Source organism: Oncorhynchus nerka, linkage group LG24 (genome assembly GCF_034236695.1).
Source record: "Oncorhynchus nerka isolate Pitt River linkage group LG24, Oner_Uvic_2.0, whole genome shotgun sequence".
NCBI classification, from domain to species: domain Eukaryota; kingdom Metazoa; phylum Chordata; class Actinopteri; order Salmoniformes; family Salmonidae; genus Oncorhynchus; species Oncorhynchus nerka.
In genome coordinates, this window is record NC_088419.1 from 63763500 (window position 1) to 64815723 (window position 1052224).

At 41.3% G+C, this 1052224-nt stretch overlaps 12 protein-coding genes, 1 long non-coding RNA gene and 1 pseudogene across 21 annotated transcripts; 7 read left to right on the forward strand and 7 right to left on the reverse strand.

Moving 5' to 3' along the window:
- The first annotated feature begins 23864 nt into the window (after window positions 1-23864).
- On the forward strand, window positions 23865-34489 carry depdc1a (DEP domain containing 1a). Its single transcript, XM_029632698.2, has 12 exons — window positions 23865-24038; window positions 25624-25889; window positions 29188-29332; window positions 29424-29542; window positions 29629-29759; window positions 29856-29903; window positions 30047-30184; window positions 30752-31756; window positions 32219-32391; window positions 32485-32661; window positions 33036-33224; window positions 33413-34489. Exons 1-12 carry the CDS (start codon window positions 23988-23990, stop codon window positions 33554-33556), a joined length of 2586 nt encoding a protein of 861 aa, XP_029488558.1. The 5' UTR covers window positions 23865-23987; the 3' UTR covers window positions 33557-34489.
- Window positions 34490-34578: 89 nt separating this feature from the next.
- LOC115108415 (retinal Mueller cells isomerohydrolase-like) lies at window positions 34579-41707 on the forward strand. Its single transcript, XM_029632702.2, has 14 exons — window positions 34579-35272; window positions 35661-35743; window positions 35872-36022; window positions 36392-36499; window positions 36597-36738; window positions 36819-36966; window positions 37056-37137; window positions 37315-37447; window positions 37573-37712; window positions 37807-37936; window positions 38061-38175; window positions 38309-38403; window positions 38521-38632; window positions 38861-41707. Exons 1-14 carry the CDS (start codon window positions 35262-35264, stop codon window positions 39007-39009), a joined length of 1599 nt encoding a protein of 532 aa, XP_029488562.1. The 5' UTR covers window positions 34579-35261; the 3' UTR covers window positions 39010-41707.
- Window positions 41204-47813, reverse strand: si:ch211-198n5.11 (methylcrotonoyl-coenzyme A carboxylase 2). Its single transcript, XM_029632703.2, has 13 exons — window positions 47680-47813; window positions 46882-47199; window positions 46585-46781; window positions 46212-46390; window positions 46053-46133; window positions 45788-45966; window positions 45482-45674; window positions 45288-45379; window positions 44260-44416; window positions 43754-43876; window positions 42994-43118; window positions 42016-42097; window positions 41204-41637 (listed from the first exon to the last, which is right to left on the reverse strand). The coding sequence occupies exons 1-13, from the start codon at window positions 47697-47699 to the stop codon at window positions 41551-41553; spliced, it is 1833 nt and encodes a 610-aa protein (XP_029488563.1). The 5' UTR covers window positions 47700-47813; the 3' UTR covers window positions 41204-41550.
- Window positions 47814-48416: 603 nt separating this feature from the next.
- On the forward strand, window positions 48417-96627 carry LOC115108417 (formin-binding protein 1-like). Of its 2 annotated transcripts, XM_065009051.1 has the most exons (15): window positions 48417-48592; window positions 75452-75567; window positions 78565-78615; window positions 82329-82476; window positions 82638-82700; window positions 83424-83528; window positions 83647-83775; window positions 83918-84064; window positions 84581-84790; window positions 86613-86722; window positions 86854-86986; window positions 89723-89817; window positions 92309-92472; window positions 92681-92839; window positions 93607-96627. In XM_065009051.1, the coding sequence occupies exons 1-15, from the start codon at window positions 48569-48571 to the stop codon at window positions 93612-93614; spliced, it is 1662 nt and encodes a 553-aa protein (XP_064865123.1). In that variant the 5' UTR covers window positions 48417-48568; the 3' UTR covers window positions 93615-96627. The 2 variants fall into 2 exon arrangements, with proteins under 2 accessions (XP_064865123.1, XP_029488565.2); XM_029632705.2 differs by having other exon boundaries at window positions 92681-96627.
- Window positions 96628-97188: 561 nt separating this feature from the next.
- LOC115108418 (breast cancer anti-estrogen resistance protein 3 homolog) lies at window positions 97189-210199 on the reverse strand. Of its 3 annotated transcripts, XM_065009050.1 has the most exons (13): window positions 210095-210199; window positions 200397-200511; window positions 165521-165866; window positions 159074-159116; window positions 112323-112451; window positions 102331-102776; window positions 101657-101757; window positions 100521-101320; window positions 99771-99886; window positions 99494-99665; window positions 99240-99351; window positions 98949-99155; window positions 97189-98765 (listed from the first exon to the last, which is right to left on the reverse strand). In XM_065009050.1, the coding sequence occupies exons 1-13, from the start codon at window positions 210182-210184 to the stop codon at window positions 98590-98592; spliced, it is 2853 nt and encodes a 950-aa protein (XP_064865122.1). In that variant the 5' UTR covers window positions 210185-210199; the 3' UTR covers window positions 97189-98589. The 3 variants fall into 3 exon arrangements, with proteins under 3 accessions (XP_064865122.1, XP_029488567.1, XP_029488568.1); XM_029632707.2 differs by lacking the exons at window positions 200397-200511; window positions 210095-210199 and adding an exon at window positions 176167-176426; XM_029632708.2 differs by lacking the exons at window positions 159074-159116; window positions 165521-165866; window positions 200397-200511; window positions 210095-210199 and adding an exon at window positions 133129-133442.
- A 39822-nt stretch (window positions 210200-250021) lies between these two features.
- On the reverse strand, window positions 250022-256444 carry slc5a9 (solute carrier family 5 member 9). The gene is made up of 13 exons (XM_029632709.2): window positions 256265-256444; window positions 255933-256004; window positions 255573-255677; window positions 255240-255404; window positions 255047-255152; window positions 254876-254956; window positions 254498-254703; window positions 254203-254338; window positions 252384-252491; window positions 252058-252208; window positions 251254-251422; window positions 250920-251135; window positions 250022-250762 (listed from the first exon to the last, which is right to left on the reverse strand). Exons 1-13 carry the CDS (start codon window positions 256391-256393, stop codon window positions 250427-250429), a joined length of 1980 nt encoding a protein of 659 aa, XP_029488569.1. The 5' UTR covers window positions 256394-256444; the 3' UTR covers window positions 250022-250426.
- Window positions 251361-256389, forward strand: LOC115108421 (uncharacterized). Its single transcript, XR_003860343.2, has 2 exons — window positions 251361-251448; window positions 255324-256389. It is a non-coding gene; the product is annotated as an uncharacterized LOC115108421 (long non-coding RNA).
- Window positions 256445-259310: 2866 nt separating the features above from the next.
- On the forward strand, window positions 259311-266340 carry LOC115108420 (glutamate--cysteine ligase regulatory subunit-like). 2 transcript variants are annotated; one of them, XM_029632712.2, is made up of 7 exons: window positions 259311-259610; window positions 260376-260444; window positions 264160-264244; window positions 264427-264483; window positions 264714-264934; window positions 265024-265138; window positions 265277-266340. In XM_029632712.2, exons 1-7 carry the CDS (start codon window positions 259485-259487, stop codon window positions 265444-265446), a joined length of 843 nt encoding a protein of 280 aa, XP_029488572.1. In that variant the 5' UTR covers window positions 259311-259484; the 3' UTR covers window positions 265447-266340. The 2 variants fall into 2 exon arrangements, with proteins under 2 accessions (XP_029488572.1, XP_029488573.1); XM_029632713.2 differs by having other exon boundaries at window positions 259312-259610; window positions 264732-264934.
- A 4766-nt stretch (window positions 266341-271106) lies between these two features.
- On the forward strand, window positions 271107-286143 carry LOC115108736 (uncharacterized; annotated as a pseudogene).
- Window positions 286144-287343: 1200 nt separating this feature from the next.
- Window positions 287344-303247, reverse strand: LOC115108422 (spermatogenesis-associated protein 6). The gene is made up of 13 exons (XM_029632714.2): window positions 303042-303247; window positions 302514-302651; window positions 302347-302395; window positions 302222-302263; window positions 300949-301073; window positions 300666-300752; window positions 293261-293545; window positions 292228-292339; window positions 292052-292092; window positions 291266-291432; window positions 289541-289634; window positions 288629-288711; window positions 287344-288374 (listed from the first exon to the last, which is right to left on the reverse strand). Exons 1-13 carry the CDS (start codon window positions 303132-303134, stop codon window positions 288218-288220), a joined length of 1473 nt encoding a protein of 490 aa, XP_029488574.1. The 5' UTR covers window positions 303135-303247; the 3' UTR covers window positions 287344-288217.
- A 10143-nt stretch (window positions 303248-313390) lies between these two features.
- On the reverse strand, window positions 313391-738442 carry LOC115108423 (cytosolic carboxypeptidase 6-like). The gene is made up of 13 exons (XM_029632715.2): window positions 738364-738442; window positions 731651-731773; window positions 706961-707085; window positions 574827-574921; window positions 519246-519462; window positions 458462-458501; window positions 356379-356468; window positions 354596-354710; window positions 351692-351803; window positions 339037-339186; window positions 324067-324229; window positions 313831-313933; window positions 313391-313737 (listed from the first exon to the last, which is right to left on the reverse strand). Exons 1-13 carry the CDS (start codon window positions 738404-738406, stop codon window positions 313626-313628), a joined length of 1488 nt encoding a protein of 495 aa, XP_029488575.1. The 5' UTR covers window positions 738407-738442; the 3' UTR covers window positions 313391-313625.
- LOC115108424 (BEN domain-containing protein 5-like) lies at window positions 404799-438996 on the reverse strand. Of its 2 annotated transcripts, none has more exons than XM_029632717.2 (6): window positions 438482-438996; window positions 423440-423570; window positions 420494-420890; window positions 413278-413426; window positions 412262-412475; window positions 404799-412145 (listed from the first exon to the last, which is right to left on the reverse strand). In XM_029632717.2, exons 1-6 carry the CDS (start codon window positions 438657-438659, stop codon window positions 411949-411951), a joined length of 1266 nt encoding a protein of 421 aa, XP_029488577.1. In that variant the 5' UTR covers window positions 438660-438996; the 3' UTR covers window positions 404799-411948. The 2 variants fall into 2 exon arrangements, with proteins under 2 accessions (XP_029488577.1, XP_029488576.1); XM_029632716.2 differs by having other exon boundaries at window positions 420434-420890.
- A 5876-nt stretch (window positions 738443-744318) lies between the features above and the next one.
- LOC115108425 (ELAV-like protein 4) lies at window positions 744319-812688 on the forward strand. Of its 4 annotated transcripts, none has more exons than XM_065009053.1 (8): window positions 744319-744783; window positions 775554-775640; window positions 779114-779354; window positions 787865-787968; window positions 793838-793991; window positions 803334-803559; window positions 805851-805889; window positions 808792-812688. In XM_065009053.1, exons 1-8 carry the CDS (start codon window positions 744736-744738, stop codon window positions 809117-809119), a joined length of 1227 nt encoding a protein of 408 aa, XP_064865125.1. In that variant the 5' UTR covers window positions 744319-744735; the 3' UTR covers window positions 809120-812688. The 4 variants fall into 4 exon arrangements, with proteins under 4 accessions (XP_064865125.1, XP_029488582.2, XP_064865124.1 ...); XM_065009052.1 differs by lacking the exon at window positions 744319-744783 and adding an exon at window positions 745023-745491; XM_065009054.1 differs by lacking the exon at window positions 744319-744783 and adding an exon at window positions 762405-762713.
- Window positions 812689-1038646: 225958 nt separating this feature from the next.
- On the reverse strand, window positions 1038647-1041654 carry LOC115107412 (doublesex- and mab-3-related transcription factor A2-like). The gene is made up of 2 exons (XM_029630810.2): window positions 1040753-1041654; window positions 1038647-1040423 (listed from the first exon to the last, which is right to left on the reverse strand). Exons 1-2 carry the CDS (start codon window positions 1041195-1041197, stop codon window positions 1039579-1039581), a joined length of 1290 nt encoding a protein of 429 aa, XP_029486670.1. The 5' UTR covers window positions 1041198-1041654; the 3' UTR covers window positions 1038647-1039578.
- Window positions 1041655-1052224: the final 10570 nt, after the last annotated feature.

Sequence of the window (1052224 nt, forward strand, 5' to 3'; positions counted from 1 at the left end):
GTAAACAACCATATTACTGTAAATAAGGGACAGAATGATTTTTCCTCAAAGTTAGAATACATCCCCACATACAATATGACTAAATAACACGTTATTCTGTGTTGATCAATACGTTGTTGCTATGGCGACCAGAAGAGGCGGCTGAGCTGATCAATATGTTGTTGCTATGGTGACCAGAAGAGGCGGCCAGCGCACTGGCAACTTGTGCAGAGCCCTTCTAAAGTGTGAAGGGAAGTAATTTGCTGGCCTGACTACACACAGTGGTAATTGGGTCTCGCCAATAGTCTAATGAGGTACCGTAGCCAGAAAAATGGGGGCACTTCTATGTCAGGCAATAGGCTATTTGACATCTTTACTCTTAAGGTGAGAACATGGTGAATCTCTATTACAAGGAAAATATGTCTAAAGATACATGTTAAGTTCGCTTAAAGAAGTTTTTAAATGTAATTTTAGGCAAGTCAGTTAAGAACAAATTCTTATTTTCAATGAGAGCCTAGTGGGTTAACTGCCTGTTCAGGGGCAGAACAACAGATTTGTATCTTGTCAGCTCGGGGATTTGAACTTGCAACCTTTCAGTTACTAGTCCAATGCTCTAACCACTAGGCTACCCTGCCGCCACAGATCTAAGGTTGATCAAACCATTTAATTGCCATAACATTTCATGAACTTTCTACAGTTTGCTTAATATAAAACAGTTTGTTCAAACCCCAAAAAATTATATTGTCTCCGAACCAAACATTTGTGGTGGAAGTCTGGAAGGGGCTTCCACAAATGTTTTTTGTCTAAGAAATGTGCCTACAGTAAATGTGTCACAAGACATTGGACTATAAAGCTTAATAAAGACATATACTTATCAACAACATCAAGTAAAGGACCTTGCCCTGTTTGTCTACTGTGCATGATTACTTGTGGATGATATTATATATTTTCCCTGAGGCCAAGACACTGTGCCTTTCTGTAATTCACTGCTCTACCAGCAGGTGGTGCTTGTGTAAGGGACAGGAACAGGGAGCAGCCAGGCTGAGGAGGGACAGTTTTTTAATGACAAGATGAAGCTCCATCAAGGCAGGGCAGACTATATTTAGACTGAGTGCAATTCCTCTTCCAGAAAGCTTCTGTTCATCTTGAAGGGAGAGTATGAGGAACCTTGACTTACTGAATCATTTATCAGTGTTGCTGAACTGTCATCCATCATCCATCATCACTCCCAACTCTACAATACTATCACCTTGAGATGAAAGCAATGACAAACAGAATATAAATCTGAAGTTAGTTTGTCTGTGTTGTCACAAGATATGACATTTTTCATTAACACATCATGAGAACTCTCTCTGCAATTCTTAAACCTTAGTCAAAAGACAAGAGAGATGTGAAAACCAGAACTGATGCTGAGTGCTGTGGGCAGACCAAAGGTGACACTCTGAGATGGTGCTGGAATAGCCTGCTACAGGTTAAAACCCACACACAGTGCTCTGTTCTGAACAAAATATTTTCATAATCCGAGAGAAGATGGTGCAACAAACAGCAGGGGTGGCTAATGCTCACATAAGGCGTTATGTCTTTGGTCATATTGAGCGTATACTGGATATAAAACTTCCTTTGCCCATCACTCTGTGATGAAACATAATGGGAAAATCACAGTCAAGCTATTCCATGGGATGAATGAATTTAGGCCATAGTGACCTAGATAACAGAGGACCTACTTTCATCTGATTGGCTTTATTTAAGGCAGTCCACTCCCAGTTCCCGGGCCCAATCCAAACCAGCCCTGTCTCACAGCCATATCCTCCTTCCCTTGCAGATCCCAGCTGGAAGGTGACATCTCACAGACAGTAGCAGTACCAGGCCGTAGTGCTCAGCCTCAGCACATATCAGATTCCTCCACTCTGTCTATACAGTGCATTCGGAAGTATTCAGAAGCATTTACTTTTTTCACATTTTGTTACGTCGCAGCCTTATTCTTACGTTGCAGCCTTATTCTAAAATTGATACCCGATAATGACTAATTGAAAACAGGTTTTCAGAATGTTTGAAAATGTATTAAAAATGTAAAACAGAAATAACTTATTTACGTAAGTATTCAAGACCCTTTGCTATGAGACTCGAAATTAAGCTCAGGTGCATCCTGTTTCCATTGATCATACTTCCTACAACTTGATTGGAGTCCACCTGTGGTAAAACATGATTTGGAAAGGCACACTCCTGCTATATAAGTTCCCACAGTTGACAGTAAATGTCAGAACAAAAACCAAGCCATGAGATTGAAGGAATTGTCCGTAGAGCTCGGAGACAGGATTGTGTCGAGGCACAGATCTGGGGAAGGGTAGCAAAATATGTGTGCAGCATTGAAGGTCCCCAAGAACACAGTGGCCTCCATTATTCTTATTGGAAGAAGTTTGGAACCACCAAGACTCTTCATATGGTTGGCCGCCCGGCCAATTGAGCAATCGGGGGAGAAGGGCCTTGTCCAGGGAGGTGACCAAGAACCTGATGGTCACTCTGACAGAGCTCCAGAGTTTCTCTGCGGATATGGGAGAACCTTCCAGAAGGACAACCATCTCTGAAACACTCCACCAATCAGGCCTTTATGGTAGAGTGGCCAGACGAAAGCCACTCCTCAGTAAAAGGCACATGATAGCCCGCTTGGAGTTTGCAAAAAGGCACCTAAAGGACTCCTAAAGACCATGAAAAACAAGATTATCTGGTCTGATGAAACCAAGATTGACCTCTTCGACCTGAATGCCAAGCGTCATGTCTGGAGGAAACCTGGCACCATCCCTATGGTGAAGCATGGTGGTGGCAGCATCATGCTGTGGGGATGTTTTTCAGCGTCAGGGACTGGGAGACTAGTCAAGATCGAGAGAAAGATGAACGGAGCAAAGTACAGAGAGACCCTTGATGAAAACCTGCTCGAGAGAGCTCAGGACCTCAGACTAGGGTAAAGGTTCACCTTCCAACAGGACAACGACCCTAAACACACAGCCAAGACAAAGCAGGAGTGGCTTCCGGACAAGTCTCTGAATGTCCTTGAGTGGCCCAGACAGAACCCGATCAAACATCTCTGGAGACCTGAAAATAGCTGTGCAGCGACGCTCCCCATCCAACCTGACAGAGCTTGAGAGGATCTGCACAGAAGAATGGGAGAAACTTCCCAAATACAGGTGCAAAAAAATGTCTAAAAACCTGTTGTTGCTTTGTCGTGATGGGGTATTGTGTGTAGAATGATGAGGGGGGAAAAGTAAAGGGGTCTGTCCACTTTCCGAATGCACTGTATGTTCCCTATTCAAAGTCATGATTGCCATCACTATATTAATCTGTAGAGGTATTGTGGGGAATAACCACTGGGTTGAAGAGAATGAAAAAGCTTCAGAGTCATATATTTAGTCATGTCCTAATGCTTGTCATCTATCTCATGATAAAGACAGGTCCTACTGAGTAACGGCTGGCAGGAGTGATGAATACCACACTGCATCGGCAGACGCTCAGCGTGTCTGTCCCAAATGTCTCCTTTTACAGCCGGTTCCACCATGACTTCTAAAATAACACAACAAATCTGAAATGTTTTAGTCCAAAGGTTATACAGTATACAGTGACAACGAGCCTCGTGGGCATTTACTAGAAGGTAGAATATGATTGCTTCATTGTCTTACTTATGTAAACGGAGATGGTGATATGCCAAGATCTTGAATGAATAATGATGACACACACACACACACCCACTCAATGACAAACAGTGATTTTAATGAGGGTTTGAAAATGACTAATTGAAAAAGATATAAAGGAAAAGAACAATAATGTTTTTTATCACCAAATAAAGTACTTTGTGTCTTTAGAATACTAAGGCATAAACTTTTTAGACAATAACAGATGGTAAGACGATAATTCAATAAAACTAACAGTTTTACTGACACATAAACTCAGAAAACGAGAAAACTATCATGCAAGGTCAACATCTAGCTACGGTATTGCATCTCAGTCCTTCATGTCTTATTATAACCAAGGTCAGAGCCAATGAAACCAGAGTCTTAAGCAGAAAGCTGACACATTGTCCTCCTCATACTTTGCATTGTTACAGAATTCTTGATCATTTTTTTTACTATGTGTGTGTCTCTCTTTCTCCAGATAGCAGATAACCAGATGATTGCTTCTTCTTCTCGGCTAGTTGCCGGATCTACTGGCTCTCTCCAATGACTTTGAAGAACAAAAACAATCCAAGGATGTGACCTTCTGCAGGAGAACCATCATACCCTCCAAGGCATGGATATCATCCCTCAGAATAACTGGAGGTTTAATTCACATACTGCCAAGTTAGCACACATTCTTTTGGTTCAGGAATGACATAAAAATGATCAAAGCTTGGATAAAATGAAAGTGGAAACTAAGGATACCTGCATGAAACATCAATTTATACTCAATATACTGGACAAAAAATGTATTGCTTGAAAAGCGACAGTGATTTTAAGAGCATGTCTGTTATCTATGCACTGGCTCGGTTCTTTCAGATGAAAGTATTCTGCTTGTGGGCTGAGGTTGAGAGAAGTTGAGAAAATCTATGCTTGATAGCTTGAAAGAAGAATCAACCAAAACAAAAAAAATATCATGTTTCCGTAGCAATGCGTTCACCTGCGAAACCTGCCACATTTTGTTGCATTAGAACAGTAGGAGTGTATAACTGAACTCACAAATCATTAGCTTCCAAAAGAGTCAGTGTTGGTTGCCGTGCAACCTAGGTCTATAATCATAATAAAGGCAAGGAGACGAACAATATAACTTGACTGGGGGAAGGTCACGAATCCACCGAGAGCGTAAGTATAAGGCTATCCTCAAAAATATATATTTATTTGTTGTGAGGATAAAGGCATGAACATCAGATATTATTGCATCCAGAGCAGTGAGAGAGCGATAACGGATGGCTCTTCATTTATTACAGTGGTCAAAAAGAAAGGCTTGGTGCTGAGAGGGTCAATTTGACATTGAGCCAATCTCACTAGAACAAATGTTTTATGTACTCCCCACCACCTCAGCAACAAACCCCAATTCCACCCAGCAGAGGAGGAAAGGTCCGCAGGACAAAAAACCAAATCTCTCTGAGCCAGAGGGCGCAACTCCATTCCATAGTCCGTCTGGTGGATAGAACCCAAGGCTATTGGAACAGAGGAGAAACCAGAGAATGACGTTTCTAAGGAAACAGTGAAAAGAGCCTTTTCCACAACAAGATTATGTTGTTGTCTTTATGTTTGTTCCCATAACATGGCTGAGGTACAAGCAGTGTACAGCAATAATGCCCGAATATAAAATATTCAAGTTCTCTGTCTAAGTCATTATTGACAAGGAAGTAATATGATAGCATTTAGCATGACTTAAATAACCTCATTAATGGATTTCAGATTTGAGTAATTGGGCCATATAGATCTCAACAGGCCACCCTAATACTGTACACTCCTTAGGGCACTAATGGAAAACATGAATATTTATACATTTCATAAGGCTAATATCAAAACATGTTTAATACATGAAATGAAAAATGGACATCCATTATTTGCAGAGGTATCAGGGAAGGATATTGACCTGCACTGCTTGAAGATGAGATTCTATTACATACTACCACCGGTGCTTTTTTCAGCACATAGAATAATTGGCCCTATTTTATTTCATGATTTGTTTTTGCATTAGGAAAAGGTTCATTTGATTTGATTGGCCATGTAGGTTATTTATTATATGTTATTTGAAAGGTCTACGTTTATATGTCGGTGTTCGCCAATGTCATGTAAATTTCCATGGATATTTACTGCGCCTGTCACACCCTGATCTGTTTCACCTGTCTTGTGATTGTCTCCACCCCCTGGTGTATATATCCCTGTGTTTCCTGTCTCTCTGTGCCAGTTCGTCTTAAATATTTTTCAAGTCAACCAGCGTTTTTCCCGTTCTCCTGTTTCGATTCTCTTTTGCTAGTCCTCCCGGTTTTTGACCCTTGCTTGTTTTCTGGACTCCGTACCCGCCTGCCTGACCATCCTGCCTGCCCTGACCTCGAGCCTGCCTGCCACTCTGTACCTACTGGACACTGACCTGGTTTTGACCTTTTGCCTGTCCACGACCATTCTCTTGCCTACCCCTTTTGGATTGTTTAATAAATATCAAGACTCAAACCATCTGCCTCCCGTGTCTGCATCTGGGTCTCGCCTTGTGCGCTTATAGTACAAACTGGCCATGACAGACCCAACAGACTTGGACCAGCTCCGCCACGCTGTCTCCTTGCAGGGAGCCACCATTGGGAGGCATGAAGAGTTACTACAGGACCTTTTGGAATGGCTTCATTCCCTGATGGAATGCCATGACCAAGGGTTTAAGGCTATGATGGAGGAAATCAGGGAGTTAGCTCATAGGCAACCTACCACCTCTGAGAACACCCAACCACCCAGTAACTTTTTCCCTATTAGTGGTGAGTTTGTACAGCCGACCCCGGCTCCCCGAGAACCCTGCTTACTACCTCCGGAGCGATATTCTGGGGATCATGGTACCTGCCAGGGTTTTCTTTCTCAGTGCTCTCTTATTTTTGAGCTACAGCCATCTTCGTTTCTTTTGGACTGATCGAAGATAGCATCTTTTATTACGCTAATGTCAGGAAGGGCGCTATTCTGGGCTACGCCAGTCTGGGAGCAACAATCCGACATTTGTCGTCATCTTAAGGATTTCATGACAGAGGTGAGGAAGGTGTTCGAATCTCCGGTATCCGGGAGAGAGGCGGCCCGAAAACTTCTTGAATTACGTCAAGACTCCTGTAGTGTGGCAGACTACGCTAATCCCTTTCGCACATTTTCCGCCGAGAGTGCCTGGAATCCGGAGTCTCTTTTCTATACCTTTCTTCATGGATTATCTGAGGTGGTAAAAGATTACCGGTGAACCTCAATTCCCTCATCCCACTCACCATTAGAATTGATGGACTTCTAAGGGAACGCAGGAGTGAGAGGAGGTCTGGCCTAGGTCACACTCGTTCATCCGCAGTGGCTCGCTCACCTTCGAAGGAAGTCCCTGAAGGCTGTTTTTCTGAGAGGATCGGAAGCCACCCGAGCTCATCGGCGACGGGTGAGTCCGGAACCTATGCAACTGGGCAGAGCTAGGTTATCGCCTAGGGAATGTTCACATAGGTTAAGTTCCAACAGTTGTCTGTACTGTGGGGCTGTGGGACATTATATAGCCACCTGCACAGTTAAGATACCTATTTATGTAGTAGGTACAAGTACACTGGTGAACCAGGCTGGGAATCCTCTACATCCCATCAACCGCACTCCTTTTTTTGTGATACCGCTGTGGGGAGACCAGTCTAAATCTCTCCGGGTGTTTATTGACTCTGGGGTGCATGAGAGTTTTATGGGCGCTACCCTAGTTTCTGAATTAGGTATCCCAACTCAACTCCTCTCTGTTCCCATGGACACTAGAGCACTGGACGGCCGCTCCATTGGTAGAGTTACCTACAGTACTGTTCCTGTTTAGAGATTTTCTTGGCTCAAAAAACACAACCCCATTATTGACTGGACCACAAGTTCAACCCTGGGTTGGAGTCCGTTCTGCCATTCCCATTGCCTCAAAGCAGCGCAGCATTCCTCGAGACGGCCTCCTCAGGGCTTAAGTCAAGTCTTGGATTTCTCTGCCGTCTCCACAGAGTACCACAACTTTCTGGAGGTCTTCAGCAAGGCACAGGCTACTTCTCTTCCCCCGCACCGTCCTTATGATAGTGCCATTGATCTCCTCCCAAGGCATCACACCACTTCGTGGTAGGCTATATTCTCTATCCTGGCTGGAGACCAAGGCCATGGAGGAGTACATAGAGGACTCTCTAGCTACCGTCTGTCTGCATCCCCTACAGGCGCAGGATTTTTCTTTGTGGAGAGGAAGGACAAGACCCTGTGTCCGTGCATTGACTACCGGGGTCTAAATTACATTACGGTTAAGAATTGTTACCCCCTACCACTCTTCTCCTCAGTTTTCAAACTTCTCCAGGGTGCCACCATTTTTTCCAAGCTGGACCTTCAGAATGCATACCACCTGGTTTAGATATGCGAAGGAGATGAGTGGAAGACAGTATTCAACACAGCCAGTGGACATTATGAGTACCAGGTCATGCCGTTTGGACTCCCCAATGCCCACTCTGTCTTCCAGGCTCAGGTAAACGATGTGCTCCGGGATTGTTAAACTGTTTTGTGTTTGTCTACCTTGACAACACCCTGTTTTTTTTCCCGGTCTGCCCGAGAACATGTTCTTCATGTCAGACAGGTCCTTCAGCGCTTCCTGGAGAACCAATTGTTCATGAAAGCCGAGAAGTGAGATCCACCGCTCTACAAACTCCTTTCTGGGATATGTCATCGCTGAGGAAATTGTCCAGATGGATCCTGGAAAGGTGAAAGCAGTGGTGGATTGGCCTCAACCTTCATCAAGGGTGCAGTTGGAACATTTCCTGGGTTTTGCTAACTTCTACCACCGTTTAATTCGGGGTTACAGCACCCTGGCGGCCCCCCTCTCTGCACTCACCTCTCCCACGGTACCGTTCACGTGGCCTCCAGCTGTCGACAAAGCCTTTGTGGACCTGAAGCATCAGTTCACAACAGCTCCCATCCTCATCCATCCGGATCCGTCCCGTAAATTTGTGGTAGAGGTTGATGCTTCTGATGTTGGAGTGGGGGACATCCTGTCCCAGCAATCTGCCCAGGACCAAAAGCTTAATTCCTGTCCCATCGTCTCAATCCTGCAGAGAGGAACTACGATGTAGGTAACCGAGAACTCCTGGCGGTGAGATGGCGTTGGAAGAGTGGAGGCACTGGCTGGAAGGAGCAGAACAGCCATTCCTGGTCTGGACTAACCATGAAAATATTGAATATCTCCATACAGCAAAGCGGCTTAACTCCAGGCAGGCCCGGTGGGCTCTCCTGTTTACAAGATTGAACTTCACCATTTCCTACCGCCCAGGGTCCAAGAATGTGAAGCCTGACACCCTCTCCCGTCTATACAGTTCCTTTGCCAAACCCTCAGTCTCCAAAACCATTCTCCCTACCTCATGCCTTGCAGCCTCAGTGGGTTGGTGTATTGAGACCCTTGTTTGCAAGGCACAACGTTCCCAGCCTGGACCTGAAGGGGGCCTGGCTAACCAGCTGTTTGTCCCTAACTCAGTCTGGTCCTGAAATGGGCTCATTCCTCCAGGCTGACCTGTCATTCCGGTTCCCGTCGTACCCTAGCATTCCTCTGACAACGTTTCTGGTGGCACACAGGACTCTCCCCTTTTGAGTGTTGCATGGAGTATCAACCTCCACTCTACCCAGAACAAGAACCGTAAGTCAACATACCCTCGGCCCAGATGTTTGTCAACATACTGTCAACATACCTGGAGAAGAGCTCGGGTAGCACTTCTCAAGACCAACTCCAGGTATCGTCAACAAACGGACCGCCGCTGGACTCCAGCTCCTCGTTACCGCATTGGGCAGAGGGTATGGCTGTCCACACGGGACCTGCCCCTTCGGGTAGAGTCCTGCAAACTGTCCCCTCATTTCATTGGTCCGTTTCCCATCTCTAGAGTCCATAGTTCCACTGCTGTCCATCTCTTGTTACCCCGGACCCTCCGCATTCACCCTACATTTCATGTCTAGGATTAAGCCCTTGTCTCACAGTCCATTGACTTCTGTCCCCAGGGCCCCCCTCCCCGTGTCATTGATGGCCATCCGGCATACAGGTTGTAACATCTCCTGGGTGTTCAACCATGGGGCAGAGGTTTCCAGTACCTGGTTGACTGGGAGGGTTACTGCCCGGGGGAGAGGTGCTGGGTTCCCACTAGAGACATCCTGGATCCAGCCCTCATCGCAGACTTCCACCGCCGTGATTTGTTTCACCTGTCTTGTGATTGTCTCCACCCCCTCCAGGTGTCGCTTATTATCCCTGTGTTTCCTGTCTCTCTGTGCCAATTCGTCTTGTGTATTTTTCAAGTCAACCATAGTTTTTCCCGTACTCCTGTTTTTGACCCTTGCCTATTTTCTGGACTCTGTACCCGCCTGTATGACCATTCTGCCTGCCCTGACCTCGAGCCTGCCTGCCACTCTGTACCTCCTGGACTCTGACCTGGTTTTGACCTTTTGCCTGTCCACGACCATTCTCTTGCCTACCCCTTTTGGATTGTTCAATAAATATCAAGACTCAAACCATCTGGGTCTCGCCTTGTGTCCTTATAGCGCCTGTAAATATATCTGCATTTTGCACCTGATTTCATCTGACTCGTGATTCTTCGCACTCCCTGATAAGACCACCTAGGGTCCACTATCTTACACATTGGTACGTGCTTTAGTCGCTGACAGATTTTCCAAATAAGGGTCAGTTTCTCAGGTTTAAAAAGATGCCATATCATGTTCAGTGACCAACTAGGCTACTACCAATGTAATTAGCAAAACAACCTGTATTACCAGATTTTGTTTCATTGGTATAATTCTATCCACTGCCTTTTGATTTGTGCTCTGGCCTGTAAAGTGATATCTTAGCCTCAGTAACCCTATAGGACCCAGCTAAGCTGGCAAGGACATGGAGGACCCCTCTCCCTAGAAGAAAATAGCTTAGGTCAGCTAGCGTCAAACAGAAGGTTCTTCTGGAGAAATACATTTCTTACAAGGGAAAAAAAGTTATAGCACACTTTTTAGAGGATCATTGGTATTCGGCTGAGTGCTTGGGTTGGGTATTCCATGGCAACTATTTTCTTCTGGTAGCAATCGGCTAAAGAGAGCTGAGTGTAAAATGGATGCTCAGTGTGAGTTTGAGGCATGAAGTCCATTCAATAGAGGAGGTATGTATACTCAAGTCTCAACTGTACTAGTATAAAAGTACTAGTGATAGTCAAGAAAGTGGCCAAACGCAAACCATACACAAAATGGATGACATTAGATGACTAAGTAGTTTCCAATCAATCCTTTGATAACCTTAGCCTACTTGAACACAGCCTGATAATATATGCCGTTTAGCAGAAGCTTTTATCCAAAGCGACTTAGTCATGTGTGCATACATTTTACATATGGGTGCTGCTGACGAATTCTATTATTTTGTTCCCCTCATATTCTCCCTCATTACTCAGTCTCTTTGATGTTAGGCATCAGCAGCTTTACACAGCACTGTGAATGGTGTTTTTAGAGAGTCAGCATGGATGGACTTGGCATAGTGGGGATGAGGGAAAGTCTGTATAGGCATGCACTCCAGTATTAGCCTAGGAGACACAGCTCATGGCACATAAGCAAAGCTATCTAAAGAGCTTATGGTGATATGTTCACATGCAACAATGTAACCTGCAATGTAACCAATGCTAACCGCCCTTTCACGATGGGTGACAGCACTCATATGCAACATACGTGTTGCTGGAGCTTTGAATTAAACTAGTGTAATTCGTAGTAGTGCAGCCTGGTCTCAGAGCACTTTGTATTATTTTGTATGTAAATGAAACAGTCCATTTAGTTGTTACATTTTGTATGGTATGAATTAATTTGTGGATGTCCATCCCGCATTTCCTATGATATGTTACAAATTAAACTGAACAAAATATAAATGCAACATGCAACAATTTCTGAGATTTTGTTGAGTTACAGTTCATATAAGGAAATTAGTCAATTGAAATAAATAAATTAGGCCCTAATCTATGGATTTCACATGACCGGACAGGGGTGCAGCCATCGGTGGGCCTGGGAAGGCATAGACCCACCCACTTGGGAGCCAAGCCCAGCTAATCAGAATGAGTTTTTCCCCACAAAAGGGCTTTATTACAGACAGAAATACTCCTCCAGGCCCTCTCCTATTCTCGCTATACACCAAGTCACTTGGCTCTGTCATAACCTCACATGGTCTCTCCTATCATTGCTATGCAGACGACACACAATTAATCTTCTCCTTTCCCCCTTCTGATGACCAGGTGGCGAATCGCATCTCTGCATGTCTGGCAGACATATCCGTGTGGATGACGGATCACCACCTCAAGCTGAACCTCGGCAAGACGGAGCTGCTCTTCCTCCCGGGGAAGGACTGCCCGTTCCATGATCTCGCCATCACGGTTGACAACTCCATTGTGTCCTCCTCCCAGAGCGCTAAGAACCTTGGCGTGATCCTGGACAACACCCTGTCGTTCTCAACTAACATCAAGGCGGTGGCCCGTTCCTGTAGGTTCATGCTCTACAACATCCGCAGAGTACGACCCTGCCTCACACAGGAAGCGGCGCAGGTCCTAATCCAGGCACTTGTCATCTCCCGTCTGGATTACTGCAACTCGCTGTTGGCTGGGCTCCCTGCCTGTGCCATTAAACCCCTACAACTCATCCAGAACGCCGCAGCCCGTCTGGTGTTCAACCTTCCCAAGTTCTCTCACGTCACCCCGCTCCTCCGCTCCCTCCACTGGCTTCCAGTTGAAGCTCGCATCCGCTACAAGACCATGGTGCTTGCCTACGGAGCTGTGAGGGGAACGGCACCTCAGTACCTCCAGGCTCTGATCAGGCCCTACACCCAAACAAGGGCACTGCGTTCATCCACCTCTGGCCTGCTCGCCTCCCTACCACTGAGGAAGTACAGTTCCCGCTCAGCCCAGTCAAAACTGTTCGCTGCTCTGGCCCCCCAATGGTGGAACAAACTCCCTCACGACGCCAGGACAGCGGAGTCAATCACCACCTTCCGGAGACACCTGAAACCCCACCTCTTTAAGGAATACCTAGGATAGGATAAAGTAATCCCTCTCACCCCCCCTCCCCCTGAAAAGATTTAGATGCACTACTGTTCCACTGGAGGTCATAAGGTGAATGCACCAATTTGTAAGTCGCTCTGGATAAGAGCGTCTGCTAAATGACTTAAATGTAAATGAAACATTCAATTCTCTGGCAACAGCTCTGGTGAACATTCCTGCAGTCAGCATGCCAATTGCACGCTCCCTCAAAACTTGATACATCGGTGGCATTATGTTGGGTTACAAAACTGCATATTTTAGACTGGCCTTTTATTGTCCCCAACACAAGGTGCACCTGTGTAATGATCATGCTGTTTAATCAGCTTCTTGATATGCCACACTTGTCAGGTGGATGGATTATATTGACAAAGGATAAAATGCTCACTAACAGGGATATAAACAAATTTGTGAACAAAATTTGAGAGAAATATGCATATGGAAAATTTCTGGGATCTTTTGTTTCAGCTCATGAAACATGGTACCAGCACTTTATATGCTGCGTTTATATTTTTGTTCAGTGTACAATTCATATTACATGTTACGAATTTGCAAACGACGCCCGCCCATCCACCCCAACCATCCACCCTACTTTCATTTTTGCTTTAAGTAACCATCAGTATTATATAACCATACCAAACATCATATCATACTATTTTCTTCGTCCCATATTTTCGTTTACTTTGTTACGTCTAGTATATGAAACCAGGCTGAGTAGTGGTATCCTTGTATACAGTAGTAGCTTATATGTTACAGTAAATATTGAAGAAAAAAAACTGAGCCAAGATACTCACTTTAGTAAATACAAGGGTTTACCTGCATATACGTTTTTGCCTAATTCGGTAGGCGTAGTTTCTCCTCCACAATGCAGATACAGTAGGTTATAGCACTCACTGGACCCGTACAGTTTACATGATGTAACGAGCCTCCTGCGCAGCATAAAGAACATGCACATGCATCACACTTGTGTTAATAAAAATTACCTACCGTATTGAGCAGGTCGTACATTTTGATTAAACCTTCACAAGGTCACAACAAATGCAGTCGTTTTCCCCCGGTCAAATCCTCTAGTTTACGAATTAGTCACGTTCTTAATTGAACTTGCACAAATTCTTCCTTTCGGGGTGGTGACGGTCGGAGTAAATGTAGGTATGTGGTATAGCTACTTCCTCGAATGGTGTTTTGATTTCTCAATCATGTATCTACTTAGATATTTCGCTTGCATATAATAGCAGCCTTTTATAACACTTGCTGCGATGGGCACAGCATGCGCTGCGCTACAGACTTACAATGTCAATCAAACAGGTTCATTGGCAATTGGAGCGCCCACCCCTACGCAACGCGGATTGGCTCATATGTTTGATTGACAGGAATTTTAACATAACTGCGCCGATGTTCATAAACTGGAAGCCAGATTGTGAACTCACAGGGTGCAGGCTGTTGATACAGATGGTTACATTCCCTATTTATGATGACATCTATCCTCAATGATGCAGACCTTTTCTGAGCAATAAAAAAAAAAATCACCTCAAGGAGTTGGGAAAAAATATATATTATATTGTATTATATCTATCGAGGCCTTTAGCCTGTGTACCTACAACAGTAGTCTAACTGTTTGTGTAATTACACATTTAAAGATGTTGTGCATATGATTTACACAAAACAATATAATCAATGGTGTGAGTTTATTACAGTCTGAAATGTGCACATAATCTGTAATTACACTGTACTTACATGGGTATTATTACAGTGTTAAAATGGTATTGTCAAGAACACACTGAATAAAGATAGGCTATTCCAGACCCAACCCAGGTATCCCCATGTGACAGACCAACAGTACAGCACCCTGAAACATAAGTCTAATCCAACATAAATGTTCACATAGTGACATACTATAAAATAACACAACCTCATTTCATAATCCACAAGCATGGGATCAGTAGGCCTGGAAGAATCTCATCGAAGAACAAAGACTAGACCTATGTCACATGAAGGAACTGATAACACTTTTATTCAGAGAATTCCATCAAGAATGTTGCCTTCAAAAATCTATAAAGACATTTCTTCTGAATAGAATTGCATGTCCCTTGTGAAAAATGGCATCATAATCACTCCCCTCCAAATCGTCCCTCTCCTATGTAATAATCGAAAGGCCCATATCTATACTGTGAATATGAAGTGGAGGATGATTGGTAGGAGGTTATCTGACTTCGGAGGTTTACTGTTTTATTTTACAGTTGCTTAGCAACAGACTGATATGTGGTAAGTGGAGAAGCAATGTGATAAAAACTGTTAACAGCTGATGGTCTTTAGTCCTTGACTCCAAGCCGGTTTGAAATGTTTCTATGAACTCAGAATTTTGAATATTTCAAGAACCTCTGAATATGAATTGTTACTTATATACCAAATAATTTATGGTTACTAACTTACTTTTCAATGTTGCACCTTTAGAAGAGAGATGCATGCATGGTGTACTCATTAGATACATGCTATTCAATCAAAGTCAAAACATTAACTACTGTATCATATACTTGTGTATTACACGCCCCTCCTCACTCACCGCAGCCAAAGACATAGTAAAGCTTTCATTTAAAACACAATTTGAGGGCCACACTTGTAGTTTATATGAGACCATAATCATCCACTGCTGGCCAAGAGCTATTGCACAGTGATCCTCGTTTAAATGATTTGTAACACATCCTCATGCTATGTCTCCTCTGCCTTTACATCACCTTCACTTAGGTCCATGTATGACATATAGCTCTCTTACTGCAATAGACGTTACTCTGCAGATCTAGATCTCTGCTAAAGAGGGTCTGGTGGTGGCATGTTGGGGATGTTTGCAGTGAGTAATATATGCTAAACATATTAGCTGCAGAGCATGGCAAGAGTACAAACAGATCTGGGTCAAGCATGGAGTATGAAACTAAAGCATCAATGCATCCTACAGGCTATACATTACTCATACACAATAATGGGCTTAGTACGTCTGCATCTTGGACAATGTGACTAGTGTATAGCAGAAGCTTTTAGATACAACGTGTTGTCTCAACAGGGTTGGGGAGTAACGAGTTACATGTAATCCATTACATGTAAGGGATTACAAAAAACGGTATCTGTAAGCCGTTATATTACGGGAAAAAATATTGTAATCATATTACAGATACTTTTGAAACACTAGATGATTACTTCGCGGATTACTTTTAAATTCAGAAAGGATGTTTGCGGAAAAAAATATTTGACACTTCTCTATTTTCTCAATGACATTCAAATCAGCATTGAAAAAAGGCACAAGTTTCAGTTTGTTCCATCTGAGTTAAGTCTGACCCCAAGTCAGAGACCACTATCATGACACACCAAATGTGTTTGATAGATCGTGGGAAAGAGCAGGAATAGGCTTTTGTAGGCTACAGACCAGGCTATGTCTTCCAATGGTGCGACTGCTGTCGGTATCCAAAGATTATCCAACTTGAATAAAAGCTTGGAGGTAAGGATGACAGCAGTAGTGTAGTCTACAGCAATACGTATAGCACTTATTATTGATATTTACATAGCGCATTGATGTGAATCATATTTTACCTGAAACGCACAAGGCACTCTACACCGACAATTAATCCACAGATAAAAGGCTTTTTCTTCTTTGGACTTTATATGGCGGTTGGCAACCAACTTTAAGAGGCATTACCACTACCAACTGCATTGGAGTGTGGACCTCAGTTCATCTTTCAATCAACCACATGGGTATATGCTCTTAAAAACCAATGAGGAGATGGGAGAGGCGGGACTTGCAGCGCATCAAGCGTCACAAATAGAACCATGTTCTATTTTAGTGCCTGGCAACGCAGATGCTTGTTGACGCACGCGAGCAGTCTAGGTGCAATAATTGAATAACATGTATGTGTACATTTATTTTGCAACGCTCGCGCACGTGATGCTGTGTGGTCAGCATCTTACGGATTGTGGTTGCTGTGGATGGCTGTTCACAAATCTATATTTGAATTTGAACCCCATAATGATTGAATTCAAGATGTTTAAGCTGCCTATAAATCATTGACTTTTGAACCAGTGGAAAGCTAGTGAAAAATGTGCTCTTGTAACAGCTGCATAGTGCGGATCCCAGCCTACGGAATAAAAGTGGGACTTTTATTGCTCAATCGAATTGATGCTGATAAATAAAATCCATAGACCTAATGGACACATGCTCAAACTCACACACTTTTGATAGACTTAAAGGGGCCATCTGTAGTTGCTACATCCTTTTTGGACTTACAAATGATATATATTAATGTAAAGATATTTTAATCGTACTACTATACGTAGTAGAAAATGATGGGTTAGAAGAAGCCTACAAAACCAACCCATAAAGTAAAATGGAACATCCATGTATGGCCAGCTATGTAAACTTTAACATTGATTTATCCTGCAATAGATGTTGTTCAATTGGTAACATACATTTTTGTCTTCCTCTAATGCCTCTTATTGGGAAAGTAATATAAAAGTAACTGAATGTAATCAGATTATGTTACTGAGTTTGGGTAAATCCCAGTTACATTACTGATTACAATTTTGGACAGGTAAATAGTAACTGTAACTGATTACATTTAGAAAGTAACCTCTCCAACCCTGTGTCTCAAGTTGTGCAAGTCTTCAAAGATTTGAGATTTGAGTTGCATGTGTAAAAGACACAGAAACTAGTTTAGTGTTTTTGTTTTCCTATTACTGTTGGACAATGCAACACCTGTCTATTCATTTTCGATCATTTCTTACAATCAGTCCTGACATTAGCAAATCTAAAGCACTACCCTAAACCTTTTCATCATGTGTATCTAACCTCCCTCCTTTAACTTTTCATATTTTGTGTCACAGCATTGCCTAATTGGATAACACAATGCAGGAGGTGTTAAGAGGCTACTGACAAACTGAAATGGTACACCCACACAGACAGTGTGATGAAGAAGGCAGAAAAGAGCCTCTTCAACCTCAGGAGGCTGAAGAAATTTGGCTTGGCACCTAAAACCCTCACAAACGTTTACAGACACCCAATTGAGAGCATCCTGTCGGGCTATATCACCGCCTGATATGGCAACTGCACTGCCCGTAACTGCAGGGTTCTCCAGAGGGTTGTGCGGTCTGCCCAACGCCTCACCGGAGGCAAACAACCTGCCCTCCAGGACACCTACAACACCCGATGTCACAGGAAGGCAACAAAAAAAGTTAATCAATGACAACAACCACCCGAGCCACGGCCTTTTCACCCCGCTATCATCCAGAAGGCGAGGTCAGTACAGGTGCATCAAAGCTGGGACTGAGAGACTAAAAAACAGCTTCTATCTGTTATGCAGATGAGTGAGGACCCAACAGCGATTCAACAGAAACAGTCTTTTAATGTCCAAACAGGGAAAACATAAATCCTCAATCGTTACAGGAGATGTCCAAACAGGGAAAACATAAATCCTCTATCTTTGCAGGAGAGTCCTCCTTCTAGTAGTAGAGGAGAATTGCAGGTCTAGCGGCAACAGACTGCAGGTCCCTCAGGGTAGGCGCGGGCCGTAGAGGACAAAGACACCTGCTCACACGTAGCATCTAATAAAGAGGCAGATTACGACAGGACGGGACAAGGGCAAAGCAAACAAGAATCCGACAAGGACAGAAGCAGAAACAGAGAGAGAAATAGAGACTTAATCAGAGGGCAAAAGAGGAGACAGGTGTGAGAGAGTAAACGAGGTCGTTAGGAGAATGGGGAACAGCTGGGAGCAGGAACGGAACGAAAGAGAGAGAGAAAGATAGTAACCTAATACGACCAGCAGGGGGAAACGAAGAGAAGAGAAAGCACAGGGACAAGATATAACATGACACTATCTCAAGGCCATCAGACTGAAAAATAGCCATCAGTAGCACATTAGAGGCTGTTGCCCTATATACAGACTATATATAGACTTTAAATCACTGGTCACTTTAATAATGGAACACAAGTCACTTTAATAATGTTTACATATTTTGTTTACATATTTTGCATTACTCATCTCATATGTATATACTGTATTCTATTCTACTGTATCTTCCGGCGCCGACAGAGATGGCCGCCTCGCTTCGCGTTCCTAGGAAACTATGCAGTTTTTTGTTTATTTACGTGTTATTTCTTACATTGGTACCCCAGGTCATCTTAGGTTTCATTACATACAGTCGAGAAGAACTACTGAACATAAGAGCAGCGTCAACTCACCATCAGTACAACCAAGAATATGACTTTCGCGAAGCGGACCCTGTGTTCTGCCTTTCACCCAGGACAACGGAATGGATCCCAGCTGGCGACCCCAAAAAACGACTTTGAAAAGGGGGAAAACGAAGCGGTCTTCTGGTCAGACTCCGGAGACGGACACATCGTGCACCACTCCCTAGCATTCTCCTCGCCAATGTCCAGTCTCTTGACAACAAGGTTGATGAAATCCGAGCAAGGGTGGCATTCCAGAGGGACATCAGAGACTGTAACGTTCTTTGCTTCACGGAAACATGGCTCACTGGAGAGACGCTATCGGAGACGGTGCAGCCAGCTGGTTTCTCCACACATCGCGCCGACAGAAACAAACATCTTTCTGGTAAGAAGAGGGGCGGGGGCGTATGCTTTATGGATAACGTGACGTGGTGTGGCCAAAACAACATACAGGAACTCAAGTCCTTCTGTTCACCTGATTTAGAATTCCTCACAATCAAATGTAGACCGCATTATCTACCAAGGGAATTCTCTTCGATTATAATCACAGCCGTATATATTCCCCCCCAAGCAGACACATCGATGGCTCTGAACTAACTTTATTTGACTCTTTGCAAACTGGAATCCATATATCCAGAGGCTGCATTCATTGTAGCTGGGGATTTTAACAAGGCTAATCTGAAAACAAGACTCCCTAAATTTTATCAGCATATCAATTGCGCAACCAGGGCTGGAAAAACCTTGGATCATTGCTATTCCAACTTCAGTGACGCATATAAGGCCCTGCCCCGCCCTTCTTTCGGAAAGGCTGACCACGACTCCATTTTGTTGATCCCTGCCTACAGACAGAAACTAAAACAAGAAGCTCCCGCGCTGAGGTCTGTTCAACGCTGGTCCGACCAATCTGATTCCACACTCCAAGACTGCTTCCATCGCGTGGACTGGGATATGTTCCGTATTGCGTCAGACGACAACATTGACGAATACGCTGATTCGGTGTGCGAGTTCATTAGAACGTGCGTTGAAGATGTCGTTCCCATAGCAACGATTAAAACATTCCCAAACCAGAAACCGTGGATTGATGGCAGCAGTCGCATGAAACTGAAAGCGCGAACCACTGCTTTTAATCAGGGCAAGGTGACTGGAAACATGACCGAATACACACACTGTAACTATTCCCTCCGCAAGGCAATCAAACAAGCTAAGTGTCAGTATAGAGACAAAGTAGAATCTCAATTCAACGGCTCAGACACAAGAGGTATGTGGCAGGGTCTACAGTCAATCACGGATTACAAAAAGAAAACCAGCACCGTCACGGACCAGGATGTCTTGCTCCCAGGCAGACTAAATAACTTACTAAAACATGCGGCCTCTCCTTCACTGCAGCCTACGTGAGGAAAACATTTAAACGTGTCAACCCTCGCAAGGCTGCAGGCCCAGACGGCATCCCCAGCCGCGCCCTCAGAGCATGCGCAGACCAGCTGGCTGGTGTGTTTACGGACATATTCAATCAATCCCTATCCCAGTCTGTTGTTCCCACATGCTTCAAGAGGGCCACCATTGTTCCTGTTCCCAAGAAAGCTAAGGTAACTGAGCTAAACGACTACCGCCCCGTAGCACTCACTTCCGTCATCATGAAGTGCTTTGAGAGACTAGTCAAGGACCATATCACCTCCACCCTACCTGACACCCTAGACCCACTCCAATTTGCTTACCGCCCAAATAGGTCCACAGACGATGCAATCTCAACCACACTGCACACTGCCCTAACCCATCTGGACAAGAGGAATACCTATGTGAGAATGCTGTTCATCGACTACAGCTCGGCATTTAACACCATAGTGCCCTCCAAGCTCGTCATCAAGCTCGAGACCCTGGGTCTCGACCCCGCCCTGTGCAACTGGGTACTGGACTTCCTGACGGGCTGCCCCCAGGTGGTGAGGGTAGGCAACAATATCTCCACCCCGCTGATCCTCAACACTGGGGCCCCACAAGGGTGCGTTCTGAGCCCTCTCCTGTACTCCCTGTTCACCCACGACTGCGTGGCCACGCACGCCTCCAACTCAATCATCAAGTTGCGGACGACACAACAGTGGTAGGCTTGATTACCAACAACGACGAGACGGCCTACAGGGAGGAGGTGAGGGCCCTCGGAGTGTGGTGTCAGGAAAATAACCTCACACTCAACGTCAACAAAACTAAGGAGATGATTGTGGACTTCAGGAAACAGCAGAGGGAACACCCCCCTATCCACATCGATGGAACATTAGTGGAGAGGGTAGTAAGTTTTAAGTTCCTTGGCGTACACATCACAGACAAACTGAATTGGTCCACCCACACAGACAGCATTGTGAAGAAGGCACAGCAGCGTCTCTTCAACCTCAGGAGGCTGAAGAAATTTGGCTTGTCACCAAAAGCACTCACAAACTTCACAGATGCACAATCGAGAGCATCCTGTCGGGCTGTATCACCACCTGGTACGGCAACTGCTCCGCCCACAACCGTAAGGCTCCCCAGAGGGTAGTGAGGTCTGCACAACGCATCACCGGGGGCAAACTACCTGCCCTCCAGGACACCTACACCACCCGATGTCACAGGAAGGCCATAAAGATCATCAAGGACAACAACCACCCGAGCCACTGCCTGTTCACCCCGCTATCATCCAAAAGGCGAGGTCAGTACAGGTGCATCAATGCTGGGACAGAGAGACTGAAAAACAGCTTCTATCTCAAGGCCATCAGACTGTTAAACAGCCACCACTAACATTGAGTGGCTGCTGCCAACACACTGACTCAACTCCAGCCACTTTAATAATGGGAATTGATGGGAAATGATGTAAAATATATCACTAGCCACTTTAAACAATGCTACCTAATATAATGTTTACATACCCTACATTATTCATCTCATATGTATACGTATATACTGTACTCTATATCATCTACTGCATCCTTATGTAATACATGTATCACTAGCCACTTTAACTATGCCACTTTGTTTACATACTCATCTCATATGTATATACTGCACTCAATACCATCTACAGTATCTTGCCTATGCCGCTCTGTACCATCACTCATTCATATATCTTTATGTACATATTCTTTATCCCCTTACACTTGTGTCTATAAGGTAGTAGTTTTGGAATTGTTAGCTAGATTACTTGTTGGTTATTACTGCATTGTCGGAACTAGAAGCACAAGCATTTCGCTACACTCGCACTAACATCTGCTAACCATGTGTATGTGACAAATAAAATTTGATTTGATTTGATATCTAAGTCTATACCGCTCTGACATTGATCGTCCAAATACTCATATATTCTTAATTCCATTCCATTACTTTAGATTTGTGTGTGTTGTGTGTGTTGTTAGACATTACTTGTTAGATATTACTGCATTGTCGGAGCTAGAAACACAAGCATTTCACTACACCCGCAATAACATCTGCTAAACACGTGTATGTGACCAATAAAATTGTATTTGATTTGAAAACCATGTCCATTTAATATCACTGTTTCCTCTGTGCTAGATGTATTTAAAAAAAAACAGTATATGCATTGGTTTATTCGTCATTAGAACATTGTGGAAGCAAAGTTCAGAAACTTCTCAGAGAAACAAAAGGAGAGGCCCTTATTAGATGATTTACAGACAGTGTTGCTTTCCAGCTGTGTCCCACTGTAATTCAACTCACCCAGGCCTTTTATTATACAAAGTAGAGCCACTTGCTCTGTTTTCACACCCATCTGTCAAACTCACCCTCCTCACCTGTTAGCCATCATCATATTGTTTTTTGAAGGTTTTACAAAGATCCATGCTATAAGAAACCCTTATCAAAATACCCAAATTACACATTGTTATCCTGATATTACACAGGGGGAAGGAGATTATGTGGTTTTATACACGTGATTACAGTTGTTATTCCCACACGACAGTTCTCTGCTGTGTTACTACCTTTCCCATGTCCTGAGGAAAGGTAAATCAATAATTAAGTATAGCTGAATATGATTAGACTCCAGGTTTAAGTTATGGAATAATATTAATGTTGGTGAATAAGGGAGGACTTGTCTATGGGAAACAGCATCTACTACTCTGTGGAGTAGGTTCATCCTGTGGATGGATTAATGGGATGAATGAGTGTGTGGAACAATGGGCCCGGGGCAGGCAGTAACCCTGGACAGTGGAGGCCCTTGGTGATGAGATGATAGTATTAGAGCTTCCTGTCCTGCAGAGCTCAGCAGGAGGGACTGTGTGTACTGAAGCTGCATCCTCCTCCTCTGAAGATCTGAGCAGAAACCACACTAGTTTGCTTCCTTCAGTCAGCTTCCCCAAAAAAACTAATTTTCTTCCCTCTTTCAATCCTGGAGTTTTCATTTTCATTTCGATATCTAGAACCATTTGCACAATTTAGTCACCAGCGTTTAATGAACATCTTTGTTGTAGATAGTTTAGAAAAGTCCATCACAAAGTTTGATGCCAATCACATCAAAGAACAGTACATGCCTGTTCATGAATGGCTACTTTACGTCTCATGAATGGCTATAATCCCTGTTTTATATATGTTCATGTTTACAGTATCGGATCACTGTATTTATAGTTAAATGTTGTTAAGTAAACTAAACAAACTGTATTAATTAACGTATTTTAGTTTTGTAGGCTACTGTACTGCTCTGTTTGTTGTGGGGTCATACTGCATGCACCAGGTGGCAGTCTACATTAAATGTTTCACTCAAAAGTTATGCTTCTCAGAATTCACTGCTACATGATATCATTTTGACAATCTCTGATAAAAATTACATAGATTGTTGCCTGTGTTTGCGTAATCATTCATGAAGAATCGCCTATTTGTTTTGATCTCACAGTACTCTTTTGTGTCGTTTGTCCACCAGCATTATGAATAGTCACATGACAAAGATGTTGTCCAATCAGCTGCCTCCAGAAGTAAACTCGTAATTTTAAACAGTGTGGAATGCCACTGGTCGCTGCATCGACAATGTGGCACCGATAACCAACAAACTTCAATAATTTGGGTTGTTTGCACGTTGATTCTAGCGTCAATATGATGAGTTCTCATATTGTCACTCCTGGGCCTTATAGGGCGACAAAACTGGTAAGCTTTTCTTGTACACTTGTTCTTGTTGTGAAGTTAGCTAGCTAACGTTAAACCGTTAACTAGTGTTACGATGCTGGCTATGCTGCAACTTGGGCAAACGAGCGAACTAGTTATGGTGTAAATTTGGGCAACCTAGTTACCTATGCTGTAATTTGGGCAAATAGGCTGGCTAGTTAGCTAACGTTAGTATGTTGCAACTTTGGTGGGTTGGTTGGTTGTCTGGCTGTCTGACTGGCTGGCTAGCTAGCTAACGTTAGCTATATTGCAAGCTGGCTAGAACTGTGCAGATCACTCACAATGTAACGCTGTCTGCTATCGGTGTTGTTTTTTCCAGAGTCGGGCAGCCCTAACATATTTTAGGCCAGTAATATGTTACCGAGGATTAGTTAGTTAGTGACAAATCCCTGATCGTTTTCCTATGCTGATTTGACGTCAGGATGATATCACATCAACAATTAGTAGTTGAAACACTCCCCGCCCCTGTTTCGGTAGAAATGAGAGATGGTGCTGGAGAATTGTAACTACTCTCAAATGAATAGACAAAACTATGGTAGCCCTTGATCACGACTCTCAGTTCCATTACACATAACGTTACGAGTCAATGGATGAATGTGTCCTGTATGGGGGAAATTTGAACGCCGGGGCTCTTAACGATCAGAAAATTAACGAGGTATGGTTTTGGAAGCTAGGACCGTAACTTCAATTTCAGCGATAAATCATGAAAATAGATGTTCCCACATGGCCATATCTAAATGTTACAGCACTTGTGGAAGACGAGGCCACCACCTGTGTGAATGCGTAATTCTGGAAGTGTAGCAGGAGGGTAGTTTTGTTGGAGGGAGTCACCCATAGCTGTATGGAAGTGTGCAAAACTGCTACAGTAAGTGTATCTGTTTTATTTGAATGATTATTTATTTATGCTGAAAGAGACTGGCCCATATGTTTCGAAATCCAAAATCTCAAGCGATGATTGACGTTTCTAAACGTTCACAGCCTAGAGTTTGAGAGCAATGGATGCAAAGACTATTATACCAAACTGATCGTTGAACATTTTTTTTAAGGCTATATAGTGTTACATTTATAGTTCTATGAAGTGTTATTTTGTTTACAAACACTGGCGTAAAACTAGTCCGGCTGTGAGTTTATATACAGTGTATATACATTCTGAAAACACTTGTGTGCAAAATCGTGTAAATGTTCCTTAGTAAGAGTAAGAATGTTGAATTCAATACAATTTTAACATACTCTACAGGTTGTTTGTGGGGTTTGTACTTCAGCGCCTCGAAATTTGAGACAAAATATACTTATGAAATACTTTTTTAGAGAGGTGGTATGTATATGGTTCGGTTTGGCACCAAGATAAAGTCAGTTTAACATAGGATATTCGGTTTTTGCTCATCAGTAGCTATTGAACCAAGCATGCCATGACAATAAAAAATGGTATATTCTGAATCAGGGGAGGGTGGAGGAAAAATCCACTTTTGTTTGTTAATATTGAAATCTGAATACAAAATTGGACAAACCTCACAGACAACCGGTAGAGTAAGTACAATTTAATTTGTAAGTACAATTTAATTTGCAGTGGAATGAAGTCACAAAGCTATTCAAGGCAGGGATGCCTCTGCGGAAACATCGACAACACTTCAGAGTATATGGGAACTGTTTTACTGCCATAGCAGCTGTCGACTGGCTACACGAACTGCTCAGGTACAATAGTAACTTTGGACCAGATGTCACCAGACAACAGACTATCCAACTGCTGAAGAAGTTCCTCAAAAATCGTGTGATCGAGGATGTGAAGGGCAGATGGGGTTCAGAAGATTTGGAAGACAACAGCCATCTCTACAGGTAGCCTAAATCCTAGATGGTGGATAAATATTTCAATCAGGCTGTTTGTTTACCATTGTAAAAAATGTAGACCAAAGCCAGCATATAAATGGGCATTACCTCGTGTGAACATACTTTCCTGCATGAGCTCACGGTTCCTCCATAATCTTTCATATTCTCACACAGCTGGATTTGGTCTATTTATAGACACCCTGCAAGGTGTGGCTTTAGGTGACCACGCCCCCGAGTTGGTTACTCCCATATAATTAGCCTAACTTTGGCATCATCCTAAGAACCTACACTTAAAAAAAAAAAAAAAAAATCAATTCATGTTTTCAATCTTGTTGATATTAACATACTTGGCTGTCACAACAAAAGATTTGCATGATACTTATTCTTCAACTCTAATTTGTTACCCGACCTGTTAACACTTACAGAAAAGATGTCAAATTATATTTGTCATTGTTTGTTAACAGCTAGTTTTTTCGCCCGTTGGTTAGCTGTCTGGCTAGTGAGAGAAGTTAGTCTCGCTCTAATTCGCTAGTCGTGTAACTACTTCCACTTTTTGCCTACCTGTAGTTATTTGAAAGAGTTGCTTCTTGTTGGCTTGCCTATACAGTGGGGCAAAAAAGTATTTAGTCAGCCACCAATTGTGCAAGTTCTCCCACTTAAAAAGATGAGAGGCCTGTAATTTTCATCATAGGTACACTTCAACTATGACAGACAAAATGAGGAGAAAATCACATTGTAGGATTTTTAAGGAATTTATTTGCAAATTATGGTGGAAAAATAAGTATTTGGTCAATAACAAAAGTTTATCTCAATACTTTGTTATATACCCTTTGTTGGTAATAACAGAGGTCAAATGTTTTCTGTAAGTCTAAACAAGGTTTTCACACTGTTGCTGGTATTTTGGCCCATTCCTCCATGCAGCTCTCCTCTAGAGCAGTGATGTTTTGGGGCTGTTGCTGGGCAACACGGACTTTCAACTCCCTCCAAAGATTTTCTATGGGGTTGAGACTGGCTAGGCCACTCCAGGACCTTGAAATGCTTCTTACGAAGCCACTCCTTCGTTGCCCGGGCGGTGTGTTTAGGATCATTGTCATGCTGAAAGACCCAGCCACGTTTCATCTTCAATACCCTTGCTAATGGAAGGATGTTTTTACTCAAAATCTCACGATACATGGCCCCATTCATTCTTTCATTTACACGGATGAGTCGTCCTGGTCCCTTTGCAGAAAAACAGCCCCAAAGCATGATGTTTCCACCCCCATGCCTCACAGCGGCAGGGTAGCCTAGTGGTTAGAGCATTGGACTAGTAACCGAAAGGTTGCAAGTTCAAATCCCCGAGCTGACAAGGTACAAAATCTGTCATTCTGCCCCTGAACCCACTAGGCTGTCATTGTAAATAAGAATTTGTTTTTAACTGACTTTCCTAGTTAAATAAAGGTTTAAAAAAATAAAATAAAAATAGGTGTGGTGTTCTTTGGATGCAACTCAGCATTCTTTGTCCTCCAAACACGACGAGTTGAGTTTTTACCAAAAAGTTATATTTTGGTTTCGTCTGACCATATGACATTCTCCCAATCTTCTTCTGGATCATCCAAATGCTCTCTAGCTTCAGACGGGCCTGGACATGTACTGGCTTAAGTAGGGGGACACGTCTGGCACTGCAGGATTTGAGTCCCTGGCGGCGTAGTGTGTTACTGATGGTAGGCTTTGTTACTTTGGTCCCAGCTCTCTGCAGGTCATTCACTAGGTCCCCCCGTGTGGTTCTGGGATTTTTGATCACGTTTCTTGTAATCATTTTGACCCCATGGGGTGAGATCTTGCGTGGAGCCCCAGATCGAGGGAGATTATCAGTGGTCTTGTATGTCTTTCATTTCCTAATAATTGCTCCCACAGTTGATATCTTCAAACCAAGCTGCTTACTTATCGCAGATTCAGTCTTCCCAGCCTGGTGCAGGTCTACAATTTTGTTTCTGGTGTCCTTTGACAGCTCTTTGGTCTTGGCCATAGTGGAGTTTGGAGTGTGACTGAGGTTGTGGACAGGTGTCTTTTATACTGATAACAAGTAATAAAAAAAAGGTGCCATTAATACAGATAACGATTGGAGGACAGAGGAGCCTCTTAAAGAAGTTACAGGTCTGTGAGAGCCAGAAATCTTGCTTGTTTGTAGGTGACCAAATACTTATTTTCCACCATAATTTGCAAATAAATTCATTAAAAATCCTACAATGTGATTTTCTGGATCTCATTTTGTCTGTCATAGTTGAAGTGTACCTATGATGAAAATTACAGGCCTCTCATATTTTTAAGTGGGAGAACTTGCACAATTGGTGGCTGACTAAATACTTTTTGCCCCACTATGTCCTTTCAACTTGCCGGAGTCCAGCTGGGCATACAACCTTAACAAATGGCCCTAACAAAAGTAGCCTATGGTGATGTTTACACCTACTTGGTGGAATCTCCAGGCCTGCACAAATATTAAAATACAGAAGAATATTATAGCTGTTATTTGGACAGATACAGCTCACTAGTCCATACTACACGCTAACTAGCAAGCTTTATGCAAAGCGACTTACCGGTGATTAAGTGCTTGAACACACAAATGTATCGAGTAACCTGAGCCCACAGCTTTCCATCATCACTAGCCTGAAACAATAAGGTTTGTCTAACCTGGTCCTTGGGCAGTTGATTAACTGAATTAGATGGTCTTTTCTCCATTCAAACAAAACAGGACACAACAGCTTTTCAGCATCTTAAAAGCAGGGCTAGTTAGCTAATTGAAGAAAGTCTGTTGGAATTTGCTCTTTGGCTGATAATTGTGACATACATTCCATGCAACAGTCTCTGTTCATCCTAACATTTTTACATCTAGAATGAAAGTGTTTTTAGGTATGATGTAGTTTGTTGATTAAGACTACATGGAAGTATGTTAGATGACCAACCAAGAATTTCCACAATTTTTATAGAATGATACAATAAAAGAGTAGACATTGTCGGCTTATGCTTAAAGTAGGCAATTTAACATGGGAGTGCCCTACGGCTGTACCTTACTCGGGGGTGTGGTCACGTTAAGCCATGTCGTATGTGTATTATCCCTGCCCACCAGAAATTGAGCCAGGGAGATGACTCCTTTCTCTACAATCTCTGGGGCACCCCCTCCGCGGGGTGGGGGCAATAAGCAGACCAGTGCGATCCCACCCCGAAAGAATGAGGGAGTGGGATGTCTCGCTTTCTCTACCATCTCTGGCCTAAGTAATCTTTTTGGGTGTTTCATTGAAATAATTATAGTATTTCACCTTTGCTGTCCTAGGTTTGCTTCAACATCTCCTTTGAAACCAATTCCCCATCGCCCACCTGTGTCAGGGCCTGCATCAGTAAAGAAGAGTTTCTCAATGAAAGAAAAGGAAGGCTTCTTCAAATGTAGGACTTCCAAGAAACCTGGCAAGGAGACTACAGTAAGTATTGTTGATATTTTAGAAAATGTTCCCCTATTGTGCCCCCGGTATGATTTGCCCGCATAATTGACTGAGAAATTGTTTCTCACAGGAAAATGTGGATCCATCAAAACAAGAAATGGAGACTGAGCCTGTGATTGAAGTGGTCCAGGCCAGAGCACTAACAGAGGAAGATATTCAGGATGTTTGGAGAGGCATCACTCTCACACAGTAAGATTCACTCTTCATTTATTTTAAATCATTCTTACTCATTTTAATGAGTAGATCCTTATTCCATTGCCTCTTTATTCCTTCAGCCTTCAGAAAACATTGGGATTGACTGCGCTTGAGGATGTTTTGGATCCAAGACACATCAAATCTCAAAACATTGTGTACAACATGAACAATGTGAACAAGCATGGGGTTGTTACACTTGAGGACAAGACTGGTATAGCCTATTCTTTCTCTGATTTATATCTGCACTCTGTACACAATGTACGCAAAATGTAAGATGCATGGTCATTTATTAGCCTTTTCTCCACAGATGACCTCCCACACTGGGTCTTGTCTGCAATGAAATGTCTTGCAAACTGTAAGTAAGATTTTACTCAACTGTTTTAGTGGCATATTGTATTGAGAAATAGATTTCACCTCACACAAAACAAGACTAGGCTCTCAATAGGAGAGCTATGTTTTTAGCCCAACATCTAAAAAATGTCACTGAACCCTTTCTAGGGCCGAAGTATGATTCCAACCAGCCATCCTATCCTGGGTTTGAGAGGGATGTGTTTAAAACCGTCTCTGACTACTTCTACAGCCTCCCTCAGCCACTTCTTACATTTGAGTACTATGAGTTGTTTGTCAACATCTTGGGTATGTATGCATTTTGCAAGCTTTAAAATTGAATGTATAAATGACCATGAGGTGAAACTTAATTTTTGGGGTTTCCCTGTTCCTCTCTAACCTAAAGTGTTACTAAAACCTGGATTGAATTAACCTATAATGTAATTTTCCCATCTTTTGCAACTTAGCTATCAACATTTGCAGTCATTTATAAGTTAAAGTAGAGGACAAATCTCAGGTGTGGTTATTGAATTCAGGCAAATGTTTTAAAGTTTACTGGATTAGTATTCATCCTTCTATATGAAATTTCATTTTTTTTTAATACGAGCTCTATTTGATAAGATTTAGTTTGTCTTGTCTCCACTCTGCAACTGAAAAAGATTGACCAGATCCCATACACGCAGCATGAAACTGCAACTGGTTTGTGTTATTTCCCTCCTAACAGAGGATGTGACTCGACTGCTCTGTGACATTTGTTATAACTAACTCATGTATGTCCAATTAGCTATTCCCTTTCCCCACAATGTGCCAACTCCCTTGTTTATGTCCTGCCGGCTTCACAAGTGTTGTTTTTGTTTTTGTCTGGTCTCTTGCTAGTTTTATGTGGCTACATTGTGGCTCCTAAAACTCAAAGAGGAAAGCGAAAAAACCAAGAGGATCCCAGCTACCCCCAGCCTGCAAAAAACCCTCACATGAACGGTGTTAACCTGTTCAAATCAACGGAATGTCTGTTGTTGAGCTTAATTCGGAAAGAGGCTTTTGAAGAGGGCGACTCACCAATGAGAGAGGTGTTCAGCTCAAAGGCCCAGTCCACGTTTGCAGCTCTGAAGACGGGCTGTGCCGGGAGGGTCCCCCAGATGGGTCTGACAGGCCGAAGGGCCAGTTCTGGGGATGTCCTGGGAGGCAACTCTCCGAGTCTTGTACGGTCAGAGAGCAGTGGCGCCTCCTCAGTTAGGCTCAGAAGACCCAGCAGTTGTTCCCTGGAGAGAATCCTGGATGAATCAGCTAAGTCTGACTCATACGCCCAACACAAGTTGTTCCAGTCTACAGAGAGTCTAGTGTCCTGCAAAAGTAACAGTGGCAGCAAGTACAGCACCCAACCTCAGAATAAAACTGACTCTCTGTCTGTTTTAGACAGCTACCCTTACTCTGAACCCCAAGTCTTTGTCACCATGGCAACTCCCAGTTGCAACAGCAGTTCAGGTGTGATGTCTGTAGAGGGTAGCACTCACAGCTCCAAAAGCGAGGGTGCCAGAAGCAGCATCTCGCTACCAATGGACAACCTCTCAGTCAGTCAGAAGCCCAAGCGTCCTAGGAGCATTGGTACCTGTTTGGATATAGCTGAGCACAGAGGGATGTCTGCCAGCTGTTTCAGTATTAACGCCCCTGTAGCAGAGATCACCGTGAAGCCAGACTCCTCCTCCACTGTTGGCCTGAGGGGTCCCAGTCTGCTTAACCTGAGGGCCAGCAGCATGGACCTCCGAGACCTCAGAGCTGGGCCTTCTGTTAGCAGGCGCTGTCAGAGCTCTCTGGACCTGTCCAGGCCAACCCTTGCTCTGCCCTCTGTGTTCACTTATGCACGCCGTCTGAGTTCCGAGCAAAGTAAGCCTACATCTGCATGCTTGTGTTTGTGCTTTTGCATGTCTTAACACCTGGCCTAACATTGCTCATTGGGCTTGCACTAATATGGGGTGAGACTCTAATTGTCCTTTAAGAGAAGGTTATCACTGCAAGCATTTCAATTGTAATCATCTGGGTACTTTCCAGAACTTTAAACTGCCCTGTTTAAAGTATTATGCCTATACAATTACATTTAATGATGACGTGTACAAGTTTTTAAATGTAACATAGTTAATGCAGTTCTTGCTGTAGAGAAGCAAGGGCTTTTTTGCCATTGATATATAACATTGATTTAATCTTCCAAGTGAAATCACACACGCTTCAATGCATTTCATTAGCCTCAAGTCCTAGTGGTGTGTATGCATCGTTTTGATCTGATGCATATCAAGGGTTGAATACATGCCATTCCAGTGTACAGTCGTGTGATTGTGTATATGTGTGAAGGTCTCCTCCAGCCTCAGTTGGAGCGGGTGGCCATTGAGGCTCTGCAGCTCTGCACCCTATTGCTGCCCCCTGCCAGCCGGAGGAAGCTCCAGCTGCTGATGAGAATGATCTCCCGGATGAGTCAGAATGTGGACATGCCTCGGCTCCATGACGCCATAGGAACACGCACATTGGTGAGGGCTGAGAGAAACACAGGTTTTACAATTCTGCGTGATGATTTGAACATATCCTCATAACTCCATTATTCAATCCCATTGTGTTTCCAGATGGTCCATACGTTCTCCCGCTGCGTGCTGGGCTGTGAGGAAGAGGTGGACCTGGATGAGCTTCTGGCCACCAGACTGGTCTCCTTCCTCATGGATCACCACCAGGAGATACTCCAGGTGCCAGTCTATCTGCAGAACGCTGTCCGAGACCACCTGGTATACCTGAGAAAAGTACAGGTATAATACTGTCACTCTTATAAGGTATCTATTATATACTGTAGTTGGTTACGTGAGTTGTCATGAAATATAAAGGTAGACTCAATGAAATTACGTTGCCATGAGCAACACTAGCTATTGCGATGAGCAAGATGCAAGACTTCCTGGTCACACAGTATCTGTGCATGTGCAAGGTGTCCCCTTCACGCTGTTTTCAATGTAGTAGCTACAGGACCAAAACAGCGGTGAAATTTAGCCTCGCGCTTCAATGCTCTTAGTTGTGGAAATTGACCCACTATTCTATTTACTTTGTGTATCTACGTCATATCGCGGAGTCTACCTTTAATAAAGAAAGTAGACCGTGACGTGTTGAAAGTGTGACTCTCCTCCTCTAGATAACCTACCCAGGTAGTGGTGGTGTGGAGGCCCCCATGCCCATCTACTCCTTCTGCAGACAGATCAGTACCGAGGAGTTTGAGGAGCAGAAGCTGAGTGTGTCCCAGGCTGCCATCGCTGACCTGCTGGAGAGCCTGGTCAAAGACAAGAACATGTCTGTGAAGGATAAGAAGAAGAAGCTCAAGCGGGTAACAAATTAGACGGCATGTTGTGTGAACACTTTCTTAGTATTATCTTATCTCACTACACAGTACGAAAATGGATGCACTCACTTGTAAATCACTCAAGACTCTGCTAAATGACTAAAATGTACAAATGTAATCTCACTGCACATTTGTGTACAATTTACCCCCAAGCTAATACATTTTTGTATCAGTTTCAGAGGCAGTATACAGACATTTACGCTCGCCGATTTCCAACGACTGCGAGCGAGGCGCAGCTTTTTGAAGATAAACCAAAGATCAAACCTCCAATGCTGATAAGTATGAAAAAACCAAAAGCTTTTGGAATTAGAAATTGAAGGTACAATTGGGATGCAACTGTTTGTGTGGAATATTTTTGTTGCTTGAAACTAGACCTGGCAGCTAAATGTAGGAAGGTGGGAGGAAACTATTATGGGGGACCACCACAATTTAGACCAACTATAACATTTCTCTTTAGGGTTGAATTATGCATGTTTTATGTTAAGTCATGTTTTTGTGTATAATTTCTAAATACTGCAGTATGTATCTTTAGTGCACCAAATAATTTATTCGGGATTGATGATGCCCTCGTATGGGAGTATAAGCTCTAAGCAAATTACAATTTGGGAGTCGATTCTTTATTTTGAAGTTGATCCAGATTTATAGACTCCGATTGACATCAATGTACGGAATTTAAACCTTCAAGCATTTGTGTTTTCCAGGGATTAATTTTATTGTTAAGATTTTATTTTATTATTAGTCTACCTAGTTTTTTTTTTCATAGGGTTGTATGAAATGCTTATAATTGAACTTTGTTCATGTTTTTCTGTTTTGTCACTTCTCTGTATTTTTATTCCATTAACATTCTCTAAGTTGAGCTCAAATACTTTATTGTATATTTTTGGTGTGGGATGTTTTTCTCTTTCTTTCCTGGCTAGTTCAGCCATTTGGGATAATGACGTTTTGCACTATTTTCTGTCATTTTTTTAAACGAACAGTAGTTTAGACCAGTCAATACAATGGTTCATATATATACTTGACAAATATGTATTTTTACTGCCATTTATGAAGTATTAAACCTGAAAGGGAGACTTTTGGACTTATTTAGATGCATTTTCTCAATACCTCTTTATAGCTGGATACCTAACCTCAAAGGAAGAGCCATCAATGACATATCAGTTTACCCTTTGACTTGTATTGTTATTTCCCTGCAAAACATCTGTTTACTATGCAACGTTCTTGAAAATAAAGTGTTCAACTGTAAAACAAAATCCTCTTTACGAACTGTACAAATGTACTTGCCTTTATTAGTGTTCTAGGATGGTGTTTATTTAATCATATTTGTTTACCTCCGTGTCCTTGTACTGTCTATCTGGCACCAGAAGGGGGGGAGAGTTAACTCTGACCACAGAATTCCATGTATCTTGCACTACACATGGTGAATGTGGCAGACCTCTGCTGTTAAAATTCTAAGCTCATTGCAACTGAAGATGATGACTTGCATATCCCTCTGATTCTGACCTTCATCCCTCTAGATCGGGATAAAGAAAAGGAAGACCCCCAGTTAATCATACATGTGCACAACAAACACCCTCTGTGTGGGTGCCTACACAGATTATTGTAAAACATTTGAGTTAAATTAATCTGAAATCCATCCAATTAGTTCTAAATACTGTGGGAACATCTTTCTCTGACGTGTAAAACATTTGATACAAGCTAGAAAGATATTGCATAATGAAGTACATTACTTTCCTGTTTTTTCTCTTGATTTAGGTATGTTTGTGGGTTCAGGTTAGCAAATGTGGTTCTGGTCTTAATTACGCTGAGAAATTCCTGAAGGAGGAGTATTGGGGCGGTGGGTTAAAAGTACATGGAAAAGTGAATGGTCTGGGTACAAAGGGATTCTTGTTTCAGAGACCTCTGATTGGTTTGGGGGGAGGTTCTCAAACTCCCGGCGCTCTGCCTGGGAATCTAACAGTGTCTATAAAGGCTGCTGATCACTCCACAGTTCAGACTGATTTCCTACACACTGTCAATAGGAAAATGGTTAGTCGGTGAGTAACTCCTTTTATACATTTTCCTTAGCTTCAACTTTTCCCCCATACAAGAATATAAATTGGTGAGTAAACTACCTCTTTTTTGCATACTTTTCATAACTGACAGGAGTCAGTTGAGTAACTGTTCGTTCTTGTGCAAAGCTTTTAGATCAAAGCATTTTTCTCAAATGACTTTTTTGCTGCATGCTAGTGTAAAGCAGTTGAACATGTGTGTTCTGGTCTCGGATTGTATTTTTTTGTTTTGAACTAAAACTTAATTTAGGCAATAATGTAATAGTGTATGTAATAGTGTTTTTAGGTCTGAAAAGATTAGTTGGATCAGCTGCCTAGGATTTCATGTGAATAGATGTACCTATTTGATGGAGTAATTTTGTTTGGTTTTCAGAATTGAGCATCCGGCTGGTGGCTACAAGAAAATCTTTGAGACATGTGAAGAGTTGAATGAGCCTATTCCTGCTGTGGTTGTAGGTATGTGAGGAACAGGTCTGAGACTCCACTACCCTTTGGTTTACAAGCGAGAAGGTTTGGGGTTTTATGACGGTTAAGAGCGGAATGAGCACAACAGGGTAACATGGATCATTTCATGCTGTGTTCAGGTGTGATCCCAGAATGGCTGAGCGGCAGTCTGTTGCGTCTTGGACCCGGCCTGTTTGAGGTGGGGGCTGAGCCTTTCTACCACCTCTTTGATGGCCAGGCCCTCATGCACAAGTTTGACCTAAAGAACGGCCATGTGACCTACTATCGGAAGTAAGCCCCTCTTGTGTGTTGATGTTGACTTCAGTGATGTGTAACACTTTACAACCGTGAGGTAGTAAAATATATATTTTATGAGGGCATGCAATACTTTTACGCTACACACTGGTGGTAGTTGTGTAGTTTTGTGAAATGTTCCCCTCGGCCCATAAATTTGACTGGAATGTTTTGAGAAACCTCAGTGAGGACTGTTTCTCATTAAAACAGTGAATACTGAAACACAGTGACCTACTGCTGCTCTCAAAAGCTTTGGAAAGAGCTGAAACAGAAGTGGACCTATCGATTCCCAATCTGTATGTTCCAAGCTACATGTTTAAATGCTATTGGTTGTAATTATTGTTTTTAACTACTGTTTCTCTAAAGATTTGTCAAAACAGATGCCTATGTGCGAGCCATGACAGAGAAAAGAGTGGTCATCACAGAGTTTGGAACAGCAGCCTACCCAGATCCTTGCAAAAATATATTCTCAAGGTGATTTGCTATCATTTTATGATAATCAAGTTAAACACTCGTGTCATGACTTAGTTATTAGACGCAACATTCAAATGGTCCATTCTTGTCTTTGTAGGTTTTTCACCTACTTCAAAGGGATTGAGGTGACAGATAATTGCTTAGTGAACGTGTACCCTGTTGGTGAGGATTTCTATGCCTGCACAGAAACCAACTACATCACCAAAGTCGACCCAGACACACTGGAGACTCTGAAAAGGGTATGTGCTGCTCCCTCTGGCCGACATCAGATTGAGTGAACATAACTCTTGTCACAAAGTCTCTCAAACTCTTTCTCCAGGTGGACCTGTGTGACTACCTCTCGGTCAATGGAGTGACCGCTCATCCACACATTGAAAGTGATGGAACGGTGTACAACATTGGGAACTGTTTTGGGAAGAATATGTCACTGGCCTACAACATTGTCAAAATTCCTCCCACACCAAAAGGTTTGTTCTGTATACAGCATTGATACTAGATTCTGGAAGTGAGAGAGCCATTTGATTTAGGGATCTCTGGTTGTGATTCTTGTTTGCAGATAAGTCAGACCCCATTGCAAAGTCCAAGGTTCTTGTGCAGCTCCCCAGCAGTGAGAGATTCAAGCCCTCCTATGTTCACAGGTTGGTGACATTGCTGATTGTCAGGATACAGTGTTCAAGGAATAGGAATAGAACAGACAAATAATTTACTTGATTGTTAACTTTTGGATAACTAGGCCCCTGGAGTTCACATTCTTGCTTGTAACATTATTGCACATTTTAAACATATTAAAATACTTTTCCTGCATCCTCCATCAGCTTTGGAATGACAGAAAACTACTTTGTCTTCGTTGAGACTCCAGTGAAGATAAACCTTCTAAAATTCTTGACCGCTTGGAGCATCTGGGGCACAAATTACATGGATTGCTTTGAGTCAAACGAAACCATGGGTGTAAGTAAAGGAACACCTAGACCACTATTATCAAACTGTATTCAAGGGCTGTTAGCATTTCAATGTTTATTGATACTAAAATAATCTGTCTTTAACACTAGCTAACAGTATCCCTTTTCATCTAGACATGGTTCCATCTGGCTACAAAGGACCCAGCTGAATACATAGAGCATAAATTCAGGACTTCTGCCTTCAATCTCTTCCATCACATCAACAGCTATGAGGACGATGGCTTCATTGTTGTTGACCTGTGTACTTGGAAAGGGTGAATACTGAACAGTTATTGTAGTGACTTGAGAAGAACATATCTGTATGTACAAGACACTTATCCAGTGCATCTTTCTCTTGTTCAATTTTAGCCATGAGTTTGTCTACAACTACCTATATCTGGCCAACCTGAGGGAGAACTGGGAGGAAGTGAAGAAAGCTGCTATGAGGGCACCTCAGCCAGAGGTCCGGCGATACGTTCTGCCCATGGACGTCCACAAGGTAAGTGTTGTGGCCTTAATCTTAGTCATTTCTGGAGTAAAGAGTTATCACTGCTTTGATGTTATCCTCTCAGGATAGAGGACTAAATCAGTTAAGTTTTTCCTGTTTGTACTTGAACTTGCAGGAGGAACAGGGGAAGAATCTGATATCCCTTCCGTACACCACAGCCACTGCAGTGATGCGCAGCGATGGAACCATCTGGCTGGAGCCTGAGGTTCTGTTTTCTGGACCACGACAAGGTAACACACACGCAGCTTGTTTCATTAAACCTTGAGGGCTCCCCTATTCTTATACCATCTAATGCCACTAAATATCTGTTCATCTGCCATCAGTCAAAAGATTTTCCTCATTCGAATTCCTTTATCATTGCAGCTTTCGAGTTCCCTCAGATCAACTACAGTAAGTTCTCTGGGAAGAACTACAGCTATGCCTATGGACTGGGCCTGAACCACTTCATCCCTGACAGGGTGAGTATAGCATGCAGACAGGAACGCTGGTGATGCATTAGCCAAGTCTGATTTATGATTAGACTAATCTGCTAATAGTCATTCTGGGAGTACGTTTTTGATTGTGTCATGCTCTAGATCTGCAAACTGAACGTGAAGACTAAGGATACGTGGGTGTGGCAGGAGCCAGACTCTTACCCCTCAGAGCCCATCTTTGTGCAGACCCCAGATTCTGTGGAGGAAGATGACGGTAAACAGAGGGATTTTAGGCGATTCTATAATATGATAGACAGGAGGCACAATTATGTGGTCTTTAACATTTAACTGATCAGGTAGCATAACTTACCTAAGCAGGATCCACCTTAGTGTGATGTAAAAGGCTGACATACCAATACTATACAACTTGAGGTGTGATACGAGTTGAGGTGGGAGGACTCTCTTTTTGTAGATGTGACACTGCTCTTTTCCCTCTTCCTAGGGGTGTTGTTGAGCATCGTGGTGAACCCTGGAGCAGACCAGAGACCAGGGTATCTCCTCATCCTCAATGCCAGAGACCTGACAGAGATCGCACGGGCTGAGGTGGAGGTCATCATCCCTGTCACCTTCCATGGAATGTACAAGCCTTAGGACTACGTTCTCAAACACATCTACAATACCACTCCACAGGAGAAAGGGACAATAATAATACTAAAACCTTTGTTGGGAATGTTAAAAAAATATATAGATATATATCACTGATGTAACCTGTTCGTGGCTTAGTTTCGAAATCAATGTTGTGATATACACTGTACAAAAGTATGTGGACAGCCCTTCAAATTTGTGGATTCGGCTATTTCAGTCACATCCGTTGCTGAAAGGTATATAAAATCGCACACACGGCCATGCAATCTCCAAAGACAAACATTGGCAGAATGGCCTTACTGTAGAGCTGAGTGACTTTCAATGGGGCATCCTACCATCATAGGATGCCACCTTTCCAACAAGTCAGTCAAACATCTGCCCTGTTATGAGCTGCCCCGGTGAACTGCTGTTATTGTGAAGTGGAAATGTCTAGGAGCAACAACGGCTCAGCCGTGAAGTGGTAGGTTACACAAGTTCACAGAATGGGACCGCGTAAAAATCACCTGTTGCAACATTCACTACTGAGTTCCAAACATCCTCTGGAAGCAACGTCAGCACAAGAACTGCATTCTCTGGAGTGATGAATCACTCCTCCCCATCTGGCAGTCCGATGGACGAATCTGGGTTTGGAGGATGCCAGGAGAACTCTGTACCTGCCCCAATGCATAGTTTGGTGGAGGAGGAATAATGGTCGGTGGCTATTTTTCATGGTTTGGGCTAGTTCCCCTTAGTTACAGTGAAGGGAAATCTTAACGTTACAGCATAAAATTACATTCTAGATGATTCCGTGCTTCCAACTTTGTGACAACAGTTTGGGGAAGGGCCTTTCCCGTTTCAGTATAACACCCCTGTGCACAAAGCGAGGTCCATGCAGAAATGGTTTGTCAAGATCGGTGTGGAAGAACTTGCCTGGCCTGCACAGAGCCCTGACCTCAACCCCATTGAAGACCTTTGGGATGAATTGGAACGTTGACTGCAAACCAGGCCTAATTGCCCAATATCAGTGCCAGACCATACTAATGCTCTTGTGGCTTAATTGAAGCAAGTCCCCAACATCTAGTGTGAATACCTTCCCAGAAGACTGGAGGCTGATATAGCAGCATGGTGGTGACCAACTCCATATGTTCCACAAGCAGGTCTCCACATACTTTTGGTCAAGTGTTGTATCTGTCATAAACTCAGACCTAAAGGCCTAGTGCTCATTAGCTTTAATGGAACCATGTACGATGGCTTCAAAGTATTCACACCCCTTGACTTTTCACACATTTTGTTATAGATTAAATTGAATTGTTATATCGAAATGTTAACCCCGAATGTGTCACAAGTTGCATGTACTCATCCTGTGTGCAATAGTGCAACATTTGTAAGGTTTCTCAGTCGAGCACTTGAATTTCAAACACAATCAAAACACCAGGAAGGTTTTCCAAGGGCACCTATTGGTAGATGGGTAAAACAAAAGCAGACATTGAATATCCTTTTTGAGCATGGTAAAGTTATTAATTACACTTTGGATGGTGTATCAATACAACCAGTCATACAAAGATACAAGTGTCCTTCCTAACTCAGTTGCCGTAGAGGAAGGAAACTGCTCAGGATTTCAGCATAAGGCCAATGGCAACTTTAAAACCGAGTTTAAAGGCTGTGATAGAACTCATGGACAAACATTAACCTAAATGAGTGAAAAGGAAGCCTGGGCAGAATCAAATTAATCCAAAACATGGATCCTGTTTGCAACAAAGTAAAACTGCAAAAGATGTGGCAAAGAAATTAACTTAATCCTGAATACAGTGTTGTGTTTGGGTCAAATCCAACATTAGTAACACTCCATATTTTCAAGCATGGTGCTGGTTGCATCTTATGTTTTTTTTTTTTTAGAGAGAAACCTGGTTGTCTGCTTTCCAAGAGACATGGAGACAAATTCACCTTTCAGCAGGACAATAACCTAAAACAAGGCCAAATAAACACGAGTTGCTAACCAAGATGACATTGAATGTTCCTGAGTGACCTAATTACAGTTTTGCCTTAAATCTTTGGCAAGACTAGATAATGGCTGTCTAGCAATGATTAACAGAATTTGAATATTTAAAATGTGCAAATATTGTATAATCTAGGAGAGCAAAACTCTTGATGTATACAGAAAGACTCAGCTGTAATCGTTGCCCAAATTTGTTCAAACATGTATTGACTCGGGAGTGCATACTTATGTTAATGGGATTTCTGTATTTTATTTTTAAATACATTTGACATAAACATGTTTTCCCTTGAGTATTGTGTGTAGATGGGTATTTAATACATTTTGAATTCAGGCTGTAACAAAATGTGTAAATAAGTCAAGGGGTATGAAGGCACTATGTAAGAATTAACACACAACAATTGTTTTTCCTTCTATGTTTCAAGTTGTATTTACACATTCTTTTATTCAATGCCATTACAAATCTCCAATGTGTTTTCTGTGATCAGCACTTCATTGTTAAGGTAATTAGGGCCTTAAGGCATTTTGTCAGATTCAAGACCTTTTTCTAAAAGACAATTGTAAAAAAAATTTTTTTACATTCGGAGTAATGGAGTCCTTATTTTCTCTTTGGAGAGTTGGTATTCCTGTTGTTTGATGATTTTCAGACAATCACTCAAAACCTAATGAGAAAGAAAATGTAATGGTCATGTGTAAACTGATAACGATTCACAGATAAAAGGACTTGCAACACTTTCTGTATTTAATTTTTTTTACCTACCAAGTAGCATTCAATAACCCTACTTTCAAAAGGCGAAGAGATTCTCAAGAATAACAACTTGTGATGGCCACGGCCAACTAAACTATGCCATTACGTAAGTGTTTTGTTTTTTCCACATGTGCATGGTAAACCGCAAAATCTGCTTCCAGTCAGTGAGGACAAGCCAGGACTGTGTGACCTTAAGTGGCAGTTGTGATTCTACAGAGATTTAAAATCAATCCTGGTCCTGTGTGCCTTAGCAGCTTTTATACAAAGCAACTAAATGCCATATGTTATTTACCTTCCTCGTGTCCTGGGGAAGAATCACTCCATCGTCCCAAAGTCTGCCAGACGAGAAGAATGCAGAGCTCTCCTTCTCCAACCTAGAAGGATAAACACTCCTGTTAACATCCACAACCAATCATATTCCTGTATGAAAGACTGTACTATGCAGTGCAGGCTCCTCAGTGAATTTCAGAAATGTTTTAAAGTGATCGCTTTTAGATAAAACTATACTAAATAAATTCATGTCACCAATAGTTAATTGATACACTGTTTTGAAATTAAGTTCTGCAGTAGCCTCTAATGCGTTAGTTTTAGTAGCTATGTTAAATCTAACATATGGTCTGTGTGTAGCGGTTATGATATGATGGTTTGGCAGCCTGGTCACAGACAGCTGATGTGTTGTGCACTTAAGTCCACAAGCGAAGGGAAAAGGTGAGAGGAGAGTGCATAGATGCGATAAGGAATACTACAACAATCAAAGTGATCATGCTGAATCTATGTGGCTGCAATGAAATAGAACTGTGTTTGCGTGCGAGCAGGGGTGCATTCATTCGGACGATTATTTTTTCCACAATCTTAAATGAAGGCAAACGGAATGAAACGGGGATAAACATACCTGCATCTGTCTATTAGAAACTCCTGTTTGCAACTGTTGGACTAATGCTTACACCCTAGATCAGCTAGATGCAAGCAATAGTGTGCAAGACGGTACTGAATGTGTCAATGTCTGTCAAATTTCTCTCAACCTGTGCACCTACATTGTAAACTTTCATTCATAGGCTAGGTAGTAGCAACCTCATGATGGGTATAGGGAAAATTCAAGTATCATGTATTAGCCTAAACCTATCGACGTTACATTGAACTGGGTGAATGGAATATGAATAACTGTCATCCAATATGCTGTAATAGATAAGGCCATGCTCATAAAAAAAAAAAGTGAGTCTTCCCTCATCTTAAACGGCACCGACTGCCACTGGTCCTATGGGTTACTTACCTCTTATTGATCTTCTCAACATCCTCCTCCTCTTGTGCCAGAGCTGCAGAGTGACCAGGGGCCACCAGGGACACTCTGGCATTGGGCCAAAGGAATAGGAAGTTTGGGTCAAATGACCTGCCACACTAGATAAAGAAAAACACAGAAAAGAGACCCGTTTAGTTAGTATTTTCAAAATACACTCAGTGGCCAGTTTATTAGGTATATCTAGTACTGGGTCGGACACCCCTTTGCCTCCAGAATAGCCTGAATAGTTTTGGAATTGAAACGTTGCTCAAGTGGTATGAAGGGACCTAACGTGTGTCAGGAAAACATTCCTCACACCATTACACCACCGCCACCAGTCTGTGCCGTTGACATCAGGCAGGATGGTGCCATAGACTCATGCCACTCACGCCAAATCCTGACTCTGCCATCAGTATGACATAACAGGAACCAGGATTCATCGTGAAAATCCCAGGAGGCCAGATGTTTTTGAGATACATGAACCGACTCGCCTGGCACCAGCGATCATACCCCACTCAAAGTCGCATAGGTCACTCGTTTTGTCCATTCTAATGTTCAATCGAACTTTAACTGAATGACTCGATGTCCGCCTGCCAGCTTTATAGAACAAGCCACGTGACTCAGTCTATAGGAGCAAAACATTTTTGCGAATGGGGTGGTGAACCGAAAACTGTCCACTGAGTGTATAAGGGAATTGATGTGTAAGCACTGGGCAAATTCATACAGCGACTACTGCTGGCACTATTGCACAAACCATAGCATAACTTTCAGCGCCATGGCATCCCCCAATGACGATGGTGATTTTTGGAACAGAGGCACATGCCACAGCTGACATCATGGAACCCTGAGCCTTCAGTCTGTTGGCGTTGGTCTCTGCCTAGAGTAGAGAGAGGATACATACACACACATAGTTAACAGATTGGTCCAGGAGTAACACCAGCAGAAACTTGTTAACACACCGACATGAAATTCCACAACCATGTTCAAGAACAGAGCATAACATCCTGATGACATGGCTGTATTGATTTTGAGACCTGATTTTAATCATAGTCCTATTTAACATGGCTGCCTGAGTTCCACAGGAGTGTCCATCTACAAAATAATATTGAGAGGCCTCTCCGTGCTCCTCCTCGCCAGGCTTTGTTTTACATTCGGAGTAACGGAGTCCTTATTTTCTCTTTGGAGAGTTGGTATTCCTGTTGTTTGAAAAATGTGGTTTTATTCTGTGGTGAGTGCTCAGGGTTGGCTGCAGTGCCATACCTGGGTTTGGGAGAGGGTAGGCTCTGGCATTGGGACGGTGTTCTGTAGGAATATCAGGGGGATGTCTCGCTGGTCACACAGCTGGACAAAGTGGCTGCCTTTTAATGATGCGTTGTGCGTCAGCGCCCCATTGCTCGCCACAATGCCAACCTGATGCCTGAAGAAAAAATATATACTGTAAGTTAGGCATTAAACTTGAATAAAATGTATTACCTTCATACAGCAGTTGTGCAAATTGTATTTTAGTACTTTTAGTGGAGTTTAAGAACACAAAGTGAAATAAACTTTTCATCAAGATTTATATGGATTTTCATTAGTAATTTCTTGATGAATTGTTTGAGCACCATACCCTGATTAAAATCAAAATACCCTCTGGGATCTAGAATGCAGGTTGACGTTTATTGCCATGGCTATATTGTAAATGTTTTGGTTAGGCATTAGGTTTAGCAGTGTGGTTAGGGTTAGGTTTAAAATCAGATTTTATGACTGTGTCAGCTTGTGACCACTCTGCAGCGCTGCCTCCAGAACAAGATTAATGACGAACAACGCTAACCTGCATCTAAAACATTCCGCTGCCATGGCAACGAGTTGCTCTCAGAGAAGTTCTTTGTAAAAGCAGTTGAAAGCTGGCTGAAGTGACTTGTTTTCCTTTGTGTTCTCCATTCTCATTCAAAAACATTGCCCATCTTAATCTGACTCTTGTTGGGGTAGGGACAGATTTGACTGGTTGGAACACAGAAGCACACTAATCTAATTTGCAAATTAACAGGGTTAACCGTTAATCTCCTGATGCTCTTTTGTTAAACAGTCCGCTTCAAAAATGTGTCAGTTAATTAATGTTATCGGAGGATAGAGGTTTTAAGAGGTTCCAATATACAGCAACTTTCTGAAGCAAATAAAATACATTAAAATGTTTGCATAATGAAGGGAGATATAAAAGTCTGACCTCGAAGATACAATCTACTAAACCATTGAAGGAGGACGGGTAAATACTTCAAGACTAAAGACTGTCAATCAACAACTCTTACCTGCTAATTCTGGCAAAACCAGTCACAAGGGTTGTTCCATATCGAGCCTTGAATTCCTGGAACTTACTGCCATCAGTCAGCCGACTCAGGATCTGACCAGAAAAAAATAACAGAAAAAAAAGTTACAAAATAATTGTAATACTAAAACATCCCCATGAGAAGTGACTGTTGGTTTAAGTGTGTGTTGAGCTGACCAGCTTGACCTCCAGGCTGTGTTCATAGTCCCGTGGGGCCAGACCCATCAACTCCTCCACACTATGTAGAGGCTCCTCCACCCCTGCCTCGTCCTCCTCGGGCAGCTCAAAGTTGAGGGTAGAGATTATGTTACGTGTGGTTTCATAGGCCTCCTTCTCCACAGAGGCAAAGTGGTCCACACAGCCGCTCACTCTGAAACAGCACGGGGAGGTGAAGTTTGAGCCTATTAGTGCAGATATAGTATTATAGTGAATCGCACAGAGAACTTGAGAGTTTGTCGGCTTTCCACTCACTCACTCACTCACTCTGCATGGAGTGTGGCCCCACCCAGATTCTCTGGGGAGACTTCTTCCCCTGTGGCAGCTTTCACCAAGGGCGGTCCGCCCAGGAATATCGTCCCGATCCGGTGCACCATCACAGTCTCTTCTGCCATAGTGGGGATGTATGCACCGCCAGCTGTACATGAACCACAAACCACAGATACCTAGAGGGAGTAAGATACAACATTCATGGGTAGAAAATATTGTGTTTGGATTGTCTTCAATGGGATGTTTAGCATTTCTGTCTCACCTGAGGGATCTTCATGGCAGACATGATGGCTTCATTGTAGAAAGTACGTCCTCCTTGGTTTTTATCAGGGAAAATCTCAGACTGTGGATGGAATAAACTTAGCAATCACGTATTGAGTCATTCATCAGTGGTATTAATCTCAATGAGTTGAGTTCATACCTGAAGAGGAAGGAATGCACCTCCACTATCCACCAAGTAGACACAAGGAAGTCTGTTCTGGATAGCTACATCCTGGGCTCTGAGCTGCTTCTTGACGGTTATGGGATAAGCTGTACCACCACTCACAGTAGCATCATTGGCAATAAACACACACCACAACCCGTTGATTTTACCTATACCTGCAACAGTGACGAAGTGCACAAGGAAGCAATAAGGCGGAGTATAACTCATTCTTACTTATACATATTGTTTTACAATGCACTGGAACAAGACATTTCCCTTGCTGCCAAATTTCAGGTTGGATATTTCAAGTTTCTGAGTGATAAGCATGCATTAAGAACATCCGTCACTGACAGAGCAGAGAACCCTCTACCAGTGAGACAGCCTGCTGAGGGGATGTCTCCATAGGGTAGGCCCATTCCAGCGAAGGGAGACAGCTCAAAGTAGTATCCGTCATCAAACAGCATGCGAAGACGGTCCGTAACCAACATCTTCTTGTTTCTCTGGGTGTGCCGCTTTACTGCATTCTCCCCACCCCCCTTCTTCACCTTCTCCATGTATTCAATATACCTGGAAGTGCCACCATGGTCAGAAGGCTAATACTATACAGCAGAAATGGAAAACTAGTTTATACACTGAGATTGCTGAGGTGTGTGGAGTTTCGACCTACCTTTCTTGGCATGCCTGGCTGTTTCGTAGGTTAGCCTCAAATACGTCATTGTGAATTGGCTGAAGGGCTTCATCTAAAACTGGAAAGGCACTTGGCAATCGTCTTCTGTGCACACTGGTGCTCATCAAGTAGGCTGCCACTGGCAGCTGCTTAGCTTGGCCTGAGAGAATGTGTGCCAAAGGTTGCCATAGGTTACCTGCTGATGTCCTTAAGTGTAAACAGCGTTCTGGACGCCTGTGTGTGCACGGGTCAACGTTCCATAGAGGTGACTGAGAGGAGACATAACCAGGACATAGTCTGCCTTTGGTCCTCAAACCCCTGAAAAGCAATGAATGAATGACAATGTAGAGAATGTTTCAATGGGGAAATCTAACTAATTGACAACACGCCCCGTTATTTCTAATTTGTTGACAATGTAGCTAATTTTTAAACATCGTAGAAGACCAGTGGAGGCTGCTGGGGGGAGTACGGCTCATAACAGCAGGAACGGAGCAAATGGAATGGCATCAAACACATGGGAACCATGTATTTGATACCATTCCACCAATTCTTCTCCAGCCATTCCTCCCCAATTAAATGTACCACCAACGTCCTGTGTAGCAAACTATTTTGCACCATTCAGTGTTACAAAGTAACACACAGCTACAATATGTACGTCAGCTTGCTAAGTATGCCAAAGGTCATCACAGTATTTGGGCTGTTGTGAACTAGCTAGTAGCAGTCGTTACCTAGCTTTGTAACAATCTCAGCAATATGACATAGCTAGCTACTTTGGACTACATGCACCATAGTACTTACCTTGAAAGGCAACTGTACATGACTGTTTAGCTGCGTAAAATATTAGACGTATCTCAAGTTTATTTCCATTACAAATGGACTTCGCTTCTAGGTGTTACACGAATTAACGTCTGGGCGGAAACAAAAGTGATCCTTCAACGCGCCCATCTTGTTAGACCATACCCTATACATACCACTAGATGGCGGTATTTAAGAATCAATAAAAAAATATCAAGCATGTTAGTCAACCACAGAACTCAGGTTACGGCGTCATTCATTAAAAATGTGACATTAAAGCCCCTTGATATTCCCCACTAATGTTTGTTTCCTACATCATTTTTCATTCAACAGTAAGAGTTAAATAAACGATGAATTACTTAATGTGGCTAACTTTTTAGGCAAATGATTCCAACCAAATAATCCATAAGGGATTGTTGTGACAACTGATCAAATGGTCGATAGGAGCTAATATGATAGGAGCTAATACAAAATTAATCGATTGACACATTTTCTTCATAAAGTCTTGCCCTCCCCACCAAATTTGGGAAATAAAAAAAAATAGTGTGAAGGGGATTATCTCATCACCATAGTTCTAGAATAACTAATTTGATTTAACTCAATTATTGTATGTGTTTACTTAAGTTATATAATTATTTGCTTGATTTCTAAATAATGCTAAATAATATGCATGCCTTGAAAATCTTATTGGAGAACCTGAACCTCCCGTTTATCTGTATCCTCTGCTAGATCCCAACTTCCTCCGGCAAGGCTAAATCAGACAGCTCCTCCAGAGTGAGCAAGGAGTAGCTACACCACAGACGACGGCAAACGATTGGAAACGCAACCTTGGCGAGTTTTGAGCGGGGAATACGCTGACAATCTGGGGGTTTATTAACAAGGGGAGTCCGCAATGACTTGGGGAACGGAGCTTTGGGTAAGTTTGCTAGCTATTGGTATAAACGATTTTGCTCTCTTTGTTCTTGTGTGGACTACACACCTAGCTGCCACACAACTTGGCACGAATTCAATGAAGGTGCTCGGGTACCTTACTAGAATTGTGTAAAGCTAGCCAGCTAAGCAGGCTAATCCTGACATGCACCTTTACCATAGAGACGGTAAACAATAGGCAATACGTGTACAAATATCAGCCAAGCAAGGCAGATCATTTGCTCACTTGTTATCATAACATGTCTCTGACTGTGGCTTGATTTCGGACCCTTAATTTATTATTTTTAGCAGATGAATAGGACGCCTATCACACCCTGTTTCTTAGTTCAAAGACAGACTCTCCCTAAAAAAGGTGGAGACACCGGTGGCTAGTAAGCAAACCCCTGTACTGTTCTCTCGATGCTCGTATGGATCTACTACCCCAGCAATGAAACAATACACGTGCACATTTAGAATAACTTGGTTCTCAAATCTCGAGGTTATTTATTTGCTCTGCTTCCTCGCTGTGTCTTTGTGAGTGACTCGTCAAGCTTAACCATTGCTCCCAATTTTCTAGGAGATTGCGCAATTCATATAATCAGCTAAACAATAGTAGACTATTATTTTTACCAATATAACAATGAACTGCCTATTGAACAGACCTTTTGGGGAGCTAATTCAAGGTGCCGTCTTTGTCATGTTCTGTCTGGTCTGGCTTGTCTATGACTGCCAGCCCTTTGCCCTGGCTACATCATCCGGCTTGTCCAAGGTGTTTATTGTCTTATTTACTTTGTGCATGTAGCCATCTACCATGTTACTTGTTATTGAGAACATAATCTTCACTTATCAGGGACATTGAACTCATATGAAATGTAGCTATTCCAGTGACAAGGGTGTTGCCCATAAAACGCTTTGGTCATCACCCGTAGCTTACCAGTGCAGCTTCTCCCCCTTATAATTCTAAAATGTACAGTTGCAAAACCTGCAGTGTTGCTGCCAAAATCATAGTCAAGGAAGTAATTGGCCTATTTCATAGCAATTACATTGATAGCTAGCTAACATTGATAGACAGAACTGCACTGTCATGCAGTTTGAGGGAACAGAACAATATGTTGAAGCCTTAGTCAACATGTGACAATGTGGCACATATGGGTTCACTTCAGTATGATAAACTTAGAACCAAAATTGCTGAGAAAATGTCTATTTGCTACAGTTTTTCATGAAAAAAATGAACATTCTGTATAGCATGTCTGTGCCCTGTGAGGCTCATACTGTTTGCTTGCAAGATCTGTCTGTATGATAAAGGTTTCAGCAAGTAGGCTATACTCCTAACCTACTGCACCATGATGTAAAATGCCTAATTTTTTCCAACATTGTGCAATTCAATTGTATTGATTTGCATGCTAAACACATTCTCCTTGCTGTGTAGACACAATAACCACCCTTGCTTTCTAGGACTCATGTTGCACAGCGGATTACTGCTATTGACTATTTACCCCAGATTTGCAGGATTATGTGGCTAATTGTCTGGGTGCATGTGTTAGGCCCTTATCCCTTATATTTTAAATGTGTGCCATGCGGGAACCAACTTGATTCAAAATGCCCATTCCATATTGTTTTACTCCTAAATCTCAATCAGGAATCTCCCTCAAAACATAATTGGGTTATTTCCCCAGAGTGTCTGGTTCGCTAAAAGAAATCTACATTTGCAGATTGAATTTGCATCGTTAGCACAGTAACACCGATGTTATCTGCCTTGTCTCTTTTTATGAATTAAATTCATTTAGGCCTGGTCCTTCTACCTAACGTCACGTTGAGGTTTTGTAATTCTGTATTTCTACTTTAGAACAACAGAGATTGCCCAACACATGCTAATAGCTGTCTGGTTTCACAATCGAATATTCAGAAATGTAAACGAACTACAATGCAATCAAAACACAACTAAGCCTATCACTGTTTGTAGTCACGGTATGACGGGTGTTTGTTAGTAGTGTCATCACATTGACAGTATGATTTTGGGCTCAGGGTCCATTACTGTAGGCCCTTTCACGTTTCTCATTTCTCTGTCCACCTGGCATTCATCCATTGCGTTGAGACCTAATGCCTGAGACTAACACATACTTTTACATGGTGTTGACATGTCTAACTGACTGACTGGAGATCAGTGTGAGGTTAAGTGTTACCAAGCTGAGCACACAGGCTATCAACAGTTATTCTAGCATTCTTTTTCATAACAGATTTCTTCTAGGCTAGTTTATGTTTTGTTGCTTGCAACTGCTTTGAATGATGATGATCGTGGTTAATGTGAGGTTGGTCATTTGTGTGAGAAGAGTGATCGAGAGGGAGAGAGATCAATTGAGGTCACAGACGTTAAATCACACCTGAGACCTGCTATTGCAGTCAGTCCCCGGCACACATCCTTAAGTCGTTTCCCCTCAGTGAGGTTGCTGAGAGTGGAATCACAGGATTGTGTAGAGGAGTGTGTGGATGTTGTCTTTTAATAAAGGGAAGCTGTGCTACAGGCATGGCTTAGGGAGGTGTTAAACAGGGAGAGTGTGAACGTAGGAGGAGGTAGACAGGGTTTTGGAGACAGATGGGGAACAGTGCGTAACGCTTGTTCCCATGCATTCCGAGAGGCGGACTGTGAACATTGAGGGGAAATGCTGCCCTGCCTAGGTAAATTACACAGGACAAAACAAGAGGCAGTAAAATAATCAACGAGAGAGGGAGGTGGATTCATCACAGATCAACAGGGATTTGATCGGTGGAGGCCCACTGCATAGCCAGGGTGCCTGCGGCTTTGGGTTGCATGCATTAGTACATTTTTCTTTGCTTTATCTGCATAGAATTTAGTCCATTAGTCACGTTTGTTGTGCAGTTTTATGGTAAAAAAGTATAGCTCATTTATTAGCTGAGACATGTCAGGCCATCAGACCTAATATTGGAGGAAAGAGTTGGTTGTGGTTTACAGTGTGGCTTCATCTATTTTATCGAGACTTGTGTTGCGAGTTGGCAAGCTGACATATCATACTTTTTTAAAGATGCAGTCAGGGATTTCTCTGATATCAAGCAGTGCAACATGAGGTTGATATATCAAACACTTAAAGAAGTGGGGTCCTCATACATATATTTTCAGACGGCGCTCAGCTATTTAGCCTGGTGAGTCGTCCTCATTCCCCTAGTTTTTGCTTTCTGCTATTTCATGCCCCTCTAATTTTTTCGCTCGACAAAGCCTGCCCTGGACACACTTGGCTCTCTTTGGAGTCTTTTTTCTTTTTACAAGGTAAATGACCCATGATCTGTCAGAATGATTTAAACGCCCGTGCCTCTTATCTGATTCTTAGGCAGTTCTGAAAGGGGGTTTTACTATTGGGGGGGGGGGGGGGGGGGGTTGCTCCTGCTCTCTAGACACAGTGTGTGTCTTCTATGTGGACGGTGCATTGTAACGCCTCACTGACTGTCAGAGCTTTAGAAGGAAGCAGCAGAGCTCAGTTTGACTGTTCAATTAATGCTAATCCTGCTGACTGGATCATCATCCTGGCCCTGGGATTCTGGCATGTTTTTGACAACCTGAACCCCTCCTCTGTTATTGCAGAAGGCCTAATGCAGATTTTTGCAGCATCAATTCAAGCCATTCCCCCTGTATAGAGCGATACATCAGATATTACTATATTATCTGTGATGGGTTAATTCCATGTCCTGTGAATAATGTAGCCCATCTATAATAGATGTCTGAGGAAGGTGATTCACATTCTTTGTTGCTCCCAGTCCCTCCTATGATTTGTGGGTTGGCTGGTGGACCTCCTTTGTCCAGGCTTTTTTCTTAGTGTTAATCTGGACAGCATGGGGTTAAGTCAGGTGAGTCCAGCAGGCCAAGATGAGAGCTGCTAAACACTCTGCCTGCTAGTCTTCACAAAGGGGCCCTTGCTTCCTTCCACTCACAACCATGGTGAAAGAAGACTGGGTAATGATGACTAATGAGTAGGCTATAATTGGTCTGTATTTGGGATTCTATTCTATCAAGTTGTAGAGATCTGGTCACATCAATGGAGGGCTGACTGAGACAATGGTTCACCATGACCCAGCATATTTCTTTTGTCTCTGACCTATTTCCAGTCAGGTGCAAAGAGAACGGTTTCAAATGAGGACATTTCAAATCCACCACTGATTTAAAACAGTAGGACATTGACCAAACTGTAAATCTCAGCTGAAATGCAGAGTTCTCCTTTTCGTTTGCGGTGTGAAAATCGTGTGGGTCTACAAGGCATTTACAATCTCCTGTTTTGGTTTTTGGGATCATGCATTGAGGGAGGAGAGGTTGATTGCTCATTACTCTCAAGAAAGCCTGGCTCAATTCTGATAAAAAAATATTTAAAACTAATTTGTGAAATGGTGTTTTGTTCTCAGCCAAGCTTTGTTTCATGACACTGTAACACCTTCCCTCTACAGTACAACCCCAGGGTAATGAGAGCAATCTAGTTGAGATTTACACACAATTAATGTTTAATGTCCTCTGCTGCCACTGTCTCTGTCCTCTGACAAGTCACATTGAAAACACAGCTGCTGGGCTCTTCCTGTTAGGCTGGTGCTCTCTGAAAACATGTCCCCACTCTGATCTCTGCAACTCTTCCCATCCCTGACTGAATTTAATGAACCATGTAACCTCAGTTTCTGTGCTCTTTCTTAGAATCCGATTTAGTTTTCGCTAATCCGGAACGTGTAACCTAGCCATAGGTTGTAACTAAGCATATTGCAGAACTTAATTGTCTTTCCTGCTTAACTGCCATGGTCACTAGCTATAGTGCTGTGTGTTGTAGCCTAAAGTCATTACGTTAGGCCCCCAAATGCAGTGCATGAATACACTACACTACGTTTCAGGACTTTTCCAACCCAGTTCGGTGGTGATGCTTCAGGTTCTGCATTCTGTCGCAGTCAGTTAGTCAAGACATTAGGCAAAGCATTAGGAATTTTACATGAAAAGTGTGGGAATTTTAGCAAACATTACTCTCAATATAGTCATTATCATTTCTCTCACACGATGTCTGGTTTGATGCCAAATGTAAGTTTGGAACATTGGCTACAACAGTCATTTTCCACCCTCTGTGACAAAAGTATCATTGGGAACACAGCTAATGTCTCACAAGGTGAATGAATACCCTTTTGACCTTATAATTTAGGCTATAAACTCATGACTTGGTAGACTTTTTGAATGTCAGGAACAGAAACTGGTGTTGTGTCCTGGGTTCATACAGGTAGGTCAGCCGACGCTCTCACAACTTTACACCCACAGGGTCCTCATACTGGGTTATCTTATTGCTCTGGAGCGCTAAAGGCTTTTGACACTGCTGGGATTGATGTCCGTCTGATGCCTTTTGCCCAATGTATACAAAACAGCCCACCAGCAACCTCAGCCAGGTGAGGTGATATTGTTGTGATTCAAATCTGTTCTCTGGACATCCACACTACAAACATGCATATCACCTGAACTGTAGTGTTGCACCGTTTTCAGTAATCCTCTTTCCTCATTGAGGGTAATAAACAGGGCATAACATGTCGTAATAAATAAGTCATGGCTATGCATTTGAACCATTGAATGGAGACTGAGTACTGGCACTGCAAGTTATTTTGTGCCACACAAGCAGTGGTTGTCTTTGACCTGCTGTCCATTCATTTAATTTCTGCTTTTGTTCGAAGAACATTTGGCAGCCATTGTTCTGCAAGCATGGAAAATGAATTGCGCTTTAGCGTGGGCTCTCTGAGTGTTGGCTGGAGTTGTATGAGAGGGTAACAGAGTTCACTGACTCCCCATTCATTTTTTGCTGGGCCTCTTGCAGCTTGACTAATTATTTGGGTCTGTTTACATGAAGGGGAAACAAGACATGAGAAAGTGGACCGCATTGTGTCACCTTTTTGTTTAGATGACAAAGCAATGTATTGCTTATCGACCAGATAAATACAGACTGAACCACTTTAGCTAGGGGGGAATTGAGTAGTATGTGTGGCAGGATTCCAGGAATTTAGTCTTTTGCAGACATTTACACTTCCTATTGATTCACAGGCTGCTGTTTTCCTTCCCAAGGCAATGAGCCGAGTAGGAAGAACATGTTATAGCCTATAAGGAAAAATAATGATTATGGTTTCTTTTAGTGATTTGCTTACTAACATGTTGATTGGTTAGTTGTTGCTGTGGAACCATCGGACAGGCAGACAAGGGGACGTGTCTCTCCCAGAATGTATTTCGCTGAGCTTGCTGACAATTTACTACACGATATGCTTGCTTGGTAACCCTTTTCTCGGAAAGAATAATTACTTTCTGAACATATTCAAGTCAGGTAATTGACTTTCTCATGTACGAAAAACAGGACATTTGGCGGTGACCCAGAGCAGCCTAGACCGGAGTATCAGGATCAGCCCATATGCTGTAGGCTGTGTTTTACAAGACATCCATTTACCAGTGCAGGAAATGTAGGCTACCGTTCTGAAGTTAATTATTAAACAAAGTAGTCGATTAGCCAAGCATGACAGGGATTCACTAACCTACACTGTAGTGGACGAAGTGAAGCAGGCTCAACACCTCTCAGGCTGCAGACTTGTGTAGTCAACATGCATAGGGAGATGCCTATTTCCTTCTGTTATTTTATGGTGAAATATTTAATCTGAGCCACATTTTCACAGGCACCACTGGTGTCTACTCAGTTCACACAGCAGAGAGATGGTGAAAAGCTCTGCTAACTGCTCAAAGTCACCTTGAAATGAGTTGGGGCTGGTATGAGCCCCAGTGTTGAATGGCCAGGAAGAGGTGGGTGGGGGATGCAGGCCTCGTGAACCCCCGTCCTCCTCTGCTGATCCCCAGCCACACACACTAAAACTGTAGTGCTGAACAAATGCCACTGTTAAATGGCAGTAACAGAGTAGACAGCAGAAGGAGGCCAGATGTTGATAAATCATGATACTATTATTCATCAAAGGGATCACTCTCCCACTTGATTCCTTTCATCAGAGTTGTGTTAATAAAAGCATGTAACCTACTGTAATTCTATCCCTGGTCTAATGACGTCACGCTGTGATTCGCAGAGAGAGAAAGCAGAAAATGACACTGAACTAGATGGTGAATAAAATGAGGTCAGTGTGTCAGACCCGAATGTCACATGCTACAATTCTGTGTAGAATCAGTCCTGTTCTGCATTAAATCAGAATAACATTTCACAGCCCTGTCATAGAAACAAGATGGGGATGGGAAGTTGTTCAAAGCGTTCGGTTCTCTTCAGTTGACCTCTGTGCTGATGGGCTGAGACGTGGGGAACAAAGGTGTTGACTGGGACAGAGACGAGGACCTTATTGGGGCCCACGCTTTAACCCCACAGCTGGAGTCTACCAAGGAATGCCTTTTAACTGTCACTTCATATACCAGGCACTGTGTGGCGCTGTGTGGTGACTGGGGCAGACAGAAACCGTGGCGTTCTGATTTCTCTCTCGCATATGTGCTAGCTCACACACACACACAAGATGGCGTAGCAGTCAGATGGCGTAGCAGTCAGACGTCGTGTCGTGTCCCTTGTATATATCGTTTTTTTTACATATTTTTTTTCGCATATCTTTTAAAACATTTTGCTAAACCTCAACTTCTAAACACTCTCCTGCAACCCGCCTCACCCAATGTAGCGCGGATCAGCTTTTTTTTCTAAAGTATTTATATTTACTTCGGATCCGGAACCCCTCAACTGAAGCTAGCCAGCTAACTACCCGCTATCAGTCAGCATACCATTGCTAGCGGTCTTCAGCTAACCTTTAGCTCGGAAAGCTCTCGCCAGTTCGAACAACGCGACTCTAACCAGAGCATAACGGACCTATTTTTATTTTTTTTTATCCCCGGATTCCCACCGCAAACGGAACATTTTCAGCTGGATCTTCACAACTAGCTAACTAGCTAACCGCAACCCCGGATGATTACTCCTGGCTAGCGTTTCCACCCACTTAGCTTGAAGCTAGTCCGGCCAGAGCTCCTGTGCTACCACCGAAGCATACTCCTGGGCTACAATATCCGGACCCACGACCGGTCTATCGATGTCACCGCATGAAGAGGCATAAACAGACTCACCCCATCGCGACGTCCCCCAAAGGCTAACTTTCTAGCCCTTGCTATCTCCTTGCTTGCTAATTCGGCCTGCTAACTACTAGCTTGTTTAGCCCCGGTTCGCTAACTGCTACCTTGTTTAGCTCCGGCCTACTAACTGTTAGCTTGTTAGCACAGGCCTGCTAACCGTCTGAATCGCCGCGTCCCAACCACTCACTGGACCCATATTTACTTTCAGTCTCTTTTCGATTTTTAAATTGTTTATACCTTCCGGTAACCTTTCTCACCCAATGTGATACGGAATCGCTATTATAAATTTTTTTTAGAACACACTCAAGAACCTCCAGAAGCTAACTAGCTACAAGCTATTTAGTCATTGATAGCCACTGCTAGCGGCTTTTACCTTCTGCACAGCCAGCCAGTTTTTTTAACCTGGATAATACTCGCCAGTCTAGCTTCCCTGCCCCGTCCACCGCTGCCCCCTGGACACTGATCACTTGGCTACATAACTGATGCATGCTGGACTGTCCATTAATCACGGTACTCCATTCTGCTTGTTTATGTTTTATCTGTAGGCCCCAGCCGCACTCAGGCTCTGTGTGTAGTTAATCCGACCCTCCCTGCCTAGTCAACGCCATTTTACCTGCTGTTGTTGTGCTAGCTGATTAGCTGTTGTCTCACCTACTGTTTTAGCTAGCTCTCCCAATTCAACACCTGTGATTACTGTATGCCTCGCTGTATGTCTCTCTTAAATGTCAATATGCCTTGTATACTGTTGTTCAGGTTAGTTATCATTGTTTTAGTTTACAATGGAGCCCCTAGTTCCACTCTTCATACCCCTGATACCTCCTTTGTCCCACCTCCCACACATGCGGTGACCTCACCCATTACAACCAGCATGTCCAGTGATACAACCTCTCTCATCATCACCCAGTGCCTGGGCTTACCTCCGCTGTACCCGCACCCCACCATACCCCTGCCTGCGCATTATGCCCTGAATATATTCTACCATGCCCAGAAATCTGCTCCTTTTATTCTCTGTCTCCAACGCTCTAGGGGACCAGTTTTGATAGCCTTTAGCCGCACCCTCATTCTACTCCTCCTCTGTTCCGCGGGTGATGTGGAGGTAAACCCAGGCCCTGCATGTCCCCAGGCACCCTCATTTGTTGACTTCTGTGATCGAAAAAGCCTTGGTTTCATGCATGTCAACATCAGAAGCCTCCTCCCTAAGTTTGTTTTACTCACTGCTTTAGCACACTCTGCTAACCCTGATGTCCTTGCCGTCTCTGAATCCTGGCTCAGGAAGGCCACCAAAAATTCGGAGATTTCCACACCCAACTATAACATTTTCCGTCAAGATAGAACTGCCAAAGGGGGAGGAGTTGCAGTCTACTGCAGAGATAGCCTGCAAAGTAATGTCATACTTTCCAGGTCCATACCCAAACAGTTCGAACTACTAATTTTGAAAATTACTCTCTCCAGAAATAAGTCTCTCACTGTTGCCGCCTGCTTACCGACCCCCCTCAGCTCCCAGCTGTGCCCTGGACACCATTTGTGAATTGATCGCCCCCCATCTAGCTTCAGAGTTTGTTCTGTTAGGTGACCTAAACTGGGATATGCTTAACACCCCGGCAGTCCTACAATCTAAGCTAGATGCCCTCAATCTCACACAAATCATCAAGGAACCCACCAGGTACAACCCTAAATCTGTAAACAAGGGCACCCTCATAGATGTCATCCTGACCAACTGGCCCTCCAAATACACCTCCGCTGTCTTCAACCAGGATCTCAGCGATCACTGCCTCATTGCCTGTATCCGCTACGGAGCCGCAGTCAAACGACCACCCTTCATCACTGTCAAACGCTCCCTAAAACACTTCTGTGAGCAGACCTTTCTAATCGACCTGGCCCGGGTATCCTGGAAGGACATTGACCTCATCCCGTCAGTTGAGGATGCCTGGTCATTCTTTAAAAGTAACTTCCTCACCATTTTAGATAAGCATGCTCCGTTCAAAAAATGCAGAACTAAGAACAGATATAGCCCTTGGTTCACTCCAGACCTGACTGCCCTTGACCAGCACAAAAACATCCTGTGGCGGACTGCAATAGCATCGAATAGTCCCCGCGATATGCAACTGTTCAGGGAAGTCAGGAACCAATACACGCAGTCAGTCAGGAAAGCTAAGGCCAGCTTCTTCAGGCAGAAATTTGCATCCTGTAGCTCCAACTCCAAAAAGTTCTGGGACACTGTAAAGTCCATGGAGAACAAGAGCACCTCCTCCCAGCTGCCCACTGCACTGAGGCTAGGTAACACGGTCACCACCGATAAATCCATGATTATCAAAAACTTCAACAAGCATTTCTCAACGGCTGGCCATGCCTTCCACCTGGCTACTCCAACCCCCCGCAGCTACTCGCCCAAGCCTCTCCAGGTTCTCCTTTACCCAAATCCAGATAGCAGATGTCCTGAAAGAGCTGCAAAACCTGGACCCGTACAAATCAGCTGGGCTTGACAATCTGGACCCTCTATTTCTGAAACTATCCGCCGCCATTGTTGCAACCCCTATTACCAGCCTGTTCAACCTCTTTCATATCGTCTGAGATCCCCAATGATTGGAAAGCTGCCGCAGTCATCCCCCTCTTCAAAGGGGGAGACACCCTGGACCCAAACTGTTACAGACCTATATCCATCCTGCTCTGCCTATCTTAAGGTCTTCGAAAGCCAAGTCAACAAACAGGTCACTGACCATCTCGAATCCCACCGTACCTACTCCGCTGTGCAATCTGGTTTCCGAGCCGGTCACGGGTGCACCTCAGCCACGCTCAAGGTACTAAACGATATCCTAACCGCCATTTGATAAAAGACAGTACTGTGCAGCCGTCTTCATCGACCTTGCCAAGGCTTTCGACTCTGTCAATCACCATATTCTTATCGGCAGACTCAGTAGCCTCGGTTTTTCGGATGACTGCCTTGCCTGGTTCACCAACTACTTTGCAGACAGAGTTCAGTGTGTCAAATCGGAGGGCATGCTGTCCGGTCCTCTGGCAGTCTCTATGGGGGTGCCACAGGGTTCATTCCTCGGGCCGACTCTTTTCTCTGTATATATCAATGATGTTGCTCTTGCTGCGGGCGATTCCCTGATCCACCTCTACGCAGACGACACCATTCTATATACTTCCGGCCCGTCCTTGGACACTGTGCTATCTAACCTCCAAACGAGCTTCAATGCCATACAACACTCCTTCCGTGGCCTCCAACTGCTCTTAAACGCTAGTAAAACCAAATGCATGCTTTTCAACCGTTCGCTGCCTGCACCCGCACGCCTGACCAGCATCACCACCCTGGATGGTTCCGACCTTGAATATGTGGACATCTATAAGTATCTAGGTGTCTGGCTAGACTGTAAACTCTCCTTCCAGACTCATATCAAACATCTCCAATCGAAAATCAAATCTAGAGTCTGCTTTCTATTCCGCAACAAAGCCTCCTTCACTCACGCCGCCAAACTTACCCTAGTAAAACTGACTATCCTACCGATCCTCGACTTCGGCGATGTCATCTACAAAATTGCTTCCAACACTCTACTCAGCAAACTGGATGCAGTTTATCACAGTGCCATCCGTTTTGTCACTAAAGCACCTTATACCACCCACCACTGCGACCTGTATGCTCTAGCCGGCTGGCCCTCGCGACATATTCGTCGCCAGACCCACTGGCTCCAGGTCATCTACAAGTCCATGCTAGGTAAAGCTCCGCCTTATCTCAGTTCACTGGTCACGATGGCAACACCCATCCGTAGCACGCGCTCCAGCAGGTGTATCTTACTGATCATCCCTAAAGCCAACACCTCATTTGGCCGCCTTTCGTTCCAGTACTCTGCTGCCTGTGACTGGAACGAATTGCAAAAATCGCTGAAGTTGGAGACTTATCTCCCTCACCAACTTCAAACATCTGCTATCTGAGCAGCTAACCGATCGCTGCAGCTGTACATAGTCTATTGGTAAATAGCCCACCCATTTTTACCTACCTCATCCCCATACTGTTATTATTTATTTACTTTTCTGCTCTTTTGCACACTAATATCTCTACCTGTACATGACCATCTGATCATTTATCACTCCAGTGTAAATCTGCAAAATTGTAATTATTCGCCTACCTCATGCCTTTTGCACACAATGTATATAGACTCCCCTTTTTTTCTACTGTGTTATTGACTTGTTAATTGTTTACTCCATGTGTAACTCTGTGTTGTCTGTTCACACTGCTATGCTTTATCTTGGCCAGGTCGCAGTTGCAAATGAGAACTTGTTCTCAACTAGCCTACCTGGTTAAATAAAGGTGAAAAAACACACAAAAAACACACTCACACTATCCACCTCTCTTCAGACGGAGGCAGGGACACATCTAGAAGATTGTTAGGGAAACATCTTCTCTGGTTCATTTTGCTGGAAGGGTCTCATGGATTACAGGGCTACTCTACTATAAAAGGTTCAAATCATTTTTCAGTTCAGAGCCTTCACCTTTTTAAAGGGACATTTGAAATACATTTTTAAAAAATGCCAACTTCATCTTCAGCACTACCCCAACATCAACATATGTGAAAATGGTGCATTTCTATGTTTTGTAGTAAAAATGTTGGGGTGATGCTGTAGTTGATGAATATGAAGTTGCATTTTTTTTTTTTAATTTTCCTTTAACTAATCCTCAAGTCCCATATGAAGGACTGCAGAATATTGAAAGGACCTTGTCATATTGCACAGGGAAAGGTTTCCATTTCCGGTCCATTCAGCTGACTCAAGCTGCTGTACTGGACTGCACCGGAGGACTTCTTATGTTCACATTAGTTGGCTTTTTATTAAACACCATCTATTATGTTTGGCAGGAGGCTCTGGATCGAGCTAGGAAGGGATATAAGGGCCCACCAGATTTGCTTACCCCCCCTCTCGGGCCCGGCTGCCCCCTCAGCCTCTAAACAAGCTGGGCCAGGAACTTCTCTGGACTCCTCGTCCAGCAGATGATTTACTGGGACGGCAGAACATACAAACATTCCCATCCTGACTTTGAAAACATTTCATCATTCTTTCCTCTCCTGCTGCTCACTCCGCAGGGAGCCTGAGTGAGAATGGATGTGCTGTCATAATACACTCTCAGAGGGAGAAGAGTTTCCTTTTGGTCCAGATAAGAATAGCTGTGGTGGCCCGTAGTTCATGTTTGTGGCTTGGGCAGGTTTTCTGGTTGAGGTCAGCCTGTCAGTGCTGCTGCTGCCCCAGGACAGGAGTTGGAAACAGCCTGGCTGGACTGAGGTTGAGGCTCCTGCCACATGGGGGTTCTAACTGGCCAGGAAACTAAAGGAGCCTATACAGTTGTGAACGTGTGATGTGGCCCTGCTGTGCTACATTATGGCAGTGCCCGTGTCATGTGGACAGTGTCCTCTATCTTCCCCTATTCTCTCTTTGTTTCTCCAACCCTCTCTCTTCCTGTCTTCCCCTATTCTCTCTTTGTTTCTCCAACCCTCTCTCTTCCTGTCTTCCCCTATTCTCTCTTTGTTTCTCCAACCCTCTCTCTTCCTGTCTTCTCCTATTCTCTCTTTGTTTCTCCAACCCTCTCTCTTCCTGTCTTCTCCTATTCTCTCTTTGTTTCTCCAACCCTCTCTCTTCCTGTCTTCTCCTATTCTCTCTTTGTTTCTCCAACCCTCTCTCTTCCTGTCTTCCCCTATTCTCTCTTCCCGTCTTCCCCTATTCTCTTCCTCTCCTTTGTCTTTCTCTCTTCCCCATTTCTCTCTCACTTCTCTGACCACAGCCCTGTCTCTCTCTCTCTCTCAACAGCCCCCTTTCTCTCTTCTCTTTATAGAGCCCTGTCCTCCTTTTTCTCATCCCTCTTTTCTCTCTTCTCCATACACCACTGTCCTCTCTCTCTCTCTCTCTCTCACTTCTCTGTCCACAGCCCTGTCCTCCTCTCTCTCTCTCTCTCTCTCTCTCTATAGCCCTATTTTATCTCTTCTCTCTATAGAGCTCTGTCCCCTCTCTTAAGTGAAAAAGGATGTCAGGAAGTAAACTGGTTCCTGCCCCAGACCCAGCCGGCCTGCTGCTACAGATTAATTCATAGCGGATGTTTGGAGCCTCTATTTTACGGGTGGGGATCCTTAAAGGCAGCCAATGGCTTTAGTAGTAGTATGAACTCACTGGGACCCTCTGCACTGTGTGCCATTAGTCATGTCAGCCATTTCTTTGTGTATCACCCAGCAGGCTGCGAGAGGAGGAGGATGTATTCACTCTGTCTTGCTCACAGTTCAAGGAGCACTTGGAAGGGGCAGGAAATAAGGTGGCTGTTAGAGAGTGGAGCTGTTCCTTGATTGTGCTTTGATACTGATAGGAAGACCAATATCTCAAAATGGAATAAACATATTTATCGTACAGAAGACCTCAAACTCAGTGGAGTTTCAAATGTTTACTCAGCGACGATCCAGCTGAATACATACATTCAGTACAGTGTCCACTTACACCCTGAGAACCCCCCTTCCACAAAGATGTACTTTTCCATCACACAGGATTTGTCTGTGCTCCTCCGTGCATATCACAGGACTTTTTATCAGCCAGGAGAGGCCTTGAGATGTTGGGAGTGCACATTCCTGCAGTCAACTAAATAATGACGCTTCTCATACACACAGAGCTTGAACCTAACACTATTCATACTAAGAGGATATAATGATGTATAGATATTAAACATTCATTTACGATCTGTCACCTCCGAGTCAATGTGTGTATTATTAAGTGAATGAGTCACCATGGCCCAACAGCAGCCACTTCAACATCCCCACATTGTTGTCACATCAAAGTCCTCAACACTGGACCTGGGATTTGACTTCTTCCTTGAGGCATGGCAGGCCTTTCTATTTTCATCCTGTGTGTCTGGGCATTAGGAGTGATTAGATAGAACAGTGCTAACAAGCCAGGGTGTTGACAGGCTTGGAGGTGTTCGGTATTCCCTACAGTCATGCTGGCTGGACTCTGCTGACTGAGATAGATGAATGCTGACAGGTTAGCAGCCAGCTGTGGAGGTGCCCTTTCTACTTTGTGTGTGTGTGTTGCGCAAAAAGTGGTCTTAGGCTACATCTCGGGCAGGGGACTTTGTCTCCCATAAGTTTGCTCTCTGACCACACCTTGCCCTCTTGGCCAAACAAACATTGTGCCACCTCGGCATTCTAACTGAGTGGCTATTTCAGCCTGTTTTTCTAACCACATATACCTGTATAGAAGTAGTTAGACCCGGGTTCAAAGGTCTATACACACACAATGACAAAGATGCACGAAAGCTTTGATAGCCTATATGCAGCATAATGGGTTGACAGTCACACACTGCGCTGACCATATCAACAGGGAGTCGGGGACCTAATGTGTGTCATCGAAACAGTTTGGCTGTATGACAAGGAACGTCTTAAACGGTCACATCCTCTCAAGTAGTAGGGGAATTCTCTGATCGCGTAGGCAGTCAAATCCTTTCAGCCCCATTATATTCCTCTGTCTCTGCCAGGTTCTGTGCCCGTGTGTGGTTCTCTGCAGGGTGGCCTCCCGATCCACTCCTCACAGCTCCTTCTGCCAGCCTTCATGTGATGCCTGCTAACTCAAAGGAAGCTGGTACAAGATGGCACATGTACCGCCAGGACAACATTATCATCAAGCCTGTATCATATACTGATGCACAGGAAATGAATAGACTAATCATTTGAATTGATTGTTTTTAAAGAAACAAACTGTGACCAGCTGTCTCGAGGCTTAACAGTGTGAACGTTTTACTCGCAGATGCACCTTATTATTTAGCTGTGGGACCTGTAATTTTTATTTGGGAACACCAGTGTGCCTAGAAAAATTACGGATTCTAGATTTATTACCTCAAACATTTTTAATTGTCCTCCTAAATTTCTTTGTGTGCCTACATTTTTGTCAACTTAGGCACACACATGCTCCTTGTAAAAAAAAATTAAAATAAAGTCAGTGTGGAGTCCTGTGTCTCTTACAAGATCAAGTATTCAAATAGTTTATCCGTATCTATTTGCATTAGTTTACAGGAAGAGCCGGTAGCGTAAACATCCTCCGTTTGTGTTTAAAATGCTAATATTGCTCTGATATTCTGATCTCCTTTGCTTCTTTGTAACTCCACAGGCCGCTATTGTTTGTGACAAAGGCCACCCTCACCCAGCCTTGCCTGCTTCCTCTTTCTGACTGGGTGCCACAGAAAAAGCCACTCGACTTGTGTGACAGGGTCGGGGTGTATTTTGCAGAAGGATCAGAGCAGACGATGAGGCAGATTGGGTTGCTATGAAACTTGACCAGGTTTTTTTTCCCGGGACTAAATATAGAGACATGTGGCAAAGCTATGAAAGTGGTTTTTCCTGCCTTTTGTAGCAGGCCAACTCTAGAGTAATGAAATATATGTGATATGAAAAACAACTCCATTCAGTCAGGCTCTGTTCAATTACAGCTATATGATCTCTGTGCGTCTGTAAGCAGCAGCCTGTCTCATGGTAACAGCCTAAACTATACCACAATAGATGGCCTCAGGAAGATTGGCTGTGTTTTGAAGTGGTCTGGTACTAATGGTGACAGGTAGTTGGGTTGACTGTTATTAACACCGTGTTAATGATTTTTAACGTTTAAAAAAAGTCAAAATGAGCTCGTTAAGGAGCTAAGATTTAAAGTAGGATTTTGAACAGAAACTGATCTCGCTCCTCTCGTCAGCATGAATCCGATGTGTGCAGTCAACCTTTCTACCCGTTCTTGATTATGGCGACGCTATTTATCAAACTGCCTCTACTCTTAAACCCCTGGATGCCGTTTCTCATTGCGCCCTTCGTTTTATCACAGGAGACCGTTGTATTACTCATCACTGTATTCTGAACCAATGGGTTGTCTGGGCCTCTCTTAAAGTCACGTACATCATTATGCTCTTTTTGTTTACAAAGCCCTGCTTCACACTTATCCAACTTCACTGTTTAACATTTTAAAATGACAAGTTATCAAACCTGTTCACAGGGTTGGTTAACTCTGGTGTTTGGAATAAACTCCAAAAGACGTTTCGATTGGCTGCTTTGGTGTCCCTCGGGCAATTCAGACAGCTGACAGAGGATTTTATCATGAAGAATGTGTTTGTTTTAATTGACTGTTTTGTATTTTAATATCTATATTGTGTATATTTGTTTATCTATACTATCCTATTGATGTTTTTGTATTGTGCATGGCAAATTTTCAAGTCTTTAGTCTCAATATTACTTCCCTGTTGAAATAAGGTAAATAATAAAATAATGAAGAGGTCTCTCTGAGCCTTGATTCAGGTTTCTCCCAAAGTAGATGTGTTTGTCTGTGTGTCCTGTCCTGTGAAAGTTAGCTTCCAGACGTCAACATGCTGATGAGGGAGGAGGGGGGAACAGCATTCCCAAGCTCGCTATTAGAACAGGAAATGGGATGCCCAGGGCACACAACATGGGGGTCACAAGGTCACTCAACGGAAACATTGTACTTTTACTGTCTAGAGGTGGAAAAGGCCAGTACTGTTAAGCAGGCAGACACACACACAAACTCGTCTGCCTGCTGGTGAGCACGTATGTGTATTGAATGTAGATGTACACACTCCTTCCGGTCCTATGGGTTTGTGTGTAGTGTGCTGTTGTAGTGGATTCTTCAGGGAGCCTGGCTGCAGTGCTGGGTCCACCCTGTCAGATGTCATTCCCTGGCCCAGGAGCAGTGATGAGCTCACCAGCTCAGGCCCAGATGGTGTCAGGCAGACCAGGGTCAGCCCTGTACTTAGACTGCTGTTCTCCAGCCAACAGCCAAACAAGGCAAGAGAGAATCACATAAACAGGAAAATTAGATGTCTGCTTAAAATCGGAACATTTGCTCTCTTTCTGAAAAATAGTAATTGTAGCCTAGATTTTTCCTTATTTGTCTGACTTAAGGCAGGCAATGTACAACTGTGAGTTCTTACTCTTATCATTCAATTTCATTGGCTATTTTTACAAGGCAGACTTTTCACAACACGTATTCAACGTTTTTGAAGCACTCCCTATGATTGTGGCTTGCAATAAACAAGTCACTGAGATAAAGGTTTTACACAGACATTGTCTGTATGAAAGTAAAGATGTATTGTCTTTATTTACAGAATCCACAAATGGAGCTAGAGAGTAAAACCCCTCCCCTTTCCCACAGAAATATATGCTAGCTGATGACTTTGGGAGCTGTTTCATATCGTTCTTCCTCTCTCCATATATAGAATAATATCCGGCTGAGTCTCTCCAGGGCTCTGTGTCATGTTAAAGGAATTAGTATTAGTGCCTAAGAAGTAACTATTTTGGTGTGTAGCCAGGTCACTTCAATTATTGGCCAAATAAAATTAATGGCACATCTGTCTTGCACATTGGCGCTTGACCAGAGTGCTACTGGATGAATACCAGTCTCACATGCTGCAGGGCCGGTGCTCTGATGAGACAACAGGGGCCTAGTTTATGTCCCCCCGGCCCCCTCTTCATGAGGGTAAGTTGGTAATTCACCACAGTATGTCTTTTGTTTCTGGGCTGGGCTATGAAAATATATGAACTAGCCATGGCACTACTAGTATGACAAGAAGCTGTTGTTCTTGCCCCACTTGGAGCCCTTGGTGGTAGTAGGAGACAGACTCATAAGGGCTGTGCCTTGGTTCAAATTTCACTGACCCCCAATGACTCACTAAAGACATTGGCCACTTCCTTTCCATCAATGTTGTTTTTCTGCATGCTAAACATTTAGCCTCTGTGGCATGGAGTGCAGCACAATGTTCCTGACTTGTCAGATTGTGTATATTCCACTTAAGTCGTTGCAGAAACACAGGGTCATGCACAAAGTAGCCATTGTGTTTCTATCAGACTTAACTCATAATTTTGTCCCAAATGACCCATGAATTAACTCACATTTATCCAGGTCTATTCATTGCTTATCAAAATCCAGGCAAATATGAAATAATATACAATTCTCATGCTTCTGAATTGTATACATACAGTAGGCATAATCTGGAAAGCAGATGATGATGATGATGATGGGCCTTATGTGTTCTCCAGGCGCTGATGACGTGGGTGTCGATTTTTAGGCAGCCCTCCGCACCTCTCTGATTCCAATGTGGAAGATACCGTTCAGTTGAAGGCATTCAGTTTTACAACTGACTAGGTATCCCCCTTTCCCTTTTTCTTGTCTCATGATTCGCTACATCTCAAACTACTTGAACTGCTTAATAGACCCAGTTCTCAGGCAGTTGAATGCAAACTCTGATGCTCCTGAAGAATCCTGAGAGGCAGTAAATCAGAGTCCACCAGACCTGGACAGGCCAGACTTCTCTAATGTCTGCCACATCAAGTCCACTACGCTACAGCCCCAGGGGAAGCCACGAGAGATCACCATGGCACAGACACACACTCAGAGCGGACAGGCAGCGGTGTAGGCCGACGCCTCCTCAGAGACTGGAGTAGAGGGGGGTAAAGTACCGTCTCTCACTCTACATGTGATCATGTGACTGCCTGACTGCCATCCGGCTGGAACTCGTGATCCTTTCTGTCATAAAGGAGACAGTGAGTCTTGCCTCCCAGGCTGAGTACATGGGGCTGCTGCCTGCAGCACCAGTGGGAAACGCCTGGTCAGGCCAGCCAGGACCATAGAGTCATTGTGTAGTGTTAGTCCCTGGGCCCTACAGCCTCTTCCTGTCCCAAGTCCTCCTACGCATGATCACATTCTCATTCATCTCCAGGGTCTAGTTTGATCAACAGCCCACTGACTCTCCATCCAAAGAACAGAGTCCTCTCCTGCTCTCTAGCACCTTCCGGATGGTTCATGTATCACAAAGGCAGACTCATTCAAGCTACAAGGCCAACAGGGAACTGCTTCTAAAATGCTTTAGAAAATAAATTGCCATGGTGGAAGCCAGGGAGCCAACGGTGCAGGACATTAAGACAATGCAGTATGACATAGACATGACGTCTCTATTATAAGGTGACGGGACAGTCCCTGATTTCCAGGGACCGTTGCCGACCAGCCCTCAGAAAGAAAAAAGCAACAGAAGATAAATTTAAGGCTGATATTTTAGTCATCAAAAGTTATATCGAATTTGATTTGCATGTAAGAAATCCATGTGTGCATTATAAGTATTTGAAAGGACAATATCGGGGGTAGTTCAATTTAGTTCCATGCCCCCCACACTACCAAAAAACACCCGGATTTTCATTTTCCCTAATCTGTTCACCTTACTCTATCACATGTTGAAAGTGTGAGTTTTAATTAACACTCTCCCTCATCCCCTGCTGTGCACAGCCCATGTGATCCAGTCAATTCCCGTCTCTGCATGGGAATGGGATTACCAGCTACATGGTGCTGCAGCCTCTGCCTGCCTGTCTTCACTCTACACGGTCAGCCTCCAGGACTACTGTAACTTTTCCTGTCTGTCCACAGAACAACCAGGGATTGGCTAACCAGAGTCATAAATGTTGCAGGCTGCCCGACAACTTAATACAAGGCCTGTTTTTTCACCCCCCTGCCACTCCCTTTCTCTCTTCTCTATTTTTTCAGCACATCAAAAGGTCTGGCTGGTAGAGATTGGATTAGGACAGGGGTTTGGGTCTGTCTGAGTGGGGCTGGGGATCAAAGGGGAACACTAGTCCCTGGGCCCCTGGGGGCTTCATTAGAACAGCAGGTCTGAGTGATTTTAGAGGTGGCAGGGAGGATGTGGTTAACTAGCTTCGTAGCTAGCCAGCTCTTATAGTACAGTGTATCATGTATTATTTTTTTTGCCCTACCCCTCTCTCACAGGGACATTTTTAACAGTTTTTCTGCTGGAAAAGGAGGGGAGGCCTCAGTGGCAGAACCAGAGTATTTTAATGCCAATGCAGGTTAAAGCTCTTTTTTTCCTAAATAACACAAGCTGGTTTGAGAATCTTAGCCAGTGTCCCATTGTGAATGTATGGACACATTTTATCATGGTTCTACTAGAAGAAATGAGCTGTTACATTATTCTGCAAAGCTGCCTTGATTTGTCTTGTATTCTCCATGCATTATTCATGAAATAAAGATTGGGGGGCTGCATAGTTTCACCTCCTCCCTCTTTTCAACCCAGATCTCCTCTTATCTGGGTGTTGTTAAAGCCAATGTTTACACACACACTCACACTCACTCACACTATACACACACACACACATACACTCATGTGCACGCACAGTCACACCACACTACACCACACCTCACTCTCACACAGTGCAGGCAGGGCCTGGAGGCCCTCCAGAGTGATGCCAGTGTTTTAGACACTGTGACATTTCCCACCCTGCCCCACACTGAAGCCCACTCTCCCAGGAACGTCTGCCTTCTTTTGACACTGACCCCGAATGCCAGGGTGTAATGAGAGTATTGTCCCTGCAGCCATGTGTATGCAAATAAAACCCCTCCATTATATTTATGTTATGCACATAGCATTTCTAGTGCTAGGAGTGTCACACCATGTAGGCTAGGGGCTAATAGCTACTCTCATAATACAGCTCCTAGAGAGACCTTGGGAGTCCCTGATGTTATTGTTCCAGCAATGACATCACATCCTGACATTATTCTTCGTAAGGATGTTTTCCTCTGGCCCAGGGGGATGCCTTTCCAGATATCGTTGTGTTCCTCTGTGGTTGTGGCTTCTGGTTTGGGGTGCCCACGTATATGATCCCTTTTGTTTTATTCAGAGAAAGTTGGATTATTGTTTCTTATGGTCAGTAAAGTCATTGCTGGAGTGTTCTTATGGGGCTACTGAATTTCATCAAATCATAATGTTTGCTGAGTATCTTTAAATATGAGAGGAAATTAAATGTAAGACTGGCTATGCACAAGAGAACTGAAACTAGACTGCCCCTGTGCTAACTGGGCTCAGTGTCTCCCACTCTGGGGACACAAGGGATCTTCTCTAGAGGGAAAAATACTTTTGTATGTAAATGGGAAGATCGTTTCCAAGCTACACAAATTATATTGAAACCCAACCTTCAGACCTACACAAAAACAACGGACTCTGTTTGAGGTATACAGTGAGTGAAAGGGAGACCAGGTAGGCTAAAAGGCTCAGCAGTGGTCTCAAGCTGCCCTGTGTGTGTCTGACATCATCCACAGACAGTGGAAAGAGTAACCTTGGAGAATGAAATGGAGAAACACTCAAAAGAGAAACCTGATCTGCTGAACTGGCCTCTTGGGAATCTCTACCCAAATCTCTAGCCATAAAGAAGTTTTCCCCCTCTTCCAAAATACAGAGGCTATTCCCCTGTCAGTCAGTCCAGCTGCTGAGAGTGAGAGACTTGGCTTGAAGGCACTTCCAGGCACATCCAACGGTCTGTTGGGCTGTACTCTGGCCTACATATTACTGTTCCTCCTCAGGCTTTTCCATAGAGGTATCCCAGTTATGACAGACTGCTGTGTGAAGGTCTGGTTACTGAAAGGTGAGCTCTGAATCCCTTCTAACTGGCCGGTATTGCACTGCACTGTGACTCTTTGTGCTGCATTGTACTGTGCTACTGTGTGCTGTTCCGTCTGTCATGGCTGTGGCGAGCCAGAGAGGAGGAGCAGGCCGAGGCTGGGATGAGGAGCTCATGGAGTTACTTATTCATGAGTATTGAGCGATGGAGGAAAGCTGACGTAAGGCAGATAGGACAGAAAGACACCGATACAGACTTGAACATCTGCTCCTGCCCACAAGGAAACCTGCTGGGGCATGGGGGGTGTTGTTCACATCCTCGGCAGTGGAATGAAAGAAACTGATGCCGACCCTTGATGCTCCAGATCATATCATCCGTATCCCAGAGATTGGATGTCTAGGCCTACTTTGGGTTGTAGACTGTAGGAGGCGGTAAACATAACACAGATCTTTTGTTGTACCCTCATCGGCACGCAGAGCTTTGCATGGTTACAGAGCCACTCACCTCTTATTAGAGCCTTACTAGAGCCTCAGAATATCTATTTTCTGCAGAATTCCTCTCCTATCAAGCACCATTTGTCAGCTATGCAGTTGGTTGTTGAGTTAATCAGTAATAGTATTCTGCACTTCGATGGCAACAGTAACCTGTATCATCACAACACTCAAAAGTGAGGAACAACAATATATAGCAGTTCATGGCCAAGAGAACGCTATCACTTTGAGATTAAACAGCGAGCGCATAATGAAATCGCAGGCTGTCCTCTGAGGATAGGAGGCTCCACTCCCAGGCCCACTGATGAGCTGAAACTGCCTTGTGTTAGTGAAAACACCCATTAGGCCTCCTCATGCAGCTCCGCAAGGAGAACCATGTGAGAATGCGCTAGTGTTAGTAAAAACATCAGTTGTCGTCATGGCTAGTCTCAGAAGAGAACCAGCACCAAGGAATGAGGTTAAATTCACAGGGAGTCGTACATGGAGTTTGCAATGTGAAACAGGCCCTGCTGTAACAACACATCTTTTCATTTTATGGACCCAATTCTTCCTTTTTCACCACAAGCCCCCCTCCTCCCTGGGTCTGATTCAGTGCTATTGCAAGGTTCTTACCCGTCGTCATCATAGTAGTCACTGTGGGTTGCTGCGCTCAGTCCATTGAGGTGTTGTGGTTTTCCTCCCATTTCCTCCTCATCCTTCCTTCACACTGTAAATACCTTGCCTCTCGTGTTGCTGTCTTGGCACAAACCATGTGGTGGTTGTCTGCCTGATTTTGTATTTTTTTTATTTTTTAGACCGGTGGGTGTCATGTGTTTCTGCTGCGTGTCTGTATGACAGATGTCGGACACACACCAACTAACTCTGTCTCCTATAGTTTTATGAATTCTTCAGTATTTATTTCCATTTGGAGGGATGGGATCATAATAATCCAAAAGAACGATCTAAACCACCTGTTTGGGTTAGGATGGTATCAGAGGGTGAGGACCAGTTGGTTTTCCTGCTGACGGTGATGGAAGAAGGGACCCGGCTTTATTCCTGCCGTTTACATGTCAACAATCATTAACTCCGCTGAAGGAGTGCTCCGTTGGTTTACTGTGTGGGAAGACCCAAAGACCGTAAAGCAGAAGTGAGAAGCATTGGTTCTTATCTTTATTGGAGGCATAAGGGCGCTCTCCCTCTCTCTTCTCTTTCTCTCTGTTCTCCACCCCCGCTAGACTTTCACGAGTGTGGGGACCCTGACATGTGCTGAACATTGAAGCTGGAGGGGCCTGAAATGGTCATGGAAATGCAGAAGCTGCTGAGTCATTCCGCAAGGAAGCCATTTTATTGGAGGAGAAATTATTTCCATGCCGACGGCTGAGTCCACTAAGCTGTGAGACCGATAGAGCTTTAATCAGACGAGCAGCTAGGGCTCAGGCAGACCTGGTCACAGTCAGTCTGTTCTTACTTCTCTCTCTCTCTCTCTCTGTGTGTCTTGGTGTAAAACAGTTGTGTATATATGTTCTCTCTTGCGTATCTCATTTGGCACGCTTTGCCCAATCGCAGGGATGTACTTCTGGAAGGTTGTCGATTCAGTATCCGTTGTTGATCTTAGTATTAGCCCATGATCTGTGTGCACATTTTCTGAGAATGGGTTTCATGTATGGTATAACAGGCCTGTGGAATTGACTAGCTCGCTCTCTTTCTCTCTCTCCCCTCCCTCCCTCCCTGTATGCGTATGGACTGAGTCTGTGTGAAGCGCCAGTGAGGAGGCGTCCATGGGGACGGCCTGGGTATTGTTCTCTCGCAGAGGAAGTGTGTTGGCTGGAGTCCACCAGTCAGCCCCTCTGGGTCTGTCTACGTCCTAAGCCAAGCCTAAACACTGCCTCGCTCCCAGGCAGGGCACAAGCCATGGGAGAGAAGAGACTTCACTTCCCCCCTCGCTCTACTTTTCACCTTTTCTCTCCCTTTCTCCCTCTCCTCCAGTACAGCTCAGACAGGGGGGGAGAGGAGCAGACAGGGGGAGAGGAGCAGACAGGGGGGGGAGAGGAGCAGACAGGGGGAGAGGAGCAGACAGGGGGAGAGGAGCAGACAGGGGGGAGAGGAGCAGACAGGGGGAGGGAGCAGACAGGGGGGAGAGAGGAGCAGACAGAGGGGAGGGGGAGAGGAGCAGACAGGGGGGAGAGGAGCAGACAGGGGGGGAGGAGCAGACAGGGGGGAGAGAGGAGCAGACAGGGGGGGAGAGAGGAGCAGACGGGGGGGAGGGAGGAGCAGACAGGGGGGGGGGGGGAGAGGATCAGACGGGGGGGGGCGGAGAGGAGCAGACGGGGGGGAGAGAGGAGCACAGGGGGAGAGAGAGGAGCAGACAGGGGGAGAGAGAGGAGCAGACAGGGGGGGAGAGAGGAGCAGACAGGGGGGGAGAGAGGAGCAGACAGGGGGGGAGAGAGGAGCAGACAGGGTGGAACTGGAATCCATCCCCCTCTCTCTTTCCCTCTGTATCCCAGAACACAGCATGAGAGAGTGACTCACCTCATCAGGCTCAGGGCTGGACTGTGTATAGTTCTGTGCTGGTGGTGATCCTGACAGTTTCTATCCATTTTGAGCCTGCAGACAGTCTCTGAAGTAGGAAGGTAAGCGTGACCGCTGAGGTGAAATCGTCTGACTGACTTTGGTATAGCCCAGCTCCACTGTTCCCTCCTACACTTAGCTGGACTGTACAATCTGTTTCTCTTCACCTTAGTTGGACTTAATCTGACGCTTGGCCTTTTGGCCTGAACGTCAGGGCTGAAGTATGGAAAATGTATGCTAGTCTCTCTGGCTGGTGGTGCCAGACTGTCGTAGAGCCAAGCTGGCTTCAGAGGGAGAGTCCAGTGGCACAGAATGATCTAATCATCACTATCCCGTCTCTGTCGGTCAGCAGCAGCTCAGACATCAAAGCGGAGAGGAGAAGACCAGTGGTGTGAATGAAATTGAGTCCGTATCAGTCAGAATAGGGAACAGGAATGTCAATGGTCATAAATGAGATCACACCATTTTTAATCCATCCTCTAAGCCTCCTCTATAGACTCAGACTGGCTACTGATATCATGTAGGTTAGATGTTGACTTGTTCCAAGTAAGCCTTCAATTAATGGGGATCGCCTCCGCTGTGTGGCTGTGCAGAATGTGCACAGTGCCTACTGCATAGGCTAACAGTGAAGAGAGTAACATGAGGACAGGCAGCTGAAAGTATGTGCTGTCAGCTGTATAGACTCTTGTGTGTTTTAAACATTTCCCTTTCTGTTAAAATGGATCTCTTGGAAAGATACAACATTGACCTTCTCTGGATATTTAAATCAGGCTATCATCCATCCAAAATATACAGTAAGGCCTGTTCTGCCTTTACTCTATAGACAAGTAGGGCAGGAATTTCCAGGGACCTGACGATACGATGTTATCACATTACTTTGGTACCGATTTATATGTCGCGATTCAATGTTCCAGAGCTTCCAAGCTACGAAGGAAAAATACTGGTGTTTTGTTGCATGTACAGCCAATTGGCACACAAATAATATTTTGACATTGTCAAAAGGATACAATATATCGTCCAAAATAATATCCCGATATGTGATATCACTCCCCCCCCCCCCATATCTAGAGACAAGGTGTAGCTGGTTCTGCGCCGTGTCTGCGTAGCTTTCCTTTCAGTCGATGAAATAAAGCCCGACACTCAGCGATAAAGTAGTGACTCAACATATGTTTGTTATCCCATGTAATATGACTGGTTCTCATTCATGGATCATTTAATTCAGTCTGTCATGTGCATGTCACTAAGAGCTCACACGGTCGGTCTGTCTCCCTCCAACCCTAACCTCCCTCTTCTCTCCATCTCTTTCTCAGGACCAGTTTGAAAACCTTGACAAGCATACTCAATGGGGGATTGACTTCCTAGAGAGGTATTCAAAGTTTGTCAAGGAAAGGCTGGAGATCGAACAGACATATGCAAAACAGTTGAGGTAAAAACCCTATTCAAACTCCCTGGCCCACTGGTTTTAATCTTTCAATTCCATGGAACTGTTTTGAGGTGTGTTGCGTACACTGAATAATGAATTGACGAGTACGCCTATTCTGTGTTATACATGCATATTAGACATTAGTAGTTCTGTATATTAACCTTCATGTTATATCAAAGATAATGAAACATCATTATGAAATGATGTGATTGGATCTGTTTTAATGAATATCTGAGAACATCAGTACGACCACTCTGTCTGAACAATAGGCGCAACTCACCCAATCAGACATGCTTGTGCTGCCATGAATTGATTTTGGTAGGCCACAAATCAATATAATAGGATTAGCCACAGAACAAATGGATTTCTAGGAGGTGGCTCCTGGACAGTCTCTAGACAGTAGAGGAGTAGGTCTACAGATCTATATGCAATTGGATTACTCAACTCTGTATCCTGCCTGACATCCATGTGTAATCTTTTGGAGCAAATCTACAAATGAGCAAACCAAGGACTTCTAAAACGACGACGATTCTACCAGTTCTTGGATCAGAGTGAGACCACTGGTTTAACAAAATGTATGCTGGGAATAGGCAGATGTAGGCTCTGGTTAGTAAACCATAGGTGACCACTCACTGAACCTGCCCCCCCACACACACATGGCTCATGATGTCACCATGGCATGCTGTGGTTAAACTTCATGCCTCTGTTTCCTGCTTAATCGTCCCCTCTACTCTGAGCTACTGCCACGACTGAGAGAGTATGACTCTGTCTCCTTCCCTCTCACGTGGTCACTTTTATTAGGCTGGTTTGTTTTCCAGAAGAAAAGCCATTTGGAAAAAAATGTGTCAATGCTGACACGTTTAGTTTCATGTATGTTGTACTTGTGAGTAACTGGTACCACATCCCATATCAGATGCCATAAACGCTAACATTCTATCCCACATTAAAAGGCATCCTGCCGTGACTATCTCTGTTAGTAAGGTTTAGAAACTACAACATCTCAGCAGTGTGCTGTCCCAATGTGCTGTCAATGCACAAGGGAATTGAATATTATTCCTAGTATTTCCCAGCATCCGTGCTACACCATCTGGCTGTGTGTTGGTGTGTTCCTCCTCATTCCCCTGAAGCTATGTCATCACTGCTGCCTGGCATGTGGGACGTTAATGTAGAGGGGCTCCTGCTGTGGCCTCTGCAACCCCCTGGAGGCTTTACCCCCCCCCCCCCCCCCCACACACACACATCGCTTTGAGGTGTTGCCTAGATACAACACTGCCGCTGACCAAGTCTCCTTAGCATGTCATGAGCCACCTACTGTAGCCGCTCAGTAAGACAAGCACCAGGACCCCCAGACCATCAGAAACTAGACCCCTGCTGCGCTGGAGTATGACATTTTATTGAAGAAGGAAATCCCCTAGGGTACTGTTTTAAGAGTTTTGGTTTGGTTCAGATTATTTTGACTTGAAATCATATTGTTTTGGAAGATGTGCGAAATATGTTTTTCGTGTGTGTGAATGATGACCAACCTATTAAACTGGGGATGTTTAGTCACAGCTCCTAACGAGAGGTTTGCACACGAAGTACGTGTAACCCAGTGAATAATTTAACCAGCTATGAATTATGGGCTGAAAACGAGGAGCTCCTGATTTCTCCGTTATGCATTCTTTAAACATGTGCATAGCATGCTGATAGGGCTACACACGGTGAGTGGAACGAGTCTTTTCTACTCGTTATCGCCCTACCATTTCTGTTGGGGAATTTCTCCCTGACTCCCTGGACAGTCACTCTGTTCAGGTACAGTGCCTAGTGAAAGTCTACACAGCCCTTGCACAGTCTTCACATTTTGCTGCCTTAAAATTAAATACAAAAGGCGAATTATTTATTTATATTTTTTGATAAATGTTGTTCATCTTATTAAAAACGATTCACAGCTGTAATGGCTGCCAAAGGTGCTCCACCAAGTATTAACTCTGGGGTGTGAAGACTGATGCACAATGAAGACATTTGTTTTTTATTTGTTATTAATTTGCAACATTTTCTATAACTTTTCTCCCACTTTGAAAATGGGAAGTAGATTGTGTAGATCGGTAGGAAAAAGAATCTAATTTCTGGGGAACAATTAAGTTCCTCTCTGTGATTGTTTTCAATTAAAACGATCAAAAACAAACAGAGCAATTTTTCAAGCAAGACTGTCTGGGAGTGTTCTGAGTGGGGAGGGGAAAACAGAAAATGAGCTCTTATTGGCAGAGAGGTTCGGAACACTTTCTTATTGATTTGTTAATTTACTGAATGGTGATGTCACCATGGAAGACCAAAACTCCATCCACCAAAACAGACTGACATTTCAGGTGGTCTTCTCAAACTGCTCTTACACTAAAAGGGCACTATCATAATTTTCACAATTTCACATTATTATTCCAACCTCAGTGTGGAAATGTATGTAAACATAGAGAAATCGTGTTTTTGACTGCACTGGGCCTTTTTAAGGTAGCAAAATGTGCAAGGGGTGTGTAGACTTTTACTAGCGACTGTATTGTTCTGTGTAATTCATGGAAAGGCACCAGACCAGGCTGATGTTTCTCAGTCTGTGTGTGGGGAGCTACTCCCCTGGTCCCCTGCTCCCCAGGACAGGGGAAACAGAGTGCTGGTTCAGTGGAGACTGGGAGGGGGACAGACGCGTCTGAAAACCTCTCTGGATTCCTCCTCCATTCATCCCTGAAGAGCGATTGGAGCCAGAGCGTTGCATGTACTGCATGCCTGAAGAGCACCACAGCATAACACTACTACAGGAGCATCTCTCCAGAGGGACTACTTTATCAAAGAGAACCATTTCTTTGTGTTGCTCCTCCTGCGTTTGCAGGAATATCACAATGTGCCAGTTTAGCTGTGTGTGTCTGACCTACTTTATCTAGTTTCTCTGTCTCAGTGGAGAATCTGACTGACGGAAATTAACTGGGCTATCTAATCTCAGTCTCCGAACGGCTGTCTCCTCTCACCTCACAGGAACCTGGTGAAGAAGTACTGTCCCAAACGCTCCAAAGACGATGAACCTAGGTGAGTAGAGTAGACCCAGTTTCATTAAATAGTTAACCTGTGAGTGGATTCAGCTTTACACCACACACAGGGCCTTCCCACTAGCCATGTCGCCAACAAACACGGGCTGCCATGACAACCCAGCACTTTTAAACATTTAATTGCTTCCATAGAATCGAGTAAGAGAGTTCGGGAGAGTCCTACAGCTGTGTAGGATATCTGGCTCTGAGGTACGGTCATAGTGCTTGGCCACTCCACGGTCCACTGACCCCTATCATATCATATCACAGCAAAATCACACTTTACTTGAACAGAGCAATGCACATTCACGAGGCATCAAAGCCAAAGGAATTTAATGATGTAAAAAAAAAAATGCAGAAGATGGCATGTAAATGGTGTGGAAATCTACCAAAAAACAATCAGGCATCAACAAATTCAATCCCTTCTAGACAATTTCCTGGACAAAAGGTTACACTGTAAATAGTGAAAGGTGTAAACTTGACAGTAGAAAATCTAAACGTTATGTTTGACCTCTCGGCTTCCTTATCAAATTTAAAGCTGACAACCTAAGAAAATTAACAACCATGACCATGATTTGATGAAGAATGCAGAAAGAAATTGAGAAACCTATCCAACCAAAAACATAGAGACCCAGAACCTAAGCTGACGCCTTCACTATGGTGAATCACTAAAACAATGCAGAAATACACTATGGAAAAAGAAGGAACAGCACGGAAATCAGCTCAATGTAATACGAATCCATAGAATCTTACCACTTCTGGGAAAACCCTGTGTTGTTTGTTTCGAGTTATCTATTCAAAACAGATGTATGGATAAACCACTTCTCCAATATGTTTAGCTCTTTAACCAAGAACAAACAGCAAAAACATATTCAGGCTCAAATATAAATCTTAGAATCAACTATTAATGACTACCAGAACCCACTGGATTCTTGAATGAACTACAGGACAAAATACAAACCCTCCAACCCAAATAGGCCTGTGGAGTTGATAGTATCCTAAATGAAATGATAAAATTATACAGACCACAAATTCCAATTTGGCCATACTTAGAGTTTAACATAATACTCAGCTCTGGCATCTTCCACAATATTTGGAACCAAGGACTGATCACCCCAATCCACAAAAGGGTTGACACATTTGACCCCAAGATCTACCGGGGGGATATGCGTCAACAGCAACCTTTGGGAAATGCTCTGCATTATCATTAACAGCGGACTTGTACATTCCCTCAGCGAAAACAATGTACTGAGCAAATATCAAATTGGCTATTTACAAAATTACTGTACGACAGACCACGTATTCACCCTGCACACCGTAATTGACAAACAAGCAAATCAAAACAAAGTCTTCTCATGCTTTGTTGATTTCAAAAAAGCTTTCAACTCAATTTGGCATGAGGGTCTGCTATACAAATTGATGGAAAGTGGTGTTTGGGGAAAAACATACGACCATTATAAAACCCATGTACACAAACAACAAGTGTGAGGTCAAAATTGGCAAAAAAACACATGTTTCTTTCCACAGCGCCGGGGGATGAGACAGGGATGCAGCTTAAGCCCAAACCCTCTTCAACATATACAGTGGGGCAAAAAAGTATTTAGTCAGCCACCAATTGTGCAAGTTCTCCCACTTAAAAAGATGAGAGGCCTGTAATTTTCATCATAGGTACACTTCAACTGACAGACAAAATGAGAGAGAAAAAATCCAGAAAATCACATTGTAGGATTTTTAATGAATTTATTTTCAAATTATGGTGGAAAATAAGTAGAGAACTTGCACAATTGGTGGCTGACTAAATACGTTTTTGCCCCACTGTATATCAACGAATTGGCGAGGGCACTAGAACATTCTGCAGCACCTGGCCACACCCTACAAGAATCTGAAGTCAAATGTCTACTGTTTGCTGATGATCTTGTGCTTCTGTCCTCAACCAAGGAGGGCCTACAGAAGCACTTACATTTTCTGCACAGATTCTGTCAGACCTGGGCCCTGACAGTGAATCTCAGTAAGACAAAAATAATGGTGTTCCAAAAAAAGGTCCAGTTGCCAGGACCACGATTACAAATGATATCTAGACACCGTTGCCCTAGTGCACACAAACTATACATACCTTCGGCCTAAACATCAGCGCCACAGGTAACTTCCACAAAGCTGTGAACAAAGGCAAGAAGGGCCTCCTATGCCATCAAAAGCAACATAAAATTAGACATACCAATTATGATCTGGATCTAAAAATACAATTGAGACTGCATGCAGAATTCTGCAAAAATATCCTCTGTGTACAACATAAAACACCAAATAATGCATGCAGAGCAGAATTAGGCCGATATCCGCTAATTATCAAAATCCAGAAATGAGCTTTTGAATTCTACAACCTCCTAAAAGGACTTGATTCCATAACAAAGCCATCACCTACAGAGAAATTAACCTGGAGAAGAGCCCCCTAAGCAAGCTGGTCCTGGTGCTCTGTTCACGAACGCAAATAGACCACACAGAGCCCCAGGACAATAACATAATTAGACCCAACCAAATCATGAGAAAACAAAAAAATGATTACTTGACACATTGGAAAGAATTGACAAAAAACTGAGAACTAGCATGCTGTTTGGCCCTAAACAGAGAGTACACAGTGGCAGAATACCTGACCACTGTCACTGACCCAAACGTAAGGAAAACATTGACTATGTACAGACTCTTGAGCATAGCCTTGCTATTGAGAGAGGCCGCTGTAGGCAGACCTGACTCAAGAGAAGATGGGCAACTTGCTCAATGCCCACAAAATGAGGTCGAAACTGAGCTACACTTCCTAACCTCCTGCCAAATGTATGACCATATTAGAGACACATATTTCCCTCGGATTACACAGATCCACAAATAATTTGAAAAAAAAAAAACTACCATATCTATTGGGTGAAATACCACCTGTGTGCCATCACAGCAGCAAGATGTGTGACCTGTTACCACTAGAAAAGGGCAACCAGTGAAGAACACATACATCTTATGTTTATTTATTTTCCCTTTTGTACTTGACATGTGTTTCCCATGCCAATAAAGCCCTTGAATTGAGAGACAGAGAGCTGCATTTAGGCTCAGCCTAACAGCACTGATATTTACAGTGGACATATTTAGGACAGGCCATGGTTGGGACAACACCCTCTGAATTCTCTGAAACCATTCCCCTAATGAATTACATTATCCCTGCATCATTTGTCCCTGTGTCCTAACTCCTAACACTGGTGCTATAACAGGACAGGGAGAGGAGCGTTGGAGGGAGGGAGTGGGGCTCCTGGGGCCCTCTAAGGGATACATAACATATGTCACAGTGCCTTCTGTGGTCCTTCCTCTGTGGATGTGTGTGGGGGATGGAGGCTTGGGAGAATTCTAATAAAGTGAGATGGTAACGTCCTTAAGGCGGAGGTGGGCTTGTTGTCAATCTCGACACCGAGGCCAGTGTTATTGGATTTCCAGCTCCCACTAGGCGTCCTCCTCTGTCTGTGTGGTACACTCCGAGCCTAAATCCAGACTCGACCCATATTGTAGATGTGGCCTTAACCACTGCTATCTAAGGGGTTTACAGCATGGATCTCTCTCTCTCATTCTATCCTAATAAAGTTATCTTGCTAATACCCTGGTTTTCTGTACCCTAGGGCCGAGGCCAGTATACATGCTTAGATGAAGTGTTGAGTACCCTGACCTGTCCTTTGTGTTCAGGTTCTCGTCGTGCGTGTCATTCTACTCCATCCTGAACGAGCTGAATGACTACGCGGGGCAGAGGGAGGTGGTGGCCGAGGAGATGGGACACAAGGTGTACGGAGAGCTGATGAGGTATTCACAGGACCTCAAGTCAGAGAGGAAACAGGTGAGTGGCTTTGCTAGTAGTCGTACACTACTCCCTGGTAGAACATGCCTTCATTATGTACAGTTTGGTTATTTTGTTTACACTGTAGTGAGTGCATTATAAATGTGTTTATTGAGATCCTCCTTTGTTGAGTTGTTTGTTTGTCTTTTTTGACTCCACAGCACCTCCAGGAGGGCAGGAAGGCCCAGCAGTATCTGGACCAGTGTTGGAAACAGATGGACAATGTGAGAGAAGGGAGGGATAGAGGGAGGAAGGGCCACGGTGGCACAAGGCACAAAGGGGACAGGGAAAGGAGGGTGTGACACCTCCAGCAGGGACCTGCTCCCCTCTGCCGACTGCCAGACGCCTAGTCCTGCTGGGCTGCATGCAAGAGAGGGCCTAGAGGATTTCCACTTACCTACAGAGCGCGCACACACTCGCACACATTTCAAATAGTACACACACACACACACACACACAGGAAGAGACATGCATAAAAAAGCAAGTGGACACACACACACACTGACGAGAGGAGCATTCCTGCATTTCAGGCCTTTTCCGTCTCCGAGGCTCGATCATCTTTGCAGCTTTTAGGGCTTGTATAATTGCAGCCAGCTACAGCTGAGTCTCAGATTGAGAATGGCAGTGTTGTAATGCCTTAGGTATTCCCCTTTGTCACGTAATGCAACACAGATGTTCTGGCAGGAAGAAAGGATATATTTATTTTTAGTTTTTTAGTTATCACTGCTGCCTGTTTAACCACTGCTATCTAAGGGGCTCACAGCATGGATCTCTCTCTCTCATTCTCTCTCAAAGTTATCTTGCTAATACCCTGGCATGATAAGTGTTTTGCTCTCCCATCTATGGCCTGTAGAAATGGGACAGGGTTGCCGGATTGACTCTCGGGTTTTGAGATGAGGTCAACAGGTCTTGACTAGTAATCTCAATCTCCCATTTGACTTTCTTAGAGCAAGAAAAAGTTTGAGCGGGAGTGCAAGGAGGCAGAGAAGTCACAGATCAGCTACGACCGGTTAGACAACGACATCAACGCCACCAAGTCAGAGGTAGAAAAGGTAAGTCCTGACCTGGCTTGAGACATGACATGTACACTACCTACACTCATATACCTCAGAGGTTGGGATTTGCTGTCTATATTGAGTGGTCCTGAATTCTCCCTCTTGTCCACTGCAGGCAAAGTCCCAGTTGTACCTGCGAACACACTCGGCAGACGAGAGTAAGAACGAGTACGCTGCTCAGCTGCAGAACTTTAACGGGGAACAGTGGAAACATTTCAACGTGGCCATTCCACAGATATTCAAGGTAAGCCACAGTCAGCCATTCTTCTCCCGGCTTCAACTTCTCTCTTGTCCCCTATTGGCCTGACAGATGGAAATCTGAGCTTTGATTGCCTAACAGGAAACCAGAAGGTCAGAGATCATTGTGTGTTTTCCGACCTCTCCAGAACCTGCAGGACATGGACGAGAGGCGGACAGTGAAGCTGGGAGAGACGTACCGGAGCTTTGCCGACGTGGAGCGCAGAGTCGTCCCCATTATCTCCAAGTGTCTGGAGGGTATGGTGACTGCGGCCAAGGCTGTGGACCAACGCAAGGTGGGTCTGGAGGATGGTACACCTGCATTATATAGCATTGTGCCCTATAGTTTGAGGTAGGGTGTACACCAGACTATCCTTTACCACAGTGCACGGAGCGGAGGCAGCACGTGGCATGGGTGGAGCAGGACCAGGACCAGTAGTTAGTCATCCACCCAGCAGCCAGGCCAGCGGTGAGGCAATTGCTCCCTGGGCTCTATTAAAGCCGGCCTCAGCCTCCACCAGTGTTTGTGTGGCATGACTGGTACTGGCAGTCTCCTCTCTCCTCCCCACCCACAGGCCTACAGGCGGTTGCTGCTGCTGGAGGCAGCTGAGCAGAGCTGCTCCCCACTCTGTGTGACATGTTTTCATTTGATTCTTATTTATGCACTCAACGTGTGGTTTCTACCAGGGGCTGGGCTGTGGAGTACACTGCTGTCATGATATCCCACAAAACATCATTTTAAAGAAATGTCAGTTGGTAATGTTTAATGTTCACTAGCATTCTTTCTCTCTTGCTTTCTTTCTTTCTTACAGGACTCAGCGATTGTAGTGGAGTCGTTTAAGTCAGGCTTTGAGCCTCCGGGGGACTACCCGTTTGAGGACTACAGTCAGAACCTCTCCCGGACGGGCTCCGACAACACCATCAGCACCCCCAAGAATGAGGGGGGGGTCAAGCCAGACCCCAAACACTCCATCAGCAAAACAGCCAAGAACAAACTGTGGCTCTTTGGGAAAAAGCCGAAGGTGAGAGATCTGTCATCACTTAATACTAACACATTCTCTCATTGTATCAGTGTTAAATAACTTGTATTTATCTTTCTATGTTTTTCTGTCATAACAGAGTGCACTGGTAGGTTTATACAACCGTCGTCTAACACCCTTTCTGTTGACTTACGGTAACTGGGTTTTGCAACAGTCACCTAGATCTAACATTTTCTACTCCATAACATCCGTCACTACACTTTGACCTACCAAAGGCGAAATTGTCTGTCTGTTAATCTATAACTTTTGGGGGGTTTGTGTTAGAGTAGCTTGCCATTTTCAGATGACTTGTCTAGTCCGTTGGCGGTGTTGGTGCTCATATTGCCTCTGATTTGCCTGCTCTTGTTTTGTCATGTCCATTCTTGTCTCCCACCTGAGGTTCTCTCAAATGTCGTCTTGCTTCACTGGAGTTTCTCCTGCTGAGATTTGTTTTGTGGGATAATATGTTGAACCACATGTTTATCACTTTTATATAGACACAACACCATGAGTTTCTGTTCAATCATTACAATATGCTCCAAGTTTTGAAAGTTGGGAGGTTGATCAACCCTTTTTTGTTCTCCCCCCCCCCCCCCCCGACCTGGCCCCTCGTCAGCCACTCTATTTCCTAAATTTGCCAGTGACCCCATAGCTTTCTGTCTGTCTGAAATGAGAACGGTCACACCCAGGATAGCGTCTTTCAGGGGTCTTAAACGAAGGGTAAGACTAAGAGCATGTCAGTGTGTTTGGGTTTGCAGTGATTTACCTTTCTCTCTCTCTCTCTCTTTCTTCTCACCTCTTCTCTGATGTTTAATCAGGTTGTTTTTCACTAGTTAGGAACAGGGGGATGTTGAAATCACAGGATTCAGATTCATGATTGAGTCTGTGTCTAGTGTGAAATGTAGGAAGCGATATTGAAACTGTAGGTGGTATATGGATGGGGTGGCGGTGGTGACATGTCGATGTGACATGAAGGTTAACTGTATTGTACATCGTCATGAGCCACCCAATATACTGTATGATGGCTACACAGTCTGAATGACACAAGGTAGTATTACCGGACCATTGATTGTGTGTCACCCCTGTGTGTCTCATTGGTTTCTGGCTGAAGGACCTGGTTTAATTTCCTTAATGGATGGCTGAGGTGATTCATGGTGTGTCTGCAGTAAAGAGACAGACTTCCTGGAAACAACCCTCTCTCTGTGCTCTAAATTGCATCGCATCTAGAAGGGGCTTTTAAAATGTCAACTCGTCTTTAGTATACCTTGAGAACAGTGTATTCTCCTTGGAGGATAGCCTTTCTGATACATGATACAACACATTATGTGCAGAATCATTCAATCACTGAATATAAATAACACAGATCATGTAACATTGTGGCAAGTATAACTTCACCCAGATTGAGACACTAAACATGCTCATCAGATTGTACCTACCTCTGTCCTTAACGTTTTTGGGTAACTTTGCCAAACAGAAAATAGCCACACCCTTGTGATAGTTTGATGCTGTGCTGTTAGTTACCATGGTAACCTACATGAGCCACATACGCATTGACAACCTTTTTTTGGGGGTCTTTTTTTCTATTGGCCTTTTTTAACACAGTGGTCAGTGGTGTGATGTCTCCACTGCCAGAGCTAGTTTGTCCCATCTAGTGGAGTTCTATAGCACATGTCTAGTGTTACAGACAGTTCTTGAGTGAGGTTTTCAAACCTATTCTTTCCCTGGTGTCTCCTACTGTCATTCTCTTGGTTCTTGCTGTGAAAAGGTTTCTAGAGCCCATGACTGGCTGTCATTTGGACTAGACGGTATACTGATGTGATTTCAGGCTCCATCACTGGAGGACTTCAGCCATCTGCCTCCTGAACAGAGACGCAAGAGGCTCCAGGCTCGGATAGACGAGCTCAGCAAAGAACTACAGAAAGAAGTGGACCAAAGGTAGGACATTGGAACACTTTAACGCTGCATTCTATCTTATATATTGCCCATGTTTCTGCTCCATTAGTATTTCAGTGCCATTTGTTCAATTGTTTGTGTACGATGTTTTCCCATTGTGACTGTGTATCCAGAGATGCACTGAACAAGATGAAGGATGTGTATGAGAAGAACCCTCAGATGGGCGACCCCCAGAGTCTCCAGCCCAAGATATCAGAGACCATGTGCAACATGGAGAAACTGCGCTCTGAGATCCACAAGAATGAGGTAGGTCTTCCCAGCCAAGAGCACCGGAGCCCCAACCAGAGAGCAGAGGGTTGGGGAATGGAGGGGAGCCTTCACAGCACATCTGGAGACATGGTGACTGGGCTGAGGTTTACAGTGCTGAGTTAGCCCCCTCTGGGGGATGACTATATACACTGCTTCTCTTTGTCAACAGCACACTGAGTAGAACAGGATATGACTGCCAGAGTACAGTATGTGAGCGGAGCGTGCCCAATTTGACCGGAGCGCGGAACTAGATTCCCGAAGGCTGGAGCGTCGGCCTTCTCGCCCGCTCCAGTACCGCTCACAGGGCATGCCCGTCCCAGCATGCATTTGTAGTCTACTTGTGCGCTGCTATCCCCTTGCTTTAGCTATTGTCATCAAGTATGCTAAATCTTTTCATAAAGAAACTGATAAAACACACAAAATCAAGGTGACTTACAAAGATGAGGATAGAGCAAGAGAGGGAGTGTGGCGATGAACTAAAGAATCATTGTGGAATCTGAAAGGACGCATATCCCAAAAGCATGATGGTGTACTTACTACGTGCACATGTTAAAAGAAAGGAACGAGGTGGGTAGATAACTGTGTCGCTGTAGCAAAGTATTTATACACTAAGAATAAGATCACTTAAAAGTTCATGTTTGTTCTCTTGTCTATACAATAGGCCATAATTGAATTTGGCCCAATAGGCCTGGCATATTCCTTTCTGTTTTTGATTGGGTGATTTTGCCTAAAACCCTTTAGACCTACCTATAGAAAAAAGCAACTCTGCATCTCTGCTCAGCCTGGTAAGAGTGGACAAAAGGGTGTTTAGCATCCCCAGTGGCTCTGCAAGCACGGTGAGGATATTCTCCACTGCTGGCCTGCTCTCCAGGCACCATCGTATGTGCCTGAAGCCACACACTGGTCAAACTCGTGTTTCTAAAAATAAAATCAAAGGCACTGTCAGTTATACCTAAGGCATTTTTAGTTTAATTTGTGTTTCATTCTTCTTAAGTCACAGCCTAAATGCGCAATTTATAGATGTATTCCTTTGTAGGCTATAGCCTTGAAATATTCTAGCCTAAATAATTCATTTCCTTCTTAGGCTACCTGTCTGCTCCGGACCCTTTCAGTGTTTTTATGCTGTTTTAATATGACATGTAGCCTATTTGAAATGATGGGCGCTACATGTTTATTCAAATACTTTTCATTCAAATCTTATGGTTTGGTTTCAATACTTCAAAACCAAATGGTAGGTCCATGTCGTCACAAAGATAGATGGGTGTTGTTTCAATTGTGATTTTAATGAATGGAGCACATTTGGAGCGGAAGTTTTTTTTTTCTGTGAGAGGAGCGGTTGGAAAGGATGTGGAGCAGCACAAGCACCACTCCATGAATGATGAGCACCAGCGCCGCTCCATGAATGATGAGCACCAGCACCGCTCCATGAATGATGAGCACCAGCACCGCTCCATGAATGATGAGCACAAGCACCGCTCCATGAATGATGAGCACCAGCACCGCTCCATGAATGATGAGCACCAGCACCGCTCCATGAATGATGAGCACCAGCACCGCACCATGAATGATGAGCACCAGCACCGCTCCATGAATGATGAGCACCAGCACCGCTCCATGAATGATGAGCACAAGCACCGCTCCATGAATAATGAGCACCAGCACCGCTCCATGAATGATGAGCACCAGCACCGCTCCATGAATGATGAGCACCAGCACCGCTCCATGAATGATGAGCACAAGCACCGCTCCATGAATGATGAGCACAAGCACCGCTCCATGAATGATGAGCACAAGCACCGCTCCATGAATGATGAGCACAAGCACCGCTCCATGAATGATGAGCACAAGCACCGCTCCATGAATGATGAGCACAAGCACCGCTCCATGAATGATGAGCACAAGCACCGCTCCATGAATGATGAGCACAAGCACCGCTCCATGAATGATGAGCACAAGCACCGCTCCATGAATGATGAGCACAAGCACCGCTCCATGAATGATGAGCACAAGCACCGCTCCATGAATGATGAGCACCAGCACCGCTCCATGAATGGTGAGCACCAGCACCGCTCCATGAATGATGAGCACCAGCACCGCACCATGAATGATGAGCACCAGCACCGCTCCATGAATGATGAGCACCAGCACCGCTCCATGAATGATGAGCACCAGCACCGCTCCATGAATGATGAGCACAAGCACCGCTCCATGAATGATGAGCACAAGCACCGCTCCATGAATGATGAGCACCAGCACCGCTCCATGAATGATGAGCACAAGCACCGCTCCATGAATGATGAGCACAAGCACCGCTCCATGAATGATGAGCACAAGCACCGCTCCATGAATGATGAGCACAAGCACCGCTCCATGAATGATGAGCACAAGCACCGCTCCATGAATGATGAGCACCAGCACCGCTCCATGAATGATGAGCACAAGCACCGCTCCATGAATGGTGAGCACCAGCACCGCTCCATGAATGATGAGCACCGCTCCATGAATGATGAGCACAAGCAGGTTTCCTCACCGCTCAACTCTGTTCACATGCTCTGATGGCTGCTTGGATCTTCAGGGGGTTCCATCTACTACACTATATTGAAAGACTGGCTGAATGATGGCATATCAAGGACAGGAATGAGTGTATCCACCGTGGGGTTGTGAACAGCAGTATGACTGTTATATGACTGATTCTCCCGCTGTTAATTTCCTCTCTCACTCTCTCATACTCAGAGCTGGCTGTCGGAGGTGGAGGGGAAAGTGAGCACCAGAGGAGACCGAAGACCCAGTGCTGATGTCAACCATCACGCCCCCCACGGCAGAGAGAGGTCAGAGGGCACACAAACACACGAGGACTGGTATAGATCCTATCATGCATAGTAGAGGGAGTCATTGTAGTGAAACGGGTGCCCATGGGCCATAGCGTTAAAAAAATCCACATTCACCAGATGTCTTTGTATAGATATAGACATAACTAGAATGTGTGCCATTCTGTCTTAGAATGGTTATCATGGGTGGTGTTGTAATCATTTTCTGTAAAGGAACATGACTCAGTCACAGACTGACTGGAGCAGAATCCTACAGCTTGCAACTCACCGAGAGTTCGGTGAAAAGCTTGAGCTGGCACACACCCAAAAAGGTTAGTAGAGGTACCTGTTAAATCCGCTTATATCAGTGTAGAAGAAGGGGAAGAGACATGTTAAAGAAGGATTTTTCAACCTTGAGACAATCAAGACATTGTGTATGTGTGCCATTAAAAGGGTAAATGGGCAAGATTCATTTAAGTGCCTTTGAACAGGGTGTGGCAGTAGGTGTAAGGCACACTGGGGTCATGTCTGGACTATCATTAAATGTGAAGACTTATCTATGTCAAATCAGTTCTCTAGCTTTAATTATTATGTGATTAAACTAATCATGTAAACATTAACTAGGAAGTCGGGGCACCACTGAAAATGTTTATTACAACGTTATAATTTTCCGAATAGAACTCTTCAGATATTTTAATATCTGATCAACTAGTCTTTTATTAATGAATCAGTTTTCATCAATTCTCATTACTGAATGTCGCAAACCCTTGGATATCTGCACAAACCCTAGCCAAAATCATGATATAGCGATATACAAATTGGCTTAATTATTTATTTACTAACTAAATAATCACACATAATTACATGACAAACAAACAGTAGATATTGGTTACTAACAATGATAGAAAAGTCCTTATTGGGCTAAGCCGATATGACGGCTTGGTAGACAAAGGAAAGGGATGGGGACTGAGAGAGAGGGAAAGACCAAATGGATTCACTACACAGTCTAATTATATTCATTGAAATGCTAGGCCTTTGCACGTGAACGGCCGCTCATTCGAGAATAATTACAATGTATATATTTACGCCCGTATGTCGTTGTTGTTTTCTCTTTTGAAATCCTCAATCGTCCTCCATCAGTCTCTGGTTAACAATGTCACAATGTATTTTGTGGTAGTAGTTGGTTGGAATGGATACTTCAGAGTACCATTTGGAAATGTTCTCATAGGATAGATGCTTCGGAGGTTGTCGGTATTTCTAGCTGCAGACTAGTAATTTGTGTCGTCTAGAATTTGCTCTTATTCTGTAGTGATCGATAGTCTCAAGAGTTTAATCATTTCCAGCCTTGTAGCCAAAACTACAGCTGTATGGTCTCTGTGGCCTATAGAATTGTGGCCATTCCAACGTGGGGACTCTGTCCCGGCGTTCTCTTACTTAATGTACAGTGCCTTGCGAAAGTATTCGGCCCCCTTGAACTTTGCGACCTTTTGCCACATTTCAGGCTTCAAACATAAAGATATAAAACTGTATTTTTTTGTGAAGAATCAACAACAAGTGGGACACAATTATGAAGTGGAACGACATTTATTGGATATTTCAAACTTTTTAAAGTTTGTATGTTTCGTAGGAATGGGTTTTATACACTTCAGAGAAAGGGCGATCCATGACGCCGACATAATGTCTATGCTCACGTGGGCCTGCTTACTGACCTGGTTAACTTTTTATATGAAAACCCATATTTTCTAATTTAGAAGGTTAACATCACATTACATCTTTTCACAAATAGTTTTATGTTTAATCACATACGTTTCACAATATTTAGATATATAAACCTGACAGCTGGGAAATGTACACTTTTAAGAGATACAGTTATTTGTTTCCTGTCCTTCATGAGATCACCAAATGAAACACACTCAGCATGACTATCCCTTTAGTGTCCACAGACAATTCCCACATTCTCAAAAATATCAATATTGTTTAGTTCTCCCATTTTGGGGATTAGGAGATTTCAACGAAGAGAAGCTCTTTCTACCAGGTATTTATTTAGGTCTTAAAGTCATAAAACTTGTGGTGGGGAGAGTGAGAGAGAAGGTTGGAGCCACGGTATACACCCTCAAAAGGCCACGTCGTGACACCTGTTATAGCGTGTCAAGAAATGCAACGCTACTGGGTTTTTCACACTCAACCGTTTCCTGTCTGTATCAAGAATGGTCCACCACCCAAAGGACATCCGGCCCTGTTGAACCCTTTAACCCCTTTGTAATCCATGCCTGATGAATTTAGGCTGTTCAAAGGGGGGTGCAACTCAATATTAGGAAAGTGTTTCTAATGTTTGGTACTCAGTTTATAATCTTCCTGTAATTTATTGGGTAAACCACCAACGTTTTGGCATCATAGTGCCTTCTTCAGGGTTATCATGAGTTCACCCATCTAAACCTGAGTGGCTGAGATGGAACTGACTCTCTTTCTCATCCTTCCCTTCACCCTCTCTTCTCCTCCTCTCTTCATCCAGCCCTGAGGGCAGTTATACCGACGTCCCCAACCAGGAGCACCGCAGCCCCCCTCACCAGCCAGACCCCCGACAGGCCCACCAGCCAGACGAGTTTGATGATGAGTTTGACGATGACGACCCGCTCCCAGTCATTGGCCACTGCAAAGCACTCTACTCCTTTAACGGTACAGCACAGCAGAGCCAGTGATGCTCTCTGCATTTCACTGGCTCACTGTGTGTAGTGACAGTAATAGTGGTGGGCGTTCTGACTAGTGGAGCAGTATTTAGTATTTGCGTGAATATGAAATGTAATATGTGCTATTCCTGTACAGTGTGATTCTTTCCCTGTGTGCAAACAGTATGCCTCTGTTGTGTTGTGCTGTTGACCCCCAGGTCAGAACGAGGGTACGTTGTTGATGAAGGAGAACGAGGTGCTGTACATCATCGAGGAGGACAAGGGTGACGGCTGGACGCGAGCCAGGAAGCAGAGCGGAGAGGAGGGCTATGTGCCCACGTCCTACGTGGAGATCGCCATGGAGAAGAACAGCAAAGGTGCAGTCACCTACATCTGATCTGACCACCTGCATGGACTCCTATATCATATCCCCTCTTCCTCCTCTGGGGATTGCTGGTCAGAACAGCAGCCCCTCTTCTTTGTTCACTGTGTGAGCTCACGACAAACAAACACAACAGACATCCTGGTAGTGTAGTGATCTCCCTGTACAGGAGCTCTGTATCAATGAATTAAGCCATGTGTGTCTGTATGAGGACGTATCCATAGCCACGCTCTGTGGCAAGGGGACTCCTCCCCCACTTAAAGCAGATTATTGTATTTAATATTTCAGAAGTGATTTGTATTATGTTTGTTTTTAGTTCATGTGTCTTTTGTTTTTAGAAGGAGATGTTGTAATGCTCTACTGGTTTTTAGTTGTCAGTGGTGACAGATTTGGAAAATAGAAAAAGAAACGTACCTGTTTTACTTTTGTATGGTCATATGTGTTATCAGCCATCTGTTGTGAGTCTCATATGTGAAGTGATCTGCTCCACCTATTTAAGACAGGAATGGAGTTGGCCTGTTTTGTGCCTATATGACTCATGCCTCCCACTACGGTACTACTCTTTAAGATAATCGTACACACGTGTCTCTCTTCGTGTGTGTCACAACAATGGCAACCTCTGGTGGTCAGGACTATATTACACTCAGAGGAGTAGTTGTACTGTCTCTGTCCTAGTGGTGTGGGTTGTGGCAGGTGTCGCTGCTCTGTAGCCGAGTCGGTACAGTAACTCCTCTCCTCTCTCTCTCTCCTATTGGACTGCAGATTCCTGAGGGGAGCAGTGTGGCGAGGTCTTTGGTGGAGGGTACATGCTGAGTCTGTTCTGGGTGGGCAGAACAGGGGAGGGGAAAGGCTTGGCAGGTTGCATGTTTGCATGCACACGTCCATGGCCATTAACATGATTCCATAGCAGCAGAGACTCTTGGGATAGTAGCTATGCCTCTGTAGGTTGGGGAGCATTCTTCCTAGACTGTGTCTGCCTAGACACAGCACAGAGTAACCATCCAACTGCAGCATAACAGCAGAATCCGGGACCGGGGAGGGGTCTTAGAGCTAGCAGCTTACAACATCATTTATAATGAGAGAACTACACTACTACTCACCTCTGTATTTCTGCTCCTCAGATAACGTCCAGCACTAACAGCCTGTCTTGTTGTTGCATTGTCATTCTATTGTTGGGAATGCCTGCCTGACTGTGCCACTCTCCTGTGGTCGCCTTACCTTAACGCGCTTCAGCATGTCTGTAACATGAACTGTCCTTCATACAGGACTGGCCATGATGAATGCAGCGTCTCGGATGTAACTCTGTGGTCGCTCCCACCGCCCATTCATTCACTTCTAACCTTCCTGTATGTCTTCTTCATTCTTCCACGTTTAGTTTTTTGTGTGCCTTGTTTTAGTTTTAACTGTGTTGATGGAATTGTTCTCGTCGTGCTAGTGTGTGTGTGTGTTGAATGTCATCTCTGTCATGGTGTTGTTCAGTAACTCGTGGCACCGCATTCAGTCACTCAGGTCAGTGTAGGACTACTCTAGTCACAGACAGCCGGCTTGCCCATCACACTACCCCCTCCTCGCTCCTCCCTGCACCAGCACCAGACAAGAGGAAGGCTGGTGGGGTAGTGCAGTGACATCAGCACACCAGCAGAGGGCCTTCCTCCCTCACCAGTCAGTCACCACACAGGAACTCGGGCTCAGGCCAGGAAACCTGGAGGCTGAGCTAAAACAAACTACAAAGGCCATCCAACAACAACACTCCATGCATTATTTTCCTTAATAATATCTGAGAGTGAGGATGGACCCACTGAGTGCTCTTCCATTACTCTCTGCTGCACACAAGGACTCCAACCGACTCGGTCTACGCTGGCTTGCTGTGGTGCTGCTCTTGGGCCTGACCGCCACGTCTCTTCTCCTCTGTCTCCGTGGATCATCATGGGGCCTCGGTGTGCTGCCATCTCCACACGAATGAGTGTTGCATTACCTTAACGTTCCTCTTTCAAGCGCATATTATATTTCTGATTGTGATGATACATATATTAACATATGTATACATATACCTGTATGTATATATGTAGTTAATTGTATTACTGAATTGTATTAACATCTCTTTTATTTCATACTGAATGTGTTTTTATGGTGACTTTTTATAGGGTTTTAATCAGTCGTACTGTTAGCTCATAGTAACCATGCATTGTTTGTCAGAACATCCTTATGAATAGGGATATGATGCACTTTTGCCCTATAGCATTTTTAATGAAATATCAATGATTGAATGAATGAATGAATGAAATGGACTCTGTATGCTACCTTTTGTACAAATGTAAAGTGAGACAGCTGTGACCACTGTTATTATAGGAGGTGTAGAGTTCAGAACTACCACAAAATATAGGAATTTACTGCTTTTGATACTCCTAGTCCTAACCATTTTTAATTGAATTAATTTGGAAGTGAATCTAACTTGCATGATTCCCTTTAATTCGTATGAACATAATTGACATGGTGAGAGATCACCATGATCACCCATGTTGCTTAAAACAAAGAAAAGATGTAGCTTTTATCAGACTGACACAGGGTTTTACCCTGCCAGGATATAATATTCCCCTTTTTGCAGTTAATTTGGTGGTCCCACTTTGAAATGCTAATACGATCAGTGATTTAGTTCCTAATAATTACTTAAGCTGTGAAAGTTATACCATATGTTCATCTTACTTGAACTGCATCTCTCTCAACTTCCTAGAGACAACCCTAGGTCTTAGACATCCAATGGAGGAACAGATCTTCTTCCTTGATGTATGTGCACTAACTAACACAGATAATGCTGTTTAAAATGGAACAGCGCAGGTTATATACACCCTGCGATTCTGTTTAGTTTCATCATGTCATTCCGTTGCCTGGATGAGCTCATTTGAATGTTCACTCTTTTGTTGAACTGGTGTATGTTATCAGAAATCAGAACTGGGGGGGGGGGGGGGGGGAGTCCTTCCCTTTGTTTCAGTGACATTCCTTTGAGTGGCTTACCGAGGAGCATGAAGGTACATGCTTGACTCAACATATCTGGAGTTCACAGCAAATATTTAAGCGCTGTATATTGGCTACCTGCCTCTATTGTAGGCCTATTCATGTATTGACCCTTGACCCTACTCTCCAATATCAACCGATATAGTAATACTGGTTAAATCCCTGATGGACATGTAATTGTTGATCAAAATCAGAAGAGGAAGTCAAGGTTTAAGTTGTTAATGTGTAAGTAGTTGTTTTTTAATATGAAGTGCGTTAACCCATTCATGTCTGCAGTGTGTGTCTGGCTATCCTCCATCAGTAATAACAAGGATTTTGACACGCTTGTCTCTAATTGCCTAAAACGGTGCTGGACCGAATTGTTGGCACCACAGTGCAAGTGGCCTTCAGTGATGACACTTTTTGATGATGGATATGTAGGTTTCTCACTAGCATCCTTAACCAAATGTTATGCCATGAAGGGATTTTCATTTTGGACTGAAACTGAGCTAAATCATATCCATTATGCTGTAGTTCATTATGCAAAACTTAACAATAAGTTTTAAGACTCAGTAATATTCACGCTTATGGTGGCAAATTCATCTAATGACAGAAAAGTAGATATGAGAATGTCGCTGTTGTCTTATTTTAACATATATTGTAATAACCAATTGCAGTACTTCTATTTCTTCATGTTGTGCACATCTCTTTACTTTTAATGTTGTGAGACACTTTGTGTGGGAAAAAAATCTGTTCTCTCAAATTGTTCTAATAAACAAACACATGAACAAACATTGGCATCTTTTTGAAGACTTCATTAACATCTCTGTATACCTGTCGCAAAACCCTCTGGTTGATGCTTCTTTATAAAACCCTCTTAGGCTTCACTCCCCCCGATCCGAGACATCTACTGCAGCCCTCATCCTCCACATACAACACCCATTCTTGTCAGTAAAAGGTCCCAAAATCACACACATCCCTGGGTCACTCGTCTTTTCAGTTCGCTGTGACTGAAAACTTCTGTCTACCTTCTTGCCCTTTGTGCTTTTGTCTGCCCAATAATGTTTGTACCATGTTTTTGTGCCTTTGTCTGCCCAATAATGTTTGTACCATGTTTTTGTGCTGCTGGCATGTTGTGTTGTCATGTGTCTTAGGTCTGGCCTGTTTTGTCTTAGGTCTCTCTTTATGTAGTGTTGTGTTGTCTCATCGTGATGTGTGTTTTGGTCTATATTTTTAATCCCCGTCCCCTCATGAGGCCTTTTGGTAAGCCGTCATTTTAAATAAGAATTTGTTCTTAACTGACTTTCCTATTTAAAATCACAATACGTATGTTGAAACTTATGTGTTTTGAAGTTGTTACTCAGACACCTGCATGTCATTTCTCTATTTCTTGCCACAACAGCTATTTACAGGTCAATAATATTTAAGAGGGAAATATATTACACTGTCTAGCATTCACATGCTCACATTAAATATGTACACCTTTTACCATTCAGGATTATCCAGATGAACTCGTGTACCGCGACATCTGAGGAACATTAAACATGAAGCAGACAGTTGAAGAACTAGTTAATGTACACGCAGTATATATTCCATAGTATTTTAGACCATATACGGTAACTGCCTCTTGTATAGCGACCAAACGTCGTCCTTTACTTCGGTTTCATCATTTCATGTCCTCTGTCATTTGTTGAACCCTTATAACAAGGGTGTTACATCTCAGTCCCTACTTTAGTGATACATTCATACACCCATTTCTTTCAGAAAGTCTTCTCGGGTCCTCCTCTTGGTCTCAGTGCGGTCAGTGTGTTCTCCTCTCTGCCACATCCACTAGGATGACTACCGCTGCACATACACTGAGCGTAGAAAACATTTGGAACACCTGCCTAACATTGAGCTGCACCCCCTTTCGCCCTCAGAACAGCCTCAATTCATCAGGACTTTACAAGGTGTCGAGAGTGTTCCACAAGGATGCTGGCCCATGTCGACGCCAATGTTTTCCACAGTTGTGTGAAGTTGGCTGGATGTCCTTTGGGTGGTGGACCATGCTTTATACACACGGGAAACTGAAAAAGCGTGAAAAACCCAGCAGAGCTTCAGTTCTTGACACACACAAACCGGTGCACATGGCACCTAATACCTTTACCCTGTTCAAAGGCACTTAAATCTTTTGTCTTGCCCATTAACCCTCTGAATAGCACACCTACACAATCCATGTCTTGAGGCTTAAAAATCCTTGAACCTGTCTCCTCCCCTTCATCTACACTGGTTGAAGTGACATCAATAAGGGATCATAGCTTTCACCTGGATTCACATGGTTCTGTCATGGAAAGAGCAGGTGTCCTTAATGTTTTGTACACTCAATGTATATGGTGCAGATCTGTTTTTACTATCATGCCAACTCCCTTTCACTCATTGTCATTCCATTGGCTTGACAATGACAGCAATGGAGTAGGCAGGAGCACAAACAGATCTTGGACCAGGCTACCCCCCTCCTGCGTTACTGAGGGAAATATTTCCCCTTCATAAGAACACACTCAATATCCTGCCACTGCCAGGGAAGAGTTCCAACTGGATCTCAGACACTCCCTCCATTGGGCAGGTTGGGAAATCACAGTAGTCTCGCTATGCAACCATCTTCCTCATCCCCAGTCAATACGGGGCACAGTTTGTCCTCTCTCTCTTAACCAGCCTGAAGGTCCTTTTACAACCCACCAGTGTTCACTAATACAGTCTGTTTACTACAGGCTCGGTTTAGAGTTCTGTGTGTTTGACCGCTGGCTCCAGCTTTCTGGACAAAGCAGTTAGGATGAGTGTGAACTTGTCGTATCTCTCCGTCTGGTTAACGGCCGCCCCTCTGCTGCCCCACAGCAGACGCAGCTGAAAGTCTGTTTTAAAGATCTCCAGCAGGTCCTCGTCAGCCTGGAAGTCTGCACACAGAAAGAGGAATACATTATCGTTAGCCTTGTAGCTTAGTCATGCATCTGTTATAGTGTCTTAAGCAATCTCGGGCACTATGAAAAAAGCTGTGACATTTTGGACAAGAGCATTTGTTTAACAAATAATGTTAACAGCTGTGAGCACTATCTAGCAGAAGGTGTGGAGTGTATTACCTTTCAGGACGTGTTCAGTGTTGGCGGTGTATGAGTCAGCATTGTGTGCCACGCTGCGGGCCTCCTCTAGGTGACGCAGCATGATCTCACAGCCCTGGTCGTTGCTCTCCCACAGTTCCATGCCCTCGAACGCCACCGCCGGGCGCTCCATCAAGATGAGCAGGGGCATTAGTAGGGGCACCGTGGTGCCAGTCAGGGGCATGTCCACTACACACACAGGGACACGGTCAGAGACTACAACTGCACTTAAGCTCAGTAAGAGCACCAAGGAGGCTCTATTGAAGTGCTTACCTGTTCCTTCATACAGGCCCTTGTAAAAGGGCTTGAGAGACTTCTCGTATATGATGGCAGTCTGAGTGTATTTCCTCCTCAGCATGGTCCAGGTGTGGTCTAATCGTGTGATCTGTGGTCAAGGGCATACATACGGTATGTTAGGAAACAAACAGCACAATCACAATATCCCTAGGGACATCTGCCTTTAAATACTCATCTCAGAACACGTGGTGGGGTTGGGGGACCATGTCTGGCTGTATTGAGTGGGGTACCTGAGGCATGTCCAGTGCTTTCATGATGGAGGAGAAGGCGTACAGGTCCCCCATGGAGTCCTTCAGTTCTAGAGCCACCATGATAATGCGGTTCAGTGTGGCGGTTCGCTCCTCCAGACTTCCTGTGCAGCCCAGGATGTCCACGGCAACCCCGATGGCCATGGTGTGGTGCCTGAGTTACACAACGGAGAGTTCAGTCATGAGTGCCTTGTGTCTACGTGTGGGTTCCTATCACCTGAGGCGTGTCAGGTGGGTTTGGGTGTGTATGTGTGTTTACCTTTCCATCAGGTCTCGACGCAGCTGCCTGCCGTGGGGTAAGGTCACCAGCTCCAGACCAGAGGACACACCCATTTGACCTTTCACCTCCTCAGAGACACCAAGTACCCTAGCAACCTGTCAGGTACATAACAATTTTTTAGTTAAGCTATAGGAGGATGGAAGTGTTTTAGAATGGTCACGTTTGGGGAAATCCTATCATTGATTATGAGTTCCTTCTGACTGAATTAAACAAGAGACATCTTTATTGAATTCCACAGCCACCTTGCATAACGTTGTGCCATAGCTGTTTTTAACAACACATAAAGATGTTTCCCTCAAGACTAGACACCCAGTCATGGGTTTGGCTACAGAGCATTTTTGGTGCATCTAACTAAATAACATTTACTGCTTTCATTTGGCCCTTTGTGTAGTGTACCACTCCCAGACAGACATAAGGCACCTGACTGTCTGTGAAATGCAAAATACCAACGAGAGGAAATGAATGAAATGCCAGTCGTCTCTGATGCCCTCTGTGTGCCTGACTGTCCAGCCCCTAAATTAGATGCTGCTGAAGAATAAGACATGTATCACGCAAACACAAACTGTCCTGAAAATCTCCCATTCATATTCATTAATGATGTACACTGACATTTCTTTTATGATCTCAAGTTGGGATTCAGCCCTGAGTGCTCAGACATATAGTAGGCCTAGTGCGGTAGAGAATGTCCTGTGGGTAATCTGGGTATGGTGTAGTGGGACAGTGCAGTACCTGGCAGTCTGCCATGAGGATGTGCTTGGCAATGATGTGGTGGTCTTTCTGAACGAGCAGTTCTTTGGCTCTCTTCAGCACACTCATCTCCAGGGGTTTGTTCTCCGCAGGCAGTAGCCTGGATTCAAACTCCCCCGGCCGGAACGTAGACGCGGTCTCCAACACTGGCCGCCGGAAGCTCCTCTCTTTCTCCTCCCCTGTCTTCTCTATCTCATCCAGCTCTCCTTTCCTCTCTTGTTCCACCTCCTCCTCTTCGCTGCCATTCTCCAGGGCTTTGATGGCATGGTGGTAGGAGCTGCGGTCCAGTTTGGAGCCATGGCTGCTCTTCTGATTCTCCTCTGTCCTCAGCCTCTCTACGTAGCTGTTGATATTGTTGTTGTTGTTAGGCTGGGGGCCCAAGCCTGGAGCCTGGAGCCTGTCCCAATCCGCTGGGCTGCAGGGGCTCAGCTCAAAGTAGTTCACCTCCGGGCTGCGGGGCTGGGGAGACTGGAGAGCCTGGGTCAGATGCTGCTTCTTGGGCTTCAGTGGGGGAACAGGGGGACCTGGGGCTGGGCTGGCCAGAGGGGCCAGGGGTTGCAGGTGTGGGGAGTGGGGTATCCTCATGGCGGGCACCTTGCTGGGCTTGGGGGGCGGCTTGGGGCAGAGCTGGCTTTCTGAGCCCCGGATGGCTTCTCCGGCCTGGGTCTCAAAGGCCATCCTCCTTGGCACAGTGGGACTGAGGGCCGGCTCACTGCCCGTCCTGAACACTGGAGACTGGGACCGAGGCTGATGCTCCATCAGCTGGGGCTGGGGCCTGGAGCCTGGGGAGTGAGAGGGGACCATCATTACCTGAACCTGCACACTGCAGCCTAGTACATACAGCTAGAGCCATGTCTGTGTTGTGTGGCTGTGGAGCTGCTGTGATGGCTGCTGTCTTTTAGTCCAAAGACTCAGACATCAAGCACATCTATCCATTTCCATTTCAACTTTTTTCTGCTCTGTAATCCTTTCAGAAATACATTTATCGCCATCCTTAGCTAATGTCACAATTGTCATTTCTGAGCTGAGGGTACAAAGCAAGGTTTTGAAGGCTTGTCGGGGCTGTAAATCCTCTGACAACAGGATATGAGAGAGAGAGAGCGAGAGAAGGTACCTACCTAGAGGAAGAAAGCTCTCTGACTGGTGGGTTTTGAGAGGCAACCTTCTCTCCTGAACGTGGTTCAGACACGCCGGCTGGCTTCCACACTTGTCTTTGTTCCTGATGGACAGAAAGAAAGAAACAGAGAGAGAAAGAGGTCAATTGGACTGAGCCCTTTAGCTACCAACAGAGGCACGTCCACTGGGCACACCACACCACTAAACCCTACTGAAACCTGATACATTGACGCAGTGTTTATGTAAAATGGTACTGTGTAATTTGAGGGGGTATTTTTTATCCTGGTTTGCCTTGGCATTGTGCTCAGAGGTTGGTATTCTCCATCCAGGCTAAACATCACTCCTTACTTACTTTGCCTCAGTAATGGTTTATTGTAGATGTATACTTATCTCTGTGACTCCCACATTAGTGTGACAAATTTGGAGTGAACATGTGTTGTTTGCATGGCAGGCTATACATGAACATTATACAGATCAAATTCCATTTGGAGTGACCCCTGTATGACGGAATGTACAGTGTCTATATAAGCTCCTGGGTGCAGAGGAGAATAAAATGAACTTTAATGTCGTAATAAATCAGCTGCAGGAAAGCATCTCCATTGTACCATTGTAACACACTGGCAATTCACCATGTCAAGAGCAGCCAACCCTGAACCTCCTTAGATAGCCTACTAACCTAAGCAGGTTCCCCCGTCCAAGGCTTTGGTCCTGGGTGTGTCCGTTCATGATGTTGAGGCTCAGGCGTTTGGAGGTCTGGCTCTTCCTCTCGGGCAGGGTCAGACCGGTCTCCACACGGACACAGGCCACCCCATACTTCTCCTCTAGGCAGCGCAGGGGCAAGGCCCTGTTGATGGGCTGGAAGATGATGGCTCCCACCACCTCCGTCACTGGCTTCCTGTTTCCTACGTAGTAGCGCACCAGGGCAGGCACGCTGTCGAAGCCCTCCTTCTCAAACAGGTACTGCACCCGAGAGTAGGCCTCGTTCATGGCCACCACCATCTTATTGATCTTGAAGTGCTGCGGGCTGTTCTTCCACTGGCAGGTCAGGACGTAGTTCCCAGGGCTGGACAGAGAGTCCCGGATCAGGAAGTCCCCGTCTCTCTGGATCAGGTTCTCTGCCACCTGGACACCAGAGGACACGTGTTGAGCACATATAGACAGAGACACATACACACAGGCATACTGTATAGCTCATACAAATGACTGTATTTTCAATATCACACAGTTGGAACTGTGTTTTCCTTTTGTCACACTTGTCTCACAGTTGGATTTGTGGCGACAGGTGTTCTAGTCCCTCTCACTGAATGGCCTCATTAACCTGCTTGGCTCACTGAATGTTTTCTCTAGGACTACTGTTACTCTACTGTAACATCCTGATACCTCCCAGCATGCTCTCTGAGCCCAGGCCACACCAAGCCAAACAGGAACTCATAGTCAGAAGGGTCAAGTGTCCAAGCCCCCAGTGTTGTGTAGAAACTCTCATACATTGGTCCACACTCTTGAGCTTTATAATCATATAATATCATATATCATCATTATAGTCATATAATATCATTATAATCATCCAACGGGCTTTGGAGAGGCGAAGGTCGAGTCATGCGTCCTCCCAAACATTACCCGCCTAATTCATCTTCTTAACACCCGCCCGCTTAACCCAGAAGCCAGCTGCACCAACGTGTCAGAGGAAACACCGTTCAACTGATGACCGAAGTCAGCCTGCAGGTGCCCTGCCCACCACCAGGAGTCGCTAGAACGCGATGAGCCAGGGAAAGCCCACCCAGCCAAACCCTCCTCTAACCCGGGCGATGCTGGGCCAATTGTGAGCCACCCTATGGGACTCCTGGTCACGGCCGGTTGAACCCGGTCCGTAGTGACGGCGATGCAGTGACTCAGACTGCCACGTCACACAGGAGGCCACCTGTTTGGTTTTTGAAAATGTCTGAATAATATTTAGTTAAATAATACAATTTCAAAACAAATGTGTCCACACTCCACTCCACCACTTATGTCATTCCTCCAAACATTTAATTACCTTACTATTTAATTAGCTTAGTATTGAACTAAGTATTTATGTTTATATAATCATGAGTTGGAAGGTTAAGGGTTTCTAATTAGACTTTTTAAAAGCCCTCTTCACAATAGGGCCGCAGTGACACCAGGAAGGAGCTTATTAAACCTGATTAGGATCACTTGGCAGCATGAATGCTGTTTTTCAGTATCCTTACATAAAGTCTCTGTCCTACTGAGGAGGTGCAGGCTGAGCTGTAAAACTGAGCACAGAGGTGTGTGTGTTTGTGTGTTGTGTGTGTGTGTGTGTGTACCAGTCTTATGCCACCCTGTCACGACTGCAAGGACAAGCTCAAAAGAGTTAAATTTCTTATTCAGGGTCCCATCTGTTATTTTACACACAAAGGCAATGCTTTGGGTTTATAAAGCCAGTCTGACGCATTGAAAGTAATTTGATTTATACCTCATTAAACTGCTAATTTATATTAAGATACATGTTAAATCCATTAGCCATGCAATGTTGTTTATATATTTCTGTTGTGAATGAATTTTGTTGTGAAATTTACTATCCTCGATGCACTGGCATGGAGAGAAACTTCCTCAATCACCTGAAGCTGCTGCTGTGTATTGTCTAATGGTAGAATGGGAGTGGACTGAGCTGGTCTTACTAGTTCTTGTTGAGAGACGCACAGTCTTGTGGGTAAACATGACAGTGTGTAACGTACCGTGTGCAGCTAGCCCGTGATGAGAATTATAGAGGCGTGGTCAGTGCCAGATCAGTGAACCAGCAGAAGGCAATAAGATAAGATGTCATTAATAAATGGTGTCATGTCATCTGATTAAGACCTGTGTGTGTGCTGAGAGACAGACTGAGCATCCTCACTGAAGCTGAGGTTCATGGAAAGAGCTCTGCGGTCTGAGCTCTCAGTACTACAGTATGTACACACACAGATGCAGTGTGTGTGTGTCAGGGCCACTGTTCTCAGTGACAAGCTCTTAGTGAGATAATGATGAAAGCACAAGGTTGAAATGAAGTCCATTTCAATGAACCATGCAGTGGGTGTCAAGCCTCATTCAGCCACAGCACGTCAAACTGACAGCCTCACACCATGGATTCAATACAGCCAAGTGCTGTAGAACGGACCTGACAAGATAAATACTTATCTCTGTTGTTGACTTGTCCTTATTTGTCTGATTCTGATCTGGCTCAACCAGTTTCAGACAAGCTGCCAGAGAATGAATCTGCTCTGTGTACATAGGCACTCATTTGAGCTGAGCCCTGGGTGTGAGGATGTCATCAGTGTTCTTCCTCATCCCCCTGATCTGATCCTGCTGTGCTGGGATCTGTCACAGTATGTCACAGTCTGTCATAGCCTCCTCCTAAGTCCCCACCCTCAGCCATGTAGCTTTCACTCTGCAGTCCACATAAAAGAAAGCTCCCTTCTGGAAACCTCTAGACACTCCGGGAGTTTTCACATATTTATGACAAGAACTGCCAGACAAAGTGTCTAAGCTCCCTGACTCTCCATTCACACAGTAGTCCACAGAGTGACCAAACAAAGCATTGTTTGGGATGTCATTATAGAGACGTTTGATTGAGCTTGGAAAATGTTATGTCTGCCCAGCTGTCCTGCCCTGTTGGGGCAGAGTATGCGGAAGGTTTTGCATGGTTGTCATGTTTTCAGAGCACCAGTGCATTTCACTGTCAGTCTACACCTGTTGTTTACGAAGCATGTGACAAATGTTATTTTATTTTATTTGCTGTGATTCCTCCACAGGGAGGGTGGGTGACCAACAGACGGTGCTGTGATTCCTCTACAGAGTGGGTGGGTGACCAACAGGCAGTGCTGTGATTCCTCCACAGAGTGGGTGGGTGACCAACAGGCAGTGCTGTGATTCCTCTACAGAGTGGGTGGGTGACCAACAGGCAGTGCTGTGATTCCTCCACAGGGTGGGTGGGTGACCAACAGACAGTGCTGTGATTCCTCTACAGAGTGGGTGGGTGACCAACAGGCAGTGCTGTGATTCTTCCACAGAGTGGGTGGGTGACCAACAGGCAGTGCTGTGATTCCTCCACAGAGTGGGTGACCAACAGGCCGTGCTGTGATTCCTCCACAGAGTGGGTGGGTGACCAACAGGCAGTGCTGTGATTCCTCCACAGAGTGTGTGGGTGACCAACAGGCAGTGCTGTGATTCCTCTACAGAGTGGGTGGGTGACCAACAGGCAGTGCTATGATTCCTCTACAGAGTGGGTGACCAACAGGCCGTGCTGTGATTCCTCAACAGAGTGCGTGGGTGACCAACAGACAGTGCTGTGATTCCTCTACAGAGTGGGTGGGTGACTAACAGGCAGTGCTGTGATTCCTCCACAGAGTGGGTGACCAACAGGCCGTGCTGTGATTCCTCCACAGAGTGGGTGGGTGACCAACAGGCAGTGCTGTGATTCCTCTACAGAGTGGGTGGGTGACCAACAGGCAGTGCTGTGATTCCTCCACAGAGTGGGTGGGTGACCAACAGGCAGTGCTGTGATTCCTCCACAGAGTGGGTGGGTGACCAACAGGCAGTGCTGTGATTCTTCCACAGAGTGGGTGGGTGACCAACAGGCAGTGCTGTGATTCTTCCACAGAGTGGGTGGGTGACCAACAGGCAGTGCTGTGATTCCTCTACAGAGTGGGTGGGTGACCAACAGGCAGTGCTGTGATTCCTCCACAGGGTGGGTGGGTGACCAACAGACAGTGCTGTGATTCCTCTACAGAGTGGGTGGGTGACCAACAGGCAGTGCTGTGATTCCTCCACAGAGTGGGTGGGTGACCAACAGGCCGTGCTGTGATTCCTCTACAGAGTGGGTGGGTGACCAACAGGTAGTGCTGTGATTCCTCCACAGAGTGGGTGGGTGACCAACAGGCAGTGCTGTGATTCCTCCACAGAGTGTGTGGGTGACCAACAGGCAGTGCTGTGATTCCTCTACAGAGTGGGTGACCAACAGGCAGTGCTGTGATTCCTCCACAGAATGGGTGGGTTACCAACAGGCAGTGCTGTGATTCCTCTACAGAGTGGGTGGGTGACCAACAGGCAGTGCTATGATTCCTCTACAGAGTGGGTGACCAACAGGCCGTGCTGTGATTCCTCCACAGAGTGCGTGGGTGACCAACAGGCAGTGCTGTGATTCCTCCACAGAATGGGTGGGTGACCAACAGGCAGTGCTGTGATTCCTCTACAGAGTGGGTGGTTGACTAACAGGCAGTGCTGTGATTCCTCCACAGAGTGGGTGGGTGACCAACAGGCAGTGCTGTGATTCCTCTACAGAGTGGGTGGGTGACCAACAGGCAGTGCTATGATTCCTCTACAGAGTGGGTGACCAACAGGCCGTGCTGTGATTCCTCCACAGAGTGCGTGGGTGACCAACAGGCAGTGCTGTGATTCCTCCACAGAATGGGTGGGTGACCAACAGGCAGTGCTGTGATTCCTCTACAGAGTGGGTGGTTGACTAACAGGCAGTGCTGTGATTCCTCCACAGAGTGGGTGGGTGACCAACAGGCAGTGCTGTGATTCCTCTACAGAGTGGGTGGGTGACCAACAGGCAGTGCTGTGATTCCTCTACAGAGTGGGTGGGTGACCAACAGGCAGTGCTATGATTCCTCTACAGAGTGGGTGACCAACAGGCCGTGCTGTGATTCCTCCACAGAGTGCGTGGGTGACCAACAGGCAGTGCTGTGATTCCTCCACAGAATGGGTGGGTGACCAACAGGCAGTGCTGTGATTCCTCTACAGAGTGGGTGGGTGACTAACAGGCAGTGCTGTGATTCCTCTACAGAGTGGGTGGGTGACCAACAGGCAGTGCTGTGATTCCTCTACAGAGTGGGTGGGTGACCAACAGGCAGTGCTGTGATTCCTCTACAGAGTGGGTGGGTGACCAACAGGCAGTGCTGTGATTCCTCCACAGGGTGGGTGGGTGACCAACAGGCAGTGCTGTGATTCCTCCACAGGGTGGGTGGGTGACCAACAGGCAGTGCTGTGATTCCTCTACAGAGTGGGTGGGTGACCAACAGACAGTGCTATGATTCCTCTACAGAGTGGGTGACCAACAGGCCGTGCTGTGATTCCTCCACAGAGTGCGTGGGTGACCAACAGGCAGTGCTGTGATTCCTCCACAGAATGGGTGGGTGACCAACAGGCAGTGCTGTGATTCCTCTACAGAGTGGGTGGGTGACTAACAGGCAGTGCTGTGATTCCTCCACAGAGTGGGTGGGTGACCAACAGGCAGTGCTGTGATTCCTCCACAGGGTGGGTGGGTGACCAACAGACAGTGCTGTGATTCCTCTACAGAGTGGGTGGGTGACCAACAGGCAGTGCTGTGATTCCTCCACAGAGTGGGTGGGTGACCAACAGGCAGTGCTGTGATTCTTCCACAGAGTGCGTGGGTGACCAACAGGCAGTGCTGTGATTCCTCTACAGAGTGGGTGGGTGACCAACAGGCAGTGCTGTGATTCCTCCACAGAGTGGGTGGGTGACCAACAGGCCGTGCTGTGATTCCTCTACAGAGTGGGTGGGTGACCAACAGGTAGTGCTGTGATTCCTCCACAGAGTGGGTGGGTGACCAACAGGCAGTGCTGTGATTCCTCCACAGAGTGTGTGGGTGACCAACAGGCAGTGCTGTGATTCCTCTACAGAGTGGGTGACCAACAGGCAGTGCTGTGATTCCTCCACAGAATGGGTGGGTGACCAACAGGCAGTGCTGTGATTCCTCTACAGAGTGGGTGGGTGACCAACAGGCAGTGCTATGATTCCTCTACAGAGTGGGTGACCAACAGGCCGTGCTGTGATTCCTCCACAGAGTGCGTGGGTGACCAACAGGCAGTGCTGTGATTCCTCCACAGAATGGGTGGGTGACCAACAGGCAGTGCTGTGATTCCTCTACAGAGTGGGTGGTTGACTAACAGGCAGTGCTGTGATTCCTCCACAGAGTGGGTGGGTGACCAACAGGCAGTGCTGTGATTCCTCTACAGAGTGGGTGGGTGACCAACAGGCAGTGCTATGATTCCTCTACAGAGTGGGTGACCAACAGGCCGTGCTGTGATTCCTCCACAGAGTGCGTGGGTGACCAACAGGCAGTGCTGTGATTCCTCCACAGAATGGGTGGGTGACCAACAGGCAGTGCTGTGATTCCTCTACAGAGTGGGTGGTTGACTAACAGGCAGTGCTGTGATTCCTCCACAGAGTGGGTGGGTGACCAACAGGCAGTGCTGTGATTCCTCTACAGAGTGGGTGGGTGACCAACAGGCAGTGCTGTGATTCCTCTACAGAGTGGGTGGGTGACCAACAGGCAGTGCTATGATTCCTCTACAGAGTGGGTGACCAACAGGCCGTGCTGTGATTCCTCCACAGAGTGCGTGGGTGACCAACAGGCAGTGCTGTGATTCCTCCACAGAATGGGTGGGTGACCAACAGGCAGTGCTGTGATTCCTCTACAGAGTGGGTGGGTGACCAACAGGCAGTGCTGTGATTCCTCCACAGGGTGGGTGGGTGACCAACAGGCAGTGCTGTGATTCCTCTACAGAGTGGGTGGGTGACCAACAGACAGTGCTATGATTCCTCTACAGAGTGGGTGGGTGACCAACAGGCCGTGCTGTGATTCCTCCACAGAGTGGGTGGGTGACCAACAGGCAGTGCTGTGATTCCTCTACAGAGTGGGTGGGTGACCAACAGACAGTGCTATGATTCCTCTACAGAGTGGGTGGGTGACCAACAGGCCGTGCTGTGATTCCTCCACAGAGTGGGTGGGTGACCAACAGGCAGTGCTGTGATTCCTCTACAGAGTGGGTGGGTGACCAACAGACAGTGCTATGATTCCTCTACAGAGTGGGTGGGTGACCAACAGGCAGCAGGAATGACAGGGCCCTGAATGAAATAAGTGTGCAACTGGATACCCAGTCGTAGCTGTTGGCAACACGGGAACCCCTCCCCTCTTTGCATGCTTTCATTGGGCTAGTCATGTTTCACGGTAAGCCTCTCCCTTCTCTCAGCTCCATCTCTTTATTGAACTCTTTCACAAAGAGCCAGCGTGTGCCGCCGGCCGCAAAAACAATACCTTATCAAAAATCCTTTGACCCAAGCTAAAATAAGGCTCATGATAAATCATTAAACAGCAGCTGAGTTGTTCCTCCAGAGAGTGTGTGTGTGTGTGTGTGTGTGCATGTTTGTGTGGCTATTTACCACCACAAACCTATGCTGGCACTAAAACCGCACTCAACGAGCTGAATAGGGTCATAAGCAAACAAGAAAATGCTCATCCAGAGGCGGCACTCCTAGCAGTGATTTTAATGCAGGGAAACTGAAATCAGTTTTACCAAATTTCTACCAGCATGTCACCTGTGCAAAAAAGTTCTAGATCACCGTTACTCCACACACAGAGACGCATACAAAGCTCTCCCTCACCATCTATTCTGCAAATCTGACCATAAGTATATCCTCCTGATTCGTGCTTACAAGAAAAAACTCAAATTAGAAGTACCAGTGACATGCTCAAAGGGAAGTGGTCCGATGAAGTGGATGCTAAACTACAGGACTGTTTCACTTTCACAGACTGGAATATGTTCCGGGATTGCTGGCATTGAAGATTTTACCACATTAGTCACCGGCTTCATTAATAAGTGCAATGACTACGACGACGCCCCCACAATGTGACCATATGTACATATGCCGATTACAGGCAACATTCGCACTGAGCTAAAGGCTAGAGCTGCCACTTTCAAGAAGCGGCACACTTATAAGAAATCCCTCTGCGACCTCCGACAAGCCATCAAACAGGCAAAGCATCAATATAGGAGTATGATCGAATCATACTACGCAAGTCATCACGGATTACAGAGGGAAACCCAGCCGCGAGCTGCCAAGTTGACACGAGCCTACCAGACGAGCTAAATGCCTTCTATGCTCGCTTCGAGGCACTCAACACTGAACCATGCATGTTCTGTACGACTGTGTGATCACACTCGCCAAAGCCGACGTGAGTAAGACCTTTAAACAGGTTAACATTAACAAGGCCGCAGGGCCATACGGATAACCAGGATGTGTACTCAGAGCATGCGCTGACCAGCTGGCAAGTGTCTTAGCTGATATTTTCAACCTCTCCCTGACCCTTTCTGTAATACCTACAGTACATGTTTCAAGCAGACCACCGTAGTCCCTGTGCCCAAGAACACCAAGGTAACCTTTCTAAATTACTATCGTCCCATAGCACTCACATCTGTAGTCATGGAATGCTTTGAAAGGCTGGTCATAGCTCACATCAACACCATCATCCCAGACACCCTGGGCCCAATCCAGTTCGCATACCGCCCCAACAGATCAACAGATGACGCAATCTCTATTCTCTACTCCACACTGCTCTCTCCCACCTTGACAAGAGGAACATCTATGTGAGAATACTGTTCATTGACTAAAGCTCATCACTAAGCTACGGACCCTGGGACTGAACCCCTCCTTCTGGAAGTGAATCCTGGATTTCTTGACGGGCCGCCCCCAGGTGGTGAGGGTGGGCAATACCACATCCGCCATGCTGTCCCTCAACACGGAGGCCATTCAGAGGTGTGTGCCTAGTCCCCTCATTTACTACCTGTTCAACAACCATCATTAAGTTGCTGATGACGGTGGTGAGACAGCCTATAGGGAGAAGGTCAGAGACCTGGCAGTGTGGTGCCCGGACAACAACCTCTCCGTCAACGTCAGCAAGACAAAAAAGCTGATCGTCAACAAGACAAAGAAGCTGAGATAAAGGGCCGAGAATGCCCCCATTCACATCAACTGGACTGTAGTGGAGTGGGTCGAGAGCTTCAAGTTCCTCTGTGTCCACATCACTAAGGATCTATCATGGTCCAAACACACCAACACAGTCGCGAAGAGGGTACGACAACACCTCTTCCCCCTCAGAAGGCTGAAAAGGCTTGGCATGGGCCCTCAGATCCTCAAAACGTTCTACAGCTACACCATTGAGAGCATCTTCACTGGCTGCATCACTGCTTGGTATGGCAACTGCTCGGCATCCGACCGCAAAGCGCTAAAGAGAGCAGTGCATACGGCCCAGTAGATCACTGGGGCTGAGCTCCCTGCCATCCAGGACCTCTATACCAGGCAGTGTCAAAGGAAAGCTTTAGAAATGGTCAAAGACTCCAGCCACCCAAGTCATAGATTGTTCTCTCTGCTACTGCATGGCACGCAGTACCGATGCACTAAGTCTGGAACCAAGAGGACCCTGAACAGCTTCTACCCTCAAGCCATAAGACTGCTAAGTGGTTAGTTAAATAGTTAACCAAATATCTACCCAGACTATCTGCATTGACCCTTTTTGCACTAACTTTTTTGACTCATCACATATGCTGCTGTTTATTATCTATTCTGTTGCCTAGTCACTTTATTATATTGAGGTAGATGTCCTGCCTCGTACCCCTGCACATTGATTGACCCTGTGTACATTATATATTCAAGTTACTTATTGTGTATTTATTATTACTTTTCTGTTATTTCTCTATTTTCTTTCTCTCTGCATTGTTGGGAAGGGCTCGCAGGTAAGCATTTCACTGTCAATTTACATCTGTTTGTTACGAAACATGTGACAGAAAATTTGATTTGATTTATTTTTGTATGTGTCTGTGTGTGTGTTACCTGTCTGGGAATGGCTCCATGGTACCAGGCGTGGCTGCATGGCTCCTCACTGGCCATTTTCAGCTCTTCCTCCAACTCTTTGCGTAGTTTCTCCGGCGGGCCCTCCATTATGTACTTGTCCCTGGAGAACTGCACATAGACAGGAACAACAGCTTCTTTCAGTACTGGGATCCTCACAGACATGGATGCGCACTGCACTGACTGTCTGCTCCTGTCTGTGTGGTAAACCTTTTAAATGTAACTCTCCCTCTACTGTATCTACCTCTCACACTTTCTCTTTCTCTTTCTCTCTCCCTCTCCTTCACTCTGTGTAAGCAATGTGTCATACATGGCTCTCCGCCCCTCTTTGTGTTCTGGGCTGTAATTTCCCAGAGCCACACCATGCCGAAGGCTGCAATTGGCGAGGGCTCTACCTGCCTCTGCTTTGACTGCTGTGTCATATCCTGGTCTCGTTGCCACACCCCTCTGCCCCGCCCCAGCGTGAGGCCTCAGGGCGGAACACAACACAACACACCTACCTCTACCTCCCTCACCTGACTGCTGTGACACACTCACTCATATAGAGTGCAGTGTGTATACAACCAATAAACTTTTATTTTATTTTATTTGACAGAGTCCAGTATGCCGGGCTGTTGTGACACACTATGATTTACAAAACCTATCCTCCTTCACAATCAATAGACTTCACCTACACACTCTTTTTTTTACCTTTATTTAACTAGGCAAGTCAGTTATTTTCAATGACGGCCTAGGAACAGTGGTTTAACTGCCTTGTTCAGGGGCAGAACAACAGATTTTTACCTTGTCAGCTCGGGGATTCAATCTGGCAACCTTTCGGTTACTAGTCCAACGCTCCAACCACTAGGCTAGCTGCATGTCCTGCATTGAGTTTTGTAAACACATTACAAAAGGGATTGGTCTGTTGTTGTGCAACCTCTGTCTGCCCGCAATATACCAGTATCTATGTCGATAAATGATCAGAGTAATACTGAAATTTCCCTCCTGTGGCGCCACTCGTGGGATTAAAACGAGCTTCAGTTTTCTACTTCATTAACTAGAGGTCCAGTAGACCCAGCCAGAACAACACACTCCATAATGTTTTATAATTGTGTAGCTCTTTAAACAAACCCCCTGGAGATGACAGGCAGGATTAGACTCTGGAGGAAATTACTGTAGCCATTGTGCTATTTTAGATGTTGGCAACAAACCTGCAACTTTCCAAAACACAATCTGAGGATTACTAGGGGCTGCCAAGACCTGGTTCATAAAGAGATGAGGAGGTTGTGGGAGGAGGGAGTTGATTGGCTATTCAGCATTGACCCTAAGGGTGAGCGATGACCAGTAGGATTATTGTGTTACATCAACTCAATACCTTTCTCCAGTGACCAATATTATACTTGGTTTTCTAATAAATTGTTGTTTGTGTACAACCTCTGCATTAACCTTACTTGCCTAGTGCCATCTTTGTCCCTGCACACTACAACAATGATCTTTCTGGGAATATTGACAATACAGATGAACATTGATCAACAACAATGATGTAATATGACAATGGCCTTCGGGACAGAAACTCTTCACAGCTGTATTTTTCCCTTTAAGGGACTGGGACAGGACAGGAACATATAGTATCATATACCCATTTGTCCCCTTCTAAAATAGCATGAGGCCTTCTTGACATTGGCTAACTGTTAGGAATGTTCAGAATGCACAGTGTTTTGCCTATCTGACCACTTCCAGAAGCAGTGACGCAGTATTGTGCCGAGCTTAACAGGCTATTTGTTTCCACTGTTTAACCCACGGCTAAATATGTTAGACTGCGTTCACCTTCGACCCCAGAGAGAACATCCGGAAGGACTGTAAATTTGAGTTTTCTGTTATGGCCGACATAATTATATGCCAAATAAAAAAAGTAAGGCTCCAGGAAATGGTGTTTTATTTTTGCGGGTGAAGGGGGTAAGCATTGGAAACTCAAGCTTGAGGTAGTATGGAGCTATTTATTTTAGCAGTGTCGTTCCATGTCAAATCAGCAAGCCATGACACCCACCATCTCAGATTGCTATGAAATCATTTCTGTAGTTTGAAACGGATAAGAAAAGCATTCCTGCAACATTATTCTGTTGAAGTATAATTTGATCTCTGAGAAATTTTGCTAATTCATTGCACCCAAATTTGCCATTTATAGGATTCATATAATATTCAATACATATAGTACCTAACATCTGATTTGGACCAAACCTGTTTCTAACAATGAGTAAGAGATGAAGAATCCAAAGAAATGGTCAAAAGCCACCCACAGACCCCACACGCTAATTCCACCCTAACAAGAGTAAACAGTATCAGTTCCCTATGTAAGACAAGTAGTATGGAGCTGCGGCTCAGAGTATTATTTCTTCATCCTATGTAACGTATTCTCAGTGAATTTGATTATGTTTTATTTTCCCTATTCAGAGGTTTATTCCCAGAAAGATCATTGTTGTAGTGTGCAGGGACAAAGATGGCACTAGGCAAGTAAGGTTAATGCAGAGGTTGTACACAAACAACAATTTATTAGAAAACCAAGTATAATATTGGTCACTGGAGAAAGGTATTGAGTTGATGTAACACAATAATGTCTCATCCTACATCCACCAGGTTCTGATAAGATTATTTGGTTGAAATATAATTTTAACAGGAATGCTAATCTTATCTGTTTCTAACAACATCAACAATTCTAGAACAATCTGAGATGGTGGGTGTTGAAATCCTCTTTCTTGTGCTTTTTGAGGTGGAACGACCTAGCAGAGAGCTAATTAAGTGGACTGAATCACTGTCAGCTATGGGCTGCTGCTACTGTTTTATATCTGTGTATATATATATATATTTAGTCTGTCTGTTCCGTTGGAGAGACAGTGGACCTGCTGCTCATCAGATTAAAATAGGTTTTATATGTTTCAAAGACGATTGAAAAGATAGTCTAGGGTTAAACTTCCTCTAGTGAGGCTATGGGTGTCTGTGCCTGAGACTCTCCACCAGAGAAGACGAGAGAGCCTCATATTGAAGCATAAGCCTATCCATATGCATAGCCTGCATGCTAAACTTAGATTGGGAAATGTATGCAAGGAAAAGTCTTGTAAATGTCATGACAGTAGTAGTGAGTATTCTTCTTACACTGCATCCTTCGCTGGCAGGCCGTCTCTCTCACTCTGCTTTACTGTGGAAGTGCACACATGCTTGCACAGACACACACAAACATACCCTGGGCGAGGGGGGCTGTCAACAGCCTGTCAGCCATGTGTGATTCCTGCACGGCCCAACGCTCCCCAAGAAACGGCCCACTAGCCCTGGGGAAGCTGAGGATCGAGAGAGCTGGCATCTCACAAACACATTCAAGCTGAGCCAGAGTCAGATATTCTATATCCTCGAAAGCTATAAGCCTAGAAGTCAAAACTAATGATAGAATTATCCATAGTGGGTGAAACAAGCTTAGCCTCATCACAGCAGTTTTACACGATCTCCAGGGGGATGTTACATAACAAGAGTCTAAATGTAATTAGCACAATAAAAAAATCCCCATCAAAATATGTATGTTTAAGCTGGAGATATATATTTTTAAATGGACTGTGTCTCCATCCACTGCATCCGCTTTCCGCCTCTGCGTTGGAAGGAGGCAGAGCTACAGCGATGTTTGTCAGAAACCCCTAAAATCTGTCTTCTCTTTAAAAACTTCTGTAGTGTACGAACCTTTTGGTCAACAAACTAATATGATCCCTCTATGGAAAGATGAGACTCTCACGAACATGATGACGTTCTCCGTTTTGCAAGCATCACGGGACTCGTATGAAGTCGGTACTGCCGATCTGACAACTTCTGTCTCTAGTGTCCGAACAGTTTGGGCTACACACTACAATAATATGAACGCATCATCAAAAGATGGTACGGGGAAAACTTTTATTTTTTTAATGTAAGTAGTTTATCGCCCAAATAAAAGGGGATAAATATGGGTAAAAAAAATATATTTAGAGTACCAGTCAAAAGTTTGGACACACCTACTCATTCAAGGGTTTTCTTTATTTTTACTATTTTCTACATTGTAGAATAATATAGAAGACACTAAAACTATGAAATAACACATATGGAATCATGTAGTAACCAAAAAACAAATGAATGAAAATATTTTTTATATTTGATATTCTTCAAAGTAGCCACCCTTTGCCTTGTTGACAGCTTTGCACACTCTTGGCAATGGCGATTGCGTCATCGGTGGATCTGTTGGGGCGCTGTACACCTGGACAAGAGGAAAACCTATGTGAGAATGCTGTTCATTGTTCATCGACTACAGCTCTGCTTTCAACACCATAGTGACCTCCTAGCTCGTCACTAAATTCAGGGTCCTGGGTCTGAACTCTGTGCAACTGGGTCCTAGACTTCCTGACGGGCCGTCCCCAGTTGGAGAGGGTAGGCAGCAACACCTCTGCCACTCTGATCCTCAACATGGGGGACCCCCAGTGCTCAGCCCCTCCTGTACTCCCTGTTCACCCATGACTGCATGGATACGCAAGACTATAACTCAGTCATCAAGTTTGCTGCCGACACGACAGTGGTAGGCCTGACAATGATGAGACAGCCTACAAGGAGGAGGTTAGAGCTGTGGCGGAGTGGTGCAAGGAAATAACCTCTCTTTCAGCATAAAAAAACAACTAAGGAGCTGATCGTGGACTGCAGGAGACAGAAGAGGGAGCACCACCAAATCCACAACGACGGGGCCTCGCAAACGTCTATGGATGCACCATTGAGAGCAGGCATTCTGTCGGGCTGCATTACAGTTTGGTACGGCAACTGTGCCACCCTCAATAGCATGGGCAGGGTTTGGGAGTAACAGATTACATGTAATGGATTACAAAAAAACTGTAATCTGTTACGTTACCAACAAAAAGATTGTAATCAAATTACAGATACTTTAGAAAAACTAGATGATTACTTCTAAGGATTACTTTTAAATTCATAAAGGATGGTTGCGGAAAAAATAGTTGACACCTTTCTGTTTTCTCAATGACATTCAGATCAGCATTCAAAAAAGGCGCAAATTTAAGTTTGCTTCGCCTGAGTGAGTCTGATTAGAAGTCACTGACCACTATGATGACACACAATATGCTTTTGATGGATTGCGGGAAAAGAGCATAAATGGGCTTTTGTAGGCTACAGACCAGGCTATGTCTTCCAATGGTGTGACTAATGTCGGTATCCAAAGATTATCCAACTGGAATAAACACCTAGAGGTAAGGACGAAAGCGGTAGTCTAGCCTACGGGGTGATATTATTATTGATATCTACATAGCACATTGATGTGAATCACACTACTGCTCTCTCATTTAGGTATTTGCGGCTTACATATTGTAGTTGTTGTGGATGGCTGTTCACGAATGTATATGTATATTTTAAACCAACAATGGTGGAATTGAAGAAGTTTAAGCTGCCTATCAATCTTTTTTTTTTATGTCCATAGGCCTAGCAGACACATGCTCAAACTCACACACTTTTGATAGACTTAAACAGTTGAAAGTTATAGATATATCAAAGTGTCACCAACGTAAACAATAGGCCTATAGCAAATGCAGCATATGGCATACATTTTTCACATGCAAATAACACTTTTCAGTAGTGCTCAAAGCACGCCATTCCATATGAGCAACATTGTTTTTCAATTCGAAGCAATTAACCCAATCAGTCTTCCATGACAACAAAATAAACAACAGAGTAGTAAGTACTTCATTTGTGTGTTATGCTCAGGTAAAACAATTTGGCGAATCTACATTCCCATATTTCCTATTCTTGAAGTTCAAGGGGTATTCAATTCATTCGAATGACTGGAAATCTGACAGACTTAAAAAAAAAAATGTAAACATACAGCAATGGGTTAGAAGAAACCTACATAACCAACCTATAAAGTAAATTGCAACATCCATTTATGGCCACCCAAGTAAACTCTAACATTGATTTATCCTGCAATAGATTTAGTTACATTTGTAATATGAATTTTTGTCTTCTAATACCCTTTAAAAGGGGAAAGTAATCTAAAAGTAACTGAAAGTAATCAGATTACAGTACTGAGTTTGGGGATCCAAAAGTTAAATTACTGATTACAATTTTGGACAAGTGACCATTAACTATAATGATTACATTTAGAAAATAACATAGCCCACCCTGCGCATGGCCCTCCAGAGGATGGTGCGGTCAGTCCAATGCATCACCGGGGGCACGCTGCCTGCCCTCCAGGACATTCACAACACTCATTGTCAAAGGAAGGCCAAGAAGATAATTAAGGACCTCAGCCACCCAAGCAACAGTCTGTTCACTCTGCTACCATCTTGCAGGCAGAGACAGTACAGGTGCATCAGATCCAGGACCGAGAACACTGAGAAAAAGCTTCTAACACCATCAGACTTTTGAACAGCCATCCCTAGCCAGCTACCTGCCCGGCCCTGCACCTTGAGACTAATGCCCGCGTATATAGAGTCATTGAACGCTGGTTACCTCGTATTCTGTTATATATATACTGTTGTTTACTCACTGTGTATGTATATACTGTATTCTCAACATAGGTCATCCTAATATACCTACTGCTCTACATACTATTTTCTTTTCCAGATGATTTACTGTCTATACACACCGCATATGTATGTACTTTGGATTGTTATTTCTTGATGTCTTGTTTTGATGTTTTTGATTAGTCACGTATTTCTCTTGTATGTGCGCGACATTATACTGCAGTGTTGGAAATGTAACACGCACTTCGCTATAACACCTGCTAATCTGTGTACGCGACCAATAAACTTTGATTTGATATTGATGCCATCCAGTGAGAATAGGATAGGATAACAATACAGGCCAGTATGGTATTTTACTGCCCTGAACAACCAACCAGAATCATATCTATGGCTCGAGCATTAGCCTCTGTCACAGGCTATGAGGCATCAGCATGTGTTTGTCACATGACCCAGTACCATATATGTTATTCCCATGGATACTGTGGCCAGGGTGAACCCATTGTTCACCCATGTGTCAGAACTGTCCCGTGTAGTTGTGATAAAGACGCTGGCAGGCTTTGGCCTGCACCCCCTGATGATACAACAGGTCAGTCGTTGAACTAAGTGATGAAGAGTATAATAAGACATTGACCGCCTAAAAAAAACAGTCAGTCTACTGCTTCAAATATCTTTCTTCTGGACAGGCCTGAATAGTGCGCAATGCAATATTACATAGAATACCACAGCACCACATGGCCCTGCAATACCACAGCACCACATGGCCCTGCAATACCACAGCACAACATGGCCCTGCAATACCACAGCACCACATGGCCCTGCAATACCACAGCACCACATGGCCCTGCAATACCACAGCACCACATGGCCCTGCAATACCACAGCACAACATGGCCCTGCAATACCACAGCACCACATGGCCCTGCAATACCACAGCACCACATGGCCCTGCAATACCACAGCACCACATGGCCCTGCAAATACCACAGCACCACATGGCCCTGCAATACCACAGCACCACATGGCCCTGCGATACCACAGCACCACATGGCCCTGCAATACCACAGCACAACATGGCCCTGAAATACCACAGCACAACATGGCCCTGCAATACCACAGCACCACATGGCCCTGCAATACCACAGCACCACATGGCCCTGCAATACCACAGCACAACATGGCCCTGCAATACCACAGCACAACATGGTCCTGAAATACCACAGCACAACATGGCCCTGAAATACCACAGCACAACATGGCCCTGAAATACCACAGCACAACATGGCCCTGCAATACCACAGCACCACATGGCCCTGCAATACCACAGCACAACATGGCCCTGCAATACCACAGCACCACATGGCCCTGCAATACCACAGCACCACATGGCCCTGCAATACCACAGCACAACATGGCCCTGCAATACCACAGCACAACATGGTCCTGAAATACCACAGCACAACATGGCCCTGAAATACCACAGCACAACATGGCCCTGAAATACCACAGCACAACATGGCCCTGCAATACCACAGCACCACATGGCCCTGCAATACCACAGCACCACATGGCCCTGAAATACCACAGCACCACATGGCCCTGCAATACCACAGCACCACATGGCCCTGAAATACCACAGCACCACATGGCCCTGCAGACCACAGCACCACATGGCCCTGCAATACCACAGCACCACATGGCCCTGAAATACCACAGCACCACATGGCCCTGAAATACCACAGCACCACATGGCCCTGCAATACCACAGCACCACATGGCCCTGCAATACCACAGAAAAGGAAGCAAACATAGCCTATGGCAACTATGTCAATGATGTAATGTAAATCCTAAAAAATCTCACTGGAATAAAAAATGAAGTAGCTATAATTCATAAAGCGGTGAAAGTTTTGCCCAGTATGGAAAAGTTCTCATCCTTCCATCTCCACCCATTGGGTATTTATACATGTCATGTATATATAGAGACTTACAATCCCAGGCCCAAGCAGGGGAGCACAGCCTGAAATAACCACTGAGGGCACTGGCATTGTACTGAAGGATGGCCCGAGGCAGGGCAGGCAGGCAGGCAGGCATACTCTCTCCATGTTGTCAACAGTCTGTAGACCCAGCCAACACCCTTAAGCCACAGAATTACAGTGACCAGACACTCCATACCCAGACAGCAGCCTGGGAAAAGTATCTTTCCAGGAGCTGTTTGTCTTTTCTTCTGTCTTTCCTTTTTTCAATTCATTACATAATACTACCAAAGACCTTCAACCTCCATTCACACTCACAGAGCTCCTTCTCTCCCTCCCCTCAACACTTAGCCCAGTTGAATTAAGGATGTTTTATAGCGGTATGGGGAACTGGACGCCAACTGAACACAGGAGGATGGTGGCATCTTAATTGGGGAGGACGGGCTCATGGTAATGGCTTGAGTGGAATCAGTGGAATGGTATCGAATACATCAACCACATGGTTTCCATGTGTTTGATGCCATACCATTTGCTCCGTTCCAGCTATTATTATAAGCTGTCCTCCCCTCAGCAGCCTCCACTGCAAATGAAGTAGATTTTCTTGGCATCTCGTGGCTTTTCAACAGCACCGAGGAACCACTTTACGATGTTGAAGAATTACAGCAGGCCCTGGTTCACATAGCTGTCCAATGAGGAAATCAACTCTTAACCTGAGTTTAAAAATAGCTCTGGTATAATTACTCCTGAGGAGCCTGGTGATACGATGGACATAGTTAATCCCTCCATCAGGGTAACTACATTATTCCATTTTTGTTAGTCACATGTCTGTGGAACTTGTTCAGTTTATGTCTCAGTTGTTAAATCTTACGTTCATACAAATATTTACACATGTTAAATTTGCTGAAAAGAAACGCAGTTGGCAGTGAGAGGACATTTCTTTTTTTGCTGAGTTTATATTAGCCCACACAGGTACAAGGATGCACTTTCATGCTAGGTTTAGGAGCTCATATTGAAGCTTATAGAGACCCCAACTGATGTATAGAACCATCTTAAAATGATCTACTTTGGTTTAGATACAAGTATCATGAAACCTCTAACACAAATTAATTTGACTTAGTGATTAGTGATTTTCTTTTAACCTAACTTGCTTACCACTTTCTCCATGTGGTTTATTCCTTCACAGACTACACAACATTGTGATCTCTTCCTAAATATCCGGTCAAATTATACATTTTGTGTATGGTTTCCTAGAAACAAGGGTGGCTCAACTTACCCCTTTGGCTCAACTCACTCCCTCTCCCCTATGCCTGAATGTTCACACATTTGCATGACTGATCATGGGGTGGCTTTTTAAAGACCTTCTCTTTACTGTCCATGTCATCATCGTGGAAAGCACCCATCCATGTTAGACGGACTCTCAATCGTGATTGCATCGAGTGCATATCTCTGGCTGGGATTCATCACATTACCCTGCTGCCATTCCCTAAGACAGTTAAGTGGTGTTACTGTCATCTTCATCCGGATTGCTAGCTTAAAGACACAACCTCCAGAAGGATACAGAGACAAACACAGTGGGACAGATGCAGAAGTGCCATCCTTCCAGATGAAAATGGGACACAGTCATTTGTTTGTTTTGAGGGCATGGCTGTGAGTTACTGGACATGGTTCAGGTTCATTGTGTGATTTAATGACTTGAGGAAATGGGGACGTGTTTAGTGGGTTCTCCTCAGAGGGCTGGCCCCTCCAGCCCTTTGCTCCAGATGATGTGAACTGCAGCGGTTCGTCAGAAGTAAATCTCTCTGGGTTAAAACCAGGGGTTGTAACCAACATGATTTTCCAATCAACCATACTTTTTTTTGTTCCGTTCCACTGTTCCGACCAGCAAAATCAAGTTCTGAACTGGTTCAAATCCCCCAAAAAGTACCGGTTTAAATTGTTCCTTTTTAAACCCCTGAAATCATTTATTTTCTTTTACATTTAGCTCGACATTGAATTACTTCACCAATCATGCGGTACGGATATAGCAGCTTGCTATGGAGCTGGCAGGCTATAGCTCAATGAGTTGTGTACATGTGTGATGGAAAGACAAGTGTAGGGTGCAAGACGAGTGAGAGAGGGTGCAAGATGAGTGAGAGAGGGTGCAAGACGAGTGAGAGAGGGTGCAAGACGAGTGAGAGAGGGTGCAAGATGAGTGAGAGAGGGTGGAAGAAGAGGCTTTGCTTAAAGCGCTGGGCATCTTGTGATGACATGCATTATCTGAATTAGGCCCACGGAATTATACCTACGGAGGAGTGGCTTCTATGGAGGAACTTTGAAATCCTTTGAACTTTAACGTTGGCTTAGCTCTGGACCAGAGAGGCTAGCTAGCTAACAAGCTTGTGTGTGCAGAGCGGCAGCAGAATTAAAAACACATCTTACCTATTTGTAGTTAATAAATCCAATATGAAATGTGATAACTGTAGTATCCCTAACTAGAATTTAAAAGTGAATACATTCTAATAAAAATGTCTTCTGAATCATGCTTGTATTATCAGTAGGACTGAGAATGACGCTGCAGTGGACAGCAGTTGTTTTACAGGCAACTGACCAATTCTGCTATTTTGTGTGTTTTGTTGCACTGTTAACTTCTTTTTGTATGTACATAATGTTTCCACCATCGTTTCCTGTGACAGAAAAGAGTTCTGGACATCAGAACAGCGATCACCAACCTCGTCTGGGATGAAGATTTCTACTTCAACGAGTCGGAGGCGCAGGACATACTGCTCACCCCAGACCAGAGAGGCCGACGTGTGGGCACCTTAACAAAACTACGTCGGCGAGTACATAAGCCACCTCTACCCTCAGTTCTATTAGCGAATGTACAATCACTGGAAAACAAACTGGACGAGCTCCGTTCGAGACTATTCTATCAACAGGACCTGAAAAACTGTCAAATCCTATGTTTCTCAGAGTCGTGGCTGAAAAAGGACATGGATAATATACAACTAGCTGGTTCTTCTATGCATCGGTAGGACAAAACGGCATGAAGGATAAGATGTAGACCAGGTATTCCCAAACTGAGATACGCGCAATGCCATCGGGGGTACACCAAATAAAAATGTGATTCACAATTTTAAAAATACCAGTATTTTCAAACAGTGCATTTATATTTTCCAACGGGGCTATATATTTGGGTGAGGTTTTTTTCTCGTCTGCGTAGCCTCGTTTCACTGCCAAAAATCAAATTAAACCAGTGTTCAGCGAAAAAACTACATAATGTCAAATACAGGTAGCCTGGTCAAATAATTTACATCCAATCACATTACCTGTTACTCTCCCGCAGGAGAGAGTCACATTACCTGTTACTCTCCCGCACTAATGGTCCGTAAGTAGCCAAACGTAGCTGCTGCTCATGTTGGTCTCTGTACTGATGGCTCAAAAGCCATGACAGTGAGACCTAGGGAAGTGGTAACGCTCGTGCAAGCAGTTGCTCCCGACGCCTCTTGGGTACACTGCAACATCCATCGACAAGCTCTTGCTGCCAAGGGAATGCCTGACAGCTTGAAAGACGTTTTGGACACTACAGTGAAAATGGTTAACTTTGTTAAAGCAAGGCCCCTGAACTCTTGTGTTATTTTTGCACTATGCAATGATATGAACGCTTTTACAACATAAAGAAGTCTGTTGGTTATCAAGGGGCAAAGTATTAACATGTTTGTTGAATTGAGAGACGAGCTTAAAGTTTTCTTTATTGACCATCATTTTCACTTGTCTGACTGCTTGCATGATGATGAGTTTCTCACACGACTGGCCTGTCTGGGTGATGTTTTTTTGGCTTATCTGGGCGATGTTTTTTCTCTCCTGAATGATCTGAATCTAGGATTACAGGGACTCTCCGCAACTATATTCATTGTGCGGGACACAATTGAGGCTATTGAGGCTACGATTAAAAAGTTGAGGCTCTTTGTCTGCATTAACAAGGACAACACACAGGTCTTTCCATCATTGTATGATTTTTTTGTGTGCAAATGAACTCAAGCTTATGTCAAATGTGATATAGTGAAGCACCTAAGTGAGTTGGGTGTGCAAATAACCAGGTACTTTCCCAAAATGAATGACACAAACAACTGGATTCATTATCCATTTCATGTCCTGCCTCCAGTCCACTTAACGATATCTGAACAAGAGATCCTCACCGAAATTGCAACAAGCGGTTCTGTGAAAATGGAATTTATTCAGAAGCCACTGCCAGATTTCTGGATCCTGCCTTGGCAAATTGCGCAGTTAAGACACTGATGCCCTTTGCAACCACGTACCTATGTGAGAGTGGTTTCTCGGCCCTCACTAGCATGAAAAGTAAATACAGGCACAGAATGTGTGTGTATAATGATTTAAGACAGACTCTCTCCAATACAACCCAACAAACATTGCAGAGTTATGTGCATCCTTTCAAGCACACCCTTCTCATTAACCTATAGCGAGTTATTCACAATTTTCGATTAACAAATAAGGTTTTATATGTAAGAGGGTTAAATAAAGAGAAAAATTAATATACAAAATGATGGCAAAAACAACATTTGAGAGTGCGCTGACCATGGTGCTAGAGGGGGTACGCAGCTGGAGGTTGAATGTTTGAAGGGGTACGGGGCTACAAAAACTTTGGGAACCACTGATGTAGACCAAACTATTTACCAAGAGAGTTTACACCTATATTTTTTGTAGCTCTATGTAGTCTATTTACAACCATAAACCAATGCTGGCACTAAGACCTCACTAAATGAGCTGTATAGACCATAACTAAAAAAGAGCACACTCATCCAGAGCCGGCTCTCCTAGTAGCCTGTGAATTTAATGCAAGGAAACTGAAATCCATTTTATCTCATTTCTACCAGCATGACACCTGTGCAACTAGAAACTAGATCATCTTTACTCCACACACAGAAATGCATACAAAGCTCTCCCTTGTCCTCTATTTGGTGAATCTGACCATAACTCTATCCTCCTGATTCCTGCTGACAAGCAAAAACTCAAACAGGAAATACCAGTGACGTGTCCAATACGGAAGTGATCCGGTGAAGCGGATGCTAAGCTACAGGACTGTTCCGCTAGCACAGACTGGAATATGTTCCGGGATTCATCTGATAGCATTAAGGAATTTACTACATCAGTCACCAGCTTCATTAATAAGTGCATCGATGACGTCGTCCCCACAGTGACCATACATATATATCCCAATCAGAAGCCATGAATTACAAGAATCAACCACACTGAGCCAGCCACAGCTGCCTAGTGATGTCAGACTACTCTCACTTCAAGGCAAGCAGCACTGAATCATGCATGAGAGCACCAGCTGTTCCGGATGACTGTGTGATCACGCTCGCCATAGCTGGTGTGAGTAAGACCTTTAAACAGGTTAACATTCACAAGGCTGCACGGACAGACGGATTACCAGGATGCGTACTCAGAGCATGTGCTGACCAGCTGGCAAGTGTCCTATATGTTACCTAGATGTTTCAAGCAGACCACCATAGTCCCTGTGCCCATAGTAACCTGTCTAAAGGACTCATCTGTAGTCATGAAAGGCTTTGAAAGGTTGGTCATGGCTCACATCAACACCATTATCCCAGACACCCTGGACCCACTCCAATTTGCATACCACCCCAACAGTTCCACACATAGCACAATCTCTATTGCACACTGTCCTTTCCCACATCGACAAGAGGAACACCTATGTGAGAATGCTGTTCATTGACTACAACTCAGCTTTCAACATCATAGTGCCCTCCAAGCTCATTACTAAGATAAAGACCCTGGGACTGAACACCTCCCTCTGCAACTGGATCCTGGACTTCCTGATGGGCTGCCGCCAGGTGGTGAGGGTGGGCAACAACACAGCAGTGTGGTTCCAGAACAACAACCTCTCCCTCAACATCAGCAAGACAAAGAAGCTGATCGAGAACAACAGGAATCAAAGGGCAGAGCACAGATCCCCATTCACACTTATCCCACCAGACATGCCACCAGGGGTATTTTCACAGTCCCCAAATCCAGAGCAAATTCAAGAAAGCGTACAGTATTATATATAGCCCTAATTGCATGGAACTTCCTTCCATCTCATATTGCTCAAATAAACAGCAAACCTGGTTTCAAAAAACAGATGAAGCAACACCTCGAGGCACAACGCCTCTCCCCTATTTGACCTAGATAGTTTGTGTGTATGCATTGATATGTAGGCTACGTGTGCATTTACAAAAATGTTTTTTGCAGTTCTGTCTTTGAGCTGTTCTTGTCTGTTGATGTTCTGTATTATGTCATTCTGTATTATGTTTCATGTTCTGTGTGGACCCCAGGAAGAGTAGCGGCTGCTTTTGCAACAGATAATGGGGATCCTAATAAAATACCAAATACATTACCAGAGCTGTAGTGGAGCGGGTCAAGAGCTTCAAGTTTCTCTGTGTCCACATCACTAAGGATCTATCACGGTCCACACACACAGTCATGAAGAGGGCATGACAACGCCTCTTCCCCCTCAGGAGACTGAAAAGATTTGGCATGGGCCCCCAGATCCTCAAAATGTTATACAGCTGCACCATTAAGAGCATATTGACTGGCTGCATAACCTCTTGGTATGGCAGCTGCTTGGCATCTGACTGCAAGGCGCTACAGAGGGTAGTGCATACGGCCCAGTACATCACTGGGGCCAAGCTCCCTACAATCCAGGACCTCTATACCAGGCGATTTCAGACAAAGACCCTAAAAAGACTCCAGCCACCCAAGTCATAGAGTGTTCTCTCTGTTACTGCACAGCAAGCGGTACCGATAAACAAAGTCTGAAACCAACAGGGCCCTGATCATCTTCTACCCCCAAGCCATAACACTGCTAAATAGTCAGTTAAATAGTTAACCAAATAGCTGTCCGGACTATCTGCATTCACCCTTATTGACTCATCACATACGCTGCTGCTACTGTTTATTATCTGTCACTTTATTCCTAGTTATATGTACATATCTACCTAAATTACCTCGTACCCCTGCACAGGGACTTGAATCAGGTATCCTGTGTATGTAGCCAAGTTATCTTTACTCACTGTGTATTTATTATTACTTTTATTATTACTTGCTCTACTTTTCTATTATTTCTCTATTTCCTTTCTCTCTGCATTGAGAAGGGAAGGGCCTTTTAGTAAGCATGGCATTGTTAGTCTACACCTGTTGTGTATGAAGCATGTGACAAATACAATTTGATTTGAGTAGGTTACAGCTATGCTTCGGAGGGGAGGGGGCTGGTAGCCTACACATACACACCTGGAAAAGATTTTCAGCTGGCAGGCAGATGCTGGAAAAAGTTTCTGATTCACATAGGGAGGGCTTTGCATAGGCGCTTTGTTGCGTTTTTTGTGGGACTAGAAAAAAATGCCCGGAACATTAAAGAACGTTATTAACCGGTTCCCATGCTTTTAAATAACTGTTCTGTTCTGGAACTTTACAGATCACTTTTGTTCCCGGTTCTCGTTCTATTCCTTGAAAATGTTTGTTATTTTCCGTTTTTGGGTTCTGTTCCCTGAACCACTTCCAACCCCTGGTTTTAACCGGGTTCTGGCTTACTATGGACCTCTGAGCTTTGTCTTTGAGATTATGATTATGAACCGCCATGGCCTTGCCCCATATTAATCTCTGTGAGTATGAATGATTTCTCAGAATAAAATAGAATATCTACTGAAGAAAAATATAAACGCAACATGCAACAATTTCAACTATTTTATTAAGTTACAGTTCCTATAAGGAAATCAGTCAATTGAAATAAATAAATTAGGCCCTAATCTATGTATTTCACATGACTGGGCGCCAGCCATGGGTGGGCCTGGGAGGGCATAGGCCCACCCACTTGTGAGCCAGGCCAGCCAATCAGAATGAGTATTTCTTTCCCACAAAAGGGCTTTATTGCAGACAGAAATACTCCTCAGTTTCATCAGTTGTCAAAGAGGCTGGTCTCAGACCAGGCTCAGTGGACCCTACAGTCAGGCTCCTATTAAGCTTTTGATCACGCGGCCATGTTCCGGGTTGCCGCTGAAAATAACATTGACTTATACACTGACACGATGAGAGGAGGACACCATCAGTCCCAGAGGTTAAGGAAGATAGGGGGTAGTTAATGGTCTTTCTTGGCCTTTCTATCACTCATCTGTGATTTGATGCGTGGGCTCACCCTTCCTGTGTAGGGGTAAACTGATAGGTCCATCAGGGCATCCTATCTCTGTCTGAGGCCCCTCAGGAAACCTACTGCAGTCCACTGACCATCCATTATCCCCTCTCCTGTTTATGACTACTGGGCTCCATGGCTCCATAGCCCTGTTCATCCACATCAACATATTGGTAATATGATGCCCAGTAGCAGGACAAATCCACACAGGAAAGCATGGGAAGTGATGGATATGGAAGAGGCCCTGAGCTGCTTTGAACTCATCCTTAATGCCCACATTTCTCCGAAGCTGCATGGTTCTGATCGGTGGTCTAACTTGTCATTGTCTAAAAGATTAAAGCCTTTAACCCAACTCTTCACAGAGTTTTTTTGGCCATTTGAAAGACCTTATTGTTTAGATAGAGTAGAATAATATGTGCTTTTGAGTCCACCTTAGCTGCGTTAAATCAGCACCTTCCTGGGGCTTTTCTCTTAACTCCGCTCCACTTCCCCAAAGTGCACCACTCAGGGCTCCACTCAGGCCCCAGCCCAGCGCTGGCATCCTGGGGAAGGACCCAAGGCAGCTGGGCCAGATCACTGGAAACCCGGGGTGGTCATCTTTAAAGTTTCCTCAAGCGCAGAGCAGTTGAACTACAGAAAGAACAAGCTTAACCCCATGGTACGGAGGAGCTGGAGGCTCCCTGGCTGAAACAGAGGGAGCTGAGGAGTACACAACGAAAAAATACCTAAGGGATAGAAAGAAAGAGAACAAGAGAAAGAAAGAAAGATACACAGGAAAATAGAGAAATAACAGGATTGAGATGATAAGGATTTGTTGGTCAGACAGCAGCAGGCTTAATTGAAGCGAGAGAGTAAGTTGTCAGAGATTTGACACACACCTGTCTGTAATGACATTAGGTACTAATAGTGATGGACAGGCTTCAGCCATGCTGTTTGAGCACCTCAGACTGCTTCTGTCAGGGGGTTGATGTGATGACACTCTGCACCTCACTCCCATGCTGTTCTACACAGCTTCAAACCTCTGTGTGTGTGTGTGTGTGTGTGTGTGTGTGTGTGTGTGTGTGTGTGTGTGTGGTTCTTCTATCCTTTATCCTTGTGTGGGCCTACAATCCCCAAAAGTCCCCACAAAGATAGTGAAAAATGGAAATTCTCTCTCGTGGGGACATTTCCCACATCCCCATGAGGATAAAGGCCATTTTAAGTTTTGGGGTTTGGTTTAAGGTTTGGGTTACAGTTAGGGTCATGGTTAGAGTTAGAGTAAGGGGCTAGTGATTGGTTTAGGGTTAGGTTTAGGGTTAGGGTTACGTGTTAAGTGTAGGGTTAGGGAAAATAGGATTTTGAACGGAAATAAATTGTAGGTCCCCACGAGGATAGAAGAACATAATGTGTGTGTTATAATGGGACAGTGCATATTGCATCAGTATAGGGTGTTAATAGACATGAGTGATGTATGTAAGTGAGCAAGCCTGTTAATCTACACTGGCCTTCTAGAGTGTGTGTGGGGTTTGCACCCTCAGCATACAGATCCTTGGCTCTACATGGTTGTCCTCCACTCCCAGCTGTGCTGCTGAGCTGCCTGGGTCCTTTAATAGTGCTAAGTCTAAAGCTGCAGTTGGGTGTTGTTTTCATGGAGAGGAAATTAGTGAGATGTCTTTCAGTAGTTACAGTAGCTTGGCCTATATCCTCTCACATAGCACAGGCCCCTGTGTAATTCTCCCTCTGTCTCTCTCTCTCTCCCTCTTCAATGACCCCATGCACCAGAGCCCAGAGCCCCAACACTGCCCACTGTGTTCCCCCCGTGACCCCCTCCTCCGACCCCCACACACAGACCAGCCTGTCCGAACAACCCCTAGAGCTATTTTAAGCCTGGGCCAAACAAAACAGAGCCCATGTCTTAGCTAGCAGACTTCCCGGACTCTCTGGGGTCCGTTGGGTTCAACTGGCCAGATGCGAGGAACCACAAATTGTGGGCTATTTTGGGGGGAAATATCTCCCCTTAAGATGATGATGGGGCGGCAGGGTAGCCTAGTGGTTAGAGCATTGGACTAGTAACCGGAAGGTTGCAAGTTCAAACCCCCGAGCTGACAAGGTACAAATCTGTCGTTCTGCCCCTGAACAGGCAGTTAACCCACTGTTCCTAGGCCATTATTGAAAATAAGAATTTGTTCTTAACTGACTTGCCTAGTTAAATAAAGGTACAATTAAATTAAATAAAAAAATAGTCAGATGGATCATAGACTTGTACAAAACATGCCATTCTCCACTATGGGTGATGATGAGAGAGGTTCACAGAAGAAAAGAGAGAGAGAGATCAATAGCCCTACCTCCTGCTGATAGATGAGTGTGAGAGACCGTAGACGATGATGATGATGATGGGCCTGATCTCCCTGTGGCTAACACTGATGAGCTTTGGGACAGTAGACCTCCAGGGAAACGTCACTTCAATCTACAAGCTTTTCACTCATATGCAGTTTAGCTGTTGCAGCTATTATTACAACCCACTTGTATTAAATATTGTACAAAGGAAAGCTCTATTACAGAGTACTGTACGGTACAAGGGGTTCAGCCAGCCAAGAATAATTATCAGAACTGATAATGGCTATTAATAATGTCCGAATTTTGGTCCATCTCATGACCCCCTAGCCCTTCTGGAGTTACAGGCCCACGTCACTTCCATAAACACGGTTGGGACAGATATAGGGCCTCACTATTTCAAGCCTCACCATCAATTCACTTAATGTCACTGCAACAATTCCCTCTGATGACATAAAAGGCAGAACACTGCAGTGAGACAGAGTAAAAACAAGTCCTACTTTGGACAAAGGAAAGTGAAAAGAGCGTTTAAATAACCCAGCCTAACCTCAAAGACGTAACATAGTAAATTTTAATCTGTTATGTTACACTTGGTATGGTTACATAAGACAGAAGGTTGCTTAAGGGGGAGGTTGGACAGGACCCAAATGTGTGGTCGAATCACATCACGGACAACTTTAGCATTTTAGCTAATTAGCAACTTTGCAACTACTTAGCATGTTAGCTAACCCTTAACCCCTAACCTTAACCCTAATCTTAACCCCTAACCTTAACCTAGCTAACGCTAGCTACAACAAATTGTAATTCATAACATATTGTACAAATTGCAATTCGTAATATATGATATGAATTGCAATTCGTAATATATGATATGAATTGCAATTCGTAATATATCAAATTGTAATTCATAACTTACCATACGAAATGGATGATGGACATCCACAAATTAATATATACCATACGCAACCTATCATACTACATGGAGGGAGACATATTTATATTTACTATGTTACCTCTATTCCTGAGTCCAGGTTGAAAAACACAAGCTAATGGAATGTGAATTCATGCTAACTCAAATACACTGATATTTACAGATGAGATCTCACACATTTATTTGAGTGCAAGGGCACAGTCACACACACACACACACACACACACACACACACACACACACTTAGCATCACTCTCCAGCTCCAGAAAGTCGTCACATGGAGTGAGGTGTCTGGCAGACGTCTTCACTTACTATAATGAAAACAGTCATATATCTAAACAGTATGTCTTGGTTGGGACAATAAAAACCAACTAGCACCCACTGACTAGGCTATTTAAAGCTTTGACTCAGACATATGGGCCAGGCAGCACAGAGCATAGAAAAACACAAAAAGAAAGTAAAAGTCCTCTCTATCCCACATCAGAGAAACAATCCACATGGACCAGTTAATACACAATAGATTGTGAAAAAAAAAACATGTTAAGCACTCCCACAGTCCACAGAGGACACATTCATCACATCCAAATACCCAGGCTAAAGTAAGGGATCAAGGATAAAGCCTCCTTTTAAAGGAGCAACTGATGATTCATTTAAATTACCATCGGATAAGCCTGTTAGGCCAAAACAAAGCTTTTAAGAGTAAGATTACAGGGGACGAATCAGAGACTTTTCCTTTCACTAAAGTACAGAAGTAATTACAGGAAGTACAGCGCATGCCATTCAGATTACCTGGGTTTAAAACATGCAATACACTGATTATGTTGTAATGTGAATGCTACTGTGTGAACAGGTGACACAATGCCTGTCTGTCTGTCTGTCTGTCACTCACCTTGGCCCCGATGACGGAGCTCTTCTGGTAAAAGCAGCACAGGGCTGCAGTTAAGGTCCTCAGAACATTGCATCTCTCCGACATCTCTCACCCCTCTCACAGTAAAAGCCACTCCAAAAACTACAGAGAATCTCAGTTAGTATTCACTTCTGTCGCACCAGGGGTGTGAACATGGTAGCAGCTCACTCTGTGGCTCTCTCTCTCTAGTCTCTCTCTTTTTCAGTCGAAGCAGTTCTGTTCTCTGTGCGCTACACAGTGAACACACCACACCATGCTGCTTCACTCAGTCCCGGAGCTCCATGTATGGAGCTTTGGAATCCCTATGTGATTTTGCTCTCCCGCAAATGAAATCTTAGCCAGCTGGGAGGGAACTACCTCTACCTCTACTGCCTCTGGCTCTACTAAGACTAACCCCCAGCAACCCCCTCTCACCACTGGCTGAGTTTAGAGAAGAGAGAGAGAGGGGGGGTAGAAAGCGAGAGAGAGAGAGAGAGAGAGAGAGAGTGAGAGAGAGAGAGAGAGAGAGAGATGGGAAGGTCGAAAGCGAAAGAGAGGGAGAGATAAAGTGAGAAGCTGCTGTGTGTTTTTCTGAAGCCCCCTACTCCTACCAACAGTGCTGCTCTGATTAACACCATCAGAGAGAGGAGGTAAAAAGATTAAGAGAGAGAGAGTGAAAGAGAGAAGCTGCTGTGTGTTTTTCTGAAGCCCCCTACCCCTACCAACAGTGCTGCTCTGATTAACACACCATCAGAGAGAGGAGGTAAAAAGATTAAGAGAGAGAGAGAGTGAAAGAGAGAAGCTGATGTGTGTTTTTCTGAAGCCCCCTACCAACAGTGCTGCTCTGATTAACACACCATCAGAGAGAGGAGGTAAAAAGATTGAGAAAGAGAAGCTGCTGTGTGTTTTTCTGAAGCCCCCTACCAACAGTGCTGCTCTGATTAACACACCATCAGAGAGAGAGAGTGAAAGAGAGAAGCTGCTGTGTGTTTTTCTGAAGCCCCCTACCAACAGTGCTGCTCTGATTAACACACCATCAGAGAGAGAGAGTGAAAGAGAGAAGCTGCTGTGTGTTTTTCTGAAGCCCCTACCAACAGTGCTGCTCTGATTAACACACCATCAGAGAGAGAGAGTGAAAGAGAGAAGCTGCTGTGTGTTTTTCTGAAGCCCCCTACCAACAGTGCTGCTCTGATTAACACACCATCAGAGAGAGAGAGTGAAAGAGAGAAGCTGCTGTGTGTTTTTCTGAAGCCCCCTACCAACAGTGCTGCTCTGATTAACACACCATCAGAGAGAGAGAGTGAAAGAGAGAAGCTGCTGTGTGTTTTCTGAAGCCCCCTACCAACAGTGCTGCTCTGATTAACACACCATCAGAGAGAGAGTGAAAGAGAGAAGCTGCTGTGTGTTTTTCTGAAGCCCCCTACCAACAGTGCTGCTCTGATTAACACACCATCAGAGAGAGAGTGAAAGAGAGAAGCTGCTGTGTGTTTTTCTGAAGCCCCCTACCAACAGTGCTGCTCTGATTAACACACCATCAGAGAGAGAGTGAAAGAGAGAAGCTGCTGTGTGTTTTCTGAAGCCCCCTACCAACAGTGCTGCTCTGATTAACACACCATCAGAGAGAGAGTGAAAGAGAGAAGCTGCTGTGTGTTTTTCTGAAGCCCCTACCAACAGTGCTGCTCTGATTAACACACCATCAGAGAGAGAGTGAAAGAGAGAAGCTGCTGTGTGTTTTTCTGAAGCCCCTACCAACAGTGCTGCTCTGATTAACACACCATCAGAGAGAGAGAGTGAAAGAGAGAAGCTGCTGTGTGTTTTTCTGAAGCCCCCTACCAACAGTGCTGCTCTGATTAACACACCATCAGAGAGAGAGAGTGAAAGAGAGAAGCTGCTGTGTGTTTTTCTGAAGCCCCCTACCAACAGTGCTGCTCTGATTAACACACCATCAGAGAGAGAGAGTGAAAGAGAGAAGCTGCTGTGTGTTTTTCTGAAGCCCCTACCAACAGTGCTGCTCTGATTAACACACCATCAGAGAGAGAGTGAAAGAGAGAAGCTGCTGTGTTTTTCTGAAGCCCCCTACCAACAGTGCTGCTCTGATTAACACACCATCAGAGAGAGAGAGTGAAAGAGAGAAGCTGCTGTGTGTTTTCTGAAACCCCTACCAACAGTGCTGCTCTGATTAACACACCATCAGAGAGAGAGAGTGAAAGAGAGAAGCTGCTGTGTGTTTTTCTGAAGCCCCCTACCAACAGTGCTGCTCTGATTAACACACCATCAGAGAGAGAGAGTGAAAGAGAGAAGCTGCTGTGTGTTTTTCTGAAGCCCCCTACCAACAGTGCTGCTCTGATTAACACACCATCAGAGAGAGAGAGTGAAAGAGAGAAGCTGCTGTGTGTTTTTCTGAAGCCCCCTACCAACAGTGCTGCTCTGATTAACACACCATCAGAGAGAGAGAGTGAAAGAGAGAAGCTGCTGTGTGTTTTTCTGAAGCCCCCTACCAACAGTGCTGCTCTGATTAACACACCATCAGAGAGAGAGAGTGAAAGAGAGAAGCTGCTGTGTGTTTTTCTGAAGCCCCTACCAACAGTGCTGCTCTGATTAACACACCATCAGAGAGAGAGTGAAAGAGAGAAGCTGCTGTGTGATTTTTCTGAAGCCCCCTACCAACAGTGCTGCTCTGATTAACACACCATCAGAGAGAGAGAGTGAAAGAGAGAAGCTGCTGTGTGTTTTTCTGAAGCCCCCTACCAACAGTGCTGCTCTGATTAACACACCATCAGAGAGAGAGTGAAAGAGAGAAGCTGCTGTGTGTTTTTCTGAAGCCCCCTACCAACAGTGCTGCTCTGATTAACACACCATCAGAGAGAGAGAGTGAAAGAGAGAAGCTGCTGTGTGTTTTTCTGAAGCCCCCTACCAACAGTGCTGCTCTGATTAACACACCATCAGAGAGAGAGAGTGAAAGAGAGAAGCTGCTGTGTGTTTTCTGAAGCCCCCTACCAACAGTGCTGCTCTGATTAACACACCATCAGAGAGAGAGTGAAAGAGAGAAGCTGCTGTGTGTTTTTCTGAAGCCCCCTACCAACAGTGCTGCTCTGATTAACACACCATCAGAGAGAGAGAGTGAAAGAGAGAAGCTGCTGTGTGTTTTTCTGAAGCCCCCTACCAACAGTGCTGCTCTGATTAACACACCATCAGAGAGAGAGAGTGAAAGAGAGAAGCTGCTGTGTGTTTTTCTGAAGCCCCCTACCAACAGTGCTGCTCTGATTAACACACCATCAGAGAGAGAGTGAAAGAGAGAAGCTGCTGTGTGTTTTTCTGAAGCCCCCTACCAACAGTGCTGCTCTGATTAACACACCATCAGAGAGAGAGTGAAAGAGAGAAGCTGCTGTGTGTTTTTCTGAAGCCCCCTACCAACAGTGCTGCTCTGATTAACACACCATCAGAGAGAGAGAGTGAAAGAGAGAAGCTGCTGTGTGTTTTTCTGAAGCCCCCTACCAACAGTGCTGCTCTGATTAACACACCATCAGAGAGAGAGAGTGAAAGAGAGAAGCTGCTGTGTGTTTTTCTGAAGCCCCTACCAACAGTGCTGCTCTGATTAACACACCATCAGAGAGAGAGTGAAAGAGAGAAGCTGCTGTGTGTTTTCTGAAGCCCCCTACCAACAGTGCTGCTCTGATTAACACACCATCAGAGAGAGAGAGTGAAAGAGAGAAGCTGCTGTGTGTTTTTCTGAAGCCCCCTACCAACAGTGCTGCTCTGATTAACACACCATCATCAGAGAGAGTGAAAGAGAGAAGCTGCTGTGTGTTTTCTGAAGCCCCCTACCAACAGTGCTGCTCTGATTAACACACCATCAGAGAGAGAGTGAAAGAGAGAAGCTGCTGTGTGTTTTTCTGAAGCCCCCTACCAACAGTGCTGCTCTGATTAACACACCATCAGAGAGAGAGAGTGAAAGAGAGAAGCTGCTGTGTGTTTTTCTGAAGCCCCCTACCAACAGTGCTGCTCTGATTAACACACCATCAGAGAGAGAGTGAAAGAGAGAAGCTGCTGTGTGTTTTTCTGAAGCCCCCCTACCAACAGTGCTGCTCTGATTAACACACCATCAGAGAGAGAGAGTGAAAGAGAGAAGCTGCTGTGTGTTTTTCTGAAGCCCCCTACCAACAGTGCTGCTCTGATTAACACACCATCAGAGAGAGAGAGTGAAAGAGAGAAGCTGCTGTGTTTTTCTGAAGCCCCCTACCAACAGTGCTGCTCTGATTAACACACCATCAGAGAGAGAGTGAAAGAGAGAAGCTGCTGTGTGTTTTTCTGAAGCCCCTACCAACAGTGCTGCTCTGATTAACACACCATCAGAGAGAGAGAGTGAAAGAGAGAAGCTGCTGTGTGTTTTTCTGAAGCCCCCTACCAACAGTGCTGCTCTGATTAACACACCATCAGAGAGAGAGAGTGAAAGAGAGAAGCTGCTGTGTGTTTTCTGAAGCCCCTACCAACAGTGCTGCTCTGATTAACACACCATCAGAGAGAGAGTGAAAGAGAGAAGCTGCTGTGTGTTTTTCTGAAGCCCCCTACCAACAGTGCTGCTCTGATTAACACACCATCAGAGAGAGAGTGAAAGAGAGAAGCTGCTGTGTGTTTTCTGAAGCCCCCTACCAACAGTGCTGCTCTGATTAACACACCATCAGAGAGAGAGTGAAAGAGAGAAGCTGCTGTGTGTTTTTCTGAAGCCTGTGTGTTTTTCCTACCAACAGTGCTGCTCTGATTAACACACCATCAGAGAGAGAGTGAAAGAGAGAAGCTGCTGTGTGTTTTTCTGAAGCCCCCTACCAACAGTGCTGCTCTGATTAACACACCATCAGAGAGAGAGTGAAAGAGAGAAGCTGCTGTGTGTTTTTCTGAAGCCCCCTACCAACAGTGCTGCTCTGATTAACACACCATCAGAGAGAGAGTGAAAGAGAGAAGCTGCTGTGTGTTTTTCTGAAGCCCCCTACCAACAGTGCTGCTCTGATTAACACACCATCAGAGAGAGAGTGAAAGAGAGAAGCTGCTGTGTGTTTTTCTGAAGCCCCTACCAACAGTGCTGCTCTGATTAACACACCATCAGAGAGAGAGTGAAAGAGAGAAGCTGCTGTGTGTTTTTCTGAAGCCCCCTACCAACAGTGCTGCTCTGATTAACACACCATCAGAGAGAGAGAGTGAAAGAGAGAAGCTGCTGTGTGTTTTTCTGAAGCCCCCTACCAACAGTGCTGCTCTGATTAACACACCATCAGAGAGAGAGAGTGAAAGAGAGAAGCTGCTGTGTGTTTTTCTGAAGCCCCCTACCAACAGTGCTGCTCTGATTAACACACCATCAGAGAGAGTGAAAGAGAGAAGCTGCTGTGTGTTTTTCTGAAGCCCCCTACCAACAGTGCTGCTCTGATTAACACACCATCAGAGAGAGAGTGAAAGAGAGAAGCTGCTGTGTGTTTTTCTGAAGCCCCTACCAACAGTGCTGCTCTGATTAACACACCATCAGAGAGAGAGAGTGAAAGAGAGAAGCTGCTGTGTTTTCTGAAGCCCCCTACCAACAGTGCTGCTCTGATTAACACACCATCAGAGAGAGAGAGTGAAAGAGAGAAGCTGCTGTGTGTTTTTCTGAAGCCCCCTACCAACAGTGCTGCTCTGATTAACACACCATCAGAGAGAGAGAGTGAAAGAGAGAAGCTGCTGTGTGTTTTTCTGAAGCCCCCTACCAACAGTGCTGCTCTGATTAACACACCATCAGAGAGAGAGTGAAAGAGAGAAGCTGCTGTGTGTTTTCTGAAGCCCCCTACCAACAGTGCTGCTCTGATTAACACACCATCAGAGAGAGAGAGTGAAAGAGAGAAGCTGCTGTGTGTTTTTCTGAAGCCCCTACCAACAGTGCTGCTCTGATTAACACACCATCAGAGAGAGAGAGTGAAAGAGAGAAGCTGCTGTGTGTTTTTCTGAAGCCCCCTACCAACAGTGCTGCTCTGATTAACACACCATCAGAGAGAGCTGAAAGAAGCCCCCTACCAACAGACCATCAAGCTGCTGTGTGTTTTTCTGAAGCCCCCTACCAACAGTGCTGCTCTGATTAACACACCATCAGAGAGAGAGTGAAAGAGAGAAGCTGCTGTGTGTTTTTCTGAAGCCCCCTACCAACAGTGCTGCTCTGATTAACACACCATCAGAGAGAGAGTGAAAGAGAGAAGCTGCTGTGTGTTTTTCTGAAGCCCCTACCAACAGTGCTGCTCTGATTAACACACCATCAGAGAGAGAGTGAAAGAGAGAAGCTGCTGTGTGTTTTTCTGAAGCCCCCTACCAACAGTGCTGCTCTGATTAACACACCATCAGAGAGAGAGTGAAAGAGAGAAGCTGCTGTGTGTTTTCTGAAGCCCCCTACCAACAGTGCTGCTCTGATTAACACACCATCAGAGAGAGAGAGTGAAAGAGAGAAGCTGCTGTGTGTTTTCTGAAGCCCCCTACCAACAGTGCTGCTCTGATTAACACACCATCAGAGAGAGAGAGTGAAAGAGAGAAGCTGCTGTGTGTTTTTCTGAAGCCCCTACCAACAGTGCTGCTCTGATTAACACACCATCAGAGAGAGAGAGTGAAAGAGAGAAGCTGCTGTGTGTTTTCTGAAGCCCCCTACCAACAGTGCTGCTCTGATTAACACACCATCAGAGAGAGAGTGAAAGAGAGAAGCTGCTGTGTGTTTTTCTGAAGCCCCCTACCAACAGTGCTGCTCTGATTAACACACCATCAGAGAGAGAGTGAAAGAGAGAAGCTGCTGTGTGTTTTCTGAAGCCCCCTACCAACAGTGCTGCTCTGATTAACACACCATCAGAGAGAGAGAGTGAAAGAGAGAAGCTGCTGTGTGTTTTTCTGAAGCCCCCTACCAACAGTGCTGCTCTGATTAACACACCATCAGAGAGAGAGAAGTGAAAGAGAGAAGCTGCTGTGTGTTTTTCTGAAGCCCCTACCAACAGTGCTGCTCTGATTAACACACCATCAGAGAGAGAGTGAAAGAGAGAAGCTGCTGTGTGTTTTTCTGAAGCCCCCTACCAACAGTGCTGCTCTGATTAACACACCATCAGAGAGAGAGAGTGAAAGAGAGAAGCTGCTGTGTGTTTTTCTGAAGCCCCCTACCAACAGTGCTGCTCTGATTAACACACCATCAGAGAGAGAGAGTGAAAGAGAGAAGCTGCTGTGTGTTTTTCTGAAGCCCCTACCAACAGTGCTGCTCTGATTAACACACCATCAGAGAGAGAGAGTGAAAGAGAGAAGCTGCTGTGTGTTTTTCTGAAGCCCCTACCAACAGTGCTGCTCTGATTAACACACCATCAGAGAGAGAGAGTGAAAGAGAGAAGCTGCTGTGTGTTTTTCTGAAGCCCCCTACCAACAGTGCTGCTCTGATTAACACACCATCAGAGAGAGAGAGTGAAAGAGAGAAGCTGCTGTGTGTTTTTCTGAAGCTGCTGTGTGTTTTCCCCTACCAACAGTGCTGCTCTGATTAACACACCATCAGAGAGAGTGAAAGAGAGAAGCTGCTGTGTGTTTTTCTGAAGCCCCCTACCAACAGTGCTGCTCTGATTAACACACCATCAGAGAGAGAGTGAAAGAGAGAAGCTGCTGTGTGTTTTTCTGAAGCCCCCTACCAACAGTGCTGCTCTGATTAACACACCATCAGAGAGAGAGTGAAAGAGAGAAGCTGCTGTGTGTTTTTCTGAAGCCCCTACCAACAGTGCTGCTCTGATTAACACACCATCAGAGAGAGAGAGTGAAAGAGAGAAGCTGCTGTGTGTTTTTCTGAAGCCCCCTACCAACAGTGCTGCTCTGATTAACACACCATCAGAGAGAGAGAGTGAAAGAGAGAAGCTGCTGTGTGTTTTTCTGAAGCCCCCTACCAACAGTGCTGCTCTGATTAACACACCATCAGAGAGAGAGTGAAAGAGAGAAGCTGCTGTGTGTTTTTCTGAAGCCCCCTACCAACAGTGCTGCTCTGATTAACACACCATCAGAGAGAGAGAGTGAAAGAGAGAAGCTGCTGTGTGTTTTTCTGAAGCCCCCTACCAACAGTGCTGCTCTGATTAACACACCATCAGAGAGAGAGTGAAAGAGAGAAGCTGCTGTGTGTTTTTCTGAAGCCCCTACCAACAGTGCTGCTCTGATTAACACACCATCAGAGAGAGAGAGTGAAAGAGAGAAGCTGCTGTGTGTTTTTCTGAAGCCCCCTACCAACAGTGCTGCTCTGATTAACACACCATCAGAGAGAGAGTGAAAGAGAGAAGCTGCTGTGTGTTTTCTGAAGCCCCCTACCAACAGTGCTGCTCTGATTAACACACCATCAGAGAGAGAGAGTGAAAGAGAGAAGCTGCTGTGTGTTTTTCTGAAGCCCCTACCAACAGTGCTGCTCTGATTAACACACCATCAGAGAGAGAGAGTGAAAGAGAGAAGCTGCTGTGTGTTTTTCTGAAGCCCCCTACCAACAGTGCTGCTCTGATTAACACACCATCAGAGAGAGAGAGTGAAAGAGAGAAGCTGCTGTGTGTTTTTCTGAAGCCCCCTACCAACAGTGCTGCTCTGATTAACACACCATCAGAGAGAGAGAGTGAAAGAGAGAAGCTGCTGTGTGTTTTTCTGAAGCCCCCTACCAACAGTGCTGCTCTGATTAACACACCATCAGAGAGAGAGAGTGAAAGAGAGAAGCTGCTGTGTGTTTTTCTGAAGCCCCCTACCAACAGTGCTGCTCTGATTAACACACCATCAGAGAGAGAGAGTGAAAGATTAACACACCATCAGAGAAGCTGCTGTGTGTTTTTCTGAAGCCCCCTACCAACAGTGCTGCTCTGATTAACACACCATCAGAGAGAGAGTGAAAGAGAGAAGCTGCTGTGTGTTTTTCTGAAGCCCCCTACCAACAGTGCTGCTCTGATTAACACACCATCAGAGAGAGAGAGTGAAAGAGAGAAGCTGCTGTGTGTTTTTCTGAAGCCCCCTACCAACAGTGCTGCTCTGATTAACACACCATCAGAGAGAGAGAGTGAAAGAGAGAAGCTGCTGTGTGTTTTCTGAAGCCCCTACCAACAGTGCTGCTCTGATTAACACACCATCAGAGAGAGAGTGAAAGAGAGAAGCTGCTGTGTGTTTTTCTGAAGCCCCCTACCAACAGTGCTGCTCTGATTAACACACCATCAGAGAGAGTGAAAGAGAGAAGCTGCTGTGTGTTTTTCTGAAGCCCCCTACCAACAGTGCTGCTCTGATTAACACACCATCAGAGAGAGAGAGTGAAAGAGAGAAGCTGCTGTGTGTTTTTCTGAAGCCCCCTACCAACAGTGCTGCTCTGATTAACACACCATCAGAGAGAGAGAGTGAAAGAGAGAAGCTGCTGTGTGTTTTTCTGAAGCCCCTACCAACAGTGCTGCTCTGATTAACACACCATCAGAGAGAGAGAGTGAAAGAGAGAAGCTGCTGTGTGTTTTTCTGAAGCCCCCTACCAACAGTGCTGCTCTGATTAACACACCATCAGAGAGAGAGAGTGAAAGAGAGAAGCTGCTGTGTGTTTTTCTGAAGCCCCCTACCAACAGTGCTGCTCTGATTAACACACCATCAGAGAGAGAGAGTGAAAGAGAGAAGCTGCTGTGTGTTTTTCTGAAGCCCCCTACCAACAGTGCTGCTCTGATTAACACACCATCAGAGAGAGAGTGAAAGAGAGAAGCTGCTGTGTGTTTTTCTGAAGCCCCCTACCAACAGTGCTGCTCTGATTAACACACCATCAGAGAGAGAGTGAAAGAGAGAAGCTGCTGTGTGTTTTTCTGAAGCCCCCTACCAACAGTGCTGCTCTGATTAACACACCATCAGAGAGAGAGAGTGAAAGAGAGAAGCTGCTGTGTGTTTTTCTGAAGCCCCCTACCAACAGTGCTGCTCTGATTAACACACCATCAGAGAGAGAGAGTGAAAGAGAGAAGCTGCTGTGTGTTTTCTGAAGCCCCTACCAACAGTGCTGCTCTGATTAACACACCATCAGAGAGAGAGAGTGAAAGAGAGAAGCTGCTGTGTGTTTTTCTGAAGCCCCCTACCAACAGTGCTGCTCTGATTAACACACCATCAGAGAGAGAGAGTGAAAGAGAGAAGCTGCTGTGTGTTTTTCTGAAGCCCCTACCAACAGTGCTGCTCTGATTAACACACCATCAGAGAGAGAGAGTGAAAGAGAGAAGCTGCTGTGTGTTTTTCTGAAGCCCCCTACCAACAGTGCTGCTCTGATTAACACACCATCAGAGAGAGAGAGTGAAAGAGAGAAGCTGCTGTGTGTTTTTCTGAAGCCCCCTACCAACAGTGCTGCTCTGATTAACACACCATCAGAGAGAGAGTGAAAGAGAGAAGCTGCTGTGTGTTTTTCTGAAGCCCCCTACCAACAGTGCTGCTCTGATTAACACACCATCAGAGAGAGAGAGTGAAAGAGAGAAGCTGCTGTGTGTTTTCTGAAGCCCCTACCAACAGTGCTGCTCTGATTAACACACCATCAGAGAGAGAGTGAAAGAGAGAAGCTGCTGTGTGTTTTTCTGAAGCCCCTACCAACAGTGCTGCTCTGATTAACACACCATCAGAGAGAGTGAAAGAGAGAAGCTGCTGTGTGTTTTCTGAAGCCCCTACCAACAGTGCTGCTCTGATTAACACACCATCAGAGAGAGAGAGTGAAAGAGAGAAGCTGCTGTGTGTTTTTCTGAAGCCCCCTACCAACAGTGCTGCTCTGATTAACACACCATCAGAGAGAGAGTGAAAGAGAGAAGCTGCTGTGTGTTTTTCTGAAGCCCCTACCAACAGTGCTGCTCTGATTAACACACCATCAGAGAGAGAGAGTGAAAGAGAGAAGCTGCTGTGTGTTTTTCTGAAGCCCCCTACCAACAGTGCTGCTCTGATTAACACACCATCAGAGAGAGAGAGTGAAAGAGAGAAGCTGCTGTGTGTTTTTCTGAAGCCCCCTACCAACAGTGCTGCTCTGATTAACACACCATCAGAGTGAGAGAGAGAGTGAAAGAGAGAAGCTGCTGTGTGTTTTTCTGAAGCCCCTACCAACAGTGCTGCTCTGATTAACACACCATCAGAGAGAGAGAGTGAAAGAGAGAAGCTGCTGTGTGTTTTTCTGAAGCCCCCTACCAACAGTGCTGCTCTGATTAACACACCATCAGAGAGAGAGAGTGAAAGAGAGAAGCTGCTGTGTGTTTTTCTGAAGCCCCCTACCAACAGTGCTGCTCTGATTAACACACCATCAGAGAGAGAGAGTGAAAGAGAGAAGCTGCTGTGTGTTTTTCTGAAGCCCCTACCAACAGTGCTGCTCTGATTAACACACCATCAGAGAGAGAGAGTGAAAGAGAGAAGCTGCTGTGTGTTTTTCTGAAGCCCCCTACCAACAGTGCTGCTCTGATTAACACACCATCAGAGAGAGAGTGAAAGAGAGAAGCTGCTGTGTGTTTTTCTGAAGCCCCCTACCAACAGTGCTGCTCTGATTAACACACCATCAGAGAGAGAGAGTGAAAGTGAAAGAGAGAAGATTAACACACCTGCTGTGTGTTTTTCTGAAGCCCCCTACCAACAGTGCTGCTCTGATTAACACACCATCAGAGAGAGAGAGTGAAAGAGAGAAGCTGCTGTGTGTTTTTCTGAAGCCCCTACCAACAGTGCTGCTCTGATTAACACACCATCAGAGAGAGAGAGTGAAAGAGAGAAGCTGCTGTGTGTTTTTCTGAAGCCCCTACCAACAGTGCTGCTCTGATTAACACACCATCAGAGAGAGAGTGAAAGAGAGAAGCTGCTGTGTGTTTTTCTGAAGCCCCTACCAACAGTGCTGCTCTGATTAACACACCATCAGAGAGAGTGAGTGAAAGAGAGAAGCTGCTGTGTGTTTTTCTGAAGCCCCCTACCAACAGTGCTGCTCTGATTAACACACCATCAGAGAGAGAGAGTGAAAGAGAGAAGCTGCTGTGTGTTTTTCTGAAGCCCCTACCAACAGTGCTGCTCTGATTAACACACCATCAGAGAGAGAGAGTGAAAGAGAGAAGCTGCTGTGTGTTTTTCTGAAGCCCCCTACCAACAGTGCTGCTCTGATTAACACACCATCAGAGAGAGAGTGAAAGAGAGAAGCTGCTGTGTGTTTTTCTGAAGCCCCTACCAACAGTGCTGCTCTGATTAACACACCATCAGAGAGAGAGAGTGAAAGAGAGAAGCTGCTGTGTGTTTTTCTGAAGCCCCCTACACCAACAGTGCTGCTCTGATTAACACACCATCAGAGAGAGAGAGTGAAAGAGAGAAGCTGCTGTGTGTTTTTCTGAAGCCCCCTACCAACAGTGCTGCTCTGATTAACACACCATCAGAGAGAGAGAGTGAAAGAGAGAAGCTGCTGTGTTTTTCTGAAGCCCCTACCAACAGTGCTGCTCTGATTAACACACCATCAGAGAGAGAGAGTGAAAGAGAGAAGCTGCTGTGTGTTTTTCTGAAGCCCCTACCAACAGTGCTGCTCTGATTAACACACCATCAGAGAGAGAGAGTGAAAGAGAGAAGCTGCTGTGTGTTTTTCTGAAGCCCCCTACCAACAGTGCTGCTCTGATTAACACACCATCAGAGAGAGAGAGTGAAAGAGAGAAGCTGCTGTGTGTTTTTCTGAAGCCCCCTACCAACAGTGCTGCTCTGATTAACACACCATCAGAGAGAGAGTGAAAGAGAGAAGCTGCTGTGTGTTTTTCTGAAGCCCCCTACCAACAGTGCTGCTCTGATTAACACACCATCAGAGAGAGAGAGTGAAAGAGAGAAGCTGCTGTGTGTTTTTCTGAAGCCCCTACCAACAGTGCTGCTCTGATTAACACACCATCAGAGAGAGAGAGTGAAAGAGAGAAGCTGCTGTGTGTTTTTCTGAAGCCCCCTACCAACAGTGCTGCTCTGATTAACACACCATCTGAGAGAGAGAGTGAAAGAGAGACGCTGCTGTGTGTTTTTCTGAAGCCCCCTACCAACAGTGCTGCTCTGATTAACACACCATCAGAGAGAGAGAGTGAAAGAGAGAAGCTGCTGTGTGTTTTCTGAAGCCCCCTACCAACAGTGCTGCTCTGATTAACACACCATCAGAGAGAGAGAGTGAAAGAGAGAAGCTGCTGTGTGTTTTTCTGAAGCCCCCTACCAACAGTGCTGCTCTGATTAACACACCATCAGAGAGAGTGAAAGAGAGAAGCTGCTGTGTGTTTTTCTGAAGCCCCCTACCAACAGTGCTGCTCTGATTAACACACCATCAGAGAGAGAGAGTGAAAGAGAGAAGCTGCTGTGTGTTTTTCTGAAGCCCCCTACCAACAGTGCTGCTCTGATTAACACACCATCAGAGAGAGAGAGTGAAAGAGAGAAGCTGCTGTGTGTTTTCTGAAGCCCCTACCAACAGTGCTGCTCTGATTAACACACCATCAGAGAGAGAGTGAAAGAGAGAAGCTGCTGTGTGTTTTTCTGAAGCCCCTACCAACAGTGCTGCTCTGATTAACACACCATCAGAGAGAGAGAGTGAAAGAGAGAAGCTGCTGTGTGTTTTTCTGAAGCCCCCTACCAACAGTGCTGCTCTGATTAACACACCATCAGAGAGAGAGTGAAAGAGAGAAGCTGATGTGTGTTTTCTGAAGCTGTGTGTTTTTCTGAAGCCCCCCTACCAACAGTGCTGCTCTGATTAACACACCATCAGAGAGAGAGTGAAAGAGAGAAGCTGCTGTGTGTTTTTCTGAAGCCCCTGCCCCTAAGTGCTGCTCTGATTAACACTACCAACAGTGCTGCTCTGATTAACACACCATCAGAGAGAGAGTGAAAGAGAGAAGCTGCTGTGTGTTTTTCTGAAGCCCCCTACCAACAGTGCTGCTCTGATTAACACACCATCAGAGAGAGAGAGTGAAAGAGAGAAGCTGCTGTGTGTTTTCTGAAGCTGCCCCTACCAACAGTGCTGCTCTGATTAACACACCATCAGAGAGAGAGAGTGAAAGAGAGAAGCTGCTGTGTGTTTTTCTGAAGCCCCCTACCAACAGTGCTGCTCTGATTAACACACCATCAGAGAGAGAGAGTGAAAGAGAGAAGCTGCTGTGTGTTTTTCTGAAGCCCCCTACCAACAGTGCTGCTCTGATTAACACACCATCAGAGAGAGAGAGTGAAAGAGAGAAGCTGCTGTGTGTTTTTCTGAAGCCCCTACCAACAGTGCTGCTCTGATTAACACACCATCAGAGAGAGAGTGAAAGAGAGAAGCTGCTGTGTGTTTTTCTGAAGCCTGTGTGTTTGAAGCCCCCTACCAACAGTGCTGCTCTGATTAACACACCATCAGAGAGAGAGAGTGAAAGAGAGAAGCTGCTGTGTGTTTTTCTGAAGCCCCCTACCAACAGTGCTGCTCTGATTAACACACCATCAGAGAGAGAGAGTGAAAGAGAGAAGCTGCTGTGTGTTTTTCTGAAGCCCCCTACCAACAGTGCTGCTCTGATTAACACACCATCAGAGAGAGAGAGTGAAAGAGAGAAGCTGCTGTGTGTTTTTCTGAAGCCCCCTACCAACAGTGCTGCTCTGATTAACACACCATCAGAGAGAGAGAGTGAAAGAGAGAAGCTGCTGTGTGTTTTTCTGAAGCCCCCTACCAACAGTGCTGCTCTGATTAACACACCATCAGAGAGAGAGAGTGAAAGAGAGAAGCTGCTGTGTGTTTTTCTGAAGCCCCTACCAACAGTGCTGCTCTGATTAACACACCATCAGAGAGAGAGAGTGAAAGAGAGAAGCTGCTGTGTGTTTTTCTGAAGCCCCTACCAACAGTGCTGCTCTGATTAACACACCATCAGAGAGAGAGAGTGAAAGAGAGAAGCTGCTGTGTGTTTTCTGAAGCCCCTACCAACAGTGCTGCTCTGATTAACACACCATCAGAGAGAGAGAGTGAAAGAGAGAAGCTGCTGTGTGTTTTTCTGAAGCCCCTACCAACAGTGCTGCTCTGATTAACACACCATCAGAGAGAGTGAAAGAGAGAAGCTGCTGTGTGTTTTTCTGAAGCCCCTACCAACAGTGCTGCTCTGATTAACACACCATCAGAGAGAGTGAAAGAGAGAAGCTGCTGTGTGTTTTTCTGAAGCCCCTACCAACAGTGCTGCTCTGATTAACACACCATCAGAGAGAGAGAGTGAAAGAGAGAAGCTGCTGTGTGTTTTTCTGAAGCCCCCTACCAACAGTGCTGCTCTGATTAACACACCATCAGAGAGAGAGTGAAAGAGAGAAGCTGCTGTGTGTTTTTCTGAAGCCCCTACCAACAGTGCTGCTCTGATTAACACACCATCAGAGAGAGAGTGAAAGAGAGAAGCTGCTGTGTGTTTTTCTGAAGCCCCCTACCAACAGTGCTGCTCTGATTAACACACCATCAGAGAGAGAGAGTGAAAGAGAGAAGCTGCTGTGTGTTTTCTGAAGCCCCTACCAACAGTGCTGCTCTGATTAACACACCATCAGAGAGAGAGAGTGAAAGAGAGAAGCTGCTGTGTGTTTTTCTGAAGCCCCCTACCAACAGTGCTGCTCTGATTAACACACCATCAGAGAGAGAGAGAGTGAAAGAGAGAAGCTGCTGTGTGTTTTTCTGAAGCCCCCTACCAACAGTGCTGCTCTGATTAACACACCATCAGAGAGAGAGTGAAAGAGAGAAGCTGCTGTGTGTTTTTCTGAAGCCCCCTACCAACAGTGCTGCTCTGATTAACACACCATCTGAGAGAGAGAGTGAAAGAGAGACGCTGCTGTGTGTTTTTCTGAAGCCCCCTACCAACAGTGCTGCTCTGATTAACACACCATCAGAGAGAGAGAGTGAAAGAGAGAAGCTGCTGTGTGTTTTTCTGAAGCCCCCTACCAACAGTGCTGCTCTGATTAACACACCATCAGAGAGAGTGAAAGAGAGAAGCTGCTGTGTGTTTTTCTGAAGCCCCCTACCAACAGTGCTGCTCTGATTAACACACCATCAGAGAGAGAGAGTGATTAACACACCATCAGAGAGAAGCTGCTGCTGTGTTTTTCTGAAGCCCCCTACCAACAGTGCTGCTCTGATTAACACACCATCAGAGAAAGAGAGTGAAAGAGAGAAGCTGCTGTGTGTTTTTCTGAAGCCCCCTACCAACAGTGCTGCTCTGATTAACACACCATCAGAGAGAGAGAGTGAAAGAGAGAAGCTGATGTGTGTTTTTCTGAAGCCCCCTACCAACAGTGCTGCTCTGATTAACACACCATCAGAGAGAGAGAGTGAAAGAGAGAAGCTGCTGTGTGTTTTTTCTGAAGCCCCTACCAACAGTGCTGCTCTGATTAACACCATCAGAGAGAGAGAGTGAAAGAGAGAAGCTGCTGTGTGTTTTTCTGAAGCCCCTACCAACAGTGCTGCTCTGATTAACACACCATCAGAGAGAGAGAGTGAAAGAGAGAAGCTGCTGTGTGTTTTTCTGAAGCCCCCTACCAACAGTGCTGCTCTGATTAACACACCATCAGAGAGAGAGAGTGAAAGAGAGAAGCTGCTGTGTGTTTTTCTGAAGCCCCCTACCAACAGTGCTGCTCTGATTAACACACCATCAGAGAGAGTGAAAGAGAGAAGCTGCTGTGTGTTTATCTGAAGCCCCCTACCAACAGTGCTGCTCTGATTAACACACCATCAGAGAGAGAGAGTGAAAGAGAGAAGCTGCTGTGTGTTTTTCTGAAGCCCCCTACCAACAGTGCTGCTCTGATTAACACACCATCACCACACACATTCTATGAGCCTCTTCTGCTCTTTTAACATACTGGTGTTTTAAACTGTGGAGGTATTTTGGTTTGTTTTAAATTAAAAGATGCATCTGTTCTGTTCATCTCAGAAAAATAGGAAACCCTCTACAAAGGAAGACAGATGTGTGTAATGCAACAAAATCCAGGTCAAATAGGTGAAAATATCTGCAGTTGAGAATAAAAGTGATATAAAACTAAGCTTTAAATCAGTCAGGTCGGACATAACCTGTGTTGTTGAAGAGACGAATAATGAAATAATCTGGTTTCTGAAAGCTCTATTCAATCAGATCTGTTTTATCCTCCACATAGAAGTTGTTTCGCGGTGTCTGAGGTGGAACTGCTTTAGAGCTGTCAAATCCTGGTATTACACCTAAAGCGGACATTGCCATTGGCTGCACAGAGTCACATTAAGAGAAATCCCATGCAGCATTCTTTACAAGTTTGAACCCTAGAATGTGAGATGTAATCTACACCTTGATTAGGCTGATCGAAATCCTCATTATTTCGCTCAGTGATTTAAAATTTGAGTGTCAATTATTTCTATAAGGCCTAAACTTTCCTGTTCTGAACTTCTAACGCAAATGGGACTGTTGTGGCTTCGTGACAATGATCAAGAGCATCTGCTCACTGTTTTGACAGCTCCGAAGTAGTTACACCTCTCACACCGCCAAAACATAAACTATGTGGGTGTGGGCTATCGCTGGTTAACGCTTGATCTGATTCAATCTAAGCATTAGTCTGTATTTGTCTCTCGGAACAACCATTGAGAAGAATGTAGAGCATTCAGATGTGGACCGAGTGGGGGAACAGGAGAGATGAGTGGCCGGATAACTATTCACTGGGGTCAGCGCTGTATCTCTCTGTGTCTCTTAATGCTAAGGCCACTTAACTTCAGTCAGCACTCCTGGCTGTGGAGAGATGGTTGGAGTTCAAAGCAATGCCACTTCGCAGGCACTTTTATCCACGTTTCTTACAGTGCAGTGCATGCATCATTTTACATCATTTTCACACATTGTACATCACATGATGTATGTGTGATCCCTGAAGGGATTGAACCCATGACCTTGGTGTTGCTACCACTCTTACCAACTGAGCCACACACGACCACTTTTTGTCCGTCTCCCCAGTAATGCCAACAGAGTGGAATACCAAGCACTCCAACAACTACAGGAATTTCCATCCCCATTTCATTAGCATCATGTTGGGCTCTCAGCTGTTCCGGGAATGTTTGGTTGGATGGATGATGATGGGCTGTTTAGCTCTTTCTCTTGGTCCTCCAATACCATGACATCAGCAGACATCCTATTGTGTGTGTAAAATCCTCCTTAATTCACTTGTCAGTTGAAATACTGTAACTTCAAGGAAACTTACGACCTGTTACAGGAAGGTGGAAAAAAGCCATGTTAGAAATCTGCTTTACTTCAGCAAATACAGCCTCACAGGACTGGCTTGCTTCAGCCCTATGAATCAGAGATACGATTAAACTATAGGAGAGGGAGAGAGAGAACTGGCTGACTAACGATGCAAAGTTGTGAGAATGAATGTCTGCAATGCACAGCTCAGCTATTTGCAGGTGCTTTCTTAAAAAGGGGAGCAATCTGCACTTATAAACTGGCCAATCTTAAACTATGCAAAGTGAATAATCTGTTAAGTGGGCCTCTCTGGCTGCATTCTGATATTTTTTTCTCACTAATTGGTCTTTTGATCTGATGTGATCGGTCAAAAGACCGATTAGTGTAAAAAAAAGACAGATTAGTGTAAAAAAAAAAAAAGCAGTTCAGAATTGGGCTGCCTGTCTAAACGCAGCCTCTGCTTTCACCATTAACAAACCTATTGCAACACCTTTAGAACAAAAACTCAAACACCAACTCAGTTGGGGTAACGGCAGTGGGATAGGGAAAGGGCCAGGAGGGCCACTACCTGGGGGGGTGTAATTACCCAAGAGCCATTAAGAAATGCTGGGTTCCATTCTGCTGCACCCAAATCGCTCATAAAATGTAGAAAAATACATTAGGTAAGGCAGGCTGGCTTCCTCTCTACACAGTGTGACACTGATGATGACAACACTGATGATGAAACGTGAGACACACAACACTAATGCTGGCACAGAGCCACAGAGCATAATTGACCAGTGCCACGTGTGCTGCATTGATATATCACATATAACATCATGTTTTTTCTCTTGGTCATTTCTAGATAAAAGATCTAGGAACAGTGTGTGATGTCTGTCCTTTTAGACTTGGAAAACTACAATGGATAATAAAAATACAATATGGAAAGCATATTGGCACGTCTTTTAATTCAACTCCTGAAAAGAATAGGATAACAACAGATTAGCAAGAGATTTACTAGTATTATCAGTGGATGTTCATGTCTGTTCAGCTGTTCGGCTGCATAAATGATACTGTAGTTCTTAAGTCAAACCACTAGAGAGTGCCATTTCTCTTCCGTGTGGTAGAGTAGATTGTGGACTATGACCCTGCTGAAGGGCATACCGCAGTTCTAACTCGTCTAGGAAACAGGTACAATGGATACTGTAGATAGGAACAACAGGGAGAGATGAAGGACAACTGAGGTAGAGAAGATAACTGTCCTGAGGGGGTCACTGGTACCTGTACTGCATATTCTAGCCACACCATGTACATTATGTATGAGTGGGGCTTGGAGAGTTGGGTGAGATGAGCAACTCGTAATCTGCAGCAATTTTCTGAACGACCTCATCCTACAGATGAAAGGTCCAGAGAAGCTATCCGCTGTCCTGTTCCTATTTAGAAGTATTGTCATAAATCCAAACGTATAATGTCTCTGTAGTTCTGGCAATTTTTGTATCTCTCTAACCCAGCTCTCACCCTGCCTGCCACAAATAGAGTGTATTTATTTCTGTGTGTGTATTTCTGTGTGTGTATTTCTGCAGGCTATGCTGTGCTGTGCTGTGCAGGCCACATGGAGGGCCAAAGGGTCTTCATCTGGTGTTAAGCGAGGGCTGCAGATCTCTCATGTGGCATAGAGAGCCATTGTTCCCTTTAAAACTCTTTCATGAGCGGTTAGCTACCACTGGGCAAAAAACAGTTGCATCAACGTTGTTTCCACATCATTTCAACCCCTAAATTCAATCTGATGACGTTGAATCAACGTGGAAAATTGATGGGATTTAAAAAAAAGTCCTCAACCAAGGGGATTTCTTATTTTTTTCACCAAACTTTTAACCAGACAATCCACTAGGCCTGATGTTCTCCATCCTGTCTTTGTTGTCCTCCTGTTCCTCCTCTCTCTTCTTCTTTCTCTACTCTTTCTCTCTTGTGCTGTCTCTTTCCATTCTTCTCTCTCTATCTCACTCTCTATCAGTCTCTCTTCTACACTCTAGTGTTTCACTGAGGAGTCTACTGGAGTAGCAGGTGTCTCTCATCCTGGTCTCTATCCTCATCTGCCACCATGTTGTCTTTGTGACTGTATCACTCTGACAGTTAGTCTCACTCTAATCAATGTGAGGCTCATTACATAACCATGATTTAAAACCCTTTTCTCATAAACACCACATTCTCCCAGAGGGAGAAGTTGGGCTCCACCCAGAAAAAGAGGGTATTTTAGGCGTTGAGTCCTTCTTGAACAATTTCCCCTCTCCCGCCTTCTAGATTGGCTTTGAAGATTGTAGCCATGTCAAATCAGAGGCCAAACAACAAGACTTTCACACGCAACAGTTTCCACCCACACTGTGGCTACATCCAGTCATTCTCAGACCAGCCCTGGTTTATCTGTTGTCTCTCCAGTACACCCATCTAAACCACTATCCCAGTGGTTGGTTGCAGTAGGATTGTGGCCATTGGGCATTTGTAACGGATGTGAAATGGCTAGCTAGTTAGCGGTGTTCGCGCTAAATAGCGTTTCAATCGGTGACGTCACTTGCTCTGAGACCTTGAAGTAGTAGTTCCCCTTGCTCTGCAAGCGCCGCGGCTTTTGTGGAGCGATGGGTAACGACGTGGGTGACTGTTGTTGATGTGTGCAGAGGGTCCCTGGTTCGCGCCCGGGTATGGGCGAGGGGACGGTCTAAAGTTATACTGTTACACATTACTCTGACCAGCTTCCTGTTCACACACAGGCCCCCTACCCACAGGAAAGGACTTTAGCACTTCAGCCTATGATGTTTCCTGTTCATGTGTGGCAAACATTCATTGTTTCTTCAATAGCATATTAATTTAAGGCCTGGCTGTGGAAAAACAAACCCACCTGGATGGGCTGTGTTGACGGGCTGTGTGAAGCTTACAGTAACAGTGGATACAGTATCATGGGTGTTATGTAAGGCCTGGGTCAGACAGTACAGTTCAGCAGTGAAGGCCCCACACACAGCAGATTAATCTCCCATCAAAACAATTGGAGAGGTGCTCCAATCTGCTGTAGCCCTGCCATCCTCCGGGCTTTCCTATATGGAAATCTTCCTGCACTGTGACTACCCAGTATAGCACACAGTGGGATGAGGCGGTGTGAGGCGGGCTGTGCTGCGTCAGGCCTCTCTAGTGTTGGTTAAACACCACTCTACACTATCTACCATCCTGAATCTGGTGAAACTCACCTCGGAGTTTGTGTGTGCATGCAGACGTGTGCTTGTGTGTGTGCGTATAGCTAGGTTCATTGTGGAGAGGATAAAGGGCACAGATGACTCTTGCCTAAGAATGAGGCCCTGCATGATCTCAGTTGCACTCTCATCTGTCTAATCCTTCTGAGGTGAGCTGAGGTGAGGACAGGGCTCTGATGTCACAGCGTTTGTGATGTTTCCTCATATAACACTGTCTGACCTGGTATCAACAACAACTCATCAAGCTGAGTCAGACAAGGCAGGTGGCTCTCTCCAACATTACAATTAGTAATGAGGGAAGATGTAGTTCATGCAGTTGCCTGTTCCAACATGTTGAGGTGACTGAATAAAGCCTTCCACATGCTTTGGTTCGGCTGGTCCCTAGCCGAGTTCAGCTAGGCGAACCGAACAAGTGTGTCCGCATTCTCCCTTAAAAGTCCTTTACTTAAAAAACGAGAAAAACACAGCAATAGTACTGTTTGTCCATCTTGAAATGCCATAGCCGGGGCGGCAGGGTAGCCAAGAGGTTAGAGCATTGGACTAGTAACCGGAAGGTTGAAAGTTCAAACCCCCGAGCTGACAAGTTACAAATCTGTCGTTCTGCCCCTGAACAGGCAGTTAACCCACTGTTCCTAGGCCATCATTGAAAATAAGAATTTGTTCTTAACTGGCTTGCCTAGTTAAATAAAGGTAAAAAAATAAATATATATACTTACTCAATATCGAAAATAAATCTGTCATTATTTTTGACGAGGAGATCTTAGTCTCACAATTTTACATCTAACTAAGATGTTAGGTGCAATATTTCTGTTGTGCATGAAAACGTTTTGTTTCTCATTGAATGACAACAAACACTTTACTGAAGAATCCCTATTGTTGACCAATCACTGATAAATGGGTGTAGATTTGCAGCGAGAGAAAACGTTTGTGTGCACGAACAGCCGAAAAACCGTTGCCGAAGACCAAAACTAACAAAAACGTCACAAAATGTTGTCATAATATATGCACAAACTGTTCCGAACTGTTTCGGCTGGGAAGCAGGCATGAATAAATGATTGGAGATGGAAGTGAGAGAATTCATATTTGAAAGCAGGAGAGGGTACGTGACAATCAAGTGACAGTCTGAACTGTGTGTTTCTTTTTTCTTCTCATTCTAAGGCATATTGAGCCAGTGCCCTGAGGGGTGGTTAGGACTACCTACTATCCTAGTGAGATAGTGAAGTACAGTGCCTTGGCATTTTTCCTATTTTGTTGAATTCCAACCTGTAATTTAAATGGATTTGGGGGGGGGGGGGGGGATTTCGTGTAATGGACATACACAAAATAGTCCAAATTGGTGAAGTGAAATGTAAAAAATAACTTGTTTAAATTCTATATTTTTTTAAACAGAGAAGTGGTGCGTGTATATGTATTCACCACTTTCCTATGAAGCCCCTAAATAAGATCTGGTGCAACCAATTACCTTCAGAAGTCACATAATTAGTTAAATAAAGTCCACCTGTGTGCAATCTAAGTGTCACATGATCTGTCACATGATCTCAGTATATATACACCTGTTCTGAAAGGCCCCAGAATCTGCAACACCACTAAGCAAGGGGCACCACCAAGCAAGTGGCACCATGAAGACCAAGGAGCTCTCCAAACAGGTCAGGGACAAAGTTGTGGAGAAGTACAGATCAGGCTTGGGTTATAAAAAAATATCTGAAACTTTGAACATCCCACGGAGCACCATTAAATCCATTATTTAAAAAATGAAAAGAATATGACACCACAACAAACCTGGCAAGAGAGGTCCGCCTACCAAAATTCACAGACCAGGCTAGGAGGGCATTAATCAGAGAAGCAACAAAGAGACCAAAGATAACCCTGAAGGAGCTGCAAAGGTCTACAGCGGAGATTGGAGTATCTGCCAAAAGGCATGTGGGAGACTACCCAAACAAATGGAAGGAGGTACTGTGGTCAGATGAGACAAAAATGTTGCTTTTTGGCCATCAATGAAAACGCTATGACTGGTGCAAACCCAAAACCTCTAATCACCCAGAGAACACCATTTTCATCAGCAGGGACTGGGAAACTAGTCAGAATTGAAGGAATGATGGATGGCGCTAAATACAGGGAAATTCTTGAGGGTAACCTGTTTCAGTCTTCCAGAGATTTGAGACTGGGACGGAGGTTCACCTTCCAGCAGGACAATGACCCTAAGCAAACTGCTAAAACAATACACGAGCAGTTTAAATGAAAATGGTTAAATGTATTGGAATGGCCTAGTCAAAGCCCAGACCTCAATCCAATTGAGAATCTGTGGTATGACTTAAAGATTGCTGTACACCAGCGGAACCCACCCAACTTGAAGGAGCGGAGGCAGTTTTGCCCTGAAGAATGGGCAAAAATCCCAATGGATAGATGTGCCAAGCTTATAAAGACATACCCCAAGAGACTTGCAACTGTATTTGCTGCAAAAGGTGGCTCTACAAAGTATTTGGGGGGTGAATTATTTCTTGTTTGTTTCACAATTAAAACATATTTTGCATCTTAAAAGTGGCAGGCATGTTGTGTAAATCAAATGATACAAACCCCCCAAAAATCTATTTTAATTCCAGGTTATACGGCAACAAAATAGGAAAAATGCCAATGGGGGTGAATACTTTCGCAAGCCACTGTAGCAGAGTGGTGGTTAGGGCTACCTACTGCCCTAGTGAGATAGTGAAGTAGCAGAGTGGTGGTTAGGGCTACCTACTGCCCTAGTGAGATAGTGAAGTAGCAGAGTGGTGGTTAGGACTACCTACTGCCCTTGTGAGATAGTGAAGTAGCAGAGTGGTGGTTAAGACTACCTACTGCCCTAGTGAGATAGTGAAGTAGCAGAGTGGTGGTTAGGGCTACCTACTGCCCTAGTGAGATAGTGAAGTAGCAGAGTGGTGGTTAGGGCTACCTACTGCCCTAGTGAGATAGTGAATTAGCAGAGTGGTGATTAGGACTACCTACTGCCCTAGTGAGATAGTGAAGTAGCTGTGTGTTGATGACAGGCTGCCATGGCTTCTGAGGGGAGAGCTGTTTTGGTTTGCTCTCCTGAACTGCATGTGAGGAACCACTGGGTTTGCTTTTCACACTGGCCTGAGAGCATCCTATTCCGTGAGGCAAGCAGGCCAGGGAAAGAGCGACAGGCTGAGAAAGTGGGTGAAGGAAAAAGTGAAGGAGTGGGTGAATGAGCATGTGTGAGAGAGATGGCAGGTGTGTGAGAGTGATGGTAGTGTGGTATCAGAACACACAGGCCTCAGTCATCACTCAAGCCCAATCACAGTGTACAGGGACACAGGTGAAGGTAGGTAATGGGAAATATGATTTGTTTGATGCATTGCTGTACTTCTGAGACTAAGTGCCTCGTAGCCTGGAGAGAAATTGGATTAGTGTATTAGATAGAGGACATTTCCTCCCCTCACTCATCCTTTTCCTTATGAGGCTTTTTGATAGCCTCCAGCCTTAGAGAGAGTAGAATGATTTGTGTACACATCAACCTTACGTAAAGAGGAAGTATAGGTAGAGACATCAGTTAATCAGCTATTAAACGTGTACCATACATCAACTATTTAGAGCACTAGATCGCTAAAAAGTCTACTTGGAGGAAATTGAACATTGTTCCACATCATTTACATCTAAGAGCGACTCCTTTCTACCTCAAGTGGTATCTGCAACTTTTTAACCAAAGAGACGTTAGTCCCCTGAAGACGTTACTCAGCCCTTTAAATGCAGATGGGTTACAGTGTGGCTCCTTCTGACACGAAACAGACAAATCTAGTGAGTCACAGTCTCCTGTTTGCCTGCTGTTGTCCAGTGGCGTTGGGATAATAGTTCAGGGCTCATGAGGACTACGTCTGGATATTCACCCCGTTTCAAACAAACCCACCCCTCTCTCTGCCATTAAGTGGGTATACAAGACTATATCTACACAGGAAACCAAGCTTGTAGAGGACACTGTCGCACAGCTAAACTTTATGAACCGAAATGAGATGAAACACTGTAGTCAAAGGAATAGTCATCAGACCTTCTAAAGGTCAAACACAGGAACACCCACACATACAGTAAACACATCATGTACTCTCATGTCTTCTCCATGTGTATATATTTACTGTCTATTAATATATATTTCGTCCTATATCCTTTAAAATACCGGAAAAAATTAACTGAGACTCCATATCCTCTATGTCAGATCAACATCATGTGTCAATGTTCCGAAAGAGAGGTCCCTGGAAGCTACTAGCATTCCTGCCCTATTTCACTGACCTCACAGTTACAAAACAAGCCTAATCTATATCAGATATCCCAGAGGAATTAGTGTTATATCAAATTCCAAAAGCTGAACTACATAAGCTTACAGTATGTACTACAGTTTTACTGACACTGAAAGGAAATAGAAACGTAAACCTGTAAGACTGGACTGGTCTTGCCTGTCCTGACTAAAATACAATTCAGATTAGCGATAATTGAACCAACCCTCAATCTTTCTGACCTCTTCTCAATCAGAAGTAACTAAACACTAGTGATGCCTGTTGGGCCCTGTGTCTCAAGCAGCAGTGGAATAGGTAAGTGGGTTGAGTGGGTTCCTACCTTGACGTACTCCAGGGTGGGGTCCATGCTGCTGCTGGGGTCCCTGGGGAACAGAGACAGAGTTCTGTTGAGTGAACACATTCCTAATGGCAGCTTCTGGTCCCCTCCACTCCCTCCCTGTGCTGTGATGCGTCTGCTTCTGCTATCCTGCCTGCTGACTGTGGGTCTACCTCCTCTCTGACAGGAGTGGCATGCTCAGACACTGCCTTCCCTCCTCTCCACCCCTCCACTGCACCCCCACTCTTTAGTCTACTCACCCAGCCCCCACACAAGTCACAGCTACACGTGTCCCCTTTTTCTGACCCCACTGGCAAATTCACAGAGGGGTAAGAGACACCCCCACATCTGCCCTGTCTCTTACATCAGAGGAAAAAAAGGGGGTTTAAAATGCCGTATCATTAGCAGGGCTAGTCCTCCCAAAATTCTCAGTATCACTTCAGATGTCAGAAATGCATTTTGAGAGGACATAACATCATTAAACTAAGATTAGTTATTTTCAAATCCCTGAGGAAGTGTGGATGCATTCCCAGATCTCTGCGAAAAATTCTGTTTATTTTGAGTTCTGCCTCTGTCTCTCATCTCAAATGAGTTTTTTCAGGGGGGGGGGGGGGGGGGGTTAGAGAAGTTGACCAAGCCCTTGATGCAGGGGTCTTACAGTCAGACAAGAGGGGGAGTAATTCCTTGAGCCTTTCACCACTTTTCCCATAGGGGTTGTAAAGGGAAAAAACACAAACATCTCTTTTAAGAGCCTTCGTGGAGTAGGAAACAAAAACAGTGGAATTTCAAGTTGCCCCTTAATCCATTCAAAATGTTGAATAAGCGAGTTAGTATCTAAACCAAAGGATTTAGTGTAAAATTACAATCTAAAAATAACTCACCGAACTGCTGTGATGGCCCTTGGTCTTTTCTTTCCTCCCTACTTTCAGAGAAAGGCGGGAACGCAGCAGGAAATACGGTTGAGAGTATAACAATCTGAAAAATCCTTCCCAAGAAGTTCAGCACCGGCCACTAGCTCTTAAACAGATCTTTCTCCATTTAGCTGCTGTACGACCGCGTCTCATCTACTCACTACGAGGAGAGGTGAACTTTATCTCCTCTGCCCATTCTTTCATGTCAGCCTATACAGTAACCTGGCTTCTCTTTCAGCAGGGTGAGTGACTGGTATGTCATGCCACCTCAGAGGAACACAACACAGGCAGGCTGCTGCGCTGGCTGGTTCACCTCTGAAGCCGCTCCATCCGCAACAGAATAAAGAGCTGGCCTTGTTATTCAACAACTACATCTACAGTGTTATGTAACGTCACAATCAGTTCACAGTATGGTGGTGTTCCTATAGAATTGGACAGGACATTACAGGTTCCACCTGCTCCCATCAGACAGCCGAGACTAATAAAGAGAATAGATATCCCACTCATACTGTTCATATTGGATAGAGAACAGATATCCCACCCATACTGTTCATATTGGGTAGAGAACAGATATCCCACCCATACTGGTCATATTGGGTAGAGAACAGATATCCCACCCATACTGTTCATATTGGGTAGAGAACAGATATCCCACCCATACTGTTCATATTGGATAGAGAACAGATATCCCACCCATACTGTTCATATTGGGTAGAGAACAGATATCCCACCCATACTGTTCATATTGGGTAGAGAACAGATATCCCACCCATACTGTTCATATTGGGTAGAGAACAGAGGTGTTGGGAGACACATCATAGAGTTGGAGAGAGGACGAGTGAGAGGACAAGTGAGAGGACGAGTGAGGCCACAGGCCAGCCAAAGAGCCTCTCCTTTAGACCGGTTTAGTGTCAGCCAGACCACAGCTGCATTGTGTCCTGGTGAGGAAATGTACCCTGCTCAACCACTGACTTTCCCCAAACCTTAAGTTCAAATGGAGCTCAGTCAAGCCAAGGACAAGGACAGAGCAGGTCACACACAGACGACCTGGCTATAATTGGATTTCCGCACACAGCCTCCCCTTCTCTGACTCACTGACTGAGAGAGAGGGGCACTTGACATGCAACACTCCCTCAGTCAAAGGTTGTTCTGGATGCCTAAAGGCGTTCGCCTGCTTCCCAGCCGAAAGAGTTCGGAACAGTTCGTTCATATATTACGACAACATTTTGTGGCGTTTTTGTTCGTTTTGGACTACAGCAAGGTTTTTTTCCGGCTGTTCAGGCACATAAAACATTTTCTCAAGGCAATCGGATGTTGGTAGCCAGTCAGCACCCCCTCATCAGCGATTGGTCAACAGTAGGAATTTTTCAATTCCTCCTGTGATTCAACGAGAAACAACTTGTCCTCATGCACATTTTTTCACTTGAGACATACTGCACCAAACATCCTCGTCAGGACGACTTGGCAAAAACTTTAAAATGAATGACCGATTTCTTGAGTTATCTTAGATTAATTCTGACTATTTTGAGGACTGATTATAGTGTCTCAAGAGAGACAATCAGTACTATTGCCACTTTTTTTCTAGTTTTTCAAGCGATAGTCTTTTACGGGAGTATGCGAGCACATTAGTACGGTTCGCCTAGCCGGGTTCGGCAAGGCCCAGCCCAACCGAAGCCTGCGGAGGCACATCCACACTACTGACTCAAGGGGCAGTTTGACTCTATTGGAAAATCCCTCAACTTCTATATGTACTGTATAGTACAGTGGATCAGTGCTCTGCTGTGCACAAAATAACTTATTTAAATGCATACATATACTAATCTCTCCCAAACAGCATTGAGTATCCATCTGGTCATCAAATAATGAATCCAGGGAAAAATGAAGAGAGGAGAGGGGGTGGTAATGAGTTGCTCTGGTTGAGTTCTCTTTCTCTCTTTTTATTTTACTGGGTAGCTACAGGTGTGTGTCCCATCAGACCGAACATGTACTCTCAGCCTGCTGCTGGCTGGCCTTATAAAAGCAGAACCAGCTGTGGCTATACTGCCTTCTGCCTACTCCTTACTCCAACCCAGAGGAGAGGGAGAGAACGAGAGAATGAGGGAGGAGGGAGCAGATGAGAGAGAAAAAACAGGACACCCCTGGTCCAACACAAACAGGAGCTGCTAAAAGGAGCGCTGTTTATTTACCCACCAGATCAGCACTCACGGAGGAGAGGGAGAAACTTCTGCTCTGGCTGGACATTATGAACAGAACTAACACTAGGACAGGATTTATAGTGTTTACACTGTGATTGGCTCACACAATTAGAAGCCTTCGAGTCCCACAGACAATCATTGACAATAATAGTGTACAGTAAAAATGATTGTTCCGTGGCTGTGCTTCTGATATGGGAATGGAATATTACTTTTAAGATATGGGAATAGAATGTTTACTGTACCTAACCAACAGCTTTACAGTAACACAGCATGACATAATTTGGAGATGCGACCAATTATCAAACAGCAATGTTATGATGACATCCTTTTCATAGGATTGGGTTAGTTCACAGTGTCCTTGTGGCCGGACATCACGGCATCATTACTTATCTCTGCTGTGATACAGAGGACAGCCTGGGCATGGCGTAAACAAAGACTTTCTGTGAAAGACGTGGTGTGTGTGATGCCTATTCGTCTACCTACCTGGTCCTAACAACGTATGTACTGCAGCTGTAGCACCATGATTCCCAATGGGATGTTTTGGTTTTTGATCAGAGTGGTTGAGAACTGACGTTGACAGACAGACATCCAGAAAACACTTCACCACTCTCTAGCCTTGGAGGAAACCATCCAGGCATCAGATCTGACCAGCAGCAGACCATTTCTCAGCAGAACAAACAGAGAGAATCAGTCACTCTAGATTCTGAGCTCACGGCCAGCTCCGTCTTTTATCAGCCCTTTCATCTCCTATACAAGGCTGTAAATCTTCTCGCCATCTCAACCTGAGTCAACCGGAGTCCAACTCATAAAGTATTTGCAGGCACACCACAGCCAGAGCTGTCTGCCTCCCCCTGGGGCAGAGTGAGTGGGCCCTGGGTTATAGTGGCTATCTGGCTTAGGCACATACAAACACACACAACCACACACAACCACACAGGCACACATACCACACAGATTGACTGAGGTTAGGGGTCACCTGAAGAATCACTCACTTTCTGGATCAATCCAGATAGCGTCATCGATACAGAGTAAACACTGATTAATTTGTGTGTGGTTAAAGGATGGAGCACTGTCTGGGTCAAGGGTCAACAGACAGTCGGGGAGACTAAAAAGTCAGCACAAAGAAACATAGGTTGGTTTAAAACATGTACAATATCCACAAAACAAGAATAAGCAAAGTAGTTCAATGAGTAGAAATGAAACAGTGTTCATTGATCAATGTAATCTGCATGAAAAGAGATGGACAGAGTGGCATATCCTCCCATCCTGAAGTTAATGACAGAGCCACACGTAACTGCCAAAATAAAGGTAACACCAACATTAAGTGTCTTAATAGAGCAATGGGCCGCCACGAACCAGAACAGCTTCAATCCACCCTGGCATAGATTCTACAAGTGTCTGGAACTCTATTGGAGGAATGCGACACCATTCTTCCATGAGAAATTCCATCATTGGTGTTTTGTTGATGGTGGTGGAAAAACGCTGTCTCAGGCACTGCTCCAGAAACTCCCATAAGTGTTCAATTGAGTTGCGATCTGGTCACGGAGATGGCCATGGCATATGGTTTACATCGTTTTCAGTCTCATAAACCATTCAGTGACCCCTTGTGCCCTGTGGATGAGGCATTGTCTTCCTATGGGGTCACAGTCATCGTAACCTAAATAATGGCCTGCCCAGCATTTTTATACATGACCCTAAGCATGATGTGATGTTAATTAGTTAATTAACCCAGAAATCACACCTGTGTGGAAGCACCTGCTTTCAATATAGTTTATATCGCTCATTTACTCAAGTGTTTCCTTTATTTTGGTAGTTACACGTATATTTTCATAAGAGATGAGGACAAAGCCCTTTGACTAATCCTGAAATCTCCCTCATCAGTCAGCCATACCCAGCTCCCTGGCAAAGCCAGGTAACCAACCAATCAACCAGCGGCCTTCAGATAGACACAATGGGCCTGCAGTCCTGTCCTGTAGCAGGCAGCACAGTGCTGGCAGCCACACAGAATGGGTCCCTCAGAACTATAGCTGTCATAGTGTTCTGTTAGCCCTGATCCCTCACCATCTCCACACATCTATCTGCACATCAGCGTCTAGAGTTACAGCAGCAGCCAGAATCTGGGCTCTGGTCTCCGTGTGCTTAATGCACCTCAGGGCTCTCTTCAGAACCTCTCTAACCCTCCTCTCCATCCCTCTCTCACTATCTCTCTCCTTCCCTCCCTCATTGCTTCCCTTTCTTTGCTGAGCCAGACAACCCTCTTCCTCTGTTGCTCCTCCACACCTCCACTGTGTATCCCATACTGCCAGAATGAAGGTTGTGGCTTATTTATTCTCCTTATTTTTGTCTACTTTTCACCTTCACTAACCTCACCAGCTTTGTGGAGATTAAATACTAGACCTATATTAGATAACCTTCAAATGTCAAGGGATAGACACAGCCTTTTCAGTTATTAGTAACACCCCCCTCGCACCCCAACCCCCTTCCTCCACCAAAGTCCAGACATATTCTGTCTGCCTGCCCAAAGTGTGTCTAAAGAGGGGGACTGTGTTTCATTCTGTCCAGCACTGCACCGTTGCTCTGGTCTATAGTGACACATAAAACTCTGTCACACAGGATATAACTCACAGTCTGGGTTGTCTGGGCGCATATATCTCAACCATCTAGACATGCTTTGTTGTTGTGGCGGTTGGTTTATATCACTCTAAACAGAGGGCTTACCTTCACTGCATCTCTCTGAGGTCTGTGTGTGTGTATACGTGTGAATGTGCTGTTGTGTCTTTATCCACAGTTTCCTGGCCTAATCACATGGATTGATGCTGAGGAACTTCTCGTCACTTCTTTGTGTTCTCTAAGATCAAGCAAGCCCTATCAGCAGTCTGACAGTGTTGTGTTTCAGTAGTGAGTGAGGTGTTAAGCCCCGCAAAGTGCTGTGGGGAAGAAGAGGCCCTGACAAAGCAGCCCCAGCCCCCAGATAACATCTATAGGGGGCCACAGTGAAGCTGCTCTGCAGTAACTCAACAGGGCCTGAGGGATACAGCCCCCTGCCCTGACAGACAGAGAGGTGGTAGCAGAGAGGCTAGTGCTAACATGTGCTGCTCACTGATTACATTTCAGCTGACCTGCTTACCATGGCTTGAGCTGGGACACTATTTCAGAGTGAAGTAGTCTCAGTTAGTCAGGGGGGTGGTAGCAGCTGAAAGTCTGCAAAGTACTTAAGGGGCTTTAAAGAGCGCACCCTAATTGTCTTATTGGACAAAACATAAATATTTGTTTTAGATTCGGATTCTGTGAAATGAACAAAGGAAATTATAGAGCTGGGGCATAAAAGATGTGTGTGGCTGTACCTGTATGAGGTGTGGCCTTCCATCCCTGTATGGTAAGGCTGGTGTTCCTCGATAATGTTGTGGATGAGTAGCGAGGTGGGCAGACGGGCTCGGGCCGGGTGGGGCAGAGTGCCCATGTGACTGTACATGTCCCAGGAGCGGGCAGGGCCCTGAACCGGGGCCCCTTTCTTCCTCCTAGGCAGAGTGCCGTGGATGGAGACACTGTGGTATCCGGCTGGGGGCAGCTCCGGTACTGCAGGCCTGGAGCTCAGCAGGTCCATGGAGGAGGCCAGAGAACACTGCCTGCTGCCCATGTGCATATTTCTTGGCAGACTGGCAAACTTCCCCTCTGCCATCATCCTCAGCTCTAAGAGGGAAGAAAGAGAGAGAGACATCAGATCAGACCACATGGCAGGAGGAGGAGTGGGAGGACTAGGGGTTATATAAGGCTGACAATATCACAGACATGGTGCCCGGTAAAGTAAACATGTGCTGCTGATGCACATCCTCACAAATGACAAATGTGTGGAAACATATACGTGTGTACGTACAGTTCCTCTTATGCTGCCCACCCAGTATACTATAGCACAGTGACAACTGCATTGGCACCGGATGTGTTTTGATAATGATGGAATATATACGTAAGTACAGTGAAATGAAGCCAGTGGCATAGAGACCATGCTTCATGTATCCCAGTCATAGTTCCACTGATGCTCCCTCCCTCTCCATAGCAGCAGCAAGGAGCAGGATGACATAACTGCAGGCTATCAGTGAACCACCAGCCAGTCTGACTCTGACCACAAGACAGCAGATAGAGACGTCTTGTTCCATGCCCTCTCCAAAAAACATGTTTACCTCAGCGTTCCACACCCAGTTTTTGGACCACTACGCCACTAATTGGGCAATGAAATCAAGACTCCTTTCTAAGCCGAATGGATTTTCTGCTCAGCTTTCTGCTTTCATCCTTTGCCCCCAGCCAGCCTTTTAGCATGCTAATGAGCAGAGAAACAAAACTCATGCCTTAGCAGAGAGAGAGGCTGACATCACTTGCTGTTGCTGCTGTTTCTTCACCTGCTCCTCACAGAGCAGCCACACAGCTTATGGATTATTCATAACCTGTTTTATTTCCTTAACTTGGCTTGGCATGTGAAGGGAAGTGAACTTGGTAAAACATTTATGGCAATCTTCTCAGCGGTGCAGCCATAATTTATGATATTGGATTATCATAAGGGGTCAACTGAGGATAAAGCCTGCTGCCTTAATTAAAATGAAATCATGTGGTGATGAAAGACAAAGGAACACTTTGTCCTGGCACTTTGATAGAGTTTCTTACTCAGCAGTCTTTGTTTTACTCATGCATGGATGTAAACCTCTGCGTGGTAAGACGTGGTGGTGGGTTGAGGGAGCAGCAGTCCTATAGAAACGGCCTCTTGGGGAGGACGGGGATAAGGAGAGGTAGAGAATCCACTGACCCAGACAACAGCTGAGTGTGAGCACGCACTGACCCTGTTAACCAGTTCTATTAAAGCTATTCAACAACAAACACACCGCCACCGAAACACACACACACACTCACACACACACACACACACACATACACAGGGCAGTGCTGATGTTGCTTTCAAAGCCTTTGTCCTCTTGGTGCTGTGTGAAATTTTATCTGAGCCAGGGCTGGTGTCAGTGTTTAGGTCTGGTATTAACTCTGTGAAATGTCTCTAACTGAGAGGGGGCGATTTAAGGCCCTGCTTCACGTCCCTAAAATGGTTGATCCACCCCACAGTAATTGCAGTGCAACCAGATATCATCTTCTTCAAGGAGATGCTTTGCTGTTGGATCAGTGCCAGGAGGGCAGCAGCAGGGAGGACTGTACTATAGCAGTATGGGTCTAGAGAGTCTGGTGGGAATTTCCCAACATCATGGGTGCTTCTGACTGATGGGAGAGTACCATAATCTGCCTTGTGATGACAGCACACTTCAAAATACACGGACACTCACTCTGATTCTGCAAATTCAATGAAGAGTAGTCAAATCTAGTCCTGTAATTAAAGTATGATAAGATCTCCCTTCTCTCTGTGCTATGTCTCCTTACTCAGCATTGCAGTATTGAGGAGATGAAAGAACGCCATTAGGTAAAGGAGTAATGAACACCAGAGGTGTAGACTAAAGGCATCAGCATGCTTCAGTTTGGCTGGCGGCTAGCGGAAGTCGGCTAGGCAAACCGAACGAGGGTGCTCGCATGCTCCCTTAAAAGACCTTCGCTTGAAAAACGAGAAAAAAGGGGCAACAGTACTGTTTGTCCATTTTGAGACGCTGTAGCCAAAATACACTTTCTCAAAGTAGTCCGAGTTAATCTAAGATAACTCAAGAAATCTGTCATTAATTTCGACGTTTTTGCAGAGGAGATTTTACATCTAAGATGTTTGGTGCAGTATTTCTCAATGAAAAAATGTGCATGAAAATGAGTCATATCTTGCTGAATGACAACAAAGACATACCTACTGTTGACCAATCACTGACAAAGGGGCGTAGATTTTGGCTTGCCTCCAGAAAAAATGTTGTGTGCCCAAACAGCCCAAAAAAACTCACCGAAGTCCAAAACTAACAAAATGTCACAAAATGTCATCATAATATATGCACAAACTCTTCTGAACTGTTTCGGCTGGGAAGCATGTGGACGTATTTACATCTGGACATCCCTCATGAAAAGTAGCTTTCAATTACCTACAACTCATCACTACTACACAAGATCTACACAAAACCTCCTGGTTTTACTACCCAATTACTTTTGAGATGTGTCGTAAGCCAGTGGTGATTTATGTAGTAATTTAAGTAGTAATAAGTGATAAATTGGGACGTTTCACTACTGGTGAACACTACATATTTCCTGTGCAAATCACTACGTAATTCTCCCTTAACTGTGTAACTACTGAGCTTTTGGTTATCTACTACTTAAAACATACACATACCTACACAATTCCTACATGCTCATGTAACCGATGTGAAATGGCTAGCTAGTTAGCGGGGTGCACGCTAATAGCGTTTCAATTGGTGACGTCACTCGCTCTAAGACCTTGAAGTAGTTATTCCCCTTGCTCTGTAAGGGCCGCGGCTTTTGTGGAGCGATGGGTAACGATGCTTCGAGGGTGGCTATGTGTGCAGAGGTTCCCTGGTTCAAGCCGGGGAGGAGAGGGACGGAAGGTAAAACTGTTATATTGATGCTGTTGACCCGGATCACTGGTTGCTGCGGAAAAAGGAGGAGGTCAAAAGGGGAGTGAGTGTAACGATGTGAAATCCTTTCCAACTACTCCGCTAAATATCACTCTTCTCTCACAGGAAAAAAAACAGCTGCTACAAATTCCCTCCATTCAATAACATCACAATTTAACCAACACCAATATATTTTTGTGACTACCTGGACCTATAATTTGGGTTTTGAAGTATAGAAACCAAATCATATGATTTGAATGAAAAGTATTTTAATAAACAACTGGAAAATGTGACTGTAAGAAGCGCACATCACTTCAAATAGGCTACATGTCATATTAAACAGCATTTAAACACTCTAAACAGGTCAAGAGCCAGACAGGTAGCCTAAGAAAGCACGAAAATGAATTATTTAGGCTATATTATTTAAATTATTTAAAGGTTATAGCCTTCAAATAAATACATTTTGAAGAATTTGCGAGTGCGACACACTAGGCTGGCTGGGACATTAAGCCTTCAGCATTTAAACAACATTTTGTTGTATTAAATCACTATAGTCAATAAATTGCGCAAAAGGCTGTGACTTACTTCAATATAGGAAAAATGAATTATTAGGCTCAGTCTAAAGTGCATTTTAATTCATTTTTAGAAACATGAGTTTGACCAGAGTCTGTGGTTTCAGGCTCATGCGATGGTGTCTGGAGAGCAGACCAGCAGCGAAGAATACATTCTCTGTGATTGGGGATGCTAAACACCCTTTGGGTCACTCTTGCCAGGCTGGGCAGGATGTGTAGTGTTTTTTTCTGTAGGTAGGCCTAAAAGATTTTAGCGAAAATAACCCTATCAAAACAAAAAGCTCCTTGAAAGAGGTCATATGTCACGCCTATTGGGCCAAAATCAGTGATGGCCTATTGTATAGATAATAGAATGAAAATTAACAAAACTTTTAAGATATTTTTTGTTTATTAATACTATGCTACAGTGACAGACTTAGCTAGCTACTCACCTCATTCCTTTCTGTTAGCATGTACACATAACAAGTACACCATCAGGCTTTCGAGATATGTGTTTTCTCAGATTCCACAATGATTCTTTAGTTGTGGACACTTCATCACCACACTCTCTCTCTTGCTCTATCCTCCTCATCTTTGTAAGTCGCCTTGATTTTTCACCTATGTGTTTCATCAGTTTCTTTATGAAAATATTTAGCATACTTGATGACAGTAGCTAAAGCAAGGGGATAGCAGCACGCAAGTAGACTACAAATTCATGCTGGGCTGGGAATGCCCTGAGCTCACGAAGTGAGCGCTACTGGAGCAGGCGAGAAGGCCAACGCTCCAGCCTTTGGTGAAATTCACTCCACGCTCCAGTCAAATTGGGCACATTCTCTGGTCACCACTAGACTAGCGCACATGTTATTTCCTCAAGTTTGTAACTGTAGTTATATCATCAAACAATAAATAATATGCTTATACAAATGTATTTTTTTTATTAAATGAATGACATATTAAATGATATATTTACGCTTTTGTTAATCCCTTTAAGGCCTTATCTTCATTCAGCTTTAATTTAACTATCTTCAGATTTAAACATTTTTGCAGACACATGTCTCCACCATGTAATCTTTTAGAAAATAAAGACAAGCACAAGAGAGAACCAATTATAAGGCATTATCAATCATCTGCTAACAGAGGTCGCATTAGATAACACAGAAAGAAAAACATTTGACTAACCATGTTAATCTTACCAACAACGGCCTCCAGTCTTCTTATGTTGAGGACCTCCTTGGCAACAGGTCAAAAAGACATACAGTGCCTTCAGAAATTATTCACACCCCTTGACTTTTTCCACATTTTGTTGTTTTACAAAGTGGGATTAAAATGAATTTAATTGTCATTTTTGGTCAACAATCTATACAAAATACGCTGTAATGCCAAAGTGTAAAAAAAAGCAAACATTTATATAAAATAAAAACACTAATATATTGTGAGGACAGACACTGGAGATGAGAAGCAAGAACAGGGAGTGAACATTTCATGGAAAAGGACATATAACAAAAACAAGAACAACGTCTGGACAGGGGGAACAAAATGACATTATGACAATAATGCTGACACGGGGAACACAACTGAGGAACATACAGATACAGAGGGGGCAATCAACAACGTGAAGGCGTCCAGGAGACAGGTGTGTGCAATGAAGGGCAGCCTGGTGCCCTCGAGAGCCAGAGAGGGAATGCTGGAGCAGATGTGGCATATATTTTCATTAGATAAGTACTCACCCCGTTAGACAATACATGTTAGAATCACCTTTGGCAGCGATTACAGCTGTGAGTCTTTCTGGGCACGTTTCAAAGACCTTTGCACACCTGGATTTGCACACCAATATTTACCCATGATTCTTTTTAACATTCCTCAAGCTCTGTGAAGTTGGTGGTTGATCATTACTAGAAAGTCAATTCCATTTTTGCCATCATACATTGTCAAGACGATTTAGGTCAAAACTGTAACCAGGCCTCTCAGGAACATTCAATGTCATCTTGGTAAGCAATTCAATTGTAGATTTGGCCTTGTGTTTAAGGTTATTGTCCTGCTGAAATATGAATTTGTCTCCAAGTTTCTGTTGGAAAGAACACTGAACCAGGTTTACCTCTAGGATTTGCCTGTGCTTGGTTTATTCCATTTATTTTGATCAACAAAAAAAACTCCCTCGTCCTTGCCAATGACAATCAAACCCATAACATGATGCAGCCACCACCATGCTTGAAAATATGAAGAGTGGTACTCAGTGTTGTGTTGTGTTGGATTTGCCCCAAACGTAACGCTTTGTATTCAGGTCAAAAAGTGAATTTATTTGTCACATTTTTTCTAGTATTACTTAAGTGCCTTGTATTCTGTAAAGACTTCCTTCTTTTCACTCTGTCATTTAGGTTAGTACTGTGGAGAAACTACAATGTTGTTGATCCATCCTCAGTTTCTCATATCACAACCATTAAATTCCGTAACTGTTTTAAAATCACCATTGCCTAATGGTGAAATCCCTGAGGAGTTTCTTTCCTCTCTGGCAACTGAGTTGGGAAGGATGCCTGTATCTTTGATACACCATCCAACGCCAAATTAATAACTTCACCATGCTCAAAGGGATATACCGCGTCTACTTTTCTATTTTTACACACCGAGTTTGCTTTTCTATTTTTGCACATCTACCAACTGGTGCCCTTCTTTGCGAGGCATTGATAAACCTCCCTGGTCTTTGTGGTTGATTCTGTGCTTGAAATTCATTCCTTGATTGAGGGACCTTACATATAATTGTATGTGTGCGGTACAGAGATGGGGTATTTATTCAAAAATAATGTTCACTGCTATTACTAAACACAGAATGAGTCAATGCAACTTATTATGTGATTTGTTAAGCACATTTTTACTCCTGAACTTATTTAGGATTGTCACAACAAAAGGGTTGTGGGTTTCCAACAAGTCAGTTTGTCAAATATCTGCCATTCTAGAGCTTCCGCGTTCAACTGTAAGTGCTTTTCTTGTGAAGTGGAAACGTCTAGGAGCAACCACGGCTCAGCCGCAAGGCGGTAGACCATAGAAGTTCACAGAACGGGACCAAAGAAAATTGCGTGTAAAAATCGTCTGTCCTCAGTTGCAACACTCACTACCGGGTTCCAAACGGTCTGTGGAAGCAACGTCAGCACAAGAACTGTTTGTTGGGAGCTTCATGAAATGGGTTTCCATTGCCAAGCAGCCACACACAAGCCTAAGATCACCATGCGCAATGCAATGGTGTAAAGCTCACCGCTATTGGACTCTGGAGCAGTAGAATACATTCACTGGAGTGATGAAACACGCGTCACCATTTGGCAGTCCAGCGGACAATTCTGGGTTTGGCGGATGCGAGGAGAACGCTACCTGCCCGAACTTATAGTGCCAACTGTAAAGTTGGGTGGAGGAGGAATAATGGTCTGGGGTTGTTTTTCATGGTTCGGGCTCGGCCCCTTAGTTTCAGTGAAGGAAAATCTAAATGGTACAGCATACAATGACATTCTAGACGTTAATAGGTTTGTGTAGTAAATAAGTATCACCTTTTCATGATGGATGATATGCTCTTTGAAACTTGTTCCTGGTTGACATAGTAATCTAGCTAGCTATGTATATTGGGAGATGGTTACCAGCAGGTTTCAATCTCAGGAGAAAAAGGACATTCCAATGAGATAGGATCAGAAAGACTTTTGATCCACCTACTGTACTGTACTTAATGTTCCAGATGCATGGTGGGACTGAAAATCAGAGTAGAGAACAGGCTTTCACAGAGTGATATGGCACTGGATATTAGGTATCCAGAATCAAAAACTCCCTCGCCCCATAAGAACAGTTTCCAGAAATTGCTTAACTCCTCTAATATCATGTTGATCACAGGTAATGAATGACATGATGCAGAACTCGTGCCGCATTCTAAACTACTGGGAACTCGGAAATCCCAGACTTCAGTGCATTGAAGACAACTGGGTAGCTTGGACTGGGAAAATCATTTTTAACGGTCATCCAACTCAGAATTCGAATACGGAAACTCTTTTAAGAACTTCAGCTTTCCGACCTGAAGTTTTTTTAATGTTCCCAGTTGTCTTGAAAGCACCTCGGATCAGACCACCACAGATGTTTATTCACCTGCTCTGTTAGACTCGTCAGGTGGGTTGAGTCACTGAACATGTCCCAGTTACTCAGCATCATCATACCACAGGACAAACGCCAGCGAGTGGGAAGAACATATCCCTTCACAGCTCTAAAACACATTACAGTCTATGCAAGTGCGACTATTCACACAAATCAACCAAACACCCTACCTTAATTAACAGCACCCACCTGGGTGATGATGCACAGTGGGTGGGTCAGCAGCCATTTTGTGCCAGACCACTGACCAGTCACAACCACACATCCCTTCCTGCAGTAGCCAGGTGACGATTCCTATAGAAGCCAGTTAAACTGGTGGTGCGGAGGCGGGGGGTTAATTGGCTGGTGAGTAAAGTGCCTGAGGGCTGGTCAGTGTGTGGAGGCCTGCTGTTGACCTCAGAGAGAGCAAAATGAAGCAGCCCAGCAGTGAGTCAGTGGGGCCAGAACCAGGCACATATCTTTCCACTTAAGGAATGTTGCTTGACAATTACTCCCCTGTGGTGACAGTCTGTCGCACGTGCCGGAAGAGAAAGGGTTAACCCTCTCTGGGCTCCTTAAGAACATGAATATTCAAGACATTAATCTGATAACATAAATTATTCAGGCAAAATACTAGAAGAGGTGACAAAGTTATGGCCATCATTTGAACTGAGGTGTGGGTCTAGAAAATACCTCTTCTTTCATCTATCTCCTTTGTGTCTCTCATGATGTCTCTCCTCCTTACCTCACACTGTTTTACTTTCTTTCTCTCTTTTGTCTCTCTACCTCTCACAAGCACAATGGTCTTTCTCTGGCTCTCTGCCCACTGCATATATCATCCTCTGCATCTTTCACTGAAGACACACAATACCACACACACACACAGACACACTCGCAAATTCTTTAAAGTCCTTTGTATCTGGCTCGTGACACAGGGCACATGCCATTGCTGATGTCAGCAAACACAAATATTGTCTTTCTTTTACTGTACCTATAGTAGGAGCATTGTGTCCTGCCCTAGTCCCACAGCACATACAAATCTGTTAAGTGAAAGTGAACAAAACTGGCCTTGATTCAAAAAGATACGCAAGAGTCAACATGCAAAGGAAATAAAATTATAACCTTCCAAACTAAAGCTACTAGAGATGTACAGGGGAAGAAGAGAATACTCCAGTGCATTTCTAAACAGTGTTATCAGTGTTATGTTTTCTCCAGCCTTCCCCCACACTCACTCCTCCATGGGAATCTAGTGAATAATGCAAGTCCCCTTCAATGAATTCAAACCTGCTTTGAGTGGACAAAAGACCCAGAGAGGCTGTGGGCCACGAGCACTCTTCAGAATAAACCCTCTAATAAATCTGTCACCATAGCCTGACTGCTATCCCCAACCAGCTTCTCTCATCCATCCCATATCTGACAATGGTGCAGTTCTGTGGGAGACAAAACAGTTCGGTCTGCTCTAGTCTACAATATCAGTCTGCTCTACACAGTGGACATCTGGGCTGGACTATACATCTAAACCCCCATCAGACCCATCATACCCAGGGCTTTGGGAGTTTATCTCTCCCCCATTAATGCCGGTCCTCCACTCAGTACACAAATCCCAGTGAATCAGGCTGTAGACAGACTCCGAGCCGACACTCAGGGTTTCTACAGCAGGGCGTTCAACCTGCATCTTATGTAGTGTACAGGAAGGAATAGGAAGCTTTAGCGAAAGGGGCTGACACACAGCCAATCAGCTAAGACGTGGAGGCAGCAGGCAGGGCAGGGAGATCAGAATGTGTTTCAGCTGGGGCTCTAAAAGTAGCAACTAGCAGACACTTTACAGCTCTGTCACATGCTGCAGGCCTGGCCCCTCATTACCCAGACAGCAGAACAGACCCACTAGGAAAACTAATGAGTGGCACAGGAAAATAAAGCCACAAATAAAACACATGCAGGGAAATGAAGAGAGGAATACAATTAACCAGAGGAAACTGACGGATGAGGTTGCCCTTCCTTTCTCACTGCAAACTGGAGAGAGTGGATGGGCGGAATACTGCGGACAAACATGTTTGCACACAGACATTAGCATGAACATACACGCACACATGCACACACAAATGCACGCACACACACACAGCAGTGCATTACTAAAGCAACCCCTGGCCAGTCTTTCTCCAGACCTCTGAAAAGAACAAAGAGTCCAACTGTCACATGACACTTTTTGGCCCTTCTTTTGTTGAGAGAAGGGGGTGTTTGATATGAACTCAGATCTCTCCCACCTTCCTCTCCTCCTCCTCAGAGAGAGAGAGTCTTCCCGTCTGTGAGCTGCATGGCTGGTCTGTGTGTGGCATATGAATCACGAGTTATTAAAGCCCACAGCAGTGGCTGCCACTCAGTTCCTCACCAACAACTCCAGCTACTGTCATCTCTCTCCGACACAGCAACCAGGAACTTAGGTGGCCAATTTCCCAGGGGAAAAATCTCCGAAATCTATTCCATTGACTAACAAAGTCCTTGAAAAACATGCTTATCTTATGTTATTGTGTAAAGCGTTTGAGGAAACATTTGTTAAAGTTTGACCTTGTTAGTGAGAAAAAGCATCAACTGAACTGACTGAAGTCATTCTACTGAAAACAATACAAAGAGTTTCCTGTTGACAACTCTGAATAAATCTAAATTATTTGAAGTTGTACAAAGTTGCTAGAGAGAAACTAGCAAAAGAGATACTGCTCACACTTCTGTAAGTATCTGGATACAGCACCAACACATTCCAACACGTTTATACAAAGCAGAGTCCAATCCAGTACGGTTTCTAGAAATCCTTACCTGTCTGTTTAAAGTTGCACTTGTTTTGAAGAACAGCACAGCCAGAGATTTCCTCCTCACTTCACTTCAGTAGAGTTCCTCCTGAGTGGCAGCGCTACAGAGTCCCAGGCATAGTAGACTGACTGACCAGCAAAGAGACTCGCACGAACAGGCAACAACAAGGCTAGATTGCAGAAACAAACCCCTTCCTCCTCTCTCTCTCTCTGGCTTTGTGTGTCTCTGGGCCTCCCACAGTGGCTGTGTTGCCGTCCTCTTCCCCTCCGTAGTATGCTCTCTCTCTCTCTCTCTCTCTCTCTCTCTCTCTCTCTCTCTCTCTCTCTCTCTCTCTCTCTCTCTCTCTCTCTCAATTCAAGGGCTTTATTGGCATGGGAAACATATGTTTACATTGCCAAAGCAAGTGAAATAGATAATAAACAATAAAACATGTACTGTAAACATTACACTTACAAAAGTTCCAAAAGAATAAAGACATTTCAAATGTTATATTATGTATATATACAGTGTTCTCTATCTCTCTCGCTGATACACACACTCAGACACACACACGTGCCCCTACTCCTCCACACAGACACCGAGCCACAGGGGAGTGATTTACGACTTACCCTCAACCCCATCCTCCCCTGCCCCCCAGCACTGAAAACGTCCCTTTCTTCACACCTCTTCCCTCCTCTCCTCTGTCACCAATCCCAGGAGAGAAGCCAGAGCAGCCTCACGTTTAATGTCCCAACAACAGCCTTTGTTATTGTCCAGTTTCACTCCGATAATGTTATTTGAAAATCCAATAATGTTCTTTAAACAAAAAAATATATACTTGTCACTGTACAGTGCAACTAAACAAACAAACAAAAAAGTTCCTTTTTCAGGACCTTGTCTTTCAAGGATAATTCGTAAAAATCCAAATAACTTCACAGATCTTCATTGTAAAAGGTTTAAACACTGTTTCCCATGCTTGTTCAATGAACCATAAACAATTAATGAACATGCACCTGTGGAACGGTCGTTAAGACACTAACAGCTTACAGACGGTATGCAATTAAGGTCACAGTTATGAAAACTTAGGACACTAAAGAGGCCTTTCTACTGACTCTGAAAAACACCAAAAGGACGATGCCCAGGGTCCCTGATCATCTGCGTGATCATGCCTTAGGCATGCTGCAAGGAGGCATGAGGACTGCAGATGTGGCCACGGCAATAAATTGCAATGTCCATATTGTGAGACGCCTAACACAGCACTACAGGGAGACAGGATGGACAGCTGATTGTCCTCGCAGTGGCAGACCACATGTAACAACACCTGCACAGGATCCGAACATCACACCTGCGGGACAGGTACAGGATGGCAACAACAACTGCCTGAGTTACACCAATCCCTCCATCAGTGCTCAGACTGTTCGCAATAAGCTGAGAGAGGCTGGACTGAGGGCTTGTAGGCCTGTTGTAAGGCAGGTCCTCACCAGACATCACCGGCAACAACGTCGCCTATGGGCACAAACCCACCGTCGCTGGACCAGACAGGACTGGCAAAACGTGCTTATCACTGATGAGTCTGGTGCAGTCCATGAGGAGGAGATGCACTGTAGTACTTAATGCAGCTGGTGGCCACACCAGATACTGACTGTTACTTCTGTTATTTTTATCCCCCCCTTTGTTCAGGGACACATTATCCCATTTCTGTTAGTCACATGTCTGTGGAACTTGTTCAGTTTATGTCTCAGTTGTTGAATCTTATGTTCATACAAATATTTGTTAAGTTTGCTGAAAATAAACACAGTTGACAGTGAGAGGACGTTTCTATTATTTGCTGAGTTTATGATGTGCAATCTGATCACATCTCTGAAAACATTAAAATAATAATTATTAAATGTTAAGGTAGCTAGTATTCTGTCTTGTAAGACACGTGTACTATCTCCAAAACACAGAGGGAGTGCTGTTTGTCTTGGCTGAGGTACAGAATACACTTTCCCTGTCTTTGTCCTCTGAATCCTTCACATTGTCTGCTGATGATAACACACAACCCAGTGTGCGTGTGTGTGTTCCTTCCTGGCAGACTCTGGCCAAGGATACCAGTCCTGTTGCCCTGTGATTGAAAGGACAGGTGATGTTTGTTTCGTGCAACGCTATGCTAAATCTGCCATGGTGACTCAGTGTGTGTATATATATATATACTCAGTGTGTGTGTGTGTGTGCGTGTGTGGTGTGTGTGTGTGGGTGTGTGTGTGTCCACAGAATCCTTCAGCCCCTGCATCCCAGCTAGGTATTTTGTCAGGAGGACACACGCACACACTTGAAAGACATCTGGAATCAGACAGACCCTCTCCAGTTACACTGCACCTGCCAGGACACTCTACCTCATAACACCCCTCATTCATCAAGGTGTCAGGACATTGAAAATGTCTCACATTTTAATGACATAGTATGTTGTGATAGTCATATTATTTGACAATAAATCATAATGAACCAGGTCAGACTGTGATACAGCGGATGTGAAGCTAGTATGTTTGAGAGAACTGTAGGTTCTGTAGACAATGTCTGTGTGTTCTCATTTGTTATGTATTGATGCCGTTTGGCTTGGCACAGCTTCTCACTGAGTGACCCTGCTGTTATCTGATGACCTGGGTGTCCTCAGGCACCTCAGCTACATACACATACGCATACACGCACACATGCACACACACACGCACGCACACACACACACACACACACACACACACACACACACACACATACGCACACACGCACGCACGCACATACGCACACACACACACACATACGCATACACGCGCACTTGCATGCACACACGCATGCACGCACACACACACACACACACACACATGCATGATAAGTCCTAGTCCAGCGCACATGCATTCATCAGGGGAAAGTTCAGACGCCAGGTGCCATGTTTCTTCCCCTCGGAATAGATCCAAAAGTCCTGATCCCATCTCATTGCTCACATGTTTGTAAAGGAAGGGGGGCATTTCCAAGAAATCACTCCTCTGATCAATCCGTCACCCTCTATTTCCTCTGAGTCAAGATCCTGATCTGTAATCTGCTGTTGGTTACTCACAGTACTGCCTGTTGATGACCATAGGGACCGAGAGACTGAAAAACAGCTTCTATCTCAAGGCCATCAGACTGTTAAACAGCCACCACTAACATTGAGTGGCTGCTGCCAACACACTGTCATTGACACTGACCCAACTCCAGCCACTTTAATAATGGGAATTGATGGGAAATGATGTAAATATATCACTAGCCACTTTAAACAATGCTACCTTATATAATGTTACTTACCCTACATTATTCATCTCATATGCATACGTATATACTGTACTCTACATCATCGACTGCATCCTTATGTAATACATGTATCACTAGCCACTTTAACTATGCCACTTTGTTTACTTTGTCTACATACTCATCTCATATGTATATACTGTACTCGATACCATCTACTGTATGCTGCTCTGTACCATCACTCATTCATAAATCCTTATGTACATATTCTTTATCCCCTTACACTGTGTATAAGACAGTAGTTTTGGAATTGTTAGTTAGATTACTTGTTGGTTATCACTGCATTGTCGGAACTAGAAGCACAAGCATTTCGCTACACTCGCATTAACATCTGCTAACCATGTGTATGTGACAAATAAAATTGGATTTGATTTGATTTAGATTACCACATTTACGCAGGAGCCATCCCATGTCCATAAACTGTTAATAATAACCAAGTTCCCTCTGAGAAAAATAAAGTTATTCTGTTCTGTAAAGGGGAATGTTTCTGTACAGGAAAATGCTAGTACAGGATGTGTACTAAGACTGTTTCTCTACCAGTCTTTTCCCTATGCTGTAGTTTAGTTCTGCGTAGAGGAAATGCAGTATGTACTGTAGGCCTGAAGACATCCCCCCTCCGGCCTAGTACCCAAGGCTGCGAGGAAGAACAATTTGTCAGCACTTGAAATGTAAACTATCCATGTTTTAAAGAACACCTCATTCCATAACTTTTTAACAGAGTATAAACGACCATGGTTTTATTGCATCATTCAAGATTTGACATTGAACACTCTTAATGACAGAACAATGTTAGTAGGACCAGGACTAATTCAACTACACCATCACTTCATAGAATTCTCTGGGATTTAGTTATGAGGAATGTTTTTCATGGTTGTCAAAACTTGTAGAACAATGTGAGCAGCTCGCAAATATACTGTACCTGTGCCACGTATGTGTGAATGTCTGCATGAATGTACAGCCACTCGCTTCCCTAGCTGAGCTGAGCCTAGCAGACGAGTGTTGCTCTGGCAGTCTTTGTTGAGAGTTGAGTGGTGGTCTATCTTTGGTCCACAGTCTCAGCTGAGCACCATGTGGAATTCTCTCACCATGGTAACTTGTGTTTTCCATCAGGGACAAATAACAGTTCATCTGCATGCTGCTGCATTTCTGCCCATCATCTGCCTTCTCACATTCCTGAAGGGTGGTCAGCCTCAAATCGAATCAAATCAAATTGTATTGGTCACATACACGTGTTTAGCAGATGGTATTGCAGGTGTAGCGAAATGCTTGTGCTTCTAGCTCCGACAGTACAGTAATATCTAACAAGTAATATCTAACAATTACACAACAAATACCCAATACACACAAATCTAAGTAAAGGAATGGAATTAAGAATATATAAATACATGGATGAGCAATGTCAGAGCGGCATAGACTAAGATACAGTAGAATAGTATAAAATAGAGTATATACATATGAGAAGAGTAATGCAAGATATGTAAACGTTATTAAAATGGCATATTTAAAGTGACTAGTGATCCATTTTTTAAACTGGCCAGTGATTGTATATATGTGTATATAGGCAGCAGCCTCTCTGTGCTAGTGATGGCTATTTAACAGTCTGATGACCTTGAGATAGAAGCTGTTTTTCAGTCTCTCGGTCCCAGCTTTGATGCACCTGTGCTGACCTCACCTTCTGGATAATAGTGGGGTGAACAGGCAGTGGCTTGTGTGGTTATTGTCCTTGATGATCTTTTTGGCCTTTTACCCCGGGTGATGCATTGGGCAGACTGCACCACCCTCTGGAGAGCCCTGTGGTTGTGGGCGGTGCAGTTGCTGTACCAGGCAGTGATACAACCCGACAGGATGCTCTCAATTGTGCACCTGTAAAAGTTTGTGAGGGTTTTATGTGACAAGCCAAACTTCTTCAGCCTCCTGAGGTTGAAGAGGCGCTGTTGCGCCTTCTTAACCACACTGTCTATGTGGGTGGACCATTTCAGTTTGTCAGTGATGTGTACGCCGAGGAACTTGAAGCTTTCCACCTTCTCCACTGTGGTCCCGTCGATGTGGATAAGGGGTGCTCCCTCTGCTGTTTCCTGAAGTCCACGATCATTTCCTTTGTTTTGTTGACGTTGAGTGAGAGGTTATTTTATTGGCACCACATTCCCTCACTTTGTTGGTAATCAAGCCTACTACTGTTGTGTTGTCTGCAAACTTGATGACTGTGTTGGAGGCATGCTTGGCCACGCAGTCATGGGTGAACAGGGAGTACAGGAGGGGGCTGAGCATGTACCCTTGTGGGGCCCCAGTGTTGAGGATCAGCGAAGTGGAGGTGTTGTTTCCTAGAATTTCTAAGCAAACAGCTGGAGGCAGGGCTTTCTCCTATAGAGCTCCATTTTTATGGAATGGTCTGCCTACCCATGTGAGAGACGCAGACTCGGTCTCAACCTTTAAGTCTTTACTGAAGACTCATCTCTTCAGTGGGTCATATGATTGAGTGTAGTCTGGCCCAGGAGTGTGAAGGTGAACGGAAAGGCTCTGGAATAACGAACCGCCCTTGCTGTCTCTGCCTGGCCGGTTCCCGTCTCTCCACTGGGATTCTCTGCCTCTAACCCTATTACAGGGGCTGAGTCACTGGCTTACTAGTGCTCTTTCATGCTGTCCCTAGGAGGGGTGCGTCACTTGAGTGGGTTGAATCACTGATCTTCCTGTCTGGGTTGGCGCCCCCCACTTGGGTTGTGCCATGGCGGAGATCTTTGTGGGCTATACTCGGCCTTGTCTCAGGATGGTAAGTTGATGGTTGAAGATATCCCTCTAGTGGTGTGGGGGCTGTGCTTTGGCAAAGTGGGTGGGGTTATATTCTTCCTGTTTGGCCCTGGGTATCATCGGATGGGGCCACAGTGTCTCCTGACCCCTCCTATCTCAGCCTCCAGTATTTATGCTGCAGTAGTTTATGTGTCGGGGGGCTAGGGTCAGTTTGTTATATCTGGAGTACTTCTCCTGTCTTATCCGGTATCCTGTGTGAATTTAAGTATGCTCTCTCTAATTCTCTCTTTCTCTCTGAGGACCTGAGGCCTAGGACCATGCCTCAGGACTACCTGGCATGATGATTCCTTGCTGTCCCCAGTCCACCTGGCCGTGCTGCTGCTCCAGTTTCAACTGTTCTGCCTGCGGCTATGGAATCCTGACCTATTCACCGGACGTACTACCTGTCCCAGACCTGCTGTTTTCAACTCTCTAGAGACAGCAGGAGTGGTAGAGATACTCTTAATGATCGGCTATGAAAAGCCAACTGACATTTACTCCTGAGGTGCTGACTTGCTGCACCCTTGACAACTACTGTGATTATTATTATTTAACCATGCTGGTCATTTATGAACATTTGAACATCTTGGCCAAGTTCTGTTATAATCTCCACCCGGCACAGCCAGAAGAGGACTGGCCACCCCTCATAGCCTGGTTCCTCTCTAGGATTCTTCCTAGGTTTTGGCCTTTCTAGGGAGTTTTTCCATGCTTCTACACCTGCATTGCTTGCTGTTTGGAGTTTTAGGCTGGGTTTCTGTACATCACTTTGAGATATCAGCTGATGTACGAAGGGCTATATAAATACATTTGATTTGATGATAACAGAAGTGAGTGCTACGGGGCGATTCACCAAGGGGAAGTCCACACACAGTGGATAGGAGAAAATCACTGTGACCCAACAATACCACAGGCTATGGCTGTCAGTCAGCAGTGAGTGTTGTAAAAATAATGGATGGCCCTGTGTCATTGACAATGCTGTGTATTGTAGCATGGTGACTAATGCATGCAGGCTGGTGGATGGGCTTTGATTGGACACGCTGCCTAAGCATTGTTTGAGCTCACATTGCAATGAGAAATGTATCACACAAGCCTGGTTGATAATAAAACTGACCAGTGATTTCTAGTTGGAGTGGCCTGTGACTGTTTTACTATCAGCTATCAGCACTAAAATAGGTAGAGATATTAGGTGTGTTATTAGCAGGGTTATTTCAAACTGAGCAACTTTTCTCTTTCTTTCTTTCTTTCTTTCTTTCTTTCTTTCTTTCTTTCTTTCTTTCTTTCTTTCTTTACAGAGCATGCCCAGCCGTTGACACCAGAGGACTTTGTTTATGTTGGTGAGGAACAGGGCTGTTCTGGACATACTGAACCCTCTCACCACTGTCCCGCCCCATGTGACAGAGGAGCAATGGGAACGGAGACCACCCTGAGAAAACGCCCTCCTCCATCACAACACTTTGATCCTATAAGGTTTTAATAGACATTTCTGAGTGTTGTCATGGTAGGAGGAAGTGTTGTTATCACGTCAGGGGCTTCAATCTATTTCTATCCAACGCTACTAAAACTTGTTCTCCATGTTGTCATAATCTGGCTCTCACAATAGTTTCATTAACCATCCCATCAAGTATGGTCATGTCTGTGACATCCCAGGTCATCTCCTGGACCCAAGGGGCAATGCAGAGAGTATTGATGTATGTCATGATGAAATTAAATTATCATAGTGTGGGACTGCAAAGACCTAGCATTAGTATAGCATTTATCTACCCTCTTTATTTCTTGCAATGTTTTTAATTCTCATGGATGAAAGTGCTAACCCAAGCAGAGTTTTACACTCATGGTTACAGAAGACACTTAAATATACAGTGCCTTGCGAAAGTATTCGGCCCCCTTGAACTTTGCGACCTTTTGCCACATTTCAGGCTTCAAACATAAAGATATAAAACTGTATTTTTTTGTGAAGAATCAACAAGTGGGACACAATCATGAAGTGGAACGACATTTATTGGATATTTCAAACTTTTTTAACAAATCAAAAACTGAAAAATTGGGCGTGCTAAATTATTCAGCCCCCTTAAGTTAATACTTTGTAGCGCCACCTTTTGCTGCGATTACAGCTGTAAGTCGCTTGGGGTATGTCTCTATCAGTTTTGCACATCGAGAGACTGACATTTTTTCCCATTCCTCCTTGCAAAACAGCTCGAGCTCAGTGAGGTTGGATGGAGAGCATTTGTGAATAGCAGTTTTCAGTTCTTTCCACAGATTCTCGATTGGATTCAGGTCTGGCCTTTGACTTGGCCATTCTAACACCTGGATATGTTTATTTTTGAACCATTCCATTGTAGATTTTGCTTTATGCTTTGGATCATTGTCTTGTTGGAAGACAAATCTCCGTCCCAGTCTCAGGTCTTTTGCAGACTCCATCAGGTTTTCTTCCAGAATGGTCCTGTATTTGGCTCCATCCATCTTCCCATCAATTTTAACCATCTTCCCTGTCCCTGCTGAAGAAAAGCAGGCCCAAACCATGATGCTGCCACCACCATGTTTGACAGTGGGGATGGTGTGTTCAGGGTGATGAGAATGTGTTGCTTTTACGCCAAACATAACGTTTTGCATTGTTGCCAAAAAGTTCAATTTTGGTTTCATCTGACCAGAGCACCATCTTCCACATGTTTGGTGTGTCTCCCAGGTGGCTTGTGGCAAACTTGAAACAACACTTTTTATGGATATCTTTCAGAAATGTCTTTCTTCTTGCCACTCTTCTATAAAGGCCAGATTTGTGCAATAAATGACTGATTGTTGTCCTATGGACAGAGTCTCCCACCTCAGCTGTAGATCTCTGCAGTTCATCCAGAGTGATCATGGGCCTCTTGGCTGCATCTCTGATCAGTCTTCTCCTTGTATGAGCTGAAAGTTTAGAGGGACGGCCAGGTCTTGGTAGATTTGCAGTGGTCTGATACTCCTTCCATTTCAATATTATCGCTTGCACAGTGCTTCTTGGGATGTTTAAAGCGTGGGAAATCTTTTTGTATCCAAATCCGGCTTTAAACTTCTTCACAACAGTATCTCGGACCTGCCTGGTGTGTTCCTTGTTCTTCATGATGCTCTCTGCGCTTTTAACGGACCTCTGAGACTATCACTGTCACGGTTCATGAATCCACTGCCTCCTTTTCTCTCTCTCTCTCTCTCTCTCTCTCTCTCCCGTGTTTGTGTGGGCGTGGTTCCCAATCTCGGCCTGATTGTCTGCGCCAGCTGGAATCACTTATCTTCCCTTTATATGTTCTGTAACCAGTGTTTCTTGTTGTCAGATCCTTGTTACTTCCCTGAGGTTGTGTCGTGTGTCCGTACTCATCTCTCGCCACCCTTGTGTGGATTATCTGCTGTGCTCCTTCCTACCCATCCGGACACTCTCCCCTGGGTTTCTCAGCACGCTCACATAGGAGGATGTGCCCTAGTCCCTGGGTCGGATTCCGTCTGAGTACAGTCTGTCTGTCCTGTTGCTGCTGTAACCTATATTCATTAAACCATCGTTGCTTGCATCTTGCATCCGTCTCTGTATTGTTACAGAACGATCTGACCAGACCATGGATGCAGCGAGTTCAACGAGTCTGACCGAATTCATTTCCCGTAGTATCACGAGAATGGATCAACAAGAGGAGAACATCTCCAGCACAGGTCGGGAAGTACAAGCCATTGCGACGCAGGTATCCCAGCTGACCCAACAATTACAACATCTGAGGGGTCTCGCTGCGCCACCTACACCGGCAGTTCAACCCGCCCCGCCAGAGCCGGATTCCCAGCTAGAGCCACGGCTACCGACACCAGAGGGTTATTCAGGTGATCCTGACTATTGCAGAGCTTTTCTTACGAGATGTTCCATGCATTTCTCGTTGCAGCCACGGACCTTCAACCGTGAACAGTCTAAGGTAGCATTCGTACTCACACTGCTATCAGGCAAAGCGGCTCTTTGGGGAACGGCGGTGTGGGCGAACCAGGACCCATGCTGCACCTCTTTCCAGACACTCTCCGAGGAGATGAGAAGGGTCTTCGATCGGGCCGTGGCGGGTAGGGAGGCGGCCAGACTACTCGCTGACCTTCGCCAAGGAGACCGTTCAGTATCGGAATACTCCATCCAATTCCGCACTCTGGCCGCAGAGTGTCAGTGGAACGAGGAGGCGCAGTGGGACATGTTCCTGCATGGGCTGGAGGACCGGATCCAGAAGGAGATTTATGTTCTGGACCTTCCCAGGAGTTTAAATGGACTAGTGGAACTAGCCTTGAGGGTCGACGCTCGTCTGAGTCGTGTTGGCCGCCGAGCATGCCCTAACAGACCGTATAACGACACGGAGGGCTGGCATGCCAGCGGCGGGAACACGGCCAGTTCAACCTCCGCTCACGAACCCATGCAGCTGGGAGAGCTCGCCTCTCCCGGGAAGAGAGGGAGAGGCGGAGATCCCAAGGACTCTGTCTCTACTGTGGTAGAGCGGGCCACTTTATCCACTCCTGCCCGGTAAAAGATTAGGCCCGGTAGTAAGAATGAGGCTACTATCGGGTGGTGTCACCACAGAGAAGACCTCATCATCTACTCTCCTCCCGGTAAGACTAAGATGGGCCAACCACACGCACGACACCCAAGCCTTACTGGACTCAGGAGCAGAGGGTAATTTCATGGACTTCAAGCTCGCTCACAAACTCCAGATTCCTATCACCTCACTCACGCACAAGATATCCGTCAACGCTCTCAATGGTCAAGAACTACCCAACATTTCTCACACCACTGAACCTATCACACTCATCACTTCTGGCAATCACACTGAGACACTATCATTTCTACTTATGGACTCACCCCTTGCACCATTAGTTCTCGGCCACCCTTGGCTCACCCAACACAACCCCAGAGTTGACTGGGGTCATAATTCTATATCCATGTGGAGTAACAAATGTCTTGAGTCCTGTTTAGTGTCTGCTTGTTCGTCTGTGTCTGATTCTGTGTTTCTAGAGGAGGCGGTGGATTTGTCTAACGTGCCCGTTGAATACCTCGACCTGAAGGAGGTGTTCAGTAAGTCCCGTGCTGCTTCTCTTCCTCCGCATCGTCCCTATGACTGTGCAATAGAATTATTGCCAGGTGAGTCTCCGCCTAAAGGCAAGTTATATTCACTCTCTGTTCCTGAGAGGGAGGCTATGGAGAGATACATCTCTGGTTCTCTGGCATCTGGATTCATTCGTCCTTCCTCTTCTCCAGCGGGGGCGGGGTTCTTCTTTGTGGAGAAGAAGGACGGATCTCTGCGTCCTTGCATTGATTACCGTGGGTTGAATAACATCACAGTGAAAAATACCTATCCCTTACCGTTGATGTCCTCAGCCTTTGAAAGGTTACAGGGAGCATCCGTATTCACTAAGTTGGATTTACGTAATGCATATCATTTGGTTCGCATAAGGGGGGGGGACGAATGGAAGACCGCGTTTAACACCCCCAGAGGGCACTTCGAATATTTGGTCATGCCTTTTGGGCTATCCAACTCCCCAGCGGTTTTCCAGGCACTCGTAAATGACGTGCTGAGAGATATGATTGATCAGTTCATATATGTTTACCTGGATGACATACTGATTTTTCTTCTTCTCTCCAGGAACACGTTCAGCACGTCAGACGAGTGCTTCAGAGGTTGTTGGAGAATGGACTTTTTGTCAAGGCGGAGAAATGCATTTTTCATGCACAATCCGTTCCATTCCTAGGTTACATCGTCTCGACTGAAGGTATTCGCATGGATCCTGACAAGGTTAAGGCTGTGGTGGATTGGCCAAGCCCAGATTCCCGTAAGGCCCTACAGAGGTTTCTGGGATTCGCCAATTTCTACCGGCGTTTCGTTCGCAACTTTAGCCAGATAGTCGCTCCTCTTACCGCCTTAACCTCCCCAGAGTGACGTTCAGGTGGTCCGATACAGCCGAGGCTGCATTCGTCAAACTCAAGAGCCGCTTTGTTTCGGCTCCCATCCTCATAGCTCCCGATCCCTCGCGTCAGTTCGTGGTGGAGGTGGACGCTTCAGAGGTGGGGGTAGGTGCGGTACTTTCCCAACGTTCCTCTTCTGACGACAAGATGCACCCTTGCGCGTTCCTTTCCCATCGGTTATCACCTGCGGAACGCAACTACGACATTGGCAACAGAGAGTTGTTGGCAGTGAAGTTAGCACTGGAGGAGTGGCGCCATTGGTTAGAGGGTTCGGGGTACCTTTTATAGTTTGGACCGATCACAAAAATTTGGAATATATCAGAACCGCCAAGCGACTCAACTCCAGGCAGGCGCGGTGGGCACTCTTTTTCGGACGTTTTGACTTCTCTCTCTCGTATCGCCCGGGTTCCAAGAATGTCAAACCCGATTCCCTTTCTCGCATTTTTGACCATTCCGAACGCCCATCCACTCCCGAGTGCATCCTACCCGGGACCCTAGTGGTCTCCACACTCACATGGGAGGTTGAATCGAGGGTCAAAACGGCCTTAGAAGGGGTAACGCCTCCGCCCGGTTGCCCGCCTAATCGGTTGTTTGTGCCGGAGGGGTGTCGGTCCGATGTTATTCGGTGGGGGCATTGCTCCAACGTAGCGTGTCATCCAGGAGTCAGTCGCACTAGCTTTTTGGTTAAGCAACGCTTTTGGTGGCCACTGATGGCTCGTGACATTCACAGTTTTGTCTTGGCTTGCTCGGTTTGTGCCACTGGGAAGACTTCTAATCGACCCCCAGATGGGTTACTCCAACCGCTGTCGGTCCCTTCGAGACCCTGGTCCCACATCGCGCTAGATTTTGTTACCGCCCTCCCGCCCTCCCAGGGCAAGACGGTTGTTTTGACCGTGGTGGACCGGTTCTCGAAGGCGGCTCATTTTATTCCCTTGCCTAAATTACCATCTGCCAAGGAGACAGCGGTAACTGTCGTGGATCACGTCTTTCGCTTACATGGTCTGCCGATGGACGTAGTTTCTGACAGGGGGCCCCAATTTGTGTCCAAGTTTTGGCAAGAGTTTTGTAGGTTACTGGGAGCGAGTGTCAGCCTGTCTTCAGGGTTTCATCCCCAGAGCAACGGTCAAGCGGAGAGGGCCAACCAAGATTTGGAGAGAGTGTTGCGATGTTTGGTTTCTAAGAATCCCTCTTCCTGGAGTCAACAACTCTCTATGGTTGAGTACGCTCACAATTCGTTGCCAGTGGCAGCCACGGGTCTCTCTCCGTTTGAGTGTAGTTTAGGTTACCAGCCACCTATCTTTCCCAGTACGGAGTCCGAGGTGTCTGTTCCCTCCGCTCACGCTTTCATCCAGAGGTGCCGTCACGCATGGAGCAGAGCCCGTGAGACTCTTCTCCGGGTGGGGGCACGCACCAAGACTAAGGCCGATCGCCACCGGTCGAAGCCTCCGGTATACGTCGTTGGCCAAAGAGTGTGGCTTTCTACTAAGAACATTCCACTCCGATCCGTTTCGAACAAGCTTGCCCCCAAATTTATCGGCCCGTTCAAAGTCACCAGGATCATTAGTCCGGTGGCGGTCCGGCTCCAGCTTCCTCCGGCGTATAGGAGAATTCATCCTACCTTTCATGTGTCTAAAATAAAACCTGTGTTTCAGGCACGCATTAACCCACCGGTCCCGGTTCCCCCGCCGCCACGACTTGTTGATGGGGAACCCACCTTTTCTGTCAATCGTATTTTGGACTCTAGAAGGAGGGGACGCGGATTCCAGTACCTGGTGGACTGGGAGGGTTACGGCCCGGAGGAGAGAAGTTGGGTACCTGCTAGGGACATTCTGGATCACTCCCTTATCGATGATTTCAATCGACAGGTAAATTCGCCTGGGAACGCCAAGAGGCGTTCCTAGGGGGTATTGTCACGGTTCATGAATCCACTGCCTCCTTTTTTCTCTCTCTCTCTCTCTCTCTCTCTCCCGTGTTTGTGTGGGCGTGGTTCCCAATCTCGGCCTGATTGTCTGCGCCAGCTGGAATCACTTATCTTCCCTTTATATGTTCTGTAACCAGTGTTTCTTGTTGTCAGATCCTTGTTACTTCCCTGAGGTTGTGTCGTGTGTCCGTACTCATCTCTCGCCGCCCTTGTGTGGATTATCTGCTGTGCTCCTTCCTACCCATCCGGACACTCTCCCCTGGGTTTCTCAGCACGCTCACATAGGAGGATGTGCCCTAGTCCCTGGGTCGGATTCCGTCTGAGTACAGTCTGTCTGTCCTGTTGCTGCTGTAACCTATATTCATTAAACCATCGTTGCTTGCATCTTGCATCCGCCTCTGTATTGTTACAATCACAGTGCAGGTGCATTTATACGGAGACTTGATTACACACAGGTGGATTGTATTTATCATCATTAGTCATTTAGGTCAACATTGGATCATTCAGAGATCCTCACTGAACTTCTGGAGAGAGTTTGCTGCACTGAAAGTAAAGGGGCTGAATAATTTTGCACGCCCAATTTTTCAGTTTTTGATTTGTTAAAAAAGTTTGAAATATCCAATAAATGTCGTTCCACTTCATGATTGTGTCCCACTTGTTGTTGATTCTTCACAAAAAAATACAGTTTTATATCTTTATGTTTGAAGCCTGAAATGTGGCAAAAGGTCGCAAAGTTCAAGGGGGCCGCAAGGCACTGTATATGTAGGCTGGGCTGGAATCCAATGAACAGCAATATATTTAAATATGCTTGCCATCCCCATATGTATACATACTACACTGAGTATACAAAACATTAAGGACACCTGCTCTTTCCATAAAATATACTGACCAGGTGAATCCAGGTGAAAGCTACGATTCCTTGTTGATGTCACTTGTTAAATCTACTTACATCCGTGTAGATGAAGGGGAGGAGACAGGTTAAGGATTTTTAAACCTTGAGACAATTGAGACATGGATTGTGTGTGTGGCATTCAGAGGGTGATTGGGCAAGACAAAATATTAAAGTGCCTTAGAACAGGGTATGGTAGTATGTGCCAGGTACACCGGTTTGAGTGTGTCAAGAACTGCAACCCTGCTGGGGTTTTCACGCTAAACAGTTTCCCGTGTGTATCAAGAATGGTCCACCACCCAAAGGACCTCCATCCAACTTGACACAACTGTGGAAACACTGCCCTTTATTTTATCAAGGACAAAAGGACAAAAGTTGTCCTTTATAAAAACTGAACTTGACATGAGAATATGCTTATTAATTTTAGACCATGCGTTCACATAGTTTCTAGTGGTTGAAGTATTGCATTGCAAGACACAAAAGTAACCTAGTAGCCTTGTGCAAAGGGAGAATATATGACAACTTATTCCTAACAAAAAAGCAGTTAGCTAAATATCATGATGCAATCATTGGCTGTTAGTGAGAAGAGCGAAAAATCTATTCATTTTATCTTTGCATTTTGTGCACAGTTTTTTCAGAAATAGCGCATGCACATATTTAGTGTAAAATTGCATAACGGTTAGAAATGAGGCCACATGCCCAGAATAACTGAGGCTGTTCTGAGAGCACAACTCAATACTAGGAAGGTGGTCCTAATGTTTGGTATACTTAGTGTATATTCTGACACTGTATTGGCTTTCAAATGCTCCGTTGTGCACTGAAGTGACATCGCACACATAAATATATAGAGATTCATACAGTAAACTTTGCGCAAGCATACATACACATTTCTCCCTTTATAAATCAGACTTGTGGTACAACTGTGCGTGTGAACGAGCATTATAACTCCAATTAAATGAAAGATGAGCATGGTAATTTGTTGTATTACTACCTCTGGACTATGAACTCATCATAGCCAGAAATGGTGAGGAATTTATTCCGCAATGGTTATGATATATGTATTATGTACCATGTACCCCATGTTGGTAACACTTTACTTGACACCTAGCGTCATAACCATGTTATAATATGTCATAACAGCTGATATGACTTGTCATAACCTGTCATAATATGGTCATAACACTGTCATGACCCATATATTTACACCTGTTTTGACATATATTGCATTATTTTATGTCTGGTTATACCACCTACATAAGAGTGTTAAAACTCACAAAACCTACCACACAAGGCAAAACATTATGACCATGTCATAATGCTTGGTGTCAAGTAAAATGTTACCATTATATTTATAAATGAAATATTTTAAAATTGAACAATTTGTTGTTACAGTATTCCGCTGTGCAATCTGGTTTCCGAGCCGGTCACGGGTGCACCTCAGCCACGCTCAAGGTACTAACGATATCATAACCACCATCGATAAAATACAGTACTGTGCAGCCGTCTTATCGGCAGACTCAGTAGCCTCGGTTTTTCGGATGACTGCCTTGCCTGGTTCACCAATTACTTTGCAGACAGAGTTCAGTGTGTCAAATCGGAGGGCATGCTGTCCGGTCCTCTGGAAGTCTCTATGGGGGTGCCACAGGGTTCAATCCTCGGGCCAACTCTTTTTTTCTGTATATATCAATGATGTTGCTCTTGCTGCGGGCGATTCCCTGATCCACCTCTACGCAGACGAAACCATTCTATATACTTCCGGCCCATCCTTGGACACTGTGCTATCTAACCTCCAAACAAGCTTCAATGCCATACAACACTCCTTCCGTGGCCTCCAACTGCTCTTAAACGCTAGTAAAACCAAATGCATGCTTTTCAACCGATCGCTGCCTGCACCCGCACGCCTGACCAGCATCACCACCCTGGATGGTTCCAACCTTGAATATGTGGACATCTATAAGTACCTAGGTGTCTGGCTAGACTGTAAACTCTCCTTCCAGACTCATATCAAACATCTCCAATCGAAAATCAAATCAAGAGTCGGCTTTCTATTCCGCAACAAAGCCTCCTTCACTCACGCCGCCAAACTTACCCTAGTAAAAATGACTATCCTACCGATCCTCGACTTCGGCGATGTCATCTACAAAATTGCTTCCAACACTCTACTCAGCAAACTGGATGCAGTTTATCACAGTGCCATCCGTTTTGTCACTAAAGCACCTTATACCACCCACCACTGCGACTTGTATGCTCTAGTCGGCTGGCCCTCGCTACATATTCGTCGCCAGACCCACTGGCTCCAGGTCATCTACAAGTCCATGCTAGGTAAAGCTCCGCCTTATCTCAGTTCACTGGTCACGATGGCAACACCCATCCGTAGCACGCGCTCCAGCAGGTGTATCTCACTGATCATCCCTAAAGCCAACACCTAATTTGGCCGCCTTTCGTTCCAGTTCTCTGCTGCCTGTGACTGGAACGAATTGCAAATATCGCTGAAGTTGGAGACTTTTATCTCCCTCACCAACATCAAACATCTGCTATCTGAGCAGCTATCCGATTGCTGCAGCTGTACATAGTCTATCGGCAAATAGCCCACCCATTTTTACCTACCTCATCCCCATACTGTTTTTATTTATTTACTTTTCTGCTCTTTTGCACACCAATATCTCTACCTGTACATGACCATCTGATCATTTATCACTCCAGTGTTAATCTGCAAAATTGTAATTATTCGCCTACCTCATGCCTTTTGCACACAATGTATATAGACTCCCCCTTTTTTTTCCTACTGTGTTATTGACTTGTTAATTGTTTACTCCATGTGTAACTCTGTGTTGTCTGTTCACACTGCTATGCTTTATCTTGGCCAGGTCGCAGTTGCAAATGAGAACATGTTCTCAACTAGCCTACCTGGTTAAATAAAGGTGAAATAAAAAAATATAAAAAATAAACATAGCCTACAAACATCTATGGAAAAGGTGAACTGTCTGGTCTACTCTTAAACTGCACTTCAGATCGGACCACATAGAGAAAAATACTTGAAATAGCTTATATATTTACTACTGTGAAGTGGGTCCAGTTAAATGAGAGATGGGATGAATGGTAGCCTATCCTAACTTGTTGTAGGCCTATAGGCTATTTTGCAAGTGTGAAACCATCACAGTCAGAAAAGATGAGGAATTTATTCTGCAATGATCATGGAAATGAAAAAATAGTAGGAAATAGATAACTATTTCTAATTATTTTAGAATGCGAAGATAAAACTAAGGGATTTTCGCTCTTCTCACTAATGGCAAATGATTGTATCTTGTTATTATATTAAGCTACCTGTTTGTTTTTGTTATGAATAAGAGTGTGATCATATTTTCCAGCACAAGGCTAGGATAATTTTGCCTTCTTGCCATGTAATACTTCAACCACCATGGTCTAAAGTTTGCAGGAGGATAACATCTCTAGGGTAGGGGGCAGCATTTGGAATTTTGGATGAAAAGCATGCCCAAATTAAACGGCCTGCTACTGCTAGAAGATATGATATGCATATAACTGGTAGATTTGGATAGAAAACACTCCAAAGTTTCCAAAACTGTTAAAATAATGTCTGTGCGTATAACAGAACTGATTTGGCAGGCGAAAACCAATTCAGGAAGTAGTTTTTGTTGTTGTTGGTTTTGTAGTTTTCTATTCAATGCCATTACAGTATCCACTGACTTAAGATTCAAATTGCAGTTCCTATGCCTTCCACTAGATGTCAACAGTCTTTAGAAATAGTTTTAGGCTTGTATTCTGATAAATGAGGGAGTAAGACCAGTCTGAATGAGTGGACCCTACCATGTCACAGAGCTTTTTCATGCGCATGTGCCTTTCTTGTTTACCTTTTGTATTGACGACGTTATTGTCCGGTTGAAATATTATAGATCATTTAGGCTAAAAACAACCTGAGGATTGAATATAATATAGTTTGACATGTTTCAATGAACTTTACGTACACAATTTGGATTTTTTTGTCTGCCTGTTTTGACTGCGTTTGAGCCTGTGGATTACTGAAGAAAACGCGCAAACAAAACAGAGGTTTTTGGATATAAAGAGACTTTATCGAACAAAAGGAACATTTATTGAGTAAATGAATGTCTTCTGAGTGCCACCATATGAAGATCATCAAAGGTAAATTATTAATTGTATCTCTATTTCTGACTTGTGTAACTCTTCAACTTGTCTGGTCACTGTTTGTAATGATTTGTCTGCTGGGTTATGTTCTCAACTAATCGTAAGGTATGCTTTCGCAGTAAAGCATTTTAAAAATCTGACACAGTGGTTGGATTCACAAGAAGTTCATCTTTAAACCTATGTAAAATATGTTTTGTTTTCTGAATTTTTATAATGAGTATTTCTGTATTTGAATTTGGCACTCTGCAATCTCACTGGATGTTGGCCAGGTCGGACGCTAGCGTCCCACATGCCCTAGAGAGGATAAGCACATTCTCACATCAAGTTCAGTTTTATAAACTCCAACTTTTGCGTGAAAACTGGCTCATGCATGTTTTGGGACAGATTTTGTGCATAAGCAACGTTTACAAATGAGGCCCCTTATCTGGTTCACAAGATGAGTTCCAAAGGATGCCATTAACTTGAACAAATACTGTACACAGACAATCTGCCACTCCCTGATCTGTTTTACCTGTCCTTGTGCTTGTCTCCACCAAACCTCCAGGTGTCGCCCATCTTCCCCACTTATCCCCTGAGTATTTATACCTGTGTTTTTGGTCTGTCTGGGCCAGTTTGTCTTATTTGTTCAAGTCAACCAGCGTTTTCTCAGCTCCTGTTTTCCCCAGTCTCTCTTTTTCACGTCCTCCTTGCTTTTCTCGTCCTCCTTGCCTGTCCTGACTCTGAGCCCGCCTGCCTGACCACTCTGCCTGCCCCTAACCCTGAGCCTGCCTGCCGTGCTTTACCTTTGCAGCTACTCTGGATTATCGACCCCTGCCTGCCTTGACCTGTCGTTTGCCTGCCCCTGTTGTTGCAATAAACATTGTTACGTCAACATAGTCTGCACTTGGGTCTTACCTGAAACGTGATAGTACGAACTGGCCATGACTGACCCAGCAGCCTTAGACCAGCTCCGCAATGCCAAGGAGCCATCATTAGTAGACACGAGGAGTTGCTTCGCGGATGAATTGAAGGGTTCCAGAACATGGCCAAACGTCAAGACCTAGCATTGGACGCATTGCGGGAGCAATTCTGTGGGTTGCCTACCAGGCAGCCTACCATGACAGTAACCTCCCAGCCCCTCAGTAACCTGGCTGGTAGCAGCGCCATCACCCCGGTTTCCCGGGAACCCCGCTTACCTCTCCCAGAGCACTTCAATGGAGATTCCATAACCTGGCGGACCATTCTTTCCCAGTGTTCCCTCATTTGCGAGCTGCAGCCTTATTTGACCGCTCAAAGATAGTGTACATCATTACGCTGATGTCTGGGAGGGCACTCGCCTGGGCCACGGTGGTGTGGGAGCAACAATCCGCCATCAGCCTCAGTCTGGAGGTATTCATGGCGGAGGTGAGAAAGGTTTTAGGCTCCGGTGTCCGGGAGAGAGGCTGCTCGGAAGTCACTCCAGCTTCGGCAGGACTCCTCCCTCAGTGTGGCAGACTATGAACCCAGAAGTTACTCCAGCTTCGGCAGGACACCCTCAGCGTAGCAGACTATGCGGTGGAGTTCCGCATGCTAGCGGCGGAGGGTACCTGGAACACGGAAGCGCTGTTTGACACGTTCCTGCACGGATTATCGGAGGAGGTAAAGGATGAGCTGGCAGCCCGAGAACTACCGACAGATCTCAACTCACTCATCACTTTAACCATCCGGATCGATGGTCGGCTACGGGAACCTAGTAGGGAGAAGAGGTCCGATTGCGGCCCCAAATACTCACTCAGGGAACCCACCTTGCATCTGATGAACTCCAGAAGTCCCCATGAGGATCCGAGCTTACCCGAGTCCCTTCAAGAGCCTCGGGAAACTGCCGATTCACCTCTTCCCGAGCCGATGCAGCTCGGCAGGGCCAGGCTGTCCCCAGAGTTCTCTGTATTGGGGTACTGCCGGTCATTATGTGTCTACCTGTCCCTTAAAGAGACAGCTCATTCTTCGGAGTGAGTACTCTGGTGGACCTTAAAACAATTGTCTTCCCTTGCTCACCCCCCTTCTCCGTGCCATCCCTCGGTGGGGGACCAATCCAAGTCTCTCCAGGTACTCATCGACTCCGGGGCCGATGTGAGTCTCATGGACGTTACACTGGGGTCTGAGCTGGGAATCCCCACTCAACCCCTCTCCATTCCCATGGGTGTTAGAGCGTGGACGGGCGCTCTATAGGCCGGGTCACCCACCAGACCACCCCCGTCAACCTACAAGTGTCGGGGAACCACAGCGAGACGATCCAATTCCTGCTGGTTGAGTCTCTGCAGGTTCCGTGGTATTGGGATTCTCTTGGCTCCAGCAACACAATCCCTCCATTGACTGGCTACTGGTGCCATCGTGGGCTGGAGCCCGTCCTGCCACACTCATTGCCTGAAGTTAGCTCTGCTTGCCCTGAGACATCTTCCGGGGGCTTGGAAATTGCCCCGCCGGACTTCTCCGCCAGCTCCACAGAGTACTAGGACCTCCGGGAGGGGTTCAGTAAGGCCCGGGCCACATCACTTCCGCAGCACCGACCGGTATCCAAGAAGGTCAAGCCTAAGGCGCTGGTACACAGCTATAGTGCCACGGCTACTACCCCGGAAGCCGAGACCTTCCCCCCCGCTGTCACGACTTCCGCCGAAGTCGGTCCCTCTCCTTGTTCGGGCAGTGTTCGGCGGTCGACATCACCAACCTGATCCATTTTTCATTTTCCATTGGTTTTGTCTTGTCTTCCATCACACCTGGTTCCAATCGCATCAATTACATGTTGTGTATTTAACCCTCTGTTTCTCATCATGTCCTTGTCGGTGATTGTCTGTTGTATGTTTGGTGCAAGTTATGTTCTGGTGTGCGACGGGTTTTTCACCCTCTTATTATATTTTGTATATTTTGGTTTTCTGTATTTTTGTATATTCATTAAACGGCTCCGTTTATACTAAGTTCACTCTCCTGCGCCTGACTTCCCTGCTACCAGCACGCACCCATTACACCCATTGCTCCAAGATCATTAGCCCCTCTGCTGTTCGTCCTCGGTTGCCCCGTATCCTCTGTGTTTTTCCTACCTTTTCTATGTCTTGAGTTAAAACCATGTCTGACTGCCCCTTGTCTAGTGTTTCCAGAAAGCATGACATGGCAATGTCCTTGAATGATAGAAATTATGATCTTTTGATTCAATTTATCATATGAGAAACTGGCCCAGCATAACTGAAAATGTTTATCTACCTCAGTACAGTACTTTGGAAAGATATTCAATAGAAATCCAATAATTTTCAGAAGTGTCAATTCCACTCTACTCTTTGCTTTGAGGCCACTTAACTGTTTGCTAAACACTACTGAGTCACAGTGTAGGATATGTCATATTTGTCTGATTGTGCTAAGACTCCTCAAAGAGAAAAGTTAACATTCAGAAGAACAGAATAAGGCTAATCTATTTAGCACTATCCCTGAATCCACACACCATTAGCCAACACTCCCTGCAAGTTTGTCTTTCTGATCGTTAGTGTGAGAGGCTATTAAACTTTTGGTGTGGATGGACGGTGCAACAGGAGACTTGATGACCCTTTATCAGCAGCCCAAAGCCACTTAATGCAGGCACATAAAAAAAGCAAGTGTATTTTGTTAGGAATGGAATATTGCCCTACATGAACACTCTTTTAGAATAAAGAATTCAAATTGCCCCAAACCAAATGTCATACACTTGGTAGTAGCCATACCACCAGTAGGGAGTCGGCGTATAATGCATTGGAAACAAGCAGCGGCCTGTCTATGATCCATACGGAGACCTCATCCCCACTTTTCTACAGAGTTAATTATACACAGCAGGACACCTGCCCCAGGGCAGCCACCACTGCTCCAACTCTTACAGCTGCCTGGCTAGACCCTGTATAATCACCTGGTGTGTGTGTGTGTGTGTGTGTGTGTGTGTGTGTGTGTGTGTGTGTGTGTGTGTGTGTGTGTGTGTGTGTGTGTGTGTGTGTGTGTGTGTGTGTGTGTGTGTGTGTGTGTGTGTGTGCGCGTGCTTGCGTGCGTGTGTTCCACCGTGGTTGTAGGAATAGGATGCTGTGTTGTGACGTCACCCCATTGAAGTTGAAATTTAAAATGGTTAAGGCAAGGATTAAGGTTAGGTAAGGGTTATGGTAATGTTAAGGTCATGGTGGGGGTTAAGGTTAGGGTCTAGGGTAGGGACATCCAAGGATCCTTGATTGCACTAACCCTGGAAGTATGCCTATGCATGACACAGTACCTGTGTCTACAGTAAATGAGGCTGTGTTTTGATTTCCACTCCTGTTCCCAGGCCTAAGATGCTTGTCTGTCTTATCTCAGTAATCCCTATATGTTGCCATCAGCCTCCTGGTGCTTTCATGACATACAGCTGAACACCTTATTACCTTCGTCTGTCTTTACAGGTGGCGTCAAGGGATAAGAACAAGAGAAGAAGAAAGAAAAACATGAAATCTGTTGAATATCCTAATTAATCACTGATGAGTCTTGAGGACTCCGGAGCTTATTCACTCAGATGACCAGGAAGTCTTTAGCCTTTAACTAGGGCACATCATTTCCCCTGGTGACTGTAAGGAAAGTATCAGCTACTATTCAGCACAACACTGTTTCACTGGAGGGGGGCTATCCTCTGAACCCTGGCCCAGTGAGGTGGGGCCGTAGGGTGGCAGTGGCCAGTGAGAGAGTGCCGGTGGGCTTGTTCCCTACTATCGCCATCCTCTCTATCCTTCCAAACGCATTACATGGCCGGTGCTGCCCAACACAAACAGAGGCCAGGATGGGAGGGGATGGAAGCAGAGAGGGAGGGCTGGGAACCAAAACGAACAGGGTCTGAGCCAGTCTGTGAAAACAGTATGATGGGCCGGATGAGGCCTGCTCCTGTTTGGTCAGCCGTGTGAGTGTTGGAAGAGAAAGACACTTCTCTTGTTAAAACACTACCACTTTTCCTTTCACATCCAAACAAGTGTAAGTGCATTGGGTGGGTGTTATGTGGCATATGCTTGGCATTGCATAGCATTTAGCATTTAGCAAACAACAGCTCAAAATCTACGGTTTAATCTTGAGGCTTTCAATGGGAATGACTGGGACTGGGAATGTTTCAGTGGGAATTACTTTTCTGGATTTGAGTCACAACAACAGTGACTCATAATGTGAACAGACCATAACAAAGTATATTTTTCATCAACAGGTTTGGTATAGGAAGATAACATTGCCTGCAACTACCAGTGAGATGATGTTGTGCCACTGACCTCTCCTCCTCTCCCTCTCCTGCAGTGTCTGGATGCTGGTGAGGATGTGGATGCGGTGGAGGTGGTTATGGACCCCCAGCTCCAACAGGTCGAGCTCATTCAGGTGCAACAGGTCCTGCAGGGAGAGACACAGATGGATGGGAAGAGGGTTAGACTATATGAAGAAGGAATGCCCGCAAGGTGTACCAAACTGTACCATAATGCGGACACAATTTGGCTGTATCAGCCTTCTTCAGGAGCAAGACAGGACCGTTTTCAGACAGGCAAGGACACCTTCCCCTACCTCCAAACTGAGGAGTGTGTCCTCTCCTCTCCCTAATCTACTCAGGCCAGTACCATACACTGCCTGTCATTACTGGGCTGCCACTTTGCTGCTGCTGCTGGTGCCCTTTCTTACACTTCAAACCAGGGGCTTGTTTCAAAACAATACATTATTGATGGCGAGCTCACAAACACCACTTTGTTTTCCTTAGAGTGCCAGCATGCATTGATCCCCAGAGAGACAAAACAGACCAGTTTAATTATAGGTTTGGTTAGGAGATATTTTCTGCTGTTTGGAACATGCCTTTGAGCTTGTGTTAACAATACTGAAATATCCAAACAGAGGAAATGATGGGTTCATTTTCTCTGTGAGATCAGGGTTAGCTTACAAATAATGACAGAGCATTCATATCATATATTCTTGATGCAAGTGAAGTTACAAGTTCGCTTTAGTCACATGATAATAACATTTTCATTATAACAACAACATGGAGATTTCAAATTCTCAGCTCTCCTGTTTGCTTTGCCTTTATCATCCCTTGTGCAATGGAGCAGTGATCTGGACCAGATTGTTTTAAGGCAGCAGAGTTATTTTTCCACCACGGTACATTAGAGTTTTTGTCCCTGTTATCTGTGTAGCGGTGGAATCTCAGCCAGGATCTCTGTGTTCACCAAGCATACTTCTGCATTGTCCTGCCTTTGTTATAATGGGGGGCCCACCAGACCCAGCCAGCCTCAGTCAGCCTCCCAGGGCAGCTGGGCTGGTGTGTGTCTGTCTGGGTATCCAGATAATGTCTCCACTAGGGCAATGGGAGCCCTATGCTGGTAAGGGTCCATTATCCGATGACGGCTCCTAGGTGTGCAGTGCTTACACATAGAGGCCCCTAGTAGTTACACACCCTCTTACCCACTTGCAGACAAAGCTGACATTAATAGCCAAAAAGAGCCCTTTGGCCTATCCGTAAGACTCTCCAGTGCATTATTCAACCGTGCCATGGCATTTCAATACATTCCTCAAGCAGATATTTGAATAGTTATCTTTGTCAGGTGGTGGCGTGCGGAGTTGTGGTTTGGTCTGAGTTGTTGTTTTCTTGTCTGGATATTTGAGCACCGGCAGGTCTGAATGACTGGCAGTTTGTTAATGTAACGCTGACGCTCACCAGCGTTGGAATGTGGTGAGATGTAGCAGAACGTGTCCCCAGGGAGTGAGAAGCATAGACTGTTAGAAGTGCTGATATCTCCCCATTACTCTCATTACAGGGCTGGTTATCAGGGCTGCATAGCCAGAGAGGCAGAAACGAAGAGAGGAAGGCAGCCATGCAGTCATGCGTCTCCCCTCATCTCTCTCACCTGTCTGGGCAGCATTGGAGCAGAGAGACGTCACAGACAATCTCCTGGCTGATGGATGGTCTCCAATGGTTGATAGATAGGCATTAAAGCACGCCTGTGTTATAACTGTAGCATATTTCACCACATACACTGTGTATGTTTTATCACTGGTTTGACCCCTAGGACAGTTAACTTGTGTGGCATTATAGGGTTAGGTTTTGCAGTGTAGACTCAGTCTAAAAGAGAAGGTCCATTAGAGAAATTTGATAAAAACTTGTATCCCCCACTCTCTCTCTTTTCTCACTTAATTCTGCCAATAATGGAGCAGTTAAGGAGGTTCATTAGCACGCTCCATAATCTCTGTTTCACATGACTGAGGCATTGTGGGCCTTCATTAGCATGGCTGAAATAGCTACATTTCTGCAGCATCCAACATCTAACAGCCATTGATCTGAGTGAATAATAAAGTCAGGTACACTCATGTATGTTGAGATCTAAAGAGTTCACTCTTAAGAGTTCTCTCTACTCTCTGTAATGGTGGGATAGAAGGTTGTAATAGCCTTCCTGTCCTTCCTGATTAACGTGGGGAACACTGTCTATCCATGACCATAGGCATGTGACCCTACCAAGGTTTTGTGTCACTTACTGTAAAAGGCTTTTAGAGGCCAACTCGGCAACTTTATGAAGCCTGTTTGAAGTCCTCACACATAGGATGGTATGTGTTATAATGAGGGAACAGGTGGATCCCCTCTCCTGTGTTTAAAAAGTCTGTTGAACAGCACTGCAGAGCCATGGACTTAAATGTGCATTCTAAAAAAGATGATCCGTGTATTTCCTTTGTCGTAACTATTTGGGTTATTTCTCTGGTGGTTCTGGGGTGATTTAGCGCGGATATAAGCTCTTGAAGTACATGATGAGCATGTTCTGAACAAGCTCATCACAGTGAATCACATCTTTGCTTGTACCAAATACTGTATATATGTAAGCTGCTAAGACATCAGATACTGTAGGTTCATCATCTAATAACATATTGCCAAAATAGAAGTGAAATAAAGGGATGAGGTAATTGTGACAACAGACTACAAAAAACAAAAAGTTGCAGCAATATGGAGGCCTTGATTCACTTGACATGAGTCAGGGAGTTAAGGACCTCTTATTGACGTGGTCTCTCCAGGAACCTAAAGAGACTCTTGACAGGCTCATTCTGATGTCTACTTTAACGGTCTACAGCTCTAGGTCATAGTGTCTCTTTACAGGAAGAAATATCAATGGCAGCGGCCCTGAGGCCAGACCCTACTGTCATGTTTTATACCCTGTTCTCATGAATGAGGTACAACTTTCTCTCTTTTGAGCTCTGATCCAAACCTATGTCCATTAACCCTTTACCATAACGTCAAATCACTGCAGAGGAAATAACTTACAGGTGTAGCAGAATAGGATCAGGATCTTGAGGAGAAACGGTTAGCTCTGGTCGTTCTAAACCCCTTAGCCTTTGGTGACAGTCAGAGTCAGCCAGCTGGGTCCAAAAGCTAACAGTTAAGTGGGTATCATAAATCCCCATTAATAAGGATCTCGAAGGAAGACTGGGTGGGTAGGGGGAGACGGGGGAAGGGAGATAGGGTGGGGAGACATGGGAAAGGACACAGGGGGAGAAAGAGGAAGCGGGAGACATGGGTGCGGGAGACAATGGGAGAAAGGCAAGGTGGAATGAGATAGAGGGAGTTAGGGATGGGAGAGACAGGGGAAGGAGACGAGATAAGAGAGAAAGAGGGAAGGAGACCAGGGGAAGTGGTCAGGGAGAGTGAGAGAAAGACTAGGGAAGGAAGACAGAGTTGGAGAGAAAGGGGGGTGGATGGAGCCAGGGGGTGGGGGGGTGGGGGGTCTAGAGGGAGGGAGACAGTGAGTGGGTTGGTTAGGCGAGGCAGAAGGAGAGGGAATGTCCGCAGTGGTGTTACTCAATCAGAAGTATACAGCTGTAACCTCACACCAGCCACGGACATTACTGTTTTATACAGGTCACATCACATAACATTAACCCACTGGGAACAAAAGAGTGTACAATATGGCATGGTTATTGCAAAAATACATATCTTAAGCCTTTTGGAATAAAGAGGCTGTACCTGTTTTTAAAACTTGGTTAGCTGAAGTCACCAGTTTACTACATATAGACAGGATTCAACACGATACCTCAGGCAGATCTAATACATTCGATATGGCAGCCCTTTTTGGCATATCTTTCACGTGGTGGGCAACACAACAACATGGACAACACAACATACAACCTGCATCCCAACCTGATCCACATTCATTCTTTTTAATGGAGCATATTCCTTACACAGTATGTCAAATATCAATGAAGCATGGTGCCGATTCCTAAAGAGCAATGTCTTCTGTTTTTTCTTTCTGTTTTTCTGTGTTCTGTCAGGGAATGGAGGGTGGGGGGTATTCCCAATGTATTGTTTGCTGTCATTTTTAATGCTGAAAATTAATAAATAATAAAAACATTTAAAGGAGGGCTCCAAACAGGTCCATCATGTCATGGATTCCCCCGGTACTGCTGCTAATTCCGTTCACCAGCTCCGGAGGTCTACATCACCAGCCTCTAGTTGTCACTGAACTGTTTCATTACGCACACCTGGTTCCCGTTTCCCCTGATTAGTAATTGTATATATGTGCCCTTCGTTTACCATTGTTTTGTGGATCACTCATTCATATATCCTTATGTACATATTCTTTATCCCCTTACACTGTGTATAAGACAGTAGTTTTAGAATTGTTAGTTAGATTACTTGTTGGTTATCACTGCATTGTCGGAACTAGAAGCACAAGCATTTCGCTACACTCGCATTAACATCTGCTAACCATGTGTATGTGACAAATAAATTTGATTTGATTTGATTTGATTTGGTCGGTTATTGTTCCCATGTCCGTTGGTCTTGTGAGTACCTGTGCTTTGTTGTTTCGGCTTACTCGTTATTACGGGTCTCGTCCTGTGTACTGTTGTTTAAAAATATATATTTCACCTTTAATTAACCAGGTAGGCTAGTTAAGAATAAGTTCTCATATACAACTGCGACCTGGCCAAGATAAAGCAAAGTAAACACAAACAACAACACAGAGTTACACATGGAATAAACAAACATACAGTCAATAATACAATAGAAAAAGTCTATATACAGTGTGTGCAAATGAGGTAGGATAAGGGAGGTTTGGCAATAAATAGGCCATAGTGGCGATATAATTACAATATAGCAATTCAACACGGGAGTGATATATGTGCAGAAGATGAGTGTGCAAGTAGAGATGCTGGGGTGCAAATGAGCAACATAAATAAAATCAATACAGTAAGGGGATGAGGTAGATAGATGGGCTGTTTACAGATGGGCTATGTACAGGTGCAGTGATCTGTGAGCTGCTCTGACAGCTGGTGCTTAAAGCTAGTGAGGGAGATATGAGTCTCCAGCTTCAGTGATTTTTGCAGTTCGTTCCAGTCATTGGCAGCAGAGAACTGGAAGGAAAGGCGGCCGAAGGAGGAATTGGCTTTGGGGGTGACAAGTGAAATATACCTGCTGGAGCGCGTGCTACAGGTGGGTGCTGCTATGGTGACCAGTGATCTGAGATAAGGTCGGGCTTTACCAAGCAAAGACTTGAGGATGACCTGGAGCAAGTGGGTTTCGTGGCGAATTTGAAAGGAAGGCCAGGCAACGAGAGCATACAGGTCACAGTGGTGGGTAGTATATGGGGCTTTGGGGACAAAACGGATGGCACTGTGATAGACTGCATCAAATTTGCTGAGTAGAGTGTTGGGGGCTATTTTGTAAATGACATCGCCGAAGTCAAGGATCGGTAGTATAGTCAGTTTAACAAGGGTATGTTTGGCAGCATGAGTGAAGGATGCTTTGTTGCGAAATAGGAAGGCGATACTGGATTACATTTTGGAGATGCTTAATGTGAGTCTGGAAGGAGAGTTTATAGTCCAACTAGACACCTAGGTATTTGTAGTTGTCCACATATTCTAAGTCAGAACCGTCCAGAGTAGTGATGCTGGACGGGCGGGCAGGTGTGGGCAGCGATCGGTTGAAGAGCATGCATTTAGTTTTACTTGCATTTAAGAGCAGTTGGAGGTCACGGAAGGACAGTTGTATGGCATTGAAGCTCGTCTGGAGGTTTGTTAACACAGTGTCCAAAGAAGGGCCAGAAATATACAGAATGGTGTCATCTACATAGAGGTGGATCAGAGAATCATCAGCAGCAAGAGCAACATCATTGATGTATACAGAGAAAAGAGTCGGCCTGAGGATTGAACCCTGTGGCACCCCCATAGAGACTGCCAGAGGTCCGGACAACAGGCCCTCCGATTTGACACACTAAACTCTGTCTGAGAAGTAGTTGGTGAACCAGGCCAGGCAGTCATTAGAGAAACCAAGACTGTTGAGTCTGCCGAAAAGAATGTGGTGATTTACAGAGTCGAAAGCCTTGGCCAGGTCGATGAATACAGCTGCATAGTATTGTCTCTTATCGATGGCGGTTATGATATCGTTTAGGACCTTGAGTGTGGCTGAGGTGCACCCATGACCAGCTCGGAAACCAGATTGCATAGCAGAGAAGGTACGGTGGGATTCGAAATGGTTGGTGATCTGTTTGTTAACTTGGCTTTCGAAGACCTTAGAAAGGCAGGGTAGGTGGATATAGGTCTGTAGCAGTTTGGGTCTAGAGTGTCTCCCCCTTTGAAGAGGGAGATGACCGCGGCAGCTTTCCAATCTTTGGGGATCTCAGAAAGAGAGGTTGAAAAGGCTAGTAATAGGGAGTTGCAAAAATTTCAGCAGATAATTTTTAGAAAGAGAGGGTCCAGATTGTCTAGCCAGCTGATTTGAAGGTGTCCAGATTTTGCAGCTCTTTCAGAACATCAGCTACCTGGATTTGGGTGAAGGAGAAATGGGGGAGGCTTGGGCAAGTTGCTGTGGGGGGCGCATGGCTGTTGACCGGGGTAGGGGTAGCCAGGTGGAAAGCATAGCCAGCCATAGAAAAATGCTTATTGAAATTCTCAATTATCGCGGATTCATCGGTGGTAACAGTGTTTCCTAGCCTCAGTGCAGTGGGCAGCTGGGAGGAGGTGCTCTTATTCTCCATGGACTTTACAGTGTCCAAGAACTTTTTGGAGTTTGTTACAGGATGCAAATTTCTGTTTGAAAAAGCTAGCCTTTGCTTTCCTAACTGCCTGTGTATATTGGTTCCTAACTTCCCTGAAAAGTTGAATATCGCGGGGGCTATTTGATGCTAATGCAGTACACCACAGGATATTTTTGTGCTGGTCAAGGGCAGTCAAGTCTGGAGTGAACCAAGGGCTATATCTGTTCCTGGTTTTACATTTTTATAATGGGGCATGCTTATTTAAGATTGTGAGGAAAGCACTTTTAAAGAATAATCAGGCATCCTCCACTGACGGAATGAGCTCAATATCCTTCCAGGATTCCCGGGCCAGGTCGATTAGAAAGGCCTGCTCGCTGAAGTATTTTAGGGAGTGTTTGACAGTGATGAGGGGTGCTCGTTTGACCGCAGACCCATTACGGACGCAAGCAATGAGGCAGTGATCACTGAGATCCTGGTTGAAGACAGCAGAGATGAGGGTGCCTGAGTTTACGGATTTGGGGTTGTACCTGGTAGGTTCATTGATAATTTGTGTGAGATTGAGGGCATCAAGCTTAGATTGTAGGATGGCCAGGGTGTTAAGCATGTCCCAGTTTAGGTTACCTAACAGCATGAGCTCTGAAGATAGATGGGGGGCAATCAATTCACATATGGTGTCCAGGACACAGCTGGGGCAGAAGGTGGTCTATAGAAAGCGGCAACAGTGAGAGACTTGTTTCTGGAAAGGTGGATTTCTAAAAGTAGAAGCTCAAATTGTTTTGGCACAGACCTGGATAATAAGACAGAACTATGCAGGCTATCGCTGCGGTAGATTTTAACTCCGCCCATTTTGGCAATTCTTACTTGATATAGTTAGGGATGGAAATTTCAGGGTTTTTGGTGGCCTTCCTAAGCGAGGATTCAGACCCGGCTAGGACATCCGGGATGGCAGAGTGTGCTAAAGCAGTGAATAAAACAAACTTAGGGAAGAGGTTTCTAATGTTAACATGCATGAAACCAAGGCTTTTACGGTTACAGAAATCAACAAATGAGAGCGCCTGGGGAATGGGAGTGGAGCTAGCCACTGCAGGGCCTGGATTAACCTCTACATCACCAGAGCAACAGATGAGGAGTAGGATAAGGGTACGGCTAAACTCTATAAGAACTGGTCGTCTAGTACGTTCGGAACAGAAAGTTAAATGAGCAGGTTTCTGGGCACGGTAGAATAGGTTCAAGGCATAATATACAGACAAAAATATGGTAGGATGTGAATACAGTGGAGGTAAACCTATGCATTGAGTGACGATGAGATAGATATTGTCTCTAGAAACATCATTTAAACCAGGTGAGGTCACCGCATGTGTGGGAGGTGGAACTAAAGGGTTAACTAAGGCGTATTGATCAGGACTAGAGGCTCTACAGTGAAATAAGGCAATAATTACTAACCAAAACAGTAATGGACAAGGCATATTGACATTAGGGAGAGGCACGCGTAGCCGAGTGATCATAGGGGTCCAGTGAGACACGGCGATTCAGGCAGCTAGTGTGCCGGGGATAGCAAGCTAGCAGAAGAGCCTTAGAGGGACGTCGCGACGTTAGAAGTCTGTTGTAGCCCCCTCGTGCGGTTACGTCGGCAGACCAGTCGTCATGGATCAGCAGGGCTCTGTGTGGTAAAAGGGTCCAGGCCAATTGGAAAAATAGGTATAGTGGCCAAAGAATTTGTCCGATTGGCCTCTTAAGGTAACAGTTCGATATGGTCTTGATGGCTAGCGGGCCGCAGCTAGCTTGCAGTAGGAATCCGGAGATATGGAGAAAAATAAGTCAGATTTGCTCTGGTTTGAGTCACGCTGTGCAGACTAGCGAGAGTTGACCGGGCTAAAGGTAGCTGATGACCGCTATCAGTGGCTAGCTGACTACTTGCTAGTAGCTAGTTAGCTGGCTAGCTTCTGTTGGGGTTCCGGTTCAAAAGTAAAGAAAATAGCAGACCACATTGGTTGAGCCGGATTGCAGGAGAGTATGTTGAAGTTGAGGTTAAGAAAAATATATTTTTAAATAAATGCGAAGAAAAAAGATAAAAAGATATATACACAGGACATGACTGACTGCTACGCCATCTTGGATCACCACTTGTGCATTTGTTATTACGGGGCTCGTCCCGTGTATTGTCATAACGGGTCTCGTCCCGTGTATTTATTAGAGGTTTAACCTCGCTTTTTTGTTTGGGTTACATCCCTTTTCTTTTTGTATACGTGTTTGTTTTTGGCTTCATCCCTGTGCCTTTCATGGCATGTTGTATTTTTGGGTGGAGTATTAAACCCTCCTAATACGTATTCCTGCGCCTGTCTCCAATCCTTTATACAACATGACACATCACCACGACAGCCCAGGGCTCACACACCATCAACCACTTCTGCCCTGCTCACACACATTCCTCACATAGTGTCCGCAGGCTCTGGGCGGCCACAGCTTTAAATCTATACTAGGAATCGTATTTTAGGCCTGCAGTTTAGGGATCCAGGGTAAGAGGGTGTTTTTTTCTCGTTGAATTGATGGATTTCCCAGGGCAGGGATATTGCTATATGATTTTATTTTCCCTGGATCGATCACTCTGTGGAAGAATTTGAGGATTGCAGACTGCATTCACAGAGGAAATGTAATCTATAAATCAAAACCTATCCATGACGATGGGTAAAAAGTTAATTAATCCGATTTTAATTCAATGCATCTCTGTTGACTTTAGTTTTTATTTTGCTACAACTACTTTCACTGCTTTTGGCTGAGTGGGTCATTTGAGACACACTGCTGTGCTTTGGTAGTCTTTTCCACTGATCTGCTTCATCAGCAGACTATGTGTGTTCTCTTTAGTGTCTATGTGTGTTCTCTTTAGTGGATATGCGTGTGTGTGTCGTGTCAGTGTGTCTGTTCGTGCTTGCTTGCGCGTACGTTTCTGCATAGTGAATCAGGCTGCGTTCTGCTCTTACCTCCACGCCGTCATACTCCTCGTCAAACAGAGTGCAGTACTGCGGCAGACCCAGCTGACTAAGCCACTTGGAGATGGCCAGATGCTTCATGCTGCCAACCCTCCACCAGGCCAGCCTCTCCCTCCCCTGGGGCTCCCCTGGGGCCTTTGTCACCTGAGGAGAGGACCAGGCACAACATCACCATTACAACCCACTCAGGATGGCTGCTACGTATGTTTGTAGTGAAGGGTAAAGAGGAAAATCAGTCATTAAAAGTACATTAAAGGACCCAACATCAGACGGTGTCATCAGCTTTCATTCAGGCATCGGAGAGGATTACTATCTGAGTCCAACCTGATTCATACATCCATCAGATCAGTTTGACTGGATTATGGTTATTGTATGATTTTCTATACAAACTTGTTTTACTCAGCATCATGGGGAACTTACAGTGCAACACTATTACTCACAGCCTGAACACCCTGCCATGAACAAATCATTTAGCTGTCACTTCATACACACTGTCCTCATGAGAGAATAGCTTACAATGTTCACAATGTTCAGAATGGTTAGAAATGTGTAAAAAAAAAACTCAAATAAGGGTTTGATATGATACTTTTTAAACATGATCTAAAACATTGTCTTCAGTGTCTATCCTTTTTTATATTAATACCGGGTAAAAATAGTGATTACATGGTAGCCCTTTACACTTGTACAGTAACATGCTACACATGACGTCAGAGCTCAGCATTCACAGCATTATATGGGTCTGACTGACAGCCATTCTGTTCTTGAGCACCGCGACAACCAATTGCCTCAATCCCTCCTACTAATTGGGCAACATTTGCATATGTTTTGTTGTCTGAGTGAGCGAAATGCTGTAAATTAAGAGGACTCTATGTATTTTGAAAGATGAGATGTTGAGGATTATAATAAATACCGCTTTGATGTCATACAAGCAAACCAAACACCTGTGAGTCCAAATGTGCACTTCAGATTTCCATATCATAAATCTCATGTTATATACAGTGTCAACGTTTATGATCACTATGTTTAATGAATAACCACCCCGGGATGGGCCATCACCACCAGGGCGGTGTCATACCCAAATCAAAATCTAATTTTATTTGTCATATACACATGATTAGCAGATGTTAATGCGAGTGTAGCGAAATGCTTGCATTTCACTGTCTTCAGAACCCTGGGGCTGGAATACCCTGGGTTGTTCTGAAGAGAATGAGCCTATGTTTGTCTTTTGTAAAGAAAAAAATGCTGTGTCACACGCACCTGAATGCACTCTAAATTGCATTGTGAAAGCCTACCACCTACCACTGTGACCGTAGCTAGTCATGTTGGCAATAAAACAGGCTTTCAAATGATGCCACCTGACTCAGATTGTGATTTATGATGGACCATTTTTGGATTGAATAAACAACAACAGTAATTGTGTGATGGTGGGGATACAGGGTTGTGTTCGAAATAAAGCAACTATAAGTGTTCTTGCTCTAGTTCCTCGACAACACAGCTAGGAGAGCTCAAAAAAGCACCTTATAGTTCAAGACTTCTTTGAGTCATAAAAGTTAATTGCAATGACTTAGGAACTGTGCACACTTTGGAGAGGTGTGTGGCCACTTGGAGACACCAGTTAGTCCTCTCACTCAAACCCTTGTTTCACTGACCCCACATTTTCCAGGAATATTCTTATCATGTTACTTAATGTATCCACAGTATTTTCAGATTTAGTTATCAACAAATGCGGCGAAAGATATAGTTGTGTTCTCCCAAAAATTCCAAAAATTATCTTTCAATTGCTATCATGGTCATGCATTTCGTATTTCAACAAAATATAACTTGAGTAACTTGGCAAAGAACTTCTTAATGAGAGATGGCCTTTGGAGAGAAGCCATTATATTTATTACTTGGGCATTGCCAGTTAAAGGCCAGTCTGTGGTCACCTCTCAGGCAGAGAAGTGCGTTGTTAAGTGTTCTCTATGCCAGCTGATGTGTCCTCTTCACACTGCTCAGCTCAGCTTAGACACTCTCCTCCACAACCAGGCTCACACTAGCTTTCATCAAGTAAACCAAGATGGTGATTAAACTGAGATGGCGTAGCAGTGAAGACGTTTTGTTCGTGTCTCGTGTACTTTTGTATTTTTTGTATATATATTTCAACTTTATTTTCAATCTCTTTTTGATTTTTAATTAGATTATACCTTCCGGTAACCTGCCTCACCCAATGTGATACGGTATCGCTATTATTATTATTTTTTTAAACTTTAGAACACATTCAAGAACCTCCAGAAGCTAACCAGCTAATTAGCTACAATCTATTTAGTCATTGTTAGCCACTTGCTAGCGGCTTTTACCTTCTGCACAGATACCAGCCCTGTTCTTAGCCTGGATAATACTCGCCAGTCTACCAGTATCGGACTGTCTCTCCACAACAACGCCGGATTCCTGCCGTAATCCCTGGACCACTACTTCTGGTCTTCACAGCTAGCTTGTAGCTAGCTAGCTCACAGCTTGCAGCTAGCTAGCTCACAGCTAGCTTACACTCACCGTGGCATCCAGTACCGAAGCTATCCCTGAGGCCCACCTCCCGGCCTACTCAGCTGTTCACCCGAACCCCACTCATACATGGCTAGAGCCCAATACTCCACCGGATCCTTGCTGTAAACTCTGGACCTTGGCACCGGTTCACCGCTGCTACCGATTGGCCATAGTGGCTAACGCCACTGCCACGAAGCTAGCACCAATTAGCCGTGAGTCAGGCGCATCTCCCGGCTAGCAAACTAAATTCTACAATACCTCTTTCGCCATCTGGCTTGGATTCTCTGTCGACACGGCCCCCCGCCGCACCACCACGACTGGTCTGCCGACGAATACTCCAACCGTGGTGCCTTCAACCGGCCTCCGTCGGAGGGCTACTAACTTTAAATGCTGTGCCGCCCGAGTGCTAGCGTAGTGGCGGCTCCCCTGTTCCATCTACTGCTGCCCTCTGGACACTATGATCACTATGATCACTTTGCTACATAGCTGATGCCTGCTGGACTGTCCATTAATCACGGTACTCCATTCTGTTGATTTATTTTTCATCTGTCGGCCCCAGGCGCGAACTCAGGCTCTGTGTGTAGTTAATCCGACCCTCTCTGCCTAGTCATCGCCATTTTACCTGCTGTTGTTGTGTTAGCTGATTAGCTGTTGTTGTCTCACCTGTTGTTTTAGCTAGCGCTCCCAATCAACACCTGCGATTACTTTATGCCTTGCTGTATGTCTCTCTCAAATATCAATATGCCTTGTATAGTCTTGTTCAGGTTAGTTATCATTGTTTTAGTTTACAATGGAGCCCCTAGTTCCACTCTTCATACCTCTGATACCTCCTTTGTACCACCTCCCACACATTACAACCAGCATGTCCAGAGATACAACCTCTCTTATCATCACCCAGTGCCTGGGCTTACCTCGGCTGTACCCGCACCCCACCATACCCCTGTCTGCGCATTATGCCCTACCATGCCCAGAAGTCTGCTCCTTTTATTCTTTGTCCCCAATGCTCTAAGCGACCAGTTTTGATAGCCTATAGCCGCACCCTCAAACTACTCCTCCTTTGTTCCGCGGGTGATGTGGAGGTATACTTCTGTGATCGAAAAAGCCTTGGTTTCATGTGCATGTCAACATCAGAAGCCTCCTCCCTAAGTTTGTTTTACTCACTGCTTTAGCACACTATGCCAACCCTGATGTCCTTGCCGTGTCTGAATCCTGGCTTAGGAAGGCCACCAAAAATTCAGAGATTTCCATACCCAACTATAACATTTTCCGTCAAGATAGAACTGCCAAAGGGGGCGGAGTTGCAGACTACTGCAGAGATAGCCTGCAAAGTAATGTAATACTTTCCAGGTCCATACCCAAACAGTTCGAACTACTAATTTTAAAAATGACTCTCTCCAGAAATAAGTCTCTCACTGTTGCCGCCTGCTACCGACCCCCCCTCAGCTCCCAGCTGTGTCCTGGACACCATTTGTGAATTGATCGCCCCCCATCTAGCTTCAGAGTTTGTTCTGTTAGGGGACCTAAATTGGGATATGCTTAACACCCCGGCAGTCCTACAATCTAAGCTAGATGCCCTCAATCTCACACAAATCTCAAGGAACCTACAACCCTAAATCTGTAAACAAGGGCACCCTCATAGACCAACTGACCCTCCAAATACACCTCCGCTGTCTTCAAGCAGGATCTCAGCGATCACTGCCTCATTGCCTGTATCCGCTACAGGCCCGCAGTCAAACGACCACCCCTCACCACTGTCAAACGCTCCCTAAAACACTTCTGCGAGCAGGCCTTTCTAATCAACCTGGCCCGGGTATCCTGGAAGGATATTGACCTCATCCCGTCAGTTGAGGATGCCTGGTCATTCTTTAAAAGTAACCTCCTCACCATCTTAGATAAGCATGCTCCATTCAGAAAATGCAGAACTAAGTACAGATATAGCCCTTGGTTCACTCCAGACCTGACTGCCCTCGACCAGCACAAAAACATCCTGTGGCGGACTGCAATAGCATCGAATAGTCCCAGCGATATGCAACTGTTCAGGGAAGTCAGGAACCAATACACGCAGTCAGTCAGGAAAGCAAAGGCCAGCTTTTTCAAGCAGAAATTTGCATCCTGTAGCTCTAACTCCAAAAAGTTCTGGGACACTGTAAAGTCCATGGAGAACAAGAGCACCTCCTCCCAGCTGCCCACTGCACTGAGGCTAGGTAACACGGTCACCACTGATAAATCCATGATAATCGAAAACTTCAACAAACATTTCTCAACGGCTGGCCATGCCTTCCTCCTGGCTACTCCAACCTCGGCCAACAGCTCCGCCCCCCCAGCTTCTCCTTTACCCAAATCCAGATAGCAGATGTTCTGAAAGAGCTGCAAAATCTGGACCTGTACAAATGAGCTGGTCTTGACAATCTGGACCCTCTATTTCTGAAACTATCCGCCGCCATTGTCGCAAACCCTATTACCAGCCTGTTCAACCTCTCTTTCATATCGTCTGAGATCCCCAAGGATTGGAAAGCTGCCGCAGTCATCCCCCTCTTCAAAGGGGGAGACACCCTGGACCCAAACTGTTACAGACCTATATCCATCCTGCTCTGCCTATCTAAGGTCTTCGAAAGCCTAGTCAACAAACAGATCACTGACCATCTCGAATCCCACCGTACCTTCTCCGCTGTGCAATCTGGTTTCCGAGCCGGTCACGGGTGCACCTCAGCCACGCTCAAGGTACTAAACAATATCATAACCGCCATCGATAAAAGACAGTACTATGCAGCCGTCTTCATCGACCTGGCCAAGGCTTTCGACTCTGTCAATCACCATATTCTTATCGGCAGACTCAGTAGCCTCGGTTTTTCTGATGACTGCCTTGCCTGGTTCACCAACTACTTTGCAGACAGAGTTCAGTGTGTCAAATCGGAGGGCATGTTGTCCGGTCCTCTGGCAGTCTCTATGGGGATGCCACAGGGTTCAATTCTCGGGCCGACTCTTTTCTCTGTATATATCAATGATGTTGCTCTTGCTGCGGGCGATTCCCTGATTCACCTCTATGCAGACGACACCTTTCTGTATACTTCTGGCCCTTCCTTGGACACTGTGCTATCTAACCTCCAAACGAGCTTCAATGCCATACAACACTCCTTCCGTGGCCTCCAACTGCTCTTAAACGCTAGTAAAACCAAATGCATGCTTTTCAACTGTTTGCTGCCTGCACCCGCACGCCCGACTAGCATCACCACCCGGGATGGTTCCGACCTAGAATATGTGGACATCTATAAGTACCTAGGTGTCTGGCTAGACTGTAAACTCTCCTTCCAGACTCATATCAAACATCTCCAATCTAAAATCAAATCTAGAGTCGGCTTTCTGTTCCGCAACAAAGCCTCCTTCACTCACGCCGCCAAACTTACCCTAGTAAAACTGATCCTCGACTTCGGCGATGTCATCTACAAATTATCTTCCAATACTCTACTCAGCAAACCGGGTGCAGTTTATCACAGTGCCATCCATTTTGTTACTAAAGCACCTTATACCACCCACAACTGTGACCTGTATGCTCTAGTCGGCTGGTCCTCGCTACATATTCGTCGCCAGAGCAACTGGCTCCAGGTCATCTACAAGTCCATGCTAGGTAAAGCTCCGCCTTATCTCAGTTCACTGGTCACGATGGAAACACCCACCCGTAGCACGCGCTCCAGCAGGTGTATCTCACTGATCATCCCTAAAGCCAACACCTCATTTGGCCGCCTTTCCTTCCAGTTCTTTGCTGCCTGTGACTGGAACGAATTGCAAAAATCGCTGAAGTTGGAGACTTTTATCTCCCTCACCAACTTTAAACATCTGCTATCTGAGCAGCTAACCGATCGCTGCAGCTGTACATAGTCTATCGGTAAATAGCCCACCCAATTTACCTACCTCATCCCCATACTGTTTTTATTTATTTACTTTTCTGCTCTTTTGCACACCAGTATATCTTCCTGAACATGACCATCTGATCATTTATCACCCCAGTGTTAATCTGCTAAATTGTAATTATTCGCCTACCTCTTCATGCCTTTTGCATGCCTTTCTACTGTGTTATTGACTTGTTTATTGTTTACTCCATGTGTAACTCTGTTGTCTGTTCACACTGCTATGCTTTATCTTGGCCAGGTCGCAGTTGTAAATGAGAACTTGCTCTCAACTAGCCTACCTGGTTGAATAAAGGTGAAAAAAAAATAATTTTAATTTAAAAAGTGGGACAACTTTAATTTAAGTCACTGGCAGTCTTTATGGTGTATTCATAATATTGTAGCTGTATAATTTATTGATGAGAATTGTTGCTGTTACATGAGGCAGCATATTGAAAGAGTTCCCTTGCTCTCACCACTCCATCTTTAATTTCCCCAATGTAAACTTGTGCCAAACTCCTGTAGAGAGCAGGCCTCTCCACTGGAGAGTCTCCAGGCTGCAAATAATGCCCCTCTCTACATACTTAAACAACGCTCTATAAAGTGTACATAGAGGCTCATAGCAAGGGTCATAAACCCAGAAGGGGACAATGAGGTTGTAGTTAGTTAATCCAACCTGCAGTGTGTTCCCCCAGCTGAGCCCACTGACTGGGATGGTGCTTCTGGCGTGAAGCAATCAGCAGAGTAAAACTATTTAAATCAGGGGCAGATTCATCCCCCATTCATCTCAATCATGAATGTCAATGTCTTCAGACCCCTGGGTCTGGAATAGCTGAGTAGGCTCTTCCCTGGTATTGTTGAGTCTGGGGAAGTATCCAATGGTGTCACACACTCTCTCATTACCATCATTATAGTTGTGCTGTATTAGGGTCATTCCACGAAAAGAATGCATTTTGTGTCCTCCTTTATGGCTGATTTAAGATGTTATCATCGACCCTGTTACAGTCAACCCTGTTACTTTATTTGGCACTTAATAGCCATTTACTATAGTCATTTTCTGTTTTTTATGAAGTTGAAGTTCAACTTCTCAAAAGGTGCACAAGCATTTCTGTTTGTACAATGCACTGTGCCAAGCCATTAGGAGATGTCTGTTCAACATGTCATTTGTTTAACAATGCCATAAACTACTGTTTGCAGTTGCATAATGCATACACAGGAAAACAGCATTTTAAATCAGTGGCAGTCTAAACAGAGGACCAAAATAAAAACAGAGCTTGGTCAAAAATAATACATCAATGGACGGTAATAGAATTAGTAATGAGGTAGCTTATTTCATCTATACTAACACCCACTGACACCCAACCATAACTGATGAGGTACCACCCTATGATTGACGCTCAGAATGATTCAATTCCCTTAAGAGTCACTGAGTGGGCACGTGCAGCAGGCTTCATCAGGTTGCCTATGCCGCCTTAATCACGCTAAGTGATGTCACATACACATGCAATGTCATGTGTCCCCGGGGGTCCCCACCTAAGACAAGCTCCCGACTGGCTTCATTATCCTCACAATGACGAGCCCCTCACTCTAGATCATCCTAAACTCTGCTTTCTGTCCTCATGTCATGTCAATGTTCTACTAAGCTCTGCTTTCTGTCCTCATGTCATGTCAATGTTCTACTAAGCTCTGCTTTCTGTCCTCATGTCATGTCAATGTTCTACGTCAGTGGTGGCTGTAGGAGCAGTTTTGCCTGTTTATGTGTTGTGTGTATGTTATCTGTCAATGGTTATTTGAACTTGTTTTGTACACTAAAGAACACTATATGTTGGGGTCATGGGTCACTGGTCACATGTATATAGGTAGCACAGGTGACCAGGAAGGGTTAGCACAGGTGACCAGGAAGGGTTGGCACAGGTGACCAGGAAGGGTTGGCACAGGTGACCAGGAAGGGTTGGCACAGGTGACCAGGAAGGGTTGGCACAGGTGACCAGGAAGGGGTGACCAGGAAGGGTTGGCACAGGTGACCAGGAAGGGTTGGCACAGGTGACCAGGAAGGGTTGGCACAGGTGACCAGGAAGGGGTGACCAGGAAGGGTTGGCACAGGTGACCAGGAAGGGGTGACCAGGAAGGGTTGGCACAGGTGACCAGGAAGGGTTGGCACAGGTGACCAGGAAGGGTTGGCACAGGTGACCAGGAAGGGTTGGCACAGGTGAGAGGAGAAGGCATACAGATCTTACCTTATCACAGATACAGCTTATAGAATTGCATCTCTCTGTACCTTTTGTATAGGAATAGGTGTATTGGAGATATTATATTTTATACGCACAATACAGTTTTTCTCAGTCGCTTTGGTGCATTTCTTAGATCAAAAGTGCAATTCTTGATACTACTTGTACAAATTCCAAATCATCTAGTCACTTGTGCACATCATTAAAGCAATTTCTTATTCCTTTGAACAAATTGCAATTGATAATGTACAAGTGTCAGCTTTTTTCCACATTATCAATTGCTCATGTCATGTTGATCAAAATATAGTAGATGGTTCTCTGTTGAATAGTCTTACCCCTCCATACATCTAGGCATTAGTTCCTTGCATAAGCCATTACATGCAAAATTGTTGAACTATTTGTCATAAACTGTCAAGCATAGTTTTACACATTTCTATTAGACCTTTTGTACAAAAATGTGAATTGATGAATCGTGCAGTGTTAGTTCAACCAACAATCAACCAGTTGTCTAAATTGCTCAAAGGTGCATCTCATGAAGAATCAATTGGCAAGCATATATAGACCATAACACAGAGTTGCAATGTTTTACAGTAAAATGTGTGTTCGCATAGTTTTTGTCTATGTGAAAGTGTGCGATGCATCACTGCATTTTTCCCCACATAGGACTGCAAGATTACCTCAAACCGGTGGCAGAGGAGCCCTTTTCACACCTCAACAGGAGGAGGCTATTTGCACCATGGTCCTAGCAAACAATGCCATGAGACTCAGGGAAATACAAAGGACCATTATAGAAGACAATGATGTCTTTGAAAACATCCATACGGTTAGCATCTCAACCATCGACAGGGTGCTGCAATGAAACCAGATGAGTATGAAACAGCTGTACCGTGTACCATTCCAAAGGAATGAGGACAGAGTTAAGGAGCTACGGTACCAGTATGTACAGGTAAAACATATATCTATGTAACTACTTTACAGCAACATTTTATAGTGATACATAGTACAGTAAGCATAAACTGCACACATTTCCATTGCTGTGGAAGGAACATGCAATATATGTGCATTTTATGTCACTCTTCCTTACCAAAACAAATTCAACTGTCTGTTCTGGGATATAGCGTATAATGGAGTTGGAATCAAGTGAACCTTCTCACAACTTTGTATACGTGGATGAGGCTGGCTTCAACCTGACCAAATGCAGAAGGAATATCGGAATATATCGGAATATCATCGGTCACAGAGCTACTGTGGATTTGCCAGGCCAACGGGGAGGAAATAACACCATGTGTGCTGCTATTTCGGAGCATGGTGTCCTAACCCATATCCCCCTTATAGGGCCAAACAACACCCAGCATCTACTCAACTTTTTAGAGACTCTCTACAGGGCTCTCATCCCTGATGATGAGAGGGGTATGTTTAGAGAGGATTTGCCAAAGTATGTGGTCATTTGTGATAATGTGAGTTTCCATCGATCAAACATCATAAGGCAATGGTTTGTGACCCACCCGAGGATGCTCGTAGAATTCCTCCCACCTTATTCACCATTCCTTAACCCAATTGAGGAGTTATTTTCAGCATGGAGGTGGAAGGTGTACGATCGTCAGCCACACACACAGATGACCCTGCTGGCTGCAATGGATGCAGCATGTGAGGACATCACAGTAGACGCCTGCAGAGGATGTGTAGAGACAGCACAACAGTGCTGCGGGCAAAGTTGTGCCTTAGGGGTGGTTTCCTGTGTTTCTTTCTAATTTAGTTTTTTTTCCTTTGTGCCCCTTGGGTTGTCCAGTCTCTTTCAATCAATAACCCACATACAGTAATATGTAAATAGTACTGTTGAAATTGATATATGCCATAGAAGTGCAGCCTTGTGCATTTTCAATACAGTAACTGTCATCCAAACTGTAGCCGAAGTTTACATCAGGTAATACTGTCAAAGTACACAGTTACATTGACAACATGCCTAAACATTTTGACGACCTTGTTCGTGAACAATGACTCAATGACTTATCATTCTGATGACACTGACATGATCATTGGCATGAATATTTACTTTTGAGAGATGTACTAAGGATTTTTAGTGACTGACTAGCTTTAGAAACATATATATTGTTTATTGCAGTTTGTACAAATTGTTCTGAGAAATGCACTTATTATTTTGCACATGTTAGGGATGATGTGAAAAATGCACCAAAGCGACTGAGAAAAACTGTAAATGGGAACTTCATCAGAAAAGAGTAACGTTTGGAAAGCTGATTGTTGTGGACACGTTATGGACAGCTCTCTCCTGTGCCAGTGGCATTTCACTGGCTGACGCCACTACAGTGGGTATAACTCTAATCCTGGAGGGCTCTGGTGTGTGGTTTTGTCACTGCACCAGCACACCTTTCTAACTCCAGATCTGTACTGTAGTACCCACTGCTCAGCAGCAGTAGCATCAAACCATGAGAAGAAGAAGAAGAAGAAGAAGAAGAAGAAGGAGGAGAAGGAGGCTGGAGACAACATTCCCCCACACAAGAACCCCAGCACTGATTACACTGCCTCCTGCATCCTGTGTGGGCCTGCTTCCTGCCTCCTAAGAGGTGGTTGGAAGCATAGGAGGTTTCCTAACATGCAACAAATAAGAGAGTAACTGCCTTACAGACAAACTTTAAGACAGACTACTGTAGATTTAGGAGGATCAATGAGTTCATATTCATCTTCTTGACCTAGCACTTTAAAATCTATACCCGTTCTGGCAACATGCTTTGTCCAGTGTCCCTCAGCACCCTTCCTTCTTGTGTTCAATGACTCATGCACGATGATGCAGTGTATTGCATCATATGCTGCTATGAAGATAGACAAGTGGGCACTATTTGATAGCTCCTCATTGTTTGGTACTATTACAGTGCCATTACCCTCCATTCTAATCATGTGTTGTGGGGTGGACAGACAAGTGGGATGGATTTTATCTCGCCTTCATTTCCTGCACTCCTTCCCTATCTCTAAACATACACTGAGGCCCCAGTCCTAGGGCCCCAGTTAAGGCTATTTATGCCCCTCCAGTTGGTTCTTGTCACGAACGTGAGGAGAGACGGACCAAGGCGCAGCGGATGTTGAGTTCCACATACTTATTATAAAGTGAAACTTAGCAAAACAAAACAATAAATCAAATAAACTAACAACGAAACGTGACTACGTGGTGCACATGCACAAAACACAATATAATATCCCACAAATGCAAGTGGGAAAACAAACTACCTAAATATGATCCCCAATCAGAGGCAACAATAAACAGCTGCCTCTTATTGGGAACCATATCAGCCCCCACATAGAAATATCTATACTAGATCACCCCCTAGTCACGCCCTGACCTACTAAACCATAGAGAACTAAGTGCTCTCCCCCCTCTAAAGGTGTGGCCTCCGGCTGCAAAACCTGACACCAAATGGGGAGGGTAGGGGGGGTGATTAGTGTCGGTGGCGGCTCCGGTGCAGGTCATAGCCCCCGCCCAGACACCGGATCCGGCCAAGGAGGGCTCCGGCCATGGAGCTGGGTTGGACGCCGTGCCTGGACTGGGAACTGGGCAGAGGAAGGCTCCGGCCTTGGAGCGGGACAGGACGCTGTGCCTGGACTGGGCACTGGTGCAGAGGAAGGCTCCTGCCATGGAGTGGGACTGGATGCCGTGCCTGGACTGGGCATCAGTGCAGGGGAGAGCTCCTGCCCTGGATCGGGACTGTGGACCGTTGCAGGAGGTTCCGGACTGCGGACCGTCGTAGGAGGTTTCCCGGACTGGGAACCGTCGTAGGAGGTTCCGGACTGTGAACCGTCACCGAAAGCTCTGGACTGTGAACCGTCGCCGGAAGCTCTGGACTGGGAACAATCACCGGAAACTCTGGACTGGGAACCATCGACGGAAGCTCTGGACTGGGAACCGTCGCCGGAAGCTCTGGACTGGGAACCGTTGCCGGATGCTCTGGACTATGAACCGTCACCGGAAGCTCTGGACTGTGAGTGCGCACTGGAGGCCTAGTGCGTGGAGCCGGTACAGGACGTACCGGACAGGGAAGGCGCACTGGAGGACTGGTGCGTGGAGCCGGCACAGGTGACACCGGACTGGTGACCCCGCACCTCAGGGTGAGTGCGGGGAGAAGGCACAGGACGTACCGGACTGGGGACACATACTTCAGGGCGAGGACAAACCGGACTGGGGAGGCACTCTGGAGGCCAGAAGCGTGGATCCGGCCCAAGTTGCACCATACCATACCGGATCCTCTGGTCGGATGTTGAGCAGAACACACTTGCACAACATCTCTCTCCTCTCCCAACTTCCCCATTGCCACCCTGACAGTCTCTGGCTCTGCAGGGCGAGTGCAGGGAGCAGGCATAGGACAAACCGGGCTGGAGAGGCGCACTGGTGACCTGGTGCGTGGAGCTGGCACAGATGGTACCGGGCTGAGAAGGCACTCCTCAGTGCGCCTGCGCTGCAGCATACTCCTTGCCAGAACCTCTCTCCGGTATCTTTCATTAAATTCCTCTATCGACTCCCACACAGGCTCTGGCACTCTCCACTGCTCGACCGCTAGCTCTGCCGACCACCCCTCGTGACCCCCACAAAATAATCTTGGGGTTGTCCTTGGGCTTTCTGTGGGCGCGAACCCTGGCGTCGTCGCTGTCCTCCATTTTTCCTTCCGTCTGCCGCCAAGGAAGGGTTTCGCATCCTCTCATGTCCTCCCAAGTCCAAAACTTCCTCACCTCATGTTCACGCTGCTTGGTCCTTTGTTGGTGGGATATTCTGTCATGAACGTGAGGAGAGACGGACCAAGGCGCAGCGGATGTTGAGTTCCACATATTTATTATAAAGTGAAACTTAGCAAAACAAAACATCAAATAAACTAACAACGAAACATGTGGTGCACATGCACAAAACACAAAATAATATCCCACAAATGCAGGTGGGGAAACAACCTACCTAAATATGATCCCCAATCAGAGGCAGCGATAAACAGCTGCCTCTAATTGGGAACTATATCAGCCCCCACATAGAAATATCTATACTAGATCACCCCCTAGTCACGCCCTGACCTACTAAACCATAGAGAACTAAGGGCTCTCTATGGTCAGGGCGTGACAGTTCTATTCAGAGCTGGCCTAAATAGCCCTTGTGTTGGAAATGTTAGAACCCCTTTCCACTGAGGCTACCAGCCTGGCTCAGGACTGAAGCTATCAGACTGGCTCAGGACTGAGGCTACCAGCCTGGCTCTGGACTGAAGCTACCAGACTGGCTCAGGACTGAGGCTACCAGCCTGGCTCAGGACTGAGCTACCAGCCTGGCTCTGGAATGACGCTACCAGCCTTCAGGACTGAGGCTACCAGCCTGGCTCAGGACTGAGGCTACCAGCCTGGCTCTGGACTGAGGCTACCAGCCTGGCTCTGGACTGAGGCTACCAGCCTAGCTCAGAACTGAGGCTACCAGCCTGGCTCAGGACTGAGGCTACCAGCTTTCAGGACTGAGGCTACCAGCCTGGCTCTGGACTGAGGCTACCAGCCTTCAGGACTGAGGCTACCAGCCTTCAGGACTGAGGCTACTAGCCTGGCTCAGGACTGAGTCTACCAGCCTTCAGGACTGAGGCTACCAGCCTGGCTCAGGACTGAGGCTAACAGCCTGGCTAAGGACAGTGTGGTCACCTATTACTCTCAGCAGAAAATAAATAACTCTACTATTATGAATCTTCTCCTCTCAGAGCTTGGGCCAAACCACACACAGAAAAACTCACACATCCCTCCAACATAACTACAATACCACAATGCTTTTTCACAGATGCAGGTTTGATCATTTGGTAATGGGGCATGTAATTCCAATATCAGTGGATATGAGCATTATTTCTGACATCCAGCCACAACTCAATACAGACTATATCAATGTGACAAATCGTTCTATATGCCAGGCTGAGGTAAGCATTTCTGCTAATCTGGAGAGATGTGAAGACTAGATGAAAAGAATGACTCTCCTCTGAAATAAAGGGCCTGTTCTGTTCAGTGATGTAACAGTTCCAGATTGCCCAGGGCCAGATCTCTGTTGTACTGTACCAGTGGGAGGTCCCCTGACTGGCAGGCACACGCAGGAAGCCGGCAGCCTCTATGAATGGTACAATGCAGGGAAGCACCACCAGAGCACTCTTGATTAATGACAGCATCACATTTGTGTGTGTGTTGTGGTGTGTGCACATGTGTGTGTATTCATTCATGCGTGTGTGTGTGTGTATGTGGGTGGGGGAGAGGGAGGGAGGGGGGTATGTATGCTGTCAGACCAGAGTGTGCAGTCCACCACTGAAAGACAAACATTTCTGAGGCAATGAGGGAACAGAGCTGGGCTCAGATCAGGAGTCCAATCAGCATTGATAGGAATTCCAACATTTACTCTCCATATCCACATCAAGTCCAAAGACATGGCGTGTGTATGTACGTGTGTGCAGGGGTGTGTGCGTGTGTGTGTACGTGTGTGCTCTGCAGCTGTTCTTTGTGTTCGTCAGCACACAGTGAGATAGGCATACTAATCATCGTTGGTGGTTCAAAGTAACCTCGCTAAGAAAACATTCTAATACAGGATAAAAACAACTGTATTCCCACACAGGATTCTTGCAGTTAAATGTATGTATCACATATTTGATGTAACCTAGCCCGTTATACATTCTAGTGAATGTTATTGCTCAATGTGCCCCCTCTCAGCAACTGCTGATTTAGTTTCCTATATGCTTAGTGAAAACCATTTGGAAGTCATTATGTTTAATTGCAACTTTTTGCCGGATAAGAGTGCATTCATCCGTGACAAGTCATGGAATACTAAATCGTTTCGTGACGTAAGCACAACCCCATATGTACAGTACATACTGCCTGCTGCACTGCAGACCTGATGAACAGTACAGACACAACATTATTTATTTCTTTAAGAACTATGTCTTCTCTGTATCATTTGTTTTTCCTTTTCGGATCTACTGAAATTGAGGATATTAATCACCAATATTGGGGGGGGAAACAAAAAAGACCATTTCATGCATCTCATACAATTTTGACATCATAAAATTACGAATAGAAACAGATCCAAGGTCTGTTGTGATGGCCTGGGCTGTCGCTCTGAAAGCCTCTCTGATGACATTATTATGGGATATCATGGTGGAAAAAAGCTCAGAGTATAGTCTTTTAAGTTTCTTTTTACAAATAATTGACGGCACAAAGCTCCACTAAACTTAGCCCATTACATGAGGGGTGATGCCATCTCTTTGAATAGACAGTATTGACCAAGGGCAACTTGTCAAGCCTCTAGTCACAGACTGTACGAGGTCCGCTAGTATCATCAACAGTAACCTGATATAAATCAAGGCTGAAGGGATGGAGGGACTATTTAGAAATTGGCAGTCATTTAGCATGACCCACTCAGTACTCATGCTGAACCTGGCTGAGGGACATCATCTATGTGCAGAGCACTGCAGAAGATCTACTATCAGCAGTCTGTAACGGTTGAGAGTTCCGGCCCAAGTCTCCTGAAATCAGTGCACTTGATCAGGACATGAAAGTACCCAGAACTGACCATTACCAGTAACCTGCCAGCTCAGAGCTCTATGGGAGATGCTTGTGTAATAGAGGAACATTTCACAAGGCTGCAGAACCAAACAGAGGTGCGTTTCCTCCCTGCAGTGAGTGCCATGCCTGAGCCGTGGCGCTCACCACATTCTCTGGCTTGACTCATGCCCTCTAACATGCTGTTAGATAGCGCTGGTATGTCAGCTGTGTAGTGTACTGTAAACACTAGTGGAAGACTCCTAGTCCTGAGGGAAGGGGAGGGTCGGCACCCATTTAGGTGGGAGGGTGTTGTGTGAACACTATGTTTATTCACAGATCTGACAAGTATGCATGACTGTGCTGATGAGTTATGGACAGTGCACTCCTGCTAAACTGGCTTTGCATAACCCTAACCCCAACCCTTGACATGGTCCCACAGTTAACCATTCAAACACAAATATGATGCATATTTTCCAGTATAGCATCAATCCTAATTAGGTTTAGGCGGTATCCACATCTTCATACCGTTACTGTACCATACAAGGGTATACGGTATTACTGGCAGTGCACACAAGGGGCACTATTTCTTCCTAAAAGATAGTTAGATAGTTAGTTTAAAGTAATAAGCAATGGAGTAACACGGTATATGGTATAAACAGTATACTGCCCAAGCCTAATCCTAAACACACAAAACCATACTGTACACCGGAGTAATCTCTGCAACTCTATGTCAATACTGAGGCTGAAGGCCATAGAGGTCCTAAGGGATTCCTGAAGGTCACAGATAATGATAAAAACAGAGTCATATAGCCCTGTTTCCCATGTCCTATTTAATTGTGGGTCCATGAAATGCTTTTATAAGCTGCCAATACCAGCCAAAGTCAAGTGAAACGGCCCCATGTGAAGAACCAAGCCATTCAGAAATATTCACCTTTTTTAAAAACACTTCTGGGCTATAAACATCACAATTCTTGGGTATCCTCATGAGATGTACTATTTTAAGTTGTTGGCAAAAACATCTATTATAAATCTGGACTCGTATGAGATTGACAGTCACAGACAGCAGAGGGCACAAAAATGCTGAATACACTTGGCAGCAATGGATAAGGATTAGAGAACTCACAATGAATGTGACCCAACACAATATATTAAGTCCATTTGGTATTGATTACTCTGCTGGTGCAAGGTCATCAATTGTTCAAATTGAATTAAGTTAGAGCAAAATTATAAATGCTGCCCATGACTCATAGCACCATGTTTGTGTTAATCCTGGCAGTAGTGATGGGAAGTTAATCTTTTACTGAACAAATATTTTGACTAATTTCGTTCATTTGATTCATTAATACCCAGAGCACGCAGGACCCCTACCAGAAAATGATGAACTAAAAATGCAAACGAATCATGATTCTACAAGTCTCTCATTCACCATAGGGGGTTTGTTATTAGAGCTGTCCTTTGTGATTGAGACTTATAAAAGTGTGCTTCATCACATTCAAATATTTTTTTTTATTGATACCTTTGAAACAAGGTCTTGTTGCGGCTGCAACCAGACTAGAGTGTGAAGGACTCTTGACGGAATGACGCTGCTTGCAACAGCCCCCCACAACGATTCGTTCTCAAGTTTGCGTGTTGAACAGAGGCAGTTTGTTTATGTTTTGGTTCTACTAAAAGCTATGTCCATCAAGTAACATTCAATAATCAATTAATATAATTTATTGCACAATTGCAATCAATTATCAGTTTTTTTCTTTATTCTGCCTGCAGCATGATCTATTTCCCCTTGCGCACATGATAGACAGTTGCTGGTCGGAGCACATCTCCAGAGCCAATGAGGTGCAGGAGCTCGTAAAGGCGTCAGTATGCTTCAGTTAGGCTGGCGGCGAGTCAAACTCAGCTAGGCGAACCGAGCGAGTGTGCTCGCATACTCCCTTAAAAGACCTTCACTTGAAAAATAAGAAAAGTGGCAATATTACTGTTTGTCCATTTTGAGACACCATAGTTAGTATACACTTAAAATACCACAAAATAGTCCGAATTAATCTAAGATATCTCAATAAATGATCTAAGATGTTTGGTGCAGTATTTCTGAATGAAACAATGTGCATGAAAACGAGTCATCTCTCGTTGAATGACTAAGTGTCACGATTGTCGTAATAACATTCGGACCAAAGCGCAGCGTGAAATCGGTTCAACATTTTTATTAGAAGTGAACCGCACAAAAAAAACAATAAAGAGCAAACGACACATGAAGCTATGGAGTGCTCACAGGCAACTACACATAAACAAGATCCCACAAAACACAGTGGAGAAATGGCTGCCTAAATATGATCCCCAATCAGAGACAACGATAAACAGCTACCTCTGATTGGGAACCATACTAGGCCAACATAGAAATAAAACATCCTAGATTACCCACCCTAGTCACACCCCGACCTAACCAAAATAGAGAATAAAAAAATAAAAAAGGCCATTATGTATTTTTCCAGCCCAGGCGTAATTTAGAATTTGCAGTGTATGTGCAAAGTTGTAGACTGATCCAATGAACCATTGTATATCTGTTGAAAATGTTTTATCAAGACTGCCCAAATGTGCCTAATTGGTTTATTAATACATTTTCAAGTTCATAATTGTGCACTCTCCTCAAACAATAGCATGGTATTCTTTCACTGTAATAGCTACTGTAAATTGGACAGTGCAGTTAGATTAACAAGAAGTTAAGCTTTCTGCTCATATCAGATATGTCTATGTCCTGGGAAATGTTCATGTTACTTACAACCTCATGCTAATCACATTAGCCTACGTTAGCTTAACCGTCCCATCGGGGACACACCGATCTTGTAGAAGTTTAAAGTCAAATGCCATGCTTCGTGATTTGCTCCTCCCTGAGCATGCCTCAAATCAGTTCAGGAGGAACATGCTTCAAACAGTTATCATTACACATATCTTGATTACAGCATGTTCATAACTTCAAATCCTCGCCATTTTGGGTGGAGAGAGTTGAGAGAGTTCAGTTGACAGCGTCCTGTGGAGCTTGGAGTTTGAAAGCTGTGGGAGCAGAGTGGAAGAGCAACATCTCTTCAGTCGTCTGCCCGCCCGCCTCCCCATCGTGCTAAGGCATGATGAAGGGGGCCACATGAAAAGCTCTGAACATATTGCAGCGCTGTGGTGTGGTTAGCTCATAAACACTGCCAGAAAGGACTCAGGTCTCTGTCTCCTTCTGAAATTACACCCAGGACGGCAATAACCCATTCCTCAGGCCCCCTGGCATCCACGTGCCTTCCAGTGAGAAAGATCTAATTTGCACTTCTGACTCTAATGTCTGGACTGATACAAGGTCCCTGCACCAAACCTATTAGCCCGTAGATGACAGGAGATCCTGGGATCAGAGATGGTTTATTGGTACTATGGCAGAGATCATTCTGGGTTACTAACTCTGCGTGACTGGGCTTGTGAAGAAGACATGGTACTAATGTTAATGCAGCAGGTGACTCTCTCCACAGTGATGCCCCAGGAAGATATAATATAATAATAACAGCCAAGCATAAACACACCTTGTGTATTATCCATGGCAAGTTGAAGGTATCTTGTGTGGACTCCCTGATCTTTTTCATGAGACATCTTGATAAACAGAATTATGACAATACATAATGTCAAGGATTGAAGTTTGTGTATATCATAACAGTTACTGAAAATCCCCATGAAATTGTGATTTGTTGTTCCCCCATCATTTACATAATTTGGCAGTCAGAGGTAACATTCTTGAGGGATGCATGTGAGCACACATCACCCTGCAATAAATCACAAGACGTTACCTGTGTAGCTTCTAACTAACTGCATGCCATGTTACAACATGAGAAGGTGCATGTGCAATGAACAATGTCCTATAATGTTCGAACAAAGATTTTCTAAAAGTAGATTTTGAGTGCGTTGCAGCATCAAACATGCAAAAATGTAATGAAACATAATGTACCACATTCCATCTGATTGACACACGTTCAACATGCACAATTGAAGGATAGCCTTAGAAATAAAGTTACTAAACACACAACTTACCTTACAAGACTTGAGCAATTCAAGGCAATCCAAAACGCAAGAGCAGTTCGAAAAGAGTAGTTGAAGAGGAGAGTTGAATTCTGAATGAGAAAGGTGTATTTTCCTTTGCCAGGTCGATAACCATGGCAGTAAAATTGTCCCTTGGGACAGAAAAGCTGCGGAGTGCACACACCTCAATGTTGCTCGCCAGTGGATGAAAGGTCCGCTTTTCTGCTGCAGAGATAACAGCAGCAACTGCCAACTCTTATCTACACTGAATGGGCTTCAGGAAGCAAATGCATCCTGCTTGATGTCACTTTCTCTGTTGCACTGCGCTCTGAGCTCTCCATGGAGATGCTGCACCGTGGATGGGCTTCATCCACATTCCTCTCATACTGCCGCTGACCTGCCTCTGCAGATGTGCTCTGTCTCTGAACCAGTTTATATTTTTACAATTGCCACCCTCTATAGATGACAAAATAACTTCAATGGCATGCCATCATTTTACATTTCACATCCCTCTGTCAGTAAACGTAATCCTTGCCACCTTCCACAAACTAGGATATAGGGCCTGGCTATGGTCCAATTGATGTGAACAAAATATTCATATTGATCTGATCTGATTCATGAGGACTCTGTCATTGTTTCTGTAATATGCATTACAATGGTCACAGACTGAGGACTGCCATATCCCTTTAGGAAGCAATCTGACACTTTAATCACAGCCAAAGAACATTGGTAGGCGGAGGATTTAAATATCCTCGCCTAAACTTAATTCCAGCTTTACCTATTGACCATTATTCTCTGCACTAAATTATCTGTGGTCCCGTGGACAAGACTATTAGCACTTAGATAATTAAACTTTTCTCATGCGGGGCAGGCAGCAAAAACCACTTCAGCTGTTGTAGTCTGACCATTGTTCTTGCCTAGATATGACCTTCGGGTGTCATTTACCTTTTATCTTATCAGTATGTGGCCTATATTCAAAATGGATCTCTATAAATTTCAATTTCTGGAGACATCTTTAAAATACTGTATAACTACTGTATGTAGATACACATTTACAATTGTAATCTGTGACACACTGATATAACTGAGAAACGCTTTCTAGATGTCCCTAATGATTGTTTAGTTTCTACTATAGGAAATATACGTTTGAGATAATATGGGATATATGAAAACATGTTTCATTCACTAGATTTGTTCATGGTCAATTATGTCTTAAAGAAAGAAATCCTCAGTTTGTTTGGAGAGACAAACAAAGAAACAACCAAAGAAACAAAATGATTAAAAAGAGTAAGTTGACAAGGTGAGTGTCATACAGTGACATCCATGACTGTCGCCTATCAAATCAAATGAAATATTATTTGTTACATGCGCTGAATACAACAGGTGTAGATCTTACAGTGAAATGCTTACTTACAAGCCCTTAACCAACAATGCAGTTTAAGAAAAATCCATGTTAAGTAAAAAATTAGAAATAAAAGTAACAAATAATTAAAGAGTAGAATAACAATAGCGAGGCTATATACAGGGGGTACCGGTACAGACTTGTTAATTGTTTACTCCATGTGTAACTCTGTGTTGTCTGTTCACACTGCTATGCTTTATCTTGGCCAGGTCGCAGTTGCAAATGAGAACTTGTTCTCAACTAGCCTACCTGGTTAAATAAAGGTGAAATAAAAATTTTAAAAACAAAAAAACAGAGTCAATGTGTGGGGGCACCGGTTAGTCGAGGTAATTGAGGTAATATGTACATGTAGGTAGAATTAGTGACTATGCATAGATAATAAACAGAGAATAGCAGCAGCGTAAAAGACGGGGGGGGGGCAATGCAAATAGTCTGGGTATCCATTTGATTAGCTGTTCAGGAGTCTTATGGCTTGGGGGTAGAAGCTGTTGAGAAGCCTTTTGGACCTAGACTTGGTGCTTCGGTACCGCTCCAGCCACCCCAGTAGAGAGAACAGTCTATGACTGGGGTGGCTGGAGTCTTTGACAATGTTTAGGGCCTTCCTCTGACACTGCCTGGTATAGAAGTCCTGGATGGCAGGAAGCTTGGCCCCAGTGATGTACTGGGATATATGCACTACCCTCTGTAGTGCCTTGCGGTCGGAGGCCGAACAGTTGTCATACCAGGCAGTGATGCAACCAGTCAGGATGCTCTCAATGGTGTAGGTGGAGAACTTTTGAGGATCTGAGGACCCATGCCAAATCTTTTCAGTCTCCTGAAGGGAAATAGGTTTTGTCGTGCCCTCTTCACGACTGTCTTGGTGTGCTTGGAACATGACCGTTTGTTGGTTATGTGGACACCAAGGAACTTGAAGCTCTCAACTTGCTCCACTACAGACCCATCGATGAGAATGGGGGCGTGCTCGGTCCTCCTTTTCCTGTAGTCCACAATCATCTCCTTAGTCTTGATCACGTTGAGGGAGAGGTTGTTTTCCTGGCACCACACAGCCAGGTCTCTGACCTTCTCCTTATAGGCTGTCTCGTCGTTGTCGGTGATCAGGCCTACCACTGTTGTGTCATCAGCAAACTTAATGATAGTGTCGGAGTCATGTCTGGCCATGCATTCATGAGTGAACAGGGAGTACATCAGGGGACTGAGTATGCACCCTTGAGGGGCCCCAGTGTTGAGGATCAGCGAGGTGGATGGTGTTTTTACCTACCCTTACCACCTGGGGGGGCGGCCCGTCAGGAAGTCCATGATCCAGTTGCAGAGGGAGGTGTTTAGTCCCAGGGTCCTTAGCTTAGTGATGAGGTTTGAGGGCACTATGGTGTTAAATGCTGAGCTGTAGTCAATGAACAGCACACATAGGTGTTAATTTTGTCCAGGTGGGAAAGGGCAGTGTGGAGAGCAATAGAAATTGCATCATCTGTGGATCTGTTGGGGCGGTATGCAAATTGGAGTGGGTCTAGGGTTTCTGGGATAATGGTGTTGATGTGGCCATGACCAGCCTTTCAAAGCACGTCATGGCTACAGACGTGAGTGCTACATGTCGGTAGTCATTTAGGCAGGTTACCTTAGTGTTCTTGGACACAGGGACTATGGTGGTCTGCTTGAAACATGTTGGCATTACAGGCATTCAGTGAAGACACTTGCCAGTTGGTTAGCGCATGCTCAGAGTACACATCCTGGTAATCCTTCTGGCCCTTTGGACTTGTGAATGTTGACCTGTTTAAAAGTCTTACTCACATTGGCTATGGAGAGTGTGACCACACAGTCGTCCGGAAGAGCTGATGCTCTCATACATGTTTCAGTGTTACTTGCCTCAAAGCGAGTATAGAGGTAATTTAGTTCGTCTGGGAGGCTCATGTCACTGGGAAGCTTGCGGTTGTTCTTCCCTTTCTAGTCTGTAATAGTTTGCAAGCCCTGCCACATCCGACGAGCATCAGAGATGGTGTTGTACGATTCGATCTTAGTCCTATATTGACGCTTTGACTGTTTGATGGTTCGTCGGAGGGCATAGAGAGATTTCTGTTAAGCTACCGGGTTAGAGTCCCTCTAGACTTTAGCTTAGTGCAGATGTTGCCATTAATCATGGCTTCTGGTTGGGATATACATGTACAGTCACTTGGGGGAACGACATCATTGATGCCCTTATTGATGAAGCCAGTGACTGATGTGGTGTACTCCGAGCATGCCATCAGAATAATCCTGGAACATATTCCAGTCTGTGATAGCAAAACAGTTCTGTAGCTTAGCATCTGCTGCATCTGACCACTTTTTTTGCTTCGTGCTTAAGTTTTTACTTGTAAGCAGGAATCAGGAGGATGGAATTATGGTCAGATTTGCCAAATGGAGGGCGAGGGAGAGCTTTGTATGTGTCTCTGTGTGTGGAGTAAAGGTGGTCTAGAGTTTTTTCCCCTCTGGTTACACATTTAACACGCTGGTAGAAATTAGGTAAAACGGATTTAAGTTTCCCTGCATTAAAGTCCCCAGCCACTAGGAGCGCTGCCTCTGGATGAGAGTTTTCTTGTTTGCTTATGGCCGTATACAGCTCATTGAGTGCGGTCTTAGTGCCAGCATCGGTTTGTGGTGGTAAATAGACAACTACAAAGAATATAGATGAAAACTCTCTTGGTAAATAGTGTGGTCTACAGCTTATCATGATATACTCTACCTCAGGCGAGCAAAACCTTGAGACTTCCTTAGATATCATGCACCAGTTGTTTACAAATATACATAGATCTACACCCCTTGTCTTACCAGAGGCTACTGTTCTATCCTGCCGATACAGTGTCTAACCCCACCAGCTGTATATTATTCATGTCGTCGTTCGGCCACGACTCAGTGAAACATAAGATATTGCCGTTTTTAATGTCCCGTTGGTAGGATATACGTGCTTGGAATTAGTCTATTTTATTATGCAATGATTGTACGTTGGCTAATAGGACCGATGGCAAAGGAAAATTACCCACTCTATGCTGGATCCTTACAAGGCACCCTCACCTTCGTTCTCGATATCTCCGTCTCTTTCTCCTGCGAATGACGGGGATGAGGGCCTTGTCGGGTGTCTGGAGTAAATCCCTCTCGTCCAATTCGTTAAAGAAAAAAATTGTCTTTCAATACGAGGTGAGTAATTGCTGTCTAGAAGCTCTTTTCGGTCAGAAGAGACGGTGGCAGAAACATTATATACAAAATAAGTTACAAATAACACGAAAAAACACACAATAGCACAATTGGTATGGAGACTGTAAAACGGCAGCCATTCTCTCTGGCGCCATTAATGTAGCATTGTAATCATTAAAATGCATTTTATTTTCATTCATTTTTCACATGGGGCTATGTTCTCTGATTCAACTGAATGTTCCAAGGAGTGGTGAGTGACGCACTCTGTTAACATAGTTTAATACCCTTTCCCCTTTTTGAAGATGAGATTCTATTTGGCATTGTGTCTCAGGTTCCCCTTTGATTTATGCTGCAGTGCCAGACAGAACCCATCATTGATGTGTTTAGTTTGGGAGCGAGTCTACAAGCAGCCCTTTCTCTGTGTGATACAGTAATTGGGACTACAAATATTTACATGTCAGTTGTTGGTAACCGTAGCAGATGACATGCTTGGCACGGGCATCAAGTTAGGTTGTAATGGCAGGAGCCATGCAAGACTGCTCATCTGAAGAGCCAGGAACGATATGCACAGAAAACAACACAATAAGCGCTCTGAAACACCCAACAACTGTTACATTGTTTGGGACACATTTTAATTTGCCTGAGTAGGAGAGAAAGCACCCACAGAGATCAGTGATGCACAAGCGATCTGTGGTGCGCATAACTTACCACCACAGCTGTATTACATACGGTAACACTTGGAAGCATTTCAAACAATTTGCCTCAAACACGTATTCTACAGATGCTTTATGTTTCACATATGTTGTTGCAAAGCTTCTCAACAGTCCATGTAATGTCTTGAGAAACAACAATTTGTTGAAAGGGAACTATAATGGTGTGTTAATGACATCAGGTGAAAGAAAAGTATGGTTTCCCCCACTGGGTAGGCCACTCAACTGTCTTAAGCCAAACAAGCCCCCCCCCCAGGGCACCTGAGGCCCTGTCTGACCTGTCTCCGACAGAGAAGTACACGGTGCCTCCATGGAGGGAGGCAGTCAGTCCCCATTGTGTGTACAGGGACTGAATGTCACATTCAGTGATTAGGGTGGGTATTCTATGTTTTCTATTTCTTTGTTGTTTTTGCCATGTGTGGTTCCCAATCAGAGGCAGCTGTCTATCGTTGTCTCTGATTGGGGATCATATATAAGTTGTGATTTTCCGTTTGGGTTTTGTGGGGAGTTATTTTCTGTTTAGCTGTTTTGTTGCCTGACAGAACTGTTTTTTTTTTGTTCCTACTTTGTTATTTTGTGCGGTGTTCAGTTTTATTAAAAATCATGAATGCCTACCACGTTGCACCTTGGTCTCCTTCTTCAACCCACGAGAGTTACTCTGAACCTCTAGACAAACTCAAATTAGTTGCACGATTGCCCCTGGACAGTCCTGTCCCGACAAGTCACCTCTGTAGGAAGGGGAAAATATCACCCTGAGAAAAATGACACTGCTAGTGTTCTCCCCCCTCCCACCATACATTCCCTACTTCTCCAGTTTTACTGCGCTCACTCAAGATTAAATTGAACCATTGTGAGACATCTGATCACTTGGTAATTAAATTCAGCCCCTAAACACATCTTTAGACTGTCAGTCAATTGTGAACAGTGTTGTGAACAATCCTGTTGTGCAAACTATTTCAGTTACTGTTTGAACAAAATTGTCCTCCGGTAAGGTAAGGGTTGAATAACAGTGTGTACATTTTTAAAAACATTTTTGTCAATTCTATTTCACCTTTATTTAACCGGGTAGACCAGTTGAGAACAAGTTCTCATTTACAACTGCGACCTGGCCAAGATAAAGCAAAGCAGAGCGACACAAACAACACAGAGTTACATGGGATTAACAAATGTACAGTCAATAACACAATAGAAAAATCTATATACAGTATGAGCAAATGTAGTAAGATTAGGGAGGTAAGGCAATAAATAGGCCATAGTGGCAAAATAATTACACTTTTGCAATTAAAACACTGGAGTGTGTCAGGTGTGTGCGTACTGGTAGCGAAGTCAGGTGCAGGAGAGCAGAGAGTTGTGAACAAGCCACTCTTTATTGAGGCAGGCGGAACCAACAGTCGGACGCAGCTGCGTCAAAACCTCCAGCCCATAGGCAAAAGTGCAAAACGCGCAAAACAGTCACAATAATTTATGTTTAACAATAAACATCTTTGTGAACAACACGGTATAAGCAAACCAGTCTGGCGTGTCAACAATTAACACGTAACATAAACAATTTCACACAAAGACATGATGGGGAACAGAGGAATAAATACAGTAGGACACGTCTGGCACTGCAGGATTTGAGTCCCTGGCGGCGTAGTGTGTTACTGATGGTAGGCTTTGTTACTTTGGTCCCAGCTCTCTGCAGGTCATTCACTAGGTCCCCCCGTGTGGTTCTGGGATTTTTGCTCACCGTTCTTGTGATCATTTTGACCCCACGGGGTGAGTTCTTGCGTGGAGCCCCAGATTGAGGGTAGATTATCAGTGGTCTTGTATGTCTTCCATTTCCTAATAATTGCTCCCGCAGTTGATTTCTTCAAACCAAGCTGCTTACCTATTGCAGATTCAGTCTTCCCAGCCTGGTGCAGGTCTACAATTTTGTTTCTGGTGTCCTTTGACAGCTCTTTGGTCTTGGCCATTGTGGAGTTTGGAGTGTGACTGTTTGAGGTTGTGGACAGGTGTCTTTTATACTGAAAACAAGTTCAAACAGGTGCCATTAATACAGGTAACGAGTGGAGGACAGAGGAGCCTCTTAAAGAAAAAGTTACAGGTCTGTGAGAGCCAGAAATCTTGCTTGTTTGTAGGTGACCAAATACTTATTTTCCACCATAATTTGCAAATAAATGCATTAAAAATCCTACAATGTGATTTTCAGGATTTTTTTAAGTGGGAGAACTTGCACAATTGGTGGCTGACTAAATACTTTTTTGGCCCACGGTACATGCAGTGTGATTGGGGAATGAAAACCAGGTGTGCAGAGAACAAGACAAAACAAATGGATAAATGAAAAATTGAGCTGCGATGGCTAGAATGCTTGTGACGTCGACCGCTGAACGCCGCCCGAACAAGGAGAGGAGCCAACTTCGGCGGAAGTTGTGATAGAGTGATAGATGTGCAGAAGATGAATGTGCGATTATTGTTACTGGAGTGTAAAGGAGCAAGAAAATAAATAACAATATGGGGATGAGGTAGTTTGGTGGGCTATTTACAGATGGGCTTCGTACAGGTGCAATGATCGGTAAGCTGCTCTGACAGCTGATGCTGTTAGTGAGGGAGATATAAGACTCCAGCTTCAGTGATTTTTGCAATTCGTTCCAGTCATTGGCAGCAGAGAACTGGAAGAAAAGGCGGCCAAAGTAGGAGTTGGCTTTGGGGATGACCAGTGAAATATAACTGTCCGGACAACAGGCCCTCCTATTTGACACACTGAACTCTATCTGAGAAGTAGTTGGTTAACCAGGCGAGGTAGTGATTTGAGAAAGGCTATTGAGTCTGCTGATAAGAATGTGGTGATTGACAGAGTCGAAAAAGGCTTGGCCAAGTTGTTGAAGACGGCTGCACAGTATTGTTTTTTATCGATGTCGGTTATAATATTGTTTAGGACCTTGAGCGTGGCTGAGGTGCACCAATGACCAGCTCGGAAACCAGACTGCACAGCGGAGAAGGTACAGTGGGATTCAAAATGGTTGGTGATCTGTTTGTTAACTTGGCTGAAGAGGGGGATGACCGCGGCAGCTTTCCAAAATTTGGGGATCTCAGACGATACAAAAGAGAGGCTGAACAGGCTAGTAATAGGGGTTGCAACAATTGCGGCAGATCATTTTAGAAAGAGAGGGTCCAGATTGTCTAGCCCAGCTGATTTGTAGGGATCCAGATTTTGCAGCTCTTTCAGAACATCAGCTATCTGGGTTTGGGTGAAGGAGAAATGCGGAGGCTTGGGCAAGTTGCTGTGGGGGGTGCAGAGCTGCTGACCGGGGTAGGGGTAGCCTGGTGGAAAGCATAGCCAGCCATAGAAAAATGCTTGTTGAAATTCTCGATTATCGTAGATTTATCGGTGATGACAGTGTTTCCTAGCCTCAATGCAGTGGTAGGTGCTCTTATTCTCCATGGACGTTACAGTGTCCCAGAACTTTTTGGAGTTTATGCTACAGGATGCAAATTTCTGTTTGAAAAAGCTAGCCTTTGCTTTCCTAACTGCCTATGTATATTGGTTCCTAATTTCCCTGAAAAGTTGCATATCGCGGGAGCTATTTGATGCTAATGCAGTACGCCACAGGATGTTTTTGTGCTGGTCAAGGGCAGTCACGTCTTTAGTGAACCAGACTGTTCTTAGTTCTACTTGTTTTGAATGGGGCATGCTTATTTAAGATGGTGAGGAATGCACGTTTAAAGAATAACCAGGCATCCTCTACTGACGGAATGAGGTCAATATCCTTCCAGGATACTTGGGCCAAGTTGATATGAAAGGCCTGCTCGCTGAAGTGCTTTAGGGAGCGTTTGACAGTGATGAGGGGTGGTCATTTGACCGCGGACCCCTTATGGACGCAGGCAATGAGGCAGTGATTGCTGAGATCCTGGATGAAGACAGCAGAGGTCTATTTAGAGGGCATGTTGGTCAGGATGATATCTATGAGGGTGCCCGTGTTTACGGATTTAGGGTTGTATCTGGTAGGTTTCTTGATCATTTGTGTGAGATTGAGGGCATCTAGTTTAGATTGTAGGACTGCCGTTAAGCATATCCCAGTTTAGGTTACCTAACAGTACAAACTCTGAAGTTAATTCACATATGGTGTCCAGGGCACAGCTGGGGGCTGAGGAGGGTCGATAACAAGCGGCAACAGTGAGAGACTTATTTCTGGAAAGGTGGATTTTAAAAGTAGAAGCTTGAACTGTTTGGTTACAGACCTGTTTAGCATGACAGAACTCTGCAGGCTATCTCTGCAGTAGATTGCAACTCCATCCCCTTTGGCAGTTCTATCTCGGCATTAAATGTAGTTGGGGATGGAAATGTCCGAATTATGGTGGCCTAAGCCAGGATTCAGACATGGCTAGGACATCAGGGTTGGCGGAGTGTGCTAAAGCAGTGAATAAAACAAACTTAGGGAGGAGGCTTCTGATGTTAACATGCATGAAACCAAGGCGTTTACAGTTACATAAGTCAACAAATGAGAGTGCCTGGGGAATAGGAGTGGAACTGGGGGCTACAGACCTGGGTTAACCTCTACATCACCAGATGAACAGAGGAGGAGTAGGAAAAGGGTACGGCCATGGGCTATAAGAACTGGTCGTCTAGTGCATTGGGGACAGAGAATAAAAGGAGGTAAACCTAGGTGTTGAGTGACGATGATAGAGGTTCCATCTCTGGAGGCACCAGTTAAGCCAGGTGAGGTCTCCGCATGTATGTGGGGTGGGACAAAAGAGCTATCTAAGGTATTTTGAGCGGGACTGAGGGCTCTACAGTGAAATAAAACAATAAGAACTAGCCAAGACAGCAGTAGACAAGGCATATTGACATTGGAGAGAGGCATAAAGCAATCACAGGTGTGGATCAGGAGAGCTAAAGACAACAATGGGTAAATGGCGATGAATGAATGGGCAGAGCGATGAATGAATGAATGGGCAGAGTGGGTCACATTTCTTCCCTTTGGGATTAATATAGATCAAAATGGTCACGGATCCACCATATTCTCTGTCCCAACCTTCGAAATAAGGGAACTGCTGTCTGGGTATTCATCTGCCATCTGTCGAGTACAAGGCTGGCCTTTTCTCCTCATCAGACATAATTTATCACCCACACTCACCTTCACTCAGCATCAATCTGAGCCCTGGCTTTGAAGGGGAGAACCCTGGATCACAGTAAGCTGAGACGGTGTGCACAATAATGCGGAAAGATGATAAATTAGATTGATGATAAATTCATGTCACAATAAGGTCACTGATTCATCTGGGCTAGCAGTGAGGAAAGTGAATGGCTTGCCTGTGCAGTGACCTGTCTGTATGCACAGTGCCTTCAGAAAGTATTCAGACCCCTTGACTTTTTCCACATTCTGTTACGTTACAGCCTTATTCTAAAATCTATTAAATAAATGTTTTTCCTAAATAAATAAAAATCTTTAGCAATCTACACACAATACCCCATAATGGCAAAGCGAAAACAGGCTTGGACATGATTTGGACATGATTTGGAAAGGCACACACCTGTCTACATAAGGTCCCACAGTTGACAGTGCATGTCAGAGCAAAATCCAAGCCATGAGGTCGAATGAATTGTCTGTAGAGCTTCGAGACAGGATTGTGTCGATGCACCAATCTGGGGAAGGGTACCAACATTTATTTTCAGCATTGAAGTTCCCAAAGAATACAGTGGCCCCCATCATTCTTGGTCACTCTGACAGAGCTCTAGAGTTCCTCTGTGGAAATGGGAGAACCTTCCAGAAGGACAACCATCTCTGCAGCACTCCACCAATCAGGCCTTTATGGTAGAGTGGCCAGACGGAAGCAACTCCTCAGTAAAAGGCACATTACAGCCCTCTTTGTGTTTGCCGAAAGGCACCTACAGGACTCTCAGACCATGAGAAACAAGATTTTCTGGTCTGGAAACCAAGATTGAACATGTCTAGAAACCAAGATTGGCTTCGGGACAAGTCTCTGAATGTCCTTGATTGGCCCAGCAAGAGCCCGGACTTGAACCCGATCAAACATCTCTAGAGAGACCTGAAAATAGCTGTGCAGCAACGCACCCCATCCAACCTGACAGAGCTTGAGAGGATCTGCAGAGAAGAATGGGAGAAACTCCCCAAATACAGGTGTGCCAAGCTTGTAGCATCTTACCCAAGAAGACTTGAGACTGTCATCGCTGCCAAAGGTGCTTCAACAAAGTACTGTGTAAAGGGTCTGAATACTTATGTAAATGTGACATTTGAGTTTTATGTTTTTATAAATGAGCAAAAATGTCTGAAACACTGTTTTTCTTTGACATTATGGGGTATTGTGTGTAGATTGATGAGGGGGGGGAAACTATTTAATAACATTTTAGAATAAGGCTATAATGTAACAAAATGTGGAAAAAGTCAAGGGGTGTGAATACTTTCCAAAGGCACCGTATGTGTTGAAAGGCCAGTGCTATACACAGCGATTGGGTAAAAACTGACATTTTGGTACAATAACTCCTCTCTTTGGAATGCTTGATAAAAGAGGAGAAGGTTGCCCTCTCCCATTGGTGAATCTAATTTCACTGTCATGCATTTATGGTTTAGGAATTAAACACAAACATGATGACTGTAAATATGAATACATTTATTTTAGATTTATTTGACATAAACATGAAACATTTCAGCCATCTCACAATGTTTTCATTGACCATAAAAAGGAAAAACCAGGCACTAAAGCTATACTATATCAAATCTTTTGTGCATTTGTGCCAATGCTTCAGGTAAGGTAATTGTTAATAGCAATATTGATGGCGATCCACTTTGGTTGGAAACTGCACCCCCCTGAGAATAAAGCCTCCATCATTATCAACACTCACTTATACCTGCTACACAATTCATCCTCTTTTGTTCAAGTGAATAATTGGTTCCGGGTATATGAAGAGGTAAATAGGAGCATGTATCATAATACAGTTGGACGATGTTTATTTTTCAACTGGCCTCCAGGGATGAGAAGAAGATACATACACACATGCACCCACCACATCTCTAACAGTTGCTTTTGAAGGGAAGTAGAGGACTTGTTACTTATTACAACAAGCATCTGCTCATACCCTAGGCATTATAAAAGTTATTTCAGCATCTACTGGGGAACAAAATGTGCCCTGCCATGCGTTTAACGTTTTTTGTTGTTGTGTCATAAACAAATAAGTCTTTTCAGGCTTTACACTCAAATATAGCAACAAACAGGTCTGATCTGCAAAACCCACCATAGTTGAATCAAATAAGCCCTGATGGAGTTATACACCTCTCAAATTGAGGGTTTCACTAGTTACCACAGCCACAAAGTCAAAATTGGCTCTCGTAAACATTTATGAAACCAAACATTTGCTTTTTGGTCTTCATTTAAGGTTAGTGTTAGGCATAAGGTTAGCAGTGTGGTTAAGATTAGGATTAAGGTTAGTATTAGGTTTAAATCAGATTTTTAAAAGATAAATTGTAGAAATCGGGTTTATGACTGTGGTCACCTGTGTAGATAGAGGTGATAGCCTTTTGGTTGACACGTTGAAAACTCAACAGTATCTTATTGTTGTGTGCTCTCTAGTGGTTGATGACAATATTGCATTACACAATTTTTCTTTGTGAATAGAATGGAAGGACCAAGGCAGGTTCATTGCAGATATTTTATACAGTAACATAATATTATAATACTACCTCTTCTCAGCAAAATAAAAAAAGTAAACCTATATTAATGTGAATGGCTTTGCACATGTGGCCTATTGAAGTGGCCAAGCTGACAGAAGGCTAATAGAAACCATGACAGAGTAGGACACAAGTGACTAAAAGACTTATATACAGTACCAGTCAAAGGTTTGGACACACTTACTCATTCCAGGGTTTTCTTTATTTGTACTATTTACTACATTTTAGAATAATTGTGAAGACATCAAAACTATCAAAAACACATATGGGAATCATGTAGCAACCAAAAAAAGTGTTCAACAAATCAAAATAAATGTTATATTTGAGATTCTTCAATGTAGCCACCTTTTGCCTTGATGACAGCTTTGCACACATTTGGCATTCTCTCAACCAGCTTCATGAGGTAGTCACCTGGAATGCATTTCAATTAACAGGTGTGCCTTGTTAGAAATTACATTTGTGGAATTTCTTTCCTTCTTTCCAAGAATTTCCTTCCTGCATTTCAGCCAATCAGTTGTGTTGTGGCAAGGTAGGGGTGGCATACAGAAGATAGCCCCATTTAGTAAAAGACCAAGTACATATAATGACAAGAACTGCTCAAATAAGCAAAAGGAAATGACAGTCCATTATTACTTTAAGACATGAAGGTCAGTCAATGTAGAAAATTCCAAGAACTTTTAAAGTTTCTTCAAGTGCAGTCGCAAAAACCATCAAGCGCTATGATGAAACTAGCTCTCATGAGGACCGCCACAGGAAAGGAAGACCCAGAGTTACCTCTGCTGCAGAGGATAAGTTCATTAGAGTTAACTACACCTCAGATTCCAGCCCAAATAAATGCTTCACGGAGTTCAAGTAACAGACACATCTCAACATCAACTGTTCAGAGGAGACTGCATGAATCAGGCCTTCATGGTGAATTTCTGCAAAGAAACCACTACTAAAGGATACCAACAAGAAGAATAGACTTGCTTGGGACAAGAAACACGAGCAATGGACATTAGACCGGTGGAAATCTGTCCTTTGGTCTGATGAGTCCAAATGTGAGATTTTTGGTTCCAACTGCCGTGTCTTTGTGAGACGCAGAGTAGGTGAACGGATGATCTCCGCATATGTGGTTCCAGCTGTGAAGCATGGAGGAGGTGTGATGGTGTGGGGGTGCTTTGCTGGTGACACTGTCAGTGATTTGTTTAGAATTTAAGGCACACTTAACCAGCATGGCTTCCATAGCATTCTGCAGCGATATGCCATCCCATCTGGTTTGCGCTTAGTTGGACTATCATTTGTTTTTCAACAGGACAATGACCCAACACACCTCCAGGCTGTGTAAGGGCTATTTGACCAAGAAGGAGAGTGATGGAGTGCTGCATCAGATGACCTGGCCTCCACAATCACCTGACCTCAACCCAATTGAGATGGTTGGGATGAGTTGGACTGCAGAGTGGAGGAAAAGCACTCAACAAGTGCTCAGCATATGTGGGAACTCCTTCAAGACTGTTGGAAAAGCCTTCTAGGTGAAGTTGGTTGAGAGAATGCCAAGCATGTGCAAAGCTGTCATCAAGGCAAAGGGTGGCTACTTTGAATAATCTAAAATCTAAAATATATTTTGATTTGTTTAACACTTTTTTGGTTACTACAAATGTGTTATTTCATAGTTTTGATGTCTTCACTATTATTCTACAATGTAGAAAATAGTATGAAGAAAAACCCTTGAATGAGTAGGTGTGTCCAACCTTTGACTGGTACTGTATGTTAACAAATGTTAACTCTAGTTTCAAGTTTTATTAGTCGTGTGTACGGGATAGTCTACGCATGGTATACATCGTCCAACAAATGCTCACTTGCAGGTTCCTTCTCGGCAATGCAACCACATTAATAAATAGTAAAAAATATGAATATGAAAATAAAGTAAATGGCAGTAGAATAGAATCAACATTTTAGCATAACGTACCACTGTAAGGCACAATGTATAGTTCAATAGTTAAATGCATATTGGGAAAGGGAGGAATGGGGAGCAAGTGTATAAATTGAGCAATATAATAAGAGAGAGTCTGGTAGCAGCAGATGTGATGTGTGTGTGCTAAGGTGTGGAGAATCAGAACAGGTGGTCAGTCCAGTTCAAGTGTTCATAGCTTGTAGCTTGTAGACACCGTGCATTAGGAGAGTATTCAGACCCCTTGATCTTTTCAAGATTTTCTTATGTTACAGCCTTATTACTAAATTGATTAAATAGTTTTTAAGACAAAGCAAAAACTTGTTTTTGTTTGCTAATTAAAAAAAAAATTAAAAAATTAAATGTCTAATTACAGTTGAAGTCGGAAGTTTACATACAAAATAGCCAAATACATTTAAAATCAGTTTTTCACAATTCCTGACATTTAATCATAGTAAGAATTCCCTGTCTTAGGTCAGTTAGGATCACCACTTTATTTTAAAATGTGAAATGTCAGAATAATAGTAGAGAGAATAATTTATTTAAGCTTTTATTTACTTTCATCACATTCCCAGTGGGTCAGAAGTTGACATACACTCAATTAGTATTTGGTAGCATGGCCTTTAAATTGTCAAACGTTTCAGGTAGTCTTCCACAAGCTTCCCACAATAAGTTGGGTGAATTTTAGCCCATTCCTCTGTACAGAGCGCTGGTGTAACTGAGTCAGGATTGCAGGCCTCCTTGCTCGCACATGCTTTTTCAGATCTGCCCACAAATGTTCTATAGGATTGAAGTCAGGGCTCTGTGATGGCCACGCCAATACCTTGACTTTGTTGTCCTTAAGCCATTTTGCCACATATTTGGAAGTATGCTTGGGTCCATTGGAAGACCCATTTGTGACCAAGCTTTAACTTCCTAACTAATGTCTTGAGATGTTGCTTCAATATTATCCACATAATTTTCGTGCCTCATGATGCCATCTATTTTGTGAAGTGCACCAGTCCCTCCTGCAACAAAGCATCCCCACAACATGATGCTGCCACCCCCGTGCTTCATGGTTGGGATGGTATTCTTCGGCTTAAAAAAAGTATGTGACAAATACAATTTGATTTGAGTCGTCCGGGTTAGGGCCGTCATTGTAAATAAGAATTTGTTCTTAACTGACTTGCCTAGTTAAATAAAGGTTAATTAAATGAAATACCAGCCGGCTCCTCAGGCTGTAGTTCCCTGCCAACAAACATCCCAGCAGGACTGAACTACACACAGACAGAGAATATTACTAGGAATAAATTATAGCTATAATGTATACATTTATGCACGAAGTTGATCATTCATATTCTTTAATAAATTCAAATATATTACATGATTGTGAAAGGTTGACATTTGATTTGATTCAAACCAGTGACTGTATTCACACACAGGATATCACAAGTAGGAACCATTCGGTTGGTAATTGTTCCCAGACGTCGTTTATTTAGCGGACAACTGCGCATGACTTTCCGCTTCCTGTTCTCTCTTTTACGTCTCTAAAAACTTAACAGCGAGATAACTAACATACAAAACAAATTGTATGTTCCGTTGTTTTAAAAATAAATAAATTTATTTTAAAAAACTAGACTCCGACATGGCCCTACTGAAAGTATGGACGTCGACGAGACTTTTAAACAGGTAATGTTAAATAAACTACGCGTTGGTTTCGAAGAGATTCAATGAGACGCACGTTCGCTAACTAGCAGCTCTGGTCCTGGTTGTTACGTACGGCTTGAGCCTTCTTCAACGCCCTACATATTTCTATAGAGTGGTGACGAAGCGACTTCACCATTCATTGTCTATTCAGTGTTCACTCAAACATCGTTCTAAGCTTTGTTTTACTATTTCAGTTACAGCTGATTTGAGACGGGTGCAACTGCATCCCGCAATTCGGGGCGTTCCTCGGTGTAGGCATTCCGGGATCTTCAGGAACCTATCTTTATACTTCCATTGGCCATTTTTGACTCCAGTATATAGGCAGGAGGCAGTGGCGCTCCAGTACAGTAGATGGCGATAATGCACCACAACGTTGGATGCCACCTGCCTATACACCCCACAGAAGAACCGGGGCGACAAAGATAGCAATTTTTTTTATATCACCTTTATTTAACCAGGTAGGCTAGTTGAGAACAAGTTCTCATTTGCAACTGCGACCTGGCCAAGATAAAGCATAGCAATTCAACTCATACAACAACACAGAGTTACACATGGAATAAGTCGCTCTGGATAAGAGCGTCTGCTAAATGACTTAAATGAAATGAATAAATGAATAAACAAAACATACAGTCAATAATACAGAAAAAAAGAAGTGCAAATGAGGTAAGATAAGGGAGATAAGGCAATAAATAGGCCATGGTGGCAAAGTAATTACAATATAGCAATTAAACACTGGAATGGTAGATGTGCAGAAGATGAATGTGCAAATAGAGATACTGGGGTGCAAAGGAGCAAGATAAATCAAATAAATACAGTAAGGGGATGAGGTAGATAGATGAGCTGTTTACAGATGGGCTATGTACAGGTGCAGTAATCTGTGAGCTGCTCCTGTACAGACAGACCTCAGTGGCTCGGGTGGTTGATGTCCTTGATGATCTTTTTGGCCTTCATGTCGCATCAGGTGCTGTAGGTGTCCAAGAGGGCGGGACGTTTTCCCCCAGTGATGTGTTGGGCAGACTGAACCCCCCTCTGGAGAGCTTTGCGGTTGTGGGCGGTGCAGTTGCTTTACCAGGTGGTAATACAGCCTGACAGGATGCTCTTGATTGTGCATCTGTAAAATTTTGTGAGGGTTTTTAGGTGTTAAGCCAAATTTCTTTAGCCTCCTGAGGTTGAAGAGGCGCTGTTGTGCCTTCTTCACCACACTGTCTGTGTGGGTGGACCATTTCAGTTTTTTAGTGATGTGTACGCTGAGGAACTTGACACTTTCCCCATTCTCCACTGCGATCCCATCAATGTGGATAGGGGGGTGCTCCCTCTGCTGTTTCCTGAAGTCCACAATAATCTCCTTAATTTTGTTGACATTGAGTGAGAAGTTATTTTCTTGGCACCACTCTCCCAGAGCCCTCTCCTCCTCCCTGTATGGTCGTCTCATCGTTGTTGGTAATCAAGCCTACTACCGTTGTGTCGTCTGCAACCTTGATGATTGAGTTGGAGCCGTGCTTGGCCACGCAGTCATGGGTAAACAGGGAGTACAGGAGGGGGCTGAGCACACACCCTTGTGGGGCCCCAGTGTTGAGGATCAGCGAAGAGGCGTTGTTTCCTACCTTCACCACCTGGGGGCGACCCGTCAGGAAGTCCAGGATCCAGTTGCACAGGGTGGGGTTATGAGCCAGGGCCTCGAACTTAATGATGAGCTTGGAGGTTACTATGGTGTTTGAATGCTGAGCTATAGTCAATGAACAGCATTATTACATAGGTATGCATGCTTCTTGTCCAGATGGGACAGGGCAGTGGGCAGTGTGGTGGCGATTGCATGGTCTGTGGATCTATTGGGGCGGTAAGCAAATTGAAGTGGGTCTAGGGTGGCAGGTAAGGTGGAGGTGACATGATCCTCGACTAGTCTCTCAAAGCACTTCATGATGACAGAGGTGAGTGCTACTGTGTCATTTAGTTCAATTGCCTTTACTTTCTTAGGTACAGGGACAATGGTGGACATCTTGAAGCATGTGGGGACAACAGACTGGGATAGGGAGAGATTGAATATATCTGTAAACACACCAACCAGCTGGTCTGTGCATGCTCTGAGGCCGCGGCTAGGGAAACCATCTGGGCCGGCAGCCTTGCAAGCCTTGTTAACGTGCTTAAACGTCTTACATCTTGTAACGGTCGTCGTATGAAGGAGAAGAGGAGGACCAATGCGCAGCGTGGTATGTGTCCATATTTAATAGAACAAACTGAACACGACAAAATACAAAAATAACAAAGTGAAATAACAAACCAAAACAGTTCCATGTGGAACACACAGACACAGAAAATAAACACTACAATCCGAAAGAAAATAAATGTACTTGTTACCCCATACATTTTCAAAAGGGGGTCTGCAACTCAAATCGAATCTTATTGGTCACATACACATGGTTAGCAGACATTATTGCGAGTGTAGTGAAATGCTTATGCTTCTAGATCCGACAGTGCAGCAGTATCCAACAGGCAATATCTAACAAATTCCACAACAAAACTAATACACACAATCTAGTAAAGGAATGTGATAAGAATATAGAAGTATAAAACATATGGATGTGACAGAGCAGATAAGATGCAATAGATAGTAAAGAATAGATAGTGAAGGATACAGTATACATTATATACATATGAGATGAGTAAAGCAAGACATGTAAACATTATTAAAGTGGCATTATAAAAGTGACTTGTGTTCCATTTATTAAAGTGGCCAATGATATCAAGAATGGTAGGCAGCCGCCTCTGTGCTAGTTGTGACTGTTTAACAATCTTATGGCCTTGATATAGAAGCTGTTTTTCAATCTCTCTGTCCCAGCTTTGGTGCACCTGTACTGACCTCGCCTTCTGGATGGAAGCGGGGTGAACAGGCAGTGGCTCGGGTGGTTATTGTCTTGCCTTCCTGTGACATCGAGTGTTGTAGGTGTCCTGGAGGGCAGGTAGTTTGCCCCCGGTTATGCGTTGTGCAGACATCACCACCCTCTGGAGAGCCTTGCGGTTGTGATGTTTTGTACACAGATAGCGCTGTTGGCTAGACGCACGTGCCAATACCAGTGTGAACACTCACTATTTAATGCAATATTTTTTTGTGAGAAACCCAACAGTAGAGTTGAAAATGCGATGGAAACCCATTTAACTTGCATTTTTTATTCAGAACATGGGGAATTTAACCGCAAAAGGTATTTTATGTCCAATACATCATCACGCACAGCCTTTTATCTGTAACAAGTCCATTTGATGGAAATGCATCTATGGTAGGAAAATGTGCATATTGTTTTTATGCGGATTTTAGAATATTCGCATGAAAATCTGTCGCCAAATGGATGGAAACCTAACTACTGACCCTGATCAAAGAGTACACATACAGATGACAGTTTTGGCAATAAAAAGTCTAAATCCCAACAACTAAAAACAACATTACCATTATTGTTTGATATTCTAATTATAAACCAATTAGCATTTTGTGTGTGATCAGTAATTCAATAAACAATATGTGATTCAACAATATCTATAATCAAAATGAGAGTTATATTAACTCAGGCAAAGTAGCCCCACATAAAGACATTGATAGAGAGTAGTATGAGGGCGTTCGCATTGCACACGTTCCGCCAGATTGGTTCTTCCTCAATGCTGGTCAGTTTTAACTCCAAGGCATTTTTTTCCTCCAGGGTTAACTTTTTCTTCTCAGGCCCAGACAGCCCACACAGCCACATTCCAGTACGCTTCCAGCATGGCCCGCCCTCCACAGCAGGCTCCTCCCCAACTCTGGGGTCAGGTGTTCTGGGTGGTGTCCTGGGCTTTGTGGTCCATGGGTCATTGAAGTCAATGCGCGGCTCCTTGCTGTGTCTTGTCCACCATGTCAGGCGATGGAGCTGCAGGGGGATTGAAGAGGGGAAGAATGAATAGGTTATAACATGTAACAAAATGTGTACATGTTCTTTTCTTTTAACTGTAATTAATCTCATAAGTAACTGCATATATTTTGCAAGTCTGTTTAATGTTTATGATTAGTACATGTGGCACTCTTACATGGTGCTCTGGAATGGCCGGAGTGCAGAGGCTGACAGCAGTGATGACCAGGCCAGTGAGAGCCAGGAGGATAAGAGCAAAGTACAGGTAGTGGACATCCCTGATGAAGGCTGGCCGTATGTCTATCTCTCCACAAGATGGGGTGCCATACACAAACACCAGCACCATCTGCACCAAGCCAACAGCAAGGCCCACGATCAGACCCCAGAAGGCTCCCTGTGTTAACGGTCATCCACATTGAACGCACACACAAAGGGACAGTGTTTTGTATCAAATCTCAACAATGTGCTTTATGACATAAAAACAAATAATGGCATAAAATCCTTGATCTGACCTGCTCATTGACACGCCTCCAGAAGATGGCCATGATGAAGACAGCAGTGATGGGAGGAGCCAGGTAGCTGGTGATGGCCTGGATGTAGTCGAACAGCTGTCCACTGTTGGCTGACTGGATAATGGGGATCCACAGAATGCTGAGCACCACCATTACTAAGATGAACACCCTGCAGGTGATGACCACAAACAGGAGGTGAGGATTATTTCAGTTTAAAGTATTGTATAATTAATCGTACATAGGTTACTTTTGTTAGGAATCGTTGCCTTACTAAAATAGTTTTAATTATTTAGAAAAGTCCTGATCAGTTTTCTAGTATGTAAATGTAACCGTATTGAGTATATACAGCATTGGACTTTGGACCAGAGGTCATGGGTTTGGATTATGGGGCAGGGAAACTTAAATTGCCTCCATAAAACAGACATCTTAATGGGATATATACCTTAAGTCTTGCATTCTAAACAAGGCAATGTTTGCAACAGGGAATTCCCACAAAACAAATCATGCTTGCTCCATCCATTTTGTGTTATTGTTTGAGAAAAAAATATCACTTGTTATTTGGGTAAAAATGTAAAATCTTGACACTTTAATTAAGCTGCCTAGATTTTGTATAATGTCTTCTGAGGTTTATACTAAGCTTATTATTCACAGGGGAGTTGTAGCACAAAATACAACAGTGCCTGGAGTAAACAAAAGCAGAACCTGAGGAAGTTGGGCATGTTTAGACACAGCTATTGTCAAACAACTGGCTTTGACTCATGTTTAGAAGACATTGCTGTACATTTCTTTAATGGCGTTACCTACCTGCCCACTACCATGAGTTCTGGCTCGGAGGCCTGTGGCCGGACCCTCTGCCAGATGTCCATGGTGAACAGGGTGCTGCTGCTGTTGAAGATGGAAGTCAGAGAGGACATGAGGGCAGCCATCATTACTGCAATCATCAACCCCCGCATGCCTGGAGAGGATAGACACAGATATAACAGATTGAAGAGTGAAATTGGGCGAGTCAGATTTAAAACACAAACATCCTCAGAAAATTATATAGACACACATACAGTGATGACACATTTGAACCTTTTCAAAAATAGGATCAATAGTAAGTGTGTTTTCAGTGTGTGCGGATGTCTTACCAACAGGCATAAGTTCTACCACTAGTTTAGGGTAGGCAATATTGGAGCAGCCCACGGTGGCTCCACAGATTCTTTGGCACGCAATGGGGTCAACACATCCTACCTCATCTGCAGACATAAAGAGACGATACACAGTGGGGCAAAAAAGTATTTAGTCAGCCACCAATTGTGCAAGTTCTCCCACTTAAAAAGATGAGAGAGGCCTGTAATTTTCATCATAGGTACACTTCAACTATGACAGACAAAATGAGAAAAAAAATCCAGAAAATCACATTGTAGGATTTTTAATACATTTATTTGCAAATTATGGTGGAAAATAAGTATTTGGTCACCTACAAACAAGCAAGATTTCTGGCTCTCACAGACCTGTAACATCTTCTTTAAGAGGCTCCTCTGTCCTCCACTCATTACCTGTTTGAACTTGTTATCAGTATAAAAGACACCTGTCCACAACCTCAAACAGTCACACTCCAAACTCCACAATGGCCAAGACCAAAGAGCTGTCAAAGGACACCAGAAACAAAATTGTAGACCTGCACCAGGCTGGGAAGACTGAATCTGCAATAGGTAAGCAGCTTGGTTTGAAGAAATCAACTGTGGGAGCAATTATTAGGAAATGGAAGACATACAAGACCACTGATAATCTCCCTCGATCTGGGGCTCCACGCAAGATCTCACCCCGTGGGGTCAAAATGATCACAAGAACGGTGAACAAATTCCCAGAACCACACGGGGGGACCTAGTGAATGACCTGCAGAGAGCTGGGACCAAAGTAACAAAGCCTACCATTAGTAACACACTACGCCACCATGGACTCAAATCCTGCAGTGCCAGACGTGTCCCCCTGTTTAAGCCAGTACATGTCCAGGCCCGTCTGAAGTTTGCTAGAGAGCATTTGGATGATCCAGAAGAAGATTGGGAGAATGTCATATGGGCAGATGAAACCAAAATATAACTTTTTGGTAAAAACTCAACTCGTGTTTGGAGGACAAAGAATGCCGAGTTGCATCCAAAGAACACCATACCTACTGTGAAGCATGGGGGTGGAAACATCATGCTTTGGGGCTGTTTTTCTGCAAAGGTACCAGGACGACTGATCCGTGTAAAGGAAAGAATGAATGGGGCCATGTATCGTGAGATTTTGAGTGAAAACCTCCTTCCATCAGCAAGGGCATTGAAGATGAAACGTGGTTGGGTCGTTCAGCATGACAATGATCCCAAACACACCGCCCGGGCAACGAAGGAGTGGCTTAGTAAGAAGCATTTCAAGGTCCTGGAGTGGCCTAGCCAGTCTCCAGATCTCAACCCCATAGAAAATCTTTGGAGGGAGTTGAAAGTCTGTGTTGCCCAGCAACAGCCCCAAAACATCACTGCTCTAGAGGAGATCTGCATGGAGGAATGGGCCAAAATACCAGCAACAGTGTGTGAAAACATTGTGAAGACTTACAGAAAACGTTTGACCTCTCTCATTGCCAACAAAGGGTATATAACAAAGTATTGAGATAAACTTTTGTTATTGACCAAATACTTATTTTCCACCATAATTTGCAAATAAATTCATTCAAAATCCTACAATGTGATTTTCTAGATTTTTTTTCTCATTTTGTCTGTCATAGTTGAAGTGTACCTATGATGAAAATTACAGGCCTCTCTCATCTTTTTAAGTTGGAGAACTGACTAAATACTTTTTTGCCCCACTGTAGTAATACACAGTACATTAACATACTATACAACTTTTGAACAAGGGCAATACCATGTATATCTGGCAGAGGGTCTATTGCTGTATATTGGATTTAGTATAGACAAAGTGAGAACTCACTTGGGTAAAGTGCTCTGCTGATCATTCCAGGCATCACTATAAAGAACATGGGCAGGACCTTCAGGTAACCTCCCAGCACAGAGCCTCCTTTGGCATGGGACAGGTTCTTGGCTGAGAGAGACCTCTGCACTGTCACCTGGAGCAGGTTAGGACAAGGTCACTTACGTGAGGAAATCTCATGCCTCTCCAAAAAGGTGGGGTTCTTCGTAATGGTCTACTGTAACATACCTAAATAACACCTTAGACTTGACTGTAATGCAAAATGCAAGTCAACTACAAAAGTTCCATCTCATACCTGGTCAGTGCACCACACCCAGGTGGCTAGCACCGTGAGGCCAAACAGCAGACCAGGCCAGGGCAGATCCCCCGTCACTGGGTCTCTGAGGATGTGGAAGGCATCGGACCGGGGTAGGTGACATGTAGTGTTGGGCACAGTCAATGTGGGGATGGCCTCCTTGTACTGCTCCAGCAGACCCTCATACCAACCCACTTTGTCAAACGCTAAAGATAAAGTTCAAGGGTCCGTTTGGAAATGGATACAATAAATCATCCAATCACTAATTAATAAAATAATTATATACTATGATACTAAAGTAGTTTTAGACAAATTCATATTTAGAGGTATATACTGTATACCGTTGAACTTATACTATAGAAAACATAAAAACAGTACCTATGAACATGAGTACGAATGCGCCTATCACCATGATGACCGTCTGTAAAGCATCTGTATAGATAACTGCTGTCAGCCCCCCTGGAATCAATAACAGCCAATGGTAATCAATAACAAACAATGCCATGTAATGAATGAATAAATGACTGGTAGATTATGTTGAGAAGTTACCAGCTATAGTGTAGAGGGCAGTTACTAGAAGAAGCACCACTGTGGAGAGATAGAGGTCCCAGCCCAGGGACACTTGAATGAACAGAGCGCCAGAGAAGATGTCTGTCTGTCAGCAGAGGTAACAAGAATATTCAACTAGCACCCTGAATTGCAGTATGAAAAATGGTAGATTTTTTTTATATGAGCATCTTACTGATATCTTGGTGAAAATATAGAGGATGAGGGAGAGAACACTCATGTAGATTCTGATGCGCTGACCCCCAAACCGCTTTTTCAGGTACTCTGGCATAGTTACCACACCAGCAGAGATGTAAACCGGCACAAAGATCCAACCAAGAGCAATGAGGACCCAAGCTGCCTGTGAAACATGAAAGCTTATTCTAAGCTGAAATACTGTGGATAGGTCTTCATAATAAAGGGTGTCCACCTCCTGATGGAAATATTGACAAACTGTAATAACTCGATTATCCTCTCCATTGTTTATCATCTTGGTGTTTTTTCACAATGCACTTAACATATTACTTACATTCCATTCAAACCCTCCAACAGCGATGCCTCCTGCTGCTCCAGTGCCAGCTAGTCCGATGAACAAACCACTGCCAACATTACTGGACATCAGAGAGGCCCCAATCTGAGACAGCAGAACAAAATTTACTTCATTTTGTCCATTTTTATCTTTGGATATAGATAGCTATTATCAGTATCAACTATTTTCATCCAATTATTTAATGTTATAAAAGAAACAACTTTCCTAATTTAAAACAGATGATAATACTTAATAGTCTGGATCATGATTCACTTTTTATCTAGTTGACATAGTAATTTCTTCACTAATGTTCAGTTCAATGCATTGAGTTCAATACCATCATAATCTCAGGCTACTTACAGGCCACCATGTCATGGATCTTCCAGCCAAGAAGTATCCACCCACTGTCCCACGGTTTGCCCTGACAGAAGACTGCGATAAAGAGTTAATTTACATCATACATCAAACTATACTGTCTGTAGATATTAGTTACAGCAAAGCCTTCTCAATGACATTGCTTTATACTTATTATTTAGTCAATATTTCATTTATTTGAACAACAGATTTTGTGAGCGGAAGAATTCTGATGAATTAATCTCCACAGTACAACTTCAGTGTTAGGTCATTGTACCAGTCTTCCCTCTTCATACAATGAAAGCATCCACCAGGTAATAGGAGTGTTTATTACTTACCCATATTCCCACAACAAGAACAAAGACGAAGTATACCACGACCACAACAATATCAAGAGCTTCCAAAGCAAACTTTTCAGGTAATTCAGGCACAGAAGTCGTTGTCGCAAGACTAGGTGTTGAAGTCATTTTGACAAAAACATAGAAAACCGTGTGAACTTTGAGGCTAGCATGAAGCAAGTCAATAATTAATCAGCTTATCAAGACAATATGGAACCCCATTCATTGGTCACATATAAACCGGAAAGTCTTCAGAAATACCTATCAGATTGTAAAGCATGTTTCCTGGAAAGATTTCAGTGGTGACATTTTCCTAAAATCCATAGGATGTGTATGTGTGTGCTGTATGCTCTGTTGGGCAGCTAACAAACATACTATTATGTTCCAGAACTGGTTTGACAATAACATTATCTGGGTTAAACAATTATTGAATAATAATGGCCAACTATATGATTATCAAGACTTCATGAGAACACAATGTTACATTCACTCCTGAGGAGTATCAAATTGTTGTTAGAGCTGTCCCTAAAGGTGCTGTTCTTCTTTTAGGAGAATATAACAATACTCCAAGTGCAACTGTTGAGGATTTTGTAGACTCAATACAGTTAGAAATAATTGACATTTTAAACTATAAATGTTATAACATGTATATAAGGAAACTATGTCAATATGTTACTATTCCCTCTGCTAAAATGTACTGGAATGCAGCCCTAGGACAAGTGAACTGGAACAAAGTCTCATTGTTGTCTGGTAAATACTGTATATCTAATAAGGTGAAAGAAGTATCATACAAACTCATTCATAGAATCTATCCTGTAAAGACCTTTATTATATACAGATTTAAAATAGCTATTGATAACAAATGTGTATTTTGTGGCTGTGACCCAGAAACTCTTGACCATTTATTTTGGGACTGTTCTTATGTCAGAAGATTTTGGAGTGAGTTAGAAGATTTTATTTGAAAAGAAACGACTATTAATGTTAATCTGAGAGAATCTGATCATGTTTATTTTGATCCAAATGATATGGAACGTGACTGTCACGCCCTGACCTTAGTTATCTTTGTTTTCTTTATTATTTGGTTAGGTCAGAGTGTGATGTTTAGTTTTTGAATTGTCTAGGGGGTTTGTATGTCTAGGGGTTTTTGTATGTCTAGGGCTGCCTGGATTGGTTCTCAATCAGAGGCAGCTGTTTATTGTTGTCTCTGATTGGGAACCATATTTAGGTAGCCATATTCCTTGGTTAATTTTTGGGTTGTTATTCTATGTTTAGTTGCCTGTTCTGCACTAGCCATATTGCTTCACGTTTTGTTGTTTAGTTCTGTTCAGTGTTCTCTCTTTAATTAAAGAGTTATGTTCGCTTACCAAGCTGCGCCTTGGTCTCCTCTTTATGACGACAGTGACGTAACTTTCATTGTTAATTTATTTATCCATAAAATGTAGTGGGCAGAGAACAAACCCCTCTTCACATTATTTAAGATACTTTAAATATTATTTTGAAATGAAGAGTAAATGTAAAAACAAAAAAGAAATATGCACCATAAAAGTGTTAGTCTCGATATGTAATACCCATCTGTTAGGTTTATGTACTCTTGTTTGTATATTTTTGTAATTTGTATGTTGTGTTCATAATAAAAAAATATAAAAGATATATAAACCTATGGTCACAAAATTATATATGTAGTTAAGTGAATAAAAATTATTATTTTATTACTAATATGGGATAAATATGTACATCTACAAATAATATATATACACACACAATAATGGCAGAACAGTAAAGTTAAGTAGCTACAGCAGGCTCTATCACATCTTCCAAAACTTGCTGTAATCATCCCCTTTGAAATAGTCTTTGAATTCCACCTTCCTCTGCTTAACAGCTCCCTTCTTGGGATCCTGCTTCCAGATCCTGATTTTCCTTTCTTCCTCTGAGAGTGTACTGATGTCCACAGGCATCTGAAGGGATCCAACACAAAATCATCAAAATCACTCTCACAATTTGTCTGATTAGCATTCAAATGTAAGATTCCTGAATAGTCAAAAGTGGCAAAAATGTAAACTCAAGCAAAAAAAAGGACCCTGTCTTTCAAAGATAATTAGTAAATATCTAAATAAATTCACAGATCTTCATTGTAAAGAGTTTAAACATTGTTTCCCATGCTTGTTCAATGAATCATAAACAATTAATGAACATACACCTGTGGAACGGTCGTTAAGTACACTGTACAAAAATATAAACTCAAAATGTAAAGTGCTCGTCCCATGAGCTGAAATAAAAGATACCAGAAATGTTCCATGCGCACAAAAAGCTTCTCTCAAATGTTGTGCACAAATTTGTTTACATCCCTGTTAGTGAGAATTTCTGCTTTGCCAAGATAATCTATCCACCTGACAAGTGCCGGACATCAAGAAGCTGATTAAACAGCATGCTCATTACACAGGGGCACCTTGTGCTGAGGACAATAAAAGGCCACTCTAAAATGTGCAGTTTTGTCACACAACACAATGCCACAGATGTCTCAAGTTTTGAGGGAGTGTGCAAATGGCATGCTGACTCTGGGAATGTCCACCAGAGCTGTTGCCAGATAATTTAATGTTAATTGCTCTACCATAAGCCACCTCCAATGTCATTTTATAATTTTTGGCAGTACATCCAACCAGCCTCACAACCGCAGACCACGTATATGACGTCGTGTGGGCGAGCAGTTTGCTGATTCATAATTAATTTTACAGAAACAAGATCCCACGTAGTTTGGCATAATTTTTTTTTCAACATTTTGAACGTTTACCTAAAAAAAATATTTTTCCATCAGACCTGTCACATTTTTTTACCTGACATGTATGTTACTAAGCATAAAAAGGTTGGATGGAAACCTGGTTACTGGTGGTGATTTTCATGTTGAATTAAAAAGGAAATATTCTCTCTTGAAACAAGAGTACTGTACTGAACTGTAAAAACATATTGGTCAAAAGGGTGCTAAATTCCACATAAATCCATGCCAGATTTTGCACACAACGCACAGTTACAAGGTGGGCGTGCTCATAGCGCTAGTTTCCACCAGCAAAATAAACTACCGGTACATATGCAATTCACAGAGGTACTGTTTTTGAAACGCGGTGAGTCCTGTCGCTAACTGCAGAATTAAATAACTGGATAAGTTGCTGGATAGCTTAAAAGGACGTTTCACTACTATATATTTACTGACAACCAAGGACACCACATGGACACTCACACCACCAGTGCTAAAGTGCTTCTCAACCATGCTACGACATTGAATCTGCACACGGGAAATTTAGTAAACCGTAGCCGTCTCAAGAAAAAATGTCCGTCTTCACCTAGTGAAGAGGTAAGACTGACCATTGACTTTGTCATAACTGGCTAGCTAATGTAAGACGTTTGAAAAGAGTGCATCACGGCTGGTCAGCTAACTGGCTAGCTAATGTAAGACGTTTGAAAAGAGTGCATCACGGCTGGTCAGCTAACTGGCTAGATAATGTTGTTGCTAACTAGCTTGAAAAACCATGGCCTCGACTTAAATTAGCGCGTTTAGGTAGCTCAACAACCATGCGTTGTCTTTCCTATATCCATCCCCATTACGTCATTAAAAACGTCAGTTTGCGTTATGTAGTCTGACGTTTATGACTGTATTGCAAGACCTGTCAGGGTCATGATTCATCTGATGATCAGATTCAAAGATGCATGAGGACATTTTAAATTAAGAAAGCCAGGATTTGTCTTGTGTAGATTATTGAAGGCCAGTTTTAATTCGGCATGGAGAACAATCATAAAACGATTTCCTTGAAGCTGTGCCCAATTTGACTCTAAGAATCTCCATTTAGCGTTTAATAGTGTTGATGTTGTATAGTAAGCCATAGCTCAGGACCAGAACTTAATGCGCACATTTTCGTACTGTCCAAGTCACTAATTGCCAGTAGTGTACGAAATAATCCTATACTGTCCATGTCTGGCAATCTTTCACAGCACCATTGAGTGATCTGTAGGCATCATTGAAAGCCGTACCTAGTTACGAGGTGTTGTTTATAGCAAACATGTTAACACTTCCATTAATTTACAGTCCACTCTTAATACATTTTTTTTTTTACCATTCCAGATTCAAGACTGTGTTCGCGCTACACTTAGTGAGTGGTTTGCCACGATACCACCACCAACTTCACCAACGGTTAGGCAGTTCTCTTATTTATTTGTTTATTTATTGATCTATATTTGCTATAAATGAATGGGCTGAAGCACAGTTTGCCTATCTGCATTTAACCTATTGGACTAACAATTAGCTAGATCACAAATGTGATCTTTTAATTTACCCCCCCAACACTTTCCCTGGTTGCTACTACTCTTGTTCAACTAAGCATGTAATCTGTCACCACAATTTAAGTCACTCCTCAACAAATATATAGTGGTTATTGCATTTTACCCCAAGTTACCCTACAATTGACCCATGTTCCATTTAGTCCCACTCTCCCAATGCACTCACTGCAAACTCTGGGTTTAAAATGGTCCCGTTCACAGATATTTAGGAGTTGAGAAATAAAGTAGGAATGGAAAGCTGGGATCCCCCTCTTTTTAATAAAGGCCATTAAAACTGCTGTTTTCCCTGCGATTGCCAGAATTGTTGTGCATTGACTGCTTGTCTGAATGCATGTTTTCCTCCCTATGGCACTGATAACTTGAACACACAACAAGCCGACCAGGGAAATAGATAAATCAGACAACCCATAGTATAATAGTTTATCTATTCATTAGTTGTTTTGTTTGCAGAGGAAAACTACATCTGGACCGCTCTAGCATCTTCAAAGTGCTCCTCGGCAGAAATATTGTTCATGTTAGATATTTATTTGGCCTGGTGGCAATGATTTTTACCGTGGCGCAGCGCCAGAGCTAAATGACTGCAGTGGAAAAACTGGAGAGACATCACACTCCATCCACCCACTCAATACCGCATACAGTGCATTCGGGAAAGTATTCAGACTCCTTCCCCTGGACAAGGCAGTAAATCCACTGTTCCTAGGCTGTCATTGTAAATAAGAATTTGTTGCCTAAAAAAAAAAATCTACACCCAATACTCCATAATGACAAAGTGAAAACAGGTTTTTAGACATTTTTGAAAATCTATTTAAAAAAAAACGGATACCTTTATTTACATAAGAATTCAGACCCTTTGCGATGTGACTCTAATTTGAGCTCTGGTGCATCCTGTTTCCATTGATCATCCTTGATGTTTCTGCAACTTGGAGTCAACCTGTGGTAAATGCAATTGATTGGACATAATTTGGAAAGGCACACACCTGTCTATATATGGTCCCACAGTTGACAGTGCATGTCAGAGCAAATACCAAGCCATGAGGTCGAAGGAATTGTTCGTGAAGCTCCGAGACAGGATTGTATCTGCACAGATCTGGAGAAGGGTACCAAAAAATGTCTGCAACATTGAAGGGCCCCAAAAACACTGGCCTCCATCATTCTTAAATAGAAGACGTTTGTAACCACCAAGACTCTTCCGAGAGCTGGCCAAACTGAGCGATTGGGAGAAGGGTCTTGGTCAAGGAGGTGACCAAGAACTCTATGGTCACTGACAGAGTTCCTCTGTGGAGATGGGAGAACCTTCCAGAAGGACAACAATCTCTGCAGCACTTCACCAATCAGGCCTTTATGGTAGAGTGGCCAGACAAAGCCACTCCTCAGTAAAAGGCACATGACAGCCGGCTTGGAATTTGCCACAAGCACCAAAAAGGCTCTGACCATGAGAAAAAAGTTTCTCTGGTCTGATAACCAAAATGTAACTCTTTGGCCTGAATGCCAAGCGTCATGTCTGGAGGAAACCTGGCACCATCCCTACGGTGAAGCATGGTGGTGGTGGCAGTATCATGCTGTGGGGATGTTTTTCAGCAGCAGGAACTGGGAGACTAGTCAGGATCGAGGCAAAGATGAACAAAGCAAAGTACAGAGAGCTCCTTGATGAAAACCTGCTCAGGACCTCCGACTGGGGTGAAGGTTAACCTTCCAACAGGAGGACAACCCTAAGCACACAGCCAAGACAACACAGAAGTGGTTTCGGGACAAGTCTCAATGTCCTTGAGTGGCCCAGCCAGAGCCCGGACTTGAACCCGATCGAACATCTCTGGAGAGACCTGAAAACAGCTGTGCAGTGATGCTCCCCATCCAACCTGACAGCGCTTGAGAGGACCTGCAGAGAAGAATGGGAGAAACTCCCCAAATACAGGTGTGCCAAGCTTGGAGCGTCATCCCCAAGGACCGAGGCTGGAGGAGCTGCTAAAGGTGCTTCAACAAAGTACTGAGTAAAAGGTCTGAATACTTATGTAAATGTGATTATCTTGTTTTTATTTAATAAATTAGCAAAAATGGCATCTGTTTTTGCTTTGTCATGGGTTATTGTGTGTAGATTGAGGGGGATAAACTATTGAATCCATTTTAGAATAAGGCTGAAACGAAAAATTGAAGGGGTCTGAACTTTGCGAATGCATTGTAGTTCGCCATGCTGATAAAGACTTTTGTAGCTGCAAAGCATCTGTGTTTTTAGTAATAACAAAATATATATTATTGCTATGCATACGCTTTAAAGTCTAATTTATCCACTACATGAAAGTGCTTCTATTATTTCTGAAAATATGTTTGAACTTCTTTTGGCATTAACTATCCAGCATCAACTACCTTTTGTTCTATAGTATTTTATCCATGATCAAAGAGCACCTCATGGTAAACATCTATAACCAAAGAAGCACTCCTTCTGTGTCTACCACCTAGCCTAGTTGAATTTCCCATGCATGTTTTATTACGTACATAGCTACAAAAGAGCTATTAACCCAACTTCCAAACACCGATTATAGTGTTCATAATCTTTTTACCAAGTTCCCATGGTGACCAAGTGTCTACAGTATCTCTGATCAGCTAACATTTTACATCATCTAGCATTAATGAACAATACTTGTGTAACCATGGGTTACTTCTACGTGATGGCGTTCTTCTCCTGGGAAAACAAAATAGCTGTCTGACTGCAAAGAATTCCTCAGACTGATGAAAGGGAACTGTCATTTTGATCGTTCATGCAAAGTTGCCTGCGAAAGGTTCTACATGTGCTTCTGCTGTGAGGTTGGCGTAGCTTTGCCCTGTGGTATTTCTGCTAATCTGCTTCAGCACGCTCAGTGAATACAGAGGGGAGAGGGGGTCTAAGCCCTAAATAAAACCTTTTTAGTTCGATGCGGTGATAGAACTATTTCACGTTCTCTTTGGAAGGGCGGGAATAGAGGGCTGTCTGAAACCATTAAGTGCGCCTCGTTGGACTTTTGATGATAGTTTGGCAGCCTCTGCCGCATATTCGGCACGGTGCAAATGAAGCACGCCTCTGTTTCATGCAGCATGCCAGAGCGAGCAGTTCTTCCACTGTCGGGAGAAATGGTAATGCATATTAATATTAATTGCATGCAAATAAAGATTGCTTAGCTACAAACACAACAGCGGAAGCACATTCATGATCTCTGATTCGCAGGTGGAGGACTTCTGTGAGAGCTTATTGTTATGCCTTAAAACCTTTGCCCCCCAACCAACGAGGAAGTCTGCTGTAGTGTTGCCAGCCCGCTCTTCATTTCCATTCAGTTCGACTCGCCATAAGTTCGGGGTCTGAACTGTGCATTACGTACACAAAGTCAAAGCTTATTGGAGCATCCCTGCAATGAAATCCCACAAGATTGTAAAATAGAAATTCTGGGTTCGTATTTGAACAAAGTGGTGGCACAATTGAAGTTTCTTCTCTGGTTCTTTATGTAATTTTAAGCTTCATTTTTGTAATTATTTTCCTTTTGACAAACTTTTGTTGAAGTTTGAGTACATGTTCTAATATTGATTTACACCTATTTATTTAGGACTTACCAGACACAATTGACTGCTCCATCCCTCAAGCTACAGAAGCAATCACACCTGAGGAGAGGGAGGAGCTGAAGGTTTCAGGTGAGTTTTACTGTTACTTATGTCTTTCATGACAATGGACATAGTGATGATATGAGACCGTAGTGTGGCATTGACATGAGGAATTCTGAGCTCAGTATGTGAATTGCATGACAAATGCCTTTCCTGGTAACTTGCAGAGGGGTTGTTTTTGTCATTAACATGACCATGTTCTTGCTTTGCAGTCAAACTATTTATTTGCGAGGCAGACCTCTCTTCAATCAAAGATGCAGTAGATAAGGGTGAGTATTACATTTGTTACAAATAAGCAAAGAACCATATTGACTCAGTGACTGCCAAAAGTCATTTGGCATATGCGATAGTCTATAAACCTGACCATGCTGTCATATCAAAATTCAACAGACCAAAGTAGACGTTAGTATCAGTGAACTTCTGTCTGTTCCTGGACCACACCCAATTCATGTTTGCATAACCTCAACCAATTTTGTGCTTTAAGTTTAATGCTCATAAGATGGACTGTTTCTGACAGCTTGCCAGGCTCTGGCTGTTTCCCAGCTGGACTCAGTGATCATTGCACCCCCTGCTCTGCCTGAGGAAGTGAGCCAGACCCTGGACAACCTGCAGCCTGCCTGGAGTGAACTGGAGGGTCTGGTGCAAAGCCACAAGATCGCTACCATCGGCACCTCTGACCTGGACAAGGAGCTCCTGGAGCAGCTCTACAACTGGGCCCAGGTGAGTGGTGATGTTGATGAGACCCTCAGATTGTTCTAGGATTGCTTTGGTGTATTTTGGGTTTTGAATTGTTTTTTCTCCTGGTCTAGGTGAAACCCAGTAGTAACCAGGTGAATCTGGCCTCCTGCTGTGTGATGCCCCCTGACCTGACTGCTTTTGCAAAGGAGTTTGACATTCAGCTACTGACTCATAATGACCCAAAAGGTGAATATTCCGCTCTTGCATTTGAATTTGTGATATTTTCACTATATAATCAGATTCATGTTTTACATGAGTAGGGTACAGACAGGATGTGTGTGTGCGCTGAGGGTCAGTGAATTAACACATTGTCTCTTCCTGTAGAACTGATTACTGCTGCCAGCTTCCAGGAGGCAGTGCAGGAGAGCACTCAGGACCTGAAGGTGGCAGACTGGAGGTTGGAGTGGGTTTTGCGTTACTCCATCATAGTCAAAAGCAGGGGGATCATCAAAGCAAAAGGCTACCTTGTTCACGCAAAGAGAAGAAGCCTGTAGCATGTCCTCTGAAAACCAGTTGTTCAGATGTTATTCATGACCAATGCATTCATAGTAATGAAACCACTTACCCTTCTGCATTGCAGTGGAAGCTGTGTTTTAAAGACTGATAGGTAGCTAAACTTTTATCCAACATGGTTTCAAAGTGGATTTTTCTCCTTTTCTCCCCGCATCTACTTTATTTTGCTGTATCAAGGATTATGGGTTATTATGAAAAAATTATGCATTGGTACCACATAATTTGTATTTTAGTACAATGACAGAATTATTCAAAAGCAGTTTAAAGGGGAAACACAGCCTCTAACCCACTATGGAAATGTCCTATGATATTTTTACATTGTAAATTTGGATCTGTTGTTAAAGCTGGAGTCATATGTAAAGTCCTAGTGCTCTCTGTGTATGAGCAGCTTCTACTGTATAATACTGGCACCCTCTATTGGCAATGGGGGGGATTAAGGCCTAATTCCAATTGACATTTATGGTTAGTTCAGAAACTATTTTTGATTGTGTACACATTTTATTTGAAACAAATCTAGTGATACTTTATGGATGTTAGTATTGTCATGTCAAACATTTTAATATATGTTTAAAGCCCTGTACTTACTGAGAATATACTAGGACAGTGGTTCCCAAACTGGGGTGCGCCTCCTAGGGTTTAAATTAGTAGGCTCAGCACCTTTATTGTGTACATAATAGCACTGAAAAATTCCAGATTGGCATGGAAAATGAATTACAAGCTCTGAAGTGTCTGGATTGATAATGCCTTATTCATCATGGCTTTTCTTCCAGACATTGTCCAAAAAGTTTGATTTCTCTCTTGTACTGTAATTAAAATGTTGCTATTTTCTGTATATCATGTCCTAGAATTGGGTTTATTAAATGATGAAAGACTAAGTGTTTTATTTTAAAATGAATGCGTTAACTGTAAGTGTCTCTGGATCAGTGTCTGCTAAATTACCGAAATGTGTTCAGTGTTAAGGTATAGTGCTAAGCCAGTTTTTCTCTTATGAGTCAGTCAGTCACGTAATTAGCAATGTCTGCTATCTGAACTTGTCGTAATTATGGCCGACTACCGACCGGGCACGGAAACATTTACTTTCTCTCTGCAATCGAGGGGGGGGGCTAAAGTGTTTTCCCTGCCAGGTGGGGTGGCCACTCAACCAAATCTCACTTAGGGACCCCAAAGGCTAGGGCCAGCCATGATTCAGTTACCTAACCAAGGCCCCCCTAACGCCTATACTCCCATCTGATGATTAACAGAGCTGCAAGAGCGCAGGCTCCTGTGGTTTGCAGTTGCAGTAACATTTTAAAAAGTATATATATAGTACCAGTCAGAGGTTTGGAGACACCTACTTGAGGGTTTTTCATTATTTTTACTATTTTCTACATGGTAGAATAATAGTGAAGACATCAAAACTATGAAATAACACATGGAATCATGTAGGCTCCCGAATGGCGCTGTGGTCTAATGCACTGCATCTCAGTGCAAGAGGTATCACTATAGTACCTGGTTCAAATCCAGGCTGTATCACATCTGCCTGTAATTGGGAGTCCCATAGGGTGGTGCACAATTGGCCCAGTGTCATCTGGATTTGCCATCATTGTAAATTATGAATTTGTTCTTAACTAACTTTTTTTACCTAGTTAAATAATGGGTACACTTTTTTTATAATAAATGTAACCAAAAAAGTGTTAAACAAATCAAACATATTTGAGATTATTCAAAGTAGCCACCCTTTGCCTTGATGACAGCTTTGCACATGCTCAGCATTCTCTCAACCAGCTTCATGAGGTGGTCACCTGGAATGGATTTCAATTAACAGGTGTGCCTTAAGTTCATTTGTGGAATTTACCCCTATTTTGTAAAAGTCCAAGTCCATATGTCAAGAACAGCTCAAATAAGCAAAGAGAAACGATAGTCCATTACTTTAAGACATCATTCAATGCAGAACATTTCAAGAACTTTAAAAGGTTCTTCAAGTGCAGTCGCAAAAACCATTAATGATGAAACGGGTTCTCATGAGAACCGCCGCAGGAAAGGAAGACCCAGAGTTACCTCTGCTGCAGAGGATAAGTTCATTAGAACTGCACCTCAGATTGCAGCCCAAATAAAGTTCAAATAACAGACACATCTCATGAGTAATGGACATTAGACCAGTGGAAATTTGTATTTTAGTCTGACGAGTCCAACTTTGAGATTTTTGGTTCCAACCACTGTGTCTTTGTGAGACACAGAGTAGGTGAACAGATGATCTCTGCATGTGTGATTCCCACGTGAAGCTTGGAGGAGGAGGTGTGATAGTGTTTTGCTGGTGACACTGTCTGTGATTTTATTTAGAATTCAATGCACACGTAACCAGCATGGCTACAACAGCATCCTGCAGCAACACGCCATCCATGGCTGTGTAAGGGCTATTTGACCAAGAAGGAGAGCGATGGGCTGTTCAAATCAAATCACATTTTATTGGCCACATAGCAGATGTTATTGCGAGTGCAGTGAAATTATTGTGCTTCTAGTTCCAACAGTGCAGCAATATCTAACATGTAATCTAACAATTCCACACAACTACCTAATACAAACAAATCTAAGTACATGAATGGAATAAGAGTATAAACATAAATATATGGATGAGCAATGACAGAGCGGCATAGGCAAGATGCAATAAATGGTATAAAATACAGTATATACATATGAGATGGGTAATGCAAGATATGTAAACATTATTAAAGTGGCATTATTAAAGTGACTAGTGATCAATTTATTAAAGTGGCCAATGATTTCAAGACTGTATGAGATGGGTGAACATGATTACTCCAGAATCACTATTAATTTATTATAGATCATATAAAAACAAGTATCTTTGACACATCCCCAAGGAATGAATGATAAACTTGACTATTCTCACTTGAGTACTTTCATCAAAAAAACAATCGGTTTTACGTTCCTCAGCATGCATCGCGATTCGATTGGTCGTGTCTTGCTGACTTTGGGAACACGTGTCGGAAGTGAGACAGAAAAACGCGAGCAAGATGCTGGCCACCAGAAATTCAGTACATGTGTGTTCCCCAACGAAAACATACTCCGATGAATCCTCTGGAGTAACGGTACGTTTTAATTGTGCAATTATGGGTATATTCAATTCCAGGGGCTCTATTGGCATGGGAAACATATGTTAACATTGCCCAAACAGTGAAGTAGATAATATACCAAAGTGAAAAAACAATAAAAATGAACAGTAAACATTACACACAGAAGTTCCGTTAATGCAAGCTAGCAGAGCAAGCAGTCCCGCTCTGGTTTGCTTTGCAGTGAATCTTAGAAAAAACACGAGTTGCTAGTGTTTAAGCACTTGTTCTTTTACATTTACATTTAAGTCATTTAGCAGACGCTCTTATACAACGCAAGCAGTTGTGTATACATCATTACAGTAATGCCATTTCCACCGAAGTAGTCACAAATTGGTTCTGCCTGTAAGGGTTTGCAGTTAAGGGCAATCCCATAGTAAGGGAATTACACTATACTTGCAAATCGAGTGAATTAAGAAGGATTCTTGTGTCATTCCAGTTGTACTTGGTCTGATATACCATGGCTTTCAGCCAATTAGCATTTAGGGCTCAAACCACACAGTTTATAACTGTAAATAAATCCAGTTTGGATGTGCATGACTAGATCCGACAGGAGAGTTTCAGTGGTGAATTTTGGACAGGATCTTGAGGATCTCTGCAAGAAACATGGAGACTATTTTCTGGCGATTGTCTTGATGTGCCAGATGTTGACTACAAACGGTTGTAAATGGCCTATTTGCGAGGTTTACATAATTCAATAGAAATAAAATCGGGATTTAGAATTGCAATTCAATTTCCCCATGGTTTGCTGAGCTAGATACAGGTAGCCTATAGGCCAACATCTAATTTCAGGGAAAAGCCCACAATGAAACTGTCATTACATTTGGAGAATGATAGAGGGTAGTGCTTACGGCCCAGTACATCACTGGGACCAAGCTTCCTGCAATCCAGGACCTATATAATAGGGCGTGTCAGAGGAAAACCCATAAAATTGTCAAGACTCTAGCCACCCAAGTCAGACTTTTCTCTGTTCTATGGAAAAGGAATGTCTTTGTAATGACCAATCTAAATAGCCAACCTACAACTGGTAAAGTTATCATGATGTGTGCGCATGCTACTTGGTTTCTGTGACTGCTGCGGCACTTTCTCAACCAGTACCCGTTAAAAGTTTGGACACAACTACTCATTCAAGAGTTTTTATTTTTACTATTTTATATAGTGTAGAATAACAGTGAAGACATCAACTATGGAATCATGTAGTAACCAAAATACATGTTAAACAAATCACAATATATTTTAGATTCTTCAAAGTAGCCACCATTTGCCTTGATGACAGCTTTGCACACTCTTGGCATTCTCTCAACCAGCTTCATGAGTTAGTCCCCAGGAATGCATTTCAATTAACAGATGTGCCTTGTTAAAGTACATTTGTGGAATTTCTTTCCTTAACTTCTTTGGGACTGGGGGGCAGTATTGAGTAGCTTGGATGAATAAGGTGCCCAGAGTATATATTTTAAACATTTGCATGTAGTCTATTTAGGTCTTTAATGTCCTCGTTTTAAAATAACAATCCTGTCCTGCCTGCTACTCAGACCCAGTAGCTAATATATGCATATTCAAATCAAATGTATTTATATAGCCCTTCCGAACATCAGCTGATATCTCAAAGTGCTGTACAGAAACCCAGCCTAAAACCCCAAACAGCAAGCAATGCAGGTGTTGAAGCACGTTGGCTAGGAAAAACTCCCTAGAAAGGCCAAAACCTAGAAAGAAACCTAGAGAGGAACCAGGCTGTGAGGGGTGGCCAGTCCTCTTCTGGCTGGGCCGGGTGGAGATTATAACAGAACATGGCCAAGATGTTCAAATGTTCATAAATGACCAGCATGGTCAAATAATAGGTCTGGGACAGGTAGCACGTCTGGTGGACTGGGGACAGCAAGGAGTCATCATGCCAGGTAGTCCTGAGGCATGGTCCTAGGGCTCAGGTCCTCCGAGAGAGAGAAAGAAAGAGAGAATTAGAGAGAGCATAAGACAGGAGAAGTACTCCAGATATAACAAACTGACCCTAGCCCCCCGACACATAAACTACTGCAGCATAAATACTAGAGGCTGAGACGGGAGGGGTCAGGAGACACTGTGGCCCCATCCGATGATACCCCCGAACAGGGCCAAACGGGAAGGATATAACCCCACCCACTTTGCCAAAGCACAGCCCCCACACCACTAGAGGGATATCTTCAACCACCAACTTACCATCCTGAGACAAGGCCGAGTATAGCCCACAAAGATCTCCGCCACGGCACAACTCAAGGGGGGGCGCCAACCCAGACAGGAAGATCACATCAGTGACTCAACCCACTCAAGTGACGCACCCCTCCTAGGGACGGCATGAAAGAGCACCAGTAAGCCAGTGACTCAGCCCCTGTAATAGGATTAGAGGCAGAGAATCCCAGTGGAAAGAGGGGAACCGGCCAGGCAGAGACGGCAAGGGCGGTTCGTTGCTCCTGAGCCTTTCCGTTCACCTTCACACTCCTGGGCCAGACTAAACTCAATCATATGACCCACTGAAGAGATGAGTCTTGAGTAAAGACTTAATGGTTGAGACCGAGTTTGCGTCTCTCACATGGGTAGGCAGACCATTCCATAAAAATGGAGCTCTGTAGGAGAAAGCCCTGCCTCCAGCTGTTTGCTTAGAAATTCTAGGGACAATTAGGAGGCATGCGTCTTTTGACCGTAGCGTATGTGTAGGCAGGACCAAATCAGAGATCTAGGTAGGAGCAAGCCCATGTAATGCTTTGTAGATTAGCAGTAAAACCTTGAAATCAGCCCTTGCCTTGACAGGAAGCCAGTGTAGGGAGGCTAGCACTGGAGTAATATGATACATTTTTTGGTTCTAGTCAGGATTCTAGAAGCCGTATTTAACACTAACTGAAGTTTATTTTGTGCTTTATCCGGCTAGCCGGAAAGTAGAGCATTACAGTATTATATTATTAGTATATTTGGATAGAAAACACTCTGAAGTTTCTAAAACTGTTTGAATGATGTCTGTGAGTGTCACAGAACTCATGGCAGGCAAAAACCCAAGAAAAAAATCCAACCAGGAAGTGGAAAATCTGAGGTTTGTAGTTTTTCAAGTCATTGCCTATCGAATATACAGTGTCTATGGAGTCATATTGCACTTCCTAAGGCTTCCACTAGATGTCAACAGTCTTTAGAACCTTGTTTGATGCTTCTACTGTGAAGGAGGGGGGAATAAGAGCTGATTGAGTCAGGGCTCTGCCAGAGTGCCATGAGCTGATCACGTGCGCTCACATATTCTCAGTCACGACCTGCGTTCCATCACATTTCTACAGACAAAGGAATTCTCCGGTTGGAACATTATTCTCCGGTTGGAACATTATAAAATCCTATCCGTAAGTGCCCCAGGTTTTGAAAGCGCTGCGTTCCAATGACTCCCTATTCAGCTGTGAATGTACCATCAACGAGCTTACACTTTCTACGTATTCCCCAAGGTGTCTACAGCATTGTGACGTAGTTTTACGCATTTCTGTTGAAGAATAGCCATAGGTGGCCACATTGCGTAAGTGGTCACATGGTGGCTCCGAGAGAGATTCTCGCGTAAAATACAGAAGTAGCCATTATTCCAATCGGTCCTAGTGAAAAACGAATTGTCCCAACGGATATATTATCGAATAGATATTAGAAAAACACCTTGAGGATGGATTCTAAACAACGTTTGCCATGTTTCTGTCGATATTATGGAGCTAATTTGGAATATTTTTCGGGGTTGTGGTGACCGCAATTTCGGGCGATTTCTCAGCCAAACGTGAAGAACAAACGGGAGCTATTTCGCCTACAAAAATAATATTTAGGGAAAAAATGAACTTTGGCTGTCTACCTGGGAGTCTTGTGAGTGAAAACATCTGAAGTTCATCAAATGTGAACGATTTAATTTGATTGCTTTTCTGATTTCTGTGACAAGGTTGCCTGCTGCTAGCAAGGCATAATGATATGCTAGGCTATGATAAACTTACACAAATGCTTGTCTAGCGTTGGCTGTAAAGCATATTTTGAAAATCTGAGATGACAGGGTGATTAACAAAAGGCTAAGCTGTGTTCCAATATATTTCACTTGTGATTTTCATGAATAGGAATATTTTCTAGGAAGATTTATGTCCGTTGCGTTATGCTAATTAGTGTCAGATGATGACAACTGTCCCCTTCACGGGATGGGGTGCCACTACAGGTTAAAGAATCTAAAATATATTTCGTTTTAACACTTGGTTACTACATGATTCTGAATTTGTTTCATAGTTATCAAATTTTGTCATGTGTTTAGCAGATGTTATTGCGGGTGTAGGGAAATGCTAGTTTCTAGCTCCAACAGTGCAGTAATATCTATCAATTTCACAACATACACAAATCAAAGTAAAGGAATGGAATTAAGAATATATAAATATTTGGACAAGCAATGTCAGAGCGGCATAGACTAAGGATAGAATACAGTATTTACATATGAGTAGTGAGAAATGTGCAAAATGTAAAATTATTAAAGTGGCCAGTGATTTTACAGTCTATGTATATATAGCAGACACCTCTGATGTGCTAGTGATGGCTATTTAACAGTCTGATGGCCTTGAGATTGAAAAACAGCTTTGGTCTCGGTCCCAGCTTTGACGCATCTGTACTGACCTCGCCTTCTGGATGATAGCGGGGTGAACAGGCAGTGGCTCGGGTGGTTGTTATCCTTGATGATCTTTTTGACCTTGTGACATCTGGTGCTGTAGGTGTCCTGGATGGCAGGTCGTTTGCCCCAGGTGATGTTGGGCCGTCCGCACCACCCTCTGGAGAGCCCTGCAGTTGCGGGTGGTGCAGTTTTGCCATACCAGGCGGTGAGACAGCCCGACAGGATGCTCAATTGTGCATCTGTAGAAGTTTTAGGTGCCAAAACGTTGTTTTGTTCAGACTCGTGAGGTTGATGCGCTGTTGCACCTTCACCACACTGTCTGTGTGGGTGGACTATTTCAGATCGTCAGTGACGTGTACGCCGAGGTACTTGAAGCTTTTCACCTGCTCCACCGAGGTCCCGTCTATGGATCGGGGCATGCTCCCTCTGCTGTTTCCTGAGGTCCACGATCAGCTCCTTTGTTTTGTTGTTGGGTGAGGGGTTATTTTCCTGGCACCACACTCCCAGGGCCCTCACCTCCCTGTAGGCTGTCGTGTCATTGTTGGTAATCAGGCCTACTACTGTTGTCTGCAAACTTGATGATTGAGTTGGAGGCGTGTGTGGCCACGCAGTCATGGGTCTAAAGGGAGTACAGGAGGGGGCTGAGCACAGGAGGGGGCCCCAGTGTTGAGGATCAGCAAAGTGGAGTTGTTTCCTACCTTCACCACCTGGGGGCGGCCTGCCAGGAAGTCCAGGATCCAGTTGCACAGGGTGGGTTTCAGACCCAGGGTGTTGAATGCTGAGCTATAGTCAATGAACATCATTCTTACATTGGTATGTATGCTTCTTGTCCAGATGGGACAGGGCAGTGTGTTGGCGATTGCATTGTCTGTGGGTCTTTTGGGGTGGTAAGCAAATTGAAGTGGGTCTAGGGTGGCATGTAAGGTGGAGGTGATATGGTCCTCGACTAGTCTCTCAAAGCACTTCATGATGACAGAAGTGAGTGATACAAGGCGATAGTCGGTTAGTTCAGTTACCATTGCTTTCTTAGGTACAGGGACAATGGTGGCCATCTTGAAGCATGTGGGGACAGAAGACTGGGATAGGGAGAGATTGAATATGTCCGTAAAGACTCCGGCCAGCTGGTCTGCGCGTGCTCTGAGGACGTGGCTGGGGATGGCGTCTGGGACGGCAGCCTTGGGAGGATTAACACGCTTAAATGTCTTACTTACGTCGGCCACGCAGTCCTTGGCAATAGGCCGTGTCGGCGGCACAGTTATTCTCAAAGCGGGTTAAGGTGGGATTTGTTTTGTCTGGATGGAAGACTTCTGTGTTCGGCGTGGCTGGTTTTCCCTTTGTAGTCCGTGATTGTCTGTAAACCCTGCCACATACTTCTCGTGTCTGAGCCGTTGAATTACGACTCCTTTTTCTCTACTGACGTTTTGCCTGATTGATTGCCTTACGGAGGAAATAACTACACTGTTTTCGGCCATATTCTCAGTCACCTTGCCATAGTTAAATGCAATGGTTTGTGCTTTCAGTTTTGTGCGAATACTTCCATCTATCCATGGTTTCTGGTTAGAGTAGGTTTTAATAGTCACAGTGGGTACAACATCTCCTATATACTTCCTGATAAACTTGGTCACTGTATCAGTGTCTTCGTCAATGTTATTCTCGGAGGCTACCCGGGAACATCTGTCCACGTGATCAAAACAATCTTGAAGTGTCGATTCCGATTGGTCAGACCAGCGTTGAATAGTCCTTAGCACGTGGACTTCTTGTTTGAGTTTCTGCCTTTAGGATGGTGTAACGGCGTTCGTCTGTTGTTGAAAGAGAGTCGGACCGAAATGCAGCGTGGTGGTTACTCATGTTACTTTAATGAAGAAAACGGAACGATACATGAAATAACTCATAAATACAAAAAACAACAAACGGAACGTGAAACCTATACAGCCTATCTTTAAAAAAATTGTTTTAATAAAAAATAATTTATTATCTTCAATACCATTCATTCTTTACAACTCATAATTTACATACATACTCAAATAATGGTATTTTAATTAAACTAATTAAACTAAACATAAACCCCAAACAAAACCTCAGGGGAGCATCTTCCCTCCCCATCACCCTACAAAATACCTTTCCCTATCTCCCCGTCCCTAATCTATCCTCTTACAAATCTAAATGACACCCAGCCCTAAACCCCCCTTCCACCTCTCCCGAGCAGCATGCTGCCCCCACTTCCTCTCCTCCCTCTTCATCCTCCCCCTCAAATCTCCTTCCACCCTCCTCACTATCCCTTCAACCCCCCAATCTTTCCCTGTCTTCACCATGTTCTGCCTTGCTTCCCACAGCCCCCGTTTAAAGAGACTCATGAGAAGCCAGAGCAGAAACCTGTCCCTATCCGTCCCTCTCGCTCTCCCTACACCCCTCTCTAACCTGGCCCATGTCAATACAAAATCCCCCTTTACCAGACCTAACAACACCCGTGCCCTAGCCCATACTACTCCGGCAAAGGCACAGTCCCAAAAGACATGGCGCACAGTCTCCTCCCTGCCACAAGAGGATCTTGGACAGGTGGGGGATTGCACCAAATTATACCGGTACAAGATGGAACGTACCGGCAAACACTTATGAAGGCTCAACCAATTCAGGTCCTTGAGCCTGTTGTCCAGACCCCGCGCCTGCACTCCCTCCCAGACCACTTCCGAGATGCCCACTACAGGCGCCGGACTCCCCGCCTTTCTGACCTCCTCGTAAAGGTGCCTGTGATCTAAACCTACTCGGGCAACTTCAACCTCAGGGTGCGCACGCAGCCACTTGGCCGCATGACCAAAGTGCCACGGCAGCTGTTCCGCCCGAGGACCCGTGTTAGACCAGATACGAGAAAAACACCCGCAGGAGGTAACCGGACGGGTGTATCACTGGCTGAGCAAGCTCCGTTAACAAGAAAGAAACAAAAATTGTGTCCAGCTTGAGGGGGAAATGTGGTACCCCCCTACCTCCCTCCCCGATGGGACAGATCATGCGTGCCCTGGCGACCCACTCGCACCTGCCACTCCACATAAACTGAAACACAAGCCTCACTAGAGACCTCTTCAGACAAACCGGCAATGGGTAGATGTATGCCAAATACAAAAGAGACGGCAACACATCCACCTTTAGGACCAGGACTTTGCCCATAAAAGACAAATACCTAGCTTTCCACATTGCTAGCTTCCTCTGTACCACTGCGATACGCATGTTCCAGTTTAGCGTCGCTGAGCTGGAGGTCTCAAAACAGACCCCGAGAATCCTCAGGGCCCCCTCACAGAGAGATAACCCCCCAGGCACATCCGTTCTACCGCGCCATCTTCCGAAAAACTTGACGGAAGACTTTGCATGGTTCAGAACTGCTCCCGACGCTCGGGTGAAATCCCCAAAAATGGCAAGGGACCTTGTCAGGCACGAGTCCTTGCACAACAGCAAGGAAGTGTCGTCGGCGTACTGCGTCATCTTAACACGCAGCCCACCACTTCCAGGGATCAGCAAACCTTCCACCCCTGTGTCTGCCCTAATGGCAGCCCCCAGAGGCTCCATGTACAGAACGAAGAGGAGAGCCGAGAGTGGGCACCCTGCCTGACCCCAGACGAGAGGTCAAAACGTCACCCAAGTGACTATTTACACTAACTCGGCACCCCGCTCCGACATATAATGTACGAATCCATCCTATAAACTTCTCCCCAAATCCCAATCGACCTAACACTCTGAATAAAAAGGATCTATTCACGCGATCGAAGGCTTTCGCCTGATCTAGCGCTGCTACCATTAAAGGCAGTCCTCTATCTTCAACCCAAGCGATGGAGTCCCTGATTAACTGTAGGTTCCATCTAATAGAGCGACCCTCTACCCCGCACGTCTGATCCTCATGAACGACGTAGGGAAGGGCTGTGCGCAACCGGTCTGCTAAAACCTTTGCAAGTAGCTTGTAATCTACACACAGCATGGTCAACGGCCGCCAGTTGCCAAGGTCTGTTACTTCCCCCTTCTTATATAAAAGTGACAGCACACCAACAGCCATTGATCCCCCCGGGACCCCCGTCTCAAGGATGGCCTTCAAGACTTCGAGGACCACTGGTCCAAGTATACCCCAAAACTTGAGATAAAACTCAGCCGGCAGCCCATCCATCCCAGGCACCTTCCCTTTTCCCATCCTCCTAAGATCGCTCTCAACCTCTTCTAGTGAAATCTGGGCCTCCATCACTTCTCTAAAGTCCTCCGGCAGCCGCCTGGACAAGTGTTCTAAAAACACATTTCCCTGCTCTACATCTATTTCCCTTTCCTTAAATAAACCTTGGAAATGATCAGTTGTCACCCTGACCATATCCTCTGGTTCTCTAACTATACTACCATTTTCTTCCCTAACGCCATGCATTACCTTCCTACTCTGTCTGGCCCTAACCGACTTAAAGAACATAGCAGAACAAGTCTCATTATGTTCTATAAAGCCACTATGCGCACGCTCCAGGAAAGCTCGAGCCTTCCGCTCCTGCAACTCCCTGAGCTGCGCCTTTAGGGTTGCGGATCTCTCCCAATCAAACGACCCGCCGAGGTTGCCTGCCTCGTATTCGTGTTCAATTAACCTTTGGATACGATCCACCTCCCTCCTCTCCTCCCTTTTTTTCCTCTTGCAATACCCTATTATAAAAGCCCTAATCCTCACCTTAACTAATTCCCACCACTCTAACACCCCTCGCACATGGACCGGAGACCCTCAAGCCTCCAAAAGAAACCATAAAACCGTCAACAAAAGCCTGCTCCTCCAGCACATCCCGATCTAGCTTCCAGTATCCCCTACCAAAGAGGCAGACTGGCGACCCCACCTGCAGGAGCACCCCGTCGTGATCCGAAAAGAAAACAGGCAACAGCCGCCCAGACAACTTACCCAAAGACCTGGGTACAAAAATATAGTCGAGCCTCCGCTCAACCCCCCTGGAGTTGCGCCATGTAGGACCGTCCATTTTCGGAGTAGTGTGCAGACCACCATCTACCAGACCATGGCAAGCCATTAGCCTGACAATGGCGCATGCACTGCTATCCCCCCCTCTTCCTAAATCTGTATTAAAATCCCCCCCTATCACTAATTTCCTATTTGTGACACACAGTGGCGTCAGACAGTCCACCATCTCCCTCCTGTCTGCCACCACCTGTGGCCCATACACCACCACTAATCTAAATTTACAATCCCTTATCGTGACATCCACCCCTATAACCCTCCCCTGCATTACCACAAAAGAATCCTCCACTTTTACCTCCCTGTGCCCACACAAAATCCCTACCCCCGAAGAGTGCACCCCCCCAACACCCCAAACCGATTCCCCCTTGTCCCACTCCCTCTTAAACCTACTAACATCCCCTCCATCCCTCAGGTGAACCTCCTGTAAAAAACAAAAATCAAACCCCACACCCTCCAAATAACTAAAAACCGCCCTCCTCTTAACACAATCCCTTAAACCCCTTACATTTAAACTAACGAAAGTAAAATTAGACCCCATGAAAAAATAAAAACATGTAATACGCTCAAATTCTAAACCCAGACAGAAAAAAAAAAAAACAGGAGACTCACCCGATGCTCCCCTGCTCCATATCTACCGGTGAGAACACCATCCGTACTCCCGACATTCCCACCTCTTCCTCCATCTCACCATCCCAGGATGCAGGATTAGTGTTTGGCTCCGGGGTGCCCTGAGGAAAAAAATCGGGGAGGCTGAGTCCCCAAACAAAAAACTCCCCACCTCCTCATGTACCCAGTCCTGAGTCTTGTTAGTTGTGTCCCCACCCAACAGAAGTTGAGGGCCTGGGGAAGCCAGCAGCAACCCAGAGGTTTCTCCCACCCCCATCACTCTTTTGGCCTTCCCTTCCCTCTCACTGTCGGCCAATTGCACCATCCTCTTCATTCTCTTCTTTGGTGATGACGGCAGTGGAGGGATACCACCCCCCGCCAGCTCCTCCACCATACCCCTCATCTCTTCCACCAGGGCACTTTCCCCCCAGTCCACTTGCTCTTCCACCGTCTCCTTCTCCACCACTCCTCCCTCGCTTTCTTCTCTCTCATGCTCCTCCACTCGGTTGCCTTCTTCCGCCGCTTTTCCTGGTTCTCCTACTCCCGTGCCTTCCGTTTCCTTCTCTCTTCCATCCGCCTCTTCTTGCTCCTCCTCCTTCCTTGTGGCCTTACCCTCTGGACCTGTACTCTGGTCATGAGGCGTGCTTCCTTCCCCTCCTCTTCTTCCCCCATCCCCCGCCCCTGCTCCCCCCCCAGCCGCAGACGCATATGACCTCTGACGGGCCGGGCACCCCCGCCACAGGTGTGCTGACGAGTCACACCCATGGCACGTCTTAGGCTTGTCACAATCCCTCGCCTCGTGATCCTCAGATGCACAAAATCTGCATTTTCTTGTACTGCATGAGGCGAATATGTGACCGTACGCCATACAGCGTCTGCAAAATGGGGGCTGACGTGCATAATACAACGTCCCCCTGTCAGCCCTTAGGGAGAACATAGCAGGAGGATGGAGGTAGCCACCATGTCCCTTTGGGTTCTCTCTGAGGAGGGCCTGAAAGCCTCTCCTCCCATTCCAAAACCCCAGGGAGTCTTTGAGGTGCCTTGCTGAGGAGACGTTATCCATGTATCTCCCCAGAAAAGCCCTCACCTCTTCGTCCTTAACGTAAGGGTTGTAAATGTTGACAGTTACAACCCTAAAGTTATTCTTCGCCAGGCTTGTTATTTCATAGTGGCACATCGGTCTCTCACCTCCCACTGCTCTTGCCCTTCTCAGGATATCATCGTGTTTTTCTTCTGTATATAGTGCCACGTCGTATGCTCCCTCCAACGAGTTGCCTTGGAAATAAAACACGTCCTTCACCGTCAGCTTTAGAATCCTCATCAATATTATCCTTCCAAAAGATTTCCGTCCTAAAGGCTCCAACTCCTTTTCCTTCCAAGCAAACCGAATCGTGTTGGCCAGCCCAATCCCAGGGACCGACCGCGTTGATGTATTTAGCACCATCTCCGCAAGGAGAATGGCGCTCGTTCTCTTCTCTTCCAAAACAAGTGAAAAGAAAAAACCAAGTGACTGAGCCTATCTGGTGCACACTACACAAAGACAGGAACAATCACCCACAAGATACAAAGTGAAACTCAGGCTACCTAAATACGGTTCCCAATCAGAGACAACGAGAATCACCTGATTCCGATTGAGAACCGCCTCAGGCAGCCAAGCCTAACTAGACACACCCCTAATCATTAGCAATCCCAAATGCTATAAAACCCCAATACGAAACACAACACATAACCCATGTCACACCCTGGCCTGACCAAAATATATAACGAAAACACAAAACATATTGACCAAGGCGTGACAGATGGGAGGAGCAAAATGGAGTTGTGATCCGATTTGCCGACGGAAGGGCAGGGAGGGCCTTGTAGGCATCCCGGAAGTTCTTCACTATTTTATAATAAGTAGAACTCTGGATTGAGTGGATGTCTAAACCTTTGACGGGTACTAATATGGATAGAAATGCCATGGCGGCCGTGGTGCAATTTTGAAGTAGCCCAAAAACCTGCCACAGACAATACATTTTCAAAGTATCCCAATTTGGTGGAAATACTGCGAAGATGGAAACCCAGACCGATAGTTTTGTCAAACTATTGCATTAGATAGAAAAAATGCCTACTCTCGTTTTGGCACGTGCGCTCTAGTTAACAGCTCGCGGGTAAATTGTGCATGTAGGCTCATATACATGTTGAGATTATGGATATAATTTTTTTTATTTGTCAAACTGTAGTCAAGCATCGATTGTGTCACCAGAATAAGAACCTCAATATTTATTGGAAATCAGCATTAACCTGATCACCAGGCACTTTCACCACCCTGTGAAGTTCATAATTGATTTAGTCTGTAGTCTAATAAACTGCTTGCTTTCCGGTGTGGTAGTGAGAGGCCCACACAACATATCGCTTGACTCCCAAGTCTACTTTGATAGAATTCTTCTTATATCAATATTTGGGCATAAAAGCACTTTCACTGCCATTTCTCTCATAATTAATTTTACCAACACAAAGATCCCACCATTTCAAACATTGTTGGCATTTTATCAAATTGTACTGACACTTTTTATATATATATATATATATATGGTAGGACTTTAAAACTTCTTATGGAACGCTACCGTCCCATCTGGCCAACATTCGGTGACATTGCAGAGCGCCAAATTCAAAATACAGAAATACTCATAATAATCATTCAGAAAATATACAAGTGTTATACATCGGCTTAAAGATGAACTTCTTGTTAATCCAGCCGCTGTGTCAGATTTCAAAAGGGCTTTACGGCGAAAGCATACCATGCGATTATCTGAGGACAGTGCCCCGCTTACAAAAGCATACAATCATTTTCCAGCCAAATAGAAGAGTCCCAAAAGTCAGAAATAGCGATAAAATGAATCACTTACCTTTGATGATCTTCATATGGTTGCACTAACTAGACTCCCTGTTACACAATAAATGTTTGTTTTGTTCGATCAAGTCCCTCTGTCCCAAAAACTAAGTTTTGTTGGTGCGTTTTGTTTAGTAATCCACTGGCTCCAGGGTGGTCAAAACATGCAGACAAATACATCCTAATAGTACTGGTAAAGTTCGTCGAAACATGTCAAACATTGTTTATAATTAATCCTCAGGTTGTCTATTGTCTAAATAATTAATAACATTTCAACCGGACAATAGCGTTTTCAATCGAAAGGAAAAACAACGAACAGCACGCTATTGGTCACGCGGGCAAAGCAGCTCTGCATTCTTCCCCTCTCCTCTGACCAAAATTTATTTTTACTCGTCATTTTCAAAATACAAGCCTGAAAGCATGTCTAAAGACTGACATCTAGTGGAAGCCATAGGAACTGCAATCTAGGCCCTAAATCATAACATAGTCAATAGGCATTCAATGGAAAACAACTCATGTAAAAAAATCCCACTTCCTGGATGGATTTTCCTCTTGTTTTCGCCTGCCATATCAGTTCTGTTATACTCACAGACATTATTTTAACAGTGTTAGAAACTTCAGTGTTTTCTATACAATACTACCATGCATATGCATATCCTAGCTTCTGGGCCTGAGTAACAGGCTGTTTACTTTGGGCACGTTTCTCATCCAAACTTCAAAATACTACCCCCTACCCAAGAGAGGTTAAAAACACTGGATGGGAATGTGGTTACTGACACACCTGACTCAAATAGCCAGCTTGCTAATCAATGTCTTGATAAGTTGATGTGTTGTTGACAGTGGAGCAGTGTTAAAAACAAAACTACACCCTACTGTTTTCTACAGATTCATCATGCCAGAGATTGCTTTGCTTATATAAAGTGTTTTGTCTCATAGTTCTGAAGTACTGGGATTGACATTTCGCCACAGGCCACTCCAGCGTCCACTCGGAGAACCAGGAGGATGGCTGATTAAAGGGAGACTGCAACCCAGTCTGAGGTGACCAGTGACTCCCAGCACGATGTTCCCTCTGAGGGCCAGAGTTCCACCGTGAAGAGGAAGACCAGGGCGTCCAAACGTCACACTGGCTTTGCTAACCAGGTAGACTTCACCCGTGAAGCTGATGAGTCTGAGTCCTGCTGTTCTGTTGTATCAGATATGGAGGTTATACCCGACAAACAGCCAGCTCGCAGGGGCCGAAGGATAGCCACAGGCGGGGCGCAGCCTGACGTAATAAATGAAGAGAATGTGTCTGAGGTAGACTCTTGTTCCTCCTCAGTGTCTGGCTACAGAGGACCAAACATTCGCGGAGCTCCCAGGACTCTGAGGAAGACTGTTCTCAAAGACTGCCAAACAGGACCATAATAATTATTTCAGCTCAGTGGTGTCTTGAGTCCAAGGTTCTTGACTTCCAGACCAGCATGACCAGGAGCACAAGGACTACTTCAAAGTATCATACTGAGGACACTGAGTTTCTAGATCCTGAGTCTTGTCTCTGCTCAGACGTCCACGGTGCGTAGAGCTACCAGAAGCAGCACGGGTTGGTTTGTTGATGCTATCCCCATACATTTAGCGGAAACCACCAATGGCTCCAAGTCCCCTCTACTTCACAGGAGAAGCAGAGGTGTGGTTAAAGCAGTTCCCTGTGACCTCCAGACTTGTGACTCAGGGCTTTGAGTCTGGGCCAAGTATGACTCCCAGGAGGTCCACTCGCAGGTGGCCTGTTCCTAAACTGACATGCACCACTGTAATGGACACTGAGTCTGACCAGACTGATGTGTATATCCCTCTGCGTAGCTCGGTGAGAGGCAGGGGCACCCCCTGTAGTAGTCGCACTGGATCCAACCGCAGTTCCAGGGCAGTTCCACTTACCCGGCTAACAGCCAAGGCCCTGGATATACTAGTTGAGAAATCCCTATGCTAGTCAGATAAGGTGAGGTTACCTGAGTTTGCAGAGGATAGTGTGTCAGAGGACCATCAATTAGAGGACGCAATCAATGCTGATCCATACTGCTCCGTGATAGAAGTGGATGAAGAAAAGATAATCCTTGAGGATCAGGATGTAGTGATTGATGAGCCAGAGCCCATCCAAGTTCCAAAATCTGCTCTGGAGCAAACTGGGAGTGTGACAGTCTCTCAGGATGCAGAGGTCACTAGTGTTCAACAGGAGTCCGTTGAGACAACCGTCTGTGAAGAGCCAGAAAATAATACCTCTGAGGCGGATGTCCCTGCTCAGCAAAACATCCTAAAAGATGAGAAAGTGATCCCAGCAGAGTCTGAAGTCAGAGTATCAGTCTGTGAGAGTGCTGATGCAGAGATGGCTGAGGCCCTCTGTGAGCCTGCAGTGGAATCAGAAGACCAGCAGAGGGAGCTGTCCACTGAGGATGCAGCAGATGCGGATGCCCCAGTGATAATAGAACAGGAGTCGATAACACCAGCTGATGCGCAAGTCTCTCTCGATCATACAGTAAAAGTAACGGCGTGTGAAAATGCAATGTCCCCTGTTATAGTGGTGTCTGAGGAAAAGGCCATAGATGTAAACCCCCACACAGGTCCTCCATCGGAGGTAGACAGCCAGGAATGTAAGGCAGTGCCTAGTGAGGAGACTATGGATGTGAGCAGCACAATAGTAACTGAGAATGAAAGGGCTGATCAAGATGAAGCCCCTCACACCACAGAGCCCATTTTGGTGACCTCTATCCAGAATCTGAAGGTCAGTGTATCTGACGCTGACAAGCTAGAGGAGCCCAGAGGACACGGTCATTATACAGAAATCTGGCGTGATCAGTTTACTGGAAAGCAGTGATGACAATAGCCAGCATTCTGAGGAGGAAGGGGATGGTCTTGATGGTGAAGAGGAAGCTGTCTGTATAGAGGATGAAGAGGATGCAGACCCATCCAGACGTCAAGCTGCTGCTGCTCAGGCCTCGGCTCCTGATGGCCTGTTTGTCATAGACTCCCGGCCTGGCCTTCAGTCAGATGAACTGTACTACGAGGATGAGAAGGAAAAGGAGGGGGACACTGCTGGTGACACGGAGGCCATTGAAGAGCAAGATCAGGAAGAATGTGTTGATCAGGAGGGAGACTATGATAAAGATGCACAAGTCCTCTTCACAAGCAGAAATCCACAATTGTAAGTATCTGTTTTTTTGTTGTTGTTCATGATCATGTCATCTGTGCATTTAAAAATGGCTATAAATTGACAGGGCTACACTGCCAATTTTAGTCTGAATGGATAGCAGGATTTTGTTTTTTTCAAATCTCAAGCAATGGAGCTATTTACTCAAATATTGAATTGCAATGCCAAGCACGTATAAAGACTTTTCACATTCATTTTCATTAACATATCAAGAGCGAACCAGTTGGAGACTAGACAATGCTTCCTCTCCCGGGTAATTATTTGAGACAATCTGTTATAGGAAAGAGTTGTCCAGCCGCATTGACCCGGGCCTGAGATTGAAGGAGCTTGGGGGATTATACATCAATTTTGATGGCAGCAAATCAAAGACTGTCTCTAACTCCCTGAAAAAACTAAAGGAACAGAAGAGCCAAGATGAGGTAAATAACTTTCATTGATTTTGTTTTGAAGGTGATATATGGCGTAGAATTGGTAATGAATTGTGCAGTTATGCAAGGCTGGGTAATTCAATAACGAGAGGAAGTTTTTCATGAATTTCAACCCTTTGACTGCCACGGATTTCTGCGTTTTTCAGATTTTCTGCTTCTACATTGTGATTTGTTTTTTCTGTTGGCAGTTGATGAAGAAAAGTGTTATTGGCCCAGAGCTTGAGAAGAAAGATGCTGTGCCTCCATACAGGGAGTCCAAACAGGCTGTGAAACTGAAGCGCAAAGTGAATACAAGTCCATGTAACCTTGTTTATTAACCTTGTTTATTTATTATTTAGTGTGATACAAGGAGAAGTTACATTTTTACTACATTTAGCAATTTTTGTTCACTCATTGACTGGCATGTTTCCTCCTTGGCTTGCCATGTTCAGGAGAGGGACTTGACAACTGGAGCCAGGTGGTTTAACATGCGGGCTCCTGAAATGACAAGAGTAATTAAAGGGCGACCTCAAAGCACTGAAAATGCGTGGAGCAATGGACCCCAAGTGGTTTTACAAGAAGAACGATAGAGATAGATTCCCCAAGTATTTCCAGGTCAGTAATCATCTAACCCTCAACTGTGCTTGATTTTCCCAGTGCTCCATATGTTGTGTTCAATGCTATGGGGGGAAAAACCTTGAGCAACTATTCTTCACTACTCTTTAGCTAGAATTACTGTAAGGATTTACAATGTACTTTTTATTTTGGAACTATTTTAACCTTTTTGTGCTTGAATGTCTTTGTCCCACGTTGCTACAGTAGTAGAAAGCCCTGTGGACTTCTATCATTCCCGTGTCCTGAAGAAAGACCGGAAGAGAACCATGGTGGTGGAGTTGCTTGCTGATGCAGAGTTCAGACAGTAAGTTTCATTTGATCTTTGTCATGTACAGTATTAGTTCATATCATGTCTGAAACTATGTTTTTGGCATAGTGTATGGAAAAGCATAACAATTGACAATAAATATTTGATATGAACTACTTGAAGTGCTTATACTTTCCCTTTAACCTCAACAGAAACACCAACAGATCATGACAGAAAAAGCAGCCATTGGTGCTGGCAAGAAGAATAATAATTCAGTCACTCACTTTCTGAACTTGAGACCATTATATGTTAATGCCTGAATGAAACCTGTTAAACACACAGTACCATTTTTAAAGTGTCTGAGTGTCCATGCATCTGTTAAATGTTTTATTATGAACAATGGATCAACAGATTTTATGACTTTGTAATTCAAAGGTTTTTTATCTTTATCACATTTTTGGGAAACAATAAAGTACCTTACTGTGATTGTTTTATTTTTTTGTATCATTTTAATTGAAAACAAATCTCTTCATCGCAATTTCTCAAGCAATAATTGTTAGACTACTCCCAGACAATCCTAAGGGGGAGGGGGAAAATGGAAAACTAGCTGTTATTGGCAGAGGTTTGGAACTATCAACTAATTAACTGCCTGGCAGGCCAAAACTCCATCCCACCAAAACGGTCTGAAATGTATTTTCAAACAGCACGCACTAAGGGCATTATCACATTTTAATTACAAATGCATAGTGTGGATATATACTCAACAAAATAAACATGTAACAATTTCATAGATTTTTAATGAGTTAAATTAATAAGGCCCTAATCTATGGATTTCACATAACTGGGAATCCTTTAGCCACAGACACCGTTAAAAAAATGGGCCTCAGGATCTCGTCACGGTATTTTTGTGCATCCAAATTGCCATCAGCTTATGCCTGCCCATACCATAATACCACTGCTACCAATGTTGACATTAGCCGGACATATTCTCTAAAAATGACATTGGAGACTACTTACGGTAGAGAAATTCTCTGGCAGCAGCTCTGGTGGACATTCCTGTAGTCAGCATGCCAATTGCACACTCCCTCAACTTGAGACATCTGTGGCATTGTTGTGACAACTCCATTATAGTGGCCTTTTGTCCCCAGTGTAATGATCATGCTGTTTAGTCAGCTGCTGGATGGCTTATCTTGGCAAAGGAGAAATGCTTAACATTTGAAAGAAACAAGCTTTTTGTGCATATGGAACATCTCTGATCTTTAATTTCAGCTCATGAAACATGGGACCAACACTTTACATGTTGCATTTTTGTTCAATATATGAAACATGTTTGACTGCACTGGGCCTTTTTAAATTAATAGCCATAAACAATGGAAATCAAGATTTCAAATATTATGCATAGCCACCATTGCTATACTTGTTAGGAGTTTCCCCATTTAGTATACTTAAGTCAAGCTGAAGAGGCTTTGGACTGAAGTGCCAAGAAACACTGCTTGGGAACTATTCATACTTTTCCCTGACATATCCAATATGAATTGATATTTTAGGATGAACGGACATACTTAGTTCAAGCACTAATTTTTTCAACTTTCCAATGATTTATTGAACAAAACCACCATTGGTCAACTGTACTTTGTCTTCATCCTGATAAGCCAATTGAGTTGAATGGGCTGCATTGTGCCCAAATGGACTGTTTTACAAAAGCTATTCTCTGCAACCCTTTCCATTATGTGTACATTTGCTGGAACATGAAAGAGATTTTTTTTTGTCTGAGGGTACAAATCCACATAAAGAGATCAAATGAATTAACATCTGCTCAACCAGTTTCTACCCAGAGAATGAGTACACCAAATCCACAAGATGGACAGGAAAGACATTTTGAAAAAGTACAGTCATTATCAGTTCAGATAAACATTCTTAGTACAAAAATATGGAAAATTGTAATTAGTGCACACATGTAACCCTATAAATGAGCTAAAATCAGTGTAACCAGGGCACATATGACAAAGCTTTGGTTATGGTATAGCACAGGGTCAGTGTTCCTTCATCTTAGCAATCAAGTACCACCAGTCATAATTGGAACCCAGCCAGGTGTCTGAAGCAATAATAGTGTAGGTCTCAGGTGGTGCTCAAGGCCCTCCTGTACATGTTCTTGTAGATGAGTCCCAGACTGTCCTCAAACACAGCCCTGTGGGGCTTCCCTGTGTAGCAGGCAACCTGCCTGCTCCAGAATGTCCCATTGTCCAGGTGGACAGATGTCTCTCCAGGAGTGTCCCTGCAGCGGGAGGACATCAGAAAAGGCCTCAGGTTAAGAACATTAATGCTACAGTACAGGTCATTAATGCACATCGTTCTAATTATTGTTTGAAGATAACTAACGTACAAATAATACTGGATTAATTGCTACATAAATATATATTGTTAAAACAGAGGAAAGATGGCCTGTGGGAAAACTTTCTGGTTATTACGATGATGAAGATGTCAGTGATTAGGTGTTTCAAAGTATTATGACAGGCCTAGAGTGTGTACCTGTCCTGGAAAGCCTGGCTGTCACATAAAGAGTCTTCACAGGAGAGCGGAGGCCCCCGCTTAGCCGAACACCCATCCTCGTCCTGAAAATATACAAATATTTTGTATGTTACAATTATTGAGCATTACTGAAAAAATTAAATAATTATGCACTCCAAGTGTGTGACGTGACATTAGCGAATCAATTAATTGCACAAACCCCCAAAATATAGCACTGTTTACTATAATTCAAAATATCCTATTTAAAGTCAAGCTCTTTTAGTTGTTTGATTTCATTCTCTTAAGTAAATCCCCCTCAGTGTTTCCTTTTCATTATGTGTGGATTAAGCATCTCTTCCTCTTGAAGCTCTGCTTCAGTCATGTAGCTGTTGGCACCATGCTGAGGCTCCTTGGTACCTTCTCTATTTTTGTGCTGGAGAAGATGAGCCCTTAACAGAAGCTTACTGCCTGAAGATCTCCCACCCACAGAACCCCGTCTCCCTTTTATTTCATAGCCGCTTTCAGACAGCTTTAGGGTAATTAAACAGATTTCCCTTTGGTTTCGCCATCAGGATATTTCAAACAGCAAAGGGTGGGAAGTGATACGTCTTATTAACAACACCTGCCAACTCGACAGCTTTTCCCATTTGAGGTAAACCGAGCCGAACAGGTATTTCAAGGCTTTAAATTTAAATGAAAATGGGGAACAAAAATGTAGAGGTGAGAGGAAGTTCAGCTCACCAAATGAGTAAAATCAAAGTGTGCCTAGACAAAGATGTAGTGCAAAACTAATGTTCCATAACATGCAAATTAATCTTCATAACCAACAGAAGTGTTCCAAGCTCCATATTATAAATGCGTCTTAGGCATTGATCTGTCAATATCAGTAGGGGCCTATGCTTTGTCTATCCTAAAAGGTCATACATTACTCACAAAGTGTGGTTTCCTGTCAGTAGAATGGGTGTGGAGAATCTTCTGGACTCGACTGTGGATCTCCTTAGACGGACTGGACTCACTACTATGGAACCTAGAATAATGACATTACAGTCACATCCCCGTCACACAACAAAGTATGTAACATTATGGTAAGCAGGAAACCAAATCAAAATGTATCTACAATATTTAACTCAAAAAAACAAACGTAATCTATGTATTCTGAACAGCACTCATTTTCTCCACTAGTCTGTGCTGTATGCCAAGTCCTGGGATAAAAATATCAGTGGATATAAAACCGGCATAAAACATGTAGACAAAAGACATACCGCAAAAAAAAAAAAGAAGCTAAAATGTACCCATTGTAGCATGTAGGTAACTACTATATATTATTGAGGCTTTGAATGTTTCACATTTCTTTGAATTCAACTCTTCTAAAAGAGTGTTATTGGATTCCGTGTTCTGATCCTAAACAGTGGTATGTCAACAGTTAGAATACTGTCTATTAGTCTAGGGACAGACTTATTTTTTTAGCACAACATAAAAATATTGCTGTCCGTAACTGGAAAAGGGGCAATATAAAATAAGAGGCTTACAAAAGACAAATACTTCTAAGTTCTGTATTACTTCCAATTCACATCTGATTGGTAAGGGAGACGTGCCATTTGGTGCTGCTTTTATCTTTAAACAGCTAAATGTAGTCGCTGCTTCAGACAGATAGTCATAAAGGACAAACCATCACAACATAAATAGACTGAGGGTGGAGGGCAAAGTTGATGTAAGGATCTATCATTTACTTTTCCATCAAAGACTTCCACAAGACGTGCTCCTTCTCCCGTTGTCAGAATCTACAAAACCCAGCTTAATCTCCAGCACTGTGACTTCTGTCGCGTTTTCAATTGAGGGAAGCATCATTCATTTCCTACAATTTACTTTCCAGTTTAAAATTGCCTATTGATTTTAATGTTTACTTATGAACTGAAAAAAGGGAGGTGGCGTAACAAACAACCAAACATTTGTTGGTTTTAGCTCGCAGCTGTTCAGATCAATGACAGGGTCTCTCAGAATTTATTAAAGTGTGCGTCAGGTCAAATGCATTCGGTCTTGCTGAAACACAATCAATACCATTTTCCCTTGTTTTCTCAGGGATCCTTTTTTTCTTTTAAGTAATGAACAAACATGACAAGACATCAGATCCTGTCATTTGACAGAAGGGGATATTCATCTTGGCTGTCGAGTGTTATCAAAATAAAGATTACAAGTACAAAGTCTGTTGTATCTGGCCAGGTTCTCATGAGGTCCAAATTGTCAATACCATATAATTGGAAATATGGGAGAGGTAGTTTCTCCCGCAATCCTTTCAACATCTTTTGAGCAAACACAAATAGCTTAGCTCCGAGCATGACAAGGTCTAGTCAAATTCTACCAAAAACATATTTTCTTCCCCTTTTTACTCATCTGGGAGAAAAAACAGAGATTAAGCTAAAGAAGATACCCAATGACACACAGCTTCAAATCTTGTCATTGGTGATCTGCACAAACTACTCGGGGGACGGAAGAGACAAAACACCAAGTCATTAGCAGGGACTTTAATTATGCTCCTTATTATCTAACTTTATCTCAGGAGGACGGTTGTGTGGGAAACTAAAATAGCAAAAACCCCACAGGAGGCCAGGACAGAAAAATATGTGTTGAACTGTGTTCCAGTAGCGGGTGTGTTGTTACCTCTCTCTGAGGGAGGAGCGGCTGAGCAGGGGACTCCTCGGGCCACACACTGGGGTAGAGGACTGGGCAGCCAGGGCTGACCGGGCCATCCTGACTGTGGTTCTGGAACAGTCCTGTCTGGAAGACTTCCCTGGTGATTTCTGAGTCTTCAGACAGCCAGTGCCTACCTGGAGAAAGACAAGAAAACCTATGATCAGCACTGTTGAACACACTGCATTCTCTCTCCTAAAAAGCCCAGTGCAGTCAAAAACGTGATTTTTATGTTTTTTATATTCATTTCCACACTACGAGGTTGGAATAATACTGTGAAATTGTGAAAATTATGATAATACCTCTTTTAGTGTAAGCTGTTTGAAAAGATTTCCTGAAATTTCAGCCTTTTTAGGTCAGCCTGTTGACATCACCAGGCGGTAAATTAGTTAATAGACCAAGAAGCGCGTTCCAAACCTCCCTGCCAATAACAGCTAGTTTTCCCCTCCCCACTCAGACCACTCCCAGAAAAGTCCTTGCAAAATTCTTATTTGAGAAATTGCTCTTTGCTAAGAAGCTATTTTTGTTTCTTTTTGACCATTTTAATTTAAAAACAATCCCAGTAAGTTACTTAATTGTTACCCAGAAATGATTTGATATTGAGATAAAAACAGCTGCATTGGACCTTTAATAACATGAAGACATGCAGTATTTGAAATAGTATTTATTTCCATTCCTTTCAAGCACAAAATAATTAATGTAATGTTTTATTATTCACGTAATATTGTATTTCATGTTTTATATATATAGACTTACTTTAACAGGCTTTGGTCTATAGCTGCCAAGGAGAGAGACATCTAAGGAGAAAATAAGAACAACAGTACTGTACCATACAGTGCAAAAGTTGTAATCTATAAGTTAGTCAGGTATATCAAAAAAGACAATGTATTTACATCCACCAACACAGATACTGCTACACATTAATTACTCACCTCCTAAGGGGTCTAGAGCAAAGCTGGTGGACCTGCTGTGGGGAAGGCTTATTTTAGAGGAGAGACAAGATGAAGGAGTCTCAATCATGGAGACACTCCGAGTACTGGTGACCTGTAGGATATAAAAGACAAAACAATCAGCTAGAGTCAGTCATTATTAGAGTAATAATAGAGGTGCTAACCAAGCAGCATGTAATGACACACAGGGAGCTCATTTCTCCTGCTATATTTATCTTTCATTCCAGAGTTAATCACTCTATATAAAGACTAGAAAAAGGTTCAACCAAAGAGAGAAACTTTTTAGGCTGACCGACACCACTAACTCAACCTCTATTCAGCTGCTGATGTGTCAACTGAACCCCACACTCTTCAATTAAACATGAATATCATCACACGCACTGAGGAAATGAGCTATTTGCTTCCACATACAAGTATGTGCGCAACGCAGGCTTTAAACACACATTGATAATGCATTCAGTGCGGGGCTCAGCTACTTCAATAGGTAACTACTTGTTAATCAAGGTCTGACTCTTAATTACCTAGGTTAATTGTAGCCCCGGGATTTCCTCTGTAAAACGCTCTCTTTTTAAAGGCTGCATTGCTGGAAAATGCCACACTGATATCACAGCTAAATCCCAATCTTAACTTTAATGACATGACAGCTTTGATATTTACACCTCAGGAACTGGATGTTATTTAAATTAACAATCAAACAGAAACAGGAAGAGCCAGTGAAAGGCCTTCCAGTTGTTCTCAAGCCATGCCCAGGGGCTTGGAATCTATTGGCTTTGATCATAGCAATAACCTGCCTATGAAAAGATATCCATATCCTTCAAACCTGGTACATTTACAATGTTTGCAGCAAACAAGGGAAAACTATTTATACTTACAGAGATCCTTAAAGAAAGAGAGTGAAACAAGTGCTGATGGAATAGCCTAACTGAGAAGTAAGATAATAGGACATTGAAAACTGGGCTATATATCTACACACATAGACAAACACAGTCAGAGAGAAAGAGACGTAAACACCAACCACAAAGGGGATCTGGGCCTCTGTTTCCTTCTTGAACTTGTAGGGCCCAAGTTGGAGGTAGCTGAGTCTCTGCCTGGCTTCCTCAGACAGTTGGCACATCCTGCGGTGGGTGTAGGGAGAGAGAGCACGAGCCTGGGAGGCCACAGTGGGCTGCTCATAACCACTGGATGGACCAATCGGACTCAGATCCTTCCCTTTCAGCGTCTGTTTAGGGCTCCCAACAGCCCCTCTGACTGGTCTACGCCTTGCTGGGGACTGTTTGGCTGGGGATGGTCTACAACACGGCTGCAAAGGGAGAGGCAACAGGTTGGAGTCCACAAGAATCATGTGACCACAACTGCAACTAGGCTGTATACTGCAATTGCACAAATAAGCTACTTCTTGATATTTCAAATATTGTGGTTGATTTGTTTGTTTGTTGATAAAACATTGATCATCATTGAGATGTTTCTACAAACTTGATTGGAGTCCACCTGTGGCAAATTCAATTGATTGGACATGATTTGGAAAGGAACACACCTGTCTATAAGGTCCCACAGTTGACAGTGCATGTCAGAGCAAAAGCCAAGCCATGAGGTCGAAGGAATTGTCCATAGAGCTCCGAGACAGGATTGTGTCGAGACACCGATCTAGGGAAGGGTATCAAAACATTTTTGCAGCATTGAAGGTTCCCAAGAACACAGTGGCCTCCATCATTCTTAAATAGAAGAAGTATGGAACCATCAACACTATTCCTAGAGCTGAGCAATTGGGGGAGAAGGGCCTTGGTCAGGGAGGTGACCAAGAACCCAATGCTCACTCTTGACAGACATCTAGAGTTCTTCTGTGGAGATGGGAGAACCTTCCAGAAGGACAAACATCTCTGCAGCACTCCACCAATCAGGCCTTTATTGTAGTGGCCAGACAGAAGCTGCTCCTCAGTAAAAGGCACGACAGCCCGCTTGGAGTTTGCCAAAAGACTCTCAGACCATGAGAAACAAGATTCTCTGGTCTGATGAAACCAAGATTGAAGTATTTAGCCTGAATACCAAGCGTCACATCTGGAGGAAACCGGGCACCACTCATCACCTGGCCAATACCATACCTACGGTGAAGCATGCTGGTGGCAACATCATGCTGTGGGGATGTTATTCAGCAGCAGGGACTGGGAGACTAGTCAGGATGGAGGGAAAGCTGAAGCGAACAAAGTACAGAGAGATCCTTGATGAAAAGCACTCTGGAGCAGGTTAGGACCTCAGACTGGGGCGAAGGTTCACCTTCCAACAGGACAAAGACCCTAAGCATAGAGCAAAGACAATGTCGGGGTGGCTTCGGGACAAGTCTCTGAATGTACTTGAGTGAACCAGCCAGAGCCCGGACTTGAACCCGATCTAACATATTTTGAGAGACCTGAAAATAGCTGTACAGTGACGCTTCCCATCCAACCTGAGAGCTTGAGGATCCGCAGAAAAGAATGGGAGAAACTCTCCAAATACAGGTGTGCCAAGCTTGTAGCGTCATACCCAAGAAGACTCGAGGCTGTAATCACTGCCAAAGGTGCTTCAACTAAGTACTGAGTAAAGGGTCTGAATACTTATGTAAATGTATTCAGAAAATACCTAATCTGTTGTGACTGAATTGAGGGGTCCTTTCAGTTCAGTAGCCTAACTTTTATGCATATAACTGCATATGACTGTCAGTTAAACCTCTTTTTAGGGGACATGCGTGGTTCTGGTACCAACCAACATTTTTTGCTTCTGATTCGCTCAATGGATACTGTAGATCGAAATGGCTTACCGCCTGGCCCTGGTTCCCACGGACACGTAGGATGTGAAATCTGAAACCACTTCAAACTGGGATTTTCATACCATTTCATTGGTTCTTCCGACTGTAATCAACTCCTGTACATCACAGCCACGGACAAAGCACAATCTTTACATCGCAGCACAACAGGAGAGAGTGGCCAGCAGCATACCACCCTGCATACCACTGCTGGTTTGCCTCGGAAGCTAGGGTAGTGATTGGGGACATTGCCCTGTGTAGGATGCAGTCTTTCGGCTGGGACTTTAAACAGGTGTCCTGTCTCTCTGTGGTCACTAAAGATCCCATGGCACTTTTCGCAAGAGTAGGGGTGTTAACCCCGGTGTCCTGGCTAAATTCCCAATCTGGCCCTCATACCATAATGGCCACCTAATCATCCCCAGCTTCCAATTGGCTCAATCATCCCCCGTCCTCTCCCTTGTAACTATTCCACAGGTCGTTGCTGTAAATGAGAATGTGTTCTCAGTCAACTTACCTGGTAAAAATAAAGGGTTAATAATAAAAAGTGGTTTCATCACAGTAGCACAATCAGAGATCAATTTATAGCCATTAATCTAAAATAATTAATACATTTTAAACAAAAAAACACTTTCCGTTTGTCATAGATTAATATGAGACGAAAGGCGAGTTCCTAACGAAAGCCAAGCAAGAGGAAGGAAGCCAAGCAAGAGGAAGGAAGCCAAGCAAGAGGAAGGAAGCCAAGCAAGAGCTCTGTGAGACGTGTGAGACGTTCACAGTGAAGGGGGCAGATGTTTTGATCAAGAAAGACCTTTTGAAAATATGCCCATTTTCTCTAATACTAAACATAAATGTATTTTACAGTTATAAGGTGAAATCTTAGTCATTTTATCACTTGACTATGCTATATGTAGATGCCTTACAGTTTTGTTGAATAGGAAATGCATAAAATATTTCATTTGTACTGCATACTTGAGCCCGTGTCCTCAAAAGTGACCACCAATTTATAACTTATTTTTTTAACCAGAAAGGTAAGATTTTAACCTTTGAGTATGCAGCATTACTAGTTATTATTTATGGCCCTATAATGATAAATAAGTACTTTTGGGGATTACGTAGATTACATATAGTTACATTTAACTGGTTAACAACTGCACACAGTGTGGGAGACAGCTGCTCAGGCCAACGAGAGGTAGGCCTATCCCTGTTCTAATAGGCTATTTGTACATCTGCACGACACCTTCAGCATTCAGATGCTTGTAAAATGTCTTTCGCAATGTCAAATCATAGGCTTTAGTAGTTGAGTGACCTCCAATGTAATTTGCTGGGTCAATGTTACCAAATGCCCTGTAGAAAATTGGATTTTAGCCTACCGGAGTGGACACAACTAACATCCAGCTGCTGATTGAAAACCCCAATCATTCAAATTTTATTTAGATTGTTCACCATAAGTAAATAGTTTTGGTAATTTTGCTTTAAAACAGTCAGTATATATTTGGTCATTTTTACATGAACAGAGTAATTTCATAAAAGGTAAGCAATCATTTTTGTGAGCTGCGCATGGTCACATTCATTATCAGAGTTGGAGAAGCTCTCCTTAAAGTTCCAAACCATTCACTTTTGAGACAGGGTAAAAAAAAGCTGCATTATATTGAATGCCATGCTACTTTCTAAAGATAATTACTGACACAGTACGAGCTCAAAACAATTTGAATCTGCAAAACTGACAAGTTAATCAGTAGGTGATGGTGATTTCAGATAAAGTGGGGGGACAAAAAGCATAAATTGCTTATTATTAGAAAAAAAAATGTGATTCCCTCCATTAAAACTATGCAACGTAAATAACACTTCTGTGCTTGGATATCACCTTGGTTGCAAAATGTCTTCAATGATTCTAATGGTTGCTAACAACATAATTCTGAGAAGCAATATCTTAGTTTCGGTGGACAATGCCCAGATAAATAAGTAATTTTTTATGTTATTTGATGGCCAGCTTCAGACTAATAATAGCATTACATGGTTGTATAATAAATATAATTTAAATGCTAATTGGGACATCCTGGCATATTGGGACATCCTGGCATATTAACACATTTTTAGGAAATGGAATAAATATATCCTGATTGAGATTGCCATTTGGAGTGGACCGATAATGAAATGAAACTAAGTCGTTTTTTCCCAATTATTTTCTCTCTTTTTTGGTTAAACACAAAAGGCCCATTTTCCACCATGCGTTGTGCTTGTCTGATATGATTAGTGGGCCTGGTGGTATTGGTAATGGGTGATAAAGCAGGGTGTCCTTGAAACAACAAAGCCTGAGCCACAAGTAGAGTATAAAACAAGAAACGAGACCCATTCAAACAGATGCAAATCATGTCGAGAAAACCCATTTAAAAAGAATGCCATGTCAAGTCCACACCGTGAGACTTCACAAAGAGTGACATGCACATAACACAGACAAAAAAAGGAGTGACAACAGTGGAAATAGACAAGACAGCTGTCTGAGAGACTAGATACAAGAGACAGAGGGAGAAGAGAATTACTAAATTCTCCATTACAGGGCAAGACATTTTAAAGGGTTCCTATTGTAAAAGTGGAAAAGAGGAGCCTTAGTGCATTGCTCAACCTGCCAGGGTAATGAGAATCCTGAGTATCCATTAGCATCATATGAAGAAAGGCTAAAGGCAGCATCAATGATGCTTCTCCCTATCACTTTACTCTGATTCACATCTCCTTGGGGGTCACGACAGAATACCTACACCCATCCAAATCCAGCCATTTTGTCAATAATGCCCATTAAAATAAATGGCTCTGGTAACAGCACCTGGAGAACGGTCCTACATTTCACAACACTGACTTGATAGATAATACTCAAAGGCCTGAGGTTTGTAATTTGTTATTGGAACAATAAAAAAATCTATTTTTTGGTCTGATTCTGCAGGGGCTTTTAAGTTCTCAGGGAAAATGGATGACTACCTTGCTCTCGCTCTCCTGCAGTCTGTCTGCCAAATACCCCTTTAAAGTATAGCCATCAGAGCGGATTACACTAGAAAAATTGATAGCACCCGTTATGAAACACAAATCCTGAAAGGAGCTGCAAATCTTCAGTTTGAAAAGTAAATGGAAATATTATGCAACTGAGCACAACTTGCCCTTTAAATCCAACGGACACAGTGAGGAGAAGTCAGGTGAGAACAACGGATACGAACGTTGATTGACTGGCTGTTCCTCTAAACAAAGCACAAAGACACCAGAAACCGGGCCTGGATATCAATTCCACTGATCTGCTTCTCTATAATTAACTTCACAAGGAGAGGATACCTTAAAATGTTCTGCTAAACTACCGGGATGTCAGTAGCCACGGCAACAAAATAGGTATATGGTGGAAAGTGACTAGAATGATAGAAAAATAAATTCTGTAGAAATCTAGAAATAATTAGTCAATGTCAAACTAGGGTGATTATTGAGCTCTTATATGTGCCACGATCAACCTCTGCCTTTAGCTGTTAAAGGTACCAATGTTAATATAGTAGCACTATACAGTATTAGCCTGTTTTTGTATTTCATCAAGGACATACAAATCTGAATGATAACATGTAAAGCAATTTACATATCATTTAACTGTCTACAAGACAAGAGCATTGACGAGTGTAAGGATAATTGATACATGTTTATACATGTTCAGCTCACAAAATGTGGAGCCTACCGTACAATACAATATAGGCTGTAAACCTAAACTGACTTCACAAAATATGTTAGGTAGTACTCCCACTGTTAAGTAAGCCTATAGTGAATCAATTCTTGTGTACTTTTGAAACAATTCAAAAGTACACAAGAGCAAAGATAATGGGACAAACAGTGGGGCAAAAAAGTATTTAGTCAGCCACCAATTATGCAAGTTCTCCCACTTAAAAAGATGAGACCTGTAATTTTCATCATAGGTACACTTCAACTATGACAGACAAAATGACAAAAAAATCCAGAAAATCACATTGTAGGATTTTTAATGAATTTATTTGCAAATTATGGTGGAAAATAAGTATTTGGTCAATAACAAAAGTTTATCTCAATACTTTGTTAAATACCCTTTGTGGGCAATGACAGAGGTCAAACGTTTTCTGTAAGTCTTCACAAGGTTTTCACACACTGTTGCTCGTATTTTGGCCCATTCCTCCATGCAGATCTCCTCTAGAGCAGTGATGTTTTGGGGCTGTTGCTGGGCAACACAGACTTTCAACTCCCGCCAAAGATTTTCTATGGGGTTGAGATCTGGAGACTGGCTAGGCCACTCCAGGACCTTGAAATGCTTCTTACGAAGCCACTCCTTCGTTGCCCGGGCAGTGTGTTTGGGATCATTGTCATGCTGAAAGACCCAGCCACGTTTCATCTTCAATGCCCTTGCTGATGGAAGGAGGTTTTCACTCAAAATCTCACGATACATGGCCCCATTCATTCTTTCCTTTACACGGATCAGTCGTCCTGGTACCTTTGCAGAAAAACAGCCCCAAAGCATGATGTTTCCACCCCCATGCTTCAGGGTAGGTATGGTGTTCTTTGGATACAACTCAGCATTCTTTGTCCTCCAAACACAACGAGTTGAGTTTTTACCAAAAAGTTATATTTTGGTTTCATCTGACCATATGACATTCTCCCAATCTTCTTCTGGATCATCCAAATGCTCTCTAGCAAACTTCAGACGGGCCTGGACATGTACTGGCTTAAGCAGGGGGACATGTCTGGCACTGCAGGATTTGAGTCCCTGGCGGCGTAGTGTGTTACTGATGGTAGGCTTTGTTACTTTGGTCACAGCTCTCTGCAGGTCATTCACTAGGTCCCCCCGTGTGGTTCTGGGATTTTTGCTTACCGTTCTTGTGATCATTTTGACCCCACGGGGTGAGATCTTGCGTGGAGCCCCAGATCGAGGGAGATTATCAGTGGTCTTGTATGTCTTCCATTTCCTAATAATTGCTCCCACAGTTGATTTCTTCAAACCAAGCTGCTTACTTATTGCAGATTCAGTCTTCCCAGCCTGGTGCAGGTCTACAATTTTGTTTCTGGTGTCCTTTGACAGCTTTTTGGTCTTGGCCATAGTGGAGTTTGGAGTGTGACTGTTTGAGGTTGTGGACAGGTGTATTTTATACTGATAACAAGTTCAAACAGGTGCCATTAATACAGGTAACGAGTGGAGGACAGAGGAGCCTCTCAAAGAAGAAGTTACAGGTCTGTGAGAGCCAGAAATCTTGCTTGTTTGTAGGTGACCAAATACTTATTTTCCACCATAATTTGCAAATAAATTCATTACAAATCCTACAATGTGATTTTCTGGATTTTTTTTCTCATTTTGTCTGTCATAGTTGAAGTGTACCTATGATGAAAATTACAGGCCTCTCATATTTTTAAGTGGGAGAACTTGCACAATTGGTGGCTGACTAAATACTTTTTTTGCCCCACTGTATGCTATAAGACATGCTTTAAAACCAAATAACCATTTAGATCACTGGCTTGTCTGGAAATGAGAAACCCTCATCTCCTTCCTCTTAACTATGGCTGTCTGGGTATCATTCAAATCTCTCAGCTGAACACAATTCATTGTGAACACGGAAACACTGGGTGTGATGAGGGCAGTAAGGAGAGGACACACACTTACAGGGGAGGCAGGCTGAGGCTGGCTATCTTTCCCATCACATTCCTCAATGACAGACATGGTTGCAAACTCCACTTTAGGAGAGATTCCCTGAGGGGACAGTAGAAAACAAAAGCCTTTAACAAGGAGCTGGAAACCCAACCAGAGAGTGACTTCAGATAACACATCGCTTGCAAGATCAATTTGCAAACACAAAATCTACAATCATTGCATTCTCAAGAAAACAAAATTGGCTTTGGAGATGTTTAACATATGACAAAGCATGTGGAGGAGGTGGTGCACCCACAGGGAAACAGATAGATCTCCTCATCAGCATCTCTCTCTCAGGACCATCGGCTCTAGGTGTCAGCTTGGGGCCTGGATAGAGGAATTCTCTGGTCTTCTCTTCAATAGTGGCCAAAATATCCCCCTCTAAAACCACAGAGCAATATATAGCTTAAAGTAATACTCCACACAAAAAATATTAGTCCATTGTTGATATAGTCCCAAAATGTTTTGCATGTCAGCAAGCAAGTTTTAAAGATATAACTTTCAAAATACAGACAGTATGATGCAGTGTTTTGCATCATATGATGCATCATACCGGCTGTATTTCGAAAGTTACATATCTTCAAAATTTGATTGCTGACATGCAAAACATTTTGGGACTATATCAACAATGGACTAATGAAAGAAATACAAAAAGATATGCTGAACAAAAAGGTAAAGGCAACACGTAACCATTTCAAAGACTTTGCTGAGTTACAGTTCATATAAGGAAATCAGTCAATTGAAATAAATTCATTAGGCCCTAATCTATGTATTCCACATGACTGGGCTGGGGCGCAACCATTGGTGGGCATAGACCCAACCACTGGGGAACCAGGCCCAGCCAATCAGAACAATCAGAATGAACACCCCGCCCCAACCCCTCAGGCAATCCCGCAGGTGAACAAGACAGATGTGGAGGTCCTGGGCTGGTGTGGTTACACGTGATCTACACCTGTGTAATGATAATGCTGTTTAATCAGTTTCTTCATATGCCACACCTGTCAGGTGGATGGATTATCTTGACAAAGGATAAAATATTCACTAACAAAGATGTAAACAAATTTGTGCACAAAATTTGAGAGAAATAAGCTTTTTGTGCATATGGAACATTTCTGGGATCTTTTATTTCAGCTCATGAAACCAGCACTTTACATGTTGCGTTTATATTTTTGTTTAGTGTAGTTTTTGGTATTTGTTTCATTAGTCCATTGTTCTATGTACTGTATAGCCATGCTAATTTACAACAGGGAATATACACCGAGTATACCAAACATTAGGAACACCTTTCTAATATTGAGTTGCCCTCAGAACTGCCTCAATTCGTCGGGCATGAACTCTACAAGGTGCCGGAAGCATTCCGCAGGCGGTCTTAATGTTTTGTTTACTCAGCGTAGGTAGTGTGAAAAAAACAAGTCAAGAGATGATTTGTAAACAGGTTACTTTTAGAAATTATGAAATGCATGTCCCTATCATGCTTAAAAACCATGAACTGTTAAGACATTTCATTTTTTTCTTCTGGAAAGTCCTACCTGGAGGCACAAGCTGAATCAGTTCAAAAGATGTTGTGTCAGCTATGGGAAGATAACAGAGACATAAGATATTTTATGTTATAAAATTATATCACAAAAAGGCTCAAAAATGAGAAAATGACTACCTTCAAGGAGGTCCACAATGTGACCTGGGTCAGCAGCTCCTGTGAACGTCTTCAGATGGAGATAAAGAACATATGAAAGCAAGTTTGACGGTGACAACATGATTGTTTTGTGTTGCTGTAAGCAATGTTGTGGGTCGGGGTATAGTATGTGTTTCTATCCTTCTTACCTTCACAAATACCATGTTCTCATGGAATAGAAGAGGGAAGGCAGGTGGCAGACAGAGAGTCTTCTTGAACTGTCCCATGACGCAGACACTCAGGTATATGTCTTCCTTATTGGGTAACACAACCCCTGGACAAGTAATCTGTAATCAAACAAATAAATTGTAGATCACTACTGGGCTAGATAGCAATTGCTTACTTTGTGCAACAAATTGCTACCGTAGCTCGTAGCTATTATTAGCTAACGTTAAAAGACAAATCCAACAATGGGCTGGCAAGCCTAACGTTATTGATCTAGCTATTTTGCTTGGGAGTTCACTTTTGTGCACAGTGGGAGCAGTTGGCTGCAGTAGTTTTAGGCGTTTGTGTGTGTATATTGATGGTTGGAAGATGGATAGCAAGCTAACGTTTGCTAGCGAAGATTGAGTGTGCGGTTTGGGTTAGCTTAGCTAGCTCATTTGCGAATATAGTATTAGCATTATGGATCAAGTAAAAACTTAGTGAGAGAAAATAACATATCAGGTTGTACTTACAGCTTGGATTTTAATTTTCACGGTGCATTTCAGAGCTTTCTGAGACATTTTAGAGGAGGAGAGCTTCTTCTTTTGAGGTGTCAAACCACCCATTTTCAAACTTCGTTGTCATAGCTGCCAAACACTAACAGGGAGCGGAGAGATTCTTCTTCTTCTTCTTTGGGATTTAAAGGCGGTTAGCATACAATATGTTGCATTACTGCCATCAACGGGAGTATAATATACATCCATTATACTTTCTGATACAAAATGGGAAAAGCAAAAACTAAAATGAACAAAAAAATGTACAGTACCAGTCAAAAGTTTGGACACACCTACTCATTCAAGGGTTTTTCTTTATTTTTACTATTTTCTACACTGTAGAATAATACTGAAGACATCACAACTAGGAAATAACACATATGGAATCATGTCGTAACCAAAAAAGTGTTAAACAAATATAGATTCACCCCAATTGGTAGTTACAGTCTTGTCTCATCACTGCAACTCCCGTACAGACTCAAGAGAGGCAAATGTCAAGAGTCAAGTGTCCTCCAAAACACAACCCAACCAAGCCGCACTGCTTCTTGACACAATGTCCACTTAGCCTGGATGCCTGCCGCACCAATGTGTCAGATGAAACACTGCACCCAGCCCACCACAGGAATCTCTAGTGTGTGATGGGACAAGGCAATCCCTGCCAGGCCAAACTCTCACGACGCTGGGCCAATTTTGCACCGCCCCACAGGTCTCCCGGTCACAGCAGGCTGCGACAGAGCCTGGACTTGAACCCAGAATATCTATTGGCACAGCTACCACTGCGATGCAGTGCTTTACACCACTGCTCCACTCAGGAGGCAAATATATTCTATATTTGAGATTCTTCAAAGTAACCACTCTTTGCCTTGACAGCTTTGCATACTCTTGGCATTCTCTCAACCAGCTTCACCTGAAATGCTTTTCCAACTGGCTCCTGAGTGGTGCAGTGGTTTAAGTCAGTGCATGAGGTGTCACTACAGTTCCTGGTTCAAATCCAGGCTAGATCACATCTGGATGTGATCGGAAGTCCCAAAGGGCGGTGCACAATTGGCTCAGTGTTGCTGTGATATGCTGTCATTGTAAATAAGAATTTGTTTTTAACTGACTTGCCTAACTAAATATTATTATTTTTTAAACAGTCTTGAAGGAGTTCCCACATATACTGCTTTTCCTTCACTCTGCGGTCCAACTCATCCCAAACCATCTCAATGGGGTTGAAGAGGCCAGGTCATCTGATGCAGCACTCCACCACTCTCCTTCTTTGTCAACTAGCCCTTACACTGCATGGGGGTGTGTTGGGTCATTGTCCTGTTGAAAAACAAATTATAGTCCCACTAAGCGCAAACCAGATAGGATGATGTGTCACTGAAGAATGCTGTGGTAGCCATGCTGGTTAAGTGTGCCTTGAATTTGAAATAAATCACAGACCGTGTCACCAGCAGTGCACCCCCACACCATCACACCTCCTCCTCCATTCTTCACGGTGGGAACCACACATGCAGAGATAATCTGTTCACCTACTCTGCGTCTCACAAAGACACGGCGGTTGGAACCAAAAATCTCAAATTTGGACTCATCAGACCAAAGGACAGATTTCCACTGGTCTAATATCCATTGCTCGTGTTTCTTGGCCCAAGCAAGTCTCTTATTTTTATTGGTGTCCTTTAGTAGTGGTTTCTTTGCAGCATTTCGACCATGAAAGCTTGATTTACGCAGTCTCCTCTGAACAGTTGATACTGAGATGTGTCTGTTACTTGAACTCTGTGAAGCATTTATTTGGGCTGCAATTTCTGAGGCTGGTAATTCTAATGAACTTATCCTCTGCAGCAGAGGTAACACTGGGTCTTCCTTTCCTGTGGCGGTACTAATGAGAGCCAGTTTCATCTTAGCGTTTGAGACTACATTTGAAGAAACAAAGTTCTTGAAATGTTCCCGATTGACTGACCTTCATGTCATAAAGTAATGATATACTGTCATTTCTCTTTGCTTATTTGAGCTGTTCTTACCATAATATGGACTTGGTCTATTGCCAAATAGGGATATCTTCTGTATACCACCCCTACCTTGTCACAACACAACTGATTGGCTCAAACGCATTAAAAAGGAAAGAAATTCCACAAATGAACTTTTAACAAGGCACACCTGTTAGTTGAAATGCATTCCAGGTGACTCCCTCATGAAGCTGGTTGAGAGAATGCCAAGAGTGTGCAAAGCTGTCATCAAGGCAAAAGGTGGCTACTTTGAAGAATCTCAAATATAATATATATTTTGATTTGTTTAACACTTTTGTGGTTACTACATGATTCCATATGCGTTATTTCATAGTTTTGATGTCTTCACTATTATTCTACAATGTAGAAAATAATAAAACATAAAGAAAAACTCTGGAATGAGTAGGTGTGTCCAAACTTTTGACTGGTACTGTATATACAAAAGAACACTCTTCCAACTAACCCTACACTAAAACATTAAACATTAAAAACCCATTCCACTACCTTGACCTTATCTGTTCCTGTACCATGCAAATGGCCTGGGAGAAAGGGACACCACCACTCAACACATACAGAAGGTAAATCTTCTAAAGTCAAATCTCATCTCGTATACCCAAATACTTCCCTGGAGCTGCCACCACAACATCCATTTTCTGCCATTTATGTTCCATTTCTGCAGCACAGTTGATAACCATTGCTATGAACGCAGAGAAGCCAACCATACTGAAGCATATATTACTCATGTGAAAAAAAAACTGGAATTCAATCAATCTGCATTTTGTAGACTGTGTTCAGTGGATCCAACAAAAGTCCAAAACCATTTATTGGGCAGATTGAGAATAAATAGTTACAATGTCCTGATAAATGATGAGAGCTGCAGAGCGATCAAATAAGTGGACTTTAGATTTTTTATTTTTTATTTCACCTTTATTTAACCAGGTAGGCTAGTTGAGAACAAGTTCTCATTTGCAACTGCGACCTGGCCAAGATAAAGCATAGCAGTGTGAACAGACAACACAGAGTTACACATGGAGTAAACAATTAACAAGTCAATAACACAGTAGAAAAAAAATGGGCAGTCTATATACAATGTGTGCAAAAGGCATGAGGAGGTAGGCGAATAATACAATTTTGCAGATTAACACTGGGGTGATAAATGATCAGATGGTCATGTACAGGTAGAGATATTGGTGTGCAAAAGAGCGGAAAAGTAAATAAAATTTAAAAAAAAAACAGTATAAAAACAGTATGGGAATGAGGTAGGTGAAAATGGGTGGGCTATTTACAAATAGACTATGTACAGCTGCAGCGATCGGTTAGCTGCTCGGATAGCTGATGTTTGAAGTTGGTGAGGGAGATAAAAGTCTCCAACTTCAGCGATTTTTGCAGTTCGTTCCAGTCACAGGCAGCAGAGTACTGGAACGAAAGGCGGCCAAATGAGGTGTTGGCTTTAGGGATGATCAGTGAGATACACCTGCTGGAGCGTGTGCTACGGATGGGTGTTGCCATCGTGACCAGTGAACTGAGATAAGGCGGAGCTTTACCTAGCATGGACTTGTAGATGACCTGGAGCCAGTGGGTCTGGCGACGAATATGTAGCGAGGGCCAGCCGACTAGAGCATACAAGTCGCAGTGGTGGGTGGTATAAGGTGCTTTGGTGACAAAACGGATGGCACTATGATAGACTGCATCCAGTTTGCTGAGTAGAGTGTTGGAAGCCATTTTGTAGATGACATCGCCGAAATCGAGGATCGGTAGGATAGTCAGTTTTACTAGGGTAAGCTTGGCGGCGTGAGTGAAGGAGGCTTTGTTGCGGAATAGAAAGCCGACTCTTGATTTGATTTTCGATTGGAGATGTTTGATGTGAGTCTGGAAGGAGAGTTTGCAGTCTAGCCAGACACCTAGGTACTTATAGATGTCCACATATTCAAGGTCGGAACCATCCAGGGTGGTGATGCTAGTCGGGCTTGCGGGTGCAGGCAGCGATCGGTTGAAAAGCATGCATTTGGTTTTACTCGCGTTTAAGAGCAGTTGGAGGCCACGGAAGGAGTGCTGTATGGCATTGAAGCTCGTTTGAGGTTAGATAGCACAGTGTCCAATGACGGGCCGAAAGTATATAGAATGGTGTCGTCTGCGTAGAGGTGGATCAGGGAATCGCCCGCAGCAAGAGCAACATCATTGATATATACAGAGAAAAGAGTCGGCCCGAGAATTGAACCCTGTGGCACCCCATAGAGACTGCCAGAGGACCGGACAGCATGCCCTCCGATTTGACACACTGAACTCTGTCTGCAAAGTAATTGGTGAACCAGGCAAGGCAGTCATCCGAGAAACCGAGGCTATTGAGTCTGCCGATAAGAATATGATGATTGACAGAGTCGAAAGCCTTGGCGAGGTCGATGAAGACTGCTGCACAGTACTGTCTTTTATCGATGGCGGTTATGATATCGTTTAGTACCTTGAGCGTGGCTGAGGTGCACCCGTGACCGGCTCGGAAACCAGATTGCACAGCGGAGAAGGTACAGTGGGATTCGAGATGGTCAGTGACCTGTTTGTTGACTTGGCTTTCGAAGACCTTAGATAGGCAGGGCAGGATGGATATAGGTCTATAGCAGTTTGGGTCCAGGGTGTCTCCCCTTTGAAGAGGGGGATGACTGCGGCAGCTTTCCAATCCTTGGGGATCTCAGACGATATGAAAGAGAGGTTGAACAGGCTGGTAATAGGGGTTGCGACAATGGCGGCAGATAGTTTCAGAAATAGAGGGTCCAGATTGTCAAGCCCAGCTGATTTGTACGGGTCTAGGTTTTGCAGCTCTTTCAGAACATCTGCTATCTGGATTTGGGTAAAGGAGAACCTGGAGTGGCTTGGGCGAGGAGCTGCGGGGGGGGCGGAGCTGTTGGCCGAGGTTGGAGTAGCCAGGCGGAAGGCATGGCCAGCCGTTGAGAAGTGCTTATTGAAGCTTTCAATAATCGTGGATTTATCGGTGGAGACCGTGTTACCTAGCCTCAGTGCAGTGGGCAGCTGGGAGGAGGTGCTCTTGTTCTCCATGGACTTCACAGTGTCCCAGAACTTTTTGGAGTTGGAGCTACAGGATGCAAACTTCTGCCTGAAGAAGCTGGCCTTAGCTTTCCTGACTGACTGCGTGTATTGGTTCCTGACTTCCCTGAACAGTTGCATATCAAGGGGGCTATTCGATGCTATTGCAGTCCGCCACAGGATGTTTTTGTGCTGGTCGAGGGCAGTCAGGTCTGGAGTGAACCAAGGGCTGTATCTGTTCTTGGTTCTGCATTTTTCGAACGGAGCATGCTTATCTAAAATGGTGAGGAAGTTACTTTTAAAGAATGACCAGGCATCCTCAACTGACGGGATGAGGTCAATGTCCTTCCAGGATACCCGGGCCAGGTCGATTAGAAAGGCCTGCTCACAGAAGTGTTTCAGGGAGCGTTTGACAGTGATGAGGGGTGGTCGTTTGACTGCGGCTCCGTGGCGGATACAGGCAATGAGGCAGTGATCGCTGAGATCCTGGTTGAAGACAGCGGAGGTGTATTTGGAGGGCCAGTTGGTCAGGATGACGTCTATGAGGGTGCCCTTGTTTACAGAGTTAGGGTTGTACCTGGTGGGTTCCTTGATGATTTGAGTGAGATTGAGGGCATCTAGCTTACATTGTAGGACTGCCGGGGTGTTAAGCATATCCCAGTTTAGGTCACCTAACAGAACAAACTCTGAAGCTAGATGGGGGGCGATCAATTCACAAATGGTGTCCAGGGCACAGCTGGGAGCTGAGGGTGGCCGGTAGCAGGCGGCAACAGTGAGAGACTTATTTCTGGAGAGGGTAATTTTCAAAATTAGTAGTTCGAACTGTTTGGGTATGGACCTGGAAAGTATGACATTACTTTGCAGGCTATCTCTGCAGTAGACTGCAACTCCGCCCCCTTTGGTAGTTCTATCTTGACGGAAGATGTTATAGTTGGGTATGGAAATCTCTGAATTTTTGGTGGCCTTCCTGAGCCAGGATTCAGACACGGCAAGGACATCAGGGTTAGCAGAGTGTGCAAAAGCAGTGAGTAAAACAAACTTAGGGAGGAGGCTTCTGATGTTGACATGCATAAAACCAAGGCTTTTTCGCTCACAGAAGTTAACAAATGAGGGTACCTGGGGACATGCAGGGCCTGGGTTTACCTCCACATCACCCGCGGAACAGAGAAGGAGTAGTATGAGGGTGCGGCTAAAGGCTATCAAAACTGGTCGCCTAGAGCGTTGGGGGCAGAGGATAAGAGGAGCAGGTTTCTGGGCATGGTAGAATATATTCAGGGCATAATGCGCAGACAGGGGTATGGTGGGGTGCGGGTACAGCGGAGGTAAGCCCAGGCACTGGGTGATGATGAGACAGGTTGTATCTCTGGACATGCTGGTTGTAATGGGTGAGGTCACCGCATGTGTGGGAGGTGGGACAAAGTAGGTAACAGGGGTATGCAGAGTGGGTCTAGGGGCTCCATTGTGAACTAAAACAATTATAACTAACCTGAACAACAGTATACAAGGCATATTGACATCTGAGAGAGACATACAGCGAGGCATACAGTAATCACAGGAGTTGAATTTGGAAAGCTAGCTAAAAACAGTAGGCGAGGCTAATCCGCTAGCACAACAAACAGCAGGTAAAATGGCGTTGACTAGGCAACGGGGCCGACAGGTAAGACAAACAAGCAGAAAGGAGTACCGTGATTAATGGACAGTCCAGCGTGCGTCAGCTATGTAGCCAAGAGATCAGTGTCCAGGGGGCAGCGGTGGATGGGCAGGGGGGCTGGGCTGGCGAGTGTTATCCAGGTTTAAAAAAAACTAACAATGAGGTTCTTGTAGCTAGTTAGCTGGTTAGCGTCTGGAGGTTCTTGAGTGTGTCATAAAAATAAAAATAAGAGTAAAAGTAATAGCGATTCCGTATCACATTGGGTGAGGCAGGTTTCCGGAAGGTATAAACAAATTAAAAATCAAAAAGAGATAGAAAGTAAATGGGGTCAGAGAGTGATTGGGACGCGGTGGTTCAGACGGTTAGCAGGCCTGTGCTAACAAGCTAACAGTTCGTAGGCCCGAGCTAGACAAGGTAGCAGTTAGCGGACCGGAGCTTGACAAGCTAGCCGTTAGCAGGCCGAATTAGCAAGCAGGGAGATAGCAAGGGCTAGAGAGTTAACCTTTGGGGGACGTCGCGATGGGGTGAGTCTGTTTATTCCTCTTCATGCGGTGAGCTGGAGATACAGCGATTCAGAAAGCTTGCGGGCCTTGGCCAGCAGATGGATCTTTGGCGATGTCGCAGCGGAAAAGCCTGTTGAAACCCCTCGGACGATTATGTCGGCGGACCAGTCGTGATGGATCGGCGGGGCTCCGTGTCGGCAGTAGAGGGTCAGTAGAGGGTCCAGGCCAATTGGCAAATTAGGTATTTTTGGACCTCTTCGGCTAGTCGGGAGATGGGCTTAGCTCGAGGCTAGCTCCAGGCTAACTGGTGCTTGCTCTGGGACAGAGACGTTAGCCAGGAGTAGCCACTCGGATTGCAGCTAGCTATTTTCGATGATCCGGTATAAAGGTTCAGAGCTTGCGGTAGGAATCCGGAGATGTGGTAGAGAAAAAGCAGTCTGATATGCTTTGGGTAGATGTCGCGCTGGTGTCCTAGTTAGCGTTGAAGACCGCTAGCAGTGGCTAGCTAGTAGCTAGTTAGCGGCTAGCTTCTGATGAGGGTTCCGATTCTAAAGTATAGAAAAAGCAGATCCGTACCACATTGGGTGATGCGGGTTGCAGGAGAGTATATTCAGCCTGTAGTTGGAAAGTGAGATTAAAGTATGTACGAAATATATACAGAAAAAAACGAGGAAAAACTATATTTACACTATACAGGACGGGACAAGACAAAACACACGTCTGACTGCTACGCCATCTTGGAGAGATGCCACGCATTTATTTTATTTGAGTAATGCTTAGAAAAACAAACTTCCAGTCCTACCCCACATTAGTCTTGCATTCATGATCATCCTTTAGATGAGTAGTTATACACACCAACCTCTACTGGCTTTGTTATATACAGGGTGACACTGACCACAGCGGGGCTCTAAACAGACTTGTTTTCAGTGCTTTTACATTTGAGTAATTTAGCAGTTGCTCTTATCCAGAGCAACTAAGGTTAAATGCCTTACTCATGGGCACATTGACAGATATTCACCTAGTTGTCTCAGGGATTTGAAACAGCGACCTTTCGGATACTGGCCCACTGCTCTTAACCATTAGGCTACCTGCAACTGCAATTAACCATCCTCTTAGATAAACAAGAACCTCTGGGATTTGGTAAGAGGCTAAATAATGCATAACAAATGTAAGGACGGCTAATTAGAAATATAATTTTCTTGACTATTGAAGAGAAAATGTATTAACAATTCTCACCTTCTCGCATGCATAGCTGTGTACAATTAATTAGAAAGTAATGTGCCCAGTCTCATTGAGAAAGCAATAGAGAATAATATCTCTAGATAAAGCTTAAAATGATAGCAGCACACTGGGGACCGTGCACTTTGAATAGAAGGAAGCATTTTCCTGTGTGTGCATGCAGTTTGTTTGTGTGTGTGTGTGTGTGCATGTGCAAGAGATGCGCTAACATGCACTTTAGTGTTGGACAGGTCCAGGTCTGACACATGTTCAGTGAAAGCATCAAAAGACAAATGTCTTTCGTCATTCTCGTACAGCCTCTCAATCTTCTCGTCAACCATGTAAAAGTCCTTTGTGTATGCTTTTATGCTGACAGATTGCCTCACTTATTCCAAATGACTGGTCTGAAAATTACATGTTGTTCTTCACGCCACACTTGACTAATGTACCATTCTCTCTAGCTCTCCTACTTATGCCTTTGTGTTGAGCAAGTCCCATGGATGATGTTTTACATAATGCAGTGAAAAGCACTCTGTGCTCTGAACAGATAGGTTGAATAGATGTTTACATTGCAGTAAAATATGGAAATGAATGGATATCAGTCAATTCAGGGCAAATTCATACTTGATAGATACCCATCATTTTCTAGAGGGATTTCAAATTCATGAATTTTCTTCTATATTATAATCCATGAAATGACTTCAGTTGAAATCTGTTTCCTTTAAATCGCAAACACCTGTGTAAACTAATGCACTGACAATGACTGAACATCAATTTCACAAACTTACAAATGTGTGTTATATTTCATAGTTTTATCAACAGAATACTTAGATACCGATATGGTCATGACTAAACAAAAATGGGTTACCCCTCCCATTAAACCCCTCCAAATAATGTAGGATACAGAGCGGCAAGATAAACACAAAATAAGTTACTTACAAGAGAAAACACACGCACTTATTTTCAATGACATGCGTGAATACATTTGAATAAAAAGCAATACCTAAAATGGAAAAAGCACATTGTGGTAAAATATATGAATGACGTATGAAGGCCTCAAATGGAACGTGAGATGTATATGTGTCAGCTTGATTCGTCCCATACATTTCATACAGTCAGAGCAACTTGCTCTAATGAAGTTCCATGGGTAAATATCCTCCAATTAACATGTTATCCAAAAGTGATCCATTTGTGAAATTGCATCCTTTGTCTTGGGCTGATGCATCTAATTTTCATGAGGGCTGTGTGGATATAGTGTAAGGCTGTGTGGATATAGTGTAGGGCTGTGTGGATATAGTGTAAGGCTGTGTGGATATAGTGTAGGGCTGTGTGGATATAGTGTAAGGCTGTGTGGATATAGTGTAGGGCTGTGTGGATATAGTGTAGGGCTGTGTGGATATAGTGTAAGGCTGTGTGGATATAGTGTAGGGCTGTGTGGATATAGTGTAGGGCTGTGTGGATATAGTGTAGGGCTGTGTGGATATAGTGTAGGGCTGTGTGGATATAGTGTAGGGCTGTGTGGATATAGTGTAGGGCTGTGTGGATATAGTGTAGGGCTATGTGGATATAGTGTAGGGCTGTGTGGATATAGTGTAAGGCTGTGTGGATATAGTGTAGGGCTGTGTGGATATAGTGTAGGGCTGTGTGGATATAGTGTAAGGCTGTGTGGATATAGTGTAGGGCTGTGTGGATATAGTGTAAGGCTGTGTGGATATAGTGTAGGGCTGTGTGGATATAGTGTAAGGCTGTGTGGATATAGTGTAGGGCTGTGTGGATATAGTGTAGGGCTGTGTGGATATAGTGTAAGGCTGTGTGGATATAGTGTAGGGCTGTGTGGATATAGTGTAAGGCTGTGTGGATATAGTGTAGGGCTGTGTGGATATAGTGTAGGGCTGTGTGGATATAGTGTAGGGCTGTGTGGATATAGTGTAGGGCTGTGTGGATATAGTGTAAGGCTGTGTGGATATAGTGTAGGGCTGTGTGGATATAGTGTAGGGCTGTGTGGATATAGTGTAGGGCTGTGTGGATATAGTGTAAGGCTGTGTGGATATAGTGTAGGGCTGTCTGCTAAATGACTTAAATGTAAATGTAAATGTGTGGATATAGTGTAGAGCCTTATACAGTGGTCAGACTGGACTGGTATCTCCAGTATGTTATTGCCAGGTGTCTAGTACTCTCCTGTGATACTCTGGTTCTTCCTCTCTGCTCCTCTCTCACTCCCAGACGTCCTCCCGTTCCCATTTCCATTCCCCTGTCGACCCTGGGACAATACCTCCATACTGAGGACACAAAAACATTAGTGAATATTATCAAGTTAAACAAATAGGATGTAAACTGGACAAGTTATTGAAATGTGTCATTAGAAACACTACCTGTTGATGTGATTTGGAATTTGTAGTTTGTTGTCATCAATGAAGTTGTTGTGCCTGTAGTAGTCGAGGAAGGTGCGGGCAACATTTCTTCCCAGCTTCATGTCTGAGGGGACCATGTTAAGGTTCTTCCCTATAACATGAACATATGGCGCTGTTAGCCTTTAGTTTAGTCAACAACAAGGCAATTTCTCCCTGGCTGGGAGGCATTTACTGGAGTTACACTGTTTCATTTCACAAAGCCTCTAAATCCTGCCTCTGACGCTCTACTATTAATTGAAATAAATAAATAAATACAGCCCTAGTTTCTTCCTCACAGAACAAATAGAACCATTTGCAGTAAATAACTAAGCAATAACCAGTAGAGAAATGTGGCGTATAAATTACCAGGCTACAACACACTGTGTTCCGCACTTAGTGGGGGTAAATCAACTGCATCAGCCAAAAACACGAAGGTGGAAGGCATCACAGTGGCAATTACTTACCGCCCAGGCTTTTTAAAAATTCACAAGTCTAGCCCCCAGCCCCCACCACATTATGGAAGGCATCAATAACTTGAGACACTTGATCATAAAACTGTGTGGTTACTCTGCATGCTGTTGCCATGACGCCGAGCTGGATTAGATCACAAACACAGATAATAACAAAATGATTTAGATTAAGGCAAAATGTAGAAAACATATTTTTTTTAAATGCTGGTCAATCTAGACGAATCACTACACACATAAATACTGTTAAGACAAGATGAGAAAAAAATTCCCTCATTACGATTATAATTCATAGGACCAGAACAAGAAAAAAATGAGTGACAAATACCAGTAATCCATATTTCATCAAAGATGGACATATAGGTTCCCCAGTAAAGGTGCTGTTATGAATATATTCTTTACCAGACAGACCAAAATGATGAAATGACACAGAGACATAATTGTTCACCTCTTGTCATTTCCTTGTTGATGTTCAGATATGACCTGTCTATCTGTCACACCTCTATGATTGAAACAAGTGCCCGTGAAAAAAATATAAAAATAAATGGTGTATTTTTTGTATTATTATTCCTTTCAACGCTCAGATATTACCTAGGAAACATAAATCCAAGGCCTTGTAGGTGAAATCCCATTATCCAAAGCTGTTAACTCATAAACAATCCATCCTTGGGCTGAATTGAGTGTCTGGGTGGAGGTCCATGCCTTTGTGTCTTTTCAGTGAACACATGCACATGCACACACATCACACTGTATGGAAGCTAACATGTCATAGTTTAACAAAGAAGACAAATCAAATCAAATTGGTCACCTACCCGTGGTTAGCAGATGTTAATGTGAGTGTAGCGAAATGCTTGTGCTTCTAGTTCTGACAGTGCAGCAATATCTAACAAGTATCAACAATTCCACAACAACTACCTAACACACACAAATCTAAGTAAAGGGACGGAATAATAATATGTACATATAAATATATGAATGAGCGATGACTGAGTGGTATAGGCAAGATGCAATAGATGGTATAGAATATAGACACTCTTGCCGACAGTTGTGGCTGCTTTGTGTGATATATTGTTGTCTCTACCTTCTTGCCCTTTGTGATGATGTCTGTGCCCAATAATGTTTGTACCATGTTTTGTGCTGCTACTATGTTGTTGTTATGTTGTGTTGCTACCATGCTATGTTGTTGTCTTAGGTCTCTCTTTATGTAGTGTTGTCGTGATGTTTTTTCCTATATTTATATTTTACTTATATTTTTATCCCAGCCCCCTTCCCCGCAGGAGGCCTTTTGCCTTTTTGTAGTCCGTTATTGTAAATAAGAATTTGTTCTTAACTGACTTGCATAGTTAAATAAAGGTTACATTTTAAAAATGAGATGAGTAATGGCCAATGATTTTGAGTCTGTATGTAGGCAGCAGCCTCTCTGTGTTAGTGATGGCTGTTTAACAGTCTGATGGCCTTGAGATAGATGTTTTTCAGTCTTTCGGTCCCAGATTTGATGCACCTGTACTGACCTCGCCTTCTGGATGGTAGCAGGGTGAACAGGCAGTTGATTGGGTGGTTGTTGTCCTTGATTATCTTTTTGGCCTTCCTGTGACATCTGTAGGTGTCCTAGAGGGCAGGTAGTTTGCCCCCAGTGATGCGTTATGCAGACCTCACTAGCCTCTGGAGAGCCTTACGGTTGTGGGCGGAGCAGTTGCCGTACCAGGAGGTGATACAACCCGACATGATGCTCTCAATTGTGCATCTATAGAAGTTTGTGAGGCTTTAAGGTGACAAGCCAAATATCTTCAGCCTCCTGAGGTTGAAGAGGCGCTGTTGCACCTTCTTCACCATGCTGTCTGTATAGGGTGCCTCCCATTTGCCCTATTTTGGCTTTGAGTGCCAGCACCTTCCTCATCCCCCTTCCATACCCCACTGTTGCTACTCAGTCACCTTAGCCTGGAAAGGTGGTGTCTCTGTGGGCGTCCATTCGTCACTCTGCCGGTCGATGGGCACTCTCCGCACAGCTCCAGCTCTTGTATTTACACCCATCTGTCTGGCGCTACAACCTCTGCATCATGCCATTAACTATTTTAGGCTCATAACCTGCTATGCATCTATAGTTACAATAATCTTCTTCTCTAGTTATTTTAGAAGGGTAACATGCAGTATCTTAATTCTAGCCTTATGTCATGTTGACCATCCTCTGAAGTGAGTACCATAATTTTGAGGATTCTTCTGAAGACATGATGCAGTACAACATACTTGTCCTCCAGACTCTTATAATCCAATACAGGTCTGTTTTAACCCAGAGTGCTCTCCATAAGGTTATCCTACACCAGCCTCTCCAGCCACTGATAGACCACCGTCCCTCATGTATCCCTGACATCTTCATTTTGACCTTGGGAAAGTTTTGTGTTACCCCGTGATCAAACGTTGCCAGCGCAAACGCATGCTCTGAGCAATGACAGAAATATCCCAGAAACCCGTGGAGTGCAGATGGCCTCTCAGCTTGTGATGTCACATCTCACATCTATTACAGGAAGTTGGTGATGGATGGCCGCTTCGGAAGGAAAATACTTCATCTGCATCACAGCTGCGGGCGGGACACTCCAACACCCTGATTGGCTGCTGACCTGTTGCCAAGGGCAACCAGAGCAGTCGGGATGAGCTGCTAGCGGCAGGAAGTGGGGACTCTGCCAAAGCACAGCCTGAGGGCAACTCGCGAAGGAGGGCGGAAAGTTCCAAAACATCAACTCAACACACCAGGCAGGAGGGAAAGGTGTTGCATAATCAAGGGGGGTGGAAGTTTGGCAGCCCTTCCTGCAATGGTGTATAAAGAAACAAATGTATGCAGTTGGCAATATGTAAGTATTTTACTGACACAGAATGTCACATTCCACCTAGACAGTACATTTTCCCTTTCAGAATGAAGGTGCACATCAGAATTTCTATATTACTATCAAAGTTCCTTCCAATTCCTTGTCTCCACAGAAAACAAGGCTGCCCAATATAAGTAGGCCCATTGGCACAGTCAGGCAGAAAATAAGCCTTCCCTGAAGGACCTTCCCTGCCAAGATGGACAATATCTTCCTCTCAGGGTAATTTCTATACTAAATCTCCCTGCCTGGAGACAAACGCAGGACATCGGGCTAAACGACTGGACACTAGACAGCTGGCTCTGAACTCAATAGCAGTCCATTCTACTGTAACTCACAAAGAGGACAGGCCAGGGAATACAGGATGTCCTCGGGAAACATGGCGAGACATTTGGTGGTAAATTAGGGTGTGCTTCATTGTGTTCTCAGATGGAGAACTGGACAGCGGAGGTAGACTACAGTAAAGCTCAGAGAGGACGTCTTTGTGGTGCTTGTTGGGTAAAGTGATAGGAACTCAACTTTTGGTACATTGGAATGTCAGGTCAATGAGAAGAGGAGAGCTGGGTGCTCTGGCCTGCCAGATCTACAGTATGGCAGAGAGGATACTGCAGCAGCTTTGGAGCATGAGGGGCTTTAATATCTCCTCTACCCTCTTGTAGGATCGATAAAGGCCTTTGTTGTGACTCAAGGACAAGCCACCGTGGGGCTGATGAGGTGACGAGACAACAGGGAAAATGGACACTCCACAGAAGATAAGACAGATGATTTGTTTACCAAGCTGTTTATCTGCTTTCAGTGTCATGTGCCCCAGTCTAAACAGACAGACGGACAATGATGCCCCAATGACAAGGAACAAAACACCAGCGTCCACAGCAGACCATCCCTAACAAGAAGACAAATTAGGGACATCAGCGCCATCAATACCATCAAGTGACAGGCCTGTCACCAGGGTGATACAAAGAGCCAATTAACAATGCTAATTAAAACAGTAAACAGCGGTGCACAAAGGGAGCATGTTTTCCCCCCGCAGCTAAACTATGTTCAAAGACCTTGTGTCCTTTTCCTATAAGAAACTTTGTAGCTAATGTGTAATGCTTCATTCATTAGACATCCAACACCTGTTCTCCCCCTTAAAAAGACATCCAGACACAAAACACAGGCATCCATGCAGTAACAAAGACATACACACGCATGAACACACACACACACGCACACACACACAGCTATCAGATAGGGCCTCATCTTCAGCAGACTCCTAATGGGGACTGACAGCAGTGATAAGGAGTAGCCCTGAGTGCTGCAGGTCTGGAGTCTGTCCAGTGTCCGTCACTTAAGAGGTGCAGAGGGCAGGCAGCAGATATGTCCAGTGGCTAGATTGGTACGTACATCTCATGCCATAAAGCTCCCAGAGCCACTGGCTGAGCAGCATCAGATGACCTCTATCTAATCTGTCTGTCTAAAAGCCAGTAGGGATGATGAAGGAAACTTCATTTAAGACTACATGTATACTGTCACGCAAGTCAACTAATAGGGTTTTGAATGGCATGAAATTCCTAATTATATTTGTTTGTGGATAAAAGTAAGCCTACCCTGTGATTTAATGGAAAGGAGAAAGAAAATAAGTCAACAATTGAGAGAATCCTACCACGTCTAATGATGATCTGAGGAGCATATTACTGCAACTGTGGGAGAATATCTGCCTACTTGTCACTGTCCATCAACTAAGTGTCATGATTAGCGAAGCCTGAAATGTTCAATTGGCAGGTTTGGTATTCAAATGTCCCTGTGTGAGTCACGCTCCCATACTTTGCGTGTGCCAATGTATTGCTGTTGTCAGAGTGATCTCCCAGACTGCAGCTAGCTGTCAGGCCGTGCCGTCTTCTGTGGGCTGGTGATTGATGTTGAAGCCAGGAGGAACCACCGAGCTGTCCGGTTCCACATTGTGCTCCTCGTGCTGTATCAATTTATGTGTATGGAACGTGTTCAGGACAGCACAACACTTAAGTGAGGCAGTGATACCAAACTAAGGGTTTGACAACATGGCCATGCTTGATTGAGTGAGACTTTTATGGTGAGACCCGGGGATAATAGGTCTTTCAGTAGCCGTCTGGACTGGAGCCTAAAGGACAGGGGGAAATGGCACACCGCCGGGACAAGGAGCTGTCTCTCTTCAGCCCAGCGCTGGACTTGTTAACTCAAGAGTAAAAAGGGCAATGCATAGCTGCCTCTCACCACTGGCATGCCTGGTCACATGACATAGCTAGCGCTGGAGTCCATTGTCCAATCAACCCTCATCATCTTACTTTAAATAGATGGAAGGCATTGTGTAAAGTTCTATAAAAAAAAAACTAAAAGTGGGAAGACATGAAAGTCACAGATTACTTGCTCTCCCAGTCAAAGCATCAAGCTGGGTTTTGAATAAGGTCCCAGATTCTCTCAACATTCACACTGTCTGGTCTCCCTGTTAATGATGTTCTGACATTACAGTGTGTATACCTCATCAAAAAGATCAAGTTTGATTGAGAAAATAGAATAACCTGAAAACCTCCACAATAACCTAAATGAGAAAATAGAATAACCTTGACAGAAAGGTAGACCAAATGTGTCTGCTCTGTCCTACTTCAGATATATTATAAATTACATACTTGAAGTAAGACATAACATTTTGAATAATATATTTTTTGAAGTTATTTTAAGAAAACAGCTCCATCACAAAGTCTTTGAGCAAGAGGTTGGTATTGTACCTTCCTCTGTTTGAGTGCTCATCTCTTCACAATGTTGCCAATCCCTATCCATGGAGAGCCATAACAGACCAGCACACAGAGACTATAGACTCAGAGGGACACCAGTCCTATGAAGCCACAGTGGAATCTTCCCAATAGGACATCAGTCTAAGAACAAAGCAAATGCCTCAGTGAATTCTCAGCATGAAACATTGTTTCTGTCCATTTCGTGCAAGATTACAGGTGGTGAAATCATTAAACGACTGAGAATATTCCAACTGCTCTGGCGTGGAACATTCACAGCTTGCTCATTCAATATAATGAGCCTTTTAGACCTGGGTGACCATAGACGGGGGAAGGAAAGTAAGGAAAAATCTGTGAATTTGAAAAATATGAAATTCGCATTGACGTGGGGAGCAAGAAAATACCCTCTCTTTGGCTGGAAACCTGTTGCAGGTTTTTGAAAATAACTGTTTTTCTTAAGTTTGATCCTACCCTGTGATGAAACATTGAAGCTTTTTTTTAGGATCTTTCATCTTATCTTTTTAATCACAGAAACGGGCCATTTTCACATATGTATATACTCGTATTGTGCATGAGATAATGAATATGATGTTGAAAAGTGGCAGAATTGCCCTTTAAGATTTCAATTATGCTGACTACAAGGTCCTTCCATCAAATTAGTCCATTTTGCGTTGTGTCTCTTGGTGATTTTGGTGTTGTTGATGTCACCAAATTATTACATTCTGTCATGAAGAGCACATGTTCAACTTAATAAAAAACACGTTGTTTCCACCTCAAAAGGTTAAAAAAAAAGGAAAAAATTGACCGTAACAGGGTTGACGATTTCCTCTTAAATCAGCCACACATCCCCTTGAGACAGGGGGAATAGAAGCTTGTTGTGTGCAACAGGGAGGGGCAACTGAATGCAAGCTTAACAAAAAAAAAATGTATTGGTAAAATGATGGGTAACAGGGTTGACGTGTTATGCTTGACCCACCACAAAACACCAGAAAATGGCCAAAAAGAGTAGAACTAGCTCATCTGCTTTTCCACTATGATTTGACTATTAGATGTTCAATGTTTGTTAAAACATTTTTTTAAAGGAATAGTTTCACCATATTAAAATGAGAATTCAGTTCACGTAATAGGGTGGACAACGTAAGGACAGGTTTTTTTTCTTTACCTTAAAAATGTATCACTAATCATATGAAATAAATAATAGCCTTCAGAAATGACTTTGTCAAAGCAACCAAATAACTAGGGCTTTCCAATGATGGTGAAACCTTGAGAATTTTTTTTTGGGGGGGGGTTAAGTGTGTTAAATCTTAATAGACGTCACAGAGAGTGCACAGAGGGACGAGTCAAAATGGGCACTTCATTTAATATAACAGGCTTTAAACAGGAGAAGGGGGGATTCATTTGGGTGTCCAGGTAATTATTTATTTATAATTCATTCATTTTTAGAGCGGGAGGGGGGTTGCAAAGCATAAAGGTCTTTGTTGATGATTTGCACGCTCAATAGACCAGATCAGCGGGGAGTAAAAAGCGACATGGCTGGTTCCTTCAACCTGTCTGACCCCAATCTTTGCTCTACACGAAGTCCCCGCTGCCCTCTCCCTGCGTAGTGCTGACACTCCCCCTCCCCAAGCCCAGCTACACGCATCCCCCAGGCCTGTTCCTGCCTGCCTCCAGCAGGGCCCCCAACCCCTACCATGACTCAGTCCCCCCTCCACATCCCGATCACCCACTAGGCTCGCCTCCATGGTATTCCTATATAATGTTCTTCCATTTACGTTATTACCTCACCTCATCCATCTTGCTTTCAGCCAGCATACTTTAGCGCAGAGAGACCAACAAAGACAGCCAGTAAACACTGCTACTCCAGAAGCATAAAGGGGGTGTGACGGACCGCAGCAGCTCTGTTCTGTTTTCTTATCTCTTTCTTTAAGCCCACTGCACAGTGACAAATAATCAAGGGACTTGTTATGCACTTGCAGTGTGTGGCTATCACCGTGGTTATGCTATGTGCATACATATTACAACAGCCTCTCTGTTCCAACTGTCTCCTCTGTACAGCACAGCTCTTTTATGTGGGGAAACAAAGAAAGGAACATTTTCAAGGAGAGGAGCATCACGGGTAAATTATGACTCTTTCCACACACAGTAAAGAGATTTTTTTTGTTTCCATCCCCTCTCTGACACTAAGGGAAAAGAATGTCCTGGAGGCAGTGTAATTCTACATGAATGGGTTTCTTATTATAGCGAGCCAGCCAACTAGGCCTTGGACTTGACAGTTCAGTGGAGCACTGGGTTGGGGGAAAACATTGAGTGAGATGAGAAAGCGTTAGAGCCCTTTTGATATAAACACAAGATAAATAAATAAATAAACAAAGAAGTGAATGGATGCCCTGTATATAAGGGTCGCTGGCAGTGGGTTGTCTACAGTGTGACAGAGTGATTCAAGGCAGGCAGGGACAGAGCCACATGGAGCTGAGCCACACACAGACACCTCAACCTCCTGGCACTAGAGGGCACTTACGGTACACAGAACATCTCCTCTCATCTCAAAACAGGGAATATGGGCACTGTATAGTACACTTTTCTGCCTGTAGGCTGACTCCACACCACTCTTCTCTATCCCATGGATCTGAGACGTGTCTCCTCTTTTCCAACAAAGTTTGTTAAAATGGTTAAAAACAAGTTAATCTGAAGGAACATTTTAGTCTATAGAGAATGTCTATTTAATGCCTATTTATTTTTTATGGCTCCCGAGTGGCGCAGCGGTCTAAGACACTGCATCTCAGTGCAAGAGAAATCACTAAAGTCCCTGGTTTGAATCCAGGCTGTATCACATCCGGCTGTGATTGGGAGTCCCATAGGGCGGCGCACAATTGGCCCAGCGTAGTTTGGGTTTGGCCGGAGTAGGCTGTCATTGTAAATAAGAGTTTGTTCTTAACTGACTTGCCTGGTTAAATAAAGGTTACACATTTAACCCTGAATGCATTTGGAGTGTACAAAATACTATGCAATTAACAGGCCTGCTGTATTCTATTCTTCATCACAACAAAAGCAGAACACACATGCTCTCTACCTCTTTTGTAAACAAAATCAATGGGGCAGGTGTTGCCTTCCCACTGTCACTACGTATCTGGCTGAACAAAAGAGCAAGGCAGCGTTCAGGTGGATAAGGGCTGACCTGACTCGTCTACATCTCAGCCCTGTACTGCCTGTCGATCGAGCCAGGCCTCCAATAATGACTAGGAAATCAATAGGCTCTCGTCTGGCCCTAAATGAGGTTGTTACTATAGGGGCAGGCAGTGTGGATAAACGCTGGGGGATGGAGAACCAGTACAATAGACTGACATTATCACCATCAGCCCTCATTAGTGGGCTCTACAGACAGCTTTTCTGTTGCATGGTGTACAGACACGGCCCAGATAATTTCACTGGCCAAGACAACTGCACAGGTCTGGCTTTTGTCTACTCAGGAGTAGCATTGATTTGGAGAATCAGACCTTTTGTAGTCCAGAGTATCTCCCTCAAGAAGACACAAATTCAATCTGCCCACAGTGCCCAATCGCTGTGCACAGACTGGGCTCTCAGGGAGAAATCGGATTCTGTTTTCGATGCGTGTTGGTGTCCACAAAAACACAAAACACTGTTAGTGTTTGTACACTGATTTGCTGGCTCAATGACATGAGCCTTTCAATATACGACAGAACCTCTCACTCAATTTCCCTTTAAACCAATCTGTGCTGCAGCCTGCATCCCACAAGTCCCAGGCACCAGTAATATACCCTCCATTTGCAACCCTAGTCCCAGGCACCACAACACACAATCTCCTCTGTTCCTGTTGTGCATATCTTGTCCTACATGGATGGACAGGGTGTATTGATGTAACTATCAATCAACGCTGACACCAATACAGCATGCTTTCTATGAGATGTGAAGCTCTGAAGTTTGGGGAAGTTAGTGGAGGGAGAGAGGGAGGGAGGAGACATACACGTGTACACGTGTCGTGTGCTCCATCTCTGTCTCTCCCCCTGATGCCTCCTCTCCTTTCTCCTCCATCAGCCAGCGGGGGAGGGTGGGAAGGCGTGGGCAGAAGGAGGCGGGGGCCCGGCCAGGCTCCCTGGGAACCCTGATGACAATGAGAGAGAAGGATACAGGTGTCCTCGGTGTAGGGAACGGGCGATGTGCTCCCCGCTGCCATGTAGCTGTAGAAGGACACCTCCAGGGTGTAGCAGTAGGACGTGTCGTCCAGCAGGCCACCCAGGAAGCGCCTCCCGGTGCCAGCCTTCACCACGTCACGGTTAAATGACGTGTTGGACTGTGAAGTGAAACACTGTTAATACAGAAAATATTCTACTATACCAACATTATAAATCAATAATTAGTCAGACAAGTGACAAAGTATATGTGTATAGAAGCCGAAACACGTCAGAGTTTTTAAACTTTGTTTCCATTGAACATGCCATTCAAATAAAGGTATTTTAATTAATTATATGAAGAGTGCCTTGGTCCTCCTTTTTTTTGGTGTATGTTGGTGAATTTCAATGCTTAATTCTAATAATTCCCACAGAACTCATTGTGGTCTTGTTGTAATGCATATATGTCCAATCAAAAGAGCATTTTTGACCAATGGGACAATTGTGTTAATATACTTCTACGAAAACCAATGGTCTAAACTTCATGTCTCTATCATAATCCGTAAAAAAATTATTGGAGTTTATACATTTTGGGATTGACAGAATTAGGGTGACTAAATCAATGGAGGCCAGAGAACACATGGTCAAAAATCTGGAAAATTGAACTGCGTCAATTTGGCTGGATTCTGTGCAAGAATTAAGCCTACTGGTTAATGTTACCTGACAGGCTCACTTTCCCATTGAACTCGTCATCTTTCTCCTCAACTCCACAGGACATAAAACAATATAGAAGTAAGATGGATATCGATTTTGACATGTATTATTTTCATATTTTATTATACACTTTTCACATTAATTAGAAATTCCTGTTTTCGAAGATTTCTCACGAAAATAATATCTGAAATGTTTACGGAGTGTAAACCAAGATTTTTACATTTAATTCAGCTCGTCATGTTAATTTAGCATTTTGCTACCCACGGCAACAACATGCTACCCACGACAACCTCAAAATGTTAAATGATCAAAAGTTGTTACGACAAACCTGCACCGCCATGTCAACAGAGCTCGATATAGACAGGTTAGCTGACAAAGTCGCGAAAGCAATTTGCGCGCTTCAATGTGGGCAGAAGTCCAATCAGTTGTGATTTTAGATGGCCAGATAGCTTGCAATAATGACACGAAGCTGCCATGTGGAGAATTTTAGGTGGCTCGTTTCAGCTAGTTTTATCTTGTCCTTGATACCATCTTGTTTTGAGGTGTTTTTACTGATGTCACTTCTATGCTAATATGGCAAAAATTCACTAGCTAGCTAACCATGAACTGTAACGATGTATTTGAGAGACAAGTACTCATTGTCAAATCACAAATCAAATCAAATTGTATTTGTCACAAGCTTCGTAAACAACAGGTGTAGACTAACAGTGAAATGCTTACATATGGGCCCTTCCCAACAATACAGAGAGAAGAATAGAAAGATAATAACACAAATAAATACACAATGAGTAACGATAACTTAGCGTAGGGGTAAAGTATCAACCAGCTAAAGGTGTCACAACCAGTTATTGAGTGGTAAGGGACAATTCCTTTTCACACAGGGGAATTGGGTGTTGCATAACTTCGTTATTTTATTGAATTAAGTATCAATTTGTGTTATTTGTAAACTCAGGATCACTTGATCTAATATTAGGTTTTGGTTGAAGATCTGCTAACATTCAGTATAAAAAACAAGTGAAAATCAGAAAGGGGCAAATACTTTTTCACAGCACTGTATTTGGTTAACTATTTAGCAGTCTTATGGCTTGGGGGTAAAAGATTTTCAGGGTCCTGTTGGTTCCAGACTTGGTGCAAATGTACACTGAACAAAAATAAAAAACGCAACATTGGTCCCATGTTTCATGAGCTGAATTAAAAGATCCCAGAAATGTTCCATACATACAAAAAGCTTATTTCTCAAAAAGCTTGTGCACAAATTTGTTTACACCTCTGTTAGTGAGCATTTCTCCTTTGCCAAGATAATCCATCCACCAGACAGTTGTGGCGTATCAAGAAGCTGATTTAACAGCATGATCATTACACAGGTGCACCTTGTGCTAGGGACAATAAAAGGCCACTAAAATGTGTAACTTTGTCAGACAACACAATAGAGCCCCACAGTGGTGTCATAATACCCATAAAACCTAGCGGTCAAACAGGGAAATGGTTCCAATCGTTTTTCCACCATTCATTTTCCCATGGGGAATTTTAGACCCTTAAAATAAGGGTTGTGTTTCTTGTAGGCTTACCCTGGCGTGACGTTATGATAACAATGTAAATCTCTCTCGGTGTCACGTCCTGACCATAGAGAGTCCTTATTTTCTATGGTGGAGTAGGTCAGGGCGTGACTGGGGGGTTAGTCTAGTTTATTATTTCTATGTGGGTGTTCTAGTTTTCATGTTTCTATGTTGGTGATTTGTATGATTCTCAATTAGAGGCAGCTGGTAATCGTTGTCTCTAATTGGGGATCATATTTAAGTAGTGTTTGTTCTGCACCTTGGTCCTTCTCTACAAACGAACGTGACACTCGGACAAGGTGACTTTCATCAATATATTCGTCTCTATTTACAGATTGGATTGGAAAATGCTAATTAGTATCAAAGGAGACATCATGCAAGACTACAAATCTCTGCAAGCTCCTGACACCTCTAGCTGACACCTTTGTTAACATGTAGTGTCAATTTAAAACTTGCACAAGACAGTTTGCAAAATTGTAAATATAAAGACATTTAGCCAATGTATTACTAAATGTACCTAACATTAGATAGTTAATCCAGAGATTCTTACCTTTGCCTTGATTCGGCAGTCTTGTCCAGATCACCATGGCATTTGTAGCTCTTTATGATAGCCACATTATCAGCTAATTAGCATTTCATATTTGGGGGGTAAATACAGATGAATATATTGATAAGTCACCTTGTCCTAGAGAGATTGACACTGTTATCAAAACGTCACGCCAGGGTAAGCCTACACAAAAAACAGCTTTTATTTTAAGAGTTTCTAAAATCCCCTATGGGGGGGGGCTTTTTCTTGTTTGACCACTAGGATTTATGGGTATTATGACTCATACTGTGGTACTCTATGCCACAGATGTCTCAAGTTGAGGGAGTGTGCAATTGGCATACTGACTGCAGGAATGTCTACCAGTGCTGTTGCCAGAGAATTGAATGTTAATTTCACTACTATAAGCCGCCTCCAACGTCGTTTTAGAGAATTTGGCAGTATATCCAACCTTCCTCACAGCCACAGACCACGTGCATGGTGACATGTGGGTGAGTGTTTTGCTGTTCACAACGTTCAATTCAGAGTGCCCCATGGGGCGATGGAGTTATGGTATGGGCAGGCATAAGCTACGGACAACGAACACAATTGCATTTTGTCAATTTCAATGCACAGTGATAACGTGACGATATCCTGAGGCCCCTTGTCTTGGCATTCATCCACCGCCATCACCTAATATTTCAGTAGGATAATTCACGGCCCCATGTTGCAAGGATCTGTACCCAATTCCTGGAAGCTGAAAATGTCCCAGTTCTTCCATGACTTGCATACTCACCAGACATGTCCCGATTGAGTACATTTGGGATGCTCTGGATCGACATGTACGACAACATGTTCCGTCCAATATCCAGCAACTTTGCACAGCCATTGAAGTGGGACAACATTCCACAGGCCACAATCAACAGCCTGAACAACTCTATGCGAAGGAGATATGCTGCATGAGGCAAATGGTCACACTAGATACTGAATGGTTTTCTAATCCACGCCTGTACTTATTTTTTTAAGGTATCTGTGACCAACAGATGCATATCTGTATTCCCAGATATCTGAAATCCATAGATTAGGGCCTTATACATTCATTTAAATTGACTGATTTACATATACAGTGCCTTGCGAAAGTATTCGGCCCCCTTGAACTTTGCGACCTTTTGCCACATTTCAGGCTTCAAACATAAAGATATAAAACTGTATTTTTTTGTGAAGAATCAACAACAAGTGGGACACAATCATGAAGTGGAACGACATTTATTGGATATTTCAAACTTTTTTAACAAATCAAAAACTGAAAAATTGGGCGTGCAAAATTATTCAGCCCCCTTAAGTTAATACTTTGTAGCGCCACCTTTTGCTGCGATTACAGCTGTAAGTCGCTTGGGGTATGTCTCTATCAGTTTTGCACATCGAGAGACTGAAATTTTTTCCCATTCCTCCTTGCAAAACAGCTCGAGCTCAGTGAGGTTGGATGGAGAGCATTTGTGAACAGCAGTTTTCAGTTCTTTCCACAGATTCTCGATTGGATTCAGGTCTGGACTTTGACTTGGCCATTCTAACACCTGGATATGTTTATTTTTGAACCGTTCCATTGTAGATTTTGCTTTATGTTTTGGATCATTGTCTTGTTGGAAGACAAATCTCCGTCCCAGTCTCAGATCTTTTGCAGACTCCATCAGGTTTTCTTCCAGAATGGTCCTGTATTTGGCTCCATCCATCTTCCCATCAATTTTAACCATCTTCCCTGTCCCTGCTGAAGAAAAGCAGGCCCAAACCATGATGCTGCCACCACCATGTTTGACAGTGGGGATGGTGTGTTCAGGGTGATGAGCTGTGTTGCTTTTACGCCAAACATAACGTTTTGCATTGTTGCCAAAAAGTTCAATTTTGGTTTCATCTGACCAGAGCACCTTCTTCCACATGTTTGGTGTGTCTCCCAGGTGGCTTGTGGCAAACTTTAAACAACACTTTTTGTGGATATCTTTAAGAAATGGCTTTCTTCTTGCCACTCTTCCATAAAGGCCAGATTTGTGCAATATACGACTGATTGTTGTCCTATGGACAGAGTTTCCCACCTCAGCTGTAGATCTCTGCAGTTCATCCAGAGTGATCATGGGCCTCTTGACTGCATCTCTGATCAGTCTTCTCCTTGTATGAGCTGAAAGTTTAGAGGGACGGCCAGGTCTTGGTAGATTTGCAGTGGTCTGATACTCCTTCCATTTCAATATTATCGCTTGCACAGTGCTCCTTTGGATGTTTAAAGCTTGGAAAATCTTTTTGTATCCAAATCCGGCTTTAAACTTCTTCACAACAGTATCTCGGACCTGCCTGGTGTGTTCCTTGTTCTTCATGATGCTCTCTGCGCTTTTAACGGACCTCTGAGACTATCACAGTGCAGGTGCATTTATACGGAGACTTGATTACACACAGGTGGATTGTATTTATCATCATTAGTCATTTAGGTCAACATTGGATCATTCAGAGATCCTCACTGAACTTCTGGAGAGAGTTTGCTGCACTGAAAGTAAAGGGGCTGAATAATTTTGCACGCCCAATTTTTCAGTTTTTGATTTGTTAAAAAAGTTTGAAATATCCAATAAATGTCGTTCCACTTCATGATTGTGTCCCACTTGTTGCTGATTCTTCACAAAAAAATACAGTTTTATATATTTATGTTTGAAGCCTGAAATGTGGCAAAAGGTCGCAAAGTTCAAGGGGGCCGAATACTTTCGCAAGGCACTGTATGAACTGTAACTCAGTAAAATCTTTGAAATAGTTTTGTTGCATTTATATTTATATATTTATATTTATCTTTTCAATAAACATTGGAGAGACATATACAGTGCCTTTGGAAAGTATTCCGGCCCCTTGACTTTTTCCACATTTTGTAACTTTGCAACGTTATTCTAAAATTGATTAAATAAATACAAATTATCAATCTACACACAATATCCCATAATGACAAAGTGAAAACAGGTTAAGACATTTTTGCAAATGTAAAAAACAAACCTTAAAAATAAAAAACAAACCTTATTTACATAAGTATTCAGACACTGCTATGAGACTCGAAATTGAGCTCAAGTACATCCTGTCCACATTGATCATCCTTGTGATGTTTCTACAACTTGATTGGAGTCCACCTGTGATAAATTCAATTGATTGGACATGATTTGGAAAGCCACATTTGACAGTGCATGTCAAAGCAAAAACCAAGCCATGAGGTCGAAGGAATTGTCCGTAGGATTATGTTGAAGCACAGATATATTTAATTTATTTTTATTTCACCTTTATTTAACCAGGTAGGCAAGTTGAGAACAAGTTCTCATTTACAATTGCGACCTGGCCAAGATAAAGCAAAGCAGTTCGACACGTACAACAACACAGAGTTACACATGGAGTGAAACAAACATACAGTCAATAATACAGTATAAACAAGTATATATACAATGTGAGCAAATGAGGTGAGATAAGGGAGGTAAAAGCAAAAAAAGGCCATGGTGGCGAAGTAAATACAATATAGCAAGTAAAACACTGGAATGGTAGATTTGCAGTGGAAGAATGTGCAAAGTAGAAATAGACATAATGGGGTACAAAGGAGCAAAATAAATAAATAAATACAGTAGGGGAAGAGGTAGTTGTTTGGGCTAAATTATAGATGGGCTATGTACAAGTGCAGTAATCTGTGATCCGGGGAAGGGTACCAAAAAAATGTCTGCAGCATTGATGGTCTCCAAGAACACAGTGGCCTCCATCATTCTTAAACGGAATAAGTTTGGAACCACCAAGGCTCTTCCTAGAGCTGGCCGCCCAGCCAAACTGCACAATTGGGGGAGAAGGGCCTTGGTCAGGGAGGTGACCAAGAACCTGATGGTCATTCTGACAGAGCTCTAGAGTTCCTCTGTGTAGATAGGAGAACCTTCCAGAAGGACAACCGTCTCTGCAGCACCAATCAGGCCTTTATGGTAGAGTGGCCAGATGGAAGCCACTCCTCAGTAAAATGCAAATTACAGCCTGCTTGGAGTTTGCCAAAAGCCACCTAAAGACTCTCAGACCATGAGAAACAAGATTCTCTGGAAACCAATACTGAACTCTTTGAAATGAATGCCAAGCGTCACGTCCGAAGGAAACCTGACACCATCCCTGTGGTGAAGCATTGTGGTGGCAGCATCATGCTGTGTGATGTTATTCAGCAGCAGGGACTGGGAGACTAGTCAGAATCGAGGGAAAGATGAAGGGAACCAAGTACAGAGAGCTCCTTGATGAAAACATGCTCGAGAGCGCTCAGGACCTCAGACTGTGGCGAAGGTTCACCTTCCAACAGGACAATGACCCTAAGCACACAGCCAAGACAAAGCAGGATTGGCTTCGGGACAAGTGTCTGAATGTCCTTGAGTGGTCCAGCCAGAGCCCGGACTTGAATGCTATCAAACATCTCTGGAGAGACCTGAAAATAGCTGTGCAGCAACGCTCCCCATCCAACCTGACAGAGATTGAGAGGATCTGCAGAGAAGAATGGGAGAAACTCCCCAAACACAGGTGTGGCAAGCTTGTAGCATCATACCCAAGACTCAATGCTGTAATTGCTGCCAAAGGTGCTTCAAAGTCAATTACATTTTTTATAAATTATAAAAAATGTCTAAAAACCTGTTTTTGCTTTGTCATTATGGGTTGTGTGTAGATAGTCTCCCCCCCTTATCAATATAATCAATTTCAGAAAAAGGCTGTAACATAACAAAATGTGGAAAAAGTCAAGGGCTCAGGAATACTTCCCGAAGGCACTGTAGTTTGTGTTGTCAACAATCTAAGCCATCGCTATCTGTTTAACCCCATAGTTGTGCATGTGTTGGTTTTGTTGCTAAACAACCGACCGTTTAATAGGTTACAAAATCCGACATTTTGGATATAATGAACGATTCAGAACATGAATAATCGTATTTGTCTTGGTAAAATGTCATAAAATATAACATAAGGAAGTGAAATTTCATCACCAAAGCGTGTTTTCACCTACTCTGGTCAGAGTGGGTGGACACCCTCCATATGACATGTATTTTCAGTCAGCTTCAGTGTAATACATGATTAAGTCAATTTAGTTTCCATTGCACTCTAGTAGTCCACTCAACATGAATGGAACTTGACCCCTGTAACGTAAATGCAGGGTTGGCTTTCACTCCTGGCAGTTTTCACTTATTGATTTCTATGTGCTTTGGGCAGTGCTGAATGGGCAGGAAAAAAAGAGCACAGTAAGGGACATGACTTCTGGCCTGCTGTCACCACTACTGTACACACCCCAATGGTATACACTCACACTCGACGCGAGCACGAACATGCAGAAGTACACACACACACACACAAACGGTGTGGTGAAGATGGTGCTGCAGTGGATAGTTGCCGTCTTATGGGCTCCTAACCAATTCTGATATTATGTGTGTTTTTTTTTACGCTGATCTTAACTTGTTTTACATACAGTTGAAGTCGGAAATTTACATACCCTTAGCCAAATACATTTAAACTCCGTTTTTCACAATTCCTGACATTTAATCCTAGTAAAAAATTCCCTGTCTTAGGTCAGTTAAGATCACCACTTCATTTTAAGAATGTGAAATGTCAGAATAATAGTAGAGACAATTATTTATTTCAGCTTTTATTTCTTTCATCACATTCCCAGTGGGTCAGAAGTTTACATACATGCAATTAGAATTTGGTAGCATTGCCTTTAAATTGTTAAATTTTGATCAAACGTTTCGGGTAGCCTTCCACAAGCTTCCCACAATAAGTTGGGTAAATTTTGGCCCATTCCTCCTGACAGAGCTGGTGTAACTGAGTTAGGTTTGTAGGCCTCCTTGCTCGCACACACTTTTTCAGTTCTGCCCACAAATTTTCTATAGGATTGAGGTCAGTGCTTTTTGATGGCCACTCCAATACTTTGACTTTGTTGTCCTTAAGCCATTTTGCCACAACTTTGGAAGTATACTTGCGGTCATGGGCCATTTGGAAGACCCATCTGCGACCAAGCTTTAAGTTCCTGACTGATGTCTTGAGATGTTGCTTCAATATATCCACATAATTTTCCCGCCTCATGATGCCATCTATTTTGTGAAGTGCACCAGTCCCTCCTGCAGCAAAGCAGCTCCACAACATGATGCTGTCACCCCCGTGCTTCACGGTTGGGATGGTGTTCTTTGGCTTGCAAGCCTATTCCTTTTTCCTCCAAACATAACGATGGTAATTAGAGGACAAACTAGAGGACATTTTTCTAAAAAGTACGATCTTTGCCCCCATGTGCAGTTGCAAACCGTAGTCTGGCTTTTTTATGGCGGTTTTGGAGCAGTGTGCCTTCCTTGCTGAGTGGCCTTTCAGGTTATGTCGATAAATGACTTGTTTTACTGTAGATATAGATACTTTTGTAGCTGTTTCCTCCAGCATCTTCACAAGGTCCTTTGCTGTTGTTCTGGGATTGATTTGCACTTTTTGCACCAAAGTCTCTAGGAGACAGAACACGTCTCCTTCCTGAGCGGTATAATGGCTGCGTGGTCCCATGGTGTTTATACTTACGTACTATTGTTTGTACAGATGAACGTGGTACCTTCAGGCGTTTGGAAATTGCTCCCATGGATGAACCAGACTTGTGGAGGTCTACAATTTTTTTTCTGGGGTCTTGGCTGATTTCTTTTGATTTCCTTATGATGTCAAGCAAAGAGGCAATGAGTTTGAAGGTAGGCCTTGAAATACATACACAGGTACACCTCCAATTGACTCAAATGATGTCAATTAGTCTATCAGAAGCTTCTAAAGCCATTACATCATTTTCTGAAATGTTCCAAGCTGTTTAAAGGCACAGTCAACTTAGTGTATGTAAACTTCTGACCCACTGGAATTGAGATACAGTGAAATAATCTGTCTGTAAACAATTGTTGGAAAAATGACTTGTGTCATGCACAAAGTAGATGTCCTAACCGACTTGCCAAAACTATAGTTTGTTAACAAGAAATTTGTGGAGTGGTTGAAAAACGAGTTTTAATGACTCCAACCTAAGTGTATGTAAACTTCCGACTTCCAACTGTAATATTTCTGCCATCATTTCTATGACCAAAAACATCTCCTGGGCATCAGAACAGTGATCACTGACCTCGATTTGGGTGACGATTTCTACTTCAACGAGTCGGCAGCTGTGGATGTACTGCTTATTTCGATGAACGTACAACCACTAGGGAATAAACTAGATGAACTCCATACGAGACTATCCTATCAACGGACATGAAAAACTGTAATATCCTATGTTTCTCGGAGTCGTTGCTGAACATGGACATGGATAATATACATCTAGATGGTTTTGCTATGCATCAACAAGACCAAACGGCAGCTCCGGATAAGGTTAAGAGGGAGGTGTGTCTCCTTGTTAACAACAGCTGTTGTACAATCTTTAATGTTAAGTCTCAAGGTTTTGCTGGCCTCAGTTAGAATCAGAGTATGTGAGCAGAGCAGGTGAGGAGCAGAGCACGCCCAATTTGACTGGTGAGTTTCCCAAAGGCTGGTGCGTCAGCCTTCTCACTCACATTGATTTTGGCCCAATGGGCCTGACATTTTACTTCTTTCAAGGAACTTTACGTTTTGCTAGGGTTATTTTGCCTAAAAACCTTTAGAACTACCTATAGAAAAATGTAAAAACATCTCCGCATCCCTACCCAGCCTGGCAAGAGTGGCCGGATGGGTGTTTAGCATTCCCAGTGGCTCTGCAAGAACGGAGAGTGTATTCTCCGCTGGTGGCCTGCTCTCCAGGCACCATCGCATGAGCCTAAAGCCAAAAGTGAATTCAAAGGCATTGTAGACTGAGCCTAACTTGGCATTTTTCATTCAATTCACAGCCTATATGCACAATTTATAGACGATACTAATTGAATACAACAAAATGTTGTTTAAATGCTGAGTGCTTAATGTTCCTGCCAGCCTAGTGTGTCGCACTCGCAAATGTTTTACAATTAACACTGAGTATACAAAACATTAAGGACACCTGCTCTTTCCATGACATGGACTGACCGGGTGAATCCAGGGGAAAGCTATGATCCCTTATTGATGTCACTCCTTAAATCCACTTCAGTCAGTGTAGATGAAGGGTAGGAGACAGGTTAAAGAAGGATTTTTAAGCCTTGAAGACAATTGAGACATGGATTGTGTAATGTGTACCATTCAGAGAATGAATAGGCAAGATAAAATATTTAAGTGGCTTTGAATAGGGTGATAGTAGGTGCCCGGCACACCTACTACCACCCTGTTTTTCACACTCAACCGTTTCCCATGTGTATGAAGAATGGTCCACCACCCAAAAGACACCCAGTCAACTTGAGTCAAAATGGGCCAGCATCACTGTGGAACGCTATCGACACCTTGTATAGTCCATGCCCTGATGAATCGAAGGTGTTCTTAATGTTTGGTATACTCAGTGTATTTATTTGTAGGCTATAACCTTGAGGTAATAGGCTAATAGTCTAAATAATTCATTTTCCTTCCTTAGGCTACCTGTCTGGCTCTTGACCTATATGCTGTATATGCTGTTTTATATGCTGTTTAATACCACATGTAGCCTTCAAACGGTCAACCTTTCATGTTGTTTACTAAAATACTTTTCATTCAAATCATATGGTTTCATTTCAATAATTCAATACCTATCGGTAGGTCCAGGTAGTCACAAAAATAGATGGGTATTTAAATTGTGATTATAATGAATGGAGCGAATTTGGAGCGGGTTTTAGTGGAGCAGTTGGAAAGGAGGTGGAGTACAGGAGCAGTGCACAAGCACCGAGGCTTGAGCTCACCTTTAGATCACCTTTACTCCACACACAGAAACGCATACAAAGCTCTCCCTTGCCCTCCATTTGGCAAATCTGACCATAACTCTATCCTCCTGATTACTACTTACAAGTAGAAACTCAAAAAAAGGAAGAACCAGTGACGCACTTAATATGGAAGCGGTCAGATGAAGCAGACTACAGGACTGTTTTGCTAGCACAGACTGGAATATGTTCTGGGATTCAACCGATGACATTGAGGAGTTTACCACAGTCACCGGCTTCATTAATTTAATAAGTGCTTCGACAACGTCGTCCTCACAGTGACCGTCCTCACATATCCCAACCAGAAGCCATGGATTCCAGGCAACATCTGCACTGAGCTAAAGGATAGAGCTACTGCTGCTTTCAAGGACCGGGACACTAATCTGGACGCTTATAATAAATCCCCCTACGACCTCTGACATGCCATCAAACAGTCAAAACGTCAATACAGGACTAATACTCTGAAACTCGTCGGATTTGGCAGGGCTTGCAAACTATCATAGATTACAAAGGGAAACCCAGCCACAAGCTCCCCAGTGACGTGAGCCTACCAGACGAGCTAAATTCCTTCTATGCTTGCTTCGAAGCAATCAACACTGAACCGTGCATGAGATTACCAGCTGTTCCGGATGACTCTGATCTCGATCTCCGTAGCCAATGTGAGAAAGACCTTTAAACAGGTTAACATTCACAAGGCTATGGGGCCAGGCGGATTACCAGGATGCGTACTCAGCGCATGCGCTAACTAGTTGGCAAGTGTCTTCATGATATTTTCAACCTCTCCCTGACCCAGTGCCCAAGGTAACCTGTTTAAATTACTATCGCCCCGTAGCACTCACATCTCACATCGTAGCACCAAAGCCCCATATACTACCCACCACTGCGACCTGTACACTCTCGTTGGCTGGCCCTCGCTTCATACTTGTCGCCAAACCCACTGGCTCCAGGTCATCTACAAGACCCTGCTAGGTAAAGTGCCCCCTTATCTCAACTCGCTGTAGCACGCGCTCCAGCAGGTATATCTCTCTGGTCATCCCCAAAACCAATTCTTCCTTTGGCCGCCTCTCCTTCCAGTTCTCTGCTGCCAATGACTGGAACGAACTACAAAAATCTCTGAAACTGGAAACGCTTATCTCCCTCACTAGCTTTAAGCACCAGCTGTCAGAGAAGCTCACAGATTACTGCACCTCTACATAGCCCATCTATAATTTAGCCCAAACAACTACCTCTCCCCTTACTGTATTTATTTATTTAGCTCCTTTGCACCCCACTATTCCTATCTCTACCTTGCACATTCTTCCACTGCAAATCTACAATTCCAGTGTTTTACTTGCTGTATTGTATTTTTTTTTGCCCTTACCTCATTGTATCTCACCTCATTTGCTCACATTATATATAGACTTATTTTTCTACTGTATTATTGACTGTATGTTTGTTTTACTCCATGTTTAACTCTGTGTTGTTGTATGTGTCGAACTGCTTTGCTTTATCTTGGCCAGGTCGCAATTGTAAATGAGAACTTGTTCTCAACTTGCCTACCTGGTTAATTAAATAAAGGTGAAATAAAAAATAAACATCTGTGCCCATGAAATGCTTTGAAAGGCTGGGCAAATTATATCAAAGTTTATTGGTCGCGTACACATATTTGCAGATGTTATTGCAGGTGCAACGAAATGCTTGTGTTTCCAGCCCCAACAGTGCAGTGATACCAAGCAGAAAAACAACAATACCCACATAGGAAATATCTGAATGTGTCATGTATCCATATATAGATGGTATGGACAGTATACAGTGCATTCGGAAAGTATTCAGACCCCCGTTTCCCACATTTTGTTACGTTGCCTTATTCTAAAATGGATTAAATAAAGAAAAATCCTCAATCTACACACAATACCCCATAATGACAAAGCAAAAAAAAAAAACATTGAGGCACAGATCTGGGAAAGGGAACCAAAAAATGTCAGCAGCATTGAAGGTCCCCAAGATTACATTTGTAACCACCAAGACTCTTCCTAGAACTGGCTGCCCAGCCAAACTAAGCCATTGGGGGAGAAGGGCCTTGGTCAGGGAGATGACAAAGAACCTGATGGTCACTCTGACAGAGCTCCAGAGTTCCTCTGTGGAGATGGGAGAACCTTCCAGAAGGATAACCATCTCTGCAGCACTCCACTAATCAGGCCTTTATGTTAGAGCGGAAAGACGGAAGCCACTCCTCAGTAAAATACAAACACACAGGTGTTTCAGAACAAGTCTCTGAATGTCCTTGTGTGGCCCAGCCAGAGCCCGGACTTGAACCCGATAGAACATCTCTGGAGAGACCTGAAAATAGCTGTGCAACAACGCTCACCATCCAACCTGATAGAGCTTGAGAGGATCTGCAGAGAAGAATGGGAGAAACTCCCCAAACACAGGTGTGCCAAGCTTGTAGTTTCATACCCAAGAATAATCTATGCTGTAATCACTGCCAAAGGTGCTTCAACAAAGTATTGAGTAAAGAGTCTGAATATTTATGTAAATATAATTTCAATTTTGCATTTTGTTTTAAATCAGCAAACATTTCTAAATAACTGTTTTTGCTTTGTCATTATGTATTTGTACATATCTACCTCAATTACCTCGTACCCCTGCACATCGCCTCGGTACTGGTGCCCGATGTATATAGCCAAATTATCGTTACTCATTCTGTATTTTTACTTGTGTTATTATTTTTCTATTATTTATCTTTTTTTCTTTCTGCATTGTTGGGAAGGGCCCATCAGTAAGCATTTCACTGTTAGTCTACACCTGTTGTTTACGAAGCATGTGACAAATTACATTTTATTTTACACATGCAGGCACACACGTCTGTATACACTCACAACAAAAGGTTAGCTCTTTATTGAGCCAGCAAAATAAATAAGTGGTGGACAATCTGTGACATTCTTTATGTATGCTGGATGGCTAAAGTCATTTTGGCTGTTGAAAGACTTTCCTTGTGTACTGGTGAAGAAAGTTCTATGAGAGCTGTGAATGTGTCACTGCACAAAAAAAGGTTATTCTTCTGGCTATATGTAACTGGCACTGATACAAAATGTCACATTGGCTGAGCGCTGAAGGTCAATGTGGCTGAGAGGTGAAAGGGAACACAGAATTTTAAAATATAGCTTCCACACCCAGCTGTACGATAGATCTCAGTTAACCCTGTTGTGGGTGATACAGTAACTACTGTAGCATAGCCAACTAGCACCTGCTAATATGTGGGGTGTATTTCCTGTGGAACATATGTGAGATGAGTATGGTTAGGATTGATATGGCCTGACCAGGGACAACTCTGGGCCCTAAAGTTGTCCCTGGTACAGTTGATGTGATGGACTTACAAAGGAGAAGTCTGGGGCGTTTTGGCAGAGCAGGCGAGGGAACACGGCTTGTCTCTGGACTCTCTCCTCCTCCTCAAACACGTTCCCGTACATGAAGCCATTCATCATGGTGGAGTGGGCATGAACATCAATGTAGAACTCCAGCCCTACCTAATGAATACATGACACACACATACACACACACACACACACACAAACAAACACACACACACAGAGAGAGAAAGGGGCACAGGGCAGGGGTGTCACAAACCTGCCGAATATACACCATTTACAAATTTCATAGCCATTGCCATTTCTATCAAAATGTAAAGATCTTGATTTGCCTAAGACTCCTTGGCTACGTATTTTTCAAATGCCCACGTCATGTATTCTACAAAAACATTGGGAACAACAACAACCAAGCTGTGTCACACAAATGCCTTGTTTGGCTGTGGAGGGCATCTTCCTAGTGAAAGATGACTCTCCGAGGTGGCAGAGCACCAGAGGAGAATCATAGAAGAGCTAGCAAACCTTCCACTGCGACAGTGTGAGAGAGAGGGAGGGAAGAATGATGATACTAGTCATATTTTATCCCCTGTAGAGCCCAGGGACAGAGCTGAGGAGAGGAGAGCCCAGGAGACTGGCTTGGTGGCCCCACACAGATGAGATGTGGAGACTTGCTGGGGAGAGCCTTCCAGATACAGCTGCACTACAATACAGTAGCCCACACACAATCAGGCTTTATTCAGACTATAAGTTACTGTAGCTACACTGCTTCCCACACAGCAGGCTGAGGAGCTGAGAGTTAAACTCTATGAGAACCAGCTGTCACACACACACGCACACACATACACTACATGACAAGAAGTATGGGGACACCTGCTCATCCAAAATCATGGGCATTAATATGGAGTTTGTCTCCCCTTTGCTGCTATAATAGCCTCCACTCTTCTGGCTTTCCACTAGATGTTGGAACATTGCTGCGGGGACTTGCTTCCATTCAGCCACAAGAGCATTAGTGAGGTTGGGCACTGATGTTGGGCGATTATGCCTGGCTTGCAGTCAGCGCTCCAATTCATCCCAAAGGTGTTCAATGGAGTTGAGGTCAGGACTCTGTGCAGGCCAGTCAAGTTCTTCCACACATATTTTGACAAACCATTTCTGTATGGACCTCACTTTGTGCACAGGGGCATTTCGGACCCATCCTAGGTTACAAGGTACACACACACACACACACACAGCTGATATGGCTGAACACATCTCCCTGGCATATTACATAATTTATGCAGCAGCATATAAAACATTTTTGGACCTTGTTGTGCGCGGCGGTCCGTCCTTGGCAAATTTTGACATCAAAGAAAAAGATGTACAATTCCGAGTTGTATGACCGTTCAAAACATATTTTCCCAGTGTGACTTCCCAGTTGCAATGCTTGTGGTTAGCCACTGTCACCGATTCCTTCCAAACAACTCATTGTTGAATTTGCGATTTTGCGATTTACAACTTGTGTAATGTTTATGTCCAATGGCCGATGACCACCGATACGTTTTATCTATATTTTCTCTTCATTATTTCTCTTCATATGACAAGGATTAAAAACAATTTGCCAGTAGACTTGATTCATAATGATGACTGCTAGCTAAGATTGTGAAAGTAAGATGTTGAAATGATCAGTCCAATCAAAACTACTGTACATATAATGACCTTGAGCCTTCTTGGAAGGGCACTTGTACTATCTCATAGGGCTGAAATTTTGGATGTCTACCATTTACTGAAGGACTGAAGCTTGGCGATTGCGCAAATCCCTATGACTGACAGAATACTGAGTTAATGCCCCACCTGCCCTGAACGACGGGTCGCCACTGTTTGACATACAGACTAGATCTGTGAGAGAAAATCTGGTACTGGTATCAAAAAAACGCGGGCGAAGTCCTGAAAGTGTGGTGAAAGAATTTCCGGCGATGCTGTCGATAAAATCCAACTCGAACGGGTACACCTTTTCAGACAGAAATATGCATCCCAAATTTGCATCCTTCAATGATAAAATAATGGTTAAAAGTCTGGGGAAAAGACCCAGTGGCATGAATGATATGATCCCGAAGGAAATTGCAGAACTGTGCAAAGTTCTATAACCACTCTTCAAGGAGAATAGATTAAAAGAGAAACGTGTAGCTCTTGTAGTCGATAAACTGTATATTGATAACCAAATGTTCAGAGACACCAAGACTACTCCATGGCTATTCTAAATATTACACATTTCCCATAGAGGATTAGAATAATGGAACACCCAATACTATGAATGATAGGGATTGTAATAACACAATATATATAAAAAATAAAATACAACAATTGATAAAGAAGTAAACTACACTATACCATTCAAGATAGAGAATGTTGTCAAATAATTCATATTCAACTTTCTAAGTATAGTATTTTATAAATAGATAAGACAGCATTAGAAGAAAGGTTAATTAGATAAATAATACATCTTAAAATAAACTTCCCTTTTTCAGGACCCTGTCTTTCAAAGAAAATTCGGAAAAAATACAAATAACTTCACAGATCTTCATTGTAAAGGGTTTTAACACTGTTTCCAATGCTTGTTCAATGAACCATAAACAATTAATGAACATGCACCTGTGGAACGATCGTTAAGACACTAACAGCTTACAGATGGTAGGCAATTAAGGTCACAGTTCTGAAAACTTAGGACACTAAAGAGGCCTTTCTACGGACTCTGAAATACACCAAAGAAAGATGCCCAGGGTCCCTGCTCATCTGAGTGAACGTGCCTTAGGCATGCTGCAAGAAGGCATGAGAACTGCATATGTGGCCAGGGCAATAAATTGCAATGTCCGTCCTGTGAGACGCCTAACACAGCACTACAGGGAGACAGGAAGGACAGCTGATCATCCTCGCAGTGGCAGACCACGTGTAACAACACCTGCACATGATCGGTACATCCGAACATCACACCTGCGGGACAGGTACAGTATGGCAACAACAACTGCCCGAGTTACACCAGGAACGTACAATCCCTCCATCAGTGCTCAGATTGTCCACAATAGGCTGAGCGAGGCTGGACTGAAGGCTTGTAGATTTGTTGTAAGGCAGGTCCTTACCAGACATCACCATCAACAACGTCGCCTATGGGCACAAACCCACCGTCACTGGACCAGACAGGACTGGCAGAAAGTGCTCTTCACTGATGAGTCACGGTTTTGTCTCACCAGGGGTGATGGTCGGATTCACGTTTCTTGTCGAAGGAATGAGCATTACTCCGAGGCCTGTACTCCAAATCGATCCCACTCCAGAGGTGGAGGGTCCATCATGGTGTGAGGCAGTGTGTCACAGCATCATCGGACTGAGCTTGCTGTCATTGCAGGCAATCTCAACGCTGGGCGATACAGGGAAGACATCCTCCTCGCTTATGTGGTACCCTTCCTGCAGGCTCATCCTGACATGACCCTCCAGCATGACAATGCCACCAGCCATACTGCTCGTTCTGTGCATGATTTCCTGCAAGACAGGAATGTCAGTGTTCTGCCATGGCCAGCGAAGAGCCTGGATCTCAATACCCTCAATACCAATACTCTCGACCCTGCCTCACACAGGAAGCAGCGCAGGTCCTAATCCAGGCACTTGTCATCTCCCGTCTGGATTACTGCAACTCGCTGTTGGCTGGGCTCCCTGCCTGTGCCATTAAACCCCTACAACTCATCCAGAACGCCGCAGCCCGTCTGGTGTTCAACCTTCCCAAGTTCTCTCACGTCACCCCGCTCCTCCGCTCTCTCCACTGGCTTCCAGTTGAAGCTCGCATCCGCTACAAGACCATGGTGCTTGCCTACGGAGCTGTGAGGGGAACGGCACCTCACTACCTCCAGGCTCTGATCAGGCCCTACACCCAAACAAGGGCACTGCGTTCATCCACCTCTGGCCTGCTCGCCTCCCTACCACTGAGGAAGTACAGTTCCCGCTCAGCCCAGTCAAAACTGTTCGCTGCTCTGGCCCCCCAATGGTGGAACAAACTCCCTCACGACGCCAGGACAGCGGAGTCAATCACCACCTTCCGGAGACACCTGAAACCCCACCTCTTTCAGGAATACCTAGGATAGGATAAAGTAATCCTTCTCACCCCCCTTAAAAGATTTAGATGCACTATTGTAAAGTGGCTGTTCCACTGGATGTCTTAAGGTGAACGCACCAATTTGTAAGTCGCTCTGGATAAGAGCGTCTGCTAAATGACTTAAATGTAATGTAAATGTAATACAATTGAGCACGTCTGGGACCTGTTGGATCGGAGGGTGAGGGCTAGGGCCATTCCCCCCAGAAATGTCTGGGAACTTGCAGGTGTATGGGAAGAGTGGGGTAACATCTCACAGCAAGAACTGGCAAATCTGGTGCAGTCCATGAGGAGGAGATGCACTGCAGTACTTAATGAAGCTGGTGGCCACACCAGATACTAACTGTTACTTTTGATTTTGACGCCCCCTTTGTTCAGGGACACATTATTCAATTTATGTTAGTCACATGTCTGTGAAACTTGTTCAGTTTATGTCTCAGTTGTTGAATCTTGTTATGTTCATACAAATATTTACACATGTTAAGTTTGCTGAAAATAAACGCAGTTGACAGTGAGAGGACGTTTCTTTTTTTGATGAGTTTAAAAGGAACTGGGACACAAAAGTTCTCAACACAGTAGGGATAAAAACACCGCAAATAGGACATACAGTGCATTCGGAAAGTATTCAGATGCCTTAACGTTTTACACATTTTGTTACATTAACAGCCTCGTTCCAAAAAGGATTAAATCATTTCCCCCCCTCATCAATCTACAAACAATAGCCCATAATGACAAAGCGAAAACAGGTTTTTAGAAATGTTTGCAAAATCATAAAAAATACAATAACAGAAATACCTTACTTACATAGCTATTCAGACCATTACTCAGTACTTTGTTGAAGCACCTTTGGCAACGATTACAGCCTCGATCGAGTCTTCTTGGGTATGACGCTACAAGCAAGTTTCTCCCATTCTTCTCTGCAGATCCTCTCAAGCTCTGTCATGTTGGATGGGGAGCGTCGCTGCACAGCTATTTTCAGATCTCTCCAGAGATGTTCTATCGGGTTCAAGTCTGTGCTCTGGGCCACAGAGACTTGTCCTGAAGCCACTCCTGCGTTGTCTTGGCTGTGTGCTTAGGGTCGTCGTCCTGTTGGAAGGTGAACCTTCACCTCACTCTGAGGTCCTCAATGCTCTGGAGCAGGTTTTCATCAAGGATCTCTCTGTACTTTGTGCCATTCATCTTTCCCTCAATCCTGTCTAGTCTCCCAGTCCCTGCCGCTGAAAAACATCCCCACAGCATGATGCCGCTGCCACCACCATGCTTCAACATGGGGATGGTGTCAGGTTTCCTCCAGATGTGACACTTGACATTCAGGCCAAAGAGTTCAATCTTGGTTCATCAGACCAAAGAATCTTGTTTCTCATGATCTGATAGTCCTTTAGGTGCCTTTTGGCAAACTCCAAGTGGGCTGCCATGTGCCTTTTACTGAGGAGTGGCTGCCGTCTGGCCACTCTACCATAACAGTCTGATTGGTGGAATGCTGCAGAGATGGTTGTCCTTCTGGAAGGCTCTCCCATCTCCATTGAAGAACTCTGGAGCTCTGTCAGTGACCATCGGGTTCTTAGTCACTTCTTATATAGACAGGTGTGTGCCTTTCCAAATCATGTCCAATCAATTGAATTTACCACAGGTGGACTCCAATCAAATTGTAGAAACATCTCAAGGATGATCAATGGAAACAGGATGCACCTGAGCTCAATTTCGAGTCTCATAGCAAAGGGTCTGAACACTTATGTAAATAAGGTATTTCTGTTTTAATCTTTAATACATTTAGCAAACATTTCTAAAAACCTGTTTTTGCATTGTCATTAGGGGTTATTGTGTATTATTAAAGCTGATCTACCCCCTAATAAACATTTTTACAAAAATAACACACTCCCTAAATCATTAATCCAAGCTTTATTTCAAAAGTTTGGCTTTAACAGTGCAATATGGTGATAGGCATTCTCTCTAGGGACAGTCTTCTGAAAATCTCTATCAGTTGACAAGGCTGCATAGCAGGGGTGACACAGTGGGGAATAACAGTTCAGTTACATTTTATCCAGTTGAGAATTGTAGAATAGGATTCAAAGCCAATCACATGCTACTGTGGCCAGTGTATAAAGCTCAGGCTTGCTCTTGCTCTCTCTCTAGCCCTGGACACAGCGAATCAGGTGTAATGGGCCCTCTCTCACTCTCATTCCCCTTGACCCCTCACTCTCCATCCCAGCTCAACACAGCCTCCTTCCCCTCCCTATCTCTCCTACTCTTGTTACACATTCCAGAGCGCACATCAGTTCCCGGGGGTCGTCAGGGAGTGGGGAGGGATGGAGAGGGAGAAGAGGAGGGTGGAGAGGGCGACGCGATGCTTGAAATTCTGCTCACAGCCAAAGCAATTTCCTGGCAAGCGCGGTGCTGTCAGCTGCTCTGATGGCTAGCTGTGAAATATTGTGGCTGGGAGTGGGCCGGCAGCAGGCTCTGGCAGCCTGATGGATGGAGCCCAAGCGGAAGAAGGGGAAACAACAACAAAAAAATAGAAAAAGAAAGCAAAACGCAGCCGCCATTAAGGCAGCTCCATCACGCAGTTGAAGGAGTTCCCAGGGTCTAATAGAGGCAGAAAGCCCTCTAATCGGCAGCGCTCGCCAAGCTAAAGGGGAGGAGGTAGTTGGGAACCACCCCTTGTTAAAGCACAGCTCGAATGATGGGGTACTGTATGTAATGGTGCAATTTGAGCTGGCGCAGAGGTCCTGCAACGATGGAGTTGGATTGGCTCACCCGCTTTATTTTCTTCTGTTAACAATGTAATTAAGAATCTAAATGAAATGGTCGCACAGCGTTGGGTCACTTAAATGCCCGTACTCAAGAAGTTTTCTCTGGAATGATATAAAAGATTCAATCTGGGAAGCCAAAGTGAATCTCCAACAGAATCTCTTAGTCTCCAAACAAAACGTCACTATGGTGATTCCCCCTAAAATGTCAAGGACAATGGAAGTAGAATGATACAGTGAAGTGCAATCCAGCCCACAATGTCAACTGAGAGCCAGCATAACAGCCTCCTAATGCGCTGTCAATCACAGGCAGACAGGACTGTGAGGCTGAAGCAGTGATTGATTGTTTCATTAACAACCCACCTTGACCTAGAGAATTGTTCATATGAAATTGTAATTAAGCAATTAGAGACAATTAAGAAATGTAGAGAATGAAAGTCAAAAGACAATCTGAGTGTAGAGGTATTACAAATGAAAGCTCTCAGAGAAAGATGCAGAGAACCGATTGTTCTGGCAGGAGCTCCCTACAACTCAATAGAAGGACTCGGGCTCAACTTCATCTGAACTGGTGTTGCTGCAGTTTAGTTTAAAGCGGAAGGTCAAATTAATTTTGTCCGACAAGTACTTATCTGCTGCATATTAATTAGTCTGGGCCTATAAGGGCCATAAACGGTGCGCTTATCTTAACACAGAAAAAATGCTGCTGATTTAAGCAGGATTACAGACTAGCTGATTCTCTCACAAAGCATTTAGCATTTGCTAACTTTTGCTCTCTGCTAACATTATTACCATATAGCTGAACATGCTAAAATGGCACTCCATCATCCAGGGCAAGAAGTGTTTATAAATGCAGAATAATTTACCGATTGTCTATACACAGCACTTATTTATATTTTGAATTCTGACACATGATCACTATAATATATCTACTCTGGATTGTTAATTGGACTCGTTCTGTAATTTCTTGGTTTCTTGTCTTGATACTTTTTGTTTTGTCTGCATTTGTATTGTATTTGTGAGACATACTACTGCACTGTCTGAGCTAGTTACATAAGCATTTCGCTGCACCTGCTATAACACCTGTAAATCTGTATACGTGACAAATAAATCTTGATTTAATTTGATAGAGTCTATAAGTATGCCTGTATAACTGGAGAGCAGAGAAATGAGTGATGCAGTGTGGTCGGAGCAGTGGGTGAGTCCAGATGTGCTGCAGAGAGAGAGCAGAGAAATGAGTGATGCAGTGTGGTCGGAGCGGTGGGTGAGTCCAGATGTGCTGCAGAGAAATGAGTGATGCAGTGTGGTCGGAGCGGTGGGTGAGTCCAGATGTGCTGCAGAGAGAGAGCAGAGAAATGAGTGATGCAGTGTGGTCGGAGCGGTGGGTGAGTCCAGATGTGCTGCAGAGAAATGAGTGATGCAGTGTGGTCGGAGCGGTGGGTGAGTCCAGATGTGCTGCAGAGAGAGAGCAGAGAAATGAGTGATGCAGTGTGGTCGGAGCGGTGGGTGAGTCCAGATGTGCTGCAGAGAGAGAGCAGAGAAATGAGTGATGCAGTGTGGTCGGAGCGGTGGGTGAGTCCAGATGTGCTGCAGAGAAATGAGTGATGCAGTGTGGTCGGAGCGGTGGGTGAGTCCAGATGTGCTGCAGAGAGAGAGCAGAGAAATGAGTGATGCAGTGTGGTCGGAGCGGTGGGTGAGTCCAGATGTGCTGCAGAGAGAGAGCAGAGAAATGAGTGATGCAGTGTGGTCGGAGCGGTGGGTGAGTCCAGATGTGCTGCAGAGAAATGAGTGATGCAGTGTGGTCGGAGCGGTGGGTGAGTCCAGATGTGCTGCAGAGAGAGAGCAGAGAAATGAGTGATGCAGTGTGGTCGGAGCGGTGGGTGAGTCCAGATGTGCTGCAGAGAGAGAGCAGAGAAATGAGTGATGCAGTGTGGTCGGAGCGGTGGGTGAGTCCAGATGTGCTGCAGAGAGAGAGCAGAGAAATGAGTGATGCAGTGTGGTCGGAGCGGTGGGTGAGTCCAGATGTGCTGCAGAGAGAGAGCAGAGAAATGAGTGATGCAGTGTGGTCGGAGCGGTGGGTGAGTCCAGATGTGCTGCAGAGAGAGAGCAGACGTGGTAGTGTTCAAGCCCGTAAGCCCCTCATTCTCTCTCTGCCACAGACTAATTGATGGACATATTTGGCCCTTTTTAACACAGAGGTGACATGTAATCAAGCTAAACGGGCACTCAGACAGCACTCTGTGCCTGTTAGCGCTTCATAAGCAGCTGCATCTGTCTGGAATAGTGCTGAGAGATTAGAGCTTTATGAGGTCGGTTCGGTTCGAGTATCAATAAATAATCACGGTTTTCGATTTTGGTTTCTATTCTTCTTCTTTTTTTTATACATGAAATGCATTATGAAATAATGATGTTACAATTATTTTTGAGATTTTTAATTGAAAATATTCCATTGTCTCTGTCAGGTGCACATTGGGTAGACATCAACAGAAAAATAGGAAATGACTATGAAATAATAAAATATTTCAGTTGTGTATATTACTTGGTTTTTATTTGATTACTTTATTATATAAAGTAATCATCTCATCTCTGCTCAAGCAGTAGCAGTCAACCAGCCACGCCATACTTTACTGTCTTTAGTCATCCTATTTAGCTTGCCTGCCTAAGTATGCTGCAGAGCTGTCTGACTAAAAAATTATTTTACTAGTTATTCAAAGTAGATAAGGTATAATTTCACAAACTGTCTCTGTCCTTCTCCTAGTTGTGTTGTGTACATTCCTCTCTCGTGCGGTCTATCCAGTCTGTGTGTATCTAACCTAACGTGAAGTGTATCCGTCCAGAGATCTGTATATAATGACAAGATGCTAATGTCTATGCCCTAACAATGAGAGTCGTTGTCACAAACACTGGAAGGCAAGGTGACAAGGTTAACTCCAAAATAAATCCATAGAAACGCATTGTGTTATTTTGGACAGATTTTGGCAAGAGTAAAACATCTTGTTTCGCCTCTTCCTCTCTGATCGTCTCTGAGCTGGAAAAAACTGGTGCAATGGATTATGGTCATTATAGTTAAATACCACTTTCTGCCCTGAACTAGGTTGAAAACTATAACTCCCTTCAGCCCAGCGTCCCACATAATTATTGACTTGATTTCTCCGATTTCTCTCGTGAATGAGATGATTTCTCTCTAGAGAAACAGCGCGTTGGGTACAAAGAATTCACTAAATGGAATTCAAGTAATTGAACCAACGTCAGTCAAAGAGCTGGGTCTGTTTGGTGGATCTATGCTCCCATTGTGTCACCAAAGCATCTTGAGTACAAACTGCACACACCAGAAAGACACCCCAAATGGGTTCCTCCGCGGTGTCATTTTCTTGTTTTTTTTTGCCTGTGAGAGCCAGACAGTTCTGCCTCAAACTGGAGGAGAAGTGGTTGAGGAATTGAAAAGGGGGAGTAATGATGGAGACAAATTGCCCGTAAATCTCAGAAATGGATAAGAAATGGGCCGATGACACCAGAGGACATCTCAACAGACAGACAGACAGAAAGAGACGTTTCCCCAAGCGCCCTGAATACAGCAGACAATGGCTCCCCACAGAAATAAAGGAAAAGAGAGAAAGTACAGCCAGGAGGAGGAGGGGGGATTTTCAAGGTGCAATATTCATCTAACCGGTATGACCGCACCTAATACATTTGTTTCAGATAGAAAATTAATTTTCTAATATTATAAAGGTCAGAAATGAACCATGGCAATACTGGCCCTTTTGTCATCCTTAACAAATTATCCAAAATGGCGCTGTCAGATTGCTGAGGATACGTTCACTATGATGAATGTTCTGAGTAATCATCCAATCAAAAATAAATCTTATTTTCCTTTGATAAATGGTCTGGAAAAGCATTGCTTTAGGTGGGAGATGAGTTCATTTGTTTCTTCACTCTTCCTTTTTTTAAAACAAACACCAAGGAGCTTGGGAACAGATTATGTTCCAATGTCCTAAAATTCAGATGGATTCAGCGCTATAATAAGGACATAAGGTGTTAGACTGCTTTGAGGTATTTTAAAAAGCAATTAAAATCTGTAATTAATGAAAATAAATCTTTGTCAATCAGGCTTAGATGGATTTTTAGAGATTATCAAAAAGGAGGGATCTTTCTCGAATGAAAGACAGATTCAATCACAGATTTTCAATGATAAAAAACTAAACGTGTATATTACTAAAAGGGATTAAATAAATGTTGTTGCAGTCTGACTGTCACTGAGCCCTTTCCTAAAGCTAGAGCAATGGCTTTGGTTTGACATTCTTCAAGAGTCAAATGGCCGTTGACAGCTTGAAATCCTCTGTGTCTGCAACCATCTGCCAGCTAGAGGGAAGCGGACAAATAAAGAGTAACATGCTAGCCCGGCACTGATCTCCTCCTGTTGTCCTCAGACCGTGACCTTGTAACCTCATTAGTGGATGTGCACAGTGTGAGACAGCAGTGGATGGAGGGCCAGGCCCCTGGCCATAGAGCTGGCACTGGGATTGGCATCTGGGAGCCCCAAATCTGAGTGCTGTGTCTGATGTGATTAGCTGGAGAGAGGCGGCCCAGGTCTCTCCTCTGACAGGGCCAGTCGGCCACAGCCAGGCCAGAGGATGGGATGGAGAGAGTGGGGCTGATGAGATGTGGGGACATGGCCCTGCTTGGGATTGCACTGTATGGGTGAATGTAGTGCTGAGGGTGCTGGGGGGTTCAGAGACTGTGAGGTGGTGGAGAGGTGGAGAGCTTAACAAGAGTTCTCCTTCCAGCCACTGGATCAGCCAGTGGAATCATAATTACACATGTGGGCAGGCAGACAGAGGTTCTCTCCCTCAGACCTTGGTTCTGCACTAACCTACACGTGCATGTTCTCTATGGGAGTTGGAGTGCATTAGAGTGGGACTGTGAGGGAAAACAATGTATGCGTGTGAGTATGACACTGAATGTGTGTGTGTGTGTGTGTGTGTGTGTGTGTGTGTGTGTGTGTGTGTGTGTGTGTGTGTGTGTGTGTGTGTGTGTGTGTGTGTGTGTGTGTGCGTGCGTGTGTGTGTGTGTGTGTGTGTGTGTGTATGTGTGTGTGTGTGTGTGTGTGTGTAAGAGAGTGAGAGAGCGAGAGTACCTATGTGTGGTGTGTGTTTGGATGTGAGTGTGTAGTTTGCAGAAGTGTGAGGGACATGAGTGGATCACTCTGCCGTGAAGGAGCCCATCGATCAGCATGTCAGCGCTGGGGGAAAAGGTTAAGCTGAGAGCCGTGCCCCTTTGCTCAGCAGAACACCCTGGTCTTATCAGGATTAGAAAGTGTAAGAAAGGGCAGACGATTCCCAGGACAGACTCTGACCTTCAGTAATCTAACAACCTGCGTTTCCACTTATAATTAACACGAAGGCAAAAAAACACAAGGGCCCGTTCCTCTAACAAAGAAAGTGCAAGCTGAATATATAGTACAGTACAGACACTGGCCCCTCAGTGCAATCTAATGTCACAGAGACCTACACTTTGCAGAGAGCTGCTGAGTATCAATCCTACAGCACACCTTTCTATAGTTCTCAACCACATGAGTGCATAACCTTCTGAACTAAGTCAACTGGAAACAGAGTTTAGATTCAGAACAGTGTTCAAACCTCAACTCAGGTGTTTTATATAGCTAGTATCTGTGGAATTTGAGCATATTCTTGACTCTGATACTGTGTTGCATGTTGTGTGCTGCAGGGTGAGGAATAGACAGCCCACACAGTAACTACAGTACGAAGTGTGTAATACAGGTGTTGGTCGCGGGCTGGAGATTGGGACTCACTGGGTCTTGACTGAGCTGGACGATGAGCTGCTTGACGGCGTGGAGGGTGGGGTGGGCCCAGGGGGATGGCTCCTGCCAGTGACGGTTAAGGTCAAAGCCCATCAGAGAACACCTGGGAATGAACACACACACACACGTGAGTTGAACATTTGCAGATACCTACAATTACTACTGATGCTGTGGCTGTATGTGTTTATATCTAATCAATTAAATCAACAATCAAACCTTCCCAAGAAACACAGATCTTGATTTTATATGAACAATCAATTAGCTTTAGCTTCCCTATCGGAGATCTAAGATCCAATGTATTTCACTAGAAAGTCATTCTACTGCAGTCAAAGAGCAGGTAAAGCCAGTACCTCTAGTCAGGGGTTGCAGGTTGCAGATGTTTTATTGAGCCTGTCTTAACATTTAGTGTAGTTGCCTGGTTTGGCTCCCTTACGAGTCAGAATATTCTAGAGAGAGCTAGAGCTTATACGATGCCACCTTTCCATCAAGTCAGTTAGTCAAATGTTTGCCCTGCTAGAGCTGCCCCGGTCAACTCTAAGTGCTGTTAAGGTGAAGTGGAAGCGTCTAGAAGCAACAACGGCTCAGCAGCGAAGTGGTAGGCCACACAAGCTCACAGAACTGGACCGCAGAGTGCTGAAGTGCGTAGTGCATAAAAATCGTCTGTCCTCGGTTGCAACACTCACTACCGAGTTCCAAACTGCCTCTGGAAGCAACGTCAGCGAAATAACTGTTCGTCGGGAGCTTCATGAAATGGGTTTCCATGGCCGAGCAGCCGCACACAAGCCTAAGATCACCATGCTCAAAGCCAAGCGTTGGTTGAAGTGGTGTAAAGCTCGCGGCCATTGGACTCTGGAGCAGTGGAAACGCGTTCTCTGGAGTGATGAATCACGCTTCACCATCTGGCAGTCCGACGGACGAATCTGGGTTTGGCAGATGCCAGGAAACGTTACCTGTCCAAATGCATAGTGCCAACTGTAAAGTTTGGTGGAGGAGGAATAATGGTCTGTTGCTGTTTATCATGGTTTGGGCTAGACCCCTTAGTTCCAGTGAAAGGAAATCTTTACGCTACAGCATACAATGACATTCTAGACGCTTCTGTGCTTCCAACTTTGTTGGAACAGTTTGGGGAAGGCCCTTTTCTCTTTCAGCATGACAATGCCCCTGTGCACAAAGCGAGGTCACTAAAGAAATGGTTTGCCGAGATCAGTGTGGAAGAACTTGACTGGCCTGCACAGAGTCCTGACCTCATCCCCATCGAACACCTTTGGGATGAATTGGAGCGCCGACTGCGAGCCAGGCCTAATCGCCCAACATCAGTGCCCGACCTCACTAAGGCTCTTTTGGTGGCTGAATGGAAGCAAGTCCCTGCAGCAATGTTCCAACATCTAGTGGAAAGCCTTCCCAGAAGAGTGGAGGCTATTATGACAGCAAAGGGGGGACTAACGCCATTGCAATGCCCGTGAATTTGGAATGAGATGTTCGATTAGCTGGTATCCACATACTTTTGGTCATGTCGTGTATATGTTTACTATACATCTTTATCTTATCTGACATGCCACAACTGAAGTTCCTTCTGGAAAAATAAAGTAACTCTCGTCTATTCCAGAGTGGCTGTGGAAGGAAGGTAGCTGGGCTATTGAGCTGCTGCTGCTCAGTATCCATGACGTTCATGGGGGCCTGTGTCTGCGTGTCAATGCCAATGTGCAAGCAGGCATGCCTGAAATACTAATCTGTGGTCAGCACTGATTGATTCTGATCCCTGCATGCATCTGTTCGATCGCCCTCCAGATGCAGTGTGCTGCTAAGCCCACAGAAAGGCCAATCAGGCCTCACTGGGAGGGGCAGAGAGAGACACTCTTATTCACTTCATATTAATATGGAGCTTATCACCATTCAGCCAGGCCGACCGCATCATTTTCCAGAGTTGATGAAAACAACCTTTAAGGGTCAACAATCAGCAACAAGATGTTTTTAACCCCTGTCATCATCAGAGCAGATGTGATGTACCATTGACAGACTGGGTGCAGCGCAGGGAAGCGACCACTAGATGGCAGCCACAAACACTTTTATTGGCAGCACCAGAGTCTCAGCACATTTGTATTCCTTATGTCCAACCCATTAAGTAAAAGGCAATTATGGAGAGGGAGGTGGAAATGATGCCCATGGAGCCTGTGCCTCAGTGCTAAACAGAGGCTGGAACGTATGGCCTCAGAAACAGCAGCACTACAACTAAACCCTGTGAAAACACACTCAGCAGAGTGTATGAGACACCGCAAGGCAAGAACAGGCAAGATGGCACAGGCAAGATGTGTCTTACACAAGAAATAGGTATAGAAAGGAATAAATATATGTAGATGAGTAAGGGGTGAGTGGATGTGGGTTTTATGTCTGTAACACAAATACTCTAACACATCCCCCACTGGTAAATGTGTGTGTGTCTGGCTTTACACACACGATTTGATTGACAACAAGCACTGGAGAATAAGAGGGGGAATTGACTACTGCAGCTATTACAATGATCTGAACTGTCAACAGAGGAGAAAAGAGATGGCAAAATCGGAAAGCCAGCAGGTCATATTCCAGAGACGGTGCGGTTGCCCATCCAGATATACCCACACATGGCCTTCATATCTGTAACAGCAGAATCTATCAATCCTCTGGTAGGAGACCTACACAGTGGGCATTATCAAACACATCATCTCTCCTTAGCTCTAGCAACGTGATGCAGCCTAGTCAGATATCTCTATCAGAATCCATCAAATGTACAACTTTTCAGAGGTAGACCTCAAGCAACATGATGGAAATTACTACAGCAGTAAATGTCATAAAACAACTGAACAGCTCTTTTAGTCCATGAAGAAACGGGTGATTTGATATATTGATAGTAGAGCTTACCTGTAGTTGCCTAAGTAGACCCCGTCAGGGTTGAGCATGGGTACAATCTTGAAGATGACATGGTCACGCAAGGTTTGGGCCACAGGGTGCTGGCTGACTAGGAAGTCAATCACTCCTAAACAATAAAACATGGAGATACACAAGAGAGACTGTCAGGGTTATTTCACTCTATAACTGGAAAGCATCATGCTCAAAGCTATTCTCTCTCACTCACACTCAGAAGCAAGCATGGACAACCACGCACACACACACACCCGCGCACACACTCCCAGTAAAATGGACTTTAAAGGAAAACTCAAGGCCCCAGTTAATTGAGTTTTGAGTAACAAAAAGAAAAGGACAAAAAGAGGGCATTATATAAATCTGAGGGGAAATCTGAGACATCCGTCCACAATCGATAGAAATGGAATGGAGCTGACAGTGGGATAAAAACAGACAGCGGACCTAATTAGCCCACAGGGCCTCAGCCACTGAGTGAGGGAGATAATGCTATCTGCCACAGATGAGACAGCGAGAGTGAGAGAGTTGGAAAGAGAGAGACAGGGAGAGATAGATACATACTGGCTACTGAAAGCCATCCACAGCCCTAGACTGAAGCAGGATAATTGACAGGTAAATAAGAAGCAAAGAGGGCCGCCAGCCAGCCTGTAGCCCTCCCTCCCCATCCCGCCCCACTCTGTCCTGCTCGTTACCATTAATGGAGGCATAACAAGCTCTCTAATTGAGTCAATGTGGCAGGCAGGAGGAGAGATGGAGCGTGGGACACAGGTACAGGCCACAGAGTGTGCCATCTAATTACTCAGACTTCCTGAGATTACTTCATGCACATCTGCGTGTCGGAGCTGGGGCTGGTCCTTTGTGGAGCTTAAAGTCACATTGAGCTACATGGGCTGTCTGCTCTCAGGGCTCTGGGTTGACCAAACACTACTCCACAGACTGGGAGCTTTTAACGGTTTCCTGTGCTGTATTGTCAATGGAAAAGTAAAGAAGATCCAAGGACAAGCTTTATCTTTAACTTAAACTATGATATTAGCTCAAACTGTAAAGACCAGGTAACCCCAGACTTCAACCCTAACCCTGACCCAAGCCTAACCCTTGTCCTCAAAACCCAAGCTACAAACAGGCTAGTATAATAGTCTTACATACACTCTTAGAAAAAAGGGTTCCAAAAGGATTCTTTGGCTGTCCCCATAGGATAACCCTTTTTGATTCCAGGTAGAACCACTTTTGGTTCCAGGTAGAACCCTTCAGGGTTCCATGTAGAATCATCTATTGAAAGGGTTCTACATGGAACCCTAAAAGGTTCTACCTAGAGCCAAAAATGGTTCTTCAGAGTTATCTTATGGGAACAGCCAAAGAACCCTTTTAGGTTCTAGATGACACCTTTTGTTCTAAGAAGTTAGTCTTGTGTCCATGCTTTATGTAAAACCTCTTCAACCGTCATCTCATTAACTGTAACTCACTCTTTCTTCACAGTTCAGATGTCCTTGATTTTGAGGAGAGAAACTCTCCAGGAGTTCAGTTACTTGTCGACAAAATAAGAGGCTCTTCAGGTGAGAGCTAATCTTAATAACAGCCTGACAAATGCCAGACATGTTAAGAGAGGTATGAGTGGAAGCCAAGGCTCTTTTTGAATAATCTGCTCCTTTGCCACTTTTTTCCCTGTAATTCTACGAGAACTTGATAAACTGCTGGTGAGATGCTCCACCTGGGCTGTGTGTCTGTGTGCACACATGAGTATTAGGGATGTGTATAGAGCACCAGGTTGGAGACAGAGACCTACCTTGGCAGATGAAGGATGCAGGCGACTCCCCAGGGTGTACACGGGCTGTGAGGACAACTAGCTTCTTCACCTTCTCTGGATTCTGTTGAGCTGGAGATGAAACACACACAGGTTAGATGCATGCATATTCGGCAGCACAGGAGCGCCCCGCTGTCAGAATGAATTGGTCACTAAACACACTTCACAAGTATGTGCTGTAAAGTAGCATTCAGCCAAGGGATAATCACCCAGAAAACAGGATAATGTGGATAAAACATTCAGTGACTACTACACACGGGTGTAATAAGGAACATACAGTATATATATATTTATCATTGTTAAAAAGGGACATTGTGGCCCATTGGAAATGATGTGACGTGTGTGCTCGTGAGGCTGCTCTAACCCATGTTGTGTAAGGACAGGCTCTTTGTAATGCAGCAAATTCAATTCCATGTGCAGTTTTCCCCACTAAAGATGCTACAATGACCTCCAGATCCATTTGGTGGTGGTATGTTTTCACAATCTACATGATGTTCATGATAGACTGCCCAGCTTAATGCACCATAAATCAAATCTGCCTGCTATTTTCTCTCTGTGAAAGGACCAGGCTGTATGGGAAATTAGGAAGAATTGCATTCAGGCTAATAAAATAGTTTGGATGAATACCGGTGCTGCTGGACAAAAAGCTCTTTTAAAATGCTGATCTGCCTCCACCTGCTGCGAGTCACGCTCATTTCTATTCCTGCCTGCTCTGTTCTGTTCTGCGTGGGGGACGGGGAGACAGGGGGCTCTGGCACAGCAGCAGCCTTTGTTCATGTAGCACAATGTTCCCCTCGTTATCAACTACATGATGGGCTGTCCAAACACCAGGCCCTGCCTCTCATTTCCAAAGAGAGCAGGCAGGTTTCATTACCATCAACATGGTTACCTGCTGAATGGAGCGCCTGGTATTCACCAGAAACACAGAAAAAGTCCCCCTATATCCCTGGATCTGTTCTGCCTTCACAATGGACCCCTCGACCTCACTACGTAGTTACACACCATACTTTACCACATACAGGTCAAGCCTGTCTTCACTTGCTTTGTCTCTTATTCAATATAGATGATTACATTCCATATAGCAGATTATATTTAACTAGATGATGATAAATGTATATATTCCAGTGGTCACACAGAGGAATGCATTTTGAATCTTCAGGGCGTCCATTGGATGAATAAGTGATAGAGAGACGCCAAGCACAATGGAGAAGAGGATGGATTGACACCTTGGCCGGTATGGAGGATGGGGTATCACTGGTACCCAAGTCAACCCACAAAAACGTCCCCCTCACTCTCAGCCCCGCACATGAATCATTAAGTAAGAGCATGGATTATTCAGCACACTCTTTGAATTATATATACATATATCACGGTCTGTAAAAACAAGCATGACCTAATACATTATGGCTCTTGCTTTGGTCTCCATAGGATAGCCCCAGGCCTGGGGAGATTTGGTCTCCATAGGATAGCCCCAGGCCTGGGGAGATTTGGTCTCCATAGGATAGCCCCAGGCCTGGGGAGATTTGGTCTCCATAGGATAGCCCCAGGCCTGGGGAGATTTGGATAGCCCCAGGCCTGGGGAGATTTGGTCTCCATAGGATAGCCCCAGGCCTGGGGAGATTTGGTCTCCATAGGATAGCCCCAGGCCTGGGGAGATTTGGTCTCCATAGGATAGCCCCAGGCCTGGGGAGATTTGAGGGTTCCGGGGGTGATAAGAGGGGACTGTGGCTAATGTTGTGAGGGTTGTGAGATGCTGGAGGGTTGTGAGATGCTAGAGGGCTGTGCAACTTTAGCCTGAGAGCAGGTATCAGAGAGCCACTCAGTGATAACAGACGTTACTCTGCAGCTTGACCACAAATGATCACTATGTTTGGAAAGATGGTCTTAAGAAGTTTATAGCCACTGCTGAGAGGAAGCCAGACCTGTTAGCAGAACTCCACATGAGCCTTATTGTGTTGATCGCTACTGTTTGTCAGGGCCAAATACTATTTTGCTCAATAGAAGCAAACTGTACCAATGCACTTCAGTAAAGCTTGAAAACTGGCAAATGATTGTCACAGAACACAGGTCAGGCAGCCATCGGAGGTCGACATTACTCCACATGTTTAGTGTTGCTAATGGCTGGAAGTAATTGTGTGCCTTGTTTCTATGTACACAAACTTAATATCCTATTGATCCCCCTGAGCGTCTCCTGAGCAGAGAAAATGCTAATTGGAAATGGGCTGCGTACCTTTTCCTCGCTTTAATTCCAATTACGATTCTAAGGGCTTTGGAAAACATGGGTTGCTGGTGTGAGGGGTGTGGTGTGAGGGGGTGTGGTGTGATGTGGGGGGTGTAGGGGGAGAGGGGTGTGGGGGAGAGGGTGTGTGGGGGAGGGGGGGTGCGTAAACATAAAGTATTATTCTGTTTTTAAAAGAGAAGAAAAAAAGATAGTTCCCTCGCTTTCTCTCTTTGCCCTTCACAGAGACAAATGACTTTGCCATTCAGGAGTCTCGGCAGAGCCGCCGGGGCATTGGTTGTAAATGTGAGTGCTCACCAGGCCCAGCGCTCACTTGGGTGTGAAATTCCATCAGTTATAAATTCCACCTTGGCCTCGACCCGACGCGACATGGCTCTTGATGCACAACAATGGAGCAGTGCCCACATAGTGCCGTGGGCGAGCACTGGGAGCGCTTCATTCAGAGAGGACTTACAGAGTAAACGTAGCATGCACACAAAGCCCCTTCACATTAAAACCAACAACCTTGAAATAACAGCCACCTCAAAACAGAAATCTGTGTGGGATTAAAAAATAATGCTCTTGTACATATATGTTCATCAGTGCAATTTTCACCAGGCTTGCAGCTTAGAGAAGATCTACCGTTTATCTTAGTGCAGTGTATAGGGAGTGCCTAGGATCCCTGCTGCCTCCTCAGCCAAAGCACTCCCCTGCCTGCAACTCTCTGTCTATCTGCCTGCATGCCTCTGCCCAGCCGAGCGTTCAGCCAAACAGCACCACAGGTTCCCAGCCCCCAGAGCACAGCACACAGCTGCAGTGGCACATGCTGGCCAGCAGGTGCCGCTAAAGATCAGCAGGGGGCGCTGTAATCCCCACACATCCGGATACATGGAAACAGGAGGGAGTGAAATACAACCTTTTAAAACAATAGAAATATGCTGTAGAGGCAAATTCTCCTGCAGCATCATTGAGTTATTTGCTCACTTTATTTTGGTTAAGCATTGGAAAGACAGTCTGATGCATGTGTGTGTGATGTATGCTTTCCAGGCTTATACACTGACATATGATATTGCAACACTCAAGATACAGGATAAGGAATCAAAATAAAGCAACCACAGATGGCTGAGTCAATGAGTCAAACTACACTTTTCATTGTTAAACAAATACACTCAGCGCTGTCAGTTAGCCTTGAAAAACATGAATTTCCATTTCTTGTTTAAGTTTGAAAAGCAGCTATTTTGTTATGGATATCTAGTCTTTACCAATGGCTCTGCCCCATCTCCTTAGTGCCATATAAGCAGAGTGGAGTGGTGATAAGAGGAGAGCTTTGAGAGTTTCTTACTGAGCAGGTCTCCGTGTAATGAACCTCTTAACACTACCATCATCACAGACCTCAATGGGCCTGTCACAGCACTGCAGATAAGGAGGGGACTTACATTAGGAAAGTCACAAGAGTCAGGGAGGAAAAAGTATAAGTGAGTGTAAGAGGGAGACTGTGTGTGTGTGTGTGAGAGAGAGGGGGAGAGAGAGAACTAAAGGTAGCGAAAGAGAGAGCAAGAGAGAGAAATAGAGGGAGAAAAATGTCTGCCCACACTTTAGCATCAAACTGCTCCCTCAGCATATTTCTCACCTGAGAAAGTCACATACGCCACATTAGCGCTCAGAGCTTGAAAACATTTTAAGATGTCATATTACGATCAGGTCTGATAAATATGTAAATTGCATCAAAGAAGAAAAGTGTCTTTGACAAACATCCTAAATCTAATGAATTTTGAAGGTCACTCTGATTGTGCAGTTCAGCGTTTTTGCCATGACAGTCTCACCACTTCTAATTCAGACAGATAAGACTTGGAAAGGCTTCTGACATAATACAATTAACTGAGGTCATTGTTTTCTTGAGCTGGATTCATGGAATATCACATTCTGCAGAGTACAGTTTTTTTATTGGATACTACTAGCATTATTCAGTATTCATGTATTAATATGTCTGATACGGCTCCCGAGTGGCGCAGCGGTCTAAGGCACTGCATATCAGTGCTAGAGGCGTCACTACAGACACCCTGGTTCAGCGGTCTAAGGCTCTGCATCTCAGTGCTAGATGCGTCACTATAGACACCCTGGTTCAGTGGTCTAAGGCTCTGCATCTCAGTGCTAGATGCGTCACTACAGACACCCTGGTTCAGCGGTCTAAGGCTCTGCATCTCAGTGCTAGATGCGTCACTACAGACACCCTGGTTCAGCGGTCTAAGGCTCTGCATCTCAGTGCTAGATGCGTCACTATAGACACCCTGGTTCAGCGGTCTAAGGCTCTGCATCTCAGTGCTAGATGCGTCACTATAGACACCCTGGTTCAGCGGTCTAAGGCTCTGCATCTCAGTGCTAGAGGCGTCACTACAGACACCCTGGTTCAGTGGTCTAAGGTACTGCATATCAGTGCTAGATGCGTCACTACAGACACCCTGGTTTGAATCCAGGCTGTATCACAACCGGCCATGATTGGGAGTCCCATAGGGTGGAGCACAATTGGCCCAGCATTGTCTAGGTTTGGCCGGGGTAGGCCGTCATTGAAAATAAGAATTTGTTCTTAAGGACTGTGAGCTCTCCTTCTCCATGGTCGACGTGATAAAGACATTTAAGCGTGTTAACCCTCGCAAGCACGCGCAGACCAGCTGGCTGGTGTGTTTACAGATATTCCATCTCTCCCTATCTGTTGTCCCCACATGCTTGAAGACGGCCACCATTGTCCCTGTACCTAAGAAAGCAAAGAAAATTGAACTAAATGACTATCGCCCCGTAGCACTAACCTCTGTCATCATGAAGTGCTTTGAGAGACTAGTCAAGGATCATATCACCTCCACCTTGCCTGTCACCCTAGACCCACTTCAATTTGCTTACCGACCCAATAGATTCACATACGATGCAATCGCCACCACACTGCACACTGCCCTGACCCATCTGGACGAGAGGCATACCTATGTAAGAATGATGTTCATTGACTACAGCTCAGCATTCAACACCATAGTAACCTCCAAGCTCATCATCAAGCTGGAGACCCTGGGTCTGAACCCCGCCCTGTGCAACTGGGTCCTGGACTTCCTGACAGGTCGCCCCCAGATGGTGAAGGTAGGAAACAACACCTCCTCTTTGTTGATCCTCAACACTGGGGCCCCACAAGGGTGCGTGCTCAGCCCCCTCCTGTACTCCCTGTTTACCCATGACTGTGTGGCCAAGCACGCCTCCAACTCAATCATCAAGTTTGCAGACAACACAACAGTAGTAGTCTTGATTACCAACAACGATGAAACAGTCTACAGGGAGGAGGCGAGGGCTCTGGGAGTGTGGTGCCAGGAAAATAACCTCAACATCAACAAAACTAAAGAGATGATTGTGGATTTAAGGAAACAGCAGAGGGAGCACCCCAATATCCACATCGACGGGACCACAGTGGAGAAGGTGGAAAGCTTCAAGTTCCTCGGCATACACATCACTGACAAACTGAAATGGTCCACCCACACAGACAGTGTGGTGAAGAAGGCGCAACAGCGCCTCTTCAACCTCAGAAGGCTAAAAAATGTGGCTTAACACCTAAAACCCTCAAACTTTTACAGATGCACAATTGAGAGTATCCTGTCGGGCTATATCACCACCTGTACCACCCACAACCGCAAAGCTCTCCAGAGTGTGGTGCAGTCTGCCCAACGCATTACCGGGGGAAAACTTCCCGCCCTTCTGGACACCTACAGCACCCGAAGCCATAGGAAGGCCAAAGAGATCATCAAGGACATCAACCACCTGAGCCACTGCCTGTTCACCCCGCCATCATCCAGAAGGCGAGGTCAGTACAAGCGCATCAAAGCTGAAAAACATCTTCTATCTCAAGGCCATCCGACGGTTAAACAGCCATCACTAACACAGAGAGGCTGCTGCCTACATACAGACTCGAAATCATTGGCCACTTTAATAAATGGATCACTAGTCACTTTAATAATGTTTACATATCTTGCATTACTCACCTCATATGTATAAACTGCACTCCACACTATTCTATGGTATCTTAGTCACTTTTAAATCGTGTTTACATATTGCATATATGTATATACTATGCCACTGTATCTTAGTCCAATGCCGCTCTGACATATATGTATATACAGTGGGGCAAAAAAGTATTTAGTCAGCCACCAATTGTGCAAGTTCTCCCACTTGAAAAGATGAGAGAGGCCTGTAATTTTCATCATAGGTACACTACAACTATGACAGACAAAATGAGAGAAAAAAAATCCTGAAAATCACATTGTAGGATTTTTAATGAATTTATTTGCAAATTATGGTGGAAAATAAGTATTTGGTCACCTACAAACAAGCAAGATTTCTGGCTATCACAGACCTGTAACTTCTTTTTTAAGAGGCTCCTCTGTCCTCCACTCGTTACCTGTATTTATGGCACCTGTTTGAACTTGTTATCAGTATAAAAGACACCTGTCCACAACCTCAAACAGTCACACTCCAAACTCCACTATGGCCAAGACCAAAGAGCTGTCAAAGGACACCAGAAACAAAATTGTAGACCTGCACCAGGCTGGGAAGACTGAATCTGCACTAGGTAAGCAGCTTGTTTTGAAGAAATCAACTGTGGGAGCAATGATTAGGAAATGGAAGACATACAAGACCACTGATAATCTCCCTCGATCTGGGGATCCACGCAAGATCTCACCCCGAGGGGGTCAAAATGATCACAAGAACGGTGAGCAAAAATCCCAGAACCACATGGGGGGACCTAGTGAATGACCTGCAGAGAGCTGGGACCAAAGTAACAAAGCCTACCATCAGTAACACACTATGCCGCTAGGAACTCAAATCCTGCAGGGCCAGACGTGTCCCCCTGCTTAAGCCAGTACACGTCTGAAGTTTGCTAGATAGCATTTGGATGATCCAGAAGAAGATTGGGAGAATGTCATATGGTCAGATGAAACCAAAATATAACTTTTTGGTAAAAACTCAACTCGTCGTGTTTGGAGGACAAAGAATGCTGAGTTGCATCCAAAGAACACCATACCTACTGTGAAGCATGGGGGTGGAAACATGCTTTGGGGCTGTTTTTCTGCAAAGGGACCAGGACGACTGATCCGTGTAAAGGAAAGAATGAATGGGGCCATGTATCGTGAGATTTTGAGTGAAAACCTCCTTCCATCAGCAAGGGCATTGAAGATGAAACGTGGCTGGGTCTTTCAGCATGACAATGATCCCAAACACACCGCCCAGGCAACGAAGGAGTGGCTTCGTAAGAAGCATTTCAAGGTCCTGCAGTGGCCTAGCCAGTCTCCAGATCTCAACCCCATAGACAATCTTTGGAAGGAGTTGAAAGTCCGTGTTGCCCAGCAACAGCCCCAAAACATCACTGCTCTAGAGGAGATCTGCATGGAGGAATGGGTCAAAATACCAGCAACAGTGTGTGAAAACCTTGTGAAGACTTACAGAAAACGTTTGACCTCTGTCATTGCCAACAAAGGGTATATAACGAAGTATTGAGATAAACTTTTGTTCTTGACCAAATACTAATTTTCCACCATAATTTGCAAATAAATTCATTAAAAATCCTACAATGTGATTTTCTGGATTTTTTTTCATCTAATTTTGTCTGTCATAGTTGAAGTGTACCTATGATGAACATTACAGGCCTCTCTCATCTTTTCAAGTGGGAGAACTTGCACAATTGGTGGCTGACTAAATACTTTTTTGCCCCACTGTATATATTCTTAATCCATTCCTTACTTAGATTTATGTGTTTTTTGGGTAAATGTTGTGAAAATGTTAGATATTACTGTACTGTCAGAGCTAGAAGCACAAGCATTTCGCTACACGCACAATAACATATGCTAAACACATGTATGTGACCAATAAAATGTGATTTGAAAAAAAATTGTAATAATAATTGTCACTCACGTTAAATGTATACAGGCCCTTGGAATAAGATGCAGACGGTTGTTCTGCCCAGTCAATTGAGCCAGAACAACCATCAGAGCCCCCCTCTCTGCCCCCCCTGCCACCCTCTGCTCCTCAAGGACAGGCAGAGAGGAAGAGAGAGGGCTTTAAAAGCAATAGAACTTTATGGCACTGTTTTCTTCCTTCTGAATAGGTCTGTTCATGACAGGATATAAGATTGTGGGAACACAAAGCCTCTGGTCTCGCTCAGATTTATTCAGCTCATCTTATTTTGGAGGCATGTTGGTGCCAAGGCCTTCTGAAACACTAATAAACCATCCTCCGCCACTCCCCACTACAGGCCACACACATCCACTCCCGGAGAGAGATACCCTTGGCTCTCACAACATCCCTACTGTCACATACAGACTACAGAGCTCACAGTCATGCCAAATCTAGATTCCACCAAATGCCAACTCCCTCTCTGACTCCACAAAATGAAAAAGCAAAGCAGATAGCCACCGCAGACTCATATTTCATGATATTCTAGGACCAGGAAAAGGTAACAGAGGACAGTATGATGTGCGATGCTGACATTGGTCGAAGGTGCGGATTGACCACTCTAAAACACAGCTCCCCTGTCCCAACTGAGCTGATGAGAGGACAGCTGAAGTGGGCAATCAGTAGAGGATATTTCACAGTCAGCCTTGTGTGAGAAATGACCTGAAAAGAGGATTAGAATGGCATGTTGTGACACTCATATCAGAATCACGGCGAGGGAGAAACCCTTGAGAACACAGCATGTAAATATAATCTCGGCCTCTCAAGTGGAGATGAAGCCCATAGGATAAAAGAACTGAGCGCAGTGTGATTACAGATCGATTTGCTGCAATCAAGGCCCTTATGCCTTTTCACTGTGAAATGAAAAGATTTCTCCACTTCAAGGGCGAGAGTGATGACAATTGAGGTCATGGGCGATTTGAAGTGACAGCTCCGAGGCAGGGGCTGAGGATTGAGGGTGGAGAATTTTCTCTTTAAAGAGGCGCTATCACAAATTTCTTGGATGAAGGGCTCCTAATTATGTAAATGGTGAGAGGCCGACCTGAGATATGGCCCACAGCAACAATTGACCATGTAAGCCTGCAGTTCCTTTGTGTTCTTTTCCAACAGATGATTCTGTGCAGGCGTTAGACAAGGTCAGCTTAGCTAGGGTACCCCATCAGTTTCCTTTTTCATGTAAAGCAATGGACTGTGTTTTTCCAGGCAAACAACACACTCCCTTTTGTCATAATGCCTTCAAATGCAGATCCACATATCTCTTATAGCACTACATTATTACATATTTCTAGAGAAATGGAGAACTGAAGATCTTTTTCCACAGATTAGAGTAAGCACACTTTTTAAATTTTATTTTTTTAGGGGGTGGATCAGCTTTGCGGATAGATAGTTGCTTCCATCAATGTAATTGTCTGCATCATTTCCAATCCCCATATATTTTTGGGGTAAATGTATATATCTACATACATACATACATACATACATACATACATACATACATACATACATACATACATACATACATACATACATATACACACTTTTTTTAGAATATACCTTTATTATTTCCCGCAAACCCTACCACCCCTCCCCTAAATGGAGTAACCGATTAAACAATAACACTTAGGCTTCTACCTTCAGTTTATACATATTATACACATTTTACAGATGAAATCTATTTTACAATAGTTATATTTTGTTTGTCCTCTATATTTTGTCCTCTATTTCTGATGTCCATCCAATTGTAAATTAAATACAAAATACTCTGTTTTTTTTTAAAGACAAAATTATTATATTATTGAATGATTGACTATGACTTTTCAAATCACCCAGTATTACTATCTGCAGTGTTAGTTCTAGGTAAATGCTGCAATTCTTTAGCAATTCCTGGACCTGAGATCAAAAACTAGCTACACATGGACAGTACCAAAATAAATGATCTAATGACTCTGCCTCCTCACAGAAAAATCTGCAGAGCTGGGAAGATTGTATCCCCCATATATACAGTCAAGTCCCTTGTATTCACACCCCTTGGCTTTTTTCTATTTTTTTTGCATTGCAACCTGTAATTTAAATGTCTTACACAAAATAGTCCAAATTGTTGAAGGGGGAAAAAAAACAAAAAAAACTGGTTTAAAAAATAAAGTGGTGAGTGGTGCATATATATATATATTCACCCCCTTTGCTATGAAGCCCCTAAATAAGATCTGGTGTAACCAATTACCTTCAGAAGTCACATAATTAGTTAAATAAAGTCCACCTGTGTGCAATCTAAGATTCACATGATCTGTCACATTATCTCAGTATATATACACCTGTTCTGAAAGGCCCCAGAGTCTGCAACACCACTAAGCAAGGGGCACCACCAAGCAAGCAGCACCATGAAGACCAAGGAGCTCTCCAATTAGGTCAGGGACAAAGTTGTGGAGAAGTACAGATCAGGGTTGGGTTATAAAACAATATCAGAAACTTTGAACATCCCACGGAGCACAATTTAAATTCATTATTAAAAAATTGAAAGAATATGATACCACAACAAACCTACCAAGAGAGGGCTGCCCACCAAAACTCACAGACCAGGCAAGGAGGGAATTATTCAGAGAGGCAACAAAGAGACCAAAGATAACCCTGAAGGAGCGGCAAAGCTCCACAGCGGAGATTGGAGTATATGTTCATAGGACCACTTTAAGCCATACACTCCACAGAGCTGGGCTTTACGGAAGAGTGGTCAGAAAAAAAGTTATTGCTTAAAGAAAGAAATAAGCAAACACATTTGGTGTTCTCCAAAAGGCATGTGGGAGACTCCCCAAACATACAGAAGAAGGTACTCTGGTCAGATGAGACTAAAATTGAGATTTTTGTCCATCAAGGAAAATACTATGTCTGGCGCAAACCCAACGCCTCTCATCACGACGAGAACACCATCCCCATAGTGAAGCATGGTGGTGGCAGCATCATGCTGTGGGTAGGTTTTTCATCGGCAGGGACTGGGAAACTGGTCAGAACTGAAGGAATGATGGATGGCGCTAAATACCAGGAAATTCTAGAGGGAAACCTGTTACAGTCTTCCAGAGATTTGAGACTGGGACAGAGGTTCACCTTCCAGCAGGACAATGACCCCAAGCATACTGCTAAAGCAACACTCAAGTGGTTTAAGTGGAAACATTTAAATGTCTTTGAATGGCCTAGTTAAAGCCCAGACCTCAATCCAATTGAAAATCTGTGGTATGACTTAAAGAACCCATCCAACTTGAAGGAGCTGGAGCAGTTTTGCCTTGAAGAATGGGCAAAAATCCCAGTGGCTAGATGTGCCAAGCTTATAGAGACATACCCTAAGAGACTTGCAGCTGGAATTGCTGCAAAAGTTGGCTCTACAAAGTATTGACTTTGGGGGGCGTGAATAGTTGTGCACGCTCAAGTTTTCTGTTGTCTGTTTTCTTGTTTGTTTCATAAGAAAAAATATTTTGCATCTTTTAAGTGGTAGGCATGTTGTGTAAATCAAATGATTACAACCCCCCCAAAAAATACATTTTAATTCCAGGTTGTAAGGCAACAAAATGGGAAAAATATCAAGGGGGATGAATACATTTGCAAGCCACTGTATAATATTCTATTGGTTGCAAGAATTTGTATAATCATTTAAATTTAAAAATGAGAAGTTTTGAATCCGGCGTTGTTTTGCGTGTCAATTCATAAACCATGTGCCATGGAATCAGTACATCGAAAATCTCTTCCCAACTATTTTGAAATTTGTATGGCACAGCTGTCAATTTTTTGGTCTTTAATTGATATTGGTATATATTTTTATTTATCACAATTTTCTTCAACCATTTATGGTTTTTAATGCGGGGCCGACAGACAAGTTCCTTACTTTTTCCCCTTTCTACTTGCCTCTTCAATTTTTGGGGTAATGCTGCAATTTGTTGGTTGTAATTTTAGATAGAGCAGACATTTCCATATGTCTGTGTTAGCTGCATGTGTGACATAACTCCACCAGTCCTACTTATGATATCATTTACAAAAATTATACCTTTAAAATTAGTATATTTGAGTTGAATCACAATATTTGTTGTATTATTTGTTTTGTGTTTTCTGGTGGATAAAACTGAAATTGCAACCAACTTTCTAAGGCTTGTTTCAAAAATTACAATAATTTGGAGATTTCATTTTCAAATAACTGAAAGTGAGCAGTTGTAATCTGAATAAAGGGGAAAAGGCCATTCTTGAACATGAGGTGAGACATTCTTACTAATTTACTTGAGAACCCTTTCAGATTTAAGTATAACTTTTGTATGACTGATGCCTTTAGTGAGAGGTCTAATCCTTTAATATTTAATAATGTCTGCCCTCTGAATTCATATTCATTATATACATAAATAGGCTCTTTTAATTTTGCCTGACTTGCCATTCCAAATTCAACTGAATATTTTTTGTTCCTATAATAAAAAAAAAACAGGTCACTAGGTGTAGGCAAAACCATACGCAAATAGGTCAAATGTGATATGACTAAAAGAGTTAATCAGGGTGATTTAAAAAAAACTTTTAGACAGGTATTTTCCTTTCCACGGTAGAAAGATCTTATCTATTTTTGCCAACTTTCTATTCAAATTTATTGGAGTGAGATCAATTATTTATTTCGGGATATGTATACTGAGTATGTCCACATCCCTGTCAGACCATTTTATTGGTAAACTACACGGTAATGTAAAAGTTTCATTTTTTTGTGATCCAATACATAATATAGTACACATCATAATTTGGTTATAATCCAGAGAGGTTAGCACAGATTTCTAATCCCTTAATATTGTTGGATCTAATTTTAACAGCTAACATTTCGATGGCAATAATAAATAGATATGCCGATAGTGGACAACCTTGTTTTACTCCTCTTGACAGTTTAAAACTTTCTGAGATGTAGCCATTATTTACTATTTTACACGTAGGCTTCCTATACATAACTTTAACCCATTTTACAAGAGATTCTCCAAAATTGAAATATTCTAGGCATTTATATATAAACTCCAGTCGTACTTTATCAAATGCCTTTTCAAAATCTGCAATGAAAACCAAACCTGGTTTCCCCATAGTTGTTACGATCAACTAAGAGTGGTGGGTGGAATCAGGCGCAGAGAGCAGGGATCAGTCTTTCTTTCAAATTTATTCCCCAGCACAACAAAACAGTCACGCCAACACACAGGGCGTATATAAGTTGCCAGTCCAAACAACAGGACAAAATAGTCCGGAGAATAAATACACGAATAACTCACACCATCAAACACAGAGTAACACAAACAAGCCCGCACAAATACCCAGCAGGCCTAGTGCCCTTAAATACCCTACAAACAAACCCTAATACAAAACAGGTGTACCCAATTACCCAATAACCCAAAACAAACGGAAAGGGAATCGATGGTAGCTAATAGGCCGGCGACGACGACCGCCGAGCACCGCCCGAACAGGAAGAGGCACCATCTTCGGCAAGGTTCGTGACAATAGTATTATATTGTTTCCAGTACTTGTCTTATATTATCTCCAATGTATCGTCCATGTAAAAAACCTGATTAGGATGAATGATATGACAAAACCATTTTAATTCTATGCACCAAACATTTAGCTGGAATTTTTGCATCACAACACAGTGTAAGAGGCCTCCAATTTTTTAAATCGACTGGAACTTTATATATCCACCACTTGGATCCTGTTTCAGTAATAATGAAATCAGACCTTGTTGCTTGACCGATAATCTACCATTTATATAGGAGTGGTTAAAACATGCTAATAATGGTCCTCTGAGTATATAAAAAAAGTGTGGTATACTTCCACTGGTATGCCATCCAGTCCTGGAGTTTTCCTGGACTTAAAGGCTTTAATTGCATCAACAAGTTCCTCTAATTTGGCCTTCACATGAGTCTTTCTGTACAGATGTTAATTTTACATTATTAATAGGAGAAAAAAAAACATAAAATTTAGCGTTTGTTGGTGGAGATGGAGACTGAAACAAAAACATATTCTTAAAGTGCTTTACTTCCTCTTTCAAAATATCATTATGTGAATCATGCCTGACTCCATTATTTGTAAGAAGTTTCATTTTTTTTTTTTTTTTAGCATTACTATGTTGAAGATAGAAAAAAAAATAATTTGGTGCATTTTTCCCCATATTATCCAGTTCGCTTTATTTTTATAATATATTACACTGGATTATTTTTTGAATAATTCCTCCATTTCTTTTTGTTTTTCCTCTAACTTATTCTGTGCCTCTATGGTTGTAACGAGTGCTATGAGAGTTGGGAAGCAAGTACATGGAGTGAGTGTTTTACAACGTACCAACATGAAACAGATTCAATAACACCTGAGGAAAGAACCAAGGGGAGTGACAGATATAGGGAAGATAATCAAGGAGGCAATGGAGTCCAGGTGAGTGTAATGAGGTGCAGGTGCGCAAGACGATGGTGACAGGTGTGCGTGATAATCAGCAGCCCGATGACCTAGAGGCCGGAGAGGGAGTATACGTGACAATGGTACAGTTTTTATTGCTCTCTAACTGTACTGTTAGTCCTTCAATTTCCTTTGTTAATATGGACTCTTTTGATCTAAATTGCTTTTGTTTTATAGAGGAGTACTGAATTGCATGGGGTCAAGTGTGTTCCCTCTCCGGTCTCTAGGTCACCAGGTTGCTCATTATGGCGCACACCTGTCACCATCGTTACACACATTATGACATTCACCTGGACTCCATCACCTCCTTGATTATCTGCCCTACATATGTCACTCCCTTTGGTTCCTTCCCCAGGTGTCATTGTTTCTGTTTCATGTCTGTGCGTTGTTCATGTTTTTCATTTTGTATTATGCTAGTGTTTTTTGTTTTGTTTTATGTTAGTGTTTTTTGTTTTGTATTATGCTAATGTTTTTTGTTTTGTATTATGTTAGTGTTTTTTGTTTTGTATTATGTTAGTGCTTTTTGTTTTGCATTGTTAAGTGTTTTTTGTTTTGTATTATGTTAGTGTTTTTTGTTTTGTTTTATGTTAGTGTTTTTTGTTTTGTATTATGCTAGTGTTTTTCATTTTGTATTATGCTAATGTTTTTTGTTTTGTTTTATGTTAGTGTTTTTTGTTTTGTATTATGCTAATGTTTTTTGTTTTGTATTATGCTAATGTTTTTTGTTTTGTATTAGTGTTTTTTGTTTTGCATTGTTAAGTGTTTTTGTTTCGTATTTTTATTTATTAAAACAGTGTTTTTTGTTTTGCATTGTTAAGTGTTTTTGTTCCCTGTTAACATTGTTAAGTGTTTTTGTTTTGTATTATGTTAGTGTTTTTGTTTTCATTGTTAAGTGTTTTTGTTTTGTATTATGCTGACATTAAGTGTTTTTTGTTTTGTATTATGTTAGTGTTTTTTGTTTTGCATTGTTAAGTGTTTTTTGTTTTGCATTATGCTAGTGTTTTTTGTTTTGTATTATGCTAATGTTTTTTGTTTTGTATTATGCTCGTTTTTATTTATTAAAACACTCACTCCCTGAACTTGTTTCCTGACTCTCAGCGCACATCGTTACACATGGCCTCCAAAGGCACATTTAAAAGTGTCCCATACAATAAGGGGATGTGCTGTACCTATGTTATGTTGGGAAAAGTCTGTTATAAATGATTCTGTCCTAACAAGTTATCATCCAGTAGGCTTTGATTACATTTCCAATATCCTCGCCCACGTGGAAATTCTGTAAGAGTAATATTTATGCCAATTATGTGATGATCCGACCACATTCTGTCCCCTATCAACACTTTTTAAACTTTTGGTGCCAGAGAAAATGGTATAAGAAAGTAGTCAAGGCGACTAGCTTAATTAAGCCTCTGCCATGTATATCTCACTAGGTCAGGGTATTTAAGCCTCCATATATCCACTAATTCCAATATATCCATGACATTCATGATTTCCTTAAGTGCCTGAGGGTGATAGTTTGTAGTGTGATTTCCTTTATGGTCCATAGAGGTATTTAAAACCATATTAAAATCCCCCACCATAATAACAGATTCTAGTGTTGCTTGTAGAGTTGATAAATTATTATATATATTTTCAAAGAAGCTTGGATCATCATTATTCGGACCATATAGGTTAATAAGCCATATCTGTTTATTGTCCAATAACGTATTTAAAATAATCCATCTACCTTGATGATCTGTTTGGACAATTGGCACATCTGGATCAAAATGACTGTTAATATCATCACCCCTTTTGAATGTCTTTGCCAATGGGAGAAAATATATTTAAGTAAGCACACTCTTACCATAAAGGGACAAAAACATAAAGAGAGCGACAGCTCTGTCAAGCGCAAAGCACTTTCACTGTATTGGATGACTTGTGCAAACTCAGAGGAGAAGCCCGCTTTCCATTTAAAGGCATTGGTCATAGTCCTTTCCTCAAACTCTGACTTCTCCTCTTTGCTTCAAAAATGTGACAGGAAGAAAGGCAGATAAAAAAGAGGGATGACTGGTCTGTGCACTGCATGATACAGAATCAGAAGGAAGCAGTAATAGCCTTTCTTGAAGAATGCGCCACTGAACTTTAGGGCTGTCTTGCTTGAAAGGACAAGTTACAAATAACAAGAAAGAAGAGGAAGAAATGATTCCCCAGGGAAATACACCCCACTGCGCTGCCCTATCCTTGCATGGTTGTGTGGTTAAGGGGTGGGGGGAATGGGGAAACACATTGCTGCCGTGGCAACCGGCCTGAAGCCACAAGCCGGTGCAACCACAAGGCAACCTCCCATGAGCCATTGGGGATCAGGGCCAAACAGGGGCTCGGGGCCAAACAGGTGGAACACACCTGAGGGAGACCACAGAGCAGTCAATGTGAGAAACATGGAGGGGACTCCTAATACATTAACTCACCTGGTGCATGTGCTCCAACAACACCGCAGCTTTACACTGCTAGTGTTCTCTATTCACAGTGATCTGATCCAGAGACAGACAACATTTGCTGCGTCTGCACTATACTTGAACCTAGCCGGTTTGTCTGAATCTCAACTTAAAATGAGGGATCTCATTATTGTTCTCTAAAGGCCAATGAGGCCCTAATATAGAGTTGTTGTTCACGCGAGATCAGAGGTTATTTCTGGCAGCACATGAAGCAAACCCCTCTGAACCTTGGACTATAAACAGAGTGGAAAGAGAAAGGCTTGCCGTTTTAATATATATTATTAGTTCCTCTCCCCGGAGTTATAAATGATTTCTGAGAGCAACAAAGTCCAGACACTGAACCCCATCCCGCTTTGTTACTCTGTTACAGCTCTGAGGTTTAATTTTTCTCATCTTATCTCCCACTGCGTAGAAGTTGAGTGAGATCACTGACACTCAATTTACAGCCTTGCTCTCTCTCACTGTCAATCTCTATCTCATACTCTCAAAAAATATATCGACACACAACCCCTTGCTTTTGGCCCGGGGCTTCAATTGTGGATGGCAAACTATTTTCTCGTGAGCCTTGCGTTTTCCACTGCCACGCCCTGCTTGTCTGTCTGAGGAATATTGATTAAGCAGTGTGAGAAGAGGAACAGTGGTTTTGTCTTTCTCCCACACTAATCAGTGAAGTGGGACCTCTTGAACAGAAGGCTCAGGTTCAACACGGACACATCAAAAATGTCAGACTACAATAAGAGCTTTGATAAAAAAGCTTTGAGTAGTGGATGTGCATTCACACAGAGCATTCAATAAAGTTTTGTTATTTGAATGAGACAACTGGATCATTCACGGATGAAGCAGATGCTTTCAACACATCTAACTCAATTTACTTTAAACATTTTGCCATGGCATAGAGTGTATCTCTATTGGGGACATGTATCTGTTCAAACATTGAATGTTCAAGACTTGTATGTGGGTTCAAATTGGATATCAATGGTTCTCTTTGAAGATCATTTTACCAGAGATCAAAGCTCTGGGCGTTATTCCTTCTCTTCCTCTCTGTTCTCTGTCTCTGTCCATGTGTTTGGAGTTCCTCTCCTCCACCTCCTGTCTCTCCATCTCTGCTGCAGTTTCAGTGAGGAGCAGGAGGGGGAGCAGGAGGGGGAGCGAGAGGGCAGCATGTAGCTTCCCAGGCAGCCTGAGCAGCAATGTCACACTGCAGTTTAGTAACAGGCCATTACCCTGTTAATAACACACTAATAGGCTGCTGCTATTTAAAAACACAGCCACATTTGTGTCATTAACATCCACTTACTGTTTCACTCACATTCTGCAACAGAGGATCAGCACAAAACAACCAATCAGTTCTACAGTCCTGCATCATAACCATAGTTAGGGACATATAGAGACTTAGAGTCAGTACAACTACACAAGTACTATTTAGTTAGCTAACGTTTCAGGAGAAAATACTGCACAGTTATCTTAAATTAATCTCCAGACTTGGGAAAAGATGAGACTCTAAAATGATCATAATCATTAGCACATATTAAAGGGGTGTGGAATTCTGTGTGCTTTTTAGAAGCTAAAGGGTGCTTTGCTGCTCCCTGTGGAGTAGACATTTGAAGAATATATCAAACACAGAAGTAAAAGGACAGAGACGTGGTTTGTGCTGGGTATGTCCAACTGAGCACTTCTCATTTCATTGGGGTTTGTCTTTTAAAGAGACACATCCTCTGTGCCCTTTTACTTGAATGCATTTGCCATTTCCTTTACAATGACGCTGTGAAATGTAATAATGCCCTGTAGGCTTTATTGCAACAGCAATCATGGAGGATGTAGTTAGCCAGACTTTGATAGAGATGAATGAAATGTCCGTTAATTCTGGGGAATCCTGATAGGCTGGGTGAAATAAATATAAAAAACCTTGGGTAGCCAATCCCTAATGATGATGAATGCATGCAGCATGAAGAAACAGCTCACATAGAGCCCTGTCACTGACAACATATTAAAGAGATGCTCCGTAACTTTGGCGACTATTTTTTAAACCTCCCGCTTTGGGCTGGATATGTCAGTGTGTAGTTCATACATGCATAATCTATGAGCAGAATTACTGTCTTACCTCAATTAGCCACGAAATATCTAGTTTGAAAGCGATTGTTTTTTGCGAACCTGTGCCGTGCCATTTTCCCTACATTTCCTCCCATGTGGGCCAGCCCCCGAGCAATTTGATTTCAATCAATGACTTTCTGCCCCTCAGCATTTCAGTGACAGCTAGCAAGAGGCACGTCATGCATACACAGCAGAGTGAGAGAGAAAGCAATGACGTGGTGCACATATCTGCACGTGACGTAGTACGCAATTTACAGGGACATGCATCGTAACCATAGTTAGGGACATATAGAGATTTAGAGTCAGTACAACTTCACAAGTAATATTTAGTTAGCTACTTATACTTTCCGAACTACTGGCTAAAAAAGTATACAAAAGTATCTGAGAATCCCTCAAAGATGAGGTAAAGTTTGGTCTTTGTGTTAACTTTGAGAATAGCTTTTCACTCCAGTGGAATGATTAAGTCCTATCCCTCATTCTAATTCCTTTGTAACTTTACATAAAATACATTAATACACACCTTAATACCCGCTGTTACTATAACCCACTGATAAAATGAACATCAAAAGTGTGAGATTATATCTCTACTTGCCTTTGAAACAAATTTACTTGATAAATAACTCCACATGTTAGTTTAAAGAGGACTGAGCTGGCTGCTCAGTTGGGATTCTGTTGAGGGAATGATTTGAACCCTAAGGAAAGCTGCTATCTTTTGATTTAATTGGCTCGACCTCATTTGGATTTTCCCAATGAATACACAAACGGAACGATTAGGGTGGGTGTGTGTGTGTGTGTGTGTGTGGGCTACTCACTATATCAATAGTCTAATGCTGCACCTCAGTAATGCCACACAGCTCACCTTTGAAATCAATTAAATAAGATGGGAAAAGGGTTGAGCTAATTTAAATGAGGCCTTTGTCACTTCCTTCACACTCCTGGCTACCTCCTCCATAGAGGTTGGAGGATTATGGAGTTGCCATGGCGATGAGCAGGCAGACCTATATGGAGGAATGGGGGCCTATGTTTGAAATGGCAGGCACTTTGATCAAGAAAATGTTTGTAGTGGGGGCAAACCTCAAGAACAAACAGGGCTTCTGAGAAACTAGTTATCTGTGGAATATAGTCCTGTCTTGAAGGCAGCTTTTAAAAATCCACGACTGCCAGCTCCCTTAACTGATAATCACTCCCTTTTTTATGTAGATGACTGAGAGAAGAAAACAGGGAAAACAGAGAGAGAGTAGCCACTCGAGGAAACTGTCTCCCAGCTCCCCACCTTTCTTTACACAGAAAACACAAGACAATGTACACATACTGGAGGGCACAGAATAAGCTACATGGCTGATGGTGTTTTATAGTGTCTCCAACTGAAAGGCCCTGAATCATGGAAATGCCTGCGCTGTCCCTCCATGCCATTGTACAGTAATAGTGGAACTGCTCAACACACACACACACACACACACACACACACACACACACACACACACACACACACACACACACACACACACACACACACACACACACACACACACACACACACACACACACACACACACACACACACACACACACACATAGGGTTAGGCATGAATGATTATGAGTCCTCTGGTAGAATGTGTTGTTACAGCCCATTCTCTCTAATGGGAAGAAAGGCTCATTCACAGGAGAGAGAGATTTGCATGAAGTGCTGCTCGTGACACTCAAGGTTAGAGGGAAGCTATAAGAACAAGCCGAGCTGGCCTTGGTATCATCTGCTGGTTATAGTACTCATTACAGACTAGTCCTGGGGTGTGGCTCAGAAGGGGGCTCGCTACGGGGCGTACTGAGGCTCATTTGTGCATGCAGAGAGAACATCCTGGGTCACCAGTCTTTCTGCTCACAGTCCGTATCACAGTCAGTACCTTCACAATTACCTTGAACACTTAACAATCTGTCTGTCTATCAGCCCATGTAATCTTCTCTAAGACAGGACACACATGGGCCTTGTCTCTGCTATAACATTACATACAGTGCCTTCGGAAAGTATTCAGAACCCTTGACTTTTTCCACATATTGTTAGGTTACAGCCTTATTCTAAAATGGATTTAAGAATTAAATAATCCTCATCATTCTACACACAATATCCCAAAATGACAAAGCAAAAAGAGGTTTTTAGAAATGTTAGCAAATTTGTTAAATATAAAATGCAGGAATAACTTATTTACCTAAGTGTTCAGACTCTTTGCTATGAGACTTGAAATTGAGCTCAGGTGCATCCTGTTTCCATTGATCATCCTTGAGATTATTTGCACAATTTGATTGAACTCCACCTGTGGTAAATTCAACTGATTGGACATGATTTGGAAAGGCACACACCTGTCCATACAAGGTCCCACAGTTGACAGTGAATGTCAGAGCAAAAACCAAACCATGAGGTCGAAGGAATTGCCCATAGAGCTCCGAGACAGGAATGTGTCGAGGCACATATCTGGGGAATGCTACCAAAAAATGAGTGGAAGCCACTCCTCAGTAAAAGGCACATGACAGCCCACTTGGAGTTTGCCAAAAGGTACCTAAAGACTCTCAGACCATGAGAAACAAGATTCTCTGGTCTGATTAAACCAAGATTTAACTATTTAGCCTGAATGCCAAGCGTCACGTTTGGAGGAAACCTGGCACCATCCCTATGGTGAAGCATGGTGGTGGCAGCATCATGCTGCTGGGATGTTTTTCAGAGGCAGGGACTGGGAGACTAATCACGATCAACGCAAAGATGAACGGAGCAAAGTACAGAGAGATCCTTGATGAAAACCTGCCCCAGAGAGCTCAGGGCCTCAGACTGGGGGAGAAGGTTCACCTTCCAACAGGACAACGAAGCACACAGCCAAAACAAAGCAAGAGCGGCTTTGGGACAAGTCTCTGAATGTCCTTGAGTGGCCCAGCCAGAGCCTGGACTTGAACCCGATCGAACATCTCTGGAGAGACCTGTGAATAGATGTGAGCAACACACCCCATCCAATCTGACAGAGCTTGAGAGGATCTGCAGAGAAGAATGTGAGGAACTCCCCAAATACAGGTGTGTCAAGCTTGTAGCTTCATATCCAAGAACAACCGATGCTGTAATCATTGCCAAAGGTGCTTCCAACAAAGAACTGAGTAAAGCGTCTGTATACTTACAGTACCAGCAAAAGTTTGGACACACCTACTCATTCAAGGGTTTTCTTTATTTTTACTATTTTCTACATTGTAGTTAAGACATCAAAACTATGAAATAACACATATGGAATCATGTAGTAACCAAAAAAGTGTTAAACAAATCAAAATATATTTTATATTTTTCATAGCCACCCTTTGCCTTGATGACAGCTTTGCACACGCTTGGCATTCTCTCAACCAGCTTTAACTGGAATGCCTTTCCAACAGTCTTGAAGGAGTTCCCATATATGCTGAGCACTTGTTGGCTGCTTCACTCTGCGGTCCAACTCATCCCAAACCATCTCAATTGGGTTGAGGTCGGGTGATTGTGCAGGCCAGGTCATCTGATGCAACACTCCATCACTCTCTTTCTTTGTCAAATAGCCCTTACACAGCCTGGAAGTGTGTTGGGTCATCGTCCTGTTGAAAAACAAATGATAAGCACAAACCAGATGGGATGGCCTATCGCTGCAGAACTGTGGTAGCCATGCTGGTTAAGTGTGCCTTGAATTCTAAATAAATCACTGACAGTGTCACCAGCAAAGCACCATCACACCGCCTCTTTAATTGCTTCACGGTGGGAACCACACATAGATCATCCGTTCATGTACTCTGCGTCGCACAAAGACACAGCGGTTGGAACCAAAAATCTCAAATTTGGACTCATCAGACCAAAGGACAGATTTCCACCAGTCTAATGTCCATTGCTCGTGTTTCTTGTCCCAAGCAAGTCTCTTCTTCTTATTGGTGTCATTTAGTAGTGGTTTCTTTGCAGTAATTCGACCATGAAGGTCTGATTCACAGTCTCCTCTGAACAGTTGATGTTGAGATGTGTCTGTTACTTTAACTTTGTGAAGCATTTATTTGGGCTGTAATTTCTGAGGCTGGTAACTCTAATGAACTTATCCTGTGCAGCAGAGGTAACTCTGGGTCTTCCTTTCCTGTGGCGGTCCTCATGAAAGCCAGTTTCATCATACCGCTTGTTGGCTTTTGCGACTGCAAGGGGTCGCTACTTTGAATAAATAATGTGTTTAACACTTTTTTTGGTTACTACATGATTCCATATGTGTTATTTCATAGTTGTGATGTCTTCACTATTATTATATAATGTAGAAAATAGTAAAAAATAAAGAAAAATCCTGGAATGAGTAGGTGTGTACAAACTTTTGACTGATACTGTATGTAAATGTGATATTTTCAATTTTTAATAAATGAGTTTAAAAAATAAAAACAGTTTTTGCTTTGTCATTATGGGGTATTGTGTGTAGATTGATGAGGGGGAAAAAACAATTTAATACATTTTAGAATAAGGCTGTAACGTAACAAAATGTGGAATAAGTAAAGGGGTCTGTAGGCAAACTAGAGGCCAATTCAGTGTGTGTGTATGCTGTGTGGATGAATGGTGCGTGCTTCCCTGCAGGCAAAGTGTAAAGCCATGTAGGCTCACCGGAGGCAGGGCGAGTGCTTTAGTGCTCAGGGTGTGACACAGGGCCCCAGTGCTCCTCCATCACGCTGTGGCAGAGAGCACGGCAGTCAGGACCCGGGCTGGGGGCAATGATTCAGACAAATGCATAGGCCGGCGCTCCCGCTCCCAACCAACCATGTCCCTCAAGTCACACTTTATTGTGGCTATTCTCAGAGCAGAAATCACATTACTCGAACAAGTCAGGCACAAAGGTCATATATTTCTCAGGCCTAGTTGGGGCTGTGTGCTTGCCAAAGTGGAACTGTTACACTGCCATTATGCCGTTGTGAGTCACGGTGCCCCAAGGATGGATGTTGTTATTTATTAATTTTTTGAACTTGGAACAACAGAATTATGCTGGGTATAGTGGATGAAATAATGCCATGTTGTTAACGTTCAGCAGTACAGACTGTTCCATAGAGGCCTTTATAGAACATCTGTCTCTATAATACGCTGTAGGTGATATGTGTTTGCCACTCCTCCCCCTGTATGTGTTTCCAGAATGGCATTAGTGCCACCTTCCCCCCCTCATTTGAATTTCCCCCTATCTGACTGTCTGTCAGGTCTGCAGGGTGGGAGATGAATGGGTGATTATTGCATAGCAGGAGCATCAGATAGGCTAATGTATTATTAATGGCTCAAATATCTCTGTTTGATATGATCACTCCTCTGACGGACATGCTCTGTGCACAACACAAGTCTCTTCTGCATTTAGGCTCTCAATCGCTCTGACTAACATTTCACATCACTCCAACAAACACTCTAAACCAGGAAAATGAACCTCCCAGTCAGAAGCAAAAAACACACCATCCTCTGTCTTCAGTGATTTGCAATTCTCAAGAGAATAGTAGAATCTTTATCAATTCTATACGCAAAGTGATGCAGTAATACTCTCCAAATCCTTTATCCCAGGGGTGTTAAACACATTTTGCCCCGGTGGCCGCATTCGGTCTCGCACTGAAAATGTGTTATATTTCCTCGCCGTCAAAATTTACAAAAGATAGTCCTCTATACATCGTTTTTGAATTTTTGATCGTCCCCGACTGTCTAGCTTTCATTCCGGTGACTATTAGCGAACTGAACACAGCCAAGAAAAGTATAATGAGTTATGTTTTTTACTCAAGCCACCCACGGGCTGTATGTTTGACCTCCCCCCCTAACTTTCTACAGGTTTGGTGAAGATCAGGGGTGTGAAAAGGTGTTCTCATCAGAAGTGCCCCTATCAGGAGCTCTGTGGGTGGATTAAAAGAGAAGGGAAAACAGTGATGAAATATTAATTGTACACGGCGTGTGTCAGCAAGCAGGAGCCCAGAGCAGGGGCCCGGAGCAGGGGCCCGGCCTGGTCCCACAGGAAGGCCTGTCAGGAGCAGAGAGAGATAGGCAGGAGAAGACCCTGACCTTTGCTGTCAGATGGAGGGGTGTGGGGATGAGGCCCAAAGCCCCCTGACACCCCCATGTCCCCTGGTGGGACCATACTGCTCCTTCCCTGACAGACAGACAGACAGACAGACAGACAGACAGACAGACAGACAGACAGACAGACAGACAGACAGACAGACAGACAGACAGACAGACAGACAGACAGACACTAGTCTCAGATGTGCTCTGGGGTTCCACACTAGAATGGCTGCGATCTCTGCCGTCACACAGCCAGTGACGAGAGTGTCACCAGCTACCAGCCCTACATCCCTACCCATCCAAACACCATGAGAGTCCCGGCAGAAACATATGGGCTGGAAAGGAACTCCAGCTGGGATACTAGCTCGGGACCATGTCACTTCAACTCACTTAATTTTCTCACTTTCATACTATAGAACAGGAAACACACATAATTTACAGATATCATAGAAAATGTCATCAATACAGACGATTGAAGAACAATTCCTCTTCATCAGCATGCCATTGGTAAGTAATAATGACAGCAGCACATAATACATGATCTTAATATATTCAACATGAATAGGCCTATCTTGTTTATATGGATGCTCGCTAACCGAAAAAGATGTGATTCACTGTTGGCAATCATACTGAACAGTAAGTATATAATCACTGTATGCACTCATGCCAACAAACACCCACACAAACACAACCCCTCTCCCCGACGGAGCCTTGACACATGGCAAACAGCTATCTGGAAACCATAGCTACCAGCTCTTTACACTTCTCATTAATTATGACCTCAACAAAAGGCATCCAGAGGCAGTGGAACAGATAGCTATTTAAGTGTGACACCGTCACAGTTTAACACTATTTCCTTAAGTCTGACAAATTAAGTCCTGGCACTGCAAACCACCCACAAGTTAAAAAAGAAAGAATGTGTCAAATCCAATTGCCTCTTCCTCTATTTTTGTTGTCACACAGCAGCAGGAGCAGGGAATCCTCAATGGGTGACAAGGCCCTCTCAGCTCGTGTTATTCTCCAGTAAAAGCCTCACGCCTCACCGCTTGGCCAACACCTTGCTGTGTGCAGGTACACGGCTGCTGGCTAGCTGTCGGGATGAGTTTTCACTAGCCACACGCACAGTCAAACTCTCTCAGCTTGGCTTCAATACTGTTCCCCCTTATTGTCATCACAGGAGCACACCAGAACAGTCAGACTCAAACGTGCCTGTGGTGGCTACCTTGAAGCACAGACTGGGGCCAGAGGGTCATTCGAACCAGATCTGATTTCAGATGATACCAGAGTACAAAGTGTAAATAACTGTCCACGATGGAAATATTCCCCTCATATATCCATCTTTTATTTTGTCATCCACACAGGGAAGTGTGATACGTTAGGAGGCTGTGGTGCTGTGTTAACAATGGGAGAGGGAGAGAAGAGAGGAGCAGAGGAGAGGAGTAGAGAGGAGTATGGAGGAGACTGGTGAGGAGAGACGAGTGTGGAGTTGACAGCCAGCGTGCCTGTCCCACTCTTGGGAACACAGAGGCGAGCTGACAGCAGCTGGGTCGCCGCGGCAGCTCCCAGACAGACAGGCAGACAGGCGGCTAGCAGGAAGTCACAGTCATGCTGCCCAACTGCACCGGGGAGCACTGGCACTCTCTCTCCTTCTCTTTCTACTCTCTCTCTTTCTCCCTCTTTCTCTCTGCCGGCCCTCAGCTCATGCTGAGCAGCTCTGACTGGAGCCATCATCACCTCCATCTACTCTGGCCCCCAATGCCAGACACACTTCCATCCTCTATGCGTGCCTGCCTGTCGTCTCTACCTCCCTGCCTGGCCCTGCTGTCGTCAGAACCTCCTGGCAAGTTCCAGAACCCTGTCCGAAGCAAGAAAAGGATGAACTCATGAGCCCATTTCATTTATTTTAGTCATGAAACCCTGATTAGGACAGTTTGCTGGCTAAATGTTGGTTAATAAATGATTGCATCGGAGCCACTAGAACGGGAGTTGGTAACAGGCGGACGTTTTTTTTATTCCTGGTGTTTCTACATTTAATTTTTTTATTTTTACCAAAAACAAAAATCCTCCCCCAAAAATAACATTAAAAAACATTTGGAGGGTCCAAAAAATTATCCCGTGGGCGAGCCAAAACCAGCCAGAAACACCAGGAATAACATTTTTTTTTTAAATCAAGTATTCGCACAAATAAAAAAAAATAGGCTCAATCAAGCTAGTCGTCTTGACTTTCTAATGTCATTCTCACTTACACCAAACGTTTATAAAGTGTTGATAGGGTACAGAATGCGGTCGGACTATCAAATGATTGGCATATACTGTATATAACTCTTACAGAATTTCCACGTGGGCGAGGATATTGGAAATGTAACCAAAGCCGATTGGATGACAACTTGTTTTTAACCAGGCCAGAAAAATATATAACTGACTTCCAACATAAACAGAAAACTGTTGTTCTGATTAAAGAAGCAATAAAACTGGCCTTCTTTAGACTAGTTGAGTATCAGCATGTGGGTTCGATTAAAGAACTTGTCAGTCTATTCTTGTTCTGAGAAATGAAGGCTATTCTACAGTGCTAACAATTGCAAACTGGTTTTCTAATAATCAATTAGACTTTTAAAATTATAAACTTGGATTAGCTAACACAACGTGCCATTGGAACACAGGAGTGATGGTTGCTGAGAATGGGCCACTGTACGCGTATGTAGACATTCCATTAAAAATCAGCCGTTTCCGGCCTCACGGGTGGCGCAGTGGTCTAGGGCACTGCATCGCAGTACTAGCTGTGCCACTAGAGACTCTGGGTTCGCGCCCAGGCTCTGTCGCAGCCGGGAGGTCCGTGGGGCGACGCACAATTGGCCTAGCGTCGTCCGGGTTAGGGAGGGTTTGGCCGGTAGGGATAACCTTGTCTCATCGTGCACTAGCGACTCCTGTGGCGGGCCAGGCGCAGTGCACGCTAACCAGGTCGCCAGGTGCACAGTGTTTCCTCCGACACATTGGTGCGACTGGCTTCCGGGTTGGATGCGCGCTGTGTTAAGAAGCAGTGCGGCTTGGTTGGGTTGTGTTTCGGAGGAAGCATGGCTTTCGACCTTCGTCTCTCCCCAGCCCGTACAGGAGTTGTAGCGATGATACAAGATAGTAACTACTAACAATTGGATACCACAAAATTGAGGAGAAAGGGAGGTGGGATTCAACAACCCCCCCCAAAAAAAAATCAGCCGTTTCCAGCTACAATAGCCATTTATAACATTCAACGTCTGCACTATTTCTGATCAATTTGATGTTATTTTAATGGCCAAATTATTTTTTGCTTTTCTTTCAAAAACGAGGCCATTTCTATGTGACCCCAAACTTTTGAACGGTAGTGTAGGTACAGCAGATCCCCTTATTGTATGGGACACTTTCAAATGTGCCTTTGGAGACTATGCAATTCAGTACTCATCTATAAAACAAAAACAATTTAGGTCAAAATAATTCATATTAACAAAGGAATGTAACGATGTACGCTGAGAGTCGGGAAGCGAGTGAATACATTGAATTAATAAATGAACAAAAGAAACACGAACCGACATGAAACAGGGACAATGACGACTTGGGGAAGAAACCAAAGGGAGTGACATACAGTTGAAGTCGGAAGTTTACATACACTACATTGGAGTCATTAAAACTTGTTTTTCAACCACTCCACAAATTTCTTGTTAACAAACTATAGTTTTGCATGACACAAGTAATTTTTCCAACAATTGTTTACAGATAGATTATTTCACTTACATTCACTGTGTCACAATTCCAGTGGGTCAGAAGTTTACAGTCAACTTAGTGTATGTAAACTTCTGACACACTGGAATTGTGATACATTTAATTATAAGTGAAATAATCTGTCTGTAAACAATTGTTGGAAAAATTACTTGTGTCATGTGCAAAGTAGATGTCCTAACCGGCTTGCCAAAACTAGCCACTCCAATACCTTGACTGTGTGGTCCTTAAGCCATTTTGCCACAACTTTGGAAGTCATTGTCCATTTTGGAAGACCCATTTGTGACCAAGCATTAACTTCCTGACTGATGTCTTGAGATGTTGCTTCAATATATCTACATCATTTTCCTGCCTCATGATGTCATCTATTTTGTGAAGTGCACTAGTCCCTCCTGCAGCAAAGCACCCCCACAAGATGATGCTACCACCCCCGTGCTTCACGGTTGGGATGGTGTTCTTCAGCTTGCAAGCATCCCCCTTTTTCCTCCAAACATAACGATGGTCATTATGACCAAACAGTTCTATTTTTGTTTTATCAGACCAGAGGACTTTTCTCCAAAAAGTACAATCTTTGTCGCCATGTGCAGTTGCAAACCTTAGTCTAGCTTTTTTTATGGTGATTTTGGAGCAGTGGCTTCTTCCTTGCTGAGGGGTCTTTCAGGTTATGTCAATATAGGACTCGTTTTATTGTGGATATAGATACTTTTGTACCTGTTTCCTCCAGCACCTTCACAAGGTCCTTTTTTTGTTGTTCTAGGATTGATTTGCACTTTTCGCACCAAAGTACGTTCATATCTAGGAGAGAGAACGCGTCTCCTTCCTGAGTGGTATTTATTTTTGAATTTTACCTGGCAAGTCAGTTAAGAACAAATTCTTATTTTCAATGACGGCCTAGGAACAGTGGGTTAACTGCCTGTTCAGGGGCAGAACGACAGATTTACCTTGTCAGCTCGGGGGTTTGAACTTGCAACCTTCCGGTTACTAGTCCAACGCTCTAACCACTAGGTTACCCTGGTTGGACCCATGGCTGGTTGGACCTATGGTGTTTATAATTGCATACTATTGTTTGTACAGATGAATGTGGTACCTTCAGGCGTTTGGAAATTGCTCCCAAGGATGAACCAGACTTGTGGAGGTCTACAATTTGTTTTCTGAGGTCTTGGCTGATTTCTTTTGATTTTCTTATGATGTCAAGCAAAGAGGCACTGAGTTTGAAGGTAGGCCTTGAAATAGATCCACAGGTACACCTCCAATTGACTCAAATGATGTCAATTCACCTATCAGAAGCTTCTAAAGCCATGACATAATTTTCTGGAATTTTCCAAGCTGTTTAAAGGCACAGTCAACTTAGTGTATGTAAACATCTGACACACTGGAATTGTGATACAATGAATTATAAGTGAAATAATCTGTCTGTAAACAATTGTTGGAAAAATGACTTGTGTCATGTGCAAAGTAGATGACCCAAACGACATGCCAAAACTATAGTTTGTGGAGTGGTTGAAAAACAAGTTTTAATGACTCCAACCTAAGTGTATGTAAAATTCCGACTTCAACTGTATATAAAAAAGATATTTATATATATTTTATATATATATTTACAAAAACTTATATGGGGGATAAGAAATTATGTAGACAATTACATTGATAGAAACCACAATCTATCTCCAATATGAAAGCTGATCTACCCCTGAAATAAAAATAGGCATATGTTATCGTGTCTCAATGTAATTACATCTCTTTTTTGGCTTAGATGTCGTCAATTTGCAGTGTAAAATGTTTTCGAATTATGGTCCGGCCCCCCCGACAAAAAGTCATCTGAATCTAGTTGCCTACCCCGTACTAGAGTGTGCAGCTTTTCCTTTTCTTTTAGCATGTACAGTATACTCATGCGGACCCCTGCATTTAAACATTGTGTGATCTAATGCACAAATGGCCACTTGGTTGAGTACATACAGTACAATATGAGCCAATGTAAAAACTTCTACATACAGTACATATGACCTGATGTATCATGGTCAGCTATATGACCCAATAATCAACATGTGCACAATATTTCTACACGGTATAAACCGTGTTCTACAGAGCTCTGGTCCCTTGCTCTGAGACATGGTGCAATCTGGGAGTGGCAGTAGAGAGGGCCGAGCTATCTGCTGCCTCCGGCTCTATGGACATGAAGATGCTGTTTGTTTCTATGGGTCTGGGTTATCTGACAGTTTTAGAGGTCTCTAATTAACATGGGCCTGGCAGGGGAGGGCACTTAATGTCACCTCCTATAATGCAGTCTCTGGGGACCAGCCGGTGACAGTGAGGAGGGACAACACTTGTCAGTTTACTCTTTGAGTGTCAGGCCCTCCACTCTCCACCCTTACAGCTACTTAAGGCCAATATCGCATTAGCCAGGGAAAAACAGATTCCCTCAGAAACAGAATGAGTTGGATTTTAACCTACGCAGCTGCTTCATTGAGTTTGGTGTCTGTGTGAATAATACTAAGAGAAGGTACTTACAAGTCCACTCCTATTCAGAATCCCAGTGCTTTCTTTATTTAACCAGGTAAGTTGACTGAGAACACATTCACAGCAACAACCTGGGGCATCGTTACAGAGGAGAGGAGACAAATGCACCAATTGTAAGCTGGGGATGATTAGGTGAGCATGATGGTCAGATTGGGAATTTAGCCAGGACACGAGGCTTAACACCCCTACTCGTACAATAAGTGCCATGGGACCTTTAGTGACCACAGAGAGTCAAGACACCTGTTTAACACCCCCCCCCCTACACAGAGCAATGTCCCCAATCACTGCCCTGGGACATTGGGATATATATTTTAGACCAGATGAAAGGGTGCCTTCTACTGGCCCTCCAACACAACCTCCAGAAGCATCTGGTCTCACATTCAGGGACCAACCAGAAGAAAGCCTGCTTTGCTTCAAAAGCAAGCCAGCAGTGGGACACAGGGTGAGAGGGTTTGACGAAAATGAGTGTGAGAGACAGAAGAATGATACTGGGCCCAGCCAGGTGCTGAGCAGTGATAACATGTTCTGCTGCAGTGCAGTGTGAGACCTGAGTGAAGAGGGCCCTCAGCATCCTGTTCAGGTACACACAGTCAGACAGGAGCCGAACAGGACAGAACCGCCTCAGTCTCCTCAGATTTTAAGACTCCCACAGGGCCTCCCTTCGTCCTCACCCCTCATCTCAGCTGCCACAGCAGCTGATTGATAACCCTCCCCTCCTGTGGCCTTTAGCACCCACTCCTTCAGCCATTGCACAACGGCCCTCTCCCTCCCTGTCTCCTCTCCTGAATATTTATCAGTGAGGAGGCAAGTGGCCAGTCTACCTTTCCTTTTATACACCCTTGTCCTCCTTCAAACTTTTCACTCTGCGACAAATAACATTATGTGAAGGTAATTTGTGAGCAGTGCTTGAGCTGGGGGAAAGTGCTGAGATGTCGCAAGGTGTGTAGCAATCCATTAGCCTCAGTCAGGTCCTGAGCAGCCAGCAGGCAGAAGGACATTCCCCAAGTGCAGGCTGGGTTGGGAGCTGTGCTGCAGGCCGCACTCACTGGGAGGCCCCTGAGCCTATTACTCTCTACCTGGGGGGTCCAAACACTACTTTATACACATTTGGACCAATCGTTTGGATCATAACTCATATAGTACTGGCACATTAGGCCATTTCAAAACTGAATACCAACAGACTCAAAGACAGTTTCTATGTACAAGCCATCAGATTGCTGAACACATGAACTGAACTGACCACCTGCTCTGATTCACCACACCTTAGGACACATGCACTTACTCACGCACACACACATATATAGTTGAAGTCGGAAGTTTACATACACCTTAGCCAAATACATTTAAACTAAATTTTTCACAATTCCTGACATTTAATCCTAGTAAAAATGCCCTGTCTTAGGTCAGTTAGGATCACCACTTTATTTTAAGAATGTGAAATGTCAGAATAATAGTAGAGAGAATGATTTACTTCAGCTTTTATTTCTTTCATCACATTCCCAGTGGGTCAGCAGTTTACATACACTCAATTAGTATTTGGTAGTATTGCCTTTAAATTGTTTAACTTGGGTCAAACGTTTCGGGTAGCCTTCCACAAGCTTCCCACATTAAGTTGGGTGAATTTTGGCCCAGTCCTCCTGACAGAGCTGGTGTAACTGAGTCAGGTTTGTAGGCCTCCTTGCTCGCACACACTTTTTCAGTTCTGCCCACAAATGTTCTATAGGATTGAGGTCAGGGCTTTGTGATGGCCACTCCAATACCTTGACTTTGTTGTCCTTAAGCCATTTGCCACAACTGTGGAAGTATGCTTGGGGTCATTGTCCATTTGGAAGACTATTTGCGACCAAGCTTTAACTTCCTGACTGATGTCTTGAGATGTTGCTTCAATATACATAATTTTCCTGCCTCATGTCGCCATCTATTTTGTGAAGTGCACCAGTGTCCCTCCTGCAGCAAAGCACCCCCACAATATGATGCTGCCACCCCTGTGCTTCACGGTTGGGATGGTGTTCTTCAGCTTGCAAGCCTCCCCCTTTTTCCTCCAAACATAACAATGGTCATTATGTCCAAACAGTTCTATTTTTGTTTCATCAGACCAGAGGACATTCCTCCAAAAAGTACGATCTTCGTCACGAGTGGTTTCTTTCTTGCTGAGCAACCTTTCAAGGTATGTCGATATAGGACTCATTTTACTGTGGATATAGATACTTTTGTACTTGTTTCCTCCAGCATCTTCACAAGGTCCTTTGCTGTGGTTCTGGGATTGATTTGCACTTTTCGCACCAAAGTACGTTCATCTCTAGGAGACAGAACGCGTCTCCTTCCTGAGCGGTATTACGGCTGCCTGGTCCCATGGTGTTTATACTTGCGTACTATTGTTTGTACAGATGAACGTGGTAACTTAAGGAATTTGGAAGATGCTCCCAAGGATGAACCAGACTTGTGGAGGTCTACAATTTTTTTTCTGAGGTCTTGGCTGATTTATTTTGATTTTCCCATGATGTCAAGAAAAGAGGCACTGAGTTTGAAGGTAGGCCTTGAAATACATACACAGGAAAACCTCCAATTGACTCAAATTAATTGTCCTAGCTGTTTAAAGGCACAGTCAATTTAGTGTATGTAAACTTCTGACCCACTGGAATTGTGATACGGAGAATTATAAGTGAAATAATCTGTCTGTAAACAATTGTTGGAAAAATTACTTGTGTCATGCACAAAGTAGATGTCCTAACTGACTTGCCAAAACTATAGTTTGTTAACAAGAAGTTTGTGGAGTGGTTGAAAAACAAGTTTTAATGACTCCAACTGTACATTCATGCTACACACACAACACAACTGCTGCTCCCAGACTCTGCCAACCAATCCCCCCTCCCCAATTCATGTATAAATATTGGACTATAAATTGTTCCTTCCTGTATTATACGTATGCTAAAAAATATATGATATTTTACTGAGCCATTTACTTTATGTTCGTATCCTCATCTTGTATTATTTCTTATTGTTGTTGCATTGTAGAGAAGAAACCTGCAAGTAAGCATTTCTTTGGACAATGTATACCATGTATATCCCATACATGAGGCTAATAAAACGTGAATGTATAAAACCCTTTCTGTAACTTTCTTCTTGTGTCTGCCCACCCCTCCCCCCCAAAAATAGCAGCCTCTTTATTTGAGAGGAGAGTGGTGGCGTGTCAGGTCACAGTTAATCAAGGTTTATGGTTTATTTTAACATAATGTCACAAGGCTGATACTTCACAGCTTTCGCCGACTGACAGCAACTTCTACATCTCAAGTCTTAGAAGACTGATAAGACTGAAATTGTAATACTTATCTGGCACAAAGGGATTGGTGTGGATGGTGATGGTGGCGGTAGTGATGGTCGAGAATGGAATAATTTATCATTAATTATTCACAGTCACAGGGGAGATGTCATCTTCACACAAAACTCCCAACTTTGTAGCCCTCTTAAAACCGAGAAAAGGACAAAGATAAACTCACGCAGGCTCTTTCAAAAGCAAGCGCTTGCCACTTCTTATTTGAAGTCCACTTTCTTCTCAACTCGATTTGCAATGCATGTTTCACTTGCGGCACATTAACATTTAAATAAACAAGCCAGCTAAATGACCGATGCTGAAACTTAAAAAGAGGAAATAAATAGTTTTTTCCTCACTCTCCCTTTCTACTCTAACCCTTCCTCATCATATGAGTTTGTGTTAAGCTGAGAAAACAGTTGATGTGCCAAGGAATATAAATATGAATGCATTTCCAATCTTTACTTAAAAGGTATACATCTAATCACTAACTGATGACAATGTATATGACTATGAAAGTTAAGTAGACATTAAACGTGGCTGTTCTGTTGAGAACTCCACCCACCCACCCACCCACCCCCACACACACACACACACACACACACACACACACACACACACACACACACACACACACACACACACACACACACACACACACACACACACACACACACACACACACACACACCAACAAAACTTTGATTTGATACAGTAACCAAAGTGCATTGAAAGAACTAAATATAATCGTTTTAAATTGCAAAAAGGACACAAAATGGACAGCAGGACCGTTGATTATTGATGACATGGTCATACAACCAAACTACAGTACAATTACAATATTAGTCAGCCTAACCTCGCCCAGTGTGCTCATACCTCTCCACTAAGTTTTCCAAAGTCAAGACAGCCTGTGAGAGCCATCTTGCTGTCAGAGTGCCACTGCAGTGATATCTAAATATGTACACAGAGAATGACTGCCTCAGACAAATGGCTAAACAATCAGGGTAGGGGCGTCAAATCTGCTGTTCTCGATTTAGGAACAATGCATTATTTACAGTGCCATTATTCCTCTGGATTTGAGATGAGGCTTCAGTCTTAATTTCACTGTAATCAAAGTCAATGAATATTTAATCAGCATTGCTTCCCGAAACGTAGTAATGCTATTAATATAAAGCATCACAGCTCACTACAGACCTTTTCAAAGGACACAGGGATTCTGTTCGTGTATAGGCTTCTGATATACACACGCAGACAATACTGATGGTCTGTAGGCCTACTAGGGTTATGGAGTTTCTCTTTGTTGATTGCTTTGATTTCTTTACAGATTACTTCCTTACTCAAGTTAGTTGTTGTTCTTGTATCATAAGTCCTCCTATCAGGGTCTTGTGTCAATGTTATAGCCCCTTAGTTATTGCACTGAACAAAAATGTAAACGCAAACGTAAAATGTAAAGTGTTGGTCCCATGTTTCATGAGCTGAAATAACAAATCCCAGAAATGTGTGATGTAAACTCAGCAAAAAAAGAAACGTTACTTTTTCAGGACCCTGTTTTTCAAAGATAATTAGTAAAAATCCAAAATAACTTCACAGATCTTCATTGTAAAGGGGTTTAACACTGTTTCCCATGCTTGTTCAATGAACCATAAACAATTAATGAACATGCACTGGTGGAATGGTCGTTAAGACACTAACAGCTTACAGACGGTAGGCAATTAAGGTCAAAGTTATGACAACTTAGGACACTAAAGAGGCCTTTCTACTGATTCTGAAAAACACCAAAAGAAAGATGCCCAGGGTCCCTGCTCATCTGCGTGAACGTGCCTTAGGCATGCTGCAAGGAGGCATGAGGACTGCAGATGTGGCCAGGGCAATAAATTGAAATGTCCGTCCAGTGAGACGCCTAACACAGCGCTACAGGGAGACAGGACGGACAGCTGATCGTCCTTGCAGTGGCAGACCACGTCTAACAACACCTGCACAGGATCGGTACATGCGAACATCACACCTGCGGGATAGGTACAGGATGGCAACAATTGCTGAGTTACACCACCAACACACAATCCCTCCATCAGTGCTCAGACTGTCCGCAATAGGTTGAGAGAGGCTGGACTGAGGGCTTGCAGGCCTGATGTAAGGTAGGTCCTCACCAGACATCACCAGCAACAACGTCACATATGGGCACAATCCCACCGTCGCTGGACCAGACAGGACTGGCAGAAAGTGCTCTTCACTGACGAGTCACGGTTTTGTCTCAACAGGGGTGATGGTCAGATTAGCATTTATCGTTGAAGGAATGAGCATTACACCGAAGCCTGTACACTGGAGCGGGATCGATTCAGAGTCCATCTTGGTCTGGGGCGGTGTGTCACAGCATCATCGGACTGAGTTTGTTTTCATTACAGGCAATCTCAACGCTGTGCGTTACAGGGAAGACATCCTCCTCCCTCATGTGGTACCCTTCCTGCAGGCTCATCCTGACATGACCCTCCTGTATGACAATGCCACCAGCCATACTGCTCGTTCTGTGGGTGATTTCCTGCAAGACAGGAATGTCAGTGTTCTGCCATGGCCAGCGAAGAGCCCGGATCTCAATCCCATTGAGCATGTCTGGGACCTGTTGTATCCGAGGGTGAGAGCTAGGGCCATTCCCCCCAGAAATGTCTGGGAACTTGCAGGTGCCTTGACGGAAGAGTGGGGTAAACTCTCACAGCAAGAACTGGTAAATCTGGTGCAATCCATGAGGAGGAGATGCACTGCAGTACTTAATGCAGCTGGTGGCCACACCAGATACTGACTGTTACTTTTGATTTTGACCCCCCTTTGTTCAGGGACACATTATTCAATTTCTGTCAGTCACGTCTGTGGAACTTGTTCAGTTTATGTCTCAGTTGTTGAATCTTGTTACAGTTGAAGTCGGAAGTTTACATACACTTAGGTTGGCGTCATTAAAACTAGTTTTTCAACCACTCCACAAATTTCTTGTTAACAAACTATAGTTTTTGCAAGTTGGTTAGGACATCTACTTTGTGCATGACACAAGTCATTCTTCCAACAAGTGTTTACAGACATATTATTTCACATATAATTCACTGTATCACAACTCCAGTGGGTCACTTAATTGACTGTGCCTTTAAAAAGCTTGGAAAATTCCAGAAAATTATGCCAGGGCTTTAGAAGCTTCTGATAGGCTAATTGACATCATTTGAGTAGATTGGAAGTGTACCTGTGTATGTATTTCAAGGCCTACCTTCAAACTCAGTGCCTCTTTGCTTGACATAATGGGAAAATCAAAATAAATCAGCCAAGACCTCAGATTTTGTTTTTTAAATTCCTCATGTGAAAAACCCACTCCAAGAGGCCTTTCTACTGACTTGGAAGTCTGGTTCATCCTTGGGAGCAATTTCCAAACGCCTGAAGGTACCATGTTCGTCTGTACAAACAAAAGTATGAAAGTATAAACACCATGGGACACCAGCCGTCATACCAATCAGGAAGGATACGCGTTCTGTCACCTAGAGATGAACGTACTTTGGTGTGAAAAGTGCTAATCAATCCCAGAACAACAGCAAAGGACCTTGTGAAGACGCTGGAGGATACAGGTACAAAAGTATCCATATCCACAGTAAAACAAGTCCTATATCGACATAACCTGAAAGGTTATTTATGTTTACACATGTTACCTTTGCTGAAAATAAATGCAGTTGACAGTGAGAGGACGTTTCTTTTCTGCTGAGTTTATGACGGCTCATCTCTATTAGTCTGCCTGCCTGGTTTTACAACTCCAGTCAAAGTTACTGTCGGGCTCCCGGGTGGCACAGCGGTATAAGGCACTACATATCAGAATTTCAGCATGCTTATAGGGAAGGACACTCAACAAGCACTGCACTTACACAAATGACTGATGATTGGCTGAGAGAAATGGATGATAAAATGATTGTGGGGGCTGTTTTTGACATTGACATAGTCTGCTGCCCGAAAAACATATGTGTTATGGCTTTACACCCCCTGCTATAATGTAGATAAAGAGTTACTTGTCTAACAGAACACAGAGGGTGTTCTTTAATGGAAGCCTCTCAAATATAATCCAGTTAGAATCAGGAATTCCCCAGGGTAGCTGTTTAGGCCCCTTGCATTTTCCAAATTTACTAACGACATGCCACTAACTTTGAGTAAAGCCAGAGTGTCTATGTATGCAGATGACTCAATACCATACACGTCAGCTACTACAGCGACTGAAATGACTGCAACTCTCAACAAAGAGCTGCAGTTACCTTCAGAGTGGGTGGCAAGGAATAAGTTAGCCCTAAATATTTCTAAAACTAAAAGCATTGTATTTGGGACAAATCACTCACTAAACCCTAAACCTCAACTAAATCTTGTAATAAATCATGTGGAAATTGAGCAAGTTTAGATGACTAAACTGCTTGGAGTAACCCCAGATTGTAAACTGTCATGGTCAAAACATATTGATGCAGTAGTAGCTGTCCTTTGGTCTGATGAGTCCAAATTTGAGATTTTTGGTTCCACCCGCCATGTCTTTGTGACGCAGAGTAGGTGAACGGATGATCTCTGCATGTGTGGTTCCCACCCTGAAGCATGGAGGAGGTGTGATGGTGCATTGAAGGTGCACTTAACCAGCATGGCTTCCACAGCATTCTGCAGCAATACTCCATGCGTTCTGGTTTGAGCTTAGTGGGACTATCATTTGTTTTTCAACAGGACAATGACCCAACACACCTCCAGGCTGTAAAATGGCTATTTGACCAAGAAGGAGAGTGATGGAGTGCTGCATCAGATGATCTGGCCTTCACAATCACCTGACCTCAACCCCATAGAATAGCCTTCATTTCTCAGAACAAGAATAGACTGACGAGTTTCAGAAGGTCTTTGTTTCTGGCCATTTTGAGCCTGTAACCGAACCCACAAATGCTGATGCTCCAGATACTCAACTAGTCTAAAGAAGGCCAGTTTTAATGCTTCTTGAATAGGCACAACAGTTTTCAGCTATGCTAACATAATTGCAAAAGGGTTTTCTAATGATCAATTAGCCTTTTAAAATCATAAACTTGGATTAGCTAACACAACATGCCATTGGAACACAGGAGTGATGGTTACTGATAATGTGACTCTACGCCTACGTAGATATTCCATAAGAAATCTGCCATTTCCAGCTACAATAGTCATTACAACAATTTGATGTTATTTTAATGGACAAAAAATGTGCTTTTCTTTCAAAAACAAGGACATTTCTAAGTGACCCCAACTTTTGAACGGTAGTGTGTGCATATATATATATATATATATATATATATATATATATATATATATATACAGTTGAAGTCGGAAGTTTACATACACTTAGGTTGGAGTCATTAAAACTTGTTCTTCAACCACTCCACAAATTTCTTGTTAACAAACTATAGTTTTTGCAAGTCGGTTAGGACATCTACTTTGTGCAAGACACAATTAATTTTTCCAACAATTGTTCACAGACAGATTATTTCACTTATAATTCACTGTATCAAATTGGAGGTCATTGGTTTTCTATGGGAAACTATATTTATGAGGAACCTGGTTGCAGTTCATATGGCTTCCACTAGATGTCAACAGTCTTCAGAAATTGGATAATGTTTTCCTTTTGAGAAATGACGAAGTAGGGCTGTTCTGTGTGAGTGTCAAGCCAAGTGGACTCTTCTGTGTGGTGCACGTGAACTGGAGCTCGCTCCACGTTGTTTTTATCCGCTATTGAACACAGTATATTCCGTCTTAAATTTTATAGATTATTTACGTTTTAGGATATCTAAGGTTGGATTAGGAAAGTTGTTTCAAATTTTGGACCAAGTTTACAGGTAACTTATTAGATACTTTGTAGTCATGTTGGGTGAGTTGGAACCGGTGTTTTTTTTTAACCAAACGCGCTAAATAAATTGACATTTTGGGGATATAAAGAAGGAATTTATCGAACAAAAGGACCATTTGTGATGTTTCTGGGACATTTTGGAGTGCCATCAGAAGAAGATCTTCAAAGGTAAGGCATGAATTATATAGTTATTTCTGACTTTCGTGTTGCTTCTTAATCAGCACAACAGTTTTCAGCTGTGCTAACATAATTGCAAAAGGGTTTTCTAATGATCAATTAGAATTTTAAAATGATAAACTTGGATTAGCGAACACAACGTGCCATTGGAACACAGGAGTGATGGTTACTGATAATGGGCCTCTGTACGCCTATGTAGATATTCAATTAAAAATCTGCCGTTTCCAGCTACAATAGTCATTTACAACATTAACAATGTCTACACTGTATTTCTGATCAATTTCATGTTATTTTAAAGGACAAAAAATGTGATTTTCTTTCAAAACAAGGACATTTTAAGTGACCCCAAACTTTTGAACGGTAGTGTATATCAACTTCCCATCAATGTATCATCAATTCAGCAGATATTCAGGCAGGCAATAAGTGACCTCCATATGGCTGACACGTTGTCTATCATTAGAGTCATTGTTGAGGTTGTCAGTGGGTTGTCATGAATATCTAGTCGGGGGAGCTGCCCAATATTCCCTTTGTCTCTCATGACAGAGGCGGGCAGATTTGATCTTATACAAATTGATTGCCCTTGAAATGTGACAAAATTGCTTAGCAAGTAACAAGCTATATTTACTGCATTATATAATATAATAATTAAAATTATATTACAACAATTAGTTAATTTCCATTATAAACACCATCCATAGCGAGAGAGAGAGGGAGAGAGAGAGGGAGAAATAGGGTGGGTGAGAGACTGATGGAGGGTGAGAGAGCGTTGATAGAGGACAGTAGAGAGGAGAATACACAGGCAGGAATATTAAACAGCTGTGGTGATTAGCATCGCAGCAGAGTGGCCTCGTGACAGTGACATTGGCCGTCAATGTCAGACCCCTTTGTGGAGTTTCACCACAATGTTCTTCATTTGTGCCATAATTAGCTTAAACGCTCCAAGAATGAAAAATTCATGATCACTTTGGATTTTTTAATTGAGGGAACATTATGCATTAATCGAAGCCATTTTAAAGCTTTCTGCTCAAGAAAAAGAGAGAGTAATCCAAAGGAAGGTAAGGTGTCTGAGCCACCTAACCCATTTCCTTTTAAATAAGGCCAATTTGTGAGAATGTGAGACTCCATGGACATATGGTCCCGCACAGACGCCAAACCTCCTCAACATTTCATTCTAGTGTGTGTGTGTGTGTGTGTGTGTGTGTGTGTGTGTGTGCGCAGAAGCATAAGAGACTCATCTCATTTTTACATCATTCTCTGTATTCAATATTATATGAAACACAAGAGACTGTGTCCATGGCGCTGCGGGAGGTAGTGTTAAGACTGACGTCCTCTCTGTTACCTTCCGGGGATGAGAGACTGACTAGAGGGCATCTCAGTCACACTGGCCCCTATAGCAGAATGTCTCCAGACACCTCTTCCATGGACACCAGGACCACCATGGATGGATTGGGGGAGAGAGTGAGAGATTTGAACCTGATTGCTTGATTGGCATGCTTAACCATGCAAATGATTTGATGACTTTGAAGACCAATGGCAGAATTCATTATAAGAATCTCATTGTCTGTTAACCCTGGAGTTTTTTTACTAACATGAAAAAAAGAGCAGCACAAAAATAAATTACTCAGAACAAAAAGCAAACGCTTCGACAACATTAGCTGGATCAATGTGTACGCATCAATATTGTATAACCATAAAATAACATTTACTGTTGCAAGATTTCACTCAATGATTAGTCACTGTGATCTGGAAAAGTAATGTATACCTGTTGGTAAATACTATAAGTGAATACCAATCATCCACAATAGTACTTAGAGCTAAAACCCCTCTACTGTGCACTCATACAGATGATTTTGAGGGATTTTGATTATATTGGGGGAAAAACCAAAAACAAAGACAACATATGGGGAAGTCTTTCACATGGAATCTTGAGCATTGAGTTTGAAACAACTGGATAGTTGAGATCAGAACCATAGGAGAAGGCAGCAGCTGTCTGTAGGTTCAGTAACAATATGGACACATGGGGTATGTACCTCACCAGGGCTGCAAATTGGACAAAAACAGATTCCTCTCCTACAGGCTTTTTCAACGGTATGGCAGATGCATGACTACTTACGTCTGTGTAGCCAGTAATAGTCTCCCATATGATACATAGTATTAACCGCTCTACTGACTCCACACGCAGAGACACTGCTGTGCTTCAAGACTGTCAAAAGACCACCAGTTTATTATGGAGTGGGTTCTTCACATGGGGAATTCTAAATAGATGCCTGCAGGACTATTTATCTCTACACACTCTCCATTACCTTCTGTCTCCATAACTTGTGTCCCCCTCCGGCTAGAGCATTTGTCCCAGAATCGGCCCAATTAAGCCCACTCCCAGGTAAGGGATGAAATGTGAAGCGTCGGTAGGTGCTGACTGAAGTAGGCGGCCGGGGCCTAGCTATCTGACAGCACATCAAAGGGAGTCTGATGGACGTTAGCCTGGGAGCAGCAGCGCTGATTAAACCAGTCCGTGTCGGAGCTGACACCTCTCCAGACTCCCACCCGTCACCAATGGCAGCTCAAGCGCTGAGAGTGAAATAGTGTTCAGGGTCACCAAGGTTTTTAATGATGTGAAAGCAGGCATACATTTTGAGGTGCCACTCACCCCTCTGCTCTATAACACCCCCTCTCTCCTTCTCCAATTGTCTCAAAATAGCATGATTTAACCGCCAAAGCTAAGGATTCCAGTGGTCACACACAGTGTGCTCAGAAATAATAGTTGACTCCTTCTGTCACTATTTTCACTAATAATGAATAAGGGATCCTTCAACTGGGTGGTCTAACTGAAAGGCAGCAGACAGGTCACACCAAACTGGCCAAACAGAATTAAACCATATGACTGAACTTCCCTCTATGAGGCCTGGTCTAAATAGAACAGTGGAGCTGATCACCGCTGCCAGGTTTCTATTCATACTCTCATTATCTTGAGAACTGCTGATGGTAGAATGAGACTCAGGCTTTCATAGCAAATGTCACATCAGCCTCTTCCTACTATTGTGAATGTTAATTTAGATATCCAAATAGGCAATGGTTTCTGAGAGGGAACAAAGGCCTAGCACAATTTATTTTCAGATCCTGTTGATTATATTGCAGATATCATGTAATGTATTGGTCAAGACTGTGGCAATGGAGTATGTGGTCATATTTGTTCAAATGCAAGGTATAGTATGTAGACCTGTTGTCACTGTTGTCTTAAACACAGGTTTTTAAAACCAACAGCAATATAAAGGGATTTAAATGAATACCCTACAATGTGTAATATAAACAGTGTTTAAGATGAGTGTGTCTCCAGTACTGCAGCGGTGACTAAAAGGACACAGTATACCGACACTTGGTTGCAGGAGACAGAGCCCAGCCCTGGCTGTTCCTCCTAGGCCAATCCATCATTACTACACTGAATCATCTCATTGTCAATAACGGATGCAGCAATACATTTCAGGCATGTGGCAACTGTTAGCGTTAATGACATTGAGCAGTCCCCTTGGGCAGAGAAAAAGCCTAGCTGCACAACACATTGCTTAGTAAGGCAATAATACATGGAATGCATTATGAGGCAAACAGAAAGGGCTTGCTCACAAGGAGTGCCATTTCACCACCATATTTAACAACATGCAAAAGACTCATTCAATGCAAAACAGCCGAAAATCTGTCCCCCCCACCACCACCCACAACATTGTAAAAGATTGAGATTCTCAATCGCTGCAATAATTGCTCGTTTAATATTACACTGGAGCTTTGACATTGTCATACATTCTAAACCCCTAGTATTGCCAGATTTTCTTGTTTTTGTGTGCCACTGCAGCATGTGGGCTGATATTAACTTGCCGTCTCCCCAATAAATCAGAGAGCCCCTGTCCGCTTATCTCTGGCTGACACCCAGATCAATCTGCCTTTTAATCCCCAGCCCACTCCGCCTCGTGTGAAACCAGCACATCAGACACAGCCCGCCAGCCTGTGTCCCATATCCAAAGTCAAAGCTCCAGGAAGAGATGGGGAGCGAGGATTGATCTCAGCGATGATAGGAAAAGAATGCAGAGTGCATACAGAGCTTATGTGTGATCTACTGTAAAATGCCATAATGCTAATCTAAATACCAAACAAGGTGTCTAATTTGCGTATGCTACGCTCAGCAGAGCTGTGATGTATCACTGGGCTCATCTCTATTTGTCTGCCTGCTTGGTTTCACAACTCCAGTCAAAGTTGCTGTCAACAACAAAAGACTGACAAAGTTAGACTATTTTCTGAGCTTGAGACTCGGGTAGGTTTGTTTTTAAGCGATTAACAGATTTTTGTTTTTTTCATAAACATACAGTAGGCCTACATTTATTTAACCTTTATTTAACTAGGCCAATAAGTTAGAGACAGAATGCTAAATAAAATGAAATCTTTAACTCTCTACTCCACACATTAGGTTTTTCCAAGATATAGGCATTCTGATAATGCTGTACCATGAGGGTACTAAAACACCAATGAAAATCAGATATTTTCAGAACATTTATTAAGTGAACCTGGTAGAAATAAACACTCATTTCATAAGATTATACAAGTTGGGCATAAACTAGTATTTCACTGCCTCTCAAACCTGATTCTTGGGGCCCATTCTTCCTCGCTGTCACTGTCCTCAAGCTAACTGTCCTCACTATCAGAGGGTATGATCCTAACTGCTCAATTAGGCTCCTTTGGCCCATAGAATTTATGACCCTGTGAATGTCAGTGGATATGTTGGAATAAACATTGATCAAGGCCATCATTTGACATCAAATTTTATATGATATTGTCCTGAAAAGTAGGCTAACTGCACAACTTTGTCCTGAAGCAACAACAAAAAAGTAGCCTAACTGCACTTGACCTGACGCAATAATACTTTCGGTGTTCCGCAAGGTTCTGTTTTAGGACCACTATTGTTTTCACTATATATTTTACCTCTTGGGGATGTCATTCGAAAACATTATGTTAACTTTCCCTGCTATGCGGATGACACACAGCTGTACATTTCGATGAAACATGGTGAAACCCCAAATTTGCCCTCCCTGGAAGCCGTGTTTCAGACATAAGGAAGTGGATGGCTGCAAACTTTCTACTTTTAAACTCGGACAAAACAGAGATGCCTGTTCTAGGTCCCAAGAAACAAAGATATCTTCTGTTGAATCTGACAATTAATCTTGATGGTTGTACAGTCGTCTCAAATAAAACTGTGAAGGACCTCGGCATTACTCTGGACCCTGATCTCTATTTTGACAAACATATCAAGACTGTTTCAAGGACAGCTTTTTTCCATCTATGTAACATTGCAAAAATCAGACATTTTCTGTCCAAAAATGATGCAGAAAAATGAATCCATGCTTTTTCCACTTCTAGGTTAGACAACTGCAATGCTCTACTTTCCGGCTACCCGGATAAAGCACTAAATAAACTTAAGTTAGTGCTAAATACGGCTGCTAGAATGCTAAATAGAACCAAAAGATTATCATATCACTCCAGTGCTAGCCTCCCTCCACTGGCTTCCTGTTAAGGCAAGGGCTGATTTCAAGGTTTTACTGCTAACCTACAAAGCATTACATGGGCTTGCTCCTACCTATCTTTCTGATTTGGATCCTGCCGTACATACCTACACATACTTTACAAGATGCAGGCCTCCTAATTGTCCCTAGAATTTCTAAGCAATCAGCTGGAGGCAGGGCTTTCTCCTGTAGAGCTCCATTTTTATGGAATGGTCTGCCTACCCATGTGAGAGACGTAGACTCGGTCTCAATCTTTAAGTCTTTATTGAAGACTCATCTCCTCAGTAGGTCCTATGATTGACTGTAGTCTGGCCCAGGAGTGTGAAGGTGAACGGGAAGGCACTGGAGCAACGAACCGCACTTGCTGTCTCTGCCTAGCTGGTTCCCCTCTCTCCACTGGGATTCTCTGCCTCTAACCCTATTACAGGGGCTGAGTCACTGGCTTACTGGTGCTCTTCCTTGCCGTCCCTAGGAGGGTTGCGTCACTTGAGTGGGTTGAGTCACAAACGTGGTCTTCCCATCTGGGTTGTGCCCCTCCTTAGGTTGTGCCCCTCCTGTCTAAGCCTCCAGTATTTATGCTGCAGTAGTTTGTGTCGGGGGGCTAGGGAAGTCTGTTATATCTGGAGCATTTCTCCTGTCTTATCCGGTGTCCTGTGTGAATTTAAGTATGCTCTCTCTAATTCTCTCTTTCTTTCTCTTGGAGGACCTGAGGCCTAGGACCATGCCTCAGGACTACTTGGCATGATGACTCCTTGCTGTCCTCAATCCACCTGGCCGTGCTGCTGCTCCAGTTTCAACTATTCTGCCTGAGGCTATGGAACACTGACCTGTTCACCGGACATGCTACCTATCCCATACCTGCTGTTTTCAACTCTCTAGAGACAGCAGGAGAGGTAGAGATACTCAATGATCGGATATAAAAAGCCAACTGACATTTACTCCTGAGATGCTGACCTGTTGCACCCTCGACAACTACTGTGATTATTATTATTTATGAACATTTGAACATCTTGGCCATGTTCTGTTATAATCTCCACCCGGCACAGCCAAAAGAGGACTGGCAACCCCTCATAGGAAGAAACCTAGAGAGGAACCAGGCTACGTGCTTCTACACCTGCAACACCTGCTTTTTCCACGACAGACTGACCAGGTGGATACAACAGCTATGATCACTTATTGATGTCACTTGTGAAATCTACTTCAAATCAATGTAGATGAAGGGGAGGAGACAGGTTAAATGAGACAATTGAGACATGGATTGTGTATGTGTGCCATTCAGGGGGTGAATGGGCAAGACAAAATATTTAAGTGCCTTTGAACCACAGGAGGTTGGTGGCACCTTAATTGGGAAGGATAAACTCATGGTAATTGCTGGAGTGCAATTAGTGGAATGGATCCATTTGATCATTTTATTTAACCGGCAAGTCAGTTAAGAACAAATTCTTATTTACATTGACAGCCTACACTGAACAAACCCAGACGACGCTTGGCCAATTGTCCTCCGCATGTGGCTCCCAATCATGGCTGGTTGTGATACAGCCTGGATTTGAACCATGGTGTCTGTAGTGACGCTTCTAGCACGGAGATGCAGTACCTTACACCGCTGAGCCACTCAGGAGCTGTTTGAAAAGTCTGCCTGAAATTTCTCCTGTTTGGTGAGATTAAAGTTTGGGCTTGCCTGGTGTAATCACCAGGCGACAAATTAGTTAATAGACCAATAGAGTTACAGAACTCTCTTCCAATAATAGTTTCCCCTCCCCACTCAAACCATTCCCAGACAGTCCTAGCAAAATTCTTGCTTGAGAAGTAAGTAATTTGTTTATTTTTGACCATTTTATTTGAAAACAATCACAGTAAGGTACATAATTGTTACCCAGAAATGATTTGATCTTTGGATAAAAACATCTGCATTGGACCTTTAAAAACAATGGGTGGGGGGGGGGGTGTGAGGAGTTTAAAGGTTTTCTGTTGCCTGAGGGCAACGATGTGCAATGGAAAAAGAGCCATGAGTCAAATGTTCTGGTAGAATAAAAGTCTGGATTTATTTTGATCTGTACATTGAACAGGTGTACCTGGACCGCATCAAACACAAAATTATACTAAGCGTCAAAATCGATTGCATGGCAGAGGTGTGACCGATTTGCAAGGACATGTATATTTATAACCTTTTCTTTCTGTATGACACATTTTGGGGATGGTGACTGAGGGTCTCAGTCCCTCCCTAGGACACACTGTCCCTTCCCAAGGACAAATTCACAGATCTTGGCTCCGCACACCACCTTACACAAGAATATGTATGATCTCAAAAACTAGACTGTTCCTGAAACCTGTATCTCTGACTCCAAGAAAAGAAGGATGTAAAAAGACCACATGACTACAGCAGAGCCACAGATGGAGTACATATACACAGAGTACATATACTGTTCATAGATCTATGGTTCTGGTTCACAGCAAATGAGCATGTTCGCAATTATTTAAATATATTTTTTATGAATTTGTTTATTTGGCTCCCCATTAGCTTTTGCAGAAGCTACTCTTCCTAGGGTCAGGAAGAGTAGCAAGAATGAACAAGATCAACAAGAAGTGAAAAAAAAACTTGTGATTGATTGCGATTACAATTTTCAGAGGTGAAATTTATGCATTTTTGACATTTTTCAAATTATGTCACATATCAACAAGAGGTTGTCAGGACAGTTCACACCCATCTATAAAATATTTTTTACAAGATTTTAAAAAATTAGGAGTACATTTAATATTCTCTGAGATAAATTCACAATCCCATCCAACCCAATATTGAATTTCCAGCCAAATACTAGACACTGCTTAGAAATAACCTTGTACTGTAACTGCAATCTGTCTGTAGTAGTGTTGTCACAGCATTGACCTGTGGATAACCAAACATTTACTGAGGACCAAATCTCTCTTATTGACCTGCCCAATCCAGTTAGAAAATGGTTTTAGCACAACTGCCCATGAAGCCAATATGCAACAAGCTAATAGCAGTATTTGGTTAAATGGTGATCTGAGATCAAGTCAAAATCTGAAGCAAGCTCAAATTGTCCAATTCCTAAGTATGCAGATAACTGCTAAAATATATATTTTAAGATGAACTAGGAATTATGATGTACTTGACTTAAAAACAACACCAGAGTTGATTTTGCTACAACCAGAATGTATGATTTAAACAATAAGAAATTTGACTTGTCGTTGATTTTGGGATCACCAACCTGAATAAACAGCTTAATGAGAATAAAAACATAGAAAAAATCAGCACCATTTGAGGTAAGAGACACAGATCAGTTAATCTGTTTGCTGGTAGCACCATCAACCGTGAAAATCTCAGAAAGTGACGTAAAACACCCATCAAAGTTACAGCATAGCAATGATTTGAAATATATATTTGGAGACAACTGGGCATCCCTTGACAGTCACATCTTTAGTAAGCAGGTTAGAAAACAGATTTCCCAATAATGATATCAACTGTGTAGTATTGAGGTTATGAGTTTACATATACATGTGGAAAGGAGTTACCAGTAAGGTATTTTCCTATAGTATTTTAAATATATACATCACACACAGACACAAGAGTAGCAATGAGGTAGGGCGGTGATGCTAGATGAAATATACCTGGCTAATGGATTGTAGAATAAAGCTACATGTAAAGATGAGCAAGAATACATTTTTTAAAATTACAGAACAAAAACATCTAATTTAGTGTAAGCTTGACATTTTATCTGAGGTGAGTACATTGGGCCTCATGAATCAGACAGACAGCCAGACCGAGAGTGCAGTAAGACATGCTGACAGTCCATGACTCACTGCCATAGTGAGGATATGACAAATTAATCTTATTTTTGTAAAACCTCATATCCACTTCAAACCTAAGGAAGTGTTGTCACTACGTCTAGTGGCAGTGATAGTACTGTAGTAGGAACACTGGGCAGTTTGGCAGGTTAAACCTGGACTGGTCCTCAGCATCAGAAACAACATCTTTTCATGAACGGGTCAGGTGACAATATAGTCCAATATTCATCACTGTTTAACCACACACCCTGTTTTGGCATCAGAAAACAAATGAGTAAACAACAATAACATGACACAGGAATTCATCGCAGTCCACACAGTAGAACAGTTTCACAAACAACCTAAAAGCTTTAAACGTATGCATTGTAATACATAGTGTTCATAAGGATCCGACAGGACCATGTTGATTACTACAGAAATGATAGCAGGACATCTACATTAGGGAGAATTTAAAAATTATATATATAGATATAAAATTATATATATATATTCAGTCTCTGTGGTAACTTGGATAACTCTGGACTAAACTTGGCAAGGGTCGTTGTTGTGCAAGTTCAAACCCAGCCTATTTCCTCACCAGCTTTCCCCGCTACATCGTTAGCATTCAATACTTTGTCTTATTATTACCACTCATCCACAACAACACTCAATATATCCAGCACCGCTACACATTCATTTAAGAGCACACAATCCATTCGTAATGCACATCTCCATTGCCAAGGTCCTTGAATTTGTGAATCACATTAGATGAAATAGCACAGTACAGTCCTTGTTTGTTTGATATGTCAACCCACCCAATTCCCCATCCCCAGTCAGTTCCCATGCTATCTGTTTGTACTGAGCTGATGGAGTCTGCCATCCCTGTGGCTCAGAGCTGCCCTTCCCTGCTCTATAGCCATTCCAACACATTATCCTGTCTGGTAACACAGATGGATCCAATGTTTAACCACTAGCGATAGCTTGGCATCTAGTGCAGCCTTGGGTTCAGCGTGATTCTACTGTCAATAACAGCAAAGCTGCAACATGACATGGCGGGCCATAAAGGGACCAATGGCTGTGAGGGCTGAGTGACGACAAGCCATGTATTGTATAGTAAATGGCCGTGCCCACCTTAACCATTAGCTGTCCAAACAGAGAGGGAAGGGCCGGTTATAAAACTGGACTTTTTTCTTAACTACTCCTCCGCACCACAAAATACAGGGAATGCGCAATTTCTCAGATTTGAACATTTGTTTGACAAAAATAACAGTGGACTGAAAAGGGCTGTAGATTATTTTTGGCAATCATTCAACCAGGATATCATTCCAGCAGAGCTTCCAGTGTTCCCAGCGTCCCACTCCCTAGTCTGCGTCTTAACCAATCACATCATTTAAATAATAGGGTCAATTCAAAGCACATAAAAATAACTGTCAAACATGGAAACAACAGGACAAGAGAGCAGCAGACAAGATTATCTTAACATTTTGAACAACTATTATGCAGTTCCTCTGTAGAATATCGTCTGGCTCAAAGGAAGTTGCACATTAGTTTGAGGTCTAAAGCTTATTCCAATATCTGTGGAGTGGCAGGTGGGAGGGAATAGGCTAAACCTGGGGAATATAAAGCAGTAAGTGCCAGTGGCATTGCTTACTAAGGACCACTCTTCACACTTATTCAGTTCATACAAATAGCAAACCAGAACTCAAATATATAATACATTGATTGTTCGTTGTCTTTTTTCTATTTTGCAAACAATCCATTTCTTTGGAAATAGACAATCGGTCACAAGAGATTTAAAGTGCATTCAAAGATTGATTTGCTAGTCTGACCAATCCTTAAAACAGGGGAAACATAAGATATGTCAGAGTGTTGTGGTTTGTCTTGAGGTCACACAAGAGACACTTCATTTCTTTGAGTTTAGATGCTCCTGATATACATTTGGGATACAACATCAAGCTTAAAGCCAACAATGATTACGAAAATAAACAAACATAAAAATAAATCACCAAGTAACAAAGGAATTGCAATGTCAATTAACAAACCAGACAAAGACCGAAAAGGTATTTAACATGGTAACGTGTAAGTCGGACTAAAAACTGAAAATCCACGATTTGTGAAAGAAAATACTCGTTATATACACACTAAAATATCCCCACATATGGTAGCTTAACAAAAGGTTGACCGAATGGTAAGAACTATAAAGAAAAACCATAGACAGAAACACAAACAAAAAAGAAAGTGATGAGACAAAAAGGCTTGACAGGCAGACCTGCAGGTGATTCACAGTTAGCCACATGGTCACAGTTGAGAATTCAATCTGCAGCATTTAATTCCAGATCGCAGACAGCCAGACAAGCCGTTTGGGGAAAAACAAAGAAGACATTTGAAAAGTTCTGATGGCATGTCATTGGAAGTTGTCACTATACCTTATTTCATTCCAAGTGGTGTGCCTCAAAAAAGAGGGCTGTAAGAGAGCAGGAAGTTGGCTTAATCCAGGCCCACAGGGATCAAGACTAACACTGGCCGCTGCAGACAGATTTACCTACAGCCACACACAGTATCTGGCAACTCTTTTCACATTCAGACACCAAAGTGCAGTTTAAAGCTATATCAGCTTTACTTTACAATCACAGCTTACTAGAAAACTTGAGGACACAGTCCCCAATAACTGCCATATTCTAAGGCCTTTCTCCAAAACAGTTAAATGACCTGCAGGACAGTTTGAATAAAAATAACTTCTACAACAATGACATTTACAGTTGGAGTCTGAAGTTTACATACACTTAGGTTGGAGTCATTAAAACTCATTTTTCAACCACTCCACAATTTTCTTGTTAACAAACTATAGTTTTGGCAAGTCGGTTAGGACATCTACTTTGTGCATGACAAGTGATTTTTCCAACAATTGTTTACAGACAAGATAATTTCACTTGTAATTCATTGTATCATAATTCCAGTGGGTCAGAAGTTTACAAACAGTATGGTGACTGTGCCTTTAAACAGCTCGGAAAGTTCCAGAAAATGATGTTATGGCTTTAGAAGCTTCTGATAGGCTAATTGACATAATTTGAGTTGATTGGAGGTGTACCTGTGGATGTATTTCAAGTCCTACCTCCAAACTCAGTGCCTCTTTGCTTGACATCATTGGAAAATCAAAAGAAAATCAGCCAAGACCTCAGAAAAACAATGTTGACCTCCACAAGTCTGGTTGATCCTTGGGAGCAATTTCCAAACGCCTGAAGGTACCACGTTCATCTGTACAAACAATAGTACGAAAGTATAAACACCATGGGACCACGCAGCCGTAATACCGCTCAGGAAGGAGACGTGTTCGGTCTCCTAGAGATGAGCGTACTTTGGTGTGAAAAGATCAAATCAAATCCAGAACAACCGCAAAGGAACTTGTGAAGATGCTGGAGGAAGCAGGGACAAAAGTCTCTATAGCCACAGTAAAACGAGTCCTATATCGACATAACCTGAAAGGCTGCTCAGCAAGGAAGAAGCCACTGCTCCAAAACCGCCATAAAAAAGCCAGACTACGGTTTGCAACTGCACATGGGGACAAAGATCATACTTTCTGGATAAATGTCCTCTGGTCTGATGAAACAAAAATAGAACTGTCTGGCATAATGACCATCGTTATGTTTGGAGGAAAAAGGGGAAAGCTTGCAAGCCAAAGAACACCTTCCCAATCATGAAGCACGAGGGTGGCAGCATCATGTTGTGGGGTGCTTTGCTGCAGGAGGGGACTGGTGCACTTCAGAAAATAGATGGCATCATGAGGCTGGAAAATTATTTGAATATATTGGAGCAACATCAGTCAGGAAGTTAAAACTTGGTCGCAAATAGGTCTTCCAAATGGACAATGAACCCAAGCATACTTCCAACGTTTAATTTTTTATTTTACCTTTATTTAACTAGGCAAGTCAGTTAAGAACAAATTCTTATTTTCAATGACAGCCTAGGAACAGTGGATTAACTGCCTTGTTCAGGGGCAGAACGACAGATTTTTACCTTGTCAGCTCGGGGATTCGATCTTGCAACCTTTCGGTTACTAGTCCAACGCTCTAATCACTAGGCTACCTGCCGCCCCAGATGTGGCAAAATGTCTTAAGGACAACCAAGTCAAGGTATTGGAGTGGCCATCACAATGCCCTGACCTCAATCCCATGCAAAATATGTGGGCAGAACTGAAAAAGTGTGGGCAAGCAAGGAGGCCTACAAACCTGACTCAGTTACACCAGCTCTGTCAGGAGGAATGAGGTCTACAAACCTGACTCAGTTACACCAGCTCTGTCAGGAGGAACGGGCCAAAATTCACCCAACTTATTGTGGGAAGCTTGTGGAAGACTACCCGAAACGTTTGACCCAAGTTAAACAATTTAAAGGCAATGCTATCAAATAGTAATTGAGTTTGTAAACTTCTGACCCACTGGGAATGTGATGAAAGAAATAAAAGCTGAAATAAATCTCTGCTATTATTCTGACATTTCCCATTCTTAAAATAATTTCTTAAATTGGATCTCTCAAGTAAAATAGAAAAATACTGTGAACCAAGTATCCAGAAAATAACATATGGTATCTTCTCAAGACCGTTGCTAGTCTGACGTGGACAAGCACCGCACTGAAACAATGATAAACCTCTGAACCAAACTCTTAATGTTCATTGGTGCTCTATACTATGGAAATCCATATTTCCATGGAAGATACACAGCAATAATCTCTAGGGCAACAGAATATCTGTGCAATGTGGTCAATTAAGACCTTGTTGTAAAAGTGTATCTTTACATCCTCCCCAAAACACATTAAGTACCAATAGCACACACAGAGATCTCAACACTAAGGCCTTCGTCATGGCTAACCTTTCCACCACACACACGAACATGATTATTCCAAAATATCTTCTTACAACCAGAATACTTATTTTTCAAGGGAAATCACTGAGAATATTAGTACTCAATGTCATGTTCTGACACAGAACATTTGGTTTGAGCGCGACTGCATTCTCTAACAACCAGATTGCTTTAAGAATCTCTCCACACAAAAACATCTCTAAAAACCCAGGTCCACCCAGCCAAATCAAACTTGGTCACATGCGCCGAATACAACATGTAGACCTTACCGTGAAATGCTTACTTACAAGCCCTTAACCAACAGTGCAGTTCAAGAAAGTCCTACTTAAAGCTTGTAAAAATACTCACACCCGTTCATATGACTCACACCAAAGCACTCAACCACTCATGGCATTGACTGGTAGGTAAAGCTGTCTTACAGCTGATGGATTGTTTAGGGCCTTGGGCCCTCACTGAAAACCTCTAGTGCTGGCACACATGATCCTACCCAATAGAAAATGAGAGGTACAGTATGGTGACAACCTTACGACACTACATGCCATCATAGGTAAAATTCTCGTTCTTGACAGTTTGTCTAATGAGCAGCTTCGATTCCCGCCTCTCCTCGTTCTTGATGGATTTGTTGATATCCATAATTTTTTCACAAATGTATTTGTTCACTTTGGACAATCTTTGTGTGATCTCTGTGCGGTCTGCTGTTTCTTGAGACACTCTGTCATACAGACACTCTGGAAAAAAGGAAATAAGAGTGCATTATTCATCCCCAAAAATGAAGCGATATTCCAAACTTTGTGAGTTGCAAACAGTGCCTAAAACATCTGAAAGCAGGCCTACACAGTTCTACCTCTGACTATTTTCAGCTTGCTTGGGGAGAGCGGGGGCTTGGGAAGGGCATCTTTCTTCTTTTTGGTGGCCACGCCAGTGACACTCCTGTTCTTGAGGGTCTCAGTGCCCCAGATCATGACGGCCAGGTTCTTGGTAAACTTGGAGTCCCCCTGTGTCCGCTGTAGCTGGTGCCACTTCTCTTCCTGCACCCAGATGCCCCCGCCCAGGTGCACCTGCAGCAACACAGCACAGATATGTAGTGAGGGTCACCTACACCCAGACCTGTGACCACACTGGACTATAACCAACAGCAGCAAAGCAACCCATCCCACAACTATTCAGCCCAAATTAGAAATCAAAAGAGCCATGTTTCAGCAGCTACATTAATAAGTAAGAGGCAATTGTTTCCAGCGTGGATGACTTGCAATGAGTATTTATACTGGCATAGAACCACAGAGACAGGCCTGCCCTGAGTTAAAGGTGAGGGAATGCAGAGAGCGCCATGTGTGCCGTCCTGCCTTTATCGCTGAGAAGTCTTTAGGCTGGCATCCAAAGGCTTTTCCCTTTGCAGCTAATGTGCTTTAGGCCCCTTGCCAGCAGACAAGCTTTTCACTGCTCTTAACTTAGATGAGCCCTTTCTCTTTTTTCTTTCTAGGGCTACCTGTCTGTCACTTCAATTCCACTGGTAGAAATAATTAATAGCGGGCAATGTGTGAGAGTTCTAATTTGCTTTTGTTCTTCACGCTTGAACTGAGAGGCTCTTTGCTTGTAACACAAATTCCCCCCTGTCATGTGAAGCAAGCAGAATTACTACGTGTATAGCCCTGCAACCACTATCAGGGCAATAAACAGTACTGATGTCTAAGCTATACAGACAATCATCTCAGCCTTGTTTACCCTCAAGGAGAGGTGAACGCTTGTGCAATACAAGTTCCCAAGTTCATGTGTAAGGGAAAATGGAATGCTTCCACCCCATCAAAGCAACCACAGCGCGGAAGAAAGAAAGGGGGTGAGACCAGGGTCGGTGACACTCACCTTGCCATCATTACAAGTGTAGACTGTTCTAGGGGAGGGTGAGTGGCTGGAGCTGGTATTGGCCTCTTCTCTGCACACTTCCTGTGGCTCAACGACGGGCTCCACCACCTCTGCTTTGATTGTCTGAGTGCCATTGTCATGCATAGGCTCTGTATAAGGTGCAAAATCAAAAGTAATGTTGAGATGCATATCTCTAGGCACATTGTATAGTGTTGTTAGTCTCTCAGGTGACAACAAGCCTAGAACACTGACAGAGGCCTTGACTCATCCACAACAGTATGTGGTTAGGGAGTTGTAGTCTTAGCTTTGGACTGGCGCCTGCAGCAAGGCTTCACTGTGCCTCGAGACTGTTGGGCTATTTTAACCCAGTAAGCTGGCTTGGTGGTTGGCCACACTAAGCGCTAATGTAGCTGATAAGTTTTAATATTGGTCAGCGCAATACATTCCTGACCCGAAAGCACCCTTGCCAGTCTAATCTTTAGCCTGTCCATTACACCACCTGGCTCCCATGTCACACTCCAGTGGCACCAATGCAAAACACATGGAGCTGGCCATGGAACTGGCTTGAGGGCTGCACTTCCACACTACAGTAGTCTCAGGGTTCTAGACTAACTTTCTCCACTGGTGGCACCTACTTTTTCAGTTGATGGCAACCAGCACGATTTTGGTCGCACCAATGTTTCACAGCTGTGACCTGACCTGTGTCCGTTTATACAATCAATTATACAATCAATTTGACTTCGTTTTTACCACTCTGACTACATAATGGTAATCATTTATTTGAATGGTAAATTTCTATTGATAAACAGATGAAATACCCTAGGCCTATTCACAGTACAGGTGGATGCATATTCAAAAGCAGTGTGTGCATGCATTGAGTTATGGGGCTTCTTTTGGCAGATTTCATGGGGCTACAGATGAAAAACAATGTTTCCCTTCCATTTGGGAGTTATTTTATTGTACAGTAAAGGAAAAGGGGGATACCTAGTCAGTTGTCCATCTGAATGTATTCAACTGAAATGTGTCGTCCACATTTAACCCAACCCCTCTGAATCACAGAGGTGCGTGGGGTGCTGTCTTGATCGACATCCACGTCTTTGGCGCCCGGGGAACAGTGGGTTAACTGCCTTGCTCAGGGGCAGAATATTTTTACCTTGTCAGCTCTGGGATTTGATCCAGCAACCCTCCGGTTACTGGCCCAACGCTCTAGCCACTAGTGATCAACAACATTTGCATAGAAGAAGCAAACTATTATTTTATAAAAGTGTGCACTCTTTAAGAGCTAATGACATTCATTCACATAATAAGCACATTTACATGCAAAGTAATCATTCTATGGAATGATTTATGTATGTATTATGGCACTAGGCAGATAATGCAATAGTCATGTAAACACCTCTTACTCTGCTTATCTTAAAATCGGCTTAAAGTAAAAATCGAAGTAAACATCTGCCGATTAAAATGTTTTTTTTTTCTCTTAGTAATTTTTTGTTTTATTAGGACATATTAACACCTTAAAATCAGCGTTCCAGTTGTGTTTTTGATCTGTGCATGTGGAAGGACCAGCCTTCCACATGGGTCTTCCCTCTTTAGTGCAAGTGAAGTACAGTGGTTGCTCCACTAAATGTTTTGCGATTATGCTGCGGGACTTAGAGGTCATTTGTGGTTTAGTACGGTACCCTGCGTCACCACTTCATTGCTCCAGACCAGCGCAAGGGGGAGTTAGAGCACTGATTATGCTTTTGGGTCCCAAGGCACTACCGTGTCTCTAACTAACAATGAATGGGCAACATAAACCTAAATAGAAACGGACAATTGTGCACAACTTCAGTATTACTTACTAAAACTGTTGTCTAAGGTTTTTATTCTGAGAGAAACTTAAGACTACAATTAGGGTGTGGAAAGTTAGGATTATTTTGCTCTTACTGTAGTACAGTAGCCTACTCCCGACCAGTCACGTTGTACAGCACCTGAGTGGCGTAGCGGTCTAAGACACTGCATTGCAGTGCAAGCTGTGTTGCTACAGATGCTGGTTCAATTACCCGTGCCAGCCTCAACTGGGAGACCCATGAGATGACTGTAGGTTTTTGGTTTCTGTCCCTCTAAAAACAGAAATAAATCATTCTAAATAACAAACTAGATTTATTTACAAATTAGTAACAATGTCTCACCCCATGTTCAAGAATGGCCTTTTCCCTCATTTTACCTTATTTGAAAACAAAATCTCCAAAATTTTTTTTTTTTTTTTTTTAAACAAAGAGATTATTATTAATTTAGCATTATATAAAAGCCCCTTGGATATTCTCAGATACAGTTGAAGTCGGAAGTTTACCTACACTTAGGTTGGAGTCATTAAAACTCATTTACCAACCACTCCACAAATTTCTTGTTAACGAACTATAGTTTTGGCAAGTCGGTTAGAACATCTACTTTGTGCATGACAAGTAATTTTTCCAACAATTATTTACAGGCAGATTATTTCACTGTATCACAATTCCATTGGGTCAGAAGTTTACATACACTAAATAGGCTAATTGACATAATTTGAGTCGATTGGAGGTGTACCTGTGGATCTATTTCAAGGCCTACCTTCAAACTCAGTGCCTCATTGCTTGACATCATGGGAAAATAAAAATAAATCAGCCATAAATCAGCCTCAGATTATTTTTTGTAGACCTCCACAAGGCACCACGTTCATCTGTACAAACAATAGTACGCAAGTATAAACACCATGGGACCACACTGCCGTCATACCGCTCAGGAAGGAGACACGTTCTGTCTCCTAGAGATGAACGTACTTTGGTGCGAAAAATCAATCCCAGAACAACAGCAAAGGACCTTGTGAAGATGCTGGAGGAAACGGGTACAAAAGTATCTATATCCACAGTAAAACAAGTAATTTATCGACATAACCTGAAAGGACGCTCAGCAAGGAAGAAGCCTCTGCTCCAAAACCACCATAAAAAGCCAGACTACGGTTTGCAACTGCACATGGTGACAATGATCATACTTTTTGTAGAAATGTCCTCTGGTCTGATGAAACAAAAAGAGAACTGTTTGGTCATAATGACCATCGTTATGTTTGGAGGAAAAAGGGGGAGGCTTGCAAGCTGAAGAACACCATCCCAACCGTGAAGCACGGAGGTGGCAGCATCATGTTGTGGGGGTGCTTTGCTGCAGGAGGAACTGGTGCACTTCACAAAATAGACGACATCATAAGGCAGGAAAACTATGTGGATATGTTGAAACATCATCTCAAGACAATAGTCAGGAAGTTAAAGCTTGGTAGCAAATGGGTCTTCCAAATGGACAATGACCCCAAGCATACTTCCAAAGTTGTGGCAAAATGGCTTAAGGACAACAAAGTCAAGGTATTAGAGTGGCCATCACAAAGCCCTGACCTCAAACCCATAGAAAACTGACCTAAAACAAGGGATTTTTACTAGGATTAAATGTCAGGAATTGTTAAAAACATTTGGCTAAGGTGTATGTAAACTTCCGACTTCAGCTGTATATATTTTTATACCCCTTTCCCCCCACAATTTCATGATATCCAATTGGTAGTTAGTCTTGTCCCATCGCTGCAACTCCCGTACGGACTCGGGAGAGGCGAAGGTCGAGAGCTATGCGTTCTCTGTAACACAACCCTGCAAAACCGTACTGCTTCTTGACACACTGCCAAAATAGCGGAATAGCCGCTCGGATCAGAGACGAGGCAGAGCATTAAGCTTAGATGAATAACTGGGCCTGTTGGGAGCATAGCAACAGACAGCGCATCTCAGTATCAGAAGTAAAAATACAGCCAGACTGGTGTGCTGCTGTGTTTTTCCAAACCTTATAAAACTGTTGAGAGTTGACCTACAACTGATCCAAAAGTAATGCAATTATTCATTGCATTGTGGTGTTGTAGGAGTCTAGGTAGGATAACTGTAATGTCCCTAAAAGAGATTAATAGGGGAGCATTAAGAGCTGCGTGTCTCATGTCTTCACTGTTCTTCCACCCGCAATGAGGCACCAGACCTCTCCGCTGCCTATCAGCTATACTGCCATGTTCTTGTGGAATAAAAAATCAAATCAACATTGGTACAGCTTTGAATGATTTTGTTTTTGCGGTATGATCGCTAGTTAGCCTATTGCAGATCTGGACAAATGATCCACCTACCACTATTGTCACTATGAATGGTGGATAGAGGGAAGAATAGAGAGACTGGTAGATTATATCGACCTGTGGTCTAGTAAGCATGAGGAAAAGCGTAGAGCATAAGGGAAGTACCAAAACACCTTGATATAGGCGAGGCGCATGCTAGCAGATTAAATTTAGCTAGGATGGAAGAAATTATATAGTCAAACCTGCAAAATGTAAACCAGGGGGAAAAAAAACACACTACCCTCCCCTATAACTGATAAAACGTTCTTTTTTTTTTATTTTAATTTTTTAATTTTTTTAATTTTTTTTTTTAATTTTTTTTTTTTTTTTAAATTTTTTTAAAAATAAAAATAAAAATGACACCCCCCCCCCTTAGCAAGGAATGTTAGCCTACATAGCTGGATGCTACTGGTATCTTCCTGCATTGTAAAGTGTTATAGCCTGTAATGCACAGTTTTGCGAACTGTAAATAACATTTGCAATATTTCTACATGCCGTGTTGCATTATTCAAGTGTGTTAACTTCTGTGCAGCATGAGTGGGGCGCTAACATGATGCAGCCTAGACTCCCAGTGAGTGCAGTGGTTCCTCAGGACAGGCTACAGCTAGCAATGAGTAAGTGGAGCAGGCACGGTGCTGTCGTGCTATAAAGGGACATAGGCTGCGCTGACAGACTTGATCCTCTCTCAATCAGTAGACGACGTGAGACATTTCACAGAAGTACCAAAAGTAACAAAAAGTGTATGTTCTATTATCGAAAACGTACCAAAGTTTTGGTAGGCCTATACTAAGCAACATTAAACTAAGCTATAAAAAACTTTCACTGGCACGCTAGGGTCCAATTACAAATTGGTGTCACACTGCCAAGTCAAAGGGTCGCAAATGCGAGTGTTCGACGGATTTTAACCTTGTCAGCTCGGGGATTTGATTTTGTAACCTCTCGGTTACTAGTCCAACCACAAACCACTATGGCTACCTGCCGCCTCAAATAGCTGTAGTATCAAGCAAATACTACGATTTACAACATAAACACACTAAAGACTTTAATGATAACAACTAGAGGTCAACCGATTATGATTTTTCAACCGATTATTGGAGGACCAAAAAAGCCGATACCGTTAATCGGACGATTTTTAAAAATGTATTTGTAATAAGGACAATTACAACAATACTGAATTAACACTTATTTTAACTTAATATAATACATCAATAAAAATCCATTTAGCCTCAAATAAATAATGAAACATGTTCAATTTGGTTTAAATAATGCAAAAACAAAGTGTTGGAAAAGTAAAAGTGCAATATGTGCCATGTAAAAAAGCTAACGTTTGAGTTCCTTGCTCAGAACATGAGAACATATGAAAGCTGGTGGTTCCTTTTAACATGAGACTTCAATATTCCAAGGTAAAAGGTTCTAGGTTGTAGTTAATATAGTATTTATAGGACTATTTCTCTCTATACCATTTGTATTTCATATACCTTTGACTATTGGATGTTCTTATAGGCACTATAGTATTGCCAGTGTAACGGTATAGCTTCCGTCCCTCTCCTCGCCCCTACCTGGGCTCGAACCAGGAACACATCGACAACAGCCACACTCGAAGCAGCTTTACCCATCGCTCCACAAAAGCCGCAGCCCTCTGCAAGGGGAATAACTACTCCAAGTCTCAGAGCGAGTGACATTTAAAATGCTATCGGCGCACACCCAGCTAACTAGCTAGCCATTTCACATCGGTTACACCAGCCATTAGGCTGCTAGGCTTGAAGTCATAAACAGCGCTGTGCTTGCGAAGAGCTGCTGGCAAAATGCACGAAAGTTTGCTGTTTGAATGAATGCTTACGAGCCTGCTGCTGCCTACCATCGCTCAATCAGACTGCTCTATCAAATCATAGACTTAATTATAACATAATAACACACAGAAATACGAGCCTTTGGTCATTAATATGGTCGAATCCGGAAACTAGAATTTCGAAAACAAAAAGTTTATTATTTCAGTGAAATATGGAATCGTTCGGTATTTTATCTAACGGGTGGCATCCCTAAGTCTAAATATTCTTGTTACATTGCACAACCTTCAATGTTAACGTCATAATTACGTAAAATTCTGGCAAATTAGTTCGCATTGAGCAAGGCTGCCCAAACTGTTGCATATACCCTGACTCTGCGTGCAATGAACGCAAGAGAAATAACACAATTTCACCTGGTTAATATTGCCTGCTAACCTGGATTTCTTTTAGCTAAATATGCAGGTTTAAAAATATATACTTCTGTGTATTGATTTTAAGAAAGGCATTGGTGTTTATGGTTAGGTACAGTCGTCCAATGATTGTGCTTTTTTCGCAAATGCGCTTTTGTTAAATTATCCCCCAGCGATGCATAGATTATATGCAACGCAGGACACGCTAGATAAACAAGTAATATCATCAACCATGTGTAGTTATAACTAGTGATTATGATTGATTGATTTTTACAAGATAAGTTTAATGCTAGCTAGCAACTTACCTTGGCTTCTACTGCATTCGCGTAACAGGCAGGCTCCTCGTGGAGTGCAATGAGAGGCAGGTGGTTAGAGCGTTGGACTAGTTAACTGTAAGGTTGCAAGATTGGGTCCCCCGAGCTGACAAGGTGAAAATCTGTCGTTCTGCCCCTGAACAAGGCAGTTAACCCACCGTTCCTAGGCCGTCATTGACAATAAGAATGTGTTCTTAACTGACTTGCCTAGTTAAACAAAAAGGTATAAAAAAAAATATTTAAAAAAGGCTAAATCGGCACCCAAAAATACCGATTGTTATGAAAACTTGAAATCGTCCCTAATTAATCGGCCATTCCGATTAATCGGTCGACCTCTAATAACAACCAAATACTTCATAACTTGTCAACTCTGCAGCTGATTGCTAAAAAGCATATAATGACAGTACCCAAACCTACAGATAAAAATATATATAAAAAATAAAAATCGATGAACTCAATGTGGGTGACACTAGTCTAGTAAAACAGTTTTTTCTTAACCTGAACAGATGTGCAAGGCAGGCTGCAGTGAGAGGTGACTGGAGAGTGTGTGACTCTCACCGCTGCCGAGCCTCATGAGGAGTACGTCCTGCAGCCTCCTGTTGAAGTCACGCAGCTCCTTCACCTCTGTCAGCAGGCTGCCATACTCCTTCAGCTTCTTGGCCTGCTGGACCAGCTGCCTGCGGGTTCTCTCCAGCTCCTGCTGTAGCCTCCTCACCTCCTCCTCCTGCTGCCTGTAGCTGTGGACCAGCTCCTCATACAGAACCCGCGGTACCACCGCCTTCTCGGGCCCAGAGTCCCCCTCCTCCTCCTCTTCCAACTCAGCCAGCCTGTCCTCCTCCAGGTCATCATCTCCCTCTATGCAGGAACTCACAGCGTTCCTCTCCAGGCGGGCCACCACCGCTGCCAGGCTCTTCGAGGAGTTGGCTGTGGGACGCCCATGGTCCTGTGTCTGGGCCTGTAGAATCAAATAGGATTTAATGCAGGTTATCATTGTTTAAAACACAAGGGTTATGTATGTGATAATAATGAAGTGGAGCCTGCGTCATCATTTCATGTGATAAGAGTGATCTGGTGTGTCATAAATGTCATATTTTCAGTAAAAAGTTTGTAATAAATTTGACTATATATTTATATACAGAACAGAAATATAAATTCAACATGCAACAATTTCTATGATTTTACTGTGTTACAGTTCATATAAGGAAATCTGTCAAATTAAATAAATTCAATAGCCCCTATGGATTTCACATGACTGGGCAAGGGATCAGCAATGGGTGGGCCTCTGGGGAGCTAGGCCCAGCCAATCAGAATGAGTTTTCCCCACAAAATAACTTCATTACAGTCCCTGGAAATTCTGCAGGTAAAGAAGCCGGATGAGGAGGTACTGGGCTGGCGTGGTTACACGTGGTCTGCGGTTGTGAGGCCGGTTGGGCATACTGCCAGATTCTCTAAAACGGCATTGGAGGCGGCTTATGGTAGAGAATTGGACAGTCAATTATTTGGCAACAGTTCTGGTGGACATTCCTGCAGTCAGCATTGCAATTGCACGCTCCCTCAAAACTTCTGGCATTATGTTGTGTGACACCTGCACATTTTTATTGTGGCCTTTTATTGTCCCCAGCACAAGGTGCACCTGTATAACCTGTGTTTAATAAGCTTCTTGATCATAACTTTACATTTTGTGTTTATATTTTTTTGTTGTATACATATATATATTGGTTTAAAATGTAAATGTTGAATAGATGTCCATATATCCATAGCGGGGAAGAGTCATGAGGTTATTTGATGAGATACTCAGAAGACTTGCCTTACAGATAGGGGGCAGTATTTTCACTTTGGATGAATTGCGTGCCCATAGTGAACTGCATCAAAATCTGTCCTAAATTGCTAATATATGCATATTATTATTAATATTGGATAGAAAACACACTGAAGTTTCTAAAACCGTTTGAATTATGTCTGTGAGTATAACATAACTCACAGGGCAGGCAATCTTCCAAACAAGTTTTGATATCCTGAAAGTTGGGGCAACTTTGACATCATCGCCCCCTCCCTTCCCAACAAGTTATGGATCTGGAAACACTTCCTACGTCTTCCACTAGATGTCCTCATTCAGTAGAAAGTGTAATGGAGCATTTGCTGTGAACTTTGACCTAATGGGAAGGAAAGTAGTTGGTGTCGCAAAAGAATTCCATTTTGTTGTGGCGCGTTTGTCTGAGTGCTTCGGCTGTTCCAATCAGCCCCAGAAGAAAACAAATGATCCGGTTGGAATGCTATTGGATATATATGATTATAACATCCTGAAGATTGATTCTGCACTTAGTTTGACCAGTTTCTTCGACCTGTAATATGTCTTTTGGAAGTTTTGGAAGTTTTCATGCAAAGTTATCCTGGACAGAAGTCATTTTTGGGCATGAAGCTGAAAGTGGTACAAATGCTGCTACTTGGACACTAGAATTGAACATTATGAAACAAAACGATTTATTGTTGAACTAGGACTCCTTGCACTATTCTGATGAAAGATCAAAGGTAAAGGAATATTGTTACGTCTGAGCGCCGTCTCAGATTATTGCAATGTTAGGCTTTTTCCGTAACGTTAAAAATTGCATTAAGAACCAGTGTATCTTTAATTATATGTAGAACATGTATCTTTAGTCAAAGTTTATGATGAGTATTTCTGTTATCTGGCGTAGCTTTCTATAATTCCTCCGGATATTTTGGAGGATTTTCTGAACATGGCGTCAATGTAAACTGAGATTTATGGATATAAAATGCATATTATCGAACAAAACATAAATGTACTGTGTAACATGTCATATGACTGTCATCTGATGAAGATTTTCAAGAGGTTAGTGATTGATTTTTATTTTTTTCCCCCTGCTTTTATGATTTTTATCTTTTGCTGGATAAAATGGCTATGTTTTTTCTTTGTTTTGGTGGTGGTCTAACATAAATATATGTTGTGTTTTCGCCGTAAAACATTTTAAAAATCTGACACGCTGGGTAGATGAACAAGGTGTTTATCTTTCATTTGAGGTATTGGGCTTGTTAATGTGTGGAGGTTAAATATTTCTAAAGAATATTTTTGCATTCCCTGCGCCACCTTTTCAGCTGAACAGGGGGGGTGGAGTTCCTGTAGGGGAACCCATCGCCTTTTAAAGGGCAGCTGTCCAGAGTGCTGAAGGTGTTAATCCAGCATATGGTTAAACAAAAAGCAGGGGGATTTTTGGGGAACGTCCAAACTCATAGTAACAGTTTGTTAAATTATAAAAAGACAAATTACCATAAGTATTCTTCATATTCCTGGAGAACAGCATTATTAGTGAAGATTTTTGAATCACACAAATCTAATTTTATTTGTCACATGCTTCGTAAAGAGGTGTTGACTAACAGTCAAATACTTACTTACGCACCATCAAATTCACTGAGCACAAAAACCACAGAAATGCTCTAATAGTTTGAAAACCATGACTAGTTTTGACTACCTTGCTTTGTTGCACCTACCTTTTTATGTCTCAATGGCAGTCGTTCCTCCCCAAAGTGGTTCTCAACTGAATTTCCCATATTCCTTGTCGACATCTTAGGAATTTTCATCTTCTTTTGCATTATATTGTTTTCAAACTCATCAATGTTATCTGCAAAATAGAGCTTAGTGTCAGCTGAAATCAAATATATAAACTCTTCAGACAGAAGTAAATGTTCCACAAAGAGAAAAAAGATTCTCAAAATCAGAGTGAATTTGTTGTGTTATGGCAAATATTATGGAGGGTGATCAGTGCCAGTTCGAAAATGCAAAGCTTAGATTCTAAATTGGTATGTGAAAATTATAAAATGTATTTTTATTTTCAAAACAGTGTGCATGATTCATGCCACAATTAAATTGCAAAGTTAAAATGAAAATAGAAAAATGTTAATTGAAAATGGTAAATGGATATGCTTAATTTGAAATAAAAATGGTAAAAGTGCACATTATCCCACTAAACCAGTCTATCACCAATGCAACCCGTCAGGTATCATATGCAAGGGTACTCATCATGCGAACAACTAACCAGGAAGAAGTGGCTCGGTGGCTGTGCACGTGATGAGCAACTCAGCCTAGTGTTTGGTTAACTTTGTACTTTTTCTGGGCTCAGGCAATCTAAATTGCCTAGGCTTTGGCTTAGCTTATTTTATTCTAGTGTACAGGACACCAGGTTCAAACCCCGTCGGTTACAGCAGTTAAAATCATTGCAACGAAAGCCTGACATGGCTAGAATGTACCAATGCATGGTGGTGTTGTGTTGCTCTCCTGGTTCACGCATCCAGGAAGCAATTTGCATGAACGTGGAAAATTAAGAGAGAAAAAATGTTAAAATTGAGCATTTGGTAATGAAAACAGCCCCTTTTCCATTTCTGTTTCCATTTACCAATTTTCAATTAACCATTTTAACATTGCAATTTCATTGTGGCAAGCCCACTGCTATGAAAATATAAATGCATTTATCATTTGGGCATTTAAGCATTGCATTTTTGAACTGGCACCGATCACCCTCCATAAAATGAGCCAGCACGAAGACCTTTTATGCATCTCCATCTGGCATATGAGTTTCACCCATCTTCAGTAAACTAGCTGCATGTAGTTTGTTTTACTTATGTGAAGCTAGCCACAATAAGAATTATCCACAATATTGGAATTTGAGGTTCACCTTCAAAATAAAAGTCCCTAATGGAAAGAAATCCGTTAGTTACAAATAGTGGAATTGCGCCATGTTTTGATTTGATAATGCTAAACAAGTTTGGACTGTTATATACATTTTAACAAAAGACAAGTTCATTTGACAAAAATAAATAACATCTGTTAAATCGCACTGTGGATGTATTAGATTTCAGAATTGTACAGGGTACTTGTATTTTTTAAAATTATTTTACCTTTATTTAACCAGGTAGGGTAGTTGAGAACAAGTTCTCATTTACAACAGTGATCTTGCCAAGAGAAAGCAAAGCAGTGTGACAAAAACAACACAGAGGGATAAACAAACATGGGACAAACAAACGTACAGTCAATAACACAATAGAAAAGGTATATGTACAGTGTGTGCAAATGTAGTAAGATTAGGGGGGTAAGACAAATAGGCCATAGAGGCCAAATAATTACAATTTAGCATTGACACTGGAGTGATAGATGTGCAGATGATGATGTGCAAGTAGAGATACTGGGGTGCAAAAGAGAAACAACAAAAAATTACATGGGGATGAGTTGGATGGGATTGCTATTTACAGATGGGCTATCAAATCGGTTGAAGAGCATGCATTTAGTTTTACTAGCATTACAGTAAACAAGCAGTTGGAGGCCACAGAAGGAGTGTTGTATTGCATTGAAGCTCGTTTGGAGGTTTGTTAACACGGTGTCCAAAGAAGGGCCAGATGTATACAGAATGGTGTCGTCTGCATAGAGGTGGATCAGAGAATCACCAGTAGCAAGAGCGACACATCATTGATATATACAGAGAAACGAGTCGGCCCGAGAATTTAAACCCTGTGGCACCCCGAGGCCCTCCATTTTGACACACTGAACTCTTATCAGAGAAGTAGTTGGTGAACCAGGCAAGGCAGTAATTTGAAATACCAAGTCTGTTGAGTCTGCCGATAAGAATGCGGTGATTGACAGAGTCGAAAGCCTTGGCCAGGTCGATGAAGACAGCTGCACAGTACCGTCTTTTATCGATGGCGATTACGATATCGTTTAGGACGTTGAGCGTGGCTTAGGTGCACCCATGACCAGGTCGGAAACCATATTGCATAGTGGAGAAGGTACGGTGGGATTCGAAATGGTCAATGATCTGTTTGGTAACTTGGCTTTTGAAGACTTTAGAAAGGCAGGGCAGGATGGATACAGGTCTAACAGTTTGGGTCTAGAGTGTCTCCCCCTGTGAAGATGGAGCGTTGGACTAGTAACCGAAAGGTTGCAAGTTCAAATCCCCGAGCTGACAAGGTACAAATCTGTCGTTCTGCCCCTGAACAGGCAGTTAACCCACTGTTCCTAGGCCGTCATTGAAAATAAGAATTTGTTCTTAACTGACTTGCCTAGTTAAATAAAGGTAACATGGGTATGACCGCAGCAGCTTTCCAATCTTTGGGGATCTCAGTCGATATGAAAGAGGTTGAACAGGCTAGTAATAGGGGTTGCAACAATTTCAGTTGATAATTTTAGAGAGGGTCTAGATTGTCTAGCCCAGCTGATTTGTAGGGATCCAGATTTTGCAGCTCTTTCAGAATATCAGCTGTCTGGATTTGGGTGAAGGAGAAGCGGGGGGAAGCCAGGTGGAAAGAATGGCCAGCTGGAGAAAAACGCTTATTGAAATGATCTATTATCGCAGATTTATCGGTGGTGACAGTGTTTCCTAGCCTCAGTGCAGTGGGCAGCTGGGAGGAGGTGCTCTTATTCTCCATGGACTTCAGTGTCCCAAAACTCTTTGGAATTAGTGCTACAGGATGCAAATCTCTATTTGAAAAAGCTAGCTTTAGCTTTCCTAACTGATTGTGTATACTGGTTCCTTACTTCCCTGAAAAGTTGCATATCGCGAGTGCTATTTGATGCTAATGCAGTACGCCACAGGATGTTTTTGTGCTGGTCAAGGGCAGTCAAGTCTGGAGTGAACCAAGAGCTATATCTGTTCTTAGTTCTACATTTTTTGAATGTGGCATGCTTATTTAGGATGGTGAGGAAAAACTTTTAAAGAGCAGCCAGGCATCTCTACTGACAGGAAGAGGTCAATATCTTTCCAGGAAACCCAGGCCAGGTAGATTAGAAAGAATGGCTCGCTGAAGTGTTTAAAGAAGCATTTGACAGTGATGAGGGGTGGTCGTTTGACCACGGACCCATTACGGACACAGGCAATGAGGCAGTGATCGCTGAGATCCTGGTTGAAGACAGCAGAGGTGTATTTAGAGAGCAAGTTGGTCAGGATGATATCTATGAGGGTGCCCATGGTTACGGATTCAGGGTTGTACCCAGTAGGTTCCTTGATAATTTGTGTGAGACTGAGGGCATCTAGCTTAGATTGTAGGACGACAGGTGTGTTAAGCATATCCCAGTTTAGGTCACCTAACAGTACGAACTCTGAAGATAGATGGGGGTGAAAATCAATTCACATATGGTGTCCAGGGCACAGCTGGGGGCTGAGAAGGGTGTAGAACAAGCGGCAACGGTGAGAGACTTATTTCTGGAAAGGTGGATTTTTAAAAGTAGAAGCTCGAATTGTTTGGGCACAGACCTGGATAGCATGACAGTAGATTGCAACTCCGCCCCCTTTAGCAGGTCTATCTTTTCGAGAAATGTTGTAGTTGGGGATGGAAATTTTGGTGTCTTTCCTAAGCCAGGAATCAGATACGGCTAGGACATCAGGGTTGGCAGAGTGTGTTAAAGCAGTGAATAAAATAAATGTTAACATGCATGAAACCAAGGCTTTTATGGTTACAGAAGTCAACAAAATGAGGGCACCTTGGGAATGGGTGTAGTGCTGGGGGCTTCAGGGCCCATTACATCACCAGAGGAACAGAGCAGGAGTAGGATAAGGGTACGGCTAAAGGCCATAAGAGTGGGTCGTCTAGTGCTTTGGGAAGAAGGAGCAGATGTCGGCAATATAGAGTCCAGGCCAATTGGCAAAAGAGGTATTGTAGCCCAAGAATTAGCTGGTAGACCTTTTCGGCTAGCCGGGAGATGGGCCTAGTTTGAGGCTAGCTCAAGGCTAACTGGTGCTTTCTTCGGGACATAGGCGTTAGCCAGGATTAGCCACTCGGATTGCAGCTAGCTAGCTGCGATGATCCGGTATAAATGGTCCAGAGCGTGCGATAGGAATCCGGAGATGTGGTAGAGAAAAAGCAGTCCGATATGCTCTGGGTTGATATCGCGCTGTGCAGACTGGCAGGTTTTGATCGAGCGGAGGCTGGCTGGTGTCCCGAGTTAACGGTGAAGACCGCTAGCAGTGGCTAACTGACTACTAGCCAGATAGCTGGCTAGCTCCTCCTGATGGGAGTTTCATGTTCTAAAGTATAATAGCAGATCCGTACCACATTGGGCGAGTCGGGTTGCAGGAGACAATATTCAGTCCGTAGATGGAAAGTGAGATTAACATATTTCGTATATGAAAAAACAAACAAAGAAAACAATTTACACAAGACAAAACACACGTCCGACTGCTACGCCATCTTGGATTATCACTGTACAGCCTTACCTATGGATTGTTGATCAATGAAATGGGTGACCGACAACACAACTGAGTTTACACAACTATTAATGAAATAGCTCTTATTGCAGAACTCAAAGCACAGAAAGGAGCCACATTAAGCTTACTAGTCAACCTATGTGTATTGCAGGGCTTGACATGAACTTTTTTAGCCACTTGTCCTTCAGACAAGGTAACTGATTTCTTTACTTGTCTGAAGGAGAAAAAAATGGCCTACATGCCAAACATGTCAAAGTGTAGGTGATATGCATATTGGCTACAGACTCATGTCCAAAAAATGTAAATGTTGCCAGAAAATGTAGCCAAATTTAGCACATTCCTTGTTGAAGGAGGGGTCAGAGGAGTGTGATGAAGACATGGGTTTTGGTGTCATTGATTACTTCTTTCTGAACTCTTTGTTTAAAAACCATCTGGCAGTCCGACGGACGGATTTGGGTTTGACGGATCCCAGGAGAATGCTACCTGCCCCAATGCATAATGTCAACTGTAAAGTTTGGTGGAGGAAGAATACGTTTTTGGGGCTAGTTCCCCTTAGTTCCAGTGAATGGAAACCTTAACACTGCAGCATACAATGACATTGCATACAAATTTGTGTGAAGGCCCTTTCCTGTTTCAGCATGACAATGCCCCCTGTGCACAAAACGAGGTCCATATAGAAATGGCTTGTCGAGATCGGTGTGGAAGAACTTGACTGGCCTGCACAGAGCCCTGACCTCAACACCATCGAATAACTTTGAGATGAATTGGAACGTGGACTACGAGCCAGGTCTAATCGCCCAACATCAGTGCCGGACCTCACTAATGCTTGTGGCTGAATGGAAGCAAGTCCCCGCAGCAATGTTCCAACATCTAGTGAAAAGCCTGCCCAGAAGAGTGGAGGCTGTTACAGCAGCAAGGGGGGGGGGGACCAACTCCATATTAATGACCATGATTTTGGAATGAAATGTCCAATGAGCAGGTGTCCACATACTTTTAGTCATGCAGTGTATAAGTATGCCCCCAATACAATTCTGAAATCCAATACGTTCAGTCAGGGGTCTCGTTAAGAGTTCAGAAATCTGCATTTCAAAACGCAGACAAAAATGTTTAAATCTGTTTTATACCATTTCACCTGCATTTTATATTATTAGGCAACTGTGTTTTGTTTGCTTTCATAGAGTGATCAGGGGTGTGCGACTAGTTTTCCTTCACAGAAAATACACTGCTCAAAAAAATAAAGGGAACACTAAAATAACACATCCTAGATCTGAATGAATTAAATATTCTTATTAAATACCTTTTTTCTTTACATAGTTGAATGTGCTGACAACAAAATCACACAAAAATGATCAATGGAAATCAAATGTATCAACCCATGGAGGTCTGGATTTGAAGTCACACTCAAAATTTAAGTGGAAAACCACACTACAGGCTGACCCAACTTTGATGTAATGTCCTTAAAACAAGTCAAAATGAGGCTCAGTAGTGTGTGTGGCCTCCACGTGCCTGTATGACCTCCCTACAACGCCTGGGCATGCTCCTGATGAGGTGGCGGATGGTCTCCTGAGGGATCTCCTCCCAGACCTGGACTAAAGCATCCGCCAACTCCTGGACAGTCTGTGGTGCAACAGTCTGTTGGTGGATGGAGCGAGACATGATGTCCCAGATGTGCTCAATTGGATTCAGGTCTGGGGAACGGGCGGGCCAGTCCATAGCATCAATGCCTTTCTCTTGCAGGAACTGCTGACACACTCCAGCCACATGAGGTCTAGCATTGTCTTGCATTAGGAGGAACCCAGGGACAACCGCACCAGCATATGGTCTCACAAGGGGTCTGAGGATCTCATCTCCGTACCTAATGGCAGTCAGGCTACCTCTGGCGAGCACATGAGGTCTGTGCGGACCCCCAAAGAAATGCCACTCACCGCCAAACCGGTCATGCTGGAGGATGCTGCAGGCACGGCGTCTCCAGACTCTGTCACATGTGCTCAGTGTGAACCTGCTTTAATCTGTGAAGAGCACAGGGCACCAGTGGCGAATTTGCCAATCTTGGTGTTCTCTGGCAAATGCCAAACGTCCTGCATGTTGTTGGGCTGTAAGCACAACCCCCACCTGTGGACGTCGGGCCCTCATACCACCCTCATGGAGTCTGTTTCTGACCGTTTTAGCAGACACATGCACATTTGTGGCCTGCTGGAGGTCATTTTGCAGGGCTCCTCCTGCTCCTCCTTGCACAAAGGCGGAGGTAGCGGTCCTGTTGCTGGGTTGTTGCCCTCCTACGGCCTCCTCCACGTCTCCTGATGCACTGGCCTGTCTCCTGGTAGCGCCTCCATGCTCTGGACACTACGCTGACAGACACAGCAAACCTTCTTGCCACAGCTCGCATTGATGTGCCATCCTGGATAAGCTGCACTACCTGAGCCACTTGTGTGGGTTGTAGACTCCGTCTCATGCTACCACTAGAGTGAAAGCACCGCCAGCTTTCAAAAGTGACCAAAACATCAGCCAGGAAGCATAGGAACTGAGAAGTGGTCTGTGGTCACCACCTGCAGAACCACTCCTTTATTGGGGGTGTCTTGCTAATTGCCTATAATTTCCACCTGTTGTCTATTCCATTTGCACAACAGCATGTGCAATTTATTGTCAATCAGTGTTGCTTCCTAAGTGGACAGTTTGATTTCACAGAAGTGTGATTGACTTGGAGTTACATTGTGTTGCTTAAGTGTTCCCTTTATTTTTTTGAGCAGTGTACATTAGTGCACCACATTCAGCAGAAAACAGCTTCATAAGAACCATTTTAGATCTGCATTTAACTACCTTTTTACATGAACTAATTACTGTCTTTTGTAGAATTGATATAACAATCCAACATTATCTAGTCCAAGTATGGCATGATTCCACTTTTTGTATACATTCGCAACGCTTTCAATTAGTAACTTTAATTTAAGGTGATAGCAAATTCCACTATTGTGGCTACTCCATATTGTGGAAAACTTCACAGAAATGTGTTTTCTAGCTACCTAGCTATGGAACAAGATACCTGCTAAAAGGTTGAACATACGTATCGTTAGGCTCGTGAGAAAATCCATACGTAAATTGTTAAAATCGTAAGAAAAGCCATGCGTGAAACATAAAATTTCATCTTGAACATACAAACATGTTACGATTACAGACAAAAATTTTAGGCTTGAACAAATCTTGTGCTACAATTCTGACGTACAATAAAACCTTTCAGAGTTTTGGTAGTTTCATCTCGCCAACAAACAAAAAAAACGTACACCAAACGGCCTATGAGGATGTGAACAAGCATAACACAGTCTAAAATAAACGGAAGTCAGGGAACACGGAAAGAGGTATCCTGCACATTTTCAAAATGTTCACCACTCAAAACCCACCCAAAAGGTCTCAAATCTAGGCCAATTTTTTCCCACAGCAAGATAAGGAGTTCCAATATTTATACAATAAACCCTTTTCCCATAACATTATCGAGCCAACTAAGGAATATCGTAGTAACTTGTAATGACATTTGAAGCAAAATTAGGTTGACCTAAAAATAATTTTTGCGAGCTATGACATGACGTAATAAAGGAATTTGAATATGTAGCAAGAGTAGAAATAATTTACCCTTATTAAGCTCGGCAGGTCATTTTTCCATCAATGGATGTCGATTTCGCTCGTTGACTGCTATGATTAAGCAATAAGGCACATTGGTGTATGGTACAGTGCATTCGGAAAGTATTCAGACACCTTGAGTTTTTCAACATTGTTACGTCAGAACCTTATTCTAAAATTGATTAGTGCTTTTTCTCCTTCAATCTACACACAATACCCCATAATAACAAAGCAAAAACAGGTGTTTACATTATTTTGCAAATGTATAAAAAACATAAAATTACATTTACATAAGTATTCAGACCCTTTCCTTTACTCAGTACTTTGTTGAAGCACCTTAGGCAGCGATTACAGCCTCGAGTATTCTAGGGTATGACGCTACAAGCTTGGCACATCTGTATTTGGGGAGTTTCTCACATTCTTCTCTGCAGATCCTCTCAAGCTCTGTCAGATTGGATGGGGAGCCTCGTTGCACAGCTATTTTCAGGTCTCTCCAGAGATGTTCGATCGGGTTCAAGTCCGGGCTCTGGCTGGGCCACTCAAGGACATTGAGACCTTCCCCGAAGCTGCTCCTGCATTGTCTTGGTTGTGTGCTTAGGGTCGTTGTCCTGTTGGAAGGTGAACCTTCGCCCCAGTCTGAGGTCCTGAGCAGGTTTTCATCAAGGTTTTCTCTGTACTTTGCTCTGTTTATCTTTCCCTCGATCCTGACTAGTCTCCCAGTCCCTACCGCTGAAAAACATCCCCACAGCATGATGCTTCCACCACCATGCTTCACAGTAGGGATGGTGCCAGGTTTCCTCCAGATGTGACACTTTGTATTCAAGCCATTGTTTCTCATGGTCAGAGTCATTTAGGTGCCTTTTGGCAAACTCCAAGCGGGCTGTCATTTTACTGAGGAATGGCTCTCGTCTGGCCACTCTACCATAAAGGCCTGATTGGTGTTGCAGAGATGGTTGTCCTTCTGGAAGGTTCTCCCGTCTCCATAGAGGAACTCTGGAGCTCTGTCAGAGCGACCATAGGGTTCTTGGTCACCTCCCTGACCAAGGACTCTCCCCCGACTGCTAAGTTTGGCCAGGCGGCCAGCTCAAGGAAGATTCTTGGTGGTTCCAAACTTCTACTTAAGAATGATAGAGGCCACTGTGTTCTTGGAGACCTCCACTGTTGTACACAATTTTTGGTACCCTTCCCCAGATCTGTGCCTAGACACAACCCTGTCTCGAAGCACTAAGGACAATTCCTTCCCCTTCATGGCTTAGTTTTTGCTCTGACATGCACTGTCAACTGTGGGACCTTATATAGACAGGTGTGTTCCTTTCCAGATCATGTCCAATCAATTGAATTTACCACAGGTGGACTCCAAGTTGTAGAAACATCTCAAGGATGATCAATGTAAACAGGATGCACCTGGGCTCAATTTAGAGTCTCATAGCAAAGGCTCTGAATACTTAAGTTATTTCTGTTGTTTTTCAAAATTGTTTTTAAAATAAATTTGCCAACATTTCTAAAAACCTATTTCACTTTGTCATTATGGGGTATGTGCAGATTGATGAGTAACGTTTTTTATTTAATACATTTTAGAGTAAGGCTGTAACGTAACAAAATGTGGAAAAAGTCAAAGGGTCGAATACTTTCCAAATGCACTGTATTATATCCAATGGTAGACTACAATGGCTTATAAGATAATAGGCTACTTGATGGCCAACAGAAGCAAACGTATCATTCTACACATGTAATGTCAGTTTCATTGAGAACTTTTCCCCATAAAATAGAACCAAGCGAGGGAGTTCCATAACTTCCATTTCAAATTTCCACTCGGGCAGTCCCCAAGACGCAAGAACTGAGCATGTATAAAACACTTCGCTTGATACCGTTTTCTTTAAGCAAAGTCAACATTTGAATGCAGTTTAAAACCACCTCCGAGCGAATTCATGTAATGCGCCCAAAATCGTTTCCCAGTGCTTCGTCCCAGTTGTAGCGTGTTAACATTTTTTATGGAATAACCACAATCTAAATAGCCTACCTACAACTGGTAAAAAGTTATCAGGACGTGCGCGAGTGCTGCTCCCTCTCTCGCTCAAGTGACTCATCCAATAGTAGTAGCGAACTCTTAACACCCCTAATCATTCCAACATTTAATGAATAGTTCATTCAGTTCAGTCAGTATGTCATCCATCCTATAATTTGTCTGAGTTGCAATAGGAACTAAATTAAAGAGAATAGAACAGTCTTACATATGGATTCCAATAAACAAATACGTATACAAAATTATGTCTTCAGTCTATCACTTCAAAAATATATTTTTTTAAATTTAGGCATACCTACAGAATAATTTTAGAACTCTGTGCTGTTTTTATTATAGGGCTCCCATTAAAAAGAGACCCTAACTCACAGGCCTCTAAATATAGCATTTAAATACATTTTAACCAAAATAGTTGAAGAAGCACTTGCTGTGGCTGATAGGGTAAACAGATCTGGCAATAGGAATAGGCTACAGATAGTCTTGACCATTTGGGACCCCTTGGCCATTTCACGTAGGACAGGTTAAAGCCAAGACTTATCAATATTTTGTCTTGTCTCATTTATTGATATTGATATAGCCTCTGTGATGGGGTTGTGCAATGCAAATGGCTATCACAAGCTTATATACAGAATGGAATTCACTAATACAACAGTCAAAATGCCTTAGATATTTTTTTATTTTACTAGGCAAGTCATTTAAGAACAAATTCTTATTTTCAATGACGGCCTAGGAACAGTGGGTTAACTGCCTGTTCAGGGGCAGAACGACAGATTTACCTTGTCAGCTCGGGGATTCGAACTTGCAACCTTTCGGTTACTAGTCCAACGCTCTAACCACTAGGCTACCCTGCCGCCCCAGATAAAAGGCATACAGTCCGTGCTCCCAAATACTGGAAAAAGTGTGAATCATTAAGTTACATGACCACCACAGAATCCCAACGCAGCTAGAAACATATATCATGCAATTATATGGCCATTAAATAACACACAACAGCATGGCATATTTAAATAGCAGAATAGTCCTAAATCATATTTACTTATTTTGCAGCTCTGGAAGACCAGGCTCGTGTCTCTTTCTCACACAAGTCCTTTGCTGAAGGCCCAAGCCTATACTACGCCATCTACTTTTATAACGTCATTATCGAATGCAGTTCTAAAACAAGCTCTACTTTTATTTTGGAAATGAAACCAGAAGCTGAAAAGCAACATCTGGGCTAGAGTTCCTTGATTGACTATCTAACTTTGACAAGCGACATTCGGTTCATGTCCTTTGCAGACGCTACACTACTGACAAAAGTTTGAAGTTATAAAAACAATCTGTAACCAAGTAAAGGGAGACGTAAAGTAAGAATTGAACGTGTAAATGGTCATTCATAGTCGGTGAACTTAGGGTTTGTACTAGGGATGCACGATAGATCGGTGAACATGTTGGAATCGGACGACATTAGCTAAAAATGCCAACATTCATCATTAAAAATCCTACAATGTGATTTTCTGGATTTTTTTTCATCTAATTTTGTCTGTCATAGTTGAAGTGTACCTATGATGACAATTACAGGCCTCTCTCTTCCTTTTAAGTGGGAGAACTTGCACAATTGGTGGCTGACTAAATACTTTTTTGCCCCACTGTATATGGCATAATGACGCCACGTAAAATGTTGCGCTACACAGCATGAAACACACCTAACCTAGCCCACAATGTCTGTTGTGTGGATCGAGCAGTCATTTGAAAGAGTAAGAAGATTTCAGCGAGACAACTCAATAGGCTAACTGGGGAGGTGATTTCACACAGTGACAGTCCCGCGACATAGCTACAACGCTAATATTTGCATAAACTCTTCACAGTTGTGTTCTGTGGGTGTCACCGAGTAGACTGATGACCTATTTTATTGCTTCACATTCCAACTTTGTTTAACATCATCTACTCTAAATATGGCATGATTCCACCAACTGTAACCTTCTGCATCACTTTCAAAGAGGTACTTTAATTTTGAAGGCAAACCGCAAATTCCACTATTGTGCCTAATCCTTATTATGGCTAGCTTCACAACACATAACCCGGTCCGGTCGAGCCTCACTAGCCAGATGAAGCTAGTTGGCTGCTTATAACGTTAGCTTTGTGCAACATGGTTAAGAAGCTGGCTAGCTATTTATTTTCATGAACTGAAGTTCAATTTCAATAGGCGAACAATAAGTGGCAACCTAGCTAATACTTACAAGGATTCCTAAATCATTGCTAGGAATATTGAAAATGACTGCAGTTTCTACTGGTCATTGTTTTCAGACTGGTTGTATTGGTGCTAGCTAGCTACCCCAGAAGTTGCGGTCAAATAATGCTTATTACCAATTAACTATTGTAAACATCGTTTGTGGCCAATGTTTGCAGACTTTTTGTACAGCTTTTTAGGGGCTTCCTCTGACACCGCCTGGTATAGAGGTCCTGGATGGCTGGAAGCTTGGCCTCGGTGATGTACTGGGCAGTTCGCACTACCCTCTGTAGTGCCTTGCAGTCAGAGGCCGAGCAGTTGCAATACCAGCCATGCTCTCGATGGTGCAGCTGAATAACCTTTTGAGGATCTGAGGACCCATGCCAAATCTTTTCAGTCTACTGAGAGGGAATAGGTTTTGTCGTGTCCTCTTTACGACTGCCTTGTTGTGCTTGGACCATGTTAGTTTGTTGGTGATGTGGACACCAAGGAACTAGAAGCTCTCAATCTGCTCCACTGCAGCCCCATTGATGAGAATGGGGGCGTGCTCTGGCCTCTTTTCTGTAGTTCACTATCATCTCCTTCGTCTTGATCACATTGAGGGAGAGGTTGTTGTCCTGGCACCACACGGCCACGTCTCTGACCTCCCTATAGGCTGTCTGGTCGTTGTCGGCTTGGTTTGCACGTACAAATTCAGAACACACAACATTCTATAATAGAACTGTGTATTTTGACGTGTCAAATTAAAAGCTTATTTAGCACACCAAATAGTGTTATTGTCAAATAGTATTATTTGACGTGTGCCTTTTTAGACATGCAAAGACCCAACAGGTTTCCATAGTATGTTGTGAAGCTAATAGCAGTGACGCTATTACTGTGTAACTCCGGTAGGGAAACATCTGAAAAATAGCGCACTTGGTCGTGTGTACCGGTGTTCGACCAGTCGTGAAACCCAACATCACCCACGACAGAGAAAGGTTGATTGTCAACTAAAATTAATTCCATTATCTTGGCTTTAATGGATTTTGCCTTTGAGTTGCCTCACTGAATTGTTCTTACTCTTTCAAATGACTGCTCAACTTGTTGACTGCTCCTTCCACACAGCAGACATTGTGGGCTAGGTTAGGAATGCTGTGTTGCGCAAAATTGTACATGGCGTCATTACGTCATGTGCCTACCTACGTTATATAGGTATGCAAGTCAGCTTTGACATCGGTTTACTATCGTAACAATTTACATATGGATTTCCTTACGATAAGCATGTTCAACATTTTGGCTGCTATCTCGCTCCATACCTAGCTATCCAGTGTGAACCTAGAGGCATACGGTTAGCTCAGCCAGGTCGTTCAAGATTGACATAGAAATTGGACGTCTATCCATGACCTGAGGACGTTGAGAAATGTCTTAACAAGTGAGCCAGGTTGCATGTTCGATCACAGTCGTGGACAGTTTTTTTTGTTACACTGGTTTTTATTTTCTGTTTAAACCCTATCCCAAACCTTAACCATTCGGAATGAGTGCCTAAACCTAACCCTTAACTTAAACATTTTAAGTCTGGATAAATGGAAAGCTATAGCAACAATAACACTTCGAAATGTGAAGTTTCAAGCAACTTCGATTTTTTTTTGTACGTTTATAGAATGTGCATATACGTCTAATTCTGTTGTGAGAGAAATCTTGTTGGGTTAGCGAGCAACACTATGACAATCTCAAACAACAACAAACCTAACCAATGCACACTCAATTGACATTAGCCAGGGACCTGAGATCATTCAAATATTTAAACCCAGGGACTGTTCAGACACGAGGATTATTAATAATCGTGCTAAATACCATAGTTATGGATGGTGCAAAGCTTAGCTAGCTACTTGTGGCTGCTCTGTTACACGATGCAAGTGTGAACGCATGAACAAAACGTTCCACTCAAATATGTGTAGGGGGAAATGTTTTTGATGTATCCAGCACGTCACCGGTTATATATTGATAGCTAGCTAACTTGCATGCAGCTGGCTTGACGTTGTCCGAGCTAGCTACCTAAGGTCGACTGACAGTGACAGTCATCACATCACGTAGCTAGCTAACTATCGTATCGAAGTGTTGTGTATTGTTAGCTAACGTATCCAATGTTAGTAAGCAAGCTGGATGTGTGAGTGGCTGGCTCAGCTAATATTAGCAAACAAGCTAACGTTGATGTCAGTTAACTAGCTATACATTAGCTAGTTTAGATAGCTAGCCACGTTATCTGAAAACAATGTCAGCAAGAACTCTATGTAGCTTTCATATGTACATATGTGATGAGAGCAAATATATCTGTAAACTTGCAAACTAGGTAACGTTAGCAATAGCATCATTGCGATAACAATGTTAGCTTAATAGCTAGCTAGCTAAGTTAGTGTTTTTGACAAAAGACCGTGGTATCTTCTTCTCTAATATGTCTCACTTCAAACATTTTAACTATTTCAATGCATTAACAGTAAAACAAAGAGAACATGAAGCGAACTTACCTGCAAGGGCAAGAATCTGTGCTTTGCCCGGCTGGCCTGCACCATTCTCTTCTGTTCTGAGAACCAGATACACCTGATTATCAAAATCTGTCTTGTGCAGAGGTCTAAAATCTTTCACATTTGAAGCAGGTAAAGCGTAGCACATATCGTCTTCCAAGAACCTCACAAAAGCATACATTATTTTTCTTTGGTCCTTTACTTTGGATTGGTTGACAGTTTTCCCTCTAAGTATAAGTATTTAAACAAATATAAAGTGGAATTGGAGAGGGTTTCTATTCTGCCCTCTGCTACTCTGGCCTGGTCTACATCACTTCAGGATATTTGCCGCGCGCTCCATCACAAGACATTGCTAATGGAGAGAAGAATAAACTTTCTTCATCAAAATTAAATGTAAAATAAATTCATGAAATAATTTAATTAAATATATATTTACTGACAGAGTACACATATCAACACAGGGCACACATAATATCCTACAGTAAAGGCATGGGCAGGGATTCAGTCAAACCCGCATCTCAACCCTGACAGCGGAAAAATGACAGTCTTTGCGCCATAAAGTGGTTTAACTTTTTTTTAATGCTTTTCATTTTTTTTGTAGGGGGCGGGGTACAACACGTGACTGATTTAAATTCCTCCCCTTACTGTAGCTCAAAAGGATATGCAGGATATTACCTTGTTTGTGATTGTGACTGTCTGTGATAAATCACACATTTGTCATCACAGAAGTTTAATCTAAAGGAATCTTTATTTTGGTGTTTGTACATATGGAAATCATAGTTTGAAATACAATAAAAGTCAACTTCCTAAACTACTGGGGATATTCAAGAAAAATGGTTTCTAGTGAGCTGACTAATATTTCAGCTTTTTTCCTGCTGTTTCTTTCCAGATACTTCCAGTTAAAGACATGGCATTTCCACAAACCAATCATTATTGTAATCAATACATTCACCTATTACTTTCATTCTGCCTCTGTAGGTCCCATTGAGTCCTCAACCCCCTGGAATGAAACCAAGAGAAGAGAAGAAGGGCCACAGAGATGATTATCTGGTCTGATCTCTGATTCTATTTGTCTGTGGGCGTACAAGTGTGTCTCAGTCAATGTGTTGCCTGGTGTACCTTTTCTTCACACTAGATGACAAAAGCCATCTGACAGAAAGGAAACTCTTTGTTATAGTAAAATAGTCCGGCTGTTTCACAATGGAATGGATTTCTTCACTTGTACTTTAATAGAGAGTAGCATAGTCGATAAATGGCACTAACAATTTCGTTCTGCTTCGCCTGTCGTAATTGAAAAGTAACTGATGCAGAACTTGGATGCCTTTTCTACTCTGTTATTTAATTTCATTTTTTGATTCAGATCAGACATCAAGGCTCGGGGCATAGGTTGCTGTAATTTCACTTATGAGTTTCCTCTTACTGAGGGTTCTGAGAGTTATTGTCCAGTGGAGATGTTTTCTGACGGAGAATGAGGACAGGTAACCAGTTGGCTATTTCAATTGTTGTACTAGAGTTTGATCTCCTATTTCAATGTGGTAGCTAGCTACTACCGCTGTAACCCCAGTGGGGATCTCTCTGGACAGCTAAAATATTTTCTGTAGTGTACATGTGAGTGGGAAACAGTACCAAAATAAAGTGCTAAGTAATACACTGTGTACAAAACATGACATAGACTGATCAGAAGAATCCCGGTGAATGCTATGATCCCTTATTGATGCCACCAGTAAAATCCACTTCCAATCAGTGAAGGGGAGGAGACAAGTTAAAGAAGGATTTTTAAGCCTTGAGATAATTGAGACATGGATTGTGTATGTGTGCCATTCAAATGGTGAATGGGAAAGACAAAATATTTAAGTGCCTTTAAACAGTGTATGGTTGTAGGTGCCAGGCATACTGGTTTGAGTGTCAAGAACTGCAAAGCGGCTGGGTTTTTCATGCTCAACAGTTTCCTGTGTGTATCAAGAATGGTACACCATCCAGCTAACTTGACACCACTGTGGGAATCGTTGGGGTCAACCTGGGCTATCATCCCTGTGGAACGCTTTCGACACCTTGTAGAGTCCATGCGCCAATTAATTGTGGCTGTTCAGAGGGCAAAAGGGGGTGCAACTCAATATTTGGAAGGTGTCCCTAATGTTTTGTGCACTCAGTGTAAATTGCTAACATTCATAGGAAAATGAGTTGTGTATCAGTTAAACGTCAATCATCCTGGGATAAGACAACGAGAAAAACAATATTTTTTAGAAAGACAAAGGACACTTGTACACTTGTAATAAACTACACCAGTGAGCATCACTGGTAGGCAAGATTTCAGCAGCTTCTCGTCTCCAATGTCTCCAATGGAGGATTACTGTTAATCTAATCTACTGTCCAATGGCTAGGTCCTCAAGCCTGTGTCTGGCACAATAAAACAGCTCAATTCCAGGAGCTGTTGTTTTGAAGTGTCTCAGGCTTAAGACTGAACTTCCCCTGTCCTACCTCAAGCAACCTGACCCCCAGCATGCGCCTTAACGGATCTGCACACTAATTCTAAACACTGCACTCACTGTGGAATGAGAATACATATACTTAAAACCATTAAAACTACAAACCAAAAGTAGGGCTGCCATATGTAAAAATGACATTACACAAGAAACTGTGTAGACTGATGTTTCCCCACCCTTAAATACATAAAAGCAGCATGTTAAATACACCTTTATAGCACAGTTAGAAGGTAATACAATGAGGACAAAATCTATCCCCTCAGTGGTATTAACAGAGAAGTTGGGCCACACAAAGGTTGAATTTTCCTGAAGCTTTGGGAGCAGTTAACACTGTAAACTTTAGTCAGTGTAGAGTCAGACATCATGTCCTGCCAATTAGCTCCTCGCTGCCTCTCTCATTTATCTTTATTGGTGATACATTACCCTGTATTAAAAAGAGACATGGGATAATAGCAATAATGATGATGATGGAATTAGACTGCTGAGACGGACGTCATCTCGTTGTGCCTGGAATTCAAAAGGGCTTCGCATATGTTCACAGCAGGTCTTTAGTCCCTTCACGCCTGGGGCTTTCAAGTGGACATGGGATTTTGGTAAAAAACGCTGCGATGCTAGGGATGCATTAACATTAGAGCACAGCCAATCAAAACAAAGCACCTGTGCCAATATGTGCGATGGACAGACGCTAGCACAGGTGTGCCTGATGGCTGGCTGGGTTTAACGCCAGCAGGCTGGCATGCAGAACGCCACAGCCTTTGCCAGGCAAATGAGCATACAGCAGGGACAGCAGGATAATTTGGTGAACTAATCGAAATATGCGTTAAAGGGATACTTCGGGATTTTGGCAATGCATCCCTTCCCCAGGGTCAGATTAACTTGTGGATACCATTTTTATGTCTCTGTGTCCAGTATGAAGGAAGTTAGAGGTAGTTTTGTGAGCCAATGCATAACTAGCATTAGTGCAATGGCTGGGAGTCTATGGGTATCTACTAGCATCTGACTCTACTAGCATCTGGGGAAGTAAAGGGCCTAATTGCCAAAATCCCAAAGTATCAAATAAAATAAAATGTTATTTGTCACATGCTTTGTAAACAACAGGTGTAGACTAACAGTGAAGTGCTTACATACGGCACTTTCAAAACAATGAAGATAGAAAAAAATTATAGAAAAATAATAACACAAGGAATAAATACGCAATGAGTAACGATAACTTGGCTATATACACGGGATACCAGTGCCGAGTCAATGTGCAGGGGTACGAGGTAATTGAGGTAGATATGTACATATAGGTAGGGATAAAGTGACTAGGCAACAGGATGATAATAAACAGTAACAGCAGCGTATGTGATGAGTCAAAAGTGTTAGTGCAAAAAGGGTCAATGCAGATGAATCGTTAACCAATAGCTACCCAAACTAACTATTTAGCAGTCTTATGGCTTGGAAGTAGAAGTTGTTCAGGGTCCTGTTGATTCCAGACATTGTGCATCAGTACCGCTTGCTGTGCGGTAGCAGAGAGAAGAGTCTATGACTTGGGTGGCTGGAGTCTTTGATCATTTTTAGGACCTTCTTTTGACACCACCTGGTAGAGAGGGCCTGGATGGCAGGGAGCTCGGCTCCAGTGATTTACTGGGACCTACGCATTATCCTCTGTAGCGCCTTTTGGTCGGATGCCAAGCAGTTGACATACCGAGCGGTGAAGATGCTCTCAATGTTGCAGCTTTAGAACTTTTTGAGGATCTGAGGGCCCATGCCAAATCTTTTCAGCCTCCAGAGGGGGAAGAGGCGTTGTCGTGCTCTCTTCACGACTATATTGATGTGTGTGGACCATGATAGATCCTTAGTGATGTGGACACCGAGGAACTTCAAGCACTTGACCCGCTCCACTACAGCCCCGTCAATGTGAATGGGGACGTGCTCGGCCTTCCATTTCCTGTAGTCAGCGATCAGCTCCTTTGTCTTTCTTGAGCTTGAAGGAGAGGTTGTTTTTCTGCCATCATACTGCCAGGTCTCTGACCTCCTACCTATAGGATGTCTTATAATTGTCGGTAATCAGGCCTACCACCTTCGTGTTTTTAGCAAACTTAATGATGGTGTTGGAGTTGTGCAGTCGAGGGTGAACAGGGAGTACAGAAGGGGACTAAGCACACACTCAAGGGAACCTCATGTTGAGGGTCATCATGGCGGATGTGTTGTTGCCTACTCTAACCACCTGGGGTGGCCCTTCAGGAAGTCCAGGATCCAGTTGCAGAGGGAGATGTTTAATCCTAGGGTCAGTTTAGTGATGAGCTTGGAGAGCACAATGTTGTTGAACGCTGAACAGCATCCTCAGGTAGATGTTCCTGTTGTCCAGATGGGAAAGGGCAGTGTGGATTGCAATAGAGATGGAACCATCTGTGGATCTGTTGGGGCGGTATGCAAATTGGAGTGGGTCCAGGGTGTCTGGGAATATGGTGTTGATGTGAGCCATGACCAGCCTTTCAAAGCTTTTAATGGCTACAGATGTGAGTGCTATGGGGCGATAGTCATTTAGACAGGTTACCTTGGTGTTGTTGGGCACACAGACTATGGTGGTCTGCCTAAAACATGTAAGTATTACAGACTGGGTCAGGGAGAGGTTGAAAATGTCAGAAGACACTTGCCAGCTGGTCAGCGAAAGTTCTGAGTACATGTCCTGGTAATCCATCTGGCCCTGCGGCCTTGTGAATGTTTACCTGTTTAAAGGTCTTACTCACATCGACTACGGAGAGCGTGATCACACAGTCATCCAAAACAGCTGGTGCTCTCATGCATGGTTCAGTGTTGCTAGCCTCGAAGCGAGCATAGAAGGTATTTAGCTTGTCTGGTAGGCTAGCATCAGTGGACAGATCGCGGCAGGGTTTCCCTTTGTAATCTGTGACAGTTTGCAAGACCTGCCACATCCGATGAGCGTCAGAGCCGGTGCAGTAGGAATTGATCTTGGTCCTGTATTGACGCTTTAAAAAATATTTATATATATTTTACCTTTATTTTACTAGGCAAGTCAGTTAAGAACAAATTCTTATTTTCAATGACGGCCTAGGAACAGTGGGTTAACTGCCTGTTCAGGGGCAGAACGACATATTTTGTACCTTGTCGGCTCTGGGATTTGCAACCTTTCGGTTACTAGTCCAATGCTCTAACCACTAGGCTACCCTGCCGCTTTACCCGTTTGATGGCTACCCTGCCGCTTTACCCGTTTGATGGTTCGTCGGAGGGTGTAGCGGATTAGTTTCCTGCTCCTTGAAAGCGTAGGCTCTAGCCTTTAGCTAAGTGCGGAAAATGCCTGTAATCCATGGCTTTTGGTTGGGATATGTACGTACGGTCACTGTGGCGACCACGACGTCGATGCACTTATTAATGAACCCGGTGCCATTAGATGAATCCAAGAACATATTCCAGTCTTTGCTAGTGAAACAGTCCTGTAGTTTAGCATCCGATTCATGGGACCACTTCTGTATTGAGCGCCTCACTGGTACTTCCTCTTTGAGTTTTTGCTTGTAAGCAGGAATCAGGAGGATAGAGAAATGGTCAGATTTGCTGAATGGAGGGCGAGGGAGAGCTTTGTATGTGTCTCTGTGTGTGGAGTAAAGGTGATCTAGAGTTTTTCACCTTTAGTTGCACAGGTGAAATGCTGGTAGAAATGAGGTAAAACGGATTTCAGATTTCCTGCATTAAAGTCACCAGCCACTAGGAGCACCGCCTCTGGTTGAGCATTTACTTCCTTGCTTATGGCCCTATACATCTTGTTGAGTGTGGTTTTACGGCCAGCATCGGTTGGCGGAGGTACAGTTGAAGTCGGAAGTTTACATACACTTAGGTTGGAGTCATTAAAACTTGTTTTTCAACCACTCCACAAACTATAGTTTTGGCATGTCGTTTGGGACATCTACTTTGCACATGACACAAGTCATTTTTCCAACAATTGTTTACAGACAGACTATTTCACTTATAATTCACTGTATCACAATTCCAGTGGGTCAGAAGTTTACATACACTAAGTTGACTGTGCCTTTAAACAGCTTGGAAAATTCCAGAAAAATATGTCATGGCTTTAGAAGCTTCTGATAGGCTAATTGACATAATTTGAGTCGATTGGAGGTGTACCTGTGGATGTATTTCAAGGCCTACCTTCAAACTCAGTGCCTCTTTGCTTGACATCATGGGAAAATCAAAATAAATCAGCCAAGACCTCAGAAAAAAAATTGTAGACCTCCACAAGTCTGGTTCATCATTGGGAGCATTTTCCAAACGCCTGAAGGTACCACGTTCATCTGTACAAACAATAGTACGCAAGTATAAACACCATGGGACCATGCAGCCGTCATACCGCTCAGGAAGGAGATGCGTTCTGTCTCCTAGAGATGAACGTACTTTGGTGCGAAAAGTGCAAATCAATCCCAGAACAACAGCAAAGGCCCTTGTGAAGATGCTGGAGGAAACCGGTACAAAAGTATCTATATCCACAATAAAACGAGTCCTATATCGACATAACCTGAAAGGCTGCTCAGCAAGGAAGAAGCCACTGCTCCAAAACTGCCATAAAAAAGCCAGACTAAGGTTTGCAACTGCACATGGGGACAAAGATCATACTTTTTGTAGAAATGTCCTCTGGTCTGATGAAACAAAAATAGAACTGTCTGGCCATAATGACCATCGTTATGTTTGGAGGAAAAAGGGAGAGGCTTGCAAGCCGAAGAACACCAACCCAACCGTGAAGCATGGGGTGACAGCATCATGTTGTGGGGTGCTTTGCTGCAGGAGGGACTGGTGCACTTCACAAAATAGATGGCATCATGAGGCAGGAAAATTATGCGGATATATTGAAGAAACATCTCAAGACATCAGTCAGGAACTTAAAGCTTGGTCGCAGATGGGTCTTCCAAATGGCCCATGACCGCAAGTATACTTCCAAAGTTGTGGCAAAATGGCTTAAGGACAACAAAGTCAAGGTATTGGAGTGGCCATCACAAAGCCCTGACCTCAATCCTATAGAAAATGTGTGGGCAGAACTGAAAAAGCCTGTGCGAGCAAGGAGGCTCAGTTACACCAGCTGACAGGAGGAATTCACCCAACTTATTATGGGAAGCTTGTGGAAGGCTACCCGAAACGTTTGACCCAAGTTAAACAATTTAAAGGCAATGCTACCAAATACTAATTGAGTGTATGTAAACTTCTGACCCACTGGGAATGTGATGAACGAAATAAAAGCTGAAATAAATCATTCTCTCTACTATTATTCTGACATTTCACATTCTTAAAATAAAGTGGTGATCTTAACTGTCCTAAAACAGGACATTTTTTACTAGGATTAAATGTCAGGAATTGTGAAAAACTGAGTTTAAATGTATTTGGCTGAGGTGTATGTAAACTTCCGACTTCAACTGTAAATAGACAGCTATTTGTGTTTATTATGGATCCTGCTGCCAAGGCAGCAGCTACTCTTCCTGGGGTCCTGCAAAATAAAGGCAGTTATATACCATTTTAAAAACATTACAATACATGCATTACAGAATTCACAACACACTAAGTGTGTGCCCTCAGACCTATACTCCACTTCCACATATCTACACTGCAAAATGCATGTGTACGTGTGTGTATGGTGTGTATGTTATCATGTGTGTGTATGCATGTGTTTATGCCTATGTTTTTGTTGCTTCACAGTCCACGCTGTTCCATAAAGGTGTATTTTTACCTTATTATTCTCTATGTTCGGTTAGGTCAGGGTGTGACTCGGGTGGGAAAGTCTATGTTTTCTATTTCTTTGTTTTTGGCCGAGTGTGGTTCCCAATCAGAGGCAGCTGTCTATCGTTGTCTCTGATTGGGGATCATATACTGTATAAGTTGTCATTTTCCTTTTGGGTTTTGTGGGATCTTGTTTTCTGTTTAGTATCTGAGCCTGACAGAACTGTGTGCTTTCGTTTTTTTGTCTTTGTTATTTTGTGTTGTCAATAAAAATATGATGTACGCCTACCACGCTGCGCCTTGGTCTCCTTCTACAAACGAGAGCCGTTACAGGTGGCATGTCTTGTGGGGTATGCATGGGTGTCCGAGCTGTGTGCTAGTATTTTAAACAGACAGCTCGGTACATTCAGCTTGTCAACACCTCTTACAAAAGCAAGTAATGATGAAGTCAATCTCTCTTCCACTTTGATCCATGAGAGATTTAAATGCATGTCGTTAATGTTAGCTCTCTGTGTACTTTTAAGGGCCAGCCGTGCTGCCCTGTTCTGAGCCAACTGCAATTTTCCCAAGTCCCTCTATGTGGCACCTGACCACACTACTGAACAGTAGTATAGGTGCGACAAAACTAGGGCCTGTAGAACATGCCTTGTTGATAGCATTGTTTATTATGGATAAACTTCTCCCCATCTTATCTACTGTAGTATCAATATGTTTTGACCATGACAGTTTACAATCCAGGGTTACTCCAAGCAGTTTAGTCACCTCAACTTGCTCAATATCCACATTATTCATTACGAGATGTAGTTGAGGTTTAGGGTTTAGTGAATGATTTGTCCCAAATACAATGCTTTTAGTTTTGGAAATATTTAGGGCTAACTTATTCCTTGCTGCCCATTCCGAAACTAACTGCAGCTCTTTGTTAAGTGTTGCAGTCATTTCAGTCGCTGTAATAGCTGACGTGTATACAGTAGTTTTAAGTCATCCACATACATAAACACACTGGCCTTACTCAAAGCCAGTTGCATGTCGTTAGTAAAGATTGAAAAATGCAAGGGGCATAAACAGCTACCTTGGGGAATTCCTGATTCTACCTGGATTATGTTTGAGAGGCTTCCATTAAAGAACACCCGCTGGGTTCTGTTAGACAAATAACTCTTTATCCACATTATAGCAGGGGGTGTAAAGCCATAACACATACGTTTTTCCAGCAGCAGACTATGATTGATAATGTCAAAAGCTGCACTGAAGTCTAACAAGACCGTACCACAATAATTTTATCATCAATTTCACTCAGCCAATCATCTGTCAAGTGCGTAAGTGCTGTGCTTGTTGAGTGTCCTTCCCTATATGCATGCTGAAATGATGTTGTCAATTTGTTTACTGTCAAATAGCGTTGTATCTGGTCAAACACCATTTTTTCCAGAAGTTTACAAAGGGTTGGTAACAGGCTGATTGGTCAGCTATTTGAGCCAGCAATGGGGGTTCTATTCTTGGGTAGCAGAATGATTTTTAGCTTCCCTCCAGGCCTGAGGGCACCCACTTTCTAGTAGGCTTAAATTGAATATGTGGCAAATAGGAGTGGCAATATGATCCACTATTATCCTCAGTAATTTTCCATCCAGATTGTCAGACCCCAGTGGCTTGTCATTGTTGATAAACAACAATATTTTTTCCACCTCTTCCACACTGACTTTACGGAATTCAAAAGTACAATTCTTGTCTTTCATAATTTGGTCAGATATACTTGGATGTGTAGTGTTGCTGGCATGTCATCCCTAAGTTTGCTTATCTTGCCAATGAAAAAGTCATTAAAGTAGTTGGCAACATCAGTGGGTTTGGTGATAAATGAGCCATCTGATTGAATGAATGATGGAGCCAAGTTGGCTATTTCCCTCAAAATGTAATTTAAGGTGCTACAAAGCGTTTTACTCTCATTCTTTATATTATTTATCTTTGTTTCATAGTATAGTTTATTTTTCTTTAGCTTAGTCACATGATTTCTTAATTTGCAGTACGTTTGCCAATCAGTTGGGCTGACAGACTTATTTGCCATACCTTTTGCCTCATCCCGCTCAACCATACAATTTTTAAATTCCTCATTAATCTAAGGGGATTTAACCGTTTTTACAGTCATTTTCTTAATGGATGCGTGCTTATTAGTAACTGGAATAAGCAATTTCATAAATGTGTCAAGTGCAGAATCTGCTTGCTCCTCATTACACACACCAGACCAGCAAATATTATTTAACATCATCAACATATGAATCACTACCAAACTTATTGTATGACCTCTTATACACTATATTAGGCCCAGCCTTCGGAACTTTGGTTTTCCTAGATATGGCTATTATATTGTGATCACTACATCCTTTGGATTTGGATACTGCTTTAAAGCAAATTTCTGCAGAAGTGATCAATACATGTTGAAGATGTCATTCCTGTGCTGTTTGTAAAAACCCTGGTACTGTAGGTTGACTGACAACCTGAACCAGGTTGCAGGCACTGTTTACAGTTATAATTTTTTTCTTGAGTGGGCAGCTTGATGAGAGCCAGTCAATACTTAAATCACCCAGAAAATATACTTCTCTGTTGATATCACATTCATTATCAAGCATTTCAGACATATTATCCAGATACTGACTGTTAGCACTTGGTGGTCTATAGCAGCTTCCCACAAGAATGGGCTTTAGGTGAGGCAGATGAACCTGTAGCCATATTACTTCAACAGTATTTAACATTAGATCATCTCTAAATACATGTCATAACCATGTATTGCTACCACTGTATCAACGGTATTATATAAGTGAGTTTCAGAGATAGTCAGAATATGAATGTCATCTGTTACAAGCAAGTTATTGACTACATGGACCTTGTTTCTCAGGCTGCGTAAGTTAATATGGGCTATTTCTAGTACTTTTCTGGGTTGCTTGATTGTTTTTAATGCTTTATTGGGAAGTTATTCCGAAGTAGACTTGGCCATGTCATTTATATTGGAGCTGATAGTGCAGGGCGAGCTGCACAAACTGGTCTTCCTTCTAGGGCACACCGCCTCAGTGCTAACAGTATAAATCTGGTTCATAGGCTCATGATTACTGCATACAATAGCTGTAGGATTAACAGAGGTGTTCAGGGCAATTAGGGGACATAAATTAAGTTACTTACATTGTGTCTGCCAATGCGTCTAGTATAATGTACATCTTAACGCAGCCTTGAAATGCGCGAACAGAGTCCAGGAGTCAAGATGATTTGGAAGAAAAATATAGTTGAAAATAAATAGTATGGTCTACAGCTTATCATGAGCTATTCTAACCTAGGCGAGCAGAACCTCAAGACTTCCTTAATATTAGAGATCGCGCACCACTTTGTTGTGAAAACCAGAAAACCAAAGTTCCGAAGGCTGGGCCTAATATAGTGTATAAGAGGTCATACAAGAAGTTTTGTAGTGATTCATACGTTGATGATGTAAATAATATTTGCTGGTCTGGTGTGTGTAATGAGGAGCAACCAGATGCTGCACTTGACACATTTATGAAATTGCTTATTCCAGTTACTAATAAGCATGCACCCATTAAGAAAATGAATGTAAAGAATGTTAAATCTCCTTGGATTGATGAGGAATTGAAAAATGTTATGGTTGAGAGGGATGAGGCAAAATGTATGGCAAATAAGTCTGGCAGCCCAACTGATTGGCAAACGTACTGCAAATTAAGAAATCATGTGACTAAACCACCGGTCAAAAGTTTTAGAACACCTACTCATTCAAGGATTTTTCTTTATTTTACTATTTTCTACATTGTAGAATAATAGTGAAGACATCAAAACTATGAAATAACACATATGGAATCATGTAGTTATCTTTAGCTCATTCAGTACAAACATAGTTCACAATTTTATTTCTTGTTTAATATGTAATGTTGGTACTTTGGTGTGTTTGGACTCTAGGAAGAGTAGCTGCTGACTTGGCAGGAACTAATGGGGATCCCTAATAAATACAAATACACCACCTCCCCTGAGCTTCCCCAACGCCTCCATTCTGTCCTGCCGATGTATAGAAAACCAGCTGTTTACCTTAACCTTGTTCAGACACGACTCTGAGAAACATAGGATATTACAGTTCTTCAGATCACATTGAAATGACAGTCCAGTTTATTCTCCAGTGATTGCACATTCGCCAATAGAACAGAGGGTAGAGGCGATTAATCCACCCTCCAACTTAGTCTTATCGGGTATCCCACATGCCGGCCTCTATAGTCAAGTCTCCTCCTTCTTCGATTGTCAGGGATTTGAGCCTGGTCCGGGATAATCAATAATTATGTCTTTCACCTCTGACTCATTGAAGTAGAAGTCTTCGTCCAAATCGGGGTTAGTGATAACTGTATTGATGTCCAGAAGCTCTTTTCAGTCATAGGAAACGATGGCGGAAACATTATGTACAACAGTTAAGATCAGCGCAAAAAAACACACAAAATAGCACAATTGGTCAGGAGCCTGTAAAACGGCCGCTATTCCCACCAGCGCCATTACCACCAAAAAATAACAAAAGTATCCCTTTAAGATCACAAGTGTAAGGTAAACACTCACAGGAAATGAGGGTACGTGTCACGTGTGCTCCCTCTCCGGCCTCTAGGTCACCAGGCTGCTAGAAATGGAGTACACCTGTCATCATCATTACGCGCATCTGCACATAATGACACACACCTGGACTCCATCACCTCTTGGATTATCTGCCCTATATATAAGTCACTCCCTTTGGTTCCTTCCCCAGGTGTCATTGTTTCTGTTTCATGTCCATGCGTTGTTCGTGTCTCTTGTTTTGTATTATGTTTTCATTTATTTATTAAAATACTCACTCTCTGAACTTGCTTCCAGACTCTCAGCGCACATCGTTACAGTATGGAAGTGAATCCAAGATGGATTTAAAAAAAACTTGGGTCTATTGATCAAGGGACTATTTACATAACAATTATGTTTTTTACATTTTTTACATACTTAGTGTTCCTTTATTTTGCTTCTTAATTAGCACTTCACAAATAATTAATTGGCCATGAAAGTAGTCCGTTTCCAATTTAAAAAAGTGATAGCGCATGAAATGAACAGTGGCCCCCAATAGGCTGAGGGACATTAATTACTAGTGTGGCCCAAAGACAGACTTCTGACAGCAAGAGCACGAACAAACTTTGTCTAACTCCTTCATGAAATATTTGGAGAGGTATCATTGCTCCCCCTGCCTACAGTGTATTCTCACTGATATGCCAGAGGACATTGATCTTTTCTTAAAAGAACAAATGACTGCCGCAGAAATAGTGATCATATTTCAGCGCCAAACTATTCAGTTCACTAGGGCCACTCTTTACCCTGGTTATTTTGTATTGATTGGCGAAGGCAGTGGTGGAAAAAGTACCCAATTGTCATACTTGAGTAAAAGTAAAGATACTTTAATAGAAAATGACTCAAGTAAAAGTCACCCAGTAAAATACTACTTGAGTAAAAGTCTAAAAGTATTTGGTTTTAAATATACTTAGGTATAAATCATTTCAAAGTGCTTATATTAAGCAAAGCAGACAGCACAATGTTTTTTTTAATTTACGGATAGCCTGGGGCACACTACAACACTCAGACATAATTTACAAATTAAGAATTTGTGTTTAATGAGTCTGCCAGATCAGAGGCAGTAGGGATGCCCAGGGATGATTTCTTGATAAGTGTGTGAATTGGGCCATTTTCCTGTCCTGCTAAGCATTCAAAATGTACATTTGGGTGTCAGGGAAAATGTATGGAGTAAAAATTACATTTTCTTTAGGAATGTAGTGAAGTAAAAAACTACTAAAGTAGTATATTACACCACTGGGCAAGGGTCATGGGGATATATTCTGCACTCTCTCAATATGAATTCTCAAGGATGTATGGACATATAGACTATAAAGACACCACAGTTACTTAGCAAAAACTTGTTGGCAATTTGTTGCATATATGATCAATATTTCAAATATTTTCACTGAGGTAAACATGTCTATATGAAAAACGATGGACAGCAAATGTTTATTTAATCCATCTGAACGGGAAAACAAAATATGACTTTTCACAGTATATTTTTCCATGTCCAAAAACTGTCAGCCTACTAAATACATAGGCCTAGCTGTTAGGGAGGCTTTGGTCCTAGGGAATAGGGTTTAATGCTTATCCCTACAGCCCCTGGAGCTGCCACAAATGGAGGCAGCAAGTGACACATTGAAGGTGTTGGTATGACAGCAGCTTGCCTGTGGGATTGCACCAGAGGCCAATGTCGTTCGTGTGTGATGTTTGACAGATAATAGCAGATAAACCCATGCCCAAACAGAAGTTAGCCCGCTGAGGGACAGGCGGCATATGAGGAAGAACTGTGCCTTTAGCCATTCAGCAGGATCCTGAAGCCAAATATACAAGTCAAGGACACTCAGGGTCATCTCACAAACACCTTCTCAGCATCAGTTTATATGCCTGTAACCGGAGCTTGAAATGGATTTTGAGCTTATGAGATATGATAGCTGAGTGATTGAATTAATGTCCAAAGAGCTAAGTCATGTTTTTGGTTCTTGCTGTTTTATTTTTTGAGAAATACCTCATACAACGCAATTTGTTTGTACGCCGCCTACAATGTAGAGGGGGGACCTAAGTTCTTGGAATTCAAAATGAATACACACAGGTTATTTCAAATGGACACTCACATTTGTTTAACGGCTTGGTCAATTTTCAATCAGAGTAATAACACATTTTTTTGTGGCGCACTGTTGTTCCCTGCAAAAGCAGAGAAACAAAAGGTCCATAATGAAACACACCCACCGCAAAGAGACATTACATTTCACAACAGATAATTCTCAGTAAAGAAGGGCCCCTTCAAAATGAGCAAACGGAGCAAGATTCCCTTTTGATGGTGACAAGCATCTCCTTTCACATCCAGATAATGGAGGCAAGTTAATATGACACAGTGAAAACACAGCTCATCTTGGGCTGTTAGAACATGTAAATGTCAGAGGGGAAAGGGAACATGGAGACATGATCTGATAACCAGGTGCTACACGGCGCAGCAGATACAGCCTGACAGCTAGCTGCTCCTTATTGAGCCAACACACGACGCCACTGCTAAGTAAGAGACTGAGAAAAGGCTAATGAAGTGACCCTGCAAACAAGCCTGCCTAGTCGACAGGTAACCATGTCAACCATATTAGCCCAGCAGCTGTGAAAGAGAGCCTGAGCAGGTCGCAGAGCAGAGACTGCTGCTGTTCAATGGGTGCTATGGTTGTTGCACAACTCCACACAACCACACCAGCCCCCACCAACTCAATCCACACAGGACAGACACCACGGAATCAACCTCTATTATACACTCCCTTACTGGAGATACAAAAGGCACCCAGGAACAAAAATCCAATCTATTTTTTCCATAAGGATTTGCTACACAGCAGTGCTCAGCAACAGTGGTGGCTCTGGTGACAAAGAAATAATCACAGCTGTCTTCCCTGTTGGAGCAAAGATGCTGTTAAAATGTTGTTTACGTTTTCCAACATCTTCTTTCTTCAAATAAGACAGAGGGAGTTACCCGGAAAGCAATGTTGTGAATTGTCATTTAGTGTCCTTTGAGTTTTAGCTTTGTTGTTCAAATGCCAAACATGAAAACCGTGGCTGATTATGTGAAGAGTGTGAAATTGTGGTATTTGCAAGGCAGGGAATATTTACTCTAGGCATTATTAGTAAAAAATATTGAGTGTAGGAAAGAGACATGATTTTAAATAATGGTTTAATGATGCATATTTTCTAAATATCTTTCCCTACTGTGGACCTCACTCGTCTTTGCCTGCTGAATTATCACACTCATTCTCAATTCATTAGCATGCTCTTGCTTATTTAGCCACGCTTCTGAGAGGGTTTCGAAAAAATCTACTGGAAAATAGTCCATATAAAGCAGCCAGAGAAGAGAGAGCCCCCTCCACTGCTCAGCCATCTCTTTGTTGTGTTGTATTCTTTCCTTCATTAAAACGATAGCAAAGTCCCCTATAATGAATTTCAGGGAGATAAAATATGCAAATTCACAGAGAAAGGATATAATTAGGGCAATAATAGAAAGTGTTGTTTTCACAGCTGCTCATTTATACAAAGCCCTGATAGTGTTTTATAAATAATGCCCCTATCTCAGCAAGGCGCTAAGTCCCTGCATGCCATTAAAGACACATCTCTCCGCTCCAGCTCCAGAGCCCAGGTATTGAGAGCAGGCCTGAGCAGCTGTCCCGCTGCCCTGCTGGCTGAAACCCTAGAGTCCCATCCACACACAGAGCAGAGGCCTGTCCTGGGAAGCCTAGCCAGTAGCCAGCCACTAGGCCTCTCACCAGTGGATTTAAAAAAAAAAAATTATTGCACCTTTATTTAACCAGGTAGGCTAGTTGAGAACAAGTTCTCATTTGCAACTGCGACCTGGCCAAGATAAAGCATAGCAGTGTGAACAGACAACACAGAGTTACACATGGAGTAAACAATTAACAAGTCAATAACACAGTAGAAAAAAAGGGGAGTCTATATACAATGTGTACAAAAGGCATGAGGAGGTAGGCGAATAATTACAATATTGCAGATTAACACTGGAGTGATAAATGATCAGATGATCATGTACAGGTAGAGATATTGGTGTGCAAAAGAGCAGAAAAGTAAATAAATAAAAACTGTGGGGATGAGGTAGGTGAAAATGGGTGGGCTGTTTACCAATAGATTATGTACAGCTGCAGCGATCGGTTAGCTGCTCAGATAGCAGATGTTTGAAGTTGGTGTTGGTTATCACACCAGCAGACTCGGACTGAAAGCTATGCAGCCTCTCAGAAATCTGGCATGAGAAAATGTGATGCCACTAGGAAAAATAAATGCACAAATAGGCTCTTTCAGTTTCAGCTTTTCACAAGGAATGAATGTCTTTCTGTATAGGCCTACATCTAGTCTCCTCCAGACTCCAGTTCTCTAACTTAGAGTGGCATGTGTTAAACAGAGATAAAAAGTGACATACTGTTGCTTATCTGTAAATGAAAACTGAAGGACAATACAACATTGTGCAAAACATACTGACTGTCACATCATGCATAAGAGGTGTGAGGGAACTTGTCAAGATTTCTCCCCACAAACAGCCCACCTATCATCGGGCTAATTTGTTTAAGAGGCTCTTGTTCTGAGGTAATTGTGAGATTGAGATAAATGAAGAGGAACTGAAAGGTATTGAGTGATCGAGAGAGAAGGAAATATAGATAGAAAGAGCAAGCGTTGGGGGGGCTCTATAGATGTTGTGATTCTGGATGGCCAGATTGCAAGCAAGAATGACAAACTGCTATGTGGGGAATCATAAATGGCTCAGTTCAGCTTGTCCTTGACACCATGTCTTATTTTGAGGTGTTTTGACTGATTTCATGTCAATGCTAATAATTATTGCTAAAATTCTCTAGCTAGCTAACCAACAACTGTAAAGATATATTTGAGAGGATACAAGTTCTCATTGTGCAAATGTATTTATGTTTTCAGTAAACATTGGAGACAAAACATACTGTAGCCTACATGTTGTCAACAATCTAAGCCAACCTCATCTGTTTTGCCCCATGGTTGTGTTAATCGTTTTTGTTGCTTAACTGCCAACCTGTGTATAGTAATATCAGGGCCCTGAGAGAGTAGAGTCCCACAGCCCTAGAGAGACTGAAGACTGAGACTGAAGAGAAACAACCATACCATTAGAGGACATCTGAAGGTTGCCTATTATCTCTCTGCTCCGAGGCCTCGCACATCTATCCAAATCTCATGAATGTGATTGACCTTTTCCCCCCTGTAACGCACAGAGCATATGAAGGGGAAAAGGGACTTAACACAGCCAAGCTAAGTTAATTTAGTTCAAAACACTATTGTAGGGAGTCCAGATATATGAAAAGGTCATTGAGATCAATAGATTGACAATATGTTCTCAAAAAATTGTGACCACCCAAAGCGTATTCTCCCAGCATTTGTGTGAATAAAAGGTTTCTGGGTACAGTATGTGTATTTTGGTCAGAGAGTGCAGATACTGCAGGTGTTTAGTTTAGCACCTTTCCTCTCTTCCTGGGCACACCGCTGTGTTAGTGTACCATTGTGGTGAAAACAATGGCCAGGGCTAATCATTATTTAGTTGTGGCAGGTCTGGAAAGGTCAGCAGTCTGAAATGTCAGACTTCAATAGACCCAGATGCACATCGCTCCGCTCAAGTGTCCAATTAAAGACGGAATACCGAGGTTGTGGGGGAAGCGCACTTCAGACAGAGGGGCTAATGAGGGCCCCTGGACGGAGGCTGGGGCCAGAATGGCTGATGCTGATCCATGGAGCATCCTGCAGCCCTCCCCTCTCACATACACCATCACCCACTGAGCTGCATGGGCCCTGTGAACCACTGAGGGTCTCTCCTCCTCTGACCTTCCCTCAGACCCCCACACCCACAGCCATGGCCCCACTTGATCTTATTAGTGTCCTCACACCTCCAGCACCGTCTGCAGCCCTGCTGCCCGACTGCATGTACTGTAAGAGAAAGAGGAGAGCGGAGAGATGTCTTGGAGAGAAGATAGAAAGGAAGGGATTGAAAAGATAGGAGAGAAAAGATAGGGAGAGAAGAAGAGATCGAGTCTCCTTTAATCTTGAGGCAGAAAGGGAGAGAGTGTCCTCTTGTTGTTGCCTCCGTATCAGCCTCATTCATCTAAAAGCACAGACGGTTTTCCATACAACTGGCATAATAACCTTACCACAGACTGCAAGGGCCCAGTGAAGAGTCACAGGTGGGGGGAAGTGAGCAATGCTTTTTTTTAAATATTTGACTCCTTATTGTTCTCCCACTGTGAATTGTAATAAGCACAGTGCAGGTCCATACAATATGTCTGCAAGGACTACAGTACAGCAGTCCTGCCTGTATACGCAGCCAAAATAAAATCAAAAACCAGGAAACTAACCAGACTGGCCAATGCATTGAGCAGAAGAGTTGCCACTTAAAAAAGAAACAAAGACCCTGATATGACATATAATGCTCTGCATGTCTGATTGCCCTTTTCAGAGTTGTCAAGGTCAGAGATAGTCTTTCCTGGGCATGGGGAACAGATGCCAAATAAATCTGTGAAATTAGCAGGCTCCACGTGCCTCCCTCACATAAACATTATTTTAATCAAAGCATATTAGACCATCCAGATAATTTAGACATAATAGACACTGTATCATTTCTGGCGTACCCATCTGTTTCCCCTCGCCATCTCTGCAATTTGCGCCATCACCCAGCTGCTTTTACAAGACATTGGGTTCGCCTTCCCCAGCAAAGGCTCTTTAGAGCAGCACCAGTCCAACTGGGGCGCTCCAGATCACAACACATCGCAGCTCCGCTGAGCAGCAGACACATGCTGTTTCATGATACCATATAATATGAAAATAATAGACAAGAGTTATTCCCATTAAATCCAATTAAATGAAAAGAAACATAATAGCTATTTTGATGTCTTCATTCACATTGCTAGATCATCGTGCAGACGTTTTGAAAGTTTAAAGTGGATGTGAGTGTACGCTATCAGGGTGCTAAAATGAACAAAGCAATGACCCCAGGGTGTCTGGTAACTGATCCTGTAGTGCCCCATTATCCAGGGAACCTTTATCTTTTAACGTGTACTCTGTGCTAGTCGTCACTATCAGCTCTGCAAACAGAAGTTGTTTTCTGTCTAATGTCAACACTCACTCACTGTCGCTCGCACACACACCCCATCAGCATCAGTAGAGTTAGGAAACACTGGGCACTCACCAGGGCTGGTGATGGTTAGGAGGTCAAGACGTCGCTGTTGCTGTAAGGAAAAGAGAAGAGAAGCCAGGTCAGAAGGTCTTAGGGCGGAAATGGGTTGGTCAAGTCGAAATCTCTCCAAAACAATTCAAATATCAAATTAGAGTATATATAACATGTATGATAGATTATATTATGGGCATATAGCAAGTAACATTTACTGTTTATCTTAGTTATAAAATTGGTCAGCATCAGTTTATTATTTTTGCACAAGGCAATAGTTTGTCTGATCCATTTCCAACATTCGTTCTCTGTGTTGTCTCTATTGCAGCCAGGAGAATGTGCCTTGCCTGTCCGCTCGGCCTGTGTGATGGAGTGTTTATGAGAGTGTGCCCAATTTTACACTTCATGTTTCTAGTTTGGAGAGGGGGGCCAGAAGAGGTGCTAGCTCACCCCTTTCTTTAACCCTCTGCCAAGGCTGCAGGCTCCTGAGTGCTGCATTAATCAACACCTACTCCCTCTCTTACACTGTGTGTCCCTGAGGAACCAGATCATGCACCACAGGCTAGGGAGGTGTGAGTGTGTGTGTGTGTGTTAATGTTTGTGTATTATGACATATTTTTGTCATTGCCTTGATTGGATGCTGACGATAGGTTCACCTGCTGGGCCACAGACTGTGATCAATGCAAATGTATTCAGAGGATGAAGCCAACTCCTTTAAGATTCAAGCATCTTAATGTAAAAACACACATATGTATCCCTCCAAAGCCAACAGTGCTTCAGGTCCACTCTCACCATATGGACAAGAGTCAGAACCTCTCAGATGCACTAAACACATTTCAGATGAATGCACAGTGAGTGTTGTGGAGTATAGAGAGAGGGAGGAAGTGGTAGTCGAGGCAGCAGAGGTCACTGTGACAGCATGAGAGCAACCAGCCCCAGTAAGACACCTGTGTAGGCTGTTGACTCACCACTTATTTGATATGGAGCCACTGCAATAATCAACATCAAAACAGAAAGATGGATTTAGACCTCACTGTTGCTACATATAGATATTGTAACACAGAGAATGCTATCTTAGCTTACATTACATGAGACATATCATGAACTCAAAGCAACTTTGAAGATTAAAAAAATTATGTTATGTCATTTAAGAGGAAAATATATTCCGCAGTGGACAAATGATCAAATCAAAATTCCAACATGATCTTTTTGGTCCATTGATTGATTTCTGTAATAAAGTCATTTTGAAATGATTCTATCCTAATTCATAAATGACCTCGCTCTGATTTTGTTTGAATAACCAACAGGCTGATGTTCATGCAGAACTCCTACTTAGAACTGTGTATCGCCCTCTACTGGCAGTCTGTTACTCTGCAAGTGAAAGTGGGGAGGAAGAAAAACAATGATTCCCTCTTGTCAAGACACACTCTCTTTGGGAAAGTAAGGCTGGCTGCGTGATCAAAATCACTGGAGTATGTCCATGTTATTAAAATCAGTCCCCTGAAAACATTCAACATGGCATATTCAGACCGATTACCCCTAAGTACAAAACTATGCTCAGTACAGATACAGCATTCAGAGAATATTGTGTACATGAAGACATTTCCCTTGTAACTAATTCACAAAAATCCATCAAAATGTCACGTGACAATTCATTCTAGTGTTGCCTGAATACTCAATAAAGAGAGTAGGAACCATATTCATACAGGTGTGAAAACCCATTCACAACAGCTCTCAGTAAAATAATATTGATCTGCCATATACTGCATGTCACTGTAACGAGCCCGTACATATCACAGGGTTACTGTGTGCTACTGGCCAGCCTGGAGAGGAACTGAAGAGGATTTGCCAGTGTTTCAGCCTGGCCCAATCCTGTACCCTGACGCTGCTTATCCTGAGATAATTAATCTACAGTGAATTAGAGTATTATAGCACACTAACACAGCTCGCATCACTCTCTCATTGTCACTCCGTACATGGATAAGGTGCTTAGTGTTTCCCAGGAATAGAGACAGGGAGAGAAAGAGAGAGAGAGAGAGAGAGAGAGAAAGAGAGAGAGAGAGAGAGAGAGAGAGAGAGAGAGAGAGAAGAATCACATTAGGAAAGGCAATCCTGGGCAGAAAATAGGATTGTATTAATCTTTATCAAACACAGCCAAGAGCTGTGGAATCACACCACCCAATACACCCTCTGCCAGCACAGCCACCACGCGGAGTTGGTGTCCAGTGCTCCAACGCTGTCACAGGGCTTAACCAAGGCCTGATATAGAATGATACTGTGTCAGAGTGTGTGTGTGCATGTGTACATCAAGTTGACAGTGCTGATAATTTCCAGTGGCCCAGCCAGAGTCTAAGATTAGTGGGTGGAACAGGTTAAATGGCTGTGAGGCTGGGAACAGACTGTAGGTTGCCAATACACCTACCCAGCTGTCATGGTAACACCTAAACCCCCAATGTTCCTACTAAAGGTACCAGTGTCACACCATAGCAAACATACACAAGATCATGTTTAAAGGACTTAGAGGTTGGGTTTTTATTTATGTTTTAGTAATTTAACAAACATTCTTATCTAGAGTGACTTAAGTACCTTGTTCAAGGGCACATCGACAGATTTTTCACCTAGTCGGCTCGGGGATTTGAACCAGAGTTAGTGGCCCAAAACTCTCAACTGGTAGGCTACTTGCCACTCCAGTAAATTAGGGTTGAACTTACTTCCTTGCAACTTCTGTAACCTCTGGCTCTTGCTTTGCAGTTAGAGTGTGGGGCCAGTAACCGAAAGGTTGCTGGTTCGACCACCTGAGCCGACAAGGTGAAAAATCTGTACATCTGCCCTTGTGCAAGGTACTTGACCCTAATTTGTTCCAGGGGCAACATACTACTATTGCTGACCCTGTAAAACAACACATTTCACTGCACCTATTCAGTGTATGTGACAATAAAACATATACAGGTAACTGTCAAAATAAAGGAAGCACCAAAATAAAGTGTCTTAATCGGGAATTGGACCATCACAAACCAGAACAGCTTCAATCCATCTTGGCATAGATTCTACAAGTGTCTGGAACTCTACTGAAGGGATGCGTCATTCTTCCACGAGAAATTCCATAATTTGGTGTTAGTTGATGGTGGTGGAAAACACTGTCTCAGGTGCTGTGTGGATGAGGACATTGTCATCGTATGGGGGCATAGCCATCGTAGCCAAAATAATGACCCGCACAGCATTTTATACATGACCCAAAGCATGATGGGATGTTAATTGCTTAATTAACTCAGGAGGCATACCTGTGTATACTTTGTATCTCTCATTTACTTAGTGCTTCCATTACTGGCAGTGACCTGTATATATACAGTGGGGAGAACAAGTATTTGATACACTGACGATTTTGCAAGTTTTCCTACTTACAAAGCATGTAGAGGTCTGTAATTTTCATCATAGGTACACTTCAACTGTGAGAGACGGAATCTAAAACAAAAATCCAGAAAATCACATTGTATGATTTTTAAGTAATTAATTTGCATTTTATTGCATGACATAAGTATTTGATACATCAGAAAAGCAGAACTTAATATTTGGTACATAAACCTTTGTTTGCAATTACAGAGATCATACGTTTCCTGTAGTTCTTGACCAGGTTTGCACACACTGCAGCAGGGATTTTGGCCCACTCCTCCATACAGACCTTCTCCAGATCCTTCAGGTTTCAGGCTGTCGCTGGGCAATATGGACTTTCAGCTTCCTCCAAATGATTTTCTATTGGGTCCAGGTCTGAAAACTGGCTAGGCCACTCCAGGACCTTGAGATGCTTCTTACGGAGTCACTCCTTAGTTGCCCTGGCTGTGTGTTTCGGGTCGTTTTACGTCTAAGGTTGGATTAGGAAAGTTGTTTCAAATTTTGGACCAAGTTTACAGGTAACTTATTAGATACTTTGTAGTCATGTTGGGTGAGTTGGAACCGGTGTTTTTTTTTAACCAAACGCGCTAAATAAATGGACATTTTGGGGATATAAAGAAGGAATTTATCGAACAAAAGGACCATTTGTGATGTTTCTGGGACATTTTGGAGTGCCATCAGAAGAAGATCTTCAAAGGTAAGGCATGAATTATATAGTTATTTCTGACTTTCGTGTCGCAACTCCCTGGTTGAAAATGATTTGTTATGCATTTGAGTGCTGTGCGCTGTCCTCAGATAATCTCATGGTTTGCTTTCACAGTAAAGCCTTTTTGAAATGGTGGCTGGATTAACAACAAGTTAAGATTTATTTTGATGTCGTGCACTTGTGATTTTATGAAAGTTAAATATTTATAGTAATTTAATTTGAATTTGGCGCTCTGCAATTTCATCGGATGTTGTCGAGGTGGGACGCTACCGTCCTACTGATCCGAACGAAGTTAAAGTATTGATGGACTTTCATTTCTCTTTGCTTATTTGAGCTGTTCTTGCCATAATATGGACTTGGTATTTTACCAAATAGGGCTATCTTCTGTATACCACCCTTACCTTGTCAAAAAACAACTGACTGGCTCAAACGCATTAAGAAGGAAAGAAATTCCACAAATTACATTTTAACAAGGCACACCTGTCAGTACTAAAAGTGGAGTAGCAATTCAAGGGCTCAGACACAAGACGTATGTGGCAGGGTCTACAGACTATCATGGATTACAAAGGGAAGACCAGCCATGTCGTCTTGCTCCTGAACAAGTTAAACACCTTCTTTGCCCACTTTGAGAATAACACACTGCCACCGAAGCAGCCCGCTCCCAAGGACTGTGGGCTCTCGTTCTCCATGGCCGACATGAGTAAGACATTTAAACGTGTTAACCTACGCAAGGCTGCCGGCCCAGACGGTATCCCTAGCCGCATCCTCAGAGCATGCACAGACCAGCTGGCTGGAGTGTTTATGAACATATTCAATCTCTTCCTATCCCAGTCTGCTGTCTCCACTTGCTTCAAGATGTCCTGTACCTGTAGAAAGCAAAGACTATCGCCCCGTAGCACTCACTTCTGTCATCATGAAGTGCTTTGAGAGGCTAGTTAAGGATCATATCACCTCTACCTTACTTGACACCCTAGACCCACTTCAATTTGCATACCGCCCCAATAGATCCACAGACGATGCAATCACCACCACACTGCACACTGCCCTATCCCATCTGGACAAGAGGAATACCTATGTAAGAATGCTGTTCATTGACTATAGCTCAGCCTTCAACACCATAGTATCCTCCAAGCTCATCATTAATAAGCTCGGGGCCTGGGTCTGAACCCTGCCCTGTGCAACTAGGTCCTTGAGAGAACGCCACTATCCACATCGACGGGACCGCAGTGGAGAAGGTGAGTTCCTCGGCGTACACATCACCGACAATCTGAAATGCTCCACCCACACAGACAATGTTGTGAAGAAGGGGCAACAACATCTCTTCAACTTCAGGAGGCTGAAGAAATTCATCTTGGCCCCTAAGACCATCACAAACTGTTACAGACACATAATTGAGAGCATCCTCTCGGGCTGTATCACCGCCTGGTATGGGAACTTTACTGCCCACAACAGCTGGGCTCTCCAGAGGGTGGTGTGGTCTGCCCAAAGCATCACCCTGGGCACACTGCCTGCCCTCCAGGACACCTACAGCAACCGAGGTCACAGGAAGGCTAAAGTGTGCATCAAAGCTGGGACTGAGACTGAAAAACAAGGCCATCAGACTGTTAAATAGCCATCACTAGCCGGCTACCACCCGGTTACTCAACCCCTTAGAGGCTATACATAGACATGGAATCACTGGTCACTTTAATAATAGAACACTAGTCACTTCAATAATGTTTACATACTGCTTTACTCATTTCATGTGTATATACTGTATTCTATTCTACTGTATTTTAGTCAATGCCACTCTGACATTGCACGTCCTAATATTTATATATTTCTTAACTCCATCCTTTTACTTTAGATTTGTGTGTATTGTTGTGAATTGTTAGATATTACTACACTGTTGGAGCTAGGAGCACAAGCATTTCGCTACACCCGCAATAACATCTGCTAAATATGTGTATGTGACCTATATTTTATTTGAATTGGAATGCATTCCAGGTGACTACCTCATGAAGCTGGTTGAGAGAATGCCAAGAGTATGCAAAGCTGTCATCAAGACAAAAGGTGGCTACTTTGAAGAATCTCAAATATAAAATATATTTTTTGGTTACTACATGATTCCATATGTGTTATTTCATAGTTTTAATGTCTTCACTATTATTCTAGTGAAAGTTATGATCCCTTATTGTTGTAACCTTTCAATCCACTTGCTGCTCCCGAGTGGCGCAGCGGTCTAAGGCACTGCATCTCAGTGCTAGAGATGTCACTACAGACCCTGGTTTGATTCCAGGCTGTATCACAACTGTGATTGGGAGGCGCAGAATTGGACCAGCGTCGTCCGGGTTAGGGTTTGGCCGGGGTAAGCCGTCATTGTAAATAACAATTTTTCTTAACTGACTTGCCTAGTTAAGTAAAGGTTAAATAAATAAATAAAACAAAGACAGGTTAAAGAAGGATTTTTAAGCCTTGAGACAATTGAGACATTTGGAAAAAACTTTTTTACTTCACCTTAACCAGGTAGGCCAGTTGAGAACAAGTTCTCATTTACAACTGCGACCTGGCCAAGATAAAGCAAAGCAGTGGGACAAAAACAACACAGTTACACATGGGATAAACAAACGTGCAGTCAATAACTGTCACGCCCTGATTGGTTTCACCTGTCTTTGTGATTGTCTCCACCCACCTCCAGGTGTCACCCATCTTCCCAGTTATCTCCTGGGTATTTAAATCTGTGTTTTCTGTCTGTCTGTGCCAGTTTGTCTTGTATGCTCTAAGTCAACCAGCGTGGTTTTCCCTGCCCTGACCTCAAGCCTTTTCTAGGCTCTTTTGCTAGTCCTCCCAGTTTTGACCCTTGCCTCTTTTCTGGACTCTGGACACGCCTGCCTGACCATTCTACCTGCCCTGACCTCGTGCCTGCCTGCCACACTGTACCTCCTGGACTCTGAACTGGTTTTGACCTTTTGCCTGTCCATGATCATTCTCTTGCCTACCCCTTTTGGATTATCAGTAAATATCAAAGACTCAAATCATCTGCCTCCCGTGTCTGCATCTGGGTCTTGCCTTGTGCCCTTATAATAACACAATAGAAAAAATATATATACAGTGTGTGCAAATGTAGTAAGATTAGGGAGGTAAGGCAATAAATAGGCCACAGAGGTGAAATAATTACAATTTAGCATTAACACTGGAGTGATAGATGTGCAGATGATGATGTGCAAGTAGAGATACTGGGGTGCAAAAAATAAATAATAATATGGGGATGAGGTATATGGGTGGGCCATTTACAGATGGGCTGTGTACAGGTGCAATGATCAGTAAGCTACTCTGACAATTGAGGCTTAAAGTTAGTGAGGGAGATAAAAGGCTTCAGTGATTTTTGCAATTAGTTCGAGTCGTTGGCAGCAGAGAACTGGAAAGAAAGTCAGCCAAAAGAGGAGTTGGCTTTCGGGATGACCAGTGAAATATACCTGCTGGTGCAAGTGCTACGGGTGGGTGTTTCTATGGTGACCAGTGAGCTGAGATAAGGCGGGGCTTTACCTAGCAAAGACTTATAAATGACCTGGAGCCAGTGGGTTTGGCGACGAATATGAAGCGAGGGCCAGCCAACGAGAGCATACAGGTCGCAGTGGTGGGTAGTATATGGGGCTTTGGTGACAAAACGGATGGCACTGTGATAGACTACATCCAATTTGCTGAGTAGTGTTGGAGGCTATTTTGTAAATGACATCGCCGAAGTCAAGGATCGGTAGGATAGTCAGTTTTACGAGGGTATGTTTAGCAGCATAAGTGAAGGAAGCTTTGTTGCGAAATAGGAAGCCGATTCTAGACTTAATTTTGGATTGGACATCCTTAATGTGAGTCTGGAAGGAGAGTTTACAGTCTAACCAGACACCTAGGTATTTGCAGCTGTCCACATATTCTACGTCAGACGGACGGGCGGGCAGGTGTGGGCAGCGATCGGTTGAAGAGCATGCATTTAGTTTTACTTGCATTTAAGTTGGTGGCAACGGAAGGAGTGTTGTATGGCATTGAAGCTCATCTGGAGGTTTGTTAACACAGTGTCCAAAGAAGGGCCAGAAGTATACAGGATGGTGTCGTCTGCATAGAGGTGGATCCAATAATCACCAGCAGCAAGAGCAACATCATTGATATAGGGAAGGGAAGTTGCTGTGCGGGGGTGCAGAGCTGTTGGCCGGAGTAGGAGTAGCCAGGTGGAAAGCATGGCCAGCTGTAGAAAAATGCTTATTGAAATGATCGATTAGATTTATCGGTGGTGACAGTGTTTCCTAGTGTAGTGGGCAGCTGGGAGGAGGTGCTCTTATTCTCCATGGACTTTACAGTGTCCCAAAACATTTTTGGAGTTTGTGCTACAGGATGCAAATTTCTGTTTGAAAAAGCTAGCCTTTGCTTTCCTAACTGACTGTGTATATTGGTTCCTAACTTCCCTGAAAAGTTGCATATCGCAGGGGCTATTCGATGCTAATGCAGTATGCCGTACGCCACAGGATTTTTGCGCTGGTCAAGGGCAGTCAAGTCTTTCAAGTCTGCTTATTTAAGATTGTGAGGAAAGCACTTTTAAAGAATAACCAGGCATCCTCTGCTGACGGGAATAGGTCAATATCCTTCCAGGATACCCGGCCAGGTAGATTAGAAAGGCCTGCTCGCTGAAGTGTTTTAGAGAGCGTTTAACAGTGATGAGGGTGGTCGTTTGACCACGGACCCATTACGGACGCAGGCAATGAGGCAGTGATCGCTGAGATCCTGGTTGAATACAGCAGAGGTGTATTTAGAGGGCAAGTTGGTCAGGATGATATCTATGAGGGTGCCCATGTTTATGGATTTAGGTTTGTACCTGGTAGGTTCCTTGATAATTTGTGTGAGATTGAGGGCATCTAGCTTAGATTGTAGGACGGCAGGGGTGTTAAGCATATCCCAGTTTAGGTCACCTAACAGTACGAACTCTGAAGATAAATGGGGGGCAATCAAATCACAGGGCACAACTGGGGGCTGAGGGGGGTATATATGAAGCGGCAACAGTAAGAGACTTGTTTCTGGAAAGGTGGATTTTTAAAAGTAGAAGCTCGAACTGTTTGAGCACAGACCTGGATAGCATGACAGAACTCTGCAGATTATCTCTGCAGTAGAGTGCAACTCCGCCCCCTTTGGCAGTTCTATCTTGGCAGAAAATGTTGTAGTTGGGGATGGAAATTTCAGAATTTTTGGTGGCCTTCCTAAGCCAGGATTCAGACACGGCTAGGACATCAGAGTTGGCAGAGTGTGCTAAAGCAGTGAATAAAACATACTTAGAGAGGAGGCTTCTGATGTTAACATATATGAAACCAAGGCTTTTACGGTTACAGAAGTCAACAAATGATAGCGCCTGTGTAACGATCATCGTATGAAGGAGTGGACCAAAACACAGCGTGGTAAGTGTTCATGATAAATTTAATACTCAAAACACTCGAACAAAATAACAAAGAGGGAAAACAGAAACAGTCCTGTCAGGTGCAGACACTAAACAGAAAACAACTACCCACAAAACCCAAATGAAAAAGGACAACTTATATATGATCCCCAATCAGAGACAACGATAGACAGCTGCCTCTTCTGATTGGGAACCACACCAACATAGAAATAAAGAAACTTGAATGCCCACCCTAGTCACACCCTGGCCTAACCAAAATAGAGAATAAAAACCTCTCTATGGCCAGTGCGTGACAGCCTGGGGAATAGGAGTGGACCTGAGGGCTACAGGGCCTGAGTTAACCTCTACATCACCAGAGGAACAGAGGAGGAATAGTATAAGGGTACAGCTATAGGCTATAAGAACTGGTCGTCTAGTGCGTTGGGAACAGAGAATAAAAGGAGCCGATTTCTGTGCATGGTAGAATAGATTCAGGGCATAATGTACAGACAAGGGTATAGTAGGATGTGAGTACAGTGGAGTTAAACCTAGTGATGTTGAGAGAGGTTTCATCTCTGGAGGCACCAGTTAAGCCAGGTGAGGTCTCCGCATGTGTGTGGGGTGGGACAAAAGAGCTATCTAAGGCCTGTTGAGCGGGACTGAGGGCTCTACAGTGAAATAAAACAATAAGAACTAGCCAAGACAGCAGTAGACAAGGCATATTGACATTAGAGAGAGGCATAAAGCTAAGACAACAACGGGTAAATGGTGATGAATGGGTAGAGCGGGTCAGTTAGGTACATAAAAGGCCTGAGTTCGAGGCTGGGGCCGACAGATAAACAAAATGAGGTACCGTGTTATTGAAACAGCTGTGTAGCCGAGTGATCATAGGGTCCAATGAACAGCAATAGGTGAGTCAGGGGGCCGGTCGGTAGTCACTACTACACCAGGCGAGCGTGGAACACAGCATTCAGAAAGCTAGGGGGCTGCGGCTAGCAGATGGTTCTTCAGGAACATCGTAACGGAATAACCTGTTGAGATCACATCGGGCAATTACGTCAGCAGACCAGTCGTGATGGATCGGCGGGTCTCCGTACCGACAATAAAGGGTCCAGACCAATTGGCAAAAGAGGTATTGTAGCCCTAGAATTAGCTGGTATATAGGCCTAGCTCGAGGCTAGCTCAAGGCTAACTGGTGCTTGCTTCGGGACAGAGGCATTAGCTAACAGTAGCCACTCGTTTGCAGCTAGCTAGCTTAAATGATCCGGTGTAATGATCCAGAGCGGCAGGAATCCGGGGATGAGAGAAGCAGTCCGATATGCTCTGGGTTGCTATCGCGTGCTGTGAAGACTGGCAGGTATTGTCCGGGCTAAAGCTGGCTGGTGTCTGAGCTAAAGGTGAAGACCGCTAGCAGTGGCTAACAAAGACTAGTAGCTAGTTAATTCCTGATGGAGATTCCGGTTATAAGGAATAAAAACAGCAGATCCGTACCACATTGGGTGAGGAGGGTTGTAGGAAAGTAGATTTAGTTCATAGATAGAAAGTGAGATTTAAATATATACCAAAAAACAACTATTTACACGGGATAAGACAAAGACAAACACACATCCGACTCCTACTCCATCTTGGATTGTATATGTGTGCCATTCAGAGGGTGAATGGGCAAGACAAAATATTTAAGTGCCTTTGAACGGGGTATGGTCGTAGGTGCCAGCCGCACCGGTTTGAGTGTATCAAGAACTGCAACGCCACTGAGTGTATCAAGAATGGTACATTACCCAAAGGACATCCAGTCAACTTGACACAACTGTGGGAAGCATTGGAATCAACATGGACCAGCATCCCTGTGGAACGTTTGACACCTTGTAGAGTCCATGTCCTGACATATTGATTCTGTTCTGAGGGCAAAAGGGGGTGCAACTCAATATTAGAAAGGTGTTCCTAATGTTCTGTACACTCAGTCTATATAAAACTACTGGCTAAACAATTATAGACTGGCTTGACTGAGTGATTGGCTTATTTCACTCTGTTTTGTTGAACAGGATTCACCATAAGCATCAGCAAATAAAAACGGGCACCTGAAACTTTATTTCCAAAAGTCATTCATTTGATCTGTCCGATTCTCCCCCTATCCAATGTAGGTGTAATCTGGTGCAAGTGATGAGCAGCACAGCTTTAATTAACAGAGCAGGCCAGCAGACAGGAGAGGAGCGCTCCCTCCACAGCAACAATCTAGGGAGAGACCACAGCCGTCTGTAAAACCATTCATTTTTTACTAAACCTCACTTTTACGACTAAATTAAATATTCATGCACAATCTACCCGAACCCATTTGCAATATTTCCCCCTGAATTGACTTTTCATATTTGCTGATGATTATTATGTGAGTGAAGAAAGGGGGGAGTATTTCAAATCCACCCACCATTTTGTAGTTAATTTCAGATTCAATGAAAGGTCAATATTATACAATTACAGCAGGTTTCACCTTCCACCCCTTCCCAGTTATCAATTTAAACATATAGATGGATATAGCGCAAATATAATTAAACTAAGGTAAGGTTATATTACCAAAGAAATAATATTGTGGAGGCAAATCTTGCAGGAACATCCACAAGGGGAGTAAATGCATGAAGCAAAACTATCACCTGATTGTGGAACAGTTATTATTGACCCTGGTGAACCCTGTCTCTGTCCAGTTGAAGTAAGGGAAATTAGCAGGGAGCTATTTAAACCGTCTGCTTCCTTCCCTGCTCAGGGACTTAATGTCCTTGCTGGTGTCCCCCAGGATCTCTCCGTCTGACGCCTGCTTACCAGGGTCTGGACTGGGAGATGTGGAAGGAGACAGAGGGGGAGGGGGGTGTCAATAATCTGACTCACCTCTCCACCAGCCCCCATCTCTTTCTCTCTGGGAGTTCTGTTGCGTGACCAGGAGCAGATCAAATCAAACTCCCCCCTACTGTGAGTAACCACACTGCCTCCCCCTCAATCTCTCCTCCACGCCACACGCTCAACTCCCCCACGCCCCAGTCTGTAGCCAGCTTGCCACATCATGATGCACTAACACACCACAAGATCAAGTTAGGGAAGCCTCTCTGTCTCTTACTCATCTTCCAAAGGGAGAAACAGGAGTGAGGTAATAGTGAGCTAATCGTCTCCTGGGTTTTGCCTTCACACTCACAGGTCAATACTGTGAGTGCCTGTTATATTACATGATTGAATACTGGATATTCTGCTAGATGCTCCACATCAATTTTATCATTGGCAATAACAAGTCATTTACATGCACAAAAGCTAAAACATAAAATATACTGGCTATTGTTTTATTGCCTCTGTATTTTCATCTCTGGTTTATCCATATCTGTATATATTTTCATGAATATGGGACTGACATGTAGCTGCAGAGTATTCTAGAAATAGCTGTGGGGGATTTGTGTAATTTAAGATGAATAGATATTAATCAATATTAACCATACAATTGCAAACAATGGCAGTCTTGATTGGTTTATTTTCTTTCAGTGTGTACACTTGTTTTGAGAGTGTATAATGAAAAATAATCCTGCCAATTTCACCTCATTATTACCTGTATTAGTACAAACAACATTAAAAGGTGTCAAGGGTAATTATTGATCTGGCTCTATTTTAAATGGCTGCCAGTGTAGCAAAAATGTATCTATCACTCGGTATGCATGCAATTAAAAACTGTAGGACTGTGTAAAAATCTCAAGTCCGGGGATGCTATTGCGTGACCAGGAGCCCTTGGTTAAAAACAACAATGAAACAAATCAAATATGAAATCCTTCAGAGAGAGAGCGCCGGCTCCCCTCAGACCAATAGTGTAACTCTGCCACCTGCACTCCTGCAGTCCTCCTTCCACAGTAGACCAGAGAAATCTAATAACGCACCAGCCTTCCCCTGCCTCTGCCCTGGCCGACACACCACTCTCCGATTCAGCAGTTAAAAACCATGATTGAATTTCATCTTGATTTCATTAAATATTCATAAAGGCCAATTAGAAGAGAAGCTTAGCAGGCTGCAAGAAACCCTTTCCATCATTCTGTCACTGCTAGTCCATCAGATGACCCATTTTGAAAGTGGACCCAGAGAGTCCATATGCTTGACCCTGACTCCTCCTGCTTCCCCTCCCTCCAAATCCTCTGAGTCTCTCTCACACACAAGGAAAGAGGCAGGCAGGGAGACAGGGACCGAGACAAGAAGTACAGCCACTCAAAATACCCTGTGGGCTAAAAACAAACAGGCATATTTACAGATGGAAGCAGAGAGGATATCATCAGAGATCTGTGTATAATGATGAGATGCTAACAATGGGAGTCGTTGTTCAAAAGGCGGGAAGACAGGTGACAAGCTTAGGTCCAAAATAAGCCCATAGAAACACATTGGGCTTATTTTGTTCAGATTTTGGCGAGAGTGAAACTTCTCGCTTGGCCTCTTCCTCTCTGATATCATATAGAAGCATGCAGCCCCTTCATATGCCTTATTCAAAGGCGAAGAACCACTCTTTGATTTGTGGCTGGCGGAGGGAGGATGAATGGGTGATATATAATCACGCACACTGCAGTAACTGAATACATCACTTTAGGAATGAGGCACAGGAGCCTGAAGCCATAGTCATACACTGCCTGCCACCCATCTACATGAGCAGGGCCTGACAGGGGCTGGAGCTATTAGAGCAGAGGGGAACAGTTCATCAGAGTCTCTCACTTCAACTACATTGCAATCCCTCTCAGGGCTATATACAGTAGTAGTCATAAGAGTGTTGGACTCTGGTGGTAACCCCACACACGCTGAACACTGAACACCGACTGACCTTCTTCTGTGACCTGGAAGAGAATCAATGACATCATGTTGACATGGTGACTGATCAATGATCTAAGAACAGGCATAACATATACAATGGTCCACCCTAACCCTCATTATTTGAGCAATTGGAATCTAACTGACCCCTCATCGATGGAGTGCAGATCAAGTGACCTGGTATTTACCAGAGGCTATGACCAATGACCCCCTACCAGCAAACACAGTGTACAACCTCCACCAACCACAGTGTAATCCCGTTAAATAGCAGCTCTGACAACCATGTCATGTAAGGACTGATGCTGGAGTCGAGAAACAGGTACGGGGAGTCAAACATTTAATAAGGAACAAGACAGGAACTGCGTCAGCACACGGATAACAAAAGAACATCCAAACGTTAATGCGGAAGCGGGGAACAGAGCTGGGGGACAGACACATATACAGGGAAGGAAATAACACAGGTGATTGAGTCCAGTTGAGTCCAAATGATCGCTGATGCGCGTGACTAGGGAAGTAGGTGTGCGTAATGATGGTGGCAGGAGGGCGTAATGCTGGGGTAGCCCGGCACCCTCATGCGCCAGGGGGGAAGAGGAAGCAGGAAGCGGCACGTAGCCTAGTGGTTAGCGCGTTGGGCCAGTAACTGAAAGGTTGCTGGATCGAAACCCCGAACTGACAAGGTAAAAATCTGTCCTTCTGCCCCTGAACAAGGCAGTTAACCCACTGTTCCCCGGGAGGCTGTCATTGTAAATAAGAATTTGTTCTTAACTGACTGGCCTACTTAAATAAAGGTTAAATAAAATAAAATAAAAAAGAGCAGGAGCAGGCGTGACATGTCAAGTCATCTTAACACTGAAAAGTTCAATCCATAGAACTGAATTAGGGTCAAGGGTCAATTAATGAGTATCCCTAAATTTGTTTATTGCGGTTGTAGATTAAATGTTTTATGAATGTGTATGCATAATTAATAATGCTATAGATGATAGGTGATTTTATTAGTCATATGCACAGCTCCAAAAGTATACAGACATTGACATATTATTTGTTGTTTTGGCTCTGTACTCCAGCAATTTGGATTTGAAATTATACAATGACTATGAGGTTGAAGTGCAGACTGACAGCTTGAATTTGAGGGTATTTTCATCGATATTGGGTGAACCGTTTAGAAATTACAACACTTTTTGTACATAGCCCCCCCTCCCCCCCCCCCATTTTAGGGGACCAAAAGTATTGGGACAAATTCACTTATACTGTATGTGTAGTAAAGGTGCAACATGCATGAATCCCTTCGTCATTTCCTGGTTGCTAAAATTGTAATAGTTTTCCTAATTTCAGTTTATGTGACAAAACAACCACTCATTGTACCATCTAGACCGCTGTGAAATATATTTTCAATAACCACAAATATTGTATTTTCAGCTGTTTGAAGCTGGTGTAGAAAAGGGTTAGGGTTACATAGAACAGATCTACTGCTTTTTATACTTGCTTTCAAAGAGAATGACAGACCTATAATTCACATTTCTATGTGAATTTGGCCGGGTCACCCAAAAAGTTACATACCGTATTGCAGCTTTAAATGAGCAAAAAGTTTAGTATTTGGTCCCATATTCATAGCACGCAATGACTACATGAAGCGTGTGACTCAACACATTTGTTGGATGCATTTGCTGTTTGTGTTTCCGATTATTTTGTGCCCAATACAAATGAATGGTAAATAATGCATTGTGTCATTTTGGATTCACTTTTATTGTAAATAAGAATATCAATTATGTTTCTAAACACTTCTACATTTAATTTAATTTTTTTTTAATTTTACCTTTATTTAACCAGGCAAGTCAGTTAAGAACACATTCTTATTTTCAATGACGGCCTGGGAACAGTGGGTTAACTGCCTGTTCAAGGGCAGAACGACAGATTTGTACCTTGTCAGCTCGGGGGTTTGAACTCGCAACCTTCCGGTTACTAGTCCAACGCTCTAACCACTAGGCTACGCTGCCGCCCCGACATTGATGTGGATGCTACCACGATTACAGATAATCCTGATTGAATTGTGAATAATGATGAGTGAGAAAGTTGCAGATGCACAAATATCATACACCCATGACATGCTGGACTCTCACCATTACAATAATAGGGGAGGTTAGCATTTTTGTGGGGTATGGTATTTGTGCCTCTGTAACTTTCTCACTCATCAATATTCACAATTCATTCAGGTTTATCTGTAATCATGGTTGCATCCATTTTAATACACATAAGAACATTTGTCACGATACTTTTGGTCCCCTAAAATGGGAAAAAATATTCAAAACGGTTCACCCGATATGGATGAAAATACCCTCAAATTAAAGCTGACAGTCTGCACTTTAACCCCATATCCGGTATCATTTATCATTTCAACAAAATGTGTCAATGTCCCAATACCTTTTGAGCTCACTGTATTTGCAAGGTACAGTGAAATTCTTAAACGCCAAGCTCCACAGTGGCTTTTATTCATGGATGCCAAGAGAAGCCAGGCCTCCCCAAAAAATGTACTAAGAAAAAAACATAAATCATTTATCTTCGTCTCTCTGTGTTTAATCATTTTCTTGCAATTGGCAAGAGGCTGAATGTATCTCAGCAGAGAAAGCATCCAAGAGATCAAAATAGCGTCCCTCTGCCTCAGTATGTGTAGCCTATCTATCTGGTGCTGTCTGGTCAAAAAAACTATGATATTGTTGCTGCTGGGTGCATTGAATGCAAGGGAAACTGAGTGAGCTCAACTGTGAATGTTGCTGGAGCACCAAAACAAAGTATCAAGGGAAGCCAGTTTGGATTAGGCTTCACACCATTACGGGACAAAACCCCTAATCATCTGCGCAATCCACAAGGGCACGAAATCCCAAAACATACAGCACAGGTGCTCACACGCATCAACGGACATTGTAACGATAATCGACAGCACCATGGTGAACAAAGGGCACATATATACAAATACAATCCGTGGGAAAAGGGGCCAGGTGTCCGCAGTGAAAGTTCCAGAGGGATCCGTGACCTGGATGGAGATAGGGATTTGGACACGTGGTTTTACCTAATTATCCGTACTGGCCAATGACTATAACAGCAATTCTGATCCAACCATAAATTCATACATTTTGCCCCTGACCTGAGAGGATAGAAGTTCAATATGTAGCTAGATGTCGATAGTAGGCTAATGTTAACTAGCTGGCTCATCATTGCCCATGAAAGGAAGTTAGGCTAGCGAGCAAGAATCTTAGCCAGGACAACAAAAACTAAAAGTGTGTAGCCTACTGTATGACAGAGTCATAGACCGTTTCGGTGGAATGAAAGAGAGGAGGATGGCATTGGTGTTTCTCTAAGTAGGGTGAGTCAACATGCTTTTTCTACTTGCACGCACTTACACACAAATCAGTACCATGGACAGCCACATCATATTTAGCTTATGTTGATTGGACTAAATTGCTTTTGGAATCTTTTAGTTGTTACTGTATTAGACTAAGCACAGGTGATTTGATGATGTTGAAGTTGAAATGGTGATGGAATAGTGGAGGCAGCTCCTGTTTTCTTTGTGACTTGCGGTAACTCTCCTTGGTTCAAAATCAATAATTGTTTAGTAATTTGAAAATGTTGCAAACGTTAACTTGATTGACAATGCTGTAGGTCAGGTAACTCTTTGTTACATACAATATGTTTTGTGGACTTGCTGCTCTCTGGTATCGTGATGAAACAAAGGTGTATTCTCACACTGTTTATTCTCCCACTGTGTCTTCTTATTGTCTCGGCCGTAGGCCTACAGTGCCTTCGGAAAGTACAGTATTCAGACCTTGACTTTTCCAACATTTTGTTATGTTACAGCCTTTTTCTAAAATTGATTAAATTGTTTTTTTCTCCTCCTCATAAATCTACACACAATACCCCATAATGACAAAGCAAAAACAGGTTTTTAGAAATTTTTGCAAATGTATTACAAATAAAAACTGAAATATCACATTTACATAAGTATTCAGACCTTTTCCACAATACCCCATAATGACAAAGCAAAAAAACGTTTTTGAAAATGAATATAAAAATAAATAAATAAAATATCACATTTACATAAGTATTCAGACCTTTACTGAGTACTTTGTTGAAGAACCTTTGCCAGCAATTACAGCATCGAATCTTCTTGTGTATGACACTACAAGCTTGGCACACCTGTATTTGGAGAGTTTCTCCCATTCTTCTCTGCAGATCCTCTCAAGCTCTGTCAGGTTGGAATGGGTGTGTTGCTGCACAGCTATTTTCAGGTCTCTCCAGAGATGTTCGATTGAGTTCAAGTCTGGGCTCTGGCTGGGCCACTCAAGGACATTCAGAGACTTGTTCGGAAGCCACTCTTGTGTTGTCTTGGCTGTGTGCTTAGGGTCGTTGTCCTGTTGGAAGGTGAACCTTCGCCTCCAATCTGAGGTCCTGAGCGCTCTGGAGCTGATTTTCATCAAGGATCTCTCTGTACTTTGCTCTTTTCATCTTTGCTTCAATCCTGACTTGTCTTGCAGTCCCTGCCATTGAAAAACATCCCCATAGCATGATGCTGCCACCACCATGATTCACCGTAGGGATGGTGCCAGGTTTCCTCCATACGCGATGCTTGGCATTCAGGCTATAATGTTCAATCTTGGTTTCATCAGACCAGATAATCTTGTTTCTCATGGTCTGAGAGTCTTAAAACCTCTTATGGATCCCTTAAGCGCGAATCCCGCTCGAGTCCCGTTAGCAGGATTGATTTGACAACATCCAGTGGAATTGTAGTGCGCCAAATTCAAACTACAGAAATATCAATATTCAACCTTCACAAAAATATAAGTGTAATACATCAAAATAAAGCTTATTTCAACCAGGCAGGTGTGACACAAAAGTCAGAAATAGCCATATAATAAATGCCTTACCTTTGAAGATCTTCTTCATTTTGCAATCTCAAATGTCTCAGTGACACAATGAATGGTCGTTTTGTTCGATAAATTCCTTCTTTATATCCCCTAAATGCCCATTTATTTGGGGCGTTTGATTCAGAAATACATCGGTTTCAACATGACTACAAAGTATCTAATAAGTTACCTGTAAACTTGGTCCAAACATTTCAAACAATGTTCCTAATCCAACCTCAGGGATCCTAAAATGTAAATAAACAATAACATTTAAGAGGGAATAAACTGTTTCAATGACCTGACGAGAGCTGGGACCACAGTCTCAAAGAAAACCATTAGTAACACACTACGCCGTCATGGATTAAAATCCTGCAGCGCATGCAAGGTCCCCCTGCTCAAGCCAGCCCATGTCCAGGCCCATCTGAAGTTTGCCAATGACCATCTGGATGATCCAGAGGTCATGTGGTCTGACCGTGTTTGGAGGAAGAAGAAGGATGAGTACAACTCCAAGAACACCATCCCAACCGTGAAGCATGGAGGTGGAAACATCATTTTTTGGGGATGCTTTTCTGCAAAGGGGACAGGATGACTGCACCGTATTGAGGGGAGGATGGCCAACAACCTCCTTCCCTCAGTAAGAGCATTGAAGATGGGTCGTGGCTGGGTCTTCCAGCATGACAACGACCCGAAACACACAGCCAGGGCATCTAAGGAGTGGCTCCGTAAGAAGCATCTCAAGGTCCTGGAATGGCCTAGCCAGTCTCCAGACCTGAACCCAATAGAAAATCTTTGGAGGGAGCTGAAAGTCCGTATTGCCCAGCGACAGCCCCGAAGTGTGTGCAAACCTGGTCAAGAACTACAGGAAACGTATGATCTCTGTAATTGCAAAAAAGGTTTCTGTACCAAATATTAAGTTCTGCTTGTCTGATATATCAAATACTTATGTCATGCAATAAAATGCAAATTAATTCCTTAAAAATCATACAATGTGATTTTCTGGATTTTTGATTTAGATTCCATCTCTCACAGTTGAAGTGTACCTATGATAAAAAATTACAGACCTCTACATGCTTTGTAAGTAGGAAAACCTGCAAAATTGTCAGTGTATCAAATACTTCTCCCCACTGTATGTAAATAAGGTATTTTTAATGCACTTTGTTATTTTGTTAAATTTGTTATTTTTAATACACTTGCAAAAATGTCTAAAAACCTGTTTTTGCTTTGTCATTATGGAGTATTGTGTGTAAATTGCAGAGGATTTTTTAGTTTTTTAATACATTTTAGAATAAGGCTGTAACGTAACAAAATGTGGAAAAAGTCAAGGAGTCTGAATACAGTACTTTCCGAAGGCACTGTATATCATGGTGGCAAGGCCTTTGAACTAACAGGTTATGGAGCAAACAATGCAATTATCACAACACATAGGTTGTAATATTGCTTTTTCCCCCTATCTTGGCTTCCCCAGTGATTTTATCCACACGCCACTGCTGGAGCTCCAACAGTGCAGGTCAAAGAGAAGTGAATGAAATTATAATACAAATAAATATATAATTGTCTCCAATGCAGGTGCTTCTTCTCTTTTATTTTGCTAGTTCACATTTCATTTGTTGTAATCACCCCGTAACACTATCAGGGACTGAAGAACTTCAATTTCAGTACTTCATTCAGGTATGGGAATACATGCTGAATACTCTTGCTGGTAATTAAAAAGGACAATAATTAGTGTGCGAGCAATCTACGAGTCATGTTTACAATCCCAGAAGTTGTGCGTCTGAGCAGATGGAATGCACAGAAAGCACAGAGTTGGGTGGGAAATGGAAACACAACATCTTGGGGAAATAAAAATAGTAGAAGAAATAATATGGAGATGTGGAAGGAGGCTGAACATTTTTTATTGAGAGAGCGGTTTAATAAAGAATGACACATTTGGGAATTCTCCGTGCCACTTCACACAAGGATAAAATAAATCCAAATGATGTAGACATGTTGGCTTCCCAGAAATTGTACTTGGAGGGTGTAAACTTATTATTTATTTTTTTACATAAAAAAAGAGACAGAGAAACCGATGCGCATGATTATTGACCGTTAATTAACATAAACACATTTAGCATTTCCTGGCTTCCACAGACGCAGACCTTTGAAACATCTACATTTTAAAAGTCTAACAAATCCATGCAATATAGCCTACACCATGACAATAAATGTATTATTTATTTTAGACAGGTCCAAATAAACATCATATGAAGAAAATGTAGCCTATTTCAGAAGAACAGAATATAATAGTCTGAGTTGTTCCGATGTTAGGCCCTGATCTGGCCATGCCATATGGCTGTGGGATAGACTAGTTCATTTGGCAGACAAGATTTGCGTAGAATTCCGTGGCATTATTTTCAATTATTTTATAGTGTGAAGAATACAATTGAACATAGCTGAAAATGATAGAAAGGATATTTTCTCCAAACGATTTGAGGGAGTGCGCACATGCGGCTATTCTGTATTGTGCAGTTAACAAAGAAACAGGTCCTCCTATATACTTAATTTAGAGTTATTTATGCAACTTTATTTGAGATACAAACGTTGTGCAAAATTTAGGATTTTTAATACATTCAAAGGATGACTCTAAAGTTGGATGAAAGGCATGAGCTCTGCTTTGTTTTTTTTTAAACGCAGGCTGCACACCCTTCATCATTTTCTCATTCACAATTTGACAAGCACTTGTTAATGCCTCAAATTTCCCGGCAGCATCCCCTTTGTGTGGCCGTAATGCCCCCCAAAAATCCATGCCTGTGGCTGTTGTGGGCTGAATATAATAATTATAATTCACTTCTCCCAGCTGCGTGCTCCAAAGCACCTCTCACTCACATGGCTCTCTCAGATATCTAAATTCTTATTAGCCAAGGCCCGTCACGTGATCGGATCCTTCTCACAGGCTACAAGTGAAGACAGACACATCGGGGACGCAACTACGTGCTTCCTTATCAAATTCCGAGGCGCATATTGTTGATGTTGGAAGAACTGTCCAGATTTACTTTTCATCAGTCAACAAGATGAGTAGCCCTAACGAACAACAAAAGCACAAGCTTATGTCAATCTACTATTCGCCATAGTATAAAAGTTGACCTATTCTGTGCAAGAAATAAATATTCCAAACATAGCCTGGGACAGTTGTGGGATGCGATAGATCCCAAACTAATACAACCACTAGCCTCAAAAATATTTTAAAAGCAATGAGGCTACATGAGGTGTGCAACTATGATTTGAAGAAGACGCAAAAAAAATGCATGTGTTGTTTGCCTTCAGCTGGGCATCATTCACAAGTGAAAGGCTAATGTTGTCACCCATCAGACTATTCTTGACTTAATCTTGTCTTTACCTATACTAAATAATTTATGTGTGAAATTTGTTTTGTTTTAGAAAATACAATTATCATGCACCTGTTTCGAAACATTACATGTCATCTGTGACCCGATTCAGGAAACTAAGCGTATGTCGCAAGTCACAAATTCACAGGAGAGCCTTTTGAACGTGAATATATTTTTTAATCAAAATGCTTTTTTTGGCAGAAATATTTTCTTGGTCGTGAAATTTCAAGCAGCGATTCAGAAAGACCAGAGTGAACACTTTGTCTGAAATTGCTGGTGTTGTGAAGGACACCACTGTGACAGGGGTCAACATCCAACAGCTGGTTGGACTGAAGGATGTTACAGTGCTGGTGGAAAATTATGGCTGGCAACAACACCTGACTCTGTACTTCAGGCCGTTGCCACAGATCAAGCAGTACTAGCACTTCAAGTAAAAATTCATTTGAATTGTATGAGGTTATTCTTATCTAAACATGGGAGGTGAATTGATGTTGTGCATGTTTGTAATGTCTTCTGATTTTTTAGTATTCTCTGTTTTACAGATTCGATGCGCTAGAGCCTGGTTTTGTCCTCAAGGAGCATTCAGACTGTCTGGACCAAGTTTCAGCTGCTGAGTATCCTTCCTCCCATAGATGGTCTGCCTGTAAAAGCACCACTTGGACTGGACACAGCTAGACAAAATATATTTTTGACAAGATCAGGGAGTTTTGCGACGAAGAGGCTATGGACATCACATGCCCTGCACCAAAGTCAAAGGCAGGACAGAAACAGCCTCTCCAAATATAGATTCCCTTGTTCATGCGTGATTTGTATGGACCAGTCATCAGCACTATCTGCAGTACCAAATACTTATTTTCCACCATAATTTGAAAATAAATTCATTAAAAATCATACAATGTGATTTTCTGGATTTTTCCCCCCTCATTTTGTCTGTCATAGTTGAAGTGTACCTATGATGAAAATTACAGGCCTCTCTCATCTTTTTAAGTGGGAGAACTTGCACAATTGGTGGCTGAATAAATACTTTTTTGCCCCACTGTATACAGTAGTGAGGGTATAAAAGTAGCGAGGCTACATACAGACACCGGTTTGATGTCATGGCTTTAGAAGCTTCTGATAGGCTAATTAACATAATTTGAGTCAATTGGAGGTGTACCTGTGGATGTATTTCAAGGCCTACCTTCAAACTCAGTGCCTCATTGCTTAACATCATGGGAAAATCTAAATAAATCAGCCAAGACCTCAGAAAAAAATTATAGACCTCCACAAGTCTGGTTCTTCCTTGGGAGCCATTTTCATCTGTACAAACAATAGTACGCAAGTATAAACACCATGGGACCACGCAGCCGTCATACCGCTCAGGATGGAGATGAGTTCTGTCTCCTAAAGATGAACGTACTTTGGTGCGAAAAGTGCAAATCAATCCAAGAACAACAGCAAAGGACCTTGTGAAGATGCTGGAGGAAACCGGTACAAAAGTATCTATACAGTAGAACAAGTCCTATATCAACATAACTTGAAAGGCTGCTCAGCAAGGAAGAAGCCACTGCTCCAAAACCGCCATAAAAAAGCCAGATTACGGTTTGCAACTGCACATGGGGACAAAGATCGTACTTTTTGGAGAAACGTCCTCTGGTCTGATGAAACAAAAATAGAACTGTTTGGTCATAATGACCATTATTATGTTTGGAGGAAAAAGGGGGAGGCTTGTAAGCCGAAGAATACCATCCCAACCGTGAAGCACGGGGGTGGCAGCATCATGCTGTGAGGTTGCTTTGCTGCAAAAGGGACTGGTGCACTTCACGAAGTAGATGGCATCATGAGGAGGGAAATTATGTGGATATATTGAAGCAACATCTTAAGACATCAGTCAGGAAGTTAAAGCTTGGTCGCAAATTGGTGTTCCAAATGGACAATGACCCCAAGCATACAGTCAGAAGTTTACATACACCTTAGCCAAATACATTTAAACTCAGTTTTTCACAATTCCTGACATTTAATCCTAGTAAAAAGACCCTGTCTTAGCTCAGTTAGGATCACCACTTTATTTTAAGAATGTGAAATGTCAGAATAATAGTAGAGAGAATGATTTATTTCAGCTTTTATTTCTTTCATCACATTTCCAGAAGTTGACATACACTCAATTAGTATTTGGTAGCATTGCCTTTAAATTGTTTAACTTGGGTCAAACATTTTGGGTAACCTTCCAAAAGCTTCCCACAATAAGTTGTGTGAATTTTGGCCCATTCCTTCTGACAAAGCTGGTGTAACTGAGTCAGGTTTGTAGGACTCCTTAAGCGCACACACTTTTTCAGTTCTGCCCACACATGTTCTATAGGATTGAGGTCAGGGCTTTGTGATGGCCACTCCAATACCTTGACTTGGTTGTCCTTTCACAATTCCTTATGTCAGGAATTGTGAAAAACTGAGTTTAAATGTATTTGGCTAAGGTGTATGTAAACTTCCGATTTCAACTATATATGGTGCTTGCATCTGATTATGTACTGTACATGTGCACCTCACTCAGGTGTCAACTGAGGTTGCATGGCCTTAACTTATGTATGGAATACTATGTGATAAGTGCATGTGTAACAGTATATAAATTATGCTAATGTATGGTGTGAAGGCATTTGGGAAGTTGTGTAAAGTACTTAAGTAAAAATACTTGAAATAACTACTTAAGTAGTTTTTGTGGTATCTGTACATTACTGTACTTTACTATTTTATATTTTTAGCTACTTTTATTTCACTACATTCGTAAAGAAAATAATGTACTTTTTACTTAATACATTTTCCTTGACACCGAAAAGTACTTTTTGACAGGAAAATTGTCCAATTCACATACTTATCAAGAGAACATCTCTGGTCATCCCGACTGCCCCTGATCTGGCCGACTCACTAAACACAAATGCTTTGTTTGTAAATGAGTGTTGGAGTGTGCTCCTGGCTATCATCAATATAAAATAAAAATAATTGTGCCATCTGGTTTATTATAAGGAATTTGAAATTATTTATACTTTTACTCTATGACAATTTAGTACTTTTTCCACCACTGGATGTGTCTGGGTAAGTGTCGAATATTTATAACAATTTTTATCGGACACTATGTTTACATGGAATTGTTCCTTATTGTAGGCTACTACCACTGTTAGTCTTAATCTTTACTACACTACTTACTGTTCAGCACATGACCTCACATGTGAATCCTTAAAGAGATGGGTGGGGCTGGCTTAAGAGGGTAAGAACAATGCTGAATGGGTGTAGACAAAGGACAGCACTCCTTTCAAAGTGAGTTTACAAGTTGATCAACTTACAAAGCAGAATTACTTTCCCATTGTTCCTCAAATGCAGTGTATGATATACCATTTTGTTATCCGAGTCTCTATTTTTCTATGTAAAAGACCCAATTTCAATTTGCTACATAAGACCATAAGACCAATTTGAGCTGGTCAGTCATATCTAAGCACTTAAATAGCGAATGAGGACGCTTTTCCCGTGGTTAATTTTCATGCCAGGCTATACTCATGTTGTAAAGAGAAGCAATGTTTTTAATATTAGCAAAGTTGAGAAATAAATATAGTAGGCCAAGCCTATAGAAAGTTGACTTTAATAGAGGCCAAAACTCTGTTTTCTCACACAAGGGATCTGCCAATGCCAATATCCTGCCTTGTGACTTGGAACTTACCAAATCAAGTTTAGCAACAAAAGAAACAAAGCATTGGCAATTGTACATGGCTTTTGGCTAATTTCATTAGTCATTTCTGAGATGGCAAGGTGGAGGCACTGAATGGGGAGGACAGAGCGTGTTTTATTTACATGACAGCCGTACAATGTCAAGGGGATTATCCCGGCTGGTCTGGCTGCATTTCCACAGTGGCAGAACGACATGAGGAGGCCGAGAGTGGCATACTAAACGCACGCAGAGGACATTGTTGTAGGACACTATTATCCATGACAACTGGCTGAATGTGGCTACGCTTTGATGATTTACTGTGACATTCCTTCCCCAGATTCTTCTGCTCATTCTCAGCTACTTACAGACACAGCGTGAGGGAAACGAGTTCTGATTTAAATTGACAAAATCACTGAGTGAGATGTTGCACTTCTAGTTGTCTCCATCCACTCTCTAGTCAGAGGTAATCCAGAGGTAATAGCTAGAATAAGATCTGATATCTCAGATAACTTTTTCTTCAGGCAGAGCATCCAGAACTGCTACTATGATTCTTAGTGAGGCTGTGTGTCACGTCCTGACCTTAGTTCCTTTTTTATGTATTTTAGTTTGGTCAGGGCGTGAGTTGGTGTGGGTATTCTATGTTTTGTTCTGTGTGTTAGATTTCTATGTGTTTGGCCTGGTATGGTTCCCAATCAGAGGCAGCTGTCAATCGTTGTCTCTGATTGAGAACCATACTTAGGCAGCCTGTTTTCCCACTATGGGTTGTGGGTAGTTGTTTTCTGTTTTGTGTTTCTGCACCTGACAGGACTGTTTCGTTTTCGTGCATTCTCTTTGTTATTTTGTTTTGTGTTCAGTTGAAATAAAAAATAACATGAACACTTACCACCCTGCGCTTTGGTCCACATCTTCCGACTGTTACACTGTGAGAGCATATAGGCAGAGACTACAGTATGGTGGGTTACAGTTGGCCTTGGAGAAGGTCCTACAAGAAAGCAGCAGCTCTCCAGGAGCATGAATGGAGTGTAAATGGGTAGATAAGTGTATGCAGGTTAAGGAGCATTGTGCCCTGTGGTCCCCCAGAGAGAAGGGAGATGGTTATGATGTGAGGGCAGAGCCAAGCTGACGTGATGCTCCTCACTGATGCCACTGGGAAGGGCTCCCCACCTCCCCCATCCACTACCAGTCAGTCCCTGGACCCCCACAAAATCAATGTGTTTTCTCCTCACGCCTTTTTTCCTCCCCAGATAAAATAAACAAGAAAACAGTAATTTGACGCATCTGTAATCACCTTAGCCACATCCTTGGAGCTGCAGGCTTTCATTTTGCACGCTTTTAATTTGTTTTCACAGTGGTTCGAGCAAATTGAATTTGTTAATTAAAGCAGCAAAATGAAATGCTGAGCATTATTGACGAGATGCTAATTGAGTTGGTGTGGAAATTGGAAGGGGGGGGGGGATTTGGGGTATCAATAGCCAGGACAAATCACATTATAAAGGAGAGCAGGAGAGGCGCATGCCAGGCCGTCCCACGAGGCTCCATCAGTGTGTATGCATTCACTATATCTCCCCAGGCCCTGCTGGCACACATACACACAATCCACACCACATACAGAAAGACAGCTGCTCCTACAGCTTCCCTCCACTCACATCTCCAATCCGCTTTGGCTTTGCCACATCATCTGCTTACTCTAAGATGGAGGAGCAGCAACAAAGAAATATACGCCGCCCGGCACCTAGCTCTGTAATCATAATCCATGTTTTAACACACATTATAGAGCAGAAAATGTAGCCTCTGTAACTGAAGGAATATTGAGTATTGCCAAAGTATTCCCAGGAATTGAGGTTCACATCAGTCATTGCTTACAATTCATACTAACCATAAAATGTCAAATTGAGGAGTAATAACCCTCTCCTCTGCAAAATTGTATGGTATCATTTAAAAAGTTAGGCAAGAATTTAGTTGTGCACGCACACGTACTACATATTACAGAGGGTAGAATCAATGCTAGGAGAGTTAAAGTACTGTCTCTCTCCCAGAGAGCACGTATCCAGACAATAGTGTAAATGTGCTTTCTGTGGGCATGGTTCCATCAGCCCCAGTGATAACCCCACACTGAAGACAGGGTCATTGGCTTTATTGCCTCCACTGGCGTGCTTATCCTTCCCACAGCTTCATTTTGCATAAATTGACCAGTATTAAACATCAATCCTTAAACAGATCATTTACTCTCTGAGCCCGAGTTCAGCCACCCTCCAGTCACATGGGCCAGCGGCTAATGAGAAGAATTCCCCAAGTTGTGCTAAGTTTGTGCCGCCGGAGCGGGCAAAGACAAGGAGAGAGAGGAGAGAGAAAGAGACCTGGAGAGAAAAAAAGAGAGAGCATGACAGAGCGAGAGAGAGAGAAGCACAGACAGAACGAAAGAGACAGGGACAGAGAGACAGAGATCGGACAGACACACAGTTTTCAGACCCCTTCACTTTTCCCACATTTTGTTATGTTATAGCCTTATTCTAAAATGGATGAAATAAATACAAATCCTCAGCAATTTACACACAATACTCCATATTGACAAAGCCAAAACAGGTTTGTAGACATTTTTGCAAATGTATTACAAATAAAAAACAGAAATACATTATTTACATAAGTATTAAGACCCTTTGCTATGACACTCAAAATTGAGCTCAAGTGCATCCTGTTTCCATTGATCATCCTTCAGATGCTTCCTTGACATGTTTCTTGAGATATTCTACAACTTGATTGGACATGATTTGGAAAAGCACACAGCTGTCTATATAAGGTCCCACAGTTGACAGTGCATGTCAGTGCAAAAACCAAGCCATGAGGCCGAAGGAATTGCCAGTAGCGCTCCGAGACAGGATTGTGTCGAGGCACAGATCTGGGGAAGGGTACAAAAAAAATTCTGCCACATTGAAGGTCCGCAAGAGCACAGTAGCCTACCTCATTCTTAAATGGATGAAGATTGGAACCACCAAGACTCTTTCTACAGCTGGCCGCCTTGCCAAACTGAGCAATCAGGTGAGAAGGGCCTTAGTCAGGAAGGTGACCAAGAACCCGATGGTCACTCTGACAGAGCTCTAGAGTTCCTCTGTGGAGATGGGAGAAACTTCCAGAAGGACAACCATCTCTGCAGCACTCCATCAATCAGGGTTAGGGTTAGCCCTTCATGGTAGGGCTAACCCTAACCCTTCATGGTAGAGTGGCCAGACGGAAGCCACTCTTCGGTAAAAGGCACATGACAGCCCTCTTGGAGTTTGTCAAAAGACACTTAAAGGACTCTCAGACCATGAGAAACAAGATTCTCTAATCTGATGAAACCAAGATTGAACTCTTTGGCCTGAATGCCAAGTGTCACGCCTGGATGAAACCTGGCACCATCTCTACGGTGAAGTATGGTGGTGGCAGCATCATGTTGTGGGGATGTTTTTCAGCGGCAGGGACTGGGAGACTAGTCGTGATCGAGGGAAAGATGAACGGAGCAAAGTACAGAGATATCCGTGATGAAAACCGACTCCAGAGAGCTCAGGACCTCTGACCTGGACGAAGGTTCACCTTCCAACAGGACAAAGACCCTATGCACACAGCCAAGGCAACGCCGCAGGAGTGATGGCGCAGGAGAGGTTGGCTGCCTTGTTATTGGCTCTTAACCAACTGTGTTATTTTGTTGGTTTTTCCGCATTGTTTGTAACTTATTTTGTACATAATGTTGCTGCTACGGTCTCTTATGAACAGCAATTTTTTTATTTAATGAGTCGGACAGGAAGGACCTCTATACCAGGCGGTGTCAGAGGAAGGCCCTAAAAATTATTATTATTATTCTTATTGTCAAAGACTCCAGCCACCCTAGTCATAGACTGTTCTCTCTGCTACCGCATGGCAAGCGGTAGCATAGTCTAAGTCCAAGAGGCTTCTAAACAGCTTCTACCCCAAGCCATAAGACTCCTGAACATCTTATCAAATGCTACCCTGTCACGCCCTGACCATAGAGAGCCCTTGTTTCTCTATGGTGTGGTAGGTCAGGGCGTGACTAGGGTGTATTCTTGTTTAAAAATTCTATGTTGTGTTCTAGTTTATATTTTCTATGTTGGTGTTTTGTATGGTTCCCAATTAGAGGCAGCTGGTAATCGTTGTCTCTAATTGGGGATCATATTTAAGTCGATATTTTTTCCCACCTGTGTTTGTGGGATATTGTTTTGTGTTTGTGCATGTGCACCACGTAGTCATGTTTAGTTGTTAATTTATTGATATATTTGGTTTTGTTTCAGTTTCTCTGAATGAAATATGTGGAACTCAACATCCGCTGTGCCTTGGTCCCGTTCTTACGACAGCCGACAGAATATCCCACCAACAAAGCGCCAAGCAGCGTGAAAATGAGGTAAGGAAGTTTTGGACTTGGGAGGACATGAGAGGACACGAGACCCTTCCTTGGTGGGAGTCGCCAAGGAGCACGACGACGCTGTCCCTCCATGATTTTTTGGGGAGGTCGAGCAGAGGAGAGTGCCAGAGCCAGTTTGGGAGCCGGAGGAGGAATTTGATGAAAGATTCCAGAGAGAGGTGGTAGCGTTGAGAATGCTGCAGCACAGGCGTGCTGAAGAGTGTGACACTAGTTCGGTGCCATATGCACCGGTTTCACGAATCTGGCCTCCAGTGCGCCTCCCCAGTCTGGTACGTCCTGTACCAGCTTCCCGCACTCGCCCTAAAGAGCGTGTCACCAGTCCGGTGACATATGCGCTGGCTCCACGCATCAGGCCTCCAGTGCGCCTCCCCAGTCTGGTACGTCCTGTACCAGCTTCCCGCACTCGCCCTGAAGTGCGTGTCACCAGTTCGGTGCCACCTGTACCAGCTTCACGCACTAGGCCTCCATTGCGCATTCACAGTCCAGAGCTTCCGGCGATGGTTCACAGTCCAGAGCTTCCGGCGACAGTTCACAGTCCAGAGGTTCTGGTGACGGTTCCCAGTCCAGAGCTTCCGGCGACGGTTCCCAGTCCAAAGCTTCCGGCGATGGTTCACAGTCCGGAACCTCCTGCGACGGTCCACAGTCCAGAACCTCCTGCAACGGTCCACAGTCCGGAACCTCCTGCGACGGTCCACAGTCCGGAACCTCCTGTGACGGTCAACGGTCTGGAGAGTCAAGGTACAGCGTCCAACCCAGCTCCAAGGCAGGAGCCTTCCTCTGCGCCGATGCCCAGTCCAGGCACGGTGTTCAGTCCCGCTCCATGGCCGGAGCTTTCTACTGCGCCGGTAACCAGTCCAGGCACGGTGTTCAGTCCCGCTCCAGGGCAGGAGCCTTCCTCTGCGCCGGTGCTCAGTCCAGGCATGGCTTCCAGTCCCACTCCAAGGCCGGAGCCTTCCTCTGTGCCCAGTCCAGGCACGGCGTCCAGTCCTGCTCCATGGCCGGAGCCTTCCTCTGTGCCCAGTCCAGGCACGGCGTCCAGTCCCACTCCAGGGCAGGAGCCTTCCTCTGCACCGGTGCTCAGTCCAGGCATGGCTTCCAGTCCCGCTCCAAAGTCAGAGCCTTCCTCTGTGCCCAGTCCAGGCACGGCGTCCAGTCCTGCTCCGTGGCCGGAGCCTTCTTCTGCGCTGGTGCTCCGTCCAGGCACGGCGTCCAGTCCAGCTCCAAAGCCTTCCTCTGCGCTGGGGCCCAGTTCAGGAACGGCGTCCAGTCCAGCTCCATGGCCGGAGTCCTCATTTGCGCCGGTGCCCAGTCCAGGCACGGCGTCCAAACGGAGCATCCACTAACACTAATCACTAGAGGTCAACCGATTATGATATTTCAATGCCGATACCGATTATTGGAAGACCAAAAAAAGCCGATATCGAAAAATCGGACGATTTTTTTCATTTTTATTTTCTAATAACGACAATTACAACAATAATAAATGAACACTTATTTTAACTTAATATAATACATCAATAAAAATCTATTTAGCCTCAAATAAATAATGAAACATGTTCAATTTGGTTTAAATAATGCAAAAACAAAGTGTTGGAAAAGTAAATGTGCAATATGTGCCATGTAAAAAAGCTAACGTTTGAGTTCCTTGCTTTACATGAGAACATATGAAAGTTGGTGGTTCCTTTTAACATGAGACTTCAATATTCCAAGGTAAGAGATTTTAGGTTGTAGTTAATATATTATTTATACGACTATTTCTCTCTATACCATTTGTATTTCATATACCTTTCATATACCATTTGTATTTCAAATACCTTTATACCTATTGGATGTTCTTATAGGCACTATAGTATTGCCAGTGTAACAGTATAGTTTCCATCCTTCTCCTCGCCCCTACCTGGGCTCGAACCAGGAACACATTGACAACAGCCACACTCAAAGCAGTTACTCATCGCTCCACAAAACCTTGCAGAGCAAGGGGAATAACTACTCCAAGCCTCAGAGTGAGTGACGTTTGAAACGCTATTTGCGCACACCCAGCTAACTAGCTAGCCATTTCACATCGGTTACACCAGCCATTAGGCTGATAGGCTTGAAGTCATAAACAGAGCTGTGCATGCGAAGAGCTGCTGGCAAAATGCACAAAAGTGCTGTTTGAATGAATGCTTACGAGCCTGCAGCTGCCTACCATCGCTCAGTCAGACTGCTCTATCAAATAGAGGGTTAGACTTAATTATAACATAATAACACACAGAAATACGAGCCTTTGGTCATTAATATGGTCGAATCCGGAAACTATCATTTCGAAAACAAAACGTTTCTTATTTCAGTGAAATACGGAACTGTTCGGTATTTTATCTAACGGGTGGAATCCCTTAGTCTAAATATTCTTGTTACATTGCACAACCTTCAATGTCATGTCATAATTACATAAAATTCTGGCAAATTAGTTCGCAATGAGCCAGGCTGCCCAAACTGTTAAATATACCCTGACTCTCTGTGCAATGAACGCAAGAGAAATTACACAATTTCACCTGGTTAATATTGCCTGCTAACCTGGATTTCTTTTAGCTAAATATGCAGGTTTAAAAATATATACTTCTGTGTATTGATTTTAAGAAAGGCATTGGTGTTTATGGTTAGGTACAGTCGTCCAACGATTGTGCTTTTTTCGCAAATGCGCTTTTGTTAAATCATCCCCCAGCATTGCATCGATTATATGCAAAGCAGGACACGCTAGATAAACAAGTAATATCATCAACCATGTGTAGTTATAACTAGTGATTATGATTGATTGCATTCACGTAACAGGCAGGCTCCTCGTGGAGTGCAATGAGAGGCAGGTGGTTACATTTACATTACATTTAAGTCATTTAGAGCGTTAACTGTAAGGTTGCAAGATTGGATCCCCCGAGCTGACAAGGTGAAAATCTGTCGTTCTGCCCCTGAACAAGGCAGTTAACCCACCATTCCTAGGCCGTTATTGAAAATAAGAATGTGTTCTTAACTCAGGTTTTGCAGCCGGAGTCCGCACCTTTGGGGGACGACGACGACAAGAGCCCTTGTCTCTCTATGGTGTAGTAGGTCAGGGCGTGACTAGGTAAACTAGTTTAAAAATTCTATGTCGTGTTCTAGTTTATATTTTCTATGTTGGTGTTTTGTATGGTTCCAAATTAGAGGCAGCTGGTAATCGTTGTCTCTAATTGGGGATCATATTTAAGTAGATATTTTTCCCACCTGTGTTTGTGGGATATTGTTTGTGTTCGTGTGTTTGGGCACTACTTCTTCACGGTCTTTAAGTTTTGTTGTTTTGTTTCTAGTTTCACTTTGTATTAAAAAGATGTGGAACTCAATGCACGCTGCGCCTTGGTCCCGCTCATTTCCAAGATCGTGACATACCCAGAATATTTGCATTGGACTCTTCTACCCTGTTACTACTCTGTTATTATCTATGCATAGTCACTTTAATAACTCAATTACCTCGACACCGGTGCCCCCGCACATTGACTCTGTACCGGTACCCCCTGTATAAAGCCCCGCTATTGTTATTTTACTGCTGCTCTTTAATTATTTGTTATTTTTATCTTTTGGTATTTTCTTAAAACTGCATTGTTGGTTAAGGGCTTGTAAGTAAGCATTTCACTGTAAAGTTGTATTCGGCACGTGACAAATAACATTTGATTTGAAGACAACGCCGGAATATTTCACCTTTATTTAACCAGGTAGGCTAGTTGAGAACAAGTTCTCATTTGCAACTGCGACCTGGCCAAGATAAAGCATAGCAGTGTGAACAGACAACACAGAGTTACACATGGAGTAAACAATTAACAAGTCAATAACACAGTAGAAAAAAAAAAAAATGGGCAGTCTATATACAATGTGTGCAAAAGGCATGAGGAGGTAGGCGAATAATACAATTTTGCAGATTAACACTGGAGTGATAAATGATCAGATGGTCATGTACAGGTAGAGATATTGGTGTGCAAAAGAGCAGAAAAGTAAATAAATAAAAAAAGAAAACAGTATAAAAACAGTATGGGAATGAGGTAGGTGAAAATGGGTGGGCTATTTACCAATAGACTATGTACAGCTGCAGCGATCGGTTAGCTGCTCGGAAAGCTGATGTTTGAAGTTGGTGAGGGAGATAAGAGTCTCCAACTTCAGCGATTTTTGCAGTTCGTTCCAGTCACAGGCAGCAGAGTACTGGAACGAAAGGCGGCCAAGTGAGGTGTTGGCTTTAGGAATGATCAGTGAGATACACCTGCTGGAGCGCGTGCTACGGATGGGTGTTGCCATTGTGACCAGTGAACTGAGATAAGGCGGAGCTTTACCTAGCATGGACTTGTAGATGACCTGGAGCAAGTGGGTCTGGCGACGAATATGTAGCGAGGGCCAGCCGACTAGAGCATACAAGTCGCAGTGGTGGGTGGTATAAGGTGCTTTGGTGACAAAACGGATGGCACTGTGATAGACTGCATCCAGTTTGCTGAGTAGAGTGTTGGAAGCCATTTTGTAGATGACATCGCCGAAGTCGAGGATCGGTAGGATAGTCAGTTTTACTAGGGTAAGCTTGGCGGCGTGAGTGAAGGAGGCTTTGTTGCGGAATAGAAAGCCGACTCTTGATTTGATTTTCGATTGGAGATGTTTGATGTGAGTCTGGAAGGAGAGTTTGCAGTCTAGCCAGACACCTAGGTACTTATAGATGTCCACATATTCAAGGTCGGAACCATCCAGGGTGGTGATGCTAGTCGGGCATGCGGGTGCAGGCAGCGATCGGTTGAAAAGCATGCATTTGGTTTTACTCGCGTTTAAGAGCAGTTGGAGGCCACGGAAGGAGTGCTGTATGGCATTGAAGCTCGTTTGGAGGTTAGATAGCACAGTGTCCAATGACGGGCCGAAAGTATATAGAATGGTGTCGTCTGCGTAGAGGTGGATCAGGGAATCGCCCGCAGCAAGAGCAACATCATTGATATATACAGAGAAAAGAGTCGGCCCGAGAATTGAACCCTGTGGCACCCCCATAGAGACTGCCAGAGGACCGGACAGCATGCCCTCCGATTTGACACACTGAACTCTGTCTGCAAAGTAATTGGTGAACCAGGCAAGGCAGTCATCCGAGAAACCGAGGCTATTGAGTCTGCCGATAAGAATATGGTGATTGACAGAGTCGAAAGCCTTGGCGAGGTCGATGAAGACGGCTGCACAGTACTGTCTTTTATCGATGGCGGTTATGATATCGTTTAGTACCTTGAGCGTGGCTGAGGTGCACCCGTGACCGGCTCGGAAACCAGATTGCACAGCGGAGAAGGTACGGTGGGATTCGAGATGGTCAGTGACCTGTTTGTTGACTTGGCTTTCGAAGACCTTAGATAGGCAGGGCAGGATGGATATAGGTCTATAGCAGTTTGGGTCCAGGGTGTCTCCCCCTTTGAAGAGGGGATGACTGCGGCAGCTTTCAATCCTTGGGGATCTCAGACGATATGAAAGAGAGGTTGAACAGGCTGGTAATAGGGGTTGCGACAATGGCGGCAGATAGTTTCAGAAATAGAGGGTCCAGATTGTCAAGCCCAGCTGATTTGTACGGGTCTAGGTTTTGCAGCTCTTTCAGAACATCTGCTATCTGGATTTGGGTAAAGGAGAACCTGGAGAGGCTTGGGCGAGGAGCTGCGGGGGCGGAGCTGTTGGCCGAGGTTGGAGTAGCCAGGCGGAAGGCATGGCCAGCCGTTGAGAAGTGCTTATTGAAGCTTTCGATAATCGTGGATTTATCGGTGGAGACCGTGTTACCTAGCCTCAGTGCAGTGGGCAGCTGGGAGGAGGTGCTCTTGTTCTCCATGGACTTCACAGTGTCCCAGAACTTTTGGAGTTGGAGCTACAGGATGCAAACTTCTGCCTGAAGAAGCTGGCCTTAGCTTTCCTGACTGACTGCGTGTATTGGTTCCTGACTTCCTTGAACAGTTGCCTATCACGGGGCTATTCGATGCTATTGCAGTCCGCCACAGGATGTTTTTGTGCTGGTCGAGGGCAGTCAGGTCTGGAGTGAACCAAGGGCTGTATCTGTTCTTGGTTCTGCATTTTTGAACGGAGCATGCTTATCTAAAATGGTGAGGAAGTTACTTTTAAAGAATGACCAGGCATCCTCAACTGACGGGATGAGGTCAATGTCCTTCCAGGATACCGGGCCAGGTCGATTAGAAAGGCCTGCTCACAGAAGTGTTTTAGGAGCGTTTGACAGTGATGAGGGTGGTCGTTTGACTGCGGCTCCATGGCGGATACAGGCAATGAGGCAGTGATCGCTGAGATCCTGGTTGAAGACAGGGGAGGTGTATTTGGAGGGCCAGTTGGTCAGGATGACGTCTATGAGGGTGCCCTTGTTTACAGAGTTAGGGTTGTACCTGGTGGGTTCCTTGATGATTTGAGTGAGATTGAGGGCATCTAGCTTACATTGTAGGACTGCCGGGGTGTTAAGCATATCCCAGTTTAGGTCACCTAACAGAACAAACTCTGAAGCTAGATGGGGGGCGATCAATTCACAAATGGTGTCCAGGGCACAGCTGGGAGCTGAGGGTGGTCGGTAGCAGGCAGCAACAGTGAGAGACTTATTTCTGGAGAGGGTAATTTTCAAAATTAGTAGTTCGAACTGTTTGGGTATGGACCTGGAAAGTATGACATTACTTTGCAGGTTATCTCTGCAGTAGACTGCAACTCCGCCCCCTTTGGCAGTTCTATCTTGACGGAAGATGTTATAGTTGGGTATGGAAATCTCTGAATTTTTGGTGGCCTTCCTGAGCCAGGATTCAGACACGGCAAGGACATCAGGGTTAGCAGAGTGTGCTAAAGCAGTGAGTAAAACAAACTTAGGGAGGAGGCTTCTGATGTTGACATGCATAAAACCAAGGCTTTTTCGATCACAGAAGTCAACAAATGAGGGTACCTGGGGACATGCAGGGCCTGGGTTTACCTCCACATCACCCGCGGAACAGAGAAGGAGTAGTATGAGGGTGCGGCTAAAGGCTATCAAAACTGGTCGCCTAGAGCGTTGGGGGCAGAGGATAAGAGGAGCAGGTTTCTGGGCATGGTAGAATATATTCAGGGCATAATGCGCAGACAGGGGTATGGTGGGGTGCGGGTACAGCGGAGGTAGGCCCAGGCACTGGGTGATGATGAGAGGTTGTATCTCTGGACATGCTGGTTGTAATGGGTGAGGTCACCGCATGTGTGGGAGGTGGGACAAAGGAGGTAACAGGGGTATGCAGAGTGGGTCTAGGGGCTCCATTGTGAACTAAAACAATGATAACTAACCTGAACAACAGTATACAAGGCATATTGACATCTGAGAGAGACATACAGCGAGGCATACAGTAATCACAGGTGTTGAATTTGGAAAGCTAGCTAAAAACAGTAGGCGAGGCTAATCCGCTAGCACAACAAACAGCAGGTAAAATGGCGTTGACTAGGCAACGGGGCCGACAGGTAAGATAAACAAGCAGAAAGGAGTACCGTGATTAATGGACAGTCCAGCGTGCGTCAGCTATGTAGCCAAGAGATCAGTGTCCAGGGGGCAGCGGTGGATGGGCAGGGAGGCTGGGCTGGCGAGTGTTATCCAGGTTTTTAAAAAACTAACAATGACTAAATAGCTTGTAGCTAGTTAGCTGGTTAGCGTCTGGAGGTTCTTGAGTGTGTCATAAAAATAAAAATAAGAGTAAAAGTAATAGCGATTCCGTATCACATTGGGTGAGGCAGGTTTCCGGAAGGTATAAACAAATTAAAAATCAAAAAGAGATAAATGGGGTAAATGGTAAATGGGGTCAGAGAGTGATTGGGACGCGGTGGTTCAGACGGTTAGTAGGCCTGTGCTAACAAGCTAACAGTTCGTAGGCCCGAGCTAGACAAGGTAGCAGTTAGCGGACCGGAGCTTGACAAGCTAGCCGTTAGCAGGCCGAATTAGCAAGCAGGGAGATAGCGAGGGCTAGAGAGTAAACCTTTGGGGGACGTCGCGATGGGGTGAGTCTGTTTATACCTCTTCATGCGGTGAGCTGGAGATACAGCGATTCAGAAAGCTCGCGGGCCTTGGCCAGCAGATGGATCTTTGGCGATGTCGCAGCGGAAAAGCCTGTTGAAACCCCCTCGGACGATTATGTCGGCGGACCAGTCGTGATGGATCGGCGGGGCTCCGTGTCGGCAGTAGAGGGTCCAGGCCAATTGGCAAAATAGGTATTGTTGGACCTCTTCGGCTAGTCGGGAGATGGGCTTAGCTCGAGGCTAGCTCCAGGCTAACTGGTGCTTGCTCTGGGACAGAGACGTTAGCCAGGAGTAGCCACTCGGATTGCAGCTAGCTAGTTGCGATGATCCGGTGTAAAGGTTCAGAGCTTGCGGTAGGAATCCGGAGATGTGGTAGAGAAAAAGCAGTCTGATATGCTTTGGGTAGATGTCGCGCTGGTGTCCTAGTTAGCGTTGAAGACCGCTAGCAGTGGCTAGCTACTAGCTAGTAGCTAGTTAGCTGGCTAGCTTCTGATGAGGGTTCCGATTCTAAAGTATAGAAAAAGCAGATCCGTACCACATTGGGTGATGCGGGTTGCAGGAGAGTATATTCAGCCTGTAGTTGGAAAGTGAGATTAAAATATGTACGAAATACATACAGAAAAAAACGAGGAAAAAAAACTATATTTACACTATACAGGACGGGACAAGACAAAACACACGTCCGACTGCTACGCCATCTTGGAAAGAATACATGTGTTCCAAGCTTGTAGCATCATACCCAAGAAGACTCGAGGCTGTAATCGATGCCAAAGGTGCTCCAATAAAGTACTGAGAAAGGGAAGGGTCTGAATACTTATGTAAATGTGATATTTCAATTTCTATTCGTTTTTAATAAATTTGCTACAATTTCTAAAAACCTGTTTTTGCTTTGTCATTATGGGGTATTGTGTGTAGATTGATGAGAGAGGAAAACCCTGATTTAATCCATTTTAGAATCAGGCTGTAACGTAACAAAATGTGGAAAAAGTCAAGGGGTCTGAATACTTTACGAATGCACTGTAAATAGATAAACGACAATGGAGGATGAATGGCACGACAACGGACAATGGAGGATGAATGGCACGACAACGGACAATGGAGGATGAATGGCACGACAATGGAGAATGAACGGCACGACAATGGAGGATGAATGGCAAGACAATGGAGAATGAACGGCACGACAATGGAGAATGAACGGCACGACAATGGAGGATGAATGGCATGACAATGGAGGATGAATGGCACGACAATGGAGGATGAATGGCACGACAACGGACAATGGAGGATGAATGGCACGACAATGGAGAATGAACGGCACGACAATGGAGAATGAACGGCACGACAATGGAGAATGAACGGCACGACAATGGAGGATGAATGGCAAGACAATGGAGGATGAATGGCACGACAATGCAGGATGAATGGCACGACAATGGAGGATGAATGGCACGACAATGGAGGATGAATGGCACGACAATGGAGGATGAATGGCACGACAATGGGCCTCAGGATCTCGTCACAGTATGTGCATTCAAATTGCCATCAATAAAACACAGATGTGTTCGTTGTCCGTAGCTTATGCCTGCCCATACTATAACACCACTGCCACCATGGGGCCCTCTGTTCACAACCTTTACATCAGCAAACCGCTTGCCCACACAACGCCGTACACGTGGTCTGCAGTTTTGAGGACAGTTGGACGTACGGCCAAATTCTCTAAAACGGCATAGAAAAATGAATATTAAATTCTCTGCCAAATGTTCTGGTGGACGTTCCTGCAGAAAGCATGCCAATTGCATGCACCCTCAAAACTTGAGACATCTGTGGCATTGTGTTGTGTGACAAAACTGCACAAACAGGGATGTAAACAAATTTGTGCACAAAATTTGAGAGAACAACGCTTTTCGAGTGTAATGTAGAATTTCTGGGATCTTTTATTTCAGCTCATGAAACATGGGACGAACACTTTACATGTTACGTTTATATTTTTGTTCAGTGTAGATAAGCAGATAGAAAGATCGATCGATCGATCAATCGATAGATACAAAAGAGAAAAAGACACAGAGATACGTGTCCTGGAGCCCTGATGGTACTGCAGTGTCTTTTCCGTCCCCAGCCCTGCTACAGAGCAGAGAGAGCAGGGCGCGACAGTGAGCAGTGGTTAAATTACCAAGGTGATTATGCTACTAATTACTGGCAGTCCTGCTCTATTGATAAGGGCCCAACCTGCACCTGACAATGCGGCTCCATTTGCTACCTTCTCTCAGGTTTATAGGGCCATAAGCCTTTTGACATCCCAGCGTAGACGGAGAGAACGAGTGGTAAATTAGAGAGAATGATGGATGGGGAGGGCTATAAAAACACACAATGAGGAAAAAAAGGATTCACAAAATAACAGTTATTTTATAGGCTGTAGTAGCCTATAACATTACAGTAAGACGAAAAACCCAAGGCATTTTATTCTCAACAGTGTGCGCCGAGGCAAAATACACATCTAGGTTATGCTACAGTTTGTTAACACCATCTGCTCTAACATTCTGAATGCATATCCCCATGAAACTGATTCATATCAAATGGTTGGTGTGCAAGATACTGCATGGACGTTTCACTGTTAAAACTTGAAGAATTATCATTCACGATTCACAGTGAGAAATGTGAAGGGAAGGAGACCACAAAAATGTGTGCGTAAAGTAGAGGGAAAGAAACACATGAGAAGAAGCTTCGGGATCTTTAGTCTGGAAAAAAAAAGGTCAGGGAGAAGTTGGATCCACAGCCACTCCATATTTTACGTATTTTTCTTATACAGTTGAAGTTTACATACACTTAGGTTGGAGTCATTAAAACTAGTTTGTTAACAAACTATAGTTTTGGCAAGTCGGTTAGGAAATCTACCTTGTGCGTGACACAAGTCATTTTTCCAACAATTGTTTACAGACAGATTATTTCACTTGATGTCATGGCTTTAGAAGCTTCTGATAGGCTAATTGACATAAATTGAGTCAATTGGAGGTATACCTGTGGATGTATTTCAAGGCCTACCTTCAACTCAGTGCATCTTTGCTTGACATCATGGGAAAATCAAAATAAATCAAAAACAATTGTAGACCTCCACAAGTCTGGTTCATCATTGGGAGCAATTTCCAAATGCCTGAAGGTACCACGCTCATCTGTACAACTGTACAAACAATAGTACGCAAGCATAAACACCATGGGACCACACAGCCGTCATACCGCTCAGGAAGGAGACGCATTCTGTCACCTAGAGATGAATGTACTTTGGTGTGAAAAGTGCAAATCAATCCCAGAACAACAGCAAAGGACCTTGTGAAGATGCTGGAGGAAACAGGAACAAAAGTATCTATATCCACAGTAAAACGAGTCCTATATCGACATAACCTGAAAGGTTATCAGCAAGGAAGATGCCACTGCTCCAAAACCGCCATAAAAAAGCTAGACTACGGTTTGCAACTGCACATGGGGACAAAGATCTTACTTTTTGGAGAAATGTCCTCTGGTCTGATGAAAACTGTTTGGCCATAATGACCATCGTTATGTTTGGAGGAAAAAGGGGGTCGCTTGCAAGCCGAAGAACACCATCCCAACCGTGAAGCACGGGGTTGGCAGCATCATGTTTGGGAGGGCTTTGCTGCAGGAGGGACTGAGACAAAATTGATGGCATCATCAGGCAGGAAAATTACGTGGATATATTGAAGCAACATCTCAAGACATCAGTCAGGAAGTTAAAGCTTGGTCGCAAATGGGTCTTCCAAATGGAAAATGACCACACGCATACTTCCTAAGTTGTGGAAAAATGGCTTAAGGAGTCAAGGTATTGGAGTGGCCATCACAAAGCCCTGACCTCAATCCTATAGAACATTTGTGGGCAGAACTGAAAAAGCATGTACGAGCAAGGAGGCCTACAAACCTGACTCAGTTACACCAGCTCTGTCAGGAGGAATGGGTCAAAATTCACCCAACTTATTGTGGGAAGCTTGTGGAAGGTTAGCCGAAACGTTTCACCCAAGCTAAACAATTTAAAGGAAATGCTACCAAATACTAATTGAGTGTATGTAAACTTCTGACTCACTGGGAATGTGATGAAAGAAATAAAAGCTGAAATAAATCATTCTCTCTACTATTATTCTGACATTTCACATTCTTAATATAAAGTGGTGATTCTAACTGACCTAAGACAGGGAATTTTTACTAGGATTAAATGTCAGGAATTGTGAAAAAGTTTAAGTGCAAGTGTATTTGGCTAAGGTGTATGTAAACTTCCAACTTCAACTGTATATATATATAGTTAGCTATCTAACCAAACCTAACCTAAGTTACAGTGCATTCGGAAAGTATTCGGACCTCTTGACTTTTCCCACATTTTTTACGTCTAAAATGGATTCAATGGATCAATCTACACACAATACCCCATAATGAGAAAGCAAATACAGGGTTCTGAAATGTTAGCAAAGTGATTACAAATAAAAAACAGAAAAAACATTTACATAAGTATTCGGACCCTTTACTCAGTACTTTGTTGAAGCAACTTTGGCAGCGATGACAGCCTTCAGACTTTTTGGGTATGACGCTACAAGCTTGGCACACCTGTATTTGGGGAGTTTATCCCATTCCTCTCTGCAGATCATCTCAAGCTCTGTCAGGTTGGATGGGGAGAGTTGCTGCACAGATATTTTCAGGTCTCTCCAGAGATGTTAGATCGAGTTCAAGTCCAGGCTCTGGCTGGGCCACTCAAGGACATTCAGACACTTGTCCCAGAGCCACTCCTGTGTTGTATTGTCTGTGTGTTTAGGAAGGTGAACTGTGAACTGTCGCCCCAATCTGAGGTTCTGAGCGCTCTGGAGCAGGTTTTTAAGGATCTCTCTGTATTTTGCTCTGTTCATCTTTCCCTCGATCCTGACTAGTTTCCCAGTCCTTGCAGCAGAAAAACATCCCCACAGCATGATGCTGCCACTACCATGCTTCACCGTAGGGATGGTGCCAGGTTTCCTCCAGATGTGACGCTTGGCATTCAGGCCAAAGAGTTCAATCTTAGTTTCATCTTTGTTTCATCAGACCAGAAAATCTTTTGGCAAACTCCAAGCGGGCTGTTGTGCCTTTTACTGAGGAGTGGCTTCTGTCTGGCCACTCTACCATAAAGGCCTGATTGCTGGCCTGAGTGCTGCAGAGATGGTTGTCCATCTGGAAGGATCTCCCATCTCCACAGAGGACCTCTAGAGCTCTGTCAGAGTGACCATCGGGTTGTTGGTCACCTCCTTGACCAAGGCCCTTCTCCCCCAATTGTTTAGTCTAATAAGAGTCTTGGTGGTTCCAAACTTCTTCCATTTAAGAATGATGGAGGCCACTGTGTTCTTGGACCTGCTGCTGTGACTTGAGGCAAGAAAACCATTAGATCCTGGTTTGTTGTGACCATGTTTTCCCACTTAGATAAATAACATTGAGCAGAGAAATAAGTCAATAAGGCAATAAAACGATGCCTTTTCTTTTCAGCAGTCTAACATACCTAATCACTAACATGATGATGTACAGTGGGGTCCTTAATTATTGACACCCTTGATAAAGAAGAGCAAAAATGACTGTATAAATTAAATAATTCAAATATTGAAAAAAAGTATTACTTGGTTAACAAATCTCTTTCTCTGAGCAATTGCATTAGTATAAAATAATATGATTTCCCAATTTGTTTGAGCATACAATATAGCTCAGTATTTTAATGATTTATTTGATACAGTCATTTTTGCTCATTTTTTTCAAGGGTGTCAATAATTTCAGACTCCATTAAACATGTAAAGTGAGCCATAGGTTACATAGGGAAATGTTACAAATGAGAGGAATATGCATTAGGTACAGTACTGCAGGGATATTATCCATACGGATCTATATAATGTTCATGCTACCTCTCTAAACAACCTCTGGTTGAAGATGAATCTTCATGACTAATTGGCTCTCTGGTCTACCACCATTACACGTTTACAATTTTGCCCATTAAAACATTCATTAACAGCCTCAGAAGTGGAGTTCAAAGTGGAGAACCGGAGGGGGTTGGGGAGGCAGAGTAGCTCCGAACGGTAGGACTAAGGTGGGTAAAAAAGCCAGTGCTGAGATGTGTCATCAGGCTGTCCTGCTGTTTGATCCTGGTGACTAACACTGACTATCACTGTTCAGTGTTCCCCCATTGGGTTTCTCAGTGTCTTTGAACACCAAACATCCACTATAAAAAAGCAAACACTGGAAAAATGCCATCTGTTGGTTACGCTAGTTATTAAATCCCTGCACAAATACTGATAATTAACTAAAGCTATAAATTGTATTTATGCACAGATATGTGCCAGGGTAAAAAAATATCACATACAGTACACCAACGACCTTTAATTAGACTATGTTTAAGGCAATTACAGCTCCCTGCCTCTATGATGCTAACTGAGAAAATTCTTATTATTTAACCCTGAGATACAGTATATTACCATTTAGGATGTACATTTCAAATTCAAAAGGCGTTTCAAGTTCAACTGATGAATAAAACAGTGGCGAGTCTGGCTGTTCTGTGTCTGCTATGTGTCAGTTTGAGCCTGTATGTATGAACTGAGGAGCTGGCTGAGGTGAGGTGGTGTCCTTGTGTCTCCTGAGGGTTATTTTCCTCTCTCTGTTTAAATCACTGCAGATGGCCAGAGAAACGCTTCATTTTATCAATAACTATCTATCTGACTGTGACTTGAGGCAAGAAAACCCTTAGATCCTGGTTTGTTGTGACCATGTTTTCCCACTTAGATAAATAACATTGAGCAGAGAAATAAGTCAATAAGGCCAACAAATTTGGCCTTGCTACATGTTTCTTTAGCACCTGAAATCTTATTGAAAACGAAGGTCCCTCGCCTCATACAGTATATTACTTACCAGTTATCATATAAGACTTTCAGTGAACACTTACTCTGGGTAATTCTTCTCTTTTACCGTCTCTGCTAAAATGTTTGGAAGAAAACAGAAAAGGTATTTGTCTGAATGGCCATAGTGTATGGTCCTTAGCACAGGATTTGATACAATATCCTACCACCCAATTACCAGGTAAAATTGCCTGTTTAATTTCAGGGGTCGACTATCAGAATACTCTTTTGTAGAATAATGGTTATTGCAGTGAGCCTTTTCGACTAGTCTGGTCTATCCTAAATACATGCAGTGAACATAGCAAAATAAATCAAGCACAGTGATGATAACTTTTTGCTTGGGCACAGTGATGATAACTTTTTGCTTGGGCACAGTGATGATAACTTTTTGCTTGGGCACAGTGATGATAACTTTTTGCTTGGGCACAGTGATGATAACTTTTTGCTTGGGCACAGTGATGATAACTTTTTGCTTGGGCACAGTGATCCATCCCATCAGCTCAATTCTGACTGTTTTCATTTAAGACAGCAGCCTATGAGGCTTTCTGCTAGAATATAATGGTTTGGGTTTAATGAGCTGGAAAAGGGGAGAAGGGAAACTGAAACCATGAGGTGGAGGAGTTTTAAAAGCAAGGTAAACATCCCTCTGTCACAACAAGCACAGAGGAAATAATGACCTAACTAAATTGGGCCAGGCACCGAGAACAGGGTCAAACTCCTTTTTAACAGTCTGTCTGTCTGCTATTGAACATTTGGGTCAATGTTGCCACCATCTCTCCTCCATCAGCTTAATTGTTATTTTCTTCATGTAGATACAAATCAGTCCCTCTTACCAGCTCATGCAGCCTGCTTACCCTTCACAACTAAACAGTGGCTCAATGTAAAGGCTTCTCCACTGGAGAACAACCCGTTTGTTGTTGTTCTTTAAAGACAATACCTACCGCCTCTGACAAGAAACATCCGGAGGAGTATTAAAGACAATACCTACCTCCTCTGACAAGAAACATCCAGAGGAGCATTAAAGACAATACCTAGCTCCTCTGACAAGAAACATCCAGAGGAGCATTAAAGACAATACCTACCTCCTCTGACAAGAAACATCCAGAGGAGCATTAAAGACAATACCTACCTCCTCTGACAAGAAACATCCAGAGGAGCATTAAAGACAATACCTAGCTCCTCTGACAAGAAACATCCAGAGGAGCATTAAAGACAATACCTACCTCCTCTGACAAGAAACATCCAGAGGAGCATTAAAGACAATACCTACCGCCTCTGACAAGAAACATCCGGAGGAGCATTAAAGACAATACCTACCGCCTCTGACAAGAAACATCCAGAGGAGCATTAAAGACAAGACCTACCGCCTCTGACAAGAAACATCCGGAGGAGCATTAAAGACAATACCTACCACCTCTGACAAGAAACATCCGGAGGAGCATTAAAGACAATACCTACCGCCTCTGACAAGAAACATCCGGAGGAGCATTAAAGACAATACCTACCACCTCTGACAAGAAACATCCGGAGGAGCATTAAAGACAATACCTACCTCCTCTGACAAGAAACATCCAGAGGAGCATTAAAGACAATACCTACCGCCTCTGACAAGAAACATCCGGAGGAGCATTAAAGACAATACCTACCGCCTCTGACAAGAAACATCCAGAGGAGCATTAAAGACAATACCTACCTCCTCTGACAAGAAACATCCAGAGGAGCATTAAAGACAATACCTACCACCTCTGACAAGAAACATCCAGAGGAGCATTAAAGACAATACCTACCGCCTCTGACAAGAAACATCCAGAAGAGCATTAAAGACAATACCTACCGCCTCTGACAAGAAACATCCAGAGGAGCATTAAAGACAATACCTACCTCCTCTGACAAGAAACATCCAGAGGAGCATTAAAGACAATACCTACCTCCTCTGACAAGAAACATCCAGAGGAGCATTAAAGACAATACCTACCGCCTCTGACAAGAAACATCCGGAGGAGCATTAAAGACAATACCTACCTCCTCTGACAAGAAACATCCAGAGGAGCATTAAAGACAATACCTACCTCCTCTGACAAGAAACATCCAGAGGAGCATTAAAGACAATACCTACCGCCTCTGACAAGAAACATCCAGAGGAGCATTAAAGACAATACCTACCGCCTCTGACAAGAAACATCCAGAAGAGCATTAAAGACAATACCTACCGCCTCTGACAAGAAACATCCAGAGGAGAATTAAAGACAATACCTACCTCCTCTGACAAGAAACATCCAGAGGAGCATTAAAGACAATACCTACCTCCTCTGACAAGAAACATCCAGAGGAGCATTAAAGACAATACCTACCGCCTCTGACAAGAAACATCCAGAGGAGCATTAAAGACAATACCTACCTCCTCTGACAAGAAACATCCAGAGGAGCATTAAAGACAATACCTACCACCTCTGACAAGAAACATCCAGAGGAGCATTAAAGACAATACCTACCGCCTCTGACAAGAAACATCCAGAAGAGCATTAAAGACAATACCTACCACCTCTGACAAGAAACATCCGGAGGAGCATTAAAGACAATACCTACCGCCTCTGACAAGAAACATCCGGAGGAGCATTAAAGACAATACCTACCTCCTCTGACAAGAAACATCCAGAGGAGCATTAAAGACAATACCTACCGCCTCTGACAAGAAACATCCGGAGGAGCATTAAAGACAATACCTACCGCCTCTGACAAGAAACATCCAGAGGAGCATTAAAGACAATACCTACCTCCTCTGACAAGAAACATCCAGAGGAGCATTAAAGACAATACCTACCACCTCTGACAAGAAACATCCAGAGGAGCATTAAAGACAATACCTACCGCCTCTGACAAGAAACATCCAGAAGAGCATTAAAGACAATACCTACCGCCTCTGACAAGAAACATCCAGAGGAGCATTAAAGACAATACCTACCTCCTCTGACAAGAAACATCCAGAGGAGCATTAAAGACAATACCTACCTCCTCTGACAAGAAACATCCAGAGGAGCATTAAAGACAATACCTACCGCCTCTGACAAGAAACATCCGGAGGAGCATTAAAGACAATACCTACCTCCTCTGACAAGAAACATCCAGAGGAGCATTAAAGACAATACCTACCTCCTCTGACAAGAAACATCCAGAGGAGCATTAAAGACAATACCTACCGCCTCTGACAAGAAACATCCGGAGGAGTATTAAAGACAATACCTACCACCTCTGACAAGAAACATCCAGAGGAGCAAAGGACAAGGTTGCATTCATGAGGATGACTTTTTAGACAAAAATCCTTATCTGAAAGGTAAACATACAGGATATAGAGGAAAAATGTGAGTGTGTGTGTGTATGTTCGCATAGTATGTATGTTTTTTATCTGTGTGCTGGTGTATAGTGGACTGGTTCTCTGGTAAATTAAATTAAGGCATTTGACTTTCAGGCAGAGGAAGGGCAAGAAAGTGTTACCCAGTGGAAGAGATAACATTGATTTCAATCAAGTCTAAGAAAAGAGAAAGATAGAAACAGGTTTGGAAGTGAACAGGGAAGAAGATGTCTGCAAAACATCAAACTTTCTTCTCTCTTTTAGATCGAAATTACTACCTTAGAAGGGGAATGAGGATTTTAATTAGAACTCAAGGCTATCTAATCTTATGTGAAGTTAAAGGCTAATCCTCCCTGCCTCTACCTTGGTACTTTGTCAGTTATTTAATAGCTCCTTTGTTATCTATCTAGTTACATTTGCAAGGTACTTAAATCAGCCATGGAATTTAAAGGCATTCTGATGGCACTGCTGTGATTTCACATGCACATGGGCCCTTAATCAGCTCCTTCAGATGCACAGGCTTCATCAATCTAAACCAAAGTTATCATTTATTTTATGAAAAATGAACATAAAGAAGCAGATTATCGTGAACAAAACAGGTCTATTACTGACATGATTATGTAGTCAACAATTTAGTCAACGTCAAGTTATTTCAAATGTCTGGGCATAAGTTTACTCTTAATAACGTAGACAAACTGTTGGGGGTATAAATGTCATATTCTTTACAATTTCTGTCCTTTTGGTTATATTGAAATAAACACAGTTCCATGCCAGTATACCCAAGCGTTAGGATCTCCTCTAGCTGGTCAAGGACAGAGCTTTATGCATCGGTTGTTAAAAATCTAATGGACACACGTGAAACCGATCCAATGTATCATTCCTGTAGTTGTAGTTCAAACAGGTTATCATTGTTGAGACAAAGCTCTATAATCAGAGGGCTCCCATCGTTCTGTCATATTGTTTTGCCTCACCAGTGTGCGTCAGTCAGTCCTATGGGAGTGCTGCTTCCTCTCAGAATGAGCAGGCTGGCTTTGAGAGGGAGGCGATGCTCTTCATCAGCATCATTCATATATTGAATCATTAGGAAAGCCCTGCAGCTCTCTCTGCAGAATGGAGCTGACTGAGAGACTTACACCACCCATTACAGCACACTAGCCTCTAATCTGAATGGACCAATACATCCTATTCCAATAGCGATTCTTCAAACAGACAGCCAAGTGAGGAGTCAATGATATGTAGAAAAACAACAACAACAGTGCTGTAATTGTGCATTTACAGTATAGTGTGTAAAAAAGCAGGTCTGTCATGGAGAGTGAACTGTTGTACGCCAATTCTTATGCTTTCACTGTGCCATTAATTTTCATTAGAGTGATTGATTTGGATGTAAATGGGAGGCTGAGGAGACCTGTAAGTAACTGGTTAAACCAGCCATTTAAAAGCAGGCCTGTCAAGAGGAGAGCGAGGAGACAAAGACAACTATTGATCGCTCAGTGAAAAGAGATGGACGCTGGAAGCCCAGTGCAGCCGCTTTGTGCCTCACCAATGCAAGTTTCAAATCATAGGGTGGCAGCTTGACGGCTCCACAATGGGCATCTATGGGATGCTATATCTAACATCCACGCAGTCCGAAAGGTTATTTCCTTTTCAAGTGGCCCCTCCATCCCCTTTTCTGCCTCACCCCTCAGCCTCTTCACCTCCTTCAAATCAATGTGGAAAAGTCATGGAACATCTGAGGGTAAGTCACTGAATAGAGATCAGATTTTTCTCATGACAGAGCGCTTTTGTGCATGTGGATGAGACTTTGTTATTTTCCCTCCATGTTCTGTGGTAGCAATGGGGGGAAATGTGAAGATCGATCTGTTACAGAGGTATTTATGGGACAAAAGTCTTCAATTCATAATAGAAATAATAGGTGACAGGGAGCTAAAATCTGCCCGTCTCTAAGGTGTATCCATAGAAATCAAGAAGGTATAGGGAAGGGCTGTCACCATTACTCATACACAAATCCCTAATATTTAAACACGCCTTTCAGGAACGGCATAAACTTTATTACATATGACAGATCTAAACTTCCAAAGACAGCCACAGGAAGTGACACGACTAATTTATCTTAACATAATCCAATTATATCGGGATGGGGCTTAATGCACTTCTCTTTTATTATTGCATTCTAAAGAGATCATTAAGTGTCTGCTACAGTAGCAGTGATCATAGGAGGGTCCATTCATGGTAGAGCCACGCTCCTCTTTGGCCACAGCCTCTCTCTCCTCTCACTCTGCCCTCGCACAAATTAACATCAACGCCTTACAAATCTTACATCACCGGAAGTGTCCAACCTAATGTAAAACTGACCATACAAACAAATTAAGATACGTTTTGTATAAATTAGCTTGGGCTTACAGTTATATAGTATTGTATATTTGGTGAAGTGTGCAGAAATGTTGAGCTTTAAACAGCTTGTCGTATGGCTCCCATTCAGAGACGATCAGGGCTAACGTATCAGACTCACTACTGTAGATCACACAGATACAGTCTGATATAACCGACTGTATGGCCTACAGAGTTTCAGCGAAAACCACCTAGAGAGAGAAGTCCACTATATGAACCACACCGTTCTCATCATGAATCCTACACGACCCTGTCAATAGTTTGTCATTTTAATTGGAATCATTTAATTCCCTTTGATATCAATAGCTAGTTTCCATTAAAAAAAATATCTCTTTGTTCTTAGAGCTGGTTTCACATTGAGGTATTCTCTCTTCTTTAGCAGCATTCACAGTTGACTGCTCATTTGCATATAGCTGCCGATCTATCACTCCACAGAGATAACAAGCGTAATGTAAATGTGTTGCTAACTCGTTAGAAAGACCAAGGATTTTATAAAAAAAATCAGTAATTACATTTAGTGATTCTCTCCAAGAGGAATGAAGGCGTAAAGGGAAAGCTTAAACATGACATGTTCAAAGAATTAACTAAACATTGATATGAAATGGAAAAAAACACGAGATATTCCTTGAAGAGGATGTGTATTTTCTTTATTTCAATACTTAACTGATCAATAGGAACTCCCACATGGAAACAAATCCATAGAAGAACAAAAGGCTTCTACTTTTACGCTCCTCTCCTGAGAATCATTTCATTCAGCAGTACAGTATTTCCTAACATAACCGGCGCCAAAGAGATGAATAGCCATGCAGATGGGAGTGAATCGACAGAAATCAACTGCCACGCCACCTGGCAGCAGATCCAAGTCCATCTCCTTGACATCCAAGTCCCCCTCCCTTCATACCCCCTCTCCAGCCAAGCTCCCCCAGAGCCCCCCGTGACCCAAAACCCTCCAGCCAGCGCCGCTCCTGCTCTGATGAAAAGCAGGCCGCAATCCCTTTCAATTTCCCCAGTCTGCCTGGGTTCCGTTAAAGGCAATCGACTCTAGTGAATAGAAGCACTATATCACAATATGCAGGTGCAGGCGTGCTAGAGAGGAGAGACATTGTGCCTTTGGAGAGAGAGGAGCTGGCATCCATCTCTCTCTGGCAGACACTCCAGTGTTGGGGAGAAGAGCAGACACACAGGCACTGGGGCTGGGGGGAGCTGAGGGAGAAAGCAAGAGGAGTGAATAGAAAGTGGAGGAAAAATGGGCCCAGTCACATCCTTCCTTTTTTCTTTACTTCAGGTAAAAAGGAGAAGTGCAACAGGGGAGTTAAAAGAGAAGTGTGGAATGGACAAGAGTATCTGTGCAGGGCGGATAAAAAGCCTGGTGGGTGTGAGAGGCAGAGGAGGATGACTGGAGATGTTTGTTATCAGTCGTCTCCAGTCCCCACATGTCAGGGCACTGGGCCGAGGCAGAGGGGCTGATCCCGGAGGAGTGTAGGGTTAGGGCATGTGGCCAGGGTGGAGGCCACTGTTCTGTAGAGGACCCCAGGACCACGTAGAGAGAGAAAGCGCTTCAGTGACCACGCTTCCTCATCCCCAACCCTGACCGCCCTAAACACACGCCCTCACCCTTGGGCTGTCCTCCCTATGACTGCCTCAAGGCCCTGTGTGTTTAATTTATAGTGAGACTGCCTCTTGTTGTTTTATTCAACAGGGACCATATGTCCTCTCCTCACATGTTTACCATACTGTGGTCAGCAGCATCTGAGGATGCCTTATGTGACAGACAGGCTCATAAAAGAAGGACTGGAATGAAGATCAGACTTATGTAAGTCTCATAGGCTTTAGAGTTGTTCTGTTGAAGGCACTGCAGGGATGGCTGCTCCTCTTCATTGACTCTTATCCTCACATTCAATCCCATGGGAGTACATCTCACCCACACACCCACTCAGAGAGCTCCAACTGTCTGGCTCCAACTACTATGCTATGGGAACATTGGAGAGGGGTACTGAGTGCTGTATACCAGGGTCAAGGACTTCGCTTTGTTCAGCCTTTCTGAGTAAAATGACTTGCTTCATAGAAAATTGTCCTCACATGTATGTTGAGGTCTAGGCTATAACTGCAGGCAGGGATAAAACGGACCAGGTTTCTGATTTAAATACCCTGGCAGTAATTCCATACCACAGCCACCAGCTAATCAGAAAACAATTTGGCTGTATCGATCTATACAGTATTGAAGATTCTAAACCAGCACAACATAATCTTCCCCTGTGGAATTAGACACAAAGACATATAGGATATGTCCCTAAGCCAACTGGGCCACACACTATTATCCTTCTAGGTAACTTTTGACAGGCTGAAGTTCTCAGAAATACACTAGTATCACAGACTTATTTTCATCCCAAATGACGTTATAGGAGGGAGTAATAATGACTATCCATCTACAATGGATGAAAATAACAGGCTATGCATTTCCTCCCCATTCAGCTTAAGCATTCAGAGCATAGCATCCTCATCTGCCACAGACAGGCGCCGCAGCCTCTCCTCCCTATTTCTAAATATGTTTTTCACCCATTTACAACAAATTAAGTTTCCCTCAAAGTGAATTTCAAGCTTGGCTGCATTCAGAGGGTGAGCAACTCTCTTTTCATTAATTTTCATTCTTTTCTCCTAACAAATGATCTACTGTACACCTCGCTCTCTCTCTCTCTCTCTCTCTCTCTCTCTCTCTCTCTCTCCCCTTCCATATCTCTTTCTATCTCTCCTCTTTTCTCTCTTCTTCCTTCCAGGGTCCCAACTCCCCACTATGGGTCTAGCAATGGAAAGCAATTACACTGTCAGAAAAGTGTATTCTGACCTATTAAAAAACCTGAACACTTTTAGAAAACTATTTCTTCTTTTTCCTCTTCCTTGGCCCCATGGGAGAGGAGGACTGACACTAAAATGAAACAGATACTTTTTTACATGCACGGTCCTCCATCCATGGAGTCATCTAGAAAGTAGTGGTTAGTAAATATTCATTGTCGGGCGGCAGAGAGAGCGAGAAGGACGGCAAGTGCAGAGCTTTGTGGCTTGGATGAGATTTCTCTGAGAAGGAGCAAACGAGCGTGTCTGCTGCAGCGGATCCATTTGAGAACGCATCCCTTTTCCTCTGTCACTCGATAACTCACTCTCCCAACCACCTCCACATGACTCCCACACTGCAAGGCAACACCTACAGTACCCACTCTCCCTCAGCAGAGCCTTCCTTCCCAGCACCACCACTACCTACCTAGCCCACCACTGGAGCTAGGTGCCAGTGAGAAATGTCATCCCTGCACTGTGAGGCTTGTGGGTCTGCTAACAGTACCACCTCTCCTCTGGTGCCGATACCTCAGTATGTGAGGACAGGGTTGTTGATGATGGAGAAGATCTATCTATTATAGGCGAGTGCAGCAGGAGAGAGAGGATGAGAGAGGAGGCAGAGGTGTTGTATCTGAGGCTGAGAGAGCTGCTGCCAGCTAAGTGACAACATAAGCCATGCTGGGTGATATCCTCCTGTCCATAAAGCACCCCTCTCCTCTCTCACCACTCAGTCATTCTATCTGCGGGCCCGTGAATATAAAGTAGCTCACAGAGCCGCTCCACAATATTGAGAGAGCGTTAAGCCTTAAAGGTGTGAGCGATTTCCAATTTCAAAAATAAATATTATCTCTGACTGAGCAAATCTGCTCTTTTTGTGCCTGCATTATAATAAGTCAAGTTGGAAAATACACCACCATCTGACAAACATTCTACTGAATTATCTTTCTACCACACATAGGCTATGGCCTCCAATTCCACTTAAGATAACGTATGTTAATGACAATGGCCACTGTCTCCACCACACTAGCCATACCTACCTTTTCTCCAGCCCACTCCATTCTTTCGTCATTACTATACTAAACACTGGTGAGATGGCATTGCTATAGGGGTCATGATATGCAATAAAGCACTGAGACAACAGCCTAGAGGAATCTCATTGGTCTAGATAAAAGGCCAGCTCAATAGCATGGGGTCGGATAAACCGTTTTATCTTCAATTTCATGTGGAATAAATTCCTTGCTCTACTGTTGGGGTCAGAGGCCAAGCCATTGATCCAACCTCGCTGAGATATAACAGGTGAAACAGACCCATTTATATCCCTAAATGCACATCCAGCTACATCAGCACTTTCCAACTATGTTGGAATATAGGTCAAATACCAATAAAGGCCAGCTTCTTGTCATAGCAACCAGAGCAGCCAGGGTCAAGCAAAAGTGATCATGCATGACCCCACAACCCTTCAGAAAGTTTGAGCCGCGGTCTGGTGTATGACATTCTAGGCTGCTGCAGTGTTATCATCTATAGGCAAACAGCATTCCTAGGCAAGACGTCAGAACCAGAGATCATCAATTCCCTCTGTACTTCCACTTAGTGCGGTCGCTGTATGTGATATTGTGCTCTCAGCTCATACAGATGATAATGAAGGCTTGCCCAGGCAGTCTGATAGAGGCTCAAAAATACCAGTCAGCTGTTGGAGGGCTCTCCAAATTAGACCGCCATCATAGAATCATTCATGGAAGAACAGACATGGCTGCTGTCAACAGCATCCTCGAACGGGGATGTGAAAGAGTGGACACAAAGGGAGAGCAAAATGCTTCATGATGTTGTGTGAGACACTTTGGCTGCTGTTAAGCCAGTAAATGGCAAGACCTCGTGCAATTACCCAGCAGCCTGGTTTCACACAGCATGGCCATCCATCCACCATGCAGTAGGAAAGACAAACCTAGTCTCCCTCTCTTCTCTTCTCTTCTCTAGCATCAGCTACTAACGCTCAAGTCAGTTTGACCTTCTCTCCTAGCGGAAGGTAGAGTGGCTATTGATTAAATCTTGGCACGCAGTGTACAAACACAGCGATAAGCCCAGCAGACAGCCGCAGTGCCAACTCCGTGGGCCAAAGGCCCCTCTCATCCTTTATTCCCACTAACAGGCACGAAGACACAGTCCCCTACAGCCTGTCTGCAGGAGACCCAGTGGCCATTAGGACCGTAGAAAATCACCTTCCCAGACCAGCACATCATCTGACGTTTCCACACGCCTCTTTCCTCCTGGGAGCATTGGGATGGAAGGGCCTCTTTACATCCTCAGTCTGTGTGAGCCCTGAACGTTTGAAGGTGACATCCACAGGGCACTTAGAAGGCCTATTATTGTAGACAAGCTCAGAGCTGGTTTAGAATGAGGAGCAAAGGGTTTTGTGGTTATTACAGCAAGCATTGTGTAACTCCGTTGCAACAATGTCAGTTTATTGTGTTCCTATGTCAAATTTGAGGAACTTGTTTTCCTTATTTAAGCTGCACACTTCAAAATGATAAAATCCTCTGTTTTGAGAAAATACTTTTAGGGTGATTCTTTTTCCCTCATAAAACACAGTAAGTATTGTGGAACTCAGTGATGGCAGCTGAGGGGTGCAGACTTAAGGATGGTCATCGACTCCTCACTTATCATCCTGAGCAGCTCCTATTTGCACATTAATCATAGATGGCTGCAGATAAGGGCTGCTTTGTCAGAGGTGACAAATAGTGCCACAGTTGGCCATCATGACAGGAAAGGAATGGTAAAAGTGCTTTCTCTGCAACTCCTAGACTGACTCTGCCCATAAGAAAATGCTTTGTCAACTTGTGTAGCAAACACACTTGGTGTGCTTTCAATACTGGGCCCTGGCCGTCTTTTTAGCAGTCAATACGAGAGAAATGGTGGAATAGTTTAAGGAAACTTCTGCCTGGAGTGCACACACTTGTTAGCAGAGAAAGGTCCAAACAGCATCCACTCTGTCTTCATGGACTTGTCCCTCAGGGGGAGAGTAGCTCACACAACAGTCAAGGAATGGATTGTAGGAGAAATGTTCAGAAAGAGAGAACAGGGGAATGGATACACTGCCTAACCCTTCCAACAGAAACCCTATAAAACCTTTCATATAACCCACTAGTCCATCACAGGACTGTAGACCATCACAAAGAATGTGTTAGGGTACAAGAAGCAAGAGAGACATCCAGTATGTCTGTAATGTCTGTCTTAAAAGAGCTGAAGGAAAGGAACCTTTGGCCATAAACAAAAGCCCGAGCTGCCTGTTAAATTTTCACAGATGAACAGAGGTTTTTAAAACCTCACCCCACATCTCATTGAATGACACCTGGGCAAAGCAGATGGCAAAAAAGATTTCCATACACTGACTGACAAACATGCAAACGCATACTGCTTAGTATGCTTACAAAGCTTTGGTGTTCACCTACAGTAGCACATACGCCATCAAAAAGCTGTTTTACTATTGGTCCCTGAAGCAGATCTAGGCGCTATATAAAAAGGGAGTGGAGAAGAGAGAGAGAGAGAAAAAAACGATAAAGGGATGGTAGAGAGACGGAGGCTAAAAGGCTATATGCAGTTCAAGCATTTGTTATTATCCCAGAAGTGCAATTATAGTAGTCCTCCCCTATTACAGTGGAGCTATGATCTCTCTTTGTGTTTGGTGGAGACGAGGCATCACAATTACTGCAGCTGTTTATCGGTAGGAAGGTAGACCTAGTGTGCTACAGCTGCTTGGCCCTGAGGCCTGATTCCCTCTGCTTGTCTTCCAGTCTCTAAGGCTGTCACTCTGAGTCCAGTTGGTCTCCTCCTCATCTTTTCTTACTTTGGCACTTGTTTACATTCCCTGAGACATCAGCCAATGTACACACTGACGTAACCCTCCTTTCAAATCCCTCCAACAATGAAAGTTGAAAGTTAATGCGGAGTAGCAGAAAAGTGGAGGAACTGTGTCACTGACAAATTCTAGCCCTGCAGTTCTGACAAGCACTTTCAGGCTCATTCTGGTCTGAAACAATCCAAGCAACCTCTGATTTATAATCACACCTCAAATGTGTAGCTACATCTCTGAAATCAAGCTTTCCAACAAGTTCCATTTGGAGCTATGACTAGCCTATGAGCAAGCCATACCTAATGATCAGAAATAAGGAGCATTGTACAGCACACTTTCTATCTCATGCCTTCATGCACAAGTTAAACTGAGTGAGAGGCTGATTGAAAATGCTATTGTTCATGCTAAGGCAATCAGTCAAGCTCACCAGTGAACGCCACACTAAATGTTGAGGCTTTTGTTTTACCCCTGATGATTTACTATAGGTCCATTTGCTATTTAATGCCACAGTGTCATTTCTTCATGGAGTCTGCATCTGAAAGGGCAATGGAACAAAAATCACTCTTTCATTGTGTGGGTAGATATGCACATGTGGTTTCTGTGTGTGTGTGTGGGGGGGGGGGGGTTCTCTCAACCATCTTCACCTGGAATGCTTTTCCAACAGTCTTGAAGGAGTGCCCACATATGCTGAACACTTGTTGGCTGCTTTTCCTTCACTCTGTGGTCCAACTCATCTCAAACCATCTCAATTGGGTTGAGGTCGGGTGATTGTGGAGGCCGGGTCATCTGATGCAGCACTCCATCACTCTTCTTCTTGGTCAAATAGCCCTTACACAGTCTGAAGGTGTGTTGGGTCATTGTCCTGTCGAAAAACAAATGATAGTCCCACTAAGAGCAAACCAGGTGGGATGGCGTATCGCTGCAGAATGCTGTGGTAGCCATGCTGGTTAAGTGTGCAATGAATTCTAAATAAATCACTGACAGTGTCACCAGCAAAGCACCCCTCACACCTCCTCCTCCATGCTTCACGGTGTAACCACACATGTGGAGATCATCCGTTCACCTACTCGGTGTCTCACAAAGACACGGTGGTTGGAACCAAAAATCTCAAATTTGGACTAATGAACCTTTCCTCTGCAGCAGAGGTAACTCTGTGGCGGTCCTCATGAGAGCCAGTTTCATCATAGCGCTTGATGGTTTTTGCGACTGCATTTGAAGAAACTTTAAAAGTTCTTGACATTTTCCTGATTGACAGACCTTTATGTCTTAAAGTAATGATGGAGTGTCGTTTCTCTTTGCTTATTTGAGCTGTTCTTGCCATAATGTAGTATGGACTTGGTCTTTTATCAAATAAGGCCATCTTCTGTATACCACCCCTACCTTGTCACAACACAACTGATTGGCTCAAACGCATTAAGAAGGAAAGAAATTCCACAAATTAACTTTCAACAAGGCACACCTGTTAATTGAAATGCATTCCAGGTGACTACCTCATGCAGCTGGTTGAGAGAATGCCAAGAGTTTGCAAAGCTGTAATCAAGGCAAAGGGTGGTTCAAATATAAAATATATTTGATTTGTTTAACACTCTTTTGGTTACTACATGATTCCATATGTGTTATTTCATAGTTTTGATGTCTTCACTATTATTCTACAATGTAGAAAATAGTAAAAAATAAAGTAAAACCCTGGAATGAGTAGATGTGTTCAAACTTTTGACTGGTACTGTATATGGTAAGCTCTTCCAGCTAACATGTATCATGTGGGTGTGTGAAGCCACTGGAGGGACTTGGGCTCTTTACTGCAGCAGACGGAAAGGTCCCCTCATCCCTCTCTCATTGCAGGTCGTAATGAGATTGCTGGGCCGGGCTGTCAGAGATCCAGGACCGCAGGACATTAAAAGACAAATAAGGCCATAAAACGCCTCTATGACTATGCATACTAAACTAATCCTTAGTCTGAGTGCCAACTGACTCAGTTTTATGTCTGAACTTCTTGTATTTATCACAAAGTGCTGGTGAGGCTAAAAAGTAGAACTAATGCTGCACACTTTGGAGCCCTCATTTTGTACTTGGACATGTCATAGGACAGTGGGAAGCATAGAAAAACTAATAGAATTCTAGAATTCTAATTATATGATGGGAACTATTGAAGGAATATGCCGATACCTGTTCTTGTCTTTGTTGCCAATTCTGGGCTCCTATTAGTTGAGAGATCACATTCTGAAATTATTCTTCACCAACATCATCTGCCCTTTCAAACCATATTTCATAAAAATGTGACTCCTCTAAAAATGTACGCCACATTCCTTATTAATAAATGCACTTTCAACATTGCCCCTTGCAGCTAGCTCTCCTTGACAAATGTTATTTAAAAAAAAAATAATACAAATATAATAATAATAAGCATTTCTAATGAGTTTTTCTCCTACTATTATTTGATAAGAGCAGACAGTACTGCAGGCAGTGTGAAAGATCCTCTTCCTGTTCCTGTGAAAAGAGAAAGCTCTCCTGATTACAGGCAGCAGTGTTCTCCCTCAGAGGGCAACCAGCGTGCAGCGCTGCACAGGCACAACACAGCGAGGAGACACTCTGTGTGGCTCAACCAGCCTCACCACCACACCACCTACAGTAGCACAGTCAAGGATCCCTCCTGTCCTCTGGCTACAATCACACAGAGTTGAACAGTCATACTGATAACATGAAAATGTGAAGGGAGGACTGGTGGATAGACCTGGGCTGGGGCTCTTTGGTAGTCTGTTGAAAACTGTTTGATGAGGGAGAGAGGACACACACGTATACGCACGCACGCATGCGCAAGCACACACACACTCACCACACTGAGCCCCAGCTGCTCCCTCTGCAGGTAGTCCAGGTTCCTGCGCTCCAAGCTGTCCAGGTAGTGCTGCAGTCTGGTGTAGGTGTAGGGGTAGCAGTAAGCAAATTGGTACACATCATCCTCTCGATCAAAGCAGAAGGCAAAAGACATCACGTAGTTTCTCCGATGGTCAGGGCAACGGTAGTAGTACACATTCTTAGTCGGGAGTCTTTGCCTGCAAGGACAAGGGAACATTTCAAGGATTTAGAGAAAATTCATGTCTCATATACAATACATACTGTATACATATTAGATAATTCCCTCAGAACCTTTCCCTAGACTCTATCAGGTTGATAACCGATTATAAAGGGACAACTGCTTGCAGCATTTTGTCTATAAGGTCATTGGTATCAATGTGAGAGCATGGAACAGTACGGAAAGTTTCTAGTCTCGCTGTCATCCGGTCTGTTGTGGTAATGCCGAGGGCTACAAGGAGAGTGATCCAGGGGCCTTAAGTAGGGATCAATCAGAAATGTGACACTACTGCATCCCCTACAGCCTCTCAGTTTACTGCTCTGCTCTGCTCTCTCTATTCCCCTGGCTGCCTCTGCATCTCCCCTGTTCACTGGGCATCATCTGAGTTGCATCCCAAACTAACTGTATTAAGCAGTAAATAAAGAAGGACAATGGTAGACTATGGATATTTCATACAGGCTAACAATTGATGATACATCCCAGCTGAATGAGTGTCTACGCAGCTGATAACTGCATATAAAGCCTGTGCACATGCAAATAAAAAAGCTGACAACAAGGATATGTGAGAGAAAAGGTGGGAGGGGGGGTGAATAACGATCCACAACAAATGTTGGCAAAGAGGAGTAGAAGAGAGTGAATCTTCTGAGAGGGGAAAAAGCAATAACGGACAAGCATTGAGCTGAGGCCACAGAGAGGATGATGGGAAGGGGAGGGGGAGAGATAGTGAGTGAGGAGGAGGGAGACAGAAGATAAGGGGAGGATGAGAAAGAGGAGGCAGATCAGAGGCTGTGATGGCAGGCTGGCGTCTCTCCTGTAGGACCAGGATCAGATTGAGATGCTATCTGTATCTGATAGCAGCCTGCCGTCCTGAGCGGCCTATCTGATAAGCAGAGGGCAGCAGGCAGCCTGTCTCAAATGAACCTGGGACTCACTGACCCCCCTCTCAATAAGCCCCATACTCTCAACTAGGGATGGGCAGATGGGAAATAGGCTGTTGGTTTTTATGCTGACGTGCGCGCGCACACACATGCATATATATATATACAAACAAACACTCAAAGAAAATGCTGCTGCCGCTACAAAGTGAAATATAAAATTAAAATCAAACCAAATTAGCCGAGTTGTATAAGGCAAAGTGAGGAAAGGAGGTAGAGGAGAAAGTGTTCCTATCTCTGTGCAAGTGTGCCTGTCTCAGCAGAATACTAATGCAGCCACCCCGCCCTGCCTCATGCCTGGCTGAAGGGAAGGAGAGAGAAAGAGGGGAGAGAGGTAGAGAGAGGGGAGTGAGAGGAGAGGGGGCAGTAAGCAGTGCTGGCCCGCCCCCCTCCAGAGAAGGCTCTTATCCAGTGTCTGCAGAGCCCCAAGGCTGGCTGCCTGGGCGGGTGCCTCTCCCACACCCCTGTACTGCATCCTACAGGGCATTAGGTGGCTGACGAGCTAGTCGACAATACTACTGGGCACGGGCCCAAAGACATACACCACACATTTGTATGTATACATGTGCTCAACAAGCGCCATGAAGAGAAGGAATGGGAGAAGGAAGCAATCATTTAAAACTTTTCTTTTAAGAATTTCTACATTTTCACTAACTTTAATCTGCTTGTGTAATCAAGTATACTCAGTGTGATATTTTGGGATCTTGGCTCATGCAATTACCTTTCATTTAAATCAAATATATTACCTTTCATTTAAATAAAAGTATTTTATTCCTAATCAAACATATTGGTGGAATGTGGGATGAAAAATGTGTATTGGTGAAGTGTTTGTCCTGTTCATGTGAATTACACACACACACACACACACACACACACACACACACACACACACACACACACACACACACATACGCACAAACACACGCACGCACACATGGACGCCCACACAAACACACGCACGCACAAACACATGCACGCACAAACACACGCACACACAAACACACGCACGCACGCACAAATACACACACGCACAAACACACGCACGCACAAACACACACACGCACAAACACACGCACACACACATGGACGCCCACACAAACACAGCACAATGATAGTTTGTGTCAGGAGGTCCCAGGTGTTTTGCTTCCTCCATTGCTTGTCCAGGGCTGAGTGCAGGACCTTCTGCTGTTCCCTGCACACCCAGGAGACCTGGCAGGCTGAAAACAGGGGGCCGCATTACCTTGTCACACCCCACCTCGGAAGAATGAAATAAGATGACACTTTATCCAGTTATTTATTCATCTATCTGTTTGGCATTATCCAGCCGGGCAGCTCTTCTCTGTACCATTTGACCTTGTTGGCTACTGAGCGAGTCTTCGATATTGATTGTAATTACACAACAGGAATTTACTGCTGGCCATCGCAGGACTGCTTTACTGTTATGGGCCAAAGAAAATAGCTTTGTGTCTTCCTCTGGAGAGCAGCGATGCAGAGGCTGCTGTCCCCCTGGTTTATATCTCTGCAGTGTCTGCTCCTGAACGGCTGTTGGCAATTCGTTTTATCTAAATAATGCTGCCCCATGCCTCTCGTACTTCAGGATGTGGTACAGTGCCCCCATTCCCAAACAGATTTATCACTGCATGTGGCAACAACAAAAAAGCCACCTCCAATGATAATGTGCACAAACGTGGTTTCACAATTCAGTGCCACAGCAGACACACGCTCACACGTCACAAATATATTCTACACCACGGAAAGTTCCATCCTAAAGCTCAGAACGAGGGCTGTGAGACGTGTTAACACAACTTCCATACAAGAGCCGGCATAAATGAAGATAAGAAAAACAAAACTCTGCTTGAAATGTCTTATGTGATAACACGACTTCTCCAGCAGAATCCGGGTCAACACCAAAGAGAGCAGAGCACTGGCAGCTAAAAGCCTTTACTGAGGTGTCACTCTCCTTCCCTCTGCTTTTCAACTTCTCAACTGTTAGCAGATACAAGAGGGGCTTTGATTTTGATGTTGATCTGTTTCCTTCAGAAGTCTCAGAGATGAGGGATAAAATTGGTAGCTTTCATACTAGGGACATCTTGTCTACATTCTCAAATCAATCAAGCGTAGAGGTCACTGCAGTCACGCTACTCGCTTCTCTCTCTGCTCAAAGCTGAGCCTGTCATGCGCTCAATGTTGGGAATGGTTTAAAATATGTCCCACAAGTGCCACAGTTCTACACCATCAATTTGTGACAAATGGAAGCTCTGTTCCTAAAATAAAAATGTTTACATTTGGATGATATTTTTCACAATGATACTATACAACCATAATGTACTACCAGCCGCATTTGAAGAGCCAATCTCTCTACCTACGCTGCCAGATGTTGAACAATTTCACTTTTGTTGAAACATGGCACAGCCTCCTTCTTTTGCATACTAATCCAAGCAGAAAATAGCTTTAGAATGATCTGAAAACAGTCAAGTATGCCTCCTACTCACATGTGTGATGTATCTATCCATCTTTTTAGGATGCAGATCAGACATAAAGACGGTATCCAATCGCACTGTTACTAAGCAACCTCTCTTGCTTTGTCATTCTGTTGGCCGTATGTGATCACTGATGGTATACTGTAGTATAGTGTATAGTGGTTGCCACTGCATGTCACTGAATGTCCTGGAAAGCATAAAATCAGTGTGTGGGTTTAAAACAATGTACAGTAGTCATGGGTTGTTAGTAGGCTCCGGGCTTTCCTTTGGAATGGCATCTCAAAGCCCACTTTCTGTGGAGACAATAAGCAGTTTACAGAGACATCTGAGCCTGAACAGGGACCCTCTGAAGCTGAGTGGTTTAAACAAGCCGCTGGAAGATTTTCTAAGGTGTTAGCATCAAAACCGTTAAGAGATTTAATTTGCTGTCTTGTCCCTTTTTCCACAGCATTTTGGGGAAAGACAGAAGTTAAAATAGGCATCACACGTGAGATGTGACATCCATGTCAGAAGTGTTCACTTCTCACCATTCAAACCTCATGATTTGCTTGTTCTATTCAGTCTAGGTAAAGCTGTCTCCCCAACATTATGCTGTCTGATATCAGCGTTTAAAATATCATTTTCTTTAGAGACTACAGTAATGACAAACCCTTGGGTGAATTAGATGAACAAACAGGCGAACAATCAATATCAGATCAAATTCCTAGAGCTTACCATGATTGAATAGTATGCAGCAGCAGATACAGTATTCTATCAGAGTTAAACAAATCCCACCTAAAAGCACCAAGTACTATGTGTAAGAGCAAAAAATGCCTTGGCTCCGTACTTTGTTCTATTGCAAGAGCATGCGGGTGATGCTTCACCTCCACTCATAAATGCTATGGGGACATAGCCATGTTAGAGCTAAGAGCCTGGCGAACAGCAACACACACATACAGCCTCCCAGACCTTAAATCATTGGGTCATTAGACCTGAAACCATAAACTCAAAGACCCAGAGAAATGCACTGGGGTTGTATATTCCAATCTGCTTGCATGCAGAAATGGAAACTATGAGGAACTTGAGCCACGTCCAAGACACTAAGTTGAAATTCACTAATAGCGGTTTCTTACATCTATAAAAAAATCAAAATTCTTTCTCTATTTGGACTGGTGATTAAATGTGAAATCATAGACTGACATAGAGTGGATTTTCAGAGTATTAAATTAGAGGAGGTAATGGATGAAAGTGGATAATGGATAAAAATGAGAGCTATTGTTGCAGAGAGGAGTAAGAAGGAAGTGGATTATATAGGTATCAGGTCACATAAGAACATGTAAGGTCGCTGCGCATCACCATGGTGCTTCTTCTGTTTATCACACAAACAAGACATCACTCCCCAGCTCACTTTTATTCACGTTTTAAGAGCGTCGCAAATTCTCTCGACCAAATCACTCAGAACACACACACTGGGTATTTAAGTATTCAGCTAGAGGCATCGACTCAACTTCAGGGTTCGTTTTATGGCGTCATTAAATATATCAAAATAAGTCATCAAAATACATGCCATTAGAATTACTCAGTGGGCTCGGGGGTGATAAATTACGGTACTGCTGACAGTTCTTTGAAACGCAGTGGAAGATTTTTTCCAGTTTGGGTTGGCTGGGTAGTGGTGGTATGGAGGGAGCCAGGCAGGCAGCACTGTAAAGTGGGTTCATACAGTAGGGTCAGTGGTGAAGCATAGAGGCTTGTGATGGAGGACAGTCCTTCTACAACCCCTCTTCTGGTGAGTGGGCTGCATTATATTACTCTGTGGTGCGGAAATATTCCACTCACATCCGTGTGCAAACAGTGGACCTCATTCATACACATATCACTCATGCACAGCCGGTTCAACAGACAGACATCTCCACGGGTGTTATGTGGATGTCGATGTGATGTAGGGCCAGTGGCTTGCGATCGCATTCTGAATCAAAACCAGGGCAAACATGTCTTAAATGAGGTCTTGAGAATCCTGTCCTGTCTGATCAAGCAACCTTGTACCGTGGTCAGTGCTCAGAATCATCCTGGAGAGGAGTGTAGCTGTGCCAGCACCCTGATTGACCAGCAGATGGCCACACCTCTCGGTGGTGTTCAGTAGTGGCATGACCTTCCCCTCCCTGCTACAGACAGTCCCAGGTCCACTCGCCTGTCTTTAGATCTCTCTAAAGTACTGTGGTCAATACCATAGCACTAAACTTCATCCAAAACCTGTGAGCCAATCTGAAAGTTTGAATACAAACTTGGTGTGGATAGTTTAGATTTTTCTCAATTTGATTAACAGTGGACTATGTGCCAGACAGGGCAGAGGGTTGACTACACCGCAGCACCCTCCCCTCCCCCAGGCCCGCCCATGGCTCCATGCTGGTGCAGCTACAGGTCCCACTGTGCTGAGAGCAGATGATCACCCTGCCATCGCCAGCGTGGCGCCACCAACCCCCTCTGGGGCATGAGGGCAGGTGGCATTAGTCTGGGAGGGGGGCACTAACACGCCACAACCATGATGTCAGTGTTTTATCCTGGTGTGTTGATAAATGTGTAAGAGGGGTTATGATAACAGGAACAAACACCAGCTCCCCATGCACCTACACCATGCAGCATTAGACCCCACCCCACATTAGTGTTCAGTCTCAGCCAGGTCCCAGGGGAGCCACAATGCCACAGAGTGGTCTGGCTGACGGCTGACACCAACACACCCATCACACCCATCATACTAGGACTACAGCTAATGTGAATATGCTAAACATGGAGTAAAGTGAATGTCATAATGACTCATAATAGAAAAGCTGTTTGAGATGCACTCACTTCTGTAGACAACAAAAAAACTGCTGGCCTTGCCCAGCAGCAAACAACAGAGAAATCACACATTCTATTAGACACACTGATAAATCAGTAAAAGGTGGCTGAAAGCATGTTGTAAACAAATAGTGTCTATGAGATAAAGAGAGAGAGAGAGAGAGAGAGAGAGAGAGAGAGAGAGAGAGAGAGAGAGAGAGAGAGAGAGAGAGAGAGAGAGAGAGAGAGAGAGAGGGAGAGAGAGAGAGAGAAAGAGAGAGAGAGAGAGAGAGAGCAGGTGGAGTGGTTGTGAGACCTCTCTCTCTCCTATACTCTCCTCTCCCAGGGGATATGTGGATGTGTCTACTGTCTGCATCAGCTCACTGGGTGGAGTGGACCCAGGGAGACAGCCTGGCGCCAGACTGGCTGGCAAACAACACTTCAGACACACTCACACACTCACGCACACATAAGCACACAACCAACTCAAAAAAACAACAACAAAAACACACACATTTCTTAGATCCGAGACATACTGTAGAGCAATCTGCTCCTGACAACTGTACCGCATTCATTCTCCATAGAATAGCTCTCTCTGTTAATTACAGGAAGGCAGACATGTAGCTTAATGTAGCCTAGGGCAGTGTGCTGGAGAGATGCTGTTGAGATGGTGGAGTGACAGGGCTTTTTCAGGGCTAATGCAGATGCATCTCCAGATTCAATTTGCCTGCTCTCTGATAGCATTATCTTCCCAGACAGACAACCTCCCCTCTCACTCCTTTGTTGTCTGTGAACTTACCTCAAGTATTTACGTAAACATTCATACTGGGATAGGACAGGAGTCTAACGTGAAATGTGTAATGATTCCTGTAGAGTAAACCATATACAGTAAATTCACCCGCAGGTTCCTGAAATATATAAGTTGTGTTGGAAATGTGGTCATCAAAGGAGACATGTATTCTGCAACAAAAAAACGTCATTTCTGAAAGTGAAATTCCAATGATGAAAGTATTCCCATCTCAGCTCTCTGTGTAAAACCTCTTTGTTGCTTTCTCTCAGCCATAACGTAAATCTAAAAAATGCACATCCACATAGTCATTAAATAGAGTACGACAACAATGATCTCAGCCGTATCATAACCATGTTACTGTGTCTGTGTCACTATGACTCATCAGATAGAGGTTAGGCTGATGAGATCATCCACTCTCCTGATGGCAACATGACAAATCATGAGGTCACAATGAGGTCATCAGAATAATGTCATACACTTAGAGTGATGTCATAGTGTACACAGGAAATGAAGAGCATGAACCATGAATTTCACTGGAGAATGACCTCACACACACACAAGGACATTAGGACAAAGGATAGCTACAATCCTTATGAGATTCAAAACAATAACATCATATTGGAAAGGATCTGCACTTTGGATTTAGGATACTGCCTCAACAAAAGCTTCAAGTATAATTTGACCACAACCGGCATTAAAATAATCATTGTGATTCTACTACAAAAATGCTACATTTTCCACTTTGTTGTTTTAAAAGAAGCCAATTTTACACAACAACCAAATCCAGCAGGCTCTTCGCCTTCTCTAAATGGAAATCAGTGTTGTGCCTGTTAGGGCATGGCAGGTGAGTCTCTATCTCTCTCTGCTTTCTCTCTCCCCACTACCACCCAGATCTGTAAACCATCTGTCCCCTGAGGGTGTCCCTGCCTGGCACAGCCGGCCAGCCTGTCTGACCACATCCCCCCTGGCACCGGTGGCAGCTGTGGTGTTTGGGCTCTCTCCGCTCGCTGCCTGCAGGCAGACTGGTGGCTCCAGGTGCCAGGGGGGTAACTGGGCGCTCGGGCTCCCAGACAGCAGATGCTGCCAATTAACTTCCACGCCACAGGCTGGTATTGGGGCTGGGGGAGCGGGAGCAGGAGCGGGCACCGCACTTATTGAGGTTGACTGGAGTCAGCTAGCGAATCACAGGCTTAGCACAGGACTACTATCCTCTTACTGTCTCTGTGCCCTGTCCCGGGGCACCACATGTCACATCAGAGCCTCTGAAAGGCACAGCTCAATTACGGTAGAGGAAGAAACAATACATTACCCTTCACACTCCACCGCCATCACTCACAGTCAAATCACCCGAGCATCCGCTTTTGTTTATTCGTATTTGCTTCATTTCCCAGTTATGTTGAATTTAATTTAGAGCCGAATGTACTTTTATCACAGCTGGGCTGGCAATCTCAGTCTTTGATTGAACTCGGCGAATTGTAGCGCAGTCAGAATAACAAAAGGCAACCTTGTGGGATGAAATAAGGCCAGCTAGACCGTAGCCTCTCTAAGAGATGGTAGGAGTATACTGTAGGTGTATAATGGAATAGGGATGGATGACATGACATGGAGAGCTCATCAATAGAGGGAGTGAGACAAAACAGAATGGCCTCCAACAAGTGTGGTGTAGATGAGGAGCAGATTGTGATGAGGGGAGAGGCACGAAATACTGTATTTCACAGGTAGGCCGGAGAGACCATCCCAGCTCTCAGCCTCTCTGATGTGATGTGTTGGTGTGGGTGTGAGTGACAGCCCTGCTCGGCCACAGGACAGCAGTGTGAAAACAGAGCCTGACCCCTGGACCACAGCCCGCCCCGCCCTCTCTTTCTCTCTCTCCTTCCCTCACACACACTCAGCACAGAGGGGATGTGACAGCCATGACATTGGGCAAGAAAGGGGATCAACTCTGCTCTCTGAAGAGAAGGGGCTTTTTGACTTATTGTGGGGGATTTTCTCTCTCTTTCTTTCACACACGTCCACACACACAGTTACATGGAAACACATACACACACGTTTTCTGGTCAGAAACCAAGCAGGGATGAGTTGATAGTGGGTGAGTAATGCGCATTGTTTGCTTGCTTTCTCTGGCTGTGTTGACAGGCCATTACAGTGATTACCTTGGACACTGGGAATTACAGGTCATTTTGGAGAGATTCTGGCTGCCAAAGCCTTGCCCTTAATGCCTCAATGCTCTCAAACAACATTTCTATAGTCGGGTCAACAAAATACAAACCTCTGTATGCCTAATGTAACAGAAAAACAAACAAAGGAAACATACAACTAGAATCTTACACTGATGTTCCACCACATCTGACTTCCATCATCACCCCCATAAAACAACTCCCTAACATATACCTGAGAGTAAAAGCTAACCATCCACACTGTCCCAGGTCACCAACTGATCAACTACATGACTATCCAGCATTGCTTTGCACTAAGCAGCACTGTAGTATTTAATTGATGCTTGCTGCTCTTTAATATCCCTCTTTGTCACCAGAGTCTCATCCGCCAGGTGCAGAGTGACAGATGACTTGTAGCAGAGCTAAGCCAGAATTTTTACTGCAGATTGAAAAGCAGAAAAAGAAAGAAAGAAAGAAATTGCTCCATTACGCCACAAAGGTAAATCATTCAACGTGCTGGAGCCCCGGGAATGTCATTTACACATATCCGTGCATTTTCACATCCAAATACAATTAGATTTCCCCTTGCTGTGTGTGTGTGTGTGTTTTTGTTTTACTATCCTTAGGGTACCAGAAGTCCTCACAAGGATAGTAAAACAAGGAAAATTCAGACAAGTGGTAACTAAAACCCTCACAAACTTTTACAGATGAACAATCGAGAGCATCCTGTCGGGCTGTATCACCGCCTGGTACAGCAACTGCACCGCCCACAACCGCAAGGCTCTCCAGAGGGTGGTGCGGTCTGCCCAACACATCACCGGGGGTAAACTACCTGCCCTCCTGGACACCAACAGCACCCGATGTCACAGGAAGGCCAAAAAGATCATCAATGACAACAACCACCCAAGCCACTGCCTATCATCCAGAAGGCGAGGTCAGTACAGGTGCATCAAAGCAGGGACCGAGAGACTGAAAAACAACTTATATCTCAAGGCCATCAGACTGTTAAACAGCCACCACTAACATTGAGAGGCTGCTGCCTATATACAGACTTGAAATCACTGGCCACATTAATAAATGGAACACTAGTCACTTAAATAATGCCACTTTAATAATGTTTACATATCTTGCATTACTCATCTCATATGTACAGTGGGGCAAAAAAAGTATTTAGTCAGCCACCAATTGTGCAAGTTCTCCCACTTAAAAAGATGAGAGAGGCCTGTAATTTTCATCATAGGTACACTTCAACTATGACAGACAAAATGGAGAAAAAGAATTCCAGAAAATCACATTGTAGGATTTTTGATGAATTTATTTGCAAATTATGGTGGAAAATAAGTATTTGGTCAATAACAAAAGTTTATCTCAATACTTTGTTAAATACCCTTTGTGGGCAATGACAGATGTCAAACGTTTTCTGTAAGTCTTCACAAGGTTTTCACACACTGTTGCTCGTATTTTGGCCCATTCCTCCATGCAGATCTCCTCTAGAGCAGTGATGTTTTGGGGCTGTTGCTGGGCAACACGGACTTTCAACTCTCTCCAAAGATTTTCTATGGGGTTGAGATCTGGAGACTGGCTAAGCCACTCTAGGACCTTGAAATGCTTCTTACGAAGCCACTCCTTTGTTGCCCGGGCGGTGTGTTTGGGATCATTGTCATGTTGAAAGACCCAGCCACGTTTCATATTCAATGCCCTTGCTGATGGAAGGAGGTTTTCACTCAAAATCTCACGATACATGGCCCCATTCATTCTTTCCTTTACATGGATCAATCATCCTGGTCCCTTTGCAGAAAAACAGCCCCAAAGCATGATGTTTCCATCCCCATGCTTCACAGTAGGTATGGTGTTCTTTGGATGCAACTCAGCATTCTTTGTCCTCCAAACACAACGAGTTGAGTTTTTACCAAAAAGTTATATTTTGGTTTCATCTGACCATATGACATTCTCCCAATCTTCTTCTGGAACATCCAAATGCTCTCTAGCAAACTTCAGACGGGCCTGGACATGTACTGGCTTAAAACTTGTTAGAGAAGTGCTTCCGCTGTGGGAATCAAATCAGCGGACATTTCAAGTGCGCCACGTATAGTTTTTGATAAAACTCAAACTTTCATTAAAATTGACATACAATATACTGAATTAAAGCTACACTCGTTGTGAATCTATTCACCAAGTCAGATTTGTAAAATGCTTTTCGGGGAAAGCATGTGAAGCTTTTATCTGGTACCATGCACCCTCAAAAATACTTAAACTTCACCTAACGACAGATTTTGCGTTAGCGTCGCAAACGAAAAGGCTGAAATAAAATATAAAACATTTATTACCTTTGACAAGCTTCTTTCTTGACACTCCTAGATGTCCCATAAACATCATTTAGGGTCTTTTTTCGATTAAATCGGTCCATATATAGCCTAGATATCGAACTCGGAATACTGCGAGTAAAAGAAAGAAAAATTAGCATTTCATAACGTAACGTCGTTTTTTAAAAATCAAAAAGTCGACGATAAACTTTCACAAAACACTTCGAAATACTTTTGTAATGCAACTTTAGGTATTAGTACACGTTAATAAGCGATAAAAATCCTCAGGAGGCGAAGTGAAATCATTAGCTTGTCTCTGTAGGAATTGCTCTCTTCAAAATGTCGAACCAAAATCTGGGCCGGGACAGCAGGAAAGGAGTTCCTTTGTTTCGGTTACACCAAGAATATATTGCGCAATAAATGACGTGACTCTAGACAAGCTGGGGACGCCGTAGCCAATGAAAACTCGTCTCTATGTAATTCTGTTCTCTTTAAACAATTGCCTGCCGGCGCGGAAGAATATATTTTTACATTTTCAGTGAACAGATTTTCATGCACTATTCGACGGAAACGCACGTTCTGTAAATGGCACAGGCGTGATTTAAAGAGTTTTGGAAACGTCTGAGTGTTTCCTATCCACACACACTAACCATATGAATGTACTATATTCCTGGCATGAATAGCAGGGCGCTGAAATGTTGCGCAATTTTTTTTTTTAACTGCGAAAATTCGCAAGATCCATAAAAGGCGACACGTCTGGCACTGCAGGATTTGAGTCCCTGGCGGCGTATTGTGTTACTGATGGTAGGCTTTGTTACTTTGGTCCCAGCTCTCTGCAGTTCATTCACTAGGTCCCCCCGTGTGGTTCTGGGATTTTTGCTCACCGTTCTTGTGATCATTTTGACCCCATCTTGCGTGGAGCCCCAGATCGAGGGAGATTATCAGTGGTCTTGTATGTCTTCCATTTCCTAATAATTGCTCCCACAGTTGATTTCTTCAAACCAAGCTGCTTACCTATTGCAGATTCAGTCTTCCCCACCTGGTGCAGGTCTACAATTTTGTTTCTGGTGTCCTTTGACAGCTCTTTGGTCTCCATAGTGGAGTTTGGAGTGTGACTGTTTGAGGTTGTGGACAGGTGTCTTTTATACTGATAACAAGTTCAAACAGGTGCCATTAATATAGGTAACAAGTGGAGGACAGAGGAGCCTCTTAAAGAAGAAGTTACAGGTCTGTGATAGCCAGAAATCTTGCTTGTTTGTAGGTGACCAAATACTTATTTTCCACCATAATTTGCAAATAAATTCATTAAAAATCCTACAATGTGATTTTCTGGATTTTTTTTCTCATTTCGTCTGTCATAGTTGAAGTGTACCTATGATGAAAATTACAGGCCTCTCTCATCTTTTTAAGTGGGAGAACTTGCACAATTGGTGGCTGACTAAATACTTTTTCCCCCACTATATTTAATGTATTTTATAACACCTATTGCATCTTGCCTATGCCGCTCTGCCATTGCTCATCCATATATTTATATCTATATATTCTTATTCCTTACCTTTACTTAGATTTGTGTGTATTAGGTAGTTGTTGTGGAATTATTAGATTACGTGTTAGAAATTGCTGCACTGTCGGAACTAGAAGCACAAGCATTTCGCTACACTCACAACATCTGCTAACCATGTGTATGTGACCAATACAATTTGATTTGATTGGATTTTTACATTTTGCCAGTCCCCACAAGGAAAAACGCTATTTTAGGTTTAGGTTTAGGGTTACAATTATGGTTGGGGTTAGAATTAAGGTTGGGGTTAGGGGTTACGTTTAGGTTTAGGTATAGTTTTAGGGTTAGGCTTTGGGTTAAGTTTAGAGTTATGGTTAGATAAAAATAAAAATAAATTATTTTACCTTTATTTAACTAGGCAAGTCAGTTAAGAACAAATTCTTATTTTCAATGACGGCCTAGGAACAGTGGGTTAACTGCCTGTTCAGTGGCAGAACGACAGATTTGTACCTTGTCAGCTCGGGGGTTTGAACTTGCAACCTTCCGGTTACTAGACCAACGCTCTAACCACTAGGCTACCCTGCCGCCCCATTAAGGGTTAGGGGTTAGGGAAAATAGGATTTTGGAAGGAATACAACACGGTGTGTGTGTTGCCATGTTTTGATATAATCTCCACCCAGCACTGCCAGAAGAGGAGTGGCCACCAGTCATAGCCTGGTTCCTCTAGGTTTCTTCCTAGGGAGTTTTTCCTAGCCACCATGCTTCTACACCTGCATTGCTTGCTGTTTGGGGTTTTAGGCTGGGTTTCTGTACAGCACGTTGAGATATCAGCTGATGTAAGAAGGGCTTTATAAATATATATGTGTGTGTGTGTGTGTGTGTGTGTGTGTGTGTGTGTGTGTGTGTGTGTGTGTGTGTGTGAGTGAGTGAGTGAGTGAGTGAGTGAGTGAGTGAGTGAGTGACTGAGTGAGTGTGTGTGTGTGTGTATGCTTGTACTGTATGTTGGCCTAGCAGTACTTTCCGTGACCCATGTACAGTAGTACTCAGCAGGTAGGCAGATGGCTTTCTCTCCTTCTATCGAGTGTCCCATAAGCACAAATATACATCCACTCATAACACAGGAACCCATTAAGACCATACACCTCTAACATGGTGATACATGGTGACAGGAATATTCATGTTATAAAAGATAAAAACAATGTCTTTGCATGTTGTCTTACCAAAATATGGTAATATCCCAGCAAACCCCTCAGCTCTTTGAAACATACTGTACAGTTCTCTCAGGACACGGCTTTGTTTCCATTGGCATGAAGAATGGCACGGTGTCTGATTGATGGTTTGCATTCCATGTCACCTAACAGCATTAGAACATTTCACCTCATCATAATAAAACATGGGAAGACTCCCATCTCAGTCCTGTCAGACTCCCACCAACCACCCCTCTTTCTCATCCTCCTTTCATCTCTCACCATCACACACCATGGAGATGATGGGAGCTGCTGCTGGAAATCATTTGCTGGCCCCAATAAACTATCACCAAACCTTCTGCATACAAACAACCATTATCTCCCCCATTACTAACCATAGTTCAAAGTGCGGCCTTGAGAGAAGCAGAATCAATATGTAACGCTTTCAAGATTTGTCTTAATTAAGAAACAGGGCTATGGGAAGAAAGAAACACAATGACCTTTTCCTCTATGCAACCCCATTACTAAATATTCAAATTAGACCATAGCAATAGCATGATTACGCCTACTAAATCAGCGATGTCAAAACACATTTTCTCATACAAGTAATATGTAAATGAGGACACAATGCAAAAAGCACAACAAAAACCCTAGGCAATAGTCGCATTATGGATGATGCCAATTTTCACTCTTCTGTTGAGTGCATACCCACAATTTTTCTCCAACATGGTTCAACAACAGTCTCATATAATGAAAAGACAAATGGCATTTTACACCTTGGTGCCGTGAAATGTAGACAAAGATCCATCCCTTTCACAGCAGACTGTCATGCCATCGCCCTGCACTGACTCAAATATCCCACAGCAGGAAATAAGCAGTTGGCCAGAGTGGAGATAAAGAGTGATGCCTAGCAGCGTCCTGGAAGGCATCGCTGTCCTCAACACATGCACGTTGTCCTCCTCCTGACAGTTTTACTCCTATGTCACCCATCTTTCATTTCCTCTCCTGAACAAAAGAACAGGACCTCCACTATGAATAATGGACGAACCACATCAATGTTCCATGAAGCAACAGGGTTATTATTTTGAAGGTGGGAGAGGATTAATGAAACTATAACTTATTTATTTTTCTGTTGGACGTGGAGTGGGATTTAGTGAGCTAGCATCGAGCTGGACTGCAGATTACTGTTGCCATGATGGCATCCCTCCTGCCCACACTGTAACACGGCAGAAATCTCTTTAACACACTGCTGAACTGTAATGGGCCAGCCTGTGGTTAATAAAAACAACACAGAGGTCAAGGCTCGAGGGGATTTCACTAAATACAAATGCATCAAAAAGACGGCTCATTAAAAAAGCATTGGAGCAAAATGTAATAATATCAAGATGATATTTCCAAGGATTAGATTCCTCCTTTAATCAACGTTTGTTATAGTTGCATTGTCCTTTGGGGCATAAAGGGTTAACCCCACTCGGAGCAGACCAGGCAGAGATAGTGTGTGGCCGGCCGCGTATGGCCAAATCATAGCAAATCACACTCACTCACATCTGCCTTACGATATGCCCTCTCGGTGAAATCACTAGGCTTACGTTCAGAGCAAGCTGAGAGCAATCGGCCAGTACAGCAGGTTCCCCAGTCAACACCACTCAGAGTTACAGAGAGAGGCAATAGCCTGCACCTGAGCTGGAAGAATGGACAACAGGCCCAGATGAGACCAGGACAGGATGAATTAGCAGTCCACTAGTGCCAGCCCAGTGATTATCGCCCAACATTCTCCTGCTTGTACTCCCACTGTGAAATTGCAGGAGTTTTGCCACAGTCATTTTTCATTGTCTGCTTATGACGTTTCACATGTGCTCAGTGACTTTCATTTAACCTCCCACAACACACACACACAAACGCATCCAAACACAAATGTCATTTAGGCAGTCCTCACCCATATTCATTACAGCTGGTACCTTGGAGAGATAGCTACCTTACTGCTGCTGTTCACTCTGCTTACAGTGTTCGGCTCCAGCCAAAGTACCTACTACCTAAGTAAGGTAGATGGTCCAAATATATGTGCGTTTCAGTCCTCAAACTTGTTGTACTAGTGCAGGTTCCCTGGAGTCCTGCTGGTCTATTAGTAATCTTCCTACTGTGTTTGTCAGGAGTCTTCCTTCCTCTCTCTCTCTCCCTCTCTCCCTCTACTCCCCCCATGCCCTGTGCTGTGCAGTGGTGTGGAGATTGATGCACGTCGACGCTGCTGTGTGATTGAAACACCTCTCCCCATAAAGCTGTCAGAGGGCTGATGGAGCCGCGGGCCGTTTTATGCATTACACCTGTCGCCCTTCTTCTTCATACTGACACACAATGAAATGGGAAAATCTGGATATTTCTTTCCTCGGCCTTGAAACCGTGCTGTTGAATCATGGAGTGCCACTGGGTGTCTGTTAGCAACCCCAGGCACCGCTGGTGCCGGTGAATGAAGACGTGCTCTGGGTCCGCAGAATCTAGCCTCTACAGAGACACACACACACAGTCCCTAAGTCCCTAGAGAGACTACTGGCCTCTCCACTGGTACCACAGGACAAACACAACAACCTCTGACTCTGACAAATGTAGGCTTGACTCTCATCCCTATAGGGAATTACTACCTGGACTGGACCAGTAAAAGTGGAGAGTGTACTTGTGTTCTGCTCCCAGCAGATCACACTGGCCTCTTCTCCCTAGTTGTATAGCTTTGCCAGAAGATGGCGTGCTACAGCTCAGACTCCCCAGCTCCCTACTAGCTGCCACTGGCCCTGGACCTGCCTTCTACAGCCAGAACAAGCCTCCCCTCCTTTAGGCTCAACTCCATTTGATTTCACATTTGAAGTGACCTTTGAAATATATGTCTAGGTGCACATCTGATGATTTATGTAACCAAACAAAAAGCAGTGCTGGCAATGTTAACCAGAGGATTTATTCCTCCCTGATCTGAAGCCAGTGATTCTGTAGTACGCAGCAGCCTTGATGGAGTGGAGTCTAAAAGAGGCAAGAGAGGGACACAGAATGATAATGAGACTTAAGAGGGCTACAGGGAGTGTGAAATCACCTGTTCTAAAAACAGGATGATGAAGGAATAGCAATAAAAAAAGATAAGATATAGGTCTAGCTTAGATACAAACACCAACTGCTTCAATGGATTTATGGCAAGACTAACTCTCAGGAAAAGTTGCTAAAGAGATTTTGTGAGAAAATATATCCTCTAGTCTTCACCTGTTTCCTTCATTTTACTGGGAATTTCTATTTTACACAGCAAGAATCTACTGTGTGAATTTTATGTGAGTATAAAGATACTGTGGTTATACAAGTCTGCTACTGTACCTATTCTTGTGGCCAATGTTTTCTTTGTCAAAGTGACTAAAACATGTCACTCTCAATCCTGCACTACTTTCACTGTTTAACAAACAACCACTACAAAAATCCACTACAAGAAAAAAACTTTGCTTCTCTTCGGGAAAATTATAATCCTTAACAAAACAACTACCAGCTTTAGCATATTGCTAAGCGCAAAAGAACAACCAGTTAGAGGAACCTCACTAGTTCACAGAAGAAAGTAGAACTAGTTGATTACACAGAGGTCTAGAAGCCCCACCTCCTTCATTTAATTGAGTTCAAACAACATGTTCAGAAAGAACACGTAACCCCTACATCCCTATGAGATGGAATCTGGTTCCGATTTCTCCAAACCAAGTCATCGTATTTAGCCTCTGATGGTTCCTCCCTCTAAACACACCTACCAGTCACATCTGTGATATGATTCATAATGATTGTGAGACATGTATTAGAAAGCCATTCTTTCTTGGATTGATCTCCATGGCTGTCTGTTTGGGATAGACAGTATTGATAGCGTGCAGAGTGGACTGAATGTCTGGATTACTCTTTGAATTGTGTGAGATTGAGGTATTACACGACTACACATGTAAAGGACACAAAGCTTCCTAGTTGAAATGCCGGAAGGCAATCCTTCCTGTGAGACCAGATAGTAATAGATGCCACAGAAAGTGGGCTTCCATTCAACTGCCTAAAAATAGTTCAGAGTCAAACAAAATATGACCCTCTATGGCTCCCATGTTGAAACCTGGCAAGACAAATGATATTCATTCCCAGACTACGCATTTAATCAAAGAGTGTGATAATTAATGCTACACTCCATTGCCCAAACAGATATCTTTGTCAAGGTGCTTGTTGCTAAACAAGTCCTTCTCATGTTCTCAAAGACATGATAACATGCCATCTTAATTGCCTCCATCCCATAGACTATATGAGCATTGGGCACCGACTCACCCTAACCCCACAGGTAGAACAATGAGCCAGATATTTAACCAAATGTATAAATCTGAAGCATCCGGTTGGCATTTACACTCACCACCAAATATGGTGATGAGAGGAAACCCAGTGGCTGACAATGAGAGAAGATGGAGTGAGATTGATTTTGGCCAACATTTTGCACATTTTCTAATCAATTAAACATTTGATCTCAATACAGTATTCTGTTCCCAAAACTAAAATCAGCTACGAACAGATTGGACTAACTTTTATAGACTTTACCCTTTCCTAAAGTTTCTAAAATGTGCGTTGTTTAGATGGAGTGCAAGGGTGAATGGAGTTATTGCACACGCACACTTCATAGAGTAGGTGTTCTGTAACAGAAAAACATGCTAGAACGCGCCAATAAGATCTCGCTAGCTCGTGCTTGGCTGGCCACCTCCTTGCTTGTTCTGCCCATTCATTTGCTCCCATTGGAAACGACAGACTGTGGTCTATCTTGGGTTAGATATAAAAAAATCTTTGCTAACCATCCCCTCCAACAAGTACATCAGATATTTAATCGTGCTTGCGCACCGCTAACTTTAATAAACTGAACGACCTTGTGGGATTGCACAGGGGATAAATGACGTTTGCCTTCCCCACTGGCAGAAGCAACCACCACACAGGGGTCCTTATCTGGGCTCCACTTAATTACGTGCTTTAATTCTAACATTTTTAAAATGACCCCTCACCACGAAGAGACAAGCTGTTTTAATTAAACAAATGAATATGGCGCTTATCGTACAGGATCAAAGCTCTCATTTGTCACAGTTATAGTTAAGGATGCTGATAATATTATCTCGAGACCTATACGAAATTCCACCACACAGAAAGAAAACCCATCTTATCTCCTATCGGTGCAATGATACAAACCCATTTCTGTGTGGCTGCAACATCTCATTAGATGCAGGAGACATGTCTACTTATTTCTATCTTCATCTGATGAGGTATCTCCACTCTCCTTATTACGGTGATGGAGGCCATTTTATATGAGGGCCAAAGGGAAGTGCACTGCCAAATGCTGCAGGCTCATTACTCTGCTTTGAACAAATGAGCCGTGTGCTTCAGTTGGTAGAGCATGGCGCTTGCAACGCCAGGGTTGTGGGTTCAATTCCCACGAGGAAAATCTATGAAAATGTAAGTCGCACTGGATAAGAGTGTCTGCTAAATGACTCAAATGTAAATACCTTTTACAATCCTTATTATATATAAAAGTGAGCTTCTTGTGTATGACTACTATGCAGGATCATTCAACTATATTGCATTGGAATCTCTGGGTATACAGTACCCTGTCAGCTCTGCCTCAGTGAGTCCCTACAGAAACATCAAAAGTGTTGCGTTGGAATCTCTGGGTATACAGTACCCTGTCAGCTCTGCCTCAGTGAGTCCCTACAGAAACATCAAAAGTGTTGCGTTGGAATCTCTGGGTATACAGTACCCTGTCAGCTCTGCCTCAGTGAGTCCCTACAGAAACATCAAAAGTGTTGCGTTGGAATCTCTGGGTATACAGTACCCTGTCAGCTCTGCCTCAGTGAGTCCCTACAGAAACATCAAAAGTGTTGCGTTGGAATCTCTGGGTATACAGTACCCTGTCAGCTCTGCCTCAGTGAGTCCCTACAGAAACATCAAAAGTGTTGCGTTGGAATCTCTGGGTATACAGTACCCTGTCAGCTCTGCCTCAGTGAGTCCCTACAGAAACATCAAAAATGTTGCGTTGGAATCTCTGGGTATACAGTACCCTGTCAGCTCTGCCTCAGTGAGTCCCTACAGAAACATCAAAAGTGTTGCGTTGGAATCTCTGGGTATACAGTACCCTGTCAGCTCTGCCTCAGTGAGTCCCTACAGAAACATCAAAAGTGTTGCGTTGGAATCTCTGGGTATACAGTACCCTGTCAGCTCTGCCTCAGTGAGTCCCTACAGAAACATCAAAAGTGTTGCGTTGGAATCTCTGGGTATACGGTACCCTGTCAGCTCTGCCTCAGTGAGTCCCTACAGAAACATCAAAAGTGTTGCGTTGGAATCTCTGGGTATACAGTACCCTGTCAGCTCTGCCTCAGTGAGTCCCTACAGAAACATCAAAAGTGTTGCGTTGGCTTTCTTATCTAAACAGATATGTTGTTTGCCTTCACACAAAGACAAGACAAGAAAGTTGCACATGGGGGATCTTGCTAAATAATAATTTCACACAATAATTTCCCTCCCCTCTGAAGGGGAGCTGAGAGGAGGGAGACTGCAAGGCGATCTGAAAGTCATTTACACTTTCTAGCTAGTTTATGGGAGTAATATAACATATTTTGCACAATACCTAACACTGAGGGTTCCTGCAAGCTGTCTGACCAAATTTAATGGGAAAAGTGTCCGAAAAGACATTATCCCAGCAGGAGGAGAGAGGCCTATTACAGATTACTGCTGGTTGCTAACGTAGCAGTGAAACACTGGGAGGACGGTTAAAGTGATTGTATAGTGGTAAAGTAGGTCAGTCCAGTGAAGGATATTGCAGATGGACTGATCTCTGCCCACCCAGTGTAATGCCTAAAATAAACAAATGTATCTACCTTTAATGGCCCACCCACTGATTTGAGCCTCATCCAAGAAAAGCATTTGCTTACTACAAAATGCTAACCTCCAAACCAAGAGCAAATTGCAATTTTTTTTTTATACTTAACAGATCTAATTTACACTGTGGGATTCACTGCTGCTGATATTTACTAGAATATTGTGTGTGTGCTGTTCATAGAGATTCTATCATTCACCATTACCCAATCAACTCTTATTAGTTCCTTGTATGAGACCCTCTTCTTCCAATGATGCTGTTACATGTTTTCCAACATAAAGGCCTCCTGTGATTCCCAACTTTATTAAGGTAAAGGGCTCAGTATCTGCCTGACAGCACACTTGAACGTTTTGGCTTTGTGATAAACTGCCTTGATGAGCTGGCAATCTCTGTCTCCCAGCTGTTCAGCTGGCTCCTAAAACTGGTGAGGTGCCACTGTGAGTGAAGACCCGCTCCCCTACCGACAACTGCCTCAGGGCAAAGCCACAGCCTCTCTCTCCGGAGTGACTAGTGAAAATATCTCAGAGCAGTGCAGCCTGGTGACATGGCTGAGATAGACATATCCAAAGCACTGACAGGTCCTGACAAATGAGAACCAGTTCAACTTAAACAGCCCGTTCTCAGGCCTTTGCCCAAATGACAGTCCCTTTTCCAAAAGGCAAAGAGCTGTCAGACATGTTTGTGGGGAAGTGGGTGCCCTTAGGCTATGACATCACATGTCCTTCAGGAGGTCCAGCGGGGGGCCTAGATATTTCACCCCTCTAGAACATGCACCAGTAGGCCAGTGTCTTCATCATGTCTTGCCTACAGGAGGGAACTATTCTATTCTGTTTGACCTCTAAGAGACCTGGCACATCAGAACACATAGAGAAGAGCTCTGCAACCTGATCAGACACCATTCACAATTTACCAATGACAGGAGGGATATTTAATCCCATTTCCTTGATCATCATGTTGCTGTGTATGTCTAATTTGATTATAACATATTTCCTGTTCATTATGCTGAATGGAAACTGCCCAAAAGTATTTTTCTCCTAATTTCCCCTCCTTAAATGATATAATTAACACTCCCACATTGATCTTCTAGAGGGAGTATGCTCTCCGTGAAGAAAGGAAGACAGCGTGATTATGACGACTTCTTCTGTTCCCATTCATATATTGAAAAACACACAGAACCAGGGAGAAATCAAAACACTGATGGCAAGAATTAGTGGTGAGGATCAGTCCCCTAACTTACTACCCCGGATGGGCCTATTTGATGAAACATGTCTCAGTGGGTGGGGAGTGAGAGAGGGAGGCGTCAACACCTCCCAACATTATTCAAGTGATGGAGAGGTGAAGATTTTATTTTCTATCTCATCAAGGAGCTGGAGGAGTTAGAGTCTCTCAAGTGAACTTGACTTGACCCCTAACCAGCAGGCACTCCACAGTAATCAGTCGCTTGGCTGTGGCCCCTCCCACCCCTCCTTTCATCCTACGGTAGTCACAGCCAGACCCTGGTAGGTCTGGGCCCAGAGAGGGCAGACCAACACACAGAGGGTAGACCAACACACAGAGCACAGTACAACCACATGTCTCCAACAACATGACATCCATGAATTACCTTGGCGTGGTACATGTGGTACTGCATCTTAGATGTATGCAAAGAGAGAAAGAGCAAACAGGCCAAAAGCAGTGTAACTTTCTGACACTGTGCCCTGCAGTCGCCAGTGAAGAGGACTGATGTGAGAAGCATGGAAGAGAGGAGCAGCGGAGGAGGATGTGCTACAGAAGGCTGCACACTGTGCCTCTGCAGGCTGGGAGGGACACATCATTAGAAACGCCATTAGGGGGCCAGGGCCGGGTAGCTAGAAACGCTCCAGATCCTGTTCAAACACACTCGCCAGGGGCGCTGCGTCACCTAATGGGTTGATTTGTAACTCTTTGATTGAGTGAACCCGGCAAAATTCACTGGACCACCAGTTACTTTAATGGAACCAATCAGAGACAAAGACATCAGCGACAAAGGGTCTTCTAATATGGCAGGAGGAGGAGAGCAGTGGAATATGCAAGGGCAATAAGAGGAAGTTAGGCATTAAACTGAAATATTATTTTGACATTCTGCTTGAGAATTCTCTTCTATCTTTAAGGGACATTATTTCATGGGCCATGGCACATTGTGCATGGTGCTTTATTCTACTACTGATACTGACTGGATTTTGATCAATATGTATTTGACTTAAGTGGAGGACACTGCAACCGTTGTGCGCTTGAAAACTTAAATCGTATACTAAACCCAGAGCAAATAGTTTTTGTTGTACCTGGAAAAAGATCTGGCAATTCGTTTCCAATTCAAGTGAGAAAAATCACAAATCCGTCTGAATACTAACCTCTAATGCATTTAGATTCTAATCGGGAGGGTCTAAACTAGAAGATATGTTTGGAATTAACACATTTAGCCTATTTTGGGAAGCACTGGTCATGTTTCCAAACAAGCTCTGTTTTTTAGCAGACTGATTGCATGGATGTGATTTAGTCATTCAAGGTGCTGAATCAACATGAGAAAATTGGGCTGCATTGTTCAATAAATTATGGAATCTGTTTCCTTCTCCGCCTCCTTAATTACATTTCAAAGTTATAATTACGTAGATCAAGGTCTACAGGACACTTTCACCATTATCCCAGTCTTCTCAAATGATGATGACTGCAAGCTACTGTTGAGTCTTTGGAAAATGAATGTGCAATACACAGTAGGGATGTTGTATGCTGATGGGTGGAATAGTTTATGTTTTATTGTAGCAATTCATGGGAAATGTTAATGAAATAATACTGTGAGTGGTAGTAAACATTTCACTATTCTTAAGAATGACTGTAATACACTTTGTACTTGGTCTTTTCAGAAAACAAACAACTGGGAAAGAAAACATGAAACTACATTTTGGGGTTATATTTATTCCCTCTTGAATGAAATCTTTCCCAGATTCAAATGTTTAGAAATGCAACTAAGTATCCACATGAACCACTGTATTGATGTACAAATAACAGAGAATTAAGTCCAAAGCTTTTTTTAAAGAACACGTGTAAAGACAAATAGTGAGTGACCTATGGCCATGAGCAGCCTTGTAATTCTCTCTAATTAAGGTCATAAATAAATGATTGAGTCGTTCTGCATGATCACTCTGATGCTCTTTCTCTCTCTCTCTCAGCATGGCTGGGCCGGGCCCCAAGGGCTCCCACAGACAGATACTCTGCTCCTAATCTCTTCAAAACAACCTCTGTTCAACTCCATGACCACACTGCTATCTGGAAACATGAAGGTTATGGACTGATTCATCTAATCACAAATAAGTCTGAGTAATGTAGGGCTCACCAAGGCAATGATTGGCACCTTTTACAGAATACATGCTGCCACACAGGCCACCATATTCCACTCTCCAACACATTCACTTTGAAGCCTGTATATTTTTGGCGTTGTTGTTGTTATTGTTGTTTTCCCATTTCAAATGGGGTAAAAGTGTGACTTCTGTCCTCTCAAAGCAAGGCAATTTACTTCACAGGCCAAAAACAAAGAGACAGTAATAAAAAGGAAAACGATTGCTTTTTCATTTAATTTCCACTGGGAAATCTGTTGAGAGAAATAAATGCAATACAATAATAAAGTTTAAGAGGGGTCTGTAGCTTTCCATTCCCTGTGTAATCCAACACAGGCATGAGGGTCAGCCACGTTTAATATCTCTTCATTTCAGCAGTGGCAGAGTGAAACTGTAATAATGTTTGTTTTGGTGAACAGGAGACCCTGCAGCGGTGACACAGTGTGACATTGGCCTGCAACACAGAGAGCTCACAGGGCGGGCTGGCCTTAAAACCTGGAATGACTCCCATGTTGAAGCGCTCTAGTCTTACTGATCACCACCGTCCACGTTATGAAGAGTTAACAGTGTCTTATAAAATTTGATACACGTGCTGTAGAACCACGGCTAGATTTGTATGCAATGATAAAACTAGTATCCCCTCATCACATATAGTGCTGCCTATCTCTCTGAAGATCGGATTTAATGAACCACATTAGAGGATACTATGACTTTTATATGATGACTTATAGGTATCCTGGTGTCCTGTAGCTCAGAGTAATGGCCCTTGGATATTCTCAGCACACTCTGGGAGATATTCATGATGCCCCACCTTTCCCTTCCAGTCAAATACTGACAAATTCTCCCTCAGCCTCTAATGTGCCTTTTGTTGCATTAGCAGCCCCAAATGCTTAGATGCTTACCAAATGACATACGAGTGGTGCCAACCCAAAACAGATGGGACCAATCTATATTCAGATGAGCTGTTTCCTCAGATCCATAGTAATCTACGCTGTAGTCCTACAATCTCAACAAGCTCTCAGAGTGGTGAGGACTGCCTTGTTTTCTCTTTACCTTTCTGAATGAATGACAAGACCAACGCTGTTATTTGCATTATAAAGCAAACTGCAGCCTGAGATAAGTACAACAATATGACAGGAACATTATACTGTAACCCTTTACAACAAATATGACACAAGACACTCAGATGTATTAAATTAACATAACTTCAAAGGCTACATTTAATATAAACAACAACAAAAAAAGTATGTACAAATGTAAATAGATTCTTCACAATATATGGGTTATAGCTGAGTGCTGGAAGGCAGTACGTGGACAGCAAACAGTGCTACTGCAGAATAAATAATCATTATTCTTTCAGACTAAATTTGATTCTTTCTGTGCTGCAATAATTAAATCCCAGCTCTGATTTGTGAGACAGCCCAATCCCCCAGTCTTCACACTCCATTTACTCATTCACATTTCTGACACAGAGGAGCACCAGAGCAAGACCAAAATACCCATTTAAATACAAAATCGTACACAACACATGAATGAAAACCGTTGTCACATGGATGAATATCAAGAACTTATCACATATGTATATATTGTTTATATATTTAAATATTTTAGAGCTGTGCAATCAAATACATTTCTGTGCCCCCCCTCCTCTTAAAGCTCCTGGGATGACAGCTAATTAAATGGAGAGCAAAATGCTCAGCAGGGCCTGTGGTCTGAGGAGGGATACTTTAGTGGATGGCTGGCAGAAGAGGAGAGAAGGAGAAATAGAAGGAGAGAGAGAGAGAGGACTATTAGGAGAGAGGACTAGAAGAAGAGAGAGAGAGAGGAGAGAGAGAGAGAGAGAGAGGACTAGAGAGAGAGAGAGAGAGAGAGGACTAGAAGAAGAGAGAGAGAGAGAGAGAGAGAGGACTAGAAGAAGAGAGAGAGAGAGAGAGAGAGAGAGAGAGAGGGAGAGAGGAGAGAGAGGAGAGAGAGGGAGAGAGGGAGAGAGAGAGAGAGAGAGAGAGAGAGAGAGAGAGAGAGAGAGAGAGAGAGAGAGAGAGAGGGAGGGAGGGAGGGAGGGAGGGAGAGAGAGAGAGAGAGAGAGAGAGAGAGAGAGAGGGAGAGAGTACGAGGAGAGTGAATGCAATTAGTACGAGGAGGATTTCTTCAAGGACCCATCTTCAAAAGGGAGGAAAATGGTTTCCAGGCCTGCTCTGTGCTGATACATGCAGCAGAAGCATCTGTCTGGGCTCCTCTAGTCAAGCTGTTGACTTAGCAGAGCTGTTTGAATTTGCCACGCTCTCTTGTACGCTGCCGAGAAATAACATAAAGTCTTTGCAGAACAGAATACAGATATCAACAAACCCTTCGGAGTGTCCTAATGTGTCCTGTCAGCGGCTGACAGGAGAGCTTTGTGAAATCGCTGAGATACCCATAATCTCCCCACTCAGGTCAAAGGTCACCTCACCACTGTGCTGAGCACGCCCCAATAAACCCCTGCACAGCATCGCAACCTGTATCAACTGCACACCCGCCTTATTTCTCCACAACATGCAGGCCTGGCCAGTAATTACTGCAACTCCTGCCAGGCTCAAAAAAAGGCAAGTGTATAATACTTTTGGATGAGCTTTCGCATGATGTGGCCTGTGATACTCTCCCAACATTTCACGCTCCTTATACTATTAGGTTGCAGCAGGAACAATGGGAGTCAGGAAAGCAGGTAGTGAGGCTGCTAAATGGAGGACTGACTTGCAGTATTCATGGAACTATTGGCTGCAGAAACGGCAACACTCACATAGTTCATTATAAGATGACACAACCAATTTGTAGCTCTGGCTGCTGCAATCTACAAAATCTCCCCTGACAAAAGCATTTAGATTAGACTGCTTTCAGAAAGTACTGTGGTGACACGAACAGCTATACTCTAAAATGGGAAATGAAATCAGTTTTAATTCTCCTCCAGGCAAACATAAAACTGTCCAGGTAAGTCATTTACGGGTTGAATGGAGAGCCAGGAGCAAGCTGTCTCTGCACCACCCTTGCTTCTTGTTCTCTCGCTCTCTCTTACACACACACAGAGAGGTGTCATGACCATAGGGGCAGAGGGACACGTGCCCCCTCAGATTTGCCCTGTTTGAAAGAATAGGGTATTCGGAAAGTATTCAGACCCCTTGACTTTTCCCACATTTTGTTACGTTACAGCCTTGTTCTAAAATAGATTTTTTAAAATTATAAATCCTCATCATTCTACACACAATACCCAATAATGTCAAAGCAAAAACATAAATACCTTATTTACATAAGTATTCAGACTCTGCTATGAGACTAAAAATTGAGCTCAGGTGCATCCTGTTTCCATTGATCATCCATGACATTTTTATACAACTTGATTGAAGTCCACCTGTAGTCAATTAAATTGATTGGACATGATTTGGAAAGGCACACACCTGTCCATATAAGTTCCCAAAGTTGACAGTGCATGTCAGAGCAAAATCCGAATGAATTGAGACAGAGACAGAGACCAAGAACCCAATGGTCATTCTGACAGAGCTACAAAGTTCCTCTGTGAAGATGGGAGATCCTTCCAGAGGGACAACCATATCTGCAGCACTCCACCAATCAGGCCTTTATGGTAGAGTGGCCAGACCTCAGTAAAAGGCACATTACAGCCCGCTTGGAGTTTGCCAAAAAGCACCTAAAGGACTCTCAGACCATGAGAAACAAGATTCTCTGGTCTGATGAAATGCCAAGCGTCACGTATGGAGGAAACCTGGCACCATCCCTACGGTGAAGCATGGTGGGGGCAGCATCATGCTGTAGGGATATTATTCAGTGGCAGGGACTGAGAGACTAGTCAGGAACAAGGGAAAGATAAACGGAGCAAAGTACAGAGAGGTCCTTGATGAAAACCTGCTCCAGAGTGCTCAGAACCTCAGACTGGAGCGAAGGTTCACCTTCCAACAGGACAACGACCCTAAGCACACACCCAAGACAATGCAGGAATGGCTTCGGGACAAGTCTCTGAATGTCCTTGAGTGGCCCGGCCAGACTCGGACTTGAACCCGATCGAACATCTCTGGAGAGACCTGAAAATAGCTGTGCAGCAACACTCCCCATCCAACCTGACAGAGTTTGAGAGGATCTGCGGAGAAGAATGTGAGAAACTCCCCAAATCAGGTGTGCCAAGCTTGTAGCGTCATTCCCAAGAAGACTCGAGGCTGTAATCGCTGCCAAAGGTTCTTCAACAAAGTACTCAGTAAAGGTCTGAATACTTATGTAAATGTGATATTTCATTTATTTATTTTTATATTCATTTGCAAAAACGTTTTTCTGCTTTGTCATTATGGGGTATTGTGAGTAGATTGATAAGGAGGGAAAAAAAACATTTGAATACATTTCAGAATAAGGTTGTAACATAACAAAATGTGGAAAAGGTGAAGGGGTCTGAATACTTTCCCAATGCAGAGTGTTTAGTTCATATCTGTCAATGTTAAAGGATGTTTGCTACTTTTGAGCCTGCTTTGTTTTTGTGTGAAGCGCTTCACACAAAAAACAATGCACAAAAATGATTTAATCAATTTTAGAATAAGGCTGTAACATAACAACATGTGGAAAAAGTAAAGGGATCTGAATACTTTCTGAAACAGATATCATGGTGGAGGGAAGCATATTTAGTTTCTTTAGAAAAATAACCACCAGTCAGGACGATACAGACAGCTCAAGAAGTATGCTTAGATATGCAGAAAAATATCCCTTTTTTAAATGATTTTTTACATAGAATTAAGCATAATGATTACGGCTCTAGATTGCTAGAAAAATCTGTTTCAGGTGTTTGAAAAATGCAAAATTCTCAAATTTACGGATGTATCACCCCCCAGCCATCCTCACGTACTTTGTGCCCCCTCAGATTTATGGGGTGCAAGACGCCCCTGCACAAGCACACACAATTGCACCCTGTTATCCTCATTGGAAGGCTATTAATCTATTTGTTACATTTTCACACATTATTTCTCAAATAATCCTCTTTTACCTCATCTCTTCATGAATGCTAATGAGTTCCTCTGAACAACGGAGCTCCATAGATTATTCCCATTGGAGCCCCCACTTGCTCTCCATTTCCTATTTTTCCTAATGTAATACACATGTGAATGAAGCCTCCAAGATGGAATTGGAAGCTGAAAATAGAATGAGGTGCCATTCCATCTAATAAATATAATTCTGTAATTTCTTTTTGACAAAGCCTAAAGTCTGCTAAACCCAGGTTGCAGTACAAGAAATCGCCCTGGTACATGACTGGTACTTACATTTTAGGTAGTGCCACTGAACTCGAATATTGCCACATCAAATATATTATATTTTTAATATTCTCTCAGATTGATATCCCTTTCCATGTTCCTTCATCGAACTCGTGACACACAATTATATGTCAGTACTTTCCTCCTATTTTCCTCTTTCCTTTCTTTTCACTATAACATTTTGTCCATATCCCTTATCACACAGATGATGTTGACTGAAAATCCTATATTCCAGGTTTTAATTTAAAATCCTACAGAATCCATGGGTTGTCAAATAAATTATATGGGCTCCACTGTGAAAAATGTTGAATATCCAAATGGGGTAAGGGAGGTTAGAAAACCATTTAAACAAAACATGAAAGTATTCAGAATGCATGCACCAAGAGATGTGAGCACAACTGAAATACACAATTTACTGTAAGTAGATATTGTGCTCACATGGAAATACATTTTCCAATAAAGGGGGGGGGGGGGGGGGGGTGGAGGTCGGGGCAGGGAAGGGGGGGTTCATCAGGAGCAGAACGGGCTGTTTGACCTTTTTTTTTATGAATCACGACTGTTTGAAAATGAGTCGTTAGGCCTGGCATTATAGCTCAAATTACCAGAGCCGGTCCTTGTCCTGTTTGCCCTTAATTAACAAGCATTCAATTCCCTTATTAATTAGCACAAGCTCTTAGCTATTTTACATCACTCTTAATTTGTAGACAATTAAAGGGCCTAATATTAAAAGCATGCCACACGGTTAATTGTGTGAGTGGCTTAGCAGCGCGGCAAGTGACAGACTCCCGGAGTTGGGAATCAAAGTAGTCCCTGCAACTTTTCCTGTCTATCTTCTATCGTTCTTTTAAAATGTCTGAATTCTCTCGTGATTCTGCTATTGTACTCTTCAGGAGGAAATAACTTGTCCTGGCTACCATTAAACACCAACTGTTTACTTCCAGACAGGTTTGCAGTGGGCGAATTTGAAAATAGTTTGTTTTGTTATTGGACAGTAGGGATTGATAGGAGTTAATGCGGTTGATCTGCATGCTGTGTCATTTCAGAGACGGTCCCCTAGGTTCCGTGGCCAAGCGTTCTCCCTCCCTCTGTGGTTGGTGATTGAGCTCTATGTGTGTTGGAGACTACCTCTCTGTGGTACACAATGTGCCTGCCTGGCAAACACAGACTGCTCCTTTGGTGTTCAGTAGGGCTAGAGTTTACCTCTCACGGAGACCCTCAGCACACTCAAACTGCTCCCGAGGACACCAGTAACATTGAAGAGAGGAGGTCATACACTTAATAACAAAAACAAAACAATAAGAATACCTTAATCAATATTCAAGGTTGTTGAATCAAAACAACTTAAACATTTAGTAAAGACAAAATAAATATCAAATCAGCCTAATGCATCCTCTAGGCTCTTACATCAGAAATGACTTTCCATTAAGAATTCATATGGCCCTTCCCAGTGCAATCAAAGACCATTACCAAATGAGTCCTGGGCTTCTCTGCCAAGTACTTCATTCAACTTTGACTTTATTTATATATTTTTACATTGTCAAATTCTCTAAACAAATATGTAACTAAGCAGCCACTTCTTTAAAAACATTCCAAAGGAAGCATAACGGTGTAACCCTTTCTACAAACTCTTTTATATTAAGAATGTCTGTATTTAAGACTTTATATAGGATACAATAAGAGCCACGTAATATAGTGCTATGTTTGTGCATGCCATGAATGCATAATAGATTTGAAGTTAGTTGCGGCCCGTCCATTTTGTGATTGGTCACCTCCCCCCCCTCAAAATATACACTATATATACAAAAGTGTGTGGACACACCTTCAAATTAGTGGATTCGGCTATTTCAGCCACACCCATTGCTGACAGGTGTATAAAATTGAGCACACAGCCATGCAATTTCCATCGACAAACATTGGCAGTAGCATGGCATTACTGAAGAGCTCTGTGACTTTCAACGTGGCACCGTCATAGGATGCCACCTTTCCAACAAGTCAGTTTGTCAAATTTCTGCCCTGTAAGAGCTGCCCTGGTCATGTTTAAGTGCTGTTATTGTGAAGTGGAAATGTCTAGGAGCAACAACGTCTCAGCCGCAAAGTGGTAGGCCACACAAGCTCACAGAACGGAACCGCCGAGTGCTGAAGTGTGTAGCGTGTAAAAATTGTCTGTCCTCGGTTGCAACACTCACTACCGAGTTGCAAAGTGTCGGCTGGAGTGGTGGAGCAGTGGAAACGTGTTCCCTGGAGTGATAAATCACGCCTCACTATCTGGCAGTCGACGGACGAATCTGGGTTGGTGGATGCCAGGAGAACGCTACCTGCCCGAATGCATAGTGTCTACTGTAAAGTTTGGTGGATGAGGAATAATGGTCTGGGGCTGTTTTTCATGGTTCGGGCCCCTTAGTTCCAGTGAAGAGAAATCTTAACGCTACAGCATACAATTACATTCTAGATGATTCTGTGCTTCTAACTTTGTTGCAAGAGTTTGGGGAAGGCCCTTTCCTGTTTCAGCATGACAATGCCCCTGTGAACGAAGCGAGGTCCATACAGAACTTGACTGGCTTACACAGTGCCCTGACCTCAACCCCATCGAACACCTGTGGAATGAATTGTAATGCCAGAGTAGTGGGTTCCATTCCTGGGACCATCCATACCTAAAATGTATGCACGCATGTAAATCGTCTGCTAAATGGCATATATTATTACATCAAACAAGAGTCAAAGGACAGAGGGATACAGTACACTAGCTAGAACCTTCTCTGGTAGGACAAAAAATAATTGTATTGTTTCCTCTATGTTCATCAGGTTCTTCTGTAGGTGACGAAAACAGCATAAAACCGGGTGTATCACAGAGCATATCAAATTAATTAGTCAGCTACAGAAAAATGCATAAATAGTCGGGTCAATTTGTTGGTCAAATTAACCAGTTGATAACTTTGATAAGCAGCTAGCTAACTAGCTGGTAGCTTGCTAGCTAGTTAGCCTGTACTGGATTGGTGTCCCTATCCCTAGACGGTTGTTGCTAACGAGCTAATGTGACTAGAATGACGTTGTAAGTAACATCCAACCTTCCTGGACATTAACATGTCTCATATGTGCATAAAGCTTAACTTCTTGTTAATCTAACTGCACTGTCCAATTTACAGTAGCTATTACAGTGAAAAATACCATGATATTGTTTGATGAGAGTACACAACAACAAAAAACTTTTATCACAGCACTTGGTTTGATACATTCACCTCTGAAGGTAAATAATGGGCTTACATTCAGTAATCTTGCTCTGATTTGTCATCCTGTGGGTCCCAGAGATAAAAACAACAGTAAAAAGACATGAAAAAATAGTTGCAAGGCTATATACAGACACCTGTTAGTCAGGCTTATTGAGGTAGTATGTACATGCAGGTATCGTTAAAGTGACTATGCATATATGATGAACAGAGAGTAGCAGAAGCGTAAAAAGAGGGGTTGGCAGGTGGTGGGACTCAATGCAGATAGCCTGGTTAGCCAATGTGCGGGAGCATTGGTTGGTCGGGCCAATTTAGGTAGTATGTACATGAATGTATAGTTAACGTGACTATGCATATATGTTAAACAGAGAGTAGCAGCAGTGAAAAGAGGTTTGGGGGAGGCACACAATGCAAGAGTCCGGGTAGCCATTTGATTACCTGTTCAGGAGGCTTATGGCTTGGGGGTAAAAACTGTTGAGAAGCCTTTTGTCCTAGACTTGGCACTCCGGTAATGCTTGCCATGCGGTAGTAGAGAGAACAGTCTATGACTGGGGACGGCTGGGGTCTTTGACAATGTTTAGGGCCTTCCTCTGACACTACCTGGTGTAGAGGTCCTGGATGGCAGGCAGCTTAGCCTCAGTGATGTACCCGGCCGTACGCACTACCCTCTGAAGTGCCTTGCGGTCGGAGGCCCGAGCAATTGCCGTACCAGGCAGTGATGCAACCGGTCAGGATGCTCTCAATGTTGCAGCTGTAGAACCTTTTGAGGATCTCAGGAACCATGCCAAATCTTTTTAGTTTCCTGAGGGGGAATAGGCTTTGTCGTGCCCTCTTCACGACTGTCTTGGAGTGTTTGGACCAATCTAGTTTGTTGTTGATGTGGACACCAAGGAATTTGAAGCTCTCAACCTGCTCCACAACAGACCCGCCGATGAGAATGGGCACGTGCTCGGTGCTCCTTTTCCTGTAGTCCACAATCATCTCCTTAGTCTTGGTTACGTTGAGGGATATGTTGTTATTCTGGCACCACCCGGCCAGGTCTCTGACCTCCTCCCTATAGGCTGTATCATCGTTGTTGGTGATCAGGCCTACCACTGTTGTGTCGTCAGCAAACTTAATGATGGTGTTGGAGTCATGCCTGGCATGCAGTCGTGCCTGGCCATGCAGTCGTGGGTCAACAGGGAGTACAGGAAGTCAGTTAAGGGAGTCAGTTAATCCCCCAATAACTCCTGCTCCCCGGGAGCTGAAGACATCAAATCAAATCAAACTTTGTCACAAGCGCCAAATACAACAAGTGTAGACCTTACCGTGAAATGCTTACTTACAAGCCCTTTTTATTTTTTATTTTTTAATTTATTTCACCTTTATTTAACCAGGTAGGCTAGTTGAGAACAAGTTCTCATTTGCAACTGCGACCTGGCCAAGATAAAGCATAGCAGTGTGAACAGACAACACAGAGTTACACATGGAGTAAACAATTAACAAGTCAATAACACAGTAGAAAAAAAATGGGCAGTCTATATACAATGTGTGCAAAAGGCATGAGGAGGTAGGCGAATAATACAATTTTGCAGATTAACACTGGAGTGATAAATGATCAGATGGTCATGTACAGGTAGAGATATTGGTGTGCAAAAGAGCAGAAAAGTAAATAAAAAAATTAAAAAAACAGTATAAAAACAGTATGGGAATGAGGTAGGTGAAAATGGGTGGGCTATTTACCAATAGACTATGTACAGCTGCAGCGATCGGTTAGCTGCTCGGATAGCTGATGTTTGAAGTTGGTGAGGGAGATAAAAGTCTCCAACTTCAGCGATTTTTGCAGTTCGTTCCAGTCACAGGCAGCAGAGTACTGGAACGAAAGGCGGCCAAATGAGGTGTTGGCTTTAGGGATGATCAGTGAGATACACCTGCTGGAGCGTGTGCTACGGATGGGTGTTGCCATCGTGACCAGTGAACTGAGATAAGGCGGAGCTTTACCTAGCATGGACTTGTAGATGACCTGGAGCCAGTGGGTCTGGCGACGAATATGTAGCGAGGGCCAGCCGACTAGAGCATACAAGTCGCAGTGGTGGGTGGTATAAGGTGCTTTGGTGACAAAACGGATGGCACTGTGATAGACTGCATCCAGTTTGCTGAGTAGAGTGTTGGAAGCCATTTTGTAGATGACATCGCCGAAATCGAGGATCGGTAGGATAGTCAGTTTTACTAGGGTAAGCTTGGCGGCGTGAGTGAAGGAGGCTTTGTTGCGGAATAGAAAGCCGACTCTTGATTTGATTTTCGATTGGAGATGTTTGATGTGAGTCTGGAAGGAGAGTTTGCAGTCTAGCCAGACACCTAGGTACTTATAGATGTCCACATATTCAAGGTCGGAACCATCCAGGGTGGTGATGCTAGTCGGGCATGCGGGTGCAGGCAGCGATCGGTTGAAAAGCATGCATTTGGTTTTACTCGCGTTTAAGAGCAGTTGGAGGCCACGGAAGGAGTGCTGTATGGCATTGAAGCTCGTTTGGAGGTTAGATAGCACAGTGTCCAATGACGGGCCGAAAGTATATAGAATGGTGTCGTCTGCGTAGAGGTGGATCAGGGAATCGCCCGCAGCAAGAGCAACATCATTGATATATACAGAGAAAAGAGTCGGCCCGAGAATTGAACCCTGTGGCACCCCCATAGAGACTGCCAGAGGACCGGACAGCATGCCCTCCGATTTGACACACTGAACTCTGTCTGCAAGGTAATTGGTGAACCAGGCAAGGCAGTCATCCGAGAAACCGAGGCTATTGAGTCTGCCGATAAGAATATGGTGATTGACAGAGTCGAAAGCCTTGGCGAGGTCGATGTACACTGTCTTTTATCGATGGCGGTTATGATATCGTTTAGTACCTTGAGCGTGGCTGAGGTGCACCCGTGACCGGCTCGGAAACCAGATTGCACAGCGGAGAAGGTACGGTGGGATTCGAGATGGTCAGTGACCTGTTTGTTGACTTGGCTTTCGAAGACCTTAGATAGGCAGGGCAGGATGGATATAGGTCTATAGCAGTTTGGGTCCAGGGTGTCTCCCCCTTTGAAGAGGGGGATGACTGCGGCAGCTTTCCAATCCTTGGGGATCTCAGACGATATGAAAGAGAGGTTGAACAGGCTGGTAATAGGGGTTGCGACAATGGCGGCAGATAGTTTCAGAAATAGAGGGTCCAGATTGTCAAGCCCAGCTGATTTGTACGGGTCTAGGTTTTGCAGCTCTTTCAGAACATCTGCTATCTGGATTTGGGTAAAGGGGAACCTGGAGAGGCTTGGGCGAGGAGCTGCGGGGGGGGGCGGAGCTGTTGGCCGAGGTTGGAGTAGCCAGGCGGAAGGCATGGCCAGCCGTTGAGAAGTGCTTATTGAAGCTTTCGATAATCGTGGATTTATCGGTGGAGACCGTGTTACCTAGCCTCAGTGCAGTGGGCAGCTGGGAGGAGGTGCTCTTGTTCTCCATGGACTTCACAGTGTCCCAGAACTTTTTGGAGTTGGAGCTACAGGATGCAAACTTCTGCCTGAAGAAGCTGGCCTTAGCTTTCCTGACTGACTGCGTGTATTGGTTCCCTGTTCCCCTAACAGTTGCATATCACGGGGGCTATTCGATGCTATTGCAGTCCGCCACAGGATGTTTTTGTGCTGGTCGAGGGCAGTCAGGTCTGGAGTGAACCAAGGGCTGTATCTGTTCTTGGTTCTGCATTTTTTGAACGGAGCATGCTTATCTAAAATGGTGAGGAAGTTACTTTTAAAGAATGACCAGGCATCCTCAACTGACGGGATGAGGTCAATGTCCTTCCAGGATACCCGGGCCAGGTCGATTAGAAAGGCCTGCTCACAGAAGTGTTTTAGGGAGCGTTTGACAGTGATGAGGGGTGGTCGTTTGACTGCGGCTCCGTGGCGGATACAGGCAATGAGGCAGTGATCGCTGAGATCCTGGTTGAAGACAGCGGAGGTGTATTTGGAGGGCCAGTTGGTCAGGATGACGTCTATGAGGGTGCCCTTGTTTACAGAGTTAGGGTTGTACCTGGTGGGTTCCTTGATGATTTGAGTGAGATTGAGGGCATCTAGCTTACATTGTAGGACTGCCGGGGTGTTAAGCATATCCCAGTTTAGGTCACCTAACAGAACAAACTCTGAAGCTAGATGGGGGGCGATCAATTCACAAATGGTGTCCAGGGCACAGCTGGGAGCTGAGGGTGGTCGGTAGCAGGCGGCAACAGTGAGAGACTTATTTCTGGAGAGGGTAATTTTCAAAATTAGTAGTTCGAACTGTTTGGGTATGGACCTGGAAAGTATGACATTACTTTGCAGTCTATCTCTGCAGTAGACTGCAACTCCGCCCCCTTTGGTAGTTCTATCTTGACGGAAGATGTTATAGTTGGGTATGGAAATCTCTGAATTTTTGGTGGCCTTCCTGAGCCAGGATTCAGACACGGCAAGGACATCAGGGTTAGCAGAGTGTGCTAAAGCAGTGAGTAAAACAAACTTAGGGAGGAGGCTTCTGATGTTGACATGCATAAAACCAAGGCTTTTCGATCACAGAAGTCAACAAATGAGGGTACCTGGGGACATGCAGGGCCTGGGTTTACCTCCACATCACCCGCGGAACAGAGAAGGAGTAGTATGAGGGTGCGGCTAAAGGCTATCAAAACTGGTCGCCTAGAGCGTTGGGGGCAAAGGATAAGAGGAGCAGGTTTCTGGGCATGGTAGAATATATTCAGGGCATAATGCGCAGACAGGGGTATGGTGGGGTGCGGGTACAGCGGAGGTAGGCCCAGGCACTGGGTGATGATGAGAGAGGTTGTATCTCTGGACATGCTGGTTGTAATGGGTGAGGTCACCGCATGTGTGGGAGGTGGGACAAAGGAGGTAACAGGGGTATGCAGAGTGGGTCTAGGGGCTCCATTGTGAACTAAAACAATGATACTAACCTGAACAACAGTATACAAGGCATATTGACATCTGAGAGAGACATACAGCGAGGCATACAGTAATCACAGGTGTTGAATTTGGAAAGCTAGCTAAAAACAGTAGGCGAGGCTAATCCGCTAGCACAACAAACAGCAGGTAAAATGGCGTTGACTAGGCAACGGGGCCGACAGGTAAGACAAACAAGCAGAAAGGAGTACCGTGATTAATGGACAGTCCAGCGTGCGTCAGCTATGTAGCCAAGAGATCAGTGTCCAGGGGCAGCGGTGGATGGGCAGGGGGCTGGGCTGGCGAGTGTTATCCAGGTTTTTAAAAACTAACAATGACTAACTAGCTTGTAGCTAGTTAGCTGGTTAGCGTCTGGAGGTTCTTGAGTGTGTCATAAAAATAAAAATAAGAGTAAAAGTAACAGCGATTCCGTATCACATTGGGTGAGGCAGGTTTCCGGAAGGTATAAACAAATTAAAAATCAAAAAGAGATAGAAAGTAAATGGGGTCAGAGAGTGATTGGGACGCGGTGGTTCAGACGGTTAGCAGGCCTGTGCTAACAAGCTAACAGTTCGTAGGCCCGAGCTAGACAAGGTAGCAGTTAGCGGACCGGAGCTTGACAAGCTAGCCGTTAGCAGGCCGAATTAGCAAGCAGGGAGAGAGCGAGGGCTAGAGAGTTAACCTTTGGGGGACGTCGCGATGGGGTGAGTCTGTTTATTCCTCTTCATGCGGTGAGCTGGAGATACAGCGATTCAGAAAGCTTGCGGGCCTTGGCCAGCAGATGGATCTTTGGCGATGTCGCAGCGGAAAAGCCTGTTGAAACCCCCTCGGACGATTATGTCTGCGGACCAGTCGTGATGGATCGGCGTGGCTCCGTGTCGGCAGTAGAGGGTCCAGGCCAATTGGCAAATTAGGTATTTTTGGACCTCTTCGGCTAGTCGGGAGATGGGCTTAGCTCGAGGCTAGCTCCAGGCTAACTGGTGCTTGCTCTGGGACAGAGACGTTAGCCAGGAGTAGCCACTCGGATTGCAGCTAGCTATTTACGATGATCCGGTATAAAGGTTCAGAGCTTGCGGTAGGAATCTGGAGATGTGGTAGAGAAAAAGCAGTCTGATATGCTTTGGGTAGATGTCGCGCTGGTGTCCTAGTTAGCGTTGAAGACCGCTAGCAGTGGCTAGCTACTAGCTAGTAGCTAGTTAGCTGGCTAGCTTCTGATGAGGGTTCCGATTCTAAAGTATAGAAAAAGCAGATCCGTACCACATTGGGTGATGCGGGTTGCAGGAGAGTATATTCAGCCTGTAGTTGGAAAGTGAGATTAAAATATGTACGAAAAAAACGAGGAAAAACTATATTTACACTATACAGGACGGGACAAGACAAAACACACGTCCGACTGCTACGCCATCTTGGATCAGTCAACCCTTAACCAACAGAGCAGTTCAAGAAGAATTAAGAAAATATTTACCAATTAAACACAAGTAAAAAATAATAAAAAGTAACACAATAAAATAACAATAACGAGGCTATATACAGGGGGTACCGGTATCGAGTCAGTGTGCGGGGGTACAGGTTAGTTGAGGTAATTTGTACATGAAGTGACTATGGTGAAGTCACTATGCATAGATAATAAACAGTGAGTAGCAGCAGTGTACAAAACAAATGGAGGGGTGGGGGTTCAATGTAAATAGTCCAGTGGCCATTTGATTAATTGTTCAGCAGTCTTATGGCTTGGGGGTAGAAGCTGTTAAGGAGCCTTTTGGTCCTATACTTGGCACTCCGGTACCGCTTGCCGGGCGGTAGCAGAGAAAGGACATCGATCAAGGCAGCCCCCAGCACCTCTCTGATTCAAAAGGGTTAGGATAAATGCGGAAGACACATGTCAATTGAATGCATTCAGTTGAACTGACCAGGTATCCTCTTTCCCCTTACCCAATTTCAAGTCTATCTAAACTAATATCTGACTAAGTGGGAAATATTAAGTTATCAAAGTTAACTGGCTATCATGCTTTGAGACATTATGCTAGCTATCCCCAGATAGATAATGTGTTTTCACTTATTGCATCTGCATGCTTGTTGCGTTCTCCCTGGTGCACTCAGTCGTTCATGAGCTGGCTGCTCATTCTAAATAGTATAACTAATCTGTTCAAAACAGTGGCAGCATGTGCAGCAGTGGTCATCCGGTTTCTGACACGCAAAAGTGAAATAGGTGTATTAATGCTGTTGTTCAAATGCATAGAGCACTTTATTATCTTCTCAAAGAAACTACCGCTAATTGGAAACCTTGGCATCATATTTCTGCCATGCTGCTTTGTTGACAACTCCAACCCCTCCCACCCCCCACCCCTCCCACCCCCACCCCTCCCCCTCCAGTCAGCGGCCGCCACTGTTTGAAGTTCATTGAAACTTCCATAACTTCTTTGCTGAAAATGTAAAAACAAAATTAAACAAGCTACTTTTCAAGGACAAGTTAGAGTGAAAACATAGCTAGCTAATATGGTACACTACCTTATTGTTAGTAAATGAGATACTCCACATACTCTTGTGAGAGACCTGAAGAGCATTTTTGTATTTATTTTTAAAAACTATTTTAAATGTCCAGACATTTAGGACTGTCGACTGTGTCTGGGCTGTAATAAAGACAAAGGTAGTTGCTGTGGCCAGTAGTGATCGGAGAGCAGGATGTTTGAGACGGATGGGCAGGGGAGAGGAGAGACGCAGAGGGGAGACCTGAGACGCTGTCTGTCTGTCTGTCTCCCCCACTGGGGCCAGCCTCCCTTACCCAGGGCTTAAATGGTCCAGAGCGCAGCAGGACTTGCTGTGATTGACAGAGCAATTACTGCTAACATGAGCCCTGATGGAGCTGGAGACATCTCCAAATAGAATTTACTATTTTGTAGCATCAGATGCTCACAGAAAGGATTTTGTACAAAATAAAAATGGCCCCACCAACTGAAAACGGAGCACTGCTACTTACAGAACACTTAGTGTGTATGTTTTTTTTCTTTCATAAAACCCTTGTCCAAGGCTGGCTACCTCTAACTTTTGTCACTGTTTTTGTTCTACTTTTCCTTTCTCCAACTCTTAATTTGTTTGCTCAGTTAAGAGGGCTGTCTATTTTTACTTGAAAGTTGCTGAGTGCTGAAAAAATGAAATGCTAATTACAGCTGACAGAATTCTGGACGTGAAGAGAATTATCAATAAAACATATAAGTTTGAGTGCAAAACACAATAAATCCCTGTCTAAAAGGTAGTGCTATATTGTGGCGGATCTATGCTGCTTTCTCACTTGCTTCAGCTCACATAATGAGAGCTGTTATAGACAGAAGTTATCTCCTTCTCTTCCCCTCAACCTGGGAGCTCCCAGCAGCATCTGTGGGTTGAGCCACTCTGCCATTCAGCATGCTCCCAACTAGAAAATGCCTGGATGCCATGCGCTGAATTACATTACACACACAGATTTTTTTATTTGCTCTGGAGAAAAAAGGATGCTTAGTAATTCTTTGCTCTATCAGTCCAACAAATAAGTGAACACAAGGGGGCCCGTTGGCAGACAGCATTGTCCAGAAGGTCAACACCTTGGAAAGAAAAGCAGAGGAAAATATGGCACACTCTCTGAGCTTACGCAAACACCACACACAAACAACTGAGAATGCCAGTTCTATGGCTACATCCTCTCATCACAGTTTCACATCCATTTGTAATGCAACGACAATCTGGAGGAGGAGAGCTCCTCCATAGAGAGAGGAGTAGTCAAGAGAATAAACAAAGGAAAGATGTGATTATCTGCTGCTATTGCTAGTGGTGGATTTTGCTGGGCTGGTGGTGGGGAGCTCTGCGATGGTAAAAATCAGAGAATCACACTGCAAAGAGATGAGTCATGTCATAGCTTGAGCCCGACCCCTCCCAGGGAAATCCTATATTCCTCTAAGGAAAAAGGAGAGATCAGAAGTCAGCCGGTTCAATTGTCTGCAAGCTCTTCCTCATGCAGCTCGGGGGTGGATGAGCAGAATGTTAAAAAGCCCACAGACCTGTTGAGAAGAGGCTGACTCCACACGCCCACGCATGAGCTGTACACTGGCTTCGATCCACTTAACTACAGAGCAGTGAAGTTCACTTGGGAGATATATCAAGAAGTGGGAGGGCTTCCAATAAAAAGTCCCATTTGGATAACAATGGCCCGGGGCCATTCACATAACATTAACTCACTGGCTGACATCTCCTAAACATTACACGCTGTCCATCACCCCATCTCTCCCAACTCTGATCAAACTAATACTGATGGAGGGTGTCAGAATGGGCCAGCAGCTCACAAGGTGCTCCAGCTATGTCAGCTCCCTCAACGCTAGCATTTATCACCTGGCATAAACTGCTTGCTGTAACACAATCAAAATACAGTGCTCTATCTCCTCTTATTACTGCACCTTCAGGTCTACGATGGATCCCTGCACTTGGCAATGGGTTCTTATCTGATTGCTGTCTCTCACAGGGGAACACAACCTAGCCCCCAGTAGCACAACCAGGGGCCCCAGGCAGAACTGCTCCTGTCGATAGAAATTAAGGCTTCAACTTCTAGGTTAAAAGGGCCTCCCGGGTGGCGCAGTGGACTAGGGCACTGCATTGCAGTGCTAGCTGTGCCACCAGAGACTCGGGGTTCGAGCCCAGGCTCTGTCGCACCAGGCCGCGATTGGGAGGTCCATGGGGCGACGCACAATTGGAACCACCAAGACTCTTCCTAGAGCTGGCTGCCCGGCCAAACTGAGCAATCGAGGGAGAAGGGCCTTGGTCAGGGAGGTGACCAAGAACCCAATGGTCACTCTGACAGAGCTCTAGAGTTTCTCTGTGGAGATGGGAGAACCTTCCAGAAGGACAACCATCTCTGCAGCACTCCACCAAACAGGCCTTTATGGTAGTGGCCAGACAGAAGCCACTCTTCAGTAAAAGGCACATGACAGACCTCTTGGAGTTTTCCAAAAGGCACCTAAAGACTCTCAGGCCATGAGAAACAAGATTCTTTGGTCTGATGAAACCAAGATTGAACTCTTTGGCCTGAATGTCAAGCATCACATCTGGAGGAAACCTGGCACCATCCCTACGGTGAAGCATAGTGGTGGCGGTGTCATGCTGTGGGGATGTTTTTCAGCGGCAGGGACTGGGAGATTAATCGAGGGAAAGATGAATGGATTAAAGTACAGAGAGGTCCTTGATGAAAACCTGCTCCAGAGTGCTCAGGGCCTCAGCCTGGGTCAAAGGTTCACCTTCCAAAAGGACAACGACCCTAAGCACACAGCCAAGATAACGCAGGAGTGGCTTCATGACAAGACTCAATGTCCTTGAGTGGCCCAGCCAGATCCCGGGCTTGAACCCGATCTAACATCTCTGAAGAGACCTGAAAATAGCTGTGCAGCAAATGCTCCCCATCCAACCTGACAGAGCTTGAGAGGATCTGCAGAGAGTAATGGGAGCTCCCCAAATATAGGTGTCATACCCAAGAAGACTCAAGGCTATAATCTCTGCCAAAGGTGCTTCAACAAGGTACTGAGTAAAAGGTCTGAATACTTATGTAAATGTGAAATCTTTTTTTTTTTAATTTATAGATTTGGAAGAAAAAATATATAATAATTTTTGCTTTGTCATTATGGGGTATTGTGTGTAGATTGATTAGGGGAAAAAAAAAAACATTTTAATCAATTTTAGAATAAGTTGTAACAAAATGTGGAAAATTCAAGGGGTCTGAATACTTTCCCAATGCAGTGTATTTATTTCATATCTGTCAATGTCAAAAGAAGATTGCTACTTTTGAGCCTGCTTTGTTGTCATGATGAAAAGCAAATGGAAGCTCTTTTAAAAGCATCTTGACCACTTATGGACAAAAAAACTGTCATGTTTGTCTCAGTAAGCTCACCGAGTTGTATTCATTCTTTCATATGGGTTTAAAAAGCCTTTCTAAAGTTTTACTGAGCCTTGATTAAACAAGGTATTAGAATACTGAGGTACTCATGCTGTGCCTGTCCCTTAAATATTTGGCCACAAGAGCTTAATTACTTAAAACATGACCAGAGTTAAATGATTAGTGCAGTATTAAACAGCTTAAAACCAATAGGCTTAGAGTAACTAGTCTACCTAATGTAGGCCTAACAGCTCCAGCTGGGGACAACGGAATAAACTTTATTCAACCATGAATCAAGAGGGAGTTTTGTTATTCAAAATATCAACAGTATCACCACCTAATTTGTTGATAACACTGGGTTAGCGACTGCAAAGTAACAATAGGCCACGCCCACTATTAAGAGTGACAGCAATGTTAAATGTAGCCTATTAGTCTTCTCCCAAGTCTGGGAATTCATCTTGACCATAGTTCCCTCACTGTTTCACACACAATGTAACACTAGAAGAGCCGAGTGAGTCCCTTTGACTCAATATGACATAATATTTCAAATATCTCTGCCATTTTTAAAATCATGCCCCCCTCCGTCCTTGACTTTTCCTAAATATGTCTATTTAACACACATATGTTGTAAGAATTTTGATAACACAAACCAAATGTGATATAAGCAGTTTTAAGAGGACACGTAACTTTTTCTAATCCTCCTTTAGAGTCACAACAGGTCAATAGGTAAGACGTTTTGATTTCTCTATAGTATCAGAAAGAGCAAATTCTGAGGATTCCAAGGATTCCAGTGAGGGAACTATGGTTGCCAAATAACTATACAAATTGAAGAGATGAGCTCTATTTCAAAATATTACTTTTCCTAAGAGTAACCACCGTTCCAATGCGCTCCACAGTGAGCTTGCAGCAATGGATAGCTTACGGTAACATAAACTAATGAAAATGCTATTGTATTCTTTGAAATACATTTTTTTTCGTATTTTGATGTTGCCCAAGACCTTCATAAACACAACCAAAATATAATGTTTCCAATAGCATACAATATATAAATGCATTTATTAAGGCGTCAGCATGCTTCAGTTTGTCTGGCGTCTAGCCGAACTCGGCTAGCCAAACCAAACGAATGTGCTCACATACTCCCTTAAAAGACCTTCACTTGAAGGTCCCTGAGTCAATACAAGTTAGAAACACCTTTGGCAGCGATTACAGCTGTGAGTCTCTAAGAGCTTTAGACACCTGTATTGCGCAATATTAGCCCAACATTTTTTCCATAATTCTTCAAGCTCTGTCAAGATGTTGGGGATCAAATCAAATCAAATCAAATTTATTTATATAGCCCTTCGTACATCAGCTGATATCTCAAAGTGCTGTACAGAAACCCAGCCTAAAACCCCAAACAGCAAGCAATGCAGGTGTAGAAGCACGGCTAGATCATGGCTAGACAGCAATGTTCAAGTCTTGCCATAGAATTTCAAGCAGATTTAAGTCAAAACTGTAACTTGGCCACTCAGGAACATTCACTGTCTTCTTGGTAAGCAACTCCAGTGTAGAATTGGCCTTGTGTTGTAGGGTATTGTCCTGTTGAAAGGTTATTTCCTCTCCCAGTGTCGGGTGTAAAGCAGTCTGAAACAGGTTTTCTTCTAGGATTTTGCCTGTGGTTAGCTCCATTACGTTTCTTTTTATCCTGAAAAACTCCCCACTATTTGCCGATGTCAAGCATACCAATGCCACGATGCAGCCACCACCATGCTTGAAAATAAGGAGGCAGTTACTCAATGGTGTGTTGGATTTGCCCCAAGCATAAGGCTTTGCATTTAAGCCAAAAAGTGTATTATGTTTTTTTTGCAGTATTACTTTAGTGCCTTGCTCCATACAAGATGCATGTTTTGGAATATTCTGTATACTTGTATTCTTCTTTTCACTGTGTCATTCAAGTCATTATTGTGGAGTCACTACAATGTTGTTGCTCCATCCTCAGTTTTCTCTCATCACAGCCATCTCATCACAGATTTTAAAATCCTCTACGGCCTCATGATAACATCCCTGGGAAGTTTCATTCCTGTCCTGCAGCTCAGTTCAGGACAACTGTATTTTTAATGTGTCTGGGTGGTTTAATACATACAGCATAATTATTAACTTGACCATGCTTAAAGAGACATTCAATGTCTGATGTGTTATTGTTACCCATCTACCAATAACTGCCCTTCTTTGTGAGGATTTCAAAAAGCTCCCTGGTCTTTGTAGTTGAATCTTTGCTTGAAATGTAATACTTGACTGAGGGACCTGACATTTGTTGTATGTATGGGGGACAGAGGAAGGGTTAGTCATTCAAAAATCATGTCAACCCCTATTATTTCACACAGAGTGAGTCCATGTAACTTATTGTGTGATTTGTTAAGCCAACTTTTTACTCCTGAACTAAGGTAGTATTACCTAAACAAAGGGGCTGAATACTTATGCAACAACTATATTTTAGTTATGTCATCCCCCCCCCCCCCCCCCCCACTTTGACAGAGTATTTTGAGTAGATTGTTGACAAAAAAAAAAATGCATTTAAATCCATTTGAATCCCACTTTGTAACACAATAAAATGTGAAGAAATCCAAGGGGAATTCTGCAAGACACTGTAAGTGTTTAAGCAGGCCCTCTTGGAGTTTGTCACACCTCTGTCATCTCATAGAAAACAGAGAAGCAGTGCTCTATCCTTGCTATTCAGTCAGAGATCCTCCAGAAACAACACAGATTCAGTAGAACATTGAACACTGTCTTATCCTCTTCCCAGCATTGGCCTCCCACTATGCTGGGGTTGTTGCAGTGGGGGGGACTGGGGTTGATGCAGTGAGGGGGACTGGGGTTGTTGCAGTGAGGGGGTCTGGGGTTGTTACAGTGAGGGGGGACTGGGGTTGTTGCAGTGGGGGGGCTGGGGTTGTTGCAGTGCTGGGGTTGTTGCAGTGAGGGGGACTGGGGTTGTTGCAGTGGGTGGGACTGGGGTTGTTGCAGTGAGGGGGACTGGGGTTGTTGCAGTGGGGGGGGACTAGGGTTGTTGCAGTGAGGGGGACTGGGGTTGTTGCAGTGAGGGGGACTGGGGTTGTGGCAGTGCAGGGGACTGGAGTTGTGGCACTGGGGGACTGGGGTTGTTGCAGTGAGGGGGACTGGGGTTGTTGCAGTGAGGGGGACTGGGGTTGTTGCAGTGGGTGGGACTGGGGTTGTTGCAGTGAGGGGGACTGGGGTTGTTGCAGTGGGGGGACTAGGGTTGTTGCAGTGAGGGGGACTGGGGTTGTTGCAGTGAGGGGGACTGGGGTTGTGGCAGTGCAGGGGGACTGGAGTTGTGGCACTGGGGGGGACTGGGGTTGTTGCAGTGAGGGGGACTGGGGTTGTGGCAGTGCAGGGGACTGGAGTTGTGGCACTGGGGGTGACTGGGGTTGTGGCAGTGGGGGACTAGGGTTGTAGTAGTGGTGGGGGGACTAGGGTTGTAGCAGTGGGGGGACTGGAGTTGTGGCAGTGGGGGTGACTGGGGTTGTGGCAGTGGGGGGACTAGGGTTGTAGTAGTGGTGGGGGGGACTAGGGTTGTAGCAGTGGGGGGACTGGAGTTGTGACAGTGGGGGGGACTAGGGTTGTAGTAGTGGGGGTGACTAGGGTTGTAGCAGTGGGGGGACTAGGGTTGTAGTAGTGGGGGACTAGGGTTGTAGCAGTGGGGGGACTAGGGTTGTGAAGGTGGGGGTGACTAGGGTTGTAGCAGTGGGGGGACTGGGGTTGTGTCAGTGGGGCGGGGGACTAGGGTTGTGTCAGTGGGGGTGACTAGGGTTGTAGCAGTGGGGGGGACTAGGGTTGTGTCAGTGGGGGGACTGGGGTTGTGGCAGTGGGGGGAGACTGGGGTTGTGGAAATGGGGGGGACCACTGTTAGATTAGGCCTCCCCACGCAGCCCTTTGATGAGGTGGACTGTGGCATTTGTAGGCAGAAGTGGTCTCAGTTGGATATTCCCCTTTCATAAACAGCACAGGGTCATTGCAATTCCACATATAGCCACATCAATAGCCAAAAACATCTATTCCCCATTGTATCCTTTAACACATCTTGTAGAACATATTGATAGGTATCCACTTTTTCTCTCATAGTATAGAGTAATAGCATTTCTTACAGCACAACAAGTTATCTTTTTTTAAATGTATTTTATTTTTAAATTTTCCCATAAAGTTTCCCACCAGATCAAGATAAAACAAATTTGCACACAAAGCCATTGAACGGAACACATTGAGAGAAAGTGGAGCTCAAAGAGTCAGAACAGCCCTATGGTAACATGGCATGTAAAAAGTGTGAATCTGGCTGTGAGATGCAAAGTAGTTTATTGTTGCTCTCTGGCATCTCATTCTCATTGTCTCTCCCCATTAGCCTGTGACCAGGGGTTGGCAGACGTCGACAGTTTCCTGTGGCAGATGCCTGGTGTTTCAATGGCTGCCCTTGATCGCCTTATGACAGATGTCAAGGCTCCTGTTGAACGGGCACGCCCCGTGCCTCGGTGTGTCTGGCAGACAGCGGCCAGCCCCACGACACCCTCCCGCCCCACCTCTGCATCCATCAGTCTCCGACTATTACCTCCGACAGCCATCACATAAGCACCCAACGGTTCACATGCAAATGGGCCCAGACACATCCGTTTTGGAATTCTAATGCATCAGTCTTAAGCCTTCCACATGCTTTGGTTCGGCTGGTGCCTAGCCGAACTCGCATACTCCCTTAAAAGACCTTTGCTTGAAAAATGAGAAGAAATTGGCAATAGTAATGTTTGTCCTCAAAATAGTCAAAATGAATCTAAGATAACTAAAGAAATCTGACATAAATGTTGACGTTTTAGCCGAGGAAATTTTAGTCCCACAATTTTACATCTAACCAAGATGTTTGGTTCAGTGTTTCTTCAATATTATTTTTGTTCATAAAAACGATTTGTCTCTCGTTGAATGACAACAAACATTTTAGTTGAGCTAGCTGTGAAGGGGCTTTATGTTTGACACAGAACAGTGTGACACAGAGGACAGGTTTTCAGTTACATGACAACATTAAGCCCATGTAGGTAAAAGACTTGCTGGGACCAAAATTGGCATTAATGATCAGTTTCCGAAGGACACTGCAGAACGGCGCAAAGTTCTGTATCCAATTTTCAAAGAAAATAGATTAAAAGCGAAACAGGTAGCTCTCGTCGTTGATAAACTATATATTGATAACCAGTTGTTCAGAGACTCAAAGACTACTCCATGGTTATTTTAAAAATTGCAAAGTTCTCATAGATGAGGAAAATAAATACAATTCTAGCCCGGTTATGGATTGTAACAATACAATAAAAAATATAGCTTTTCTATATATCTTCACATATAACTAATTGAACACACAAGCACTAATTCAACATAGTGAAGATAAAAACTAAGTAAACAGAAGGCACAGTATGTGTGGATGGTGTGGTGTATGTTTATTTTTATTTGTTAGGTTTGGAAAGTAGAGTGAGTGAGTAATGAAATGGTTGCATATCCCAAGGCCAATGTATTGCTGTGGGCCGGGGTATGAGAGGGCTTTCAATGTTGTTCAGATGATGGATATACTTTTCTAATTAATTATATGTCTTATTTATTTATTGTCCTATCATGGTGGAACAGTTTTAAAATAGATGATACATTTGATTTGTTATTGTCCTATCATGGGGAACTACATTTTAAAAATAAATTATATCTAATTATTTATTTATGATCCTATTTTAATGATACGGTCCATGACCCTATACCCTAGACACCCACCTGAATGACCCACATACTAAGGAGAAGTCCCTAACTGTTTTATGGGCCTGCTGTAAGCAGTCTGTATGCAGCCAAATGATGGTCAGAGACCAAGAGCAGCACTGCCCCCTCAAGATTCTGAGCCTGCTTAGCAGGGTTGGTCCTGCAAAGCCAAAGCCCCCTAAAGGGAGAGCATAATATACAAGGAAATTCTCAAAGCTGCTAATGAGAACCTTGATGACCTTGTACCTAGCCGGTGGGGATTCCGTTGGGGTGCCCCCACCCAGGCAGTGGCAGTACTGGCAACACAAGATGCAGTAACCCATGGGGAGGGGGTCACACTTGGACATTCAGAGAGGGGGTATATTATTGTGACCCTAGTGGCACAGAATCAAGTCGGACTGCATGGGATGCTTGGGAATATGGTCAATATTGGTAACAGTATTGTGGGTGTTTCAGGGAAAAGGTGTACATTTGACCTCTATCATCTAGGATGTGACAATGGTAAATAAAATCTCTAAATTTTTGCCAATTTTTGGTGCGGTCTTGCAGGCCTTCTCGTGCAGCTGCAACTGCAAGTTCATTTGTAAATCAAGACCTTTCTTGAGTTGGGCTCTGGGGTGGTGCAATTGTTGAGTAAGTGAGCTTATGGTTGTGTGGGGGTATGGGTTGAGTGTGTGTGGGTGTATGTGTGTATCCAACAACTGTTGCGAAGGAGTAAAAGATGTTAGGGACAATAGAGGATGATCCACAGCTATATATAATACAAATTGAGGTGAGGACGATGGAAATGCATTTGGCAGTTAATCTACTTCAATTCGGTAAATGGCACTGTGTGCTCTTTTCAAAGGATGGATCCCAGTCGGTTATGGGTTATGGGATACAGGGGGTCGAAGGTGGTCTGCAGGGCATTGGGATGACAACCCAACTCAGGATGAGGAGGGCTTTTAGCGGGTGGAATAGTAGGGACCAATTGGAGGTTTACTTAGTAGAAATGCAAAGATCATGGTACAGCTATATAGACACTCAATCATCATGTTACTTTTTAATGGCACATTTACAAACATATATTTTGATAAAAATAACTGAAAGTTGTGTCTCATTATGATAGATGGTGAAATAAGTAGAGCCAGTTACAATTGTAATGGCCTAGCAGATAATAAGAAAAGACAATCAGTATTTACCTGGATAAAAGAGAAGGAATATAATATCTATTGTTTACAGTAAATCCATTCAACAGTTTTAGATGAAGTTTTGTTGGAAAATAACTGGGGGGGGGGGGCGAAATATACTTCTCCCACGGGCAAAGAAATTCAAAAGGGGTGATGGTTTGAATTAACAATAATTTTGATCCAAATGTGCAAATTGTCCAAACAGATCCTCAAGGTAGATGGATTATTTAAAATAGGTTATTGGACAATAAACAGATATGGCTTATTAACCTATACGGTCCGAATAATGATGATCCAAGCTTCTTTGAAAATATATATAATAATTTATCAACTCTACAAGCAACACTAGACTCTATTATTATGGTGGGAGATTTTAATATGGTCTTAAATACCTCTATGGACCGGAAAGGAAATCACACTACAAACTTTCACCCTCAGGCACTTAAAGAAATCATGAATGTCATGGATATATTGGAATTAGTGGATATATGGAGACTTAAATACCCTGACCTAGTGAGATATACATGGCGGAGGCTTAATTAAGCTAGTCGCCTTGACTACTTTCTTATACCATTCTCTCTGGCACCAAAAGTTTAAAAAGTGTTGATAGGGGACAGAATGCGGTCGGATCATCACATAATTGGCATAAATATTACTCTTACAGAATTTCCACGTGGGCGAGGATATTGGAAATTTAATCAGTCTACTAGATGATAAATTGTTTAGAACAAGGACAGAAGAATTTATAAGTGACTTTTTCAGACATAACATAGGTACAGCAGATCCCCTTACTGTATGGGACACTTTTAAATGTGCCTTTAGAGGACATGCAATTCAGTACTCATCTATAAAACAAAAGCAATTTAGATCAAGAGTCCATATTAAAGGAAATGGAAGGACTAACAGTACAGTTAGATAGCAATACAAACGGTACTATAGAGGCACAGAATAAGTTAGAGGAAAAACAAAAAGAAATGGAGGAACTTATTCAAGAAAGATCTAGTGTAATATATTATAATAATAAAGCGAACTGGATGGAATATGGGGGAAAATTCACCAAATTCTTTTTCAATCTTCAATATAGAAATGCTACCAAAAAAAATGTATTAAAACTTCACGCATGATTCACCAAATTATATTTTGAAAGAGGAAGTAAAGTACTTTAAGAATATGTTTTCATTTCAGGCTCCTCCATCTCCACTAACTGAAACTAATTGTATGAATTTTTTTCCTAATAATAATGTAAAATTAATATCTGTACAGAAAGACTCATGTGAAGCCCAAATTACAGAGGAGGAACTGCGATGGGAAAACTCCAGGGCTGGATTGCATACCAGTGGAAGTATACAAAACCTTTTTTTATATACTCAAAGGACCATTATTGGCTTGTTTTAACCACTCCTATATAAATGGTAGATTATCAGACATGCAACAAGAAGGTCTGATATTATTATTACTGAAACAGGACCCAAGTGGTGGATATATAAAGTTCCAGTCCATTTTAAAAATTGGAGACCTCTTACACTTCAGTGTCGTGATGCAAAAATCCTAGCAAAATGCTTGGCACATAGAATTTAAAAAGTATTGTCAGATATTATTCATCCTAATCAGACAGGTTTTTTACATGGACGATACATTGGAGATAATATAAGACAAGTACTGGAAACAATAGAACACTATGAAATATCGGGGACACTAGGCCTGGTTTTCATAGCTGATTTTGAAAAGGCTTTTGATAAAGTACGACTGGAGTTTATATATAAATGCCTAGAATATTTCAATTTTGGGGAATCTCTTATAAAATGGGTTAACGTTATGTATAGTAACCCTAGGTGTAAAATAATAAATAATGGCTACATCTCAGAAAGTTTTAAACTGTTTAGAGGAGTAAAACAAGGTTGTCCACTATCGGCATATCTATTTATTATTGCCATCGAAATGTTAGCTGCTAAGATTAGATCAAACAATAATATTAAGGGATTAGAACTCCGTGGCTTAAAAACTAAGGTGTCATTGTACGCTGATGATTCATGTTTTATTTTAAAACCACAATTGGAGTCTCTCCACGGCCTCTTAGAGGATCTAGATACTTTTGCTATCCTCTCTGGATTAAAACCAAATTATGATAAATGTACCATATTATGTATTGGATCACAAAAGAAATGCACATTTTACATTACCATGTAGTTTACCAATTAAATGGTCTGACGGAGATGTGGACATACTCGGTATACAAATCCCAAAAGAAAGAAATGATCTCACTCCAATACATTTTTATAGAAAGTTAGCAAAAATAGATAAGATCTTGCTACCATGGAAAGGAAAATACCTATCTATTTGTGGAAAAATCACCCTGATTAACTCCTTAGTTATATCACAGTTCACCTATTTGCTTATGGCTTTGCCTACACCTCGTGACCTGCTTTTTAAATTATATGAACAAAAAATATTTAATTTTATTTGGAACGGCAAGCCAGATAAAATGAAAAGGGCCTATTTATATAACGAATATGAATTTGGTGGGCAGAAATGATTACATATTAAAGCATTAGACCTCTCACTTCAGTCATACAAAAGTTATACTTAAATCCAAATTGGTTCTCTAGTCAATTGGTACGAATGTCTCCTATCCTATATTCAGGAAGGGCCTTTTCCCCTTTATTCAGATTACACCTGCTCACTTTCAGTTGTTTGAAAAGGAAATAATCTCTAAAATATCTTTATTTTTTAAATAAGCCTTAGAAAGTTGGTTGCGATTTCAGTTTAATCCACCTGAAAGGACGGAACAAATAGTACAACAAATATTGTGGTTATATTCAAATATACTAATTGATTAAAAAAACTGTATTTATCGAAGAAATGTTTAAAAAAGGTATCATTTTTGTGAATGATATCATAAATAGGACTGGTGGAGTTATGTCACACATTCTGCTAACACAGACATATGGAAATGTCTGCTCTATCTAAAATTACAACCAATTAATTGCAGCATTACCACACAAATGGAAGAGGCAAGTAGAAGGGGAAAAAAGTAAGGAAATTGTATGTCGGCCCCGCATTAAAGAACATAAATGGTTAAAGAAAGGTGTGATAAATAAAAACATATACCAATTTAATTTAAGGGCCAAAATACTTTGGAAGAGATTTTTGATGTACCCATTCCATGGCACATGGCATATTCAAAACTTCGAATTTTTCAACATAAATTACTATACAAAATTCTTGCAACTAATATAATGTTATATATATGGGGGATGCAATCTTCCCAGCTCTGCAGATTCTGTTGTGAGGAGGCAGAGTCATTAGATCATTTATTTTGGTATTGTCCATATGTAGCTCGTTTTTGGTCACAGGTCCAGGAATGGCTGAAGAATTGCAACATTTGCCTAGAACTAACGCTATAGATAGCAATACTGGGTGATTTGAAAAGCCATAGTCAATCAATCAATAATATAATAATTATTTTAGCAAAAATGTTTATTTTTAATTTACAATCTGTAGAATCTATGAGAATAGGAAGGTTAAATTATTTTGTGAAGCATCACAGCACAGTTGAAAAATATATGGCAAATAGAAATCCGAAATGGATGATGTTGAGAGATAGATGGGAGGGATTGAATGGAGCTGAAGGGTGGGACTAATAACAAGATAAACAATGTAAAGCATACGGGATCTGTAAAATGTATATAGGTTCGGAACTTCTGTGAAATAGCACAGTTACAAATAGAAATCAAACTGGATGGACATCAGAAATAGAGGAAGGACTAAGAACAAACAAGAGAGAACTATTGTAAAGTAGACTGTGTCTGTAAAATGTGTATAAGATGTATAAATTGAAGGTAAAAGCAGAATTGTTTATTAGTTTACTCCAATTGGGGGATCGGCGGAAGGGTTTGCGGGGAATAATAATAAAGGTATATTCTTTAAAAGTTAAAAAATATTATGTCTATATAGGTATGTGTATGTATATATGTGTATATGTATGCATGCGTGTATGGATATATATATTTACCCAAAAAATATGGGGGATTGGAAATGATGCAGACAATTACATTGGAAGCAACATTCTTTCTGCAATATTAAGCTGATCTTCCCTCTAAAAAAACAGCCTATGTAGGTCCAAGTCTACGACAAAGCGTTATGTACTGTATGTAACTGCTCTTGCCTCATGTCTAATTCTCTAATCAACATCCCTGTCACTGTCCCTCTAACTACCAGGGCATCGCTGCCATGGCAACGGAACATCTTTAGCAACGTATCCAATCTCACAACTTCAAACACTATTTTTAATGTCTGGAAAACTAGAGGTACAGGTTGAACAGGTTGTAGCAGACCAATTTTAGCACAACTAAATAATAAACAAGCAGGTGGTATTTTGGAAAAAGTTAGAATCTAGAAATCTGCCCTCAACCACTACCTACTGTGTTGGTAAAGACGTGTTTGAGTAAGATCAAACAGCCCCTTTATGCACCTGTTAGATGACTCTGATTCTGACAGTTTGGACAAGCTTTGCTGGATCGATCTGTTATGGCCTGAGGTTGACTACATGTAGGTTTTCCTATCATCATAAACATGAAGGTTTCAGGTTTAAAGTAAAACCTCAGTTAATGTGTGGGTTTAAGCTTTCATCATGAAGGTCCGTGTATCACATGTCATGTTCCAAAATGTGCAGTTTAAATGTTTTATTTTGAAAACCGTGAACGTACCATTTAGGCCGGCTGGTGGACTTCACCACTGGAGACATGCCATCTCTATACAGGCTCTTGGTCTTGCTAAAGTTGACAATGTTGAAAATCACCCTCTGAAAGACAAACGTGAACATTCCATTAGAAGAATTCAAGAACAAGAAAAAGGGGATGATATGAAAAGGTAGAAATATCAGAAGGTGAGCACTGAGAGGGAAATAGAGGAACGTGATGCCAACACACCACTCATCAATCGTATATAATGACTGATTATTATGTCAGAGTAGAGATAAGAAAGTGAGCTTCAATACATGATAGCACAACACACTATAAAGTAGAGATGAAAAGACATGTCTGTCAACAGATAGCGTGGTGAAACGGTGGCCTAGCAGATGATCATGCTGAAACTGGCAGGCTACCATGGGGCCAGCTTGGCTTTAAAACCCTCATTCATGGCTGACTGAGGGATATGTCCTACTCTCCCAGGAAATGCACTGGGACCCCCCTCCTCCGCCAGGAACCCTGATTAGAATCAGGGGAAGAAATAGGTAGGTGGAGAGAATAATAAATATATAAATAATGATAATAATATCACCATGCAGTAAATGAATCCTATTGATGGACCATATCAAATTACCAACTAAGTCCAGGTGGTGGAAGTGAACTGTGTGCTACTGAAATCCTATTACAACACCCCCTCCTCTTCCCCCTCCCTCCTTGCCATCACAGGAGCAGGGATTGTGGCAGGCTGATTCAGACTTAGGTAAAATGACATTTAACTGATGTTCAGACTGGCAGCAGGCTCCTGTACCGTGGAGATAAGACCATCGCTGCTGGCATTTCAATTACACTTTACTGCCCTGCACATCTGTTGCCAGCCTACTTTCAGCTTTTCCTCAGGCAAATACATCCTCATTCTCTGCCTTACATTGGTCATCTTTCTTCTTTTTCTCCAATTCAGATTGTCTTATTCAGTGGCTGTGTCTCATGTCTGTAATCTATTTGTTAAGCGTCTGAACTCCGAGGGGGAGCTCTGTACTCCACCAAAGCAGGCAGGCTGCAACAGTCTCTGTGCGTCTGTTAAGACAAGGTGATTAAAGAGGTTCCTTCCCTCTTCTTCAAGCTCAACACTGGATCACATGAAGACTCACACAAGGAAGAGAAGACTGTGTTCTTTGAAGTTATATTTCACTGAGACCCGTAAACATAGAGACCTGTTATTGATTTCATTGAATGATGCACAATGGTGTTGTATCTAGGCAGATTCACTGTTTTATAGTCCAAACTCATTGCAACAGCATGTATGCCTGAAAGTTAATCCTCCAGCCAGCTTACCTGTGAGGGAATTTATTTACATGTAGATGGAGAAACTGAGCAACTGTTCAAAAAACATAGTAGACCAAACCACATATAGGCCTACAGTACAGTGCTGATGCTGCTGTAAGGTTTGGCTCTCAGATTGATCACATCATTGGGGGGTTGAATTTCTTAAGCCTTTAAACCTTCACCCTTCACTGGCATTAACTGGGAACAGAAGTGGCATGAGTGTGACAGATCTACACTGGAGGGTCATCATTCATCATCCACTTCCCTGACACCGAGCCTCTCACATGTACCCTACACTGCATCATAGCTCATGTGTGTCCCTGTCCTTTATCATGGAAAATCATCACTAGCCGTGATTGCCTCTCTGTGCTTATGCACACATGAATCTTTCCACATCCAAAAACTGCTGGTACTGCTGATGCTGCGGCTCACATCTGGATGTGTTAGCTGTGCTAGCTGTATTAGCTGTGTTAGCTGTATTAGCTGTGCTAGGTGTGCTAGCTGTATTAGCTGTGCTAGCGGTGTTAGCTGTGTTAGCTATCATGAGGGAGTGACTCTCCGGCGATCCTCGCCAGTCTGCAGAGTCCTACAGCATCATAAATTGAGGCCAATGGGAGATTGAGATGAGGACGAGAGAGGCGTCAAATTGGAGTCTTTTTATTTTGGGGTCATTAAGTGGTTTGTGTGGCCTACGCCGCCTGGAACCCACTCATCACACGCAGGAAGACTGACTGGCGGTTGGGTGCTGTAGGCCCACCACTCTTGTTATAAACTCTGCCTACACCCAGGACCAATTTGGGTGCCCGTCTCCCTAGGTGCGGAGAGCACTGTCCTGGAAATGTAATTACACATTGAACAGTTTGAACAGATTAACATCCAGGCTGTCTGAGCTGTCATCTCCATGAAGCATGTCAAACCCCCCTATGTCCCTGTCACTGCCAGAGCGGAGCCCAAACAGGTGTCTCTCTGTCACCCAGCAGCACACACCAAGATACAAGCACCGTGTAACCACTACGTAACCATTCGTTGAAGATTTCTGCCTTTGGCGAAACCTTTGGCAAAATAATGTAAAATGAATAAAAAACAAGAAATTCTACGTTGAGTACTATCTCATACATTTCTGAGTGTTTTGATCTAGCTCCAATGTGTTGACTGTAAGCAGTAGAGAAGGAAGCAGTGTTGGGGAGTTTTGAACTACATATAGTTCAACTACATATTGTCGTATCTTGGTGGTAGTTGAACTAAATTCAAATCTTGGTAGTGTTTTCAGTCAATTACTTTTTTGACAGTTAGCGGTGTAGCTAACTACTTGAACTACACTTCTTTTGTTAAATGAAAATAAAATACGGGTGAAATATTTTCTTTCATAATCAGACCTGCCTAATTGTCACTTTTTGTGTTATGTTAACATTTATATTATGTTAACATCTGACCCCAGAGTGATCTATTATTGCAATGTGTAGTCTATGACATTTCAGACTTAGTTATGATAATTTATCACAAAGTTGTTTTTAATGTAGTGAACTATATTTTATTAAAAGGTAGCTTTAGTGTAGCTCAACTTCTTCCAGTGTGAAGTAATTGGTAGCTTGGTCAACTATATTTTCAGAGTAGCTTCCCCAACAATTCCCCCAAAACAGTTTGACATTTTACTAATTTAGCAGGCACTCTTATCCAGAACAACTTACAAGAGCAATTAGGGTTTAGTGCCTTGCTCAAGGACACAGATTTTTAACATAGTCAGCTTGTTAACCGCTAGGCTACCTCCCGCCCCTGACAGGCATCAGGGTAGTGAATGTGAATTGTGGCCCTCACCTAACCACTGACCTCTACAGAAACACAGCACTCAGAGCTCCCAGGCCAGGCACTGATAACCCAGTCCAGGCTCCACACTAAAATAGCTCTATGTCAAACAGCGTTTGGGTGCAAAATGCTGTCTTTTGATACACATCAATCCACAGTGAGCCCAGCTCCTGAACTGAAACCAGCACTGAACTGAGACTATTCTTAATGGGGTGGTAGTCTATACGGACAATGCAATCCCTCTACCAGTGGAACAAAAATACACAACATGTGATCTATAGCTAGCTAGAAGTGCAAGTTGAGAGATCCAGGGAAGTGCAGCAAGGCATGATGAATCATGATTCAGACTTCAGAGTTGAATGGTAGACTCTTTTGTTTACATTGAGAATCAAGGGTCATGGGTACTAAGTAGAGTTAAGTGATCTAGGGAGTGAACAGGAAGTGACTCGATGCCCTCTGTGGAACACATACAGGACTGTAGAACCAGTGGATCTGTGTCTGTCTGGCTCACGGTACACAGCAGAGAGCCCCTCAATCATCACTAGAAACACTCTTTTTACGCCATTTCGCCCAGTGGGCGGCGCTACAGTATACGTCACAGTGGGTGTGGATTTAAAAGTGCAAGGACTGTCCTATGCGCGTCCATGTTCAACGAGAACCCTCCACGTGGGACCTCATTCTTAACCTCTTCACCAACATCACTATGGTGGGTTTATACGTTATTGTTTACAATTGCATTTTCATATTAGTACATAATTGCTTTATTTGAACTAACGATAGCTAGCTACCAAGTGGCTGGACCAGTTTTCCCAAAGGTGAACGATGTGTAATGTCAAGTTTAGCTTACTAGCCAACCAACAATGTCAATGCCGCTATCAAGCCAATCTACTAAATTTACCTGAATTAAAAATATGACTAGATTTAATCTAATTTCACTGTGATGGTTAGTCAACATGCAATAATACCTGTATACTCTCAATCAATGAGATGAATTATTTGCGTTTATATGAACAAGATCAGAACTACTGAGTCTAGCCTTTACCCCTCCCTTTTCAGTGACTGATGTGAACTACAAAAAAAGCCAACCAATACTTCAGGTCAGTACGATCAATGATCATGTATAAATACATTGATATGCATGATACGTGTGTCAGTTGTACAGTAGTAGAAATAGCTGCATTAGCTCTATGTGTGTGAGCATGTCTCTCTATCTCTCCCAATGTGATTTTTTTCCCTTTTCTTAACAATAATGAATTTGGTATCAGCGATGCTGGCTTAATTAAAACCGGTTAATCTGATGGATTTTGTATGTCCTTGGTCTTATTTATTTGTTTGAGGGCCTATACATGAGGTCAACTTTACCATATTATCCTGGAGGAATACTCACATACCCAGTCTCATTACTTTGTGTGAATGATATCTCTCTACTTAAAACAATGCGAAATTCAAATACAAAATCATTTGTTTAGCTTCTTTCAATTCTGTGGCTGCATGAAACAGCAAACATAACGTGAATTCAGCGATTACAATTGTTTACTTAATCTTTGTGGCTCCCTGATGAAACAGAATAACATCCATTACTGTAGTCAGGCTTAGCCAACCAGTTCTCTATGGCTTAGCGGTGTGTTGAGTAGATTATACCATCCAGACTTGAGCAAGTGCTTGGCTCGTTCTCGATCAATGTGTGCACCAATGACTGTATATGGTGTGCACCCGTATGCGCGCTGAAATCTACAGCACCACCCACCGGGCGAAATGGCGTGAAAAGAGTGTCTCCAGTCATCACAGACACCCAGGCTTATTGTTTGTGGCAACCTACCTGTTCCTCTCCAGCAGGCTTTGATCAGTCGATCGCTGGGAAAGCATCACCACCAGGCCTACATCAGATTCACAATGAAGTAACTGACAGCCCTGATGCCACGGCAGACAGGAATACAGAGGGGAAACGCAGGGGCGTCAGCCACAGTTATTCCCTATAAAACATAGGGCTAGACCTCAGCCTAAAGATACGGCAAGGGTTACATTTCACACGTTTAGTGCTATGGGGTATGCCTTTGAGGATTCACACAGTCAGAACACTGCAATCCTAAGGCTTTACTCTATGGGCCCCAGAGGTGAAGGTCCTGTCTAATGCAACACAATCATGACCTGTGGTTATCCTCCCTTCATCACACCGGTTGTAAAAAATAAAATAAAAATGCATGGCCGTGAGTTCAAGATGCAGAGGGACAGGATTGTCTCCTGTGGGGGATTAGCAGGAGCAGGAGAGCTCTTTGCTTTGGAAGACCTGACAGGACGCTCACAAGCTGCCAATGTCATCTCAGGGTGGCGGCCTGTGGAGGGGACGCTGACCTCAGGTTAAAAATATTACACTGTCAGTGGCATTTCCTGTTGTCTTCCTGTCGCCACCTGAGCTTCACATGGACAAAACAAAAATAGGGTTTTGTATTGTTTTGAAATGTCCTCTGTAAAATAAAGTAATGTGAAGTCTTAGATACCTAACTATTGATCTGAAGACCTGCTGGGTAGCCTTTAAATGTCAGCTTTTAATTTCCTTCTCCTTCTCAAAAAAAGATGTATTCAAAAGTCTTGTTTCAGAGCTATCAGATTACAGGAAACGGTGACAGTCATTTAAAGCAGCCGTCAGACCTTTTGTTTGGATAGGCATTCACAGCCTTTTGTATTGGTATCTATTATTTAACCAGAGAACCAGGAAGTTCACGCTTTGGGTCTTTACGTGAAAGGCAATCTATAAATCCATTGTATGGCCATGTACGATTCAAACAAGTTTAATTAGGCCTTTCCTTTGAGTGTCTGACAGTCAAGCTCAATATCCTCCAGACAATGTAGAAGGTCAGACATAGAGAGACAATAATACCCTCTGAGTTCAAAAAGCATTCCATTAACCTATTGAGGACATTTTTACAGCTGAGGCAATAATAATATAAAACTGCTAAAATACTTTGTATAACAGACTCGGCACTACTGCGCTATGGGCGCATTTTCAAGCATATATATACAGCATATAACTAAGTTACCATATGTAGCCTATAGATGCTTATATACAGTGTGAATATGTATGCATTCTTTGAATGCGTTACATGTATTGATTGTGTGTGTGTGTGTGTGTGTGTGTGTGTGTTTTCCATGGTCAGCTTGCCACACTGCTTCAGATATGAAAAGACTCCACTGCCTCCAATGTAATCGGCAGAGTGTTTTGATAGCTCTCAGGCAATAAAACACAGCGAGCTTTGACGCATGCTGTGAGCATGCAGCTATCTTTATTAGCCTGGTCTTCATTTCTCGCCTGCTGAATTTTCAGATGGATAAACCCTCAACCAGATAAATATGAGGAATATTGATATATGTGCGCCACAAAGTATCTCTGTGCTCACACAACCCTCCCCTATCAAACATGTGTCTTCTCTAACATCCACACAAGTAAAGAGCAGAGCGATGCATACTGACAGCCCATGCTTTTAATATATTCACCTTGGCAAGAGAAATGCCCATGCTCTAAATATTAAGTACAATCTCTGGTCTCTTGAGGATACCTGGCTATTTCTCTCCTACTGAAGCATTTCCCCTCTATGATTCCCTCCTGTATGATTTAGAGGAGCTGCCAGTCCTACAGGTCCACTCACCTCATACGGCCAGGCTAGAACTAATGACAGCCTCTACAGACAACAGTCTCCTGCTGCAAGACGAGGACCAAGAAGATGGTCAAATCAAGAAATGAATAAACCTAATTCAGAGCCAACTGATGTTCCTCTTGCTTTAAACATGGCAGAGTTCATTTGCTCAGTCTAGCAGCTCTCTCCATCTCTTGCATCTCTTGCAGCATTTTTGCTCAGGGTCCCCCGTCAAGCCCACTCCAGAGCGCTGGAATTGTCAGAAGTGATGGATGACTATCAACCTTCTGCTGTCTTCCGGACCGCTCCTGGGAGATTTACAGGCCCGCTGACTACCAGGCATGAAAACCAATCTGTTTTTCTCATTCCTCCCTCTCTCCCTCATACCACCTCACTCTCTCTATTTCAACTGCCCCTGTTCCTAAAAGCTTTTCTAATGGAGAAAGTGTGAAAAACAACACAAATATTCACGCAAACAGGAAAACCAATTTGTCTCTTGAAGGGCATTCTTACCATGTCACTACACCATAACATCTTTATACTGACAGGCTGGTCTCTGACAACCTATCTGGTGACTCTACATCCAACTTCTCCACAGGCCAAGTCACAGAGACTACCCATCTATATGTATGGGTTGTAATTATAGCATCTGAAAGGTGTGAGGCTAATTGTGCTCTCAAAATAGTAATTACTTTATTATCATGACTATTCTGGTGGACATAATGATCGTTAGAAGGCATTATGTTAATGCAATTAAATGGTTTCATTCTCCCACTAATTGGGGGTATTTTCCAGGGTCAAGTCCTTAAATAAGCAAAGTTGCATCTAAACTCTCCTTTGGGCTAAAACCTGAATAGAGAACAGGAGTGGACTAAACTGTGTAACTCATATAAAATTCCAAGAATGTACTAACGTGATTGGACATAGACTATAGTGTCAGAACAATAAGAAGACCACTTATAAGTCTTGTCTTGTAAGTCTTACAAATAATTTTCGCTCATGCAAAACCCTCTTCATCAGTCCTACCATGTCAATAAAACTACAGATTGTACATTTAGGCCTAATGGAAATTTACTGGGCTAAGACATAGGTTGCAACTCAATCAATTTGATGTTGCAATTATGTTTTATATGACCACATTTGTTCTATGACTTTTCAGGGAAAAGAAAATGAGGAGACTAGGAGACATGCTGAATGGTGGAATACATTTCTATTTAAGTATAGGGAGCTGACACATCTCTTCAGAAAAGAGGGTAATATACATAAATTAACATGTAAATGTTATTTTGATTGCAGTCTAATAACATGCAAAAGAGCGTTCTGACTAGCTTTATCAATAATTTGAGCTTGTGAAACGTGGCCACCTCCTACTCCTGACTGCAGTGGAAGCCCCTGTAATGGTACCTGAGCAAATGATCTCTAGCCTATCTGTCAACCTATTACACAGTTTATGCTGAGGTTAATCAGACATGTTCACATTTTTCATTTATATTCTGTGGCTCATTAAATTCCAACGAAATCTTCGGAGGGCCCAAATTTCTCCCAGATTGGAATCCTGTTCCTGTGCTGAGACATGTTTATGATGTATTTAATTATGTTTATTTGTCTATCTATTTTTTGCACTGCAGCAGAGACCGGGTGGTGTGATTACCAAACATGCCATCATTGCAATGAACATCTAGACAGGAATGAAGGCTGAAGTATACCATCACAGAGCTTAGCACACACACAAGCTGAAAAGCATCAGCTAATGGCGTCCTGAGATATTTTGAACTAACCACTCTCACACTGAATCCATTCCCTGACAGAGAAGCACTTTTCTGGGAATGGTTTCCATTGATCTGGCTGGGGTATGTATGCTGACTGGTCTAGTCATCCATCTATATATCCCCACACAATGAGTTCCTGTGCTTACCTGAAGGTGATCCAATGGAGCTGCTCAACAGTTTGAGCCTTTACCTTCCCTCTCACTGATCTGTCCACATTTAAACCTTCATCCTACAGCTTGAGCTTCAAATCCTAGCAACCTCGGGGTCAAAAACCAATGATATTGTGAGGAGGCAGATGGGCATTGCAGAGAACCAATCTGGTCTTGCCATCTCTACGCCTGGTGTTGGGTGTGTGGGTTAAGTTGAGTATTTTAGATTTAGCCACTGGAAGTGTTTCAGTCAAGCGCGCAAAAAATATCAAGCATGAAAGTAAATATGTTATTTTGCTTTTCGCACGGTCTGCATTAATTACAACACAGCCATTGGTCAATCCTGGCACACTGCTAAGAGCCATGGGGCAAAATATTAGTCATTTTGAGATTAATAATGCATTACTGTCTAGAGGGGAAGTGCCAACATCTAAGAGTGAACCCAGGATCCTGGCTATAAATAACAGGGCTGGACATCTCACAGAGCCCACACCAGCAGGTGCTCTCTCATCTCTCTACTACGCACATGAATATGCAGATCTGAGAAAAGGCCAAATAAATAAAAGCATCAGGGGTTTCCTGTGATAGTAACTGATGGCATTTGACCTTGCTACATTCTGAGGGGGAAGATGATAGATGTGCCATTCAGTCTTACAGCTGTTCACACATCAACAGAAGCCCAAATTAAAAAAATGTAAGTAGCACGGCTTTATTGCTCATGACACTCTGGAGGGTGATATGTCAGGGCCGTGGTGATGGAGAGGAGAGGGGGAGGTTAATGAGTGTCCAGCACCGTTGGCAGAGGCATATTTTCGGCCTCGCCTCACTGTCAAAGGCCTTGACAATAGCACACCCCAAAATAACATAGACACCAATTTGAAGGGGGAAAAAGAGAGCAAACCTTGGTCAACAGGACCAACAACAAGGGGGTCCAAGGACATCACAGTCATGACAACAGTGCTGCGTTGGCAGGAAGTGATGTCACAGGTCAACGTTTTTAATGCAGTGATCCCCAGGGGACTTGGACCCCACAGCCCTGCCGGATCAGCAGCGGCTGCTGAGAGAGCTCAGTGTGAATGGCTAAACATCTCTGAAGAATATCAATCTGGCTGCTGTGCACTCCTCACTCGTGAGGTAACACCCTAATTAATTTATCAGCCGCCTCTGTAGGGCCTGCTCCATGCTTTTTATTTCCCTCCTTCCCCTTCTCCTTTAACCCCTCTGTGTCTCGGCACATCCTACAGCAACAATGGCTGTGGGAGAGTATTGTAATGCGAGAGGTACACTCTGCCCCCATCTGTTGCTGCAGTGTTTGCACTCTGGCTTTGATTGAGAGGCTGTAAAAAAGCAATCTTCTAGACTAGGGCTCATCTACATGCACGCTGCGTGTCTGCCCACATGCCTCTGAGGGAGACAGTTAAAACATGGCACACAGTTTATTATGGAGCCATGCTGGTTTTAGCGCCAAGGGCCTCTTTGTTTGCAGATTATGAAAAAGGATCGAAACGGACAACTCTGCTGCATCTGCTCGTGTCAACAGCTTGGAAAAGCAAGAGAGCAGAGTAAAGTGATATGTGGTTGTCTCACCCAGCTACCTTAAAATGAATGCACTAATTGTAAGTCGCTCTGGATAAGAGTGTCTTCTAAATGACGCAAATGTAAAGGTTAAATGTACAGAAGTACAAGAAAGAGGACAATAGACTCAGACTCATCACTTGAAAAATGTGTTGAGATGTCTAATGGCTTTTGGTGATGCCTTTATAGCACTCCGCTAATGTAATGCATCATGACTCCAAAAATGCCTGCTTTTTATTGAATGCATGATCACATTAACGCACAGAGTAACCTTTGCAACGTCATGCGTAACAAAAAGTGATGGTTTTCCTGCAGTTGACTGATTACAGTCTGATAACCATGGAAAACACCACACCCACCATCGATTCCCAGGAAAACAAATCAATAAACACAAGCACACACAACAGAAAATCCAAGAATTCTTCAAGCTCAAAACCTACAACCAGCACACCTTACAGCAAATCCATACCTTAAAGAATGACTGTAGCTGTTTCTTATTACATTTAGAACAAATGTTCCCTCATCCACCTATAAACAGAACACTATGTATCTTAGTTATGACACCACTCATGAAGTTATCTAGTTCTAGTGGAATGCTTGATTCAATCATAGTGTAACATGGTTTACATTTTAAATGGTTGCGTGTGAGCTGCCCCTACTGAAGAGTTGTTAACATTTCATTGCGGGATATATCATTAAATGGGAATTGCAGGAGAAAACCAAACATTTTCAATTTGTACTGCTCTTGTAGCTATGATAGTTTACATTTCCCATGATAAAAAGACATCCTATAAAACCTCTTGATGAGTATTTCTCCACTGACACACCATACTCATAAGTGTGTTAAAGAAAGGGATTAGTGAGTTGAGAATGTAATGCTGATTTATATTCAGTCTTACACCTCCGGTCGCTGGGAGTGGGAATATTTTTCGATTGAAAGGCTTAAAACTAAAATTTTGTACCCATGTCCCGACAGGGTACAGCATGTGTCACGCCCTGACCTTAGAGAGCCTTTTTATTTATCCCTTTGGTTAGGTCAGGGTGTGATTTGGGTGGGCATTCTAGTTTGTCTATTTCTTTGTTGGCCGGGTATGGTTCCCAATCAGAGGCAGCTGTCTATCGTTATCTCTGATTGGGGATCATACTTAGGCAGCCCTTTTTCCCACCTTCAGTGGGATCTTGTTTGTGTGTAGTTGCTTTCTGCACTGTATGTAGCTTTACGTTCATTTTGCATTTAGTTGTTTTTTGGTGTCATTTAAAATAAAAGTATAATGTACGCCTACCACGCTGCACCTTGGTCTCCTTCTAACAACGGACGTAACAGCATGCCATTTGTATTAAACTAACTACAGTACTATCATGCTGCATGATATTAACTGACTGAATATAACATAAAAAGCTAACAAGAACAAATTTGACATTGTATTCCGATATAGATTTTCCTCTGAAATAGGAGCACAGTAGGATCACCATCATTTCATTACTTCCATATGTGCAGCACATACTAGCACTGCACATATTAGTGGAGGAAGACTGCAGGTAAGGTCACAGAAAGGTGGGAACAACAGACAAAACAAAGTTAGGATGAATGTTGGCTTACATGCCAAGATTTAAATGAATTGATGCTACAGTACCATACCAAATGAATCAACACAACATTTGTGCCCAAAAGGATCTGATAAATGCATAGATAAAGTAATCTAAACAGTCTTCTCCTCTCATATTTCAGTATAAAAGAGAGGCCTAATTAAATGCAGGAGTAAAACCCATAAAGATGCTAAAGAGAATATCAGTCCAGGAGATCAAATTAATGAATCCACCACATAGATAAAACAAGACGAAGAGGGAGGGAGGAAAGTTTACACAGAATGAAAGAGGAGAGAGCGCAAGAGAGAAACAAAAAAAAAGGTTATGTTGATGAATTTGAGTTGCCATAGTGATAGGAAGGAGGTGTGTCACTCTTGGATATGAATAAGGATCATCAGTTTGGCTGCGTTCGTAAATTCACCCTGGCAACCTACTCCGATTTCAGAGCACTCTGGTGTGAGAGTGCCAGAGCGCAAAATAAATAGGGGAATTTACGAACACCCTAAACTCGGTTGTTATGACAGGTGTAAGTAAACATCGACAAAAAAACGGAATTAAATTGTTGCCAGTAACACAGTTACAGTCATTAACCCTCTTGATAACAATAAAACACTCTAGCAGCTCTGCTGGTAAAATGAATGAGGTGTTCTCTCATTTGTGTCTGGAAATACAGTACATTCGGAAAGTATTCAGACTTTTTCCAGATATTGTTACATTACAGCCTTATTCTAAAATGGATTAAATAGATTTTTTCGTCATCAGTCTACACAGTGCACTCTGAACACTCCAAGAGCAAAACGCTCTGAATTTCGGAATGGACAATATGACAAGGCTCAGAGCAAACACTGACAGTCTAGAGAGGATTTACGAACGCACCCTCTGTGTATAGTAGCTTTAGCTAACTGCTTTACAAGCACATGATTGGTCAATGGCTGAGACACCTGTATGTGACACTTGCAGCCCAACTACTAATATCTCTCTTATGGAAACTCAAAGGTGATTGCCTTGCCTGGTTCACCAACTACTTCTCTGATAGAGTTCAGTGTGTCAAATCGGAGGGTCTGCTGTCCGGACATCTGGCAGTCTCTATGGGGGTGCCACAGGGTTCAATTCTTGGACCGACTCTCTTCTCTGTATACATCAATGAGGTCGCTCTTGCTGCTGGTGAGTCTCTGATCCACTTCTACGCAGACGACACCATTCTGTATACTTCTGGCCCTTCTTTGGACACTGTGTTAACAACCCTCCAGGCAAGCTTCAATGCCATACAACTCTCCTTCCGTGGCCTCCAATTGCTCTTAAATACAAGTAAAACTAAATGCATGCTCTTCAACCGATCGCTACCTGCACCTACCCGCCTGTCCAACATCACTACTCTGGGCGGCTCTGACTTAGAATACGTGGACAACTACAAATACTTAGGTGTCTGGTTAGACTGTAAACTCTCCTTCCAGACCCATATCAAACATCTCCAATCCAAAGTTAAATCTAGAATTGGCTTCCTATTTCGCAACAAAGCATCCTTCACTCATGCTGCCAAACATACCCTTGTAAAACTGACCATCCTACCAATCCTCGACTTTGGCGATGTCATTTACAAAATAGCCTCCAATACCCTACTCAACAAATTGGATGCAGTCTATCACAGTGCAATCCGTTTTGTCACCAAAGCCCCATATACTACCCACCATTGCGACCTGTACGCTCTCGTTGGCTGGCCCTCGCTTCATACTCGTCGCCAAACCCACTGGCTCCATGTCATCTACAAGACCCTGCTATGTAAAGTTCCCCCTTATCTCAGCTCGCTGGTCACCATAGCATCTCCCACCTGTAGCACACGCTCCAGCAGGTATATCTCTCTAGTCACCCCCAAAACCAATTCTTTCTTTGGCCGCCTCTCCTTCCAGTTCTCTGCTGCCAATGACTGGAACGAACTACAAAAATCTCTGAAACTGGAAACACTTATCTCCCTCACTAGCTTTAAGCACCAACTGTCAGAGCAGCTCACAGATTACTGCACCTGTACATAGCCCACCTATAATTTAGCCCAAACAACTACCTCTTTCCCTACTGTATTTAATTAATGAATTTATTTTGCTCCTTTGCACCCCATTATTTTTATTTCTACTTTGCACATTCTTCCATTGCAAATCTACCATTCCAGTGTTTTACTTGCTATATTGTATTTACTTTGCCACCATGGCCTTTTTTGCCTTTACCTCCCTTCTCACCTCATTTGCTCACATCGTATATAGACTTGTTTATACTGTATTATTGACTGTATGTTTGTTTTACTCCATCTGTAACTCTGTGTCGTTGTATCTGTCAAACTGCTTTGCTTTATCTTGGCCAGGTCGCAATTGTAAATGAGAACTTGTTCTCAACTTGCCTACCTGGTTAAATAAAGGTGAAATAAAAAAATAAAAAAATATTTAAAAAAGGAAACAAATCAAAGTAAAGCTCACATATGAGCAGCAGAGTTTGGTTGTTTCAGTCGTATGTAATCATTGCTCATTAACAGTTTACTTTAGAGATCAGATTGATTTGACTGGTTTATTCCCTATCTGCCATAAGGGGATTACAGGAGAGCTGACTTCTCATGTCTTAAACACAAACAGCCTTGGTATGGTGGAGCAACACAACCGCTGAGCCACACCATCAACAACGTGCTGCTGAATGGATACGTTTAGTGTGTGCAGGTTATCCAGCATTTTACTCTCCTTTTTACAACCAGTGTTTGTGCACTTTATAGAAAAAGTGTATGGTACTGAATGTTATGACTAGGTACTTACTGTTGAAGAGATTGTGATCCCTGTATTTGTACCACTATTCAGCGTTCAAATTGAAATGGACTGATTGCAAGCTGCTATGAATGAGGATGTCTGTTGAAGGGCTAAAATGTACATGTTACATCAGTCATGCTAAAACGGAAAATATCTATAGATTGTGTGTTAACAATTTTTACGAGGAACATCCTCAAAAGAACAAATATTTTTCAACATGTACATACATACAGTAGTAATTCCCCATGCTGACAAAGATTAAACTATGAAATACCCAAAGTAAACTGAAAAAGGTACATCAAATCATTTCCCCCCCATGCCACAGTTGTAATAATCCAGCAGTGCTTTAAATATACATTAAAACTATGTAATTAGTTCTGTTGGCCTATGATTGGCAGTTTAAATAAACAATAATCAATCACAATAGGTTAAATAAGTCATTTGAACGACAAAAAAACTGTGTAAATGATTCATGTATTAGGTAAATCACATTGTCACGCCCTGATCTGTTTCACCTGTCCTTGTGCTTGTCACCACCCTCCTCCAGGTGTTGCCCATCTTCCCCATTATCCCCTGGGTACTTATACCTGTGTTCTCTGTCTGTTGCCAGTTTGTCAAGTGTCAATGCTTTCTCTCAGCTCCTGCTTTTCCCCAGCCTCTCTTTTTCTCGCTCTCCTGGTTTTGACCATTGCCTGTCCTGACTCTGAGCCCGCCTGCCTGACCACTCTGCCTGACCCTGAGCTTGCCTGCCGTCCTGTGCCTCTGACCCTAATCTAGATTACCGACCTCTGCCTGACCTGACCTTGTCATCAAATAGAGTATGTCTGATGATTATTCCGTCTGATAAATCATCAGATAAAACCCTTTTTAGTATCATAATGCAAGGAACATCCAAATAATGAAATCAGATTCAGGCAACAGGACACCTGTCTGTGAACATAATGTAATAAGATAGATGCTTTAAAGTCTACATTTACTGAATGATCTCTTTAAATACTGCCAGTCAGAGAAGAAGTAGAAGTAAATGCTCAGGGACGCATTTCAAGCAAGGACGGACATACACCAATCCTCTGTGCTCTAAAGGTTGAGTGGAAGTCACCCACCCAACCTCTAAAGCTTGGAGGAATGTGATTCTTAGGTCTGTGTTGAATGACATCACCTTTGCACACCATGAACAAAAGGTAGCGTGAAAGAGCACTGCAAATGGACTCGAGCTTGATTAAATGGTCACTGAGTCGGAAAGCAGCCCTGATTTGATCTGTGACCTCGCACCAAAATCTTTTAAAGAAAAGATTAAATGAATACACCTTTAAAGGAACCTGTGGGACGATGTCAGGTTCCCTTCGCCCCCAAACACAGAGGTAGGAAAAATGGGTTTGAGGGCCCAGGGAGTCACTACTACATCAACTGCAAACACAAATGGCTGTCATTTCAGGCTCAGCACAAGCCAAAACAAGATCGTAGACGAGGGCAGCCGAGATTTTCACCACTCATGCAGAGCCTTCTAGGCATCACTTCTTTCATTAGAGAATAGCGTGCAATGAAAGAGACTGTTACTGATGGTTCAAAGGAAAGTGATGTTTGTTGACTGACCCCATTATTTTTTTCCAAAGCAAATTGATGATCCAGTTTTACTGTGAAACTTTCCACATCTACAGTAGTTCAACTTCAGTTCAAAGTGAGTTTCCTCCACAACTGAGTCTGAATAGCCTGCTCATTACATTGTTTTCGATGAATAATATTGAATAATACTAATATTTCCCATGTCTTCGAGTATGTATGCCCTACTGAATCCTAATTTATAATCCATCTATACCATAATACTGTTCTACTTGAATAATGTCTTTCTCGTACCTCATTATTACCCACGATGCATCATTCCATAAATACTGTACCACACTGCAATGCATCTAAACACTGTAAAAGGTTTCCCAATAGACTTTGGTGATGAACCTATTCTTTATCAAACACTGATTTAGTTGGGAGAGCATGAAGTTAAACATTAAACACTAACTTTTTATTGAACCCTTCTTGTTTTCAACACCAGAAGAGTAATGTGCAAGAGCGTGGTTTTCAATAACTACAGTAATTCATTTACTAATGCCAGTGTGGTATCAATCTCATTCTGCAAATTCTATTTATGCAGCTCCACACTGTACATATTTATTATCCTGTAGTGATATGAATGATAGAGAAACAGCCTATTACAAACATTTACTTAAGTCCTGTTTATGACTGCAAGACAAATGGTCTCCGTTTGCTGTTTAGAAATAACATCAAATCACTGTCAGTATCACATACAATCACATGGCACACACATAAAGGCAATGCCACTTTTTGGCTTTCAGTGGGTGAAAATCTCTGAGATGGTGGTGCATAACGTGTGGTTAAAAAAAGTGAAACCCTCCATTGTTCTGTGGAACGTGGGGCCATCACTTTGGTAGACCCACATCATTTCAATCAGAGACAATCCAATCACAGGTGTTTTTATTGCAATCAGACAGAGAGGGGCTGGGACCTTGGAAGAAGTGAACTGCTGCTTCAGAGAATTTCAGATCTGTTGAACAGCAGGGACTCAAATCATGTGTCTATGAAGTCTTGATTAGAACGACTTTACAGAGTCAAATGTAGCGAGAGCACAAAACACATCATTTAGCGTTACATTTTAAGTGAAGAACACCATGCAAAGACGTCAAAGCTTTGTCAAGGGATTATGTAGATGCCTTTAAGAAACTCATAATAATCCATTCTTATCAGCCGTATTCAAAGAGGTACAAATTGGAATGGAATGGCTGACAAAGTTGTACAAGTGATTTTAGTAGTTTAGTGCTTCAGACCAAAGAGGACCACCAAACACAAAGTATAACAAAGTTGAACAAAGTAGCCTAGTCTTCACATTTGTTTGTCACACACTGGCTAAGCCTTTTGGAGCACTCCCTCAAATGTGGATTTGAGACAAATGTATACTTTGTTCAAATAAATTGTATTTTTACTACTAAGTGCAACATTCAACCAAGAGACAGACACCACTTCACCATGTCAGAAGACAAAGTTAAAGAAAACGGCAATGTGATGGTGTAAGCACACAACGCCATAGGGAGTCAGCTGAAAGTAGCCATTTCTAAGGGGTTTGCTAGGATTACAGTACATGTGTGCTGAGGGCAGGAGAATGGCAGTGGAGGGAGAGAGATGTAAGGAAAGCTGGGAAGGGCTCATCAGAACAGGGCCAGAGCTTCAGGTAGCAGCTCAGACTTCCCACCACCACTCCCTGGGCCAAGGTTATAGCTCTTATGGCTAATTGATCTGCAGTGTTTTAATATGACTTGAAATGAGCTATTCGTTATGCTAATAGGGGGCGAAATTAATCTGATGGCAGCAACCAGTCGTAAGGCCTGTCATTTTACTCACAACTTCCATTTGACATGAGTAACGAGCCCACCTGGCCCCTGGAATTCTGGAACCACGCAAATAAATCCTCCCTCCCCTAACCCCAGTGTGGGGATGGAGAGCATGGGAAGGTGACTTTCATAGAACAGCAGAGGGCTGACTCAAGCAGTCCTGGGCTTAGGCAGGCCACAGGAGTCTCCTAACAGCCCAGCCTCTCTATATGGCGAGAGCAGAGGGTTTTTAAAGAGAGCTGCAGCCTGTAATGGGCTGGAGCCAGATATCATTATCTCTGTGACTCAGGATAGAATTATCTTCCTCGTCTTGCTTTATTGAGTTGGATAAATATAATATCTCGCTCCGATCCATTATCTATTTATACAACAGACCCTAATGCATTCTGTCTTCTTTTGACGAATTCAGAATGTCAAAATCTATGAATAGCCATGCTATGCTATTTTTACATCAAGTTCACTAAACTACTAAAATGTAATCATAATTATAGTTAAGGAACTATGCAATGGTTACTGAACATTTAATGTTTTACCTGCTGGACAAAATACAAATGTACAATTAATTTCTGCTTCAGAGTGATTTTGTAAGGTACAATATTCAACCCATGTCACCACATATTTGAGTGTTTGATCTGTCGAAAGTGCAGTAAATGAGAAGTGCTGTATAACAGGGATTCTCTTTGATCTGCATGCTGCAGTATTTCCTAACAGCAGGTCACCTTGACATGACACTCCACAACCAGAGGAGAGGGTGAAGGTGGTGTCTCACTCCTCTTTCCCTCGCTGGATTTGACAGGTAGGGAAATATATCAGCCAGGCATGACAGCTATGAATGACCCCCCCATCATATCCAGATAATATACTCCTCAATGTAAGCCAGAGCCCTTCAGCCAAGGTACTACGAAGCTCAGTAATGTCTAGTTGGTCGTCAGACAGACTAACTATAGTTCTCCAACAGGAATTTAAGCATCTATGCCTGCATGCCACGTTTTAACAAAGATGGCTTGAAAGTGTGACTTCTCTGTGTCTATCTGGCAATTATTTGTTGTTCAGCACAACACCTTGCAGTTACTCCCTCAATAAAAAAATATTGTTTTGTTTCTGTCTAAGCTTGTGGTTGGACTTGTTCCTAAAACCATGACCCCATCACCGGCCCTTTAATAGCCCTATGTTCTCTTCTTATTTGTTTGCTTGTCTGTCCTGTCTGTGAGTGTTTATCTGTATTTGTGGGGGGTTAGGGCTGGGACTGAGCCAGGTGTTTGGATCTCTGCTGAGTGTTCTAGCACCTTCTCCCTTCCTCCTGGTTTTATGTGACATCGTGCTGACAGGTCAGGAATGTAGGGATTAACCTGAAGAGATTTCTCCCTCTCAACCATATTGAGGTAGTGCCCTTGAAATTCACAAGGACACATTATGTTGCTGTATGCTGCTGGTGTTGTTTTCAAGCCCAGCCTGCAGTATATCACTGAGCAAGGAAGCCACAAAACATTTAGAAAAATGAAATGATGATTTGAGCTTGACACTAATGAGCATTATCAATATTTTTGTTGTTAATATAGCGCGATAATTCACACTGCTTCCTCTGCCAACGAGTCTCATCAGTTCAGTTCAGTTGAATAACAGTGGTAGTCGTCTTTTTACACATGCAATTTCGGAGTTCTGCCACACATTTTGAGGTAGAGGGCAAGTTGAAAGAGAAGAGAGAAAAACTAAAGAGAAAAAGAGAAATCAATGCAAAGCACCACCAGGATACAAAGAAAACCATACTGCTTACCATTTGTTGAATTTTCTTGTGCCCAAATACTGACAGGTCTATTTCTCAACAATTAAAAAAAAAGAGCCAGGCATAGCAGAGGACACCTAATTACCCAGCATTGTGTGGAACAATAAAGCCCCCGATAAGCCACGATAGAGAAGCTAGTGAGTCTCTATCTCTCTGTGTGTGCATGTGTCTGGAGATGGCTATGGGCAGTGAGATCTTGCTCCCTTTCGCCCGTGCAGCAGACAGTAATGAAAGTCATTCAAATGACTAATGTCTTCATTGGTGAAAAATTAATGATTTTTTTAGCTTGGGTTAATGGACGTGTCAAACAGAGAAAATGAGTTGTTTGAAAGTAAATTACTGTAATCTATATTTAGTCAACTCTGTAGCCCCATCCCAGCTACCAACAGCAGCACCCTCCTCTCCCCGTCGTACCCGACCCCACCAGCCAGAGCCCTCAGTGGGCGAAGCGCTGCCCAAACTTATTTAGCTTCTGCCACTCATTTGATTCATTTATGCATTTTATTTCTAATTTCTCATAATCCGCAGATAACCTTCTTTTGGGTTCAAATACCACATATACTGAGATAGACTGAAGCCATTTTGTCAGAGAGCTTTCTTTTTCTGTTACTGGAATAAAAGCTTAAATAGAAAACTGTCTGGATGGAGGAAAGAAGAGGAGTAAAGGAAATATACATGCATTCAGGCTTAGGAAATGTTAGTCATATAAAACATGCAATTTTCAGCAGTCTAAAAATATATGTCTGGCAAAAAAAATAACAAATAATTACAGAAGTACAAAAAAGTGTCTTCTGCAGTTGGTACATTTGGTAAATCTGCATCTCGTTTGGAACAGATAAGAGATTACTCATCTGACGACACTATTCCTTCTGCAGTTAGTCAATACATTTGGTAAATCTGCATCTCGTTTGGAACAGATAAGAGATTACTCATCTGACGACACTATTCCTTCTGCAGTTGGTCAATACATTTGGTAAATCTGCATCTCGTTTGGAACAGATAAGAGATTACTCATCTGACGACACTATTCCTTCTGCAGTTGGTCAATACATTTGGTAAATCTGCATCTCATTTGGAACAGATAGAGATTACTCATCTGACGACACTATTCCAGGGAATCCATAATTATGTGCATTGCACCAAGATTATTTTGTGCCGAGTCAAAACCTCTGCTTGAGCAAGGTTACCAATGGGTTAATAAAAGAACAGAAGAGGGTTGGCTTCAGCAATGCCAGCTGATGTATCTATTTACTATAGAAGTAAACAGCATAAAGCTCCCTGAACACAGAGAATTCAAAAATAATCTTAAAAGTTGCCACTGGGGGAGCCCTTGATGTTTATATGTTCACATTACAGCTCTAATGGGCAAAAGTGTGTGTATGTGTATGTGTGTGTGTGTGTGTGTGTGTGTGTGTGTGTGTGTGTGTGTGTGTGTGTCCCTCTCAGACAGCAGCTTGGCAGTGGCTGTGGGGATGCTGGGCCAGAGAGGTTACGTGGAGGTGATCTCACAAAAACATTATTGTGACCCTCGCCCCACTGCTGCCTTAGAAAACCAGTCACGACTAACAGATTATGATGTGTGTACTCCACTGTATCAATTTCAATGCTGTAATATAGTAATGTGCGAGGTAGATTAACTCAAAATGGCAAGAAAATGAATGTTACAACTACTGTATAACCAAATCTCTTTGATGCTCCCTTCCATTCCAGCTATTCCCTCAACACTCACTTCAGCCCTGCACCTCCACAGATGCTCACATCAACACACAGCTCTGTTTTGCACCAGTTGAGGACCCTTCACACTGCCGCCTGGTGAAATAAAGAAATAACTTGCATGAGGACCCTTCACACTGCTGCCTGGTGAAATAAAGAAATAACTTGCGTGAGGACCCTTCACACTGCTGCCTGGTGAAATAAAGAAATAACTTGCGTGAGGACCCTTCACACTGCTGCCTGGTGAAATAAAGAAATAACTGGTGTGAGAAGACTTATGATGACTGACATAATACGGCAAACACAACCATGTGTACCTTGGGCCACAACTTGAACACTTTCAGATAGAATACCATTACCAGCCGTGGTAAGTGAGTTTGACAGTACTGTGATGAAACAGGAGGCAGCGCCAGGTTTCAAAGGGCCAGCTGCAGCCCACACAATACCCAGCACTGATTCACCCTCTCCTCTCCCAACACTGGAGATCTGGCAGTAGAGCTGAGTCCAAGCCATATGTGAGCCCTGTGTGGATACCAGGCTGGGCTGGGCACTCAGCCTGCTCTGCTGCAGTCACTGAGTGGACCTGGCTGGCTGATGCACAATCTCTCAGCAACAGGGTGTTCAGAAGGATGTTGGCTCCATGCTGTTTTTTCCAATCAGTCTCCTGTTCATAGTACAGCATGTGTTAGGCAGATAACAGATTCCTTCACAGATTTATCAGTACAAAATGAAACATTGATTCTTTGGAGTACACTATTATTTTGTTATGATAGGATGTAGCTAGACTATGTTGCTTTAAAGATCCACTATGCAGAAATCACTCCGCCATTTCCTGGTTGCTAATATTCGAATACATTACATTACTAAAAGTATGTGGAAACCTGCTCGTCGATCATCTCATTCCAAAATGATGGACATCAATATGGAGTTGGTGACCCCTTTGCTACTATAACAGCCTCCACTCTTTTGGGAAGGCTTTCCGCTAGATGTTGGAACATTGCTGCGGGGACATGCTTCCATAGCCCGAACTATGAAAAACAGCCTGAGACCATTATTCTTCCTCCACCAAACTTTAAAGTTGGCACTATGCATTCGGGCAGGGAGTGTTCTCCTGGCATCCGCCAAACCCAGATTCGTCCATCAAACTGCCAGATGGTGAAGCGTGATTCATCACTCCAGCGAACAGGATTTCACTGCTCCAGAGTCCAATGGTGGCGAGCTTTACGGTACTCCAGCCAACGCTTGGCATTGCGCATGGTAATCTTAGGCTTGTGTGCGGCTGCTCGGCCATGGAAAGCCATTTCATGAAGCACCCGACGAACAATTCTCGTGCTGACGTTGCTTCCAGAGGAAATTTGCAACCGAGTGTTGCAACCGAGGACAGACCATTTTTACGCATTACGCGCTTCAGCACTCGGCGGTCCCGTTCTGTGAGCTTGTGTGGCCTACCACTTCACAGCTGAGCCGCTGTTGCTCCTAGACGTTTCCACTTCACAACAACAGCAGTTACATTTGACCATGGCAGCTCTAGCAGAGCAGAGATTGACGAACTGACTTGTTGGAAAGGTGGCATCCTATGACGGTACCACGTTGAAAGTTCTTGAGTATGGCCATTCTACTGCCAATGTTTGTCTATGGAGATTGCATGGCTATGTGCTCAAAAAAAAAATCCCTGACACCTGTCAGCAACAGGTATGGTTGAAATAGCCGAATCCACTAACTTGAAGGGGTGCCCACATACTTTAATATATATGATGTAGTTCGCCAAATTTCAGTTTATGTGACAAAACAAGGAAGTATAGTGTAGAGAATCATTATACCATCTAAACCGCTATGAAATACATTTTCCGGAACCAAAAATATTGTATTTTCAGCTCTTTGAAGCTGGTGTACAAAACCAAAAGTAAAAGACGCAAAAACTAAACTTAAGAATAGAAACAGCTAAATAACTCTTCAGAATGACCTCTACAATTCAAAACCCTAACTGTAACCGGGGCTTAAATGTACTAGTACGAAAACAGGCTTGTATGAGGTGCATGAAGCGGCCACCTTTTATGGTTAGCACTAGTTCTGTTATACAGACACTAAGAGTCCCAATAGAGCCCTCCCTTTCTGTCTGGCTGCCACAGACCATCATCCTGTTCCACAGAGAGCTCCAGCATGCAAACCACGCTAAAACGCCAGTCACAGCAAAAACACCCAAATAGTTATTTTAGACATGTCAGAGTGTCTTACATAAGCAAAACAGTTCAACACACTGTACTGTTTCAAAGAATACTCACACAGACAGTTTCTTATAGGGGAAACAACTGCACAAACAGCACATAAACAACAATCCAGGGAGACAAAAGTTCAAAATAGAATATTGGGGCCTGTACTCCGCACACTACCTCAGGCCAATGCACAGAACAGTGATAGGAATATACATAGAAGGCATTATCCGCTACAAAATACATTATATTAGCCTAGGCCTACATACAAAACATGTCTCCTTTCAAACACTCCAGCTAATGTTTCTAGTTAAATCGGTAAACCTGACCACCACCTCCATTATCAAAATCCTCAACAACAACCTATATAGTATGTCTGCCCGTTATAAAACAAACAGGCATCTGATTTACATTGTTACTGAGTTTATTGGGTTTAAACAAAACTACCTATTGAAAGGGTCTAATTGCAAAATATTTGGTAAAAACAAAAATCGCCATAAGCCTGTAATTTTTAGAATACAATGAGGAAATGATTCCATATTGTGATCAAGTCAAGCTATGTTGTTGTTGTTATTGTTGTCCCTCTCGGTCCCTGTTATCTCAGCTTGAAGCTATGTTTTCTGTTTTATTGTTCCAATCTAAATGAATCACACTCGCAGCTTGAAAAAGGTGACCTGCTTGCTAATGAGCCATAAGTGCCAAAGCTTATTTATGTGTGTGTTTATCCCAGACAGCAGAAACATGTTAAGCTTGCTGTATTAGGCATTAGCTCTAGTTGTCAGACCTGCAGACTGATGTGTCCTCAGCAGCTGTACATCTGCCCCACTGTCCCTGAGCCTCAGCCCAGCTCAAGTTATAACACTTAATTTCCCCCCGTTTTTTTTTAATCGCCCCAGTATTACATTGTCCAGAGAAGGTGACCTGGCTGCTCCACCATAAAGAGCAGAGGAGAAGAGAGCAGCGGTGAGTGGGGAGCGATGGCTGCTGGTTCAGCAGAATGTGAGCAGCTCTCCCCCTCCTCGTGCCAGTGTCTGGGGAGCCCAAGGGCGAGCACTCAGCTGTCACTTCCTTCCTACGTCCCAGCCGGCCGGCCGCGCCCAGTCCTGCCTGCCACACATCAGAGCACAGAAGGGCTCGCCTTTCACTGCCACCACCACCTAACACTCAGCTTCCACATGCACACTTCTGATTTTCGAAATGTGCAAAACCCTCACTGCCACAAACCACCGCCTTCATACTAAACAGCTCCCCTGGGACAAGAGGCAGGGAGGAAATAAATATGTTTCTTGATGCCAGAGTTTCTGACAGAACCTCACACTGCACACTGAGTGTTACTAAGTTTGTCAGCGGCAACTGTGAGCTGTAAGTGTGAGTGTATTCCAACAATATGTGGCGGTATTCAGAGACAATGCTTCCTGACAGCACTTTAATATCTTCGCATTTATTATTGTTCATGGAAATGCTCTTGGCTACTCCTGAGATGAAGATGTTTCTCTTTCAGTTCAGACAGTTACAGCAAATCTAGTACTGTGTAAGTACCACAGTTTTCAAAGGCAAATTAAAATAGTGATTCAATCATAAAAGTACTAATAATAGTATTATTAACTACTAGCTACTAGTATACTACCTAATATTCTAGTAGTCGGCCAAAATCAGTTATGATTCTAATTTCACATTAGGCATACAGTGCCTTCGGAAAGTATTCAGACCCCTTGACTTTTTCCACATTTTGTTACGTTACAGCTTTATTCTAAAATTGTTTTTTTTTTCTCCGTCATAAATCTACACACAATACCCCATAATGACAAAGCAAAAACACATTTTTAGACATTTTTGCTAATTTATTACAAACAAAAAATGGAAATATCACATTTACATAGGTATTCAGACATTTTATTCAGTACTTTGTTGAAGCATCTTTGGCAGTGATCACAGCCTCAAGTTTTCTTGGGTATGACGCTACAAGCTTGGCAAAGAGTTTGATCTTGGTTTCATCAGACCAGAGAATCTGGTTTCTCATGATCTTTAAGTGTCTATTGTGGAACTCCAAGCGGGCCTACATGTGCCTTTTCCTGAGGAGTGGCTTCCGTCTGGCCACTCTACCACAAAGGCCAGATTGGTGGAGTGCTGCAGAGATGGTTGTCCTTCGGGAAGGTTCTCCCATCTCCACAGAGGAACTCTGGAGCTCTGTCAGAGTGACCATCGGGTTTTTGGTCACCTCTCAGACCAAGGCCCTTCTCCCACGATTGCTCAGTTTGGCTGGGTGGCCAGCTCTAGGAAGAGTCTTGGTGGTTCCAAACTTCTTCCATTTAAGAATGATGGAGGCCACTGTGTTCTTGGGGACCTTCAATGCTGCAGATCCGTGCCTCTACACAATCCTGTCTCGTAGCTCTACGGACAATTCCTTCGACCTCATGGCTTGGTTTTTGCTCTGGCGTGCACTGTCAACTGTGGGACTGTCACGTTCTGACCTTTATTTCCTTTGTTTTGTCATTATTTAGTATGGTCAGGGCGTGAGTTGGGTGGGCAGTCTATGTTTGTTTTTCTATGTTTTGGGGTATTTCTATGTTTCGGCCTAGTATGGTTCTCAATCAGAGGCAGGTGTCATTAGTTGTCTCTGATTGAGAATCATACTTAGGTAGCCTGGGTTTCACTGTGTGTTTGTGGGTGATTGTTCCTGTCTCTGTGTTTTGCACCAGATAGGGCTGTTTTGGGTTTTCACGTTTCTTGTTTTTGTTAGTTTGTTCATGTGAAGTGATTTATTAAAACATGAATCAAAATAACCACGCTGCGCTTTGGTCCGCCTCTCCGTCAATGGAAGAAATCCCTTACAGGGACCTTATATAGACAGGTGTGTGCATTCCCAAATCATGTACAATCAATTGAATTTACCACAGGTGGACTCCAATCAAGTTGTAGAAATATCTCAAAGATGATCAATGGAAACAGGATGCACCTGAGCTCAGTTTCGAGTCTCATAGCAAAGGGTCTGAATACTTATGTAAATAAGGTATTTGTTTTTGATTTTTAATAGATTTGCAAAAATTTATAAAAACCTGTTTGCGCTTTGTCCTTATGGGTTATTGTGTGCAGATGGATGATTTTTATCAATTTTATAGACTAAGGCTGTAACGTAACAAAATGTGAAAAAAGTCAAGGGCTTGAATACTTTCCAAAGGCACTGTATGAGTGTTCTTCTGAGTCAGAGAGAACAGAAGAGCTTGGCAGTGCTGTTTGTTTGTTTCCCACAGAAGGTTGAGTCATACACCGCGTATTTTGAGAAGATAGAACTTGTAGGACAAGTCTGCCATGTCAAGGTCAACTGTCTGCAGCAGGATGCAAACAAAACTAGCATGGCAGTTCACTCTTCTAATCAAATCAAATAGGAAAGAGGCTTCTGAGTGTGATATATTTCAGAGGAATAATAACAGCAGCTTAAAATGCTCTTGATCACATTATCCAGCCATCACAAAATAGGATGGTGAATGCCCATTACAAATGACTTAAGCACTGCAGACCAGTAACTCAATATGGGGGTGTGAGTAGTGGGGGGTGATCGATAATAATTATATTCCTCTTCCAACCCCCAAACCTTTTCAGTAGTGTTCCTCCCTTAATAAAGTAATGATCTGACATTAATCATCCCATGAATTTCTAGGCTCGATAACATAATTAACATTAAGATTTTTTTTAAATGATTTGACACAGTGATCTTAAGCCAAGCCTGACTAGTCATGCCTAAATTGCTTAAGGCAGCAGAGCAGGTAGTGGGTGTGAATTAGAAGTGATCAGTGTGAGGGCACATTTCAGGACACTGTCTCCCTTCCCCATTATGTGATTCTTCACAGGAATTCATCATAGCACTACATTCAGACTGTAGAAATCAACATTATTTATGTAAAATGGGTAGAAGCGAGGAGGAGTAATACAAGTGAAAAACAAATCAATCGAAACTGAGAAAACACAGTTAGACTTTTATTTACGTCTTTGTTGCTTTTGAGTTAGGGTTGTTTTTTCAGAGAGGTTGTTTTATAGGAGTTTCAACAGGCAGTGTCTCATGCCTGGGGAGGCCTAGGGCTCCATGGCTGTGGTGCTCCAGGGCCCCTCTGCTCAAGTGGGCCTCCATAATTCTTTGACAGTTCCATCTGATTTAATTTGGTTCAGGTGGAACAAATAGGCAGGTGGGAGGTAGCTAGCACCGAGCTGGGAGTTCGCAGCCACAAGAAAAAAAACGTGTGAGCTGGAGGGGGTGGGGAGACTGCCAGCATCTGCTACTTCATTAGCTTGTGAGTCTAAAGAAGCACTGTAACAGCCCAGGCTGACAGAGAATGAAGAAATATCTACCTGGAGTCAAACGCAGAGCCAGAGATGCTCCATTTGTCACCATGAGAGTCTGCAAACTCCAGGGGAAGTTGTGGAAGGAGCACAGGGAGATGGGGAGATGGGAGTGGGAGTCAGGGAGAAGCTACTTTTTCACCTTCTTTTCGACACAAAAACAAGTATCACACCACACAGGATACACTCTGACACTAAAACATTATTTATTAGAGGTTAAGTAAGAGAAACCACTTGGGGAAAAAACCACAGCCCTAAGTACTTCCAAGCACTAAGAGTAGTGAACGTGTGGACGAGTGGAAGAGGCCTTTAAATCTCAGTAAGAAATTTGGGGTTGTAATCCAGAAGTTGGTCCTAAGAACAGAGTGGGGTTAGAATGGTCCCTCAAGAGTTTTGAAAAGCACAATCAAGGTCCCTATGATTTTAATTTTAATTGTTTTATTTAACCTTTATTTAATTGAAGAAGGTGCAATGAGTCTCCCCTTGTCAAAGCCGTGTGTGAGAGTAATATTATCCTTGAACTGAAGACCATCTATCAGCCGTGGTCAGGGGTGAGGTCTGGGGGCCCTCCCCGTCCCCACTAACTCCTCTACTCTTATCTCCATCCTGCTGGAGCATGGAGCAGCCTCCCTCTGCTTTCTGATATACTACCCTCTACAGGGAACAGACATGACTGACAGTACAGTCAAAGGGGAAAAGTTCAGGATTGATCTCTAACTTCAGATGGATGGAATATTGTTCAAATGTCTAAGTGATACTGTGAGGAAACGCATACATAATACATAACCCGCTGTGCAATGTAACTCTATCAAAGTTCTTGTGCAGAGTGCAATAATCTAATTGCTGATTGCGTTCATGATGATAATGTTGTGCCAGACATACACTCCCCAACACCAATGTGTATTGGCGTACTTCATTAGAAGGTGATGGGCAACTTCAATGGGGGTGGGGGCCACAAGAACTCTGAACTCATTACAAGGGCCGCAGTGGCTCGCGGGTCTGTGTACCCGCATCCATACCCACACATGCAATCAGAGCCGGCCCTAGACTTTTGGGGGCCCTAAGTGCAATTGTGTTTGGGGTTTTTCTCCTACTGAATGTATTAAGAGAGAAAATAGCTGTTAAAATTGCTGTTGAGAGGAACACACTGAATAGGCCTTGTGCATGTATGTATATGTGTAATTACTTGAAATTGTAATCAAATTATTAGGATTTTTGTGTGCTAAATGCTATCTTCACCAATCTATTCCTCAACTGGTAATTTAATGTTATCACTGCAGTAACAAAGAAGTGGTTTTGGTCAAATATCCAATATATAAATCTTCAAGTGACATTACTTCACAGAAGGTGTTACTGGGGGTATGACATTTTGTGGTTTAATCAGCATAATCACCTTGATGAAAGTGAAATCACATTGACTGCGGTACAATACAGTTGATTAGTTCTGATGGGAAACAGTGGCATTATAATCAACTGGAAAAGTAATGGATATTTTTCTTTGTCCTTTGCCACGTTACTTAATGTCTGGCCACACCATTCTTCCTCCCACCATCAGTACTGGTTGCAGACTATAACAACCATGCACTCATAACTAAAACATGAGCCTAAAACTACAGCTATAAGCTATACAATACCAGTGTAATAATATTCAACACATACAGAGTACAACCATTTAAGATGATTATTTCCCAGTTATCAACACTTGAACATGGTGACCCCTACAGTAACTCAAACCTGATTCCATAATGACCTTGACTTTTGCAAACGTGTGAGCCACAGCCAGTTCATCAGTAATGTACCGCAGCTCTGCAAACGAGAGCAAATGACGGAGAGGCGAGCGCTTGACAGCACTAGCAATCGGTTAATTTCTCTTGCACCTTTCCTTTGTTGTAAATAAAACATTATTTCAGATGTTCAATTAAGATAAGTACCCTTAATTTAAGACCTCAGTCAATGTACGACCATCATTATTCAGCCCAGAGTCTAGGTCTTGCTTCAGCTCCCAGACAATTACTCAGGGTCCCCAGCAACCCAGCGAAATTGCAGTCAATTTCTGGAGCACTCATTTGCTTAACAGGGAGAAATCAGGGGATGTGAATCAGAACACCAAGGTATGGAGGAGTAGGGTTGCAGGGAGAGTTAGCTGGCTTGTAATCCAGGGACCTTCACCATGAACTACAGTTGTGAGTGTTTTGAGCAAAATCAACCCCAGCCGACTTGCCTCGACGAAATATATCAAGTCCTTGAAAGGAAAAAAAGCTTCTAAGCTCCCATCTGATTTCAGGACTTTGTGTTTGTACTTCGTTACAGCAGCTGATACAAGATTAGATAAACACTGCGGTATCTGTGGCCTGCATCGGTTTCGTTCGCAAAGTGCACTTTCCAATTCTAGAGATGACCTTCGCAAAGGGTTGCCAGACACAGGAGCTAAGGGGGAGGGCACACAACCCTGTCTGTCAGCGACTCCTCAACACCCACCACAGAGATTGGGATCCTAAGGATTTCCAGACCAGATATTTAACTATTATCCATATGGCAGTGAAACAGAGTGCTAGCTAGCCCTATATCTCATACATTTTCCTTTGCATAAAAGTACCAAAATGCTTCTCATTGAGGTGTAGAAAATGCAATACTGCTGAAGAATGGCCTGAGGACTGGAGGAGGTTGAACTAGTTTTCTTCCGGGGGCTGGAGAGTCTGGTCTAAGCTGGACTATAAAACTAGCAGGGTAATTTCAAATGCCTCTGGGGAAGATGAGCTGCCTAGTCTTTCCTCTTGACTGGCTCTCTCACCTCCTCCTGACTCCCCCTGGAACAGTCTAATCCGGAGAAATGGACTTCTTCCAAAGTCGTTGGCCCCTACTGCCAAGCCAACCACTGGGCTGACACAGTGAGAGAAAAACATTGTGCGCTCCACACCCTATATACCATTGTGTACTGCAGAAGGGAAAGTTAACTGATTACTTGGTGTTGAAAGAGGTGAATCAATCTATAACAGGTGGATAACATACAGGAGGAATGGAATTTCAATGAAACAAGCATTGCAGTAATCATGGAAGGTATTTTATGTATTTTAAAGGCAGTTTCAATTAAGCTACATCTTCATATTCCTTGGTTAGAATTAATCATTATTACAATTTTACGTTACTTTCTGCTTTTTTGGATTCAAACCCAACTGCAGTAAAGCTACAGGTAAGGCCAAGGTAAAAGGCGAACAAGATAATGTTCCTCATATGTCTTTAGAGAAAGCACAGGACAAACTGCTGTCTGTCTGCCAAAAGTCCACATAAGTCATTGATCAGTCTGAGGAATTTAATCAGAGTGATTTCTGACTGGCTAGCCAGCTCAATCAATTACCCAGGAGACACCCACCCTGTGCTGAGCAGTATGACAGGCCTGGAGGGATGTGGGTACTATGGAACCAAGAACCATGGCCAGCTGAGCCAAAGTGTCCTAAATATAGCAGTCTGCTCAGTCATGAGGGTCTAACATCACTGGGGGAAGAGCTCACAGTCTCAGCCATGAGCCAGATGACCTTGGACACAAACACTAGGCCGATACTGAAGCAGCAGTGATCCAAAGCTCTCTCTCTGTAGCAGGTAGAGATCCACAATGGATCTCAGTTAGCAAGCCCTGTACTTGAGACAGGTTCCACTAACGGGGGACTATTGACAAAGCCAATAGTAAGACTTGTGTAGATTACCAGATAGACTGCACTTTATTTTCACCTTTTTTCCTGGTGTGTGTCAATCGTTTCCTGCAGTAGCGCAGTACAGTAACTAAAGCCAGTGAGTTTTCATTATAAGTCACTTAATCTCCAAGCGCTCAGAGTCAGTGCTCCCTCTCGTCAAAGTGCTTTCCCTGAGAGGGGGTTGAAAGGGGTGTCAGCATGCAGTTCAGCAAAATGGAGCCTGACAATAACCGCATATCGAGCTGTAAAAAGGCCTTGAGCTTCACCAGGGGTTCATGTTACATTAAAAACAAACAAACAAACAATGGCAATTGCCGATAATGGAGACATGAGAACCCATTTCAACCTTTTAAAAGGCTTGAGCTCTGAGACGGCCTGAGCGATCTTTAGCTCTAATAGTTCTCTCTGAAGGCAGATCTATTTTACCCCACACAAACCCCCCTACAACACACTCTCTGTTGTATGTTCCCTCTAATGATTCAAAGTTAAACTATTTTTGCATTCAAGCTCCTTTCAAACCAGACAGAGAAAGAAAATGGCCATGATTTTGTTGAAGATTCTGCCACCCAGAGCCTAGATACAATCGGTAACTCTTTATTTGAAAGGTGGATATACTGTGATCATGATATTATGACAAAAACGATTTGATACTTTTACAAGCTATACAACGCTACCTTTACAACATATGGATCACTGCCTTATCAGGTAAGTTCAAATGAAGGGTTGCCTGTTATGAGGGAGGCCTGTGAGCATTATCGAAACATGTTAAGCTACTTTGGTGATACTGAGAAAAGAGATTCCATGAAAACCTAGTCCAGTTCAACAAGGTATATTCACCAAAGGCACTTGGCAGAACTACTGCAACACAAGTGCATGTGAGAACTAACACATCTATTCCTACTCAGAGATTCTCACCTACTCTGTTTTATCTACCTACTGTTAATTAGCAATCCTGTTAGCAAGATGTCTTGTGAGTACACTAAGCACATGTATCTTCTACTAGTTTTCATTTAGGAGGAAAAACAATCCCAAATGTTTAAAACGTCAATCAAATGTTTAAAACCTCAAGAGAGAAAATAAATTAACTTGGGTATGCTCATAAAATCCAATTGGGTACTCATCCAGCACAGATTATTTTTAATTAATCTAGGATGAAATTTAGAGGGAACCTGTGCGACACAGTTAAAGCATTTCATCAACATCAGACGCAACAGTGGGTCTGTTTACCGAATCTAAATAGGGCCAAATGTTCCTCTCTGAAAAGAAAACCACAGAAAAACAGAAACAGCCAACGGCTGTCTTTGAAAACAAGATGGTCTGATGGTCTGTGTGTGTTGGATGGACATATGAGATTGGTCTCTTAGTTTGTGTGTGTGTGGTCTTATGTTGTCTTGAGAGACTGTGACAGTGATAGAGACTGCTCTGGTGTCCCTCCAGTCAACCTGAGTGGTAGGATCTCTCAATAGTCTGTCTGCCCGTCAGTCATCTAGCTACAGCCCTCTGCATGTTTAATATGCTCATAAATACAATCTGTCTCCTCATTATGTAGTGTCTTGTACCAAACTGACACATGTTGTAGGTCTATAGTGAGCTGTTGTCTTGCTATAGTAAACCTTACCTTGAGGTTAAATATGATCTCCTCTTTAATAAGAAACTTTTATTATTACGTAATATTTAATAAAAATAGAGCAGCACTTTACTGCCCTTGATGACCACAGTGGATTTAACATTATGACAGAATAGCATAGCATAGCCTGATAATACCACCATCACACTATCTCAATTGCTCTCCCACCTCCCAAACTTTAATTTCCTCTAAAAGAAGGCATTATCAAAAGACAAGGTTAAAGTTAAAGGAACAACACAATTCAATGACCATTTTGGCTGTGCTATCATACCTCCGGAATGAAAAGCCAGCAAAAACCTCCTGAAGCCATTATTTGTCATGCAGTGTCATTGGGCTTCAGCAGAGGTGCTGTGTTGAAAGAGTAGATCTGCCACTAGCCAAATACAAGCACAACTAGGTACAACCCTGAGGGTCTTATTATCTAAGGAAGTAGTAACTATATACAAATAGAACTATAAGATACATAATAAAATATAAATGTCTATGAAACCCAGAGGGATCTGCTTAATTGAATTAACAGTTGATTCACGCCACAAACAAAATTCTAAAAATCAATGTTTTACAAAAACATTGCATGTCCTGTCAACTAACAACACATTAAACTTTTCAAATAAATGTGTTAGGTCCCACCCTTTATTCTGAGAAACCTGTTCTGAGAACTGTAGCCTGAGCTGAAATTTCAATCACTTTAATCATAGGCACATGCTGTTTTCTTTATTTCTGCATTGTTAGGGTGGAATATTCCTACATAGGCTTGTCAAGTGCTTTCACAAATCATATTTTTTTGTTATCTGTCACCCATTCAAAAAGATGAGCCGTCAGTTACGGAAAGGACCCCCATGTTCACTGTGTCAATCTCATTATAACCCAAAACAAAGCAGATATTCAATTTAGATAAGTCCTCTGACCATGCTTCACTCTTGAACATGAGACAATGCTCCATTTCCCTCACCATGCAAGAGAGAAAATGGAAAGTACATTATGAGTCAGATTGACAGCTAAGCAGAGAAAATGTCCAATTATGGATTTACTATAAGGGATGAAAAAAGCGACAGCGAAAAAACATCTGTGGAATGAAAGCAAAAGGCCTATTCTTCTGTGGTTGTGCCGTTTTTATATTTATCTCAATCCACTTCAAAGTTTTTCCACAGACTGCAAACTCATTGTGGCAAAGAGGTAGATGAGGCAGGTGGAAATGTCAGGGAGAGAGATACACTATATGGGCCACATTTCCTCTTCCTAACATTTTACAACAATAATAATTAGAAAGGCAGATCGATCCCGAGTCATAATACTAATGATGTGCAGTCAAGGCTGCTAGGATCCTGGTAATGACGAAAGAATGTGACATCATTACTCTTGCCTGGACATGAGAGTCTGAATGCCCATTAATACCTAGGTACAGTGCCTTCGGAAAGTATTCACACCCCTTTACCTTTTCCACATTTTGTTGTGTTACAAAGTGGGATTAAAATGGATTTCATTGTCATTTTACACAAAAATACTCTGTACTGTCACAGTGGGAGACAAATTATAACATTTGTAAGTCAATATATATATGAAAAATAATATAATAATAATATATCTTCATTAGATAAGTATTCAACCCCCAGAGTCAATACATGTCACATGCTGACTAGACCAAGCGGCGCGTGCGCCATCATGCGCATGTTGATTTTGTCCATCCACACCAGACACAATCAGGAAACGCAAGTTGAAATATCAAAATGAAGCAACTATATTAATTTTGGAACAGGTCGAAAAGCATTAAACATTCATGTCAATTTAGCTAGCTAGCTTGCTGTTGCTAACTAATTTGTCCTGGGATATAAACGTTGGGATGTTATTTTACAATTCATTCACCGATAAAAGGGTATACTGATTTAGTTTCTAGTAATCTCTCCTCCTTCAGTTCTCTTCTTCTTCTTTCGACTTTATATGGCGGTTGGCAACCAACTTTAAGGTGCATTACCACCACCAACTGGACAGGAGTGTGGACCTCAGCTCATCTTTCAATCACCCACGTGGCTATACGCTCCTAAAAATCAATGAGGAGACAGGAGAGGAGGGACTTGCAGCGCGTCAAGGGTCACAAACCAAGTTCTATTTTTGTGCCTGGCAACACATACGCTCGTTGACACGTGCAAGCAGTTTGGATGCAATGATTGAATAAAATGGACAGTTGAAGTCAAACGTTTACATACACCTTAGCCAAATACATTTAAACTCAGTTTTTCACAATTCCTGATATTTAATCCTGGTAAAAATTCCATGTTTTAGCCAAATGCATTTAAACTCAGTTTTTCACAATTCCTGACATTTAATCCTAGTAAAAATTCCCTGTTTTAGCCAAATACATTTAAACTCAGTTTTTCACAATCCCTGACATTTTAATCCTCGTACAAATTCCCTGTCTTAGGTCAGTTAGGATCACCACTTTATTTTAAGAATGTGAAATGTCAGAATAATAGTAGAGAGAATTAATTATTTCAGCTTTTATTTCTTTCATCACATTCTCAGTGGATCAGAAGTTTGCATTCACTCAATTAGTATTTGGTAGTTTTGCCTTTAAATTGTGTAACTTGGGTCAAACATTTTGGGTAGCCTTCCACAAGCTTCCCACAATAAGTTGGGTAAATTTTGGCCCATTCCTCCTGACAGAGCTGGTGTAACTGAATCAGGATTGTAGGCCTCCTTGTTCGCACACACACTTTTTCAGTTCTGCCCACAAATGTTCTATGGGATTGAGGTCAGGGCTTTGTGATGGCCACCCCAATACCTTGACTTTCTTGTCCTTAAGCCATTTGGAAGACCCATTTGCGACCAAGCTTTAACTTCCTGACTGATGTCTTGAGATGTTGCTTCAACATATCCACATCATTTTCCTACCTCATGATGCCATCTATTTTGTGAAGTGCACTAGTCCCTCCTGCAGCAAAGCACCCCCACAACATGATGCTGCCACCCCCGTGCTTCACGGTTGGGATGGTGTTCTTCGGCTTGCAAGCATCCCCCCTTTTCCTCCAAACATAATGATGGTCATTATGGCTAAACAGTTCTATTTTTGTTTCATCAGACCAGAGGACATTTCTCCAAAAAGTATGATCTTTGTCCCCATGCGCAGTTGCAAACCGTAGACTGGCTATTTTTGCGGTTTTAGAGCAGTAGCTTCTTCCTTACTGAGCATCCTTTCAGGTTATTTCGATGTAGAACTCGTTTAACTGTGGATATAGATACTTTTGTACCTGTTTCCTCCAGCATCTTCACAAGGTCCTTTGCTGTTGTTCTGGGATTGATTTGCATTTTTCGCACTAAAGTACTTTCATCTCTAGGAGACAGAACGCGTCTCCTTCCTGAGTGGTATGACGGCTGCGTGGTTCCATGGTGTTTATACTTGTGTACTATTGTTTAAACAGATGAACGTGGTACCTTCAGGCGTTTGGAAATTGCTCCCAGGGATGAACCAGACTTGTGGAGATCTACAATTTTATGGCTGATTTCTTCTGATTTTCCCATGTCAAGTAAAGAGGCACTGAGTTTGAAGGTAGGCCTTGAAATACATCCACAGGTACACCTCCAACTGACTCAAATGATGTCAATTAGCCTATCAGAAGCTTCTATAGCCATGACATCATTTTCTGGAATTTTCCAAGCTGTTAAAAGGCACAGTCAACTTAGTGTATGTAAACTTCTGACCCACTGGAATTGTGATACAGTGAATTCTAAGTAAAATAATCTGTCTGTAAACAATTGTTGTCCTAACCGACTTGCCAAAACTATAGTTTGTTAACAAGAAATTTGTGGAGTGGTTGAAAAACAAGTTTTAATGACTCCAACCTAGGTGTATGTAAACTTCCGACTTCAACTGTATGTGTACATTTATTTTGCAAAGCTCACAAGTGTAATGCGAGCGGTTGTTCAGCATGTAACAGTGAAATTATTACTTACTGGCAATTCCAAACAATGCAGAGACAAAAATATAGAAAAATAATAACATGAGGAATAAATACACAATGAGTAACGATACCATGGCTATATACACACACGGTACCAGTACCGAGGCGATGTGCAGGGGTACGAAGTAATTGAGATAGATATGTAGAGTAACGGTAACTAACGCACTTTTGTACATCACGATATTCCGTACAATTGACCTTATTTTAGAGCTGTAATCCTTCCAGGTCAACTGTAATATGAATACCATTGTAAAGCACAATTTCTCCCCTTTCCAGCAAAATCAATGACGAGACCTTCATGCTGCCCGTCTCTGCATGATTGAAGAAGGCAATGAGCTCCGTTGGGTCTTTTTAAAAATGGAGGGTGGGGAAGCGAAACCTACTGCGTGATAGTGATGTTGTGTGGGGAAACTGCTTTTTTCCCATCTGTCCAACTTATCACCTCTAAAATGTAAATAAGACACTATAAAAAGTTTATATAATGTGTCATTACAGGTTTGTGTCGAATTTGAATCGGGTTTTTAGGGTGGTCAGTTTTTTCTACTTTAGTCCAATACTATCGGGCCATTACCATGTTAATCAACACTTGAAACTAAACATGGCGGCGTTCGCCTTAGCAATCTCACTAGACCTCCTCCATTCCTGCCATTATTGAAATAGATTGTGATTCCTCACATCTCAAAATAGGCTACTTAATGTTAGATCCCTCACTTCAAAGGCAGTTAGTCAATGAACTAATCACTGATCATAATCTTGATGTGATTGGCCTGACTGAAACATGGCTTAAGCCTGATGAATTTACTGTGTTAAATGAGGCCTCACCTCCTGGTTACACTAGTGACCATATCCGCCGTGCATCACGCAAATGCGGAGATGTTGCTAACATTTACGATAGCAAATTTCAATTTACAAAAAAAAAAAGAAGTTTTCCTCTTTTGAGCTTCTAGTCATGAAATCAAATCAAATCAAATTTTATTTGTCACATACACATGGTTAGCAGATGTTGGTGCGAGTGTAGCGAAATGCTTGTGCTTCTAGTTCCGACAATGCAGTAATAACCAACAAGTAATCTAGCTAACAATTCCAAAACTACTACCTTATAGACACAAGTGTAAGGGGATAAAGAATATGTGCATAAAGATATATGAATGAGTGATGGTACAGAGCGGCATAGGCAAGATACAGTAGATGGTATTGAGTGCAGTATATACATATGAGATGAGTATGTAAACAAAGTGGCATAGTTAAAGTGGCTAGTGATACATGTATTACATAAGGATGAGGTAGATGATATAGAGTACAGTATATACGTATACATATGAGATGAATAATGTAGGGTATGTAAACATTATATTAGGTGGCATTGTTTAAAGTGGCTAGTGATATATTTTACATAATTTCCCATCAATTCCCATTATTAAAGTGGCTGGAGTTGAGTCAGTGTGTTGGCAGCAGCCACTCAATGTTAGTGGTGGCTGTTTAACAGTCTGATGGCCTTGAGATAGAAGCTGTTTTTCAGTCTCTCAGTCCCAGCTTTGATGCACCTGTACTGACCTCGCCTTCTGGATGATAGCGGGGTGAACAGGCAGTGGCTCGGGTGGTTGTTGTCCTTGATGATCTTTATGGCCTTCCTGTGACATCGGGTGGTGGTTTGCCCCCGGTGATGCGTTGTGCAGACCTCACTACCCTCTGGAGAGCCTTACGGTTGTGGGTGGAGCAGTTGCCGTACCAGGCGGTGATACAGCCCGACAGGATGCTCTCGATTGTGCATCTGTAGAAGTTTGTGAGTGCTTTTGGTGACAAGCCGAATTTCTTCAGCCTCCTGAGGTTGAAGAGGCGCTGCTGCGCCTTCTTCACGATGCTGTCTGTGTGGGTGGACCAATTCAGTTTGTCTGTGATGTGTGCGCCGAGGAACTTAAAACGTACTACCCTCTCCACTACTGTTCCATCGATGTGGATAGGGGGGTGTTCCCTCTGCTGTTTCCTGAAGTCCACAATCATCTCCTTAGTTTTGTTGACGTTGAGTGTGAGGTTATTTTCCTGACACCACACTCCGAGGGCCCTCACCTCCTCCCTGTAGGCCGTCTCGTCGTTGTTGGTAATCAAGCCTACCACTGTTGTGTCGTCCGCAAACTTGATGATTGAGTTGGAGGCGTGCGTGGCCACGCAGTCGTGGGTGAACAGGGAGTACAGGAGAGGGCTCAGAACGCACCCTTGTGGGGCCCCAGTGTTGAGGATCAGCGGGTGGAGATGTTGTTGCCTACCCTCACCACCTGGGGGCGGCCCGTCAGGAAGCCCAGTACCCAGTTGCACAGGGCGGGGTCGAGACCCAGGGTCTCGAGCTTGATGACGAGCTTGGAGGGCACTATGGTGTTAAATGCCGAGCTGTAGTCGATGAACAGCTTTCTCACATAGGTATTCCTCTTGTCCAGATGGGTTAGGGCAGTGTGCAGTGTGGTTGAGATTGCATCGTCTGTGGACCTATTTGGGCGGTAAGCAAATTGGAGTGGGTCTAGGGTGTCAGGTAGGGTGGAGGTGATATGGTCCTTGACTAGTCTCTCAAAGCACTTCATGATGACGGAAGTGAGTGCTACGGGGCGGTAGTCGTTTAGCTCAGTTACCTTAGCTTTCTTGGGAACAGGAACAATGGTGGCCCTCTTGAAGCATGTGGGAACAACAGACTGGGATAGGGATTGATTGAATATGTCCGTAAACACACCAGCCAGCTGGTCTGCGCATGCTCTGAGGGCGCGGCTGGGGATGCCGTCTGGGCCTGCAGCCTTGCGAGGGTTGACACGTTTAAATGTTTTCCTCACGTCGGCTGCATGAAATCTATGCAGCCTAATCAATCACTTTTTATAGCTACTGTTTACAGGCCTCCTGGGTCATATACAGCGTTCCTCACTGAGTTCCCTGAATTCCTATCGGAACTTGTAGTCATAGCAGGTAATATTCAAATTTTTGGTGATTTTAATATTCCCATGGAAAAGTCCACAGACCCACTCCAAAAGGCTTTCGGAGCCATCATCGACTCAGTGGGTTTGGTCCAACATGTCTCTGGACCTACTCACTGTCACAGTCATACTCTGGACCTAGTTTTGTCCCATGGAATAAATGTTGTGGATCTTAATGTTTTTCCTCATAATCCTGGACTATCGGACCACCATTTTATTACGTTTGCAATCGCAAAAAATAATCTGCTCAGTCCCCAACCAAGGAGCATCAAAAGCTGTACTATAAATTTTCAGACAACACAAATATTCCCTGATGCCCATCCAGACTCCCTCTGCCTACCCAAGGACGTCAGAGGACAAAAAGAGGAACTCAATTTAACCTTGCGCAATACCCTAGATGCAGTTGCACCCCTAAAAACTAAAAACATTTTTCATAAGAACTAGCTCCCTGGTATACAGAAAATACCTGAGCTCTGAAGCAAGCTTCCAGAAAATTTGAACGGAAATGGCGAAATACCAAACTGGAAGTCTTCCGACTAGCTTGAAAAGACAGTACCGTGCAGTATCGAAGAGCCCTCACTGCTGCTCGATCATCCTATTTTTCCAACTTCATTGAGGAAAATAAGAACAATCTGAAATGTATTTTTGATACTGTTGCAAAGCTATAACTAAAAAGCAGCAAAATTGCCCTCGCTAGAAGCCTGTGTTTCAGACATAAGGAAGTGGATGGCTGCAAACTTTCTACTTTTAAACTCGGACAAAACAGAGATGCTTGTTCTAGGTCCCAAGAAACAAAGAGATCTTCTGTTGAATCTGGCAATTAATCTTGATGGTTGAACAGTCGTCTCAAATAAAACTGTGAAGGACCTCTGCGTTACTCTGGACCCTGATCTCTCTTTTGACGAACATATCAAGACTGTTTCAAGGACAGCTTTTTTCCATCTACGTAACATTGCAAATTTCTAAGCAAACAGCTGGAGGCAGGGCTTTCTCCTATAGAGCTCAATTTTTATGGAATGGTCTGCCTACCCATGTGAGAGACGCAGACTTGGTCTCAACCTTTAAGTCTTTACTGAAGACTCATCTCTTCAGTGGGTCATATGATTGAGTGTAGTCTGGCCCAGGAGTGTGAAGGTGAACGGAAAGGCTCTGGAGCAACGAACCGCCCTTGCTGCCTCTGCTTGGCCGGTTCCCCTCTCTCCACTGGGATTCTCTGCCTCTAACCCTATTACAGGGGCTGAGTCACTGGCTTACTGGTGCTCTTCCATGCCCTCCCTGGGAGGGGTGCTTCACTTGAGTGGGTTGAGTCACTGACGTGATCTTCCTATCTGGGTTGGCGCCCCCCCTTGGGTTGTACCGCGGCGGAGATCTTTGTGGGCTATACTCAGCCTTGTCTCAGGATGGTACGTTGGTGGTTGAAGATATCCCTCTAGGGGTGTGGGGGCTGTGCTTTGGCAAAGTGGGTGGGGATATATCCTTCCTGTTTGGCCCTGTCCGGGGCTATCATCGGATGGGGCCACAGTGTCTCCTGACCCCTCCTGTCTCAGCCTCCAGTATTTATGCTGCAGTAGTTTATGTGTCGGGGGGGTTAGGCTCAGTTTATTATATCTGGAGTACTTCTCCTGTCTTATCCGGTGTCCTGTGTGAATTTAAGTATGCTCTCTCTAATTCTCTCTTTCTTTCTCTTTCTTTCTCAAAGCCCTAGGACCTTGCCTCAGGACTACCTGGCATGATGACTCCTTGCTGTCCCCAGTCCACCTGGCCGTGCTGCTGCTCCAGTTTCAACTGTTCTGCCTGAGGCTATGGAACCCTGACCTGTTCCCCCTGCGTGCTACCTGTCCCAGACCTGCTGTTTTTAACTCTCTAGTGACAGCAGCAGCGGTAGAGATACTCTTAATGATTGGCAATGAAAAGCCAACTGACATTTACTCCTGAGGTGCTGACTTGCTGCACACTCGACAACTACTGTGATTATTATTATTTGATCATGCTGGTCATTTATGAACATTTGAACATCTTGGCCATGTTCTGTTATAATCTCCACCCAGCACAGCCAGAAGTGGACTGGCCACCCCTCATAGCCTGGTTCCTCTCTAGGTTTCTTCCTATGTTTTGGCCTTTCTAAGGAGTTTTTCCTAGCCACCATGCTTTACATTTACATTTAAGTCATTTAGCAGACGCTCTTATCCAGAGCGACTTACAAATTGGTGCTTTCACCTTATGACATCCAGTGGAACAGCCACTTTACAATAGTGCATCTAGGTCTTTTAAGGGGGGGGGGGAGAAGGATTACTTTATCCTATCCTAGGTATTCCTTAAAGAGGTGGGGTTTCAGGTGTCTCCGGAAGGTGGTGATTGACTCCGCTGTCCTGGCGTCGTGAGGGAGTTTGTTCCACCATTGGGGGGCCAGAGCAGCGAACAGTTTTGACTGGGCTGAGCGGGAACTGTACTTCCTCAGTGGTAGGGAGGCGAGCAGGCCAGAGGTGGATGAACGCAGTGCCCTTGTTTGGGTGTAGGGCCTGATCAGAGCCTGGAGGTAGTGAGGTGCCGTTCCCCTCACAGCTCCGTAGGCAAGCACCATGGTCTTGTAGCGGATGCGAGCTTCAACTGGAAGCCAGTGGAGAGAGCGGAGGAGCGGGGTGACGTGAGAGAACTTGGGAAGGTTGAACACCAGACGGGCTGCGGCGTTCTGGATGAGTTGTAGGGGTTTAATGGCACAGGCAGGGAGCCCAGCCAACAGCGAGTTGCAGTAATCCAGACGGGAGATGACAAGTGCCTGGATTAGGACCTGCGCCGCTTCCTGTGTGAGGCAGGGTCGTACTCTGCGGATGTTGTAGAGCATGAACCTACAGGAACGGGCCACCGCCTTGATGTTATTTGAGAACGACAGGGTGTTGTCCAGGATGCTTCTACACCTGCATTGCTTGCTGTTTGTGGTTTTAGGCTGGGTTTCTGTACAACACTTTGAGATATCAGCTGATGTAAGAAGGGCTATATAAATCAATTTGATTTGATTTTGAATAGAAACGTAGTTCACACCCAGGATTTTGATGCAAACACAGTCACTACAGTCCCTTTAGTTTTCATTGCAGCGTCATTAGCCACAGTAGCGCAAATTTGTACGGAATGGGGTTAGTCACCGTTACCAGTCAAAGGTTTGGACACACTTACTCATTCAAGTGTATTTCTTTATTTTTACTGTTTTATAAATTGTAGAATAATAGTGAAGACAACAAAACTATGAAATCATATGGAGTCATGTGGTAACCAAAACCAATCACAATAAAGTAGCCAACCTTTGCATTGATGACAGCTTTGCACACTCTTGGCATTCTCTCAACCAGCTTCATGGGGAATACTTTTCCGACCGTCTTGAAGGATTGCCCACATATGCTGAGCACTAGTTGGCTGCTTTTCCTTCACTCGGTCCAACTCATCCCAAACCATCTCAATTGGGTTGAGGTCGGGTGATTGTGTAGGCCAGGTCATCTGATGCAGCACTCCATCACTCTCCTTCTTTGTCAAATAGCCCTCACACAGTCTGGAGGTGTATTTTGGGTCATTGTCCTGTTGAAAAACAAATGATAGTCCCACAAAGCACAAACGAGATGGGATGTCGTATCTCTGCAGAATGCTGTGGTAGCCATGCTGGTTAAGTGTGCCTTGAATTCTAAATAAATCATAGACAGTGTCACCAGCAAGGCACCCCCACACCATCACATCTCCTCCTCCATTCTTCACGGTGGGAACCACACATGCAGAGATCATCCATTCACCTACTCTGCGTCTCACAAAGACACGGCGGCTGGACCAAAATAAAACGAATTGGACTCATTAGACCAATGGACAGATTTCCATCAGTCTAATGTTCATTGCTCGTGTTTCTTGGCCCAAGCAAGTCTCTTCTTATTATTGGTGTCCTTTAGTAGTGGTTTCTTTGCAGGCATTTGACCATGAAGGCCTGATTCACATAGTCTACTCTGAACAGTTGATGTTGAGATGTGTCTGTTACTTGAACTCTGTGAAGCATATATTTGGGCTGCAATCTGAGGTGCAGTTAACTCTAACAAACTTATCCTCTGCAGCTGAGGTAACTCTGGGTCTTCCTTTCCTGTGGCGGTCCTTATGAAAGCCAGTTTCATCATAGCGCTTGATGGTTTTTGCGACCGCACTTGAAGAAATTTGAAAAGTTCTTGATATTTTCCAGATTGACTGACCTTCATGTCTTAAAGTAATGATTGACTGTCATTTCTCTTTGCTTATTTGAGCTGTTCTTGTATTAATATGGACTTGGTCTTTTACCAAATAAGGATATCTTCTGCATACCCCCCCTACCTTGTCACAACACAACTGATTGGCTCAAATGCATTAAGAAGGAAAGAAATTCCACAAATTAACTTTTAACAAGGCACACCTGTTAATTGGGGGGGCAGGTAGCTTAGTAGTTAGAGCGTTGGGCCAGTAACAGAAAGGTTGCTAGATCAAATCCCCAAACTGACGAGGTAAAAATCTGTCGTTCTGCCCCTGAACAAGGCAGTTAATCCACTGTTCCACTTGGCTGTCATTGTAAATTCTTAACTGACTTGCATAGTTAAAGAAAAATGTGAAATGCCAGGTGACTACCTCATGAAGCAGATTGAGAGAATGCCAAGAATGTGCAAAGCTGTCATCAAGGCAAAATATATTTAAGATGAGTATATTATATTTATATTTATAAGATTCTTCACTTTTGTTGGTTACCACATGATTCCATATGTGTTATTTCATAGTTTTGATGTCTTCGCTATTATTCTACAATGTAGAAAATAGTACAAATCTGACTGGTACTGTATTGGTAGGGGTAAAGTGGCTAGGCAACAGGATAGATAATAGTATGTGAGCTAATGTGATGAGTCAAAAGAGTGCAAAAAGAATCAATACAGATAGTCCGGGTAGTTTGGTCTTATGTCTTGGAGGTAGAAGCTGTTCAGGGTCTTGTTGGCTCCAGACTTGGTGCATCGGTATCGCTTGCCGTGTGGTAGCAGAGCGAACAGTCTATGACTTGGGGGGCTGGAGTCTTTGACAACTTTTAGGGCATTCCTCTGACATCGTCTGGTATAGAGGGCATGGATGGCAGGGAGCTCGGCCCAAGTGATGTACTGGGCCATACACACTACCCTCTGCAGCGCCTTCCGGTCGGATGCCAAGCAGTTGCCATACCAAGCGGTGACGCAGCCAATCAAAAGATGCTCTCAATGGTGCAGCTGTATATCTTGTTGAGGACCATGGACAACAGTTCCTGTGTGTTCGACTCAGTATAACAACTATATACAGACGTTTCACTACAGTTTCAGTAAAAACTCAAATGTAGAGAACAGAGTCCTCTCCTGTTCAGTTGCTGTAGAGATTATCCACAAGATGATGGCTTATGGAATGAGAACGAAGAGGTGTGATGGCACGTGCATCTGTAATTTAATATGAATACAGCGGGGTGTGGGTAGAGTCACACCTGCTAACCTCAGTGAAAGGAACATTCCATCAAAGGCGGAACAGCTCTCATTAGGATGGAATTGATGGATGTGAGTTTCCAAGGGTAAGCACCAGCTCAGGGCAGATTTCAGAACACTGAGCATATCACGCTTACTCTATCATCCGGGAAACAGGTTCCAACAAGGCAGAGGAAGCCCAATATTGCCGTGAGCTCAGAGCAGCTTTCTCCTGTGAGCACCGTGACCTTTCTCCCAATCATGGACTTTTTTGTCTGGTTTAAGTTTCAAACAGGTAAATCAGCTGGTTTATGAACCAAGCATTACATATTGATACATATAATACCTGAATAGGAATTGGAGTGTGTTCAATATGAAATTTGTAAAATGCATTCCACTGCTCCTGTCTCTACCTACTGAAGTGAATGAATGGCATTAACATCATCATGATGTTAACCAGTAGAGCTGATCAAATTAAATGACTGCATCGCTACTTGAGCTCCCTAGATTGTGTATATCTATCTGTCTGTGTGTGTGTGTGTGCACACGCCTGCGTATGTGTGTGTGTGTGTGTGTGTGTGTGTGTGTGTGTGTGTGTGTGTGTGTGTGGAGGGGGGTATCATTGAGCTCAGGAGAGATGGCTTGTTAACAGGAAGAGACATATTGGCCCCGCTGAAGAGCTGTGCAGAGTAGAGTGATCCCAGAGTCCTGGCCTGACCTGTTGGGAGGTTGTTGGAGGGGGAGACTAATGCAGCCTTGTGCATTACCTCTGCTGCTCCGCCACCAGACACATGGGTTTCCTTCCACCGCTGACTCTCTCACACCGAGTGAGTGCAGCCAAGCACAAGGTGCTTAATAACAGGCAATGATGGGCTGCTCTGTCCCAGTCGAGAATAAACCTGTGCTGCGTTGCCCGGGATGTCAACTCTACTCACGTCAATTAACAGCCTTCACACTGGTCTCCATAATACTGAAGGAGCCAAGGAGGAACAGCCATGAGCCTTTCAAGAAAAGATTCGCTAATAGTAAATTGGCAGTGTCATACCAAGACTTCATAGCACATCCAGTCTAGGGCATGAAATCAAAACCAGAACTCTGCATCAACTATTATGTCTACAAACGAAGCATTTTGAGAACGTACATACCCAACAGACTACTTTGCTATGGGCACTGTACCAACCGTGAAGGGCTAAGCTAACAAAGCGATTGGAAAGGGTAAGGCTGGTGGCTGGTGGCAGCTGCCGGTTCATCAAGGAGAGTGCTAAACAGACCCTGAGGAGGGGAATGAATGAGGCTTTCAATCTGATGGCTGGTGCGGGAGTCCTCGGGCTCCCGGTAACTAAGACAGCGCCGTCTGTGTCAGTGTAGCAGAAAAAGACAGCTGTCACAATGAATAGCAATGGGGATGGGGTGAGAGCAGGGCAGCATTGGGCTGAGTGTTGGGAGGGAGGGGCACAGTGACAGTGTAATAGGAAGAGAGCCCTCAACTCCTCAGGAACCCCCAGGTCTTTCACACAGCCACTGATGAATACACATACATAACCACATCACATATGCACACACACAAAAAGGCATTCACAAACACACACATACTACTGCTTTTCTTCACTTTTTGAAGACACTATTGTCCTGTGTAGTTCTGGTCAAGCACCGGGTCCTGAATATTAGTAACTAATTCACAGTCCGTGTGTTCCTTTGTATTGTTATACAACCCCTCACAAAAACGAGTACAGTTGGGACTTACACAGGGTCTATGTTGATCAAATCTGGCCCTGCTCTAACAGAGAGATTTGATGATTGAGAGCAGGAAGGTTTCTAGACTAATACAGAAGGAATGCTCCTTTTGAAATTGACTGTGACCCCTGACACACTTGCAATTGACTATTGCACTCGACTGTATGGAATTTCTGTGTCTCTTTTGTCTTCTGTTATCATCTATGTTCTATTTTCTCCTAAAAATGAAAGTACACTCACACTATGTGCACCCTATTGTCTTCAGAGGTGAAGGGTGGCAGGTAGCCTAGCGGTTAAGAGCGTTGTGCCAGTAACCACTGGTTCGTATCCCTGAGCCGAATAGGTGAAAAATCTGAAAAACCTGTCAATGTGCCTTTGAGCAAGGCCCTTAACCCTAATTGCTCCTGTAAGTCGCTCTGTTTACATTAAGTTATTACTCAAATGTAAAAGCTATACAAAGAGGGTAACTATTTCTAATGTATAGATTCATTATTGTTATCTGTTTGTTCTTCCACTGCCTCTTAATATCACTAATTTCGCATACATACAAACACAGTACACTGTACAAACACAATCAAAACTGCATGGCATGCACTGTCCGCAAACTATCATCAATTACCAAGGAGAATGTCAATGTCTAAGCCTATTTTGGGGGTTGGTGTTTTTGAATGTGACTCCACTAATGCCAAGCAGGATCTCTAAGCGGAGGCTATAAATCATCAGCTGAAAACATCAATATGCAGCAGGCAAAAAACCCTGCTGCCTCCCCAGGCAGCGCTGCACCGCACCTCACCGCCTGCCGTACACCACCAATAAAAGCACATGCATTCCAAAGTATAGGAAAAGTGTAAATGGATTAATAGTGTAAAACGGCTGATGCCACAGATTACTGTGGCATTAGTGTGAATGCAGCATCAGATCTGGGATTGAAAAAGATCGCTACAGTTTTAATGTGTTGGACATACAGTAGTAGACAGTTTGGGGAGCAGAGAAAGCCGGAAAGCCTAGCGTGAACTTATATGGACGACTGGGAGAACAGTGGAAGTCCATGTTACATAAGGCTTGCTTTGTCTATACTGGAGAACTTAGACGGGAGATGACAATCTAACTTTTGGGTTTGTTTTTAAGGTGCATTGAACCCATGTAATAAGACCATAAATGTAAATAGATCCCCTTTTTTTATTCTATTTTTGAATGACTACAGAGAGCAGTGCAGCCAGTTGTTCATGTCCTCAGCAGCATCCCAGATAAAGCTTCATGCAGATGAGGGTTCATTAACTTCCCAGAGTGTTTAACTGGGACACTCAGAGGACATTCAAGCACCTGGATTATCAACTGGTCATGCTTTTCATTTGGCTAGGATTATCACAGCCTGGAAAGCGGCACAAATGTGATTTGAGGCGGGAAAAAAGGCAATCAACAAGCCATCTCCAAGCACAAGTAGAAAATAACTCTTTCATAGTCTCGCAATATATTGTTTGAGCATCCCAATTGTACTCTTGAGTATGATTAGGCCTACATCTAAAAAATGAAAGCTGAAATGGGCTTTAAGAATATTTGACATGAGAGGTTGAAAGGACCTGCATTGTGAAATGGAAATGATGTAGGATCTGCTGATGACAGGAGGAAATTAGAGATGTTTGTCCTCCATAACACACAGTTGTTCATCTGAGCCTTTTCAACATGCATGTTCCATGTACCATTATTGGGCCCCAAGGTCTCATGGGCCTTGTAACAGCACACAGATGACAAGGTAGTTAGGGACGAGCTGCCTGTTCCAAGACACTCAATTATCCTGTATTACGCTCTGCCCCATCATACCCACACACTCAACACAGGCACAATAGACCAACAGACTGGAAGACTGACAAGTTCAAAATGTTGAAATCTCAAAACCTTACAGTAGTGTTGATTGGGTTGGTACCAGCAGGCAACAGAACAATGTACAGTGCTCTATGACCACACGTTAAAAGGCCCAGTGCAGTAAAAAACATGCATTTCCTGTTTTACATATATTTATTTCCACACTATGAAGTTGGAATAATAGTGTGAATTTGTGAAAATGAGGATAATGCTGTTTGAGAATTTTTTTTTGCCTGTTTTGGTGTGATGGAGTTTTGGCCTGCCTGGAGACATCACCAGATGGTAAAGTAGTTAGTTAATAGACCAATAAGAAAGAATTCCAAACCTCTCTGCTGCTAATAGCTAGTTTTAAGTTTTCCCTTCCCACTCAGACCACTCCCAGACAGTCCTAGCTAAATTATTGCTTGTGAAATTGCTCTAGCTAAGAAGCTATTTCTGTGTCTTTTTGACCTTTATAATTGAAAACAATCACAGTAAGGTACCTAATTGCTACTCAGAAATGATTTAATATTGATATAAAAATGGCTGCATTGAGCCTTTAACAACATGTTTACACACTGCTGTGGTTATTCATCCTCTGACATTTTACAAGAAACACCTTCCTCAGACACTTTACAGTCGCAGTAATAAAAACTAAAAAACACACGACACTAGAAATGTGTGTGTGTGTGTGTGTGTGTGTGTGTGTGGTACCACTTTCCGTGCGGTAGCAGAGAGAACAGTCTATGACTAGGGTGGCTGGAGTCTTTGACAATTTTTAGGGCCTTCCTCTGACACTGCCTGGTATAGAGGTCCTGGATGGCAGGAAGCTTGGCTCCAGTGATGTACTGGGCCGTACGCACTACCCTCTGTAGCGCCTTGCGGTCGGAGGCCGAGCAGTTGCCTTTCCAGGCAGTGATGCAACCAGTCAGGATGCTCTCGGTGGTGCAGCTGTAGAACCTTTTGAGGATCTGAGGACCAATGGCAAATATTTTAAGTCTCCTGAGAGGGAATAGGTTTTGTCGTGTTGAAGCTCTCAACCTACAGCCCCATCAATGACAATGGGGGCGTGCTTGGTCCTCCTTTTCGTGTAGTCCACAATCATTTCCTTTGTCTTGATCAAGTTGAGGGAGAGGATGTTGTCCTGGCACCACACGGCCAGGTCTCTGCCCTCCTCCCTATATGCTGTCTCGTCGTTGTCGGTGATCAGGCTGTTGTGTCATCGGCAAACTTAATAATGGTGTTGGAGTCGTGCTTGGCCGTGTAGTCATGAGTAAACAGGGAGTACAGGAGGGGACTGTGCACACACCCCTGAGGGGCCCCCGTGTTGAGGATCAGAGTGACGGATGTGTTGTTACCTACCCTTACCACCTGGGGGTGGGCCCGTCAGGATGTCCAGGATCCAGTTGCAGAGGGAGGTGTGTAGTCCCAGGGTCCTTATCTTAGTGGTGAGTTTTGAGGGTACTATGGTGTGGAACCCTGAGCTGTCGTCAATGAATAGCATTCTCACATAGGTGTTCCTTTTGTCTGGGTTTGAAAGGGTAGTGTGGAGTACAATAGAGATTGCGTCATCTGTGGATCTGTTGGGGCGGTATGCAAATTGAAGTGGGTTTAGGGTTTCTGGGATAATGATGTTGATGTGAGCCATGACCAGCCTTTCAAAGCACTTCATGGCTACAGATGTGAAGGATACGGGTCGGTAGTCATTTAGACAGGTTACCTTAGTGTTCTTGGGCACAGGGACTATGGTGATCTGCATGGAATATGTTGGTATTGCAGACTCTGACAAGGAGGGGTTTAAAATGTCAGTGAAGACACTTGCCAGTTGGTCAGCACATGCTTGGAGTACACGTCCTGGTAATCCATCTGGCCCTGCATTCCCATCTGTGCTAGCAAAACAGTCCTGTAGCTTAGCATCTGCTTCATCTGACCACTTTTTTATTGCCCGAGTCACTGGTGCATTCTGATTTCATTTTTGCTTGTCAGCAGGAATCAGGAGGACAGAATTATGGTCCGATTAGCCAAATGGAGGGCGAGGGAGAGCTTTGTACGAGTCGCTGTGTGTGAAGTAATGGTGGTGTAGAGTTTTTTTCCGCCCTCTAGTTGCACATTTAACATGATTGTAGAAATGAGGTAAAACGGTTTTAAGTTTCCCTGCATTAAAGTCCCCGGTCACTAGGAACGCTGCCTCTGGATGAGAGTTTTCCTGTTTGCTTATGGCGGTATACAGCTCATTGAGTGCGGTCTTAGTGCCAGCATCGGTTTGTGGTGGTATGTAGACAGCTACGAAAAATACAGATGAAAACTCTCTCGGTAGATAGTGTGGTCTACAGCTCATCATGAGATATCATGAGATACTCGATCTCCTTGAGGTAAAACCTCAAGACTTCCTTAGATATCGTGCACCATCTGTTTACAAATATACATAGACGGCCACCCCCTGTCTTACCAGAGGCTGCTGTTCTATCCTGCCGATACATTGTATAACTCACCAGCTGTATGTTATTCATGTCATCATTCAGCCACGACGACTCGGCGAAACATAAGATATTACAGTCTTTAATGTCCCGTTGGTAGGATATACATGCTTTAAGTTCGTCCAATTTATTATTCAGCGATTGTACGTAGGCCAATAGTACCGATGGCAAAGGCAGATAAGCCACTCGTCGGCGGATCCTTACAAGGCACCCCGATCTCCTTCCGAGATACCTTTTCCGTCTCATTCTCCTGCGAATGATGGGGATGAGGGCCTGTTCGGGTGTCTGGAGTAAATCCCTCTCGTCCGCCTCATTAAAGAGAAATTATTCTTCCAGTTCAAGGTGAGTAATTTCTGTTCTGATTTACAGAAGCTCTTTTTGGTCATGAGAAATGGTGGCAGAAACATTATGTACAAAATAACGCAAAAAAAACATACTCAATAGCACAATTGGTTACGGGATCGTAAAACGGCAACCATCTCTTTCGGCGCCATTTAGTTTATAAATACTTTGCTACAATGACACACTTAATTATCTACCCACCTCATTTCTTTCTTTTATCGTGTGCACGTAGTAAGTACACCATCATGCTTTCGAGATATGTGTATTTTCAGATTCCACAATTCATCTTTAGTTATGGACAATACATCACCGCAACCCCTCTCTTGCTCTTGGTCCTCCTCATCGTTGTAAGTCACCTTGATTTTGCACCAGTGTGTTTTATCAGTTTCTTTATGAAAATATTTAGCGAACACCATGATAGTAGCTAAAGCTAGGGGCTATAGTAGCACACAAGTAGACTACAAATGCATGCTGGGCCGGGCATGCCCTGAGCTCGTGAAGTGAGCGGTACTGGAGCAAATTTGGAGAGGGCGAGAAGGCTGACGCTCCAGGCTTTGGGAATCTCGCTCCATGCTCCAGTAAAATCGGCTCTGCTCCGCTCACATAGTCTGGTGTAGGGATGAGCTGTCTGTTGCAAGACACTCAATTATCCTGTATTACGCTCGGCCCCATCATACCCACACACTCAACATAGGCACAATAGACAGGAAGTGACAAGATAAAAATGTTTCAACCCCAAAACATTACAGTAGTGTTGATTGGGTTGGTATCAAGAGGCAGCAGTACAATGTACAGTGCTCTATGACCACAATTTAACAACATGTTTACACACTGCAGTGGTTCGTCATCCTCTGGCATTTTACAAGATACAAAAGCACCTACCTCAGACACTTCACAGTCAAAGTACTTTTTTCAGCAAAACCACAGGACACCAGAAATTCCCCATTGTGTGTATGTGTACAGTAACTTTTTCCTTTCCATTTCTTTTCATTACTCTACCTCTGAATACGTAGGCTGTAGAAGCCAGCAGCGTTTAAAGTGGGCTGCTTGTCTCACCGGAATTCCCCATCTTGTAGGAATCTCATTTTCAACAAATGTTGGCAGATCAGAAACAAGGCATCTAGGGGAAGAGTGTGTTTGGGGAGGGGGAAGGCACAAGAGGACGTTTTGTAGAATCTTACACTAATACTAACACACAGTCCCATAACACAAACTGCTCCAGCCATTCCAGTATTAAATTAGTATTTGGCTTATTTGAGGTTTAACTGAGTCTCACCACAGACGTAAGCCTATGTGTTACAAAACTATATAGGATCATAAGCCATGTTTTGATTCAATTCATGACAACAAATTCAGTAGATACTACCATTCCACACACAAGGTTACTGCACTTCCAGTTACATGGAAACTGTAACAGAAACAAACTACAGTACAAAAAACAGGAAAATACTGTATCTCTAGTTTCTCAATATAAGGACTTCACCAAGAGTTCAATAGACAGCTAGCCTACTGCTTCATTGGAAAGACAGGAGACAAGTTAGTTAAACCAATGTTTGAGCTCGATAACAGGCAGTGTTTTCACTTTCATATAAAAGGATTATTGAGAATCCAGTAAACAGATTAGGTTGAGCTTTGTTTTGCTTGACACCATAGGAAGATAAATAAGGTTTAATCCCACTAAACACAGCACTTCCTACCAAAGCAACACTCTAGCAACATGTAGAAAACATGGGAAAACATACAAGCCCCGACACAAAGCATCCATCTTGGAACTCACATTCTCATTATAAAGAAACCACTAATCCTCATACAGTTGAAGTCGGAAGTTTACATACACTTAGGTTGGAGTCATTAAAACTTGTTTTTCAACCTCTCCACAAATTTATTGTTAATAAACTATAGTTTTGGCAAGTCGGTTAGGACATCTACTTTGTGCATGACACAAGTAATTTTTCCAACAATTGTTTACAGACAAGATCATTTCACTTATAATTCACTGTATCACAATTTCAGTGGATCATAAGTCTACATACACTAAATTGACTGTGCCTACAAACAGCTTGGAAAATTCCAGAAAATGATGTCATGGCTTTAGAAGCTTCTGATAGGCTAATTAACATAATTTGAGTCAATTGGAGGTGTACCTGTGGATGGATTTCAAGGCCTACCTTCAAACTCAGTGCCTCTTTGCTTGACATCATGGGGAAATAAAAATAAATCAGCCAAGACCTCAGAAAAACAATTGCAGACCTCCACAAGTCTGGTTCATCCTTGGGAGCAATTTCCAAACGCCTGAAGGTACCACGTTCATCTGTACAAACAATACTACGCAAGTATAAACACCATGGGACCATGCAGCTGTCATACCGCTCAGGAAGGAGATGCGTTCTGTCTCCGAGAGATGAACGTACTTTGGTGCGAAAAGTGCAAATCAATCCCAGAACAACAGCAAAGGACCTTGTGAAGATGCTGGAGGAAACAGAAACAAAAGTATCTATATCCACAGTAAAACGAGTCCTATATCAACATAACCTGAAAGGCCACTCAGCAAGGAAGAAGCCACTGCTCCAAAACCGCCATAATAAAGCCAGACTACGGTTTGCAACTGCACATGGGGACAAAGATTGTACATTTTAGAAAATGGCCTCTGGTCTGATGAAACAAAAATAGAACTGTTTGGCCATAATGACCATTGTTATGTTTGGAGGAAAAAGGGGGAGGCTTGAAAGCCGAAGAACACCATCCCAACCGTGAAGCACAGGAGTGGCAGCATCATGTTGTGGGGTGCTTTGCTGCAGGAGGGGCTGGTGCACTTCACAAAATAGATGAAATAGATGAAAAAAGGAAAATTATGTGGATATATTAAAGCAACATCTCAAGACATCAGTCAGGAAGTTAAAGCTTGGTAACAAATGGGTCTTCCAAATAGACAATGACCCCAAGCATTTAAAAAAAACATGATTTAACTAGGCAAGTCAGTTAAGAACAAATTCTTATTTTCAATGACGGCCTAGGAACAGTGGGTTAACTGGCTGTTCAGGGGCAGAATGACAGATTTGTACCTTGTCAGCTCGGGGGTTTGAACTTGCAACCTACCGGTTGCTAGTCCAACACTCTAACCACTAGGCTACCCTGCCACCCCATACTTCCAAAGTTGTGGCAAAATGGCTTAAGGAGAACAAAGTCAAGGTATTGGAGTGGCCGTCACAAAGCTCTGACCTCAATCCCATAGAAATTTTGTGGGCAGAACTGAAAAAGCGTGTGCGAGCAAGGAGGCCTACAAACCTGACTCAGTTTCACCAAAATACACCCAATTTATTGTGGGAAGCTTGTGGAAGGCTACCCGAAACGTTTGACCCAAGTTAAACAATTTAAAAGCTACCAAATACTAATTGAGTGTATGTAAACTTCTGACCCACTGGGAATGTGATGAAAGAAATAAAAGCTGAAATAAATCACGCTCTCTACTATTATTCTGACATTTCTTAAAATAAAGTGGTGATCCTAACTGAACTAAAACAGGGAATTTTTACTAGGATTAAATGTCAGGAATTGTGAAAAACTGAGTTTAAATGTCTTTGGCTGAGGTGTATGTAAACTTCCAACTTCAACTATGTACCATTTCATAGTGCCTAAGATGTTGTTGAATTTACGTAACTACTTGGTATTTTTGCAAAGGTTAGTTTATTGTTGCTCTCTAAAAGGGAAATCCTTTGGTAAATGTGTCAGATTAACTCAGGAACAGGAACACAGAAAATGGCAGGTATTAAAGACTGCATATTTCAACACAAATAGTTATTTGACTAGCATATAAATAGTTTTCTTAACCTTAACATGTCCGTATAATAAGTGGATTTAAGCTCGGAACATTGTATCGGAGTGTCATTGTGTTTCAAAATTGCACTGCCCAGCTTACATTACAAGGCAACAGAGGTAATTTCTCAGCAAATTACCCTGTCCATTTCTACAGCGAGGGAAACGTTGCAACTGTAATGTTCTCAAAAATATCACAACAGCAATGGTTTGGCTCCAGGCAAGATAAAATGAATGCTGTTATAATTGGTGAATTTATTAAAATGACCTACACACCAACACCATTACGCCTGTAAACCTGCTGCCACACTCTGCTGCACATATCTCTGGAGGAGTTGGAATGCGTATTGGCAATATTAATTGAAAGGTGAAAATTAGTTGCAGGTTTAATATATAAGTTAATTGTTGCAGAATTCCGATAAGCTTGTGTTGAGATTGGATTGACCTCTTTTGCCGAAGAAAAATAGCCACCAGTACTGGTCGATGAAACCCTGAGTTATTTTTCACTGTCTCCATCTCTCTCAAGTTGCAATCCCAGTCATTAGGCTGAAAGGAAAGACAGGAAGGATTTTCTCCCTGTATAATAAACCTATTAAGTTGCTATCACCTCTCCAACACCCGTGTGAGCCTGTGATGTATTAATATGTTGTCCTCTAAGGTACAGTTCTACGGATACAGGAGAGCATTTCATGCCAGCCAGCTTATCAGCGGAGGCTTATCTCTTTCAGACAGTTAGCAAAGAGTATAGACTGAGGGAACGGCACAGCTACAGGTCATCCATCCCCAGAAATCCCTGCAATGTTTGGAGTAAAACCCTTTCAAGAGGAATCCTGTCACTAACAACTAATACAAGGTGTAGGTCTCACCTGGATTTGGAGAGGAAGTCAACTGAAACGCCAAACTTAAACTTTTCTGAAGAAGAATGCTAATGCATTTGAAGAAATTGATGTAAAAACAATTCCATGATATGCTTAAAAAATAATATTTATGCTAAATATGACTATGAAATTCTTAACTGCTTATTTGATGAGTTTGATGAGTGGGTTTGTCTTTAATGTTATATGGTTATAATAATAAACCTACTCCTATCTCTCACCCTTCTATGGATCAGTGCCCAGGAAAGGTGAAAGCTGTGAGTAAGTTACTGGAAGTGTGATCCCAGCGGAAAGGCTGCCAAAGGCGAAACAGAGCTGGGTGGGAATTAGACTAGGACTAAAGTAATCGTGAGCACTGGGAGTTGGAGGGGTGCTGCAAAGCTCTGATTTATTTTGTGCATATCTGTAAAGAACCTTCCATCTGGCAGAGCACGAAACCATCAACACTGTAATTAAAATGCAATTACCATCTTTCTCCTCCCCCAGAAACACAGTAATCCCAGAGAATATATTCCATCTGTGCCATATACAGCCTGCCATCTCCTTCTCACCTCAATAGCATTCTCCCTTTAGCTTCTCCTCCTTTATGTGCTGTACATCTACAATAATAGTCATTTTCCTCATCCATTCTATCCATTGACTACACTCAGAATCAATAGCTTTGTTCTGTGGGGTGCTTTCCTCCACGTAATATACGCAGAGTATACCAAACATTAGGTACACCACCCTAATATTGAGTTGCTCTCAGAACAGCCTCAAATCGTTGGGGCATGGACTCTACAAGGTGTAGAAAGCGTTCCACATGCATGCTGGCCCATGTTGACTCCAATGCTTCCCACAGTTGTGTCACGTTGGCTGGATGTTCTTTGGGTGGTGGACCATTCTTGATGCACACAGGAAACTGTTGAAAAACCCAGCAGCATTGCAGTTCGTGACACAAACCGGTGTGCCCGGCACCCTTTACCATTCCCTATTCAAAGGCACTTAAATATTTTGTCTTGCCCATTCACCCTCTGAATGGCACACATATACTATCCATGTCTCAATTGTCTCAAGGCTTAAAAATCCCTCTTTAACTCTCCTTCCCTTCATCTACACTGATTGAAGTGGATTTAACAAGTGACATCAACAAGGGATCATAGCTTTCACCTGGTCAGTCTATATCATGGAAAAAGTAGGTGTTCTTAATGTTTTGAATACTCAGTGGATATCTGTTTGGACTGAATCACCCTTCAGATGGATGCATCTGCTTGAGGGTGTAAATAATCACCTGAGCTGCCCCGTCAAAATAAGAACAAGATAAAAAAAGAGATATACTACTCCATTCATATTGCATTGTGCGCCACTCTCTTTTCCTCTGAAGGTTATCAGAGGTTTCACCACATATTCACATCTCTATGACTGAAACGCAGGTTGAAGTTAATTGTCATGAATCTTGCCTTGGAGGCAGAACTGAGTAATTTACACTAGTTGGGCCTGCTGCAAAGTAAAAACTGGCTATATTGTAAAAAATATTTTTGGTCTTAATTTAAGGTTAGGGTTAGCAGTGTGGTTAAGGTTAGGGATAAGGTTAGGTTTAAAAGAGAGTGGAGGAAAAGAGAGTGGATTTTATGACTTTGTGGCTGTGCCAGCTAGTGGCTGTGACCACTCTGCAGAGCTGCCTCCAGGGCAAGATTCATGACAATAAATTCCCATAGCTGCGGGAAGTAGAGGTGTTGTGGGTGCTACAGCACCCCCTGAATTATTTTTCTACAAAAGTAGTGCACTGGGCCTTTAATGGTCCCTGTTGACAACAAAAAATCCCACCGTCAGCGATAAGATAGCAGCACTCCTACCCCCAAACATCTTCCCATGGCTATGTAAATGTTGACCTGCGACAGAAACTATGCAATCCATCAATTTGTACAGTGGAATCAAACGTGGGTGTTCAGTTCACTAACAAGTGTCTTTTTAGAAAACAAACAAAAATGAGGGACAACAATGAGAAAGACATAGGAGAAGAGGCACACAGACAACAATGACCTCAGCCATCCGAGCCACAGCTTGTTCACCCCGCTACCATCTAGATTCTAGAAGGTGGAGACAGTGCATGTGCATCAAAGCTAGGACCGAGAGACCGAAAAACAGCTTCCATCTCTAGGCCATCAAACTGTTAAATAGTCACCAGCAGCCAGACTCCACCCAGTACCATACCCTGAACCTTTGTCATATTTACTAGCTGGCTACCACCTTAGGCTACCACCTTAGAGGCTGCTGCCAGTCATTGGTCACTTTAATCATGTTTACACTGTTTTACCCACTTCATACTGTATGTATAAATAATAAGAATAAATATATACAATATTCTAGTCTAGGCTCATTTTATATAATTACTGCTGTACATACCTATTATATTTATAATGTCTATATACACCCCATTATATACAAACAGTATATTCAATTCCGGACTCTGACATGGCTCATTCTGATATTTCTTAATGTCTTTTATTTGTATTTTTTAGTTTTTGATTTGTGTGTATTCTTAGGTATACTGCACTGTTGAAGCTAGAAACATAAGCATTTCGCTACACCCGCCATAACATTTGCAAAATATCTGTAGGCTACCAATAAAATGTGATATGATTTGAGTGTGTTTGTGTGCATGTGTGCATGTTTGTGGCTGTATCGACAAGCACACATGCATGTGTTCATGTGTGTCATGGGGGGGATAAATCACTTCCTCATACAGTTACACAGCACATGGACAGGGAGAATGGGAAAGATATTAGAGGTAGAGCAAGAGAGGGAGAGGAAGAAAGAAAAAGTCAGATGTGATGAGGGAGAGGTTAGGAAGGTAAGAGAAGAAAAACTTGACACATGGAGGGACAGAGGGATAACAGGACTTACATCTTCATTCCATTCCTAATTATTTGAGAATTGTAGAGATGTGGTGTGCAAAACAAACAAAAACCATACCTAAGACCGCATATGTGACCGCCTTCATTCAGTCGTATGTAGCAAAATGTGTTTTTTTTTATTTTTTACATTGTATAAAAGCAGAGACAGAGAGCTACAAAATTATATATCTTACACAAATTCATCAGTTATTCTGCACTCTGGTACACTCAGATAAGAGTGCTCTGAAATTGGAGTCGATGGCCAGACTGAATCTACGAACGCACCCGAAATGGTTACTTGCATAGTGGAGTCTTTTGTTAACTTTTTTATGGCTGCATGGGGCAGTATTGAGTAGCTTGGATGAAAAGGTGCCCATTGTAAATGGCCAGCTCCTCAGTCTCAGTTGCTAATATATGCATATTATTATTAGTATTGGATAGAAAACACTCTGAAGTTTCTAAAACTGTTTGAATTATGTCTGTGAGTATAACAGAACTCATATTGCAGGCAAAAACCTGAGAAATTCCACTTCCTGTTTGGATGTTTTCTGGGTGTGGCAGATTTTCAACCAAGCTCTCATTGAAATTACAGCGAGATATGGATGAGTTTTCACTTCCTACGCCTTCCACTAGATGTCAACAGTCAATAGAACTTTGTCTGATTACTCTAATGTGAAGGGGGGTCGAATGAGACAGGAAATAGTCACCACTGCCACGAGTTGACCATGCTTTCACCATGCGCGTTCACAGGGGAAGGACCTGCGTTCCACCACTCATCTGAAGTCATTCTAATTCTCTGGTTGGAACGTTATTCAAGATGTATGTAAACAACATTCTAAAGATTGATTCAGTACATCGTTTGACATGTTTCTACTGACTGTTACGGAACTTTTGAACATTTTGTCACGTTATAGTGGATGCGCTTTGTGACTTTGGAATTGTTTACCAACCGCGCTAACCAAAATAGCTAATTGGACATAAATAATGGACATTTTCAAACAAATCAAGCATTTATTGTGGACCTGGGATTCCTAGGACTGCATTCTGATGAAGTTCATCAAAGGTAAGGAAACATTTATCATGTATTTTCTGGTTTCTGTTGACTCCAACATGGCGGCTGATTTGGCTACTGTTCTGAGCTCCGTCTCAGATTATTACATGGGTTTCTTTTACCATAAACTTTTTTTGAAATCTGACACAGCGGTTGCATTAAGGAGAGGTATATCTATAATTCCATGTGTATAACTTGTATTATCATCTACATTTATGATGAGTATTTCTGTTGAAACGATGTGGCTATGCAAAATCACTTGATGTTTTTGGAACTAGTGAATCTAATACGCCAATGTAAACTAAGATTTTTTTATATAAATATGAACTTCATCAAACAAAACATGCATGTATTGTGTAACATGAAGTCCTATGAGTGTCAAGATAATTCAAGGTTAGTGATTAATTGTATCTCTCTATTTCTGCTTTTTGTGAATGCTATATTTCGCTGGAAAATGGCTATGCTTATTGTGATTTGGTGGAGACCTAACATAATCGTTTGTAGTGTGTTTGCTGAAAAGCATATTTGAAATCGGACACTTTGGTGGGATTAACAACAAGATTACCTTTAAAATTATATAAGACACATATTTTAGGAATTGTAATTATGAGATTTCTGTGGTTTGAATTTGGCGCCCTCTATTTTCACTGGTAGTTGTCATATCGATCCTGTTAGCGGGATTGCAGCCATAACAACATGTAGCTAGCTGGCTAGGTAAACAATGAACCATAATCCCAATGTATGACATTACTACCCTGCATGAATCTGCAGATAGCTTACTAACCATGTTCAATGTTAGCTAGCTAACACTAGGCTATAACTAGCCAAGCAAATGGGTCTGAGATACAAATAATAAGATCATACACGTAACGTTAGCTAGCAAGCCAGCCAGCTAACGTTAGCTAGCTAGGTAACAGTACACTTTAACTTGAAATGAAAACAAATGTCAAAATTAGAAACGTGTCATATAAAAAAATGTAGCTGGCTAGACAATCTTAGCTGTATACATCATGGTTGGACGCCTCTCCCATTCACAGATGCCTTGGTTGCCTTTAGTTTGAAGATATAATCCGGAGACAGGTGTTTTCTCCATCTCCTTAGCCATCGTATTCTAATGCCACTGATTTCAAAACTCGGTCCTACAGAAAGTGGAAAGCAACACTTACGCAGTTCTACTAAGGAATACATATATATATATATATATATACACTGCTCAAAAAAATAAAGGGAACACTTAAACAACCTAATGTAACTCCAAGTCAATCACACTTCTGTGAAATCAAACTGTCCACTTAGGAAGCAACACTGATTGACAATAAATTTCACATGCTGTTGTGCAAATGGAATAGACAACAGGTGGAAATTATAGGCAATTAGCAAGACACCCCCAATAAAGGAGTGGTTCTGCAGGTGGTGACCACAGACAACTTCTCAGTTCCTATGCTTCCTGGCCGATGTTTTGGTCACTTTTGAATGCTGGCAGTGCTTTCACTCTAGTGGTAGCATGAGACGGAGTCTACAACCCACACAAGTGGCTCAGGTAGTGCAGCTCATCCAGGATGGCACATCAATGCGAGCTGTGGCAAGAAGGTTTGCTGTGTCTGTCAGCGTAGTGTCCAGAGCATGGAGGCGCTACCAGGAGACAGGCCAGTACATCAGGAGACGTGGAGGAGGTCGTAGGAGGGCAACAACCTAGCAGCAGGACCGCTACCTCCGCCTTTGTGCAAGGAAGAGCACTGCCAGAGCCCTGCAAAATGACCTCCAGCAGGCCACAAATGTGCATGTGTCTGCTCAAACGGTCAGAAACAGACTCCATGAGGGTGGTATGAGGGCCCGACATCCACAGGTGGGGGTTGTGCTTACAGCCCAACACCGTGCAGGACGTTTGGCATTTGCCAGAGAACACCAAGATTGGCAAATTCGCCACTGGCGCCCTGTGTTCTTCACAGATGAAAGCAGGTTCACACTGAGCACATGTGACAGTCTGGAGACGCCGTGGACAACATTCTGCTGCCTGCAACATCCTCCAGCATGACCGGTTTGGCGGTGGGTCAGTCATGGTGTGGGGTGGCATTTCTTTGGGGGGCCTCCATGTGCTCGCCAGAGGTAGCCTGACTGCCATTAGGTACCGAGATGAGATCCTCAGACCCCTTGTGAGACCATATGCTGGTGCGGTTGGCCCTGGGTTCCTCCTAATGCAAGACAATGCTAGACCTCATGTGGCTGGAGTGTGTCAGCAGTTCCTGCAAGAGAAAGGCATTGATGCTATGGACTGGCCCGCCCGTTCCCCAGACCTGAATCCAATTGAGCACATCTGGGACATCATGTCTCGCTCCATCCACCAACGCCACGTTGCATCACAGACTGTCCAGGAGTTGGTGGATGCTTTAGTCCAGGTCTGGGAGGAGATCCCTCAGGAGACCATCCGCCACCTCATCAGGAGCATGCCCAGGCGTTGTAGGGAGGTCATACAGGCACGTGGAGGCCACACACACTACTGAGCCTCATTTTGACTTGTTTTATGGACATTACATCAAAGTTGGATCAGCCTGTAGTGTGGTTTTCCACTTTAATTTTGAGTGTGACTCCAAATCCAGACCTCCATGGGTTGATAAATTTGATTTCCATTGATCATTTTTGTGTGATTTTGTTGTCAGCACATTCAACTATGTAAAGAAAAAATATTTAATAAGAATATTTCATTCATTCAAATCTAGGATGTGTTATTTTAGTGTTCCCTTTATTTTTTTGAGCAGTGTATATTTATTTATTTATTTTTAATGGCGTTAGACAGGATTACCTACACATACTAACCAGCTCAAATAGACAGACCCGTGCTATATGGCAGACCAATCCGAACCCATCTCTTGGCATGTCCAGCCCACTCATTATCTCAGCCAATCAAGGCAAGCGGTAAGGTTGCTGCCTTTTTCTGTGGCTAAACCAACTAGGCTCGTAATTTAACAATTCTATTCATATTTACAGATGGCATACAAGTTTGTTATTAAGGCATATGAAAGTTTGCATATTCCAGAAGGCATTTCTGCCAAAAGAACACAAAAAAACGTTCAAATTGCTCTCGTGTGAAGTAGTGACCTGCGACATACGCCTAGTTTCCTGAAACGGGTCACATATGAGGAACATGTATTCTCACAGCACATAACTTATTTCAGAGAACATCTTACTGAGTTTTGGTGAATACTACTGTGTCCATATTAGGACGCTCTCAGTATGAGTTGTGTCATCAGGAGTTGTGTCTTCAGGAGCTGTGTCTTCAGGAGCTGTGTCTTCAGGAGTTGTGTCATCAGGAGTTGTGTCATCAGGAGTTGTTACATATTACTCTTAGAAAAGAACAAACACACACTGAAGACAATAGTAATACAGATAAGATTTTCCCTCAGTCTTGAAGATGAACAGAAGACGGGAACTGGATCTCAATCCAAACTACAGTATGAGATGTATTTGAGCTGAAGCTGAAGGTTGAGATAGAAGACATTAGGCCTAGATGCAGGTATATGATTTCATTCTTCAACATTCTTTCCTTCCTGAATTTGTAGGCTGAATTTGACCTTCAGATCTGCTCCACTGACCACATTTAACTGAATATAATAAAAACTTTCATGATTTCATCTAGGGTTTTCACTGATATCAAATAGTTGTACGTTCTTTGTTGTGCCCCCGCAATGAGTCACATGATGAAATGTCTACCAAAACATGGCCAGATTTCCATTCCAATTGCCAGTGTAATGGCAGGGAGGGGGAATGAAAAATAGAGGCTAGCTGAAGCCACTGGGGTTAAGCACAATTGTTGTTGCAGAAAGAGGACATTATTGGAAATGGCTTTGGTACCGTGGGCGTCCCTGTTGAATAGCTTCTGCTTCTCTGAGGCTAGCAATGATTCCCTCCTGTTTCCCTCAAACTATTCCATCATTGTAAAGGGGATATATCGTAAGGGAATACCTTCTCCTCCTCCCCTCCCTCCTAAATAGAGCAGAATCTATAGAATTAAAGCCATGACCTTGGGGGATAGGCTGCAATGCTGCTGATGTAACCAACTCAATGATGGGAAAAAGAAGATGCATGACAAGCATTAAATCATAAGCATGTTGGAAGAATGACAGATAGTCGATCGGATTTGTAAAAGGCCAAAACAGTGAGCACCCTTCAGTGTGTTAAACACCTTACACTAACCACCTTAACACTAACCACCTTAACACTAACCAACTTAATAAGAAGCTAGAAAAGCTAGAAAAACCCATCAGGTTACAAAACCCATTCTCCATAGCTCTAGGGATCTCCCCTTCTCTGCTATCACTGAACGAGATGGTTTTCACTACACTCTATATTCTTTATGAGATTATTTGTGAGACAACAAAATGTGCAAAATCAAATCAAACTCACTCAAATAAAAATGTGTCTTGGATATGGGAAAAAATTGGCAGGACCCATGAGTAGACAGGGTAAAAAATATTTGAGCACATAAAGATAACATCATACAAATTCTAAAACAAATAGATACCTACCAACACACAATGTTATTCTTTGATTTCAAAATTCTAGTCACTTCCTCGAGAGTGGGGTTAAACAAGCAAAACTCCTGATTTTTTGGAACTCATAGATTTGATTGACAATGGCCTATTCCTTGGTAATAATGGTGCACTCTAACTCAGGTTTGATTACCTGGCTGATTGGGAGGGGAGAGAAGGATGTGCACTATACCACTGTATTTTATCTTATCTCTTAAAGATAAAATAATGGCAGCACACACAGTTTCTATAATAAGAGCACTGCAGCTAGCTATCAAGTTCTTATCAAGTCTACAGAGAGTATTGGACCGTATTGGAATTTCAAACAGTAAACACAATACTGTGTGCATTTCCCAGACAGAGTGGAACAAAAGCCTTGTGCCCTCTGTTACATCCCCCATAACAGTTTAATAATTTAGGGCTGGTTAAATGACTGAGAAACAGTCAAAGTAAAGGAGGGGAATAAAGATGGAGATAAAGAAAGGCAGCCTAAGCCTGGAGTAACCAATCTGTTTGAGGAAGTGCCCTGGCCCGCTGCAGCTTTACAGGGCCCATACATCAGGAGGGACTGCTGTTCTGCCGCACATTAAAAGGAATTTCCACCATCTCCTCAGGTCACAGGCTCCATCACGAGGGAGGTGCAACTGTCACGAGTCCTTCAAGTCAAAGAGTACCCCCACCCATGTAGATGTAACACATTTGTCAATGCAGCAGAAGCTGGTGATACTGTATCTTATACATTTCTTTGTACAAACAGTAGAATACAATAGAGAGGTGTCAATGTAGGCCTAAATGTTACACTCATACATAGGCTATATTTCATTGGTGGGGATGAATGAGACTTTACCAAAGATTTTTATAACTAACCCAAGATGCAAAACAAGGAGCAAGGAGGTGAGCAGAGCCAAGCACGAGCTAGCAAAAGTCAATTGGCGCGTTCTAGCACGTATTTGCATATTTCTTTTAGGGAACGCCTACACTGTGAATTGCTCATGTGCAATAGCTACACTTGCCCTTGCACTCCTGAACAACGACATTTTTAGAAACTTTGGCAATGGGTAAAATCTACAAAACTTAGTCCACCCTGATCGTAACATATTGAGATTTTTTTATTTATTTAACCTTCATTAACTAGGCAAGTCAGTTAAGAACAAATTTGTATTTACAATGACAGCCTACCAAAAGGCAAAAAGCCTCCTGCGGGGACAGGGGCTCGGATTAAAAATAAAAATATAGCACAAAACACACAACACAACAAGAGAAACACCACAACACTACATAAAGAGAGACCTAAGACAACAACATAGCATGGCTGCAACACAACATGGCAGCAGCGCAACATGGTAGCAGCAAAAAAACGTGGTACAAACATTATTGGGCACAGACAACAGCGCAAAGGCGAAGCAGCCACAACTGTCAGTAAGAGTGTCCATGACTGAGTCTTTGAATGAAGATATGGAGATAAAACTGTCTGTCCGGTTTGAGTATTTTTTGCAGCTCGTTCTAGTCAAATCAAATTTTATTTGTCACATGCGCCGAATACAACAAGTGTAGACTTTACCGTAAAATGCTTACTTACAAGCCCTTAACCAACAGTGCAATTCAAGAAGAGTTAAGAAAATATTTACCAAGTATAGAAAAATAAAAAGTAATAATAAAAAGTAAAACAATAAGAATAACAATAACGAGGCTATAGACAGGGGGCACCGGTACCGAGTCAGCGTGTGGGGGTACAAGTTAGTTGAGGTAATTTGTACATTTAGGTGGGGGTGAAGTGACTATGCATAGATAATAAACAACGAGTAGCAGCAGTGTACAAAAAGAAAAATGTAAATTGTCTGGTGGCAATTTTACACATTTTTTAGCAGTCTTATGGCTTGGGGGTAGAAGCTGTTGAGGAGCCTTTTGGTCTTAGACGCTCCGGTACCGCTTTCCGTGCGGAACCAGAGAAAACAGTCTATAACTTGGGTGACTGGAGTCTCTGACAACGTTATGGTCTTTCCTCTGAGCATTCTGAAATCACGAGCATGAAAAAACTCCCGCAGGGGCGACAGTTAAGAGATATTTGGTACTCCTGCGTGAAAAGGTTAAGGGAAGAAATTCCACAAATGAACTTTTAACAAGGCACACCTGTTAATTGAAATGCATTTCAGGTGACTACTTCATGAAGCTGGTTGAGAGAATGCCAAGAGTGAGCAAAGCTGTCATCAACGCAAAGGGTGGCTACTTTGAAGAATCTCAAATATAAAATATATTTTGATTTGTTTTACACTTTTGTGGTTACTACATGATTTCATATGTGTTATTTAAAAGTTTTAATGTCTTTACTATTATTCTACAATGTAGAAAATAGCAAATATAAAGACAAACCCTGGAATGAGTAGGTGTCAGGCATTCAGACCCTTTACTCAGTACTTTGTTGAAGCACTTTTGGCAGCGATTACAGCATCCAGTCTTCTTGGGTATGACGCTACAAGCTTAGCACACCTGTATTTGGGTAGTTTCTCCCATTCTTCTCTGCAGATCCTGTCAAGTTCGGTCAGGTTGGATGGGGAGCGTCGCTGCACAGCTATTTTCAAGTCTCTCCAGAGATGTTCGATCGGGTTCAAGTCAGAGCTCTGTCTGGGCCACTCATGGACATTCCGACACTTGTCCCCAATTCACTCCTGTGTTATCTTGGCTGTGTGCTTAGGGTCGTTGTCCTGCTGGAAAGTGAACCTTCGCCACAGTCTAAGTTCCTGAGCGCTCGCTCTGGAGCAGGTTTTCATCAAGGATCTCTCTGTACTTTGCTCCACTCATTTTTCCCTCGATCCTGACTAGTCTCCCTGTCCCTGAAAAACATCCTAAAAGCATGATGTTGCTGCCACCATGCTTCACCGTAGGGGTGGTGCCAGGTTTCCTCTAGATGTGACGCTTGGCATTCAGGCCAAAGAGTTCAATCTTGGTTACATCAGACCAGATAATCTTGTTTCTCATGAGAGTCCTTTACGTGCCTTTTGGCAAACTCCAAGAGGGCTGTCGTGCCTTTTACTGAGGAGTGGCTTCTGTGTTCCATTACCATAAAGGCCAGATTGCTGAAGTGCTGCAGAGATGGTTGTCCTTCTGGAAAGTTCTCCCATCTCCACAGAGGAACTCTGTGACCATTGGGTTCTTGGTCACCTCCCCGACCAAGGCCCTCCTCCCCCGATTGTTCAGTTCGGCTGGGCGGCCAGCTCTAGGAAGAGTCTAGGTGGTTCCAAACCTCTTTCATTTAAGAATGATGGAGGCCACTGTTTTCTTGGAGACTTTCAATGCTGCAGAATTGTTTTGGTACCCTTCCCCAGATCTGTGCCTCGACACAATCCTGTCTCGGAGCACTCTAGGCAATTCCTTTGATGCCCGGCAACTCAAATCAAGATGGAACTGTTGTCAACACAGTGATGGGGGCAGAAAGCATGTTAGCTTTACCAGATTTAATTAAGGTTATTCCCTCAAGTTACAGATTCATTCAGCATACATATTGTTTAGATGATGAGCAGAACTGTATTGATTTTCTGTATTCTCAATCATATTACTCTTATTCACCGAGCAAATTCAATTCCGTTACAGGCGGTTAACAATAAGTTTATAATTACTACAATACCGAATTAGTAACTTGCTAAAGTAATTGGATTACAGTGACAAACTGAGCTGCGTTATCATAGCAGAGATGCATAATTTCCTACCGACACAAAAGTGGTAAGACTGTACGCATGAGGCACAACAATGTCACCCAGCTATATAGGGACATAAGCAAACAAGAAAATGCTCATCCAGAGGCGGTACTCCCAGTGGCCAGTGATTTTTATGCAGGAAAACTGAAATACGTTTTACCTCATTTCTACCAGCCTATCACCTGTGCAACTAGAGCGAACAAACTCTAAATCACCTTTACTCCACACACAGAGACGCATACAAAGCTCTTCTCCACCCTCCATTTGGGAAATCGGACCATAACTTTATCCTCCAGATTCCTGCTTACGATCAAAAACTCAAAAAGGAAGCACCAGCTCAATACGGTGGTCAGATGAAGCAGATGCTTAGCTCCAGGACTGTTTCACTAGCACAGTGGAATTTATCTGATGGCACTGAGGAGTTTACCAGATCAGTCACCGGCTTCATTAATTAGTGCATTGACGACATTGTCCCAACAGTGACCGTACGTACATATCCCAACCAGAAGCCATGGATTACAGGCAACATCCGCACTGAGCTGAAGGCTAGAGCTGCCGGTTTCACTAATCTGGAAGCTTTTAAGAAATCCCACTATGGCCTCCGACGAACCATCAAACAGGCAAACTTCCAATACAGGACTGAGATTGAATCCTACTACACAGGCTCTGACACTCGTCGAATGTGGCAGGGCTTGTAAACTATCACGGCTTACAAAAGGAAAACCAGCCGAGAGCTGCCCAGTGATGCGAGCCTACCATACGAGCTAAATGCCTTCAATGCTTGCTTTGAGGAAAGCAACCCTAAACCATGCGTGAGAGCACCAGCTGTCCTGGACAACTGTATGATCATGCTCTCGTAGCCAATGTGAGTAAGACCTTTAAACAGGTTAACATTCAAGGCCGCAGGGCCAGACGGATTACTATGACACGTACATTTTCAACCTCAACCTCTCTCTGACCCATTCTGTAATACCTATACTGAACAAAAATATAAACGGATCTAAACATGTAAAGTTTTGGTCCCATGTTTCATGAGCTGAGATAAAATATTGTTTAAAATTAGTTTACATCTCTGTTAGTGAGCATTTCTCCATTGTCAAGATAATACTGACAGGTGTAGCATATCAAGAAGTTGATTAAACTTCTTCTAAACAGCAGGCCACTCTAAAATGTGCAGTTTTGTCACACAACATAATGCCCCAGATGTCTCAAATTTCGAGGGAGCGTGTAAATGACATGTTGACTGCAGGAATATCCACGAGAGCTGTTGCCAGATAAATTCATGTTAATTTCTCTACCATAAGCCACCTCTAACGTTGTTTTATAGAATTTGGAGATACGTCTAACCAGCCTCACAACCGCAGACCACGTGTAACCACTACAGCCCAGGATCTCCACATTCAGCTGCTTTAACTGCAGGATCATCTGAGACCAGCCACACGAACAGCTGATGAAACTGAGGAGTATTTATCTCTTTAATAAAGCCCTTTTGTGGTGAAAAACTCATTCTAATTGGCTGGGCCTGGTTCCCAGGTTGGTGGGCCTATAACCTCCCAGGCTCACCCATGGCTGCGCCCCTGACCAATCATGTGAAATAGATTAGGGCATAATGAATTTATTTCAATTGACTGATTTCCTTATATGAACTGTAACTCTGTAAAATTGTTTAAATTGTTGCATATTGCGTTTATATTTTTGTTCAGTAAACATGTTTAAAGCAAACCACCATAGTCTCTGTGCCTAAGAACACCAAGGTAACCTGTCTAAATGACTACCGCCCCATAGCACTCACATCTGTAGCCATGAAATGCTTTGAAAGGCTGGTCATGGCTCACATCAATACCATCATCCCAGAAACCCTGGACCCACTCCAATTTGCATACCGCCCCAACAGATCCACAGATGACGCAATCTCTATTGCACTCCACACTGCCCTTTCCCACCTGGAGAAAAGGGGAACACCTACGTGAGAATGCTGTTCATTGACTATAGATCAGTGTTCAACACCATAGTGCCCTCAAAGCTCATCACTAAGCTAAGGACCTTGGGACTGAACACCTCCCTCTGCAACTGGATCCTGGACTTCCTGACGGACCACTCTCAGGTGGTGAGGGTAGCAACAACACATCCGCCACGATGACCCTCAACACGGGGCCCCCTAAAAAATCTTAACTGGGAAAACTGGGAAAACGTTTATGTTCCTTGCTCAGAACATGAGAACATATGAAAGCTGGTGGTTCAATTTTCCCAGTTAAGAAGTTTTAGGTTGTAGTTAATATAGGAATTATGACGCGTCAACTATTTCTCTCTATACCATTTGTATTTCATATACCTTTGACTATTGGATGTTCTTACAGGCACTTTAGTTTTACCAGCATAATCTCGGGAGTTGATAGGCTTGAAGTCATAAACAGCGCTGTGCTTCAAGCATTGCTAGGAGTGCTGGCAAAGGCAGTAAAGTGCTGTTTGAATGAATGCTTACGAGCCTGCTGCTGCCTACCACCGCTTAGTCAGACTGCTCTATCAAATCATAGACTTAATTATAATGTAATAAACACAGAAATACGAGCCTTTGCTCATTAATATGGTCAAATCCGGAAACTATCATTTCAGTGAAATACGGAACTGTTCCGTATTTATCAAACGGGTGGCAACCCTAAGTATAAATATTGCTGTTACATTGCACAACCTTCAATGTTATGTCACAATTATGTACAATTCTGGCAAATTAGTTCACAGTTCGCAACGAGCCAGATGGCCCAAACTGTTGCATATACCCTGACTCTGCTTGCACTGAACGCAAGAAAAGTGACATAATTTCCCTAGCTAATATTGTTAACATGAATTTCTTTAACTAAATATTAATATTTAAAAATATATACTTCTGTGTATTGATTTTAACAAAGGCATTGATGTTTATGGTTAGGTAAATTTTTCGCCAATGCGCTTTTGTTAAATCATCACCTGTTTGGCGAAGTTGAAGTAGGCTGTGATTCAATGATGAATTAACAGGCACCACATTGATTATATGCAACTCAGGACAATGTAGTTAACCTAGTAATATCATCAACCATGTATAGTTAACTAGTGATTATGTGAAGATTGATTGTTTTTTATAAGATAAGTTTAATGCTAGCAAGCAACTTACAGTGGCTCCTTGCAGTCACAAAGTTATTTTGACGCTGCACTCGCGTAACAGGTGGTCAGCCTGCCATGCAGTTTCCTCGTGGATTGCAATGTAATCGGCCATAATCGGCCATAATCGGCAGCCAAAAATTAAACCTTGAAATCGGCCCAAATTAATCCGCCATGCCGATTCATCTGTCGACCCCTAACACTGACACTCTATCACACACACATACATACACACACACTACATACACGCATATTGATGCCACACACACACACACACACACACACTCAGACAGATACACTTTCACACTCTTCACAAATGCTGCTGCTACTCTGTTTATTAGATATCCTGATTGCCTAGCCACATTTACCCCTACCCAAATGTACATACTGTATAACCTCAACTACCTCGTACCCACAAATTGACTCCTTGTATATAGCCTCATTTTTGTTTTTATTGTGTTATTATTTCCTTTTTATTTAGCAAATATTTCTCTTACTTTTTTAACTCTGCATTGTTGGGAATGTGCTCGTAAGTAAGCATTTCACTGTAAAGCCTACACCTGTTTCATTCGGCGCACCAATAACATTTGATTTTTGATTTAAGGAATCTACAATATGTTTGAAATAAACACCCAGATAGTTCAACAAAATCTGCAATAAAGTTAAGTATTATCAGCAGACCACAATCAAATCTTCTCTCTATTTCTGAATCACTTTTTTATAGAGAATATTGTGTATAAGCCTGTTTTCTAAGCTGGTCTTGAAAGTCATGTAAAGTGCTGATCAGCATGAATTGACATTGGGCTAAATCTGTTGCATTGATTTGTTTACTAATAGTGGGTGGAAACAGTAGCCTGGCTCTCTGCTATCAAACCAGACAGAGTATTGAATAATCAATAGCATTTTGGTTACTTTTGTGCTATAAAGGAATTGCTGTAAAATAACACTGACATTAGACAACCAAGCTGTACAGCATGTTCTCGGAATCAAGCCCCAGCTGTAGTTTATATCTACAGCCTAGTCTGAGCACCCAGACAGAGGAAATGCATGATTTAGACGAGACTAAACTATTTTCACAAAAAAAGGTTTTGCATTCACATCTCTAAATTGTCTTTATTATGCTTCCCATAACTGAGATGATTGTGTAGAAGTCTGTGAAAGCTTGTATGGTATACCTACAGCCTTTTCTTTGTGAGTACCCAGATGAGGAAAAGGCATGTTTTTAGACAAATAACGAATTTTCACAAATATATTGCAACATATACAGCTAGCACATTAGGTTTCTAAGAAGTTGTGGGAACATAAAGTACCAGTCAAAAGTTTGGACAAACCTATTCATTCCAGGGTTTTTCTTCATTTGTACTATTTTCGACATTGTAGAATAATAGTGAAGACATCAAAACTATGGAAAAACACATATGGAATCATGTAGTAACTAAAGAAAAGTGTTAAACAAATCAACATATTTTTTATATTTTAGATTCCTCCACCCATTGCCTTGATGACAGCTTTGCACACTCTCTCAACTGGCATTCTCTCAACCAGCTTCATGTGGTAGTGACCTGGAATGTATTTCAATTAACGAGTGTGCCTTGTTAATTTGTGGAATTTCTTTCCTTCTAAATGTGTTTAACCCAATCATTTGTGTTGTGACAAGGTAGGGGTGGTAAACAAGATAGCCCTATTAGGTCAAATACCAAGTCCATATTATGGCAAGAACAGCTCAAATAAGCAAAGAGAAATGACAGTCCATCATTACTTTAAGACATGAAAGTCAGTCAATGCGGTAAATGTTAAGAACTTTGAACGTTTGCAGTCGCAAAAACCATCCAGCGCTATGACGAAACTGGCTCTCATGAGGCCCCCACAGGAAAGGAAGACCCAGAGTTACCTCTGCCGCAGAGGATAAGTTCATAAGAGTAACCAGATTCAGAAATTGAAGCACAAGTCAATGCTTCACAGAGTTCAAGTAACAGACACATCTCAACATCAACTGTTCAGAGGAGACTGCGTAAATCAGGCCTTCATGGTCGAACCACTACTAAAGGACACCAATTAGAAGAAGACTTGCTTGTGCCAAAAAAGACGAGCAATGGATATTAGACTGGTGGAAATCTGTCCTTTGGTGTGATTAGTCCAAATTTGAGATTTTTGGTTCCAACCACCGTGTCTTTGTGAGATGCAGAGTAGGTGAACGGATGATCTCCACATGTGAAAAATTACAAGATTATGTTTAATACTGTTTATGCATCGAATAGCAATGATGAGTACTCTCTCATCTGTGTCTTTTGGGCTGAGTTGGGCCTCTGGGGCTTGAGCTGACAACTGACCTACAGCTGGCATTCCATAGATAAGATGTGGTGGGTGTAACTGAGATAGAGATAGCCTTGAGGAATAGAACAAAACCCTTATTGTGTCTAATCATTATTGCATCTGGGAAACGGCACCGGGTGCAGATGACCACAAGATGAACCCAGGATGGCTTGTGGTGCCCCCCGATCTGCATGGGAGGGGTGTGGAACCAGCCATGACTAAGAATTCTTAGTGTCAGCTATATACCAGGATTCCTCTGTGTCTTGCCCATACTAATCCTTGTTATTGGGAAAATCAAAGGAATACCTCCCAGATTGCAGTTCCTAGGGCTTCCAGTAGATGTCAACAGTCTTTAGAAAGAGTTTCAGGCTTGTTTTTTGAAAAATTAACTAGTTTGTAGTTCTTCTAGGTGGCTCCCATTTTGACTGGATGAGGGCATGCAGTTCGTTATTCATATCCGGTAATGAACATACTATTCTCAGTCGTAACTTTTATCGTTTATTTACATATTAGGATACCTAAGGATTGATTAGAAACGTTCTTTGACTTGTTTGGATTAAGTTTATTGGTAACTTTTGGAAAATCTTTGTATGCATTTTGAACGAGGTAAACAGGTGGATTACTGAATCAAGCGTGCCAACTAAACTGACTTTATTGGGATATAAAGAAAGACTTTATCGAACAAAACAACCATTTGATGTGTAGCTGGAACCCTTGGGATTGCAAACAGAGGAAGATCTTCAAAAGGATTTATTCTGACTTTTGTGACGCCTCTGCTTGTTTGGAAAATGTTTGTAATGCTTTTGTACGCGAGGCGTAAAGCCTTTTTGAAATCTGACAAAGCGGCTGGATTTAAATAATGTAGGACACTTGTATAATGATGAATGTTTAATATTTCGATTTTGTATTTTGAATTTGGAGCACTCCGATTTCACCGGATGTTGTCGAATTTGATCCCGGTGATGGGATATCCGCACTAAGAGGTTAAAACCTCTTCGGGCTAAGGGGCGGTATTTTCACGTCCGGATGAAAAGCGTGCCCAAAGTAAACTGCCTGCTACTCAGGCCCAGAAGCGAGGATATGCATATAATTGGTATATTTGGATAGAAAACACTCTAAAGTTTCTAAAACTGTTAAAAATCTTGTCTGTGAGTGTAACAGAACTTATTTGGCAGGCGAAACTCCGAGGACAAACCATCCATGATACAGTTTTTTTGAGGTAACAGTGTTTTCAATGGGTTTTCTATGTGGATCTAGATTTCTAGGGCACTTGCTTGCAGTTCCTATCGCTTCCACGAGATGTCAACAGTCTTTAGAAATTGATTGATGTTATTCCTTTGAGAAATGAAGAAGTAGGGCTATTCAGAACGAGGGTCGAGTCTAGTGTGCTATTGTGGTTGGGGCGCGCGACCTGAAAGCTCGCTCCACTTTGTTTTAATCCGCTATTGAACGCAGTTTATCCTGTCTTAAATTTTATCGATTATTTACGTTAAAAAATACATAAAGTTGTATTAGGAAAGTTGTTTAGATCAAGATTACAGGTAATTTATTAGATATTTTGTAGTCATGTTGAGCGAGTTGGAACTGGTGTTTTTTTTATCAAACGCACCAAATAAATTGACATTTTGGAGATATAACGACGGAATTAATCGAATAAAAGGACCATTTATGATGTTTATGGGACATATTGAGTGCCAACAGAGGAAGATCTTCAAAGGTAAGACATTAATGATATCGTTATTTCTGACTTTTATGTCGCGCCTGGCAGGTTGAATTATGAATTTCATGTTTTGCTTGATGGGGTGCTGTCCTCAGTTAATAGCATGGTTTGCTTTCGCTGTAAAGCCTTTTTGAAATCACAGTGGCTAGATTAACAAAAAGTTAAGCTTTAATTTGGTTAAACAGCTTGGAAAATTCCAGAAAATGATGTCATGGCTTTAGACGCTTCTGATAGGCTAACTGATATAATCTGAGTCAATTGGAGGTTTACCTGTGGATGTATTTCAAGGCCTACCTTCAAACTCAGTGCCTCTTTGCTTGAGATCATGGGGAAATAAAAATAAATCAGCCAAGACCTCAGAAAGAAAATGTCATACCTCCACAAGTCTGGTTCATTCTTGGGAGCAATTTCCAAATGCCTGAAGGTTGGTACCTTCAGGCATTTGGAAATTGCTCCCAAGAATGAACCAGACTTGTGGAGGTATGACATTTTCTTTCATCTGTACAAACAATAGTTTTCGTTCATTTTCGTTCATCTGTACAAACAATAGTACACAAGTATAAACACCATGGGACTAGGCAGCCGTCATACCGCTCAGGAAGGAGACGCGTTCTGTCTCCTAGAGATGAACGTACTTTGGTGAAAAAGTGTAAATCAATCCCAGAACAACAGCAAAGGATCTTGTGAAGATGCTGGAGGAAACAGCTACAAAAGTATCTATATCCACAGTAAAAGGAGTCCTATATCGATATAACCTGTAAGGCCGCTCAGCAAGGAAGAAGCCACTGCTCCAAAACCTCCATAAAAAAAGCCAGACTACGGTTTGCAACTGCAGATGGGGACAAAGATCGAACTTTTTGGAGAAATGTCCTCTGGTCTGATGAAACAAAAATAGAACTCTTTGGCCATAATGACCATTGTTATGTTTGGGGGGAAAAGGGGGATGCTTGCAAGCTGAAGAACACCATACCAACCGTGAAGCACGGGGGTGGCTTAAGGAGAACAAAGTCAAGGTATTGGAGTGGCCATCCCAAAGCCCTGACCTCAATCCTATAGAAAATTCACCCAACTTATTGTGTGAAGCTTGTGGAAGGCTACCCAAAAGGTTTGACCCAAGTTAAAGGCACAGTCAACTTAGTGTATGTAAACTTCTGACCTACTGGAATTGTGATACAGTGAATTATAAGTGAAATAATCTGTCTGTAAACAATTGTTGGAAAAATTACTTGTGTCATGCACAAAGTAGGTGTCCTAACCGACTTGCCAAAACTATAGTTTGTTAACAAGAAATTTGTGGAGTGGTTGAAAAACAGGTTTTAATGACTCCAACCTAAGTGTATGCAAACTTCCGACTTCAACTGTATGCTATTGTTAGTTCCTGGTACTTCACCTGAGGTGGAGGTTAGAAAATACGAGATAAGATTGGATTTTTGGGACCATGTTACGCAATTAGATAGGAGACACGGGTACTCTGTAGGTAGTTTTGCACATTTGGATAGACGTAACATAATCTATACCACAGTAATCGCAGTGGGCGATATCCCAGTGTGGATACAACGCCCCGTTTTAGGAGCACAAATTAGGCAATATTTTGATAATGGTATGGGTTTCCCTGTTCATATAGACAGGGTTTGACAACAAAACAAAAAGCGCTAACCGTCCTGTCCGTCTTGTCTGTTTCATTCCCCTGTTTCTTCCTATGTTTGTGAATGCGATATTAGAGTTGTGTGAGTGTGGAAGTAAGTGTTAATCTTAAATTTGGATAATAAGATATAGACATTTGCATAATAAGATGATTGGAATTTGGAAAACAAGTTTCGAGATACGCAGCCTTATCTTGGGGTTCCGTCCATCACTGCCCATCATCGAATATTACGGGGTGGTATTGAGCGCGGGATGTTATTTTAGAACAGTAGCGGCAAGTCTATAATTTCTGGAAGTCTTGAGAACCGTTGAGGATCCGTGTGGAGCATTATTTCCATGACCGGCCGGGCAGCATACGGGAAACTTGAGTTTTTTGGGTTCCGCTGGGAGTATGTTTGATGAGCTGCTTTTTAGCGATGAAGAGTCGTTGAAAGCGCAAATGGAGTGGTTAATGTGAGTACCTAATATTTCTAATGTTATACATGAATTCTGTGAAGATATAGAACATTTTGAAATTGCATGTGCGTATAATCGATTACTGGAGATTTGATCATGGAAATAATAATAATATACAACCTTGCACACCCATACGTAACGGGTGTAAAAGGTATTCTGAAAGGTTCAGAGTGGTCCCTTTATGGATCATTTGATAGAGATATAGTTAAAGGACTATATGGCTGTCTACATGATCTGGGAGATAGTCTCAGAAAATGATTGGCATATATTAAAACCGTTATTTAGGAAATCATAGAAGAGGTAAACTATAGGAAAGCCATAGAGGCACTAAAATAAGCGCATGAGCATTCTACCAATTCGGCTTGAATATGGGAAAATATAATGGATAAAATTCGGCAGCATTTCCCTGCTGACAGGAAAATTCAAATCTAATAGAGAATTCAGGGATGCAATTGGGACTTTTTCAGACACGAGACGAGAAGTATGTCAGGCAATTACAGAATACAAAAAGAAAACCAGCCACATCACGGACACCGACTCCTTGTTTCCATACAAACTAAACACCTTCTTTGCCCGCTTTGAGGATAATACAGTGCCACCGACGTGGCCTGCTACCAAGGACTGCGGGCCCCCCCTCTCCTTCTCCGTGGCCGACGTGAGTAAGGCATTTAAGCGTGTTAACCCTCGCAAGGCTGCCAGCCCAGATGGCATCCCTAGCCGCGTCCTCAGAGCATGCGTAGATCAGCTGGCTGGTGTGTTTACGGACATATTCAATCTCTCCCTATCCCAGTCTGCTGTCCCCACATGCTTCAAGATGGCCACCATTGTTCCTGTACCCAAGAAGGCAAAGATAACTGAACTAAATGACTATCACCCCATAGCACTCACTTCTCTCATCATGAAGTGCTTTGAGAGACTAGTCAATGATCATTTAACCTCCAACTTACCTGCCACCCTAGACCCACTTAAATTTGCATTCCGCCCCAATAGGTCCACAGACGATGCAATCACACTGCACAATCACTTCTGGACAAGAGGAATACTAATGTAAGAATGCTGTTCATTGACTACAGCTCTGCATTCAACACCATTGTACCCTCCAAGCTCATCATTAAGCTTGAGGCCCTGGGTCTCAACCCGACCCTGTGCAATTGAGTCCTGGACTTTGACGCCGCCCCAGGTGGTGAAAGTAAGAAACAACATCTCCACCCCGCTGATCCTCAACACTGGGGCCCCACAAGGGTGCATGCTCAGCCCCCTCCTGTACTCCCTGTTCACCCATGACTGCATGGCCATGCAGGCCTCCAACGCAAATATCAAGTTTGCGGACGACACAATAGTAGTGGGCTTGATTACCAACAACGACGAGACAGCCTACAGGGAGGAGGTGAGGGCACTCAGAGTGAGGTGTCAAGAAAACAACCTCTCACTCAACGTCAACAAAACGGAGATGATCGTGGACTTCAGGAAACAGCAGAGGGAGCACCACCCTATCCACATTGATGGGACAGCAGTGGAGAAGGTGGAAAGTTTTAAGTTCCTCAGCATACACATCACAGACAAACTGAAATGGTCCACCCACACAGACGGTATGGTGAAGAAGGCACAACAGAGCCTCTTCAACCTCAGGATGCTGAAGAAATTTGGCTTGTCACCTAAAACCCTCACAAACTTTTAAAGATACACAATTGAGACCCTCCTGTCGAGCTGTATATGGCCTGGTACGGCAAATGCAACGCCCAGAACTGCAAGGCTCTCCAGAGGGTGGTGCGGTCTGAACAACGCATCACCGGGGCAAACTACCTGCCCTCTGGGACACCTACAGCACACGATGTCATAGGATGTCCAAAAAATATCATCAAGGACAACAACCACCTGAGCCACTGCCTGTTCACCCCGCTACCATCCAGGGGGTCATTACAGGTGCATCAAAACTGGGACCGAGAGACGCAGCTTCTATCTTAAGGCCATCAGACTGTTAAACAGCCATCACTAACACAGAGAGGCTGCTGTCTTCATACAGACTTAAAATCATTGGCCACTTGAATAAATGGATCACAAGTCACTTTAATAATGCTTACATATCTTGCATTACTCATCTCATATGTATATACTGTATTTTATACCATCTATTGCATCTTGTCTATTGCCGCTCGACCATCGCTCATCCATATATTTATATGTACATATTCTTACTCCATCGCTTTACTTAGATTTGTGTGTATTAGGTAGTTGTTGTGGAATTGTTAGATTACTTGTTAGATATTACTGCACTGTCGGAACTAGAAGCACAAGCATTTCGATACACAAGCATTTCGCTACACTTGCATTAACATCTGCTAAACATGTATATGTGACCAATAAAATATAATTTGATTAGATTTTTGACTTGGCACAATGACATAAAAGAAGAATCAAAAGCTCAATACACTAGCGTATTGATGTTAACGTCCTATCAAATGAAAAGCAAAACCGATAAAATCAAGATTAGTAGATGTACTCAGCGTAACCGCACTTACCGTAACATTTGTGAAGTAAATTGAGTATGTAGTATGCTTATTGGTCTTAAGACACAAATTCATTGATTTAACAAATTATGACAAATGTTAAGAACATGCTGAACAATGTTATAAAGGAATGACTTGTTGGTTGACATATTTGTTGGTTACACTATCCTTATGATCTGCATAGCATATCATTGCATCGAACTTGCTAGTATATTAACAATATGCTATCCAACTACCCAACGTTTATTGACTTGATTATTCACGTCATTCTTAGCTTAGCTAAATGGTGTAGCCATTGTGCGTTCTCAACGGACATTGCTAAATAGGGTGCTTGTAAATTCGCCCTGGCTATTTGTTCTGATTTCAGAGTATAGAATAACTGATGAATTTACGAACGCTCAACACCCGTTGAATATGGCCGGTGTCAGTAAACGTCAGGGAAAAGGACGTAATTCAACTATTATCATGCTTTTCTTAGATAGATATAGCAGCCAGTGTTTGTTTTAAGATGTAAACTGAACGCTTTAACAGCTTGCTTAGTTCAAATTGAAAGGCTAATTTATTAAACATGAATAGCGAAGCAATTTCGAGGTAATATGTTTTTGTGTTGCCTAATGGTCTGCTACAATAGCCTACTGAGAATGGAGTCCTATTTGAATCACTGAATCATGAACTGAATATATGTTTGTCAACAATTGCAAGTGTTTGTTTTATTACCTGTAGCGTAATCAACTGTAAGGACAGTTACCTAAATCGAATGCATTCTAATAACAGCTGATTGGAAATTGCGATAGAGCTGTGACCATGATCTTAATTGATAACTGAACATGGGGATTAGTTATTGCATGATAAAACAAGGCTATAACAGCAATGAATTGAAGTTGTGGGCAGGAAGAGGCTCTCGTATTGTGAATTATTTGGTCTTTTCCTTAAGAATTGGCTGATGTATTTTGCTGAGGTTTCAATACAAGGTTAAATGATTGAGCCTTCAGATTGAAAAATAGATTAGCTGCGGTTGAAAGCGAGCGGGCTGTAAAGAGCGTAGTGGGACATTTGAAGCAGAGGTCTGAATAGTTGAATCGGAAACGTTCTTTGAAAGTTTGATTATTGTTGCTCGGTTTTGTAGTTTAGGTAACACCAGAGAATTTGAGCATGTCATTTAAAATTATAATCTGTTTCCATTATGTGGAACAGTGTCAAGTAACTGAAGTGGATTGTAGTTCGTTTTGACAATTGCACTGATGAGACAGCACCAACATTTTGGAGGTCCTAGATTTGTTAAAACAGGTTTCTAAGGAGATACAGCTATTAGCCATGTCTTTAAACATATGCCCATTAACAATGACTGGATCATTTTACATGGATATAAGTGGAGCCGATTTTGGAGTTGAATAATCCTTGTGAGAATCAAAGACAGTGGATATTAGGTAACATATTCAAATTGGCAGTATATATGGGCGAGAGCAGGAATGATGTTTACAAATAATCAAACTTTGTATCATGCCGCATTTAAACAATCAATAAATGGTGTAAATTTGAGTGCTCTGTGTTGATACAATATGTAGTGAATTTGTTATTGGTGTAAAAAGACAAAGAAACTCATATGCAAACGTCACCACATTAGTAAACTCTTTGGTAGAGCAAGGTCACAAGGTATCATATAGGAAAGTACAACCAGAGAAACAAAAGATAACATTGTAATTAAAGTGGCCTCCCTGTGAACAGAAGTTTTGTTTGTTTTAACTATGAAAAAAATGGTTTTATTGTTCACCTGGTAAAGTAACATTAGACGGAAAGACAGAGGTAGTGTATAGTAGAGATTGTAGAGGGCTTTCTGAGTTAAAGAAAACAGATGTAGACTAGTGAAGGTAACAAAGGAAATGGGAAGTTCAATGGAAAGTAAGAATTTTGAATTTGAATTGTTTGGACTGATCAAGATTTAGCAAAATGGCAACTAACTAAATGTTTATTTCTCTCCCGTTCAAATGTTTCCGAGGTTGTTGCCTTGTTGCCAGCAGTTAGTGAAATTCTGCAGTTTTATAAAGCATAAAGGTACCCGATTCGGCCATAGAGGGAGCTCCCACATTAAATAAGGCCTGGCAAATGTTGTTTGTTTAAACCTTACATTATGAATATTTGTTAGTGTTTTTAATGCTAAGTCTGATTTAATGTGAGTAGTGTATTTCGTTTGGTTTTAGTGTGTTTTTCACGGGTTGCCACTTCCGGGTTGGGGCGAGCGGTCGCATCTGCACTCGGTCCGCAGGTAGTATTACATTTCATTACATTTCATTATAGTACAACGGTTTGATTTGTCTAATCTTAGCAATTTCTTCTTAGCTAGCTACATAGCCGTCTTTGTATCATAGATAATTGCGTAATTATCGTATTTCGTCGTCCTAACGCAGTCTACACTGCCCTGCAGCTAGCCAGCTAGCTAACGTCCACCGTTAGCTAGTCCACCGTCTACCGATTAGCAGCACAACTATTACACTCAACTGAACGACTTGATTAGTGTAGTGTTAGCTAGCTACATAGTTGTCTTTGCTGTCTTCGTATCCAAGATAATTGTGTAGTTTAGAGTGTGTAGTTTTATGTCGTCCTTAACGTAGGAGACTCTGCTAGCTAGCCAACAGCTAGCCAACGTCTACCGAACAGAACTTCTGCACTCAACAATCCGGTCGCATTTCGCTTCGCTCCACAGGTAGTATCACATTTTTCATTTCATTTCATTACAGTACAACGGCTTGATTTGTTTGATCGTAGCTAGCTACATAGCTAGCTACATAGCCGTCTTTGTATCAAAGATAATTGTGTAGTCTAGAGCGATTTCCTAGGTTAGCTAGCCAGCTATTGTCGTTCTTTTAACGCAACGTAACGTAATCAACACTGCTAGCTAGCCAGCTAGCCCCGAATAGCAGCACAGTAGAAACTATTACACTCAACGGAACGACTTGATTAGTGTAGTGTCAACAACGCAGCCAATGCCAGCTAGCCTACATAGTCAACAACGCAGCCTCTGCCAGCTAGCCTACTTCAGCAGTACTGTATCATTTTAATCATTTTAGTCAATAAGATTCTTGCTACGTAAGCTTAACTTTCTGAACACTCGAGACGTGTAGTCCACTTGTCATTCCAATCTCCTTTGCATTAGCGTAGCCTCTTGTGTAGCCTGTCAACTATGTGTCTGTCTATCCCTGTTCTCTCCTCTCTGCACAGACCATACAAACGCTCCACACCGCGTGGTCGCGCCACCCTAATCTGGTGGTCCCAGCGCGCACGACCCACGTGGAGTTCCAGGTCTCCGGTAGCCTCTGGAACTGCCGATCTGCGGCCAACAAGGCAGAGTTCATCTCAGCCTATGCCTCCCTCCAGTCCCTCGACTTCTTGGCACTGACGGAAACATGGATCACCACAGACAACACTGCTACTCCTACTGCTCTCTCTTCGTCTGCCCACGTGTTCTCGCACACCCCGAGAGCTTCTGGTCAGCGGGGTGGTGGCACCGGGATCCTCATCTCTCCCAAGTGGTCATTCTCTCTTTCTCCCCTTACCCATCTGTCTATCGCCTCCTTTGAATTCCATGCTGTCACAGTTACCAGCCCTTTCAAGCTTAACATCCTTATCATTTATCGCCCTCCAGGTTCCCTCGGAGAGTTCATCAATGAGCTTGATGCCTTGATAAGCTCCTTTCCTGAGGACGGCTCACCTCTCACAGTTCTGGGCGACTTTAACCTCCCCACGTCTACCTTTGACTCATTCCTCTCTGCCTCCTTCTTTCCACTCCTCTCCTCTTTTGACCTCACCCTCTCACCTTCCCCCTACTCACAAGGCAGGAAATACGCTCGACCTCATCTTTACTAGATGCTGTTCTTCCACTAACCTCGTTGCAACTCCCCTCCAAGTCTCCGACCACTACCTTGTATCCTTTTCCCTCTCGCTCTCATCCAACACTTCCCACACTGCCCCTACTCGGATGGTATCGCGCCGTCCCAACCTTCGCTCTCTCTCCCCCGCTACTCTCTCCTCTTCCATCCTATCATCTCTTCCCTCTGCTCAAACCTTCTCCAACCTATCTCCTGATTCTGCCTCCTCAACCCTCCTCTCCTCCCTTTCTGCATCCTTTGACTCTCTATGTCCCCTATCCTCCAGGCCGGCTCGGTCCTCCCCTCCCGCTCCGTGGCTCGACGACTCATTGCGAGCTCACAGAACAGGGCTCCGGGCAGCCGAGCGGAAATGGAGGAAAACTCGCCTCCCTGCGGACCTGACATCCTTTCACTCCCTCCTCTCTACATTTTCCTCTTCTCTCACTGCTGCTAAAGCCACTTTCTACCACTCTAAATTCCAAGCATCTGCCTCTAACCCTAGGAAGCTCTTTGCAACCTTCTCCTCCCTCCTGAATCCTCCTCCCCCTCCCCCTCCTCCCTCTCTGCAGATGACTTCGTCAACCATTTTGAAAAGAAGGTTGACGACATCCGATCCTCGTTTGCTAAGTCAAACGACACCGCTGGTTCTGCTCACACTGCCCTACCCTGTGCTCTGACCTCTTTCTCCCCTCTCTCTCCAGATGAAATCTCGCGTCTTGTGACGGCCGGCCGCCCAACAACCTGCCCGCTTGACCCTATCCCCTCCTCTCTTCTCCAGACCATTTCCGGAGACCTTCTCCCTTACCTCACCTCGCTCATCAACTCATCCCTGACCGCTGGCTACGTCCCTTCCGTCTTCAAGAGAGCGAGAGTTGCACCCCTTCTGAAAAACCTACACTCGATCCCTCCGATGTCAACAACTACAGACCAGTATCCCTTCTTTCTTTTCTCTCCAAAACTCTTGAACGTGCCGTCCTTGGCCAGCTCTCCCGCTATCTCTCTCAGAATGACCTTCTTGATCCAAATCAGTCAGGTTTCAAGACTAGTCATTCAACTGAGACTGCTCTTCTCTGTATCACGGAGGCGCTCCGCACTGCTAAAGCTAACTCTCTCTCCTCTGCTCTCATCCTTCTAGACCTATCGGCTGCCTTCGATACTGTGAACCATCAGATCCTCCTCTCCACCCTCTCCGAGTTGGGCATCTCCGGCGCGGCCCACGCTGGATTGCGTCCTACCTGACAGGTCGCTCCTACCAGGTGGCGTGGCGAGAATCCGTCTCCACACCACATGCTCTCACCACTGGTGTCCCCCAGGGCTCTGTTCTAGGCCCTCTCCTATTCTCACTATACACCAAGTCACTTGGCTCTGTCATAACCTCACATGGTCTCTCCTATCATTGCTATGCAGACGACACACAATTAATCTTCTCCTTTCCCCTTCTGATGACCAGGTGGCGAATCGCATCTCTGCATGTCTGGCAGACATATCAGTGTGGATGACGGATCACCACCTCAAGCTGAACCTCGGCAAGACGGAGCTGCTCTTCCTCCCGGGGAAGGACTGCCCGTTCCATGATCTCGCCATCACGGTTGACAACTCCATTGTGTCCTCCTCCCAGAGCGCTAAGAACCTTGGCGTGATCCTGGACAACACCCTGTCGTTCTCAACTAACATCAAGGCGGTGGCCCGTTCCTGTAGGTTCATGCTCTACAACATCCGCAGAGTACGACCCTGCCTCACACAGGAAGCGGCGCAGGTCCTAATCCAGGCACTTGTCATCTCACGTCTGGATTACTGCAACTCGCTGTTGGCTGCGCTCCCTGCCTGTGCCATTAAACCCCTACAACTCATCCAGAACGCCGCAGCCCGTCTGGTGTTCAACCTTCCCAAGTTCTCTCACGTCACCCCGCTCCTCCGCTCTCTCCACTGGCTTCCAGTTGAAGCTCGCATCCTCTACAAGACCATGGTGCTTGCCTACGGAGCTGTGAGGGGAACGGCACCTCAGTACCTCCAGGCTCTGATCAGGCCCTACACCCAAACAAGGGCACTGCGTTCATCCACCTCTGGCCTGCTCGCCTCCCTACCACTGAGGAAGTACAGTTCCTGCTCAGCCCAGTCAAAACTGTTCGCTGCTCTGGCCCCCAATGGTGGAACAAACTCCCTCACGACGCCAGGACAGCGGAGTCAATCACCACCTTCCGGAGACACCTGAAACCCCACCTCTTTAAGGAATACCTAGGATAGGATAAAGTAATCCCTCTCACCCCCCCTCCCCCTTAAAATATTTAGATGCACTACTGTTCCACTGGATGTCATAAGGTGAATGCACCAATTTGTAAGTCGCTCTGGATAAGAGCGTCTGCTAAATGACTTAAATGTAAATGTAATGTTAAAGACAATGTATTTTAAAGGCACACACAACTTGAATTTTTAGAGGTTTTACTTTCAGAGTTTTAATTGAACACGTTAATTATTTTTTATAAGAAATGTACTGAAGAAACTTACTGTAACCTGGGATACGAAATGTATGAAATGTTTGACTGTTTTTAAATAATTAATCTAATAGAGAAAGAAACATATGAAAGGTTTGAATGACCTTTGACCTGACTTTCTAGTGTGGTTTGATCACCCTCACTAGAAAGCTGAGAGACATTGGATGATGATTTAAAGGTCATACGTAATACTGATTTTAAAGGTAATTTGTAATACTGATAATTACAAAGAAGTTTATAATTAATAGTTATATTCGTGATTCGGACCACGAGAAGGATAGACCTGTCTATTTTACTATCAGCTTATGGGTACAATTTATTTTCTTAAGGGTATTAATTCTACTTTGATTTGCAGGGTTGTGGTTTTTTACACGTTAATCATGAGGTGAGTTGTGTCAAAATGGGGGAATTACCAGTCCTTTGAGGTTTTTTGGATTGAAGTTTACACATCAAGTGATATATAGAAATGTATCGAGTGATATGTAAAGGAGTGTATTGTAGTGTTGTTTGTTTGTTTGTTTGTTTTGTTTCGATACAAATCTCACCAGATTTGGTTGCTGGATGATCGGGATAACTTCTTGAACCTGTGACTCTGCGATGAGGTCGACAGTGTGGTAGAAGTGATAATTTGTCACACAGTCAATGTTTGTCTGGATTTCTTGAATCAGAAATGAACTAAACTAAATTGTTGTTCTGTTCTGTCCTCTTTTGAGATTACGGTGAAGGTGACTACAGATGGTATCTAGATGCATGGAAGGTGGTCCTGTTCTGCACCACTTCTTTCGAGAGACCTGAGTCCGTGCCAGCAACCTGTACACAGCATCCAGTCAAAGCTATCAACTCCTTTTCTCTCATGCTTTTTTCACTCAGGAGCGTGACAGAAGTCCATGTGGAGTGAGCATGAGAGATCCGTCCAAAACTTCTCTCATGTTGCTGGTATACTGGTTGGCAAATGTAAAATACCTAATAGGTGTTGTGGTGAGGCTCAAGTGAGACAGTCTGTTTGAAAAATCAGATTATACCGTAGACACTGAAATTGGAACATTATCATGGGCCATCCACTTTGAACTGTGAAGCTATCTGAAGAAGACAATGACGAGACGCCGGAAGATTGAGTGCCGGAGAAGGGGGGGGGTTTGCCCGTAATTGATGTAGACTTGTCAAAATGTGTTTATTTTGGGGCATCAGGTTGATTGTGGAGGTCTACACACAGCTAAATGTGTAGTAATTTAGGCTAATGCTGTTAGATACTGATCTGTAATTATAACTGTGATGAGAAAGTTAATACTAGAATTATAAGATTAATATATTGCATATTAATATAAATGTACATTCTGCCGGTGTTGATGTGTGTTAAGTTGAGGGTTTTAACTTTGAGTGATAGAACCAATGTGAATCACTAAAGAATGTCATCCTAAATTTGATTGGATAATTAATTTGCTTTTGATTATGATTTGGAAACGGAATTCATTTTAAAACTGACTAAATGATTTGAGTAAGTAAGATGTTAGTATGTTAATAACTATATGAGTGAAGCAATTCATGTATTAATTGTTTTGATTGTTGTTATGCTAGTAGTGACATGTGTTAAGAAGTTGTATACCAAAGATGTTGACAAGTTTCCCAGCATGCCCTGGTGAATGGGGAGGGTGAACTCTGATCCTGAGAGTGAAACTGATCCTAATCTATTTGACATACTGTATATCCTTTACCAAATTCAATTTTTGATGATAATCAGGAAATACAGTGGGGTAAAAAAGTATTTAGTCAGCCACCAATTGTGCAAGTTCTCCCACTTAAAAAGATGAGAGAGTAATAATTTTCATCATAGGTACACTTCAACTATGACAAACAAAATTAGGGAAAACAATCAAGAAAATCACATTGTAGGATTTTTAATGAATTCATTTGTAAATTATGGTGGAAAATAAGTATTTGGTCAATAACAAAAGTTTATCTCAATACTTTGTTATATACCGTTTGTTGGCAATGACAGAGGTCAAATGTTTTCTGTAAGTCTTAACAAGGTTTTCACACACTGTTGCTGGTATTTTGGCCCATTCCTCCATGCAGATCTCCTCTAGAGCAGTGATGTTTTGGGGCTGTTCCTGGGCAACACGGACTTTCAACTACCTCCAAAGATTTTATATGGGGTTGAAATCTGGAGACTGGCTAGGCCACTCCAGGACCTTGAAATGCTTCTTACGAAGCCACTTCTTCGTTGCCCGGGCGGTGTGTTTGGGCTCATTGCCATGCTGAAATACCCAGCCACGTTTCATCTTCAATGCCCTTGCTGATGGAGGGAGGTTTTCACTCAAAATCTCACGATACATGGCCCCATTCATTCTTTCCTTTACACGGATCAGTCGTCCTGGTCCCTTTGCAGAAAACAGCCCCAAAGCATGATGTTTCCACCCCCATGCTTCACAGTAGGTATGGTGTTCTTTGGATGCAACTCAGCATTTGTCCTCCAAACACGACGAGTTGAGTTTTTACCAAAAGTTCTATTTTGGTTTCATCTGACCATATGACATTCTCCCAATCTTCTTCTGGATCATCCAAATGCTCTCTAGCAAACTTCAGACGGGCCTGGACATGTACTGGCTTAAGCAGGGGGACACGTCTGGCACTGCAGGATTTGAGTCCCTGGCGGCGTAGTGTGTTACTGATGGCAGGCTTTGTTACTTTGGTCCCAGCTCTCTGCAGGTCATTCACTAGGTCCCCCCGTGTGGTTCTGGGATTTTTGCTCACCGTTCTTATGATCATTTTGACCCCACGGGGTGAGATCTTGCGTGGAGCCCCAGATCGAGGGAGAATATCAGTGGTCTTGTATGTCTTCCATTTCCTAATAATTGCTCCCACAGTTGATTTCTTCAAACCAAGCTGCTTACCTATTGCAGATTCAGTCTTCCCAGCCTCGTGCAGGTCTACAATTTTGTTTCTGGTGTCCTTTGACAGCTCTTTGGTCTTGGCCATAGTGGAGTTTGGAGTGTGACTGTTTGAGGTTGTGGACAGGTGTCTTTTATACAGATAACAAGTTCAAACAGGTGCCATTAATACAGGTAACGAATGGAGGACAGAGGAGCCTCTCAAATAAGAAGTTACAGGTCTGTGAGAGACAGAAATCTTGCTTGTTTGTAGGTGACCAAATACTTATTTTCCACCATAATTTGCAAATAAATTCATTAAAAATCCTACAATGTGATTTTCTGGATTTTTTTCCCCTCATTTTGTCAGTCGTGTTGAAGTTGAAGTGTACCTATGATGAAAATTACAGGCCTCTCTCATCTTTTTAAGTGGGAGAACTTGCACAATTGGTGGCTGACTAAATACTTTTTTGCCCCACTGAGTACTCTCTCATCTGTGTCTGTGGAGCAGAGTTGGGCCTCTGGAGCTTGAGCTGACAATTGACCTACAGCTGGCATTCCATAGATAAGACGTGGTGGGTGTAACCGAGATAGAGATAGCCTGGAGAAATAGAACAAAACCCTTATTGTGTCTAATCATTCTTGCATCTGGGAAAAGGCACCGGGTGCAGATGACCACAGGATGAACCCAGGATGGCTTGTGTTGCCCCCCGATCTGCATGGGAGGGGTGTGAAACTCTTCGTGTCAGCAATATAAGAAGCAGGATTCCTCTGTAAAGGTTAAGCTCTTGGAACACACCTTAGATTGTGCAGTCGACCAGGTTCATTACTGCAATAATGAATCAATATTAAATAAAGATGATTGGCTGAAGAAATTACAAAGTCTCTCTCAGTGTACATGAATTTCCACGACACCGACGTGAAGAATGGAGGAGGAGGTCTGACTGGTGCTTTGGTCAGGGATTTATTTAGAATTCAAGGCACACTTAACCAGCATGGCTACCACAGAATCCTGCAGCGATACACCATACCATCTGGTTTGCACTTATTGGGACTATCCTTTTTATTTTAACAGGACAATGACCCAAGACACCTCTAGGCTGTGTAAGGGTTATTTTACCAAGAAGGAGAGTGATTGAGTGCTGCATCAGATGACCTGGACTCCACAATCATCCAACCTCAAACTAATTGAGATGGTTTGGGATAAATTGGACCGCAGAGGGAAGGAAAAGCAGATAACAAGTGCTCAACATATGTGGGAATTCCTTCAAGACTGTTGGAAAAGCATTCCAGGTGAAGCCGGTTGAGAAAATGCCAAGAGTGTGCAAAGCTGTCATCAAGGCAAAGGGGTGGCTACTTTGAAGAATCTAAAAGAACACCTTTGCTGCTATAACAGCCTCCACTATTCTGGAAAGGCTTTCCACTAGATGTTGGGACATTGCTGCAGGGACTTGCTCCAGCCGACGCTTGGCATTATGCATGGTGATCTATAGCTGCTCTGCCATGTAAACCCGTTTCATGAAGCTCCCAAAAAACAATGATTTGTGGTGACGGTGCTTCCAGGAGCAGTTTGGAACTCGGTAGTAAGTGTTGCAACCAAGGACAGGCTATTTTTACACGCTATGCACTTCAGCACTTGGCGGTCCCGTTCTGTGAGCTTGTGTGGCCTACCACTTTCCGGCTGAGCCATTGTTGCTCCTAGATTTTTCCACTTCACAATAACAGCACTTACAGTTGACTGTGGAAGATCTACCAGGGCAGATATTTGAGTTGTTGGAAAGGTGGCATCCTATGACGGTGCCATGTTGAAAGTCACTGAGCTGTTCAGTGAGGCCATTCTACTGCCAATGTTTATCTATGGAGATTGCATGGCTTTGTGCTCAATTTTATAAACCTGTCAGCAACCGGTGTGGCTGAAATAACGTAATCCACTCATTTGAAGCGGTGTCCACATACTTTTGTATATATAGTGTATATTTCTGCACTGTTGTTGAGATGCTTGCTGAATTCATCATGCTGGCATCTTCCGGGGGTCCTGCTGCGCCTCGGCTGTACAAAACACTCTGCTTCCCTCATCAGTGCCAGAGATAGAATTTGGTCCATCAGTCAAGCTGCTGCAGAGGTTGGATCAAAGTTGACTGATTCAGTATGCATTCGAAGCACTCACGCAGTGACTTCAGGAGGACCTGTGCCAACTGTTTTGCAACAGTAGTTGACTGCAAGTGTGACTCAAGATTGAGAAGGCATGACACCACATCACACTAAATCTACGACTGACTTAAGTTGGTCGGTGTGGATTGCGAACGGCTCCAGCAACTTCCAAAGCTAGTGATAGTGATACACAAGCTAGACCTACAGTGGGGCAAAAAAGTATTTAGTCAGCCACCAATTGTACAAGTTCTCCCACTTAAAAAGATGAGAGAGGCCTGTAATTTTCATCATAGGTACATAGGAAAAAGATTCCAGAAAAAAATCCCAATTTTTTTAATGAATTTATTTGCAAATGATGGTGGAAAATACGTATTTGGTCACCTACAAACAAGCAAGATTTCTGGCTCTCACAGACCTGTAACTTCTTCTTTAAGAGGCTCCTCTGTCCTCCACTCGTTACCTGTATTAATGGCACCTGTTTGAACTTGTTATCTGTATAAAAGACACCTGTCCACAACCTCAAACAGTCACACTCCAAACTCCACTATGGCCAAGACCAAAGAGCTGTCAAAGGACACCAGAAACAAAATTGTAGACCTGCACCAGAATGGGAAGACTGAATCTGCAATAGGTAAGCAGCTTGGTTTGAAGAAATCAACTGTGGGAGCAATTATTAGGAAATGGAAGACATACAAGACCACTGATAATCTCCCTCGATCTGGGGCTCCACGCAAGATCTCACCCCGTGGGGTCAAAATGATCACAAGAACGGTGAGCAAAAATCCCAGAACCACACGGGGGGACCTAGTGAATGACCTGCAGAGAGCTGGGACCAAAGTAACAAAGCCTACCATCAGTAACACACTACGCCGCCAGGGACTCAAATCCTGCAGTGCCAGACGTGTCCCCCTGCTTAAGCCAGTACATGTCCAGACCTGTCTGAAGTTTGCTAGAGAGCATTTGGATGATCCAGAAGAAGATTGGGAGAATGTCATATGGTCAGATGAAACCAAAATATAACTTTTTGGTAAAAACTCAACTCGTCGTGTTTGGAGGACGAAGAATGCTGAGTTGCATCCAAAGAACACCATACCTACTGTGAAGCATGGGGATGGAAACATCATGCTTTGGGGCTGTTTTTCTGCAAAGGGACCAGGACGACTGATCCGTGTAAAGGAAAGAATGAATGGGGCCATGTATCATGAGATTTTGAGTGAAAACCTCCTTCCATCAGCAAGGGCATTGAAGATGAAACGTGGCTGGGTCTTTCAGCATGACAATGATCCCAAACACACCGCCCGGGCAACGAAGGAGTGGCTTCGTAAGAAGCATTTCAAGGCCCTGGAGTGGCCTAGCCAGTCTCCAGATCTCAACCCCATAGAAAATCTTTGGAGAGAGTTGAAAGTCCGTGTTGCCCAGCAACAGCCCCAAAACATCACTGCTCTAGAGGAGATCTGCATGGAGGAATGGGTCAAAATACCAGCAACAATGTATGAAAACCTTGTTAAGACTTACAGAAAATGTTTGACCTCTGTCATTGCCAACAAAGGGTATATAACAAAGTATTGAGATAAACTTGTTATTGACCAAATACTTATTTTCCACCATAATTTGCAAATCAATTCATAAAAAATCCTACAATGTGATTTTCAGGATTTTTTTCTTCTCATTTTGTCTGTCATAGTTGAAGTGTACCTATGATGAAAATTACAGGCCTCTCTCATCTTTTTAAGTGGGAGAACTTGCACAATTGGCGGCTGACTAAATACTTTTTTGCCCCACTGTATTTGAAACATCGACATCTACTGAGAGCATTTACCCACCAGAATCAGAAGCTCGAAACCCCATTAGAAAAAAGCTTGAAAAGTTTGAAAAACCCTGGTACATTTTTGCCGTAAATTTAGAAGAAAAACAAAACAGAATTTATGATCGTTTTTATTCATATTCATTTTAGGTTTGCAGTCAAATTGTTTAATTATAATTGTAGTATGTTAATTTCAGTTTAATAAATAGTTTTCCCAATTTTAGTTTCTATTTTAGTTTCAGTTTTAATTTAGTATAATAACCTTGCCTTGAACTTTACAAACGTTTTCTTGTGCGTTTTTGGAAAGTTTTCTTAATGCTTTCAAACAATTTGAGAACATGACTTGAAATAGAACCCTGTAGGAAATGATACACAGATTTCTGACTTCGATACCGATACCATGTTCAGTATCATAATCAAAAAATATATTATTTGTCACATACCCTGAATACAACTGGTGTAGACCTTACAGTGAAATGCTTACTTACAAGCCCTTAACCAACAATTAAAGAGCAACAATAAAATAACAGTAGCGAGGCTATATACAGGGGTTACCGGTACAGAGTCAATGTGCGGGGGCGCAGGTTAGTCGAGCTAATTGAGGTAAATTGTACATGTAGGTAGAGGTAAAGTCAACTTCTGGCGCCGACAGAGATGGCCGCCTCGCTACGCGTTCCTAGGAAACTATGCAGTATTTTGTTTTTTTACGTGTTATTTCTTACATTGGTACACCAGGTAATTTTAGGTTTCATTACATACATCGGGAGCAACTACTGAATATAAGAGCAACGTCAACTCACCATCATTACGACCAGAAATATGACTTTCCCGAAACGGATCCTGTGTTTTGCCTTCCACCCAGGACAATGGATCGGATCCCAGCCGGCGACCCTAAACAACGACGCCGTAAAAGGGGCAAACGAAGCGGTCTTCTGGTCAGGTTCCGGATGCGGGCATATCGCGCACCACTCCCTAGCATAATACTCGCCAATCTCCAGTCTCTTGACAACAAGGTTGATGAAATCCGAGCAAGGGTAGCATTCCAGAGAGACATCAGAGACTGTAACGTTCTTTGCTTCACGGAAGCATGGCTCACTCGAGAGATGCTATCGGAGTTGGTGCAGCCAGCTGGTTTCTTCAAGCATCGGGCCGACAGAAACAAGCATCTTTCTGGTAAGAAGAGGGGTGGGGGGGGGGGAGGGGGTATGCCTTATGATTAACGAGACGTGGTGTGATCATAACAACATACAGGAACTCAAGTCCTTCTGTTCACCTGACTTAGAATTCCTCACAATCAAATGTCGACCGCATTATCTACCAAGGGAATTCTCTTCGATTATAATCACAGCCGTATATATTCCCCCCCAAGCAGACACATCGATAGCCCTGAACAAACTTTATCTAACACTATGTAAACTGGAAATCACATATCCTGAGGCTGCATTCATTGTAGCTGGGGATTTTAACAAGGCTAATCTGAAAACAAGACTCACTAAATTATATTAGCATATCGATTGCGCAACCAGGGCTGGTAAAACCCTGGCTTATTATTATTCTAATTTCTGCGACGAATATATAAGACCCTCCCCTGCCCTCCTTTTGGAAAAGCTGACCACGACTCCATTTTGTTGCTTCCAGCCTACAGACAGAGACTAAAACAAGAAGCTCCCGCGCTCAGGTCTGTTCAACGCTGGTCCGACCAATTTGATTCCACGCTTCAAGACTGCTTCGATCACGTGGATTGGGATATGTTCCGCATTGCGTCCAACAACAACATTGACATTGACGAATGCAGTGCATCGGCGATGTTATACCCACAGCAACGATTAAAACATTCCCAAACCAGAAACCGTGGATTGATGGCAGCATTCGCGAGAAACTGAAAGCGCGAAACACTGCTTTTAACCAGGGCAAGGTAACCGGAAACATGACCGAATACAAACAGTGTAGCTATTCCCTCCGCAAGGCAATCAAACAAGCTAAGCGTCAGTATAGAGACAAAGTAGAGTCGCAATTCAACGGCTTAGACACAAGAGGTATATGGCAGGGTCTACAGTCAATCACGGATTACAAAAAGAAAACTATGTCTTGCTCCCAGACAGACTAAATAACTTCTTTGCTCGCTTTGAGGACAATACAATGCCACTGGCACGGCCCGCTACCAAAACATGCGGACTCTCCTTCAAGACAGCCGACGTGAGTAAAACATTTAAACGTGTTAACCCTCGCAAGGCTGCAGGCCCAGACGGAATTCCCAACCGCGTCCTCGGAGCATGCGCAGACCAGCTGGCTGGTGTGTTTACGGACATATTCAATCAATCCTTATCCCAGTCTGCTGTTCCCACATGCTTCAAGAGGGCCACCATTATGCCTGTCCCCAAGAAAGCTAAGGTAACTGAGCTAAACGACTACCGCCCCGTAGCACTCACTTCCGTCATCATGAAGTGCTTTGAGAGTCAAGGAACGTCAAGGAACGTATCAACTCCACCCTACCTGACACCCTAGACCCACCTCCACCCTACCTGACACCCTAGACCCACTCCACAGACGACACAATCGCAACCACACTGCCCTAACACATCTGGACAAGAGGAATAACTATGTGAGAATGCTGTTCATTGACTACAGCTCAGCATTTAACCTGTTAAGCCCACCCGACACGCAGGCGTCTCATCTAGCCATCTGGAAATGCAAATGCGCTACGCTAAATGCTAATAGCACTCGTTAAAACTCAAACGTTCATTAAAACACACATGCAGGGTACTGAATTAAAGCTACACTCGTTGTGAATCCAGCCAACAAGTCAGATTTTTAAAATGCTTTTCGGCGAAAGCATGAGAAGCTATTATCTGATAGCAGCAACACCCCGAAATACCTGAAGGGGACGTAAACAAAATAATTAGCATAGCCGGCGCTACACAAAACGGAGAAATAAAATATAAAACATTCATTACCTTTGACAATCTTGTTTGTTGGCACTCCTAGATGTCCCATAAACATCACTATTGGGTCTTTTTTTCGATTAAATCGGTCCATATATACCCTAAATATCGATCTATGAAAAGTGTGTGATCCAGGAAAAAACTGTGTTTTAAAACGCAACGTAATTTTTTTAAATTAAAAAAGTCGACGATAAACTTTCACAAAACACTTCGAAATACTTTTGTAATCCAACTTTAGGTATTAGTAAACGTTAATAATCTATCAAATTGATCACGGGGCGATGTGTATTCAATAGCTCCACGTCTTGAAATCATGTTCGGAAATTTCTCCTCCAAAACATCCTGTCGGAGACCGGAAGGAATGGGCTCTCTCTTACTCGTTTGACCAAGAAACAAAGCCCAGGCAATTGACAAGACTGGCGACATCGTGTGGAAGCTGTAGGACTTGAAATCTCAACCCCATCTAATTTGCTTTCCAATAGACAATACATGCAAGTGGCGCATTGATATATTTTCCAGATTTTGGTGATCAGTTTTTCTTCCTCTTTTCGATGAAACACACGTTATGTTATAGTCACAGCCGTGATTTAACCAGTTTTAGAAACGTCAGAGTGTTTTCTATCCACACATACTAATCATATGCATGTACTATATTCCTGGCAGGACGCTGAAATGTTGCGCGATTTTTAACAGAATGTTCGAAAAAGTAGGGGGTAGGCTTAAGTGGTTTTAACACCATAGTACCCTCCAAACTTGACATCAAGACCCTGGGTCTCGACCCCGCCCTGTGCAACTGGGTACAGGACTTCCTGACGGGCTGCCCCCAGGTGGTGAGGGTAGGTAACAACATCTCCACCCCGCTGATCCTCAACACTGGGGCCCCACAAGGGTGCGTTCTGGGCCCTCTCCTGTACTCCCTGTTCTTCCACGACTCCGTGGCCATGCACGCCTCCAACTCAATCATGAAGTTTGCGGACGACACTACAGTGGTAGGCTTGATTGCCAGCAACGACGAGACGGCCTACAGGGAGGAGGTGAGGGCCCTCGGAGTGTGGTGTCAGGAAAATAACCTCACAATCAACGTCAACAAAACAAAGGAGATGATTGTGGACTTCAGGAAACAGCAGAGGGAGCACCCCCCCTATCCACATCGACGGGACAGTAGTGGATAGGGTAGTAAGTTTTAAGTTCCTCAGCGTACACATCACGGACAAACTGAATTGGTCCACCCACACAGACAGCATTGTGAAGAAGGCGCAGCAGCGCCTCTTCAACCTCAGGAGGCTGAAGAAATTTGGCTTGTCACCAAAAGCACTCACTCCTACAGATGCACAATCGAGAGCATCCTGTCGGGCTGTATCACCGCCTGGTACGGCAACTGCTCCGCCCACAACCGTAAGGCTCTCCAGAGGGTAGTGAGGTCTGCACAACGCATCACCGGGGGCAAACTATCTGCCCTCCAGGACACCTACACCACCCGATGTCACAGGAAGGCCAAAAATATAATCAAGGACAACAACCACCCGAGCCACTGCCTGTTCACCCCGCTATCATCCAGAAGGCGAGGTAAGTACAGGTGCATCAAAGCAGAGACCGAGAGACTGAAAAACAGCTTCTATCTCAAGGCCATCAGACTGTTAAACAGCCACCACTGACATTGAGTGGCTGCTGCCAACATACTGACTCAACTCCAGCCACTTTAATAATGGAAATGAATGGAAATTGATGTACATTTTTTTTTATCACTAGCCACTTTAAACAATGCCACTTAATATAATGTTTACATACCCTACATTACTCATGTCATATGTATATGTATATATTGTACTCTATATCATCTACTGCATCTTGCCATCTTTATGTAATACATGTATCACTAGCCACTTAAACTATGCCACTCCTTATGTTTACATACCCTACATTACTCATCTCATATGTATATACTGTACTCGATACCATCTACTGCATCTTGCCTATGCCGTTCTGTACCATCACTCATATATCTTTATGTACATATTCTTCATCCCTTTACACTTGTGTGTATAAGGTAGTAGTTGTGGAATTGTTAGGTTAGATTACTCGTTGGTTATTACTGCATTGTCGGAACTAGAAGCACAAGCATTTCGCTACACTTGCATTAACATCTGCTAACCATGTGTATGTGACAAATAACATTTGATTTGATTTATGCATAGATAATAATAATAATTAACAGGGTAGCAGCAGTGTAAAAATGTGGGGAGGGGGGTTGCAAATAGTCCAGGTAGCCATTTCATTAGCTGTTCAGGAGTCTTATTGGGTAGAAGCTGTTTAGAAGCCTTTTGGACCTAGACTTGGCGCTCCGGTACCGCTTGCCTTACGGAACCAGGGAAAACAGTCTATGACTGGCCTTCCTCTGACACCTCCTGGTAAAGAGGTCCTGGATGGCAGGAAGCTTGGCACCAGTGATGTACTGGTCCATACGCATTATCCTCTGTAGCGCCCTACCGTCGGATGCTGAGCAGTTGCCATACCAGGCAGTGATGCAACTCAGCAGTAGAACTTTTTGAGGATCTGGGGACCCATGCCAAATATTTTCAGTCTCCTGACGGGGAAAAGGTGTTGTCGTGCCCTCTTCACGACTGTCTTGGTGTGTTTGGACCATAATAGTTTGTTGGTGATGTGGACACCAAGGAACTTGAAACTCTCAACCCGCTCCAGTACAGCACAGTCGATTTTAAATGAGGGCCAGTTCGTCCCTCCTTTTTCTGTAGTCCACAATCATCTCCTTTGTCTTGCTCACATTGAGGGAGAGGTTGTTGTCCTGGCACCACATTGCTAGGTCTCGGACCTCCTCCCTATAGGCTGTCTCATCGTTATCTGGGATTAGGCCTACCACTGATGTGTCATCAGCAAACTTAAGTGATGGTGTTGAAGTCGTGCTTGGCCACGCAGTGGTGGGTGAACAGGGAGTACGGGAGGGGACTGAGCACTGAGGGGCCCTGGTGTTGCGGATCGGTGTGGCAAATGTGTTGTTGCCAACCATTACCACCTGGGTGTGTGCCCATCAGGAAGTCCAGGATTCAGTTAACACCTCCGTGTTAAGTCCCAGGTTCCTTAGCTTAGTGATGAGTTTTGTGGGCACATGGTGTTGAACTCTGAGCTGTAGTCAAAGAACAGCATTCTCACATAGATGTTCCTTTTGTCCAGGTGGGAAAGAGCAATGTGGAGTGCAATTGAGATTGCGTCATCTGTGGATCTGTTGGGGCGGTATGCAAATTAAAGTGGGCCTAGGGTTTCTAGGATAATGGTGTTGATGTGAGCTATGACCAGCCTTTCAAAGCACTTCATGGCTACAGACGTGAGTGCTTCGGGTCAATAGTCATTCACCTTGGTGTTCTTGGCCACAGGGACTATGGTGGTCGGCTTGAAACATGTTGGAATTACAAACTCGTCAGGGACAGGTTGAAAATGTTAGTGAAGACACTTGCCAGTTGGTCCGCGCATGCTTTGAGTGCACGCCCTGAAATCCGTCTGGCCCCATGGTCTTGTGAATGTTGCTTATGGCATTGCACAGCTTGTTGAGTGCGGTCTTAGTGCCAGCATTGATTTGTGCTGGTAAATAGAAATCTACAAAAAATATAGATGAAAACTCTCTTGGTAAATAGTGTGGTCTACAGCTAATCATGAGATACTCTACCTCAGGTGAGCAAAACCTTGAGACTTCTTTAATATTAGATTTTGCGCACCAGCAATTATTGACAAATAGACACTAACAATAATGCTCGTAGGAACTCGAAGCCAGGCGCAGAGCCAGGCGCAGAGAACCACAGGTAAGGGTAAATTCATAACTTTTACTGAGAGTCTTAACAGAAACAAGGCAACCGCACAAGAGCACACGAATAAAACATGAGACCCAAGCAAAGATACAGGCCAACTTAGGAACCTAAATAACAAGGCAACCAGGTGAACAGAGAAGGTAATTAAAGACAGGTGAATCCAATAAGTAATAATCAGGGTAACCTGGAAACGAGAAAACAGGTTAATGGTGCCCTCCAACTGTAACCTAAGGAAACAACAATCAAATAACACAGAAACTGTGACAGACACAGACTGCCACCCCTTGTCTTACAGGAGGCAGCTATTCTATCTTGCTGATGCACGGAAAACCCAGCTAGCTGCCATGTCGTCGTTCAGCCATGACTTGGTGAAACATAAGATATTACAGTGTTTAATGTCCCATAGGTAGGATAGTCTTGATCGGAGATCATTCAGTTTATTATCTAATGATTGCACGTTGGCTAACAGGACGGATGGTAGAGGCGTGTTACCTACTCGCCGTCGGATTCTTACAAGGCACCCCAACCTATGTACCCTATATCTCTGTCTCTTCTTCATGACAATTACGGGGTTTAGGCCTTTCCAGGGTCTGAAGTAAATCCTTTGCGTCCGACTCGTTAAAGAAAAAATCTTCATCCAGTATGAGGTGCGTAATCACTGTTCTGATATCCAGAAGCTCTTTTCAGTCATAAGAGACGGTGGCAGAAACATTATGTACAAAATGTGTTATATTTATTTCTATGTGGGCCTCCCAGGTGGTGCAGTGGTCTAGGGCACTGCATCGCAGTGCTAGCTGTGCCACCAGAGACTCTGGGTTTGCGCCCAGGCTCTGTCACAGCCGGCCGGGAATGGGAGGTCTGTGGGGCGACGCACAATTGGCCTAGCTTCGTCCGGGTTAGGGAGGGTTTGGCCGGTAGGGATATCCTTGTCTCATCGCGCACCAGCGACTCTGTGGTGGGCCGGGCGCAGTGCGCGCTAACCAAGGTCGACTGGTGCACAGTGTTTCCTCCGACACATTGGTGCGGCTGGCTTCCGGGTTGGATGCGCGATGTGTTAAGAAGCAGTGCGGCTTGGTTGGGTTGTGTTTCGGAGGACGCATGACTTTCGACCTTCGTCTCTCCCGAGCGCGTACCGGAGTTGTAGCACTGAGACAAGATAGTAACTACTAATAATTGGATACTACGAAATTGGGGAGAAAAAGGGGGTAAAAATTCAAAACAATCTTTATTTATTTCTATGTTATATATTTCTCTTTTTTTAAATCAACAACAATATGTTGATAACTGGTAAAACAAATAAAAATATATATTATATTCTATTCTATATTAAATTTCTTGCAAAAATAAAACACCATAATAAATAACAGAAGAAATACCTTAAATGTTCCTTATGCAAAACCATAATGAGTACTCAGAGCAGACAAAATAATTGTACAATTACATCTAAACTGTTTTAAAATGTAATTTGACACATATCAGGGTTAATTTGCTCATCTATTGCCATAATATTGGGTCAAATTACATTCATGACACCAATAATGAATTATTCATTACAGCTAAACCATTTACTGAATTAAATGAGTGGTTTAGAAAAATAATGACATCGTTATGATGAAAATGCAATGTGTAAAATAGTTGTTTTAATGTACACTACCGTTCAAATGTTTGGGGACACTTAGAAATGTCTGTGTTTTTGAAAGAAGCTCCTTTTTTTTTGTCCATTAAAATAACATCAAATCGATCAGAAATACAGTGTAGACATTGTTAATGTTGTAAATGACTATTGTAGTTAGAAACAACTGATTTTTAATCTTCTCGTTTTATTGGCCAGTCTGAGATATGGCTTTCTCTTTGCATCTCTGCCTAGAAGGCCAACATCTCGGAGTCGCCTCTTCACTGTTAACGTTGAGACTGGTGTTTTGCGGGTACTATTTAATGAAGCTGCCAGTTGTGAGGTGTCTGTTTCTCAAAGTAGACACTGTAATGTACTTGTCCTCTTGCTCAGTTGTGCACCTGGTCCTCCCACTCCTCTTTCTATTCTGGTTAGAGACAGTTTGCGCTGTTTCTGGCCATTTTGAGCCTGTAATCGAACCCACAAATGCTGATGCTCCAGATACTCAACTAGTCTAAAGAAAGCCAGATTTATTGATTCTTTAATTAATCAGGACAACAGTTTTCAGCTGTGCTGCTTAGCCTTTTAAAATTATAAACTTGGATTAGCTAACACAATGTGCCATTGGAACACAGGAGTGATGGTTGCTGATAATGGGCCTCTGTACACCTATGTAAATATTCCATTTAAAATCAGCCCTTTCCAGCTACAATAGTCATTTACAACATTAACAATGTCTACACTGTATTTCTGATCGATGTTATTTTAATGGACAAAAAAATTGCTTTTCTTTCAAAATCAAGAACATTTCTAAGTGACCCCAAACTTTTGAACGGTATTGTAGTTTTAGAACCTCCCTTGCAGTGCACTGCTTAGTAACACATTATGCTTATTTATTTTGGTGGGCTGTTTCTCATCATCTGCTATGTAAACAGTTTGTATCATGCTATGTTAATTTTATTTGATTTATTTCACCTTTATTTAACCAGGTAGGCCAGTTGAGAACAAGTTCTCATTCACATCTGCGACCTGGCCAAGATAAAGCAAAGCAGTGCGATAAAAACAACAACACAGAGTTACACATAAACAAACGTACCGTCAATAACACAATAGAAAAGAAAAATAGAAAGATGTGTGTGCAAATGTAGAAGAGTAGGGAGGTAAGTAATAAATAGGACATAGAGGCGAAAATAAATACATTTTAGCATTAATACTGGAGTGATATATGTGCAGATGATGATGTGCAAGTAGAGATACTGGGGTGCAAAAGAGCAAGAGGGTAAGTAATAATATGGGGATGTGTCGGGTGTGCTATTTACAGATGGGCTGTGTACAGGTACAGTGATCGGTAAGCTGCTCTGACAGCTGATGCTTAAAGTTAGAGAGGGAGATATAAGACTCCAGCTTTAGAGATTTTTGCAATTCGTTCCAGTCAATGGCAGCAGAGAACTGGAAGGAAAGGCGGCCAAAGAAGGTGTTTTGCTTTGGAGATGACCATTGAAATATACCTGCTGGAGCGCGTGCTACGAGTGGGTGTTGCTATGTTGACCAGTGAGCTGAGATAAGGCGGGGCTTTACCTAGCAAAGATTTATAGATGACCTGGAGCCAGTGGGTTTGGTGACGGATATGTAGAGAGGGCCAGCCAACGACAGCATAGAGGTCGCAGTGGTGGGTAGTATATGAGGCTTTTGTGATAAAACAGATGGCACTGTGATAGACTACATCCAGTTTGCTGAGTAGAGTGTTAGGGGCTATTTTGTAAATGACATCGCCGAAGTCAAGGATCGGTAGGATAGTCAGTTTTACAAGGGTATATTTGGCGGCATGAGTGAAGCCGATTCTAGATTTACTTTTGGATTGGAGATGCTTAATGTGAGTAATGTAATCAAAGCTATGTAATTAAAGTACTCCCATAGTTTGCATCCGGAGCCAGTTTTATCCACAAGCTGCGGCATGGAGGTATGATATCTTCTTTAGAAGAAGCCATGCAGTCTGCATTTTCTCTTTTCTTGCTTGCTTCTCAAAAGTGGCTTGCGCTGTGTCAGATGCATGTGTAAGAACAGCCTGGTTAGCTACTGCCCATTGAGAAGGTTCAGAAAAATTACTAGACAGATTCTATCCTCTGAATCCATATATGACGTGAGACACATTTGACAGAATTACCAAAAGAAACAATAATTCTAGTACCGAACCTTTTTTCATGTTCTACTATAGTATCAAAAAAGTACATACGTTTCAATATAACGTGCAATACTAATGTGAAACACTGAAATTTCCACAGAAGAATGTTGTTTCATTCTTGAAACAATTTGAGAACATTACTTTAAATAGAACCACAAGGAAACCTGTAGGAAATGTTATGCCGAAGTGTTGAACGATATGAGAATATTCCCAACCAGTTGGAGAACGATCCCAGAACACTGCCAAAATTGCAATTATATGTAACCATGTTTGAACTTTTAAGACAGTGGTTACCAAACTGTGGGGTGTGAGGGGTCGGCAGGGAAGGGGGCACAGGTGTCCCCTCAAAAGAATTATATATATTTTTTTAACTTCTTGGTGACAGGGGGCAGAATTTTCACGTCCGGATAAAATGCATGCCCAAATTCAACTGCCTGCTACTCATCCCCAGAAGATAAGATATGCATATTATTAGTATATTTTGATAGAAAACATCCTGAAGTTTCTAAAACTGTTTGAATCATGTCTGTGACTATAACAGAACTTATGTAGCAGGCGAAACCCCAAGGAAAAACCATTCAGATTTTTTTGTTGTTGAGGTCACTCTTTTCAATGGCTTTTCATTGGGAATCCAGATTTCTAAGGGACCTTCTTGCAGTTCCTACCGCTTCCACTGGATGTCACTAGTCTTTAGAAATTGGTTGAGGTTTTTCCTTTGTGTAATGAAGAAGTAGCCCTGTTCAAAACGAGGGTCACTTCAAGTGTACTGTTTGTTAGAGGCACGTGACCAGAAAGGTAGCGTCAGTTTGTTTTCTTCCTGTATTGAACACAGATCATCCCGTCTTTCTCGATTATTTACTTTAAAAAATACCTAAAGTTGTATTACAAAAGTAGTTTGAAATGTTTTGGCAAAGTTTACAGGTAACTTTTGAGATATTTTGTAGTCACGGTGCGCAAGTTGGAACCGGTGTTAATCTGGATCAAACGAGCCAAATAAATGGACATTTTGGATTTATATCGACGGAATTAATCAAACAAAAGGACCGTTTGTGATGTTTATGGGGCATATTGGAGTGCCAACAGAAGAAGCTCGTCAAAGGTAAAGCATGATTTATATTTTTATTTCTGCGTTTTGTGTCGCGCCTGCAGGGTTGAAATATGTTTTCTCTCTTTTGTTTACAGAGGTGCTATCCTCAGATAGTAGCATCGTTTGCTTTCGCCGAAAAGCCTTTTTGAAATCTGACATGTTGGCTTGATTCACAACACGTGTAGCTTTAATTTGGTATCTTACATGTGTGATTTCATGAAAGTTAGATTTTTATGGTATTTTATTTGAATTTGGCGCTCTGCATTTTCTCTGGCTTTTGGCCAGATGGGACGCTACCGTCCCACATATCCCAGAGAGGTTAAAGGAACTCAAGTCTGGCTTTAAACTTACTCTTGAAATTTGTAATAGTAGAATGCACAAGGTTAGAGCATCATCAGTTCCTCTTTTTATGTTAGTCATTGCATACCTTAGAGAGCTATTTATAACTTGCCAGAAATGTTCAAATCAACTAGCCTATGTCAGCTAAAATAAATATTTAGTTTTTTTTAGCCCATAGATATTGTTGTAATTTTTTTGTCATATCGCATGAATACATATTAGACATGGCAAACATGTATAGAATCGCAAATAATAAGCCTTAAACCTAAAAAATTCTCACCACCAACAAGAAGGGTGCAAACAGTTTGTGTCATGAACAATGCTCATGAACAGTTTGTGTCATGAACAGTGCTCATGAACAGTTTGTGTCATGAACAGTGCTCATGAACAGTTTGTGTCATGAACAGTGCTCATGAACAGTTTGTGTCATGAAATAGACGTAGCGCGTACCCACACGTGGGGGGAGGGCGGCACGGGGTGTTCTCGATTTTTGCCACGGGTCCGAGTGAAAAAGTTTGGGAACCCCTGTTTTAGAAAACGTTTCATATTAAATACCAATATTTAAAAACATTTTTTGTCAAGTTCCTTAAATTGACTGAGAATGTTCCAAAGCCAAGCAACTATCTTGCACCATTCCCAGAAAGGTTTGGGATGGTTGCATGCAAAATAACCAGAGAATGACGCTCTCACCGAGCTCTAAAAATCATTTGGTTCTCAGAACGTTATGTGCTAACTTGGTTCATAGCTGTAAATTGTCTTCATTATGCTTGGCTAAGCTGAATACACTGTGGAGAAATTGTCTGGAGTCTGAAAGCTGGTTTGGTACGCTACTCAATATGGGGCCTGACAGACAAATCCAAAGTGAACATGGAATGTTTTTACAAGATTACCACATCTATTATTGAGAGAAAGCAAACATTTATACTATATTTACCTACTTGTGGGAGGATTTATCAACTCACAATGAATATATTGAGCATAGACTGTCATTCTAATCATGATGTTGGTTTTGTTAAAAAATAAAAAATAAATGTTTATCTATTTAACCTTTATTTAACTAGGCAAGTCAGTTAAGAACAAATTCGTATTTATAAAGACAGCCTACCAAAAGGCCTCCTGCGGGGACGGGGGCTGGGATTAAAAATAAAGGATAAAACACACATCACTACGAGAGAGACAACACAACATAAAGACAAACCTAAGACAACAACATAGTAAGGCCGCAACGTGGTAGCAACACAACATGGTAGCAGCATAAAACATGGTACAAACATTATTGGGCACAGACAACAGCACCAAGGGCAAGAAGGTAGAGACAACAATACATCACACAAAGCAGCCACAACTGTCAGTGAGGGTGTCCATGATTGAGTCTTTGAATGTTTGATTGTTTGTTGCAGCTCGTTCCAGTCGCTAGCTGAAGCGAACTGAAAAGATGAGCGACCCAGGGATTTGTGTGCTTTGGGGACCTTTAACAGAATGTGACTGGCAGAACAGGTTTTGTATGTGGAGGATGAGGTTTGCAGTAGATCTCTCAAATAGGGGGGATTGAGGCCTAAGAGAGTTTTATAAATAAGCATCAACCTGTGGGTCTTGCGACGGGTATACAGAGATGACCAGTTTACAGAGGAGTATAGAGTGCAGTGATGTGTCCTACAAGGAGCATTGGTGGCAACTCTGATGGTCGAATGGTAAAGAACATCTAGCCGCTCGAGTGCACCCTTACCTGCCAATCTATAAATTATGTCTCTGTAATCTAGCATGGGTAGGATGGCCATCTGAATCATGGTTAGTTTGGCAACTGGGGTGAGAGGAGCGATTACGATAGAGGAAACCAAGTCTAGATTTAACTTTAGCCTGCAGTTTTGATATGTGATGAGAGAAGGACAGTTTACCAACTAGCTATACTCCCAAGTACTTGTATGAGGTGACTACCTCAAACATGATCTCTGGGCCATATCTAAGTCTACATCATAACAAATAGACTAATGTTCATCATCCTATGACACATCTTAAATAATAACACCAGTCATTGACATGCTAAAACATAACACAAACATTGTCAGCTCGTGTTGCATGATACTTGATGAGCGTTATACTGCTCTTGACAAAAATGTATCTATCTATCAGCATCATCTAAAGTAAAAATTTTAAACAGCTCTCTGTTTATGTATACAGGAAGTCGCAGCTAAATACATCTGTAAATAAAACCAAAACAGACAAATATTTCTAACAGAAAGGAGAACATATCAGTCTCAGATCATTCCCTGAGGTTGCAGAAAGAGGGAGAGAGCAGAAGGGGGCAGCCAGACTGATAGAGACATTGATATAATTGAGTCTGACTTCTTCCACCACCCACCCCTCTGTCCATCTGTACACAGCCTTGGACCCACCGCATGCATCCACAACAACAACCTGCACTCCCCGAAATAAATCTCCACTTGACGCACGGCTGTCTACAGGAGAACATCTGGACAAGTTTCACAGAGCCAACCTTGTGCCAACCTGCTTAATAGCCTATGGAGTCAATTATAAAAGGAAAATGTACTGGCTTAATCGTTAATGGTGCCATCTGGATAGTGGCGATTTCAGAGAAGACTTCTTACCTGGTCATCTGGGCATTTTCTGTTGTACCAGGCTCTAGAGCAATGGAGTATAACCAAAAGAGAAACAGTTATTCATTTTTAATGAAGTTACTATTTCACTCCTCAACTAGTATATGCCTCTGTGTGTGTGTGTGTACAAGAAGCCCTGATCAATCTTCATTCATATGCAAAACAACTCCTTTTGGGGAGCTAGGGAACTCTGCAAATTAAATGCCCCATTTTCTTTAATGGTCTTTAAAACCTATTAAGGATGGGACCCTTTTTTTCAATTTCCACCTAAAATGACATTTAAAAAAATGACATAAAATGACAAATAGTTTTCCTGTTGTGTCTTCCTTTCAATACAATTCAGAACTTGTTTGGCCAAGGACTGCAGTACAGATTTGCAGTTGGAGACTTCTCAGTAGAAATTATGAATCACTATTTTATAAAACAAATTCATGGTGTAAATATCCGTTCTGGGGTTTTTGTTGTAATCCAAAGCCTTCTAGCACTCAGGCTTGTACTGTGCAATTTAAAACTCAATCCCCTAGAGCAAATAGCAAGAGCATAAATTCCCTCACTGCAGGGGATGGTTTAACAAATGTGATTCAGCGCAACTCAGGGGCAAAGGTAGAGGGTTATTTATCGAGGCCTGTGAGGGATGATGCTCTATAGGATGGTGGCAACAACAGCATGACAGGCAGAAGTAGAAGACAGAGAGAAGGAAGGCTCTAGCAAGCATGGGGGATTTGGTGGTGGGGAGGGGGCAGTAGAGGAGCTGATAGATTGAAAAACACATTTACTTAAGTGTTTGGCATACCGCTCACAAATCTAGCTTGGCATGAAGGACAATTTGGACCTCAGAGAAGCAGCACTCTAAATCAAGGACACTGGAGAGTAAGCAGGAGGAAGCACGGGGGTTGCTTTAGTGGGAGAGCTCACCACATTTACTCATCTTGCAGATCTCCCTCTACCTTGGCAAAGCCTATAAGGTCAGCCCATCTACTTTTCAAAGGCATATGATGCCTGCGACAGGACAGGAGGCCAAAGTCTGCAGAATGCTAATGCCTTAGTTACTAAAGAACAGTAGAAGCGTGTCACGCTCCTTTCAGATTTAAAAGAGCAAAGCTACAGTATCTAGTTCAGGAGCCTAGTATGTTTCATGACATATAGTCAAGACCATTTAATCTTATTCTGCTCTTTTGATTTGAAACTACCTCAGTATTCTGAGAAACCAAGTCCATAATATCAGCAGCCTGCTAATGTGTGAGTCGTTGCAGTGCAATGAGTACAGTGCAATACATATCCAATTATGATTACAGTGATTCCTTGTTGCAAAATTTTTATAGTTTGTCTAATTTACATTTGTGTGACAAACAAGCAATGCATACTGAAGAGAATCATTGTACCAAAGATGTTGTATTTGAAGCTGGTGTAGAAAACCGAAAATAAAAGACGCAAAAACAAAACTTAAGAATGGGAAGCATAGAAATAGCAAACATGGAAGAGATCTACCACTTCTTAGACTTGCTTTCAATGAAAAGGACACATCTACAGTGCCTTCAGAAAGTATTCATACAGCTTGACTTATTATACATTTTGTTGTGTTACAGTCTTTGTGAGACGCAGAGTAGGTGAACGGATAATCTCCGCATGTGTGGTTCCCCCCTTGAAGCATGGAGAAGGAGGTGTGATGGTGTGGGGGTGCTTTGCTGGTGACACTGTCAGTGATTTATTTAGAATTCAAGACACACTTAACCAGCATGGCTGCAGCGATACGCCATCCCATCTGGTTTGCGCTTAGTGGGACTATCATTTGTTTTCAACAGGACAATGACCCAACACACCTCCAGGCTGTGTAAGGGCTATTTGACCAAGAAGGAGAATGATGGAGTGCTGCATCAGATGACCTGTCCTCCACAGTTGGACAGCAGAGGGAAGGAAAAGGAGCCAACAAGTGCTCAGAATATGTGGGAACTCCTTCAAGACTGTTGGAAAAGCATTGCAGGTGAAGCTGGTTGAGAGAATGCCAAGAGTGTGATAAGTTGTCATCAAGGCAAAGCTGTCATCAAAAAAAAGAATTAAGGCAAAGGGTGGCTACTTTGAAGAATCTCAAATATGAAATATATTTTTATTTGTTTAACACCTTTTTGGTTATTTCAGAGTTGTGATTTCTTCAATATTATTCTACAATGTAGAAAATATTCAAAATAAAGAAAAACCCTGGAATGAGTAGGTGTGTCCAAACTTTTGACTGGTACTGTAAGTAGTCACACCCCTGAGTCAATACTTTGTAGCACCTTTGGCAGTGATTACAGCGGTGAGTCTTTCTGGGTAAGTCTATAAGAGCTTTCCACACCTGGATCGTGTAACATTTGCCCGTTATTTTAAAATTCTTAATTGTTCAAGATATGTCAAATTGTTTGTTGATCATTGCTAGACAACCATTTTCAGGTCTTTTTAATAGATTTTGAAGTAGATTTAAGTCAAAACTGTAACTCTGCCACTCAGGAATATTCAATGTCTTCTTTGTAAGCAACTCCAGTGTAGATTTGGCCTAGTGTTTTAGGTTATTGTCCTGCTGAAAGGTGAATTAATCTCCCAGTGTCTGGTGGAAAGCAGACTGAACTAGGTTTTACTCTAGGATTTTGCTTATGCAAAGCTCCATTCCATTTATTTTTTATCCTGAAATATTCCCCAGTCCTTAACAATTACAAGCATATTCATAACATGATGCAGCCACCACTACACTTGGAAATGTGGAGAGTGGTTGTATTGGATTTTACCCAAACATAACACTTAGTATTCTGTGGAAAAAATTAATTGCTTTGCCAAATTATTTGCAATATTACTTTGGTGCCTTGTTGCAAAAAGGATGCATGCGTAGGAAAATGTTTATTATGTACAATTTTCCTTCTTCTCACTCTGTAATTTAGGTTAGTGTTGTGGAGTAACTACAATGGTGTTGATCCATCCTCAGTTATCTCCTTTCACAGCCATTAAACTCTGTAACTGTCACCATTGGCCTCATGGTGAAATCCCTGAGCTGTTTCCTTCCTCTCCGGCAACTGAGTTAGGAAGGACACCTGTATCGTTGTAGTGACTGGGTGTATTGAAACTCAAAGGGATATTCAACATCTGCTTTCATTTTATTTATTTTTTCACATCTACCAATAGGTGCCATTCTTTGCGAGGAATTGGAAAACCTACCTGGTCATGATGGTTGAATCTGTGTTTGAAATTCACTGCACGACTGAGGGACCTTACAGATAATTGTATGTGTGGGGTACAGAGATTAGATATTCATTTAAAAAATCACGTTACACTATAATAAGCAAAGTTTTACTCTTGAATTTATTTAGGCTTGCCATAACAAAGAGGTTGAATACTTATTGACTCAAGACATCTCAGCTTTTTATTTTTTATTAATTAGTACAAATTTTGAAAAAACATAATTCCACTTTGACATTATGGGGTATTGTGTGTAGACCAGTGCCATTTTTTCTTATATTTAATCAATTTTAAATTCTGTCTATAACACAACAAAATGTGGAAAAAGTCAAGGGGTGTGAATACTTTCTGAAGGCATTGTATAACTCAAATTTCTATGTGAATTTGGTTGGGTTGCCTAAAAAGTGACATATTACAGCTTTAAGTACCATACATGACTGCAACATTGACCTAGCCTCTCGAAAGGGGAATTCAAAGACTAAACAGCTAGTAGAACAATGGCCAAGGGTGGCACACAGCTCAAATAACCACTCACTCAACACAACACGTACCCACCCCCTTAATTGAAATCACGGCCATGGCAGAGAGCCGTCCCCATGAGCCGAAACAAATGTGTGTTTGATTTGTTATCATTTGTAAGGGAAGGGGTTAAAGAAATAAGCACCCACGCTAACGGCGTCCTGACAAATGGAGACCGGGGTATATGAACCATGAAATGAACACTCTGGCAATTTGAAGGCAGGAGGCTTTCAGCACCATGGTCAGCAACAAAGTGCCTGCAACACCTCACTGCTTGAGCGATGGTATTATCAAGGCTAGAGAGAGTCACAGAGAAAGAGTAGAAAAGGATGGGAAGAGAAAGAGATTGTGGGGATTGGAAATTGGAATAGGAGATAAATAAAAAGAGTCAATGAGAAAAGGAGATGGCGAAAAAGAGGACCCAACTGCTTAAATATGGATATTATGAAGCACATTGAGCTGTGTTGTTGGCTTTTCATGATCTGGAATAGTAAAACATAGAGTAGAGGTTGATGAAAAGCAGATTTAAAAGCTGTGTTGTAAGATGGCATCCATAGAATACATGAAAAGCATGGCATATAAAGGCCACTATCTGTAGTACAGGAAAGGGCTGTGTATAGATATTAGCCTATTTCCTGAGTTGGAAGTAACTGTAATATAAGCTTCCTCTGCCTCCACATAAAATGAGCCAAAGTTATCAGAGGTGTGTAGAATGCAAAGCCCAGATGAAGTTAGCAAATAACTTCCACCAAACCCTGCTGTTTAATTGCCTTTTTTTTTTACATGAATTGCTGTTTTGGTTCAGTATAGCCATTAAACAGTAAATAAGCCATTAACAACACTGCTTGCCTGTGTGCCCTGAGCCAGGAACTGTATTTCTCGGTAAGAAATTGAAGTATGAGCCCCACAGGCATGGCTGCTGAGGTTAATGTCGTTTTTGTTGATGACGGGCTCAGCCACAACAACTCAACCTGCGTTAAAAATAGGCCAGTCTGCAAGGCCCATCTGTCTACATTAGATACCGTGCAATTACTTATCCCTAACATTTTGATAGCAATCATTTCAATGGACATTTCATTGCTTGATTTGATAATGATGAAAATTCCTCTTGCTTGGAATATTTATAATGGTTATGTAGTGCTTCTCGGCACACTAAAGTAAAGACGTGAGATTCTGCAAACCGACAAGAAAAAGGCCTATATTGGTTGTGGTGTCTTTCCTCCAGCACATCTACTGTACCATCAGACAAGTGAAATAAATTGTTTAGCTGTAAATGCTGAACCCAAAACGCTAATATTTTCAACCCGACAGAACATTAACATGTGGAGTAATAAATAGAGTCCAAGGGAAAACATTTTGTTTTCTGTGCATTTCGAATCTAATAACATACCAAAACAAACAGAGTAACCAATTCCTCTCCATACAATTGAAAATGTTGAAGTAACCATGACAGACTGAGACAGCAGAGACAACCCTGAGCAGATATACTTGTCCAGTGTCATGCCCTCGGTCTTCCACTCCTGTCTGCTCAGTGAGATGATGGCACCTGGCAGTCCACTACAGCCAGTGTCTTTCTCCATAACACCAGCGCTCCATCATTCACATCTGATCTGCCCCGTACCATCTCTCTTTTGGGGCTTTGCTTTTGCTTTTAGAGGTCCTGTTGACATGTAAAACACAATTCTGATTTCGGGCTTATTTGAGACAGACAAGGATGTAGCCTATTATTCACTTGTTGCAGGCAAAATGAGAGCACACTCCTCCAAATGTCAAAGTGAGTCTAATAAAGAATGTTCTGGCTGTAGAGATGGTGTGGTGTCAGAGTAAATACAGACTTCTCAAAAGGGCCCTCTCTCAAAACATCCCAACATTCAAGTATGACAGTAAGATTTACATTTGGAAAGGGAAATGGTGTCATTCTAATAGGGGTGTAATTAAAAGCTGCATCTCATCAACTACAGAAGGAGATGAACAGTCTTCGTCCGCTCTCTCAGAGCCTGTGAAAACAAGGAGTATAAAATCATTCTTAATTACACATGTCACATGAAAAGCATTCAGCCTACTTTTTATGTGTTCTAACAGCACTCCTCTTGGCTGATTAATTCAACAAAACACACATTCCAACTGCTCATTATACTCCAAACTTTTACTCTCTTGGCTTTTATGTACGTCTTTTCCATTTCAATTTTCTTATTTTTCCAGTCCTCAGCATTTCACGCTTTTCAACTGCGTAGCATCATATATTCACTGCCAGCCACCCACGGTGGCAGTCCTTTGGGAGAAATAGTTTGACAGCATTGATAGCCTGTCAGTTTTATGTTGGCCAACACTGAGATGAAATTTCAAAGAAGGGAAACCATCTTTTCATGTTATTTACAGGTGTCCCAAAAACATACAAAATCAATTGTATTAATGGGCTTTACCTTCATAAATAACTGCATTTAAATAAGTCTAGTAATATATCAAACTATTTAACAATAATAATGTTATTAATGCCAAATATATCTTATATTGAAGCAAATCAAATTTTATTCGTCACATGCGCCGAATACAACAGGTGTAGACATACCGTGAAATACTACTATACTACTTACAAGCCCTTAACCAACAATGCAGTTCAAGAAATAGAATTAAGAAAATATTTACTAAATAAAAGATTGACAGCAATAGGTCCAGGATGGCAGGAAGCTTGGCTCCAGTGATGTATTGGGTCGTACCCACTACCCTCTGTAGTGCCTTACGGTTGGATGCCGAACAGTTGCCATACCAGGCGATGATGCAACCGGTCAGGATGCTCATGATGGTGCAGTAATGTATAGGATCTGGGGACCAATACCAAATCTTTTCAGTCTCCTGAGGGGGAAAAGGTGTTGTCGTGCCCTCTTCACGACTGTCTTGGAGTGTTTGAACCATGATAGTTAGTTGGTGATATGGACACCAAGGAACTTGAAACTCTGGACCCGCTCCACTACAGCCCGTCAATGTTCACGGGGGCCAGTTTGGCTCTCCTTTTCTTTTGGTCCACGATCATCTCCTTTGTCTTGCTCACATTGAGGGAAAGGTTGTTGTTGTCTCGCGTCAATGGGCAGTTTCCCTTTGTAGTCCATAATAGTTTGCAAGCCCTGTCACATCGGACAAGCATCAGAGCCGGTGTAGTAGCATTCAATCTTAGTCCTGTATTGATGCTTTGCCTGTTTGATGGTTCATCTGAGGGAATAGCGCAATTTCTTATAATGTCCGGATTAGTGTCGCGCTCCCTGAAAGCTGCACCTCTAGCCTTTAGCTGGTGCTGATGTTGCCTGTAATCCATGGCTTCCGGTTGGGATATGTACTTACGGTCACTGTGGGGATGAAGTCATTGATGCACTTATTGATGAAGCCAGTGACTGAGGTGGTATATCTCTCAATGCCATTGGATGAATCACGGAACATATTCCAGTCTGTGCTAGCAAAACACTCCTGTAGCCACTGATACTTCCTGCTTTAGTTTTTGCTTGTAAGCAGGAATCAGCAGGATATAATTATGGTCAGATTTGCCGAATGGAGGGCGAGGGAGAGCTTTGTATGCGTCTCTGTGTGTTGATTAAAGGTGGTCTAGAGTTATTTTTTTCTCTCCGGTTGCACATGTTACATGCTGGTAGAAATGACGTAAAACGGATTTAAGTTTGCCTGCATTAAAGTCCCCGGTCACTAGGAATGTCGCTTCTGGATGAGCAATTTCTTGTTTGCTTATGGCCTTATACAGCTCGATGAGTACGGTATTGGTGCCAGCATCGGTTTGTGGTTGTAAATAGACGGCTACGAATAATATAGATGAGAACTCTCTTGGTAGATAGTGTGGCCTACAGCTTATCATGAGGAACTCTACCTCAGGCGAGCAATACCTCGAGACTTTTTGAATATTAGACATCGCGCACCAGCAATTATTGACAAATAGACACACACCCCACCCCTCGTCTTACCAGACGTAGCTGCTCTGTCCTGCAGATGCACGGAAAACCCAGCCAGCTCTATATTATCTGGGTCATCGTTCAGCCACGACTCCGTGAAACATAAGATATTACAGCTTTCTACTCTCAACCACAGATCATCAAGTTAAATCAGGAGAGTTATTCATGTAGACAATTAGGAAATAATGAATGTGCAACTTAAATTTCAATCTATAGATGGGTTAACTGACGTCATGAAAACGATGCTTCCATGGGCAGACATCAGTCCGTCTATAGTTATAGTTAATTCAATCCCATATATTGAATGAACTTTCACTTTACAATGTCTTTTGTGTGCAATTAAACTGACAATATATTCAGTGTGATCAATTAAAGATCCACGAGGTGTGGTCAGCTGCTAGTTATTAATTAAGCTACAATGGAATGTGATGTCTGCAAATGATCTAGAATGCCACAGCCCACATGGTGTTCAACCTACAAGTTTTCCTATGTCAGATCTGGCAACCTTTCGCATCCACTACAAGACCATGGTACTTGCCTACGGAGCAGCAAGAGGAACTGCCCCTCCCTAACTTCATGCTATGCTCAAACCCTACACCCTAACCCGAGTACTCTGTTCTGCCACCTCTGGGCCCAGATTCCTAAAACATTTCTCATGCAAAAACGTAAGAAGCTTCTTTTAAAAAAAAACACGTTCATAAGATAGTAAGTCAATTCCTCAACACTATGTTAATGATTTTCTTGCGAACTTTGAAAATATATTCTAACCAATTTCTTAACTATTTTAAGATTATTGTCCCTAGGCAACCAATTTAGCTAGCAAACACAATCATATTAGCATATTTCATACTGGGTTTACTGTTCTAAAACATGTTCTTGGGTTTAAAATAATCAACACTGAAACTTTCAGATTTAGGTATTTGGTATTTTATTAGGATCCCCATTAGCTGTTGCAAAAGCAACAGCTACACTTCCTGGAGTCCACAAAAAACATGAAACATTACATAATACAGAACCTAAATAGACAAGAACAGCTCAAGGACAGAACTACATACATTCTTTAAAAAAGGCACCCATAGCCTACATATCAAAGCATACACACACAGTATCTAGGTCAAATAGGGGAGTGGCGTTGTGACGTGAGGTGTTGCTTTATCTGTTTTTTGAAACCAGGTTTGCTGTTTATTTGAGCTATATGAGATGGAAAGAAGTTCCATGCAATAAGGGTTATACTGTACGCTTTCTTGAATTTGTTCTGGAATTGGGGGCTGTAAAAAGACCCCTGGTGGCATGTCGGGTAGGGTAAGTGTGTGTGTCAGAGTTGTGTGTAAGTTGACTGTAAGTTGACTATACAAACAATTTGGGATTTCCAACACATTAAAGTTTTAGTTATTCTTAAAAATAAGTGATGCATTCAGTCTCTCCTCAACTCTTAGCCAAGAGAGACGGGCATGCATAGTATTTATATCAGCCCTCTAATTACGATGAAGAGCAAAATATGCCGCTCTGCACTGGCCCAGCTGCAGCTTAACTAGATCTTTCCTTGCAGCACTGGACCATACTGGACCACACGACTAGACAATAATCAAGATTAGACAAAACTAGAGCCTGCAGAACTTGCTTTCTGGAGTGTGGTGTCAAAAAGCAGAACATCTCTTTATTACGGACAAACCTCTCCCCATCTTTACAACCATTGAATGTACAGTGGGGCAAAAAAGTATTTAGTCAGCCACCAATTGTGCAAGTTTTTCCACTTAAAAAGATGAGAGAGGCCTGTAATTTTCATCACAGGTACACTTCAACTATGACAGACAAAATGAGAGAAAAAAATCCAGAAAATCACATTGTAGGATTTTTTATGAATTTATTTGCAAAACACTGTATATGTTTTGACCATGACAGTGTACAATCTAAGGTAAAGCCAAGTCATCTAGTCTCCTCAACTTGTTCAACAGCCACACCATTCATTACCAGATTCAGCTGAGGTCTAGAACTTAAGGAATGATTTGTACAAAATACAATGCTCTTAGATTTAGAGATGTTCAGGACCAGTTTATTACTGGCCACCCATTCCAAAACAGACTGCAACTCTTTGTTAAGGGTTTCAGTGACTTCATTAGCTGTAGTTGCTGATGCGTATATTGTTGAATCACCAGCATACATGGACACACATGCTTTGTTTAATGCCAGTGGCAGGTCATCGGTCAAATTAGAAAAGAGTAGAGAGCCTAGAGAGCTGCCCTGCGGAACACCACACTTTACATGTTTGAAATCAGAGAAGCTTCCATTAAAGAAAACCCTTTGAGTTCTATTAGATAGATAGCTCTGAATCCACGATAAGGCAGAGGTTGAAAAGCCATAACACATGTGTTTATTCAACAACAGGTTATGGTCAATAATATCAAAGGCTGCACTGAAATCTAAAAGTACAGCTCCCACAATCTTCTTATTATCAATATCTAACAAACCAATCTTCAGTATTTTGTGTCAGTGCAGTACATGCTGAGTTCCCTTCTCTATAAGCATGCTGAAAGTATGTTCTTAGTTTGTTTACAGAGAAATAGCATTGTATTTGGTCAAATACTCCCAGAGCGCTAAGAACCTTGGCGTGATCCTGGACAACACCCTGTCGTTCTCAACTAACATCAAGGCGGTGGCCCGTTCTTGTAGGTTCATGCTCTACAACATCCGCAGAGTACGACCCTGCCTCACACAGGAAGCAGCGCAGGTCCTAATCCAGGCACTTGTCATCTCCCGTCTGGATTACTGCAACTCGCTGTTGGCTGGGCTCCTTGCCTGTGCCATTAAACCCCTACAACTCATCCAGAACGCCGCTGCCCGTCTGGTGTTCAACCTCCCCAAGTTCTCTCACGTCACCCCGCTCCTCCGCTCTCTCCACTGGCTTCCAGTTGAAGCTCGCATCCGCTACAAGACCATGGTGCTTGCCTACGGAGCTGTGAGGGGAACGGCACCTCAGTACTTCCAGGCTCTGATCAGGCCCTACACCCAAACAAGGGCACTGCGTTCATCCACCTCTGGCCTGCTCGCCTCCCTACCACTGAGGAAGTACAGTTCCCGCGCAGCCCAGTCAAAACTGTTCACTGCTCTGGCCCCCCAATGGTGGAACAAACTCCCTCACGACGCCAGGACAGCGGAGTCAATCACCACCTTCCGGAGACACCTGAAACCCCACCTCTTTCAGGAATACCTAGGATAGGATAAAGTAATCCTTCTCACCCCCCTTAAAAGATTTAGATGCACTATTGTAAAGTGGCTGTTCCACTGGATGTCTTAAGGTGAACGCACCAATTTGTAAGTCGCTCTGGATAAGAGCGTCTGCTAAATGACTTAAATGTAATGTAAATGTAAATACTTTTTTTCTAACAGTTTGCTAAGAGCTGATGAAGTTTGTGAATGAATTAAACATACTTAATTGCTGACATTGGTTTATTATCTCACTGCCCTGAGTTTATGACAAGGGTTTAGCTGGAATAACGAACATCTCCAAGAACAATTGAATAACTTTATTTTCAATAATTTCTTCTTGATGTTTTTGCTTAAGGAGAAACATAAGCAATAACGCTAGAACATTTCCAATATCCTTTTGGAGGAATAGCAACTTTGCTTACATTTCTTCATAAGTATATAGTTAAGAAGACATTTCTTATTAAGAAGGATTTGTGAATCTAGGCCCAGATCTTTTGGCCCTAACCTCTATGGGAGGGCAGCTCCCGCTCAGCCCAGTCAAAGCTCTTCTCTGTCCGGGCATCCCAATGATGGAACCAGCTTCCCCCTAAAGCTAAGATAGCCAAGTCCCTGCCCATCTTCCGAAAACGTCTGAAACCATACCTCATCAAAGAGTATCTTAAATAATCCCACAGCTAATACACCCAAAAAAAACAACTAGACAACAACAACAACCTTGCCTTTTCATGAACTAACACTCACATTTATTTTTACTGGCATTGACTTTGCTGACAGCTACTTTACTGAGGAGAAATGTACTTACTATGACTGAGGTACTGTATGTGGCGGTCCCACCTAGATATCTTAAGATGAATGAACAAACTCTAAGTCACTCTGCATAAGAGTGTCTGCTAAATTACTAAAATGTAAATGGAATGGCATATGCAGACTTCTTGTATTTGGTCAAACACATTTCAAGATTATTTTGATGATTTTGAAAATAATGTTGACATATGTCACAAAAAATAACAGTATACAGTTCAAGTCAGAAGTTCAAGTCAGAAGATTACACACACTTAGGTTGGAGTTATTAAAACTTAATTAATTAAAACGACAAGTCGGATAGGACATCTACTTTGTGCATGACACAAGTAATTTTTCCAACAATTATTTACAGACATATTACTTCACTTATTATTCACTGTATCACAATTCCAGTGGGTCAGAAGTTTACATACACTAGGTTGATTGTGCCGTTAAACAACTTGGAAAATTCCAGAAATTATGGCATGGCTTTAGAAGCTTCTGATAGGTTAATTGACATAATTTGAGTCAATTGGAGGTGTACCTGTGGATGTATTTCAAGGCCTACCTTCAAACTCAGTGCCTCTTTGCTTGACATCATGGGAAAATCAAAAGAAATCAGCCAAGACCTCAGAAAAAAAATGTTGACCTCCACAAGTCTGGTTCATCCTTGGGAGCAATTTCCAAATGCTTGAAGGTACCACGTTCAGCTGTACAAACAATAGTACGCAAGTATAAACACCATGGGACCACGCGGCCGTCATACCGCTCAGGGAGGAGACGCGTTCTGTCTCCTAGAGATGAAAAAAGTGCAAATCAATCCCAGAACAGCAGCAAAGGACCTTGTGAAGATGCTGGAGGAAACAGGTACAAAAATATCAAAATCCACAGTAAAACGAGTCCTATATCGACATAACCTGAAAGGCCGCTCAGCAAGGAAGAAGCCACTGCTCCAAAACCGCCATAAAAAAAGCCAGACTACGATTTGCAACTGCACATGGGGACAAAAATCATACTTTTTGGAGAAATGTCCTCTGGTCTGATGAAACAAAAAAAGAACTGTTTGGCCATAATGACCATCGTTATGTTTGGGGGAGCCGAAGAACACCTTTCCAACTGTGAAGCACGGAGCTGGCAGCATCATGAATAGATGAATAGATAACAAAAGATGGCATCATGAGGAAGGAAAATTCTATGGATATATTGAAGAGATCAGTCTGGAAGTTAAAGCTTGGTCGCAAATGGGTCTTCAAATGGACAATGACCCCAAGCATACTTCCAAAGTTGTGGCAAAATGCCTTAAGGACAACAAAGTCAAGGTATTTGAGTGGCCATCACAAAGCCCTGACCTCAATCCTATAGAACATTTGTGGGCAGAACTGAAAAAGTGTGTGCGAGCAAGGTGGCCTGACTCAGTTACACCAGCTCTGTTAGGAGGAATGGGCCAAAATTCACCCAACTTATTGTGGGAAGCCTGTGGAAGGCTACCCTAAACTTTGACACAAGTTAAACAATTTAAAGGCAATGCTACCAAATACTAATTGAGTGTATGTCAACTTCTGACCCACTGTCAATGTGATGAAAGAAATAAAAGCTGAAATAAATCATTCTCTCTACTATTATTCTGTCATTTTCTATTCTTAAAATAAAGTGGTGATCCTAACTGACCTAGGACAGGGAAATTTTACTGTGATTCAATGTCAGGAATTGTGAAAAACTTTAAATGTATTTGGCTAAACCTCCGACTTCAACTGTAAAGTATATACAGTACCAGTCAAAAGTTTGGACACAGCTACTCATTCAAGTGTTTTTCTTTATTTTTCCTATGTTCTACATTGTAGAATAATAGTGAAGACATCAAAACTATGAAATAACACATATGGAATCATGTAGTAACCAAAAGAGTGTTAAACAAAGAAAAATATATATTATATTTAAGATTCTTAAAAGTAGCCACCCTTTGCATTGATGACAGCTTTGCACACTCTTGGCATTCTCTCAACCAGCTTCACCTGGAATGCTATTCCAACAGTCTTGAAGGAGTTCCCACATATGCTGAGCACTTGCTGGCTGCTTTTCCTTCACTCTACGGTCCAACTCATCCCAAACCATCTCAATTGGGTTTAGGTTGGGTGATTGTGGAGGCCAGGTCATCTGATGCAGTACTCCATCACTCTCCTTCTTGGTAAAATAGCCCTTACACAGCCTGGAGGTGTGTTGCGCAAACCAGATGGGATGGCGTATCACTGCAGGTAGCCATGCTGGTTAAGTGTGCCTTGAATTCTAAATAAATCAGGCTGTGTCACAAGCAAAGCACACCCACATCATCACACCTCCTCCTTCATGCTTCACGGTGGGAACTACACATGCAGAGATCATCCATTCACCTCCTCTGCGTCTCACCAAGACTCGGCAGCTGGGACCAAAAATCTCAAATTTGGACTCATCTGACCAAAGGACAGATTTCCACCGGTCTAATGCCAATTGCCCGTGGTTCTTGGCCCAAGCCAGTCTCTTCTTATTATTAGTGTCCTTTAGTAGTGGTTTCTTTGCAGCAATTCGACAATGAAGGCCTGATTCATGCAGTCTCCTCTGAACAGTTGATGTTGAGATGTGTCTGTTACTTTAACTCAGTGAAGCATTTATTTGGGCTGCAATTTCTGAGGCTGGTAACGCTAATGAACTTATCCTCTGCAGCAGAGGCAACTCTGGGTCTTCCTTTCCTGCGGCAGTCCTCATGAGAGCCAGTTTCATCATAGCGCTAGATGATTTCTGCGACTGCACTTGAAGAAACTTTCAAAGTTCTTGAAATTTTCCGCATGGACTGACTTTCATGTCTTAAAGTAATGATGGACTGTCATTTCTCTTTGCTTATTTAAGCTGTTCTTGCCATACTATGGACTTTGTCTTTTACCAAATAGGGCTATCTTGTATACCACCCCTACCTTGTCACAACACAACTGACTGCCTCAAATGCAGTAAGAAGGAAATAAATTCCACAAATGAACTTTTAACAAGGCACACCTGTTAATTGAAATGCATTCCAGGTGACTATCTCATGAAGCTGGTTGAGAGAATGTAAAGAGTGTGCAAAGGGTGGCTACTTTGAAGAATCTAACATATATTTTGATATGTTTAACACTTTTTTGGTTACTACATGATTCCATATGTGTTATTTCATAGTTTTCATAGATTGGATGTCTTCACTACAATTAACTGTAGAAAATAGAAAAAAAACAAAAAAAACTTGAATGAGTCCAAACTTTTGACTGGTACTGTACATATTCTTATAATATGTTTTATTGCCACATACACCGGATGTGAAATGTGTTGTTTTACAGAGTCAGCCATAGTAGTACGGCACATCGACAGATTGTTCACCTTGTTGGCTCGGGTATTCGAACCAGCTACCTTTCGGTTACTGGCCCAACGCTCTAACCTCTAAGACTACCTGCCGCCCTATATAGTGATATAGCTGGTAGATGTTGTCTCACTCACTCTACTTCTAACATTCCCCTTTTTCTTTTTAACACTCTTCGTGTAGCCAAATATGTTAACAATGAGCAACTTTTGATTCAGTTAGGAAGTTTAGACAGAAGGACAGGTCCATTGGCTCCCTGGAGTACTTAAATCTCTACATCTGAAAGACAAACAACATCTGTTTACTCCTAGCAAACAATCTCTGGCTAGGCTGTGGTGTAGATATCACATACATGATGTACAAGCAGTGGGTTTTCAAAGTCTCTATCACACTGGGATTCCAGGGTTATATTCAAGATAAAATTCTAATTGGTTTTGCAACCATGCAATTTGCATGACATGATGGACCCAAAAAGGCAACTGATAAAAAAAAACATTAGAAACATTCAATGTGTGTGAGTGCACGTGTGTTAGCGTGTGAGAGAGAAGAGTGTGCTCGTGCGTGTACATCCAATGATAGGAGGTAGCCCTTGGTAAGAAAAGTCGTGACAAATTCATGCAGGATTCACCCCAGGCATCAAAGAGGAGGAAGTGAAAAAATGGCCGATGAGAAATCCCCTAGGGCTCTGGTCTGCACGGAATCGCCACAGCATGAATATGTTCTGCTTTGTTTCATTGACATCCTGCCTCTCTGGATCTACCTGCAGCCACGACAGAAAGAATACACACTGTCAAGGCCCCGGCTCTGATTTATAGAACTGCAGAGTTCAGGCGGCAGCGACCCCAAGGTGCTGCTGGGAGATAAAATCCTGCATGGACCAACGACCCATCACGGACCACCATCGCCACACTCCCCTCTCAGCTAGTCGCACCGCACACTTCCCCTCCAAGGCCAAGACATCATATCACGCCATATCTAGGCTAACTGCGACACACCATATATTATATTATAACTGGGTGGTTCGAGCCCTGAATGCTGATTGGCTGAAAGCCGTGGTATATCAGACCGTATACCATTGGTATGACAAAACATTTATTTTTACTGCTCTAATTATGTTGGTAACCAGTTTATAATAGCAATAAGGCACCTCAGGGGTTTTTGATATATGGCCAATATACCACGGCTAAGGGCTGTGTCCTGGCACTCGGCGTTGCGTCGTGCTTAAGAACAGCCCTGAGCTGTGGCCTATTGGCCATATACCACACCTCCTCGGGCCTTATTGCTTAATTATATTATATGGACCAGCTAGCAACAACACGCCTGATATGTTAGATTTAATAAAGCTGAATTCTACTGCAAATGTCATGAAGCAATACTGATTAATTAACATATTAAAACATTTTTGAAATGGTTGTTTTTTCTGATTAGGCTATATTATTTCCACAACACATGCTAATAGCAGATTATCCTTATTAAGAAGGGTACATTCAGAAAGGAAATAAAGAGTGGTTCCCATAATTAGGCCACTGTTACATGGTTAAAACAATTAAGTTATTACTATTCACATCGCCTTTACCTACAATAATTATCTCAAAGCATTTTGGCACCATTAGGGCATTTATAGCAAGAGCACCTGAACCTGCCTAAGCATGGTTAAGCGTGAGACCTCAGTTAGAGACCTATATTAAACTGCAGCCCATTGTGAGTGTGTGTTATGCTGGCCCTCCACCTCACTGTAAGCCCCAACTGCAGTGGCTATCAATGGCTCTCCTAGCATGGGCTCCTCTCCTCTCTCTCCTCTTCTGCAGCAGGGGAGTCAGACGCCCACGCTTAGCTCTCATGTTACCAGGCACACCGCCCGCCAGCCCCACCTTTATTACAACACGCAGCGAAAACAACCATATTGGCTTTACTTAACAACATTAACCGTGAACACAGATTGACAGCAGCTCCCTCTGCAGCCTCCTACAGCAAATAATACAGGGGAAATTGTGTTCAATACAGAGAGCCATCCAGCGAATTAGAGATTCAAAAACAACATTTGAGTAATAAGTGAAAGCCACTGAATAGAATGAAAATGCAAATGTGGGCTGAGGACTTTAAAAACAAGACAAACCTGCCTGGCTTTTCAAACAAATACAGTACATTAGGGGCATCTCACTGTTGTGAAATTTGTTTAACCTGGGTGGTCCCTATATTATCTTACAGAAGGGTTGTTTTTTCCCGCTCGAACTACTCATTTAGTCTTACGGTTGATTTGGTTACATGAGTGATAATTAGACCAACAACATGGAGATTTAATTAGCTATTCAATATGAGGCCTAGTCAAGGCTTCGGTCTACACTACTACAGAGTGATGGTTCTGAGTGTAGCACTTACTGCTTGATAGCCAGCTATGAGGAATCTATGTGTTGATTTTATAATGCACTGAAGACCTAGATCTTCCATGTTATACCAACTCCAAAGTGAAGGGTAAGCAAATGAACAACTGAAACACTTCTCTAGCTCATTACCAAAATCCCCAGACAGTCAACAAACGTGTAGCCCAACTCCACAATGCTAAAGCACAACCATCACCATGCCCCCCATTGGATATAAACACAGATATAACATCACGAGAACAATTTATGAAGTAATTAGCCATTATGAGCAAACAGTGCAGCGAGAAGGAGAACGTTTGCTGATTGAATTAACCACATAAATAGAAACAAAAGCAGCATCAAAGCAGCACCACAGTGCTGCTTAGTAGCTCCTTGCTGTTTAATAAACAGGGAAAAATGTGTGCTCCCAGGCCACTAGTTGGCATAATGAACGTGTCTGCATCTGAATGCTGGCGTTAAACCCTGTGGTGCTGTGATCGGACTCTGTCCTCCCATTATCTGGACACCAACGGGTTACAACAACAGAACGGGGAACGCTCACACTGCGAGGGAGCCAACACCAGGCCCCCCTTTAAAACAATAGCCTAATTACAGCATTTTATAACCCAGAATCTGGAATTGAATTTAGTCCAATTTAAGGCTGCGCTGGCATGAAAATACTATTTGATTAGAACAGCCGTGGTTTCATTTGTGGCGCAGCAGATTGCAGAGCATCTCTATCCGGTGCGCAATCTGTATTCATTACGCTGTGTAAAGGATGATCCATGTCCTGACTCTGCATTGATAATTTCATGCAGATGCACAGCGCTCCACATGGCCCCAGTGCTTCCCTTACAACGGCTCTGCTCATCTCCTCTCTGCCGCCTCACATGCTGGGCTCAGCAGTGCTGCTCAGCCAATCTCAGCCTTTTAGGACCTCAAAAGGCCTCCCAGGCACCCCCACCACCCATAGCTAGGAGTATCAAAAGGCGGAGACATCAAAAGCTGAAAGAAATATATATTTTAATGTATATAAATTGGCCACATGTGTCTGTCTGATATGTGTAGTAGCAGTTGATATTTGTAGTAGCAGTGCCATACAGATGTAATCGTCCTCTTTCATGATTTGGGACGAGGACCAGAGTCTGTATCTGGATTTGGCAGTGATTCACACTCTGTTGTATGGCGTACAGATGCATATACAGTCCTGATGAACACAGCATACAGAGATGGGGTTCTATACTGTCAAATCCAAAATAAGATTGTATATCTGTTAAATAACAATCATTACTCATACTGTGAATACTGAGAGGAATTCTGTTATAGTGATCATATTTCAAACACTGCATAAAAACAGAAGTAGGCCTACTGCTAAGTTGGCTTTAGTCTACTTGGTGTCTGTTCTGTTTCAAAACATAACTCAGATCAGAATGTATTTGACTAGGCTTTAAATTAATAAAGCTAAAAAATAAAGCAATACATTTTTATAAGGAGTATCGTATCAGAAGATAACCCATGAAAAACTGATTTTGCTATAATTAGAAAATCCAATGTGTGCCCTCAAATCCTTTTGTCTATCTCATTATGCAAAATCTGAAGACTATTGGTCTTGACAAAGAATAAGATCCATTAGTTCCCCTTGGAGAGGAAAGTTACTTGATATCATCAGAACTCTCTGAGTGCACTGTTTAATGACTGTCTTTCAAATTCGCAATTTTCTCTTACTATGTTCTTACCACGCTTTAAACCTACAATCCAAAACTTTATATCCGATGTAAGCCTATTTGTTCCCAAATCCCACTTTGTCGAATAATCCCTTTGAATAAACCACAAAAGCCCATTCCTCTTCTATAGTGACTGGGAGAGAAACCTTGAAAGCATTCCCCACAGCAGCAGAGCAGGCATAGGAAATATAAATGGCTGTCCTGCTCCCAAAGCAAAGCAAGAAGGGAAAAAAGGTAAAGGATAAAAAACAGGGACTCTGCCTGTGCAGTATTTTTAGTATTGGAGAGTAAACAGAGGACGAGACCTGTTGCAGAGTGGGGGAGCCAGTATGGAGAGACCTGATAAACTGCTTGTGCAGCCTCTAATCCAGGAGCTCAGCACCGTAAGCCCTCCCACAGGCAGGCCCCCACACCACGCTGCCGCACCACGGCATGCCGGCCATGATTACACTCATCTTCCGGCAGTCACGGGGGACCCGGCTGTCCCCATCAGCAGTGAAGGACATCAGGCAACAGAGGAAAGGAGGGGTTAAATAGCCACGCCCAGACATGGACCAAGGCTTCCTTCCACAGCACCCTGGTCAAACCTGACCATCAGATATTTAAAAATTAAATTAAAAAAACATTATGCAGCATTCAAGAGGTTCTAGAAGCCAGCTTTGGCAAGCATTTTTCATGTTATCCAACAAATGTAAACATCTGGAGTTTGCTAAACGGCATTGGCACTTGGATTGGAACCAGTGCTGTGGTCAGATGACATGAAAGTAGAGCTCTTTGGCCATGCACACCAGTGGTGGGTTTGGCATCTAAATGAGAATGCATGAGCAGAAAATAACCCCATACCTACTGTAGAAAATGGTGGTGGATATTTGATGTTATGGGGCTATTTTGCTTCCACTGGTCCTGGGGCCCTTGTTAAGGTCAATGGCATCATGAACTTTACCCAGTACCAGGACATTTTAGCCAAAAACCTGGTTGTCTCTGCAGGAGGCTGACACTTGGCTGCAAGTGGATCTTCCAGCAAGACAATAACTCTAAGCGCACATCAAAATCCACAAAGAAATGGTTAATTGGCCACAAAAATCTACATTTTCCAATGGCCAAGAGGGCAATCCATAAGCGCAGACGAAGGATATAAAGGATCTGGAAGGATCCCTCCCAATGTGTACTTCAACTCATAAAACTGTAAATAGCCCATCCAACTACCTACCTCATCCCCATTTTTACTTTTTTTGCTCTTTTGCACACCAGTATTTCTACTTGCACATCATCATCTGCACATCTATCACTCCAGTGTTAATTTGCTAAATTGTAATTACTTCGCTACTATGGCCTATTTATTGCCTTACCTCCTTACAACATTTGCACACACTGTATATAGATTTTTCTATTGTGTTACTGACTGTACTTTTGTTTATTCCATGTGTAACTCTGTGCTTTATCTTGACCAGGTCGTAGTTGTAAATGAGAACTTGTTCTCAACTGACCTACCTGGTTAAATAAAGGAGAAATAAAAAATACAAAAAATAATTATAATTCTCAATGCCATTATCCTCGCAAGGTGAGGTATTGAAAGGTATTGAAACCAATATTGACCCCTACCTTTTTGAGAAAAAAATGTATTACTTGTTAAACAAAATCTCTTTCTCTGACCAATTGTATTAGTATAAAATATTTCCCTTTTTTTCTGCATACAATGTAGCTCAGTATTTGAATAATTTATACAGTCATTTTTGCTCATCTTTATCAAGGGTGTCAATAATTTCAGACCTAACTGTACATAAAAACAGGACAATTCTCGTAACTACATTCCCATCCCTCCTCTGTGAAAACAAATCAATGTGCATTACATCCATTACCGTGCTCATGGACAAGTCAGGGACTCCAAACTACTTAGCCTTTCTCTCTTCTCCTCAATACACTGCAAAATATGTCCAAACATTGACATCTCTTAAAACTGATGTGCAAATTGTACATTTCACATTCTATTCAGAATATAGCAAAGTGTAGAGGAAATTTGAAGACCTTTTATGCTCAATTAGAAATATTCATAAATCTGAGAAATCTATATCATGCCCTTTGACACCCAGTCGGGCACAACTGAATGATCTAATAGTTCCTATCAGCATGACACTGCCCAAAATGAGTCAGTCACCTGAGATTAAATGTCATTTAATATATGTGCCATATATCTCATGTTAGATTAGACCATATCATCATCAATAAATGTCAATATAAAAAGATCTGGAGAGATTATTGTCCTTTAGGAATTCAAGACACCTCACGTTCTAACTAAATTCTTTCTATTTTTTGATTATGGAGAATAACTGCCTCTGCTGAGCTTTTCCTGGATAAGTGAAGCTTGTAAATCACACATGAATTTCAGGAGCTGAAGGCAGTCGTTTTACTGTATTATATATAGTATTGCTCCCCAAAGATTTCTATGATAATACCTCACAGCCGTGCCCTTCACGCAGCTTGATGTCAAACAGCCACCGTCCACAGCATGGATTAAATAGAAGCACAGCACATCACTGTTTCCACTGGTTAAAAAGCTCAATATATATTTTTCAGAGGTGAGAAAATATGGGGAAGAATCTTGAATAGTTTCCATGCTCTCTCAATTTGAAATACTGCATGAAAGAGATATATTTGTACTACACAGATAAATGCAGTAACATGGCTGGCTTATTGCCTAAAATTGCTACACGAGTATATCTAAAAAAAAAAAGAAAGAAAAAAAAGAGAGAGATTATATCACAAGCAGAAGCGGTCTAACATCAATTCATCACTGACACACTATCAGTGTCCATAAATATGTAGACTATATTTTATGGTTAGGTGACATTGGACTAACATGAAGTGCTAGGATTTAATAACTGACTCAACAGTCAAAATTACTTGAATGATAACTCCAGTTTAGAGTGCTGCTATGCTTTGCTCAGTCGTTGCAACATAATTAACCAGCATCAGTCTCACCATACCAAAAGCAAGACGAAGTTTGAGGTGAAGGTTTTGTAGAGAAGAAAAGAAAAAGACATCCATCCATCATAACCGTGCTATGGTGCAGCCAATTTCCACAAAGCTGCTAAGCTGATTGAGGCCGACCAAAATCTTTTTCACCAGCTTACATTCCTTCAAAATGGTCATCTCAGTTCCAATATCACGGGCTTTTACTGTTTCCAATTTCACTGTTCTCGACTGAGAGTCGGTCGGCTTAGTTGGATAAAACACTCTAGCCCAGTTCCTTGTGAATGTACTGATATCTCTATAGCACAGCTTCCACATAGCTCTATTTATTTATTTACTCATGCCATATTTTTTATTTATTTCTATTTATAAAATGCAAGTAAACCGCCAAATAACAATTACATCAAACATACTCACTCCCCCCCCACCACCACACACACACACACACACACAGTTACAGTGCACATACATATAACACACACGACACCGTACCAAAACACACAAGCACCAGATACCCTACAACCTCCTACTGAAGTTGATTCAATTCCCACAGGCTCGCATTCTAAAAAAGGAAATTGGAGATATATATAAAATAAAATAAAGAAAGGACTGTGTGGCATCAACAAAACACTCAGAAGCTAATTGTGAAAATGTTTATTCCTACTGCTTTTTCCCCCACCTGTAGATGTCTGTGTATGTGTGTGTATGCAAGAGTCATTGAGTGTATGTTCGTGTGGGCTTCTCACTAGCCTTTCGCTCTCCTCTTTTTTTGCCACAACAGCAAATATCCTGTTGGCGCAGGATGCCGGGCCGTATCTGGCCCTAAAATCGATAAGGCTCCTGGCTAAGGGCTCCCATTCATCTCTTGGCCATAAAATTTGATTAGCGCTGACTACAGCACTGCAGGGAGATGGGGCCGATAGGGCAGGGCTGCAGAAGACAGCATTCAATTTTTTCATCCACGCTCTCTCGCTCCGTCTGTCTCTTAGCCCAGGCTCTCACTTTTCAACATAGAGCTACCCAGGCTTGTATGCCTACACATTAGACAGCAGGAATAGAATTCCGCTGCCGGTTGACTCCTTTTTAGTATCTTGTTTTCTCTCTCTGAATTAGATCGAAATGACAGAACTGATGAAGCTCCAATCAGAGTTGATCAAATTAAACAAATGCCCTCGGCAGCAGCCTGAGCGGTCCGCAGACATGAAACACGCGTTCTGTTCCCTCACACAGTATCTCTGTGGCATGTGACCACTGCTCTCAGCCAATCCGAGAGCTCAACGCATGCAAGTGGCTAGCGCTTCTCAGTGCTGTGATGAGGAAGCAGGTATGAAACAAACAACTCTTCTGAAGGTCTAGGATACAACAAAACTTGAAATCATTTAGAATTGTGAGCTACGGACACATTCTTTTTTAAATACCCATAAAAGTGTGCATAGAAATTTGAATAAAGGCAGACCGGTTAATAGTAACAGTCAATAAAGAAAATATGTGTATATTTGGAATGCAGTATACAGTATTAATACAAATTCAGGGAAATCCACCACCTACCTGTGTCTCCCGCACGTTTTCCACTGTGAAGTTGAACCAAACTCTGAAGCGAGGGTTACAGGTGTCAGGTCTGATGAACAGATCAAACTCAAATTCACTGATGTAATCAACACGTCCAAGGTTACCTGAGAAAATGAAGATCACATTCAGGAATCATTTCACATCCTGGCAAGTAGTCTAGTTGCCTGTTATGCCTCAACTAGATGCTTTTGAAAATGTGATGCATAACCACCCTTTCCAAGATTAATAGATTTCAAGATACTACATATGCTGCTTACTGAAATAAATCTGAAAATGTTATATTTAGAAAGGTCTTCATTGATGCATTTATGTTGCAGGCATCTCCTTCACCACTCATGTAGCTAGAACCTTGGGATATATTTTCCATTGGATTCATTAAAATTCAAGTGATCAACTTGTTATCCGTTAGATGTGTATATAATGTATCAGACACGGATGGGAGGACTAACCCTGTCCATCCCTCACCATAGCCTCTTCCTGCAGGCACAGCGACAGTGACAATACGTGGGATGAAGAGAATGGAACTTAGCTACTGTTCAGGTGAAAAATGGGAAAGCTTTGAATGGTGGTATCTTCAAAATAACAAGCCGTCAAAGATGTTCATCTAGCTTTAATTTGCAGGGCTACATATACAGTGCCTTGCGAAAGTATTCGGCCCCCTTGAACTTTGCGACCTTTTGCCACATTTCAGGCTTCAAACATAAAGATATAAAACTGTATATTTTTGTGAAGAATCAACAACAAGTGGGACACAATCATGAAGTGGAACGACATTTATTGGATATTTCAAACTTTTTTAACAAATCAAAAACTGAAAAATTGGGCGTGCAAAATTATTCAGCCCCTTTACTTTCAGTGCAGCAAACTCTCTCCAGAAGTTCAGTGAGGATCTGTGAATGATCCAATGTTGACCTAAATGACTAATGATGATAAATACAATCCACCTGTGTGTAATCAAGTCTCCGTATAAATGCACCTGCACTGTGATAGTCTCAGAGGTCCGTTAAAAGCGCAGAGAGCATCATGAAGAACAAGGAACACACCAGGCAGGTCCGAGATACTGTTGTGAAGAAGTTTAAAGCCGGATTTGGATACAAAAAGATTTCTCAAGCTTTAAACATCCCAAGGAGCACTGTGCAAGCGATAATATTGAAATGGAAGGAGTATCAGACCACTGCAAATCTACCAAGAACTGGCCGTCCTTCTAAACTTTCAGTTCATACAAGGAGAAGACTGATCAGAGATGCAGCCAAGAGGCCCATGATCACTCTGGATGAACTGCAGAGATCTACAGCTGAGGTGGGAGACTCTGTCCATAGGACAACAATCAGTTGTATATTGCACAAATCTGGCCTTTATGGAAGAGTGGCAAGAAGAAAGCCATTTCTTAAAGATATCCATAAAAAGTGTCGTTTAAAGTTTGCCACAAGCCACCTGGGAGACACACCAAACATGTGGAAGAAGGTGCTCTGGTCAGATGAAACCAAAATTGAACTTTTTGGCAACAATGCAAAACGTTATGTTTGGCGTAAAAGCAACACCCTGAACACACCATCCCCACTGTCAAACATGGTGGTGGCAGCATCATGGTTTGGGCCTGCTTTTCTTCAGCAGGGACAGGGAAGATGGTTAAAATTAATGGGAAGATGGATGGAGCCAAATACAGGACCATTCTGGAAGAAAACCTGATGGAGTCAGCAAAAGACCTGAGACTGGGACGGAGATTTGTCTTCCAACAAGACAATGATCCAAAACATAAAGCAAAATCTACAATGGAATGGTTAAAAAATAAACATATCCAGGTGTTAGAATGGCCAAGTCAAAGTCCAGACCTGAATCCAATCGAGAATCTGTGGAAAGAACTGAAAACTGCTGTTCACAAATGCTCTCCATCCAACCTCACTGAGCTCGAGCTGTTTTGCAAGGAGGAATGGGAAAAAATTTCAGTCTCTCGATGTGCAAAACCGATAGAGACATACCCCAAGCGAATTACAGCTGTAATCGCAGCAAAAGGTGGCGCTACAAAGTATTAACTTAAGGGGGCTGAATAATTTTGCACGCCCAATTTTTCAGTTTTTGATTTGTTAAAAAAGTTTGAAATATCCAATAAATGTCGTTCCACTTCATGATTGTGTCCCACTTGTTGTTGATTCTTCACAAAAAAATACAGTTTTATATCTTTATGTTTGAAGCCTGAAATGTGGCAAAAGGTCGCAATGTTCAAGGGGGCCGAATACTTTCGCAAGGCACTGTATATATATATATACACATATATATATTTCACAGCACGGATCTATCCACCGCTGTGTGATTTATACAATGTCAAATAAGCCTAGACCAGAGGCCCGGTTTAGCCCACTGGCTCGCAGACAGTTAACTCCCCAGGCAAGAGGACAACCTGCTTTGCTCTGCTCCGCGTCCCTCAGCCTGTCCATGTGGTGTGGATGGAGTGTGGAAGCGACCGACCACCTGGTGCCAGGTAGCACAGAGCTAATTATCGACAGATGGGGTAACCACCACACTGTCAGAGCAGATCGCTCTCCTTCTGCCATCTGAGAGGGCTAATCCACCCGCTTCCTGAAAATCCCTTCACTCGTCACGCCGTCCACAGAAATACCATCATCTACCAACCCTCACAGGAAACTGCATGTTGCTCCTGTATGAGCTCTAAAATATATGCTTTATTATTTTTTATACAAATACATCAAAGACCCCACTGGGAAATGCAATATGGATTATGGACAACAGAACCCCAACAGAATATGATCTGGAAATCATTTTGGAAGTGTCTTACAAATGGTATGCTTATTTTGTAACACATGATTCTGTATTTACATGTCTGCCATTCTCTAACAGCTTTGCTGTTGCACTAATGGCTACTGGCGTTTCATTCCAACACATTGGTTGCAAAATGGAAATGCTCTCTGCAAAAATGAATATTGGCACTCTAACTGATTACACTGTGACTGTAGCTCTTGTGAACAATGCTAGAGCTATAAGAATACAAATAGGGGTCAGACATAGTGAGAGCTGTTCACAACCTATCAGACACCTATGGCAAAGGTTGATAACTGACCTTTACTGTGCCCATTACATGAACGAACATTGTGTACTTGCACTCGTGTGTAGTTTAAAAGGGCGTAATGTATCATCACAGCTATTTCATTTAATGACACACCACCTAGCCTACCCCATAGCACAACATATTGCTACACTTGGTGGTAGTTGGGAGAAGATGAGTGAAACACACTGTACCACAAACGAAAGACACATCTGTTTTACAACCCTTACTTGAAATAACCACCCACTGTACAAACCGACTGAGAAGTGTCAGGTGCTGGCAAAGCAATCCAGAGCCATAGTTGTTAGCTGAAACAAGCACAGCTGCAGATAGCATGGTGGGGATATGAGAACTGCACCTGTTCCAACCAGATGTGCTGTATAATCTATCATCTCTAATTCCAATGTCTTAGCGATTTATCTGGTTTGCCCTACCAAATATTAGCTATTAGAGGACGCAGATAGCCTCTAAAGGTTGTTTCATATGGAAGTGTGGATATCACAGCTACTGTTTTTGTTGACTGATTTATTTAAGCTACTTTCACTATTCAAATTAATACAATTGAAGGATGTATCTACAGGTTTGTAAACTACAGGCATGTAAACATGGACTAAACATAAGTGTGTTAAAAATAAATGTCAAGAGATTCTGAAGCTTTTTAACGGCATATGATTTATAAAGAGCCAAATATATTGCATGCAATACAACTTTCTAAATATACATTAAATAATGACTAAGTCCATTGAATCTGTCATATGGCTCCAAATAGCACAAGGCTGCAACTAAACCGAAACCTTGTGTACACTAATGCAACATCATAAAGAGCTATCAAAATCTCACTAACTCTCTGGCTCTCTCACTCAGACTGCAGCCAGAGTCCTTTCCATTCGTTTGGCATTTCAGGACCATGGACAGCGGATAAGCATATACAGTAGGACTTTCTCAGGCACAACTACAACAAGAGGTTCAGAGGAATTTCAACGAAAGCACTGAAGGTCTTCATTGAATGGCATGCCACTTATCTCCTCTTCATAGATGAAAAAAAAGAGTCAAACCAAAAGTGCATTTACCATACCACAAACTGGTGAGGTAGAAGTTACCCATCAGAAAAGTACCAGACAAATACAAAGATGATGAACCAACTTCTAAAACAAACTGAGGATGTCATTGCAGGGAGATAGAAAATGCTATCTCTACTTCAAAGCACAGTAGCCACGCACTGCTAGGTTATTGAGCTTGATGCTTGAAGACCTGAAGTGAGGGATAGCACAGGCCTCAAGGTTAGAATGGCATGTTCAGCTTGTGGAGCAGGGATATGACACAGTATTGATTTTAATTGTAATTTTATGGTGGCTAACTCCAGATTCCAATGCTGCAGTACTAATCAATTCCATATTATTCAGTATTTAACAAACATAAATGGCAAACAGACTTCTCTAAATCCTAAAGCATAAAAAGACCATCATATTGGTAGCCTATGGACTACTTGGAAAAGTGAGAGTGACTTATCTAAAGTTGTTTTATTAATTTGCACAAAGATGCAGTCAAACTATAGTGTAATTAGTGTAGGCTACACTAGAGGAAAGAGACAGATAAAGAGGAAGCAAGCAACAGAGAAAAACATCAGTTATCTAATAAGAGTTACTACTGCAAGGCTTGTGTGTCTACATTCGTCCTTAGTGGAGGTTTCATAAGTTATGTTCCATATCAATCATCTATAAAAAATAAATATAAAAGAGAGTCGCACACATAAACTCCCAGTCATTTATTGGGTAAATCACCAACGTTTGGGCATCACTGTGCCTTCAGGGTAATATCATGAATACTTAAACCAGGTTATGTAGACAAACAGTGCAATTAGTGCAACCAATGACAATAGTGAGGGGTGGGTCATAATTATTCAGTTAATTAGAATTAATTATATATCAATCATCAAGCATTGGGAGAAACATATGCAGCACTTACAATTTAATAAATTGGGTTTCAACAAATGGCCTGACTCTAAGAACCCACCCAGTGGGCTGAGTAAACCTACTAAAGGCTTTGCTGTTCTTTGAAAATCAGTTTAAACATGACAGGTTCTCCATAAGGACTCCGTAGTTTGTACGAAACCACCTCTTGTTCTCTCTCGCTTTCTAGTCTCTATATCTTTATTTTCTTAATTAAAAGATTGGGGGAAACGGTGAACCATCTGAATGTATACCAGTTTTAGTGAAGACACACCATGTGTCTCTCTTTCTCTCCACTACTGCTGTGTGCTGTCCAAACTCCCGCGATTTGAGTACTTTGTTCCCCCATTATAAATATTTGTTAATGTTTCCCAAAATTCAAATCAATTTATGTTACATTTATATTCCATATAATCTTAGAGTAATTACTGGCTAGCGCTACCCAATCTCATTCCCTTTCCAGATATTGCAACATTGTCGATATTTCTGTCAAATTCGGTACACAGTAAGTTGTATTTCTTTTTCTATTTCCTCTCCTCTGAGTGGGTGCAAGCTTAAAGTGCACATGAACATTTGCTAGTTCATTTTATACCCAATAAATGTGCTTGTGTCAAATTTTCAAAGCAGTCTGATCCGATACAAAAGTACAAAAGCTTGTATGAAATTTAAATGACAACAAAATGTGATGCTTCGTTTGATCACATGCATTTTCAAAACATGTTTCAAAATGTGAGATCCCACCATAGACTGTAGGTGTTTCTCAATATGCATACTACGCTGCTCCACACTATCATGCTCCGAGTTCAGTCTCCAAGGAAGTTCTCTTGAGTACGTTCTTGTGAGGATGAGAGTGTGGAGAACGCATCAAATGTTACATAAGAGAAGCAACTGCACTCTGTGCTACTTACGGTATTACCTTTGACCAATACAGATGAAACAAGATACATTTTTACTTCATAATCATCAGCCAAGCAAGATTAGCAAATGTCTATATTTTCAAGTAATGTGGTGGCGGCATCATGTTATGGGTATGCTTGTCACTGGCAGGCAATGGGGAGTTTGTCAGAATCAAAAGAAATATGAAAGGAGCAAAGCCCAAGTTTTAAAAAAGGGAAAACCTACCTCAATGTTTTAAACCCTGGGATCGTTTTTTGTATTTTAAATAAAAATGCATTATGACACCTTTTGGTTTTCGCAATGGCATTGACATATGATGACAAACCAAACGCGTTTGAAGGATCCTTTTAGTCTTCTTCTAATGCATCTTAAGGGGAAAATAATCCAAAAGTAACAGAAAGTGATATGATTACCGTACCGAGTTTCGGTAATACAAAAGGTATTTTACTGATTAAAATTTTGGACAGGTAACTAGTAACTGTAAAGTAACCTACCGAAGCAATGATGTATTTATTATTATATATACAAGTTGCAAAATAGTTGGGAAGAGATTTTTGATGTGCCGATTCCGTGGAACATGGTTTCCGAATATATACGCAAAATAACGCTTGATTCAAAACTTACGAGTTTTTCAATTTAAAATTATTTTACAAAATTCTTGCCACAAATATAATGTTAGGTAATGGGGCATACAACCAGCTCAGCTCTGCAGATTTTGCTACGAAAAAGCAGAATCACTAGATCATTCATTTTTGTATTGCCCATATGTAGCTTGTATCTGGTCACAATTTCAGGTACGGTTGGAAAATCACAACATTTATCTAAAAATAACCCTACAAATAGCACTGTTGGGAGATTTGGAAAAACATTGTCAATTAATCAACAATATAATAATACTCTTAGTAAAAATACTTATCTTTAACTCACAATCTGTAGATACTATAGAATGCGATTAGACAGGTTCAGAGTTTATGTGAAACATCTCAGCACAGTTAAAAAAATATATAGCACATGGAAATCACAACATGGCGGTTTACAGAGATAGGTGGGATGGACTGAGAGTAGCAGAGGGGTAGATTTAGAAGTTCATGTTCTATAATATACAGTTGAATTCGGGAAGTTTACATACAGTACACCTTAGACAAATACATTTAAACTCAGTTTTTCATCATTCCTGACATTTAAACCTAGTAAACATTCCCTGTCCTAGGTCAGTTAGGATCACCACTCTATTTTAAGAATGTGAAATATCAGAATAATAGTAGAGAGAGTGATTTATTTCAGCTTTTATTTCTTTCATCACATTCCCAGTGGGTCAGAAGTTTACATACACTCAATTAGTATTTGGTAGCATTGCCTTTAAATGGTTTAACTTGGGTCAAACTTTTCGGATAGCCTTCCACAAGCTTCCCACAATAAGTTGGGTGAATTTTGGTCCATTCCTCCTGACAGAGCTGGTGTAACTGAGTCAGGTTTGTAGGCCTCCACGCTTGCACATACTTTTTCAGTTCTGCCCACACATTTTCTATAGGATTGAGGTCAGGGCTTTGTGATGGCCATTCCAATACCTCGACTTTGTTGTCCTTAAACCATTTTGCCACAACTTTGGAAGTATGCTTGGGGTCATTGTCCATTTGGAAGACCCCTTTGCGACCAAGCTTTAACTTCCTGACTGATGTCTTGAGATGTTGCTTCAATATATCCACATCATTTTCCTTCCTCATGATGCCATCTATTTTGTGAAGCGCACCAGTCCCTCCTGCAGCAAAGCACCCCACAACATGATGCTGCCAGCCCCGTGCTTCACGGTTGAGATGGTGTTCTTCGGCTTGGAAGCCTCCCACTTTTTCCTCCAAACATAACGATGGTCATTATGGCCAATCAGTTCGATTTTTGTTTCATCAGACCAGAGGACATTTTTCCAAAAAGTACGATCTTTGTCCCCATGTGCAGTTGGAGCAGTGGCTTCTTCCTTGCTGAGCGGCCTTTCAGGTTATGTCGATATAAGACTAGTTTTACTGTGGATATAGATACTTTTCTAACCGTTTCATCCAGCATCTTCACAAGGTCCTTTGCTGTTGTTCTGGGATTGATTTGCACTTTTTCACCAAAGTACGTTCATCTCTAGGAGACAGAACGCATCTCCTACCTGAGCGGTATGACGTCTGCGTGGTCCCATGGTGTTTATACTTGCGTACTATTGTTTGTACAGATGAACGTGGTACCTTCAGGCATTTGGAAATTGCTCCCAAGGATGAACCAGACTTGTGCCGGACTACAATTTTTTTTCTGAGGTCTTGGCTGATTTCTTTTGATTTTCCCATGATGTCAAGCAAAGAGGTACACCTCCAATTGACTCAAATTATGTCAATTAGCCTATCAGAAGCTTCTAAAGCCATGACATCATTTTCTGGAATTTTCCAAGCTGTTTAAAGGCACAGTCAACTTAGTGTATGTAAACTTCTGACCCACTAGTATTGTGATACAGTGAACTATAAGTGAAATGATATATCTGTAAACAATTGTTGGAAAAATTACTTGTGTCATGCACAAAGTAGATGTCCTAAACAACTTGCCAAAACTATAGTTTGTTACCAAGAAATTTGTGGAGTGGTTGAAAAATGAGTTTTAATGACTCCAACCTAAGTGTATATAAACTTTCGACTTAACTGTATATATGACTGAAAATACAATGTATAATGATTAAATACTATCTATCCAGATGTAATGTACAGTGCATTCGGAATATATTCAGATCCCTTGACTTTTTCCACATGTTGTTACAGCCTTATTCTAAAATGGATTAAATTAAATGTTTTCCTCTTCAATCTACACACAATACCCTATAATGATGAAGGTTCACATGTGCCTTGTTGCAAACAGGATGCATGTTTTGGAATATTTTTTATTCTGTACAGGCTTCCTTATTTTCACTCTGTCAATTAGGTTAGTATTGTGAAGTAACTACATTGTTGTTGATCCATCCTCAGTTTTTCTCCTATCACATCATTAGCCTCATGATGAAATCTCTGAGTAGTTTCCTTCCTCTCCGGCAACTGAGTTAGGAAGGAGGCCTGTATCTTTGGAGTGACTGGGTGTGTTGATACACCATCCAAAGTGTTATTTATAACTTCACCATGCTCAAAGGGATATTCATTGTCTGCTTTTAAAATGGTTGCCCATCTACCAATAGGTGCCCTTCTTTGCGAGGCATTGGAAAACCTCCCTGGTCTTTGTGGTTGAATCTGTTTGGAATTCACTGCTAGACTGAGGGACTTAACAGATAATTGTATGTGTGGGGTACATAGATGATGTAGTCATTCAAAAATCCTGTTAAACACTATTATTGCACACAGAGTGCAACTTATTATGTGACTTGTTAAGCAAATTTTTACTCCTGTACTTATTTAGGCTTGCCATAACAAAAGGGTTGAATACTTATTGACTCACGACATTTCAGCTTTTCATGTCTTCATTTCTAAAAACATAATTCCATTTTGGCATTATGAGGTATTGTGTGTAAGCCAGTTACAAACATTTTTCAATGTAATACATTTTAAATTCAGGCTGTAACACAACAACATGTGGAAAAGGAAAAGGGGTATGAATACTTTCTGAAGGCAGTGAAGGCCTATGGGCCTATACATGATGCAGTCCACTATGATTTGAAAAAGTAGCAAAAAAAATGCATGCACTATTTGTTGCCTTTAGACTGCACACGCTGGGCATCATTCACAAGTGATAATATTCTCACCCATCAGACTATTCTCAATATAATCTGGTCTTTACATATACTAAATCATCTATTTGTGAAATGAGTTTTGATTTAGAATTACCATGCACCTGTCGGAACAGGGGCAGGGTAAAAAAAACGTAATCCATACGCACTTGAATAACGAATGGAGGACGCTTTCCCGTGGTTCATTTTCATGCCAGCCAGGTAGGTTACCTCAGTTATAAAGCAAAGCAATGTGCTTAATATAAGGAAAGTTGAGAAATAAATATAGTAGGCCTAGCCTATACAAAGATGATGGGATCCTCCTCTTTTTAATAGACAGCATCAAAACGTGTTTTTCTCACGCAATTGCACAGCCTATAGAAATGTTGAGCAAATATAACCCTTATTTCATTCCATGCATCAACCAGCTATGAGGAGCTGGCTCTCTCTGTGCAACAGGTGATCCTATTCCACTCAAACTCAATGTCAGGGCTGAACTGTTTGATTTGATTTAGTTTGCATTGATGTCAGAGTGATTAAATGGGACAATAGAGCCCTGAGTACCAGGTCATTAGCAAGTAGCCTAATGACCATTAGCGGCATCAGAGCACAGTTTGGGAGAAGACTAGTAACCATGACTCAACAGTCACATGGAATTTGACTGCGGTCATGACTCGTGACTGCCGGTGATACGGTCACCTTAACAGCCCAAGGGAGGACGATTTTTTTCATGAGTATGGTCTTATTTCTATTACAGCATACTGAATGACTGTCATTCATATTCCATTCACCCAGCTCAAGGTAACATCGATAGGTTTAAGCTGCTACATGATACTCAAATTTGTCCTATATCCATCATGTTGTTGCAACAACCTAGGCTACAAATTAAAGTTTATAATGTAGGTGCACATGTCGAGAGACAAATTGTAGTAATCAAGGTGACATTGACACATTCAATACCACCTAGAAAGTTTCTATTGGACAAATTCAGGCAGGTCCCTCCCCGTTTCGTTCCGTTTGTAGTAGCCTAAACCTTAGCAAGCTAAACATCTGCACCTGAACCTGGCTGCCTCCTACAACATTTCTGCCCGTACAACTGCTACCAGGTCTCTATTTTACACCAGTAAACTGGTTTAATACATTTACTTATGTGCTTTGTTAAAAAAACACTGTTCATTTGACAATAACATGGGAGCTGCAAAACCTGTAACTGCAGAAGTGTGCAAAATGGCAGCCAGTGCATGGGTAAGGCAAGAGGAAGGTCATTCACACATGGACTCACAGGAGAAAACATGGCTAATCTAATCCCATTACGGAGGTACAAAGGAGAGCAGTCACAGTGCTCAGCCCACACAATGTGACAGCCTGTAGCTGCTCTGGATGGATGGCCTGTGTGCCTCTGCCATGCAGATGTATCATGCAGCATGCCCGGGGTGCTGTCTTCAACAGAGCCATAGTAATGTAGATAGTTGTTTTCAAATGCATTATTTCAATGATTGATTTAGGGCTGTACTTGTGATGACTTCCATTTAGGGTAGCCTAAACTAAAATGATAAATAAACATTTTCCACAACATTTTGCTCCCCCAGAAATGTCCTTTCGGCACAATAAACAGAATAACATACAGTATGTGTCTGAAATGAAATAGTATAAAAGGCTTGAGAATGGAAATTGACTTTACACATGAAGACAAATTGACTGATCACATGAAGTGAAGTGTTGAAAATCAATTTTCAATACCAACACCAATAAATTGCTGAATATTGCTTGATAAAGTAATGTCTTGTGGTATTATTGGTGTGAAGCACTTTACACTGACAACTGCATCTATACTGAACAAAAATATAAAACGCAACATGCAACAATTTCAATGATTTTACTGAGTTACAGTTCATATAAGGAAATCAGTTAAATGAAATAAATAAATTAGTCCCTAATCTATGGATTTCATATGACTGGGCAGGAAAGCAGCCATGGGTGGGCATCTCACTTGGGAGATAGGCACAAACAATCAGAATTAGTTTTTTCCCACAAAAGGACTTTATTACAGAAATAAATTCTCCTCAGTTTCAACAGCTGTCCGGGTGGCGGGTCTCAGATGATCCCGCAGGTGAAGAAGCCGTATGTGGAGGTACTGTGCTGGCGTGGTTACACGTGGTCTCCGGTTGTGAGGCCAGTTGGACATACCGCCAAATTCTCTAAAATGACGTTGGAGGTGGCTTATGGTAGAGAAATGAACATTCAATTCCCTTGCAACAGGTCTGGTGGACATTCTTGCAATCAACATGCCAATTGCACGTCAACATGCCAATTGCACACATTTGTCTAAAGGCAAAAAACACCCCTACAATTTCCACCTCAAAAATGTGTACACAAAAAATGAGGGCTGGTCAAAGACATCCATCTGTCTTTTTCCTGGGCTTTCCTCTGTGATACAAACTTTACTGGAAATTAAAAGGGACTTCTGAGAGTGGGAACCTTTTAAATGTATTTTTGCTATGTGCTCCATTTCATTATTGGAAAACACGTCAGTTTGCCCCTGGTGTGAGAATTTCAGGGTACAGACAACTGATAAAGACGGAATTGATTCCATCCAGCAGAGGTGTCTCAGTTTAGACCTGAGGCAAAATGTCTGTCCTTGCACTTTTCCTCCAGTATCTAAAGGCAAGTTGTCAAAGAGAAAACATCAATCTCTTGCTTCAGGACTTCTAAAAAGCTGTTTTTCCTCTACCTTATCATTAAATAGGGTGGCAGGTAACCTAGCAGTTAGAGCGTTTGGCCAGTAACCGAAAGGTCACTGGTTCGAGAACCTGAGCCAACAAGGTGAAGAATCTGTCGATGTGGCCTTGAACAAGGACAAAACACTTGACCTCCAAGGTCCACACAAACTCTCTCACAGATGTCAAAACATAGCGAATTTAAATACATTTTTGTTAGAACTTTAAACTATATTTTAAAAAATTGCATTAACAGAATGCCAGAGACAGCCCTGAAAAGACAGTGAATCTGTATGTGAAAAAAGGAGATAACAACTGAAGTGCAGAGAACAAGGTAAACAACATCATCCCTTTATGAAACCATTTGAGCACCAGCAAACTCTAACAGATATTAAAATGGCTCAGCCTGGGGATACCAGTGAGATATGCAGCCCACATATTTGGCACAAATGATGTAAAAGCCTGTAAATTCAAAAGAGACCACATTTTCTCGCTGCCCTTTTATAATCATTTTCAAAAGACCCTAAAGCAAGTATGTTACATCCAGAGCAGTTGGTATGGTAATGGGTCATACTCATAGTGGTGCATGTATTCTTAGTAAAACTGGCTTTGTTGTATTATCAATCTCAGCCAGCCAATGTGTTAGCCCACAAGTTCTTGTCACATCAAGCTAGCCCTTGACATGAGCCTGTAAAAGCTCTTAAACATTATCATCTTTACATTTATTGATTTCTGAAGCCTTACATTATCAGGTTTTACCAGAGGAATCTATAGTAAGCTTGTGCATTGTTTTTGTTTTGTTGCGTCTGTGTTTTCCTCTCCTCTTATCATTTTGTGCTATGCAGTGGTGGCCTCTTCAGAGAATAAACACAAGTCTGTTCCAATTTCATGCTATCTTCTTACAAGTTAATTATGTGGAGGCCTACAAAGGACAAGAGAGGCTTTGGCAGAGGGACAACAGTCCAGGTCTCGTCTTTGTTGTTTTGTCTGTTTTGTTTCTTCTTCTCCCAGACACACTCTCCCTCTCTTTTTCTCTCTCTCTCTCTCTGCCTCTCACAACACAGGAGAATAATCTTCCCTGCAGAGAGTTTGGAGATAAAAACAGAGAGAGCTGAAGGGTCCTTGGTGAGCCCAAGGCAAGGAGAAGGTCAACAGGACTGCTAAGAAGAGCTGTTATCATCTTGGTAACATGTTATCGGGAAGCCTGCAGTCCTGGTTATTTACAGTTATTGCTCCTTCTGGGTGCACACTTCAGTGCTTGGGGCTGGGCTGATTGAGCTGTAATGAGTTCAGGAACACAGGGAGTGGGCAAAAGAAAAGGGGAGAAACAAGGGAGACTAGAAATCAACGGCCATACCAATAGGTCAGCAGAAAAAAAAAGTTTCACTGAAAATGCAAGTGGAGACAAAAGGAGAGTAAACTACTAGTATGGCTCTTCTCTCCGTGCAAGTCCTTCCATTTGAAACCAAACAAATCTCCCCAATAGAAGAGGAGAGGGCAGGGTCCCCAATGAGGCCCCTGGCAGGTAATCTGACAGTAAGTGACTCTTGACATTCAATACAGTGTGACAGAGAGGGAGGTGCCAACCCTCAGAGTCAAAGTCACAGGCCAAACTGAGGATCAACATCACTGCTATGAATTTGCTCAAAAATATTTCTATTTTTTTTTACCTGCACCTGTCCAGTATTGTGTGTTAATCGGATAGGGCCATAGTTAAGGGGAGGTTGAAGTGAATCTGAGAGTTGAGCTAGTCGGGAAGAGGATGTCTGTAAATCCCAGTGTGGTTTCCAACCGTCAGGAGCAACGCTGAGGAAATCTCTCATTGTGAAACAGCTTTTCAATCTGGGGAATTACACAAAGTGCTGCTACTGTCAATGCACTGCCAGCTTTACACAAAAATGAAAGGACAGGAAAAAGGCTATATTGAAAGTCATTCAAAAGGCTTGGCAGAGGATCAGGTTTTTGTGCAATCACTCTGGCAAGCTGTACCCAAGCATGGTGCAATTACTTAAGAGAAATTAAGCAACAGAGCAATAAATATATATATATATAAAGTCAAAAAGTACAACGAAAATAAAATATTAATAATAACTTCTTTTTTTTAAATACCAGAAAGGAAAAGACAACACATCCACAGACATCCTAATCTCTATTAAATGCATTGGATGTAAGAGAAGATGCATATTTTGGACATGTCAATTTACAAAAATCTTTTATCAAGAAAGAAAATAGTGAAGAGGGACGTTTTGGCTATGAATTCTTCATCACTGCAGGAAGTGCAGATCCCAGAGCTTTCCAAGAGCAGAGCACAGATTTAACATTCTTCAGAAGAGGGATGCAAAGTGTCCCTCTCATTAGAAAAAGATTGTTCAAATACTCAAATAGCCCTTATTCACAGCCAGTGGGCAGTCTCAAATTGTTTTTCTGGTAAATGTTGGAGTCCATAGAGGCATCTCACATTCGCTAGAAAATCCTTTCAAGTGTTTTGAAGACACAAATCGCTCACAATGTGATGCTGATGTATGTGAAGGGCCAGGCTTGCATCAGAAAATAAGCTGTCTGTCATGATATTTTGACCACATAAGTTTTTATGTCCATCCATGTCAAAATCAGATAAGATTAAATCAATTTGTTGACTTGTCTGTACTGCATATCATGGCAACGTGCTATTGGGAAATGGGATTAATAATTAGCTTAGTCATAACAATCATTGAGCTATGCACATTAACCTACATCAAGACTAGTTGTTTAGCCTTGAGCATTTCAATAAAATCTTATAGGCATACATCCACTATCCTCATGTGTCAAAATAAATCAGGGCAGAAACATTAAAAAGCGCTAAAATCCCATTTCTACCAAGATGGCATTCATAGGTGGTTGCCCCATCAATGAATATTGTAGCGGCAGAAATTGAATTATAGCCTAGCCTTTGAGAATATGATCGTCTAATAGCTTCACAACTTCTCTCCCAATCTGGCAGAACCCGGCCTGCATATTATGCACAGTGTTTGGCAGAGGGAAGACAGAAACAATATAAAGTCATTATCCTGGTAGGAAGCGCTGTCAAGTCTACCTACCCTGAAGCAACTGGTCATCACTAACAAATGCAAACCACTGAAAGCAGTTGTACCTGGCTAAATATCCTATATTCTATTCTGTCTGTGACATCAAAGTATCCCTGCAATATTTCAACTAAATTATTTTAATGGGGATACATACTTACATTCAATATGAGATCTTGTTAAACCTTTATGTGGTGTACATTTCAATGTTGTCTACTATGAATCGCGGAAGACAGCCGTCTGTATCAAAATCTCATGTATTCTATCAAAATAGTCTTATTTTGCACTTCACTTTACAAACATATTCTGCACATGAATTTGTGATATCAAACAAAACCTGACACATGACTGAAGCTCATCTCAGGAAGGCATTCTAAATAAATCAGCAAAATAAACAGAGGCAGCTTAAAAAACATGAACTGCTAAAGTGTTACAAATCCTCGCCATTTTCCCAAACTGCACCCTCTTGCCTCAGATGAGAAACGACACGTTTGCCTAGAAACTGTGTTTATGGAATCAGGATTGCTTGGAAATGAATTACTCCATCATTGGAGCTCTGCGTTCACACACCACAAGTGCAATAGAAGCTTGTTGCCGTCATGTTCACTTACAACATATTAACATCTGAGAGATTGAGGAGAAGCATGGACCCTGAGGACTATGACCCAAAGGCCCAGAATCCCCATACTACCATCTCTTGATCATTTAGAGACAACGAAAAACATGATTCATCACAGCCAAACATCCTGTACAAGCACACAAACACATGTCAACACTAAAGGGGAGCAAGCCAACATCAACCTAAAACACATTTTTATGTCTTTGTGTGCAGTTGAAGGAAGATGAAGGTAGTGTCACAAGCCATTGTTAACTAGTGTTAGCACAATGACTGGAAGTCTACCCAAACAGTATCCATCTGACTCTGGGTAAGTACAGTAGAAACAGGGCTTAATTGCAAAAATATAATATTATCCCTTTTAGAAGGGTTCATAAGCAATAATGGCAATAAAGTGTACGACTGTTGCATTATAAAATAATATGCATAAATTAACCTTTTCTACCTATCGTTAACCTCTTGCTTCTACTTGGGACGCTTGCGTCCCAACTAGAGCTCTGGAAATGCAAATGCGCTACGCTAAATGCTAATAGTATTAGTTAAAACTCAAAAGTTCATTAAAATACACATGCAGGGTATCAAATTAAAGCTACACTCGTTGTGAATCCAGGCAACAAGTCAGATTTTTAAAATGCTTTTCGGCGACAGCATGAGAAGCTATTATCTGATAGCATGCACCAATACACTACAACACAAAAGCACAGCAGGGGACGTAAACAAAATAATTAGCATTTCGGCGTTACACAAACCGCACAATAAAATAGAAAACAGTCATTACCTTTCACCATCTTCTTTGTTGGCACTCCTAGTTGTCCCATAAACACTATTGGGTCTTTATTTCGATTAAATCGGGCCATATAAAGCCAAGATATCGTTATATGTAGACTGTGTGATAAACGAAAAAAACAGCGATTTCACAACGTAACGTCATTTTTTTAAATTCAAAAAGTAGACGATAAACTTTCACAAAACACTTCGAAATACGTTTGTAATGCTACTTTAGGTATTAGTAAACGTTAATAAGCGATAAAAATCATCCGTAGGCTATGTAAAAATCATTAGCTGTCGTCTTGGAAAAAATTTCAGGAGAGAGCTCTTCCAGAATGATCTGGGCGGAGACTGGAGGTAAGTGGTGCCCCTGTTTCGGTTCAACCAAGAATCAAAGATGACTCAATTCACAAGACTCTAGACAACATGGGGATGCTGTGGGAGTTGAATGCTCGGTCTTATCTAATTCGGCTCACTGTTAACAATTGCTGGAAGTGGCGCAAGGATATTTATTTCCATTTTCTGTGATCAGGTTTTCCTGCGCTTTCCGATGTAACGCACGTTATGTTATAGCCACAGTCGTGATTTAACCAGTTTTAAAAACGTCCGAGGGTTTCCTATCCACACATTCTAACCATATGAACGTACTATATTCCTGGCATGAGTAGCAGGGCGCTGAAATGTTGCGCGATTTTTAACAAAATGTTCAAAAAAGTAGAGGGTAGGAGCAACTAGTTAAAGCACCAACATGTAGAGGAAACATTTGCCAGCAATGTGAATATTCTGTTCAAACAATTACCCTACAAATCTTACAAAACGTTTGTGCGGTTACTAGCATTTTGTGACATTTTGAGAACAAGAGGCTAGCTCAATATTTTTATGTATCTCAACAATCAACAATTAACTTTCAAAATATTGAAGATGTTTGTACTACTTCTGCCAGGAGAAGTGTCTGTGTCAGAGCAAACTGGGCCATGTGTTCCCTCTCTGATTAGATGAAACCAAGAACGGCAGGCGAGAATGTCAGACAGGATTATCGCCCGTTTCATTTGCTCTGCTTTTGCACAAACCTGATATCACCTCCCCTGCCTCGCTCAGTGACATTGCACAGACACATGATAACTGAGACTACTGTAGCTTGCAAATATTATGACACTAGATGGGACTCTTCTGAAACGTTTGCTCTGCTCAAACTTGCAATGTGAAAATGGAGCCAGTATTCTTACAATGTGTATTTTTTCTGTACATCATTAACATAGTATTTTACCTGTGCAAAGTGCATTCTACAGACTAGCAAGGGGATTGGCAAAGATTCTGCTCATGCTGTGACCCTGGGTTAAGTGCAATGGCTGCCCATGTCTCCAGAGCTACAAAGCTCTATGCCTGCTTAAGCGTAGCACCTTAATCTTGGGATGTTTTGTTTCCTTCAGGGCTATGCCTATATAACGACACAACACTCACTGGGTATCAGATGGGACGTAAAAGGAAATAAAAAATGGACAAAAAAAAGAGTCCAGAAAAGAGGGCGAGAAAGCAAGGGAATGGACATAGAAAAATGTAATAATATAAATAAATATATTTTAACTCATAGTTATAAAGGGTTGATAAATAGAATAAATCAAAAGGAATAGTCTAGCCGACTCTCACTTGACAGCCCAAATTTATCTCCATAATCTCCTCCCGATTTAAAAGAAGAAGAAAAAAAGCTTTAAAAAAAAAGAAAAGAAAGTGAAAAGACCATTTAGTGTTTTGGGCAGTGAAGCCAATCCAATACCAAGGACAAGTAAGGGAGACGGAGAGGCTAGATTTCCTCTCAATACATCAGAGTCATAGCCTAAGTGTTACTGCACAACAAAATATTCATCTGGAAAACCCATAACTCAGTTAAAGTTACATAAGCTTATATAAGACAAAGTTAAAACATGAATTTTAGCCTATGTGGAATGGCTAGCTAGTGACTGTAAGATGCAATGACATCCAAAATTATACCCACGGTCCAAAGATAAATAAGCAACTTTTACAGTATATCCTTAATTTAATTATATTTGGTTACCAATCTAATCAGAAATCACGATGCACAGCTTTAGATCTGCTTTTCCTGTTCAGAAGAAAAACAACTTTTGTCTACTGCTTTCCGCTATGTTATGTTTTAATCACATTTTAGTCTTGGAATAAAACCAACAACAGGACATCAGGAGTGACACTGTAGCTCAGCCCTCTCCAAACCACTTGTGCTAAGCATCTTGCTTGATTGTTAAAGCGTTTCCTTTTTCTTTAATCAATGAAGACCCAACTGTCTTGATTCATGGGTACTCTGGAGTATATAAATGTCTTCTGACAAGCTTGACTGCATTTCCCCCCAGCATTCGTTCAGTTCCTGTTTAGTTTTTTCCCTCTCTAAATGTTGCTTTGGCTCTGGCTGTAATCACTCATCCTGTAGATGGGCTCTGCAATTGCAACATGAACACTTCTGAGAGAAGATAAGGCAAGATAGATTCCGTAAAATGCTTGGGAAAAGAAAAAACTATTAAACCTTCATCAGCAGTGAACAGTGCAGGAATTGTTCATAGTGTTTATCCTCATTAGTAATCTCTGCAGAATCCTTTTAGTCAATTTTTTTTACAGTTTTCTATTGTTCACTGATTCCAAAAATATTTTTTCATCTATTATCATTACTGTGCATGATTTCAAATCCACGTAGCAAATCCATGAAATGCTTCAGAGGTTCCATACTTTCTATAATGTCTATGGCGGATACATTCGTTTTGCATTTGGAAACAATTGTATTATCAAGAATAAACATAAGTATATTCCCTACTTTTGCTTATTCATTCAGTTGCTACCTACTGCCCTCAGACTATGTTAAACACATTTAGTTGGCATTTCAGAGGTAGCCATGTAAAAGTTGCATAAATTAAATTCGTTTTCTACATTTGGATAAAACATTTACATCACAAACGATTAGAAACACAAAATGCCACATGAATAAACATTACGGTACAGAAATTGTTATATTTTGGAAGGAAACCCCTCCCTACACTCTTAGAAAAAAGGGTTCTTCAACTGTCCTCATAGAATAACCATTTTTGGTTCCAGTAGAACCCTTTTTGGTTCCATGTAGAACTTTTTTTTTCCATGTGTAAAAGGTTCTGCATAGAACCCAAAAGCCTTCTTCAAAGGGTTATCTTATGGGGACAACCGAAGAACCCCTTTAGGTTCTAGATTGCACCTTTCTTTCTAAGAGTGTATATGCGACAGGTAGCCTAGTGGTTAGAGTGTTGGGCCAGTAACCAAGCGTTGGTAAAAATCTGTCGTTCTGCCCCTGAACAAGGCAGTTAACCCACTGTTCCTAGGCCGTCATTGTATATAAGAATTTGTTCTTACACTGACTTGCCTAGTTAAATAAAGATTAAAAAAGAAATATGCAGTGTTATCTCAGTAGGAAAAACAACACTATGCCTCGTCTGATAGGTGGGCACAGGATTTGCCCAGAGCACGAATGAGGTGCATCAGCCTGATATTCCATGAAAATGGTGAAAGCGAGTAGCAGACGCATGCAGGCAAAACAGTTGATGAAGTGTGAAGGGAAATGGCTTCCAACAGCAGTGGATGCTGTGGTGGACTCAAGGTATCTGCATAGCAAATACAAAAACAGTCGCTAGCACATCCAGGTCTGTGAAAAGAGCATCTGTTTCGACTTGATAAATCCCCTTTTCTTTCTTCAGTTAGACTTTTTCCCTGTTCTCTGGCATACCATCATAATATCCCCACTTCTTTATCTGTCTTATTACCAATTCCCTCAAGTCACATGACAATATCAAAGATGTGGCCTGAGAAAGAGGAATAATGCTTAATAAAAACAACAGTGACATACAATAGGTCTATAACAAAATACAAAGTTTGTTGAACTGCTACTTGGACAAAAGATGTTGGCAATTACAGGTGATTTTGGATATTACAGCCGAACTCATAACAATCAATGAGGCTTAATGAGTTGTGTCTGCAGTCAGTGTGAAACAAGTCAATTAGAGGATTTTACAGGTGCTGCATATCCCACAGTGGAAGGTCACATGAATATGTGAGTCAGAGTTCTGTTGTAGGGTACCGTACGCTTATCAATTAACCTTACTAAATATCTGCGATCTCCAAAGCCTTTACTTTGATTCGGTCTCCCTCTCCATGCAACTTGATGTCTGAAGACCGAGTTCAGGCAATAATCAATGATGGCTTAATAACTTCTGTGAATGGTCAACAGGAACAGTAAAACAATATGCTAACACTGTCAGTGTCATCCTTTAATGAGAAACACAGTGCTGGAGGCAATCAAGCCATTGACCACCTAAATTCAGAATCCACAAAAAGATGTAGGATTCAATTGAATACCTACAGGCAGGTCTCAAAGTTCATCATTAGATCTGACAAGTACTTTATTATTAATATATTTGTAGGAAAGATGTTCCTACAAATATAAGCTACAGAATGGTTTAGCTAAATCCTAATTGTGCACAGATGGATGCACAGGTTGAATTCTGGAAAATGATTCACTGTATAGAATATTTCTAATTTATTCTAATTTGACAGTTCAAATTATTTCTGCTTATTCGTAAAACTAATGGAGCTCATTTGATTTGTGATTGGTGACTAATATTACCAATGTAAAGAATTATGTTTCAAGCACTAATCCGCTTTCACATTAAAGCAATGCCATAATTCTGTCTGACATTGATAGAAAATAACTGTCAAAGGGACAAACATTTCATTTCTCCATGTACACATCGTAAAACTAATGATACAGGTCCAAGTAATAATAGATACAAATATGTTCCTTTCTCTAAATAAAAACCCATTGATTAATAAACATCCATAACAAAAATGAAATTGATGGGCTAAAGAGATCATTATAACTATTAAAACTCAATTAAGCATATAGAAGTCTATGACAATTGACATTGTTTTTCATACCTCCATATCTACAGAACCATCAATATGGTTTTAATGACAGCTTGAGGAAATAGTCATTATTTTTTCTATACTATCAAAGTCTGCATTTTCTTGTATTATCTTAAAAAGCAAAGGAAGGGAGGACTGCTGAAGCTAGTGTGACTCAGAGACCTGTGGGCTGCAATGCCTATGAAAATATATACCACTGACATCATCTGCATATGGTTGACAAGAAACTGAATTATGTCTCATCTAAATGTAAATGAGGGGTTTTATACATTTAGTAAATGGCTTACATACCGTAGTCTGTTTTAATAAACCAATTAGAATGTATTACCAGGGATACTAAAGAAATAAAATCAAATCTCTAGTATCTAAAATGTATGCAAAATGTTGACAGCTGTCCTACAAAAAAAGTGGCAATATTGGCAGCATGAACCTTACTGAGTGATATCTCTGCATAAATTCAAATAAATGTCTGCTTGAATTCACATGTTTCAGGCAATAAATTGTTTGAGGTGAAGTGATCCATATAGTGATCCGTACAGTAGCCTCTATAAGGGTATTCAAATGTTCTTCCTGTCAGTGTCATATTATATAACAAATGCATGAATTGGAAATGTGAGACCTTCACAGATATCACTGTCACTACATGGAATATGGATGCTAGTTATTTGACCATGCAGTGAGTGATACTGTCTAGATATTGATGTAATCTAAAGGGTAAATTTAAGCACTACATCAACAGTAGATATTCAACAGTAGATATTGATCTTGAATCTTCTTGGCAAACAAACATGTTTTAAATATGCTTATACCTTGGTAATATGAAAGGTATTCTTCTTAAGTGAAAACACATTGATATTGAATATGTGTTGCTACTCAAGGTAGGCAATGCCAAATCGCTGGATTATGAATAGTCCTCTTCGTTTCTCAATTCCACCAACAAAACAAACCACAATTCTTTATGAACAGTGAGGGCTAACTCCTGAAAAAAACATATCACTCCTTGTGAAATGTATTGACAGATACTCACCATATGACCACTGAAGTGAAAAATGACTTTTTATAATTTAGTCCTTATAGGAGACCTGTTGGCTTATAAGTGGTTAAAATAGTTAGCCTAGCTGCAGTGTTGCTTCGTTGAAACTGCAACACAACATTAATTTGACATTAGCGTAGTTCAATTCCTCTCCGTTTCCAACTTTAGTAATGCATTTACTGGAAAGAGATTAATATCAATTCCATAAATCATTCAGGAGAATTTCCGGACCTAGAGACATCTGGGTAATGTTATACATGTTAGCGGATCTCAGTCTGAGAGCTCAACGCCCATTAATCAATGTCTGAGGTCCTCCGAGCATGTCATCTGGGAAAATAAGGAAACTTATTTAAAAACCCATAAGAAACGTAAGTCTCCTGATTATTTATTAATATCCATATCAACCTCCTAAAACATATGTTTGTCTACTCTCCTCTCTATTCCCTCCCCTTTGACAGGCCACATGCATAGCCGTTTTAATCTTCATTTATAACTCTGGATCGAGCATAGCACTCACTTTTAGACAAATCCTCAAATCCTCATGGCTTCCCAGATCTTAGTTAGAAGCTCTTTGTTTATCTCTTAACTTTCAAACCTCTCACCTGTTATGTGGTGCCATGGTGTGACTGACAATATTATAGTAATACCCTATCATATTAATTTCATTTGATTGACAGTGCTGTTCGGTAGTATAAGCTTACCTTAAAAAAGTGTGTCTAATAAACCTCTAACCACTTGTTTATTCAGTATTATGTCTGGGAGAAAAACACATAGATTCTTCTCAGAAGTTTCACATTCTATCCAAATAAACAAAAAATAAAAATCAACTTAAAAAGTCTATCCTCTGACAGCTGGGCCAAACAGCACAGAATCACAAGTTAAACTTCATCTCTGCACAGCCAGAAATTGGTTGCCTGCCAAGAATATGAAAGCTATGTCTCATCTGTTGAAGACCCTGAACCTAATCTCCCAGCAGAGAATGATATTGTGAATGTTCCACTGGCCCACTGATTCACTGTCACTCCAGCCCAGAGTCACTCTCTTTGCTGCCCACTTGACCTTGTCACAGAAAGCACTTTATTTTCATTGCAGTGCCATTCATTTGGTTGAAAAGTTCAAAACAAAGGCCATTTACAAAGCATTCTGGAACATATTAACTTGTTTAATTACAGTCTTCAACTAGGAAGATGGACAAGGTAAAAGAGCAGTGACTCACTTAGAACCTTTTAATTTTTTTGTTACCCTTTTCTATAGCTAATTAACCATTAAAAGACACAATCAAAGAAATGATTTAGGCCTAGTTATATAGAATATTCTGCTTTTATTAATAGGCTATGTTTAATATAATTTCACTAATTCGATAGGATGCAATTCAAATCACAAACATATCTAAGGAAATAAAATAGTTTCGTAACTGAAGTATATGAGATCTGTAAAGGAGGATCAGAGGATCGCACAACAAAACAACCTGTTTGGGTGCATGTGGGTCTTCCTGTATATTAGTAAACAAGAAAAAAAAATGGCTGAAAATGTAATACAGTACCCAGAAATGTGGTATATAGTGACGAATTACCTGTCAACCTGCCTTGCACCAGCAGGCATAGCCTCCATTATATTCATTATTTACTATAGCCTAAGTCTTATACTGCCCTTTTTAAATTGAGGGATGACAATAATATCATCATAGAATGATCACTTAATAACACTGGATTGTTTTGTGATCAAAATAGAATTACATAGCCTATAACTACTTAAGCTAGGTAAAGGAAATTCTAAGTTAGCCTAATTAGCGTAGATAAGCCTAGTCTGTGGATGTATTTACAAATATTGTGATAAATGTATCAAATGTTACAGTAGTTTAAATTGTGATATTACACCTCATTACAGTTTGTACTTACCACTCTCAAAGCAAGCATCAAAGACAAGGTGGCCTTTCCGTGGAACTCCTGTGTATCCTGGTGGAGTCACCATCAGCTTGTTCACATTGCCCACTAAGGCATCCTCTCCTCCAGCTTCACTGCCTAGGACAACCACATATCACTTGTCAAACAACTTAATCTGAACTAATATCTATTAAACACCCCACCATTCTAAGGATATCACATGCGGTAAATATCATATTAATATTTTCACACTTTGTGCCTTATCAGAAGTAGATACAGTATGACAAGATTTATTTCGTGCATCAAATGTGGCTTGCCTGCCTTATGCGTAGTAAGTAAGGCATGCTGTTGGCAAAGCCTTAACTGAGGTCACCTTGCAGAAATATATCTACTTGTATTGTATTAGAACTAAATAAAAACCTCAAGACAACAAAAAGGCGTGAAATGATTTATTTTGGTGTGTTCAGAGATTTCACTATTGTAAACAAATGGTGTTACTAGCTAAAACTTCACAACCTTTAAAAGCTATAGCCAGGTCTAACAAGTGCTTGGCCTGCTTTTTTGACAGGTGCTAAAGCAGGTGGTTAAACAGCCTATGCTATTTGGAGTGAAACAAACTGTCCTTTACCTGCATACAATGCATGAATAATTATCAAGTGTCCCTGATAGTGTTTCATTTAATTACAGTACATTCTAGGTAGCTAATATGTCGTGCATGTTAACCTACACATGTGGATTAGGATTTAACTCTATGAACTCAGGTCTTGTAATTGTAGACTAGAAAATGACATTTAAATGTGGTGTGATGTGCTTGCTAGTCTTGAAGTATTTATGGTTGTGATATAGTGGTAGTGACAGCAATGGTATTAATAGGGTTTTCAAAGGCTATGTGTTAGTTATAGTGACCTAATTTTGTGTGCTTTGTAGGTGTGGAGTCGTTATAGTCAGTGGTGTAAAGTACTTAAGTAAAATATACTTTAAAGTACTACTTAAGTAGTTTTTGTGGGATATCTGGGCCTAGTTGCATAACATATCTTAAGTGTTTCTCTTAAGGCCATACTTTAGGGCTTTTACCATAGTTTGAAGGCATGCATGGCAGAAATAGTATCTGGCATGATTCACTGACTAAATGTCTCTTCAAAGTGATCACATTTATTTTGTTAGATAGCAAAACTTCCACAATCAACACAGGATAACAAAATTGCTTCAGAAGAAAATAAACCAAATTTGTAGCCATTGATTTTGCACCTTCCAATGTTTAGCTAAGTACCCAGTTGGTTGATGTTTTCCTTTTGTAAACAAGGCTGATGAAAGCAACATTCACCTCCACAAATGATGTTTACACTGATATCCATACTGAATTAAGCAGTTAAGGGACCTCATGAGCACCCTTAACATTTGCACTTAATTTAAGGGGGACATTCACCTTAAAATGTTTTGTGCAAGTGACTTACAGTTAAGAAAACTTTAAGGGAAAGATGAGGGGAAAATTAACTTCAGGTGTTTTATGCAACCGGGCCCTGTACTATTTATGTTTTGGACAACTATTACTCCACTACATTCCTAAAGACAATATGTACTTTTTACTCCCATACCTTTTCCCTTACACCCAAAAGTACTTGTCATTTCGAATGCTCAGGCAGGACAGAAATATGGTCCAATTCACGCACCTATTAATATAACGCGTTGTCTTCCCTACTGCCTCAGATCTAGCAGACTAACTAAACACAAACTCTGCGTTTGTAAATTATGTCTGAGTGTTAAAATTTTAAAAACAAGAAAGGTGTGCCGTCTGGTTTGCTTAATATAATGAATTTCATGTATAGCATTTACTTTTACTTACTACTTTTTCACAAGTATGTCAATTGAGTATGTTTTCCACCAGGGTACTTAAGTACACTTAAAACCATACACTATTAAACGAGTAGTATCACTTTTACTTGAGTCATTTTCTATTAAGGTATCTTTACTTTTACTTAAGTATAACAATTGAGTACTTTTTCCACCACTGATTATGGGCTTGTATAGTAGGCTAGAGTGAGTACTTTTTCCACCACTGATTATGGGCTTGTATAGTAGGCTAGAGTGAGTGCTATGTCATCATTAGGTGTTTTTAAGCTCTCAAAATAAAATTGTTTGAACATTCTGAAAGTTTTGTGGCAGTGATTTCAGCTTAGTGTGTTGGGGCAGCAGGGTAGCCTAGTGGTTAGAGCGTTGGACTAGTAACCGGAAGGTTGCAAGTTCAAACCTCTGAGCTGCCAAGGTCTGTCGTTCTGCCCCTGAACAGGCAGTTAAAGCACACTGTCCCTAGGCTGGCATTGAAAATAAGATTTTGTTCTTAACTGACTTGCCTAGTTAAATAAAGGTAAAATATTTTTTTTAATTAAAAGGCCTGCATTCCACCATTGAAATGAACGGGGATACAAAACATTTTATAGTTTATGAGGTAATAGTATAAAAAGCTGAATACAAGAACACTATTCCAGACTGGTCTGCTCATTTTAGAGTTTGAATGGCGTTTCTAGCTTAAACGGTTGAAGACTAGACAGAATTTTTGCCCATTCAATTCTATGGCCCCTGAAATGCATTGGGATTAATACAAACGTGGTTGTAGTGTGAAAAGTACAAGTAGTATCAAAGCAACAGTTCCAGTGCCAGTCACCATGTTTTAACTGATTTGCCTAGTTAAATTAAACACTTTAAAAAAAAAAAAAATAGTATTCCATTAATAGGCAACTCAACTGCCTGGGAGAGCATATTTTTCAAGAGTTCGTAAAATTATAAAAACATATTAGTCATTTCTTCATTATCAAATGATGTCTTAGAAGTCAACAACATTTTACAACCTTGTAATTTCCTATTTTATACACAATTAGTTTTTTTTTTAAATTGGTAAATTAGGTTCGGTTTTGCACACATTCAAATCAAATCAAAGTTTATTTGTCACGTGCGCCGAATACAACAGGTGTAGACCTTACAGTGAAATGCTTACTTACAGGCTCTAACCAATAGTGTGAAAAAAAGGTGTGTGTGTGTGTAGGTAAATAAAGAAATAAAACAACAGTAAAAAGACATTTGAAAATAACAGTAGCAAGGCTATATACAGACACCTGTTAGTCAGGCTTATTGAGGTAGTATGTACATGTAGGTATGGTTAAAGTGACTATGCATATATGATGAACAGAGAGTAGCAGTAGCGTAAAAAGAGGGGTTGGCGGGTGGTGGGACTCAATGCAGATAGCCTGGTTAGCCAATGTGTGGAATCACTGGTTGGTCGGGCCAATTGAGGTAGTATGTACATGAATGTATAGTTAAAGTGACTATGCATACATGTTAAACAGAAGTAGCAGCAGTGAAAAGGAGGGGTTGAGGGCCTTCCTCTGATACTGCCTGGTATAGAGGTCCTGGAGGGTAGGCAGCTTTGCCCCAGTGATGTACTGGGCCGTACGCACTACCCTCTGAAGTGCCTTGCGGTCGGAGGCCGAGCAATTGCCGTACCAGGCAGTGATTCAACCGGTCAGAATGCTCTCGATGTTGCAGCTGTAGAACCTTTTGAAGATCTCAGGACTCATGACAAATCTTTTTAGTTTCCTGAGAGGGGATAGGCTTTGTCGTGCCCTCTTCACGACTGTCTTGGTGTGTTTGGACCATGATAGTTTGTTGTTGATGTGGACACCAAGGAACTTAAAGCTCCCAACCTACTCCACTACAGCCCCGTCGAGGAGAATGGGGGTGTGCTCGGTCCTCCTTTTCCTGTAGTCCACAATCATCTCCTTAGTCTTGGTTACATTGAGGGATAGGTTGTTATTCTGGCACCACCCGGCCAGGTCTCTGATGTCCTCCCTATAGGCTGTCTTGTCGTTGTCGGTGATCAGGCCTACCACTGTTGTGTCATCTGCAAACTTAATGATGGTGTTGTGCCTGGCCATGCAGTCGTGGGTGAACAGGGAGTACAGGAGGGGACTGAGCACGCACCCCTGGGGAGCTCCAGTGTTGAGGATCAGCGAGGCAGATGTGTTGCTACCTACCCTCACCACCTGGGGGCGGCCCGTCAGGAGCTCCAGGATCCAGTTGCAGAGGGAGGTGTTAAGTCCCAGGTTCCTTAGCTTAGTGATGAGCTTTGAGGGTACTATGGTGTTGAACACTGAGCTGTAGTCAATGAATAGCATTCTCACATAGGTGTTCCTTTTGTCCAGGTGGGAAAGGGCAGTGTGGAGTGCAATAGAGATTGCATCATCTGTGGATCTGTTTGGGCGGTATGCAAATTGGAGTAGGTCTAGGGTTTCTGGGATAACGGTGTTGATGTGAGCCACTACCAGCCTTTCAAAGCACTTCATGGCTACGGACTTGAGTGCTACGGGTCTGTAGTCATTTAGACAGGTTGCCTTTGTGTTCTTGGGCACAGGGACTATGGTGGTCTGCTTGAAACATGTTGGTATTACAGACTCAATCAGGGACATGTTGAAAATGTAAGTGAAGACACCTGCCAGTTGGTCAGCACATGCCCGGAGCACACGTACTGGTAATCTGTCTGGCCCCGCAGCCTTGTGTATGTTGACCTGTTTAAAGGTCTTACTCACGTTGACTACGGAGAGTGTGATCACACAGTCGTCCGGAACAGCTGATGCTCTCATGCATGCCTCAGTGTTGCTTGCCTCGAAGCGAGCATAGAAGTGATTTAGCTCGTCTGGAAGGCTTGTGTCACTGGGCAGCTCATGGCTCATGCCTTTGTAGTCTGTAATAGTTTGCAATCCCTGCCACATCCGACGAGCGTCGGAGCCGGTGTAGTATGATTCCATCTTAGCCCTGTATTGACGCGTTACCTGTTTGATGGTTCGTCGCAGGGCATAGCGGTATTTCTTGTAAGCTTCCGGGTTAGAGTCCCACACCTTGAAAGCAGCAGCTCTACCCTTTAGTTCAGTGCGAATGTTCCCTGTAATCCATGGCCTCTGGTTGGGGTATGTTCACTTCCTGATTTTCAACCATCTTTGGATGGGTGTTCTAAAAATATATGGGAGTCCGATAATGAAAACCACATGACATTTTACGAAATGGCATTGGTTGAGATGATAAAATATGGCAAAATTAGCTGCCTGTTAAAGGGTTAAGAACACATTCTTATTTACAATGACCACCTACCCCAGCCAAACCCTAACCCGGACGACGCTGGGCCAATTGTACGCCGCCATATTAAGCCAACGCTAGATATGATTTTGGACAATAGAAAAATATTATTATGGGATCATTATTAACTGCCTGCCTGTTATCTTCAATATGTTTTATAACATCATTCAGTACATGAAATGTTATTGTTATTCTAAGCATATGAACTGTAAACGCATTCATTTACATGTATCATATTTATTCAAATCATCAGTCCTCATTTAACTAGGCCCATCTTCCATTATAAGTCAATTAAGCAGACAAGATGTAAATTAAGCAGACAAGATGTAAATGAATGTATCCTGTTTTTGATGATTTAAAAAAATCGATGCAAATTCCAATACAAAATGTGTTTACTTTAATTGGGCAACTCAACCTGCTGGTTGAGATGTTTGCGATGCATTATCTATCAAAGTTTAAGTTTCTATCAAAGTCATGCACACAAAAATTATTAATTTCTAGCCTATATCTGGCATCACCATCATCAAACCATAATCTAACTCAGTTTAGGAGCCTGAGATCGCGGATATATTGAGGGAGTCATACCCTATGGTTATGACAATGTCGTCCTTTGTTTTGTTATGTTTTAAAGGTGTATGCTTATTAGGCTAGGTATGCCTATTAGGCTAGGTCTACTGTGAAGCCTAGGCCTACTATGTTGTTTGTAAATGTTTTAAACATTTATTTAAGAAGACCACAATGAAAATACATTTTCAAAGTTTTGGTGTCATCCTCAATGATTTTAAATGCATTATCCACATGTGTGGTTGTATTGTGTTTTACATTGTCAAATAAACCTATATTGAGGCTAAACACACATATTTTGCATAACAATCATTTTTCAGAAAAAAATATTTTATTGGTGTGCCAGTTAAAGGTTAAAGTTGTTATGGTGTTTACGGTTTTGGTATTAGAGATTCCAGCGAAATAATAATAATAATAAGCATGACCAGTTTATAAAGCAAAGCACACCTAATTAAAACCCTTACAATGACGTGTAGCCACAGCCATGCTATTACCATAGATATATAGGGAACCACTACTTATTGTGTCTACCACAGCTACTTGCCACAGCCAGTTGCTGCAAGAGGCAGCTAGTATTTGCTAGCTCTGGTCCTGGGCGTCGTTCGGTTGAGAGTCCAGCAGAACGACGCTCTGGACCAGAGCTAGCACTAGCTAACGTTAGCTGCTAAACTCAATCACAGAGCAAATCCCGCACATTATATGCATAGCAAGTAGTCTGTCCAGGCAGAGTGTTTACGGCAAACACTTCAATTTGCTGAACATTTTCATGCTACTAGCTAGTATTATTTATATCAGGTAGCTAAATTAGTAGCTAGCTAACTAGAAGGTTAACGTTACCTAACAAAATAACGTCGTTAGCTAGTAACAAGCTTACTTAGCTAACTAGCAAAGTGATGTTTACAAACGATGTTGTGTCGGTCTAGGTGATTGATGCAGCAGTCCAGACTCATTCATAACCAAATGTGCAGCAACCTGCTATGCACTCTCATGCACTTGAATATAGGTACTATAGGAGGTAGGTAGCACTACTATTTACACACCAGCGTCGACGTCTCTCATGTTATCCTCCATCTTCCTTTCCATTTTTGCACAACACACCAGCGCACAACGCTGGCTGAGTGTTGCCACGGCAACGCAGTCTAGGGATAAGGACAGGTGGGAGGGAGTTGGGTGGTTTCCACTAGCTTCCACAGTCAGATTCCTCAGCCACAAAGTCAAAATTGGTTACAAGCCTACAACAACTATTTGCTTTGTGGTCTGCATTTAAGGTTAGGATTAGGCATAAGGGTTAGTAGCGTGGTTAGAGTTAGGTTTACAATTTAATTTTAAGAAGATAAATTATAGAAATGCGCGGAGTTTATAACTTTGCGACGACCCATTGGGTTTGCCCTTTTTTTTTAAATATATTTTGATTTTACCAGGCAAGTCAGTTAAGAACAAATTCTTATTTTCAATGACGGCCTAGGAACAGTGGGTTAACTGCCTGTTCAGCTCGGGGGGTTTGAACTAGTCCAACTCTCTAACCACTAGGCTACCCTGCCGCCCCTAAGCAAGTCAAAAGCAGGTGCAAGCCTCAAGAAGAGCATTACATTTTAAGATAAATTAAAGAAATCTCTTTCAAAATGTAGAACTCTATTTTATTTACCCAACGCATGTATACACATGGTGTCAACTAAAAAGACCTGAACATATTATCCATTTATAAGAATGATGTCGAGTAGTAGTTTACTGTGGAAGGGTAGGAACCATAATTTGGGTCAGTATTTCCCCTGGGACTCTAAATACTAATGAAACATGTAAAACGATATAAACTCACCCCGGACCTGTTCTCAGATGAGAATTGTTTAATAAATTTTATTTTTATTATTACTCATTATTACTTTTTATTACTCATGATACAAAAATCAACTTACATTGCTACATCAAAAATGTCTAACAAAACAAAACACAGGTATTAACAAGAAAATACTCAAACATACAAAAAAAAAATATATATATTTTTTTTAATTAACCATTTTAGTGCAATTGTATTCACTCTGAAAAAAATCTTATGATAATGATTCAGGGAAATAGTATTCTTGTTGTTATTCACTGGGGTTAATGTTTTAATTAGATTTGTAATTTTGGTATCGAATTTTGGAATTTTTGTTTGTGTATGAAGTATTTGGCAACAAGAATGAAAAACATTACAATCATGTCAGTGGTCTTGTTACCACTGCAATAGTAACATATTCTATCTTTCATGTCAAAAACATAGGCAGTGTTCATAATGGTAAATAAGTATTTTGCAAGGTTTTCCCAAAATTCTGACACAAATTTAATTACATTTTCTGACACAAATTTAAAGTGAGACAGATTCTCACCTTCTTTTTCACAGAAAACGCAGATATCATCAATAGCCACACATTTGGATATCATAGAATTACATAGATATATCTTATGTAAAATTTTGAAGTGCACTTCCTTAACTTTGTTTGGTATACAGTATTTGTAAGGCCTTAACCATGCATTTTTCCAGACAATGTCAGGAATAAGCATGTTCCAGAAAAACTTTCCTCTCGGTGTAAGTTGGTTTTGTGAATGAAGAATTTGTCTTATATATTTATTACAACAAGATCTCTCAAATAAGCCCACGCCTTCCAATCTGAGTTCTGGATACACTTTGTGATCATTACCAAAGCTAAGATGAGTTTTCATTAGTGTAGTTAGACCACTGGGAACAGCATTGATCACAGAAATAAATGCTCTGAAAGGTATTGGAAACTCTTTCAATGTTATAAATTGTTCATATGTGAACATTTTACCCTTGTTGTCGAAAATATCAAGAACAAAGTCAATATTCCTCTCATTCCAGCTGGGGTAGAACAATTTCTTTTTCCTTATAGTTGAGTCTGAATTATTCCACAAAAGAGCTTTATGTGGGGAAAAACTGTGCAGGAAACATATTTTCCAGGCCATTAAAGCTTTTTGGTGAAACCTAGCCAATTTAGTAGGTAATCTTTCAGGAATATAATTACATTTCAGTAAAAATTGAAGACCTCCCAATTTATTAAACACATAATTTGTTATGAAATACCATATTGAATCAGTATTGATCAAACGTTTTTTCAACCAGTTTATCTTGAAAGTGTTATTTATGTCAACAAAATCCAACACTTCTAGACCGCCTTCAGCTTTTTTGTTAGAAAGGACAGATTTTTTAGTTTGTGAGACATATTTTTCCAGATGAAGTTAAGACAGGTCTTATTGATCTCTTTACATACATACATAACGATACTGAGGGGTACACAAAACGAGACAGTCCCTCTGCCTTGGACAGAAGTACTCTCCCAAGTATAGAAAGATTTCTTTATAGCCAATTATTAAATATATGTTTAGTTCTCTTAATTTTAGGAGAGAAATTCAAATGTTGTCTGACTAAGTGTTTTTTTTGACAGATGTATTCCTAAATATTTAACACAGTCCTTTACAGGCATATTTTCTATTGCTTTATCATCAGAGTCAAATAAACATAAGATTTCATATTTAGAAACATTCAGAATTAATCCTGATGCAATAGAAAATGCAGTTATAGCATTAAGGGCATGGGCAACCTGGTCTTTGTCTCTTAAGAAAAGAGTAGTATCATCAGCCAGTTGGGAAATTTTGATTTCTTTGTTAAAAATGGTTAAGCCATACAAATTGATTTATTTATTCAGAATATCTAGAGATAGAAGTTCCACAACCAAAATGAATAGAAATGGCAAAATTGGGCATCCCTGTCATATACTTCTGTTGATACTGATACAGATGAGAACTTTTGTCCTGTAGGTCATGAGCTATGTCGTTGCACTACTAGTCTGTTGGTGTGAGCGCAACCATGCTGTTTTTGAGTTGTATAGTCAAATGTTTTCTGAGAAGGTATGTTTGTTTGAAATTGGTTGTTTATTTCGATGTGTTTGGGTCCATTTTTTAATCTCTGGTAGTGGAAGTAGCCTTATTTTGGAAATGGAGAGAACATGGTAGGCTACAGAGCCTGAACATGTAGCATGATTTTCGATCGTGATTTTAGAAATGCAATGTCTCGCTGTTGCCAATGGCCCTAAATTATCTACGGATTGATAAAATATGTCCTATGCAGAAATCGCTCCATTTCCTGGTTGCAAACATTTCTAATAGTTTGCCTAATTTCAGATTGTGATATGTAAGTATAGTGTAAAGTATCATTGTACCATCTAACCCGCAGTGAAATATATTTTCCTTAAACACATTTTTTTTCTTCATTTTCAGCTGATTGAAGCTGGTGTACAAAAGTAAAAGAAGCAAAAACAAAACTTAAGCATGGAAACCATAGAAATAGTGCACATAGAACAGATCTACTGCTTCTTAAACTTGCTTTCATTGAGTGACAGACTTATAACTCACATTTATGTCACCCAAAAAGTTACATATTGCAGCTTTAAAGCATGAGGATTTCTATCCCATTCATGCTAACTACCTTTAGCGCCTATTGACGATAGTAGGACTATCTTCTGGTTGGGAGAGTTTCGTTAAGAGGCCTGACACTTGCTATAAACGTTAACATGCATCGCTTGCTGTACAGTTTTGGAAACAAGCAACTTGTATTTTATATCAGCAAGAAATACATTTATTTAAAAAAATATATATATATATGTGTATATATACACACGGTCAGCTGCAACTGTGTTGAAACTAGTTAAAACAGTGTAAGTGTATATTTTGCATTTGTGAAATTAAAGTATAGTGCATTATTTTTCTAGAACCGTACCGCAATTGAGTTGAATGTTTAGATGGAGTATTTAGCTGTTTTGGCTGCCAGAGCCAATTTGCCTCGAGATGATGTACATTTCTTGGACTATATGGTTACGTTAGGCTCATTTAGTCCATTATTGGGCTAGAGGCTTTCTAGATAATTGGAGCATATGTCATTAAGCCAATTGCTTTCCATTATTACCGCCACACCTGATTAGCTGGATCAAATGAATGGCCATATGACTCCAGAGCAAGAGGCATATAGACTTTCTGTTGCTTATTTTCAAGTTATAAGCTTTGTGTAACAGAAACAAATAAATAAGGCTGGGAGGAGGGCAATGATTGTTGTCCCTGTGATCATATTTGATAGCTACAGGCAGCTAAACAACTAGGGCGGCATTATTATTTCTTAAATTATAAAAAACAGTGCTGTGCAATATTTCCAGAAAATTGAATAGCTGTCCTTCATGGCATGTCATCCCTTAACTCTAACCAATTAATGGGCTCCATGGTGCTGGATTTATTTTGGGACTGATGTTCAATGAAATTACTGTGAGACGAGAAACAAAAGTATTTGTACAGTCATTGATATTCCATGCCTATTTTTGATATGGGTTGTTAGTGATCATGTTTTGAGGAGACCATTCCACACTGCTCATAGCAGAACAGGAAAACAGGAAACCCTCAGGGAAAGGGTTTTGATACTACACAATATATATTTTCAAATGCTCCTTTCAATGCTACTATTTTAAAATATTTGTATTTATAGCATGACTGAAATGATTTTAAAAAACAACTTCTCTTAGTGATTGCTTCTAGTCTGTCTTTTCCTGTGGAACACCATGTATTTTCATATACAGTGTTGGTACAGGGAAACCCTTTTTAGTTTGACCATGTAGGGACTTCCAACATATAAAGCACCATCAACGAAAAGGGAAGTCATGCAAAATCAAAAGACAGGACATGGGGGACTGGAAAGAACAGGCGGCATAAGAGACCATCACTATGGCGACAGCAATCAAGAGACTTGGGACTGAGCAGGTCAGAGAAGAGGGCTTGAAAGGCAGCTGACAGAGAAATCAACCCTCAGACTGGATGATTCAAGTGACAGCTCATCCCAGAGTACAGGTGGCCTGGCTGTCCCCAGAGAGGCTGTTTTGAGAAGCCAGTTGTACACGGTAACAGCCTTTGTGAGGTAAATGTAAGAATAAGGCCATGATAGAAAAAAAACACCTAGTAGTTGTATTATTGACTAGTGCTGTATGGTCTCAGCTGTTCTCTAGGTATGTACGATTTCAGCCATATTTTTACTCTCTCGCCTTCTAACTAACTTTTACATATCCATACAAGTATACACATCATCACACATTCAAATGCACAACATTAACAGCATTAGGAGAGAATTGCAGACTGTCTCTCTTCTCTGCTTGCAGTGACTCTGTCCTCTCCTGGCTGTGGTCCATACCAGCAGATGGTCTGGTGTCAATGGGCTGCTATTAACTGGCCACAGTCCTCTCCTGGGGCCTGGCAAAAAAAAAGTACATACAGTGAGTGCACTGGAGACAGACAAGCCATGCTGCTTGTGGAGGTACTGACACTTTTTCACTATTTTAAGATGAAGTCAAACCAAACTGATGAACGGTATCATCACACAGTTTATTATATTCAGTAGAAATACATCTACAGGAAATTATATTATGTTTCTCTGTAGTAACACTGGAATTACTGTCATGATTGGGTTGTATAAACATGCTTTTACATAGTAATTGTAGTATCCCAAGCCTTAAATGACATACAGTGCAAACCCAAAGAATCTGACTCAAGAGAGACGGTACAGGTGACTGTATCACAAATAACATGTCTCACACCAATGTTCATGTTTTATGTGGCTATTTTTTACTTGTCATGCTGAAAAGGAATACACTGAATACACAATAGTATATTTATGGTGGTGTTCCATCATCCTGCTATTAAGTGGTCCTATTGAGATGAGGACTTGGCAGAGAAGGAGAAGGAATGGGCCTGATCCCTGTGTCTCATGTCTTATACACATACAGGAAACCGAGAGAACAGGCAGATGTGGTGGCGTCGCTGTTGTTAGAACAGTCTTCCCACCTTGTGGTAGCAAAGTGAACTGTAGCTGCCTGCATGAGAGCGTGAGCAAGCGAGTTGGGGGGAGAGCGACACAGAGAGATGGAATGAGAGAGAGAGGGAGAGAAAGGGCGAGAGAGAGGGAGTTTAAACTAAGAGCTATGTTTTGGGACAAACTAATCTGCTAGAGAGCAGTGTGAGGATCGGAGCGCATTGTGTGAGCGAGTGTGCGGTGGACAGATAAGGGAACAAGCCCGCCAGCCCGACTGCTTGTTTTAATGTGCTGACTGGGGAGATTAAAAAAAATATTGACTCTTCAGTCGTGTGCCGAGACCCTGGGCACAAGCGCCACATACACCAGAGGTGTACCAAAAAAGGGGGAAAAGTGGACAAAAATCTGACATTAAACAGATATTATAGAGGATTTTTTCCCCCTGTTTTTTAATTAATTTATTTTTTATTTGTTTTTTCCTGGGACTGACTCCCATTTCCAGTAGAAAGAGGGAGACAATAACTGAAGGAGAGCCCTTAGAAAATAAGAAAAGGACGAAAAAAGCATTGTCTACAAGATGTTCGAAATCAGCCGAACTCTCAACGCTGCTTTGTTGAGCAATGAGGTAAAGAAATTGTCTTTGTTTCTTCTCACCTCCCCAGTGTATGTGCTGCCTACCATTCTGTGTTGTGTATTATAGTGTGTGTGCATTTCTGTGCTCATGGTTTAAGTGTAAAGACGAAGGGTTGATTAATGCTTAGCCTATTATCCAAGCTTGATGCTTGGCAGTAGAAAAGGATCACTACGCTTCTCACTCATTCTTGCTTGCAGTAACAAATGGGATGCTAGGCGGCTGGCTGTTTTATTTCCCCTAATTTACCCAAAGCAAGGTAGCTATCTATGCTAAGCTTGCTTGAGGAATCGTCCATCTTGGGCTCAAAATGTGTGTACGTACATATGTGTATGAGCGTATGATTGTGTGCTTGTGTGTGGGTGTGTGTGCATATACACACAAGCTTGTGTGTGAGTGCATAGTGTACTGTGATTGCCCTCCTCTTCCCCCCTCTCTCTTCTTTCGTCTCCTCACTCCCGCTATCCTTTGCCATTCTGTTTCTGTCCTTCCTACCTTCCGTTTCTGTTCTTCCTTTCTCTCCCTCTCCCCCTCTCTCTATCTGTGTGTGAGCGTGCACTCTGTGAGCAGCATCTCAAGATGATGGTGCGGTACCCCCAGCTCTCGGGACTAGCCACTGCTGACGGCTCCGTCCCTGAGAGGCTCTCGCCGCTATTTCCCAGGGATCTCCCATCCACCCAGATGGGGTCCAGGTCAATTTTGGTAAGAGGATAGACAGAAATATCTCACTCTTAAAACACTAACAGGAGACAAAAGACAAAGTGAGAGAGAGCAGTAGAGAATAGATCAATTTAGGAAGATGACTATCCCCAGGAATTGTATTAGCAGCTATTTACATGCTTGTGTGTGCTCAAAAATATCCGCCTACTTTGCCTTATTTAACCCTCTGTCAATCAGTCCGTTATCTTGGGAGTAAGAGCGGCAGAGTGAATTTTCAGTGTGTATGAATTCAGTGTAGCAGCCTCCCTGTGTGCGTAGTTTGCCAATGCCAGCATCTTTATGTGAATTTTGTATGTGTGTAAGCTTATCCGTTATGTGCATGGACATAGTTACTGCAATATTTATAAACAATTGATTTAAAAACATTTTTTACATCTGAAACAGATCAAATTAGAATATGGAAATGAGTATGTAATATGGCGTCAGGTAATAGTTTTTCATTGAAAAGTGTGGGGTTGGGTACATTACTACATTCACCATGTTGACACTCGTAACTGCCAGATGTGATCTGCGGCAACTTAGAAACACAGGGTTACTGCAAGAACAATGAAACCTTGCTACAATTATGAAATACTGTAAAATATGAATGTTATCTTTAATACCTGATGCTCTGTATGGACAGAATAGTATGGATATAGTGTAGTTCAATTGTTTTACTTTTTCTAACATTTGTTTAGACAGGGTACTGATCTGATTTCTTTATGTAATGAAGATGGTGGCTTTTAGTGGCAACTAAATCAACCTGAAGTTAAACCATAACGCTATATTAACAGTTCAATTATGTGCGTAATGAGAAGAGGAGGCAGCAATGTACCTACATTAAGTCTGGTCTTTGAGATCATTTATTCCAGTCTTCCTCGTTATTGTTAGAACGTGAGTCTACAGTATGTGCTGTTTATAATGTAGTGTAGTTCAAGGGGAAGAGAGGCATGAGAAAACCCTCACTGGGAAACGTTGAGAGAAAATCCCTTACTTGGTGCATTACATCTACATGAAACTGTGGGTGTCTAATCTGTGACGGGCTCTCATTCGGCATCCCTTCAAACAGGCTCAGCTTCCCACCCTAGAGCTTTCCTGAATTTAGCAGAAATCGTTGTAATGCTGACAGCATTGAGGTCTGCTGTTGACTGTACGCGAATGCAGAGGAAATGTTTGGTCATCCATAAAGACTTAATGTTCTTATTCACCTGGCAGAACCGTCTTATTCACTCACAGACTATTTTCGCATACACAGTCATGCTATCTAGCTACCTGTAAAGAATCCCAGTAGTTATACTACTGAGGAAATATAAACTTAAATTGCATATGACAAGTAGATTGATGCTGTGATTTCTCTTTCACATATAACAATAGTACCACACAGTGCCTTAATTTCTGCTGAAATGAAAATTGAATAGTAGATTGTAATAATAGATAGTGAGGTTATGGCAAGTTATTAAATCACCTCTTACAAGCCTTTTAATTGCAACGTGTGAAATTATTTTTGCATTTGGGTTAGCTAAAGAACTTGATGTGGATGTTTGTATTCATTTTCATTATATCTGACTGAGTAGGCAGACAGTTCTAAAGCTATGATCAGAGTAAACGCAGACCCTGTTTCTATGTGATCCCGAAAATGCACAAATACGATGCTACTTCCTGTTAAAATAAATGTGAATACATGAGTTGTATGTAAATCAGAATATATGAGGCGTGTCTGGGATTCTGATTACCCTGGTTAAAACTGACCATCGTTACAATGATTAATGGTACATTCATTAAGCACAGCTAGATCATTTGCATACATTAGATAAATGTGCTGGAAGATTGTTGAGGCTTTGCTCTTGGAGAGCTGGATTGTTGTATTCTTTTGGTGGATGCAAGGCATAATATTATGATACTAGAGACCAAAATGTTTAGTTCTAGATGTCTGAGCTGTCTTACGGTGTGAGCTGTGTAATACCACTGTATGGATATGCTTCAGTAAGAAATCAAAACTGAAGGATTGACAAAATTAAATCAAACGCAATAATAAAAGGATGTTATTATAGTGGTATGATACTGAACACCTTCAAATATATTTCAAGGGAATCCAGTATAGCAAAGTAATAAAGCAAAATACATACCTTGCTAAATGGCTACAGTCTAGAACAATGTCCCTGTAGTCCAGGCAGCCATTTGTCAGGCTCTAGGTGAGCTAGAGAACATTGTGTTTAAAAGGATGTCTAACATGTTCTAAAACTCTACTGAGTTTTCTATCAGAACCAATGGATCCAGCCAACATAGACTGGGAGGAGAACACGCCATTCAGGATATCAGCCATATTGATTGCTATGAATGGTCTAACAAAAATCCAAGAACGTCAGCATGGATAGTAGTCAGAGGCAGATAAGGGTGAGGAATAAATTAAGATTTCTTAACTGTCTGTTTTGAATGCCGTTTATTTGTGAGCCCCTGATTGCTGTCGTCATGCAGCTGTTGTTTTTCATAACACAGTGCTTTCTTTGGTAACTCCATTCTTCAGTAAAAAAAAAAGGTTAGATTTACCTTAACTCATTTAAGGCATCGTCACGACAAACAGAAGCAAGGCGAGTAGAGGGAATTGTACAGCAGTTGGCAAAGTCATATTGGCACCCCATAGATTGTAAGGGTCATCTCTATTTCACAACAATGATTAGCTCTTTCCATCTGCCGCTTCCATCACTTCGTCCTTCCCTGATTGCAGTGTTTCTCTGGTTAATTTACCCCAGGAAATTAGTTCATTTAAGCTCCACAAGCCTGCCTTTGCTGTTACAGGTGCAATATACAGAGATGCATGTATCATCTCTGAGAGAGGCAGTGCACTGTGCCAAGTAGGTAGAATCACCCACCTAACTGCGACACAAAATCATATCTCAGATAAAAAGGCCATAGATTGATATCGATTAACTTACAGGAGCATCATTTTAGGATTTACTATCGGTGAATAATGAAATTAAGAAATAACCAGGATTTGTTTAATGGTGGATTTGGACCAATATTGAGTGAACTGAACGAAGATCTCAATTGGTAACATGTCAATACCAACATGATTCATTGAACCATATGGGTTCACCGGATATAGATTTTTTTTTTAAACAGCAGTATGAGTAAGAAAGAGCCAAGACACACAATCACTCAGTGTGTGGTTGTCTGAAAATAAAGGAACACTTCCTTTTTCAGCAGAGGTACCAGAACCTTGCTCAATCATATGTGGCTAGGTTAATGCGATTTGGCAGAGCTCTCTTCAGTTTTAGGAAGAAAAGTGCTATTTCTCCTGCAGGTCAATCAGCGGTCATCTGCATACAGCTGCAGAACTACAGCCCATCTCAAACTGCGGCACAGCTGTTAACTACATATAGGCTGTGGAACATTTTATCATAGATTATTGCAGTGTGGGTCCACAATTTTTATTGTTATTATTTGTTTGTTTATTTCACCTTTATTTAAAGGTGAAATAAAGTAGGTCAATTGAGAACAAGTTCTCTTTTACAACTGCGACCTGGCCAAGATAAAGCAAAGCAGTGCGACAAAAACAACAGTTACACATGGGATAAACAAACGTATAGTCAATAGCACAATAGAAAACTCTGTATACAGTGTGTGCAAATGAAGTAAGAAGGTAAGGCAATAAATAGGCCAATAAGGGCAAAGTAATTACAATTGAGACATTTACACTGGAGTGATATATGTGCAGATGAGGATGTGCAAGTAGAAATACTGGTGTGAAAAAGAGCAGAAAAACAAAAGCATATATGGGGATGAGGTAGGTAGTTGGTTGGATAGGCTATTTACAGAAGGGCTGTGTACAGCTGCAGTGATCGGTAAGCTGCTCTGACAGCTGACGCTTAAAGTTAGTGAGGGAGATATAAGTCTCCAACTTCAGTGATTTTTGCAATTCGTTCCAGTCATTGGCAGCAGAGAACTGGAAGGAAAGGCAGCCAAAGTAGGTGTTGGCTTTGGGGATGACCAGTGAAACATACCTGCTGGAGCACGAGCTACGGGTGGGTGCTGTTATGGTGACCAGTGAGCTGAGATAAGGCGGGGCTTTACCTAGCAAAGACTTAGAGATGACATGGAGCCAGTGGGTTTGGCGACGAATATGTAGCGAGGACCAGCCAACGAGAGCATACAGGTCACAGTGGTGGGTAGTATATGGAGGCTATTTTGTAAATGACATCTCCGAAGTCAAGGATCGGTAGGATAGTCAGTTTTACGAGGGTATGTTTGGCAGCATGAGTGAAGGAGGCTTTGTTGCGAAATAGGAAGCAAATTCTAGATTTAACTTTGGACTGGAGATGCTTAATGTAAGTCTGGAATGAGAGTTTACAGTCTAGCCAGACACCTAGGTATTTATAGTTGTCCACATATTCTAAGAACCGAACAATAAGGCTGTTAGAGAATATGCTGAGCTACTTGAATAGTTACATGCTTACTACATGCTAATTACGCCCATAAAGAAACTAACTGTTGGGTCAGGTGGCCTGTGTGGTATAGGGTATGCTTTGTCAGCTTCTTGTAAAGAACCCAGTAACTGTCCAATGAATGCCAATCACACTGATCGTGTCAAGTCAATGCCATCATAATTGATTTCTGAGCCGGCTGTGGTAGCTACTGTACTGTGTTCCTGCGTGGCAGGCAGGGCCGGGAGGGCAGGCTGGCAGTGCCACACTGAGAGGGGGCCAGTGCTGCAAGGGGGGCCTGGTGAGCAGCAGCTGAGCCAGTGTCCCGCTGGGAGCCGTCACCGCTGAGTGGAGCAGGTGTCTCCAGCCAGGCAAAAAGCTTCTCTAAGCCAGAGGGGGGGCAGGGCCGACCACAGCACTGTTTGCCCCGCAGAGGACAGGTGGCCCACTCTCTCTCTCTACTCCTTCACAGTGCCTCCTCCAGGGGCTGTCTTTTAATACCCAGCCACCCTATTGTGTAACTTGTCCTCCGAGTACATTTAAGTGTGATCACATTAGCATGTTTTGCTAGCAATGTCACTGTCCATGGTGCTGAAGGTCCAGATAGATATACAGGGGGAGGTGGTTGTCATCCATAACACTTAGCAGAAGGGTCAGGGTTCTGAATACAGGTAGCCTGACCTGGAAGTAAGTCTGTGATTTCACCCGTAGAGAGGCGTTTGAAGACTAGAGAAACACAGAATACAATTATGATGATAGTTTGAAAACCATGACTTTGAGAACAGAACTTGTAGTTTGACTGTTATGTCAGAGCGCTTAAAACTTACAATAGTTTGAAACCACAAACTTTAATAGCAAACATTTCTGCTTTTTCCTCTTACAACCCCCAAGAGCAGTTATATTGTGTTGATTAAACCGACATTTCATTTTAGAGCCACTTTTATTTACCAGTATGCTTACTGTGGCCATTGTTTCATATCTAATCACAGTTATTTCACGGCTGTTAACAGAGTAATTAGAAAAGGAACAACGTTGAAAAGTTTGTAGAGAAAAAATTGAATTGTGTTGTCTTTATTGCCTGAGAGCGAGGTTTACTCTCGTCTGTGTACACACAGTAATGAATGTTACTGTTAATTAGAGTGGAACGGTGAAAGGGTATTGGGAAAAACAGACACAGCTTTATGCCAATCTCAGTCAACTGTTTCCGTACACTCAGTTCCAGCAGCATAAACATGGGCCACACCACCAACCATAACAAAGGAGGCATTACCCAGCTTGAGCCCTTACTGACCAGTGTAGTTTACTATTGTAATCTCTCTTAGCTGACTGGGCTCAAAATCCCAAAACACAACACAAGAAGTGGGGTGGAATGGGGACACCCACGACCTGCGGATTCCATCTTTAATAAAAATAACAATGACGCTCTAGTCAAGATTATCTCCTCACAAAAGACACATTCTACCTTTTCAAGACATACAATTGAAGTGTCTATATTAGAAGAAAAAAAGCCTTTTAATTTGATTCAAAATTGCATTGCACATTATGATGCATAAGAACTTAAAACAAAAAAATGTCAGTCAAATGGATGCACCTGCTATTCAAGAGCAAATCAGTATCGGGCCTCCATCTTAAGAGTAGAGATTCAAAAATGCTTCACCGTTGGTGAAGTGATAAATGTAGCCAACACCTGAGCAATAGGCTGTGGCTGAATCTTGACATAGGTTTTTAGCACATCCCTTTTATTGATTTACTAATTGTTTGGGAGCTAGAGAGTGACTGCTGTGGTCATGAATAAATGATATGTGCCTGACGTGTACATTACTGAGGAAGACCTGCGAGGCCAGGCATTACTTCCGTAGACACATAGCGGTTCTCTTCACAGCCCTGGGAAAGCATCATCCCTACTAGTTTTCCAATCCATTAATAATTCATCCTTTCTAACAGCAGCATTCAGGTTTAAATGTGTTACCATGGAGTCTTCCTAGAACATCAGTGACAAGACTCTAAAATAACCCAATTTAAAGCAGGAGAAAAGCGTATTTATGTATGGTAATTATTCCTTAAGGTATTCTTCTCTGCTGCGCTCTCCATTCTCCATTTCTTTACTCTCCTTATCTCGTTCTCTATCCTCCTGAGAAAGAGCGTGCACGCGTGTGTGGGATGGGTGGGGGGCTTGTTTTTTCAGAGCAGTGTTTCCCAACTCCAGTCCTCGAGGCAGGTTGATGTTTATTGTCATGAGTCTTGCCCTGGAGGCAGAACGGAGTGGTTTCCGCTGGATGGGCCAGCTACAAAATAAAAAATGTATGAAAACAAAAATGTGTTTTTTGATCATAATTGAAGGTTAGGCATAAGGGTTAGCAGTGTGGTTAGGGTTGGGTTTAACATCAGATTTTATGACTTTGTGGCTATGCCAGCTAGAGCTGCCTCCAGTACATGAGTAATCTCAATAAATGGCAACCTGCGACCTCAAGTGTTCCCCCAACACCACACACTTTTGTTGTAGCCACAGAAAAACACACCTGATTCAGAGGGCTGTATTCATTCCTTTCATAGCTAGTGTAGAAACACAACAATTTATTAATGCATTGCATTTTATCAAACATAGGTCTACGCCTTTCTAAACAAGGGGTTTTCTTGTTTAATAAAACACAGATACTACAACACACAAGGTGAAGCTATTCGACAAGGATATATGCTGTTAAACTAAAATACTGCAGAGTTAGGCTAGCATTGTGCACTCGCTTTCCTACTAGCATCATAAGGAGGAGCAGTAAACCATGAAGTGACATTTAGAAAGATGAAATGTGCAGCGTGGGCATGTTAGAAGGGCTCCAGTGCTCTGAGGCAGGCAGGCAGCACAGCGAAGGGCTGGGGCCAGGCAGGAGAATGATTCCCCGCTCTGAGGGGAGGTGCTGATTAAAGCCCCAGCCAGATGGACCGCAGTGGTCTCCCTCAGAGCGTGGAGGTACCCCGACTGGGATCAAACACAGAGCAGGCCGCCCCACAGCCAACCACTACACCACCATGACAGCACCCGCCACACACAATGGCAACACAGACGCCAATAACGATGAGGGGCAACACTGGTAATGACAAGGGGAGAAGGCAACGTGTCGTTGCAGTTGAATATCATTTGTCAAGCGGCAACACCTCTGTAATCCAAATGGACTGTAATCCAAGGTCTCCTGCTGTGATTGCACCACCTGAGCCAGAATACATGTCAACCATGCAAACCCCCCTGTGCAATTTTACAGCCCTCTCATTTCAGTTTTAGGTTATAGGGGCCTAAGTCCTTGCTCCCAAACCATTTTTTGGAAGTATATACTTGAGATGTAGGCTACCTTGCTGTGGTTCAGTATTTATAAAACAAAGTTCCTTTGGCGTGGCCACTGCTTTTTGTAATAACTACCACCGCTATTGAATTGTAATAACTGTCTTACTACCTGCATTTTGTGACGTGGCCATATCTCCATATACAGTATGTGGTTTTCTCCCATCACATTCTGTTCCACAGACATAAATATCTTAGGCAGGTAGACAAGCCATGTCACTTCTTAAGTCCAAAAGCTACTGCTACCCTGAACAAAAATATAAACACAACATGTAAAGTGTTGGTCTCATGTTTCATGAGCTGAAATAAAATATCCCAGACATTTTCAATCTGCACAAAAAAACGTATTTCTCTCACATTTTGTGTACATTTGTTAACATCCCTGTTAGTGAGCATTTCTCCTTTGCCAAGATAATCCATCCACCTGACAGGTGTGGCATATCAAGAAGCTGATTAAACAGTATGATCATTACACAGGTGCACCTTGTCCTGGGGACAATAAAAGGCCACTCTAAAATGTGCAGTTTTGTCACACAACACAATGCCACAGATGTCTCAAGTGTGCAATTGGCATGCTGACTGCAGGAATGTCCACCAGAGCTGTTTCCAAATAATTGAATGGTCATTTATCTACCATAAACCACCTCCAATGTTATTTTTTTTCATTTGACAGTACGTCCAACCGGCCTCACATCCACAGACTACGTGTATGGCGTTGTGTGGATGAGCGGTTTGCTATGTTCAACGTTGTGAACATAGTGCCCCATGATGGCGGTGGGGTTATGGTTTGGGCAGGCATAAACTACGGACAACAAACACAATTGCATTTTAATCGATGGCAATTTGAATGCACAAAAATACAATGAGAATGAATGTCTTGTTGAGGAGTTTCTCTTACGTGGTGATATGAGTATGAGTTTAAATGGACGTGGTTCATGTCCAATGACATGGAAAGATAGGTATTTACCGGAGAAAAGTTTCTCATGCAGTTTTAGGAGCTGAGTAAGGATTTGGCGGAATGCTTGTCTGTCGTCTTAAACATCAAAGATAACAGAAGCCAGTCCTGACGGCTAAATGCAGATTTGTAATTGATGCCTGATTTCTCGGAGTAAGCAATGCTGAGTTTGTCACACTGTATCGAGACAAAAGGTCTGACCCCAATTAGTTGATTTGTTACGGGTGCAGACTGGACTTAAGCCAGGTAAGTGATGATAATCAATCTGAGTTGCACGGCCAGGTGCAGCCAAAACTTGGATACAGGAAGTAAATGGATTCTTCAAGGGAAATGAAAAAGAGCTACGTAAGCTCCTGTATACTGAGGAGAAGAGAAACCTGGGTGTTTATTAAAAATAATCAGCTAATTTATGAGGAACGTACTGTGCTGGGATTTTTCCATGACAGGCCTAGTTCCATGGAAAGTGCATGAGGAACAGAATGTTTTTGAGGTCTATCTTCCTATGCCAAAACAGGCATAAATGGGCTAGAAAAGCAGGCAGGGGAGGACACTTTCAATCCGGTTAGTATCCCTCGTAGGAAATGTCACAGCACGGGCTGGAAGAGGCGAGGCCTCCTGTTAGCAAAGCTGAGGATCTAACTACAGGCCCAGTGTGACATGCTAATTAATCAAGGACTGTTGACCTTTCACTGACCTGGTTTTCTGGTGGTCATTCAAACAGCATTGTGAAAGTCACCATTTCAATACAGATCAGTTTTTTATTCTTTAAAATCAAAGGGAATTTCGGATTTATTCTTAAAAAAAATAAATGAGTGATATTTTAAAACATGGATGTGTCCATGGATGAATGTAACAAATTCTGAAATCTATATTGTTTATTCAAAGTACATGTATGGCATTAAGCACAGAGGGTTAGTTACATGTATGGCATTAAGCACAGAGGGTTAGTTACATGTATGACATTAAGCACAGAGGGTTAGTTACATGTATGGCATTAAGCACAGAGGGTTAGTTACATGTATGACATTAAGCACAGAGGGTTAGTTACATGTATGGCATTAAGCACAGAGGGTTAGTTACATGTATGGCATTAAGCACAGAGGGTTAGTGTATGTATGGCATTAAGCACAGAGGGTTAGTTACATGTATGGCATTAAGCGCAGAGGGTTAGTATATGTATGGTATTAAGCACAGAGGGTTAGTATATGTATGGCATTAAGCACAGAGGGTTAGTACATGTATGGCATTAAGCGCAGAGGGTTAGTATATGTATGGTATTAAGCACAGAGGGTTAGTATATGTATGGCATTAAGCACAGAGGGTTAGTTACATGTATGGCATTAAGCGCAGAGGGTTAGTATATGTATGGCATTAAGCACAGAGGGTTAGTTACATGTATGGCATTAAGCACAGAGGGTTAGTATATGTATGGCATTAAGCACAGAGGGTTAGTTACATGTATGGCATTAAGCGCAGAGGGTTAGTATATGTATGGTATTAAGCACAGAGGGTTAGTATATGTATGGCATTAAGCACAGAGGGTTAGTACATGTATGGCATTAAGCGCAGAGGGTTAGTATATGTATGGTATTAAGCACAGAGGGTTAGTTACATGTATGGCATTAAGCACAGAGGGTTAGTTACATGTATGGCATTAAGCACAGAGGGTTAGTTACATGTATGGCATTAAGCACAGAGGGTTAGTTACATGTATGGCATTGAGCACAGAGGGTTAGTATATGTATGGCATTAAGCGCAGAGGGTTAGTTACATGTATGGCATTAAGCGCAGAGGGTTAGTATATGTATGGCATTAAGCACAGAGGGTTAGTTACATGTATGGCATTAAGCACAGAGGGTTAGTTACATGTATGACATTAAGCACAGAGGGTTAGTTACATGTATGAGCATGACATATTGAAACTTCTTACAATGTTAACAGTTCTTGACACATTTCAGGTGACACCTACACTTTGCTACCTTTTAAATAAACCTGTAATTATTCAGAGTGAAACATGAGTCAAACACACTGGATCTAACAGTTGATTGCTTTGACTTAAATGAAGTTGACACTATAAGACTGTCTGCTGCATGCCTAAACTGATTTCATGCTAACTACATACAGAAGAGATATCTTACAATGTTGCTATTCTAACTGCAAAAATCAAGTGTACAGTATGTGAGAGAGAGCGGGCGTGTGTGCGTGCGTGCGTAGTCAGCAGTAAAAATTATAAAAATCATTGGTTGAAACTCAAGTCAGCATTGAGGACCGATCCCTATTTGCATCAGCAGAAAAAAATATTCGCTGGATGTTAATCCGTGGAGGGGTTTTGAGTGGGAGGGGTTTAGGGTGAGTAGGGAGGACAGGAGAGAGCAGGCGGAGTTCATGACAATTAGCCAGATGCTGGTCTCAAAATTAGCAGGCTTTCAGCAGAGGCAGGAGCCATTCTGGTGGGGCACTATAATTAGGGCTACAGCAATCGGTGTGTCAGGTCGAAGGTACTTTGGGAACAAAGGGTGCACCGTTGGGTTAGGGCCAGTAAAGCTTTCCACTTAAAAAAAATGGAAGCATAAACAAAAAAACTAAAACATTCCAGAATAGTCTAAATACACAGTACAGTACATAAGGCTTAAGCTGAATTCACATTTATTTTTATGCAACATCTTACAAAATCCCAAAAACTAAATTAGACAAATTTGATAGATTGTACCTTCCTTATATCTGTCACACAAACACGCACACACATACAGGGCTGTGATGATTATGTAATTTTGAGTAACAATGAATTGTCAAGCAAATAGTCACGGTTATTGTCATACATTTTATTTTTGTTTGAAAATGTTTTGAGTTCGTAATGTATCATAATGGATATTTGAAAATGAGCTTTGACACACCTAATGAATACAACACAGCTTGGGTGACACCCGTCTCAAAAGCCAAAGGTTTTGACCCCTTGGAACTTTTGGAAATAAAGCTTCTCCTCCTGACCGTGCCATTCTGCTCCTATAATTACCAACTTTATCCCCTTCATGGAAAAATGAAAAACTGCTATTGGGTAAATGATATCCACTTGAAAATAAAGTATAATTATTGTTATAGCGGTTATTTTCCTTAGTTCACGGTTATTGTTAATCATTGTCGGTTACATGATTATACGATTATTGTGCCAGCCCTACACACATACACAGTGTATATAAAGAGCCAAAGCCCAAGGGAGGTAAACCTTCCTGTCCAGCAACTCCAGTGACTAGATCTGAAATCTCCCAGCATGGGTGGCATCCTATTTAGAATCTCTCAAACAGCTCACTCCATCTGTCTCCAGGCAGCCAACCTCCCCCATCTGACAACACTGGAGAGAGCAAAATGTAGCACTGCTTTAAGACCCCATTCACTCTCATCCATCACATTCTACAGTATAAAACAACGTAAGAAAATAATATGGTGAAACAAAGCAATTACAATAGAGGATATTTTGGATATTTGAAAGATTTTGAGTTATTGAGGATGCCGGTGCGTAGATAAGAATCGTCTTCCTGGAGCGCCTTTACTGCGTACCTATTATTTCAATAGTTACAGTTCTCTGTAATCCAAAATAAAAAGGATTGTTTTCCATCTGTGTTATGTTCGGATATTTACAGCCAAGAATTAAAAGGTGGCAATAAAAGCATGGTGCCAGAGAGAATATTAAAGTCAGTGAGGCAGAGAATTACTTCCCAGCTTGCACAGAATGCAATGGATTCTGAAAGGTCAAGTCGGAAGAATAAAAGCGATAGAGAACCTAGTCTAGTATTAATTGCAGGTTTCTAGACTGAGAAGCATTGCACCAGAAAACTCCCGAAACAAATAGGCAGTTGGTATGTGATATTGTCCCTGGCAGTAAGGGATAGCGGAAGATACCACACATAAATTAAAATAACTCCAGAAAACACATCCATTCGGGAAACACCCGAGTCCTGTTGATTTCTAATTGAGGGTGGCAAGGCTTTAGCCGTAGCTTTAATTAATGCTCATTAGTATTTCAAGCACATTGTTGTGCATGGCTTTAGTACTCAGTGAGGTGGAGGGGCCAGAGGTGCAGTGGGGAGATTGGAGAGCTTCAAAGCTCTTCCTAGCAGTTTCTCACTGTGGGGAAATTCTGTGCCCTGTGAAAGTTGACCGACGTTATTGGTCTCTTCTCATTGTCACTATGCATGTAAATACTGTATATGGATATTATACAGTGTACTACTACGGTACATGTACAAAAATACATACATTGTCTGCCTTACATATTGAGAATTGAACATTTGAGTCATTCCAAGCCCACGTCCACACCAAAAAACTCCTGAAAATGTTTTGGGCGTATTATGGATTAGGCTAACAGTGCTGCAGCGTTTTGTTGGCTGTCAAGAGCTCTGTGTGATTTGCCATCAGCGCTCGTTCAGCTGGAGATTGGTGAACTCAGCCAGAGGTTAATGGACTTACTCAAGTTAGTCTGTCTGCCATGAGAGCCACCTCCTCCTAATTGAATAAAAGAGGACTAGCTAGATGTGTCTGGTGTCTGGAATAAAACAATGTACTGTAATGACGCAGTGTTGAACAATGGATAAAATAGCCCTACTGCTGCCTAACACACAGGCAAATGCTGTAACAAAACAACAACACAGCAAAGTGTAATATACTGTGCCATGTCATCTAAATGAATTAGAGTATGCAGGTGCTTGCTCTCCTTGTTGCTGAGTCTGGGGCCAGCTAGGGTAAATCTGATATTTTATGGCCTCTCTGGTCACTGCAGCTCTCATACCAAAAGCTATTCTAATCAAATCAGACTATCCCCAAGAGGATGTGGCTGCTAGATTAAGGCAGATGAGGTATAGAACATACTGTATACAATATGCATTGTTATTGCATCTAAAATACTGTATAAAATATGCATTGTTATTTTATCATTGTAAAATCTAGTTATGAATTATTGTGTGGCCTACATCAAATCATAGCTGTGTGTTGGAGGCCACACTGAATACATTTATGGAGGCATTCTCATAATGCAAAGGTGGCATTACTGAAGTTTATGTTTGAGATGTGCCATGTACTGTAGTTAACTTGTGCAGGGTAGGATTGACAGGACTGCAGTAATACAGGGATGTCAAATGTTCAGGCTGCTGCACAGACACTATGGAGGCTCTAGTCTAGAGAGGCATTACATTGTGTTTGAGAAAAAATGTTAACTCTCAAATATGTCATTGTTGCAATAGTTTGTGAGTCGGCAACATATAATCATGCTAAATAATTTTATACTGCGCTAATTTTCCTAATGTGGACAGTTTGTGTTACTACCTCACACTGGCCCAAAGGCCGGCAGATGGTGATGTTGAGTGGTTTCATCTTACCGTCCAAAGGGAATGCATGCAGCTGGCTGTACACTCATATCCCCCACGGACCGGTTCATACATAAAACATTCTCCATTCAGGCTGCAAAGGCTTCGTTTTCCTCCTGAACTAGATTTAATGGCGACAAGGCAGGGAAAATATGAATACATTCTTTATGAAACACCACGCTAGAGTGACTAATGAGGGAGAGGCTATACGGACACACCCGGTGCCCAAATTGCTGATGTATGTCACACAGCGAGAGTAGAGTGGAGAAGAAGGGATGTGGTTTAGTCAGTCATTTGTCCTGATGAGCCCTTCCCAGCTAGCTAGTTAATAGATGTGGCTAGAAACTTCAGTGAGAATTAGACACTTGTCTGTCGAAGTTGGGACTTTCTGTCTCAAACGTTTGCCCCTTATTTCTATTTATTTCAGCGTGATATCGATAACAGTGATTCATCAAAAAAAGTGTATAAACACGGAACAAAAATATAAACGCGACAATTTAAAAGATTTGACTGAATTACAGTTCACATAAGGAAATGAGTCAATTGAAATAGATTGATTATGCCCTAATCTATGAATTTCACATGACTGGACAGGGGTGCAGCCATGTGAGGGCATAGACCCACCCACTGGGGAGCTAGGCCCAGCCAATCAGAATGAGATTTTCCTCACAAGAGGCCTTTATTACAGACAGAAATACACTATATATACAAAAATATGTGGACAACCTTCAAATTAGTGGATTCAGCTATTTCAGCCACATCCGTTGCTGACAGGTGTATAAAATCGAGCACAGTCATGCAATCTCCATAGACACACATTGGCAGTAGAATGGCCCTACGGAAGAGCTCAGACTTTCAACGTGGCACCGTCATAGGATGCCACCTTTCCAACAAATCAGTTTGTCACATTTCAGTCCTGCTAGAGCTGCCCCGGTCAACTGTAAGTGCTGTTATTGTGAAGTGGAAATGTCTAAGAGCAACAACGACTCAGCCGCTAAGTGGTAGGCCACAGAAGCTCACAGAACAGAACCGCCGAGTGCTGATGCGTCTAGCGCATAAAATTGTCTGTCCTTGGTTGCAACACTCACTACTGAGTTCCAAACTGCCTCTGGAAGCAACGGCAGCACAATAACTGTTTGTCGAGCTTCATGAAATGGGTTTCCATGGCCGAGCAGCCACACACAAGCCTAAGATCATCATGTGCCAAGCGTCGGCTGGAGTGGTGTAAAGCTCGCCACCATTGGAATCTGGAGCAGTGGAAATGCGTTCTCTGGAGTGATTAATCACGCCTCACCATCTGAACGTCAGACTAATGAATCAGGGTTTGGCTGATGCCAGGAGAACGCTACCTGCCCGAATGCACAGTGCCAACTGTAAAGTTTGGTGGATGATAAATAATGGTCTGGGGCTGTTTTTCATGGTTCGGGCTTGGAACCTTAATTCCAGTTCAGAAATCTTAACGCTACAGCATACAATGACATTCTAGACGAGTCTGTGCTTCCAAATTTGTGGCAACAGTTTGGCCCTTTCCTGTTTCAGCATGACAATGACCCTGTGCACAAAGCGAGGTCCATAAAGAAATGGTTTGTTGAGATCGGTGTGGAACAACTTGACTGGCCTGTACAGAGCCCTGACCTCAACCCCATCAAACACCTTTTGGGTGAACTGGAACGCCGACTGCGTTGGGCCTAGTTGCCCAACATCAGTGCCCAACCTCACTAATGCTCTTGTGGCTGAATGGAAGCAAGTCCCCGCAGCAATGTTCCAACATCTGGGGGAAAGCCTTCCCAGAAGAGGGGAGGCAGTTACAGCTGCAAAGGGGGACAAACTCCATATTAATGCCCATGATTTTTGGAATGAGATGTTCGACGTGCAGGTGTCCACATACATTTGGTCCTGTAGTGTACTCCTGTTTCTGTATATTGGTTATTCATTTGGACACTTTAAAACTGTGTTTTTACATTGGGCTATTTATCTAAATGTATTTTCAACAGGAAGCAGCTACAGTATTATTTTCAACTTAAGTTTTAGGAATACAAATTTAACTTTCAACATGAATTTCCAATGGTATTGTACTTAATCAGGTAAAAACTGCTGAATGAGTCCAAACACATGCTGTGATTTATTTGCTGTGATTTATTTGCTGTGATTTATTTGCTGTGCTGTGATTTATTTATAGCAGAAATCACCTAAACGGGTTTGCCCTGCCTAGTAGTAGGCTTATAGGTATGGGATGAGATGCATCCCCTACCCAGGTACAAAAGTCCTCCCACCAGAGCACTACAACCACAGAGCTGTAATTATTGATGGTGCTTGCGTGCAGCTGTGAAGGGAAGCACATGTGGTTGAAGCTCACAGAAAAGACAGGAGGGAGCAGGGGGTATAGAGTGGCGAGCTGGGGCAAGGCTGTAACATCAACAAAATCCTCAACATCAAAAGGGAAGATATACTACTGTGTAATGTCATGCAGAGGAACGATTAAGCTACTGTACTTCTCTATACAATGTTAATGGTGCTAGGTCTCCATCCATGTAGGCTACAAAACCTCATCACACCGTGTGTGGGGGTTCGAGGTGGTTATTGGTTACCTTGCTCCATGTTACAGCTGCCAATTAACTTCTCTGCCTTCGCTTGGAGGTTAGATGAATACTGTAGATGTTGTAGTGCGTAATATAAATAGCATCTTACGTCGGTACCATCGCCCCCCGTAGTTCCCTGCTGCTCCGTCTATAGCCCTCCTCCAACACTCCTCCACTAGCGCACCACCCCTTCTCCGCTCTATCGCAGCCAATGAGATTCTAAACCATACAGACTGAATAACCCATAAATGGTTTGAAGGAAAAGGGTTGCTTGCATTAGCTGTTTCCTTTCAGTGAAGACTTACCCTTTTAGTTTTGTTTTATTTTTTCGGACCGTTTCTTTTCTCTGACGCTCCCGAAGAGATTTCCACCCACGGCTCGCCTCTGACACGCTGCACACACTGCAGGCTCACGTTCATCCACTCACACGCGCCTTCTTTATCCGATTGTCATTGGGACCACGCGCGCCCAGCACTAGGATCGACTCCTTCAGCTACCGATTTTCTTTATCCACACGAAGACTAAATACGTGCTGCTCTCATTTCGCTTTATCCTCCTCAACCTAAAACAAGAATGGTCATGGTGAGTAGGGAACCATTTGTTTAGCCTATGCTAAGGCATCTGTCTTATAAGCTATATATATCTTATTATTTGTCTACATTTAATGAGCTGCTTTGAGTAACCGTCATCATTGCATCTCTGCAGCAGTATCCGAGCCAGGTGATACACTTCCGTATGGGGTTTGTGTTTGAATCCGTAGTGAGCCTATCCCATTTTTGGGGGGCGCTTTGTTGTTTCTAGATGTGTCGCTCCTGCAGGTGTGTGTGTGTGTGTGTGTGTGTGTGTGTGTGTGTGAGAGAGAGAGATTTACAGTTTGACGTGAGTATAGAATACAACTTTATTGTCCATCCAGGATGGACATTTTTATTTTGCTTTACCTTATATTAAAACGATCACACACATACATTCTCACATCACACACTTCTAAAAGTCAGACCGTTATATTGCATACACTAAAAACAGAGGCCACTGATACATTCATTCACTCACAATGCACTGTTAAAATAGATAGCTATGTGCATATCAGTAGTAACCTGTGTTAACCCAAGGCTGGTTTAGTTATTTAACAGCCTTTTTTTATTTTTTTAACTTAAAATTAGGCTATATAACATTTGTATTTAGAATTTGTTTTAGCAATATCTAATGATATGTTTCATGAATTGCAAATTACATGCATTTTAACTGGATTCCCATCCTTATTTGAATAAGATACATGCAACAAATATCAGCACATATGAATGTGTACAACTAGCCTAGTGTATATTTGCAGACTTAATCATGCATGCAGTAATAGCTAATTTATATACATAGTGCTGTTCAGGCATCCTATTACCATAGTGCCTGAGGGTGCAATCACTCTTTGTGCTCACTCAAGCAAAGACCTTAGCAGCGATTGATTGCTTTGCTGGTACCAAAAAGCTTTTATTTGCCAAGCGCTCCTTGCATCTGTGAGGCTACCAGAGTGAATGTGTTAACTTTGTGGAGGAGTGGGCTGGAAAGACAGGCGCAGGAGCCAGTGAGAATGCTGCAGCACACGCTTCCAGAGAGAGGGGAGCTCTGACCTCACAGATGAGGAGGAGACCGGGGAGGGGGCTGCAGCCCAGAGCTCACGTTGAAGCCTTTTACATTCTCACCCAGCCGCTCTGGAAGAAGGGCATGCCTGCTTTCACAAGCCGCCTACTGTCTGACCATCACAGAGAGAGAAAGCAAGAGACAGAGCTCCAAGTGAGGGGGACATTTGCTCAGGCGCTGGGGAGAGAAAACAGCTGCCGGCTCACAAATGGAGTGGAATGGGTTTAAAATGGTAAGGAGGCTGCAGCCTGCCAGCTGCTTGTTGTGTCCTTGCATCCATCCGACAGCCTGCAGCAGTAGCACCATGCCTCACTCAGTGTGCCTTCCTTCCCCAACAGTTAACGGGGTGTTTTTCATCCAGTTTTGGGAGAAGGCGATGGGTATAGTCATTGCTATGAGAGGAAAAGCATGGAGGCGAGGGGCAGTGGAGAGGTTTCGGGGATCGACACCCATTTTACGACCATGAAGTGGTGCGTGAATCTCCTGTCCTCCCTGTAGGTTTGCACAAACGTAAACTATTCATGTTACCTGTGCAGAGCAAGCGTAAAGTACATTATTTTATCTGATATTTTGCCTGCATGATATTGTTCATGATGTTGTTCATTGTAAATAGTTGATGGTACTTTTGTAGGTTTGGTATATTTGTGTTTTATAGTGCACATTTTGGTAGGTTTTCTTTTTGTAATGTTTGACAGTGTATGTACTGTAGGCCTACGGTTGTGAATTGCATTTGTGAATGTGTAGTGTATCAGAGGGAGATAGGTTTATGTAGAAATGGAGAGAGAGAGAGTGTGTGTGTGTGTGTGTGTGTGTGTGTGTGTGTGTGTGTGTGTGTGTGTGTGTGTGAGATGCATGCCTGCATTGGTGTACATTTCCCCTCACTTAGACAGGTTTTTAAAGAATCGCCTGTGCCTCCTCTGCTTCTGCCTCTGACGCTGCTGGTAGGTCTTGTCTGTGCTGCATGGTGGATGTTTGTGCATCCATTGTTGACTAAGGGCTCAGAGTCACTTCCTCCCCGGGCTGTCCCCCGGCTGGTGGGAGGCAGTGCCTGCCAGGGACTCAGTTTAACTCTGATCCATCCACAACAACAACATACAGCCAAGTGGCAGGGCTGACTAACCAAATCAACAAACACGTATTTTTGTAAAACCTTTCTGCATTCACAGAGGCTGTTTTCCCTGACTTCTACATTTCCATAGACATATCAAACATTATTTTACTGTATGCTGTTAATAATAAGCTGAATAAAATGTTCAAATGGCATTATACTGCTTTTAAAATGTTGTCCCTGTCACAAAAGGAATTTGCCAGCTTCCATATTAGCATCTTGAATGTGGGAAGCATTATTCATTTTTCGAAGTGAATATTTGATCGTTTGTGTGTGGGCTTTTCCGTGCAATCAAAATGCTAATTGAAAAGAAAGCAATTCCCAACCATGGTGACACTGATAGCACCCTGTCTCCCTGACTGCTCTCTGTAGCGTAGTGATGGAGGGGTTTGCCAGTAACTCCGTGCTAAAGGAGGGAGACGGGGACGTTGGGAGTGATAGAAGGAAGGAGAGGGGGGGGGGATATCTAACGCTAGTGTTTACGGTGTGGAACTGAGCGTGCTCCTCATCGAGCAGCACCCTGCTGTCTGTCAGTGGGGCTCAAACACTGGGCAGTGTCACCACACTTCTACTGCCCTCCATTAGAGTTACAACACTTTACTATCCAGCACCAATCTTTACTATCCAGCACCAAGGTTACATATCAATGCTAATAAGTAGAGATACTCAGATGAATATAAAGTAGGGTTTTGTGAGCAGCTGGATGGTATGCCACAGACTGGTGTGGGTAGAGGAGGGGGCTGCTGACCTCAGTGGGAGAACTGGGGGTGAGTAAAGAGCTGTGGATGGTGTGGTTCAGAAGGTGGGAGAGTTTGCACTTGACGGTGCTAACACGCATAACAGTGGAGTGTCAACGGGACTCTCAGATTCTCACAGTTGGACAGGGAGTGAGAGAGGGTAAAGAGACGAATATGAATCACATTTTATAAGATCAGGTTGTGTTCTCTTTGCTTAGGCTACCATTGGTGTGAAGAGAAGTCATTCTAAAACGGACCAGTATTGCCTCAAACAGCGATAGGATCTATAGGTGAGGCAAGGTCCTCCTGGAAGAATACAATTATTTATTTATACCTGAATCAAGTAATGGTGAAGGAGGTATAAGTACGGGTGTAAGAACAGTATTAAAGCTATTAGAGGTTCTGCCGAACAACCGTGGTGGTGGTTTGTGGTGATTAAATTAGCTTGCTCCGCCTTAGATTCTGTGCCCTTGAGAGTAGTGCTCTTGAGAATAGTGTACTCAAATCAAACATGTAAAGGTAAAGTTCAGCTTGCTGAGTGCTATTTCCATCCATCCATCCAATCAGGTATGAAATATCATGGTTACATTTTTATACATGTAACAACGGGATGTATTTGAAAGGATTACATGATAGATGCATGATGAACAGTAACATATTGGCTGCAATATAATACTGAATAGGAAATAAACTGCTAAAACATCGTTTTTTTTGTCATAGATGTCTTGTAGTTAATGTATTGTATCCTATGCTGTGCTGTGCAGATGCAGTTTGTCATAGAGTTGAAAAGAAGTACAACTGACAAGTGTCCAGATGTAGATAGACAAATGAGAGCCGGATTAACTAGTAGACAAATTAAGAGAGGAGTGAGGCTGACTAAAATGGACAGTGGAATACTTTGCCATTACTCAACAGGGCAGTTGACTTCTACCCATCTGTAATCAGTGCATAATATCAATATTCAGTACTATCCCTGTCATAGAGGCATCTAACCATTCATTACAGCAATATAACTGACCACATGCCTCGCCCTTAGATCTGAATCAATCTGTAGAACCGTTGAATAGCCAGATGTGGACAAATAAACACCCCGCAGCTCTCCAATGTTTTGTGTGAGATGTGATCGTGTTGTTGCTGTTGACATGCTACCGTGCCTAAGAGAGGACTTGGACTGAGCCTCCAGTCCCTGAGCAGCGTGGGTAATTATTCACATGCAACTCCCAGCAGAAATGCCACATGGTCATGTTGGTGTCCTCTCAATCATCTATCTCCTGCCTGCTATAGTCACTAACATGGCAGTATCTTAATCAACATGGTGATTTGTTAAATAATTGCGTGCTTTGATTATTTATGCCCTGAAGAGGGATCTATAGTAATTCATTTGGATTGAGATTTAAAGCAGGATGATAAATCACATATAGTAGAACATTTGCTTTGTAAAGTAGATTCACATTTTAATTTCAAACTTATGCCATAAATGTCTCTCGTTTATAATTGATTCAAAAACGCTTTTTGTTTTATTGATAACACTATGCATTTGCATGAATTGGAAATGAAGGAAATTATAACAGTTGAATCCCATAAGCATTAATAAGTGTCCCTATAATTGTTTTGGTGTTATCAATATTACTAATGTAAGCAAGAAAAACACGCATTTTCCACATAACTTAGCCTATACTCAGACAAAAACAGTAAGGACTAATGAGCTAATGCCCATTTGAATAAGCCGCTCTGAACCATTGTCTCAAATATATGACTTTGTTATTAAATATTCCTTTTGTGTGAAGACTAAACATACATGAATATTAACAAAACGGTTTTGTTAATAATGTAATAGGCTTCCACAGTGATATCTTTTATTTATTTATTTAAATGTCCCCTTTAGAAAGGAGAGATGAAGGAATTCAGCTGTGAGGGGGAACTGACTTCACAAATACAAGCCTAATTCCTTTGGCGGAAATTGAAAGTACCACAGACAGACAATAATCGGCTACAAATTCTTAGCGCAAACAACCCGGTAGCAAACACAGGGTCATGCCCTTGTTGTTTGTTGCTCCTGCTTTTCTGAGTAAATATACTAAAGGAAAGTAAGGAAATAGATAGATATTAATATATCCTCTCTATCTCTCTTCATTTTGGGTGGCAGGGTAGCCTAGTGGTTAGAGTGTTGGACTAATAACCGAAAGGTTGCAAGTTCATATCCCTGAGCTGACAAGGTACAAATCTGTTGTTCTACCCCTGAACAGGCAGTTAACCCACTGTTCCTAGGATGTCATTGAAAATAAGAATTTGTTCTTAATTAACTGACTTGCCTAGTTAAATAAAGGTTAAAAAAAATTCAAAGATGGAAGTAGAATGCTGACTTCCATATTTCTTCTCTTTCTTCATCCTCCTCTGTATTCCGTGTGTTTTGGTATTCATACATACTTTTGGATTTGAGTGGCAGTTACTCCTGAGACTGTGCCCAAACCTCACACTCCTCTGATCTACATTTTGCATCCCATTAAAAGGAGAAAAGAAAGCAGCAGCAGGCTTGGTATCGTTAGCAGTTGCTCCGGCTCGCTGTTCAACGTTGCCAAGTAAAGTGGCCAGTTACTGTGATAAAGGACGTTTCAAGGTCATCCCTCCAACGGGATTTTTTTCACAGCCTGGACGGCATCAAACATTTATATTTCTGTTGCCGGATGAATTATACATTTAACATGCAACATAACAACATGCAACAAAATGGCACTGCTGGTTGGATTACAAACAAACACATTAGGCCTATCGCTTCCCTACATCGTTACACACAGTCTGCACCATCAAATCCTAGTACTGTAAATATAAACAGGGGGAAATATTCTGTTTCTACTTGCTGTAGGTCAAGAGAAAGAAAGGGGAGGAGGATTAAGAATGAGATGGAAGGAGGAAGGAAGTACATTTCCTAGTCAGATCTACCCACAGACCCGTAGTGGGCAGGGTACCCACAGGCAAGGGGTCAGGGTGGTGGAGCTGACAGAAGCTTCCCCAATCCCTATTGAGAACATAAAAGCGTTACTGCCTAAAAGTCTATGGTTCATACCTTTATTTTTCTAACGCTGTCAAAAGCCGAGGCAAGCATGAGGGCGATGAGATTTGATCACTAGGTCGTTCCACCTCAAAAAGCACAAGAAAGAGGATTTCAACACCCACCATCTCAGATTGTTCTAAAATCATTTCTGTAGTTCATAACAGATACAATTAGCATTCCTGAAACATCATTTTATTGAATTTGAGAAATTAAACTAATTGAATCCCCCCAAAAATAAAAAATAAATACATATTTGAATCCTATAAATTAGAATGTCCAATTTGGGTGCAATCAATTAGCTTAATTTATCTGAGATAAAATAAAATGCAGACAAAATAATGCTTCAGGAATGCCAATCACACCTGTTTCTAGCTACAGACACAATTTCAGAACAATCTGAGATGGTGAGTGTCATGGCTATCTGAAATGACATCGAACAATTCAACTGCCATCAGAGGTTTTCTCATCTGGGAAAGGGATTCATCCTGTCAATGCCTATACCAGTGTTTCCCAAACTCTATTCTGGGGACCCCAAGGGGTGCAATTTTGTTTTTTGCCCTAGAACTACACAGCTGAGTCAAAGAATCAAAGCTTGATGATTAGTTAATTATTTGAATCAGCTGTGTAGTGCTAGGGAAAAAAACTAAAATGTGCACCCCTTGGGGTCCCCAGGACCAAGTTTGAAAAACGCTGGCCTATTCCCTTCATATCAACTGTAAAACGTTCTCCTCAAACTAGATGGAAAGATGAATTTTACTACAGATATCTATCAAGACAGATAAACATTTGAAGCAATTAACATTACTATCAAGTTGGGATCCAGAGAGATAGATATCTTCCAAATACATGTCTCCCCGGCATGCTATTGATATAAAACTCCATTCCAGAATGTTCCATGGAAATAGCCCTATATTTTCTGGCACATCCTATATGAACATAGATAGTCTCCTGTGGGCATTTTCAATTACACTGTACCATGGCAGAAGGAGATTAATCTTCTATTTTGAATGCATGCCACATTTGATGGTTTAGTTGATATGCTGGAGGGGTAATCTTAGCTGTGAGTATACATTTAGGCTTTGTCTTCTCACTGCAGCAGAAGCTAAATTTGAGTAGATTTTTGTTTGTTTCCGATTTTCTAATGACCTAATATGCTCCAAGTTAGTATATTATATTACAAAAACAATTGAGGATTAGTTTCACAGATGCACTTTTTTAATATATGAATATTACTCATAATAGAGCTTGTATAGTATGATTAGTACCAGTACAATTAAATGTATTGCACATGGATAGATATAACAATGGATGCTAATACAGAACATACTGTACATTAAACTGTCATACAAGGACATTATATGTAATGAATCTGTCTCTCTTGCTCTTCTCAAATAATGTATTAACTGTCTCCGTCCAGGTGCTTGCTTTTCTGTATTTTCGATCGTTTTATTGACTTAAGATAGCTGCAAGACGAAAGGACAACCTGTCATCTATTTGATTATATGAGCTCCAGTTCAGATCCTAATCAATAACCAGATTAGCTCCTAGCAATGTACTGTTATCATGGGCCTTGGAATGAAGCCCTGTGCAACGGCTGGTGTCTGTGTGATTTAGCTTCCTGTGTGAGCTGCAAGGCCCCTGACTGTCAGGAGAAGGCAGGCACACATTCTGGTCATTGGAGACACACAAGCAGGCAGGCAGGCAGGCAGGCAGCCTGGGAAGCAGCTGATGGGGCAGCAGAGATCATAGGCAGTGATTAGATTAGGAGGAGCCTTGCTCTGCTCTGGCTGGGCCTCTGTGTGTGTGTGTGTGTGTGTGTGTGTGTGTGTGTGTGTGTGTGTGTGTGTGTGTGTAGGGAGCCTGGGACTCTTCCTCTCCCTCTCTGTCTTATAGGCAGGCAGACAAGGCTTTGCCCTAATGCAGCTTAGTTTCTGGTCTTTTACCTACAGGCTATTTGTACATCTATACCTGTTTTACCCAAGCAAATATGACTCATCCTAGCTTCAAATCAGCATGAATTAAAAGTAGAATCAGGGGATGGCGTTTAGGCATGTGCAAAGGTTTGATGAACTAGAATCCAAAGTACATTAGTTCATTCTAATTTGAACAAAAAAATGTAAATATTTAATTACAACTAGCCTGGGGATTTTACATATAATTTCTATTTTAGACATTACGAACAAGGAGAGGAGCTTATTGTTGGTCAGGAACATTGATGCCTGCACAGGTGCAGTGAACTGACACCTGGTGTTGATGCAGTGGAACCATGGCTTCTACACTGGCTAAAAACAACCTCAAGATGGTAATGAGCTTTCACTTAAAATACGAACTAATATAAACCAAGACTGCATTGTACTGTAGTCACCTTCATTCAGAAGTATCCCACTTGTGTAGATGAGGGTCCAGTCATGTAGTAGTGATAGAGTGGCGCGGGTGCGTGCATAGTGAGAGGTGACAGTGTATTGACCCTGTCGTTGGGAATCAGCCTTAGGACTGGGGTTAGCAGACATGGGTGGTATTATTCTCTCTCTCTCTCTCTCCTTTAGTTAAACTGTATTAAATGAAATAATGTAATCTGTCATGAAGACTTAATAACCTATTAAGGGAACATTAATATCCCACATGAGCGGTGTGATTAGACCAATGCACATGTAGTATTGATGTTTTGTCAGTGATGAGGCTGTGAGGCTCTCTGAGTGGACCACTGTGTTCAGTGTTCAGTCTCAGCTGGCCTTTTGCAGCCTGTGGATATCACAGCTCCTCTCCCCATGCTGGCTCATGGACAGGACCCCCAGAGGCCCCTGGGCCCAGGGCTGGGGCCGAACATGTACGCCTAGGGTACAGGGTACGGCCAAGCTGCCAGGCAGGTGGCCAGGAGTTCTCATACCACTTCAGGGGAGGGGAGGATGGCACAGGTCAGTGGAGCCACACAAATTGAAGTGTCATCTCAGAATCAAGATGCTCACCAATTTTCTGCTTCCATGCATTGGTGCGGAGTTGGGATTTAGCCAATGTACAAATGGCTTGAGTCCACCTAGGGTTTGGCAGTGGCAGGAGACTGCGGCCCATAGGTCCCTATGGTCACTGTCCGTGGGCTGCTTATTCTCTAGACTAAGGCAGTTTACAACTCCAATGCCACGAAAACAAATCAGGAAAAAGCTCACTGCAGAGAAGATAGATTACATTTTGATTGAATTCAGGCCTAATTATAATTCAGTTGTGTAGGAAAAAGTTTCAGGCTCTCCCAATGTTTCCCTTCTAGTGGTTATTAAGTGGTCTTTTGTTTGCAATTTGAACTTTCCTGAAAGTAGTCTGGCGGACGTTTACTTGTGCTTTAGTGTTTGCTTTTTTTAAAGATAAGTTGTTTTTCCAATTACCATCAGAGCTGGGAAGAAGGAGAGGGTGATTTAAGATGCTAGCAGAAAGCTTTAACAGCCAGTGAGTTAGAGTGAGAAATCCATTTGATGCACATGGTGCTTTCAGAAGTGGAGAGTAACACTGACAGACTTAGCTGTCGGATCTGAGATTTAGCCCATGGTCAAAGAATGTCAGGCTGGGACCTTCTAGTAGCAGACCTTGGATGCATTTCATATTTATTGTATAACCAGTGTATATTTTAAGTTTGTTTTGAGGATACATTCTGAGATTTATATAAGTGTCTACAGTTGGACAATATAATAAAGAATTGATGAAATTGAAACAATGTAAGACTGATGTCTCCAAGGTAGTCTGAGATTAGACTAGATGTAGCTGTGATATTTAAAGAGCTTGACTCTGCTGCAGACATCTTCTGCAATTAATAGCGGAGCGTTGCCTTCTCGTCTCCTGACCTTTGACCCTAGAGAGTGTACGTAGATTACTCAGTGGAGAGGCCAAGAGAGGGTTCTGGGAAAGTTCTATCGATCCCATAAAACAGTGGACATCATAAGGGGAAAAAGTCAAGCAAAGTGAAATGGAAAATTGCTTACATACAGCACTGAAACATTTATTATTCTGAGTCACACAGAGAAGGGAAGAAAAAAATCAATTTGGCAAAGTAGATGCGGATCGATGTTGGTGGAGTCAGGCGGGTGCGGCGCAAGGTGTTCCAGATTACTTTCCTGATTGATCCGACCCAGCTTCCGTCTGACCTGCAGGATGACTGAAAAGGCAACGAAAAATAAAAAGATTTTTTTTTAAAATCTATAGCATGGAGGGAACTTCACTGACCTGGAGTTAGGATACAAAAATCATATAAATGTGTCTGAATCGCTTTGATAACTCAAGTTCCCTCTTACTCTGAAGCACTTTGAGGGAATTGGTGCATACTGGGGTTTCAATGGTTGAGTTTGTGACCTACCCTCTCCTTGAAATGAGCATTTCAATGGATCGAGGACACTATGACCTTTCACTGTATTAGATGACAGAATTACAGAATACTTTACTGTACGATGGACAACCCTTTGATTAAAAAATATGAAATATTTAACAGATTGGATTTCATTCTGTGTTTTATGATTGAACATGTCCATGTAAACAGGAAAATCTGAAAGGATAATTTTACTGATAGTCTAATGAGTCAGTGTATAATATCCTGTTGGGGTCATCCTCTGTTCTAGCATATAGGAGAATGCTGGGATGTGGCGAGACATTGAAATCACAAACAACCATCCAAGTGACCTCCATTTTGTGCCAGGCGCTATCAGTTCAATTATACTACTGTCGCATTCTGATCCACTGCAGTGTCTCCTCTCCGCATCCATCCCAGCAAAGTCACGGGAAATTGATTGTCTAAGCTCGTTTGGGCAGAAGAGGTCTGCCTGGCAGTAAAGTGGCGCTTTTACAGTGTCACCGTGGCAGAGGAGAGGCTTCTGGTCATGTGAGATTTGCTAGATGACGCAGGCTGCGGAGGGAGATAATGTCCTCTGTGGGCAGTTATAACATTTTCTACATGACTGCCATACCAGACACACCTCAGGAGCTCAAGGAGATGGGGAGCCCTTACAGGGTGTCAAATATTGGACACACTAGAGAATATATGGATTATATAATAACTCTGTCTAATGTCTGCTGCGCACAACCAAAATATATTCCCTGAATAATGGAAATTGTACCCATGAGCGATTGCTCATCTGTTGTTGTTGTTTTTTACGTAATTGCACTGTCCCTTCATTTGAATATTATTTGAGATGTTATCAGGAAGTGTGTGTGTTGTGTTCATACTGGAGAGAGCCAGACCGACATAGAAAGAGGGAGAGAATCACTGTTAGTGGCTGTATTGATACACTTGGCTGCGTATCTGTTATGCTACTGGTAATAAAACAATAGAATGTAGATTTCAGCTACCATACGTCTTTATCGTATATCTAATACCCACTAAAATCTCTCAATATTTCAGCAACTGTTTGCTTGCTTGGAAATTGGTTTTAGAATAGATATTTGTTTGCATAGAGTTAATATTGTAGCTACAGTATGTGAATACAAAAGGAACACAAACTACCCTTTTGCTGCAATACTACCCACAACCTCTCAGTAGAGTGGGCAGTACATCATTTGATCAAATGTTTTGGAAACCATAGCCAATGTTTAGTCCTACACCTGCTTGCTGCTTTTCACCATGTTTTGGGACCTCATTTGAACATGCTGCATATTATGCTTACTTTGGCAAAATCATTCATTTTAGACTCGCCCATTCAAAGCTATCCATAGCAGATGGGGTGAAAAATGCTTTTTAATGTTTCACCTTTGTTTAACATCTCTTTTCAGGTTAGCTTTCAGAATTCTAAATGAGATTAAAACTCAATGGGGAAAAAAGGATGTTGCATGATCAATATGCCTTCTCCTTTAAAATGGACGTTGGTCCACCATGTTGGGCGACCTCTTATGTCCACTGGGTATCCAAGCCTTGGGGGCATATCTATTTAAGGCTATCCAGCCCATGCTGCTTTCTTTGGCTAAAAATAGGGGTCTGTGTCATACCTGTATTCACTTTGACAAATCCTGTGTATATGATGGTTCAGGTTGACTCAAGCAGTGTATTGTTTCATCTGAATCCCTGTGAAAGGGAAAATCTAGATCATAAGAAAAAGCTACATAAAAAATGTATATTACCATAAGTATTAATCCCCCAAAGATGAATGTGTAATAATACAGTATGTTCTTTATATTCTAAAGCTGTAATATGTTGCTATAACCTTCGGTCTTCACCTAAACTAAAACAGAGGTGGCATCTGGTAAAGGAAATGTACCCATAATTCATTGGTTCAATTTACATTCCCCAAATTATCAACCCAAACATCCTGACACACGCCGACCTATCAGCATACACAAGCTGCCCCTCTCTATTCCCCATTCCCCTCTCCAACTGACAGTCCATTCTCATTTGGAACCCCAATAACACCCCCCAGAGTAAGAATGGTCTCCTCCATCACCTGACCCTGACTGGTTACATCCCATTGCATTCCTCTACCTTCTCATCCCTCTGTCTGGGAGAGTAAATGAAGCAAGTGGTCAGCCTCAAAATCCTGGTGTTACAGCTTCAGCTCTATATTCTGCAGAGGATACTGCTGCCTGCAGCCCGCAGCTCATTTGAGGAGCTGTCTTTGTCAAGGGGCTTGTTTACTCACCAGGAGTGAGAGGGATATCCACATCGTTAATGCTACAGAGGTCACCATAGTTCCCAAGTCAGGTCTATCCTCCTCTCCCCAAATAGACCACGTCATACTCAACACCAACATTACAGTAATGGTCCCTTATCTGAATTATACCCAAGTCTCAATGAGCAGTATTCCTATACAGAAATCAACCCCTACCTGGAAGGAAGCAAAGCCACCTGTGTGTTTTAGTGTGGCTGGTGACCGTAAGGCCTGTGTAGAAAAACAAGCATGTTAAATCTTGACCCTGAAACCTCCTAGGGATCGACAGAGACACAGTGGCGTCAGGCAGAACTCCCGCAGCTACAGGGCTGGGCAGAGAAGGGATTGCTGACACAGCCAAAGATGGTAAGGAGACAGCCACAAAAATGGCTTTTTACCCGACATTATCAATGGTGATGACAGTGCTGCTGAAGGAGCAAGCCTGTCTGTCTGCTAGGCCAGAGGGGAGGGGCCCTGATGCAGGCCGGCCGGGCAGACACACTGCGCCAGCTACTTTTTCTGCCAACCTAATGTACTGTGTGCTGGGAGGATGCTGATTGATTTACTGTGAGTGGAAAAAAAGATGTAGAGTAAATATAGCTTTATATATAATATAAATATGTGAATCTTTACAATATTGGATGTAAAATTATAATGCTTTAACCATTCATCAACCTTAATGTACATGTTTTAGGTCCTATAAATATAAATGCTCTAAATTTTGCATCCAAATGTTTTTATGTCGGCTATATATTTCCCCTTCTGTAATTTTGTTCTTGCATCTGGTGTGTTATTTATTGAATAATGAAGACAGTATAGGTAATGGACAATTTATGCATTTTGTCAAGTTGTGATGTACGATATGAGAAAATATTCCAGCCTTGCAAATCACTTCTTACCTCACTCCCAATGTGAGGTAATGTTTCATAGTCACATAAATACAATCTTATTTCAAATCTAAATAATACACAACAAAATCCTTGATAATAAAAACCCATGACATTAAATCACCGCTACATAAGTATTAAGGATAGGCCTGGATGATGTGTTTCTGTCGACTCACTCATCTAAAGGGGTGAACTTTAACCTCTTCTAATGGACCTCTATCCCCTCTGTCTTCCTCCACACAGACACAGCCTCCAGAGACACTGCCTTACTCACGCCTTGCATGACTCACACACATTAGATTCATGAACCAATATTTATTTCCTACACTCTGAACCCTCTAAGGCCTCCATTTTAGTCCAGAGGAAGCAGGTCCCTCCCACACACCATGCCCAGTGGCATTAATGGAGGCTGTAAATCCAGCATTGTGTTTCAGCCCGGTCAGGGGAAACCAGCTCTAATCTGAAGCTAGTGTTAGCTAGCTAGCGTTCTGTTGAATCAGTAGGCCCGGTGTCTGTCCTCCGGCTGACGCTAGAGCTCCTTTGAAGGCTTTGCTTGTGTGCTGTAGTGCCTCGGCCAGGAACCCAGAGAGACCATGGAGATATTGCCTTTCTCAGCACTGGGCTACTCTGTGGGAGAGTAGAGATACCCAGCCACTGAGGCACAATGGACAGCTGAGCATGGGTAGTGCCGGTGGCAGGGGGTAGAAATTATAATTGGTCAATCTGGGTAATTCAAGGTAGCCATTTTTTTCCCCTGGTGAAAACTCAAAGCACACGTCCCATGGAGTTGAAAGTATTTTTGACAGAATGAAGCTCAGCAGGAAGTGTAAACAAATTTAATAAGGCCCCCCAATCAACTTTGTTACTGCTAGGTACTTTATCCCTTCTTCCTCGCTGTCTCCATGGTCCTTCTTTGGTGGAGTGGTGAGGATACTGTCAAAAGCACAATTTGCATGCAGAATAGATCATGAGCGCTTTTAAAGAGGCGGTTCTCTGTTTGTATTCTGCTGTGTGCTCCAGGCATTATCTTGTGTGTTGTTCCATTGTAAAGTAGACTGGTGTGTGTGGAATGAGAAGATGGGGGTTGAAATGATTCACATTCAAGTTTATTTATGATATACCCTCCTCCACTGTAGATAATGTATGTCTCAGGCTTGAGGTTCGTGTTAGAAAACCAAAGGAGAAAACAATAGAGTTGAGATCTACATGACTGATAATGATTGTTCAGAATATTGTGATAAAATATTGTCTATTTTAGTTTTTAGACCAGTTTTCAACAACATCATTGCTATCAAAACATTAACTTAGCTACAGTCAGATGGGGAAACCTTTCTAAATATGCTGGTTATATATAACATTGAAGTTTGTACCTCTATTCAAAACCAGCATATTTAGAAAGTATATATATATATATATATATATATATATATATAAATATGCCCAAACCTGTGTTAAGATCTTTCCTTTTCTATGATTTTGATTCACTTTTGATTCAAACAGCAGAAACATGTAACCTATTTTCCTCATCTTTTAGATCTTTATTTAAATGACACCAAATTAACAGTCATTTTAGAGGTGAGCTTTATACTACCGTTAGTTCATTTTGGTTCACCTCTGGAAGTGTTTACCTGTGTTTTTTTCCAAGGTTCTTTGTTAAAGGTGCAATATGCAGAAATCTCTCTGCCATTTCCTCGATGGTAGAATTCTAATAGTTCATTTAGTTTTGTGACCAAACAAGCATTGTATAGTGTAGTGAATCATTGTAAAATCCAAACCGCTGTGAAATATTTTTTCAATAACCAAAGATATATTTTCAGCTGTTTGAAGTTGGTGTACAAAACCTTAAGTTAAAGACGCAAAAGCGAAACTTAAGAATGGGAAGCATAGAAATAGTGCACAGAACAGATCTACCATTACTTAGACTTGCGTTCGATGAGAATGACAGATCTATAACTCACATTTCTGTGTGAATTTGGTCGGGTCACCCAAAAAGTTACATTTTGCAGCTTTAATGATTTTGTATAGTTGTGTTGTACAAACACTGACAGATTAAACTCAGAGTCTACACAGCCACAGTGTCTCTGGTACAGACTTTCAATAAAACACAGAAAAGTAAATCAGTGCTCTGGCTGTTGTTCACACTGTTACATTTCCCTATATCGTCTTTAGTTAAAAGCCCATCAAGTTTACCTTTCAAAGAACCTTGTTTGGGGTGTTTTCACCCCCATGTGGGGCAGATGCTTTTAACAGCAGGCACCCTGAGGTTCCTAATCTGTCACCCTATATCTCCAAACACAAACACACCACACCTCGCACAGACCTTCCATAAACCTCTTAGGCTCAGCTTCTCTGTGTAAGTGGATGATGGTAATCAACTGACTGTAACCGAGAATCAAATAATACCATTAAACACACAGATTTTATGCTAATGGCTGAATATATTTGGTGGCAGTCTTGGGATCTTGAAATAAGTGTTTGCCAGTAGATAAGCACATCAGACTGCCTTTCCTCAGTGCCTCCTCCCTCAAGGGCCTGCAAGCTCTACTTCAAACACCTGCTCTTAAAGCACACTGCAAAACCAGCCGCAAATGTTCCCTGTGACAGACAGCAGTGCCCCGCTGAATCGCTCAAATTTTTACCACTCTCTAACTGCACCAGCTTTCAAAGCACAGAGAAGAACTAAAAAATATCACTCATGTCTCTAACAGCTATGTCTGCATGAATATGTAGGAGTTTAAGTTGCATGTGTACATATAGTGTTCACTTTATGGTCTCATACTGTGAGTTAAACTTGGTGTTTCTTTTGTCTGAGTTTTGATGGCCTGGAATGTAGATTTGATGTTTACTGTGTTTATGTGAGGTCCAATAATGAATCATGGTTCTCAGATTGAGACGCCATACCTCCTACCCCCCCTTTAATTGTTCTTCTTCCCGAACCCTTCCCTCCCTCAGATAATCAGCAACATGGAGCCTCAGGTGACGAACGGCCCCAACGGCACCACGGCTAACGGGCCGTCCAGCAACAGCCGCAGCTGCCCTTCACCCATGCAAACTGGAGGCCCCACCGACGACAGCAAGACCAACCTCATTGTCAACTACCTGCCCCAGAACATGACCCAGGAGGAGTTCCGCAGCCTGTTCGGCAGCATCGGAGAGATTGAGTCCTGCAAACTGGTCCGCGACAAGATCACAGGTACGATGAAACACTGGCCATGGGAAGAAAGGAAGTGGGTGGGTGTGGTACAGGGTGGGATGGCATGGTGCCAGAGGCCTATGATCCTGGACAGTACTCCAGCTGGTTACTGCAGAGCAGGAGGATGGGGCTTGGCCTGGAGCTGGCCGGTGAGCAGCAAAGTGAAGAAACCCAGTGCTATGTGGCACAGGGGTGTTTAAGCAGCACTTCCCAGCTAATCATGCCTCTAATCCCAGCCTAGTGGCTGTGTGGGTGGTATAGCAGATGGATGGGGGAGGCTGCTCTGAGATAATGCCAGATAATGGCTTTCATTTTAGATCCTACTTAGTGACACTTCTTCCTTGATAATCTCATTAAAAAGGGCCAGTGTTGAAGAGCAACATCTACTCTTGACCATGAGAAGCAGCCAGGCTAGACAGTGGCTCAGGCAGCAGCAGGCTGATGGAAGTACAGGGCCATCTTTTACAATAATGGGCCCGAGCTGGCAGGAAGGTAATGTGTAGTATATATAAGAATAGCACCTGGAAACCACACTCTCCACTCATTTTACATATATTTTTTCCATGTTTGATGCACAGTAAACAGTGAGGTCTAACAATTTATATCGGAGAGAGTAAAAAGAGACATCATAGAGTAATAATATGACTTTAGCAGATGCTTTTATCCAAAGCAACTTAGTCATGTGTGTATACATTTTACGTATGTGTGGCCCCAGCGGGAATAAAACCCACAAAATGTGGTGTTGCAGGCGCCATGCTCTACCAACTGAGGCACAAAGGACCACAAGATTACCAGGAAGCTCTCACTGACCTAAATGGGAAAGTAAGGCCATTTCTGAGAACGTTGAAAGTTCTTCTCTACCATCCAAGGTCTCTGATGACTTAGGAACACAAAGTGTGTTATAAATATCCCCCTTCTCCAGTGGATGTCTGTGTTGTGCTCCCATGGGTGCAATTTCGTCGTTGAAACTTTTAGACTAACAAACCGTTTCTCCCTCTCAGTTGAGGGAATGCCAGGAGGCTGCATGCACAACTACTTGGTATCATTATCTGACTTTCGGGGAGGACTATTTTTTAAGCTTAATATACACCTGAGCCCTTTCTTGTGCATTTCCAAACATACCTTTCTAGACATTTGACCAGAATACCATGTAAAACACTACATTCTCAAACACCACATACAGGACATTAATGCATATGGACCTGCCCTTTCATAACTGTATGTACATTTTTTAAGTACAGAATGTGAAATTCCTTTACACTGCCGTTCAAAGGGAAGGAGGATGTCTGTGATGACAAGGTGATGAGAGCTTCCTAAGCCCGAGCGTTGTATGAGACAGGCTTCTCTTTTCTCTGGACCGGGTGCTGTCAGCTTTGATGAAGCGAGAGCGGCGTGAGGTACAAGCCCACCCGGCCACTCTGCGCTCGTCTGTCAGGCCCGCTCCAGCTCAGTGAAGTGCCACCTCAGATTGTTTACCCTGCTCCCCACGCCTTTCTTGCTGCGCATGTAATACACCAGGGACCTACAGGTTAATCTTTTATTTAAGGCAAACTTACACGCACATCGCTAGAGCCCACACATGCCCTTACTGACTCTGGCACATCACCCTCTCAACTTTCTCTCAGGCTGAAGACAAAACTAAAGAGAGACACAAAGTGAGTTGTATTGTGTGGCAGCAGGTTACACTTTTCAGTGGGAAGGGAGTGAAGGACAGGGTGTTTGAGGTGTTGACTAAAACAGAAGTTTCTCCAACAGACTTGTGTGTATCTCTATAAAGACGGTATTAAAATCCTAATCCTCAGTAAAAATGCAAACGTCTTCGGCCAGAGCTGAAGCATCACCGTCTCTGTCTGCCTCTAATAACATAAACATACACCCTTGGGGAGAGATAGTGATATTCTTGTGGACCTGGTAACATATTGAATGACAACTTTTAATGGAATACATTAGGAAAGTTTTAATGATTCTGGTCATCAGCATACAGAGAATGGAAATGACTGATCAGGTGACACCAAGGCAGGAATTGGATCATTGTCAGTTGCCCATTTTTCTGGATAATTTTGTGCACTAGGCTGCATTTCTTTAGGAAAATAAATGCATTTGTATTTATAACCAGGGAAGCTAAAGTCATTCTGCTACCCAAGAATAGTAAAGCCCCCTTTACTGGCTCAAATAGCCGACAACAGATTGTGTTTGACCAGATGCAATGCTATTTTACAGTGAACAAATTGACAGTATTTCAGCATGCTTATAGGGAAGGACACTCAACAAGCACTGCACTTACACAAATGACTGATGATTGGCTGAGAGACATTGATGATAAAATTATTGTGGTACGGTCTTGTTAGACTTCAGTGCAGCTTTGACATTATCGATCATAGTCTGCTGCTGGAAAAACGTATGTGTTATGGTTTTACACCCCCTGCTGTAATGTGGATAAAGAGTTACTTGTCTAACAGAGCACAGAGGGTGTTCTTTAATGGAAGCCTCTCAAATATAATCCAGTTAGAATCAGGAATTCCCCAGGGTAGCTGTTTAGGTCCCTTGCTTTTTTCAGTTTTTACTAACAACATGCCATGACTTTGACTAAAGCCAGAGTTTCTATGTATGCGGATGACTCGATACTATACACTTCAGCTACTACAGCGACTGAAATGACTGCAACAGTCAACAAAGAGCTGCAGTTAGTTTCAGAGTGGGTGGCAAGGAATAAGTTAGGGAGGGAGGCACACAGTACTACATAGAGTCATGACTACATGGAGCTCTATCAAGTAACTGACACAAGCAGTAAAATTAGATTTAAACAACAGATTAAAAAAACACCTTATGGAACAGCGGGGACTGTGAAACAACAGAAACATTGGCACAGACACATGCATACACACACACACACATAGATTTAGTAATGTAGATATGTGGTAGTGGTGGAGTAGGGGCCTGAGGGCACACAGTGTGTTGTGAAATCTGTGAATGTATTGTCATGTTTTAAAATTGTATAAACTGCCTTAATTTTGCTAGACCCCAGGAAGAGTAGCTGCTTATGGGACTTTCTGGAGCAGTGCCTGAGACAGCGTTTTTCCACCACCATCAACAAAACACCAAATTATGGAATTTCTCAAAGAAGAATGGTGTCGCATTCCTCCAGTAGAGTTCCAGACACTTGTAGAATCTATGCCATGGTGGATTGAAGTTTTTCTAAGCTCTTGCGGTTCCATCATTTGTTTTTTGTTGTTGTTTGGCAGTTACCTGTACATTCAAAGGATTCACAGTCAAAGCCAATGTGTTTTATTTACTTCCAATACATGGTCTGTTGCTGGAACTGTTTGTTTACCAAGCTCTTGCGCAATCAAACGTTCCATAGTGGTGAGCATCAGGAATGAATGTCAGTGCTTTGCAGAGTGGAACACAGTGTGTATTCACCCTCCTCCGGTTCACATGAATCTCACTGGTTCATATAACAATTAATATGATGCAAGCGTGCATAAAATAGCTTAGAACGCTGATGATAAAAACAGTATGATATAAAATACTTAGTATGACAATGAGGCTGGTAGCTCTTAAATTGGACCAAAGTGAAAGATAGAAAACAAACTCTGCACCACCTTAGACATACTAGCAGATACATATTGACTTCATTTCAAATCGCTATCATTTGTTAAATCCAGAATACATGAATATACTGTAAGACAGAAACCATAGAAGGTTAAAGAAGGCATTAATATACCTGGTATGGGACGAGATGAACACACATCTGACGTCTTCTCTTAAGCCAGGTATTACAGACCAGCCAGGCCCATAAGTAAGTGCAGATGCCTGGAACTCAAAAACGTAAATGTGTGTTCGCAATACATTTTTAGAATCCCAGGGATAAAACACCCTGGCTGTCTCCTTTCTTCTCCCCCCACTCCCTGTGCTGCTTGAGTGGCCCATACATGGGAGAGGGAGAGTGGGCCAGTCAGCCAGTCCCCAGATCTGGAGGACCATCGCACTCCTCCGGCTCTAGCGGCTGCTGCCACTGTTGTCATATCCAGGGCCTGACGTCATGGAGCTGGGGTGTCCCAGATTCACAGGGGTCCTCTCTCCTGCTACTCTGCTATCCTCCCAGACATCCTACACATTTTGAGCTTCCATCCAACTCGCCTCAGGCAGCAGCCACCGATTGGGAGGAGGGACTGGGGGTGGGTGGGAGACTCCTGCATATTACAGTTGCTGCTACCTTGGCAACCCTAGAGAACAGACATCTGAGCGGAGGCAGTGTATGCGTGGAATGTTTATTTGGTCAGCAATTTAGTCACACTAATGTAAGCACATAGCTATAGTAAGGCTGTATTAGTGTTTGAATGCCATTATAGTCAAATGTTTATATTATGACCTAATGTTTGTCAATTGTTCAGTGTTATGCCATTGCTGTAGGTATAAAAATGAAATATGGCCAAAAATGCAAATGGTAAACAGTGGCATACAAAATGCCCTTAATAGCTCTGAGTCCACATTTGCTGTAATCAAATTACTTTTGCTATTAACAGCCAGTTAGAATGAACTGAGCCTCTGTCAGTTTTTCGTACTAGAAGCACTTACCGCAGCTAAGTGGTTTATGTAGATTTAAAGTGTGAATTATGAATGTATATTCAATCATATCATAAAACTGCACATTAGGTGATTGTACTTTCTTTAGGAGATTAGCAAACAAAACCTAACTTCTTGAACTTTAACAGCATAATACTGAACTGGGAACTTCTAGAAGTTTGTATATGTGTATTTGTCGGAATTTAAGTTGGTGACTACTCTCGCAAATATTTTGGAGAGTGCTGGTCCGTGAAAAATAGTCCCCAAGTTGCTGTTGCAGCAAGGGTAAAATGTCAGGGAACCAACACGATGATACACATCTGTTTTGACAAACTGGAATGTTTTCTTTCCTCCTCCAAATCTTAAATGTGGCTAAATTTAAGACTGACCAAACCAATATGCCTGTTTCTACCTCAGGAACCTGGTGCTATCAAGGTATGTTACTGTCAGCTTTTCATAGCACTGTCATCCTGTGCACAGTGCACTTTCCCCCTCTTCTCTCTCATCCCATGGCATCTTATATGACAGATTGATGCCATTTTCACTGACAGGGATGGAGTGGGGACTCCGAGACACAGACCGAACGTGGAGGCTTAGAGAGAACAGGTTGTAAGTCATTAATACAGAGCATCGCAATGTTGTCTTAACCATTGTGAAATATTAAGGCAATTCTTATTTTTATGAAGGGCCCAATCACAGAAGGATATTGTTTACTACTAGGTTACAGATCATGTCTTGTGTACAGACATGCATGTTAATAAATGGAATGGAGGTACTGTAACTATCTACGGGGTACTTAAAGGTAATAAATACATTTTTATTGGTCGAGTACACATATTTTCCAGATGTTATCACGGGTGTAGCGAAATGCTTATGTTCGTAACTCCAACAGTGCAGTAATATCTAACAATACAAAACAATAGGAAGGAAGGAAGACCATACGTGTATGGAAGCCATGACAGAGGAGGCCCCAGTGGGCAACTCTCTTTCCACACGGTGTGTGTGTCTGTGGTTCTCTGTGCAAGTCACCACATCGGGAGAGGCAGAACACCCGCTGGAAGCACACTCATTTTATCATCTCACACATTCCGCAACCTGCTGCTCTTCAGGAAACAAATAATGACTTAGTCATACTGTAGCACCACCGAGAGGAGCCACTCACTGGAAATAGCAGTGATTTGCCAAGGAAAAGCATTTGGTACACTGCCTATTTCCCCCTCGTATTTATTTTTTGACTGTACGGGGAGCGGTGAAGACCTGGTGAGGTGGTCTCAATTACCCCGGCCCGCTCTCTCATCAGTAGTGGTTAGGGCTAAAACGGGACAGCTGTTATGAAGCATTATGGCACTGCTGTGTTAATGTCACAACTAATGAGCTCAATTATCCCCGCGCACGTCTGCTACGAACCAACGCACCACTCTGGATCACAAAGAGGGGGGGATCCACTGTCACACACAACTATTGGCCCTGTGCTTTTAGCTCAACTCATCCTAATGAAGGAGCTCAGCACGATCCCACTACTAACATTACTAAGCTGTTTATTTATGAAGAATATCCCTTTTAACTGATGTTAAGCATAGTCTTTTTAGTTTGTACATGTTGTTCAAACGCCTCCAGATTTGGGGATGGGATGGGATTGCTGTTGTTAGGAGCTGAAAGTCATGGAAAATGAAGATCTATCCTCATTAAAAGCTAATTAAAACTGCAATGCATCATTTTGGTTTGGGGTTTTAATTGACAATTAAAATGTGTAAGTTAATGTATCCATTAGACAAATTAAACGGCATAGGGATCATTTCCTGTTTGCTCTTCCATTAGAGGGTATTTATTATGCTATCTTAATGGCATTTTCAGCTTCCTGGGATGCCTTTTTTTCCAGATGTTTGTCTATAATTATCCTTAATGGCATTTGTACAATCCTTCAAAATGGCACTCAGCCTTTCTAGTGACACGTGGATCTAGATTCCTATATATAACACAGTAAACAACCAGAAAATAAGCCTTTATACAAAAAGCTAAAACATTTTTGTGCTAAAACACCTGCACTCTCCTGGACAGCTGTACTGTAGTAGTAGCTTTGCTGTGATGTGTAGAACAGCGTTGAGGCATGTTGTGCTGCGCCGTGCTGAGCTGTGCTGTTCTGAACCGTGCTGTGCTAGGCCTGTGTATTTATTTCAGTCAGGCATCGTGCTGGGTTGAACCTGCTGGGCTGCGTGCGTGCAGAGCAAGTCGTTGTTGTGAAAGGCCAAGACAAGTTTGCCTGCCAATGTTGGGCCACAGTCTGCGCACTACCGCTTTTTGACCTTGTCAGGGTGTGTGTGTACACTTTCTATTTACTGGGTACGTTTTAGTGGTATATTCACATCAGCGGTCCATAGTTTGCAAAAAATTGTTTTTTACATGCAGTATGAGTGTATGTTTCTGTGCGTTGGCGTTGTGTCTCCGGGAAGCAGTCAGCCCATGGACCCCTGCTGTGGGCTACTCTGTTACTGGTGGGTGGAATCCCCTCTTGGAGCTGCCTCGTGCTGAAAGCAGCTGCCTCACCCCATTTCTCCACTCACCTAGGGAGTGGTGCCAGGGGGTGGGAGGAGGGGCACACCCAGATCTCCCATCCAGCCTTGCCAAGGTGGGCACAGGGACTGGTGCCAACTCCCAAAGAAACACTGGTGTAGACTGCACCAGAATTGGAGGGAGTGAGGGATCACAAACAGAGACAGTTCCTTGTGTTCATTTGGAATCCATTCACACACGGACACGTGTTTATAGTATGTATACGGCACATGTGCCTACAAACATATATAAGCACACAGGTACTTTAGAGAGGTGCATGGCACAGCGGACATGACAGTGTAGGGGCCCTGATGGCCTCTCAGAGCTGAGCGCTGAGGACCAGGGTGAGCATGCAGAGGAGGGATGAGCACCTGAGACTCTCTTCACACACAGCTCCTGCCTGCCTGCCTGCCTACCTGCCTGCCCGGCCAAGTGCAATGTAACTGTATCATTAATCGCAACCCAGCACATCCAGGCGCCTCTGCATGAGTGCGCTTCGGAAGCACACTTCATTTCAGCTAACCTTTTGTAAGCTATGCTTGTCGAGCCTCAAGTTCTCCTTGTGAAGCAGTGGAAGGGGGAGGAGGAAGGTGACAGAGAGGGGGGAGCCGCTCTGCAGTTGGCTAATTATCGGCAACCCACATTGAGGAGTATGAGAAGAGATGTCTTTTCGAAGGCACTTTGATATTGAATACATATCCACAGGCCCACGGATATTTTTGCGTTAATGGCATAGTTCTATTTTAGTGTCCAAACTTTCCGAGGGGTGCTGTCAGATCAGTGTCAGCGAGATGAAGGGTAAAAATAGCTGTGAACCACAGAGATTCTCTCCCGGACAGGAGGTTTTTAATGAACAATGGAGAAATGATAATCCAGGGTAATCCACTGAAAGTGAGGGAGAAGCATCGTGTTTGATGTGAGAAATACAGCTCCCTTTGGCCCAAAGCTGCAGCTTGCCTTGGATGCTATTTACTTGGTGCTAGAGCAGCGCTGCATTACATTTGAGATTCACTTTGTCTTTTCCACTGTGGACTTACTGCTGTCTGGTTCCATTAATGGCTATAAGTACGTTGCTCCACTTGGACTTGCCAGGCACTTGTGTAGCAAGTTTGTTTATTTTACTATCACACAGCCACAATAGCTTTGGGCGTTTGTTGAAAGTCAACGAGCTCATCAAAGCCGACTCTGCCTGAAATAAATATCCAGAGATGTCAGGATAATGTTCAATCAAAACAAATCTGGTATTAATGACAATGTCAGATGTTTTTCAAAAACAATGACATTTTTTCGCTTTCAGTTGTGAAGACATTACTTGGACTTAGAATGTATCTGTACCAATTCTGAATGTACTGGGTAGAATTCTGTATTGTAAAAATGCTCTTTCTGTTTTACAGGACAGAGTCTGGGCTATGGGTTCGTCAACTACATAGACCCAAAGGATGCAGAGAAAGCCATTAACACATTAAACGGACTCAGACTTCAAACCAAAACTATCAAGGTAAGTCAGATTGGTAAAAACTGTTCTGTACCCTGAATATCAATTCACCCAGCGGCCATGTGATTAGGAACGCACTGCTTCAGTGCCCATGTAGGTTTTAGGAATGTTGGGCAGTGACTGAGGCTTCTGATAAGCTAGAGAGGAGATTCATACTAATTTAAATACATGCAGAGAGAGAGAGAGAGAAAGAGTAGCTGAATCAAAGAGCATAAAAAGCCGTGAGGTATAACTGATATGCTAATTCAGTTCTAAAATGTCAAAATGTAAAGGTGAAACTAGAAAGATTTTCAGACAGTAGGGAAAAAACATTTATTACATGCTGCCAAAGTTAAATAGAGGACTCAAATTAATATTACATTTTATTAAAGGTTGGGAAGTCAAATATAGATGAAGGGAAAAGTATAATTTCATAAGTAGTATAGTTTTATTAGTATACTCAATATCCAGTCGTTTGTCTTTACTTGTTGAGCAGGATTATGATCGCTATCCCCTCATATGGCTCCGTTATGCTGTTCGCTTTAAGCCATACTGTAATCTGCTCTGCTACCATAATCCAAGCCCTTTCAGTAACATATTTCCAAATCTAATCAGATCAGATTACCCTGCCGAGCTGAATGGGAAAAGCTCATACACAATCCCCAATCCCTCGACAGCCCTGAACATGACAGGTCAATATTGTAAAGGGAAACAGCCACACCAGATCAACACAGCCCAGCCTGTTTTCAATCCAGCACAGTGCTTTGAAGTGGGCTCTTGAGAGGCAAGGGCGTGGGGAGACAGCCAGAGCTCTCTGTGTATGTCTGTGCGTGTCAGATTGTGACAGTCAGTATGACCCACAGTTACTCTAGCGCAGGTCTCACCCACTGAGCGTAGCTGACAGGCGTTAGGATGAGTCACTGGGTCCGTGTCTGTAGATTCCCGCTGCCACTCTCCCTCACTAATGAAGTCTGCTGAGATGGAAAACCAGAGGGCCAAGCTAGCACCCAGGCCCCCAACCCAGGCTACTGTAGCAGTGATGCTCCCCAGTCCTCCCAAGTCCCCACGCATCAGGCTTGTCTTTAGGAAGCAGCCCACTTAGGAATCACCAGCGTGCCATGGCCTGTCCCCTTGGGCTAGAGAGAAGAGCCTACTGCTGTTTCTCATTGACGCTGTCAAAACCCATAGCATATTCAGAGCTACACACACACTCCTCGCTTCCTCAGCTCTTGCACAGCCTCTTCCTCCCACAGCTTGTGTGTAATAAAACGGGAGCGATCTTCCGTGTCCATCATCCTGGAGCACACAGTCCAAAGAGCAAGTACACCAGTGAGCGATGTCCTCTCCCCCCACACGCACTGTCCTCCCCTATCTCTCTCGCTTACAAATACACACACAGCATTCCACATCGTTCAGCTTCCTCTGTCTGTCCATCTTATCCAGTCAGACGGAGCAGCATCTTCGACTTCACCCTAGCTCTCAGTGATAGCAGCAGATTCCCTCTCTGCATGAAAGGTTTAGGCCAGCCCTTTTGTCTCTCTCCCTTCGATTTGAGTTTTGCTCTTTTCATTCTTGCCATTGTGCCAAACCCATTATTTAGACTGTGCTACCCATATCAATAAGGCCTTTTAGCAGCACTGAAGAAAATGCCCCTTTTACAACTTCTAATAAGTGTGTTCAAGGTCATTATCTACTTAAAATATCCATGCAGTGCCACAGGCCTTTCTTTCTGCACCAGAGGTTATCTTAAGCAGCCATGAAAATGAAGACAGACTCCCTAATAGCAGCAGACAGCTCTGTCTTGCAGCCCAGTGTGAGGCTCTCTGGTGGGAGAGAAGAGAGAGCTGCTTGTGGTGTCATTGAACTACAGTTCATACGTCGATGTGCAGAGGAAACATTTAGAGCCCTCTTTTCGGGAAGACACTTGACATGAAGAGCTTAGTGTCTTTGATATGACTTTCCAGTTTCACACCAAGCCTCAGCTGATGAAACGTGTGTTTTTTATGCAGTACAATACTGTAGTTAATATGTAGGCGATCGTGTACAGTAAGCCTATGGGAATATCCATCCGTATGTGTGTACACATAATACTCAGACACATCACTCCCTATTCCATACACACGTTTCCCTTCTAGTACCCCCATAACATTAGTACCCTCAGTGCTCCCTCACTGTAGGGTATAAACAAAAAGGAGCGGCTCGGTTCGCCACAGAGTTTCACACACACAGGTGGTGTCTTTCTGCGGTATGTTTCTGTCTTTTAAAGCGTGTGGTTTCCTCCTCCATGACACCTCAGAGTTTCTCAGCACAACTCTGCTGCTGCTACCCTGTGGAGGTGTGAGAGGAAGGAGCCCGCTGGAGGTGAGAAGAGCAGGGCTACACAGTCTCTCTTCACACACACACACACACACACACACACACACACACTTACTTGTTACAGCCATTGGAGGTGTTGATGGATAAGACATCTGGGGTGGGCTGACAGGGAGAGAAGGAGAGAAAGTGATAGAACCAAAGGGGAAAGAAGAAAGGAAGGTTTGAAAGACGAGGGCCACAGGGGAAGCTAACTGCCAATGCTTTTGCAGAAGTTAAATAGGATTTTTTGTGATTATGCCGAGATGTTTTTATTTGCACAAGTAAATTTTTTAACCAGGCAAGTCAGTTAAGAACAAATTCTTGTTTACAATTTTTTTATTTTTTTTATTTCACCTTTATTTAACCAGGTAGGCTAGTTGAGAACAAGTTCTCATTTGCAACTGCGACCTGGCCAAGATAAAGCAAAGCAGTTCGACACATACAACAACACAGAGCTACACATGGAATAAACAAACATACAGTCAATAATGCCATAGAAAAATAAGTCTATATACAGCATGTGCAAATGAGGTAGGATAAGGGAAGTAAGGCCATACATAGGCCATGGTGGCAAAGTAATTACAATATAGCAATTCAACACTGGAATTGTAGATGTGCAGAAGATGAATGTGCAAGTAGAGATACTGGGGTGCAAAGGAGCAAGATAAATAAATAAATACAGTATGGGGATGAGGTAGTTGGATGGGCTACAGATGGGCTATGTACAGGTGCAGTGATCTGTGAGCTGCTCTGGCAGCTGGTGCTTAAAGCTAGTGAGGGAGATGTGAGTCTCCAGCTTCAGTGATTTTTGCAGTTTGTTCCAGTCATTGGCAGCAGAGAACTGGAAGGAGGGGCGGCCAAAGGAGGAATTGGCTTTGGGGGTGACCAGTGAGATATACCTGCTGGAGCGCGTGCAACGGGTGGGTGCTGCTATGGTGACCATTGAGCTGAGATAAGGCGGGGCTTTACCTAGCAGAGACTTGGTGACAAAATGGATGGCACTGCGATAGACTGCATTCAATTTGTTGAGTAGGGTGTTGGGAGGCTATTTTGTAAATGACATCGCCGAAGTCAAAGATCGGTAGGATGGTCAGTTTTACGAGGGTATGTTTGGCAGGATGCTTTGTTGCGAAATAGGAAGCCGATTCTGAATTTAATTTTGAATTGGAGATGCTTAATGAGATTCTGGAAGGAGAGTTTACAGTCTAACCAGACACCTAGGTATTTGTAGTTGTCCACATATTCTAAGTCAGAGTAGTGATGCTGGACGGGCAGGCAGGTGCGGGCAGCGATCGGTTGAAAAGCATGCATTTAGTTTTACTTGCATTTAAGAGCAGTTGAAGGCCACGGAAGAAGCGTTGTATGGCATTGAAGCTCGTCTGGAGGTTAGTTAACACAGTGTCCAAAGAAGGGCCAGAGGTATACAGAATGGTGTTGTCTGCGTAGAAGTGGATCAGAGAATCGCCAAGCAGCAAGAGCGACATCATTGATATATACAGAGAAGAGAGTCAGCCTGAGAATTGAACCCTGTGGCACCCCCATAGAGACTGCCAGAGGTCCGGACAACAGGCCCTCCGATTTGACACTGAACTCTATCAGAGAAGTAGTTGGTGAACCAGGCAAGGCAATCATTTGAGAAACCAAGGCTGATGAGTCTGCCGATGAGAATGTGGTGATTGACAGAGCCGAAAGCCTTGGCCAGGTCTATGAATACGGCTGCACAGTAATGTGGCTGAGGTGCACCCATGACCAGCTCTGAAACCAGATTGCATAGCGGAGAAGGTACGGTGGGATTCTAAATGGTTGGTAATCCATTTGTTAACTTGGCTTTCGAAGATCCTAGAAAGGCAGGGTAGGATAGATATAAGTCTGTAGCAGTTTGGGTCTAGAGTGTCTCCCCCTTTGAAGAGGGGGATGACTGTGGCAGATTTCCAATCTATGGGAATCTCTGATGATACAAAGAGAAGTTGAACAGGCTAGTAATAGGGGTTGCAACAATTTCGGCAGATCATTTTAGAAAGAGAGGATCCAGATTGTCTAGCCCGGCTGATGTGTAGGGGTACAGATTTTGTAGCTCTTTCAGAACATCATCTATCTGGACTTGGGTGAAGGAGAAATGGGGGAGGCTTGGGCGAGTTGCTGTGAGGATGGAGGGCTGTTGATCGGGGTAGGGGTAGCCAGGTGGAAAGCATGGCCAGCCTTAGAAAATGATGGCCTACCCTGGCCAAACCCTAAACCGGACGACGCTGGGCCAATTGTGTGCCACCCTATGGGACTCACAATCACTCCCTATGGAACTCCCAATCACACCCACCTGGAATCGAACCAGGGTCTGTAGTGACACCTCTAGCACCGAGATGCAGTGTCTTAAACCGCTGCGCCACTCAGGAGCCAGTGTTTAATGATTTATGTCTTTGAATGAATACCCTGGATGGAAAAGGTTCTCCAGTCAGCAATGGTAACAGGATTAAACTCACATTTTGAAAAAGTAAAACCAGATCGCAATCTAGAAATTAGAACAGCATTCAACAAAGGACAGGAACTGTTTCAGGAGAGCGCGAACATGGCACGTCTGCAATATCAAGGTCTAATTTGCCAGTTAATGATCATGAAGAACACCCTGTCAATGACAAACAGAACAGCCTTCAAATAGTAGCTTCCAATATAGTGTAATACTACAGTTTATATGACCTTTTAAAATAAGAGTTAAGGAAATGGTAGCATCTAAATTAGACTGAGGGAGGTGAGTGTGTGCTCTGACAGAATGAGAGCTGTGACCCAGGCTAACAGGAGAGATGACAGCCAAGCAACGACAGTCTGTGTGAGAGTGGGAGTGTGAGGGACTCCGAGTGTGTGAGAGAGAGGCGCTGTCCAAGGTGCTGGTGAGTGTGGCACACTGAAGAGAGGGTGTTACAGAACTGTGGAGGGGTCTGTGAGAGAAGGCACCCACCTCATTTAGGTTGCATAGTTATAGTTAGTACAATCCATCCCCATACAACCCCCCCCCTCACCAAAATAGGATTTCCAAACGACCTCTTTTCGTCTCTTTCTCTCTCTCTCCCACCCTCATCTACAGGCTGTAAATACACCTTCTCTCCCATCTACCGTATGTGTGAGTGCATTTGTTTTTATGTAAGAATTAACAAGAGCGATATATTTTTGTCCAATACTTCCATATTAATGATGAGGGTTGATGAGGGTTCGATGTGTGAGCCTTTTGCTACAGTACACAAATATGAATGTTATACAACAAATAAAACGGAAGATAAATTGCTGCCAACCTAACTTCCTCACATCTCTTCTGCATGGGGTCTGCTAGGCTAATGTGTAAGTGGCTTTTAGATGGAATCTGCTGTAACGCAAGTTATGTGCTAATTAAAACAAGCTCAGTAAGGTGAAGCCCTGTGATTCAGGTCATTAAAAACAACTTGCACCAACATCTCTGCCAATGCCCTGGAAAAAATTCAAACCAATGCTCTACGCTCAAAATGTTCTCATAGATGCTACAGTCATTTTTATCTCTTACCTATCTCCTAAGGTGTCATATGCACGTCCCAGCTCAGCCTCCATCCGAGACGCTAACCTGTATGTGAGTGGTCTGCCAAAGACCATGACCCAGAAGGACCTGGAGCAGCTCTTCTCCCAGTACGGACGCATCATCACCTCCCGCATCCTGGTGGACCAGGTCACAGGTATCCATGGGGAGCCTTTTCATTTATATACACACACACACACACACACACACACACACACACACACCCACACACACACTCTCTAACCCTCTTGCCAGCACAGCACACATGCATTGGCCTAAACATGATAACACACACAAATATGCACACACACATGTATACATAAACGTATGTTCATCTGAGTCATACACACCCTACACACAACCCGAGCACAGGCACAAAAAGAGATTAAACCATGATGCCAAAACATGCAGCATGACTTCCATTGCACAGCTCTTAGATCCATTTCAGAGGTTTTGTCTGCCTGCGGCAGGCTCCAGTGTTGTGTGTACTGAAGAAGCAGAATGAGTACAACACATTGTAAGCCACACTCATTTGCCTAAGCAGAATAAATCAGCCCTGACACTGGGGCCCTCCACACACAACAGAGCAGGATCAAATTTAGAGCAGGTCTGTTTATTTGCAGCTATGTTTCCACAAGACCTGTTCCACACAGCCCTCGGGGATCACAAACAACAGCACCAAAAGTAAAGGCAGTGGAAAACACATCCGTTCATATAACTACAGTACTAGCCAGCTAGATATTCCCATTAACCTTGTCTCATACCACTGTCATAAATAAATCAAACTCTGAATAGCCTAAATGGAATGGAATGTCTGACGCATTCTGTGGGGCAGTATTTAAAAAAAAGAAAAGGTCTAAATAGTTAATGGTATTACCATGCTTGCACACAGTTGGTCTTAAGAGACAGAAACAGTTTCCCAAGCATGTTCTCCACAAGCCCAATGCTCATCCTGTTGGTGTGCCAACAGTCTCTTCTTCTCCATTGTATCCCAATCACACTGTTGAGGGAACAGTAGGCAGGATCATAACCTTACATGTCTCACAGTGCCAGAACCACTCCACAGAGAGAGAGAGAGACAGGCAAATCTTCTGCCTCAGATGCGTGCACACGCACACGTTCTCTTTCTCTTTCTCCCTCTCACTCACACACAGTGCCTGGCCCACCAGCACATACAGGCCCTACCCGGCCCAGAGAGGCCTCCCCTGAGGCAGGGGGATCTGCTGAAGGAATTTCTAATTAAATTTTAGTTGCTGGTGATTAAGAAACAAGGAGGGTTTTTAGAGGAGCCCGAGAGCTCAGAGCTGGCACATCACACATACTGCCATAAAGAGAAATGGACCGTAAATTAAAACTCTCTTGCGACTCACACAAGTGTAACTGTGGGGTGAGAGAGGGGAAGAGAGAGAGAGATTATTTTTAAAATTTTGCCTTTGTCCTTTTCTTTTGAGTGGTTAACCATTCATATGTATAGGACAGTTAATCATGCATTGATTTCAACATCATTACACACACACACGCCAATATCATCAACATAATTTGATATTCCAAATCAGAATTCCCCTCCATCTGTTCAGTTTCAGACATTACTGTGGCTCAGAGTGAGCACACAAGCTCCAAAGGCCAATCTAGGAATCGGTTTGGTTTGGACAAATGTGCTCAAACCCACTAATTAGGAGATTTAGTTCATTTTCACAGACCATCAACGTGATGCATATTGCAGTCAGTCTCCTGCTCAGTATCATCAGAAAGAACTTTGAGTCACAGTTTGCATAGTTCACAGTCAGAGAAGACAATGTTCTGTTACAAATAGTCCAAGGATGGTGGACTGAACTCACATTGACTTGACAATGAGTTGGGACTGGGGAATTATGTTATTACAAAGCCTAAGCCCACATTTCTTGCCACTGCCCTGATCATGAAGATGTTGCTGTCCATCAAGAAATAACCCCAATGACCTTTATAACCAATCAGAACATCACACGGTAGGCCAGTCGCTCATCCACACTGATGCAGGCCTGGCAGTCATTGCATAACACATCAATCATGTAACCAAAGTGTTTTGTCAATATTAGTATCTTTCTCTTCTCTCTTTCTGTTGATCTCTGCAGAATGGATATGTGTATTTCCCCTCTATCGGAACAAATAGCGCAGAGAAGCATTTTTATATCGCATCACTCTCTCTAACCTTTGGGGAAAGTAGTCGGATCATGATGTTCAATGCGAACAGAAACTCAATGTGAAGGAAATATAATACGGAGAGGCTTTGATCAATAGTTAAATATTCTCAACATCTCTGCAGGGCCCAGGCACACAGCAGTCAGTCAATACACATCTCATCAAAAAGGACAATACAATTGATCCGGAGAGCTTTCTTTTATAAGTTACGCCTAGTCACACAGACTAGAGCATGCAAAACGTTCATACACACTACATATATTAAAACCCTGATCAATCAGTGTGTGGCTTCCTCTCCATAGACACATCTACACTTTTACAGTGGATGTTGATGATGAATGTTGTAATACATTCTGGCTCATGTAAAATCCCACCATGTGTGGCTGAAGATCAAGGCTACGTACTGTATGAGCAAACCTGATTTATTTACAGATAAAATAAGACCTTGTACAACTCATCTCTTTCCTGGTGTCTCTATAACCCACCAGAACCCATAACATGGAGTGTATTGCATAGTTACCTTGGCCTGCGGTCACACATAGAAGCAGACAGATGGCTTTAACTCTGCTTTTACTGAGCGGAGCAGAGAGCACCTAAGCTCTTCAAAGGCTTCTTTCACACTGCCTTTTCAAAGACCATCTGTATCTATCCCCACAAACTAAGTTACATAAAACAAGAACAGGTCTCTCTCTCTCTCTCTCTCTCTCTCTCTCTCTCTCTCTCTCTCTCTCTCTCTCTCTCTCTCTCTCTCTCTCTCTCTCTCTCTCTCTCTCTCTCTCTCTCTCTCTCTCTCTCTCTCTCTCTCTCTCTCTCTCTCTCTCTCTCTCTCTCTCTCTCTCTCTCTCTCTCTCTCTCTCTCTCTCTCTCTCTCTCTCTCTCTCTCTCTGATTAGGAGGCAGGGAGAGGTTTTTTCCTAATGTATTTAATGTGTAAGTTTAACAAACATTCCATACAGTTGCTACAGCCACTTCAAAGAGCGGAATGACAAACGGTAGCAAAGCGCTCAGGTTTGGAGCGGAGAGAGAAGGCTTTCATCAGCCGCCTGGACAGATTCTCAGATCCCTCCAGATTTCCCAGAGGAATGTTTGCCGAGTGAAGTGTTGGGGAGCACCGTGGTAGTGTCTGGGTGCAGTGGGCGTGCAGAAAGCTTTGTCAGGGCACTGGCAGCTCCTTGCCACTGTCTTCCCTGGTTGTGGTTATTAATAAACCAGCCATTCTCTGTGTTCATGTGTGCTCGGAAGAGATAAGTACAGGTAGAGTTACATAAGCCATGGCTGATTACTTTGAATGAAACTGCCTGTAGTACATTGTGGCCTAATGCTGTATGGCCTGTGATAAGTGCTGGAACCGGCTGAAGCTGCCTGCCTGCCACCGTCTGTTTCCCAGCTTTCCTCAGCCTGCCTGTTTGCATTGCTTTGTTTTGATATGCAAAAAAACAAACATCTGGAAGCTCATTATGTAAATGTTGAAAAGCTAGTTGTTGGGGGGGGGGGAGATACTCCACAATATCAACACTGACAGTAATTCAGTAAAAAAAAAAAATAAAGTACTATTAAGTAGATAACTTCTGGGATTGTTTTGTTAGATTTCTGCCTTGCTTGAGGGAACCACTGATGAAAGATAAAACTTATACCCTACATCAGATTGTATTCTGAAGCGACTGCTGTTTACTGTCTGACACACAGACCTGTTTGTATGGAGTCTCTTCTCTCTGCCAGGATATCACAGTCACTGGTTCAAAGTTCATAATCGCCTGACCTGTTGTGGTGTAATTGCATAAGGCCCTCCTGACCTTACAGTGCAGTAGTAGTGTTTCTCCTCATGCCCAGAAGGTCTATACGGCAGTGAAAGGAGAAATGAGAGGAATTACTGTTCGTGGGGTCAAAGACCCTCACACCTCTCTCCACAGTGCTACCATATAGGCACAGAGATCCTCACACCTCTCCACATAGACAGGGACAGACCTAGTTCTCAAGAGACCACTGCACTAGCCCTCCACTCTTTACACCCCTTCCTTAATGGACACCACTTCAAGTCAACACTTCATTCAAGTGGCTGGGGAGTTCTTCTCAGATCCCACCCTGAATGTGGGTTTGCAGCCTTCAGCTGTATGCTAAGCACTGCTGTAGTGTAGATCTCTTCAAACAGCTGCAGCCTGGTGCAGTTCAAGGCCAAGGGGCATACATAGACCACTGGTGCTTGTCTGCTCTCTTCACTAGAGGTGTGGTCATATCCCTACAGGAGATGAGTCCACAGGGTGTAAACAGGTATTTCATTGCTCTAGAAACTCAAAAATACTGTATTCTTTAAGTCTTATAATGTCCCGACTCTTCCACAAGGGGCATTCTTGACATGAGTAGCTAGTGGGTTTATGGCTTCACTTTTATCATGTTTTATTCATACAGTAATGTGTAACTGACCAAAAATAAACCATATTTCTAAAGAGGCAACCACTGCCCGGGAATGCCCCTGTCTTTGTGTGTCAGGGCTCGACATACAAGGCAGGTTTCGGGAACCCTCCGAGCCAGGCAATCATCCCCGTCAGTGGCCCGCTTGGGCCAGTGATTTTTTTATTTTTAAAGACGGATTACCAAAACTGTTCGTTCGTTGTGTCGATTATTTATCATACGCACGGCTGCACACATATAGCAGCTCATAAACAGCTGGTTGTTGTGTAGAGCAAGTCACCGAAGACCAACAGCGGTAGTAAATATGTTCCAAATTATATTTACCAGTGAATGCTGGCAAGAATGGGTATGCAAACCAGATATTTAAAAGTTCAAAGTCTTGGTTGAATATTTGCGATGTGCAGTTCAGTCATTTTGCCTAACTTGAAAATCAGACTTTTCCTCTAAGGCTCTCTGGTCCTTGAAAAGTAATTGAAGTTAAGGTAGCCTATTTAGAAGTTCTACTGCTCTAATATAATTATTTTGAGATTTAATTTCTGATCGGTTTTTGAGAGATGCAGCCGCTTTCGTTTGTTTCGATTGAAGGGTGTTGCGCTTCTTGCAGTTAAACCGGTTATTATAAGCAAGATAGCCTTATCGCGAACCATTAGCAGAAATCAGCTAAAGTGCGGTCGAAACCTGGTGTTACATCAGTGACGCCTCGCAACACGTCAAACCAATCAAATGCCTTGCTCCAAAGGTGCTCACCAGATTAGTACCGTAGGAGCAACAGTGCGTGAAGACTGAACATGTCAACAAAACCAATGCACACTTTAGAATGTTTACAGCACGCTGGTTTTCACAGCATTTGTTAATTCAAGATGAGCTAAAGCTGCAGCAAGAGGGGAGAAATGGTCTACAATGCAGGCCATATCAATACGTTTCTGAAGTGATATTTGGCTGTAAAGGCTAGCATTAGGGACAATAAGTAGCTAGCCACATTGAAGTTTGTTTTGAGAAAGTCAACTAACCATGTAAGCTACCTAAGTACAACTAACTAGCTAACGTTAGCTACTAGCTAGTTCAATTTCTCTCATGTTTATAAAGCCAACAAAATGTTAATAAAAACAGCATATTATTGACCTAAAAGGTTAGCTGTGTTAGCCCAGTCGCTAGCTTATCCAGGGTCAGTGATCGATAACGTAAACTCGTACATCGCCTTGGTCCGTACAATTGCCCTTATTTTAGCGCCCCAAAAACGTAATACTTCCAGATCAACTGTAATGTCAATACCATTGTAAAGCACAATTTCTCTCCTTTCCAACAGAATCAATTACATGACCTAAACACTGCCCGTTTCTGCATAATTCAAGCAGGCAATGAGCCCCGTCTGGTCTTTTTTTAAATGGTGGGTGGGGAAGTGAAACTAATGCGTGATAGTGAGAAGGAGAGATGTCGTGTGGGAAAATTGCTTTTTTTCACTCGATCTGTCTAACTTATCGCCTCTAAAATGTAAATAAAACATTATACCGAGTTTATATAATGTGTCATTACATACCTATTTGAAGGTTTGTGTCGAATTTGAATCAGCTTTTTAGGGCGGTGCTAAAGTGATCTTAGAAGTAAACAGCGGCTTTGAGAATGATGATCGCATGCAATGATGACGCAAAAAATGACTAGGTTTCCCCCCCTTACCCCCGTCACTGTCCATTTCTTGTTTTTAAAGGATGAGAGAAGTGCTACACCTGGTGGAGAGAGATTGTAAGACAGAAATAGTTGCTTTCTGCGTGCTGTACGTTACGACATGACACGTCACGATGTAACGGAGGGTCCGTTTTTTAAACTTTTCTCCAATGCTATAGAGCCATTACCATGTCGATCAACGCTTGAATAGAAACCTAGTTCACACCCCTGATTTTGAAGTCAACACAGTCGCTACAGTCCCATTAGTTTTCTTTGTAGCCTCGTTTGAATGTTGAGGTTGCGCACGTTTGTACGGAATGGGGTGAGTTTACGTTACACCATATTTTAGAGTGTAAAAATAATGTCAATGCATAATGCCATTGGGTGGTAATGCATACTTTTTCGTATACATTGAGTTTTTTTCTATAGGCTATTACAACAATTAAATATAACATTTAAGTCCTTGAATTGTAATTTCCATGGTCTGTATGCACCCTGTAACATTAGGGGAAAGGGGGATACCTAGTCAGTTGTACAACTGAATGCATTCAACTGAAATGTCTCTTCAGCATTTAAAAACTTCTTCGGGATCGGTGTCCCGTCTATGGGATGGTTGAACTAACGTAGGCTAATTCGATTAGCATAAGGTTGTAAGTAACAATAACATTTCCCAGGACATAGACATATCTGATATTGGCAGAAAGCTTAAATTGTTGTTAATCTAACTGCACTGTCCAATTTACAGTAGCTACTACAGTGAAATAATACCATGCTATTGTTTGAGGAGAGTGCACAATTTTGAACATGAAAAGTTATTAATAAACAAATTAGGTATATTTGGGCAGTCTTGATCCAAATTCTTTAACAAAAACATTTCATAGATGATGGTACAAAAAAAAAATACAAAATAACGTTTTTTTTTCTTTGTATTATCTTTTACCAGTTCTATTGTGTTATATTTTCATACATTCCTTTCACATTTCCACAAACTTCAAAGTGTTTCCTTTCAAATGGTACCAATAATATGTTTATCCTTGCTCCAGGGCCTGAGCTACAGGCAGTTACATTTGGGTATGTCATTTTTGGCGAAAATTGGGGGAAAAAGGGGCAGTTCCTTAAACCCAACCCCTCTGAATCAGAGAGGAGCGGGGGGCTGCCATAATCAACATCCATGTCTTCAGTGCCCAGAGAACAGTGGGTTAACTGCCTTGCTCAGGGGCAGAACAACAGATTTTTACCTTGTCAGCTCTGGGATTTGATTCAGCAACCTTTTGGTTACTGGCCCAACAATCTAACCACTAGGCTACCTGCCGCATGGTTCTCCAACTCTGTTTTCCCTCCGACCCTAATCTAATAATTAATTATTATAATCTAATTATAATAATTAGCTGGTCGATGAACTGAATCAGGTTAGTTACACCTGGGGTTGGAGCGAAAACCTATAGGAGAGTACTCTCCAGGAACAGGATTGGAGAGCCCTGCTGTATAGGCTACTTGGATAGCCCGTAAATGAAAGATCAAATCACCAGCTATTGGAATTACATTTACATTTACATTTATGCACGCATCATTTGCTTTCCTGTCAGATCTTGACCTGGGACAGTATTTTTTCATTCGGACCAGTGCGAGTAGGGCCTATAAGTCTACCACTTTGTGTATCTGTTAGCAATGCTAATGATAGCCTAAGCGTTTTTAGGTAGATGGAAAGGTAACTTTTTTTTACTGTGATATCATTTTGGTATCAAGTATCCTTTTTCCAGTTCTGCCCTCGACGATTTCGCAGAAAACATGGTACTTTGAAATCTGCAAAAAATACATTTAGCACTTTATTGTAACAGTCTCTTTTCTTTGCCGTTACAGTAAATCTCTCCAAGTCAATGTAAGAACACAAGGGCATGCTAATTTAAAAGATAGCTAGTCATTATTGGCCTGGTTATGTATGGAATGCAAGTACATTATGGGACAGGTCATCATCAATTATTGAAAAAAATGTTTTTAACATTTTGTGCAACCAAATCGTGATGGTGCCAACAACTGAAAAAGTTAGTGAAAAAGTTAGTGTAGAACCCTGCAAACAAATCAACATATTGTACAAAAACAGTATGCACTTGTTACCACCTAGGAATATCAGTATGACATTATTTTCTACCGAAGCAGCAGTGACCCTAGTTTCACATTGGAGCCAGAGCTGTATGCCAACAATTCAAACCCCTTTGGAATAACAGACTGTGTTTATTATTTTCTAGCAGTGACAACCTAATTATAATGTACAGGTACAGGGAAGGCAGGGAGGGATTGGGAGAGTCTGTCAAGAGCTGCAGCAACCCATAAGTTCAATTATTCAGCATTAGAGTGAATGAAAGCATTCGGCATTGGAGAGATTGTGTGTAAATGTTTGTTCAGGGCTGCACATATCAAAAGAGTCTGATTCGAGAAGAAAATGAGACAGCAGAACAGAAAAACATCAATAAGTGCAAGCGGCGTTGTGAGAGAGAAATGACAATAAAAAGTGTTTCTGTGTGTGGTGTATAGATGTGCACACACAGTATTATGCAAATAGTCCTGGCAGCATGCTGTCACTGAGCGAGTGTCCCCTGGGCCAGTCAGCCAGCCTCATTAAAAACGAGCAGCACGCGTTTATGGAGACCAAGAAAAGACCTCCTGGGCAGTACGTCTCTCCAAATGTTACTTTCAGGTGGCGGTCAAAAAACATTGCCTCGAGACGACTCAAATGTCGCCAGCAACATGGCGTGAGGCCTGAGTGTGTGGCCATCAGCTAGGAGGAGAGCTGCAGTGTGTGTTGAGTCCAACGCACCTCACGGAGTAGCCTCAATGAGCTGTGAGGAGACACAGCACTACAGCAGCTAGCACACAAACAACACAACAGCATTTCTGCATCAGCAGGCATCAGCTCCTCTATAGCCTCCTCTCTTTGACAGCACAGGAAATCATGGTGGTGCCTTCGCTTTTCCCTCTGCGCTATACTGTCTTCTTCAAATAACACTGTTATACACATAACACAATCCCTCTCTGTATGGAATACAAATAATGACCAACTCATAGTATCCCCTTTACAAAACGTTGCTTTCAATGTTATTAAAAGCAACAACAGACATCATCTCTGTACCATGTATGAAAGTGATAATAAGGGCTGTTAGGGTGTGTGTGTGTGTGTGTGTGTGTGTGTAATCTAACCGGAACCACATGAAGTAAAAGGACGCCCCTATGTTTGTGATGTGTTGGCCCCACAGGTGGTTCGCGGGGTGTGGGGTTCATTCGCTTTGATAAGAGGATAGAGGCTGAGGAGGCCATTAAGGGGCTGAATGGACAGAAGCCCTCTGGAGCTGCTGAGCCCATCACCGTCAAGTTCGCCAACAACCCCAGCCAGAAGACCAGCCAAGCCCTACTGTCCCAGCTGTACCAGTCCCCCAACCGCCGGTACCCAGGCCCCCTGCACCACCAGGCCCAGAGGTTCAGGTAAATACCTAGGGCTCACAACAAGGGTCGGGAGGTCAGGTTCAGCCATTGGGCTATTGGTTCAAATATATGTTTCTACTGTTATATGTACTGTAGAGTTGAGTATGGCATTTTATTGTCTAATTGCAATGATCAACCACCTTGTAAGTCATCAGTCACCAATACGATGTTTGATTCTTTGTGCATTCAACCAAGAAAGCATTTTTGTTCCAAAGAGTGGGTTTCCTGGAGCTCCACCCATAACTGAGAAGAACTGTTTACAAGAGACAGTGGGGTTCTGTCGTTCACAATGTCTCCATCACATCACCTCATCACCCTCCTTATTCCATAATGCAACCAGCTGTCATCCCCTCTTTCCATCCACTGTTCATTCCCAACACATACTTAGCCTGATACTCACCGATTCCAGACTGTAGTCCCAATGAGAATATATGAAAATGATCATCTGAACCCAAAAAATATTGAAGATTGTGGAGCAAGTTATTATAATAAAAAATGATATATGAAAAGTTAGACCAACAAAGTTAGGAATATACAACATGATTTTCAGTAGAATCCAGGGTCTGAGCACTGCAGATCCAGAGCCTTTCAACTTCCTTAGCATTACAACCAACAGCCACAGGGCTGAACCTAATCCACAAACTCAGACAGAAATGCATCACATATCTTGTCAATGTTGCCCATTTGCCACCAGTCAATATAATGCCTGTTTGTCTGATCCACCTCTAAGAAGGCAATATAATCCCTTAAGCAAAATATTGTAGATTTCAGTTATTAGTGATGCTCCACATTACTAATGACAGTAATTGGTCAATTAGGCTTATTATATTTAAGGTAGGAGCAGGTTTTAATTTAACAGACTTTTTTTAAACGGACGGTTCCCATTTACATGCATTGAGAGGCACCACTTTTGTATGCTGTGGGCTTGGAGAGGGTTTGTGAAAAGCTGGCATCCAAGGCAGGTTTTTTTTTTTTTTTTTTTTTTTTTACAGCAGTAGCCCATCAGATGTCTCCAGCACAGCGGCCTGAAGCGCCTCCTCAGAGCTTCCAGTCCAATTGACTAATTTACCCACAAAAGCAGATTGCTCAGTCCCAGCCCGCATAATGGCCTAATTGCTGCTTTAATGAGTCAACACATTTTTGTGCTTTGTTTAGATTTTTTGGTCAGGTTCACAGACGGCATCTCTGCCCACTGATGACCTGCAGCACAGACAGTGTTTTGAAAGGGAGAGGTACTTTAGAATGGCCCCAAGTTCCCAACCCTTCCATTAGGCTGAAAGGCTTACTAAGACATGAGACAGTGCAGACCCATGTGACAAATGATGGTCATTGCGTGGCCACGCAAGGCTCACTCAAAAAGCCTCTGATTTATGTGGCTGAGTGGCTTCCATCCTTGGCCCACTGAGCACAGTGACTATCTGTCTGCAGGACCGGCCTGATTTTTCCTCCCGACCAACTGACTAACAAACACCATTCCATTTGACATTCTACATGGACAGGTGTCAAAAGAAAGCTATTTTTTTTGGTCAGTTACTATTCAGTAGTGTTTACTTAGTCCAAACCATGCAACATTATTCCCTGATTTGTCATCTTCCTCTCTTAAAACCTTTACCATCTCTCAAAAAATGCCAAACCATTACACTGACAGAACTCTATTTTTTTTAGAATTATTATACTATTTAGTAGTATAATATATGTTTAATTTGTCTCTAAACCTTCTTGAAAATGACAAACTTAATGCCAAAGTACCTGAGGGGCAATTGGAATAAGGATGCAAAGCAGTTTTCATAGTTTATGACATAAATAATCATTATTTCGTTATGCTGTCAGGATCGACAATGAATTTGAGAAAGAAAAGATTTCAAAACTTTCTTTGACATCAATACTATGGCTTAACTCACAATTATAAATGACTTATAAATGATTTGACCTCAACACAACAGCACAGATGTACAACGGAACAACTCTGAAAGCCCTGTGCAGCATAAGAATGTGTGGAGCGTGAGAGTGCTCTCCATAGGGCCTCATGCTAAAAAAAGAAAATGTCGCTGTGTGCTGGCTGATTGGGCCACAGAGTGGCCTCTTGTGTTAGCGCTGTACAGTACTGTTGCTAGCCTGCTGCTTTGTTGCTGTGTGAATGACACCACCCCTGACTGGTGGGGCTCCTCAGTGTAATGGCCCATCTCTGGATGGCTTTCTTCTTTGAGTGAGGCAGGGATGTAGAATTAGTTCCATTGAGTGAGTCAACCATCTGCCTGGCATTAACCCCAGAACCCTCCTTCTCTTTACAGGCTGGACAATTTGCTTAATATGGCCTATGGCGTAAAGAGGTAATTAAAACTTCACCGAATGCCAGATGTCCATGTTGACAAAATGATTTCTATCCTGTTTTCTTCATTTTTAGAAGTCACTTGCATTCGAATCAGTTCAAGGTTATTCTGCCTTGATGTTTTTGGTTTTCTTTAGCCTTGTTTAATTTGAATCCACCAACCACTAGTCCAAAAGGAAAACAATCGTCTTTTGTTTTCTAATGTTCAATTTGCTTTGAGTATGATGAGTGCTGACTTTTACATTCCGATTGCTTTGGATAGTTTCTGTGTATATTTCTGTTCTCTTGTGTGTAGCTCTTGTTTTTAGGCGTGTTTTTCTACCGGATTCAGGTACTCTAGCCTAACCTCTGTCCAGCTTTAGATGTTACATTGGGATCAAGTTCAGTTTGAAAACACTAATATCAAAGCAGTGAATGGAACTTACAATAACAAACCACCCAATTCAATAGGACTTGCCATAATGGTTGTAATAATACATTTATTACAACATGTTATTACAGCAGTAAGCAGTAGTGATGGGGCGTTGGGGTTAAGGGGTCAGTAAGGGGCAAGATGGGAGAGGCTGGAGACACCTGGATCCCTGCAGGAAATGCTGTTTCACTGCAGCCAGCTCAACTTCTGATCACCTCTTTTTGCTCATAACTTTTGCTTTTGCTACTGTTGATGTAACATGAAGTGAAGCGGCTGTGAGACATCATGATCAGCTGATGACATTTTGTTGCATGTTAGAGTAATCAGTGAGTTCCTTTGATGTCCACTCACTGGAATAGAAAGGCTGTGATCCCAGATGTAGCATGGAAAAATAAGCATTTGCTTTTTACATTTTTTAAATGGAATGATTAAATAGCTTTTTCTGTGAAAAGAGCAAATCCACTGAATTCATCGGTTTCCATAGCAGTGATTAGCAGCAATTCTTGCTGAGAGTGAAGGCTCAACTATAAGACGGTGACAGAATGATGCATGGGAAAGACTGTTTAGCGCATAGCTCTACCTCAATGTCCCAGGCAGCAACTCGTTTGTCTAACATACCTCTATTTGTACTGGGGGCAGGAAACAATTAATTCAGTTGAAGGGGGATGCAAAAGATCTGGCCAAGAAAATGACAACAAAAAGAAGAGAAGACATTTATAATATTCACCAATATGCTGCAGTGCCTGCTGGTTGAACAACACAGTACCAAGGCAAAGACTATTGAAAACATACAAACTGTCAAAGCAGTAGAGTTTTGGAATACAGAAATCCAACAAGCCCTGCCTTCAGAACAGCCTCTTGCTTGCTTGGCACATGGTTTGAAGTGCTGATGATTAATGAACAAAGGCAAGTGTAGTAGTAGTCCGTGTGCTTTAGAAGTGAGCAGTGGAGGTGGGAGCTAGGGGAGGGTGGGATGGCTGCAGGTCAGCCCTTGTTGCTATGCAACTCCTTTCCTTTTCTATGGAAGAACCACACAGTGTGTTTGATCCTGCCCTGTTAGACACCACTGTAGTCTCCTCCGTGGCTCTGTTAGCCAGCCTGATTGTCTCTCACCCTCACACACTCACACATACCTGGATTTGCATCGGAATTACTATGGAGGTGTTATTTCACCCAGACAGAGAGATCCGAATACAATTGAACGTGTTAGAAAAGGCCTTGACGTGACTAGAGGTTTTAAGACCCTAGTGAAGGGAAGACTTGCTGTTAGAAAATATACATTTTACACAGGGACTGTAATGAGACACAAACAAGAACCAAAAAGGATATTGTGTTGGCAAAAATGTTAAAGCTCAAGTCGTGGACAAAGTACTGATGAAAGGTCTGAGTGATTCTTGCCGATACTTAGAGGCTCTGTGGTCTGAGCAAGACTATCGATCACTGTCATCCTCATCCGCCCCACAACAGATGACTGCAGGAGTGGGTGGATGGAATACACTTTGTTCCTAATACTACTGGGTTGTAAAGTGTTTCCATTTTCCATTTAGTTTGCTCCTTCCTTCCTCCCTTCCTTAAGAAGGGAGGCTTCTCCGAGACAGCTGCAGTAAAGCGGAAATCTCAATTAAAGCATACCCAATAATGCCTATAGTCATTCTGAGAGGTGGCATAAGAAATTAACCTTTTATCCAATTTACCTTTTATTTAAAGTGGAAATTTCCTTTAAGCGGAAAGGCAATTAAGTGAAGTCAACTGAGCATTCAAATCTCTATCGCAAAAAGGGAGAAGATTACAAGGCGAATAAGTGCAGATTTACTTGGTTGCATACTCAATCTCTGATGAATTTCAAAATCTTTTAATTCAGCAAGTTCCTGTAATTTAGCTCCCAATAGAGGCACTCAGGAAGACCGAGGGAGAAAAGCTTCCCCTGTGCATCCCTCCCTCCCTCGGATGCTGCTGAAGCCATTTCCCAGCAGGCCCCCCACAGAGCAGTCAGCCTTGAGAAAAGGCCACTCAGTCAATATGGAGGCGCACAGAGGGGAAATAGTCTAGCAGGAGGATACAGTACACAGACAGACCCTTAGTCATAGTGCATCATGTGCACTGGGTTGCACATGTAATAATCAATGTAGGATGGTCAGGAATGCTAGAACTGTTTGGTTGGTACTGTATGTGGGTGGGTGCTTCTATTTGTCCTATTTCACACATGTACAAGTGTTTTAATACACATGTGTGAATTAGAAATGTGTTTTTTGCATATCGCAACTCTCCCTGAGACACACTCAGAGAGTGGGGTCATGGCGAGGTTCACTTTGGACACTTGGACAGGAACTTGAGTGTATAGGGAAATTCCTTGGCCTGCAATCTCAATGCTTGTAAATCCATGCACACGCAGTTGGTTTTCTATTTCTCTCAATTGGGCATTTGTTTCACTTAACATTGTACTTTTTCTCTCCCTCCCTCTCTCTTTCTCTCTGTCTATCTTGTGGTGCAGGTTTTCTCCCATCACCATTGACAGCATGACTAGCCTGGTGGGCATGAACATCCCTGGCCACACAGGCACTGGCTGGTGCATCTTTGTCTACAACCTGTCTCCAGACTCTGACGAGAGCGTCTTATGGCAGCTGTTCGGGCCCTTCGGAGCAGTCAACAACGTCAAGGTCATCCGCGACTTCAATACCAACAAGTGCAAGGGCTTCGGCTTCGTCACCATGACGAACTACGATGAGGCAGCCATGGCCATCGCCAGTCTCAACGGGTACCGGTTGGGAGACCGCGTCTTGCAAGTCTCGTTCAAGACCAACAAGACCCACAAGTCCTGAACCCTTCCTCACTCCAAATCCCCTGTCACCACTACCACTACCACCTTACAGTCGCCCAACACAGCAACTCTCCAGAAGGAACACAGCAAACAAACAAACAAAAAAGAACTAGAAATGGCTTATACTATAACTTTGGAACTATAAGCCAATGTTGCCTAAGTATTACAAAATGAAAGATGAAAATATCCATGATTTGGAACCCCTGTGATTCTACAGGATTCCTGTTGTATATCCTTTCTGTTCTTGTGGTTGTTAAACTATTTTCTCTTCTATGTAAAACAGTAGCAAAAACCAGTCCCCTTATTTCAAAGAAGAGAATGTCCTTTTTAGATTTAACTTTCTTGGTCTTGATTGAGGATTTATTATTTTTTTTAAATCCGGATCCACTGTCGTTAGAATTATGCCTCCCTGACAGAAGAAGGGAGGGGGCTCTTTTTTAAATTGGTGACCATTCATTCATTTTTTGTGTATATTAAAACCCCCTAACAATTCTAAGGGATGACACAATCCTGTTTTCTCTGATGCAGAAAAAAGAATTTCTAACATTTGTTTTGTTTTGTATTGCAAACAAAACACGTCTTTCCTCACTGGGGTTTGGGAGATGGGGAGAGGGAAGGGATGGGTTAGGAATCCTGATGACAGGTTAAGTGATTTAAAAAACACTGTTGCCAAAGAGAAAATCTCTTTGCTTGAAAATGCGTTTAGAAAAATAAAAAATAAAGAGAAGAAAATCTATTTTTATAATATGATAATTAAAATAATTATTGAAGAATTTTTACAAGAATCTGGATTTGAAAAAATAGAAAAATATTTTGACTGGCTAATTAGGCGGTGGGGGAGGGGTGGGCGCCACCTTGTCTTGTTCGTTCTGCCGTGGTACTTTTTAGGAGCAAAGGTTGTTTGTTTTTAGGAGAAATTGATTGGCGATGATTTTGTAGATGGAAGGTTTTGTCAAGGGATGCAAATTGAGGCGGGTGATCGTTGTAATTTTTCATAGTGCGTAATTATTCAACAGCGATACCCAAAAGGGAAGGGAGAGGGGTCTTTCAAGGCCTAACCATCCTCACAGTTGAGAGCCCAAAGCAAGAAGACCCATTGTCCACTTGTTTTCTTTTTGTCATCAGCCTATGGGATATCAGTAATGAATATATACACATCTATCCATTTAGAAAACATACATTATCTATTGTTTTCTTTGCTATAATTTTGTGGAATTTTAAAATAACTTCCTTTAGCGATCAACAGTAGGTGCTATATTACATGATTCACATATCTTAAATATCCACATTTGTTGTTCTATGTGTTGTTCAGAGAAAAAATACTTCGATGTTGGCATTGAATTGAGCTGCTGTTCTTGTTTATTTTTGTTGTTGGCCCCCATCTGGTTAGACTATTTCTTGCTGAAATACCAGATGACGGACTTTGGGCCGTGTAAGAATCACTTAACAAGTTTTCTTTGGCTTGCTGACTTTTAGGTTACTTGCTAAGTGTGAAGCGTTGTCAAAATTCAATAATAATTAGCTAGTTCTGTTAGTCTAGATATTTGTTTCCTCAAAGGATCTATTACAACTGTGTCTTTATTTGTTGTGTACAAATAGATAATATATAGTCTACATTTGTTTTACAATATCTATATCTATATAAGTTGTCACTGTCTTTTGTTTGAGCTTGTCTTTTTCATATGACAACTTTATGAAGTGATGGTTCAGTTACTTAGAAAACACGTGAGGAATCCTGTTTAATATGTTGTCATGTCGCTTGTAAAAAAAAAATGTAAAAAAGATTTGGAGAAAAATGTTGGTATCTGCCGCGGCAAAAGAAACCGAACAAAAGCTTAGAAAATAACTATTTATTCATTTATTTATTGATCGATTGATTGTTTCATTGCTTCAACTATTTATTTATATTGATTATTTATTTATTTTTATATTTATTTGTTCTGTTGTCTGTGTATTTGCGTGAATCTGGTACAGGGAGGGGTGACGTTTCTGAGCAAAAGGGAACAAAGCGACTAGGGGAGAGGCTCTTCCATTAGTCCACTGCACTGAGAACTTTTAGTACGTTTGTGCTTTGTACCGATATTGTACCGATATAAATTACAATATAAAAAAATCTAAAAGTTGAAAACTAAAAACGCTCTTCCCTTATTACTAGAAACAGTTACTCGCTATGCATAACCTAGTTGATAGTTAAATTTGCTATTGCTTTTTTCTTGTCTTGTTAAACAAAATCTTTAAATCTTTTTCAATACAGTTTAGTCTTAATATAATGTTATAACAGTTGTTCTGGTTCAATATAACCTGTGATCAGTTTGTGTCGTTTTAAAGCCACTCCGCACCCTCCCTCCACACTACCGCTTTGTGATGAAACTTTATGCAAAAATGTGGGTCTGAAGCATAATTTTCAGTTTTCAAACATTTTATAACATCCAATTTTGGAGGCTCAGGCACCTGAATTCGATGAGCAAATGTCCATTGTATTTGAGGGTCATTCATTGCACTGGACTAATCAGTCAACTCACCTAAGAGTCAAACTTATTTTTAGAGAATCATGTTTGAAAATTACAAAAGAACATCTCTTTAAAGAGATCTTGATCATTGTACACTAACTATACTTATGGCAGTTGTTGCTATTTAAAAATAGTGAAGGTATTTAATGGATTGTACCCATTCTATATTTTATATACTATAATATGATATATATTTTGAAAGGTAAAGATAGGGAATGGTTCGGGAATTGGATTTTGTTGAGCCAGGAAACATGAGGTGTAGGAAAATTGTAAACACTCAGACACATGCATATATATATATATATACTCTCTCATAACCACATCTTAGGCAGACCATCTGTCATCATCCAACCACTATACAGTTCTGACCTCAGAACACCAACAGACCCCTTTTCATGCTCCAGACCTGTTTGGAGCTTGAATTATGCAACGACCCCAGTAGAATGTTGTTCTGATGTGTGAACATATTTCCTATGTCTTTTGAACTGTGTTCATGCTCATGAGTGTGTTTGTGAACACGTTTGTGTGTGTGTGTGTGTGTGTGTTTGTAAGGGTGTTTGAAACATGGGGATGCGTCACCTCGGTCTATGCCCAACCCCTATGGCTCACACATCCCCTGTAGCGCCTTCTAGTGGCAGCCTGCCAATAGGAAATCAACAGCCAGTAGTGTAGGAGGGAAGGTTAAGAGAGGAACAAGGCTCTTGTCATTTTTCATTTTCTCCTGAAATGTGTTTGTTTACTATCTGAAAATCTATAAACTATCTTTAAAGACAAAAAAGAAGAAAAAAAATTCAGAGCCTAATTGGTCTCTCCTATTTATGTTATTCCTTATCAATTATCAATTATTATTATTGCTATTATTCTTAGTATTCTTATCCTTATTATTAATCCAATTACTGCGATGAATGACTTCATGTTATCCTTGCTAGTTTAGGTCATTTCTGAAACTGGAAACAAAAAAATCTTGCTGTAAATGTTTTTTTTTTTCTCCATAAAACTGTTGTGTTTGAATTATTTGTACTTTTGAATGTTGGGACAATAAAATGAGGTGTTGAAGAGCGTTGTTGTTGATTCTCTTGTATGCCGTTATTAAGTGATCAATTGCACATGGTATTTAGCTTTACTCCAAACTCACATCTTAGAAGTAGTGTAATATATTAGATCATAGGTCTTCAACTCTTACCCCACGAGGTCTAGAGCCTGCTGATTTTCTGTTCTATCTGATCATTTATTGCACCCACCTGGTGTCCCAGGTCTAAATCAGTCCCTGATTAGATAGGAACAATGAAAAAAATGAGTGGCTTCGAGCTCCAGAGTTGAGTTTGAGGTTATTAGGTGCTAGATCCCGTAGACCAGAGTGATGTCAAATCAAATGTTATTTGCTACATGCGCCGAATACAACAGGTGTAGTAGACCTTACAGTGAAATGCTTACTTACAAGCCCTTAACCAACAATGCTTTAAGAAGTTTTAAGAAGAAAAACGTGTTAAGTAAAAAATAAAAATAAATTCTAGGCATAGATAATAAACAGAGAGTAGCAAGCAGCGTAAAAGAGGGGGGTCTGGGTAGCCCTTTGATTAGCTGTTCAGGAGTCTTATGGCTTTGGGATATATGAGGTTAAGAAGCCTTTTGGACATAGACTTGGCGCTCCAGTACAGCTTGCCGTGCGGTAGAAGAAAGAACAGGGTGGCTGGAGTCTTTGACCATTTTTAGGGCCTTCTTCTGACACCGCCTGGTATATAGGTCCTGGATGGCGGTGATGTACTGAGCCTTACGCACTACCCTCTGTAGTGCCTTGCGGTCAGAGGCTGAGCAGTTTCCATTCCAGACAGTGATGCAACCAGTCATGCTCTCGATGGTGCAGCTGTAGAACCTTTTGAGGATCTGAGGACCCATGCCAAATCTTTTCAGTCTCCTGATGGGGAATAGGCTTTGTCATGCCCTCTTCACAACTGTCTTATCGTGTTTGGACCATGATAGTTTGTTGGTGATGTGGACACCAAGGAACTTGAAGTTCTCAACCTGCTCTACTGCAGCCCCGTCGATGAGAATGGGGGTGTGCTCGGTCCTCCTTTTCCTGTAGTCCACAATCATCTCCTTTGTCTTCATCATGTTGAGGGAGAGGTTGCTGCCCTGGCACCACATGGCCAGGTCTCTGACCTCCTCCCTATAGGATGTCTCATCGTTGTTTGTGATCAGGCCTACCACTGTTGTATCATCGGCAAACTTGATAATGGTGTTGGAGTCGTGCCTGGCCATGCAGTCGTGAGTGAACAGGGAGTAGAGGAGGTGACTGAGCACGCACCGGTGTTGACAATCAGCGTGGTGGATGTGTTGTTACCTACCCTTACCACCTGGGGGCGGCCCGTCAGGAAGTCCAGGATCCAGTTGCAGAGGGAGGTGTTTAGTCCCATGGTCCTTAGCTCTCGCTGCTGGTGATTCTCTGATCCACCTCTACGCAGACGACACCATTCTGTATACATCTGGCCCTTCCTTGGACACTGTGTTAAATAACCTTGAGACGAGCTTCAATGCCATACAACTCTCCTTCCGTGGCCTCCAACTGCTCTTAAATGCAAGTAAAACTAAGTGCATGCTCTTCAACCGATCACTGCCCGCACCTGCCCGCCCATCCAGCATCACTACTCTGGACGGTTCTGACTTAGAATATGTTGACAACTACAAATACCTAGGTGTCTGGCTAGACTGTAAACTCTCCTTCCAGACTCACATTAAGCATCTCCAATCCAAAATTAAATCTAGAATCGGCTTCCTATTTCGCAACAAAGCATCCTTCACTCATACAGCCAAACATACCCTCGTAAAACTGACCATCCTACCGATCCTCGACTTCGGCGATGTCATCTATAAAATAGCCTCAAACACTTACTCAACAAATTGGTTACAGTTTATCACAGTGTCATACCCCATATATTACCCACCACTGCGACCTGTACGCTCTCGTTGGCTGACCATCGCTTCATAATCATCAACAAACCCACTGGCTCCATGTCATCTACAAGTCTCTGTTAGGTAAAGCCCCTCCTTATCTCAGCTCACTGGTCACCATAGCAGCACCCACCCGTAGCACGCGCTCCAGCAGGTATATCTCACTGGTCACCCCCAAAGCCAATTCCTCCTTTGGCCGCCACTCCTTACAGTTCTCTGCTGCCAATGACTGGAACAAACTGCAAAAATCTCTGAAGCTGGAGACTCTTACTTCCCTCACCAGCTTTAAGCACGAGCTGTCAGAGCAGCTCACAGATCACTGCACTTGTACATAGCTCATCTGTAATTAGCCCATCCAATCTACCTCATCCCCATACTGTATTTATTTATTTATCTTGCTCCTTTGCACCCCAGTATCTCTACTTGCACATTCATCTTCTGTACATCTATCACTCCAGTGTTTAATTGCTATATTGTAATTACTTCGCCACCATGGCCTATTTATTGCTTACCTCTCTTATCCTACCTCATTTGCACATGCTGTATATAGATTTTTCTACTGTTTTATTGATTGTATGTTTGTTTATTCCATGTGTAATTCTGTGTTGTTGTATGTGTCAAACTGCTTTGCTTTATCTTGGCCAGGTCGCAGTTGTAAATGAGAACTTGTTCTCAACTAGCCTACCTGGTTAAATAAACGTGAAAAAAAAAAAATTAAAACATTTTTGCTTTGAGGGTACTATGGTGCTGAACGCTGAGCTGTAGTCAATGAATAGCATTCTCACATAGGTGTTCCTTTTGTCTAGGTGGGAAAGGGCAGTGTTGAATGCAATAGAGATTGCATAATCTGTGGATCTGTTGGGGCGGTATGCAAATTGGAGTGGGTCTAGGGTTTCTGGGATAATGGTGCATCTCTAAAGCAGGGGTAGCCAGGCAACCCTGTTCCTGGAGTGTTGCAGGTACCTCAGGATTTTGTTTCAGCTAGGTACCACACCTAACCAACTGAGCTAATGGATCAGTTCAGTGATTGCCTAAATTCAACACACCTGGTCTTCCAGTTCGGTTAAATCCAAAACATGAAGTCCCTGTGGCACTCCAGGACAAGAGTTGCTTTCTCCTGCTCTGAAGCTTCACCTAACTCAGGGGTGTCAAACTCATTCCACGGAGGGCCTATTTTCTGCAGGTTTTTCTTTTTTTCTTTCAATTAAGCCAGAGACAACCAGGTAGTTCCTTACTAATTAGTGACCTTAATTCATCAATCAAGGACAAAGGAGGAGCAAAAACCCGCAGACACTCGACCCTCCGTCGAATGAGTTTGACACCTGTGACCCAATTGCTGCCTTGGGAATACTAAATGTCAATTTCAATATAGATTTCATAGATAATTATTCACTGCTCAATATAAAATATTTCACTATCATAACTGCTTCATATCTTTCTCAAACACTCGAAACTGATGCATTTCTAACACCATGAAATACACTAAATTGTAATAGTGATGAGATAAAAGGCATTTGTCCTCTGTCTTGTAGACAGTCACATAAAACCCAGTCAGGTGGCACGTGGAAAAGTGAAATTGTGAGATACTAGTGCCCCCTGCATCCCTGCTGAAGTATTATTTCTAACATCAGAGATTATCACCTCTCACATTGTTGACATTAACCACGTTTCCATCCACAGATTTTATGTGAGTAAAGTCATACCGTATAAAAAACAAATCATGACAGCTGTGATGGAAACAGCAAGTTTCGGTACAATTGTATAAATATCCACATCTGTACGTTCAACATGGTGGGATCTTTTTGTGTTGGTAAGATTAAAAATGTGAGAGATTCCAGTGGAAACGCCTTTATGCGCAGATATTGATATAACAACCACTATATCGAAGTAAACTTGGAGTCACGTGATGACATGGTGTGTGGTCCTCTCACCAGGGGCACAACTTCACTGGGGACGGGGGGACCATGACCCCCCCCACATTCTGAAATGGCATTTTTGTACCCCCAGTTTTATCATTGCACTGTGATACAAAACACGGCTCCAGTGTGCTTTAGGACCATGCGAACGCCTCAGAGTGGTTGGGTAGGCTGCTTTCGAGTTTCAGTCAGCTCCATTTAGGACCTCACAGACACCACACAGCACAGACATCACACAGCGTGCGGCCAGGCTGTGTGAAGGCAAAGCTTCTGAAAGGTTGGCGTATAGGACCAGCACAGGAGAGATGAACAGAGGCAGCTGCTGTATGTGTTGTGCTTTTTCTCTGAGTTGTAAAAGCAAGCAGAGCAGAAACTGACTACTCTTTAGTTGACTGATTTAGCTGGCATGGTAACTGCTGTTTGACAAAAAAAAAATATATATATTTACTCCAATGCTGAGCTAGTAGTGTAAATGACATGCTACGTTAGCTAATGTTTCATCACCCTCTCGACTGAAGTGAATGAACTATTAGCAGCTAGTTAGTAGCTACCACAGCCAGTTCAGCTCTAGCTAGCCTCTAGCTATCTGTCAGGTAGCAGTATCTAACAGCTGTTGTGTGTATGGAAATGTTTTGTAGCCTTAGTTTTGTCCCATTTCAACAGAAGTAAATTTGATGATGTGTCATTGTACCATTAGCTAAAAGTTGGCTAACGTAAGCTAGCTAGCTCACTAACTTTAGCTATTATTTTTGCCTCAATCACACTAGACCTGAATCAAATGATGAAACCAGCGGCAAAACGACTGAAGACCGATATTTTAATGTTTTTCAGCCCAATGTGAGTTTTTATTAATGTCAGTATAGCAATGTAACGTTATTGATCTGTCAGTTTCTCTAGCGACTTCCCTACTTTTCACACTGACACTGTATAAACAGCTCTACAGGCTTCACTGTCATGGTGCACAGTCAGTACACAACACTATGCTCATCATGTCTTAGAAGGATCAGATGGTGACAGGTGTCCCTGCAAGGTCAGACAGCCAAGGAAGACCAGTCTACAGAGCTCAGGTCAATTTTGCAGTATATTATAACAATCATTGAATGGATACAAAGTTCCATTTTGAGTTGATGTGTAGGCTATAGTCTGGGATCTTCGAATAATGGTAATTTTAATTGTTGAAAAATGTATTCCATTCATGGATAATATAATGTATTAAAGAATTACATTGGTATACATTTAATGTACACCAATGTAATTCGTTGTCATGCTTCATCTGAGCAGGGTCAGATGGTGACAGGAGTCTTATCAGGGTCAGGCAGCCAGGGAAGACCAGTCTGTGACAGAGCTGAGGTGAATTTTTGCAGATACAACACTTTATTTTTCTCTGTGCAGCAAACACTGGACAAGCAAGAAGCTTCAAAGATGGAAACTATTTTAAGGCAGCCTGACAGACCTCTAAAGTTGATTTCCAAAATGTAGCAAGGGTTGATCGAGGATTTTCCTAATGACACACGTGTAAAACAAAAATGTGAGGAAGAGCTAGGAGACGCTATTGATGATGATGAATGGTACAGATACAATATGTTAGAAAGCCCAGGCATGTTCATATAATCTCAGACATAAATTACTGCAGTTTAAGACCATCCATAGAACATATTATATGCAGGTGAAACTGAATATCATGCACTCATAAATGTAATTATTCTGCTGGAGGTGTAAAACACAAAAGGGGAGATATTTGCATATGTTATGGTCTTGTGAAGGCTGGAGAAATTCTAGCAAAGAGTGTGTTCTTTTATCTCAGCATGTCTACAGATTCTCCCTTCTCTCTGTTTATGTATGCTTGGAAATGTTCATACTGGAGACTGTTATCAGAAGAAACTGTGTAACCTAGCATTCATAGTGGCAAACAAATGCATTGCCATTAATTGGAAGGTTGGTAATCCTCCCACAACGGATGGAAGAAATGTAAACATATGTATCACTAGATTACATTTATTTCAAAATGAAGGGTATACTGTGCAACTTTCATAAGGTCTGGATGCCTTATACAGAATACAGTACGACAAAAGGAGTCTATATTGAAAACATGCCCACGTCAGGGGAGATACCTATTTAGTCAATCCCTAGCTGCTGGGCTGCTCAGTCCTGGCTCTGGAGGTCTGCCGTATTGTTGGTTGATGAATGTTTCACTAAGATCGTAAAGCTGAGTGGGGTGTGTTGGGTTGGGGCGCTGCAGTGCTGTGGACCCCTAGGGACAGGATGGGGTGGTCCAGCTATATTGTGTGCAAGTAAAAAGAGCTCCACAGTACTAGTAGACCTATGATATGAATTATATGGTGGGTGTACTGTTTCTGTGTGTTGATGTGTAGGTGTATGTGTTTTTCTAAAACTGTAGTTTTCAAAAAAATGATGGGGAGGAAGTTGTGTTGGGGAGAGACTGGTGGTGGTCAGGTGTGCAGGCAGCTCGGGCTGGCTTGGTGGTCTGGCTGACATTTTAGAAAGAGTATGTGTTAATAAAGACAATCGAAAGTCTTTGTACTTTATTGGTGTGTTCATTTTGTTAGGCAATTGGTTAAAGGTGCAACACAATATTGATTATTGAATTATCATTGATCTAGTTCAGTCTTATCAATCACTTAAACATATTTAACAATGATCTCTTACCTAGCTTGATGACTGAGCATTTTTGCTTACTTTATGTTGTTCTAAATAGAGACGGCTAGCAGGGCCATGGGTCATATTAGATTTGTAGAAATGCAGGAAATGAGCTTAAGATGCCCACAGAAATGGGAGGACACCCAGACCCCCCACCAAGTTATGTCCCCCCTCCACACTTCTAAACCCAAAGTTGCACCCCTGCCTCCCACTATGACTTGGGGGACCATGCAGTTTATTAGGCAACAGATGAAATAAATGATGATGAACTTCACAGGTTGTCAAAGTGCACAATAATCTTGATGCTCCTTTCCAATAAATATTGAGGGTCTTATTCTGGTGACATGATAATCGATGCTTGACAGTTGTTTGACAAATAAACTATTCTCGCTCTTATCCATAATATTCTCATCATGTAGACTAGCCTATCAACACAGCCTACCTGCACTGTATCTGCGAGATATTGTCTCGAGTGCTTGTGCTAAAACCAGAGTAGGCACATTTGCTATTCAACGCAACAGTTTTTATGACAACTATCGGTAGAGTTGAAAATGCGATGGAAACACATCGAACTTTAGATGTTGTATTCTGTACATGGAAATGTAAGCAAAAAAATAGGCCCATATTTCATGTGCACTACGTCATCCATCACCCACAGTCTTTTATTTGCAACAAGTACATTTGATGGAAACACATCTCTGGTGGGAAAATGCACATATTGTTTTTATGCAGAAACATCTGTTGCCTATTGGATGAAAACCTAGCTACTGAAATATAGCCCAATCTTGTCTGTTCATGTGAGACATTTTCCTGCCACAATAATCACTTCAATAAAAACAAAGGCCATTATGGATGCTGAGGAGATTATGGATATAAAAGGTGCTGTCCATCCAGCTTTGTGTTTTCCTGTTGTTAATGGTTTAATGAGGCAGGAATCCCATCAAGGCCGGGTTCTGAGAACGAGTCACTGTTCCATTGCTCTGGAGTCCCCTTCAAACCAGCCTTCAGTCTCTGCCTTCAGCATACTTTTGTAATAATCTGACCATTACATTTACCAACTAGCTCTCACAGTCTCACGTCAGAATTCGACGTTCTTCTATTTTCCTCAAATGTCAAATTTCAAAGTTGTTGCAAACATCAAATTTCCAAGTGTTTAAGTTAAGACATTAACTCCAAATATTTAAGGTTAGGGTTAATTTTAAGCACGAACTCCAAAATCTTAAACTTAGGCATTAACTCCGAATGATTAAGGTAAGGGTTAAGGTTTGGGATAAGCTTAAAACAAAACTCTCAAAAACAACATTCTATTACTGGATTCAAACTTGCAACCTTTGGAATCAGAGGCAGACGCAGACGCTTTCGCCCATCCGCCACCCCCTGCGTCCATTTGCCATTCCTGTACACAACGCCCGAGCAAAACCTACTTGAAGGTAACAGTGCTCACTGATGCCCCTAGTGGCCAGTTTCAACATAATCTCCAAACATCCCCAATCATGGATGGACGTAGAATACTGACTTGTACCATGGGTGACCTGACTGAAGTTTAGCACTGACCCGTTTCTCAAACAAACTAACTTGTAACGAGAACAAAGGCACTGTAAGGGTAACTTCCCTAGATATCCCTCATCCCCTCCAGCTTGGACTCTGATTGGTGGTGGTGACATATGATTGTGATTCTCAGTTTTATATAAACCTCTGATCACACTTGTTACGTCGTGTGAATGTCAGCATCCTGCGCTGGTGCAATAGAGAGCAAAGCTGCCAAAAGAAAAGCCTGAAGCTGCCTCAGTAGGAGACACGTTTTGACATGAGGTTTTTTTTCTGCCCCAAATATAAATCCATATGGCAGTGTGGCTGCGCCCCTCTTCTCCCCTCGCCCCTCTGTCACCTCCCCAGGCAGCAGACGTCTTTCTCTGCACTGCGTAGCGGCATGGTGGCTGGCACCAGCACTGGGCGCCCTATACTGCCTGTTTGTTTAGAGACAGACGGTGTGACTCCACTGTGTTCAGTTCTCAGCTCCAGGCCTCTGCTAAAGCCCCTCACACTGGCCCTGGCACCAAGCAGCACATGCTGGATTCTCTCTCTCTCTTCTTCCGTTTGGCTTTCATCCTCCCAACGATAAAGTGGAACATTACAAGAGTGCACTGCATGGCAAATTACACTGTTGTGCTCCCAACCTGAAGATAAACTGTATCTCAGGATCTTGGGTATATGATGGTCTGATAAGAAAGTGCTGCAGAAAACAGTCAGAAACTTTGAAAAACATAGCTCGTCATATGCCAGTAGTTCCATCATCAAATATAATTTATCCTTTCCCAAAGCAAGGAATGACAGTGGCCAGAAACGTCCCATAGATCTGTATATCTCGGCTCAGCAACCACAGCATCCAACCATCTGTCACAGAGGGCGGCCATGTTCAAAAGCCAATCATCTCATTCCAAGACCCCTAGAATTCTCGCTCCGCATTCCAACAGCAGGCTGGGACACAACCCAATGCCAGGTTCGCATTCATAGACAGACAATGACAAACTATGACACATGTATCTGTCAGCATACACACCAGCCACACCTTGCACACACACAGACCCTGCTTTCAAAACATGACTTTCGACTGCCATTGATGTAACTTTGGTTTCTACAACAATTACTTACTCACCACAAGTCCAAAGAGAGATACCATGCTATGGATCAGACAAATAGCAACGCTGCTAAAAAATACACTCTTGACCAGCTGTTGGAAAAACAATGAGAAAAGGTTCCATAATCCAATGCTGAGTTCCATAACATGATGGATATAACTTTGCTGATTTCTCAACAATAGGGTATAGTCAGTGTGGTATATCTCATTGGATTTCTGAACCATGCATGTGCACACTTTACTTTTGAAGAGGGTCGAGACAGGTTAGAGTCAAATACTGTACTGCTTGCCTTGGTTCTAAATCCCTGAGGCCCATCAGGTTGCAGAACAGACCAATTTCAAATGGTGGTCATGAAGAGAGGATTTAATAAACCTCGAAATATAAGTGTGCCATAATCCTGTCCTTTCTTCAAATGTTGAGGAGAATGTAAGTGATAATGAACTCTTGAAACAGATATACCGTGATCCACTGACTTTATGCTGCATTTGAAATGATTAAAGATAGAGTTCAAAAAGCCAATGGACAGCAAGTTCTAGTTACAGTCTGATGGAGCACACAGTACACGGGCCTTTCTGTCTGAGGTCTCACCCCACTTGTTCACTATGTTTTAACACCTGTCATCACAGGTCCAGCTTAGCACCTCTACACTGAAAACAGCTCTGGAAATGGGTGACCTGTTTGAGATGACCAAATATGGTGCCAACTGTCTAAAGCTGCTAGGCATAAAAACATCCAAACACCAGCCACAGGCTATGATTAGATTAAAACACTGCACATATCCAGTTGTCTGGCAGGTACTGGCTCTTGCCTCAGGCCTAAGAGGAACCTATCATCAGCACTGTGCGTATAATTTGAAATCAGTGGGTCAGGCACAGTGTGGATTTAATTTGGCCCTTGGTCCGTGGAATAGGATGTTGTTGTGAGAATCGCACACACGCACGCACACACACACACAGGCAGCCAGGCAAGTAGTGGTTCACCTGGTGCCTGGCGGGCAACCTCGTCCTTCCTGCTGTCACCACTGTCTGTCTGTCGTGAATGCTTCTCTTCCAGGTCAATAGACTCAACACCATATCACCTCAGTTTCACCTCCAGGTCTAATTAGCCATACAACCCATATACTGTAACCCCCCCCTCCCATACTGTGGCCTGGCCACATCACTAATCTACAGGGATTTAGATGATGTGGTTTAAATTTACAGTGATCTTCAACCCTCACTTAAGTTTTGGTATTGCTTTGTTTGGTGTTTATTGATGTGGTGGACATTGAAATCACCTCATATTTTCCGTGCTTACGGACATAGTGACATTAAACACAGTGAATTTAATGACATCTGTGGGAGATCATTGAAGTAGAGGGTTTTTAATAATCTGGCTTTAGGAAAAAGTCTGAAATGGATACTCATGGTGATAAAAAGCAGAGTGAGTGCTGTGGCACTGGTCACCAGATTCAACAGCCCACTCCACCAGGCGGAGCAGAGAGCTGTCAGACCACCTGTGCTGTTAGTCCTCTTCTGGCCAAGACCAGGGGAAGTGGTAATGGATATGAACTGCTCTCCTGGTGGAGTACTCACAATTAGCCGCTAGTACATTTTACAGAGGGTTCCACTCTCAGGCATTGGGTCAATTACGGGGATAATGCACAGCGCTGGAGTACAATAAAATCTTGACCCTCTTGATCACACTGTCCACCAATGGTGTAATAGATAGGAAACAGGGAGAGAAAAATCCTGAAGCACTGCCCAAATACAAGTAAGATATAATATACAGTATACAGTCTATCAGTTAAGTCCACTAAATGTCCTTCGTTTACAAGAGCAGAGAAAGATGTCTGCTAGTGCAGCCAAATAACGGTGACAGGGTATTTGTTATGGTCCCTCCCTGCTTTGACATCTGCTCAGTAACAAAGTTTCCTCTTTAGGAATTGAGTGGGACTGTTGCCAGTTCTCAGAGTCAGCTCTTATGCATTGGCATGGTCAAAATTCTTAACACAAAGAAAACGCTTCGTCTGCATTCATCCTGGCCGACTACCGCATAGGTCCTGCATTAAAGTGTGCAGCATTGAGCTGGTATCTGATTCACTGACCTTCTGTGTGCTCATGCCTTGCAAATGTAATCAAGTGCAGCTCTCGATGGCATTCCCCGGAAAAAACATTCTGGCATGTACTGTACATCCAGGGAAGACGTATAACCCACCACCCCATCAAACCTCCCCAGAAGTACACTCTATAAGAGAGCTCTGAGCCTAGAGACTGGGGGAGAGATACAGACAGTATTACTGCACCAGCTAGAGAGAAACACCACCAGCCCTACCGCCACTAAATCAGCTCTGCGAGTCTGGAGGCAGGACCAGTGGGTCCAGTGGAAGAGCCTTGGAGAGAGAGATCCCTGGTTGCCAGTGATTTCCTGGCCTCCTCTGTGTTCCTGCAGTAGAATGTGTGCACACCACACATCATTTGGAGGCAGTTCACACAGGACCTCCCGCCCTCTACCGTGCAGGTGGAATTTCACATGCATGGCTGAGCTTCTTGACTGCAGCCAGTGTTGCTAGGCGACAGGCGATCTAGCAGCAGAGGGGACCTGACATTAGGAAAAGCAAATTGACCACAGGAGGGCTAATCTGGCGTGAAACAACAGCTGGCCAGGCATACTCCATCAGCAGGGCCAGGCAGCAGCAGTCACTGTCAAGGTCCAGGGACAGGCCTCCCCATGGGCCAGCGTAACCAGTGTGCCAGGGCCCCGGCAGGCTGCAAGCAGGCAGAAGGAGTCCTGCTATGTGATCCATTTACATTTACATTTAAGTCATTTAGCAGACGCTCTTATCCAGAGCGACTTACAAATTGGTGCGTTCACCTTAAGACATCCAGTGGAACAGCCACTTTACAATAGTGCATCTAAATCTTTTAAGGGGGGGGAGGGGTGAGAAGGATTACTTTATCCTATCCTAGGTATTCCTGAAAGAGGTGGGGTTTCAGGTGTCTCCGGAAGGTGGTGATTGACTCCGCTGTCCTGGCGTTGTGAGGGAGTTTGTTCCACCATTGGGGGGCCAGAGCAGCGAACAGTTTTGACTGGGCTGCGCGGGAACTGTACTTCCTCAGTGGTAGGGAGGCGAGCAGGCCAGAGGTGGATGAACGCAGTGCCCTTGTTTGGGTGTAGGGCCTGATCAGAGCCTGGAGGTACTGAGGTGCCGTTCCCCTCACAGCTCCGTAGGCAAGCACCATGGTCTTGTAGCGGATGCGAGCTTCAACTGGAAGCCAGTGGAGAGAGTGATCCATGTTGGAGCTCAAATAAGCTCAGGGTTTATACGCCTGTAGCGCTCAGCGATGACAGCGGTGGGTGTGCAATGATGTCCGAGGAAGGAATCTGTGTTGATGTTGAGGGTCTGGTGTGTCTGGTGTCTAGATGCTGCTCCATGGGACAGAGTGCAGAGCAGAGATACAGACAGCTGAGGAATGGCAGCTAATGAATATCATCCCGTCAGTCTAATGTTTATTCAAGGGCATACATCCTCTGTGAAGTAACTCAAGTGCAAGAAGTGCTGGAGAAGACAGCCAGAGTGCTGAGATAATTGAAGCAGAAATGATAGGGGATGAAAACAGTGACAGATCACAAACTGATAACCTCCTATATAAAACTTTCAGGAAATTAAGCATATAACAGGGGCATTAGTTCCTAAGTAAATGCAAAAAAAGCTTGAAACCTCAAGATCCTGTCAGAAAGTAAGATGGTCTGTAACCATAACAAAGAAAGGGAACATCAAAATGCACTATTTGTCTGGAAGTGTGGAGAGCTCTTCACCTCCAGACTAGTAGTCAAAATCAGACATAAAGACAGACAGACCGACTGGGTCTCCTGGAGTGGGTTTTTTGTGTGAATGCATGGCTGTGACGAGAGGGTGAGTCTACCTCAGTAACACAACAACTGAGCGTAATGATGTGATGGGCTTCCCTGAGTCAAAGCAGGCAGGCGGGGGGTCTCCCTCTAGTCAGAATACTGTCTGACTAATCATAGGGCAACCCCACTAGTAGACAATGGGCCAACAAACCGCCCTCATCAACCTCCCATTCGCTCCATGTAGCCATCAGCCCTGGAATTATCTCCCTTTTTAATTCCAGGTCTTCCTTATTAACTTAACATCAACTGCATAGAAATAACTTGGGATGGAAAGTCAGATGGATGTCTACAACCAAGAAACATAGCAGTAAAACATGGTGGCTTCATCTGAACCCCTGTACTGTTTGATGAAGTAGTACAGTATATCTGTTTCTTTTATACATTGATTTTGTCATCAGTGACATTACAGCCATACTGATTTGGAGGTGGTCAGCTGTGACGACCCTCCCACTCTGTCTGCCGTATTCTGTCTTTGTTCTTGTTTCCTTATTAGGATGCCGGTGGGCGGAGTTGGGAGGGTCGTCAGCTACATGGGAAACACCTGGGCCCAGGTGTCTCCCAGGATAAATAGACCTCTTCCACATTCATGGAGGATACTCTCTCCATGCAGACACCTTTTGTAGATTGTGGTGTGGTTCTTGGTGGCCTTTTGTTTGTTTGCTTTGGCACCTTTCAACACCCTGCATTATCACATTCATGCATGCAAAACACTCACTTACACTACTGATTACTGATTACACACACCATTGTATATTATACTTAGTTGCTTTAGATAATAAATATATATTTTGCTACTCCTTATCTCCACGTTGTCTCCCTTTGTTACGGGCTTTGAGCCGGTTCGTGAAGTTCATCTTTGATGAATAATTTTGCACGCCCAATTTTTCAGTTTTTGATTTGTTAAAAAAGTTTGAAATATCCAATAAATGTCATTCCACTTCATGATTGTGTCCCACTTGTTGTTGATTCTTCACAAAAAAATACAGTTTTATATCTTTATGTTTGAAGCCTGAAATGTGGCAAAAGGTCGCAAAGTTCAAGGGGGCCGAATACTTTCGCAAGGCACTGTATACAAAAGTACGTGGACACCACTTCAAATAAGAAGATTCAGAAATTTCAGCGACACCCGTTGCTGACAGGTGTATAAAATCGAGCACACAGCCATGCAATCTCCATAGACAAACACTGGCAGTAGAATGGCCTTACTGAAGAGCTCACTGGCACCAGCATAGGATGTTAGTCACAAGTCAGTTAATCAAATTTCTGCCCTGCTAGAGCTGCCCCAGTCAACTGTAAGTGCTGTTATTGTGAAGTGGAAACGTCAAGGAGCAACAACGGCTCAGCCGTGAAGTGGTAGGACACACAAGCTCACAAAACAGGACCGCAAAGTGATATCCTCGGCTGCAATACTTTGAGTTCCAAACTGCTTCGGGAAGCAACGTCAGCACAATAACTGTTTGTCGGGTTCTTCATGAAATGGATTTCCATGGCTGAGCAGCCGCACACAAGCCTAAGATCACCATGCGCAATGCGCAGTGGTGTAAAGCTCACCGACACTGGACTCTGGAGCAGTAGAAACGCGTTCTCTGGAGTGATGAATCGCGCTTCACCATCTGGCAGTCTGATGGATAAATCTGGGTTCAGCGGATGCCAGGAGAACACTACCTGCCCCAATGCATACTACAATAAAGTTAGTGACATCTCAAGGATGATTAAAGGAAATTGGATGCACCTGAGCTCAATTTGGAGTGTCATAGCAAAGGGGTGTGAATACTTAAGTAAATGAGATATTTAATTTCCAGTAAAAATTGCAAAAATGTCTAAAAACACATGTTCACTTTGTCATTACGGGGTATTGTGTGTAGATGGACGACAAGAAAACAGATTTTGAATCAATTTTGAATTCAGGCTGGAACACAACAAAATGTTGAATAAGTCAAGAGATATGAATACTTTTTGAAGAGACTGTATATCCTGAAGTCCCTGGTCCTCCTTTTATCAACACAGTGGGGAAACTACCAGAAGTCAGATAGATTCTCATTCTCATTCCTCTTTACCATGCAGCTGCACCACTAAGTCATACATAGCAGTGGTTCTCAACAGGTTTTGCCACGGGACTCAAATTGAACCAGGTCTCAGTCATGATCCAATATTGATATTAAATGTACCAATTATATGACAAGGGAACAACAGTTCCACCTTTTTCATTGTCAATAATTCCATTTTGACCGTATTCTTGATGAACAATGTTATGCTCATTGGTTTGAGACCTTAAAATCAACCAAATACGCTAAATAGGGTTGATAATAACTCTATATTGAAAATACTGGGATTGATGAAAAATGTACTTTGTGACTAGTGTGTCCTCACTATTTTGCCTTTTCCTTAAAGCGGCAATCTGCAATTCAAAGAATAGCAAAGTGGACACTGCCCCTGTTTTGGTAAAAAGCTGAGTGATTGAGCTGGAGAAATGTAAGGATGTAATTCATGTACAGTAATGTAATCTGTTTCTTGCACTCTGCTGTACTTTGTTTCAAAAGCTTTTAGGCACTCTCATTCACCAACCCTTGTCATCGTCATAAAGTTTTCAAATACATAAACTTCAATTTCATATTCTTGCACATACTCGCAAGCCTATGCCAAACACACACACGCACGCACGCATGCAAACTGGCACATGCCAACTGGTGCATGACAGACTATTTAATGTAAATGGCCACTGGAGGCTGTGTTAAATGTCCTGGGGGGCTCAGAGGTCATTACACACTAAAGGAGCCATATGGTCAGAAAACAAACAAAAACGACTCATTTTCTCCCCAAATTAAGGTCATGAGATGCTTTCTCTTGAGTTGAAGAAAAACAGATGAAGTATCCGTGTTTGCAGCTGTAGTTCTCTAACTTGTGAGAAAAGGTCAATAACCCGCTGTCATCCTTTTTTTGTGAACGCATGAAAGTTGACTTGAGGGTTTTGAACTTGGGCCGAGATTCAATTGACGGGGTGTTATAGTGCAGGATGCTATTCAGACAATAATGCAAATTTTAAAGGAATTCTCTTCGACTTTTGTGGAGATCAAGTTCATGGTAAATGCTACGTATGTCTGCACAAGTGTAAATTATTTTGAATCCCTGCCTTAATCTTACCAATTTGTTTATCAATTTATTTACTTGGGGCAATGCAATTCTCAATTAACATCAAATATCTTTCTAGTCCATATCTAAAACCTGATTTTATCATTTTAAGCCCATACAGTGCATTGGGAAAGTATTCAGACCCCTTTTAAGTTCCAGCCTTATTCTAAAAATGATTAGCAATACCCCATAATGACAAATGAAAAACAGGTTTTTAGAAATGTTTGCAAATGTATAAAAATAAACGAAAATATAACATTTACATAAATATTCAGACCCTTTACTCAATACTTTGTAGAAGCACCTTTGGCAGCGATAACAGCCCCGAGTCTTCTTGGATATGTCGCTACAAGCTTGGCACCTGTATTTGGGGAGTTTCTGCAGATCCTCTCAAGCTCTGTCAGGCTGGATGGGGAGTGTCGCTGCACAGCAATTTTCAGGTCTCTCAGGGATGTTCGATCAGGTTCAAGTCCGGGCTCTGGGTGGGCCACTCAAGGACATTCAGAGACTTGTCCTGAAGCCACTTCTGAGGTCCTGAGCGCTCTGGACTTTGCTCCATTAAACTTTCCCTCGATCCTGACTAGTCCTCCCAGTCCCTGCAGCTGAAAAACATCCCCCCATTATGATGCTGCCACCACCATGCTTCACCGTAGTGATGGTGCCAGGTTTCCTCCATTTACATTTACATTTAAGTCATTTAGCAGACGCTCTTATCCAGAGCGACTTACAAATTGGTGCTTTCACCTTATGACATCCAGTGGAACAGCCACTTTACAATAGTGCATCTAGGTCTTTTAAGGGGGGGGGGGAGAAGGATTACTTTATCCTATCCTAGGTATTCCTTAAAGAGGTGGGGTTTCAGGTGTCTCCGGAAGGTGGTGATTGACTCCGCTGTCCTGGCGTCCTCCAGATGTGACGCTTGGCATTCAGGCCAAAGAGTTCAACCTTGGCTTCATCAGACCAGAGAATCTTGTTTCTCATGGTTTGAGAGTCCTTTATGTGCCTTTTGGCAAACTCCGAGCAAGCTGTCATGTGCCTTTACTGAGGAGTGGCTTCCGTCCGGCCACTCTACCATAAAGGCCTGATTGGTTGAGGGTTGCAGAGATGGTTGTCTTTCTGGAAGGTTCTCCCATCTCCACAGAGGAACACTGGAGCTCTGTCAGAGAGACCATCAGGTTCTTGGTCACCTCCCTGACCAAGGCCCTTCTCCCCCGATTGCTCAGTTTGGCCGGGCTGCCAGCTCTAGGAAGAGTCTTGGTGGTTCCAAACTTCTTCCATTTAAGAATGATGGAGGCCATTGTGTTCTTGGGGACCTTCAATGCTGCAGAAATATTTTGGTACCCTTCCCCAGATCTGTGCCTCGTGCAAATCCTGTCTCGGCGCTCAATGGAGAAGTCCTTCAAACTCATGGCTTGATTTTTGCATTGACATGCAGTGTCAACTGTGGGACCTTACAGTGCCTTTGGAAGGTATTCAGTCCCCTTGATTTCTTTCACGTTTTATATTTGAGATTCTTTAAAGTAGTCACCCTTTGCACACTCTTGACATTCTCTCAACCAGCTTCATGAGATAGTCTCCTGGAACCCATACCAATTAACAGGTGTGTCTTCTTAAAAGTTAATTTGTGGAATTTCTTTCCTTCTTAATGCATTTGAGCCAATCAGTTGTGTTGTGACAAGGTAGGGGGATATACAGAAGATAGCCCTATTTGGTAAAAGACAAAGTCCATATTATGGACAGCTTAAATAAGCAAAGAGAAACGACAGTCCATCATTACTCTCATTACTCTCATGAAGACTGCCACAGGAAAGGAAGACCCAGAGTTACCACTGCTGCAGAGGATAAGTTCATTAGAGTTACCAGCCTCAGAAATTGCAGCCCAAAAAATTACTTCACAGAGTTCAAGTAACAGAAACATCTCAAAATCAGCTGTTCAGAGGAGACTGTGTGAATCAGGCCTTAATGGTCGAATTTCTGCAAAGAAACCACTACTAAAGGACACCAATAAGAAGAAGAGACTTGTTTGGGCCAAGAAACACGAGCAATGAACATTAGTCCCGTGGAAATTTTCCTTTGGTCTGGAGTCCAAATTTCAGATTTTTGGTTCCAACATCCATGTCTTTGTGAGACACGGTGTGGGTGAACGGATGATCTCTGCATGTGTATTTTCCACCGTAAAGCATGGAGGAGGAGGTGTGATGGTGTGGGGTGCTATTTTGAAAGCCAAGAAGAAGAAGAAAAATGTTGTACATTACAATGATAAATATTACTTTGTGGGGACTGAATGCTGAGTTAAGGCTGCCAGGCTTGCTAGGACAGACCAGATATAACTTAAATTAGCACTGGGATGTGAAGTGAGAGGTGTCAAGGCCTTTGGGTCCACCAAGTGGCAGGAGTCTCTCGCAGCCTGCCACACCCAAATCCAGAGGCCTTTGAAGCCCCCTTCCGCTGTTCAGAGATTCTAAATTCTTATGGTCAGTCCAAACCAAAAATGCTCCGCCCCTTCCAGCCAATGCCTCCACTCCTCCAGAGCCATCTTAACCGCTAGGAGTTCCCGTTTGCCAATGTCATAGTTGGTTGCCCCCTGGAAAGGGGGTTGCCCCCTGGATGGTTTGAAAGCCGAGAAAAGGATTGGTAGGGAGTACCTATTTTTGATCATGATGTCATTGAGGCCCTGGTAATCAATACATGGACGCAGGAGAGGCAGAAGGGCGAATGCTCTTCAAGCAGCCAGAGAGTTCTCAATGTACTCCTCCATGGCCTTGGTCTCAGGTCCAGACAGGGAATATAGCCGGGCTCGATGCGGTGTGGTGCCCTGGAGGAGGTCAATAGCACAATCGTAAGGATGATGTGGAAGAAGGGAGATAGCATGAGCCTTACTGAAAAATTCCCGGAGGACATGATACTCTGCGGGAACGGCGGAGAGATCCGAAGCCGTACTTAACCCTCGAGGCAGATGTTCCGGAGAAGACTGCGCCACCTTTCGGCAGTGAGAATGGCAGAATGGGCTCCAACCCAGGATTGAACCCGTGGTCCAGTCAATATTGGGATTGTGCTTCTGGAGCCAAGAAAATCCCAAAACAACAGGGATGTGAGGAGACTCAATGAGGAGAAGCTGTATTGACTCACTGGGATTACCAGATATCCGCAGATTAATGGGAGCTGTGGTGTGCGTGACTACCTATGGAACAGCCGTCCAGTGCTCTGGCATCCATCTGAATGTAGAGGAGTTGAGTGGGAATACCTAGTTCGGATACCAGGGTAGCGTCCATGAAACTCTCATCAGCCCCAGAGTCAATGAGCTCCTGAAGAGACTTTGACTGGTATCCCCACAGCAGGATAACAGCAAAAGGGGTACGGGTAATAGGAATTAGATGATTCCCAGTCTGGCTCACCAGTGTACTTGTACCTAGTTATGGGTGGCTTCGGATCCTCTTGAAAAACAGTCTTTGGGGACTTCCGGATTCCCTCAGAGGTGAGCGAGCCACAGTGAATGACGAGTGTGACCTTGGCCAGACCTCCTCTCACTCCTGCGTTCCCGTAATAAAAATCAAATCAAATGAAAATCAAATCAAATCAACTTTTATTTGTCACATACACATGGTTAGCAGATGTTAATGCGAGTGTAGCGAAATGCTTGTGCTTCTAGTTCCGACAATGCAGTAATAACCAACAAGTAATCTAACTAACAATTCCCAAACCACCTGCTTATACACAGTGTAAGGGGATAAAGAATATGTACATAAAGATATATGAATGAGTGATGGTACAGAGCAGCATAGGCAAGATACAGTAGATGGTATCGAGTACAGTATATACATATGAGATGAGTATGTAAACAAAGTGGCATAGTTAAAGTGGCTAGTGATACATGTATTACATAAGGATGCAGTAGATGATATAGAGTACAGTATATACGTATGCATATGAGATGAATAATGTAGGGTATGTAACATTATATTAGGTAGCATTGTTTAAAGTGGCTAGTGATATATTTTACATCATTTCCCATCAATTCCCATTATTAAAGTGGCTGGAGTTGAGTCAGTGTCAGTGTCAGTGTGTTGGCAGCAGCCACTCAATGTTAGTGGTGGCTGTTTAACAGTCTGATGACGTCCATCAATCCTAATGGTGAGAGCGATGAGGGAATCGAGGTCAACCGGTAATTCCCAAGCAGCTAGCTCATCTTTTATTACTGCTGATAATCTGTGGAGGAAGGTATCGAAAAGGGACTCCGGATTCCAGGTACTCTCGGCAACCAACGTGCGAAAGTCTACAGCGTAGTCTGCCACACTACGGGAGTCTGCCACACTACATAATTCAAGTAGTTTTCAGGCCGCCTCTCCCAGATACCGGAGAATCGAACATCTTCCTCACCTCTGCCAAGAAATGCTCTAGATGACAACAAATGGAGGATTGTTGCTCCCAAACTGCCATAGCCCAGGAAAGCTCCCTTCAAGACATTAGCGTAATAATATATGCTATCTTTGATTGGTCCGAAGGGAACGAAGATGGCTGTAGCTCACAAATAACGGAGAAAGAAGAGAAAGAAACTGAGATAGAAACCCCCCGGCAGGTTCCAGGATCCCCAGAATATTGCTCTGGAGGAGCGGGGTTCTCTGGGAGCCGGGGTCGGCTGTACAAACTCACCACTAATAGAAAAAAGGTTACTGGGTGGTTGGCGGTTTGAGGTGGCAGGCTGCCTATGAGCTAACTCCCTGATTTGCGCCATAATAGCCTTAAACCCTTGGTCGTGGCGTTCCGTCAGGGAACGAAGCCCTTCCAAAAGATCCAATAGTAGCTCCTCCTGCCTCCCAATGGTGGCTCCCTGCAGGGAGACAGCGTGGTGAGCTGGTCCAAGTCTGCTGGGTCTGTCATGGCCAGTTCATACTATAAGGGCACAGGACGAGACCCAGATGCAGACACAGGAGGCAGATGGTTAGAGTCTCTGATATTTATTATAATCCAAGGGGCAGGCAAGAGAATGGTTGTGGACAGGCAAAAATATCATAACAAGATCAGAGTCCAGGAGGTTCAGAGTTGCAGGCAGGCTCGAGGTCAGGGCAGGCAGTATGGTCAGACAGGTGGGTTCAGAGTCAGGGCAAGCAAGGGTCAAAACCGGGAGGACTAGCAAAAGAGAGATAAGAAAAAGAAGGAGCACGGGAAAAACACGCTGGTTGACTTGACAAGACAAGACGAACTGGCACAGAGAGACAGGAAACACAAGGATAAATACACCTGGGAAAATAAGCAACATCTGGAGGGGGTGGAGACAATCACAAGGACAGGTGAAAATGATCAGTGCGTGACAAATAAGGTTGTAACCTTTTTTTCCGAATGCACTGTATCCACTATTTTTCAACCATCTGACAAGCAACATGTTGTAGAGGTATGTACTTGAGAAACTGAAAGATGCTTATGAAAATGCTGTGTTTCCAGAGCGGATATATACTTGTGTTATATTCCATTTAGATCCAAGGTTCAAGATCCAAAAATAGGATTAAGTGTTAGGTTTAGGGTTAATCCTATCCTTGGTCCATAACCCAAACCCTAATTCTATTCAAAACCTAACCCTATCCGTAAATTCATCTCCACACCACTAATCAACCCTAGCCCTAGCTGTAACCCAAGACCTAACCCTAACCCTAACCTTTCATTATCTCAGGTATCTCTCTATAACGCTCAAACTCAACTCTGGACCTTGAAGCCAGTTCCACTGCGTTTTCTTCATTGTTGCCCTCTATTCAGGGACTGATTTACTGTAGATCTGGGACACCAGGTGGGTGAAATTAATTATAAAGTAGAACAGAAAACCATCAGGCTCCAGAACTCGTAGGGTAAGAGTTGACTACCCCTGCTCTACAACATGGTATTGTCACAAGGTTGGAGAACCGTGAATATGGGCTTAAAATTCTAAAAGTAGGTTTTGGATATCGACAAAAAAATATTTTATGTTACATTAGCCATGCACTGCACCAAACAGTAAATAAATAAACAAATATAATCTATTTTTATCAACACGCTGACTGAAAACAGATCTGTCTCTTTATGTATTCATATGCACCTTAGAAAGAATTTCCACCATTTCAACCCTCTTCTCTTTTCAGGAAAATGATGGGCCAGCTGGTGTGTTTTTTGATGTGCGTTTCTCTTTAATACCAAGCTCTGGCTGCTCTCTCCTGTCTCTGCTCCTCTCTCTTCCTCCACTCCCAGCTCTGAAGCAAAATCCTTCTGGGTCCCAATTAGGACTCAAAGCTGCTGTTCTCTGTATGATAACAACACCAAGCACTGACAACATGCTACCTGTCAACGAGAACATCAACACCCACCATCTGTTCCCTTGCAAATTATCTTCATTACTCTCAACTCACAATATAATGCTTTTCTTTACAAAAAAAATGATAACTTTTTTAATCCTTTCTGATTACTTGGTAATCTGACTCAAATAAAATAGCTATATTTGAGGAAGTCTCTTTCCCTATTCAAATATCTCTTTTATTTTTGACGGGGGAACGTTTAAGATGAATGCTATAAAAACATGAGCATCCCATTTCCTGATTGTTAAAAATCTAGCTAATTATATGAGAGTTAGCCTTTGTAGGTAACCACATTTCCAACCTAACACCCATGTACTCCTAATAGCTTTAACAGTTGGTATATTAATCAGGATGAAACTGATTGGTATTAAAATATGTGAGACAGGTTATTTTGTGAAGTGTGACATGTCCAACAGCATCCAAATGTTAACATTGTAGACAGCCATGTAGTGCAACCAAACAATTAGTAAATCAATCAAGTCAAGCAATTCATCATAATTCTAGATCGCATGCTGTACATTGTAATGAAAGTCCATGAGAATCCAAATAGGTCAGATTAGGTTTGCAATGAATAACTTCAATCAGACCCCCTCTCTCCCATAGATATCCCCCTCATGTCCTGTTGTAAATCAGGGGAGAAGATCCAGCCCTATGCTCTCAAGATTCACCAAAGGAATGTACTTTGTTTCAGCAGACTTTTTCCCGCTGAAACTCTAACACGTTCAAAGCGAATACTGGAACAATATTTCTAACATAGAATGTGGGGAATGGTCAGAGGCAATCTATAGAACACTACTGTTATTTTGCGATGTCATTAAAAATGCTATAAAGAAATACTGTAACTTGGAAAGTATACCCACTACTGTACATACACAAATTTTCCATACTACGCGTTGTGAATGTAATATGAACAATTCTGAAAGTGTTTTTGTTAAGAGAGGGATGTGATTTGAGAAGTTATAAGAGATAATTGTTTTCCATAAACTTTGCACAGGGAGCGTGCCAGCCTGCCGGAAACGCCCCTTTTGAGCAAACAGTATAAATGATGGATTAAGAAAAAATACATCAGACCAGAACGACGTGAAGCTGCAGCTGCACGTTTAAAGTGGTTTGAACTTTGAATCTCAACACAAGTTGGAGACGATAAACTCACCTCCCGGACAATCACTAGTACGGCTGAATAGCTGTCCTAAGTAAAGAATCTTAGAAAGCGAATTTAAGAAGGACCATCCTGTTACTCTGCTCAAACCAACGTATTACGCTACTCTCATCACCCCACTGGGAAACCATCAATACAGTTGGTTAGCCTATCTTCAAAGAAGCATCTTCAAGAGCGAATGGAAGGAAAGTCAACTCTGTAGTTCTGTTCAGGACAATCAGAGCCTTACAAGCGTGCCGTGAAAAGGCCCAACCTCCTTTCCAAGGCTGCCCTGTTCACCGACAGATCCCTGGCGAACCCCTGCATTTCACATAAATAAATTCATGATTTCTTACTCAAAGCGAGTGGCGGTTCGTGTGCAAAGTATATGGTTACTGTAGGTGAGAGTAGTTTCTGAATGGAACAATGTTAAGTGTCTCTGTCCCTCTCTCTCTCCCTCTCCATCTTTTCTTTAACAAGCATCAATGTTGTTGTCATTCCACTAGGGACCTGTTTTCAGCGTATTACGTCTCCAGTCAATAACAGGCGCAAAGTGTGTATGTTTATCCTGTGTTCACATTCAATTAGATGGTAAATAAATAATAAAACCAATTTGTGTAGTACTGAATCATAAGTAAGGCTTGGGTTTTTGCAGATGCAAGGAGTTGCGACTGTTCAGAATGATGATATGATACAGGGTTATGATTAATAAATTGACTATTTATAGATGTGATAGGTAAAGATCTTTCAGAGTTTAATTCGGGAGATGATAACTATTTAAAGAACCACTCTTGTGGTGCCCCAGATCCTAATGAGTTAATTGTTACATGATTAATTTAATCGGGTAACAATTAAACATAGTTAGTTAATTAGATAAATATGTCACACCTGATCTGTTTCACATGTCTTTGTGCTTGTCTCCACCCCCTCCAGGTGTTGCCAATCTTCCCTATTATCCCAAGTGTATTTATACCTGTGTTCCCTGTTTGTCTGTTGCCAGTTTGTTTTGTACCAGCGTTTTCCCCCTTGCTCCTGTCTGTTCCTGTTCCTGTTTTCTAGTTTTCCCCGGTTTTTAACATTCTACCTGTCCTGGCCCTGAGCCTGCCTGCCGTTCTGTACTTTGCCACACCACACTGGATTATTGACCCCTGCCTGCTCTGGCGCTGAGACTGCCTGCCGTTCTGGACCTTTTGCACCCTACCTGTATTACTGACCTCTGTCGTTTTGCCTGCACCTGTACTAGTATTAAACTTGAGTTACTTCGACATTGACTGCATCAGGGTCTTACCTGAAACGTGATAAAATAACAGTCTACATATTAATGTTTAAATCAAGTCAAGACAACATTGGGTTTGCTCTTTAGGAAATACATTACATAAATCCATCTCCGATGTCTTTGCTTCTCTACATACCGGATCTGAAGGGCAAAACACACAGCACACAAACCTCCCCTCGCCTCTGGGCCACAGGGATACAATGTATCTTTGTAAAGAGGGTGTTCTGCTAAAACACATGGCCCTAACAAAGTCATCAATGTCAAACCCAGTTCTCAGGACTACAGTCCCCTGGTATCAGAGGTAGTCCAGTGACAGTGGGTAGAATGACATAGTGACAACATGATGGTTATCTATGTTAGATCAAAAAGCTGCCCAAGACCGATTCGCTCAGAAATTAGACTTTGTTTGAAGATTAAATTAAATGTGTATCACAGCAGGGAGAGAGAGAGTGTGTCGGGGAGGTACTAATGAATCTCAAATGCCATTTTATCCATCATTATACTCCCACTAATGTTACTTTCACTCACACTTCTGCCTTTACATTACAACGGCAACAGAAATGGTGAATCCTCCCAAGTGAGGCCATCTCAGGAAAAGAGCTGATATGTTTTGTCTATTTTTCCCTCTTAATTGTCCCATTCCCCCATTTTCTCTCTGATAAAGGCTCTCCTTGATATCTTAGCAAAACCATACAACTTATACTATAATTTCATTACAATCTTAACCCAACTAGGTTTCACTACAACAGTCATTACATACATTTGAAAACTACTCAGAACAAGTAAAGATTAATTATATAAACACAAATAAAGCTTTTATTGCTGTTGCTATGATAACACTGATTAACAATAACACGTTTCAGTAGCTTAAACTTCCTACTTCCAAACAAGTTTGTAGGCACAATATTCTCTCTCTCTCTCTGTTTTTGTCTCTCTCTCTCTCTCTCTCTCTCTCTCTCTCTCTCTCTCTCTCGATTCAATTCAAAGGGTTTTATTGGCATGGGAAACATACAGTGCCTTCGGAAAGTATTCAGACTCCTCAACTTTTCCCACATTTAGTTAGGTTACAGCCTTGTCCCAAAATTATTATGTGTAGATTGTGTGTTGATTGATTATTAAATCAATCTACACACAATCCCCCATAATGACAAAGCAAAAACAGTTTTATACATTTTTTCTCATTTATAAAAAAAATAAAAACAGAAATATCACATTTACATAAGTATTCAGACCCTTTACTCAGTACTTTGTTGAAGCACCTTTGGCAGAGATTACAGCCTCGAGTCTTCTTGGGCATGACACTACAAGCTTGGCACACCTATATTTGGGGAGTTTCTCCCATTCTTCTCTGCAAATCCTCTCAAGCTCTGTCAGATTGGACTGGGAGTGTCGCTGCACAGTTATTTTCAGGTCTCTCCAGAGATGTTAGATTGGGTTCAAGTCCAGGCTCTGGCTGGGTCACTCAAGGACATTCAGAGACTTGTCCCGAAGCCACTCCTGCGTTGTCTTGGCTGTGTGCTTAGGGTTGTTGTCCTGTTGGAAGGTGAACCTTCGTCCAAATCATGTTCAATCAATTGGATTTACCACAGGTGGACTCCAATCAAGTTGTATTAACATCTCAAGGATGCTCAGTGGAAATAGGATGCACCTGAGCTCAATTTTGAGTCTCAAATCAAATCAAATCTAATTGTATTTGTTACATGCGCCGATTACAACAGGTGTGGAAAAATTCAAAAGGTCTGAATACTTTCCAAATGCGCTGTACCTCTGTGACCAGAACAGATAATTATGTAGGAAGTATGAAGTGGGCAGTAACTTAATATGTTCAATGATTTGCCTGCATCTTTTATAGCTCACAAACCTCTCTTGATTTGCCCCTTAGCTGACAGGTCACGCTTAGTATCAGAGCAAAGGTCATGTCGTAGGAGAGCTGCTTGATTCAGAAGAGCACTTTGGTCTGATACATTTTCAACAGGATTCTTTTGTACACCTCCCTTTGAATGAAGGGTTTGTACAAGCCAGGGATGAGAGCGAATCACATTGTACATTCTTGAATAGATCTGTGGTGGGTAGAGAACAGTGGAACAACATGACTGTTGTGGTGAGGAGGAAACATCTCCATAATTGAGAGAGGGGAAAGCACGGATGAGTCATCTAGAAAGGCCTGCCCACTCCTGGAGAAAAAGCTAATTCTATTTGACGGATATTGATTGGCTATTTTGGCCCTCGGAATCCTGCAAGCATTTGATTTCCTTTCTTTCACCAAAAAGGCCTTTGATTTATTTTCGTGCATATGGCATAGTCGACTTCAAGGGAAATCAGTACATTCATTAAACATGCCCTGCAAAACAAAGCAAACAACACATTAATTAATGGAGGTAGAAATAACATATTTGAAAAGACTATCCATATTTTGTTTCCATAACTCATGAGTTTAAAAATCAAATGGGTATATGAACAATGTATGATTACATAAAAGAGTGGGAGTGTTTTTTATTTCAACCTGCCCAAACACTTTGAAAGTTTACATTTATTTAAAAAGGCCACAACCATTGCATTTTGTTTGATGGTTACCCTAATAACAGTGTGTAAAATCTATAGAGTTAGATAGAGAACTCTAGATGGATAAACCCCGTTTTGGTGTGGACATTGCCATTGAGGGCTTCCACCATTTTAAAGTAGACAACTGGGTGGGACTTCCTATGGGTTAAGGATCACATGATTCAGCCAATGAATTATACCTGTGAGCTAGGTGGATGTATGAACCCTTTCAGTTTTTCTGCCAACTCGTAGAAGTAGTAGAAGAAGAAAATGGACAACTTCAAAATGGAGATTTCCTCAATGGCGCTGCCTGTGCACTCACCGATGCCATAATTTGACATATATGAAAATTATATCTCAATCTATGTCTGTGGTAAAAGCCCATCAGCCATGGAGATAAATGACTCCTACTCCAACACTGAAGCCTCTACCATGACACGACTGCCCAGGGACCAGGTCGTTATGGCCTCTGCTGTTAAAGCACCCGTACATGTAATTGCAAAGGAATAAAATATTTTGTAGAGACCGTAAAAGTCCTAAAAAGAAGAGAGAGAAAATAAGGAACAAGTCCCCAGGTTCTTTCCCTTTTGTCATTCCATCTTCTTTTTAATTAAAGGAGATGTACTGCAGAATGCCCTCACCTACTCATATTCACGGAGGTTTTATATTTCCTCCATTATTAAGCAGTAAAAATGTAGTTTTATGCCTGGTTACAGATAGGTGAGAATGGAGATGGAAGGGTGAGGGGAGGTCTGCGGTGGGAGGAGAAGGACTGGGTGGAGAAAGCGCTCGCCTCATCCCTCGCTCTCTCGTCCTCACTATCTCTCTGATCTGTCATTCACTGGCATTTACAGCGCATTTCATTCCACCTTTCTTTAAGGACAGTTGGTTTTCCCCCCTGAGTCCGTTAACATAAAGGGGAGAGGAAATTAGAATTTTGCAGACATACTCCACCCCCCCCCCCCCCCTCTCTTTCTCCTATGTCTGGGAGTGAGAGGTATAAACAGTCCAAGCGTGACAGCATCCAGTAAGCACTCTCATTTAGCCCTAATCCATCACAGGGATTAACACTTCGCTGGCCCTGAACATTGCACTGAGGGCCTTACATTTGGGCATTGGACAGTGCAACACATGACCTCTCCCTTAACCTCACCCTTTTACAACACCCCATCCTCTCGCTGTAAGGTCATGGGGAGCCAACATTGCCCACTCTGCATTAGCCTTGATTGATCTGATATCTCCTTGGTGCAGTCCTAGGCCACTCAACACCCATACCATGACATGTGCAATTTGGAGAACACACACTCTTTGGAAGATTCTTGAAATGTACACTGTCTAAGGTTGTGAGAGTAATGGTTGGATAATGGTTTCTAGCTGGTGTGCAGCTACATCCCGGTGCCAATAGTAGTCATCTAATGGTTCAGACCCCTACCTCTCACTCCCTTACTGGTTTCATGGGCAGGCATTTAAAGATGCCTTCTGCTACAGTTAATGCACACTGAGGTGTGTCAAAAATTCCCGTCAGGTTTTCTGGAGCGTTTTAAGAGACAGGTGTTGTACGGCTCTCATAGTGATATACAGTATCTGTGGTCGGGGGCTCTGGGGTCTGCTGGAGCCTTGACAGAGGTAATCATTCAGGGAAATGGAGGGGCGAAGCGGCTTTAAATACTGCTGCTCCACTGTTTTAGGCTTCACTGCATAAGCAAATAACGCTCTGTGTCTCTCTAATAAGCCAGTGAGCTCAAGGGGAAAATAGCCTCGCAAAAAAGGTTTCTACAGAACAGAGCTTTTTTTTAAGCTGACAAATAAATTGCTTACAATATTAATAGTTTCTGCTTCGGAGGCACTGCGGCTGTGAATAAAAATGACATATTTCAATGCCCTGCAATGTCTTAATGTGAATGTATCAGTCGTTGCAACTGGTGGCGATGTTACTAATCCCTACAGCAGTAATGGATTCAGTAAACCCACTTTATTCCAGGTAGCCTAGGTTCTCAGCTAAATCCCTTGATGAATATATACATGGATTTTATAGTTATACTTGTTCTGTCAAATTAGGTATTTTAGCATCCTGCCCCCACTGGAATTATAGACGTTTCATTTTTGCTGAATGCAGATAATCATGGTTTCACTGTGGGTTTCACTGTGGGTTTAGAAGGAAAACCCAGAGAGTTCTGTTCCCCCACACTGACTGATCTGATGTCAGAGGAAATTCTCACCTTCTCTTTCAGCCACAGAATGTGATTAATTCCCCTGCAGTCATACACAGATTAGAACTAGTAAGTACCAGGAGACTTTACACGTAGGATTCTCTGTGAACATATGCCAGGTCTGGTTTGGATCAGATTCATGGCAATATATAATTGATGGAAATAAGGATATGAATGAATATTCAAGGGAATTAGCTTACCATTCAACTTGCATCTCAGGTTTAACACATTCAAAACATGTATTATACATTGAAAACACGTATTATACATTGAAAACACGTAACCCCGTCTGTCTCTCTCTAGACCCCAGAGACAACCCTCAACAGAAATCACTATTTAGCTATAAGAGATTCTCCAGCACTAGATGGAACATGTGTGGTGTCATGTCATCCAGAGAAACATATATATTACAATATAATGGCACTTTATTAGAAAGGTATCATCAGGAGCCCCAGAGGACATCAGTGTACATTTTCATACACTAACACGACTAGTATATTCGTACAGGACAATCCAACTGCACATATTAATGCAAAATCATGCAGTCCTCCACTGTGAAGAGATACAAAGTGCAACACAGTGATGACAAAGGAAAACAATCCATGAATGAATGTTGTGTTAACGTATCACTGATTAAACTGATGGCTTCAAAACTGTGAAGAAAAACAATAAATCATACACTATTTCCACATCATCAGTCTTTGAAGTGGTGGCCTATGGCACGTCCGATGAGTGGTAAGCAAAGTATGAGGCCTCGTCCAGTCAGCCTCAGACAGACACTGTAAATATGATGGAGTGTCCTACTCAGCAACTTGGCAGCAACATGAAAAATTGATTTTCTGACAGATTAAAAAAGATTAAACCAGCAATAAAAACAACAGGAAAATGCTTAATGGACCATATGCGCACACTAAGCTTTTATATGTTTTATTTTCATTTTATTTGGTGCTATTCATCTTATTTATGCCGACAAAACAGAGAGCTGTCAATAAAAGCAGATGTGTCACACTGAAGTGTCCTTTGGATGAGTCCTTTAAATAGGGAAGTTACCTCCCCTATCTCACTCTTTCACAAGCGCTCCCCACTAACCCACTGTGGGAAACTCTCAGACTGAATCTGTTGAAATTTACACTTTGAAAAAGTTCAGCAAGGAAACAAATTCTCCAGGGGTTCAGTCCCTGTCAGCTAAGGATGTTACAGCTAATACTTGCCATGGCGACCTGTGTCAAAATAAATAATGAACCAGTCATTAAGCAGGCAGACAGACAGTCAGACAAACCACTGATTGAGTTCATGAACAGTTTATAAGTCAGAGGGAATCTAAAGTTGAGAGTTCTCCCATCCTCATTTAAGGTTGAAACCTAAACTAATGTATGTAAACTCCGTCCTACACATGCTATACAAATTCTATACATATTATGTTCAACCTCTGAATTGAGGGGAGGAATCAAAATGGACTTGCGCTACTAATACTGTTAAATTTAAAATATCAACATAAATTTCAATTATGTTTTTCATACAACCAGAACGCCTCTTTGCGTATCTCCCTGCACTGATCTCCTCTGGATTTACAACTCTGGCAGTGAGGTTTCGTTCCTCAAGCTGTGGGACACGTCTCCCATCCTCAGATCAGACTTATGGCATTGGACATATTGGTGAGATTCAGTGTCACCTTCCAGCCATAATATGGCATTGTGATGATCAATCAACTTTCTTCCTCCATATTTTCTCTCTCCCTCCCCCCTTACACCCCCACCCTTCTGAGGGACCTTTCTCTGACATTAGTGATGGCAGCCAGCAAAGCCACAACAGCTAAATGCTGTCACTTCTCCACAGATGCCTCCCTGGAATGGAGCATACGGGAGGCTATTACATAAAGCTGAGTGACTTAGAAGCAAATCCTTTCTGCCCATAACTGCGAGAGCCTGCTGCCAAACCTCAGGGCAGGCTTTCCCTGAAGTAGGGGGGTATTTTTGGGTTGCAGAAATGAGAAATGCAGAATGTCAGCATTTAATCCTATACCAGCTGCCCCTTTCTCCCCACTCACTACACACCGCTCCCTCTACAGAGCAGCTTCCTAGCTCTCTATCTCTCTCTCTTTCAGAGAAATAAAACAATAATCTCTGAAGACTTGCCTGTTTGCAAAACTGTCTCTTAGCGTATTGTACAACAACATTTCCGGTCTCAGATTCACTCTTCCTTTGAATCAAATTCCAATTTTCTCACCAATTCCAGACCAGCTCAAGTGGTACATTTATGCCAATGAAGCAAAGTTGAAACATAGACAACTCTAGCACAGAGTTATATCTTTGACTCTCGTGACCCAAAGCCCATTTTAGCATTGCCAGCGCCATTGAGGTGAGTATGCACCCTTTCAGTTTGTTTACTAACTCATAGAAGTAGTAGAATAAGAAATTGACTACTTTAGAATGGAGATAGCCTCAATGGCGCTTCTCCTGCTGTCCAAGACGCCATAATTGGACACATACAAAGATGATGTTTGTAGGTGACCAAATACTTATTTTCCACCATCATTTGCAAATAAATTCATTAAAAATCCTATAATGTGATTTTCTGGATTTCTTTTCTCATTTTGTCTGTCATTGTTGGTTGAAAATTACAGGCCACTCTCACATTTTTAAGTGGGAGAACTTGCACAATTTGAGGCTGACTAAATACTTTTTTACCCCACTGTATATAGTTAGAAACACCATGATGTATATAGTTAGTAACACCATGATGTATATAGTTAGTAACACCATGATGTATATAGTTAGTAACACCATGATGCATATAGTTAGTAACACCGTGATGCATATAGTTAGTAACACCATGATGTATATAGTTAGTAACACCACAACATATGTAGTTAGAAACACCATGATGTATATAGTTAGTAAAACCATGATGTATATAGTTAGAAACACAATGATGTATATAGTTAGTAACATCATGATGTATATTGTTAATAACACCATGATGTATATAGTTAGTAACACCATGATGTATATAGTTAGTAACACCATGATGTATATAGTTAGTAACACCATGATGTATAAAGTTATTAACACCACAATGTGTGTAGTTAGTAGCAGCATGATATGTGTAGTTAGTAGAAGAATGATGTGTGTAGTTAGTAGCACCACATTGTGTGTAGTTTGAAACACCATGATGTATATAGTTAGTAACACCATGATGTACATAGTTAATAACACCATGATGTATATAGTTAGTAACACCATGATGTATATAGTCAGTAACACCATGATGCATATAGTTAGTAACACCGTGATGCATATTGTTAGTAACACCGTGATGCATATAGTTAGTAACACCATGATGTATATAGTTAGTAACACCACAACATATGTAGTTAGAAACACCATGATGTATATAGTTAGAAACACAATGATGTATATAGTTAGTAACACCATGATGTATATAGTTAGTAACACCATGATGTAAATAGTTAGTAACACCATGATGTATATAGTTAGTAACACCATGATGTAAATAGTTAGTAACACCATGATGTAAATAGTTAGTAACACCATGATGTATATAGTTAGTAACACGATGATGTAAATAGTTAGTAACACCATGATGTATATAGTTAGTAACACCATGAGGTATATAGTTCGTAACACCACAATGTATATAGTTAGTAACACCATGATGTATATAGTTAGTAGCAGCATGATGCATATAGTTAGTAACATTGTGATGTATATAGTTAGTAACACCATGATGTATATAGTTAGTAACACCATGATGTATATAGTTAGTAACACCATGATGTATATAGTTAATAGCACCATGATGTATATAGTTAGTAACACAATGATGTATATAGTTATTAACACCACAATGTTTATAGTTAGTAGCAGCATGATGTGTGTAGTTAGTAGAAGCTTGATGTGTGTAGTTAGAAACACCATGATGTATATAGTTAGTAACACCGTGATGTATATAGTTAATAACACCATGATGTATATAGTTAGTAACACCATGATGTATATAGTTAGAAACACAATGATGTATATAGTTAGTAACACCATGATGTATATAGTTAGTAGCACCATGATGTATATAGTTAGTAACACCATGATGTATATAGTTAGTAACACCATGATGTATATAGTTATTAACACCACAATGTGTGTAGTTAGTAGCATCATGATATGTGTAGTTAGTAGAAGAATGATGTGTGTAGTTAGTAGCAACACATTGTTTGTAGTTTGAAACACCGTGATGTATATAGTTAGTAACACCGTGATGTATATAGTTAGTAACACCATAATGTATATAGTTAGTAACACCGTGATGTATATAGTTAGTTACACCATGATGTACATAGTTAGTAACACCATGATGTACATTGTTAGTAGCAGCATGATGCATATATTTAGTAACACCATGATGTATATAGTTTGTAACACCATGATGTATATAGTTGGTAACACCATGATGTACTGTATATAGTTAGTAACACCATGATGTATATAGTTAGAAACACCATGATGTATAAAGTTAGTAACACCATGATGTATATAGTTAGTAACACCATGATGTAGATAGTTAGTAACACCATGATGTATATTGTTAGTAACACCACGATTTATATAGTTAGTAACACCATGATGCATATTGTTAGTAACACAATGATGTATATAGTTAGTAACACCATGATGTATATAGTTAGTAGCACCATTATGTATATAGCTAGTAACACCATGATGTATATAGTTAGTAACACCATAATGTATATAGTTAGTAACACCATGATATATATAGTTAGTAGCACCATGATGTTTATAGTTAGTAACGTCATGATGTATATAGTTAGTAACACCATGATGTATATAGCTAGTAACACCATGATATATATAGTTAGTAGCACCATGATGTATATAGCTAGTAACACCATAATGTATATAGTTAGTAACACCATGATATATATAGTTAGTAGCACCATGATGTATATAGTTAGTAACGTCATGATGTATATAGTTATTAACACCACAATGTGTGTAGTTAGTAGCAGCATGATGTGTGTAGATAGTAGAAGCATGATGTGTGTAGTTAGTAGCACCACATTGTGTGTAGTTTGAAACACCATGATGTATATAGTTAGTAGCACCATGATTTATATAGTTAGTAACACAATGATGTAGAAAGTTAGTAGCACCATGATGTATATAGTTAGTAGCACCGTGATGTATAAAGTTAGTAACACCATGATGTATATAGTTAGTAGCACCATGATGTAAATAGTTAGTAACACCATGATGTAAATAGTTAGTAACACCATGATGTATATAGTTAGTAACACGATGATGTAAATAGTTAGTAACACCATGATGTATATAGTTAGTAACACCATGAGGTATATAGTTAGTAGCAGCATGATGTGTGTAGTTAGTAGCACCACATTGTGTGTAGTTTGAAACACCATGATGTATATAGTTAGTAACACCATGATGTAGAAAGTTAGTAACACCATGATGTATATAGTTAGTAACACGATGATGTAAATAGTTAGTAACACCATGATGTATATAGTTATTAACACCACAGTGTGTGTAGTTAGTAGCATCATGATATGTGTAGTTAGTAGAAGAATGATGTGTGTAGTTAATAGCAACACATTGTTTGTAGTTTGAAACACCATGATGTATATAGTTAGTAGCACCATGATGTATATAGTTAGTAACACCATGATGTATATTGTTAGTAACAGTATGATGTATATAGTTAGTAACACCATGATGTATATAGTTAGTAACACCGTGATGTATATAGTTAGTAACACCGTGATGTATATAGTTAGTAACACCATAATGTATATAGTTAGTAACACCGTGATGTATATAGTTAGTTACACCATGATGTACATAGTTAGTAACACCATGATGTATATTGTTAGTAGCAGCATGATGCATATAGTTAGTAACACCATGATGTATATAGTTTGTAACACCATGATGTATATAGTTGGTAACACCATGATGTACTGTATATAGTTAGTAACACCATGATGTATATAGTTAGAAACACCATGTTGTATAAAGTTAGTAACACCATGATGTATATAGTTAGTAACACCATGATGTACATAGTTAGTAACACCATGATGTATATAGTTAGTAACACCATGATGTATATAGTTAGTAACACCATGATGTATATAGTTAGTAACACCATGATGTATATAGCTAGTAACACCATGATGTATATAGCTAGTAACACCATGATATATATAGTTAGTAGCACCATGATGTATATAGCTAGTAACACCATGATGTATATAGTTAGTAACGTCATGATGTATATAGTTATTAACACCACAATGTGTGTAGTTAGTAGCAGCATGATGTGTGTAGATAGTAGAAGAATGATGTGTGTAGTTAGTAGCACCACATTGTGTGTAGTTTGAAACACCATGATGTATATAGTTAGTAGCACCATGATTTATATAGTTAGTAACACCATGATGTAGAAAGTTAGTAACACCATGATGTATATAGTTAGTAGCACCATGATGTATATAGTTAGTAACACCATGATGTATATAGTTAGTAACACCATGATGTATATAGTTAGTAACACCATGATGTATATAGTTAGTAGAACCATGATGTATAAAGTTAGTAACACCGTGATATATATAGATAGTAACACCACAATGTATATTGTTAGTAACATCATGATATATATAGTTAGTGGCACCATGTTGTATATAGCTAGTAACACCATGATGTATATAGTTAGTAACACCATGATGTAAATAGTTAGTAACACCATGATGTATATAGTTAGTAACACCATGATGTAAATAGTTAGTAACACCATGATGTAAATAGTTAGTAACACCATGATGTATATAGTTAGTAACACGATGATGTAAATAGTTAGTAACACCATGATGTATATAGTTAGTAACACCATGAGGTATATAGTTAGTAGCAGCATGATGTGTGTAGTTAGTAGCACCACATTGTGTGTAGTTTGAAACACCATGATGTATATAGTTAGTAACACCATGATGTATATAGTTAGTAACACCATGAGGTATATAGTTAGTAGCAGCATGATGTGTGTAGTTAGTAGCACCACATTGTGTGTAGTTTGAAACACCATGATGTATATAGTTAGTAACACCATGATGTATATAGTTAGTAACACTATAATGTATATAGTTTGTAACACCATGATGTATATAGTTAATAGCACCATTATGTATACAGTTAGTAACACCATGATGTATATAGTTAGTAGCACCATGATGTATATAGTTAGTAGCACCATGATGTATAAAGTTAGTAACACCGTGATATATATAGATAGTAACACCACAATGTATATTGTTAGTAACATCATGATATATATAGTTAGTGGCACCATTATGCATATAGCTAGTAACACCATGATGTATATAGTTAGTAACACCATCATGTATATAGTTAGTAACACCATGATATATATAGTTAGTTGCACCATGATGTATATAGTTAGTAGCACCACAATGTATATTGTTAGTAACATCATGATATATATAGTTAGTGGCACCATTATGCATATAGCTAGTAACACCATAATGTATATTGTTAGTAACATCATGATATATATAGTTAGTGGCACCATGATGTATATAGTTAGTAGAACCATGATGTATAAAGTTAGTAACACCGTGATATATATAGATAGTAACACCACAATGTATATTGTTAGTAACATCATGATATATATAGTTAGTGGCACCATGATGTATATAGCTAGTAACACCATGATGTAGAAAGTTAGTAACACCATGATGTATATAGTTAGTGGCACCATGATGTATGTAGCTAGTAACACCATGATGTATATAGTTAGAAACACCATGATGTAGAAAGTTAGTAACACCATGATGTATATAGTTATTAACACTATGATGTATATAGTTAGTAACACCATGATGTATATAGTTAGTAGCACCATGATGTATAAAGTTAGTAACACCACAATGTATATTGTTAGTAACATAATGATATATTTAGTTAGTGGCACCATGATGTATATAGTTAGTAACACAATGATGTATATAGTTATTAACACCACAATGTTTATAGTTAGTAGCAGCATGATGTGTGTAGTTAGTAGAAGCTTGATGTGTGTAGTTAGAAACACCATGATGTATATAGTTAGTAGCACCGTAATGTATATAGTTAATAACACCATGATGTATATAGTCAGTAACAACCATGAGGTATATAGTTAGTAACACCATGATGTATATAGTTAGAAACACAATGATGTATATAGTTAGTAACACCATGATGTATATAGCTAGTAACACCATGATGTATATAGTTAGAATCACCATGATGTAGAAAGTTAGTAACACCATGATGTATATAGTTAGTAACACGATGATGTAAATAGTTAGTAACACCATGATGTATATAGTTATTAACACCACAATGTGTGTAGTTAGTAGCATCATGATATGTGTAGTTAGTAGAAGAATTATGTTTGTAGTTAGTAGCAACACATTGTTTGTAGTTTGAAACACCATGATGTATATAGTTAGTAGCACCATGATGTATATAGTTAGTAACACCATGATGTATATTGTTAGTAACAGTATGATGTATATAGTTAGTAACACCATGATGTATATAGTTAGTAACACCGTGATGTATATAGTTAGTAACACCGTGATGTATATAGTTAGTAACACAATAATGTATATAGTTAGTAACACCGTGATGTATATAGTTAGTTACACCATGATGTACATAGTTAGTAACACCATGATGTATATTGTTAGTAACACCATGATGTATATAGTTAGTAACATTGTGATGTATATAGTTAGTAACACCATGATGTACTGTATATAGTTAGTAACACCATGATGTATATAGTTAGAAACACCATGATGTATAAAGTTAGTAAAACCATGATGTATATAGTTAGTAACACCATGATGTACGTAGTTAGTAACACCATGATGTATATTGTTAGTAACACCATGATGTATATAGTTAGTAACACCGTGATGTATATAGTTAGTAACACCGTGATGTATATAGTTAGTAACACCATAATGTATATAGTTAGTAACACCGTGATGTATATAGTTAGTTACACCATGATGTACATAGTTAGTAACACCATGATGTATATTGTTAGTAACACCATGATGTATATAGTTAGTAGCAGCATGATGCATATAGTTAGTAACATTGTGATGTATATAGTTAGTAACACCATAATGTATATAGTTTGTAACACCATGATGTATATAGTTAGTAACACCATGATGTACTGTATATAGTTAGTAACACCATGATGTATATAGTTAGAAACACCATGATGTATAAAGTTAGTAAAACCATGATGTATATAGTTAGTAACACCGTGATGTATATAGTTAGTAAAACCGTGATGTATATAGTTAGTAACACCATAATGTATATAGTTAGTAACACCATGATGTATATTGTTAGTAACACCACGATTTATATAGTTAGTAACACCATGATGCATATTGTTAGTAACACAATTATGTATATAGTTAGTAACCCCATGATGTATATAGTTAGTAACACCATGATGTATATAGTTAGTAACACCATGATGTATATAGTTAGTAACACCATGATGTATATAGTTTGAAACACCATGATGTATATAGTTAGTAGCACCATTATGTATACAGTTAGTAGCACCATGATGTATAAAGTTAGTAACACCGTGATATATATAGATAGTAACACCACAATGTATATTGTTAGTAACATCATGATATATATAGTTAGTGGCACCATGATGTATATAGCTAGTAACACCATGATGTATATAGTTAGAAACACCATGATGTAGAAAGTTAGTAACACCATGATGTATATAGTTAGTGGCACCATGATGTATGTAGCTAGTAACACCATGATGTATATAGTTAGAAACACCATGATGTAGAAGGTTAGTAACACCATGATGTATATAGTTATTAACACTATGATGTATATAGTTAGTAACACCATGATGTATATAGTTAGTAGCACCATGATGTATAAAGTTAGTAACACTGTGATATATATAGTTAGTAACACCACAATGTATATTGTTAGTAACATAATGATATATATAGTTAGTGGCACCATGATGTATATAGTTAGTAACACAATGATGTATATAGTTATTAACACCACAATGTTTATAGTTAGTAGCAGCATGATGTGTGTAGTTAGTAGAAGCTTGATGTGTGTAGTTAGAAACACCATGATGTATATAGTTAGTAGCACCGTAATGTATATAGTTAATAACACCATGATGTATATAGTCAGTAACAACCATGAGGTATATAGTTAGTAACACCATGATGTATATAGTTAGAAACACAATGATGTATATAGTTAGTAACACCATGATGTATATAGCTAGTAACACCATGATGTATATAGTTAGTAACAGCATGATGTATATAGTTATTAACACCACAATGTGTGTAGTTAGTAGCATCATGATATGTGTAGTTAGTAGAAGCATGATGTGTGTAGTTAGTAGCAACACATTGTTTGTAGTTTGAAACACCATGATGTATATAGTTAGTAGCACCATGATGTATATAGTTAGTAACACCATGATGTATATTGTTAGTAACACCATGATGTATATAGTTAGTAACACCATGATGTATATAGTTAGTAACACCGTGATGTATATAGTTAGTAACACCGTGATGTATATAGTTAGTAACACAATAATGTATATAGTTAGTAACACCGTGATGTATATAGTTAGTTACACCATGATGTACATAGTTAGTAACACCATGATGTATATTGTTAGTAACACCATGATGTATATAGTTAGTAACATTGTGATGTATATAGTTAGTAACACCATGATGTATATAGTTTGTAACACCATGATGTATATAGTTAGTAACACCATGATGTATTGTATATAGTTAGTAACACCATGATGTATATAGTTAGAAACACCATGATGTATAAAGTTAGTAAAACCATGATGTATATAGTTAGTAACACCATGATGCACGTAGTTAGTAACACCATGATGTATATTGTTAGTAACACCATGATGTATATAGTTAGTAACACCGTGATGTATATAGTTAGTAACACCGTGATGTATATAGTTAGTAACACCGTAATGTATATAGTTAGTAACACCGTGATGTATATAGTTAGTTACACCGTGATGTATATAGTTAGTTACACCATGATGTACATAGTTAGTAACACCATAATGTATATAGTTAGTAACACCGTGATGTTTATAGTTAGTAACACCGTGATGTATATAGTTAGTAACACGATAATGTATATAGTTAGTAACACCATGATGTATATTGTTAGTAACACAATTATGTATATAGTTAGTAACCCCATGATGTATATAGTTAGTAACACCATGATGTATATAGTTAGTAACACCATGATGTATATAGTTAGTAACACCATGATGTATATAGTTAGTAACACCATAATGTTTATAGTTTGAAACACCATGATGTATATAGTTAGTAGCACCATTATGTATACAGTTAGTAACACCATGATGTATATAGTTAGTAACACCATGATGTATATAGTTAGTAGCACATGATGTATGTAGTTAGTAGCAGTAGCCATTGTGTGTAGTTTGAAACACCATGATGTATATAGTTAGTAACACCATGATGTATATAGTTAGTAACACTATAATGTATATAGTTTGTAACACCATGATGTATATAGTTAGTAGCACCATTATGTATATAGTTAGAAACACAATGATGTATATAGTTAGTAACACCATGATGTATATAGCTAGTAACACCATGATGTATATAGTTAGTAACAGCATGATGTATATAGTTATTAACACCACAATGTGTGTAGTTAGTAGCATCATGATATGTGTAGTTAGTAGAAGCATGATGTGTGTAGTTAGTAGCAACACATTGTTTGTAGTTTGAAACACCATGATGTATATAGTTAGTAGCACCATGATGTATATAGTTAGTAACACCATGATGTATATTGTTAGTAACAGTATGATGTATATAGTTAGTAACACCATGATGTATATAGTTAGTAACACCGTGATGTATATAGTTAGTAACACCGTGATGTATATAGTTAGTAACACAATAATGTATATAGTTAGTAACACCGTGATGTATATAGTTAGTTACACCATGATGTACATAGTTAGTAACACCATGATGTATATTGTTAGTAACACCATGATGTATATAGTTAGTAACATTGTGATGTATATAGTTAGTAACACCATGATGTATATAGTTTGTAACACCATGATGTATATAGTTAGTAACACCATGATGTATTGTATATAGTTAGTAACACCATGATGTATATAGTTAGAAACACCATGATGTATAAAGTTAGTAAAACCATGATGTATATAGTTAGTAACACCATGATGCATATAGTTAGTAACACCATGATGTATATTGTTAGTAACACCATGATGTATATAGTTAGTAACACCATGATGTATATAGTTAGTAACACCGTGATGTATATAGTTAGTAACACCGTAATGTATATAGTTAGTAACACCATGATGTATATAGTTAGTTACACCATGATGTATATAGTTAGTTACACCATGATGTACATAGTTAGTAACACCATAATGTATATAGTTAGTAACACCGTGATGTTTATAGTTAGTAACACCGTGATGTATATAGTTAGTAACACGATAATGTATATAGTTAGTAACACCATGATGTATATTGTTAGTAACACAATTATGTATATAGTTAGTAACCCCATGATGTATATAGTTAGTAACACCATGATGTATATAGTTAGTAACACCATGATGTATATAGTTAGTAACACCATGATGTATATAGTTAGTAACACCATAATGTTTATAGTTTGAAACACCATGATGTATATAGTTAGTAGCACCATGATGTATATAGTTAGTAACACCATAATGTGTGTAGTTAGTAGCAGCATGATGTGTGTAGTTAGTAGCACCACATTGTGTGTAGTTTGAAACACCATGATGTATATAGTTAGTAACACCATGATGTATATAGTTAGTAACACTATAATGTATATAGTTTGTAACACCATGATGTATATAGTTAGTAGCACCATTATGTATATAGTTAGTAACACCATGATGTATATAGTTAGTAACACCATGATGTATATAGTTAGTAGCACCATGATGTATAAAGTTAGTAACACCATGATAGTAACACCACAATGTATATTGTTAGTAACACAATGATGTATATAGTTAGTAACACCATGATGTAAATAGTTAGTAACACCATGATGTATAACAGCATGATGTATATAGTTATTAACACCACAATGTGTGTAGTTAGTAGCATCATGATATGTGTAGTTAGTAGAAGAATGATGTGTGTAGTTAGTAGCAACACATTGTTTGTAGTTTGAAACACCATGATGTATATAGTTAGTAGCACCATGATGTATATAGTTAGTAACACCATGATGTATATTGTTAGTAACAGTATGATGTATATAGTTAGTAACACCATGATGTATATAGTTAGTAACACCGTGATGTATATAGTTAGTAACACCGTGATGTATATAGTTAGTAACACAATAATGTATATAGTTAGTAACACCGTGATGTATATAGTTAGTTACACCATGATGTACATAGTTAGTAACACCATGATGTATATTGTTAGTAACACCATGATGTATATAGTTAGTAACATTGTGATGTATATAGTTAGTAACACCATGATGTATATAGTTTGTAACACCATGATGTATATAGTTAGTAACACCATGATGTATTGTATATAGTTAGTAACACCATGATGTATATAGTTAGAAACACCATGATGTATAAAGTTAGTAAAACCATGATGTATATAGTTAGTAACACCATGATGCACGTAGTTAGTAACACCATGATGTATATTGTTAGTAACACCATGATGTATATAGTTAGTAACACCGTGATGTATATAGTTAGTAACACCGTGATGTATATAGTTAGTAACACCGTAATGTATATAGTTAGTAACACCGTGATGATGTTATATGATGTATATAGTTAGTTACACCATGATGTACATAGTTAGTAACACCATAATGTATATAGTTAGTAACACCGTGATGTTTATAGTTAGTAACACCGTGATGTATATAGTTAGTAACACCATAATGTATATAGTTAGTAACACCGTGATGTATATAGTTAGTAACACCATAATGTATATAGTTTGTAACACCATGATGTATATAGTTAGTAACACCATGATGTACTGTATATAGTTAGTAACACCATGATGTATATAGTTAGAAACACCATGATGTATAAAGTTAGTAAAACCATGATGTATATAGTTAGTAACACCGTGATGTATATAGTTAGTAACACCGTGATGTATATAGTTAGTAACACGATAATGTATATAGTTAGTAACACCATGATGTATATTGTTAGTAACACAATGATGTATATAGTTAGTAACCCCATGATGTATATAGTTAGTAACACCATGATGTATATAGTTAGTAACACCATGATGTATATAGTTAGTAACACCATGATGTATATAGTTAGTAACACCATAATGTTTATAGTTTGAAACACCATGATGTATATAGTTAGTAGCACCATTATGTATACAGTTAGTAACACCATGATGTATATAGTTAGTAACACCATAATGTGTGTAGTTAGTAGCAGCATGATGTGTGTAGTTAGTAGCACCACATTGTGTGTAGTTTGAAACACCATGATGTATATAGTTAGTAACACCATGATGTATATAGTTAGTAACACTATAATGTATATAGTTTGTAACACCATGATGTATATAGTTAGTAGCACCATTATGTATACAGTTAGTAACACCATGATGTATATAGTTAGTAGCACCATGATGTATATAGTTAGTAGCACCATGATGTATAAAGTTAGTAACACCGTGATATATATAGATAGTAACACCACAATGTATATTGTTAGTAACATCATGATATATATAGTTAGTGGCACCATGATGTATATAGCTAGTAACACCATGATGTATATAGTTAGAAACACCATGATGTAGAAAGTTAGTAACACCATGATGTATATAGTTAGTGGCACCATGATGTATGTAGCTAGTAACACCATGATGTATATAGTTAGAAACACCATGATGTAGAAAGTTAGTAACACCATGATGTATATAGTTATTAACACTATGATGTATATAGTTAGTAACACCATGATGTATATAGTTAGTAGCACCATGATGTATAAAGTTAGTAACACTGTGATATATATAGTTAGTAACACCACAATGTATATTGTTAGTAACATAATGATATATATAGTTAGTGGCACCATGATGTATATAGTTAGTAACACAATGATGTATATAGTTATTAACACCACAATGTTTATAGTTAGTAGCAGCATGAGGTGTGTAGTTAGTAGAAGCTTGATGTGTGTAGTTAGAAACACCATGATGTATATAGTTAGTAGCACCGTAATGTATATAGTTAATAACACCATGATGTATATAGTCAGTAACAACCATGAGGTATATAGTTAGTAACACCATGATGTATATAGTTAGAAACACAATGATGTATATAGTTAGTAACACCATGATGTATATAGCTAGTAACACCATGATGTATATAGTTAGAAACACCATGATGTAGAAAGTTAGTAACACCATGATCTATATAGTTAGTAACACGATGATGTAAATAGTTAGTAACACCATGATGTATATAGTTATTAACACCACAATGTGTGTAGTTAGTAGCATCATGATATGTGTAGTTAGTAGAAGAATGATGTGTGTAGTTAGTAGCAACACATTGTTTGTAGTTTGAAACACCATGATGTATATAGTTAGTAGCACCATGATGTATATAGTTAGTAACACCATGATGTATATTGTTAGTAACAGTATGATGTATATAGTTAGTAACACCATGATGTATATAGTTAGTAACACCGTGATGTATATAGTTAGTAACACCGTGATGTATATAGTTAGTAACACAATAATGTATATAGTTAGTAACACCGTGATGTATATAGTTAGTTACACCATATGTACATAGTTAGTAACACCATGATGTATATAGTTAGTAACACCATGATGTATATAGTTAGTAACATTGTGATGTATATTGTTAGTAACACCATGATGTATATAGTTTGTAACACCATGATGTATATAGTTAGTAACACCATGATGTACTGATATAGTTAGTAACACCATGATGTATATAGTTAGAAACACCATGATGTATATAGTTAGTAAAACCATGATGTACAGTTAGTAACACCATGATGTACGTAGTTAGTAACACCATGATGTATATTGTTAGTAACACCATGATGTATATAGTTAGTAACACCGTGATGTATATAGTTAGTAACACCGTGATGTATATAGTTAGTAACACCATAATGTATATAGTTAGTAACACCGTGATGTATATAGTTAGTTACACCATGATGTACATAGTTAGTAACACCATGATGTATATTGTTAGTAACACCATGATGTATATAGTTAGTAAGCATGATGCATATAGTTAGTAACATTGTGATGTATATAGTTAGTAACACCATGATGTATATAGTTTGTAACACCATGATGTATATAGTTAGTAACACCATGATGTACTGTATATAGTTAGTAACACCATGATGTATATAGTTAGAAACACCATGATGTATAAAGTTAGTAAAACCATGATGTATATAGTTAGTAACACCGTGATGTATATAGTTAGTAACACCGTGATGTATATAGTTAGTAACACCATAATGTATATAGTTAGTAACACCGTGATGTATATAGTTAGTTACACCATGATGTACATAGTTAGTAACACCATGATGTATATTGTTAGTAGCACCATGATGTATATAGTTAGTAGCAGCATGATGCATATAGTTAGTAACATTGTGATGTATATAGTTAGTAACACCATGATGTATATAGTTAGTAACACCATGATGTACTGTATATCGTTAGTAACACCATGATGTATATAGTTAGTAACATTGTGATGTATATAGTTAGTAACACCATGATGTATATAGTTAGTAGCACCATGATGTATATAGTTAGTTACACCATGATGTACATAGTTAGTAACACCATGATGTATATTGTTAGTAACACCACAATTTATATAGTTAGTAGCACCATTATGTATATAGCTAGTAACACCATGATGTATATAGTTAGTAACACCATAATGTATATAGTTAGTAACACCATGATATATATAGTTAGTAGCACCATGATGTATATAGTTAGTAACGTCATGATGTATATAGTTAGTAACACCATGATGTATATAGCTAGTAACACCATGATATATATAGTTAGTAGCACCATTATGTATATAGCTAGTAACACCATAATGTATATAGTTAGTAACACCATGATATATATAGTTAGTAGCACCATGATGTATATAGTTAGTAACGTCATGATGTATATAGTTATTAACACCACAATGTGTGTAGTTAGTAGCAGCATGATGTGTGTAGATAGTAGAAGCATGATGTGTGTAGTTAGTAGCACCACATTGTGTGTAGTTTGAAACACCATGATGTATATAGTTAGTGGCACCATGATGTATATAGCTAGTAACACCATGATGTATATAGTTAGAAAAACCATGATGTAGAAAGTTAGTAACACCATGATGTATATAGTTAGTGGCACCATGATGTATGTAGCTAGTAACACCATGATGTATATAGTTAGAAACACCATGATGTAGAAAGTTAGTAACACCATGATGTATATAGTTATTAACACTATGATGTATATAGTTAGTAACACCATGATGTATATAGTTAGTAGCACCATGATGTATAAAGTTAGTAACACCGTGATATATATAGTTAGTAACACCACAATGTATATTGTTAGTAACATAATGATATATATAGTTAGTGGCACCATGATGTATATAGTTAGTAACACAATGATGTATATAGTTATTAACACCACAATGTTTATAGTTAGTAGCAGCATGATGTGTGTAGTTAGTAGAAGCTTGATGTGTGTAGTTAGAAACACCATGATGTATATAGTTAGTAGCACCGTAATGTATATAGTTAATAACACCATGATGTATATAGTCAGTAACAACCATGAGGTATATAGTTAGTAACATCATGATGTATATAGTTAGAAACACGATGATGTAAATAGTTAGTAACACCATGATGTATATAGTTATTAACACCACAATGTGTAGTTAGTAGCATCATGATATGTGTAGTTAGTAGAAGAATGATGTGTGTAGTTAGTAGCAACACATTGTTTGTAGTTTGAAACACCATGATGTATATAGTTAGTAGCACCATGATGTATATAGTTAGTAACACCATGATGTATATTGTTAGTAACAGTATGATGTATATAGTTAGTAACACCATGATGTATATAGTTAGTAACACCGTGATGTATATAGTTAGTAACACCGTGATGTATATAGTTAGTAACACAATAATGTATATAGTTAGTAACACCGTGATGTATATAGTTAGTTACACCATGATGTACATAGTTAGTAACACCATGATGTATATTGTTAGTAACACCATGATGTATATAGTTAGTAGCAGCATGATGCATATAGTTAGTAACATTGTGATGTATATAGTTAGTAACACCATGATGTATATAGTTTGTAACACCATGATGTATATAGTTAGTAACACCATGATGTACTGTATATAGTTAGTAACACCATGATGTATATAGTTAGAAACACCATGATGTATAAAGTTAGTAAAACCATGATGTATATAGTTAGTAACACCGTGATGTATATAGTTAGTAACACCGTGATGTATATAGTTAGTAACACCATAATGTATATAGTTAGTAACACCGTGATGTATATAGTTAGTTACACCATGATGTACATAGTTAGTAACACCATGATGTATATAGTTAGTAGCAGCATGATGCATATAGTTAGTAACATTGTGATGTATATAGTTAGTAACACCATGATGTATATAGTTAGTAACACCATTATGTACTGTATATCGTTAGTAACACCATGATGTATATAGTTAGTAACATTGTGATGTATATAGTTAGTAACACCATGATGTATATAGTTAGTAGCACCATGATGTATATAGTTAGTTACACCATGATGTACATAGTTAGTAACACCATGATGTATATTGTTAGTAACACCACAATTTATATAGTTAGTAGCACCATTATGTATATAGCTAGTAACACCACGATGTATATAGTTAGTAACACCATAATGTATATAGTTAGTAACACCATGATCTATATAGTTAGTAACACGATGATGTAAATAGTTAGTAACACCATGATGTATATAGTTATTAACACCACAATGTGTGTAGTTAGTAGCATCATGATATGTGTCGTTAGTAGAAGAATGATGTGTGTAGTTAGTAGCAACACATTGTTTGTAGTTTGAAACACCATGATGTATATAGTTAGTAGCACCATGATGTATATAGTTAGTAACACCATGATGTATATTGTTAGTAACAGTATGATGTATATAGTTAGTAACACCATGATGTATATAGTTAGTAACACCGTGATGTATATAGTTAGTAACACCGTGATGTATATAGTTAGTAACACAATAATGTATATAGTTAGTAACACCGTGATGTATATAGTTAGTTACACCATGATGTACATAGTTAGTAACACCATGATGTATATTGTTAGTAACACCATGATGTATATAGTTAGTAACATTGTGATGTATATAGTTAGTAACACCATGATGTATATAGTTTGTAACACCATGATGTATATAGTTAGTAACACCATGATGTACTGTATATAGTTAGTAACACCATGATGTATATAGTTAGAAACACCATGATGTATAAAGTTAGTAAAACCATGATGTATATAGTTAGTAACACCATGATGTACGTAGTTAGTAACACCATGATGTATATTGTTAGTAACACCATGATGTATATAGTTAGTAACACCGTGATGTATATAGTTAGTAACACCGTGATGTATATAGTTAGTAACACCATAATGTATATAGTTAGTAACACCGTGATGTATATAGTTAGTTACACCATGATGTACATAGTTAGTAACACCATGATGTATATTGTTAGTAACACCATGATGTATATAGTTAGTAGCAGCATGATGCATATAGTTAGTAACATTGTGATGTATATAGTTAGTAACACCATGATGTATATAGTTTGTAACACCATGATGTATATAGTTAGTAACACCATGATGTACTGTATATAGTTAGTAACACCATGATGTATATAGTTAGAAACACCATGATGTATATAGTTTGTAACACCATGATGTATATAGTTAGTAACACCATGATGTACTGTATATAGTTAGTAACACCATGATGTATATAGTTAGAAACACCATGATGTATAAAGTTAGTAAAACCATGATGTATATAGTTAGTAACATTGTGATGTATATAGTTAGTAACACCATGATGTATATAGTTTGTAACACCATGATGTATATAGTTAGTAACACCATGATGTACTGTATATAGTTAGTAACACCATGATGTATATAGTTAGAAACACCATGATGTATAAAGTTAGTAAAACCATGATGTATATAGTTAGTAACACCATGATGTACGTAGTTAGTAACACCATGATGTATATTGTTAGTAACACCATGATGTATATAGTTAGTAACACCGTGATGTATATAGTTAGTAACACCGTGATGTATATAGTTAGTAACACCATAATGTATATAGTTAGTAACACCGTGATGTATATAGTTAGTTACACCATGATGTACATAGTTAGTAACACCATGATGTATATTGTTAGTAACACCATGATGTATATAGTTAGTAGCAGCATGATGCATATAGTTAGTAACATTGTGATGTATATAGTTAGTAACACCATGATGTATATAGTTTGTAACACCATGATGTATATAGTTAGTAACACCATGATGTACTGTATATAGTTAGTAACACCATGATGTATATAGTTAGAAACACCATGATGTATAAAGTTAGTAAAACCATGATGTATATAGTTAGTAACACCATGATGTACGTAGTTAGTAACACCATGATGTATATTGTTAGTAACACCATGATGTATATAGTTAGTAACACCGTGATGTATATAGTTAGTAACACCGTGATGTATATAGTTAGTAACACCATAATGTATATAGTTAGTAACACCGTGATGTATATAGTTAGTTACACCATGATGTACATAGTTAGTAACACCATGATGTATATTGTTAGTAACACCATGATGTATATAGTTAGTAGCAGCATGATGCATATAGTTAGTAACATTGTGATGTATATAGTTAGTAACACCATGATGTATATAGTTTGTAACACCATGATGTATATAGTTAGTAACACCATGATGTACTGTATATAGTTAGTAACACCATGATGTATATAGTTAGAAACACCATGATGTATAAAGTTAGTAAAACCATGATGTATATAGTTAGTAACACCGTGATGTATATAGTTAGTAACACCGTGATGTATATAGTTAGTAACACCATAATGTATATAGTTAGTAACACCGTGATGTATATAGTTAGTTACACCATGATGTACATAGTTAGTAACACCATGATGTATATTGTTAGTAGCACCATGATGTATATAGTTAGTAGCAGCATGATGCATATAGTTAGTAACATTGTGATGTATATAGTTAGTAACACCATGATGTATATAGTTAGTAACACCATGATGTACTGTATAGTTAGTAACACCATGATGTATATAGTTAGTAACATTGTGATGTATATAGTTAGTAACACCATGATGTATATAGTTAGTAGCACCATGATGTATATAGTTAGTTACACCATGATGTACATAGTTAGTAACACCATGATGTATATTGTTAGTAACACCACAATTTATATAGTTAGTAGCACCATTATGTATATAGCTAGTAACACCATGATGTATATAGTTAGTAACACCATAATGTATATAGTTAGTAACACCATGATATATATAGTTAGTAGCACCATGATGTATATAGTTAGTAACGTCATGATGTATATAGTTAGTAACACCATGATGTATATAGCTAGTAACACCATGATATATATAGTTAGTAGCACCATTATGTATAGTTAGTAACACCATAATGTATATAGTTAGTAACACCATGATATATATAGTTAGTAGCACCATGATGTATATAGTTAGTAACGTCATGATGTATATAGTTATTAACACCACAATGTGTGTAGTTAGTAGCAGCATGATGTGTGTAGATAGTAGAAGCATGATGTGTGTAGTTAGTAGCACCACATTGTGTGTAGTTTGAAACACCATGATGTATATAGTTAGTGGCACCATGATGTATATAGCTAGTAACACCATGATGTATATAGTTAGAAAAACCATGATGTAGAAAGTTAGTAACACCATGATGTATATAGTTAGTGGCACCATGATGTATGTAGCTAGTAACACCATGATGTATATAGTTAGAAACACCATGATGTAGAAAGTTAGTAACACCATGATGTATATAGTTATTAACACTATGATGTATATAGTTAGTAACACCATGATGTATATAGTTAGTAGCACCATGATGTATAAAGTTAGTAACACCGTGATATATATAGTTAGTAACACCACAATGTATATTGTTAGTAACATAATGATATATATAGTTAGTGGCACCATGATGTATATAGTTAGTAACACAATGATGTATATAGTTATTAACACCACAATGTTTATAGTTAGTAGCAGCATGATGTGTGTAGTTAGTAGAAGCTTGATGTGTGTAGTTAGAAACACCATGATGTATATAGTTAGTAGCACCGTAATGTATATAGTTAATAACACCATGATGTATATAGTCAGTAACAACAACCATGAGGTATATAGTTAGTAACATCATGATGTATATAGTTAGAAACACGATGATGTAAATAGTTAGTAACACCATGATGTATATAGTTATTAACACCACAATGTGTGTAGTTAGTAGCATCATGATATGTGTAGTTAGTAGAAGAATGATGTGTGTAGTTAGTAGCAACACATTGTTTGTAGTTTGAAACACCATGATGTATATAGTTAGTAGCACCATGATGTATATAGTTAGTAACACCATGATGTATATTGTTAGTAACAGTATGATGTATATAGTTAGTAACACCATGATGTATATAGTTAGTAACACCGTGATGTATATAGTTAGTAACACCGTGATGTATATAGTTAGTAACACAATAATGTATATAGTTAGTAACACCGTGATGTATATAGTTAGTTACACCATGATGTACATAGTTAGTAACACCATGATGTATATTGTTAGTAACACCATGATGTATATAGTTAGTAGCAGCATGATGCATATAGTTAGTAACATTGTGATGTATATAGTTAGTAACACCATGATGTATATAGTTTGTAACACCATGATGTATATAGTTAGTAACACCATGATGTACTGTATATAGTTAGTAACACCATGATGTATATAGTTAGAAACACCATGATGTATAAAGTTAGTAAAACCATGATGTATATAGTTAGTAACACCGTGATGTATATAGTTAACACCGTGATGTATATAGTTAGTAACACCATAATGTATATAGTTAGTAACACCGTGATGTATATAGTTAGTTACACCATGATGTATATAGTTAGTAACACCATGATGTATATAGTTAGTAGCAGCATGATGCATATAGTTAGTAACATTGTGATGTATATAGTTAGTAACACCATGATGTATATAGTTAGTAACACCATTATGTATATAGTTAGTAACACCATGATGTATATAGTTAGTAACATTGTGATGTATATAGTTAGTAACACCATGATGTATATAGTTAGTAGCACCATGATGTATATAGTTAGTTACACCATGATGTATATAGTTAGTAACACCATGATATTGTTAGTAACACCACAATTTATATATAGTTAGTAACACCATGATGTATATAGTTAGTAACACCATAATGTATATAGTTAGTAACACCATGATGTATATAGTTAGTAACACGATGATGTAAATAGTTAGTAACACCATGATGTATATAGTTATTAACACCACAATGTGTGTAGTTAGTAGCATCATGATATGTGTAGTTAGTAGAAGAATGATGTGTGTAGTTAGTAGCACACATTGTTTGTAGTTTGAAACACCATGATGTATATAGTTAGTAGCACCATGATGTATATAGTTAGTAACACCATGATGTATATTGTTAGTAACAGTATGATGTATATAGTTAGTAACACCATGATGTATATAGTTAGTAACACCGTGATGTATATAGTTAGTAACACCGTGATGTATATAGTTAGTAACACAATATATGTATATAGTTAGTAACACCGTGATGTATATAGTTAGTTACACCATGATGTACATAGTTAGTAACACCATGATGTATATAGTTAGTAACACCATGATATATAGATGTATATAGTTAGTAACACCATGATGTATATAGTTTGTAACACCATGATGTATATAGTTAGTAACACCATGATGTACTGTATATGTTAGTAACACCATGATGTATATAGTTAGAAACACCATGATGTATAAAGTTAGTATGATGTATATAGTTAGTAACACCATGATGTACGTAGTTAGTAACACCATGATGTATATTGTTAGTAACACCATGATGTATATAGTTAGTAACGTGATGTATATAGTTGATGATGTATATAGTTAGTAACATATAATGTATATAGTTAGTAACACCGTGATGTATATAGTTAGTTACACCATGATGTACATAGTTAGTAACACCATGATGTATATTGTTAGTAACACCATGATGTATATAGTTAGTAGCAGCATGATGCATATAGTTAGTAACATTGTGATGTATATAGTTAGTAACACCATGATGTATATAGTTTGTAACACCATGATGTATATAGTTAGTAACACCATGATGTACTGTATATAGTTAGTAACACCATGATGTATATAGTTAGAAACACCATGATGTATAAAGTTAGTAAAACCATGATGTATATAGTTAGTAAACCGTGATGTATATAGTTAGTAACACCGTGATGTATATAGTTAGTAACACCATAATGTATATAGTTAGTAACACCGTGATGTATATAGTTAGTTACACCATGATGTACATAGTTAGTAACACCATGATGTATATTGTTAGTAGCACCATGATGTATATAGTTAGTAGCAGCATGATGCATATAGTTAGTAACATTGTGATGTATATAGTTAGTAACACCATGATGTATATAGTTAGTAACACCATGATGTACTGTATAGTTAGTAACACCATGATGTATATAGTTAGTAACATTGTGATGTATATAGTTAGTAACACCATGATGTATATAGTTAGTAGCACCATGATGTATATAGTTAGTTACACCATGATGTACATAGTTAGTAACACCATGATGTATATTGTTAGTAACACCACAATTTATATAGTTAGTAGCACCATTATGTATATAGCTAGTAACACCATGATGTATATAGTTAGTAACACCATAATGTATATAGTTAGTAACACCATGATATATATAGTTAGTAGCACCATGATGTATATAGTTAGTAACTTCATGATGTATATAGTTAGTAACACCATGATGTATATAGCTAGTAACACCATGATATATATAGTTAGTAGCACCATTATGTATATAGCTAGTAACACCATAATGTATATAGTTAGTAACACCATGATATATATAGTTAGTAGCACCATGATGTATATAGTTAGTAACGTCATGATGTATATAGTTATTAACACCACAATGTGTGTAGTTAGTAGCAGCATGATGTGTGTAGATAGTAGAAGCATGATGTGTGTAGTTAGTAGCACCACATTGTGTGTAGTTTGAAACACCATGATGTATATAGTTAGTGGCACCATGATGTATATAGCTAGTAACACCATGATGTATATAGTTAGAAAAACCATGATGTAGAAAGTTAGTAACACCATGATGTATATAGTTAGTGGCACCATGATGTATGTAGCTAGTAACACCATGATGTATATAGTTAGAAACACCATGATGTAGAAAGTTAGTAACACCATGATGTATATAGTTATTAACACTATGATGTATATAGTTAGTAACACCATGATGTATATAGTTAGTAGCACCATGATGTATAAAGTTAGTAACACCGTGATATATATAGTTAGTAACACCACAATGTATATTGTTAGTAACATAATGATATATATAGTTAGTGGCACCATGATGTATATAGTTAGTAACACAATGATGTATATAGTTATTAACACCACAATGTTTATAGTTAGTAGCAGCATGATGTGTGTAGTTAGTAGAAGCTTGATGTGTGTAGTTAGAAACACCATGATGTATATAGTTAGTAGCACCGTAATGTATATAGTTAATAACACCATGATGTATATAGTCAGTAACAACCATGAGGTATATAGTTAGTAACATCATGATGTATATAGTTAGAAACACGATGATGTAAATAGTTAGTAACACCATGATGTATATAGTTATTAACACCACAATGTGTGTAGTTAGTAGCATCATGATATGTGTAGTTAGTAGAAGAATGATGTGTGTAGTTAGTAGCAACACATTGTTTGTAGTTTGAAACACCATGATGTATATAGTTAGTAGCACCATGATGTATATAGTTAGTAACACCATGATGTATATTGTTAGTAACAGTATGATGTATATAGTTAGTAACACCATGATGTATATAGTTAGTAACACCGTGATGTATATAGTTAGTGTGATGTATATAGTTAGTAACACAATAATGTATATAGTTAGTAACACCGTGATGTATATAGTTAGTTACACCATGATGTACATAGTTAGTAACACCATGATGTATATTGTTAGTAACACCATGATGTATATAGTTAGTAGCAGCATGATGCATATAGTTAGTAACATTGTGATGTATATAGTTAGTAACACCATGATGTATATAGTTTGTAACACCATGATGTATATAGTTAGTAACACCATGATGTACTGTATATAGTTAGTAACACCATGATGTATATAGTTAGAAACACCATGATGTATAAAGTTAGTAAAACCATGATGTATATAGTTAGTAACACCGTGATGTATATAGTTAGTAACACCGTGATGTATATAGTTAGTAACACCATAATGTATATAGTTAGTAACACCGTGATGTATATAGTTAGTTACACCATGATGTACATAGTTAGTAACACCATGATGTATATTGTTAGTAGCACCATGATGTATATAGTTAGTAGCAGCATGATGCATATAGTTAGTAACATTGTGATGTATATAGTTAGTAACACCATGATGTATATAGTTAGTAACACCATTATGTACTGTATATCGTTAGTAACACCATGATGTATATAGTTAGTAACATTGTGATGTATATAGTTAGTAACACCATGATGTATATAGTTAGTAGCACCATGATGTATATAGTTAGTTACACCATGATGTACATAGTTAGTAACACCATGATGTATATTGTTAGTAACACACAATTTATATAGTTAGTAGCACCATTATGTATATAGTTAGTAACACCATGATGTATATAGTTAGTAACACCATAATGTATATAGTTAGTAACACCATGATATATATAGTTAGTAGCACCATGATGTATATAGTTAGTAACGTCATGATGTATATAGTTAGTAACACCATGATGTATATAGCTAGTAACACCATGATATATATAGTTAGTAGCACCATTATGTATATAGCTAGTAACACCATAATGTATATAGTTAGTAACACCATGATATATATAGTTAGTAGCACCATGATGTATATAGTTAGTAACATCATGATGTATATAGTTATTAACACCACAATGTGTGTAGTTAGTAGCAGCATGATGTGTGTAGATAGTAGAAGCATGATGTGTGTAGTTAGTAGCACCACATTGTGTGTAGTTTGAAACACCATGATGTATATAGTTAATAGCACCATGATTTATATAGTTAGTAACACCATGTTGTATATAGCTAGTAACACCATGATGTATATAGTTAGAAACACCATGATGTATAAAGTTAGTAACACCATGAGGTATATAGTTAGTAACACCACAATGTATATAGTTAGTAACACCATGATGCATATAGTTAGTAACACCATGATGTATATAGTTAATAGCACCATGATGTATATAGTTAGTAACACAATGATGTATATAGTTATTAACACCACAATGTTTATAGTTAGTAGCAGCATGATGTGTGTAGATAGTAGAAGCTTGATGTGTGTAGTTAAAACACCATGATGTATATAGTTAGTAGCACCATGATGTATATAGTTAGTAACACCGTGATGTATATACTTAATAACACCATGGTGTATATAGTTAGTAACAACCATGAGGTATATAGTTAGTAACACCATGATGTATATAGTTAGTAGCACCATGATGTATATAGTTAGTAACACCATGATGTATATTGTTAGTAACAGTATGATGTATATAGTTAGTAACACCATGATGTATATAGTTAGTAACACCGTGATGTATATAGTTAGTAACACCGTGATGTATATAGTTAGTAACACAATAATGTATATAGTTAGTAACACCGTGATGTATATAGTTAGTTACACCATGATGTACATAGTTAGTAACACCATGATGTATATTGTTAGTAACACCATGATGTATATAGTTAGTAGCAGCATGATGCATATAGTTAGTAACATTGTGATGTATATAGTTAGTAACACCATGATGTATATAGTTTGTAACACCATGATGTATATAGTTAGTAACACCATGATGTACTGTATATAGTTAGTAACACCATGATGTATATAGTTAGAAACACCATGATGTATAAAGTTAGTAAAACCATGATGTATATAGTTAGTAACACCGTGATGTATATAGTTAGTAACACCGTGATGTATATAGTTAGTAACACCATAATGTATATAGTTAGTAACACCGTGATGTATATAGTTAGTTACACCATGATGTACATAGTTAGTAACACCATGATGTATATTGTTAGTAGCACCATGATGTATATAGTTAGTAGCAGCATGATGCATATAGTTACAACATTGTGATGTATATAGTTAGTAACACCATGATGTATATAGTTAGTAACACCATTATGATGTATATAGTTAGTAACACCATGATGTATATAGTTAGTAACATTGTGATGTATATAGTTAGTAACACCATGATGTATATAGTTAGTAGCACCATGATGTATATAGTTAGTTACACCATGATAACATAGTTAGTAACACCATGATGTATATTGTTAGTAACACCACAATTTATATAGTTAGTAGCACCATTATGTATATAGCTAGTAACACCATGATGTATATAGTTAGTAACACCATAATGTATATAGTTAGTAACACCATGATATATATAGTTAGTAGCACCATGATGTCATGATGTATATAGTTAGTAACACCATGATGTATATAGTTAGTAACACCATGATATATATAGTTAGTAGCACCATTATGTATATAGCTAGTAACACCATAATGTATATAGTTAGTAACACCATGATGTATATAGTTAGTAGCACCATGATGTATATAGTTAGTAACATCATGATGTATATAGTTATTAACACCACAATGTGTGTAGTTAGTAGCAGCATGATGTGTGTAGATAGTAGAAGCATGATGTGTGTAGTTAGTAGCACCACATTGTGTGTAGTTTGAAACACCATGATGTATATAGTTAATAGCACCATGATTTATATAGTTAGTAACACCATGTTGTATATAGCTAGTAATATGATGTATATAGTTAGAAACACCATGATGTAGAAAGTTAGTAACACCATGAGGTATATAGTTAGTAACACCACAATGTATATAGTTAGTAACACCATGATGCATATAGTTAGTAACACCATGATGTATATAGTTAATAGCACCATGATGTATATAGTTAGTAACACAATGATGTATATAGTTATTAACACCACAATGTTTATAGTTAGTAGCAGCATGATGTGTGTAGATAGTAGAAGCTTGATGTGTGTAGTTAAAACACCATGATGTATATAGTTAGTAGCACCATGATGTATATAGTTAGTAACACCGTGATGTATATACTTAATAACACCATGGTGTATATAGTTAGTAACAACCATGAGGTATATAGTTAGTAACACCATGATGTATATAGTTAGTAGCACCATGATGTATATAGTTAGTAACACCATGATGTATATTGTTAGTAACAGTATGATGTATATAGTTAGTAACACCGTGATGTATATAGTTAGTAACACCGTGATGTATATAGTTAGTAACATTGTGATGTATATAGTTAGTAACACCATGATGTATATAGTTAGTAACACCATGATGTATATAGTTTGTAACACCATGATGTACGTAGTTAGTAACACCATGATGTATATTATTAGTAACACCATGATGTATATAGTTAGTAACACCGTGATGTATATACTTAATAACACCATGGTGTATATAGTTAGTAACAACCATGATGTATATAGTTAGTAACACCATGATGTATATAGTTTGTAACACCATGATGTACGTAGTTAGTAACACCATGATGTATATTATTAGTAACACCATGATGTATATAGTTAGTAACACCGTGATGTATATAGTTAGTAACACCGTGATGTATATAGTTAGTAACACCATAATGTATATAGTTAGTAACACCGTGATGGATATAGTTAGTTACACCATGATGTACATAGTTAGTAACACCATGATGTATATTGTTAGTAACACCATGATGTATATAGTTAGTAGCAGCATGATGCATATAGTTAGTAACATTGTGATGTATATAGTTAGTAACACCATGATGTATATAGTTTGTAACACCATGATGCATATAGTTAGTAACACCATGATGTACTGTATATAGTTAGTAACACCATGATGTATATAGTTAGAAACACCATGATGTATAAAGTTAGTAACACCATGATGTATATAGTTAGTAACACCATGATGTGCATAGTTAGTAACACCATGATGTATATTGTTAGTACGATTTATATAGTTAGTAACACCATGATGCATATTGTTAGTAACACAATTATGTATATAGTTAGTAACCCCATGATGTATATAGTTAGTAACACCATGATGTATATAGTTAGTAACACCATAACGTATATAGTTAGTAACACCATGATGTATATAGTTAGTAGCACCATTATGTATATAGCTAGTAACACCATGATGTATGTAGTTAGTAACACCATAATGTATATAGTTAGTAACACCATGATGTATATAGTTAGTAACACCATGATGTACATAGTTAGTAACACCATGATGTATATTGTTAGTAACACCACGATTTATATAGTTAGTAACACCATGATGCATATTGTTAGTAACACAATTATGTATATAGTTAGTAACCCCATGATGTATATAGTTAGTAACACCATGATGTATATAGTTAGTAACACCATAACGTATATAGTTAGTAACACCATGATGTATATAGTTAGTAGCACCATGATGTATATAGTTAGTAACGTCATGATGTATATAGTTAGTAACACCATGATGTATATAGCTAGTAACACCATGATATATATAGTTAGTAGCACCATTATGTTAGTAACACCATAATGTATATAGTTAGTAACACCATGATATATATAGTTAGTAGCACCATGATGTATATAGTTAGTAACGTCATGATGTATATAGTTATTAACACCACAATGTGTGTAGTTAGTAGCAGCATGATGTGTGTAGATAGTAGAAGCATGATGTGTGTAGTTTGTAGCACCACATTGTGTGTAGTTTGAAACACCATGATGTATATAGTTAATAGCACCATGATTTATATAGTTAGTAACACCATGATGTAGAAAGTTAGTAACACCATGATGTATATAGTTAGTAGCACCGTGATGTATAAAGTTAGTAACACCGTGATATATATAGATAGTAACACCACAATGTATATTGTTAGTAACATCATGATATATATAGTTAGTGGCACCATGTTGTATATAGCTAGTAACACCATGATGTATATAGTTAGAAACACCATGATGTAGAAAGTTAGTAACACCATGATGTATATAGTTAGCAACACGATGATGTAAATAGTTAGTAACACCATGATGTATATAGTTAGTAACACCATGAGGTATATAGTTCGTAACACCACAATGTATATAGTTAGTAACACCATGATGCATATAGTTATTAACACCACAATGTTTATAGTTAGTAGCAGCATGATGTGTGTAGTTAGTAGAAGCTTGATGTGTGTAGTTAAAACACCACAATGTATATAGTTAGTAGCACCATGATGTATATAGTTAGTAACACCGTGATGTATATAGTTAATAACACCATGATGTATATAGTTAGTAACAACCATGATGTATATAGTTAGTAACACCATGATGTATATAGTTTAGCACCATGATGTATAGCACCATGATGTATATTGTTAGTAACAGTATGATGTATATAGTTAGTAACACCATGATGTATATAGTTAGTAACACCGTGATGTATATAGTTAGTAACACCGTGATGTATATAGTTAGTAACACCGTAATGTATATAGTTAGTAACACTGTGATGTATATAGTTAGTTACACCATGATGTACATAGTTAGTAACACCATGATTTATATTGTTAGTAACACCATGATGTATATAGTTAGTAGCAGCATGATGCATATAGTTAGTAACATTGTGATGTATATAGTTAGTAACACCATGATGTATATAGTTTGTAACACCATGATGTATATAGTTAGTAACACCGTGATGTACTGTATATAGTTAGTAACACCATGATGTATATAGTTAGAAACACCATGATGTATAAAGTTAGTAACACCATGATGTATATAGTTAGTAACACCATGATGTACATAGTTAGTAACACCATGATGTATATTGTTAGTAACACCACGATTTATATAGTTAGTAACACCATGATGCATAGTGTTAGTAACACAATGATGTATATAGTTAGTAACCCCATGATGTATATAGTTAGTAACACCATGATGTATATAGTTAGTAACACCATAACGTATATAGTTAGAAACACCATGATGTATATAGTTAATAGCACCATTATGTATATAGCTAGTAACACCATGATGTATATAGTTAGTAACACCATGATGTATATAGTTAGTAACACCATGATATATATAGTTAGTAGCACCATGATGTATATAGTTAGTAGCACCATGATGTATATAGTTAGTAACACCATGATGTAAATAGTTACTAACACCATGATACATATTGTTAGTAACACCATGATGTATATAGTTAGTAACACCATGATGTATATAGTTAGTAACACCATAATGTATATAGTTAGTAACACCATGATGTATATAGTTTGTAGCACCATGTTGTATATAGTTAGCAACGCCATGATGTATATAGTTATTAACACCACAATGTGTGTAGTTAGTAGCAGCATGATGTGTGTAGATAGTAGAAGCATGATGTGTGTAGTTAGTAGCACCACATTGTGTGTAGTTTGAAACACCATGATGTATATAGTTAGTAGCACCATGATTTATATAGTTAGTAACACCATGATGTATATAGTTAGTAGCACCATGATGTATATAGTTAGTAGCACCATGATGTATATAGTTAGTAACACCGTGATGTATATAGTTAGTAGCACCATGATTTATATAGTTAGTAACACCATGATGTATATAGTTAGTAACACCATGATGTATATAGTTTGTAGCGCCATGTTGTATATAGTTAGCAACGCCATGATATATATAGTTATTAACACCACAATGTGTGTAGTTAGTAGCAGCATGATGTGTGTAGATAGTAGAAGCATGATGTGTGTAGTTAGTAGCACCACATTGTGTGTAGTTTGAAACACCATGATGTATATAGTTAGTAGCACCATGATGTATATAGTTAGTAACACCGTGATGTATATAGTTAGTAGCACCATGATTTATATAGTTAGAAATACCATGATGTATATAGTTATTAACATCATGATGTATATAGTTAGTAACACCATGATGTATATAGTTTGTAACACCATGATGTATATAGTTAGTAACACCATGATGTACTGTATATAGTTAGTAACACCATGATGTATATAGTTAGAAATACCATGATGTATAAAGTTATTAACACCATGATGTATATAGTTAGTAACACCATGATGTATATAGTTAGTAACACCACAATGTGTGTAGTTAGTAGCAGCATGATGTGTATAGTTAGTAGAAGCATGATGTGTGTAGTTAGTAGCACCACATTGTGTGTAGTTTGAAACACCATGATGTATATAGTTAGTAGCACCATGATGTATATAGTTAGTAACACCGTGATGTATATAGTTAGTAACACCATGATGTATATAGTTAGTAGCACCATGATGTATATCGTTAGTAACACCGTGATGTATATAGTTAGTAGCACCATGATCTATATAGTTAGTAACACCATGATATATATAGTTAGTAACACCATAATGTATATAGTTTTAAACACCATGATGTATATAGTTAGTAGCACCATGACTTATATAGTTAGTAACACCATGATGTATATAGTTAGTAGCACCATGATGTATATAGTTAGTAACACCGTGATGTATATAGTTAGTAGCACCATGATCTATATAGTTAGTAACACCATGATATATATAGTTAGTAACACCATAATGTATATAGTTTTAAACACCATGATGTATATAGTTAGTAGCACCATGACTTATATAGTTAGTAACACCATGATGTATATAGTTAGTAGCACCATTATGTATGTATATAGTTAGTAGCACCATGATGTATATAGTTAGTAACACCGTGATATATATAGTTAGTAACACCACAATGTATAGTTAGTAACATCATGATGTATATTGTTAGTAACACCATGATGTATATAGTTAGTAACACCATGATGTAAATAATTAGTAACACCATAATGTATATAGTTAGTAACACCATTATGTATATAGTTAGTAGCACCATGATGTATACAGTTAGTAACACCATGATGTATATAGTTAGTAGCACCATTATGTATATAGTTAGTAACACCATGATGTATATAGTTAGTAACACCATGATGTAGATAGTTAGTAACACCATGATGTATATAGTTAGTAACACCACAATGTGTGTAGTTAGTAGCAGCATGATGTGTGTAGTTATAGAAGCATGATATAGTTAGTAGCACCACATTGTGTGTAGTTTGAAACACCATGATGTATATAGTTAGTAGCACCATGATGTATATAGTTAGTAACACCGTGATGTATATAGTTAGTAACACCATGATGTATATAGTTAGTAGCACCATGATGTATATAGTTAGTAGCACCATGATGTATAGTTAGTAACACCGTGATGTATATAGTTAGTAGCACCATGATCTATATAGTTAGTAACACCATGATATATATAGTTAGTAACACCATAATGTATATAGTTTTAAACACCATGATGTATATAGTTAGTAGCAGCATGATGCATATAGTTAGTAACATTGTGATGTATATAGTTAGTAACACCATGATGTATATAGTTTGTAACACCATGATGTATATAGTTAGTAACACCGTGATGTACTGTATATAGTTAGTAACACCATGATGTATATAGTTAGAAACACCATGATGTATAAAGTTAGTAACACCATGATGTATATAGTTAGTAACACCATGATGTACATAGTTAGTAACACCATGATGTATATTGTTAGTAACACCACGATTTATATAGTTAGTAACACCATGATGCATAGTGTTAGTAACACAATGATGTATATAGTTAGTAACCCCATGATGTATATAGTTAGTAACACCATGATGTATATAGTTAGTAACACCATAACGTATATAGTTAGAAACACCATGATGTATATAGTTAATAGCACCATTATGTATATAGCTAGTAACACCATGATGTATATAGTTAGTAACACCATGATGTATATAGTTAGTAACACCATGATATATATAGTTAGTAGCACCATGATGTATATAGTTAGTAGCACCATGATGTATATAGTTAGTAACACCATGATGTAAATAGTTACTAACACCATGATACATATTGTTAGTAACACCATGATGTATATAGTTAGTAACACCATGATGTATATAGTTAGTAACACCATAATGTATATAGTTAGTAACACCATGATGTATATAGTTTGTAGCACCATGTTGTATATAGTTAGCAACGCCATGATGTATATAGTTATTAACACCACAATGTGTGTAGTTAGTAGCAGCATGATGTGTGTAGATAGTAGAAGCATGATGTGTGTAGTTAGTAGCACCACATTGTGTGTAGTTTGAAACACCATGATGTATATAGTTAGTAGCACCATGATTTATATAGTTAGTAACACCATGATGTATATAGTTAGTAGCACCATGATGTATATAGTTAGTAGCACCATGATGTATATAGTTAGTAACACCGTGATGTATATAGTTAGTAGCACCATGATTTATATAGTTAGTAACACCATGATGTATATAGTTAGTAACACCATGATGTATATAGTTTGTAGCGCCATGTTGTATATAGTTAGCAACGCCATGATATATATAGTTATTAACACCACAATGTGTGTAGTTAGTAGCAGCATGATGTGTGTAGATAGTAGAAGCATGATGTGTGTAGTTAGTAGCACCACATTGTGTGTAGTTTGAAACACCATGATGTATATAGTTAGTAGCACCATGATGTATATAGTTAGTAACACCGTGATGTATATAGTTAGTAGCACCATGATTTATATAGTTAGAAATACCATGATGTATATAGTTATTAACATCATGATGTATATAGTTAGTAACACCATGATGTATATAGTTTGTAACACCATGATGTATATAGTTAGTAACACCATGATGTACTGTATATAGTTAGTAACACCATGATGTATATAGTTAGAAATACCATGATGTATAAAGTTATTAACACCATGATGTATATAGTTAGTAACACCATGATGTATATAGTTAGTAACACCACAATAGATAGCAGCATGATGTGTATAGTTATATAGTTAGTTAGTAGCACCAGTTTGATGATGTATATAGTTAGTAACACCATGATGTATATGTTATATATGTATATAGTTAGTAACACCATGATGTATATAGTTAGTAGCACCATGATGTATATCGTTAGTAACACCGTGATGTATATAGTTAGTAGCACCATGATCTATATAGTTAGTAACACCATGATATATATAGTTAGTAACACCATAATGTATATAGTTTTAAACACCATGATGTATATAGTTAGTAGCACCATGACTTATATAGTTAGTAACACCATTATGTATATAGTTAGTAGCACCATGATGTATATAGTTAGTAACATGATGTATATAGTTAGTAGCACCATGATCTATATAGTTAGTAACACCATGATATATATAGTTAGTTAATGTATATAGTTTTAAACACCATGATGTATATAGTTAGTAGCACCATGACTTATATAGTTAGTAACACCATGATGTATATAGTTAGTAGCACCATTATGTATATAGTTAGTAGCACCATGATGTATATAGTTAGTAACACCGTGATATATATAGTTAGTAACACCACAATGTATATTGTTAGTAACATCATGATGTATATTGTTAGTAACACCATGATGTATATAGTTAGTAACACCATGATGTAAATAATTAGTAACACCATAATGTATATAGTTAGTAACACCATTATGTATATAGTTAGTAGCACCATGATGTATACAGTTAGTAACACCATGATGTATATAGTTAGTAGCACCATTATGTATATAGTTAGTAACACCATGATGTATATAGTTAGAAACACCATGATGTAGAAAGTTAGTAACACCATGATGTATATAGTTAGTAACACCACAATGTGTGTAGTTAGTAGCAGCATGATGTGTGTAGTTAGTAGAAGCATGATGTGTGTAGTTAGTAGCACCACATTGTGTGTAGTTTGAAACACCATGATGTATATAGTTAGTAGCACCATGATGTATATAGTTAGTAACACCGTGATGTATATAGTTAGTAACACCATGATGTATATAGTTAGTAGCACCATGATGTATATAGTTAGTAGCACCATGATGTATACGTTAGTAACACCGTGATGTATATAGTTAGTAGCACCATGATCTATATAGTTAGTAACACCATGATATATATAGTTAGTAACACCATAATGTATATAGTTTTAAACACCATGATGTATATAGTTAGTAGCAGCATGATGCATATAGTTAGTAACATTGTGATGTATATAGTTAGTAACACCATGATGTATATAGTTTGTAACACCATGATGTATATAGTTAGTAACACCGTGATGTACTGTATATAGTTAGTAACACCATGATGTATATAGTTAGAAACACCATGATGTATAAAGTTAGTAACACCATGATGTATATAGTTAGTAACACCATGATGTACATAGTTAGTAACACCATGATGTATATTGATAGTAACACCATGATTTATATAGTTAGTAACACCATGATGCATAGTGTTAGTAACACAATGATGTATATAGTTAGTAACCCCATGATGTATATAGTTAGTAACACCATGATGTATATAGTTAGTAACACCATAACGTATATAGTTAGAAACACCATGATGTATATAGTTAATAGCACCATTATGTATATAGCTAGTAACACCATGATGTATATAGTTAGTAACACCATGATGTATATAGTTAGTAACACCATGATATATATAGTTAGTAGCACCATGATGTATATAGTTAGTAGCACCATGATGTATATAGTTAGTAACACCATGATGTAAATAGTTACTAACACCATGATACATATTGTTAGTAACACCATGATGTATATAGTTAGTAACACCATGATGTATATAGTTAGTAACACCATAATGTATATAGTTAGTAACACCATGATGTATATAGTTTGTAGCACCATGTTGTATATAGTTAGCAACGCCATGATGTATATAGTTATTAACACCACAATGTGTGTAGTTAGTAGCAGCATGATGTGTGTAGATAGTAGAAGCATGATGTGTGTAGTTAGTAGCACCACATTGTGTGTAGTTTGAAACACCATGATGTATATAGTTAGTAGCACCATGATTTATATAGTTAGTAACACCATGATGTATATAGTTAGTAGCACCATGATGTATATAGTTAGTAGCACCATGATGTATATAGTTAGTAACACCGTGATGTATATAGTTAGTAGCACCATGATTTATATAGTTAGTAACACCATGATGTATATAGTTAGTAACACCATGATGTATATAGTTTGTAGCGCCATGTTGTATATAGTTAGCAACGCCATGATATATATAGTTATTAACACCACAATGTGTGTAGTTAGTAGCAGCATGATGTGTGTAGATAGTAGAAGCATGATGTGTGTAGTTAGTAGCACCACATTGTGTGTAGTTTGAAACACCATGATGTATATAGTTAGTAGCACCATGATGTATATAGTTAGTAACACCGTGATGTATATAGTTAGTAGCACCATGATTTATATAGTTAGAAATACCATGATGTATATAGTTATTAACATCATGATGTATATAGTTAGTAACACCATGATGTATATAGTTTGTAACACCATGATGTATATAGTTAGTAACACCATGATGTACTGTATATAGTTAGTAACACCATGATGTATATAGTTAGAAATACCATGATGTATAAAGTTATTAACACCATGATGTATATAGTTAGTAACACCATGATGTATATAGTTAGTAGCACCATGATCTATATAGTTAGTAACACCATGATATATATAGTTAGTAACACCATAATGTATATAGTTTTAAACACCATGATGTATATAGTTAGTAGCACCATGACTTATATAGTTAGTAACACCATGATGTATATAGTTAGTAGCACCATTATGTATATAGTTAGTAGCACCATGATGTATATAGTTAGTAACACCGTGATATATATAGTTAGTAACACCACAATGTATATTGTTAGTAACATCATGATGTATATTGTTAGTAACACCATGATGTATATAGTTAGTAACACCATGATGTAAATAATTAGTAACACCATAATGTATATAGTTAGTAACACCATTATGTATATAGTTAGTAGCACCATGATGTATACAGTTAGTAACACCATGATGTATATAGTTAGTAGCACCATTATGTATATAGTTAGTAGCACCATGATCTATATAGTTAGTAACACCATGATATATATAGTTAGTAACACCATAATGTATATAGTTTTAAACACCATGATGTATATAGTTAGTAGCAGCATGATGCATATAGTTAGTAACATTGTGATGTATATAGTTAGTAACACCATGATGTATATAGTTTGTAACACCATGATGTATATAGTTAGTAACACCGTGATGTACTGTATATAGTTAGTAACACCATGATGTATATAGTTAGAAACACCATGATGTATAAAGTTAGTAACACCATGATGTATATAGTTAGTAACACCATGATGTACATAGTTAGTAACACCATGATGTATATTGTTAGTAACACCACGATTTATATAGTTAGTAACACCATGATGCATAGTGTTAGTAACACAATGATGTATATAGTTAGTAACCCCATGATGTATATAGTTAGTAACACCATGATGTATATAGTTAGTAACACCATAACGTATATAGTTAGAAACACCATGATGTATATAGTTAATAGCACCATTATGTATATAGCTAGTAACACCATGATGTATATAGTTAGTAACACCATGATGTATATAGTTAGTAACACCATGATATATATAGTTAGTAGCACCATGATGTATATAGTTAGTAGCACCATGATGTATATAGTTAGTAACACCATGATGTAAATAGTTACTAACACCATGATACATATTGTTAGTAACACCATGATGTATATAGTTAGTAACACCATGATGTATATAGTTAGTAACACCATAATGTATATAGTTAGTAACACCATGATGTATATAGTTTGTAGCACCATGTTGTATATAGTTAGCAACGCCATGATGTATATAGTTATTAACACCACAATGTGTGTAGTTAGTAGCAGCATGATGTGTGTAGATAGTAGAAGCATGATGTGTGTAGTTAGTAGCACCACATTGTGTGTAGTTTGAAACACCATGATGTATATAGTTAGTAGCACCATGATTTATATAGTTAGTAACACCATGATGTATATAGTTAGTAGCACCATGATGTATATAGTTAGTAGCACCATGATGTATATAGTTAGTAACACCGTGATGTATATAGTTAGTAGCACCATGATTTATATAGTTAGTAACACCATGATGTATATAGTTAGTAACACCATGATGTATATAGTTTGTAGCGCCATGTTGTATATAGTTAGCAACGCCATGATATATATAGTTATTAACACCACAATGTGTGTAGTTAGTAGCAGCATGATGTGTGTAGATAGTAGAAGCATGATGTGTGTAGTTAGTAGCACCACATTGTGTGTAGTTTGAAACACCATGATGTATATAGTTAGTAGCACCATGATGTATATAGTTAGTAACACCGTGATGTATATAGTTAGTAGCACCATTATTTTAGAAATACCATGATGTTAGAAACATCATGATGTATATAGTTATTAACATCATGATGTATATAGTTAGTAACACCATGATGTATATAGTTAGTAACACCATGATGTACTGTATATAGTTAGTAACACCATGATGTATATAGTTAGAAATACCATGATGTATAAAGTTATTAACACCATGATGTATATAGTTAGTAACACCATGATGTATATAGTTAGTAGCACCATGATCTATATAGTTAGTAACACCATGATATATATAGTTAGTAACACCATAATGTATATAGTTTTAAACACCATGATGTATATAGTTAGTAGCACCATGACTTATATAGTTAGTAACACCATGATGTATATAGTTAGTAGCACCATTATGTATATAGTTAGTAGCACCATGATGTATATAGTTAGTAACACCGTGATATATATAGTTAGTAACACCACAATGTATATTGTTAGTAACATCATGATGTATATTGTTAGTAACACCATGATGTATATAGTTAGTAACACCATGATGTAAATAATTAGTAACACCATAATGTATATAGTTAGTAACACCATTATGTATATAGTTAGTAGCACCATGATGTATACAGTTAGTAACACCATGATGTATATAGTTAGTAGCACCATTATGTATATAGTTAGTAACACCATGATGTATATAGTTAGAAACACCATGATGTAGAAAGTTAGTAACACCATGATGTATATAGTTAGTAACACCACAATGTGTGTAGTTAGTAGCAGCATGATGTGTGTAGTTAGTAGAAGCATGATGTGTGTAGTTAGTAGCACCACATTGTGTGTAGTTTGAAACACCATGATGTATATAGTTAGTAGCACCATGATGTATATAGTTAGTAACACCGTGATGTATATAGTTAGTAACACCATGATGTATATAGTTAGTAGCACCATGATGTATATAGTTAGTAGCACCATGATGTATATCGTTAGTAACACCGTGATGTATATAGTTAGTAGCACCATGATCTATATAGTTAGTAACACCATGATATATATAGTTAGTAACACCATAATGTATATAGTTTTAAACACCATGATGTATATAGTTAGTAGCAGCATGATGCATATAGTTAGTAACATTGTGATGTATATAGTTAGTAACACCATGATGTATATAGTTTGTAACACCATGATGTATATAGTTAGTAACACCGTGATGTACTGTATATAGTTAGTAACACCATGATGTATATAGTTAGAAACACCATGATGTATAAAGTTAGTAACACCATGATGTATATAGTTAGTAACACCATGATGTACATAGTTAGTAACACCATGATGTATATTGTTAGTAACACCACGATTTATGTAGTTAGTAACACCATGATGCATAGTGTTAGTAACACAATGATGTATATAGTTAGTAACCCCATGATGTATATAGTTAGTAACACCATGATGTATATAGTTAGTAACACCATAACGTATATAGTTAGAAACACCATGATGTATATAGTTAATAGCACCATTATGTATATAGCTAGTAACACCATGATGTATATAGTTAGTAACACCATGATGTATATAGTTAGTAACACCATGATATATATAGTTAGTAGCACCATGATGTATATAGTTAGTAGCACCATGATGTATATAGTTAGTAACACCATGATGTAAATAGTTACTAACACCATGATACATATTGTTAGTAACACCATGATGTATATAGTTAGTAACACCATGATGTATATAGTTAGTAACACCATAATGTATATAGTTAGTAACACCATGATGTATATAGTTTGTAGCACCATGTTGTATATAGTTAGCAACGCCATGATGTATATAGTTATTAACACCACAATGTGTGTAGTTAGTAGCAGCATGATGTTTGTAGATAGTAGAAGCATGATGTGTGTAGTTAGTAGCACCACATTGTGTGTAGTTTGAAACACCATGATGTATATAGTTAGTAGCACCATGATGTATATAGTTAGTAACACCGTGATGTATATAGTTAGTAGCACCATGATTTATATAGTTAGAAATACCATGATGTATATAGTTATTAACATCATGATGTATATAGTTAGTAACACCATGATGTATATAGTTTGTAACACCATGATGTATATAGTTAGTAACACCATGATGTACTGTATATAGTTAGTAACACCATGATGTATATAGTTAGAAATACCATGATGTATAAAGTTATTAACACCATGATGTATATAGTTAGTAACACCATGATGTATATAGTTAGTAACACCACAATGTGTGTAGTTAGTAGCAGCATGATGTGTGTAGTTAGTAGAAGCATGATGTGTGTAGTTAGTAGCACCACATTGTGTGTAGTTTGAAACACCATGATGTATATAGTTAGTAGCACCATGATGTATATAGTTAGTAACACCGTGATGTATATAGTTAGTAAAACCATGATGTATATAGTTAGTAGCACCATGATGTATATCGTTAGTAACACCGTGATGTATATAGTTAGTAGCACCATGATCTATATAGTTAGTAACACCATGATATATATAGTTAGTAACACCATAATGTATATAGTTTTAAACACCATGATGTATATAGTTAGTAGCACCATGACTTATATAGTTAGTAACACCATGATGTATATAGTTAGTAGCACCATGATGTATATAGTTAGTAACACCGTGATGTATATAGTTAGTAGCACCATGATCTATATAGTTAGTAACACCATGATATATATAGTTAGTAACACCATAATGTATATAGTTTTAAACACCATGATGTATATAGTTAGTAGCACCATGACTTATATAGTTAGTAACACCATGATGTATATAGTTAGTAGCACCATTATGTATATAGTTAGTAGCACCATGATGTATATAGTTAGTAACACCGTGATATATATAGTTAGTAACACCACAATGTATATTGTTAGTAACATCATGATGTATATTGTTAGTAACACCATGATGTATATAGTTAGTAACACCATGATGTAAATAATTAGTAACACCATAATGTATATAGTTAGTAACACCATTATGTATATAGTTAGTAGCACCATGATGTATACAGTTAGTAACACCATGATGTATATAGTTAGTAGCACCATTATGTATATAGTTAGAAACACCATGATGTAGAAAGTTAGTAACACCATGATGTATATAGTTAGTAACACCACAATGTGTGTAGTTAGTAGCAGCATGATGTGTGTAGTTAGTAGAAGCATGATGTGTGTAGTTAGTAGCACCACATTGTGTGTAGTTTGAAACACCATGATGTATATAGTTAGTAGCACCATGATCTATATAGTTAGTAACACCATGATATATATAGTTAGTAACACCATAATGTATATAGTTTTAAACACCATGATGTATATAGTTAGTAGCACCATGACTTATATAGTTAGTAACACCATGATGTATATAGTTAGTAGCACCATGATGTATATAGTTAGTAGCACCATGATGTATATAGTTAGTAACACCGTGATGTATATAGTTAGTAACACCATGATGTATATAGTTAGTAACACCACAATGTGTGTAGTTAGTAGCAGCATGATGTGTGTAGTTAGTAGAAGAATGATGTGTGTAGTTAGTAGCACCACATTGTGTGTAGTTTGAAACACCATGATGTATATAGTTAGTAGCACCATGATGTATATAGTTAGTAACACCGTTATGTATATAGTTAGTAACACCATGATGTATATAGTTAGTAGCACCATGATGTATATAGTTAGTATCACCATGATGTATATCGTTAGTAAAACACCGTGATGTATATAGTTAGTAGCACCATGATCTATATAGTTAGTAACACCATGATATATATAGTTAGTAACACCATAATGTATATAGTTTTAAACACCATGATGTATATAGTTAGTAGCACCATGACTTATATAGTTAGTAACACCATGATGTATATAGTTAGTAGCACCATGATGTATATAGTTAGTAGCACCATGATGTATATAGTTAGTAACACCGTGATGTATATAGTTAGTCGCACCATGATCTATATAGTTAGTAACACCATGATATATATAGTTAGTAACACCATAATGTATATAGTTTTAAACACCATGATGTATATAGTTAGTAGCACCATGACTTATATAGTTAGTAACACCATGATGTATATAGTTAGTAGCACCATTATGTATATAGTTAGTAGCACCATGATGTATATAGTTAGTAACACCGTGATATATATAGTTAGTAACACCACAATGTATATTGTTAGTAACATCATGATGTATATTGTTAGTAACACCATGATGTATATAGTTAGTAACACCATGATGTAAATAATTAGTAACACCATGATGTATATAGTTAGAAACACCATGATGTATATAGTTAGTAACCCCATGATGTATATAGTTAGTAACACCATAATGTATATAGTTAGTAACACCATTATGTATATAGTTAGTAGCACCATGATGTATACAGTTAGTAACACCATGATGTATATAGTTAGTAGCACCATTATGTATATAGTTAGTAACACCATGATGTATATAGTTAGAAACACCATGATGTAGAAAGTTAGTAACACCATGATGTATATAGTTATTAACACTATGATGTATATAGTTAGTAACACCATGATGTATATAGTTAGTAGCACCATGATGTATAAAGTTAGTAACACCGTGATATATATAGTTAGTAACACCACAATGTATATTGTTAGTAACATCATGATATATATAGTTAGTGGCACCATGATGTATATAGCTAGTAACACCATGATGTATATAGTTAGAAACACCATAATGTAGAAAGTTAGTAACACCATGATGTATATAGTAATTAACACTATGATGTATATAGTTAGTAACACCATGATGCATATTGTTAGTAACACCATGATGTATATAGTTAGTAACACCATGATGTAAATAGTTACTAACACCATGATACATATTGTTAGTAACACCATGATGTATATAGTTAGTAACACCATGATGTATATAGTTAGTAACACCATAATGTATATAGTTAGTAACACTATGATGTATATATAGCACCATGTTGTATATAGTTAGCAACGCCATGATGTATATAGTTATTAACACCACAATGTGTGTAGTTAGTAGCAGCATGATGTGTGTAGATAGTAGAAGCATGATGTGTGTAGTTAGTAGCACCACATTGTGTGTAGTTTGAAACACCATGATGTATATAGTTAGTAGCACCATGATTTATATAGTTAGTAACACCATGATGTATATAGTTAGTAGCACCATGATGTATATAGTTAGTAGCACCATGATGTATATAGTTAGTAACACCATGATGTATATAGTTAGTAACACCATGATGTATATAGTTAGTAGCACCATGATGTATATAGTTAGTAGCACCATGATGTATATAGTTAGTAACACCGTGATGTATATAGTTAGTAGCACCATGATCTATATAGTTAGTAACACCATGATATATATAGTTAGTATAATGTTATAGTTTTAAACACCATGATGTATATAGTTAGTAGCACCATGACTTATATAGTTAGTAACACCATGATGTATATAGTTAGTAGCACCATTATGTATATAGTTAGTAGCACCATGATGTATATAGTTAGTAACACCGTGATATATATAGTTAGTAACACCACAATGTATATTGTTAGTAACATCATGATGTATATAGTTAGTAACACCATGATGTAAATAATTAGTAACACCATGATGTATATAGTTAGAAACACCATGATTTATATAGTTAGTAACCCCATGATGTATATAGTTAGTAACACCATAATGTATATAGTTAGTAACACCATTATGTATATAGTTAGTAGCACCATGATGTATACAGTTAGTAACACCATGATGTATATAGTTAGTAGCACCATTATGTATATAGTTAGTAACACCATGATGTATATAGTTAGAAACACCATCATGTAAGTTAGTAACACCATGATGTATATAGTTATTAACACTATGATGTATATAGTTAGTAACACCATGATGTATATAGTTAGTAGCACCATGATGTATAAAGTTAGTAACACCGTGATATATATAGTTAGTAACACCACAATGTATATTGTTAGTAACATCATGATATATATAGTTAGTGGCACCATGATGTATATAGTTAGTAACACCATGATGTATATAGTTAGAAACACCATAATGTAGAAAGTTAGTAACACCATGATGTATATAGTAATTAACACTATGATGTATATAGTTAGTAACACCATGATGCATATTGTTAGTAACACCATGATGTATATAGTTAGTAACACCATGATGTATATAGTTAGTAACACCATAATGTATATAGTTAGTAACACTATGATGTATATAGTTTGTAGCACCATGTTGTATATAGTTAGCAACGCCATGATGTATATAGTTATTAACACCACAATGTGTGTAGTTAGTAGCAGCATGATGTGTGTAGATAGTAGAAGCATGATGTGTGTAGTTAGTAGCACCACATTGTGTGTAGTTTGAAACACCATGATGTATATAGTTAGTAGCACCATGATTTATATAGTTAGTAACACCATGATGTATATAGTTAGTAGCACCATGATGTATATAGTTAGTAGCACCATGATGTATATAGTTAGTAACACCGTGATGTATATAGTTAGTAACACCATGATGTATGTAGGTAGTAACACCATGATGTATATAGTTAGTAACACCATGATGTATATAGTTAGTAGCACCGTGATGTATATAGTTAGTAGCACCATGATGTATATAGTTAGTAACACCATGATGTATATAGTTAGTAACACAATGATGTATATAGTTATTAACACCACAATGTTTATAGTTAGTAGCAGCATGATGTGTGTAGTTAGTAGAAGCTTGATGTGTGTAGTTAGAAACACCATGATGTATATAGTTAGTAGCACCGTAATGTATATAGTTAATAACACCATGATGTATATAGTCAATAACAACCATAAGGTATATAGTTAGTAACACCATGATGTATATAGTTAGAAACACGATGATGTAAATAGTTAGTAACACCATGATGTATATAGTTATTAACACCACAATGTGTGTAGTTAGTAGCATCATGATATGTGTAGTTAGTAGAAGAATGATGTGTGTAGTTAGTAGCAACACATTGTTTGTAGTTTGAAACACCATGATTTATATAGTTAGTAGCACCATGATGTATATAGTTAGTAACACCATGATGTATATTGTTAGTAACAGTATGATGTATATAGTTAGTAACACCATGATGTATATAGTTAGTAACACCGTGATGTATATAGTTAGTAACACCGTGATGTATATAGTTAGTAACACAATAATGTATATAGTTAGTAACACCGTGATGTATATAGTTAGTTACACCATGATGTACATAGTTAGTAACACCATGATGTATATTGTTAGTAACACCATGATGTATATAGTTAGTAGCAGTATGATGCATATAGTTAGTAACATTGTGATGTATATAGTTAGTAACACCATGATGTATATAGTTAGTAACACCATTATGTACTGTATATAGTTAGTAACACCATGATGTATATAGTTAGTAACATTGTGATGTATATAGTTAGTAACACCATGATGTATATAGTTAGTAGCACCATGATGTATATAGTTAGTTACACCATGATGTATATAGTTAGTAACACCATGATGTATATAGTTAGTAACACCACATGTTAGTAGCATCATTATGTATATAGCTAGTAACACCATGATGTATATAGTTAGTAACACCATAATGTATATAGTTAGTAACACCATGATATATATAGTTAGTAGCACCATGATGTATATAGTTAGTAACCATGATGTATATAGTTAGTAACACCATGATGTATATAGTTAGTAACACCATGATATATATAGTTAGTAGCACCATTATGTATATAGCTAGTAACACCATAATGTATATAGTTAGTAACACCATGATATATATAGTTAGTAGCACCATGTTGTATATAGTTAGTAACGTCATGATGTATATAGTTATTAACACCACAATGTGTGTAGTTAGTAGCAGCATGATGTGTGTAGATAGTAGAAGCATGATGTGTGTAGTTAGTAGCACCACATTGTGTGTAGTTTGAAACACCATGATGTATATAGTTAATAGCACCATGATTTATATAGTTAGTAACACCATGTTGTATATAGTTAGTAACACCATGATGTATATAGTTAGAAACACCATGATGTAGAAAGTTAGTAACACCATGATGTATATAGTTAGTAACACCACAATGTATATAGTTAGTAACACCATGATGTATATAGTTAGTAACACCATGATGTATATAGTTAATAGCACCATGATGTATATAGTTAGTAACACAATGATGTATATAGTTATTAACACCACAATGTTTATAGTTAGTAGCAGCATGATGTGTGTAGATAGTAGAAGCTTATGTGTGTAGTTAAAACACCATGATGTATATAGTTAGTAGCACCATGATGTATATAGTTAGTAACACCGTGATGTATATAGTTAATAACACCATGGTGTATATAGTTAGTAACAACCATGATGTATATAGTTAGTAACACCATGATGTATATAGTTAGTAGCACCATGATGTATATAGTTAGTAACACCATGATGTATATTGTTAGTAACAGTATGATGTATATAGTTAGTAACACCATGATGTATATAGTTAGTAACACCGTGATGTATATAGTTAGTAACACCGTGATGTATATAGTTAGTAACATTGTGATGTATATAGTTAGTAACACAATGATGTATATAGTTTGTAACACCATGATGTACGTAGTTAGTAACACCATGATGTATATTATTAGTAACACCATGATGTATATAGTTAGTAACACCGTGATGTATATAGTTAGTAACACCGTGATGTATATAGTTAGTAACACCATGATGTACTGTATATAGTTAGTAACACCATGATGTATATAGTTAGAAACACCATGATGTATAAAGTTAGTAACACCATGATGTATATAGTTAGTAACTCCATGATGTACATAGTTAGTAACACCATGATGTATATTTTTAGTAACACCACGATTTATATAGTTAGTAACACCATGATGCATATTGTTAGTAACACAATTATGTATATAGTTAGTAACCCCATGATGTATATAGTTAGTAACACCATGATGTATATAGTTAGTAACACCATAACGTATATAGTTAGTAACACCATGATGTATATAGTTAGTAGCACCATTATGTATATAGCTAGTAACACCATGATGTATGTAGTTAGTAACACCATAATGTATATAGTTAGTAACACCATGATATATATAGTTAGTAGCACCATGATGTATATAGTTAGTAACGTCATGATGTATATAGTTAGTAACACCATGATGTATATAGCTAGTAACACCATGATATATATAGTTAGTAGCACCATTATGTATATAGCTAGTAACACCATAATGTATATAGTTAGTAACACCATGATATATATAGTTAGTAGCACCATGATGTATATAGTTAGTAACGTCATGATGTATATAGTTATTAACACCACATTGTGTGTAGTTTGAAACACAATGATGTATATAGTTAGTAGCACCATGATTTATATAGTTAGTAACACCATGATGTAGAAAGTTAGTAACACCATTATGTATACAGTTAGTAACACCATGATGTAGAAAGTTAGTAACACCATGATCTATATAGTTAGTAGCACCATGATGTATAAAGTTAGTAACACCGTGATATATATAGATAGTAACACCACAATGTATATTGTTAGTAACATCATGATATATATAGTTAGTGGCACCATGTTGTATATAGTTAGTAACACCATGATGTATATAGTTAGTAACACCATGATGTAAATAGTTAGTAACACCATGATGTAAATAGTTAGTAACACCATGATGTATAAAGTTAGTAACACCATGAGGTATATAGTTAGTAGCAGCATGATGTTAGTAGCACCACATTGTGTTAGTTTGAAACACCATGATGTATATAGTTAGTAACACCATGATGTATATAGTTAGTAATGTATATAGTTTGTAACACCATGATGTATATAGTTAGTAGCACCATGATGTATACAGTTAGTAACACCATGATGTATATAGTTAGTAGCACCATGATGTATATAGTTAGTAACACCATGATGTATATAGTTAGTAACACCGTGATATATATAGATAGTAACACCACAATGTATATTGTTAGTAACATCATGATATATATAGTTAATGGCACCATTATGTATATAGCTAGTAACACCATGATGTATATAGTTAGTAACACCATAATGTATATAGTTAGTAACACCATGATATATATAGTTAGTTGCACCATGATGTATATAGTTAGTAGCACCATGATGTATATAGTTAGTAGCACCATGATGTATATAGTTAGTAGCACCATGATGTATATAGTTAGTTGCACCATGATGTATATAGTTAGTAGCACCATGATGTATATAGTTAGTAGCACCATGATGTATATAGTTAGTAACACCATGATGTATATAGTTAGTTGCACCATGATGTATATAGTTAGTAGCACCGTGATGTATATAGTTTGTAACACCATGATGTATATAGTTAGTGGCACCATGATGTATATAGCTAGTAACACCATGATGTAGAAAGTTAGTAACACAATGATGTATATAGTTAGTGGCACCATGATGTATGTAGCTAGTAACACCATGATGTATATAGTTAGAAACACCATGATGTAGAAAGTTAGTAACACCATGATGTATATAGTTATTAACACTATGATGTATATAGTTAGTAACACCATGATGTATATAGTTAGTAGCACCATGATGTATAAAGTTAGTAACACCGTGATATATATAGTTAGTAACACCACAATGTATATTGTTAGTAACATAATGATATATTTAGTTAGTGGCACCATGATGTATATAGTTAGTAACACAATGATGTATATAGTTATTAACACCACAATGTTTATAGTTAGTAGCAGCATGATGTGTGTAGTTAGTAGAAGCTTGATGTATATAGTTAGAAACACCATGATGTATATAGTTAGTAGCACCATGATGTATATAGTTAATAACACCATGATGTATATAGTTAGTAACACCATGAGGTATATAGTTAGTAACACCATGATGTATATAGTTAGTAACACAATGATGTATATAGTTAGTAACACCACGATGTATATAGTTAGTAACACCATGATGTATATAGTTAGAAACACCATGATGTAGAAAGTTAGTAACACCATGATGTATATAGTTAGTTATGATGTAAATAGTTAGTAACACCATGATGTATATAGTTATTAACACCACAATGTGTGTAGTTAGTAGAATCATGATATGTGTAGTTAGTAGAAGAATGATGTGTGTAGTTAGTAGCAACACATTGTTTGTAGTTTGAAACACCATGATGTATATAGTTAGTAGCACCATGATTATATAGTAGTTATGATGTATATTGTTAGTAACAGTATGATGTATATAGTTAGTAACACCATGATGTATATAGTTAGTAGCACCATGATGTATATAGTTAGTAACACCGTGATGTATATAGTTAGTATAATGTATTAGTTAGTAACACCGTGATGTATATGTTAGTTTATATAGTTAGTAACACCATGATGTATATTGTTAGTAACACCATGATGTATATAGTTAGTAACATTGTGATGTATATAGTTCGTAACACCATGATGTATATAGTTTGTAACACCATGATGTATATAGTTAGTAACACCATGATGTACTGTATATAGTTAGTAACACCATGATGTATATAGTTAGAAACACCATGATGTATAAAGTTAGTAAAACCATGATGTATATAGTTAGTAACACCATGATGTGTAGTTAGTAACACCATGATGTATATTGTTAGTAACACCATGATGTATATAGTTAGTAACACCGTGATGTATATAGTTAGTAACACCGTGATGTATATAGTTAGTAACACCATGATGTATATAGTTAGTAACACCGTGATGTATATAGTTAGTTACACCATGATGTACATAGTTAGTAACACCATGATGTATATTGTTAGTAACACCATGATGTATATAGTTAGTATCAGCATGATGCATATAGTTAGTAACATTGTGATGTATATAGTTAGTAACACCATAATGTATATAGTTTGTAACACCATGATGTATATAGTTAGTAACACCATGATGTACTGTATATAGTTAGTAACACCATGATGTATATAGTTAGAAACACCATGATGTATAAAGTTAGTAAAACCATGATGTATATAGTTAGTAACACCGTGATGTATATAGTTAGTAACACCGTGATGTATATAGTTAGTAACACCACGATTTATATAGTTAGTAACACCATGATATATATTGTTAGTAACACAATGATGTATATAGTTAGTAACCCCATGATGTACATTGTTAGTAACACCATGATTTATATAGTTAGTAACACCATGATGCATATTGTTAGTAACACAATGATGTATATAGTTAGTAACCCCATGATGTATATAGTTAGTAACACCATGATGTATATAGTTAGTAACACCATGATGTATATAGTTAGTAACACCGTGATGTATATAGTTAGTAACACCGTGATGTATATAGTTAGTAACACCACGATTTATATAGTTAGTAACACCATGATGCATATTGTTAGTAACACAATGATGTATATAGTTAGTAACCCCATGATGTACATTCTTAGTAACACCACGATTTATATAGTTAGTAACACCATGATGCATATTGTTAGTAACACAATGATGTATATAGTTAGTAACCCCATGATGTATATAGTTAGTAACACCATGATGTATATAGTTAGTAACACCATGATGTATATAGTTAGTAACACCATGATGTATATAGTTAGTAACACCATAATGTATATAGTTTGAAACACCATGATATATATAGTTAGTTGCACCATGATGTATATAGTTAGTAGCACCATGATGTATATAGTTAGTAACACCATGATGTACGTAGTTAGTAACACCATGATGTATATTGTTAGTAACACCATGAGGTATATAGTTAGTAACACCGTGATGTATATAGTTAGTAACACCGTGATGTATATAGTTAGTAACACCATAATGTATATAGCTAGTAACACCGTGATGTATATAGTTAGTTACACCATGATGTACATAGTTAGTAACACCATGATGTATATTGTTAGTAACACCATGATGTATATAGTTAGTATCAGCATGATGCATATAGTTAGTAACATTGTGATGTATATAGTTAGTAACACCATAATGTATATAGTTTGTAACACCATGATGTATATAGTTAGTAACACCATGATGTACTGTATATAGTTAGTAACACCATGATGTATATAGTTAGAAACACCATGATGTATAAAGTTAGTAAAACCATGATGTATATAGTTAGTAACACCGTGATGTATATAGTTAGTAACACCGTGATGTATATAGTTAGTAACACCACGATTTATATAGTTAGTAACACCATGATGCATATTGTTAGTAACACAATGATGTATATAGTTAGTAACCCCATGATGTACATTGTTAGTAACACCACGATTTATATAGTTAGTAACACCATGATGCATATTGTTAGTAACACAATGATGTATATAGTTAGTAACCCCATGATGTATATAGTTAGTAACACCATGATGTATATAGTTAGTAACACCATGATGTATATAGTTAGTAACACCATGATGTATATAGTTAGTAACACCATAATGTATATAGTTTGAAACACCATGATATATATAGTTAGTTGCACCATGATGTATATAGTTAGTAGCACCATGATGTATATAGTTAGTAGCACCATGATGTATATAGTTAGTAGCACCATGATGTATATAGTTAGTTGCACCATGATGTATATAGTTAGTAGCACCATGATGTATATAGTTAGTAGCACCATGATGTATATAGTTAGTAGCACCATGATGTATATAGTTAGTTGCACCATGATGTATATAGTTAGTAGCACCATGATGTATATAGTTAGTAACACCATGATGTATATAGTTAGAAACACCATGATGTAGAAAGTTAGTAACACCATGATGTATATAGTTATTAACACTATGATGTATATAGTTAGTAACACCATGATGTATATAGTTAGTAGCACCATGATGTATAAAGTTAGTAACACCGTGATATATATAGTTAGTAACACCACAATGTATATTGTTAGTAACATAATGATATATTTAGTTAGTGGCACCATGATGTATATAGTTAGTAACACAATGATGTATATAGTTATTAACACCACAATGTTTATAGTTAGTAGCAGCATGATGTGTGTAGTTAGTAGAAGCTTGATGTGTGTAGTTAGAAACACCATGATGTATATAGTTAGTAGCACCATAATGTATATAGTTAATAACACCATGATGTATATAGTCAGTATGAGGTATATAGTTAGTAAACCATGATGTATATAGTTAGAAACACAATGATGTATATAGTTAGTAACACCACGATGTATATAGTTTGTAACACCATGATGTATATAGTTAGAAACACCATGATGTAGAAAGTTAGTAACACCATGATGTATATAGTTAGTAACACGATGATGTAAATAGTTAGTAACACCATGATGTATATAGTTATTAACACCACAATGTGTGTAGTTAGTAGAATCATGATATGTGTAGTTAGTAGAAGAATGATGTGTGTAGTTAGTAGCAACACATTGTTTGTAGTTTGAAACACCATGATGTATATAGTTAGTAGCACCATGATGTATATAGTTAGTAACACCATGATGTATATTGTTAGTAACAGTATGATGTATATAGTTAGTAACACCATGATGTATATAGTTAGTAACACCGTGATGTATATAGTTAGTAACACCGTGATGTATATAGTTAGTAACACAATAATGTATATAGTTAGTAACACCGTGATGTATATAGTTAGTTACACCATGATGTACATAGTTAGTAACACCATGATGTATATTGTTAGTAACACCATGATGTATATAGTTAGTAACATTGTGATGTATATAGTTAGTAACACCATGATGTATATAGTTAGTAACATCATGATGTATATAGTTAGTAACACCATGATGTACTGTATATAGTTAGTAACACCATGATGTATATAGTTAGAAACACCATGATGTATAAAGTTAGTAAAACCATGATGTATATAGTTAGTAACACCATGATGTACGTAGTTAGTAACACCATGATGTATATTGTTAGTAACACCATGATGTATATAGTTAGTAACACCGTGATGTATATAGTTAGTAACACCGTGATGTATATAGTTAGTAACACCATAATGTATATAGTTAGTAACACCGTGATGTATATAGTTAGTTACACCATGATGTACATAGTTAGTAACACCATGATGTATATTGTTAGTAACACCATGATGTATATAGTTAGTATCAGCATGATGCATATAGTTAGTAACATTGTGATGTATATAGTTAGTAACACCATAATGTATATAGTTTGTAACACCATGATGTATATAGTTAGTAACACCATGACGTACTGTATATAGTTAGTAACACCATGATGTATATAGTTAGAAACACCATGATGTATAAAGTTAGTAAAACCATGATGTATATAGTTAGTAACACCGTGATGTATATAGTTAGTAACACCGTGATGTATATAGTTAGTAACACCACGATTTATATAGTTAGTAACACCATGATGCATATTGTTAGTAACACAATGATGTATAGTTAGTAACCCATGATGTACATTGTTAGTAACACCACGATTTATATAGTTAGTAACACCATGATGCATATTGTTAGTAACACAATGATGTATATAGTTAGTAACACCATGATGTATATAGTTAGTAACACCATAATGTATATAGTTTGAAACACCATGATGTATATAGTTAGTAGCACCATTATGTATACAGTTAGTAACACCATGATGTATATAGTTAGTAACACGATAATGTGTGTAGTTAGTAGCAGCATGATGTGTGTAGTTAGTAGCACCACATTGTGTGTAGTTTGAAACACCATGATGTATATAGTTAGTAACACCATGATGTATATAGTTAGTAACACTATAATGTATATAGTTTGTAACACCATGATGTATATAGTTAGTAGCACCATTATGTATACAGTTAGTAACACCATGATGTATATAGTTAGTAGCACCATGATGTATATAGTTAGTAGCACCATGATGTATAAAGTTAGTAACACCGTGATATATATAGATAGTAACACCACAATGTATATTGTTAGTAACATCATGATATATATAGTTAGTGGCACCATGATGTATATAGTTAGTAACACCATGATGTATATAGTTAGAAACACCATGATGTAGAAAGTTAGTAACACCATGATGTATATAGTTAGTGGCACCATGATGTATGTAGCTAGTAACACCATGATGTATATAGTTAGAAACACCATGATGTAGAAAGTTAGTAACACCATGATGTATATAGTTAGTAACACTATAATGTATATAGTTTGTAACACCATGATGTATATAGTTAATAGCACCATTATGTATACAGTTAGTAACACCATGATGTATATAGTTAGTAGCACCATGATGTATATAGTTAGTAACACCATGATGTATAAAGTTAGTAACACCGTGATATATATAGTTAGTAACACCATGATGTATATAGTTAGTGGCACCATGATGTATATAGTTAGTAGCACCGTGATGTATATAGTTAGTAACACCGTGATGTATATAGTTAGTTACACCATGATGTACATAGTTAGTAACACCATGATGTATATTGTTAGTAACACCATGATGTATATAGTTAGTAACATTGTGATGTATATAGTTAGTAACACCATGATGTATATAGTTAGTAACACCATGATGTACTGTATATAGTTAGTAACACCATGATGTATATAGTTAGAAACACCATGATGTATAAAGTTAGTAAAACCATGATGTATATAGTTAGTAACACCATGATGTACGTAGTTAGTAACACCATGATGTATATTGTTAGTAACACCATGATGTATATAGTTAGTAACACCATGATGTATATTGTTAGTAACACCATGATGTATATAGTTAGTAACATTGTGATGTATATAGTTCGTAACACCATGATGTATATAGTTTGTAACATCATGATGTATATAGTTAGTAACACCATGATGTACTGTATATAGTTAGTAACACCATGATGTATATAGTTAGAAACACCATGATGTATAAAGTTAGTAAAACCATGATGTATATAGTTAGTAACACCATGATGTACGTAGTTAGTAACACCATGATGTATATTGTTAGTAACACCATGATGTATATAGTTAGTAACACCGTGATGTATATAGTTAGTAACACCGTGATGTATATAGTTAGTAACACCATAATGTATATAGTTAGTAACACCGTGATGTATATAGTTAGTTACACCATGATGTACATAGTTAGTAACACCATGATGTATATTGTTAGTAACACCATGATGTATATAGTTAGTATCAGCATGATGCATATAGTTAGTAACATTGTGATGTATATAGTTAGTAACACCATAATGTATATAGTTTGTAACACCATGATGTATATAGTTAGTAACACCATGACGTACTGTATATAGTTAGTAACACCATGATGTATATAGTTAGAAACACCATGATGTATAAAGTTAGTAAAACCATGATGTATATAGTTAGTAACACCGTGATGTATATAGTTAGTAACACCGTGATGTATATAGTTAGTAACACCACGATTTATATAGTTAGTAACACCATGATGCATATTGTTAGTAACACAATGATGTATATAGTTAGTAACCCCATGATGTACATTGTTAGTAACACCACGATTTATATAGTTAGTAACACCATGATGCATATTGTTAGTAACACAATGATGTATATAGTTAGTAACACCATGATGTATATAGTTAGTAACACCATAATGTATATAGTTTGAAACACCATGATGTATATAGTTAGTAGCACCATTATGTATACAGTTAGTAACACCATGATGTATATAGTTAGTAACACGATAATGTGTGTAGTTAGTAGCAGCATGATGTGTGTAGTTAGTAGCACCACATTGTGTGTAGTTTGAAACACCATGATGTATATAGTTAGTAACACCATGATGTATATAGTTAGTAACACTATAATGTATATAGTTTGTAACACCATGATGTATATAGTTAGTAGCACCATTATGTATACAGTTAGTAACACCATGATGTATATAGTTAGTAGCACCATGATGTATATAGTTAGTAGCACCATGATGTATAAAGTTAGTAACACCGTGATATATATAGATAGTAACACCACAATGTATATTGTTAGTAACATCATGATATATATAGTTAGTGGCACCATGATGTATATAGCTAGTAACACCATGATGTATATAGTTAGAAACACCATGATGTAGAAAGTTAGTAACACCATGATGTATATAGTTAGTGGCACCATGATGTATGTAGCTAGTAACACCATGATGTATATAGTTAGAAACACCATGATGTAGAAAGTTAGTAACACCATGATGTATATAGTTAGTAACACTATAATGTATATAGTTTGTAACACCATGATGTATATAGTTAATAGCACCATTATGTATACAGTTAGTAACACCATGATGTATATAGTTAGTAGCACCATGATGTATATAGTTAGTAACACCATGATGTATAAAGTTAGTAACACCGTGATATATATAGTTAGTAACACCATGATGTATATAGTTAGTGGCACCATGATGTATATAGTTAGTAGCACCGTGATGTATATAGTTAGTAACACCGTGATGTATATAGTTAGTAACACAATAATGTATATAGTTAGTAACACCGTGATGTATATAGTTAGTTACACCATGATGTACATAGTTAGTAACACCATGATGTATATTGTTAGTAACACCATGATGTATATAGTTAGTAACATTGTGATGTATATAGTTAGTAACACCATGATGTATATAGTTAGTAACACCATGATGTACTGTATATAGTTAGTAACACCATGATGTATATAGTTAGAAACACCATGATGTATAAAGTTAGTAAAACCATGATGTATATAGTTAGTAACACCATGAGTTAGTAACACCATGATGTATATTGTTAGTAACACCATGATGTATATAGTTAGTAACACCGTGATGTATATAGTTAGTAACACCGTAGTAACACCATAATGTATATAGTTAGTAACACCGTGATGTATATAGTTAGTTACACCATGATGTACATAGTTAGTAACACCATGATGTATATTGTTAGTAACACCATGATGTATATAGTTAGTATAGCATGATGCATATAGTTAGTAACATTGTGATGTATAGTTAGTAACACCATAATGTATAAGTTTGTAACACCATGATGTATATAGTTAGTAACACCATGATGTACTGTATATAGTTAGTAACACCATGATGTATATAGTTAGAAACACCATGATGTATAAAGTTGTAAAACCATGATGTATATAGTTAGTAACAGTGATGTATATAGTTAGTAACATGATGTATATAGTTAGTAACACCATGATTTATATAGTTAGTAACACCATGATGCATATTGTTAGTAACACAATGATGTATATAGTTAGTAACCCCATGATGTATATTGTTAGTAACACCATGATTTATATAGTTAGTAACACCATGATGCATATTGTTAGTAACACAATGATGTATATAGTTAGTAACCCCATTACTATTATTCAACCATGCTGGTCATTTATGAACATTTGAACATCTTGGCCACGTTCTGTTATAATCTCCACCCGGCACAGCCAGAAGAGGACTGGCCACCCCACATATGCTCTCTAATTTCTCTTTCTTTCTCTCTCTCTCGGAGGACCTGATAGGACCGTGCCCCAGGACTACCTGACATGATGACTCCTTGCTGTCCCCAGTCCACCTGACTGTGCTGCTGCTCCAGTTTCAACTGTTCTGCCTTATTATTATACCATGCTGGTCATTTATGAACATTTGAACATCTTGGTCATGTTCTGTTATAATACCCGGCACAGCCAGAAGAGGACTGGCCACCCCACATAGCCTGGTTCCTCTCTAGGTTTCTTCCTAGGTTTTGGCCTTTTCTAGGAGTTTTTCCTAGCCACCGTGCTTTTACACCTGCATTGTTTGCTGTTTGGGGTTTTAGTTCTGTACAGCACTTTGAGATATCAGCTGATGTACGAAGGGCTATATAAATAAATTTGATTTGATTTGATTTGATGATGTATATAGTTAGTAACACCATGATGTATATAGTTAGTAACACCATGATGTATATAGTTAGTAACACCATGATGTATATAGTTAGTAACACCATAATGTATATAGTTTGAAACACCATGATGTATATAGTTGTATTATGTATAGTTAGTAACACCATGATGTATATAGTTAGTAACACCATAATGTGTGTAGTTAGTAGCAGCATGATGTGTGTAGTTAGTAGCACCACATTGTGTGTAGTTTGAAACACCATGATGTATATAGTTAGTAACACCATGATGTATATAGTTAGTAACACTATAATGTATATAGTTTGTAACACCATGATGTATATAGTTATAGCACCATTATGTATACAGTTAGTAACACCATGATGTATAGTTAGTTGATGTATATAGTTAGTAGCACCATGATGTATAAAGTTAGTAACACCGTGTTATATATAGATAGTAACACCACAATGTATATTGTTAGTAACATCATGATATATATAGTTAGTGGCACCATGATGTATATAGCTAGTAACACCATGATGTATATAGTTAGAAACACCATGATGTGAAAGTTAGTAACACCATGATGTATATAGTTAGTGGCAATGATGTATGTAGCTAGTAACACCATGATGTATATAGTTAGAAACACCATGATGTAGAAAGTTAGTAACACCATGATGTAGTTATTAACACTATGATGTATATAGTTAGTAACACCATGATGTATATAGTTAGTAGCACCATGATGTATAAAGTTAGTAACACTGTGATATATATAGTTAGTAACACCACAATGTATATTGTTAGTAACATAATGATATATATAGTTAGTGGCACCATGATGTATATAGTTAGTAACACAATGATGTATATAGTTATTAACACCACAATGTTTATAGTTAGTAGCAGCATGATGTGTGTAGTTAGTAGAAGCTTGATGTGTGTAGTTAGAAACACCATGATGTATATAGTTAGTAGCACCGTAATGTATATAGTTAATAACACCATGATGTATATAGTCAGTAACAACCATGAGGTATATAGTTAGTAACACCATGATGTATATAGTTAGAAACACAATGATGTATATAGTTAGTAACACCATGATGTATATAGCTAGTAACACCATGATGTATATAGTTAGAAACACCATGATGTAGAAAGTTAGTAACACCATGATCTATATAGTTAGTAACACGATGATGTAAATAGTTAGTAACACCATGATGTATATAGTTATTAACACCACAATGTGTGTAGTTAGTAGCATCATGATATGTGTGTAGTAGAAGAATGATGTGTGTAGTTAGTAGCAACACATTGTTTGTAGTTTGAAACACCATGATGTATATAGTTAGTAGCACCATGATGTATATAGTTAGTAACACCATGATGTATATTGTTAGTAACAGTATGATGTATATAGTTAGTAACACCATGATGTATATAGTTAGTAACACCGTGATGTATATAGTTAGTAACACCGTGATGTATATAGTTAGTAACACAATAATGTATATAGTTAGTAACACCGTGATGTATATAGTTAGTTACACCATGATGTACATAGTTAGTAACACCATGATGTATATTGTTAGTAACACCATGATGTATATAGTTAGTAACATTGTGATGTATATAGTTAGTAACACCATGATGTATATAGTTTGTAACACCATGATGTATATAGTTAGTAACACCATGATGTACTGTATATAGTTAGTAACACCATGATGTATATAGTTAGAAACACCATGATGTATAAAGTTAGTAAAACCATGATGTATATAGTTAGTAAAACCATGATGTACGTAGTTAGTAACACCATGATGTATATTGTTAGTAACACCATGATGTATATAGTTAGTAACACCGTGATGTATATAGTTAGTAACACCGTGATGTATATAGTTAGTAACACCATAATGTATATATTTAGTAACACCGTGATGTATATAGTTAGTTACACCATGATGTACATAGTTAGTAACACCATGATGTATATTGTTAGTAACACCATGATGTATATAGTTAGTAGCAGCATGATGCATATAGTTAGTAACATTGTGATGTATATAGTCAGTAACAACCATGAGGTATATAGTTAGTAACACCATGATGTATATAGTTAGAAACACAATGATGTATATAGTTAGTAACACCATGATGTATATAGCTAGTAACACCATGATGTATATAGTTAGAAACACCATGATGTAGAAAGTTAGTAACACCATGATCTATATAGTTAGTAACACGATGATGTAAATAGTTAGTAACACCATGATGTATATAGTTATTAACACCACAATGTGTGTAGTTAGTAGCATCATGATATGTGTAGTTAGTAGAAGAATGATGTGTGTAGTTAGTAGCAACACATTGTTTGTAGTTTGAAACACCATGATGTATATAGTTAGTAGCACCATGATGTATATAGTTAGTAACACCATGATGTATATTGTTAGTAACAGTATGATGTATATAGTTAGTAACACCATGATGTATATAGTTAGTAACACCGTGATGTATATAGTTAGTAACACCGTGATGTATATAGTTAGTAACACAATAATGTATATAGTTAGTAACACCGTGATGTATATAGTTAGTTACACCATGATGTACATAGTTAGTAACACCATGATGTATATTGTTAGTAACACCATGATGTATATAGTTAGTAACATTGTGATGTATATAGTTAGTAACACCATGATGTATATAGTTTGTAACACCGTGATGTATATAGTTAGTAACACCATAATGTATATAGTTAGTAACACCGTGATGGATATAGTTAGTTACACCATGATGTACATAGTTAGTAACACCATGATGTATATTGTTAGTAACACCATGATGTATATAGTTAGTAGCAGCATGATGTATATTGTTAGTAACACCATGATGTATATAGTTAGTAACACATGATGTATATAGTTTGTAACACCATGATGTATATAGTTAGAAACACCATGATGTATAAAGTTAGTAAAACCATGATGTATATAGTTAGTAACACCATGATGTACGTAGTTAGTAACACCATGATGTATATTGTTAGTAACACCATGATGTATATAGTTAGTAACACCGTGATGTATATAGTTAGTAACACCGTGATGTATATAGTTAGTAACACCATAATGTATATAGTTAGTAACACCGTGATGTATATAGTTAGTTACACCATGATGTACATAGTTAGTAACACCATGATGTATATTGTTAGTAACACCATGATGTATATAGTTAGTAGCAGCATGATGCATATAGTTAGTAACATTGTGATGTATATAGTTAGTAACACCATGATGTATATAGTTTGTAACACCATGATGTATATAGTTAGTAACACCATGATGTACTGTGTATATAGTTAGTAACACCATGATGTATATAGTTAGAAACACCATGATGTATAAAGTTAGTAAAACCATGATGTATATAGTTAGTAACACCGTGATGTATATAGTTAGTAACACCGTGATGTACTGTATATCGTTAGTAACACCATGATGTATAGTTAGTAACATTGTGATGTATATAGTTAGTAACACCATGATGTATATAGTTAGTAGCACCATGATGTATATAGTTAGTTACACCATGATGTACATAGTTAGTAACACCATGATGTATATAGTTAGTAACATCATGATATATATAGTTAGTGGCACCATGTTGTATATAGCTAGTAACACCATGATGTATATAGTTAGAAACACCATGATGTAGATAGTTAGTAACACCATGAGGTATATAGTTAGTAACACCATGATGTACTGTATATAGTTAGTAACACCATGATGTATATAGTTAGTAACATTGTGATGTATATAGTTAGTAACACCATGATGTATATAGTTAGTAGCACCATGATGTATATAGTTAGTTACACCATGATGTACATAGTTAGTAACACCATGATGTATATTGTTAGTAACACCACAATTTATATAGTTAGTAGCACCATTATGTATATAGCTAGTAACACCATGATGTATATAGTTAGTAACACCATAATGTATATAGTTAGTAACACCATGATATATATAGTTAGTAGCACCATGATGTATATAGTTAGTAACGTCATGATGTATATAGTTAGTAACACCATGATGTATATAGCTAGTAACACCATGATATATATAGTTAGTAGCACCATTATGTATATAGTTAGTAACACCATAATGTATATAGTTAGTAACACCATGATATATATAGTTAGTAGCACCATGATGTATATAGTTAGTAACACCATGATGTATATAGTTATTAACACCACAATGTGTGTAGTTAGTAGCAGCATGATGTGTGTAGATAGTAGAAGCATGATGTGTGTAGTTAGTAGCACCACATTGTGTGTAGTTTGAAACACCATGATGTATATAGTTAATAGCACCATGATTTATATAGTTAGTAACACCATGATGTAGAAAGTTAGTAACACCATGATGTATATAGTTAGTAGCACCATGATGTATAAAGTTAGTAACACCGTGATATATGTAGATAGTAACACCACAATGTATATTGTTAGTAACATCATGATATATATAGTTAGTGGCACCATGTTGTATATAGCTAGTAACACCATGATGTATATAGTTAGAAACACCATGATGTAGAAAGTTAGTAACACCATGAGGTATATAGTTAGTAACACCACAATGTATATATTTAGTAACACCATGATGCATATAGTTAGTAACACCATGATGTATATAGTTAATAGCACCATGATGTATATAGTTAGTAACACAATGATGTATATAGTTATTAACACCACAATGTTTATAGTTAGTAGCAGCATGATGTGTGTAGATATAAGCTTGATGTGTGTAGTTAAAACACCATGATGTATATAGTTAGTAGCACCATGATGTATATACTTAGTAACACCGTGATGTATATACTTAATAACACCATGGTGTATATAGTTAGTAACAACCATGATGTATATAGTTAGTAACACCATGATGTATATAGTTAGTAGCACCATGATGTATATAGTTAGTAACACCATGATGTATATTGTTAGTAACAGTATGATGTATATAGTTAGTAACACCATGATGTATATAGTTAGTAACACCGTGATGTATATAGTTAGTAACACCGTGATGTATATAGTTAGTAACATTGTGATGTATATAGTTAGTAACACCATGATGTACATAGTTAGTAACACCATGATGTATATTGTTAGTAACACCATGATGTATATAGTTAGTAGCAGCATGATGCATATAGTTAGTAACATTGCGATGTATATAGTTAGTAACACATGATGTATATAGTTTGTAACACCCTGATGTACATAGTTAGTAACACCATGATGTATATTGTTAGTAACACCACGATTTATATAGTTAGTAACACCATGATGCATATTGTTAGTAACACAATTATGTATATAGTTAGTAACCCCATGATGTATATAGTTAGTAACACCATGATGTATATAGTTAGTAACACCATAACGTATATAGTTAGTAACACCATGATGTATATAGTTAGTAGCACCATTATGTATATAGCTAGTAACACCATGATGTATGTAGTTAGTAACACCATAATGTATATAGTTAGTAACACCATGATATATATAGTTAGTAGCACCATGATGTATATAGTTAGTAACGTCATGATGTATATAGTTAGTAACACCATGATGTATATAGCTAGTAACACCATGATATATATGTTATAGCACCATTATGTATATAGTTAGTAACACCATCATGTATATAGTTAGTAACACCATGATATATATAGTTAGTAGCACCATGATGTATATAGTTAGTAACGCCATGATGTATATAGTTATTAACACCACAATGTGTGTAGTTAGTAGCAGCATGATGTGTGTAGATAGTAGAAGCATGATGTGTGTAGTTTGTAGCACCACATTGTGTGTAGTTTGAAACACCATGATGTATATAGTTAATAGCACCATGATTTATATAGTTAGTAACACCATGATGTATATCAGTTTGGCACCATGTTGTAGCTAGTAACACCATGATGTATATAGTTAGTAGCAGATATATATAGATAGAAACACCACAATGTATATTGTTAGTAACATCATGATATATATAGTTAGTGGCACCATGTTTAGTAACACCATGATGTATATAGTTAGTAACACCATGATGTATATAGTTAGTAACACCATGAGGTATATATGTAACACCACAATGTATATAGTTAGTAACACCATGATGCATATAGTTAGTAACACCATGATGTATATAGTTAATAGCACCATGATGTATATAGTTAGTACCACAATGATGTATATAGTTATTAACACCACAATGTTTATAGTTAGTAGCAGCATGATGTGTGTAGATAGTAGAAACTTGATGTGTGTAGTTAAAACACCATGATGTATATAGTTATTAGCACCATGATGTATATAGTTAGTAACACCGTGATGTATATAGTTAATAACACCATGGTGTATATAGTTAGCAACCATGATGTATATAGTTAGTAACACCATGATGTATATAGTTAGTAGCACCATGATGTATATAGTTAGTAACACCATGATGTATATTGTTAGTAACAGTATGATGTATATAGTTAGTAACACCATGATGTATATAGTTAGTAACACCATGATGTATATGTTATAACACCGTGATGTATATGGTTAGTAACACCATAATGTATATAGTTAGTAACACTGTGATGTATATAGTTAGTTACACACATAGTTAGTAACACCATGATGTATATTGTTAGTAACACCATGATGTATATAGTTAGTAGCAGCATGATGCATATAGTTAGTGACATTGTGATGTATATAGTTAGTAACACCATGATGTATATAGTTTGTAACACCATGATGTATATAGTTAGTAACACCATGATGTATATTATTAGTAACACCATGATGTATATAGTTAGTAACACCGTGATGTATATAGTTAGTAACACCATGATGTACATAGTTAGTAACACCATGATGTATATTGTTAGTAACACCATGATGTATATAGTTAGTAGCAGCATGATGCATATAGTTAGTAACATTGTGATGTATATAGTTAGTAACACCATGATGTATATAGTTTGTAACACCATGATGCATATAGTTAGTAACACCATGATGTACTGTATATAGTTAGTAACACCATGATGTATATAGTTAGAAACACCATGATGTATAAAGTTAGTAACACCATGATGTATATAGTTAGTAACACCATGATGTACATAGTTAGTAACACCATGATGTATATTGTTAGTAACACCACGATTTATATAGTTAGTAACACCATGATGCATATTGTTAGTAACACAATTATGTATATAGTTAGTAACCCCATGATGTATATAGTTAGTAACACCATGATGTATATAGTTAGTAACACCATAACGTATATAGTTAGTAACACCATGATGTATATAGTTAGTAGCACCATTATGTATATAGCTAGTAACACCATGATGTATGTAGTTAGTAACACCATAATGTATATAGTTAGTAACACCATGATATATATAGTTAGTAGCACCATGATGTATATAGTTAGTAACACCATGATGTATATAGTTAGTAACACCATGATGTATATAGTTAGTAACACCATGATATATATAGTTAGTAGCACCATGATGTATATAACTAGTAACACCATAATGTATATAGTTAGTAACACCATGATATATATAGTTAGTAGCACCATGATGTATATAGTTAGTAACTCATGATGTATATAGTTATTAACACCACAATGTGTAGTTAGTAGCAGCATGATGTGTGTAGATAGTAGAAGCATGATGTGTGTAGTTTGTAGCACCACATTGTGTGTAGTTTGAAACACCATGATGTATATAGTTAATAGCACCATGATTTATATAGTTAGTGACACCATGATGTAGAAAGTTAGTAACACCATGATGTATATAGTTAGTAGCACCATGATGTATATAGTTAGTAGCACCGTGATATATATAGATAGTAACACCACAATGTATATTGTTAGTAACATCAGATATATATAAGTGGCACCATGTTGTATATGTAGTAACACCATGATGTATATAGTTAGAAACACCATGATGTAGAAAGTTAGTATGAGTATTAGTAACACCACAATGTATATATTTAGTAACACCATGATGCATATAGTTAGTAACACCATGATGTATATAGTTAATAGCGCCATGATGTATATAGTTAGTAACACAATGATGTATATAGTTATTAACACCACAATGTTTATAGTTAGTAGCAGCATGATGTGTGTAGATAGTAGAAGCTTGATGTGTGTAGTTAAAACACCATGATGTATATAGTTATTAGCACCATGATGTATATAGTTAGTAACACCGTGATGTATATGTTAATAACACCATGGTGTATATAGTTAGTAACAACCATGATGTATATAGTTAGTAACACCATGATGTATATAGTTAGTAGCACCATGATGTATATAATAGTATGATGTATAAGTTAGTAACACCATGATGTATATGTTAGTAACACCATGATGTATATTGTTAGTAACAGTATGATGTATATAGTTAGTAACACCATGATGTATATAGTTAGTAACACCGTGATGTATATAGTTAGTAACACCGTGATGTATATGGTTAGTACCATAATGTATATAGTTAGTAACACTGTGATGTATATAGTTAGTTACACCATGATGTACATAGTTAGTAACACCATGATGTATATTGTTAGTAACACCATGATGTATATAGTTAGTAACACCATGATGTATATAGTTAGTAACACCATGATGTACGTAGTTAGTAACACCATGATGTATATTATTAGTAACACCATGATGTATATAGTTAGTAACACCGTGATGTATATAGTTAGTGTATATAGTTAGTAACACCATAATGTATATAGTTAGTAACACCATGATGGATATGTATATGATGTTAGTAGTAACACCATGATGTATATAGTTAGTAACACCATGATGTATATAGTTAGTAGCAGCATGATGTATATAGTTAGTATATAGTTAGTAACACCATGATGTATATAGTTTGTAACACCATGATGCATATAGTTAGTAACACCATGATGTATATAGTTAGTAACACCATGATGTATATAGTTAGAAACACCATGATGTATAAAGTTAGTAACACCATGATGTATATAGTTAGTAACACCATGATGTACATAGTTAGTAACACCATGATGTATATTGTTAGTAACACCATGATTTATATAGTTAGTAACACCATGATGCATATTGTTAGTAACACAATTATGTATATAGTTAGTAACCCCATGATGTATATAGTTAGTAACACCATGATGTATATAGTTAGTAACACCATAATGTATATAGTTAGTAGCACCATGATGTATATAGTTAGTAGCACCATTATGTATATAGCTAGTAACACCATGATGTATGTAGTTAGTAACACCATAATGTATATAGTTAGTAACACCATGATGTATATAGTTAGTAACACCATGATGTACATAGTTAGTAACACCATGATGTATATTGTTAGTAACACCACGATTTATATAGTTAGTAACACCATGATGCATATTGTTAGTAAACATTATGTATATAGTTAGTAACCCCATGATGTATATAGTTAGTAACACCATGATGTATATAGTTAGTAACACCATAATGTATATAGTTAGTAACACCATGATGTATATAGTTAGTAACACCATGATGTATATAGTTAGTAACGTCATGATGTATATAGTTAGTAACACCATGATGTATATAGTTAGTAACACCATGATATATATAGTTAGTAGCACCATTATGTATATAGCTAGTAACACCATAATGTATATAGTTAGTAACACCATGATATATAGTTAGTAGCACCATGATGTATATAGTTAGTAACGTCATGATGTATATAGTTAGTAACACCACAATGTATATAGTTAGTAGCACTGTATAGTAGTTAGTAGCACCATGATGTATATAGTTATGATGTATATAACACCATGATGTATATAGTTTAGTAACACCATGATGTATATAGTTAGAAACACCATGATGTATATAGTTAGTAACACCATGATGTATATAGTTAGTAACACCGTGATGTATATATAGTAACACCGTATGTATATAGTTAGTAACACTGTGATGAGTTAGTTACACCATGATGTACATAGTTAGTAACACCATGATGTATATAGTTAGTAACACCATGATGTATATAGTTAGTAGCAGCATGATGCATATAGTTAGTAACATTGTGATGTATATAGTTAGTAACACCATGATGTATATGTTTGTAACACCATGATGTATATAGTTAGTAACACCGTGATGTACTGTATATAGTTAGTAACACCATGATGTATATAGTTAGAAACACCATGATGTATAAAGTTAGTAACACCATTATGTATATAGCTAGTAACACCATGATGTATATAGTTAGTAACACCATGATGTATATAGTTAGTAACACCATGATATATATAGTTAGTAGCACCATGATGTATATAGTTAGTAGCACCATGATGTATATAGTTAGTAACACCATGATGTAAATAGTTTACCATGATACATATTGTTAGTAACACCATGATGTATATAGTTAGTAACACCATGATGTATATAGTTAGTAGCACCATGATTTATATAGTTAGTAACACCATGATGTATATAGTTAGTAGCACCATGATGTATATAGTTAGTAGCACCATGATGTATATAGTTAGTAACACCGTGATGTATATAGTTAGTAGCACCATGATTTATATAGTTAGTAACACCATGATGTATATAGTTAGTAACACCATGATGTATATAGTTTGTAGCGCCATGTTGTATATAGTTAGCAACGCCATGATATATATAGTTATTAACACCACAATGTGTGTAGTTAGTAGCAGCATGATGTGTGTAGATAGTAGAAGCATGATGTGTGTAGTTAGTAGCACCACATTGTGTGTAGTTTGAAACACCATGATGTATATAGTTAGTAGCACCATGATGTATATAGTTAGTAACACCGTGATGTATATAGTTAGTAGCACCATGATTTATATAGTTAGAAATACCATGATGTATATAGTTATTAACATCATGATGTATATAGTTAGTAACACCATGATGTATATAGTTTGTAACACCATGATGTATATAGTTAGTAACACCATGATGTATATAGTTAGTAACACCATTATGTATATAGTTAGTAGCACCATGATGTATACAGTTAGTAACACCATGATGTATATAGTTAGTAGCACCATTATGTATATAGTTAGTAACACCATGATGTATATAGTTAGAAACACCATGATGTAGATAGTTAGCAACCATGATGTATATAGTTATTAACACCACAATGTGTGTAGTTAGTAGCAGCATGATGTGTGTAGATAGTAGAAGCATGATGTGTGTAGTTAGTAGCACCACATTGTGTGTAGTTTGAAACACCATGATGTATATAGTTAGTAGCACCATGATTTATATAGTTAGTAACACCATGATGTATATAGTTAGTAGCACCATGATGTATATAGTTATAGTTAGTTAGTAACACCATAATGTATATAGTTTTAAACACCATGATGTATATAGTTAGTAGCACCATGACTTATATAGTTAGTAACACCATGATGTATATAGTTAGTATATGTATATAGTTAGTAGCACCATGATGTATATAGTTAGTAACACCGTGATATATATAGTTAGTAACACCACAATGTATATTGTTAGTAACATCATGATGTATATTGTTAGTAACACCATGATGTATATAGTTAGTAACACCATGATGTAAATAATTAGTAACACCATAATGTATATAGTTAGTAACACCATTATGTATATAGTTAGTAGCACCATGATGTATACAGTTAGTAACACCATGATGTATATAGTTAGTAGCACCATTATGTATATAGTTAGTAACACCATGATGTATATAGTTAGAAACACCATGATGTAGAAAGTTAGTAACACCATGATGTATATAGTTAGTAACACCACAATGTGTGTAGTTAGTAGCAGCATGATGTGTAGTTAGTAGAAGCATGATGTGTGTAGTTAGTAGCACCACATTGTGTGTAGTTTGAAACACCATGATGTATATAGTTAGTAGCACCATGATGTATATAGTTAGTAACACCGTGATGTATATAGTTAGTAACACCATGATGTATATAGTTAGTAGCACCATGATGTATATAGTTAGTAGCACCATGATGTATATAGTTAGTAACACCATGATGTATATAGTTAGTAGCACCATGATCTATATAGTTGTAACACCATGTATATAGTTAGTAACACCATAATGTATATAGTTTTAAACACCATGATGTATATAGTTAGTAGCACCATGACTTATATAGTTAGTAACACCATGATGTATATAGTTAGTAGCACCATGATGTATATAGTTAGTAGCACCATGATGTATATAGTTAGTAACACCATGATGTATATAGTTAGTAACACCATGATGTATATAGTTAGTAACAACAATGTGTGTAGTTAGTAGCAGCATGATGTGTGTAGTTAGTAGAAGCATGATGTGTGTAGTTAGTAGCACCACATTGTGTGTAGTTTGAAACACCATGATGTATATAGTTAGTAGCACCATGATGTATATAGTTAGTAACACTGTGATGTATATAGTTAGTAACACCATGATGTATATAGTTAGTAGCACCATGATGTATATAGTTAGTATCACCATGATGTATATGTTAGTAACACCGTGATGTATATAGTTAGTAGCACCATGATCTATATAGTTAGTAACACCATGATATATATAGTTAGTAACACCATAATGTATATAGTTTTAAACACCATATGTATATAGTTAGTAACACCATGACTTATATAGTTAGTAACACCATGATGTATATAGTTAGTGATGTATATAGTTAGTAGCACCATGATGTATATAGTTAGTAACACATGATGTATATAGTTAGTAGCACCATGATCTATATAGTTAGTAACACCATGATGTATATAGTTAGTAACACCATAATGTATATAGTTTTAAACACCATGATGTATATAGTTAGTAGCACCATGACTTATATAGTTAGTAACACCATGATGTATATAGTTAGTAGCACCATTATGTATATAGTTAGTAACACCATGATGTATATAGTTAGTAACACCGTGATATATATAGTTAGTAACACCACAATGTATATTGTTAGTAACATCATGATGTATATTGTTAGTAACACCATGATGTATATAGTTAGAAACACCATGATGTATATAGTTAGTAACACCGTGATGTATATAGTTAGTAACACCGTGATGTATATAGTTAGTATATAGTTAGTAACACCATGATGTATATAGTTAGTAACACCATGATGTACATAGTTAGTAACACCATGATGTATATTGTTAGTAACACCATGATGTATATATAGTAGTTAGTTAGTAACACCATGATGTACTGTATATAGTTAGTAACACCATGATGTATATAGTTAGAAACACCATGATGTATAAAGTTAGTAACACCATTATGTATATAGCTAGTAACACCATGATGTATATAGTTAGTAACACCATGATGTATATAGTTAGTAACACCATGATATATATAGTTAGTAGCACCATGATGTATATAGTTAGTAGCACCATGATGTATATAGTTAGTAACACCATGATGTAAATAGTTACTAACACCATGATACATATTGTTAGTAACACCATGATGTATATAGTTAGTAACACCATGATGTATATAGTTAGTAGCACCATGATTTATATAGTTAGTAACACCATGATGTATATAGTTAGTAGCACCATGATGTATATAGTTAGTAGCACCATGATGTATATAGTTAGTAACACCGTGATGTATATAGTTAGTAGCACCATGATTTATATAGTTAGTAACACCATGATGTATATAGTTAGTAACACCATGATGTATATAGTTTGTAGCGCCATGTTGTATATAGTTAGCAACGCCATGATATATATAGTTATTAACACCACAATGTGTGTAGTTAGTAGCAGCATGATGTGTGTAGATAGTAGAAGCATGATGTGTGTAGTTAGTAGCACCACATTGTGTGTAGTTTGAAACACCATGATGTATATAGTTAGTAGCACCATGATGTATATAGTTAGTAACACCGTGATGTATATAGTTAGTAGCACCATGATTTATATAGTTAGAAATACCATGATGTATATAGTTATTAACATCATGATGTATATAGTTAGTAACACCATGATGTATATAGTTAGTAACACCGTGATGTATATAGTTAGTAGCACCATGATTTATATAGTTAGTAACACCATGATGTATATAGTTAGTAACACCATGATGTATATAGTTTGTAGCGCCATGTTGTATATAGTTAGCAACGCCATGATATATATAGTTATTAACACCACAATGTGTGTAGTTAGTAGCAGCATGATGTGTGTAGATAGTAGAAGCATGATGTGTGTAGTTAGTAGCACCACATTGTGTGTAGTTTGAAACACCATGATGTATATAGTTAGTAGCACCATGATGTATATAGTTAGTAACACCGTGATGTATATAGTTAGTAGCACCATGATTTATATAGTTAGAAATACCATGATGTATATAGTTATTAACATCATGATGTATATAGTTAGTAACACCATGATGTATATAGTTTGTAACACCATGATGTATATAGTTAGTAACACCATGATGTATATAGTTAGTAACACCATTATGTATATAGTTAGTAACACCATGATGTATATAGTTAGAAATAGCACCATGATGTATATAGTTATTAACACCATGATGTATATAGTTAGTAACACCATGATGTATATAGTTATTAACACCACAATGTGTGTAGTTAGTAGCAGCATGATGTGTGTAGTTAGTAGAAGCATGATGTAGTTGTATTGTTAGTTAGAAACACCATGATGTATATAGTTAGTAGTGTAGTTAGTAACACCATGATGTATATAGTTAGTAGCACCATGATGTATATAGTTAGTAACACCATGATATATATAGTTAGTAACACCATAATGTATATAGTTTTAAACACCATGATGTATATAGTTAGTAGCACCATGAGTATATAGTTAGTAACACCATGATGTATATAGTTAGTAACACCATGATGTAAATAATTAGTAACACCATAATGTATATAGTTAGTAACACCATTATGTATATAGTTAGTGTATGTATAGTTAGTAGCACCATGATGTATATAGTTTAGCACCATTATGTATATAGTTAGTAACACCATGATGATATAGTTAGAAATATAGTTAGTAACACCATGTATATGTATAACACCACAATAGTGTAGTTAGTAGCACATGATGTGTGATGTAGAAGCATATGTGTGTAGTTAGTAGCACCACATTGTGTGTAGTTTGAAACACCATGATGTATATAGTTAGTAGCACCATGATGTATATAGTTAGTAACACCCATGATGTATATAGTTAGTAACACCATGATGTATATAGTTAGTAACACCATGATGTATATAGTTAGTAGCACCATGATGTATATCGTTAGTAACACCGTGATGTATATAGTTAGTAGCACCATGATGTATATAGTTAGTAACACCATGATATATATAGTTAGTAACACCATAATGTATATAGTTTTAAACACCATGATGTATATAGTTAGTAGCATGATGTATATAGTTAGTAACACCATGATGTATATAGTTAGTAGCACCATGATGTATATAGTTAGTAACACCATGATGTATATGTATAACATATGTTAGTTAGTAACACCATGATGTATATAGTTAGTAACACCACAATGTGTATAGTTAGTAACACCATGATGTGTGTAGTTAGTAGAAGCATGATGTGTGTAGTTAGTAGCACCACATTGTGTGTAGTTTGAAACACCATGATGTATATAGTTAGTAGCACCATGTTGTATATAGTTAGCAACGCCATGATATATATAGTTATTAACACCACAATGTGTGTAGTTAGTAGCAGCATGATGTGTGTAGATAGTAGAAGCATGATGTGTGTAGTTAGTAGCACCACATTGTGTGTAGTTTGAAACACCATGATGTATATAGTTAGTAGCACCATGATGTATATAGTTAGTAACACCATGATGTATATAGTTAGTAGCACCATGATTTATATAGTTATACCATGATGTATATAGTTATTAACATCATGATGTATATAGTTAGTAACACCATGATGTATATAGTTAGTAACACCGTGATGTATATAGTTAGTAGCACCATGATTTATATAGTTAGTAACACCATGATGTATATAGTTAGTAACACCATGATGTATATAGTTTGTAGCGCACCATGTTGTATATAGTTAGCAACGCCATGATATATATAGTTATTAACACCACAATGTGTGTAGTTAGTAGCAGCATGATGTGTGTAGATAGTAGAAGCATGATGTGTGTAGTTAGTAGCACCACATTGTGTGTAGTTTGAAACACCATGATGTATATAGTTAGTAGCACCATGATGTATATAGTTAGTAACACCGTGATGTATATAGTTAGTAGCACCATGATTTATATAGTTAGAAATACCATGATGTATATAGTTATGATGTATATAGTTAGTAACACCATGATGTATATAGTTAGTAACACCATGATGTATATAGTTAGTAACACCATGATGTATATAGTTAGTAACACCATTATGTATATATATAGTTAGTAACACCATGATGTATATAGTTAGTAGCACCATTATGATGTTATATGAGTTATAGTTAGAAACACCATGATGTAGATAGTTAGTAACACCATGATGTATATAGTTATTAACACCACAATGTGTGTAGTTAGTAGCAGCATGATGTGTGTAGATAGTAGAAGCATGATGTGTGTAGTTAGTAGCACCACATTGTGTGTAGTTTGAAACACCATGATGTATATAGTTAGTAGCACCATGATTTATAGTTAGTAACACCATGATGTATATAGTTAGTAACACCATGATGTATATAGTTAGTAACACCATGATATATATAGTTAGTAACACCATAATGTATATAGTTTTAAACACCATGATGTATATAGTTAGTAGCACCATGATTATATAGTTAGTAACACCATGATGTATATAGTTAGTAACACCATGATGTATATAGTTAGTAAACATCATGATGTATATAGTTAGTAGCACCATGATGTATATAGTTAGTAACACCATGATGTAGTTAGTAGCACCATTATGTATATAGTTAGTAACACCATGATGTATATAGTTAGAAACACCATGATGTAGAAAGTTAGTAACACCATGATGTATATAGTTAGTAACACCACAATGTATATAGTTAGTAGCAGCATGATGTGTGTAGTTAGTAGAAGCATGATGTGTGTAGTTAGTTGTGTGTAGTTTGAAACACCATGATGTATATAGTTAGTAGCACCATGATGTATATAGTTAGTAACACCGTGATATGTATATAGTTAGTAACACCATGATGTATATAGTTAGTAACACCATGATGTATATAGTTAGTAACACCATGATGTATATAGTTAGTAACACCATGATGTGTGTAGTTAGTACAGCATGATGTAGTAGAAGCATGATGTGTGTAGTTAGTAGCACCAAATTGTGTGTAGTTTGAAACACCATGATGTATATAGTTAGTAGCACCATGATGTATATAGTTAGTAACACCGTGATGTATATAGTTAGTAAAACCATGATGTATATAGTTAGTAGCACCATGATGTATATCGTTAGTAACACCGTGATGTATATAGTTAGTAGCACCATGATCTATATAGTTAGTAACACCATGATATATATAGTTAGTAACACCATAATGTATATAGTTTTAAACACCATGATGTATATAGTTAGTAGCACCATGACTTATATAGTTAGAAACACCATGATGTATATAGTTAGTAGCACCATGATGTATATAGTTAGTAACACCGTGATGTATATAGTTAGTAGCACCATGATCTATATAGTTAGTAACACCATGATATATATAGTTAGTAACACCATAATGTATATAGTTTTAAACACCATGATGTATATAGTTAGTAGCACCATGACTTATATAGTTAGTAACACCATGATGTATATAGTTAGTAGCACCATTATGTATATAGTTAGTAGCACCATGATGTATATAGTTAGTAACACCGTGATATATATAGTTACTAACACCGTGATATATATAGTTAGTAACACCACAATGTATATTGTTAGTAACATCATGATGTATATTGTTAGTAACACCATGATGTATATAGTTAGTAACACCATGATGTAAATAATTAGTAACACCATAATGTATATAGTTAGTAACACCATTATGTATATAGTTAGTAGCAGCATGATGCATATAGTTAGTAACATTGTGATGTATATAGTTAGTAACACCATGATGTATATAGTTTGTAACACCATGATGTATATAGTTAGTAACACCGTGATGTAATGTATATAGTTAGTAACACCATGATGTATATAGTTAGAAACACCATGATGTATAAAGTTAGTAACACCATGATGTATATAGTTAGTAACACCATGATGTACATAGTTAGTAACACCATGATGTATATAGTTAGTAACACCACGATTTATGTAGTTAGTAACACCATGATGCATAGTGTTAGTAACACAATGATGTATATAGTTAGTAACCCCATGATGTATATAGTTAGTAACACCATGATGTATATAGTTAGTAACACCATAACGTATATAGTTAGAAACACCATGATGTATATAGTTAATAGCACCATTATGTATATAGCTAGTAACACCATGATGTATATAGTTAGTAACACCATGATGTATATAGTTAGTAACACCATGATATATATAGTTAGTAGCACCATGATGTATATAGTTAGTAGCACCATGATGTATATAGTTAGTAACACCATGATGTAAATAATTATTGTTAGTAACACCATGATGTATATAGTTAGTAACACCATGATGTATATAGTTAGTAACACCATAATGTATATAGTTAGTAACACCATGATGTATATAGTTTGTAGCACCATGTTGTATATAGTTAGCAACGCCATGATGTATATAGTTATTAACACCACAATGTGTGTAGTTAGTAGCAGCATGATGTGTGTAGATAGTAGAAGCATGATGTGTGTAGTTAGTAGCACCACATTGTGTGTAGTTTGAAACACCATGATGTATATAGTTAGTAGCACCATGATTTATATAGTTAGTAACACCATGATGTATATAGTTAGTAGCACCATGATGTATATAGTTAGTAGCACCATGATGTATATAGTTAGTAACACCGTGATGTATATAGTTAGTAGCACCATGATTTATATAGTTAGTAACACCATGATGTATATAGTTAATAGCACCATTATGTATATAGCTAGTAACACCATGATGTATATGTAGTATGATGTATTAGTTAGTAACACCATGATGTATATAGTTAGTAACACCATGATGTATATAGTTAGTAGCACCATGATGTATATAGTTAGTAACACCATGATGTATATAGTTAGTAACACCATGATCTATATATTAGTTAGTAACACCATGATGTATATAGTTAGTAACACCATGATGTATATAGTTAGAAACACCATGATGTAGATAGTTAGTAACACCATGATGTATATAGTTAGTAACACCACAATGTATGTAGTTAGTAGCAGCATGATGTATATAGTTAGTAGCAGCATGATGTATATAGCACCACAGTTAGTTTGAAACACCATGATGTATATAGTTAGTAGCACCATGATGTATATAGTTAGTAACACCGTGATGTATATAGTTAGTAGCACCATGATCTATATAGTTAGTAACACCATGATATATATAGTTAGTAACACCATAATGTATATAGTTTTAAACACCATGATGTATATAGTTAGTAGCACCATGATATATAGTTAGTAACACCATGATGTATATAGTTAGTAGCACCATGATGTATATAGTTAGTAGCACCATGATGTATATAGTTAGTAACACCATGATGTATATAGTTAGTAACACCATGATGTATATAGTTAGTAACACCACAATGTGTGTAGTTAGTAGCAGCATGATGTGTGTAGTTAGTAGAAGAATGATGTGTGTAGTTAGTAGCACCACATTGTGTGTAGTTTGAAACACCATGATGTATATAGTTAGTAGCACCATGATGTATATAGTTAGTAACACCATGATGTATATAGTTAGTAACACCATGATGTATATAGTTAGTAGCACCATGATGTATATAGTTAGTATCACCATGATGTATATAGTTAGTAACACCGTGATGTATATAGTTAGTAGCACCATGATCTATATAGTTAGTAACACCATGATATATATAGTTAGTAACACCATAATGTATATAGTTTTAAACACCATGATGTATATAGTTAGTAGCACCATGACTTATATAGTTAGTAACACCATGATGTATATAGTTAGTAGCACCATTATGTATATAGTTAGTAACACCATGATGTATATAGTTAGAAACACCATGATGTAGAAAGTTAGTAACACCATGATGTATATAGTTATTAACACTATGATGTATATAGTTAGTAACACCATGATGTATATAGTTAGTAGCACCATGATGTATAAAGTTAGTAACACCGTGATATATATAGTTAGTAACACCACAATGTATATTGTTAGTAACATCATGATGTATATTGTTAGTAACACCATGATGTATATAGTTAGTAACACCATGATGTAAATAATTAGTAACACCATGATGTATATAGTTAGAAACACCATGATGTATATAGTTAGTAACCCCATGATGTATATAGTTAGTAACACCATAATGTATATAGTTAGTAACACCATTATGTATATAGTTAGTAGCACCATGATGTATACAGTTAGTAACACCATGATGTATATAGTTAGTAGCACCATTATGTATATAGTTAGTAACACCATGATGTATATAGTTAGAAACACCATGATGTAGAAAGTTAGTAACACCATGATGTATATAGTTATTAACACTATGATGTATATAGTTAGTAACACCATGATGTATATAGTTAGTAGCACCATGATGTATAAAGTTAGTAACACCGTGATATATATAGTTAGTAACACCACAATGTATATTGTTAGTAACATCATGATATATATAGTTAGTGGCACCATGATGTATATAGCTAGTAACACCATGATGTATATAGTTAGAAACACCATAATGTAGAAAGTTAGTAACACCATGATGTATATAGTAATTAACACTATGATGTATATAGTTAGTAACACCATGATGCATATTGTTAGTAACACCATGATGTATATAGTTAGTAACACCATGATGTAAATAGTTACTAACACCATGATACATATTGTTAGTAACACCATGATGTATATAGTTAGTAACACCATGATGTATATAGTTAGTAACACTATGATGTTATTGTTTGTAGCACCATGTTGTATATAGTTAGTAGCACCATGATGTATATAGTTATTAACACCACAATGTGTGTAGTTAGTAGCAGCATGATGTGTGTAGTTAGTAGCACCACATTGTGTGTAGTTTGAAACACCATGATGTATATAGTTAGTAGCACCATGATTTATATAGTTAGTAGCACCATGATGTATATAGTTAGTAGCACCATGATGTATGTAGTTAGTAACACCATGATGTATATAGTTAGTAACACCATGATGTATATAGTTAGTAACACCATGATGTATATAGTTAGTAGCACCATGATGTATATAGTTAGTAGCACCATGATGTATATAGTTAGTAACACCGTGATGTATATAGTTAGTAGCACCATGATCTATATAGTTAGTAACACCATGATATATATAGTTAGTAACACCATAATGTATATAGTTTTAAACACCATGATGTATATAGTTAGTAGCACCATGATATATAGTTAGTAACACCATGATGTATATAGTTAGTAGCACCATTATGTATATAGTTAGTAGCACCATGATGTATATAGTTAGTAACACCGTGATGTATATAGTTAGTAGCACCATGATCTATATAGTTAGTAACACCATGATATATATAGTTAGTAACACCATAATGTATATAGTTTTAAACACCATGATGTATATAGTTAGTAGCACCATGACTTATATAGTTAGTAACACCATGATGTATATAGTTAGTAGCACCATGATGTATATAGTTAGTAGCACCATGATGTATATAGTTAGTAACACCGTGATGTATATAGTTAGTCGCACCATGATCTATATAGTTAGTAACACCATGATATATATAGTTAGTAACACCATAATGTATATAGTTTTAAACACCATGATGTATATAGTTAGTAGCACCATGACTTATATAGTTAGTAACACCATGATGTATATAGTTAGTAGCACCATTATGTATATAGTTAGTAGCACCATGATGTATATAGTTAGTAACACCGTGACATATATAGTTAGTAACACCACAATGTATATTGTTAGTAACATCATGATGTATATTGTTAGTAACACCATGATGTATATAGTTAGTAACACCATGATGTAAATAATTAGTAACACCATGATGTATATAGTTAGAAACACCATGATGTATATAGTTAGTAACCCCATGATGTATATAGTTAGTAACACCATAATGTATATAGTTAGTAACACCATTATGTATATAGTTAGTAGCACCATGATGTATACAGTTAGTAACACCATGATGTATATAGTTAGTAGCACCATTATGTATATAGTTAGTAACACCATGATGTATATAGTTAGAAACACCATGATGTAGAAAGTTAGTAACACCATGATGTATATAGTTATTAACACTATGATGTATATAGTTAGTAACACCATGATGTATATAGTTAGTAGCACCATGATGTATAAAGTTAGTAACACCGTGATATATATAGTTAGTAACACCACAATGTATATTGTTAGTAACATCATGATATATATAGTTAGTGGCACCATGATGTATATAGCTAGTAACACCATGATGTATATAGTTAGAAACACCATAATGTAGAAAGTTAGTAACACCATGATGTATATAGTAATTAACACTATGATGTATATAGTTAGTAACACCATGATGCATATTGTTAGTAACACCATGATGTATATAGTTAGTAACACCATGATGTAAATAGTTACTAACACCATGATACATATTGTTAGTAACACCATGATGTATATAGTTAGTAACACCATGATGTATATAGTTAGTAACACTATGATGTTATTGTTTGTAGCACCATGTTGTATATAGTTAGCAACGCCATGATGTATATAGTTATTAACACCACAATGTGTGTAGTTAGTAGCAGCATGATGTGTGTAGTTAGTAGCACCACATTGTGTGTAGTTTGAAACACCATGATGTATATAGTTAGTAGCACCATGATTTATATAGTTAGTAACACCATGATGTATATAGTTAGTAGCACCATGATGTATATAGTTAGTAGCACCATGATGTATATAGTTAGTAACACCGTGATGTATATAGTTAGTAACACCATGATGTATATAGTTAGTAGCACCATGATGTATATAGTTAGTAGCACCATGATGTATATAGTTAGTAACACCGTGATGTATATAGTTAGTAGCACCATGATCTATATAGTTAGTAACACCATGATATATATAGTTAGTAACACCATAATGTATATAGTTTTAAACACCATGATGTATATAGTTAGTAGCACCATGACTTATATAGTTAGTAACACCATGATGTATATAGTTAGTAGCACCATTATGTATATAGTTAGTAGCACCATGATGTATATAGTTAGTAACACCGTGATATATATAGTTAGTAACACCACAATGTATATTGTTAGTAACATCATGATGTATATTGTTAGTAACACCATGATGTATATAGTTAGTAACACCATGATGTAAATAATTAGTAACACCATGATGTATATAGTTAGAAACACCATGATTTATATAGTTAGTAACCCCATGATGTATATAGTTAGTAACACCATAATGTATATAGTTAGTAACACCATTATGTATATAGTTAGTAGCACCATGATGTATACAGTTAGTAACACCATGATGTATATAGTTAGTAGCACCATTATGTATATAGTTAGTAACACCATGATGTATATAGTTAGAAACACCATCATGTAGAAAGTTAGTAACACCATGATGTATATAGTTATTAACACTATGATGTATATAGTTAGTAACACCATGATGTATATAGTTAGTAGCACCATGATGTATAAAGTTAGTAACACCATGATATATATAGTTAGTAACACCACAATGTATATTGTTAGTAACATCATGATATATATAGTTAGTGGCACCATGATGTATATAGCTAGTAACACCATGATGTATATAGTTAGAAACACCATAATGTAGAAAGTTAGTAACACCATGATGTATATAGTAATTAACACTATGATGTATATAGTTAGTAACACCATGATGCATATTGTTAGTAACACCATGATGTATATAGTTAGTAACACCATGATGTATATAGTTAGTAACACCATAATGTATATAGTTAGTAACACTATGATGTATATAGTTTGTAGCACCATGTTGTATATAGTTAGCAACGCCATGATGTATATAGTTATTAACACCACAATGTGTGTAGTTAGTAGCAGCATGATGTGTGTAGATAGTAGAAGCATGATGTGTGTAGTTAGTAGCACCACATTGTGTGTAGTTTGAAACACCATGATGTATATAGTTAGTAGCACCATGATTTATATAGTTAGTAACATCATGATGTATATAGTTAGTAGCACCATGATGTATATAGTTAGTAGCACCATGATGTATATAGTTAGTAACACCGTGATGTATATAGTTAGTAACACCATGATGTATGTAGGTAGTAACACCATGATGTATATAGTTAGTAACACCATGATGTATATTGTTAGTAACACCATGATGTATATTGTTAGTAACACCATGATGTATATAGGTAGTAACACCATGATGTATATAGTTAGTAACACAATGATGTATATAGTTATTAACACCACAATGTTTATAGTTAGTAGCAGCATGATGTGTGTAGTTAGTAGAAGCTTGATGTGTGTAGTTAGAAACACCATGATGTATATAGTTAGTAGCACCGTAATGTATATAGTTAATAACACCATGATGTATATAGTCAGTAACAACCATGAGGTATATAGTTAGTAACACCATGATGTATATAGTTAGAAACACGATGATGTAAATAGTTAGTAACACCATGATGTATATAGTTATTAACACCACAATGTGTGTAGTTAGTAGCATCATGATATGTGTAGTTAGTAGAAGAATGATGTGTGTGTAGTTAGTAGCAACACATTGTTTGTAGTTTGAAACACCATGATGTATATAGTTAGTAGCACCATGATGTATATAGTTAGTAACACCATGATGTATATTGTTAGTAACAGTATGATGTATATAGTTAGTAACACCATGATGTATATAGTTAGTAACACCGTGATGTATATAGTTAGTAACACTGTGATGTATATAGTTAGTAACACAATAATGTATATAGTTAGTAACACCGTGATGTATATAGTTAGTTACACCATGATGTACATAGTTAGTAACACCATGATGTATATTGTTAGTAACACCATGATGTATATAGTTAGTAACATTGTGATGTATATAGTTAGTAACACCATGATGTATATAGTTTGTAACACCATGATGTATATAGTTAGTAACACCATGATGTACTGTATATAGTTAGTAACACCATGATGTATATAGTTAGAAACACCATGATGTATAAAGTTAGTAAAACCATGATGTATATAGTTAGTAACACCATGATGTACGTAGTTAGTAACACCATGATGTATATTGTTAGTAACACCATGATGTATATAGTTAGTAACACCGTGATGTATATAGTTAGTAACACCGTGATGTATATAGTTAGTAACACCATAATGTATATAGTTAGTAACACCGTGATGTATATAGTTAGTTACACCATGATGTACATAGTTAGTAACACCATGATGTATATTGTTAGTAACACCATGATGTATATAGTTAGTAGCAGCATGATGCATATAGTTAGTAACATTGTGATGTATATAGTTAGTAACACCATGATGTATATAGTTTGTAACACCATGATGTATATAGTTAGTAACACCATGATGTACTGTATATAGTTAGTAACACCATGATGTATATAGTTAGAAACACCATGATGTATAAAGTTAGTAACACCGTGATGTATATAGTTAGTTACACCATGATGTACATAGTTAGTAACACCATGATGTATATTGTTAGTAACACCATGATGTATATAGTTAGTAACATTGTGATGTATATAGTTAGTAACACCATGATGTATATAGTTTGTAACACCATGATGTATATAGTTAGTAACACCATGATGTATATATAGTTAGTAACACCATGATGTATATAGTTAGAAACACCATGATGTATAAAGTTAGTAAAACCATGATGTATATAGTTAGTAACACCATGATGTACGTAGTTAGTAACACCATGATGTATATTGTTAGTAACACCATGATGTATATAGTTAGTAACACCGTGATGTATATAGTTAGTAACACCGTGATGTATATAGTTAGTAACACCATAATGTATATAGTTAGTAACACTATGATGTATATAGTTTGTAGCACCATGTTGTATATAGTTAGCAACGCCATGATGTATATAGTTATTAACACCACAATGTGTGTAGTTAGTAGCAGCATGATGTGTGTAGATAGTAGAAGCATGATGTGTGTAGTTAGTAGCACCACATTGTGTGTAGTTTGAAACACCACGATGTATATAGTTAGTAGCACCATGATTTATATAGTTAGTAACATCATGATGTATATAGTTAGTAGCACCATGATGTATATAGTTAGTAGCACCATGATGTATATAGTTAGTAACACCGTGATGTATATAGTTAGTAACACCATGATGTATGTAGGTAGTAACACCATGATGTATATAGTTAGTAACACCATGATGTATATTGTTAGTAACACCATGATGTATATTGTTAGTAACACCATGATGTATATAGGTAGTAACACCATGATGTATATAGTTAGTAACACAATGATGTATATAGTTATTAACACCACAATGTTTATAGTTAGTAGCAGCATGATGTGTGTAGTTAGTAGAAGCTTGATGTGTGTAGTTAGAAACACCATGATGTATATAGTTAGTAGCACCGTAATGTATATAGTTAATAACACCATGATGTATATAGTCAGTAACAACCATGAGGTATATAGTTAGTAACACCATGATGTATATAGTTAGAAACACGATGATGTAAATAGTTAGTAACACCATGATGTATATAGTTATTAACACCACAATGTGTGTAGTTAGTAGCATCATGATATGTGTAGTTAGTAGAAGAATGATGTGTGTAGTTAGTAGCAACACATTGTTTGTAGTTTGAAACACCATGATGTATATAGTTAGTAGCACCATGATGTATATAGTTAGTAACACCATGATGTATATTGTTAGTAACAGTATGATGTATATAGTTAGTAACACCATGATGTATATAGTTAGTAACACCGTGATGTATATAGTTAGTAACACTGTGATGTATATAGTTAGTAACACAATAATGTATATAGTTAGTAACACCGTGATGTATATAGTTAGTTACACCATGATGTACATAGTTAGTAACACCATGATGTATATTGTTAGTAACACCATGATGTATATAGTTAGTAACATTGTGATGTATATATTTAGTAACACATGATGTATATAGTTTGTAACACCATGATGTATATAGTTAGTAACACCATGATGTACTGTATATAGTTAGTAACACCATGATGTATATAGTTAGAAACACCATGATGTATAAAGTTAGTAAAACCATGATGTATATAGTTAGTAACACCATGATGTACGTAGTTAGTAACACCATGATGTATATTGTTAGTAACACCATGATGTATATAGTTAGTAACACCGTGATGTATATAGTTAGTAACACCGTGATGTATATAGTTAGTAACACCATAATGTATATAGTTAGTAACACCGTGATGTATATAGTTAGTTACACCATGATGTACATAGTTAGTAACACCATGATGTATATTGTTAGTAACACCATGATGTATATAGTTAGTAGCAGCATGATGCATATAGTTAGTAACATTGTGATGTATATAGTTAGTAACACCATGATGTATATAGTTTGTAACACCATGATGTATATAGTTAGTAACACCATGATGTACTGTATATAGTTAGTAACACCATGATGTATATAGTTAGAAACACCATGATGTATAAAGTTAGTAAAACCATGATGTATATAGTTAGTAACACCGTGATGTATATAGTTAGTAACACCGTGATGTATATAGTTAGTAACACCATAATGTATATAGTTAGTAACACCGTGATGTATATAGTTAGTTACACCATGATGTACATAGTTAGTAACACCATGATGTATATTGTTAGTAGCACCATGATGTATATAGTTAGTAGCAGCATGATGCATATAGTTAGTAACATTGTGATGTATATAGTTAGTAACACCATGATGTATATAGTTAGTAACACCATTATGTACTGTATATCGTTAGTAACACCATGATGTATATAGTTAGTAACATTGTGATGTATATAGTTAGTAACACCATGATGTATATAGTTAGTAGCACCATGATGTATATAGTTAGTTACACCATGATGTACATAGTTAGTAACACCATGATGTATATTGTTAGTAACACCACAATTTATATAGTTAGTAGCATCATTATGTATATAGCTAGTAACACCATGATGTATATAGTTAGTAACACCATAATGTATATAGTTAGTAACACCATGATATATATAGTTAGTAGCACCATGATGTATATAGTTAGTAACGTCATGATGTATATAGTTAGTAACACCATGATGTATATAGCTAGTAACACCATGATATATATAGTTAGTAGCACCATTATGTATATAGCTAGTAACACCATAATGTATATAGTTAGTAACACCATGATGTATATAGTTAGTAGCACCATGATGTATAAAGTTAGTAACACCGTGATATATATAGTTAGTAACACCACAATGTATATTGTTAGTAACATCATGATATATATAGTTAGTGGCACCATGATGTATATAGCTAGTAACACCATGATGTATATAGTTAGAAACACCATAATGTAGAAAGTTAGTAACACCATGATGTATATAGTAATTAACACTATGATGTATATAGTTAGTAACACCATGATGCATATTGTTAGTAACACCATGATGTATATAGTTAGTAACACCATGATGTATATAGTTAGTAACACCATAATGTATATAGTTAGTAACACTATGATGTATATAGTTTGTAGCACCATGTTGTATATAGTTAGCAACGCCATGATGTATATAGTTATTAACACCACAATGTGTGTAGTTAGTAGCAGCATGATGTGTGTAGATAGTAGAAGCATGATGTGTGTAGTTAGTAGCACCACATTGTGTGTAGTTTGAAACACCACGATGTATATAGTTAGTAGCACCATGATTTATATAGTTAGTAACATCATGATGTATATAGTTAGTAGCACCATGATGTATATAGTTAGTAGCACCATGATGTATATAGTTAGTAACACCGTGATGTATATAGTTAGTAACACCATGATGTATGTAGGTAGTAACACCATGATGTATATAGTTAGTAACACCATGATGTATATTGTTAGTAACACCATGATGTATATTGTTAGTAACACCATGATGTATATAGGTAGTAACACCATGATGTATATAGTTAGTAACACAATGATGTATATAGTTATTAACACCACAATGTTTATAGTTAGTAGCAGCATGATGTGTGTAGTTAGTAGAAGCTTGATGTGTGTAGTTAGAAACACCATGATGTATATAGTTAGTAGCACCGTAATGTATATAGTTAATAACACCATGATGTATATAGTCAGTAACAACCATGAGGTATATAGTTAGTAACACCATGATGTATATAGTTAGAAACACGATGATGTAAATAGTTAGTAACACCATGATGTATATAGTTATTAACACCACAATGTGTGTAGTTAGTAGCATCATGATATGTGTAGTTAGTAGAAGAATGATGTGTGTAGTTAGTAGCAACACATTGTTTGTAGTTTGAAACACCATGATGTATATAGTTAGTAGCACCATGATGTATATAGTTAGTAACACCATGATGTATATTGTTAGTAACAGTATGATGTATATAGTTAGTAACACCATGATGTATATAGTTAGTAACACCGTGATGTATATAGTTAGTAACACTGTGATGTATATAGTTAGTAACACAATAATGTATATAGTTAGTAACACCGTGATGTATATAGTTAGTTACACCATGATGTACATAGTTAGTAACACCATGATGTATATTGTTAGTAACACCATGATGTATATAGTTAGTAACATTGTGATGTATATAGTTAGTAACACCATGATGTATATAGTTTGTAACACCATGATGTATATAGTTAGTAACACCATGATGTACTGTATATAGTTAGTAACACCATGATGTATATAGTTAGAAACACCATGATGTATAAAGTTAGTAAAACCATGATGTATATAGTTAGTAACACCATGATGTACGTAGTTAGTAACACCATGATGTATATTGTTAGTAACACCATGATGTATATAGTTAGTAACACCGTGATGTATATAGTTAGTAACACCGTGATGTATATAGTTAGTAACACCATAATGTATATAGTTAGTAACACCGTGATGTATATAGTTAGTTACACCATGATGTACATAGTTAGTAACACCATGATGTATATTGTTAGTAACACCATGATGTATATAGTTAGTAGCAGCATGATGCATATAGTTAGTAACATTGTGATGTATATAGTTAGTAACACCATGATGTATATAGTTTGTAACACCATGATGTATATAGTTAGTAACACCATGATGTACTGTATATAGTTAGTAACACCATGATGTATATAGTTAGAAACACCATGATGTATAAAGTTAGTAACACCGTGATGTATATAGTTAGTTACACCATGATGTACATAGTTAGTAACACCATGATGTATATTGTTAGTAACACCATGATGTATATAGTTAGTAACATTGTGATGTATATAGTTAGTAACACCATGATGTATATAGTTTGTAACACCATGATGTATATAGTTAGTAACACCATGATGTACTGTATATAGTTAGTAACACCATGATGTATATAGTTAGAAACACCATGATGTATAAAGTTAGTAAAACCATGATGTATATAGTTAGTAACACCATGATGTACGTAGTTAGTAACACCATGATGTATATTGTTAGTAACACCATGATGTATATAGTTAGTAACACCGTGATGTATATAGTTAGTAACACCGTGATGTATATAGTTAGTAACACCATAATGTATATAGTTAGTAACACTATGATGTATATAGTTTGTAGCACCATGTTGTATATAGTTAGCAACGCCATGATGTATATAGTTATTAACACCACAATGTGTGTAGTTAGTAGCAGCATGATGTGTGTAGATAGTAGAAGCATGATGTGTGTAGTTAGTAGCACCACATTGTGTGTAGTTTGAAACACCACGATGTATATAGTTAGTAGCACCATGATTTATATAGTTAGTAACATCATGATGTATATAGTTAGTAGCACCATGATGTATATAGTTAGTAGCACCATGATGTATATAGTTAGTAACACCGTGATGTATATAGTTAGTAACACCATGATGTATGTAGGTAGTAACACCATGATGTATATAGTTAGTAACACCATGATGTATATTGTTAGTAACACCATGATGTATATTGTTAGTAACACCATGATGTATATAGGTAGTAACACCATGATGTATATAGTTAGTAACACAATGATGTATATAGTTATTAACACCACAATGTTTATAGTTAGTAGCAGCATGATGTGTGTAGTTAGTAGAAGCTTGATGTGTGTAGTTAGAAACACCATGATGTATATAGTTAGTAGCACCGTAATGTATATAGTTAATAACACCATGATGTATATAGTCAGTAACAACCATGAGGTATATAGTTAGTAACACCATGATGTATATAGTTAGAAACACGATGATGTAAATAGTTAGTAACACCATGATGTATATAGTTATTAACACCACAATGTGTGTAGTTAGTAGCATCATGATATGTGTAGTTAGTAGAAGAATGATGTGTGTAGTTAGTAGCAACACATTGTTTGTAGTTTGAAACACCATGATGTATATAGTTAGTAGCACCATGATGTATATAGTTAGTAACACCATGATGTATATTGTTAGTAACAGTATGATGTATATAGTTAGTAACACCATGATGTATATAGTTAGTAACACCGTGATGTATATAGTTAGTAACACTGTGATGTATATAGTTAGTAACACAATAATGTATATAGTTAGTAACACCGTGATGTATATAGTTAGTTACACCATGATGTACATAGTTAGTAACACCATGATGTATATTGTTAGTAACACCATGATGTATATAGTTAGTAACATTGTGATGTATATATTTAGTAACACCATGATGTATATAGTTTGTAACACCATGATGTATATAGTTAGTAACACCATGATGTACTGTATATAGTTAGTAACACCATGATGTATATAGTTAGAAACACCATGATGTATAAAGTTAGTAAAACCATGATGTATATAGTTAGTAACACCATGATGTACGTAGTTAGTAACACCATGATGTATATTGTTAGTAACACCGTGATGTATATAGTTAGTAACACCATAATGTATATAGTTAGTAACACCGTGATGTATATAGTTAGTTACACCATGATGTACATAGTTAGTAACACCATGATGTATATTGTTAGTAACACCATGATGTATATAGTTAGTAGCAGCATGATGCATATAGTTAGTAACATTGTGATGTATATAGTTAGTAACACCATGATGTATATAGTTTGTAACACCATGATGTATATAGTTAGTAACACCATGATGTACTGTATATAGTTAGTAACACCATGATGTATATAGTTAGAAACACCATGATGTATAAAGTTAGTAAAACCATGATGTATATAGTTAGTAACACCGTGATGTATATAGTTAGTAACACCGTGATGTATATAGTTAGTAACACCATAATGTATATAGTTAGTAACACCGTGATGTATATAGTTAGTTACACCATGATGTACATAGTTAGTAACACCATGATGTATATTGTTAGTAGCACCATGATGTATATAGTTAGTAGCAGCATGATGCATATAGTTAGTAACATTGTGATGTATATAGTTAGTAACACCATGATGTATATAGTTAGTAACACCATTATGTACTGTATATCGTTAGTAACACCATGATGTATATAGTTAGTAACATTGTGATGTATATAGTTAGTAACACCATGATGTATATAGTTAGTAGCACCATGATGTATATAGTTAGTTACACCATGATGTACATAGTTAGTAACACCATGATGTATATTGTTAGTAACACCACAATTTATATAGTTAGTAGCATCATTATGTATATAGCTAGTAACACCATGATGTATATAGTTAGTAACACCATAATGTATATAGTTAGTAACACCATGATATACATAGTTAGTAGCACCATGATGTATATAGTTAGTAACGTCATGATGTATATAGTTAGTAACACCATGATGTATATAGCTAGTAACACCATGATATATATAGTTAGTAGCACCATTATGTATATAGCTAGTAACACCATAATGTATATAGTTAGTAACACCATGATATATATAGTTAGTAGCACCATGATGTATATAGTTAGTAACGTCATGATGTATATAGTTATTAACACCACAATGTGTGTAGTTAGTAGCAGCATGATGTGTGTAGATAGTAGAAGCATGATGTGTGTAGTTAGTAGCACCACATTGTGTGTAGTTTGAAACACCATGATGTATATAGTTAATAGCACCATGATTTATATAGTTAGTAACACCATGTTGTATATAGCTAGTAACACCATGATGTATATAGTTAGAAACACCATGATGTAGAAAGTTAGTAACACCATGAGGTATATAGTTCGTAACACCACAATGTATATAGTTAGTAACACCATGATGCATATAGTTAGTAACACCATGATGTATATAGTTAATAGCACCATGATGTATATAGTTAGTAACACAATGATGTATATAGTTATTAACACCACAATGTTTATAGTTAGTAGCAGCATGATGTGTGTAGATAGTAGAAGCTTGATGTGTGTAGTTAAAACACCATGATGTATATAGTTAGTAGCACCATGATGTATATAGTTAGTAACACCGTGATGTATATACTTAATAACACCATGGTGTATATAGTTAGTAACAACCATGATGTATATAGTTAGTAACACCATGATGTATATAGTTAGTAGCACCATGATGTATATAGTTAGTAACACCATGATGTATATTGTTAGTAACAGTATGATGTATATAGTTAGTAACACCATGATGTATATAGTTAGTAACACCGTGATGTATATAGTTAGTAACACCGTGATGTATATAGTTAGTAACATTGTGATGTATATAGTTAGTAACACAATGATGTATATAGTTTGTAACACCATGATGTACGTAGTTAGTAACACCATGATGTATATTATTAGTAACACCATGATGTATATAGTTAGTAACACCGTGATGTATATAGTTAGTAACACCGTGATGTATATAGTTAGTAACACCATGATGTACTGTATATAGTTAGTAACACCATGATGTATATAGTTAGAAACACCATGATGTATAAAGTTAGTAACACCATGATGTATATAGTTAGTAACACCATGATGTACATAGTTAGTAACACCATGATGTATATTGTTAGTAACACCACGATTTATATAGTTAGTAACACCATGATGCATATTGTTAGTAACACAATTATGTATATAGTTAGTAACACCACAATGTATATTGTTAGTAACATAATGATATATTTAGTTAGTGGCACCATGATGTATATAGTTAGTAACACCACAATGTTTATAGTTAGTAGCAGCATGATGTGTGTAGTTAGTAGAAGCTTGATGTGTGTAGTTAGAAACACCATGATGTATATAGTTAGTAGCACCGTAATGTATATAGTTAATAACACCATGATGTATATAGTCAGTAACAACCATGAGGTATATAGTTAGTAACACCATGATGTATATAGTTAGAAACACAATGATGTATATAGTTAGTAACACCACGATGTATATAGCTTGTAACACCATGATGTATATAGTTAGAAACACCATGATGTAGAAAGTTAGTAACACCATGATGTATATAGTTAGTAACACGATGATGTAAATAGTTAGTAACACCATGATGTATATAGTTATTAACACCACAATGTGTGTAGTTAGTAGAATCATGATATGTGTAGTTAGTAGAAGAATGATGTGTGTAGTTAGTAGCAACACATTGTTTGTAGTTTGAAACACCATGATGTATATAGTTAGTAGCACCATGATGTATATAGTTAGTAACACCATGATGTATATTGTTAGTAACAGTATGATGTATATAGTTAGTAACACCATGATGTATATAGTTAGTAACACCGTGATGTATATAGTTAGTAACACCGTGATGTATATAGTTAGTAACACAATAATGTATATAGTTAGTAACACCGTGATGTATATAGTTAGTTACACCATGATGTATATAGTTAGTAACATTGTGATGTATATAGTTAGTAACACAATGATGTATATAGTTTGTAACACCATGATGTACGTAGTTAGTAACACCATGATGTATATTATTAGTAACACCGTGATGTATATAGTTAGTAACACCGTGATGTATATAGTTAGTAACACCGTGATGTATATAGTTAGTAACACCATGATGTACTGTATATAGTTAGTAACACCATGATGTATATAGTTAGAAACACCATGATGTATAAAGTTAGTAACACCATGATGTATATAGTTAGTAACACCATGATGTACATAGTTAGTAACACCATGATGTATATTGTTAGTAACACCACGATTTATATAGTTAGTAACACCATGATGCATATTGTTAGTAACACAATTATGTATATAGTTAGTAACACCACAATGTATATTGTTAGTAACATAATGATATATTTAGTTAGTGGCACCATGATGTATATAGTTAGTAACACAATGATGTATATAGTTATTAACACCACAATGTTTATAGTTAGTAGCAGCATGATGTGTGTAGTTAGTAGAAGCTTGATGTGTGTAGTTAGAAACACCATGATGTATATAGTTAGTAGCACCGTAATGTATATAGTTAATAACACCATGATGTATATAGTCAGTAACAACCATGAGGTATATAGTTAGTAACACCACGATGTATATAGCTTGTAACACCATGATGTATATAGTTAGAAACACCATGATGTAGAAAGTTAGTAACACCATGATGTATATAGTTAGTAACACAATGATGTAAATAGTTAGTAACACCATGATGTATATAGTTATTAACACCACAATGTGTGTAGTTAGTAGAATCATGATATGTGTAGTTAGTAGAAGAATGATGTGTGTAGTTAGTAGCAACACATTGTTTGTAGTTTGAAACACCATGATGTATATAGTTAGTAGCACCATGATGTATATAGTTAGTAACACCATGATGTATATTGTTAGTAACAGTATGATGTATATAGTTAGTAACACCGTGATGTATATAGTTAGTAACACCGTGATGTATATAGTTAGTAACACAATAATGTATATAGTTAGTAACACCGTGATGTATATAGTTAGTTACACCATGATGTACATAGTTAGTAACACCATGATGTATATTGTTAGTAACACCATGATGTATATAGTTTGTAACACCATGATGTATATAGTTAGTAACACCATGATGTACTGTATATAGTTAGTAACACCATGATGTATATAGTTAGAAACACCATGATGTATAAAGTTAGTAAAACCATGATGTATATAGTTAGTAACACCATGATGTACGTAGTTAGTAACACCATGATGTATATTGTTAGTAACACCATGATGTATATAGTTAGTAACACCGTGATGTATATAGTTAGTAACACCGTGATGTATATAGTTAGTAACACCATAATGTATATAGTTAGTAACACCGTGATGTATATAGTTAGTTACACCATGATGTACATAGTTAGTAACACCATGATGTATATTGTTAGTAACACCATGATGTATATAGTTAGTATCAGCATGATGCATATAGTTAGTAACATTGTGATGTATATAGTTAGTAACACCATAATGTATATAGTTTGTAACACCATGATGTATATAGTTAGTAACACCATGATGTACTGTATATAGTTAGTAACACCATGATGTATATAGTTAGAAACACCATGATGTATAAAGTTAGTAAAACCATGATGTATATAGTTAGTAACACCGTGATGTATATAGTTAGTAACACCGTGATGTATATAGTTAGTAACACCACGATTTATATAGTTAGTAACACCATGATGCATATTGTTAGTAACACAATGATGTATATAGTTTGAAACACCATGATGTATATAGTTAGTAGCACCATTATGTATACAGTTAGTAACACCATGATGTATATAGTTAGTAGCACCATGATGTATATAGTTAGTAGCACCATGATGTATAAAGTTAGTAACACCGTGATATATATAGATAGTAACACCACAATGTATATTGTTAGTAACATCATGATATATATAGTTAGTGGCACCATGATGTATATAGCTAGTAACACCATGATGTATATAGTTAGAAACACCATGATGTAGAAAGTTAGTAACACCATGATGTATATAGTTAGTGGCACCATGATGTATGTAGCTAGTAACACCATGATGTATATAGTTAGAAACACCATGATGTAGAAAGTTAGTAACACCATGATGTATATAGTTAGTAACACTATAATGTATATAGTTTGTAACACCATGATGTATATAGTTAATAGCACCATTATGTATACAGTTAGTAACACCATGATGTATATAGTTAGTAGCACCATGATGTATATAGTTAGTAACACCATGATGTATAAAGTTAGTAACACCGTGATATATATAGATAGTAACACCACAATGTATATTGTTAGTAACATCATGATATATATAGTTAGTGGCACCATTATGTATATAGCTAGTAACACCATGATGTATATAGTTAGTAACACCATAATGTATATAGTTAGTAACACCATGATATATTTAGTTAGTAACACCACAATGTATATTGTTAGTAACATAATGATATATTTAGTTAGTGGCACCATGATGTATATAGTTAGTAACACAATGATGTATATAGTTATTAACACCACAATGTTTATAGTTAGTAGCAGCATGATGTGTGTAGTTAGTAGAAGCTTGATGTGTGTAGTTAGAAACACCATGATGTATATAGTTAGTAGCACCGTAATGTATATAGTTAATAACACCATGATGTATATAGTCAGTAACAACCATGAGGTATATAGTTAGTAACACCATGATGTATATAGTTAGAAACACAATGATGTATATAGTTAGTAACACCACGATGTATATAGCTTGTAACACCATGATGTATATAGTTAGAAACACCATGATGTAGAAAGTTAGTAACACCATGATGTATATAGTTAGTAACACGATGATGTAAATAGTTAGTAACACCATGATGTATATAGTTATTAACACCACAATGTGTGTAGTTAGTAGAATCATGATATGTGTAGTTAGTAGAAGAATGATGTGTGTAGTTAGTAGCAACACATTGTTTGTAGTTTGAAACACCATGATGTATATAGTTAGTAGCACCATGATGTATATAGTTAGTAACACCATGATGTATATTGTTAGTAACAGTATGATGTATATAGTTAGTAACACCATGATGTATATAGTTAGTAACACCGTGATGTATATAGTTAGTAACACCGTGATGTATATAGTTAGTAACACAATAATGTATATAGTTAGTAACACCGTGATGTATATAGTTAGTTACACCATGATGTACATAGTTAGTAACACCATGATGTATATTGTTAGTAACACCATGATGTATATAGTTAGTAACATTGTGATGTATATAGTTAGTAACACCATGATGTATATAGTTTGTAACACCATGATGTATATAGTTAGTAACACCATGATGTACTGTATATAGTTAGTAACACCATGATGTATATAGTTAGAAACACCATGATGTATAAAGTTAGTAAAACCATGATGTATATAGTTAGTAACACCATGATGTACGTAGTTAGTAACACCATGATGTATATTGTTAGTAACACCATGATGTATATAGTTAGTAACACCGTGATGTATATAGTTAGTAACACCGTGATGTATATAGTTAGTAACACCATAATGTATATAGTTAGTAACACCGTGATGTATATAGTTAGTTACACCATGATGTACATAGTTAGTAACACCATGATGTATATTGTTAGTAACACCATGATGTATATAGTTAGTATCAGCATGATGCATATAGTTAGTAACATTGTGATGTATATAGTCAGTAACACCATAATGTATATAGTTTGTAACACCATGATGTATATAGTTAGTAACACCATGATGTACTGTATATAGTTAGTAACACCATGATGTATATAGTTAGAAACACCATGATGTATAAAGTTAGTAAAACCATGATGTATATAGTTAGTAACACCGTGATGTATATAGTTAGTAACACCGTGATGTATATAGTTAGTAACACCACGATTTATATAGTTAGTAACACCATGATGCATATTGTTAGTAACACAATGATGTATATAGTTAGTAACCCCATGATGTATATTGTTAGTAACACCACGATTTATATAGTTAGTAACACCGTGATGTATATAGTTAGTAACACCGTGATGTATATAGTTAGTAACACAATAATGTATATAGTTAGTAACACCGTGATGTATATAGTTAGTTACACCATGATGTACATAGTTAGTAACACCATGATGTATATTGTTAGTAACACCATGATGTATATAGTTAGTAACATTGTGATGTATATAGTTAGTAACACCATGATGTATATAGTTTGTAACACCATGATGTATATAGTTAGTAACACCATGATGTACTGTATATAGTTAGTAACACCATGATGTATATAGTTAGAAACACCATGATGTATACAGTTAGTAAAACCATGATGTATATAGTTAGTAAAACCATGATGTACGTAGTTAGTAACACCATGATGTATATTGTTAGTAACACCATGATGTATATAGTTAGTAACACCGTGATGTATATAGTTAGTAACACCGTGATGTATATAGTTAGTAACACCATAATGTATATATTTAGTAACACCGTGATGTATATAGTTAGTTACACCATGATGTACATAGTTAGTAACACCATGATGTATATTGTTAGTAACACCATGATGTATATAGTTAGTAGCAGCATGATGCATATAGTTAGTAACATTGTGATGTATATAGTTAGTAACACCATGATGTATATAGTTTGTAACACCATGATGTATATAGTTAGTAACACCATGATGTACTGTATATAGTTAGTAACACCATGATGTATATAGTTAGAAACACCATGATGTATAAAGTTAGTAAAACCATGATGTATATAGTTAGTAACACCGTGATGTATATAGTTAGTAACACCGTGATGTATATAGTTAGTTACACCATGATGTACATAGTTAGTAACACCATGATGTATATTGTTAGTAGCACCATGATGTATATAGTTAGTAGCAGCATGATGCATATAGTTAGTAACATTGTGATGTATATAGTTAGTAACACCATGATGTATATAGTTAGTAACACCATGATGTACTGTATATCGTTAGTAACACCATGGTGTATATAGTTAGTAACATTGTGATGTATATAGTTAGTAACACCATGATGTATATAGTTAGTAGCACCATGATGTATATAGTTAGTAACACCATGATGTACATAGTTAGTAACACCATGATGTATATTGTTAGTAACACCACAATTTATATAGTTAGTAGCACCATTATGTATATAGCTAGTAACACCATGATGTATATAGTTAGTAACACCATAATGTATATAGTTAGTAACACCATGATATATATAGTTAGTAGCACCATGATGTATATAGTTAGTAACGTCATGATGTATATAGTTAGTAACACCATGATGTATATAGTTAGTAACACCGTGATATATATAGTTAGTAACACCGTGATGTATATAGTTAGTAACACAATAATGTATATAGTTAGTAACACCGTGATGTATATAGTTAGTTACACCATGATGTACATAGTTAGTAACACCATGATGTATATTGTTAGTAACACCATGATGTATATAGTTAGTAACATTGTGATGTATATAGTTAGTAACACCATGATGTATATAGTTTGTAACACCATGATGTATATAGTTAGTAACACCATGATGTACTGTATATAGTTAGTAACACCATGATGTATATAGTTAGAAACACCATGATGTATAAAGTTAGTAAAACCATGATGTATATAGTTAGTAACACCATGATGTACGTAGTTAGTAACACCATGATGTATATTGTTAGTAACACCATGATGTATATAGTTAGTAACACCGTGATGTATATAGTTAGTAACACCGTGATGTATATAGTTAGTAACACCATAATGTATATAGTTAGTAACACCGTGATGTATATAGTTAGTTACACCATGATGTACATAGTTAGTAACACCATGATGTATATTGTTAGTAACACCATGATGTATATAGTTAGTATCAGCATGATGCATATAGTTAGTAACATTGTGATGTATATAGTCAGTAACACCATAATGTATATAGTTTGTAACACCATGATGTATATAGTTAGTAACACCATGATGTACTGTATATAGTTAGTAACACCATGATGTATATAGTTAGAAACACCATGATGTATAAAGTTAGTAAAACCATGATGTATATAGTTAGTAACACCGTGATGTATATAGTTAGTAACACCGTGATGTATATAGTTAGTAACACCACGATTTATATAGTTAGTAACACCATGATGCATATTGTTAGTAACACAATGATGTATATAGTTAGTAACCCCATGATGTATATTGTTAGTAACACCACGATTTATATAGTTAGTAACACCGTGATGTATATAGTTAGTAACACCGTGATGTATATAGTTAGTAACACAATAATGTATATAGTTAGTAACACCGTGATGTATATAGTTAGTTACACCATGATGTACATAGTTAGTAACACCATGATGTATATTGTTAGTAACACCATGATGTATATAGTTAGTAACATTGTGATGTATATAGTTAGTAACACCATGATGTATATAGTTTGTAACACCATGATGTATATAGTTAGTAACACCATGATGTACTGTATATAGTTAGTAACACCATGATGTATATAGTTAGAAACACCATGATGTATACAGTTAGTAAAACCATGATGTATATAGTTAGTAAAACCATGATGTACGTAGTTAGTAACACCATGATGTATATTGTTAGTAACACCATGATGTATATAGTTAGTAACACCGTGATGTATATAGTTAGTAACACCGTGATGTATATAGTTAGTAACACCATAATGTATATATTTAGTAACACCGTGATGTATATAGTTAGTTACACCATGATGTACATAGTTAGTAACACCATGATGTATATTGTTAGTAACACCATGATGTATATAGTTAGTAGCAGCATGATGCATATAGTTAGTAACATTGTGATGTATATAGTTAGTAACACCATGATGTATATAGTTTGTAACACCATGATGTATATAGTTAGTAACACCATGATGTACTGTATATAGTTAGTAACACCATGATGTATATAGTTAGAAACACCATGATGTATAAAGTTAGTAAAACCATGATGTATATAGTTAGTAACACCGTGATGTATATAGTTAGTAACACCGTGATGTATATAGTTAGTTACACCATGATGTACATAGTTAGTAACACCATGATGTATATTGTTAGTAGCACCATGATGTATATAGTTAGTAGCAGCATGATGCATATAGTTAGTAACATTGTGATGTATATAGTTAGTAACACCATGATGTATATAGTTAGTAACACCATGATGTACTGTATATCGTTAGTAACACCATGGTGTATATAGTTAGTAACATTGTGATGTATATAGTTAGTAACACCATGATGTATATAGTTAGTAGCACCATGATGTTTATAGTTAGTAACACCATGATGTACATAGTTAGTAACACCATGATGTATATTGTTAGTAACACCACAATTTATATAGTTAGTAGCACCATTATGTATATAGCTAGTAACACCATGATGTATATAGTTAGTAACACCATAATGTATATAGTTAGTAACACCATGATATATATAGTTAGTAGCACCATGATGTATATAGTTAGTAACGTCATGATGTATATAGTTAGTAACACCATGATGTATACAGCTAGTAACACCATGATATATATAGTTAGTAGCACCATTATGTATATAGCTAGTAACACCATAATGTATATAGTTAGTAACACCATGATATATATAGTTAGTAGCACCATGATGTATATAGTTAGTAACGTCATGATGTATATAGTTATTAACACCACAATGTGTGTAGTTAGTAGCAGCATGATGTGTGTAGATAGTAGAAGCATGATGTGTGTAGTTAGTAGCACCACATTGTGTGTAGTTTGAAACACCATGATGTATATAGTTAATAGCACCATGATTTATATAGTTAGTAACACCATGATGTAGAAAGTTAGTAACACCATGATGTATATAGTTAGTAGCACCATGATGTATAAAGTTAGTAACACCGTGATATATATAGATAGTAACACCACAATGTATATTGTTAGTAACATCATGATATATATAGTTAGTGGCACCATGTTGTATATAGCTAGTAACACCATGATGTATATAGTTAGAAACACCATGATGTAGAAAGTTAGTAACACCATGAGGTATATAGTTCGTAACACCACAATGTATATAGTTAGTAACACCATGATGCATATAGTTAGTAACACCATGATGTATATAGTTAATAGCACCATGATGTATATAGTTAGTAACACAATGATGTATATAGTTATTAACACCACAATGTTTATAGTTAGTAGCAGCATGATGTGTGTAGATAGTAGAAGCTTGATGTGTGTAGTTAAAACACCATGATGTATATAGTTAGTAGCACTATTATGTATATAGTTAGTAACACCGTGATGTATATACTTAATAACACCATGGTGTATATAGTTAGTAACAACCATGATGTATATAGTTAGTAACACCATGATGTATATAGTTAGTAGCACCATGATGTATATAGTTAGTAACACCATGATGTATATTGTTAGTAACAGTATGATGTATATAGTTAGTAACACCATGATGTATATAGTTAGTAACACCGTGATGTATATAGTTAGTAACACCGTGATGTATATAGTTAGTAACATTGTGATGTATATAGTTAGTAACACCATGATGTATATAGTTTGTAACACCATGATGTACGTAGTTAGTAACACCATGATGTATATTATTAGTAACACCATGATGTATATAGTTAGTAACACCGTGATGTATATAGTTAGTAACACCGTGCTGTATATAGTTAGTAACACCATAATGTATATAGTTAGTAACACCGTGATGGATATAGTTAGTTACACCATGATGTACATAGTTAGTAACACCATGATGTATATTGTTAGTAACACCATGATGTATATAGTTAGTAGCAGCATGATGCATATAGTTAGTAACATTGTGATGTATATAGTTAGTAACACATGATGTATATAGTTTGTAACACCATGATGTATATAGTTAGAAACACCATGATGTATAAAGTTAGTAAAACCATGATGTATATAGTTAGTAACACCATGATGTACGTAGTTAGTAACACCATGATGTATATTGTTAGTAACACCATGATGTATATAGTTAGTAACACCGTGATGTATATAGTTAGTAACACCGTGATGTATATAGTTAGTAACACCATAATGTATATAGTTAGTAACACCGTGATGTATATAGTTAGTTACACCATGATGTACATAGTTAGTAACACCATGATGTATATTGTTAGTAACACCATGATGTATATAGTTAGTAACACCATGATGTACTGTATATAGTTAGTAACACCATGATGTATATAGTTAGAAACACCATGATGTATAAAGTTAGTAAAACCATGATGTATATAGTTAGTAACACCGTGATGTATATAGTTAGTAACACCGTGATGTATATAGTTAGTTACACCATGATGTACATAGTTAGTAACACCATGATGTATATTGTTAGTAGCACCATGATGTATATAGTTAGTAGCAGCATGATGCATATAGTTAGTAACATTGTGATGTATATAGTTAGTAACACCATGATGTATATAGTTAGTAACACCATGATGTACTGTATATCGTTAGTAACACCATGGTGTATATAGTTAGTAACATTGTGATGTATATAGTTAGTAACACCATGATGTATATAGTTAGTAGCACCATGATGTATATAGTTAGTAACACCATGATGTACATAGTTAGTAACACCATGATGTATATTGTTAGTAACACCACAATTTATATAGTTAGTAGCACCATTATGTATATAGCTAGTAACACCATGATGTATATAGTTAGTAACACCATAATGTATATAGTTAGTAACACCATGATATATATAGTTAGTAGCACCATGATGTATATAGTTAGTAACGTCATGATGTATATAGTTAGTAACACCATGATGTATACAGCTAGTAACACCATGATATATATAGTTAGTAGCACCATTATGTATATAGCTAGTAACACCATAATGTATATAGTTAGTAACACCATGATATATATAGTTAGTAGCACCATGATGTATATAGTTAGTAACGTCATGATGTATATAGTTATTAACACCACAATGTGTGTAGTTAGTAGCAGCATGATGTGTGTAGATAGTAGAAGCATGATGTGTGTAGTTAGTAGCACCACATTGTGTGTAGTTTGAAACACCATGATGTATATAGTTAATAGCACCATGATTTATATAGTTAGTAACACCATGATGTAGAAAGTTAGTAACACCATGATGTATATAGTTAGTAGCACCATGATGTATAAAGTTAGTAACACCGTGATATATATAGATAGTAACACCACAATGTATATTGTTAGTAACATCATGATATATATAGTTAGTGGCACCATGTTGTATATAGCTAGTAACACCATGATGTATATAGTTAGAAACACCATGATGTAGAAAGTTAGTAACACCATGAGGTATATAGTTCGTAACACCACAATGTATATAGTTAGTAACACCATGATGCATATAGTTAGTAACACCATGATGTATATAGTTAATAGCACCATGATGTATATAGTTAGTAACACAATGATGTATATAGTTATTAACACCACAATGTTTATAGTTAGTAGCAGCATGATGTGTGTAGATAGTAGAAGCTTGATGTGTGTAGTTAAAACACCATGATGTATATAGTTAGTAGCACTATTATGTATATAGTTAGTAACACCGTGATGTATATACTTAATAACACCATGGTGTATATAGTTAGTAACAACCATGATGTATATAGTTAGTAACACCATGATGTATATAGTTAGTAGCACCATGATGTATATAGTTAGTAACACCATGATGTATATTGTTAGTAACAGTATGATGTATATAGTTAGTAACACCATGATGTATATAGTTAGTAACACCGTGATGTATATAGTTAGTAACACCGTGATGTATATAGTTAGTAACATTGTGATGTATATAGTTAGTAACACCATGATGTATATAGTTTGTAACACCATGATGTACGTAGTTAGTAACACCATGATGTATATTATTAGTAACACCATGATGTATATAGTTAGTAACACCGTGATGTATATAGTTAGTAACACCGTGCTGTATATAGTTAGTAACACCATAATGTATATAGTTAGTAACACCGTGATGGATATAGTTAGTTACACCATGATGTACATAGTTAGTAACACCATGATGTATATTGTTAGTAACACCATGATGTATATAGTTAGTAGCAGCATGATGCATATAGTTAGTAACATTGTGATGTATATAGTTAGTAACACATGATGTATATAGTTTGTAACACCATGATGTATATAGTTAGAAACACCATGATGTATAAAGTTAGTAAAACCATGATGTATATAGTTAGTAACACCATGATGTACGTAGTTAGTAACACCATGATGTATATTGTTAGTAACACCATGATGTATATAGTTAGTAACACCGTGATGTATATAGTTAGTAACACCGTGATGTATATAGTTAGTAACACCATAATGTATATAGTTAGTAACACCGTGATGTATATAGTTAGTTACACCATGATGTACATAGTTAGTAACACCATGATGTATATTGTTAGTAACACCATGATGTATATAGTTAGTAGCAGCATGATGCATATAGTTAGTAACATTGTGATGTATATAGTTAGTAACACCATGATGTATATAGTTTGTAACACCATGATGTATATAGTTAGTAACACCATGATGTACTGTGTATATAGTTAGTAACACCATGATGTATATAGTTAGAAACACCATGATGTATAAAGTTAGTAAAACCATGATGTATATAGTTAGTAACACCGTGATGTATATAGTTAGTAACACCGTGATGTACTGTATATCGTTAGTAACACCATGATGTATATAGTTAGTAACATTGTGATGTATATAGTTAGTAACACCATGATGTATATAGTTTGTAACACCATGATGTATATAGTTAGTAACACCATGATGTATATAGTTAGAAACACCATGATGTATAAAGTTAGTAAAACCATGATGTATATAGTTAGTAACACCGTGATGTATATAGTTAGTAACACCGTGATGTATATAGTTAGTTACACCATGATGTACATAGTTAGTAACACCATGATGTATATTGTTAGTAGCACCATGATGTATATAGTTAGTAGCAGCATGATGCATATAGTTAGTAACATTGTGATGTATATAGTTAGTAACACCATGATGTATATAGTTAGTAACACCATGATGTACTGTATATCGTTAGTAACACCATGGTGTATATAGTTAGTAACATTGTGATGTATATAGTTAGTAACACCATGATGTATATAGTTAGTAGCACCATGATGTATATAGTTAGTAACACCATGATGTACATAGTTAGTAACACCATGATGTATATTGTTAGTAACACCACAATTTATATAGTTAGTAGCACCATTATGTATATAGCTAGTAACACCATGATGTATATAGTTAGTAACACCATAATGTATATAGTTAGTAACACCATGATATATATAGTTAGTAGCACCATGATGTATATAGTTAGTAACGTCATGATGTATATAGTTAGTAACACCATGATGTATACAGCTAGTAACACCATGATATATATAGTTAGTAGCACCATTATGTATATAGCTAGTAACACCATAATGTATATAGTTAGTAACACCATGATATATATAGTTAGTAGCACCATGATGTATATAGTTAGTAACGTCATGATGTATATAGTTATTAACACCACAATGTGTGTAGTTAGTAGCAGCATGATGTGTGTAGATAGTAGAAGCATGATGTGTGTAGTTTGAAACACCATGATGTATATAGTTAATAGCACCATGATTTATATAGTTAGTAACACCATGATGTAGAAAGTTAGTAACACCATGATGTATATAGTTAGTAGCACCATGATGTATAAAGTTAGTAACACCGTGATGTATATAGTTAGTAACACCGTGCTGTATATAGTTAGTAACACCATAATGTATATAGTTAGTAACACCGTGATGGATATAGTTAGTTACACCATGATGTACATAGTTAGTAACACCATGATGTATATTGTTAGTAACACCATGATGTATATAGTTAGTAGCAGCATGATGCATATAGTTAGTAACATTGTGATGTATATAGTTAGTAACACATGATGTATATAGTTAGAAACACCATGATGTATAAAGTTAGTAAAACCATGATGTATATAGTTAGTAACACCATGATGTACGTAGTTAGTAACACCATGATGTATATTGTTGTTAGTAACACCATGATGTATATAGTTAGTAACACCGTGATGTATATAGTTAGTAACACCGTGATGTATATAGTTAGTAACACCATAATGTATATAGTTAGTAACACCGTGATGTATATAGTTAGTTACACCATGATGTACATAGTTAGTAACACCATGATGTATATTGTTAGTAACACCATGATGTATATAGTTAGTAGCAGCATGATGCATATAGTTAGTAACATTGTGATGTATATAGTTAGTAACACCATGATGTATATAGTTTGTAACACCATGATGTATATAGTTAGTAACACCATGATGTACTGTGTATATAGTTAGTAACACCATGATGTATATAGTTAGAAACACCATGATGTATAAAGTTAGTAAAACCATGATGTATATAGTTAGTAACACCGTGATGTATATAGTTAGTAACACCGTGATGTACTGTATATCGTTAGTAACACCATGATGTATATAGTTAGTAACATTGTGATGTATATAGTTAGTAACACCATGATGTATATAGTTAGTAGCACCATGATGTATATAGTTAGTTACACCATGATGTACATAGTTAGTAACACCATGATGTATATTGTTAGTAACATCATGATATATATAGTTAGTGGCACCATGTTGTATATAGCTAGTAACACCATGATGTATATAGTTAGAAACACCATGATGTAGAAAGTTAGTAACACCATGAGGTATATAGTTAGTAACACCATGATGTACTGTATATCGTTAGTAACACCATGATGTATATAGTTAGTAACATTGTGATGTATATAGTTAGTAACACCATGATGTATATAGTTAGTAGCACCATGATGTATATAGTTAGTTACACCATGATGTACATAGTTAGTAACACCATGATGTATATTGTTAGTAACACCACAATTTATATAGTTAGTAGCACCATTATGTATATAGCTAGTAACACCATGATGTATATAGTTAGTAACACCATAATGTATATAGTTAGTAACACCATGATATATATAGTTAGTAGCACCATGATGTATATAGTTAGTAACGTCATGGTGTATATAGTTAGTAACACCATGATGTATATAGCTAGTAACACCATGATATATATAGTTAGTAGCACCATTATGTATATAGCTAGTAACACCATAATGTATATAGTTAGTAACACCATGATATATATAGTTAGTAGCACCATGATGTATATAGTTAGTAACGTCATGATGTATATAGTTATTAACACCACAATGTGTGTAGTTAGTAGCAGCATGATGTGTGTAGATAGTAGAAGCATGATGTGTGTAGTTAGTAGCACCACATTGTGTGTAGTTTGAAACACCATGATGTATATAGTTAATAGCACCATGATTTATATAGTTAGTAACACCATGATGTAGAAAGTTAGTAACACCATGATGTATATAGTTAGTAGCACCATGATGTATAAAGTTAGTAACACCGTGATATATATAGATAGTAACACCACAATGTATATTGTTAGTAACATCATGATATATATAGTTAGTGGCACCATGTTGTATATAGCTAGTAACACCATGATGTATATAGTTAGAAACACCATGATGTAGAAAGTTAGTAACACCATGAGGTATATAGTTCGTAACACCACAATGTATATATTTAGTAACACCATGATGCATATAGTTAGTAACACCATGATGTATATAGTTAATAGCACCATGATGTATATAGTTAGTAACACAATGATGTATATAGTTATTAACACCACAATGTTTATAGTTAGTAGCAGCATGATGTGTGTAGATAGTAGAAGCTTGATGTGTGTAGTTAAAACACCATGATGTATATAGTTAGTAGCACCATGATGTATATACTTAGTAACACCGTGATGTATATACTTAATAACACCATGGTGTATATAGTTAGTAACAACCATGATGTATATAGTTAGTAACACCATGATGTATATAGTTAGTAGCACCATGATGTATATAGTTAGTAACACCATGATGTATATTGTTAGTAACAGTATGATGTATATAGTTAGAAACACCATGATGTAGAAAGTTAGTAACACCATGAGGTATATAGTTCGTAACACCACAATGTATATAGTTAGTAACACCATGATGCATATAGTTAGTAACACCATGATGTATATAGTTAATAGCACCATGATGTATATAGTTAGTAACACAATGATGTATATAGTTATTAACACCACAATGTTTATAGTTAGTAGCAGCATGATGTGTGTAGATAGTAGAAGCTTGATGTGTGTAGTTAAAACACCATGATGTATATAGTTAGTAGCACTATGATGTATATAGTTAGTAACACCGTGATGTATATACTTAATAACACCATGGTGTATATAGTTAGTAACAACCTTGATGTATATAGTTAGTAACACCATGATGTATATAGTTAGTAGCACCATGATGTATATAGTTAGTAACACCATGATGTATATTGTTAGTAACAGTATGATGTATATAGTTAGTAACACCATGATGTATATAGTTAGTAACACCGTGATGTATATAGTTAGTAACACCGTGATGTATATAGTTAGTAACATTGTGATGTATATAGTTAGTAACACCATGATGTATATAGTTTGTAACACCATGATGTACGTAGTTAGTAACACCATGATGTATATTATTAGTAACACCATGATGTATATAGTTAGTAACACCGTGATGTATATAGTTAGTAACACCGTGCTGTATATAGTTAGTAACACCATAATGTATATAGTTAGTAACACCGTGATGGATATAGTTAGTTACACCATGATGTACATAGTTAGTAACACCATGATGTATATTGTTAGTAACACCATGATGTATATAGTTAGTAGCAGCATGATGCATATAGTTAGTAACATTGTGATGTATATAGTTAGTAACACATGATGTATATAGTTAGAAACACCATGATGTATAAAGTTAGTAAAACCATGATGTATATAGTTAGTAACACCATGATGTACGTAGTTAGTAACACCATGATGTATATTGTTAGTAACACCATGATGTATATAGTTAGTAACACCGTGATGTATATAGTTAGTAACACCGTGATGTATATAGTTAGTAACACCATAATGTATATAGTTAGTAACACCGTGATGTATATAGTTAGTTACACCATGATGTACATAGTTAGTAACACCATGATGTATATTGTTAGTAACACCATGATGTATATAGTTAGTAGCAGCATGATGCATATAGTTAGTAACATTGTGATGTATATAGTTAGTAACACCATGATGTATATAGTTTGTAACACCATGATGTATATAGTTAGTAACACCATGATGTACTGTGTATATAGTTAGTAACACCATGATGTATATAGTTAGAAACACCATGATGTATAAAGTTAGTAAAACCATGATGTATATAGTTAGTAACACCGTGATGTATATAGTTAGTAACACCGTGATGTACTGTATATCGTTAGTAACACCATGATGTATATAGTTAGTAACATTGTGATGTATATAGTTAGTAACACCATGATGTATATAGTTAGTAGCACCATGATGTATATAGTTAGTTACACCATGATGTACATAGTTAGTAACACCATGATGTATATTGTTAGTAACATCATGATATATATAGTTAGTGGCACCATGTTGTATATAGCTAGTAACACCATGATGTATATAGTTAGAAACACCATGATGTAGAAAGTTAGTAACACCATGAGGTATATAGTTAGTAACACCATGATGTACTGTATATCGTTAGTAACACCATGATGTATATAGTTAGTAACATTGTGATGTATATAGTTAGTAACACCATGATGTATATAGTTAGTAGCACCATGATGTATATAGTTAGTTACACCATGATGTACATAGTTAGTAACACCATGATGTATATTGTTAGTAACACCACAATTTATATAGTTAGTAGCACCATTATGTATATAGCTAGTAACACCATGATGTATATAGTTAGTAACACCATAATGTATATAGTTAGTAACACCATGATATATATAGTTAGTAGCACCATGATGTATATAGTTAGTAACGTCATGGTGTATATAGTTAGTAACACCATGATGTATATAGCTAGTAACACCATGATATATATAGTTAGTAGCACCATTATGTATATAGCTAGTAACACCATAATGTATATAGTTAGTAACACCATGATATATATAGTTAGTAGCACCATGATGTATATAGTTAGTAACGTCATGATGTATATAGTTATTAACACCACAATGTGTGTAGTTAGTAGCAGCATGATGTGTGTAGATAGTAGAAGCATGATGTGTGTAGTTAGTAGCACCACATTGTGTGTAGTTTGAAACACCATGATGTATATAGTTAATAGCACCATGATTTATATAGTTAGTAACACCATGATGTAGAAAGTTAGTAACACCATGATGTATATAGTTAGTAGCACCATGATGTATAAAGTTAGTAACACCGTGATATATATAGATAGTAACACCACAATGTATATTGTTAGTAACATCATGATATATATAGTTAGTGGCACCATGTTGTATATAGCTAGTAACACCATGATGTATATAGTTAGAAACACCATGATGTAGAAAGTTAGTAACACCATGAGGTATATAGTTCGTAACACCACAATGTATATATTTAGTAACACCATGATGCATATAGTTAGTAACACCATGATGTATATAGTTAATAGCACCATGATGTATATAGTTAGTAACACAATGATGTATATAGTTATTAACACCACAATGTTTATAGTTAGTAGCAGCATGATGTGTGTAGATAGTAGAAGCTTGATGTGTGTAGTTAAAACACCATGATGTATATAGTTAGTAGCACCATGATGTATATACTTAGTAACACCGTGATGTATATACTTAATAACACCATGGTGTATATAGTTAGTAACAACCATGATGTATATAGTTAGTAACACCATGATGTATATAGTTAGTAGCACCATGATGTATATAGTTAGTAACACCATGATGTATATTGTTAGTAACAGTATGATGTATATAGTTAGTAACACCATGATGTATATAGTTAGTAACACCATGATGTACGTAGTTAGTAACACCATGATGTATATTGTTAGTAACACCATGATGTATATAGTTAGTAACACCGTGATGTATATAGTTAGTAACACCGTGATGTATATAGTTAGTAACACCATAATGTATATAGTTAGTAACACCGTGATGTATATAGTTAGTTACACCATGATGTACATAGTTAGTAACACCATGATGTATATTGTTAGTAACACCATGATGTATATAGTTAGTAGCAGCATGATGCATATAGTTAGTAACATTGTGATGTATATAGTTAGTAACACCATGATGTATATAGTTTGTAACACCATGATGTATATAGTTAGTAACACCATGATGTACTGTGTATATAGTTAGTAACACCATGATGTATATAGTTAGAAACACCATGATGTATAAAGTTAGTAAAACCATGATGTATATAGTTAGTAACACCGTGATGTATATAGTTAGTAACACCGTGATGTACTGTATATCGTTAGTAACACCATGATGTATATAGTTAGTAACATTGTGATGTATATAGTTAGTAACACCATGATGTATATAGTTAGTAGCACCATGATGTATATAGTTAGTTACACCATGATGTACATAGTTAGTAACACCATGATGTATATTGTTAGTAACATCATGATATATATAGTTAGTGGCACCATGTTGTATATAGCTAGTAACACCATGATGTATATAGTTAGAAACACCATGATGTAGAAAGTTAGTAACACCATGAGGTATATAGTTAGTAACACCATGATGTACTGTATATCGTTAGTAACACCACGATGTATATAGTTAGTAACATTGTGATGTATATAGTTAGTAACACCATGATGTATATAGTTAGTAGCACCATGATGTATATAGTTAGTTACACCATGATGTACATAGTTAGTAACACCATGATGTATATTGTTAGTAACACCACAATTTATATAGTTAGTAGCACCATTATGTATATAGCTAGTAACACCATGATGTATATAGTTAGTAACACCATAATGTATATAGTTAGTAACACCATGATATATATAGTTAGTAGCACCATGATGTATATAGTTAGTAACGTCATGATGTATATAGTTAGTAACACCATGATGTATATAGCTAGTAACACCATGATATATATAGTTAGTAGCACCATTATGTATATAGCTAGTAACACCATAATGTATATAGTTAGTAACACCATGATATATATAGTTAGTAGCACCATGATGTATATAGTTAGTAACGTCATGATGTATATAGTTATTAACACCACAATGTGTGTAGTTAGTAGCAGCATGATGTGTGTAGATAGTAGAAGCATGATGTGTGTAGTTAGTAGCACCACATTGTGTGTAGTTTGAAACACCATGATGTATATAGTTAATAGCACCATGATTTATATAGTTAGTAACACCATGATGTAAAAGTTAGTAACACCATGATGTATATAGTTAGTAGCACCATGATGTATAAAGTTAGTAACACCGTGATATATATAGATAGTAACACCACAATGTATATTGTTAGTAACATCATGATATATATAGTTAGTGGCACCATGTTGTATATAGCTAGTAACACCATGATGTATATAGTTAGAAACACCATGATGTAGAAAGTTAGTAACACCATGAGGTATATAGTTCGTAACACCACAATGTATATATTTAGTAACACCATGATGCATATAGTTAGTAACACCATGATGTATATAGTTAATAGCACCATGATGTATATAGTTAGTAACACAATGATGTATATAGTTATTAACACCACAATGTTTATAGTTAGTAGCAGCATGATGTGTGTAGATAGTAGAAGCTTGATGTGTGTAGTTAAAACACCATGATGTATATAGTTAGTAGCACCATGATGTATATACTTAGTAACACCGTGATGTATATACTTAATAACACCATGGTGTATATAGTTAGTAACAACCATGATGTATATAGTTAGTAACACCATGATGTATATAGTTAGTAGCACCATGATGTATATAGTTAGTAACACCATGATGTATATTGTTAGTAACAGTATGATGTATATAGTTAGTAACACCATGATGTATATAGTTAGTAACACCGTGATGTATATAGTTAGTAACACCGTGATGTATATAGTTAGTAACATTGTGATGTATATAGTTAGTAACACCATGATGTATATAGTTTGTAACACCATGATGTACGTAGTTAGTAACACCATGATGTATATTATTAGTAACACCATGATGTATATAGTTAGTAACACCACAATTTATATAGTTAGTAGCACCATTATGTATATAGCTAGTAACACCATGATGTATATAGTTAGTAACACCATAATGTATATAGTTAGTAACACCATGATATATATAGTTAGTAGCACCATGATGTATATAGTTAGTAACGTCATGGTGTATATAGTTAGTAACACCATGATGTATATAGCTAGTAACACCATGATATATATAGTTAGTAGCACCATTATGTATATAGCTAGTAACACCATAATGTATATAGTTAGTAACACCATGATATATATAGTTAGTAGCACCATGATGTATATAGTTAGTAACGTCATGATGTATATAGTTATTAACACCACAATGTGTGTAGTTAGTAGCAGCATGATGTGTGTAGATAGTAGAAGCATGATGTGTGTAGTTAGTAGCACCACATTGTGTGTAGTTTGAAACACCATGATGTATATAGTTAATAGCACCATGATTTATATAGTTAGTAACACCATGATGTAGAAAGTTAGTAACACCATGATGTATATAGTTAGTAGCACCATGATGTATAAAGTTAGTAACACCGTGATATATATAGATAGTAACACCACAATGTATATTGTTAGTAACATCATGATATATATAGTTAGTGGCACCATGTTGTATATAGCTAGTAACACCATGATGTATATAGTTAGAAACACCATGATGTAGAAAGTTAGTAACACCATGAGGTATATAGTTCGTAACACCACAATGTATATATTTAGTAACACCATGATGCATATAGTTAGTAACACCATGATGTATATAGTTAATAGCACCATGATGTATATAGTTAGTAACACAATGATGTATATAGTTATTAACACCACAATGTTTATAGTTAGTAGCAGCATGATGTGTGTAGATAGTAGAAGCTTGATGTGTGTAGTTAAAACACCATGATGTATATAGTTAGTAGCACCATGATGTATATACTTAGTAACACCGTGATGTATATACTTAATAACACCATGGTGTATATAGTTAGTAACAACCATGATGTATATAGTTAGTAACACCATGATGTATATAGTTAGTAGCACCATGATGTATATAGTTAGTAACACCATGATGTATATTGTTAGTAACAGTATGATGTATATAGTTAGTAACACCATGATGTATATAGTTAGTAACACCATGATGTACGTAGTTAGTAACACCATGATGTATATTGTTAGTAACACCATGATGTATATAGTTAGTAACACCGTGATGTATATAGTTAGTAACACCGTGATGTATATAGTTAGTAACACCATAATGTATATAGTTAGTAACACCGTGATGTATATAGTTAGTTACACCATGATGTACATAGTTAGTAACACCATGATGTATATTGTTAGTAACACCATGATGTATATAGTTAGTAGCAGCATGATGCATATAGTTAGTAACATTGTGATGTATATAGTTAGTAACACCATGATGTATATAGTTTGTAACACCATGATGTATATAGTTAGTAACACCATGATGTACTGTGTATATAGTTAGTAACACCATGATGTATATAGTTAGAAACACCATGATGTATAAAGTTAGTAAAACCATGATGTATATAGTTAGTAACACCGTGATGTATATAGTTAGTAACACCGTGATGTACTGTATATCGTTAGTAACACCATGATGTATATAGTTAGTAACATTGTGATGTATATAGTTAGTAACACCATGATGTATATAGTTAGTAGCACCATGATGTATATAGTTAGTTACACCATGATGTACATAGTTAGTAACACCATGATGTATATTGTTAGTAACATCATGATATATATAGTTAGTGGCACCATGTTGTATATAGCTAGTAACACCATGATGTATATAGTTAGAAACACCATGATGTAGAAAGTTAGTAACACCATGAGGTATATAGTTAGTAACACCATGATGTACTGTATATCGTTAGTAACACCACGATGTATATAGTTAGTAACATTGTGATGTATATAGTTAGTAACACCATGATGTATATAGTTAGTAGCACCATGATGTATATAGTTAGTTACACCATGATGTACATAGTTAGTAACACCATGATGTATATTGTTAGTAACACCACAATTTATATAGTTAGTAGCACCATTATGTATATAGCTAGTAACACCATGATGTATATAGTTAGTAACACCATAATGTATATAGTTAGTAACACCATGATATATATAGTTAGTAGCACCATGATGTATATAGTTAGTAACGTCATGATGTATATAGTTAGTAACACCATGATGTATATAGCTAGTAACACCATGATATATATAGTTAGTAGCACCATTATGTATATAGCTAGTAACACCATAATGTATATAGTTAGTAACACCATGATATATATAGTTAGTAGCACCATGATGTATATAGTTAGTAACGTCATGATGTATATAGTTATTAACACCACAATGTGTGTAGTTAGTAGCAGCATGATGTGTGTAGATAGTAGAAGCATGATGTGTGTAGTTAGTAGCACCACATTGTGTGTAGTTTGAAACACCATGATGTATATAGTTAATAGCACCATGATTTATATAGTTAGTAACACCATGATGTAGAAAGTTAGTAACACCATGATGTATATAGTTAGTAGCACCATGATGTATAAAGTTAGTAACACCGTGATATATATAGATAGTAACACCACAATGTATATTGTTAGTAACATCATGATATATATAGTTAGTGGCACCATGTTGTATATAGCTAGTAACACCATGATGTATATAGTTAGAAACACCATGATGTAGAAAGTTAGTAACACCATGAGGTATATAGTTCGTAACACCACAATGTATATATTTAGTAACACCATGATGCATATAGTTAGTAACACCATGATGTATATAGTTAATAGCACCATGATGTATATAGTTAGTAACACAATGATGTATATAGTTATTAACACCACAATGTTTATAGTTAGTAGCAGCATGATGTGTGTAGATAGTAGAAGCTTGATGTGTGTAGTTAAAACACCATGATGTATATAGTTAGTAGCACCATGATGTATATACTTAGTAACACCGTGATGTATATACTTAATAACACCATGGTGTATATAGTTAGTAACAACCATGATGTATATAGTTAGTAACACCATGATGTATATAGTTAGTAGCACCATGATGTATATAGTTAGTAACACCATGATGTATATTGTTAGTAACAGTATGATGTATATAGTTAGTAACACCATGATGTATATAGTTAGTAACACCGTGATGTATATAGTTAGTAACACCGTGATGTATATAGTTAGTAACATTGTGATGTATATAGTTAGTAACACCATGATGTATATAGTTTGTAACACCATGATGTACGTAGTTAGTAACACCATGATGTATATTATTAGTAACACCATGATGTATATAGTTAGTAACACCGTGATGTATATAGTTAGTAACACCGTGATGTATATAGTTAGTAACACCATAATGTATATAGTTAGTAACACCGTGATGGATATAGTTAGTTACACCATGATGTACATAGTTAGTAACACCATGATGTATATTGTTAGTAACACCATGATGTATATAGTTAGTAGCAGCATGATGCATATAGTTAGTAACATTGTGATGTATATAGTTAGTAACACATGATGTATATAGTTTGTAACACCATGATGTATATAGTTAGTAACACCATGATGTACTGTATATAGTTAGTAACACCATGATGTATATAGTTAGAAACACCATGATGTATAAAGTTAGTAACACCATGATGTATATAGTTAGTAACACCATGATGTACATAGTTAGTAACACCATGATGTATATTGTTAGTAACACCACGATTTATATAGTTAGTAACACCATGATGCATATTGTTAGTAACACAATTATGTATATAGTTAGTAACCCCATGATGTATATAGTTAGTAACACCATGATGTATATAGTTAGTAACACCATAACGTATATAGTTAGTAACACCATGATGTATATAGTTAGTAGCACCATTATGTATATAGCTAGTAACACCATGATGTATGTAGTTAGTAACACCATAATGTATATAGTTAGTAACACCATGATATATATAGTTAGTAGCACCATGATGTATATAGTTAGTAACGTCATGATGTATATAGTTAGTAACACCATGATGTATATAGCTAGTAACACCATGATATATATAGTTAGTAGCACCATTATGTATATAGCTAGTAACACCATAATGTATATAGTTAGTAACACCATGATATATATAGTTAGTAGCACCATGATGTATATAGTTAGTAACGTCATGATGTATATAGTTATTAACACCACAATGTGTGTAGTTAGTAGCAGCATGATGTGTGTAGATAGTAGAAGCATGATGTGTGTAGTTTGTAGCACCACATTGTGTGTAGTTTGAAACACCATGATGTATATAGTTAATAGCACCATGATTTATATAGTTAGTAACACCATAATGTAGAAAGTTAGTAACATCATGATATATATAGTTAGTGGCACCATGTTGTATATAGCTAGTAACACCATGATGTATATAGTTAGTAGCACCGTGATATATATAGATAGTAACACCACAATGTATATTGTTAGTAACATCATGATATATATAGTTAGTGGCACCATGTTGTATATAGCTAGTAACACCATGATATATATAGTTAGAAACACCATGATGTAGAAAGTTAGTAACACCATGAGGTATATAGTTCGTAACACCACAATGTATATAGTTAGTAACACCATGATGCATATAGTTAGTAACACCATGATGTATATAGTTAATAGCACCATGATGTATATAGTTAGTACCACAATGATGTATATAGTTATTAACACCACAATGTTTATAGTTAGTAGCAGCATGATGTGTGTAGATAGTAGAAACTTGATGTGTGTAGTTAAAACACCATGATGTATATAGTTATTAGCACCATGATGTATATAGTTAGTAACACCGTGATGTATATAGTTAATAACACCATGGTGTATATAGTTAGTAACAACCATGATGTATATAGTTAGTAACACCATGATGTATATAGTTAGTAGCACCATGATGTATATAGTTAGTAACACCATGATGTATATTGTTAGTAACAGTATGATGTATATAGTTAGTAACACCATGATGTATATAGTTAGTAACACCGTGATGTATATAGTTAGTAACACCGTGATGTATATGGTTAGTAACACCATAATGTATATAGTTAGTAACACTGTGATGTATATAGTTAGTTACACCATGATGTACATAGTTAGTAACACCATGATGTATATTGTTAGTAACACCATGATGTATATAGTTAGTAGCAGCATGATGCATATAGTTAGTGACATTGTGATGTATATAGTTAGTAACACCATGATGTATATAGTTTGTAACACCATGATGTACGTAGTTAGTAACACCATGATGTATATTATTAGTAACACCATGATGTATATAGTTAGTAACACCGTGATGTATATAGTTAGTAACACCATGATGTACATAGTTAGTAACACCATGATGTATATTGTTAGTAACACCATGATGTATATAGTTAGTAACACCATGATGCATATAGTTAGTAACACCATGATGTACTGTATATAGTTAGTAACACCATGATGTATATAGTTAGAAACACCATGATGTATAAAGTTAGTAACACCATGATGTATATAGTTAGTAACACCATGATGTACATAGTTAGTAACACCATGATGTATATTGTTAGTAACACCACGATTTATATAGTTAGTAACACCATGATGCATATTGTTAGTAACACAATTATGTATATAGTTAGTAACCCCATGATGTATATAGTTAGTAACACCATGATGTATATAGTTAGTAACACCATAACGTATATAGTTAGTAACACCATGATGTATATAGTTAGTAGCACCATTATGTATATAGCTAGTAACACCATGATGTATGTAGTTAGTAACACCATAATGTATATAGTTAGTAACACCATGATATATATAGTTAGTAGCACCATGATGTATATAGTTAGTAACGTCATGATGTATATAGTTAGTAACACCATGATGTATATAGCTAGTAACACCATGATATATATAGTTAGTAGCACCATTATGTATATAGCTAGTAACACCATAATGTATATAGTTAGTAACACCATGATATATATAGTTAGTAGCACCATGATGTATATAGTTAGTAACGTCATGATGTATATAGTTATTAACACCACAATGTGTGTAGTTAGTAGCAGCATGATGTGTGTAGATAGTAGAAGCATGATGTGTGTAGTTTGTAGCACCACATTGTGTGTAGTTTGAAACACCATGATGTATATAGTTAATAGCACCATGATTTATATAGTTAGTAACACCATGATGTAGAAAGTTAGTAACACCATGATGTATATAGTTAGTAGCACCATGATGTATATAGTTAGTAGCACCGTGATATATATAGATAGTAACACCACAATGTATATTGTTAGTAACATCATGATATATATAGTTAGTGGCACCATGTTGTATATAGCTAGTAACACCATGATGTATATAGTTAGAAACACCATGATGTAGAAAGTTAGTAACACCATGAGGTATATAGTTCGTAACACCACAATGTATATATTTAGTAACACCATGATGCATATAGTTAGTAACACCATGATGTATATAGTTAATAGCACCATGATGTATATAGTTAGTAACACAATGATGTATATAGTTATTAACACCACAATGTTTATAGTTAGTAGCAGCATGATGTGTGTAGATAGTAGAAGCTTGATGTGTGTAGTTAAAACACCATGATGTATATAGTTATTAGCACCATGATGTATATAGTTAGTAACACCGTGATGTATATAGTTAATAACACCATGGTGTATATAGTTAGTAACAACCATGATGTATATAGTTAGTAACACCATGATGTATATAGTTAGTAGCACCATGATGTATATAGTTAGTAACACCATGATGTATATTGTTAGTAACAGTATGATGTATATAGTTAGTAACACCATGATGTATATAGTTAGTAACACCGTGATGTATATAGTTAGTAACACCGTGATGTATATGGTTAGTAACACCATAATGTATATAGTTAGTAACACTGTGATGTATATAGTTAGTTACACCATGATGTACATAGTTAGTAACACCATGATGTATATTGTTAGTAACACCATGATGTATATAGTTAGTAGCAGCATGATGCATATAGTTAGTGACATTGTGATGTATATAGTTAGTAACACCATGATGTATATAGTTTGTAACACCATGATGTACGTAGTTAGTAACACCATGATGTATATTATTAGTAACACCATGATGTATATAGTTAGTAACACCGTGATGTATATAGTTAGTAACACCGTGATGTATATAGTTAGTAACACCATAATGTATATAGTTAGTAACACCGTGATGGATATAGTTAGTTACACCATGATGTACATAGTTAGTAACACCATGATGTATATTGTTAGTAACACCATGATGTATATAGTTAGTAGCAGCATGATGCATATAGTTAGTAACATTGTGATGTATATAGTTAGTAACACTATGATGTATATAGTTTGTAACACCATGATGCATATAGTTAGTAACACCATGATGTACTGTATATAGTTAGTAACACCATGATGTATATAGTTAGAAACACCATGATGTATAAAGTTAGTAACACCATGATGTATATAGTTAGTAACACCATGATGTACATAGTTAGTAACACCATGATGTATATTGTTAGTAACACCACGATTTATATAGTTAGTAACACCATGATGCATATTGTTAGTAACACAATTATGTATATAGTTAGTAACCCCATGATGTATATAGTTAGTAACACCATGATGTATATAGTTAGTAACACCATAACGTATATAGTTAGTAACACCATGATGTATATAGTTAGTAGCACCATTATGTATATAGCTAGTAACACCATGATGTATGTAGTTAGTAACACCATAATGTATATAGTTAGTAACACCATGATGTATATAGTTAGTAACACCATGATGTACATAGTTAGTAACACCATGATGTATATTGTTAGTAACACCACGATTTATATAGTTAGTAACACCATGATGCATATTGTTAGTAACACAATTATGTATATAGTTAGTAACCCCATGATGTATATAGTTAGTAACACCATGATGTATATAGTTAGTAACACCATAACGTATATAGTTAGTAACACCATGATGTATATAGTTAGTAGCACCATGATGTATATTGTTAGTAACGTCATGATGTATATAGTTAGTAACACCATGATGTATATAGCTAGTAACACCATGATATATATAGTTAGTAGCACCATGATGTATATAGTTAGTAACGTCATGATGTATATAGTTATTAACACCACAATGTGTGTAGTTAGTAGCAGCATGATGTGTGTAGATAGTAGAAGCATGATGTGTGTAGTTTGTAGCACCACATTGTGTGTAGTTTGAAACACCATGATGTATATAGTTAATAGCACCATGATTTATATAGTTAGTAACACCATGATGTAGAAAGTTAGTAACACCATGATGTATATAGTTAGTAGCACCGTGATATATATAGATAGTAACACCACAATGTATATTGTTAGTAACATCATGATATATATAGTTAGTGGCACCATGTTGTATATAGCTAGTAACACCATGATGTATATAGTTAGAAACACCATGATGTATATAGTTAGTAACACCGTGATGTATATAGTTAGTAACACCGTGATGTATATAGTTAGTAACACCGTAATGTATATAGTTAGTAACACTGTGATGTATATAGTTAGTTACACCATGATGTACATAGTTAGTAACACCATGATGTATATTGTTAGTAACACCATGATGTATATAGTTAGTAGCAGCATGATGCATATAGTTAGTAACATTGTGATGTATATAGTTAGTAACACCATGATGTATATAGTTTGTAACACCATGATGTACGTAGTTAGTAACACCATGATGTATATTATTAGTAACACCATGATGTATATAGTTAGTAACACCGTGATGTATATAGTTAGTAACACCGTGATGTATATAGTTAGTAACACCATAATGTATATAGTTAGTAACACCGTGATGGATATAGTTAGTTACACCATGATGTACATAGTTAGTAACACCATGATGTATATTGTTAGTAACACCATGATGTATATAGTTAGTAGCAGCATGATGCATATAGTTAGTAACATTGTGATGTATATAGTTAGTAACACCATGATGTATATAGTTTGTAACACCATGATGCATATAGTTAGTAACACCATGATGTACTGTATATAGTTAGTAACACCATGATGTATATAGTTAGAAACACCATGATGTATAAAGTTAGTAACACCATGATGTATATAGTTAGTAACACCATGATGTACATAGTTAGTAACACCATGATGTATATTGTTAGTAACACCACGATTTATATAGTTAGTAACACCATGATGCATATTGTTAGTAACACAATTATGTATATAGTTAGTAACCCCATGATGTATATAGTTAGTAACACAATGATGTATATAGTTAGTAACACCATAACGTATATAGTTAGTAACACCATGATGTATATAGTTAGTAGCACCATTATGTATATAGCTAGTAACACCATGATGTATGTAGTTAGTAACACCATAATGTATATAGTTAGTAACACCATGATGTATATAGTTAGTAACACCATGATGTACATAGTTAGTAACACCATGATGTACATAGTTAGTAACACCATGATGTATATTGTTAGTAACACCACGATTTATATAGTTAGTAACACCATGATGCATATTGTTAGTAACACAATTATGTATATAGTTAGTAACCCCATGATGTATATAGTTAGTAACACCATGATGTATATAGTTAGTAACACCATAACGTATATAGTTAGTAACACCATGATGTATATAGTTAGTAGCACCATGATGTATATTGTTAGTAACGTCATGATGTATATAGTTAGTAACACCATGATGTATATAGCTAGTAACACCATGATATATATAGTTAGTAGCACCATGATGTATATAGTTAGTAACGTCATGATGTATATAGTTATTAACACCACAATGTGTGTAGTTAGTAGCAGCATGATGTGTGTAGATAGTAGAAGCATGATGTGTGTAGTTTGTAGCACCACATTGTGTGTAGTTTGAAACACCATGATGTATATAGTTAATAGCACCATGATTTATATAGTTAGTAACACCATGATGTAGAAAGTTAGTAACACCATGATGTATATAGTTAGTAGCACCGTGATATATATAGATAGTAACACCACCATGTATATTGTTAGTAACATCATGATATATATAGTTAGTGGCACCATGTTGTATATAGCTAGTAACACCATGATGTATATAGTTAGAAACACCATGATGTATATAGTTAGTAACACCGTGATGTATATAGTTAGTAACACCGTGATGTATATAGTTAGTAACACCGTAATGTATATAGTTAGTAACACTGTGATGTATATAGTTAGTTACACCATGATGTACATAGTTAGTAACACCATGATGTATATTGTTAGTAACACCATGATGTATATAGTTAGTAGCAGCATGATGCATATAGTTAGTAACATTGTGATGTATATAGTTAGTAACACCATGATGTATATAGTTTGTAACACCATGATGTATATAGTTAGTAACACCGTGATGTACTGTATATAGTTAGTAACACCATGATGTATATAGTTAGAAACACCATGATGTATAAAGTTAGTAACACCATGATGTATATAGTTAGTAACACCATGATGTACATAGTTAGTCACACCATGATGTATATTGTTAGTAACACCACGATTTATATAGTTAGTAACACCATGATGCATAGTGTTAGTAACACAATGATGTATATAGTTAGTAACCCCATGATGTATATAGTTAGTAACACCATGATGTATATAGTTAGTAACACCATAACGTATATAGTTAGAAACACCATGATGTATATAGTTAATAGCACCATTATGTATATAGCTAGTAACACCATGATGTATATAGTTAGTAACACCATGATGTATATAGTTAGTAACACCATGATATATATAGTTAGTAGCACCATGATGTATATAGTTAGTAGCACCATGATGTATATAGTTAGTAACACCATGATGTAAATAGTTACTAACACCATGATACATATTGTTAGTAACACCATGATGTATATAGTTAGTAACACCATGATGTATATAGTTAGTAGCACCATGATTTATATAGTTAGTAACACCATGATGTATATAGTTAGTAGCACCATGATGTATATAGTTAGTAGCACCATGATGTATATAGTTAGTAACACCGTGATGTATATAGTTAGTAGCACCATGATTTATATAGTTAGTAACACCATGATGTATATAGTTAGTAACACCATGATGTATATAGTTTGTAGCGCCATGTTGTATATAGTTAGCAACGCCATGATATATATAGTTATTAACACCACAATGTGTGTAGTTAGTAGCAGCATGATGTGTGTAGATAGTAGAAGCATGATGTGTGTAGTTAGTAGCACCACATTGTGTGTAGTTTGAAACACCATGATGTATATAGTTAGTAGCACCATGATGTATATAGTTAGTAACACCGTGATGTATATAGTTAGTAGCACCATGATTTATATAGTTAGAAATACCATGATGTATATAGTTATTAACATCATGATGTATATAGTTAGTAACACCATGATGTATATAGTTTGTAACACCATGATGTATATAGTTAGTAACACCATGATGTATATAGTTAGTAACACCATTATGTATATAGTTAGTAGCACCATGATGTATACAGTTAGTAACACCATGATGTATATAGTTAGTAGCACCATTATGTATATAGTTAGTAACACCATGATGTATATAGTTAGAAACACCATGATGTAGATAGTTAGCAACGCCATGATGTATATAGTTATTAACACCACAATGTGTGTAGTTAGTAGCAGCATGATGTGTGTAGATAGTAGAAGCATGATGTGTGTAGTTAGTAGCACCACATTGTGTGTAGTTTGAAACACCATGATGTATATAGTTAGTAGCACCATGATTTATATAGTTAGTAACACCATGATGTATATAGTTAGTAGCACCATGATGTATATAGTTAGTAACACCATGATATATATAGTTAGTAACACCATAATGTATATAGTTTTAAACACCATGATGTATATAGTTAGTAGCACCATGACTTATATAGTTAGTAACACCATGATGTATATAGTTAGTAGCACCATTATGTATATAGTTAGTAGCACCATGATGTATATAGTTAGTAACACCGTGATGTATATAGTTAGTAACACCATGATGTAAATAATTAGTAACACCATAATGTATATAGTTAGTAACACCATTATGTATATAGTTAGTAGCACCATGATGTATACAGTTAGTAACACCATGATGTATATAGTTAGAAACACCATGATGTAGAAAGTTAGTAACACCATGATGTATATAGTTAGTAACACCACAATGTGTGTAGTTAGTAGCAGCATGATGTGTGTAGTTAGTAGAAGCATGATGTGTGTAGTTAGTAGCACCACATTGTGTGTAGTTTGAAACACCATGATGTATATAGTTAGTAGCACCATGATGTATATAGTTAGTAACACCGTGATGTATATAGTTAGTAACACCATGATGTATATAGTTAGTAGCACCATGATTTATATAGTTAGTAACACCATGATGTATATAGTTAGTAGCACCATGATGTATATAGTTAGTAGCACCATGATGTATATAGTTAGTAACACCGTGATGTATATAGTTAGTAGCACCATGATTTATATAGTTAGTAACACCATGATGTATATAGTTAGTAACACCATGATGTATATAGTTAGTAACACCATTATGTATATAGTTAGTAGCACCATGATGTATACAGTTAGTAACACCATGATGTATATAGTTAGTAGCACCATTATGTATATAGTTAGTAACACCATGATGTATATAGTTAGAAGCACCATGATGTATACAGTTAGTAACACCATGATGTATATAGTTAGTAGCACCATTATGTATATAGTTAGTAGCACCATGATGTATATAGTTAGTAACACCGTGATGTATATAGTTAGTAGCACCATGATTTATATAGTTAGAAATACCATGATGTATATAGTTATTAACATCATGATGTATATAGTTAGTAACACCATGATGTATATAGTTTGTAACACCATGATGTATATAGTTAGTAACACCATGATGTATATAGTTAGTAACACCATTATGTATATAGTTAGTAGCACCATGATGTATACAGTTAGTAACACCATGATGTATATAGTTAGTAGCACCATTATGTATATAGTTAGTAACACCATGATGTATATAGTTAGAAACACCATGATGTAGATAGTTAGCAACGCCATGATGTATATAGTTATTAACACCACAATGTGTGTAGTTAGTAGCAGCATGATGTGTGTAGATAGTAGAAGCATGATGTGTGTAGTTAGTAGCACCACATTGTGTGTAGTTTGAAACACCATGATGTATATAGTTAGTAGCACCATGATTTATATAGTTAGTAACACCATGATGTATATAGTTAGTAGCACCATGATGTATATAGTTAGTAACACCATGATATATATAGTTAGTAACACCATAATGTATATAGTTTTAAACACCATGATGTATATAGTTAGTAGCACCATGACTTATATAGTTAGTAACACCATGATGTATATAGTTAGTAGCACCATTATGTATATAGTTAGTAGCACCATGATGTATATAGTTAGTAACACCGTGATGTATATAGTTAGTAACACCATGATGTAAATAATTAGTAACACCATAATGTATATAGTTAGTAACACCATTATGTATATAGTTAGTAGCACCATGATGTATACAGTTAGTAACACCATGATGTATATAGTTAGAAACACCATGATGTAGAAAGTTAGTAACACCATGATGTATATAGTTAGTAACACCACAATGTGTGTAGTTAGTAGCAGCATGATGTGTGTAGTTAGTAGAAGCATGATGTGTGTAGTTAGTAGCACCACATTGTGTGTAGTTTGAAACACCATGATGTATATAGTTAGTAGCACCATGATGTATATAGTTAGTAACACCGTGATGTATATAGTTAGTAACACCATGATGTATATAGTTAGTAGCACCATGATTTATATAGTTAGTAACACCATGATGTATATAGTTAGTAGCACCATGATGTATATAGTTAGTAGCACCATGATGTATATAGTTAGTAACACCGTGATGTATATAGTTAGTAGCACCATGATTTATATAGTTAGTAACACCATGATGTATATAGTTAGTAACACCATGATGTATATAGTTAGTAACACCATTATGTATATAGTTAGTAGCACCATGATGTATACAGTTAGTAACACCATGATGTATATAGTTAGTAGCACCATTATGTATATAGTTAGTAACACCATGATGTATATAGTTAGAAACACCATGATGTAGATAGTTAGCAACGCCATGATGTATATAGTTATTAACACCACAATGTGTGTAGTTAGTAGCAGCATGATGTGTGTAGATAGTAGAAGCATGATGTGTGTAGTTAGTAGCACCACATTGTGTGTAGTTTGAAACACCATGATGTATATAGTTAGTAGCACCATGATTTATATAGTTAGTAACACCATGATGTATATAGTTAGTAGCACCATGATGTATATAGTTAGTAACACCATGATATATATAGTTAGTAACACCATAATGTATATAGTTTTAAACACCATGATGTATATAGTTAGTAGCACCATGACTTATATAGTTAGTAACACCATGATGTATATAGTTAGTAGCACCATTATGTATATAGTTAGTAGCACCATGATGTATATAGTTAGTAACACCGTGATATATATAGTTAGTAACACCACAATGTATATTGTTAGTAACATCATGATGTATATTGTTAGTAACACCATGATGTATATAGTTAGTAACACCATGATGTAAATAATTAGTAACACCATAATGTATATAGTTAGTAACACCATTATGTATATAGTTAGTAGCACCATGATGTATACAGTTAGTAACACCATGATGTATATAGTTAGTAGCACCATTATGTATATAGTTAGTAACACCATGATGTATATAGTTAGAAACACCATGATGTAGAAAGTTAGTAACACCATGATGTATATAGTTAGTAACACCACAATGTGTGTAGTTAGTAGCAGCATGATGTGTGTAGTTAGTAGAAGCATGATGTGTGTAGTTAGTAGCACCACATTGTGTGTAGTTTGAAACACCATGATGTATATAGTTAGTAACACCATGATGTATATAGTTAGTAGCACCATGATGTATATAGTTAGTAGCACCATGATGTATATCGTTAGTAACACCATAATGTATATAGTTTTAAACACCATGATGTATATAGTTAGTAGCACCATGACTTATATAGTTAGTAACACCATGATGTATATAGTTAGTAGCACCATGATGTATATAGTTAGTAGCACCATGATGTATATAGTTAGTAACACCGTGATGTATATAGTTAGTAACACCATGATGTATATAGTTAGTAACACCACAATGTGTGTAGTTAGTAGCAGCATGATGTGTGTAGTTAGTAGAAGCATGATGTGTGTAGTTAGTAGCACCACATTGTGTGTAGTTTGAAACACCATGATGTATATAGTTAGTAGCACCATGATATATATAGTTAGTAACACTGTGATGTATATAGTTAGTAACACCATGATGTATATAGTTAGTAGCACCATGATGTATATAGTTAGTATCACCATGATGTATATCGTTAGTAACACCGTGATGTATATAGTTAGTAGCACCATGATCTATATAGTTAGTAACACCATGATATATATAGTTAGTAACACCATAATGTATATAGTTTTAAACACCATGATGTATATAGTTAGTAGCACCATGACTTATATAGTTAGTAACACCATGATGTATATAGTTAGTAGCACCGTGATGTATATAGTTAGTAGCACCATGATGTATATAGTTAGTAACACCGTGATGTATATAGTTAGTAGCACCATGATCTATATAGTTAGTAACACCATGATATATATAGTTAGTAACACCATAATGTATATAGTTTTAAACACCATGATGTATATAGTTAGTAGCACCATGACTTATATAGTTAGTATCACCATGATGTATATAGTTAGTAGCACCATTATGTATATAGTTAGTAGCACCATGATGTATATAGTTAGTAACACCGTGATATATATAGTTAGTAACACGACAATGTATATTGTTAGTAACATCATGATGTATATTGTTAGTAACACCATGATGTATATAGTTAGTAACACCATGATGTAAATAATTAGTAACACCATTATGTATATAGTTAGAAACACCATGATGTATATAGTTAGTAACCCCATGATGTATATAGTTAGTAACACCATAATGTATATAGTTAGTAACACCATTATGTATATAGTTAGTAGCACCATGATGTATACAGTTAGTAACACCATGATGTATATAGTTAGTAGCACCATTATGTATATAGTTAGTAACACCATGATGTATATAGTTAGAAACACCATGATGTAGAAAGTTAGTAACACCATGATGTATATAGTTATTAACACTATGATGTATATAGTTAGTAACACCATGATGTATATAGTTAGTAGCACCATGATGTATAAAGTTAGTAACACCGTGATATATATAGTTAGTAACACCACAATGTATATTGTTAGTAACATCATGATATATATAGTTAGTGGCACCATGATGTATATAGCTAGTAACACCATGATGTATATAGTTAGAAACACCATAATGTAGAAAGTTAGTAACACCATGATGTATATAGTAATTAACACTATGATGTATATAGTTAGTAACACCATGATGCATATTGTTAGTAACACCATGATGTATATAGTTAGTAACACCATGATGTAAATAGTTACTAACACCATGATACATATTGTTAGTAACACCATGATGTATATAGTTAGTAACACCATGATGTATATAGTTAGTAACACCATAATGTATATAGTTAGTAACACTATGATGTATATAGTTTGTAGCACCATGTTGTATATAGTTAGCAACGCCATGATGTATATAGTTATTAACACCACAATGTGTGTAGTTAGTAGCAGCATGATGTGTGTAGATAGTAGAAGCATGATGTGTGTAGTTAGTAGCACCACATTGTGTGTAGTTTGAAACACCATGATGTATATAGTTAGTAGCACCATGATTTATATAGTTAGTAACACCATGATGTATATAGTTAGTAGCACCATGATGTATATAGTTAGTAGCACCATGATGTATATAGTTAGTAACACCGTGATGTATATAGTTAGTAACACCATGATGTATATAGTTAGTAGCACCATGATGTATATAGTTAGTAGCACCATGATGTATATAGTTAGTAACACCGTGATGTATATAGTTAGTAGCATCATGATCTATATAGTTAGTAACACCATGATATATATAGTTAGTAACACCATAATGTATATAGTTAGTAGCACCATTATGTATATAGTTAGTAACACCATGATGTATATAGTTAGAAACACCATCATGTAGAAAGTTAGTAACACCATGATGTATATAGTTATTAACACTATGATGTATATAGTTAGTAACACCATGATGTATATAGTTAGTAGCACCATGATGTATAAAGTTAGTAACACCGTGATATATATAGTTAGTAACACCACAATGTATATTGTTAGTAACATCATGATATATATAGTTAGTGGCACCATGATGTATATAGCTAGTAACACCATGATGTATATAGTTAGAAACACCATAATGTAGAAAGTTAGTAACACCATGATGTATATAGTAATTAACACTATGATGTATATAGTTAGTAACACCATGATGTATATAGTTAGTAACCCCATGATGTATATAGTTAGTAACACCATTATGTATATAGTTAGTAACACCATGATGTATATAGTTAGAAACACCATGATGTAGAAAGTTAGTAACACCATGATGTATATAGTTATTAACACTATGATGTATATAGTTAGTAACACCATGATGTATATAGTTAGTAGCACCATGATGTATAAAGTTAGTAACACCGTGATATATATAGTTAGTAACACCACAATGTATATTGTTAGTAACATCATGATATATATAGTTAGTGGCACCATGATGTATATAGCTAGTAACACCATGATGTATATAGTTAGAAACACCATAATGTAGAAAGTTAGTAACACCATGATGTATATAGTAATTAACACTATGATGTATATAGTTAGTAACACCATGATGCATATTGTTAGTAACACCATGATGTATATAGTTAGTAACACCATGATGTATATAGTTAGTAACACCATAATGTATATAGTTAGTAACACTATGATGTATATAGTTTGTAGCACCATGTTGTATATAGTTAGCAACGCCATGATGTATATAGTTATTAACACCACAATGTGTGTAGTTAGTAGCAGCATGATGTGTGTAGATAGTAGAAGCATGATGTGTGTAGTTAGTAGCACCACATTGTGTGTAGTTTGAAACACCATGATGTATATAGTTAGTAGCACCATGATTTATATAGTTAGTAACACCATGATGTATATAGTTAGTAGCACCATGATGTATATAGTTAGTAGCACCATGATGTATATAGTTAGTAACACCGTGATGTATATAGTTAGTAACACCATGATGTATGTAGGTAGTAACACCATGATGTATATAGTTAGTAACACCATGATGTATATTGTTAGTAACACCATGATGTATATTGTTAGTAACACCATGATGTATATAGGTAGTAACACCATGATGTATATAGTTAGTAACACCATGATGTGTATGGTTAGCAACGCCATGACGTATATAGTTAGTAACACCATGACATGTATTGCCCTGTGATGTGTGTAGCACCGTGCTCTTCCCAGTTGGCACACATCCTATCAGGCCTCTGCAGCCTCCTTCCTGGTATGATGGAATTGTACTTTCCATTTTTTACACAGCTGAATCTATATTTCCCTCAGGAGTTTATGGCAGCAGGTGTTCATAAATACCTCAGCATTGACTCAGATGAATTAAAAGGCATCAGAACATGTTTATTTACATGTTGAGCTCATTTCTGGAGGACGTAGACCAAGAAATGATATTGAGACAATGAAATGCTGCGTCATCGGGGAGCTGTCCTAGTTGGGTTGGTAACGAGATAAAATGAAGCCATGTATTCAGTATTTACCAGGTTCATTGGACCACCTCAAGCAGGCACAACTATGGCCAAACAACATCAGTACGAATATAAAGAATAAACACATGGCATATGCTGAAAATATTATTTAAGCACCAGTAGGATAGGTTTTCCAGATAATGTATTATTATTTAGAGGTATTATTTAGCAGAGCAGGAGTTCACAGTCTGAGGTCAGACTCAGTTGTATGATTAATTCTACATGCCCTGATTGCACTGTGAGAACATCCCTTCTTAATTCCCACTTATAAAGTCACATTGTTCAAGGCTACTCATCGTGTTCAGGGGCTTTTGTAATCTTGATAATCACTCTTTGTACACTATATATACAAAAGTGTGTGGACAGCCCTTCAAATTAGTGGATTTGGCTATGTCAGCCACACCCGGTCATGACAGGTGTGTTAAATCGAGCACACAGCCATGCAATCTTCATTGAAAAACATTGGCATTACTGAAGAGCTCAGTATTTTCAACTTGGCACCATCATAGGTTGCCACGTTGCCCCGGCTCAGCCGTGAAGTGGTAGGCCACACAAGCTCACAGAACGGGACCGCTGAGTCCTGAAGCACATAGCGCGTAAAAATCGTCTGGCCTCGTTGCAACACTCACTACCGAGTTCCAAACTGCCTCTGGAAGCAACTTCAGCACAATAACTGTTCGTCGGGAGCTTCATGAAATGCATTTCCATGGCTGAGCAACTGCACACAAGCCTAAAATCACCATGCACAATGTCAAGTGTTGGCTGGAGTAGTGTAAAACTCGCTTCCATTGGACTCTGGAGCAGGGGAAACACATTCTCTGGAGTGATGAATCATGCTTCATCATCTGGCAGTTCGATGGACAAATCTGGGTTTAGCGGATGCCAGGAGATGCTACCTGCCCCAATGCACAGTGCCAACTGTAACGTTTGGTGGAGGAGGAATAATGTTATGGGGCTGTTTTTCATGGATTGAATGAGGCCCCTTAGTTCCAGTGAAGGGAAATCTTAATGCTAAAGTCTACAATGACATACTACACGATTCTTTGCTTCCAACTTTGTGGCAACGGTTTGGGGAAGGCCCTTTCCTTTTTCAGCATGACAATTCCCCCTTGCACAAAGCGAGGTCCATACAGGTATGGCTAGTCGAGATTGGTGTGGAAGAACTTGACTGGCCTGCACAGAGCCCTGACCTCAACCCCATCGAACACCTTTGGGATGAATTGGAATGCCGATTGCGAGCCAGGCCTAATCACCCAACTTCAGTGCAAGTCTACGCAGCGATGTTCCAACATCTAGTGGAAAGACGTACCAGAAGAGTGGAGGCTGTTATAGCAGCAAAGGGGGACCAATTCCATATTAATGCCCACGGTTTTGGAATGAGATGTTCGACAAGCAGGTGTCCACATACTTTTGGTAATGTAGTGTATATGACATCCACATTATCCATCTTGAAGACAGAGTTGCCTATCATCGGTTCATACCGACACTTGCTGGTCAATGGAGCCTTGGTGTTCTTTCAGTTTTGCCATAGTGTGTGTTTTAGAACCACAGAAATGTTCTCATTTTCAACCGTCTTTGTGTTTTTCTCTGCTGAGGCAGTGACTACCAATAGGGAGCGGTCAGTGAGAGGTAACAGAGAGGAGACAGAGTTGCCATGACATTAAGATTCTTCCTGTGTGCTCACGCACACTAGTCACGCCTTTCTCAGGGAATCTTCTCCAGGCACCGCTTCCAAGGTGAGTGCGCTCGGTCCTGAGGAGTTGGGAGCCAGAGATAGCTGAGAGAAGCTATTAAAATATGGGCAGGAATTTCCGTTATCTCGCCCACCGAGGCTGTGAACGAGGCTTTGTGTTATTATGGAGATAAAATGCACAGACGCTCTGAACAAGGGAAGGAGGAAGGGAGGGGGCGTAGGAACGTCAGATTTATGGAGCTAGGGAAGCTTAAGGTTATTAAATCTGAAGATTATTCGACTGCGAAATTGTTGAAGTTTTACGAGAAGTTGAGGGATTTAGGCGAGTCCTAAACAGAAGGCATTAGAGGCCAGCGATACATTATTCAGAATTATTTCAGCCCTTTCTTTCCATCTCTCTTGTCTTTCTTCCATTTCCATTAAGCTCATAACGAATGTCATATTGAACTATTTCTTAATACCTATTCATGGGCAGTAACCTTTCCCTCCGCTTGGTGCTCTCCCTTTTCACCCCAACCTCTGTGGTCCTCTGACCTTACAACTTCAGTAGTAACCCATCCTGCTAAGTAGCTACACAGACTCTCTGAGTTGACCCTTGTATTTTATTATTATTTTTGCACAGTCTCTATGCACACTCACAAGACCATACACACTTCTATTTGATTCACTAGGCAAGTTAGTGAAGAACAAATTCTTATTTACAATGACGACATACACCGGCCAAACCCAGACGACGCTGGGCCAATTGTGCGCCGCCCTATGGGACTCCCAATTACAGCCGGTTATGATACAGCCTGGAATGGAACCAGGCTGTCTATAGTGACGCCTCTAGCACAGAGATGCAGTGCCTTAGACCACTGAACCAGAGTGTCTGTAGTGATGCACTGAGATATAGTGCCTTACACCGCTGAACCAGGGTGTCTGCAGTGATGCACTGAGATGCAGAGCCTTAGACCGCTGAACCAGGGTGTCTGTAGTGATACTCTGAGATGTAGTGCCTTACACCGCTGAACCAGGGTGTCTGTAGTGATGCCCTTAGATGCAGTGTCCTAGACCGCTGAACCAGGGTGTCTGTAGTGATGCACTGAGATGCAGAGCCTTATACCGCTGAACCAGGGTGTCTGCAGGGATGCACTGAGATGTAGTGCCTTACACCGCTGAACCAGGGTGTCTGTAGTGATGCACTGAGATGCAGAGCCTTAGACCGCTGAACCAGGGTGTCTGCAGTGATGCACTGAGATGTAGTGCCTTACACCGCTGAACCAGGGTGTCTGTAGTGATGCACTGAGATGCAGAGCCTTAGACCGCTGAACCAGGGTGTCTGTAGTGATGCACTGAGATACAGTGTCCTATACCGCTGAACCAGGGTGTCTGTAGTGATGCACTGAGATACAGTGTCCTATACCGCTGAACCAGGGTGTCTGTAGTGATGCACTGAGATACAGTGTCCTATACCGCTGAACCAGGGTGTCTGTAGAGACGCCTCTAGCACTGAGATGCAGAGCCTTAGTCCGCTGCGCCACTCGGGAGTCCACTTACATACACCGGTACTCCAACACACATACAAACACTCACTCCATAATTTGCTCACACACACCTAGTATGCACATACATGGAACTGACCCTGTCTATAGCATATGCTTACTTACTTTATCGTGTGCTTCTTATTTCTTATTTTTATATCTCGTACGTATTTTTTCTACCTTGTTATTTTAACGTTAGATTGCTATTGATTACTGCATCGTTGGGGTTAGAGCTTACATTAAAGGCATTTCACTGTACTTGGCATGTGACATTAAAACTTGAATAAACACCCAAGGTAGCCATTTATAGCATTATGTGATGAGCCACCAAAGAAAAACAATAGAAGTTCAGTATAGAAGTGTTATACAAAATAGCACTACGCACCATTAAATACAATATTAGGATAACTACAAAGATTTAGAGTAACCAGAATGATTCTTCATTGATGCCCTGAAGAATCATATTAGTATGCAAGTGTGTGTGAGAGAGAGCATCTGTGAGATTGTTTTCCTTCCCGTTTTCTTGAAAAGAAAGACAATCTTAAAAAAAGCATAATCTCCAATGGCAACAAAGGATACCTACCTAATGTCATAAATAACACATCAGCTACTACCCAAAAATCAGTTCCTCCTCAGTGGAACATATCGGCAGCCTCCCCCACCTATCTCTGCTAAGAGCTGCCACTTCTGATCCAGAGGAACCGTTTGACTCCCCCTCTGCTCTCCCTTGTTGTCTCTCACTACTCTCTACCAGCCTCTCTGTTTGAGAACTAGCTACAGTGGGCTTATTCAGGTCAGGTTTGTTTTCTCTCTGTAAACACCAAACCGTTTCTCAGAGTGGAACACACCAGTGGGGGGAGTCAGTGAATAAAACATCTCACGCAGTATAGAACAAACCTTTCCAATAAGATAGACTTTTTCAACCTGGTCAGAGCAAAACGTATTATATTTGACAAAACTCTGTGCCACATTTAGTATGATATGTTACTTTAATTTAGGTTACATTGCATTGGCCTACCAATGTAATAGCTCATACAATGTAATATAAATTGCAGAACGTATAGTAGCCACGTCTTGATCACATTTTACCCATTTAGTGTGATATGCTGCAATCAAGTGTTTTAGTATGATATTCTACTTTAGGTTAGGGAAGGGTTAGCTAACATGCTAAGTAGTTGCAGAGTAGCTAAAATGTAGTAAGTAGTTGCAAAGTAGCTAATTAGCTAAAATGCTGAAGTTGTTTGAATTTGTTTGTCAACCTGCCCACCCATCTGCCCATCCGCCTACTTTTGTTTTTGCCTTAAGTAATCTACTGTCCATAACAAACATAACATATCATATCAATTTGAGTGTCCCAGATTTACATTTACTATGTTACATGTAGTCAATGTAAAGCAACCTAATTTAAAGGAACATATCATACTAAATAGAGTGGCAAAGATTTTTGTAATATATAATAGATTTTCTCTGAGACCAGGCTGACTTTTTACCCCAAACATACATCAGTCAAATTTATATAGCTCTGAAATGAAAGAAGAAAAACACTTTTTGGTTTACTGTATTGTATTCGTGGACTTTGGGTTGAAGGAGCCCCATTGTAAGCCTGTAAACATGCAGCAGTCCTACATGCTCTTTGTTAAACCAGGAGGCCTCAAGATATTTCACACTTCTTTCATTCCCAATTCTGCACAGGTCTTTCTTGTCCCCTCTTTTTCCATTTCTTAATTTGCACAATTTCCCCTCTCCCTCATTGATTTGTACGAGTCAGGGAGAATTCACACACCCCAAACTGGGATTTCATATAGACTAGTTCTTGGTGTGTGCGTAAGCATAAGTGTGTGAGTATGTACGTGTGTGTGTGCATGTGTTAGGAAGAGGCAGGTCGATGTGTGTAGTGGACAGAGGATTTACAAAGTGTTTGTTGACACTCAGAAGCGGCCATCTCTTCCTGATGCACTTGATAATTTCCTTCGCCTTGGTGGAGAGAAAATTCATTAACCTCTCTGCCACACAACCATTTCTTGAGATGTGCATGTTTAATGTGGCTTAAAGGAGCTTTTTAAAGCTGTAAACAGTGGCTAATTGGCAGGACTATAAGCAGCGCAACGCATCACGCACACCAGCTAACTCGTTAAGAGGTGGTCTTATTTGAACACGATTGCACCACATCACTCTGTAGCTCCTTACTCTGGTCTCCCCCTCGCCTTCACACTCAGCAGGTCTCCCTAAGGACTAAATAACCGCCCCAGGGTCCACAATGACCATCCACGGGGGGGCTGCTGTGGCCTGGAGACAAAACTCCCACTCTGCTGCTGGAGCGTGTGTGTGTACGGGTGTGTGGATGCACCGGGAGAGGGAAAGGGGGCAGCTGATGGATGGTTGGAGTTTTAAGAGCCCCCTTCCACAGGTTGGTGAGGTGTTTTCTGTCAGCTACATGCAAAAAACAATAGGTCAAAATATGGGCTGATTGCCACGCTTGTAATTACACTAATGGCTTCATTACTGGCATTTATTTAGCCCTCATCACTGGCATTAATTTAGCCCTCATCACTGGCATTAATTTAGCCCTCATTCCTGGAATTAATTTAGCCCTCATCACTGGCATTAATTTAGCCCTCATCACTGGCATTAATTTAGCCCTCATCACTGGCATTAATTTAGCCCTCTTCACTGGCATTAATTTAGCCCTCATCACTGGCATTAATTTTGCCCTCATCACTGGCATTAATTTAGCCCTCGTCAGTCTTTTGCAAGTGATTAATCTAAAGCGGAGGAGGTGCTCAACGTACAGTAAAAAATGAAAATAATTTCAAATAGAACAAAAATACCAAATTTCCCAGCTTCGTATGTTATCTCAGGACAGTTGTTCACCTCGCTGCATTTCAGGAAGTTGACCAGGCCAGCAAAAAGAGGCTCACTGTGTAAGCAGGACCTGTGTGGTCAAAGACTCAATTACTCTGAGATATGGACCATATGCTGTTATCAAAAATAGAAGTGTAAGAGGAAAGTATGTTTTTTTTTTACAAGTCATATAGTCCTGAAATAGTATATATCAAACAGTATTTAGGTCTGAAATGGCATGAATATATAGACTGCAACAAAACTTGGATATGACCATTGGGTACACTGAAATCAATGTTCCAGGAGAACCCTTTAAATCATTTTACCAACTGTCAACACATGATGCATCAGCCTTTTTGCCAGCAAGTTGTGCTTTTCTATTTCAAATCAGCACATTTCAGACATGGAATGCAACACTGTGCTTAACAGGAAAAACAAACAAAAGCAATGAAATAACAACTGAAATATTTACGACACAACAAACATAAGAGGACAAAAAGCTAAAGAATAACAATAAAAACTGAACGATTAAATCGCACCCTAAGGAAAAGCAAAGCTAAAAAGGTGTGTTTTAAGATCTCTTTTAAAAATGTCCACAGTTTCAGCCTCCCTCAGGTTCTCTGGCAGGCTATTCCAGAGGCTGGGGGCATAGTAACTAAAGGCTGCCTCTCCTTGCCTCTTGGTCCTAGGCTTTGGGATATTTAAAAGGCCAGTACCAGAGGACCTGAGGGACTTACTAACTTACTGGGTACATAACTTAAAAGCATGTCTGACATGTATTGGGGTGCACAGTCATGGATTGATTTAAAAACCAACAGAAGAATCTTCAAATTCTAAAACTTCTGAAACTCAGAGGCAGCCAGTGCAGAGTCCTTAAAACTGTGCCCTCCATCTGGTCTTGGTCAGTACCCGTGCTGCAGCATTCTGTATGTTTTGCAGTTGACCAATGGGTTTCTTGGGTAGACCAGACAGGAGAGCATGTAATTAAAGCATGGATGAGTCTCTCTGTATCAGCCTGAGAGAGAAATGTTCGCACCGTGGCAATGTTCCTCAGGTGGTAAAAAGCTATTTTGGTCACATTCCTAATGTGTGATCTGAAATTAGAGTTCAGAATCTAAAATAACAGGTTTTTTACCTGGTGTTTTATCTTTATTGCCTGTGAATTAAAATGTGCGGCCAGATTCTCTCTCTGTACTTTGGCTCCAGCAATAAGTTCCTCGGCCTTGTCAGCTGGAGGAAGTTGTGAACCATCCAAGTATTTCAATAACTAATATAGTCTAATAATTGATCCATGAAGCTAACATGATCTGGTGACACAGAAATGTAAAGTTGTGTATCGTCTGCGTAGCAGTGAAAATGAATGCTGTGCTTTCTGATAACGCTGCCAAGGTGTAGCATATATAAACAGTACCGAACCCAAAATGCTGTGGAATGCCACATGACATGTTTTTTCTCTGAGTTATGTTCACCAAAGGTGATTAAAAAACTCTTGACCTGTTAAATGTGTCCCAAACCTATTTAGAACTGGACCGGAGAGGCCAACCCACCTCTCCAGTCTGTCCAGAAGGACATCATGGTCAACAATGTCGAATGCAGCACTTAAATCCAAGAGTATACGGATAAAGAGCTGTTTGGCATCTGTGTTAGCTCTAAGATCATTGAAATCATCTCACACCTGAAGCATTTGTGCATAGCCGTCGTTAAAAACACTGCTGGGCTAGCACTGCTAGCGTTAGCCTGCTCCATTTTCATGATGGCTAGCAGCTAACTGCTACTTAACAGGAATCCAGGACACAAACTTGTGGTCCCAGCCGTAAAGGCTGATCACGTCGCGGAATCAGTAGCAATACAAACTTTAGCTATGATTAAAAATGATTTAAAGAAAACGATTTCATAAAAACAACAAACCGAATGTTGACAGTACACTGTTCTGTGATCCACAAATTAATAATGCAAATTTAACAATGGAGAAAGTAGGCATAAGAATGGACCAGAACAGAGGACGAGTGAATGTGTTTGCCCAGAACACTGAGCCAATAGAAGTTGGGTAAATATTTGGTCCATTAATTTACTGCCCATTTCCAAATAATTAATTTCCGTCCGTGAGCAGCACCTTAATGCAGTACAAATACTGTCACTTACATTCAGATGTGCTGACCTTGGCATCCTGGTGTGTGAAGAGGCAAATGGTTTGCAAATTCTCACAGCAGATGTAAGTGAGAGTATTTGTACTGCATCAAGGTGCTTCTCACGGCCAGATATTAATTACTGGTGATTAGTAATCAGACCTACCACTGTTGTGTCGTCTTGATGATTGAGTTGGAGACGTGCGTGGCCACGCAGTATTGGGTGAACAGGGAGTTCCAGCAAGATCAGTGTAGCGGAGGTGTTGTTGCCTTCCCTCACCACTTGGGGTCGGCCCGTCAGGAAGTGAAGGACCAAGCTGCACAGGGCGGGGTTCAGACCCAGGGCCCAGAGCTTAGGGATTAGCTTGGAGGGCACTATGGTTTTGAAAGCTGAGCTGTAGTCGATGAGCAGCATTCTGACATACAGTGTATTCAAAAAATATTCAGACCCCTTGACTTTCCCCACATTTTGTTACGTTACAGCCTTATTCTCAAATGGATTAAATTGTTTGTTTTCTTCATCAATCTACACACAAGAACAAAACCCCATAATTTACAAAGCAAAAACAGGTTTTTGACATTTTTGCCAAAAAAATGGAAATAGCACATTTACATTAGTTTTCAGACCCTTTATTCAATACTTTGTTGAAGCACCTTTGGCAGAGATTACAGCCTAAAGTCTTCTTGGGTATGACGCTACAAGCTTGGCACGCCTGTATTTGGGGAGTTTCTCCCATTCTTCTCTGCAGATCGTCTCAAGCTCTGTCAGGTTGGACGGGGATCGCTGCTGCACAGTTATTTTCAGGTCTCTCCAGAGATGTTCTTTCGGGTTCAAGTCCGGGCTCTGGCTGGACCACTCAAGGACATTCAGAGACTTGTCCCGAAGCCACTCCTGCGTTGTCTTAAATGTGTGCTTAGGGTCATTGTCCTGTTGGAAGGTGAACCTTCCCTCCAGTCTGAGGTCCTGAGCGCTCTGGAGCAGGTTTTCATCAAGGATCTCTGTACTTTTGCTCTGTTCATCTTTCCCTCGATCCTGACTAGTGTTCCAGTCCCTGCCACTGAGAAACCTTAGTATGATGAGTATGATGCTGCCACCACCATGCTTCACCGTAGGGATGGTGCCAGGTTTCCTCCACACGTGACACTTGGCATTCAAGCCGATGAGTTCAATCTTCGTTTCATCAGTCCAGATAATCTTGTTTCTCATGGTCTGAGAATCCTTTAGGTACCATTTGGCAAACTCCAAGCGGGCTGTCACATGCGGGCTGTCACATGCCGTCTGGCCACTCTACCATAAAGGGCTGATTGGTTGAGTGCTGCAGAGATGGCTGTCCTTCTGGAAGGTTCTCCCATCTTCACAGAGGAACTCTGGAGCTCTGTCAGAGTGATCATTGGGGTTCTTGGTCACCTCCCTGGCCAAGGCCCTTCTCCTCCATTTGGCAGGGCAGCCAGATCTAGGAAGATTCTTGGTGGTTCCTTCTTCTTCCATTTAACAATGATGGAGGCCACTGTGTTCTTGGGGACCTTCAATGCGGCATAATTTTTTTTCATACCCTTCCCCAGATCTGTGCCTTGACACAAGAGCTCTATGAACAATTCCTTTGACCTCATGGCTTGGTTTTTGCTCTGACATGCACTGTTACATGTGGGACCTTATATAGACAGGTGTGTGCCTTTCCAAATCATGTCCAATCAATTGAATTTACCAATGAAGTTGTAGAAACATCTCAAGGATGATCAATGGGAACAGGATGCACCTGTGCTCAACTTTCAAGTCTCATAGCAAAGGGTCTACTTTATCTTTTGTATTTGTAATACATTTGCCACTTTGTCATTATGTGGTATTGTGTGTAGATTGATGACATTTTTTATTTAATCCGTTTTTTAAAAAGGCTGTAACTTAACAAAATATGGAAAAAGTCAAGGGGTCTGAATACTTTCCGAATGCACTTTTGGTATCCCTCTTGTCCAGATGAGATGAGGGCAGTTCGGTGGTGATTGCATCATCCGTGGACCTGTTGGGGCGGTAAGCAAATTTGAGGGGTTTGGGGTGTCGGGTAAGATTAAAGATGAGGCTGCCTCTCAAAGTATTTCATGATAACAAAGTGAGTGCTACTGGGCGATAGTCATTTAGTTCAGTTACCTTTGCTTTCTTGGGTACAGGAACAACGGTGGACAAACAAGATGGCGCCGAGTAGATGCAACAGCTACAATGTGGGCACAATCAGAATGTGGATAAGATCAGGACAAAAGACGCATGTTTGCACCAGGTATAAACAAGGCTAGAGAGAGCGAGAGACACACACCAGTGGAGGCTGATGGGAGGAGCTATAGGACGGGGTCATTCGAATGGTTGGAATAGAATGACTGGAATAGAGTCAAATATGGTTTCCCTATGTTCGATACCATTCCATTAGCTCCATTCCAGGCATTACAATGAGCCCATCCTCCTATAGCTCCTCCCAGTAGCCTTCACTGGCACACACATGTATGCACACACTCAGGCACAAGTCCAAAGCTGTCCATACTGATTAAAGGCTCAGGCATCTAGGTGTGTGATTTATAGCTCTCTACTGTTTGGGAAACAATCTCTCAGATCTGAATCATGCAGAGACTGGATACAAAGACTGATGACTTCATGAGCAATCCTTCCTGTAGTCACCTCCTATAACAAAGCCTACATATTCTATAGTGCATCCTCTACAGTTCACATTTGTTCCATTTCATTAATGGAGTGCTATGTTCAGATGATCTTGATTAACAAAATGGCTTCTGGGATTGGAACATACCTTCCATTGTTAAATCACAGAATTGATATTCCAGAATGAGGACATTTATCATTTTTGTTTCAATTAAGTTTCTTTGGATAATACAAATATTACAACTTTTACATTATCTTACATATTATGAACAATATTTTGCTTTGTCTTATACATTAAAACCTAGCAACTCAGAAATGTGTGAACTAATAGTGAAAAGCTTCCACTCAAGGTTGCAATGGGCAGTTGATCAATACTCCTCCCACACCCTCTCATCCCCTCTCCCGCAAGCCACACTCCAAAAACATAAATTCCTTTAAATCCACCCCCACTCTCTGTACTCTCAGGGTCTCTCTCTCTCTAAGTCCCGATCCATCACTGTCCTCCCAATCAATAATCAATCTGCAGTGTCCTGCACCCTCTCCATCCATCTCCATTGCATAGCTGAGCACACTCTGCCAGTATAGATCATAATTTGGAGGGCTCTAATTGCTGGTCAGAAAAGGGGGGCCTTTAATGTTATCACAGGTCACCACTCTGCCCACCTCTCAACCTGACCCACTTTCTTCATCTTCGCTCCCTTCTCACTTTCCGCAATCCCTCTTTCTCTTCAAGACCATTAGAAAATACACATAACCCAACACAAACAACGCTCAAACTATAAGGCCTTTGTGTCTCTCAATTTTACACACAGTACTTCAAGTTAGTTAACCTTTGTTGATTATTAAAAGGAAAAAATATAAAAGGAATTATTTACAAAGCAACTGTCTGAATGTGTGTGCTTGAGGATCTGGTGGTGTTGATTCTGTGAGTTTCTCCACAGAGGGTGTGTTAAGAGCTGTCAAGGGATCCCAAATCTCTGCGCTGCCTGCAGAGTAAGCGAAGCACTCAGCTGCATCCAGCGTTTCCATAAAGTGATACGCTGTTAATTAATTTACCTTGAGAAAAAAAGAAATCCCAGGACTGTGCTAACTGCTGCTGTTAACCACTGATATTCTACAGTTAAAAATAATCATAACACAAGTCAGGTGGTGATATGATTATCAAATCAAGACAAGTTACTTTGTGGAAAATTAGGACAGGGTGTTGACTCATTTGAATGCCCAAGAACATTTAGGCAATCTTCTTGAATAGTTTTTCTGGTGTTTTCCAAGCAACCAGTAATACAAGCCATAAGGGATATCTCCACAGTTTGGAACTGGACAAACAAGTGGGTCTCACGATTCGTAAATGCACAGCTGTACAAAGGCACATGGGCACTAATTGACGGTCAATGATTAAGAAAAGCCCCGGCCCATGTGAATCCTCAGCTACTAATTGGCTGCTTGTAAAAGATCACCCTGAGGGGAAACAAAGGGCCCTTGAAAAATTCATGGCCTTAACAACTCTGGAAGTTCCCCAGGGATTCCTCTTATTGCCGTGTGTTTGGACTGCCATCCTCTCCTGCTGCTTACACTAGCAGAGGAAACATGTATCTGTTGGAGAGGGATCCCTTTGGCTGTGGGATCTCCTAAACGTCGTAGGAACAGCAATTATATAACCTTTTTTGTTCACTTTAAGCATACTCATCTACATACTCTATATATACTGTACAAAAGTATGCAGACACCCCTTTAAATTAGTGTATTCAGCTATTTCAGACACACCCGTTGCTAACAGGGGTTATGAAATCGAGCAAACAGCCATGCAATCTCCATAGACAGACATCGGCAGTAGAATGGCCTTACTGAAGAGCTCAGTGACTTTGAACGTGACACCTTCATACAGTGAGCTCCAAAATTACTGGCACCCCTAACTGGCAATGCACAAACAAAACAAAAAAATATATAAACAATATAATTATAGAGATAAACTCAAAATACCAACATGTGAGAAATACTGTACTTTATTAATGTTTCAATAGAACCAACCAAAATCATACAATTATTTAATACAAAATACATTTAACTTCATAATTATTGGCACTCCTCATTTAGTACTTAGCACAACCACCTCTGGCAAGGATAACAACATGGAGTTTTTTCCTGTAATGTTAGACAAGGTTAAGGAACACATTTGGAGGGATTTTGGACCATTCCTCTATGCAGATCCTTTCAAGATCCTTCACATTCTTGGTTTGCGCTTATCAACTGCCCTCTTCCACTCAGCCCACAGGTTTTCGATTGGATTGAGGTCCGGCGACTGAGATGGCCAGGCAGAACATTGATGTTTGTTGTCACAGAACCATTTCTGTGTGGATCTTGAGGTGGTTGAGATGTTTTGGGTCATTGTCTTGTTGGAAAGTCCACCTACGGCCAAGTCCCAGCCTTCTGGCAGAGGCAACCAGATTGTCAGCCATAATTGCCTGATACTTGGTGGAATTCATTATGCCATCAATCTTAACCAGTGCCCCTGGACCTCTGGAATTAAAACAGCCCCAAAACATCACTGACCCCCCTCCATATTTCACCGTGGGTATGAGGTGACTCTCCTTGTATACATCTCTGTTTCGACGCCAAACATGCCGATACTGTACCTGACCAAAACGTTCAAATGTGGTCTCATCTGACCAGAGCACCTTCTTCCAGTCATAATTTAAATGACGTATTGCAAACTCCAAGCGCTTGCGTCTGTGTCTTGGGGTCAGAAAGGGCTTTCTTCTGGCAACCCTTCCAAAGAGCCTGTGGTTGTGGAGGTGGCGTCTGATGGTGCTTTTTGAAACATGGTGACCCCAAGACGCCACCAAGGCCTGCAATTGTTTAACAGTGATTCTTGGGGATTTTGTTGATTCTCTCACCATCCTCCTCCCTATCCTGGGGGGAAAAATGCATTTTCGTCCTCTACCCGTGAGGTTTTCAACTGTTCCATATCTTCTGAATTTTCTAATAATTGCCCTGATAGTGCTCAGTGGTATATTCAATCGTTTGTGGATCTTCTTGTAGCCATTACCAGATTTAAGAAGGTCTATGATCATCTGTCTCTTTTGAACTGCTAGTTCTTTTGTTTTCTTCATGGTGTTGGATGACAGCGGGATATTGCATGTGTGTTACCTCATTTTTATACCCTAGTGAAACAGGAAGTGATGTAGTGGCTCAATATAGTTCCTTAAGACTTAGATCAACTTAAATAAGTGGAATTTAATTTGTGGTTTAATTTTGGTAGATGTTATTTACAATAATCTTTAAGGATGCCATTAATTGTGAAACCTTGATTTGGAGGATAGTGATTTTCAATTAAATCAATAAATTATTTTGGTTGGTTCCATTGAAACATTAATAAAGTACAGTATTTCTCACATGTTGGTATTTTGAGTTTATCTCTATAATTATATTGTTTATATTTGTTTAAGCATTGTTTGTGCTTTGCCAGTCAGGGGTGCCAGTAATTTTGAAGCCCACTGTAGGATGCCACCTTTCATACATAAGTGATGTTATTGTGAAGTGGAAACATCTAGGAGCAATAACGGCTCAGCTGCAAAGTGGTAGGCCACACAAGCTCACAGAACGGGACCACCGAGTGCTGAAGCGTGTAGAAATCGTCTGTCCTCGGTTGCTATATTCACTACCAAGTTCCAAACTGCCTCTGGAAGCAACGTCAGCACAATAACTGTTCGTCAGGAGCTTCATGAAATGGGTTTCCATGGCAGAGCATCCCTACACAAGCCTAAGATCACCATGCGCAATGCCAAGCGCCTGCTGGAGTTGTTTAAAGCTCGCCGCCATTGGACGCTGGAGCAGTAGAAATGTGTTCTCTGGGGTGATGAATCACACCTCACCATCTGGCAGTCCAAAAGACAAATCTGGGTGTGGCGGATGCCAGGAGAATGCTACCTTACCCAATGCATTGTGCCAACTGTTAAGTTTGATGGAGGAGGAATAATGGTATGTGGCTGGTTTTCATGGTTCAGCCTAGGCCCCTTAGTTCTAGTGAAGGGAAATCCTAACGCTAGAGCATAGAAAATTCTGTGCTTCCAACTTTGTGGCAAAAGTTTTGGGAAGGCCATTTCCTGTTTCAGCATGACAATACCCCCACGTCCAAAGTGAGGTCCAAAAGTTTTTCGAGATTGGTGTGGAAGAACTAGACTGGCCTGCACAGACCCCTGACCTTAACCCCATCGAACACCTTCGGGGTGAATTGAACTGCGAGCCAGGCCTAATCACTCAAAATCAGTGCCCTACCTCACTAGTGCACTTGTGGCTATGGGAGAAAGTCCCCGCAGCAATGTTCCAACATCTAGTGGAAAGTCTTCCCAGAAGAGTGGAGGCTGTTATAGCAGCAAAGGGGGGACCAACTCCATATTAATGCCCATGATTTTGGAATGAGATGTTCAACGAGCAGGTGTCTACATACTTTTGGTCATGTAGTGTACCTGACATATAATCAGTATAATGAGACCACTGGTTCTGTGGCATTTTTCTTTACATAAAAATCATAAATTAAAGACGTGCTCTGGTCCTTTGCGACTAGTAAATATTTTTTAAACCTCCCACTTTGGGCTGGATGTGTCAATGTGTAGTTCATACATGCATAATCTATGAGTCTTACCTCAATTAGCCACGAAACTCCTAGTTTGAAAGATAGTTTTCTGGAAGATGTGTGGCGCCATTTTCCATACATTTAACTCCACATGGGCCAGCCCCCTAGCAATTTGAGTTTCAACCAATAAGCTTCAGCCCCTCACCATTTGAGAACCAGCTAGAAAGACGCACACACAGTAGAGCGAGAGAGAGCAATGACGTGGTGCACACATCTGCACATTTGTGACGTCGATCATAATTTTCGGCTCATGTGTTACTTTCAGAACTAATGGCTAAAAATAATACAAAGGTACTGGAGAATATCTTTAACTTTAAGCAAACTTCAGAACAAATGGAAGAAGCCATTTATGAGAGCAATACTGTATGCGCAAGAAAATTAATTCCAACTTTCCCATCTCTCTATATGATATGCTAATAAGGAATTCCGAACACACATTAAAATGGTGGCAGCTTCTTACCGTTCCTCATCAATGCATTTTGCTGAAATGTACTGTTTGCAATATGCAATTAATAAGTTGTTGAACGCTTTGAATGAATCCCATTCTAAATGTAATTGTCTCCATTCCCCAGAGGCCCAGTGACAAGCCTGGCGACGGTGCCTGTCACTAGAAACAGCCTCATCTTTAATCTTCATTTGATGACTTTCACTCAGTCAGCTGCTGTAGCATAATTCAATGTGAGAGAGAGAGCCAGAGAGGTAGCATGGAGAGGTAGTATGGCAGGTTTCATACAGACCTATTTCTGTCATTCAGACTGGGGGTGTCTCTCATCTGTTGAGTCATACACTTCAAAAGCTTCCACACCACCTGAACACTACATGGGCGGCTGTAGTGTATGTTAGGATGTTTCTGTTTTCTGTACACTGAAGTCCTGGTTTTTCATCCCGGAAATCTTAAAGCATGGGGAGTCACATCCAGAAGATCCAACGCTTTCTAAGAAAATTGCCATATTTAGACAGCTGCCTTTGGAACTCGTGAAGTTTTCTGGCTTAGTAGTGAGTGATTGAGTGAGTGAGTGAGTGAGTGAGTGAGTGAGTGAGTGAGTGAGTGAGTGAGTGAGTGAGTGAGTGAGTGAGTGAGTGAGTGAGTGAGTGAGTGAGGGAGGGAGGGAGGGAGGGAGGGAGGGAAAGTTTGAACTGTTGCTTGACTTCAGTAGGACACATACAAACACCTTATCTGCACCAGCAGAGTTGACTGACACACCATACTTGAAGTGATTAAATTAGTTCATGCTGTGCTGGCACAGCTTGACGTACATTTATCCTTAAACTCATATGAGCAATTTCAACGAGCATCTCAACCTCTCTGTGGATGCTGCACACTACATTGTGGAGGTGGGGCACATCATCATCTGTCAGGACTGTTTGCCCCAGTACAGAGCTCCTGGTTTACATGGCCATACTATTGGGAAGCAAATTTGCCTCTCTTCCCTTCTCAGTAATCACCAGATTCTGACATCTCACTCTTGCACACACACATACACACTCCGATTATGATTACATCGAGCTAAGGTTAGCAAGCATGTTTAAACCAAACAAGAATCCCTGTTCTGCCTCCTGTTCTTATAGAAAATGAGTACATTGCAATCAATTCACACAATCCAGTGAGCTTTCAAATCAATCATTGAATGAACATGGACAGATGCATAGTCTGTTAGGCAGCATATAATGCAGTGTCTTACCAAGGGAACCATACCTGACCCATTGGGTTGAGAGGAAATGATTGTGGGCTCTATTTTCGGCTGGCGCTAAGGAGGCGCAAGTCTCAAACGCACGTTAGTTCGCAATTTCATAATGGAAAAACTGGCGCACTGGAATTTTCCACCCCTTATGCCAGGTTCAGCAATTTACCTGTCTAACATCAGCTTGCTTGCGCTGAGTTGTGAGGGGTGGCAATATCTAAGGTGTGTCCTTAAAAACAAGTGCAAAAGTGACCATTTCATGCAGCACTAAAGGGAAGTTTTAAGACCCACCAAAAGCAGGTCTAAAGAGTAAGGCAGTTGGTCGGCCTGATCCCATGGATTTTGAGAGCAGAAATTAATGTCATAATTTATCCTGGCCATACATTATACCATAAAACTGTATTAATCCCAGAAGGGCGATTCGTTCAGGGCTGACAGGATGCTTCAAACAGGACAAACACAGACAGACAGTATAAAACATTTAATATAAACGCTTATTAAGACATCAGTGCATGATGCAATTTAAGAAACTAAAAGTTAAATGGTAGCCACAGTTTTAATTAATTGCAGGGCTAAACTATCTCTGGAATAGTCCCTAGATCTTCCTTGGTGGTCCAGGCGGATGGCCTAGGGCACAAACAAGGCCCTGCGCCTATTGGTGGGACACTTGAGACTGCAGGAGGTTGGAGGCGTCCAAGGGGGAGCAATTGGAACTGCGGGTTGAGGACATGGGTGCTGTCACCCAGGATATCATTGGCCTTCCTCCTGGCCTTCTGAGGCCAGACTTCTGAGAGGCCCCCAGGTGATCTTAGAGCAGGTGTTCACAATGGCTTGGAGGCAGTTCCTGTTCTTGACAGAGAGGGATGTGAACCAGCATCTGAAAGAGAAACACAGAATGCTCTCGATGAAAGAACTGTTAAAGGTTTGTAGTATTGATTTGTGGACACTGAATGAGTTCAGGTTCCTGAGAAAGTATTGTCTCTGGTGGGCTTTTTTGATGATGGCGTCTGTGTTTTGTTCAAATTTCAGGGTGTTATCAACGATGCTACCAAGATATTTATACTGGTCCAAAATGTCCATCTCCTTACCATGGATGATCACTGGGTCCATCCTGCGGGGCTTAATCCTGAAGTCAACAACCATTTCCTTCATCTTGGAGACATTCAACTCCAGCAGTGCACTGCCACACCAGTCAATGAAGTCCTGAAGGGCTGGGCCGTGGTCAGTCCCTGTGCAAGTGAGTAGGGTGTCTGACATGGTACCATTAGTATAAACTCTCTGTGGCCTGTCAGTTTAAAAAATCCATAATTATCTATGCATAGTCACTTTATTAACTCTACCTACATGTACATATTACCTTAATTACCTCGACACCGGTGCCCCGCACATTGACTCTGTACCGGTACCCCCTGTATATTGTTATTTTACTGCTGCTCTTTAATTATTTATTTTTATCTCTTACTTTTTGGGGTATTTTCTTAAAACTGCATTGTTGGGGGCTTGTAAGTAAGCATTTCACGGTAAGGTCTACCTACACCTGTTGTACTTGGCGCATGTGACAAATAAAATGTTATTTTGATTAGATGTATTCCATGGCAGTGGGTGGGACAAGGCTTTGGTCCAGCAAGGACTGGAACATCTGGAGTAGGACCCCACTGAGCTGCTCAGCACAGTACCGGAGTGTCCTGCCACAGATTCCACCCAGTCCCGGGGCTTTGTTGATTGGTGTAGATTTAAGCCGTTTCATCACGTCATTTGCTTGAGGGGTGAACGTGGCACATGGAGTGAAACTCTGCTTAAGCTCCACCGCGTCAGGGGTGAGGTCAGGGGTGAGGTCAGGGGTGAGGTCGGCCTCTCAAAGCGAGTGTAGAATATGTTCAGCTCATTGGGCATAGAGGAGTTAATGATCCCTCCAAACTCACAAGCCTCATATCTGACAGCACGCTTACAGCAGCCATGATTTTAATATCCTGCCAGGCTGCCCTATAGTTCACCTGCTCAAACTTCTACTCAATCTTGTTTTTAGATTGATTTTTAGCTTGTCTAATGGCTTGCTTGACTTCCTTGTTAACCATTTTTTTCTGCTCCACCTTACCTGTGAAAAATACCCTTTTTTCTCATTAAGAATGCCCTTGAGCTCCTTGGTCACCCAGGGTTTGTTGGGAAAAATAGTCATCTGTTTCATTGGGATTATTGAGTCAACACAAAAAGTTATGTATTTTGACACTGTTAGTACTTGTTAAATTACACTGGAGCATAACTCTAAGAACAGTTCCCAATTGGTGCAGTCAAAACAGCCTGGCAGTGCATCAATACTTTGGGCAGTCCATGTTTGAACTATTCTCACCTCCCTCTCTACTCTCTTCACCACTGGAGTGTAGGCAGGGGCGAGTAGAACGATATGGTGATCAGCTGATCCGAGGGGATGCAGAGGGAGTGACCTATAGGCTCCTGGGACTGAGACATAGCATGAGTCCAGAATCCTATTTTGGCAAGTGGCAGAAGTCACATATTGATGATAGCCTTTTAGTGCTTTATCCATGGGGCAATGGTAAAAAGGACAAACTTGGGAGAATCTGGTGATATGGTATCCAGTTTATGAAGGGTGTTTTTTAAGAGCTCTGTGGCTTCATCAACATTAGCACGTGGGCGGATATACTGTAAACAACAACATAGAATAGTTGGGGGAATTCACGAGGCAGATAAAATGGGCAGAAAGAGACAGCAAGAAGTTCAATGTAAGATTCACAGACTTTGTCTCTCACTAATACTGTGTTGCCAGTAGCGGTAAAATCACTGGAAATCAAAGCCAGGAAAAAAATGCAATATTACAACCTATGTGTTGTTTTCTCTATAACCTGTTAGTTCATATGCCTTGCCACCGTTATATATAGGCATAAGGCCAAGCCAATAAGAACATACAGTGGAAGAATAAATTCAACCACACCCTTGTTTCATGATGTCCACAAAGCATATTGCATATAACAAACAGCATGGTCAATCAAGTTAATTTTTCCAACATTTTTGGACTATGAAACAACTATTGATTTAGAACACTTGAGAGTTACACTGTGTGTGTGTGTGTGTGTGTGTGTGTGTGTGTGTGTGTGTGTGTGTGTGTGTGTGTGTGTGTGTGTGTGTGTGTGTGTGTGTGTGTGTGTGTGTGTGTGTGTGTGTGTGTGTGTGTGTGTGTGTGTGTGTGTGTGTGTGTACGAAGTCCCTACGAGAATAGTAAACAAACAAAAATCTGACCAACCGGGGACATTTTGTTCATCCCCACGAGGTCAAATTCTATTTCTAGAGGGTTTAGGGTTAAGGGTAGGGTTAGAATTATGTTAAGGGTTAGGGTTAGGAGCTAGGGTTAGGGTTAAAGTTTAGGTTTTTGAGTTAAGGTTAAGGTTAGAGTTACGGTTAGGGTAAGAGTACAGGTTAGGTTTAGGGTTAGGGGTTAGGGAAAATAGGATTTTGAATGGGACTGAATTGTGTGTCCCCACAAGGTCAGCTGTACAAGACTGTGTGTGTGTGTGTGTGTGTGTGTGTGTGTGTGTGTGTGTGTGTGTGTGTGTGTGTGTGTGTGTGTGTGTGTGTGTGTGTGTGTGTGTGTGTGTAAAAAACATGTTGACTCACCCTACAGTGTATTTGGAACGTATTCAGACCCATTGACTCTTTCCACATTTTGTTACGTTACAACCTTATTCTGAAATTGATTAAATTACTTGTTTTCCTCATATCAATCTAGACACAATAGCCCATAATAACGAAGCAAAAACAGGTTTCTAGAACCCCCCCCCCCCAAAATAGAAATACATGACTTACATAAGTATTCAAACCCTTTTATATGAGACTCAAAATTGAGCTCAGGTGTATCCTGTTTCCATCGATCATCCTTGAGAGGTTTCTACAACTTGATTGGAGTCCTCCTGTGATAAATTCAATTGATTGGACATGATTTGGAAAGGAACACACCTGTCTATATAAGGTCCCACAGTTGACAATGCATGTCAGAGCATAAACCAAGTCATGAGGTCGAAGGAGTTGTCCATAGAACCCGATGGTCACTCTGACAGAGCTCCAGAGTGGACAAGGCATAGATCTGGGGAAGGGTACAAAAAATGTCTGCAGCATTGAAGGTCCCCAAGAACACAGTGAACTCCATCACTCTTCAATGGAAGAAGTTTGGAACCACCAAGACTCTTCCTAGAGCTGGCTGCCCGGCCAAACTGAGCAATCGAGGGAGAAGGGCCTTGTTAAGGGATGTGACCAAGAACCCGATGGTCACTCTGTCAAAGCTCCAGAGTTCTGCTATGGAGATGAGAGAACCTTCCAGAAGGACAACCATCTCCGAAGTACTCCACCAATCAGTCCTTTATGGTAGAGTGGCCAGACGGAATCTACTCCTCAGTAAAAGGCATATGACAGCCAACTTTTAGTTTGCCAAAAGGCATGTAAAGACTCTCAGACCATGAGAAACAAGACTCTCTGGTCTGATTAAACCAAGATTGAATTCTGTTCGGCCTGAATGCCAAGTGTCACGTCTGGAGGAAACCTGGCACCATCCCTACGGTGAAGCATGGTGGTTACAGCAGCATGTTGTGGGGATGTTTTCAGTGGCAGGGACTGGGAGACGAGTCAGGATCGAGGGAAAGACGTATTTATTTTAATTTTATTTAACCTTTATTTAACCAGGAAGGGCTCATTGAGATTTTAAATCTCTTTTTCAAGAGCGTCCTTGTGTAACAGTATAACTTTAGACCGTCCCCTCGCCCATACCCGGGCGCGAACCAGGGACCCTCTGCACACATCAACAACAGTCACCCCACGAAGCATCGTTACCCATCGCTCCACAAAAGAGCAAGGGGAACTACTACTTCAAGGTCTCAGAGCAAGTGACGTCACCGATTGAAACGCTATTTAGCGCGCACCACCGCTAACTAAGCTAGCCGTTTCACATCCGTTACACTTGCCAAGATAGGCAGCAACAAGTCATTACAAAAATTACAGACAAACAACAAGAAAAACTAAAAGTAATCTAGTAAAAACCATAGAATTCACAAGAGTATAACAAAATCAAAAACAGCAAATTAAAAACATTGACAGGTCAGGGAATCAGTCTCAAGATCATTCATCATTGATTTAAAAATACCAATCGGGAGAAATTCTTGCAGTTTAAAAGTATTTTGTAAGGCGTTCCAAGACGATGGCGCAGAGTACATAAAAGCCCTTTTACCAAGTTCCTTGGTGTCCACATCACCAATGAACTATAATGGTCCAAACACACCACACACATGAAGAGGGCACGACAACACCTTTTCCCCCTCAGGAGACTTAAAAGATTTGTCATGGGTCCCCAGATCCTCAAAAAGTTCTACAACTGTGCCGTCAAGAGCATCCTGACCGGTTGCATCACCACCTAGTATGGCAACTGCTCGGCATCTGACCGTAAGGCGTTACAGAGGGTAGTGCGTACGGTCCAGTACATCACTGGGGCCAAGCTTCCTGCCATCCAGGACATACCCAATAGGCGGTGTCAGAGGAAAAATGGTCAAAGACTCCAGTCAGATAAGTCATAGACTGTTCTCTCTGCTACCACGCGGTAAGCGGTACCAGAGCACCAAGTCTAGGACCAAAAGGCTCCTTAACAGCTTTAACCGCCAAGCCATAAGACTGGTGAACAATTAATCAAATGGTCACCCGTACTATTTGCATTAACATCCCCCCGCCCCATTTGTTACTACACTGCAGCTACTCGCTTTTTATTATATATGCATAATCACTTTACCCCTACCTACATGTACAAATTGCCTCGACTATCCTGTACCACCGCACATTGACTCGGTACCGGTACCCCTGTATATAGCCTCGTTATTGTTATTTTATTGTGTTACTTTTTTACATTTTTTTAAAACTTTAGTTTATTTGGTAAATATTTTCTTATTATAGGAAGCATTTCACGGTAAGGTCTACCTACACCTGTTGTATTCGGCGCATGTGACAAATAAAGATTGATTTGGTTTGATTTTGATAAAGTGGTTTTAAACAGTCCACTGAGAGTGCCTTGAAATATTTTGGAGGTTTTTGCCCACATGCTTTTTCATGATTCACAATCAACATGCCTGCATACTTCCTTTCGCTTGTTCAAGATGCTCTAAACGATTCAGTCCTTCTCCCACTGGGACCAGACATCAGTTCAACATCTAGTTCTGATTTAAAATTGGTTGAGTTGCGTAAAACCCCCTCCATGTGTCTGTATGCCCATCATGAATCGAGAGATGAGATGATGCCAGTAACCCACGACCCACGACTGCGTGGCCATGCACGCCTCCAACTCAATCATCAAATCATCAGACGACACTACAGTGATAGGCTTGATTACCAACAACGACGAGACGGCCTACAGGGAGGAGGTGAGGGCCCTCGGAATGTGGTGTCAGGAAAATAACCTCACACTCAATGTCAACAAAACAAAGGAGATGATTGTGGACTTCAGGAAACAGCAGAGGGAGCAGCCCCCTATCTACATTGACGGGACAGTAGTGGAGAGGGTGGAAAGTTTTAAGTTCCTCGGCGTACACATCACGGACAAACTGAAATGGTCCACCCACACAGACAGTGTGGTGAAGAAGGCGCAGCAGTGCCTCTTCAACCTCAGGAGGCTGAAGAAATTTGGCTTGTCACCAAAAACACTCACAAACTTTTACAGATGCACAATCAAGAGCATCCTGTCGGGCTATATCACCGCCTGGTACGGCAACTGCTCCGCCCATAACCGTAAGGCTCTCCAGAGGGTAGTGAGGTCTGCACAACGCATCACCGGGTGCAAACTACCTGCCCTCCAGGACACCTACATCACCCGATGTCACAGGAATGCCAAAAAGATCATCAAGGACAACAACCACCCGAGCCACTGCCTGTTCACCCCGCTCTCATCCAGAAGGTGAGGTCAGTACAGGTGCATCAAAGCTGGGACCGAGAGACTGAAAAACAGCTTCTATCTCAAGGCCATCAGACTGTTAAACAGCCACCACTAACATTGAGTGGCTGCTGCCAACATACTGACTCAACGCTAGCCACTTTAATAATGGAAAAATTGATGTAATCAATTTATCACTAGCCACTTTATATAATGCTTACATACCCTACATTACTCATCTCATATGTATATACTGTACTCTATACCATCCACTCCATTTTGCCTATGCCGTTCAGGCATCACTCATTCATATATATTTTATGTACATATTCATATTCATTCCTTTACACTTGTGTGTATAAGGTAGTTGTTGTGAAATTGTTATAGGTTATATTACTTGTTAGATATTACTGCATGGTCGAAACTAGAAGCACAAGCATTTCGCTACACTCGCATTAACATCTGCTAACCATGTGTATGTGACAAATACATTTGATTTGATTTGATTTTTTTGACGTAAGTAACTATCCATGCACAGGCCTTGGCTTGTACGAGACGGAGTCCTATTTAGAAACATTTAACTCACTGCCTTCTTGAACACAAATAATGTATATAAAACGCTTCAGTCTGGCTTTAGACCCAATCATAGCACTGAGACCGCACTCGTGAAGGTGGTAAATTACATTTTAATGGCGTCAGACCTAGTACCACTTTCATCTGTACAAACAATAGTACGCAAGTATAAACACCATGGGACCACGCAGCCGTCATACCGCTCAGGAAGGAGACGCGTTCTGGAAGGAGATGAACGTACTTTGGTGTGAAAAGTGCAAATCAATCCCAGAACAACAGCACCTTGTGAAGATGCTGGAGGAAACGGGTAGAAAAGTATCTACAGTGGGGCAAAAAAGTATTTAGTCAGCCACCAATTGTGCAAGTTCTCCCACTTAAAAAGATGAGAGAGGCCTGTAATTTTCATCATAGGTACACTTCAACTATGACAGACAAAATGATAAGAAAAAAATCCAGAAAATCACATTGTAGGATTTTTAATTAATTTATTTGCAAATGATGATGGAAAATAAGTATTTGGTCAATAACAAAAGTTTCTCAATACTTTGCTGTATACACTTTGTTGGCAATGACAGAGGTCAAACGTTTTCTGTAAGTCTTCACAAGGTTTTCACACACTGTTGCTGGTATTTTGGCCCATTCCTCAATGCAGATCTCCTCTAGAGCAGTGATGTTTGGGGCTGTTGCTGGGCAAACCGGACTTTCAACTCCCTCCAAAGATTTTCTATGGGGTTGAGATCTGGAGACTGGCTAGGCCACTCCAGCACCTTGAAATACTTCTTACGAAGCCACTCCTTCGTTGCCCGGGTGGTGTGTTTGGGATCATTGTCATGCTGAAAGACCCATCCACGTTTCCTCTTCAATGCCCTTGCTGATGGAAGGAGGTTTTCACTCAAAATCTCACGATACATGGCCCCATTCATTCTTTCCTTTACACGGATCAGTCGTCCTGGTCCCTTTGCAGAAAAACAGCCCCAAAGCATGATGTTTCCACCCCCATGCTTCACAGTAGGTATGGTGTTCTTTGGATGCAACTCAGCATTCTTTGTCCTCCAAACATGACGAGTTGAGTTTTTACCAAAAAGTTATATTTTGGTTTCATCTGACCATATAACATTCTCCCAATCTTCTTCTGGATCATCCAAATGCTCTCTAGCAAACTTCAGATGGGCCTGGACATGTACTGGCTTAAGCAGGGGGACACGTCTGGCAATGCAGGATTTGAGTCCCTGGCGGCGTAGTGTGATGGTAGGTTTTGTTACTTTGGTCCCAGCTCTCTGCAGGTCATTCACTAGGTCCCCCTGTGTGGTTCTGGGATTTTTGCTCACCGTTCTTGTGATCATTTTGACCCCACGGGGTGAGATCTTGCGTGGAGCCCCAGATCGAGGGAGATTATCAGTGGTCTTGTATGTCTTCCATTTCCTAATAATTGCTCCCACAGTTGATTTCTTCAAACCAAGCTGCTTACTTATTGCAGATTCAGTCTTCCCAGCCTGGTGCAGGTCTACAATTTTGTTTCTGGTGTCCTTTGACAGCCCTTTGGTCTTGGCCATAGTGGAGTTTGGAGTGTGACTGTTTGAGGTTGTGGACCGGTGTCTTTTATACTGATAACAAGTTCAAACAGGTGCCATTAATACAGGTAACGAGTGGAGGACAGAGGAGCCTCTTAAAGAAGAAGTTACAGGTCTGTGAGATCCAGAAATCTTGCTTGTTTGTTATTGACCAAATACTTATTTTCCACCATAATTTGCAAATAAATTCATAAAAAATCCTACAATGTGATTTTCTGGATTTTTTTTCTCATTTTGTCTGTCATAGTTGAAGTGTACCTATGATGAAAATTACAGGCCTCTCTCATCTTTTTAAGTGGGAGAACTTGCACAATTGGTGGCTGACTAAATACTTTTTTGCCCCACTGTAAAATAAAACAAGTCCTATATCGACATAACTCGAAAGGCCGCTCAGCAAGGAAGAAGCCACTGCTCCAAAACTGCCATAAAAAAGCCAGACTATGGTTTGCAACTGCACATGGGGACAAAGATCGTACTTTTTGGAGAAATGTCCTCTGGTCTGATGAAACAAAAATCGAACTGTTTGGCCATAATGACCATTGTTATGTTTGGAGGAAAAAGGGGGAGGCTTGCAAGCTGAAGAACACCATCCCAACCATGAAGCACTGAGGTGGCAGCATCATGTTGTGGGAGCGCTTTGCTGCAGGAGGGACTGGTGCACTTCACAAAATAGATGGAATCATGAGGAGAGTAATTATGTGGATATATTGTAGCAAAATCTCAAGACATCAGTCAGGACGTTAACCTCTTGCTTCTACCCTCTCCTTTTTTGAACATTCTGTTAAAAATCGCGCAACATTTCAGCGCCCTGCTACTCATGCCAGGAATATAGTATATGCATTTGCTTAGTCTGTGTGGATAGAAAACACTCAGACGTTTATAAAACTGGTTAAATCACTGCTGTGGCTTTACCAGAACGGCATTTACATCGAAAAGCACAGGAAAAACTGATCACTGAAAATGGAAAAATATATTGCTGCGCTACTTGAACCCATTGATAAAGGTGAACCACAATTAATTGGCTGAGGTTGCAGTACCTACAGCTTCCACACGGTGTCTAGAGTCTTGTCATTTGCCTACGAGTTTTTTCTTGGTCAAACACATGCAAGGCAGCGCATTTCTTCAGGTCTAGGACCGGATATTTTGGTTGAGTTATATATATATATATGGACCGATTTAATCGAAAAAAAGACCCAATAGTGTTTATGGGACATCTAGGAGTGCCAACAAAGAAGATGGTGAAAGGTAATGAATGTTTTCTATTTTATTGTGCGGTTTGTGTAGCGCCGAATATGCTAATTATTTTGTTTACATCCCCTGCGGGTCTTTTGTGTTGTAGTGTATTGTTACATGCTATCAGATAATAGCTTCTCATGCTTTCACCGAAAAGCATTTTAAAAATCTGACTTGTTGGATTCACAACGAGTGTAGCTTTAATTCAATACCCTGCATGTGTATTTTAATGAACGTTTGAGTTTTAACTAATACTATTAGCATTTAGCGTAGTGCATTTGCATTTCCAGAGCTCTAGTTGGGACGCAAGCGTCCCGAGTAGAAGCAAGAGGTTAAAGCTTGGTCGCAAATGGGTCTTCCAAATGAACAATGACCTCAAGCATACTTTCGAAGTTGTGGCAAAATGACTTAAGGAGAACAAAGTCAATGTATTGGAGTGGCCATCACAAAGCCCTGACCTCAATCCTATAGATAATTTGTGGGCAGAACTGAAAAAGCATGTGCGAGCAGGGAGGCCTACAAACCTGACTCCGTTACACCAGCTCTGTCAGGAGGAATGGGTCAAAATTCACCCAACTCATAGTGGGAAGCTTGTGGAAGGCTACCCGAAATGTTTGATCCAAGTTAAACTACTGTATTTAAAGGCAATGCTACCAAATACTAATTGAATGTATGTAAACTTCTGACCCACTGGGAATGTGATGAAATAAATAAAAGCTGAAATCATTCTCTCTACTACTAATCTGACATTTCACATTCTTAAAATAAAGTGGTGATCCTAACTGACCTAAGACAGGGAATTTTTACTAGGATTAAATGTCAGGAATTGTGAAAAGCTGAGTTTAAATGTATTTGACTAAGGTGTATGTAAAGCTCCGACTTCAACTGTAAGTATTTACTGAAGACTCATCTCTTCATTAGGTCCTACGATTGAGTGTAGTCTGGCCCAGGGGTGCTAAGGTGAACGGCAAGGCACTGGAGCGACGAACCGCCCTTGCTGTCTCTGCCCGGCTCCCCTCTCTCCACTGGGATTCTCTGTCTTTGACTCTATTATGGGGCTGAGTTACTGGTTTACTAGTGCTCTTCCATGCTGTCCCTAGGAGGGGTTCATCACTTGAGTGGGTTGAGTCACAGACATGATCACCCTGTCCGGTTTTGCGTCCCTCTGGCTTGAGCGGTGGAAGAGATCTTTGTGGGCTATACTCAGCTTTGTCTCAGGGTAGTAAGTTGGTAGTCTGTTGATATCCCTCTAGTGGTGTGGAGGCTGTGCTTTGGCAGAGTGGGTGGGATTATATCATGCCTGGATGGCCCTGTCAGGGGGTATGGTCGGATGGGGCCACAGTGCCCCCTTCCCCTCCCGTCTCAGCCGCCAGTATCTATGCTGCAATAGTAGCCCGGTGGGGCTAGGGTCAGTCTGTTATATCTGGTGTAATTCTCCTGTCTTATCTGGTGTCCTGTGTGAATTTAAGTATGCTCTTTTCCCTCTCTCTCCCACCCCTACTGGACAATCTGAGCCCTAGGATGCCTCAGGACTACATGGCCAGATGACTCCTGGCTGTCCCCAGTCCACCTGTTCGTGCTGCTGCTCCAGTTTGAACTGTTCTGCCTGCAGCTATGGAACTCTGACCTGTTCACCGGACGGGCTACCTTGTCCTGGACCTGCTGTGTTTGACTCTCTCTCTCTCTACTGCACCTGCTGTCATGACATCTGAATGACCCTGCTGGTCATCTATGAACATCTGAACATCTTGAAGAACAATCTGGCCTTCATGGCCATGTACCATCTCCACCCGGCACAGCCAGAAGAGGACTGGCCACCCCTCAGAGCCAGGTCCCTCCTAGGTTTCTTCCTAGGTTCCCGCCTTTCTAGGAAGATTTTCCTAGCCACCGTGCCTCTACATCTGCATTGCTTGCTGTTTGGGGTTTTAGGCCGGGATTCTGTATAGCACTTTGTGAATCTACTGATGTAAAAAGGGCTTTATAAATACATTTAATTGATTGATAAGGTAGGCTACCTAAAAGCAAGGTACATTATCTAACTAGACATATTTATATACAGAACATTCGGAAAGTATTCGGACCCCTTGAATTTTCCACATTTTGTTACAGCCTTATTCTAAATTCTTCATCAATTTACACAAGTATTCAGATAATTTACTCAGTACTTTGTTGAAGCACCTTTGTTGCAATTACAGCCTTGAGTCTTCTTGGGTATGATGCTACAAGCTTGGCATGCCTGTATTTGGGGAGTTTCTCCCATTCCTCTCTGCAGATCCTCTTAAGCTCTTTCAGGTTGGATGGGAAGCGTTGCTACACAGCTATTTTCAGGTCTCTCCAGAAGTCAAATTAAATCAAATCTAATTTTATTTGTCACATACACATGGCTAGCCGATGTTAATGCGAGTGTAGCGAAATGCTTGTGCTTCTAGTTCCGACAATGCAGTAATAACCAACGAGTAATCTAACCTAACAATTCCACAACTACTACCTTATACACACTAGTGTAAAGGGATAAAGAATATGTTCATAAAGATATATGAATGAGTGATGGTACAGAACGGCATAGGCAAGATGCAGTAGATGGTATAGAGTACAGTATATACATATGAGATGAGTAATGTAGGGTATATAAACATAAAGTGGCATAGTTTAAGTGGCTAGTGATACATGTATTACATAAAGATGGCAAGATGCAGTACATGATATAGAGTACAGTATATACATATACATATGAGATAAGTAATGTAGGGTATGTAAACATTATATTGTTTAAAGTGGCTAGTGATACATTTTTACATCAATTCCCATCAATTTCCATTATTAAAGTGGCTGGAGTTGAGTCAGTATGTTGGCAGCAGCCACTCAATGTTAGTGGTGGCTATTTAACAGTCTGATGGCCTTGAGATAGAAGCTGTTTTTCAGTCTCTCGGTCCCAGCTTTGATGCACCTGTACTGACCTAGCCTTCTGGATGATAGCGGGGTGAACAGACAGTGGCTCGGGTGGTTGTTGTCCTTGATGATCTTTATGGTCTTCCAGTGACATCGGGTGGTGTAGGTGTCCTGGAGGGCAGGTAGTTTGCCCCCGGTGATGCGTTGTGCAGACCTCACTACCCTCTGGAGAGCCTTACGGTTGTGGGCGGAGCAGTTGCCGTACCAGGCGGTGATATAGCCCGACAGGATGCTCTCGATCGTGCATCTGTAGAAGTTTGTGAGTGCTTTTGGTGACAAACTGAATTTCTTCAGCCTCCTGAGGTTGAATAGGCGCTGCTGCGCCTTCTTCACAATGCTGTCTGTGTGGGTGGACCAATTCAGTTTGTCCGTGATGTGTACGCCGAGGAACTTAAAACTTACTACCCTCTCCACTACTGTCCCGTCGATGTGGATAGGGGGGTGCTCCCTCTGCTGTTTCCTGAAGTCCACAATCATCTCCTTTGTTTTGTTGATGTTGAGTGTGAGGTTATTTTCCTGACACCACATTCCGAGGGCCCTCACCTCCTCTCTGTAGGCCGTCTCGTCGTTGTTGGTAATCAAGCCTACCACTGTAGTGTCGTCCATAAACTTGATGATTGAGTTGGAGGTGTGCATGGCCACGCAGTCATGGGTGAACAGGGAGTACAGGAGAGGGCTCAGAACGCACCCTTGTGGGGCCCCAGTGTTGAGGATTAGCGGGGTGGACATGTTGTTACCTTCCCTCACCACCTGGGGGCGGCCTGTCAGCAAATCCAGTACCCAGTTGCACAGGGCGGGGTCGAGACCCAGGGTCTCGAGCTTGATGGCAAGTTTGGAGGGTACTATGGTGTTGAATGCTGTGCTGTAGTCGATGAACAGCATTCTCACATAGGTATTCCTCTTGTCCAGATGGGTTAAGGCAGTGTGTAGTGTGGTTGCGATTGCATCGTCTGTGGACCTATTGGGGCGGTAAGCAAATTGGAGTGGGTCTAGGGTGTCAGGTAGGGTGGAGGTGATATGGTCCTTGACTAGTCTCTCAAAGCACTTCATGATGACGGAAGTCGTTTAGCCCAGTTACCTTAGCTTTCTTGGGAACAGGAACAATGGTGGCCCTCTTGAGGCATGTGGGAACAGCAGACTGGGATAAGGATTGATTGAATATGTCCGTAAACACACCAGCCAGCTGGTCTGCGCATGCTCTGAGGACGCGGCTGGGGATGCCGTCTGGGCCTGCAGCCTTGCGAGGGTTAACACGTTTAAATGTTTTACTTGCGTAGGCTGCAGTGAAGGAGAGTCCGCAGGTTTTGGTAGCGGGCCGTGTCAGTGGCACTGCATTGTCCTCAAAGCGGGCAAAAAAGTTATGTCTGGGAGCAAGACATCCTGGTCTGCGACGGGGCTGGTTTTCTTTTTGTAATCCATGATTGACTGTAGACCCTGCCACATACCTCTTGTGTCTGAGTCGTTGAATTGCGACTCTACTTTGTCTCTATACTGACGCTTAGCTTGTTTGATTGCCTTGCGGAGGGAATAGCTACACTGTTTGTATTTGGTCATGTTTCCGGTCACCTTTCCCTGGTTAAAAGCAGTGGTTCGCGCTTTCAGTTTCGCGCGAATGCTGCCATCAATCCACGGTTTCTGGTTTGGGAATATTTTAATCATTGCTGTGGGTATAACATCGTCAATGCACTTTCTAATGATCTCGCTCACAGAATCACTGTATTCGTCAATGTTGTTGTTGGACGGAATGCGGAACATATCCCAATCCACGTGATCGAAGCAGTCTTGAAGCGTGGAATCAGATTGGTCGGACCCGCGTTGAACAGACCTGAGCGCGGGAGCTTCTTGTTTTAGTCTCTGTCTGTAGGCTGGAAGCAACAAAATGGAGTCGTGGTCAGCTTTTCCGAAAGGAGGGCGGGGGAGGGCCTTATATGCGTCGCGGAAGTTAGAATAACAATCATCCAGGGTTTTACCAGCCCTGGTTGAGCAATCGATATGCTGATAGAATTTAGGGAGTCTTGTTTTCAGATTAGCCTTGTTAAAATCCCCAGCTACAATGAATGCAGCCTCAGGATATGTGGTTTCCAGTTTACATAGAGTCAGATAAAGTTTGTTCAGGGCCATCGATGTGTCTGCTTGGGGGGGAATATATACGGCTGTGATTATAATCGAAGAGAATTCCCTTGCTAGATAATGTGGTCAACATTTGATTGTGAGGAATTCTAAGTCAGGTGAACAGAAGGACTTGAGTTCCTGTATGTTGTTATGATCACACCACGTCTCAATAATCATAAGGCATACCCCCCCCCGCCCCTCTTCTTACCAGAAAGGTGCTTGTTTCTGTCGGCGCGATGCGTGAAGAAACCAGCTGGCTGCACCGACTCCGTTACCGTCTCTTGAGTGAGCCATGTTTCCGTGAAGCAAAGAACGTTACAGTCTCTGATGTCTCTCTGGAATGCTACCCTTGCTCGGATTTCATCAACCTTGTTGTCAAGAGACTGGACATTGGCGAGTAGTATGCTAGGGAGTGGTGCGCGATGTGCCCGTCTCCGGAACCTGACCAGAAGACCGCCTCGTTTGCCCCTTTTACAGCGTCGTTGTTTAGGGTCGCCGGCTGGGATCCGATCCATTGTCCTGGGTGGAAGGCAAAACACAGGATCCGCTTCGGGAGAGTCATATTCCTGGTCGTAATGATGGGAAGTTGACGTTGCTCTTATATTCAGTAGTTCCTCCCGACTGTATGTAATGAAACCTAAGATTACCTGGGGTACCAATGTAAGAAATAACACTTAAAAAACAAAATACGAGGCGGCCATCTCCGTCGGAAGTGTCTGAGTGGCCAAGCTCTGGCTGGGCCACTCAAGGACATACAGAAACTTGTCCCGAAGCCACTCCTGCGTTGTCTTGGCTGTGTGCTTAGGTTCTTTGTCCTGTTGGAAGGTAAAACCTTCGCCCCAGTCTGAGGTACTGAGCATTCTGGAGCAGGTTTTCATCAAGGATCTCTTTGTACTTTCCTCCGTTCATCTTTTCCTCAATCATGACTAGTCTCCCAGTCCCTGAAAAATATCCCCACAAAATGATGCTGCTACCACCATGTTTCACCATAGGGATGGTGCCAGGTTTCCTCCAGACCTGATGCTTGGCATTCAGGCCAAATAGTTTCATCAGACCAGAGAATCTTGTTTGTCATGGTCTGAGAGTCTTTAGGTGCCTTTTGGCAAACTCCAAGAAAGCTCTCATGTGCCTTTTACTGAGGAGTCTGGCCACTCTACCATAAAGGCCTGATTGGCGGCGTGCCGCAGAGATGGTTGTCCTTCTGGAAGGTTCTCCCATCTCCACAGAGGAACTTTGGTGCTCTGTCAGAGTTACCCCCGATGTCTCAGTTTGGCCGGGCGGCCAGCTCTAGAAAGAGTTTTGGTGGTTCCAAACTTCCATTTAAGAATGATGGAAGCAACTGTGCTATTGGGGACCTTCAATGCTGCAGACATTTTCTGTACCCTTCCCCAGATATGTGCCTTGATACAATCCTGTCTCGGAGTTCTACAGACAATTCATTCAACCTCATGGCTTGGTTTTTGCTCTGACATGCACTGTCAACTGTGGGGCCTTATATAGACAGATGTGTGCCTTTCCAAATCATGCCCAATCAATTGAATTTACCACAGGTGGACTCCAATGAAGTTTTAGAAACATATAAATGATGAGCAATGGAAGCAGGATGCAACTGAGCTCAATTTCAGGTCTCATAGCAAAGGGTCTGACTACTTATGTAAATAAGGTATTTCTGTGTTTAATTTTTAACACATTTGCAAAAAAAACTAAAAACCTGTTTTCGCTTGTCATTATGGGGTATTGTGTATAGATTGCTGAGGGAAAAAATGTATTACAGACTAAGCCTGTAATGTAACAAAATGTGAAAAAAGTCAAGGGGTCTGAATACTTTCCGAAGGCACTGTTTGACCTCTGCGGGATGGGTGTCCCTAAACCGGAGCGGTTGTTGCTAACGTTCACTAATGTGACTAGAATGACGTTGTATACAACAGCCAACTGTCTTATATGGGTTGAAAGCTTAAAGTCTTGTTAATCTAACTGCAGTGTCCAACTAACAGTAGCGATTACAGTGAAAGAATACCATGCTATTGTTTGAGGAGAGTGCACAACAACAAAAAACTTATCACGGCAACTGGTTTGATACATTCACCTCTGAAGGTGAATATTGTACTTACATTCAGTAATCTTGCTCTGATTTGTCATCCTGAGGGTCCCAGAGATAAAATGTAGCATAGTTTTGTTGGATAAAATCAATTTTTATGTTCAAATGTAGGAACTGGGGTCTACAGTTTGACCCCTCTGCTGTCTCTGGCTCCACACCCACCCCATCTGGTCATCTAGATGTGTGAAAGTTAGTGTATAAGCTAATGAGCCATCATGTATGACATTCCTGGGAGTGTGTAAACTTACATTTTTTATCACCATAGCATTTTTGTATGTTCTCTATAGTTATGAACTTGAAAATGTATCAATTGATCAATTCGGCACATTTGGGCAAACTCCTGGCAGACTTGATACAAAATATTGTGTGGTAAGGTAATATTTCACTGGATCCATCTGAAACTTTGCACACACACTGCAGCCATAATGTGGGCAAAACCTAAATTACATCTAGACTCCTATCTTCAAGTATCAAATCAAATCAAATCAAATGTATTTATATAGCCCTTCGTACATCAGCTGATATCTCAAAGTGCTGTACAGAAACCCAGCCTAAAACCCCAAACAGCAAGCAATGCAAGTGTAGAAGCACGTATGACCTTTCTAGAAGTATGACCTTTCTCTTGCATTTCAAAGATGATGAAAAAATATATATACATACATTTCACCCGATCTAATGTGTTATATTCTCCTACATTCATGTTAAACTTCCACAAACCTCAAAGTGTTTCCTTTCAAATGGTATCAAGAATATGCATATCCTTGCTTCAGGTCCTGATTTAGGTATGTCATTTTAGGCAAACATTGAAAAAAAGGGTACGATCCTTAAGAGGATAAAGCTAAAATATTAATGTTTCTGTGAAGATCTAATGCACGGCAAGTTATTTGTCAATTAGCTATTCTTAGAATATTTCAAACATTGTCTCAATGACATGGCTACTGTTTAATAGGGGAATCCCAGCTTTCCAACAGTGCAGATGTATTTAGGCTATCTACAGTGCCGTTGCCAGGCGACAACGACAGTCATGCTTAGTTTGCTATAGTTAACTAGCGAGATAACTTCTACATATCTACAGTGCTGGTGGACAGGCGCAACAACATTCATGCTTAGTTAGCTATAGTTAACTAGCGAGATAGCTAATTCATAACATAACTTGTAGCAGTTGTCTCTCATTATTTTATACCTGCTGCTGAAATTGTCCACTTGCACTGGCACACATAGCACACACAGACACACGCTGAAGGGTCATTTCGATAAATGCTGATATGCAGACTTGATAATATTTTTAAGTGTTTCTTAATGAATTACATTATGAACAATTATGAAACTAAGTCCCATGACTTTTCATGACCTTACAAACCTTAGTTTGACAATTTGGAACAGCGCATTATGTGCATTCAGGCTGATGCATTTTCAATCTGTGCAATCTCGAACAGCCTACTGTCACGCATCGATTCACAGATGGCAAATACACTTAAACACTAAACTGTCCCAAGTCAAGCGCTGATTGAAGCCATGCGATTAGGCTTCTTACAATGTGGCACAGCCTACACATATTTTGTTTCTATAGGCTATTTAACAAACTAGGCTATAAAGAAGTCAATATCCATGCAGAAATTGGTGACATCAGCACATATTACTACATAAAACCCAGTGTGTTAAGCCTACTCTAGAGACTTCCTATTTGTTTAAAAATAAATGTACCACCTCTTTCTCCCCAATTTTGTAATATCCAATTGCGATCTTGTCTCATCGCTGCAACTCCCCAATCGGGCTCGGGAGAGGCGAAGGTCGAGTCATGCGTCCTCCAAAACATGACCCGCCAAACCACACTCCTTAACTTCCCACCGCACCAATGAGTCGGAGGAAACACCGTTTGACTGACGAGCGAAGTCAGCTTGCAGGTGCCCAGTCCGCCATAAGGAGTCGCTAGAGCGCAAAGAACCAAGTAAAGCCCCCCCGGCCAAACCCTCCCCTAACCGGGACAACGCTGGGCCAATTGTGCGATGCTCTATGGGACTCCGGGTCATGGCTGTTTGTGACACAGCCTGGGATCGAACACTGGTCTGTAGTGATGCCTCAAGCACTGCAATGCAGTGCCTTAGACCGCTGCACCACTCGGGAGGCTATAAAGGACTAACATTCTAATTGGAGTTGATGACAATACATAAAATACCATGAATGCACCACTTGAAGAAAGCACATATTTAGCCATGGAGTACGTTCTGATTGGCCAGTAAGGGGTCCATCCTTGACACACCTACAACTATTCCTCAAAACCCAGCCCTTTCGCTCCACCGTGCCCATAATTCCCGATGTGACAATATAACAAATATTTCTGACACACATACAGCGCAACCACCAACACTAACATTTACCATTGCGTTAGTTCAACAACAAAAAAATAGAGCCCTGTGTGTGAGGATCCAAGGGACTAAGGAGGGGGAGTGGGTCCCAGGGCCCAAATAACAAAATGACCTTTCAAATGATGGTTTAAAATGTGATTCTTGAATCAATATAGCTCAAGGTGCTCCGCTATCAATGCATGCCGAGATGAACTATGTCCAATAGCGACCTCTGACACTCTTCCCCCACCCCTCTCCAGTTGAGACACCTTACCTTGACCGGACAAGAAAATACAGATGGCTGTCAACCATCATTCCCACCACCACACCAGGGTCATAACTCATAACACAATCCCCCAAATGCATATACTGTAACACCTAAGTAAAAGTTGGTATGTTAAAAAAGTTGGTATGTTAGCTCGTTGTGTGTAGTTGGGTCTATTCAGTACAACAAAAGCAATGGTTTTCTTTTGTTGATGTTTTTTAATTCAGTGCAAACAGTAAACAGGGCTCTTAAAATGAAAATGAGTTTTATGTAAGGAGTAACAACCTAAATGGATTTTCTCTACACTAGGAGGCCCTGTGGCTATTTATCTTCCACTGGCTAATTTTTCATTACAGCACACTGAGGAAAAACATGGAAAACATACAGTCAGATAGAAGCACCGTATTTCTCAAAATAGTGCCTCAATTTTGTTTCTTGTTTTAGCACCCTAGTCCTTGGAGATCATCTGAAAAGCCCTTCTGGAATATAATTTAAAGGGTGCCATCAGCAACTTTTCTGGGAAACACTTTAATGACATTACATGTACTTTATATCACTTGCCTAACCCATTAAATTACATTGTCATAAGTACATGCAGTCCTTTTTAATAATTTATTGGAAAATAGTTTCAACAGTGGCTTAAGTACTATGTAATTGTCTGTACATGCTGAGTAGATTAGAAGATCGATACATGGGTAATCCCTTTGTAGTTATCCTGCAATAATGTCATGTCAAATTTGACTTTAAAAAAATTATAATTATCATTGACTGAAACAACTGGATGTTGCTGTTATTTAAGAATTAATCATTTGATTATCACATCCTAAAGATTCCGTTGATCACTGGTTTCATGTCATTGGTGTGGGGCATATACTATACACTGACTATACAAAACATTAAAGACACCTGGTCTTTCCGTGACATAGACTGATCCCTTATTTAAGTCACCTGTTAAATCCACTTCAATCAGTGTAGATGAAGGGGAGGAGACAGGTTTAAGAAGGATTTTTAAGTCTTGAAACAACTGAGACATTGATTGTGCATTTGTGCCATTCAGAGGGTAAATGGACAAGACAAAATATTTAAGTGCCTTTGACCGGTGTACGGTAGTAGGTGCCAGGCGCACCGGTTTGTGTCAAGAACTGCAACGCTGCTGGATTTTTCACACTCGACAGTTTCCTGTGTGTATCAAGAATGGTCCACCACCCAAAGGACATCCATTCAACTTGACAAAACTGTGAGAAGCATTGGAGTCAACATGTGCTAGCATCCCTGTGGAACACTTTCGACACCTAGAGTCCATGCCACGATGAATTGAGGCTGTTCTGAGGGCAAAAAGGAGGGGAGTGTACCTCAATATTAGGAAGGTGTTCCTAATGTTTGGTGTACTGGGAATGAATTGGATGATTTGAGCTCAGTGAGTGCTCTACCAGCTTACATCCAGAAGATGGTGCTCTCTCTCTGCCAAAACACTTCCACTCTAATTAACCCTTAACTGTTGTTCCCCAACTCCTACGCTATTGCTGCTCCACAGCCCTTCAACCACTCACCCACCTGGCCCCTCTCCAAACTCGCCACTACACTATGACACGCTCGAACATGCTAAACTAATCAATCACCAATGCAGACTGCTGTTGTCGGGGCGACAGAAGAGGGTAGACAGAACTGAGTCAGATAAATACATGGATTAAAGCATTATCTTGTAGAGACACATGCAGCTCTGTGGGCATTAGAACTATTCTTAGGGAATACACTGTGCTGGTATTCCACAATCTGTATTTCCATGCCTCTGCAACCATGTCCTGAAAACATACAGTATATTCACATCCATCAGTCACCATGAAAATAAAGGTAGTAGGCCTATACAAAAATATAAGCAAAAACATTTCTGAAACATTACAATTCTTAGGACTGTTTTGGTGGGGTTTACTATAATCCTTGTAGCAATAGGATGGTGTGTTTAGAACATTTCCACATGATGCAAGCTACTTGACTGTGTGATATGAAGTGCAGTTATTAGGGGCATGCAGGGTCATGTTTGACATGACAGACATCAATGCTGCATATTTCGGCTGGAGGTGGCATTCGTATGGATAGGCTGCCATCTAGTGTCTTTAATCAGACTTGCATGCAACAGTAAATTTCATTAAGTAATGAAGCGCAAATCATGGATGAGGTGTTCATGGGTATTGTAGTTTCTAAATTATCCTCCTCATCACACAAAGCTGGCAGGTGATTCAAGTTGCTTTTATCAAGAAAGACATATTTTGCTAAACATACTATCAATAAATTAGATAAGAATAATAAGCATAAGAAACAAATCATCCAAAATCTGCAACAATAAATGCATGATCTTTCCCATCAAATTTGACTTACTATGATTGTGATATGTGGTTGTCTCACCCTTCCTTAAGATGAATGCACTAATTGTAAGTTGCTCTGGATAAGAGTGTCTGCTAAATGACTAAAATGGATATGTAATTTTAAAGCTAATCAAAAAACATGTATAATTATACTGAACAAAATATAAATGCTAAATCCAACCATTTTAACGATTTTAATGAGTTACAGTTCATATAAGGAAATCAGTCAATTGAAATAAATTAATTAGGCCCTAATCTATGGATTTCACATGACTGGGCAGAGGTGCAGCTGTAGGCCCACCCACTTGGGAGCCAGGCCCACCCACAGGGGAGAGTGGCCCAGCCAATCGGAATGAGTTTTCCCCCACAAAACGGATTTATTACAGACAGAAATACTCCTCAGTTTCATCAGCTGTCTGGGTGGCTGGTCTCAGACGATCCCGAAGGTGAAGAAGGCGGGATGTAGAGGTCCTGGGCTGGTGTGATTATACTTGGTCTGCGGATGTGAGGCCGGTTGGACATACTGCCAAATTCTCTAAAACGACTTTGGAGGTGGCTTTACTGTAAGGTCCTGGGTGTCGTGAGGGTGAAATCAGGCGCAGGAAAGCAGATTTCAATAAAGTGATTTTTTAATGCACACACGGTGAACTACGGTCACCCCACTTACGGGTGCTCAAACCAAATGCCCCAGACACAGGGAAACGAAAACAGTCTAGCACAAAGTACACGAACATGTACATCTAATGCAAACACCAGGGTTACAATGATCAATCCCGCACAAAGAACCAGGCGGGCCGGCTGACTAATAAAGCCTCACTAATTATAACCAACTCAAAACAGGTGTACTCAATAAACACATACGGAGGTGGAGAAAATAATCAGTGGCAGCTAGTAGGCCGGCGACGACGACCGCCGAGCGCCACCCGAACGGGAAGGGGAGCCACCTTCGGTCAGAGTCGTGACACTTACGGTGGAGAAATGAACATTAAATTCTCTGGCAACAGCTCTGGTGGATATACCTGCAGTCAGCATGCTAATTGCACACTTTTAGTGGCCTTTTATTATCCTCAGCACATGGTGCACCTGTGTAGTAATGATCATGCTGTTTATATATATATATATATATATATACACAATTTTATGATTTGTTTTATTCAAGTTTTACAAAATGTACACCCTTTGGAATCAACATTTTAGAATCAATGTATGCAGAATTCCAGGTTATCTGATCTTCATGTAAGTCACAACAATAGACAAACACAGTCTGCTTAAACTAGTAACACACAAACAATTATATGTTTTCATGTCTTTATTGAACACACCGTATAAACATTCACAGTGCAGGGTGGGAAAAGTATGTGAACCCTTGGATTTAATAACTGGTTGACCCTCCTTTGGCAGCAATAACCTCAACCAAAAGTTTTCTGTAGTTGCGGATCAGACCTGCACAACGGTCAGGAGACATTTTGGACCATTCCTCTTTACAAAACTGTTTGTTCAGCAATATTATTGGGATGTCTGGTGTGAACCGCTCTCTTGAGGTCATGCCACAGCAACTCAATCGGGTTGAAGTGAGGACTGACTGAGCCACTCCAGAAGGCATATTTTCATCTGCTAAAGCCATTCTGTTGTTGATTTACTTCTGTGTTTTGGGTCGTTGTCCTGTTGCATCACCCAACTTCTGTTGAGCTTCAATTGGCGGACAGATAGCCTTACATTCTCCTGCAAAATGTCTTTAAAAACTTGGGAATTCAAGTTTGTGGAGAAGTCATTAACCTAGGGGTTCACATACTTTCCCCAACCTACTCTTTGAATGTTTACATTATGATTTCAATATAGACAAGAAAATACAATAATATGTATGTTATTAGTTTAAGTACACTGTGTTAGTTCATTGTTGTGACTTAGATCAAGATCAGATCAAATTTTATTACAGATTTATGCAGAAATCCAGGTAATTCCAAAGGGTTCACATTATTTTTCTTTCCACTGTAAGTACAAAGATTTGATCATATCCCAACCACCCTCCCTCCCTCCACTCAAGACATCCACTCACATAAACAACTCAACACAGATTCAAGATACAAAAAGTGGAGGAACAAAAACAGAAATAAGGCCTCCCAAGTGGTGCAGTGGTCTAAGGCACTGCATCACAGTGCTAGCTGTGCCACTAGTGATTCTGGGTCTGTTGCAGCCGGACGCGAACGGGAGACCCATGGGACAGCGCACAGGTTCGGGGAGGGTTTGGCCGGCAGGGATGTCCTTGTCTCATTGTGCACTAGTGACTCCTGTGGCGGTCCGGATGTAATACACGGTCGCCAGGTGTACGGTGTTTCCTACAACACATTGGTGCAGCTGGCTTCCAGGTTAAGTGGGCATTGTGTCAAGAAGCAGTGCGGCTTGGTTGGGTTGTGTTTCAGAGGATGCACGGTTCTCAACCTTTGCCTCTCCCAAGTCTGTACAGAAATGCAGCGATGACAAGACCGTAACTACCAATTGGACACCACAAAATTGGGGAGAAAAAGGGGGTAATAAAAATCATTTAATAAATGATCCGAAAACCTAAGACAACTGGATAGCATTATATTGATGATTGTACCTATTATGTAATGACTACTGGGAAACCTTAATATATCTTATCAGATGGGAGCCTCTGCAAGCCATTGAAGTATGACATAAATGGTTGCCCTTTTCTAACAAACATATCATTGGAGCCCCTAAGAGAATACTTAATTTTCTCAAGCTTTGGGAAGAACATTACATTGTTGACTCATTGAAAAGTAGAGCAGATATGAGCAGACTTCCACTGGGGAAAAAAGTATACGTCGAGCTGCTAAGGATGTAAAAGCAACAATATCGGCATATTTGGGTCCAAGGAGAACAAGGTCTCTGCAATACCAAAAACAGCTAGCAAGAACCATGGCTGCAGGTTTATTTAAAGCACCTCAGATAATATGTTTAAAATAGAATCCCAGTCATTTTGTAGTTTTAGAGTGTAGAATAAACATGTGACTAAGGTCAACATCTATCATACTGATCATTTACATTTGGATATATTTCAGACAATCTGGATTTGGAAAAATGCACTCCATGTAAAACCTTAAATTGTATGACGCCAAGATGAGCACAATATATAGTGGCGCGTACTCTATGAATCGCCTCATCCCATCACTCCTGTGTAAATTCAACACCCATTTCCCATTGACAAGCAGATTTAGTTTTGTTAGTGGAGTGTTTGTCCAATGACATAATACAAAGATCTGAGAAATTATTGCTTTCTGTCGAGGTAATAGAGTCAATATGTCATCCCAGGGTTGGCAAGGGGGTGGAGCAGGGAAGCCAGAGAATTGCAAGGAGGCACAATGCCTAATTTGAAGGTAACGGAAAAAGTGAGATGAGGCAAAGAGTATTTAGAGACCAGGTTGGGAAAACTAGAAAAAAAACATGTACATATAAGTATTGGAAGGACTTAATGCTTTCTCTTACTTTACAAGGAAAGGTATTATTTATTAGGGAAGCAATGAATAAGTGATTATTATCAATAGGACCCATAATAGTTGCAGAGGAGAATTTAAAATGAAACTGGTACCAAATCTTAAGCGTGGAAAGCACTACAGGATTGCCAGTATAGCGAGAGGGGGACGCTGGGAGAGAAGAGCAGAGTAAAGCAGGAAGAGAAGCAGAAATACAATGTGCCTCTAGGTGGCACCATGGGGTATCAGGACCAACTAACCAGAATGGCCATTTCTGAAAGTTGGTTGCCCAGTAATAATATTAAAAGTTGTCTAGTGCAAGCCCTCCACTAAACTTGCATCTCTGAAGTAAAGGTCTACTGACTCTGGGTACCTTTCCTCCCCAAATAAATGTGGTAACAGCCTGATTGATTGACTTTCTAAAAAAACATTGGTAAAAACAATGCATTAATCCTTCCTATAAGTGATAGTGGTAAGCTACCCCATTTCATTTGCGTAAGGAGGGGAACAACGTTTTTTTTATGTTTAATTTAACCTTTATTTAACTAGGCAAGCCAGTTAAGGAAACATTCTTATTTACAATGACGGCCTACCCCGGCCAAACCCAGACGACGCTAGGCCAATTGTGCGCTGCCCTATGGGACTCCCAATCACGGCCAGTTGTGATAGAGCCTGGATTCGAACAAGGTACTGAAGTGACGCCTCTTGCACTGAGATGCAGTGTCTTAGACTGCTGCGCCACTCAGAGCATGTTATGAACGAGTTACGAGTTACGTTCACTCCAAGATATTTGAAACCAGAGGCTGAAAAGGCGAGTCGGTCTACTGGAGCTGTTGCGCTGCTGGATTGATTGGGAAGCATTCACTTTTCTGGAGATTCAGCTTGTAACTGTAGAAGGAGCCAAAGTTCTTCAGAATAGAAAGGATAGAAGGTAAACAGGTTACAGGGTTATTTACATAGGTTATTATTATATGCAGATGATGTCTTACTCTATGTTCAACTCCTTCCCGTGTTACACTTTGGAAAGAGGAGGATGCCCGTAAAGCTACAGAAAGGGGCTCAATGGCGACGGGAAATAATAAAGGGGACAGTGGGCAACCTTGGCGTGTCCCACATTCCAGGGCAAAATAATCAGAACATGTGTCATTGCTACAGACACTGGCCTGGGGAGATGTATACAAGAGATGGGTCCATGAGCTAAATTTGTCCCCAAATCCAAATGATTTAAGAACAGCAAATAGGTACTCCCATTAAATTCTGTTGAATGCTTTCTCTGCATCTAGGGAGATTACCTCCTCAGGGGAGTTGGAGAATGGTTTAGAATAAATCATGTTAAACAGCATCCGGATATTAAAAAATTAGTATCTGTCCTTTATAAAACAGCTTTGTTCCTGTGATATGAATCCTGGTTATGACTACTTCCAGATGCCTCATTAGCACCTTTACATCCACATTGAGGCTTAGGGGCCTAAATGAATAACAGGAAGTGGGGTCTTTCCCCTTCTTAAGAATAAGCACTATTGAAGCCTGTGTTAGGGTAGGTGGCAGCGAGCCACGTTCAAGTGACTCATTATACATAGATAAAACTAAAGGGGCTAACTCAGTTGGAAACACATCAGGCCCTGGAACTTCGCTGCCTTGCATTGACTTGATAGACTGGATAACTTCTTCAAGGCTGAGAGGAGAATCAAGGTAATCTGCAGTTTCAAGTATGAACAAGCTGTTTAATCAGCTTCTTGATATGCCACACCTGTCAGGTGGATGGATTATCTTGGAAAATGAGAAATTCTCACTAACAGGGATGCAAACTAATTCCTACACAAAATTAGAGAGAAATACGCTTTTTGTACATATGGAACATTTCTGGGATCTTTTATTTCAGCTCATGAAACATGGGACCAACACTTTACATATTGCGTTTATATTTTTGTTCATGATAGTAGATTTTGTTATCGGTTTCAACACACCTTTATTTTGTACTTATCTATTGGATATTGTTTTTGGGGCTTCCAACTTACGTTAGACCTGCAGACCGCTTTAAAAATAATGGTATTGTTCTATAACTTGTTAAATCTGCATTGTTCTATCAATTGTTACATTTGTATTGTTCTATCTGTACTGTTCTATCCATCTCAAACAGGTCTAAATGGCAACGCTCTTGACGCCCTTCTGGAAGAGAAAGAAAACATAGGGATGCAACAGAGTACTATCACAGTGGCTATCAAGTTGATCAACAGCAGGCAGGTGGTGTTGTCACTAAGACGCTGCCAAGTTGTAATAACAATCATTTACAGCAGAGGCCGTGGTCAGACAAGTTTTGGGATCATGACAGCAAAAGATTTGTACCCTGGCTGCATTAAACTTGATGATGAAGATGGAAGATGACAGGCCAAAGCCGATACCAAATAATCAAATCAAATGTTATTTGTCACATGCTTCGTAAACAACAGGTGTAGACTAACAGTGAAATGCCTACTTGCAGGCCCTTTATGAACAACGCAGAGGAACAAAAAAAAGTAAAATAATTATGAGGAATTAATACACAATGAGTAGTGACAACGATAACTTGACTATACACTTCTTTTGTTTTCTTTATAACTCGACTATACACACTGGGCACCCATACCGAGTCGATGTGGAGGGGTAGATACCATATGTATACATAGGCAGGGGTAAAGTACCGAGGGAACTGGATAGATAACATTTGATTTAAATGCTGTAGAATTCCAGACATTCATATGAAGGACTGCTCCTTCTGGGGGGACGACCGGTGGCTTCAAAGCCTCTTAATGGCCAATACATAGCATCAGCAATCCAGGGTGTATATACATCACTGATCAAATCTAGGGCCTAGATTCAATCAGATCAACCTGCGATAGCAGACACCCGCATACCAGATGTTTTGTCAGTGTTTGAGGTGGAACTGAGTTGGAGCTGTCAAATCAGTGAGCAGCTGCTCTTGCAATCATTGTCACAATGCCACACCCACCCCACTCCTGTTAGATGTTCTGAAAGTGCAGGCTATATAGAAATAATTAAGCTCAACGTGAAAAATAATTCAACTAAATAATGAGGATTTCTATCATCCTAATCAAGGTGTAGATGACATCTCACATTCCAGAGTTCGAATTTGTAAACAAGGCTACATGGGATTTCTCATCATGCGACACCATGCGACCAATGACAATGTCTTCTTTAGGTACATTACCAGGAGCCGCTTGTGGATTTGACAGCTCTAAAGCAGTTCCACCTCCGACACCGCGAAACAAAAAAAAAACTGTGCTGTGCTGATGTCGGCAAAATCGGATTTGACCAAATAGAGCCCTAAGTATAGGGTTGTTTAGAGAAAGCGTCTTAAGTGTGACTTTATTTTTAAAATAACAAAAATGTAGTAAAATCCTAGTGACACAGTGTATGTATATGCACTGAAATGAATTCTCAGATCTGAGGTTTTCCGCCCAGTCCTGGATTTACTCCACTCTCACAGCTAAGAGCAGGAGAGACATTGTTAGTCATCTAGGCTGTATCCAGGGATTAATCCCAATTCAATATCTTGCTCCATTTTCTCTGCCCTTGTTGAGTACCCCTTGCTGATCTGAAAGGATTGGAAGTGTTTGAGCAATATGGTAGTAGCTCCACCGAAGCTAGCTAGAAGGCCAGGTTGAGTGTCTGACATAGGGCTTACCAACAAGGAGCTTACACCTATATCAAATCCTATCCCATCGAAGGGAGTGATTCAACAGTGGCAGGGAAAAGGTATGCAGTTACCTATTGAATATGGGCCCAGATATGGAGTCATGTGGCTGCCTAAATTACAAAGTGGTCTCTCATATACTTGAACTGAGAAATATCTTCCCTTTACACTAATAAAGTATGTAAGGTTTGCCAAGCCATCACCCTAAAAGCTTTCAGGGCAAAATATTTACATATTGAGGAATAGGAGAGTAACCAAAAAAACTGTTACTGTTTACTGTCAACTGGCTATGGACATACTCAACTGTCTGCCACTGACATGGTGGTTGACAGTTCACATGTCCAGAGTCACCTCTCGAGTCACCTCTGGAGTATAGCCTGCCTATGAAAACAGGGCTTAGTTTAACCATTGTAGCATAACTGTTGTGGCCTTAGTCTGAAAGGCTGTTTCATGATGCTTTCAGCTTTGGCTAAAGATGATCAGATATAATTAAGCCATGTCTATAATAAAACTATAGTCTACACTGTTTACGTAATTGCTGTTTGAGGTATGGCTATGCTTTGATACAGAGTATCAGTGTATGCACTTTAAACATTGTACATTGTATAAAAGGGCTGTGGTTAAATTAACAGAAATAGATAGCTAGTTCCACTAATTTCTGGGTTATAGCAAATAAAAAAGAGAACTTAAATTGGGTCAAGATGTAGGCCCATGGTATATTATAGAATTGTTTGTCATTGAAAAGGATCATTGTTGGACACATGGTGCTGTATCATGATTCAAAGTGAATTGGGAGAAAATGGCAAATGGCCATTATTCAAGTTATGACTTCTCAAGCTTAGAAAGTAAATGTACGTGAAAATGGCCAAAGACACATGAAATACTTGTGCCTGATACCATACAATCTGGAGGAGGCATATCAATACTATTATTTTCCTTTAATAGTTTAGATTGAATCTGATATTCAGAGATTGAGATATCTCCCTATTTCTATGTTAGGTAGGGTCAGCATAATCAAAATGATTATACATTCAAAAAATATATAAATTAAACACGTAAAGTGTAGGTCCCATGTTTCATGAGCTGAAATAAAGATCCCAGAAATGTTCCATACGCACAAAAAGCTTATTTCTCTCAAATGTTGTACACAAATTTGTTTACATCCCTGTTCGTGAGCATTTCTCCTTTGCCAAGATTATCCATTCAGTTGACAGGTGTGGCATATCAAGAATCTGATTAAACAGCATGATCATTACACAGATGCACCTTGTACTGGGGACAAGGAAAGGCCACACTAAAATGTGCAGTTGTCACATTACACAATGCCACAGATGTCTCAAGTTTTGAGGGAGCGTGCAATTGGCATGCTGACTGCAGGAATGTCCACCAGAGCTGTTGCCAGAGGATTGAACGTTCATTTCTCTACCATAAGCCTCCTCCAAAGTCTTTTTAGAGAATTTGGCAGTATGTCCAACCGGCCTCACAACCGAAGACCACATGTATGGCGTTGTGTGGGCAAGCGGTTTGCTGATGTTAACATTGTAAAGTGCCCCATGGTGGCGGTAGGGTTATGGTATAGGCAGGCATAATCTACGGACAACAAACACAATTGCATTTCATCAATGGCAATTTGAATGCACAAAAATACTGTGAGGAGATCCGGAGAATTATTGTGAAGCCCAGGTGTCTGTGAACAACAGATGCATATCTGTATTCCCAGTCATGTGAAATCCATAGATAATGGCCTAATGAATTTATTTAATTTGACTGATTTCCTCATATGAACTGTAACTCAATAAAAATTAAATTGTTTATATTTTTGTTCAGTATATTACCTAGGTTTATGTATTTATTCCAAACCCTGCCAGTTTCAATTCCATCTTTTTAAATAAAATAAATGGCCTGCTTTCCAACTTTATTTGGAATGGAAAGACCTCAAGTGTCAAATGGACTGTTTTACACTTACCCTTTAAAGCTAGAGGTCTTGGACTACCTAATATGAAGATATATTACTGGACTGCACAACTGCATTCACTTAAACAATGAACAGCAAAATATCCATGTGCATGGAGGAATAGCGAAGCCATAAATGTAATCCCTTATGATCTAAAATATATTCATTACTTCAGGTCCAAGGTGTTAAAGAAAAAAAGTAAATCCATGGATTCTCAAATTCCATTCTTATTTGGGAAAATGTACATAATTTCAGGAGGTGGAAAAAACCAATATCACCAGGCAACCTTATTTGGAATAACCCCACCTTACCTCAAGTGTTTAATGACAACACCTGTCCTGGTTCCAAACTGTCATCATGAACTTTGAACGTGCACTATGATGGATCTCTACTGTCCTTCAATCAATTACAATAAATATTTGGATTATCCAAGGCTGACTTCTTCAAGTCATTTGTTTACAACTCAGAAGTCTTATTCAATCGCTTCAACAGAATCTGGATGAATCTAAGGCATCTAGCATAGAAAAAATATACAATGCCTTGCATGCCTCCCTTGGCGTTTTTCTATTTTGTTGCATTACAACCTGTAATTTAAATGGATTTTTATTTGGATTCCATGTAATGGACATACATAAAATAGTCCAAATTGGTGAAGTGAAATGAAAAAAAATGACTTGTTTCAGAAAAACAAACAACACAACTAAGCAAGGGGCATCATGAAGACTAAAGAGCTCTCCAAACAGGTCAGGGACAAAGTTGTGAAGAAGTACAGATCAGGGTTGGGTTATAAAAAAATATCTGAAACTTTGAACATCTCACAGAGCACCATTAAATCCATTATTAAAAAATGGAAAGAATATGGCACCACAACAAACCTTCCAAGAGAGGGCCTACACCAAAACTCATGGACCAGACAAAGAGGGCATTAATCAGAGGCAACAAAGAGACCAAAGATAACCCTGAAGGAGCTTTTTTAAATTTTAAATTTAAATTATTTTTAATTATTTGCTTTGTTTTTTCACCTTTATTTAACCAGGTAGGCTAGTTGAGAACAAGTTCTCATTTGCAACTGCGACCTGGCTAAGATAAAGCGTTGCAATTCGACACATACAACAACACAGAGTTACACATGGAATAAACAAAACATACAGTCAATAATACTGTAGAACAAAAGAAAACAAAAAGTCTATATACAGTGAGTGCAAATGAGGTAAGTTAAGGAAATAAATAGGCCATGGTGGCAAAGTAATTACAATATAGCAATTAAACACTGGAATGGTGGATTGGCAGAAGATGAATGTGCAGGTAGAGATACTGGGGTGCAAAGGAGCAAAATAAATAAATAATAATAATACCAGTATGGGGATGAGGTAGGGAGATAGATGGGCTGTTTACAGATGGGCTGTTTACAGATGGGCTATGTACAGGTGCAGTGATCTGTAAGCTGCTCTGACAGCTGGTGCTTAAAGCTAGTGAGGGAGATGTGAGTCTCCAGCTTCAGAGACTTTTGCAATTCGTTCCAGTCACAGGCAGCAGAGAACTGGAAGGAAAGACGACCAAAGGAGGAATTGGCTTTGGGGGTGACAAGTGAGATATATCTGCTGGAGCGCGTGCTACGAGTGGGTGCTGCTATGGTGACCAGTGAGCTGAGATAAGGCAGGGCTTTACCTAGCAGAGACTTGTAGATAACCTGTAGCCAGTGGATTTGGCAACGAGTATGAAGCGAGGGCCAACCAACGAGAGCGTACAGGTCGCAATGGTGGGTAGTGTATGGGGCTTTGGTGACAAAACGGATGGCACTGTGATAGACTGCATCCAGTTTGTTGAGTAGAGTGTTGGAGGCTATTTTATAGATGACATCACCGAAGTCGAGGATCGGTAGGATGGTCAGTTTTACGAGGGTATGTTTGGCAGCATGAGTGAAGGATGCTTTGTTGCGATATAGGAAGCCGATTCTAGATTTAATTTGGGATTAGAGATGCTTAATTAGAGTCTGGAAGGAGAGTTTACAGTCTAACCAGACACCCAGGTATTTGTTGTTGTCCACGTATTCTAAGTCAGAGCCGTCCTGAGTAGTGATGCTGGACGGGCGTGCAGGTGGGTGCGGGCAGTGATTGATTGAATAGCATGCATTTAGTTTTACTTGTGTTTAAGAGCAGTTGGAGGCCACGGAAGGAGAGTTGTATGGCATTGAAGCTCGTCTGGAGGTTAGTTTAACACAGTGTCCAAGGAGTGGCCAGAAGTATACAGAATGGTGTCATCTGTGTAGAGGTGGATCAGAGAATCACCAGCAGCTAAAGCAACATCATTGATGTATACAGAAAAGAGAGTCTGCCCGAGAATGGAACCCTGTGGCACACCCATAGAGACTGTCAGAGGACCGGACAACAGTCCCTCCGATTTGACACACTGAACTCTATCAGAGAAGTAGTTGGTAAACCAGGCGAGGCAATCATTTGAGAAACCAAGGCTGTCGAGTCTGCGAATAAGAATGTTGTGATTGATAGAGTCGAAAGCCTTGGCCAGGTCAATGAATACGGCTGCACAGTAATGTCTCTTATCGATGGCGGTTATGATGTCGTTTAGAACCTTGAAGCGTGGCTGAGGTGCACCCATGACCAGCTCTGAAACCGGACTGCATAGCGGAGAAGGTATGGTGGGATTCGAAATGGTCAGTAATCTGTTTGTTAACTTGGCTTTCGAATACCTTAGAAAGACAGAGTAGGATAGATATAGGTCTGTAGCAGTTTGGGTCTAGAGTGTCACCTCCTTTGAAGAGGGGGATGACAGCGGCAGCTTTCCAATCTTTGGGAATCTCAGATGATACGAAAGAGAGGTTGAACAGGCTAGTAATAGGGGTTGCAACAATTTTGGCAGGTACTTTTAGAAAGAGAGGGTCCAGATTGTCTAGCCCGGCTGATTTGTAGGGGTCCAGATTTTGCAGCTCTTTCAGAACATCAGCTATCTGGATTTGGGTAAAGGAGAAATGGTGGGGGCTTTGGTGGGATGCTGTGGAGGGTGCCACGCATTTGACCGGGGTAGGGGTAGCCAAGTGGAAAGCATGGCGAGAGAAATGTAGAGAAATGCTTATTGAAATTCTCAATTATAGTGGATTTATCGGTGGTGACAGTGTTTCCTAGCCTCAGAGCAGTGGGTAGCTGGGATGAGGTGCTCTTATTCTCCATGGACTTTACAGTGTCCCAGAACTTTTTTGAGTTAGTACTACATGATGTAAATTTCTGTTTGAAAAAGCTTGCCTTAGCTTTTCTAACTGCCTGTGTATATTTGTTCCTAACTTCCCTGAAAAGTTGCATATCACAGGGGCTATTCGATGCTAATGCAGAACGCCACAGGATGTTTTTGTGCTGGTCAAGGGCAGACAGGTCTGGAGTGAACCAAGGAATATATCTATTCCTAGTTCTACATTTTTTGAGAGGGGCATGCTTATTTAAGATGGTGAGGAAGGCACTTTTAAAGAATAGTCAAGCATCATCTACTGACGGGATGAGGTCAATGTCATTCCAGGATACCCCGGCCAGGTCGATTAGAAAGGCCTGCTTGCAGAAATGTTTCAGGGAGCGTTTGACAGTGATGAGGGGTGGTCGTTTGGTTGCAGACCCATTGCGGATGCAGTCAATGAGGCAGTGATCGCTAATATCTTGATTGAAAACAGCAGGGGTGTATTTTGGAGGGCGAGTTAGTTAGGATGACATCTATGAGGGTGCCCGTGTTTACTGATTTGGGGTTGTACCTGGTAGGTTCATTGATAATTTGTGTGAGATTGAGGGCATCAAGCTTAGTTTGTAGGATGGCTGTCCCAGTTTAGGTTAAGCATGTCCCAGTTTAGGTCACCTAGTAGCACGAGCTCAGAAGATAGATGGGGGGCAATCAATTCACATATGGTATCGAGGGCACAGCTGGGGGTAGAGGGAGGTCTATAGCAAGCGACAACAGTGAGAGACTTGTTTCTGGAAAGGGGAATTTTTAGAAGTAGAAGCTCAAATTGTTTGCGTACAGACTTAGATAGCCTGCAGAGTTCTGTATTACTATCTCTGCAGTAGATTGCAACACCGCCCCCTTTGGCAGTTCTATCTTGGCGAAAACGTTGTAGTTAGGAATGGAAATGTCAAGGTTTTTGGTGGTTTTCCTAAGCCAGGATTTAGACACGGCTAAGACATCTGGGTTGGCAGAGTGTGCTAAAGCAGTGAGTAAAACAAACTTAGGGAGTAGGCTTCTAATGTGAACATGCATGAAACCAAGGCTTTTACGTTTACAGAAGTCAACAAATGAGAGCACCTGTGGGGTGGGAGTGGAGCTAGGCAATGCAGGACCTGGATTAACCTCCACTTCACCAGAGGAACAGAGGAGAAGTAGGATAAGGGTACGGCTAAAGACTATACGAACTGGCCATCTAGCACGTTCAGAACAGAGAATGAAAGGAGCAGGTTTCTGGGCACGATAGCATAGATTCAAGGCATGGTGTACAGACAAAGGTATGGTAGGATATGAGTACATTGGAGGTAAACCTAGGCATTGAGTAATGAAGAGAGAGATATAGTCTCTAGAGATGTTTAAACCAGGTGTTGTCATCGCATATGTAGGAGGTGGAACAACATGGTTGGTTATGGCATATTGAGCAGGGCTAGATGCTCTATAGTGAAATAAGACAGTAATCACTAACCAGGACAGTAATGGACAAGGCTTATTGATATTAGAGAGAGGCATGTGTAGCCAAGTGAACATATGGGTCCAGTGAGTGGTTGGGCTGGCTGGGGACACAGCGATTCAGACATTTAGCAGGCCGATGCTAACAAGCTAACAGTTAGTAGGCCGGGGCTAAACAAGCTAGCAGCTAGTAGACCGGGGCAAGCTAGCAGTTAGCATGGGCTAGCAGTTACAGACCGGGTAGGTAGGCTAGCAGTTAGCAGGCCGGGGCAGGTAAGCTAGCAGTTAGTAGACCGGGGCAAGCTAGCAGTTAGCAGGCTGGGTTAGCAAGCAGTTAGCAGGGGCTAGCAGTTAGCAGACCGGGTTAGCAAGCAAGCAGTTAGCAAGGGCTAGCAGTTAGCAGACCGGGCAGGCAAGCTAGCAGTTAGCCGACCGGGTTAGCAAGCAGATAGCAGGGGCTAGAAAGTTAGCCTTTGGGGGACGTCGCGATGGGGGTAAGTCTGTTTTTGCCTCTTTGTGCGGTGACGTCGATAGACCAGTCGTGGAATTAGTAGGGTTCCAAGTAGAAAAAGCAGATCCACGCCACATTGGGTGAGGAGGGTTGCAGGAGAGTATTTAGATGTTGAGGTTTAGCAAAATATTTTAAAGGATATGCGTTGAAAAAGATGTAAAACGATATATACAAGGGACACGACAGGACAAGGACGTCTGACTGCTACGCCATCTTGGATTGGATTGATGAGCTGCAAAGCTCCACAGCGGAGATTGGAGTATCTGTCCATAGGACCACTTTAAGCCGTACACTCCACAGAGCTGGGCTTTACGGAAGAGTGGCCAGAAAAAAGGTTGTTGCTTAAAGAAAAAAATAAGCAAACACGTTTGGTGTTTGCCAAGAGGCATGTGGGAGACTCCCCAAACATATGGAAGAAGGTACTCTGGTCAGATGAGATTAAAATTAAGCTTTTTGGCCATCAAGGAAAACGATATGTCTGGCGCAAACCCAACACCTCTCATCATCCCGATAACACCACCCCCACAGTGAAGCATGGTGGTGGCAGCATCATGCTGTGGGGATGTTTTCATCAGCAGGGACTGGGAAACTGGTCAGAATTGAAGGAATGATGGATGGTGCTAAATACAGGGAAATTCTTGAGGGAAACCTGTTTCAGTCTTCCAGAGATTTAAGACTGGGACAGAGGTTCACTTTCCAGCAGGACAATGACCCTAGGCATACTGCTAAAGCAACACTTTAGTGGTTTAATGGGAAACATTTAAATGTCTTGGAATGGCCTAGTCAAAGCCCAGACCTCAATCCAATTGAGAATATGTGGTATGACTTAAAGACTGCTGTACACCAGCGGAACCCATCCAACTTTAAGGAGCTGGAGCAGTTTTGCCTTGAAGAATGGGAAAAAATCCCAGTGGCTAGATCTGCCGAGCTTATAGAGACATACTCCAAAATATTTGTAGCTGTAATTGCTGCAAAAGGTGGCTCTACAAAGAAATTGACTGGGGGGGGTGAATAGTTACACACGCTAAAGTTCTGTTTTTTTGTCTTATTTCTTGTTTGTTTCACAATAAAAATGATTTTGCATCTTCGAAGTGGTAGGCATGTTGTGTAAATCAAATAATACAAAAAAAATATATATATATTTCAATTCCAGGTTGTAATGCAACAAAATAGGAAAAATGCCAAGGGGGATGAATACTTTCGCAAGCCACTGTATAAGGGAAAAATGGGAAACAGATCTAAAGGAAGAAATTGAGGAGAACCATTGATCACAGATATGTGAAAATGTTCATACTTGTTCCTAAAATCTAAGACAAACTACTGTAATTTAAGATGATTCGTAGGAGTTACTACACTCCTCAACCTGGTCTCAGAGCATTTCATATTACTATATAAGTACACTCCATTTAGTATGTTGTGTTATGTTTGGTATGGTTACATAAGACAGAGGGTTACTTTAGGCTTTAAATGGTTGAAGGGTGGATGTGTGGGTGTATAACCTGAACATAAAGCAACCCAAAGGTTGCCAGTTCAAATTCCATCATGAACAACTTTAGCAATTTAACTAATTCGCAACATTTCAACTATTTCCTACTTTGCAACTACTTAGCATGTTAGCTAACCCTAAACCCTTTTCACTAACCCTTCCCCTAACCTTAACCCAACTCCTAAACTTAACCCTAACCCCTAGGCTAGCTAACGTTAGCTAGAATTAGCAACATATACATTTATCTCATTCGTAACATATTGTACGTTTTGCAAATGTGTAACATAAAATATGTATTTCGTAACATGTCATACGAAATGGGTGATGGACATCCACAAATTAATAAATACCATACGAAATTTAACATGTACCATACTAAATGGAGTCTCGGATTTATGTACAGAATGATCCAAAAAGCTCTGACCAGGTTGCACTCCTGCCAGAATGCATGCAATGCACTCAGAAATATCAGATCTCTGTTGGAACCCTATTACATATGCTGTGGTCCTGTGATAAACTGATACCATTTTGGGATAATGTATGTGCTATAATTTCACTGTGTATAGGAATTTATACCCATCCATCTCCACGATTATGTCTGTTGGGAAATGTAAATATTGGTTCTCAATATCAAAGTGTTGTAATCTAGGTCTAATTGCTGCTGCAAAAAAAATGTAGAGCCATCAGTTGGAAAGCCTCATTTTAACGTACTGTTGGATTTTGTATATTATAAAAGGTCAACAAAAACCGGAAGTGTTTGACAAAATTTGGAAACCGTATGTATTTTTCTTAAAACTGCACTGTTGGTTAAGGGCTTGTAAGTAAGCATTTCTCTGTAAGGTCTACACCGGTTGTATTCCGCGCTATGTGACAAATAAAATGTTATTTTATTTTTGATCACCGGGGAAGGTGTATAGTGGGCGTTTGGTTTTTGTGTTGCGTTTGTGATGTGGAAAAACTAATCAAAAACAATGTATACATTTTTTTTACAAATAATAATTTAAAGATATGAATCAAATAACAGAGAACATGTATTTCCAGTTAAATTAAAGCCATCAAATGATCCCTATCCCATTCCTATCGAATATCACCTGTGATGTATGCGGCTGACTGACAATTACTTGGTCCAAAGGACAATCATAGTATAAAAGAGACGATTATACCGCAGGGTTTGAATGTCCAGATACTACAAGGATTGCTCATTTCGAAAACCAGATTTATTATCATTCCTTGTGGCAGGTCATTTAATGTAAGGCTCTGAAGTTATTACAACAAATACACTTTATAAAATGTGTAATAATGGGCCTCTCAGTAAGTGTTGGGTTTCGTTTTCCGTTTGTCATTATGAAGGCACCCTGTCAATGACTTTGTTTACATTGTTATTTGGAAGGTGAGAGTGAACACTTCAATTCCGCTGAGCAAGAGAGATGAGGTTTCCACGGCATATTTCAAGAGTAGTGAAATTTGAATTCTGAAATGAATGTGCTCTTTGCCACTTCCCCATTGTGTTTCTGTTTCCCTCTCAAAAGGTATGCGACCAGGTCTATAGCTGGAAAGTCTATACGATTACTATAAGTTTAAAAAATGCATACAAAGGAATACAAATATTGTCATGAGACAGAGGCGTCATGCCCACACGGGCACGCGCCCCTTCAGATTTGTCCTGAAAAAATATTTACACAGTACCAGTCCAAAGTTGACACCTACTCATTCCATGGCTTTTCTTTATTTTAACTTTTTTCTACAATGTAGAATAATAGTGAAGACAACAAAACTACGAAATAACATTCTACACATAGAATCATGTAGTAACCAGAAAAGTATTAAACAAATCCAAATATATTTTATATTTGAGATTCTTTAAAGTAGCCACCCTTTGCCTTGATGACAGCTTTGCACACTCTTGGCATTCTCTCAACCAGCTTCACTACTAAAGGACCCCAATAATAAGAAGAGACTTGCTTGGGCCAAAAAACACCAGCAATGGACATTAGACATTAGTGGAAATCTGTCCTTTGGTCTGATGAGTGCAAATTTGAGATTGTTGGTTCCGATCGCCATGTCTTTGTGAGACACAGAGTAGGTGAATGAATGATCTCACTTGTGGTTCCCACTGTGAAGCATGGCGGTGGTGGTGTGATGGGGTGGGGTTGTTTTGCTGGTGACACCATCTGTGATTTATTTAGAGTTCAAGGCACACTTAACCAGCATGGCTACCACAGCATTCTGCAGTGATACACCATGCCATCTAGTTTGCGCATTTGTTTTTCAACAGGGTAATGACACAAAACACTTCCAGGCTGTGTAAGGGCTAATTGACCAAAGAGATGGAGTGTTGCATCAGATGACCTGGCCTCCACAATTAAGATGGTTTGGGATTAGTTAGACCGCAGAGTGAAGGAAAAGCAGCAAACAATTGCTCAGCATATCTGGAATTCCTTCAAGACTGTTGGAAAAGCATTCCAGGTGAAGCTGGTTAAGAGAATGACAAGCATTTGCAAAGCTGTCATCAAGGCAAAGGGTGGCTACTTTGAATAATGTAAAATATATTTTGATTTGTTTCACACTGTTTTGGTTACTACATGATTCCATGTGTTATGTCATAGTTCTGATGTCTTTACTATTATTCTACAATATAGGAAATAGTACAAATAAAAGAAAAACCCTTGAATAAGTAGATGTGTCCAAACTTTTGACTGGTACTGTGTGTGTGTATATATATAAATCTTGTTTGCCTGTAATATTACTAGCCACCTAACAATTTCATGAAGTTGGCTTTAGCTAGACCAGCTAGGTTCCCAATCTCCCAACTTTATAACTAGCTATCAAGAAGCCATTTCAGGCTAGAAATCAAGTTAGTTTGACAAGCCAGCTACTCTATCTTAGCTGGCATGCCCTGCTGGCAAGGTTGGTAGACTTAAGAAAAACAACCACTAACTAAATGTACTGAATAAGACTAATTTCTTTACCCCGATTTTAGCAGAGATGTATATTTCGTTTCTTTAATAAAAAAAAAAAGAACCAACAGTCAAGAGTATACAGACAGCTCAAGACGTATTTTTAGAAATGCAGAAAAACACATTTTTTACATAGAATGAAGCATAATGATTATGGCTGTAGATTGCAGGAAAAAGCGTTTTCAGGTGTTAGAAAAATGACCCCCTCCGGACTACCCTCACATACTTTGTGCCCCATCAGATTTGTGGGGTGCATGACGAGACATGACAAATTTCTGAAACATAAAAGTTGGCAAAGGTTACATAATATTTGTATCAGCACTATATGATAAATACTGCAAATAATAGCCTTATAGGAATAATAAAAATAATATCAGTAAATTGTTTGTGTGGCGTCTAGAAATAATTGGCAACCATTTTGTATAAAATAACATTTATTTCCAGTAATTTCACGTGACACTACAGCTTGTGACAGAGGAGCAATAGACTTGCAAACAAATGCAATTTCACAAAACAGAGAAGTGTTGTAGTGTAGTTGATAAAATGCTGGATAAAGTACACAGGTAAAGTCAATTATAATATAATCAATCTTATATAATAAAATGCAATATACAATGTACTGTTGGATAAAAAGTCAGAAAAATAATGCCAATACATCATTCGTTTTAACAATTAAACTTTCGATTGTAATGTTCAACGTCAGTAACCTAAACGTTATGGAAATAACTTGATCCCACTTGAACGTTTTTTTTTAAAGTGAGCAATAATTCCTTAGTAACTAAGGTTGGATGTTTCCTCCAGATTTCTTCTTTTTTTTGTACTAAAAATAAAAAGTAACAATTGCACCAGGTTCACCAAACACAACAACCTAAATATTTCAAAAAGTGAAATTGGGTTGCACCACTTTTTTTCAATCTCACAAAACCCTACAATTTACAGGAACCATATCGAAGTTATAATTTGGATGTGCTTCGTATATGTACTTCGGTATTATGCTACTGCATACATTATGGTGTGATTAATAATTTGTCTGTCCGTTTTTCTGGAATTGCAACCCCTTTAGTAATGTTTCAGACAAAATACTTTCATTGGCGAGATATTTTCAGGTTACACACTATGATTGGCGGGGGACTTAAAGCAACAATTGTATATATGCCCATGGAATAATAGGCTCTCTCTGAGAAAACAAAGTTATATAAGTGAGCTTGGGTTCGCATGGGACTAAAAACAAAGCATTATGTACAGCAGTGGAGTATCAAACATTACTTATTTCTTCATAACATTCAACACTTGTGGCTACAAATACACTGTTCCTCTCTGAATGTGTCCACTTGAATCCTAGCCCCAACACGAGTTAATGAAACATTGCACATTCTCAGTCTAACGGTTTGTCTGGGTTATTGTTGACGAGGGGCCCGTACAGGCCATTGGTGTACCCTTGGTCTTTGTGCAAGAGTGTCCTGTCCCGTATGAGGTCACTGAATGAGTAGTCCATTGGTGGCCTGAAGCCCAGAGTTGGCATCAACCCCGTGGTGGAGTAGGGTGTCATGAAGGTGAGCCCTCTGCTGTGGGCCGAGTAGGCCAGCCGCAAGGGGTTTAGTCCCAGATGGGTGCTCAGGGGGTAGGTGCTGGGATCCGCGCCAAAGTGTGGCGCATTTGGCTGCAGAGGGGAGAAGGCGGAGCGGTTGCTCAGCGTTATTGCTCCCGGTAACATGGGCCTTGGAGTGGAAGAAAGGTGCGGCTGTGCGCTCTGGAGCATGCGTTCTGCTGTCCACACCTGCTCCGGGGCCTTGGCTTGTCCACTGTTGTTGAGAATTTGCTCGATGGCCTGCACCACGTCTTTCCCGCAGCCCTGTAGAACCAGTTCGAGAACACTTCGCTTGTGGCTGGGGAACACTCTGGTCAATATGTCGATGGGGTTCATTTGCCTGGAGGCGGCCGATGGTTCTTGATCATCTTTGTCGGTCTCCGAACCCGAGTCAGATCCTAAGGGGCTAATCGAACCCGGGGTGTCCTCTCCGTCTTTCATTGCCTTGGAGACAGGAGAGCTAATGAACGACTCTCCGTCTCCATTCTCGGAGCCCGAGCCATGACGCCCGTCTGGGGATGAGATCCCTGGTTCGCTGTCAGTGGAAACCGATTTGCCCACAGTCTGCTGCTTGGTCACTGATACTGACATTTGGGACTTCGGAAACAATTCAAACTTCTGCATGCTTGAATCTGTGAAATAGATACATTAAAAAAACGATGAGATGTCAGTCAAATAACAAAGACGCCCAATACGCTCCGTTTGATTGTTTTACCAAGATGTTCACTGTCACTTGACAGTTTGGTCAATTAAAATGCCAACTTGTCATCTTGAAATATACGTCACCTCAAATTTCTCCATCAGGGTCCTTTACGTTACTCTTCAAAGTTACGAAAAACAATGCGGAAAACACGCTTACGCACAAAACAATCTGACCTACATTGTGCCAATATCATTACGTCAGCCTATCAGTGTTTATGAGCAGGCTACTCTGAGCAGGATAATATATAAATCCACTTACCGGAGTTACTTTCGTTGACAGAACCGAAGACCTCATAACTCTGACGAGGTGGTATGATGCCGTTGGCGGCCGCCAGAGCTAGCCCTTCTGCTGTCCCGTACAGGAGCTGCAGCTCCCGGGCTTCGTTCTCCTCCTGAGCTTGCTGTCGACGGAGAGCCACTTGTGCGGCCATTACGCGCTGTCTCTCAGCGATTAGGGTGCATTTGGCGCACATACAGTCCTTCCAGCGGCAATAGCGTTTATGGCCCTTCAGCGCAGATACCACGCCATGATTCCTGCAGCGAGCACACTTCGGGGTGCGAGGATACTTCTCCGTTGCGCGATATAGCATTGGACCCCGCAGGAGGCTACTGGCCATGGAGACGGGGATGTTGACAGACGCTCCGGCTCCAGGGTGGACCTGGGATCCTGACGGTGCGGTGGAGAGCTCTGGTCTCAGATCCATGTCCTATTGCTGATCAATATCTACTATCAATCGGAAGAAGTAACGTGATGATGCAGCGTAGTTTGTATTGATGCTGAGGAGTAAATTGTTCACACCAGTCGAACAGTTGTCAACATCCCTGCACAACTTCTAAAGTAGGTGAATCTACTGGTGTTCTGTCCATTGAAGATAACGATACGTAGCCGCAACCAGATAAAATACCGATTGTCAACTTGCGCGAGTAAGGTATAAAAACGCCATGCAACCTGTCAAGAGTTGATTAACTCTGCAACAATCTGTACTGAAAAACGAACTTTTAACGTTATGTACGAGGAGAAATCCAAGAGACTTGCAGAAAGTAGTGCCCTGTTTTAACTTAATATCACATAAAAGGAGCCGAGGTTGCTATACTCGCACCAGCGTGAGACACTAACTTACTCAAGAGATTGCCACTAGATACAGATCCTCCTCTCTCCATTGTTACTCCTACGTTTTCATTAGACAAATTTGACAACAATGTGGCGCCTGTCATTGGCCAAAGGGGGAAGGTGCAATCTGATTGGCCTGTCACTTTTTCAACTGTGTCCACCTGAGTTCTTTCTCAAATAACAAGTGTTTAGAATCTGAAGGGGATCCTGAAGAGCTAAAATACATAATTTTCATCTTCAATTCAAAAGCAAAAAGAAAACTACATATCAAATCAAGTAATATTTATACAAAAATTAAATATTATGGTAAGATTCCAAAGCTCATATTAAATGCAATTATCGAGACATTCAGGCAATAATTCGATTTCTGAAGTTGATCTGTATTGCTTTACTTGATTATATTGCTTGATGTATCGTCACGTGTCTTTCCTGTATAAAACGCCTTTATTGATCCTTTCATTTACGCTTTTTTTTATTAAGACAATGTTTAAAGGCTCACTGACGTCACTGTCCTTTAATTCCGTCAAATCACAAGGTAAGTACCTTTACATATTGATTCAAATAGACTAGCCTATGCAGTGCAAGAGCTGGTAGAATGTTGTGCATGGAGTTGGGAAAAACATGTCTTAAGATAAATAAAAATACTATTTTTTGTCATAATAGTAATTTACGTGTTTTTATTGTGCAATGATAGCACCATTATTACACGATTTTAATGCTACTCATGGACATTCATTATGCGATTTGATTGAGCCAAGCCGGACCCTTTGATACATAGCCTACGTAAGATAAGTAGCCTATTGTGCACTGACAATAATAAAAAAAAGTTTCAGTGCGGTTAAGTTTAGGAATAGAATTGACATATCGAAAAGTAGCCTACATATTATTTACGTCGTCAGCAAACAGTGAGCCAACAACTATCCTTCCATTCAATTTTTTGGGGTACAATATTTCAATTCAAGCACATAGCTACCAAATACCTTCAACATGCATGAATCAAATGGTTAAAAAAACGAGTAACCTTATGAGTTGATAGGCTATAGCCTAAACAAATAATTTACTGTGAGTGAGCCGGAAATTTAAAGACCGCATGTTTTGCAATTACAGTAAACAGCATTTGAGGTCGTGAGAAAATATAAAATCAAACAACCTCGTACTTGACAGACTGGTCTTTTGCGTGGAATTATTTTTGAGAATAACCATCTTTAAATAATTGCTGCTTGTCACGTTGGCTTTTGTCAGTAGGCAATACCTCAAGTCAAGTGCAAACAGTAGTCAAAGCCTGTATGCAGGACCCCAAGAAAAAAAACTCCATAAATTACTCCATAGACAACGTCTACATTTTCCTACAATCAAGTTTATAATTGTATTATTTTCTATTAATAAATCGATGTTCATAAGTGTTTTTATGGTTTAGCTTAATTTATTTCATATTTTAAGACAATAATTTAAAAAGGCATTGACTGCCAACGTGAGAATCAGTAAGTAATTATTTACACAAATTAACAATTATATTACTAGCAAATGTTGAAAGTTTCATATTGAATTATGACAAATATATTCCAACTTAGCCTGTATATGAACCATTATTCAACTTGCAGCCTAAGTGTACATTGAATTGTAAAAAATTTTAAAAAATCACAACATACCAAGATATTTAATTTGTACTTTTGGACGACCAGATTGCAGGTGATACTAACATGAAGGTTGCTGGCCCGCCAAGGACACCAGGGGATGATGTTGCAATCGTTCATGTCACTCCAGGATGAACTTGGGATCCTGATGGTGCCTTGGATCCCTGCCCTCGATGACCTATGCCTACAATCAAAATTGTAAACGACGTGGGTATGGTTGATAAATTGGATGGAACTTCGCCGATGCTCTACTGGGTCAATTTTCATCAATCGTAGACCTTCATTTTTCACTTTGTACAAACCATTTAAATAAATGAGGCAAATAATTAACGATAATGATCTATTATAAAATATAAACGGGTGAGAAATGTCAATTCGAGTGGATCAATTCAATAAGAATATATGGATTCATTTAGTCGACTCCAATAACCATTTTAAAATGGCACAATTACTACCAGTAAACAAACGCAAATATCAAGAGCAAATGGGTCTGTAGGCCTTCGTGTTTCGATCCTGGTGGATCATGCAATGTTGAGTGTTAGTTAATTTGGTGCAAGTAAAACGTAACAAACATAGGGCCTACAATTCTGTAATTTCACAGTGATATTGATGGACCGCAGAAAACCCAACATTACCCATGTCCCCTCTCCAGTAACCTTTAGTAATACAGGTACGCTAAACATTTCACTTGTAGGCCCACATGGGACACTGCAATAATTGTATTCTAATGAATATGGGTTTAGGCTATATTGACTGGATAGGGCTGCATGAGTAACTTCACAAAAGCAAACCAAAACATCATAACCTGTACCTCTATAACCCTGAGCACCTTTCCACATTTGGTATAGGGCTTTTCTGGGCTCCTCCACTGGAGGTGTATGCCTCACTCTGTTCCGCGCGCTGCGTATCCCAGCACGCGGAACTGCCACTCATTGATTACCTACAGAATCACAGTAAGCAAATGACACCTGTTTTCCATGCAGCTGTCATCTGCACCTTTAATTAGCCTACCTAATAGAAGATATTAAATACATATTTTTATTTATTTTTACATTCAAGTAATGTCGGCAGTGATCTCACACGCATGAAAAAAAGAGTTCATTGCGTTCACTATAAATCACGGTGTGGGTTAATATGTGATATTTTATTTTAAAAAAGGTGTAGTTTTTTACCTGTAGTAAATGTTGAACAAATTTGTTGATTCATATTTTGACGATAAACATCAACATGCTAATTAAACACAAGCACACAAATCCGTTGAGGGCTGTGTGGCACTAAGCATTCATCTAACAATATCGGTTAAAGTTTAAAATATAATACCCTTGACAGAGTCCACCCAGAAACTATATTTTGCTGTTTCATTAGTCCATTGTTGATATAGTCCCAAATTGTTTTGCATGTCAGCAATGAAGTTTTAAAGATATAACTTACAAAATACAGACGGTATGATGCATCATACTGGCTGTATTTCTGTCATTTTAAAGTTATATATCTTTAAAACGTGATTGCGGACATGCTAAATATTTTGGGGACTATATCAACAATGGACTAATGAAAGAAATACCAAAAGATAATTTTGGGGTGGCATTTTCCTTTAAAATAGTAGTTCAATAAGAATTAAATAGGCCTAGTACCATACAACATTCTTATCTGGGTTCTCTCATGGTTTCCAATGAAATGCCCCAGCGCAGTTAAGTGACTGTGGGCACTTTAAAAAATTCAACATTCTATGAACTGTTCATTAAGCCTATGCATAAAAGGCTTTCAATTCTTTACGAGAGGCTAGGTGACTGAGTTTACACCTTTTTAGACAGCCACAAAAGGAATGCTTGACACAACATATGTAGCAGCATGTTTCTGCTACCGCAGCACCCTGGTAAAGTATTCGAGCGAACACTTTCGCTGCTGCCGCCCTGCCTGAGCACGGCTGAACCAGGATTGCCTCTTGGGGTCTTCCGCTGAACTAGCATAGTTTATTAAACGAGACCGAGGTGAGAGTAGCAGTTATACAAAGTGTAAGCGGCACCGGTTTGGTGGAAAAACCACTGCGCATTTACACGCTTCATCTGTTCACCAAGTGCTCATTAGGTTGCTAACCTCTAGTTCAAATGAGGCTCTGGCGATGTTGAGTTTAAGCGAATGGTGGCATTTCCCGAAAGACATTTTAGATCTAAACCTTAAAATAACTGCATAAAAATACCCCTTTGTTGCTGTGACCCACAATTTAGGCCATGAACTAGTTGAGCTATATTGAACCTCACAGGCCACCCCAGTAAAAATTGACTACGCTTGGTCGTATTTAGTAGGCCTAATTTACTCTACCCATAACTCATGGATTACTCTTCAAATAATGAGTCCCGTAGGCTCAAGGCGAGACACTGGCATTGCTGTATATTTCTCTGAGAATACGTGGAAGGTCAAAGTCCTAAAAAAACAACACTTGAGCCCTTCTTCCCCACTCTCACTCCGATGGAACACGCATTTCTAAATGAGGGATAACACCGACATCACATTTTATGGGTCTTTTTGACAAACCTTTTCCACCCTTTCAGTGGCAGTGCACGCACCACGCACGCACACTCTTTTTTGAAGCCGGCTGTTTCTTCTGCCCAAGAGGCAATGCCGTAGAGGTATCATCCCTCACTTTACATAGTAGGGGTTAAAATGAATTTATCCATAAGGAGATTAATTTGATAATGTCATACTGTATTAGACTACTTAGCCTTAGACCCACCCATACAATAATGACAACAGTGTGCATATAACTACGTCAACAAAAGTAATCAAGCTATTAATATACAGCCATTCCACGCCTCCAATTCTAAAATGTTAAACAGTTTTAGAGTAGCCTAAATGTGTGTGTGTGTTACTTACGTCCGCACAGCCAATTAAAATGCAGACGTTATCCTTCCACATCTGCCTCCTTTGCAAACGAATGGCACAGAAAAGGTAGCCCATGAATGGGCGTTCATTGAGATCACAGATGGAGTATGGGTTTTTGCTCGAAATTTGAGAAACACCATTGTCCCCAATCAAAACTCAATGTGTTGTCCTACAATGGGGCTGGGCTTTGAGCTCTGCCGCTTCAATTGGCCTTGTTTTTTAAACTTGAAGTGTTCAGTACAAAGGCTTGCCTCCTAAATGTCACCTCCTGAATGATCGCCTCAAGACCGTGCTCAAAAAGAAAAATAACACAATTATGAAGCAATAATTAGCCTACTCTGCTTCACTTCGTACGCCACTGCTCCCATTCAACTCCCTTTAGCTATGCTTAATGCTTTATTCCAGGGCCTGATAATCCGAAAGCAACAGATTTAATTTATTTGGCGTATATATTTTTTGCATATAAATTGATTTGGGACTCGTTAAATAAATTAATGTTCCATGTCGTTGCAATACCAGCCTGCAGAATTATAGCTTTTCGTTCAGGCCTAAAGTTTACCCGGATGTTAGGCCCATAATAAAAACACAACTACAGTCAATTAAGCGTCAATTTGAGTTTAATCGATTACCAATTTACTAGAATTACAAAACAGCAAACATCACCAATTGGCATGATGGCATTGATAATATTTCTTCCTTGTGTTTTTACAAGAGCTGAAATTACTGACACGAGTTCACAGTTGTGTCAGTATTTCAGATCTTGTAATAACTGAACAGCTATGTCACACAGCATTTAGATTGTCATGCAATTTACATGAGGGTCGGGAAACAAACATATTGGCTTGTTTTTTTTTGCGCCTTTAGTTTATTTGTGGTTGGCTATTCATGCAGTCAGAAATAGGTTTATAAAAATCGCACTCCGCATATCAACTCACTATCTCATGTTTTTAGTGTTTTTAGCTACAACTCAGTAGGGGAATAAAAAAAGGCAAGGTTAAAATAACTTAAATCGGCCTGGGAACAGTGGGTTAAGCTGTTACAACTCAGCTCGGGGTTTGTAGGGCAACGCTCTAAATGCTAGGGAAGTTAAACAATTGTTAAGTTAAACAATCATAAATGGAAAAAAAATCTATTTTTGTAATGCTAATTGATCCTCTATAAGCACGCAGCGAAACGTAACTGCATCGCTTTTGCCCTGATTAGCCTCATAATAGCTGTTGATTAAAATGCTGTTTACATCATTTATAAGTGTAGGCCTACGGAGGCTGTAATTATATTCTATCAAAATAAAACGGCCTAAAAATGGAACATTGATACGTTTTTTTTCTTCCTATTGTGTTACTGGACTGTACGTTTGTTTACTCCATGTGTAACTCGGTGTTGTGTTTGTCGCACTGCTTTGCTTCATCTTGGACAGGTCGCAGTTGTAAATGAGAACTTGTTCTCAACTGTCCTACCTGGTTAAATAATGGTATAATAATAATAATATATATATATTTTAAATGGCCTACAGTCCCTATGAACTACATGAAACAAACATTATTTTAAACGTACTGTAGCTGTGCCAATGTTTGTGGCCAATTGTATGAAAAATAGTATAAACTGGTCTGCGTTATCCTAAACAGTTCTTATTCCGTTTGAATTTACATAAAGGATACAATTCTATAAAAATGCATTTATTTTTGTAGGCTTCAAGAGGTTTAATTAAGTTCTGAACTTTATTTACTTCTACAAATTGAATAAAAGACAGACCAACAATAATGCGAGAAAGACCTAAAAACAGAAATGATACATTTTTCATATGCCATAAATCCTAATTTCAATCGAAAAACAGTTGAGTTTTATTACTAGGGGGACTCACTGTAATCAGTATTTAACGGTCCAATGTACAGTATACATGTAAGCTTATAGATTTACACCATATAACATATGCAGGTTACTGATTAGTGTTCCACATAGCTACTTTACCTATAGAGTGTGTTTCTACACGTTTATTTCTACTAAATAATACTTTTACTATCACAACCTTTAGATTTGCATCATCCAAAGCTAAATTGACTTTAGGGGTGGGGTATTAGGCAATAATGATAAGGCTCATCATAAGGCTGTTAAACCTAATGAATCATATCTTCTGATGCTATGTTGTGAAGGGAGGTACAATTAATATGCATTCATTTGGAAAAAGTTGTGGCTTCAGATGAACGTTTTTGACTCTTCCACCTCCCCTACTCACTGTCCATCGACCATGCACACATCCAGATTCTCGCTTGCTCTACCCCCACCACCACACTCCCTCTTATTGAACAAGAACCCCAGAGAGAAATGAGCCCCCTTTTGTGCCCAACAGTTTAAGCTGCATAGATTCTGTTTCTTTGGCACTCATTGAGTGCCAACGTCTGAGAAAGTAAACTTAGAGTGACCCTCCAGGTTAGTTTAGTCTGGGATCCCTCCATCACTTGGTGAGTGGATTTAAAAAGCAGGATGCTGTGGGATCACATCTTACTTCAAAAGGAGAGATGACTTGCATCAGGAATTCTGTTCCCTCACCAGGGGCCAACATTCTTGACCCTGGAAGACTGGTTAAACATTATTGAACACTTCCCTTTTGTTAGGGAAGAAGAAAGTCACCACCTGATGTTGCCACCAGTGAATCTGTGTCATAGGAAGCCAGAGAATAAGTCCATTGTCACACCACCACATTCTCAAATTGTGGGATTTAACGGTGGTGGCATTACAAGAGTGACAGCCACCGTATTTAAGACACTGACATCCAAAGGTTGACCAAGAACCCCCAACAAAATATGTGTCCTGGGAGTTCAAGCTGACATCACCAAATAGTCAAGCCACATTGACTTGATTTATCCATGCATAATAACAGCTATCTGCATTCTAATATCCATATGAACATGGGCCTACACAACACTTACCTTGTTATAATTATGGTCCAGTCTAAGAGATGGTGGAAAATCTCACAGTCAACAACATAAAACAATATTTATACTAAGCATCATATCCATACATGGAAGTGGGACAGTGAAGTCGAATATTTTTGGAAGAAAGCAAGTTTTACAATTCTGAATGATCAAGTCATTGAGACTCACCTCACCCACTGTTTACTGCAACATTATGCCTAAGAACGGTTTTCCTGGGGAATATGAGGACTCCTACAAACTTCAACAATATTGTAAAAACAGGCCTTTACGGACAAATTATTTAGCGATAAAGTGGTTTTGAATAACCGTGTAGACATCAATACCCAACCAATTCTCTGGAAGAGAAACAGGACAAATTGCAATTCTAGTACAGTAAAATGTTGTTTTAGCATGGCACAGTTAACATATACTGGCCTTAAAATAAAAAAATAAAAATCAGGTGACAAGTTGGATCAAGTTGAGAGAAATATCATAATATCCAAAAGGCATTTCTGACTGAATCATCATCATTAGTTGCAGCTGTACAAAAGAGATGCCCAAGTGCATTAGTGAACCATTCAATGATTGAAACAGTAATATCACACACCAGGAGTTGCACAATCCACATAGTTCCCTGGGGAAGAAGGCCTGACAAGGATTATGCACCTGTCTCTTGATTAAGTGCACCTAGTATATGTTCAATGAAATCCTGACCTTCCAGTGACCTCTCCTCTGCCTTAAGCTCTGTTCCGGATTCCTTATTTTTACAACCATGTCAACTCTGGGCCAAAACAGGTAGCTCTGTAACTGGACGTGCAGCAAGCTCCTTACATTTAAAATCATAATCTTACCTATTTAAACAAGTTAGAGTTGTGGGAGCTTAAAATGGGAAAGCATGAGGGAAGTTTGTCACTGACAGTTATTTGTTTCGCCAGGGTATCAGGAACACTTTTCCTATCTACGTATAATCCTGGATAATTCAAACGAGGATTTAAATGCTGTGAGCAGTATGTTACTGACATGGTGTGTCATGTCAGGTTGTGAAGGGGACCGACTGACGCATGCTCTGCTCGGTCTCACCAGGCACACACACAGCAGCCTGGGGAAGTCTGACTGAATGAACACATTAAACATTCAAATTCCTTGCGTGAGAACCAAGAAAGAGGTGGGTATGTTGCAGAGGGATGAATTCGCCTCAAGGATGGAGAGATTCTTTCCTCTCCACTTAAACAGAGGTCATATGAACACAATCTGACAAGAAGATTATGAATTTCTAGATTTTCTTATTTGCTCACCACCTGTTTTAACCAATGACCCAATGAACGTCAGACTCCTGCTCTGAAACACACTGCATGAGCTCCTGTTCCAACTTAATGACTGACCCTCCACCCAAAGAATAAATAAGAATGCCAGAAATAACTAAATCTATTCTGGTCATTTCATTAGAGGCATGCATTGAGAGCACTAATCCTGATTCCCAAAACCTGCCTCTTTGATAAAAGGAAAAGTCCTCAGTGAACAGGAGGGCTCTACTGTTGGGCCCACTGTGCCGGCTCAAACGTTGCTTTTTGCTGTTAAAAGAAGGCCATTTCAGATGGAGAGATAAGCTTATAAGCTTGTCGTGGAAGTGAGATTATTATTTTTTGCCTTTGTGGCAGATAATACCAGGAGATGTCTGGAAAATATTGCTCTAAACCAAGAAAATAATGCAAATTACTTTTTTTAGGAAAAGCAAGCTAGTCTCTACCATGATACAGGACATGACCAAAAGTATGTGGACACCTACTTGTCAAACATCTCATTCCAAAATCATGGCCATTAATATGGAGTTAGTCCCCCCTTTGCTGATATAACAGCCTCCACTCTTTCCTCTAGATGTTGGAACATTGCTGCAGGGACTTGGTTCCATTCAGCCACAAGAGCATTCGTGAGGTCAGACATTGATGTTGGGCGATTAAGCCTGGCTCACAGTCAGCATTCCAATTAATCTCAAAGGAGGTCAGGGCTCTGTGCAGTCCTTCCACATCAATCTCGACAAACCATTTCTGTATGGACCTCACTTTGTGCAAGGTGGTATTGTCATGCTGAAACAGGAAAGGGACTTCCAAAACTGTTGCCACAAAGTTGGAAGCACAGGAACGTCTAGAATGTTCACCGGAACTAAGGAGCCTAGCCTGAACCATGAAAAACAGCCCCAGACCATTATTCCTCCTCCAATAAACTTTAGTTGCCACTATGCATTCGGGCAAGGTAGCGTTCTCCTGGCATCCGCCAAACAGACTCGTCCGTCGGCTATCAGATGGTGAAGCGTGATTCATCACTTCAGAAAAACACGTTTCCACTGCTTCAGAGTCCAATTGCGGTGAGCTTAACACCACTCCAGCCGACGCCTGGCATTGCACATGGTGATCTTAGGCTTGTGTGCTGCTGCTCGGCCATGGAAACCCATTTTATGAAGCTCCCGACGAACAGTTCTTGTGCTGACTTTGCTTCCAGGGGCACTTTGGAACTTGGTAGTGACTGTTGCAACTGAGGACAGGCGATTTTTACCTGCTACACGCTTCAGCACTCGGCGGTCCCATTCTTTGAGCTTGTGTGGCCTACCACTTCGTGGCTGAGCCATTGTTGCGCCTAGACCTTTCCACCTCACAATAACAGCACTTACAGTTGTTGATCAGGACAGCTCTAGCAGGGCAGAAATTGGACCAAAGGACTTGTTGGAATTGTGGCATCCTATGATGATGCCAAGTAGAAAGTCACTGGGCAAGGACATTCTACTGCCAATGTTTGTCTATGGAGATTGCATGGCTATGTGCTTTTATACACCGGTGAGCAACGGGTGTGGCTGAAATAGCCGAATCCACTAATTTGAAGGGGTACCCACATACTTTTGTATATATAGTGTATGTAGACTTCCTGACTGATGTCTTGAGATGTGAATATATTGACGCAACATCATTTCCCTTCCTCATGACGCCATCTATTTTGTGAAGTGTACCAGTCCCTCCAGCAGCAAAGCACCCCCACAACATGATGCTGCCACCCCCGTGCTTCACGGTTGAGATAGTGTTCTTCGGCTTGCAAGCCTCCCCCTTTTTGATCCAAACATAACGATGGTCATTATGGCCAAACAGTTCTATTTTTGTGTCATCAGACCGGACATTTCTCAAAAAATTTCCATATTTTTCCCC

Excerpts from the sequence above, each read along its gene's own strand:
- depdc1a (XM_029632698.2), top strand. The coding sequence starts at position 23,988 with ATGATGAGTTCTCATATTGTCACTCCTGGGCCTTATAGGGCGACAAAA. Across the intron at positions 32,392-32,484 it reads CCATAGGAACACGCACATTG|ATGGTCCATACGTTCTCCCG; the intron begins GTGAGGGCTGAG and ends TTGTGTTTCCAG. Across the intron at positions 33,225-33,412 it reads AGAAGAAGAAGCTCAAGCGG|TTTCAGAGGCAGTATACAGA; the intron begins GTAACAAATTAG and ends TTTTTGTATCAG.
- LOC115108415 (XM_029632702.2), top strand. Across the intron at positions 36,739-36,818 it reads CACTGGAGACTCTGAAAAGG|GTGGACCTGTGTGACTACCT; the intron begins GTATGTGCTGCT and ends CTCTTTCTCCAG. Across the intron at positions 38,633-38,860 it reads TTCTGTGGAGGAAGATGACG|GGGTGTTGTTGAGCATCGTG; the intron begins GTAAACAGAGGG and ends CCCTCTTCCTAG.
- si:ch211-198n5.11 (XM_029632703.2), bottom strand. The coding sequence starts at position 47,699 with ATGTACAGTTGCCTTTCAAG. Across the intron at positions 46,391-46,584 it reads CTCAGCAGGCTGTCTCACTG|GTATAGGTAAAATCAACGGG; the intron begins GTAGAGGGTTCT and ends TCACTGTTGCAG. Across the intron at positions 44,417-45,287 it reads GGTTTTGCCAGAATTAGCAG|GCATCAGGTTGGCATTGTGG; the intron begins GTAAGAGTTGTT and ends TTTTTTCTTCAG.
- LOC115108417 (XM_029632705.2), top strand. The coding sequence starts at position 48,569 with ATGACTTGGGGAACGGAGCTTTGG. Across the intron at positions 82,701-83,423 it reads GTTGGAAACAGATGGACAAT|AGCAAGAAAAAGTTTGAGCG; the intron begins GTGAGAGAAGGG and ends TGACTTTCTTAG. Across the intron at positions 84,065-84,580 it reads AGGCTGTGGACCAACGCAAG|GACTCAGCGATTGTAGTGGA; the intron begins GTGGGTCTGGAG and ends TCTTTCTTACAG.
- LOC115108418 (XM_065009050.1), bottom strand. The coding sequence starts at position 210,184 with ATGAAGCATCTGGCCATCTCCAAGTGGCTTAGTCAGCTGGGTCTGCCG. Across the intron at positions 159,117-165,520 it reads GAAGGCCACACCTCATACAG|GGACCCCAGCAGCAGCATGG; the intron begins GTACAGCCACAC and ends TCTGTTCCCCAG. Across the intron at positions 99,666-99,770 it reads CGTCGAGACCTGATGGAAAG|GCACCACACCATGGCCATCG; the intron begins GTAAACACACAT and ends TGTGTAACTCAG.
- slc5a9 (XM_029632709.2), bottom strand. The coding sequence starts at position 256,393 with ATGACTTCAACACCTAGTCTTGCGACAACGACTTCTGTGCCTGAATTA. Across the intron at positions 255,678-255,932 it reads GATCCATGACATGGTGGCCT|ATTGGGGCCTCTCTGATGTC; the intron begins GTAAGTAGCCTG and ends CTGCTGTCTCAG. Across the intron at positions 254,339-254,497 it reads GGGTGTGGTGCACTGACCAG|GTGACAGTGCAGAGGTCTCT; the intron begins GTATGAGATGGA and ends AACCTGCTCCAG.
- LOC115108420 (XM_029632712.2), top strand. The coding sequence starts at position 259,485 with ATGGACACTCACACCACCAGTGCTAAAGTGCTTCTCAACCATGCTACG. Across the intron at positions 260,445-264,159 it reads CACCACCAACTTCACCAACG|GACTTACCAGACACAATTGA; the intron begins GTTAGGCAGTTC and ends CTATTTATTTAG. Across the intron at positions 264,935-265,023 it reads AGCTCTACAACTGGGCCCAG|GTGAAACCCAGTAGTAACCA; the intron begins GTGAGTGGTGAT and ends CTCCTGGTCTAG.
- LOC115108422 (XM_029632714.2), bottom strand. The coding sequence starts at position 303,134 with ATGGGTGGTTTGACACCTCAAAAGAAGAAGCTCTCCTCCTCTAAAATG. Across the intron at positions 302,652-303,041 it reads TGAAAATTAAAATCCAAGCT|ATTACTTGTCCAGGGGTTGT; the intron begins GTAAGTACAACC and ends GTTTGATTACAG. Across the intron at positions 302,396-302,513 it reads AGAACATGGTATTTGTGAAG|ACGTTCACAGGAGCTGCTGA; the intron begins GTAAGAAGGATA and ends CTCCATCTGAAG.
- LOC115108424 (XM_029632716.2), bottom strand. The coding sequence starts at position 438,659 with ATGTATGCTTTTGTGAGGTTCTTGGAAGACGATATGTGCTACGCTTTA. Across the intron at positions 413,427-420,433 it reads TGCCTTGCACATCTGTTCAG|AGCCTATGCATGACAATGGC; the intron begins GTTAAGAAAAAA and ends CACCTTATACAG. Across the intron at positions 412,146-412,261 it reads CAAGCTGAAAATAGTCAGAG|AGTGTCTGTATGACAGAGTG; the intron begins GTAGAACTGTGT and ends CCTTTTTTCCAG.
- LOC115108423 (XM_029632715.2), bottom strand. The coding sequence starts at position 738,406 with ATGGAAAGGAAGATGGAGGATAACATGAGAGACGTCGACGCTG. Across the intron at positions 458,502-519,245 it reads AGCAGCTGGGGCTCAGTGTG|CAACAGCGACGTCTTGACCT; the intron begins GTGAGTGTGTGT and ends TTTTCCTTACAG. Across the intron at positions 354,711-356,378 it reads TGCATCCTTCATCTGCCAAG|GAGTGATTGACTTCCTAGTC; the intron begins GTAGGTCTCTGT and ends TTTATTGTTTAG.
- LOC115108425 (XM_065009052.1), top strand. The coding sequence starts at position 745,369 with ATGATGGTGCGGTACCCCCAGCTCTCGGGACTAGCCACTGCTGACGGC. Across the intron at positions 779,355-787,864 it reads GGTCCGCGACAAGATCACAG|GACAGAGTCTGGGCTATGGG; the intron begins GTACGATGAAAC and ends TCTGTTTTACAG. Across the intron at positions 803,560-805,850 it reads CACCAGGCCCAGAGGTTCAG|GCTGGACAATTTGCTTAATA; the intron begins GTAAATACCTAG and ends TTCTCTTTACAG.
- LOC115107412 (XM_029630810.2), bottom strand. The coding sequence starts at position 1,041,197 with ATGGATCTGAGACCAGAGCTCTCCACCGCACCGTCAGGATCCCAGGTC. Across the intron at positions 1,040,424-1,040,752 it reads TGTCAACGAAAGTAACTCCG|ATTCAAGCATGCAGAAGTTT; the intron begins GTAAGTGGATTT and ends TCTATTTCACAG.